The 1,153,433-nt window shown below is 45.3% G+C and overlaps 3 protein-coding genes, 1 long non-coding RNA gene and 2 pseudogenes across 15 annotated transcripts; 2 read left to right on the top strand and 4 right to left on the bottom strand.

The window, feature by feature from the left end:
• Positions 1-19,703: 19,703 nt before the first annotated feature.
• On the bottom strand, positions 19,704-19,820 carry LOC139279465 (5S ribosomal RNA; annotated as a pseudogene).
• An 811-nt stretch (positions 19,821-20,631) lies between these two features.
• LOC139279030 (5S ribosomal RNA) lies at positions 20,632-20,750 on the bottom strand (annotated as a pseudogene).
• Positions 20,751-431,574: 410,824 nt separating this feature from the next.
• Positions 431,575-924,422, bottom strand: agtpbp1 (ATP/GTP binding carboxypeptidase 1). Of its 11 annotated transcripts, none has more exons than XM_070882142.1 (29): positions 924,272-924,422; positions 920,637-920,747; positions 888,589-888,669; positions 871,864-871,936; positions 831,622-831,743; positions 791,399-791,431; positions 766,368-766,435; positions 756,986-757,049; positions 741,473-741,619; positions 730,347-730,478; positions 729,751-729,844; positions 698,944-698,981; positions 695,560-695,768; positions 674,450-674,627; positions 669,848-669,942; positions 665,058-665,174; positions 631,906-632,690; positions 628,026-628,109; positions 627,838-627,924; positions 611,572-611,720; positions 583,268-583,355; positions 575,693-575,837; positions 551,828-551,981; positions 548,294-548,474; positions 542,664-542,793; positions 512,667-512,798; positions 500,713-500,889; positions 492,566-492,723; positions 431,575-432,648 (listed from the first exon to the last, which is right to left on the bottom strand). In XM_070882142.1, exons 3-29 carry the CDS (start codon positions 888,656-888,658, stop codon positions 432,456-432,458), a joined length of 3,903 nt encoding a protein of 1,300 aa, XP_070738243.1. In that variant the 5' UTR covers positions 888,659-888,669; positions 920,637-920,747; positions 924,272-924,422; the 3' UTR covers positions 431,575-432,455. The 11 variants fall into 11 exon arrangements, with proteins under 11 accessions (XP_070738243.1, XP_070738262.1, XP_070738278.1 ...); XM_070882161.1 differs by having other exon boundaries at positions 791,399-791,428; XM_070882177.1 differs by lacking the exon at positions 888,589-888,669 and having other exon boundaries at positions 920,569-920,747.
• Positions 547,506-552,292, top strand: LOC139265272 (uncharacterized). Its single transcript, XR_011593517.1, has 2 exons — positions 547,506-547,638; positions 552,069-552,292. It is a non-coding gene; the product is annotated as an uncharacterized lncRNA (long non-coding RNA).
• A 207-nt stretch (positions 924,423-924,629) lies between the features above and the next one.
• naa35 (N-alpha-acetyltransferase 35, NatC auxiliary subunit) lies at positions 924,630-1,061,072 on the top strand. Of its 2 annotated transcripts, XM_070882118.1 has the most exons (23): positions 924,630-924,711; positions 964,353-964,481; positions 966,804-966,837; positions 967,515-967,629; positions 977,285-977,359; positions 982,261-982,428; positions 985,081-985,147; positions 988,668-988,711; positions 988,988-989,038; positions 993,168-993,251; positions 1,006,771-1,006,885; positions 1,007,972-1,008,150; positions 1,009,745-1,009,804; positions 1,010,175-1,010,281; positions 1,017,449-1,017,515; positions 1,018,463-1,018,561; positions 1,024,178-1,024,356; positions 1,025,925-1,026,061; positions 1,026,348-1,026,415; positions 1,031,417-1,031,557; positions 1,041,401-1,041,523; positions 1,043,081-1,043,161; positions 1,060,796-1,061,072. In XM_070882118.1, the coding sequence occupies exons 2-23, from the start codon at positions 964,358-964,360 to the stop codon at positions 1,060,853-1,060,855; spliced, it is 2,178 nt and encodes a 725-aa protein (XP_070738219.1). In that variant the 5' UTR covers positions 924,630-924,711; positions 964,353-964,357; the 3' UTR covers positions 1,060,856-1,061,072. The 2 variants fall into 2 exon arrangements, with proteins under 2 accessions (XP_070738219.1, XP_070738225.1); XM_070882124.1 differs by lacking the exon at positions 1,031,417-1,031,557.
• A 2,668-nt stretch (positions 1,061,073-1,063,740) lies between these two features.
• On the bottom strand, positions 1,063,741-1,135,442 carry LOC139265204 (Golgi membrane protein 1-like). The gene is made up of 8 exons (XM_070882133.1): positions 1,134,734-1,135,442; positions 1,097,923-1,097,977; positions 1,090,488-1,090,569; positions 1,086,750-1,086,891; positions 1,079,944-1,080,124; positions 1,076,171-1,076,242; positions 1,068,623-1,068,757; positions 1,063,741-1,065,846 (listed from the first exon to the last, which is right to left on the bottom strand). The coding sequence occupies exons 1-8, from the start codon at positions 1,135,058-1,135,060 to the stop codon at positions 1,065,773-1,065,775; spliced, it is 1,068 nt and encodes a 355-aa protein (XP_070738234.1). The 5' UTR covers positions 1,135,061-1,135,442; the 3' UTR covers positions 1,063,741-1,065,772.
• Positions 1,135,443-1,153,433: the final 17,991 nt, after the last annotated feature.

The raw sequence follows: 1,153,433 nt of genomic DNA, 5'->3' as shown, positions 1-1,153,433 counted from the left end.
GTGGCTGTACAGAGTATATACAAGTTTAGATATATAACAACACTACCCCCAAACTCAACAGTGTAACTATTTACAAGGTGAGTCGATCTGTGGCCCTTCTTGCCCTGCTTGATCGTCTTGGGGCAAATGCTGGTATTGGTGAATCGTCTGTTGGGCCCTTGCTGTGCAGGAGGCCTTGCTGGGCTGCCTGGTGTGGTGAGTCCTGCTGGGCCACTGTGGATGATGGGTTCTGCTTCGTGGTCAACCACTGTGTTGGTTGCCACTGGTGTGTATGTTGGGGGGTCAAAGAAGGTAGGGTCCAAAGTGGGTTGCTCTGGATAGTCCGTGAATCTGAGTTTAAATTGGTCCAAGTGTTTCCAGTGAATGAGTCCATTTGAAAGTTTGACCCGAAACATCCTGCTCCCCTCTTTGGCCAAAACAGAGCTGGGAAGCCACTTGGGACCTTGTCCATAATTCAATACAAATACAGGATCATTGACTTCAACCTCGTGTGACACATTTGCGCTATCATGGTATGTACTTTGTTGAAGCCGCCTGCTCTCTACCTGTTCATGTAGATCAGGGTGAATTAACGAGAGTCTTGTCTTAAGTGCCTTTTTCATGAGCAGTTCAGCAGGTGGGATCCCAGTGAGTGAGTGGGGTCTCATGCGGTAGCTAAGCAGGACTCAGGATAGGCGAGTCTGCAATGAGCCTTCCGTTACCATCTTCAAGCCCTGCTTGATGTTTTGCACTGCTCTCTCTGCCTGACCATTGGATGCTGGTTTAAATGGGGCAGATGTGACATGTTTGATCCCGTTGCGGGTCATGAATTCTTTGAATTCGGCACTGGTAAAACATGGCCCGTGTCGCTCACCAGGACATCGGGTAGCCCATGTGTGGCAAACATGGCTCGCAGGCTTTCAGTGGTGGCAGCGGACGTGCTTGCCAACATTATCTCACATTCAATCCATTTGGAGTACGCATCTACAACCACAAGGAACATTTTACCCGAGAATGGGCCTGCATAGTCGACATGGACCCTAGATCACGGTTTGGAGGGCCAAGACCATAAACTTAGTGGCGCATCCCTGGGTGCATTACTTAACTGCGAGCATGTATTACATCTGTGAACGCAGGACTCTAAGTCCGCATCGATACCGGGCCACCACACGTGGGATCTGGCTATCGCTTTCACCATTGCAATGCCTGGGTGGGTGCTGTGGAGGTCATTGATAAAGGTGTCTCTGCCCTTCTTGGGAACCACTACTCGATTGCCCCAGAGAAGGCAGTCTGCCTGTAGAGCCATTTCATCTTTGCGCCACTGGAACGGCTTTATCTCTTCTTGCATTTCCACTGGGACACTGGAGCAGCTCCCTTGAAGCACACAGTTTTTGACTAGGGACTGTAAAGGGTCCTGGCTCGTCCAGGTTCTAATCTGTCGGGCTGTGACAGGTGATTGCTCACTCTCAAATGATTCCATAACCATGACTAAATTTGTGGGCTGCACCATTTCCACACCCGTGATGGGCAATGGCAGCCTGCTGAGAGCATCGGCACAGTTTTCTGTGCCTGGCATGTGGCGGATGGCGTAGTTGTATGCGTAGTTGTATGCGTGAGCGCCCATCTCTGGATGCGGGCCGATGCATTAGTATTTATCCCCTTACTCTCGGAAAACAGGGATATCAGTGGCTTATGATCAGTTTCCAATTCAAATTTTAGCCCGAACAGGTATTGATGCATTTTCTTTACCTCAAAGACACACACTAACGCTTCTTTTTCAATCATGCTGTAGGCTCTCTCATCCTTAGACAGACTCCTGGATGCATATGCAACCAGTTGCAATTTCCCAAGGTCATTAGCTTGTTGCAATACACACCCGACGCCATATGATGACGCATCACATACTAGTACCAAGCGCTTACATGGATCATACAACACAAGAAATTTCTTTGAGCATAACAATTTTCTAGCTTTTACAAAGGTATTTTCTTGGCTTTTGCCCCATACCCATTCGTCACCTTTACATAGTAAGGCGTGCAATAGTTCTAACAGTGTGCTGAGACCCGGTAAGAAGTTAGCAAAGTAGTTCAGGAATCCTAGAAACGACTGCAGCTTCGTCACGTTCTGTGGCCTCATTGCGTTCTCGATTGCCTCAGTCTTTGAACTGGTGGGCCTGATGCCGTCTGCCGCGATCCTCCTCCCCAGGAACTCCACTTCAGGCGCCAGGAAAACGCACTTCGAGCATTTTAACCTGAGGCCACGTGGTTGAGTCGACTAAGAACCTCCTCCAGGTTCTGCAGATACTCGTCTGTGTCCCGACCTGTAACCAAGATGTAGGCTTGGAAGACCACGCTGCGCGGGACCGACTTCAGTAAGCTTTTCAGTAAGTTTCTCTGGAATATCGCCGCCGCTGATCGAATTCCAAATGGGCATCTGTTATGAATGAAGAGACCTTTGTGCGTGTTGATGCAGGTGAGGCCCTTTGATGATTCCTTCAGCTCCTGTGTCATGTAGGCTGAAGTCAAATCCAGCTTTGTGAACGTCTTTCCTCCCGCCAGCATTGCAAAGAGGTCATCGGCCTTTGGTAGTGGGTATTGGTCCTGCAGGGAGAAACAATTGATAGATACTTTGTAATCACCACAGATTCTGATGGTGCCATCTCCCTTGAGGACTGGGACAATCGGATTGGCCCACTCATTAAATTAGATCAGTGAAATGATGCATTCTCTTTGCAGCCGGTCTAGCTTGATCTCTACCCTTTCTCTCATCGTGTACGGTACTGCTCCCGTCTTGTGATGAATGGGTCGCGCCCCCGAAATCAGGTGGATCTGCACTTTTGCTCCTTGGAATTTCCCGATGGCTGGTTCGAACAGCGAAGGGAACTTGTTTAAGACCTAGGTACACGAAGTGTCGTCGGCGGGCGATAGCACTCGGACATCGTCCCAGTTCCAGCGTATCTTTCCCAACCAGCTCCTGTCGAGCAGCGTGGGACCATTGCCCGGTACTACCCAGAGTGGTAGCTTGTGCACTGCTCCATCATAGGAGACCTTTACAGTAGCACTGCCGATTATGGGAATCAGTTCCTTTGCTTAAGTTCTCAGTTTCGTGCGAATTGGAATTATGACTGGCCTTGAGACCTTGTTGCACCACAATTTTTCAAAAGTCTTTTTGCTCATGATGGATTGGCTTGCACCTGTGTCCAGCTCCATTGACACCGGGAGTCCATTTAGTTCCACATTCAGCATTATCGGGGGACACTTTGTGGTGAATGTGTGCACCCCATATACCTCTGCTTCCTCAGTCTGAGGCTCTGGTTCGTCGTGATCCACTGTGGATCTGTCCTCCTCTGCAACATGGCAGTTTGCAGAATTAACAGGCTTTGCAGCTCGCCTGCACATATGTTGGAGGTGTCCCATTGTTCCACAGCCCTTGCAAACGTACTCTTTGAAGCGGCATGAATGGAAACAATGATCACCCCCGCAGCGCCAACAAGGTGTTAATGGCCTTGCATTCATCAGCCTTGATGGTGGACTCTGAGACATCTGCGGACGTGCAGCTGCAGGCATGTGTGACCTGCCCTGTACGTTGCGATTTGAAAACAACATCACTTTGTTCACAGTACTTGTAGCAGCACTTGTGTGCTGAGAGATTTGCTTAGTATTGTCACTGGTGGCAATGAACGCCTGGGCTATCGCAATGCCTTACTCAAGGTTGGGGTCTCTACAGTCAAAAGTTTACGAAGTATGGTTTCATGGCCAATGCCAAGTACGAAAAAGTCTCTGAGCATGTGCTCCAAATGTCCTTCAAATTCGCAATGTACTGCAAGGAATCTTCGCTCAGCGACATAACTCGCCACTTCCTGGCCTTCAGACCTTTTGTAGATGTAGAACCGGTACCTCACCATCAGAACGCTTTCCTTCGGGTTCAAATGCTCCTGGACCAGTGTGCACAAATCATCGTATGTTTCTCTGTGTGTTTCGCTACAGTAAATAGATTTTTCATGAGGCCATATGTTGGTGCCCCACAGACGGTGAGGAGAATTGCCCTTAGTTTCACAGCGTTCCCTTCTCCATCCAGCTCGTTGGCTATGAAGTATTGGTCAAGTCGCTCCACAAAGGTTTCCCAATCATCTCCCTCCAAGAATTTCTCCAGGATGCCCACTGTTCACTGCATCTTTGGGCTCGCTATCTGTACCTTGTCGCCAGTTGTTAAGTATGAAGAAAGAGTCAGACTGAATACTATGAGCTCAAAGTAAAGTGTGACCTTAGTCTTTTATTGCAGTTCTCCAGAGTGCCTCTCCAACCTGTGAGGCCTCCTTAAATACCTGTGCTCCCAAGGGATTATGGGATTCCTTGGGCCTCCAGGGGATGAGCCCTCTGGTGGCTGTACAGAGTAAATCCAAGTTTACATATATAACACTCCCCGGGTTTCTCTGTTCATTCACCCCCTTTAGGATTATACCCTTTAGTTTATATTGCCTCTCCTCGTTCTTCCTACCAAAATGTATCACTTTGCACTCTTCTGCGTCAAATTCCATCTGCCATGAGTTTGCCGATTTCACCAGCCTGTTTATGTCCTCTTGAAGTCTATCACTATCCTCCTCACTGTTCACTATACTTCCAAGTTTTGCGTCGTCTGCAAAGTTTGATTTTGTGCCTCCTATACTGTTCCAATGGAGCTTAATGTAAGCTCGAGGAACAGCCCCTAAACTTTCGATTAGGCACTTTACAGCCTTCTGGACTCAACATTGAGTTCAACAATTTCTTCGGATGGCAACTGTTGATGATTCTGCTATTCCCATTTACACCTCTTCTGGACTCATCTTTTGTTCCTTTACTTGTCCATTACCATCTCATTTTGCTTCGCACCATCATCCCTTTTGTCTTTTAATCTCTCCTGCCTCCTGCCTTTCATTCTATCGCAGACCTTTTGTTCTTTCCCCCCCACCCCCTTTCCTTGCCTCTGCACTTGCTTAAAAACCTGTTATATCTCTAATTTTCTTCAGTTCTGACGAAAGGTCATCGACCCAAAGTGGTAACTCTTGTTTCTCTCTCCACAGATGCTGCCTGATCTGCTGAGTATTTTCAGCATTTTCTGTTTTTATTTCAGATTTCCAGTATCCGCAACATTTTGCTTTTGTTTAAATTAAATCATATTGGCTTAAGTTCTATTTTCCCATTGCGTAATGATACTAATCTGCTAAATACACTTAGTGACAATACTGAGTAAAATAAATAAATAACTTACATTTCTACATGCCAATTAGTGTAAGGGTGTGCGAAAAGGACTGAGGCTATTCCTTTATGGTTATGATCTGTCAGTACAGTGGAGCCTAATTATTATATTGTTTAATACTATAAATTAATCAAGGTACAAAATGTTTGATATCATTCCTTTCCTTCCTGATTATCATATTTTTTTCTAACTTTGATTTTCTGAGTATTTGATAAATCACAGCTATTGATTCTGCTTTTAACTAATTGGTAATATAAGGTTTCAGAACACTTTGATACTATTAAATGTGTTTTATTATTTCACACCCAGGTGTACTGTTGAATAATTCAATTTCATACATTGTGTTAACTATCTAAAATGCATGAATAATACATGAAAATGACCCATGTGGCACTATAAATGGGCAGAGACGTCTCTGTGCCAACAGAATATGGGCTGTGGGCAAACATGGAAAGCTTATTTGCAAACCTGAACAGCCCAAAATAACTGTGAGGTTTAAATAATAAAATGGGAGAGGAAAGATATGCTGTGACTCCCTGAATGTAGATCCTGGAGATCATTGCTCAAATGTCTAGCTCTGAGGTTCAGAATAATATGTGACCTGGGCAGATCATTCATAATTTAATAAAGACACTGGTGGTCATTTTGACTTTGTGCGCAAGTGTATAATGCCGGTCCGAGCTAGATGCATTCAGGGCAAACCAGTTGGGCAAAGGGGGCATCAAACAGGCATTCGACTCCTTATTTGTATATACCTCTTTTTCTGCCTGTACTAATATGGCGGGCGGAGCTCTCCCAGTTCAGAATTTGCATGTGCATGTGGCCTGCCATAATGGATGCTTTTGCGCCCGTTTTGGACCGTAAAACAGGTGAAGTATCATTGAATTTCTAGGCTCTGATGTCTAGTATTGCTGAAGAAGTGGAAGAGGAGTTCAAAACTGAAACACCTGCCTTTGTCTAATGTAATCGATTATTCAGTCCGGTCAGTGTGATTGATCGCAAAGCAACCAATTACACTAGGCAATGCAGGAGATTTAGAATAAATTTTACAAAAGATTTATTTTTCTCTCAGCCTGTATCACCAGCCATGCTACATTTCTGCAGTGACTCTCCTTCCCCTCCTCTCCACTCCCACCCAAGGCTGCACCAGAAGGGATGCTGAGAGTCTGTCACCAGCAAGAAGATCCGCTATAGTCAGGATTCTGGAAGATGGCAGGCTACACTGCCACCAACCTTAACCATATTCTTGCCTGATATTCTAAGCAATTCAACGTTCGGAACATAGGGCCCAAATTTGGCCCACCTGTTTTTTTCGGCGCATTCACGTGAGATGCGCCAACTTTCTACGATCCAAACGGCGGCAAAAAGATGTCCCCGGATTCTGGCCCCTCTGCCAACTCTCCCGGGACTTGGTGCAGCGTGGCGAGTTCATCGGGGTGGGGGGGGGCGGCGGAGTTAAAAGAGTGCCAGCAGCTGTCCGCATGTGGAGTAGAGCGTTCGCACATGCGCAGTAGCTCCTCCCATGATTATGATGATGCGTACCTGCAGCATGGGACCCAACGCGTCCCGTCCCTATCCCGGGCCGAGTGGCCTGTTGCACAGGCCGGCCGCTGCCTTCCTGCGCTGAGGGCTATAAGAAACAGGTTGGTGCGGGGAGACTTTTGATCAGGGGGGGTGGGGGGGGGGGTAGAGTTTTGATTGGGGGGGTGGGATGAAGGAGGAGAGTTTTGATCCGGGGGAGGAGAGAGGAGAGTTTTGATGGGGGGGGGAGGAGGAGAGTTTTGATGGGGGTGGAGAGAGGAGAGTTTTGATGGGGGGGGGGAGAGAGGAGAGTTTTGATGGGGGGGGTGCGGTGTGGGGTGGGGAAAAGAGGAGAGTTTTGATGGAGGGGAGAGAGGAGAGTTTTGATGGGGGGGCGGTGTGGGGGGAGGGAGAGAGGAGAGTTTTGATTGGGGGGGGGGAGAGAGGAGAGTTTTGATTGGGGGTGGGAGAGAGGAGAGTTTTGATGGGGGGCGGTGTGGGGGGGAGGAGGAGAGTTTTGATGGGGGAAGGGACAGGAGAGCTTTGATGAGTGGAGGGAAGAGAGGAGAGTTTTGATGGGGGGGGCGGTGTGGGGGGGGGAAAGGAGGAGAGTTTTGATGGGGAGGGGAGAGGAGAGTTTTGATGGGTGGGGGGAAGAGAGGAGAGTTTTGATGGGGGGGGGAGGAGGAGAGTTTTGATGGGGGGTGGGGGAAGGAGATCACTCTGGCCATTAAATTCCCTGCAGGTTCTACCTTCTGTAAGAGGTGATCTCCGCCGCAGCCAGAAACAAATACAGCTTTCACGAAGGAATTCAGCGAGTCTGCATCCATCACATGAAACAGCAGCTTGTGCCAGAGATCTACTGTTCTCTGGGAAAAGAACCACCTCCTGATGTCTTACCTAGATCTAGCCTTATACATCATAAATGTGTGACCCCTGGTGCTGACTGAACTATTTAATTGAAATAAACTGTCAACTGGAACACCGTCTATTCCCTTCATTATCTTATAAACCTCAATCATATCCCCTCTAAGTCTATGCTGCTCTAAGGTATAGAGTCCCAACTCTTTTAGCCTATCTTGATAACTGAGATGCTTTAGACTTGGAATTAGTCGAGTGGCCCTCTTCTGCACCCTTTCTGGAGCCTCAATATCACCCACCATGTGAGGAAACCAAAACTGGACACAGTATTCCTAGTGCGGCCTGACTAAGGACTTGTACCCAATTGTCCTATGGATACACCCCAACACCCTACTTATTCTAGCTATTGCTGCACGGCATTGCTCGTGTACCTTTAAGGATGTATGTACTAGAATGCCCAAATCTCTTTCTATCTCCACCATCTTTAATGCCTTTCCCTGGATGGTATATAAATGTTGAGCATTTGACCTGCCCACATGCATAACACTGCACCTACCTAAGTTATACATAATTTTCCAGTCTTGAGCTCAATCTTCTCACACATTAAGATCTGCCTGAAGCAGATGAACATCGTCTACAGTTCTAACATTCGCACAGATCTTGGTATCATCTGCAAATTTGCAAATTGTGCCCCCAACCCCAAAATCCAGATCATTAAAAAAATAGTAAAAAGCAACGGTCCCAACACAGATCCCTGCGAGACACCAGTTTAGTGTCTCCAAACATATCCAAATCCATCTATAACTATTCTTTGCCTGCATCCTGCCAGCTAGTTTTGAATCCAACTCAATATATTTCCACTAATATCAGTCTTATACAGAAGCTTTTTATGTGGTGTAATGTATTTGCTTCATGGGTTCTTTGCTTAAGCATTCATAGCAACATATTGCTATTAAGAACTAGTTGGTTTATTAGCAAAGGTTTAACAATCACACTACACATTACCAGTTCATCCACCAGGCTCACAACTATTGTGGATTCCCCGAACCCAACTGGCTGGTGTTTTATTGAGTCTTGTGAACATCACGTGACTGGCTAACCACTCCCATCTCAACAGCTCTACAACTATTTTTGTAAAACGTTAATACAAGTGCCCCCTTATTAAAGGGCACTAAAACCGACAAATTAAACAAATTAAACTTTTTCAATATGGTCAAATTAAAATTTGGTTGCCGGGGTTGATGATGCACTCCTGTCCCTCCGGCGCCCACCTCTTGCGGAAGGCCGCGAATGTACCAGTGGACACCGCGTGCTGCATCTCCAGGGACACCCTGGCTCGAACGTAACAACAAAAGAGAAGCAGGCAGTAGGGCTGAACGACCCCCTCGACTGCACACTGCCTGGACCAGCTGATGGCCCCCTTGGCCATGCCTAGGAGCAGTCCTACGAGGAGGCCTTCCGACCTGCCCGCTCCCCTCCGCACAGGATGCCCAAAGATCAGGAGCTGATGTGCAACCAGAATTTGAGGAGCAGCCCCTTCAAGTATTGGAACAGGGGCTGCAACCTAACACACTCCACATAAACATGGAGCACGGACTCTTCCAGACCGCAGAAATTACAGGCGGCCTGGGAGTCCACGAACTGACTTAAAAATCTAGTGTACAGCACTGCCCCGTGCAACACCTCCATGCCAAGTCCCCAATAAATAAAGGGAGGACTTCCACGTAGAAAGCACTCCATTGGGGTCAACAGCTCTACAACTATTTTGTTGTAAACATTAATCAAGTGCCCCCTGATTAAAGGGGGGGGGGGAAACATTCCAAAAACTTTTCAAGTGCCCCTTATTTTTTTTTGAGGGCAACAAAACACAAATTATACAAGTGCCCCCTGGCTAAAAGGTGGAGGGGGGGGGGGCAGTAAAACCGACAAACTTAAACAAATTAAACTTTAGATATTGTGCTTCAAATTAAAATTTGGTTGCCGGGGGTGATGATACACTCCAGTCCCTCCGGCGCCTACCTCTTGTGGAAGGCCGCGAGTGTACCGGTGGACACCGCGTGCTCCATCTCCAGGGACACCCTGTCTCGAATGTAACCGCGGAAGCGAGGCAGGCAGTCAGGCTGAACGACCACCCGCTGCCTGCATCGGGTGATGGCCCCCTTGGCCATGCCCAGGAGCAGACCTATGAGGAGGTCCTCGGACCTGCCCGCTCCCCTCCACTGTAAGGTTCAAAAATCCACGGCCGCATTTTCTTTTGGAACACCCTAAGAACAAGAAAACTAAGATGGGATTGTTCTATACATTTTAAATAAACATTTTTGGCCAAGTAAAATCCTCAGACCAGGCAGGCTGGGAAACGTGTGGGCGGATACAGACATTGTGGAGTCTGGTTCACAAGCGAGACAGAGGCACTGGCCAATGCGGGAAAAGTGCATTCTGGCAGGCCAATCAGGGGTCAAGTTGGGCCTGAAGCGGGGAAATCCTCAACCAATGGGGACTACCTGGCCCAGTTCGAAAATATGACTCACCCCTAATCAAATTATGAATGTGGACCTAATTAATATGGACAGTGGACAATAGTCCTGAGATCACTGCAGTGATGGCCCATCAAAGGGGAGGCCCAAACCGATTAACTCCCAGGACTGTTACAATGGACCAGCAGACTTTGAGGCACCAATGTGCACTGAAACAATACCCCTGTCCTCACACCTACCTGTACCTGTGACATCTTCTGATTAAATATTCAAAGCTATCTCCCCGCCCAAACTAACACAATGGACCACCAACTGAGTTTGGGCGTGAAAAGGCCGGAACTAAATTGGATACAAATATAGGACCTACAGAACCACTGAGGGGAGAAGCAGCTGGAGCAGTAGGAGAAGGAGTCGAGGAGCAGTAGCAGTCACAGACAGACAGAAACCGAGAGAGAACGGAGACGGACTGTTACCGGCGGGGAAACCTACCATCGAACGGGCCCTGGACTCGACTTGTGTGCAGAATATACAACCCAACTACCGAGAGGCCCAACATCATCTCAAGAAGCCGAGCCGCACACCGAACAACGCTCCGAGGCCAACCAACTGAAGAACCGGAGACCGAAGTAACTGGGAGAGGCAACATTCACTCCAGCTACCCCGTAGACCAACCATCCTAAGGCTAAAAAAAAAATAACTGTCAAAAGGGATCGTAAGTATAATCCTGGGGTTTCTTTTCCCAACTGTCAGCCTAGGTCAGTCAGGTAAAAAGGGGTGTGGGGGTGGTGTTGGAAATGTCTTGTAAAGATAAAATTGTGCAAGGTTTTCGTTGTGTCTGTTTCTTCCCATAGTTTTTCATAGTTTATAAGTGTGTGTCAAATATGTGTTTTGATGAAGTTTGACCTTGTTGGAAACTTACAGTGGTTAATAAATTGGACTTACCCGTTTTTTTTTCATTCCAAGGACCACTTGTCTCGGAGTGTTTTGTTTTCCCTTGTGGAAGCTCATAATCCACCAAAATTCTGAGGTTAGAACCAGATAGGGGTGCTAGGGCGCTTCGAAACCGTCAGTTTAGTGGTCAGCGAGCCATAAACTGCTGGACCGTCCCCTGGAAGGGACAGAGAGGGCCAATACACCAACAGCCACCAAAGACCCCCGTAATTGGGCAGAGCAAAAAAAACCCTACACCGCGCAGGGTACGCAAAGATCAGAAGTGCAACCAGAATTTGAGGAGCAGCCCCTTCAAATATTGGATGAGGGGCTGCACCCTTGGACAGTCAATAAAAACATGGAACACGGACTCTTCCAGACCGCAGAAACATAGAAACATAGAAACATAGAAACATAGAAAATAGGTGCAGGAGTAGGCCATTCGGCCCTTCGAGCCTGCACTGCCATTCAATAAGATCATGGCTGATCATTCCCTCAGTACCCCTTTCCTGCTGTCTCTCCATACCCCTTGATCCCCTTAGCCGTAAGGGCCATATCTAACTCCCTCTTGAATATATCCAATGAACTGGCATCAACAACTCTCTGCGGCAGGGAATTCCACAGGTTAACAACTCTCTGAGTGAAGAAGTTTCTCCTCATCTCAGTCCTAAATGGCCTACCCCTTATCCTAAGACTATGTCCCCTGGCTCTGGACTTCCCCAACATCGGGAACATTCTTCCTGCATCTAACCTGTCCAGTCCTGTCAGAATCTTATACGTTTCGATGAGATCCCCTCTCATCCTTCTAAATCCCAGTGAATAAAGGCCCACTTGATTCAGTCTCTCCTCATATGACAGTCCAGCCATCCCTGGAATTAGTTTGGTGAACCTTCGTTGCGCTCCCTCAATAGCAAGAACGTCCTTCCTCAGATTAGGAGACCAAATCTGAACACAATATTCCAGGTGAGGCCTCACTAAGGCCCTGTACAATTGCAGTAAGATCTCCCTGCTCCTATATTCAAATCCCCTACCTATGAAGGCCAGCATACCATTTGCCTTCTTCACCGCCTGCTGTACCTGCATGCCAACCTTCAATGACTGATGTATCATGACACCCAGGTCTCGTTGCACCTCCCCTTTTCCTAATCTGCCGCCATTCAGATAATATTCTGCCTTTGTGTTTTTGCCCCCAAAATGGATAACCTCACATTTATCCACATTATATTGCATCTGCCATGCATTTGTCCACTCACCTAACCTGTACAAATCACTCTGCAGCCTCTTAGCGTCCCCCTCACAGCTCACACCGCCACCCAATTTAGTGTAATCTGCAAACTTGGAGATATTACACTCAATTCCTTCATCCAAATCATTAATGTATATTGAAAAGAGCTAGGGTCCCAGCACCGAGCCCTGCGGCACTCCACTAGTCACTGCCTGTCATTCTGAAAAAGACCCGTTTATCCTGACTCTCTGCTTCCTGTCTGCCAACCAGTTCTCTATCCACGTCAGTACATTATCCCCAATACCATGCGCTTTGATTTTGCACACCAATCTCTTGTGCGGGACCTTGTCAAAAGCCTTTGAAAGTCCAAATACACCACATCCACTGGTTCTCCCTTGTCCACTCTACTAGTTACATCCTCAAAAAATTCCAGAAGATTCGACAAGCATGATTTCCCTTTCATAAATCCATGCTGACTTGGACCAATCCTGTCACTGCTTTCCAAATGTGCTATTTCATCCTTAATGATTGATTCCAACATTTCCCCACAACTGATGTCAGACTAACCGGTCTATAATTAGCCGTTTTCTCTCTCCCTCCTTTTTTAAAAAGTGGTGTTACATTAGCTACCCTCCAGTCCATAGGAACTGATCCAGAGTCGATAGAATGTTAGAAAATGATCACCAATGCATCCACTATTTCTTGGGCCACTTCCTTAAGTACTATGGGATGCAGACTATCAGGCCCCGGGGATTTATCAGCCTTCAATCCCATCAATTTCCCAAACACAATTTCCCGCCTAATGAGGATATCCTTCAGCTCCTCCTTCTCACTAGACCCATTGTCCCCGAGTACATTCAGAAGGTTATTTGTGTCTTCCTTCGTGAAGACAGAACCGAAGTATTTGTTCAATTGTTCTGCCATTTCTTTGTTCCCCATTATAAATTCACCTGAATCCGACTGCAAGGGACCTACATTTGCCTTCACTAATTTTTTTCTCTTCACATATTTATGGAAGCTTTTGCAGTCAATTTTTATTTTCCCTGCAAGCTTCCTCTCGTACTCTATTTCCCCCCTCTTTATTAAGCTCTTAGTCCTCCTCTGTCGAATTCTAAATTTCTCTCAGTCCTCAGGTTTGTTACTTTTTTTAGCCAATTTATATGCCTCTTCCTTGGTTTTAATACTATCCTTAATTTCCCTTGTTAACCACAGTTGAGCCACCTTCCCCGTTTTATTTTTATTCCAGACAGGGATGTACAATTGCTGAAGTTCATCCATGTGATCTTTAAATGTTTGCCATTGCTTATCCACCGTCAACCCTTTGAGTATCCTTTGCCAGTTTATTCCAGCCAATTCACGCCTCATGCTGTCGAAGTTACCTTTCCTTAAGTTCAGGACCCTCGTTTCCGAATTAACTGTGTCACTCTCCATCTTAATAAAGAATTCTACCTTATTATGGTCACTCTTCCCCAAGGGGCCTCGCATAACAAGATTGCTAATTAGTCCTTTCTCATTACACATCACCCAGTCTAGGATGGCCAGTTCTCCAGTTGGTTCCTCGACATATTGGTCTGGAAAACCATCCCTAATGCACTCCAGGAAATCCTCCTCCACCACATTGCTACCAGTTTCGTTACTCCAATCAATATGTAGATTAAAGTCACAGGCAGCCTGGGAGCCCGTAACCTGACTTAAAAACTTATTGCATGGGACTGCTCCGTGCAACACCCTCCAGGCCAAGTCCCCGATAAATAAAGGGAGGACTGCCGCGTAGAGAACAATCCATTGGGGTGAACAGTTCTACAACTCTTTTGTTGTAATCTGTTAAAACATAAATCGTTAACTCAAATGCTCCCTGATTAAAGGGGGGGGGGGCACTAAAACAGAAACTTTGCACCAAGTGCCCCCTGGCTAAAAGAGGGGGGGGGCACTAAGGCCAACACAATAAATAAGTTAAATTTTGGACATTAAATCAAATCAAAATTTGGTTGCTGGGGGTGATGATGCACTCCAGTCCCTCCAGCGCCCACCTCTCGCGGAAGGCCGTGAGCGTACCGGTGGACACCAAGTGCTCCATCTCCAGGGACACCCTGGCTCGAATGTAACCATGGAAGAGAGGCAGGCAGTTTGGCTGAACAACCACCTCAACCGCCCGTTACCTGGACCGGCTGATGGCCCCCTTGGCTATGCCCAGGAGCAGTCCTACAAGGAGGCCTTCCGACCTGCCCGCTCCCCTCCGCACAGGGTGCCCAAAGATCAGGAGTGTGGGACTGAAGTACAACCAGAATTTGAGGAGCAGCACCTTCAAATAATGGAACAGGGGCTGCAACCTCGCACATTCAATAAAAACATGGAACACGGACTCTTCCAGACCGCAGAAATTGCAGGCGGCCTGAGATCCCATGAACCGACTTAAAAACTTATTGCACGGGACTGCTCCATGCACCACCCTCCGGGCCAAGTCCCCAATAAATAAAGGGAGATCGGAGGAGGTGGCGCGGTAGTCCGGGGAGGCCTATAAAAGGCCCAACATTTGGAGCGGCGCCAGATTAGAGGAGGCGACGCGGGAGTCTGTGGGAGGCCTATAAAGGCCCAGCAGTCAGAGCAGCGGCAGATTGGAGGAGGCTAGCTGGTGCAGGGTGAGAAGGCAAAAAAGAAGTAAAAAGAAATCGAGGGGTGATGTCACAGCTTTGGGGGTAAGTGGTTGGTTGATAAAAGAAAAGAGTAGTTTTTGTTTTTTTCTTTTCTTTTATCAGTAGGTAACCTTTGGCATTGTTGCCAAATTAAGTTAACTTAAGGGTCAAGTCATGGCAGGAGAGCCCAGACCCGTGTCATGCTCTTCCTATGCTATGTGGGAACTCAGGGACGCTTCCAGTGTCCCTGACGACTACATGTGCAGGAAGTGTATCCTGCTGCAGCACCTGACAGATCACATTGCAGCACTGGAGCTGCGCATGGATTCACTCTGGAGCATCCGCGATGCTGAGGATATCGTGAATAGCACGTTTAGTGAGTTGGTCACAACGCAGCTAAAGGTTACTTAGGTAGATAGGGAATGGGTGACCATCAGGAAGAGCAGTGGAAGGAAGGTAGTGCAGGGGTACCCTGCGGTTAACCCCTCCAAAACAGATACACCGCCTTGGGTGCTGTTGCGGGGGATGACTCACCAGGGGAGGGCAGCATCAGCCAAGTCCATGCCACCATGGGTGGCTCTGCTGCACAGGAGGGCAGGAAAAAGAGTGGGAGAGCTATAGTGATAGGGGATTCTATTGTAAGGGGAATAGATAGATGTTTCTGTGGCCGCAATCGAGACTCCAGGATGGTATGTTGCCTCTCTGGTGCAAGGGTCAAGGATGTTTCGGAGCGGCTGCAGTACATTTTAGAGGGAGAGGATGAATAGCCAGTTGTCATGGTGCATATAGGTACCAACGATATAGGAAAAAATGGGATGAAGTCCTACAAACTGAATTTAGGGAGCTAGGAGTTAAATTAAAAAGTAGGACCTCAAAGGTAGTAATCTCAGGATTGTTACCAGTGCCACGTGCTAGTCAGAGTAGGAATTACAGGATAGCTAAGAAGAATATGTGGCTTGAGGAATGGTGCAAGAGGGAGGGATTCAAATTCCTGGGACATTGGAGCATATTCTGCGGGAGGTGGGACCAGTACAAATCGGACGGTCTGCACCTGGGCAGGATCGGAACCAATATCCTAGGGGGAGTGCTTACTAGTGCTGTTGGGGAGAGGTTAAACGAATAAGGCACGAGGATGAGAACCTAAAAAGACAAGCCTGAAGGCTCTGTGTCTCAATGAAAAGAGTATTCAAAATAAGGTGGACGAATTAACTGCGCAGGCAACTATTAACGAATAAGATATAATTGGGATTACGGAGACATGGCTCCAGGGTGACCAAGGCTGCGAACTCAACATCCAGGGGTATTCAACATTCAGCAAGGATAGACAGAAAGGAAAAGGAGGTGGTGTAGCGCTGCTGGTTAAAGAGGAAATTAACGCAATAGTAAGGAAGGACATTAGCTTGGAATCGGTATGGGTGGAGCTGCGCAATAACAAAGGGCAGAAAACGTGAGTGGGAGTTGTGTACAGACCAAACAGTGGTAGTGAGGCTGGGGACAGCATCAAACAAAAAATTAGGGATGCATGCAATAAAGGTACAACAGTTATCATGGGCGACTTTAATCCACATATTGATTGGGCTAACCAAACTGGTAGCAATATGGTGGAGGAGGATTTCCTGGACTATATTAGGGATGGTTTTCTACACCAATATGTCGAGGAACCAACTAGAGGGCTGGCCATCCTAGACTGGGTGATGTGTAATGAGAAAGGACTAATTAGCAATCTTGTTGTGCGAGGCCCCTTGGGAAAAAGTGACCATAATATGGTAGAATTCTTTATTAAGATGGAGAGTGACACAGGTAATGCAGAGACTAGGGTCCTGAACTTGAGGAAAGGTAACTTCGATGGTATGAGACGTGAATGGCTAGAATAGACTGGCGAATGATACTTAAAGGGTTGACGGTGGATAGACAATGGCAAACATTTAAAGATCACATGGATGAACTTCAACAATTGTACATCCCGGTCTGGAATAAAAATAAAATGGGGAAGGTGGCTCAACCGTGGCTAACAAGGGAAATTAAGGATAGTGTTAATTCCAAGGAAGAGGCATATAAATTGGCCAAAAAAGGCAGCAAACCTGAGGACTAGGAGAAATTTTAAATTGATCAGAGGAGGACAAAGGGTTTAATTAGGAGGGGGAAAATAGAATATGAGAGGAAGCTTGGTGGGAATATAAAAACTGACTGCAAAAGCTTCTATAGTTATGTGAAGAGAAAAAGACTAGCGAAGACAAACATAGGTCCTTTGCAGTCAGAATCAGGTGAATTTATAATGGGGAAAAAAGAAATGGAAGACCAATTGAAAAAACACTTTGGTTCTGTCTTCACGAAGGAAGACACAAATAACCTTCCAGAAATACTAGGGGACAGAGGGTCTAGGGAGAAGGAGGAACTGAAGGAAATCCTTATTAGTCAGGAAATTGTGTTAGAGAAATTGATGGGATTGAAAACCGATAAATCCCCAGGGCCTGATAGTCTGCATCACAGAGTACTTAAGGAAGTGGCCCTAGAAATAGTGGATGCATTGGTGATCATTTACCAACATTCTATCGGCTCTGGATCAGTTCCTCTGGATTGGAGGGTAGCTCATGTAACCCCACTTTTAAAGAAAGGAGGGAAAGAGAAAACAGGGAATTATAGACCGGTTAACCTGATATCAGTGGTTGGGAAAATGTTGGAATCAATTATTAAAGATGAAATAACAGCGCATTTGGAAAGCAGTGATAGGATCAGTCCAAGTCAGCATGGACTTATGAAAGGAAAATCATGCTTGACAAATCTTCTAGAATTTTTTGAGGATGTAACTCGTGGACTGGACAGGGGAGAACCAGTGGATGTGGTGTATTTGAACTTTCAAAAGACTTTTGACAAGGTCCCACACAAGAGATTGGTGTGCAAAATTAAAGCACATGGTATTGGGGGTAATGTATTGACATGGATAGAGAACTGTTTGGCAGACAGGAAGCAGAGAGTCGGGATAAACGGGTCCCTTTCAGAATGGCAGGCAGTGACTAGTGGAGTGCCGCAGGGCTCAGTGCTGGCACCCCAGCTATTTACAATATACATCAATGATTTAGATGAAGGAATTGAGTGTAATATCTCCAAGTTTGCAGATGACACTAAGGTGGTGTGAGCTGCAAGGAGGATGCTCTGAGGCTGCAGGGTGATTTTGACAGGTTGGATTAGTGGGCAGATGCAGTATACTGTGGATAAATGTGAGGTTAGCCACTTTGGTGACAAAAACACAAAGGCAGAATATTATCTGAATGGTGGCAGATTAGTAAAGGGGGAGGTGCAATGAGACCTGGGTGTCATGATACATCAGTCGTTGAAAGTTAGCATGCAGGTACAGCAAGCGGTGAAGAAGGCAAATGGTATGTTGGCCTTCATAGCGAGGGGATTTGAGTATAGGAACAGGGAGGTCTTACTGCAGTTGTACAGGGCTTTGGTGAGACCTCACCTGGAATATTGTGTTCAGTTTTTGGTCTCCTAATCTGAAGAAGGACGTTCTTGCTATTGAGGGAGTTCAGCGAAGGTTCACCAGACTGATTCCCGGGATGGCGGGACTGTCATATGAGGAGAGACTGAATCAACTGGGCCTGTATTCACTGGAGTTTAGAAGAATGAGAGGGGATTTCATACAAACATATAAAATATTAATGGGACTGGACAGGTTAGATGCAGGAAGAATGTTCCTGATGTTGGAGAAGTCCAGAACCAGGGGACACAGTCTAAGGATAAGGGCTAAACCATTTAGGATCGAGATGAGGAGAAACTTCTTCATTCAGAGAGTAGTTAACCTGTGGAATTTTCTACTGCAGAGAGTTGTTGAGGCCAGTTTGTTGGATATATTCAAGAGGGAGTTAGATTTGGCCCTTATGGCTAAAGGGATCAAGGGGTATGGAGAGAAAGCAGGAAAGGGGTACTGAGGTGATGATCAGCCATGATCTTATTGAATGGTGGTGCAGGCTCGAAGGGCCGAATGGCCTACTCCTGCACCTATTTTCTATGTTTCTATGTTTCTATGACTGCCGCGTAGCGAGCACTCCATTGGGGTCAACAGCTCTACAACTATTTTGTTGTAAACTAATAATCAAGTGCCCTCTTATTAAAGGGGCACACTCTAAAAACTTTTCAAGTGCCCTTTTTTTTGTTTTTTGCTTTTTTTTAAGGTTAGTAAAAACATAAATTATACAAGTGCCCCCTGGCTAAAAGTGTGGGGTGGTGGGGGTCACTAAAACCGACACAATAAACAAATTAAACTTTGGACAAAACATCAAATTAAAATTTGGTTGCCGGGGTGACGATGCACTCCAGTCCCTCAGACATCCACCTCTCGCGGAAGGCCGCGAGTGTACGGTGGACACCAAGTGCTTCATCTCCAAGGACACCCTGGCTCAGATGTAATCGCGGAAGCGAGGCAGTCAGTCGGACTAAACGACCCCCTCGACCGCCCGCTGCCTGGACCGGCTGATGGTCCCGTTGGCCATGCCCAGGAGCAGTCCTACAAGGAGACCTTCTGACCTGCCCGCTCTCCTCTGCACAGGGTGCCCAAAGATCAGGAGTATGGGACTGAAGTGCAACCAGAATTTGAGGAGCAGCCCCTTCAAATAATGAAAGAGGGGCTGCAACCTCGCACATTCCATATAAACATGGAACACGGACTCTTGCAGACCGCAGAAATTGCAGGTGGCCTGGGATCCCGTGAACCGACTTAAAAACTTATTGCACGGGACTGCTCTGTGCAACACCCTCCAGGCCAAGTCCCCATTGAATAGTGGGAGGACTGCCGCGTAGAAAGCACTCCATTGGGGTCAACAGCTCTACAACTCTTTTGTTGTTAACCTACTGCACCTGGTATTCCCACGGTCTCCCATCTAAGTACTAACTAGGCCTGAAACTGCTTAATTTCCAAGATCAGATGAGACCTGGCGTTTTCAGACTAGTGTGGCCATAGGCCAACAGCTCTACACTCTTTTGTAGAAAACATAAATAAACAATTAAATCAAGAGCCCCCCCAATCTGGGGGACACTCCAACACTTATCAAGACCTTTTATTTTTTGGGGCTTTTTTTGTGTTTTTTGTGGTGTTTTTTGGTTTTTTTGGGCACTAAAACATACATTATACAAGTGCCCCCTATAAAAGGGAAGGGGGACACTAAAACCAGCAATAAAACAAATTAAACTTTAAAACATTAAAAATCAAATTAAAATTTGGTTGCCGGGGGTGATGATGCACTCCAGTCCCTCTGGCACCCACCTCTCGCGGAAGGCCGCGAGCGTACCGGTGGACACCGCGTGCTCCATCTCCAAGAACACCCTGTCCCGGATGTAGGCGCGGAAGAGAGGCAGGCAGTCGGGCTGAACGACCTCCTCGACCGCCCGCTGACTGGACCGGCTGATGGCACCCTTGGCCGTGCCCAGGAGCAGTCCTACGAGGGGGCCTTTGGACCTACCCGCTCCCCTCCGCACAGGGTGCCCAAAGATCAGGAGCGTGGGACTGAAGTGCAACCAGAAATTGAGGAGCAGCACCTTTAAATAATGGAACAGGGGCTGCAACCTCGCGCATTCAATAAAAACGTGGAACACGGACTCCTCCAGACCGCAGAAGTTGCAGGCGGCCTGGGCGCCCATGAACCAGCTTAAAAATTTATTGCACGGGACTGCTCCGTGCACCACCCTCCAGGCCAAGTTCCCAATAAATAGTGGGAGGGCTCCCGCGTAGCGAGCACTCCATTGGGGTCAACAGCTCTACAACTCTTTTGTTGTTAACCTACTGCACCTGGTATTCCCACGTGGTCTTGCATCTAAGTACTAACAAGGCCTGAATCTGCTTAATTTCCAAGATCAGACGAGACCGGGCGTTTTCAGACTAGTGTGGCCATAGGCCAACAGCTCTACAACTCTTTTGGGGGGAACAAAATAGACATTAGATCAAGTGCCCCCCGATCTGGGGGACACTCCAGACACTTAACTGCCCCTTTTTCTAATAAATGTTTTTTTTGAGGCATTGAAACCATATATTTTACAAGTGCCCCCTATAAAAGGGGAGGGGCCAACAGCTCTACAAACCTGTGAGCATACTCACAGGTGCATACATTACGTGCGGTACCTTGTCAAAAGCTCTTTGGAAATCTAAGTAGACAATGTCTACCGGGCTTCCTCATCCACCAACTTTGTAACTTTTCCAAAAAATACAATTAGATTTGTGAGGTATGACCCCTTTTTTATGAAACCATGTTGGGTGTCCCTAATCTGTCCCTCCCTTTCCAAGTATTCATATATTGCATCCCTTATGATTCCTTCAAGCTTCTTACCCATTATTGCTGTTAAACTGATAGGGCTATAGTTACCCAGGTCTGCCGTGTCACCTTTCTAAAAAAATGGGGACTACATTAGCCTCCTTCCAATCTCTAGGAACCATTCCAGAGTTCAGTGAGCTATTAAACATACAGGCCAGGGGCTCGCACAGCATGTGTCCTATCCCCCGGAAGTTCTTAATTCTTTCTAAAACAATATGCTTATTTATGTTAATATTAATAACAAAACTAATATTATTAAATTCTAATATTCGAGCATCATCTTCAAGGGTTTGAAGACTGATGCAAAGTACCCATTTAATATTTCTGCCATATTCAGTGAGTTCTTTGTAAACTGTTCTTGAACACCCTTCAGTGGCCCAATACAGTCTTTGATAGTTCTCTGACTCTTCACATAACTAATAAAGCTCTTCCCATTCATCATCATAGGCAGTCGCTCGGAGTCGGGGATGACTTGCTTCCACTCTAAAAGTGAGTTCTCAGGTGACTGAAGAATCCAATGCGGGACCTACAGTCTCTGTCACAGGTGGGGCAAACAGTAGTTGAAGAAAAGGGTGGGTGGGAGTCTGGTTTGCCGCATGCTCCTTCCGCTGCCTGTGCTTGCTTTCTGCTTTCTCTCAGCGATGGAACTCGAGGTGCTCTGCAACTTCCCGGATGTCTTCCTCCACTTTGGGCGGTTGTGGGCCGAGGATTCCCAGGTGTCAGTGAGGATGTTGCACTTTATCAAGGTGGCTTTGAGGGTGTCCTTGAAGTGTTTCCTCTGCCCACCTGGGGCTCGCTTGCCATGTCGGAGTTCCGAGTAGAGCGCTTGCTTTGGGAGTCTCGTGTCGGGCATGCGGACGATGTGGCCTGCCCAAGGGAACTGATTGAGCGTGGTCAATTCTTCGATGCTGGGGATGTTGGCCTGAGCGAGAACACTGCTCCCCAATTATAAAAATCCACGACGAAGCCTTGGACAACATGGACCATTTTCCATACCTCGGGAGCCTACTGTCAGCAAGAGCAGACATTGATGACGAGGTCGAACACCGCCTTCAGTGTGCCAGTGCAGCCTTCGGTCGCCTGAGGAAGAGAGTGTTTGAAGACCAGGACCTCAAATCTGGCACCAAGCTAATGGTCTGCAGGGCAATAGTGATACCCGCCCTCCTATATGGTTCAGAGATGTGGTCTATATACAGCAGACACCTCAAAACGTTGGAGAAGTACTATCAACGCTGCCTCCGCAAGATCCTGCAAATCCACTGGCAGGATAGACGCACCAACGTCAGTGTTCTCTTCCCAATCCTTTTTTCTATTAGCCTTTTTGCTGTTCAAACAGCAGCCTTTGTTTTCTTTAGTTGTTCTGTGTGTTCATCCCTGTTTATTTGAGTATTAAGTATCTTTAATTTATAGAAACATTTCTGTTTACATCTTATTTGTCTTTGTACATAGCCAGTCAGCCACCTTTGCTTTTTCTTACCACATTTCCTTCTTTTGATTTTGGGTACATGTTTGTTTTCCACATTTTTAAACTTGTTCTTAAAAACTTTCCATTTATATTCAACATGGGTCGCATCACCACCAAGGAGGGTTAGCCAATTTACCCATTCCAAGTCATCTGCATTTTTGGAGAAGTTTGTTCTTCTGAAATCCGGTATGAGCTGCAGGTTCTCAGTACCTTTAGTTCTACTAGCCAATTGGAACCTTATAATGCTGTGATCACTGTTGCCCAGATGTTCCCCCACATGGAGGCCTGATACGAAGTCAGGCTCGTTACTAAACACCAGATCCAATATATGACCTAAGTGGGGTACCGCAAGGTTCTGTGCTGGGGCCCCAGCTGTTTACATTGTACATTAATGATTTAGACGAGGGGATTAAATGTAGTATCTCCAAATTTGCGGATGACACTAAGTTGGGTGGCAGTGTGAGCTGCGAGGAGGATGCTATGAGGCTGCAGAGTGACGGATAGGTTAGGTGAGTGGGAAAATGCATGGCAGATGAAGTATAATGTGGATAAATGTGAGGTTATCCACTTTGGTGGTAAAAACAGAGAGACAGACTATTATCTGAAGGTGACAGATTAGGAAAAGGGGAGGTGCAATGAGACCTGGGTGTCATGGTACATCAGTCATTGAAGGTTGGCATGCAGGTACAGCAGGCGGTTAAGAAAGCAAATGGCATGTTGGCCTTCATAGCGAGGGGATTTGAGTGCAGGGGCAGGGAGTTGTTGCTACAGTTGTACAGGGCCTTGGTGAGGCCACACCTGGAGTATTGTGTACAGTTTTGGTCTCCTAACTTGAGGAAGGACATTCTTGCTATTGAGGGAGTGCAGCGAAGATTCACCAGACTGATTCCTGGGATGGTGGGACTGACCTATCAAGAAAGACTGGATCAACTGGGCTTGTATTCACTGGAGTTCAGAAGAATGAGAGGGGACCTCATAGAAACGTTTAAAATTCTGACGGGTTTAGACAGGTTAGATGCAGGAAGAATGTTCCCAATGTTGGGGAAGTCCAGAACCAGGGGTCACAGTCTAAGGATAAGGGGTAAGCCATTTAGGACCGAGATGAGGAGAAACTTCTTTTTTCACCCAGAGAGTGGTAAACCTGTGGAATTCTCTACCACAGAAAGTAGTTGAGGCCAATTCACTAAATATATTCAAAAGGGAGTTAGATGAAGTCCTTATACTCGGGGGATCAAGGGGTATGGCGAGAAAGCAGGAAGGGGGTACTGAAGTTGCATGTTCAGCCATTAACTCATTGAATGGCGGTGCAGGCTAGAAGGGCTGAATGGCCTAATCCTGCACCTATTTTCTATGTTTCTATGTTTCTATGATTTTCCCGAGTCACTTCATTAACACGTTGAGTCAGGAAAGTCTTGTATATTTTCAATAAATTTTTCAACTGCACTTCCCACCACAATAGAAGGTAAACCATCATGCCACTGAATGCCAAGAAAATTAAAATCGCCCACCAAACAAAAGTGGCATTTTATATTAAAAGCGTCAGTGATCTGTTTCCATAATTACTCAACATGTTCAAGTGTCTGACCCGGGGGCCTATAACAATTACCGATAATTATTCCTGCCCGTGAGCTTGGTCCACATGAACCCAGATAGCTTCAGCTGTGCCTGATGAGGAAATAGCAAGTCTCTCTCTAGCTATTAGATTCTCACTGATAAAAATAGCAAACCCACCTCCCCTTTGACCTACTCTATCCTTTCTGAAACCCTTGTAGCTCTTTAGGTGAATTCGGTCTTCTGCCGCCCCTCAACGCCCTGGAGGGGTGGCAATGGCGGCGGAAAGCACTTGCGCCCTGGCAGCTAGCTTCCCACGCCCCATCTTTCGGTGTCGGTATCGACGGGGCACAGACCATTACCATCCGGGATGGAGAGCCAATGTGCAACATCCTTGGTTGCGAAATCGGCTCAATTTTTTGTTGCCACCGACCCTTAGCGCCTGTGAAAGCAAGCTTTCCAAGTTGTCACACTGAGGTAAATAATGCCGACTTCGGGTAAATGTGATTGTTTTTTTGTTTTTTTTACAGTTTATGTTGTGGTGGCATGAGCTCTGTATTGAGAATGTTTTTGTGGGTTCCTTTCAGATTTTTTTATCCCCCCAGGCCTCTGTTATGGCACTCCGAGGCCAGCTCTTTAGCTTGGGATTTTCCCTTGCTCAGCCGGCCTTAGTGCCACGCTCCAAACTCCGGGCCCAGCTGATGAATTTTGCAGCGGCAGACACAAACCATTTGCCGACGCAAAATTTACCACTCCACCCGGAACACCGCCCCAACTGAGACACAACCGAATTTCCATCCCAATATGCCTAAATTCTCCAACACAGAACAGGACTGCAATTCTAACAATTTTCTTCTAACGCTCCTTGCATTTACATAAAAGCAATTTAAAGGTCTCCCATCGATTTCTTAAAGTTATTGGGCTCTATTTTCCTCTTTGCCGATTTTTGGTGACCAGGAGGATGTACGGCCGATTGTTTTGTGCCAGATTGCACCAAGAAAAAAAAATACAACTGCCGTCAAAAGTAAAATTTCATTTTGGCGCTGCAGACCCAAAGTTAATTCTGGGGGTGGAGCTTCAAGTGTGCGGCGCAAAGTCAGTGAGCACGCGCCGGGAAAAAAAAAACCTTTGTCCGTGTGATGGATGTGTCCATGCATCCACGGTGAACTTCCTGATTTGTGAGAACACATTGGGATCGGAGCTGGATCTGGGCATTTAAAATTTAGCTGAAAAGATGGATCCAAGGGAAGGGGAAGGAGAAGGAGAAGAACAAGGATAAGGAGAAGGGGAAGGGAGAAGGGCCAAGAGATTTCTAGCAGAAGAAATTGAGCCCCAGGTAGACATCATTAAGAGGATATGGGAACATTGAGAACAAAGGGAGAATGGGACAAAAGAAACTGAAACCCTCTCTACCAGTAAAACTTTGGGACCTGGGACCAAGTTGCAGAAGAGTTTAATGCACTGGCCATGAACCCGAGAAGCGACACGCAGATCAAAAATAAGTGGCAGGATCTTGGCCAAGCAGTTACTGTAAGTAATATTTTTATTTATGCACTGCAATTACATTTGTATGTGTGTGTGTGTGGGGCCACCACAGCAGAAGGACCCTCTCTTAAAAAGTTCTATTTTCATCTTTGCAGAGGAAAGTGTCACAGATCAACTGAGAAAGGTCAAAAACTGGCAGAGGTGCTCCAAATAGGTTGCAACTGATAGCCGTGGAACAGAGGATCGCTGATATGATTCAATCTTGCAAGAGACGGTCAACCACCAATGTGGACGCTGGGCCCAGGTTACTGAGAGAGGTTAAGCCCTGCAAATTGCACATTCTGGATTGGCAGCGTGGTCTTTGAAAAGAGCCTGCGCTGTGTGACCAGAGTACTCATGTCACCCTGCCCCCTCTGCCCCCTCCCATGCTGCTAACCAAACATTTTCTCTGTTATGTTTTGCAGATGTTACATAGAAACATGGAAACATAGAAATAAAGTGCAGGAGTCGGCCATTCGGCCCTTCAAGCCTGCACCACCATTCAATAAGATCATGGCTGATCATTCAACCTCAGTAGCCCTTTCCTGCTTTCTCTCCATAACGCTTGATCCCTTTAGCCGTAAGGGCCATATCTAACTCCCTTTTGAATATATCTAACAAACCGGCCTCAACAACTTTCTGCGGTAGAGAATTCCACAGATTAACTACTCTCTGAGTGAAGAAGTTTCTCCTCATCTCGGTCCTAAATGGCTTACCCCGTATCCTTAGACTGTGACCCCTGGTTCTGGACTTCCCCAGCATCAGGAACATTCTTCCTGCCTCTAACCTGTCCAATCCCGTCAGAATTTTATATGTTTCTATGCGATCCCCTCTCATTCTTCAACTCCAGTGAATAGTCTCTAGTCTCTCCTCATATGTCAGTCCTGCCATCCTGGGAATCAGTCTGGTAAACCTTCGCTGCACTCCCTCAATAGCAAGAATGTCCTTCCTCAGATTAGGAGACCAAAACTGAACACAATATTCCACATGTGGCTTCACCAAGGCCCTGTACAACTGCAGTAAGACCTCCCTGCTCCTATACTCAAATCCTATAGCTATGAAAGCCAACATGCCAGTTCCCTTCTTCACTGCCTGCTGACCTGCTTGCCAACTTTCAATGACTGATGTACCATGACACCCAGGTCTCATTGTGCCTCCCTAATCTGTCACCATTCAGATAATATTCTGCCAAACTTTTTTTGCCACCAAAGTGGATATCCTCACATTTATCCACATTATACTGCATCTGCCATGCATTTGCCCACTCACCTAACCTGTCCCAGTCACCCAGCAGCCTCTGAGCATCCTCCTCACAGCTCACACCGCCACCTAGCTTAGTGTCATCTGCAAACTTGGAGATATTACACTCAATTCCTTCATCTAAATCATTGATGTATATTGTAAATAGCTGGGGTCCAAGCACTGAACACTGCGGCACCCCACTAGTCACTGCCTGCCATTCTGAAAAGGACCCATTTATTCCGACTCTCTGCTTCCTGTCTGCCACGTCTCTAACCACGTCAATACATTACCCCCAATACCATGTGCTTTAATTTTGCACACCAATCTCTTGTGTGGAACCTTGTCAAAAGCTTTTTGAAAGTCCAAATACACCACATCCACTGGTTCTCCCTTGTCCACTCTACTAGTTACATCCTCAAAAAATTCTAGAAGATTTGTCAAGCATGATTTCCCTTTCCTAAATCCATGCTGACTTGGACTGATCCTGTCACTGCTTTCCAAATGCTCTGCTACTTCATCTTTAATAATTGATTCCAACATTTTCCCCACCACAGTTGTCAGGCTAACCGGTCGATAATTCCCTGTTTTCTCTCTCCCTCCTTTTTTAAAAAGTGGTGTTACATCAGCTATGCTCCAGTCCATAGGAACTGATCCAGAGTCAATAGAATGTTGTAAAATGATCACCAATGCATCCACTATTTCTTGGACCACTTTCTTAAGTACTCTGGGATGCAGCCTATCAGGCCATGGGGATTTATTGACCTTCAATCCCATCAATTTCCCTAACACAATTTCCTGACTAATAAGGATTCCCTTCAGTTCCTCCTTCTCGCTGGACCCACGGACCCCAAGTATTTCCAGAAGGTTATTTGTGTCTTCCTTCGTGAAGACAGAACCAAAGTAATTGTTGAATTGGTCTGCCATTTCTTTGTTCCCCATTATAAATTCACCTGATTCTGACTGCAAAGGGACCTACGTTTGTCTTAACTAACCTTTTTCGCTTACATATCTATAGAAGCTTTTGCAGTCAGTTTTTATATTCCCTGCAAGCTTACTCTCATACTCTATTTTCCCCCTCCTAATTAAATCCTTTGTCCTCCTCTGCTGAATTCTAAATTTCTCCCCGTCCTCAGGTTTGCTGCTTTTTCTGGCCAATTTATATACCTCTTCCTTGGATTTAACAGTATCCCTAATTTCCCTTGTTAACCACGGTTGAGCCACCTTCCCCATTTTATTTTTACTCCAGACAAGGATGTACAATTGTTGAAGTTCATCCATGTGATCTTTAAATGTCTGCCATTGCCTATCCACCGTCAACCCTTTAAGTATCATTTGCCAGTCTATCCTAGCCAATTCACGTCTCATACCATCGAAGTTACCTTTCCTTAAGTTCAGGACCCTAGTCTCTGAATTAACTGTGTCACTCTCCATCTTAATAAAGAATTCTACCATATTATGGTCACTCTTCCCCAAGGGGCCTCGCACAACAAGATTGCTAATTAGTCCTCTCTCATTACACAACACCCAGTCTAGGATGGCCAGCTCTCTAGTTGGTTCCTCGACATATTGGTCTAGAAAACCATCCCTAATACACTCCAGGAAATCCTCCTCCACTGTATTGCTACCAGTTTGGTTAGCCCAATCTATATGTAGATTTAAGTCGCCCATGATAACTGCTGTACCTTTATTGCACGCATCCCTAATTTCTTATTTGATGCCATCCCCAACCTCACTACTACTGTTTGGTGGTCTGTACACAACTCCCACTAACGTTTTCTGCCCTTTGGTAGTCCGCAACTCCACCCATACAGATTCCACATCATCGAAGCTAATGTCCTTCCTCACTATTGCGTTAATTTCCTCTTGAAACCAGCAACACTGCCCCACCTCTTTTTCCTTTCTATCTATCCTTCCTGAATGTTGAATACCCCTGGATGTTGAGTTCCCAGCCTTGGTCACCCTGGAGCCATGTCTCCGTAATCCCAATTATATCATGTTCGTTAATAGTTGCCTGCGCAGTTAATTCGTCCACCTTATTTTGAATACTCCTTTCATTGAGACACAGAGCCTTCAGGCTTGTCTTTTTAACACTCTTTGTCCCTTTATAATTATGCTGTAATGTGGCCCTTTTTGATTTTTGCCTTGGATTTCTCTGCCCTCCACTTTTACTTTTCCCCTTTCTATCTTTTGCTTCTGCCCCCATTTTACTTCCCTCTGTCTCCCTGCATAGATTCCCATCCCCCTGCCATATTAGTTTAACCTCTCCCCAACAGCACTAGCAAACACTCCCCCTAGGACATCGGTTCAGGAAGAGACAGAAGCTGAAGCAGAAGATCAGAAAGCTGTCAGTCCAGATAGTCTTCATCAACTTCAGAACGAGGATGAGCTGGACAATGAAGGACAGCAGGAAGACCCCAATAATGAGATGGTTACATTGGAAGTGGAGCCAGTGAACCCCCTGAGGACACCAAGCCCTTTGCTGAGCGATACAATCGACGCGACATTTCATGGGGTACAGTATGAGGTTATGGGTCCCAGTGGGTTTCAGCAAGCCACATCTGAGAGATGGCCGAGAAGGGTGGGAAGGAGAGCTGAACCTGAAATGCAAGATGCAGGGGACATAGGACAGATCATGGGAATAAGTAGGGGGAGCACTGAGCTAACGAGATTGCTCCTGGACACCATGGGTGGGGTGAGGATAGAATTAGTGAGACTGTCAGTAGAAGTAGCAACACTGTCTGGAGGAATGGGAGCTGTGTCGGGACAGATGAGGGAGGGGATGTCAGAGATTAGGAAGGGAATGTCGAAGATTAGGGAGGGAATGTAGGAGAAAGCTGCTGCAATAAGTGGTCCCACCTAGGCTGTTATTGCCCAACAGCAATTGGCAGCATCAACTGCTGACACTCACTTTCCAATCCCCAGACCAACCCCAGGTAGTGTGCCACGGGTTGATCCATAGGCTGAAGAAGAGTCCAAAGAGGAGCCCAGCCTTCCGCAATGCTGTCTGCTAGGTTTGTCCCTGTCCAACCCACCAACAACAAATGCGCCTTCGCGCAGAAAGCAGAACCTTGGGGTCAGGGTGAGGAAGCAGAAGTCTGCGACAACGGGCATGGGTAGGGGTAGAGGCAACAACAGGGGCAAGAGGGGCGCACAGCACTAAGTCTTTGAATAAGGGGGAGGAGAGATGGCTGCAGCTAGAGTTTGTTTGTTTGTTTATTGCTGCTACTTGTTGTTTTCTTCATTGAAAAGTTTACAGATTGATAAAAATTTTTAAATTAAAGTCAAGTAAAACTGTACAAATGTTTAATAAACCTAATTATTTAAAAAATTTAAGCAAGATGCAGCACGTGTCCCCAGTTGCTGCTTGAAATGAGCCAGAAGCATAGAAGGCAAGTGCTGCAGTGACCTTCACTTCCACAGGTAAAGCAGTCCTCCTGCCACTTCTTGGCTGTATGGTTGACCTGACTAGCTGGCAGATCTCGGTGATGACCTCCTTTCTAAATTGCAGCCTGTGAATGCAGTCTGCCTCATTCAGGTGTAGGTATGAGCGCCTGTCCCTGTAGATTCGATCAGGGTATGGCCTCCTCCCCATTAGTGCCCGAGCAATCTGGTTTGTGCGATGTTGGCGTTGTATCATCCGTCGCCTCTGCATGGCATGCATGTAAACCAATCTTACTACATGAGGCATAGTAATATTTGTACCCATAATTATTATTCTTAATTTTGTTATTCTTGTTATTGTGAGATTTACTGAAGCAAAGCACACACACCTTTGCTGGGTGACGCCCTAGTAGAATGGACCATACCCTGGTCTGTGTGCATGCGCAACACTATGCTCTGTCTCTATGGAGACAGGACACACAGTGATTTATGGCACTAAGAGCTTGTGCCGAAATGCCTATGCTTGATGCTGTGTTGTGCCATCTCCGATGCACAGTTCAGAGTGCATGCTGGCAGGACGCTCCCTCGGCCGGACTGAAACACATGAGCTCGGCGCTTGTATTCCAACCCCCCTCCCCCCCCCCGCCCCCAGGCTTCTTTACAAGCTGAGCTTGGGGGGCAGGGGATGGAATGGAATCCAAGCGCCAAGCTCCTGTGCTTGTGCCTGGCCGAGGGAGTGATCGTGCTGCCGACCAGCCGGCATTCCTCACACCTGTGTCTGGAGCCCGTCAGCAGACATTCGGTGGTGGGGTGGAGTTGCAATTCGCCTTCTCAAATAACATGGAAAAAATTAAATTTCTAACATTCTGTGGAAAAAATTAACTTCCCAAGTGATTTTCCAAGTTCCCTCTGCAAAAATCATCCTGAATTTGTGTTTTAAATTGTCTTCTTCCCTCGCTCCAAAAACTCGGAAATATACTCAACGCCGATTTCCTTAAGTTAACGTAAGATTTTTCTGATCAGTACTTGAGGCCATTGTGCGCCATCCTGAAAAAAATCAGTGTTGGTGAAAATCGGTTAAATGGCCAAAAACGGAGCAGAAATCAGTTTTCAACCAGACTTGCGCTAAAAAATTTGGCATAAAAAAATCTGATGCTGACAGTCACCACCAATGTACAAACTTTGAGGAAAGTTGCAAAATCAAGATTGCTCAAAAAAAAAATCAGTGGACGCCAAAAAAATGGCGACCAATGGTGGCAAAAATAAAGCCCATTAATTCTTGTTTGCTTCATACCTTGTTCATCTTCATGCTTACCATCTATGTAATTATCACGGGCAGTAAGGCTACCTTTGAACTTATCTACACTATCCCCATGCTGAATTAGTTTAATTGCTTTCTGAAACCATGCTCAACACCCTCTGCCAGCCTTTTAGCTCCCAAGAAGTTAAGATGGAGTCCGTCCCTCCTAAACAACTTACCTTGCCCAGCAAACACCTCCCAATTATCGATGAAGTGATGCTTCTTCTTTTTGCAGAGGTCCTGAAGCCAGTTGTTGAACACTACAATTCAGCTATTCCTCTCCATCGATCTGGACATGACTGGTAATAGCCCAGAGATTACTACTCTTGCACCTCTTTGCTGAAGGGCATCTATGAGATTTTTGTCGGAAACCCACATAACAAATGGACTTCTATCCATATCGTTAGTTCCAATATGTAAACCTACTACAGTATCTTGACACTCACATTTCATCAGTTTATCCACACACTCCAGGAGATCAGCTACCTTGGCCCCTGCAAAACATAAGACTGCTCTTGACAGAGCTTTACCTCTACATAGGGTGCTGTCTGTGTGCTTGATGATTGAGTCCCCTATGAGGATTGCCCATTGCTACTTGCTCTTCCTTGGCTGTTCAAACGATGTCCTCTTGGACTTTGCAGCCTTCCCCTTAGCTTTTCCAAGATACTGATATGTGCATTGAGGTTTGGTGTCACTAGTGCTGATCTCACTACCTGATGTGTTCTCCAAATCACAAAGCGGGGTATACCTGTTTGAAGTAATAAGAGAATCCAATGTGGCAAGAGATCAGATAGACCGAGTAATTACAGTCCAGTCATCCTAACCTCCGTGGTGGTCAAATTGTTGGAAAAAATTCCGAAGGACAGAATTAATAGTCATTTAGAAAGGCACAGATTAATCAAAGACAGTCAGCATGGATTTGTTAAGGGAAGGTCGTGTCTGACTAATTTGATGGAATTTTTTGAGGAAGTAACAAGGAGGGTTGATGAGGGCAATGCATTTGATGTAGTCTACATGGATTTTAGCAAAACCTTTGACATGGTCCCATATGGTAGATTTGTCTGAAAAGTAAAAGGGAAAGTGGCAAGTTGGATCCAAAATTGCCTCAGTGGCAGGAAGCAAAGGATAATGTTTGACGGATGTTTTTGTGACTGTAAAGTTGTTTCTAGTGTGGCTCTGCAGGGCTCAGTACTAGGTACCCTGTTTTTTGTGGTATACATAAATGATTTATACTTCAATGTAGGGAGCAAGATTAAGAAGTTTGCAGATGATACAAAAATTGGCCACGTGGTTCAATGGCCCCAAGTTTCCTCAACCCCTTTTCCCAGTGCACTTATCCGTGGTGCGCCGACTTTCTACTCCATAAATGGCACCGAAAATGTAGCTCCATATTCTCCCCACTCCATGGACCATCCTCGGGCTTGGTGTGGTGTGGCAAAAGCAGTAGGGGGCGGAGCTACAGCCCTGCGCCGAAAGCAGTGCCGGCAGCTGTCCACATGTGCACTGGAGTCTGTGCGCATGCGCAGTAGCTCCTCGCCCTCCCAGCGCGTTCCGATGCTTGCTGCCCCTAGCCCTGGCCGAAGGGCTTGCCGGTGCATTCTCCCGCACCTAGTCCTGGCCGAAGGGTTTGCCGGTGCGTTCTGTGAGTTCTCTCTCCTGCCTGCCTGCCGTGTTCTGTGAGTTCTCTCTCCTGCCTGCCTGCCGGTTCGTTCTCCTGGGTGAGTTTTCCTGCCCCTATCCCCAGCCAAGTGGCCTCCCGGCCTGCTGATTTCCACGACCCAGTATGAAGGTAGGACTTAAGTTTTATTTTTTATTTTTTACTTAATTATTTTTAAATTATTATTGATGGTTTTTATGCTTCATGAATGTTGTTGAGAAGGTGTTTAGTGCTTTGCAAGGTCCTCTTTGCTTCCCTTCCCATCCCCTATCTCTGGCTACCTGCGCTGATTTCTTAACTCTCCGTGGCCACATACGCTGGCCTGTTAGTTTGGAGCAACTATTAGCTGGGCAAACTGGCTTAAATGACCAAAACAAGCATAGGTGGCTGTTAATGCCCCCTTCTGAACAAAACAAAACTAAACTAAACTAAAAAAAATCCTAATGAACTCACTTACACTGGAGCAAATTGAATGTGCAGAATTGCGACTTTTAAGATACTTCAGAAAAATCAAGTTGCTCCAAAAAAAAACGGAGCAACTTCTGGTGAAACTTGAGCCCATATAGTGAAGAAGAAAACTGTAGACTGTAGGAAGCTTTAAATGGACTGGTCATGTGGGCAGACAAGTTGTAAATAGAATTCAATCCGGAGAAGTGTGATACAATGCATTTGGGGAGGGCTAACAAGTTAAGAAGGTATACGGGATACTTTCCTTTATTAGCCGAGGCATAGAATATAAGAGCAGGGAAGTTATACTTGAACTGTATAAAACACTAGTTAGCCCACAGCTATAGTATTGTGTACAGTTCTGGTCACCACATTCCAGGAGAGATGTGATTACACTAGAGGGTACAGATTTACAAGGATATTGCCAGGACTGGAGAATTCTAGCTATAAGGAAAGATTGGATAGGCTGGAGTTGTTTTCTATGGAACAGAGGAGGCTGAGGGGAGACTTGATTGAGGTGTATAAAATTATGAGAGGCCTGGATAGAGTGGATAGGAAGAACCTATTCTCCTAGCAGAGAGGTCAATAACCAGGGGGCATAGATTTAAAGTAATTGGTAGAAGAATTAAAGGGGAGTTAAGGAAAACTTCTTTCACCTGTGGTGGGGGTCTGGAACTCACTGCCTGAAAGGATGGTAGAGGCAGGAATACTCATTACATTTAAAAAGTTCTTGGATATGCACTTGAAGTGCCGTAACCTATAGGGCTACGGACCAAGAGCTGGAAGGTGGGATTAGGCTGGATAGCTCTTTTTCAGCCGGCACAGACATGGTGGGTCGAATGGCCTCCTTCTGTACCGTAAATTTCTATGGCCTAGAAATTCAGGTCATTTGCGCCTTCTGTTAGCATCCCTGGGAGGTGCTAACGGGACGCAAACTAATTTTCACCCGGCATGGCACCACTAACGACTCACGCTAAATTCCACGGGAGTTTAGCAGTGGCGGTAACCCGCAGCACCCCCCTCTGCTGCACCAGCGATGATGACGTCATCACCGTACACAACACGTGCTTAGCGCCCTGGACCCTAAGTTGGGTATCGCCTCCTGAAGCTGTGCTGGATGATGCCAGCGACAGTTTCAGGGGGCGCATACATAAGAGCATAACACCAATTTTGCCGAGCGCCCTATTGGCGCCTTGAACGCAGGGTCCATGCCGCGATCTTGAGTGCCAGGCTGTTGGCACGGCATCCCCGCTCCCCAGTGGTCCAGGTAGGACCCTTTCATCATTGTAGTGTTTTCAGCTTAGCCCCTAATTAAGGGAAGAGCTCTGCCTACGCAGCACTGCTACACCGCCCATGGGTAGCACTGCGCCCCACTCCTAACCCGTTCATTCCACTACTGATCCAGAAAGGAAGTGAAGTGCATTATTTTGCAAGCAGGGCGGCACTTCTGTGCCTGGCGCAAAATGTCCCACCTCCTGAATGTTACCGTCGCCAAACGGGGCGCAATGGAATTTTCCCCCTATGTTTCTGCCTCCAGAACTTTGTTGCCTGTCCCTCTCATATTCTCCAGTCCAATGGGGCCTGGGCACAAGTGCTGAGGGCTACTAATGTAAAGGGCATTGTTTTCCTGAGGCCTCCGCTACATGGAGACCCAGGAACATGAGGCAGGAGATTTGGTGTTATCACTGTCAGCTCAATTGCCTGGCCTGTGAATCTTCACACCCATTCTAGCTGAAAGTGCTTGACCCACATTCTGAGGAAACCTTGGAAATGTGAGAACAAAGCAAAGTGAGTGGCCCCTTTTTCATGCACTCGAAGCATGAGCTTTCCTGAGTGGAAAAAGAGAGGCCCTTTAAAGTTGTTTTCTATAAACATACACTTAATTGTGGAACAGGGTAATTGTGCAAGTTAATTTATCAACTTGGGATAGGGAATGAAAGATTTGGAATTGTCAAACAAGGACTATGCAGATGACTTGTAACAGAGAAATCACCGGTTTGGAAAGCTGGATCTACTGGGCCTCACATTTACTCATTTTGTTATTTTAGTTATCGTGATAAAGTAAGAAATCTCCATAATATGAATCATGTTTGTAATTTACCCCATTAGCTGAGGGTTGCAAGGTCAGTTCCCTGTTGACTTAAAAGAGCAAAAGTTACATAGATGTTTATAGGAGGTGACGATCTCTCTATTAGGCCAATTCACTGATCTAGGATGAAACATGGTTACATTAGTACATTCCAAAATGTTACATAGGACGGGGTAATAGAATGGTACATGCAATACAACTGTTGGTTCATTATTTGTACCTGGTAATGATTAATTTCATAGGGTCGAGATTTCCTAAGTGTCCCAATAGCTACTGCTCCTTTAAAAGCTGCATCTCTTTAAAATCTATTAAGCTGTAGGACCTTGGTTAAAACTAATTTAATGAAACCTCAGGGTCATTTCATACCTTACTTATGGTCTGCAGAATGCATGATGAGGCTCGCCACTATGTCAGGGAGGCCAAATGAACAGTCTGGTGATGAGGTGGTTATTTTATTGACAGGTTGGGTTCCTTAGAGATGCCATAAAATATGGCTTTGTCTGAGGATTCATCGGGCCTTGTGATTTGTTTGCAATTAAATTTAGTGGGAGTGAACAAAATCAATAGCAGAGAAAGGAAGCACTAGGAATAACTAATTGTAGGCCTCTGTGGGTAAATGACCCCAGTAGTGTGCCCTCACATATTTCAGATATTCCAGAAACACTCTTTGTTTTGGTGACAGTATCAATGTCAATGGATTCTGTGCTGCAATAATTATAGTCAGGGCGAACAGTTCAGGCTAGATGAACAATCCTTGGAAATGTATTTCTACATTACACATGTTGCCTCTGATTGGCAATTAGTGTACATGTTATGTACATTGCATGAAAGTGGATTTTCTCCTATTATTAAAAGAAAGAAAAAAAAAGCTAGGAACATAGCAACAGGAGGAGGCCATTCAGCCCCTTGAGTCTGTTCCATCATTCAATTAGATAAAGGCTGATCTGTACCTCAGCTGCATTTACCCGCCATAGCTCCATATCCCTTGATACCCTCACTGTACAAACAAAAATCTATCAATCTCTGTCTTGAAAGCTTCACAGCATTCACAGCTTTTGGAGGAGTGATTTCCAGATTTCCACGATCCTTGGTCTGAAAAAGTGCATTCTGATTTCAGAATAAATAAGAAGTAGGATCAGGAGTAGACCATTTGGCCCCTTGAGCCTGGTCCGCCATTCAATAAGATCACGGCTGATCTTCTACCTCAACTCCACCTTCCTGCACTATCCCCATATCCCTTGATTCACTTAACATCCAAAAATCTATCGATCTCTGTCTTGAATATACTCAACAACTGAGCCTTCACAGCCCTCTGGGGTAGAAAATTCCAAAGATTCACCACCCTCTGAGTGAAGAAATTTCTCCTCATCTCAGTCCTAAATTTCCGACCCCTTATTCTGAGACTGTGACCCTTGGTTCTAGACTCTCCAGCCAGGGGAAACATCCTCCCTGCATTTACCCTGTCAAGTCCTGTAAGAATTTTGTATGTTTCAATGAGATCACCTCTCATTCTTCAAAACTCTTGAGAATATAGGCCTAGTCTACTCAATATCTCCTCATAGGACAATCCCCCCATCCCAGGAATCAGTCTGGTGAACCTTTGTTGCACACCCTCTATGGCAAGTATATCCTTCCTTCGGTAAGGAGATCAAAGCTGTACACAATATTCCAGGTGCGGTCTCACCAAGGCCCTATATAATTTCAGTAAGCCATCTTTACTCTTATACTTAAATCCGCTTCTAATAAAGGCCAAAATACCATTTGTTTTCTTAATTGTTTGCTGTACCTGCATGTTAACTTTCAGTGATTTGTGTACAAGGACACCCAGGTCCCTCTGAATACCAACATTTCCTAATCTCTCACCATTTAAAAAATACTCTGCTTTTCTATTTTTTTCCTACCAAAGTGGATAACTTCACATTTCTCCACATTATATTCCATTTGCCATGTTCTTGCCCACTCACTTAGCTGGTCTATATCCTCTTGAAGCCTCTTTGCCATCCTCCTCACAACTTACATTCCCACCTAGCTTTGTATCATCAGCAAACTTAGATATATTACATTTGGTCCCCTCATCCAAATCATTCACTTCTGAATTGCCCAGCTCTAATTTTAAAATTGTTTCCCCTTGTTCTTGATTCCACTACCAGAGGAAATAGTTTCTCTTAGAGGGCTAGACTTTCGCCTTCATTTTCGGTGGTTTTCTTGGTGGTACAGCTGTTTTTTGATGAAAAACAGCCCCGTGAAAGTTTCCTCTTTATTTTTTAAATAGTTCCGCCCACATTTTGAAAAGACCGCTGGGGAGCAAACTGCCCACATGCATCTGCGTGCACCACCAAGAAAACCGCTAGGATCTAAGTTTGGCCTCAACGGGGACCCATACACACCGCCGAGGAAAGCACCCACAAAAAGCTGCCTGAAACAGGGCGGTACCCTGCAAAGAAAGGTAAGTTAAAGGTTTTTTATAATTATTTTTAAAATTCTAAAATGGTAACTACGTTAAAAAGTGTATTGAGAATGTTTTATAACTTTTTATTTTTTGCTTAAATGAAAAAATAATTTTTGAGTTTTCCCCCCCTCCCTAGGCCCAACCGCAGCCTCAGACTAAATTTTAAGTACTTACCGTCTATTCCGGTAAGAATCACCCATTTCACCTCGTTTCGCCTTTAACCGCCGAGAAACCGCCGAGAATCTTGGTGCAAAATCTATTTTCTCGCTGAGCGATATTTTTTTCTGTATTTAACCTATCAAATCTTAACAGTTTAAAAAGGGAGAAAGGGATAGACCGCTTAATTACAGGCCAGTCAGCCTGACCTTGGTGGTGGGAAAAGTATTAGAAAAAATGCTGAGGGACAGGATACATCTTCATTTGCAAAGCCATGGATTAATCAAGGACAGTCAGCATGCATTTGTTAAGGGAAGGTCGTGTATGACTAACTTGATTGAATTTTTCGAGAAGGTAACTAGGAGGGTCGATAAGGGCAGTGCGTATGATGTCCTGTATATGGATTTTAGCAAAGCTTTTGATAAGGTCCCACATGGCAGACTAGTCATGAAAGCCCATGTGATCCAGGGCAAAATGACAAGTTGGATCCAAAATTATCTCAGAGGCAGGAAGCAAAGGGTAATGGTTGATTAGTGTTTTTGTGACTGGAAGGCTGTATCCAGTGGGGTTCCGCAGGGCTCAGTGCTGGGTCCCTTACTTTTTGTGGTATATATCAATGACTTGGACTTAAATGTTGGGGGTATGATTAAGAAGTTTGCAGATGACACTAAAATAGGCTGTGTGACTGATAATGAAGAAGAAAGCTGCGGACTGCAGGAAGATATCAATGTACTGGTCAGGTGGGCAGAACAGTGGCAAATGGAATTCAATTCGGATAAGTATGAGGTAATGCATCTGGGGAGGTCTAACAAAGCAAGGGAATACACATTAAATGGTACGACACTGAAAAGTGTAAAGGAAGAAATGGATCTTGGCGTGCAAGTCCACAGATCCCTGAAGGTAGCAGGCCAGGTAGGTAAGGTGGTTAAGGAAGCATATGGAATACTTGCCTTTATTAGTTGAAGCATGGAATATAAAAGCAAGGAAGTTATGCCTCAACTGTATAAAACACTGGTTAGGTGGCAGCTGGGTTACTTTGTGCAGTTCTGTTTCCACATTACAGGAAAGATGTGATTGCACTGGAAAGGGTGCAGAGGAGATTTACAAGAAAGTTGCCTGGACTGGAGAATTTTGCCGATGAGGAATGATTGGAGATGCTGAGTCTGGTTTCTTTGGAACAGAGGAAGCTAAGGGGAGACCTGATTGAGGTGTATAAAATTATGTGGATAGACTGGATAGGACCTGTTTCCTGTGGCAGAGGGTTCAACAACCAGGGGGCATAGATTTAAAGTCATTGGGGGGAGGTTTAGAGGAGATATGAGGGGAAATTTCTTTACCCAGAGGATGGTGGGGTCTGGAACTCACTGCCTGAAAGAGTGGTAGAGACAGAAACCCTCACCACATTTAAAAAATACTTGGATGTGCACTTGAAGTGCCATAACCTACAGGGCTACGGACCAAGAGCTGGAAAGTGGGATTAGCTGGATAGCTCTTGGTCAGCCGGTGCGGACACAATGAGCCAAAATGGCCTCCTTCTGTGCTGTAAATTTCTAGGATTCTATCTATGATAAACACCTCGATTAGATCACCCCTTTATCTTCTACACTTGGGAATACAATCCAAGTTTATGATACCTGTCCTCATAATTTAACCCTCTAAGCCCCGGTTATCAGTCCGGTGAATCTGCTCCTTACCCCTTCCAAGATCTTCCTGAGGTACAGTGCCCAAAACTACACACAGCACACAGGCTCTATACAACTGAATCTTTAGGAGATAAAGCTGAGGAAAGCTAAGAAAATTAGGGTTATGTTTTCCTATTTTTTACAATAAAGGATAATCGCCTTCTGGTGTAAAAAATAATGGCCTGGGAATTCCTCGGAGCTGCTCCCGCTATACACATAAAGGGGGATTCCCCTGGACTTCTGGCAAAGTAATGCCTGCAGATTGGGAGTAGCTGCGAATAATTTCCCAGCCAATGTTTCCAAATCAAGATGATGGCTGCAGTGATTTTGCAATCCGAATCTGTAGGGCAATTTGAATCCCCCCCACCCTCCTTCCCCCTGCAGCGGGAACAGTGCGGCCAGGGATCAACATGGCAGGGGAGGGATTGCACTGCGTTCCCACATCTCACCATCTTAACTAGCGTGAAAGCAGGCATGGGAAGGCCGCCCATACCAGAGGAGCAAGGGCCTAATTTAAATAGGTCAGCCACGTCCCGATGTGCTCGCCATTTTAATTAAGGCCCACACAGTCTCAAACCCACCAGTGGAAGTTGGCGGCAGGTCAGTATATTTTTGTTTACTCTTTAGAGGTGCCTTGTAGGCCAGGAGGAGCAGAAGTGCTCCTCTTAGTCCTGTGAGGAAATTTTGGGCCTCTCCTAGACTTGCATGCCGCCCTTCCCCTGATCGTGGACGTTACTGATCACCCCTCCCCTTTCTTACTTACCTTGCCGGGGAATGTTTCTGTGGTTCCACGACAGCAGTCTGACCCCCTCCCCACATTTTCAACTCCCGCCCGCTAACAGTGACGTTATTTTCACCGGCTTCAGGTGTTTGTGTAAGTCTCTCAGACCTCATGCTCCAGGGGGGAGGCGGGTGGGCGGTTCTCCATCCACTTCGGCCTTCGCACCACCCTGATTCCCACCTTTGTTTAAAATTGACCCTTGTTAGAGGAAATTAGAAAGAATTACCAGTTATGACGCACAAATAATAATGCTGTTTCAAATCTCTCAAGAAGATAACTTTGCACTTAGCCAAAATAAATGTTAAATATTTCATTCAGTCAGCAGTGGAGAACACTTAACTTGCTGAAAACGTCACAAATAGATGTTGGAAAGGCCATTACACAGACCAAGAAATTTCATTGAAGAAGGAAAGGAAAATAGGAAAATAGAAAGTATCCTTTATATGGACTGATGATGTAAAAACATCTCAATGAATCACTTTTGCAGTGATTATTGTTATGTCGGCAAAGATATAGAGAGTGATCCTAAATGCATGTGAATTTCTTGTGACATGATGGGGAGGAAGGTGTTTCATAAATGTACAATAGATTCAAACCTGATGAGATCAGGACCTGAAAGGATCTATGATATTCCATGACATAAAAAGAGAAAAGATGTTAAGGGAAAAATATGGAGCCGAATGATCTACAAGTGTGATGCTTTTAACTTTAACTTGTTAAAGATATTAAACATATTAGTGAAATATATTGGAAGTACTCAGCCACTCAAATCAGTGAATGTAATGCAAGTGGCACAGTAACCTTGCTGATTAATTTGCCCAAGAATGACTTGCGTTTATAGCAGCTTTCACCACCTCAGGACATTCCAAAGTGCTTTATAGCCAATGAAGTAATTTTGAAGTGTAGTCACTGTCGCAGGAGCACACAACAGCAACGTATGACCAGATCATCTATATTTAGGTGTTGGTTGAGGGATAAATATTGGCCAGGACACCAGGGAGAACTCCTCTGTTCTTCTTCAAATATTGCCTTTGAATATTTTACGTCCACCTGAGAGGGAGCCTTGGGTTTAACGTCTCATCTGAAAGGCATAACCTCTGCCAGAGCAGCACTAGAGTGTCAGCCTAGAGTTTGTGCTCGTCTCTGAAACGGGACTTGAACCCGCATTCTTCTGACTCAGAGGTGAGAAAGCTACCACTGAACGTTGGCTGACACCAGTACTGGGCCTAAAAACAGAAAATGCTGGAAATACTCAGCAGGTCAGGCAGCATCTGTGGAGCGAGAAACACAGCTAACGTTTCAGTTCGATGACTTTTCTCCCCTTTATGTCACAAGAAATTCACATGCATTTAGGATCACTGTCTATATCTTTGCCAACATAACAAAAGTTAGAGATGTATCAGATTTTAAACAAGTACAAGGGCAGGGAAAGGGTAATGGGACAAGTAAAGAAACAAAAGATAAGTCTACGGGCTCAATTTTGCCCAAGCCCGTTTTCTGGATTATTGCCAGAGTTACGACAGGTTTTCTAGGCCAGAAATGCGGCAGAAATATTTTGCCAAAGTTTCCCCGATGTATAATTCAAATTTGGCACCGCGCAGCAAGCCTCGGGGGGCTGGAACATAGAAACATAGAAACATAGAAAATAGGTGCAGGAGTAGGCCATTCGGCCCTTCGAGCCTGCACCAACATTTGATAAGATCATGGCTGATCATTCCATCAGTACCCCTTTCCTGCTTTCTCTCCATACCCCTTGATCCCTTTAGCCATAAGGGCCATATCTAACTCCCTCTTGAATATAGCCAATGAACTGGCATCAACAACTCTCTGCGGTAGGGAATTCCACAGGTTAACAACTGTCTGAGTGAAGAAGTTTCTCCTCATCTCAGTCGTAAATGGCCTACCCCTTATCCTAAGACTATGTCCCCTGGTTCTGGACTTCCCCAACATCGGGAACACCCTATCCGCATCTAACCTGTCCAGTCCCGTCAGAATCTTCTATGTTTCTATGAGATCCCCTCTCATCCTTCTAAACTCCAATGTATAAAGGCCCAGTCGATCCAGTCTCTCCTCATGTCAGTCCTGCCATCCCGGGAATCAGTCTGGTGAACCTTCGTTGCACTCCCTCAATAGCAAGAACGTCCTTCCTCAGATTAGGAGACCAAAATTTAACACAATATTCCAGGTGAGGCCTCATCAAGGCCCTGTACAACTGCAGTAAGACCTCCCTGCTCCTATACTCAAATCCCCTAGCTATGAAGGCCAACATACCATTTGCCTTCTTCACCGCCTGCTGTACCTGTATGCCAATATTCAATGACTGATGAACCATGACACCCAGGTCTTGTTGCACCTCCCCTTTTCCTAATCTGCCATTATTCAGATAATATTCTGTCTTCGCGTTTTTGCCCCCAAAGTGGATAACCTCACATTTATCCACATTATACTGCATCTGCCATGCATTTGCCCACTCACCTAACCTGTCCAATTCACCCTGCAGCCTCCTAGCTTCCCCCTCACAGCTCACACCGCCACCCAGTTTAGTGTCATCTGCAAACTTGGAGATATTACACTCAATTCCTTCATCTCTCTCCACAGATGCTGCCTGACCTGCTGAGTATTTCCAGCATTTTCTGTTTCAGATTCCCAGCATCTTCAGTAATTTGCTTTTGTACCAGTACAGGGCAGCAAGGCAGAGTGAGTCAGGCAGTGATGTGTCCAGGAGATAACAAAAACAGCACATAAGGCAATTAATAGGGATGGAAGCTCAGGTAGGCTCTGGTCCTTAGGAGGTTGGAGGGCTCCATGTGCCACCTGGTGTGCATGGATATTCTACGATTTGCACTCTGTGCTGCATTAGCATCTGCCGACGCATTGATTACGCGCAAGTGCTTCATAGTAAATGCAATGAAGGCATAATGTCCAAATAGATAAGTATGCCAAGGGACTAATAATGCATCATTTGCCCACTTCAGAGTACGAGGAGAGGCAGTAGTCAGCAGGGCAGAGCCTCACAAGCGTATTCACCACATCACCAAGCATTATCACCCACACTTGAAGTAATCAGATGCAGGCGCTTCATTTACATTATTGACTGTTACGGATGAGGCAGCACACAGAGCACTGGTGGAAAAAAGAGAGCAAATGATGCAGCTGCTGAAAGGAGAACAGCATTGGCCTGCTTTCCAGCAGAGGATGTCGGAACACTTGGATCATGTGGCACAGGCACTGGATTAGTTGTCTGTACTGCAGTCTGCCATTCAGCAGGAAGCGATATTACTGGCAGCTGTAGTGATGATTGTGGTTATACAAATTCATAGCAGTGTAACTATTTGGACTGCACTTTTTTTGACAGACATGCGTCTGTCAAGCCCCGCCCCCGTCAAGCTCCGCACCCCCTCCCAATCCCGAATCATTCCCTCCGAGTGGTGCGGAGAAGCAGGACCTGAGGCCCGAGACTCTGCTGAGGCCCTGACTTTCTTTGCCTGCTCAGGCCCCGGACCCGACTCTCTCCCCCCCAACTCTCCTCTCCCCCCCACCGAACCTCTTGCCCCGCTCAGGCCCCGGCCCCGACTCTCTCCCTCGCTCCAAACCTGACCCCTCTCGGGCGGCCGAGGGTGGCAGCTGGGAGGCCAAGAGTGGCGGCGGTGGGCAGAGAAGTGGCGGGGGGCCGAGAGGGGGGCAGAAGAGAGAGAGAGACTGGGGAAGAGAGAGACTGGGGGAGAGGGAGAGACTAGGGGAGAGAGAGATTGGGGGAAAGAGAGGGACTGGGGGAGAGAGAGACTGGGGAGAGAGAGAGATTGGGGGAGAGAGAGACTGGGGGAGAGAGAGAGAGACTGGGGGGAGAGAGAGAGACTGTGAGAGAGGGAGAGACTGGGGAGAGAGAGAGGCTGGGGGGGAGAGAGAGAGACTGTGAGAGAGAGAGAGAGAGAGAGAGAGGCTAGGGGAGAGAGAGAGAGAGAGAGAAACTGGGGAAGAGAGAGACTGGGGGAGAGAGAGACTGGGGGAGAAAGAGAGACTGGGGGAGAGAGAGAGAGAGAGAGAAACTGGGGGAGAGAGAGACTGGGAGAGAGAGAGAGAGAGAAACTGGGGGAGAGAGAGACTGGGGGAGAGAGAGAGACTGGGGGAGAGAGAGAGACTGGGGGGAGAGAGAGAGAGACTGGGCAGACAGAGAGGCTGGGGGAGAGAGAGAGAGACTGTGAGAGAGGGAGAGAGAGAGAGGCTAGGGGAGAGAGAGAGACTGGAGAGAGACTGGGGGAGAGCGAGAGACTGGGGGGAGAGAGAGAGACTGGGAGAGAGAGAGGCTGGGGGAGAGAGAGGCTGGGAGAGAGAGAGACTGGGGGTGAGAAAGTGGGAGAGAGAGATTGGGAGAGAAAGAGGCTGAGGGAGAGTGAGAGAGACTGGGGGAGCGAGAGAGACTGGGCGAACGAGAGAGACTGGGAGAGAGAGAGACTGGGAGAGAGAGAGGCTGGAGAGAGAGAGAGAGAGACTGGCGGGAGAGAGACATGGTTGGTGGGGGGGGATCGGAGGGGAGAGAGGGAACTCAGGGAAGATGGATCACGTTCTTCCAACCCCCTACAATGGACGTTGAAGTGGATGATATCCAGAAGTCACGACACTGTCACAATTCACTTCATACCAATGAACCAGTTAACAATCCGTACACAATGCCCCATCTATGATGGGATGGTGGGAGAGTGGGGGGTGGGGGGGAGGGAAGGATGCACTTGTGCTGGGGTAAAGCACTTTGGCTGGCCCTTGCTGTCTTCTGGGGAACTCTGTTCTCTGTCGCTTCAGAAACATAGGAAGATAGAAAATAGGTGCAGGAGTAGGCCATTCGGCTCTTCGAGCCTGCACCACCATTCAATAAGATCATGGCTGATCATTCAGGAAGTCAAAATGTATCGAGTTACAATTTGCAAAGTCAGTGAGAGCTTAGGATGGGCAGTTCCAGTGACACATTCCTGTGAAACGTCAGGGTATGGCTTATCCTCCAAGGGGACCAATCATACACAAAGGGTGGAGCATGGTGGCCATTTTTGCAATTCAAATAAGCGCATCCAATTCATAGACACAGCAGTGAGAGCATCAACCATTAATGCTACCATTGCTTCGAAGGATGTTTTGGGGTCCAAGATCCAAGAGTTTGTCAGTGGCTAATTGAAGAGTTCACTTAAAGCTTTGGTCAATGAGAACCTCATGCACCTGTCTGCAATGGCTGCACCATTGTTTTCCTGCTCTTTCGTGCTTTGATAGTGTTTCACATCCAACTTGATGCTGAGCCTCTGTCCACAGATATTTTATATAGCATGAAACAACAGACTGATACTAAAGTGTTGCTTAACACCCCAAATATTTGTTCAGTGAAGATCCTGCTTTACAATGTGCTTTGTTGTATCTGATCTCTCCTGGTGTTTGGGGATTGTGGGGAGGTGTGATTAGCTGTGGATACAGCGCTTCCTTTCTGAGTCAGCCCTCTATCTCATCATGCATACACCTAGGCAGGCACGAGCCCAATGATAAGCATTCATTTCTGGAGGTGGCCATATACCATTTGCACGTTGATTAATAATAAGCCTTCCTATTTAGGTATGTCACAGCATTGTTGGTTGGCGCCTGAATGGCTCCACACTCTGCAGTCAACGATAGAATCATAGGGCCCGAATTTGGTGAACTTACCGCCGGCTGCCGCTGAGTTTTCTTGGCAGTCAGCCTCGTTTCTGGGCGTTCTCCCCTCCAAGCGAGTTTGGTGAGGTCCTCACACCGGCGGGGAGGGAAGACCACTGGGGAGCGTCCGCTAGCATGCACTGGCGTACAACAGCAATAAAAGTTCTCCCGTTCGCTCACTCCCCAGCTTGGTCTGGACGGCAGCAGAAGAGACCGCTACGTAGAGGCAGGTCTTACCTGAACGGTAAGTATGAAGACCTGCAAGAAGAGGTTAGTGCACTTGTTTTCTTCATTTCTTTTGCAGCGATTTTTTTTTCCATTTGTTGAAAAAAAAAATCCCGTACCTCCCCCTCCCTGGATCCGACTCTATCCTCGGCGTTACTTTGCCGAGGATCCCTCCCAGAATCAAACCTACCACCTGCTGCTGCTCAGAATCGGCGTGTAAGGCCCATTTTTTCCGCCGGATGTTTTTTTCCACCAAAGTTCCGCCCAAAATACCATCAGGATCTTAGCGGTCCTTTCGACGGTACAGGGGCAGAACTTAGGTTTGACCAAACTCGGGCCCATAGAATCATACAAATTTATAGCACGGAGGGAAGCCATTTCGGCCCATCCTGTCCATGCTAGCCAACAAGAGGCTATCCAACCTAATCCCACTTTCCAGCTCTAGGTTTGTAACCCTGCAGGTTACAGCACTTCAAGTGCACATCCAAGTACTTTTTAAATCTGGTGAGAGTTTCTGCCTCTACCGCCTTTTCATACAGTGAGTTTCAGACCCCCACAACACTCTGCGTGAAGAAATTTCTCTTCAAATCCCCTCTAAACCTTCTACCAATTACTTTAAATTTATGCCCCTTGTTTGTTGACCCCTCTGCTAAGGGAAAAAGGTCCTTTTTATCCATTATAGCTAGGCCCCTCATAATTTTATACATTTCAATGCGGTCTCCCCTCAGCCTCCTCTGTTCCAAGGAAAACAAACCCACCCTATCCAATCTGTCCTCATAGCTAAGATTCTCCAGTCCCGGCAACATCCTTATAAATCTCCTCTGTACCCTCTCCAGTGCAATCACATCCTTCTTGTACTGCGGTGACCAGAACTGCACACAGGCCTCTAGTTGTGGCCTAACTAGTGTTTTATACAACTCGGAGCCGGCCTCGGCAGCGACCCTGGAGTCCCGGCGGCCCAATCTGCGGAGGCGAAAGCAACTGGATGTAGTTTCTTGTGTTGTCCTGGGAAGTCAGTAAGGCCCTGAGGTCGGTGAGTCGGGAGGTCGACGAGTTGATAAGACCCTGAGGTCGGCGAGTCGGTAAGGCCCTGAGCTCAGCGAGTCGGTAAGGCCCTGAGGTCGGTGAGTCGGTAAGGCCCTGAGGTCGGCGAGTCGGGAGGTCGGCGAGTCGGTAAGGCCCTGAGGTCGGCGAGTCGGTAAGGCCCTGAGGTCGGTGAGTCAGTAAGGCCCTGAGGTCGGTGAGTCGGGAGGTCGGCGAGTTGGTAAGACCCTGAGGTCGGCGAGTCGGTAAGGCCCTGAGCTCAGCGAGTAGGTAAGGCCCTGAGGTCGGCGAGTCGGTAAGGCCCTGAGGTCGGCGAGTCGGGAGGTCGGCGAGTCGGTAAGGCCCTGAGGGCGGCGAGTCGGTAAGGCCCTGAGGTCGGTGAGTCGGTAAGGCCCTGAGGTCGGTGAGTCGGGAGGTCGGCGAGTCGGTAAGGCCCTGAGGTCGGTGAGTCGGTAAGGCCCTGAGGTCGGTGAGTCGGGAGGTCCTGAGGTCGGTGAGTCGGGAGGTCGGCGAGTCGGTAAGGCCCTGAGGTCGGTGAGTCGGTAAGGCCCTGAGGTCGGCGAGTCGGTAAGGCCCTGAGGTCGGCGAGTCGGGAGGTCGGCGAGTCGGTAAGGCCCTGAGGGCGGCGAGTCGGTAAGGCCCTGAGGTCGGTGAGTCGGTAAGGCCCTGAGGTCGGTGAGTCGGGAGGTCGGCGAGTCGGTAAGGCCCTGAGGTCGGTGAGTCGGTAAGGCCCTGAGGTCGGTGAGTCGGGAGGTCGGCGAGTCGGTAAGGCCCTGAGGTCGGCAAGTCGGGAGGTCGGCGAGTCGGTAAGGCCCTGAGGTCGGCAAGTCGGGAGGTCGGCGAGTCGGTAAGGCCCTGAGGTCGGCGAGTCGGTAAGGCCCTGAGGTCGGTGAGTCGGGAGGTCGGCGAGTCGGTAAGGCCCTGAGGTCGGCGAGTCGGTAAGGCCCTGAGGTCAGCGAGTCAGTAAGGCCCTGAGGTCGCAAGTCGGGAGTTCGGAGACCAGGAGTTCGGAGGCCTCGGAGGACCCACTGCAATCCTGGGCCGAATGGCCCTCCTAGCTGCAATCCCAGGCCGAATGGCCCTCCAAGTTGGCTGAAGGGACTCCGTGGCCGGCATTTAACCGGCTGAAGGGACTCCGGGGCCAGCCCAGGACAACAGAGGGCTGGTGGCGCCTATAGAAACATAGAAACATAGAAAATAGGTGCAGCAGTAGGCCATTTGGCCCTTCTAGCCTGCACCGCCATTCAATGAGTTCATGGCTGAACATGCAACTTCAGTACCCCATTCCTGCTTTCTCGCCATACCTCTTGATCCCCCTAGTAGTAAAGACTTCATCTAACTCCTTTTTGAATATATGGAGCAGTGCCAGAGGAGTAACCTATTACTGATTTACATTTTAGACTTTTAATCAACTTTTAATCTACTTTTAAACTTTTAATCAACTTGAGAAACTTTTTAAACAATTTTGGAAAGCCTTTAAATTTTTAAACAACTTGGAGAATTTTTCCTTTGAAACCTCTGGCGAAACTTTAAATAACTTTGGAAAACTTTGGAAGAAACTATTAAAACATCCCTCAGAACTCCAGCGGACAGCTGACCTTCCTAATGCCTGCCCCTAACCAAGCCTCGGGCCACCTACCATAAAGGGCGCTACTCAGCGCCAAGCTTGCGGCCAATATCTCACTGTAGACAATTAGACTCATACAGCAGTGCCTGGTCTCCCGTCGTCTTGGACCCCCTTGCGACTGGACCAAGGCCTTGCTCAGCTAAGCCTGTGTGGTTGCCGGAGTGCAGCGGCCACCCCACGTTAAAAGAACTCACAAACAGGCATCTTCCACTTCGTAAATGTTACACTCATAATAAATGGTCAGACTGAGTACTGTGTGTAATGAGCAAGTGTGACCTTAGCTCCTTTATTAAAGTTCCAGAGTGCAGGTACCTCGTGGGTGACCTGCTTATATACTGTGCTCCCAAGGGATGCTGGGATCCCTTGGGACTCTAACAGGTGGGCCCTCTGGTGGATGTGTGTGATGCAGGTTACAAGGGGTTAAATACATAACATCATTCCCCATGAAGTCAACAGTACACTTATTTACAAGGTGAGACGATCCGGGGCTTTGCGCACCCTTGTTGATCGTCTCAGTACAAATGCGGGTGTGGGTGGGTTAGTCAGTTTTTCACTGGGCTTTTGGGCAGCCGGCCTTGCCGGGCTGCTGGGGATGATGAGTTCGGTTTCGTGGTCAACTGTGACGTCGGTTGCCACTTGTGTTGGAAGGTCAAAGTTGGTGGTGTCCTCTTCAGATTGTTCATAGCTATTGGTGAACCGCAATTTGATTTGGTTCAAGTGTTTTCTGTGCATTTTTCCATTGGTCAGTTTGACCTGAAATACCCTACTCCTCTCTTTGGCTGTGACCGTGCCAGCGAGCTATTTGGGACCATGTCCATAATTGAGCACAAACACAGGATCATTGATCTCAATATCGCATGACAAATGTGCATGGTCATGATACACACTTTGTTGATGCTACTTGTCCTCCACGTGATCATGTACATCAGGGTAGACAAGAGAGAGCCTTGTTTTAAGTGCCCTTTTCATGAGCAGCTCAGCTGGGGGAATCCCGGTGAGTGAGTGGGGTCTGGTGCGGTAGCTGAGCAGAACTCGGAACAATCGGGTCAGCAGGAAGCCTTCCGACACGCATTTCAAGCTTTGCTTGATGGTATGAACTGCCCGTTCTGCCTGGCCGTTGGATGCGGGCTTGAACGGGGCAGATGTGACATGTTTGATCCCGTTGTGGGTCATGAATTCTTTAAATTCAGCACTGGTGAAGCACGGCCCATTGTCGCTGACTAGGACATCAAGCCATGCGTGGCAAACATGGCTCGTAGGCTTTCATTGGTGGCCGTGGATGTGCTTACCAACATTATTGCACATTCAATCCATTTTGAGTAAGCATCTACGAAAGCCAAAACCATTTTGCCTAGGAATGGGCCCGCATTGTCTACATGGATCCTCGACCACAGTTTGAATGGCCATGACCACAAACTTAGCAGTACCTCTCTGGGTGCATTGCTCAACTAAGAACAAGTGTTGAACTGGCGCACACATGACTCTAAATCTAAGTCGATGCCAGGCCAACACACGTGGGATCTGGCTATGGCTTTCATCGTTACGATGCCTGGGTGGGTGTTGTGCAGTTCGCAAATAAATGTGTCTCTGCCTTTCTTGGGCCAGACTACACGATTGCCCCACAAAAGACAGTCCGCCTGCAGGGACAGCTCATCTTTGTGTCTGCGGAATGGCTTAATCATTTCCTGCATCTCCACTGGGACACTGGACCAGCTCCCATGGAGGACACAGTTTTTTTTACCAAGAACAGTAAAGGATCCTGGCTGGTCCAGGTCCTGATCTGGTGGGTCGTAACGGGAGATTTCTTGTTCTCAAATACCTCCATGACCACAAGCAAGTCTGCTGGCTGTGCCATTTCTACCCCGGTGGTGGGCAATGGTAGCCGACTGAGAGCATCTACGCAGTTTTCTGTGCCCGGTCTGTGGTGGATTACATAGTTGTATGCCGACAGCGTGAGCACCCAGCTTTGGATGCGGGCAGAGGCATTGGTATCAATCTCTTTGCTCTCCGAGAATAGCAATATGAGCGGCTTGTGGTCAGTTTCAAGCTCGAACGAGACCAAATAAGTACTGGTGCATTTTTTTAACCCCGTAAATGCACGCCAGAGCCTCTTTTTCAACCATGCTGTAGGCCCTTTCGGCCTTGGACAAACTCCTGGATGCATACGCAACTGGTTGCAAAATTCCCGATTCATTAGCCTGTTGTAACACACACCCGACCCCGGATGACGACGCATCGCAAGCTAACACCAATCGTTTAGATGGGTTATACAGAACAAGCAGTTTGTTAGAACACAATAAGTTTCTGGCTTTCTTAAAGGCAGCCTCTTGTGAATTCCCCCATACCCAGTCGTCTCCCCTGTGGGGGTTCTAGCAGGGTGCTTAACCCAGGTAGGAAATTAATGAAGTAGTTAAGGAGTCCCAGGAACGCCCACAGCTCCAATACGTTCTGTGATCGCGACGCGTTCTTGATGCCTCTATCTTGGCATCGGTGGGTCTGATGCCGTCTGCTGCGATTCTCCTTCCTAAAAATTCGACATCCTGTGCCAGGAAAACACACTTCGAGCGTTTCAACCTGAGCCCCACGTGATCCAACCGACTAAGAACCTCCTCCAGATTCTTCAAGTGCTCCAAGGTGTCCCGACCTGTAACCAGTATGTCATCCTGGAAGACCACTGTGCAAGCGGATGGCATCAGACCCACCGACACCAAGACAGAGGCCATCAAGAATGTGCCGTGACCACAGAATGTGACAGAGCTGCGGTCGTTCCTGGGACTCCTTAACTACTTCAGTAATTTCCTACCTGGGTTAAGCACCCTGCTAGAATTCCATGTTCCACTAGAAGATCACTGCGGCCGACCGAATCCCGAACGGGCACCAGTTGTAGATAAATAGACCTTTGTGCGTGTTGATGCAGTTGAGGCCTTTTGAAGACTCCTCCAGCTCCTGTGTCATGTAGGCCGAGGTCAGGTCCAGTTTGGTGAACGTCTTCCCTCCAGCCAGGGTTGCGAATAGGTCGTCTGCCTTGGGTAGCGGGTACTGGTCCTACAGCGAAAAGCGGTTAATCGTTACTTTATAGTCCCCGCAAATTCTAACCGTACTGTTCTCCTTGAGTACCGAAACAATCGGACTGGCCCAGTTGTTGATTTCCACGGGTGCAATGATGCCTTCACGTTGCAGCCTGTCCAGCTCGATTTACACTTTTTCACGCATCCTGTACAGTACCACCTGAGCCTTGTGATGGATGGGTTGCATACCGGGAACAAAATGGATCTGCACTTTCGCCCCGAAAAGCTTCCAATGCCTGGCTTGAATAACGAAGGGAACTTGCTTAGAACCTGGGTACATGCGGTGTCGTGGATGGACGAAAGCACTCAGATGTCATTCTAGTTCCAGCGGATTTTCCCCAGCCAGCTTCTGCCAAACAACGTGGGGCCATCCCCTGGCACAATCCACAGCGGGAGTTCGTGTACTGTTCCATCATAGGAGACTTTGACTTCAGCACTGCCAATTACAGGGATTAGTTCCTTGGTGTAAGTCCTTAGTTTGTTGTGAATGGGGCTGAGCTTGGGCTTGTGTGTCTTCTTCCTCCAGAGCCTGTCGAAGGCCGTTTTACTCATTATGGACTGACTTGCCCCGTGTCCAGCTCCATAGACATTGGAATATCGTTCAGTGGTGGGCATTTCGTTGTGAACGTGTGTACCCCGGACACCTCTGCCTTCTCAATATGATTTCCAATTCTGTCTAATCCATTGTGGATCGATCTTCGTCGCAATGTGGTGGTTTGCAGGGTTTGCAGGGTTTGCAGCTCGCCTGCACATTCGTTGGAGGTGTCCCATTGTTCTGCAGCCATTGCACGTATAGTGCTTAAAGCGGCATTGATGAGGCCGATGATCACCTCCACAGCGCCAACAGGGTGTTAACTGCCCCGCATTAACAGATGATGGCGGACTCTGGGTCAATTGAGGTCGGGCCACAGCAACCAGCGTGTACGTTCTGTCCTGTACATTTCTGCTCAAAACCAACGTTAATTTATGCACAATACTGGCCAAAACTTCTTTGTTCTGCGAAATCTGCTTGGCGTTGTCACTGGTGGACATAGATGCCTGGCCTATTGTTATGGCTTTACTCAGATTCAGAGTTTCTACAGTCAACAGTTTGCGAAGGATTGTCTCATGTCCGATGCCCAGTACAAAAAAGTCTCTGAGCATTTGTTCTAGGAATCCCTGAAACTCACACTGTCCTGCAAGGCGCCTTAGTTCGGTGACGTAGCTCGTCACTTCCTGGCTCTCCGATTGTTGACACGTGTAGAACCGATATCTCACTATCAAAATGCTTTCCTTAGGATTTAGGTGCTCCCGGTCCAGCATACATAGTTCTTCGTAGGATCTCTCCGTTGGTTTTGCCAGGGCCAGGAGATTCTTCATGAGGCCATAGGTTGTTGTCCCACAGACAGTTAGGAGGATCACTCTTCGTTTGGTCGCGTTCTCGTCCCCTTCCAGCTCGTTGGCCACGAAGTATTGGTCGAGTCTCTCCACGGAGGCCTCCCAATTGTCCCCCTCTGAGAACTTCTCCAGGATGTCGACTGTTCTTTGCATTTTTACATGGTTGATCGTTACCTCATCGCCAATTTTTACACTCATAATAAATGGTCAGACTGAGTACTGTGTGTAATGAGCAAGTGTGACCTTAGCTTCTTTAATAAGACTCGAGTGCAGGTACCTCGTGGGTGGACTGCTTATATACTGTGCTCCCAAGGGATGCTGGGATCCCATGGGACTCCAACAGGTAGGCCTTCTGGTGGACAGGTGTGATGCAGGTTACAAGGGGTTAAATACATAACAGTTAACATGAAATTCGGGACCTGGAACTTCAGGACCCTCATGGACAACTCCAACAGTGACAGGTCAGAATTCTGCACCACCATAGTTGCCCGGGAACTTAGACGCTTTGACATCGACATCGCCGCCCTAAGAGAGACCCGGCGGGCAGGGAAAGGCCAGCTCAAGGAACAAGGTGGAGGTTACACCTTTTTCTGGAAAGGAAAACCAGAGGAAGAACGCCGCCTTCACGGAGTCAGCTTCACCATTAAAAGTGAGCTGGTCGACCGGCTCAAAGACTCCCACTGCAGAGTTAACGACTTACCCTATCCCGGAACCAATGCCCCACAGTTATCAGTGCGTATGCCTCAACACTCAATGCAATGGATGAGACTAAAGAGGATTTTTTAGTCCAACCTTGAAACATCCCTCTCCCACGTCCCCATGGGCGACAAATTGATCCTACTAGGTGACTTTAATGCCAGGATTGACAAAGACACAGCCCTCTGGGGAGGCGTGATTGGTAGAGAGGGGGTGAGGAAAGCTAACTCCAGCGGTACTCTACTCCTGACAAAATGTCTAGAACATGAACTCGTCATCATTAACAACCTGTTCCACTAGAGGGACAAATACAAGGCATTGTGGCAACACCCTCGCTCCAAACATTGGCACTTGCTCGACTATATCATCGTCCGAGCCAGGGATCGCAAGCATGTGTGCATCACCCGCGCCATGACAGGAGCTGACGACTGCTGGACGGACCACTGCCTAATCCGATCCATCATCGATATAAACATAGCCCCAAAGCAGAGGGGACAGCAGAAGCAGTGCCGCAAAAAAATCAGTGCCGGGGCACTTAACGACCCAGCTAAAAGAGCCCTATACAGCCAGCGCCTAACAGCTAACCTGGCGTGCCTTGATGACCCTGAGATGCTGAATGCCCACAGCGCTTGGTCTGCCCTCCAGGCCTCCATAACCACTGCCTGTGAAGAGACACTTGATCACTCAACCAGAAAACACCAGTACTGGTTTGATGAAAATGATCAGGAGATCCAAGAACTAATAGATCGCAAGCACAGAGCATTTCTGAGCCTCAAGCAACAACCTAACTTGGGAGCAACAAAGCAACATTGCAGATGGCTCAAGGCTGAGGTCCAACAAAAAACCCGGGAGCTAAAGAAGAGGTGGTGGATGGAGAAATCACAGGAGATACAACAACTGGCCGACAACCACAAAATGCGAGGATTCTTCATCGCAGTCAAGGCTACCTACGGTCCAAACTCCTAAGGTACCACCGCACTGCTGGCCAAGAACAGGGAAATACTCATCAAGGACACCGAGGCTGTTAGGGCCCGATGGAAGGAGCACTTTGAAGATCTCCTCAATCGAGACTCTGCCTTTGACTCAAGTGTTCTCGACTCCATCCCGCAGCATGTGACCTGCCACCACCTCGGTGAAATCCCAACGTTGCACGAGGTAGGAAAAGCCATAAAACAGCTCAAGAATAACAAGTCTACCGGAGTGGATGGAATCCCTGCTGAGGCGCTAAAGTATGGCGGAGCGGCACTGTTGGCACGGATACATGACCTCATCTCTCTCATCTGGAGGGAAAAGAGCATGCCGGGAGATCTCAGAAATGCAGTAATCTTGACCATCTTTAAAAAAGGGGACAAGTCCGACTGTGGCAACTACAGGGGAATCTCCCTGCTATCAACCACTGGGAAAGTTGTCACTAGAGTTCTCCTCAATCATCTTCTCCCTGTGGCCAAGAAGCTCCTCCCAGAGTCACAGTGCGGATTTCGTCCCCTACGGGGTACAACGGACATGATCTTTGCAGCGCGATAGCCCTTATACATGGCCTTTTTTGACCTCACAAAGGCCTTTGACACTGTCAACCGCGAGGGTCTATGGAGCATCCTCCTCCGTTCTGGATGCCCCCAAAAGTTTGTCAACATTCTTTGCCTGCTCCACGACGACATGCAGGCCATGATTCTTACCAACAGATCCATTACAGACCCAACCCACGTCCGGACCGGGGGCAAACAGGGCTGCGTCATTGCTCCAACCCTCTTCTCAATCTTCCTCGCTGCCATGCTCCACCTCGCAGTCAACAAGCTCCCCGCTGGAGTGGAACTAAACTACAGAACCAGTGGGAAGCTGTTTAACCTACACCGCCTCCAGGCCAGGTCCAAGATCACTCCAACCTCTGTCGTTGAGCAACAGTACACGGACGACGCCTGCGTCTGCGCACATTCTGAGGCTGAACTCCAGGATATAGTCGATGTATTTATTGAGGCACATGAAAGTATGGGCCTTACGTTAAACATTCAAAAGCAAAGGTCCTCCACCAGCCTGTCACCGCCGCACAGCACTGCCCCCCAGACATTAAGATCCACGACGCGGCCCTTGACAACGTGGACTATTTCCCATACCGCGGGAGCCTCTTATCAACAAAAGCAGACATTGATGCGGAGATTCAACACTGCCTCCAGTGCGCCAGTGCATCCTTCGGCTGCCTGAGGAAAAGAGTGTTCAAAGACCAGGCCCTTAAATCTACCACCAAGCTCATGGTCCACAGGGCTGTAGTAATACCCGCCCTCCTCTATGGCTCAGAGGCATGGACGATGTACAGAAGACATCTCAAGCCGTTGGAGCTATATCACCAATGATGTCTCCACAAGATTCTGCAAATCCCTTGGGAGGACAAGCGCACCAACATCAGTGTCCTCGTCCAGGCCAACATCCCCAGCATTGAAGCACTGACCACACTTGATCAGCTTCGCTGGGCAGGCCACATAGTTCGCATGACAGACACAAGACTCCCAAAAGAATTGCTCAATGTGGAGCTCCTTCACGGCAAATGAGCCAAAGGTGAGCAGAGGAAACGTTACAAGGACACCCTCAAAGCCTCCTTGATAAAGTGCAACATCACCACTGACACCTGGGAGTCTCTGGCCAAAGACCGCCCTAAATGGAGAAAATGCATTCGGGAGCGCGTTGAGCACTTCGAGTTTCAATGCCGAGGGCATGAAGAGGTCAAGTGCAGGCAGCGGAAGGAGCGTGCGGCAAACCAGTCCCACCTACCCCTTCCTTCGACGACTGTCTGTCCCACCTGTGACAGAGTCTGTGGCTCTTGTATTGGACTGTTCAGCCACCAAAGAAATCACTTCAGGAGTGAAAGTAAGTCTTCCTCGATTCCGAGGGACTGCCTATTATGATGACGATGATGATGTTTTATACAGCTCAAGCATAACCTCCCTGCTCTTGTATTCTATGCCTCGAGTAATAAAGGCAAGTATTCCGTATGCCTTCTTAACCACCTTATCTACCTGACCTGCTACCTTCAGAGACCTGTGGACATGCACTCTAACATCCCTTTGTTCCTCTACACTTCTCAGTGTTCTACCATTTAATGTGTATACCCTTTCCTTGGGATCCCTCCCCAAATGCATTATCTCACACTTCTCCGGATTGATGTCCTGCTTCTGAAGGCAGTGGTGGCCTTCACTACCACTGGTGATGTGCAGATATTTGACTCTCTGTAAATCATAGTGGACAAGATGGCACACCTCAGTTGCATGCTTTCTGCTGAGTCTCAGTTTACATAGCTACTGGTACCCTGTGAGACCCATGTGTATTGTGTCAGCTCATTGTGTGGGATAGTTTGTCTGTGAGTGTGTGCTTCCTAATGATCTCTGCATTCCTCTTCAAGATCACGCTGCACTGTCTAATAACTAGAAATGGCAGTTGGATCCATGCTGTGGGCATGATAAACTCCACCACACAATTCGTTCAAAATCTGAAAACTTCCCCTTCCCCTGTACAGCAAAAATCACAGTTATGCCTGTGAGTAATGAATTCAATTTCCATATTCATGCCCTTGCATGCACCACTGCATGAGTTTATTTTGATTGCTCTTCACAGGGATTTTTGATGGGCTAACCTTTGCAAATACACAAGAGCAAGGCTGAATAGTGGTAAAAATGGAAGATGTGCCTCTAACTATTTTCCATAGTCCTACTCCTCTACCTATCTTTGCTAAACTTTACACACAGAGAAAAATAAGGCACTAAGAAAGAACTCGCATTTATGAGAAAGTGGAGGCGAAATTGCTCTGCACCCAATTGGGGGTGGTAACATCCAGGGCCGGGAATTTTAGCGCCAGGTGCGGAGGTCCCGCCCCCGCCACTGAATTGGGCTTACAGCCCCTCAAAGGAAGCGGAGCGCAATCTCCAGCGCTCCACTTCCTTTGGGGGCGGGTCTCAGGGCGCTACTGGGGCACTGAAGGAAGCGTTAGGCGGAATCTCTGCGTAGTACTGACATGCTTCAATGCCCCTGTCCTTTGATTAAAGGGGAAGGCTGTTGTGCACTCTGCATGGCTGATGATGGCCACCACTGTGCCAGCAGGGCAGCATGCGACTGGGCAGCAGCCCTGCACCCAAGACGGAGTGCCGGGTGCACGATGGCAGCGCAGACCACGCTAGGGCCGCCATCGTCGAGCCGACCCGAGAGTCGGACGACAAAAAAAGATGGCGACCAGGGGGGCGCTGGCGCCCTCCCCTTTATTCACCACCCCAAGAGCAGCTGTCCGCCATTTTCGCGACCCGTGAAGCTGGCGTTGACATCCGTCCGCACCAGCCTCGCAATTTGCCCTGTGGGGCATTAAGGGGCCGGTGTGTGGTGCTGAGGGGTCAGCGCGCAGGCCGATGATGTCATCACCGGTTGCGCGGCAGCTCAGGACGCTAACTGCGGGGCGCGGCGCAAGGCAGCGCCGCCGCAAACTCTGGCGCAACTTCCCGGGAGGCAGTCTCCCCACCCCCCTCCCCCCACCCTCCACCGGGCACTAACAGAGCTATATAAGGGGGCAATTTCACCCCCTGGGCCTCTTGTGGAATGTTCTGTAATTTGAATTGTCATGAATGTAAAAAGGAAGACCGCCTCTCTCTGCAAAATAATTTGTTAGCCCTCTCAAGGAAGCAGCTCATAAAGAGAATGTATAAACATAACTCTGAGACACCCTCTTTTTCCCTCTCTCTCTCCCACTCTATCCCTTCTCTTTCTCCTTCCCCTCCCCTTTATATTTCTCCTCCCTTCATTTTCTTTATCCTGACTGTTGTACTGGTTCTGGCATTGCCTCAAATAAATAACAAATCATAGAATATCAAAAACAGAACTGTTATGCTGGAAATTGTAGGCACAAAATTAGTCAATTTTAACTTTCAAAGTATCATTCATCCATCATGCAAATCATGTGATTTATAATGCTATATTGAAAAGTGGTTTTGGAAGCATGTGTTTTGACCCTTTTACCCATCCCCCAAATGCTCACATTATGACATTGCGTTTTGGGAGAGTTGCAATCACAGCTTGTGGTTACGTTGACCTAGCTTTTAAATATAGAAATGATATGAAAGTTAACATTGTCATTCTATTCCATACTGGTCCACATGCACTTTGTGCAGTGAATGAGTCACATATGTACAATGTTAATGCTGATTATAAGAACATAAGAATATAAGAAATAGGAGCAGGAGTAGGCCATATGGCCCCTCGAGCCTGCTCCGCCATTTAATACGATCATGGCTGATCTGATCATGGACTCAGCTTCACTTCCCTGCCCACTCCCCATAATCCCTTATCCGCTTATCGTTAAAAACCTGTCTATTTCTGTCTTAAATTTATTCAATGTCGTAGCTTCCACAGCTCTCTGAGGCAGTGGATTCCACGGATTTACAACCCTCTGAGAGAAGAAATTCCTCCTCATCTTAGTTTTAAATGAGCGGCCTCTTATTCAAAGGTTATGCCCCTTAATTCTAGTCTCCCCTATCAGTGGAAACATCCACTCTGCATCCACCTTGTCAAGCCCCCTCATAATCTTACACATTTCGATAAGATCACCTCTCATTCTTCTGAATTCCAATGAGTAGAGGCCCAACCTACTCAAGCTTTCCTCATAAGTTAACCCCCTCATCTCTGGAATCAACCTAGTGAACCTTCCCTGAACTGCCTCCAAAGCAAGTATATCCTTCCTTAAATATGGAAACCAAAACTGCACGCAATATTCTAGGTGTGGCCTCACCAATACCCTATATAACTGTTGCAAGACTTCCTTGCTTTTATACGCCATCACCTTTGCAATAAAGGTGAAGATTCCATTGACCTTCCTGATCACTTGCTGTACCTGCATACTAACCTTTTATCTTTCATGCACCAGGACCCCCAGGTCCTGCTGTACTGCAGCACTTTGCAATTTTTCTCCATTTAAATAATAACTTGCTCTTTGATTTTTTCTGCCAAAGTGCATAACCTCACACTTTCCAACATTATACTCCATCTGCCAAATTTTTGCCCACTCACTTAGCCTGTCTATGTCCTTTTTTGTGTCCTCCTCACTCATTGCTTTTCCTCCCATCTTTGTATCGTCAGTAAACTTGGCTATGTTACACTTGGTCCCTTCTTCCAAGCCGTTAATATAGATTGTAAATAGTTGAGGTCCCAGCACTGATCCCTGCGGCACCCAACTAGTTACTGATTACCAACCCGAGAATGAACCATTTATCCCGACTCTCTGTTTTCTGTTAGTTAGCCAATCCTCTATCCATGCTAATATATTACCCCCAATCCTGTGAACTTTTATCTTGTGCAATAACCTTGTCAAATGCCTTCTGGAAGTCCAAATACACCACATCTACTGGTTCCCCTTTATCCACCCTGTACATTACATCCTCAAAGAATTCCAGCAAATTTGTCAAACATGACTTCCCCTTCATAAATCCATGCTGACTCTGCCTGACTGAATTATGTTTTTCCAAATGTCCTGCTCCTGCTTCTTTAATAATGGTCTCCATTATTTTCCCAACCACAGATGTTAGGCGAACTGGTCTATAGTTTCCTGCTTTTTGTTTGCCTCCTTTTTTAAATAAGGGCGTTACATTTGCAGTTTTCCAATCTGCTGGGACCTACCCAGAATCCAGGCAATTTTGGTAAATTACAACCAATGCATCCACAAGGATAGACAGAAAAGAAAAGGAGGTGGGGTAGCGTTACTGGTTAAAGAGGAAATTAACGCAAAAGTAAGGAAGGACATTAGCTTGGATCATGTGGAATCTGTATGGGTAGAGCTGCGGAATACCAAAGGGCAGAAAATGCTAGTGGGAGTTGTGTACAGATCAACAAACAGTAGTAGTGAGGTTGGGGACAGCATCAAACAAGAAATTAGGGATGCATGCAATATAGGCACAGCAGTTATCATGGGCGACTTTAATCTACATACAGATTGGGCTAACCAAACTGGTAGCAATACAGTGGAGGAGGATTTTTTGGAGTGTATTAGGGATGGTTTTCTGGACCAATATGTCGAGGAACCAAATAGAGGGCTGGCCATCCTAGACTGGATGATGTGTAATGAGAAAGGACTAATTAGCAATCTTGTTGTGTGAGGCCCCTTGGGGGAGAGTGACCATAATATGGTAGAATTCTTTATTAAGATGGAGAATGACACAGTTAATTTAGAGACTAGGGTCCTCAACTTAAGGAAAGGTAACTTGGATGGTATGAAACGTGAATTGGCGAGGATATACTGGCAAATGATACTTAAAGGGTTGATGGTGGATAGGCAATGGCAAACATTTAAAGATCACATGGATGAACTTCAACAATTGTACATCCCTGTCTGGAGTAAAAAAAACAGGAAAGGTGGCTCAACCGTGGCTAACAAGGGAAATTAAGGATAGTGTTAAATCCAAGGAAGAGGCATATAAGTTGGCCAGAAAAAGCAGCAAACCTGAGGACGGGGAGAAATTTAGAATTCAGCAGAGGAGGACAAAGGGTTTAATTAGGAGGGGGAAAATAGGGTATGAGAGGAAGCTTGCCAGGAACATAAAAACTGACTGCAAAAGCTTCTATAGATATGTGAAGAGAAAAAGATTAGTGAAGACTAGTAGGTCCCTTGCAGTCAGATTCAGGTGAATTTATAATGAGGAACCAAGAAATGGCATTGGTGGACTTGTATTTACTCTGTACAGCCACTAGAGGGCTCATCCCCTGGAGTCCCAAGGGATCCCATAATCCTTTGGGAGCACAGGTATTTAAGGAGGCTTCACAAGTTGGAGAGGCACACTGGAGATCTGCAATAAAAGACTAAGGTCACACTTTACTTTGAGCTCACACTGTTCAGTCTGACTCTTTCTCCATACCAACAACTAGCGACGAGATACAGATAGCGAACCCAAAGATGCAGTGAACAGTGGGCATCCTGGAGAAATTCTCGGAGGGAGATGATTGGGAAACTTTTGTGGAGCGACACAACCAATACTTCGTGGTCAACGAGCTAGATGGGGAAGAGAGCACTACCAAACGAAGGGCGATTCTCCTCACCGTCTGCAGGGCACCAACGTATGGCCTCATGAAGAATCTGCTCTCTCCAGCAAAACCCACGGAGAAATCGTACAACGATTTGTGCACACTGGTTCGAGAGCATTTGAACCCGAAGGGAAGCGTTCTGATGGCGAGGTACCGGTTCTACACCTACAAAAGTTCTGAAGGCCAGGAAGTGGCAAGTTATGTCGCCGAGCTAAGACGCCTTGTAGGACATTGCGAATTTGAAGGACATTTGGAGTACATGCTCAGAGACTTTTTCATACTTGAAATTGGCCACAAAACCATACTTTGCAAACTTTTGACTGCAGAGACCCCAACCTTGAGTAAGGCCATAGCGATAGCCCAGGCATTCATTGCCACCAGTGACAATACGAAGCAAATCTCTCAGCACACAAGTGCTGCGACAAGTACTGTGAAGAAAGTGATGTTGTTTTCGAATCGTAGCATACAGGTCAGGTCACACATACCTGCAGCTGCACGTCCGCAGATGACTCAAAGTCCACCATCATGAATGCAAGGCCATTAACACCTTGTTGGCGCTGTGGGGGTGATCATCGTTTCCATTCATGCCGATTCAAAGAGTACATTTGCAAGGGCTGTGGAACAATGGGACACCTCCAACGAGTGTGCAGGCAAGATGCAAAGCCTATTAAACCTGCAAACCACCATGTTGCAGAGGAGGACAGATCCATGGAGGATCATGATGAACCAGAGCCTCAGACCGAGGAGGCAGAGGTACATGGGGTGCACACATTCACCACGAATTGTCCCCCAATAATGCTGAATGTTGAACTAAATGGACTCCCGGTGTCAATGGAGCTGGACACAGGGGCGAGCCAGTCCACCATGGGCAAAAAGACTTTCGACAGGTTGTGGTGCAACAAGGCCTCAAGGCCAGTCTTAACTCCAGTTCGCACGAAACTAAGAACTTACACAAAAAAACTGATTCCTGTAATCGGTAGTGCTACTGTAAAGGTCTCCAACGATGGAGCGGTGCACAAGCTACCACTTTGGGTGGTACCGGGCGATGGTCCCACCCTGCTCGGCAGGAGCTGGCTGGGAAATATTTGCTGGAACTGGGACGATGTCCAAGCGTTATCATCTGCTGATGACACTTCGTGTGCCCAGGTCTTAAACAAATTTCCTTCGCTGTTCGAACCAGGCATTGGGAAATTCCAAGGAGCAAAAGTGCAGATCCATCTAATTCCGGTGGCGCGACCCATCCATCACAAGGCAAGAGCAGTATCATACATGATGAGAAAAAGGGTAGAGATCGGGCTAGACCGGCTGCAACGAGAGGGCATCATTTCACCGATCGAGTTCAGCGACTGGGCCAGTCCTATTGTCCCAGTCCTCAAGGGAGACAGCACCGTCAGAATCTGTGGTGATTACAAGGTAACTATCAATCGTTTCTCCCTGCAGGACCAATACCCACGACCAAAAGCCGACAACCTCTTTGCAACGCTGGTGGGAGGAAAGACGTTCACGAAGCTGGATCTGACTTCAGCCTACATGATGCAGGAACTGGAGGAATCATCGAAGGCCCTCACCTGCACAAAGGTCTCTTTGTTTATAACAGATGCACATTTGGAATCCGATCAGCGGCGGCGATATTCCAGAGAAACATGGAAAGTTTACTGAAGTCGGTCCCGCACACCGTGATCTTCCAGGATGACATCTTGGTCATAGGTCGGAACACAATCGAACACCTGCAGAACATGGAGGAGGTTCTTAGTCGACTCAACCACGTGGGGCTCAGGTTAAAACGCTCGAAGTGTGTTTTCCTGGCGTCTGAAGTGGAGTTCCTGGGAAGGAGGATCGCGGCGGACGGCATCAGGCCCACCAAAACGAAGACAGAGGCAATCGAGAACGCACCGAGGCCACAGAATGTGATGGAGCTGCGGTTGTTTCTGGGACTCTTGAACTACTTTGGTAACTTCTTACCAGATCTCAGCACCCTGCTAGAACCACTGCATGTCGTACTACGAAAAGGAGGCAAATGGGTTTTGGGCAAAAGCAAAGAAAATGCCTTTGTAAAAGCAAGAAAATTGTTACGCTCAAACAAATTGCTTGTGTTGTATGATTCATGTAAGCGATTGGTATTAGCATGTGATGCATCGTCATATGACGTCGGGTGTATCTTGTAACAAGCTAATGATTTGGGGAAACTGCAACTGGTTGCTTATGCATCCAGGAGTCTGTCTAAGGCTGAGAGAGTCTACAGCATGGTTGAAAAAGAAGCGTTAGCGTGTGTCTATGGGGCAAACAGAATGCATGAATACCTGTTTGGGCTAAAATTCGAATTGGAAACTGACCATAAGCCACTTATATCCCTGTTTCCGAGAGTAAAGGGATAAATAACAAGGCATCGGCCCGCATCCAGAGATTGGCGCTCACGTTGTCCGCATACAACTATGCCATCCGCCATAGGCCAGGCACAGAAAACTGCACCGATGCTCTCAGTAGGCTGCCATTGCCCACCACGGGGGTGGAAATGGCGCAGTCCGCAGATCTAGCCATGGTTATGGAAGCATTTGAGAGTGAGTAATCACCCGTCACTGCCTGGCAGATCAAAACCTGGACAAGCCAGGACCATTATTATCTCTAGTCAAAAGCTGTGTGCTTCACGGGAGCTGGTCCAGTGTCCCAGTGGAAATGCAGGAAGAGATAAAGCCGTTCCAACGGCGCAAAGATCAAATGTCTATACAGGCAGACTGCCTTCTGTGGGGCAATCGAGTAATGGTCCCCAAGAAGGGCAGAGACACCTTCATCAATGACCTCCACAGTACCCACCCAGGCATCGTAATGATGAAAGCGATAGCCAGATCCCACGTGTGGTGGCCCGGTATCGATGCGGACTTAGAGTCCTGCGTTCACAGATGTAATACATGCTCACAGTTAAGCAATGTACCCAGGGAGGCGCCGCTAAGTTTATGGTCTTGGCCCTCCAAACCGTGCTCTAGGCCCGTTCATGGGTAAAATGTTCCTTGTGGTTGTAGACGCGTACTCCAAGTGGATTGGATGTGAGATAATGTCAGCTAGCACGTCCACTGACACTACTGAAAGCCTGCGGGCCATGTTTGCCACACATGGCTTACCCGATGTCCTGATGAGCAACAACGGGCCATGTTTTACCAGTGCTGAGTTCAAAGAATTCATGACGCGTAACGGGATCAAATATGCCACAGCTGCCCCATTTAAACCAGCGTCCAATGGTCAGGCAGAGAGAGCAGTGCAAACCATCAAGCAAGGCTTGAAGAGGGAAACTGAAGGCTCATTGCAGAATCGCCTATCCCGAGTCCTGCTTAGCTACTGCACGAGACCCCACTCACTCACTGGGATCCCACCTGCTGAACTGCTCATGAAAAGAGCACTTAAGACAAGTATTTGCGAGGTCACTTGGATGGTTAAGGTTTTTCCAATATTTAGCTTGCACATACTGTTGTTTTATCCAGGTCTTATTGTTGGATAAGCAACAGGACAGAGTGGCAACAACTTAAATACCAAGTAGTGAGGGTGAAAGGGATTCCGTTTTTATTATGTGTGATACGTGCTCATACTTAATTTTTTTCATTGACCTTGAAATTGCAGTCGGAGGCATAGCTAAGGAGTATGTCGTCGACCTCCGAATGAAATCCACACTTAACTCATACGAGGTCCCAAGTGAAAACTTGCTTTGAAATGTTGCAGATTTGTGCGCAGCGTAGTGACCCACAGATCTCAGGGACACACCATTGTGTGTAAGCGTATCTGGCATCAGGGTGATGCTAAATATTTATTTGATAAGTACAGTATTTGGCTTTAAAATGCACAGGGAATATTTGGAGTAAGTACAACTATTTACTGGAAGACTCTGCAAGATTTTTTTAAATGATCTCATCCTTCAAATTGAGCCTTTACAGCTGCCTGGTAGGTTCTTTTACGTGCTACTTTTTAACTATGTGTTACTATGGCCCTGAAATTGCAATTTTCTCATCCCCCCTCTCCTTACTCTGTGCAAACAGGCTAATGCGCCTGTTTGCATCAGCCGTAAAATTTTCGCACGTCCGTAAGAACATAAGAATTCGGAACAGAAGTAGGCCATCTAGCCTGCTCCGCCATTAAACAAGATCATGGCTGATCTGGCCGTGGACTCAGCTCCACTTACCCGCCCGCTCCCCGTAACCCTTAATTCCCTTATTGGTTAAAAATCTATCTATCTGTGATTTGAATACATTCAATGAGCTAGCCTCAACTGCTTCCTTGGGCAGAGAATTCCACAGATTCACAACCCTCTGGGAGAAGAAATTCCTTCTCAACTCAGTTTTAAATTGGCTCCCCCATATTTTGAGGCTGTGCCCCCTAGTTCTAGTCTCCCCGACCAGTAGAAACAACCTCTCTGCCTCTATCTTGTCTATCTCTTTCATTATTTTAAATGTTTCTATAAGATCACCCCTCGTCCTTCTGAATTCCAACGAGTAAAGACCCAGTCTACTCAATCTATCATCATAAGGTAACCCCCTCATCTCCGGAATCAGCTGAGTGAATCGTCTCTGTACCCCCTCCAAAGCTAGTATATCCTTCCTTAAGAAAGGTGACCAAAACTGCATGCAGTACTCCAGGTGCGGCCTCACCAATATCCTATACAGTTGCAGAAGGACCTCCCTGCTTTTGTACTCCATCCCTCTCTCAATGAAGGTCAACATTCCATTCACCTTCCTGATTACCTGCTGCACCTGCAATCTAACTTTTTGGGATTCATGCACAAGGACCCCCAGGTCCCTCTGCACCGCAGCATGTTGTAATTTCTCCCCATTCAAATAATATTCCCTTTTACTGTTTTTTTTCCCAAGGTGGATGACCTCACATTTTCCAACATTGTATTCCATCTGCCAAACCTTAGCCCATTTGCTTAACCTATCTAAATCTCTTTGCAGCTTCTCTGTGTCCTCTACACAACCCGCTTTCCCACTAATCTTTGTATCATCTGCAAATTTTGTTACACTACACTCTGTCCCCTCTTCCAGGTCATCTATGTATATTGTAAACAGTTGTGGTCCCAGCACCGATCCCTGTGGCACACCACTAACCACCGATTTCCAACCCGAAAAGAACCCATTTATCCCGACTCTCTGCTTTCTGTTAGCTAGCCAATTCTCTATCCATGCTAATACATTTCTTCTGACTCCGCATACCTTTATCTTCTGCAGTAACCTTTTGTGTGGCACTTTATCGAATGCCTTTTGGAAATCTAAATACACCACATCCATCGGTACACCTCTATCCACCATGCTCGTTATATGCTCAAAGAATTCCAGTAAATTAGTTAAACATGATTTCCCCTTCATGAATCCATGTTGAGTCTGCTTGATTGCACTATTCCTATCTAGATGTCCCGCTATTTCTTCCTCAATGATAGCTTCAAGCATTTTCCTCACTACAGATGTTAAACTAACCGGCCTATAGTTACCTGCATTTGGTCTGCCCCCTATTTTAAACAGAGGCATTACATTAGCTGCTTTCCAATCCGCTGGTACCTCCCCAGAGTCCAGAGAATTTTGGTAGATTATAACGAATGCATCTGCTATAACCTCCGCCATCACTTTTAATACCCTGGGATGCATTTCAACAGGACCAGGGGACTTGTCTATCTTGAGTCCCATTAGCCTGTCCAGCACTACCCCCCTAGTGATAGTGATTATCTCAAGGTCCTCCCTTCCCACATTCCCGTGACCAGCAATTTTTGGCATGGTTTTTGTGTCTTCCACTGTGAAGACCGAAGCAAAATAATTGTTTAAGGTCTCAGCCATTTCCACATTTCCCATTATTATATCCCCCTTCTCATCTTCGAAGGGACCAACATTTACTTTAGTCACTCTTTTCCGTTTTATATATCTGTAAAAGCTTTTACTATCTGTTTTTATGTTTTGCTCAAGTTTACTTTCGTAATCTATCTTTCCTTTCTTTATTGCTTTCTTAGTCATTCTTTGCTGTCGTTTAAAATTTTCCCAATCTGCTAGTTTCCCACTAAACTTGGTCACCTTATACGCAGTGGTTTTTAATCTGATACTCTCCTTTATTTCCTTGGTTATCCACGTCTGGTTATCCCTTCTCTTTCCGCCCTTTTTTTTCACTGGAATATATTTTTGTTGAGCACTATGGAAGAGCTCCTTAAAAGTCCTCCATTGTTCCTCAATTGTGCCACCGTTTAGACTGTGTTTCCAGTCTACTTTAGCCAACTCTGCCCTCATCCCACTGTCGTCCCCTTTGTTTAAGCATAGTATGCTCGTTTGAGACACTACTTCCTCACCCTCAATCTGTATTACAAATTCAACCATACTGTGATCACTCATTCCGAGAGGATCTTTTACTAGGAGATCGGTTATTATTCCTGTCTCATTACACAGGACCAGATCAAAGATAGCTTGCTCCCTTGTAGGTTCTGTAACATACTGTTCTAAGAAACAATCCCGTATGCATTCTATGAATTCCTCCTCAAGGCTACCCCATGCGATTTGGTTTGACCAATCGATATGTAGGTTAAAATCCCCCATGATTACTGCCGTTCCTTTTTCACATGCCTCCATTATTCCCTTGATTATTGTGCGCCCCACCGTGAAGTTATTATTTGGGGGCCTATAAACTACGCCCACCAGTGACTTTTTCCCCTTACTATCTCCAATCTCCATCCACAATGATTCAACATTTTGTTCATTAGAGTCAATATCGTCTCTCACAACTGCCCTGATATCTTCCTTTATTAACAGAGCTACCCCACCTCCTTTCCCTTCTTGTCTATCTTTCCGAATTGTCAGATACCCCTGTATGTTTAATTCCCAGTCTTGGCCACCCTGCAACCACGTTTCTGTAATGGCCACCAAATCATTGTTTAAGGTCTCCATTCAATAAGATGATGGCTGATCATTCATCTCAGTACTCAGGAGTCTCTGGTTGTCTGGTGGCAGAGACATCTGCAGCCTGCTAGAAGACCTGCTGCCTTCTGAACCTGGTGGCCAAGTGTTACCAGTGGCTGTCAAAGTCACCACCACCCTCAACCTTTTTGCCTCTGGATCGTTCCAGGGCTCCACCGGAAACATATCCAGGATCTCCCAGTCGCCGGCCCACAAATGCTTAAGACAGGTGACTGATGGCTTGTTTGCCAGGGTCAGCAATTATGTGAGCTTCGCCTGCGATGATGCCAGTAAGAATGAGGGACGTTCGAGATGCTGGATATGTTTCCGGCACCTCTGGCTGTCTTCCCACAGGGCAGAGTGCCATCATAATAAGAACATAAGAACATACGAATTAGGAACTGGAGTAGGCCATCTAGCCCCTCGAGCCTACTCCGCCATTCAATAAGATCATGGCTGATCTGGCCGTGGACTCAGCTCCACTTACCCGCCCGCTCCCCGTAACCCTTAATTCCCTTATTGGTTAAAAATCTATCTATCTGTGATTTGAATACATTCAATGAGCTAGCCTCAACTGCTGCCTTGGGCAGAGAATTCCACAGATTCACAACCCTCTGGGAGAAGAAATTCCTTCTCATCAACTGCAAGGGTTTCCATTCCATCAATGTGCAGCTGGTGTGAAACCACAAGAAGATATTTCTGCAGGTATGTACAAGATTTCTGGGAGCTGCCATGATGCTTTTGTCCTGCAGCAGTTGCCGGACCTGAAAGCACACTTAAGTGGTAGCTTGGCTGATGATACCCATCAGAAACCCAACGAATGAAGCCCAATAGTGCTACAATGAATGCCGTCTGACCACTAGATGTGTGCTTGAATAAGCCATCAGCATGCTGAAGATGCGCTTCAGGTGTCTAGACAGATCAGGGGGCACCCTTCAGTATGCACCAGCAAGTGCCTCCAGAATGGTCATGGTGTTGGCCTTGGGCTTGTGATTTATACTGTGACACCAAAACCAAAATCATTTTTGTGTATAGAAAATATTAAATGACAATTCCAATTTTAACTTTGAATTCGGGATCATATTTTCCAGAGTTTAGCAGGGTCAGTACTTCCTTCATGTCTAGTCCTTTCATGTCCTTCATAAAACCAATGCAAAATATAAACTCTTGAATAAGATTTTTTTTTAAATGTCTTAAACTTTGTTAGTACAGCAGCAAGATTTGCTAGGAGGCATACAGTGCAGAGCTCAGAGCATCTTTGGGTGATTCCAAGGTGGAGGAGGAGAAGGAGGAAGGTGATGAGGGCAATACAACACCAACTGCTCACATTGATGCCAGGGATGTTTTACTAATGTAAGGTTTACTTAGGTTGCACCAGTGAACCTATGTCACAATCACATGCAATAGCCATTCTTCGCACCCATCCCTGCCCCACTGTGCCACTGATACAACACTGCAAACAATCAACCACCCCTTGCACATTCAACCATTGGTCCCCGTCAATTCATGTCTTCCCATCCATCTTCAAACAACTTAAAAGGCGACTTGCCAGCCAGCACCCAAGAATGGGCAAGACAGGAAAATGGTGCAAAAGAATAATATTTATGTGCTTTAATTAAAGAACAGAAATTTAATAACTTTACATTTTATCATTAACCCATGTGCAAACACTTGTGCAACTACAAAGCTTAGCTCTTCCTTTTCTTACCACTCCTACATGGTGCAACCCCTGTGGCTTGAGCAGAGATAAAAGCAGGCAACTGTGATTGCTGAGATGCTCTTGGCTGATGACCTCTTGGTTTTGGAGCCAGTGAGGGCGCTGCTGAAGACTGCACCACCTACACCAGTGCAGGGACAGACTCGGCGATTGGGAGAGGATGCAGCATGTAGGGTACTGACTGGGGGGAAGGGGAGTGGAAGCAGGGGGGGCAATGGGTGAGACGTGGAAGCGTCTTGAGTGGAGTCCCCACTTCTATGACCGCTTTAGCCATCATCCCTCTCATGGCCCAGCTGCATTTTATTGCTTTCACTGTGCTGGTGAACATAAGAACATAAGAACATGCCCCCAAAGCAAGTATATCCTTTCGTAAATATAGAAACCAACACTGCACGCAGTATTCCAGGTGTGACCTCACCAATCATCATCATAGGCAGTCCCTCAGAATTGAGGAAGACTTGCTTCCACTCCTAAAGTGAGTCCTTTGGTGGCTGAACAGTCCAATACGACAGCCATAGACCCTGTCACAGGTGGGACAGACATTCGTCGGGGGAAGGGGGGGTGGGACTGATTTACTGCACGCTCCTTTTGCTGCCTGCGCTTGGGCTCTTCACGCACGCGCCGTTGATTTCGCCCTCCCGGATGCACTTTCTCCACCTAGGGCGGTCTTCAGCCAGGGTCTCCTAAGTGTCAGTGGTGATGTTGCACTTTACTAGGGAGGCTTTGAGGGTGTCTTTGTAACGTTTCCGCTGCCCACCTTTGATTCATTTGCCGTGAAGGAGCTCCGAATAGAGCAATTGCTTCGGGAGTCTTGTGTCTGGCATGCGAACTATGTGGAGGGCAGGTATTACTACAGCCCTGTAGACCATGAGCTTGGTGGTAGATTTGAGGGCCTGGTCTTCAAACGCTCTTTTCCTCAGGCGGCCGACGGCTGCACTGGCACACTGGAGGCGATGTTGAATCTCCACATCAATGTTTGCCTTTGTTGATAAGAGGATCCCGAGATTTGGGAAATGGTCCACGTTGTCGAGGGCTGCGCCGTGAATCTTGATGACTGGGGAACAGTGCTGTGCGGCGAGGACAGGCTGGTGGAGGACCTTTGTCTTACTGATGTTAAGCGTAAGGCCCATGCTTTCATATACCTCAGTGAATACATCGACTATATCCTGGAGTTCAGCCTCAGAACGTGCGCAGACGCAGACGTCGTCCGCGTACTGCAGCTCAACGACAGAGGTTGGGATGATCTTGGACCTGGCCTGGAGGCGGCGTAGGTTAAACAGCTTCCCACTGGTTCTGTAGTTTAGTTCCACTCCAGCGGGGAGCTTGTTGACTGCGAGGTGGAGCATGGCAGCGAGGATGATTGAGAAGAGGGTTGGAGCAATGACGCAGCCCTGTTTGACCCCGGCCCGGATGTGGATTGCATCTGTAATGGATCCGCTGGTAAGGATCACGGCCTGCATGTCGTTGTGGAGCAGGTAAAGGATGTTGATAAACTTTTTGGGGCATCCAAAATGGAGGAGGATGCTCCATAAGCCCTCGTGTTCGATAGTGTCAAAGGCCTTTGTAAGGTTGAAGAAGGCCATGTCTAAGGGCTGGCGCTGCTCCCTGCATTTTTCCTGCAGCTGTCGCGCTGCAAAGATCATGTCCGTTGTGCCCCATAGGGGACGAAATCCGCACTGTGATTCCGGAAGGAGCTCCTCGGCCATAGGGAAAAGACAGTTGAGGAGAACTCTAGCAACAACCTTCCCAGTGGCTGATAGCAGGGAGATTCCTCTGTAGTTGCCGCAGTCGAACTTGTCCCCCTTTTTAAAGATGGTCACGATCACTGCATCTCTGAGATCTCCCAGCATGCTCTCCTCCCCCCAAATGAGAGAGATGAGGTCATGTATCCGCGCAAACAGCGCCCCTCCGCCATACTTTAGTACCTCAGCAGGGATTCCATCCGCACCCGTAGCCTTGTTATTCTTGAGCTGTTTTATGGCTTTGCCTATCTCGAGCAGCGTTGGGGTTTCACTGAGGTGGTGGCAGGTAGCATGCTGCGGGATGGAGTTGAGAACATTCGAGTTAAAGGCAGAGTCTCGATTGAGGAGATCTTCAAAGTCCTTCTTCCAGCGGGCCCTGATAGCCTTGATGAGTGTTTCCCCGTTCTTGGCCAAGAGTGGGGTGGGGCCTTAGAAGTTTGGCCTTGACTGCAATGAAGAATCCTCGCATATCGTGGCTGTCAGCCAGTTGTTGTATCTCCTGTGCTTTCTCCATCCAGCACCTGTTCTTTAGGTCCCTGTGTAACTGTAGCAGAACCTCCCTGCTTTTATACTCCATCCCCTTTGCAATAAAGGCCAAGATTCCATTGGCCTTCCTGATCACTTGCTGTACCTGCAGACTAACCTTTAGTGTTTCATGCACAAATACCTCCAGGTCCCGCTGTACTGCAGCACTTTGCAATCTTTCTCCATTTAAATAATAAGTTGCTCTTTGATTTTTTTTTCTGTCAAAGTGCATGACCTCACACTTTCCAACATTTTCCTCCATCTGCCAATTTTTTGCCCACTCACTTCGCCTGACTATGTCCTCTTACAGATTTTTTTGTATCCTCCTCACACATTGCTTTTCCTCCCATCTTTGTATCATCAGCAAACTTGGCTACGTTACACTCGGTCCCTTCTTCCAAGCCGTTAATATAGATTGTAAATAGTTGGGGTCCCAGCACTGATCCCTGCGGCACCCAACTAGTTACTGATTGCCAACCCAAGAATGAACTATTTATCCCAACTCTCTGTTTTCTGTTAGTTAGCCAATCCTCTATCCATGCTAATATATTACCCCCAACCCCGTGAACTTTTATCTTGTGCAGTAACCTTTTATGTGGCACCTTGTCAAATGCCTTCTGGAAGTCCAAATACACCACATCCACTGGTTCCCCTTTATCCACACTGTTCGTTACATCCTGAAAGAATTCCAGTAAATTTGTCAAACATGACTTCCCCTTCATAACTCCATGCTGACTCTGCCTGGCCGAATTTTGCTTTTCCAAATGTCCTGCTACTGCTTCTTTAATATTGATTCCAACATTTTCCCAACCACAGATGTTAGGCGAACTGGTCTATAGTTTCCTGCTTTTTGTCTGCCTCCTTTTTTAAATAGGGGCGTTACATTTGCAGTTTTCCAATCTGCTGGGACCTCCCCAGAATCCAGGGAATTTTGGTAAATTACAACCAATGCATCCACAATCCCTGCCACTATTCCTCTTAAGACCCTAGGATGCAAGCCATCAGGTCCAGGGGATTTATCTGCCTTTAGTCCCATTATCTTACTGAGTACCACATCCTCAGTGATTGTGATTGTGTTAAGTCCCCCCCCCCCCCCCCCGGCTGCCATAGCCCCTTGACTATCCACTGTTGGAATATTGTTTGTGTCCTATACCGTAAAGACTGATACAAAATATTTGTTCAGAGTTTCTGCCATCTCCATGTTCCCCATTACTAATTCCCCAATCTCGTCCTCTAAGGGGCCAACATTTACTTTAGCCATTCTTTTCCTTTTTATATTCCTATAGAAACTCTTGCTATCTGTTTTTATATTTTGTGCTAGTTTGGTGCAGATCAGTGCGGCCCTGTATGGCTAAGGCTAAGGTATATGTCATCCTATTTAAGGTGGCAGACATGTTATCATCCGGAGTCTGCATGGCCGTGGTCAAGGCGTGCATGGCCTCATTTAATTGTTGCATTTGATGTTCCATGGAGCTGGCCACTCTATCCATGGAAGAACACATCATCGCAATGCTCTGCAACATTGACCCACTCATGTTTGAGACGGACTCCTCCACTTTCGCTGCAATTGTGATCAGTGTGCTGGAAGGCCTGTCAGTACATCACACACTGTCTGCCACTGCTCAGTGATTCTCCTTTTCATTGATGGCCCCATGGTACAGTATCAGTGTCCAGCTGAGCAGACCTTGGAGAGGGCTGCACCCTCTGATACGGTTTCTCCACTGATGTCCCTGCCACTACCATCTGCTCTTGCTCACTTGTGAAGTATGAGTCACCAGGTAAAAACGCAACTCTTTGTCTAACTGGTCCCACTGAAGTTCAAGTACCTGTGGTGGTGCCTGGTAAGCATGAGTCCTGTGACGGTGCACCATCAGAACCATTCAGCTCCTCTGAGGATTCGATGTCCGCGAGGTCTATCGACTTCTGTTGCACGCTTGAAGGGCTTTGCAGAGATAAAAGACATGAATTAGTACTGGCAAGGTAAGAATGTTGCAAGTTATCATTATGAAGTTGATCATATTTCACTTGCTGCTGAAATCAAGTCAACATGACTGAGTGCCATATGACATATGGGTCGCTGATAGTTAATTGTGTCACCGGGTAGCTGGGAGCTCCCCATCTCCCCATTTCTGATAGCCAGGCTAATGCCTCCTCCTCTGCACTTGTAAGTTGGGAAATGCGTGGAGGACCACCTTCAGTTCTCCCCCTCTACCTCGTGTTCAGTGTTCTCTTCTCCTGCAATAAGGGAATGAACAGATTGATGAGTGAGTGTAATGGCATGTATTCACCTGATGGATGGAGTGCATTTGCTGAGGTTGACTATCAGGGAGAGGCATGAAATTGCATAAGGATCAGGAGTGGCAGTGGTGGATGGATAGATGGGGATGTGGGGAAGTGCAGAGAAAGAGAAGGATGGGAGTGCTTTCAAGGTAAGTGGGTGTGAGGAGTGATGTGATGGAGTAGGTTTGACAAGGCAGAGTTAGGGTATGGGGTGATGCGCACAGCAGGACGTGGGTGAATGTGCAACTGGGCTCACCTTTTCTGATCTGGTTAGATCATTAAAGTAATTGCTGCACTGGATCCAGGAGCATGGCACAATGCTTCTGCTGTTCACCTCCTGGGCTGCCGCCAGCAATGCCATCTTGGTTTCACCAGCAGGTTTTTTCCTCCCATTGCTCCCATTGTATCTCGCTCTGACTCCACACAGCCCTCAGCAACACATCAAGGGAGGAGTCATTGAATCACGACATAGCCTTTGACCATCTTATATCCATTCTAGAACATCATCTTCTCTTCTTCCAACTCTAACTCTTCCAAATTGCATCTTCAGATTAGCTCTTTAAATAATGAAGTTATGATTGCATCATGCGAGAGTTCATCATGTCCATTACTACGCAATCGAACCAAGCCCGGAAGTAACATGCTAATGAGCTGGCTCAGTTAAAAATTCACTGGCGGACACGTTGAACTTATTTCCGTAAATATCGGGGCCAATATATTTTTTTCAGTTTTCTCTGATTTCTTCACCTCCTCTTGCATGTAATATAATGAATGCCACTTAACGTAAGAGGGCTACAACTCCTAACATTCTCACAGGTGAGAATCAATTGTTAAGATAAATTATTATATTTCACTGCTGACCATATCCTGTATGTATAGAATAGTACATCCAGAGAGTGAGCAATGTACAGCAGAAGATCCAGTACTGTTTCACTATCTTCAGTACTAGGGTAGTTGGATGTGGTATATGCCGCTCCAGCTCTGATACTTCCCGACCTGCGGAGCTGTTCTCACGCAGGTTGGGGGGCCACAATGTTCCAGGGCCTGCCACTCCAGCTCTTATACTTCCCAACCTGTGGAGGTGCAGGAAGGATGTGGCAGAGGTGCGGCGAGTGATCGAGGCGGAGGAGCGATGAGGGAGCATGGCTGAGATTCGGTGGGTGATTGTGGCGGAGGTCCGGCGAATGTTCATGTCGGAGGTGCGGTGAATGTTTTGTGGTGGAGGAGCGGCGAGAGATCGTAGCGGAGTTGCGGCAAATGAGGATATGGGGCCCAGAAGAGCCGAGGGCCCAGGGGCAGCATGGGCCAGCCCACACTGCAATATGTGCGCGCACTAGGTTCATGTAGCAGAGCTGGTCTCCAGTCGTCTTGGTTAATCCTTGCCACTGGACCAAGACCTGTCTCTGTCAAGCCCGTGTGGTGGCTGATGTGCAACGGTTAAAGAAATCCATGCACAGGCATCTTCCATCCCTTCAATTGGAGTTCAGGACTGAAATATCGGGTCCTTCATTGAAACATCTGTGAACTTATGTGGAAGCAAGTCATCCTCGTTCGAGGGACCGCCTATGATGATGATGTCAGAGGGAATTCTTGGGGTTAATTTTGAGTGGCCTCACCTAAGGCAATGGTCTCAAAATGATCCGGCGCCATTTTAATAGGGTCCTACCACTGGGTGCCCAAAGTGCCCATCTGATTCAGATGATAGGCCCCTTTAATATGGAAATCAGGGGCCCGATTGCCATGGTAGATGGGCAATGGTAGAGAAGAGGACCAGTAAAGGTAAGTCTTGAATTATATTTGTGGACCACAGAGGCCACAAAAATAATCTGGGCTACTGACAGCCCGGGACTCACACCCTCCGTGAATACGCCCCATTTCTGCCCCACAACTTACCTTCCTGGTTATAGCTTTGTAAAATCAGGCAAACTGCATAAGGACACCTGTTTGATGCTTCGTAGCTCACCTGGTGAACGTAAATTAGCCAGAGCCTGAAAATCACAGGGTCTACTTCACAACCAGAATGGGCAGCCGACGAGCCCACTCCAGCAGTCAAATGCCCAAAAGTCAAAAATAATCCTAAGCTTCAAAAGGGCCTGAAGCAATTATGAAAGTTTTAAGAGGACGGAATTATTCATAAAAATTCACAAGCGACTCAATCCTCAAACTAGAGAAATTGTTTCTTATTTTTAATTCAATTCTATGATATGCACTCTCAGAATAGCTCCTCTCACTAACAGCTCCTTTGTGTAGGATCAGACTGTAATCAGAATGGACTGAAACTTAACTCCAAAAATAGGTGAGTTGGTGTCATGTCAGAGGGTAAAATGCAACAAATCTGGAACAAGAACCGAACCTGCCTTGAATCCATCTACAGAGGCGAGGCGAGAGGTGGGCAACCAATCCACTCACGGGAAGTGGGTTGGCCATTTAATGTATTATAAGGAGGCTGCCTGCCTTCATTTTAACAATCATTCCATTTTTAACCATAGGCGGCCAGGTTTCCCGGGCCTTGGGAAACTCGACAGAAGAAAGGAGACGTGAAGAGCAATATTCTTGAGGTAAGTGCCTTTACAGCACTGCTTATGGGCCAGTCGAAGGAGTAGTGTTTCCTCCAAGGCTCAACAGGCTACCCAGCAAAACTACCACCTCCCACCACAATCTGCCTGCTCCGTTCCCCCCACCTCCCTACTGACCACCATCAGATCTCCAGGCCATCAGCAGGCCCCCTCCCACAATCAGCAACTCCCAGACCATCGGACCTGCCCCCACAATCCGGACTCTCCCCCCCCACCTCCCCCCCCGCCGCCCCAAAATCCTTTTCACTCCCCCATTACACCTACACCCTCTCATAGGCTTCCAGCCCGAAAGGCCTCCAGCCTGTTAATCAGGCTGCCTGCAGGTGGGAACCCCACTTAAAGGAGCCCTGTAGTTAAATTCTGCAGGATGTTCGGGAAACCTGTTCTTCCAGGTTTCCACCTCATAACAGCCCACCTTCCCCGTACCACACAGAACTTGCTTCCTGGCTAAAATCCAGGCCAATGTGTCTTCCATTGATATTGGCACACCTCTTTAGTTAAGCTCACAATCAAATGTAGATGCACATGCCATTGAATGTTCTATTCAAGTGACAAGTATAAACCAGCACTTAAATAAGTAATTAAATATGTTAAGGATGACAAATATACATAGGGCCAGATTTTCTCTCAGCGACGAATGAACAGCATTACACTTAAATTTACCCACAGATTTTCTGTGGGATTTTTCATTGCGACTTACTGTGATGAAGGAGCCATTTCGCTGCAGCACCCTCTACAGGGGATCCAGGACCTGTGTGAAAAGGGCAAGCAATTGTGTATCTCCTTAACGAATCAGTTTGATGAATCATTAATGAGCAGCGCAGAGTCTGAACCAGGAAGTGTTAAGTTAAAACAACCAATTCAATATCAATTGTTTTTTAATTTTAAATCTTCACCAATAAATAATATCTGAAGCAATGAGACTCCACACTTGTCAGATTAATTTTCAGGGCCAGAGAGGTTGTCTGGCAGTAATTAAGACCTACCACGCCGTTAACAATTTACTTACACTAGAATGGACAAGCCCTAACATTTTCTGGCAAGTTAAATGTGTATAAATCAGGTAAGTACAGCAACTCCACACCATTCCATGTATTTCAATGCTGAGTTCTCGGCGAGATACTGGTAAAGCACAGCTTTTGGAAGAGCAGCGCAACTCGGACAGCAACATCCTGATTGCGCATTTGCAGTCGGCAGAAGTTGCTTTCCGATTTACACAATAATAATGGTGAGCATTGTTAGCTGTGGCTCAGTGGGTAGCACTCTTGCCTTTGAGTCAGGGACTCACTGCAGGGACTTGAGCACAAAACATCTAGGCTGACACTCCAGTGCTGCACTGTCAGAGGTGCTGCTTTTTGAATGAGGCATTAAACCGAGGCCCCGTCTGCTCTCCCAAATGGACGTAAAAGATCCCATGGCACTATTTCGAAGAAGAGCAGGGGAGTTATCCCCGGTGTCCTGGTCAAGATTTACCCCTCAATCAACATAACAAAAAAACAGATTATCTGGTCATTATCACATTGCTGTTTTGTGGGAGCTTGCTTGTACTCAAATAGGCTGCCGCATTTCTTACATTCCAACAGTGACTACACTCCAAAAGTACTTAATTGGCTGTAAAGCGTTTTGAGATGTAGGTGGTTGTGAAAGACGCTATATAAATCCAAGACTTGTTTTTACTGCAAAATCCGGGCCAATGTTAAACACACCTTGGCAGTAGTTTTGATTGTGCACTGGTGCCAAAATGGATGATAGCGAACCGACAGCTCCTTTTGACATCTCTTACATTGAAATCAATGGAAATAAAAATCAGTACAGAGACGTAAAACAGGATGCCAATTTGCTAACACCTGTTTTACACTTTCGCACAAAGTCAAAATGAATCCCCTTGGAAATTAAATATCAAATATTACAATGAGTGCACACAATGTTCAAATAGAAAGGAATGAAACCAACACAGTCCAATTGCCATGGAGGCCAGTTTTTGCTCTTGTCGAGTGCAGAGTATTTTTAGCCATAAACTGGTAATTAAATTATGAGCTTGCTGTCGAGGTGCCTATAATATAGTTTCTTAGTAAAACTATAATAGTGATTGTGGCAGCATTAAATGTAATCGCGCAATCACGTACAAGTTGAAATAGTGCAAATTAATTAACTGAATCAGCTAAAACTCAATCAGTTGATTTTTATAAACTCAGCCCGTTTACTTGTAAAAACAGTCTAACAGTGTTTAATCACAGTTATAGGTGCCTAAATAAAATTCCACAGACACTTTTGAGAAGCTGGAAGTGCAGCATCCACCATTTAGCCCTGCCAGTAACCCTGTCTCAAATCTCGGGCATAAGGTCATTTAAATATTCGATATGGGTCTCTATTATTCTAGTGGCACAGGCATCTATTCCACTCAGGAAGTTAAAGCGGCACCCTGCCGTTCTGAGAGGGGGATCCCGAAACCCAAGAAATGCACCAAATAATGTTAAAACTTTACGTAATGAGGCATAGGACAACTTGAAATACCAATCAGTCCTTCTGGAATCGATTGTAGCTCACCTTAGGGCCCACTTCAGGCTCACAACAACACCCACACCTGCTCTTAGCAGGAACGTGTTCGGCTAGGCCTATCAGAGGTGCACTGGCCAGAATATCCAAGGTAGCCCAGGTATGTACCCCAGACATGCCCTAAAGTTTGGCTTTTGACATTACAGGGGCAGGTGGAAGTCACTCCCAGTCCTCCTGAGCATGTTGTGTGGCAAAACCTGGAGGGATAAATAGATCAAATGAGGAGATTGAAAGTAACTTACAATAGCTGTCATAATATGTAAAGTTTTATTACTGCTCTCAAAACAGCTCAAATCCTGTCTTATTTTTTTATTTAAAATGCATTCATATTGAATTCCTCCAATTCTCTACTTTATACCCCTCCTGCAACTCACACAGGGGAGCAGTTCGACCAATACTGGTAGCTCACCATGATTTTACCCTAATGCCACTTGTTCGTGTTTGAGCAGTGAGTGTCGATGGGCTTTTCATTGATAAGGAGCATCACAGTTAAGCTTCAGATAATTGCTGATATCTATATGTATATGTATCCAGGAGAGTTGGATTGTGGTGGGGAGCAGGAACTCTGGCTGATTTTTCTCTCCTTTAGTCTAGGGATGCAAAAGCTATTTGTATCACTCTGTGATGCTGAGGTCAGCTAAATCAACACAGACTACAAATCAAACCTGGAAGCGTCTTGGTCTGTGGGGCTCAGTGTCAGACCATATGATGCATTTATCCATCAAGTCATCTACCATATTTAATTTGTTCTATATGGACTAGACTTTCCACTATGGTTTTGGGCTATATTTCTGGCCTTAGTGCTTTTTTTATCTTTTAGGATCGCTGGAATATCGCCCATTTTAATAACCGCTAGTTTCACCTTTTAATTGGGGCGATAGCGATGTAATCAGTCGTGCAAGGCTGGCATCCATAGCAACGGCTGTTCTGCGCATGCACGTTTTTTTTCAGGCAAAGAACTTTTCGCACAGGGGTTGACAAAGAGAACAGAGGACATGGTCCCATCAATAACATAATAGAACCTTTCTTTTATTCTAGATCCTGTTGCTTTATAAAATAAAATCTATCAGCCAACTGATGTGAACTCCATTTCCTTTCTCATGGGATGACATACCCTAGTTCTGCTTCTACTTGTACTGTGGACCAGAGGGGGGAAAAATCCAAGATTAATATTAACCCTGTCATTACAGCAATGTACTTGTATGTAACTTTTCTCATTTTATTCTCCCATCTCTATTCTGCAGCATGTGATTAGTGATCAATATTGGTTGACAAATTACAGGCCCCATCACTATAAATCGCTATAAATGCCCTTAATTTGTCCTCAACAAATACAAATGTGTTTAGATGATTGGCAAGAGTCAAAAAGACCCTTAAAATCACTCACAAATTGATTCTCCTGACAGCCTTTTACTACAGATCCTCCCCATAGTGCTGAGTAGTGCCGAGTTAGTGTAGCTTTTCTTCAGCGTCTTTTTGGGCTAGCGATCATTTGGGCGAATTGTAGGTGAAATGCCGAAAGTATCGCTCGGCGATAATCTGGGCCATAATTGGGCGCAAGTTTCCATTATAAGCACTATTCTTGGTCTTGCACGAGAATGATGTCATTTTTTTTTTAAATAGGCCAAGCGATGCAGCTCATTCATGTATGCCGAAAGTTGGGCCGCCGATAAATGGACTATCATCTGGCACTAGTTTTCACTTGTCAGCAAATATGGGCGATAACCTGCATCTAAGCTTATATGGCGCTAATTGGGCGATAAATGGGCGATGATGTGCTAAAAGTCTAGCCCGTAATGTTTTACCGAATTTCTTTACAATGACATATAGTTCGTCCACTTACATGAATTTCATTATATTCAAGCTAATTTATCTTCACATTTCCTTTCATCCATTTGAACTAACACTTGTACTGACAGGCAAGGTTTCTGCTGACAAACCCCAGCGAATGTTCCCTGTGGCAGTGTCAGGTACCCCTCAAACTGGACATCTCACAACAATACCACTCAACATTGCTCAGATTGGAAAGTTAGCAGAGTAGGGGATAAACTGTATCCTCAACTACATGCAAAGAAGATTGGTTCCACACTCTTCCTGAATATGTCAACATTTCTGCTCTGTTTCAACCATTACAGTAGTGCGCCTCCACCGTTAACAATCTATAATAATACTGCAGCATTACTGAAATCTCAAAAAAAATGAAGTAATACTTAGAAAATGGACAAACCATTTACAAATACACATGGAGCAGAGAAAAAGTTGCCTGGCGGAGAATGTGCATGAACTCACAAAACACAAAAGAATTAAAAACATATTAAAATGCAACAGATTAAATACATTACAGAAATGCCTCCCACTAGTTGTCAATGGACCAAAGTTCTCCTATGTTCCAAAACATTCATGTTGCATTAAGGTTGTGCAACAACAGACTTGATTACAAATGATTTCTGTAACTTTTCACATTTAATAAAACATCAAATGGTAGTAAGACTAATTGTAATTTTTTTTGGCTTTCTAAGGAAAAATCAACCGTTGATGATGGTTTCTCAAATTAAATCTTTTTCTCTGATCTCCCACCAACAAGTATTCAATTTATCATCATGTTAGCTAAACAACTGTTTTACAACTGTTTCTCCTATTTATCTCTAGTCCTGCCATATTGTCCAGCCCGAGAGGTTCTTTATAATTTAACTCCTAAAGTTGTTTTTGGATTAAATCCAACTGAATTCATGTTCTCAATGTTAAACTAAAAGGCCTAACCTGGCAAGCATTTTTAATGCAGGGTCAAAGCACTGTTCTTTTAAATAATAATGAATTGCCAATATTTAAACCAAATCTTTATTAAAATATGAAAATAATACAATCCCTTGTTAGACTAGATATATGTCTACATTTACATAGAAATGTCAGCTCTAATTAGTGCATAATAAGCTACTAAACACCAGTGGATTGGTAACATTATCAAACCTGTATTTGACTTGTTCTTAAATGTAGAAATCTTTCATTATTTATCCAGTAAAGCCAAACATTATTTATTTGATTTTGGAGAATTGATAACAATCCCATTGGCTTCTAGCTATTCAATCAATGCATCTAAGTTGACTTATCTGATAAATCACTGATGCATTCAAACATTGTAGAATTGACATAGTTCCATGTTTGCCGATCAAATTTCAGGTTGTTAACTATAACCAGAAGCAAAAGAGGCCAGTGCTTAGTGCCCCAAAGTGCATGACCCTGATTCATTGCCCAATTTGAAAAAGTTGCAACAATTGCAACCTTTTGATTCCTGGTCATAAAAAGGCACTTAACAATTCACAAGGGTGGGATGGATACCATAAAACTTCTGAGCTTAGCTCCACGATATGGCAGTCGGCTCCATAAAGAAAGACCCACAGACTCTCAGTTGAACTGATGTTGCAGAGTAGCCATCTTGGTAATATTGAGTTTGCTAGAAGTACCATTAGTAATATTATCAAAGAGTTTCAAAATTATAAAGTGTGATATTTAATTAAGGAAAAACAAACATAAGTGTACACTATTAAAGTGATTGAGGTGGGCTGCAAAGTGTTCCATTTAAATTCAGGAACTAAAGTGTCATGTATCCTACATGGCCACTGTTGGTATTATCACAAGGTGTGCCACCAGAGGGCACAGCAGTGGGAGACTTGTAGGTTACCTGTAAAGATGTGCCTGGCCTAGTATAAAAGGCAGGCGACCAGGTATGATCCTCAATCTGGAGTTAGAAAATAAAGGACTAAGGTCACTACAGTTCAAGTATAATACATTGCCTCATGCAGTCATTATCAGAGCATCTGAGGTCAGAACAATTGGCGACGAGATTACGAACTTTCACGCGAAAATGGCTACTCTTAGTACGTTGCAGCAGTTCGCCAATGGTGATGATTGGGACACCTTTGTGGAGAGGCTCAAACATTTCTTCACAGCAAACAACCTGGCAGGAGATGACCCGGCCACACTGGCTGATAAGTGCAGAGCTATCTTGCTAACCAGTTGTGGGCCCACCGTTTATGACCTCGTCAGGGATTTGCTGGCACCAGCGAAGACAACAACCAAGACGTACAAGGAGCTCGTAACCCTGATCCATGAGCAACTCAAGCCCAAGGAGAGCATGCTCACAGCCAGACACTGGTTCTACACCCACCGAAGGCCCAAAGGCCAGGAAATCGCGAAATATGTCGCAGACCTCAGGAGGCTGGCAGCACCATGCGAATTCGGCACCCACCTCAACGAAGCGCTGCGAGACATTTTTGTCATTGGAATTGGCCATGAGGGCCTTCTTCATAAGCTACTGTCGACGGATACCACAGTCACACTGCAGAAGGCCATCTCCGTGAGCCAGGCATTCATGACCTCGACCTGCAGCTCTAGGCAGATGACTCACCCTCACCCTCAAACCCGGCAAGTACTGTGCACAGAGTTGCGCCGTTTAGAGGCTGGACTGTAGAGCGTGAACCCTCTCAGGGAAGAGAGAACAGGCCCCCGAGCCCCTTAACGCAGAGTCCGCTGAGGGGGGCTAATCGAGTAGCTCCATGCTGGCATTGCGGAGGGAATCACAGGGCTCACCAGTGCCACTTTAAAGACTACGTATGCAAAGGCTGCAGCATAAAGGGCCACCTCCAGTGAATGTGTAAGAGAAATATGACTCACTGTGCCGATGAAGAGTCTGCAGATGGCCATGAATCCAGCGCAGATTATGAAACGATAGACAGAGAGGCAGCTCAGCCCCACGATGAGGTATATAGCATGTTTACCTGCACCACCGAGTGTTCCCCACTGAAGATGGAAGTCGAGATAGATGGCGTTCCAGTCTTCATGGAAGTGGACACGGGGGCGAGCCAGTCAGTAATGAATCAAGAAGCCTTTGAGAGGCTATGGGACAATCAAGCTGAACGACCCAAGTTGGTCCCGGTTCAGGCAAAGCTGCGCACCTACACCGATGAAATCATCCCAGTCGTTGGTAGTGCGAATGTAAAGGTACTGCATGATGGCGCAGTGCACAAGGTACCCCTGTGGATTGTTGCAGGTGATGGATCAATGCTACTTGGCAGAAGGTGGATGGAGAAGATCCATTAGAAGTGGGAAGACTTCAACCCTCTAGCGATCGATGTCCTCCATGTTCGGAGGCACAGCAAGCCCTCACTTGAGGGCGGACCTGGCACCAGAGAGCAGACCAGCACAGCACCCGAGGCTCAGACCGCTCAGCACGACTGCGTGGAGATGATCCAGCTGAGATGACCCGAACACACCTTCCAGGTTTCAGTGGCAGGACTCCGGAGGAAGAAAATCAGATCCAGAGGCGACTTCCCAGCTTCGGTGGCAGAACCCGGGGAGAAGAGGATCACCGCAGTTGACATCGTGGATGGTGGAAAGATGGCGCCCAAACCACGAGGTGAGGCGCTGAAGAAAAACTTGGCCGCGGCCAGACCAGGAGGTGCAGCGCTGATGGAGCAACACATGGCACCAAACGGAGAAGAGGATTGGGGTAAAGAAAGCAAGGCTCTCTTAAAGGAGGCTTGCAACCCATTACAATTAAAGGGACAGTTCCACACACTCAAGCAATGTAATAGCAACTGTAAGTTAGAGACAAAATGTGTAACTGATGATCAGAGTTGTGTACATGCAGCCAGCGAGGAAAAGTCGCGCAATCACGATCGGAACTAGAGAGTATCCATCGTAAGTAATGAAAAGTTGTGCGATGTAGGATTTCAACTGCACATAGCCAATGCAGCGAGCAGACACCCATCGGGAGCACACAGGTCCAGCGAGCTACCCAATGCTGTAGCCTGCATCCCGGGGACCAGAGTTATGCACCATGGAGTGTGGCCACAAGCAGCCAACAGATAAGCGATCTCAGCAGGTCAACGGCACTGGTATCGATACCTTGCACCTGATCGGTTCCACCTCTCAGGCACCCGATGGCACCAACCGCCACGAGCCTCAAAGACCAGACTGTGCCAAGGCGCAGTCCCCAGACCCCATTGCCACTGAGGCCATACCCGTAAACGAAGGGTCACTCACTATAGTCCCCCCAAAGGGGACCGGAACCAGCCAGGATCCCAAACCAAACAACGCCCAGGCTAGCGAGTCAGCAGTTTCCTGTGCACTGCTAGACAACAGCTCCTCAGGGAGCAGCAGCGACCCAGGGCGCAAAGAAAGGACAGGGAGGTCACAGGCATCTGTGAACCTGCCCAACGCTAGGAACCATGACAACTTGAGCGAACCAGGTTCCCACTGTCAGCACTGGGCACCGCGTCGCCACCAGACTGCAGAGACACCATACAGCAGTTCTGGAACTAGTTTGTCCTTACGCACCGGTCCCCGCATCGATAATGTATCTCACCTGTCTAACGTATTTGTCTCACAACGGAACCACAAATGTAATGCAACCTTGTTTGTCTGAACTTAAATGTATATGAATGCAATGAGCCTCTGCCATAATCTATATGTGGGGAGGGGGGGAGAATGGAGTGGTCAGGGACGCACACAAACAGCAACCACCAGCATTCTACTGCACCAACCACTCATCCAAGATTGAAACGACCTGCTAAGGGTCAATCAGATAGAGCCCAGATAGAGCTAAATCTTTTAGAGTCTACCTGCAAAACATAAAACATGTATCCGTGCCACCCGACCTGGATGACACACCAGACATTTACAAGGCCCTTTTTTTTTTTGGGGCACTAAAATCAAATTTTTTCCTTTTCCAGTGCCCCCTATAAAAGGAGAGGGGGACACTAAAAGCACCGGCAATTAAAACAAATTAAACTTTAAAACGTAAAATCAAATTAAAATTTGGTTGCCGGGTGTGATGATGCACTCCAGTCCCTCCGGTGCCCACCTCTCGCCCAGATAGAGCTAAGCCCAGAGCACAGTCAATGCAGAGGCAATTTGCACTAAAGGCTTAGGGGAGAGTGATGTCATGTATCCTACATGGCTAGAAACATAGAAACATAGAAACATATAGAAACATAGAAACATAGAAACATAGAAAATAGGTGCAGGAGTAGGCCATTCGGCCCTTCTAGCCTGCACCGCCATTCAATGAGTTCATGGCTGAACATTCAACTTCAGTACCCCATTCCTGCTTTCTCGCCATACCCCTTGATCCCCCTAGCAGCAAGGACCTCATCTAACTCCTTTTTGAATATATTTAGTGAATTGGCCTCAACAACTTTCTGTGGTAGAGAATTCCACAGGTTCACCACTCTCTGGGTGAAGAAGTTCCTCCGCATCTCGGTCCTAAATGGCTTACCCCTTATCCTGAGACTGTGACCCCTGGTTCTGGACTTCCCCAACATTGGGAACATTCTTCCTGCATCTAACCTGTCTAACCCCGTCAGAATTTTATATGTTTCTATGAGGTCCCCTCTCATTCTTCTGAACTCCAGTGAATACAAGCCCAGTTGATCCAGTCTTTCTTGATAGGTCAGTCCCGCCATCCCGGGAATCAGTCTGGTGAACCTTCGCTGCACTCCCTCAATAGCAAGAATGTCCTTCCTCAGGTTAGGAGACCAAAACTGTACACAATACTCCAGGTGTGGCCTCACCAATGCCCTGTACAACTGTAGCAACACCTCCCTGCCCCTGTACTCAAATCCCCTTGCTATGAAGGCCAACATGCCATTTGCTTTCTTAACCGCCTGCTGCACCTGCATGCCAACCTTCAATGACTGATGTACCATGACACCCAGGTCTCTTTGCACCTCCCCTTTTCCTAATCTGTCACCATTCAGATAATAGTCTGTCTCTCTGTTTTTACCACCAAAGTGGATAACCTCACATTTATCCACATTATACTTCATCTGCCATGCATTTGCCCACTCACCTAACCTATCCAAGTCGCTCTGCAGCCTCACAGCATCCTCCTCGCAGCTCACACTGCCACCCACTATAGTGTCATCCGCAAATTTGGAGATACTACATTTAATCCCCTCATCTAAATCATTAATGTACAGTGTAAACAGCTGGGGCCCCAGCACAGAACCTTGCGGTACCCCACTAGTCACTGCCTGCCATTCTGAAAAGTACCCATTTACTCCTACTCTTTGCTTCCTGTCTGACAACCAGTTCTCAATCCATGTCAGTACACTACCCCCAATCCCATGTGCTCTAACTTTGCACATCAATCTCTTGTGTGGGACCTTGTCGAACGCCTTCTGAAAGTCCAAATATACCACATCAACTGGTTCTCCCTTATCCACTCTACTGGAAACATCCTCAAAAAATTCCAGAAGATTTGTCAAGCATGATTTCCCTTTCACAAATCCATGCTGACTTGGACCTATCATGTCACCTCTTTCCAAATGCACTGCTATGACATCCTTAATAATTGATTCCATCATTTTACCCACTACCGATATCAGGCTGACCGGTCTATAATTCCCTGTTTTCTCTCTCCCTCCTTTTTTAAAAAGTGGGGTTACATTGGCTACCCTCCACTCCATAGGAACTGATCCAGAGTCAATGGAATGTTGGAAAATGACTGTCAACGCATCCACTATTTCCAAGGCCACCTCCTTAAGTACTCTGGGATGCAGTCCATCAGGCCCTGGGGATTTATCGGCCTTCAATCCCATCAATTTCCCCAACACAATTTCCCGGCTAATAAGGATTTCCCTCAGTTCCTCCTCCTTACTAGACCCCCCGACCCCTTTTATAACCGGAAGGTTGTTCGTGTCCTCCTTCGTGAATACCGAACCAAAGTACTTGTTCAATTGGTCCGCCATTTCTTTGTTCCCCGTTATGACTTCCCCTGATTCTGACTGCAGGGGACCTACATTTGTCTTTACTAACCTTTTTCTCTTTACATATCTATAGAAACTTTTGCAATCCGTCTTAATGTTCCCTGCAAGCTTCTTCTCATACTCCATTTTCCCTGCCCTAATCAAACCCTTTGTCCTCCTCTGCTGAGTTCTAAATTTCTCCCAGTCCCCAGGTTCGCTGCTATTTCTGGCCAATTTGTATGCCACTTCCTTGGCTTTAATACTATCCCTGATTTCCCTTGATAGCCACGGTTGAGCCACCTTCCCTTTTTTATTTCTATGCCAGACAGGAATGTACAATTGTTGTAGTTCATCCATGCGGTCTCTAAATGTCTGCCATTGCCCATCCACAGTCAACCCCTTAAGTATCATTCGCCAATCCATCTCAGCCAATTCACGCCTCATACCTTCAAAGTTAGCCTTCTTTAAGTTCTGGACCATGGTCTCTGAATTAACTGTTTCATTCTCCATCCTAATGCAGAATTCCACCATATTATGGTCACTCTTCCCCAAGGGGCCTCGCACAACGAGATTGCTAATTAATCCTTTCTCATTACATAACACCCAGTCTAAGATGGCCTCCCCCCTAGTTGGTTCCTCGACATATTGGTCTAAAAAACCATCCCTTATGCACTCCAGAAAATCCTCCTCCACCGTATTGCTTCCAGTTTGGTTAGCCCAATCTATGTGCATATTAAAGTCACCCATTATAACTGCTGCACCTTTATTGCACGCACCCCTAATTTCCTGTTTGATGCCCTCCCCAACATCACTACTACTGTTTGGAGGTCTGTACACAACTCCCACTAACGTTTTTTGCCCTTTGGTGTTCTGCAGTCTACCCATATAGATTCCACATCATCCAAGCTAATGTCCTTCCTAACTATTGCCTTAATCTCCTCCTTAACCAGCAATGCTACCCCACCTCCTTTTCCTTTTATTCTATCCTTCCTGAATGTTGAATACCCCTGGATGTTGAGTTCCCAGCCCTGCTCATCCTGGAGCCACGTCTCCGTAATCCCAATCACATCATATTTGTTAACATCTATTTGCACAGTTAATTCATCCACCTTATTGCGGATACTCCTTGCATTAAGACACAAAGCCTTTAGGCTTGTTTTTTTAACACCCTCTGTCCTTTTAGAATTTTGCTGTACAATGGCCCTTTTTGTTCTTTGCCTTGGGTTTCTCTGCCCTCCACTTTTCCTCATCTCCTTTCTGTCTTTTGTTTTTGCCTCCTTTTTGTTTCCCTCTATCTCCCTGCATTGGTTCCCATCCCCCTGCCATATTAGTTTAACTCCTCCCCAACAGCACTAGCAAACACTCCCCCGAGGACATTGGTTCCAATTCTGCCCAGGTGCAGACCGTCCGGATTGTACTGGTCCCACCTCCCCCAGAACCGGTTCCAATGCCCCAGGAATTTGAATCCCTCCCTGCTGCACCATTGCTCAAGCCACGTATTCATCTGAGCTATCCTGCGATTCCTACTCTGACTAGCACGTGGCACTGGTAGCAATCCCGAGATTACTACTTTTGAGGTCCTACTTTTTAATTTAGCTCCTAGCTCCTTAAATTCATTTCGTAGGAACTCATCCCTTTTTTTACCTATGTCATTGGTACCAACGTGCACCACGACAACTGGCTGTTCTCCCTCCCTTTTTAGAATGTCCTGCACCCGCTCCGAGACATCCTTGACCCTTGCACCAGGGAGGCAACATACCATCCTGGAGTCTCGGTTGCGGCCGCAGAAACGCCTATCTATTCCCCTTACAATTGAATCCCCTATCACTATCGCTCGCCCACTCTTTTTCCTGCCCTCCTGTGCAACAGAGCCAGCCACGGTGCCATGAACTTGGCTGCTGCTGCCCACTCCTGATGAGTCATCCCCCTCAACAGCACTCAAAGCAGTGTATCTGTTTTGCAGTGGGATGACCACAGGGGACCCCTGCACTACCTTCCTTGCACTACTCTTCCTGCTGGTCTTCCATTCCCTCGCTGGCTGTGGACCCTTCTCCTGCGGTAAGACCAACTCGCTACACGTGATACTCACGTCATTCTCAGCATCGTGGATGCTCCAGAGTGAATCCACCTTCAGCTCCAACTCCGCAACGCGGACCGTCAGTAGCCGGAGGTGGACACACTTCCCGCACATGTAGTCGTCAGGGACACTGGTGTTGTCCCCGTGTTCCCACATGGTACAGGAGGAGCATATCACATGACCGAGCTGTCCTGCCATGACTTAACCCTTAGATACACTTAAATTGCCGACAACAATGTTAAAAGTTACTGACTAATAAAGAAAAAGAAAAACTACTCACCAATCAGCAGCCAATCACTTACCACGTTGGCTGTGACGTCACCTTTTGATTTCTTTCTACTTCTTTTTTGACTTCTCTCAGCTGGAGCTGCACCGGTACGCCTCTCTCGACTCCCGCCTCTCTCGACTCCCGCCTCTCTCGACGCTCCCCGGACTGCTGAGCCTTTTATAGGCTGCTGCCTCTCTCGACTCCCGCCTCTCTCGACGCTCCCCGGACTGCTGAGCCTTTTATAGGCTGCTGCCTCTCTCGACTCCCGCCTCTCTCGACGCTCCCCGGACTGCTGAGCCTTTTATAGGCCGCTGCCTCTCTCCTGTTGGTACTATCGCAAGGTGTGCCACCAGAGGGCACAGCAGTGGGAGACTTGTAGGTTACCTGTGCAGATGTGCCTGGCCTAGTATAAAAGGCAGGCCACCAGGTGTGATCCTCATTCTGGAGTTAACAAATAAAGGACTAAGGTCACTACAGTTCAAGTACAATACATTGCCTCGTGGAGTCATTATTAGAGCATCTAAGGACACAACACAAAGCAATCGATTTATTTATTATTTTATAATCGCCAATAGCAATAGCTTCCATTTATTTATGACCTTCAATGTAAGAAACTTCTCAAGATGCTTGTGATGAACTCGGGTTTATTGTAGATACCTTCTCGAGTTCAGTGGTGTCAGTCACTTCTGTAGCAGCCTGAATATTTCATTTTATGGGACTTACCTACTTTTACAATGAAACAATGGAACTCTTTTGCAACCCTAAACTAAATATCTATGAATTATGCATATTTATTTCATCAATTTTTCCAAAGGTGGACCAAGTTAACAATAGATGAGACAGGGCTTAGTTTGAATCATTAAGCTGCTTTGTTTCATGGTCAGGTGAATGTACAGAGCAGTAATTATGATAAGATTTACTGAGTTCAATTGATACAACTCAGTAGCTTCCCTGTTGCAAAAGGTAGACTGTTTTTGGATATCTACATCGGAACAAGATGTAGGTCATTCAGCCCCTCGAACTTGTTCCACCATTCAATTAGAATATGGTTGATCTGTATCTTAACTCCATCTACCCACCTTGGTTCTTTCACCCTGAGTACCCTTGCCTAACAGAAATCAATCAATTTTGACATTTTCAATTGACCTAGCCTCAACAGCTTTTTGGGGCGAGAGTTCCAGATTTGCACTACCCATTGTGTGAAGAAGTGCTTCCCAACATCACCCCTGAATGGTCTACCTCTAGTTTTAAGGTTAAGCTTCTTTGTTCTGGACTCTACCACCAGAGGAAATAGTTTCTCCCCATACCCTATCAAATCCTTTAATCATCTTAAATACCTAAATTAGTTCACCCCTTAATCTACTATATTCAATGGAATACAAGCCTACTCTACACAATCTGTCATCATAATTTAACCCTTTTAGTCCCAGCATCATTCTGATGAATCTGTGTCGCACCGCCCCCAAGGCCATTGTATCTTATTTAAGGTGCAGTGCCCAGAACTGAATGCTTTACTCCAGATGGTGTCTCGCCAAAGCTCTGTACAACTGTAACATAACTTCCATGTCTCTCTTCCTATCCTCCATTTCACAGACAGACAGACAGAGATCAAAGGGTTTTCCAACACAATGGGTGACAGTTATTTTTCGATGACCGAGACATGTTAGTGAACTCTTTGTTGTTCAGCATCCTTTGTTGTACGGCCACCTAAGAACTCATGTTAAGAGTGGAAGCAAGTCTTCCTTGATTCCGAGGGACTGCCTATAATGATGATGATGAAAAACAACATCCATTGAGCATATTAACTATCTCCATCGGCATACCCTCTTTTTGTAGACATGAGAGTACACAAAATGTTCAAAAGATCCTGCGTGATACAGAATACACATATGAAAAATAGATACCAAGCTAAGAAAGGAGAAATTAAGACGGGGAACAAAAAGTTTTGTCAAGAATCTTTTTTATAGGAGGAGAAGTAGTTGATGTGTTGGAAGGTATGGGGGAATATCTAGAGAGTAGGCAGCTAAAGTTCATGAAATCAATGGTAGGCGGAGGGGGATATACAAGAGGAAAAAGCCAAAGGAATGAAGTGTTTGAGTGTGGCCTGAGGACAAGGACTTTAAATTTAAGGCATTGGGAATGGGGAATCAATGTAGGTCAGTTAGGACAAGAGTGAGTAATGGGCAATTGGGACTATATGCACGTGCATTAAAGTATATGTACATATTTTGGATGGAGTTTATGGAAGCTGCAAAATGGGAGGCTAGCAAGGAGTACTTTTGAATAGTCAGTTCTGCAGATGATAAAGGAATGAATGAGGGTTTTAGCAGCCCATTTTATGTCTCTACTGATTTTTAATTCCATTGATTTCAATGTAAGAGACGTAAAAGGAGCTGTCGGTTCGCTATCATCCATTTTGGCACCTGTGCACAGATCAAAATTACGGCCAAGGTGTGTTTAACATTGGCCCGGATTTTGTAGTAAAAAGAAGAAAGGCTTGAATTTCTATAGTGCCTTTTACAACCACCGCACTTCGCAAAGTGCTTTACAGCCAATGAAGTATTTTTTTGAAGCATAGTCACTGTTGTAACGTGGGAAATGTGACAGCCAATTTGCACACAGCAAACTCCCACAAACAGTAATGTAATAATGACCAGATAATCTATTTCTTCAGGAGTGGGACTTAAAACCACAACCTTCTGGACTCAGAGACAAGTGTACTACCCACTGAACCACAACTGGCACACAGCAGAAGGGCTAAGGTAAGGAGAGAGCTGGATAATATTGCGGAGGAGGAAATAGGCAGTAGGGGGCATAGATTTAAAGTAGTTGGTAGAAGGATTAGAGGGGAGGTAAGGAAACATTTCTTCACCCAGAGGGTTGTGGGAGTCTGGAACTCACTGCCTGAAAGGGTGGTAGAGGCAGAAACCCTCATAACATTTAAAAGTATTTGGATGTGCACTTAAAGAGCCGTGACCTACAAGGCTATGGACCTAGTGCTGGAAGGTGGGATTAGACTGGGTAGCTCTTTTTTGGTCATCAGGAACACGATGGGCTGAATAGCCTCCTTCTGTGTCGTAATTTTTCTATGATTCTAGTGATGGAGAGATTATAAGATCTGAAAATCTGAAAGTCGGTTCAGGATCAAACAAGAAACCAACACTGTGGCCTGGTTCAGCTTGAGGTCATGATTGAGGAGGAGATTGAGATTGTTGGCAAGGGATTGGAGTATATGTTGGGGGCCAAAGGTGATGGCTTCATTTTCAAAATATTGAGCTGGAGGAATTGACGACTGATGTAGGATTTGTGACTGTGACAAAGACACACTGCCTCTCCTCATCCTTCTTGACTTGTCTGTAGTCTTTGACATGGTTGATCACTCTATCCTTTTCCAATGCCTCTCCACTGTCGTCCAGCTAGGTGGGACTGCACTTGCCTGGTTCCATTCTTATCTATCTAATCATAGCCAGAGAATCACCTGCAACGGCTTCTCTTCCCGCCCCTACATCGTTCCCTCTGGTGTCCCCCAAGATTCTATCCTTGGCCCCCTCCTATTTCTCATCTACATGTTGCCCCTTGGTGACATCATCTGAAAACACAGCATCAGTTTCTGTAATGACTCAAGAGTCTGGTTACTGTAAACTCATTCAGGTGCAACCTGATTCATCTTTATTCCAGCCCAAGAGTGCCTGCATGACAAAGACACACAGCTTATATACAGGTGACCAAGCACACATGCCACATGCGCACAGCCCAATGACCTCCGACTGCAGCGCCCTCTGGTGTCTGGTGACCCCCAAGCATTAATATGTAACAACATCCTCCTTTTAAAATCTTAACAACTGTCTTTTTACAAATTAAGATGGTCTGGAGCTTTCCTCTCATAAGTTGATCGTCTCAGTTCAACTTTGGCTCTGGGCGAGCGTTCTGAGTCCGTTGAGACTGAGGGCTGAGTAGCCGATCTGATGGGAGTGGTCATGACTACATCAGAGACTGAAGGTTCAGAGTCACTAATGTCAGCAGAGCCCTCTGATGAGTGAACAATGGTTGGTTGGTCACTGACTGCATTTTCCTCACTCGGTTCCAGTTCATCCGTGTGCCGCAGTTTAACCTGGTCATGGTGTTTCCTGCATGTTTGCCCATTCTTGAGCATGACAATAAACACTCTGTTACCCTTCTTGGCTGTAACAGTGCCAGCGATCCACTTTGGACCTTGACCATAGTTCAATACAAAAACCGGATTGTTGACCGAGATGTCACGTGACACGGCAAAACGATCATGACACCATTGCTGACTTTGACGTCTGTTTTCAATACAATCATTCAAATCAGGATGAACAAGAGAAAGCCTGGTCTTGAGATTTCTCTTCATCAGTAGTTCAGCAAGAGGAACCTCAATAAGCGTATGAGGTCTTGACTTGTAACGGAGCAATATACATGACAACCGTCTCTGCAGTGAGCCCTGAGTTACACGTTTCATACTTTGCTTGATCATTTGAACGGCACGCTCTGCTTGACCATTAGAAGCAGGCTTGAATGGAGCTGATCTCACATGTCTGGTGCTGTTGAGTTTCAGGAACTCCTGGAATTCAAGATTTGTGAAGTAAGGTCCGTTGTCACTCACAACAATGTCAGGCAAACCATGAGTAGCAAACATGATACGAAGGCTCTCAATGGTAGCTGTAGACGTGCTGGATAACATAATAACACATTCTATCCACTTATAATATGCATCTACTATGACAAAAAATATCTTTCCTAGGAATGGGCCCACAAAATCAATGTGGATCCTCAATCATGGTTTAAATGGCCACGACCAAAGACGCAGCGGAGATTCCGCTGGTACTTTATTTAGCTGCATGCAAGTATTGCACTGATGCACACATGATTCCAGATCAGAGTCAATTCCAGGCCACCATACACGAGATCTAGCAATGGACCTCATCATGACAATACCAAGATGAGTGCTATGAAGTTCACGCACAAATTTTTCTCTACCTTTCTTAGGCATGATTACACGATTACCCCACAGTAAACAGTCTGACTAAATGGACAGCTCATCCTTGCAATGGTTGTAAGGTTTGGTCTCCTCATGCATCTCCATAGGAATGGCAGACCAATCACCACTGAGTACACACCATTTCACAACCAATAAAATAGAGTCATGGCTGGTCCAGATCCTAACTTGTTGAGCAGTGACATGGGTTCCTTCACTCTCAAAAGCATCCATTACTAACAGTAGATCTGCAGGTTGAGGCGTCTCCATCTCAGTTGTGGGTAAGGGCAGACGACTCAGTGCATCGGCACAATTCTCTGTGCCCGGTCTATGACGGTTGACGTAATCATAGGCAGACAATGTCAGCACCCACCTTTGAATGCCGGACAATGCATTGGTATTAATACCTTTGTTTTCCGCAAACAATGAAATGAGTGGCATGTGATCTAGTTCAAAATGAAGACCAAACAGGTACTGATGCATTTTTTTTACCCCATACACGCAGGCCAAAGCTTCTTTCTCCACCATACTGTAAGCTCTTTCTGCTTTAGACAGACTTCTCGAAGCATACGCAACAGGTTGTAGCTTGCCCGGTTCATTTGCTTATTGGAGTACGCAGCAAACCCCATATGATGAAGCATCACAGGCCAAATCAAGATGCTTACACAGATCATAATGAACAAGCAACTTGTTTGAACATAGCAGATTCTTAGCTTTCTCAAAGGCTCTATCTTGAGACGCACCCCAGACCTAGTTGTCGCCTTTTCTTAGTAACACATGCAGTGGCTCTAGTAAAATGCTCAATCTGGGTAAGAAATTACCAAAGTAGTTCAGCCCAAGGAATGAACGCAGCTCCATCACATTCTGAGGCCTGGGTGCATTTTTGATGGCCTCAGTTTTCGAATCAGTGGACCTGATGCCATCAGCAGCAATCTTCCACCCGAGGAATTCGACTTCAGTTGCCATGAATACACACTTCGAGCGTTTCAGCCTGTGTCCCACTTTGTCCAGACGCTGTAGGACTTCTTCAAGATTGTTCCAATGTTCAGCAGTGTTGTATCCTGTGACCAGAATGTCATCTTGAAACACAACAGTTCTAGGAGCGGACTTCAGTAAACTCTCCATATTCCTCTGAAATATTGCTGTAGCCGAACGAATCCCAAAAGGACACCTGTTGTAGATGAACAGTCCTTTATGGGTGTTGATGCAGGTGAGTTTCTTCGAAGTGTCGAGAAGCTCCTGGGTCATATAGGCCGACGTCAGATCCAGTTTCGTGAACGACTTTCCACCAGCTAGCATGGCGAACTGGTCATCAGTTCTCGGTAATGGATACTAATCCTGTTTCGAAAATTAGTTAATCATAACCTTGTAGTCTCCACAAATTCTGACAGTGCCATCACTCTTCAACACAGGAACAATGGGACTAGACCACTTGTTAAACTCGACCGGTGATATGATCCCTTCACGCTGGAGTCCGTCAAGCTCAATTTCAACCTTCTCCCTCATCATGTACGGAACAGAACGAGCTTTTTGATAGACAGGTCTTGCATTGGCATCCAGGTGAATCTGCACCTTGGCTCCCATAAATTACCAATGCCTGGTTCAAACAAAGAAGGAAACTTTTTCAATACTTGAGCACATGAAGTATCATCCACCGAAGACAACATCTTGACATCATTCTTGACAACATCTTGACATCATTCCAGTTCAGCTTGATTTTCTCGAGCCAATTCCTGCCGAACAGCGTTGGACCATTACCTGGGATGATCCATAATGGTGGCTCGTGAACCACACAGTCATATGACACCTTGATCGCTGCACTGCCAAGCACCAGTATGAGTTCCTTAGTGTAAGTACGCAACCTGGCATTGACTGGAATCAGCTTCGGTTTTGCAGCCGTAGTGTCCCACAGCTTGTCGAATGTCCTTTGGCTCATTATCGACTGGCTCGCACCCGTGTCCAGCTCCATTGATACAGGCACGCCATTCAACTTCACATTAACGACTATCGGCTGGCTCTTGCTCAGGAACAAATACAGTCCATTCACTTCCTCCTCGGGTTGCGTATTCGGGCCATCACTGAATTGACCCTCATCAACCACGTGGTGAGCCGCACCACGCTTGCTCCGTTGTGGACACATCCTGTGAAGATGCCCCACTTTCGAACATCCATTGCATGAGTATTGTCTAAACCGACACTGATGAGGCTGATGATTGCCCCCACAATGCCAACAGGGTGAAATCTGGTTCGAACCAGTTGGCGGGTTCTGAGCAGCGGCAGGTTTTGCATAAACAGCTCTGCCCGAAGACAATGCCATCTTGTTTACAGTATTTGCCGTGGAACTCCGACTCATCGATGATATCTGCCTCAAATTGTCATCCGTCATCATTCATGCCTGGGCAGTCGCGATGGCCTTTTTCAAATCCAGCGTCTCTGCAGCCAACAGCTTCCTGAGGATCGCATCATGGCTGATGCCTATCATGAAGACATCACGCAGCATGCCTTCCAGCATGTTCCCGAACTTACACGGCTCAGCAAGACGTCGCAGGTCAGCGATAAATCCCGACACAACCTGGCCCTCAGTATGAACATGCGTGTAGAAATGGTAGAGTAATATGATGATCGCCTCTTTTGGCTTCAGATGGTTACCCACCAATGTACACAATTCCTCGTACCCTTTTTCCGCCGGACGTATTGGCGAGAGAAGTTTCTTCATGAGGCCGTAAATTATCGGACCACAAACGGTGAGGAGAACTGCCCTGCGCTTAACTGCATAGGCCTCTGTCTCCATGCCGTTGGCCACAAAATACTGATCCAGACGGTCAACAAAATCTGCCCAATCCTCGGATCTCTACGAATCTCTCCAGGATTCCAACAGTGCCCATTGTGCATGCGAAGGTTCTTAAATTACCTCGTCACCAATTGTAATGACTCAAGAGTCTGCATAACTGTAAACTCACTCAGGTGCAACCTGATCCATCTTTATTCCAGGCCAAGAGTGCCTGTGTGACAAAGACACCCAGCTTATATACAGGTGACCAAGCACGCATACCACATGCATACAGCCCATTGACCTCCGACCGTGGCGCCCTCTGGTGTCTGGTGACCTCCCAAGCATTAATACATAACAGTTTCCACATGTACAGACGACATCCAGCTCTACCTCACGATCCCTCCATGGTCTCTAAATTGTCAGACTGCTTGTACGATATCCAGTTCTGGATGCGCAGAAATTCTCTCCAATTGAATATTGGGAAGACTGAAGCCATTGTTTTCGGTCCCTGCCACAAACACCGTTCCCTAGCCACTGACTCCATCCCTTTCCCCAACTTCTGACTGTGGCTGAACCAGACTATTCGCAACCTTGGTGTCATATTTGACCCTGAAATGAGCTTTCATATCCGCAGCATAACTAAGACCGCCTATTTCCACCTCCGTACCATCGCCCATCTCCGCCCTTGCCTCAGTTCATCTGCTGCTGAAACCCTCATCCATGCCTTTGTTACCTCTAGTCTTCACTATTCCAACGCACTACTGGCTGACCTCCCACATTCTAGAGGTGATCCAAAACTCGGCTGCCCGTGTCCTAACTTGCACCGTCCCGTTCACTCATCATCCCTATGCTCGCTGACCTACATTGGCTTCCGGTTAAGCAACGCCACGATTTCAAAATTCTCATCCTTATTTTCAAATCCCTCCATGGCCTCGCCCCTCCCTATCTCTGTAATCTCCTCCAGCCCCACAGCTCCCCCGAGATGTCTACGTTCCTCTAATTCCGCCCTCCTGAGTATCCCTGATTATAATCGCTCAACCATTAGTGGCCGTGCCTTCTGTTGCCTCAGGCCTAAGCTCTGGAATTCCCTGCCTAAAGCTCTCTACCTCTCTTTCGTTCTGAAGGATGCTCCTTAAAACATACCAAGCTTTTGCTGACCTGCGCTAATTTCTACTTATGCGGCTCGGTGTAAAATTTTTATTGCATAATATTCTGTGAAGCGCCTTGGGACATTTCACTACGTTAAAAGCACTATATAAATACAAGTTGTTGTTGTTGTTGTCGCTGCCGAGAGCATGCAGAAACCAAGCGCAGGCAGCGGAAGGAGCATGCGGCAAACCAGTCCCACCCACCCTTTCCTTCAATGACTGTCTATCCCACCTGTAACAGAGACTGTAATTCCCATATTGGACTGTTCAGTCACCTAAGAACTCACTTTTAGAGTGGAAGCAAGTCTTCCTCGATTTCGAGGGACTGCCTATGATGATGATGATGATGATGATGCTGTTGGATGTTGGTGATGCAGTCTAACCAAGGGTCGAGAGAGATGCTGGAGAGGAACAGCTGGGTGTCATCAAGGTACATGTGGAAGTTGACTCCCTGTTTGTAGATAATGTCACTGAGGAGCAGTATGTAGATGATGAAGAAGGATCAAGGATTCATCCTTGTAAGACTCCAAGGTAACCAAAGTGATAGGAAGAGAAGCCATTACTAGATATGATCTTGGTGCCTCTTGTTTCCCTTTGTGGAGGAGTTTTTCTTTGGGATTTAACAGAGATTTTGAGAGTTGAAATCAAGGAGGAAAATAAAGTTTATTTTATAGTGTTTTTCCAACAAAGTGAAACTTTCTCAGAGACAGTGTAATAGATTTTGACTTTTTTGTAATAGTATAAATTGCAAGCCCCTTTTATATCTCTCCTGATTTTTAAAATTAAAAATTGGGAAGGATGAAAATTGGCTGCTGATTCACTGTCACCTATTTTATACTCTTGCACAAAGTCAAAATCTATCCATGTGTGTTTTTCAGGAGGAGACCAGGGCTGAATGGAGTAGAAAGATCATCTTTCCTGGATCCAATCTCCTGTTGATTGCCTATTGCTTTGTTGTGTGAAACCTCAAATAATAGGGAACAAGAGGCGAATTGGATTCAGGAGATTTGGAATGAATGACATATACTAATTTTAGAATATGTGATTATGTCATTAATGAAACTTTCCAGCAGTCTTTCAACACTTATCAAACAAACACAGAAAACGTGATGAGTGATGGGAGCGCTCTACATTTTATATAAAAGGTAAATATGGACTATAAAAGTTCTAAATAAGTAAATTATTTCTTATAAACTAAGTAAATTATATTACAACTGATAATGAATGCCAACAAGTGTCAAAGACATGGAGCACTCTCGATATCAGTTTTAAAATCCAATAATGGACCAAAATTGACTAAAGCCACACCTGAACTTGACTATATTACAAAAAAATAACAGATATTCAAAGTGATTCCATAAACTTGTCGAATCTCCTCACTAAGAGCAAATTGAGCTTTGTTCATTGAGTTTATGATGTCATTTGAGGCCTTTAATTAGACTACTGCTTTGTAATCACTCCCAGCTATCCATTATTCTCTATTTCAAGGGATACCCCAGGGAAGGTTCCACAAATTCAATAGGCAGGACAGCGGTGCCTGGATTATATGTGTAAATATCCAACACAGATAAATCAATGTGCCTGATTTTGCACTCAGTGTTCAATGAACGGCGCAAGCCATACATTACACTTGCCCACAGACTTTCTACAGGATCTTGCACAGGAATTTACCATACATTAGGGAGCCATTTCAGTGCAGCGCCCGCTACAGGGGATCTGGCACCTGTGTGAGCAGGTAAAACAACTGTGTATCTCCTTAACCAATTAGATTGAAGAATCATTAATGAGCAGCGAAGAGTCTGAACCAGGACGTGTCAGCTAGAATATTTAATTCAATGTCAAATCAGGTACAGAAAGTGAAATAAAGAGATGGAAAGAAAGATGGGAATAAGAGAGAGCGAGGACGAGATAAAAGAGACAAAAAAAGTTTTAAATTTGTTTTTATTTTTTGAAATCTCCAACAATAATTAAAATCTGAAGGAATGAGACTCCATGCTTATTAAAGTTAATTTTCAGGGCCAAGGATATTGATTGGCAGTAATTAAGACTTCTCACAATATAAAAAATTTACTTATACTGGAATGGACAAGCCCTAACTTTTTCTGCCAAATTTAGTGTGTATCTATCAGGTAAATACAGCAACTTCGCACCATTCCATGGCCGCGATTTCACCAACAGTGGCAAGATGGGTGCGGCTGGCATTGGTGGCTTATGGGGAACGTGCTCCCGGCTCCATCCCGCCCTCTCAACACAATTTTACGATGATTGGGCTTGTTAAGATCGCCCTGCAAGGTTCCCGGCCAAGTAACAGGAAGCCGGTCTGATGACATCATCTGATGACACAACATCAGCCAGTTTCCTTAAAAGGACCATGGTCAACTTTTTTTTGACAGTTATTCTGTCAGTATTCTGCAGCATTGAGCTGCTGTAAAGACTGACAAACATTGCACAAAGGTGCACGGCTGGCTGCACCCAGGCTCTCCCATGACTCCAGCTCCAGATGCTTATGGAGGGAGTCACAACACGCAGGGAGGTTATCTTCCCTTTCAATGGACGGAACAGACCTCCCCCAGGACACCAACGCAGCCTGGTTGTACATTGCACAGGAGGGCACAAGCGGGGATGTCGTCAGAAGGATCTGGCTGCAGTGGTGTAAACCTTTCAATGATCGCAGTAGAGCACGAACGTTACTGCAAAGCCGCGCTCAATCTCATCCTGCTGTGCCACGCATCACATCCCCATCACTCTGCCTTCCTTCGGCTACTCCTGCACATCTGTACTCACACCAACTGACCTTGCACCTCCACCCATCCCTCTCTCTCTCTCTATCTACATCATCACTTCCCTATTTCCCTATTTCACTAGCCACACTCACCCTCATCCTTGTCCAATCATAGAAACATAGAAACATAAAAAATTACAGCACAGAAGGAGGCCATTTCGGCCCATCATGTCCGCGCTGGCCGACAAAGAGCCACATGGCCCTTGGTCAGCAGCCCTGACGGTTACATATAAACCTATGAACAATGAACAATGGCAGACAGGTAAAGAGCATCCGGCCCAACCAGTCTGCCCCACACAACTGCGATAACCTATGAATCGCAACATTTTACACTCCACCCCTCCCACCCCTGGAGCAATGCAATCTCCTGGGAGAGGCAAAAAAACTGATGAAAACCCAAGCCAATCGGGGGGAAAATCTGGGAAAATTCCTCTCCGACCCATCCAGGCGATCGAAACTAGTCCAGGAGATCACTCTGGCTGCATTAGATTCCCTGAAGTACTTACCATCGTATCTGCACCAGCCAACAAGAGATTATCCAGTCTAATCCCACTTACCAGCTCTAGGTCTGTAACCCGGCAGGTTACGGCACTTCAAATGCCCATCCAAGCACCTTTTAACTGTGGTGAGGGTTTCTGCCTCTATCACCCTTCCAGGCAGTGAGTTCCAGACCCCCACAACCCTCTGCATGAAGAAGCTACCCCTCAAATCCCCTCTAAACCTTCCACCAACCACCTTAAACCTATGCCTCCTCATAATTGACCCTTCTACCAAAATAGGTCCTTGCTATCCACTATATCCAGGCCCCTCAAAATGTTATACACCTCAATGAGGTCTCCTCTCAGCCTCCTCTGTTCCAAGGAGAACAAACCCAGCCTATCCAATCTGTCCTCATAGCTAAGATTCTCCATTCCAGGCAGCATCCTAGTAAATCTCCTCTGCACCCTCTCTAGTGCAATCACGTCCTTCCTATAATATGGTGACCAGAACTGCACACAATATTCCAGCTATGGCCTGACCAGTGTATTATACAACTTAAGCATAACCTCCCTGCTCTTGCATTCTATGCCTCGGCCAATAAAGGCAAGCATTCCGTATGTCTTCTTAACCACCTTATCCACCTGGCCTGCTACTTTCAGGGATCTGTGGACAAGCACTCCAAGGTCCCTTTATTCATCTGCACTTCTAAGTGGCCTACCATTTAATGTGTATACCCTTTCCTTATTAGCCCTCCCCAAGTGCATTACCTCACACTTCTCTGAATTAAATTCCATTTGCCACTGTTCTGCCCACCTGACCAGTAGATTGATATCCTCCTGCAGTCCATGACTTTCCTCTTTAGTATAAACCACACAGACAATTTCAGTGTCATCTGCATCATACCACCTATATTCAAATCTAGATCATTAATGTATACCACAAAAAGCAAGGGACCCAGTACTGAGCCCTGCGGAACCCCACTGGAAACATCTTTCCAGTCACAAAAACATCCATCAAACATTACCCTTTGCTTCTTACCTCTAAGCCAATTTTGGATCCAACTTGCCACTTTGCCCTGGATCCCATGGGCTTTTACCTTCGTGACCAGTCTGTCATGTGGGACCTTATCAAAAGCTTTGTTAAAGTCCATATACACTACATCGTACACACTAACCTCATCGACCCTCCTGGTTACCTCCTTGAAAAATTCAATTAGCTTGGTCAAACACGATCTTCCCTTAACAAATCTGAGCTGACTGTCTCTGATTAATCCTTGCCTTTCGAAATGTAGATTTATCCTGTCTTTTAGGATTTATTCCAATAATTTACCCACCACTGAGGTTAGGTTGACAGGCCTATAATTACTCGGCCTATCCCTTTCTCCATTCTTAAACAAGGGTACCACATTAGCAGTCTTCCAGTCCTCCAGCAACATGCCTGAATCTAAAGAGAACTGGAAAATGATGGTCAAGGTCTCTGCCATCACTCAACAGCCTGGGATGCATTTCATCTGGGCCTGGAGACTTATCTACTTTCATAGCTGCTAAACCCCTTAATATCTCTTCTCTATGTTTATTTCATCCAGAATATCACACTCCTCCTCGATAGCAGTATCTGCATTGCTCCTTTCCTTTGTGAAAACAGACACAAAGTATTCATTAAGAACCATACCAACATCTTCCACCTCCACACACAGATTACCCTCATGTTCCCTAATATGCCCTACCCTTTCTTTAGTTATCCTTTTGCTCTTAATATATTTTTAGAACATCTTTGGGTTTTCCTTGATTTTACTTGCCAAGAATGTTCCATGCTCTCGCTTAGCATCCTAATATCCTTTTTAATTTTACCTCTGAATTTTCTAAATTCCTCCAGAGATTCTACAGTATTTAGCCATCAGTCTATAACATAAGCTTCCCTTTATTTTTTTTATCCTCCCCTGTAAGTCCCTGGACATCCAGGGGCTCTAGAATTGTTATTCCCACCCTTTTTCTTTCAGGGCACATGTTTGGCCTGAGCCGTCCGGAACTCCTCCTTGAATGCCTCCCACTATCATTACCACTAATAACACACAAGAGTAGGTACTTGGGTGTTTTGGCCAGTGTTCATGTAGAGTTTCTGCAAATGTGTTGTCAAACACTGAAGTCTTTATTTTGAACACTTTGTGTTCTTGAACAGATTTGTGTGCACCTTTGGAAGTGGCTTAGTGAGTTGTAGTGAATGGTCAGACATAAGGGTACCCTGCACAATGGTGATGAGTGTGAAAGGGATGCTTTATGGTGCTGGTGTGGGGTGGTGCCAACCTGGCACATCATGTAACAGCCAGGGTGCACACTGTCAAGTGAAGTAAATGTGGCCATGGTGAGACCATCCCTGGCCTCCCGGGCTGCAATATGGTCAGATGCTGATGCCCTGTGTCCTGTGCAGTATCAGGTGACTGCGGAGAAGGTTGGTGTTGTTGTTGGTGATGCTGGTGTGTGTAGTAATGTTGGTGTTGGGGCTGATCGTGGTAGGATTCTGAGGACCAAGGTGAGATTTTTTCAAGAGCACCGATGCTGCTGGAATAGATGGCAGGTGAAGTTGAGATGACAGAAGCGATCTGTCAGTGGTGAGAGAAGTTGCTCCAAAGAGGTGACAGTGAATAGAGAGTTCACTGCAAACAGTTCCAAACTGCATACAGCTCAAAAGTTTCTTCCAAATCCTGAAGGCTTCAGCTTCTGACATTGGAAAGTGAACAGCTGTGAAATGGTAGCTTTTATACCACTACTGCAGCTGTCAACTAGCCAAAGCAATGGAGAGTCACTGAGAACCCGACACTTACTTGGCGTGAAATCTGAGGGATGACAAACTCATCAAAAAGTTTGTAAAATTGTAAGTGCCTGCTTTTAATCCTCTTAAATAGCATGAAACTACCTTAATTAACTGGCCCGCTGCTTGGTGTCGGGATTGCGATCCGCACGCAGACCTGACAGTTGAGAAACTCTCATGGAGGCGGGTTCAGAACGGGATCCCGTCCCATTGTCAATCAGGGCCATTTTGACAGTGGGCCCGCCTCCAAACCTGCACTCGCAGGGCTGGGAAGATTCTGGCCCATGTGTTACAAAGCCAAGTCTTTCAGCAAGATCGTGGTATAGCACAGCTTCTGGAGGAGCAGGGTAACTTGAATAGCAACTTACTGATTTCCATGTTTAATTGCGCATGTGCGGGCACCAGAGATTGTTGTTCAATATGCACTTTAAAAATAGTGAGCACTGTTAGCCGCACCATTATTTCTACCGCAAAATCCGGGCCAATGTGTTGTCCATATGGAACTGGTGAATATTCAAGAAAAACTTTGGAATCTGATTCTTATTTCCATTGCGTATCTGGGATAATTTTCTGCCAAAAATATTGGCCAGGACCTTAGGGTTAAATACTACTCTTTATGATAAGTGTCATGGGACTTCTACTATCCATTTGAACTGGAAGACACAATCTCTAATTAAAGTCTCATCTAAAAGCCGCTGTTTCCTACAGTGCAGATCCCTCCTATCATGTTGTTGAGGGTGTCATTATTAGCTATAATCTCAAGACCTCTAATTGAAGCTTGAACTCCTAACCCTCAGCTGTGGAGCCGAGAACAGATGTTTTCCAATCGAGAGGGGTAATCTGAACTGCAATTCTACCAGTGATTGCTTGAATCATACAGATACTGCGGAACTGGAAAAATGTTCATATTGTTTTCATATCTAGGTCATTGACAAATGATGCTTAACAAGAAATTTATAAAGCTCTAGGGCTGGATTTTCGGCTTTGCTCATTTCGGGGCTGTAATAGCGGTGGGGCGGTAAAGTTTGTGCCTGGGAATAGTTTGTGCCTCAGTCAGCAAAATTGGGCAGCTGGGCCCTGAGTGTGGGGCAGAGCGCAAAGGGAGGTATTACACCCTTAGGGCGCTAGGCCGGCTGAGCATGTGAAAATCCCGAGCTGACCAGTCGGCCTGGGAGTGCTCTGAGAGAGGACTGGGGAGAAAAAAGAAAACATGAAAAGAAAACACCAAAAACATTCCCAATACATAGACTAAAAAAGAAAAAACACCCACACTTACCTGAGGTGGACATTACTTACCTGACTGCAGCCATTTTCACAGGCGGTCCCAGCAGGGCTAAGCGCTAAGGGTTGGGCGGGACCAGGAGCACTGCACACCGGCTCGCCTCTTCTGGGCGGGCATGCTCCACGGCCTGCTAAGACTGGCCCTGAAAACCCCAGCGGGGTGCTGAAAGCTGGCCACCTGCCCAGAAGAGCACACCACCACCATTGCCGTCCCTCTGGAGTGAAAACAGAGGTGGACAGGACTGGAAAATCCAGCCAGAGGTCTTTTCGTTATATAGACAATTACTTCTAAGCCGTAATAATAAATGAAAGTATAATGAAAAGATTTTTTTTAAATATATTCTTCTGGTTTACACAATGAATATACGTGTTTCACAAACCATAAAAACAGCAACAACAGCTTGTATTTAAATAGTGTCTTTAACATAGTAAAACGTCCCAAGGTGCTCCACAGGAGTATTATAAGACAAAATAATTTGACACGAGGTCAAATAAGGAGAAATTAGGGCAGATGACCAAAAATTTGGTCAAAGAGGCAGGTTTTAAGGAGAAGAGAGAGGTAGAGAGGCGGAGAGGTTTAGGGAGGGAATTCCAGAGCTGAAGGCTTAGGCAGCTGAAGCCACCAATGCCGGCCGCACCCGTCTTGCCACTGTTGGTGAAATCGCGGCCATGGAATGGTGCGAAGTTGCTGTATTTACCTGATAGCTACACATTTGGCAGAAAAAGTTAGGGCTTGTCCATTCCAGTGTAAGTACATTTTTAATATTGTGAAAAGTCTTAATTACTGCCAACCAACCTCCTTGGCCCTGAAAATTAATAAGTATGGAGTGTCATTCCTTCAGATTTTAATTATTGTTGGAGATTTCAAAAAATAAAAAATTTAAAACACTCTTTTGTCTCTTTTATCTTTCCCTCGCTCTCTGAAGGCACGGCCACCAATGGTTGAGCAATTAAAATCAGGGATGCTCAAGAGAACAGAATTAGAGGAGCGCAGATATGTCCGGGGGGGGGGGGGGGTTGTAGGGTTAGAGGAGGTTACAGAGCTAGGGAGGGGTGAGGCCATGGAGGGATGTAAAAACAAAGATGAGAATTTTAAAATCGAGGCATTGCTTAACCGGGAGCCAATGTAGGTCCGCGAGCATAGGGGTGATGGGTGAACGAGACTTGGTGTGAATTAGGACACGGGCTGCCGAGTTTATGATGTGTTCAGAGAAACTCTTTACTAAAGATTTGAATTCAACCCAATAACACAGAGTTCCCTATTATTTGTTTTATTATTCTTACTGCATGATCTGTCACTGAGGCACAAGGGAAACATCCAAAGTTTGGAAGTGGTACAGAGAAGGGCTCAAGGTTGATTCCTAAGGGGGAATTTTAAGTCCCATTAGAAGATACAGGATGCTTGCCAGGACAACTCTGTGGGAGGCCCAGCTGATATTAATGGCTGGGCCTCATTTATATGCTACTGACCAGCTGCCTAATTGAAACAGATAGAAAAAGGCAGGTGACTGGCTGCCGGCAGGCTGAAGATCAGGCCGCCCACCGATACTCTTGTGGGGGGGGATTTGGCAGGGCCTTGTGGGTGGGCAGGGAGCTGGGAGCCTGGGGTAGCAGAGGCCCAAACTTTGCATGTGGGGCTTGGGGGAGCACCCCTGCTCTTCCTAACCCCACAAAGATAAGTTTAACAGTTAATTTTTAGAGCCTCTGTTTTTTTCCTAACAGGTTTTACTGAGTGAGGTTCAATATGATGTTAAAATGCCCTTGGGGTCCTATGTATACCAGAAGGCCCCGATTAGCATGTATTAAAGAGGCTCCCGTCTGAGTCAAAGCGACATCTCATGCGCCAGCAAAAACAGCAAGTTTAAACGTGCTGAGGAGCACGGTGAAGTGGCAAATAGAACTTGCATTCTGCCCAGCTCCGTCAGGTGGAGGGAGTTAAAATTCCCTCTTTAGTACCAGAGACTGAGTTATGAATAAAGGTTGATCAGATTTGAACCCTTCAGCCTTGAAAGGAGGTGAATGAGAGGGAATCTTACAGATGCTAATGGAATAAAAAGGTTATGTATACATTTATAAATTAAGTCACTAAGGTAAATAGCATTTCTTCACACAGCACAAAAGCAAAATACTGCGGATGCTGGAATCTGGAATAAAAACAGAGTGATTAACACCTGGAATCGTCTTCGGGTTAGGGTGATGGAGGCAAAATTATTAGTCATTCAACAACAATAACTTACATTTATATAGCACCTTTAACATCCCAAGGCACTTCACGGGAGTGTTCTAAAACAAAATTTGACACCGCGCCACATCATGAGATATTAGGACAGGTGACCAAAAGCTTGGCCAAAGAGGTAGGTTTTAAGGAGCATCTTAAAGGAGGAAAGAGAGGTAAAGAGGAGGAGAGGTTTAGAGGGTGTTTCACAGTTGAGGGCCAAGGCAGCTGAAGCCACCGCCACCAATGGTGGAGTGATTAAAATTGGGGATGCACAAGAGGCCAGAATTGGAGTAGTGCAAAGATCTTGAAGAGTTGTCGGACTGGAGGAGGTTACAGAGATAGGGAGGGGCAAGGCCGTTTGAAGAAAAGTATGAGAATTTCAAGGGCAGTTAGACATTGTGAAAGGGGAATCAGAGCTTTCTGTGATAGGATTGGCTAGATAGGTCAAATGGACCCCGCACTGCATTTGCTTCATAAGCATTCATAGCAACATATTGCTATTAAGAACTAGCTGGTTTATTAACTTGCAATGATTTTCCCTGCTACAGACAGTAGGGAAACTCCTCTGTAATTACCGTAAATAGACTTGTCATCTTTCTTGAAGATGGTCACAATTACGGCGTCTCTGAGATGCCTCGACATGCTCTCCTTCTTCTCGATAAGAGAGATGAGGTCATGGATTTGCGCTGAGTACTTCTCCGCTATGCATTAGTACTTCGGCGGGGATTCCATGTGCTCCTGAGGCCTTGTTGTTTTTCAGTTGTCGGATAGCCATTTCAACCTCATACCAGGCTGGGATTGTGCCGAGGTGGTGACGGGTAGCATGTTGTAGGATGGAGTCAAGGACACTCACATCAAAGACAGAGTCTTCGTTAAGGAGATCCTTGAAGTACTCCTTCCAGTGGGCACTGACTGCCTCTCTGTCCTTGATGAGCACCTCTCCGTTCTTGGCTCTCAGTGGAATACGACCTTGAGTGCTTGGGCTGTAGGTGGTCTTGACTGCGCTAAAAAAATCCACGCATGTCGTGATTGTCAGCCAGTTTCTGGATCTCCTGCACTTTTTCCACCCACCATCTGTTCTGTAGTTCACAAGTTTTTTGGTGGAACTCGGCCTTCAGTTGTCTGTAGATCTGCTTTCTTTCACACGAGTTGTGTTGTTGCCTATTCAAAAATGCCTTGTTTTTGTGGTTTATTAGCTCCTGGATCTCCTGGTCATTCTCATCGAATTAGTCTTGATGTTTTCTGGTAGAATAACCAAGAGTCTCTTCACAGGTGCTAATTATGGTGGACTTGAGGCAGACCAGGCACTATGGACACTCTGTGGCACTGGTTCATTGGAAGTCGTCAGGTTGGCTATGAGGCGTTGGCTGAATAGGGCTTTCTTTGCATGGTCTTTGAGTGCTTCAGCCTTGATTTTTTTGCACTCGCATTTCTGTTGCCCCCACCATTTTGATGCTACGTTGATGGAGATAACAAAATGGATTCGGCGGTGGTCAGTCCAGCAGTCGCAATCATCTCACAATGAGTTGGTAATGGGAACAAGTCATCCTCGACTCCGGGGGACTACCTAGGAAGAAGAAGAAGAAGGGTTTATTAACAAAGGTTTAACAATCAGACTACACATTACCAGTTCATCCACTGGGCTCACAACCGCATGCCTCATCATGGATCCTCTAAACCCAACTGACTGGGGTTTTATTGAGCCTTGTGAACATCTCACTCACAATCCAATAGCTCTACAACCATTTTTGTTGTAATACTTTAATCAAGTGCCCCCTAATTAAAGGGGGGGACACACTCCAAAAACTTTTCAGGTGCCCCCTTGTTTTTTTTTGGGGGGGGGGTTTTCAGGGCACCAAAACACAAATTATACAAGTGCCCCCTGGCTAAAAAGGGGAGTGCACTAAGAACCAGCAAATTAAACAAATTAACCTTTAGACATTAGAATCAAATTAAAATTTGGTTGCCGGGGGTGATGAAGCACTCCAGTCTCTCCGGCGCCCACCTCTCATGGAAGGCCGCGAGCGTACCAGTGGACACTGCGTGCTCCATCCCCAGGGACACACTGGCTCGGATGTAATGGCGGAAGAGAGGCAGGCAGTCAGGCTGAACGACCTCCTTGACCACCCGCTACCTGGACCGGCAGATGGCCCCCTTGGCCATGCCCAGGAGCAGTCCTACGAGGAGGCCTTCCGATCTGCCCACTCCCCTCCGCACAGGGGGCCCAAAGCTCAGGAGTGTGGGACTGAAGTGCAACCAGAATTTGAGGAGCAACCCCTTTAAATATTGGAAGAGGGGCTGCAACCTCGTACATTCAATAAAAACATGGAACACGGACTCTTCCAGACCGCAGAAATTGCAGGCGGCCTGGGAGCCCATGACTTAAAAACTTATTGCACGGAACTGCTCCGTGTACCACCCCCCCAGGCCAAGTCCCCAATAAATAGGGGGAGGACTCCCGTGTAGAGTGCACTCCACTGGGGACCCCCGCCTCCTCCGGACGGCAAGATGGTGCACCATGGCGTGTCCAGACGGCAGACGAGGATGGCAAGGTGGAGAGTGTGCAAGAGCAGCCCGTACAGGAATCCCCTCCATGCATAACTGAAAGGCAGGGAGGGAATTTCCTCGAGGAAACTCAAGTTGTGAGGTGCCGGCTCCCGAGGGAGGTTTTGGGGTTTGGTGCCGATGAGGAATTCCGTCCGGATGGGGGTCAGTTCGGACGGGATCTCCCCACATGTTTGAGGATCCTTGACACACCTAACAGAGTCAGGGCCCAGCGCTGTTTTTAGCGACTTAGTGGCATTGGCCGCACGCCGAACGTCGGCACAGTTTACGCACCATGCCAGCACGTCTGGTGCCATGCAGCCCACTCCTCCACCATCGGGCAGGTCTCTGACCCTGGTCACCTCACCAGCCACAGCCGTCTCGTCTGCCTGCCACCTAAAACCGCGGTCGTGGAAGTACGGATTCCTGAGCAGCGGCTCCTGCAGGACAGTCGCCACTCCAGACAGGGGAGAGCTGCGCTTGGTGGCGATTTTGTTTCAGACCCTGATGAGTTCCTGGTAAAAGACAGGCAGCCCCCGCATGGCGGTCCTGACACCCCCCAGGCTCACAAACAGGAGCTGTGTGTCATAATTGAGGCCGTACTGCTGGCGGAAGAAATACGTCGCCAGTGCACTCCACTTAGCAGGGGGCCAACAGCTTTACAAACCTGTGAGCATACTCATAGGTGCTTACATTACAGATTCCTTCAACTGAAATTATGTATGTGATTTGTGAATTTTTTTTCTTCCATCTAATACTATGAAACAGTGGGCTAGATTTTTCCATAAAAGTAACAGTGAGACTATCAGCACTTACCATTATTTATGTGCAGATCAGACAGCAACTGATGACAATTAAACGCAAATACCTGGAGATTACAGTATTAGTTGGCCTGCTCCTCCAAAAGTAACATCTCACCACCTGATTCACCATTCAAATGTATTGAACGGCATGAAGTTGCTCGACTTACCTCACAGAAATGGATTAAACTTGCTAAGTACCCTTTTTAACGGCATGGCAAGTCTTAATTACTAGCAAGCAACTTCTCTGATACTGAAAATTAGCAATTCTAAGTGGGGAGTCTCATTCCTTCAGCTTTTAATTATTGTTGGAGATTTTTTTAAATATTAAATGCTTTTATTTTTACTTTTTCTTTCTGTCTTTTTTATCTCTCTCTTTCTTAATCCAATCTTTCATTCCCTCTCTTTATTTCACTTTCTGTACTTGATTTGACATTGAATTTAATACAGCAACTCACAATTCCTCTTTAACGATTCTTCAAACTGATTAGTTAAGGAGACACATGGTTGCTTGTCCTGTTCGCACAGGTTCCAGATGCCTGTAGAGAGTGCCGTGCTCTTTAGATGGTTGATTGCCAGCAACTTGCCATGCAAAAACCTATAGAAGGTTTCTAGGCAAGTCTAACATTCCCTGTTCAGAGTAAAATCTGTCCCAATATAGTATTGACTTTTTGCTATTGTCAAACATTTATCACCACAGAATTGAAATTTTCTAAGATTTGAATTATTCTCCAGAGTTAGTTTAAAATGTAGAGAATGTATTCTGTGTTGAAACATATTTGCTAAATTACTGAACACAGTCAAATAATTTATTTTCTTAAGGGGAAAAAAATCAATGAATTCGATGAGTTACTTACAATAACTGGACTATATATGGAAAAAATATTGAAAGGTATTTAAAGAAATAGCATATTTTCAAGGATTACGGGAAGCCCACACACTGGAAAAGAGACTTCAATTTGAGGCTTGCTATTACAAGAGGAGCCAGTTTATGACAGAATCAATCAAAAGGTTTCAGCTCCAGATGCTGTGTAGCTGTAAACATGGGATTTAGGAGTTACTCGATTGTGTCTGTGAATGAAAACTTATTCTTCTCCAACTGATGGTTATTTAATTCTAGCAGCTGCTTAAACCAACATAATTCTGGCTGAAATAAAATCAAGTGAGGTAAAAATTCTTGCATAAGTGCCAGAGCGCATCTGCTGGTAACCTCCGGTGCTGACCCCACCTGCGTTTGAGGGGTTAATAGAAAGATACTCCATTTGCATGGCCCAAGTAGATGCCCACACCACTAGTGGTGCATCTCAATCGTTTACTTTCACCTTAGAGGCCACAAAGTGCAGCAGAAGTGTGCCAGTCCAAGAGATAGGCGAGTGTCAGAGCTCCCCAGAGAAAAAAAGTCTTGACCTCTCAGTCCTCTTTCTTAGATATTCAAAATATGGTCCAAATACTTGCTCAATCTTGACTCCAAGCCCTAATGCTGGTCTGGACCCACAGGTGGGCTCCTCATGCATCCATGGGATCCTCATACCATCCAAACTGGTATGCCTAGTCTAACCAGGGTACGTCTGAAGGCCAAGGCCACAGGAACTACTGGTGTTAGGAGTCCTTGTCCCTGGCCCACCATCTCCTTCATCGATAGCCTTGTAAGGGACGGGTGGAGAGTCAGCCCCCCACAAAACCCTATGGAAATCCCAACGTTAGATTGGAACCTGTCATATCAGAGTCCCAGCCAGGTGCACTCCAGTTGGAGTTATGGTGAACATATGCTGGAAGGGCTGAGGATTTTTGGCACAGAAAATACTAGAAATATTCAGCAGATCCATCATCTAAAAAGAAAGAAAAAGAAAGAAAGACTTTATTTATATAGTGCCTTTCATGACCACTGGACGTCTCAAAGCGCTTTACAGCCAATGAAGTACCTTTGGCATGTAGGAAAAAGAGATGCAAAAGTTTTGGCTGCAGACTGTTCATGGTTCTGAATGAGGGTATGCATCTAAAGTGATAACAAACATTTTCACTTTCCAGATTCAAGCATTTACTATTTTATTTCAGATTCCAGAATTTGCATTTTATTTTTCATCTTTATAACTGTATCTGTGTCTGGAGATGTTAACATTGCCTGTTGATTTAACAATGTACACTGGGATTCTATTATCATTTGAGAGGAAAACTCCAGACTGCCAAATGGTTTCTATTGAACACACACAAGCTTTTTGCAACATCTCATTCCAAGCATGATGTCATATATATAGTAAAAATAACTTTTCAAATGAATGATTTGCACTTACTAACCATTTAATGATTTGGACAGATCATTCTGGCATTAGATGATGAGGACTACATCGTAAGAATTCATTTATTCGTTAAAGGATGAGGACATTTCATAAAACAGGTTCCAACTAATGACTGAAGAAATAAAAATAAGTGTCAATAGCCTTTCTGTACTCTGGTGAAAGGAAACAGATGAACATTTCCATTAACAAGTCCATTAATGGGGTATGCTGTAGTCTACTAAAGTCATGCATTATTACACTTTGTAACACAATAATTATTTAGTCAATGGAAATCAAACAAAACATCTCCAGTTGAGAGTCTGTTAAGTATGACTGAATGATCAGGTATGTGTTAATGGTGACTTACATACACCAGTCAGTCTGAAACAGGAAGCATGCTGTCTATGTAAATAGTTAATAAAGTGCATTCATCACGAATTTATGTACACTTTTGAACGATCCACTGCCTAGTCAAAGACAGTGCAATGGAATGTAAATTTAGTAATTATATGTATGTGACGCTGTACTGAGATTCCATTTTTTGGCATCCATTGAACGCTGTCGGTGACCTTATATTTGGATTCACAGTTTTACATAGCATTACATAGGATATACAGCACAGGAACAAGCCAGTTGGTGCAACCAGTCCATGCTTCACTCGAGCCTCCTCCCGTCTTTCCTCATCCAGCTCAATCAGCATAACCCTCTATTCCTTTCTCCCTGGCATGCTTATCTAGCCTCCTCTTAAATTCATCTGTACTATTTTCCTCAACTACTCCCTGTGATAGCGAGTTCCACATTCTCACCACCCTCTGGGTAAAGAAGTTTGTTCTGAATAGCCTATTTGATTTCCTAGTTGCTAATGAACAGAGTTTAGTTTCAAAATTTAGGGGTAGAAATTGCCTTCCGCTGGAAACAGGACGCACCTACCATTTTTGAAGTGTTCTGGCCGCCACAATGGATGCGGTGGCCTATCCGGCGAAATTCAACTCCTCGGGGTTTTCTGTCAGCAGGGCGGAAGTGAATCATCATGGGAGCAGATGTGGGAGTGGAGCGGAGTGCCCATCACCAGCGGGACGGAAGTGGGAGCCGGTCCGGAGTGGCTGCAGCTGTCAGTCATCAACGCCATGCTGATGACATCATCGCTCTGGCGCGCCACAATGTCTCAAGAGGGGGTGCCAGGCTGCCTGTTGGCGGCCTGGCCAAACCTGTGGCCATATTTTTCGGCCCAACCTGCCAGCAGGCCGACAAAAAAAATAACATTGCGGCCGTGGCAGTGCGTCGTCTCCTTTAAGAGTGGCCGCGCCACCATTTCACACAGAGTGCACCGAAAGCAAAAGCCTGCGGCAGCGCAATTTCGGTAGGGCAATTACGCAAGGCGGTCCCTGATAGATAGTAAACATAGAAACATAGAAAATAGGAGCAGTAGTAGGCCATTCAGCCCTTCGAGTCTGCACCACCATTCAATATGATCAAGGCCGATCCTCTATCTCAACACCATATTCCCACTTTTTCCCCATACTCCTTGATGCCATTTGTGTCTAGAAATCTATCTATCTCCCTCTTAAATATATTCAGTGACTTGGCCTCCACAGCCTTCTGTGGTAGAGAATTCCACAGGTTCACCACCCTCCGAGTGAAAACATTTCTCTTCATCTCGGTCCTAAATTTCCTACCCCCGTATCCTGAGACTGTGACCCCTTGTTCTAGACTTTCCAGCCAGGGGAAACATCCTCCCCGCATCCAGTCTGTGCAGCCCTGTCAGAATTTTATACATTTCAATAAGATCCCCTCTCATTCTTCTAAATTCTAGTCGACCCAATCTCTCCTCATACGACAGTCCTGCCATCCCAGGAATCAGTCTGGTGAACCTTCGCTGCACTCTCTCTATGGCAAGTATATCCTTTCTTAGTAAGGAGACCAAAACTGCACACAATACTCCAGATGCAGTCTCACCAAGGCCCTGTATAACTGTAGTAAGACATCCATGCTCCTGTACTCAAATCCTCTTGCAATGAAGGCCATCATACCATTAGCCTTCCTAACTGCTTGCTGCATCTGCATGTTTGCTTTCAATGACTGGTGTACAGGGACACCCAGGTCCCTCTGTACATCGACACTTCCCAAGCTATCACCATTTAAATAATACTTTGTCCTTATGTTTTTCCTACCAAAGTGGATAACTTCACATTTATCCACGTTATACTGCATCTACCATGTGTTTGCCCACTCACTCAACCTATCTAAATTGCCTTGCAGCGTCCTTACATCCTCCTCACAACTCAATCCCACCTAGTTTTGTGTCGTCAGCAAACTTGGAAATATTACAATTGTTTCCCTCATCCAAATCATTTATATATATTGTGAATAGCTGGGGCCCAAGCACTGATCCCTGTGGTACCCCACGAGTCACTGCCCGCCACACCAAAAAGACCTGTTTATTCCCACTCTCTGTTTCCTGTTAGTTAACCAATTTTCAAGGGATCGACGCATGCATGCTGCGGCGGGAAAACAGGTGGAATAGTCCCGGACACCGCTCCACTCCTGAGTACAATTTACAAAATGGCAGCCCCTCCATGGCGAGTCGGCGACCATTCCACGCTGTCCCTGGCCGTTGCTTTCCGGCGGTCAGAGGCAATTTCAGCCCCTGAATCGAAGAGACCAATTTGATCCAGATCTAAGGCTATTTAGATATTTCCCTGTATGTGCCTAGTTGAAGTAATTTCAGATTTCGCTCAGATTTGTTCTGAAAATTGCAGTTTTATGTTTCTGAATACCTCAGATTGTACTACAATGATCAGAACATGAAGGAATCTGAATCAATTTCAAACCAGACTCACAAAAACAGACATCCCTGATGTGAGCTCCTAGTGCCTGTCTGACGTGCACTTTTACATATGCTTGTGCTTCACTAATGCTCCCAAGTGGCTGCAGTGTGAGAGGAAAGAGGCTGCTGTGGCTCATTCAAGGGCTCATGGTCGTCGTTGGCAGTCTGGTCCAATCTGCTTTCTGATAACAAGGCGGCTGTTGGTTCAGGACGTCGCTATGGTATAGAATTGTTGTCATCATGTCCCATTCCCTATCCATTCCCTCGCTCATTCTGTCCAAAGAGGAGAAGGTGGTTGAGCTCAGGTCATGCATGACCCCATTATGAGCATCCCTGAGAGATGGTGTCACAGCCTCCTGTGGGGGGTGGATTCAGCCATTGAGGTGACCACTCGCTCCATTATTGACTGCAGAGTGGTGATGTCATGCGCAAGAACCACACAGAAATTGGCAGTGGACTCCACCACACTATCGGACATGTTTTGGAAGTTCCCTGACAAGCAGTGCAATGCATTTAGCAATTGCTGCTGCATAGAAATAACTTTTCTTTTAAATATTGGACCTCAGCACAGGGTAGATTTTCAACTTGCCACCAATTCAAATTAATGAAAATTAAAATCAGGTGGTTTCTGTAATAGGCAGCTGATCCATAATTTCAGTTATATGACCAGGAGTTGAAAACCTACCCCTGAATCTCTGTCCTCCAACAGAGCTCGGACATGAGCTGGCCCTCCAGTTAGCTCTTCCCTTGGCCTTCCTTGCCACCTCCACCTACCCTTGCTCACATGCTTGGTGAATCCCCCAGAGCATTTAAGTTATATGGGATGCTGATTACTTATGCTGATGCTTGGCATAGTAAGAGCAAGGTATGGTGCATTACCATCTGGGATTTCCTCATCAGTCTGCCTTGGGGGCGGAAATTGCCCTCCACCTGAAACGGGGCAGACCTACTGATCTCGAAGACTTCCATCTGCTCCAATGTATGGGGTGGACAATCCGGAGAAAATCAGCACTTTTTGAGGTTTTTTGGAGCGGGGCGGAAGTGGACTCATCATCGGGATGGAAGTGCGGTCGGGTCGGACTGGCTGACAGGCCAAGGCATCAGCGCTACATTGATAATGTAATTGGGCTGGTGCATCACAACGTCCCTCCCCTTCAGTTAAAGGGGAGGGCTGTTGCAAACTCTGCAGTCACTTTAGTGGCAAACAGTGTGCCACGAGTAAGGGTTTGGGCTGTGCCAACGACCTGGCACCCAAGAGAGTGTGCCAGCCTGCCTGTTGGTGGCCTGGCCGAACCCATGGGCATAATTATTGGCCCAACAAAAAAAAATAGCGTGGAGTCGCCGGCAGTGCCACCTCCCCTTTAAGGGCGGCCACGCTGCCAAGCCACAGAAAAGGCACTGACATAAAAAGCTGTCGGGGCACCGAGCGACGGCAGCGCCGCTCCCGCGGGGCAATTTACGAAAGGGACAATATCCCGCGGGGCAATTTCGGAAAGGGGTTGCCACCAGTCGGTAAGGGGTCAACGCGTGCACGATGCAGCGGGAAAATGAGCGGGGCAGTCCAATACACCTTTACCCCCAAAGGTAAAGGAGGGCAATATAAAAAATGGCAGCCCGGCCACAGCGACTCGGCAGCCAGTCCGCACCGACCCGAGGTCACGCTTTCAGGCAGCCACGGGCCGTATAGAAAGGGGCAATTTTGGCCCCACAAGTCAACTGATTGACCGAGAAAAAAGGGAGGGGGATAAGGGTCAGGATAGAGTTTTGTGGGTAAGCACAACAGATCAGTGGCAATGCAATGCATGACCTGATTGTCGTACTCAATGGCTAGAAATCCGTTGCGCCCCATTTAGGGTGCTAACTTTTGAAATCTGAGAAACGTATCGCCAGGCACTAATCTTTTTTTCATCCCAGGAACTTCAGCTTTAGCGCTCCAAGAGAGAAGTGGAACGTTAAATCAAGCGCTAACGTGTGTGAGAGGGGCAGTAGCAGCAGAGCACTGAAGAGTGTGCCGTGCAGTGCTACCGGCGTCAGAGGCTCCTTCCCTCACTTAAAGGGACAGGCCAATGATGGTTTGCAAAATTCTTCTTCTTACCTCTGTGTGCGCGACTTCCATTACTGCCCCAATCACACTCAGAGGGTGGAGGGCTGAGGCTTCGTGCAGCAATGAGCCATCAGAAACATTCAGCAGGCACCAGACGGTGTGCCTTACCTGATCACTGCTGCCTTTAATTATCGCTCCCCAAGCGGCTAGCCGAGGTGACGTTGCTGCCCTTGTTGACACCCAGCGATGCAGCAGGGGGCGGGAGCAAATATCGCATCCGGGGCAGTAACGGGGTGCTGCGCACCTGATGACGTCATGATCTATGTGGCGCAAGAGATTGAGGCGGTGAGTGTTAGCGCCAGCACAAAACCACCAGGGAACTTTGCGGCGTCGGGGGATTTGCCGCGCCCGGTCTGTAACCCTTTAGCGCCCCATTAACAACCAAACCGCCCCCCCACCCCGCAGACGCAACGGGAGACACAAAGCAGCCGTATCTCTCCTCCAATATGCCACTGTGTTAGTGTGTGACTGAAAGAGTTAATTAGAGGAATGGAAGATGCCAACACACATTGCTGTGCCAGGCCTCAAACCTCACCATCTCTGATGCTGTGTGTCTTCCAATGATGTCTCTTCCATAAGGATGAGTGCCTGCAGTGTGGTGGGACTTCCTCCTGTTCTGGTTGTCTCCCTCCTATTGTATGCTAGTTTCTGCTGCAAGAATGGAAGTGCGTTAATTTGTGCTTGAGCAAGGGCATTCAACACAACCATTTGGTGAGCCAACTTACCATAATGTGTATTATGATAGGAAAAAGCAGCAGATATGTGTCCAAGATGGAGAAGTACTTGTGAGGTGGATTTTTGAGGGTGTGAGTGAGATCAAAAATGAGGTGCTGTGAAGTATTGGGTCCTGACTTATGGAGAGCCATGAGAAAGTAGCAAAGGAAGGATTTATCATGCTGAGGTAAAGGTAAACCCTGTAGGGCTGTACAAAAAGTATAAATGATACGAAGGAACGTCTTCCCTTGTTACTTCTGGTGAGATTGTTAAGATTCTTTCGGTACTACAGTCACACCTTGAAGAAAACTGCATTCACATGTTGTCGCCCTCGTGTTGTGCGCCATCTTCTCTGACAAGAAGAATAGAAGTGAGTTAATAGGTTCCCTGGGTGAAGGCAGTAAATCCTCACCATGTACGAGCCAGCTTGCCATAGTTAGCATGGTGACAGGAAGAAGCAACAAGTTTGGTCAAGAGGCAAAAGTAGTTGTGAGGGCAGTGGCAGCTTTTGAGGGTGTGATTGCAAGCAGAAAGGAAGTGCAATGCTGTCTGCTCTGCTGGACACCCATGGCACACCAGGAAGAGAAGGGTTGATAGTACTGAAGCAAAGGTCAGGTCTGCAAGGCTGTGCAGAAGGTATGAGAGATGAAAAGGTGATTCTTACCTAGGCCTAGATGTCAATACACCTTTAGCACATGCGCTACCCATAATGCAGGAAGCAATTCCATCCACTGCATGATGCAGCAAGCGGCCCACAATAATTGTACAGCAAGGGAAATGTCACAATCATGATGATGCATTAAAGCTAGGGGTCATTAGCTGAAAAGAAAAAAAAACAATTGGCACTGCATGTCACTGGTCCTCTTTCTTGTACGCCCATTATCGCTGTACGACCTCTAATGCCAAGGTACAGGTGGCATTATAAGTATACCTAGCAGATTTTGAGGGTTCTGGAGAGGAGCAAAATTAACTCAAAATTGTTTGCTTTTTTTTTAATGGGCTACTGAAGAAACAGATAAACATAATAAATTGCTCACTACGTAATAAAATGGCAGAAGCTTTGAGATTATCTTTGGTCATATAGATTAGACTGGTACAGCCAATTATATTTGACTAATAAGGCAAGGACATACTCTGCTTTGAACAATCGAGGGCCAATTTCCTCATAATATGCTCGGGTGCACAATACCTATGACAGGAGAGCAGCATGGGATCAGGTAGTGGGCCTATTCACAAGCAACACCTTACAGTAAATTTGGCAAGCTCAAAAGTTTACCGAATTTTTGTGGGCAATTTTGCCTTTTGGCAAAAGTGTAAAATTAATGATAACAGACCGGCTGCCCGTTATACAGACATTCCTTTTCTTTGAGTGAGCTCCTTTATTCAAGACTATCTGTGTGCTCATCCTCAGCCAGAAAACATTTTCACATTTGCATCTATGACCTATTCACATTGGAGATTTAATTGACTCTGCTGGTCACCTCTTGCCATGTTTGCTGCATGTTAGTTCTAATTGGAGCTCTGCTCAGTCCAAAAGATGTCCGCTTTCCTCTTGGCCATCTCCTCCAACAGAATCTCCAGGTTCTTTTCTGTGAATGGGGCTTTTGTTGCTGCTCCTCCGGACATCATCACTTCCCATGCAGTTCGGATTCAGGAAAACAAATGCTGACTCCCTTTAAGTCCAGTGGCCTTTTAAGAGCTTCTGAACCCTGCATTCTCCACATACACCAGTTGACACAGCACTGCCTGCGTGGAAAACACGCAGAGACCTTAGGGAAATTATATAAACTAACAAATCTTGTGAAATTCAATGGAGTTGGCTGGCCACTCAGTTAGCACAGAGACATCCACTTTTTGACCCAATCATGGAATAAGCCATCCAATTGCAAAATGAAACAAATGGTTATGCCATTATAAGAACATAAGAAATAAGAGCAGGAGTAGACCACCTGGCCCCTTGAGCCCACTCCGCCATTCAATAAGATCATGGCTGATCTGATCATGGACTTAGCTCCACTTCCCTGCCCGCTCCTCATAACCCTTTATTCCCTTATCACTCAAAAATCTGTCTATCTCCACCTTAAATTTATTCAGTGACCCAACCTCCACAACTCTCTGGGGCAGAGAATTCCACAGATTTAGAGAGAAGAAATTCCTCCTCATCTCAGTTTTAAATGGGCGGCCCCTTATTCTGAGACTATGTGCCCTAGTTTTTATTTGCTTACAGTCAACAGTACTCAGGAAATAAACATACATTAAGAATGATCTACTACAGCTATAAATACATAATCAAAGTTGCTCATTGTGTTACTCATTGTACTGAGGAAGAGCGAGTGTTTCTTATGTATGTTCTTTATTTGTTGATCACCAGTGGGTAAACTCCTTCCATTTATTCTGTGTTTTATTGATATTTTATTGGCCCAAGATAGTCATAACTGTAATAAAGTTTTGAAAAATATGTATCTAGCTGTAGCAGTTGTCATGTAATGGTCAGCAGTTTGTGATGTGCTCGTCAGTGCTGTGGAGAGCAAGCCATCAATTCAGCTGCTGGTGCGGAGCTCAGTAAAATGCAAGGTCAGGGAAGAAAATGGAAGGATGTGATACTCTGTTAGAAGCGACAAAATAAAATCTTTTAACTTTAATTTCACATTGATACAGGTAACTCACTAATAGCTCTTTCAAATCATCTGAGCAAATAAATGCATTCATAAATAATACATGATGGAAAGAAAATAGGCCCTAAAGATGGCAAATTTCCTCTCACTGTAGGCTGTCAGATAATTTAACAAAATAATTAAGGTAGATACAAATATTATACCAATATTTTCTCTGTTTTCTTCTCTTAGTTGCTCTGTTACTTTCCTTTTCTAATTAATTTTTCATGTGAAATACTTTTGATCAATAATAATGCATAAAGTCTGAGGAAAGTTGACGGGCCACTGTTTTCATGAAAAAATGATTAGCAAATATGTTTTTGTTTGGGGAGCAAAATGAATATTCCATTTTTTTTTGTCACCATGATGTCTGTCCTCTGCAAGTGATGTAGTTATGTGTTGTGACATGATTGACATCATCGCATCATATTTACAAACAAATACAAATATGCTTATTAAACTCTTTCAGATGGTGCCACTTTAGCTAGGATCTAGCTTTTTGAAACAAGTTAAAAGCATCATGACAAAACCCCAATATTTTAGCATTAATCTAATTTATAAAGATCTCTGAATGGTAAAATTTGTGTTTATCAAGATGAGGAATATTAAGAAATAACTGGCTCAATACCAGCTTCATATGACTGATATTGAGCCGGTGCTGAGACAGGGAATGGGAGCAGGATCCATGTCTTACTCATTTACTGAAATCTAACCTCACAGAGGTCTCTAAGGAAATATTTACTCATTTTGGGGTGACAGCAGTTCCAGGGAGCTTGGCTGACTGATCAAATCTGTGGAAGGATCAATGGTTTCCTGGAGAATAAGATTCATCAGTTTGGTGCAGTGGAGTGAGAGGCAGAGGCATCTCAAAAATCTTGGAAGATTCCACTTATTCTAATTTATAATTGTATTTGTTTGTTTCTCAAAGAACTTAATTCAGTTTTAAAAATGAGTCATTCATTTTTAATTAATATGTTTTAGTAAGGTATGAGCTCATTGTTGGGAACACCTTTCTAGTTTAGGCACCCAGTGCCTGGAGTACCCCTAAGCAATGTTCCCTCTAATTTTTGGGGGGGCTGCGCGGCCACTTTAACAGGCTGTGTGGCCCATTCAAAATTCTGCACATGCACAATTTTTTCCATTTGAAAGCTAGGGAGCTGGCTGTGCGGGGCCTCCAGATGCTGCATGGCCGCACAGCTTAAAGGGAACATTGCCCCTTAGTCAGATATAGCACAACCAATTTTAGCGTAAAGCTCCTACCATGCCTTGATAAGGAGCCTGATGTTCCTCTCTTTGGCACCTGGGGAATGCTCAGTTCGCAGGCACTACATGAAAAAAGAAGGAATGGCGAACCATTCTATCAGGTCTCTGTCCCTTTACATTGCCCCAGGATTTCCAGGGCATCGCCAGAGATTCAGTAATGGACATCTGCCTTCAACAACAAAAAAAACTTGCATGTATATAGCTCCTTTAACATAGTAAAATGTCCCAAGGCTCTTCACAGGAGCCTTATCAGACAAAATTTGATATAGAGCCACATAAAGAGATATTAGGACAGGTGACCAAAAGTTTGATCAAAGAGGTACATTTTAAGAAATGACGAGGGAGGTAAATATGCGGAGGGGTTTAGGAAGGGAATTTCAGAGCTAGGCCGTAGGCAGCTGAAGCCATGGTCACTACTGGTGGAGTGAAGGAAATCTGGAATGCGCAAGAGGGCATAATTGAAGGAGCGCAGGTATCTTGGCTGGAGGAGTTTTCAGATATATGGAAGGGCGAGGCCATGAAGGGATTTGAACACAAGGATGAGAATTTTAACAACAGGGCAGCCAAGAAAATGAGGCGGAAGGGGATGTCCCAGCCCTCCCACCTCAGTTTCCTCACTTTACAATATAATGATGCCGATTTTGAGGAGTGGCCAAAAATGCTGCATGAGGGCTTGCACCTGGGCCCTTTCATAATCAGAGGGAGCCAGGCAACAAGACAAGGGTGGGTTGAGAATGTAAGTTGGACCATCTTTTGCAACTTCCCCATGTATCTTCAAGTTTGGAGACCAAGAGGATAGCAGCCAGAGAGCGACAAGGCTGGTGACCAGGCTGGTGGTTGTATCTGTGCCTGTGTCAGCTAGTGGGTCAGTGGGTAGCATTTGCCTCTGAGTGGTTGTGGATTCAAGTCCCACTCCAGGGACTTGAGCACAAAAATCTAGGCTGACACTCCAGTGCAATGCTGAGGGAGTGCTGCACTGTTGGAGGTGTCGTCTTTCGGATGAAACATTGAACCGAGGCCCCGTCTGCTCTCTCAAATGGACATAAAATATCCCATGGCACTATTTCAAAAAAGAGCAGGGGCGTTATCCCTGGTGTCCTGACCAATATTTATCATTCAATCAACATAACAAAAACAAAAACAGATTATCTGGTCATTTTCACATTGCTGTTTGTGGGAACTTGCTTGTGCGCAAATTGGCTGCCACATTACAGCAGTGACTACATTTCAAAAGTACTTCATTGGCTGTCAAGCGCTTTGAGATGTCCAGCGGTCATGAAAGGCGCTATATAAATTCAGGTCTTTCTTTCTTTCTGTGTTCTCACACACCCATTTCCAGATGCAAAGCCTCGCCAGATTTGCTGGTACAGTCCAACAGCATTTGTAGAATAATTCTTCATTTGACATTGGTGAAACTAGAAAATGGTGGGCCTGCACCAGATATGTGATGTCCCGCGCGGGCCATTCAACAGCTTTATAATGAAAAAAACCACACATGCACGATAATTTGAATGGGCTACGCTGCGCACCCAAAAAGAAACTAGCAGGAACATTGGCAACAACCTCAGAAGATCAATCCCTATTGCATCATTTTTCATACCAACCATCTCTGAGTGAACTAGCCAATTCCCTGACAAATTGTGCTGTGACCCCATGCCCAGCAAACCTTGGCTCAGTAGTCAGATGATTGTGGGTTCAAGTCCTACTCCAGAGGCTTGGGCACAGACTCTAGGCTGCCTTTTGGATGAGACATTAAATTGAGGCTCTGTCTGCCCTCTCAAGTGGACATAAAGATCCCAGGGCACCATTTGATGTATCCTGGCGAATATGTATCCTTCAACAAACACAACAAAACAGATTAACTGGTAATTTATTTAATTGCATGTTTGTGAGACTTTGTTGTGTGCCAATTGGGTGCTGCATTTCCCTACATTTCAGTACACTTCAGAGTCTGAAGAGAACATGGGCATTGTTTGCACTGCAACTCCAGTTATGCAGAATAGCCTTTAGTGAATTTAACCAGGGTAGCCATGATGGAAAGCACGGCGAAGAGATTTGAACAGGGCATGCTCGGAAAGAGTTGGGCAATAGTTGGAAAGGATGAAGAAGTTAAGAGTGGGCTTTTTAGGAGGTGGATGATGACAGTAGTTTTAAAGGGATAGGGGGAACAATGCCTGAGGAAAGTATATAGTCGACAATGTCATCCAGCATTGCACCAAGAAACGGTTGTTCAGTTGTCAGGAACGAATTGAGGGAGCAGATAATGGGTCTCACGGAGAACACATAGTTGAGAAGCTTCATATGAATCTTTGGAAACAGGCAGGGAGCCAGAGGCTGAGGCTGCACAAGCAGGTAGTTTCAATTTTAGACATGAAACGCATGAGCTACTGAGTTTAAAAGTTTCCCAAGTGAAATAGTCCAGGATCAGGTTTCTGACCTTGGGCATTCCAATACAGTTTGAGCATAGCCGGATTTATATCATTGGTTGGATGTATTACACAATTGCAAGATATAATTCAGGAAATTAGCGATGGATAATTAGATTTAAGCAGCAGAGCTTTAAAATAACAGAGTGCCTATCAGCCTCAAGACTTTCAACAAATTGCTGTTCATCGGTTGTGCTACACAGACCCCAAGTGACACATTTTCTAGTAGTCATTTGTACAAACATCCTCCTCCTGCATCCTCACAGTTGAAATCAAGACTTATTAGTCTCCTCAATTTCATTCTTTCCCAGAATATCAAGACTTTCTTCAGTCTTGCCTTCTATCTGCAATCTTCAGGCTTTTGAAATCCAAGATGGCATCACTTAATCACTACATCTTTCTCTTTCTCTTCTCCTCCACTTTTTTTTTGACCTTGGTGTATAAAAAATACACACTAACACGATTACATTCAGGTAGGCTTTACCGGGATTATCAAAATTTTAATCTGTACCTGCAGGAATTAAGATTGTTTTTAAATCTAAAGCATTATCAATATATCCCCGACTGAGGTAAACATCCTTTAACATAAAGGGAGTGAATTTTGTGGCGGTTCTCCTGCTCATCCATCTTAACTTCAGAGGAAGAGCCACGGAGACCCAGCAGTAATGGCATAAATCCCATTTTCCTGGGGTTACTGCGCTCTCCTGCTAAAGTTACAGCAGATAAATGGGAAATCCTTGTGGAATTTCATGGGTGCAATCATTGACCTGAATATCTATCCAATTAAGTGATATTGAATGTAGGGTATTGTCACACAATTTCTAAAAACTTGATCCTCTCAGTAAGTAAAATCACTTCATGAATACCAGCTAATCATTTTACAAGATTGACAGTGCCAGGACCTAGCTTGCTAATAAGTACAGAGCTACAGAGCCAAGAGCCCGGGGCAGCACAGGTCAGCCCACACAGCGACATGTGTGTGCACTAGGTCCATACAGCAGAGCGGGTCTCCAGTCGTCCTGGTTAACCCTTGCCACTGGATAAAGGCCTAGCTCTGTCAAGCCCATGTGGTGGCTGATGTGCAATAGTCACTACACATTAATACACAAAGGTATCTTCCACTCCTTCAAGTGGAGTTCAGGTCTGGATTATCAGGTCCTTCATTGAAACATCTGTGAACTCATGTGGAAGCAAGTCATCCTCGTTCGAGGGACCGCCAATGATGATGAAGTACAGAGCTGCAATCGAAACAGACAGGTTTTCATCTGTACAAACAGACTGCAATTCCATTTTATTAAATTTAGACTGTCTAAACTGTCACAATTCCTTAGGCATGAGACTTTCTCTGTTCAACCCTAGTTGGATTAAACTTTAGAAGAAAGAAAAATGGTGATAAACTGAGCAAGAAAATAACAGCGTGATTTATAATCCATTTCTTTGATATTTGCTAACTAACATACTTTTGTATACATTGTTATATTAAAAAGTTCATATTTTATTTTGAGTTGAGGGGCACACTCAAGACTGTAATTATTCTGTGCAAATCGTTAGTTCCAAAAACTTAGCACCTAGTTCCATTAGCCTTTCTTTCTTGGGTAAGTTTTCTAATTAATCAAACAAATTTCAGGAGGGCAATTATGCCAGGGTTCAGATAAACTGCTCGGGCTTTGCTCTCATCGTTAGAATGCTACAATATCCTACTACCATGCAACCCACTCTCAGTAACAGTCTACTGTCCCATGTATCTCTCGCACCGACACTTGTGGATGGAACTGCTTGACTAACATCTGTTATTCAGAAATCAGTGCTCAGAATACCAAGCCACAGCCAGGAAAGAACTGCAGCCTCTCATTGTAATATCAAATGTAAAATATTCTGGACAATCTGTTGATTGGTTCTCTGTAAACTTGCAAACATGTTTAACCCGTCTCACATAGTTATGGTTTAAGCTGTTGCATTGCTACTGAAGCCCAAAATAATTGAAAATGTGATACTTTACAAGCAATAGCAAAGGGAAAAAATTTCATTACCTGTGCATCTGTTAATCCAGTTTTCATCACAAGTAGCAAGGAAGGGAGAGGCTTTTTTATCCAGTCACGCAAGAACCTCAATGCGTTTTAAAAAAGCAAAAGTAAAATAGTTGCTGACATAAAACTTCTCCAAGACCACATCCTCTGTTCCAGTTTCCGGCCAAAGACTATAAGTCAGATAAGCAAAACTGTCTAGTATAAATCATAAACAACAACAGATAGAAGGGAGTAATTTCAATGCTGGATTTAATCTGTTGATTCAGGTGATGTCCAGTAACCACCCAAACTTCACATCCATAGTTTATAACACCAGCCGAAAACAGTGATTTTAGGTGCATATTGCTGATGTTATTGTGGACTTAAAAGAAATAGCATTGTGAAATATTTTTGTGCAGTAAGAGTTGTAAATGTTAATTTTGTTTTTGTGCATTGCATTAGTATAGTGTTGAAAAGGTTAAAGAAAATCAAATGAATTGTGATGATCACTGAAACCAAATGTCAGTTTTTAAACTGCAGTCAGTGTTTATCACTCAGGAATGTTGAGTTGAGGAGAATCATAATCTTCAGTTATATCAGTTTTCTATCAAACATTGTCACAAAGTGCAAGACTCCACAAAGCACTGCTTCTCTTCTTTCCACAGTTTAACTTCAGTCCCACTTCTGGCATAGGAAAATGATGAATCAATTGATCAATTACTGGATCAATAACTCTGTTTTGACATTCTGCATTAAGAAGTAACTAATTGGCCGATGCTAAATGCTTTTTAAAACATATCCTGGAAATCAATAATGCAGTAACTGCATTTTAAACAGGAGAATGCACACAACCACCAGGAAGGAGATGGACTGTTATAACCTTCGAAGAGTACATGGGGTACAAGCAAGGCAGGCCACAATTTGTGCTTTCATTTATAGGTTTACCTTTTTGATTACCTTATACATTTTTAACTACCTAAATAAGGAATTCTGTTCAATCTTTAAATAAGCAATTTGGTTCACCCTAATGCAATATTGGTCAAAGTTGGTCAACCTACAAACACTTCCTTAATACTTAAATATTTCAACATGCAAAATGTTTGTTGTATTTTCCCAAGTTAAAAGCCATGCAACATTAATAGCGACAGTACAGGGATAATTAGCACCAATGGATGTTACCAAAATTACGTACTAGTTTCTGTCTTTATTACAAGATTGTTTAAAATTGTGAAGAACATAATGTTGCAAAATTTTGCAAAATTTTAATGGAAGCTCTTAACATACCAATGTGATGTTATATTCCAAAAGTGTTATATTTAGCACTTAATTTTCAAATGCCCTTTTGCAGTTGATTACCACTGGTTCTCTGTTGAGGTTGGGAAACCCGGAAGAACGTGGTTCCCGAATGTCCTGCAGTTTTGTCCGCAGATGGTGGTTGGGGGGTCTGATGATGGTCCGTGGGTGCAGATAGTAGTCGGGGGGGGGGTTCCAATAATGGTCGGGGGGTGGGGTCTGACGGTGGTTGAGGGGTGCGATGGTGGATGATGGGAGTAGACAGATTGCGGGGGAGGGGATGTACTGGTTAGCTTGTTGGGCTGGGAGGAAACTCCTTCTGGCCCACAAGCAGTGCTGTAAAGGCACTTACCTCATGGATTCAGCCCTCACATAAGAACATAAGAACATAAGAACATAAGAAATAGGAGCAGGAGTAGGCCTTACATAAAAAAAAACTTAAACTAAAGACTGATTGCCATGAACATTAAAGTGAAGCAGCGGTCATTGCTGTAGTACAGGGCTCTCACTTGTAGAATTTACCAATATCTCGCAAAGATTCCAGGTACCTTTCCCCTGCAGAGGAGAAGAATCCCTTTCTGGACTTTTAAAATGGAAGGAAAACTTTGGGACACAAATGAATTTTAAAGGGGCAGACGAGGCCTGCAGGGGATAAAAGGGGATGCATTCATGGAGACCCCCCCCCCCCCAGTGTTTGGACTCATAGGAAAGGGAATTTAATTTGGAACTATCTACCAGAAAGTTTGAAATCCGAACATGGAAGAAACTACGAACTTTAATCGAATTTGGGATTTTTAAAAGGTGTATGTTGGGTCTGCAAGAAAAGGGGTGGGGTCAATATCTAAAGGGCCAGTTTGGACATTGGAACTAATCAAATTGTCTGGGAACTGTATACCCTCGAAACTTGCCCCTTGAAAACATTAGCATTTAAACAATCAACGATGGAAGAAACATTTATCACCGCACCTGGATGACCCAAATGTCACATACATATTCCAACACCTTTTCAACAGGCATAGAAATATCTGGCTCAGGCCAGACTAGCACAATGGAGAGCTCACCAACTTCGAAAAGCCTATTAACGCCAGATTAAAACCATTTAATCAAGTTTCAGTTAGCTGGCTGAAAAATCGAAACAAAGAACTGAGATAGATTTGATGGAAGATAAAGAAGCCTGTTTTAGTATAATTGAAGTCTGTTCTGGCAGTTAGGTGTGCTTCAAGAGACACTATTAAGTTAGCAGTCTCGTTGCATAAGTTCTACACCAGCCTCGAAAAGTGGGATCCCGAAACATCGGCAAAAGGAATCTCTAAAACCCAGAAGGACAGCACCACAACAGCAAACAGGCTGTCAAAACGACTATTGGAAAGTTGCGGGCCATCGCGACCAACCCAACAGTCAACCGGAACCAATCCGACAAAACCGAAGAAAAACCGAAGATTTTTCCACTCTACAAGCTGGTCCTACGCTACCAAGGGGTACAGACTACAGAACGTGGACAACTAAGGCGAACCCCAGGGACAACTGTCAAAAAGGGGATTGGTGAGCATAGCCCCTGAACCCCCCAGAGCTATAACTTCGTTAGTTAGGGGAATTGGGAGGAGGGAGGCTGGGATAACTTGTGTAAATGTATCTGCATTCTCCTTTTTACCCCATTTAGAGTTTAAGCCGTATTCTTTTCCCCACAGGCTGTAATTTGACAATTTATTCAATGTGTTGTACCCCTCAGTGTGTATTGGTCTGTGTGTGTTATTAAAGGTGTGCCTTTTACTTCTTTTTAAACACAATAAAGCCATACCTGCTTCCTATCTTGAAACTGATTGTCTGTCCAAGTCTGTCACAGTCCCTTCATAATTCCAGTGTCTAGAACCAAGGGTGTGGGAGCGATTCGGAACCGCTCATATAAGGTCAGAAGGGAAAGCTGACCCCCTGCAAACCACCCCTTACATAATGGCGACCCAGATGGGACACAAATGAATTTTAAAGGGGCAGACGAGGCCTGCAGGGGATAAAAGGGGATGCATTCATGGATGAGGCACCTTATTTGCATATGCAAAGGCCTATCACACCTTTCAGGTGTGAACACTGCAGAGTGTGTGCTTCCTGCTCGTCATATTGGAGGCTTAGAAGGCGATTTAGCTCCCCGAAAATGGCGCTGTGCAGATGAATTTCTCGGTCTATGACTGTACACCATCAATTTCCATCTGAGTAAGTAGCTAGGGAGTAAGACAGAATCAATCCTTGACGCACAACATTTCTGGCAAGAATGTTGGTCTTGACCCAGTGCTTTGATGGAAGCCTCTGTTCTTTTTTTAAAATTTGTTCCTGAGATGTGGGCATCGCTGGCAAGGTCAGCATTTATTGCCCGTCACTAATTGTCCTTGGGAAGGTGGTGAGCCGTCTTCTTCAACCGCTGCAGTCCGTGTGGTGAAGGTACTCCCACAGTGCTGTTAGGAAGGGTGTTCCAGGATTTTTACCCAGTGACTATGAAGGAACAGTGATATATTTCCAAGTCAGGATGGTGTGTAACTTGGAGGGGAACTTGCAGGTGATGGTGTTCCCATGCGCCTGCTGCCCATGTTCTTCTAGGTGGTAGAGGTCGTGGGTTTGGGAGGTGCTCCTGAAAAAGCCTTGGTGAGTGAACACTGCAGACACATTGCGCCAGTGGTGGAGGGAGTGAATGTTTTTTAAGCTGGTGGATGGGATGCCAATCAAGCGGGCTTCTTTGTCCTGGATGGTTTCGAGCTTCTTGAGAGTTGTTGGAGCTGCATTCATCCAGGCAAGTGGAGAGTATTCCATCACATTCCTGACTCGTGCCTTGTAGGTGGTCGAAAGGCTTTGGGGAGTCAGGAGGTGAGACACTCACCGCAGAGGACCCAGCCTCTGACCTGCTCTTGTAGCCACAGTATTTATGTGGCTGGTCCAGTTAAGTTTCTGGTCAATGATGACCCCCAGGATGTGGATGGTGGGGGATTCGGCGATAGTAATGCCGTTGAATGTCAAGGGACGGTAGTTAGGCTCTTGCTTGTTGGAGATAGTCACTGCCTGGCATTTGTGTGGCATGAATATTACTTGCCACTTATCAGCCCAAGCCTGAATGTCATCCAGGTCTTGCTGCATTCGGACATGGATGTCATGTATGTATGCTTGGGTTTACGAGCCACCAGGTGGCGCCACTGTCGGAAGTCATTGGGATGTGTGCACATGTGTGCAGCCCAGGTATAAAAGGCAAGCCATCTTGTAATGTAATCACTTTGGGCCCTAATAAAGTAGAGCCAGGTTTGTACCTGTTTGGAGTTTATAGTATTCAGTCTATTGAGTTATTGCATACACAACATTTGGTGAGGAGGTAACAAGAACCTTCGAATGCAAAAATAAGCACAATTGGAATTCTGGAGCGATTCATGGAGGGGGAAGATTGGGCAGACTTTGTAGCCCGTATGAACCAGTGCTTCGTGGCCAACAAAATGGAGAAAGAGGCGCCGGGCGGTCCTCCTCACGGTTTGCGGTCCGAAAATCTATCGAATAAAGAATCTCCTCTCACCCTTAAGTCCAATGGACAAGGACTATGAAACATTGTGTGCTCTGGTACATGACCATCTCAAACCAGATGAAGGCATCATCATCTCAAGATATCGATTCTATACGCACGTTCATTCTGAATTCGTTGCCGACCTAAGACGTCTAGCTGGACCGTGTAAGTTCGAAACTGCGTTGGCAGACATGCTGCGGGACTTCTTTCTAATCGGCATCAACCACGAGGTGATCCTGCGTAAGCTACTGGCGGCGGAGACGCTGGATTTGAGCAAGGCCATCATGATTGCCCAATCATGCATGACGACGGACGAAAGCTTAAAGCAAATATCATTGAAAAATCGGAACTCGGCAAGTACTGTAAACAAGATAGTATCGTCGGTTGGCAGAGCTGCATATGGCAGGGCCTACCCGACTGTGTACGCAAAACCTGTGGCTGCTCAAAGTCCGCCAACGGGAATGAATCCGATATCACCGTGTTGGCGTTGTGGGGGAAATCATCGGCATCATCAGTGTCGGTTGAAACAGTATATTTGTAAAGGCTGTTCGAGAGTGGGGCATCTCCAGCGCATGTGTCTACAACTGAGCAAGCGTGCCGCGATACACTACGTGGAGGATGATGACGAGTATAACGTGGATCTGGATATGCAATCTGAGATACCAGAGGAGGAAGTGTATGGACTGTATTCGTTCCTAACAAAGAGCCAATCGATAATGATTAATGTAAAACTTAATGGTGTGCCAGTATCAATGGAATTGGACACGGGTGCGAGTCAATCAAAAATGAGCAAGAGGACATTCGACAGGCTGTGGGATACTAAGGCTGTGAGGCCTAAGCTGAGTCCAGTCAATGCCAAGTTGTGTACGTACACTAAAGAACTCATAATGGTGATTGGCAGTGCAGTAATCAAGGTGTCGTATGATGGTGCAGTTCACGATTTACCTTTATGGATTGTTCCAGGCAATGGTCCAATGCTGTTTGGCAGGAACTAGTTAGAAAAAATCAAATGGAACTGGAACGAGAATAAAGCATTGTCGTCGGAGGAGGATACTCCATGTGCTCAAGTGCTGAGCAAGTTCCCCTCGCTGTTTGAACCAGGCATCGGCAATTTCAGGGGAGCCAAGGTGTAGATTCATCTGGACTCGGATGCAAGACCCATCCATCATGAAGCTTGGGCAGTTCTGTACATGATGAGAGAGAAGGTCGAAATCGAACTGGACAAACTCTAACGTGAAGGGATCATATCACCGGTCGAATATAACGAATGGGCCAGCCCCATTGTGCCCGTGTTGAAAAGTGATGGCACTGTCAGGATTTGTGGAGACTACAAGGTTACGATCAATCGAGTTTTGAAACAGGATCAATACCCGTTACCGAAGGCTGATGACCTGTTTGCAACTCTAGCCGGTGGGAAGTCGTTCACAAAATTGAATTTGGCATAGGCCTACATGACACAGGAGCTGGTCGACACGTCCGAAGAAACTTACGTGCATCAAAACTCATAAAGGACTGTTTATCTACAACAGGTGCTCTTTTGGAATTCGCTCGGCTGCAGCCATATTTCAGAGGAACATGGAGAGTCGACTGAAGAAACGTCGTGTTCCAAGATGACATACTGGTCACAGGTTGTGACTCCGCTGAACATCTGAACAACCCGGAAGAGGTTCTACATCGTCTGGACAAAGTGGGACTCAGACTGAAATGCTCGAAATGCGTCCTCATGGCACCGGAAGTCAAATTCCTGGGGAGGAAAATTGCTGCTGGCGGTATCAGGCCTACGGACTCGAAAACCAAGGCCATCAAAAATGCACCCAAGCTTCAGAATGTGACGGAGCTGCATTCGTTCCTTGGTCTACTCAACTACTTTGGTAATTTCTGACCTAGATTGAGCACCTTATTAGAGCCACTGCACTTGCTGCTAAGAAAAAGCAAAAGATAGAAAGAAGAAAAGTAAAAGTGGAGGGCAGAGAAACCCAACGCAAAAATCAAAAAGGGATACATTACAGCAAAATTCTAAAGGGACAAAGTGTGTTAAAGAGACAAGCCTGAAGGCTCTGTGCCTCAATGCGAGGAGTATTCATAATAAGGTGGACGAATTAACTGCGCAGGCAACTATTAACGAATATGATACAATTGGGATTACGGAGACATGGCTCCAGGGTGACCAAGGCTGGGAACTCAACATCCAGGGGTATTCAACACTCAAGAAGTATAGACAGCACTGGGAGAAATTTAGAATTCAGCAGAGGAAGACAGTTAGGAGGGGGAAAATAGAGTATGAGAGGAAGTTTGCCGGGAACATAAAAACTGACTGCAAAAGCTTCAAAAGTGAAGAGAAAAAGATTAGTGAAGACAAACGTAGGTCCCTTTCAGTCTGAATCAGGTGAAGTTATAATGGGGAACAAAGAAATGGCAGATCAATTGAACAAATACTTTGGTTCACAAAGGAAGACACAAATAACCTTCCAGAAATACAAGGGGAGCGAGGGTCTTGCGAAAAGGAGGAACTGAAGGAAATCCTTATTAGTCAGAAAATTGTGTTAGGGAAATTGATGGGATTGAAGGCTGATAAATCCCTTGGGTCTGATAGTCTGCATCCCAGAGTACGTAAGGAAGTGGCCCTAGAAATAATGGATGCATTGATGATCATTTTCCAACAGTCTATCGACTCTGGATCAGTTCCTATGGACTGGAGGGTAGCTAATGTAAAACCACGTTTTAAAAAAGGAGGAGAGAGAAAATGGGGAATTATAGACCGGGTAGCCAGTGGGGAAAATGTTGGAATCAATTATTAAAAATGAAATAGCAGCGCATTTGGAAAGCAGTGACAGGATCGGTCCCAGTCAGCATGGATTTAGAAAGGGAAATCATGCTTGTCAAAGCTTCTACAATTTTTTGAGGATGTAACTAGTAGGGTGGACAGAGAAGAACCAGTGGATGTGGTGTATTGGACTTTCAAAAGGCTTTTAACAAGGTCCCACACAAGAGATTGGTGTGCAAAATCAAAGCACATGGTATTGGAGGTAATGTATTGACGTGGATAAGAACTGGTTGGCAAACTGGAAGCAGAGATTCGGGATAAACGGGTCCTTTTCAGAATGGCATGCAGTGGGGTGCCGCAGGATTCAGAGCTGGGACCCCAGCAATATACAATATACATCAATGATTTAGATGAAGGAATTGAGTGTAATATCTCCAAGTTTGCAGATGACACAAAGCTGGGTGGCGGTGTGAGCTGTGAGGAGGATGCTAAGAGGCTGCAGGGTAACTTGGGCAGGTTAGGTGAGTGGGCAAATGCATGTCAGATGCAGTATAATGTGGATAAGTGTGAGGTTATCCACTTTGGTGGCAAAAACATGAAGGCAGAATATTATCTGAATGGCGGCAGATTAGGAAAAGGGGAGGTGCAACGAGACCTGGGTGTCATGGTACATTAGTCATTGAAAGTTGGCATGCAGGTACAGCAGGCGGTGAAGAAGGCAAATGGCATGTTGGCCTTCATAGCTAGGGGATTTGAGTATCAAAGCAGGGAGGTCTTCATGCAGTTGTACAGGCCCTTGGTGAGGCCTCACCTGGAATATTGTGTTCAGTTTTGGCCTCCTAATCCGAGGAAGGATGTTCTTGCTATTGAGGGAGTGCAGCGAAGGTTCGCCAGACTGATTCCCGGGATGGCAGAACTGACATATGAGGAGAGACTGAATCAACTGGGCCTGTATTCACTGGAGTTTAGAAGGATGATAGGGGATCTCATAGAAACATATAAAATTCTGACGGGACTGGACAGGTTAGATGCAGGAAGAAGGTTGCTGATGTTGGGGAAGTCCAGAACCAGGAGTCACAGTCTAAGGATAAGGGGTAAGCCATTTAGGACCAAGATAAGGAGAAACTTCTTCACTCAGAGAGTTGTTACCCTGTGGAATTCTCTACCGCAGAGTTGTTGATGCCAATTCGTTAGATGTATTCAAGAGGGAGTTAGATATGGCCCTTACGGCTAAAGGGATCAAGGGGTATGGAGAGAAAGCAGGAAAGGGATACTGAGGTGAATGATCAGCCATGATCTTATTGAATGGTGGTGCAGGCTCAAAGGGCCGAATGGCCTACTCCTGCAAATATTTTCTATGTTTCTATATTTCTATGACAACTGGGTTTGGGGTGCGTCTCAAGATAGAGCTTCTGAGAAAACTACTAATCTGCATTGCTCTAACAAGCTGCTGGTACATTATGATCCGTGTAAGTGTCTAGTATTGGCCTGTGATGCTTCGTCATATGGAGTTGATTGCATGCTCCAACAAGCTAATGAGTTGGGCAAATTACAACCCGTTGCATATGCTTCAAAAAGTTTGTCAAAGGCGGAAAGAGCCGACAGCATGGTAGAGAAAGAAGCACTAGCCTGTGTGTATGCGGTTAAAAAGAGGCATCAGTACCTGTTTGGTCTTCGGTTTGAACTGGAAACAGATCACAGCCACTCATTTAATTGTTTTCGGAAAACAAAGGTATCAATACCAATGCATCATCCCGCATCCAGAGGTGGGCGCTGCCATTATCTGCCTATGATTATGTCATTCGCCATAGACCTGGCACTGAGAATTGAGCCGATGCACTGAGCTGTCTGCCATTGCCCACACCGGAGGTGGAAACGCCACAACCGGCAGACCTACTGTTAGTCATGGATGCTTTTGAAAGTGAAGGAACCCCTGTCACGGCCCAACAAGTTAAGACCTGGATCAGCCAGGACCCGATATTATCGGTTGTGAAACATTGTATCCTTAGTGGTGATTGGTCTGCCATACCCAAGCAAATGTGTGAGGAGGCCAAATCTTACATCCGTCGCAAAGACAAACTATCCATTCAATCAGATTGTATACTGTGGGGTAATCATGTTGTTATGCTCAAGAAAGGCAGAGAGAAATTTGTGCATGATCTACATAGCATGTATCCCGGTATTGTCATGATGAAAGCCATTGCCAGGTCTCATGTATGGTGGCCTGGAATTGACTCTGATCTGGAATCATGTGTGCATCAGTGCAACACTTGCATGCGACCAAGTAAAGCACCAGCGAAATCACCGCTGAGGCTGTGGTCGTGGCCATCTAAACCATGGTCCAGGATCCACATCGACTTTGCAGGTCCCTTCCTGGGAAAGATGCTCTTAATTGTGGTGGATGCTTATTCTAAGTGGATAGAATGTACAATCATGTCATCCAGCACATCCACAGCTACCATTGAGAGTCTTTGTGTCATGTTTGCTACGCATGGTCTGCCTGACATCATTGTAAGCGACACCGGATCTTGCCTCACCAGTATGGAGTTTCAAGAGTTCATGAAACTCAATGGTATCAAACATGTGAGGTCAACACCATTCAAACCCACATCCAATGGACAAGCAGAGTGTGCTGTCCAAACCATCAAGCAGAGTATGAAACGTGTAACTCGAGGTTCACTGCAAACTCGCTTGTCACGTATATTGCTTAGGTATAGACCCCAACGCTTACTAGGGTCTCCCCTGCTGAACTATTGATGAAGAGAGATCTCAAAACCAGGCTCTCTCTTGTCCACCCTGACTTGAATACGTGTCGAATACAGACGTCAAAGTCAGCAAGGGTATCATGATCGCGTTACTGTGTCACGTGCCATTTCTATCAATGATCCTGTGTATGTACTGAATTATGGTCAAGGTCCCAAATGGATCGCCGGTACTGTTACGGCCAAGGAGGGTAACAGAGTGTTTATCATTAAGCTCAAGAATGGGCAGACATGCAGGAGACATGTCGATCAGGTAAAGCTGCGGCACACGGATGAACTGGAACAGTCTAAGGAAAACACAATCAGTGACCAACCAACATACCCTCAGTCATCAGAGGACTCCACTGTCATCAATGAATCTGGACTTTCAATCCCTGATGTGGTCATTGCCACTCCCATCAGATCGGCTACCCTGCCCCCAGTCATAACAGACTCAGATCGCTCGCCCAAGGCTGGAGTTGAACTGAGACGTTCAACTTGGGAGCGGAAAGCCCGGACCATCTCAATTTGTAAAAAGACCGTTACTAAAATCTTAAAGGGGGATATTGTCATGTATGTATGCTTGTCTTTACTAGCCACCAGGTGGCGCCACTGTCGGAGGTCATTGGGCTATGCGCACGTGTGTGCAACCCAGGTATAAAAGGCCAGCCATCTTGTAATGCAATCACTTTTGGCCCTAATAAAGTAGAGCCAGGTTTGTACCTGTTCGGAGTTTACAGTATTCAGTCTATTGAGATATTACATACACAACAATGAACTACTTCATTATCTGAGGAGTTGCAAATGATACTAAATACTGTGCAATTATCAGCGAACATCCCCACTTCTGACCTTATGATGGAGGGAAGATTATTGATAAAGTAGCTGAAGATGGTTGGTCCCAGAACACTGCCCTGAGGAACTCCTGCAATGATGTTCTGGGGCTGATATGATTGATCTCCAACAATTACAATCATCTTCCTGTGTGCTAGGTATGACTCCAGCCAATGGAGATTTTTATCACTGATTCTCATTGACTTCAATTTTACTAGGGCTCCTTGATGCCACACTCGATCAAATGCTGCCTTGATGTCAAGGGCAGTCACTCTCACCTGTGGAATTCAGCTCTTTTGTCCATGCTTGGACCAAGTCGAGTGGTCATGGTGGAACCCATACTGAGTATCGATGAGCAGGTTATTGGTGAGTAGGTGCTGCTTGATAGCACTGTCGGCGACACCTTCCATCACTTTACTTATGATTGAGAGTAGACTGATGGGCGGTAATTAACCGGATTGGATTTGTCCTCTTTTTTGTGAACGGACCTAGGCAGTTTTCCATATTGTCAGGTCGATGCCAGTGTTGTAGCTGTACTGGAACAGCTTGGCTAGAGGCACGGCTAATTCTGGAGCACAAGTCTGCAGCACGATAGCCAGGATGCTGTCGCGGCCCATTACCTTTGCTGTATCCAGTGCGCTCAGCCGTTTCTTGATATCATGTAGAGTGAATCAAATTAGCTGAAGACTGGCTTCTGTGATAGTGTGGACCTCTAAATTGGAGCTGCCTCTGCGGGCCGATGGCAGGCTGGTCACAAGAGACAATTCATTGAGTTTACTAGACAACCAACATTCTTTTACAATTGCAGTGCTGATTACATGTCCACTGTGCCGGAACTCCATTTGATAAAATATATGGACTTCTTTATAGCCACTGAAAGCAATTAGCTAATTCAATATCGAATGAAATTTCTTTTCCATATAATAACATTCAGACTCTGTGGAAATATGATATAAATGGTCAGAATTATAATGATGCTGTAAATACTGACACACACCCAATGAGGTGAGGGCGGGTAAGCTGGTGGAGGTGAATCGGTTCACATTGCATTCCTGATGCGTTTTTGTCTCCGCCATTTTTACTCGCCTGAATTCAGGCATAGAAACATAGAAACATAGAAAATAGGTGCAGGAGTAGGCCATTCGGCCCTTCGAGCCTGCACCACCATTCAATAAGATCATGGCTGATCATTTCCTCAGTACCCCTTTCCTGCTTTCTCTCCATACCCCTTGATCCCTTTAGCCGTAGGGGCCATATCTAACTCCCTCTTGAATATATCCAATGAACTGGCATCAACAACTCTCTGTGCCAGGGAATTCCACAGGTTAACAACTCTCTGAGTGAAGAAGTTTCTCCTCATCTCAGTCCTAATTGGCCTACCCCTTATCCTAAGACTATGTCCCCTGGTTCTGGACTTCCCCAACATCGGAAACATTCTTCCCGCATCTAACCTGTCCATTCCCGTCAGGATCTTATATGTTTCTATGAGATCCCCTCTCATCCTTCTAAACTCCAGTGAATAAAGGCCCAATTGATCCAATCTCTCCTCATATGACAGTCTAGCCATCCCTGGAATTAGTCTGGTGAACCTTCGCTGCACTCCCTCAATAGCAAGAATGTCTTTCCTCAGATTAAGAGACCAAAACTGAACACAATATTCCAGGTGAGGCCTCACGAAGGCCCTGTACAACTGCAGTAAGACCTCCCTGCTCCTATACTCCAATCCCCTAGCTATGAAGGCCAGCATACCATTTGCCTTCTTCACTGCCTGCTGTACCTGCATGCCAACCTTCAATGACTGATGAACCATGACACCCAGGTCTCGTTGCACCTCCCCTTTTCCTAATCTGCCGCCTTTCAGATAATATTCCGCTTTCATGTTTTTGCCCCCAAAATGGATAACCTCACATTTATCCACATTATACTGCATCTGCCACGTATTTGCCCACTCACCTAACCTGTCCAAGTCCACCTGCAGCCTCTTAGCATCCCCCTCACAGCTCACACCACCACCCAGTTTAGTGTCATCTGCAAACTTGAAGATATTACACTCAATTCCTTCATCCAAATCGTTTATATATATTGTAAAGAGCTGGGGTCCCAGCACTGAGCACTGCGGCACTCCGCGAGTCACTGCCTGCCATTCTGAAAAGGACCCATTTATCCCGACACTCTGCTTCCTGTGTGCCAACCAGTTCTCTATCCATGTCAGTACATTACCTCCAATACCATGTGCTTTGAGTTTGCACACCGATCTCTTGTGCGGGACCTTGTCAAAAGCCTTTTGAAAGTCCAAATACACCACATCCATTGGTTCTCCCTTGTCCACTCTGCTAGTTACATCCTCAAAAAATTCCAGAAGATTCGTCAAGCATGATTTCCCTTTCATAAATCCATGCTGACTTGGACCAATCCTGTCACTGCTTTCCAAATGCGCTGCTATTTCATCCTTAATGATTGATTCCAACATTTTCTCCACTACTGATGTCAGGCTAACTGGTATATAATTACCCGTTTTCTCTCTCCCTCCTTTTTTAGAAAGTGGTGTTACATTAGCTACCCTCCAGTCCATAGGAACTGATCCAGAGTCAATAGACTGTTGGAAAATGATCACTAATGCATCCACTATTTCTAGGGCCACTTCTTTAAGTACTCTAGGATGCAGACTATCAGGCCCCGGGGATTTATCGGCCTTCAATCCCATCAATTTCCCTAACACAATTTCCCGCCTAATAAGGATATCATTCAGTTCCTCCTTCTCACTAGACCCACTGTCCCCTAGTACATTCAGAAGGTTTTTTGTGTCTTCCTTCGTGAAGACAGAATCAAAGTATTTGTTCAATTGGTCTGCCATTTCTTTGTTCCCCATTATAAATTCACCTGAATCCAAATGCAAGGGACCTACATTTGTCATCACTAATCTTTTTCTCTTCACATATTTATAGAAGCTTTTGCAGTCAGTTTTTATGTTGCCTGCAAGCTTCCTCTTGTACTCTATTTTCCCCCTCTTAATTAAACCCTTAGTCCTCCTCTGTTGAATTCTAAATTTCTCCCAGTCCTCAGGTTTGTTACTTCTTCTAGCCAATTTATATGCCTCTTCCTTTGTTTTAACACTATCCTTAATTTCCCTTGTGAGCCACGGTTGAGCCACCTTCCCCGTTTTATTTTTGCTCCAGACAGGGATGTACAATTGCTGAAGTTCATCCATGTGATCTTTAAATGTTTGCCATTGCTTATCCACCGTCAACCCTTTAAGTGTGCTTTGCCAGTCTATTCTAGCCAATTCATGCCCCATACCGTCGAAGTTACCTTTCCTTAAGTTCTGAATTAACTGTATCACTCTCCATCTTAATAAAGAATTCTACCATATTATGGTCACTTTTCCCCAAGGGGCCTCGCACAACAAGATTGCTAATTAGTTCCTTCTCATTGCACATCACCCAGTCTAGGATGGCCAGCTCTCTAGTTGGTTCCTCGACATATTGCTCCAGAAAACCATCCTTAATACACTCCAGGAAATCCTCCTCCACTGCATTGCTACCAATTTAGTTAACCCAATCAATATGTAGATTAAAGTTGCCCATGATAACTGCTGTACCTTTATTGCACACATACTTTATTTCTTGTTTGATGCTGTCCCCAACCTCACTACTACTGTTTGGTGGTCTGGACACACCTCCCACTAGCGTTTTCTGCCCTTTGGTATTCCGCAGCTCCACCCATACTGATTCCACATCATCCAATCTAATGTCCCTCCTTACTATTGCATTGATTTCCTCTTTAACCAGCAACGCCATCCCGCCTCCTTTTCCTCTCTGCCTATCCTTCCTAAATGTTGTATACCCCTGGATGTTGAGTTCCCAGCCTTGGTTACCCTGGAGCCATGTCTCGTGATACCAATTACATCATATCCGTTAACTGCTGTCTGCGCAGTTAATTCCTTCACCTTATTCTGAATACTTCTCGCATTGAGGCACAGAGCCTTCAGGCTTGTCTTTTTAGCACACTTTGCCCCTTTAGAATTTTGCTGCAATGTGGCCCTTTTTGTTTTTTGCCTTGGGTTTCTCTGCCCTCCGCTTTTACTATTCTCCTTTCTATCTTTTGCCTCTGTCTCCATTTTATTTCCCTCTGTCTCCCTGCATCGGTTCCCATCCCTCTGCCATGTTAGTTTAATTCCTCCCCAACAGCACTAGCAAACACTCCCCCTAGGACATTGGTTCTGGTCCTGCCCAGCTGCAGACCATCCGGTTTGTACTGGTCCCACCTCCCCTAGAACTGGTTCCAATGTCCCAGGAATTTGAATCCCTCCCTTTTGCACCATTCCTCAAGCCACGTATTCGTCTGAGCTATCCTGCGATTCCTACTCTGACTAGCACGTGGCACTGGTAGCAATCCTGAGATTACTACTTTTGAGGTCCTACTTTTTAATTTAGCTCCTAGCTCCCTAAATGCGTCTCGTAGGACCTCATCCCGTTTTTTACCGATATCGTTGGTACCTATGTGCACCACGACAACTGGCTGTTCACCCCCTCTTTTCGGAATGTCCTGCACACGCTCTGAGACATCCTTGACCCTGGCAACATACCATCCTGGAGTCTCGGTTGCGGCCGCAGAAACACCTATCTATTCCCCTTACAATTGAATCTCCTATCACTATCGCTCTCCCACTCTTTTTCCTGCCCTCCTGTGCAGCAGAGCCACCCATGGTGCCATGAACTTGGCTGCTGCTGCCCTCCCCTGATGAGTCATCCCCCTCAACAGTACCAAAAGCGGTGTATCTGTTTTGCAGGGGGATGACCACAGGGGACCCCTGCACTACCTTCCTTGCACTGCTCTTCCTGTTGGTCACCCATTTACTATCTGGCTGTGTACCCTTTACCTGCCTTGAGACCAACTCGCTAAACGTGCTATTCACGTCATTCTCAGCATCGTGCATTATCCAAAGTGAATCCACCTGCAGCTCCAGTGCCACAATGCGGTCCGTCAGGAACTGGAGGCGGATGCACTTCCCGCACACATAGTGGTCAGGGTCACCGGAAGCGTCCCTGACTTTCCACAAAGTACAGGAGGAGCATAACACGTGTCCGAGCTGTCCTGCCATGACTTAACCGTTAGATTAACTTAATTTGGCAACAACAATGCTAAATGTTACTTACTGATAAAGAAAAGAAAAAGAAAAACTACTTATCAATCACCAGCCAATCACTTACCCCCTTGGCTGTGACGTCACCTTTCAATTTCTTTCTACTTCTTTTTTGCCTTCTTTCCCCGCTGCAGCTGCACCGGCTGGGCCTTTATAGGCCTCTCCACACACCTCGAACTCCCGCCTCTCCTCTGCCACCACCTCCTGCTGCTGCTGGGCCTTTATAGGCCTCTCCACACACCTCGAACTCCCGCCCCTCCTCTGCCACCGCCTCCTGCTGCTGCTGGGCCTTTATAGGCCTCTCCACACACCTCGAACTCCCGCCTCTCCTCTGCCACCGCCTCCTGCTGCTGCTGGGCCTTTATAGGCCTCTCCACGCACCTCGAACTCCCGCCCCTCCTCTGCCACCACCTCCTGCTGCTGCTGGGCCTTTATAGGCCTCTCCACACACCTCGAACTCCCGCCTCTCCTCTGCCACCGCCTCCCGTTGCCACTGGAGGCATGGAAATGCCACCCGCCCCAGAGAAGCTAGGCCTAATTTAAATAGTAGTGTCACATCCCAATGACATAATCGGGACACACATGCCAATCTAACTGCATACCCTTTTAAGGCCAGTTCAGTCTTGGAGATGTTAATGAACACTGGCAGTAGCAGTTAGGATGCTGGTCAAAGGAGATGCAGAGATGTGAGTTTCTTCTCATTTTTAAAGGCTCCTTGTGGGCCTGGAGGAGCAGGACTGCCCCAGTAGGGTACCTTGGGTCTTCCCTTCTTCCCCAATCATCGACTTGTCTAAACCCCCCATCTCCAAATCATTACTCATCTTGCTGGGAACTGTTTCCGTGGGTCCCTGGCAGCTACCTGATCCCCCACCAATTTTGACTTAAGGATTTACTAACGGTCTTGAAAAATCAAATTTCACAATGCAAAACAAAATAAAGCATTATTGTATTTAAACCAAGTAATTACTTTTTGAAACATATTTATTGTGTCTGAGTTAGAACAATTAAAATCTATGCATCCTGAGCACTTTTTCATAAAAATATAACTTTTTCATGATCATATAACATCTTAAATTGAAACCATTCAATCTGATTGTTACTCTGTTTACAGAAAAATACAACTAAAATAAGTACATCATTGTACTATTTGTAAGGATTGAATAGGAAATACATCTAGCCTGTCTGTTCGCGACAACGCTTTGTGAACAGTGATTCACTGGCACTGGTCACCACTATTGGAGTTTCTTGAGGTGCCTGGCTGAAGAAGTAAATTGTAGAGAGTGGGAATGGGAGATATAAACACTATCCACAAACCGCAGGCATATCAAATGTATCATCATAACAGCTAAGGTATTACGGACAAGACCAAATACATGTGTTGCTTCATTAACACTGGATTATGGAAAAAAACATTTGGGACTTTGAATCACATCACTAATTAGCCTCACTGGTGCTTCAGAGTTACATATCCTGATATCAAAATACTGGGAAGACCAGAACTAGGGGCCATAAATATAAGAGAGTCACTAATAAATCCAATAGGGAATTCAGGAGAAACTTCTTTACCCAGAGAGTGGTTAGAATGTGGAACTTGCTACCACAGGCAGTGGCTGAAGCAACAAGCAGAGATGCATTTAAGGGGAAGCTAGATAAACACATGAGAGAGAAAAGCATAGAGGGATATGTTGATGGGGTTAGATGACGAAGGCTGGGAGGAGGCTCATTTTTGCACCTTCTCCAGTACCTCCATATCCATTTTATAATATGGAAACCAGAATAGTTTATTATGTACATTTCTTCAGATTCAACCATATGTGCTTACAAGTAACCTTGTAAAACAGACTCATTTGAGATCACTCCAAAATGAGCATAAATTAACTCTCAATGCCAGGAATTGACAGCCTAGCTGAACAAAGTCAAAATAATACACAGTATATTATAAGAAGGCAATGCAGGAGAATGTTCATACATTATCACCGTTTTAGTAACTTTCTGTACAATTATGCTAGGTATTGAATTGTTCCATGCTTTAGAGGAGAGCAGCCCTACAATGTTTCCATAATTGGGGAGATATAGAATTGCAGGAAACAGTAAATAAATCAACTGTAAGGAGCATGTATATATTAAAACAAGGCTGAATGAAATTCTGAATGCATCAGAAATTGGGGTGAGTGGTGATGTTGTTGATCCTGAATTGCACAACGATTAATGAATCCAGACCAAATTCCTGATCACACTAATTTAAATGCAGACAGAAGGCTTGATGCTTAAATGATTGCTGTCCCCCGAAGCAACGCAGGCTGCATGCAAACAGTGCAAGGGAGCGGCTACTCGTAAATGTAAAAGCTTGCTTTCTCTGATCAAAAAAACAAACATCTTTGTTACAAAGAAGCTGGTAAATATTAAGATGGAAAAATAAAACTTTTAGGAAAAATATACACATACATACACACACAGCAGCTGAAAAAGACAATAATGGATAATTCTCACCATTTTGTAAAGGAACATAATCCAGAAGAGCCACCTATCATTTTACATCTTTACAATGTGGTAAAATAATATTTTTTGTGATGTCATCACATTTTGCAATCCAAATGACCTGACTGTGAAGTGAATTCTGTCCTTATGTCAGAAATACATCACCGTGGCATGATTTGACAATCACGATTAGAATGCTATGTCTATATTTTCAGTAGTGCGATGCCCTTTAAGTTTAAGCAATGACTGCGGTCTATACATTTGCGATCAACGTAAAATACCTAAACTACTAACAGGCATTCATTTGGTCTTCATCTTCGCTGGGTCAAAATCCGGGAACTCCCTCACTGTCTGAGAGTACTGTCACCGCACGGACTGCAGTGGTTCAAGAAGGCAGCTCACCACCACCTTCAAAATTCCCTTTTGAAGGCCACTATTGAATATGTTGCCACCACCCCTATCAAACAGTGCATTACAAAACCTAACCACTCATTGCCTAAATTTGTTTTTCCTCGTGTCGCCATTGAAAGCTGTCTCTCTTTATTTACTCTATTTAAATCCTTCATGATTTTAAACACCTCTTTCAAATGTCCTGCTAGCCTTCCCTGCGCCAAGGAGAACAACCCCAGCTTCTCTAGTCCATCTACATAACTAATCCCTCATCCCTGGAACCATTCTAGTGAATCTCTTCTGTACCCTATCCAAATCCTTCATGTCTTTCCTAAAGTGTGGTGCCCAGAATTGGACACAATACTCCAGCTCGGGCCGAACAAGTGTTTGATATAGGTTTAGCATAGGTTCCTGGCTCTTATACTCTATGGCTCTATTTATAAAGCTCATGATCCCGTATGCTTTGTTAACCAGTCTTGCCACCTTCAAAGATTTGTGCACATGCACTCCCAGGTCCCTCTCTTCTTGCACCCCCTTTAAAATTGTACCATTTAGCATATATTGTCTCTCCTCATTCTTTCTACCAAAATGTATCACCTCACAATTTTCTGCATTGAATTTAATCTGCCATATGTCTGCCCATTCCACCAGCCTGCCTATGTCCTCTTGGCATCCATTGCTATCTTCCTGTTTACTACACTTCCAGATTTCATGTCATCTGCAAATTTTGAAATTGTGCCCTGTATCCGCAAATGCTAGTCATTTAATGTATATCAAAAACAGCAATGGTCCTAGTACTGAATCTTAGGGAACTCCACTGTATACCTCCCACCAGCTATTCAACACAACTCTGTTTTCTATCGCTTGGCCAATTACGGCCTAGAAATTGGCCTCCTTAGTGCCTCCCATTATCGCTTATGGGGAGCAATAACAGGATGCTAACGACTTACCGACCGGGTGCGGTTTATGGCAACAGTAAGACTTAGCGCCATGATCTCCTGAGGCTAGAGATCGTGACATCATTGTCGTGCACATCGTCCCGGTAGCACCCCAGACCCGAACTTCGCTTCCGCCCCCTGCAGCATTGCCGGGCGACAACATCGAAAGCTGCAGGAGGCATTGTTCGGGAGGCCGGGAGCTTCGGAGGCGCAAGTAAAAGGAGATGTTGGCGCGGGTATGAGAAAAATTTTAACAACGCATAAAGTGATTTTTTTCGATTGCTCAATCAGCCTCGCACTCTGCTGGAGTGCATGTGGTTGATTGGGTAAGACCGCAGATGCTGTCGGAGACCAGCTCACTTGTCCCAATGCAGAGCCTGCAGCGATGGCCTTTCCCTTTAAGAGAGGGAAGGAGCCTCGGATCGCGGCAGTGCTGCACAGGCCATTGTGTATGCTGCACCACTACCACCCCTCCTGCGTCCTTTAGCACGCCAGAAAGGAAGTGCTCCACTTCCTTCCTGGAGTGCAAACACCGAATTTAGCAAAAACTGGGAATCATTAACACCTGGCACTAATTTTCCCAGCTTTCAAACTTTAACGGCCCATGCAGGACAGTACTGAATTTCTCCCCCAAATCCATGCTGCCACTGTCCCTTTTATCCCATGGGCTTCAATTTTGCTAATAATCCTAATATGTGATATTTTATCAAATGTCTTTTGAAAGTCCAAATACACAACAACTGCACTGCCCTCATCCAACCTCTGTTAGATGTCCTTTGGATTCCCATTTATGTATGATTCCAAACATTAAATGTTCCATATTCATAGTGTGCTGTAATTTTGTGGTTGAGTTGATCACTTTAATGTGACAGCAGAAGCTGCAGAGCAGAATAATAACCACGTTCATTCAAAAAACACATGGCCATGATCAAGGACAGAGCACAGCCCCTGGATCTGGGATATGTACAGTGCTAATAAACAGCTACTTAACTCTTTCGGTGCCTCATTGCTTTGCAGGGTGCAAAACCCTTTATCTGTTGTGTGCTATCTGAATGAGCAGTATCAACACAGCTGTACCATTAAATATGCTAATGAATAATTAGAGTAACACAGAGATGCCAAATAAACAGTCAGTCAAATGAACTAAAACAGTTATGTTTTTAATAATCCAGTTGATAGCTTGAAAAGTAGTTAATCTAGCAAACGGCTTGGGGCAATGGAAAATTGATTCTTCCTTACTGTTTATTTTGCACTTTTATTTACATCTTGACTCATGAAATTGTGTAAGGTCTTTTACTTTGAGAGGATGGTGAGAAATAAATGCTTGGGCAGGACCTAGACCAAACCTGACATTAAAGAAAAGAAAAACTTGACGTTGACCTCAAGAACATCGCCCGTCTCCGCCCCTGTCTCAGCTCATCTGTTGCTGAAACCCTCATGCATGCCTTTATTACCTCTAGTCTTGACTATTCCAATGCACTCCTGGCTGGCCCTCCACATTCTACTCGATGTAAACTTGAGGTCATCCAAAACTCGGCAGTCCATGTCTTAAGTCCCGATTACCCAGCACCCCTGTGCTCGCTGACCTATATTGGCTTCCGGTTAAGCAACGCCTCGATTTCAAAATTCTCATCCTTGTTTAAATTCCCTCCATGGCCTCGCCCCTCCCTATCTCTGTAATCTCCTTCAGCCTCACAACCCCCCCAAGATATCTGCGCTCCTCAAATTCTGCCCTCTTGAGCATCTCTGATTATAATCGCTCAACCATTGGTGGCCGTCAGCTGCCTAGGCCCTGGAACTCCCTCCCTAAACCTATCCGCCTCTCTACGTCTCATTCCTCCTTAAAACCTATCTCTTTGACCAAGTTTTTGTTCATCTGCCGTAACTTCTTCTTATCTGACTCGGTGTCAAATTTAATTTTTTGTCTTATAACACTCCTGTGAAGTGCCTTGGGATGTTTTACTACATTAATGGTGATATATAAATACAAGTAGTTGTTGTTGAGATCTCCATAAGCAGCACAATTTATTATCGACTATACCAGTCAAAAATATGAATAGGGAAACCTCTTGGTGGCACAAGAACAAAGATAAAGCAGTGGAAAGAAAGTTCCTCCTCTACATTGAAATCTAGATCGATGGAAAAAGTAGAAGAAAGAGGAGGTACCTGTACTTTTATTCATAGTCCTCCAAATATCATAAGGTTTCCCACCCAGGCTGCTGGTGATGAGAGGATGCTGCTGGTAAAATGTTTCTTACCCATTTTCCTTTGAGATAAACGGAGTGATGGAGTGACATCTACAGCACGTATTTCCAGATTTCCTGTATACTAAAAGTACGTAACAACTGTCTACACCTGTGGTGGCATCATTTTCAAATAGAAAGGTTTGTGACCCACCCCCCACCAGGGGCATCGCTTTGGATAGAAAAGAGAGATGGGTGCTCAGAAACAAGCTGGCAGATGATGGAAACGACACTGTTGTTCCACAAAGGCACAGGAAATCCAGTGCTCAGGCAGGATATGTTTCTTAAATAAACCAGAAATGTAAAGCTTTATTATGTTTTTGAAATGAGCCACAAGAAGCATTCATGCTCCTCAAAGTGTTAAGAACAATAACTAAAACCCCACAAAGAGAATGGACAAAAAATATTTAAAATGATCAAATAATTTTTTTAAAATCTGCAACTAAGAGAAACTGCAATGAAATAGGTTTTTCACCACAAATATAATTAAAATAGTTTTGGAGTAATATTTTAATGTACTGCACAAATCAACTTTTATTAGTCAAAATCCAGTCAGACTAACTTTTTGTTCCACTTAAATTATTGGGTGGTGGATAGTGTTTGAAGCAATTGTGAAAAATCCTTCCAGAAGTAGCCTGTAAATGTTTGTGTAGTTATTTTATCATCATTTTTGACGCTATTTAAATCATTAAATCTGAAACATTTTTAGTAACATCATTGATGGCTGACCTATGATTTGTTTTTATTCATTCTCGGGATGTGGGTGTTGTTGGCAAGGCCAGAATTTATTGCCCATCCCTATTTGCCTTTAAACAGGTGGTGATGGGCTTTCTTCTTGAACTGTTACAATCGACATGATGAAGGTACTCCCACAGTGCTGTTAGGGAGGGAGTTCCAAGATTTTGACCCAGCGATGATGAAGGAACAACCATATAGGTCCTTGTCAGGATGGGATGTGACTTAGAAGGGGACTTGCAGATGGTGGCGTTCCATGCACCTGCTGCTCTTGTCATTCTAGGTGATGGAGCTCATAGGTTTGGGAGGTGCTGTCGAAGAAGCTTTTGGCGAGTTGCTACAATTGATGATAAAACACTTCACCCTAAAAGGAAAAAATAACCTTATCTATCCAGCATGAGAAATAATAACTTACACTTAGAAGGTGGCTTTAACATAACGATTCGTGGAACGAGTGAAACAGACTACGGGCAAGAGTTGAACAGAGTTAAGGAAGATGACAGAACAATTGGTCAGAGACATGGCGGGGGGGGGCAAAATTGCTCCTTGATTAGAGGCCCGTTAGTGCCTCCAGGGGCGGGAGGGGGGGGCGCTAACAGGGCAGAAGAGACTTTTCGCCTGATGGGTGGTGGGGGGGAGGCGCTACCGGCTCCCGGGAAATTGCCCGGGAGTTTGTGGGTAATACCCCTGGCCGCCACGCAACCACCAATTACATCATCGGCATGCACGGTGACCCCTCGCCACCCTGCGAGGGAAATTGCCCCGCAGGCCGCAAGGCTGGCGAGAGTGAATGTACTTAAGGGCAATGGCGCCAGCGCCCCGCGTCTCCATCTTTACTGGATTGTAGACTCTCGGGTCAGCTCCAGTACGGCAGCCCTAGTGTGGTCCGGGCCGCCATCGTGCAGCCTGGCACTCCGTTTTGGGTGCTGGGCTGCAGGCCTGGTCCAACGCTGACCTGTTGGCCTAGTGGAGTCTATCAGAGGACTTGTAGAGTGCGCAGCAGCCCACCTCTTTAAGCAAAGTGGAGGGGCGTTGAATAGCGTCAGCGCTACGCGACGCATCCACGTAGCGCTTCACTCCCCGCCCCAGTAGAGTCCCGGGACCCGCCCCTAAAGGAAGTGGAGTGTGTGAGATTGCGCTCCACTTCCTTTGATAGGCGGTAAGCCCAATTCAGCAGCGGGGCCGGGACTAATGTGACGGGCTCTGAAAGTCCCGGCCCCAGTTGGTTACTGCCCCCAATTGGGGTGCAGGGCAATTCTGTCTCCATGGGTTCTGAGGTGGCTTTTGAAGAGAGGGAGAAATACAGCAAGGTAGATGAGTTTTGAAAGTGTATTCCAGAGTTTAGGGCATGGTGCTTGGAGACTCTGTTCCGATGATGGAGCGGAGGGAAGGAAGGAAGGGGGAGGGGGTGACACACAGGTGAACAGATTCGGAAGAGCAAAAAATACTGGTTGGAATGTAGAACTGGGGGAGGTTTTACGTAGAATTATATAGATTTACAGAAACAGTAGACCGCAGAAACAGGGTATTTGACCCAACAGGTCCATGCCAGCTCCACACGAGCCTCCATCACCCCCCTTCATCTAATCCTGTCGGTATAACCTTCGAGTCCTTTCTCCCTCATGTCTTTATCTAGCTTCCCCTTATTTAGAGGCATAGTGAGCAAGAAGTGGGAATTTGTAGATAAAGTGGAAGATTTTGAAATTGGGAGTCATAAACAAAAATGTGAATGGAGAAGCATGTAAATCTGAGTATTAAAAATACAATGCTACAAAATTATAGATGGCAAGGAAAGCAATCCTCTTGACAACTTATTGTATCTTTCGGTCCTTGCTGCTTCTAATGCAACCAATTTATAGAAACTAAAATGATGCAAAGGACTAGGTGAGGTTGGTATGATCATTTTCCAATAAATAGAGGACATTGCCAACCAACCATGAAAAATGTCTCCATAAGTGACATTAAACAAATCAGGAGTGAAAAAGTCACAAATGAGTTATGGTCACATCATGAGACATTTCCCTTTATAACTCTTATAGATTTCAACTGGAGATAACTGAGTTTAAATGAATATGTTTGTAGACCAAACAAATCACCTGAATCTGTTTTGTAGTATCATTTTGTTGGAATTAACAGGGACAGGAATTTCCTCTGATCATTATTTCTAACATGATTGTAATACTGTCAAGAAGAACATATATATGGGAGTTGATTTTAACCCTAGCTCCCAGTGGAAACTGGATGGGTAGGCAATGAAAAATGAGCAGGTTACTTACCCGCTTGGAACTCGACCCTTTCCTGCGACCTCTAATATTAATTGGCAGGTAAGAGCCTCATGACAAACTATCATTCAAATTTACTTGTCTCTTTTGGATGAAGGTTACCAGTTCCTGCCCAAGCTACAAGATAGAACTAAAGTACCAGTGAATAGGGCTCTAGTTATATCTGGTAACACCAAGATTCAATAATACCACCCGCCCACTTTATTTACCGAAACTAACGCCCAGCAGACCACCCAACGTCAATTTCACCACCTCGCACACATATTGCTCACAATATCGTTCGCCCAAAAAAACGCCCACAAAAAGTGGAACTGTTCTGAACGAACGCCAGTGGTGTGGCAGGCATTTTTAAAATCCTACTCTTACGTGAGGAGCTGAAATCTGAACGATTTGCCTGAAAGAGCAATGTGAGTGACAACGCTGACACACTGCTGTGTGTGTGCAGTTCAGAGATCAATGGTGCCATCACCTTGGTGCCAGTTAAAGTTTACGTTGATTGATGTTAAGTGTTATTTAACTCTTTCATGTTAAGAAATCATCAGTATGTAACGGTGCAGCTATCTGAGACAATGCACAACAAGGTTATGTTCAATAACAAAAATTTTATACCAACATTGGTCTGAAATCATAAGCATCACAGGTAATAACATCCACACCGCCGCCCCCCCCCCCCCACACCCCAACATTAACATAAATCACATGTTTAACATGTCCAACAACACAGAATACAAAGGCAAAGCAGGAGTGTGGTCCCCAGCCCCCATAGATTGCTACAAATTGCATACACCCAGATGGAGATATAACACAGCCATCACCTGTGGACATGCACCTCACTTTCCTTCTTCCCTCGCCTTCCACTCCTCGCTCCACGGTGCCTGGCTGAGGAGCTTCTCAGGCGGTGCCTCATTGGGTGGGATGAAGGCAGATGCGGTTGTTGCACGGGTACAGGAGCGGGGGGTGCTGAGGGAGCAACATTCTCTGATGCAGAAGCAGGATGTTGGTCGTTGCTCTCATCTGTCGTTCGCGGTGGTGGAGCGAAACCTAGTGGTGGAGTGCCGCACTCGGGGACCACTGGGAGGCCTGTGCCAGCAGTGTTTCTGGCTATTGCATCCAGGGACTCCGCCATACGCGGAATGTCCTCGGTCATGGTGCCGGAGATGGTGGCCAGCTGTTGGGATATGCCCCCCAATGCTTCGACGACCTGATCACCAATGTCTACAGTCCTCCTGGACAACTGTACCATCTCTCCGCTGTCATGCAGCACTTGTGGAACAGACCTGCCGCGTCCACGGGACCTCTGTGGGGTCAGCACCATCCTGGGGACAAATGGGGTGCCCTGTGGTGAGGTGTTTTGGGCCGGTACCTCCAGAGTGGAGGCAGAAATGACCGGAGGACCACTCTATGGCCTTGGGCTGGAATGGCTTCTGGAGCATGAAGATGCAGGTTCCTCGAAGTCCGAGCTCTCATCCATGGAGAACAGACCCAGCGGATTGATGGGTGAGAATCAGAGCTTCTCAGCACCAGATGTAGGATCGCCTGCCGACTCCTGCCCCGCGCCCCCACCTTCTGGCCTCTGTGGTCTTACCTTGGGATGCGCTGCTGGCTGAGCTGCAAAATACAAATGAGGTTATTAGAGGAGAAGGGGGTGACAAGGTGAGTCCAGCGCTACACACAACATATGCACGACAAAAGCACCACCACTCTCAAAATCATCGCAGACATCACATTTCATGACCATCAACACATTTGCATTGCAATGATTTTCATTAGGCCATCATTATTTCGATGATAATTATCACTGTTTACCTAAAGATGTACACCGTGACTGCAGGCTTTGAGTAAAACATTCCCGGTAAAAATGAAAGACCGCACATCTGATGATAGTCACTCATGACTGTTACAAATCAAATTATATAAATACATAAGTACATGTAAATCAATGTAATACTTACTCTTGCGGATCCCACAAGGTCGTTCCATCGTTTGCGGCATTGGTTGCCCTCACGCATCTCGTTGGTCGCCGAAGAGACCACTTCTGCTATCTCGGTCCATATCTTCTGGTATGCCTTTGGGGTGGGCTTCCCACGCCCTCCCTGTGTCAAATCATCCCAGCGTAACTTGACCTCCTGCATGAAGGAGGCATTTGCCTCATCGAGAACCTCCTGGGTCTTTTGCGCCCTCCAATGTGCTCCTCTCCTACATCACTGGTCTCTCCAGCATCAGTCTCCACAGCGTGCTGTGATACCTCCTCCTCTCACTCCATTATATGCTAAATTCAGTCAAATATGTGGCTGGCTACTTGCTGTGAAGCTCTAAAGTCTCCCTCCTTCCTCCCAAAGCAGCCATACCACACCCAGACACGCCTTCAGTTCCTCTGAGTTCCCTCTCTCTCTGACTCCACTTCTGCGCATGTCATGATGACCCTTGACCTCCAGAATCGTGGGAATCGAGCATTGCCATGCCGTTGCTAAGGACGGCCACACTTTACGTCAGAAGGTCAAAAAAATTTAACGCTACCGCTCATTTTGTATCGCTCGCGGTAACGCCCATTTTCAAAAGTGGAGACTAGGTGCTTTGAGAATGGGCGAGAAGCCGGCAATCTGAAAACCCTTTTTTAACACCCACGCCGGAAATATCACCCAATAACCACAAAAGTGGAGGTTCTAGTCCCATGTTCACGTTGATTTTGACAGTTGTGCTGTCAGTGTTCTGAAGCATTCAGGTGCTGCAAACACTGACAAACATTGCACAGAGGTGCATGGCTGCACCCAGGCTCTCCCATGACTCCAGCTCCAGATGCTTTTGGAAGAAGTCACAGCACACAGAGAGGTTCTCTTCCCTTCCAATGGGTGGATGAGACCTCTCTAGGACACCAACGCAGCCTGGTTGCACATTGCACAGGAGGGCACAAGCAGGGATGTCGTCAGGAGGACCTGGTTGCAGTGGTGTAAACCTTTCAATGATCTCTGTGGATCACGAAACATTACTGTAAAGCCACACTCAACCTCATCCTGCTGTGCCATTCATCACATCCGCATCATTTTACATTCCCTATCCTACTCCTGCATGTCCTTACTCACAGCAATATACCTTGCACCTCCACCCATCCCTCTCTCTCTAACTACAGTATCACATCTCCATCTCACTAGCCACCCCTTACACTCACCCTCATCCTTGTCCAATCATACCAACTCACAACACACAAGGGTAGGCACTTGGGTGTTTTAGCCGATGTTCATGTAGAGTTTCTGCTAATGTTTTGTCAAACATCGAAATCTTTATTTTGAACACTTTGCCTTCTTGGACAGATTTGTGTGCACCTTTGGAAGTAGCTTACTTATCTGACGCGAGGACCGAACACCGTGAAAGTCGTCAAAAAGCTGAAAAAATGGTAAGTAGATGGTAAAATGCTGTTTAACTACCTTTAAACAGCCTTTTAACTACTTCAATTGGCTCACCAGCTGCTTAGTGTCAGGTCTGTAAAGCGCTGGCAGACCTGGCACTGGGAAACTGACGTGGCGGCGGGTTCATAGTGGGATACCGCCCTGCTGTCAATCTTTTAGATTTTGATATGGACTCGCCTCCGAACCCACCCTCTGAGTGCCGGCAAAATCCAGGCCTTGGTGTGGGACAGCTTACAGGCAATAGAGTTTTGAATCAGCTGACATTTATGGAGAGTGAAGGATGAAAAACTGGCCAGGATAGTAGTCAGGTCTGGTATGTGATAAGGATATGAATCAAGGTTTCAGCAACATTTGGTCTGAGATAGGGACAGAGACAGGCAATGCTACAGAGTTGGAAATAAGCGGTCTTTGTGATGGCGAGGATATGGGTTGGAAGCTCAACGCAGAGTCAAGCAGAATACCAATGTTCTGGTTCAGTCTCAGACAGTGGCCAGGGAGGGGATTGGAGTCGGTGACAAGAGTATGAAGTTTGTGGTGGGAGCCAAAGACTATGGTCGGAATTTTCCGAGGTGGTAGTGGACACGATCAGTGGCAGGTCGGGTGGTAAAGTTGTTATTTTTATAGCGGGTCAGGAACCCACCGTCATCCTGCCCCCACACGCCTTTCCTCCAGGCGTGTCTGTCATCGTGGAGCCAACCCGACTAGCAGTGGCGGGCAACCAATTGAAATCATTATCAGGTATTTACAGGCACTTTTTTCCCCTTTTTAAATTTCCTTGCATGACCACTGGATTCACGCAGCTCGGGAAGCATTTCTGTCTACCTGAGATGGGAGTTCTGTGGCCATTGCTTCAGCTGATTAGGTGACAGCATCAAATGGACAATAAGAGCCCCCACCCGGCAAATGATCACTTTCCTCAGGCAGAACACAAGAAATAGGAACAGGAGTCGGCCATTTGAACCCTCGAGCCTGCTCCACCATTTAATAAGATCATGGCTGATCTGATCATGGACTCAGCTCCGCTTCCCTGCCCGCTCCCCATAACCCTTTATTCCCTTAACGCTCAAGAATCTGTCTATCTCCACCTTAAATATATTCAATGACCCAGCCTCCACATTTCTCTGGGGCAGAGAATTCCACAGATTTACAATCCTCTGAGAGAAGAAATTCTTTCTCATCTCAGTTTTAAATGGACGGCCCCTTATTCTGAGTCTATGCCCTCTAGTTTTCGTTTCCCCTATGAGTGGAAATATCCTCTTTGCATCCACCTTGTCGAGCCCCCTCATTATCTCATATGTTTCGATAAGATCACCTCTCATTCTTCTGAACTCCAATGAGTATAGACCCAACCTATTCAACCTGTCTTCATAAATCAATCCCCTCATCTCCAGAATCAACCGAGTGAATCTTCTCTGAAAAGCCTCCAATGCAAGTATATCCTTCCTTAAATACGGAGACCAAAACTGTACGCAGTACTCTAGGTGTGGCCTCACCAATACCCTGTACAGTTGTAGCAGGACTTCTCTGCTTTTATACTCTATCCCCCTTGCAATAAAGGCCAACATTCCATTTACTTTCCTGATTACTTGTTTTACCTGCATACTAACTTTTTGTGTTTCATCACAAGGACCCTCAGGTTCCTCTGTACTGCAGCACTTTGCAATTTTTCTCCATTTAAATTAGAATTTGCTTTTCTATTTTTTCTGCCAAAGTGGATAACCTCACATTTTCCAACATTATACTCCATTTGCCAAATTTTTGCTCACTCACTGAGCCTGTCTATATCCCTTAACAGATTTCTTGTGTCCTCCTCACAATTTGCTCTCTCACCCACCTTTGTACCATCAGCAAACTTGGTTACATTACACTCGGTCCCATCATCTAAGTCATTAACATAGATTGTAAATAGTTGATGCCCCAGCACCGATCCCTGTGGCACCCCACTAGTTAATGTTTGCCAACTGTAAAATGACCCATTTATCCCGACTCTCTGTTTTCTGTTAGTTAGCCAATCCTCTATCCATGCTAATATATTACCCCCAACTCTGTGACCTTTTATCTTGTGCAGTAACCTTTTATGTGGCACCTTATTGAATGCCTTCTAGAAATCCAAATACACCACATCCACTGGTTCCCCCTTATCCATCCTGTTCGTTACATCCTCCAAGAACTCCAGCAAATTTGTCGAACATGATTTCCCTTTCATAAAGCCATGTTGACTATACTTGATTGAATCATGCTTTTCCAAATGTTCTCCTTAATAATGGACTCCAAAATTTTCCCAACGACAGATGTTAGGCTAACTGGTCTATAGTTTTCTGCTTTCTTTCTGACTCCTTTTTTAAATAGGGGCATTATATTTGTGGTTTTCCAATTCGCTGGGACCTCCCCAGATTCAAGGGAATTTTGGTAGATTACAACCAATGTATCGACTATCTCTGTAGACACTTCCTTTAAGACCCTAGGATGTAAGCCATCAGGTCCAGGGGACTTGTCTGCCTTTAGTCCCATTATTTTACCGAGCACTACTTCTTTAGTGATAGTGATTGTATTAAGTTCCTCCCTCCCTATAATCCCTTGATTATCCACTATTGGGATGTTTTTGTCTTCTACCATGAAGAACAATACAAAATATTTGTTCAACGTCTCTGCCATTTCTCTGCTCCCCATTATTAATTCCCCAGTCTCATCCTCTAAGGGACCAACATTTACTTTAGCCACTCTTTTCCTTTTTATGTACCTGTAGAAACTCTTACTATCTGTTTTTATATTTTGTGCTAGTTTGCTTTCATAATCTATCTTCCCTCGCTTTATAATTGTTTTAGTCGTTCTTTGCTGCCTTTTAAAAATGTCCCAATCCTCTGGCCTCCCACTAGTCTTGGCCAGTTTGCATGCTCATGTTTTCAATTTGATACCATCCCTTACAAATGAAGGGGAAATCATGCTTGACAAATCTTCTGGAATTTTTTGAGGATGTAACTAGTAGGGTGGACAAGGGAGAACCAGTGGATGTGGTGTATTTGGACTTTCAAAAGGCTTTTGACAAGGTCCCACACAAGAGATTGGTGTACAAAATCAAAGCACATGGTATTGTAGGTAATATACTGACGTGGATAGAGAACTGGTTGGCACACAGGAAGCAGAGAGTTGGGATAAACGGGTCCTTTTCAGAATGGCAGGCAGTGACTAGTGGAGTGTCGCAGGGCTCAGTGCTGGGACCCCAGCTCTTTATAATATACATTAATGATTTGGACGAAGGAATTGAGTGTAATATTTCCAAGTTTGCAGATGACACTAAACTGGGTGGCGGTGTGAGCTGTGAGGGGGACGCTAAGAGGCTGCAGGGTGACTTGGACAGGTTAGGTGAGTGGGCAAATGCATGGCAGATGCAGTATAATGTGGATAAATGTGAGGTTACCCACTTTGAGTGCAAAAACGCAGACAGAATATTATCTGAATGGCGGCAGATTAGGAAAAGGGGAGGTGCAACGAGGCCTGGATGTCATGGTTCATCAGTCATTGAAAGTTGGCATGCAGGTACAGCAGGCGGTGAAGAAGGCAAATGGTATGTTAGCCTTCATAGCTAGGGGATTTGAGTATAGGAGCAGGGAGGTCTTACTGCAGTTGTACAGGGCCTTAGTGAGGCCTCACCTGGAATATTGTGTTCAGTTTTGGTCTCCTAATCTGAGGAAGGACGTTCTTGCTATTGAGGGAGTGTAGCGAAGGTTCACCAGACTGATTCCGGGATGGCAGGACTGACATATGAGGAGAGACTGGATCAACTGGGCCTTTATACATTGGAGTTTAGAAGGATGAGAGGGGATCTCATAGAAATGTATAAGATTCTGACGGGACGGGACAGGTTTGATGCGGGTAGAATGTTCCCGATGTTGGGGGAAGTCCAGAACCAGGGGACACAGTCTTAGGATAAGGGGTAGACCATTTAGGACTGAGATGAGGAGAAACTTCTTCACTCAGAGTTGTTAACCTGTGGAATTCCCTGCCACAGAGAGTTGTTGATGCCAGTTCATTGGATGTATTCAAGAGGGAGTTAGATAGGGCCCTTACGGCTAAAGGGATCAAGGGGTATGGAGAGAAAGCAGGAAAGGGGTACTGAAGGAGTGATCAGCCATGATCTTATTGAATGGTGGTGGAGGCTCGAAGGGCCGAATGGCCTACTCCTGCACCTATTTTCTATGTTTCTATGTTTCTATATCCTTGGTTAGCCACGGATGGTTATCGCTTCTCTTACGGTCTTTCCTTCTCATTGGAATATATTTTTGTTGAGAGTTCTGAAATATCTCCTTAAGTGTCTGTCACTGCTCATCAACCATCCCACACCTTAATTTATTTTCCCAGTCCATTTTGCCAACTCTGTCTTCATACGTTTGTAGTCTCCTTTGTTTAAGTTTAGGATACTTGTTTGAGATCCAACTTTTTCACCCTCCAACTGAATTTGAAATTCAACCATATTATGGCCATTCATTCCTCGAGGATCCTTTACTAGGAGATTGTTTATTAATCCTGTCTCTTTACACAGTACCAGATCTAAGATAGCCTGCTCCCTGGTTGGTTCCGCAACATACTGTTCAAGGAAACTATCTTGGATACACTCTATGAATTCTTCCTCAAGGCTACCCTGGCCAATTTGCTTTGTCCAATCAAAATGAAGGTTAAAATCACCCATGATTATTGCCTTCCTTTTTACAAGCCTCCATTAATTCTTGATTTATACTCCGTCCAACAGTGTAGCTACTATTAGGGGGCCTATAGACGGCACCCACCAGCGACTTTTTCCCCTTATTATTGCTTACCTCCACCCAAACTGATTCAACATCTTGATCTTCTGAGCCAATATCGTTTCTCACGACTGCACTGATCCCACCCTTTATTATCAGAGGTACTCCACCTCCTTTTCCTTTCTGTCTGTCCTTCCGAATTGTCAAATACCCCTGAATATTTAGTTCCCAGACCAGGTCACCTTGCAACCACTGCTCTGCAATGGCTATCAGATCATACACATTTGTATCTATTTGTGCCGTTAACGCATCTATTTTGTTGCTGCATGCATTCAGATAAAGAGCTTTTAAATTTGTTTTTTTTAACCATTTTTTTCCTGCTTTCACCCCACTTTCTGATACACTTTTATGTTTGCACATTCTGCCCCTTCCTGTCATGCTCTGGTTTTCATTTCCCCCAATACTACCCTGCTCTATTGCCTTCTCCTTATTCTTTGAGTTTTTTAATTTCCGCTCACCTGAATCCTCCCCCGCCCCCCCACTAATTAGTTTAAAGCCCTCTCTACAGCCCTAGTTATTCGATTCACCAGGTCCCTAGTCCCAGCATGTTCTAAGTGGAGCCCAACACAATGGAACAGCTCCCTCTTACCCCAGTACTGGTGCCAGTGCCCCATGAACCAAAACCCATTTCTCCCACACCAGTCTTTGAGCCACGTGTTTAACTCTCTGATCTTATTTACCCAATGCAAATTTGCTCGTGGTTCAGGTAATAATCCAATGATTATTACCTTTGTGGTTCTGCTTTTTAATTTGGCCTCGAGCTGCTCATCATCCCTTAGCAGAACCTCTATGTTTGTCCTACCTATGTCGTTGGTGCCCACATATGCCACGGTAACTGGATCTTGCCCCTCCCACTCCAAGTTCCTCTCCAGCCCAGAGGTGATGTCCTTAACCCTGGCACCGGGTAGGCAACACAGCCTTCGGGACTCACGCAGCAGAGAACAGTATCTATCCCCCTAATGATACTGTCCCCAACCACTACAACGTTTTTTTTTTACTCTCCCTCCTTGAATGGTTCCCTGTACCACAGTGCTGTGGTCAGTTTGCTCATCCTCCCTGCAGTCCCTGCTTTCGTCCACACAGGGAGTAAAAGCATCGAACCTGTTGGTCAAGAGCAAGGGCCGAGGCTCCTCTATCACTCCATCCTGAGTCCCCGTACCTTCCTCACTCATGGTCACACCCTCCTGTCCCTGATCACGGATCGAATTTGAATGAATGAATCTAATTGGAGTGACTAGCTCCTGGATCGCGGCGTCCAGGTAACTCTCAACCTCCCTGATGTGTCGTAGTGTCTGCAGCTCGGATTCCAGCTCATCAACACGGAGCCGAAGTTCCTCGAGTTGCAGACACTTGCTGCAGATGTGGTCGCCGTGGACCTCAATGGTGTCCACCAGTTCCCACATGCAACAGCAGAAACACACCATCTGCCCTGCCATCTATAATGTATTTAATTAGTTAAGATAGAGGAATGTCACACAATCACATTAAAAGTTCTGTTAATATCACGAACACTAATTTCTATTGCAGGCTAGCTGTGTTTCTTACAGAAACTAAAAATATCAAGCTTTATTATGTTTTTGAATTGAAGTACAAGAAGCATTCATTTTTCTCGAAGAGTTCAAAACAATAACTAAACCATGAAAAGAGGTGGAAAAAAATATTTTAAATAATCAAATAGTTAAAAAAGATCTGCAGTGTTGCTCGGAAATTGTGAAATGAAATAGCTTTTTGACCACAAATTTGATTTAAAATCATTTTAATAAAATTATGTAAAAAATGAAAAAATTGAGGAAATCTTCACCCTGATTTTTATCAGTGTTAGTCCTACAAATATAGAAAAACAACCAAGATAATGGTAAAAAAAATGTTTTGACAAACTTGATCTGGACACTGTCATCAATTTATAGAAAGCAAGGTCTGGGTTTGTCAACAGGAATGTCTTGTAAGCAGACTTTAAATATACATGAGCTTGGCAGATCGATCAGTACAGGCTAGTCCACTTAAGTACAAGTTAGATAAGGTAAAGTTCCATTTGAGAGCAAGTATGATAATGTATGGATTTTTTTCCCTGTTCATTTCTCAGACCTTTTTGATTACTCGCTTGACAGAGATGTGTGGCTACAGTCAGCTTGTGTATGTTCTGGGAATCAGAAAAATGAAGTTCGAAAATCATTTTTGGGGAGGAGGAGGAGGAACATCGCAGCCATTTAAATGTAGATATTCAGTCATTGCATGAAATAAGGTGAAAGCCCATTCAAAAACATTACTCTACTGTTACGTTCTCTAATGCTTATTTTGTCTAAGCCTAAACATTGGCTTGTATAGGTAGGGGATTAACTTTCTTCATGAAAATTGTGTAACTGGAAAATAATTTCAAAGGAAAATACAGTCGGGCAAAGTGTACAGTTTGCACCACTGCGCAAGACCAATTGCACCCCCTGGTACTCCTGCACTCCAACAAATCAGTGTTACATGCACTTTTTTTTCCCTAGAACTGTCATAGACTGTTAACTATAAGCAAAAGTGCCTTCTTAATGTTTCCGACCACATGAGACAAGTTATCCTGCCAGCACTTGCATCACTCTGGCTTGGTGCAATGGAGCTCTGCTGACTAGCTTCCAGATGCCTTTAAATGTTAATGACAAGAGAGAGCTATCGAGAGGTCAGCTACCAACTAACATTAAACACTGAAAATTATATTTGAGAAGTTTCCAATAGTTTAATGAATCTGTATTCACGCTGGTGTCCATTTATGCTGCAATAGTATGTTCCCCAAAGAGTGTGAGTGCTGAAGGTGGTCTCCTATCTCTTAATTTTAGCATGGTCCATACTCAGATTGCAATCTGATTCCAAAGTAGTACCATTTTTATATTGATGCATATTTGAAATTGCTTTGCATCAGTGCAAAAGGGTTAGTCTATCTGGCCCGTAATATATTTCATGCACACTACTTGAAGAGGATGCTCACATTACGCTTTTTCTAAATCAAATGCTGAAGCACATGCTAAGCCCCACTGTGACACCTGAACCATCTGCAAATTCTTGTATTTCCCTAAAGGTCAGATAGATCCCCTGGAAGCTATTAGCAAGCTTATTAACTCAATTCTTAGTGTCGTTTCCAAGATTATCCATGCAGAGGTAGCAGGAGATGGCTAACTTTTCTCTTCCTTTATCAGCAACTAAATAATTAATACTATTGATATTCTATCAATACCTTCTTTAATGGTTAAATATGTGTTAATAATTCAGAAATCTATAAGATCACCTCCAGGAACTTGCGTGTTTCTTTTTATTAAAAAAAACAATGTTCTTTAAATGAAGCCATGAATGTTATATATAAATCAACAGATTAGGATTTATCCCTGCCCGCCACCCCCCCCGCAACCAATTTGATGTAAATATACATCCCATACGGGGTATATTGTTAAAATTAAAATGATAACTAAATAAACAATGTTTGTGCTGATTCCTTTAAACATATAATAAAATAGTAATATTTTATAAATTTTTTATCCATGCTTGAACTCAATTATAAACAGAATATTACTGCACAGTAAAAGCCAGTTCATTCGGAAAACCCAGTAAAAATATAATAATCCCCTTCATCAGATCATGCTCATCAAGGAAAATTTATCAATACTGATTTAAATACTCAAAATCAAATGATGTCGTTTCATGAGGATCAATCCCTTTAAGTTCATATCGGTTCTACTATTCCAATATAGATCTCCTTACATAATAATGACCTGGAATTTGTGGTCCGATGAAGGGCAACTGGTGGCATTCGCCATCATTCTGCCTTTGAAACTGACCACAACTTCGGGTTTTGGTGTATTTTTTTTAATTCATTCCTGGGATGCAGGCGAGGGTGGCAAAGCCAGCATTTATTGCCCTTCCTAATTGCCCATGAGAAGCCGCCTTTTTGAGCTGCTGCAGTCCTTGTGGTGAAGGAACTACCCCCAGTGCTGTTAGGGAGAGAGTTCCAGGATTTTGACCTAGCGACAATGAAGGAATGGTGAAATACTTCCAAGTCAGGATGGTGTGTGACTTGGAGGGGAACTTGGAGGTGGTGGTGTTCCCATGCGCCTGCTGCCTTTGTCCTTCTAGGTGGTAGGTTGCGGGATTAGGAGATGCTGCCGAAGAAGTCTTGGCGAATTGCTGCATTGCATCATGTAGATGGTACACACTGCAGACACGTTGCACCAGTGGTGGAGGGAGTGAATGTTTAAGGTGGTGGATGGGGTGCCAATCAAGTGGACTGCTTTGTCCTGGATGGTGTTGAGCTTCTTAAGTGTTGTTAGAGCTGCACTCATCCAGGCAAGTGGGGAGTATTCCATCACACTCCTGACTTGTGCTTTGTAGATGGTGGAAAGGCTTTGGGAACTCAGCAGGTGAGACACTCGCCACAGAATACCCAGCCACTGACCTGCTCTTGTAGCCACAGTATTTATGTGGCTATTCCAGTTAAGTTTCTGGTCAATGGTGACGCCCAGGATGTTGATGATGGGGGATTCGGCGATGGTAATGCCATTGAATGTCAAGGGGCGGCGGTTAGGCACTCACTTTTTGGAGATAGTCATTGCCTGACACTTGTGTGGCGTGAATGTTACTTGCCACTCATCAACCCAAACCTGAATGCTGTTCAGGTTTTGTGCACTCGGGCCTGGACTGCTTCATTATCTGAGGAGTTGTGAATGGAACTGGACACTGTGCAATCATCAACGAACATCCCCACTTCTGACCTTATGATGGAGGGTAGGTCATTGAGGGAAGACGCCTGTGGAAATCCTGAAGTTCCGGTCTCTCATTCATTGACTTTCCACAGGCTGTGCTCACGCACCGCACCCCACACCCCCCTCCCCCCGCCCCCCGCCCACTACCACCACCTCCATCCCAAATTAGAGAAACTGACAAAAACTTTGACTCTTCCATGGTAATTACGCTGTTAAATTCCCTACTAAAAGTTAGACTCAAAGGGATTAGGTGTAATTGGAATTTTAACAGCGTTTTGACGCTAACCAAAGGTTATGGCCCTGAAAAACTAATTTTCATTTTGGGCAGTGTCAAATTTATCCATTATAATAAAATAAAAAATTTTAAGAAACTTAAAAAACAATTTTTTTTAAGTTTATTCATGTTTATTTCATGTTTGCCTTTTCCCCATGTGAGAGCCCCAATCTTTGTTTTGCTCTCTATAACATTTTTAAAAAGTTAGAATTTTAAGAGCTTACCCACTTTCTTTTGCGCTGTGAGAATTCTGCATTTTGATTGGCTGCATAGACAGTTTGTTGACGTCACAGCAGCTCGCACTAGGGGATCCCCAATGCAGTTCATTGATTTGAATTACACGTCAGAAAACCTGAACTTCTCGACACAGGGAAAATTGAGATATTTGTGTGCAGCATATTTCGGGGCAAGCGGCAAATGCCAGCGGCTGACCACAAATTTCCAGGCCATTATGTTGGAATGTTACACAGGGATAAATTTTAGCTTCCACCACTGGGCTATAAATGCAGCACTGTGGATTGGCCACCCGACATACACCCAGCCGTTGTAGAAAAGCAAATCAGGCGGGGTATATTATGGGTGGCCAATCTGCACCGATTAGTTTTCATCTCAACAGTAAAAGTTGACAGACAATTGAACTCCCTCCAACCAGTGGAAACAGGGTGTAGCAGAGTTAAAATATAGATGGTCAACTTACTGGCTCCTAAAATGGACCAAACCCCAGCCAGGGGGAATCAGGCAGCTGGCCAGTACATTCCGCCAGCCAGCCACACTCCAGTGACAATCTGCACTGGAGGGTGAGCTCACGTCCTAGCTTTGCTGCAGAGGACACAGATGAATACCTCCAAGGCCCAGTCTACAAAAGAAAACTGATGACTGTGCATCATCTATTGCTCAATCTATTGGGCTACCTGTCAGATAGTATGAAGGAGTCCACATCCAACTTGTGTGGGGTCATCATGCATTGTATCAAATCAATGCAGCCAACCATAGACTGTGTGGTCACCGACATGTACAGTGCAGTGGGGCCTTCGGTTATGGAGCCTGTGGTGACTGCTTTGATGGAAGCTCAGACTGCTGATATTATGGTTCTGGTTTCCAACATCTCCTCCAATTTACTAAGTATGAAAAAAAGGATGGATAGGAGCCTCCAGACCATCACATCACTTCTGCTGAAACACAATCCCATGCGAGCGACAGTGGCACTATGGGAGAGGCGCATACTCTCCTTTGTCTGGATAACAGCATGCGTGTTCCCCCGCCAACCCCTCAATCAGTACCCGTGTGGGTGCCAGACTGACCCGGCTGTCAGTGAGACACTGCAGTCTGCAGGTGGGCCCTCTCCTCGATCACTCACTGCAGTCATCTCAAGTGCCCTCAGTGAATGATAAACAGTCATCCTGCTCACATGTAGTAGCCACAGGGACACCATCTTGTAGAAGCACCAGAGTAGGCAAAAGAACACTTAAGACAGGCAGTAGGGATTTCCACAAGGGTGACCTTTGTTTATCCAATTTTGTTATTATTGTGTTCCGAACACAGATGAAGCTGCACAGAGGGAGGTTAAAGAAACAGTGACTTCAGTCTATAATCAGACACTCCAGAGTGAGGAACAGGCCTTAGGGGCTGGCTTATATACAGTGCTCCCAAGGGATGCTGGGATCCCTTGGGACTTCAGGGGACGAGCTCCCTGGTGGCGGAACATGGGAGTGCATGCTTTACAGATACATAACATCACTGCCCCCCGCAAAGTCAAAGTGAAAACTATTTACAAGGTGAGGCGGTCGGGAGCTTTTCGTTCTCTGGCGGATCGCCTCGGTACAAATGTCTGTTCTGGTTATTGGCTGTGCCCTCGCTGGGCTGGCGTGTTGTTGGCTCTGCAGGGCAGCAAGGTGAGCCTGGCCTTGCTAGGCTGTTGGGCGTGATGGGTTCAATTTCCTGGTCCAGCGTGGTGTCGTTGATCCTTTGGGTGTGTGTTGTGGGCTTGAAAAAGGTAGTGTCTGCTGTGGGTTGTTCAGGGCAATCTGTGAACCGCAGCCTCGTTTGGTCCAGGTGCTTTCTGCAAATTTGTCCATTGTCTAGTTTGACTACAAACACCCTATTCCCTTCTTTAGCTATCAGCGTGCCCACGATCCACTTGGGACCATGTCCATAGTTTAGCACATCCACAGGGTCATTCAGGTCAATTTCCCGTGACACAGTGGCACGACCATCGTTTACATTTTGTTGCAGCTGCCTGCTCTCTACCTGATCATGCAGGTTGGGGTGAACCAGCGAGAGTCTGGTTTTAAGTGTCCTTTTCATGAGTATCTCAGATGGGGGCACCCCTGTGAAGAGTGGGGTCTCGTGCGGTAGCTGAGCAGTACTCGGGACAGGCGGGTTTGGAGTGAGCCTTCTGTGACTCATTTAAGGCTCTGTTTGATGGTTTGTACTGCTCGCTCTGCCTGCCCAATGGAGGTTGGTTTAAACGGGAAATTCGGCACTGGTGAAACATGGCCCGTTGTCACTGACCAGTATGTCAGGCAGGCCGTGGCTGGCAAACATGGCCCTCAGGCTTTCAATGGTGGTGGTGGCGGTGCTTCCTGACATTATTTCACATTCAATCCATTTTGAAAAAGCATCCACCTCCACCAGGAACATTTTACTGAGAAACGGGCACGCAAAGTCGACATGGATCCTCGACCATGGTCTGGAGGGTCAGGACCACAAACTTAGTGTTGCCTCTCTGGGCACATTGCTCAACTGAGCACACATGCTGCATTGCCGTACACAGGACTCTAAGTCAGAGTCGATACCGGGCCACCACATGTGGGATGTGGCTATTGCTTTCATCATTACTATACCTAGGTGTGTGCTGTGGAGATCCGAGATGAACGTCTCCCTGCTCCTTTTTGGTAGCACTACGCGGTTACCCCACAGCAGGCAGTCTGGAACGGCTTGATTGGCTCTTGCATTTCAACGGGGATACTGGCCCAGCTCCCATGTAGTACACAGATTTTTACAGCAGAGGATCTTGGCTGGTCCAAGTCCTAATCTGGCAGGCCGTGACAGGAGATTTATCATTTTCAAACACTTCCATGACCATCAACAAGTCTGCGCCATTTCTACCCCCGTGGTGGGCAATGGTAGCCGACTGAGAGCATCCGCACAGTTCTCGGTGCGTGGCCTGTGGCAGATGATATAGTTATACGCTGATAGCGCGAGTGCCCACCTTTGTATGCGGGCTGAGGCATAAGTATTTATCCCCTTGTTTTCAGCGAACAGGGATGTGAGGGGCTTGTGATCGGTTTCCAGCTCAAATTTGAGGCCAAACATGTACTGATTTCCTTTACCCCGAACACACACGCTAATGCCTCTTTCTCAATCATGCTGTAGGCCCTCTCAGCCTTAGACAAGGTCCTGGAAGCATAGACGACAGGTTGCAACTTCCCCGCAACATTAGCTTGTTGTAACACACACACAACTCCGCACGACGATGAACCCACATGCTAGCACAACTCTTTTACACGGGTTATACAATACAATACGGATTAAATGTAGTATCTCCAAATTTGCGGATGACACTAAGTTAGGTGGCAGTGTGAGCTGCGAGGAGGATGCTATGAGGCTGCAGAGCGGCTTGGATAGGTTAGGTGAGTGGGAAAATGCATGGCAGATGAAGTATAATGTGGATAAATGTGAGGTTATCCACTTTAGTGGTAAAAACAGAGAGACAGACTATTATCTGAATGAAGATTAGGAAAAGGGGAGGTGCAACGAGACCTGGGTGTCATGGTACATCAGTCATTGAAGGTTGGCATGCAGGTACAACAGGCGGTTAAGAAAGCAAATGGCATGTTGGCCTTCATAGCGAGGGGATTTGGGGCAGGGAGGTGTTGCTACAGTTGTACAGGGCCTTGGTGAGGCCACACCTGGAGTATTGTGTACAGTTTTGGTCTCCTAACCTGAGGAAGGACATTCTTGCTATTGAGGGAGTGCAGCGAAGGTTCACCAGACTGATTCCCGGGATGGTGGGACTGACCTATCAAGAAAGACTGGATCAACTGGGCTTGTATTCACTGGAGTTCAGAAGAATGCGAGGGGACCTCATAGAAACGTTTAAAATTCTGATGGGTTTAGACAGGTTAGATGCAGGAAGAATGTTCCCAATGTTGGGGAAGTCCAGAACCAGGGGTCACAGTCTAAGGATAAGGGGTAAGCCATTTAGGACCGAGATGAGGAGGAACTTCTTCACCCAGAGAGTGGTGAACCTGTGGAATTCTCTACCACAGAAAGTTGTTGAGGCCAATTCACTAAATATATTCAAAAAGGAGTTAGATGTAGTCCTTACTACTAAGGGGATCAAGGGGTATGGTGAGAAAGCAGGAATGGGGTACTGAAGTTGCATGTTCAGCCATGAACTCATTGAATGGCGGTGCAGGCTAGAAGGGCCGAATGGCCTACTCCTGCATCTATTTTCTATGTTTCTATGTTTCTAATACAAGCAGCTTGTTGGAGCATAAAATGTTTCTGGCTTTCTCTAAAGCAATGACTTGTTTTTTTCCCCATACCCAGTTCTCACCTTTGTGCAATAACACATGTCGGGGTTCTAAAAGGGTGCTTAACCCCGGTAGGAAGTTACCAAAATAGTTGAGGAGTCCCAGGAACGACCGCAGGTCCGTGACATTCTGTGGCCTGGGTGCGTTCCTGATAGCCACTTTCTTGGTGTCTGAGGGTCGAATGCCATCCACCACGATCTTTCTCCGCAAAAACTCCACTTCTGTTGCTATTAAGACGCATTTCGACCTCTTCAGCCGCAGCCCTACGCGATCCAGTCACTGAAGGACCTCCTCCAGGTTTTGTAGGTGCTCAGCGGTGTCCCGACCTGTGACCAATATGTCGTCCTGAAAGACCACCATGTGTGGTACCGACTTGAGTAGGCTCTCCATGTTTCTCTGGAAGATCACTGCAGCCGACCGAATTCCAAACGGGCATCTGTTGTCGATGAACAGTCCCTTGTGCATGTTGATGCAGGTGAGGCCCTTCAAAGATTCCTCCAGCTCCTGCGTCATGTAGGCCAAAGTCAGGTCGAGCTTGGTGAACGTCTTGCCTCCTGCCAGCGTCGCAAATAGGTCGTCTGCCTTCGGTAGCGGGTATTGGTCCTGTAGCGAGAAATGATTAATAGTTACTTTATAATCGCCGCAAATCTTGACCGTGCCATCATTTTTGAGTACTGGAACAATCGGGCTGGCCCACTCGTTGAATTCCACTGGGGAGATGATGCCCTCACGTTTCAGCCTGTCCAGCTTGATTTCCACTCTCTCCCTCATCATGTGAGGTACCGCTCATGCCTTGTGGTGAATGGGTCATGCCATTGGGACCAAGTGGATCCGCACCTTCGCCCCGGAAAAGTTTCCAATGCCTGGCTCAAAAAGGGAAGGAAATTTGTTCAGAACCTGGGTACATGAGGCCTCATCGACATGTGATAGTGCTCGGATGTCATCCCAGTTCCAGCGGATTTTGCCCAGCCAGCTCCTTCCAAGCAGTGTGGGGCCATCGCCCGGGACAATCCAGAGTGGCAGTTCGTGCACCGTGCCCTCGTAGGTGACCTTGACCATGGCGCTGCCCTGGACAGTGATAAGCTCTTTGGTGTACGTTCTCAGTTTCGTATGGATGGGGCTCAGGGCTGGTCTGAGTGCCTTGTTGCACCACGGTCTCTCAAACATCTTTTTACTGATGATGGATTGGCTAGTGCCAGTGTCCAGTTCCATGGCTATGGGTAAGCCATTCAATTTTACGTTTAGCATTATAGGTGGGCATTTCATTGAAAATGTGTGCACCCCGTGTACTTCAGCATCTGCCTCCTCTCTCTGAGGCTCGAAATTGCTTTGATCCACCATGGACCAATCTTCCTCTGCCACGTGGTGGTTGGCAGGTTTTGCAGAGCTTGCAGCTCATTTGCAAGCTCGTTGGAGGTGCCCCATTGTTCCACAGCTCTTGCAAACATACCCTTTGAACCGTCATGAATCGGCTGAATGGAAGCCTCCACAATGCCAACAAGGTGTGAATTGCCTTGCATTCATCCTTTGTTGGGGACTCTGAGTCATCTGGGTCACCTTAGGCCTGCTGGCAGTTGCAGACTCGTGGGTTCTGCCCTGTACATTCCTGCTCGCAAACACAGTTCCAGTTAATTTATGAACATTGCTAGCACTTGTGTGCTGAGAGATTTGTTTGGTGTTATCACTGGTGGACATAAACGTCTGTGCTTTCGCAATGCCCTACTGAGGGTCGGTATCTCTACAGTCAAAAGTTTTCGGAGGATGGTCTCATGGCCAATGCCCAGTACAAAAAAGTCTCTGAGCATTTGCTCCAGGTAGCCATCAAACTCACATTGTCTTGCAAGTCGCCTTAGCTCGGCGACGTAGCTCGCCACTTCCTGACCTTCAGATCACTGGCACGTGTAGAACCGATACCTCGCCATCAGCACGCTGTCCCTCGGGTTAAGATACTCCCGAACCAGTGTACATAGCTCCTCATGCGACTTATCTGTGGGTTTCACCGGAGCCAGAAGATTCTTCATGAGGCTGTCGGTCGGTGCCTCGCAGACTGTAAGGAGGACCGCTCTTCTTTTTGCAGCGCTTCCTTCTCCATCCAGCTCGTTGGCTACAAAGTACTAGTCTAGCCGTTCGACATAGGCTTCCCAGTCCTCACCCTCTGAGAACTTCTCGGGATGCCCACAGTTTGCTGCATCTTTGCGTTGGATTCGTATTCTCGTCGCCAGTCATTGTGTTCCTAACACAGATGAGGCTGCACACAGGGAGGTTAAAGTAACAGTGACCTCAGTCTTTAATAAGACACTCCAGAGTGAGGAACAGGCCTTAGGGACCTGCTTATATACAGTGCTCCCAAGGGATACTGGGATCCCTTGGGACTTCAGGGGATGAGCTCCCTGGTAGCACAACATGGGAGTGCATGCTTTACAGATTCACAACAGTTATTGCAATTGGAAATGAACCATTATGAATCTGTTTCTTGTCGCACAGAGTTTCTTCAGATTGGTATTTGTTTGACCATGCTTAGTGATGTGATAGATTGTAGTGTCAGCTGTGGCTCAGTGAGTAGCACACTCGCCTCTGAGTCAGAAGGTGTGGCTACAAGTCCCACTCCAGGGACTTGAACACATAAATCTAGGCTGACACTCCATCATCATAGGCAGTCCCTTGAAATCGAAGAAGACTTGCTTCCACTCTAAAAGTGAGTTCTTAGTTGAGTGAACAGTCCAATTTTGGAATTACAGTCTCTGTCACAGGTGAGACAGCCAGACGTTGAAAGAAAGGGTGGATGGGACTAGTTTGCCACACGCTCCTTCCGCTGCCTGCGCATGCTCTTGGCGACGAGACTCGAGGTGCTCAGCGCCCTCCCGGATGCACTTCCTCCACTTAGGGTGGTCTTTGGCCGGGACTCTCAGATGTCGGTGGGAATGTTGCATTTTATCAGGGAGGCTTTGAGGGTGTCCTTGAAACATTTCCGCTGCCCACCTGGGGCTTGCTTGCCAAGTCGGAGATCCAAGTACAGCGCTTGCTTTGGGAGTCTTGTGTCAGGCATGTGAACAATGTGGCCTGCCCAACGGAGCTGGTCGAGTATGGCCAGTGCTTCAGCACTCCAGTACAGTGCTGAAGGAGAGCTGCACTGTTGGAGGTGCTGTCTTTCAGATGAGATATTAAACCGAGGCCCTGTCTGCTCTCTCATGTGGGCATAAAAGATCTCACGGCAGTATTTCGAAAAAAATCAAGGGAGTTATCCCCGGTGTCATGGTCAATATCTATCCCTCAATCAACATCTCTAAAAAAACAGATGATCTAGTCATTATCACATTGCTGTTTGTGGGAGCTTGCTGTGCGCAAATTAGCTGCCGCGTTGCCCACATTACAACAGTGACTACACTCCAAAAGTACTTCATTGGCTGTAAAATGCTTTGAGATGTCTGGTGGTCATGAAAGGCGCTATATAAATGCTAGACTTTCTAAATGCAAGTCTTTGGAAATACTTAAGCTGATGGTGAGGTTCAGGACATTTATCTGCAGGATGGAATGTAGGGAAGGAATGTCGATGCAAGGGAGGTTGGATGAATCAATCAGCTCTGGCACGTGGTAGGGCTGCTAACCTTTGCTTTTCTTCAGTGTCTTCAATGTCTTTGCTCCTCGTCCTGCTCCTCCACTTCTTCCTCCCCAGGTGACTCTAAGAGCTGCCCCACTTTTCAGGACAAAGATCTGGAGCATGAAGCAAATGAAAACAAATCAGGATACTCTCTCAGGGCTATATTGCATGATGCCTCCAGGCATATCTACGGAGCAGAACCTCTGTTTCAAAGCCTGACCGTCTGTTAAATCAGAGCTCTGGTAGAGGTGTTGCTCTGGTTGTATCACTCTTCTGTGTTGTTGCTCCAGTTCCTGACATGTGTCATGAGCTGAGTGTTATGGGGTTAGCTGACAGCCTGACATTCTGGGCGGGGGGATTGAGGACAGCCGCAAGGCAAAGGCATCATGATAACTGCCACGATATTGGGCACAATACTGCATGATGCAATGATGCCTGTCGTCACACACCAGCTGCACGTTCAGCAAGTGGAAGCCCTGCCCACTTATATATAGTCTGGGGTCTTGATGTGGAGCATATGGGTACCTTCAATGATTCCCTGCCACTGGAGGAAGCCCGCGATCCTGGCAAAGCCCAGTGCTCTGTCTTCCTCCTTTGCTGTCTCCATAGGGAAAGTGATGAATTTGTCAGCCTTAGTGAAGAGTGCATCCATGACATTCTTGATGCAGGACTGCACTGCAAACTGACTAATGTTGGTAATGTCACCCGTTGCAGCCTGGAATGACCCTGAGGCATAGAAATTTAAGATCACAGTAACCTTCAGAGCTACAGGCAATGAAGGTGTGGCCTGATGCTAGGCTGCAAATGATGCTGAAACAGATGACATTGCTCTGTCACAACCTGCCTGGTGAAGCAGACCCGCCAGACACACAGCTCCACAGTTAACTGGAGACAAGATGTTCCATTCCTACGGTGGTAGGCCTCCTGCGTCCTCCCCTCCTCCGCCCTCTTCTCTCAGCAGCTGCAGGTTTCTCCTCTATTACTTGCTGTTCTTTTTCCTCTTCATTCTCCAGCCCCACTGGTGGGTTTTAGAAGAGGCAAATTCAGTGCTCAATATGTTGAATTTGGCAGAAGAGTCCTTAAACATGTACAGAACCTTCAGTTACAAATATTAATTAGGCCTCCTTCAGTTTCAGATGGGCACTCCCAGATGACTAAAACGCGCCCGACTCAACATGGCATCAGGCATACTCTCAGTGCACCTAGGGCTCATGAGATCACCACACAAAATACGGAGGCCTAATGCCTATTTTCTGAGCACAAAAAGGTGCCCGGAGCTGTATTTCTCCACCTGAATATCAGGTCGGGGATATAAGGGGAAGCCAGCCCCAGCCCCGGCACAGTGCCCCCCGACCTGCGAGTGAACACCATCACGGCAGGTCGGGGATATAAGGGGAAGCTAGCCCCAGCCCCTGCAGAGAGCAGCGCGAGCTGATCTGGGAGTGCGACGACTTCGAGGAGGGCGACTGGATTGATGTCATCATAATCCAGGTCGCCAATTGGAGCGTGGGCAGAACCAGCGGCGGAGTCGGGACCCAGGTGCAGGAGGATAGGCGGTGAACAGCAGAGGAATGATGAGGTCGGGGCAGAGGAGAGCCGAGCATTCGTGGCCCAGGAGAGGCAAGAGTTCGGGGCCCTGGAGAGACGAGAGTTCGAGGCCCAGGAGAGGCGAGAGTTCAGGGCCCAGGAGAGGCGAGAGTTGGGGACCCAGGAGAGGTGAGAGTTCGGGGCCCAGGTGAGGTGAGAGTTCAGGGCCCAGGAGAGGCGAGAGTTCGAGGCCCAGGAGCAGCGGTCAAAGAGAGGCAGGGTCATGGCCCAGGATTGGCGGGGTCATGGCCCAGGAGTAGCGGTGTCGGAGTCGAGGAGCGAAGGGGTCATGGCCCAGGATTGGCGGGGTCATGGCCCAGGAGTAGTGGTGTCGGAGTCGAGGAGCGGAGGGGTCATGGCCCAGGATTGGCGGGGTCATGGCCCAGGAGTAGCGGTGTCGGAGTCGAGGAGCGAAGGGGTCATGGCCCAGGATTGGCGGGGTCATGGCCCAGGAGTAGCGGTGTCGGAGTCGAGGAGCGAAGGGGTCATGGCCCAGGATTGGCGGGGTCATGGCCCAGGAGTAGCGGTGTCGGAGTCGAGGAGCGAAGGGGTCATGGCCCAGGATTGGCGGGGTCATGGCCCAGGAGTAGCGGTGTCGGAGTCGAGGAGCGAAGGGGTCGTGGTCCACGAGTGGCGGGGTCATGGCCCGGGAGCAGCGGTGTCGGAGTCGAGGAGCGAAGGGGTCGTGGTCCACGAGTGGCGGGGTCATGGTCCGGGAGTAGCGGTGTCGGAGTCGAGGAGCGAAGGGGTCGTGGTCCACGAGTGGCGGGGTCATGGCCCGGGAGCAGCGGTGCCGGAGTCGAGGAGCGGTGGAGTCGAGGTGCGGCGGGATCATGGCCCACGAGCGGCGGTGTCAGAGTTTAGGAGCGAAAGGGCCAGGGCCCAGGGATGGCGCAGCAGAGCTTTGTCTCCAGTTGTCTTGGTTAATCCTTGCCACTGGACCAAGGCCTTGTTCTGTCAAGCCCAGGTCCCTGATTGAAACACCTGTGATCTCATCTTTTTTGCTGTGGAAGCGGGTCATTCTCGACATGAGGGACTGCCTGATACTACTATCAGATTTTAAAAGTTATAGAGGGAAAAATGCGTGTCGGTTGCACCTCAGGGGACGCGGGGCCGCTACCGACTCCGTGAAATTCTGCAGGAGCTTGCGCACCACTCCTGCTGGTAGCGCCCGGCCACTGCGCAGGCAATGATGCGACGACATCATCACCATGCGCAGCAACCCGTTTCCGCCCCAAAGCGAAAATTCGGCAGCACCCCACGAGGGTGCCGCGGGGCGGTGTCCTCATCAGCTTCGCAGGTCGCAAAAACCGGGCTTCAGTCTGCTCGCGGGACGAAAATTAAATGGGAGGTGCGGCGCTCACATTTTTATTAAATGGCCGCCTTGCCCTCTTCAAATCGCGGGGTCAATGCCGCAATGTTGCAGCCCGGCACTCCGCTTCCGTGTCAGGCTGCTGCCACAGCATCCCACTCCCAAGTGGTGCAGTGGTGGCCCCTTCTTCCCGATGCAGTCCACAGCGTGCCTGCCCCTTAAACGCAAAGGGGAGGGCCCTGTGCTCCCACTAGTGCTACGCGCCTCTCTGCATAGCACTGGAAAATTTCCGATGTTACAGCCCCGGTTCAGCCCCCGAGAGGAAGTGGAGCATACGACATTGCGCTCCACTTCCTCTCGGGGGAGGTAAGCCCAATTTAACTGCCGGGGCGGGACTTCATTGTCTGGTGCAGGTACCAACGGGGCGGTACCGAATTTCACCCCCATACTGTCCAAAAGCAAGTAGCAGAGAAAAATATATTGAAAATTAGCTTGCAATAACCAATAACAAGAATATGTAGAGCATAGTACACAGGAAAACCACAATATAATATTTACATTCCCATAATTCAGGTGATCCACGAGAAACCGTCAGAAAGGAGTTGTAAGGTCATTTTGATGATTGGAAATATAAATCATATTTTATGTCAAAATAGATAAGAAAGGTGATTTGGCCCATCACAATCCTATCCAACCAGGAGAATCTACAACCCCTCCCATCATAGCATGAAGAAATTGCTGTGATTACAAGACAGTTAGTGTAATATCCTAAAGAGAATGCAGAAAGCTGTTATGGAAATTATATTATCATATGTGGCATCTTACAAGGGCAATAACACCCCTGCATGCACATATCAGGTGAAAGCAAGTGCCAAAGCAATCACTAGTGTGCTTGAAGACTTTAAAATACAGCATTACTTTGTCTAATGCAACTTTCAGTGAGGATATCAAGGGACTTACAGCACTATACTAGCCAATCACAGTGGTCATATCAATCTCGTTATAATTTAATCTAGCCTGAAAGGGCAACAGAACTGAAATCCTATCTGTGACTGAGCTACATCTTCACTAACAATTATAATCAGGGTCTGCTGGTGTCCACTTGAGTAATGCTATTATCAGAAAGAAATACCACACCGTCCACAATTGTTTCTTTTACTGTGAGCTGCATTCATGCCTTTTTCTATATATTGATATAAATGAAGTTTCAGACACGTTTCATACTTTAAAATATTCCATGGAAGCTCAAGAGTCTTTTGAATTCTTTCTCTTATCTGACTTAATGAAGCTTATCAGCAAAGATATATAAACAAAAATCACTGCTGACAAGAAGTCTCTGTCCTTTAAGATATCATCATTCTCAGTAACAGAGTAGAATAGAGTTCAAATGAAGCAATCCTCTACACTACCAGAAGTAATAAGCTGAAACAAAACATGCCATAATGATTAGTTTCCTTTTAGTCCACTCTCAAGTGTAATTTGAGTTCAGTGGCCTCCTCCTCCAGTTGGGAGGCTGATAAGGCATAGGCATTGTATAATTAGTCAGCAAGACAAGCAGGGGAAGCAAAAAAACATTTCTTGTCAGTTTTTATCACTTCTGAGAAGGAATATATCAATTGGAAGCCCAATGTTCGATGAAGTGCTCCAGCCTAGACCTAGGGGGGCTGATATTCAGGCGCGCCACAAACCTGACGCACCTACCGTCATTTTGGGGCCATTACCGTCACTATGTTTGCGGCAGCCACTCAATCGATTTTCGGCAATTTTTTTTTAATGGGTTCCGGCGGTAATTAACGGTGGGAATCGGGAGTTTGCGGCAGTGTGGGTGGGTTGATTGTAGCGGAATAACCACGGGGAAATTCAGCCTTCTGGTCATGTGCAGCTAACGAGCCAGCTTCTCCCTGGCCTTCCACCTAGGCCCTGAGGAGGGAAGGAGTTGTGTTGAAGGATGGCTGGTGCTGTTGGACCAAGAAAGGCAAGCCACTTTTCCGATGCCAAGCTGGAGACCCTGATGCAGGGTGTCGAGGGAAGGAAGTGAGTCCTTTAGCCAGACACGGGGAGACCCACTCGCGAGGTGTTTACTAATGCCTGGAGGGAGATTGCTGTGGAGTTCTCAGGGACCTCCATTCATAACCGGACCACCACGCAGTGCAGAAAATGCCTGAATGACATCATCCATCTGATGAAAGTGAGTACCTGTTCCACCAACTGCTGACCTTCCGTCTGCGAGCCTCTCCTTCATCCTTCTCTTATTTACCACCTTCACTGTATAGTCACTGAAGCAGCATTTCATTGTTGAGGCCTCTATATATATATATATATATACATATGCGTGGGTTTGCGCAATGGAAGCTCCCTCTCATCTCACAGTTACAGCTGCTTTTCAGGGACACACTCATTTCTGATGCGTCATCACAGTGGTACCCGCCAACCTATGTATTGCAGGCCAAAATTGCACACAACAGGATGGAACAAAGGAGGACTGGTGGTGGTGAGCCCGACGTCCAAATCCTCACACCCTTGGAGGAGAGGATCAAGGTGCTCGTTGGCAGACATTCTGCCTTCCCTGTGGCCACCGGTAATGGCAATGTGGATAAGCGAAGGCCTTCCTTTAATGATATTTCTCTCTGAATGCTCCAGCGCTTACTGTGACTTTCCCTCTGAAAGTCTGCTAATTGCAACCTCCATGCGCCAATCCCCTAACTCTCCCTCACAGCAGCCCTTCTCCCATTAATGCCTGCAGAGAGAGCCAACATCAGTGCCAGGCTAGCAGACAAGTCCGGAGCCCAGTGGCATCACAGGACTGAGAGAGGCACCACCTGTCAGACGAGCACCAGGCCTCAATGACACCCTTAAGGACATCAGTTCCAATATGCCTAATGACAGCATAGAGGACATTGAAGGCTCCTGCATTGCTGACACCCTGGAGTGCACTCCATCTTTTGGGGCCCTCAGTCATGAGGAAGAGGAGGGCACTGCTGGCAGCACCGTGTCACTGCTTCCACCCACACGCGCCAGCTCAGATACTGCGAGTGCACGGTCTGATCTAATTCAGATAGTACAGGGGTCTGCACTGGGTGTTGCACCGGGCGACAGGGCTAGGCAACCTCAGGTGTGATCTCTCCGGGGGTGGGGTCCGCACCAGAGTTCTGCTGCGGAGGACTCAGACTAGCCCATCGATGTTGCGGCTTATGAGACAAGGGTGAAGGCCATGCATTCCCAGATGTTGGGGGCCGGAGAGACTGTCAGAAGTGGTGAGGAGCGTGGAGGAGTCCGCCTCCCGCATTGTAGACAGCTCTGCGCACTCCATGGAGCCCATCATTACCAGTGTGCAGATGATGGTGGACTCCGAGATTGTCCGTGTGGATTCAGCTGTGATGCCGCAGCCTGTAGGTGATGTGGCAGCTGCCATTGCAGTGCAGGCGCCAGGGAACAAGCACATCGATGCTGGTTTGGAGAGGATGGCCGCGGCCCTGGAAGCGCAGAATGCTCTTATGCACTCTGGGCAACAGGCCACAGAGCATAGACACATCAAAAATAGGAGCAGTAGTAGGCCATTCGGCCCTTCGAGTCTGCACCGCCATTCAATATGATCATGGCTGATCTTTTATCTCAACACCATATTCCCGCTTTTTCCCCATATCCCTTGATGCCTTTTGTTTCTAAAAATCATTTATCTCCCTCTTAAATATATTCAGTGACTAGGCCTCCACAGCCTTCTGTGCTCGAGAATTCCACAGGTTCACCACCCTCTAAGTGAAAAAATGTCTCCTCATCTCGGTCCTAAATTTCCTAACCCATGTCCTGAGACAGTCACCCCTTGTTCTAGACTTCCCAGCCAGGGGAAACATCCTCCCCCGCATCCAGTCTATCCAACCCAATCAGAATTTTATACGTTTCAATGAGATCCCTTCTCATTCTTCTAAACTCTAGTGAATACAGGCCTAGTCGACCCAATCTCTCCTCATACGACAGTCCTGCCATCCCAGGAATCAGTCTGGTGAACCTTCACTGCATTCCCTCTATGGCAAGTATATCCTTTCTTAGGTAAGGAGACCAAAACTTCACACAATACTCCAGGTGCGGTCTCACCAAGGCCCTGTATAACTATAGTAAGACATCCATGCTCATGTCCTCAAATCCTCTTGCAATGAAGGCCAACATACCATTTGCCTTCCTAACTGCTTGCTGCACCTGCATGTTTGATTTCAATGGCTGGTATACAAGGACACCCAGGTCCCTCTGTATATTGGCACTTCCCAAGTCATCACAAAAGCTCTGTCCTTTTGTTTTTCCTACCAAAATGGATAATTTCACATTTATCCATGATAACTGCATCTGCCATCTGTTGGCCCACTCACTCAACCTATCTAAATCACCATGCAGCATCTTTGCATCCTCTTCACAACTCACAATCCCACCAGTTTTGTGTCGTCAGCAAACTTGGAAATATTACATTTGGTTCCCTCATCCAAATCATTTACATATATATTGTGAATAGCTGGGGCCCAAGCACTGATCCCTGTGGTACTCCACTAGTCACTGCCCGCCATCCCGAAAAAGACCCGTTTATTCCTACTCTCTGTTTCCTGTCAGTTAGCCAATTTTCAATCCATGCTAATATATTACCCTCAATCCTATGTGCTTTAATTTTGCACACTAACCTCTTATGTGGGATTTTATCAAAGGCCTTCTGAAAATCCAAATACACTACATCCACTGGTTCTCCCTTATCTATTCTATCAGTTACATCCTCAAAAAACTCCAGTAGGTTTGTCAAACATGATTTTCCTTTCATAAATCCACTTTGACTTTGTTTAATCCTGTTGCTATTATCTAAGTGCCGTTATCACATCCTTTATAATAGACTCCAGTATTTTCCCTACTACTGATGTCAGGCTAACCGGTCTGTAGTTCCCTGTTTTCTCTCTCCCTCCTTTTTTAAATAGTGGGGTTACATTTGCCACCCTTCAATCTACAGGAACTGTTCCATAATATATAGAATTTTGGAAGATGACAACCAATGCATCTGCTATTTCTATGGCTACTTCTTTTAGTACTCTGGGATGCAGATCATCAGGCCCTGGGGATTTATCTGCCTTCAGTCCCATTAGTTTCTCTAGCACTATTTTCTTACTAATAATTATTTCCTTTAATTCCTCTTGCTCACTAGACCCTTGGTTCCCTAGCATTTCTGGGACGTTATTTGTGTCCTCTTCCGTGAAGACAGAACCAAAGTATTTATTTAATTGTTCTGCCATTTCCTTGTTCCACATTACAAATTTTCTCGTTTCTGCCTGCAAAGGACCTACATTTGTCTTCACTAATCTTTTTCTTTTTATGTACTTGTAGAAACTTTTGCAGTCGGTTTTTATGTTCCTTGCAAGTTTACTCTCATACTCTATTTTTCCCCTCTTAATCAATCTCTTGGTCCTTTTTTGCTGAATTCTAAACTGCTCCCAATCCTCAGGCTTGCTACTTTTTCTGGCAACTTTGCATAACTCCTCTTTGAATCTAATACTATCCGTAATTTCTTTTGTTAGCCATGGTTGGGCCACTTTTCCTTTTGTGTTTTTACACCGGAAAGGAATGTATAACTGATGCAATTCATGCATTCGTTCCTTAAAAATTAGCCATTGCCTATCCACCGTTATGCCTTTTAATGAATCTTCCCAATCTATCATAACCAATTCATTCCTCATACCTTCGTAGTTTCCTTTGTTTAGATTTAGGACCCTCGTTTCGGATTGGACTATTTCACTTTCCACCTTAATAAGAAATTCAATCATGTTATGGTCACTCTTCCTTAAAGGACCTCGCACAACAAGACTGTTAATTAACCCCTTCTTATTAAACAATGCTCAATCTAAGATAGCCTGTTCCCTGCGTCAAACTGCTGCCATGTCTGCTGGCTTTGAGACTCTGACTGCTCTCATGCAGTCTCAGCTCGATCCACCTGACACCTCAGTGTTGCCTTCGCAGCTGGGTCCATCACAGGCCATGGGGGACCTTGCGCTACAGCACCGACCTGACCTCCCTCAGATTGGTGGTGGTGGTAATGTGCCGCCCCCGGTGAGTGACTCAGGCTCCTCGGGCCAGGATATGGATGATGCGCTCCCTCAGGATCACACCATTCCTGGCCCCAGACCTATCACTCTGCCAATGCCTCCACACATGGCCTCTCAGGAGGGTGCTGACCAGTCTGCAGCCAAGTCTTTCAGGCCCAAAGCTGGTTGTGGGCATCCGAGAAGGACATCTGCAACTTCCACACAGGAAACACAGCAGCCTTCCCAGACTCATGAGGCAGCCACAGGGGAGACACTGAGGCGTAGTATTTGATTAGGCATGCGTAAGAGGGGTTTATAAGGAAATGAACAACGGTGAGAAATTATATTGTTTGTGTAAGTTTTTTGAACTGTATTTTGTTCTGTTAGTTTTTTGCACTAATGTGAATGATACGATATATTTGTTCCAGCAATATCTGGGCAGGTGTATCATTTGAGAGTGGGCAGTTATGTATGAAGGCACTCATTGGGATGGCCATGGAAAATAGAAGCTGAAGGGACATGTGGGGATGAAATTATCTGAATCGAGCAGCAATCAGACGTCTCTGCACCTCCCTTGCAGGGTTGGGATGGCGACGGTACCTCCTGGGTGGGTGGCGACGGGGATCCTGGCCCTCCTCCTCTTCTTCCTCCTCCTCCTGCTGCTGCGCCTCCTCCTGAGGTCGTACTGCTGGCTCTACCTCCAGTGGCTGTCCCCTCATGACAGTCAGTTTGTGCAACATGCAGCAGACGACCACAAAGTTGGAGACCCATTCAGGAGAGTACTGCGAAGCGCCACAAGCGTGGTCCAGACAATGGAACCTCTGTTTGAGGATCCTGATGCAATGCTCGATGATGTACCTGGTGCCAGAATGAGCGTCGTTATAGGCATGCTCGGCCGCTGTCCTGGGGTTCCGAAGGGGAGTCAGCAGCCAAGTGGACAGGGGGATATCCCTTGTCCCCAAGCAGCCATCCATAATTCTGGTTTGGCCCAGTGAAGACGGCGGGCACACTATTCTGGCACAGGATGCAGGAATCGTGGCTGCTGCCTGGATACCTGGATCAACTGCCAGGATCCTGTGCTGGTGGTCGCACACCAACAGAACATTCAGGGAGTGGAATCCCTTTCTGTTCATAAAGCATTTGGAATGGTTCCATGGTGCCCTCAGGCCAACATGTGTGCAGTCGATGGCACCCTGCACCCTGGGGAACCCGACAATCCGGACAAATCCAGCCTGCCGCTCCACCTGCTTCTCCCTGGTCATCGTGAAGGAGATATATTGGACTCTTCTCTTATATAGAGCATCGGTCACCTGCCAGATGGAGCGATGGGTGGAGAATTGGGAAATGTTGGATATGTCTGCAGTGGCAGACTGGAAAGAGCTTGTCGCATAAAAGTTGAGAGCTATGGTGACCTTGGTCTCAACGGTGAGAGCTGTCCTCAGCCTTGTCTGAGGCTGCAGATCTGCCCGCAGGAGATTGCACAGGCCCCTCAGTGTGTCCTTTCTAAATTGCAGCCTTCGCAAACATTGATCATCACTGAGCTCCAGAAAGGAAAACTGTCGTCGGTACACCATTTGACGGAAGGACCTCCTGCCCCCAGGTCTATGCTGGGCCCTTTTGATGGCAGCTGGCTGATCGCCTTCTCCCCAATCCTGGTGATGTTCAGGAGCCTCTGCAGGTTGCTGTTGGCAAGGCTCCTGGCCCAGTATATGGTGCGGGGGGGGGGGGGGGGGTCAGCGTACCTGACCCTGTTCCTCACACCATCTCCCTCTATACATGGAGGTCTGCGGCCTTCTACAGGCCCTTCTCCATGTTGGGCAACCATGGCTGCTGGCTCCCTTGCCTGCTGCCTCTGTATCTGTTGCTAATGGTGCCGCCTTCTCCTGCGTGCGGCCCTGCCTCTCGCAATGTGCACAAGGGGTTCCCCTGCCAACACTGGGCCCATTCTGTCTGCAGGCTTGATCCTCACAAGGAGGCCTGTGTGGAGCAGAGACTGAGTCCATAGGCCATGACTATTCAATGAGTGAAAAGGTGTCATCAACTCTCAAAAAGTTCTCAAAAGCCCACTGCAGATTTACCAAAGACCCACAGAAAAACCCGATAAAGTGTGCCCACAAAATACCCGATCGCACCAAACCTCCGTTTTCCTCCTCTGGCGGTCTCGAGCAGCCCTGAAAATTGCACCGACCAAAAAACTGGCGGGGCCACTGTCACAAAAAAAGCAGGCTTTTTTATACTGAAAATAGGTGGCGTGGCTGCAAGGCAGTGATGGTCACTTTAATGATGTCATTACGCCGCAAGCCCCATACCGCAACGGAAGTCTGTGGTTTGGGGCGGAAGTGGACACCACCCAAAAATTCCGGCACTTAACATGGGTCATGGCGGCCAATTGACTGGAACGCGACAGCCCACTCGATTTCGCCGCATGGCCACCACAAAACCGCGGTAACGGCCCTTATCCGGACCCGGAATTTCGACCCAGGGAATCTCACACTCTCAAGGCACAAAAGTTGAAGTAACAGAAAACTGAGCCAGCATTAAACTGCTTTCTGCAAAACTGCAGTTACTTTACCACGATACAGGATCATTTTCATTTATGATTTTTTGGTATATGGAGCAGCAAGACTACTCTTAAAATATCACAACGAAACAAAATATGAGAACTTCTCGTGATGCAAAAATTGTTGGAAAATGGCCAACATAAAATTGTACTTAAAATCAATTCTTTTGATAGCAGCTAGCAATTGAAACCTTTTAAGAACAGGGACAAAAAGAATAAGAGTAATGGGGGGTGAAATTGGATTAGGCCCAAAAATGGGCACGGGAATGGCCCGCAACCGTTGAAAGCAGTTTCGGCAGCACATAAAATTCATGCTGCCTGCTAAATTATAATGGTAGCCATGAACAGACCAACACCGTGACAGCCACTGTACCCCACACTCACTGATATATTCCCATTCCCTTGCAGGAAAAGATGGCGCATAACCTGCACCAGCAGACCATAACTGGCTCACTTGTATGACCTCACCCCCATGGAGGTGACAGTGCTGGCTATTCTTGGCAGGGACATGGCTGAGCCTGTGGCCAGCAGTGGGGCTGAAAGAATACAAGATGCCAGTATCCTCATACGTTATACTCCTTCTCACATCCCACTTCCCTCTCATCCTACAACCTCTTCTGATTTACATGCTGCACATGGTGTAAGCATGCACTTCTTGTTTTTCCTACACTGCTAACCACAACCTTACCCTTGTGCCTTTCTTTTTTTTATTCGTTCATGGGATGTGGGCATCGCTGACAAGGCCAGCATTTATTACCCATCCCTAATTGCCCTTGAGAAGGTGGTCCTGAGCCACCTTCATGAACCGCTAAAGTCTGTGTGATGAAGGTACTCCCATAGTGCTGTAAGGGAGGGAGTTCCAGGATTTTGACCCAGCAAAGATGAAGGAATGGCGGTATATTTCCAATTGTGATCAAGAGGACACTGTGATGGGCAGTAACGGAGGGAAGGTAAGGTATGGGACTAATGTTGAATGGGGAATTGAGGTTGTGTTTACTGGTACCATGGGCGGATGATTCAATCCCGGATATCACGGCTGAAAAGAGGCTGAGCGGGTTGCCTCCTTCCTTCTCTTCTGCCTCTTCCTCTTCCTCCTCTTCTTCCTCTTTCTCTCTCTGTGAGCAGCTTGTCCGCTTTGCTGCCTCTGTTCCATCTCCATCTCATGCTGCAGCCCAAGGGGGGGCTGAACTAGAGCCTACAGGACAGGGAGCAAGTGATGTTCTCAGATGCCTTCCTTTAAAAGGCAACGCCTTGCAAATGTCAAGCAACACTCCCTGCACACTTTAACAACTTTTTAAATGTCTTACACCTAGCCACTACACAAATAAACCGGAACCAGTACAAAAGCAAAAAGCAAGGCTGCGTGTGACCCTTTAAGTAGCACTGGTGGGGGATAGGGGGGGGTCTGACGTGCAGCTGAATGCACATTCTGTTGTGTGTGCTTTGGAGAGGGTGTACAGTTGGGCGGCAACATCCAAAGTAGCAGGTTGTGGATCAAATATGCTTTACATGCTGATTGACGTCACAATCTGCCTTATTTGCATTCTTCTACTGAACGCAGGCAACAGCTGCACTACCGACCTGCCCAAAATGGCGACACTGCAGTCCACACTGGAAGTGGCCAGAAGCAAGGCGGGAACTATTTTTCTGCCGAAACCAGCCTTAAATGCCAGCATTAAGAGTGTGGTTTTCTGTTGCAAAGTTTTATAGTGCCTGTTTGATAGTCAGTTCCCAAACGTGTGGTGAAGGTACTCCCAAAGTGCTGTTAGGGAGGGAGTTCCAGGATTTTGACACAGCGACGATGAAGGAATGGCGATATATTTCCAATAGTGTTCCCAATTCCCACTCTGTTCCCTAGACACTGACTCCATCCCTCTCCCCAACTCCTGTCTGCGGCTGAACCAGACTGTTCGCAACATTGCTGCCATATTTGACCCTGAAATTAACTTTTGACCATATATCTGCAGCATAACTAATACCGCCTATTTCCACCTCTGTAACATCGCCCGTCTCCACCCTTGTCTCAGCTCATCCACTGCTGAATAGATTGTGATGATAGCTTATGATGATAGATTGAGTAGACTGGGTCTTTACTCGTTGGAGTTCAGAAGGATGAGGGGTGATCTTATAGAAACATTTTAAATCATGAAAGAGATAGACAAGATAAAGGCAGAGAGATTGTTTCCACTGGTCGGGGAGACTAGAACTAGGGGGCACAGCCTCAAAATACGGGGGAGCCAATTTAAAACCGAGTTGAGAAGGAATTTCTTCTCCCAGAGGGTTGTGAATCTGTGGAATTCTCTGCCCAAGGAAGCAGTTGAGGCTAGCTCATTGAATGTATTCAAATCACAGATAGATAGATTTTTAACCAATAAGGGAATTAAGGGTTACGGGGAGCGGGCGGGTAAGTGGAGCTGAGTCCACGGCCAGAACAGCCATGATCTTATTGAATGGCAGAGCAAGCTCGAGGGGCTAGATGGCCTACTCTTGTTCCTAATTCTTATGTTCTTATGTTCTTATGAAGCCCTTATCCATGCATTTGTTACCTCTTGACTTGACTATTCCAATGCACTCTGGCTGGCCTCCTACACTCTACCCAATGTAAACTAGAGGCAATCTAAAACTCAGCTGCCCGTGTCCTAACTCACACCAAGTCCCGCTCACCCATTACCCCTGTGCTCGCTGACTTACATTGGCTTCCGGTTAAACAATGCCTCGATTTCAAAATTCTCATCCTTATTTTCAAATCCCTCCATGGCCTCGCCCCTCCCTATCTCTGTAATTTCCTCAAGCTCCACAACCCCCCGAAATGTCTGCGCTCCTCTAATTCTTCTCTCCTGAGCATCCCTGATTGTAATCGCTCAACCATTGGTGGCCGTGCCTTCGGTTGCCTAGGCCCCAAGGTCTGGAACTCCCTGCCTAAACCTCTCCGCCTCTCTACCTCTCTTTTCTCCTTCAAGACGCTCCTTAAAACATACCTCTTTGACCAAGCTTTTGCTCACCTGTGCTAATTTCTACTTATGCTGCTTGGTGTCAAATTTTTATCATAAGCGCTTGTGAAGCGCCTTGGGACGTTTCACTATTTTAAAGGTGCTATATAAATACAAGTTGTTGTTGTTGTTGTTGTGTGTTTGTCTGTTCCTAATGGTGATGAATGATCAGGACAAGCAATGTATTTAACTGCACAGCCATCATAGTCATCAACGACTGGCAGAAATAGTCAGTGTCTTCTTGCTGCACTGTCAGTTTTCAATTTAAGTTGATTTCATGTTGCATCTTTCAATGCAAACAAGGTCTCCTTTAAGCTTATAATTAGCATTTTGTTATAGTACAAAGGAAACAATATGAGTGGACAAATGCAGAACATGGATATAAAGGAAAACTGGAAATATGAAATAATCCTTAAATCTTTTCCAACAATTGATGTACTTGAAGAACAAAATTCGATAATATTTTGACGTGGCAGATTTTTTTTAGAGTGTTCCTTTAACTAAAACCAAAATTTTCCCTGGACAACCAAAGAACTATTGGCATACATACAAATTAATTACATTTTGTTGTGGAAATTATCAATTGATTTCTCAGCTAAGTCTACTATATTGCTGATGACGCAGAGTTAAAAATGCTGATGACACCAGCCAGCATTTAAAAATCAAGCTTTCCCTCCTCAAGCAACAAAGAAGAAAAATCTGCCAGGCAGAATTAAATCCGTTAACCTTAACAGCACAATAATTAGCTCTGTTTGTCTCTGACTGTCCTTGAATACAAACTTGAGGAGCGACTAGCACAGCTGTGTAAGAAACAAAGTGGAAGCAGAAATCAATACGGTGCATCAGAAAATGCTTTTTCAGATCACTGCACAAACCTGAAGAAACATCAGCTCAAATTAAGAGAGCAGAGTTTTAAGCTCCTGCCCGAATTCAAGGTGATAAAATGTAATGACAAGCAGGTTTGGTTTTGTTGATGAGTCTGGAGATGAGATGCCAAGGCTATTTCGTGCAGCTCTTTGCTTGCTTCCCCTCAGTGGAGGTGACATGAGGCATACATTATCTGACTAGGACTGCTGTTAGGAAAGTGATGTGACGGCCAGCGCTAATGAAAGGTCTGAAATGGAAGATAAAAGCACTGGTCTCCGCTGACTGCCTCCCTAATAACTGTTGCCTGCCACATTTACGCAAAATGGCAAAAAATAAATCAGCCTCCTATCTCAGTGCTTTGTTGCCTAGGCTTGCACGTCAAGTCTGCCATGACAACGGATGAAAAAGAGTACTGGAATTTAGATTTCACAAGTGCTTTTTTTAATGGCTTTAAAAATAATTCTAATCAAATGTATTTGTTTTGTGCAGTACATGTTGGCTATGTAGTTGAATTCTTTGGCAGAATGCTAAACGTACTGCACGTACCAAATGGCATAAAAGTAAATGTTAAAAAAGATATGAAGAATAAAATTAAAAGCACATACAGAAGACACTGCTTTTATTTATACTATTGTGATCTTATTTAGAAAGCATAATTTTTTTAAATCTACATTAACCCCTGGAGCAGTCTGCTGGTCAGTACGTGGCTCACTCTTCCATCATAACGACTGTTAACTGATCAGTAGGATATGCTATCCTGTTCAGGGCCAGCTGCACAATCTCACATCGTTTACCCTCTCTTTGCAGTCAATGAGAGTTAAGAGCTGTCTACTCCCAACCACGTTAGATCTCACTGACAAACTATCATTCAAATTTACTTGTCTCTTTTGGATGAAGGTTACCAGTTCCTGCCCAAGCTACAAGATAGAACTAAAGTACCAGTGAATAGGGCTCTAGTTATATCTGGTAACACCGAGATTCAATAATACCACCCGCCCACTTTATTTACCGAAACTAACGCCCAGCAGATCACCCAACTTCAATTTCACCACCTCGCACACATATCGCTCACAATATCGTTCGCCCAAAAAAACGCTCACAAAAAGTGGAACTGTTCTGAACGATGGTGTGACTGGCATTTTTAAAATCCCTACTCTTACGTGAGGAGCTGAAATCTGAACAATTTGCCTGAAAGAGCAATGTGAGTGACAACACTGACACACTGCTGTGTGTGTGCAGTTCAGAGATCAATGGTGCCCATCACCTTGGTGCCAGTTAAAGTTTACATTGATTGATGTTAAGTGTTATTTAACTCTTTCATGTTAAGAAATCATCAGTATGTAACGATGCAGCTATCTGAGACAATGCACAACAAGGTTATGTTCAATAACAAAAATTTTATACCAAATTTGGTCTGAAATCATAAGCATCACAGGCAATAACATCCACACCGCTCCCCCGCCCCCACACCCAACTTTTCCCACCATTGACATAAATCACATGTTTAACATGTCCAACAACACAGAATACAAAGGCAAAGCAGGAGTGTGGTCCCCAGCCCCCATACATTGCTACAAATTGCATACACCCAGATGGAGATATAACACAGCCATCACCTGTGGACATGCACCTCACTTTCTTTCCCCCCTCGCCTTCCCCTCCTCGCTCCACGGCGCCTGGCTGAGGAGCTTCTCAGGCGGTGCCTCATTGGGTGGGATGAAGGCAGATGCGGTTGTTGGACGGGTACGGGAGCGGGGGGTGCCGAGGGAGCAACATTCTCTGATGCAGAAGCAGGATGTTGGTCGTTGCTCTCATCTGTCGTTCGCGGTGGTGGAGCGGAACCTAGTGGTGGAGTGCCGCACTCGGGAACCACTGGGAGGCCTGTGCCAGCAGTGTTTCTGGCTATCGCATCCAGGGACTCCGCCATACGCGGAATGTCCTCGGTCATGGTGCCGGAGATGGTGGCCAGCTGTTGGGATATGCCCCCCAATGCTTCGACGAGCTGATCACCAATGTCTACAGTCTTCCTGGACAACTGTACCATCTCTCCGCTGTCATGCGGCACTTGTGAAACAGACCTGCCGCGTCCACGGGACCTCCGTGGGGTCGGCACCATCCTGGGGACAAATGGGGTGCCCTGTGGTGAGGTGTTTGGGGCCGGTACCTCCAGAGTGGAGGCAGGAATGACCAGAGGACCACTATATGGCCTTGGGCTGGAATGGCTTCTGGAGCGTGAAGATGCCGGTTCCTCGAAGTCCGATCTCTCATCCATGGAGAACAGACCCAGCGGATTGACGGGTGAGAATCAGAGCTCCTCAGCACCAGATGTAGGATCGCCTGCCGACTCCTACCCCGCGCCCCCACCTTCTGGCCTCTGTGGTCTTACCTTGGGATGCGCTACTGGCTGAGCTGCAAAACACAAATGAGGTTATTAGAGGAGAAGGGGGTGCTCGGGTCACAAGGTGAGTCCAGCGCTACACACAACATATGCACGACAAAAGCACCAACGCTCTCAAAATCATCGCAGACATCACATTTCATGACCATCAACACATTTGCATTGCAATGATTTTCATTAGGCCATCATTATTTCAATGACAATTTTAGAAATCATCTATCATATATAATTGTTTGGATATGAGTGGGTGTGGCATCAAATCACTATACATCACGCAATGGTGTAAGCTTTACTCACGTGGTATCACTTCAGGGTCTGCAGATGTGTCTGTAGCTATCCGGGGGGGCTTCCCCACGAGCGCGAGCACACGCTCCTCCATGTCAGTGATGTCGCTGGGGACTGATGGCCCCCCACCCGTTCGCCTCTGCACAGACCTCATCATCGTTAGCTTCTTCTGCAAAAGGTGACAGGACAACATGGCATGAGATCATTGCGTGATATCATTGTTAGGTACTGTCACAGACACTGATACAACACATAACCGACAGATGTGATCATGATTATTATGATAATTATCACTGTTTACCTAAAGATGTACACCGTGACTGCAGGCTTTGAGTAAAACATTCCCGGTAAAAGTGAAAGACCGCACATCTGATGATAGTCACTCATGACTGTTACAAATCAAATTATATAAATACATAAGTACATGTAAATCAATGTAATACTTACTCTTGCGGATCCCACAAGGTCGTTCCATCGTTTGCGGCATTGGTTGCCCTCATGCATCTCGTTGGTCGCCGAAGAGACCACTTCTGCTATCTCGGTCCATATCTTCTGGCATGCCTTTGGGGTGGGCTTCCCACGCCCTCCCTGTGTCAAATCATCCCAGCGTAACTTGACCTCCTGCATGAGGGAGGCATTTACCTCATCGAGAACCTCCTGGCTCTTTTGCGCCCTCCAGTGTGCTCCTCTCCTACATCACTGATCTCTCCAGCATCAGTCTCCACAGCATGCTCCTCCTCTCGCTCCATTATAGGCCAAATTCGGTCAAATATGTGGCTGGCTACTTGCTGTGAAGCTCTAAAGTCTCCCTCCTTCCTCCCAAAGCAGCCATACCACACCCAGACACGCCTTCAGTTCCTCTGAGTTCCCTCTCTCTCTGACTCCTCTTCTGCGCATGTCATGATGACCCTTGACCTCCAGAATCGTGGGAATCGAGCATTGCCATGCCGTTGCTAAGGACAGCCACACTTTACGGCAGAAGGTCAAAAAAATTTAACGCTACTGCTCATTTTGTATCGCTCGCGGTAACGCCCATTTTCAAAAGTGGAGACTAGGTGCTTTGAGAATGGGCGAGAAGCCGGCAATCTGAAAACCCTTTTTTAACACCCATGCCGGAAATATCACCCAATAACCACAAAAGTGAAGGTTCTAGTCCCATGTTCACGTTGATTTTGACAGTTGTGCTGTCAGTGTTCTGCAGCATTCAGGTGCTGCAAACACTGACAAACATTGCACAGAGGTGCATGGCTGCACCCAGGCTCTCCCATGACTCCAGCTCCAGATGCTTTTGGAGGAAGTCACAGCACACAGAGAGGTTCTCTTCCCTTCCAATGGGTGGATGAGACCTCTCTAGGACACCAACGCAGCCTGGTTGTACATTGCACAGGAGGGTACAAGCAGGGATATCGTCAGGAGGACCTGGCTGCAGTGGTGTAAACCTTTCAATGATCTCTGTGGATCACGAAACATTACTGCAAAGCCACACTCAACCTCATCCTGCTGTGCCATTCATCACATCCCCATCACTCTACATTCCCTATCCTACTCCTGCATGTCCTTACTCACAGCAATATACCTTGCACCTCCACCCATCCCTCTCTCTCTAACTACAGTATCACATCTCCATCTCACTAGCCACCCCTTACACTCACCCTCATCCTTGTCCAATCATACCAACTCACAACACACAAGGGTAGGCACTTGGGTGTTTTAGCCGATGTTCATGTAGAGTTTCTGCTAATGTTTTGTCAAACATCGAAATCTTTATTTTGAACACTTTGCCTTCTTGGACAGATTTGTGTGCACCTTTGGAAGTAGCTTACTTATCTGACGCGAGGACCGAACACCGTGAAAGTCGTCAAAAAGCTGAAAAAATGGTAAGTAGATGGTAAAATGCTGTTTAACTACCTTTAAACAGCCTTTTAACTACTTCAATTGGCTCACCAGCTGCTTAGTGTCAGGTCTGTAAAGCGCTGGCAGACCTGGCACTGGGAAACTGACGTGGCGGCGGGTTCATAGTGGGATACCGCCCCGCTGTCAATCTTTTAGATTTTGATATGGACTCACCTCCGAACCCACCCTCTGAGTGCCGGCAAAATCCAGGCCTTGGTGTGGGACAGCTTACAGGCAATAGAGTTTTGAATCAGCTGACATTTATGGAGAGTGAAGGATGAAAAACTGGCCAGGATAGTAGTCAGGTCTGGTATGTGATAAGGATATGAATCAAGGTTTCAGCAACATTTGGTCTGAGATAGGGACAGAGACAGGCAATGCTACAGAGTTGGAAATAAGCGGTCTTTGTGATGGCGAGGATATGGGTTGGAAGCTCAACGCAGAGTCAAGCAGAATACCAATGTTCTGGTTCAGCCTCAGACAGTGGCCAGGGAGGGGATTGGAGTCGGTGACAAGAGTATGAAGTTTGTGGTGGGAGCCAAAGACTATGGTCGGAATTTTCCGAGGTGGTAGTGGACACGATCAGTGGCAGGTCGGGTGGTAAAGTTGTTATTTTTATAGCGGGTCGGGAACCCACCGTCATCCTGCCCCCACACGCCTTTCCCCCAGGCGTGTCTGTCATCGTGGAGCCAACCCGACCAGTAATGGCGGGCAACCAATTGAAATCATTATCAGGTATTTACAGGCACTTTTTTCCCCTTTTTAAATTTCCTTGCATGACCACTGGATTCACGCAGCTCGCGAAGCATTTCTGTCTACCTGAGATGGGAGTTCTGTGGCCATTGCTTCAGCTGATTAGGTGACAGCATCAAATGGACAATAAGAGCTCCCACCCGGCAAATGATCACTTTCCTCAGGCAGAACACAAGAAATAGGAGCAGGAGTCGGCCATTTGAACCCTCGAGCCTGCTCCACCATTTAATAAGATCATGGCTGATCTGATCATGGACTCAGCTCCGCTTCCCTGCCCGCTCCCCATAACCCTTTATTCCCTTAACGCTCAAGAATCTGTCTATCTCCACCTTAAATATAATCAATGACCCAGCCTCCACATCTCTCTGGGGCAGAGAATTCCACAGATTTACAATCTTCTGAGAGAAAAAATTCTTTCTCATCTCAGTTTTAAATGGGCGGCCCCTTATTCTGAGTCTATGCCCTCTAGTTTTAGTTTCCCCGATGAGTGGAAATATCCTTTCTGCATCCACCTTGTCGAGTCCCCTCATTATTTTATATGTCTCAATAAGATCACCTCGCATTCTTCTGAACTGCAATGTGTAGAGGCCCAACCTACTCAACCTATCCTCATAAGTCAACCCACACATCTCTGGAATCAATCCAGTGAACCTTCTCTGAACAGCCTCCAATGCAAGTATATCCTTCCTTAAATATGGAGACCAAAACTGCACACAGTACTCCAAGTGCGGCCTCACCAATAGCCTGTACAGTTGTAGCAGGACTTCTCTGCTTTCATACTCTATCCCCCTTGCAATCAAGACCAACATTCCATTTGCCTTTCTGTTGCTCAGTCTGATTCCAGCACAGATTCTGCAGGCTGCATGTCTCCATCCAGTCTCACCGCATTGGAAGAACTCTCTCACCATTGACTGTATGCTTCAGTCATCTCAACTTCACTTACCTTCTATTATATCAACATGGGTGCCATTTATACTGTCTCACCTTGGTCCTCAGAATCGGACCACAACACCAGGAGCACCAACAACACTAACCTTCTCCGCAATCAACTGATGCAGCACAGGACAGAGGGCATCAGCACCAAAGCACATTGCTGCCCGCGAGACCAGGGCTGGCCTCATCATGGCCAGATTTAGTTAACTTCATGCTGTACACCCATATGGTTGCCAGATGATGCATAGAGTTGGCACCATCTCACGCCAACACCATAAAGCATCCTTATAATGACCAAGCCATTCCTTTCACACTCATTACAACTGTAAGGGGTAACTGTTATCTTACCATGCACTGCAACTCATTGAGCCACTTCCAATGGTGTACACAAATCTGTCCAAGACCAGAAAGTGTTGAAAATAAAGGGCTAGAAATTCAGTATCGCCCCAGTTGGGGCGTCAAATTTTGAGAAGTTGGAAGTTTAGCGGTAGGCGCTAATCAATCTTGCTGCCCACTAAATTCAGTCTCAGCACTCAAAGAATGCAGAGGAACGCTAAATCAGGTGCTAATAACGTAGGTGAGTGGTGCTAGGCTCCAAGCGATAACAAATATGAAGTGTTGTGTAATTGGGAGTGAGCATTGGCAAATGCGCTTTCCAGCCCTTAAAGAGGAGGGTCACTGGTGTCTGCACCCTATGATTCGGGGAGTGCAGAACGGCAATATGCTGTGGGATGAAATGCAAAGTCCTTTGATGGCCCACAACACTCCAGGGACTAAGCAGCCTTTATTTGGCTGCATATACATCCTGTGCTCTCTGCCACTCATAACTGACCTTTAGAACGGAAGTTCCTTGACAGCTGGGGCGCATACCTTTATGTAGCACCCCGCCAGCCGCCAGCCGGCTGGTTCACACCTCCACTCCCTGGTAATGTTGCTGCAAGACGAGGAGCATTGCTGAAGTTTGCAGATCGGGCGTCCAGCGCTGATGCCATAATCCGCATGGTGAAAGATGCCGAGGCACTAACTGTTATCTGCGGTGCTACAGGGCCAGCGAATTTGCCATGCAGCGCGGTATTCACCCCGCCACGGCACTACTGCCTGAGCGCCCTGTTCGCATCCCCGCCAGGCACTAACTGGGGGTGCTAACATGCCGAATTTCTCCGACAAAGATTTTTATATTTGACTCCACATTGAAGGAAACTTTACATAAACATTGGATAAAACACCTTGTGTGTTGTTAGTTGGAATGATTGCACTAGGATGAGGGTAAGTGTGAGGGGTGGCTAGTGAAATGGGGATGTGATAATATAGCCAGAGAGGGAGGGATGGATGTAGGTGCAAGGTATGTTGGTGTGAGTAAGGATGTGGAGGAGTAGGGAAGTGAAGGCAGAGTGATAGGGATGTGATCAGTGGTACAGCAGGATGAAGTTGAGAGAGGCTTTGGACTAATGTTTCGTGATTTACTGAGATCATTGAAATGTTTGCGCCACTGCAGCCAGATCCTGCTGAACACATCCCTGCTTTTGACTGCCTCTACAATCTTCAACCAGGCTATTTTGGTGTCCTTGGGGTTGTCTCTTCGACCCATCGGAAGGGAAGAGGCCCTCCCTGTGTGCCCTGACTCCCTCCATAAGCATATGGGTGCAGCCCTCTGCCTCGATGCAGTCGTTATCAGTGTTTGCAGCACTTCAATGCTGTAGTGCACTGACAGCACTATGTTAGTTTAAACTTCAAATCTAAACTGGCCATGGTCCCTTTAAAGGTCCCGGCTGAAAACGTGCCACGAATGACGTCACTAGACCTGCTCTATTTAATTGGGCTGGGTAATGCACTGGGCAGGCTTAATAGGCCCCATTCAGGTGAGTTCATTTTCAGCAGTGGGATGGAGCCAGCAGCAGGTTTGTGACCCACCATGTTGATCGCCCACACCGGAGCCGCCGAGGTAGGCAAAATTCCAGCTTATGACTATGTCATGAGAAACTCAACAGACACAAAAACAAATATTTGAAAGCATTTCTTCTCTTGTCTCTCAAAGCACATACTATATTTAGCATTTTGTCACTCAGAATTAAGGGCTGGTGACATTCCCAGAGTTGCACTCAATCGACTAAGTTGTTAGGTCACTTTAGCTTCTCCAGTTCTTTGAGATTTGGAAACCATAAGAACATAATAACATAAGAAATAGGAGCAGGAGTAGGTCATTTGGCCCCTCGAGCCTGCTCCACCATTTAATAAAATCAGGCTGATCTGATCATGGACTCAGCTCCACTTTGCTGCCCGCTCTCCATAGCCACTTAGATGTTTTATCCAAAGTTTATGTAAAGTTTTTGTTAACGTGGTGTCAAACACCAGCAGGTGTTGTAGTTGGCTTTCTTCAGTGCCAAGGTTCTTTTGTCTGGTTTACGTCTGAATTTCTTTGTTGGGAGAGCAGGAAAGCAGGAGAAAAAGGTGTTATATATTGTACGAGCGTGCAGTGAGACATGAGTGCCAAATATTCAGGTGCCTTACAGTTTCAAGTTTTAATAGTGTTTAACATAGTTTAAGGGATCTTTTTGGAAGAGTTTGCTGCTTGAAAATTAGAAATTCTTAGTAATGGCTGTAAGTTCATGTATGAAAAAAACTGTAAACGTCTTCTCTTTATTTTTTGGAGAAACCATTCAGCCATCAAGCATATGAAACGTTTCCACAGGAATCTTTGACCATTTCAAATCAATTTTTAGCCTGGCCTGGACTTTGAATATTTAAGAGGGAAAGGTTGCAGACAAGCTAAGGTTGATGTGGAAATGCGAGACCGTTCACATCAGTAAATAATATGACATCGATTTGTATGCTGTTAAAAGTGTTGGCAAGTTCCATTAAAGTGTATTTTTAATAATAATTGATTTGTAATTGGAATTTTGATCTGTGTATATGGAGATTGTTCACTCCGAGATACTCTTTACATCTATATGATTGATTATTGCTACAGGGATGAGTTGTGTGATAGTGCTTGATAAATAAGATCAATTGAAAATTCATACCGCATCTGTGTGTTATTTTGGAAGTAACAATAGACTTAGGCCTGTACTGAGGGCCATTACAAAAGCAATGCAACAACAGTTGTATTTATATAGTAACTTTAATGTAGAAAAATTTTGCAAGGCACTTCACAGAGATGTAAGGAACAAATGGATGTCAAGCCAAAGAAGGAGATATTAGTAGACGTGGCCAATCACTTATTCAAAGAGGTGGGTTTTAAGGAGGATCTTCAAGGAGGGGGATTGAAATGTCAAAGGGGTTTGGTGAGGAAATTCCAATTTGTTGGACCTCAGTGTCAGAAGGCACAGCTCCCATGGTGGGGAAAATGATTGGAGGGATACACCAAAGGCCACAGTAATTGGAATGGAAAGTTGGGGATTTGTAGCGCTGTAAGAGATTACGGTGATAAGGAGGGGTGAGGCCATGGAGGGATTTAAAGACAAGGATGAACATTTTAAATTTGAAGCTTTGAGGGGACTGGGAGTCAATGTAGGTCAGCAAAGATTGTTGTAATGGGTGAACGTGAGTTGGTGCGGGATAGGATGAAGGTAGGAACATTTTGGATGAGGTGAAGTTTATGGAGGGTGAAAGATGAGAGGCCAACCAGGGAAACACTGAAATAATCAAGCCTAGAGATGACAAAGGCATCAATGAAGGTTTCAGCAGCAGATAGGCTGAGGTAGAGACAGGTGATGTTACATGAGATGGAAGTAGGTAATCTTTGTCAAGGAGAAGATATGATGTTATAAGTTCAGGGTTGAACATTGTCTTTGGTCGTTACAATCAATTGTGTACCCTTACCAGCAACTCCCTGCCCCTCCCTGGTCACTGTCTGAAGCTGAACCAGACTGTTCAGAGATTTGGCATCCTTTTTGACCCCAAGCTGAGCTTCTAACCCAAAGGTCACCCACATCCACCTCCATAATATCACCTATTTCCACTCCTGCCTCATCCCATGTGCTACTGAAACCCTTATCCATGCTGTTGACATTTCTAGACTCGGCTATTCCGATGCTCTCCTGGGCGGTCTCCCATCGTTCACCCTCCATAAATTTGAACATCTAAAATTTTGCTGCCCATATCCTAACCTGCATTAGGTCCCACCCACCCATCACTGCTGTGCTCGCTGACCTACAATGGCTCCCGGTCGATCAACACCTCAAATTTAAAATTCTCTTCTGTTCAAATCCATTCATGACCTCACCTCTCCATTTCTCTGTAAACTTCTCCAGCCCTACAATGCTCCGAAAACTCTGCATTCCTCCAACTCTGGCTTCCTACATGGCCCCAATTCCTTTGCCCCACCAATGGCAGCTATGCCTTCAGCCATCCAGACCCTTAGCTCTAGAATTCCCTCTCTAAACCTCTCCATCATTCCAAATTTATCTCCTCCTTTAGCAACCTCCTTAAAATCTACCTCTTTGACCAAGCTTTTAATCACCCCTCCTAATATCTTCTTCTTTGGCTCGGTGTCAATTCTTGTATGATTACACTTTTTGAAGTGCCTTGGGATATTTTCCTATGTTGTAAGCACTATATAAATGCAAATTGTTGTTTATAAATATACCTGAACAGGTCAGAAGAATTCCATCATCACCATCTCCACTTTACAAGGCAGGCAGTCAGAGTTGCACCATCTGTAGGTAACATTCAGAACAGGGAACAATCTTCCTGCAGAAGTGAAGGCTACCACAGTGCAAAGCTTTCCTGCTTATGGATCTTTCAAGCCACCTCAGAGGACAATTGTTATAATCAGGCAGTTTGCAGTGCATGCATGTATTAAGCACATGATAAATGCTATGTTTGCAAGGGGCAACACCTTCCTCACGTTCCCTCGAGAAAGTTGGCATCAGCTGGCCAGGATGCAGAGCTTTCACAAGGTGGCAGGGTATCCTGAGGTACAAAGTGTTGCAGATGGAACCTATGTGGGCATCAGGCATCCTCATATTGGTCCCATAGCCTAGATGAACAGTGAAGGTTTGAACTTAATTAATGTTCAGGTGATTTCTGACTGCTGAAACATTATTATACCCATCAATAGCCATTATCCAAAAAGCAGTCATGAGATCACATCTTGCAGCAGTCCATAGTCGCTGCATTTTTGGATAGAGAAGAAACATTGGGGGGAATGGCTCTTAGGAGGCCAGGGCTACTGAGCCCACTGAGAAACTCCTTAACAGTAGAGGAGGACCTTGAGCTGGAGAGCTGAGCCTTTGTTTACTGTTGTACATCTGCCACCTCTATCCAAGAAAATTATACCATCTAACTTTGGCACAATGATAAAGTGTGTGCCAAAAGGAATGATTGTGTACAATGCTTTAAATGGTGTTTTCTACTGGGTGCAGGAGTTCCAAACTTAGATTTGTGCCATGCTTGCTAGGCAAGAAGTATATGCAAAATTGAAGAGTATACTTACTTTCACCAACCTCCTGAAATCCAAAACTTCTTCTGCATTTGTAGCTGGGGACTAGAGACCTTGGTGACTGCATTGATTTAATCAGTGACCTCCTTCTATCCAGCTTGCACCTATGCTGTTACTGGAGAGTGGCCTTCAGCTTCAAATAGGGTCATCCTTCTTTGGTACAGAACCTCCAACCATTTAGTATTAGAGGCACACTTTCAACAGAACTGGAAAAAGTTAGAAATATAATTGGTTTTAAGCAAGTGCGGGGCAGGGAAAGGGGGGAGGGGAGGAAAGAACAAAAGGGAAGGTCTGTGATAGGATGGAAGACAGGAGAGATTAAATGACAAAAGGGATGATGGTGCAAGGCAAAAGGAGATGGTAATGGCACAAGTAAAGAAACAAAAGATAGGTCTAGGGGAGGTATAAATAGGAATAGCAGAGTCATCAATAGCTGTCATCTGAAAAAATGGAGGCAGAGGTTATGATATGAAATTGTTAAACTCAATGTTGAGTCCAGAAGGCTGTAAAGTACCTAATCAAAAGATGAGGTGCTGTTCCTTGAGCTTACCTTGAGCTTCATTGGAACCGTGTAGGAGGCCGAGGACAGAGATGTCAGAGTGGAAGTGGGGTGGAGAATTAAAGTGACAAGCGACCGGAAGCTCGGGGTCACTCTTGCGGACTGAACGGAGGTGTTCTGCAAAGCGGACATCCAATCTGTGTTTGGTCTCCCCAATTGTGAGCAGTGAGTACAGCATTCTAAATTGAAAGAAGTACAAGTAAATTGTTGTTTCACCTGGAAGGAGTGTTAGGAGCCCTGGATGATGGGAAGGGAGGAGGTAAAAGGGCAGGTTTTGCATCTCCTGCGCTTGCATGGGAAGGTGCCGTGGAAAGGGCAGGAGGTGTTGAGGGTGATTGAGTAGTGGACCAAGGTGTCATGGAGGGAACGGTCCCTTCGGGCGGTCCCTTTCCCTGCCTCTGCGCTTGCTTAAAACTCGATATATCCCTAACTTTTATCAGTTCTGATGAAAGGTTATCAACCTGAAATGTTAATTCTGTTTTTTTTCTCCACAGATACTGCCTGACCTTCTGAGTACTTCCAGCATTTTCTGATGATATTAGCACAGAAGAGTTAGGTTTTAAGGAGCATTTTAAAGGAGACAAGACAACTAGAGAGGCAGAGAGGTTTAGGGAGGGAATTTCAGAGCTTAGGGCCTTGACAGTTGATGGCACCGCTGCCAATCGTGGAGGGAGTAAAATCGAGGATGCGCAAGATACCAGAATGGAGGAGCGCAGAGATCATGGAGGGTTGTAGGGCTGGAGGTGGTTACAGAGATAGGGAGTAGCAAAGCCATGGAAGGGTTTGAATGCAAGGTTGATAATTGTAAAATCAAGGCGTTGCCAGACTGGGAGTCAATGCAGGTCAGCAAACACAGGGGTGATGGGTGAACAGGACCTGTTGTGAGTTAGGATACGGGCAGCAGACTTTTGGATGAGCTCAAATTTATGAAGGGTGGAAGATGGGAGGCTGGCCAAGAGAGCATTGGAATAGTCAAGTCTAGAGGTAAAAAAGGCATGGATGAGGATTTCAGCAGCAGATGAGCTAAGGCAGCAGTTGCAGAACCGGGCGATGTTACGGAGGTGGAAGTAGATGATCTTGGTGATGGAGTGGTTACGTGGTCAGAAGTTTCTCTCAGGGTCAAATACAACACTCAATGTTGCGAACAGTCTAGTTCAGCCTCAGACCATGGTCAGGGAGAGGGATGCAGTCAGTGAATATCTGAAAAATATTATTTTTTAAACATCCCCTATGATGAGTATGGTCTAAAGGTGTAGTTTAGAACTTGGCTCAAGTGTAACTCATAATTCCAGTAATGTATAGTATCTAACTAGCTGGAATGTGCCTCATGACTAAAGTTAATAGGATCTATCCCCAAAATTGTCCGCATTGTTGTGTTTAGTTCACCAGTGTAAATGATTACCTACAATGTTTAACATATGTCAGAATTCATGAACTGATACCATCCAGCTAGGATTTAACATCCAAACTTCTATTTACTGCAGAGAATCAAACCAGTGTAAAATTATTGTTAGTCACAAAGAGTTTTTAATTAGAAGCTTATGATCCCAGTTATTGTTAATATGTCTGACAGAAGCATGTGTTTCTAATCAATAAAAATGCACGTATAACATGTTGATATGGCATCTGAATCATATTAAAATGTTGATTTGCTCTATAGATTTCATTGTGGAGGTTTCGTCACTCAGGATTCTTTTCCTATCAGTGGGTTAATGGTGGGACAGTGCAGGGCTTCTGCCCATCCAGCTGAAGCCACTGCTAACCCACTGAACTTTCCATCCAGGGCCCTCATTAACAATTGGGTTGCTGCCACTGCGAGGGAGAGAGATTTGAGTCATTGGGTAAAGTGGGACACACTTTTTGAAGAGCAGAAAGCACAAGTGCATGATGTCGGAAGGAGCCGCAACCTCCAGCCAGTCAGCTGCAGAAAGGGCTCCCAGATTCGTTGATGCATGTGTGGAGGCATTGCTGGCTGGAGTAAGACAGAAAAGGAATTGACTATTGAGCACTCAGGGCAGGATATCCCATGAGAAGATGGTTACGATCCTATGGAGGTTGGTTGCTGAAGCAGCCAGCACAACCTCCACCAACCTAAGAACTGCTATATTGTGCAGGAAGAGGTTCAATCACCTCACAAGGGTGGCCAAAGTAAGTCAAGGCATTGTTCCCTATGCACATATTTTACCAATGATAGAGGCTATACTCACGTCCTTACCTCTCATGTCATAACTTGAGTGTTTGGGTAACTCAACCATGCAAAAGTGAACCTCAGCATCATTTTATCTCTGTGAACTCACTTAGATTTCCACAAGAATACTGCTGGTCTTGAAGGAAAGTCCATTTAAAGGGACATTGTACCATTGTTTACTGCCCCAAACCCCCCGAATAAATTAAAGGAAAATCCACCCACAATGTCCACAATAATATAACTTGATTTTAAAATAAAATGCTTTATTAGTGAATGCAAAACAATCCACAAACATGCTGCTGTAATCCTGAAAAATTTATGAGACAAAAATTATATAAAAGGTTAGGAATTTCCTCCTTATAAAATGATGAGTTTTGATGGGGGAGGGATGGATTTTGAAAAAAAAACATTTACTTACAACTTCATTCAATTTGAGGCTGTGCGGAGAAGTTGAAATTTTACACGTTGATATTGAACTAACGTTTAAGTAGAGTCCAGTTCATTTATCTCAAAATGTATTTATCTGCTGTATGCAACATATACTTTGCTTGAAAACCCAATGGATGATATACAGAGCTGGGCCTACAGCTACAGTCAACACAAAACTGCTAAATTAATGTCAGTGACAAAATGCATTTAATAAGAATTACTCAATTCATCATGTGGGCAAAATTCATTTCTTATTAGCCAGAGATAATGAGCTCATAGTTTAGAATTCCCCAATGTGAAATTAGTGTGATTATTCATCATAACTGGAAAAATTGTAGCCAAGTTAGGCCAATTATTGGGTACGGGAATGATTAGCTGAGGGTTAGAGGTAGACAATTGCATAATTCAGTAAGCAGCACAGTCCATGGACACAATTAAAGTATCTTTGCAAGAAATTTTGGTGAATTGATGTTTTTATTTATTTGTTTGTTTATTTATTTATTCTTCTTAGGATCCAAATAATCAGTGATAAGGAACTGTGCAATTAGAATCTGCAAGCAAGTTTTATTGAAATCACACTACCCAGGCTGCCCTGTAGGAAAATAAAATTAAAACATTCTGACAGTGCAAAGTGTTTGCAACACAGTAGCACATATTTTGAAATACTCACAAAATATTGAAAATGACAGTGGTTGAATCTCTTGCTAATGAATGATGTAAACTTCAGTAATATATTTTGGCTCAACTGGATTTTGTAGCAGATGTCATTTTTGAGATGCACAGTTTGTTTTCCTTTTAGATATTTAATTGTGTCTAATTACCCATCAATAGTGTACATCATTCCTGTGGATAATGCAGTACTATGGCTCACTAAATAATATAAGTACAGGTATTGCACATCTGATAAACAAGCAGCAACATAACCACAGCAGGCAAAGATTTTCTGGATTGGACAGTGACAAACACATGTCTTGTTTCTCTACACCGTTTAGAAGTCCATAACTGTTCAGAAAGCTTGATCACGATGAGACTTTACTCCTCCTGCTGTAAAGTCTCTTCAATTAAAATATTCAGCTTCTTGGTATGATAATCGCATCTTGTATACACTAGGGCAAATAAGTATTCAAGATGGTTGGAAAATACAGAATGAAACAGATGACATCTTTTGGATGAGATGCGAAACCGAGGCCCTGTCTACTCTCTCAAGTGGACTTAAAAGATTTCATGGTACTATTTTGAAGAGCAGGGGAGTTATCCCCAGTGTCCTGGCCAATATTTATCCCTCAATCAACATAACAAAAAACAGATGGTTTGGTCATTGTAGTTTGTGGGAGCTTGCTGTGCGCAAATTAGCTGCTGCGTTTCCTACATTGCAACAGTGACTTAGAAAAAAAAGTACTTCATTGGCTGTAAAGCGATTTGGGACGTCCGGTGGTCATGAAAGGCGCCCGGTGGTCATGAAAGGCGCTATATAAATGCAAGTCTTTGTTTTCTTTTATTTGTACATCCTCTATGACATCAGAGAGATACTATCAATTGGGTTAATAGTCCTCTCCAAGAACTTGACTGGAACAGCACCAACAGAAGTAGAGCAGTGTTAACTATGCTAAAGAAGGGGCAAGCTCAAATGAATGTATCTCCATCAGAAGATCCTGAGTAATTTTATGGCTTTGAGCCTTGCTGATTGGTGGAATGGGTCGGAGATAGGGTTACAACATCCCCACAAGTCTGATATTGTCAATAAACCATTCCAATGACAAATAGAAACTGAAAAGAATATATCAATACAAAGACATTCTCCAAAATAAGTGAAGGTAAGTTTTGAATAATATTAATGGATCCCACTGGTACTGTACTGAGGAGTTGAGAACAGTCAGCTGTTCGGAAGGTAGTCAGATTCCTGGTGGAGTTTATCTAGCCCTACTAGATTACTGAATTATTATTCCATGACAATGAAAACACAAGTGATTCTTGGATATATTTCTTCTTGTGATGTTAAAAAAAGCTTTCACAGTAAGAAATAATGGGCTTGGGAAATACATTGTACACTAATTGCTGACGGTTAAAAAACAAGACAGTACCTAGAAAGGCCATGAAATTCGGTACCTTAGCGCTAGCTGTTAAGGCCAGTTTCAGCAAAAATATGGTGGGCGCCACTCTTCCAGCGTGGCCGATGGCGGTCGCCATTTTGGGCAAGTCGGCCGTGACTTGCAGTCGCCAGAAAAATGCTAATTAGTCAGATTGTGATGTCAGTCAGTGTGCAACGCTGATTTGAAACATGGCCTACTAGTTTGGACGTCACCGCCCGACTGCACGCACTCTCCAAAACACGAACAGCTGAACATGCGTTCAGATAAACAAGGAACCCCCACCAGCGATATTTAAAGAGATCATTAACAACTTTCAGGCAACTTGCTTTTTGATTTCTGTGTAAGTTTGTGCAACTATTTGGAGCTTTCTACAATTATTTAAAGTTGGTAAGGTGACAGGGAGTGGTGCTGAAAGTGGAGAAGGCCTTGCTTCTGAATTCAAGGGCTCAGACCACTTGCTCCCAGTCATGGGGGCCCTACTTGAAGTCTCCCTCGCACTGGAGCATGACAGGGAGATGGAGTAGAGGCAGCGAAGAAGAGGACAAGCAGCTTATAGAGGGAGGAGGAGGATGGGCAGGAGGGCTCTCAGCAGGAGGCATTACCCACCAAGGGTCTTCCGAGAGCACTTCTCCTACCTGCACTTAAGTAAGGAGCAGTGTATTCAGAGGCTTCACTTCACCAAGGGTTAAGCACAGAATTCTGCCACCTCTGGGAACCAGACCTGCCACCTCAGAGCAATGCGACAACAGCAGATCCTTCCAGTCCACCGGATCAGGCAACATAGCTAACTTCTCACAGTTCGTTGTCCATTGCTGCATTTAGGAGGTCACAGAGGCTCTGTACTCCAGGAGAAGGGACTTCATTGTGTTCTGTCTGAAAAGAGAGAAGCAGGAGGAGCGTGTATTTAGCTTTACCAGGATATTGGGCTTCCCAATGGTACGGGGCACCATCGACTGCACCCACGTGGCATTGTGAGTGCCGCATATCAATCCTGAGATGTACCGCAACCGCAAAGGCTTAATGTGCAGCTGATGTGTGATCATGCCCAGCACATCATGATGGTGAATGCCGGTATCCTGGCAGCAGCTATGATGCCTTCATCTGCACCAGTCCAGCCACCACGTCAAACCTGAGGGTGGCTGCTCGGAGACAAGGGCTATCCGTTCTACACCTGGCTGATGACTCCAGTCCACAACTCCACCACTCGTGGTCAGCACTTATATAATGAGAGCCATGATGCCACAAGGAACTTCATCGAGCAGACCATTGGGGTTCTGACGAAGGGTCAACGACCTGAAACGTCAACTCTGTTTTTTTCTCCACAGATGCTGCTTGACCTGCTGAGTATTCTTAGCATTTCTGTTTCTATTTCAGGTTCCAGCATCAGCAGTATTTTGCTTTAGTATTGAGGTACTGCTACCTTGACCGCTCAGGAGGAGCCCTCCAGTGCATGCCAGAGCGGGTGTCCCATTTCACGGTGATCTGCTGCATGCTCCACAACTTGGCCATCATGAGGGAGCAGCCTTTGCCAATACGGGTTCTGCGACCATCTCAGGAGAGGAGGAGGAGGAGCAGAAAGAGCAGGAGGAAGGGAGGAAGCAGGCAGCAGATCCCTGTTCTGGACGAGCTCTCCATGAGCACCTAATCAGAATCCAGTTCCCATGAATGACACCCCAAATCCTCGTTGCTCACCATTTCCCTACTTTACTAACCCTCTTTCACGGAATATCACAGCGTCCTCTTAGACACAAAGCTGAAATGAGATTCACTACAATACAAACTTTCCAAAAATAATTCATAAATTAATCAATTCAAAACTACATAAGAAATCAGCTAATCATCCTTGTGCTTTCAGAAAATGCTGGAAATACTCAGCAGGTCAGGCATCTCTCTCCACAGATGTGAAGACCGGCTGAGTATTCCCAGCATCTTCTGTTTTTGTTTCAGATTTCCAGCAATTGCAGTACTTTGCTTTTGTACCCTTGTGCATTGCTTTGTGTCTGTCTTTCATATCCCTCTGCCAATCCTAGTGTCTGCAACGTGGCTGGTCGAAGGCTGCAGACTTTTCGTGTGGCAAAATGCAGATGGCCTTGCAGGGCGACCTCGAGCACCTCTAGAAGGCCCAGCTGTAGACTGCACCACCTCGGCATGGGTGGCAGCAGTCTGGGCTGGCTGGCTGACAGGCAGTAGCAAGGGCAGTGGCAGAGTGTCAGGGGTGCGATCCTGTCAACCTGAGAAAGGACAACAAGTTCGTGCTCCATGGAGCCACTGCCAGTCCCCCGGGGCAGTGCCTCAGCATTCTTGGCTATAATGTCTATAAGCTTGTAATGTTTGTAGCTCCACACTGTGGATGTGGACGTATTCTGTACTGCAACTGCAGAGTTAATAATAAACAGAGCCAGGCAGATTCCGGAGGCTTCCGAGAGAGCTGCCTGCCATGTTAGGAGCTGTGTGTGCTGTGCTCTGTGAATATATCACATTTGGTGATGAGATGGGATTTTTCAGATGATTTAAAGCTTAAATTTTGTTGGTGAAGGATTCAGCCAGCCAACAGAAAGACTTTGGAAGTTTCTGTCTTTGGAAAAAGCTACAAAAATCCGAGGTAAAATACAGCACACGGTGTGAACAGCTAGAGATTAAAATGGCAGGTGTAATCGGACATTTGGGGGAAATATAGGCACGACCGGGAATGTTTTAAAGCGTATGTAAATCGGCTAGAAATGTATTTCACTGCAAATAACATAATTGAAGTTCCAGACAATGTAGTCCAGAACCGGGCTGTGTTGGAACGTAAGAAAGCGATCTTCTTATCAGAGGTGGGTCCGGCATTGTACGAAACCCTTGTAAATCTGCTTGTGCCTGACGAGCTAAAGGACACAATGCTTAAAGAGATTTTAATGAAGCTGGAGCAGCACTATAACCCCAAACCATTAGAAATTGCTGAAAGCTATCATTTCGGGATTCGGAATCAAAAGGCTGATGAAAGTATCAGTGATTACATCGTAGCATTAAAACAGCTATCGATGCACTGTCATTTTGAAACTTTCAAAACTGAGAATTACGGGATCGTTTTGTTTGTGGGGTGAAAAATGATGCGATCAGAAGGAAGTTATTGACGACGGATGACTTGACTTTTGAGATTGCTTGTCAGACAGCGAGGTCGATGGGCATGGCCAAACAATATTCGCGAGAATTAAATAATGATTATGGTCGTCAGTCAACCGAGGTAAATCACCTGCAGGTTCAAAGTAAAAGACGGGCATGGCCGAAAGTCTCAGAAACTGGAAATTCTAACAGAGCGTCGAAGTCATGCTATAGGTGCCTCGGACAACACATTGCTCAAAGTTGTCCATACGTGAAGGCAGAGTGTTTCTTCTGCAGGAAAACTGGGCATCTTGCAAAGGCATGCCGACTGAAGGGTAAACCAGCTTCCAAAGCTATGAGTCCAGCGTTCAAAGCTATGAGTAGAAATTCCAAGAGACTACATAGCATGGAAGAACAACAATAGGACGAGGAGATGTTAGAGTTACACGTTATCAGGAGCACGAGGTTAACGGACAGCGATTCGGAAAGCATCAAAAGCTACATAGATGTTGCGGGATTCAAGATACCAATGGAAATTGACATGGGTGCATCCATGAGTGTGGTACCGGAGTCGCTGTACCTCGACAAATTGCATGATTTCCAACTGGAAAAATCCAAGATAGTGCTGCGAGGCTACTCGGGAGAGAAAATTCCTGTGGTAGGTCATATCACCGGACCAGTGAAATATAAAGATCAATTTCAAAATGTGCCTCTAATGGTAGTGAAAGGAAACAAGTCTGCCTTACTAGGAAGAAATTGGTTGAGCTCACTGAAGCTGGATTGGAGTAAGATTTTCTGTGTGGAAGCAAGATTTTCATCAACGGATGAGGTTATCAAGAAGTGTCCAAAGGTGTTCTGCGAAATGGGCAGTCCAATCCAAGGCTTCAAGGCAAGTGTCAGGGTATAGAAGGATGCTAGATCGGTTTACTACAAGCCACGTTCTGTATCATATGCACTCAAGGAGAAAGTTGAGCAAGAACTCAAAAGACTAAAGACTGAGAACATTATTTGCAAGATAGATCAATGTAATTGGGTACACCCATTGTTGTTGTACCTAAGTCCGATGGTAAGGTGATTATAAAGTAACGGTAAACCAGGTTCTAGAGGGTAATGTCCCCAATACATTGCCGAATATAGAAGATTTGTTCACAACACTGAAAGGTGGTCAGATCTTCTCCAAACTGGATCTTACAAATGCCTACTTACAGCTTGAACTAGATCAGGAGTCCAAGTCATGTTTGACTTTAAATACTCATTTAGGCCTATATCAATTTAATAGGCTACCGTTTGGAGTGTCTTCTGCCCCTGCCATATTTCAAGGAGTGATGAACCAAATTTTGCAAGGTATTGAAGGGGTAGTATGTTATTTGGATGACGTATTAATTTCAGCACCAAATCGGCAAATTCATAATAACATATTGGCCCCAAGTTTCCACATGATTTGCTCCTGATTTTTAGGAGCAACTGGTGGAGAACGGAGTATCTTAGAAATCGCAATTCTCCACATTTAAGTTTTCTGCAGTTCTAGTCAGTTAGAACAGTTTCACTTTTGAACAGAATTTTTTTTTCAAAAGGGGGCGTGTCCGGCCACTGACGCCTGATTTGAAAGTTTCCACAGTGAAAACGTACTCCAAACTAACTTAGAATGGAGCAAGTGAAGATTTTTGTAGGCCTGAAAAAACCTTGTCTACACATAAAAAAATCAGGCGCAGGTTACAAATTAGGCGTCCAGAACGAGGTGGGGGGGGGTGGGGGAGGGAAGTCATTACATTCTACAATAAATCCTTAGTTATACTTATACAAATATTATACAAATAATTCCAACCGGAATAAAAATTTATAAGCAAAGAAAAGATTAAATAAACCATCTTCCTACCTGTGTGAAACTGCTTCAGGCAGGGAGAAGGCTGCAGGAAGCCTCACAAGTTGAGGCAGCTGTTCCCGACGGCAGGGGGGGGGGGAGGAGGCAGTAAGGGCCCGACCGACCGCAGCGGGGGGGAGGCAGTGAGGAGGCAGCCGTTCCCGACGGCAGGGGGGTGGGGGAGGCAGTAAGGGCCCGACCGACCGCAGCGGGGGGGAGGCAGGGAGAAGGCAGCCGTTCCCGACGGCATGGGGTGGGGGGAGGCAGTAAGGGCCCGACCGATCGCAGCAGGGGGCAGGCAGGGAGAAGGCAGCCGTTCCCGACGGCATGGCGGGGGGGGGAGGTAGTAAGGGCCCGACCAACCGCAGCAGGGGGCAGGCAGGGAGAAGGCTGCAGGAAGCCTCAGAAGTTGAGGCAACCATTCCCGACGGCAGGAGGGGGGGGGAGGCCCCCCTGCCGTCGGTCGGGCCTGTCGGGAAACAGCTGCCTCAACTTCTGAGGCTTCCTGCAGCCTTCTCACTGCTGCAAGAAGCCTCAGTGCTGATCATGGAAGGGCGATGTGCTTTTATTAAAAAATGATTAAAAAATGAACAGCTGCAAAGAACTACAAAAATGGCCGAGTGCCAATGTTTCCTTCACACTGCGCAGGGTTGCCGGCACGAAAAAAACTAATTTAAATGGTACCCGCCCCCTCCTACTTACAAAATCGGCGCGAGTGGTAGGCTCCGCCCCCTGGGCGCCGCACCAAGCTGACATCGAGCTGCAATGCGCTCGAGAATAGCGCGTTTTTTTTCAGGCGCCATTTTCGGCGCGAAAAACGGGCGCCCAGCTCGGAGGGGCACCTGTTTTGCTGCGTGTGGAAACTTGGGGTCATTGAATGAAGTCCTCAAACGGCTAGAGAAGCACAGAGTACGAGTATCTGTTTGTAAGGGTGAGTTATTTAAAAACTCAGTGGAGTACTTAGGGTACAGAGTAGACAAAGATGGATTGCAATTAGAAATGCACCCACTCCCAGGAATGTCACTGAACTTCGTTCATTCTTGGGTCTTTTGAACTATTATGGGAAGTTCCTACCAAATTTGGGTACAGTATTACATCCACTGAATGAACTGTTGAAAAAACAGGTCCATTGGAAGTGGTCAAAAGAATGCGATACAGCATTCAAGGAGTGTAAAAGCAAATTGGTAGAGAACACCATGTTAGTTCACTATGAAATATCTAAGGAGATTAAGCTAGCACGTGATGCCTCTCCGTATGGAGTTGGGGCAGTAATCTCTCATGTATCACATAGTGGGGAGGAGAGACCAATTGCTTTTTCTTCACGCACTCTCAGTGCCAGTGAGCGTAATTATGCGCAAATTGAAAGAGAAGCTTTGGCATTAATTTTTGGGGTCAAGAAGTTTCACAAATACTTGTATGGTCGTAAGTTTACCATCGTTACGGACCATAAGCCCTAACAGAAATCCCCCATCCAAAGTCCCCAGTTCCAACATTAGCTGCAGCCCGAATGCAGAGATGGGCTTTGATTTTTGTCAGCATATACATATGATGTTGAATACAGACAATCAGCTGATCACAGTAATGCTGATGCAATGTCTAGATTGCATTCCCCATCACAAGTTACACTCGATAGGGAAGAAGTGTTTTATTTTTCATACATTGATGAACTGCCAGTCACAGCTGAAGAGATTGGTAGAGCAACCAAACATGACCCAGTGATGTCAAAGGTGTATGAGTATATTGCAAATGGATGGCCAAACCATGTAACAGACAAAGATACACATCCATTCTTCATTCGTAGGAATGAATTATCAGTCGATAAAGATTGTATCATGTGGGGTGCAAGAGTGGTTATACCAAATAAATTCAGGTCCAAATTATTGGGAGACCTTCATGACCAGCACCTGGGAATGTGCTTGACCAAGAGTTTTGCACGCAGTTATTTATGGCGGCCAGGTCTTGATAAAGACATAGAGTATATCGTGAGTCAGTGTACGACATGTCAATTGGTAAACAAGCAACCACTACCAGTACCATTACAGCCATGGAAATGGCCTACCAGGGTGTGGCAAAGGCTACATATTGATTTTGCTGAGTTAGAAGGACAACAATTGTTCATTGTGATTGAAAGCCATTCGAAGTGGATTGAGGTGTTTCCAATGTGGAAAATAACAACAAGTAAAACATTGGACATTTTGCTAAAATTATTTTCTTCATTTGGCCTCCCTGAAGAGATTGTTTCGGATAATGGACCACAATTTCGTTCAGAAGAATTTGCACAATTCACGAGCAAAAATGGTGTGAAACATACCAAGGTTCCACCATACCATCCTGTTTTGAATGGTGCAGCAGAGCGCACTGTACAAATTATAAAACATGCCCTTATAAAACAAATGTTAGATCCAAATCCAAGGAAACGACAGTTGTCATTGGATCACAAATTGCCTAATTTTTTGATTACATATCGAAATACCCCTCATACAACTACTGGTAGAACACCAGCAGAGTTGTTTCTCAAACGACAGCCATGAACCAGATTCTCGTTGTTAAAACCAAATTTGACACAGTCCGTAGAAGAGACACAATTAAGACAGAAAGAGAATCATGATAGATGGAAAGTAAAAGAGAGAAGTGTGAAATTAAACCAGAAGGTGAGAGTGAAGAACCATCACCATAAATGGTTAAAGTGGTTACTAGGAAGAGTGGTGAAGGTATGTGGTCCTCGCACATATTTGGTGAAGATGTTTGATAATGGACAGGTTAGGTTTGTTCATATTGATCATATTTTACCTACAGACATGGAAGGAGTTGAAGGTGGGAATTATTCAATTATTTTTGACTCATCAGATCGTTTTGATACACCAGTAGCAAATCCTAAATCCAATGTACTGGAAACAAATCCAGGAGAGAATCAGAATGAAAGTCTGAGTCCGAGCCAGGAAAACGAAGAGCCTGAAGTTATAGTGAGTTCGAATGAAAATCAAAGAAATTCCATGGAGGAAAACCTTCCTCAGGATGAGCCTCGAATGAGTTTAGATTCAACACCATGTTTGGAAGGTTCTGTTCGAGAGTGAAGGTATCCTTTTCAAAAAAGAAAACAAGTGGTAAAGTTAAATTTGTAAATATGGAAAAAAAATAAGTTTATATCCTGTGTTATGTATAAACATGAAAGTTATGTATGATGTTTGTTATAATAACTTCTTCATTAAGGAGGGAGAAGTTTAATGTCTGTAAGCTTGTAATGTTTGTAGCTCCACACTGTGGATATGGACGTATTGTGTACTGCAACTGCAGAGTTAATAATAAACAGAACCAGGCAGATTCTGGAGGCTTCCGGGAGAGCTGCCTGCCATGTTAGGAGCTGTGTGAGCTGTGCTCTGTGATGTATCACATTAGCCATCTGTGGAACACAGATTACTGGACTGCTGTGAGACTCTGCAAGCCCCTTTGCATACAGCTACAAAGGCATCATAGAATCATAGAATCGTAGAAATTTACAGCAAGGAAGGAAGCCATTTTGGCCCATTGTGTCCGCTCCAGCCAACAAGAGGCTATCCAGCCTAATCCCACTTTCCAGCTCTCGGTCCATAACACTGCAGGTGACAGCACTTCAAGTGCACATCCAAGTACTTTTTAAATGTGGTGAGGGTTTCTGCCTCTGCCACCCGTTCAGGCAGTGAGTTCCAGATCCCCACATCCCTCTGCGTGAAGAAATTTCTCCTCATATTTCCTCTAAACCTTCTACCAACTTCTTTAAATTTATGCCCCCCGGTTGTTGACCCCTCTGCTAAGGGAAATAGGCCCTTTCTATCCACTTTTCCTCGGCCCCTCATAATTTTATACATCTCAATGAGGTCTCCCCTCAACCTCCTCTGTTTCAAGGAAAACAAACCCAGCCTATCCATTCTGTCCTCATAGCTAAGATTCTCCACTCCCAGCAACATCCTCGTAAATCTCCTCTGTACCCTCTCCAGTGCAATCACGTCCTTCCTACAATGCGATGATCAGAACTGCACACAGTACTCCAGCTGTGGCCTAACCAGTGTTTTATACATTTCAAGCATAACACACCTAGTCTTATATTCTATGCTTCGGCAAATAAAGGAAAACATTCTGTATGCCTTCTTAACCACTTTATCCACCTGGCCTGCTACCTTCAGGGATCTGTGGACATGCACTCCCAGGTCCCTTTGTTCAACTACACTTCTCAATGTCCTACCATTTAATGTGTATTCCCTTTCCTTGGTAGCCCTCCCCAAATGCAGTACCTCACACTTCTCCAGATTAAATTCCATTTGCCACTGTTCTGCTCACCTGACCAATTGATTGATATCTTCCTGCAGTCTACAGCTTTCTTCTTCATTATTAACCACACGGCCTATTTTTGTATCATCTGCAAACTTCTTAATCATACCCCCTATATTCAAGTCTAGATCATTGATGTATACCACAAAAAGCAAGGGACCCAGCACTAAGCCCTGTGGAACCCCACTGGAAACATCCTTCCAGTGACAAAGAGACCCATCAACCATTACTCTTTGCATCTTGCCTTTGAGCCAATTTTGGATCCAACTTGCCACTTTGCCCTGGAGCCCATGGGTTTTTACTTTTGTGACCAGTCTGCCATGTGGGACCTTATCGAAAGTTTTGCTAAAATCCATATACACTACATCATACTATTCTGAGTTTGCGTGGCAGCAAGCTGAGACTGCATGAGAGCAGTCTGAGCTTCTAGTGCAGCACTCAAACCGGGTCGCTTCCACTTGTGCTGCGATGGAAGCTGCGACATTGCCCATCACACCCAGCATCGTGGTTGGATCCACAAGTGTTCTAATGGAGTTGCCCATTACTTCCATCCTAGAAATCATGGGCTCCAAGTTGCGTGCAAAGCCCCGTGCAATGTTGGACGTGGGCCTCTTTGCTCCTTGACAGTGACAAGAGGCTCTCTGGCAGACCTGCCATTGCAGCAAGCAGTTCTGTGTTCTTGCCCATTACCCTTCTTCTGAAGGTCACCCCATCAAAGTCATCATCTGAGCCCTGTGCAGCAGAAATCGTTTGCGAACTCACCCTCCAAGGAGCTGGCACCCAAACTACCTTTCCCCCTGGTCAGGCTGCAGCTTACTCATGCCCGGTGACTCAACACATGCAGATACCACCCCTATACTACCCTCTAAAGTATGCTCAGTGCCATTTTCTGAGCTGATGCCTGGGTATGTCAGATCAAGCGACTCCCCTCCTCTACTAAGTCAGGGACAGGCTGGGCTGCTGGCAGTTCTTGGGTATCTGAAAGGAGAAAGGCACAAGGGTCAGGTTGCGGTGAGGGGAGGGGGGTAAAGCAAGATGTGCATTCTTACAAATCAGCAGCTTGTAAGTGAGAAGGGATTGTGGGAGGAGGGGCAAGTAGATGTGAGAAGAAGGATTAGGTATGAGCATACCATCATCGGAAATGCTTTCAAGCTCTCACTCGCCACGGCCTCAGTGACGGTCCCTCCATTATCTCCAGCACTGTCCCCTCCAGCTCTGTGAGGTTTTGAAGACGTGCTTCCACTCTGCCTGTCTGCTGCCGCTCACGCCGGTTGTGAGCCACCTTGGCCTGCAAGAGAAAGGGAAGTATGTCAGTGAGTGTGATGCAATGTGTTTGGGTGACATTGCCTGTCATAATTGAATAGCTGGCAGTGTGTGCAAGTTATGAGATGTGTGTGTGAGGCTTTCAACAGTGGTAAGCGTGTGAGGGTGAGGTGAAGCTATGATTATGAGATATGAGTTGTGATTGCTAGAGATTGTTGGTAGGTGGGTGATGGGGGTGTGGTGCATGGAGCAATGTGTGAGGCTAGTGGTGCAGTTGGTGGGATATGGCATTTGATGATATATCCACTCACCTTGCCCACTCGTGTGAAGTCATTGAACTTCTTGCGGCACTGGATCTAAGTCCTGGGGACAACACACGTGGCACTGACAGCTTCTGCTATTTACTCCCACTGTCATCAGATGTTCTGCCTGGAAGTGTCCTGCCCTTAGCGAGTAGAGGACCTGTCTTCTTCTGTGTACCCCCAAGGCCTTCAGTGCTGCATCAGAGAATCTCCTTGACATTTCTCTTCCCCATGAGCCATGGCTGCTTGCAGAGTTACAATGATGTGCTTCTGCAACAAAGCAACTCCCCTTTAAGAAGTGCAGAGAGACTCGGCAAAATTTTATTGGTCAGTAGACGGCAGCCGATATTGGCCCCCCTCTGGAGTGCTGAGCCAACCCGCAGAGTATTTAGTGCTGAGCTGAGCACTCGAATCATATAAATGAGCAGACGGCACAAATGTTGCATGTTTTTGGGCCGACCCAATTTCATCCCCAAAGAGTTTATCATCAGCATTCAACTAATTAATAAGTTTTGAGAATGCAAGATAATTATTTATAAAATTAAATTTCTCTCAAATGTATCTACGTGAATGGGTGTAGAACAAGTGAGATAGATTTTTTAAAATCTTTTCAGTTACTGCTATTAGAAAATAATAGACCAGCATCACCATGGCAACCTGCTCAACCGGTCACTGCTCCACCTTTAATATAATTGCAAGCGATTTGATAAAAACAGCTTTACAGAATTCTGGGGTGCAAAATGAAAGCACCTCTACAACAAAGATGACTATTATTAAACACCATCTGTTGAATTGGAGACTGCAGCTGTTTTAGAGGGTGCTTGTAAGCTATGTGGGTATGCTCAGCATTTTAATGTTTGTTTACAACTGATGTGAAGCGTCAAAATGGCGTCTGTGTGCCATTAGCCAATTTCAAAGCAAATAAAATGCAAGCACAAATTTCAATGCACAAATGATTTAAACGTGACTTGACCTCATGAGTTATTCTGTGCTTTAGAAAGGGTGCAATTGGTATTTAAAATCTGCAATAAATATGGTTGATCACTATGGTTAGTTCTTTAATAACAGTTCCTATTGACATCTCCGTGCAGGATGTGCTTGTTCAATAACTGCTAATTTCACAGCAGGCCGGATTCAGACTTCCCATATCCTGGGTAGATAGACGATCATTGCCAGCCAAACCATCGGCTCACCGAAATCCTTATCTTTACAAAGCTTCCAACCATCATGAAATATTTACTACTATTTTAAAAATGCCTAACTTATTACTAAAAACAAAAAAGAAGGAATTTATTGAAGGAGTGGCATTAAGCTGCAGATTTTACCTGTGGTATCCTTTGCTTGCCACTAATCCTTGGTCACCGTGCAGTGGCAAAAATAAATTAGGATCACTCGTCATTCGTGCCTAACCATTACTTCTTTAATCTCATCTTTACAACAATGATCATGCTTTGCCCTTTGAACCTTGACCCTTCACTTAGATTGTTCTGGATAACATATATTCTCACCCCACACAAATGGATTCTAGGTTTATTTTTGTCATGTATCTTACATTATTATATATAACTGTATCCTAACTTGCTATACATGACTGTAATAAGATATGACCTGTAACCACCAGCATACCTTACCACCAGGGGTGCATTTGCAAGAGACAGGAATATAAGGACAGGTCTCAGGCAAGTGCAGCATTCCAGAGCTGTGAAATAAAGGTGCAGGTCTAGAGTGATCTTGACTTCACTACATGCCTCGTGTGAATCTGTACTGGGGGGACAGGACTTTACAGTGGCGACAAGTTACGGGATTATAGAATCCACAGAATGGTGAACAACGGATCAGATGAAATGTACAATGCTGGAGACAATTGGGAGGACTTTATAGAAAGGCTCCAGCAAAGCTTTATAAACAAAGACTGGTTAGGAGACGACAAAGCAGACAAGAGAAGAGCACATCTCTTGACCAGCTGTGGCTCGAAAACATGCGCTTTAATGAAGAATCTGCTGGCACCCGAGAAACCAGCAAGCAAGTCGTTTGAAGAATTGAGCACACTGGTAAGAGACCACCTGAAGCCAGCGAGCAGCCTACACATGGCCAGACACAGGTCCTACAACTACAGACGTTGTGTGGGCCAGAGCACACCCGACTTCGTGGTGGAACTTCGGAGGTTGGCTAGTTTATGTGAGTTCTCCGATGAACTGAGGAGAGAAATGCTGAGAGACTTTTTCATTGAAGGAATAGGCCACGCAGGCATATTCAGAAAGCTCATAGAGACCAAGAACCTGAACTTCGAGGCAGCAGCACTCATTGCACAGACATTCTTGATAGGGGAAGAAGAAACTAGGTTGATTTACAATGCAGGTATGACAACTAACGAAATATTGGAACAAGAAGTTCACAGCATTAAACAAGCTGTTACCCCCACACACAGACAAAACCGGGAGAACAGGCTCTCGACAGCAGGCAATGGTGCCAGAAGCCATCAAGGGCCACAGGAACGGCCGTTCACACCTCATCAACCCACAATGTGAGCAATCAACTACAAACTGAGAAAAGCTCAAGAGAGATCAGCCAGACGCAGCTCATTCTTTGGAAACAATGCAAGCGGTCTGTGCTGGAGGTGTGGGGGTGGGCACTCATCAAGGGGATGTCGATTTCAGCAGGCTGTTTGCAGGAACTGTGAATATACAGGGCATTTGGCCCGCATGTGCAAAGAAACGGCAGCTCGGCTGGTATACGAATCGGATGGGTCGGAAAGCGAACCAGAAGACGGTGGGGACAGTACCCGGGACACCGATGTATAGCGGGTCAACACGATCAATGGCCGCTGCTCCTATGACAGGACACCTCCTATAATGATGAGGGTCCTACTCAACGGGATACCTGTCAACATGGAGCTGGATACGGGAGCGAGTCAATCTCTCATGGGTGCTCAACAATTTGAACAACTGTGGCTGCATAAAAGAGACAGACCAAAACTCACAAGGGTCGACATCAAACTAAGAACCTATACCAAAGAAATCGTACCAGTCCTCAGCAGCGCCATGCTCTCTGTCACACACAAAGGGACAGTGAACCCCTTCCTGAGTAGCACGTGGAGAGGCTCCAGCAGCGTGCTTAAGTTCTGCATAAAGTTCACAAAGCAATTGAGTAGCCCAAGAAAGGCGTGCAGTTCTGAGACATTCCAGGGCCTGGGTGCCAGGTGAATTGCTTCTGTTTTGGACTCTGCTGGGCGGATTCCATCAGCGGCAATCCTTCTCCCCAAAAATTCAACCTCGGGTGCGAGAAACAGGCACTTGGATTTCTTGACTCGTAGGCCTACCGGATCCAACCGCTTTAGTACTTCCTCCAAATTACGGAGATGGGAGTCGGTGTCCCTGCCCGTGATAAGTATGTCGTATTGAAATACAACCGTCCCCGGGATGGACTTGAGCAGACTCTCCATGTTGCGCTGGAATATGGCAGCTGCCGACCTGATGCCGAATGGGCATCTATTGTACATGAAAAGGCCTCAATGTGTATTGATGGTGGTGAGTAGCTTGGATTCCTCGGTCAATTCTTGCGTCATATACGCAGATGTGAGGTCTAGTTTTGAGAAAAGTTTACCTCCAGCCAATGTGGCAAATAAGTCCTCCGCTCTGTGGATTGTCCCCGGAGACCCCCCAGCACTGCTGGGGAGAAGCTGGCTGGCAAAACTAAACTGGAAATGGGATGATGTCCATGCCATGTCATTAGAGGAATGGACCTCCTGCTCAACAGTTATAAAGCGATTTGAACATCTCTTTCAGCCAAGTGTGGGCACTTTCAAAGGGGCCAAAGTCAAAATCTACATCACACAGGATGTTAGACCGGTCCATCACAAGGCCAGAGCTGTACCCTATGTGATGAGGGAAAAGATTGAACACGAACTAGACAGGCTTCTGCGGGAAGGCATTATATCACCTGTGGAATTTAGCGACTGGGCAAGTCCCATCGTCCCAATCATGAAGCCTGATGGATCCGTACGAACCTGTGGGGACTACAAATCTACCATAAACAGAGTCTCCCTACAGGACCAGTACCCGCTGCCCAGAGCGGAGGACTTATTTGCCACATTGGCTACGGGCAAATTACAACCCATAGCTTATGCCTCCAGGTCACTTTCGCGGGCGGAGCGCGGGTACGGAATGGTGGAGAAGAAGGTGCTCACGTGCGTGTACAGTGTCAAAAAGATGCACCAATACCTTTTCGGGGCCAAGTTCGCATTAGAAACCGACCACAAGCCCCTCACGTCCCTCCTATCCGAGAGCAAGGCAATAAACGCCAACGCCTCGGCGCGAATTCAACGGTGGGCACTCATGCTGGCATCCCACGACTATACCATAAGGCACAGACCAGGCACAGACAACTGTGCCGACGCGCTCAGCAGGCTACCCCTGGCGACCACGGAAGGGTCTGACGAACAGGACTGTGAGGTAGTCATGGCAATCAATGCCTTTGAGTCCACAGGTTCGCCCATGACGGCTCGCCAAATCAGAGCCTGGACGGCCAGCGACCCCACGTTATCCTTAGTAAAAAGATGTGTCCTAACCGGTGACTGGGCAGAGGCTCGCAATGCCTGCCCCGAGGAATTAAAACCCTTTCACAGGCGCATGCATGAGCTATCACTACAAGCAGACTGCCTGATGTGGGGCAGCCGAGTAGTCATACCTCTGCGAGGCAGAGAGGCATTTGTCCGGGAGCTCCACCGCGAGCACCCGGGGATCGTTCTCATGAAGGCCATAGCCAGATCCCATGTCTGGTGGCCTGGTATTGACGCAGACTTGGAGCTCTGCGTCCAAAGGTGCACCATTTGTGCCCAACTCAGCAATGTCCCCAGGGAGGCTCCCCTGAGCCCCTGGTCCTGGCCTACCAAACCGTGGTCGCGGGTGCACGTAGACTATGCGGGCCCATTCATGGGCAAAATGTTCCTCGTAGTTGTAGATGCATTTTCAAAGTGGATCAAATGCACCATTTTAAACTAAAGCACAACCTCTACCACTGTTGAGAGCCTCGCAACCATGTTTGCAACGCACGGAATCCCTGACATATTGGTCAGTGACAAAGGTCCGTGCTTCACCAGCGCAGAATTCCAAGATTTTATAATTGACCACGGCATAAATTACGTCAAGACGGCACCGTTCAAGCCGGCCTCCAACGGCCAGGCGGAGAGAGCAGTGCAAATCATTAAACAGGGCATGCTTAAAATCCAAGGTCCCATGCTGCAGGGTCGCCTGTCACGACTGCTGCTGGCATACAGATCTCGTCCACACTCACTGACTGGGATCCCCCCCGCGCAACTGTTGATGAAAAGGACTTTAAAAACAATGCTCTCATTAATCCTCCCAGACATGCACGAAATCGTTGAGGCAAAGCGCCGTAAGCTGACTGAGTACCATGACAGAAATTCGAGGGGGGAGATGGAATGAGATAGGGGATAAAGTGTTTGTACTAAACTATGGCAGGGGTCCCAAATGACTTGCAGGGACAGTAATGGGCAAGGAAGGAAACAGGCTACTGGTAGTACAAATGGACAATGGCAAAACCTGCCAAAGGTATGTAGACCAAGTCAAAAGCAGATTTACCAACAACACTGCGGAACTAGAGGCAGACTACAATGTGGAACTCGCACCACACCTAGTGGACAGACAGAGGGAACAACCTGAGGAAAGGGCAATCCCAACAACAGTCACACCAATCGAAACAGACAGCCCAGGCGAGATACCAGCAACCACACCCAAAGAAAAACAGACACCAAGGCAAACAACTGAACCACAACTCAGACGCTCCACGCGAGAGCGTAGACCACCTGAGAGACTGAACCTATAAAGACAATAAGACCTTGGGGGAGGGTGATGTCATGTATTTTACATTATTATATATAACTGTATCCTAACATGCTATGCATGACTGTAATAAGATATGACCTGTAACCACCAGCATAACTTACCACCAGGGGTGCACTTGCAAGAGACAGGTATATAAGGACACGTCTCAGGCAAGTGCAGCACTCCAGAGCTGTGAAATAAAGGTGCAGGTCCAGAGTGACCTTGACTTCACTACATGCCTCGTGTGAATCTGTACTGAGGGGACAGAACTTTACGATTTCTTTGTATGTCATTTTTACTTTCTCAAAATGATCTCCCATATAGCCAGGCACCAGTAACTCCCCAGGTGTGATTCTCTTCCAATTTCTCCTGCTCCTGCCAGGAAATTCCATAGCATCTGTTGGGCACTTTCCGACTCCTTTACAGTAAGAAGAGGCATGCAGCACACCTCTTCCTCCCCCTTTGCTACTCCATGCCTGGACTTACATTGCCTGTTTTTGGGTAGTATAGAGGTGGTCTAGCAAATAAAATGGGGCAGAGATGCCTTCTGTTGAAACTCCAGCCCAAAAATGGACATCACAATTTCTCTTCTCTGACTCAAAAACAACAACTTGCATTTATATAGTGCCTTTAATGCTGTAAAACATCCCAAGATGCTTCACAGGAGCCTCAGCAAACAACATTTGACACCAAGCCACATAATGAGATAATAAGAAAGAGACCAAAAGCTTGGTCAAAGAAGTAGGTTTTAAGGAGTATCTAAAAGGAGGAATGAGAGACAGAGGTGTAGGGAGGGAATTCCAGAGCCTAGGGCTTTGGTAGCTGAAGGCATAGCTGCCAATAGTGGAGTGATTGTAAAAGGGGGTTGGTAAAAGATCCCCTCCTACTTCTCATTTATATGCTGTCACTTGGCGACATCATCCAAAAACACGACGTCAGTTTCCACATGTACACTGATGACACCCAGCTCTACCTCTCCACCCCTCGACCCTTCCATGGTCTTTAAATTGTCAGACTGCTTGTCCGACATCCAGTACTGAATGAGCAGAAGTTTTCTCCAATTAAATATTGGGAAGACCGAAGCCATTGTCTTTGGTCTCCGCCACAAACTCTGTACCCTAGCCGCTGACTCCATCCCTTTCTCTAGCTTCTGTCTGAGGCTGAACCAGACTGTTCACAATCTTGGTGTCAAATTTGACCCTGAAATGACTTCCCGACCACATATCCGCGGCATATCTAAGACCGCCTATTTCAACCTCTGTAACATCGCCTGTCTCCGCCCCTGCCTCAGCTCATCTGCTGCTGAAACCCTCATCCATGCCTTTGTTACCTCTAGACTTGACTACTCCAATGTACTCCTTGCTGGCCTCCCACTTTCTACTCTATGTAAATTGAGGTCATCCAAAAACTCAGACCTACATTGGCTCCCAGTTAAGCAACCGCTCGATTTCAAAATTCTCATCCTTGTTTTTAAATCCCTCTAAGGCCTCACCCCTCCCTATCTCTGCAATCCCCATCAGCCTCACAACCCCTTGAAATATCTGCACTCCTCAAATTCTGCCCTCATGAGCATCCCTGATTATAATCGCTCAACAATCAGTGGCCGTGCCTTCAGCTGCCGAGGCCCTAAGCTCTGGAATTCCCTCCCTAAACCCTCCAACTCTGTACCTCTCTTTCCTCCTTTAAGATGCTCCTTAAAACCTACCTCAATGACCTCATCTGCTGTAATTTCTTCTTATGTGGCTCGGTGTCAAATTTTTGTCTTATAACACCCCTGTGAAGCGCATTGGGACGTTTTACTACATTAAAGGCACTATATAAATATAAGTTGTTGTTGTTGGATGAGGTTTTCAGCAGCAGATGAGCTGGAGCAGGGTCAGAGTCAGGCGATGTTAAGGAAGTGGAAGAAGGCAGTCTCGGTGATGGAGCGGATATGTGGTCAGAAGTTCATTTCGGGGTCAAACACATCATCATCATCATAGGCAGTCTCTCGGAATCGAGGAAGACTTGCTTCCACTCTTAAAATGAGTCCTTAGGTGGCTGAACAGTCCAATACGAGAGTCACAGTCCCTGTCAGAGGTGGGATAGATAGTCATTGAGGGAAGGAGTGGGTGGGACTGGTTTGCTGCACGCTCTTTCCACTGCCTGGGCTTGATTTCTGCATGCTCTCGACGATGAGACTCTAGGTGCTCAGCGCCCTCCCGGATGCATTTCCTCCACTTAGGGTGGTCTTTGGCCAGGGACTCCCAGGTATCAGTGGGGATGTTGCACTTTATCAGGGAGGCTTTGAGGGTGTCCTTGTAACGTTTCCTCTGCCCACCTTTGGCTCGTTTGATGTGAAGGAGTTCCAAGTAGAGCACTTACTTTGGGAGTCTTGTGTCTGGCATGTGAACAATGTGGCCTGCCCAGCGGAGCTGATCAAGTGTGGCCAGTGCTTCAATGCTGGGGATGTTGGCCTGGTCAAGGACGCTAATGTTGGTGCATCTGTCCTCCCAGGGGATTTGTAGGATCTTGCGGAGACATCGTTGGTGGTATTTCTCCAGCAATTTGAGGTGTTTACTGTACATGGTCCATGTCTCTGAGCCATACAGGAGGGCGGGTATTACTGCAGCCCTGTAGACCATGAGCTTGGTGGCAGATTTAAGGGCCTGGTCTTAAAACATTCTTTTCCTCAGGCGGCTAAAGGCTGCACTGGCGCACTGGAGGCGGTGTTGAATCTCTCGTCAATGTCTGCTCTTGTTGATAAGAGGCTCCCAAGGTATGGGAAATGGTCCACGTTGTCCAGGGCTGCGCCGTCGATCTTGATGACTGGGGGATACTGTGCGGCGAGGACGGCTGGTGGAGGACCTTTGTCAAACACAACACCAAGGTTGAAAACATTGCAAACATAAAAACATTGAAAATGTGTATGAGACACGCAATCTCAGGGAGAAGTGATTTTTAAAAAAGTAGTGATAAAATGATAATCCACATTGCCTTTCTCGTTACATGAACCAGAGCAGCTCACATTCTAGTTAGTACAATCCCATTTAGAAAAAACAGTAAGTTGAATATGTTACCTACACCACCAATTATTTTGCAATCTAAAGTGAAATAACATTCTGAAACTGTAACTAAACTGAATTCTGGATATTAAAATCAACCACCACTGTCACCTCTACTCATGCCACAAATTATGATTAGTAGAGCAGACAGATTAATTTTTCTAAAATGTTATTTTATTATCTTCCTTCACAGTATCAGGGCTAACTGGTGATCTACAGTCACAAGCAATGCCAGAAACGTTTAAGCTAGTTCAATTGAGCGCAGCTCTAATGCCTTTTACTTCTGTGTTTTTTTAATAGCTCAGCATGAGTTCTGCTTCCAAAAACCACCGCAGGCTTAACCTTGAAACACATTCCCATCCCAATTTCTTCCATTGCTTCTTCCACTTCTGCAAAACTTTGGAGTAGCAAATGGACCTCATTGCACCCATTTTATGGTTTCGGGGTGCAACATCTCACGCCCAATCAGCACCAGGGGTATGGGTGCTGCCATATTGACTTACACAGTTGCCCAGACACCCACCTGAAACTGCTATTAGCCCTCTTATATATGTAAATGAGGGGCCTAATGCCCATTTCAGAATCCCCTCTATTGAAATTGTGAGCAATGAGTGGCGGGCCTGCTCCTCAGTGGTTGCTAGGACCTAAGCAGCGACTGCCACCAAACTGCAAGTTAAAAAAAAAACATTCCTCTGGAGCCAGGAGGAGCAAGAGAGCTGCTCTTGGCTAACCCAGCATTCCTGAGGGTTATTATTTGCTCTGCCCTCCTATTGCCCTTCCACCCTTCCTGGGATTTATCTGAGGGCTGCTGCCGACGAGGCACGTGACCCGGAATTGGAATGCTGGCAATGGGCGATCTGCCTCTGGAGGCGTTGCAGGCCCCAGCAGCTCACCCAAATCATTGAAATGAGGCCCGGGGCTCACATTTGAGTGAACTTTGAGCCTCCCGATTGTGGTGTGCACTCTGTGCACGTTGCTCCTTTTGCCCCCGAAAACAAGTCATAATCAATTTTTACCGCTTCATCTCCTTCTTTCTCTACTCCTGCCTATTCTATCTTTCTCCTCAGAACTGTCTTTTCTGTCTCTCTATAAATTCCACTTCCATTAAGTTCACCTATAGTATAATAGCTCATTTACAAGTTGAATACTACATAGATGTAGTGGTGCCAATTATGGGTTTTGAGCAACTGACTGGCGGAGTGTGGCGGCCAATTTCCTGCGCTCAAAGCGAAATAGTGGTAGTGATTTTCAGCCGCAGGGTCATCAACATGTAGGGTGGATTCACACTCAATAGAACCCATTGTTATGTATGTAATAACTCGATAGATTGAATACTGTAAACTCACTCAGGTGCAAACCTGGCTCAACTTTATTCGGGCCCAAAGTGCATGGTGGCTTACTTTATATATCTGGACCGCACACACATGCGTACAGCCCAAGGATCCCCGATAGTGGCGCCCTCTGGTGGCTAGTAACCTCAAGCATACATACATGACAACATCCCCCTTCAAGATCTTAGTATCAGTCTTTTTATAAGTTAAGACGGTCCGGGATTTTCCGCTCATGAATTGATCGTCTCAGTTCAACTCCAGTTCTAGGCGAGCGTTCTGAGTCAGTTATGACTGGAGGCTGGGTAGCCGATCTGATGGGGTGGCAATGACCGTGTCAGAGATTAAAAGTCCAGATTCATTGATGACGGCAGAATCCTCTGATGAATGAATATAGGTTGGTTGGTCACTGATCGTATCTTCATCAACTTGTTCTAGTTCATCCATGTGCTGCAGCTTTATCTGATCAAGATGTTTCCTGCATGTTTACCCATTCTTGAGCATGACAATAAATACTCCGTTATCCTCCTTGGCTGTAACAGTACCGGCGATCCACGTGGGACCTTGACCACAATTTAGCACATACACAGGATCGTTAACAGAGATGTCGCGTGACACAGCAGCATGATCATGATACCACCGCTGATTTTGATGTCTGTTTTCAACACGATCATTCAAGTCAGGATGGACGAGAGAGAGCTTGGTCTTGAGACCTCTCTTCATCAATAGTTTAGCAGGGGAGACCCCGGTAAGTGTGTGGGGTCTTGTCCTGTAACTAAGCAATATGCATGACAAGCGAGTCTGCAGTGAACCCTGAGTTACACGTTTTATACTCGGCTTTATTGTTTGGACCGCACGCTCTGCTTGACCATTAGATGCGGGTTTGAATGGTGCTGACCTCACATATTTAATACCATTGAGTTTCATGAACTCTTGAAACTCCAGACTTGTGAAGCAAGATCCGTTGTCGCTCACAACGATGTCGGGCAGACCATGAGTGGCAAACATGACACGAAGGCTCCCAATGGTATCTGTGGATGTACTGGATGACATGATTATACACTCTATCCACTTGGAATATGCATCCACCACAACTAAAAACATCTTACCCAGGAAAGGACCCATAAAATCGATGTGGATCCTGGACCATGATTTGGATGGCCACGACCACAGACTCAGCGGAAATTCCGCTGGTACTTTGCTTAGCTGCATGCAAGTGTTGCACTGATGCACACATGATTCCAGATCAGGCCTCCATATGTGAGACCTGGCGATGGCTTTCATCATCTGGCCTTCTTAGGCATAACAACACGATTACCCCACAGTAAACAATGTGACTGAATGGATAGTTCGTCTTTGCGACGGTTGTAAGGTTTGGTCTCATCACACATTTCCATAGGTATAGCAGACCAATCACCACTAAGGACACAACATTTTACAACCAATAAAATCGGGTCCTGTCTGGTCCAGGTCCTAACTTGTTGAGCAGTAACAGGGGTTCCTTCACTCTCAAAAGCATCCATAACTAACAGTAGATCTGCAGGTTATGGCATCTCCACCTCCAGTGTGGGCAAAGGCAAACGGCTCAGTGCATCGGCACAATTCTCAGTGCCAGGTCTATGGCAAATGACATAATCATAGGCAGATAATGTCAGCGCCCACCTCTGGATGTGGGATGATGCATTGGCATTGATACCTTTGTTTTCTGAAAACAATGAAATGAGTGGCTTGTGATCCATTTCGAGTTCAAAACGAAGACAAAATAAAGTGCTCAATCTAGGTAAGAAGTTACCGAAGTAGTTGTGTAGACCAAGGAACGAACGCAGCTCCCTCACATTCTGAGGCTTGGGTGCATTTTTGATGGCCTTGGTTTTCAAATCCGTAGGCCAGATGCCATCAGCAGCAATCTTGCTCCCCAGAAATTCGACTTCCGGTGCCATGAAGACGCACTTCGAACATTTCAGTCTGAGTCCCACTTTGTGCAGACGATGTAGAACCTCTTCAAGGTTGTTCAGGTGTTCAGCAGTGTCATGACCTGTAACCAGAATGTCATCTTGAAACACGATGGTTCTAGGGACGGACTTCAGTAGACTCTCCATGTTCCTCTGAAATATGGCTGCAGTCGAGCGAATTCCAAAAGGACACCTGTTGTAAATAAACAGTCCTTTATGAGTGTTGAGGCACGTAAGTTTCTTTGACGTATTGATGAACTCCTGTGTCATATAGGCCGACGTCAGATCCAGTTTAGTGAACAACTTCCCACCATCTAGCGTTGCGAACAGGTCATCAGACTTCGGTAACGGGTACTGATCCTGTTTTGAAAATCGGTTGATCCTAACCTTGTAGTTTCCACAAATCCTGACAGTACCATTACTCTTCAACACAGGAACAATGGGACTGGCCCATTCGTTAAATTTGACCGGTGATATGACCTCTTCACATTGGAGTCTGTCCAGCTCAATTTCCACTTTCTCCCTCATCATGTGCGGAACAGCCCAAGCTTTGTGATGGATGGATCTTGCACCCGAGTCCAGGTGAACCTGCATCTTGGCTCCCGTGAAATTGCCGATACCCAATTCAAACAGCGAGGGAAACTTGAGCACACGAAGTGTCATCCACCGATGACAACATTTTGATATCATTCCAATTCCATTTGATTTTTTCGAGCCAATTCCTGCCGAACAGCATTGGACCATTTCCTGGAACGATCCATAATGGTAGATCATGAACCACACCATCATACGACACCTTGACTACTACACTGCCAATCACCAGTATGAGTTCTTTGGTGTTAGTACGCAACTTGGCATTGACTGGACTCAGCTTAGGCTTCACAGCCTTAGTGTCCCACAGCTTGTCGAATGTCCTTTGGCTCATTATCGACTGACTCGCACCCGTGTCCAATTCCATCGATACCAGCACGCTGTTTAGTTTCACATTAACCATTATCAGTTGGCTCTTTGTCAGGAACTAATACAGTCCATATAATTCCTCCTCAGGTATCTTGGGTTGCGTATCCAGGTCCGAGCTGGACTGGTAGTCATCATCCACGTGACGAGTCGCAGCACGCTTGCTCAGTTGTGGACACATTCGCTGAAGATGCCCCACTTTCGAACAGTCTTTACAGATGTACTGTTTAAAAAACACTGATGATGCCAATGATTGTCCCCACAACGCCAACAGGATGAAATCGGATTCGTACCCGTTGGCGGACTTTGAGCAGCTACAGGTTTCGCATACACAGTCGAGTAGGCCCTGCCATAAACAGCTCTGCCATATGACGACACAATCTTGTTTACAGTACTTGCCGTGAAGCTCTGACTCTTCGCTGATATCTGCCTTAAATTATCATCCACATGCCTGGGCAATCTCGATGGCTTTGCTCAAATCCAGCCTCTCCGCAGCCAATAACTTCCGGAGGATCACCTCGTGGTTGATTCCTATTATGAAGAAATCTCACAGCATGTCTCCCAATGCGTCTTCGAACTTACATGGCCCAGCAAGACGTCTTAGGTCTACGACGAATTCCGACACATCCTGGCCGTCAGAACGAACATGCGTGTAGAATCGATATCGTGAGATGATGATGCCTTGTTTTGGTTTGAGATGGTCACGTACCAGGGCACACAATTCCCCATAGTCCTTGTCCGTTGGACGTGCAGGCGAGAGGAGATTCTTTATGAGGCCATAGATTTTCGGACCGCAAACAGTGAGGAAAACCGCCCTGCGCCTAACTGCATCAGTAGCTTCCTCCATTTTGTTGGCCATGAAGTACTGGTCCAGGCGATCGATAAAATCCGACCAGTCCTCTCCCTCCACGAATCTCTCCAGAATTTGAATGGTGCTCATTTTGCATGCGAAGGTTCTTGAGTTACCTCGTCGCCAAATGTAATGTATGTAATAACTTGATAGACTGAATACTGTAAACTCACTCAGGTACAAACTTGGCTCAACTTTATTCGGGCCCAAAGTGCCCACATTACATGATGGCTTGCTTTATACACCTGGCCCGCACACACATGCATACAGCCCAATGACCTCTGACAGTGGCGCCCCCTGGTGGCTAGTAATCCCAAGCATTCATACATGATGCCCATCAAAAGGGAATTGGATAACTACTTGAAATAGAAAAAAATTGCAGAGATTTAGGGAAAGAGCGGGGGAGTGGGACTAACTAGATTACTCTTTGAAAGAGCTCATTTGATGGGCTGAATGGCCTCTTTCTATGCTGTACTATTCTATGATTTTATGATTCCATATATTGGGCCGGTGAGCTGCGGGGCTCTAAAGGGCTGGATTGTGGCCTACTAATATCAGGCTGCCCCAGCAGGCAGAAAGGTCAGTGTGGGGATGGGAGGTCACGATTGCGAAGGGTATGTCCCGGAGCGACAGTGGCCTAGATTATTTTTCTGATGCCCAAAGAAGCAAGAGTGCATCTCCTGGCCGCACAAAAATAATAGGGGCTGACTGTCTGAAATAGGCCGGCGCTTTGAGAACTCAGCACTCAGTCCTTTCAAAATGGTGCAGCAGTATGGTCAGGGTTAATGGGGCAGTAAGGCTACCAAGCTCAGTTTGAGGCTAGGTGATACAAGTTAAAATGCTGAGAGATGCTGAGAGCAAGATGCTGAGAGAACAATACGAAAAAAAAACAAGAAGGAGAGAATCAGTTCACGATGGAATTAAGAGACCCTTCTTCACTGTGTTCCCTACTCAGCCTGACAAGGAGGGTATTTCTGCGTGAAACTAATCTTTTAAAACTTTCATGATGAAATGTACATAGAGGGCTTGAATTTCCAGTTCAGACCATCAGTCAACACATGGTCAACCTGCAATACGAATAATGCCTAAGGAATTCTTTCATGTTACGCCTGGCTTTTGAAGTTAGCTTTCACACCTTGTAAAATGGAGCATTAATGTCTAGGTATTATCATCTTCCGGCAAAATTTTCTTTTAATGGTTCAGAGAAATTAAACGTGAGTTTTTCACAATCTGTCCCACTGCATACACTAACATTTCAAAAAGCTTGCTTGTTTTTGATCCATGTCAGTGATTGTAGCAGCAAACCCAGCTCAGTGGTTAAAATACAAACAGCATACAAACTACCCCCAGCCTTTCGAAGTAGCTATAATTTCATTAACTCGGGACACTGGATTTTTGGTCTAGATCGACTGTCTGCAGTTATCAACACTTGCAAGGAAGTATTTGGGTCACATTACAGTTGTTGGAGAGCTCAAAGCAGCATTGACTGCTACCCTGCACTATGATGAGAATGCTGGCACATACCAGACTGGTAAAGTTAGCAGATCAACAAGCAAGACAATGGTTATAATGGCCCAGAAATCCTGTTTTTTCCTTCCTGCGGGCGTTCGAATGGATTATAGAAAAAAGATGCGCACCTACCTGAAGCTGCTGCGACCACGCGAGATCCCGGTCCGGAGGCCTCGTCTGACCGCGCATCACAGCGCATGCATATCAGGACGTGCGCAGGCCTGGAGCTGGAGTCAAATGGCTCTGGGCAGCCAGTCAGGTACAATATATTCTCATTCATAGCATTAGGAGTTTTGTACTATGAATGAGAAACACCCCAAACACCTAAACACTACATAAAACATTTTAAAAAAACACCTCATTTAAATACACTATAGAAATTAAAGTTGATAGAAATGTTTTTGAAGAAAAAATATTTGTCGATTTTTTAAAAAAGTTTTAATTATGTTTTAAAATAAAATTACCTGAGTGAACAGGGTTTTTAACATAAATATGTATTTTTTAATTTTATTTTAATATGTTTTTGATGTTTTTAAACTCTTACGCTGGTCAAAGTAGGCTATGTGCCTGCTTTCACCAGGCACAAGAGTTTTAAGGACATTCGCAGAGCAAGAGATGGGCAAATAGCCCAATCCCTGCCATGGCAATGGCCTCGCTCCCGATTTGCGGGAGATCTGTCAAGCCAGAAACTTGACAGATCGGAAAAGCCGGTTTTCAGCGCATGCACATTGCGCGCCGAAAACCGGCTTTTCCGATGCCTTCCCGAATCCGTAGAAACTCCGTATGGACCCAGGGAGGCCGCGATTTCTGGGCCATTATATAAGCAAGACACTGAGACTTGGTTAACTGTGCCCAGCCAACCTGCATACCAGGGTGATTTTGCACAACTCTATTATTCTATCCTTTACAGATTTTATTATTAAGTTTAGTCATTCATTTCAAATATTAAAACAGATAAAAGAGTAGAGAAACTGGTCAGTGCAGTCGGTTACACGTTTGAATATGGATTCAAATCTAGCCCAAAATAATGAATGCAGCGTCTCCTCTGATGGTTGCAAAAGTGACAAATAAAGTGAATTTGGTCAATCTTAAGAAAATTCCTAGTGGATGAGATTTCCCAATAGAACGTTGCTCAGAATTCACTACAAGTAATTGATAGTAAGTTAAAGAATAGAATCATTGAGTGGTTACAGCATGGAAGGCCATTCGGCCTATCGAGCCCATACCGGCTCTCTGCAAGATCACCTCAGCTAGTCCCACACCCCCGCCCTTTCCCCATAGCCCTGCAGGTACTTATCTAGAAGATATATTGCTATATTGAACAGAGATGTTACAGTGCCTGTCCAAAAATCCAACTCTGAAAGTTGTGATGCACACGGATTATACCCCATCTCATCAAAAGAGTTCAGATTTTTGGCCTCTTTTCTTTCATATTGAACTGCCACCTCTTAATTCCCTGCCCCTTCAACTTTGGCAAAGACTGTTGCATTGAGATGTATTTTAATGCTTTCCAGAAGCTTATTAAAATCCCCCAACTGCTTGTGGCACACCTTTTTAATTCTCCCCATCCCTTTAAATGTGTCTTATATGCAATGTTCCTCTCCTTCCAGTGCTGTTATCCTTGGATCCACCTGAATTTGCAGCTGGAGTTATGAATAATTGCAAATGAGCTAAAACTGGATAACTGAGTACTAATTGTACCTGTACTTGAGATTCAGGGAACTCTTAAAGCAGTGAAAACCAAATTAGATCTGACTTTCACCTCAAGCTGAAAATTAGCCCCATATATCATCAACCACATATCTTTGTTAATATTGTGGTACTACTGAGCCAACTATTCTCCAAAGGGATTGTGAGTATAAAAAAGAGCACATTTTGTGTGTCAGCAATTCTGTTTACTTTGCGGTGGTGTACAAAGATAAATTAGGCTCCATAAGGTCACGCTTATAGAATCATTATGCAGACTGTATTCTGCCTTCACTGAGGAACAAGATTGCTCACTTTCATTCTCAGAAATACTTTGTGACAAATTCTATAAGGAGAATTGTAAAGAACTTGCCTGATTTGTTTGTTTGATTATTTGTGAAGTGTTTACAGATTTCTGGTTCTGTAGTTCAATATTTCACCTGAATTGCTTGCATTCATAAAGAACTCTAATCTTGAGTACACCTGTTCATAGTTTATCCTGTTACAATAAGTATCTGGCATGACTGATATTATTTATCTTCTGAAGTGACGCGAGTTGTATTTGAATTCTATTATGCGGTGGCAAGTTTACAACTGGCAGATTATATCTCATATAATCAACGTAAGAGATCAAAATCTGGATCTATGAAAACTCTCTTTTGTAATGAGAATATATTTTAAAAAAAGGTATTGGGAGAAAGCTTGAAATATAGCAAGAATAAAATCGTAAAACTTTCTTAAAACTACAAAAATATGGTTTGAAAAAGGGAACAGAGGTTATTGTCAGAGGAATTGATGGAATTTACCTTGTTCATGGATGCGTAGAAGCTTTTTCTGAGTTGTGTTCTGTTACTTTCTCTGACGATGATTCTGCTGAATGTTGATCTGAATGATTTATTGTGATTGTGCTGATGTCAATCTATTAAACTGCAAACACAAATCTGCCAAAAGGCTTCCTTTTTAACAGTGCTGTTTGGATGAGTAGATCAGTCTCAAGAATTTGACAGTCAAGATGATCATCATGCATATAATGGGAGTAAATGGAGGGAAAGTATGCAGGTTTTTACTGTCAAAGTTTCATACATAGGTCCCAGAATATCTCGGGCTGGATTTTCAGCTTCTCCGTGTTCGTGGCGAAAACAGAGGTGGAGCGGGAAAATTACCAGTCAATTACGTTAGCGATTAATTGCCTACCTTTCATCATTTCTGCTCTGTAGCAGCGGTGCAGTGCAAAGGGAGGCGTTGAACGACCTTCACGGTGTAAAAACACGATCCTCGGCAGCTTTAGTACGGGGCCGGGAGCGCTCCGAGAGAGGCTTTGGGAGTGGAATAAAACCCAAAAAAACATTCAAAAAACATTGCCAACACCCTTACCTCACAAATCACTGGACTTTCAGAAGGCTTTCGACAAGGTCCCACACAGGAGATTAATGTGCAAAGTTAAAGCACATGGGATTGGGGGTAGTGTGCTGATGTGGATTGAGAATTGGTTGTCAGATAGGAAGCAAAGAGTAGGAGTAAATGGGTACTTTTCAGAATGGCAGGCAGTGACTAGTGGGGTACCGCAAGGTTCTGTGCTGGGGCCCCAGCTGTTTACATTGTACATTGATGATTTAGACGAGGGGATTAAATGTAGTATCTCCAAATTTGCGGATGACACTAAGTTGGGTGGCAGTGTGAGCTGCGAGGAGGATGCTATGAGGCTGCAGAGTGACTTGGATAGGTTAGGTGAGTGGGCAAATGCGTGGCAGATGAAGTATAATGTGGATAAATGTGAGGTTATCCACTTTGGTGGTAAAAACAGAGAGACAGACTATTATCTGAATGGTGACAGATTAGGAAGGGGGAAGGTGCAGCGAGACCTGGGTGTCATGGTACATCAGTCATTGAAGGTTGGCATGCAGGTACAGCAGGCGATTAAGAAAGCAAATGGCATGTTGGCCTTCATAGCGAGGGGATTTCAGTACAGGGGCAGGGAGGTGTTGCTACAGTTGTATAGGGCCTTGGTGAGGCCACACCTGGAGTATTGTGTACAGTTTTGGTCTCCTAACTTGAGGAAGGATGTTCTTGCTATTGAGGGAGTGCAGCGAAGATTCACCAGACTGATTCCCGGGATGGTGGGACTGACCTATCAAGAAAGACTGGATCAACTGGGCTTGTATTCACTGGAGTTCAGAAGAGTGAGAGGGGACCTCATAGAAACGTTTAAAATTCTCACGGGTTTGGACAAGTTGGATGCAGGAAGAATGTTCCCAATGTTGGGGAAGTCCAGAACCAGGGGTCACAGTCTAAGGATAAGGGGTAAGCCATTTAGGACCGAGATGAGGAGAAACTTCTTCACCCAGGGAGTGGTGAACCTGTGGAATTCTCTACCACAGAAAATAGTTGAGGCCAATTCACTAAATATATTCAAAAAGGAGTTAGATGAAGTCCTTACTACTCGGGGGATCAAGGGGTATGGCGAGAAAGCAGGAATGGAGTACTGAAGTTGCATGTTCAGCCATGAACTCATTGAATGGCGGTGCAGGCTAGAAGGGCTGAATGGCCTTTGTTAAAATATTAAAAAATTAAAACTTTAACTTACCTTTTTCCCAGTTTATCCAACTCACCGCCACTCGAAGGGCTGTGTTTTACCTGGCGGTCACTGCAGGGCACGTTTCACGCCGTACGGGTCGGGCGATTCTCGAAACTTGCAGCGGTGTTGCAATGCGAGTCGCTGCACACCCGGCGCAGCTCTCCCCGGCGGTGCTTCTAAGCGCCGCCACAAACACCGAGTCGAGGATCGCGACCGGCGAAAAACAGCTGACCGCTCCATTTTTTTCCGCAGAGAGTCAAAACGCGGCAAAAACCGGGTCGCAAATGACCCAAAATTCCAGTCCATCAGCTGACAATCCTGTTGGTTACACAGGAATCGAACCTGACAATGCCTGAGCCCACCAGAACTTGCAGAGTCAGTTAGATGGTACTAATTTGCATGGGTCTGGCAGGTGCAAGCACCAGTTCAGATATATCTCTGGTACCCTGGTCCCATGACCCAGGCCTCCCTCCACCCCCAAACCTCAGCAATGATGATATCAACTGCCCTCATTGCACTCATTTTACGTCCATAAGGTAATCTGGATTCATTTTTCAAAAAAAAAAGTAAAAGTCTCCAGGGGTCCAGGCTTGTTCACCTGACCTGGACCCATAGGTGGAGCCCACCTACTCTTAAAGTGGAGTCGAGTATGCTACCACATATTTAGCATACCAACTGCCATTATATTGCCAGGCCTCTCTGAGAAGTGGAAACTCCCAGCTCAGGGAGTCTCCACCCCCTGGCTCATTTATCATTTGCTGTTGTAATGGGTAGGCAGATGCCCCTCCCTTTACATTGGGGCATTGAGAAGACTGCCAGAAATGACAGACACATGCCATCAATTTCTTGGGCGTTCTCTCAGAAATGTTGGGGGTAATTTTAACCTAAAAATGACAGGAAAGGATCGGCCACCCGTTTTACACAATGTGAAGTAAAATTACCCATAATATTTTGAAGAATCTCAAATTAGTAATTTTTACAAATAATAATTAAACCTATAGCCACTTTCCACACTATGAAAAAAGAATAAGTGCCCAAAACTGTTTAAAAGCTAATAACTGAAGAGAGAATAGGATTTAACAGCTCAATATAGGTTCACATTTTCCATCCTGGAGCACCTACTAGAACAATGAAAGGTCACGGGTTTCATGGCAACGGAATATGAGATCTGTAGAAACATAGTATTGTCCCAAGGGACTGAGGTCAAGGCGCTGGTATCATATGATGTCCATTTGAAAAAGGTCTCATGGGAAATAAATTGCTATTCAACCAACTTCGTCCAAGTAATTTAAATTATATGGATACTCAAGGGTATGACAGACAGTTTTAAAAACAGGCAAGTGCCCTGATCTTTTGAAGTGTAGTCGTTTTTGTAAAATTTTAGAGGTGCTTTAAATTATATTTTTCAAGAATAAAAATATAATCCACTCACATTAATCAACTACGTCTTTCAAAACTCCTGTCCTACGAGATAAAGCCTTGTTTATTTATAATTAATTAATTAAGGAGGTATGGATGACTTAGCACCTATTAAATACAATATCCACAGGGAAGAATCGGCCACAGCCTCTGGCCTGGAAATTGGATCGTTCGGAACATGTTTTTCGGGTGAAAAAGGGGCACTGAAGGGTCGAATAGGGCATGCAGTGTACACATGCTCATTCTGCACTCAGAGCGCCACATGCCAGATTGGTCAGGCGCCCCGGAATCATCCAGAGTGCATTCGTGAAACTAGCATTAGGCCTATTTCCTATGCAAATCCAGGGCCTATCGGCGGTTTCAGGATCATTTTCCATATTCAATTGAGACTGACCGCACTGTGCAAGCTGCGGGCAATTTTCTCAGACCTAAAGCAGCTAAATTAACGGCCCTTAAAGGGACCATTGAAAGCTGCCATAAAAAGGTAAATTAAAAAAAAGCACTTTCCTGAATGTGGAGGCAGAAGGAGCAGGAGCGGTACTGCCGGCCACCGCTCTCCCCCTCTGGACTCACCATGAGCCCAGTGCTGGCGGCCCCACTGGCCGACTGTTGTCTACTTCAGGACAAGTACACTGGCTCCTGGGGCACAATTGGCACCCCCAGCATGCTGCTCATGTTCTGATGATGCAAGAAGACCTATTGCATGTGGTCGTCTTGCACATCCTTTCCAGCGCAACAGTTGTTGCCGCTCCTGGGTTCGGTCGTGAACCAATTTCTGCCTCTCTGTCTCTTACAAAATCTATTTTGCGAGTCAATTCAATCAGCTGCAGAAAAATAGTGATAACAACAACCACCACTTACATATATATAGGGCCTTTACGTAATAAAACATCCCAAGGCGCTTTACAGGAGCTTTATCAAACAAATTTTGACACCGAGCCACAAAAAGAGATATTAGGACAGATGATTTTACCATCTGAATTTAATTGAATGATATTAAACAAAAAGCCAAATCTAGATTGTGAAAATGTAATCTTACCTTTTCTACTCCACTTTTTTATTGGAACTTTTGACATTAAAGCACACTTTGGCTCCGGGAACTAGACTGAGACTTAGCTGCTTTAGCCATCACTGAACCATCTTACTGAGTTGCATTGAAACCAGATATCCAACGAAAAGTTAAAATTCATTTTCCACCAGTTCCCATTTTTCATTCTTCTTTGTAATCTTTTAGCATTTTAAAAGCTGCAATATTCATTTTACCAATTATCTGCAGGCCACTACCAGTTAAATTAAATAAAGTAAAATAAAGCAATCTGGAATCTAATTCTTCTGACTTTTAGAAGCAAGTTTTTCAGCAAATAAATTATTGCAATAAAGTGTAGCTGTATTTTAAACATTAAAATTACCACAATGAAAATAGCCGTAGGAATTCACAGGGAAAGAAATGTACTTCTTTCGCTATTTCAAAATTGGCTTTTAAAAGACGCAGAGAAAAGTGACACACTGCTACAGCTCTCATATGACATGATGCCTGAGAGAAAGTGATAGGCTACATCAACTACCATGATAATGTGTACATTTTAACTAACTTGCTATTTGACTTGAAAGAGAATATTTTAGTAGCCACTCCCATGATTTACCCAAGTCCCAGAGAGATATGTGGCTTAACATAACATGATTGAGGATCAGCAGGAGAGATTTCCATAATGGAAAAACCCACAGCAACCAACCCTGTAAGAACTTAATCAGCAGAGACAAAGATCAAGGTTAGTTAACAATTATTTATTGTACTAATAGAAGACTTCAAGTGTAATGGTCATCAGCTTAAAAGAAAAAGGTATCCATTATGAAGTCAAAGGTTACAAAGGGTAAACCAGTAAGGTTGAACAGTAAAACTATAACAGAACTGCTTTAGGCACATTCTGTGAATGAAAACTGTAATCATTTTAGAGTGCTACTTTTGGACATTTAAAAAAAATACGTAGTGGGGATTGAATTATTTCATTTTTCAGAACCAATGCAGGAATCAAGCCCTCACACATCAAGTATGGCGAGGTCCTGCACAGTTTAGAGCTCCTTCTAGATGCACGTGACAATATGCCTTCATTCCAGTCCATACAATTTTCTCCATTTCGACTCATGGTGCTGATGATCTCTTTGAATGAGAAAGCAGTGTGAGTGAAATTTACTGAAAAAGAACTGAATATCGGGCCTGTCGTGAAATAGGCAGTTGATGCGATACTGCCTGTTTTTATGCTAAAGCCAAAGGCAAATTTCTACCCTCGGGTGTCATCATTAGTAGTGAATGAAACAACCATACCATTTCAATTGGATACAAAAGGACAAAGGGATATCATATGTCTGAGCACAATTGCAAGAGATTACAAAATACATCTAAATTAAGATAAATATGATTTGATCTTCAGGAGCAGACACATCAGTGAAAGTAAAATGTGTTGTATTATAGAATGACACGTATTATAGAATCATAGAATGGTTACAGCCCGTCGAGCCCATGCTGGCTCTCTGCAAAAGCACTTCAGCTAGTCCCACTCCCTTGACCTTTCCCCGTAGCCCTGCAAACAAATGTTCTTCAGGTACTTATCCAATTTCCTTTTGAAAGCCTTGATTGAATCTGTCTCCATCACTCTTTCAGGCAATGCATTCCAGATCATAACCACTCGCTGCTTAAAAAAGTATTTCCTCATGTCGCCTTTGGTTCTTCTACCAACACCTTAAATCTCTGTCCTCTGGTTCTCGATCCTTCCACCAATGGGAACAGTTTCCCTCTATCTACTCTGTCTAGACCCTCATGATTTTGAACACCTCTAACAAATCTCCTCTCCAAGGAGAACAACCCCAGCTTCTCCAGTCTATCCAGGTAACTGAAGTCTCTCATCCCTGGAACCATTCTTGTAAATCTTTTCTGCATCCTCTCTAAGGCCTTCACATCCATCTTAAAGTGTGGTGCCCAGAATGGCACACACACTCCAGTTGAAGTTAAACCAATGTTTTGTAAAGATTTATCATTTCCTTGCTTTTGTACTCTATACCTCTATTCATGAAGCCCAGGATCCCGTATGCTTTTTTAACTGCTTTCTCAACCTGCCCTGCCAGGCTTTCTCAACCTGCCCTAGATATGTGAAGAGAAAAAGATTAGTGAAGACCAACGTAGGTCCTTTGCAGACAGAATCAGCTAAATTTATAATGGGGAACAAAGAAATGGCAAACCAATTGAACAAATACTTTGGATCTGTCCTCACTAAGGAAGACACTAATAACCTTCCGGAAATACTGGGAGTTCGAGGGTGTAGCGAAAAGGAGAAATTGAAGGAAATCCTTATTAGTCAGGAAATTGTGTTAGGGAAATTGATGGGACTGAAGGCCGATAAATTCCCAGGGCCTGATAGGCTGCATCCCAGAGTACTTAAGGAAGTGGAATAGTGGCTGCATTGGTGATCATTTTCCAAAATTCTATTGACTCTGGATCAGTTCCTATGGACTGGAGGGTAGCTAATGTAACACCACTTTTTTAAAAAGGAGGGAGAGAGAAAACAGGGAATTATAGACTGGTTAGCCTGACATCAGTAGTGGGGAAAATGCTGGAATCAATTATTAAAGATGAAATAGCAGCACATTTGGAAAGCAATGACAGGATCAGTCAAATTCAGCATGGATTTATGAAAGGGAAATCATGCTTCACAAATCTTCTAGAATTTTTTGAGGATGTAACTAGTAGAGTGGACAAGAGAGAACCAGTGGTTGTGCTGTATTTGGACTTTCAAAAGGCTTTTGACAAAGTCCCACATAAGAGATTAGTGTGCAAAATTAAAGCACATGGTATTGGGGGTAATGTATTGACGTGGATAGAGAACTGGTTGGCAGACAGGAAGCAGAGAGTCGGACTAAACAAGTCCTTTTCAGAATGGCAGGCAGTGACCAGTGGAATGCGCAGGATTCAGTGCTGGGACCCCAGCTATTTACAATATACATCAATGATTTAGATGAAGGAATTGAATGTAATATCTCCAAGTTTGCAGATGACACTAAGCTGGGTGATGATGTGAGCTGTGAGGAGGATGCTAAGAAACTGCAGGGTGACTTGGACAGGGGTTAGGTGAGTGGCCAAATGCATGGCAGATGCAGTATAATGTGGATAAATATGAGGTTATCCACTATGGTGGCAAAAACAGGAAGACAGAATATTTTCTGAATGGTGACAGATTAGGAAAAGGGGAGGTGCAACGAGACCTGGGTGTCATGGTACATCAGTCATTGAAGTTTGGCATACAGGTACAGCAGGCAGTGAAGAAGGCAAATGGCATGTTGGCCTTCATAGCTAGGGGATTTGAGTATCGGAGCAGGGAGGTCTTACTGCAGTTGTACAGAGCCTTGGTGAGGCCACACCTGGAATATTGAGTTCAGTTTTGTTCCCCTAATCTGAGGACGGATGTTCTTGCTATTGAGGGAGTGCGGCGAAGGTTCACCAGACTGACTCCCGGGATGGCCGGACTGACATATGAGGAGCGACTGGATCCACTGGGCCTTTATACACTGCAGTTTAGAAGAATGAGAGGGGATCTCATAGAAACATATAAAATTCTGATGGGATTGGACAGGTTAGAGGCAGGAAGAATATTCCCATTGCTGGGGCGTTCCAGAACCAGGAACCACAGTCTAAGAATAAGGAGTAAACTATTTAGGACCGAGATGAGGAGAAACCTCTTCACTCAGAGATTGGTTAACCTGTAGAATTCTCTACCGCAGAAACTTGTTGGGGCCAGTTCGTTAGATATATTCAAGAGGGAGTTAGATATGGCCCTTACGGTCAAAGGGATCAAGGGGTATGGAGAGAAAGCAGGAAAGGAGTACTGAGGTTGAATGATCAGCCATGATCTTATTGAATGGCGGTGCAGGCTCGAAGGGCCGAATGGCCTGCTCCTGCACCTAATTTCTATGTTTCTATGTTTCAACGATTTGTGCACATATACCCACAGGTCTCTCTGTTCATGCACCCCCTTTAGAATTGTACCCTTTAGTTTATATTGCCTCTCCTCATTTTTCCTACTAAAATGTATCACTTCACACTTATCTGCATTAAATTTCATGTGCCACATGTCCGCCCATTCCACAAGCCTGTATATGTCTTCTTAAAGTCTATCACTACCCTCCTCAGTGTTCACTATACTTCCAAGTTTTGTGTCACCTGCAAATTTTGAAATTGTGACCTGTACACCCAAGTCCAAATCATTAATATATATCAAGACAAGCAGTGGTCCTAATATCGATCTCTGGGGAACACCACTGTATACCTTCCTTCAGTCCGAAAAACAACGTTCACCATTATTCTGTTTCCTGTCACTTGGTCAATTTTGTATTCATGCTGCCACTGTCCCTTTTATTTCACGGGCTTCAACTTTTCTGGCAAGCCTATTGTGTGACACTGTATCAAAACGCCTTTTGGAAGTCCATGTACACCACATCAACCGCATTGCCCTCATCAATCCTCCCTGTACCTCATCAAAAAGCACAATCAAGTTAGTTAAACACAATTTGCCTTCAACAAATCCACGCTGGCTTTCCTTAAATAATCCACTCTTGTCCACGTGACAGTTAATTTTGTCCCTGATTATTGTTTCTAAAAGCTACCCCACTACCTGTAATAGAGCTGCCCCTAGTGGACTACTGCTCCATCTAGTGGACTACTGTGGTAATGCAACTACTGATGTAAATAATAAAGGATCACATGATAACAGGTTTCTGTATTGGAGTCATCTTGTGTGTGTGTTTGTTAGTGATGTAGACAGAATATTTTACATTGGCGATGAGGATAGGATAATCGGATTCCCTAGCTGAAATTTTTGTTGGTGGATGTTCCAGCCAACTGACAGAGAGACTTTGAGAGGTTCTTTGTTTTGCAGAACAGCTAAAAGTCCAAGGTAAATTACAAGCGCACTTGGCTGAACTGTCAGAGTCCAGATGGCCACACCTATGGGACTAATAGGGCACTTGGGTGAGTTCCACTGCGACACTTTCAGAGCATATGTGAAGTGACTAGAAATGTTTTTCACTGCAAATAGTATTGCCAAAGTCCCCGATGATGAAAACCATAACTGGTTGGTTTTAGGAAGAAAACAGGCTAATCTCTTGACTGAAGCAGGCCCCGAGATGCATGAAAACCTAAAACATGTGCTTGTTCCTGTCACGCCGAAGGACACACCACCAATGGGGATTAGCACTACAGTCCTGAGCCCCTGGAAATTGCTGAAAGTTATTGCTTTGGAATACGAGATCAATTACATTACGAGAGTATCAGTGAGTAAACCATTCACTGTCATTTCAGAAACTTTCAGGACCGAGCATTGTGTGACTGCTTTGATTGTGGGATGAAAAATGAAGCAATCAGAAGGAAGTTGTTGACAACCACTAACTTGACTTTTGATTTAGCTTGTCATCAGACAACCAAGGTGAATTGCCTGCAGGTTAAAAGTAAAAGGTAGTTGGGCCTCAAGGCCTCAGCAACTGGCCAAGGTAACAATCAATCAATCAATCATAGGCAGTCCCTCGAAATTGAGAAAGACTTGCTTCCACTCTAAAAGTGAGTTCTCAGGTGGCTGTACAGTCCAATGTGGGAATTACAGTCTTTATAACAGGTGGAACATGTAGTGCGGGTAATGGCAGCAGCGGCCTTCCTGTCCTGTCCAGCGGCTCACCAAGGCCAAGGTAACGGCGTAATGAAGTCATGCTAATAGTGCCTAGGACAAAACATTGCTCAAAGCTGTCAATATGTAAAGGCAGAGTGTTTCTCCTGCAAGTAAACAGGGCATCTTAAGGCGGCATGCTGACTGAAGAGTAAACCAATGTTCAATGCTAGAAGTAGAAATCATCAGACACTATATAGCATTGAAAAGAAGCAACAGGATGAAGAAGTGCTGGAGATACACATCATCAGGAGCACAAGGGTACCTAACAGTGATTCGCGAAGTATCGTCATCCAGGTAGATGTTGCAGGAACCAGGATACCCATCAAATCAACACTGGTGCATCCCAGTGAACGTAGTACCAGAATCGCTATATCTCAACAAGTTACCTGATTTTCCACTGGAGTAATCGAAGATAGAGCTGCGAGGCTACTCAGGAGAGGAAATCCCTGTTGTAGGATGTATCACCATACCAGTGAAATACAAGGATCAGTTTCAGAGCTTGCCTCTCATAGTAGTGGCAGGAGACAAGCCTGCCTTGATTGGTTGGGATCACTGAAACTGGATTGGAATGAGATTTTTCGTGTAAAAACAAAATTTGCATCAAAAGATGATGTCATCAAGCAGTATCCAAATGTGTTCTGCAAAACAGGCACAGATCCAAGGCTTCAAGGCGAATGTCAGAGTACAAAAGGACGTTTGACCAGTCATCTCCCATACCATATCCACTCAAGGTGGAATTTGAGCAAGAACTCAAAAGATTAGAAACTGAGAACATTATTTCTAAGGAGAAGAAGTATTCTATTTTTCATAGAAACATAGAAACATAGAAACATAGAAAATAGGTGCAGGAGTAGGCCATTCGGCCCTTCTAGCCTGCACCGCCATTCAATGAGTTCATGGCTGAACATTCAACTTCAGTACCCCATTCCTGCTTTCTCGCCATACCCCTTGATCCCCCTAGTAGTAAGGACCTCATCTAACTCCTTTTTGAATATATTTAGTGAATTGGCCTCAACAACTTTCTGTGGTAGAGAATTCCACAGGTTCACCACTCTCTGGGTGAAGAAGTTCCTCCGCATCTCGGTCCTAAATGGCTTACCCCTTATCCTGAGACTGTGACCTCTGGTTCTGGACTTCCCCAACATTGGGAACATTCTTCCTGCATCTAACCTGTCTAACCCCGTCAGAATTTTATGTTTCTATGAGGTCCCCTCTCATTCTTCTGAACTCCAGTGAATACAAGCCCAGTTGATCCAGTCTTTCTTGATAGGTCAGTCCCGCCATCCCGGGAATCAGTCTGGTGAACCTTCGCTGCATTCCCTCAATAGCAAGAATGTCCTTCCTCAGGTTAGGAGACCAAAACTGTACACAATACTCCAGGTGTGGCCTCACCAATGCCCTGTACAACTGTAGCAACACCTCCCTGCCCCTGTACTCAAATCCCCTTGCTATGAAGGCCAACATGCCATTTGCTTTCTTAACCGCCTGCTGCACCTGCATGCCAACCTTCAATGACTGATGTACCATGACACCCAGGTCTCTTTGCACCTCCCCTTTTCCTAATCTGTCACCATTCAGATAATAGTCTGTCTCTCTGTTTTTACCACCAAAGTGGATAACCTCACATTTATCCACATTATACTTCATCTGCCATGCATTTGCCCACTCACCTAACCTATCCAAGTCGCTCTGCAGCCTCACAGCATCCTCCTCGCAGCTCACACTGCCACCCAACTTAGTGTCATCCGCAAATTTGGAGATACTACATTTAATCCCCTCATCTAAATCATTAATGTACAGTGTAAACAGCTGGGGCCCCAGCACAGAACCTTGCGGTACCCCACTCGTCACTGCCTGCCATTCTGAAAAGTACCCATTTACTCCTACTCTTTGCTTCCTGTCTGACAACCAGTTCTCAATCCATGTCAGCACACTACCCCCAATCCCATGTGCTCTAACTTTGCACATCAATCTCTTGTGTGGGACCTTGTCGAACGCCTTCTGAAAGTCCAAATATACCACATCAACTGGTTCTCCCTTGTCCACTCTACTGGAAACATCCTCAAAAAATTCCAGAAGATTTGTCAAGCATGATTTCCCTTTCACAAATCCATGCTGACTTGGACCTATCATGTCACCTCTTTCCAAATGCACTGCTATGACATCCTTAATAATTGATTCCATCATTTTACCCACTACCGATGTCAGGCTGACCGGTCTATAATTCCCTGTTTTCTCTCTCCCTCCTTTTTTAAAAAGTGGGGTTACATTGGCTACCCTCCACTCCATAGGAACTGATCCAGAGTCAATGGAATGTTGGAAAATGACATTGATCAATTGCCAGTCACAGCTGAAGAGATTGGTAGAGCAACCAAATGTGACCCAGTTATGTCAAAGGTGTATGAGTACATAGCAAATGGCTGGCTAAACCAGGTATCCGAGGAAGATATTCATTGATACTTTATTCATAGAATTGAATTGTCAGTGGATAAAGATTGCATCATGTGGGATGCAAGAGTGGTTATCCTGAATAAGTTCAGGTCCAAATTGTTAGGAGATCTTCATGACCAGCACCTGGGAATGTGCTTGACCAAGAGTTTTGCACTCAGTTACTTATGGTGGCCAGGTTTAGATAAAGATATAGAGTACATTGTTAGTCAATGTACTACATGTCAATCGGTAAGCAAGAAACCACCATCAGAACCATTACAGCCATAGAAATGGCCTCCTAGGGTTACATGTAGATTTCGCTGAGCTAGAAGGACAACAATTGTTCATTGTGATTGAACCATCCAAAGTGGGTAGAGATGTTTCCGATGCGGAAAATAACAACAAGTAAAACACTAGACAATTTACAAAGATTGCTTTCTTCATATGGCCTTCCAGAAAAAATTGCGTTTGATAATGGGCCACAATTTTGTTCAGAAGAATTTGCAAAGTTCACAAGCAGAAATGGTGTGAAACATACCAAAGTTCCACTGTACCACTCTGCTTCAAATAGTACAACAGAGCGCACATACAAATTGTAAAACGTGCCCTCATCAAGCAAATGTTGGATCCAAATCCAAGGAAATAGCAGTTGTTGTTGGACCACAAATTAGCAAATGTTCTAATTACTTATCATAATACTCCTCATATAACTACTGGTAGAACACCAGCAGAGTTGTTTCGCAAATGACAGCCACGAACCAGGTTCTCGTTGTTAAAGCCAACCTTGGCACAGTCAGTAGAAGAGAAACAATCTAGACAGAAAGAGAATCACGATAGCGGTAGAGTAAGAGAGAGAAGCATGAAATTGAATCAGAAGGTGAGAGTGAAGAACCATCACCATAAATGGTTGAAGTGGTTACCAGGAAAAATAGTGAAACTATATGGTTCTCGCACATGTTTGGTCAAGATGTTTGATCATGGAAAGGTAAGGTTTGTTCACATTGAAAGGAGTTGAAAGTTGGAATGATTCAATTATTTCTGACGAGTCAGATAGTCTTGTTACAAGTAGAGTACCAGTAGAAAATCCCATATTAGATGTACGAGAAACAAGTCCAAGAGAAAGTCAGAATTTAAGTCTGAGTCCGAGTCAGGCAGAAAAAAAGTCTGAAGTTGTATAGAGTCCACATGTAGATCAAGGGTTGCCCTTGGAGAAAAACTCTCCTCAGGCTCAGCCTAGAGTGAGTCTAAGTTCTACATCAAGTTTGGAAGGTTCTGTTCGAGAGCAAAGGTATCCTCTTCGAAACAAAAAACTAGTGGTTAAGTTTGATTTGTAAATATGGAAAAATAAGTCCATATCATTTGTTGTGTATAACCATGTAAGTTATGTATAATGATTATTTTGTTATGATTACTTCTTCATTGAGGAGGGAGAAGTGTAATAAAGCTCCCCCCTAGTTAACTATTGTTTCATCTAGTGGACTACTGTGGTAATGCAACTACTGATGTAAATACTAATGGATCATGTGACCAGGTCACCTGATGACAGTTTCTGTATTGGAGCCATCTTGTATAGTGTGTTTCTTAGTGATGTTGTAAGAATATATCACACTACCAAAGTTAAACTGACTGGTCTGTAGTTGCTGGGTTTATCCTTATACCTTTTTTTGAACAAGGGTGTAACATTTGCAACTGATAGTGATGGCAAAAGATATTTACACAATTTTAGGTTGGAGTACTTGTGAGATATTCAACCTTGTAAAAGGGTGCTTACAGTAATAGCTCAAAGTGATATAGGGGCTGGATTCTCCTCCATGGTCCTGCAACAAATCGGGAAGGATAGTAGCAAAGAATGAGGGAAAATTTGAGCAGTTAGGCTTACACTGCCTCACCATTCCCCCTGCCCATCCAGGACCATCACATGATGTTCCTTCTCTGTCTGTTGCAAGCAAATGACAGTGGAGGAAAGGGCCCAAGTTCCTGGGAGGTTTCTTTCCCATCCACACATGTTATTGTCACTTCTCTGAACCACACTTGGCCCCAGGAAGCGGTGGTAATGGTCTTAAGGTCTCCTGATGGAAGAAGAGGGCCATGCAGAGGCCTCCTCTCCCTTCTTTATGGGCCCCACTTGCCTTGCTTTGCAGGCTTCAGTCTCTTCAGGGTGCTTCTGCTGCTTTAACTGCCTGACTACCTCTGATGCTGAAATGGCAATCTGCTGCAGCATCACTGGGATTTTTCAGCTAACCAATGGTGGGCTCTCTCTTGGCAACCTGGGTTGGGGTTCCAATGATGGTGGAAGTGTGGATGCAAGTCACACCCTACTGGAACACTGCAACTGGGAGCAGAATTCCGGCCAGGGCATAGAGCAACAATGCAGGAGAGTAAGGATCTGTTTCACAGATCTTGTTTGCGAAAGAAACATTGGATCAGTGGCTATTACTCATCTACATGCTGCCCCTTGGCGTCATCTTCTGAAAGCACGGCATCAGTTTCCACAGGTACGCTGAAAACATCCAGCTCTCCTCACCACCACTTCTCTCGACCCCTCCATGCTCTCTAAATTGTCAGACTGCTTGTCTGACATCCAGTACAGAATGAGCAGAAATTTTCTCCAATTACATATTGAGAAGACAGAAGCCATTGGGGGAGAAATTCAGTTGCGCCTCTGTTGCGACGTTAATCGAGGCAGAGCGGATCTTTTAGCACCTTGAAAAGGTTGACGCCTCCCACCCAGAATCAGTCGATGAGCTGACAGTGGCGCTAAATCAGCCGTTACACGCCAGAGATGGGGGGGACGCTAACGAAAATCCGGCGCTAAATTTAACCGAGTCATTGCGCAAGCGCCGAACTCCGATTCAGATCCCAGGAAAAGCCGAGTCATAAAGGCACGGCATAGTAATGCACCCATTAAAGTTTTCAAAATGACTTTTTCTTAAACTGAACTTTTATTTCTGTCTGCCGATGCAAACTTGAGGCTCACCACCGTGCTGTGTGTAAACGTTGCACAGACTGTGACCTCCTCATTCCTTTAAGTGACCACCAGTTAACAACTATGCAAGCGTGTCCAGACATTGTTCTTGACAGCCGCTAAATGAGATGGCCGCACCTAATTTTCTGACCGGGGCGCAAGCGTGGGTGTTGCACCAGGAATACGCCATGATCGGAGAGATCGTCAGCAGCCAGGCACTACTGGTTTGCGCCCCCTTTGAGCCTCTAATGAATTTTCGGTCAGGGCGCTAAAGGCTGCATTCCTGGTCAGCAACCTCTTACGCTCCCATTAATGCCCCCTCTGGCCACTAACTGAGACAATAGACAACCAATAATCCAGCCCATTGTCTTTGGTCCCCGCCATAAACTGTGTTCCCTAGCCACCGACTCCATCCCTCTCCCTAGCATCTGTCTGAGGCTGAACCAGACTGTTTGCAACCTAAGTGTCATATTTGACCCTGAAATGAGTTCTGCCCACATATCTGCAGCATAACTAAAACCGCCTATTTCCACCTATGTAACTGTTATGTCTTCAGATGCTCTGATAATGACTTCATGAGACAATGTGTTGTACTTTGAACTGTGATGACATTAGTCCATTAAATGTAACTCCAGAGTGAGGATCACACATGGTGGCCTGCCTTTTATACAAGGCCTGTCACACCTGTACAGGTAACCTACAAGTCTCCCACTCCAGTGTCCTCTGGTGGCACGCCTTGTAATAGTACAAGCAGTAACTATGTAGGATACATGACATTACTCTCTCCCAAGTCCTTAGTGCATATCGCCTTTGCATTGACTGTGCTCTGGGCTTAGCTCTGTCTGGTTGACACTTGGAGGGTCGTTTCCATCTTAGGTGAGTAGGTGGTGTTTCGTTGGCAGTAGAGGTGTTGGTAGTTTCTGTTTGTGCGTCCATAACCACTCCATTCTCTCCCCGCCCCCCACCCACCCCACCCGCCCCAACATACAGATTGTGCCGTTGGCTCATTACATTCATATACATTCAAGTCCAAAAAAAATTTGCATTTACAGTATTACATTCGTGGTACCATAGAGAGGCAAGTACATTTGAATGGTGAGGTACATACTTGGAATACACTTGGAGTCAGTGCTGGGGTCAACACTGGTGCATGAGGACAAACTAGTGCCAGAACTGCTGGATGTTGTCCAGGTAGTCTGGTGGCGGCACGGTGCCCAGTGCTGGCAGTGGGAATCCGGTTGGCTCAAGTCGCCTGCTCTCGGGGCTTTTGCCGTTGCTCCTAGCGTCGGGCAGGTTCACAGATGCCTGTGACCTCCCTGTCCTCTCCTTGTGCACCAGGTCGCTATTGCTCCCTGAAGAGCAGTCGTCTAGCAGTGCACAAGAAACTGCTGACTCGCTTACCTGGGCGTTATTTGGTTTGGGATCCTGGCTGGTCCAAGTCCCATTTGGGAGAACCGTTGTGGGAGATGTTATGTGTTGTCCATGTACATTAAACGTATAGTTACAATGGTGCGCCACAAGGGGCACTGTGGTGGGAGACCCGAAAGTACCTGCAAGACAGAGTATAAAAGGCTGCCCACCACACCTGAGGGGCACTCTAGAGTTACACAATAAAGGACCAAGGTCACAGCAGTTACTACAATACCAGACTGTGTGGAGTCAGTGATTTGAGTGTGACATACATCACAAATTGGCGACGAGGACACGGACGAGCTCTTTACACAACCATGGCTACTTGGGCACGCTAAAGGATTTCACAGAGGGTAATGACTGGGATGCCTTTATGGAAAGGCTCGAGTACTATTTTATAATAAATTATCTGACAGGGAACACGAACACACTGATAGAGAAGCGTAAGGCGACTTTGCTGTCCAGTTTTGGCGATGAGGTTTACCATCTCGTCAGGGATTTGCTGGCACCCGCGAGCACCAAGGACAAGTCATATGAGCAGCTGATTGAACTCATTCGTAACCAACTGAAACCGAAGGAGAGCATCCTCACGGCCAGGCACAAATTCTACCACCACTGCAGACCTGAGGGCCAGGATGTCACAAAATATGCTGCAGACATCAGGAGACTTGCGGCGCGTGCGATTTTGGCACACACCTTAACGAGGCATTGCGAGACGTCTTTGTTAAGGGGATTGGCCATGATGGTCTCCTTCACAAGCTGCTATCTACTAAACCTACAGTCAGCCTGCTGCAAGCCATCACCATCAACCGGGCATTTATAACCTCGACTTGCAGCACCAAGCCGATGATCCCCACACAGTCTCGAACCCGGCAGGCACTGTCCACAGGATAGCACCCGTCACGAACAAAACTGCAGAATGTGGCTCTGCCCAGGGCAGAGAGCACGGACCTCAGGGTCCTGGAACTCAGAGTCCGCTGAGGGGGGCCAATCGAGTAGCACCATGCTGGCGCTGCGGAAGAAGCCATGGGGCTCACCGGTGCAGGTTTGCGGAGTGTACGTGCAATTCCTGCCACACGAAAGGTCACCTTCAGCGTATGTGCAAAAGAAACACGACCCACCGTGTGGCTGAGGAGATGGTAGATGATCTGCTGTCCAGCGAGGAGCATTGTGGTTTGGCTCAACGGGCATCCCAGCCCCAGGTAGAAGAAGATGATGCGTTTGGACTGTATACGTGTACCGACGATTCGGCCCCAGTGGTTTTGGAAGTCAAGATTAACGGAGTCCCAGTGAATATGGAAGTGGACACTGGATCGGGTCAGTCGCTGATGAGTCAGGAAACTTTTGATAAACTGTGGATCAACCCAGCTGCACGACCCAAGCTGGTCCCGGTCACGGCGAAGCTGCACTCCTACACCAAGGAACTGATACCTGTTCTTGGCAGAGCGGATATGCAGGTATCTCACGGGGGCGAGACGCATGGTTTATCTTTGTGGATCATCGCAGGCGATGGGCCACGCTACTCGGCAGGAGATGGGTGGGGAAGGTCCGTGGGAGCTGGGAAGACTTCATTCCTCCACAGATCGCTGTCCCCCGTGTTCACAGGCAGAGCAGGCCTCCACCTTCGGACCGGATGGCAGTAAAGGAAGCGTGTGTGGGGTTGGGCAGAGCAGTGGCGGCCGTCGACTCTCCCCTGCAAAGTCTGAGAGTGAGAAAGAGGCGCTGGAACCAGCAGCAGCGCCGACCGAGCTGGAGAAGAGAGAAGGGCTTTGACGGGCTGCTCCAGCAGGCACCATCAGCCCGCAGGCAGAGGCGGCCGTTCGCGGGGCTTGCAGCAGGAGGAGCGGTGATTCGGCAGCCTCGCTCAGCGACGTCGTGAGGGCCGGTGCTCTGAGGAGCGGGGCTCATCCAGGATCGGCTGCGGCAGTGAGGAGGTTGGCTCCGGGGGTCGTGTGTGTGTGTGTGTGTAGTGGCTCCCGGGCAAAAAGGTCAGCTGCGTGGGGTGCTCCGGAGGATGCGGCGGTGCGGGGGCCGGTGCCTTGCGGCTCCCGGGTGCGTTCAGAGTGTGGCGGCTCTCTCTCCAGAGAGAGAGAGAGAGCGAGAGAGAGGGAGAGCAGGCAGCAGCACAGCGAGTTCAAGATGGCGGCGAGCCTCGTGGCAGCAGAGTTCTGCAGAGAGAGGCAGGCAGGCACCAGCAGAGCACCTAAAATGGCGGCGCCCAGTAGAAACCTGGTGGGAAAAACAAAATGGCGTCTTAAAAGGGAAATGTACCCGGGAATCTTGAAGGGGCCTTACACTGTTGGCGGTCCCCACAAAGAGACTTTTGTAAGGGCAAGAGTGAGTCAAAATGATTACTGTGATTTGTATGATGACGTGATTTATGACAAGAGTTAATATTTTGATGCTAAAATGATTACTGTGATTAAAATGATTGATATGATTGGTGAAAAGAGTTAATATCACAATGCACAGTTAAAAGGGTTAATGGATCTGTGACTAACATGACTCATGGATTAATGCGATTTCTGATTTTATGTGATTTATGCAACTGTTCAGCGGCAGCAGACAAGCTGCAAAGGCAACTATTTTCTGAGAACAGAGGCAACGCACTAGTTGTCATACCCTGTCTCAGCGCAGCCCATTATCTCGGGCAAAAAGGGGCAGTATGCCACCACCATGACTCGCCCAGTGGAGCTGGGATTTAATAACTGTTCAGTGTACCTGCAACCTTTTGTTATAACTCTTCAATGCATCTATATGTATCATACAAATATACTGTCTATGTGTACCTGCTTTCTACTGGAGATTTTGCTTGTGTACTTGTATCACCCATGTAAGAACTGCAAATACCACATGCTTGCAGCAGATTGCAAGCATAATCTCTACATGGGGGGGGGGGGGGGGCTGGGGGGGAAGTGGATGGTCATGGACTCACACTCACAAATCAGCCAGGACAAACAAGGCCGAGGTTACCGGCAATTTGCTTTTGGAACTGGGGTGGGGGGGAGTGAGATGTTGTGTATTGTCCATGTACATTAAATGTATAGTTACAATGGTGCGCCACAAGGGGCACTGTGGTAGGAGACACGAAAGTACCTGCGAGACAGAGTATATAAGGCTGCCCACCACACCTGAGGGGCACTCTGGAGTTACACAATAAAGGACCAAGGTCACAGCAGTTACTTCAACACCAGACTGTGTGGAGACAGTGATTTGAGTGCTACATACATCACAGGTGACCCTTCGTTTCCGGGTATGGCCTTGGTGGCGATAGGGTCTGGGGCCTGCGCCTTAGCGCGGTTTTCTCTTTCAGGCTCGTGGCGATAGTGCCATCGGGTGCCTGAGAGGTGGAGCCGATTGGGGACGGCGTATCGATACTGGTGCCATTGCTCTCCTGAGATCGCTTGCTCTGCAGCTCGTGTGTATTGGCTGCTTGTGGCCACACTCCATGGTGCATCACTCTGGTCTCAGGGACGCAGGCTACAGCATTGGATAGCTCGCTGGACCTGTGTGCTCCCGATGGGTGTTTGCCCGCTGCATTGACTGTATGCAGTTGAAGTCCTACATCGCACAATGTTTCATTACTCATTGCAAATAACCTGTAGCTCCGATTGTAATTGCGTGACTTTTCTTTGCTTATTGCATGTACACAACTCTGATCATCAATTATACATTTTCCATCTAACTCACAGTTGCTGTTACATTGATTGAGAGTGTGGAACTGTCCCTTTAAGTGTGGTGGGTTGCAGGCCACCTTTAAGAGAGCCTTGCTATCTTTACCCCAATCCTCTTCTTCGCTTGGTGCCACGTGTTGCTCCATCTCATGGTTTGGGCGCCATCTTTCTTCCATCCATGATGTTGACTGCTGTGATCCTCTTCTCCCCGGGTTCTGCCACCAAGGCTGGGAAGTCACCTCTGGATCCGATTTTCTTCCTCCGAAGTCCTGCCTCTGGAGCCCGGAAGGTGCGTTTGGGTCGTCTCAGCTGGATCATCTCCACGCAGTCGTGCCGAGCGATCTGTGCCTCGAGTGCTGTGCTGGTCTGCTCTCTGGTGCCGGATCCAACCTCAGGTGAGGGCTTGTTTTGCCTCTGAGCGCGGGGGACATCGATCGCTGGAGCGATGAAATCTTCCCAGTTCCAATGGATCTACTCCATCCACCTTCTTCCGAGCAGCGTTGGTCCATCACCTGCAACAATCCACAGGGGTAACCTGTGCACTGCGCCGTCATGGAGTACCTTTACATTCGCACTACCAACGACTGAGATAAGTTCATCGGTGTAGGTGCGCAGCTTTGCCTGAACCGGGACCAACTTGGGTCGTTCAGCCTGATTGTCCCATAGCCTCTCAAAGGCTTCTTGATTCATTACTGACTGGCTCGCCCCCGTGTCCACTTCCATGAAGACTGGAATGCAATTTATCATCAACGGAGAACCTTCGGTGGTGCAGGTAAACATGCCATATACCTCATCGTGGGGCTTAGCTGCCTCTCTGACTATCGCTTCATAATCTGTGCTGGATTCATGGCCATCTGTAGACTCTTCATCAACACAGTGAGTCATATTTCTTTTACACATTCGCTGGAGGTGGCCCTTTGTGCTGCAGCCTTTACATACATAGTCTTTAAAGCGGCACTGGTGAGCCCTGTGATTCCCTCCGCAACGCCAGCATGGTGCTACTCGATTAGCCCCCCTTGGCGGACTCTGAGTTAATGGACTCTGGGGCCTGTTCTCTCTCCCCTGAGAAGATTCATGTTCTACAGTCCAGCCTCTACAAGGCGCCATTCTGTGCACAGTACTTGCCGGGTTTGAGTCCTGAGGATGAGTCATCCGCCTAGAGCCGTAGGTTGAGGTCATGAATGCTTGGCTCACAGAGCTGGCCTTCTGCAGGGTGACTGTGGTATCCGCAGACAGTAGCTTATGAAGAAGACCCTCATGGACGATTCCGATGACAAATATATCCTGCAGCGCTTCGGTGAGGTGGTCGCCGAAATCACATGGTGCAGTCAGCCTCCTGAGGTCTGCAGCATATTTCGCAATTTCCTGGCCTTTGGGTATAAAACCGGTGTCTGGCTGTGAGGATGCTCTGGTTGGGCTTGAGTTGTTCTTGGATCAGTGCTACAAGCTCCTCGTACGTCTTGATCGTTGTCTTTGCTGATGCCAGCAAGTCCCTGACGAGGCCATAGACGGTGGACCCACAACTGGTTAGCACGATAGCTCTGCGCTTATCAGCCAGTGTGGCCGGATTGTTGTTTGCTGTGAAGAAATGGTCGAGCCTCTCCACAAAGGCGTCCCAATCATCACCATCGGCGAACTGCTGCAACGTACCAAAGTTAGCCATTTCCGCATGAAGGTCCGTAATCTTGTTGCCAATTGTTATGTCTTCAGATGCTCTGATAATGACTCCACGAGACAATGTGTTGTACTTAAACTGTAGTGACCTTAGTCCATTTAATGTAACTCCAGAGTGAGGATCACAAATGGTGGCCTGCCTTTTATGCTAGGCCTGGCACACCTGTACAGGTAACGTACAAGTCTCCCACTGCAGGACCCTCTTGTGGCCCACCTTGTAATAATACAAGCAGTAACCATGTAGGATACATGACAGTAACATTGCCCATCTCCGCTCGCCTCAGCTCATCTGCTGCAGAAACCCTCATCCATGCCTTTGTTACCTCTAATCTTGATTACTTCAATGCACTGGCCTCCCACATTCTACCTTATGTAAACTTGAGGTCATCCAAAACTCAGCAGCCCGTGTCCTAACTCGCACCAAGTCCTGCTCACTGACCTGCATTGGCTCCTGGTTAAGCAACGCCTCGATTTAAAAATTCACATCTTTGTTTAAAAATTCCTCCATGGCCTCGCCCCTTCCTATCTCTGTAATCTCCTTCAACCTTACAACCCCACGAGATGTCTGCGCTCCTCAAAATCTGCACTCTTGAGCATCCCTGATTATACCTCCTCAACCATTGGTGGCTGTGCCTTCAACTGCCTGGGCCTTAAGCTCTGGAACTCCCTCCCTTAACCTCTCTGCCTCTCTACCTCTCTTTCCTCCTTTAAGACACTCCTTAAAACTTACCTCTTTGACCAAGCTTTTGTTCATATGCTGTAATTGCTCAGTGTCAAATTTATTTGTTTTGTCTTATAATACTCCTGTGAAGCGCCTTTGGACATCTTACTACGTTAAAGGTGCTATATAAATAAAAGTTGTTGTACAGAGGATTGAGATTGAGAAGGAGAAATAATGCACCATGATCACAGTCACAGAGCTAATCATTTGTGACTTTGATTAGGTCCATTGGAAAACTGATTGAAGCGATTTAAACATGGAGTTGTGGGAAAGATGGACATGGATTTGGGAGGCGACAACATGTTCAAGGACTTTAGAGAGGGAAGGAAGGTTGGAGATATGGCAGTACTTTGTACAGTCAGAGGGATGGGCTTTTTGAGGAGGGAGGGTGATGATGGTAGTTTAAAAGCGGTGGAGACTCTACCTGAGTATACCGAACTATTTACAAATGTCAGCCAGAAAGGGAATTCAGGTAGTTATCAGATTAATGGGAATGGGAGCAGGAGGTGGGTCTCATGGACAAGGTGAGTTCAGAGAGAGCATGAGGGCAAATAGGCTAGAAAGTATAAACAGACACAAGTGAAATGTTTTCAATGTTGTATTGTAGGGAAACAGGCAGTGAAATACTGGTCTGCCTCACAATGCCAAAATTCCTTGGTGTTAAACTTTTTCCTAAACTGCTCCCACATCCTTTGTGGACATAGTACTGACTCTGTCTACCCCCTCAGGCCAAGCAAAATGGATTAAGTTCCTGTGGGGAGGGTGCTTCTGAGGCCCCAGTTAGGAATCTTGCACATAAAATGCTAAAACAGCATTAAAAAGTGGAAGTGTTCAGCATCTTTGACTAGTCATTTCCAGGTTGGTGCCCAAAAAGTATTAAGGAAGCCCTTTAAATCATAGCCATAGTCTTTAAGAGCAGTAATTGCATGCTATTTCCTGCCCTGTCACTGATAGTGAGCTTCCACTGGCGAGCCCAATCAGGGCTGGGAGTTGACTATGCATAATTCATGAGGTTAACCTTGCTTCAGCGCCAGGACTGAAAAGGTTACTGCAGAGTTCCCTCTCTATCTGTGTCATTAACTTGAACTCTGTCCTTTACTGAATTGTAAAAGTAGAATTAACAGTCACTATCAGAACCATGATTACCGCTGCATATACCAGTGTATGGGTAGGTTCAGTGTTTACCCCATAACAATTCCAATTCAAATTCATTGATTGTATTTGTGATCCTAGTGACCTCCAGGATCGATTCTGAGGGACAAATTCCTTTAACAGTTGTGTCCAGCTGCAGAGCAAGTCCATCCCACAGGACATGTAAATCACGAGGTAATGATTAACTGATGCCAAGCTTGGGTTTATAAAGCTCTGCGGCTGGATTTTCGGCTTTGCTCATTTCGGGGCGGTAATGGCGACGGGGCGGTAAAGTTTGCGCCCGGGATTAGTTTGCGCCTCAGTCAGCAAAATTGGGCTGCTGGGCCCTGAGTGTGGGGCGGAGCGCTAAGAGAGGCGTTGCACACCTCACTTAGGGTGCTAGGCTGGCTGAGCATGTGAAAATCCCGAGCTAAAGAGCTGGCCTGGAAACGCTCTGAGAGCAGTCTGGGGAGAAAAAAAAATGAAAAAAACACCAAAAATATTCCCAGTACATAGCCCACATAAATCTAAAAAAAAAAGAAAAAACAATGACACTTACCTGAAGTCGGCATTAATTACCTCACTGTAACCGCTACAGGTTGGAACGTCTGCTTTCACAGGCGGTCCCACCAGGGCGCACTGCGTGGTGCTACAGGTCGGGCGGGAATCAAAATCGAGCCGGTGTTGCAACCAGGGGCGTTGCACACCGGCTCACTTCTTTCGGGCGGTAATGCTCCGTGCCCCGCTGAAACTGGTCCAAAAACTGGCCACCCACCCAGAAGAGCTCATCACCACCATTACCGCCCCTCCGGAGCAAAAACAGAGGCAGACGGCAGCGGAAAATCAAACCCTAGATTGTAGCAGAACAAGAACAGTGAGGGAGAGAATGAGTTCTAGTTTTCAGCATAGATACAACCACTGGAGATCTGCCCACACATGTCCCACCCACATACCTTCACCCAATGCATTCAAAGTATGTGTCGTTCTTGACAATATAGTGGTATCTGCGAGACTATGTCATCGTCCAAGTGAGGAATCGCAAGGACGTCCGCATCACTCACGCCATGACAGGAGCTGACGACTGCTGGACTGACTACCACTCTGTTATCTCCATCAACGTAGCCTCAAGACGGTGGGGCAACAGAAATTTTGCCGCAAAAAAAAAATCAACACCAAAGTACTCAAAGACCCTGTAAAGAAAGCTCTATTCAGCCTACTGGAGCCACAGAGTGTTCATCATAGGCGGTCCCTCAACCGAGGATGACTTGCTTCCACGAGAGTTCACAGATGTTTCAATGAAGGACCTGATGTTCCAGTCCTGAACTCCAGTTGAGGGGGTGGAAGATGTCTGTGCGTGGATTTTTTTTAATGTATGGTGACCGTTGCACATCAGCCACCACATGGGCTTGACAGAGCTAGGCCTTTATCCAGTGACAAGGATTAACCAGGACGACTGGAGACCTGCTCTGCTGCACGGACCTAATGTGCGCGCACATCGCAGTGTGGGCTGGCCCGTGCTGCCCCGGGCCTGGGCCCCGTACCCTCATTGGCTGTACCCCCACCACAATGTTCCAGAGCCTGGTGCTCCAGCTCTATTTATAGCCCCGACTGCAGTGGTGTTCTCACACGCTGTGTGAGAGTGTCCATAGTGCCTGATCTGCCCTCAAGTCCACCATAATTAGCACCTGTGAAGAGACTCTTGGTTAGTCTACCAAAAAACTTCAAGACTGGTCCGATGAGAATGACCAGGAGCTAATAAACCACAAACGCAAGGCATTTTTGAATTGGTAACAAGACTACAACCTGAGTGAAAGAAAGCAGATCTATAGACAACTGAAGGCTTAGGTCCAACAAAAAACTTGTGACCTAAAGAACAGATGGTGGGTGAAAAAAGTGCAAGAGATCCAGCAACTGGCTGACAATCAAGAAGTGTGTGGATTTTTTTAGCGCAGTCAAGACCACCTACAGCCCAAGCAGTCAAGGTCCTATTCCACTGAGAGCCAAGAACAGAGAGGTACTCATCAAGCACAGAGAAGCAGTCAGTGCCCACTGGAAGGAGCACTTGGAGGATCTCCTCAACCAAGACTGTCTTTGACGTGATTATCCTTGATTCCATCCCACAGCATGCTACCCATCACCACCTCGGCACAATCCCAGCCCGGCATGAGGTTGAAAAGGCCATCCGACAACTGAAAAACAGCAAGGCCACAGGAGCAGATGGAATCCCCGCTGAAGTATAAAGGATGGTGGAGAAGTACTCTTGGCGCGAATCCACGAATCCATCTCTCTGATCTGGAAGGAGGAGAACATGCCGGGGGATCTCAACAACGCCGTAATCGTGTCCATCTTCAGGAAAGGTGACAAGTCCGACCGGTAATTAGAGAGGAGTTTCCCTGCTGTCTGAGGCAAGGAAAACCATTGCAAGAATCCTCCTCAATCATCTCCTCCCAGCGGCTGAAGAGCTCTCCCCAGAGTCGCAATGCAGATTCCGCCCGCTAAGGGGCACAACGGACATGATCTTCACCGCGCGACAAATCCAAGAAAAAATTTAGGGAACTGCATCAACCTCTGTACATGTCCTTCTTTGACCTCACAAAAACCTTCAACTCTGTCAACCATGAGGGATTATGGAGTGTCCTTCTCAAATTCGGCTGCCCTCAAAAATTTGTCACCATCCTCCGCCTGCTCCAAGATGACATGCAAGTCGTGATCCTTGCCAACGGATCCACCATAGACACAATACAGGTGCAGACCATGGTCAAGCAAGGCTGTGTCATCGCATCAACGCCCCTCTCAATCTTCCTCACTGCAATGCTTCATCTCACCTTTAACAAGCTAGAGTGGAGTTAATCTACAGGACAAGCGGGAAATTGTTCAACCTCCAACACCTCCAGTCCAAATCCAAGGTTGTTCCAACCTCTATCATTGAATTATAATATGCAGATGACGTTTGCTTTTGTGCACACTCGGGGTCCGAACTTCAAACCATCGCTGACACCTTCACTGAAGCGTACGAGAGTCTGGGCCTCACATTAAACATCAGTTCTCTACCAGCCTGCCCCCGCCACACAGTGCTGCTCCCCGATTATCAAGATCCATGACGAAAACTTGGACAATGTGAACCACTTCCCATACTTTGGGACCCTACTATCAGCAAGGGCAGTCATTGATGACGAAGCCTTCAGTGTGCCAGTGCAGCCTTCGGTCACCTGAGGAAGAGAATGTTCGAAGACCAGGGTCTTAAACCCGGCAGCCAGCTCATGGTCTACAAAGCAGTAGTGATACCTGCCCTCCTATATGCTTTGCAGACATGGACTATGTACAGTAGGCATCTCAAAGCACTGGAGAAGTACCACCAACGCTGCCTCCGTAAAATCCTGCAAATTCATTGGCTGGATAGGCGCACCAACGTCAGCATTCTCTCTCAGGCCAACATCCTCAGCATCGAGGCATTGACTACGCTCGATCAGCTCCAATGGACGGGCCACATTGTCCGCATTCCTGATACTAGACTCCCGAAACAAGCAGTCAACTCTGAGCTATGTCACAGCAGGTGAGTCCCAGGAGGGCAGAGAAAACATTTCAAGGACACTCTCAAAGCCTTCTTGAAAAAATGTAACATCCCCACCAACTCTTGGAAATCCTTGGCCCACGACCACTCAAAGTGGAGGAGAAGCATCCGAGAAGGCGCCGAACACTTCGAGTGTCTTCGCCGGGAGCACGCGGAAACCAAGTACAAACAGCGGAAGGAGCAGACGACAAATCAAGCACCCCACCCACTCGTCCCTCTAACCACCATCTGCCCCACCTGTGACAGAGACTGTAGATCCTGCATCAGTCACCTTAGAACACATTTTAGTGTGGAAGCAAGTCATCCTCGACTCTGGGGGCACTGCCTATGAAAAAAATATGTGAACAGCACTTTTTGATTCAGTGGTTCTCAATATTTTGGAGAGCTCCAGGCTGAAAACAGTTTAACAGGCCCTGAAAATAGGGTTGGATTTTCGGCTTTGCTCAGTTCTGGGCTGTAATAGCGGCGGGGCGGTAAAGTTTGCGCCCGGGAATAGTTTGCACCTCAGTCAGCAAAATTGGGCAGCTGGGCCCTGAGTGTGGGGCGGAGCACTAAGGAAGGCGTTGCACACCTCTCTTAGGACGCGAGGCCGATTAAGCATGTGAAAATCCCGAGCTAAAGTGCTGGCCTGGGAGCACTCTGAGAGAGGTCTGGGGAGAATGAAAAAACCCCACCAAAAACATTCCCAATACATAGCTCATGCCACCACAACATAAATCGCCATTTAAAAAAAAAACAATGACACTTACCTGAGGTCGGCATTACTTACCTCACTGCAGCCGCTACAGCTTGGAATGCCTGCTTTCACAGGCGTTCCCACCAGGGCGCGCTGCGGGACACTATGGATTGGGCGGGAGTCACAAATCGAGTCAGTGTCACAACCAGGGGCGTTGCACACCGGCTCGCCTCCTCCGGGCGGTAATGCTCCGCGCCCTGCCGAAACCGGCCCCGAAAACCCCGGTGGCGCGCTGGAAGCTGGCCTCCCGCCAAGAAGAGCTCACTGCTGCCATTGCCACCCCTCCGGGGCAAAAAGAGAGGCGGACAGCAGCGGAAAAGTATAGGAGAGGGCAGCTTCACACAAAGTACAGGAGAGGGACAATTCAAACAAAAATGCACAAGGGAAAAACAAGCTGACTCGAGCTAAATGTCAGTCAGGTCTATCCTGACTATCCCGGGTGGTAGTTGCAAGAGTAGTTTTGAAATGCTGGGGGAGAAAATGAGTTGATGTAAGATATGGTGCGATGAGTCTTGATTTCATTATAATGAGGATGTAGGAAGAAGAAGGAATGTGTTTAACATTATGTTTGGAGCATTAGGAAAATGAAGTGAGGAAATATAGAGGACCACTAACCAGAATAACCCCCCGCTGGAAAGTGCAATTTCTTGGCTGTGTGGTGAGAACACATATAGGCCAAGTTTTTGCCCATTACAATTGAATAGTCTGCCCACAATCACCATCTAGGCTCACACCTAGAATGACCATTTGACCAAGGTACCATAGCATTGCCAGTACCCTTGAAACTGTACCCCAAGCTTAAGTCACTAATTTCAGGTGAGGAGAGAGACGAAAAGAAGAGAACATTAAAGGGTTAAAAAGAAAATACTATGGTTACAACAACCATATTCCCCTCAATATTCTTTTCTTGTGAGAACAACTCTATTCTTCTCTACGAAGACCAGTGGAATAATGGGAACCATGAAAGGTCATCCAGAAAGTACAATAGTGGGAAATGTATAGCTTCAAATTAACAGACATGGGGCCCGAATTTGATGAAGGCCCTCTTCTGCCCAAGTGTCGCCCAAAGGACCGCCGATGGCCACCGAGGTCCGTGGCGGTTCTTTGGGCGGCGTTTTCATAACCCAGGTCCCTCGAAGGTCGGCGGGCGGCAAATCTGCAACATACGCCACCAATCTGGACAGCAGCCGGTGGGAGCTCTCATTCTGGGCGGCAGAGACATTTGCTGTCCAAGTGCCGCTGAGGATAGAGTCAGGCCCATGGAGGGTCAAAGAGCTGAAAATGAAAATCATCAGAAAAAAAAAATCCATCGGAAGACCTTCAGGGGACACCATTGAGGTAAGTCGCTGTGACAATTGTTTTTTTAAAGTTTACTAACCTTTTTTTCAGGATCTTCATACCTACAGTTGGGGACAGACCAGCCTCCAGCAAACGGTCCACCCCCTTTCTGGCACCAACTCCCGCCCACATGAATACGGCACCTCAGCGGGCGGGAGTCCACTTACGCATCTTGGCCATCAGCTGACATCAGCGCACGGTTCCCGGCGGCTCTCCCCTCCCGCCCGCTCCAGGCCAAATGGAAAGTGACACTGGGCGGAACCCGAAGAGGAATGTTGGCGGTAGTGGGCGGCAGTGGGCAGTGAATCCATCAAATTCGGGCCCTGAGGATCTGTGATAAGAGACCCTGGTGGAAGATTATATTCTTTGTCTATTCACACCACTTATTCTTAACGATCATATTATATTGTTACTTGATTTTAAGTGATTCATGTTGATAGCTTCTGTTCTGCATGGAATCAATTGGACTTTAATTTGGTCCCACTGCTTGTAAATGGTGGACATTTTAACTATATCATTATGACAAATATAGAAATATCTGTACTGTTAGCCTTGTATATAAAAAGCAAGTGTATCCCAGATTCAAGATGGATTCCGTTGGCTTGCCCATAAAGATAAAAGCTTCAGTCATTAGAGACTGGTTGGAATGCCATTATGAAGTTGAAGTATAAATAGCCATTGTCACTAAATAGGTAAGCAATATTTCTTGATTATTATTCGATTCAATATTTGTCTGAGTCATTTAATAATTACATCTAGTAACGTCATCAAAAATGGTCGATCATCCAATCGTATCGTTATGAGTGTTAGTAAAGTTTATTCTTATCACCATAGTCAATGTTCAATGTATTTTACATAAGAACATAAGAATTAGAAACAGGAGTAGACCATCTAGCCCCTCGAGCCTGCTCCGCCATTCAACAAGATCATGGCTGATCTGGCCATGGACTCAGCTCCACTTACCCGCCCGCTCCCCGTAACCCTTAATTCCCTTATTGGTTAAAAATCTATCTATCTGTGATTTGAATACATTCAATGAACTAGCCTCAACTGCTTCCCTGGGCAGAGAATTCCACAGATTCACAACCCTCTGGGAGAAGAAATTCCTTCTCAACTCAGTTTTAAATTGTCTCCCCCATATTTTGATCACCCCTCATCCTTCTGAACTCCAACGAATAAAGACCCAGTCTACTCAATCTATCATCATAAGGTAACCCCCTCATCTCCGGAATCAGCCTAGTGAATCGTCTCTGTACCCCCTCCAAAGCTAGTATATCCTTCCTTAAGTAAGGTGACCAAAACTGCACGCAGTACTCCAGGTGCGGCCTCACCAATACCCTGTACAGTTGCAGCAGGAACTCCCTGCTTTTGTACTCCATCCCTCTCGCAATGAAGGCCAACATTCCATTCGCCTTCCAGATTACCTGCTGCACCTGCAAACTAACTTTTTGGGATTCATGCACAAGGACCCCCAGGTCCCTCTGCACTGCAGCATGTTGTAATTTCTCCCCATTCAAATAATATTCCCTTTTACTGTTTTTTTTCCAAGGTGGATGACCTCACACTTTCCGACATTGTATTCCATCTGCCAAACCTTAGCCCATTCGCTTAACCTATCTAAATCTCTTTGCAGCCTCTCTGTGTCCCCTACACAACCCGCTTTCCCACTAATCTTTGTGTCATCTGCAAATTTTGTTACACAACACTCTGTCCCCTCTTCCAGGTCATCTATGTATATTGTAAACAGTTGTGGTCCCAGCACCGATCCCTGTGGCACACCACTAACCACCGATTTCCAACCCGAAAAGGACCCATTTATCCCGACTCTTTGCTTTCTGTTAGCCAGCCAATTCTCGATCCATGCTAATACATTTCCTCTGACTCCGCGTACCTTTATCTTCTGCAGTAGCCTTTTGTGTGGCACCTTATCAAATACCTTTTGTAAATCTAAATACACCACATCCATCGGTACTCCTCTATCCACCATGCTCGTTATATCCTCAAAGAATTCCAATAAATTAGTTAAAAATGATTTCCCCTTCATGAATCCATGTTGCATCTGCTTGATTGCACCATTCCTATCTAGATGTCCCGCTATTTCTTCTTTAATGATAGCTTCAAGCATTTTCCCCGCTACAGATGTTAAACTAACCGGCCTATAGTTACCTGCCTTTTGTCTGCCCCCTTTTTTAAACAGAGGCGTTACATTAGCTGCTTTCCAATCTGCTGGTACCTCCCCAGACTCCAGAGAATTTTGGTAGATAATAACGAATGCATCTGCTATAACTTCCGCCATCTCTTTTAATACCCTGGGATGCATTTCATCAGGACCAGGGGACTTGTCTACCTTGAGTCCCATTAGCCTGTCCAGCACTACCTCCCTAGTGATAGTGATTGTCTCAAGGTCCTCCCTTCCCACATTCCCGTGACCAGCAATTTTTGGCATGGTTTTTGTGTCTTCCACTGTGAAGACCGAAGCAAAATAATTGTTTAAGGTCTCAGCCATTTCCACATTTCCCATTATTAAATCCCCCTTCTCAACTTCTAAGGGACCAACCTTTACTTTAGTCACTCTTTTCCGTTTTATATATCGGTAAAAGCTTTTACTATCTGTTTTTATGTTTTGCGTAAGTTTACTTTCGTAATCTATCTTTCCTTTCTTTATTGCTTTCTTAGTCATTCTTTGCTGTCGTTTAAAATTTTCCCAATCTTCTAGTTTCCCACTAACCTTGGTCACCTTATAGGCATTGGTCTTTAATTTGATACTCTCCTTTATTTCCTTGGTTATCCACGGCTGGTTATCGCTTCTCTTACCGTCCTTCTTTTTTACTGGAATATATTTTTGTTGAGCATTATGAAAGAGCTCCTTAAAAGTCCTCTACTGTTCCTCAATTGTGCCACTGTTTAGTCTGTTTAGTCTGTGTTCCCAGTCTTGGGAGTTAACCTTATGAAGATTTACCTTATGAAGGCTTTCTTCAAAGCAAAATATATTTTATAAACTGGATGTCTCTGTTGCTAAAGACAGTAATTTTGAGGAACCTGATAGGACGATGATGAAAGTGCTGGAGGGAGAAGTCAGAGGGTGTTAAACTGGGCCATGCAGCACCCCTTTTCCAGGAGCTACATGCCCTTTTATGGCATCAGAATGGAGGGCAGGAAGCGCCGCACGCTTCCAACTGTAATTGCACTGCCCGCCATATTGGGTAAGCACAAACAAGAGTCTGCTTCAGGTCCCCCGCTGCAACATTGGTTTGCCCTGAGGCAGCCAGCAGTCCACGTCAGGGAAACAAACCCTAAAGATCGGCTACATAACTAAAAGGTACATACTTACCACTATCATCATCCCAAATGCTGTCACTACTGGCCTGAGAACCCGACCTCCAAACCCCGAATCCCGATCTCCCCTATTCTGACCCCTGATCTCCACCGCCTCCCCCACCCCCACCCACCCCGCCCCATCCCAAGGCCCGATAACTCACATCCTCTATGCTGGTGATCCCACTCCCCGCCACCAATTGCTTACCTGTGTAGCCTCCTTCTGCAGCATTGTCTCTATGCCACTATCCAACGTACCTTGGACCTTACCATTTGTGCGCAGAATAATTGCCTTACATGGCAATAATGAACCAAATTTCTCGTACAAAGTTTTGATTTTTCATGCACTTTGACTAGTCTGTGTAGTAAAAAGGATACATTGATGTCAATTCTTCATCAAGAAACTCTGCTGTAAGTTCTACCTGTGTAAAAGGATAAATTAAATTCTTGTAGACAGTTTTAGAAGGATTTATGGCTTCTTATTAATCTGTGTAGTTTCTCCATCAGTCACATCAAAACAGAAGGGCCGGAGGTTAGGCTGGGAACTGATTGGCACATGGGCCCCAGTTCATACCAGGATTATGGCCTGAACCCTGAAGAAGCAGAGGTTTGTTTCTATTACAAAGGGCCCACCGATGCCAGACCCAACTTCAAATACCTGCTCACGTCAGTTGACTGAAGGACGACGCATCCAATCAGGTGATTAGCTGCATCATCAGGAGTAAGGAGCTGCCTCAAAGAATAGGTTTCAAAGGGCTGACTCTAGGACTTAGGGGTTTTAAATTATGCTATTCAATATTAATATCTGAAATCTTAATAGAGGCATTCACTCATTTATTTAAAACAAATGCGTTTCTTCTCATGACATTACAAAGGGGGTGTACAAGTATTGGAAAGGATGTAGAGAGTGTTAGGGGCATAATCGATGAGAACATTTCAACAGCGTAAGAAGTAGGTATATGCCATAAGGTAAAAATGAATTTGCGGAAGTTAATTGGATAGAAAGGTAATAAAATATGGGGAAGAAATTCATTATGGCCTGTCTCTGGGCACGTGCACCTGAACCAGGAGGCCTGAGGCTCAACAGAATTTGGACCTTGGGCTTCATTTTAATGATTGGATGAGTTGTCGGCACCATCGTGCTTCCAGAGGAAACTTGCGGCTTTGCCAGGATTTAATTTGGGCCGCTGCCTCTCTGGGGATTTGATTGGGGGCGGGGGGAGAGGGGATTGGAGGCAAATGGGTGGAGGCGAGTGCAGGGAGAGTCGATTTTAACAGTTCAGAAATGTTTTTGAGGCCCTGAAATGTCGCCATTAAATACTAATGTATTTTTAACAGGTTAATGCCTCTGCTAAAATAACAGAGAGGAATTTCTGACAGACATGTTACACGTTTGTATCTTAATATCCCATGGTATAATTTCAGGGCTTGAGAGTTTGAGAGATACAAAGCTAGAAATTATTCTCAGTGATGTTATTGTGCAAATGCTTAACACACTTATACCAGATTCCCTTTCTGCTATTTTAAAAGATCCTTTCGCTAAAATAAATGGGTTAATGCTTCCATTAAAATAGCAGAGAGAGGAATTTGGTACAAGGGTGTTGAACATTTGCTCAATAACATTATTGACAGTAATTTCCACCCTTCAGAGTGAAACAAGAGAAAATGGTACCTTTTTAAAAGTACATACATCAGAAACCATTGCAGCATCATTGGTACAAAGCTAAAATTCATGTGGAAATTTTAATTGATGAATAGCCAGGTTTGTACACTGCAGTCAGGTCCCAGGCAACAAATACGAGGCAGATGTCTTAACATTAGGAGGTTTCTAGTACTTTGCACTGCTAATATACACTGAATCATTAATCAGTGAAAGGAAGTTGCACTCTCGCCACACATAGATTTGTACCTGAATAAATCACATCTTCATTGTAAGGTAAAGAGACAAGTTCAAAAGCTTGGACTTAAAGCCAGGCTGCAGCATTTATGGCACCCAGTTCTAAGCTCACAGAAGCCAGGAGGAGAAAGTAAGACAAAAATTAATCAGCCATGAAGAGTGTAGAATGAAGAGAAAAACATGGCTTCAATGTGTGCAACATGCCAGGGAAACCAGAGCTCTACACTACCTTTCTCTGGGGCTTGCTATATGTTACGAAAGACAAAGCAATGAGAAAAAGGAATGGCGTTGAAAGCGTAGGGATGACTAACTTGCTCATTCCTTTGAATCAAATCAGTTAAATCTCACAGATGTTAGTATTTTAGATTGTTTCCCTTCCTTCATTTTTTTTCTTAAATTTGGTTCAATTTCTCTACAAAAGGCTCTTTTATTGTCAGGATATCGTTAAAAGGCAGTCTGGTTTTTTGACTGCTATAATAACCTTTATGACATTCCCACATTAGTAATGACTAAAGGTTTGCAGGCACTGCAGTTATTTGGATCTGGCCTAAGGGAAGTGATTTTGAAAATGATACAGTGTTGTCAGGTTTAAGGAAGAATTAAAAATATTGCACAGAGCTCTAGTGACTAAAAATAATGCTAACTAGGTGTGTACCCCAAATCTAGAACTCATTTGGCGATCAATTCCAGCAACTGTAGATTGCAGTTTTGTGGTAAATTAAAATTAAAATAAAAAACATATCCCTGGCCACCCAACGCTTGTGAATTTCTGCATGCAGGTTAGATCCTTATAAGATATTTACAAACATCATTGCCCAATCTGTCCCATCATATGGATGCCTTTTAAAAAAAAATGTAATTATGAGCAAGCAAATTGGTTTCCTATGCTGTTGTCTTCTCTTAGTAATCACTATGGATTTTGTATTACGGTTTCATGTAATTATTCCATCCTCTTTTGATCTTCATCCCGACAGCGTTAAGCATTAATAACCTGGACTAGAATAAACCCCTAAGCTGCAGTGTATTAAAAGAAACTTTTAAGTTCGGAAAAAAGCAGTTGTTTTGCACATATTCTTGGACTCAGAGTTAGTAGTTAAAGAGATCCATTAAAAGTAGAACTCATAGGGGGAGAAATTCGGTCGGTTAGCACCCCTTGAAAGGGCCAGAACATAGGCGCTAAAGGAGTCAGAGCCGCGAGCACCGGCATTGGCACCGCTCAGCACATTCAGTGTGCCGGTGCCGGAGAGGCTGAGCAGTACCATCCAGGAGCGTCGAGCCGGTGTGCAGCAACCCCGGTTTCAACAGCGATCCGTTATTTGGTTGGAGCAACACTCGTAGCACCCCACAGATACACCACCAGAGAAAGCTGGCGTGCAGAGCTGTCCCGGGGTACTAAGGGAAAGAATCATTGAAAAAGGTAAGTGAAATTGATATTTCTTTGAATTTATTTGCGATTCAGCTTTTTTTGCAGGGAGTAGTTTATCAGAAATGTTTTTTGGGTTTTTTGTGCCGATTCTTTTTTTTCCAGGGAGGCCTCTCTTAAGGTACTCCGAAGCCGGCTCTTTAGCAATGGATTTTCAGTTGCTCACCCGGCCTAGTGCCCTAAGAGAGACAAATTTTTTGGCTGCCGTCGCAAACCATTTTCTGGCACAAAATTTACCAACCCACTGCCATTAACGCCCTTAGAAGCTCCAACCGAATTTCCGCCCCATAATTTTTTAATTTGGAAATGCAACTCTCAAACCATCACTGATCTCATTCTCTCTTTATTACTGCAACGTACTCTGTGCTATTATTCTGCTGCCCACTAAAATACAGATACTGGAAGACTTGTGTAAGAAATGTCTTGATTGATTCAATGCAGCATAATTGTCTATCACCCCAATAACTCACATTGGCTTCCTTGAGCTTTTCAGTGAAGATCACATCGACTCACAATTATCTATAGGTATAATGCCCTTTATGTCACCACAGAGAAATGAAAAGAGCCAAAGTAATATTTATTACTTTCTCCTTGCTGTATTATTTATACGCATGAAATAATAACCTTCCGTTATCCCAAACGTAGACTGCATTTTACCAGCATCTACTTACCAATAGTCTGGTCGTCAGACAGACATAATAAAAGAACCTGCAAGAACTGTGTGGCAAGTGACCTAATATGGAACCAAAGTAGCTCCGTTTTTCACCATTGTCTCCATTTTTAATATTAAAATACTATCCGCATTTTTACAGAATGGCCAAGGAGAACTTAATGTTCTTAAAGTGAACAGTGAAGCAATAATGAAGAAGGATGTGTTTATCATGTGAGGAGGGTTCTGAGGTGACCATCCCAGTGATTGATACCACTTGGTTTTATTTCATTCTAAAGCAATCACGAGCTTGGTGAAAGTCCTGATTATATACATGCCTTCAAGATCATTAATAGCATTAGAGCCCATCAGAAAAAATATAAAAAGACAGTGTTCATTCTCCTAAATAAAAATCTTCACATCACCGATTAAAAGAAAATCAGCAATGCTGGAAAAATGAAAAAAGAAAAGATGGGTTAATGCTTCAGGCGTAATCGTTCAACATAATCATCTTCACAGTTAGACGGCATTTGAACTTAAAATAATGGTTGGTTGAAGAAGCACTGGGGAAAAAAAAGTTTAAACAGAAAGAACAGGAACAGCATTACTGAAGTTTCCACTGTAATCTTTCCCATGAGTATATACTGTTGATTTATAAAGCCACATTAGTGACAACAAACATTTCATTTATATAGTGCCTTTAACCTAGAAAAATGTCCCAATGACAATACCAACCTTACCGCAACCTCATAACATGCTAACAATATCTGTAATTTCTCTGTACTTAATAGATCAATAATTTACAGCTGCTTATCAATAGCAAGAGCTTACTGGGATATTATATTAAAGGAAAAAAGAACAAAGTGCAAATAAGCACATCATACAAAGCAATGTGGTTGTGAAGAGTTAGTAGCTTGTGGCTGTATTGTATTAAAGACAGTTTAAGAACCTTGTTTTTTAAAATTAAAATAGTCAATGTTTGGTGAATAATTAAAATAAATGTTAAGTGAACCTGATTGAGAGCCACAGAAAACTAGAAGTACATAAACAGATTCTTTATTTTGTGCATTATCCCTCATAACACTTTTCTGTGTTCAGATTAGTGATCTGTAACAACAGCACCTCCTTCTGCACACAGTGAGATATGGTACTAGTTCTGGAACTCAGCTATATAGTGCACTGATTAAAATGGAGCATATTTGGCTGGTTCATGAGTCCAGTCTGGATTATAGACTGTCATTTCCTCCCTCTACTTTTGCTCAATAATGAGAATTTCAAATTCTTACCAATGCTACGGCTCTCATCAAGGTCACAAATGACATCCTTTGTGACTGTGACAAAGACAAACTATCCTTCCTCGTCCTTCTTGACTTGACATGGTTGACCACTCCATCCTGCTCCAACATCTCTCCACTGTTGTCCAGCTGGGTGATACTGCACTTGCCTGGTTCCACTCTTATCTATCTAATCGTAGCCAGAGAATCACCTGCAATGGCTTCTCTTCCCGCCCCCACATCATTACCTCTGGTGTCCCCCAAGGATCTATCCTTGACCCCCACCTATTTCTCATCTACATGTTGTCCCTTGGCGACATCATCCAAAAACACAGCATCAGTTTCCACATAGAAACACAGAAACATAGAAAATAGATGTAGGAGTAGGCCATTCGGCCCTTCGAGCCTGCACCATCATTCAATAAGGTCATGGCTGATCATTCACCTCAGTACCCCTTTCCTGCTTTCTCTCCATACCCCTTGATCCCTTTAGCCATAAGGGCCATATCTAACTCCCTCTTGAATATATCCAATGAACTGGCATCAACAACTCTCTGCGGCAGGGAATTCCACAGGTTAACAACTCTCTAAGTGAAGAAGTTTCCCCTCATCTCTGTCCTAAATGGCCTACACCGTATCCTGAGACTGTGTCCCCTGGTTCTGGACTTCCCCAACATTGGGAACAATCTTCCCGCATCTAACTGTCCCATCCTGCCAGAATATTAGATGTTTTTATGAGATCCCTTCTCATCCTTCTGAACTCCAGTGTATAAAGTCCCAATTGATCCAGTCTCTCCTCATATGTCAGTCCAGCAATCCCTGGAATCAGTCTGGTGAACCTTCGCTGCACTCCCTCAATAGCAAGAATGTCCTTCCTCAGATTAGAAGACCGAAACTGAACACAATATTCCAGGTGAGGCCTCACCAAGGCCCTGTACAATTGCAGTAAGACCTCCCTGCTCCTATACTCAAATTCCCTAGCTATGAAGGCCAACATGCCATTTGCCTTCTTCACCACCTGCTGTACCTGTATGCCAACTTTCAATGACTGATGAACCATGACACCTAGGTCCCGTTGTACCTCCCTTTTTCCTAATCTGCCGCCATTCAGATAATATTCTGCCTTTGTGTTTTTGCCACCTTACATTTATCCACATTATACTGCATCTGCCATGCATTTGCCCACTCACCTAACCTGTCCAAATCACCCCGCAGCCTCTTAGCATCCTCCTCACAGCTCACACCACCACACAGTTTAGTGTCATCTGCAAACTTGGAGATATTACACTCAATTCCTTCATCTAAATCATTAATGTATATTGTAAAGAGCTGGGGTCCCAGCACTGAGCCCTGCGGCACTCCACTAGTCACTGCCTCCCATTCCAAAAAGGACCCGTTTATCCCAACTCTCTGCTTCCTGTCTGCCAAACAATTCTCTATCCACGCCAGTACATTACCCTCAATACCATGTGCTTTGATTTTGCACACCAATCTCTTATGTGGGACCTTGTCAAAGGCCTTTTGAAAGTCCAAATACACCACATCCACTGGTTCTCCCTTGTCCACTCTACTAGTTGCATCCTCAAAAAATTCGAGAAGATTTGTCAAGCATGATTTCCCTTTCATAAATTCATCCTGACTTGGACCGATCCTGTCACTGCTTTCCAAATGCGCTGCTATTTCATCCTTAATAATTGATTCCAACATTTTCCCCACTACTGATGTCAGGCTAACCGGTCTATAATTACCCGCCTTCTCGCTCCCTCCTTTTTTAAAAAGTGGTGTTACATTAGCTATCCTCCAGTCCATAGGAACTGATCCAGAGTCGATAGACTGTTGGAAAATGATCACCAATGCATCCACTATTTCTTGGGCCACCTACTTAAGTACACTGGGATGCAGACAATCAGGCCCCGGGGATTTATCGGCCTTCAATTCCATCAATTTCCCCAACACAATTTCCTGCCTAATAAGGATATCCTTCAGTTCCTCCTTCTCACTAGACCCTCGGTCCCCTAGTACATCCGGAAGGTTATTTGTGTTTTCCTTCGTGAAGACAGAACCAAAGTATTTGTTCAATTGGTCTGCCATTTCTTTGTTCCCCATTATAAATTCACCTGAGTCCAACTGCAAGGGACCTACGTTTGTCTTCACTAATCTTTTTCTCTTCACATATCTATCAAAGCTTTAGCAGTCAATTTTTATGTTCCCAGCAAGCTTCCTCTCGTAATCTATTTTCCCCCTCCTAATTAAACCCTTCGTCCTCCTCTGCTGAATTCTAAATTTCTCCCAGTCCTCAGGTTTGCTGCTTTTTCTGGCCAATTTATATGCCTCTTCCTTGGATTTAACACTATCCTTAATTTCCCTTGTTAGCCACGGTTGAGCCACCTTCCCTGTTTTATTTTTACTCCAGACAGGGATGTACAACTGTTGAAGTTCATCCACGTGATCTATAAATGTTTGGCATTGCCTATCCACTGTCAACCCTTTAAGTATCATTTGCCAGTCTATTCTAGCCAATTCACGCCTCATGCCATCGAAGTTAACTTTCCTTAAGTTCAGGACCCTAGTTTCTGAATTAACTGTGTCACTCTCCATCTTAATAAAGAATTCTACCATATTATGGTCACTCTTCCCCAAAGGGCCTTGCACAACAAGATTGCTAATTAGTCCCTTCTCATTACACATCACCCAGTCTAGGATGGCCAGCTCTCTAGTTGGTTCCTCGACATATTGGTCAAGAAAACCATCCCTAATACACTGCAGGAAATCCTCCTCCACCGCATTGCTACCAGTTTGATTAGCCCAATCTATATGTAAATTAAAGTCGCCCATGATAACTGCTGTACCTTTATTGCACACATCCCTTATTTCTTGTTTGATGCTGTTCCCAACCTCACTACTACTGTTTGGTGGTCTGTACGCAACTCCCACCAGCGTTTTCTGGCCTTTGGTATTCCGCAGCTCCACCCATACCGATTCCACATCATCCAAGCCAATGTCCTTCCTTACTATTGCATTAATTTCCTCTTTAACCAGCAACGCCACCCCGCCTCCTTTTCCTTTCTGTCTATCTTTCCTAAATGTTGAATACCCCTAGATGTTGAGTTCCCAGCCTTGGTCACCCTGGAGCCATGTCTCTGTGATGCCAATTACATCATATGCATTCATTGCTATCTGCACAGTTAATTCGTCCACCTTATTCCGAATACTCCTCGCGTTGAGGCACAGAGCCTTCAGGCTTGTCTTTTTAACACACTTTGCCCCTTTAGAATTTTGCTGTAATGTAGTCATTTTTGTTTTTTGCCTTGGGTTTCTCTGCCCGCCACTTTTACTATTCTCCTTTCTATCTTTTGCCTCTGTCTCCCTTTTATTTCCCTCTGTCTCCCTGCATTGGTTCCCATCCCCCTGCCATATTAGTTTAACTCCTCCCCAACAGCATGAGCAAACACTCCCCCTTGGACATTGGTTCCGGTCCTGCCCAGGTGCAGACCATCCGGTTTGTACTGGTCCCACCTTCCCCAGAACCGGTTCCAATGCCCCAGGAATTTGAATCCCTCCCTTCCGCATCACTCCTCAAGCCACGTATTCACCTGAGCTATCCTGCGATTCCTACTCTGATGAGCACGAGGCACTGGTAGCAATCCTGAGATTACTACTTTTGAGGTCCTACTTTTTAATTTAGCTCCTAGCTCCCGAAATTCGTCTCGTAGGACCTCATCCCATTTTTTACCTATATCGTTGGTACCTATATGCACCACGACAACTGGCTGTTCACCCTCCCTTTTCAGAATGTCCTGCACCTGCACCGAGACATCCTTGACCCTTGCATCAGGAAGGCAACATACCATCCTGGAGTCTCAGTTGCGGCCTCAGAAACGCCTATCTATTCCCCTTTTAATTGAATCCTCTATCACTATCGCTCTCCCACTCTTTTTCCTGCCCTCCTGTGCAGCAGAGCCACCCACGGTGCCATGAACTTGGCTGCTGCTGCTCTCCCCTGATGAGTAATCCCCCTCAACAGTACCCAAAGCGGTGTATCTGTTTTGCAGGGGGATGACCGCAGGGGACCCCTGCACTAGCTTCCTTGCACTGCTCTTCCTGTTGGTCACCCATCCCCTATCTGGCTGTGTACTCTTTACCTGCGGTGTGGCCAACTCGCTAAACGTGCTATTCACATCATTCTCAGCATCGTGGATGCTCCAGAGTTCATCCACCCGCAGCTCCAGTGCCGCAATGCGGGCTGTCAGGAGCTGCAGGTGGATGCACTTCCCGCACACGTAGTCGTCAGGGACACCCGAAGCGTCCCTGAGTTCCCACATAGTACAGGAGGAGCATAACACGTGTCCGAGTTCCCCTGCCATGTGCACTGATGACACCCAACTCTACCTCACCATCACCTCTCTCGACCCCTCCACCGTCTGTAAAATGTTAGACTACTTGTGCGACATCCAGTTCTGGATGAGCGGAAATATTCTCCAATTAACTATTGGGAAGACCGAAGCCATTGTTTTCAGTCCCCGCTACAAACTCCATTCCTATCCACTGACTCTATCCTTCTCCCAACTTCTGTCTGAGGCTGAACCAAACTGTTCACAACCTTGGTGTCATGTTTGACCCTGAACTGAGCATTCGTCCACATATCCACAGTATAACTAAGACCGCCTATTTCCACCTCTGTAACATCGCCCGTCTCCACCCCTGCCTCAGCCCATCCACTGCTAAATCCGTCATCCATGCTTTGTTACCTCCTGACTTGACTATTCCAATGCATCACCCCTGTGTTCACTGACCTACAATGGCTCCCTGTTCAGCAACGTCGATTTCAAAATTCGCATCTTTGTTTTCAAATCCCTCCATGGCCTTACCCCTTCCTATCTCTGTAATCTTCTTCAGCCCCACAATCCCCTGAGATATCTGCGATCCTCTTGAACATCCCTGATTATAATCGCTCAACCATTGGTGGTCATGCCTTCAGTTGCCTAGGCCCTAAGCGCTGGAATTCCCTGCCTGAACCTCCCCAACTTTCTTCCTCCTTTAAGACGCTGATTAAAACTTACCTCTTTGACCAAGCTTTTGGTCACCTGCCCTAATTTTGTCTCATAATAGCCCTGTGAAGTGCCTTGGGATGCTTCACTGTTAGAAGCGCTATATAAATAAAAGTTGTTGTTGTTACCTCTGAATCTGCTTCTCCTAATTTCTTTGATTTTCCCAGCATAAATAATCTCTTAGTATGATCAGTAATTCTCATTTCCTCTTCTCTCTTGGCTCTGAGTTATCGAATATTCCTTCATGTTAAACTAGAAAATTCCCTGAGCAAATTGGTTACTGATGTAGCTGCGTTCTCAATATTCAAACATGCCTTGCACAAAGTGTCGTGCTACCTGTTCCTGTTCCTGGCTCTCCCGAAATCTGCTGATTGATGATTGCGCTTTTAAGCTACTTCAAAAACACCCGACAATCTATAAATTATTATTTTTTTAAATCAGAAGTGCTCAAATGTGAATATAATTGTTTTATATTATTTGATTCCCATAAATTCATATTGTGTACTACTGAAACTATTGTATATTGTTAATGTTGTGGATGGAGAAAGAGTCAGACTGTGAGCTCAAAGTAAAGTGTGACCGTAGTCTTTTATTGCAGGTCTCCAGAGTGCCTCTCCAACCTGTGAAGCCTCCTTAAATACCTGTGCTCCCAAGGGATTATGGGATCCCTTGGGACTCCAGGGGATGAGCCCTCTGGTGGCTGTACAGGGTATATACAAGTCCACATACATAACAGCACTCCCTCGCAAAGTCAATAGTTGTAACTATTTACAATGTGAGTCGATCTGGGGCCCTTCTTGCCCTGGTTGATTGTCTCAGTGTGAAAGCTGGTGTTGTTGAATCATTTGTTGGGCCCTCGCTGGGCTGCTGTGCAGCTGGCCTTGCTGGGCTGCCTGGTGTGTTGGGCCCTGCAGGGCTGCTGTGGATGATGGGTTCTGCTTCGTGGTCAATCGTGGTGCCGGTTGTCACTGGTGTGTGTGTTTGTGGATCAAAAAAGGTGGGGTCCAAGGTGGGTTGCTCAGGATAGTCCGTGAATCTGAGTTTGATTTGGTCCAAGTGTTTCCGGTGAATGAGTCCATTTGAAAGTTTGACCCAAAACACCCTGCTCCCCTCCTTGGCCATGATAGTGCCAGGAAGCCACTTGGGACCTTGTCCATAATTTAATACAAATACAGGATCACTGATTTCAATCTTGCGTGACACATTTGCGCTATGATAGTATGCACTTTGTTGAGGCGGCCTGCTCATGCAGATCAGGGTGAACTAACGAGAGCCTTGTCTTAAGTGCTCTTTTCATGAGCAGTTCAGCAGGTGGGATCCCAATGAGTGAGTGGGGTCTCGTGCGGTAGCTAAGCAGGACTCGGGATAGGCGAGTCTGCAATGAGCCTTCAGTTATCCTCTTCAAGCCTGGCATGATGGTTTGCACTGCTCTCTCTGCCTGACCATTGGACGCTGGTTTAAACGGGGCAGATGTGACATGTTTGATCCCGTTACGGGTCATGAATTCTTTGAGCTCAGCACTGGTAAAACATGGCCCGTTGTCGCTCACCAGGACATCGGGTAAGCCGTGTGTGGCAAACATGGCCCGCAGGCTTTCAATCGTGGCAGCGGACATGCTAGCCGACATTATCTCACATTCAATCCACTTGGAGTACACATCTACAACCACAAGGAACATTTTACCCAAGAACGGGCCTGCATAGTCAACGAGTATCCTAGACCACGGTTTGGAGGGCCAAGACTATAAACTTAGCGGCACCTCCTGGGGTACATTGCTTAACTGCGAGCATGTATTACATCTGTGAACGCAGGACTCTAAGTCCGCATCGATACCGAGCCACTACACGTGGGATCTGGCTATCGCTTTCATCATTACAATGCCTGGGTGGGTACTGTGGAGGTCATTGATGAAGGTGTCTCTGCCCTTCTTGGGGACCACTACTCGATTGCCCCACAGAAGGCAGTCTGCCTGGACAGACATTTCATCTTTGCGCCACTGGAACAGCTTTATCTCTTACTGCATTTCCACTGGGACACTGGACCAGCTCCCGTGAAGCACATAGCTTTTGACTAGAGATAATAAGGGGTCCTGGCTTGTCCAGGTTTTGATCTGCCGGGCAGTGACGGGTGATTGCTCACTCTCAAATGCTTCCATAACCCTGGCTAGATCTGCGGGCTGCGCCATTTCCACCCCCATGGTGAGCAATGGCAGCCTACTGAGAGCATCGGCGCAGTTTTCTGTGCCTGGCCAGTGGCGGATGGCATAGTTGTAAGCAGACAACGTGAGCGCCCATCTCTGGATGTGGGCCGATGCATTGGTATTCATCCCTTTACTCTCGGAAAACAGGGATATAAGTGGCTTATGGTCAGTTTCCAATTCGAATTTTAGCCCAAACAGGTATTGATGCATTCTCTTTACCCCATTGACACACGCTAACGCTTCTTTTTCAATCATGCTGTAGGCTCTCTCAGCCTTAGACAGACTCCTGGATGCATAAGCAACTGGTTGCAATTTCCCAAAAATCATTAGCTGGTTGCAATACACACCCAACGCTATATGACGACGCATCACATGTTAGTACCAAATGCTTACATGGATCATACAACACAAGCAATTTGTTTGAGCATAACAATTTTCTCGCTTTTACAAAGGCATTTTCTTGGCTTTTGCATCAAACTCATTCACCCCCTTTTCGTAGTAAGACATGTAGTGGTTCTAGCAGTGTGCTGAAACCCGGTAAGAAGTTACGAAAGTAGTTCAAGAGTCCCAAAAACGACCGCAGCTCCGTCACGTTCTGTGGCCTCGGTGCGTTCTCCATTGCCTCCGTCTTCGCATTGGTGGGCCTGATGCCATCCACCGCAATCCTCCTTCCCAGGAACTCCACTTCAGGCGCCAGGAAAACGCACTTTGAGCATTTTAACCTGAGCTCCACACGGTTGAGTCGACTAAGAACCTCCTCCAGGTTCTGCGGGTACTCGACTGTGTTCCGACCTGTGACCAAGATGTTGTCCTGGAAGACCACTTCAGTAAACTTTCCATGTTATTCTGGAATATCGCCGCCGCTGATCGGATTCCAAATGGACATCTGTTATAAACAAAAAGACCTTTGTGCATGTTAATGCAGGTGAGGGCCTTCGATGATTCCTCCAGTTCCTGCGTCATGTAATCTGAAGTCAGATCCAGCTTCGTGAACGTCTTTCCTCCCGCCAGCGTTGCAAAGAGGCTTTTGGTAGTGGGTATTGGTCCTGCAGGGAGAAACGATTGATAGTTACTTTGTAAGCGCCACAGATTCTGACGGTGCCGTCTCCCTTGAGGACTGGGACAATAGGACTGATGTAGGACCCATGCGCTGAACTCGATCGGTGAAATGATACCCTCTCTTTGCAGCCAGTCTAGCTCAATCTGTACCCTTTCCCTCATCATGTACGGTACTGCTCTTGCCTTGTGATGGATGGGTCGCGCCCCCGGAATTAGGTGGATCTGCACTTTTGCTCTTTGGAATTTCACGATGCCTGGTTCGAACAGCGAAGAAAAGTTGTTTAAGACCTGGGCACACGAAGTGTCGTCAGCGGGCGATAGCGCTCGGACGTCGTCCCAGTTCCAGCGTATCTTTCCCAACCAGCCCCTGCCGAGCAGCATGGGACCATCGCCCGGTACCAGAGTGGTAGCTTGTGCACCGCTCCATCGTAGGAGACCTTTACGATAGCACTGCCGATTACAGGAATCAGTTCTTAGTGTAAGTTCTTAGTTTCGTGCGAACTGGAGACTGGCCTTGAGGCCATGTTGCACCATAACCTTTCAAAAGTCTTTTTGCCCATGATGGACTGGCTAGCGCCTGTGTCCAGCTCCATTAACACCAGGAGTCCATTTAGTTCAACATTCAGCATTATCGGGGGACAATTCGTGGTGAATATGTGCACCCCATGTCCTCTGCCTCCTTGATCTGACGCACTGGTGTATCGTGATCCTCCATGGATCTGTCCTCCTCTGCAACATAGTGGTTTTCAGGTTTAACCTGCTTTGCTGCTTGCCTGCACACTTGTTGGAGGTGCCCCATTGTTCCACAGCCCTTGCAAACGTACTCTTTGAATCGGCATGCATGGAAACGATGATCACCCCCGCAGCACCAACAAGGTGTTAGTGGCCTTGCATTCATCACCCTTGATGGTGGACTCTAAGCCATCTGTGGACGTGCAGCTGCAGGTTTGTGTGACCTGCCCTGTACATTACGATTTGAAAACAACATCAATTTGTTCACAGTACTTGTAGCAGCACTTGTGTGCTGAGAGATTTGCTTCGTATTGTCACTGGTGGCAATGAACGCCTGGGCTATCGCTATGGCCTTACTCAAGGTTGGGGTCTCTGCAGTCAAAAGTTTGCGAAGTATGGTTTCTTGGCCAATGCCAAGTACGAAAAAGTCTCTGAGCCTGTGCTCCAAATGTCCTTCAAATTCGCAATGTCCTGCAAGGCGTCTTAGCTTGGCGACATAACTCGCCACTTCCTGGTCTTCAGACCTTTTGTAGGTGTAGAACCGGTACCTCGCCATCAGAACGCTTTCCTTCGGGTTCAAATGCTCTCGGACCAGTGTGCACAAATTGTCGTACGATTTCTCTGTGGGTTTCGCTGGAGAGAGCAGATTCTTCATGAGGCCATACATTGGTGCCTCACAGACGGTGAGGAGGATCGCCCTTCGTTTGGCAGCGCTCTCTTCCCCATCTAGCTCATTGGCCACAAAGTATTGGTCGAGTCGCTCCACAAAAGTTTCCCAATCATCTCCCTCTGAGAATTTCTCCAGGATGCCCACTGTTCTCTGCATCTTTGGGTTCACTATCTGTATCTCGTCGCCAGTTGTTGTGTATGAAGAAAGAGTCAGACTGAACACTGTGAGCTTAAAGTGTGACCTTATCTTTTATTGCAGGTCTCCAGAGTGCCTCTACAACTTGTGAAGCCTCCTTAAATACCTGTGCTCCCAAGGGATTATGGAATCCCTTGGGACTCCAGGGGATGAGCCCAGGTGGCCGTACAGAGTAAATACAAGTCCACATAGATAACAGTTAAAGTTTCCAATTTGTCGTGAAATTTACTCAAAATTCATAGGACAGTTGCAGGTAAAAACAAAAATGCTGCTGATTTTAAGAACATCTGATTTGCTTTTGAAATGCTCCAGCAGAAAGCTAACATCATCAGGTAAACTTTGTGAGATGCTGTGCCTGTGGCAGTGGCTTGTTCTCAATCCCAGGTAGGGGGCTTCAAAATTAGGGGCACATCCTTATTGTGTATCTGATTATGTGAGAGACAATTTGGGGGGAAAATATCGAGGCTGCACTGCCGGCAAGTGTGGTATCATTTAAATCAGAGATCGCTAGATTTTTGTTGGGTTATGGTGTCAACAAATATGGAGTTAAGGTGGATAAATAGAGTTGAGGTAGAGATCAGACATGATTGAATTGAATGGTGGAACATGATAGAGGGGCTGAATGACCTCCTCTTGTTCCTGTGGCCCCAAGAATTGCAGGGAGGCATGGATGGAGCGGGGGCATATGTTTGCAGCTGGTAAAACGGTGGTCCTGCCGAATTTAATGGCAGGACCTCCTAATATTTTTACTCCAGATTGAGAGGCAGGCCGGATGCCGGGCGGGAAAAGCCACCGATAGAAGGTCACAGCTGGGAACCACTGGAGACAGACCCAGGCAATCAGAGAAGATCGGGCTATGGGGAGGCTCGGCTCGGAGTGTAGCACTGAGGAAGGTCGGAGGGAGGGTGGGAGAGATTGCAGGTAATGAGGGATCGTGGGGGAGAGATTGTGGGGATGGAAAGATCGCGGGGAGGGAGAATGATCGCAGGAAGGGAGAGATTGCGGGGAGAGAGAAATCACAGGGGGAGAGAGAGATCGCGGGGAGCGAGTGATCGCGGGAGGGAGTGATGGCAGGGAGATAGATCAGGCAGGGAGAGATATCGCGGGGAGAGAGAGTTCATGGGCAGGGAGAGATCGCTGGGAGTTAGAGAACGCGGGGAGAGATCGTAGGGAGGTAGAGAGATCGCGGGGAAGGAGATATCGTGGGGGAGAGTTCGCAGAGAGAGACAGAGAGATCGTGGGAGCGAGTGATTGTGGGATGGTGTGATGGATGGCAGGGAGAGAGATCAGGCAGGGGAGATAGCATGGAGAGTGAGAGTTCATGGGGAGGGAGAGATCGCGAGGGGAGTGAGATCGCGGAGAGAGAGATCGTGGGGAGGGAGTGATCGCGGGTCGAGATCGCGAGGAGAGAGGCAGATCGCGGGGGGAGAGACATCGCGGCGATGGAGAGAGATCACGGGGAGGGAGAGTGTGTGAGGAGAGTGATTACGGGGAGGGAGAGAGATCGCAGGGAGTGAGAGATCGCAGGGGTAGGGAGATCGGGGGGTGTGAGAAATCGCGAGCGAGAGAGATCACGGGGAGGGCGAGATATAAAATATATCATCATCATAGGCAGTCCCTCAGAATCGAGGAAGACTTGCTTTCACTCCTGAAGTGAGTTCTTTGGTGGCTGAAGAGTCCAATACGAGAGCCACAAACTCTGTCACAAGTGGGACAGATAGTCACTGAGGGAAGGGGTGGGTGGGACTGGTTTGCCGCATGCTCTTTCCGCTGCCTGTGCTTGATTTCTGCATGCTCTCGGCGTTGAGATTCGAGGTGCTCGGTGCCCTCCCGAATGCACTTTCACCACTTGGGTCTTTGGCCAGGGACTTCCAGGTGTCAGTGGGGATGTCGCACTTTATCAGGGAGGCCTTGAGGGTGCCTTGTAGCGTTTCCGCTACCCTACTTTGGCTCGTTTGCCGTGAAGGAGTTCCGAGTAGAGCATTTGCTTTGGGAGTCTCGTGTCTGGCATGCGAACAATGTGGCCTGCCCAGCGGAGCTGATCGAGTGTGGTCAGTGCTTCAATGCTGGGGATGTTTGCCTGGACAAGGACGCTGATGTTGGTGCATCTGTCCTCCCATTTGTAGGATCTTGCGGAGACATCGTTGGATATTTCTCCAGCGACTTGAGGTGTCTACTGTACATGGTCCATGTCTCTGAGCCATACAGGAGGGCAGGTATTACTACAGCCCTGTAGACCATGAGCTTGGTGGCAGTTTTGAGGGCCTGGTCTTAAAACATTCTTTTCCTCAGGTGGCCGAAGGCTGCACTGGCGCACTGGAAGCGGTGTTGGATCTCGTCATCGATGCCTGCTCTTGTTGATAGGAGGCTCCCGAGATATGGGAAATGGTCCACAGTGTCCAGGGCCGCGGTGTGGATCTTGATGACTGGCGGGCAGTGCTTTGCGGCGAGGACAGGCTGGTGGAGATCATTTGTCTTATGAATGTTTAGCGTAAGGCCCATGCTTTCGTACACCTCAGTAAATATGTCGACTATGTCCTGGAGTTCAGCCTCTGTATGTGCGCAGGCGCAGGCATTGTCCGTGTACTGTAGCTCGATGACAGAGGTTGTGGTGGTCTTGGACCTGGCCTGGAGATGGCAGAGGTTGAACTGGTTCCCACTGGTTCTGTAGTTTAGTTCCACTCCAGCGGAGAGCTTGTTGACTGTGAGGTGGAGCATGGCAGCAAGAAAGATTGAGAAAAGGGTTGGGGTAATGACGCAGTCCGGATGTGGATTGCGTCTGTGATGGATCCGTTGGTAAGGATCACAGCCTGCATATCGTCGTGGAGCAGGCGGAAGATGGTGACGAGCTTTTGGGGGCATCCGAAACGGAGGAGGGTGTTCCATAGACCCTCGCAGTTGACAGTGTTGTAAGTTCGAAGAAGGCCATGTATAAGGGCTGGCACTGTTCTCTGCATTTTTCCTGTAGCTGTCGCACTGCAAAAATCATGTCCATTGTGCTCCGCAGAGAACGAAATCCACACTGTGACTCCGGGAGGAGTTCCTCGGCCACGGGAAGAAGACGGTTGAGGAGGCCTCTAGCGACGACTTTCCCAGTTGCTGATAGCAGGGAGATCCCTCTGCAGTTGCCGCAGTCGGACTTGTCCCCTTTTTAAAAGATGGTCACAATTACTGCATCTCTGAGATCCCCCGGCATGTTCTCCTCCCTCCAGATAAGAGAGATGAGGTTGTGTATTCGCGCCAGCAGTGCCTCTCCGCCATACTTCAATGCCTCAGCAGGGATTCCATCCGCACCCGTAGCCTTGTTGTTTTTAAGCTGTCTTCTGGCTTTTTCTACCCCGTGCAGTGTTGGGGTTTTACTAAGGTGGTGGCGGGTAGCATGCTGTGGGATGGAGTCGAGAACACTCGAGTCAAAGGCAGAGTCTCTATTGAGGAGAGCTTCGAAGTGCTCCTTCCAGCGGGCTCTGACTGCCTCGGTGTCCTTGATGAGTGTTTCTCCGTTCTTGGCTAGCAATGGGGTGGGGCCTTGGGTGTTTGGCCCATAGATGGCCTTGACTGCGATGAAGAATCCTCGCACATCATGGCTGTCGGCCATCATAGCTGCTGTAACTCCTGTGCTTTCTCCATCTACCACCTGTTCTTTAGCTCCCGGGTTTTTTGTTGGACCTCAGCCTTGAGCCGTCTGTAATGTTGCTTTGCTGCTCCCACATTGGGTTGTTGTTTAAGGCTCAGAAATGCCCTGTGCTCTATTAGCTCTTGGATCTCCTGATCATTCTCATCAAACCAGTCCTGGTGTTTCTTGGTTGAGTGACCGAGCGTCACTTCGCAGGCATTGGTTATGGAGGCCTGGAGGGCAGACCAAGCGCTGTGGGCATTCTGCGTCTCGGCGTCATCAAGGCACGCCAGATTAGCAGTGAAGTGCTGGCTGTATAGGGCTCTCTTGGCTGGGTCCTTAAGTGCTCCGACATTGACTTTTTTGCGGCACTGCTTCTGCTGCCCCCTCCGCTTTGGGGCTATGTTGATGTCAATGATGGATCGGATTAGGCGGTGGTCCATCCAGCAGTCATCGGCTCCTGTCATGTCATGGATGATGCGCACATCCTTGCGATCCCTGGCTCGGACAATGACATAGTCGAGCAGGTGCCAGTGCTTGGAGCGAGGGTGGTGTCATGATGCCTTGTACTTGTCCCTCTGGTGGAACAAGGTGTTGGTGATGACAAGTTCATGCTCTAGACATTTTGTCAGGAGTAGGTTACCGCTGGAGTTGGCTTTCCCTACCCCCTCTCTGCCAATCACGCCACCCCAGAGGTCTGTGTCCTTGCCAACCCTGGCATTGAAGTCACCGAGGAGGATCAGTTTGTCGCCCGCGGGGACGCAGGACAGGGATTTTTCGAGGTTGGAGTAAAAATCCTCTTTGGTATCATCAGTTGCATCGAGTGTAGGGGCGTACACTCTGATGACTGTGGCGCACTGGTTCCGGGATAGGGTGAGTCGAAGAGACATGAGGCATTCATTAGCCCTACAGGGGGAGTCTTTGAGGCAGTCGACCAGCTCGGTTTTGATGGCGAAGCCGACTCTGTGGAGGCGGCGTTCTTCCTCCTTTCCGGAAGAAGGTATAACCTCCACCTTGTTCCTTGAGCTGGCCTTCCCCTGCCCACTGGATCTCGCTTAAGGCAGCGATGTCGATATCAAAGCATTTAACTTCCTGGGCAACTATGGTCAGTGCTGCGTTCCGGCCTGTCACTGTTGGGGTTGTCCATGAGGGTCCTGACGTTCCAGGTCCAGAACTTCATGTTAACGGAGTGGAAGGTGCCTGTGCGTGAGTTCTTTCAACATAGGATAGTCGTTGCACACCGGCTACCATACGGGCTTAGTTGAGCAAGGTCTTGATCGTGTGGCAAGGGAGACCAGGCACTGGTATATGGGCTTAGTTGCCTATGGCGAGATGTTGGCCGCAGGCTCGGCGCTGGGTAGTGTCCTTGGTGGTAGGTGGCCCGAGGCCTGGTTGGGGGTAGGCATCGGGAGGGTCAGTGGCCCACCAGGGTTCATGGTGGGAGGGCAGGGGGGGCACAGCCATGGTACTCACCACATGTTGGAGGAGGAGAAGAGGCCAGGTCACCAGTGGGGAAGGAGAGCTCCAGTAATCGCTGAAGGAGGAGGGGAGGCCAGTCACCGACGTAGGAGCGGGGGACCCGATCGTCGTTGAGGAGGTCGTCTGTTGCCACGGGAGGTCCAGCCGGCGTCAGGGAGGTACAGACTGCCGTCGCTGCAGTGTTCTGATCACCGCTGGAGGAAAGGAGGTGGAGGCCCGATAATCAGGTCATACACTATCAGGTGGTAGTTCCCGAGGGAGCACCCCCACTCGAAACAACTCTCACCAGCCATTGGCAACTTTCACTCCCCAACCTCCCCCCCTCCCGCTATCTAAAACTCCCCTAGCCAAATAGACCCTCATAGGGGGTCCTAAGCACGTAAACCCAAACCCTTACACTAGTCCCATCCCTGCGAGTCCCACGAGTTCGGGCCATTCGGACCTACCTCAGGCTTCCCACCACGTAACCCATCGGCGACGATGACTGGGCCTCCTGCTGTATCTGGACGACCTGCGGCGACCCTCAATGACCTCCGATGACCTCCGGCGACCTCCGACGGCCTCCGGCGAGTCCCATGAGTTCAGGTCATTCAGGTCTACCTCCTCAGGCTTCCCACCACATCACCCATCGGCGACGATGACTGGGCCTCCTGCTGTATCTGGACGACCTGCGGCGACCTTCGGCAACCTCCGGAGGCGGCGTCCTCGACCTGGAAAATATACATAGCTCCACCCAGCAGACTAATGTGGTAATGCAGCCATTGCTGTTTACAGTAAAGAGGGAATAGGTCACCTGACAGGCTACTGAAGTTGTCAGCCATCTTTGAACCTGTGTGTTTGTGAGGTCGTACAGAAGATATCACATTGGCGACGAAGAATAGGATTTCTGGATAACCTAGCTGAAATCTTTGTTGGTGGATGATTCAGGCAACCGACAGGGAGACTTTGAAGGCTTCTTTGTTTTGATCAACAGCTAAAAATCTGAGGTAAATTACAAGCACACTTGGCTGAACTGCCAGAGTCCAGACGGCCGCACCTATGGGAATAATAAAACATAGAAACATAGAAAATAGGTGCAGGAGTGGGCCATTCGGCCCTTCGAGCCTGCACCGCCATTCAATGAGTTCACGGCTGAACATGCAACTTCAGTACCCCATTCCTGCTTTCTCACCATACCCCTTGATCCCCCTAATAGTAAGGACTACATCTAACTCCTTTTTGAATATATTTAATGAATTGGCCTCGACAACTTTCTGTGGTGGAGAATTCCACACTCTCTGGGTGAAGAAGTTTCTCCTCATCTCGGTCCTAAATGGCTTACCCCTTATCCTTAGACTGTGACCCCTGGTTCTGGACTTCCCCAATATTGGGAACATTCTTCCTGCATCTAACCTGTCTAAACCCGTCAGAATTTTAAATGTTTCTATGAGATCCCCTCTCATTCTTCTGAACTCCAGTGAATACAAGCCCAGTTGATCCAGTCTTTCTTGATATGTCAGTCCCGCCATCCCGGGAATCAGTCTGGTTAACCTTCGCTGCACTCCCTCAATAGCAAGAATGTCCTTCCTCAAGTTAGGAGACCAAAACTGTACACAATACTCCAGGTGTGGCCTCACACCTCAAGGCCCTGTACAACTGCAGTAACAGCTCCCTGCCCCTGTACTCAAATTCCCTTGCTATGAAGGCCAACATGCCATTTGCTTTCTTAATCGCCTGCTGTACCTGCATGCCAACCTTCAATGACTGATGTACCATGACACCCAGGTCTCGTTGCACCTCCCCTTTTCCTAATCTGTCACATTCAGATAATAGTCTGTCTCTCTGTTTTTACCACCAAAGTGTATAACCTCACATTTATCCATATTATACTTCATCTGCCATGCATTTGCCCACTCACCTAACCTATCCAAGTCACTCTGCAGCCTCATAGCATCCTCCTCACAGCTCACACTGCCACCCAACTTGGTGTCATCCGCAAATTTGGAGGTACTACATTTAATCCCCTCGTCTAAATCATTAATGTACAATGTAAACAGCTGGGGCCCCAGCACAGAACCTTGCGGTACCCCACTAGTCAGTGCCTGCCATTCTGAAAAGTATCCATTTACTCCTACTCTTTGCTTCCTGTCTGCCAACCAGTTCTCAATCCACGTCAGCACACTACCCCCAATCCCATGTGCTTTAACTTTGCACATTAATCTCTTGTGTGGAACCTTGTCGAAAGCCTTCTGAAAGTCCAAAGACACCACATCAACTGTTGAAACAAGATTTGCATCAAAGGATGATGTCATCAAGAAGTATCCGAAGGTGTTCTGTGAAACAGGCAGTCCGAATCAAGGTTTCAAGGCGAGTGTCAGTGTACAAAAGGATGCTAGACCAGTTTACTGCAAGCCACATCCTGTACCATATGCACTCAATGAGAAGGTTGAGCAAGAATGCAAAAGACTAGAGACTGAGAAAATTATCTCTAAGATAGATCTATGTAATTGGGCTACACCCATTGTTGTTGGACCTAAGTCTGATGGTAAGGTTGTGTGCTGATTATATCGTACAGGTGCAGCTCCTAAAATCCAGAACCCTCGGGGCCGAGGCCATTCTGGATTCTGGGCTTTTCCGGACTTTCGATTTGTTTCTGACATCATGAATCCGGAAACACCCGAGCCCAAGTTCGGGTAGTTCCGGATTTCAGATCGTCAGAAAAGGAGGGAGGGGATTCCTGCCGAGGAGCAGTTCAGGCCAAGAGGCCCAACCAAGTATGTTGTCGGCCCAGCGCCGCCAAGGAGGTCGTCATCGGGCGGGCCCCGCCGAGGATGTTGTTGGGCAGACCAGCTTCGCCAAGGAGGTTCTCGGGCGGGCCCCACCAACCAGATTGTAAGGCCAGCCTCGCCAAGGAGGTTCTCGGGCAGGCCCCACCGTCCAGATTGTAAGGCCGGCCTCGCCAAGGAGGTTCTCGGGCGGGCCCCACTGACCAGATTGTAAGGCCGGCCTCGCCAAGGAGGTTCTCGGGCGGGCCCCACTGTCCAGATTGTAAGGCCGGCCTCGCCAAGGAGGTTCTCGGGCGGGCCCCACTGACCAGATTGTAAGGCCAGCCTCGCCAAGGAGGATCTCAGGCGGGCCCCACTGACCAGATTGTAAGGCCGGCCTCGCCAAGGAGGTTCTCGGGCGGGCCCCACTGACCAGATTGTAAGGCCGGCCTCGCCAAGGAGGTTCTCGGGCAGGCCCCACTGACCAGATTGTAAGGCCGGCCTCGCCAAGGAGGTTCTCGGGCAGGCTCCACCGAGGATGTTGTCAGGCGGGCTGGCCTCGCCGAGGAGATTGTCAGGCGGGCCCCTGCCGATGAGGTTGTCAGGCGGGCTGGCCACGCTTGAGGAGACTTTCAGGCGGTCCCTGCCGAGGAGATTGTCGGGCGGAGGCAGACAAGGATGTTGCGGGCGGGCCGGATCGCCGAGGAGGTTGTCGGGCAGGTCCCGCCAAGGAGCTCAACAGACGGGCCGGCGAAGAGGCACCGAGGTAAGGGCAGCGGCAGTGAGGTGAGCTGGGCGAGTTGAGTGGTGGCAGCAAGGCGAGGCCCGAGGTCGGGCAGTGGCGGGCCTCGAGATTGGCGGATTCTGGATTCCGGAACTCCAGATTCTCGACGCTTCACAAAACTGCAAAAGTTTCTACAAGTATGTAAAAAGAAAAAGATTAATGAAGACAAATGTAGGTCCTTTACAGACAGAAACGGGAGAATTTGTAATGGGGAACAAGGAAATGGCAAAACAATTAAATAAATACGTCGGTTCTATCTTCACGGAAGAGGACACAAATAACGTCCAAGAAATGCTAGGGAACCAAGGGAATAATGAGCAAAAGGAATTAAAGGAAATGATTATTAGTAAGAAAATAGTGCTGGCGAAACTAATGGAACTGAAGGCAGATAAATCCCCAAGGCCTGATGATCTACATCCCAAAGTAGTAAAAGAGGTAGCCATGGAAATAGTAGATGCATTGGTTGTCATCTTCCAAAATTCTATAGATTATGGAACGGTTCTGCAGATTGGAGGGTGGCAAATGTAACCCCACTATTTAAAAAAGGAGGGGAGAGAGAAAATGGGGAACTACAGACCGGTTAGCCTGACATCAATAGTAGGGAAAATGCTGGAGTCTATTATAAAGGATGTGATAACGGCACACTTAGATAATATCAACGAGATTAAATAAAGTCAATATAGATTTATGAAAGAAAAATCATGTTTGACAAACCTACTGGAGATTTTTGAGGATGTAATGATGGAAAAGATAAGGGAGAACCAGTGGATGTAGTGTATTTGGATTTTCAGAAGGCCTTTGATAAAGTCCCACTTAAGAGGTTAGTGTGCAAAATTAAAGCATGTAGGATTGGGGGTAATGTATTGGCATGGATTGAAAATTGGTTAACTGACAGGAAACAGAGAGTAGGAATAAACGGGTCTTTTTCGGGGTGGCGGGCAGTGACTAGTAGGGTACCACAGGGATCAGTGCTTGGGCCCCAGCTGTTCACAATATATACAAATGATTTGGATGAGGGAACCAAATAGAATATTTCCAAGTTTGCTGACAACACAAAACTAGGTGGGACTGTGAGTCGTGAGGATGCAAAGACACTGCAAGGCGATTTAGATAGGTTGAGTGAGTGGGTAAACACATGGCAGATGCAGTATAACATAGATATATGTGAAGTTATCCACTTTGGTAAGAAAAACAAAAGGACAAAGTATTATTTAAATGGTGATGGCTTGGGAAATGTTGATGTACAGAGGGACCTGGGTGTCCTTGTACACCAGTCACTGAAATCAAACACGCAGGTGCAGCAAGCAGTTAAGATGGCAAATGGTATGTTGGCCTTCATTGCAAGAGGATTTGAGTACAGGGGCAAGGATGTCTTACTACAGTTATACAGGGCCTTGGTGAGATCGCACCTGGAGTATTGTGTGCAGTTTTGGTCTCCTTACCGAAGAAAGGATATACTTGCCACAGAGGGAGTGCAGCGAAGGTTCACCAGACTGATTCCTGGGATGGCAGGACTGTCGTATGAGGAGAGATTGGGTCGACTAGGACTGTATTCACTAGAGTTTAGAAGAATGAGAGGGGATATCATTGAAACGTATAAAATTCTGACTGGGTTGGTTAGACTGGATGCGGGGAGGATGTTTCCCCTGGCTGGGAAGTCTAGAACAAGCGGTCAAAATCTCAGGATACGGGGTAGGAAACTTAGGACCTGGATGAGGTGACATTTTTTCACTCAGAGGGTGGTGAACCTGTGGAATTCTCCACCACAGAAGGCTGTGGAGGCCGAGTCACTGAATCTATTTAAGAGGGAGATAGATAGATTTCTCGAAACAAAAGGCATCAAGGAGTATGGGGGAAAAGCGGAAATATGGTGTTGAGATAGAGGATCAGCCATGATCATATTGAATGACGGTGCTGACTCGAAGGGCCGAATGGCCTACTACTGCTCCTATTTTCTATGTTTCTATGTTTCTATGTTTCACCTGTAACTGTAAACTGGGTTCCAGAGGGAAATTTCTCCAATACATTGCCAAATGTAGAAGATTTGTTCAAAAAACTGACAGGTGGTCAGATTTTCTCAAAGTTGGATCTTACGAATGCCTACTTACAACTTGAACTAGGTGAGGAGTCCAAGTCATGCTTGACTATAAATACTCATCTAGGCCTGTATCAATTTACTAGGCTACCATTTGGAATGTCTTCTATCCCTGCCATATTCTAAGATGTGATGAACCAGATTTTGCAAGGCATTGAAGGGGTAGTATGTTATTTAGATGACATACTCATTTCAGCACCAAACAGGTAAATTCATAATAAATATTGAATGAAGTGCTCAAACAGTTAGAGATGCACAGAGTATGAGTAATTGCTCACAATTGTGAGTTATTTCAAAACTCAGTGGAGTCATCATCATAGGCAGTCCCTCGAAATTGAGGAAGACTTGCTTCCACTCTAAAAGTGAGTTCTCAGGTGACTGAACAGTCCAATGCAGGAATTACAGTCTCTGTCACAGGTGGTGAGTCTGGTTTGCCGCACATTCCTTCCGCTGCCTGCGCTTGCTTTCTGCATGCTTTCGGCGATGAGACTCGAGGTGCTCAGCACCCTCCAATTAGGGCAGTCTTTGGCCAGGGGCTCCCAAGTGTCAGTGGAGATGTTGCACTTTATCAAGGAAGCTTTGAGGGTGTCCTTGAAATATTTCCTCTGCCCATCTGGGGCTCGCTTGCCGTGTAGGAGTTCCGAATAGAGCGCTTGTTTTGAGAGTCTTGTGTCCGGCATGCGGACAATGTGGCCTGCCCAATGGAGCTGGTCGAGTGTGGTCAGTGCTTCAATGCTGTCCTTAGTGGAGTAGTTAGGGCACAGAGTACATAAAGATGGTTTACATCCAACCAAGGGAAAGCTGTATGCAATTAGAAATGCACCCACTCCCAAGAATGTCATTGAACTTCGATCATTTTTGGGTCTTTTCAACTATTATGGGAAGTTCCTACCAAATTTGGCTACAGTGTTACATCCACTGAATGAACCATTGAAAAAACAGGTCCATTGGAAGTGGTCAGAAGAATACAACGCAGCATTCAAGGAGTGTAAAAGCCATTTGGCAGAGAGCACCATGTTAGTTCACTATGAAGTACCGAAGGAGATCAAGCTAGCATGTGACGCCTCTCCATATGGAGTTGGGGCAGTGAGCTCTCATGTACTACATAGTCGGGAGGGGAGACCAATTGTTTTTGCTTCAAGCACTCTCAGTGCCAGTGAGCGTAATTATGCGCAAATCGAAAGGGAAGCTTTGGCATTAATTTTTGGGGTCAAGAAATTGCACAAATACTTGTATGGTCATAAGTTTACCATCATTAAGGACCATAAGCCCCTGACATCAGTCCTCCATCCAAAGTCACCAGTTCCAACATTAGCTGCAGCCCGAATGCAGAGATGGGCTTTGAATTTATCAGCATATACCGTATATACTCGCGTATCATGCGACTTTTGAAGACCTAAATTGTAACCTAAATTTGGGGGGTCGCATGATACGCGAGAAACAAAATTTGCGGGTGTGAAGTGCTGGCCAAGATTAGGCTGTTAGGCTGTTAAGCAGACCGTATCCACGCTGAATCTCGACAGGTATCTCCTGGGCTGGATTGCAGCCTCTATTGTCACTTGTACTGTATCTTTGCTGTGGTCTAGAGATCGCCACCCACAACTCCCTTGGAAGTTTGCTGCATTATTAGAGGCTCCATCTATCTCAGCCCATGCTTCTTTTACCCGCAAACACAGTAGAGGCAAATCCGGAGTCTTCATATTCCCTCCCTTCGTAAATGATTTCTCTCCTTCCATCATCCAGTCATTCCATTTCTTTCGTCAAGTGGCTGAACAACGCTAGTCAAGCCAGCTGGAATGATTGCTATATCGGTGTTCGATTCGCGAACAGCTTTCACAACAGAATCCACTCGATGTTTCATGATTCGGTTGTTAAGGTCTGTATTCGATCGTTGTTATGTGTTAGGGTACTTGTTACGTGTTGGGTACTTGTTAAACTTGTTTGAAAGCCTAGCCTAGTGGCATCTGGTATCTCAAAAAAGTGACTCGCATGATACATGAGATATATGATAAAATCATGTTTTGGGGACGAAAATTTAGGGGTCGCATGATACGTGAGATCGTAGGATACGCGAGTATATACGGTACATATGATATTGAATACAAAGGATTCGCTGATCACAGTAATGCTGATGTTATGTCTAGATTGCCTTCCCCATCACAAGTTACACATGATAGGGAAGAAGTGTTCTATTTTTCATATATTGATGAACTGCCAGTCACATCTGAAGAGATTGGTAGAGCAACCAAACATGGCCCAGTTATGTCAAAGGTATATGATTACATCTCAAATGGATGGCCAAACCAGGTAATAGAGAAAGATATTCATTCATTCTTTATTCATAGGAATGAATTATCAGTCGATAAAGATTGTATCATGTGGAGTGCAAGAGTAGTTATACCAAATAAATTTAAGGCCAAATTATTAGGAGATGTTTATGACCAGCACCTGGGAATGTGCTTGACCAAGAGTTTTGCACACAGTTACTTATGGTGGCCAGGCCTAGATAAAGATAAAGAGTACATCATTAATCAGTGTACTAAATGTCAATCGGTAAGCAAGAAACCACCATCAGTGCCATTACAGCCATGAAAATGGCCTCCCAGGGTGTGGCAAAGGTTACATATCAATTTTGCTGAGCTAGTAGGACAGCGATTGTTCATAGTGATAGATAGTCATTCAAAGTGAGTAGAGGTGTTTGTAATGCGGAAGATAACAACAAGTAAAACATTAGACATTTTGCAAAGATTATTTTCTTCATTTGGCCTCCCAGAAGAAATTGCGTCTGATAATGGACCACAATTTTGTTCAGAAGAATTTGGACAGTTTACAAGCAAAAATGGAGTGAAACATACCAAGGTTCCACCGTGCCACCCTGCCTCAAATACAAACATAGAAAATAGGTGCAGGAGTAGGCCATTCGGCCCTTCGAGCCTGCACCATCGTTCAATAAGATCATGGCTGATCATTCACCTCAGTACCCCTTTCCTGCTTTCTCTCCATACCCCTTGATCCCTTTAGCCGTAAAGGCCATATCGAACTCCCTCTTGAATATATCCAATGAACTGGCATCAATAATTCTCTGCGGTAGGGAATTCCACAGATTAAGAACTCTCTGAGTGAAGAAGTTTCTCCTCATCTCAGTCCTAAATGGCCTATCCCTTATCCTAAGACTGTGTCCCCTGGTTCTGGACTTCCCCATCATCGGGAACATTCTTCCCAGATCTAACCTGTCCAGTCCCGTCAGAATCTTGTAATTTTCTATGAGATCCCTTCTCATCCTTCTAAACTCCAATGTATAAAGGCCCTGTTGATCCAGTCTCTCCTCATATGTCAGTCCCGCCATCCCGGGAATCAGTCTGGTCAACCTTCGCTGCACTCCCTCAATAACAAGAACGTCATTCCTCAGATTAAGAGACCAAAACTGAACACAATATTCCAGGTGAGGCTTCACTAAGGCCCTGTACAACTGCAGTAAGACCTCCCTGCTCCTATACTCAAATCCCCTAGCTATGAAGGCCAACATACCATTTGCTTTCTTCACCGCCTGCTGTGCCTGCATGCCAACTTTCAATGACTGATGAACCATGACACCCAGGTCTCGTTGCACCTCCCCCTTTCCTAATCTGCCACCATTCAGATAATATTCTGCCTTCGTGTTTTTGCCCCCAAAGTGGATAACCTCACATTTATCCACATTATACTGCATCTGCCATGCATTTGCCCACTCACCTAACTTGTCCAAGTCACCCAGCAGCCTTTTAGCTCCTCCTCACAGCTCACACCGCCACCCAGTTTAGTGTCATCTGCAAACTTGGAGATATTACACTTACTTCCTTCATCTAAATCTTTGATCTATATTGTAAATAGCTGGGGTCCCAGCACTGAGCCCTGCGGCACTCCATTAGTCACTGCCTGCCATTCTGAAAAGGACCTGTTTATCCCGACTCTCTGCTTCCTGTCTGCCAACCAGTTTTCTATCCATGTCAGTACATTACCCCCAATATCATATGCTTTGAGTTTGCACACCAATTTCTTGTGTGGGACCTTGTCAAAAGCCTTTTTAAAGTCCAAATACACCACATCCACTGGTTCTCCCTTGTCTACTCTACTAGTTACATCCTCAAAAAATTCCAGAAGACTTGTCAAGCATGATTTCCCTTTCATAAATCCATGCTGACTTGGACCGATCCTGTCACTGCTTTCCAAATGCGCTGCTATTTCATCTTTAATAATTGATTCCAACATTTTTCCCACTACTGATGTCAGGCTAACCAGTCTATAATTACCCGTTTTCACTCTCCCTCCTTTTTTAAACAGTGGTGTTACATTAGCTACCCTCCAGTCCATAGGAACTGATCCAGAGTCGATAGACTGTTGAAAAATGATTACCAATACATCCACTATTTCTACGGTCACTTCCTTAAGCACTCTGGGATGCAGACTATCAGGCTCCGGGGAATTTTCGGGCTTCAATCCCATCAATTTCCCTAATACAATTTCCCGCTTTATAGGGATATCCTTCAGCTCTTCCTTCTCACTAGACCCTCGGTCCCCTCGTATTTCCGGAAGGTTATTTGTGTCTTCCTTCGTGAAAACAGAACTAAAGTATTTGTTTAATTGGTCCGCCATTTCTTTGTTCCCCATTATAAATTCACCTGAATCTGACTGCAAGGGACCTACGTTTGTTTTCACTAATTTTTTTCTCTTCACATATCTATAGAAGCTTTTGCAGTCAGTTTTTATGTTCCCAGCAAGCTTCCTCTCATACTCTATTTTCCCCCTCCTAATTAAAGCCTTAGTCCTCCTCTGCTGTATTACAAAATTCTCCCAGTACTCAGGTTTGCTGCTTTTTCTGGCCAATTTATATGCCTCTTCCTTGGATTTAACACGATCATTAATTTCCCTTGTTAGCCACGGTTGAGCCACCTTCTCCGTTTTATTTTTACTCCATACAGGGATGTACAATTGTTGAAGTTCATCCATGTGATCTTTACATGTTTGCCATTGCCTATCCACTGTCAACCCTTTAAGTATCACTCGCCAGTCTATTCTAGCCAATTCACGTCTCATACCATCGAAGTTACGTTTCCCCAAATTCAGGACCCTAGTCTCTGAATTAACTGTGTCACTCTCCATCTTAATAAAGAATTCTACCATATTATGGTCACTCTTCTCCAAGGGGCCACGCACAACAAGATTGTTAATTAGTCCTTTCTCATTACACATCACCCAATCTAGGATGGCCAGCCCTCTCGTTGGTTCCTCGACATATTGGTCGAGAAAACCATCCCTAATACAGTTCAGGAAACCCTCCTCCACCGCATTGCTACCAGTTTGGTTAGCCCAGTCAATATGTAGATTAAAGTCGCCATGATAACTGCTGTTCCTTTGTTGCACGCATCCCTAATTTCTTGTTTGATGCTGTCCCCATCCTTATTACTACTGTTTGGTGGTCTGTACACAACTTCCACTAACGTTTTCTGCCCTTTGGTATTCCGTAGCTCCACCCATACAGATTCTACATCATCCAAGCTAATGTCCTTCCTTACTATTGCATTAATTTCCTCTTTAACCAGCAACGCCATCCCATCTCCTTATCCTTTCTGTCTATCCTTCCTAAATGTTGAATACCCCTGGATGTTGAGTTCCCAGCCTTGGTCACCCTGGAGCCATGTCTCCATGATGCCAATTACATCATATCCGTTAACTGCTATCTGTGCAGTTAATTCATCCACTTTATTCCGAATACTCCTCACATTGCAGCACAGGGCCTTATGGTACAGCAGAGCGCACAGTACAAATTATAAAACGTGTCCTCATCAAACAGAAGTTGGATCCAAATCCAAGGAAACTACATTTGTCATTGGACTACAAATTGGTTAATTTTCTAATTATGTATCGTAATATTCCTCTTACGACTACTGGTAGAACACCAATAGAGTTGTTTCTCAAATGACAGCCACAAACCAGATTCTTGTTGTTAAAACCAAACTTGACACAATCAGTAGAAAAGAAACAATTAAGACAGAAAGAGAGAGAGTAAAAGAGAGAAGTATGAAATTAAATCGGAAGGTGAGAGTGAAGAATCATCACCATAAATGGTTAAAGTGATTACCAGGAAAAGTGGTGAAGATATGTGGTCCTTACACATATTTGGTCAAGATGTTTGATCATGAACAGGTTAGGTTTGTTCACATTGATCATATTTTACCTACAAATGTGGAAGGAGTTGAAGGTTGGAATGATTCAATTATTTCTGACTCATCAGATAGTTTTGATACAAGTAGAGTACCAGTAGCATATCCTACATCAAATGTACTGGAAACAAGTCCAAGAGAAACTCAGAACTTAAGCCTGAGTCCGAGTCAGGCAGACAAACAGTCCGAAGTTGTTAAGAGTTCAAATGTAAATCAAGGGCATCCCTTGGAGGAAAACTTTCCTCAGGATCAGCTATGAATGAGTCTAAGTTCGACACCATGTTTGGAAAGTTCTGTTTGAGAGCGAAGGTATCCTCTTTGAAACAGAAAATAAGAAGTTAAGTTTGATTTGCAAATATGGCAAAATAAGTCCATATCTTTTGTTATGTATAACCATGCAAGTTATGTATGATGATTGCTTGTTATAATTATTTCTTCATTAAGGAGGGAGAAGTGTAATATATATAGCTCCACTCGGTGGACTACTGTGGTAATATAGCCATTGCTGTTTACAACAATAAAGAGGGAACAGGTCACCTGACAGGTTGCTGAAGTTATCAGCCATCTTAGAGCCTGTGTGTTTGTGAGGTCGTACAGAAGATATCACAGGAGAGATCATGGGGAAGGAGTGATCACAGGGAGGGAGAGATCGCAGGGAGGGAGAGATCACGCAAGAATATTTGGCTGTGGCACCTGGAAAAGCACTCCTACTCCTGCTGGCCCAACAAGAGGTGTTGGAAAAGCACCTGCTGTATTCGGTACCTCCTGACTCCTGACGGACTGAATGGTCTCCTTCTGTACCATAAACTTCGATGATTCTATGAAACCCGGCCACCCAGCCATTAAATTCAAATGGATCTCAAAATCTGAGGAATGGAATTCATTTTTATATCATAATTACAAAAGCATGTTCGGGGTGGGTTGAAGTTGAGATTCACATTTTTAACAACTTAATCCCCATCCCCAACCCGGTGTGAACTTACCCTCTATGTTTCGATCTTAAAATGCAAAACATAATTTTGTCTCTTGAATTTTATTTTTTCTTGTGAGACTATGCCCACAGTGCATGACTTTCCCATAGAGATCGGCGAACGGACGTCTGGTGGGAAGAGGTGGTACACCAGATGAAATAGGCTTGTAATTAAAATCAAATTAGATTTTGGAAGCAGCTTTGCTGTAAGGTTTCTTTTATTATATTCTTCTTCCCTCGATTGAATTTTGCACCGTGAATCAGTTGGTTTTGCTGGTTGATGCTGTATCTGCCGTCTCCACGTCACAAGACAAGCTGTCATAGAGTTGGGCCACCCACCGGCTCCTCCCTCCTTCAGGCTACTGGATCCTCCCTCAACTTAAGGAAAGGTAACTTCGACGGTATGAGGCGTGAATTGGCTAGAATAGATTGGCAAACGATACTAAAAGGGTTGACGGTGGATAAGCAATGGCAAACATTTAAAGATCACATGCATGAACTTCAGCAAATGTACATCCCTGTTTGGAATAAAAATAAAACTGGGAAGGTGGCTCAACCGTGGCTAACAAAGGAAATTAAGGATAGTGTTAAAGCCAAGGAAGAGGCATATAAATTGGTTAGAAAAAGCAACAAACCTGAGGACTGGGAGAAATTTAGTATTCAACAAAGGAGGACTAAGGTTTAATTAAGAGGGGGAAAATAGAGTACGAGAGGAAGCTTGCAGGGAATATAAAAACTGACTGCAAAAGCTTCTATAAATATGTGAAGAGAAAAAGATTAGTAAAGACAAACGTAGGTCCCTTGCAGTCAGATTCAGGTGAAATTATAATGGGGAACAAAGAAATGGCAGACCAATTGAACCAATACTGCGGTTCTGTCTTCACGAAGGAAGATACAAATAACCTTCCGAAGGTACTAGGGGACAGTGGGTCTAGTGAGAAGGAGGAACTGAAAGATATCCTTATTAGGCGGGAAATTGTGTTAGGGAAATTGATGGGATTGAAGGCCGATAAATCCCCGGGGCCTGATAGTCTGCATCCCAGAGTGCTCATTGAAGTGGCCCGAGAAATAGTGGATGCATTGGTGATCATTTTCCAACAGTCTATCGACTCTGGATCAGTTCCCACGGACTGGAGGGTAGCTAATGTAACACCACTTTTTTAAAAAGGAGGGAGAGAGAAAACAAGTAATTATAGACCGGTTAGCTTGACATCAGTAGTGGGGAAAATGTTGGAATCGATCATGAAGGACGAAATAGCAGCGCATCTGGAAAGTGGTGACAGGATCGGTCCAAGTCAACATGGATTTATGAAAGGGAAATCATGCTTGACGAATCTTCTGCCATTTTTTGAGGATGTAACTAGCAGAGTGGACAAGGGAGAACCAGTGGATGTGGTGTATTTGGACTTTCAGAAGGCTTTTGACAAGGTCCCGCACAAGAGATTGGTGTGCAAAATCAAAGCACATGATATTGGGGCTAACATACTGACGTGGATAGGGAACTGGTTGGCAGACAGAAAGCAGAGAGTTGGGATAAACGGGTCCTTTTCAGAATGGCAGGCAGTGACTAATGGAGTGCCGCAGGGCTCAGTGCTGGGACCCCAGCTATTTACAATATAGATCAAAGATTTAGATGAAGGAAGTAAGTGTAATATCTCCAAGTTTGCAGATGACACTAAACTGGGTGGCGGTGTGAGCTGTGAGGAGGAGCTAAAAGGCTGCTGGGTGACTTGGACAAGTTAGGTGAGTGGGCAAATGCATGGCAGATGCAGTATAATGTGGATAAATGTGAGGTTATCCACTTTGGGGGCAAAAACACGAAGGCAGAATATTATCTGAATGGTGGCAGATTAGGAAAGGGGGAGGTGCAACGAGACCTGGGTGTCATGGTTCATCAGTCATTGAAAGTTGGCATGCAGGCACAGCAGGCGGTGAAGAAAGCAAATGGTATGTTGGCCTTCATAGCTAGGGGATTTGAGTATAGGAGCAGGGAGGTCTTACTGCAGTTGTACAGGGCCTTAGTGAAGCCTCACCTGGAATATTGTGTTCAGTTTTAGTTTCCTAGTCTGAGGAAGGACGTTCTTGCTATTGAGGGAGTGCAGTGAAGGTTCACCAGATTGATTCCAGGGATGGCAGGGCTGTCATATGAGGAGAGACTGGATCAACTATGCCTTTATTCACTGGAGTTTAGAAGGATGAGAGGGGATCTCATAGAAACATATAAGATTTTGACTGGACTGGGCAGGTTAGATGCGGGAAGAATGTTCCCAATGTTGGGCAAGTCCAGAACCAGGGGACATAGTCTTAGGATAAGGGGTAGGCCATTTAGGACTGAGATGAGGAGAAACTTCTTCACTCAGAGAATTGTTAACCCGTGGAATTCCCTGCCGCAGAGAGTTGTTGATGCCAGTTCAGGATATATTCAAGATGGAGTTAGATATGGCTCTTACAGTTAAGGGGATCAAGGAATATGGAGAGAAAGCAGGAAAGGGGTACTGAAGGAATGATCAGCCATGATCATATTGAATGGTGGTGTAGGCTCGAAGGGCTGAATGGCCTACTCCTGCACCTATTTTTCTATGTTTCTAAGTCATCCTCGGAGACTCCCGCCACATCAGGCAGTCTGCATTGCATGCAGAGGAATATAGAAATTGCTAGATCAAAGAAGACCAAGATCCATCTAGTTTGCCTTCTGCCATCCTGGTCGTCGTTGATACAATGATATTGGAGTTGCTGACTAATCAGAGCAATGTATCAAGGAAAAGGAGGCCATTCAATGTAGAAAGGGAAGATAGCAATGAAAGTAAATTAGCACAAAATATAAAAACAGATAGCAAGAGTTTCTATAGGTATATAAAAAGGAAAAGAGTGGCTAAAGTAAATGTTGGTCCCTTAGAGGACGAGACCGGGGAATTATTAATGGGGAACATGGAGATAGCAGAAACTCTGAACAAATATTTTGTATCAGTCTTTACGGCAGAGGACATTAACAATATCCCAACAGTGGATAGTCAAGGGGCTATAGCGGGGACGGAACTTAACACAATTACAATCACTAAGGAGGTGGTACTCAGTAAGATAACGGGACTAAAGGTGGATAAATCCCCTGGACCTGATGGCTTGCATCCTAGGGTCTTAAGAGAAGTAGTGGCAGGGATTGTGGATGCATTGGTTGAAAGTTACCAAAATTCCTTGGATTCTGGGGAGGTCCCAGCAGATTGGAAAACTGCTAATGTAATGCCCCTATTTAAAAAAGGAGGCAGACAAAAATCAGGAAACTATAGACCAGTTAGCCTAACATCTGTGGTTGGGAAAATGTTGGGAAAGTGTGAGGCAACCTTCTTGCAATTCTTGCAAGGGACAACACCTTCATTTCTTTTCCAATGGAAAAGAGGCATCCGCTGGAAAGGGCTGTTCATTTCAACCCATGGCCTTCAATTACAATTTACACTCAATTAATATTGAAGTCGTATTTGTCAGAAACATCATTATGCCCATCAGTGATCATTGTTCAGGAAGCAGCCATTTTAACTTCATTGTGCAGCATTCTACAGAACCCACATTATCCAAAGGAAATGAACAACTCTTAGAGCTCAATTTTCCCCAATTGCATTTTTTGGCATATTGCCAGAGTTACACCCATTTTTTTAGGCTCCAACTACTCAAAAAAAAGTAGCAAGTTTCCCCATTCTATTTTTTGGAATTGGTGCCGCACAGCCTGTCCTGTAACTTTGGGGGGGTGGAGCCTAATGTCTGCGCTGAACAAATGATGCCCCCCCGCCCCCCCTCTTCTGCGCATATACGGAAAAAAAAGGACATTTTTGATGTGATTGCTATGGGCGCGCATGCCCAGTACAGCTCACGGTCTGCATTCGGCCATTTTTAAAGAGCCAGTTGTGTGTGAGAACTTTACTTTTCATTGAAAAAATCGGAGCTGCAATACAAGATGCAATGCAGATCAAAGACTAAGAAATTCTTATAGGATGAAGTGGAAGCACTAGTTACTGTAAGTGAGGCCAGATGGCATGAGCTGGACACCAGCAGCGGTCGCATAAAAGTTTCACCAAAAGAAATGAAGAAACGCTGGAACAAACTTGCAGAAGATTACTGTGCAATGGTGACCACCCTGAGGTCTGGAGGCCAGTGCAAAAAGAACTGGCAAGACCTTGGTCAAGTAGTTAGTGTAAGTAATATTTTCATTTATTCACTGGAATTGCAGTTGTAAATGTGACCATCTGTGTGTCCCATCCAACAGAAAGACACCCTCTCTAAAAAGTTATATTTTCATCTTTGTAGAGGAAGGTGGCACACAACAAAAGAGAGAGAACTCGACAGGAGGAGGCCCGGCAAATCTGCACCCACTGACACACTTGGAAGACAGGGTCGCTGCTTTGATGGGTCTTACCTGGAGAAAAGCAACCACACTGCAAAAGCTGGGCCCACACTCGAGGGGGAGGGTAAGTTCTGCAAATTCCACAGTCTGGCTTTGCTAAAAGTTAAGTACTGCGCGGGCTAGCCATGCTTCGGTTCATGGGGATGTCTCCGTCAGCTACGCTTCAGTTGATGCAATGTGCTGTCATTCATCGTGGTCCTTCAAATAAGCCTGCTGCCTGCGTTGTGTGAGCCTACTCATGCCACCCACCCTGCCCCCTCCTCTGCTGCTAACCATTTGTCTGTTCTGTTATATTTTGCAGAACCTGAGGCCAACCCTGACGATGCAGAAGAAGATTCAGACGCGAATGAGCCTGAAGAGAACATCTTCCAATCCCACCTTCCAGACCAAGCGCATGAGGGTGAGGTGGAGGGGGAGGTGATGCTTGAAGCCCCCACTGTTATACTCACTTTGGAGGAGGTGCAAGTGCCGCCCATTGAGGTGCCAGCCCCTTTCCTGAGTGGTATGAGTATTGCTGGGACATTCCATGGTTTCCCACAGTCCGAGACTGGGGATTCCAGTGAGGTGCAGTGAGGCACACTCAGGGCCCCACCGTCCAAAGCTGCGGGTCCCAGTGGGGTGCAGCAAGGCACACCCAGGGTGAGGAGGGGAAGGAGAGCTCGACAGCGCTTTCCTGAGGTGCAGGATGTAAAGATGTGGTTCAGATGATGGCAATGAGTGCGGAGACCATTGACCTTACACAATCACTCCTGGACACCATCAGTGGGGTGGGTAATGAGGTATGGGGACTGTCGGGAGAAGTAACAACACTCTCACGAGAAATGGGAACACTGTCCGGGAACATGAGGGAGGGAATATCTCAGGCAGCTGATACAATGTTGGTGCACATGAGGGAGGGAATGTCGTAGGTAGCTGATGCGCTGTCAGTTAACATGATGGAGGGAATGTTGCAAGTAGTTGAGACACTGTCAGGGCACATGAGGGAGGGAATGTTGCAGGTAGTTGACACACTGTTGCTCAACATGAGGGAGGGCATGTCACAGATAGCTGAGACACTGTCGGCAAACATAAGGGAGGGAATGTTGCAGGTAGTTGACACACTGTCAGGGCACAAGGGAGGGAATGTTGCAGGTAGTTGACACACTGTCAGGGCACGAGGGAGGGAATGTTGCAGTTAGCTGGTGCAATAAGGGAACACGCCCAGACTGCGTGTTCATTGACAGAATCAACTGCCACTCCCACTCCAATCCCTAGGCCAGCCTCTGAAGAGACCCAAGCCGGGCCTTTCACAATATCGGCTGCCGCCCCTACCTCCCCCCCCCCCACTCTCCCCCCTAACCCCCACACCCCCATCAAGACATGTGCATTACCCGAGATGTTCAAAAGAATAAGCTTGGTACCAACCTGAGAAACGCTGCGACACCGCCTGCGGGCAGGGGTGGAGTCAACATAACCAATCGTAGCGAGCGGTCTTAGAATAAGGGGAGGAGTGATGGGTGCAGCCTGTCTTTGCTGTTGTTGTTGTTATTATTATTGTTACTGTTGTAACTCTTCTCAAATTAAAAGTTTTTTATAAGTTATGTAAATTTACAAGTTTAAAAGTTTGTTAGTGATCTTAAAGTTTTTAAATGATCTTAGAGATTGTAAGTGATGTTAAAGTTTATAAGTGATCTTAACTGAAAACTTTAAAGTTTGGTACAATAATATTTTTATTAAAGTTAAGTTAAGTACAAACAAATGTTTGTTAAACTTTTGAATAAAATATATTTTAAATTATAACTCAATCATTTCCATTTTAACTCTCTCCTGCGACAGTTGGAGCTGGTGCTCTCCACACTCTCTCCTGTGACAGTTGGAACTGGTGCTCTCCACGCTCCCGTCCGGTGACAGTTGGAACTGGTGCTCCCCACTCTCCTGTTGGTGTAGGAGGGAGGGCTTTAGTTTCCTGAACAATTGGCACCGCTTCTGGGGAAGGTGGGACCTGTACAAGTCGGACAGGTTACACCTCAACAGAGACGGGACCAATGTTCTCGCGGGTGGTTTTGATAGTATGGTTGGGAGGGCTTTAAACTAGCTTAGCGGGGGATGGGAACCCAGGAGAGGGCTCTGAGCTAGTTAGAGTGGGTGAGAGCTCAGATGAACAGGACCCCAAGAAAGAATGCAAAAGGCAGGAGGCAACAGAGCAGAGTAGCACTGGGGTAAGTGTAAACCACAAGGTGATAGGAAGGGACAATATGTATGAATATAAAGGGGCTGCAGGAGGGATCAAAACTAAAAATCATTGTTTAAAAACTAGTATTACAACACTCTACCTAAACGCACGCAGCATTCGAAACAAAGTAAATGAGTTGATGGCACAAATCATTATAAATGGGTATGATTTGGTGGCCATTACTGAAACGAGGTTGCAGGGTGGCCAAGATTGGGAATTAAACATACAGGAATATCTGACAATTCAGAAAGATAGACAAGAAGGGAAAAGAGGTGTTAATAAAGGATGATATCAGGGCAGTTGTGAGAGACGATATTGGCTCTAATGAATAAAATGTTGAATCATTGTGGGTGGAGATTAGAGGGGAAAAAGTCACTGGTGGGCGTAGTTTATAGGCCCCCAAATAATAACTTCACGGTGGGGCGGACAATAATCAGGGGAATAATGGAGGCATGTGAAAAAGGAACGGCAGTAACCATGGGAGATTTTAACCTACATATCAATTGGTCAAATCAAATCGCATGGGGTAGCCTTGAGGAGGAATTCATAGAATGCATACGGGATTGTTTCTTAGAATAGTATGTTACAGAACCTACAAGGGAGCAAGCTATCTTAGATCTGGTCCTGTGTAATGAGACAGGAATAATAAACGATCTCCTAGTAAAAGATCCTCTTGGAATGAGTGATCACAGTATGGTTGAATTTGTAATACAGATTGAGGGTGAGGAAGTAGTGTCTCAAACGAGCTTAAACAAAGGGGACTACAGTGGGATGAGGGCAGAATTGGCTAAAGTAGACTGGGAACACAGACTAAACGGTGGCACAATTGAGGAACAGTGGAGGACTTTTAAGGAGCTCTTTCATAGTGCTCAACAAAAATATATTCCAGTGAAAAAGAAGTGCAATAAGAGAAGGGATAACCAGCTGTGGATAACCAAGGAAATAAAGGAGAGTATCAAATTAAAAACCAATGCATATAAGGTGGCCAAGGTTAGTGGGAAACTAGAAGATTGGGAAAATTTTAAACGACAGCAAAGAATGACTAAAAAAGCAATAAAGAAGGGGAAGATAGATTACGAAAGTAAACTTGCGCAAAACATAAAAACAGATAGTAAAAGCTGTTACAGATATATAAAACGGAAAAGAGTGACTAAAGTAAATGTTGGTCCCTTAGAAGATGAGAAGGGGGATTTAATAATGGGAAATGTGGAAATGGCTGAGACCTTAAACAATTATTTTGCTTCGGTCTTCACAGTGGAAGACACAAAAACCATGCCAAAAATTGCTGGTCACAGGAATGTGAGAAGGGAGGACCTTGAGACAATCACTATCACTAGGGGGGTAGTGCTGGACAGGCTAATGGGACTCAAGGTAGACAAGTCCACTAGTCCTGATGAAATGCATCCCAGGGTATTAAAAGAGATGGCGGAAGTTATAGCAGATGCATTCGTTATAATCTACCAAAATTCTCTGGACTCTGGGGAGGTACCAGCGGATTGGAAAGCAGCTAATGTAACGCCTCTGTTAAAAAAGGGGGCAGACAAAAGGCAGGTAACTATAGGCCGGTTAGTTTAACATCTGTTGTGGGGAAAATGCTTGAAGCTATCATTAAGGAAGAAATAGCGGGACATCTAGATAGGAATAGTGCAATCAAGCAGACGCAACATGGATTCATGAAGGGTAAATCATGTGTAACTAATTTACTGAAATTCTTTGAGGATATAACGAGCATGGTGGATAGAGGTGTACCGATGGATGTGGTGTATTTAGATTTCCAAAAGGCATTCGATAAGGTGCCACAGAAAAGGTTACTGCAGAAGATAAAGGTACGTGGAGTCAGAGGAAATGTATTAGCATGGATAGAGAATTGGCTGGCTAACAGAAAGCAAAGAGTCGGGATAAATGGGTCCTTTTCGGGTTGGAAATCGGTGGTTAGTGATGTGCCACAGGGATCGGTGCTGGGACCACAACTGTTTACAATATACATAGATGACCTGGAAGAGGGGACAGAGCGTAGTGTAACAAAATTTGCAGATGACACAAAGATTAGTGGGAAAGCAGGTTGTGTAGAGGACACAGAGAGGCTGCAAAGAGATTTAGATAGATTAAGCGAATGGGCTAAGGTTTGGCAGATGGAATACAATGTCCGAAAATGTGAGGTCATCCACCTTGGAAAGAAAAACAGTAACAGGGAATATTATTTGAATGGGGAGAAATTACAACATGCTGCGGTGCAGAGGGACCTGGGGGTCCTTGTGCATGAATTGCAAAAAATTAGTTTGCAGGTGCAGCAGGTAATCAGGAAGGCGAATGGAATGTTGGCCTTCATTGCAAGAGGGATGGAGTACAAAAGCAGGGAGGTCCTGCTGCAACTGTATAGGGTATTGGTGAGGCCGCACCTGGAGTACTGCGTGCAGTTTTGGTCACCTTACTTAAGGAAGGATATACTAGCTTTGGAAGGGGTATAGAGACGATTCACTCGGCTGATTCCGGAGATGAGGGGGTTACCTTATGATGATAGATTGAGTAGACTGGGTCTTTACTCGTTGGAGTTCAGAAGGATGAGGGGTGATCTTATAGAAACATTTTAAATAATGAAGGGGATAGACAGGATAGAGGCAGAGAGGTTGTTTCCACTGGTCGGGGAGACTAGAACTAGGGGGCATAGCCTCAAAATACGGGGGAGCCAATTTAAAACCGAGCTGAGAAGGAATTTCTTCTCCCAGAGGGTTGTGAATCTGTGGAATTCTCTGCCCAAGGAAGCAGTTGAGGCTAGCTCATTAAATATATTCAAATCTCAGATAGATAGATTTTTAACCAATAAGGGAATTAAGGGTTATGGGGAGCGGGCGGGTAAGTGGAGCTGAGTCCACGGCCAGATCAGCCATAATCTTGTTGAATGGCGGAGCAGGCTCGAGGGTCTAGATGGCCTACTCCTGTTCGTAATTCTTATGTTCTTATGTTCTTATTATTTGTTCCATTATTAACACAACTTTTTGAAGTAAAGAAGAATCATTTCCATTATTTGTTCCATTAGCACAACACAACATTACAGAACAGGTCCAAACAATAAACATGGTCCATTTGGAATAGTTGCCGCTGAGCCTTCAGGCAGCAAAGCGTTCATGGATGAGCTGCTGGCGCAAGGCTCGAGCAATTGCTAAAGGGGCACGACGGCCCGCCCTCCTCCGCCATCGTGCGGGTTCAGGTCGTTGCATGGCTTCCTCATCCTCCTCCTCCTCCTCATCCTCATCATCTGCACCTTGCTAATCGTCATCAGCCACTCTCACCTCAGGTGGGTCTTCTACTATCCGCTACTGCCGTCTCATGATGGCTAAGTTACGCAGCATGCTGCACACAACAGTGAACTGACCGACAGTCTCAGGGGAGTATTGCAAGTAGCCTCTGGAAATGTCCAGGCATCATAAACATTGTTTCAAGATGCCAATGGTCCTCTTTATTATGCTGCATGTCTCAATGTGCGACATGTTTTATTCCCGGTTAGCTTCCGTCCGGGTTACGCATAGGGGTGTCAGGAGCTAGGTGGCGAGGCCGTACCCTTTGTCTCCCAGTAGAAGCCCTTCTGGCTGCTGCTGAAACATGGCAGTTATAGCGCTCTCGCATAGGATAAACGCATCATGACTGCTCCCAGGGTATCTTACATCAACTGACATGATGCGTTGCACATTAACGGACTGGAAGCCTTTTCTGTTCCTGTACATGCTCGCATGGTGATGTGGGTATAATTAATGCAGCCCTGTGCCTTTGGCCAACAATCCTGAAGAAGCCATAGCCCTTTAACGCATTGCCTAGGTGGTCATGGGGAACTTTATGTAGTCCTTCCTCCGGGCATATATTCTGCAGCAGCCACCTACCGAATGCAGATATGTGTTGCATGTTGAGAAATGGTGCACACATCCCCAGTTGTGGCCTGGAATGATCCAGATGCAGAGAATGAAAGTGCAACTGTAACATTCACTTCAACTGCTGCTAGGGTGCAGGTCAGCTTTTACTAACTCACAGATCTCAGCTACAACCTCTTTGTGGATATGCAGCCTTCTGACAGTCTGCATCACTCAGATGCAGGTATGAATGCCTGTCTCAATATACTCGACGTGGGTAAGGCCTCCTGCCCATCATCCATCGTGCTCCGAGGTTCCTCATGTGATGATGTCGAATCAATTGTCTCCTCCACTGCATCATCATGCAGAACGCTTGTACGAGGTATTGCATTGTCAGTATTGCCTTCATGATTAAATTGTAGCTTTGCAACAAGCTCAAAATGCCAGGCAGGACAAGGTTCTTTGTTGTCTCTTCCCCAAGGTTGATGCCCTAGTATGGACCACACCTGTCATGTATTTCACCATCTTGCAATGACTCTAAGTATGTAACTGTAACTCATGCATACTGTACCTGTACCCTTGTAATGCACACCCTGACAATAGGGAGTGAGCTCCTCACCTCGGCTTCCAGGTATAAAAGGGGAAGTCCCACCCAGCACTCTTTAGTCCTGGGAATAAAGTGAAGGTTACAGAGTGACCGTGTCTGATATATCCATGCCTCATGTGAGTTTGTAACAAGGTGCAGAGACTCAACATCTGGCGACGAGAAACGGGAATCACCGAACCACGAGGATGGCCACCGGCAGCACAGAAGAACGCTATTGTGTGGGTGAGGACTGGGACAACTTTGTGGAAAGACTCCAGCAGAGCTTTGTCACAAAGGACTGGCTGGAAGAGGCAGCGGCTGACAAGCGGAGGGCGCATCTACTGACCAGCTGCGGTCCACAGACGTATGCGCTGATGAAACACCTGCTCGCACCCCAAAAGCCAGCGAACAAGTCCTTCGAAGAGCTCAGCCAGCTGATCAGTGAGCATCTCAAGCCAGCAAGTAGCGTACACATGGCCCGGCACCGGTTCTACTCTCACCGGCATTAGGAGGGTCAAAACATCTCGGACTTCATGGCGGAACTGCGGCTTTTGGCCAGTCTCTGTAAGTTCTCCAATGCCTGCAGCGGGGAGATGTTAAAGGACTTTTTCATCGAGGGCATTAATCATGCCGGCATTTTCAGGAAACTGATAAAGACTAAGGATTTGACTTTAGAAGGGGCGGCGTTGATAGCTCAGACCTTTATGGAAGGGGAAGAAGAGACCAAGCTAATCTACGCACACAGCCCTGATTTTAAAGTTGCATTGAACCAGGGAATCAATGTTATAAAAATGACACAGAACCCCACAGGCAGGCAAGGGCAATTCGACACCGTCCAGGCAGGCAGGCAAGGGCAATTCGACAACACCCAGGTAGCAACAAGCTCCTGGCAACAGGGACAATGGAAAGGGGATCACGAGGAACAATACATCCTGTGATGGGACAATTAACATCCCCTTGCTTAGAAACAGCCAAAAGGGCCATCAGAGAGGAATGCCTGGGAATAGTCGTTTTGTTAACAGCAATCTCAGCTCATGTTGGAGATGTGGGAGCAGACACACTGCAAAAATCTGCAGGTTCCAACTTTACACCTGTAGGATTTGTAATGTCAAGGGACACCTGGCCAGGATGTGCAAAAAGGCAGTAGCGAGGCTAGTCTGCGAGACAGAGGAACCAGACGAGGGGTCTGAAATGCAGGATGAGGCCTGGGGAACAACCGTGGATGCTGAAGTTCAAAGAGTTCATGTGGCTGACGTCCACAGCTCATACACCAAAACGCCACCCATGATGATGAAAGTCTTAGTGAATGGCATCCCAGTGCACATGGAGCTGGATACCAGAGCTGGCCAGTCAATCATTAGCGGCCAACAATTTGAGAGACTATGGCCACACAGAGCTAGCAGGCCCAAATTGGAACGTATTGAGACGCAGCTACATATGTACACTAAAGAGATCATCCCAGTGCTGGGCAGTGCAAACTTGATGGTAACGCATAATGGATCACAGAACCGGCTGCCGCTCTGGATTGTTCCGGGAAATGGCCCCGCACTCTTGGGGAGGAGTTGGCTAGCTGAGATGAATTGGAAATGGGAGGATGTGCACGTCATTTCATCTGTGGAGCGAAGTTCATACTCGCAGGTATTGCAAAAATTCGAGTCACTCTTTCAACCCGGTGTCGGAACGTTCAAGGGCACCAAAGTAGTGATACACATCACTCCGGATGCCAGACCAGTGCACCACAAAGCCAGAGCAGTGCCGTACATGATGCGTGAAAAAATTGAAAGTGAACTGGACAGGCTGCTCAGAGAGGGCATAATTTCGCCCGTTGAATTCAGCGACTGGGCAAGTCCTATTGTTCCCGTCCTCAAAGCAGATGGCTCGGTCAGGATTTGTGGCGACTACAAAGCCACCATCAACCGAGTGTCGCTGCAAGACCAATATCTGCTCCCGAGAGCGGAGGGCCATTTTGCCACGTTGGTAGGTGGTAAGCTGTTCACGAAGCTGGACCTCACTTCGGCCTACATAACTCAGGAACTGGCTGAAGAATCCAAGTTTCTGACCACCGTCACGACACAAAAAGGATTATTTGTTTACAATAGGTGCTCGTTTGGCATTAATTCGGCAGCGGCTATCTTTCAGCGAAACATGGAAAGCTTGCTCAAGTCCACCCCTGGAACGGTCGTATTCCAAGATGACATCCTTATAACGGGTCGAGACACTGAGGAACACCTCCACAACCTGGAGGAGGTGTTACGCCGATTGGAACGGGTAGGCCTGCGGCTGAAAAAGGCCAAGTGCATGTTGTTGGCCCCAGAGGTCGAGTTCCTGGGCAGGAGGGTTGCCGCAAACAGGATCCAGCCCACTGAATCAAAAACTGAGGCGATTCGCCGGGCGCCCAGGCCCGGCAACACGTCGGAGTTGCAATCATTCCTGGGATTCTTGAACTATTTTGGGAACTTCCTGCCGAACTTAAGCAAATTGTTGGAGCCGTTATACATGCTCCTCCGTAAAGGTTGTGAATGGTCTTGGGGGGATCGTCAAGAACGGGCTTTCAATAAGGCGAGGAACCTGCTGTGTTCCAACAAACTGTTGACTTTGTATGACCCATGTAAAAAACTGGTTTTAACATGCGATGCGTCATCCTACGGGGTTGGGTGTGTTTTGCAGCAGGGTAACGATAACGGAAGACTCCAACCGGTGGCTTATGTCTCTAGGTCGCTCTCCCAGGCAGAGCATGGATACAGCATGGTCGAGAAGGAGGCACTCGTGTGTGAGACAGACCACAAGCCGTTAACATCCCTGTTGTCTGACAGCAAGGATGTCAACGCTAATGCGTCAGCTCGCATGCAGCGATGGACCCTCACGCTGGCTGCGTATGACTACACCATACGGCACCGGCCAGGCACCGAAAATTGCGCTGACGCGCTCAGCAGGCTCCCACTGGCCACCAACGAGGGGGCGTCAGAGCAGAGCACCGAGATGTCATGGCCGTTGAGGCTTTTGACACTGCGGGCTCCCCCAACACAGCCCGCCAAATCAAACTCTGGACCAATAGGGGCCCCCTCCTATCCATGATAAAGAAATGTGTCCTGACTGGGGACTGGGCGCCCGCATAGAGGGCGTGCACCGAGGAAGTCAAGCTGTTTCAGAGACGGATGGATGAACTCTCCATCCAAGCCGACTGCCTGTTATGGGGCAGCCGGGTAGTCATGCCCCAGAAAGAAAGGGAAGCGTTTATCAGGGAACTCCACAGTGAGCACCCTGGCATTGCCCGGTCACACGTGTGGTGGCTGGGGATTGACTCAGGCCTGGAACACTGGGTTCGCAGATGCACAACGTGTGCCCAGCTGGGCAATGCCCCCAGGGAGGCCGCACTCAGCCCATGGCCCTGGCCCACCAGGCCATGGTCACGTATTCACGTGGACTATGCGGGTCTGTTCATGGGGAAAATGTTCCTGATCATTGTCGATGCATACTCGAAGTGGATCGAGTGCACCATATTGAACTCGTGCACGACATCCATCACTGTGGAGAGTCTGCGTACGGTTTTCGCAACCCACGGCTTGCCGGACATCCTGGTCAGTGATAATGGCCCGTGTTTCACCAGCCATGAATTCCAGGAGTTTATGTCGGGCAATGGGATCAAGCACGTCCGGACAGCGCCGTTCAAGCCGGCCTCCAATAGCCAGGCGGAACGGGCGGTCCAAGTCATAAAGCAGGGCATGCTACGCATCCAAGGACCCTCCCTTCAGTACCGCCTATTGCGCCTCCTGCTGGCCTACAGGTCCCGGCCGCACTCGCTCACGGGAGTCCCGCCAGCGGAACTCATCATGAAACGCACGCTCATGACGCGGCTGTCCCTTATTCACCCAGCCCTGGCAGACATTGTTGAGGGCAAGCGCCAGTCCCAAACCGAGCTCCATGATCGAAACTCAAGGGGGAGATGTCGAGGAATAGATGACCCGGTATTTGTACTTAACCATGCCTTGGGACCCAAATGGCTTGAGGGCACCGTAATTGGCAAAGAAGGAAACAGGGTCATGGTGGTCAGACTAAATAATGGACAGATATGCCCAAACACTTGGACCATGTAAAGACAAGGTTCAGCATAGACATGGAGGAACCGGAAGAAGAGCATGATGAGATAGTACCCTCACCACTGCCAGCGCACGAGCAACAAAGACAGCCCTCAGCATGCACAGTCCCTGCGGCCAGCCCGGACAGGCCGGAATCACCTCAAGTGACAGAGACGCGTGCTGAGGCTCAGCCACCAGAGCCACAACTGCGGCGCTCCACGAGAGAGCGCCGACCACCCGATAGACTTAACCTCTGAAACTAAAAGACCTAAGGGGGGAGGTGATGTCATGTATTTCACCACTTTGCAATGACTATAAGTATGTAACTGTAACTCATGCATAATGTACCTGTACCCTTGTAATGCACACCATGACCACAGGGATTGAACTCCTCACCTGGGCTTCCAGATATAAAAGGGGAGGTCCCACCCAGGATCAGCACTCATTAGTCCTGGGAATAAAGTGAAGGTCACAGAGTGACCGTGTCTGATATATCCATGCCTCGTGTGAGTTTGTAACAAGGTGCAGAGACTCAACAACACCCAGGTCTGAGCAGGCGCAATGGCATGCTTAGATTGGGACTCCGCACCACCCCCCCCACCCCGCCCCCCAGGCTTCATTTGATGTTGCTTGCTGCAAGGTGGCATTGTGTAAGGGTTCTCATCCCCTCAGTTCAGCTTCCACATCCCCACCCCACCCTAACTCCCCCCCCCCCCCCCCCCACCTCCCGGACTTCATTTGATACTGCTTGCTGAACTGTGCAAGGCTTCTCATGCCTTCAGTTTGGCTTCACCGCCACCCCCCCCCCCACCCCCTCCCCACCACCCCCCACCCCTGGGCTTCTTTTGATGCATAGTGGCATAGTGTAAGGGATCTCATCCCTTCAGTTAGGCTTCCACACACCCCCACCATCCCCCCCCCACCCCCCCGAGCTTCTTTTCAAGCCGAGCCCCGAGCCCCTGTGTCCAGGCGAGGGACTCATTCTGCCGGCCGACGCCCCGACCCTCGAGCCCAGTTTGGGGACGTTCGGTAGTGGCATGGCACTTTTTTTTAAAAATCCAAACTTAAAGAATTGCATGCAACTTCCATTTTCTGCGTTTTCAGTTGGAGAAATTTAAGCATCATGATGCATATTTATGTGTTCTTGACTCCCTCCAAAACTTTGCCGAAAAACAATGGTGTCTTTCTGCGCCGATTTTGTGATGTGTGCTGGTTTTTCTTAAGTGCCCAGAAGGTTTTTTTGGGAGTGGTCACATACGCCAGCCTAGGAGAAATTTAAACTGGCCAAACTTGCATAATTGTGAAAAACTGGCACAGACATCAGGTTATAACATAAAAAAATCTAACCTAAAAAAATTGTAACTAAGTAAGTTACGTTGGCACACAATCTTTGGGGAAACTTGGATTTTTAAATTTAGGCCAAAAAAAAGCGGCGTGCACCAAAGAAATGGCGCAAATCACTGGGGAAAATTGAGCCCCTAGAGTTGTGCCATGTATTTCAATTGGCTTCTCCTAGTCCCAGCTTAGCTTTGGGCTATGGTTGGTGGTGATTCACAGCTGTCTGGGACCATCAACATAAATTGTGAGGATGGAGTCATTTAAATAGTCTGAGGGGAGTCTGATTGCCAACTTGAAAATTAGAAAGAGCAAGATGTCCTTGGCAGGCCAAAGAATACAAGAAGAAAACAAAGACTGTATATATAAATTTACTTACAGACAAATAGCACAAGGCAGCACTTTTTATTACTTTCCTTTCGAAGAGTTAGATTCCTACTCTAAATATATATGTGTGTTATGCATATCATTTATTTATTGGCTTGTCATCCTTTGTTCAATGAATTTGCTTAACACTTTAAACTTAAAACAAGGGGCTGGAAATTCATTACCTTCGCACCTCCTGTTAGTGCCTGGGCACGGCAAATTGAATGCTGTCCGCGAAGTTCAGTAAGCTTTTAGCGGCGGTGTTACCACTTAGCGCCTGGCCCTGTAGCGCCACTGAGACCGTGACGTTGGGGCCCCGGACGCGAAATTCAATCGGTTCACCTGACTTACCGCCTAGCGCTGATCACATCAGAAAAAGCAGGCGTTCATGCCTGGGATTGCCGTTCCCGGGACGCTATTTAAAGGGATCAGCAACCGGGTCATTGGGAGATCTGATTCCTTGCTCGTTTGTCTGCTTTCACATTTTGACTGCTTTCACATTTTTTACATCGTTGCTTTGTTGCTACTCTTACAGTCTCTTCACTTGTATTTCTCTGAACATTTACAGCGGCTCTTATCTCTCATTTATGGGGGCTGTGCTGGCACGCCACCTTGCCATCCGGCAACTACCTCAGAGGCGGCGGCTGAAGAGATAGAGAATGCCAAACGTGGCCAGAGACAGGAGGAGGGCAACAGGAGGCCTTGCATTCCCAGGGTTTTCCGGGAGCTCTTCTCCTACATTCATCTCTCAGAGGAGCAGTGCCTTAGAAGGTTCCGCTTCAGGAAGGAGGTGGTCACAGAGCTCCTGCAGCCAGACCTCCAGCCTCAGATCATACGAGGACTTCTTTCTCAGTGGCAGTTAAGGTCACAGTGGCTCTCAATTTCTATGTTAGTGGCTCCTTCCAGGCTACAGCAAGGGATATTGCAAACTTTCACAGTTCACCATCCATTCGGCAGGTGACAGAGGCTCTCTACAGTAGGGGAAAGGAACACATCTCATTCAGCATGACCAGGGAGAAACAGGAGGAATGCTCATGTGGCTTTGCAAGGATAGTGGGCTTCCCCATGATTCAGGGCGCCATTGACTGTACTCACATGACATTGCGGGCACCTCATCACAATGCAGAGGTGAACCGTAACCACAAAGGCTACCACTCACTAAACATTCAGTTGGTGTGCAACCACAGGCAGCTCATCCTCGTCGTCAATGCCTGTTATCCTGGCAGCAGCCATGATGCATTCATCCTGTGACAGACCACTGTCCCAGCACTGTTCCAACCACCACATGAAGCTCATGGTTGGCTGCTCGGGGACAAGGGTTATCCACTCGCCACCTGGTTGATGGCACCCCTCCGCAACCCCAACACTCCTGCTCAATATGCATATAATGAGAGCCATATCGCCACCAGGAACGTGATCAGGCAAACTATTGGAGTGCTAAAACAACGGTTCTACTGCCTTGGGAGGAGTCCTGCAGTACTCCCATGATCAAGTCTCCCTTTTCATCATTATGTGCTGCATGCTGCACAACCTGGCCATTCTAGGGCCCAGCCATTACCACCAGTGATTGCAGGTCCACCTCAGGAGGAGGAAGAGGGAGAGGAGGAGCAGAATGCGGAGGAGGAGAATGAAGAGGAGGAGGAGCAGCAGCAATGGAGGAGGGACCCTTTCAATGCAGCTTCTGCAAGGGCCATGTGTGAGCGCCTCATTATACAGTGCTTCCAGTAAAGCAGAAATCATATAGCGATTGCACAGCACAAACACATGGCTCTGTGCAGATCGTAAGCCCTAACATCCTGCAAGGGTCAAATGAGAAACATCACAAAAATTGAAATGTCAAATGAAGAATTTAATATTACCCACAACTCTCTCCCATCAACCATAAGTATCCACAAACAACAGCAACAATATATTTACCAACACTGAAAGTAACCATGTGCCTTATTGGCCCTTTTTTACTTATTTCCCCCCGCTTTGCTTTCCCCCCCCTCCCAACCCGAGTGCTCCTCCTTAATGTGGCCCCAGTGGCTGTAGCAAGGCTGGTGGAAGGCTGCTCAGTCTGCGACACAGAGACTGCAGATAGTCTAGCAAGACGTCCTCGATCAGCTCTGGGCCTGGAAGGTCTGGCCGCAGACTGCACCATCTCAGCATGGGCGGCAGCAGTCTCAGATGGCTGGGGTGCAGACAGTGGCACGTGCAATGGAGAAGTGACAGTGCTGGGAGCTGGAATGCTGTCATCCTGAGAGAGGACAGTCCCTTCCAGTTCGACCGACACACTTCTACTCCCCCGGGGGCAGAGCCTCAGCATCCGGAGCAATCTGCTCGAGCACAGATTGCTGGCTTGCTTCGGCACCGTGAGATCCCCGTTGGACTGTGGGGAAATCAGAGACGATGGCAGCAATCACTGCTTGCGTGGCATCAATCTGAATCTGCATGACAACAGACTGAGTTTGGATGTCACCAAGCATTAAGCCATTGCATTGCTTCGGCCTGTACGGCAAAGCTGCTGCCACCTCACCCACAACACATGGCATGAGGTCTGGGGCCCCATGGTCTCTGCAAGTCTACCAAGCTATGCAAACTGCCAAGGCTGGGCTCGAAGGTGTGCTGTGACACAAGTGCAATGTTTAAGGTAGCTCCTCCAAGCTCATAGCAAGTGCATCCATGCTCTCGGGCACCCTTGCCATTGCACCCAGTAGCTCGCTGTACACCCCCATTGACTGTCTGGCCAAAGTCTCCACATCGAAGTCCTCATCTGAGTCCTGTTGAGCAGAACCCATGCACAAACTCACCCTCCGGGGAGATGGCCCTGAGCTTGCCTTGCCCCGTGGTGTTGCTGCATGCCACTGGGTCCCGGAGCTTCACCCACATCAGAGCCCTCGAACATAGCACCCTCCAGTGACGTCATCGCCCCAGTGTCCGAGCTGGCTTGCTCTGCAGACATAGGCAGTGATGCTGTCTTGTGTCCTTCCTCCTCCTCCCCCGCATCGCTGCCACTGGGAGGCTGAGGGACAGGCTCCTGTGGTGGTGGCTGATTATCTGAAAGCATAAAGGCACAAGAGTGTGGTTAAGTTCAGGGGGGCGGGGCAGGAAGGGAGCAGGGAATGGTGACAGTATACTTAGATGGAAAATGGGAAAGGCTTGTGGTGTGAAAGGGAAGTGGTATGAGAGAAGAGGGAGAGGTGATGAAAATACCGTTATTGTCCCCAGGGGGGTCGGCCTCCCCGCGTGCTGCAGCACCCACGGGTTGTGGCCCAATTATTCGGTGCACTCCCTCTTCCAGGTCTGTAAGGGGCCTGAGTTCCGCCTCACATCCTCCTGTGCAAGAAAAAAGAAAGCGTGTGAGTGAGTGTGCAGCTATGTGTTTGTCAGTTGTGCCGACCATAGCTGTTAATGTATGCAAGGTGTGGGATGTGGATGTTACTTTAATTAAGTGGACACAATTGGTGGGTGAGTGCTGGGATGTGGCGGTGTGTGCAAATAGTGACCTTCACATTGTGGCATGTAGAGGTTTTTGAAGAAAGTACTCACCCTGACTATCCAAGTGAGGTCATTGAATTTCTTCCTGCATTGGGTGGCACTTCTATCCACCATGTTTCTAGCAGAGATGTACTGCACCACCTCCATCCAAAGTCTTTGCAAAACATTTGGCACTGGCCTCCTGCCAGTGTCTGGAAACATGGAGGCCCTTCGCCTCTCCACCCCTGCCACCAGAGCCTCCAGGACGTTGTCACTAAAGCGCAGAGCTTTCTGGTGAGGCATATGCGCTGCCATGATGCTCCTTCAAGGCCCAGTGCACAGGCTGCAATGATGAGATTGAGGCTGTGCAGCATCATTGAACCTCCCCTTTAAGAACCAGAAGGTGGCAGTATGTCTGATGACTCTCTAAATTAGAGCAGCGCAACTTGTTCAGCGCTCTGATGTTAGCGACCCACATGTCGACTGTATCGCCCTAAGAGAAGTGTGCACCACTTGATTTCTGCTCCACTTCCCTCTTGGAGCGTCAATACTGAAGTTCGCAGTCACCGGCGCTAATTATCGGCAGGCGCTAAACTTACCGACCAATCGATGTTAGCATCTCAAAATGGTCAATACCGAATTTTTAGCCCAAGGTCGGGTGTTTTCACCAAAATGGGAGAAAGAACACATGAAGGCATGGAATAATTTCCAGTAGCAAAAACAATTAATGGAAAGGTTGTTTTGATCATTCTCCTGGGTGCGTTACCTTACCTAGACATCAAGGCTAGTGTAGTTTCCCTTCAAGGTGTAGGTAGATGGGACTCAGCTATGTGTTGAGCTGAAATACAGGTGACGCTAACGGGGCGCAAAATTGTTTTCGCCCGGGGGGGGTACAGACTACCAGCTCCCACAAAATTGCGCGGGGATTAGCGGAAGAGCTGCACGAGTAGCACCCCCGAACCCGCCCCAAAAGGAAGTGGAGCATGCGACATTGCGCTCCACTTCCTGTGAGAGGCGGCACGGCTGGGGCACAGGAAGTCCCGCCCCGAGTCAGTAACCGCCCCCAATCGGGGCGCTGGGGAACTTCGCCCTTGTGCCCTAGAATTCCGATAACACGAGAAAACTCCGTGCCATCATGGAGTGAGGTTAACTTGCGCCCGTATAAAGAGTGCAGGCAGCAGCGTTATTTTGGCATTGCCTGCTGATTTAAATGATTGGAACACAGAACCCACCATGCAATGGGTTGTTTCAGGCACTGCGCTCAGCAGGAGGCCCAATGTAGTGTGGCCATAGCATCGCTGGAGCGAGGCAGCCTTGTCTTAAAGTTAGGCTGTCATTTTAGAAAGCAGTCTCAAGCCCTTAAAGGGGAACTGCTTTCTAAAATAAAAGAACATCTTTAAAAATAGGCAGTCTTTAGTCCTTAGAGCTCAACTGCCTTCTGAAAAAAAAGTTCCCAAATGGCAGTCTTCAGCTCTTAAAGCTGAACTGCCTTCTGCACATAAAACAATGGTAAAAGTGCTTCAGCACTATCACAAATGGCACAACAAGCCAGGGCAAGGACACCCAGGGTCTCGTGAGCAGAACTCCAGCTTTGAGCAGAGGGTCAACACTGGAAGAGAGGTCCTCTACCCAAAAGGGCCAGGAGACCCTCCAGAAAGAAGTATGTGGGACCAGATCAACAAAGCTGTCACTGACAGCAGTGACAGCTTTGTTGTGCCATTTGTGATAGTGCTGAAGCACTTTTACCATTGTGACCTTGCCCACTTGTCATGACCTCAGACAAGTGGGCAAGGTCAGTGCCATTTGCACCATTAGCTTCACACACTGCTCAACACACACCCTCATCATTTACCTACCAACAATCTGTACCAAACACAAGGCACACCTCACATTCCGAGCTTCTCCTCACCCCCTTGGAGGAGACGGTACTGGCCATTCTTGGCAGGGGCATGACTGAGCCCTTGGCCAGCGACGAGGCTGAAAGAATACAATATGCTGGTATCCTCATATGTTATCCTCCTTCTCACATCCCACTTCCCCCTCATCCCAAAATCTCTTCTGATGTACAAGCTGCGCATTTTGTAAGCATGCACCTCTTGCTTTCCCACCCTCCCATCACCACAACCCTACCCTTATGCCATCCCCATTTCAGACCCCCAAGAAATCCAGCCTGCCCAGCCAGTAGTTGATCTAGAAGAGGGAGAGGACAGTAAAGAAGAAGCAGAAACACTGTCACTTGATTGCACACTCCCAACCACCAGCTCCTTGAGGTCATAGAAACATAGAAACATAGAAAATAGGTGCAGGAGTAGGCCATTCGGCTCTTCGAGCCTGCACCACCATTGAATGAGTTGATGGCTAAACATGCAACTTCAGTACCCCATTCCTGCTTTCTCGCCATACCCCTTGATCCCCCTAGTAGTAAGGACTACATCTAACTCCTTTTTGAATATATTTAGTGAATTGGCCTCAACAACTTTTTGTGGTAGAGAATTCCACAGCTTCACCACTCTCTGGGTGAAGAAGTTTCTCCTCATCTCGGTCCTAAATGGCTTACCCCTTATCCTTAGACTGTGACCCCTGGTTCTGAAATGCCTCAACATTGGGAACATTCTTCCTGCATCTAATCTGTCTAAACCCGTCAGAATTTTAAACGTTTCTATGAGATCCCCTCTCATTCTTCTGAACTCCAGTGAATACAAGCCCAGTTGATCCAGTCTTTCTTGATATGTCAGTCCCGCCATCCCGGGAATCAGTCTGGTGAACCTTCGCTGCACTCCCTCAATAGCAAGAATGTCCTTCCTCAAGTTAGGAGACCAAAACTGTACACAATACTCCAGGTGTGGCCTCACCAAGGCCCTGTACAACTGTAGTAACACCTCCCTGCCCCTGTACTCAAATCCCCTCGCTATGAAGGCCAACATGCCATTTGCTTTCTTAACCGCCTGCTGTACCTGCATGCCAACCTTCAATGACTGATGCACCATCACACTCAGGTCTCGTTGCAGCTCCCCTTTTCCTAATCTGTCACCATTGAGATAATAGTCTGTCTCTCTGTTTTTACCACCAAAGTGGATAACCTCACATTTATCCACATTATACTTCATCTGCCATGCATTTGCCCACTCACCTAACCTATCCAAGTCACTCTGCAGCCTCATAGCATCGTCCTCACAGCTCACACTGCCACCCAACTTAGTGTCATCCGCAAATTTGGAGATACTACATTTAATCCTCTCATCTAAATCATTAATGTACAATGTAAACAGCTGGGGCCCCAGCACAGAACCTTGCGGTTACCCCACTAGCCACTGCCTGCCATTCTGAGAAGTACCCATTTACTCCTACTCTTTGCTTCCTGTCTGCCAACCAGTTCTCAATCCACGTCAGAACACTACCCCCAATCCCATGTGCTTTAACTTTGCACATTAATCTCTTGTGTGGGACCTTGTCGAAAGCCTTCTGAAAGTCCAAATACACCACATCAACTGGTTCTCCCTTGTCCACTCTACTGGAAACATCCTTAAAAAATTCCAGAAGATTTGTCAAGCATGATTTCGCTTTCACAAATCCATGCTGACTTGGACCTATCATGTCACCTCTTTCCAGATGCGCTGCTATGACATCCTTAATAATTGACTCCATCATTTTACCCACGACTGATGTCAGGCTGACCGGTCTATAATTCCCTGTTTTCTCTCTCTCTCCCTTTTTAAAAAGTGGGGTTACATTGGCTACCCTCCACTTCATAGGAACTGATCTAGAGTCTAATGAATGTTGGAAAATGACTGTCAATGCATCCGCTATTTCCAAGGCCACCTCCTTAAGTACTCTGGGATGTAGACCATCAGGCCTTGGGGATTTATCTTGCAAGGCCACCTGCAGTGTCCCCCACTGAAAGTCAGCAGTCTTACACCTGCCATCTTGCAGCCACTGGGGTAGCCCTGAGTGACATCACTAGGATAAGCACACACAAGACAATCACTAAGGCAATGCACAAGGGTGATTAGTTGATTTCTTAATATCGTATTGGATATATACATGGGTAAAGTTGGATTGGAAAGTTTGCTTTGTTGTGACATTTATTTCAGCATTGTGACCAAGAGGATGCTATGATGGTTGATAACAGAGGGAAGGTAAGGTGTGGGACTAATATTGAAAGGGGAATTGGGGTTGTGGTCATTGGTACTGCAGGCGGATGATTCCCATCCTGGATATTCTGGCTATAAAGGGGCTGTCTGGAATGCATCCTTCCTTCCACTTCCTCCGCTTCGGCATCTTCCTCTTATCTCTGCGAGCAGCTCGTTCCCTTTGCTGCCTCTGTTTCATCTCAATGTGTCCCCCAGGACTGTGAGCAAGTAGTTTTCTCAGAGGCAAAATACTGCAGATGATGGAAATCTAAAATAAAAACAGAAAATGCTGGAAATACACAGCAGGTCAAACAGCATCTCGACCTGAAACATTAACTCTGTTTCTCTCTCCATGGATGCTGCCTGATCTGCTGAGTATTTCCAGCATTTTCTGTCTGCTCAGAGGCCTTCCTTTGCCATTCAAAGCCTTGCAAGCATCCAGCGGCACTCCTGCACACTTTAACAACTTTTTAAATATATTGCACCAAAGCACTACTTCAATAAAATGTTTTAAAAGTAGTGGAAAAACTGAAATCCAAACTTGGATGTGTCCTTTTAAGAAGCACTGAGAACGTCTCTCCAGGGCTGCTTCACGCACATTTTTCCGTGCCTATTTAGGACAGGCCATTATGGCATGTGAGAACGTCCAAAATTGAACACCGATTGAAATCATGATCTGCTCATTTAAATTTGAGAGCCCAGCGCTAGCAACAGCAGTGCTATATCGCTCAACAAAATGGCGGCTGTCCCACGCCGGAAGCAGGCGGAAGTGAGGCGGCCGCCATTTTTTTCAACAAAACCGGCCATAACGGTCAGCACTACAATGGGGAATTTCTAGGCCAAAATGTGTGCTAATGAAAAATACGTTGTTAACCCACATCTCCAAGGTAAATGTTTGATGGCTGAGGTTTCCAGTTTTTTTTGGTTGCAGCCATTTGGGAAGGTAGTGATTCTGGCAAAATGTCAAAAACAGTGGGGTAGAAATTAGTCCACATTGTACTCTTTTTATGGGCAGAAAACAAGCACATAAAGCACAAATTTTGGGACACAATGCCCTTCACCCAATGGATGCCTGAAAAATGTCCAACGCAAAATTAAATCAGGCCATTTTTTAGGCACCTGAGGTGGCCACCTAAAACAGGCATTAGGCTAATAAAGGACTTAATGCCCATTTAGGGACCCTTACAAGAAATTGGGCTGCCCTGAGTGGATCAGACCTCAGGTTTTTGTGACATGGATAGAGATGGCCTCAGTTCTGGAGTGCATTGTAATTCTGTAGTGCGTCAAACCATTCCATCAGAGGGTGTGGCAGACGGAAAACCTGACAGGTCAAATGCCACCTCGCAGAAACATACTTCCTCTCAGCTGTCTAACAACCCCTGAAGTCCCATTCATCTGACTCTAGCAGGGTGGAGGGAAATCCATACAAAAAATGAGAACTCCTCTCTGGATCTGTCTAAAGCTTTGCAGTTGTAATGCTGCAAATAGAGCATTATGTATGAGTGATGCTTCTGTAAGCCATCCTTGACATTTAAAGGAATGCCGGGAGCTTCATTACAGTAACTAAAGATTTTGTGCTCAAAATCAATGCAACACAGTAGCTTCTTAGAATAACAAAAAGTAAAAACTGTAAACACTAGAAATCTGAAACAAAAACTCAGCACGTCAGGCACATCTGTGGAGAGAGCAGACAAGTTAACATTTCATATGTGAACACTTCATCAGCTCCGAATCGTTAACTTGTCTACTCTCTCCACAGATGTTGCCTCACCTGCTGAATGTTTCCAGCATTTTCTGTTTCTGTTTCCTTAAAATAACAACTGAGCTCATTCCATTTTCTTCCCTTGTCTGGTTTCATATAAATTTTGCTTTCCTCAAGATATTCAAAGAAAAGAAAGATCTGAGAAGAGAAATCACATACAGGGTATTTCATTTTTAGCACATTAACATATGAGCTTCTTGTGCAGATTTTGATGTTCATAAGCCTCAAATAGTAAATATTTTTATATTTTTCACATTATTAGAAAAAGTGTTCTCTGTATATTTTATAGCTTTTAGTAATCTGTAACCTCTTTAGGAGGCATGCAGAATACCTGAGAAACATATTTGATGCTTTGTTTTTTTGTTATACTTACTAGTGTAAGCCGCCATCTGTCTGTTCATTTTATTTTCTATTTAAAAACATGGCATTTTATTTTCCCGAAGTAAAATGCTCAAAATGTAGAATAGGAGAAGGAATGTAATGCTCCTTTAAATGAAGGATAAACAATTGGTAGTAGGGGGGAGGGACAGTCGATGATAGAATAATTAAATGTGGACTCTGGATGGAGCTGGCTTGATGGGTCAAATTGTCTTTTCTCGCTCCAGACTTTTTGTGTTGGATTTTCCTTAACCAGTCTACCTTGTTGAGCAGGATCTCTGCGGAAATGGCAGGAAAATGGAGGCCTACTGCTGCCCCTTCCCTGCCTGTCAAAGGGGAGGGTAGGACTCATTTCCTTCCATCCACCCCAGTTAGCACAGCTCCACACACTGCCTGCTGGAAGATGGTAGTAGGTGTATGGTAGTGACAGTATTACATAGTATTTATAGCATAGAAACAAGCCATTTGGACCAACAAGGCCATGCTAGTGTTTATGCTAACCACGAGTCTCCTCCCAACTTTCTTCATCTAACCCTTTCAACATATTCTTCTCTTTCTTTCTCCCTCATACGTTTATCTAGTTTCCCCTTAAATGCATCTACTCAACTACACCTTGTGGTAGTGACTTCCACATTCTAGCCACTCTCTGGGTGAAGAAGTTCCTCCTGAATTCCCGATTGGATTTATTAGTGACTATCTATATTTATGGACCCTAGTTCTGGTCTCCCCCACAAGTGGAAACATCTTCTCAACATCTACTGTATCAAACCCTTTCATAAACTTAAAGACCTTTATCAGGTCACACCTAGGTTTTCTATTTTCTCGAGAATCGGGGCCTAGCCTGGTCAATCTTTCCTCATAGGTATAACGTCTCAGTTCTGGTATCAGTTCCTATGAACTGGAGGATAGCTAATGTAACCCCACTTTTTAAAAAAGGAGAGAGAGAGAAAACAGGGAATTATAGACCAGTCAGCCTGACATCGGTAGTGGGGAAAATGTTGGAATCAATTAAAGATGTAATAGCAGCGCATTTGGAAAGCAGTGACAGGATCGGTCCAAGTCAGCAGGGATTTATGAAAGGGAAATCATGCTTGACAAATCTTCTAAAATTTTTTGAGGATGTAACTAGTAGAGTGAACAAGGGAGAACCAGTGGATGTGGTATATTTAGACTTTCAAAAGGCTATTGACAAGGTCCCACACAAGAGATTAGTGTGCAAAATTAAAGCCCATGGTATTGCGGGTAATGTACTGACGTGGATAGACAACTGGTTGGCAGAAAGGAAGCAAAGAGTATGAATAAACGGGTCATAGAAACATAGAAACATAGAAACATAGAAAATGGGTGCAGGAGGAGGCCATTCGTCCTTTCGAGCCTGCACCACCATTCAATAAGATCATGGCTGATCATTCACCTCAGTACCCCTTTCCTGCTTTCTCTCCATACGCCTTGATCCCTTTAGCCATCAGGGCCATATCTAACACCCTCTTGAATATATCTAATGAACAGGTATCAACAACTCTTTGTGGTAGAGAATGCCAGAGGTTAACAACTCTCTCAGTGAAGAAGTTTCTCCTCATCTCGGTCCTAAATGGCTTACCCCTTATCCTTAGACTGTGACCCCGGGTTCTGGACTTCCCCAACATCGGGAACATTCTTCCTGCATCTAACCTGTCCAGTCCCATCAGAATTTTATGTGTTTCTATGAGATCCCCTCTCATTCTTCTAAACTCCAGTGAATACAGGCCCAGTCAATCCAGTCTCTCCTCATATGTCAGTCCAGCCATCCCGGGAATCAGCCTGGTGAACCTTCGCTGCACACCCTCAATAGCAAGAACGTCCTTCCTCAGATTAGGAGACCAAAACTGAACACAATATTCCAGGTGAGGCCTCACCAAGGCCCTATACAACTGCATTAAGACCTCCCTGCTCCTATACTCAAATCCCCTAGCTATGAAGGCCAACATGCCATTTGCCATCTTCACCGCCTGCTGTACTTGCATGCCAACTTTCAATGACTGATGAACCATAACACCCAGGTCTCGTTGCACCTCCCCTTTTCTTAATCTTCCGCCATTCAGATAATATTCTGCCTTCATGTTTTTGCCACCAAAGTGGATAACCTCACATTTATCCACATTATACCACATCTGCCATGCATTTGCCCACTCACCTAGCCTATCCAAGTCACCCTGCAGCCTCTTAACATCCTCCTCACAGCTCACACGGCCAGCTAGCTTAGTGTAGTCTGCAAACTTGGAGATATTACACTCAATTCCTTCATCTAAATCATTAATGTATATTGTAAATTGTTGGGGTCCCAGCACTGAGCCCTGAGGCACCCCACTAGTCACTGCCTGCCATTCTGAGAAGGTCCTTTTCAGAATGGCAGGCAGTGACTAGTGGGGTACCGCACGGTAACAAAAGCAGGGAGGTCCTGCTGCAACTGTACAGGGTATTGGTGAGGCCGCACCTGGAGTACTGCGTGTACTTTTGGTCACCTTACTTAAGGAAGGATATACTAGCTTTGGAGGGGGTACAGAGACGATTCACTAGGCTGATTCCGGAGATTAGGGGCTTACCTTATGATGATAGATTGAGTAGACTGGGTCTTTACTCGTTGGAGTTCAGAAGGATGAGGGGTGATCTTATAGAAACATTTAAAATAATGAAAGGGATAGACAAGATAGAGGCAGAGAGGTTGTTTCCACTGGTCGGGGAGACTAGAACTAAGGGGCACAGCCTCAAAATACGGGGGAGCCAATTTAAAACCGAGTTGAGAAGGAATTTCTTCTCCCAGAGGGTTGTGAATCTGTGGAATTCTCTGCCCAAGGAAGCAGTTGAGGCTAGCTCATTGAATGTATTCAAATCACAGATAGATAGATCTTTAACCAATAAGGGAATTAAGGGTTACGGGGAGCGGGCGGGTAAGTGGAGCTGAGTCCACGGCCAGATCAGCCATGATCTTCTTGAATGGCGGAGCAGGCTCGAGGGGCTAGGTGGCCTACTCCTGTTCCTAATTCTTATGTACTTATGTTCTTATATGACTTGGGCAGGTTCGGTGAGTGGGCAAATACATGGCAGATGCGGTATAATGTAGATAAATGTGAGGTTATCCACTTTGGTGGTAAAAACAGGAAGGCAGATTATTATCTGAATGGTGACAGATTAGGAAAAGGGGAGGTGCAATGAGACCTGGGTGTCATGGTACATCAGTCATTGAAAGATGGCATACAGGTACAGCAGGTGCTGAAGAAGGCAAATGGCATGTTGGCCTTCATAGCGAGAAGATTTGAGTATAGGAGCAGGGAGGTCTTACTACAGTTGTACAGGGCCTTGGTGAAGCCACACCTTGAATATTGTGCACAGTTTTAGTCTCCTAATCTGAGGAAGGACATTCTTGCTATTGAGGGAGTGCAGTGAAGGTTCACCAGGCTGATTCCCGAGATGACAGGACTGATATATGAAGAAAGACTGGATCGACTAGGCTTAAAGTCAATGAAATTTAGAAGAATGAGAGGGGATCTCATAGAAACATTTAAAATTCTGACGGGATTGGACAGGTTAGATGCAGGACGAATGTTCCCGATGTTGGGGAAGTCCAGAACCAGGGGTCACAGTCTAAGGATAAGGGGTAAGCCATTTAGGACCGAGATGAGGAGAAACTTCTTCACTCAGAGAGTTGTGAGCATGTGGAATTCTCTACCGCGGAAAGTTGTTGAGGCCAGTTCGTTAGAGTTAGATGTGGCCCTTACGGCTAAAGGGATCAAGGGGTATGGAGAGAAAGCAGGAATGGGGTATTGAAGTGTATGATCAGCCATGATCATATTGAATGGTGGTGCAGGCTCGAAGGGTCGAATGGCCTACTCCTGCACATTTTTTCTATGTTTCTATGTCTATGTTTCTATGTATCATTCTAGTAAATCTTTTTTGCACCTTCCCCAGTGCCTCTATATCCTTTTTATACTATGGAGACCAGAACTGCTCACAGTACTCCAATTGTGGGCGAAGCAAGCTTCTCTGCTTTTCAATTCTATCCCTCCAGAAATGAGCCCCAGTGCTTTGTTTGTCTTTGCTATATCCTTATTAACATGTCACTACTTTTAGTGATTTCTGTATCTGTACCCCCAGATCCCTCTGTACCTCTACCCCATTTGGATACTTATTTTCCAAGGGGTATGTGGCCTCCTTATTCTTCATACCAAAATGTACCACCTCACAGTTGTCTATGTTGAAGTTCATTTGACAAGTACATACCCACGCAAGTTTATTAATGTCTTCCTGTATTTTATCACAGTCCTCCTCTGTATTAACTATACCCCCCAATTTGATGTTGGCTGTAAATTTTGGAATTATACTTCCAATTCCCGAGTCCAAATCATTTATGTAAATGGTGAACAATACTGGTCCCAGCAATGATCCCTGTGAAAAACCACTTCCCATCTTTTGCGAATTTGAGTAACTACCTTTAACCCCAACTCTCTGTTTTCTGTTTTGTAGCCAGCTTGCTATTCATTCTGCTACTTGTCCCCTGACTCTGCATATTCTGACCTTAGTCATGAGTCTACTATGTGGTACCTTATCGAAGGCCTTTTGAAAATCCAAATATATTATGTCTACTGCATTAGCCTTATCGAACTTTTCTGTTACTTCTTCAAAGAATTCAATTCGGTTGGGTATGCATGATATTCCCTTTTAAATCTGTGCTGACTACTCTTTATTATATTTTCAATTTCTAGATGTTCTATTGCATCTTTGAGTAAGGATTACATTATTTTTCCTACCACCATGATGTGGAGTATTGCAAAGATACTCGACACAAGTCTGTTTTGGAGAAAAGAATCATTTATTAAGTACTCGATCGAGGGAGAGACAGCTTCTACACGAGTTCAGTAACTCGGTGACCCAAACCAGCTATTCTCTTCCAACAATCGCCGGGTTACTGTTTTTATACAGTCGAAATACATACAAAATCATGAAGTTCTGCACAAAGGTTTTCCATATGTTGTTTCCCTGCCACATCACAAAATTTTCACCTACCTACTTTATTAATTGGTTAATACAATTATATTGACAGCAAGTTTCGTTACCTCCCCTGTGCACCTTTTATCTGATAAGTTACGTGCCACATCAGTCTCAGGTCTGCAAACTCTTCTCCTCTTGGCCGAACTGCTTTCAACTAGTTAAGATGTTCTTCAATCGTCTTTTGTTTCCCGTAATCTCTTACCACTCCATGTGGCCTAACATTGGAGTGTATTTTTCCAAACTGTCTGATTTATACTGTGGTAAGATGATCTATCTTCCTGAGAGTTCTAATTTTATCATTTTCCCTGTGTTCGTAGCACATATTTTTTCTTTTTTCTCACAGCCTTGTTTTTGGTTTTTAACTTTACTGAATTCGGTCCCCTTTGATTAATTAGGTTCCCTCTACTTAAAATGTTTTTTCTACACACTGACATTAAGTTCATTGGTCTATAGTTCCATGGACTTGTTCTATCTCCTTTATAAATATAGGAATCACATTAACTGTCTGAGAGACCTCTGGCACCATTTCCTTTTCTAATTAATTTTTATATATCCATAATAGTGGCTTTGCTATCTCTTCCTAAACTTATTTTAATATGTGCAGGTGCAATCTATCTGGACCAGGGAATTTACCCTCTCTAAGTTTGATTAGTTTATCAATTATCTCCTCCCCTTTCAATCTTAAATGTCTATATCTTTTTTGATCTTTTCAAAAGGTCCTGATTTCTTCTGATGGAGGGGCAGGGCCTAGCAGTGGCTTTCTCTCCCTTCAATCTGGCCACCAGCATTTACCTTTGTAGCTTTCAGTCACCACCAAGGCCCACAATGGCCCGACTTCAGGGATCTTCTGCCCATTAAGGTCCCACACTGTCTCTTCAGGTGCTGCTGCAGCATCCTAGCTATAGCTCTATTGGATTTCCTTCTCTGCACTGCGTATGTACAAGTGATCAATGCTATTGCACATCAATGTCAAACATACAATGAGCTAACAATGTAAATAACTATAGAAAAATCTTACATTGTAAAGTCATGCTGCAATACGTATGAATAAAATATGTGTTGAAGTGAGATGTGCTGTCAATTAAACTACACTTACTCCATCAATTAATGAGCTCAACAAAGCTGTTACAGTTGGGTCGACCAATGCAAAGAGACTATAACATCAGCCAAGTCTGCTTATACCCTGATCACTCTGGACTGCCAGCGAAACTTTGCTTGGTATCTTGAGAATAACAGTCACTTGTGTGATATTTTCTTTACAACATCAGTAACAAACACACTACACACAAGATGGCTGTTATCATGTGACTATATCATCCTTTTATTATCAACAGCAGTAGTTGCATTAGCACAGTAGTCCACTAAGTGGAGCAGTAGTCTTCTAGGTGGAGCTCTATTGCACTTCTCCCTCCTTAATAAAAAAGTAATCATAACAAAATAATCATCATCCATAACTTGCATGGTTATACTATAGACCAGTTAGCCTAACATCTGTCATTGCAAAAATGCTGGAGTCCATTATTAAGGAAGCAGTAGCAGGACATTTGGAAAAGCATAATACAGTCAAGCAGAGTCAGCATGGTTTTATGAAAGGGAAATCATGTTTGACAAATTTGCTGGAGTTCTTTGAGGATGTAACGAGCAGGGTGGATAAGGGGAATCAGTGGATGTGGTGTATTCGATAAGGTGCCACATAAAAACTTACTGCACAAGATAAGAGCTCACGGGATTGGGCTCACCTCAACACACATTTTATTCACGAGTATAGCAGCATGACTTTACAATGTAAGATTTTTCTATAGCTATATATTATCATGGATAGAGGATTGGCTAACTAACAGAAAACAGAGAGTCGGGATAATGGGTAATTTTCCGGTTGGCAAACGGTAATTAGTGGGGTGCCACAGAGATTGGTGCTGGGGCCTCAACTATTTACAATCTATATTAATGACTTGGATGAAGGAACCGAGTGTAATGTAGCCAAGTTTGTTGATGATACAATGATGGGTGGGAAAGCAAGTTGTGAGGACACACTGGGCTAGAATTTCCTATGGCTTACTGCCCGGTTTCTGGGCGGTATTGACCATTGTGGGCGGTAATCAGGTAAGCGAAAAACTCTTTACCTGAGTTACACCGGCGGTTGAGAGGTACCGCTGGGGAGCGGATCGCCGGCGTACACCGTCCTCAGATCGCCTTGGCACGACATTTTGGTTCGTGGTGACCCGTAGCTGAGTTTTTTTAAAAACGCCCTTGAGGATCAGCGGAGCTGGGCGGCAGGTAAGTACCTCTGCAAGAAAAAGGTTAGTAATTGTTTTTTTAATAATCATTTTAAAAATGTGTTGTGGTGATTTAGTTGGGAATGTTTTCTTGATTTTTTAGTTGATGTTTTTTGAAAAATTATTTTTATTGTTTTTCTGGTGTTAGGCCCAACCTGCAGCCTCGGAATAAATCTTTATTGATTTTTTAATTTTTCACCCATTTTGATTATGAACCACCCAATCGACCCTAAATTGCACTTTTTCACCCAGAATGGGGTGCAAGGCCCATGTTTTTCGCTCGGCGGATTTTTTTATTTTTTGGGGTGAAGTTTTCGCCGGCGATAATCTTCCCAGTCTTAGCAGTCTTTTGGGCGGCGATTGGGCGCTGCCGGGCTGATAGGAAATTCTAGCCAAAGAATCTGCAAAAGGATATAGACAGGCTAAGCGAGTGGGTAAACATTTGACAGATGGAGTATAATGTGGGAAAGTTTGAGGTTATCCACTCTGGCAGGAAAACATTTTTTTTTAATTATTATTTAAATGGAGAGAGATTACAAAATGCTGAGGGTCCTTGTGCATGAAACACAACAGTATGCAGGTACAGCAAGTAATCAGTAAGACAAATGGAATCTTGGCCTATATTGCAAGGGGGATGGAGTACAAGAGCAGAGAGATCCTGCTACAAATGTACAGGGTATTAGTGAGACCATACCTAGAGTACTGTGTACAGTTTTGGTCTCCGTATTTAAGGAGGGATATACTTGCATTGGAGGCAGTACAGAGAAGGTTCACTAGGTTAATTCCTGAGATGAAGGGGTTGACTTATGAAGAAAGGTTGAGCAGGTTGGGCTTATATTCATTGGAGTTTAAAGCAATGGGAGATAGATGTAGAGAGGATGTTTCCACTTATGGGGGAATCTAGAACTAGGGGGCACAATTTAATAAGGGGTCACCCATTTAGAACTGAGATAAGGAGAAATTTCTTCTCTCAGAGGGTTGTAAATCTGTGGAAATCTCTGCCCCAGATAGCTGTGGAGGCTGGGTCATTGAATATATTTAAGGTGGAGATAGGCAGATTTTTGAACAATAAGGAAATGAAGGATAATGGGGTACAGACAGGGAATTGGAGCTGAGCCCAAGATCAGCCACATCTTGTGCAGAACAAAAGATATGAACTTATTTTACCATATTTACAAATCAAACTTAACCACTGGTTTTTATGTTTCAAGAGACCCTTGCTCTTGAACACTGGTTCGGCCTCAAATGGTGCAGTGTATCCAATTCTGGGCACCGCACTTTAGGAAGGCTGTGAAGGCTTTAGAGAGGGTGCAGAAAAGATTTACAAGAATGGTTCCAGGGATGAGGGACTTCAGTTACATGGCTAGACTGGAGATGCTGGGGTTAGAGCAGAGAAGATTGACAGGAGATTTGTTAGAGGTGTTCAAAATCATGAGGGGTCTGGACAGAGTAGATAGAGAGAAACTGTTCCCATTGGCAGAAGGGTGAGAACCAGAGGACACAAATTTAAGGTGATTGGCAGAAGAACCAAAGACGACATGAGGAAAAACCTTTTTATGCAGCGAGTGGTTAGGACCTGCAATGCACTACCTGAAAGGGTGGTGGAGACAGATTCAATTGTGGCTTTCAAAAGGGAATTGGAGAAGAAAAAAAAATTGCAAGGCTACGGGGCAAGGACGGGGGAGTGGGAATAGCTGAAGTGCTCTTGCATAGAGTTGAAATGGGCTTGATGTGCTAAATGTCATCCTTCTATACTGTATCCATGCTATGATTCTAATAGCAGATTTAGACATTTCCGTTTACTACATGTCTTTCTAGCAATTTTTGATTTTATTTCATTTGGTGCATTTGCCAGTATTTTGGAGACTACTACAATTCTACATTTCAAATAAAAAATAATGAGAACTGAATTAGACCCCGTCACACTCCTTTTTCAGGTGGAGAACGGGGGCAAAAAGTGCCAAATTTGCAGGCTGTGTCTCATGCCCAAGCAGTGCCGGTAGTACATATAGTGTCATGTTGGATCCAGCCATAGTTAAGGGTCCCTGACAGTTTCCTGCACAAAGAATGTTTCACGACCCCCTCTGTAAAGTTTGGCATGTGCCGGATATGCTCTGCTCAGCTTTTTAAAGTTGTTCTATGGCCTAATCAGCTGAGCTTAAAGGGACCACTGGAGACACCTTCCAATGGCCCATCAGAGTTTGTGTTGCTCTCTGCCCTCACTCTGATAGAATCTTAGGATCATAGCATAGTACAGCGCAGAAGGAGGCCATTCAGCCCATCCAATCTGCGACGGCTCTTTCGAAGAGCAATCCAGTTAGTCCCACTCCCCCGCTCTTTCCTCATATCCCTGCAATTTTGTCTCCTTCGAGTATTTATCCAATTTCCATTTTAAGACTACTATTGAATCTGTGCGCAGGCAGTCGTTGTGTAAAAAAGTTTTTCCTCATGTCGCCTCAGGTTCTTTTACCAATTAATATAAATCTGTGCCTTATGGTTATTAACCCTTCAGGCATTGAATACAGTGTGGGAATGAAATTGTCCATTTTTATAGCTCCATTAGCGCCTCCAGGGGTGTTAATGGGTCACAATGGCGTTTTTGCCCAGGGAGGGGGGGGCACTACCGCCTCCTGGGAAATTGCTCCGGAGGTTTGGGGGTGCTATCCCGGCAGCACCATGCCCGCAATTAGCTCCCCGGGCCGGCACGCAACCGGCGATGATGTCATCGCCATGTGCACTGACCCCTTTCCATCCCACGGGGGAAATTGCCCCACTGGCCACGAGGCTGGAGCAAGCAGATGGCAATGCCAGCTTTGCGGGTCATGAAGTTGGCGGACATCTGCTGCCAGGGCATCCCTTAAAGGGGAGGCCTTTAGCGTCCCGGGCCGCCATCTTTATTTCTTGGCCAACTCTTGGGTCAGCCCAACAATGGCGGCCCTAGCGTCGACCATGCCACCATTGTGCATCCCGGCACTCCGTTTTGTGTACCAGGCTGCTGGCCCTGTCTAACATGTCCCTGGTGGCCCAGTGGCAGCCACCAAAGGGCCTGCAGCCCTCCTCTTTAATGAAACTGGCCTGCTCAGTGCCGTGCTACCGCCCAAGGAGCGCCCCTCAAAGGAAGCGGAGCGCGGGAGACAGTTCTTTGCTTCCTTTGAGGGGCGGAAGGCCCAATTCCATGTTGTGGGTGGGACTTCCAGGCCGGCCGATACCAGTCCCGGCCCCGGAAGGTTACCGCCCCTAATTGGGGAGAGGGGTAATTTCGCCCCCTTTATCTTTATTTACTCTATCTAAACCGTTCATGTTTTTAAACACCTCTATCAAACTTCCTGTTAGCCTTCCCAACTTCAAGGAGAACAATGCCAGCTTCTCTAGTCCATCCGCATAACTAATCCCTCATCCCTGAAACCATTCGAGTAAATCTCTTCTGTACCCTCTCCACATCCTTCCTAAAGTGTGGTACCACAAATTAGACATAATACCCCAGCTGGGGCCAAATTATTACTTTATATAGGTTCAGCATAACTTCCTGGCTTTTGTACTCTTTGCCTCTATCTATAAAACCCAAAATCCCATATGCTTTATTAACTGCTTTGTTAACCTGTCCTGCCACCTTCAAAGATTTGTGCACAAAGACCCCCAGGTCTCTCTCCTCTTGCATCCACTTTAAAATTGTACAATTTGGCATGTAATGTCTCTCCTCATTCTTCCTGCCAAAATGTATCACCTCACACTTTTCTGCATTGAATTCCATCTGCCGTATGTCCGCCGATCGCACCAGCCTGTCTGTCCTCCTGACGTCTATTATTTCCTCACTGATTACTACATTCCATGTTTTGTGTCACGTCATCGACAGATTTTGAAGTTGTGCCCTGTATCCCCAAGTCCAAGGGCCCCATATTGGTGGCTTTACTGCCGCCTGCCGCCTGCTGCCGTCGAGTTTTCCTGCCGTTTTCCTCTCGCTCCCAGTTTCCACTTGGGCTGGAGTGGGCGGGAGGGAAGCACCGCCGGGAACCGCCTGCTGACGTCCTCTGGTGACCAAGTCACGTAGGTGGCCTCCCGCCCACCGAGATGCCAGTTTGGTGCGGGTGGGAGTTGGCGCCAGCAGGGGGAAGGACCACTGCATGGAGGCTGTTTTAACCCCGATGGTAAGTATGAAGACCTGCAAAAGAAAGCTAGTGAACATCTTTTAATTTTTTTTTACAGCGACTTAACTGGATAGGTTCCCCTGAAGGTGTTCCAGTGATTATTCTTTTGTGATGTTTTTACTTTTCAGGTCTTCCATTCTCCCTGGGCCCGACTCCATCCTCGGCGGCACTTGGGCAGCAAGCTCCTTTGCCGCCGGGATTGAGCGCTCTCGCCCGCTGCCACCCAGATTGAAACGTGAGCCATTATTTTGCCACCTCTTTTCCACGAATTTTTCAGACAAAGTACAGCCCAGTCTCTCGGTGGCCATCGGCAGTCCTTTGGGCAGCAAATGGGCAGGCCTTGCATCTCATGAAAACTGGGGCCCAAGTCATTAATCTGTATCAAAAACAGCAGTGGTCCTAGTACTGAACCTTGAGGAACTCCCTCCAGTCTGAAAAATAGCCATTCACCACAACTATGTTTTCTATTCCTCAGCCAATCTTGCATCCATACAGCTACTTCCCCTTTTACCCCGTGGGCTTCAATTTTGCTAACAAGCCTAATCTGTGATACTTTATCAAACGCCTTTTGAAAGTCCAAATACACAACATCAACTGCACTGCCCTCATCCTGCTACCTCACCAAACAACTCATATCACCAAAAAACTTCTCCAATCTGCACAGCTCAAAATGCTTTTGCTTCCCTCCTGTTCCTTTATTGGAGCTCTTTAGAGACTGAAACTAACAACCTCAAAAAACATTATTGAAAATCATACAAATATATGTTCATGTGCGTAAGCAGTGGCAAGAACAAGCAATAGAAAATAAACAACTTCCAACTGCCTGAGGAAAATAAGTGAAACTTGAATTCCTCCTTCTTCTCCTTCTTAGGCTGTCCCCCAGAGTCGAGGATGAATTGCTTCCACACTAAATGAGTTCTAAAGTGACTGATGAGACCAATGTGGGATCTACAGTGTCTGTCACAGGTGGGGCAAATGGCAATTGGAGGGACGGGTGGGTGAGGTGCTTGATTTGTTATACGTTGCTTCCCCTGTTTGTACTTGGCTTCCGCGTGCTCCCGACAGAGACTAGACGCCATCTCGGATGCTTCTCCTCCACTTTGAGCAGTCGTGGGCCAGGGATTCCCAAGAGTCAGTGGGGATGTTACATTTTTTCAAGGAGGGTTTGGGGATGTCCTTGAAGCATTTTCTCTTCTCTCCTGGGACTCGCTTGCCGTGACGTAGCTCGGAGTAGAGTACGGTGTTGGACTTCGTCATCGATGTCTGTCCTTGCTGATAGTAGGCTCCCAAGGTATGGAAAATGGTCCACATTGTTCAAGGTCTCATCATGGATCTTGATAATCGTGAAGCAGTACTGTGTGGCGGGGGCAAGTTGGTAGGGAATCTTTGTCTTACGGATGTTTCATGTAAGGCTCAGACTCTCGTACGCTTCAGTGAAGGTGTCAACGATGGTTTGGAGTTCAGCCTCCAAGTGTGCGCCTAACTTGAATTCACCAATGAACCATAAGCCTTGAAATTATGAGGTTGACAATTTCAGGATTGTGCCCACCTGTGATGGGGAATGTTTCTTTATGCAATGTGAAATGCTGCCAAGTAGCAATGTTGAGATTCCCATGCAGGAGTTGCAGCAACTAAGGATGGCATTCTTTGGAGGGCCTGACTACAATTGAGGAAGTAGTTTAATGGAATCAGGAGTATCAAGATAAGTATATTAATATCGGCACATGGCACAAACCAAAATTGTGAGTTGCAGCACCTTCAACAGGTACAATGCAAATCAACCAAACAAGCTGCAGAGCACTTCTTTTAGTCGTAGTATTAGGCAATTCCTCATGTCGAGGTGTTTCAATGAGGGACCTGACATTCCAGGTCCCGAGCTACATATTGAAGGGTAGAAGATGCCTGTGTGTGAACTCTTTTCACGTGGAGTGGCCGTTGCGCATCAGCTACCACACGGGCTTGAAAGAGCAAGGTCTTGGTCCAGTGGCAAGGGTTAACCAAGACGACTGGAGACCAGCTCTGCTGCGCCATCTCTGGGCCGCTCCTCGACTCTCACACCGCCGCTCGTGGGCCATGGCCCCGCCACTCCTCGACTCTCACACCGCCGCTCGTGGGCCATGGCCCCGCCACTCCTCGACTCTCACACCGCCGCTCGTGGGCCATGGCCCCGCCACTCCTCGACTCTCACACCGCCGCTCGTGGGCCATGGCCCCGCCTCTCCTTGACTCTCACACCGCCGCTCGTGGGCCATGGCCCCGCCACACCTCGACTCTCACACCGCCGCTCCTGGGCCATGGCCCCGCCACTCCTCGACTCTCACACCGCCGCTCGTGGGCCATGGCCCCGCCTCTCCTCGACTCTCACACCGCCGCTCCTGGGCCATGGCCCCGCCTCTCCTCGACTCTCACACCGCCGCTCGTGGGCCATGGCCCCGCCTCTCCTCGACTCTCACACCGCCGCTCGTGGGCCATGGCCCCGCCTCTCCTCGACTCTCACACCGCCGCTCGTGGGCCATGGCCCCGCCTCTCCTCGACTCTGACACCGCCGCTCGTGGGCCATGGCCCCGCCTCTCCTCGACTCTCACACCACCGCTCCTGGGCCATGGCCCCGCCTCTCCTCGACTCTCACACCGCCGCTCCTGGGCCATGGCCCCGCCTCTCCTCGACTCTGACACCGCCGCTCGTGGGCCATGGCCCCGCCTCTCCTCGACTCTCACACCACCGCTCCTGGGCCATGGCCCCGCCTCTCCTCGACTCTCACACCGCCGCTCGTGGGCCATGGCCCCGCCACTCCTCGACACCGCCGCTCCTGGGCCATGGCCCCGCCTCTCCTCGACTCTCACACCGCCGCTCGTGGGCCATGGCCCCGCCTCTCCTCGACTCTCACACCGCCGCTCGTGGGCCATGGCCCCGCCTCTCCTCGACTCTCACACCGCCGCTCGTGGGCCATGGCCCCGCCTCTCCTCGACTCTCACACCGCCGCTCGTGGGCCATGGCCCCGCCTCTCCTCGACTCTCACACCGCCGCTCCTGGGCCATGGCCCCGCCTCTCCTCGACTCTCACACCGCCGCTCCTGGGCCATGGCCCCGCCTCTCATCGACTCTCACACCGCCGCTCGTGGGCCATGGCCCCGCCTCTCCTCGACTCTCACACCGCCGCTCGTGGGCCATGGCCCCGCCTCTCCTCGACTCTCACACCGCCGCTCCTGGGCCATGGCCCCGCCTCTCCTCGACTCTCACACCGCCGCTCGTGGGCCATGGCCCCGCCTCTCCTCGACTCTCACACCGCCGCTCCTGGGCCATGGCCCCGCCTCTCCTCGACTCTCACACCGCCGCTCCTGGGCCATGGCCCCGCCTCTCCTCGACTCTCACACCGCCGCTCCTGGGCCATGGCCCCGCCTCTCCTCGACTCTCACACCGCCGCTCCTGGGCCATGGCCCCGCCGCCCCTTGACTCCGCCGCTCCTGGGCCCCGAACTTTCGCCTCTCCTCAGCCCCGACCTCATCATTTCTCTGCTGCTCGCCGCCTCTCCTCCTGCACCTGGGTCCCAACCCCGCCGATGGTTCTGCCTATTGTGTTTCTAACACAGATGAGACTGCACACAGGGAGGTTAAAGTAACAGTGACCTCAGTCTTTATTAAGACATTCCAGAGTCAGTAACAGGCCTTAGGGGCTGGCTTATATACAGTGCTCCCAAGGGATGCTGGGATCCCCTGGGACTTCAGGGGATGCACTCCCTGGTAGCGGAACATGGGAGTGCATGCTTTACAGATACACCTAATCACTCCCCCCCCCCCAAAGTCAAAGTGAAAACTATTTACAAGGTGAGGCGGTCGGGAGCCTTTCTTTCCCTGGTGGACCGCCTCGGTACAAATGTCTGTTCTGGTGTGTTGGCTGTGCCCTTGCTGGGCTGGCAGGTTGTTGGCCCTGCAGGGCTGCTGGTTGAGCCTGGCCTTGCTGGGCTGTTGGGCGTGATGGTTTTGATTTCCTGGTCCAAAGGTGGTGTCGTTGATCCTTTGGGTGTGTATTGTGGGCTCGAAAAAGGTGGTGTCTGCTGTGGGCTGTTCAGGTTGTTCATGTACCTTGCCCCCGTAGGTGAGCTTGACCATGGCGCTGCCCAGGACAGTGATAAGCTCTTTAGTGTCCGTTCTCAGTTTCGTGTGGATGGGGCTCAGGGCTGGTCTGAGTGCCTTGTTGCACCACAGTCTCTCAAACATCTTTTTACTCATGATGGATTGGCTAGCGCCAGTGTCCAGTTCCATGGCTACGGGTAAGCCATTCAATTTTATGTTTAGCATTATAGGTGGACATTTCGTCGAAAATCTGTGCACCCCATATACTTCATCAGCTGAGGCTCGAAATTGCTTTGATCTACCATGGACCGATCTTCCTCTGCCACGTAGTGGTTAGCAGGTTTTGCAGAGCTTGCAGCTCATCTGCAAGCTCATTTGAGGTGCCCCATTGTTCCACAGCTCTTGCAAATGGCTGAATAGGCTGAATGGAAGCCTCCACAACGCCAACAAGGTGTGAAATGCCTTGAAATCATACTTTGATGCAGACTCTGAGTCATCTGGGTCACCTGAGGCCTGCTGGCAGTTGCAGACTCGTGGGTTCTGCCCTGTACATTTCTGTTCGCAAACACAGTTCCAGTTAAGTTATGAACATTGCTAGCACTTGTGTGCTGAGAGATTTGTTTGGTGTTATCACTGGTGGACATAAATGCCTGTGTTATCGCAATGGCCTTACTGAGGGTCGGTGTCTCTACAGTTAAAAGTTTTTGTAGGGTGGTCTCGTGGCCAATGCCCAGTACAAAAAAGTCTCTGAGCATTTGCTCCAGGTAGCCATCAAACTCACATTGTCCTGCAAGTCGTCTTAGCTCAGCAACGTAGCTCGCCACTTCCTGACCTTCAGATCGCTGGCACGTGTAGAACCGATACCTCGCCATCAGCACGCTCTCCCTCGGGTTAAGATGCTCCCGAACCAATGTTCACAGCTCCTCATACGACTTATCTGTGGGTTTCACCGGAGCCAGAAGATTCTTCATGAGGCTGTAGGTCGGTGCCCCGCAGACTGTGAGGAGGACCGCTCTCCTTTTTGCAGCGCTTCCTTCTACGTCCAGCTCGTTGGCTACAAAGTACTGGTCTAGCCGTTCGACATAGGCTTCCCAGTCCTCACCCTCCGAGAACTTCTCCAGGATGCCCAGTTTGCTGCATCTTTGCATTGGATTCGTATACTCGTCGCCTGTTATTGTGTTCCTAACACAGATGAGACTGCACACAGGGAGGTTAATGTAACAGTGACCTCAGTCTTTATTAAGACACTCCAGAGTGAGGAACAGGCCTTAGGGGCCGGCTTATATAAAGTGCTCCCAAGGGATGCTGGGATCCCTTGGGACGTCAGGGGATGCACTCCCTTGTGGCGGAACATGGGAGTACATGCTTTACAGATACACAACACTGCCCACGCTCCAATTGGCGATCTGGATTATGGTGTCAATCCAATCGCCCTCCTCAAGGCGTTCGCTGCTCCCTGCAGGGGCTGGGCTGGCTCCCCCTTATATCCCCGACCTGCCGTGATGGTGTTCCTTCGCAGGTCGGGGAGGCACCGTGCTGGGGCTGGAGCTGGCTCCTTAGCACCTCAGATAGGTAAAATGCAAAGCATCCAAACAAGCTACAGAGCACTTCTTTTAGGCAGAACACAAATAGCTCACACTGTGACATATAAATGTTGAAAGGTGTGCTCTGAACTGGCACTGCCACCAGAACCTGCGTGTTCAACTGCTTTGGACTAATTCACCCAAAGAGACATGTCATTGGCCCAAGGGATGGCTGCCTGGGCACTCGGCCAATTTTGAACATCTGGATGCCTTGTGTGTGCTTCCAGGACACGAATACTCACAGCCACGCAACAGGCGGGGGATCTGTTAATTTGATACAGTTGTGCAGATTAGAAGAGATGGCCCTTGGTATTTTTTGCCCCTACATCTGTGAAGGGAGTATGGGAGAGTTTGGATGCATGCTCATTGTTGCCCTCACTTACTGTCGTACTCAGTAACACAGAGATACACATTGCACAACTGTTGCCTGGCACTCAATATATCGATATCTTACCTCTGTTACAAGGCATTCAGTCCTCAAGCCATAGTAACACATCTTCCTTTGCTTCTCCTATGTTCTTCTCAAGGTGATGTGGAAAGTATTGGTTGCAACCAGGAGCAGGGCACTTCACAGTAGGCTGCATCACACATTCCACCTGCCCCAAGCACCAGAGCAGACCATGCACATTGGGACAGTTGGATAATGAAGTTGAGGAGGCAGCATAGATAACAAATGAGGAGGAATCAGTGAAAGTGACAGGGGAGGAACAGTAAGCTGCTACCTAGCTTCTAGTATGAGATATTCCTCAGTCTCATGGGTATCCTATTGCACCTGGCCTCAAACAGCTGTTGATCAATGACCAAAAGGCTTTCATGGCATTCTTTGTGAGAGCACTGACTACCCAGAGAGGGCTGTCATTGAATGATCTGGAGTGTACCTCTGCCCTCAATGCATGAAAGATTTACAGAACTGCATTCTACTATGGATGGGGGAACTACTTCATGGGCATCTGCAGGGAAGCCTATCAGATCAAAGAGAATGAGCCAAACAATAGATTCTCTCACACACACTGTGCTGTGACGCAAGCAATTGAGACCTTGAGCTCAATTGTGAGCAGGGTCTGTCATAGCCAGACTTGACCGGGCTTGAGTTTAATTGGATTCACACACCTCAGCGATACCCTCACTCTATTGTCATGCAGATCACAGATCACCCTGCTGGATGATCTCCAGTTGGCCATGGCAGGAGAAGTTACAGATGAAGATGAAGTTACTTCCTCTCAGGGTGACTACACATCCATCCAAACAAAGACAGTCCAATCAAAGGATTGACACAGTGCATGCATTGACAGTGCTGTCTTCTTGGACATGGTTCTAGCTGTAGCAAGGGCTATTTCATGAGTCTTCACCCCAATGCCACATAATTTTTAAGCAACTGCAATCCCGCCACCACAATAGCTCCTCTCACTCAGATAGCACTGACACATGGCACTAGAGCAAAAGAAAAGCACTGTTGGGTTGAGTTCCCGATTGGGTGCTCTCGGCGAGGGACAGCACTCGGAGGGAACTCTACTCAGGAAAACGCAGGTCCGCAAACCTTGATTTTCCAGCCATTCAAGTTATTAGACAAAGGTAGTCTGGAGGACATGCTCATGGATTGAATTTGAGGTAGTTTCCTAGAACAATACGCTGTGGAACCAACCAGGGAATAAATTATTTTTGATCTTGTCTTGTGTAATGAGACTGGATTAATTAGTAATCGCATAATAAGGATACTCTGGGGAAGAGTGATCATAATATGATAAAATTTCACATTTAATTTGAGAGTGAAAACTTAAATCCAAATCGAAAGTCTTAAACTTAAATCAATCCAATTAGATAGGTATGAGGAGTGAGTTGGCTAAGGTAGATTGGGAAATTAGATTCAAAGGTATATCGGTAGATAAGCAGTGGCAAACATTTAAAGAAATATTCCAACATTATCAACGAATATACATTCCATTGAGGAATAAAAATCCACAGGAAAAGTGATCCATCTGTGGCCAACTAAAGAAGTTAAGAATAGTATTAGATTAAATGAAGAGGCTTATAATGTTGCAAAGAATAGCAGTAAGCCTAAGGACTGGAAGAGCTTTAGAAACCAGCAAAGGATGACCAAAACATTGATAAAAAGGGAGAAAATAGAAATATAAGAACAGATTATATTTCTTGCTAGTTTACTGTCATCCGCGAACCTCCTGGCTCTTTTGCACCCTCCAATGTGCTCCACTTCTACCTCACTGCCCTCTCCAGCGTCAGTCTCCACAGCGTGCTGTGATGCCTCCTCCTCTCTCTCCATTATATGCCAAATTCGGGCAAATATGTGGCTGGTAACAGCTCATTTTTGTTTGCCTACTTTCTGTGAAGTCTCCCTCCTTCCTCCCAAAGCAACCACACCACACCCAGCCACGCCTTCAGTCCCTTTGAATTCCCTCTTTCTCTGTCTCCTCTTCTGCACATGTCATGATGATCCTTGACCTTCTGAATCACGGGAATCGAGCGTTGCCATGCCGTTGCTAAGGAAGGCCACGCTTTACAGCAGAAGGTCAGCGAGATTTAACGCTACCGCCCATTTCATATCACGCGCGGTAACGCCCATTTTTTAAAAAAATATGACTGGGTGCTTTGAGAATGGGCGAGAAGCCAGCAATCTGAAAACCCTTTTTTACTCCCCACGTCAGAAATAACACCCATTTTTGGGTGATAAGCACAAAAGTGGAGGCTCTAGTCCTCTTAGCATGCAGGTACAGCAAGCAATTAGGAAGACGAAGGCAAGTTGACTTTTATTGCAAGGGGGGTTGGAGAACAAGAGTAAGGAAGTCTTTCTACAATTGTATAGGGCTTTGGTGAGACCACACCTGGTGTAATGTGCACAGTTTTGGTCTCCTTATCTGATGAAGGATATATTTGCCTTAGAGGCGGTGCATCAAAGGTTTACTAGATTGATTTCTGGGATGAGAGATTGAGTAGATTGGACATATACTTTGTGGAGTTTAGAAGAATGAGAGGTGATCTCATTGAAGCATATAAGCTTCTGAGGGGGATTGACAGGGTAGATTCTAGAGGTTGTTCCCCTGGATGGAAAGTCTAGAAATAGTGGGGTCATATTCTCAGGATAAGTGGTCGGCCATTTAAGACTGAGAAGAGGAGGAATTTCTTCAAAGGATTGTGAATCTGTTAGAATTCTCTACCCCAAAGGGCAGTGGATGCTGAATCATTGAGTATATTCAAGGCTGAGATAGATACATTTTTGGACTCTAGGGGAATCAAAGGATATGAGGATCGGATGGGAAAGTAGAATTAAGGTCATAATCTTATTGAATGACGGAGCAGGCTCAAGGGGCTGTATGGCCTACTCCTGTTCTTAATTCTTATGTTCTTATGAGAATCAGAGGCTGTAGGCCGCAATTTCCTGACCAGCGTGCCCTGCGAGCACCATTGCTTGCCGGCAGCACCCGTCATGGGAATTAGCGCTTGTAGGGGAAATGGTGAGGATTGGATTTGTGGCAAAATGTAAATATCATGCAATAAATTCAGAGCTCTTTATTTCTACTTAGTGTGGACTGCTTGGGGCCGAAATTGACCCCCGCCCAAAAACGGGGTGCACGCACCGCACTTGACCGTCCGTTACCGCCGATATGGATGCAGTGTTAAGATAGAAATTGCCCTTTTTCATGCCCAAAACAGAGTGGAGTGTTCATTTCCAATGGTAAGGGCTGCTTTCAGTGGTGTGCCTGTGGAGTGGAGTTTGCACAGCGAAATTCCCCTCCTATCTATTTGATGCAAACCATCATGCTCACGATACAACTGCTCCTTGGCCTTTTTAAAGGGCCGGTTTTGCAGCTGTGCCTTGAGTTCCTCTTGACCTTTCTTTGCACAGGATGGCCGCCGCCCTGGAAGCTCAGAATGCTCTCATGCACTCTGGGCAACAGGGCACGGAGCGTCTGACTGCTTTCGCCTCTGATGCCTTCCAGAGCGTGGCTGCTGTCATGCAGTGTCAGCTGGAGGCTACGCGACATCTGACTGCTGCCATTGGAGCTGGGTCCACCACGGTCCACCTGGGGCCTAATGGTGTCACCACACCCCGCTGACCTGTGCTTCAGCAGCTTGGTGGGGGAGGTGTGTTGCTTCCCCTGGGGGGGGTGGGGGCGCTAGCTCCTCGGACCAGGATACTAATGTGGGCTCACCGGTTCACAGCAGCTCTGAACCGAGAGCTGCCAGTGCACAATTGCTGCCAACCATAGCTTCGCCCCAGCCACTTCCAACTGAGGGCGCATGGGAGAATGCGGCCCAGTCTTCAGCCAGCCCTTCCAGGGCCAGAGCTGGCCGAGGGCATCTGAGAAAGATATCTGCAGCTTCCTCTATGTACACACACAGAGCAGCCTTCCCAAAGCCAAGAGGCAGCCACAGGGGAGACATTGCGGTGTACTGTAAGGATAGGTCTGCATAAGAGGAGTAATAAGAAGTTGAAAAAGGGTGATAATGGATTATGTGAGTGGATTGTATGAGTTTTAATAAATCTTTATTTAGTGTTTTGAATTTGTGACCAGGTCTGTCATTTCAGTGAACGGGAATGATGTGTGCGAGGGCTCACAGATTGGCCCATGGAAATGGCCAGATGCAGGCTTAAGTGTGCCTTGACTTATGTGAACCGGGCAGCTATGAGACTGTGTTGTGCTTCCTTTGCAGGGTAAGGATGGGGAAGCCGCCTCCTGCGTGGCTGCCCACCCACATCCTGCTCCTCCTCCTGAGCATCCTCCTGCCCATGGGCCTCCTCCTGCACAGGTGCCACTGCTGCATCGTCCTCCAATGGCTGCCCTCAGGATGGCGAGATTATGGAGCATGCAGCACACCACTACAAATATGGAGACACGCTCAGGCAAGTACTGCAGCACACCCCCAGAGCGGTCCAGGCAATGGAACCGCTGTTTCAGAATGCCTATAGTGTGTTCAGTGATGGCCCTGGTGGTCGTCAGACTCTCATTGTACGCGACCTGCCCATCAGTTCTCGGGTTGCGCGGAGGAGTCATGAGCCAAGTGCTCAGCGCGTAGCCCTTGTCACCCAGGAGCCAGCTGCTAAGTTCATTGGGACCAGTGAAGGGACGTGGCACACCACTCTGGCGCAGTATGAAAGAGTCGTGGGTGCTGCCAGGGTACCGAGCATCCACTTGTAGAATCTTGCGGTTGTGGTCACAAACTAGTTGTACATTGAGGGACAGGAAGCCCTTGCGGTTTCTGAATTGCTCAGCAGCCTGGTGGGGTGCCCGGAGACCTATATGGGTGCAGTCAGTGAACCCCTGGACCCTGGGGAAGCACACAATTCACATGAATGCAGTCTGGTGCTCCAACTGCTTCTCCTTGGTTATGGGGAAGGAGATGGAGTTGGCCCTCCTCATATATAGAGTATCTGTGACCTCCCGTATCGCTGTGTGGGCTGCAAATTGTGCAATGTTGCAGATGTACACAGTGGCAGCTTGGAACGAGCCTGTGGCATAAAAGTTGAGGGCTATAGTGACCTTCAATGCCACGGTCAGGGCTGTCCTCACTTGGTTTGTGACTCCAATTTACGGCTGCAGGAGATTACAGATCTCAGTGATGACGTCCTTCAGGAATCTCAGTCTGCGCAGGCACTGATCATCACTCATATCAGTGTATGTGAATTGATGCCCTCTCTCCCCCACTTGTGTGTGGCCGTCTTGCTGTGCGAGGTGGCTCATTGGCTGCTCCCTGCTGCTGTTCTGCCTCCTCCAACCCTGCAGGCTGCTGCTGCCCAGCATCTGGCTCCTCTGTAGGCTGCCTCCTGGGCTGCTCGCCCATTATCTGGTGGGGGAGGTTGGCGTACATGACTCTCCTCCTTGGGGGAGGCCCTTGCTGAGGGCCTTCGTGTGGCACCTTTCTTGCTTGCCCTCTGTGGCCATCTCCCTGGCCCGCTCCATGCTGGTCCGCAATGATGCCTGCAACCCTTGCCCGCTGCCTCTGCAGCGGTTGCCCCTGACGCCGCCTTCTCCTCCGTGCGCACTGTAGCCTTGCACTGCTAGTCAAAAAACGCAAAAAAGTCATCAACACTAAATCCAATCAAACCACCAACCCTTTAAGACACTCTGCAAAAGAAGGATATTGTACCGCATGATATTTCTGTGTAAAATATCCTTTGCCCTTCTCCGAAATATGTGAGACTACCTCTATAATCTTACCGGCTGCAACTCAGTTTCCTCCATTTCCGCTTCTTTCTCCTCTGCTACAGTTAGCCCATGGACTTTATCTTCATCGTGCTGTATGAGGATTTCACTTTCTTAAATGGTGTTATGCATCATGCAACTGATGGTTATTATTATTTAGCATTTTCAGACTTTGCAGGGAATTCCACAAATTCTGCAGCCATAGCGGAAACCAGCTTGGTTTGGGCTCAGCATAGCAGCGACTGAGGACCAGTCGTTCAAGCATCTTCATAGAATCAAAGACATTTACAGCACAGAAGGAGGCCATTCGGCCCATCATGTCTGCGCTGGACGAAAAAGAGCTATCCAGGCTAATCCCACTTTCCAGCTCTTGGTCGTAGTCCCACAGGCCATGGCATCTCAAGCGCATATCCAAGTGCCTTTTAACTGTGATGAGGGTTTCTGCCTCTAACACCCTTTCTGGCAGTGAGTTCCAGACACCCATTATCATCTGGGTGAAAAACATTTCTCCTCAACTCCCCTCAAATTCTTCCACCAATTGCTTTAAATCTATGCCCACTGGTTATTGACCTCTCTGTTAAGAAAAATAGGTCTTTCCTAACCACTATATCTAGGCCCCTCATAATTTTATACACCTCAATTAGGTCTCCCCTCAGCCTCCTCTGTTCCTCAGCCTATCCAATTTTTCCTCATAGCTAATATTCCCCAGTCCTGGCAACATCCTCATAAATCTCCTCTGTAACCTCTCTAGTGCAATCACATCTTTCCTGTAATGTGGTGACCAGAACTGTAGGCATAACTCAAGCTGTGGCCCAGCTAGTGTTGTATACAGTTCAAGCATAACTTCCCTGCTTTTATATTCTATGCCTCAGCTAATAAAGTAAAGTATCCTGTATGCCGTCTTAAACACCTCATCTACCTGTCCTGCTACCTTCAGGGATCTGTGGACATGCACTCCAAGGTTCCTTTGTTCCTCTACACTTCTCAGTATCCTACCATTTAATGTGTATATCCTTGCCTTGTTTACCCTCGCCAAATGCATTACCTCATACTTCTTCAGATTGAATTCCATTTGCCACTATTCTGCCCACCTGACCAGTCCATTGATATCTTACTGCAATATACAGCTTTATTCCTCACTACCAACCACACGGCCAATTTTTGTATCATCTGCAAACTTCTTAATCATGCCTCCTACATTGAAATCCAAATCATTGATATACACTATAAAAAGCAAAGGACCTAGTGCTGAGCCATGCGGAACCCCATTAGAAACAGCCTCCCAGTCGCAAAAACACCCATCAACCATAATCCTTTGCTTCCTGCCACTGAGCCAATTTTGAATCCAATTTTCCCTTAGATACCAAGGGCCTTTACTTTTCTGACCAGTCTGCCATGTGGGACCTTGTCAACAGCCTTGCTAAAATCCATGTAGACTACATCAAACGCGCTACTCTTATCGACCCTCCTTGTTTCCTCCTCAAAAAATTCAATCATGTTAATCAGACACGACCTCCCCTTAACAAATCCATGCTGACGATCATTGATTTATCCGTGCCTTTCTAAATGACGCTGTCCCTCAGAATTTCTTCCAATAATTTGCCCACAACTGAGGTTAAGCTGATTGGTCCATAATTACTCAGTCTATTCCTTTCTCCCTTTTTAAACAACGGTACATTAGGAATCTTTCGGCACCACGCCTATAGCCAAAAAGGTTTTGAAAATGATAATCAGAGTTTTTGCTATTTCCTCCTTCGCTTCTCTTAACAGCTTGGAATACATTTCATCCGGGATTGGGGATGTATCCACTTTCAAAGATGCTAAACCCTTTAATACTTCCTCTCGCACTATGTTTACTGTTATGTATTGTCCAGGTACATTAAATGTATAAGTACAATGGTGCACCACAAGGGGCGCTGTGGTGGGAGACCTGAAAGTACCTGCGAGATAGAGTATAAAAGGCTGCCCACCACACCTGAGAGGCACTCTGGAGTTACACAATAAAGGACTAAGGTCACAGCAGTTACTACAACACCAGACCGTGTGGAGTCAGTGATTTGAGTGCTATATACATTGCATTGGCGACAAGGACACGGACGAATGTCATGCATCACGCAACTATGGCTACTCTAGGCTCGTTAAAGGATTTTATGGTGGGAAATGATTGGGAGGCCTCTACGGAAAGGCTCGAGTACAACTTCACAGCAAACGACTTGATGGGGCACATGGACGCACTGAGAGAGAAGCGTAAGGCGATATTACTTTCCAGCTGTGGCGATGAGGTTTACTGTCTCGTCAGGGATTTGCTGGCACCCGGGAGCGCCAGGGACAAGTCATATGAGGAGCTGGTCGTACTCATTCGTGACCAACTTAAACCGAAGGAGAGCATCCTCACGGCCCGGTACAAATTCTACCACCACTGCAGACCTGAGGGCCAGGATGTCACCAAATATGCTACGGGCCTCAGGAGACTCGCGGCGCCGTGTGATTTTGGCACACACCTTGAAGACGCGTTGCGAGATGTTTTTGTTATGGGGATTGGCCATGAGGGTCTCCTTCATAAGTTGTTATCCACTGAACCTACAGTCACCCTGAAGCAAGCCATCAGCACCAGCAGGGCATTTATGACCTCGACTTGCAGCACCAAGCAGATGATACACGCAGTCTCGAACCTGGCAGGCACTATCCACCATGGACAAAACTGCAGAACGTGGCTCTGCCCAGGGCAGAGAGCACGGACCTCGGGGTCCTGGAACTCAGAGTCCGCCAAGGGGGGCTAATCGAGCAGCACCATGCTGGCGCTGCGGAGGAAGCCATGGATACCTCACCGGTGCAGGTTTGCGGAGTATACGTGCAATACCTGCCACACAAAAGGCCACCTTCAGCGTATGTGTAAAACACCGGACTCACCGTGTGGCTGAGGAGATGGCAGAGGGTCCAGAGGGTCCATTTTCCAGCAAGGAGCAGGCAGAAGAAGATGAGGCATTGTTTGGACTGTATATATATACCGACGGGTCGGCCCCGGTGATTATGGAGGTCAAGATTAACGGAGTCCCTGTGAGTATGGAAGTAGATACTGGCTCAGGTACGTCGTTGATATCATATATTCAACTAGCATTGTAACCCATGTATAATCTGACCTAAGTTGTACACTGTGAGAACAATGGCCACTAGGTGGTGAACTTGTGGGAGACACACCTAACCTGGACCTTCAGGTATGAAAGGGGAAGCTCCACCCACTTCCATCACTTGAGTGCTCAGGAATAAAGGATAGGTCATAGACTGACCTTCTCTCAAGCATGGACCTCGTGTGCATTTATACTGTATAGTAAGGACGTATCAATGGCAACAAGAAACTGGGATTTAAACCATGCGAGCATGGCCACTCGCAGAACAGACGTGAGGTACTGTGTTAAGGAATGGTTGGACAGATATTCAACATTGTTAAAGCAGCGCACAGTTCTCCAGGCAGACAAGAGCAATCGGGCATGCCCCAACATGTAGTCGAACCCAGAGGGGGAGTTCGACAGAGACAATGGCAAGCTGAACGGCGATTCACGCCATTGCAAGGGACAATGCGGCCAGTAATGGGGCCATCAACACCTGTTAATGGCGCACTCAAGGACAGTCAGATACGATCGACTGGCAAGGGACCTTTTGTTTCCAACAACAGCTCATGTTGGAGGCGTGGAGGCACACACTCAGCCGGAGTTTGCAGAGATGAGCAAAATAATTGCAGAAATGAATGCTGGGGGAAATCGCTGGAAGCTGAAGTTCAGTGAGTTCATGTGGAGCACATATACAGTTCATACACCAGGATGCCACCGATAATGATGAAAGTGCTCCTCAATGGCATCCCAGTATCAATGGAGCTAGACACGGGGGGCCAGCCAGTCTCTGATGGGTATCAAACAGTTCAAAAAGTTGTGGGCATCCAAGGCCAGGAGGCCAAAATTATCGACGATTGACGCACAGCTATGGACATACACAAAGGAGATCATTCCGGTGCTAGGCAGCGCCACGGTAGTCGTGACCCACAAAGATTCGGAGAACAGGCTGCCACTCTGGGTTGTCCCGGGGAACGGTCCCGCACTACTGGGGAGGAGTTGGCTTGCTGTCATGAACTGGAAATGGGGCGATGTCAATGCAAATTCCTCTGTGGAGCGAGTATCATGCTCACAGATCCTGGACAAATTTGACTCATTATTTCAACCCGACATTGGCACTTTCATGGGGGCCAAGGTAGTGATTCACATAAACCCGGACGCCAAGCCAGTACACCACAAGGCCAGAGTGGTGCCGTACGTGATGCGGGAAAAGATGGAAGGTGAATTGGACTGCCTGCTGATGGAAGGCATCATCTCGCCAGTCGAATTCAGTGACTGGGCGAGCCCGATTGTGCCGGTGCTCAAAACGGATGGGTCGGTCAGGATATGTGGTGATTACAAGGCCATCATCAATCGGGTGTCACTCCAAGACCAGTACCCGCTACCGAGAGCGGAGGACCTCTTTGCGACACTATCCGGTGGCAAACTTTTTTCAAAATTGGACCTGACCTCAGTTTACATGACCCAGGAACTGGCGAGTGAGTCGAAGAAGCTGACCACCATCACGACACACAAGAGGTTGTTTGAGTATAACAGATGTCCGTTCGGGATTCGCTCGGCCGCCGCGATCTTCCAACGAAATATGGAAAGCCTCAAGTCGATTCCAGGGACGGTGGTTTTTCAGGACGACATCCTCATCATGGGTTACGATACTGAAAAACACCTCCACAACCTTGAGGAGGTGCTACGCAGCCTGGACCGGGTAGGGCTGCAACTGAAAAAGGCGAAGTGCATCTTTCTAGCTCCAGAGGTAGAATTCCTGGGGATGAGGGTAGCAGCAGACGGGATCAGACCTACTACGTCCAAGACGGAAGCGATCCAGAGAGCACCCAGACCCCATAATACGACGGAGCTGCATTCATTCCTGGGGCTCCTGAACTATTTTGGTAACTTTCTTCCCAAATTGAGCACGCTGCTAGAGCTGCGAAATGTGCTCCTACGCAAAGGTCACAAATGGGTCTGGGGGGACAGCCAGGAAAGGGCTTTTAATAGATCACACAATTTGTTTTGTTCCAACAATCTGTTAACGCTATATGACCCATGTAAGAAACTTGTGTTAACGTGCGATGCGTTGTCCTATGGTGTCGGGTGTGTGTTGCAGCATGTTAATGCCAAGGGTCAGTTACAGCCGGTAGCTTATGCCTCCAGAAGTCTGTCCCAGGCAGAAAGGGGCTACGGGATGGTAGAAAAGGAGGCGCTCACATGTGTATATGCGGTAAAGAAAATGCACCAGTCCCTGTTTGGCAGGAAATTTGAGCTGGAGACAGATCACAAACCCCAAACATCCCTTTTGGCCAACAACAAGGCCATAAATGCAAACGCATCGGCCCGCATACAGAGGTGGGCACTCACGTTAGCCACCTATGACTATATAATTCGGCACAGATCGGGCACCGAAAACTGCACCAATGCACTCAGCAGGCTCCCACTAGCCACCACTGAGGGGGCTACCGAGCATGGTGGTGAGATGGTCATGGCTGTTGAAGCTTTCGGAAGCGAAGGCTCACCCGTGACAGCCCGTCAGATTAAAGTCTCGACAAATAGAGACCCGCTATTGTCTCTCGTCAAGAAATGTGTCCTGAATGGGGACTGGGCAGCCACGTACAGGGCATGCCCTGAGGAATTTAAACCATTTCACAGGCGCAGGGATGAATTCTCGATTCAGGCCGATTGCCTACTGTGGGGAAACCGTATAGTCATGCCCCAGATGGGCAGAGAGGTGTTCATCAGAGAACTCCACAATGAGCACCCGGGCATTGTCATGATGAAGGCAATTGCCAGGTCACACGTTTGGTGGCCAGGGATAGACGCAAATCTGGAACTTTGTGTTCGCAGGTGCAACACGTGTGCCCAGCTGGGCAATGCGCCCAGGGAAGCCCCCCTTAGTCCCTGGCCATGGCCCGCCAAGCCTTGGTCACGCATCCATGTGGACTACGCAGGTCCTTTCATGGGAAAAATGTTTTTGGTTGTAGTAGACGCCTACTCCAAATGGATCGAGTGTGACATTTTAAATTCAAGCACATCCTCTGCCACGGTAGAACGTCTACGGGCAATGTTCGCCGCCCACGGTCTACCAGACATCTTGGTCAGCGACAATGGCCCGTGCTTCACAAGCACTGAATTCCAGGACTTCATCGCAGGCAATGGAATTAACCATGTCAGAACGGCACTGTTCAAGCCGGCCTCAAATGGCCAGGCAGAACGAGCAGTGCAGATAATCAAACAGGGGATGCTCAGAATCAAAAGCTGCTTATCACGCTTCCTGTTGGCCTACAGATCCCGACCACACTTGCTCAAAGGGGTTCCACCCGCAGAGCTGCTAATGAAAAGGACGCTCAAAACCCGGTTATCGCTTATACACCCTACCATGAAAGAAATTGTCGAGAGCAGGCGCCAGTCACAATGTGACTACCATGACAGGAATGCGAGGGCGCGATGTATCGATGTAGATAACCCTGTTTTTGTCCTCAAATACACTGCAGGGCCCAAATGGCTCACAGGCACTGTGATTGCCAAAGAGGGAAATTGGATTCTGGTGGTTAAACTTACCGATGGACAAATCTGCCGCAAACACGTGGATCAAACAAAAAGGAGGTTCAGCAACACCATAGAAGAAGCAGAGGAAGAACACAATATAGAGTTCACTCCACCATAGGTGACCGAACACCGGAACCAAAGGGAGGAGAGCCCAGTCACTGTGGGCAGTCCGGATAGGCCTGAGGCACCGCAAACAGCAGACACTCAGGCCAGCGCCCAACAACCGGAGCCCCAACTCAGGCGCTCTACAAGAGAGCATAAACCACCAAAGAGGCTTAACCTGTGATCCCAATAAATCTTTGGGGGGGAGGTGATGTCATATATTCAACCAGCATGGTAACCCATGTATAATCTGACCTAAGTTGTACACTGTGAGAACAATGACCACTAGGTGGTGAACTTGTGGGAGACACTCCTAACCTGGACCTTCAGATACAAAAGGGCAAGCTGCACCCACTTCCATCACTTGAGTGCTAAGGTCACAGACTGACCTTCTCTCAAGCATGGGCCTCGTGTGCATTTATACTGTATAGTGAGGATGTATCAGTTGATAAGTCAGGAAACTTTTGAAAAACTGTGGGTTAACCCAGCTGCACGACCCAAACTGGTCCCGGTCACGGCAAAGCTGCGTACCTACACCAAGGAACTGATGCCTGTTCTTATCAGAGCAGATGTGCTGGTATCTCACGGGGGCGAGACGCACGGTTTACCTTTGTGGGTCATTGCAGGCGATGGGCCGACGCTACTAGGCAGAAGATGGATGGGAAAGGTCCATGGGAGCTGGGAAGACTTCACTCCTCCACAGACCGCTGTCCCCCGGGTCCACAAAGAGCAGCGCTGAGCGAGCTGGAGAAGAAATAAGCAGTTCATCAGCAGTCTCAATTCCACAGGCAACGGCAACCCTGCAACCCTGCAGCCCCAACCCTGGAAGAGCAGCTTTTCAACCCTGCTGCAGGAACGGCAGCAGGGTGCTGGAGCAGGAGCGGAGGCCACGGGAGAGGCGGCACCAGCAGCAGGAACGGAGGCTGCAGCGGCGGCAGGTACGACTCGGGAGAACGCGATTTCTCGGACAGATGCAGGAGCCAGAGCAGATGCAGGAGCCAGAACAGAGGATAAGGCCAGATTCAAGATCATGTTTTGGCTGTTTTCTTTCCTTCTTTCTTCGTTATTTCTTCTTTTCCAGAGAGTAAAATGTCAGGCCAGTGAGCTCAAGATGGCGGCTGCAGAGCTCTGCAAAGAACAAAGGCAAACAGTACAACTAAAATGGCGGCACCCAAGCCTCGTGGGAACCACAAGATGGCGTCTTAAAAGGGAAATGCACCCGGGAGTCTTAAAAGGACCTTACAATATTGGCGGTCCCCACAAAGAGACTTTTGTAAGGCAAGAACAAGTCTAAATGAGCAATGTGAATGTAGGATGATGGATTTATGATAAGAATTAATATTTTAATGCTGAATGGTTACTGTGTTTAAAATTATGGATATGAATTACGAAGAGAGTTAATACCACGAGGTTCAAGTAAAAGGGATATGGATCCATGACCAACATGACCAATGGGCTAATGCGATTTTCGATTTAGGTGACTTATGCAATGGTTCAGCGGCTGCTAAGGCGACTACTTTATGAGAACAGAGGCAATGCACCAGTTGCGATACCCTGTCTCAGCGCAGCCCATTACCTCGGGTAAAATGGGGCTGTGTACTGCCACCGTACCTCACCCAGAGGAGCTAGGATTAAATAACTGTTCAGTGTACCTGCAACCTTTTGACATAACATCTGTACCACATATTATATGTATCATACAAATGTACCGTCTATGTATACCTGCTTTCTGTTGGAGGTTATGCTCGTGTACTTTATCCACTATGTAAGGACTGCAAATACCACATGCTTTCACCGGGCCCTCCACATGGGGGAGAAGAGGGAAGTGGAGGGTCATGGACCCACACTCACAAATCAACCAGGACGAACAAGGCCGAGATCACCGGCAATGGTTTTTGGAACTAGGGGTGGGGAGAGTGAGATGTTATGTATTGTCCAGGTACATTAAATGTATAAGTACAATGGCACACCACAGAGGGCGCTGTGGTGGGAGACCTGAAAGTACCTGCAAGACAGAATATAAAAGGCTGCACACCACACCCGAGGCACTCTGGAGTCAGACAATAAAGGACTAAGGTCACAGCAGTTACTACAACACCAGACCGTGTGGAGTCAGTGATTTGAGTGCTACATACATTACATTTACCTCATCTAATATTTCACATCTCTCCTCCTTAACTACAATGTCTGCATTATCTCTCTCTTTTATGAATACAGGTGCAAAATATTCTTTAAGAACCATGCCCACATCTTCCGCCTCCAAACACAGGTTGCCTTTTTGGTCTTTAATAGGTCTCACTCTTTCCTTAGTTATCCTCTTGCTCTTTATGTATTTGTGAAACATCTTTAAGTTTTCCCTGATTTTACTTGCCAATATTGTTTCATGCCCTCTCTTTGCTTTTCTAATATCCTTTTTAAGTTCATCCCTGCACTTTCTATACTCCTCTAAGCTTTCTGTAGTATTGAGCTCTTGATATCTGACATATGCTTCCCTTTTTTGCCTTAACCTGCCCTGTATGATCTTTGATATATAGGTGGCTTTAGATTTGGGAGACCCACCCTTTTTCTTTGTAGAAACATATTTGCTCTGAACCTTCACTATCTCCTCCTTAAATGCCTCCCATTGCGCTGAATTGATTTACCTTCAAATAGCTGTTTCCAGTCCACTTTTGCTAAATCACATCTCTGCTTAGAAAAATTGCCCTTTCCCCAATTGAGAACAGTAGATGAACTGATAATGTGTAGTGTGATTGTTAAACCTTTGCTAAAAAAAAAACAACTAGTTCTTAATAGAAGTGTGTTGCTATAAAATCTTAAGCAAAGAACCCATGAAGCAAATACATTACAAGAACTTTTACTCCTGGTCTATCTTTGTCCTTTTCCATAACTACGTTAAGTCTAACTGAATTATGATCACTACCACCAAAATGTTTTCCTGCTGATACCCCTTCCCCTGCTTCATTCCCTAAAAATAAGTCCAAAGCTGTCCCCTCTATTGTTGGACTTGCTACTTGCTGGCTAAAAAAGTTCTCCTGAATGCATTTTAAGAATTCTGCACCCTCTATATCTTTCACACTAATTCTATCCCAGTGAATATTAGGGTAGTTGAATTCCCCTACTATTGCTGCCCTATTGTTTTTGCACTTCTCAGAAATTTGCTTTCAAATTTTCTCTTCTATTTCCCGCTAACTGTTGGGGGTCTATAGTTTTTTTTTATTCGTTCATGGGATGTGGGCGTCACTGGCAAGGCCAACATTTATTGCCCATCCCTAATTGCCCTTGAGAAGATGGTGGTGAGCCGCCTTCTTGAACTGCTGCAGTCCGTGTGGTGCAGGTATTCCCACAGTGTTGTTAGGGAGGGAGTTCTTTGACCCAGCGATGATGAAGGAACGGTGATATACTTCCAAGTCAGAATGGTGTATGACTTGGAGGAGAATGTGGAGGTGGTGGTGTTCCCATGCGCTTGCTACCCTTGTCCTTCTAGGTGATAGAGGTCGCGAGTTTGGGAGGTGCTGCAGAAGAAGCCTTGGTAAGTTGCTGCAGTGCATCTTGTAGATGATACACACTGCAGCCACGGTACGCTGATGATGGAGGGGGTGCCAATCAAACGGCTGCTTTGTCTTGGATGGTGTCGAGCTTCTTAAGTGTTGTTGGAGCTGCACTCATCCAGGTAAGTGGAGAGTATTCCATCACATTCCTGACTTGTGCCTTGTAGATGGTGGAAAGGATTTGGTGAGTCAGGAGGAGAGACACTCGCCGCAGAATACCCAGCCTCTGACTTTCTCGTTGCCACAGTATTTATGTGGCTGGTCCAGTTAAGTTTCTGGTCAATGGTGACCCCCAGGATATTGATAGTGGGGGAGTCTGCGATTTTAATGTCATTGAATGTTATGAGGAGGTGGTTAGACTCTCGCTTGTTGGAAATGCCTGGCACTTGTGTGGTGCAAATGTTACTTGCCACTTATCAGCCCAAGCCTGAATGTCATCCAGGTCTTGCTGCACGTTGGCATTATCTGAGGAGTTGTGAATGGCACTGTACACTGTGCAATCATCAGTGAACATCCCCACTTATGATGGAGGGAAGGTCATTGATGAAGCAGCTGAAGATGGTGAAGCCCAGAGCACTGCCCTGAGGAATTCCTGCAGTGATGTCCTGGGGCTGTGATGATTGACCTCCAACCACCACAACCAATTTCCTTTGTGTTGGTTTGACTCCAGCCAGTGGAGAGTTTTACCCCATTGACTTCAATTTTACTCGGGCTCCTTGATGCCACATTCGGTCAAGTGCTGCCTTGATGACAAGGGCAGTCATTCTCACCTCACCTCTGGAATTCAGCTCTTTTGTCCATGTTTGGATCAAGGTTGTAATGAGGTCTGGAGCTGAGTGGTCCTGGCTGGGCATTGGTGAGCAGGTTATTGGTGATAATTGAGAGTAGACTGATGGGACAGTAATAAGTTGGATTGGATTTGTCCTGCTTTTTGTGGACAAGACATACTTGGGCAGTTTTCCACATTGTCAGATAGATGCCAGTGTTGTAGCTTGGCTAGATGTGCGGCTAATTCTGCAGCACAAGTCTTCAGCACAACAGCCGGGATGTTGTCGGGGCCCATAGCCTTTGCTGTATCCAGTGCTCTGAGCCATTTCTTGATATCACATAGAGCGAATCAAATTAGCTGAAGGTTTCTGTGATGCTGGGGTCATCAGACGGAGGCCGATATGGATCATCCACTCAACACTTCTGGTTGAAGATGGTTGCAAACGATTCAGCTTTGCCTTTTGCATTCACGTGCTGGGCTCCGACATCATTGAGAATGGGGATATTCATGGAGCCTCCTCCTCCCGTTAGTTATTTATTGGTCCACCATCATTCACGACTGGACGTGGTAAGACTGCAGAGCTTTGATCTCATCGGTTGGTTGTGGGATCGCTGAGCCTTGTCTACAGCATACTGCTTCTGCTTTGTATCATACATGTAGTCCTGTGTTGCGGCTTTCCCAGGTTGGTATCTCATTTTTAGGTATGCCTGGTGATGCTCCTGGCATGCTCTTCTGCACTCATCATTGAACCAGGGTTGGTCCCCTGGCTTGATGGTAATGGTAGAATGAGGGAAATGCCAGGCCATGAGGTTACGGAATGTGGTGGAGTACAATTCTGCTGCTGCCCCACAGCTCCTCACGGATGCCCAGTTTTGAGCTGCTAGATCTGTTCTGGATCTATCCCATTTAGCACGGTAGTGCCACACAACACGTTGAAGGGTGTCCTCAGTGTGAAGACAGAACTTCAGCTTCACAATGACTGTGCGGTGGTCAACGCTACCAATGCTTTCATCTGTGACAGGTGAGGACGAGGTCAAGTAGGTTTTTTCTCACCACCTGCTGCAGGCCCAGTCTGGCAGCTATGTCCATCAGGACTCAGCAGCTCAGTCAGTAGTGGTGCTACCGAGCCACTCTTGATGATGGACATTGAAATCCCCCATCTACAGTACATTTTGTGCCCTTGCTATTCTCAGTGCTTCTTCCAAGTGGTGTTCAACATGGAGGGGTTCTGACGAAGGCTCATCGACCTGAAATGTTAACTCAATTTCTCGCCACAGATGCTTCCTGACCCACTGAGATTTCCAGCATTTTCTGTTTTTATTTCAGATTCCAGCATCCGCAGTATTTTGCTTTTGTATTGAGGTTTCCTTGCCCATGCTTAACCTGAATGTTGAGGACTCCCAAGGCCCATTAATGCCCATTTGCTGTCACTGGATACCAGTGGGACAGGACATACCCAGGGATGGTGACATTGGCTGAAAGGTATGACTCTGTGAGTATGACTGTGTCAGGCTGTTGCTTGACTAGTCTGTGGGACAGCTCTCCCAATTTTGGCACGTCCCCAGATGAGAAGGATCTACTGGGCTGTGTGGGCTGTTGTCGTGTCCGTAGGTAGTGCCGAGGCCGATGCCAGGTGGTTTCTTCCGGTTTTATTCTTTTTCGTAGTGGTTGTGTACAACTGAGTGGCAATTAAAAGTCAACCACATTGCTATGAGTCTGGAGTCACATATAGGCCAGACCAGGTAAGGACGGCAGATTTCCTTCCCTAAAGGACATTAGTGAACCAGATGGGTTTTTACGACAATCTGGTAGTTTCATGGTCACCATTACTGACACTAGCTTTTTATTCCAGATTTATTTAATTAACTGAATTTAAATTCCCCAGCTGTCGTGGTGGGAATTTAACTCATGTCTCTGGATCACTAATCCAGGCCTCTGGATTACTAATTCAGTGACGTTACCAGTATGCTACCATTCCTGGTAGTATACTTCCAGCAGTATGATTGACCATTTTTTGTTCTTCAGTTGAACCCAATCTTACAGCACATACTCAGGAGGGAGATTGGTCAGCAGTTCAATACTAACTATGAGGGGCGTTCTTGCTGTGCTCCCTGTGAGTAATCAATTTATCGTTGAAACTAATGCAACAAGCAAACCAAATCAGAGAATCCTCAGATCCCGGTTAATTGGCTAATAACGTCAAGGCCAACTCTTCCAGCGAGATAAGTGGCTTTCAGGACATAGGCTCAGTGCTGAAAATCTTACAACTTAATGTTAAGGGTCTTTCAGTGGAGAAGTGTTCAATCATCAGCACTATCACTATCCACCACACGCTTGACGTAGTTTGCCTTGAAAAACCCCATATTGCAACAGGTGAATCTGCTTACTTTGTTATTGATGAATTCGACTTGGTATGTCACGCACTTCATGATAAGCATGGTGAAGCTACCTATGTCCGTAACAACATCTTATAGATGCAACTCATGTCTTATCCACTGATCACTGTGAAGTTACACATGTTGGTGGTTTCAAGATTGCTAACATTTATTATTGCTAACAGTGAAACCTGGGAAAACAACTTACGCCTATCTCTTTCTTACCCAACTACCTAGCCACCATACAAAAAGGGTTATTTACAATCCAATGAATCAGTCCTGAACTATGACCATAAACAATGAGAACCATCCGCTCAATGAGATGTGGTCAAGACCACTCCTTTGACATCTGCTGGGTGACATCAATCAACAGCTACCCACTACTAACATCATGCACTGTTCTCGATAACTTTCCACACAGTCAGCACTGACCACCACTTATACATGCCAGCTTGCAACTAGCACTCATCAAAAGTACAAGAAAACCCGGGTGGAACTTCAGGAAAGTCAATTGAACTTTGTTTACAGAGAAACTAAATAAAATATTGTTATCCCACAGCATAACATCCCATTTGAGGAAGCTCACAAATGGCACCCTCTGGAAATCTGAAAAATCCAGTCTCTCCTGGCTTTTGCCCTTTGTACACACCGTGCTGAGACATAGAGTGCACAGCCCTGTTGAAACTATAGGAGGATTCTGGTGACCCAGATATTGCAGGCCACCTACTTGAATCAGTTGATGCTGCTGGTCAAGCCTATTGGGAAGAGACAACCTCACAGATGGATTTTACTCACTCGAGGCAGAAAAGCTGGAGCCTCACCCATCATCTGCATCCCACTCAATGTCCACCAGCACAGACCTGACCATCTGTGCCAGTCAATGCCATTGCCAGTCTCAGGTTGGGCTTGAAGGATGAATTCCAGCAGTATGGCACAGCTGATGTTGAATATTTTGGACATTGTTACTGGGCTATATAGAAATGTATGCTGCCTGGACAGTCCAGACAGCAGAATCTTTGCTTAAGCATCTTAATGATCTGTTCCATATCAATTCTGGTTGAGGCATGTATCTCATTGTTTTTACATTCTGCTGCAGTTCAGGGATTTCTCAATGGGATCATCAATCAAGGTTGCAAAGAATAGCAATGGTCTCCCAGCAGCCATCTACCCAATCAATGTGATCCTACAAATAATGTGGGCACTGTGAACTGCTGAGCAATAAAAGCATTATCGGTGCTTCCTGAATCATGGTTATTGACTTGGATCATGATGTCTTTATGGCCAGATCCCACCTGCACATTAATTCAATAGAATCCCTTTCTGTTCATATGGGCCTTCGTGTATACTTGGAAATGGTAACACCCAATGAAAGTCTGGGTGTACTCTATCCAGCTGATGTTTTCTGTTGCCAAGGAAAGTGATGAACATATTGGCCATGAGATTTAATAGCACGTGCCCATTTTTCAGCACCTAAACGAGCACCTAAAAACATCCAAGATGACGGACAGGGTGCACCACTCTCTACGCGCCAGAAGTGTGCTATATTAGTTAATAATAGAAAATGAAGTGTCCAGGGCCCGCACCTGATACAGGTGTTAGGCCCTCTATTTGTTTATGCAAAGGGCCTAACATCTATTTGAGGCCCCTTTGCAAAGTTTTATAGTTGCATGATCATGAACTCGTCTTCATCATCTAAATTATGCAGTGCAACAAGAACCCCATGGAATTCCCATCTTTCCTACTTCATTTGCAGCAAACAAAAACACTGTAGGAAAAGTTGGACCAGAAACTAAAGAAATAAGCAAAGATGGCCTAATAGAAGGAGCAAAATATCACTCTCACTAAACAAACAACTTTACAATGTACTTTCAGAGTGGAAAGGTAGCTTTAAGAAGCCAAGTACAACAGGCCAGGCCACTGGCTTACGAATTAATTGGAACATGGGAATCTAGGAACAGGAGTAGACCATTCAGCCCCTCGAGCCTGTTCCACCATTTAATAAGATCATGGCTGATCTGTACCTTGACCCACCTTTGCTCCATATTCCTTGAAACCCTTACCTAACAAAAAACTACTGATCTGCATCCTGGGTATAGAGCGTGCGGGGCAGAGCTTGCTCAAACAATGTGAAATTCTGCACTGGAGCTCATTAACATGAAGTCTTCCTTTTGCAAGGAGACTAATGCTGGCCACCTGGCAGCTTCCTTTTGTCCCACTTTTTGTTCTGTTGCACATTGGTGTCCCTAGGCAACTCATGTAAATGAGGTCTGAGGCCCAATATCAGGTGTGCCACAGGCCTTCTTGTTCCAGCACCAAGCAATTTCTAGATTGATACCAATTCGTCGGCAAATCTCAGAAGTGACATCAGGTGCTGGGGATCCAGCAAAATGGCTTTCCGCCCAATTTCCCTCCCAGCCTCCTCTTCCAGGTTACGTAAGATTACATTAGAATATATGACACAGAAAATCAGCCCAATCAGTCCATTCCGGTGTTTATGCTCCACTCGAGCCTCCTCCTCTCTTTCCTCATCTCAATCTATCAGCATTAACCTCTATTCCCTTCTCCCACATATGCTTGTCTAGCATCCCCTTAAATGCATCTATAATGTTCACTTAAACCACTCCCTATGGTAGCGAGTTCCACATTCTCATCACTCTTTGGGTAAAGAAGTTTTTTCTGAATTCCCTATTGGTGACCATCTTATATTGATAGTCTCTAGTTATGCTCTTCCCCACAAGTGGAAACAATTTGTCTGTATCCATGCTATCACAACCTTTCATAATTTTAATGACCTCAATTAGGTCACCCCTCAGCCTTTTTTTTTTAAAAGAGAAAAGAGACCCAGCCTGTTCATCCTTTCCTGATATGTCTACCCTCACACCCAAAATTGCGCAGATTAGCAGAAGACAATCTGCCCCACGGTGTGTTGATTGGCTGAGCAAAGTATTTTCATTTGTGCTAGAAATGCGCTGATGTGAGAATCCCACATAACCATATTAAATAATGGTATAGCTGTTTTCCAACTGTCTCTGAGTTCAGTTACAGAATAACACTTTTATGAGCATTTTGTTCAAAATTCATACGGTGCAATTGAATAAAAATGTGTGCTTCTTTCATACAGTGGCACTCGACCAGAAATATGTAATTCTTAAATCAGCCTCTCCCCATTTCCCAAGTACAATGCATAAGCATACAGTTTATTGCTTAAAGAAGGATAATCTGGGGAGAGTATTTCAATCGGTGATACTACACAATCACCTTTATGTTCAAAGGTGTCAAAACATCTGTTTCAAAAAGTTAGAAATCCCTGTTGCCGATATTAGTGGATAGAACCTTAACATGTTCATCTGGCATTCCTCTGTCTACTGTTTTAACTGTGGTATTAACTTATTTATTTTAAAGAGGTTAACACCTCTGCTAACGTAGCAGAGAGAAGAATGTCAAACCAATTTGTTAAGCATTTGTTCATTAATGTGCCAAAAGCAATATCTAGCATAATATACGTATAAATATATTACCTGGCTTTTTAAAAAAACATATTGGTTGATCTTTATAAAGAACACAAAAGGTGCATTTTCATCTTTGCGTTCCTGGTGAAAAGCTTTCCAGCAGAAACTTTATCCCATGGATAGTCCATATTTTGCTGGTCACATGTTTTTCTGGCCCAGTTCCAATCTGAAGTTATAGCCAGTCAGAATATCTGAAGAGAAAATACAGGGTAAGTACTTTTCAGCGGGTGAAAAGTTACAGCATTTCCTGTTTTTGTTTCAGATTATCCACATTTACAGTTTTTCCTTTTTATTCTGGATTACAGCTCCCGTTAAATTAAATTATTGCGAGTGCACAAACATTTAACAGATTAATGCGACATTCCTCTCCCTACTATTTTAAATATATAAACAAATAGGTTTTTGCTTCAGTTAAAATAACAGATAGAGAAAAACCATATGAACTTCTGCCTGCTCCAGGACACAGGCAGGCACTGCCTCTCCGTGACCTCCTCGTAGGAGCATAAACAGAAGGAGGCCTGAAATGACAGGTCTCTGTTGGGATGGAAATGTTCCACTTATTTAGAAATGTCAAAGAATAATTTGATAAATCTATGTTTTTACATAGACATTGGGGAGCACTTTGAATGAAAAGTATTGCTCCTAGATGTTACTTTCCCTTTGCATAGTACTGGCAGGGCATGAACCACATTATCTAGTCTCAGAAGTAAATCTTTTTCATTGCCTCAGAAACTGCCAAGACAGCACGAAGCCTTCTTAGAAGAGAAATGAATTGCAGTCCTTTAGTAATAATTAACTTAGTGGATGGCAAGTGCACTGACAATGCAACGGAATGGATTGTATGAATGAAATGAATTTATCATTGTGCCACCCCTGATGCCGCCAATGTTCATTAACGTACATGTCAACATGCTGCCTCGGATTTTTAAATTAAATCCCGTGTAACTCCTCCGAACTCGAGGCTGTCATTCTGGAGTAGCTGAGCTAAAGATGAACTGCTTTGGGTTTCAGCTTTGGATTTGGATGTGCTAGAACTTCAGGTGTTAGGGAACCAGAGCATCCTGGCCCAATAATTTAACCTGGTGTTCAAGGTGCAAAAGCGGAAAAAAAATGGTATGTCTACTGTGAGTAAAACTGGTTTATCACTAACTTTATATACACTTAGCAAAAATAAATACAATAGTTGTGCCATCAGAAATGTGCTAACTGTTCTGACCTCGCTGTAACCCATGCCCCAAACCCCATGGATGAACTTATTCAAACATTAGGGGTGGGCACCCATACTGGTATCAGCGTTACTACGGCACCCATCCTATGGACATGGCAAGATTTTGGAATGGCAGTCTGGCCAAAGAACTGGAAAGTTGCATTTTTCTTTGCTGATGCTCCGTCACTGGTGGGGTCCAACACAAACAGCGACCACTGGCCCCGATTTTAACTCCGGGTGTGTTTTGGGCAGATGGGTAGCGGTGTGGGTTAGAAATTTACCTGCTACTCCAGAAATGAGGACCAAATTATTTTAACTCCCGGGCCTCATTTGAATTCTGCCAGCTGACTAAGAGGTGGAAAATCCTGTGGCCCGGAGGCAACCCACCGACACTGCCAGAGGCAGCAGGAGGCCATGGCCAGTTTAATCTGATTTAAATGCAGCCGGATCAATTTCCACCTGGAATGGGCTTGAAATAGGCAGCAGAGTAGCTGCTGGCAGGAGAAGATCGGGCAGTTAATAAGAACAATAAGAACATAAGAAATAGGAACAGGAGTAGGCCATATGGTCCCTCGAGCCTGCTCCGATATTCAATAAGATCATGGCTGATGTGGTCATGGACTCAGCTCCACTTCCCCGCACGCTCCCCATAACCCTTTATCCCCTTATCGTTTAAGAAACTGTTTATTTCTGTCTTAAATTTATTCAATATTCCAGCTTCCACAGCTCTCTGAGGCAGCGAATTCCACAGATTTACAACCCTCTGAGAGAAGAAATTTCTCCTCATCTCTGTTTTAAATTGCGGCCCCTTATTCTAAGATCATGCCCTCTAGTTCTAGTCTCCCCTATCAGTGGAAACATCCTCTCTGCATCCACCTTGTCAAGCCCCCTCATAATCTTATACGTTTCGATAAGATCACCTCTCATTCTTCTGAATTCCAATGAGTAGAGGTCCAACCTACTCAACCTTTCCTCATAAGTCAAACCCTTCATCCCTAGAATCAACCAAGTGAACCTTCTCTGAACTGCCTCCAAAGCAAGTATATCCTTTGGTAAATATGGAAACCAAAGTTCTTGGACCTCTGCTGGCTTACAGGTAATTAGGCGGGGAGGAGGTCTCAGGTGGATGGCTCGGAAGGGAAGCGGAGGGTCCGGGGTAAGGGGGGCTGCGACTTTCCTTGTTGTGCCCAGAGGAGCACTCATTCTCCTCCTGGCCTCTCTAAGGACATTTCTTGACTTACCTGGAGCGCTACGTCGTCCTTCACACCAGCTGCCGACCTGCTACATCCTGGGGAGAAAGGCAGAGTTAAAATGCCACTGGGATCCTATTGACGTAATAGGACTTCAATTTGCATAAATTCATGAAGATCCTTTCTGTTTTAGGCGGGCAACTCATCCTGTTGCAGAACCCTGCAGATTAATATCGAAGTTCGAGGTTGAGTTCCAAGTGCTGGTCGTTTTTAACAGTGCTCAGGTGGGTAGGGTTAAAACTGACCCATTATAGTCCCTCCATCACAACATCGAACTGAATCTTGAATGACTACAAGGTTTTCACCTCCACTACTCTACCTGGAAAATCATTCCAAGTATTGATCATTCTTTGCATGAAGAAATTCTTTCCACTTCCTGTCTTAAAATGTCCTTTCACCACTTGTTCTAATGTTTAGCTTACATTGAAGTTGTGCCCTGGATTGACCCCTCTTAGTCACTTCTTTTCAAGGCTAAAGAGTTTCTCCTGTCTTTTCCTGTAACCTAATTATCTAACACCTCATATCAGCCTTCTGGCTCTTCTAGAATAATTATATTTGTATCAGTTAATCAATTCCAACAGATTAGCATTTTCAATGGAGAGGATTGAGACAGGGGACGTGCGAGACAGCAGTCAGACAGAAAATTACCAACAGGAAAACATCTCCCATAGAAATGAATGAGTAAACTCAGGCTTGAAGGAAACATACACCTTGACAGGATCACACTTCAATGGAATTGATTTATTCTGATTTCGAAGGAAAATGAATGACAGAATTTAGGGTAAAAAAAAGACCCTTTCTCACATACTATTGCTTTCACAGACCTTTGTTTTCACTGGCATTCTGACAGTAACGCTCATGTAAAGTAGCATGGTTACCATCCAGCATGACGACCGTTGCCATGGTACCTTAAGGGCTTTTAACATAACTGGAGCAGTTCCGAAAACTTGAAGCTGCTGTGTGAAATGTTGGTGAAGGAATCTAAATCTACACTTCGGATTAAAAAATGGAGAAAGCAGAGTTCATGAGCTGAGTCTGTAACTCTGCTAAGACTTTGATTGTAGTTAATTTGACTGGTGTCATTTTTGTTTTGTTTCCACGAATCTAACAGTCACCAAATTCCATTTACCATTCAGGTGAGTTTTATAGTCATGAAATGGGATGAAATTCCACTATTAACAAAAAAAAAATTGGAAAATGCCTATTCTTCTCCGTGATTATCAGCTGCTGATGAAATTGCATGTTTGCAAGCCATGGGTTCCTGCAATTTCATTGCAGATAAAAGCACTTATTCTTCAAAATCACTATTAAAACATTTTGGCCTAGAAATTGGCCCACTTACCACCACAGGTTTTTGCCGCGATCGGTCTAGAAATAGTGTCCGCCACTCTAGTGCCATTCTCTGGCGCGGGACTCGGCGGCCGCCATTTTGGTGAGGGCCTTAGCGCTGTCGATAGCACACTGGCCCTGGAAATATAAATTAAGAGAGGATGATGTCAGTCGGTGTGCAACACTGGAAATACTCAGCAGGTCAGGCAACATCCGTGGAGAGAGAAACAGAGTTCACATCTCGGGTCGAGCTGCTGTCTGACCAGCTGAGTATCGTCAGCATTTTATGCTTTTATTTCCGATTTACAGCATTCGCTCGCAAAGGGAAGTGAAAGACACAGAAGATAAAGATACAGAAGACGATGACACAGAAGAGGATGTCACCCATTGGCTGGGCAGGTTGCATTTCTTTGATGTGTGAAATGAGGAAGGCACAAGTGTGGCGTGGTGAGGGGAGGGCAGGAGAGCAAGAGGTGCATGCGAGAAGGAGGATAAAGTATGAGGATACCAGCATCTTGCATTCTTTCAGTCTCACCGTTGGCCAATGGCTCAGCCATGCCCCTGCCATGAATGGCCAGCATCTTCTCCTCCAAGGGGGTGAGGTGAAGCTAGGAATGGGAGGTGTACCTCATGATTGATACAGATTGTTGGTGGGTGGGTGATTGGTCGTGCATTGAGATGTGTGCGAGGCTGCTGGTGGTGCAGTTGGTAGGAGACTGCTTTTGAGGATGCATTCCCTGACCTTGACCACTGGTCTGAGGTCATGAAGCTTCTTTGGACACTGGAGCTATATCCTGGGGTGACACTGATGGCAGTGACAGCCTCGGCGATCTGGTTCCATATCCTTCTTTCTGGAGGGCCTCTTGGCCCCTGTGGGTAGAGGACCTTCGTGCAGTGTTGACCCCCTGCACAAAGCTGGAGTACTGTGTGCAAGATCCTGGGTGCCCCTTTCCTGGCTTGCTGAGCCATTTGTGTCAGCACTGAAGCACTGCTCCCATATTTTTGGCTGCAGAAGGGATATCAGCTTAAAGAGCTGAAGACTCCCATTTGGGAATTCTTTTTAATGTTAATTTTTTTTCAGAAGGCAGTTGAGCTGTCAGGGCTAAAAACTGCATATTTTTACATAAATTTAATTTTGATCATTTCAGATGACACTGCCCTTTTATGAAAACAACAAAGCTTTACCCTTTTGAGCATCCCACAATGCTTTGCGAAATCACAGCCTCGCTTTCAGAGGTTGTTAAAGCAGTAACACTGCTTAGGCATGCCGCATTGATGCCTGCTGCCGAGACTAACGTCACCAGGACAGCGTTCCACTGTGAGATTAGCGCTGGGTTAATAACAATTAGTCCTTAGCACCAATTTTTCGGTCCTGCTAGCGCCACCATTCTCGTCAGCTTTTGTGGCGGCCATGAATTTCTAGGCCTTTCTTTTGCCAGTACATTGAAATTACATAAAGCAAATGATCATATAACTGATCTTTTTTTTTTAAACATTTGCTTTACCAGATATCCAAATCTGTATTTGGATACTTCGTTCTTGAAATAGAAAGAAAAATAATTCATGTTTATATATAACACCTTTTAATATCCTCAGGACTAAAATCTGTGTAGCAGTGTAAAAGGCACTGAATGAGAGACTGATTGCAATTATTATCCATAAAGAACATAACGACACTTTGATCAAAGTGCTTGTGGTCCAAATAAGGCAGAGTAGTGGGGGCGGGGTGGGGGGAGACCTCAGTGGGAATGAGTAGAGGCATCCATGAAAAGGAGCTGCTCAGGTACAGTGGAAGGTGGCGATGGTAACTTCAACATGCCCCACATAGCAACCCAGTGCTGCAATAGTCCTTACCAAGGCAGCCAAGGTAAGAATGGACCTACTAAGTTTGCACTGAGAATACACTGTGCTAAGCATGTTGGCCACTTACAATCACTTCCCCCTCACTGTATTGAGGTTTCAATAATATATTCTCAATGTTCAGGAGGTACACTGGGACCATTCACACACCAGACCTTCAGCTGCAAGTGTATATTCACTCTCAGTCCTCACTTGAATGAACCCCACTGAAAGCCTCACATGATATGTAATTGCTTGTTTCACACATCTATTAACAACTCTTTTTGGGGAACAAAAATAAATGTTAGATCGAGTGCCCCCCAATCTGGGGGACACTCCAGACACTTAACTGCCCCTTTTTTTTTTAAATAAATGTTTTTTTTTCTTTTGTTTGTTTTTTTTTTGTGTTTTTTGGGGGCATTAAAATCATATAATTTACAAGTGCCCCCTATAAAAGGCACATCTATTAACATCTCTATTATGCCTGCCGACAGCTGGGTAGGAGTTCATCTCATTAGCATCTAAGGCAAGAGATTAATACTGCCCAACTTCTTGTTAAAGGAGAAGCCAGGGAGAGCTTGGGCAAAGATAGTGCCTCCACAAATTCAGGTATCTTCCCTTCGTATGAGGAGGAAGCATTGGGAGGCAGACAGCAGAGGGTGTCGGATGCAGGGAAATCACAAGGCAGGCACTTGCTGTAGACACAGCATGACATTCTGCTTCTGCTCCTTCTCAGGTTACTGTATCACATATAATAGAATCATAGATCCATACAGCACAGAAGGAGGCCATTCACCCCATTGTGCCTGTGCCGGCTCTTTGAAAGAGCTAACCAATTAGTCCCACTACTCTACTCTTTACCCTTCACCCTGCAAATGTTTCCTTTTCAAGTACATAATATATAATCAGTCAGCAGCCAATTTGGCTGTGCTGCTGTGAAACCGCGCATGAGTTCCTTAACAAGCACAAATTGGCCTGTTCCAGATCTTTTCACTAATATTCATTAATACATTCCAAGAGGGGTATGCATACTCAAAGCAGAATTAAGAATGAAATGAATAGTCTGTTAGTGCACCTTTTACTCTTATCTACATTTTCATTACAATTAATAAAGAGTAAAATGTGGCCCAAAATTACTCAAGAAGGGAGTTAACAATACCAGACTCAAAAACAAATATGAATAGACCATTGTTTCCATTCATTTTATCATGTTAGTGAAGGCTGTACACAAAATGTTGATGAAAGTCACTTATCTTGTTTAATATTGTAACCAATTGTGATGTATATACTTTTGACAACTAAATACAGCTCCATTTGTTCAATCAGTTTGCAATTAATCTGCACAAGATGTGACTAAGACGAACTAACAAATGTGTAGTTATCGCCATTCAACATTAATTCAGCAGAATACATTTCCCAGTGATGTTGCTGAGGGATCCACATAGTAGTAAAATTCCTGAGGCAAGTCGCAACTAGAAGTGGGGGAGCAGTGCAGTTGGGAGTGGGAGATGCTTATCAACCTGGTTGAGAAGCCCAGCAGCACTGTCTGTAAAATTTTTTTAACTCCCACAATCTCATCTGAAGATCCGCTGTTTCTGATGGCAGGTTTTTCTGAGGTGAGCATGGTTAATTAAAACCGTATACCACATCTCACTTATTTGCTAAAAATGCACCTATGTGTTCATTGGATGGTCAGGTATGGCTGGGATTTCTGACCTTGTTTCTCACTGACGTTTAATGTCAAGGCTCTCACAAATATAATTGCAATTTGGGTGAGGTACTGGGGGTTAGCTAGAACCACAGCAAGAAGATAACAACTGAAGGAAATGAGAAAATGGACAAAAAAAACAGATGTGCCCTTTAAGTGATTAATTAGCTAGATATTAATAGGGAGCAAGAAATGGCAAAGTAATTCTTTACATTAGTCTTCACAAAATGAAAGCTGTAGAGAAATTGTGGGTTCTGTCATTTTGGTGCAGGATCTAGTGCATAAGTAACATTAAGCATGCTACGGAGAAATCTCAGAATTATTCACTATATTTTCCTCTGTTCGCACTAAGTAGACGTGTGTAAAGCCAGGAATATTGCTTTGTACTTTTGCCTACTTTTTGACAAAATGATCGAATGGTGGAACCTATAACACTGTCGACAAGGCAGCTGGGACAGTTCAAATAAATCCTGGAATACTTAGAGGAATGAGCAGCAGGAAGGGGAGGGCTTGTCCCCCAAATGCCCCTTCTTTTGTTTCACTAATTTTGATTTTGTCCTTCCTGTCTCTTATTTCAATATTTATGATAGATTCACAGAACACACAGCACACAAGCTTTTAAGATGGAGCAGCTTTCTAGAACCCTCTCTATGGAAACTGCTTCTTGTCAGGTGACCTGACTGTTTATTAAACACTCTGGTGCAGTAACACAATATGCCCACAGTGTGGAGCTACAGACATTACACTTCTCCCTCCTTAATGAGGAAGTTATTATAACAAACAATCATCATACATAACTTGCATGGTTATACATAACAAAGGATATGGACTTATTTTGCCATATTTACAAATTAAGCTTAACCACTTGTTTTCAGTTTCGAAGAGGACACCTTCACTCTCGAACAGAATCTTCCAAACCTGTAGTCGAATTTCAACTTAATCGAGGCTGATCCTGAGGAAAACTTTCCTCCAAGGGATGTGCTTGATTTCCAGTTGAACTCATTCTAACTTCAGACTGTTTGTTTTCCCAACTCAGACTCAGACATAAATTCTGATTTTCTCTTGGATTTGTTTCCAGTACATTGGATGTAGGATATGCCACTGGTGTATCAAAACTACCTGATGAGTCAGAAATAATTGAATCACTCCCACCTTCAACTCCTTCCATGTCTGTAGGTAAAATATGATCAATGTGAACAAACCTAACCTGTCCATGATCAAACATCTTGACCAATTATGTGCGAGGACCACATATCTTCACCACTCTCCTAGTAACCACTTTACCCATTTATGGTGATGGTTCTTCACTCTCACCTTCTGATTTAATTTCACACTTCTCTCTTTTATTCTATCTCTATCATGATTCTCTTTCTGTCTTAATTGTGTTTCTTCTACGGATTGTGCCAAATTTGATTTTAACAACGAGAATCTGGTTTGTGGCTGTCGTTTGAGAAACAACACTGCTGGTGTTCTACCAGTAGTTGTATGAGGAGTATTACGATACGTAATTCGAAAATTAGCCAATTTGAGATCCAATGACAACTGTCGTTCCTTTGTATTTGGATCCAACATCTGTTTGATGAGGGCGCGTTTTCCAATTTGTACAGTGCGCTCTGCTGCACCATTCGAAGCAGGATGGTATGGTACAGTGGAACCTTGGTATGTTTCACCCCATTTTTGCTCGTGAACTGTGCAAATTCTTCTGAACAAAATTGTGGTCCATTATCAGAAACAATTTCTTCAGGGAGGCCAAATGAAGAAAATAATCTTCGCAAAATATCTAATGTTTTACTTGTTGTTATCTTCCACATTGGAAACACCTGGACCCACTTCAATGGCTATCAATCACAATGTCCTTCTAGCTCAGCAAAATTGATATATAGTCTTTGCCACATCCTGGGAGGCCAGTTTCATGGTTGTAATGGTACTGATGGTGGTTGCTTGCTTACCGATTGACATGTCATACACTGACTGACGATGTATTCTATATCTTTATCAAGACCTGGCCACCATAAATAACTGCGTGCAAAACTCTTTGGACCTGAATTTATTTGGTATAACCACTCTTGCACCCCACATGATACAATCTTTATCGACTGATAATACATTCCTACGAATGAAGAATGGATGAATATCTTTGTCTGTTACCTGGTTTGGCTATTCATTTGCAATATACTCATACACCTTTGACATCACTGGGTCACGTTTGGTTGGTCTACCAATCTCTTCAGCTGTGACTGGCAGTTCATCAATGTATGAAAAATAGAACACTTCTTCCCTATCGCGTGTAACTTGTGAAGGGGAAGGCAATCTAGACATAGATCAGCATTACTGTGATCAGCTGATCATCTGTATTCAATACCATATGTATATGCTGACAAAATCAAAGCCCAGCTCTGCATTCGGGCTGCAGCTAATGTTGGAACTGGGGAATTTGAATGGAGAATTGCAGTCAGGGGCTTATGGTCAGTAACGATGGTAAACTTACGACCATATAAGTATTTGTGGAACTTCTTGACCCTAAAAATCAATGCCAAAGCTTCCCTTTCAATTTGCGGATAATTATGCTCACTGGCACTGAAAGTGCGTGAAGCAAAAGCAATTGGTTTCTCCTCCCCACTATGTAATACATGAGAGATCACTGCCCTAACTCCATACGGAGAGGCATCACATGCTAGCTTGATCTCCTTAGATACGTCATAATGAACTAGCAAGGTGCCCTCTACCAATTCGCTTTTACACTGCTTGAATGCTGTATCGCATTCTTTTGACCAAATCCAATGGGCCTGTTTTTTCAATAGTTCATTCAGTGGATGTAATACTGTAGCCAAATTTGGTAGGAACTTCCCATAATAGTTCAAAAGACCCAAAAATGATCGAAGTTCAGTGACATTCTTGGGAGTGGGTGCATTTCTGATTGCATCCAGCTTTCCCAATGGTTTGGTAATTTGCAACCTGTCTTAGAATAGCTGTTCCACAAGTCTAAACATGAAGGGGTACAAATTGCCTTCTGCCAGAAACAGGGCGCACCTACTGTTTTTGAAGTGTTCTGGCTAACACAATGGATGCGGCAGCCTATCCGGCGAAATTCAGCTCCTTGGGGTTTTTTTTCCAGTGGGGCAGAAGTGGATCATCGTGGGGGAGGAAGTTGGAGTGGAGCAGAGTGGGCGTTACTAGCGGGGCGGAAGTGGAGGCGGGACAGAATAGCTGCTGTTGTCAGTCATCAACACTGGGCTGGTGACATCATTGTGTTGGCGCGTCACAACGTCTCTCCCCTTCAGATAAAGGGAAGGACCGCTGCGAAATATGTATTAATTTTAGTTAGGTCCACTGAGCCACCAGGGAGGGTGTCGGTCGGGCCAGTGGCCTGCCACCCAAGAGGGAGCGCCGGGCTGCCTGTTAGCGGCCCGGCCAAACCCGGGGGCATAATTGTCGGGCCGACCTGGCAGTTGGCCGATAAAAAAAAATAACATGGCGGCCGCGGCAGTGCACCTTTCACTTTAAGGTCGGCCGTGCCGCCATTTCACACAGAGTGCACAGACAGCAAAAGCTGTCAGGGGCACCAACCTGCAGCGGCGCTGCTCCGGCGGGGCAATTCCGCGAGGGGCTCCCCGCCAGACAGTAAGGGATCAGCGAGTGCACGCCATGGCGGGAAAACAGGCAGAGCGGTCCCGGACACCGCTCCGCTCATGAGGAAGGGCAATTTCTAAAATGGTGGCCCCTCTATGGAGAGTTGGCAGCCATTCCGCGCCGCCCCATGGCTGCCGCACCCTTCCAGCGGTCAGAGGCCTTATTGGACGGGGCAATTTCGGCCCCAAAGACTATTCACAGTTAGAGTCACCCATTTAGACTTAAATGAATAACTGTAGCTCAAGATAATTTCCAGCAGTACTCTAATTCTGATTGAATTGCATCTGGTTATATACATCATCGACAAGAACAATCTTAAACAATCTCATGCGCAGTTTAATATATCAAACGATAGGCTAATAGTTATTTAGTAAAATCAGGGGCCAAATGCATCAAGTGACTGCCTCAGGCCAAAGAAAGCTACTCCAAGAATTGTCATGATCTATTGCTGCCTGATGGAGGGCATGGAAATGTTTCAGGTCTCTGGCTAGGATGACAACAGAACATATTACAGAAAGGTGAAAGATTGAAGCCCTATTAGCTATGTAGAAATTCAATGTCACAAGACAAATGTCTCCAAATCCATTCTGCACATTATCTAGAATACTTGACAGAGGATTGTACAGATAAAAGGAAAGCCATGAATGCTCAAAATCTGAAATAAGTGTACAAAATGCTTAAAATACAAGCAGGTCCCAAAGTCATCATCATCAAAGGCAGTCCCTCGAAATCGAGGAAGACTTGCTTCCACTCTAAAAGTGAGTTCTCAGGTGACTGAATAGTCCAATACAGGAATTACAGTCTCTGTCACAGGTGGGACAGACAGTCATTGAAGGAAAGGGTGGGTGGGGAGTCTGGTTTGCTGAACGCTCCTTCCGCTGCTTGCGCTTGTTTTCTGCATGCTCTCGGCGACGAGACTCGAGGTGCTCAGTGCCCTCCCAGAGGTTCTTCCTCCACTTAGGGTGGTCTTTGGCCAGGGATTCCCAGGTATCGGTGGGGATGTTGCATTTTATCAAGGAGGCTTTGAATAACCAGCACACAGCAATTACTTCTCCTCTGGATAATGCACAGGGACCTCAGGAATACCATAAGGTTCCATCCTTGGCCGCCTCCTTTTTGTTATGTCTGTAATGTACTTATGAATGACTCCATGAGGCAATGTGTTGTACTCAAACTGTAGTGACCTTGGTCCTTTATTCATAACTCCAGACTGAGACAGCTGCATGGTGGCTACCCTTTTATACAGTCCCTGCCACCAGGGCAGGAAACCCTGGTCTCCACCAGTTGCACCCTCTAGTGGTGCCAGCATAGTGCATACACAGTATAAACCTTATTGATAGTACATCAAGTAAACAAGTCTCCATCTTATGCAACTATACAGTGACTACACAGAGAGTATATCTATAGTCTGCATATATAACATCACTCTCCCCCAAGTCTTTTGTGCCAATTACCTTTGCACTATGTACTCTGGCTTAGCTCTCCCCAGACTTAAGTGCCAATAGTCTTTGCACCTTACCTGTACTTTGGCTTGGCTCTCTCCCTCTTAAACCGCAAGTCCTTTTGCCACAACATTGGGTAGTGGTTACCAGTTTGGATGGTTCGATGATACAGTGGAGGTTCCAGTGGGTTCTGGGTATGATCCATGTGTGTGTCCATGGCTACATACATGCATTTCCCCCCCTCCACCACCCCCTCACAGCGAGATCATGCAGAGCTGGCCCGTTACATTAACATACAAAATCAAATATAGTGCAAGCAAAAGAAAAGAAGAAAAATTTTTTAAAATGTTTACAGTTTGTATCGTGACACCTTGGTTCAGTGATTTACATTTGTTGTGTTTTACAGTCGTGCGCCAGGATTGGGTAGATTGCATTCATGGTTCAGTCATGGTCAGTACCGAGGTACCAATACAGGTATGCGAGGACGCTAGTTCCAGAGCAACCGGACAGGGTCCTAGTCGTCTGATGGCGGCGCTGTGCCCCCTGCTAACGGGGTGGGCTTGGTTCGTTCACTTTGCCAGGACTCAGGACCTTTGCCGTTGCCTGGTGGTGGGCAGAGCCACAGATGTGTGTGGCCTCCCTGTCCTTCTCTGAGGACTGCAGAGTCTTCTGCCTGCTCTCTAACAGTGTTGGGAACCTGCTGTTCCAGGTCCCGTTTGGGGAACTCGTTGGTTCTGACCTTTCGCTCCTGGACATGGCCGAGGTAGTGACTGGGTCTGGGGGCTGCATCATCTCCACCCGGGTGGTGGGCAACGGCGGCCGACTGCACATATTGGCGCCATTTTCATTTCCAGGTCCGTGGCGAATAGTGCCATCGGGTGCCTACAGCGTGGGATAGACCTGGGGCAGGGTATCAGGATCAGTGCCTTCATCCTCCTGAGGTCGCTGGCCTATAACTTGTGGGGACACCTGAGGCAGGGCATCAGGATCAACGCCGTTACCCTCCCGAATTCGCTCGCTTGCTACTTTTGGGGACACTCTATTCTTGACATCTCGTAACAACATTTTGTTCATAATTTTAATCGGTTCATTACATTGATTGCCATGCATACAATGTCTCTTTAAGTTCAGTTGGTTGCAGGTCTCCTTTAAGAGAACCCTACTGGCTTTACCCCAATCAAATCCTTTGTTAGACACCACGTGTTGGTCCCTCAGCGTTGCACCTCATGGTACGGCCGTGCCATCTTTTTTTTCAGCCGCGCTGCACCTCGCTGCAGCAGGGACGCCATCTTGCCTCTGTCCTCGAGGTCGACTGCCTTGATCCTTCTCTTCCACAATTCTGCCACAAAAACTGGAAGAGTGCCTGTGAATTCGATCTCCTTCCCCAGGATCCATGCCATTGGAGCCGGGAAGGTACTTTTAGGTTGAAACATTGCCACGCAGTCGTGATGGAGGGTCTGTGACTCAGGTGCTGCACTGGTCTGTTCTCTGGTACCTGGCCCAAGCGAAGGTGATGTTTTGCTCTGCTTCTGAGCATGGGGGACATCGATTGCTGGAGTGAAAAGATCTTTCCCACCCACCTTCTTCCGAGTACCTGCAACAATCCACAGTGGTAACTTGTGCACCACGCCATTATGGATTACACTTAGCTCCTTGGTGTAAGTGCGCAACTTTTCCTGTACTGGAATCAGCTTGGGTCGTTTTTCATTCTATAGCCTCATTAAAGGCATCCTGGCTCATCACTGACTGGCTCGCTCCTGTGTCCACTTCCATGAAGACTGGAATGCCGTTTGTCCTCCAGTGAAGATGGAAGTCGGGATAATCAGTGGTGCAGGTATACACTCCATACACTTCTTCCTGGGGCTGAGCAGCCTCACTGGCCAAATCATCATACTTCCTGCTGGATTCAAAGTCATCTACCAACTCCTCTACTAGACAGTGAGTCGTATTTCTTTTACACATATGTTGGAGGTGGTCCTTCGTGTTACAGGCTTTGCATACATACTCAGCAAAGCAACACTGGTGAGCCCTATGGTTTCTTCCGCAACGCCAGCATGTTGCTACTCAATTAGCACCCCTCGGCGGACTCTGAGTTTTGGAACCCTGAGGTCTGTATTCTCTGCCCTGAGCAGAGCCACGTTCTACAGTCTTGCTTGTGAAAGGCACCATTCTGTGTACAGTACTTGCCGGGTTTGAGTCCACAGTCCAATTTGCTTGGGGCTGCAGGTCGAGGTCATGAACGCCTGACTGATGCTGATGGCCTTCTGCAGATTGACTGTGGTGTCGGCAGATAATAGCTTGTGAAGGAGGCCCTTGTGGCCAATTCCCATAACGAAGATGTCTCGCAATGCTTCGTTGAGGTGCGTGCCAAAATCACACGGTGCCGCAAGTCTCCTGAGGTCGGCAACATATTTTGCAATCTCCTGGCCCTCAAGTCTGCGGTCAGTGTAGAATCTGTACCTGGCCGTGAGGATGCTCTGTTTTGATTTTAGTTGGTCGCGAATTAGTTCAATCAGCTCATCTTATGACTTATCCTTGGCCTTCGTAGGTGCCAGCAAGTCCCTGATGAGGCGGTAGACCTCTGGCCCACAACTGGTCAGTAGTATAGCCTTGCGCTTCTCCGCCAATGTGTCTGTCTCCCCTGCTAGGTCGTTTGTCGCGAAATATTGCTTGAGCCTTTCCGTGAAGGCATCCCAATCATCACCCTCTGTGAAGTCTTTTAGTGTGCCAAAGGTAGCCATAATCGCGTGAAAGTTCATAAACTCGTCGCCAGTTGTTATGTCTGTAATGTACTTATGAATGACTCCACGAGGCAATGTGTTGTACTCAAACTGTAGTGACCTTCATCCTTTATTCGTAACTCCAGACTGTGGCAGTCGCATGGTGGCTACCCTTTTATACAGCCCCTACCACCAGGGCAGGATACCCCGGTCTCCACCAGTTGCACCCTCTAGTGGTGCCAGCATAGTGTATATACAGTATAAACCTTATTGATAGTACATCAGGTAAACAAGTTTCCAACTTATGCAACTATACAATGCCTACACAGAGTCTGCATATCTAACACTTTTGCTTGTTTAAATTTTGCCTCTTGGCATTCTCCTCGGGCATGGTGGCAGTTTCCATATTTATGTTATCAATACCGAGCTCTGTCACTCCTCCACCCTAGATACAATGACCATCTCTGCTTTGTCAGATTTCCTATCTTTCTGACGTCACATTGTGGATGAACCAGAATTTTCTCCAACAGAATATTGGGAAAAACAAATTTACCTTATTTGTCTTCCACCAAAAACTCTGTACCCTTGCCACTGACTCCATTCCCTTCTAATCTGTTTGCTCAGGCTGAATTCGATGATGCACAACCTCAGTATCCTATTCAATGCTGAGCTGAACTTAGCTAAAGTTTCAAGCCCTATCACTAAGATTTACTTTCTTCCACCTCTGCAACATTGTCTGTCTCTGGACATAATCACTCTCACCTCTGAAACTTTTATGTATTATTTCATTACCTCAAGGCTTGACTTCTTTGATGCCTTCCTCACTAACTTCAGGTGTTTCAAGCTATACAGGGTCCCAATTTGGTCAAACTCAAGTTCCGCCTGTTTTTCGGCAGTCCCCGAGCGGTATGTGATTTTTTTAACACCAGGTACTGCTGGAGCTGATTAGGCGGGAGATTCATCCCGATTTTCGCGGCGTGGTAGCGGAATGCAGTGGGCGGTGGCCGGCGGAGGAGGCGTTCCAACTCAGGAATCATCGGCTCCTGAGTTGTGCATACCTGCACGTGGCTGTCAATCGCCACCCCCCAAGAAGCACCAATGCAAGGCCAGAGACTGCCGGCCGGAGAGTGCCGTGGCGGGAGTGGGAGGGGGTGCGAGATCGCTTGTAGGGAGGGGAGAGACAGGGGGGTGAGTGAGACTTGGGAGGGGGTGGAGAGACTTTGGGGGTGAGTGAGACTGGGAGTGAGTGAGACTGGGGGATGTGAGAGACCAGGGGGTGAGAGAGACTGGGGGGGGGGGGGAGCGGAGTGAGACCGGGGCGTGAGTGAGATTGGGGGGTTGAGAGAGACTGGGGGGGTTGAGAGAGACTGGGGGGTTGAGAGAGAGTGGGGGGTTGAGAGAGAGTGGGGGGTTGAGAGAGACTGGGGGGTTGAGAGAGACTGGGGGGTGAGAGAGACTGGGGTGTGAGTGAGACTGGGGGGGTGAGTGAGACTGGGGGGGTGAGTGAGACTGGGGTGGGTGAGAGAGACTGGGGGGTTGAGAGAGACTGGGGGGTTGAGAGAGACTGGGGGGTTGAGAGAGACTGGGGGGTTGAGAGAGACTGGGGGGGTGAGAGAGACTGGGGGGTGAGAGAGACTGTGCGGGGGTGATGGAGACTGGCAGGTGGGTGAGACTGAGGGGGGTGAGAGAGACTGGGGTGTGAGTGAGACTGGGGTGAGTGAGATAGACTGGGAGGTTGAGAGAGACTGGGGGGTTGAGAGAGACTGGGGGGGTGAGAGAGACTGGGGGGGTGAGAGAGACTGGGGTGTGAGTGAGACTGGGGGGGTGAGTGAGACTGGGGGGGTGAGTGAGACTGGGGTGGGTGAGTGAGACTGGGGTGGGTGAGAGAGACTGGGGGGTTGAGAGAGACTGGGGGGGTTGAGAGAGACTGGGGGGTTGAGAGAGAGTGGGGGGTTGAGAGAGACTGGGGGGGTGAGAGAGACTGGGGGGTGAGAGAGACTGTGCGGGGGTGATGGAGACTGGCAGGTGGGTGAGACTGAGGGGGGTGAGAGAGACTGGGGTGTGAGTGAGACTGGGGTGGGTGAGAGAGACTGGGAGGTTGAGAGAGACTGGGGGGTTGAGAGAGACTGGGGGGGTGAGAGAGACTGGGGGGGTGAGAGAGACTGGGGTGTGAGTGAGACTGGGGGGTGAGAGAGACTGGGGGGGTGAGAGAGACAGGGGGGTGAGAGAGACTGGGTGGGTGAGAGAGACAGGGGGGTGAGAGAGACTGGGGCAGGTGAGAGAGACTGGGGGGGTGAGAGAGACGGAGGTGAATGAGAGAGACTGGGGTGGTGAGAGAGACTGGGGGGCGTGAGAGAGACTGGGGGGCGTGAGAGAGACTGGGGGGGTGAGAGAGACTGGGGGGGTGAGAGAGACTGGGGGTGAGAGAGATTGGGGGGTGAGAGAGTCTGGGGGGGCGAGAGAGACTGGGGGGTTGAGGGAGACTGGGGGGGAGAGATTGGGGGTTGAGAGAGAGATTGGGGGGGGTGAGAGAGACTGGGGGGAGAGACTGCGGGGTGAGAGAAACTGGGGGTTCAGAGAGACTGGGAGGTGTGAGAAACTGTGAGGCTTGAGGGAGACTGGCAGGTGAGTGAGACTGAGGGAGGTGAGAGAGACTGGGGTGTGAGTGAGACTGGGGTGGGTGAGAGAGACTGGGGTGGGTGAGAGAGACTGGGGGGTTGAGAGAGACTGGGGTGGGTGAGAGAGACTGGGGGGTTGAGAGAGACTGGTGGGTTGAGAGAGACTGGGGGGAGAGACTGCGGGGTGAGAGAAACTGGGGGTTCAGAGAGATTGGGAGGTGAGAGACACTGTGAGGGGTGAGGGAGACTGGCAGGTGAGTGAGACTGAGGGGGGTGAGAGAGACTGAAGTGTGAGAGAGACTGGGGTGGATGAGAGAGACTGGGGTGGGTGAGAGAGAATGGGGTGGGTGAGAGAGACTGGGGGGGACAGATTGGGGGTTGAGAGAGAGACTGGGGGGGTGAGAGAGACTGGGGGGGAGAGACTGCGGGGTGAGAGTAACTGGGGGTTGAGAGAGACTGGGAGGTGAGAGAGACTGGGGGGTGAGTGAGTCGGGGGGGTGGTGAGTGAGACTGGGGGTGGGTGAGAGAGACTGGGGGTTTGTGAGAGAGACTGGGGGGGTGAGTGAGACTGGGGGGTGAGAGAGACTGGGGGTGAGAGAGACTGGTGGGGGGGAGGGGCGGAGTGAGACCGGGAGGTGAGTGAGATTGGGGCGTGAGAGAGACTGGGGGGGGTTGAGAGAGACGGGGAGGGAGGAAGATGGGGGGGGGGAGTGAAAGAGACTGGGGGGTGAGAGAGACTGGATGGTGTGAGAGAGACTCGGGGGGGTGAGAGAGACTGGGGGATGAGAGAGACTGTGGGGTGTGAGGGAGACTGGCAGGTGAGTGAGACTGAGGCGGGGTGAGAGAGACTGGGGTGTGAGTGAGACTGGGGGGTGTGAGTGAGACTGGGGGGGTGAGTGAGACTGGGGGGGTGAGGGAGACTGGCAGATGAGTGAGACTGAGGGGGGTGAGAGAGACTGGGGTGTGAGTGCACTGGGGGGGGATGAGTGAGACTGGGGGGGTGAGTGAGACTGGGGTGGGTGAGAGAGACTGGGGGGTTGAGAGAGACTGGGGGGGGTTGAGAGAGACTGGGGGGTTGAGAGAGAGTGGGGGGTTGAGAGAGACTGGGGGGGTTGAGAGAGACTGGAGGGTTGAGAGAGACTGGGGGGTTGAGAGAGACTGGGGTGGTGAGAGAGACTGGGGGGTTGAGAGAGACTGGGGGGGGCGGTGAGAGAGACTGGGAGGCGTGAGATAGACGGGGGTGAGTGAGAGAGACTGGGGTGGTGAGAGAGACTGGGGGGTGAGAGAGACTGGGGGGGTGAGTGAGACTGGGGGGTGAGAGAGACTGGGGGGGTGAGAGAGACGGAGGTGAGTGAGAGAGACTGGGGGGGTGAGAGAGACTGGGGGGGTGAGTGAGACTGGGGGTGAGAGAGTCTGGGGGATGAGAGAGTCTGGGGGGGCGAGAGAGACTGGGGGGTTGAGGGAGACTGGGGGGGAGAGATTGGGGGTTGAGAGAGAGATTGGGGGGGTGAGAGAGACTGGGGGGAGAGACTGCGGGGTGAGAGAAACTGGGGGTTCAGAGAGACTGGGAGGTGTGAGAAACTGTGAGGCTTGAGGGAGACTGGCAGGTGAGTGAGACTGAGGGAGGTGAGAGAGACTGGGGTGTGAGTGAGACTGGGGTGGGTGAGAGAGACTGGGGTGGGTGAGAGAGACTGGGGGGTTGAGAGAGACTGGGGTGGGTGAGAGAGACTGGGGGGTTGAGAGAGACTGGTGGGTTGAGAGAGACTGGGGGGAGAGACTGCGGGGTGAGAGAAACTGGGGGTTCAGAGAGATTGGGAGGTGAGAGACACTGTGAGGGGTGAGGGAGACTGGCAGGTGAGTGAGACTGAGGGGGGTGAGAGAGACTGAAGTGTGAGAGAGACTGGGGTGGATGAGAGAGACTGGGGTGGGTGAGAGAGAATGGGGTGGGTGAGAGAGACTGGGGGGGACAGATTGGGGGTTGAGAGAGAGACTGGGGGGGTGAGAGAGACTGGGGGGGAGAGACTGCGGGGTGAGAGTAACTGGGGGTTGAGAGAGACTGGGAGGTGAGAGAGACTGGGGGGTGAGTGAGTCGGGGGGGTGGTGAGTGAGACTGGGGGTGGGTGAGAGAGACTGGGGGTTTGTGAGAGAGACTGGGGGGGTGAGTGAGACTGGGGGGTGAGAGAGACTGGGGGTGAGAGAGACTGGTGGGGGGGAGGGGCGGAGTGAGACCGGGAGGTGAGTGAGATTGGGGCGTGAGAGAGACTGGGGGGGGTTGAGAGAGACGGGGAGGGAGGAAGATGGGGGGGGGGGGGGGGGAGTGAAAGAGACTGGGGGGTGAGAGAGACTGGATGGTGTGAGAGAGACTCGGGGGGGTGAGAGAGACTGGGGGATGAGAGAGACTGTGGGGTGTGAGGGAGACTGGCAGGTGAGTGAGACTGAGGCGGGGTGAGAGAGACTGGGGTGTGAGTGAGACTGGGGGGTGTGAGTGAGACTGGGGTGGTGAGTGAGACTGGGGGGGTGAGGGAGACTGGCAGATGAGTGAGACTGAGGGGGGTGAGAGAGACTGGGGTGTGAGTGCACTGGGGGGGGATGAGTGAGACTGGGGGGGTGAGTGAGACTGGGGTGGGTGAGAGAGACTGGGGGGTTGAGAGAGACTGGGGGGGGTTGAGAGAGACTGGGGGGTTGAGAGAGAGTGGGGGGTTGAGAGAGACTGGGGGGGTTGAGAGAGACTGGGGGGTTGAGAGAGACTGGGGGGTTGAGAGAGACTGGGGTGGTGAGAGAGACTGGGGGGTTGAGAGAGACTGGGGGGTTGAGAGAGACTGGGGGGGGCGGTGAGAGAGACTGGGAGGCGTGAGATAGACGGGGGTGAGTGAGAGAGACTGGGGTGGTGAGAGAGACTGGGGGGTGAGAGAGACTGGGGGGGTGAGTGAGACTGGGGGGTGAGAGAGACTGGGGGGGTGAGAGAGACGGAGGTGAGTGAGAGAGACTGGGGTGGTGAGAGAGACTGGGGGGGTGAGAGAGACTGGGGGGGTGAGTGAGACTGGGGGTGAGAGAGTCTGGGGGGTGAGAGAGTCTGGGGAGGCGAGAGAGACTGGGGGGTTGAGAGAGACTGGGGGGTTGAGAGAGAGTGGGGGGTTGAGAGAGACTGGGGGGGTGAGAGAGACTGGGGGGTGAGAGAGACTGTGCGGGGGTGATGGAGACTGGCAGGTGGGTGAGACTGAGGGGGGTGAGAGAGACTGGGGTGTGAGTGAGACTGGGGTGAGTGAGATAGACTGGGAGGTTGAGAGAGACTGGGGGGTTGAGAGAGACTGGGGGGGTGAGAGAGACTGGGGGGGGTGAGAGAGACTGGGGTGTGAGTGAGACTGGGGGGGTGAGTGAGACTGGGGGGGTGAGTGAGACTGGGGTGGGTGAGAGAGACTGGGGGGTTGAGAGAGACTGGGGGGGTTGAGAGAGACTGGGGGGTTGAGAGAGAGTGGGGGGTTGAGAGAGACTGGGGGGGTGAGAGAGACTGGGGGGTGAGAGAGACTGTGCGGGGGTGATGGAGACTGGCAGGTGGGTGAGACTGAGGGGGGTGAGAGAGACTGGGGTGTGAGTGAGACTGGGGTGGGTGAGAGAGACTGGGAGGTTGAGAGAGACTGCGGGGTTGAGAGAGACTGGGGGGGTGAGAGAGACTGGGGGGGTGAGAGAGACTGGGGTGTGAGTGAGACTGGGGGGTGAGAGAGACTGGGGGGGTGAGAGAGACAGGGGGGTGAGAGAGACTGGGTGGGTGAGAGAGACAGGGGGGTGAGAGAGACTGGGGCAGGTGAGAGAGACTGGGGGGGTGAGAGAGACGGAGGTGAATGAGAGAGACTGGGGTGGTGAGAGAGACTGGGGGGTGAGAGAGACTGGGGGGCGTGAGCGAGACTGGGGGGGTGAGAGAGACTGGGGGGGTGAGAGAGACTGGGGGTGAGAGAGACTGGGGGGTGAGAGAGTCTGGGGGGGCGAGAGAGACTGGGGGGTTGAGGGAGACTGGGGGGAGAGATTGGGGGTTGAGAGAGAGATTGGGGGGGTGAGAGAGACTGGGGGGAGAGACTGCGGGGTGAGAGAAACTGGGGGTTCAGAGAGACTGGGAGGTGTGAGAAACTGTGAGGCTTGAGGGAGACTGGCAGGTGAGTGAGACTGAGGGAGGTGAGAGAGACTGGGGTGTGAGTGAGACTGGGGTGGGTGAGAGAGACTGGGGTGGGTGAGAGAGACTGGGGGGTTGAGAGAGACTGGGGTGGGTGAGAGAGACTGGGGGGTTGAGAGAGACTGGTGGGTTGAGAGAGACTGGGGGGAGAGACTGCGGGGTGAGAGAAACTGGGGGTTCAGAGAGATTGGGAGGTGAGAGACACTGTGAGGGGTGAGGGAGACTGGCAGGTGAGTGAGACTGAGGGGGGTGAGAGAGACTGAAGTGTGAGAGAGACTGGGGTGGATGAGAGAGACTGGGGTGGGTGAGAGAGAATGGGGTGGGTGAGAGAGACTGGGGGGGACAGATTGGGGGTTGAGAGAGAGACTGGGGGGGTGAGAGAGACTGGGGGGGAGAGACTGCGGGGTGAGAGTAACTGGGGGTTGAGAGAGACTGGGAGGTGAGAGAGACTGGGGGGTGAGTGAGTCGGGGGGTGGTGAGTGAGACTGGGGGTGGGTGAGAGAGACTGGGGGTTTGTGAGAGAGACTGGGGGGGTGAGTGAGACTGGGGGGTGAGAGAGACTGGGGGTGAGAGAGACTGGTGGGGGGGAGGGGCGGAGTGAGACCGGGAGGTGAGTGAGATTGGGGCGTGAGAGAGACTGGGGGGGGTTGAGAGAGACGGGGAGGGAGGAAGATGGGGGGGGGGGGAGTGAAAGAGACTGGGGGGTGAGAGAGACTGGATGGTGTGAGAGAGACTCGGGGGGGTGAGAGAGACTGGGGGATGAGAGAGACTGTGGGGTGTGAGGGAGACTGGCAGGTGAGTGAGACTGAGGCGGGGTGAGAGAGACTGGGGTGTGAGTGAGACTGGGGGGTGTGAGTGAGACTGGGGGGGTGAGTGAGACTGGGGGGGTGAGGGAGACTGGCAGATGAGTGAGACTGAGGGGGGTGAGAGAGACTGGGGTGTGAGTGCACTGGGGGGGGATGAGTGAGACTGGGGGGGTGAGTGAGACTGGGGTGGGTGAGAGAGACTGGGGGGTTGAGAGAGACTGGGGGGGGGTTGAGAGAGACTGGGGGGTTGAGAGAGAGTGGGGGGTTGAGAGAGACTGGGGGGGTTGAGAGAGACTGGGGGGTTGAGAGAGACTGGGGGGTTGAGAGAGACTGGGGTGGTGAGAGAGACTGGGGGGTTGAGAGAGACTGGGGGGTTGAGAGAGACTGGGGGGTTGAGAGAGACTGGGGGGGGCGGTGAGAGAGACTGGGAGGCGTGAGATAGACGGGGGTGAGTGAGAGAGACTGGGGGGGGTGGTGAGAGAGACTGGGGGGGTGAGAGAGACGGAGGTGAGTGAGAGAGACTGGGGTGGTGAGAGAGACTGGGGGGGTGAGAGAGACTGGGGGGGTGAGTGAGACTGGGGGTGAGAGAGTCTGGGGGGTGAGAGAGTCTGGGGAGGCGAGAGAGACTGGGGGGTTGAGGGAGACTGGGGTGGAGAGATTAGGGGTTGAGAGAGAGACTGGGGGGGGTGAAAGAGACTGGGGGAGAGACTGCGGGGTGAGAGAAACTGGGGGTTCAGAGAGACTGGGAGGTGAGAGAAACTGTGAGGCTTGAGGGAGACTGGCAGGTGAGTGAGACTGAGGGAGGTGAGAGAGACTGGGGTGTGAGTGAGACTGGGGTGGGTGAGAGAGACTGGGGTGGGTGAGAGAGACTGGGGTGGGTGAGAGAGACTGGGGGGAAGAGATTGGGGGTTGAGAGAGAGATTGGGGGGGTGAGAGAGACTGGGGGGAAGAGACTGCGGGGTGAGAGAAACTGGGGGTTGAGAGAGACTTGGAGGTGAGAGAGACTGGGGGGTGAGTGAGTCGGGGGGTGGTGGTGAGTGAGACTGGGGGTGGGTGAGAGAGACTGGGGGGTGTGAGAGAGACTGGGGGGCTGAGTGAGACTGGGGGGTGAGAGAGACTGGGGGTTGAGAGAGACTGGGGGGGTGAGTGAGACTGGGGGGTGAGAGAGACTGAGGGGTGAGAGACTGTGGGATGAGAGAGACTGGGGGATGAGAAAGACTGGGGGATGAGAGAGACTGGGAATGAGAGAGACTGGGGGGGGTGAGAGAGACTGGGGGGGTGAGTGAGACTGGGGGGTGAGAGAGACTGAGCGGTGAGAGAGACTGGGGGGTGAGAGAGTCTGGGGGGCGAGAGAGACTGGGGTGTTGAGGGAGACTGGGGTGGAGAGATTAGGGGTTGAGAGAGAGACTGGGGGGGGTGAGAGAGACTGGGGGGAGAGACTGCGGGGTGAGAGAAACTGGGGGTTCAGAGAGACTGGGAGGTGAGAGAAACTGTGAGGCTTGAGGGAGACTGGCAGGTGAGTGAGACTGAGGGAGGTGAGAGAGACTGGGGTGTGAGTGAGACTGGGGTGGGTGAGAGAGACTGGGGTGGGTGAGAGAGACTGGGGGGGGAGAGATTGGGGGTTGAGAGAGAGATTGGGGGGGTGAGAGAGACTGGGGGGAAGAGACTGCGGGGTGAGGGAAACTGGGGGTTGAGAGAGACTTGGAGGTGAGAGAGACTGGGGGGTGAGTGAGTCAGGGGGTGGTGGTAAGTGAGACTGGGGGTGGGTGAGAGAGACTGGGGGGGTGTGAGAGAGACTGGGGGGGTGAGAGAGACTGAGCGGTGAGAGACTGGGGGTTGAGAGAGACTGGGGGATGAGAGAGACTGGGGGATGAGAGAGACTGGGGATGAGAGAGACTGGGGGGGGTGAGAGAGACTGGGGGGGTGAGTGAGACTGGGGGGTGAGAGAGACTGGGGGGTGAGAGAGACTGAGGGGTGAGAGACTGGGGGGTGAGAGAGACTGGGGATGAGAGAGACTGGGGGGGGGTGAGAGAGACTGGGGGGGTGAGTGAGACTGGGGGGTGAGAGAGACTGGGGGATGAGAGAGACTGAGGGGTGAGAGAGACTGGGGGGGTGAGTGAGACTGAGAGGTGAGAGACTGGGGGGTGAGAGAGACTGGGGGATGAGAGAGACTGAGGGGTGAGAGAGACTGGGGGGGTGAGTGAGACTGAGGGGTGAGAGACTGGGGGGTGAGAGAGACTGGGGATGAGAGAGACTGGGGGGGGGTGAGAGAGACTGGGGGGGTGAGTGAGACTGGGGGGTGAGAGAGACTGGGGGATGAGAGAGACTGAGGGGTGAGAGACTGGGGGGTGAGAGAGACTGGGGGGTGGGGGTGAGAGAGACTAATAAAATGTTTATTATAGTTCATTAATAAAGGAGTAAATAAGGCTTTATTAGAAATTTATAAAATAAGATCACTCTAGTGAACACAATTTCCAGACTCAGTTGTTATATTGCTATTCAAATTGCATTATTGGCTAATGCTCGAAAACCAATCAATTTTAAAATACATCAAATTGTGGAGAACTATAAAGATCTGTGTAATATCAAACAAACCTGTCAGCTCTGTGTCCATACTGCCCACTTAAGATCCACTTAAAAGCACCTTCTCCAGGACGGTATGCAGTTCTGGAATTATGTCACTCCTGAATCTTTTGCAGGGCGGTATTTCGGCGCTATGTACCTGTTTTTTGACGAAGCTTGTATTTTTCAGCAGTAAGCGGGCGGTATGTCGATGAATTGCGGGTCCACAGACTCCAAAATTCTGCTGCTCACATCCTGTTCCATAACAAATCCTGCTCTCTCCTCACTGACCTCCAATGGCTCCCTGTTCTCCAACACACTGAATTCAAAATCTTTGTCCTGGTTTACAAACTTCTTCACAGAAACATAGAAACATAGAAAATAGTGCAGGAGTAGGCCATTCGGCCCTTCGAGCCTGCACCGCCATTCAATGAGTTCATGGCTGAACATGCAACCTCAGTACCCCCTTCCTGCTTTCCCGCCATACCCCTTGATCCCCCGAGTAGTAAGGACTACATCTAACTCCTTTTTGAATATATTTAGTGAATTGGCCTCAACAACTTTCTGTGGTAGAGAATTCCACAGTTTAACCACTCTCTGGGTGAAGAAGTTTCTCCTCATCTCGGTCCTAAATGGCTTACCCCTTATCCTTAGACTGTGACCCCTGGTTCTGGACTTCCCCAACATTGGGAACATTCTTCCTGCATCTAACCTGTCTAAACCCATCAGAATTTTAAACGTTTCTATGAGGTCCCCTCTCATTCTTCTGTACTCCAGTGAATACAAGCCCGGTTGATCCAGTCTTTCTTGATATGTCAGTCCCGCCATCCCGGGAATCAGTCTGGTGAACCTTCGCTGCACTCCCTCAATAGCAAGAATGTCCTTCCTCAAGTTAGGAGACCAAAACTGTACACAATACTCCAGGTGTGGCCTCACCAAGGCCCTGTACAACTGTAGCAACACCTCCCTGCCCCTGTACTCAAATCCCCTCGCTATGAAGGCCAACATGCCATTTGCTTTCTTAACCGCCTGCTGTACCTGCATGCCAACCTTCAATGACTGATGTACCATCACACCCAGGTCTCGTTGCACCTCCCCTTTTCCTAATCTGTCACCATTCAGATAATAGTCTGTCTCTCTGTTTTTACCACCAAAGTGGATAACCTCACATTTATCCACATTATACTTCATCTGCCATGCATTTGCCCACTCACTTAACCTATCCAAGTCGCTCTGCAGCCTCATAGCATCCTCCTCGCAGCTCACACTGCCACCCAACTTAGTGTCATCCGCAAATTTGGAGATACTACATGTAATCCCCTCGTCCAAATCATTAATGTACAATGGAAACAGCTGGGGCCCCAGCACAGAACCTCGCGGTACCCCACTAGTCACTGCCTGCCATTCTGAAAAGTACCCATTTACTCCTACTCTTTGCTTCCTGTCTGACAACCAGTTCTCAATCCATGTCAGCACACTACCCCCAATCCCATATGCTTTAACTTTGCACATTAATCTCTTGTGTGGGACCTTGTCGAAAGCCTTCTGGTTCTCCCTTGTCCACTCTACTGGAAACATCCTCAAAAAATTCCAGAAGATTTGTCAAGCATGATTTCCCTTTCACAAATCCATGCTGACTTGGACTGATCATGTCACCTCTTTCCAAATGCGCTGCTATGACATCCTTAATAATTGATTCCATCATTTTACCCACTACTGATGTCAGGCTGACCGGTCTATAATTCCCTGTGTTCTCTCTCCCTCCTTTTTTAAAAAGTGGGGTTATATTGGCTACCCTCCACTCGATAGGAACTTACTACTAGGGAGATCAAGGGGTATGGCGAGAAAGCAGGAAGGGGATACTGAAGTGCATGTTCAGCCATGAACTCATTGAATGGCGGTGCAGGCTAGAAGGGCTGAATGGCCTACTCCTGCACCTATTTTCTATGTTTCTATGATCCAGAGTCTGTGGAATGTTGGAAAATGACTGTCAATGCATCCGCTATTTCCAAGGCCACCTCCTTAAGTACTCTGGGATGTAGTCCATCAGGCCCTGGGGATTTATCGGCCTTCAATCCCATCAATTTCCCCAGCACAATTTCCCGACTAATAAGGATTTCCCTCAGTTCCTCCTTCTTACTCGACCCTCTGACCCTTTTTATATCCGGAAGGTTGTTTGTGTCCTCCTTAGTGAATACCGAACCAAAGTACTTGTTCAATTGGTCTGCCATTTCTTTGTTCCCCGTTATGACTTCCCCTGATACTGACTGCAGGGGTGTTCATGATCTCAACACCCCTCCCCCCATTTCCTCCATGACCTCCTCAGTCTGACATCCCCACCTGGGCGTTGCGACTCTAGCCCATGATGGATCCCCCTCAACCTCACTCTTGCATTGTTAGCAAGGCCTTCAATCGTCTTGGTCCTACTTTCTGCGTGTGGCGGCCTGGCCCGGATATCAGCGCGGTCCCGGCCTGCAAGACCCTCAGCAGGCCGGGGCCATTGGAGGGAGCAGCGTGCAGTGTGCCACTGCAGGGAGCAGCACGTGCTGCTGTAGGAGGGCGACGGCTATGAAACCAGGTCGCTGATTGCAGTGCAGGCAGGCACAGCAGGAGGGGCGAAGGAGTGGCAAGAGTTTGTAGAGGGAAGTGACCGGGGCCCAGGAGAGGCGTGAATCTGGGGCCCAGAAGAGGCGATGGCCCAGGGGCAGCACGGGCCGGCCCACACTGCGATATGTGTGCGCGCTCGGTCTGTGCAGCAGAGCTGGTCTCCAGTTGGTCTTGGGTAATCCTTGCCACTGGACCAAGACCTAGCTCTGTCAAGCCCGTGTGCTGGCTGGTGTGCAATGGCCACCACACATTTAAAAAAATCCAAGCACAGGATTCTTCCACCCTTCACGATGTAGTTCGTGATCTGGAATATTAGGTCCTTCATTGAAACACTTGTGAACTCATCCCTTTTTGGCGTGGAAGCAAGTCATCCTCGCTTCGGGGGACAGCCTATGACTTTCTGGAACACCCCGTCCTTTAATTTCTTTGTCTGAATACTCCCCTCCTTGCCTCTAAATGTCTCCTCAAAATCTTTCTGACCATGACTGTGCTCACCTCTAACCCTTCTTTTATTGCTTGGCATTCGCACCTTGGAACATTTTATTACATATGCAGCACTATAAAAATGCAAGTTGTTGTTTAGCATCTGAAAGAAAGACGGTTTAATGTTTCAGGAATGGGTTGGCCTGCGACAGCACTCATGGAATGTCACATCTAAAACTTTTAACCTTTCTCTGTCAAATGCTGATCAATATTCTAAGCATTTTCAGCATACTCTGCTTTTATTTCACAAAAGCTTGTGTAGTGATAATTAATCAATCTGGAAGAAGAAAAGGGTTGTTTTCCTTTCAATAGCATACGTCTCATCAACTGACCAGTCCAATACGAGAGCCACAGACTCTGTCACAGGTGGGACAGATAGTCATTGAGGGAAGGGGTGGGTGGGACTGGTTTGCCACATGCTCTTTCCACTGCCTGCGCTTGATTTCTGCATGCTCTCGTAGTTGAGACTCGAGGTGCTCAGCGCCCTCCCGGATGCACGTCCTCCACTTATGGCGGTCTTGGGCCAGAGACTCCCAGGTGTCAGTGGGGATGTCGCACTTTATCAGAGAGGCTTTGAGGGTGTCCTTGTAGCATCTCCGCTGCACACCTTTGGCTCGTTTGCCGTGAAGGAGCTCCAAGTAGAGCACTTGTTTTGGGAGCTTCATGTCTGGCATGCAAACTATGTGGCCTGCCCAGCGGAGCTGTTCAAGTGTGGTCAGTGCTTCAATGCTGGGGATGTTAGCCTGGATGAGCACGCTGATGCTGGTGCACCTATCCTCCCAGGGGATTTGTAGGATTCTGCAGAGACATCGTTGGTGATATTTCTCCAGCAACTTGAGGTGTCTACTGTACATGGTCCATGTTTCTGAGCCATACAGGAGGGCGGGTATTACTACAGCCCTGTAGACCATGAGTTTGGTGGCAGTTTTGAGGGCCTGGTCTTCAAGCACTCTTTTCCTCAGGCGGCCGAAGGCTGCATTGACGCAGTGGATGCGGTGTTGGATCTCGTCGTCAATGCTTGCTCTTGTTGATAGGAGGCTCCCAAGAAATTGGGTGTGGTCCACGGTGTCCAGGGCTGCGTCGTGGATCTTGATGATTTGGGGGGCAGAGCTGTGCGGTGAGGGCAGACTGGTGGAGGACCTTTGTCTTACGGATGTTTAGCGTAAGGCCCATGCTTTCGTATGCGTCAGCAAATACGTCGACTATGTCCTGGAGTTCGGCCTCTGTATGTGCGCATGCGCAGGTGCAGCGCGACAGCTGCAGGAAAAATGCAGGGAACAGCATCAGCCCTTATACATGGCCTTCTTCGACCTTACAAAGGCATTTGACACTGTCAACCGCGAGGGTCTATGGAGCGTTCTCCTCCGTTTCAGCTGCCCCAAAAGGTTCGTCACCATCCACCACCTGCTCCATGACGACATGCAGGCCGTGATCCTTACCAACAGATCCATCACAGACCCAATCCACATCCGGACTGGGTCAAACAGGGCTGTGTCATCGCCCCAACCCTCTTCTCAACCTTTCTCGCCACCATGCTCCACCTCACAGTCAACAAGCTCTCCGCTGGAGTGGAACTAAACTACAGAACCAGTGGGAACCTGTTCAACCTGTGCCGTCTCCAGGCCAGGTCCAAGACCACCCCAACCTGTGTCGTTGAGCTACAGCATACGTTTACTACTGCGCTGACAATCTGAATGCCTGGTAATCAAAATCAGTTTCATCAGACTGCAATGTAAAAATATAATATGTGAATCTAAGCAGAGATGCTTACAATGAACTTACAAAGATCGGAACATTACATGATTATTTCATCTAAAGCTAACATGTTGAGGTGTTGATAAATTTTTTTCTGTTAATACCATTTCCTCTAAGTATTGCGAAGCTGTAGTATGGAAATCAATTCCTGAGCTGCTTGAGAGGTTTAAGACACGAGAACTAGCTCACAGCAGCAGTTACGATCAGTCTGAAGAGCTGACATCCAACTCAGTTCATTTATCTCAAATATGTTCACAGGAAACATATTCTTGGATGAACCTTCGATTTTCTCAGCCAAACCAAATCAGAAGACAATCAGTCCAAACAAAAACACCAGTATAAATCTGCCTGCCTTTTCCGTTTTGGTTGCTAATGATCCTGTGTTCTTTCCTCCTGTTCTTTCAGTTTTTGACAGTACTGCAGTGTAGATTTGAGTGCGTTGAATTAAGTGTTCGACCAGTCTGGCCACTGATTAACCAATTCCAGATTTCCTACAGCCCCTAGTTTTGAAGCTAAACATTCTGTGACATTCTCAGTTCTTTTCCAAACCCCATAGCATATAGATTTCCTGTTGTGTTTTAAGACAGTGAGATGATGATGGATATTTCAAGGTTGTAGAAAATTCAATATTAAAGAAAGGACAAAAAGATTAAACATTTGATGATAGAATTTATTCTGGTCTTCAAATTATTGATATGTGAAGTTTTAGCATCTGTTATGTATGCAATAAAGGTTCAAACTGAGTACTGTTTAACTAAGCAAGGTACAACCTTGGCTCTGCTTTATTTGGGCCCAAAGTGCTTGACTCACAAAATGGCTGGCCTTTTATAACAGAGCAGTACCATGTGCTTGCTGTTCAGTGGCCTCCAACAAGGACACCATCTTGTGGCTACAAACAGCATGTACATACATGACAACACCCTCCTCTGAGATCTTATCACAGTCTTTCACAGGTTGAGACGGTCCGGTGCTTTACGCTCCCGGGTTGACCGCCTCAGTTTGATTCCGGCCTTGGGTGAATGTGTGGAGTATGTTGTTGCTGGTGGCTGGATGGCTGACTTGTTGGGGGTAGCAGTGGACATGTCAGGAATTGCATGTCCATTTTTATTGAACAAGTCAATGATGGAAATTCCGGGTTCACTGATGACCCCTGAGTCCTCTGAAGGCTACTGGTAGGTTGGTTGGTCGACAACGGTTTCTTCGTCCGGCTGCTCTGGCTCGTCTGTTTGCCTCAGCTTTGTTTGATCCATGTATTTCCTGCAAGTTTGCCCATTCTTGAGCTTAATAACAAATACTCTGTTGCCTTCCTTGGCCATGACCGTACCAGCGATCCATTTGGGACCCTGACCATAATTCAACACATATACAGGATCATTAACAGAAATCTCGCGTGACACAGTTGCGCGATCGTGGTACCCTTGTTGACTCTGTTTTCTGTATTCAACATGATTACTTAAATCCAGGTGTACAAGAGATAACTTGGTCATAACACCTCTTTTCATCTTGAGTTCAGCAGGCGAGACCCCTGTGAGTGTATGGGGTCTTGTCCTGTAACTCAGCAGTATGCAAGACAAGCGGGTCTGCAATGACCCTTGGGTTACTCTCCTCATGCTTTGCTTGATAATTTGTACTTCACATTCTGCTTGCCCGTTGGATGCAGGCTTGAACGGTTTGAACATGTTTTATGCCGTTAAGGTTTACAAACTCCTGAAACTCCTGACTGGTGAAACATGACCCATTGTCGCTCACCACTATGTCAGGCAAACCATGTGTCGTGAACATGACATCGAGATTCTCTATGGTTGCCATGGACGTACTGGATGACATGATTATGCATTCTATCCACTTCGAATAAGCATCCACCACCACTAAAAACATCTTGCCCAGGAAAACACCTGCAAAGTCTACATGGATCCTGGACCAAGGTTTGGATGGCCATGACCACAGACTCAGCGACGATTCTGCTGATGCTTTGCTGAGCTGCATGCAGGTTTTGCACTGATGCACGCATGCTTCCAGTTCAGAATCAATTCCTGGCCACCATATGTGGAACCTGCCGATGGCCTTCATCATCACTATACCAGGATGTGTGCTGCGTAACTCACGCACAAACTTTTCTCTCCCTTTCTTGGGCATTACAACTCAATTGCCCCACAATATGCAATCTGCTTGAATACACAGTTCGTCCTTGCGACAAATGTACTGTTTGCTCTCCTCGCACATTTGCTTAGGTATAGCAGACCAACTCCCTTTGAGGATGCAACCCTTTACCACCAATAATATTGAATCCTGACTGGTCCAGTTCTTAACATTGAGCCATGACAGGGGTACCTTTACTCTCAAAAGCATCCATGATTAACATTAAATCTGCCGGTTGTGACGTTTCCACCTCCGGTGTAGGCAACGGCAACCGGCTCAAGGCATCAGTACAATTCTCTGTGCCAGGTCTGTGGCGAATGACATAATCATAGGCAGACAATGTCAGCGCCCACCTTTGGCTGCGGGATGAAGCATTGGTAGTGATACCTTTGCTCTCGGAAAACAACGAAATGAGCTGCTTGTGATCGGTCTCTAATTCAAACCTCAGACCAAACAGGTATTAATGCATCTTTTTAACACAGTACACACACGCTGTTGTGTATGTATAATGTATGTACTGTTACATTAGACCACTGAATGTACTTCACACTGTATACACTGTACCTGTACCACCAGAGGGTGCTACTGGTGGAGACCTAAGGGTCACCTGCACACTGCAGGTAACCAAGTATAAAAGGGAGCTCACCTCACTGTATCTTCACTCAAGAGCTGCAATAAATGGACTAAGGTCACAACAGTTCAAGTACCATACCCTACCTCATGGAGTCATTACTAGAGTGCTTACACATATAACAACTGGCGACGATTTTACGAATTTCCACGCACAAAATGGCTGACCTTAGCAACTTTCAACAATTCACTGATGGGGAAGATTGGGATGCCTTTGTGGAAAGGCTCGACTGCTTTTTCATTGCAAATGACCTGGCAGGAAACGACCCAACCTCGTTGGCTGATAAGCGCAAAACTATCCTGCTCACCATTTGTGGGCCCACCGTCTATGACCTCGTCAGGGATCTGCTAGCCCCAGCGAAGACAACAACCAAATCGTACGTGGAGCTCATAACAATGAATAGGAACAGCTCAAACGGAAAGAGTGCATCCTCACAGCCAGACACCGGTTCTATACCCACCAGCGGCCCGAACGCCAAGAAATCGCAAAATATGCTGTAGACCTCAGACGATTGGCGGCACCGTGTGATTTTAGTGAACACCTCAACGAAGCATTGAGGGATATTTTTGTTATAGGAATCGGCCACGGGGGCCTCCTCCACAAGCTGCTCTCCACGGACACTACGGTCACCCTGCAGAAGGCAATTAAAGTGAGCCAGGCCTTCATAATCTCAGTCTGCGATTCCAAGAGGATGATGATTCACCCCCAGGACTCTAATCCGGCAAGTATGGCGAACCGAATGGCGCTTTTCAGATTGCTACCCCAAGTCCCGCAACCCTGAGTCCACCACATGGGGGCCAAACGGAGGAAATCACAGGGCCCACCAGTACCGCTACAAAGACTATACTTGCAAAAGCTGTAACGCGAAAGGCCATCTCCAGCGAATGTGTAGAAGAAATTTTACTCACCGAGTCGCTGAAGAGTTGGCCGATCACCCGGGCTCCAGCGCTGATGAAGACGACGAGAGAGTCTATGAGGCAACTCAGTCCCTGGAAGAGATGTATGGAGTGTATACCTGCTCCACTAAGAGCTCCCCATGGAAAATGTAAGTCGAAATCAACGGTGTTCCAGTCTTGATGGAGGTCGACACAGGGGCGAGCCAATCGCTGATGAATCAGACGGCCTGCGAGAAACTCTGGGACACTCCCGCCGAACAACCTGAAATGCTCCCGATCCAGGCGAAGCTGCTCACTTACACAAAAGACAACATCCCAGTCGTAGGCATCGTGCTAAAGCTTCTTTTTCGACCATACTGTCGGCTCTTTCTGCTTTAGACAAACTTTTGGATGCATACGCGTCAGGTTGAAGTTTCTCCGACTCATTGGCTTGTTGTAACACGCAACCATTTCCATATGATGATGCGTCACAGGCCAAAACTAAATGTTTACATGGGTCATAATGTACCAGCAGCTTGTTCGAGCAAAGCAGATTGGTGGCTTTCTCGGCAGCTCTGTCTTGCGCCCCACGCCTAGTTGTTGCCTTTTCTGAATAGCATGTGCAGTGATTCAAGTAAGGTGTTCAATTTAGGTAGGAAGCTACCAAAGTAGTTGAGTAGACCCAGGAACGAACGCAGTTCCATCACATTCTGTGGCTTGGGTGCATTCTTGATGGCTTTGGTTTTCATGTCAGTAGGTCTGATGCTATCAGCGGCGATTTTCCTCCCGAGGAATTCGACCTCCGGTGCCATGAAGACGCACTTCAAGTGTTTAAGTCTGAGTCCCACTCTGTCCAAACGCAGTATAACCTCTTCCAGGTTGTTCAAATGTTTCTTGGAGTCACAACCGGCGATCAGGATGTCATCTGGGAACGGACTGCAGTAGGCTTTCCATATTCCTCTGGAATATTGCTGCAGCCGAGCGAATTCCAAAGGGGCACCTGTGGTAAATAAACAGTCCTTTGTGCGTGTTAATGCATGGAAGTCTCTTCGACATTTCGACGTTCTTGCGTCATATAGGCTGACATCAAGTCCAGTTTTGTGAACGAATTCCCTCCAGCTAGCGTCGCAAACAAGTCATCCGCCTTCGGTAATGGGTACTGATCTTGTTTCGAAACCCTGCTGATCGTAGCCTTGTAGTCTCCACAGATTCTGACTGTGCCATCACTTTTCAGCACAGGAACAATGGGGCTGGCCCATTCATTAAATTCGACCGGTGATATGATCCCTTCATGCTGCAGTCTGTCCAGTTCAATTTTGACCTTCTCCCTCATCTGCCCAAGCTTTATGATGGACAGGTCTTACATCTGAGTCCACGTGGATCTGCACCTTGGCTCCTGTGAAGTTGCCGATACCCAGTTCGAACAGTGAGGGGAACTTGCTCAATACTTGGGCACATGTATCTTCCTCCGATGACAACGCCTTTATGTCGTTCCAGTCGCATCTGATTTTCTCCAACCAGCTCCTGCCGAGCAGCATTGGGCCATTGCCTGGAACAATCCACTGCGGTAACTCGTGAACCGCACCGTTATACGACACATTAATTTGTGCACTGCGAATCACCTTTATCAGTTCTTTGATGTACGTGCGCAGCTTGGCGTTAGCAGGGCTCAGCCTGAGCCTCACAGTCTTAGTATCCCACAGCTTATTAAATGCCCTCTGGTTAATGATCAATTGACTCACCCCTGTGTCCAGTTCCATCGATACCGGTATCCCGTTAAACTGCACATTAATCAGAATTGGTTTACTCTTGGTTATGAAAGAGTACAGGCCATACACTTCCTCCTCTGGCATCTTGGATTGCGTATCCGGATCTGCGCTAGTCTGACTCTCATCCTCCATGTGGTGTGTTGCAAATCGCTTGCTCATCTGCGGACACTTGCGCTGGAGATGCCCCACTCTCAGACAGTCTTTGCAACTATATTGCTGGTGCCGATGATTTCCCCCACAACGCCACCACAGAGAAGTCGGATACATTCCCGCTGGCGGACTTTGGGCAGCCACAGTTTTCGCGAACGCAACCGGATAGGCCCTGCCATGTGTCGCTCTGCCGAACTCCGAATCAATGGCATTTATAGTACTTGCCAAAGTTCGGTTCTTCACCGATATTTGCTTTAAACTCCTGTCCGTCGTCATACATGATTGAGCGATCTGGATGGCCCTTTTTAAATTCAACTCCTGCACCACCAGAAGTTTGCGCAGGATCACCTCGTGGTTGATACCGATAACGAAGAAGTCCCGCAGCATGTCTGCCAACACCGTCCCGAACTTGCATGGTCCCACTAGACGTCTCAGGTTGGCAACGAATTCCGCCACGCGCTGGGCCTCTGATCGAACGTGTGTATAAAACCTGTATCTCGAGATGATGATGCCGTCGTCTGGCTTGAGGTGCTCCCGTACCAATGCACACAACCCCTCGTACATTTTCTCTGTTGGATCACTAGGCATGAGTAGATTCTTTATCAGACCGTAGATCTTTGAACCGCACACAGTGAGGAACACGGCCCAGCGTTGATCTGCATCGTTGACCCCCTTCATTTTGTTGGCCACGAAGTACTGGTTCAAACGGCTCACAAAGTCTGCCCAATCTTCTCCCTCCACGAATCGTTCTTAAAATCCAGTCGTGCTCATTTTGCAAACAAAGGTTCTTGTATTCTCATCGCCAAATGTTATGTGTGCAATAAAGGTTCAAACTGAGTACTGTTTAACTAAGCAAGGTACAACCTTGGCTCTGCTTTATTTAGGCCCAAAGTGCCTGACTCACAAAATGGCTTGCCTTTTATACCCGAGCAGCATCATGTGCGTGCTGCTCAGTGGCCTCCAACAATGACACCATCTGGTGGCTACAAACAGCATGTACATACATGACAGCATCCTAGAAATAAAAGTTATGGGCTAGAAATTCATTATGGCCCCATTTGGGTTACTGCCCCAGGAAGGAAGTGGAGTGCTTTAGCTCTTCAGACTGATCGCAACTGTTGCTGTGAGCTAGTTCTCATGTCTTACACCTCACAAGCAGCTCAGGAGTATGATACCATTTAAAGTTATTTCCATACCACAGCTTCACAATACTTTGAGGAAATGGTATTAACATAAATAAATCTATCAGTGGTAACGGGGCGCATGCCTCAGCGGTACTGCACAATGGGCCGTGTAATGATGCCGCATACGAGGGGTTCTTCCCTCAAATAAAGGGAAGGGCCCAAGCTGCATACTCTGCATAAGAAGAACCCACCTACCTGGACCACCGGGGAGTGGGGGTGCTGCACGATCAGCCTGGCACTCAAGCAGAGTGCCGGGCTGAGCGATCACGGCACCGACCCCGTGACCAAAGTGCGACCGGAGCGGCAAGGAAAACGGCAGATTTTTTTCCGCAGCAGCTGGTCACCTCCCCTTTAAATTCTGCCTGGGGTACTTGTCCCCTGAAGCAGTCACTGTTATTGCTCGACGCAGCTTCAGGGGGCAAAACCCAATTTTGGGGCCGTGGCTCCCATCTACATTTAAGCCAGGAGCAATGTGCACGGCGATAACTTCATGATCTGCGGGTGCAGAAGATCTGGGCACAATGCCATAGTGCCGCCGCTAAACTCCCGCCAAATTTAGTGGGAGTCGTTAGTGGTGCCGCGCCCGGACGCAAAGTCATTTGCGCCCCGTTAGCTCCCCCCCAAATGCACCCAATTTCCTCTCCTAGAACTATTACATTTTTAAAATCATTAACTTTATGAGAGCTCTGGGAAATAATTGGAGGGAAAATAAACCAAGTACAATATTCTACTTTTGTTCTGAGAACAATGAAAATGCAGAAATCATAATAGTTAATTTCCTTTCACTGCTCAACCTTTTTTTGATTCAGGCCTAGAAAGTCAGGGGTTTAGCCCCGGCCGTTAAGACCCGTTTTGATGAAAAAGTGGTGGCCGACTTGCTTCCGCACGCGACCGACAGGTCCTTCGGGGAAGTCGGAGCTTTACCGTTGTCAGCACTTGCTTCAGATATTTAGATTAGGCAGATCATGACGTCAATAAGTATGCAACGCTGATGTGATGCACGATCTGCCATTTTGGACGTCACCGTTCCATTTAATGCCCTCTCGTAATCACGACCAGTTGATCAAGCATTTCGCAGCGCTATTTAAAAAGATCATCAACAATTTACAGCTGACTTGCTTTTTCAGTTCTACTATCTCTGTCTAAGTTTGTGCAACTATTTGGAGCTTTCTAAAGTTGATTAAAGTTGCTGAGGTCACAGGGAGTGTTGCTGCAAGTAGAGAATGCATTGATTCTCATTTAAAGGCTTCTGCTCACAACACTTGCTCAGAGTCATGAGGGCTCTACTTGCAGTCCCCCTCGCGTTCAAGTATGACAGGAAGATGGAGCACAGGCAGCAAAGAAGAGGACACGATGCCCGCAGAGGGATGGGGAGGGGCAAGAGGGCTCTCCCAGAAGGCCTTGCCCACCTAGGGTCTTCAGGGAGCCCTGCTCCAACCTACACTTAAGCCAGGAGCAATGTATTAGGAGGCTCTGCTTCACCAAGGAGGTGGTCACAGAATTCTTCCGCCTCCTGTAACCAGACCTGCAGCCTCAGAGCAGGGTGACGACGGCTCTCCCAATGGCCCTGAACGTCACCGTGGCCCTCAATTTTTTTGCCACCGGATCCTTCCAGTCTGTAACAGGAGACATAGCTAACATCTCCCAGTTTGCCATCCGTCGCTACATCTGGGAAGTCACAGAGACTCTCTACTCCAGGAGAAGGGAATTCATTGTCTTCTCTCTGAACGAACGCGCATATGGCTTTGCCAGGATATCGGGCTTCCCCATGGTGTAGGGCGCCATCAACTGCACACTTATGGCTTTGCGCTTACCGTATACCAATCCTGAGATGTTCCATAACTGCAAAGGCTGCCACTCACTTAATGTGCAGTTGTTGTGCCACCACACCCAGTGCATTATGATCGTGAATGCCCGCTATCCTGGCAGCAGCCGTGATGCCTTCATCCTGTGTCAGCGAGGGTGGCTGCTCATTGATGAGGGCTATCCGCACCTAGCTGATGACTCCCCTCCGCAAACCCACACGCTACCACGAGGAACGGAATCAAGCAGACCATCGGGGTGCTCAAGCAATGTTTCTGCTGCCTTGACCGCTCGGGTGGAGCCCTCCAATACTCGCCGGAGTGGGTGTTTGATTTCGCGGTCGTCTGCTGCATGCTCCACAACTTGGCCATCATGAAGGCACAGCCCCTGCCACCAGGGATTCCAGGACCACCTCAAGAGCAGGAGGAGGAAGAGGAGGAGGCAGGCAGCAAATCCCCATTCCGGACAGGCTATCCGTGAGCGCCTCATCAAACTCGGATTCCAGTGAATGAAACCCCAGATCCCTGTTGCTCACCACTTCCTCATCATATCATCCCCCTCTGTCACAGAACATCACAGCATTCTCCTGGGCACAAAGCTGAAATCAGAGCCACCACAAAACGCACATTCCAAACAAAGTTCATAAATTTATCAAATTCAAATCAAAAGAAAAAAGTCAAATAATCACCCTTATGCATTCCCTTTGTGTCTGTCCTTCGTGTGCCTTTTCCTATTCTATTGCTCCTGCACAGTGCTCTCCCAGTGGCTGCAGCATGGCTGATGGAAGGCTGCTGATTTTCCGTGAGGGTGACTACAGGTTGCGTTGCAGGACAACCTTGAGCAGCTCTGGCCCTAGAAGCTCGGCTGTAGACTGCACCACCTCAGCATGGGTGGCAGCAGTCTGGGCTGGCTGGCTGATGGGCAATAGCAATGACACTGATGGAGCGGCAGTGGTGGGAGTAGGAATGCTGTCATCCTGAGAGAAGACTGCAGGTTCTTGAAGATATCCATGCATACACCATGAGCAGCTTGTACGTGAAAAAAGATTGTGGGATATGGGGAAGTGGGATCTGAGAAGAAGAATTAGGTATGAGCATACCATCATCACCAGCAATGTTTTCCACTTCTCCGCTCGCTACAGACTCTGACATAACCCCTGCAATTATTTTCAACCCTAATTCCTCCAGGTCAGTTAGGTTCTCAAACCTCGCTTGGCTGCCTCCTGACTGCTGCTGTTCCCAATGCTTGTGAGCCACATTTGCCTGCAAGATAAAGGGAAGTGTGTCAGTGAGTATGGCGCAATGCGTTGGGTGATACGCCTGCCATGGTTGAATAGCTGGCAGTGTGTGCAAGGTGCTATGTGGGTGTGAGTGTTGCAGCAGTGGTAAATGTGTGAGGGTAAAGTGAAGCTATGATTGTGAGGTATGAGCAGTGACAGCTAGAAATTGTTGGTAGGTGAGTGATGGGGGTGTGGTGCATTGAGGATTGTATGAGGCTAATGGTGCAGAAGGTAGAATATGGTACCTTGACCAGCTGTGTGAGGTCATTAAACTTTTTGCGGCACTGGATCGAGGTCCTAGGGTCAACACTCGTCACAGTGACCTCCTCCCAGATCCTTCTGCTGTTAAATCTTTGAAGGCCTCTTGCCCCTACATGGGTATAGGACATCCCGTCGACATTGAATGCCCAGGACCAAGGCCTCCAGTGCGGCATCTGAGAAATGTTTTGCCCTTTCTCTAAGGTGTTGAGCCATTGCTTCTTATCATCTGACAAAGAGGTGCTTCTGCAACAAAACACCTCCCAGTTAAGTAATGGAGCGAGCCGAGGCCGAACTTTATTGCCCAGTAGACTGCACCCGATATTGGTCCCGCCATTGAGTACTAAGCCAATCAGCAGCACATTTAGCATTGCAATCATGTAAATGAGCAGGCAGCACTAATTTTGTATTCTGCCTGCACCACCTCGAACGGAAGCAGGGAAATAGTGCTGGGCAGTGACCCCGCCCGTTTTCCAGACTTATCCAATTTCTAGGCCCCAGTTCTGTAGAAGTTACATAATGCACAACATGCACATTTCAAAGTCGACAAAAGAAATTCAGAACTCATATAGGTGGATGAATATTTTGTTGTAAAGAGGCCAGTAAAAAGTCTGAACTTCATGAATTCAGAATCAAAACTGTCTGAGGAAATTGAGAACAGAATGAAGAAATGGAAATCCATATGAGGATGCTTACTTTGGGAAAGGGAGGACCTTAAACATTCTGATGATGTACATTTTAGAAACTGGAATCAATACTTGGGCATCAATGTATTTTAGCGGAATACATGACATGATGCTGATAATATCCCAACTGGATCACTTTACTTGTAAAAGCCTAAGAAAAATATACCACATAACGTCATATTGGAAGCTTAGTTTAGAGGACATCAAGTCTTTAAATATCTGAGGAATGGTTAGATTCTAAGAATAGTAACTTCTAGAATGAACAAACCACTGCAGCCTCAATTATGCAAATGTTGAGAGGCCAGTTCTGATGACGGTTGACATGTGAAACATTTACCCGTCTTTCTCCTTCCTGACCTGCTGCACATTTCCAGAATTTTTTCAATTTTTTATTATTATAGATGAAGCTTGAACTTTCAAATGATGATTCATACATTAAAGTATGTGAGCCTATGAAATCTATACAGAAGTAATTAAATATATTAGAAGGAAAATATATTGAAATATTACCATTGGTCTAGCCAGGACATCTCCTGGGGGAAGGTTGACATGGTTGTAAGTGGCCACTTGAGTCATTCAAAATATTTTATGTTCTATACATATGATGCATATTGAGATATGTCTCCAAGTCATTAAATTACTTTCTTGTGACAAAATGATTCATAATAATTTTATTTTCACACAGCAACAATCCTCCTGACAATTCATTGCCTTTTCTCCAGTTCTCTAGCATAGAAGTTCAAAAGAAGATCATAAGATATGCTGAACTATGAAAATTAAATACAAAAGATCCTTTAATATTTACAACAGCAAAAAACATTAATGTGTGACGTTTACTCTGTCTAAACTCTAGTGACCATTGAATAATGAGGTGGTAAGTACTCATTTCAACAAATTACCATTCACAAAGGCAGAAATGTGAACCTCGATTCTACTCCATAAAGTGATGTTGTGCATATAGACTGTACATTTAAACACACATTTAGCAGATTGCTATAGAAATAATTAGGACATAATTTGATCTATCAAATAGCTCCACTTTGCAGCACGCCTTAAATAAATATAAATAAATTAAAAATACTATCTGCTGATGAACAGACTGGTCTGCACAGAGTGACACTAAATGGAGTGCTTCTAAACAGAGTGCTAAAGTTGGGAATTTGGAAAGATTGGGAATTTGGTGTAGAGGGGGAAGGAGGAGAGAGTCAGAGGAGCGGCCACAGCTAAAGCTAGGCCCGGAGCCTGGAGGGAGGCGAGCGTCATGGAGCGAGATAAATGACGTCAGCACAAGGGAAGGAGCTGAAAAGAAAACAAAAATAGTGAGTAGCTGATGAGTATCTTTTTTTTAAGTCTTGCATTTATTTTGGTTAAGTTAGTTAATAGTCTATTAAATAAAGGCAGTTAATAGTCTATTAAATAAAGGCATGGCAGCGCACCTCAGTCCCGTGGAATGAACATCTTGTGTCATGTGGGAACTCTAGGACACTTCCTGTGTCCTGGACAACCACATGTGCAGGAAGTGTTGTCAGCTTGAGGAGCTTGAGCTCCAGGTTTAGGAGGTGGTCACCTCCCCAGGGTAAGAGTGTGCAGGCAGTGAGGGAATGCGTGACCACCAGACAGACAAGGAGGACCAGGCAGGTAGTACAGGAGTCTCCTGAGTGCATCTCATTCTAGCCGGTATTGAATACTGATGGTTCCTCTGGGGAGTACAGCCAGAGTCAAGTCCATGGACCACAGGCAGCTCAGCTGTACAAGGAGGGAGGAGGAAGATTGGGAAAGCAATAGTGATAGGAGATGCAATAGTTAGGGGAACAGAAAGACGTTTTTGCAGCCACAGACATGATTCCAGGATGTAATGTGGCCTCCCTGGTGCCAGGGTCAAGAATCTCACCGAGCAGCTGCAGGACATTTTACATAGAAACATAGAAAATAGGTGCAGGAGTAGGCCACTCAGCCCTTCGAGCCTGCAAAATGATCATGGCTGATCATGCAACTTCAGTACCCCATTCCTGCTTTCGCTCCATACCCCCATTTTATGGGGGGGTGGGAAAACAGCCAGAGGTCATGGTCCATATCAACGACATAGGCAGAAAGAGGCATGAGGTCCTGCAAGCAGACTTTAGGGAGCTAGGAGATAGATTAAAAAGTAGGACCTCAAAGGTAGTAATCTCCAGTTTATTCCCGGTGCCACGAGTTACTGAGTATAGAAATTGGAGGATAGAGCAGCTGAATGCGTGGCTGGCGAGATGGTGCTCGAGGGAGGGCTTTAGTTTCCTGAGACATTAGGATTGGTTCTAGGGGAGATGGGGACCTGTACAGACCGGAAGGCTTACACCTCAACAGAGCCGTGACCAATATCATCACGGGAGGGTTTGCCTATGCTGTTCGGGAGGGTTTAAACTAATTTGACAGGGGGATGGCCACCAGGATGTAGCATTAGAAAGGAGAAATAACATGCACAAAGGATTGGGAGAGACTAAGAGAGAATACAAGAAGGTCTATGATAGGTTTACATTGTATGTAGGTTAACGCATGAAGCGTGGTAAATAACGTTGCTGAGCTGCAGACACAAATAGCCACATGGGAATATGATGTTGTGGCGATAACAGAGACCTGTCTCAAAAAAGGGCAGGATTGGGGACTAAATATTCCTGGATAAAGGTGTCCAGGAAAGATACGGAAGGAAAGAAAGGAGGTGGGGTGGTAGTATTGAATAAGGATAAAGTTACAGTCCTGGAGAGAGAGGATGTCCTGGAGGGGTCAAGGGCAGAATCTATTTGATTAGAGTTAAGAAACAATAGAGGTGCCATTACACTATTAGGTGTATTCTATAGGCCACCAACTAGTGCGAAGGATATCGAGGAGCAAATTTGCAGGTAAATTACAAAGAGGTGCATGAACTATAGAGTAGTGATAATGGGGACTTCAATTATCCTAATGTAGACTGGGACAGTAATAGTGTAAAGAGCAGAGAGGGGGAATAATTTCTGAAATGTGTTCAGGAAAAATTTCTTGATCAATACATTTCCGATGAGGAAGGAGACATTGCTGGATCTGGTTCTGGGGAATGAGATGGGTCAAGTGGAAAACGTGTCAGTAGGGGAACATTTAGGGAACATAATCACAGTATTGTAAGGTTTAGATTAGCTACAGAAAGGACAAGGAACAATCTAGAGCAAAATTACTTAATTGGAGGAAGGCCAATTTCAGTGGGTTGAGAACAGATTTGGTCCGGGTAAATTGGAATCAAAGATTGGCAGGCATAACTGTAATCAAACAATAGGCTGCCTTTAAAGAGGAGATGGTTCGGGTACAGTCGAGGTACATTCCCACGAGGTGGAAAGGTAGGGTAACAAAAGCCAGAGCTCCCTGGATGACGAAAGAGATTGAGAGTAAGATGAAGCAGAAAAAGGGGCTTATGACAGATGTCCGGTTGAGAACACAAGTGAGAACCAGACTGAATATAGAAAGTTCAGAGGGGAAGTGAAAAAGGAAATAAGAGGGACCAAGTGAGAGTATGAGAATAGACTGGCAGCTAACATAAGAGGGAATCCAAAAGTCTTCTGCAGGCATATAAATAATCAACAGGTAATAAGAGGAGAGGTGGGGCCGATTAGAGACCAGAAAAGAAACCTACGCAGAGGTACTAAATGAGTACTTTACATCTGTCTTTACCAAGGAAGAAGATGCTGCCAATGTAATAGTGAAAGTGGATGAAGTTGAGAGACTGGATGGGATACAAACTTGAAAAAGAGGTACTAGAAAGGCTGGCTGTACTTAAAGTAGATAAGTCACCAGGAGCGGATGGGATGTATCCTAGGTGCTGAGGAAGTTAAGGGTGGAACTTGCAGAGGTACTGGCCATAATCTTCCCATCCTCCTTAGATACAGGGGTGGTGCCAAAGGACTGGAGAATTGCAAATGTTACACCCTTGTTCAAAAAAGGGTGTAAGGATAAACCCAGCCACTTCAGACCAGTCAGATTAACCGCGGTAGTGGGAAACTTATAGAAACAATGGGCCAAAAATTACGGCCTCACCGGGTCCATACGAAGTGCGCACGCACCTGACAAAGCCTCGCAAAAGCCAGTTTTCAGTACATGATGTGCATGCGCCAAAAACCGGCTTTTCCGATCTGTCAAGATTTCTCTTGACAGATCCTCCGCATCCCCAGGAGGACATCTGCGCGGGGGAGATTGGGCTATATGCCCGACTCATACCCAACGAATGTCCTTCAAATTTTTCGTCTGGTAAAAGCAGGTGCATAGCTTACTTTTACCAGTGTAAGAGTTTTAAAACATATAAAAATTAAATTTAAACATTCATTTTTATATTAAAAACCCTGTCCATTAAGGTAAGTTTATTTTTAACACTATTAAAACACATTAAAAAAAATTCAAAACATTTTTTTTTTCTAAAACATTTATTTACATTTAATTTCAATTTATTTTAAATATGTGAAATGTTTTATTTATTTATTTATTATGTGTTTCAGTGCGTTAGGGGTTTTTCTCATTGATAGTAATGGGAGTCCGTTTTTATCAATGAGAATACTGCATAGTGATTGGTGGTCCAGGCCCACGTGACTAGCTTGTACGTACATACCTGAAAGGCATCTCCCCGTGCGCTGCGCAGCGAATCTAGGCCTCCGACCGGAAACTTAATGTTCCTCTGGGACCATCAGGTATTTCCGTAGATTTTTTCCGGGTCGGAGGCGTTCATACGAAGGAAGCCTCCGACCACAATTTTCCCCCCCAATAATCCAGGACAAAATTAACAGCCACTTGGACAAGTATGGATTAATTAAGGAAAGCCAGCATGGATTTGTTAAAGGAAAATTGTATTTAACTAACTTGATTGAGTTTTTTGATGAGGTAACAGAGAGGGTTGATGAGGGCAATGCGGTTGATGTGGTGTACATGGATCTCCAAAAGGAATTTGATGAAGTGTCACATAATAAGCTTGCTAGCAAAGTTGAAACTCATGGAATAAAAGGGACAGTGGCAGCACAGTTACAAGTTAACTAAGTGATAGGAAACAGAGAGTAGTGGTGAACAGTTGTTTTGGACTGGAGGCTGCTGGAATGGGCGGACACATGGAGTGGTGTTCCCCAGGAGTCGGTTCTAGGACCATTGTTTTTCTTGTTATATATTAATGACTTGGACTATGTGTATAGGGCACAATTTAAAAATTTGCAGATGACACAAAACTTGGAAGTATAGTGAATAGTGAAGTGGATAGTGATAGATTTCTAGAGGACATAGACAGGCTGGTGGAATGGGTGGACACGTGGCAGATAAAATTTAATACACAAAAGTGTGAAGTGATACATTTTGGTTGGAAGAACGAGCCGCCGCAATATAATCTAAAGGGGGTAAATGAACAGGAAGACTTGCGAAAGCCTGGGCTTCATAAAGAGAGGCATCGAGTACAAAAGCAAGGAAGTTATGATGAACCTTTATAAAACAATTGATTGTCAAGTCCGCTGTGTGGTAGATAGTCCTTAAAATTTACACCTCAGTAACAAGGGGAAGTACAGGGGTACAGTAGCATAGTGGGTACGTTACTGGACTAGTAATCCAGAAGCCCAGACGAATGATCTGGCGATGTGAGTTCAAATCCCACCACGGCAGCTGGGGAATTTAAATTCAGTTAATTAAATAAGTCTGGAATAAAAAGTTAGTATCAGTAATGGTGACCATGGGATTGTTGTAAAAACCCATCAGGTTCACTACTGTCCTTTAGGGAAAGAGATCGGCTGCCCTTGTCCAGTCTGACCTATATGTGACTCCAGACCCACAACAATGTGGTTGACTCTTAACTGCCCTCTGAAATAGCTTAGCGAGCCTCAACACCACCTTCTCAAGGGACAATTAGGGATGGGCAATAAATGCTGGCTTTGCCAGTAACGCCCACATCCCATGAACAAATATTTTTTTTTAAATTCTAGGTGCTGCACTTTAGGAAGGATATAAAGCCCTGAGAGAGAGTGCAGAAAAGATTTACAAGACTGGTTCCAGGGATGATGGACTTCAGTTACATGGATAGACCAGAGGAGCTGGGATTGTTCTCCTTGGAGCAGAGAAGGTTGAGAGGAGGTTTGATTGAGGTGTTCAAAATTATGAGATGTCTAGACAGAGAAGATAGAGAGAAACTGTTCCCATTGGCAGAAGGATCGAGAACCAGAGGACACAGACTTAAGGTGATTGGCAGAAGATCCAAACTGTGACATGGGGATAAACATTTTTACACAGCGAATCGTTATGATCTGGAATTTACTGCCTGAAAGAGAGGTGGAGGCAGATTCAATCAAGGCTTTCAAAAGGGAATTGGAGAAGTATCTGAAGGAAAAAAAATTGAAGGCTGCGGAGAAAGGACGGAGGAGTAGGACTAGCTGAAGTGCTCTTGTAGAGAGCCGGCATGGGCGCGACGGGACGAATGGCCTCTTTCTGTGCTTCTTTCTAAACCATAAAACGTGCCAATTTACCTATTCATTGTAAAGCAATAACTTAGATCATTAGTAATTTAATTTGCCCTATCAGATCTCCACCGAAAAGTGCAGCTCTGTGTAGATTTCAAATCCTTCACATTACTTGTTGCTGCAGGGCACTGTTTGGAAAATTGATGCACATCCACATTTGAAAAATACTGTCTGCTCTGAATGAATTGCTAACTGTTGTCGATTAGACAAAACTTGTCTTGTTTCATAGCTCTGTGAAATTAAGCAAGATGTAGACAATCATGTCTGCTAAAGTTAACTTGGTGACGGAGCAATATTTCATTGAAGTTTTCTGACATGAGAATGGTAGTATTAATATGGTTAGTACTAAAAAGGTAATACTGCACAAATATTATTAAAGCACACCAGAATCAATTAGTACGCAGCATGAGTTCCAACAATTCACTTGGTTGCTTATTTTGATATGAGAAGTATCATTCCTTCAGCCAAATAGACAACTATTGGGGTGTTATTAAATTTCAAGACACACCAGTCTCTCAAAAATACCATTTAATAAATCATTTCTTTCACTAATACTAGGTCCGATTGAGGCTTATAATGTTACAAAGAACAGTAGCAAGCCTGAGGATTGGAAGAGCTTTAGAAAACAGCAAAGCATGACCAAAAAATTGATACAATTGATACAAAGGGAGAAAATAGAATACAAGAGTAAACTAGCAAGCAATATAAAAACAGATTGTAAGGGCTTCTACAAGTATGTAAAATGGAAGCAAGTAGCAAAAGTAAGCATTGGTCCCTTCGAGGCTGAGACAGGAGAAATTATAATAGGGACTAAGGAAATGGCAGAGATTTTAAACAAATATTTTGTATCTGTCTTCACCATAGAAGACACAAAAAACATACCTAAAATGGTGGGAACCAAGGGTCGAATGAGATTGATGAACTTAAAGTAATTAAGTTCAGTGTAAAAAAAAGTCAGAGAGAAACTAATGGGACTAAAAGTTGACAAATCCCCTGAACCTGATGGCCTACATCCTAGTGTTCTAAAAGAGGTGGCTGCAGACATAGTGGATGCATTGGTTGTGATCTTCAAAATCTCCCCAGATTCTAGAATGGTCCCAGCAGTTTGGAAGGTAGAAAATGTAACCCCGCTATTCAAGAAAGGAGGGAAGAGAGAAAACAGAGAACTACAGACCAATTAGCCTGACATTGTTGGGAAATTGCTGGAATCCATTATTAAAGAAATATAACAGGGCACTCAGAAAATCATAATATGATTAGGCAGAGTCAACAATGTTTTATGAAAGGGAAATTGTGTACAACAAATTGCGATCAAAGATCAGCCGTGATTTTATTGAATGACGGAGCAGGCTCGAATGGTCGTATGGCCTACTCCTGCTCCTAATTTGAGTGTGTTTTACCTCAGAACATAAAAGATCCCAAGGTACTATTTTGAAGAGCAAGGGAGTTCTCCCGATGTCCTGGCCAATATATATCCCTCGACCAACATCCACCAAAAACAGATTGCCCCAGATTATCCTGTGAAAATAATAGTGAGGCTAATGGCACACTCCATTATTTATGTGAAAATGGTTCAGCAACGTTAGGCGGGGGGCAGTTGCGGTGATTAACCTCAAATATCAAAATGTTGTTGTGCGAGTTGTTAGCTTCACAAAAATGGCATTTTGCTGCCTGGCTCACCATCGAAATGCATTGAAAATCATGAGGTTGTTGTATTTGTGTGGTAGATATGAACTAAACTCGCTACAGAAAGTTAAGTCTTGTCCATTCCAGTCTAAGTACCCTTTTAACAGCATGATGTGTTCATTATTGCCAAAGAACTTCTTCAGCACTGAAAATGAACTATTACAAGTGTAGTCTCATTCTTTCAGGTTTTAATTGTTGTTTGAGATTTTAAAAATGTACTATTGAATTTTATTTTTTCTTTGTCTCTTTTTTCTCTCTTAATTCAATCTTTATTTCCCTATTTCTCATTCTGCACCTAATTTAATATTGAACTCTAGATACAGTTACATAAGAAATAGGAACAGGAGTAGGCCATATGGCCACTCGAGCCTGCTCCGCCATTCAATAAGATCATGGCTGATCCGATCATGGATTCAGCTCCACTTCCCTGCCCGCTCCCCATAACCCCTTATTGTGTAAGAAACTGTCTATTTCTGTCTTAAATTTATTCAATGTCCCAGCTTCCACAGCTCTCTGAGGCAGTGAATTCCACAGATTTACAACCCTCCGAGAGAAGAAATTCCTTCTCATCTCAATTTTAAATGGGCGGCCCCTTATTCTAAGATCATGCCCTCTAGTTCTAGTCTTCCCCATCAGTGGAAACATCCTCTCTGCATCCACTTTGTCAAGCCGCCTCATAATCTTATGTTTTGATAAGATCACCTCTCATTCTTCTGAATTCCAATGAGTAAAGGCCCAACCTACTCAACCTTCCCTCATAAGTCAATCCCCTCATCTCCAGAATCAACCCAATGAACCTTCTCTGAACTGCCTCCAAATCAAGTATATCCTTTCGTAAATATGGAAACCAAAACTGCATGCAATATTCCAGGTGTGGCCTCACCAATACCCTGTATAGTTGCTTGCCCTGTTCACTTAGGTCCCAGATGCCCAGTTTACCTTGCTGCAACATTATCAGCTCATACTTTCAGCAACTTGCCACCCAAAAAATGTAAAAACCTAAATGCGCAAGGGCAAATCTAACTATTGGCTTATGCCATTAGATGCACTGCTACACCAACATTGGCCCATTATCTGGTAATTTACCTCACTCTTTGTGGAACCTTGCTGTGTGCAAATTGGCTGCCGAATTGAGTGATCTGCACATAGTATCTTAAACGGAGTGCACTTAAACAGAATATTTTATTTGGGAATTTGGAAAGAATGGGAATTTCTGGTAAGTATTGGTAAGTTGTAGCTGTAAAAAGTGAAATTTAGTTTAACATTTTGATTTTAATCTAGAACTTTAAAAACTGTAGTTAACAGAAGCTGCCTACCAGTGGCAGTTAACTGTCAGTCAGTTGTACATGTCCGTCTTGAATAGGTGCTAATCACCATGTGCAGGGGAGCTGAATTAACACTTGTAACTTGGATGAGGCTTCTAGGGTATAAAAGTAAACAGGTCTGCAGAAGCATAGAGCGATCTGCACAGAGTTTCTTAAACGGAGTGCATTTAAGTGGAGTGTTTTATTTAGGAATTTGGAAATCATTATTTGGTCATCATGGGGCACCTTAATCTACATATAGGTTGGGCAAACCAAATTTTCAGTAATAGGGTGGAGGGTGAGTTCATGGAATGTATACAAGATAGTTTCTAGGTAAGTATGTTGAGGAACCAACTAGGGAATATGCTATTTTAGATTTAATAGGGGCAATGAAAAAGGGTTAATAAATAACCTTGTTGTAAAGGGACCTTTAGGGAAGAGTGGCCATAATATGGTAGAATTTTATATTAAGTTTGAAAGCAATTTAGTAAAGTCCAAAACTAGGGTTTTAAACCTAAACAATGCAAACTATGTAGGTATGAGGTGAGTTTGTTAAGGTAGATTGGGAAACTACATTAAAAGGTATGATGGTACACAAGCAATGGCTAGCATTTAAAGAATTAATACATAATTTACACCAAATATACATTCCTTTAAGGCAAAAAAAATCCCATGGGAAAAGTGGTCCAACCATGGCTAACAAGAAAAGTTAAAGATAGTATTAGATCAAAGGAACAAGCTTATAATGTTGCCTAAATGAGTACTATGCCTGAAGATTGGGGGGATGTTTGAATTCAGCAAAGGAGGACCAAGAAATTGTTAAGGAAAGAGAAAAAAGAAAGAGAATAAATTAGCAAGAGGCATAAAAACAGATTGTAAACGTTTCTATAGATATGTAAATAGGAAGAGATTAGTGAAAGTAAACGTGGGCCCATTAGAAGCAGAGACAGGAGAAATTATAACGTAGGAAAGGAAATGGCAGACATTAAACAAATACTTTGTATCTATTTTCACTAGAAAACAAAAAAATCTGGAAATAATGGGATACTAAGGATCTAGTTTTGCTCTCCTTATTTAAGAAGGGATATATTTGCATTGGGGGCAGTTCAGTGAAGGGTCATGAGATTGATTCCTGAAATGAAGGGGTTGTCTTATGAAGAAAGGTTGAGCCTATACTCATTGGAGTTTAGAAGACTGAGTGGTGATCTTATTGAAATGTATAAGATTCTGAGGGGGCTTGACAGGGTAGATGCAGAGAGGATGTTTCCTCTTGTGGGGGAATCTAGAACTAGGGGGCATAGTTTCAGAATAAGGGGTCGCCCATTTAATACAAACATAGAAACATAGAAAATAGGTGCAGGAGTAGGCCATTCGGCCCTTCTAGCCTGCACCGCCATTCAATGAGTTCATGGCTGAACATGCAACTTCAGTACCCCCTTCCTGCTTTCTCGCATTACCCCTTGATCCCCCTAGTAGTAAGGACTTCATCTAACTCCTTTTTGAATATATTTAGTGAATTGGCCTCAACAACTTTCGGTGGTAGAGAATTCCACAGGTTCACCACTCTCTGGGTGAAGAAGTTTCTCCTTATCTCAGTCCTAAATGGCTTATCCCTTATCCTTAGACTGTGTCCCCTGGTTCTGGATTTCCCCAACATTGGGAACATTCTTCCTGCATCTAACCTGTCTAACCTCGTCAGAATTTTAAACTTTTCTATGAGGTCCCCTCTCATTCTTCTGAACTCCAGTGAATACAAGCCCAGTTGATCCAGTCTTTCTTGATAGGTCAGTCCCGCCATCCCGGGAATCAGTCTGGTGAACCTTCGCTGCACTCCCTCAATAGCAAGAATGTCCTTCCTCAGGTTAGGAGACCAAAACTGTACACAATACTCCAGGTGTGCCCTCACCAATGCCCTGTACAACTGTAGCAACACCTCCCTGCCCCTGTACTCAAATCCCCTCGCTATGAAGGCCAACATGCCATTTGCTTTCTTAACCGCCTGCTGTACCTGCATGCCAACCTTCAATGACTGATGTACCATCACACCCAGGTCTCGTTGCACCTCCCCTTTTCCTAATCTGTCACCATTCAGATAATAGTCTCTCAGTTTTTACCACCAAAGTGGATAACCTCACATTTATCCACATTATACTTCATCTGCCATGCATTTGCCCACTCACCTAACCTATCCAAGTCGCTCTGCAGCCTCATAGCATCCTCCTCGCAGTTCACACTGCCACCCAACTTAGTGTCATCCGCAAATTTGGAGATACATTTAATCCCCTCGTCTAAATCATTAATGTACAGTGTAAACAGCTGGGGCCCCAGCACAGAACCTTGCGGTACCCCACTAGTCACCGCCTGCCATTCTGAAAAGTACCAATTTACTCCTACTCTTTGCTTCCTGTCTGATAACCAGTTCTCAATCCATGTCAGCACACTATCCCCAATCCCATGTGCTTTAACTTTGCACATTAATCTCTTGTGTGGGACCGTGTCGAAAGCCTTCTGAAAGTCCAAATATACCACATCAACTGGTTCTCCCTTGTCCACTCTACTGGAAACATGCTCAAGAAATTCCAGAAGATTTTTCAAGCATGATTTCCCTTTCACAAATCCATGCTGACTTGGACCTATCATGTCACCTCTTTCCAAATGCACTACTATGACATCCTTAATAATTAATTCCATCATTTTACCCACTACCGATGTCAGGCTGACCGGTCTATAATTCCCTGTTTTCTCTCTCCCTCCTTTTTTAAAAAGTGGATTTACATTGGCTACCCTCCACTCGATAGGAAGTGATCCAGAGTCAATGGAATGTTGGAAAATGACTGTCAATGCATCCACTATTTCCAAGGCCACCTCCTTAAGTACTCTGGGATGCAGTCCATCAGGCCCTGGGAATTTATCGGCCTTCAATCCCATCAATTTCCCCAACACAATTTCCCGACTAATAAGGATTTCCCTCAGTTCCTCCTCCTTACTAGACCCCCCGACCCCTTTTATATCCGGAAGGTTGTTTGTGTCCTCCTTAGTGAATACCGAACCAAAGTACTTGTTCAATTGGTCCGCCATTTCTTTGTTCCCCGTTATGACTTCCCCTGATTCTGACTGCAGGGGACCTACGTTTGTCTTTACTAACCTTTTTCCCTTTACATATCTATAGAAACTTTTGCAATCCGTCTTAATGTTCTCTGCAAGCTTCTTCTCGTACTCTATTTTCCCTGCCCTAATCAAACCCTTTGTCCTCCTCTGCTGAGTTCTAAATTTCTCTCAGTCCCTGGGTTCGCTGCTATTTCTGGCCAATTTGTATGCCACTTCCTTGGCTTTAATACTATCTCTGATTTCCCTTGATAGCCACGGTTGAGCCACCTTCCCTTTTTTATTTTTACGCCAGACAGGAATGTACAATTGTTGTAGTTCATCCATGTGGTCTCTAAATGTCTGTCATTGCCCATCCACAGTCAACCCCTTAAGTATCATTCGCCAATCCATCCTAGCCAATTCACGCCTCATACCTTCAAAGTTACCCTTCTTTAAGTTCTGGACCATGGTCTCTGAATTAACTGTTTCATTCTCTATCCTAATGCAGAATTCCACCATATTATGGTCACTCTTCCGCAAGGGGCCTCGCACAACGAGATTGCTAATTAATCCTCTCTCGTTACATAACACCCAGTCTAAGATAGCCTCCCCCCTAGTTGGTTCCTCGACATATTGGTCTAGAAAACCATCCCTTATGCACTCCAGGAAATCCTCCTCCACCGTATTGCTTCCAGTTTGGTTAGCCCAATCTATGTGCATATTAAAGTCACCCATTATAACTGCTGCACCTTTATTGCATGCACCCCTAATTTCCTGTTTGGTGACCTCCCCAACATCACTACTACTGTTTGGAGGTCTGTACACAACTTCCACTAACGTTTTTTGCCCTTTGGTGTTCTGCAGTTCTACCCATATAGATTCCACATCATCCAAGCTAATGTCTTTCCTAACTACTGCATTAATCTCCTCCTTAACCAGCAATGCTACCCCACTTCCTTTTCCTTTTATTCTATCCTTCCTGAATGTTGAATACCCCTGGATGTTGAGTTCCCAGCCCTGATCATCCTGGAGCCACGTCTCTGTAATCCCAATCACATCATATTTGTTAACATCTATTTGCACAGTTAATTCATCCACCTTATTATGGATACTCCTTGCATTAAGACACAAAGCCTTCAGGCTTGTTTTTTTAACACCCTTTGTCCTTTTAGAATTTTGCTGCACAGTGGCCCTTTTTGTTCTTTGCCTTGGGTTTCTCTGCCCTCCACTTTTCCTCATCTCCTTTCTGTCTTTTGCTTTTGTTTCCTTTTTGTTTCCCTCTGTCTCCCTGCATTGGTTCCCATCCCCCTGACATATTAGTTTAACTCCTCCCTAACAGCACTAGCAAACACTCCCCCTGGGACATTGGTTCCGGTCCTGCCCAGGTGCAGACCGTCCGGTTTGTACTGGTCCCACCTCCCCCAGAACCGGTTCCAATGCCCCAGGAATTTGAATCCCTCCCTGCTGCACCACTGGTCAAGCAAAATCAACTCCCATATCGCTCATTCTATGCCTCATGTTCTTTTCAGGCCACAGCTGGAGACATTTGCGGACTTTCTCAGCATACCACACATTGCTGTATTAGACATGACACTGAAGCCCTGTACGCACGCAGGAGGGACTTGATCAGCTTCCCTATGACCAGGGAGGCACAGACTGAGAGGGCTCTAGGATTCTCCAGAATTGCAAACTTCCCCAAGATGCAGGGAGCAATAGACTGTACGCACATCGCCATGCGAGCACCTTTTCAGGATGCAGAGGTTTTCAGGAACCGCAAGGGATTCCACTCCCTGAATGTCCAACTGGTTGTCGACCACCAACAAATTATACTGGCAGTGAATGCAAAATTTCCGGGCAGCATCCATGATGCTCACATCCTGTGTGAGAGCACTGTGTCTGACTTGTTTAACAATCAGCTACAAGGTCAATGCTGGATGCTTGGTGACAAAGGATATGGCCTCGACACCTGGCTGATGAACCCCTGCGTGACACCCACAATGAAGCCAAGAGGAGAAACAACGAGACACAAAGCAACTCGCAATATCGTGGAGAAAACCATTGGGGTGATGAAGCAGCGCTTTAGATGCCTGGACCACTCAGGAGGCGAGCTTCAATACTATCCTGAGCAGGTAGCTCAATTCGTGGTGGTGTGCTCCATGCTGCACAACTTGGCTATCAGGAGGGGACAAGAATTGCCTGAAGAGTCTGACAGTCCACCTCACCAGAGAGAGGAAGAGGACGACGAGGCGGACGCTGACATCGACCCAGACAATCAGGCTGACGCTGAAGCCATGCCCCCACCCCCCCCTGTAGACCGCATGAAAGGGCCCGTGGTGGCATGATAGCTGAAAAAGCCTTACGTCAGGAGCTCATCAATGATCGCTTTGCCTGAAAGAACGTTGGTGTTACTTACAAGGCTGACACACTGTGGGGTGTGCAGGTCATACATCAATGGTGGGATCACCTTGGTGACAGTTAAAGTTTAAGTTGATTGAAGTTAAGTGTAATTATACCCTTTGATGTTAAGAAATCACCAGCATGTAACGGTGCAGCCATCTGACCCAATGCGCTACAAGATTTTGTTAAAAAAAATTTAAACCGAACATTTGTCTGAAATCATCAGCATTTCTGTACAAACCAACCCTTCCCCCCCTCCGCCGCTTCTCCTCCCCACCTCTACCCCTTCCCCTCCTGACTCCAAGCCGCCTGGCCGAGGAGCTCCTCAGGCGATGCTTCATTGGGTGGGGGGGGGGGGGGCGGGGGCGGGGAAATGGCTGAAATGCTGCTTGGATGGATATGGGAGAGGACTGTCCCGAGGTGGGAACGTGCTCCAAGCCAGAAGCAAGATGTTGCTGCTGGCTCTCGTGTGGTTGACAATGGGTGTGCGGCACCCTTGGGGTGCAGTGCCACGCTCCGGGACCACTGGGAGCCCTCTGCCACCAGTGTTCCTGGCTACCAGCTCCAGGGCCTCCTTCATTCCTTCCATGTTTTATCTTATTTGTTGGACAAAAACTCAGTGCCAACTATGTTCTTGGTGCTTAGTAGGATCTTTGCTGCTGGTGAATCTCCCTCATGCCTCCCACAACATCCAGACAAGCACACACCACAGCCACATATGTTTTCAGTGCCTCTGAGCTCTCTCTCTCTGTCTCCTCTTCTGCGCATGTCATGATGACCCTTGACCTCCTGAATCATGGGAATCGAGCGTTGCCATGCCGTTGTTAAGGACAGTCACACTTTACGGCAGAAGGTCAAAAACGCTACTGCCCACTTCATATCGCTCGCGCTAACGCCTATTTTCAAAAATGGAGACTAGGTGCTTTGAGAATGGGCGAGAATCCGATGATCTGAAAACCCTTTTTTACCGTCCACGCCAGAAATAACGCCCATTTTGGGCGATAAGCGCAAAAGTGGAGGTTCTAGCCCATACTCCTGGAGAAATTAATGGGATAAAGTGGCAGCAAATCCACTTGACCCAACAACCTCCATCCTAGGGTTTTAGAAGACGTATCTGCAGAGATAGTGGATGCATTAATCTTCCAGAATTCCCTAGATTCTAGAACAGTCCCCAAGGATTAGATGGTAGCAAACATAACACCGTTATTTAAGAAAGGAGGAAGAACATAAGAACATAAGAATTAGGAACAGGAGTAGGCCATCTAGCCCCTCGAGCCTGCTCCGCCACTCAAGAAGATCATGGCTGATCGGGCCGTGGACTCAGCTCCACTTACCCGCCCGCTCCCCATAACCCTTAATTCCCTTATTGGTTAAAAATCTATCTATCTGTGATTTGAACACATTCAATGAGCTAGCCTCAACTGCTTCCTTGGGCAGAGAATTCCACAGATTCACAACCTTCTGGGAGAAGAAATTCCTTCTCAACTTGGTTTTAAATTGGCTCCCCCGTATTCTAGTCTCCCCGACCAGTGAAAACAACCTCTCTGTCTCTATCTTGTCTATCCCTTTCATTATTTTAAATGTTTCTGTAAGATCACCCTTGATCCTTCTGAACTCCAACGAGTAAAGACCCAGTCTACTCAATCTATCATCATAAGGTAACCCCCTCATCTCCGGAATCAGCCTCGTGAATCGTCTCTGTACCTCCTCCAAAGCTAGTATATCCTTCCTTAAGTAAGGTGACCAAAACTGCACGCAATACTCCAGGTGCGGCCTCACCAATACCCTGTACAGTTGCAGCAGGACCTCCCTGCTTTTGTACTCCATTCCTCTCGCAATGAAGGCCAACATTCCATTTGCCTTCCTGATTACCTGCTGCACCTGCAAACTAACTTTTTGGGATTCCCTCTGCACCACAGCATGTTGTAATTTCTCCCCATTCAAATAATATTCCCTTTTACTGTTTTTTTTCCCAAGGTGGATGACCTCACATTTTCCGACATTGTATTCCATCTGCCAAACCTTAGCCTATTCGCTTAACCTATCTAAATCTCTTTGCAGCCTCTCTGTGTCCTCTACACAACCCGCTTTCCCACTAATCTTTGTGTCATCTGCAAATTTTGTTACACTACACTCTGTCCCCTCTTCCAGGTCATCTATGTATATTGTAAACAGTTGTGGTCCCAGCACCGGTCCCTGTGGCACACCACTAACCACCGATTTCCAACCCGAAAAGGACCCATTTATCCAGAATCTCTGCTTTCTGTTAGCCAGCCAATTCTTGATCCATGCTAATACATTTCCTCTGACTCCGCGTACCTCTATCTTCTGCAGTAACCTTTTGTGTGGCACCTTATCGAATGCCTTTTGGAAATCTAAATACACCACATCCATCGGTACACCTCTATCCACCATGCTCATTATATCCTCAAAGAATTCCAGTAAATTAGTTAAACATGATTTACCCTTCATGAATCCATGTTGCATCCATGATTGTACTATTCATATCTAGATGTCCTGCTATTTCTTCCTTAATGATAGCTTCAAGCATTTTCCCCACTACAGATGTTAAACTAACCGGCCTATAATTACCTGCCCTTTGTCTGCCCCCTTTTTTAAACAGAGGCGTTACATTAGCTGCTTTCCAATCCGATGGTACCTCCCCAGAGTCCAGAGAATTTTGGTAGATTATAACGAATGCGTCTGCTATAACTTCCGCCATCTCTTTTAATACCCTGGGATGCATTTCATCAGGATCAGCGGACTTGTCTACCTTGAGATCCATTAGCCTGTCCAGCACTACCCCCCTAGTGATAGTGATTGTCTCAAGGTCCTCCCTCCCCACATTCCCGTGACCAGCAATTTTTGGCATGGTTTTTGTGTCTTCCACTGTGAAGACCGAAGCAAAATAATTGTTTAAGGTCTCAGCCATTTCCACATTTCCCATTATTAAATCCCCCTTCTCATCTTCTAAGGGACCAACATTTACTTTAGTCACTCTTTTCCGTTTTATATATCGGTAAAAGCTTTTACTATCTGTTTTTATGTTTTGCGCAAGTTTACTTTCGTAATCTATCTTTCCTTTCTTTACTGCTTTCTTAGTCATTCTTTGCTGTCGTTTAAAATTTTCCCAATCTTCTAGTTTCCCACTAACCTTGGCCACCTTATACGCATTGGTTTTTAATTTGATACTCTCCTTTATTTCCTTGGTTATCCACGGCTGGTTATCCCTTCTCTTACTGCCCTTCTTTTTCACTGGAATATATTTTTGTTGAGCACTATGAAAGAGCTCCTTAAAAGTCCTCCACTATTCCTCAATTGTGCCACCGTTTAGTCTGTGTTCCCAGTCTACTTTAGCCAACTCTGCCCTCATCCCACTGTCGTCCCCTTTGTTTAAGCATAGTACGCTCGGAAGAGGCTCACATATCCCAGGAGCGCATGCAGTTTGCAAGCGCAGTTCGCAGGCAATTTCCTGGTAGCATCCCCCGACCCCCTCCTGGGGCAAAAAGTCTCTTCTGCCCCATTTGGCCTCTAAAAAGCAGGCACTTTCTCCCCCTAAGTCTGTGCTACCATACTGTAGGAGGTAAACTGGTGAGCTGGCATCAGGGTGTTCCATATTAACCAGATTTTATGTAGCTCAAACACGTTTCAAATTCTAGCAATTAACTACAATAAATATTTCCTGATTTTAAAATTGACTAAAGACAGTTGTGATAACATTCATTCTAATCACTTTTCAAACTTGAGTTTTTTTTGTATATCTTATTGTTGGGGCTTGTCTAAACAACTTTTAGTTATTTGGGTTTTCCCTTGTATAAACAGTTTGAACAGAAATAAACTTTTATGAGCAAGATTTTGTTTGATTATGGCTACTGGACTTTACAGTTTTCTTTGTAGTCATGTGCGTATGTTAAACCATAGGCCTCATGAGATAGTAGTATAGGAGACAGATAGGACAGGCAGAGGTCTGTGGTTGGTGGATACTTACAACTGTAGTTTGACTCTGACAAAACATCATGGTGTTTAGAAGAACTTTAGAGCTTTTAACTTTTGGAAAGTGTTGCACCTCCTATGCTTTGCATGAGTACGTGCCGTGGGAAGGGCAGGAGGTGATTGAGGGATGGACCAGTGTGTCTCAAAGGGAGTGGTCCTTTTGGAATGCTGAGAGGGGAGGGGAGGGGAGGGGAAGATGTATTTGGTGGTGAGATCATGCTGGAGGTGGCGGAAATGGCAGAGGATGACCTGTTGAATGTGGAAGCTGGTGGGGTGAAATGTGAGGACAAGGGGGTACCCAATTGTGGTTCTGGGAGGAAGGGGAAGAGGCGAGAGCAGAAATGGAGTGGGAAATAGAACGAACACAGTAGAGGGCCCTGTCAACCACAGAGATGCAACACCTGCCCTTTTATCTCCTCCCTTCCCACCGTCCAGGGCCCCAAACACTCCTTCCAGGTGAAACAGCAATTTATTTGTATGACCCGAGCTTCCAGTTGCATGTCATTTTAATTCTCCACTCTATTCTGACCTCTCTGTGCTTGGCCTCTTACACTGTTCCAACGAAGCTCAACGTAAGCTTGAGTAACAGCACCTCTACTTTCGATTAGGCACTTTACAGCCTTCTGGACTCAACATCGAGTTTAACAATTTCAGATCACAACCTCTGCCTCCATTGTTTCCCAGACATCAGCTGTTGATGACTTTGCTATTCCCATTTATGCCTCTTCTAGACTCATCATTTGTTTCTTTACTTGTCCCGTTACCATCTCCTTTTGCGATGTACAACCATCCCTTTTGTCATTTAATCTCTCCTGCCTTCCACTCTATCTCAGACCTTCCCTTTAGTTCTTTCCTCCCCTTCTCCCTTTCCCTTCCTCTGCACTTGCTTAAAACCTTTTTCCAGTTCTGACGATAGATCATTGATCTGAATTAACTCTATTCCTCTCTCCACAGAAGCTGCCTGATCTGCTGAAAATTTCCAGCATTTTCTGTTTTTATTTCAGATTTCAGATTTCCAGCATCTGCACTATTTTGCTTTTGTATTAATGTTGTTATTGATATCGCTCTTGTTAAGCATCTTGGAACATTTTGCAACGTTAAATGCACTATATAAATGTAAGTTGTTGTTTTTAATTATGTTATTGGCATTTGTACACAAAAACAGAAATAATACTGACAGGCGTATGCATATTCACTACCACAATACAAATCCTTTAATTCAGTCTGAAAATCAAAATTACATCATTTCATTATCCATGAGAAGCTACCAACAATTCACTGTACATATCAAGGCTGTATGTCAACGTTGTATATTAATGTTGACTATATATTATTTCAATACAGTAAGAGCTAGCTTTTACCTTTTATATAATTCACAACAAGGTGCAACTTATATTCTTTCAGCAGCAAGATGGATACAGTTTTAAGACAGATCAATTCTATGTAACAATAACAATATCATTCTCAATATTTGAACGTTGTAGCTGAAGCAGCGTATTTCCTGTCAAGCAATCCTGAAGTCATGTCTGATACAACTAAAAAAAAACATTTAAAAAAAAAAGAGAAATAAATACGTACATCATTTGAAGTTTCAACAGACAAGCCATTACCAACTTCTCCACGATATGTTAGGGCTCAAAGTATCACTGGTGCATACCTTAAATAACAACCTGTGTACACAGACAAACAGTCAAGGGAAGTGAAGACAAATTAAAAAATTGCATACAAAACCAGTGGGAACAAATCTTTAGCCATGCAACTGCATCCAGAGGAAATAAAAACAGCAGTGGAGTGTCTCCTGACTGATACAAATGCACTTGAAGTCAACATTAAATAACACAAAGTTGAATTTTCCAGTGTTACCAACAGTATATTTATTATTAATTTAGCCACTATGCCTGAGTGAGCTAGCTCTTACTCAGAGCAGACTATTTTAACCCTGATTTGTTTTCTTTTATTGGTTATAGGATTTCATACTTTTTTTTCTCCAATCTCTTTGGTGATTTATAACTTAAAGAAAGAAGTCTCTCTTTGGAATGTCTGAATCAGGGCGATGCTCCTCCTGTGTACTTGGGTCAAAGTATTGGGCGTCAAAGTCTGCTGTTTCATTTAGATCGATGTCCTGCTCATCACTGCTCTCAGCACTGTAATCAATCTCTTCAAGGCAGCGCGGTTCATCCTCATCAAGGACCTGAGTGGTAGGACTGCGGGTAGAAAAAAATGTTTAAAATAAAAGTTCAATAAAGTTTGTGAAAAACCCTGCACCCTCCCATAAAAAAGCACCATCATATTTGCAGGATTTGGTTATTTTCAGTTGATTAACTTCAGTATTAGATTTTTTTTAAATAAAATGCATCAGACTAACATCTAGGCAAATATTAACAAACAACATAGACCTCGATATCAGCACATATATAAAAAAACAAGTGCAAACTACATAATAAAATGCCAAAGACACTATTTTAACCAACTGCTGAAATATTCTGAAGTATTAAGCATCACCCTTATTCTTGTGTAGGTGATGCTTAATACAGGAAGAATTGGGTGAACACAGGAATCCAGAGAGTCATTCCATAGGTAGGCCTGAATGTTTTATCCTTCATTTCTATCCATTTGTTTGTCACTGCAATATTTTATGAAATTTATTTGGACTTTTTAGATTCCAAGGCATCGAACAGCAGAAAGAATCTCTATTTCAATAATGACGCATGGTGAAACAAATAATCTGGACGGTTTTGGTTTCCATGTTAGACAAAAGACTCTTTAACAAAAAAATAAATACATTGAGGAAGTTTTGATCAATAGGAAATTGAAACCAATGGTTCTGATAATACAATAGCCCAAAACGATCAGAAACATGTAGCCATGTGGAAAATAGCGCATTATACAATGATCCAAAATGGTGACCTTCATCATTTTTTTTTAAAAGCAGAAACCTGAGCCTTTGTCACAGTATATCTCTAGTGGAATTGGAAAATAAAACTTGTTTTACTCTCCAGAGTAAAATGTCATACACATGATAGGATTATTTGTTAAGTATATTGGGAGATGAGTATAGTTAGTACATAATTCAATCCATTTTTTTTTAAAGTACAATGTTCACAACATTTCATAAGGATTCAAAAGATAAATAATTTATAGTGGAATAGGATTTCAGCTGTATAACTGATTCTAACAACGTTACAAAAAATCCATACATCAAAAAAAAATTGCTTACCAGAATTGCAAAGCAGAGCAGTAATGGTGACTAAAGCCTACGTTTTCTGAGCATGTATTGGTGGCGAGGAATCTTGCCCGGTACCAGCACATATTGAAAAATGATGCGCGCAGTCCATGCAATTTTCCATCCATTGATTTTATTAACACTATTTTTGTGTCAGCAGTAGATATGATTGTAATGGCACCACTCCAAGTTTATCAAGGAACAGTCTGCTGTAGGTTGGTTGGAAACTCTGAGGCTGAAGTTTAAGACAATGGAGATTCTAAAAATTATAACTGAAGTAAAACTACATTCCACATTATGGATTGTGGACCATCCCTGCTGCTATTGTATAGCGACTTTTACGTAAGAAATAAAATAAATCCTTCTTAGCAGCATTTATTGAGTTTTTTTTTAAAGAAAATATATATTCACCTACTGGGCTATTGAAAAAAGACTGTGGAATAGACAAGAAATGTTAGTCCCTTGAAAACTGTAAACATGCAGCATTTATCTTGACATCCAGCCATAGGTGGCAGCAGCCCCTCTGTTGTAGTAGCACAAGGTAAACAAGATGGTGCTGTTGCCATCTCTGGAGGTGCCAGGTACCACCTGAAGAGCTGTACAACCCAGCTGTGGGGTTTTCATATACAGATGCTTGCAGCTGCAGGAGCAGTCCCAAATATAAATGAGTGGGATTCTACAGCATCAGGAGACAAAGCCATTACATAACTATTTCAACTTGAAGTGGATCTGTATCATAAACACAATGGCTTAGAAATTGTATTCGGAGGTGTACCTCTAGAGTATGCCTCTGACCCGCGAAATATTTACAAAATTACCTCTTAGCGCCCAGACTGTGAAGAGTTGCGCTCTCAAGCCTCGAGGCGTTTGTCAGCATAAAAGCCCACTGATCCCAGGGACGCAGGAAGTTCAGATGCGTACCTGGGATCACGTGGACCCGGTCCTCCAAAAACAAAGGAGAATTCCATTGCAATCATTTACGAATGGAATCCCCCAATAATTATAGAATGTATTGAAATGCAATTTTATTCTTAAGTTCCTTCATTGCACCAATCCCAATAAAAATTATATTTTTGATAAATAATTTTAAACATCCTAATCTGGGTCAATATTTGCATAAACTTAGTGTATGTGCATAATTTTGGATTTTCAAGTATTTTATTTAAGCCTTATATATACCCTTACGCTAATGCAAGCAGGCCCTATGCCTACTTTTACACAGCCGAAAGAGTTGCGTCGACAACTGCTGGACAGTTTTTGAGCAAATAGCCCAACTCTGCGCCAGCAAAACTCAGTTTTCAGGTAGTTCAGATGACCTGTCAAGGCATACCTTGACAGATTGCAAATTCTGGATTCTGCACATGCACATTCGGAAGTTGCGGGGCCTTTCAAAGTGAATACGGCGGCACACTTTGAAAATATGCCGTCGCAAACTCCGCAGTTTCAGGGCAAATATGTTTGCAGTTGAGTGCACCGTGCTGCAACACAGAGCAGTGGGATATGGAATTGCCAATCCCAGCCATATCTCTGGGGTTGGGGTGGCGGGAGCGGGAAGGTGTTGAGCAGATGTGAGGTGATTCACTACAAGCAGGGAAGAAAAATCAGACGAGTCGTCATGCTGCACATCGTAGCACTGGCGAAAACCTGAAAGTAAGTTGCTTTCACAGTGAGGTGCAAGTGGAGTCCACCGTGGAGACTAAAGGAGAGACAGAAGAATTTAGGAGGAAAATTAAAACCCTCTCAGCTTTTTGGTTGGAGGGTCACTAATTCAGAATAAAAGTCAAAACCTGAATATCTGCCTCTTACTTTCCTACTGGGACACAAAAAGCAGCCATTTTTGTTATATAAAAAAAGATAAATATCACACAGTAAGATCTTTAGAAATTGTTCAGTTTTTCATAATTTAGTCAAAAAATAAAATTAGGGCAAAGGCAGATCTCTTTATGGGTCCATTCAGACTCCTGTATACTCACAGTCCACTCAGACTCCTGTAGAGTCCCAGAAACTCAGGTAATTTTGTTTAAATGGCGAGTGATTTTCTCAATCTATTGTTAGACAGGATGATGCTTTGTACAACTACACATCTCCAAACACAATTTTGGCAGTAATGTCAAGGATATTCACAACAAAGACAGCAGCTTCAAATTTTAGCTCCCACCATCTCGCATTGACAAAACTCAATTTTCTTTTATGCGTCTCCAAGGCACCAAGGTAATTCAGGAGCATGTAATGACTCAGAGGCATTCTAATTGGTTCCTCCAGTAAAGTGCTAAAATACTTCTTCAAAAAGAACCTAAAGTGATTATCAGCTATTAGTGAAAACGTAGAGGTTTGAAAAACAAGACTCCTGTCAAGTTACCCAGAGCTCCTTGGGACAGATGCAAAAAAACCAAGCAAGCATCCCACCCTTAGTTTCATAAGTCTCTCCAGGGAGCAGCTAAAGCTTAGCAGCACTAAGTGCTTTTTAATATTTCATTAGGCAAGTACAGTAGTTCAAAATTCAGCACAAGTCCGCATTAAGGTCTACAACTTCTCAGTTTTTCATTGTAATCAAATGAAACCAGACTCCCATTAATTTGTTAGATTCCTAGGACTGCAATATGGAGAGCTGCATCTCTCTCATGAAAAGCAGAGCAATTCTTTTTAATAAAACAGAGCACAGGTACTAGGACCTTGGTCCAGTGAGAGAAAATCAGAGACCCAATGCTCCCTTTGGATAATTACCCTTTTATATCTTTTATCCACTGTTAATTGCTGTGAAAAAGTGTGAAAGTATATGATTTCAGGTCGGCTGCACAGAACACAAGTGGCTGCTAAAGCTATGAACTTTGACCCGGTCTCTACGTGGGCACAGGTGCAAGTCCGACTGAGATACATGCGTAAAGTGGGAGTCAGGTTTCAGTTCCATTGAATGGAGGCCTAAGATTGATGAAAAAAGCAGCACAAAAAAGTTGAAGATGAAACTGAGGTGGTGTGAATTGTCCAACCACAAATGGTTTCCGGGTTTGTCCACAACCTTTCCAGATTCATTACCCCTTCAGGGTTGCCGATGGAATTAAAATTTTATTTTCACTCTCTAGTGACCATGCATTTTAAATGAACAATGTTAAAACCATATTTCTGCATTTTTTTAATGTTTCATATTACATTTCAAATCTTCTCAAGATTTCTGCATATGCCGTGTTAATGTTTGTATTAAAAAGCACATTTAAAGGTGTAAATTAAATTTGTCTCCTTCTGGTACCGAAGCATACAATTGAAGTAATAATATACTTTTACAGTTTGTCTACTTTTTTTTTACAAAATGTTATTTGAAATCTTTCTTTAGACACAAAATGACTATGATACAGCTGTTTACTTAGGAACCTTGTGACCAATGTCACTACTAGACATATGCATTATTTAAAAACCCACAAAACCAAAGAAATACCAGAGAAAATACATGGGTTTAATCAAACATTTTCACTGAATATACTTAAGCAACATATCAATGAAATATATTACAGAAAGTAGAATACAAAAAAATAATTCTTTGTATTTTTATTCTGAACTAGTTCGATTACAAATTACGCAACTGCATTATTGTTGAAGATCCTAGTACACAGACCACTATAAAGAAATAAGTAACAAAAAAAAACATACAAATAAATGAGAAGGAAATTGATACTCCTGCTAGACTGACATATAGAATGTCCTGCTCACCAGACAGCAAGAGAAAGTACAATTTAATCCACACAAAATAAATACCAAAGTGTCTTTTCTCCCACTTCCACTATTAAATAAAATGGGTGAGGAAAGAGAAAAGGAAATTGCCTATATTAATTCTTGCACATTTGCAGAATAAAAATTTTTTTGGAGAAAGTCTGCAACTAAATTCATTAGAATTCCAACCTTTTCATTTAAGGTTATAGGCACCTCAAGGTTGAAACATGGAAACGGATCTGAATGAAAATACAACTCTCCAGCTGTTCATCATTATCAACTAGGACAAGATTTATTTTATTAAAATTCATAACTTTGTACATAATCCAAATGAATGACTTGAAACATTTGCAGAGATGATGCCTTTAAGCATAACAATATTGTGAGAATATGATTGCACAAGGGAAGCTTCTTGATAGCCATCAACGAGTCTCAGCAAAGCAGCAGACAACATATATTTTATTAAGTAGTAGGATTGTAGGTTTTAGGAGATCTATTTACATGCATTCTTAAGGTGGAACCATCACATCTTAACGGGTATCTATAGCAGAGTGAAGCGACATTTAAAGACCATTAAGTCTGGGGATAGTATTCTCTCATGGAGAAGGGCCTTCTTACAGCCATGCTTACCATATAATGGAATTATGTTGAGTGCTCTTCAAGTGACTTCAGCATTTAATATGTTTTCAGAGAATTTTCCGAGAGCTCTTTCAGCTATGAGAAAGGAATCTTAAAATATTTATCTTATTGCACGAGTGGAGATTATAATCATTTGTCATAGCTAAACTGGTTCCACTTTCTCTCTTATATGTAGAGTTTTAATTTACATTTATTCCAGATCATTGTTTAAAATACTTATTCAGTGATTATTTACAAAGAATTATATTTGAAATTGATCTTAGGCAGTAGTGCAAAACAGGCAGGATGTTTTACACCCCGTGAAGTCAATAGAAAAGAAAGTAGGACAGGGTGTAAAACGGACAGCTTGCCATCACCTATTTTGCGCTACTGGCCAAGACCAATTTCACTCCGTACATTTCTACTTTTACAGTTGATGGGGCAGGTCTTCCCCTCGTTGCACTTGGGCATAAAGAATTGACTGGGCATCACTCGTGGAGGAAACTCAGGAAGGGAAGACTGCACGTGTAATGGAGCCCTCTTGATTTTCTGTCTATTTAAATTAAAATAAATTAATGATTGGAAAATCAGGTGGTCTCCTTAATGGGTGTGCAATTTACCACTCCTGATTTCCCTCTACGTGCTGTGGCCAAGTGATCCTTTACACCCAATGCAAAAAGAGAAAAATCTGCACAATACATTAATACTTCTGGAGCATGCACAATTATTTGTTGTGTATTAAACAGCTACTACACTTCAATAGTATTTAATTGGCTGTAAAGTGCTTTGGGACACCCTAAGTTCATGAAAGGCACAATGTAAATGCAAGTTATTTCTTTCTTTAACACAGCATCAAAAAGCTATTAAATGCAAATCTGCCCTGATGGCTCAGTCATTGAATGAGATGTCCTGCAGTATGGACAGGGAGGTTCCAGGTTCGATACCTGGCCTGTGAAGTGTTAGGTGATCTCTGCCTGAGTGGTGTGGGAAGCTACAATTAGCCTAAGTGCCTCCATGCTGGGGAGGAGGAAAAAATTAGCTGGAGTTCCTGTAAAGTCCTGACCCTGCAGTACAGACTTAGGCTTGATCTTAGGCAGTAGTGCAAAACAGGCAGGATGTTTTACACCCCGTGAAGTCAATAGAAAAGAAAGTAGGACAGGGTGTAAAACGGACAGCTTGCCATCACCTATTTTGCGCTACTGGCCAAGACCAATTTCACTCCGTACATTTCTACTTTTACAGTTGATGGGGCAGGTCTTCCCCTCGTTGCACTTGGGCATAAAGAATTGACTGGGCATCACTCGTGGAGGAAACTCAGGAAGGGAAGACTTGCCTGAGACCTGCCTTTATATACCTGTGTGGAACAGGTATGCAGTGTCTCCTGCAAGTGCACCCCTGGTGTTAAAGTATGCTTGTGGTTGCAGGTCATATCTAGTTACAGTCATGTATAGCATGGTAAGATACAGTTATATACAGTAGTGAGAGATACATGACAGTTCCCATTTCTAATTGCTATCCTTTGTGGATAGAATTGGACTCAGCTGTGATCCCCTCCATGATCGAACAACCTGCTGGCACTCGGTTTACACAAGAAGAATGGCCACGTGGGCAAGCTATTAGAAAGCTACTAATATTTCTGCAATCATACTCCAGATTGGGTCACTACTGTTAAAACTGCAAGGACAAAGCAAATCTAATTAAAAAAATTTCTTCACTTGAATGGATCAACAACAGAGACGTAAAATGGCACTGTGACTAGTTTCAAAGATTCTGCAGCAGAGTTTCTAAGGAGTCGATCTTCAGCTTTTCGCTGGGGCATAAGACTGACATTGCGGCTGCCTGGTATAGAGAGCTCCCGATTTTCATAGAAATCAATGGAAACAAAATGGGTGGTTTCTATAACGGGCGGCTGACCCGCAACAGCCGGACGGCCAGTGGAAAATCTACCCTCAGGCTGCTATTTGTGGGTGAAACATTAAAATATTCATCGACGTGCCAAACTTACATAAGTAAAAAAATCTCTGCAATGAATTTGGGAGAGCGGTTTTTATTTTTACTGTTGATCTGTTTAGGGTGTGGCTTTTTATCAGCAAGCCTCTCCTTCTCTCACAATTATCACTGCAAAAATACTTAGCGTATTTTGGCAGAACCTTTTGATAAAACATTTTAAATGCAGCACTTTTGTTCTTAGTAATTTTGGAAAGGCTTACAATTTTGCTTACAAACAGCTAGTCCTGACACTTTGCAGATGGCCAATCTTGCTGTCAATCATTAGAAAACAAGTTGTAGGGAGAAGCACCAGCTGGAATTATAGTCTCTAAGCTGATGAGCTTCACCTTGTTCAGAGCGACAGCTCTAGGAACTTGAGACTGAGGCTTCTCATATAGGTAAAGGCCTCCAATGTAAAACTTTGTTGGAGGGATGCTCAACACAGAACATGCTATTGTATAGATTTCATCATCATTTTCTTCAAATGTTGTGTTTTATGTCTTCATTATAAGTGAAGATTAAAGAACCCAAGATTGGGCAAAAGGATGTTCTAAAAAAATGAGTGATTGGACTGGTCACTTTTTTCTAATTGGTAGCTGCTGCTGCTGACTGTTCATTTTTGATTTGTTGTGTGTATCGAAGGACAATTATTGTAGACAATAACCTCAATTTTTAGGTGCAGTGAAAGTAATCAGAATTTATTTTTATTTAAAACACGAAAAACAAATTAAGCATTAACTTTTCAACTTTTTCATGAGGTAACTTTAGAAGCAAAAATAATGTACACTACATACCAGCTGATTCAATGAACTCTCTTAACTACAGCCAGCAAGTGGAGCAAGATTGGGGCAGAATTAAATTCAAGTAGGAGTGAGGCTAACGTTTACAGATATATTTTGTGTGTTGGTGGGACAGTGTAGACCTGAGGTATTTTTGGCTGGGACAAATTCAAGTGGGGCAAGCATCAATAACAGTGAGGCAGAGCTGGGAGTGGAGCAGAGTATCTATTATATTGAATACATTGTTATATATAGATAAGGGGGGGGGGGGGTTGTTACAGTTGGTGCTGGTAAGAAGACTAAGGAATGAGTTGGTCTTGTGGGTAGTCAGCCAATGAGAATTTAGAACAGGTTGTAAAATACATTGAAAAATAACGATTTATACTTTGAAAAGGGATGTTTATGGCTACTGTGAGGAAAATATTGGGCATAACTGAAAAATTGTGACACAGGAAATAAGGTGAATATGTACAAGATTTTAACAAATTAGTTGTATGTTTGCACATGTCCATCAAACTTCAAACTACTAAAATTATAATAAAAGAAAACAATGACAGTCATTTCCTGTTACTTTTGCTGGGCATGTTAAGCAGTCTTCCATCTTAGCATCTGTACTACAAACAGCAGGCTACCCACAGGCAATGCCAAAGAAGATTAGTTGGTATTTTCAATGGGATCATTTAAAGGTCCGATAGGTCAGCAAGTGAATGAACAAATTAAGATTTGCATTTGTAATGATGAAAATGGGAGTACAGATTTTAAATCTACAAACTTGTTCCTAAACACCTAACAGAACAAACCACCATAAAAACAAATATAGAAAGCAAAGCCATTGTTTGGAACACTGCACACACCAGATATACATTTGTTTTAATTGGGGTAGGCAGTAATAGCTGACACTAAGAGAATAAGTATTTCCTTCATGGAACTTTTAATTATACCTTTGGACCAAAATAGCAAGTACAAGAGGCTGAAAAAGTCAGAGTATGTTTTGAAAGCAGCACTGACATCAGCAGACAATAGTGTTCTATAAACAACATCTGTGGGTACAGCAACAATTGCCCACTGATGTCTCTCAACATTTTCAAAGGAATATTTTTGCAACATGAAATGCAGATATTGGCTGCACCATGAACACAGATGTTCTGGTTTCACCAACTTATTGTTAACCACTGGAGTACTGGCTATAATTCACAACTTTCACATTGTGTATTTTCTGTTACTTGCACATTTCTAAACTTCCACACTGTTACTTGCATATTTCTAATTACATAGAAGAATTAGAGATAAATACAGATGCATCAATTTTTTAATACAGTAGACTTTGCTTTGGTACTGAAATCATCCTTTATCAACTTGGAGATGTGTATATCCTGTAAAAGTAAAAAATAAAAAGAGGAGACAAGTAGTGGCTGTTTTTGATTGTAAGTAATAGTGGAAAGTGTCCTGTCCTGTACTGGGCAATGGACAAGGAGCAGGCCTATTATCCTACTCTGTAAGTACAGCCCAGGCAAGTTGTCCAGTATTCAAACATGTTTTCTCCTATATTTCAGCAGTTTACAGACCAAATTCAGATTGGACACAAATCAAGAAATACTTCTTGATAAACTTCCTAAAACTCAAAAAGCAAATTTTTTGTAAAGGCAGTCACACTGACAAGAAACTTTCTATTGAGTAGTTATCAGGTTGCTGAATTTTAAAGTGCAGAAATAAAAACAATAAAGGGATATCTTTCAACACAGATCATTTAGAAAAAACACTTAAAATATGTTCAAAGACATTGCAAGAATTCAAAGCTACAAGACTCATCAAAATTCTACATTTGGCTCATCTGCAGTAGCAGCAATGCTAACTGTGCAGTTCTGACACATTGTACTGCTGTTGTTGAGGTGTAGAATGAACTATGATTGTTTTTTTTGATGCAGGGCATCAGAAGATCAAAACATTGGGAGAGAATATGTTCAAACCAAGTGACTTTGGGGGTTCTCCCAATCTCCTACTATGACTTCGACAGGAGACTGAGACACCTCCCACAGAAATCCAGGGCCGACTTCTTGGTTTCTGCCACTGAACAGTGCTGGCAGATTGCGCAAACACACTGTGGTTGGGCTATTAGTACCCTTACATAGTTGATTGGTCAAATTGTAAAACATTAGGGGGGATTTGGGGTGCTAACTTTTGAAAGCTGTAATAATTAGCTGTAATAATGATTCCTAGCTTTTTCTAAATTCGGTGTTAGCACACCAGGAAGGAAATGGTGCGCTTCAAGCGTCCACTTCCTTCCTGGAGTACTAAAGGACACAGGCGGGGCGGTAGTTGTGCAGCACTGCCGCAATCAGAGGCTCCTTCCCTCCCTTAAAGGGAAGGGCCATCGCTGCAGGCTCTGCATTGGGACCAGTTAGTTGGTCCCTGACGGCAGCTACAATATTGCCCGATCAGCCCCATGCACTCCAGCATAGTGCTGGGCTGATCGATCGCAGCCCGGGATAATTGATGAAAAGCATTTTAGACATTTTCCTACTTACCTCAGCATCCTCCCCTTTAACTTCCGCCCCAGAAGCTCCCGGCCTCCCGAATACTTCCTGCCCAGTGATCCTGCAGGTGATGGAACCAAAGTTCAGGTCTGGGGCACTACCGGGGTGATGTGCACGGCAATGATGTCACGATTTCCGGGCGCAGGAGATCGTGGCGCAATGCGTTACTGCCGCCGCAAACCTCCCGGCCAAATTAGCGGGACTCGTTTATCTCGCTGTGCCCGGTCGGTGAGTCGTTAGTGCCACATTATCGCCTCCGTGGCAAAAGCGGGAGGCGCTAAGGGGGCCAATTTCTAGGCTGAGACCTTATTTGGGACAGTGGGATTATCAATCAGTTACTGAAATGAATTACTGTCCGCTCTGAAAGAAAAAAATCTGATAATCTTAAAAGCATGTACAGTGATTTGTAATCTTAATTTATTTTTCAGAAATGATAAAGCTCGCTCCAGAAAAATTAGTGGCATGCTTACTTAGCTAATTTAAGGAATTGGCATGAACGTGAATAATAATGTATTTGCTAAGAGACTAAAGCTAAAGAAAAATCATTCTGTCTTTCTTCAATTTTTCTCACATCTCCTGAAGATGCTAAATTTTCCAAAGGTCTGGTCTCATGAATACTGGTAGCCCTCTGATGCCGTCCACATGGCTGTTCTTCATACATGGGCCTGTGCAACAAGGCGCTCCTGGCATGGAGCTCCCAGTTGGAAATGTGGACCAGGAACTTATGGGTGCGCTCTTCATGATTTTCTATCTATTAAATTACTCAAGTTAGATCACAGGATAAACACAGGAGCATAATATCACAAGGCATTACTCTGCTGCTAAAATGTGGCTGTGTATAACTTGGTATTTCTCCTTTATGCTATGAGGTGCAATTTCTGTCTCTTCTGCGGGTCAATTAGAGGTTGATTGCTCTTAGCGGGTTCTCAGATCAATTAGAAGTCAGACTGGCTGTTATTCCTTTTATATATAAAATAAAAGTCAGAAAATGTTTTCTGCTCATACGGAAGTTTACTGCACATTTGAAACAACTGTTCTTCTTTTTCATGCATTGTTTTTGTGTCACATTTTTAAAAAGTACAACAGCTATTTGCACGTGCAAGACCTTAATTTGACGGATATGCCTCAAAAATATAACTAGTATAACTCCCAGTGGTGTTGGTCAATACCTTTGTGTTACTCTCATTACTTTCATTCCCTTTGTCACCCGCATTTTTCTGTTTTGCTCTTCCCCGATCTTTCTGTCCATCCCTTGATTTGTCGGTATGATCTTTTTTCCCTCTTTAATAGTGCTGTCTCTGTCTTTTTTTGCGCTAATCTCTCTCACAACCCCACGAGATGTCTGTGCTCCTCAAATTCTGCCCTCTTGAGCATCCCTGATTATAACTGCTCAAGCATCGGTGCCTTCAGCTGCCTGGGCCCAAAGCTGTGGAACTCCCTCCCTAAACCTCTCCGCCTCTCTTTCCTCCTTTAAGATGCTCCTTAAAACCTACCTCTTTGACCAAGTGCCACAATTTCTTCTTGTGTGCTTTGGTGTCAAATTTATCAAATTGTCTTATAACACTGCTGTGAAGCACCTTGGGATGTTTTACTATGTTAGTTTTACTATGTTAAAGGCGCTATATAAATAAAAGTTGTTGTTATGGATCAGACGCCTTTTGGAAGTCCACGCACACTACATCAACCGCATTATTCTCATCAACCCTCTCTGTTCCCTCATCAAAAAAACAATCAAGTTAGTTAAACACGATTTGCCTTTAATACATTTTTAAACTGTGCCCTATACACATAGTCCAAGTCATTAATATATAACAAGAAAAGCAATGGTGCTAGAACCAATCCCTGGGGAACAGCATTCCATTCCACCAGCCTCTAGTCCAAAACAACCGTTCACCACTACTCTCTGTTTCCTATCACTTAGTTAATGTAACCATGCTACCACTGTTACTTTTATTCCATGAGTTTCAACTTTGTTGGCAAGCCTATTATGTGACACTTTATCAAACTCCTTTTGGAGATCCACGTATACCACATCAACCACTTTGCCCTCATCAACCCTCTCTGTTACCTCATCAAAAAACTCAATCAAGTTAGTTAAATACAATTTGCCTTTGACAAATCCATGCTGGCTTTCCTTAATTAATCCACACTTGTCCAAGTTAATTTTGTCCCGGATTATCGTTTCTGAAAGCTTCCCCACTACCGAGGTTAATCTGGCGGGTCTGCAGTTGCTGAGTTTATCCGTACATCCTTTTTTGAACATTTGCAATGCTGCAGTCCTCTGGCACCATCCCATACCTAAGGAGGATGGGAGATTATGGCCAGTACCTCCGCAATTTACACCCTTACCTCCATGAGCATCCTAGGATGCATCCCATCCAGTCCTGGTGATTTATCTACTTTAAGTACAGCTAATTTTATAAATAGAGGCATAGAGTGCAAAAGCAAGAATGTTTTACAGCACTAAACCAGTTGCAACAAGGTGAATATAGATCCTAATGTTTTAAGATTATGATTGCTTTGCTTCCATAAGGAAGGGAGCCAACATGGAAAATATAAATGATTCTATTCCAAGCATTCCCATTCCTACATTTACATCTAGCTTGGAGCTTGCCAATTGTTATTAGTTTTGTTTTAATTTATGTTCTGCTGCAGCTATTGAGAAAGCAGAAATTAGGGCTGGGGAGACAATCAATCTGATGGAAAGAATTACATAGGATATACGGCACAGAAACAGGCCATTTGGCTCAATCAATCCATGTCGGCGTTTATGCTCCACTTGAGCTTCCTCCCATCTTTCCTCGTCTAAATCTATCAGCAAAACCATGAATGACCCAATCAGATGTGGCAGAATAAGTTTATCTGTGTTAGAATAAATTTGCCTATGATTAAAAGTGACATAGCAGTATCACAAAAAGTGTTACCTAGAAGTTCTATACAAAGCTTTTAATATATTATTGGAAGATTGCCCGTGATGCTGTTCAGGACAAGTCAGAAGATATACTGTCTTGTGTTATGTACAATATATCTTTTGATTTTAGGTGATTAGATCAGATAAAATGCATTTTTATTACACAGATGCATTATTGAAATTTTCATGGCCAAATTCAATGATTATTTGCATGGAAACTGTAAATCAGTGGGCTTGATAACTGTAGAGCTAATTTGATCTCTACCCATTGTTTTAAAAGTTCACGGTACAGAAGAAGGTTTAAAAGATGCTCCATGTTGCAGACAGGAGGTAGGTTGTAAGAACTACGTGCAACAATACTGGGGAGTTGGGGGCCTTACACTGTGAGAGAATGGTCCTAGGGTTTAAAAGTGGGTGTAGAGGCTTGGCAGGGTGCAAGTCTAGAGGAGTAGAAGATTATGGGATAGGTTGTGGTGTTCAGAAGATTGAGAAGCGGGAACAAGAATCTGGCAGGATTGGTGGGGTTTGGGATACAGCATAGTGTGGGGTAGGGGGCAGTCAGAGAGCTCCAAAATGGGCGATGCAGTGGTCAACACAACGCCCTTTATCTTGGAGACACAGGTGAGTAGGTGAATCTCAGAGGTAAATAAGCAACAGCTTTGCCTACCTTGAAGACCAAATTTGAAAGATACCATCAGAAGTAGGTACAATGAATAGATACTTTAAGAAGTGTGACAGAAAAATGTTACAGGAAGTAAATATTACACAACAGGAAGTAAGTATGACAGTCACTGGAAGTGCATACATGCACGCACGCGCAAGGCTTTTAATATATATTCCAAGTCAATCTCCCGCGGCATTGCACTGGAAGAGTCAAGATCAAATGCGGTCTTCAGGTGTAGCACAATTATAGGGGATGAGTTAGATGTAATTCAGCCCCTACTTTAAAGTGATACATTCTGATCTTTTTTATAATTCAATTCTATATTACTATGTCCACATTTATAATGTAAACTGTCAATGTAACTTTGCCACATTGCAATTACGCCCTCTCACTAGTGATGGCATGGCCGTGTCTGCACTACAGGGAGGGTGTAATTAGTGTGACAAGTTTACATTCGGTAATTCTTATTATAAATGTGAATATAGAACTTATAATGGAAAAAAAGTTGGCAGCAGGTATGTGCAAACTTAAGATTTTTAACATTTTATGATAAATAGAAGTTGAATAAAGATAGAATAATGGACGTGTTGAGATTCGGTGTTGGTGGGTCAAGAACGTTTTTCTTTCATCTCTGCAACCTGGGTTTGAATCTAGCCTGGATTGATGAGATGAAAGTTTCATCTCTTTAATCAATGGATCTGAGCAATTTAAATCCAGTTCTTGGAAGGACAAGGTGACAGAAATAAACCAGGACTAATTGAGAGTCTTAGTCAAATAGGTAATGAAGGTGGCTTGTGAGGGACAGGGAATGCTATACTGGTGCAGAAAAGGACATTTTTTTCAGAGGCCAGGATTAAGGCACACTGTACCTCTAAAATCTGCAATACTCACTCTAGTAGTTGATTGCTTATAACTTCCAAAACACATCTTGAAATGAGGCAAGCAAAGTAGTGGGGTGGGGGAGGAAAGAAGAAATAACTGTAAATCTAAATTGTGGTGAAATGTCCAAAATTGTTGTATTCATGGGGGGAGTGTACCATGGAGCCTTACAGGCCAAGTACAAAGGTGAAACCAGTGTTCCCAATAATCAAGATGTATCTGAAACAGCAGATACGAACACATATTGATTTAGGATTTATTCACCTGCAAGATAACGGCAATAAGAACAGTCCTTTCCAAACCTCCAGCCCAATAAAATTCAAACAGGACAAACCAGTGCAAATAGAACTGAGACACTAGTGGGCTCGATGGCGAGGGCCCATGTGCAATGTTAATACTCCGCTGAAATAGAAGAAATAATAGAAAAGCAAATTATTATTTAAACGGAGAAAAATTGTCAAGTGCTGCAGTACAGAGGGACCTGGAGGTCCTTGTGCATGAAACACAAAAAGTTAATATGCAGTTACAGCAAGAAAACAGGAAGGCAAATGGAATGTTGGTCTTTATTGCAAGGGGGATAGAGCATAAAAGCAGAGAAGTCCTGCTACAACTGTACAGGGTATTGGTGAGGCCACACCTGGAGTATTGCATACAAGTTTTGGTTTCTGTATTTAAGGAATGATATAATTGCATTGGAGGCAGTTCAGAGAAGGTTCACTAGATTGATTCCGGAGATGAGGGGGTTGACTTATGAGGATAGGTTGAGCAGGTTGGGCCTGTACACATTGGAGTTCAGAAGAATGAGAGGTGATCTTATTTGAAACTTATAAGATAATGAGGGGACTCGACAAGGTGGATGCAGAGAGGATATTTTCACTCATAGGGAAAACTAAAAATAGGGGACATAGTCTTAGAATAAGGAGCCGCCGATTTTAACTGAGATGAGGAGGAATTTCTTCTCTCAGAGGGTTATAAAATCTGTAGGAATTCTCTGCCCAGAGAGCTGTGGAGGCTGAGTCATTGAATATATTTAAGGCAGAGATAGACAGATTTTTGAGCGAGAAGAGAGTAAAGGGTTATGTGTGGCGGGTTGGGAAGTGGAGCTGAGTCCGTGACCAGATCAGCCATGATCTTATTGAATGGCGGAGCAGGCTCGAGGGGTCAAATAGCCTACTCCTGCTCCTATTTCTTATGTTCTTATAACAGCTCAGATCTGTGCCAGTGCTAGTACTCCACTGTACTAGAACATCTCAGACACGTGACAATGTAAGTACTCCACTGAAATAGAACATCTCAGTGTTAATATTCCACTGAAATAGAAGAGCATTTCAGAAATGTGCCAATATTAATACACCACTGAACTCAAATACACAAGCTAAGTAAGTATTTTAACATTGCTTCTCCCAGTCACATGATGTTGTAACACTAAGCGGCGAAATTGCCCTCCGCCCAAAATGAGGTGGATAATTCGAATTAAATGATTATTCTCCGCCTGAATCCTTGGCGCAGTGAATAGAGGGATTTTGGCCTCTTAAACTTTTTCAAATTCTCTGGGCGGTGTTTTGGGCGGCTGCGGGTCGGAAGTGGCTCGGGAGCGGGGTGGAAGGTGTCGTCAGCGCCACGCTGATGATGTCAGCGCAACGCAGAAGTGCTGTGTCGCGCTGATGCGTAGCAACGTCCCGCCCCTTCATTTAAAGCGGAGCACCACCACGAGCTCTGTAGCCATTTTAGTGGCGCCCACTAGGCCACCAGGGAGGGTTTCGGCCGAACCCGTGGCCGCCATTGTCGGGCCGAATTCAGAGTCGGCCGACAAGTAAAATAAAATGGTGGTCGTGACGGAGCGCCCCACCCCCCCCCCCCCCCCCTTTTAAGGATGGTCGCGTCGCCCAGCCACTGGCAGCTTCTCACCGGGAAAAGCTGTCAGGGGTACCGAGCGGTGGTCGCTCCGCTCCCGCGGGGCAATAAGGCGTTGCCGCCGGGCAGTAAGGGGTCTCTGTACACCCAAGTTTAAGTCATTAGAAACATAGAAACATAGAAAATAGCTGCAGGAGTAGGCCATTCGGCCCTTCGAGCCTGCACCACCATTCAATAAGATCATGGCTGATCATTCACTCAGAACCCCTATCCTGCTTTCTCTCCATACCCCTTGATCCCCTTAGCCTTAAGGGCCATATCTAACTCTCTCTGGAATATATCCAATGAACTGGCATCAACAGCTCTCTGCAGCAGAGAATTCCACAGGTTAACAACTCTCTGAGTGAAGAAGTTTCTCCTCATCTCAGTCCTAAATGGCCTACCCCTTATCCTAAGACTGTGTCCCCTGGTTCTGGACTTCCCCAACATCGAGAACATTCTTCCTGCATCTAACCTGTCCAGTCCTGTCAGAATCTTATACGTTTCTATGAGATCCCCTCTCATCCTTCTAAACTCCAGTGAATAAAGGCCCAGTTGATCCAGTCTCTCCTCATATGACAGTCCAGCCATCCCTGGAATCAGTCTGGTGAACCTTCGCTGCACTCCCTCAATAGCAAGAACGTCCTTCCTCAGATTAAGAGACCAAAACTGAACACAATATTCCAGGTGAGGCCTCACCAAGACCCTGTACAATTGCAGTAAGACCTCCCTGCTCCGATACTCAAATCCCCTAGCTATGAAGGCCAACATACCATTTGCCTTCTTCACCGCCTGCTGTACCTGCATGCCCACTTTCAGTGACTGATGAACCATGACACCCAGGTCTTGTTGCACCTCCCCTTTTCCTAATCTGCCGCCATCCAGATAATATTCTGCCTGCGTGTTTTTGCCTCCAAAATGGATAACCTCACATTTATCCAAATTATACTGCATCTGCCATGCATTTGCCCACTCACCTAACCTGTCCCAGTCACCCTGCAGCCTCTTAGCGTCCTCCTCACAGCTCACACCGCCACCCAGTTTAGTGTCATCCGCAAACTTGGAGATATTGCACTCAATTCCTTCATCTAAATTAGATTGTAAAGAGCTGGGGTCCCAGCACTGAGCCCTGCGGCACTCCACTAGTCACTGCCTGCCATTCTGAAAAGGACCCGTTTATCCCGACTCTCTGCTTCCTGTCTGCCAACCAGTTCTCCAGCCACGTCAGTACATTACCCCCAATACCATGCGCTTCGAGTATGCACACTGATCTCTTGTCAAAAGCCTTTTGAAAGTCCAAATACACCACATCCACTGGTTCTCCCTTGTCCACTCTGCTAGTTACATCCTCAAAAAAATTTCAGAAGATTCGTCAAGCATGATTTCCCTTTCATAAATCCATGCTGACTTGGTCCGATCTGTCACTGCTTTCCAAATGCGCTGCTATTTCATCCTTAATAATTGATTCCAACATTTTCCCCACTACTGATGTCAGGCTAACCGGTCTATAATTACCCGTTTTCTCTCTCCCTCCTATTTTAAAAAGTGGTGTTATATTAGCTACCCTCCAGTCCATAGGAACTGATCCAGAGTCGATAGACTGTTGGAAAATGATCATCAATGCATCCACTATTTCTAAGGCCACTTCCTTAAGTACTCTGGGATGCAGACTATCAGGCCCCAGGGATTTATCGGCCTTCAATCCCATCAATTTCCCTAACACAATTTCCCGCCTAATAAGGATATCCTTCAGTTCTTCCTTCTCACTAGACCTACTGTCCCCTAGTACAATTGGAAGGTCATTTGTGTCTTCCTTCGTGAAGACAGAACCGAAGTATTTGTTCAATTGGTCTGCCATTTCTTTGTTCCCCATTATAAATTCACCTGATTCAGACTGCAAGGGACCTACATTTGTCTTCACTAATCTCTTTCTCTTCACATATCTATAGAAGCTTTTGCAGTCAGTTTTTTTGTTCCTAGCAAGCTTCCTCTCATACTCTATTTTCCCCCTCCTAATTAAACACTTTGTCCTCCTCTGCTGGATTTTAAATTTCTCCCAGTCCTCAGGTTTGCTGCTTTTTCTGGCCAATTTATATGCCTCTCCCTTGGATTTAACACTATCCCTAATTTCCCTTGTTAGCCACGGTTGAGCCACCTTCCCCGTTTTATTTTTACTCCAGACAGGGATGTACAATTGTTGAAGTTCATCTATGTGATATTTAAATGTCTGCCATTGCCTATCCACCGTCAACACTTTAAATATCATAAATATTATTATGGCCGTGAGTGCAAAATTTCCGGGCAGCATCCATGATGCTCACATCCTGCGTGAGAGCGCTGTATCTGATATGTTTACCAGTCAGCCACAAGGTCAATGCTAGATGCTTGGTGACAAAGGATATGGCCTCGCCACCTGGCCAATGATCCCCATGTGTAACACCCAGACAGAAGCCGAGAAGCGATACAACGAGAGCCACATGCAATATCATCGAGAAAACATTGGAGTACTTGAGCAATGCTTTAGATGCCTGGACCACTCAGGAGGTGAGCTACAATATCACCTTGAGCAGGTCGCTCAATTTGTGTTGGTGTGCTCCATGCTGCACTACTTGGCTATCAGGAGGGGACAAGAATTGCCAGAAGGGACTGCTGGTCCACCTCAGGAGAGAAAGAGGAAGGAGGACGAGGAGGTGGACATTGACCTCGGGCCAGACAATCAGGCTGACGATGAAACCATGCCCCTGCCCCCGTCCTCCTCCAGACCGCAGGAAAGGGCCCATGGTGGCTACATAGCTGCAAGACTCTTAAGTCAGCAGCTCAAAAATGAGCGCTTTGCTTGAAATAATGTTGGTGGTATTTACAAAGCTGCAACACTGCTGTGTCTGCAGCTCATACATCAATGGTGTGCATCACCTTGGTGACAGTTAAAGTTTAAGTTGATTCAAGTTAAGTTTAATTATCCCCTTTCATGTTGAGGAATCACCAGTGTGTAACGGTGCAGCTATCTGAGACTATGCGCAACAAGGTTATGTTAAATAAAAAACATTTAATGAGAACATTTGTATGAAATCATAATTTTAACTGTAAAAAACACCCCACCTCACAACAAATTTATAACATTTAGATCAATCAAATGTTCAACATTTCCAACAACATAGAACACAAATGCAAAACAACAAGATAGCCCCCTCCCCCTAACCTCCCAACAAAATAGCAACATAAAAATATGCGCAAGACAACACTTGCGGTCTAGCACCTCACTTTCCTTCCCCCCCCCGCCGCTACTCCCCACCTGACTCCAAGCCGCCTGGCCGAGGAGCTCCTCAGATGCTGCTTCATTGAGGGGGGATGACGGCAGAACCAGTGGTTGGACGGATACAGGAGAGGACGGTCCTGAGGTGGGAACCTGCTCCGATCCAGAAGCAAGATCTCCCTCCTGGCTCTCATGTGTGGTTGGCAATGGGGGTGCAGTGCTGCGCTCTGGGACCACTGGGAGGCCTCTGCCACCAGTGTTCCTGGCTATCACCTCCAGGGCTCTGCCATCTGCGGCACGTATTCCATCATGGTGCCGGACATGCTGTCCAGTTGTTGGGGTATGCCCCCATCTGTTGTCCTATGTTAACATGCCTCCTGCACAAGTCTACCATGTCCCCGCTCAGATCTGGCACTTGTGGAGCAGACCTGCCACGTTGAACCAACCTCCGCTTGGTCGGTGCCGTCATGGAGACACCTCGGGTGCCCTGTGGCAAGGTGCTTGGGCCCAGTATCTCCACGGTGGAGGTGGGAATGGCTGCAGGAGCACTAGATGTCTTTGGTGTGGACTGCATTACGGAGCTTGGCGCTGCAGGTTCCTCAAAGTCAGCACGGTCATCCGTGGAGAAGGGACCCAGTAGATCCACGGGCGAGAATCGGGGCTCCTCAGCACCAGATGGAGGATCGTCCGGTGAGTCCGGCCCCGTGCCCCCACCTTCTGAGCTCGGTGGTCTTGCAATGGGGCCGCACTGCTGGCTGAGCTGCAAAACATAAATGAGGTTATTAGAGAAGAAGAGGGTACTAGGGTCACAAGGTGATTCCAGCGCTACACAAAGCGAATGCACGACAAAAGCACCACCGCTCTCAAAATCATCCCAGACATCACATTTCATGACCATTGCCAAATTCTGCATTGCAATGATTCTCATGAGGCCATCATTATTTAGAGAACACTTTTATCATTCATCTATCATATTATTGGTCGGATATGAGTGGGTGTGGCATCTATTGACTTTATGTCACACAATGGTATATACTTTACTCACATGGCATCACATCAGGTTCTGCAGCTGGTTGCATGGCCGACCGGGGGTGGCTCCCCACTAGTGCCAGCACCCGCTTCTCGATGTCAGTGAGGTCTGGTGGCCCTATTCCTCGAAAGTTTCTTCTGTAAAAGGCAGCACCAGCACGACATGAGATCATTGCGTGAGATCATTGCTAGATACTGTCACAGAGACTGATACAACACATAACCGACAGATGTAATCATGATTATTATGAAAATTATCATTCTTCATCGTGAATGCAGGCTTTGAGTAAAACATTCCCGGTATAAGTGCAAGACATCACATCTGATTTTAATTACTCATTACACTTACAATTCAAATTGCATAAATATATAAGTACATGTAAATAAATGTAATACTTACTATGGGGGATCCAACAAGGTCGTTCCAGTGCTTGCGGCACTGGTTGCCCTCACACACCTCGTTGGTCGCCGGTGAGACCACCTCGGCTATGTCGGCCCATATTCTCTGGTAGACCATCCTGGGTCAATTGACCCCAGCATGACTCGACCTCCTGCAGGACGGAGGCATTTGCCTCATCCGAGAATTTCCTCGCTCTTTTTCGTCCTCCCAATTGTTCCTCTCCCACCTCACTGCTTTTGCCAGCATTAATCTCTACAGTTTGCTGTGTCGCCTCCTCAATCCCTTCTATTGTAAAAAAAAATTCCGCAAAAATCTCAGTGGGAACAACGTTATTTGTGCTCTGAATTATTTTTGCTGCTGGAAAATCTCCCTTCTACCTCCCAAAACAGCCAAACAAGCACACACCACACCCAAAGAAGCTTTCAGTTCCTCTCTGCTCCCTCTCTCTCCTCTTTTGCGCACGTAATGATGACCCTTGACCTCCTGAAATGCGGGAAATGACTGTTGCCATGCCGTTGCTATGGATGCTGACACTTTACGGCAGAAGGTCAAAACATTTTACGCTAACGCCCATTTCAGATCGCTCACAGTAACTCCATTTTATAAAATGGAAATTTGGGGTTTTGAAAATGGGTGATAATCCGGCGATCTCAAAACCCATATTTACCGCCAACGCTGGAAATAACACCCATTTTTGGGCGATCTGCACAAAAGTGGAAAGTCTAGCCCTTTTATCTCTTCCTCCGCACAGCTTACTGTCCCACCCAGCTTTGTATTGTCAACAAACAGTAGAAACATTACACTCTGTCCCTTCATCTAAGTCTTTAATATAGATTGTAAATAGCTGAGGCACCAGCACTGATCCTTTCGGCACCCCACTAATTACTGCCTGCCAACCTGAAAATGATCCATTTATCCCTCTCTGTTTTCTGCCCATTAACCAATCCTCTAGCCTTGCTAATATATTACTCCCAACCCCATGAGCCTTTATCTTGTGGCAACAACATTTTATGTGGCACCTTATCGAATGCCTTTTGGAAATCCAAAGGTTCCCCTTTATCTACCCTGCTAGTTACATCCTCAAAAAACTTGATTTCCCTTTCATAAAACCATGTTGGCTCTGCTTAATCATATTATTTTATAAGTGCCCTGTTACCACTTCCTTAATAATGGATTCCATCAATTTCCCGGCAACTGATGTCAGGCTATCTGGACTGTCGTTCCCTGTTTTCTCTCTCCCTCCTTTCTCAAATAGTCGTGTTATATTTTCTAGCTTCCAATCCGCTGGGACCATTCTAAAATCTAGGGAACTTTGGAAGATCACAACCAATCCATCCGGTATCTCTACCGCCATTTCTTTTAGGCTCCAATTTTCCACAAGGAAAAATAAATGCATACACTGACCTGTAGACAAGTTTCGTTGTGGACCGTCTGCGCTGGAAAAAAAAATCCCAAGTTTCCGGCAAACATAAACATCCTGTCGCGCAGGTGCTACCCGAGTCGATCTCGGGGGGCAGTGCTTAGAGCGTGCGTCGAAAACGCACAGCGCATGCGCTCAAAAAACCTCCCCAAAAAACAGCCAACTCATTGCGCATGTGCAACGCGCCTGCGCAGAAGAAAAAAAGCTTTTAAAAAAGCACTGTGCATGCAAAAAAAAAATCTGCGCATGCGCGGTAGAAAAGAAAAAAAAAATCAGCACGTGTGTGAACTGTGTGGATCATCGAGAATCCATTGATGGCAGAGGTGGATTTACAGGTAGGAAATACAGCTTCAATCGTGACATAGCTGCAAGGGAAGGGCACTGAGAAGGCAAAAGAGACGGAGACGGAGAAGCTGTAAGGGCCAAGAGATTTCTTGGGGAAGAAATTGAGCCCCTGGTAGACTTAATTGAGAGTAGATGGGAAGTTCTTGAAAACAAGGGGAGCGTCAGTAAAAAGAAACTTAAACCCTCTGTACTCGCCAAAAGTTTGGACCTGGTCGAGGCCAAGTTTAATGTAATCTCCATCACTCCGACAACCGGTGCGCAGCTGAAAAAGTGGCAGGACTCGGACAAGCAGTGACTGTTAGTAATAATTTATATTTAAATTTAGTTAGGTTTTAAAATATATTTAGATACTGCAATAACATCTGTAAATTTGATCCGTGTGTGTGTGCGTGTGTTCAGAAGAACCCTCTTTTAAAAAGTTCCATTTTCATTTTTGCAGAAAATGGTGTCACAGGTCAACCAAGAACGATCACAAACTGGAGGTGGTCCGCCAAGTAAGCTGCAACTAATAGCCGTGGAGCAGAGGATAGCGTATCTGATTAAATGTTACAGGAGAAGACCAGCCATCAACACGAAAGCTGGTCCCAGTTTTCCAATAGAGGGTAAGCCCTGCAAATGGCACAGTCTGGGTTGGCTGAATGTTACGTACTGCGTGTGCTGTCTATGCTTCCCCTTTCACAATGCTGCTAAATCAAGCATCTACCTTTGTTTCGCAGATGTTGCGCATCAGGAGGAGACAGAAGGTGCACCTGAAATTGAAGAAGAGCATGTTCAGGAAACTGCCACTCCAGATATTCCCAATCAGGAGAATGATGGGCAGCAAAAAGATGTCGTCGACGAGATGGTTACCCTGGATTTGGAGATGCTGAACTCCTCGAGGATTCTAAGCCCTTTCCTGAGTGAATCAACCGACGGGACATTTCTAGGTATGTCGTCAGAGGCTGCGGGTCCCAGTGTGTCGCAGCAAGCCACACATGCGAGACATCAAAGGAGGGTGGAAGGGAGAGTTGATGCAGAAACACAGGATTCAGAGAACATAGGACATTTTGTGGGGATGAGCGGGGAGAACATCCAAAAATTGCGATTGCTCCTGCAAGCCTTCGGTGGGGTGCGGGTAGGGTTAGCAACACTGGCTGAAGGAATGGATGAGGTGAGGAGAGAAATTGCGGGACTGTTATTACAGGTGGAAAGACTTTCGGGACAGATGACAGAGGTCGTAGCAGTAATAGGGGGGCTCAACCAGGCTGTCATTGATGCGAGGAACTTTTCTACTCCGCACCAAAATCAGGGGTTGATCCAGAGGCTGAGGATAATTATGAAGAGGAACCCGGGCCTTCCACAATGACGTATTTTGGCTCTGTCCCTGTTGTAACCCAACAGCAAGAAATGCCGCGTCGGAAAAAATACAGATTAAACCTTGGGTTAAGGGACAAGGAAGTCTGCAACGGGCACGCGCAGGGGCAGTGGCATCTACTGGAGCAGGAGTCATCATAGGCAGTCCCTCGGAATCGAGGAGGACTTGCTTTCACTCCCAAAGTGAGTTCTTTGATGGCTGAACAGTCCGATACGAGAGCCACAGACTCTGTTACAGGTGGGACAGACATTCGTCGAGGGAACGGGTCGGGTGGGGCTGTCCTCCTTTGGCTCGTTTACCATGAAGGAGCTCCGCATAAAGCATTTGCTTGGGGAGTCTCATATCTGGCATGCGTACTTTGTGGCCTGCCCAGCGAAGCTGATCGAGTGTGGTCAGTGCTTCAATATTGGGGATGTTAGCCTGGTTGAGGACACTGATGTTGGTACACCTGTCCTCCCAGGGAATTTGCAGGATCTTGCGGAGACATTGTTAGTGATATATCTCCAGCGACTTGAGGTGCCTTCTATACATCGTCCATGCTTCAGATCCATACAGGAGGGCAGGTATTACTACAGACCTGTAGACCATGAGTTTGGTGGTAGATTTGAGGGCCTGGTCTTCAAACACTCTTTTCCTCAGATGGCCGAAGGCTGCGCTGGCGCACTGGAGACGATGCTGAATCTCCGCATCAATGTCTGCCTTTGTTGATAAGAGGCTCCCGAGATATGGGAAATGGTCCACGTTGTCTAGGGCCGCGCTGTGGATCTTGATGATTGGAGGGCAACCTCTAATCACCCCAACCTCTGTCGGTGAGCTGCAGTATGCGGACGACACCTGCGTCTGTGCACATTCAGAGGCTGAACTCCAGGATATAGTCAATGTATTCACTGAGGCATATGAAAGCATGGGTCTTACGCTTAACATCCGTAAGACAAAGGTCCTCCACCAGCCTGTCACCGCCGCACAGCACTGCCCTCCAATCATCAAGGAGCAGGAATGGCGCACCACAGTGCTAAGGAGGAGGATAGATGGCTTGTTTGTTTGTTGGTTGATTGTTCTTTTGAAAGTTTGCCACATAATTCATTAAAGTTTTTAAAGTTATGAAAGTCATTTAAGCTAAGTACAACTGTTTTATACGAATGTTCAATAAACATATTTATTTTGGACTTTTAACCCGACTCCTGCACTTCATTTTTTAATGCCGCACTACTAAATATTTTTGGATAAAGGAACGGGTCAAATGGCCTCATTCCTTGTAACCTATAAGTTTAAATGATACAGGGGCAGGTTCCAGTACAACGGTGTTCATGGATCTAGACTTGTTCATGGTCACTGATACATGCAACGCAGGACCATGGTGCATGTATCAGTGACCCTGACCCAGCCTAGATCCATGAACACTTTAGTACATTAATATGTCCCTGTTTCATTTAAACATAGAGGTTACAAGGAATGAGGCCATTTGACATGTTGAGATCGTTAAGAACATCTGATTGGGAATTAAGTTGGTGTTAGGCACCTCCTGTTGTTAAGGAGTTTTAAATGCAACAACCATCTTTTCAATTATGCTTTTAACATTTAAAAATGTCTCAAGATGCTTCACACATCGTTAAGGTCTGAGTACACAGACATCCAGCTGAGAAAGGAACTATTAGGAGGGGTGACAAAAATCAGGGTCAAAGAGATGGGTTTGCGAGGGTCTTAAAGGAGAGGCAGAGAGTTTCAGTGAGTAAATTCCTGAATGTAGGGCAACGAGTACAGGGGTGATGGGTTAGCGGGACTATATGCAGCAGAGTTTTGGATGAGCTAAAGTCTCTGGGAGGTGGAGGATGCAAGCTCATCTAGAAGAACATTGCAATAGTTGAGTCTGGACTTGAACAAGGTACACATTAGGGTTTCAGCTGATGGGCTAAGGCAAGAGTGGACGTAGGCTTCAAAACAAGGTACAAAACATACTTATAAGATTGATCAAACCCTATTCCAATGTATAAAAGACATTTTTATGTTAATTTAATATCCCTTCAAATATATTATTGTTTATTATTGTGCACCTAAGCATTCCAACATTATTAAAACATTAAACATTTTAGGGGGATTATTTAACAAATAAAATTTAATGTCCACTCTTTATTAAAAAGCACTGATAGTTTCCTATGTGCCTGGAGTGTGTTGCACTGTTTTATGTGGAGGACCTTCGGACAGGGATAGCAGTGGGTCGAGTCGGCTGCGTGGAGGATTTGGAGAAGGCTGCCCTTGATGATTTTGGGTTGAAGACTCCTATTCATCTGGTGATTTTGCCTGCCGTATGGATTCAGAAGACTTCCCTGTACTTCAGGAACATCTTAGAGAATTTTGGGCTACTTGGAACATCGATGGAAAAGGTGGTGAAGATTTATGTTTTATTTGAATGCTTACAGTCCTATCATCGAAGGAGTAGCATCAATGGTAAATTTTCTTTTATCTGTTTAATTTTTAAAGTTCCATAAAGTTGATGTTTTATTTTTAAAGTTCCATTAAGTTTTTGTAAAATAGCTAGGGAGTCCCTTCGGCCAGGGATAGGAGCGGGCCAGCGCAGGTAAGGCTTTTTCCTACAGTGTTTCTAGTGTCTGTGCGTCGATTTTAAAAATATTATTGATGAGGAAAGTTGGTCTTATGGCCCGTATGCTACTTTTAAACGTACACCAGCGCCAGAATGTATGGCGCCAAACATTCTGGCGCTGGTAGTCGACGCCAGCGCCCCGACATTGTGGAATCTTTAAACTAAGCTTCAGTGCCAGAAAAATCACTGGGCACCGGCTGGGCAAAATTGGGGCCTTAGAACCCTAGGATGTAGGCCATCAGGTCCAGGGGATTTGTTGGCTTTCAGTCTAAGTCTATATCTGTCCAGTGATTGAATTTCACAGCCCTATTTGACAATTATCAAGCAAAACCCATCTCTTGCTTCTGGACTTAGAAAGGTAGATTTGAACCTTGACCTGACCTCCGACAGGCAGTGAAGTCCCTGCGATGGGACTTGCTGAAGGCCGTGCCTCATATCTATAATCCTGGTCAGCAGTGAGACCTGTTCAGGCACTCGCAAGCAGCTCGTCAGTCGGGGGGTGGGGAGGGGCACCATGGAGCTGAGTAAGAAAGTTTTGTCTCCGGGGAGAGGGGAAGGGGCGGATGGCTCGGTAGCGGACCTGAAGATTTTTGTGGGGGCCAGGAGGGACATTCATGACAGTTAACAAAACATGTACTTTTGGTAACATCCCTAATGCAGTGAAACATTCCAAGGCTCTTCACCAAAGGGGAGAGGAGGAACTGTGGAGGCTTAGACACCAAGGAGGCAGGGAAAGAATTAGAGGAGGTAGTCAAAGAATGTAGCTTTGAGCAGGGGGGGGGGGGGGGAGAGATACAGGGAAGCAGAGGGGTTTTGTATGGGTATTCCAAACAAGAGAAATGGAGTCCATTGGTAATAAATTTGTGTCAGGATTTCAGCAGCAGTTGGGGGAGGGGGGGTGGGGGGAGGTAATAGAGCTGGCAAGGTTACAGAGGAAGCATATTGTCTCAGTGGTCGATTAGACTTGGGGTTTTGACACACAGCTCAGGGTCAAACTGTACACAGTACAAAGTAACACAGCCATTTGTATGTGTGCGGATATATTATACATGAGGAATTTCCATAACTTGAAGTCAACAATTAGGACTATATAAAGTTTCTATAACTGACTAAAAATACTTATTTACTTGGTTATCATTTACACCATATTCTTTAAATATATACGGCAAGCTCAGGGACACACCAAAGGGTATTGAAATGAGAGAAACTGCTCTGGTTGTTTTCAGTTCAATTACCTTTCACTGCTTCTGTTTTTATAATTTGGAATCCATTTCGTGAAAAACTGCATCACTTTGTACTAGGGTCAAGTTACTATTTCTTCAGTACCTATAAATTCAGATCCTGATGATTAAAGAAAATAAAGCAGAGGCTTCGCAGGTTTCTTAAACAGACGGTTTGTTTCACAGAAAAAATTTTAATGGAGAAAAGCAATGGCTGGGGGTGCCAAGTTGGAAAATGATCAGCTGTAACATATTTTTGCACTGAAGGCAGGCTTTGTCACTTAAGAGGTTGTGCCTTTGTAATTGGAATGTAAATTCATATTCTGCACCCTCTTGTGTTTCAGCAGAGAAACTACAGCTTGGGAACTGCGTACTATTTTGTTTTAAAACCCAAATAAAACAAACCAGAATTTTATTGGAATTGTTGCACTTTTTGGATTACTTTTTTAATCTTATTAAACTCAAGATTTTTATTCTGAAATCTGAAAGGCATATTGAAATGTGCACCGTGTTACGGCTGTGAGAATGTTAATACTTAATGAGTGTACAATCTGAATGTAAACAAACTCACAATTGGAAAATACAATGATCAATCAACATTTTTGTGCTGTTATTGTCCAAGAGATGTAATTTATAAACAGCAGAGGAACAAATATCTGTGTTACTTAAAACACAATTAAAGTTGTAAGTTCAAACTCCACTTCAGGGCCTGAGCACAGAATCTAGCTCGACACTCCAGTGGCACTCAGAGAATGCTGCATTGTTGGAGGTGCTATCCTTCAGCAAACCGACTGGTAGTGGTTCAGGTGGACATTAAAGGCTCCATAGCATTATTTAAAAAGTAGGGAGTTGCCTCTGTGTCCTGTCCAACAATGCTCCCTCAACCGGCACCAAAGAACAGGCTAACTGATGCTTCATCTCATTGCTATTCATGGGATCTTGCTATACACAAAAGAGCTACTGTACCGGCCTACATAAGTAACTACATGTGATAATGTACTATATAAATTGTGGACTCCTTTTACTTTGTGGTATTTAGCTATTAAAATATCCTGCAGACATATATCACATACAGAAGGAATGTTTGTTCATAAATATCTTAATAACATTTATAGATATGGATTTTGATTTAGTTCAATGGCAAAGCAACAAATGTCCAAATTTAGTTAAAAGAAGCCTATTAACCGTATTTAGTTTCTGGTGAAACTAGCAGTAGGCACAAAAAAGACAATAAAAATAGAGTTGGAATTTTATGTCCAAGTACAAAACTTATTACTTCCTCCTCCTAAGTTACTAGCGCACCATAGATAATCCTATTGTTGAAACAAAGAAAGAGTTTTTTTTAAATTCAGAGTGCTACATCTATAAACATCACATTTAAGAGATAGCAATAACCTCGAAAGTCTCCAAGGCCAATGCACTGATGCCATTTCTTAACCAATTTCTCTGGTCAATACTTTAATACTGAAGCACTGATTGACACTTGTTTAAATACGATCTTTGGTTACCATTTAGGGTGATGAAGCACTCTGCCAAGCTCAATAAATATTGATTATATTGTTCTTAACAGTTTTCAAATATCTGAATCGCAAATGATCACTTTATCAGCTTGGCTGAATGGTGTTTGACCACTGCTGCACAATCTAGATGATGAAAGCCCCTTAGTGCTATATCAGTGTCAATTCCTACTCAGTTTAATTGAGGATCAATTAAAATTGTTGCATCATCTATCTCAGATTGAACTCAAGAGAGACAGATGCAGATCAGAGAAATTACACAACATAGAGGGAATACATTTGAAGAACAACCAAAAGGATTCCAACATTATGTGTTCTATGATATCTGATGTAATATTTTTGTAAAAGTGGTTGAAAGTATTGTGTGCACATCGGCTGGGTTGCTTATCCCATCAGTAAAATCAACTCCTTTATGCTGTTAGAAAATCAAGATTTAAAACATGGATAGTTTGAAGCTTTTTTGCTATAAAGACAGAAGCCAAACTTTTAGCAATGCAAAGATCTAGCACAGCTTGATTCTTTTAACTAAACCACACTGCGCCCCTACAATTAAAGTAAAATGGGGATTTGTCTTCCTGTTCTCTGCTTTGCTCTTGAAGAACAGCATTTTCTTTTTAACCTCTCACATACTGTGGGACCCCATTTATCCAAAGAGGTCAGGAAAAACCGCTGTTTGGATCAGTGAGCAATTTGGATAACTGATCACATATTACTTCTAAGATTGTACTGCATTAAACAACAACAGTTCAGCATTGAAACTGAAGTATGATGTCATAATTATACACAGGGTGTGCTGGAAAGGCCAGGCCAGTCAAATGACCAGTTGATTCAGATAACTGATGTTTGAATAAATGGTTTTCTACTGTATACATCACAACTTAATATTAACTTATTTTAACTAGCATGACAGAGTGCATTGCAGTCAACCTTTTGTGTTTAAAGTTTATATTGAATTCCTGATGCCGACAGCTATTTCCTCCAAGTCTTATTCAAGATGCTGAATCAGACTTATATCTTATATCCTGCAAAATCCCATAAGCACGGATGGAAAGTTTATAAGAATGAGAAACATCACTAAGAATATGTTCATTTATATGATCCATGCTTCCTTGACTAAAAATTCTTGACAGGTATGCAAAATAAAACCTTGAACATAATAAATAGGAGCAGGAGTAGGCCAAACGGCCCCTCGAGCCTGCTCTGCCATTTAATACGATCATGGACTCAGGTCCACTTCTCTGCCCGCTCCCCATAACCAGGTTGGGCAGTAAATTTAGTGGGTGGAGAAAACATAAGATTTTTGATTGACCTACATACTTACTTTTTTTTCCAGGGACAATGCTCAACTACAAAAAGAGAGATATTAGTTGCAGTGTTAGTCTTTCCATTGCAAACTGAGAGGCTTGACTCTGAAGCAGAGGACACCTCGGTGGATGCATCCTGTGATGCTGCTTTATACACTGCAAGCAAATTTATTAGCATCAATCAATTCACATTCAAATAAAGCATTTGCCAAAGATTATGTTGGTATCTTCAATTTTACAAACACACCTTCATGACAATGGGCCAGAATTTGCGGTCGGAGGCCTCCGACCCAATAAAAAAATCTATACCTACCTTCAGGCTCCCGGGCTTCTGAGAGTTCAGGTCCTGGGCCTGCAGGCCTACACCTGCATAAAGGCCCACGAATCCCAGGGACAAAAGCGATTCGGAAACGTCCCAGAGATCATGTGGGCCAGGTCTTCCAGTCAGAAAGGAGGATTCCTAATATGCTGATGTCGTTTACGAACAGAATCTCCATAAGCATATGAGGAATCCCCAAATAATTAAGTAATTTATACAACTGGAATAAAATTAAATATTCCCAGTTTCTTATTTAAAGTCTCCCCAATGAAGCATTTACAATAAAAAAATAATTTTTTGAAAAATAATTTTGAACATTTTAATCCAGGCCAAATTTACATAAACTAATTTTAAATGTTCAGGTATAATTTTTGATTTAAAATGTTTTCATTTAACACTTATATTAACCCTTATGCCTGCTTTCACCAGGCGTAAGGATTTTGTGGGCATTTGCTGGGCAGTAGTTGGGCAAATAGATTGCAAGTTTCGGTTCCGCAAAATCTGGGACATTATTACTTGCAATGCCTATATATGGACTCAATACAACAAAAAAATCCTGTCTGTGAGTATGCATGAATGCATGTAATTTCATTGAAGATTTGTTAGCGCCAAAGTGTTGCACCTACATTAACGTTTTAAAGTAACACAAGGAAGAAAAGTTAAATGGAGTTGAAATTTTACAACAAAGTCAAAATCTGAAGAGTCAAATGTACTGTAACTGATGTTCAAATGCTATTCTATCTCTCCAGCTATTTGCATTCAGTAACAGAATAATACCCCAAAATATTTATATTTTATTTTTTGTGAAATACTGATTCAAACGGGTACACAAAAATTCAGCTTCTATTTCAGGAGTGTGAACACGCAGAGAAAATAATTGTGCAAATGCACACAAAACAACTCTCTAATTTCGCCATGAAGTCATCCAAGAGTTTTTTTGCAAAAATCCCAATGGTGAAAAAAAACATACATTTGTTTTAACAAATTTAGCAAACATTCAGCTAAAGCACCAACAATAAAATATAATGTTATCTTAGCCCTATAATAGTATCTGACACCATATGACCAGCACTTTAGCAAGTTTCACCAAAGAGTCACTAAGATAAAATCCTTAGCAATTTGCTTTGCAAGGAAGGGCAATTATTTTGCTTAACAATTTTCAGAAACCCTCGTCATAAATAAAACACTAAACCAACTAGTTATTTAGTAACATTAACGTAGAAATGAAAGATTTTCAAGATACTGAAATGTTTCATAACTCATAATAATATGCAACTTGCTGAACAACTGCACGTAAACAGGCAACATAATAAAGTGAAAAAATAGGATGTTAAAAGTGCAGGACAAATGAGAGTTCAATTTTTTTGGTAACTTTTTTGTGCCAAATGTGAGGCAAACGTGATGCTACAAAAAGAGTTTCCTGGAAAAATGGATGTAACTGTTTGCTACTCCATCTGTTAATTCCTGGATTCTTTTACCTCAATCTGGTTCAGTAAAATTACTGAGTCGAATACCTCTTGTGCTTTGAACAAAGCAGTCTTTATTACCGGCCAGTAAGACCTATCAGACAGAAGATATACTCTCTGGATAGAGCGTACACACTCCCTACGGATAGGTGAAGTTACATCGTAAAGCGTTAACAGTTATACAGTTTTGAAATCAGATAACAAAATACAAATGGATTGACAGTCTAACTCAGCCACTCATTAGTCAATCTATATGAGATGTTCTTCTTGAAAGCTCAAGTATTGCCTCTAAATGTTTCAATCTAATGGTGTGACTATTTACTGAGACCTTGCAATTCTGCAGATGTATTTCATGTTACAATTATATATTATTGGCAGGATTAGTGACTTGAAACCTTGAGACAGACTGTTAGCTATGCTGATGTTGCACTATTTGCAATCTGACATTCTCCCAGCTATTCTTCCATGGCTTATACATTTTCATATATCCCGTTTACTTTACTGTCCTTAATTCCATATATTCCGTTCAGATATCCACACATCCAGTATCAAATATCCTGATCTCAAGATCAGTATTAAGAAAGTGAGTCAATGTGTACGGTTAGGAGTTTGAAGCTATATGGCTTCAAAAGAATTGTAAAACAGAAAGAGACAATTTGCTTAGCAAAACAGTTGTGTCATTATGCAATTTGTAGGTCAATCACTGACATACTATGCAATCTGCAACATCTGTCATAAACAGGTTAATACAATCTTGCAAATTGCTTAATTAAAACCCATCAGGCCCTAATCAGTTTTTAATTATGCACGCCATTGCCAATAATTGAGTCCAAAATTTAGTTGGAACCTTGGCAGCATTTCTTCCAATAAATTAGAAGCCCTACAATTTTTTTTTAGTTTTTAATCTTTCTAAGAGAGCCTGATAATTATTTTATGCTCATATAAAACAACAACCAGCATTATGGGGTTGTTTATAGAAAATGACTGTTTTACAGCAAGTGCTCATTTTCATAATTGAAATATGAAAAATAACAGATGGGCTTTGGTGGGCTCCTTTTTCATTGCATTCAATCATCTTCACAGTTTTGCTGTTCTGACAGCAATCCCATTTAATATCTATTTACTTAGACTTTTACAGCTTTAATTTCTGACTGTAAGCATGGGAGGGCAATACATCAAAAATGTAATTGAAAATTAGCATTTTTGATTTAAAATACTGAATTGAATGCAATTGAAAAAATTACATCAATAGGTTACATTCTGTGCTGTTAGTGTCACTTGAGCCTGCCTTTGAATAACACGTGACTGATGTGAGGGCAACTTGCCCTACCCACTAATTTACACTCCCCCTCTGTGGGAAGGAATCAAACTTCTGCTCATATACTACTTCATTGCATGGCAGAGAGCAGGAGAAAACTCACTGTACAGAGAACCTTAACATAAGAACACTCTGTGGCAGCCAAGATAAAAGTTTAAAAGATGTCAAGAATCCAAAATCAAAATTAAATTCTTATCCAGTGCTGTTTAGGGATGGTAATGCCAGAATATGTTCGACAGAGGCATGCCCAGTTTAAACACTATTGTGTTACCATGGAAAATTTCAGAAATTTCTGACTGATCCTTAGTAAGCATCGGCATCTTACACCTAGGGTATCAAATCCAGGTCTGACCTAGAATGTCTAATAATGGCATTATTCATGCTCTTGCCTCTCGAAATCCTCTTCATCTGAAGCCTCATTGGTTTCACAGATTTTATAGGTGGCAGAAAACAGATGATTGCCAAAACTAGCAGCTGATTAACTGAACCACATGGCCCTTCAAGGTTGAGAGTTGAGATGGATTTTGATGGGTCGGGTTACTCATTTAATATTTAGGGTACATAACAGTACTCTTACTGTATAACATGAAAGTGCCAATTTTGATGATTTAAAAAAAAAAAATTCTTTCTTAAATTACATACAATTATTCCCTTCCGCACAGTAAAAGCAATACAGGTGATGTGGTTGAAGTCTGGTGGATTACCATTAAAGAATGTCACCCAGTTTCAACTACTTCCAGATTTGGCTACATTCCATGCATTTGTGAGCACTTCCTTAATACAAATAGAAATATAAAATAGAAAGCTCGCCTTTTTCAGTGTTCACCTTCACAATAGCTTCCCCTCCACCACTGCTGAGATTCTAATCCATGCCTTTAATCTCCTGACTTTGTTAATGCTTTCCTTGCCAGCTTCTCCAATTCTTCCCTCTCAAACTGCAACCCATCCAGAATGCCACATCCTTTGGTGAAACACCACGCATTTCAATTACCCTGGTCCTTGTCTGGCTCCACTGACTCACCTTGCCCCTATGAATCAAGCTCAAAATCATTATTTTAAAATGCTTCCATGGTGTTGTTCCATCCTCATTTAACCTGCTCATACCTTTTTGCTTCACCACTGGTGACTACTCTTTCAGTCACTACCTGCTGTCTGGTACTCCATTTCAAAATCCCTCCACCGTATCTGCTCTTTTTCTGCTGCCAAATGCCTAATAAACACATGTTTTCAACTGCTTTTTTTCAGCCAAATACTTTACTCCCATTCTACCTATTCTTTTCTCTCTCTGGCTGACTATTTAATTTTTCAATATGTAAAACGCTCTGTGATATCTTTCCAATATGATGGGTACTATATAAATGCAAGTTGTTGCTGTTCTTTAACATATAACATAACAAATAAAAATTCTGCTTCTCCTGCACACAATGCACATTCAACCTAATGATGAACTTCACCTTCTATGGTAAAGTTCTGCATAAATATATTCTGATCCCCAAAGGTAATCAAGGCAATTAGAAAATATATACGTCCACTACTGACCAGCTGTCTGCTAGACAAAACACCCCTCCCCCTCACTTTAGTAGTACAGGAACCATCATGTCTTGTGGAGTACTTCATTTCAATCAATATCCTTTTATAAACTTCAATTTCATTCAAACTGATATTTGTACAGCTCTTCTTTGCAGGAGTTTTTTGGCACATCGCAGGGAGTCTGGTCCACAAATGCTCTAGTCCTGGGGGAGGGAGGGAATTCCTCTAGTTTCTATTCTCACTTCAGCTTGTGCCTTTAGTTCCGTACTTACATAAGAGCATAAGAAATAGGAGCAGAAGTCGGCCATTTGGCCCCTCGAGCCTGCTCCGCTATTCAATAGCATGGCTGATCTGATCCTGGCCTCAACTCCACTTCGCTGCCCGCTCCCCATAACCCTTGACTCAATTATCGTTCAAAAAATCTGGCTATCTCCACCTTAAATATATTCAATGACCCAGTCTTCACAGCTCTCTGGGTATAGAATTTCCAAAGATTCACGATCCTCAGAGAAGAAATTCCTCCTCATTTCCGTTTTAAATGGGCGACCCCTTATTCTGAAACTATGCCCCCTAGTTCTAGATTACCCCACTAGGGGAAACAGCCTCTCTGCATCTACCCTGTCAAGCCCCCTCAGAATCTTATACATTTCAATAAGATAATCTCTCAGTCTTCTAAACTCCAATGAGTATAGGCCCAACCTGCTCAACCTTTCTTCATATGACAACCCCCTCATCTCAGGAATCAACCGCGTGAACATTCTCTGAATTGCCTCCAATGCAAGTATAAACTTCCTTAAATAAGGAGACCAAAACTCATGGTCTGACTCAAATAGCTTTTTTACATTTGCATTATCACCCAAATGGCGCAGCTTCTTAGAAGTACAATTAAAATATTAATTATTTCAATTTAATTTGAGGTGCCACTTTATCATTTCTATGTCCTTATGCAATTCAGACTTCAACTCTCTCCTGAGGATTTTACCAGTCATCTTGCAAATCCTGTTAGAAATGATTAACATTAGAAGTTATGGACAGGAGCCAGCCTATCGAAGCCAGCATACTGTGCCACAGAATACTGGAACATGCATTCCCAACCATTGGTCCCGTTAGCAAATGCATGATCCTACTGGTGCCAGTAGGGAGAGGCACTGAGTGAGCAGCAGCTGCTTTGCCTCCCTCAACAAGGGAGGAGAAATATTAGAGAATGACTCAGTTGGAGCTGCTGCTGTGTCATTCTAGTAGACACCTCAAGAAATGCATTTCTATTAATCTATCTCCCTCCCTCCAACAGCTCAGTGGTTTATTGCTGAGCTCGACTAAGCAGGAATAATCCCGATTTAAATCACTATTTGTGCATAGCTTGCCTCAGTTGGGGCAGTGATGAGGGTGCACAATTGCTGCGCTAGGATGGGAGAAGAAATTTAGCTCTTGCTTCTTATGATTGTGCACTGCAGCAATGAAGGGGATGAGAGCATCATTCACAGAAGATTGGGAATGAATCAGTTGTCTATCCACACTATTGGGATGTTCTAATAACCTAAAGAGATAGGGATGGGGAAAAACAAAATTGTTGGTAGGTAGAACTCTGGGACTATTCATTTGAACTGAGGAACTGAATCCATGATCAGATCGGCCATGATATTAAATGGCGAAGCAGGCTCGAGGGGGCAAATGGCCCACTCCTGCTCCTATTTCTTGTGTTCTTGAATGACTTGCCTTGATATGGTTTAAATTTCTAGGTCTGCCCACTGACAGCCTCAATTTTCTATACAAGTTTTGTGTCGGTTGTCACTTTTATTCTATGGGCTTCAACTTTGCTGGCAAGCCCATTATGTGGTACTTTATCAAAGTCCATGTACACCACATCAACTGCATTGCCCCCATCAATCCTCTCTGTTACCTTATCAAAAAACTCAATCAAGTTGCTTAAACACGATTTGCCTTTAACAAATTGTGGTGATGTCCCTTAATTAATCCACACTTGTCCAAGTGACTGTTAATTTTGTCCCAGATTATTGTTTCTAAAAGCTTTCCCACTAACGAGGTTAAATTGACCAGCCTATAGTTGCTGGGTTTATCTTTACACCCTTTTTTGAACAAGGGTGTAATATTTGCAATTCTCCAGTCCTCTGGCACCACCCCCATTTCTAAGGAGGATTAGAAGATTATGGCCAGTACCTCTGCGATTTCTTCCTTCACTTCACTCAGCGTCCTAGGATGCATCCCATCTGGTCCTGGTGACCTATCTATTTTAAGTACAGCCAGCCTTTCTAGTACCTCCTCTTTATCAATTCTTATCCCATTCAGTATCTCCTCTATATCCTCCTTTACTATGACTTTGGCAGCATCTTCTTCCTTGGTGAAGATAGATGCAAAGTACTTATTTAGTATCTCAGCCATACCCTCTGCCTAATTGGCCCCACCCCTCCTCTTACAGCCCGTTTACTAATAATATGCCTATAGAAGACTTTTGGATTACCTTTTATGCTGTCATTCTATTCTCAAACCTTTCTTTGCCCCTCTTATTTTCTTTTTCACTTCTCCTCTGAACTTTCTATACTTAGCCTGATTCTCAGATGTATTCTCGACCTGACATCTGTCATACGCATTCCCTTTCTGCTTCATCTTACTCTATTTCTTTTGTCATCCAAGAAGCTCTGACTTTAGTTGCCCTACCTTTTCCCCTAGTGGGAATGTACCTTGACTCTACCCGAACTATTTCCTCTTTAAGGGCAGCCCATTGTTCCATTACAGTTTTGCCTGCCAATCTTTGATTGCAATTTAACCGGACCAGGTCCGTTCTCATCCCACTGAAATTTGCCTTACTCTAATTATGTATTTTAACTCTAGATTGCTCCCTGTCCTTTTTCATAGCTAATCTAAATCTTATGATACTATGATCACTGTTCACCTACTGACATTTGCTCCACTTGACCAACCTCATTCCCCAGACAATAAACGGGAGGATACGGAGGGATGTGGAGGAACAGAGGGACCTTGGAGTATATGTCCACAGATCCTAAAAGGTAGCAGGACAGGTCGATAAGGTAGTTAAAATGGCGTACAGAATGCTTTCCTCTATTAACCGAGGCATAGAATACATAAGAACATAAAGAAATAGGAGCAGGAATAGGCCATTTGGCCCCTTGAGCCTGCTCCACCATTTAATAAGATCATGGCTGATCTGATCTTGGGCTCAGCTCCACTTCCTTGCCCGTTCCCCATAACCCTACACTCCCTTATAGTTTAAAAATCTGTCTATCTCCACCTTAAATATATTCAATGATCCAGCCTCCACAGCTCTCTGGGGCAGAGAATTCCACAGATTTACGACCCACAGATAAAAAATTCCTCCTCATCTTAGGCCACAGCTTGAATACTGCATGCAGTTCTGGTCACCACATTACAGGAAGGATGTGATTGCACTAGAAAGGGTGCAGGGGAGATTTACGAGGATGTTGCCAGGACTGGAAAACTTTAGCCATGAGGAAAGATTGGATAGGCTGGGGTTGTTTTCCTTGGAACAGAGGAGGCTGAAGGGAGATTTAATTGGGGTGTATAAAATTATGAGGGGCCTAGATAGAGTGTATAGGAAGGACCTATTTCCCTTAGCAGAGGGGGTCAATAGCCGGGGGCATAGATTTAAAGTAACTGGTACAAGGATTAGAGGGGAGATGAGGAAACATTTCTTCATCCAGAGGATGGTCGGAGTCTGAAGCTCACAGCCTGAAAGGGTGGTAGAGGCAGTAACCTTCATCACATTTAAAAGATACTTGGACGTGCACTTAAAGAGCCATAACCTACAGGGCTACGGACCTAGTGCTGGAAGGTGGGATTAGGCTGGATAACTCTTCTTCGACCGGCACGGACACGATCGGCCGAATGGCCTCCGTCTGTGTCGTAATTTTCTATGATTCTATGATTACAGAACCAGATCCAGCAATGCCTCCTTCCTCATTGGGCCGGAAACATATTGATCAATAAAGTTCTCCTGAACACACTTCAGAAATTCTTCCACCTCTCTGCCCTTTAAACTATTATCCCAGTGTTTATTAGGATAGTTGAAGTCCCCCATTATCACTACTCAATAGTTCTTGTATCTCTCTTTAATTTCTGCAAATTTGCTCATCCATATTTGTACCACTAGTTAGTGGCCTATCGAATACACCTAGTGGTGTAATGGCACCTCTATTATTTCTTAACTCTAGCCATATAGATTCTGTCCTTGACCCATCCAGGACACCCTCTCTCTCCAGCACGGTAACATTCTCCTTAACCAATACTGCCACATCACCTCCTATCTTTCATTCCCTATCCTTCCTGAACATCCAAATCCAGGAATATTTAGTAACCAATCCTGCCATTTTTTGACTCCGTTATTGCCATGACATCATATTCCCATGTGGCTATTTGCACCTGCAGCTCACCAACCTTGTTTACTATGCTTCGTGCGTTTACATATATACACTATAAACCCATCTTAGGCCATCCTGTATTCTCTCTTAGTCTGAGATACCACCTAATACCTTATTATTTCTTACTTTAGTGCTATCCGTCTCTCCCAATCTTTTGTTTCTCCTTTTTAATGCTGCATCCTGGTGCCCAACCCCCTGCCAACATAGTTTAAACCCACCCCAATAGCATTAGCAAACCTCACCACAAGGATATTGGTATGGCTCTGTTGAGGTGCAACCCGTCCGGCCTGCACAGGTCCCATCTTCCCCTGAACCTGCGACAATGTTCCACTTGGGTGTACAGGGCACAATTTTTAAATTTACAGATGATACGAAACTTGGAAGTATAGTGAACAGTGAGGAGGACAGCGATAGACCTCAAGAGGACATAGAGAGACTGGTGGAATGGAATATGACAGATGAAATTTAACACAGAAAAATGCCAATATACATTTTGGTAGGAAGAACGGGGAGAGGCAATATAAACTAAAGGGTACAATTCTAAAGGGGTTACATGAACAGAGAGACCTGGAGCTATGTGTGCCCAAATCGTGGATGGTAGCAGGAAAGGTTGAGAAAGCAGGTAAAAACATAAACGGGATCTTGGGCTTCATAAATAGAGGCATAGAGTACAAAAGTAAGGAGGTTATGATGAACCTGTATAAAACACTGGTTCGGCCGTGTTATTTATGTAAACTTTATAATAGCATAAGACTTGCTACCAGTGGCGCACCTGTTGGAGACCCACGGGTCACTTGCACACCCCGTGTAAGCAAGTATAAAAGGTTGTCTGCCATGCTGCTTGAGCACTCTGGAGTTTGATTAAAGAGACTAAGGTCACATCAGTTTGAGCTTACAGCATACAGTCGTGTGGTGTTATTCTGAACATAACAATTGGCGATGAGTAACAGATCACGAACTTTCACGCGGTTATGGCTGCCGTTGGTATTCTTGAGAGATTTGTTGTGGGTGATGATTGGGGAGCCTTCGCTGAGCGTCTTGACCAGTACTGCGTGGCCAACGAGCTGAATACGGACAGTAACGCGGTCAAGTGCAGGGCGATTCTCCTCACCGTTTGTTGGTCCACGATATATGGCCTCATCAAAAATCTGCTAGCACCGACAAAACCAACGGACACGACATATGCAGAGTTGTGCACGCTGGTTCGGGACCACCTCAAGCCGAAGGAGAGCATCTTAATTATCGCTTTTATACGCACCATCGCTCCGAGGGCCAGGACGTGGCGAGTTATGTCGCCGACCTAAGGCGCCTTGCGGAACATTGCGAATTTGCTGGATTTTTGGGGGAAATGTTGCGGGACTTTTTCGTGCTTGGAATCAGCCACAAGGTCATTCTTCGCAAACTGCTGTCTGCTGAATCCCTAGATCTGAACAAGACCATCACGATAGCCCAGGCTTTCATGTCCACGAACGATAACACCAAGCAGATATCTTCTCAGCATCGAAGCTCACCGGCAAGTACTGTGCATAAAATAATGCCTTCAGCAGGCAGAACTGTACATGGCAGGGCCTACACGCCTGCAGAGGCGAGACCTAGCTGTCCATTAACACCACGTTGGCGCTGTGTGGGTAATCAAAGAGCGCATCAATGTCGATTGAAGCACTACGTGTGCAAAGGCTGCGGAACAATCGGGCACCTCCAGCGAATGTGCAAACATGCTGCGACTCACCATGTGGCAGAGTCGGCATAAGATGACCGATTCGGCGCGGATCACGTTGAACGAATAAGAGAGGCAACTCAACCCGAGGTTGAAGAGGAAGTGTATGGGGTACACACCTTCACCACCAAAAGTCCTCCGATAATGTTGAAAGTCAAATTAAACGGCATTTCAGTTTCCATGGAATTGGACACATGGGCGAGTCAGTCAATTATGAGCCAGAAGGCTTTTGAGAAACTGTGGGGCAACAAGGCACAAAGGCCAAAACTAAGCCCGATTTATACAAAGCTGTGCACTTACACCAAAGAGCTCATACCAGTCATTGGCAGTGCAGCAGTGAAGGGATTGTACGATGGAGCTGTGCATGATTTATCACTATGGATTGTACCAGGCGATGGTCCAACGCTGTTCAGCAAAAGCGGCTAGGAAAGATCCGATGGAACTGGGACGACATCAAAGCACTGTCTTTGGTGAATGACGCCTCTTGTGCCCAAGAGCTAAACAAATTTCTGTCGCTATTTGAGCCAGGCATCTGCAACTTCACAGGCGCCAAAGTGCAGATCCATCTAGTCCCTGATGCACGGCCCGTTCATCACAAGGCCCGAGCAGTTCCATATATGATGCGGGAGAAAGTCGAGATCGAACTGGACAGACTTCAATGAGAGGGAATTATATCGCCAGTCGAGTTCAATGAGTGGGCCAGTCCAATTGTTCTGGTGTTGAAAAGTGATGGCACAGTCGGAATCTGCGGAGCCTACAAGGTAATGATCAACCGAGTCTCGTTACAGGACCAGTACCCACTACCCAAAGCGGAGGACCTGTTCGCAATGTTAGCAGGGGGGGAAGTCGTTCACCAAGTTGGATTTAACCTCTGCTGGCTGAATCTTTGAAAGGATTGACGTGCATCAACACACACAGAGGACTGTTCATATACCACAGATGCCCTTTTGGGATTCGCTCGGCTGCTGCCATCTCCCAGAGGAACATGGAGAGTCTGCTGAAATCGGTTCCGCGCACGCTGTCGTTCAAGATGACATCCTGATCACTGGTCGTGACACCACCGAACACTTGCACCACCTGGAAGAGGTTCTAAAGCAACTAGACAGAGTGGGACTCAGGCTGAAATGCTCCAAGTGTGTTTTCCTGGTGCTAGAGGTTGAATTTTTGGCGAGAAAGATTGCGGCAGACAGCATCAGACCCACGGACTCTAAGACAGAGGCCATCAAGAATGCATCCAGACCACAGAATGTGACGGAACTGCGTTCATTCCTGGGACTCAACTGTTTTGGTAACTTTCTACCCGGGTTGAGCACTTTGCTGGAACCTTTGCATTTATTGCTACGTAAGGGTGATGACTGGGTTTGGGGTAAATCTCAAGAGACAGCCTTCGATAAGGCCAGAAACCTGCTATGTTCCAACAAGTTACTCGTATTGTATGACCCGTGTAAACGTTTAGTTCTAGCTTGTGATGCATCTTCGTACAGGGTCGGTTGTGTGTTACAGCAAGCCAATGTGTCAGTCAAACTGCAACTGGTTGCATATGCGTCCAGAAGTTTATCTAAGGCTGAAAGAACCTACAGTATGGTTGAGAAAGAAGCATTAGCATGCGTATACGGGGTTAAGAAAATGCACCAATACCTATTTGGACTCTGGTTCAAGCTCGAAACCAACCACAAACCACTCATTTCGCTGTTTTCAGAAAGCAAAGATATTAACACCAATGCTTCGTCCCGCATCCAAGGATGCGCACTAACATTATCTGCGTATGATTATGTAATCCGCCACAGACCAGGCACTGAGAACTGTGCTTCTGCCCTCAGTCGGCTACCATTGCCCACCACCGGGGTGGAAATGGCGCAACCCGCAGACTTGCTTCTTGTAATAGATGTTTTTGAGAGTGAGGGGTCACCTGTCATGGCTCGCCAGATCAGGACCTGGACTAGCCAGGACCTTGTGCTATCACTAGTAAAAAAACTGCGTCCTTAATGGGAGCTGGTCGGCTGTTCCCAGGGAAATGCAAGATGAAATTAAGCCTTTTTACCAATGCAAGGATGAAATGTCCATCCAATCGGATTGTCTCCTATGGGGGAATCACGTGGTTTTGCCAAAAAAAGGCAGGGAAACGTTTATACGCGACCTACACAGCAACCACCCAGGTATAGTCATGATGAAGGCTATCGCCAGGTCGCATGTTTGGTGGCCCGGCATTGACTTGGAATTGGAGTCATGCGTACACCAATGTGACACTTGCTCACAGTTGAGCAATGCACCAAGGGAGGCCCCACTGAGTCTGTGGTCATGGCCCTCCAAACCGTGATCCAGGGTCCATGTAGATTTTGCTGGCCCCTTTCTAGGAAAGATGTTCCCAGCAGCAGTGGATGCTTATTCTAAATGGATTGAATGTGTAATAATGTCATGTACGTCCACTGCCACCATTGAAAGCCTCCGGGCCATGTTCGCCACCCATGGTTTGCCCGATGTTCTTGTTACTGACAATGAACCATGTTTCACCAGCTCGGAATTCAACGAGTTCATGACCCGCAATGGCATCAAACATGTCATGTCTGCCCCGTTTAAGCCCGCATCTAATGGTGAAGCGGAACGGGCAGTCCAAACTATCAAGCAGAGCTTGAAATGCATGACGAACAGTTCATTGCAGACCCAGTTATCTCAGGTTCTGCTCAGCTACAGGACGTGACCCCACTCGCTTACTGGGGTTCCCCCGGCAGAACTGTTAATGAAGACAGCACTCAAAACCAGGCTCTCCTTAGTCCACCTGGATCTCAGTGATCATGTAGAAACCCGGAGTCACCGGCATAACATGTACCATGAACGCGCGGCTGTATCGCGTGACATTGAGGTTAATGACCCTGTATTTGTTCTTAATTACGGTCATGGTCCCAAATGGCACTGTTTTAGCCAAGGAGGGGAATAGAGTGTTTGTTGTCAAATGTGCAGAAAGCACTTGGATCAGACCAAACTGTGATTCACTGACAACCAAGAACAGTTTGAAGAGGACATTACCATTATTGATCCACCAACACACACCTAACCTGCAATCGACCTCGCGGTCAACCACGAGGATGAACCCACCGACAGTCCGATCAGACCAGCCGCGCTGCAACGCAGCAATGATCCGACCAATTCACCCATGCCAGGACTTCAACTCGGGTGATCAACCCGGGAACGAAGAGCCCCGGATCGCCTCAACTTGTAAATAACTTGTATCTAAGACTTTGGGGGGGGGGGGGGGCGTGCGGGGGAGTGATGTTATGTATGTAAACTTTATAATAGTGTCAGACTTGCCACCAGGGGGCGCACCTGTTGGAGACCCAAGAGTAACCTGCACACCCCGTGCAAGCAAGTATAAAAGGTTGTCTGCCATGCTGCTTAAGCACTCTGGAGTTTGATTAAAGAGACTATGGTCACATCAGTTTGAGCTTACAGCATACAGGGCCCAAGTTTCCACAGGATAAAAAACGGGCGCCCCTCCGAGCTAGGCGCCCGTTTTACGCGCCTAAAACGGCGCCAGAAAAAAAACGCGCTATTCTCGAGCGCTTTGCAGCTCCTTGTCTGTTTGGCACGGCGCCCAGGGGGGCGGAGCCTACACTTGCGCCGATTTTGTAAGTGGGAGGGGGCGGGTACTATTTAAATTAGTTTTTTTCCTGCCGGCAACGCTGCGCGTGCGCGTTGGAGCGTTCGTGCATGCTCAGTGTGAAAAAAAACATTGGCACTCGGCCATTTTTGTAGTTCTTTGTAGCTGTTTAATTTTTGAACATTTTTTAATAAAATCACATTGCCATCAGCACATCAGCACTGAGGCTACCCTTCTCACTGTCTCCTTCCCCTCCCTCCCCTCTGCGGCAACAAACGGCTCTCTCCTTCCCCTCCCTCCCCTCCCCTGCGCGGCAACAAGCCGCTGTTTCCTTCCCCTCCCTCCCCTCCCTCCACGGCAACACGCCGCTGTCTCCTTCCCCTCCCTCCCCTCCCCTGCGCGGCAACAAGCCGCTGTCTCCTTCCCCTCCCTCCCCTCCCTCCACGGCAAGAAGCCGCTGTCTCCTTCCCCTCCCTCCCCTCTCTCCACGGCAACAAGCCGCTGTTTCCTTCCCCTCCCTCCCCTCCCTCCACGGCAACAAGCCGCTGTTTCCTTCCCCTCCCTCCCCTCCCTCCATGGGAACAAGCCGCTGTCTCCTTCCCCTCCCTCCATGGCAACAAGCCGCTGTCTCCTTCCCCTCCCTCCTCTCATCAGCAACAAACCGCTGTCTCCTTCCCCTTCCTCCCCTCCTGCTCAGCGGCACGAACAGCTTTCTCCACCCCCACCCCCCCGCCTCCCGCTCAGCGGCACGAACGGCTGCAGAATTCTCCCTGGCTGAAGCACTTTCACACAGGTAGGAAGATGGTTTATTTAATCTTTTCTTTGCTTATAAATGTTTATTCAGGTTGGATTTATTTATATAATATTTGTATAAGTATAAATAAGGATTTATTATAGAATTTAATGATTTCCCTTCCCCCCCCACCTCGTTCTGGATGCCTAATTTTTTAATGTGTAGAACAGATTTTTTCAGTTCTACAAAAATCTTCACTTGCTCCATTCTACTTTAGTTTGGAGTACGTTTTCACTGTGGAAACTTTCAAATCAGGCGTCAGTGGCCGGACACGGCCCCTTTTGAAGAAAAAATTCTGTTCCAAAGTAGAACTGTTCTACCTGACTAGAATTGCAGAAAAGAAAATGTGGAGAATTGCGATTTCTAAGATAGTCCGTTCTCCACCAGTTGCTCCTAAAAATCAGGCGCAAATCATGTGGAAACTTGGGCCCACAGTCTTGTGGAGTTATTCTGAACATAGCAAGCCGCAACTGGAGTATTGTATCCAATTCTGGGCACCGCACTTTAGGATGGATGTGAAGGCCTTAGAAAGGATGCAGAAAAGATTGACAAGAATGGTTCCAGGGATGAGGGATTTCAGTTACGTGGATAAACTGGAGAAGCTGGGGTTATTCTCCTTAGAGCAGAGAAGGTTGAGAGGATATTTGATAGAGATTTTCAAAATCATGAGGGGTCTAGACAGAGTAGATAGAGAGAAACTGTTCCCATTAGTGGAAGGGTCAAGAACCAGAGGACACAGATTTAAGGTGATTGGCAGAAGAACCAAAGGCGACATGAGGAAAAACTTGTTTATGCCGTCAGTGGTTATGATCTGGAATGCACGGCCGGCCTGAAAGGGTGGTGGGGGCAGATTCAATTGTGGCTTTCAGCAGGGAATTGGATAAGTACCTGAAGGAAAAAAGTTGCAGGGCTACAGAGAAAGGGCGGGGAGTGGGACTAACTGAAGTACTCTTGCAGAGAGCCGGCATAGGCTCAACAGGCCGAATGGCCTCCTTCTGTGCTGTAACCATTCTATGATTCATAAAAGCATGTTGATTATTCTATATAGTTGCACACACTTTCAGATAGAGGTAAGAGACATTCTTTGCCTGAACTTTTCCTTGTGGTCTATCATTAGCTGAAGAATAACACAAAAAAATACCTACACGTGCCTTAATCAAGGGTTAAAGACCACTGCCTGGACCAGCAGATGTCTTCAATTTACTCTGTATGGAACAAAGAAGTTCCACAAGCATAAATAAAATGAATTTAATGAAAAAAATAACAGAACAAGTTCTGAAGTTGAAAATTAACAGCCTTTGTGCAGAAATGGAAGAAAAACTGCTGAAAACTTTGGGAAAGATTTTGCAAAAGGAACATTAGACTAAAATAACATGATTTTATCACAAAACCACCAATGGAGACAACAAAAATTATTTACCAACGCTGCTAAAAGAACAGCTGGCAGTGACAGGATAAAAAGAACCCAGTGTGATATGAAAATAAAGCTTCGTGTGGAGAAACAGGAGAGAACTGTTATATATGTAAACTTGTATTTACTCTGTAACAGCCATCAGAGGGCTCATCCCCTGGAGTCCCAAGGGATCCCATAATCTTTTGGGAGCACAGGTATTTAAGGAGGTTTCACAGGTTGGAGAGGCACTCTGGAGACCTGCAATAAAAGACTAAGGTCACACTTTACTTTGAGCTCACAGTGTTCAGTCTGACTCTTTCTTCATACACAAGAACAAAAAGCTCAAAGATAACCATGAGTTTGTTTGTTTCCAGCCTGCTTCCAAATTCTTAATAAGGACAGCATCCCGTTATTTCCCTCCCTCCTGTCCCAATTTAGATGGTGACCAATTTATTTGTATATAGCAGTTGAATGAAAGAAGGCCCTGTTTACATTTTCTATTTTTTTCTCTATTGGAACCCCTCTACTAGCTCTGTGGTTAAATGCACCATGTAGTACTTAGACTTAGATTATCCTAGATTTGATCCTTGGTCTGCGCTGAGATTCTGGAGTTGCTAAAATTGCCTCAAAGCTCCTACAGTAGGGACAAAAATAAAATCAGTCAATGTTCCCACTCCTGATCACTATCCAGGTGCCGCTGCGGGAATGTGTGCCTGTGTGGATGATAGGCGAGGACAGGATACAACTCAGCTGTCATGTTCCCCTCCTTCAGTCGAGTAGCCTGCTGTCATTCGCCACCTAGACTCACAATTAGATGGTAATTTAGACAATGGACTGGTCGTTGCCCCAGTGCCCATGGAACCAGACCCCAGTGTGACTTGTCACCTTCAGGAAAAAAGAGGAACTGTATTTTTAATTCTAATTTGTTTTTTTATATGCTATTAATGCTTACTTAAAGGAAATGATCTTATCTCCGATCAACAAAGATTGGCAGAACCATTCTTGGCACACACAAGTGGATGGAGAACACCACGGGTGCGGCCTGTGGAGATTTAAACAACGGCGGCAGAACCGGCGGAGCGCAGAGCAGACTTGGGCGGCAGTGACTTAACAGAGGCAGAATTTGAAAGAGTGATGTCAGAGTAAAAAAAAAAGCAGATGTCAGCACAAGAGAAGAAGCCAATTGGTGAGTAGCTGGTAAGTTTTTTTTTAGTTTTAAGTTTATATCTGCTAAGTAAGTTCATAGTATATTCAATAGAGGCACAGCAGGGCAGCTCAGTCCTGTGGAATGCACATCCTGTGCTATGTAGGAAGTCCTGGATGCTTCTCGTAGTCTGGACAACGATGTGTGCAGGAACTGTTGCCAGCTGCGGCAGCTCGAGATCCGTGTATCGGAGCTCAAGCATGAGGTAGAGTCACAGCGAGGCTGAGAACGTCATGGATAGCACGTTTCTAGAGGTGGTCATCCCACAGCTTCAGAGTGTGCAGGCAGAGAGGAAGTGGGTCACTGCCAGACAGCAGAGGAAGACCAGGCAGGTAGTGCAGGAGTCCCCCGAGTGCATCTCGCTCTCCAACCAGTATTCTATTCTGAGTACTGGGGGTGACGGTTCTTCTGGGGAGTGCAGCCAGAGCCAAGTCCATGGCACCATGGGTGGCTCAGCTGCACAGGGGGTGGGGAAAAGCTATAGTGGTAGGGGATTTGATAGTTAGGGGAGCAGACAGGCGTTTCTGCTGCCGCAGATGTGACTGAGGGTGGTATGGTGCATCCCTGGTACCAGGGTCAATGATGCCACTGAGAGGCTGCAGGGCATTCTGAGGCGGGAGGGTGAACAGCCAGAGGCCGTGGTCCATATCGGTACCAATGACATAGGTAGAAAGAATGATGAGGTCCTGTTGGCAGATTTTAGGGAGCTAAGAGAGAGATTAAAAAGCAGGACCTCAAAAGGTAGTAATCTCCAGATTACTCCCGGTGCCACATGCTAGTGAGTACAGAAGTAGAAGGACAGAGCAGATGAGTGCGTGGCTGAAATAGTGCAGGAGGGAGGGCTTTAGATTCCTGAGGCATTGGGTCTATTTCTGGGGGAGGTGGTACCTGTACAAACCAGACCGGGTTACACCTCAACAGAGGAAGGACCAAAATCGTCGTGGTGGGGGGGCGGGGAGGGGGTGTGCCGGGGGGTGGAGGTGTTGCTAGTGGGGAGGGTTTAAACTAACTTGGCAGGGCGATGGGAATCTAAGAGTAGATGCAGAAGGGAGAGAAGCAAAGCTGGAATTGGAAAGCAGAAAATTAGAAAGGGAATTTGGAAGGTAGAGGAAACAAAGCTAGAAAGTAGACAACAAGGAAGTTTGGCAGTGCTAAATGGTATATACTTCAATGCAAGGAGTATAGGGAATAAGGCAGATGAGCTGAGAGCACAGATAGACACTTGGGAGTATGATATTATAGCTATTAAGATATGACTGAAAGAAGGGCAGGAGTGACAGCTCAACATTCCAGGTTACAGGGTTTTCAGATGGGATAGAGAGGGTGGTTAAAAAAAAGAGTGCGGGGGGGTCGCAGTGTTGATTAAAGAAACAATTACAGCCGTGAGGAAGGATGAAATGTTAGCAGGATCATCAAATGAGACCATATGGGTTGAATTTAAGAACAAAAAAGGGCGATCACACTGCTGGGAGTGTACTGTAGACCCCTAAACAGTCAGAGGGAGATAGAAGAGGAGCTATATGTAGGCAAATTTCTGAGAAGTGCAAAAACTATAGGGCAGTAATAGTAGGGAATTTCAACTACCCTAATATTAACTAGGATAGAATTAGTGTGAAAGGTATAGAGAATGCAGAATTCATAAAATGCATTCAGTAGAACTTTTTTAGCCATTATGTAGCAAGCCCAACAAGGGAGGGAGCGGTTCTGGACTTAGCTTTAAGGAATGAAGCTGGGCAAGTGGAAGGGGTATCAGTGGGAGAGCATTTTGGTGGTAGTGATCATAATTCAGTTAGATTAGGGTAGTTATGGAAAAGGACAAAGATAGACCAGGAATAAAAGTTCGCAATTGTGGAAGTGCCAATTTTTCAAAGCTGAGATTGGATTTAGCCAAAGTGGACTGGAAATAGCTGCTTGAAGGCAAATCAGTGTCGGAGCAGTGGGAGGCATTCAAGGAGGAGATCCTGAGGGTTCAGAGCAAGTATGTTCCCTTAAAGAAAACAGGTGGGACTAACAACTCTAGAGTCCCCTGGATGTCAAGGGACATACACGGTAGGATAAAGAAAAAAAGGGAGGCTTATGACAGATACCGAGGGCTCGATACTGTAGAAACTCTAGAGGAGGATACAAAGTGCAGGGGTGCAATTAAAGAGGAAATTAGGAAAGCAAAGAGAGAACATGAAAACATTTTGGCAAGTAAAATCAAGGAAAACCCAAAGATGTTTTATAAATACATTATGAGCAAGCGGATAACTAAAGAAAGAGTAGGGCCCTATTAAAGACCATAAAGGTAATGTGTGTGTGGAGGTGGAAGATGTGAGTATGGTTCTTAATACTTTGCGTCTGTTTTCACAAAATATTACAATCAGGGAGGAGGAGTGTGAAATATTAGATGAAATAAGCATAGTGAGAGAGGAAGTATTAAGAGCTTAGCAGCTTTGAAAGTGGATAAATCCCCAGGCCCAGATGAAATGTATCCCAGACTGTTAAGAGAAGCAAAAGAGGAACTAGCAGAGGTTCTGACCATCATTTTCCAATCTTCTCTGGCTACACGTGTGGTGCCGGAGGACTGCTAACGTTGTTTAAAAAGGGAGAAAAGGATAGACCATATAATTATAGGCCAGTCAGCCTAACCTCGGTGGTAGGAAAATTATTGGAAACAATTCTGAGGGACAGGATAAATCTTCATTTAGAAAGACACGGGTTAATGAAGGACAGTCAGGATGGATTTGTTATGGGAAGGTCGTGTCTGGCTAACTTCATTAAATTTTTTAAGGAGGTAACAAGAAAGGTCAATGAGGCCAGTGCTTTTGATGTAGAGTATATGGATTTTAGCAAGGCTGTTGATAAGGTCCCACATGGTACACTGATCATGAAAGTAAAGTCCATGGGATCCAGGGCAAGGTGGATCCACAATTGGCTCAGAGGCAGGAAGCAAACGGTAATGGTTGATGGGTGTTTTTGTGACTGGAAGGCTGTTTCCAGTGGGGTTCCGCAGGGCTCAGGACTAGGTCCCTTGATTTTTGTGGTATACTTCAATGGTTTAGACTTGAATGATGGGGGTATGATTAAGAAGTTTTCAGATGATAGTAATACCGGCTGTGTGGTTGATAATAGAAACATAGGAAATAGGTGCAGGAGTAGGCCATTCGGCCCTTCGAGCCTGCACCACCATTCAATAAGATCATGGCTGATCATTCCCTCAGTACCCCTTTCCTGCTTTCTCTCCATACCCCTTTGATGCCTTTAACAGTAAGGGCCATATCTAACTCCCTCTTGAATATACCCAGTGAACTGGCATCAGCAACTCTCTGCGGTAGGGAATTCCACAGGTTAACAATGCTGTGAGTGAAGAAGTTTCTCCTCATCTCAGTCCTAAATGGCCTACCCCTTATCCTAAGACTGTGTCCCCTGGTTCTGGACTTCCCTATCATCGGGAACATTCTTCTGCATCTAACTTGTCCAGTCCCGCCAGAATCTTGTAAGTTTCTATGAGATCCCCTCTCATCCTTCTAAACTCCAGTGTATAAAGGCCCAGTTGATCCAGTCTCTCCTCGTATGTCAGTCCCGCCATCCCGGGAATCAGTCTGGTGAACCTTCGCTGCACTCCCTCAATAGCAAGAACGTTCCTTCCTCAGATTAGGAGACCAAAATTGAACAAAATATTCCAGGTGAGGCCTCACCAAGGCCCTGTACAACTGCAGTAAGACCTCCCTGCTTCTATACTCAAATCCCCTAGCTATAAAGGCCAACATACCATTTGCCTTCTTCACCGCCTGCTGTACCTGCATGCCAACTTTCAATGACTGATGAACCATGACACCCAGGTCTCATTGCGCCTCCCCCTTTCCTAATCTGCCGCCATTCAGATAATATTCTGCCTTCGTGTTTTTGCCCCCAAAGTGGATAACCTCACATTTATCCACATTATACTGCATCTGCCATGCATTTGCCCACTCACCTAACCTGTCCAAGTCACCCTGCAGCCTTTTAGCATCCTCCTCACAGCTCACACCGCCTTCCAGCTTAGTGTCATCTGCAAACTTGGAGATATGACACTCAATTCCTTCATCTAAATCATTAATGTATATTGTAGAAAGCTGGGGTCCTGCGGCACTCCACTAGTCACTGCCTGCCATTCTGAAAAGGACCCGTTTATCCCGACTCTCTGCTTCCTGTCTGCCAACCAGTTCTCTATCCACGTCAGTACATTACCCCCAATACCATGTGCTTTGATTTTGCATACTAATCTCTCATGTGGGACCTTGTCAAAGGCCTTTTTAAAGTCCAAATACACCACATCCACTGGTTCTCCCTTGTCCACTTTACCAGTTACATCCTCAAAAAATTCCAGAAGGTTTGTCAAGCATGATTTCCCTTTCATAAATCCATGCTGACTTGGACCGATCCTGTCAAGGCTTTCCAACTGCGCTGCTATTTCATCTTTAATAATTGATTCCAACATTTTTCCCACTACCGATGTCAGGCCATCCGGTCTATAATTACCCGTTTTCTCTCTCCCTCCTTTTTAAAAAAGTGGTGTTACATTAGCTACCCCCCAGTCCATAGGAACTGATCCAGAGTCGATAGACTGTTGGAAAATGATCACCAATGCATCCACTATTTCTAATGCCACTTCCTTAAGTACTCTGGGATGCAGACTATCAGGCCCCGGGGATTTATTGGCCTTCTATCCCATCAATTTCCCCAACACAATTTCCCGCTTTATAAGGATATCCTTCAGTTCTTCCTTCTCACTAGACCCTCGGTCCCCTAGTATTTCTTCTGTCTTCCTTCATGAAAACAGAACCAAAGTATTTGTTTAACTGGTCCGCCATTTCTTTATTCCCCATTATAAATTCACCTGAATCTGACTGCAAGGGACCTACGTTTGTTTTCACTAATCTTTTTCTTTTCACATATCTATAGAAGCTTTTGCAGTCAGTTTTTATGTTCTTAGCAAGCTTCCTCTCATACTCTATTCTCCCCCTCCTAATAAAACCCTTTGTCCTCCTCTGCTGTATTACAAAATTCTCCCAGTCCTCAGCTTTGCTGCTTTTTCTGGCCAATTTATATGCCTCTTCCTTGGATTTAACACTATCCCTAATTTCCCTTGTTAGCGACGGTTGAGCCACCTTCCCGTTTTATTTTTACTTCAGACAGGGATGTACAATTGTTGAAGTTCATCCATGTGATCTTTAAATGTTTGCTATTGCCTATCTACCGTCAACCCTTCAAGTATCATTTGCCAGTCTATTCTAGCCAATTCACGTCTCAAACCATCGAAGTTACCTTTCCTTAAGTTCAGGACCCTAGTCTCTGAATTAACTGTGTCACTCTCCATCTTAATAAAGAATTCTACCATATTATGGTCACTCTTCCCCAAGGGGTCTTGCAGAACAAGATTGTTAATTAGTACTTTCTCAATACACATCACCCAGTCTAGATGGCCAGCCCTCTAGTTGGTTCCTCGACATATTGGTCTAGAAAACCATCCCTAATACACTTCAGGAAATCCTCCTCCACCGTATTGCTACCAGACTGGTTAGCCCAGTCAATATGTAGATTAAAGTCACCCATGATAACTGCTGTACCTTTATTGCACGCATCCTAATTTCTTGTTTGATGCTGTCCCCATCCTCATTATTACTGTTTGGTGGTCCGTACACAACTCCCACTAGCGTTTTCTGCCCTTTGGTATTCGGTAGCTCCACCCATACAGATTCCACATCATCCAAGCTAATGTCCTTCCTTACTATTGCATTAATTTCCTCATTAACCAGCAACGCTACCCCATCTCCTTTTCCTTTAGAAACATCGAAACATAGAAAATAGGTGCAGGAGTAGGCCATTCGGCCCTTCTAGCCTGCACTGCCATTCAATGAGTTCATGGCTGAACATGCAACTTCAGTACCCCATTCCTGCTTTCTCGCCATACCCCTTGATCCCCCTAGTAGTAATGATTTCATCTAACTCCTTTTTGAATATATTTAGTGAATTGGCCTCAACAACTTTCTGTGGTAGAGAATTCCACAGGTTCATCACTCTCTGGGTGAAGAAGTTTCTCCTCATCTCGGTCCTAAATGGCTTACCGCTTATCCTTAGACTGTGTCCCCTGGTTCTGGACTTCCCCAACATTGGGAACATTCTTGCTGCATCTAACCTGTCTAAACCCATCAGAATTTTAAACGTTTCTATGAGGTTCCCTCTCATTCTTCTGAACACCAGTGAATAAAAGCCCAGTTGATCCAATCTTTCTTGATAGGTCAGTCCCGCCATCCCGGGAATCAGTCTGGTGAACCTTCGCTGCATTCCCTCAATAGCAAGAATGTCCTTCCTCAGGTTAGGAGACCAAAACTGTACACAATACTCCAGGTGTGGCCTCACCAATGCCCTGTACAACTGAAGCAACACCTCCCTGCCCCTGTACTCAAATCCCCTCGCTATGAAGGCCAACATGCCATTTGCTTTCTTAACCGCCTGCTGTACCTGCATGCCAACCTTCAATGACTGATGTACCATGACACCCAGGTCTCGTTGCACCTCCCCTTTTCCTAATCTGTCACCATTCAGATAATAGTCTGTCTCTCTGTTTTTACCACCAAAGTGGATAACCTCACATTTATCCACATTATACTTCATCTGCCATGCATTTGCCCACTCACATAACCTATCCAAGTCGCTCTGCAGTCTCATAGCATCCTCCTCGCAGCTCACACTGCCACCCAACTTAGTGTCATCCGCAAATCTGGAGATACTACATTTAATCCCCTCGTCTAAATCATTAATGTACAGTGTAAACAGCTGGGGCCCCAGCACAGAACCTTGCGGTACCCAACTAGTCACTGCCTGCCATTCTGAAAAGTACCCATTTACTCCTACTCTTTGCTTCCTGTCTGACAACCAGTCCTCAATCCATGTCAGCACACTACCCCCAATCCCATGTGCTTTAACTTTGCACATTAATCTCTTGTGTGGAACCTTGTCAAAAGCCTTCTGAAAGTCCAAATATACCATATCAACTGGTTCTCCCTTGTCCACTCTACTGGAAACATCCTCAAAAAATTCCATAAGATTTTTCAAGCATGATTTCCCTTTCACAAATCCATGCTGACTTGGACCTATCATGTCACCTCTTTCCAAATGCACTGCTATGACATCCTTAATAATTGATTCCATCATTTTACCCACTACCGATGTCAGGCTGACTGGTCTATAATTCCCTGTTTTCTCTCTCCCTCCTTTTTTAAAAAGTGGGGTTACATTGGCTACCCTCCACTCCATAGGAACTGATCCAGAGTCAATGGAATGTTGGAAAATGACTGTCAATGCATCCGCTATTTCCAAGGCCACCTCCTTAAGTACTTGGGATGCAGTCCATCAGGCCTTGGGGATTTATCGGCCTTCAATCCCATCAATTTCCCCAACACAATATCCCGACTAATAAGGATTTCCCTCAGTTCCTCCTCCTTACTAGACCCTCTGACCCCTTTTATATCCGGAAGGTTGTTTGTGTCCTCCTTAGTAAATACCGAACCAAAGTACTTGTTCAATTGGTCCGCCATTTCTTTGTTCCCCGTTATGACTTCCCCTGATTCTGACTGCAGGGGACCTACGTTTGTCTTTACTAATCTTTTTCTCTTTACATATCTATAGAAACTTTTGCAATCCGTCTTAATGTTCCATGCAAGCTTCTTCTCGTACTCCATTTTCCCTGCCCTAATCAAACCCTTTGTCCTCCTCTGCTGAGTTCTAAATTTCTCCCAGTTCCCGGGTTCGCTGCTATTTCTGGCCAATTTGTATGCCACTTCCTTGGCTTTAATACTATCCCTGATTTCCCTTGATAGCCACGGTTGAGCCACCTTCCCTTTTTTATTTTTACACCAGACAGGAATGTACAATTGTTGTAGTTCATCCATGCGGTCTCTAAATGTCTGCCATTGCCCATCCACAGTCAACCCCTTAAGTATCATTCGCCAATCTATCCTAGCCAATTCACGCCTCATACCTTCAAAGTTAGCCTTCTTTAAGTTCTGGATCATGGTCTCTGAATTAACTGTTTCATTCTCCATCCTAATGCAGAATTCCACCATATTATGGTCACTCTTCCCCAAGGGGCCTCGCACAACGAGATTGCTAATTAATCCTCTCTCATTACACAACACCCAGTCTAAGATGGCCTCCCCCCTAGTTGGTTCCTCGACATATTGGTCTCGAAAACCATCCCTTATGCACTCCAGGAAATCCTCCTCCACCGTATTGCTTCCAGTTTGGTTAGCCCAATCTATGTGCATATTAAAGTCACCCATTATAACTGCTGCACCTTTATTGCACGCACCCCTAATTTCCTGTTTGATGCCCTCCCCAACATCACTACTACTGTTTGGATGTCTGTACACAACTCCCACTAACGTTTTTTGCCCTTTGGTGTTCTGCAGCTCTACCCATATAGATTCCACATCATCCAAGCTAATGTCCTTCCTAACTATTGCATTAATCTCCTCCTTAACCAGCAATGCTACCCCACCTCCTTTTCCTTTTATTCTTTCCTTCCTGAATGTTGAATTCCCAGCCCTGATCATCCTGGAGCCACGTCTCCGTAATCCCAATCACATCATATTTGTTAACATTTATTTGCACAGTTAATTCATCCACCTTATTACGGATACTCCTTGCATTAAGACACAAAGCCTTCAGGCTTGTTTTTTAACACCCTTTGTCCTTTTAGAATTTTGCTGTACAGTGGCCCTTTTTGTTCTTTGCCTTGGGTTTCTCTGCCCTCCACTTTTCCTCATCTCCTTTCTGTCTTTTGCTTTTGTCTCCTTTTTGTTTCCCTCTGTCTCCCTGCATTGGTTCCCATCCCCCTGCCATATTAGTTTAACTCCTCCCCAACTGTCTATCCTTCCTAAATGTTGCATACCCCTGGATGTTGAGTTCACAGCTTTGGTCACCCTGGAGCCATGCCTCCATGATGCCAATTACATCATGTCCGTTAACTGCTATCTGCGCAGTTAATTCGTCCACCTTATTCCGAATACTCCTCGCATTGAGGCACAGCGTCTTCAGGCTTGTCTTTTTAACACCCTTTATCCCTTTAGGATTTTGCTGTAATGTGGCCCTTTTTCCTTTTTGCCTTGGGTTTCTCTGCCCTCCACTTTTACTTTTCTTCTTTCTATCTTTTGCTTCTGCCCCCATTCTACTTCCCTCTGTCTCCCTGCATAGGTTCCCTTCCCCCATAATGAAGAAGAAAGCTGTAGACTGCAAGAAGATATCAATGAACTGATCAGGTGGGCAGAACAGTGGCAAATGGAATTCAATCCAGAGACGTGTGAGGTAATGCATTTGGGGAGGGCTAACAAGGCAAGGGCATACACATTAAATGGTCGGACACTGAGAAGTGTAGAGGAACAAAGGGATCTTGGAGTGCATGGCCATAGATTGCTGAAGGTAGTAGGCCAGATAGATAAGGTGATTAAGAAGGTATACGGCTTTATTAGCCAAGGAATAGAATACAAGAGCAGGGAGGTTATACTTGAACTGTATAAAACACTAGTTAGGCCACAGCTAGAGTACTGCGTGCAGTTCTGGTCACCACATTACAGGGAAGATCTGATTGCAGTGGAGAGGATACAGAGGAGATTTTCGAGGATGTTGCCTGGTCTAGGGAATTTTAGCTATGAGGAAAGATTGGATAGGCAGGGTTTGTTTTCTTTGGAACAGAGGAAGCTGAGGGAAGATCTAATTGAGGTGTATAAAATTATGAGGGGCCTAGATAGAGTGGATAGGAAGGACTTATTTCCCTTAGCAGAGTGGTCAGCAACCAGGGGGCATAGATTTAAAGTAATTGGTAGGAGGTTTAGAGGGGATTTGAGGGGAATTTATTTCACCCAGAGGGTGTTGGGGGTCTGGAACTCACTGCCTAAAAGGGTGGTAGAGGCAGAAACTCTCACCACATTTAAAAAGTACTTGGATGTGCACTTTAAGTGCCGTAACCCACAAGGCTACGGACCAAGAGCTGGAAAGTGGGATTAGGCTGGATCGTTCTTTGTCAGCGGACACGATGGGCCACAATGGCCTCCTTCCATGCTGTAAATTTCTATGACTCTATGATTCTATGGATGAATGCATTTATATGACCACTGTAGGTTTTCCCTTTACCACTTGGGAAAGGTGGCAAAGGTCAATAAAAAAATTATACTGTAAAAAGGCACAGACGAAAACAGATATTAACACCCTCTGGCATCAAGTAATGGTATCATACAACTGAAGAAGCTGATCCGAGAATACTCTTGCAACTTCAACCCAAGCTGACCACGGAGTTAAAAAACTCATAATTCCTTCTAGAGCTGAATGACAGAATAATGAGTACATCTGTGATATGTCCAATGTTACTCATGTTGCTGGGAAAGCAGACCATTCCCAAAATAAAAATGTAACATTTATGATTCCGATATTTGGACTAAATAAATGATTTTGTTGGAGTAATTACCAGTATGCCAAATTCCAATAACATTAAAAAATACTTAGCAGATGGGATTGCAGAGAAAAATTCAGTTTTGTTGTTTCCTCATCCATTACATTTTCTAATTCAAGAAGCTGGAAAATATCTTTTAGCATTGTATTAAACATTTGACCATTGGTTTCCAAAAATCTTAAAACCAAAGGTTTCTTTGCAGAATCTTACAAAAGCTACCTAGTTTGGATTAATTTTACCATACTAACAAATTAGGTGAGGTCCTACCTGGTGACGTTGCATCTGGTGTCAATCAAATCATTTTCCACATCCAGGAGGCTGGGAGGCAATCTACATTCCACAGATGTGAGCCTCTTCAAGCGTAGAAGGCTAATGCAGAACTTAGCTCCCATCTCCTCTAGTTCTCTTGTCCCTATCTGTTGGCCCTTTTAGAAGAAAATGCACAGAATTTACATTTTACAAAATACATTGCTGCTAGTGTGGTGCTGTTCATCCTTTTATTTAATGTTTTATTGACATACCTTGATTTTGATTTGTACTAGTTCTATGTCACAATTATTGTGCAACAAAGATTCTTGCACATTTCAGGGTCTGAATGCTCTGAGTGCTTTACAGTTGCACACACTATGCTTTTAGACCTATCGGGACTGATCTTCCTCTCCTGGTTCTGTCTGGGAGCAATTAATGTGAAGTACACCGGAAGTTCACTGCGCCTGGACCGAGAGCTTAGTGTCCGAACCTCCTCATGGGCGAGTTAGAAATAAAGGAGGTGCAACAGGGACTTACAGTTACTGAAGTCATGGAGAGGAGAAAGCCTAGGCATATCCTAAGCTCTAAAGGCAGCCTTCATCAAAAGGCATGCAGAGTGGAAGCCCTGTAAAAGACCAATTTTTCAGGATTTCCTGGTGCATGGAACATCACATAATAAAAATAGCAGCTGCAGCCGAGTATTGGTGACGACTGAAATTAATTGTAGGGATCAGAGTTGTGATTTTTATTTCTGTGGTCGTTTCCTTTAGCGAAATGTGATGATCTCGGTGAATATGCTGCCGTGCCATGGCTACGATGGCAATGGCATCAAATTTAAAATTCGCATCCTCGTGTTTAAATCTCTTCACGAACTCGATCCTCCGTTCCACTCAAACAGGCCTTTTGTGCACCCCCCTCCGCACCATCATTGGCAGCCATGTCTTCAGAAGTCTAACCCTAATTCCCATCCCTCAACCCCTCCCCCCTCTCCACCTCCCTCTCCTCAAAACCCACCTCTTTGAGCAAACTTTTGGTCACCCCTCCTAGTGTGTCCCGCTTTGTCTCGCCAACCATTTTTGTTGGATTATGGCTCTGTGAAGCGCCTTGGGACTAATTTCCTACACTGCTTGTGGTCTGAAAATAAAACTGGCATTGAGCACTATCTTATTTCCTAGTAAACAATTTCAAAATTCTCACTGAATAAACCCGCATTCATACCAATTACATGAAGGTTATTGGCTGTGTATTTATAGCATTTTTTTTTAAAAGTAGCAGATTCTTGTGGTGTTTCTCATAGTATTTTATGATGACAAAATGTATTACACCATGCGATGTTGTAAGGTGGAGCTGTGTTTGATCTGACCCTTTTAAACCAGCAAGTTTAATTGCTATGTGTAAACAAACCCTTAGGTCACTCAGAGTTCAATTGTTTTTTTGATCAGGTAATTTTATAGATTGTAATGTTCTGATCAGTTTCAGTTTGCACCTGAGGCACACCCAGAACTTTAAGATTGTTTTGCATCTGTGACTAAGCGTATAATATCTGGACATTTTTAATATATTACTTGTCATTGAGTCTTCAGTGCAACAGCAAAGTGTCTTCATAGCTATATTTGTTCTTTTTGGCAGATGAGAAATGTGCACTAGATGTGCTGTTTGTATAACTTTGATTTATACATTCACATTTTTATGTATTGGCTTTGTGCTTTGTAACACAATAAGATAAAAATACTTTATTATATTATGCAATAACTTATTTTCTAGTATTCAAATACAAATTATCACTAAATAAACAAGCCTTATTTATTAGTGTCAGCTGTGGCTCAGTGGGTAGCACACTTGCCTCTGGGTCAGAAGGTTGTGGGTTCAAGTCCCACTCCAGGTACTTGAGCACAAAAAATCTAGGCTGATATTCCAGTGGAGTGCTGAGGGAGCGCTGTACTGTCGAAAGTGCTGTCTTTCAGATGAGACATTAAACCGAGGTCCTGTCTGTTTTATCAAGTGGATGTAAAAGATCTCATGGTACTATTTCGAAGAGCAGGGGAATTATTCCTGGTGTACTGGCCAATATTTATCCCTCAATCAACATAACAAAATACAGATTATCTGATCATTATCACATTGTTGTTTGTGGGAGCTTGAGCGCAAATTGGCTGCTGCGTTTCCTACATTGCAACAGTACTTTATTGGCTGTAAAGTGTTTTGAGACGTCCGGTGGTCATGAAAGGCACTGTATAAATCCAATCTTTTTATATTACAATTACATGGAGTTTCCTGACCATTGATGAAACTGCTTTTGCCAATTCCACAATGAATGCATGGAAATGATTTTAAAACTGTAATCTCATCTAAGTGTTCAGATGACAGCTGCTTTTCAACTTATGATGTGCAATTGAGCCCCTTAATAAGATTACCATCTTCAGTTACTCCAGAGTATCCATTATCCCGTTTCTTGAATAAAAGCTGACTTTTACTGCATCGAAAATTGTATTTACAGATAGGGTCTGGGGTGTTTCAAAACTAATGAACACCCTTTTTATCACAGAAGTAATATCTATTTCCTGTTGAGTTCATTATATTTTATGCTCTTCTTCTTAGGAATCACATTGCAAATGAATCGTTCTTTATAGCACGATAGAAAAGTTTAACACATTTAGAGATAAAGGTAGATGATTTAGTTATTTACAAAGCATTTAAAATGTTAACTCATTAGCTTGGAACATGAAAGATAAATGGATTCAATTCACAGGGAGAACATGTAATGTGCACTTGAGGTGGTTTTTAAATTATTTTGAAAAAAAATTATCAGGATGTGAGTGTTGCTGGCAAGGTCGGCATTTATTGCCCATTCTTAGTTACTCTGAGAAGTTGGTGGTGAGCCTTCTTGAATTCTTCATAGCAGTTTTTGATAAAACTGAGTGGCTTGCTAGATCACTTCAGAGAGCAGTTAAGAATCAAACACAAGTGTGGGACTGGAGTCACATATAGGCCAGGCCGGGTAAGGATGGCAGGTTTCCTTCCCTAAAGAACATTGGTGAACCAGCCGTGTTTTTACAAGAATCCGACAGCTTCAGGATACCAGCTTTTTATTTCCAGATTTTTTTAATTGAATTTAATTTTTCAGACTGCCATGGTGATATCTGAATTCACATTCTCTGGATTACTGGTCCAGTGACATAATCTCTACACTACCACACCCATGATTTTTGTGTTATATCTTTTGATATGAATTCTCACCTAAGCTACTTATTGCATATTTGAACTGGGGTTCCATTAAGAATTTCCTGTTGTGTGAACCCCATCAGGAGAAGAGCACTTGTTTATAGGCAATAATAGAATTAGGCCAAAGTTGTTTTTTTGTAATTCGTTCATGAGTTGTGAGCATCGCTGGCAAGGCCAGCATTTATTGCCCATCCCTAATTGCCTTTGAGAAGGTGGTGGTGTGCCGCCTCCTTGAACCGCTGCAGTCCGTGTGGTGAAGGTACTTCCCACAGTGCTGTGAGGGAGAGTGTTCCAGGACTTTGACCCAGCGACAATGAAGGAACTTGCAGGTGGTGGTGTTCCCATACATCTGCTGCTTTTGTCCTTCTAGGTGATAGAAGTTGTGGGTTTGGGAGGTGATGCTGAAGAAGCCTTGGTGAGTTGCTGCAGTGCATCTTGTAGATGGTACACACTGCAACCATGTGCGCCGGTGATGGAGGGAGTAAATGTTTTAGGTGGTGGATGAGGTGCTAATCAAGCGGGCTGCTTTGTCCTGAATGGTGTCGAGCTTCTTGAGTGATGTTGGAGCTGCACTCATCCAGGCAGTCTGGAGGTCCCATGCAAGTCGGTCACCGGCTTTACAATGGTAATAACTGCGCATGCACAAAACATTGAATGGTCCTCGCAACCAGTTAAAGGGTATGCGCACGAAAAGAAATTACAGGTACAGCGTCGAAAATCCGGAAGCCTCGGGACCGAGGCCATTCCAGATTTTCTGACCTCCCGAGTCCGGAAACAACTGGGCCAAGGTAGGTAGGGGAGGGGAGGTCAGACGGCCAAGGTATTTCTGAGAGTACGGTACTAGAAACTTCCACTTCCATTCTTTCATATTCTGACTAAAAACTAGCCCAAAACAGGTTAACTTTATTATATTCCCAAACATATAGCTCATTATTTCAGACCCTTTTACCAAATGTCATTTTTCGATAATCTCCATTCTGGCAAAGTGACAGGTGAGTGAGCTTTTTTTTCATTTTTTTTTAAATGGAGCAGGTGCCGATTTTTGTTTGTATTTTTTTTCTGAATGTAGCGTGATTTGATGGGGAGGTCAGGGGGTTGGAGGTCAGGCGGCCGACCCAGGTGGGAGGAGTCGGGCGGGCCAAGGCTGGGGGAGGTTGGGCGGCCGAAGCGGGAGAGTCCGGATTTCGGAACATTTTCAGGTTTCCGGACGACCCCGCCACGGTTCAGCCCAATACGACAGCCACAGTCCCTGCCGCAGGTGGGACAGACAGTCGTTGAGGGTAAGGGAGGGTGGGACAGGTTTGCCGCATGTTCTTTCCGCTGCCTGCGCTTGTTTTCTGCATGCACTCGGCGATGAGACTTGAGGCGCTCAGCGCCCTCCTGGATGCACTTCCTCCACTTAGGGCGGTCTATGGTCAGGGACCCCCCAGGTGTCGGTGGGGATGTTGCACTTTATCATTACGGGATGCCAGACAGATGTTGCAAAAGGCTTTACTTCATGCATGAATAAGTAGACATCCCCATCTACATCCCCATCTACCCAAGTAAAGAAATAATTAACATTATAATTAGTGGCCTGTTAAGTAAAACGAATCCTTGTCATAAAAGCTGGCTTCTATCCCAAAATAAATGAGCAGTGTACCTGCGCAGCAGCTCTAGGATGTTTTGTTCACTCAGTTCAACTATATAACTCTATGCAGAAATGTGCAGTTATATAAAATACTAAAGCACTTCATTTAAAGATTCTGAAAAGAGATTTGGATCCTGGATGGCTTTTTTTATTTTCAAGTCAAAAAATAAAAAATATGAAAATTTAATACAGTGATTTTACTTTAATGCGAACTGCTTACGATATTCTACCCTGAGCTAAATGGTCTGACAGCGTGATATTTTTCCATCCAACCAAGAGAACAGAGGTATGTAGTGGGCTAGCTATGTGAAAGGCTGACGTGAAGTAACTCTTGTTATAAAGCATAATGTTATATGCTTTGTTTCATAGGAGCTAAGGGCATTGCAAGGAGTCGGAATCATAACACCCTAAATAAATACTAGAGATAAGTTTCCAAGAGGGCTGGATGACTGGGATTATAAATTGTCCAATACTTTACAAGATCACAAAGGGGATGGAGATAATTGTTTACTTCAAATGTCTGCTGACAAACAGTATCAAAATTTAAAAGGACCAAAAAAATCAGCCAAGCACAAACTACAGGCCCAAGTTTCGGCCTCAGTTGCTCCTGATTTTTTGGAGCAACTGGTGTAGAACGGAGTATCTTAGAAATTCAAATTCTCAGCATTTAGTTTGCTCCAGTTCTAGTCAGTTAGAACAGTTTTACTTTGGAACAGAATTTTTTTTTCAAAAGGGGGCGTGTCCGGCCACTTACGCCTGTTTTCAAAGTTTCGGCAGTGAAAACTTACTCCAAACTAACTTAGAATGGAGTAAGTGAAGATTTGTGTACACTCGAAAAAACCTTGTCTACACTTTAGAAAATCAGGCGTAGGTTACAAATCAGGCGTAGGGAATGGGGTGGGGGGGGGGTTAAAGGGAAGTTTGCAAACATTAAACACTTCAGTTTTACAAATAAAGAACCATCATTAATAATAAATGATAAAAACATCAATAAATCAATCACTAAATCAATCCAAAAAAATTAAAAAGAATTTTTTAAAAAATCAATAAATAAAACATTTTCTACTTTACCGACTGCAGCACTGGGAGCCCTCCAACAGCGTGCTGGGATGCCCCCCCCAGTGTGTCGCTGTCAGTGTCTCTATCTCTCTGTCTGTCTGTCTGTGTGTGTCTCTCTCACTCTCTGTCTGTCAGTGTCTGACAGCGAGGGGAGGGGGAGGAGGGGGTAGAGGGAGAGAGGGGGGGCAGGGGGAGGGGTGGGAGGGAGCCAGAGGGGGAGGGAGTGAAGGGGGAGGGATGGGGGAGAAGGGGGAGGGAAGGGGGAGAGAAGGGGAGGAGAGAAGGGGGGGAGAAGGGGGGGGAGAGAAGGGGGAGGAGAAGGGGAAGGGGAGGAGAAGGGGAAAAGGGGGAGAAGGGGGGGGAGAGAAGGGTGGAGAGGGGGAGGGGAGAGGGGGAGGGGAGAGGGGAAGGGGAAAGGGGGAGGGGAGAGGGGAAGGGGGGAAGAGGGGAAGGGGAAAGGGGGGGGAGAGGAGAAGGGAAAGGGGGGAGAGAGGAGAAGGGAAAGGGGAGGAGAGGAGAAGGGGAAGGCGGAGGAGAGGAGAAGGGGAAGGCGGGGGAGAGGAGAAGGGGAAGGCGGGGGAGAGGAGAAGGGGGAGGCGGGGGAGAGGAGAAGGGGAAAGGAGAAGGGTGGGAAAAGGAGAAGGGGGGAAAGGAGAAGGGGGGGGAAAGGAGAAGGGGGGGGGGGGGAGGCTGAACGGGCCGGGCCCGGCCGGGCCCAAGACTTCGGGCAGGGCCCGTCCCCAGCACCAGATTTACAGGTAGGTGGCATTGGGTTGGGTCGGGAGCGCGGGTCGGGGGGGGGCGGTCGGGAGCACGGGTCGGGTCGGGGGGAGGATAGAGGTCGGGTTGGTTCGAGTAGGGAGGGAGCGCGGGTCGGTTCGTGTCGGGGACGGGGGGAGGGAGAGGGAGGTCAGGTTGGGTCGGGTCCGGTCCGCGGGGGGAGGGGGGGGGTCGGGAGCGCGGGTCGGGTCGGGGGGGGTGGTGAGAGGGAGGGAGGGAGGGAGGTTCGGGTCGGGGGGGAGGGAGAGGGAGGTCAGGTCGGGTGGGGGGTGGGGGGTGGGGGCAGCGCGGGTCGGGTCCAGTCCGGGGGGTCGGGTCCAGGGGCGGGGGGAGCGGGAGTCGAGTCGGGTCGGGAGGAAGCAGGAGCTGGGCGTGGGAGGCAGCCTTATGCACGCAGCCCCAGTGAGGCCATTCGGTCAGGGATAGTGGCTGCATGCTTCGGGCCCCTCCCACACTGTTTTGGGCGCCTGGAGCTACTGCACATGCGCGCCCACTGTAGCGCGCATGTGCAGAGGTCCCGGCACTGTTTTCAGCGCAGGGACCTAGCTCCGCCCCCTACAGCTCGTACTGCGCGCGCCCGGCTCAAGAGAACCAGCAGGGAGCCGGAGAATCTGGAAGTTTTTTTTAGGCGCACTTTGTGGCACGAAAAACGGGCGTCCAGGTCGGGGCTGCGCCGTTCTAGGCACGTCCCGAAACTTGGGCCCATTATTTCTACTTTCTTTCTCCCGATTCATCAGAAACAATTTTGACTTATCTATAATTGATTTGTATACGGATTATGATATCCACAATGGTTGGCTGGTGAAAAGGCGTGAGGAAAGAGGAAGAAATTAAGTTTAAAAATACAAATTGATTTTTGATGACATTTTTTTTGCTGGTCAAAATTTTTGGTGACTTTTGAAATATAGTGTAGGATATATAAATAAGGGTACAATAAAGTGAGATGACAAGCAAAGCAACAAACGTAAACATTTTGTGAAGAATTATTCCATCATAAAACAAAAATTTTCCTAAGTTCACATATGGAACTATATTCCATAGGTAAAGGAAGGGCATCTAATTTTCATAAAAAGAGAATCACATCATATCTGATGTGAAAATATCTCAGGATTATTTAAACGTATGTAGATCAAAATTAATTAAGAATCAATCTCCAAGATGATCAGTGAAAAATCATTACCAAAGGAAAAAGAAAAGCTTGATATAAAAACCGCAGGGTTCTATTACCATCTTCATGGAATGGTATGTAATGTCTCATCTGACTTTGAAGGTACTGAAAAGACATGAGAGATTCTGCGAGGTCACTTTGAACTTTGCCGCCTGGGTGGTAATCTGGTAGAGTGGATTGCGCAAAATAAATGGGATAAAAATTGGGCAGGTTCTACAACGGGTGGGTGATCAGGCAGGAAAGTTTAAAATGACCCCATCTGTTTTTAGTTTTATGGAGTGAGATTTAGTTTTGTTTTTCTTTTACCTTGTACTTCCCCTGGTCACAGCCACAGTACGTGCTTTCCATGGTGTAGCTCCTCGTCACACCAACCTCACGCCACACGACGACCCGTGCTGTGGACTCCTTGGACTTCTCCACCACAAAACTACAGCTGCTCATGCAGAATGCTGGTGCAATTTGGTTCAGTACCTTTGGCAGAGTCTAAATGGTCAAACACCGGGAAAATATAGCACAAAATTTAGCTCCACAAAACAAAATTTTCCATGTGCAAAGTAACATTTTGCTTTTGAATGTTGAAGATACCCTTTTACCACTCACTGCCTTTGAAAAAAATGATAAAACTCCATAATAAGTAGCTAACGATATATATCAGGAGAATGGGCATGTTAAATTACAGGTATTCAAACACAGAAACATAGAAAATAGGTGCAGGAGTAGGCCATTCGGTCCTGCACCACCATTCAATATGATCATGGCTGATCATGCACTTCAGTATCCCATTCCTGCTTTCTCTCCATACCCCTTGATCCCTTTAGCAGTAAAGGCCACATCTAACTCCCTTTTGAATATATCTTACAAACTGGCCTCAACAGCTTTCTGTGGTAGAGAATTCCACATGCTCACAATTCTCTGAGTGAAGGCTTACCCCTTATCCTTAGACTGTGGCCCCTGGTTCTGAACTTCCCCAACATCGGGAACCCCTCTCATTCTTTTAAATTCCATTGAATGTAAGCCTAGTCGATCCAGTCTTTCTTCATATGTCAGTCCTGTCATCCCGGGAATCAGTCTGGTGAACCTTCGCTGCACTCCCTCAATAGCAAGAATGTCCTTCCTCAGATTAGGAGACCAAAACTGTACACAATATTCAAGTTGTGGCCTCCCCAAGGCCCCGGTACAACTGCAGTAAGACCTCCCTGCTCCTATATTCAAATCCTCTCGCTATGAAGGACCACATGCCATTTGCCGTCTTCACCGCCTGCTGTACGTGTATGCCAACTTTCAATGACTGATGTACCATGACAGCCAGGGTCTTGTTGCACCTCCCCTTTTACTAATCTGTCACCATTCAGATAATAATCTGCCTTCCTGTTTTTACCACCAAAGTGGATAACCTCACATTTATCTACATTATACCGCATCTGCCATGTATTTGCGCACTCACCTAACCTGTCCCAGTCACCCAGCAGCCTCTTAGCATCCTCCTCACAGCTCACACTGCCACCCACCTTAGTGTCATCTGCAAACTTGGAGATATTACATTCAATTCCTTCGTCTAAATCATTAATGTATATTGTAAATAGCTGGGGTCCCAGCAATGGACCTTGCGGTACCCCAATAGTCACTGCCTGCCATTCTGAAAAGGATCCATTTATTCCTATTCTTTGCTTCCTGTCTGCCAATCACTTCTCTATCCACGTCAGTACATTACCCCCAATACCATGTGCTTTAATTTTGCACACTAATTTCTTGTGTGGGACCTTGTCAATAGCCTTTTGAAAGTCCAAATACAACACATCCACTGGCTCCCCCTTGTCCACTCTACCAGTTACATCCTCAAAAAATTCTAGAAGATTTGTCAAGCATGATTTCCCTTTCATAAATCCATGCTGACTTGGAACGATCCTGTTACTGCTTTCCAAATGCGCTGCTATTTCATCTTTAATAATTGATTCCAACATTTTCCCCACCACCGATGTCCGGCTGACCGGTCTATAATTACCTGTTTTCTCTCTCCCTCCTTTTTTAAAAAGTGGGGTTACATTAGCTACCCTCCAGACCAAAGGAACTGATCCAGAGTCTATAGAATGTTGGAAAATGACCACCAATGCATCCACTATTTCTAGGGCCACTTCCTTAAGTACTCTGGGATGAAGACTATCAGGCCCTAGGGGTTTATTGGCCTTCAATCCCATCAATTTCCCGAACACAATCTGCTGGCTAATAAGGATTTCCTTCAGTTCCTCCTTCTCGCTAGACCCTCGGTCCCCTAGTATTTCCGGAAGGTCTTCCTTGGTAAAGACAGAACCAAAGTATTTGTTCAATTGGTCTGCCATTTCTTTGTTCCTCATTATAAATTCACCTGATTCGGACTGTAAGGGACCTACATTTGTCTTCACTAATCTTTTTCTCTTCACGCATCTGTAGCAGCTTTTGCAGTCAGTTTTTATGTTCCCTGCAAGCTTACTCTCACATTCTATTTTCCCCCTCCAAATTAAACCCTTTGTCCTCCTCTGCTGAATTCTAAATTTCTCCCAGTCCTCAGGTTTGCTGCTTTTTTTGGCCAATTTATATGCCTCTTCCTTGGATTTAACACTATCCCTAATTTCCCTTGTAAGCCACGGTTGAGCCACCTTCCCCATTTTATTTTTACGCCAGACAAGAATGTACAATTATTGAAGACTATACAGTATCAACATCACCATCAGATAATGGCCATTGAGCCCCTCAAGCCTGTTGCACCATTCAATGAGATCATGGCTGATCTGCGACCTAACTCAATGTCCCATATTCCTTAATACCTTTGATTAACCAAAGGCTATCATTCTCAGATTTAAAATAAACAATTGAACTAGCATCAATTGCCATTTGTGGAAGAGAATTCCAAACTTCCACCACCCTTTGTGTATAGAAGTGTTATTGATTTCACTCCTGAAAGGTCTGGCTCTAATTTTAAGACTATGCCCCCTCGTTCTAGAATCTCCAATCAGCGGAAATAGTTTCTCTCTATCTACCCTATCTGTTCCCCTTAATATCTGATCACCCTTTAACCTTCTAAGTTCTAGGTAATACTACCTTAATTTGTGTAACATCTCCTCGTAACTTAACCCTTGAAGTCCGGGTATCATTCTGGTAAACTTATGCTGCACTCCCTCCAAGGTCAACATATCCTTCCTAAGGTGTGGTGCCCAGAACTGCTCACAGTGCTCCAGGTCATCTAAGCAGGATTTTGTTTAGCTGCAACATAACTTCTACCCCCTTTTATTTTAATCCTTTAGATACAAAGGTCAACATTCCATTAGCCTTTTTGATTATTTTCTCTACCTGTTCATGACATTTTAATGATTTATGTACATGGCTTCCCAAGTCTCTTTCGACCTCCACTGTTTTTAGCCTTTCACCATTTACAAAGTACCTGTTCGACCTCGCATTTGCCTACATTGAAATCCATGTGCCACACTTTTGCCCATTCACGTAATCTGTTGATATCCCCTTGTAATTTTATGCTTTCATCTACACTGCCTACAATGCTGCCCATCTTTGTGTCATCGGAAAATTTGGATATATGACTTTCTATGCCATCATCTAAGTCATTAACAAATACTGTAAATAGTTGAGATCCCAACACAGATCGCTGCAGGACACCACTTGTCACATCCTGCCAATTTGAGTCCCTACCCATTATCCCCTACCGCTCAGCCAATTTCTTAACCAGGTCAATAATTTGCCCTCAATCCCGTGGGCTTCTACCTTAGTTAACAGTCTCTTATGTGATACTTTATCAAATGCCTTCTGGAAGTCCATATAAATAACATCCATAGACATTCTCCGGTTCACAATTTAGTCACTTCCTCAATAAAATTCAATCAGATTTGTCAAGCATGACCTACCTTTCACAAATCCATGCTGGCTCTCTCTGATCAACTGAAAATCTTCGAGGTGTTCAGTCATCCTATCCTTAATTATAGGCTCCAGCAATTTCCTGACAACAGATATTAGGCTAACTGGACTATAATTCCCTGGTTTCCCCCTCTCGCCATTCTTAAATAGCGGACTGACATGCGCAATTTTCCAATCTGAAGAAACGGTTACTGAATCGAGAGAACTTTGGAAGATTATAGTTAGAGCATCTGCAATGTGCTCACCTACTTCCTTTAAAACCATCTGGTCTGGGGATTTATCACTCTTTAGTGGCATTATTTTCTTCATTACTGCTATTTTGCTTTTGTTAATTTTATTGAGTCCCTATCCCTGATTCAATATTAGTTTACTTGGGATTTCTGACATGCTATCCTCTTCTACTGCAAATACTGATGCAAAGTAATTATTCAGCATGTCCGCCATTTCCTTATTATCATTGACAATATCACCGCTTTCAGTTTTTAAGGGGTTAACATTGCTCCTGACTACCCTCTTTTTCCTAATATAATTGTAAAAATTCGTTGATTTTGATATCCCTTGCCAGTTTCTTTACGCTTTTTGTAACTCTTACTGTATGTTTTGTGACTCTTTGCTGTTCTTTGTACGTTTCCCATTCACCAGGATCGGCACTATTTTTTGCATTTTTGTATGCTTTTTCTTTGAGTTTTATACTGTCCCTCACCTCTTTAGTCATCCATGGCTGTTTCTTTTGGCAAGTAGAATTCTTGCCCCTCAGGGGTATAAACTGGTTCTGTATCACCTTGAATTCTTTTTTGAACATCTCCTACTGATCTTCTGTCATTTTACCCATTAACAGATTCACTCAGTTTACTATGGATAGTCTCTGTCTTATCCTGTTGAAGTCGGCCTTACCCAAATCTAGAATCTTAGTAGCTGGGGGTTCGCGTTACTCCCTTTCAAATGCTACATTAAACTCGATCATGTTATGATCGCTACTGGATAAATGTACACGTACCGTTAGGCTGTTAACTAAATCTGGCTCATTACTCGTTACTAAATCTAATATGGCATGCTCTCTTGTTGTGTCGAGGACATATTGTTGTAAAAAACTATCCTGGACACACTCAAGAAATTTACTACCTTCCTGACAGGTGCTAGCCTGCTTATCCCAATCTATACGAAAGTTAAAATCTCCCAATTGGAACCACTCTGCCTTTACCACGCTTGTCTAATCTCTGCATTTATACAATCTAGCACTTCACAGCTGCTCATCATCATAGGCAGTCCCTTGAAATCGAGGAAGACTTGCTTCCACTCTAAAAGTGAGTTCTCAGGTGACTGAACAGTCCAATACGGGAACTATAGTCTCTGTCACAGGTGGGACAGACAATGGTTGAAGGAAAGGGGGGGGTAGGGAGCCTGGCTTGCCACACGCTCCTTCCGCTGCATGTGCTTGTTTTCTGCATGCTCTCGGCGACGAGACTCGAGGTGCTCAGCGCCCTCCTGGATGCTCTTCCTCAATTAGGGCGGTCTTTGGCAAGGGACTCCCAGGTGTCAGTGAAGATGTTGCACCTGGTCAAGGAGACTTTGAGGGTGTCCTTGAAACATTTCCTCTGCCCACCTGGTGCTCACCTGCTGTGTAGGACTTCTGAGTAGAGCGTTTGCTTTGGGAGTCTTGTGTCGGGACTGCGAACAATGTGGCCCGCCCAACGGAGCTGGTTGAGTGTGGTCAGTGCTTCAATGCTGGGGATGTTGGCCTGATCGAGAACACTGATGTTGGTGTGTCTGTCCTCCCAGGGGATTTGCAAGATCTTGCGGAGACATCGTTGGTGGTATTTCTCCAGCAATTTGAGGTGTCTACTGTATATAGTCCACATCTCTGAGCCATACCGGAGGGCGGGTATCACTACAGCCCTGGTGCCAGATTTGAGGGCCTGATCTTCAAACATTCTCTTCCTCAGGCGGCCAAAGGCTGCTACCAGGGGCCTATACACAACTCCCACTACAGTCTTAAATCCTTTCCTATTTTTTAATTCTACCCATAAAGTCTCCACTGCTTGTTTACCTCTCGTTACATCCTCTCTCATCATTGAAGTGATTTCATCCTTAATCACCAAGTCTACTCCTCCCCCTCTGCCATTTTCCCTATAGACTTAACCTGGCATATCTAGTTCCCAGTCCTGGCCATCTTGCAGCCATGTCTTAGTAATGGCTACCATGTCATGCCCTCCAATTTGAATTTGGGCCTGCAGTTCATTCAATTTATTCCTTATACTCAGTGCGTTTGTATTAAGAATGCTTATTTGGGCTACACACCCTAGCCTATCCTTCAACGTTAATGTTTTACTGACTTGTTTTTTATTTCTCTCTCCTGGTTTAATCACCTTGCATCTTTTAGTTTTTCCTTTACATATAGTGTCGAAAGCACAATTTCTGACTGTTACTCTACTCTCTTCTCTTTCGTTTGTTTTTGAATTACTATTTGTACTACAATTTCCACCTGGGCCCTCTCCCCCCACCCCCATTTACTAGTTTAAAGTCATTGCCACCGCCCTATTTATCCTTTCCTCTAGGACCCTGATCTCAGACCGATTCAGCTGAAGCCTGTCCCAATACTAGTGCCAGTGCCCATGAAATGGAACCCCTCTTTCCCACACCACTACTTTAGCCACATGTTCATTTCCCTAATCAGCTTATCCCTATGCCCATTTTCATATGGCTCAGGTAATAATCCAGAGATTAGAACCCTTAAGGTCTTGTTCTTTAATTTATCTCCTAGTTCCTAGTACTCTGCAAACAGGACCTCTTGCCTACACTTCCCTATGTTGTTGGTCCCAACATGGACCACAATGACTGGATCCTCCCTCTTCAATGTCCTTTCAAGCTGGTTTGAGATGTTCCTCACCCTGGCACCAGGTAGGCAACATACCATGTGGAAGCATTCGTTTTCAAACAAATATTTTCTCTCTCATAATTTTGACCCACCTTTCACCTTTCCTACTAATGATTATTTTCTTTACTAAAAAAGTGTTGTAGCAGCTCCTCCCCTAAGTGCACCATTTCTGTTTTCCTGTTGCATCATCTCAGCTCTGTTAACCTTTAGACTGCCAACAGGTTCAGGAAATCTGAGTTTTCTGGGCTAACTTGTTTGTTATTTGCTGACACACCGAGTGGCTGGGGGAAAAATATGTTATTATAGGTTTCCCTATAGCACAATAGTGACGACACTTCAAAAGTGCTTAATTGGCTGTAAAATGCTTTGGGATGACCTAAGGCCATGAAAGGTGCTATATAAATGCAAGTCCTTTCCTATTACAGTAATAAACATTTACAACAGCTTTATCACTGTAAAATTAACCCTAAACGATATACCTCACACACATCTTTACATTAAGAATTAAATATTTTTTCTATGATCAAACTTCCCTGCCATTCTCTCGTATTATTTTAACTATCACTTTTTCTGCTTCTACTTTTCTGCTGGTTTAAAATTTTGAATTTACCTTTTTTCTTCTACCTCCCTCAGCCCATCACTCATTTTGGAAGTGTGAGCAAAAGGTTTTTATTGGGTAAAAATCAGGCCAATTTTCTAGCCAGTGAAAAACCTAGACTTTAATCGCTCCATCATTGGTGGCCGTGTATACAGTTGTCCAGGCTCTAAGTTCTGGAATTCCTTCCCTATACCTCGCCACCTCACTCTCCTCCTTTAAGACGCTCCTTAAGAACTACCTTTTTGACCAAGCTTTTGGTCACCTGGCCTAATAGCTCCCAATGCTGCTTGGTGTCAAATTGTGTTTGATAACGCTCCTATGAAGTGCCTCAGGATGTTTTACTATGTTAAAGGTGCTATATAAATGCAAGTTTTTGTTTAAGAATTTTGAACTGATCTTTAAATTGTGAGCACTAGCCATCCAATTACTTGTATGCGTCTATTTAGTCATGGAACTGGGAGTCATTATTCATTTTGCAGCAATCAGATTTGCCACTTGCTGGCTCATGAAACAGCCTTGTTTACATTGCAGGCGGTACTGCGGCTGCCAATGGCTTGACTGTTACTTCTGTTTTTGTTCTAATTCTGGTATGACAAGTTTAACCAACAATAAAATTAAGAAAAAACACATAGATTCCAATGTGTGAGTAGTTCTGTTTTAAACTACAGTGGAAACAGATCTTCTGTTTGTGTATATAAAAGAAAAGACTATGTGTGAGAGCAAGATTTCTCTGAGCCGGCAACAGGTCGACCTTGAGCAGATGGGAAATCAGGATTGGTGTTTGCCAGCTAATATATGGTTAGAAGTAGAACCATTCCAGCTTTTAGGCAAGCTGTTGTTATTGGTCTTAGCAACTTGGAATCTATTCAAACCCAACTGATTCATGAACTGCCATAAACAGAGTATGAGACTTACTGTGCCATCTATTGATTGCCTAAAGCCATAACCATCATTAAGGCAACAAAGATAGCTGTCTCTGTGAATCTCCCAATCCGAAGATGTGGGGAAGACTGATGACAAGTGCAGATTGTTAAATGCAAAAACATAACGTGTGTCATCATCATGATAGTAATCTCAGGATTGCTACCAGTGCCACGTGCTAATCAGAGTAGAAATAGCAGGATAGTTAAGATGAATATGTGGCTTAAGGAATGGTGCAAGAGGGAGGGATTCAAATTCCTGGGACATTAGAACCGGTTCTGGGGGAGGTGGGACCAGTACAAACCGGACGGTCTGCACCTGGGCAGGACCGGAACCGATGTCCTAGGGGGAGTGTTTGCTAATGCTGTTGGGGAGGGTTTAAACTAATATGGCAGGGGGATGGGAATCTATGCAGGGAGACAAGGAAGTAAAATGGGGGCAGAAGCAAAAGGTAGAAAGGAGATAAGGAAAAGTGGAGGGCAGAGAAATCAAAGGCAAAAATAAAAAAGGACCACATTACAACATAATTCTAAAAGGACAAAGAGTATTAAAAAAACAAGCCTGAAGGCTCTGTGTCTCAATGCAAGAAGCATTCATAATAAGGTGGATGAATTAATTGCGCAGATAGCTGTTAATGGATATGATGTAATTGGGATTACGGAGACATGGCTCCAGGGTGACCAAGGCTGGGAACTCAACATTCAGGGGTATTCAATAGTCAGGAAGGATAGACAGAAAGGAAAAGGAGGTGGGGTAGCGTTGCTGGTTAAAGAGGAGATTAACGCAATGGTAAGGAAGGACATTAGCTTGGATGATGTGGAATCTGTATGGGTAGAGCTGCGGAACACCAAAGGGCAGAAAACGCTCGTGGGAGTTGTGTGCAGACCACCAAACAGTAATAGTGAGGTTGGGGATGGCATCAAACAGGAAATTAGGGATGCGTGCTATAAAGATACAGCAGTTATCATGGGTGACCTTAATCTACATATGGATTGGGCTAACCAAACTGGTAGCAATACAGTCGAGGAGGATTTACTGGAGTATATAAGGGATGGTTTTCTAGACCAATATGTCGAGGAGCCAACTCGAGAGCTGGCCATTCTAGAACGGGTGTTGTGTAATGAGAGAGGATTAATTAGCAATCTGGTTGTGCGAGGCCCCTTGGGGAACAGTGACCATAATATGGTAGAATTCTTCATTAAGATGGAGTGACACAGTTAATTCAGAGTCGAGGGTCCTGAACTTAAAGAAAGGTAACTTCGATAATATGAGATGTGAATTTGCTAGGATAGACTGGCGAATGATACTTAAAAGGGTTGACAGTGGATAGGCAATGGCAGACATTTAAAGATCAAATGGATGAACTTCAACAATTGTACATCCCTGTCTGGTGTAAAAATAAAACGGGGAAGGTGGCTCAACCATGGCTAACAAGGGAAATTAGGGATAGTGTTAAATCCAGGGAAGAGGCATATAAATTGGCCAGAGAAAGCAACAAACCCGAGGACTGGGAGAAATTTAGAATTCAGCAGAGGAGGACAAAGGCTTTAATTAGGAGGGGGAAAATAGATTATGAGAGTAAGCTTGCAGGGAACATAAAAACTGACTGCAAAAGCTTCTATAGATATGTGAAGAGAAAAAGATTAGTGAAGACAAATGTCTTCTTGCAGTCAGAATCAGGTGAATTTATAATGAGGAACAAAGTGGTGGCAGACCGGATAGATTTCCCACATTCTACTGGAACGTTTAGCTGTGAAATCGCAGGATTCCTGTCGGAGATTAATCTAATGCATAAAAGGCACTTTAGTTACCGATTCACCAAAAGGATGAGAACATAGGCCTGTCCACTCAGCAGGTGAGCTGGTTTACGGATAGAATTACTTCAAGGAAACAATTGTAGACCAGGGTGTGTCGAGCCACTCGTTGAGATCAGCCACTGTAAAACACATTGGCCCGAATATTGCAACTCCGCTCCAACCGGCAAGCTTTGTTTTACGAAAGTGAATTTACTAAATCACTGGACAAATTGACAGTCATCTCCGAAATATGTGTACAATAAAGATAATTAGAAAGGCAACGTCCTTAAAAAGGATAATGTTACAGCATGACACTAAAATAGTACAACTGTAAGTGGTCTTGTTATTTTGGACAAAACAACCATCTCTGATTGAGGAAAATCTTAACCCTAGCTACAGTACCGCTATTGCCAATACGTACATTTACTTTTTTTTAAATTTGTTCCGGGATGTGGGTGTCACTGGTAAGGCCAGCATTTATTGCTCATCCCTAATTGCCCTTGAGAAGGTGGTGGTGAGCCGCCTTCTTGAACCCCTGCAGTCCTTGTGGTGAAGCAACTCCTAGGGAGAGAGTTCCAGCGATGATGAAGGAATGTAGATATATTTCCATGTCAGGATGGTGTCTAACTTGGAGGGGAACTTGCAGGTGATGGTGTTCCAATGCGCCTGCTGCCCATGTCCTTCTAGGTGGTAGAAGTTGTGGGTTTGGGTGGTGCTGCCGAAGAAGCCTTGGTGAGTTGCTGCAGTGCATCTTATAGATGGTACACACTGCAGCCACGGTGCGCCAGTGGCGGAGGAAGTGTATGTTTAAGGTGGTGGATGAGGTGCCAATCAAGCGGGTCTGCTTTGTCCTGTATGGTATCGAGCTTCTTCAGTGTTGTTGGAGCTGCACCCATCCATGCAAGTGGAGAGTATTCCATCACACTTCTGACTTATACTTTATATATGGTGGAAAGGCTTTGGGGAGTCAGGTGGTGAGATACTTGCTGCTGAATACCCAGCCTATGACCTGCTCTTGTTGCCACAGTATTTAGATGGTGGGTCCAGTTAAGTTTCTGGTCAATGGTGACGCCCCAGGATGTTGATGGTGGGGGATTCAGTGATGGTAATGCCATTGAATATCAAGGGGAGGTGGTTAGACTCTCGCTTGTTGGAGATGGTCATTGCCTGCCACTTGTGAATGTTACTTACCACTTATCAGCCCCAGCATGAATATCTTCCAGGTCTTGCTGCATGCGGGAATGGACTGTTTCATTTTCTGAGGAGTTGCGAATGGAACTGAATACTGTGCAATGATCAGCGAACATCCACACCTCTGACTTTATGATGGAGGGAAGGTCATTGATGAAGCAGCTGAAGATAGTTGGCCCTGAGGAACTCCTGCAGTATGACCTGGGACTGAGATGATTGACCTCCAATAACTACAACCATCTTCCTTTGTGCTAGTTATGGCTCCAGCCAGTGGAGAGTTTTCCCTCGATTCCCATTGACTTTAATGTTACTAGGGCTCCTTGATATCACGTTCGGTCAAATGCTGCTTTGATGTCAAGGGCCGTCATTCTCACCTCATCTCTGGAATTCAGCTCTTTTGTCCATGTTTAGACAAAGGCTGTATGTAGATCTGGAGCCGAGTGGTCCTGGCGGAACCCAAACTGAGCATCGGTGAGTAGGTTATTGGTGAGTAAGTGCCGCTTAATAGCACTGTCGACAACACCTTCCATCACTTTGCTGATGATTGAGTGTAGACTAATTGGGCGGTAATTGGCCGCATTGGATTTGTGCTGCTTTTTGTGGACAGGGCATATCTGGACAGTTTTCCAGTGTCGGGTAGATGCCAGTGTTGTAGCTATACTGTAACAGCTTGACTAGAGGCATGGCTAGTTCTGGAGCACAAGTCTTCAGCGCAACAGCCGGGATGTTATCGGGGCCCATAGCATTTGCTGTATCCAGTGTGCTCAGCTGTTTCTTGATATCACCAGGAGTGAATTGAATTGGCTGAAGACTGGCTTCTGTGATGGTGGGAACCTCAGGAGGAGACCTACAAGGATCATCCACTCAGCACTTCTAGCTGAAGATGGTTTCAAATACTTCAGTTTTGTCTCTTGCTCTTGTCACTGAAAATTTTGGAATATAAGATTTACATTGGATGGCGTGTATAGTGCATACTCACCCTGTACCCAAGGTCTTCCTGGAGGTCACAAGAGGAAGCACTAACGTCAGTCTGCCACACTGTCTCCTTTATGCTGCACCCATACATGAAGACATTTTTCTTGCGTGAATGGCCATGATAATCACAAAATACCTGCAGAAACAATGGTAGAAGGTTTATAAATAACCTTTTATTGTTTTCCTCCATCTAGATTAGAAATCTTTATGTCTGCAGGCTTTGTACCACTTAAATTCTTATCACACGTTTTGTGCCAAATGTTTTCCATTATAAATTCCTATGTCCATGTTTATTATGGAAAAGCCCAACGTAATTACACAATTTAACCATTGGGTGGCCGTCAGACACATTTCTCAACTGTTTCTCCCAGCAGTTTGGATGCCATCTTGATTCTTCTGAAAGTTATTTCTCCTGGAAGGCAAGTTTATTTCACATTTTTAAATGTAATATTTTTGGCTTTGATTTATTTGTTGCTTACATGTACTAAAAGAATAAATCTACTGTCTCCTCCCGTCCCAAGGTCCCCGCAATGCATTGCTCTCACCGTCGCCATCAGCCCTTCCCAGCCATCACTCTGCCCTTCACTGGACACTTGACAGTTCTTGCCACTCGCTGTGCCCGATGCACCTGTCAGCTTTTCCAGTGGCTTCGCAATCCGTTACAGCGCGACAGTGTCCCCCACCTTTTGACTCAAATGCACCATGATCTGGGTTCCCTCTCACTTCACCCCGAGCAAATATTTTCCAGTCATTTTTATTAAGATGCCACTCTGTGGCCCATCCCGGGGGCCATTCTTGGTGTTGGTCTCTCTGCCGCCAACCAAAGACTTTTCTTGGATATTTAGTGTGGAATGTCACTCTGGAACCCTCATGTTTCATTCGACAGCACCCAACCCCCCAGTGGTATGTTCCTATTTTTAAAATACATTATATATATTAGATGTCAGAGCTGGTAGAAGATTGCCACTAGGATATTTGCTTTTTCTACCAAATATTCTTCCAGAAACACAAGTTATCTTGAATTTAATCCTTTATTAATAACTTTACAAGACACGCACTTACAGAAGGTCAACCACTACTTTTTCTGGGCAACTAGGGTTGGCAATAAATGCAGCCTTGCAGTTTCACCCACATCCCAAAGACAATTAATAAAACATGTGTGGATATCTCAGAGAAAATTAACTCTTTCATTAATATAAATAGACACAAGAACGTTTTCTTCTTTTTCACGAAACTATATGAATTGTAAAGAGCAAGAACTGGTAAAATGTGTACTTTATGTTGGGTACATTTTTTTTAAAGTCAATCTGTGGATAAACATAAGCTAAATAACTTACTTATATGTTACTTAAAATCACTGATGCTATATTAGTACTAAATGATCATTAACTATATAAATTATATTTGGCAAATTTTCTCCCTCCCCTTCCTCTATACCTTGCTATGTCTCCTTCCTTCCTCACTTCTTTTTCTCTCCCGATCCCTTCCCTTCATCCTCATTTCTCTCCCCCGCTCTTCTAGGGTTCCCAATCCGTCGATTGCCCTGGAATCTCTAGGAATTAAAGACTCATTTCCGGGACACTACTGCGAGCAGCCCAGGAGAATAAACATACGGGCAATAAAAAGCTGTTTTTATTTAACTTTATTTTGTTCATAAAAATATCAGAGATCAGGAAAAATTGATGTTGTCTGACAATGAAGAATCATCCAATTGAGTAATGAAGAGTCTATACACTTTCCAATTGGTGTAGGAAGGTGGTGCACCATGAGGGTGGACATGTCGGGCAACCAATGCCGGGAGTGTGAGAAGTGGGACAGTTAAAAGCAGGCAGTCCAGGAATACATTCAACCAGAGTTGGCAACCCTACTCTCTTCCTCCTCACCTTTCCTTTCCTTCCTGCCTCTATCCCTCATCAATCCCCTCCCATTTGTCTCTACTCCTCATCCCATTCCCATCCTCTCCCTCCCCTTGGGCCCAAAATCGATGAACTCACCGCCCAGTGCCAGCAACTGCCGCCAACATTCCTCTGGAAGTTCCGCACAGTGCGGAACGTAGGCTGGAGCGGGTGGGAGGGGAGAACTGCCGGGGACCGCCCGCTGACATCCTGCCCACCGAGATGCCAGATTGGGGCGGGCGGGTGTTGGCGCCAGAATGGGAAAGGACCGCTCGCTGGAGGCTGATCTGTCCCTGACAGTAAGTATCAAGGTCCTGAAAAAAATGTTAGTCAACATTTTTTTTTCCCCCACAGTGACTTACCTCAATGGGGTCCCCTGAAGGTCTTCCGATGTTTTTTTTCCCTGAAGATTTTTCTTTGCAGGTCTTCGACCCTCCACGGGTCCGTCTCCAGCCTCGGCGGCATTTGGGTGGCAAGCGCCTTTGCCGCTGAGAAGGAGAGCTCCCATTGGCTGCCACCCAGATTGATAAAGTCCCATATGGTAGACTGGTCACGAAGGTTAAAGCCCATGGGATCCAGGGCAAAGTGGCAAGTTGGATCCGAAATTGGCTTAGAGGTAGGAAGTAAAGAGTAATGGTTGATGGATGTTTTTGTGACTGGAAGGATGTTTCCAGTGGGGTACCACAGGGCTCAGTACTGGGTCCCTTGCTTTTTGTGATAGATATCATTTAGATTTGAATATAGGGAGTATGATTAAGAAGTTTGCAGATGACACTAAAATTGGCTGTGTGGTTGATAATGAAGAGGAAAGTCATGGGCTGCAGGAGGATATCAATCTACTGGTTAGGTGGGCAGAGCAGTGGCAAATGGAATTTAAATGGAGACGTGTGAGGTAATGCACTTTGGGAGGGCTAATAAGGAAAGGATATACACATTAAGCGGTAGGCAACTTAATAGTGTACATGAATAAAGGGATCTAGGAGTGCTTGTCCACAGATCCCTGAAAGTAGCAGACCAGGTGGATAAGGTGGTTAAGGAGGCATAAGTAATGCTTGCCTTTATTGGCCGAGGCATAGAATACAAGAGCAGGGAGGATATGCTTAAATTGTATAATACTCTGGTTAGGCCACAGCTGGAGTACTGCATGCAGTTCTGGTCGCCGTATTATAGGAAGGACGTGATTGCACTAGAGAGGGTGCAGAGGAGATTTACTAGGATGCTCGAATGGAGAATCTTAACTATGAGACAGATTGGATAGGCTGGGTTTGTTTTCATTGGAACAGAGGAGATTGAGAGGAGACCTCATTGACATGTACAACGTTTTGAGGGGCCTGCATATAGTGCATAGCAAGGGCCTATTTCCCTTGGTGGAGGGGTCAATTATGAGGGGGCATAGTTTTAAGGTGGTTGGTGGAAAGTTCAGAGGGGATTAGAGGGGGGGTCTTCTTCACGCAGAGGGTTGTGGGGGTCTGGAACTCACTGCCTGGAAGAGTGGTGGATGCAGAAACCCTCACCACATTTAAAAGTGCCGTAACCTGCAGGGTTATGGACCTAGAGCTGGTAATTGGGATTAGACTGGATAACCTCTTGTTGGACGGCGCAGATACGATGGCAAGTACTGCAGGGAATCGAATACGGCCAGGGTGATCTCCTGGACTAGTTTTGATCGCCTAGATGGGTCGGAGGAATTTTCCCAGATTTTATTTTCCCCAATTGGCTTGGGTTTTTAATCTGTTTTTTGTCTCTCCCAGGAGATCACATAGCTCCGGTTGGGATGGAGTGTAGAATGTTTCGGTGTAAGGGGTGTTGTAGTTGTGTGGGGTGGACTGGGTGCTCTTTACCTTTCCGCCATTGTTCATAGGTTTATATGTAACCTTCAGGGCTGCTGACCGAGGGCTGTGCGGTTCTTTGTCGGCTGGCACGGACACGATGGGCCGGAATGGCCTCCTTCTGCACTGTAAGTCTATGTTTCTAAGTCCCTCATTTGCCACCCGCCATCCTTTGAAGGACCTTCACGATGAATAGCCCGCCCAAAGTACCGTCAGGTACCGCGGCGGTCCTTTGAGCGGCACTTGGGCGGGTGGGGTGCTTCACCAATTTCGGGCCCCCTCTCTTCTTCCCTCATCTGCTGCCCTTTCCAAATTCCTTTCATCCCCTCCCTCTCTCTCCACCTTCCCCACGCTGCTTTCTTTCCACCTCTCTTTCCCTGCCTCCTACTTCTCCCCTTACTCCCTTCCCCTTTTCTCCTCACTTCCTCCAGGCTCCAGGGGCTGAATGGTTTCCTCCTGTTCCTAACTAACCCTCGACCGTCAGTTAGACACCCTGAAAAAAATATTTGACTTTGAAAAGTTGAAGCTGGGAATCTGATTGCAATCCCACAATGATTGAATGAATGATGTAAATATTTGATCGAATATAGCCTTCAATTACTCTGCAATTTTGCTAGCCAGCTGCAAAATAATTCTCTGATTTTAGTCTATGAGTCAGTCCTGCAGTAATTGTACCCCAATAGTTTTTCAGACAATCAACCTCCACAAAATGCTAAACTAGCAGTCCTGAATGATGAGAAATGGAGAAAAATTGCAACAGGAGATTTTTAAGTATTGTTATCAGTTTCTCTTAATTACAATTAGGTTAGAAAAGTTCCAGGTAATTAGTTAAAACATGTTAGGCCAGGAAGACAATTAAGGCTTGCAAGAAGAGATTGTAGTGCAGGACTTTTACAGCCAGGATGAAAAGGCATTGGTCTGTTGCAAACTGAGGAGAATCAAACCTGTGAGGATTTTTTGTACCATAAGCATCTTTGATGTGATGCATATACTGCTTTAAAAATTATTCAGAGCACACATGGTAAATGATAGTACAATGACATAGCCACTACACTAAAACTTGAGCGAACACAAGTTCAAATTACACCACTGCAATTTGAGAATTTGAATACATGGACAGAAAAGAGCACATATTTCTATAGTTTAAAAAATCTGGAAATGAAAAGCTAATATTAGTAGAAAGGTGGCTATGAAGCTGTCAGATTGTTGCAAAAATCCAACCGGTTCACTAATGTACTTTAGTAAAAGAAACCTGCTGTCCCTTACCCAGTCTGGCCTATATGTGAGTGAATCCTGTCCCACACTAATGTAGCTGACTCTTCGCTGCCCTCTGAAGGGGCCTAGCAAGCCACTCAGCTGTATCAAAACTGCTGCAAAGAATTTGGACAACTAGAGATGGTCAATAAATGCTGGCTTTGCCAGTGATGCCCATATCTCAAGAAAAACACCCACTTTATAATAATTTCCATTGCAATGATCACTAAATGAGCTGCTATAAAACAATATTTCTGGGCCTGTTCTCAATTCTAAGACAAAAGCAGTCTTACTGCTACAAACTAATGGGATATTTTCTTGTGACTCACCATCTAATTTTGTCTTTTCATTGGTGCCAAATGATTTGACCATTTACAAAAAAAACTGGCCTGTGTGTGTAGACAGAATTGCACTAAAAATATGCAAACTTTGTCAGACAAACTCCTCTTTGTTCATCGACAGAAAGCAGCACATATTTTTAGTTTAAAAAACAACTAAACTTTTATCAGGGGAAAAGAGTTAATTAGGTGCATCCCACAGCCAAACCAACAGTGCGGTTAAGCAGGCAAATGTAAGGCAATCATTGGCCCCAACACAAATACACAATTTAGAGTTTCATATGTTTTATCTCTGAACAATCCTGACATAGAATTAGTTTAGGGTTCTCTATATCAGTGAGTTTAGTAACAGACCAGGATTTTTGGAAAGCAGAACCAGAGCCACACAAGTGGAAAATGTGTGCTGATAGTTTCTATTAACGTTAGCAGATTGGAAGATTTAAAAACTGGAGGTTTAGAGCTGTTTGCAAACTCCCCCCAAAAAAGTGGTTTAAAAAAGAAATTATTCTCAATATGGTAAAAGAAGCAGAGGAGAGATGAGGAGAATTGTTTATATGCAGTGAGTTTTGATAAGTATGTAGGGAGAAACTTTCCATTGGCAGGTTGGTTGGTAACGAGAGGACACAGATTTAAGGTAATTGGCAAAGAACCAGAGGGGAGATGAGGAGAATGTTTTTGGGCTGCGCATTATTATGATCTGGAATGCATTGCCCGAAAGGATGGTGGAAGCAGATTCAATAGCAACTTTCAAAAGGGCATTGGATAAATATTTGAAAAGGAAAAATGTGCAGGGCTATAGGGACAGAGCGGAGGATTGGGACTAATTGGATAACTCTTTCAAAGAACCGACACAGGCACGATGAGCTGAATGGCCTCCTTCTATGCAGTAAGGTCCTATGATTCTCCCCTGAAGGGCTATTACTGAACCACTTGAGTTTTTACAACAATCCAGCAGCTTTCATGTTACTTTCTGATGCGAGGCTACAAATTACCAGATTTTTTGAATTTAATTTCACAATTTGTCATGTTGGGATTTGAACAATCAATATCCAGTACCATAACCACCAGGCTAACAAACCCATTATTTGAAGTTAACAAGGTGTGTTTTTTTGGGGGACTTTCTAGCAAACTGATTTTCATGACATTAGTGCAACTGATAAACACTCACCCGCGTTAGAATATTTCATACTGCAGTAAACAGAATGGTTTGATTTGTGGATATAATTTATTATAATCTTGGAGTCTATTTGATCTTATCTGTGTTAATCTTGGTTTCAACTGTATTTTCACTGTGTGAAAGGCTTCTGTTAATTCCCATTGCTCAAAGTGCCTGATACAGCCAACTAAAATTATTTTTTCAGTATTTTATTTCTAATTAATTTAAATGTTTATGTCAAGAGTTTACATCAAACAGTCCTTTCATTCACAATTTATTTTTCTTGTTGCTGACACAGTAAGCTATATCCTCAAAACTTGACACTCCTCAAGGTCTGCAACAGCCCACTGGGCTTATGGGTTCAAACAGAACACATTGCAAATATATACTTTTTTCAGTCCACAAGGACCAGGCCAAAATATTATTTTGCAATAAAACACCAGAAGCACACAAGTTAAACCAGTGCTGACAATTAAGGTCAATAGGATTTTTTTCATGAAGAGTTATTTTAGATTATGAAATTTGACTAAATCGTAACAAAAGTATTTTAAAAGTTTTACATCTTTCCATTATTGTATTTTATCAAAAAAGTTGTATTTTTTCTTTCTTTGGTGAATTTTGTGCTCAGAGTGAGGGATGTCAGTGCTGGAGAGTAGAATAGTTTGTGTTAGCACTGAGCATTCCCAGGCAAAGTAGCACGGTCAAATGGAGAGTAAAACTCCATTTACTCTGCCCAACAATGTGAACAGAACCTTTATTACTGCACCAGTGTGAGATTTTCTACTTCCTATGCCAACCATCTTCCTGGTTTCTCAAACGAACGGTCCTGAAATTACAGTCGGAGGCTTTTTTCGGCCGAACGCCTCCGACCAGAGAATTTTAACGAAATTACCTGGTGGTCCCGGAGGTGACTGGGATTCCGGTGTGGAGGCCTTCTCTTCCCACGCTACAGAGCATGCTCCCGTCCTCCAGGTTCCAACGCAGACGGTGCAGTCACGTGTGACTGTACAACCAATCAGGTACAGTATTTTCATTAATAGCAATGAGAAATCCGTAGCTAAAGTTCTCATTGCTATTAATGAGGAAAAGAAAAGCACACTAAACACAATAAAAAATAAAAAACACGCCTCACATAATTAAAATGAATTGAAATTAAAGTTAATAAAGTTCTTAGAAAAAAAAATATTTTTCCAATTCTTTTTAAAGTTTTGTAATTAGGGTTTAATATAAACTTACCTTAGTGGGCAGGGTTTTTAAACATATAAAAATAACATTTAAAAACAATATTTTATGTTTTTATTATGTTTGAAAACTCTTACGCTGTAAAAGTAGGCTATGCGCCTGCTTTTCCCAGGCTCAAGAGTTTTAAGGACATTCGCAAGAGATGGGAAAATACCGCAATCTTGCCCATGCGAATGTCCTTGCTGCCGAGATGCGTTGGATCTGTCAAGCCAAAACTTGGCAGATCGGAATAGCTGGTTTTCGGCACATGCACATTGCACGCCGAAAACCGGCTTTTGCAATGCCTTCCCGGGTCCGTACATACTCCGTACGGAGCCGGGGAGGCCGGGATTTCAGGGCCATTGTTATCAAGTCAATCTAAAGATTAATGATGTAATTTGAATCCTGAAATTCAGGTACCTGATTACTTCCAGATTAATTTCTACATACGCAGTCAGAGTTCAATGTAAAACAGTGCCACAATGACACAAGATGCCTTAAATGTTTGGCTGCATCAAAGTTTAATTTAAATGCATAAATTTAACTAGTTTGTAATTTGTTTTAATTTCTGATTTAAACAATGCACGATGCAGCTACTAGTTTTTCATTAATCAGAGTATCATTTCCCAATCATCCATTTCAAAATTATGAAAACCATATGGATAATTCTGTTGATTGACCTATAGAAACCTGCAAACCTCATTTCGTGACATATTCTTTCACTATTCTGTCCATCTACAATAATTATGCTGTCAGCCGTTTTGTACTCAATCATAGTCATTCATGGGGCTTCACCTCCACAGTAAATTAATTCATTGATTCTTCCATTGCTATTTCACCAGTCCACAAGTTGCGGGTGGATTGTGGAAAGGCTGTGGGATACGGACCTATGTACATTCCAGAATAGTAACTGGAATCAAACAGCTGTTCAAACAGGTTAAGGCGGCCAATTAGGTTTGAAAATGCCATTTGTTCGCTTTTTGATGTGTAAATTATTAAATGGAGGCGACTCTCGAAAGTACTGTGAAAATGAGCTCATTCATTAAAATAGATGATTGGCTGCTCTGGCATCTTTAACTGCAGGACAGATCTATATCAAAAGCAGAGCAACTAGCATGGGATATTGCAAAACAAAATCAGTGTCCTTTACAACAACTTGTTTATTCATTGTGAAGTTAAACATTTGTCATGTGTCATTTATACAAAAGACAAAAACAATAAAACGGTTTTGGCTGGACCACAGGGAAATATGTTTTTATTTACAATGCCTTTTTTGTGAGCATATGCCATTTGCTTTCTCCTGTTTTCCTTTTCTAGATCTTTCTGGCTGAAAGATTAGGACGACCCGGCATCGACTTCAGACATGACAACAGCACACCCAGCCCAGTCGACCCTGCAAAGTCCTCCTCACCAACATCTGGGGACTTGTGCCAAAATTGGGAGAGCTGTCCTACAGATGAGTCAAGCAACAGCCTGACATAGTCACCCTCACAGAATCATACATTTCAGCTAATGTCCCAGACTCATCCATCACCATCCCTGGGTACGTCATGTCCCACCAGCAGGACAGACCCACCAGAGGTGGTGGCACAGTGGTATTCAGTCGGGAGGGAGGGACCTTGGGAGTCCTCAATATTGACTCCGAACCCCATGAAGTCTCATGGCTTCAGATCAAGCATGGGCAAGGAAACATCCTGCTGATTACCACTCAACACCCTCCCTCAGCTGATGGAGGGCAGTAGGTGGTAATCCTCCATGTTGAACACCACTTGGAAGAAGCACTAAGAGTAGCAAGGGCACAGAATGTACTCTGGTTGGGGGATTTTAATGTCCATCACAAGAGTGGCTCGGTAGCACCACTACTGAAGGACATATCTGCCAGACTGGGCCTGCATCAGGTGGTGAGAGAACCAACATGAGGGAAAAAACGACTTGACCTCGGCCTCACCTATCTACCCGTCACAGATGCATCTGTCCATGACAGCATTGATAGCAGTGATCACCGCAAAGTAATTGTGGAAACGAAGTCCCATCTTCACACTGAAAACACCCTCCATCGTGTTGTGTGGCACTACTACTGTGCTAAATGGGATAGATTCAGAACAGATCTAGCAGCTCAAAACTGGACATCCGTGAGGCGCTGTGGGCCATCAACAGCAGCATAATTGTATTCCACCACAATCTGTAACCTCATGGCCTGGCATATCCCTCACTTTACCATTACCATCAAGCCAGGGGACCAACCTAGGTTCAATGAGGAGTGCAAAAGACCATGCCAGCAGCAGCACCAGGTGTACCTAAAAATGAGGGATGGAGTTCAAAAGCAGGGAGGTCCTGCTGCAACTGTACAGGGTATTGGTGAGGCCGCACCTGGAGTACTGCGTGCAGTTTTGGTCACCTTACTTAAGGAAGGATATACTAGCTTTGGAGGGGGTACAGAGACGATTCACTAGGCTGATTCCGGAGATGAGGGGGTTACCTTATGATGATAGATTGAGTAGACTGGGTCTTTACTCGTTGGAGTTCAGAAGGATCAAGGGTGATCTTATAGAAACATTTAAAATAATGAAAGGGATAGACAAGATAGAGGCAGAGAGGTTGTTTCCACTGGTCGGGGAGACTAGAACTAGGGGGCACAGCCTCAAAATACGGGGGAGCCAATTTAAAACTGAGTTGAGAAGGAATTTCTTCTCCCAGAGGGTTGTGAATCTGTGGAATTCTCTGCCCAAGGAAGCAGTTGAGGCTAGCTCATTGAATGTATTCAAATCACAGATAGATTTTTAACCAATAAGGGAATTAAGGGTTACGGGGAGCGGGCGGGTAAGTGGAGCTGAGTCCACGGCCAGATCAGCCATGATCTTGTTGAATGGCGGAGCAGGCTCGAGGGGCTAGATGGCCTACTCCTGTTCCTAATTCTTATGTTCTTATAACCTGGGGAAGCTGCAACACAGGACTACATGCATGCTAAGCAGCAGATGCAGCATGCTATAAACAGAGCAAAGCGATCCCACAATGAACGGATCAGATCAAAGCTCTGCAGTCCTGCCACATCCAGTCGGGAATGGTGGTGGACAATTAAACAACTAAAGGGAGGAGGAGGCTCCATGAATATTCCCATCCTCAATTAAGGCGGAGCCCAGCATGGAAGTGCAAAAAACAAGGCTGAGGTGAGGTGAGAGAGACTGCCCTTGATATTAAGGCAGCATTTGACCGAGTGTGGCATCAAGGAGCCCCAGTAAAATTGAAGTCAATGGGAATCAGGGGGAAAACTCTCCACTGGCTGGAGTTATATCTAGCACAAAGGAAGACGGTTGTGGTTGTTGGAGGTCAACCATCTTCAGCTGCTTCATCAATGACTTTCCCTCCATTATAAGGTCAGAAGTGGGGATGTTCGCTGATGATTGCACAGTGTTCATCATCACTAGCACGAGAGAAAAAGTACTAGGCCATCTAATGGGACTAAAGGTGGACAAGTCCCCTGGACCTAATGGCCTGCATCCTAGAGTCTTAAAAGAAGTGGCTGCAGAGATAGTGGATGCATTGGTTGTAATCTAACAACATTCCCTGGATTCTGGAGAGGCCCAGCAGTTTAGAAAATCGCAAGTGTAACGCCCCTATTTAAGAAAGGAGGGAGACACAAAGCAGGAAACTATAGACCAGTTAGCCTAACATCTGTCATTGGGAAAATGCTGGAATTCATTATTAAGGAAGTAGCAGCAGAACATTTAGAAAATCATAATGCAGTCAAGCAGATTCAGCATGGTTTTATGAAAGGGAAATCATGTTTGACACATTTGCTGGAGTTCTTTGAGGGTGTAACGAGCAGGGTGGATAAAGGGGAACCAGTAAATGTCATGTATTTGGATTTACAGCAGGCATTCGATAAGGTGCCACATAAAAGGTTACTGCACAAGATAAGAGCTCACGGGGTTGGGGGTAATATATTGGCATGGATAGAGGATTGGCTAACTAACTGAAAACAGAGAGTTGGGATAAATGGGTCATTTTCAGGTTGGCAATCTGTAACTAGTGGGGTGCCACAGGGATCAGTGCTGGGACCTCAAGTATTTACAATCTATATTAATGACTTGGATGATGGGACTGACTGTAATGTAGCCAAATTTGCTGATGATACAAAGATAGCTGGGAAAGCAAGTTGTGAGGAGGACGCAAAGAATCTGCAAAGGGATATAGATAGGCTAAGTGAGTGGGCAAAGATTTCGCAGATGGAGTATAATGTGGGAACATGTGAAGTTATCCACTTTTATAGGAAAAATAAAAAAGCAAGTTATTTAAATGCGGAGAGATTACAAAATGCTGAGGTAAAGAGGAATCTGGGGGTCCTTGTACATGAAACACAAAAAGTTTGTACAGCAAAGCAGGTACAGCAAGTAATTAGGAAGGCAAATGGAATGTTGGCCTTTATTGCAAGGGGGATTGAGTATAAAAGTAGAGAAGTCCTGCTACAACTGTACAGGGCGTTGGTGAGATCACACCTGGAGTACTGCGTACAGTTTTGGTTTCCTTATTTAAGGGAGGATATAGTTGCATTGGAGGCAGTTCAGAGAAGGTTCTTGAGGCTGATTTCTAAGGTGAAGGGGTTGTCTTAAGAAGAAAGGTTGAGCCTATACTCATTGGAGTTTAGAAGAATGAGAGGTGATTTGATTGAAACGTGTAAGATTCTGAGGGGGCTTGACAGGGTAGATGCAGAGAGAATGTTTCCCCTTGTGGAGGAATCTAGAACTAGGAGGCATAGTTTCAGAATAAGGGGTCGCCCATTTAAAACGGAAATGAGGAAGAATTTCTTCTCTCGGAGAGTCGTGAATCTTTGGAATTCTCTGCCCCAGAGAGCGGTGGAGGCTGGCTCATTGAATATATTTAAAGCAGAGATAGACAGATTTTTGAATGATAAGGGAGTCAAGGGTTAGGAGGAGCGGGCAGGGAAGTGGAGCTGAGTCCATGATCAGATCAGCCATGATCTTATTGAATGGCGCAGCAGGCTCGAGGGGCCAAATGGCCTACTCTTGCTCCTAGTTCTTATGTTCAGTTCCATTCGGAACTCCTCAGAAAATGAAGCAGTCCATGTCCGCATGCAGCAAGACCTGGACGACATTTAGGCTTGGGTTAAAAAATGGCAAGTAACATTCGCGCCACACAAGTGCCTGGCAATGACCATCACCAACAAGCAAGAGTCGAACTACCTCCCCTTGATAGTCAATGGCATTACCATCGCCGAATCTCCCACCATCAACATCCTGGGGGCCACCACTGACCAGAAACGCGCAGTGTGAAGGAAACATTGGCACTCGGCCATTTTTGTAGTTCTTTGTAGCTGTTCAATTTTTTAAATTTTTTAATAAAACCACATTGCCCTTCCATGATCAGCACTGAGGCTTCTTGCAGCAGGGAGAAGGCTGCAGGAAGCCTCAGAAGTTGAGGCAGCCGTTTCCCGACGGGCCCGACCGACGGCAGGGGGGCCTCCCCCCCCCCCCCCTGCCGTCGGGAACGGCTGCCTCAACTTGTGAGGCTTCCTGCAGCCTTCTCCCTGCCTGAAAGGCCTGCCTGAAGCACTTTCACACAGGTAGGAACATGGTTTATTTAATCTTTTCTTTGCTTATAAATTTTTATTCAGGTTGGAATTGTTTGTATAATATTTGTAGAAGTATAACTAAGGATTTATTGTAGAATTTAATGACTTCCCTTTCCCCCCCTCCCCCCACACCTCGTTCTGGACGCCTAATTTGTAACCTGCGCCTGATTTTTTAATGTGTAGAACAGGTTTTTTCAGGCCTACAAAAATCTTCACTTGCTCCATTCTAAGTTAGTTTGGAGTACGTTTTCACTGTGGAAACTTTCAAATCAGACGTCAGTGGCTGGACATGCCCCCTTTTGAAAAAAAAATTCTGTTCCAAAGTGAAACTGTTCTACCTGACTAGAACTGCAGAAAACTTAAATGTGGAGAATTGCGATTTCTAAGATACTCCGTTCTCCATCAGTTGCTCCTAAAAATCAGGAGCAAATCATGTGGAAACTTGGGGCCATATTGCTGTTTCTTCATCGTCGCTGGGTCAAAATCCTGGAACTCCCGCCCTAACAGCACTGTGGGAGTACCTTCACCACAAGGACTGCAGTGGTTCAAGGCAGCAGCTCACCACCACATTCTCAAGGGTAATTAGGGATGGCCACATCCTGGAACGAATTTTTAAAAAACACTGGATCCCAGACATCTGCCAATTCCACTCTCTCAATCTCCTTATAGGCAAGCATGACTGACCCATGATGACTCTCAAAGATTTCCCCGACTTGTTATATAGAAATGTTTGGCTTCTGCTACAATATAGTATACCTCTGAAAATTGTGAAGTCACCATGTATGAGTCAACTCCAGTTCCACATGCTGCATCCCCAAACAAATGTTTTCCCATATTACCAACAAACCTGGAATGAACTTGACTGTTGTGCAAAGACAGTCTTAGTTCTACATTGGAAATGTTATTTCTTTACATTACAATTCAAAGAATCTATAATGGCAGTGTACATTAACTGCTTTTGCAGTGATCTAACGCAACTTTAATAGTGAAAGTGTGACACTGGACAAGATTTTGCTGCAATTGTTTTGTTCTGTGAAAAACAAATGCTCAATTATTACTATTTGTAAAAAGGAAAATTAAAAGACAGACATTATTAGAAGGAACATAAAGAAGCATTTTAACATAATTACAGGGTAAATAATGTATTAATGCACTAAATACAAGGTGGAGCTGTGTTTAAGACAGCCTGTCCCTTTAAGGCCTTAAAATCTAATTGCTATAAATAAATGTTAATCAGTGCTCCCGTTATTGCCACTTTCAGACGGTCAACAAAACAATGCTACAATAAGTTTCGAGCAATGATAATGTTTCACCCCAGCATGATAGTGACTTACTCAGTGAAAAAGTAAAGATGGATTTTACATTAAAAATGCTACATTTAGTTATCCCAGGTATCACATTCTGGTACAGATAGAAAATAATCATAAAATGCTCAGTGCCTCTGAGCTACAGCCTCAACCTGATGAACACATTCTAATCTACAAAGTTCCCATACGAGATAATTAAACTTCTCAGCGATCCTAAGCTGTCTTTTTGTTTGCAATTGGACTTTGAAACCTTAGAAGGATAGGCCACTAAATACAAAATGTAAGCAGGACACTTTTGCATATTAAAAGGTACAATATTCCTATCATTAAAAATACATGACCTGATTTATAATGACTAACCATGGAAAATCTGTTAATCTATAATCTATCACAGGAACGGTAATACCTCTGGATTACTTGTCCGGTATGTTACCGGACTAGAAATCCAGAGGCCTGGACTAATGATCCGGAGACATGAGTTGAAATCACCCCACGGCAGCTGGGGAATTTGAATTTAGTGCATTAAAAAAAAATCTGGAATAAAAAGCTAGTGTTGGTAATGGTGACCATGAAATTACCGGATTGTCATAAAAACCCTTCTGGTTCATTTTAGGGAAGGAAATCTGCCGTCCTTACCTCATCTGGCCTATATGTAACTCCAGACCCACAACAATGTGGTTGACTCTTAACTGCCCTCTGAAATGGCCCAGCAAGCCACTCAGTTGCAAAAAGAACACAATTCAAGAAGGCAGCTCACCACCACTTTCTCAAGAGCAATGAAGACTGGGCAATAAATGCTGGCCTTGCCAGCGACACTCACATCCCGTGAACGAATAAATTAATTAATATTCTTGCAACTGTGTACACTTCCTGTTGTCACACTGTCCTGTGCTATAATTGTGTTACACCTTTTGACAGCTAGGCCGTGATTCTAATCTAACGTGCCCAGCGAGAACGGGTGCGTTCAGGTCAGACGTCCAGTTTACACCCCATCAATTTTACACTCTACTGACTCTAACAGAGCCCAAAATCAGACGGGATGTAAATCTGACATCCAACATAAATGCGCCCATTCTTGTTTGGGCTTGTTAACTTAAAATCAGGGTTCTAGTTAAGACCTTAGAACAATTTGTAACACCTGAAGTAACACTTGCTGACATTACTTTGAACAGGTAACATTGTAATGTCTATAAAAAACAAAATACTGCGAATGCTAGAAACAGTCAGTAAAGCAAGCACAGCACCTTTGGAGCGACGTGACAAGTTAACGCTTCAGGAATTGTACTACAGCAGAATCAGTGTGTTCTGACAAAGAGCAATGCCTGAGACTTCTCTCCACAGATGCTGTGCCTGACTTGCTGAATGTCTCCAGCATGTTCTGTTTCTGTTACTGTAATGTCTCTCTCTACTACTTTGAAACAGAAGGTGGCGCTGTCACCTTCTACCTGACATCTCCCAGCTGCCTGCCCTTCAAACACAGAACTCTGCTTTTCTCTCTTGCCCTCCGTCCGCTCAGTCTAATTCCTGGCCTACCCTGTCCCGAATAATTGTTCTCCACATTCATAGTAGTCCTCCCTACTACTTAATTTGTTTTGGCTATTAAGCAGATAGTCCACAAATCTCAAAAGAAAAAGATGTATCAAGGAGACATAAACACAGCATACAAAGAAAAAAAAACAGGGGGCACAAAGACAAAAAAATCAGGTCACACAACAGATACAAATCAGCACATTGCAAAACAAATGCATAATTACTTAACGGTAAAAAACTCCAGCACACAAACATTAGTTGACAAAAATAAATCACCAGTTCACTGTGACAAACACATCACTAAGAATAGAAATCAGACATACATACAACAGAAAAACATAATTTGAAAAAGATAGTGAAAGAAATCAATAGCACAGCTGAAAACAAACAAGTTGTTGGAGAGAGAGATACACAGACACCCGAAGACATAATTATAATATACAGGCATGGTAAGAAAGTTGACCGTTACGAGTTGACCATTTTCCCATCAGACCATGCCTGTGTCCGGCAAGTTAAAATGCCCTTGTGACGTATTGGTTCTTGACATAGTAGCTGAGCTTGCAGGTTATGGTTTGGGAAGAAACTGAGTTTGTAGCTTACAGATAACAGATCGTTAACAACAGAATACTGTTCAGGCACAAGGCCACTGTATACGTAATTAGACCCAGACATTTTGGGTATAATTATAGGGCTAGTGGTCAGTGGATGTTAGAGCTCTGGGGGTGTCCGGATCACCCACTTTATCGCTGGAAGTCGGAGTCTGATCAGCTTGTGATTCCAGGGTAGCCAGGCTGTATAATCGCTTACTGTTATCAAACTAATACTGTTAATGTTAGTTTTAATAAACTTAAATTTTTGTAGGGAACCTCGTCATCTGGAGTTTGGCTTTTGTACCATAGTCACAAGCTTACAGGCATCAGGACAGAACGGGACATGAACCGAGAAAGAAAACAGATAGTGATATTGTGAGACAGATAACGAACTCACAGCCATACGAGACATACAAAAATCATAAGATGAGGCAATTCACCATAATCAACACCATGAGAGATCTACTAGTTCTACATTAACAACGGTATATACGGCACATCAATATCAAGCTCGAGACATCACACTTTGTTACAGATACAAAATAACCTTAAAACATGTGTGTTTCTGAATTGCAGCCTGTAATTGACAAGCATTTATCAATCTGACCAAACATTAATGAAACTGATTGATCTTTATACTTTGTGGCCTTATAGGGACCAGCTCCATCTTAGAAGAACACGACATTGCACATAACATGGCACATAAGATGGCACATAACATGGCACAACACTCCTGTCTGTGCGTCATCCATCTATTTATCTGTCATGTATGTACATGCTGTCTGTAGCCACCAGACGGTGTCATTGTTGGAGGCCACTGAGCAGCACGCACATGATGCTGCTCTGGTATAAAAGGCCAGCCATTTTGTGAGTCAGACACTTTGGGCCAAAATAAAGCAGAAGCAAGGTTGTACCTTGCTTAGTTAAACAGTACTCAGTTTGAACCTTTATTGCATACATAACATTTGGCGACGAGAATACAAGAACCTTTGTTTGCAAAATGAGCACGATTGGATTTTTAGAGGGATTTATGGAGGGAGAATATTGGGCAGACTTTGTGAGCTGTTTCAACCAGTACTTCGTGGCCAACAAAATGGAGGGGGTCAACGATGCAGATAGCGCCGGGCCGTGTTCCTCACTGTGTGCGGTTCAAAGATCGACGGTCTGATAAAGAATCTACTCATGCCTAGTGATCCAATAGAGAAAACGTACGAGGAGTTGTGTACATTGGTACGGAAGCACCTTAAGCCAGACGACGGCATCATCATCTCGAGATACAGGTCTTATACACACGTTCGATTGGAGGGCCAGAGCGTGGCGGAATTTGTTGCCGACCTGAGATGTCTAGTGGGACCGTGCAAGTTCGAGACGGTGTTGGCAGACATGCTGTGGGACTTCTTTGTTATCGGTATCGACCACGAGGTGATCCTGTGCAAACTTCTGGCGGTGGAGGAGTTGAATTTAAAAAGGGCCATCCAGATCGCTCAACCATGTATGACGACGGACAGGAGTCTAAAGCAAACAGCGGTGAAGAACCGAACCTCGGCAAGTGATGTAAATGCAATTGATTCGGCGTTCGGCAGAGCGGCACATGACAGAGCCTATCCGGCTGTGTTGGCGAAACCTGTGGCTGTCCAAAGTCCACCAGCGGGAATGTATCCGATTTCTCCGTGTTGGCGCTGTGGGGGAAATCATCGGCATCAGCAGTGCCGATTTAAGCAATATAGTTGCAAAGGCTGTCTGAGAGTGGGCATCTCCAGCGCTAGTGTCCGCAGATGAGCAAGCGAGCTGCGACACACCACATGGGAGGCTGAGAGTCAGACTAGGGCGGATCCGGATACGCAATCTGAGATGCCAGAGGAGGAAGGGTATGGACTATACTCTTTCATAACCAAGAGTAAACCAATTTTGATTAATGTGAAGTTTAACGGGATACCGGTACTGATGGAACTGGACACAGGGGCGAGTCAATCGATCATGAATGAGAGGGCATTTAATAAGCTGTGGGATACTAAGACTGTGAGGCCCAGGCTGAGCCCTGTTAACGCCAAGCTGCGCACGTACACTAAAGAACTGATAAAGGTAATTGGCAGTGCACAAATTAATGTGTCGTATAACGGTGCGGTTCACGAGAAGATACATGTGCCCAAGTATTGAGCAAGTTCCCCTCGCTGTTCGAACCGGGTTTCGGCAACTTCACGGGAGCCAAGGTGCAGATCCACGTGGACTCAGATGCAAGACCCATCCATCATAAAGCTCGGGCAGTTCCGTATATGATGAGGGAGAAGGTCAAAATTGAACTGGACAGACTCCAGCATGAAAGGATCATATCACCGGTCGAATTTAATGAATGGGCCAGCCCCATTGTTCCTGTGCTGAAAAGTGATGGCACAGTCAGAATCTGCGTAGACTACAAGGCTTCGATCAACAGGGTTTCGAAACAAGATCAGTACTCGTTACCGAAGGCTGATGACTTGCCGAGGGGAAGTCGTTCACAAAACTGGACTTGACATCGGCCTATATGACGCAGGAGTTGGTCGAGACTTCGAAGAGACTTCCATGCATTAACACGCACAAAGGACTGTTTATTTACCACAGATGCCTGTTTGGAATTCGCTCGGCTGCAGCAATATTCCAGAGGAATATGGAAAGTCTACTAAAGTCCGTTTCCAGAACAGTCGTGATTCCAAAATGACATCCTGATCACTGGTCGTGACTCCAAGGAACATCTGAACAACCTGGAAGAGGTTCTACTGCGTTTGGACAGAGTGGGACTCAAACTTAAACACTCGATGTGCGTCTTCAGGGCACCGGAGGTCGAATTCCTCGGGAGGAAAATCGCCGCTGATAGCATTAGACCTACTGACGTGAAAACCAAAGCCATCAAGAATGCACCCAAGCCGCAGAACGTGACAGAGCTGCGTTCATTCCTGGGTCTACTCAACTATTTTGGTAACTTCCTAACTAAATTGAACATCTTACTTGAACCACTGCACATGCTATTAAGAAAAGGCAACAACTGGGTGTGGGGCGCATTGCAAGACAGAGCTGCCGAGAAAGCCACCAATCTGCTTTGCTCGAACAAGCTGCTGGTACATAATGGCCCATGTAAACGTTTAGTTTTGGCTGTGACGCATCGTCATATGGAATTGGTTGCGTGTTACAACAAGCCAATAAGTCGGGGAAACTTCAATCTGTCGCGTATGCATCCAAAAATTTGTCTAAAGCAGAAGGGCCTACAGTATGGTAGAAAAAGAAGCTTTAACATGTGTGTACGGTGTTAAAAAGATGCATCAATACCTGTTGGATCTGAGGTTCGAATTAGAGAACGATCACAAACAGCTCATTTCATTGTTTTCCGAGAGCAAAGGTATCGATACCAACGCTTCATCCCGCATCCAACGGTGGGCGCTGACATTAACTGCCTATGATTATGTCATTCGTCACAGACCTGGCACAGAGAATTGTGCCGATGCTTTGAGCCGGTTGCCGTTGCCCACACCGGAGGTGGAAATGCCACAACCGGCAGATTTAATGTCAATAATGGATGCTTTTGAGTGAAGGGACCCCTGTCACGGCTCAACAAGTTAAGACCTGGACCAGCCAGGACCTGATATTATCGGTGGTAAAGGGTTACATCCTCAAAGGGGATTGGTCTGCCATACCTAAGCAAATGTGAGAGGAGACAAAACCGTACATTCGGTGCAAAGACAAACTGTCTATTCAAACAGATTGCATATTGTGGGGCAATTGAGTAGTAATGCCCAAGAAAGGGAGAGAAAAGTTTGTGCGTGAGTTACACAGTACACATCCTGGTATAGTGATGATGAAGGCCATCGCCAGGTCCCATGTATGGTAGCCAGGAATTGATTCTGAGCTGGAAGCACGCGTGCATCAGTGCAACACCTACATGCAGCTCAGCAAAGCATCAGCGGAATCGCCGCTGAGTCTGTGGTCATGGCCATCCAAACCTTGGTCCAGAATCCATGTAGACTTTGCAGGTCCATTCCTGGGCAAGATGTTTTTAGTGGTGGTGGATGCTTATTCGAAGTGGATAGAATGCATAATCATGTCATCCAGTACATCCACGACAACCATAGAGAATCTCGATGTCATGTTCGCGACACATGGTCTGCCTGACATAGTGGTGAGCGACAATGGGTCGTGTTTCACCAGTCAGGAGTTTGTAAAACTTAACGGCATAAAACATGTAAGGTCAGCACCGTTCAAGCCTGCGTCCAACAGGCAAGCAGAATGTGCAGTACAAATCATGAAGCAAAGCATGAGGAGAGTAACCCAAGGGTCACTGCAGACCCGCTTGTCTTGCATACTGCTGAGTTACAGGACAAGACCCCACATACTCACAGGGGTCTCGCCTGCTGAACTCATGATGAAAAGATGTCTTAAGACCAAGTTATCTCTTGTACACCCGGATTTAAGTAATCATGTTGAATACAGAAGACAGAGTCAACAAGGGTACCACGATCGCGCAACTGTGTCACGCGAGATTTCTGTTAATGATCCTGTATATGTGTTGAATTATGGTCAGGGCCCCAAATGGATCGCTGGTACGGTCATGGCAAGGAGGGCAACAAAGTATTTGTTATTAAGCTCAAGAATGGGCAAACTTGCAGGAAACACATGGATCAAACAAAGCTGAGGCACACAGACAAGCCAGAGCAGTCGGACGAAGAAACCGTCGATGACCAACCAACCTACCAGCAGCCTTCAGTGGACTCAAGGGTCATCAGTGAACCCGGAATTTCCATCACGGACTTGTTCAATAAAAATAGACTTACAATTCCTGACAAGGCCACTGCCACCCCCAACAAGTCAGCCATCCAGCCACCAGCAACAACAGACTCGGCACATTCCCCAAGGCCGGAATCGAACTGAGACGGTCAACCCGGGAGCGTAAAGCACCGGACCGTCTCAACCTGTGAAAGACTGAGATAAGATCTCAGAGGTGGGTGTTGTCATGTATGTACATATTGTTTGTAGCCACAAGATGGTGTCATTGCTGGGGGCCTTCTGAGCAGCATGTACATAGTGCTGCTCTGGTATAAAAGGCCAGCCATTTTGTGAGTCAGACACTCTGGGCCAAAATAAAGCGGAAGCGAGGTTGTACCTTGCTTAGTTAAACAGTACTCAGTTTTAACCTTTATTGCATACATAACATTATCCATCCATTGTGTTGTGTTCTGACCCCCAGGTCCTAACTCAAGTCTCACACATGAGATTTTTGAGCCACTTATTATGGAAGAGTATCAGAGGTGGTTTCCCATTGCCTTCTTCGTGGTTTTTAATCTTCGGAGTAATTTCTCTTTGGTGGAATGCAACCAAGGCTAAAATGTACTACCTGCCCGTTATGATAGGAGGGGGGCATCTGCACCAATTGGACGTGGGTAGCCCCACTGGATGCCAACCCAGTATTCAGAGTCAGCGCTCCGGCCTCTGCTTGCTGGGCTTTCTAAAGTGGAGCCCAAATCCAATCCTTCTAATTCAAAGGCAGGAATACTACCACTAAGCCAATGGTCACTCTGTCTGGACACGAGAAACCCCCAGATGTAAACCCAGTATTTAGAGACAGTATTTAGTATTTGAGTCTCCATTCGCTGTGACTGACTGGAGCGGGGCTCAAACTTCACCTTCTGATTCAGAAGTAGGAATTATAGCATCAAGCCAAAGTCTCAGTCCTAAATCTACTTATATACATCTTTATTTATAATCTAGTTATATATTATAAATTTTGCACATGCGTGATCTTCTTGTCTACCAACCTTAATTTTGGTTGCCTTCAAGTTTGGTAGGTAGATCTATTAAATCAAATTGAACACTGAAGCTTCCTATGTAAACATTTTATAATGGCATTTCCCCATGGCATTTCACTGTTGATGACCTAATTTAATTATTCAAAAGCCTTTGAAAAAAAAATGTATCTGCCTCCTCAGCGGGGTCTCTCGTATTTCTACGTCTGCTTTCTTTTTCTCTCTCCCTATATGTTTCTGAATATTGGTTCCTCCTGCTGCTGAATCTGGCTTCCTTTCATCTGTGGGTCTTTGTTCAGCGACAGCTGCCTCCTGGCCAGGCGAAACATGAAGGTTCAAATAATATGCTGGCAGATGTGAAAAACAAGCTCCTATCAGTCATATGCACACTACCACAGCAGTGCCATTATGTCAAGCTAGTAAATAAAGTTGGACAGACAAATAGAGCAAGAGAGAAATAATCAAAAAAAACGAGAAATATACAGTGAGACAAATAGGAAGATAGATGTGCTATCCGGATGTTTTAAGAGTACATTTTTTCTCTTTCTAGTTCTGCCCATTGGAATGAGCATGAAATATATTTGTATAAATATAATTAAATTTCACATCATATGCTGCAGAATACAAAGCAATAGTTTTGAGAAAGTCAGTTACTTTACAGATTCTTAGGCAAAAAAGTTCTCTTCTTAGGTAGTCCCTCGGAGTCGAGGATGACTTATTTCCACACTAATATGAGTTCTCAGGTGAGTCCAATGTGGGACCTACGGTCTCTGTCACAGGTGGGGCAGACAGTGCTTGGATTGCTGCACGCTCTTTCCGCTGTCTGCGCTTAGCTTCCGCTTGCTCCCGGCGAAGAGACTCATGGTGCTCAGCGCCCTCCCGGATGCTCTTCCTCCACTTTGGGCAGTCTTGGGCCGAGGATTCCCAGGTGTCGGTGGGGATGTTGCATTTTTTTCAAGGAGGCTTTGAGGGTGTCCTTGAAGCATTTCCTCTGCCCACCTGGGACTCGCTTGCCATGTCGGAGTTCTGAGTAGAGCTTGTTTTGAGGGTCTAGTCATCATCATAGGCAGTCCCTCGGAATCGAGGAAGACTTGCTTCCACTGCAAAAATGAGTCCTTAGGTGGCTGAACAGTCCAATATGAGAACCACAGTCCCTGTCACAGGTGGGACAGATAGTAGTTGAGGGAAGGGGTGGGTGGGACTGGTTTGCTGCATGCTCTTTCCACTGCCTGCGCTTGATTTCTGCATGCTCTCGGCGATGAGACTCGCGGTGCTCAGCGCCCTCCAGGATGCACTTATTCCACTTAGGGCGATCTTTGGCCAGGGACTCCCAGGTGTTGGTGGGGATGTTGCATTTTATCAGGGAGGCTTTGCGGGTGTCCTTGTAAAGTTTCCTCTGCCCACCTTTGGCTCGCTTGCCGTGAAGGAGTTCAGAGTGGAGCACTTGCTTTGGGAGCCTCGTGTCTGGCATGCGAACGATGTGGCCTGCCCATCGGCGTTGATCAAGTGTGGTCAGTGCTTCAATGCTGGGGATGTTGGCCTGAGCGAGAACACTGATGTTGGTGTGCTCATCCTGCCAACAGATTTGCAGGATCTTGCGGAGGCAGCGTTGGTGGTACTTCTCCAGTGCTTTGAGGTGCCTGCTGTACATAGTCCATGTTGCTGAAGCACACAGGAGGCCGGGTATCACTACTGCTCTGTAGACCATGAGCTTGGTGTCAGGTTTGAGGTCCTGGTCTTCAAACACTCTCATCCACAGGCGACCGAAGGCTGCACTGGCACACTGAAGGCAGTGTTGGACTTCATCATCGACATCTGCCCTTGTTGACAGTAGGCTCCCGAGGTATGGGAAATGGTCCACGTTGTCCAAGGCCTCGTCATGGATCTTGATAATCAGGGGGCAGGTTGGTAGAGGACCTTTATCTTATGGATGTTTAGTGTAAGGCCCATACTCTCATAGGCTTCTGTGAAGGTGTTGACGATGGTTTGGAGTTCGACCTCCGAGTGTGCGCAAACGCAAGCGTCGTCTGCATACTGTAATTCAATGACCGAGGTTGGGACGACCTTGGATCTCGCCTGGGAGGCGAAGGAGGTTGTTCTGTAGATTAGCTCCACTCCAGCGGGGAGCTTACTGATGGTGAGATGGAGCATTGCAGCAAGGAAGATCGAGAATGGTGTTGCTGTGATAACACAGCCTTGCTTGACCCTGGTTTGCACATGTATTCGGTCTGTGGTGGATCCGTTGGTCAGGATCACGGCTTGCATGTCATCGTGAAGCAGGCGGAGAATGGTGACAAAGAGCACTCCATAATCCCTCACGGTTGAGAGTGTCGAAGGCCTTTGTGAGGTCAAAGGTGGTCATGTATAGAGGTTGGTGCTGCTCCATGCATTTCTCCTGAATTTGACACGCGGTGAAGATCATGTCCATTGTGCCCTTTAGTGGGCGGAATCCGCATTGCGACTCTGGGAGGAGCCCTTCAGCCAATGGGAGAAGGTGATTGAGGAGGATTCTTGAAATGACTTTCCCTGTGGCAGACAGCAGGGAGATGCCTCTGTAGTTACCGCAGTTGGACTAGTCACCTTTCTTGAAGATGGTCACGATTACGGCGTCTCCGAGATCCCCTTGCATGCTCTCCTTCCAAATAAGAGAAATGAGTTCATGGATTCGCACCAATAGTGCTTTCTCCGTCATGCTTTAGTGCTTCAGCGGGGATTCCATCTACTCCTGAGGCCTTGTTGTTCTTCAGTTGTTGGATGGCCTTTTCAACCACGTGCCGGGCTGGGATTGTGCTGAGATGGTGGCAGGTAGCATGCTGCGGGATGGAGTCGAGGACACTTACGTCGAAGACAGAGTCTTGGTTAAGGAGATCTTCGAAGTACTCCTTCCAGCGGGCACTGACTGCCTCTCTATCCTTGATGAGTACCTCTCTGTTCTTGGTCAGCAGTCAGGTAGGACCTTGGGTGCTTAGGCCGTAGGTAGTCTTGACTGCGCTAAAGAATCCATGCACGTCGGTTGTCGGCTAGTTGCTGGATCTCCTGCGCTTTCTTCACCCACCATCTGTTCTTTAGGTCGCGGGTTTTATGTTGGACCTTGGCCTTCAGATGTCTAGAGAGCTGCTTTCTTGCTCTCGAGTTATGTTGCTGTTTGCGGCTAATTAGCTCCTGGTCGTTCTCGTCGAACCAGTCTTGGGTTACCTGGTCGAGTGACCAAGCGTCTCTTTGCAGCTGCTAATTATGGAGGCCTTGAGGGCAGACCAGGCACTGTGGACACTCTGTGTCTCTGGATCACTGAAAGTCGTCAGGTTGGTTGTTAGACGCTGACTGAATAGGGCTTTCTTAGCAGGGTCTTTGAGTGCTCCAGTGTTGATTTTCCTGCGGCATCGTTTCTGTTGCTGCCGCTGTTTTGCTACATTGATAGAAATGGCAGAGCGGATTAGGCGGTGGTCTGTCCAGCAGTCATCAGTTCCTGTCATGGCACAGGTGATGCGGATGTCCTTCCGGTCCCTTGCTTGGACGATGACGTAGTCTAGCAGATGCCAGTGCTTGGAATGAGGGTGTTGCCATGAGGCCTTGAACTTGCCTCTCTGACAGAACAAGGTGTTGGTTATGACAAGACCATGTTCTAAGCATTTCGTCAGGAGGAGGGTACCGTTGGAGTTGGTTTTCCCTACCCCTCTCTGCTGATCACACCTCCCCTGAAGTCTGTATCCTTTCCAACTCTGCGGTTAAAGTCGCCGAGAAAATTCAGCTTGTTGTCCGTTGGGACTCGGGACAGGGATTGTTCAAGGCTGGAGTAGAACTCCTCTTTGATCTCGTCTGTAGCTTCCAGTGTTGGGGCATACGCATGGATGACCGTAGCATATGGTTCTGGACTAGGGTGAGACGAAGGGTCATGAGGTATTCATTTATCCCACAAAGGAAGTATCTGAGACACCCAACTAGCTCATTTTTTGTGGCGAAGCCTACCCCATAGAGGCGACGTTCTTCTTCTGGTTTACCTTTCCAGAAGATGGTGTAACCACCACCTTGTTCTTGAGCTGGCTTTCCCCTGCCCGCCAAGTCTCACTTAGTGATGCGATGTCTATGTTGAAACGTCGGAGCTTCCGGGCAATGATAACAATACGGCGTTCCGGTCTGTCGCTATTGTGGTTGTCCATGAGGGTCCTGACGTTCCAGGTCCCGAACTTCATTTTAAAGTACAACAATTTATTCAATATTGATTTTATCTAACCAGGCTGTTTTGTTGGGGGGGGGGTCACCTAATGGACCAATGTATGAGGTGGGTGGGAAGAAGGTAACACAAAATAAAAGTAGATTCTAGTGAAAAGTATGTTAGTTAAACACAAGGTGAAGTGCTCTGTGAACTAATATTAGCTGCTACAAATTCCACTACTTTTATAGGTACAAATACTGCTGTAAAGTTAGGAGCCAATGGTGAAAAAGTCACTTTATATTATTGCAGTTAACTGGACCAGCCACATAATGTGACAACACGAGCAGGTCAGAGGCTGGGTATTCAGCAGCGAGTGTCTCACCTCTTGACTCCTTGAAGCCTTTCCACCATCTACAAGGCACAAGTCAGGAGTGATGGAATACTCTCCACTTGCTTGGATGAGTGCAGCTTCAACAACACTCAAGAATCTCGACACCATCCAGGACAAAGCAGCCCACTTGATTGGCACCCCATCCACCATCTTCAACATTCACTCCCTCCATCACCGGTGCACCATAGATGCATTGTGTACCATCCACAAGATGCACTGCAGCAACTCACCAAGGCTTCTTCGGCAGTACCACCCAAACCCGCGACCTTTACCACCTAGAAGGACAAGGGCAGCACATGCATGGGAACACCATCACCTACACAATCCCCTCCAAATTATACACCATCATGACTTGGAAATATATCACCGTTTCTTCATCATCGCTGAATCAAAATCTTGCAACTCCCTCCCTAACACCACTTAAGAGTACCTTCACCACAAGAACTGCAATGGTTCAAGGCAGCAGCTCACCCACACTTTATCAAGGGCCATTAGGGATGGACAATAAATGCTGGCCTTGCCAGCAAATTTTTTTTTTTTTTAAATGGATCTATTAGGAAGGGTCAAAGAATTAGGTTTTAAGGAGGATCTTAAAAGAGGAGATGGAGGCAGAGGGATAGAGGGAGGGAATTCCAGAGCTTGGGACCTAGGCTGTTGAAGGCACGGTGGACCATCAGGGGAAGATTTTCCTATTCCTGCACTGAAGGCTATTAAATCACCTGGTTACAGAAAATTGGTGTGTTCCCTTTTAAAAGTTTACTCTTTCCAATCCGATTTTTTGTATTCGCAGTGCCCAGATGAGCCAATAGCCCCAGGAACACGAAAATCTGCCCCAGTACAGTAGCAGGAATCAGAGGTTTGACTTTTATACTTTATAATTATTACACTGTCCCTCTCTTCCCCATCTCATTGACAGGGACATACTGAGGCCTTTTATTCCACAGCCTGCTACTTTCTGCAGTGCACTCTGCACCCCTCACCCCATGCCCCCTCCACTACCTTTCATAACATGCCTTTCATAAGCCACACCCTCCTTCCAGCGCACTGGCTGAAAAGTGCTGGCAGCACAAAGCCAGGAAGGTATTATTGGACTTTGAGGGTGAATAATAATTTGGGAGGGGTGTATGAACATCAAAAGAACATAAAGCATTAACTTTTGGTCAGGTAACTTTTGACAGGAGCAGTTGTAAATACAATGACTTTTTTATTGCATTTCTTAAAGGAGCCACATATGTGTTTACTATTTTAAGAACATACTCTGCTCTCTCCCACAATCACTCCTTTCAACTCTTAGGAATAATATTCCCAATGACCAGGCACAATTTTAGATGTTTGAAGCCCAAGCCCCTCGCATTTTACAAAACCTGATCAGCAATTGAACACAATACTCCCATCCTCTATAGTACACCACTTTATTACACAAAGGATTTATACAGCAGCATGATCCTGAATCTTCCTCCTTTCCCATGTTACATACAAAGATGTATTTAAGTAACTGAGAACAAACGTGTTTCTTTATCTACCTGCAGTCAGAAAGGAAAACACTACTTATTTTCCAGGAACCAAAAATAAATATTTAATTCAGTCGCAGAACAAATCTCTCACAAACTTCATTCCAGAACCTTTAAATGCAAATATGCATCCGGCACCATCTAAACACCCTCCATACAACAGTGTAACCTTCAACCCACTGTGAGCAATGCCATGGCAATATATATCTATATAGCACATCAAACATCTTGCAAGTGAAATTGGATACCACTGGAAAATGGGTGTGGGCACCACGATGCGAGATATGCCCATTCAAAAAGCGCAGGCAGCACGTCAAATTCGTGCTGCCTGCTAATTACCATGATTGTGGCACACAGCCTGGCGCGGAGTGTGCTACGGACAGGTTGTGCACTCAGCAGGGAGCCGCAGTTCTCGTTGCTGGCTCTACATAAAGCTAGCCTGCTGCTCTTCAAGGCACTCTGCACCTCTTAAAGTTGAGCTGCCTTCAGCTGAACAAAAATGGTAAAAGTGCTTCAGCACCAACACAAATAGTTCAACAGACCAGGGAAAAGGCACCCAGGGTCTTGGAAACAGCACTTGAGGCCTTTGTGCAGGGGGTGAACACTGGACGGGACGTCCTCTACCCACAGGGAGCCAAGAGGCCCCTCCAGAAGAAGGATATGAGACTAGATCACTGAGGCAGTCACTGCCAGCAGTGTCACGCCCAGGACCTGGCTCCAGTGCTCAAAGAAGTTTCATGACCTCAGACGAGTCAAGGTCAGTGAATGCAGCTTAAATAGCTGTCTCCTACCAACTGCACCACACCCCCTCCCACCCAACAATGATACAATGTTCATGTAAATTAGTTAAAAATAATTGTTACAATACAACAGATATTGGGATTAAGCAAATTTCATTGTGGTATCTAAAGTTAATTTTTAACAAGATATGCTAGATTTAATAAACTAGATTTCAGTTTGAATGGTTTAAAACAACAGCCTGCTTTTGGCGAGAAACAAGATTTCTAGTTCAAAAATATTTCTCAAGGTTTAACTTACAAAGATAAGCAGCAGCATTAGTTAAACTCATGGATCACACCTGGCCTGCAAACAGCATGGAAACAATGGCACTGACAGGCACAGCCAAGACTGAATTTACCAAAAAACTTTGCAAGGTATTGTAAAAATGGGTAAATAAGAAGTTGAACAAAACCTCTTGGTTAAAAACTTTATGCTGATGTGGGAATATATAGATAATTATTTATAGTTCACAGGGAAAACAGTCTATGTGAGCTCTTTGAGTTAACAGAACCGAAATGTAAAAGGCAGAAGGTGCTGGAGTTTAAAAAGGCAGTAAGGGTTATTAACCAATAAGGATTATTTTGCACTAGCGGATGGGTTTTTTCCTGATTGTATGTCGAGGTTAAACAGAGACCGAATCTAATATTATTTTTAACTGTAGTTAGAGAGCTGTTCTGTTTGTACTTACCAGAGGAGTACGTTGTATACTGGCCAAGTACTGCAACAGGCCCTTGGTGTGGTAAATTGTTGGGTGAAGTTCAGGGTTAGGGGTTAACCACTGACGGTTGAGATCTTCCCCACTTAAGGAGCAGCGGTGGCTACAAAACAGAATATATGGAAACATGAAATAAGTAGGAAGCCTTTCAAGCCAATTCCTTCCACAGAAAGAAATGCTCCATTAACTTTATCCAACCACTGAATCTTCCAAAGGCAGACACATCAAAGATAACTTAAACAAAACTAAAATATCTAACACATCTTGCATCCAACATTCCTTGCCCATGACTTTGTCATGAGATTTCTATGTTCCCGGAAACTCGGGAATCTTCCCACTCAATGCAGCATTCTATAAACTCTTATTCACCACAATATCTCTGCAGCTACACCTTTGATGCCCTCATATCCAGCAAAACGGTGATCATTTTCCATCCTGGCTGTTGGTCCTAGTCCAACCTATATCTTTACTCCCTTAAGTCTAAGAGCGTAAATTTGAAATACTTAGTCATCCATTAGCAGATCTGGTTTGACTATGTCAAGCTATGCTCTCCTTTGCCAATACTACCCACTGCTCTAAGATCATGTGGAGGCAAAAATAACCGCAGGCTCCTTTTCTCTAATGTCAACCACCTTCTTAAACCCCTCTTGCCCACCCTTCCACTGTCATCTCTAAGAACAAGTGCAAGAAATTCATGGATTTCTCAGACACCATCTGATCATCTGCTTCCCCTGTGTCTTTTTGCCAACTATCTCAAAACTCCCCAGACTCCCTCCATCACTCTAGCCTTGAATGCCCATCTCTCACTATTTCCTCCCAACTCATCCACGAGACCTAATTCCTGCTCACTCAACTTCATTCAAAACTTCTGATCATCCAACTTCCCTTCCTTGCCCTCATGCTAAGTGATATTGCAAATGGTTTACTCTCGTCAGGCACTGCTCCCTTTCAAAAATTCCACCATCGACCCACCTGTCCTTGCTAACTAAAATCTCATCTCCAACCTCTTTCCTCCCCAGGTCTTTGTCGCTTCCCAGGTCAGTGCCCATTTACGAACATAAAAATTAGGAGCAGGAGTAGGCCATTCAATGAGATCTGGCTGATCTTCTACCTCAACTCTACTTTCCTGCACTATTCCCATATCCCTTGATTCCCTTAATATCCAAAATTCTATCAATCTCTGTCTTGAATATACTCAAAGACTGAGCCTCCACAGCCCTCTGGGGTAGAGAATTCCAAAGATTCACTACCCTCTGAGTGAAGAAGTTTCTCCTCATCTCAGTCCTAAATGGCCGACCCCTTATTCTGGGACTGTGACCCCTGGTTCTAGACTCCTCAGCCAGAGGAAACATCCTCCCTGCATCTACCCTGTCAAGCCCTGTAAGAATGTTTTTGTTTCAATAAGATCGTCTCTGATTCTTCTAAACTCTAGAGAATATAGGCATACACTACTCAATCTCTCCTCATAGGACAATCTCCCCCATCCCAGGAGTCAGTCTGGTAAACCTTCGCTGGTGAAATTTCTTTTGAAACTCTCTGTTCAAATATCTTCTAGTGACTGTTTTCAGACTGCGTGTCCAACATCCAGTCTTGGATGAGCTGCAACTTCCTCAGCATCTTATCTGACTCCGAGCTGAGCTTCCAATCTCATATCCTGTCTGCTATATATGTGGACTTGTATTTACTCTGTACAGCCACCAGAGGGCTCATCCCCTGTAGTCCCAAGGGATCACATAATCCCTTGGGAGCATAGGTATTTAAGGAGGCTTCACAGGTTGGAGAGGCACTCTGGAGACCTGCAATAAAAGACTAAGGCCACACTTCACTTTGAGCTCAGTGTTCAATCTGACTCTTTCTCCATACACAACACTGTCTATCTCAAAGACGACCTCCTTCCACCCTATAACATCGCACACCATCAACCCTCCTTAAACCTATCTGCAAATGAAACTCTTGTACACTTCATGGTCACCTCAAAATTCTATTTCGTCAATGCTCTCCCAGTTGACTTCCCATATTCCACACTCCATAAACCAGCTCATCCAAAACTCTGCTGCATGTATCTAGTCTTGCTTACACGTCACCCCTGTCACCATTGATCCCACAAGGCCTCAAACTTAAAATTCTCATTCGTATGTTTCAATCCTTCCATGGCATGACCCCTCCCTATCGCTGTAACCTGCTCCAGAGCTACAACCCTCACCTCTAACCTCTCCAAACCTGTGACTCTGGTCTCTCATGCATAATCCCCTTTCCTTTTACCCAACCATTGCCTATCATGCCTTCAGCCTTCTAGGTTCTACACTCTGGAGTTCACTTGTTAAATTCCTCCACCTTCCTCTTCTCCTTTAAGCCTCTCCTTAAACTTTACCTCTTTGACCAAGCTTTTAGTCATCCCTCCTAATTGGTACATCTTTTTGCCCTCTCACCTCTGTGAAGCACTTTGTGACATTCTACGTTAACTATGTTATATAAAGACAAGTTGCTGTCATCAATCTCATTTGTAACCACATGTTTGTGTAGCTTTTTCTTTTTAAAAACGGGTGATTTTAAGTTCTTCAGGAATTCTGAATTTAGTAATTTCAAAAAGTTAATTTAAATCCTTATTTTCTCTAGCTTCTACCTGGAATAGAAACATAAACATAGAAAATAGGTGCAGGAGTAGGCCATTCGGCCCTTCGAGCCTGCACCGCCATTCAATGAGTTCATGGCTGAACATGCAACCTCAGCACCCCATTCCTGCTTTCTCGCCATACCCCTTGATCCCCTAGTAGTAAGGACTACATCTAACTCCTTTTTAAATATATTTAGTGAATTGGCCTCAACAACTTTCTGTGGTAGAGAATTCCACAGGTTCACCACTCTCTGGGTGAAGAAGTTTCTCCTCATCTCGGTCCTAAATGGCTTACCCCTTATCCTTAGACTGTGTCCCCTGGTTCTGGACTTCCCCAACATTGGGAACATTCTTCCTGCATCTAACCTGTCTAAACCCGTCATATCCATCTTTATTTACATACCATCTAGCTTCTCAAATGTCATTCTTGGAAACTTGCTGTCTGTCTTGGACAAATTACCCTTTTCCTGGTAGGGCCGCTAACCCTCCCAGACTGTCCTGAAGTCTCCCGGAATGGAAGATGAATCACCTGGGCACTGCTACTAGCAACCCAGGAGAAAAGTAGAGCTTCGTGCCTGTGATTTGCGCCTGCGTATGGCATTCCCCACTACCTAATCCGACCCACAGTCTCACCGGGACTATCCTAGCCACGTTCCAACTGTTGAAGAAAGGTGGAAAATCTTTAATCATACTATGGGAAAGTAAGAGGAGAGTCCAAAATATTCTTTAATTTCAGGAAGTTTCATTCCCAGTGGAATTGGGCCGATTTTGATTTGAGTTGAGCAGGGGCTGACTGCCCTGCTGGAAATTGTCCGCTGAAACGTTCAACACTTTATAAAAATGCCCAAATCATTTTATCAGTGTCCCCAGTTAGGTCCCATATGGGTAAGAATAGTAATTTTAGAATTTAAACTGTCAGAGTCAAACAGCGACCAAAAAAAGGATGAACAAAACCTTGAAACAGTCATTAAACCTAATTCACTGAGTCTTAAAAATCACATTGTTAACCTTTGAGGATGGTTATATGTCGTGGTATCACCACTCTCAAGTCAAGAGCTTTAACGCTTCGCAATTCTGCTTTAGTCTACACTGATAGACATTTGCCAACCTGTGCAGATAAAAGTCTTTTATAAGGCGTGATCTAGAAAATCTACCTTCAATCCTATAGGTGTATTGTTTAACACCAGTTTATCAATTGTGGTGCTGTTCATGATAGGGCAGAAAATGTGTGTTTTATAAGGTCATGAGTATTATTGCATGCAACACAAATATAGAAATTCCAATCTGCCAACTTTATATATGCATATTGTTAACATTAACATTTTTATATATATTGCTCATCAGAGTTTCTATCCTATAATTAAGGACATTTTAAAGTCAGTTTTTATTGCTGATTTAAAAAATTTTTATGGGTGTTTTTCAGTTTTTATTTTTAACATCAAAAATCAGGGAAATAATTAGAGCCCAACAGCAGGGTAAATTGAGAAAAAAAAATCAGTTTTTATTTCAAAATCAATAAACCTTGAGAAAACAAGTACGGGATTAACAAAGCACACTTAAGCTAAATGATTTATTTACACAGTTCGCAGATACCACTCCACGGCAGCACCGATTGGCCGGGAGTCTCCAGGAATGGAAGATGAATTTCCCGGGTACTGCTGCTAGGATCCCGGGAGAAAATTAGAGTTTACACTTTGCATTCACAGTTTGTGCCTGTGTACTTTCTTTGCTTGCTCGTGGTTCTCAGAACTTCTCGCACGACAGCTGCTGGCATGAAACCATGAGCAAAGACACTTCACTACAGGGGACTCAAGCTTTATAAAGCAAATGCAATATAACATCTGCAAACTGCGGTAAGTGCCATCAGTTTGGATGTCACATGACCAGCAGTCACGTGGGTCAGGCGTCACATGATCAGCAGTTACATGGGCCAAGCATCACAAGGTCAGGTGTCACGTGATCAAACACTCAGGAATATGTCCAACCAGAGTTGGTCACCCTATTTCCTAGGTAAACACAGATTTTAATTACTTAGTAGTCTTGCTATTTCTTTGCCCTCAAATTATGATATTTAACTGGACCAATACTGTCACACTTTGTTTACTGCATTATATTGAAAACTATCTTTGGTGTTTGAGATGTTCTCAGCAAGCTTGCACTTGGTGCTCATCTTGGTCTCTTATTTCAAGATGTCAAGAGGTGGTTCTATACCCAGAGAATGGTTGACCTCTGGAACACGTTGCTGGCTCTTGCGGTGAACGCCAATTTGCTGAATTCCTTCAAGCGAAAGCTGGACCTGTTTCTGGCTAGGGCGGAGATCACCACTTACAAAAAGTAGGTACTATATAGAATTCTGAGGGCCAATATGCTCTCCTGGAATGGTTTTGCTCACCTAAGGGGGTCGAAGAGGAATTTCCCAGATTTGGTTCCGTCAAATTGACCTGGCTTTTTAATCTGATTTTTCACCACTCCCAGGAGATCACATGGTGTTGGGTGGGGTGGAGAGTATGGGTCAGGCTGGATGGACCAGAGGGGGTCTTTTCCTGTCCATCATTGAACGTATATGTGTATATACATTTGTATAATTTCAGACCTGTAAAATGGGAGGTGGGCAGAAAACTAGTACTAACAAAAAAATGTGTTTTAACAATTTAGTAGAGGAGGGAGTGCATATTGACAACTTATTCAGCAAAGTGAATAACTCATATTTATCCACCAGCCGGAAGTGCTGATTTGAATTTTTAAATTAAAATATGCAAGTATTTACATGTGGCATGGTGTAGTGAAGGTTTCAGTCAATAGCAGTGGTTGAAATGGAGGTACTCTGTTCCCTAGATTCCCTTTTTATTCGAGATCATCCTAAATCATTTATCAGTATTAATAACTACAACATGATTTGCTGTAACAATCATTGGTTATGCCTATTTGTATTTGTTAAAATTCCACAAACATTATATAAAATAGCATAATGTGGAAAAGATTGCCTCACCTTCCATTAATGACTCCATCTGGGTTCAGCATTGGGACAATTTTGAAAATATAAAAATCCCTCAAACTTTGAGCTGCCAAGTTGTTGCTCATTAAAAATTCCAGTGTTCCCTTCATCACCCAACTAGAGTTACTTTCTCCAGGATGGACACGTGACGTTAAGAAAATGTAAGGTCGATTTCCTGTGGAAATTATTTTTATATAAATGTTACTTAAAAGAAAAATCTCACATCTTCACATATAGTGCAAGTCACGAAGGAAAAACAATCACAAAGGTTGCTACAAATGGCCTCAGCACTCCTAGGCCACCCTATGATCTCTGTTGGAAGTGTGCAAGTGGATCGTTTGCTGACTCTTGCTGTCTGGCTTCACCCATTGAAGAATTTAGGGGAAATATTGGAGGTTTACTGGAAACCATGGAACCATATTTCAGCAAAGCACCAATGAAAGAGGGGAGAAGATTAGAAAATAAAAGTTTTTTTTAAATGACAATGTGGCTTCTATACATTTTTTTTGGAAGCTTGAACTTTTTCAAGTACTTGCCACTAAACCAGAATGCCTTGGTATCTATTTGATGTATTGGTAAATCTTGGTGCAGTGTGCACTTCAGGTCATGAGCCATTCATAAATTGAGATAAATCTATGCGTCATTAAATTTTCGTGCCATGTCAGGGAGGACATGCAACACTCTGTAGAGGCTTTCTATTTAATCTCTTTTTTGTTAATTTGATAATGTGCTAGATAGTATGGTAAGACAAAGACTTGCTGCTGGATCATTTTTCACATTTACTAGGGGGCTTTTCCTCAGCCATTCAACCAAGCTTTTGGAGCATTTACAAATAGGGAGCAAAATGTAAATCTTACACATACATACATTGGTCTCTCATCTTCTCTATATACAGGTTCAGCATTAAATAAATATACAGAGCTTCCAAGCACCAGATTTGGAAGCAAGAATTGTTTCTTACAACAATGTAAAATTTTCATTTTTCTTTTAAAAAGCTTTCTAATCTACTTAACCTAATTACATCATAGAGTAATTTACTGTGGCAGACCTGATGGGACAGTGCAATAATGTACCAGCACAATGCACTACAGAATCAGTCCTTAATTACATTTGAACCCTCGAAGATAGGGAGAAAACAAGTGTTACTCCTAGTAGACACACAGTTAGATAGCAACATTGACGGGGGCAAGTCCTATTGTCATTCTTTTGACTGCAAAATAGTGTAGTGGCTGAGGAGAGATAGAAACTTTAAAAAGGAAATAAATGTAACCTGGATGATATTTGAAAAAAAGTTTGAAATTATTTATCTTCGGAACTCTGAACTTGGCCTCAATTGGAAAACAATAACTGAGTGTTGTTTAAAGCTGGGAATAAAAGGTTGGCTCTGTTGGTAAATTCACTACCCAGTGTGGAAGTTAGCCAAGGAAAGTCTGAGATTCCATCCCCGATCTATGCCGAGTTAGTTGATCTCAGCTGGACAGGTAATAAGGCTGTTACAATTGGCCTCAAGGTCCCTAGGTTGAAGGAGGGAAACATCAACCATGTTTCCCGCTCCTGATTATTATCCAATGTGGATGCCAAGTGAAGACAGGGTTGGACTCAACTACAACAGCCTTTCACCAATTATTGTCTGCTTTGCACAAGAATAGCCACATGACTGAGATACTGAAGAGTGGCTGCAGAAATGCACTCCACAGATGGAACAGGGGGACGTGACATTGGATGAGATTAGTAATGAGATAAGTACATTTAAAATAAAAAGAGGGGATATTTTAAACTAATCAAACTCAAAGAGGATAAAACTCGTGGTCCAGATGGATTGCATCCACGCGTTTTAAAAGAATTTAGGAAAGAGATAGCAGAGGCATTACGACACGTATTTAATAATTCGTTAGAAAAAGGTGTAGTGCCAGAGGACTGGAGGATGGCTAACGTAATATCTATATTTAGGAAGGGGGATAGAACATGTCTAGGGAATTATACACCAGTCAGCTTAACATTGGTGGTAGGAAAAATAATGCAATCCCTACTAAAAAAGAAAATAGAACATCCAAAAACCAAAAATAATGAACAGTCACAACATGGATTTCAAAAGGGAAAGTCTTGCTTGACGAACTTCATTGAATTTTTCGAAGAAGTAACAGAGAGAGTAGACAATGGTAATGCAGTAGATGTAATTTATCTAGATTTTCAAAATGCCTTCGATAAGGTACCCCATAATAGACTGATGAACAAGGTCAGAGAATGCGGAGTCAGGGAACAAGTAGCAGAATGGATGGATAGCTAGCTGGCTTCAAGACAGAAAGCAGAGAGTGGGAGTAAAGGGTAGTTATTCACGGTGGCAGAAGATGGGTAGTGGTGTTCCACAAGGATCAGTGCTGGGACCACTGTTGTTCACAATTTATATTAACGATTTAGAATTTGGAATCAAAAACACAATTTCTAAATTTGCGGACGACACCAAATTGGGAGCGATAGTCAATACTGAGGAGGACTGCAACAAATTACAGGAGGACATAAATAAACTTGCAGAATGGGCATATAATTGGCAAATGAAGTTCAACACAGATAAATGCGAGGTATTACATTTTGGTGGGAAGAATAGGGAGGTCACTTACTACTTGGAGAGTTCGAGTCGAGATGGGGTAGAGGAACAAAGGGATATCAGAGTACAAATACAGAAATCGCTAAAAGTTGTGACACAGTTTAGCAAGGCCATAAAAAAGCAAATCAAGCACGAGGGTTTATTTCTAGAGGTATAGAATTGAAAAGTAAAGTTATGCTAAAGCTGCATGGAACCTTGGTTAGACCACACTTGGAATACTGCATACAGTTCTGGTCGCCATATTATAAAAAGGATATAGAGGTGCACAGAAGATTTACAAGGATAATACAAGAAATGTGAATGTATACATATCAAGAAAGGATGAACAGGCTGAGTCCCTTTTTTCTTGAACAGAGAAGCTAAGGGGTGACCGAGTAGAGGTCTTTAAAATTATGAAAGGTTTTGATAGAGTGGATACAGAGAGAATGCTTCCACTTGTGGGGAAGAGCATAACTAGAGGCCATTAATACAAGATAGACACTAAGAAATCCAATAGGAAATTCAGAAGAAACTTCTTTACACAGGAGGATGGTTGAAGTGAATAGTGTAGATGCATTTAAGGGGAGGCTACACAAGCACATGAGAGAGAAGAGAAAGAGGGTTATGCTGATAGATTTAGATGAGGAAAGATAGGAGGCTCGAGTGGAGCATAAATGACGGCATGGACTAGTTGAGCCGAATGGCCTGTTTCTGTGCTGTATATCCTATATAATCAGCTTTTTGGAGATGGGGGAGGGGGGGGGATAACAAAGCTCACACTGATATAAAGAAAACTGTTGTGTGCAAAACTGAGTGAACGGATCTGTCCATATGTTGATTTAAGACAATTACAAGACAGTGACAGAGATCAGATTCACAATGCATTTACAGTACCAGTTAATGAACTGCAGTGATTAGGTCAGATAAATGTGTCAGTTACTTACTGAACTGGTATAGGTTCTCCCAGCACTTGGACTCTGGTACGGAAGTAATGGTCAGTACAGGGCAAGGGTTACCTCCTAAAGTTTCACAGATCGAATCTTGTCGAAAATAAATCTGCTGAGGATCGTGCAGTGTCTCCAGCTTTTGAATGTGCATCTTTATTTTTAAAAAAGTAAATAAAATGCTTAGAATTTTGTTATTCCTTTACATTTTGTTTATATTCTGAATTTTTGATTCTTACAGGTAACTTTGTATTCATCAAGATGGGAAATGATGGTGTTGTGAATAGTGTGAAGATTACAATTCTACCAGTTCCCAGCATAAAGACCACGAGCAAATTTTAGAAGGGGCCATGTATACTGTAAAATTCATAGCTTGGTTGCTTTGGTGTAAAAGTCTTACCCATGACTTATGTTGGATGACCAACTGTAAAAACACTGCTCATTAAAAGGAAAGACAGACTTGCATTTATATAGCACCTTTCATGACCTCAGGACATCCCAAAGCACTTTACAGTCAATTATGTATTTTTCAAGAGTAGTTACTAGTGAAATGGAGGAAACCTCAGATTTGCAGGCTATGAAAGCCTGTTAAAGGTGCAGTTTATGTACCAGATTCTAGGGCAAATCTGAGCTATCCCTAAATTACTGCAAGCCCAACCTTAGGATTGTGCTCTAAATTTTACGAATATTCCATTTCCTATATCCTTTATCTGAGGAGCTCTTTGACTCAGATCAATCAGCCTACAGACAACTCTTCTTCATCTAATATAAGTACATTCAGACTGCCCCATGAAGGTGAATTTATGGCAGCATGTTAATGTAGTGCGGTTTTGGAGAATGAAGCTGGGCAGGTGGAAGGGGCAATGGTGGGAGAGCACTTGGGTGCCAGTGATTATAATTCAGTCAGATTCAAATTAGTTGTGGATAAGGACAAAAATAGGCCTGGAATAATAGTCCCAAATTGGGGAAAAGCTAACTTTGCTAAGCTGAGGAGTGATTTGGCCACAGTAGACTGGAAACAGCTACTTGTGAGTAAATCAGTGTCGGAACAGTGGGAGGTATTCAAGGAGGAGATCCGGAAGGCTCATGCCAAATACGTGCCTTGAAAGAAAAAGGGTAGGAATAACAATTCTAGAGCCCCCTGGATGTCTAGAGACTTGCAGGGGAGGATAAAGAAAAAAAGGGAAGTTTATGTCATATACCAAAGGCTAAATACTATAGAATCTTTGGAGGGATATAGGGCTCAATTTTCCCCAAGCCCGTTTTCTGGCGTATTGCCAGGATTATGCTGGATTTTCTAGGCCAGAAATGCAGCAGAAATATTTTGTCAAACTTTCCCCGATGTATAATTCGAATTTGGCGCCGCGCAGCTTGTCCAATCGCCTTGGGAGGTGGAGCCTGCTGTCTGCGCCAAAAAACAATGCCGCACATGCTGCGCATGCGCAGAAAAAAAATTATGTTTTTGACGTCGTTCCAATGGACGCGCATGCTCAGTACAGCTCGGATTTGACAATCAGCCATTTTTAAAGAGCCAGTTGTGTGCATGTGTGTGAGGAGTGCTGTATGAGAGCTTTGGAAAAATCACAGCTGGAGCAATACAAAATGCAACGCGGTGCAAGGACCAAGAATTTCTTACTGGAAGAAGTGGAGGCACTAGTTACTGTGATTGACAACAGATGACAGGAGCTGGATACCAGCATAGGTCATATAAAAGTTCCACTAAAAGAAATGAAGAAACACTGGAACCAAGTTGCAGAAGATTGCTGCGCAGTGGTGAACACCATGAGATCTGTAAAAAGAAATGGCAGGACCTTGGTCAAGTAATTAGTGTAAGTAATATTTTTATTTATTCAATGCAATTGTAAGTGTGACCAGCTGTATGTGTCCCAGAAAGACACCCTCTCTAAAAAGTTGCATTTTCATCTTTGCAGAGGAAAGTGGCACACAACAAAAGGGAAAGAACTCGAACAGGAGGCAGCCCGGCAAATCTGCACCCACTGACACCCTTGGAAGAGAGGGTCGCTGCTTTGATGGGTCCTGCCTGGGGAAAAGCAATCAGTACTGCACAAGCTAGGTCCACACTCGAGGGAGAGGGTAAGTCCTGAAAATTCAAATTGGCCCTTCAAATCAATCCGCTGCCTGGCCTGCTATGTGTGAGCCTATTCATGCCACCCACCCTGCCCTCTCCTCTGCTGCTAACCATTTGTCTGTTCTGTTATATTTTGCAGAACTGGAGGCCAACCCTGACAATGCAAAAGATTATTCAGACGAGCATGACCTGAAGAGGAGAACATCTTACAATCCAACCCTCCAGACCAAGAACATGGGGAGCGGGGGGGTGGAGGGGGGAGTGGACTGAGCTGTATGAAGCTCCCACTGTTGTACTGAACATGGAGGAGGTGAGACAATCCCTTCCGTGACTAATGGTTTGAGTATTGGTGGGACATTCCATGGTTTCACACCTTCCGAGGTTGCGGGTCCCAGTAGTGGGGTGCAGCGAGGCACACCCAGGGCCCCACCGTCCCAGGCTGCGGGTTCAAGTGGTGTGGTGCGAGTCACACCCATGGGGAGGAGGGGAAGGAGAGCTCGACCACGCTCTCCTGAGATGCAGGATGTAACAGATGTGGTTCAGATGATGTCATTGAGTGCGGAGAGCATTGACCTTACCCGATCGCTCCTGGACACACCATCAGTGGGGTGAGTGATGAGGTAGTGGGACTGTCGGGAGAAGTAACAACACTCGCCGGGACCATCAGTGAGGGAATAGGGGCCATGAGGGAGGGAATGTCAAAGGTAGTGCAAACCATGGCACTGGCCATGAGGGAGGGAATGTCAGAGGTAGTACTGGCCATTAGAGAGGGAATGTTGCAGTCCGCTGAGACACTGTCAGGGTGCATGAGGGGTGGCATGTTGGAGTTAGCTGCTGCAATAAGGGAACACGCCCAGACCCCGCACCCATTGACAAAATCGACTGCCACTCCCACTGCAATCTCCACACCAGCCTCTGAAGAGCCCAAAGCCGGGCCTTCCAAATTGCCGCCTGACGCTGACGCCCCCCCACCCTCAAGAGGTGCACAGTTAGAAGGAATAGGCTTGGTACCAAGCCCAAAAACACTGCACCAACGCCTGCGGGCAGGGGTGGTGGAGAGTCTAAGACCAAGTGCAGCGGGCAGTCTTAGACTAAGGGGGATGAGAGATGGGTGCAGCCTTTCTTTGCTGCTGTTGTTATTATTATTGTTACTGTTGCAACTGTTCTCAAATTAAAAGTTTTTCGTAAGTTATGTAAATTTACAAGTTTTTAAGTGACCTTAAAGAGTGATATTAAAGTAAAGTTTGATACAAGAATAATTTTATTAAAGTTAAGTACATACAAACTTTTGAATATATATTTTACATTAAAACTGAATCATGTTCCATTAACACAACACATTACGGAACAGTTCCAAACAATAAACATGTCTATGTGGAATAGTTGTCGCTGAGCCCTCAGGCATCAGTAAAGCATTGACGGATGAGCGGCTGGCGCAAAACTTGAACAATCGTTAAAGGAGCACGATGGCCCGCCCTCCTTTGCCATCGTGCTCAAGCCTCAGGCATTTGCATGGCTTCCTCCTCCTCCTCCTCCTCCTCCTGCTCGTCACCTGCATCTTCCACATCCTTATCATCAGCCACTCACCGCAGGTGGGTCTTCTTCCACTACCAGGTGCTGCTGCCTAATGATGGCTAAGTTATGCAGCATGCAGCGCACAAAATGAACTGACCGACAGTCTCAGGGGAGTACAGCGAGTAGCCTGCGGAATGGTCCAGGCATTGGAAACGCTGTTTTAATATGCCAATGAACCTCTCAATGATGCTGCGCATCGCAATATGCGACATGTTGTATTGACAGTCAGCTTCCGTCCAGGTTATGCGTAGGTCATGAGCCAGGTGGCAAGGCCGTACCCTTTGTCTCCCAGTAGCCAGCTCTGCCCTTCTGGCTGCTGCTCAAACATGGCAGATATAACGCTGTCGTGTAGGATGAACGCATCATGGGTGCTGCCAGGGTATCTTGCATTGACTGACCTGATGCGATGCATGTCGTCACAGACGAGCTGCACATTAATAGAGTGGAAGCCTTTTCTATTCCTGTACACCTCGGAATCCTGCAAAGGTGCTCGCAAGGCGATGTGGGTACAATCAATGCAGCCCTGTACCTTTGGGAAGCCAGCAATCCTGGAGAACCCCACAGCCCTGTCATGGATTGCCTGGGCGGTCATGGGGAACTTGATGAAGTCATTCCTCTGCGCGTACTGTGCAGCCATGACCTGGTGAATGGAGACATGTATTGCATGTTGAGAGATGGCGCACACATCCCCAGATGTAGCTTGAAACGATCTGGAGGCATAAAATGAAAGTGCAGCTGTAACCTTCAGTTCAACTGACAAAGCAGTCCTCCTGATGTTTCTTGGCTGCAGGTCTGCTTTCACCAACTCACAGATCTCACGGTCAACTTCTTTGCAGAAACGCAGCCTTCTGACACAGTCTGCATCACTCAGGTGCAGGTACAAACGCTTGTCTCAATTTACCCGAGGTGGGTAAGGCCTCATGCCCAGCACTCTACGGGCTCTGATGTTCCTGATGCGATGAGCTCTAATCAATTGTCTCCTACGCAGCACCATGATGCAGAAAGCTCGCACAAGGTATGGTATTGTCAGTATTGCCCCCATACTTAAAGTTAAACTTTCAAAGAAGCTGAAAACGGCAGGAAAGCAGGCAGGGAGGTTCGCAGTTCTCTCTCTCCCCAAGGTCTGTATGGATGGACCACACACAAAGGTCTTGTGACTTCTCCTCTCTGTTTTCCCCCCCACCCCCGAGTCTTGTGACCTCTCGCTCCCTCCCCCTCCCCAGGCTACAAGCCGTGAGATCGGCTATCTCTCTCCCTCTCCGGGCTACAAGCCGTAAGATCGGTGCAGACATGAGGTGAAAAAAAACTGGCTGAGAAAAATCGTAACTAAGTCCGTTACGCCGCCGCAGATTGCAGGGGGAAAAGTTTGAAACAAAAAATACGCCAAAAATTTAGCCCAATATGCCAAAAAAAGCAGCCTACTCCAAAAAAACGGCACAAATCACTGGGGAAAATTGAGCCCATTGAAAGTTAAGAGGTCAAATTAAAAAGGATATTAAGAATGCTAAGAGAGAGCATGAAAAATTCTTGGCTACTAAAATTAAGGAAAACCCAAAAATGTTCTATAAATATATTAAGAGGAAGAGGGTAACTAAAGAAAGAGTAGGACCTATTAGAGACCATGAGGATAATCTTTGTGTGGAGGCAGAAAATGTTGGTATGGTTCTGGGAGTGGGGGGATGGGGGGGTGGGTGGGGGGGGGGGATAGAGACTGGGGGATGATGGGGGGGGGGGGGAAGAGAAAGACTGAGGGGATGGGGGGGGGAAGAGACTGGGGGGATGTGGGTGGAGAGAGACTGGGGGGAAGGGGGGAGAGAGACTGGGGAGAAGGGGGGGGGAGAGAGACTGGGGAGAAGGGGCGGGAGAGAGACTGGGGGGGAGGGGGGGGGAGAGAGACTGGGGGGGAGGGGGGGGAGAGAGACTGGGGGGGAGGGGGAGGAGAGAGACTGGGGGGGAGGGGGGGGAGAGAGACTGGGGGGGAGGGGGAGGAGAGAGACTGGGGGGAAGGGGGGAGAGAGACTGGGGGGAAGGGGGGAGAGAGACTGGAGGGAAGGGGGGGAGAGAGACTGGGGGGAAGGGGGGGAGAGAGACTGGGGGGAAGGGGGGGAGAGAGACTGGGGGGAAGGGGGGAGAGAGAATGGGGGGAAGGGGGGGAGAGAGAGTGGGGGGAAGGGGGGGAGAGAGACTGGGGGGAAGGGGGGGAGAGAGACTGGGGGGAAGGGAGGAGAGAGACTAGGGGGAAGGGGGGAGAGAGACTGGGGGGAGAGAGACTGGGGCGGGATGGGGGAAGAGAGACTGGGGGGGGATGGGGGAAGAGAGACTGGGGGGGGAAGAGAGACTGGGGGGGGGGACAGAGAGACTGGGGGGGGGAAAGAGAGACTGGGGGGGGGGAGAGAGACTGGGGGGGGGAGAGAGACTGGGGGGGGGGGAAGAGAGACTGGGGGGGGGGAGAGAGACTGGGGGGGGGGGAGAGATTGAGGGGGGGGGGAAAGAGAGACTGGGGGGGGGAAGAGAGACTGGGGGGGGGGAAGAGAGACTGGGGGGGGAAGAGAGACTGGGGGGGGAAGAGAGACTGGGGGGGGAAGAGAGACTGGGGGGGGGGAAGAGAGATTGGGGGGGGGGAGAAAGAGGGACTGGGGGGGTAAGAGAGACTGGGCGGGAAAGAGAGACTGGGGGGGGGGGGAAGAGAGACTGGAGGGGGGGAAAGAGAGACTGGAGGGGGGGAAGAGAGACTGGGGGGGGAAGAGAGACTGGGGGGGGGGGAAAGAGAGACTGGGGGGGAAAGAGAGACTGGGGGGGAAAGAGAGACTGGGGGGGAAAGAGAGACTGGGGGGGGAAAGAGAGACTGGGGGGGAAAGAGAGACTGGGGGGAAAGAGAGACGGGGGGGAAAGAGAGACGGGGGGGGGGGAAAGAGAGACTGGGGGGGGAAAGAGAGACTGGGGGGGTAAAGAGAGACTGGGGGGGTAAAGAGAGACTGGGGGGGTAAAGAGAGACTGGGGGGGTAAAGAGAGACTGGGGGGGTAAAGAGAGACTGAGGGGGTAAAGAGAGACTGGGGGGGTAAAGAGAGACTGAGGGGGTAAAGAGAGACTGGGGGGGTAAAGAGAGACTGAGGGGGTAAAGAGAGACTGGGGGGGAAGAGAGACTGGGGGGGAAGAGAGACTGGGGGGGGGGAAGAAAGACTGTGGGGGGAAGAGAGACTGGGGGGGGAAGAGAGACTGGGGGGGGGGAAGAGAGACTGGGGGGGGGAAGAGAGACTGGGGGGGAAGAGAGACTGGGGGGGGGGAAGAGAGACTGGGGGGGGGGAAGAGAGACTGGGGGGCGGGGAAGAGAGACTGGGGGGGGGGAAGAGAGAATGGGGGGGGAAGAGAGACTGGCGGGGGGAAGAGAGTCTGGGGGGGGGAAGAGAGTCTGGGGGGGGGAAGAGAGTCTGGGGGGGGGGGGAAAGAGAGTCTGGGGGGGGGGAAGAGAGTCTGGGGGGGGGGAAAGAGAGTCTGGGGGGGGAAGAGAGTCTGGGGGGGGGAAGAGAGTCTGGGGGGGGGAAAGAGAGTCTGGGGGGGGGAAGAGAGTCTGGGGGGGGGGAAGAGAGACTGGGGAGGGGGGTGAGAGAGACTGGGGGGGGGGAGAGAGACTGGGGGGGGAGAAGAGAGACTGGGGGGGCGGAGAAGAGAGACTGGGGGGGGGAGAAGAGAGACTGGGGGGGGAGAGAGACTGGGGGGGAAAGGAGAGACTGGGGGGGGGGAAGAGAGTCCGGGGGGAAAAAGATTCTGGGGGGGAAATAGAGACTGGGGGTGGGGGAAGAGAGACCGGGGGGGGGGGGGGAAGAGAGACTGGGGGGGGGGGAAAGAGAGACTGGGGGGGAAAGAGAGACTGGGGGGGAAAGAGAGACTGGGGGGGAAAGAGAGACTGGGGGGGAAAGAGAGACTGGGGGGGGTAAAGAGAGACTGGGGGGAAGAGAGACTGGGGGGGAAAGAGAGACTGGGGGGGAAAGAGAGACTGGGGGGGAAAGAGAGACTGGGGGGGAAAGAGAGACGGGGGGGAAAGAGAGACTGGGGGGGGAAGAGAGACTGGGGGGGAAAGAGAGACTGGGGGGGAAAGAGAGACTGGGGGGGAAAGAGAGACCGGGGGGGAAAGAGAGACCGGGGGGGAAAGAGAGACTGGGGGGGAAAGAGAGACTGGGGGGGAAAGAGAGACTGGGGGGGAAAGAGAGACTGGGGAGGGAAAGAGAGACTGGGGGGGGGTAAAGAGAGACTGGGGGGGGAAGAGAGACTGGGGGGGGAAAGAGAGACTGTGGGGGGGGGAAGAAAGTCTGAGGGGGGAAAGAGAGTCTGGGGGGGAAAAGAGAGTCTGGGGGAGGGAAGAGAGTCTGGGGAGGGGGGAAGAGAGACTGGGGAGGGGGGAAGAGAGACTGGGGAGGGGGGGGAAGAGAGATTGGGGTGGGGGGGAAGAGAGACTGGGGGGGGAAAGAGAGATTGGGATGGGGGGGAAGAGAGACTGGGGGGAGAGAGACTGTGGGGGGGGAATAGAGACTGGGGGGGGAAAAGAGAGACTGGGGGGGAAGAGAGACTGTGGGGGGGAAGAGAGACTGTGGGGGGAAGAGAGACTGTAGGGGGGGAATAGAGACTGGGGGAGGGAAGAGAGACCGAGGGGGGGGGGGGAAGAGAGACTGGGGGGGGCGGGGGGGAGAGACTGACCGGGGGGGGGGTGGGGAAAGAGAGACGGGGGGGGGGGGGAGAGAGAGAGAGAGAGAGATTGGGGGGGGGGGTGGTTGGGGAAGCACAGAACCAGGGGACACAGTCTGAGGATAAGGGTAAGCCATTTAGGACTGAGATGAGGAGAAACTTCTTCACTCAGAGAGTTGGTAACCTGTGGAATTCCCTGCCGCGGAGAGTTGTTGATGCCAGTTCATTGGATATATTCAAGAGGGAGTTAGATATGGCCCTTATGGCTAAGGGGATCAAGGGGTATGGAGAGAAAGCAGGAAAGTGATACTGAAGGAATGATCAGCTGTGATCTTATTGAATGATGGTGCAGGCTCGAAGGGCTGAATGGCCTACTCCTGCACCTATTTTCTATGTTTCTATGTAAGAGAGACGGTGGGGGGGGGGGTGGGGTAAGAGAGAGACTGGGGAGTGAGCGAGAGACTGGGGGTGAGTGAGACTAATGTACTAATGTGAATGAGAGAGACTAAAGGAGTAAATAAGCCTTTATTAGACCATTTATATTATTGCCCAACACTAGAAAATACTACAATCCATTTAAAAATACCAAACTGTGAACTATAAAGATCTGTGTAATATCAAACAAAAGTGTCAGATCTGTGTCTATACCGCCCATTTAAGGTCCAGTAAGACCTGCTTTTTCAGGGCGATATTAAGGTCCGGTGGTAAACAGATCTTAAATGCTGAAACTTCCATTTTGGGTGGTATTATATGGGCAGACAGTATCAAATACCGCCTGCCGGTAATGACTGTAGAATTTACCGTCGGGCGGTAAATAGGTGCTTTGAGAGGAAACATGCATTTCTGGGTGGTAAGCGGGTGGTTTGAGAGGAAACTCTAGGCCATGGACTTTAGCAAAGCTTTTGATAAGGTCCCACGGGATCCAGGGCAAGTGGCTAATTGGATCCAAAATTGGCTTGGAGGTAGGAAGCAAAGGGTAATGATTGATGGATGTTTTTGTGACTGGAAGAATGTTTCCAGTGAGGTACCGCAGGGCTCAGTACTGGATCTCTTGCTTCTTGTGTATATCAATGATTTAGTTTTGAATATAGGGAGTATGATTAAGAAGTTTGCAGATGACGCTAAAATTGGCTGTGTGGTTGAGAATGAAGAAGAAAGTCATGGACTGCAGGAGGATATCATTCTACTGGTCAGGTAGGCAGAGCAGTGGCAAATGGAATTTAATTTGGAGAAGTGGGAGGGCTAATAAGGAAAGGGTATACACCTTTAAGCAGTAGGTCACTTAATAGTGTAGATGAACAAAAGGACCTTGGTGTGCGTGTCCACAGATCCCTGAAAGTAGCAGGCCAGGTGGATAAAGTGGTTAAGAAGGCATACGGAATGCTTGCCTTTATTGGCCGAGGCATAGAATACAAGAGTAGGGAGGACATGCTTAAATTGTTTAATACTCTGATTAGGCCACAGCTGGAGTACTGCGGGCAGTTCTGGTTGCCGTATTATACGAAGGACTTGATTGCACTAGAGAGGGTACAGAGGAGAATTACTAGGATGCTGCCTGGAATGGAGAATCTCAGCTATGTTGCCTCCCTGGTGCAAGGGTCAAGGATGTCTCAGAGCTGCTGCAGGGCATTCTGGAGGGGGAGAGTGAACAGCCAGCTGTCTTGGTGCATATAGGTACCAACGATATAGGTAAAAAACGGGATGAGGTCCTACAAGCTGAATTTAGGGAGCTAGGAGTTAAATTAAAAAGTAGGTCCTCAGGATTGTTATCAGTGCCACGTGCAAGTCAGAGTAGGAATAGTTCAGATGAATACGTGGTTTGAGGAATGGTGCAAGGGAGAGGGATTCAAATTCCTGGGAGGTGGGACCAGTATAAACCGGACGGTCTGCACCTGGGCAGGACCAGAACTGATGTCCTAGGCGGAGTGTTTGCTAGCTAGGGAGGGTTTAAACTAATATGGCAGGGGGATGGGAATCTACGCAGGGAGGCAGAGGGAAGTAAAAAGGGGGCAGAAGAAAAAGGTAGGAAGGAGAAAAACAAGAGTGGAGGTCAGAGAAATCAAGGGCACAAATCAAAAAGTGCCACATTACAACATAATTCTAAAAGGACAAAGAGTGTTAAAAAAACAAGCCTGAGGGCTCTGAGTCTCAATGCGAGGAGCATTCGTAATAAGATGGATGAATTAACTGTATAGATAGCTGCTAACGGATATGATGTAATTGGGATTACGGAGACATGGCTCCAGGGTAATCAAGGCTGGGAATTCAACATCCAGGAGTGTTCAATATTCAGGAAGGATAGACAGGAAGGAATAGGAGGTGGGGTAGCATTACTGGATAAAGAGGAGATTAACACAATAGTAAGGAAGGACATTAGCTTGGATGATGTGGAATTTATATGGGTAGAGCTGCGAAACACCAAAGGGCAGAAAACGTTAGTGGGAGTTGTGTACAGATCACCAAACAGTAGTAGGGAGGTTGGGGATGGCATCAAACACAAAATTAGGGATGTGTGCAATAAGGGTACAGCAGTTATCATGGGTGACTTTAATCTTCATATAGATTGGGCTAACCAAACTGGTAGCAATACTGTGGAGGAGGATTTCGTGCAGTGTATAAGGGATGGTTTTCTAATATGTCGAGGAACCAACTAGAGAGCAGGCCATCCTAGACTGGGTGTTGTGTAATGAGAGAGGATTCATTAGCAATCTGGTCGTGCGAGGCCCCTTGGGGAAGAGTGACCATAATATGGTAGAATTCTTTATTAAAATGGAGAGTGACACAGTTAATTCAAAGACTAGGGTCCTGAACTTAAAGAAAGGTAACTTCGATGGTATGAGACGTGAATTGGCTAGGATAGACTGGCAAATGATACTTAAAGGATTGATGGTGGATAGGCAATGGCAGACATTGAAAGATCACATGGATGAACTACAACAATTGTACATCCCTGTCTGGCGTAAAAATAAAAAGGGGAAGGTAGCTCAACCGTGGCTAACAAGGGAAATTAGGGATAGTGTTAAATCCAAGGAAAAGGCATATACATTGGCCAGAAAAAGCAGCAAACCTGAGGACTGGGCGAAATTTAGAATCTAGCAGAGGAGGACAAAGGGTTTAATTGGGAGGGGGGGAAATAGAGTTCGAGAATAAGCTTGCAGGGAACGTAAAAACTGACTGCAAAAGCTTGTATAGGTATGTGAAGAGAAAAAGATTAGTGAAGACTAATATAGGTTCTTTGCAGTCAGAATCATGTGAATTCATAATGGAGAACAAGGAAATGGCAGGCCAATTGAACAAATACTTTGGTTCTGTCTTCACTAAGGAAGACACGAATAACCTCCCGAAAATAATAGGGGACCGAGGGTCTAGCGAGGAGGAGGAACTGAAGGAAATCCTTATTAGTCACGAAATTGTGTTAGGGAAATTGATGGGATTGAAGGCTGATAAATCCCCAGGGCCTGATAGTCTGCATCCCAGAGTACTTAAGGAAGTGGCCCTAGAAATAGTGGATGCGTTGATGATCATTTTCCAACATTCTATAGACTCTGGATCAGTTCCTATGGATTGGAGGGTAGCTAATGTAACTCCACTTCTTAAAAAAGGAGAGAAAACAGGGAATTATAGACCGGTTAGCCTGACATCGGTGGTGGGGACAATGTTGGAATCAATTATTAAAGATGTAATAGCAGCGCATTTGGAAAGCAGTGACAGGATCAGTCCAAGTCAGCATGGATTTATGAAAGGGAAATCATGCTTGACAAATCTTGTAGAATTTCTTTAGGATGTAACTAGTAGAGTAGACAAGGAAGAAACAGTGGATGTGGTGTATTTGGACTTTCAAAAGGCTTTTGACAAGGTCCCACACAAGAGATTAGTGTGCAAAATTAAAGGACATGGTATTGGGGGTAATGTATTGACATGGATAGAGAACTGGTTGGCAGGCAGGAAGCAAAGAGTAAAAATAAACGGGTCCTTTTCAGAATGGCAGGCAGTGACTAGTGGGGTACCGCAAGGCTCAGTGCTGGGACCCCAGCTATTTACAATATACATTAATGATTTAGATGAAGGAATTGAATGTAATATCTCCAAGTTTGCAGATGACACTAAGCTGGGTGGCTGTGTGAGCTGTGAGGAGGATGCTAAGAGGCTGCAGGATGACTTGGACAGGTTAGGTGAGTGGGCAAATGCATGGCAGATGCAGTATAATGTAGATAAATGTGAGGTTATCCACTTTGGTGGCAAAAACACAAAGGCAGAATATTATCTGAATGGTGACAGATTAGGAAAAGGGGAGGTGCAACGAGACTTGAGTGTCATGGTACATCAGTCATTGAAAGTTGGCATTCAGGTACAGCAGGTGGTGAAGAAGGCAAATGGCATATTGGCCTTCATAGCTAGGGGATTTGAGTATAGGAGAAGGAAGGTCTTACTGCAGTTGTACAGGGCCTTGGTGAGGCCACACCTTGAATATTGTGTACAGTTTTGGTCTTCTACTCTGAGGAAGGACGTTCTTGCTATTGAGGGAGTGCAGCGAAGGTTCACTAGGCTGATTCCCGTGATGGCAGGATTGACATATGAAGAAAGACTGGATCGACTAGACTTATATTCACTGGAATTTAGAAGAATGAGAGGGGATCTCATAGAAACATATAAAATTCTGACGGGATTGGACAGGTTAGATAGATGCAGGAAGAATGTTCCCGATGTTGGGGAAATCCAGAACCAGGGGTCACAGTCTAAGGATAAGGGGTAAGCCATTTAGGACCGAGATGAGGAGAAACTTCTTCACTCAGAGAATTGTGAACCTGTGGAATTCTCTACCATAGAAAGTTGCTGAGGCCAGTTCGTTAGATATATTCAAAAGTGAGTTAGATGTGGCCCTTACGGCTAAAGGGATCAAGGGATATGGAGAGAAAGCAGGAATGGGGTACTGAAGTTGCATGATCAGCCATGATCATATTAAATGGTGCTGCAGGCTCAAAGGGTCGAATGGCCTACTCCTGCACCTATTTTCTATGTTTCTAGGAGGACAGATTGGATAGGCTGGGTTTATTCTCATTGGAACAGAGGAGGTTGAGAGGAGACCTCATTGAGGTGTACAAAATTTTGAGGGGCCTAGATATAGTGGATAGCAGGGGTCTATTTCCATTGATGGAGGGGTCAATTACGAGGGGACACAGTTTTAAGGTGGTTGGTGGAAGGTTCAGAGGGGATTTGAGGGGGAGCTTCTTCACGCAGAGGGTTGTGGGGGTTTGGAACTCACTGCTTGGAAGGGTAGTGGATGCAGAAACCCTCACATTTTAAAACGTGCTTGGATGGGCACTTAAAGAACCCTTCCACCAATGGGAACAGTTTCTCTCTATCTTCTCTCTCTAGACACCTCATGATTTTGAACATCTGTATCAAATCTCCTCTCAATCTTCTCTCCTCCAGGGAAAACAACCCCAGTTTCTCCAATCTAGCCACGTAACTGAAGTCCCTCATTCTTGTAAACTTTTTCTGCACCCTCTCTAAAGCCTTCACATCCTTCCTAAATTGCGGTGCCTAGAATTGCACACATCATTCGAGTTGAAGTTCAACCAATGTTGCATAAAGGTTCATCATAACTTCTTTGCTTTTGTACTCTATGCGTCTATTTGTAAAGCCCAGGATCCCGTATGCTAATTTAACCGCTTTCTCAACCTGTCCGTCAGCGACTTGTTCACGTATACCCCCAGGTTCCTCTGTTCCTGCACCCCCTTTAGGATTGTACCCTTTAGTTTATATTGCCTCTCCTCATTCTTCCTACCAAAATATATCACTTCATCCGCCCATTCCACCAACCTGTCTATATCCTCTTGTAATCTATCAACATCCTCCTCACTGTTCACTATACTTCCAAGTATTGTGTCATCTGCAAATTTTGAAATTGTGCCCTGTACACCCCTCTCCAAGTCATTAATATATATCAAGAAAAGCAGTGGTCCTCGTACCGACCCCTGGGAACACCACTGTACACCTTCCTCCACTCTGTTTCCTCTGACTTCGCAAATTTCGTATCCATGCTGCCGCTGTCTCTTTTATTCCATGGGTTTCAACTATGCTGGCAAGCCTATCATGTGGCACTTTATCAAACACCTTTTGGAAGTCCATGTACACCACATCAACCGCAAAGCCCTCATTAACTCTCTCTGTTACCTCATCAAAAATGTTAATCGTTAGTTAAACATGATTAGCCTTTAATACATCTGTGCTGCCTTCCCTTAATTAATCCACACGTCGAAGTGACTGTTAATTTTGTCCCGTATAATCGTTTCTAAAAGCTTCCCCACCACCGAGCTTAAACTGACTGGCTTGTATTTGTCGGGTTTATCCTTACATCCTTTTTTGAACAAGGGTGTAACATTTCCAATTTTCCTGTCCTCGGTCACCAGCCCCGTATCGAAGGAGGACTGGAAGATTATGGCCAGAACCTCTGCAATTTCCACCTTTTCTTCCCTCAGCATCCGAGGATGCATCCCATCCAGTCCTGGTGACTTAGCTACTTTTAAATACAGCCAGTCTTTCTGGTATCTCTTTATTAATTTTTATCCTATCCAATAACTCAACTAGCTACTCTTTCACTATGACTTTGGCAACAGCATCTTCCTTGGTAAAGACAGATGCAAAGTACTCAATTTACTACCTCAACATGCCCTCTTCCTCCACGCACAGGTCTCCTTTTTGGTCCCTGATCAGCCCCACCCCTCCTCTTATTACCCGTTTACTATTTATATACCTATAGAAGACTTTTGGATTCCTTTTTATTTTAGCTGCCAATCGATTCTCATACTTCCTCTTTGCCCCTCTTATTTCCGTTTTCATTTCCTTTCTGAACTTTCTGTATTCAGCCTGGTTCTCACTTGTATTCTCAATCTGACATTTGTCATACATCCCTTTTTTCTACTCGCTATCTTTTCGTCATCCAGGAAGCTCTGGCTTTGGTTGCCCTACCTTTCCCCCTCGTGGGAATGTACTTCGACTGTACCCGGACTATCTCCTCTTTAAAGGCAACTTATTATTAAGGAAAGAGAAGGTCGTGTCTGACTAACTTGATTGCATTTTTTGAGGAGGTAACAAGGAGGGCTGTGCGTTTTATATAGTGTATATGGATTTTAGCAAGGATTTTGATAAAGTCCCACATTACAGGCGATCATGAAAGTAAAAGCCAATGGGGGGAATCCAGGACAAAGTGGCAAATTGGACCCAAAATTGGTTCAGAGGCTGCAAGCAAAGGGTAATGGTTGATAGATATTATTGTGACTGGAAGGCTGTTTCCAGTGGGGTTCCGAGAGCTCAGTACTAGGGGCTCAATTTTCCAGAGTCATTTATTTTTTGCAAACTTTCCCCGTGATCTGCGCTGGCATAACTGACTTAGTTACGATTTTTCTAGGCCAGTTTTTTTTTTACGTCAAAGGGGTCATTCCCTCATGTCTGCGCCGGTTTTTTCAATGGTTCGCAGCTTGGCTAACATTTTTTCCTCTTGGGTCGGCGTATCTGGCCATTCCCAAAAAACCTTCTGCTGAGTTAAGAAAACCAGCGCACATTCACAAATCTGCACTGAAAGCCGCAATTATTTTTAAATTGAAGATTTGGGAGGGAGTCAAGAATAACTGTCAAAATCAATAATAAAGTTCAACTTTTTTTTTACCCGTCAATGTAGAAGTGTAAATTTGTTGGATTTCACAAGTTCTCTCATTTTTCTTTTTTTACTCACTCACATGCCACCAGCGAATGTCTTGGAGGGTTGTAGGTTTGGCCGGCAGAATCGCGGCTCGGGGTTCGGCTACAAAACAAGCCGAGGGGTGGGGAGGGTAGGAGGAGAGAGAGAGAGAGAAAGATATGCCGATCGGAAGGCTTGGAGCCCGGGGAGGGAGAGAGAGAAGTCACAAGACTCGGGACGGGGGGGGGGGAAGAAAGAGAGGAGACCCTGAGGACTCAGCGACAACTATTCCACATCGACATGTTTACTGTTTGGAGCTGTTCCGTAATGTGTTGTGTTGTGTTAATGGAACATGGTTCAGTTTTGATGTAAAATATATTTTATTCAAAAGTTTACAATAACTTAACTTTAATAAAATTATTCTTGTATCAAACTTCACTTCAAGATCACTCTTTAATATCACTTAAAAACTTTAAGATCACATAAACTTGTAAATTTACATAACTTACAAAAAGCTTTTAATTTGAGAACAGTTGCAACAGTAACAATAATAACAGCAGCAGCAAAGACAAGCTGCACCAATTTCTCATCCCCCTTATTCTAAGACTGCCCGTTGCGCTTGGTTTTGGACACTCCATCACTCCTGCCTGCAGGCGGCGGCGCAGAGTTTCTGGGCTCGATACCAAGCTTATTCTTTCTAACATCTCGGGTACTGCGTACCTCTTGAGGGTGGGGGGGGCGTCAGTCTCAGGCGGCAAGTTGGAGGGCCCGGCTTTGAGCTCTTCAGAGGCTGGTGTTGGGATTGGAGTGGAAGTGGCAGTTGATTTGTCAATAGGTGCGGGGTCTGGGCGTGTTCCCTTATTGCAGCAGCTAACTCCAACATGCCATCCCTCGTGCGCCCTGACAGTGTCTCAACAGCCTGCAACATTCCCTCCCTCATGGCCAGTGACGTGGTTTACACTACCTCTGACATTCCCTCACTGATGGTCCCGGATATCGTTCCCATTTCTCGTGAGAGTGATGTTATTTCTCCCGACAGTCCCGCTACCTCATCACTCACCCCACTGATGGTGTCCAGGAGTGATCGCGTAAGATCAATGCTCTCCGCACTCAATGACATCTGAATCACATCTGTCAGATCCGACACCTCAGGAGAGCACCGTAGAAGCTCTCCCTGCCCTCCTCCCCATGGGTGTTGCTCAGACCACACCACTGGGACCCGCAAACTCGGGAGGTGAGGCCCTGGGGGTGCCTCACTGCATCACACCACTGGGACCCGCAAACTCGGAAGGTGTGAAACCATGGAATGTCCCATCAACACTCAAACCACTAGTCATGGAAGGAGCTGTCATCTCCATGAGCGGCACCTCCTCCAAATTCAGTACAACAGTGGGAGCTTCATCCAACTCCATCTCCTCCCCCTCACCCCCATGGATGAACTGGAAGATGTTCTCCTCTTCTGGCTTGTCCGCGTCTGAATCTTCATCTGCATCGTCAGGGTTGGCCTCAAGTTCTGCAAAATATAACAGAGCAGTCAAATGGTTAGCAGCACAGGAGGGGGCAGGATGGGTGGCATGAGTAGGCTCACACATAGCAGGCCAGGCAGCAGTATGATTTGAAGGGCCACGATGAATTTTCAGGACTTACCCTCTCCCTCGAGTGAGGGCCCAGCTTGTGCAGAACTGATTGTTTTTCCCCAGGCAGGACCCATCAAAGCAGCGACCCTCTCTTCCAAGGGTGTCAGTGGATGCAGATTTGCCGGGCCTCCTCCTGTTCGACTTCTTTCCCTTTTGTTGTGGCCACTTTCCTCTGCAAAGATGAAAATGCAACTTTTTTGAGAGGGTGTCTTTCTGCTGGATGGGACATGTACAGATGGTCGCATTTACAATTGCATTGAATAAATGAAAATATTACTTACACTAACTACTTGGCCAAGGTCCTGCCATTTCTTTTTACACTGGCCACCAGATCTCGTAGTGTTCACCACTGCGCAGTAATCTTCTGCAACTTGGTTCCAGCGTTTCTTCATTTCTTTTGGTGGCACTTTTGTGTGACCCCTGCTGGCATCCAGCTCCTGTCATTGGTCTCAATCACAGTAACTAGTGCCTCCACTTCTTCCTGCAAGAAATTCTTGTTCCTTGGTTCGCGTTGCATTTTGTACTGCTGCAGCTGCGATTTTTCCAATGCTCTCATGCAGTACTTGCAACACACACAACTGGCTCTTTAAAAATGGCCGATTGCCAAATCTGAGCTGTACTGAGCATGCTCGTCCAATCCCGCGCATAGAAACATAGAAAATTGGTGCAGCAGTAGGCCATTTGGCCCTTGGAGCCTGCACCACCATTCAATAAGATAATGGCTGATCATTCACCTCATTACCCCTTTCCGGCTTTCTCTCCATACCCCTTGATCCCTTTAGCCGTAAGGGCCATGTCTAACTCCCTCTTGAATATATCCAATGAACTGGCATCAACAACTCTCTGCGGTAGAGAATTCCACAGGTTAACAACTCTGGGTGAAGAAGTTTCTCCTCATCTCAGTCCTAAATGGCCTACCCCTTATCCTTAGATTGTGTCACCTCGTTCTGGACTTCCCCAACATCGGGAACATTCTTCCTGCATCTAACCTGTCCAGTCCCGTCAGAATTTTATATGTTTCTATGAGATCCCCTCTCATTCTTCTAAACTCCAGTGAATACAGGCCCAGTCGATCCAGTCTCTCCTCATATATCAGTCCTGCCATCCCGGGAATCAGTCTGGTGAACCTTTGCTGCACTCCCTCAATAGCAAGATCGTCCTTCCTCAGATTCGGAGACCAAAACTGAACACAATATTCCAGGTGAGGCTTCACCAAGACCTTGTACAACTGCAGTAAGACCTCCCTGTTCCTATACTCAAATCCCCTAGCTATGAAGGCCAACATACCATTTGCCTTCTTCACCGCCTGCTGTACCTGCATGCCAACTTTCAATGACTGATGTACCATGACACCCAGGTCTCGTTGCACCTCCCCTTTTCCTAATCTGTCACCATTTAGATAATATTCTGCCTTTGTGTTTTTGCCCCCAAAGTGGATAACCTCACATTTATCCACATTATACTGCATCTGCCATGCAATTACCCACTCACCTCACCTGTCCAAGTCACCCTGCAGCCTCTTAGCGTTCTCCTCACAGCTCACACCGCCACCCAGCTTAATGTCATCTGCAAACTTGGAGATATTACACTGAATTCCTTCATCCAAATCATTGATGTATATTGTAAATAGCTGGGGTCCCAGCACTGAACCCTGCGGCACCCCATTAGTCACTGCCTGCCATTCTGCAAAGGACCCGTTAATCCTGACTCTCTGCTTCCTGACAGCCAACCAGTTCTCTATCCACGTCAGTACATTACCCTCAATACCATGTGCCAAAATTCTGCACACCAATCTCTTGTGTGGGATCTTGTCAAAAGCCTTTTGAAAGTCCAAATACACCACATCCACTGGTTCTCCCTTGTCCACTCTACTAGTTACATCCTCAAAAAATTCTAGAAGATTTGTCAAGCATGATTTCCCTTTCATAAATCCATGCTGACTTGGACCGATCCAGTCACTGCTTTCCAAATGTGTTGCTATTTCATCTTTAATAATTGATTCCAACATTTTCCCCACTACTGATGTCAGGCTGACCGGTCTATAATTATCCATTTTCTCTCTCCCTCCTTTTTTAAAAAGTGGTGTTACATTAGCTACCCTCCAGTCCATAGGAACTGATCCAGAGTCGATAGACTGTTGGAAAATGATCACCAATGCATCCACTATTTCTAGGGCCACTTCCTGAAGTACTCTGGGATGCAGACTATCAGGCCCCGGGGATTTATCGGCCTTTAATCCTATCAATTTGCCCAACACAATTTTCTGCCTAATAAGGATTTCCTTCAGTTCCTCCTTCTCACTAGACCCTCGGTCCCCTAGTATTTCCGGAACGTTATTTATGGCTTCCTTCATGAAGACAGAACCAAATTATTTGTTCAACTGGTCTGCCATTTCTTTGTTCCCCATTATAAATTCACCTGAATCTGACTGCAAAGGACCTACGTTTGTCTTCACTAATCTTTATCTCTTCGTATATCTATAGAAGCTTTTGCAGTCAAGTTTTATGTTCCCAGCAAGCTTCCTCTCATACTCTATTTTCCCCCTCCTAATTAAACACTTTGTCCTCCTCTGCTGCATTCTAAATTTCTCCCAGTCCTCGGGTTTGCTGCTTTTTCTGGCCAATGTATATGCCTTTTCCTTGGATTTAACACTATCCTTAATTTCCCTTGTTAGCCACGGTTGAGCCACCTTCCCCATTTTATCTTTACTCCAGATAAGGATGTACAATTGTTGAAGTTCATCCATGTGATCTTTCAATGTCTGCCATTGCCTATCCACCATCAATCCTTTAAGTATCATTTGCCAGTCTATTCTAGCCAATTCACGTCTCATACCATCGAAGTTACCTTTCCTCAAGTTCAGGACCCTAGTCACTGAATTAACTGTGTCATTCTCCATCTTAATAAAGAATTCTACCATATTATGATCACTCTTCCCCAAGGGGCCTCGCACAACAAGATTGCTAATTAGTCCTTTCTCATTACACATCACCCAGTCTAGGATGGCCAGCCCTCCAGTTGGTTCCTCGACATATTGGTCGAGAAAACCATCCCTAATATACTCCAGGAAATCTTCCTCTACCGTATTGCTACCAATTCGGTTAGCCCAATCTATATGTAGATTAAAGTCGCCCATGATAACTGCTGTACCTTTATTGCACGCGTCCCTAATTTCTTGTTTGATGCTGTCCCCAACCTCACTAGCACTGTTTGGTGGTCTGTACAGAACTCCCACTAGCATTTTCTGCCCTTTGGTATTCCGCAGCTCCACCCATATAAATTCCACATCATCCAAGCTAATGTCCTTCCTTACTATTGCGTCAATTTCCTCTTTAGCCAGCAACGCCATCCCACCTCCTTTTCCTTTCTGTCTATCCTTGCAGAAGGTGCGACATTGTTTTTTGGCGCAGATAGCAGGCTCCACCCGCCGAGGCGAGTGGACAAGCTGTGCGGCGCCAAATTCGAATTATACATCGGTGAAAGTTTGGCAAAATATTTCTGCCGCATTTCTGGCCTAGAAAAACTGGTGTAATTCTGGCAATACGCCAGAAAACGGGCTTGGGGAAAATGGAGCCCTAGGTCCCTTGCTTTTTGTGGTATATATCAATGATTTAGACTTGAATGTAGGGGGTATGATTAATAAGTTTGCAGATGATACAAAAATTGGCTGTGTAGTTGATAGTAAGGAGAAAAGCTGTAGAATGCAGGAAGATATCAATTAACTGGTCAGGTGGGCAAAACAGTGGCAAATGTAATTCAATCCGCAGAAGTGTGAAATAATGCATTTGGGGAGGGCTAACAAGACAAGGGAATACATTACAGGAAAGATCTGATTGTACCAGAGAGGGTACAGGGAAGATTTATGAGGATGTTGCCTGGACTGGAAAATTTTAGCTATGGGGAAAGATTGGATAGGCTGGGTTTGTTTTCTTTGGAACAGAGTAGGCTGAGGGGAGACCTTATTGAGGTGTATAAAATGATGACAAGCCTAGATAGAGTGGATAGGAAGGACCTATTTCCCTTAGCAGAGGGGTCAACAACCAGGGGCATAGATTTAAAGTAATTGGTAGCAGGTTTAGAGGGGATTTGAGGGGAAATTCCTTCACTCAGAAGGTAGTGGGGGTCTATAACTCACTGCCTGAAAGGATGGTAGAGGCAGAAACCCTCACCACATTTTAAAAATACTTGGATGTGAACCTGAAGTGCCGTAACCTTGTAACCTACAGGGCTATGGACCAAGAGCTGGAAAGTGGGATTAGGCTGGATAGCTCTTTATCGGCCGGCGCAGACACAATAGGCCAAAATGGTCTCCTTGCATGCTGTAAATTTCTATGATTCTATGATTATTCAATTACATTTTTGCCTGCCAATCTTTGATTCCAATTTACCCGGGCCAGGTCCATTCTCAACCCACTGAAATTGGCCCTTCTCCAATTATGTATTTTGATTCTATATCTTTGTCCTTTTCCAGAGCTAACCTAAATCTTATGATACTATGATCACTGGTCCCTAAATGTTCCCCTACTGAAACTTGATCCACCTGATCCACGTCATTCCCCAGAACCAAATCCAGCAATGGCTCCTTCTTCATTGGGCCGGAAATGTACTGATGAAGAAATTTCTCCTGAACACACTGCAGAAATTCTTTCCCCTCGCTGCCCTTTACAGTATTACTATCCCAGTCTATTTTAGGATAATTGAAGTTCCCTTAGCATAATTGAAGTCCCCATATGATAGGATATAGCATTTGAAGATGAATTTACTAACCTCGACCACTCATGTGAGGTCATTACATTTCTTGCTGCACTGTACCCACATTCTCGGGGCTACGTTGCTAACATTCACTACTTTGTTGCCTGGAGAGTTTACATGAACTTGGGCCCCGTGTTGAGTGTTCAAGCCACTCAGCAGCACATTCGGCGCTAGGCTGAACTGCACAATTATGGAAATAAGCAGGCAGCACGAAGTTTGCATGCTGTCTGCATTTCTCTGCCCGGGTGCGGGTTAACTGCGTATTGCAATCCCTGCACCTGTTTTCTTGGACAAACCAATTTCTAGGCCCTTGTGTTTTAATGGAAAGGTTTAGTGTGGTGACAGCATTCAATATGGGTTAAGCACCAATTTATTATAGATTGGAGGAAAGTATTGGAATCGAGCTGCAAATGTTCTCTGGCCTATTGTCTTCAGAGAGGTCTGTTTGCCTTACACTCTCAGTGCTCCAGAAGGAAAACTTTTAGAATGATAGGTGTAATCAATCTGGATCCTGAACCAATATTCAGCTATTGGACCTACATATATGAAGGTATTTTTTTTTTGAAAATAGACAAATACAGGCAAGCAAACAAGCGAACAAAACTTCAAATCATTAAGATCAGAACATTTGCGAATACCATTTAACCCTAATAAATGCCCAATTGATTTACCCTAAAATATATGCTTGGACCAGATTGTATCTACTGGAAATGAATAGATATTGTACATCGGATCAAATATGTTTATTCAAACAACCACATAACTACTTTTGAAGGTGTGTTAAGCCAAAAAAAGCTTAAAGGGAGTAAAATATATCTTTTTTGTTTGAGTAAACTATTCCTTCTGATTATGAGGGCTTTGTAAAAGTTTGTTTAAAGAATTACACTTCCAATAAATTGGGAATCATCATTCGCATTATAGAAATTTCCTAAAAATGTTAGTGACACAAGACCAAAAGAAATATGCAGTGCAACCTTAATTTATTGAACCATTTGTACTCATCGGCTAGGTTAATGCAACACAAAATGGAAAGTCCATTTCCCTTCTTTTCCACCTTCCAACATAATTTTAAAATCAAATTAGAATTTGAGTACTAAATTTAATTATTTGACAATGCTCAAAAGGCATCAAACCTTTAAAAGAAAACTAAAAGCCAAGTTTCTTAAAACTGTACAAGATCTTTCAATAAAATATACTTCAAAACATAATCTCTACGGTGAAGCAATACGCTTAAAGTACATGCAGTCTGAACATCTATATGAAACAAAAATAAGTTGCTTACAACATCTAGCTAAGATTTCAAACAGAATATAGCTTCTTAAATAGAAATTAAAGTAAATAATGAAGAGTGTTGAGTTTAGCCAACCACACACTGCATAAAATGCAACTAATGGCTGCATTGCACATTTCTCCAATTAACAATTATCGTTCAGTATATTGTGCAAATTACCTGTAAGGTAGAGTATGTATATGGATAGTGATAAGCAAAATAGCACACATCATCCTTGTGAGAAAAGGTCATCGTAAATGTCAGAGTGTAATAAGATTTTCCTTTCAGACCCCCAGCTGCTATTGAACTTCTAGAAAAATGATTCCTACAAGGAAAATACATAATTGTGTTAAAATCTTTAAAAGAAATCATAGTTGAGCATTTAAGTTGATCCTTTCAAAGTGTCAGTTGCAGCGAGGTCACTTAACACTCTTCCTACTGGGACAGTAGATCTTTATTATTTACCCTGGCTGGTTTTACTGAAAGTCATCAGGTAATGATTTATCAGTTATACCAGTCAGCTTACAGTTTCCATGCACAAAGATGCTTCAGTTTGCTTGTCAGTATCGTGTACTACTTGAATAACCCTCTCCTTTTGACTAATGCTCATTTCCCTGTGCCTTACAAAACTACAGATAAAGGAGCCTTTGCTGCTTGTTTGTCTTGAGAATGGATTTATGTTTATTTTGGAAGCTGGCTAAAGCACTCAGGGTTTATAACCAAGAAATCTTGGAAATTTTGCTGGCGTTTTGTAGAAACTTTCAAAGAGGTGGCCTATAAAGGAAACCTGTAGGCTTCACATAACAACCACATTGATAATACTACAAATAAGGCAACAAATCACCTACCCATGGAATAGCTTATATAATGCCACAGAAAGTTAAGAGGGTACTCTTAGTGATCAATGAACTCCATAGATCTGGTCTCTCCTGACTGATGCTGAGGAAGTGACCAAGCCTTTTCTATTCTGTATTAGTTGATCTCCCATGCTGTTGCACGTAAGAAGCAATTTGGGAATCAGAGTTAGTTGCAACAGGAATTTTTGTGCCATACAGGCCGAGAAGCTGAGAAATATAACATTGCTGTGCTACAGCACTACCAATGGTAGGAGGGTGTAAGTACAAGGTGACAATTTTAGAGAGGCATTTAAATTGTGGACACAGATATTTATAATGGAAAAAGCTGGCACAACAGTGTGACAAAAATGTGACATGAAGGCTTTGTAGACAGGAAGTGTATTCCGATGCACAAATTTTTACATATTATAGATGGTGGAAGAGCAAATATGAAGCTTAGCAGATGAGATCCAAGACAAGTTTTAGGCTGTGACGGGGCTTGCAAGGGAAGGGATATTCTAAATAATGAAATATGATAGGCCTTTAACCATCAAACAACATTTGCCATGTGAAACAAAGGAATCCTTTATTTTCCATCACTTCCGAGTCAGAGGACTAGAGAAGGTTTTCTGTATCTAGCAGGGTATCAAACAATTCCACTTGCTTTGATCATTCTATAACCAATTCTATAATGTTGATTGCACACCAGCTGAAGCAGAAGCAACTGAATCCAAGCGAATACTAATGAAAACTAGTTGGATTAAGATGTGAAATGCAAACCTCGTAATCAATTTAATCATGATGGAATAGATGCCTTGCTTCAGATAAATTTTGTGGTCAACTGTTTAATGTTGTGCCTGAGGTTATTTGAGGCTACTATCTCTTCTAATTTATTACGGTTAACAAAAGACTAAAGTTACAGCTTAAATATTGTATCTTTTTCCAAAATAAATGGAGTTCAATACTTAAGGTTTGACTATAGGACTTTTTCATCTTGAACACGAGCTTCGGATTTCAAACCAGTTTTGTATATTTTTAAAGTAACAATGATAAACATTACTTGCTCTAACATCACGCAGTAGAACAGTTTCATGATTTTACAGTACTGCAATTTACACCTCAGTGGTAAGTAAATGCCTTTAATTTAAATTGTCTTGTGTGAGTCAATCTGCATTCCAGCTCCCCTGCGACCAGTTTGCACTAGCTATTTAGTCTGAATTTACACCATTTGACTTTCATTGTCCCATTTAGTTCTATATTTGTTAAATTAAGTGCTAGGGTCTCTACTAACTTCAAACAGTATTGCTCCTTTTACCTGTCATTCTGTGTTACAGGGTTATGACCTGATGTTTACATATGGATTTACAGTGTAATAGCTATTTTTTTAAATAACTAATTTATAGACCCAGATTTTGCTGGAGCGAGGCATCGTATGGTGTGCCCCATTAAGAGAGACATTTTCCCCTCACCCGTCAGCTCTGTAAGTTGCTGAAAGTGCGAGCTGATAACAAGGGCAACGAGGCATCTGGGACCTTCGTGAACGACAGGACCAACAGTCTATCTCCTTAGCCAATGAGATTTAAGGATTGAGAACGAAGCAGAGAATGATGGAGAAGCAGGGTGAATAAAATGTAAAATCCGATAAAGAAAGAGAAATAAAGAGGGAAAGAAAGGTTGGATTGAGAGAGAAAAAGAACAAAATTTAAACATTTGCAATTTTAAATATCTCTAACAACAATTTACTATCTGTGCTGCAGAGGTTGATTGGCGTTACAGGGAAATAAATCTCATTAAAAAATACTTGCGCTGTTAAGTACTAGCTTTAACTTTCTGCAGCGAGCTTAGCAAGTAATGAATATGTAAATACAGCAACTTCATGAAACTCAGGGAAGTTCAGGGCGAGCTGCATAACTAAAATGACAATTCTTTTTACAAACAACTTTAGAAGAAAAAAACTAATTAACACTGGAACACCATGGGCTAGACTTTCCACTTTGCTGGCTATCGCCCAAAAAATGGATGATGTTCCATCCTTAGCGATGTGTCAGCCTTACTGATCGCTGGAACATCGCCCATTTTTTGGATTGCGATTTTCGCTTTGGCAATAGCCCAGCGATGTGAAATAGGCGAAGTGAAAGACCAGTGATGTGAGATGGGCCCAGCGATGTGGAAGGCAAAAGCTTCCCTAGCAACGGCCTTCTGTGCATCGATTTTTTTTTGGTGACAGGTTTTCCTGCGTTTTGGGAGGTCAGGGGTCATCCAAACATGTGCAGAAGGCCGTTGGAGGGAGAGAGAGAGAGCGAGAGATAGAGAGGAGAGAGAGGAGAAAGCAGAGAGTTGTTGGAGTAAGAGAGAGGAGATTTGTGGAGTTTTTTTGCCATTGGAGATTTGGATAAATAGTTTTTTGCCGTTGGAGAGTTGGATAAAGTGTTTTTTTTTGCCTTTGGAGAGTTGGAGATTTGGATAAATTGTAGAGATGTCATCATCATCATCGACCAAGAACGTGGATGGGGGTCGGAAAAGGGCAAAGCCATTTTCGGACAAGGCCCTCATCGAGGAGGTCTAGCTGAGGCCTGAAAGGAGCCAGATGCATAGGATAGTGCCGCAGTAATCTTGATCTCAACAGGCAGTGCGGTCCTGATGGTGCTGGTAGGCTACAGATCCCTCTTGATGAGCTGGCATCTCTCATCGATGACCTCCTTTCGGAAGCGCAGATTCCGAAGACACGTGTTATCAGACAAGTGGAGGTAAGATTGCTTTTCCCTGTACGTTCGTTCGTCGGCTGTACGCTCCTCCGCCTCCACATTTGTCTACCACCTCTTCCATCGGCCCGTTGACTTAACTGAACTTCAGATGCCAGCATGTGAGCAGTTACAAGTAATGGTAGAGAACTTACGGGCCCCATCACTATCACTACTTTTATCACTATCACTATTGTTATAAATGCCCTTGGTATTAAAAAAATTTAAATATTAATAAATATATAAATGTAAGTATAAATGTGAGTGGATCTCTCAGTAAAAGGACCTTAAATAACTCAGAAATTTTAAGCCCTTTGTTTTATCAGCCTCCTCCCTTCCTCCGACGTTCAAAATGGCGTCCGTAGTGCCTAGTTCTGAGAGGAAGGCCAGGAAAAAGCAACTATTCTCCAGCGATGTTCTCGGCGAGAGATCAGCCCAGCCATGTGCCGAAAGTTGCGCCCGGCAATGTGTGGGCGATCACCCCAGCAATCATCTCGGCGATGTGAGCCGAAAGTTGGGCCTAAAATTTTCCGGCGATGTGCCGGCCCAACTTTCCACTTTTTAGTCAAAATGGGCAATAGCGGGCCATTTTGGGATGATATATGGGCACTAGCCCAGCAATGTGAAGTGGAAAGTCTAGCCCATAACTTTAATCAAAGATACCTTGAAGCAAATAACAAGGGAGACAGATCCTTTATAATGAAAGGTCATCGACCTGAAGTGTTAACTGTTTCGCTCTCCACAGATGTTGACCCGCTGAGTGTTTCGAGCATTTTCTGTTTTTTATTTCAGATCCTCCCAAATGTCCAAGTTAAAATGATCCTCATTGTTAAAAGTATGAAAATTGGAATGTAAGCATCTTCCTTCTGTCTAGGTTAGCAGATTATCATCACTGAATGGGATATAAGAGGATAATTAAGCCTGCAGGTGTTCGTGGAACTAACTTAGTCAGGATGGCCGAGCGGTCTAAGGTGCTGTGTTCAGGTCACTGTCTCCTCTGGAGATGTGGGTTCATGACCCACTTCTGATAATTCCTAAAAGAGTTTCAATGGAAGAGTACCTTGTAAAAAGAGAGACCTTTTGGATCGTTGTGGGACATGCATCATGCCCAGGCAGGGAGTCCCCAACACCGCTAGCAGCTACATCACCGGAGCTGGACTCCAGTCTCAGGATCCAATATTATAGAAACATAGAAAATAGGTGCAGGAGTAGGCCATTCGGCTCTTCGAGCCTGCACCACCATTCAGTAAGATCATGGCTGATCATTCACCTCAGTACCCCTTTCCTGCTTTCTCTCCATACACCTTGATCCCTTTAGCCATAAGGGCCATATCTAACTCCCTCTTGAATATATTCAATGAACTGGCATCTTTATTATAAATTAATCCTTTCATATCCTTGAATATGTTATTGCCAGATTCCCTCTACATCAACAGACATTCAAACTATTTTCCTTTCACAACAATACAAGCTTTGCGACTGGTATTCAGTTTGAAGAACAGCAACTGGGCACAATAGTCACAACGGCTATCTGGAGAGGCAGCAGTCTCAGCTTTATAGGACTCATGAAACTGTAAATTACAATTAATACAGGAAGGAACATAACAGAAGAACCAGCCTGTAGACCGCTGCAATTACTTTGCCCAACTGCCTGTTCTGCGGTACGTAACCTAATCCCTGTGCCTCCAGTACTACTAAATGTGAACCAAATCATTGGTTCTGTCTGTACAGTAAAGAAAGTGTCCAGCTTTATACAATTTTGTGTCACTGAAGATTGATCGATTTTCTAACAAGGGCTTTTTGTGAAAGCAAGACTTTCCTTCTTAAAGGGAAATAAGATGCAAGATGTAATATCCCCTCACTGGGGTTCTTGGTGATGTTCCCCCAAGACAGAAAATAAAGTTTTCTCTTTCTTATCAGTATTAAAGGAAAGCTGCAGCTTCTAATGAATATGGGAAAAAATTGGGATTGGCCAGGTGTGAAAAATTCAAGATTCCAAAGACTTGACAGCGAGTCATTAGTGACTGTATATCAGAGCAATGCTCTCCAACAATAACAAAGGAAACTACGAAGATATGAGGAATGAATTGGCTATGGTAGATTAGGAAGATTTATATATTCCTTTCTGGTGTAAAAACACAAAATGAAAAGTGGCCCAACCATGGCTAACAAAAGAAATTAAGGATGGTATTAGATTCAAAGAGGAGTTATACAAAGTTGCCAGAAAAAGTAGCAAGCCTGAGGATTGGGAGCAGTTTAGAATTCAGCAAAAAAGACCAAGAGATTGATTAAGAGGGGAAAAATAGAGTATGAGAGTAAACTTGCAAGGAACATAAAAACTGACTGCAAAAGTTTCTACAAGTACGTAAAAAGAAAACGATTAGTGAAGACAAATGTAGGTCCTTTACAGACAGAAATGGGAAAATGTGTAATGAGGAACAAGGAAATAGCAGAACAATTAAATAAATACTTTGGTTCTGTCTTCACAGAAGAGGACACAAATTACATCCCAGAAATGCGAGGGAACCAAGGGTCTAGTGAGCAAGAGGAATTAAAGGAAATGATTATTAGTAAGAAAATAGTGCTAGAGAAACTAATGGGACTGAAGGCCGATAAATCCCCAGGGCCTGATGATCTGCATCCCAGAGTACTAAAAGAGGTAGCCATGGAAATAGTAGATGCATTGGTTGTCATCTTCCAGAATTCTATATATTATGGAACAGTTCCTGCAGATTGGAGAGTGGCAAATGTAACCCCACTATTTAAAAAAGTAGGGAGAGAGAAAACGGGGAACTACAGACCGGTTAGCCTGACATCAGTATAAGGGAAAATGGGAGAGTCTATTATAAAGGATGTGATAAAGGCACACTTAGATAATATCAACGGGATTAACCAAAGTCAACATGGATTTATGAAAGGAAAATCATGTTTGACAAACCGATAGGAGTTTTGTGAGGATGTAACTGATAGAACAGATAACGGAGAACCAGTGGATGTAGTGTAATTGGATTTTCAGAAGGCCTTTGATAAAGTCCCACATAAGAGGTTAGTGTGCAAAGTTAAAGCACATAGTAAAGTAATGTATTGAAAATTGGTTAACTGACAGGAAAGAGAGAGTAGGAATAAACGGGTCTTTTTCGGGGTGGCGGGCAGTGACTAGTGGGGTACCACAGGGATCAGTGCTTGGGCCCCAGCTATTCACTATAGATATAAATGATTTGGACGAGGGAACCAAATGTAATATTTCCAAGTTTGCTGACGACACAAAACTAGGTGGGATTGTGAGTTGTGAGGAAGATGCAAAGACGCTGCAAGGCGATTTAGATAGGTTGAGTGAGTGGGCAAACACATGGCAGATGCAGTATAATGTGGATAAATGTGAAGTTATCCCTTTGGTAGGAAAAATATAAGAAATAAATATTTTTTAAATGGTGATGGCTTAGGAGGTGTCGATGTACAAAGAGATCTGGGTGTCCTTGTACATCAGTCATTGAAAGCAACATGCAAGTGCAGCAAGCAGTTAGGAAGGCAAATGGTATGTTGGCCTTCATTGCAAGAGGATTTGAGTACAGGAGCAAGGATGTCTTACTACAGTTATACAGGGCCTTGGTGAGACCACACCTGGAGTATTGTGTGCCGTTTTGATCTCCTTACCTAAGAAAGGATATACTTGCCATAGAGGGAGTGCAGTGAAGGTTCACCAGACTGATTCCTGGGATGGCAGGACTGTTGTATGAGGAGAGATTGGGTCGACTAGGCCTGTATTCACTGGAGTTTAGAAGAATGAGAGGGGATCTCATTGAAACCTATAAAATTCTGACTGAGTTGGATAGACGGTGTGGGGAGGATGTTTCCCCTGGCTGGGAAGTCGAGAACAAGGTCACAGTCTCAGGATACGGGGTAGGAAATTTAGGACCGAGATGGGGAGAAATTCTTTCACTCAGAGGGTGGTGAACCTGTGGAATTCTCTACCACAGAAGGCTGTGGAGGCCAAGTCACTGAATATATTTAAGAGGGAGATAGATAGATTTCTAGAAACAAAAGGCATCAAGGAGTATGGGGGAAAAGCGGGAATATGGTGTTGAGATAGAGGATCAGCCATGATCATATTGAATGGCGGAGCAGACTCGAAGGGCCAAATGGCCTATTTTCTATGTTAATATATACACAGTACTTACTTGTAATAACAGATATCTGTTCCAGTTCGGACCCACTGTGGATTTCCAAGCATGGCTTCCTGGACAGAATACATTATGGGATGCATACCTTCAAAAAGAAAATTATAACTGTTTAAAATTGTAAGTGTTCAAGGTTCATTTGAATAAAGATTTTAAAGTGAAGTATAAATTGCATACATAACCCTTCAGGCACATTTCACAGCTTTAACAGTGTGAGGTTTATCCTCCATTTTCTATTCATTCACCATGTTATTAAAGCCTTAATTTTGCAGAGAGATAGGGCTGTAATGAAACACATGGAAAGCAGATTGTATTCTACTATCCGGCAGTACAGTCAAAGTATTTCAAAAAAATGTACAAATGCACACACACATATCACATGCCGCATTGGTGAACACATACACCCATTATGGATTAAGGAAGTGGGGTGGGGGGAGTTTTAGCCCCCAAAAACAGGTGGTTTGGAGTCAGCTGGGAGGTTGAAGAGTTACAAATCTGAATCCTGACCCCAACCTGCCCACTTCTGGTTTTTATGGAGGTAGGACGGGGGGTGGGCAGCCAACCTGCATGCAGGAAGTGGGTTGGTAGTTTAGCTATTATAATGAGGCTCCGTGCCTCATAGTGATTCACCATTTTAAATGTAACTCTGGGCGGGCGGGCAGGCTTCCCTGGCCTTGGGTAACTTGTCAGCTACAGGGAGGCGAGGAATGCTGGATCCAGGAGGTCAGTACCTTTCCACTTACCTGCTGGATCCAGTATTCCTGCCTCGCCAACCCCCCGCAATCAGACACCCCCGACCCTTCTGGCCTCCTCCCCATCCTCCAATCTCACCTCCCCAACGAGGCCTTCGATCTCCAATCCCCCTTGCAGCCTGCAATCCTCGGCCCCCGATTACGCCCTCCCCTCCTCTATCACCTTTCGACCTGTTCCCTCCAATCCCCCGATCAACCTCTGCCCTCCGATCACCTTCCAACTTGCCCCTCCTCACCTCCCGATCTCCTTCCGGCTTTCCCCCTCCGGCCTTTCGGCCTCCCCAACCCCCCCACCCCGTTCCCGCCCCCGATCCCGATCACCTTCACACCTTCCGACTGGCTCCCGATCCCACCCTCCCTCCTCTCTACAGCCTGATGCTGCAGGTCTCTTCATCTGGCTGGCTGCAGGTGGGAAACTGTGCTTTGAAATGCTAATCAGGCCCTGCCACTAAATTCAGCAGGGCCTGCAAGAAACCCATTCCTGACTGCTTTCCAGCAACCCTCCACCCCGCCCGCCTCCAAATTAAAAATCCAGTCTTTGTGTTTAAAAAAAATGAACGAAAGTGAGTGCAGACAATGGGCAGTGGTTGTGCAACATTTCAGATTGATTAAGGGGCTGAACTTGCAGATTCACTGGCAGTTAATTACACATTATTTAGCTGATTTATATCATCATATTTTGGGACTCATTACTTTGTGACGGTGCTGGGCAGGACTGTATCTGGTATCATTAAATTGGCGGTGGTGGCAGATTGAAGTCTGCTTTCTCTGTGATGGCAGTGGGGCTGGCTTGATTTTGCCGTGATGATAGCTCATGGCATATATGGACGCTGTCTGCCTGATGCTGCATGCCAAATACAAGGGCTGTTGTTCTAGCTCTTAAATGTTACTGGTTGATGCAGGTGAACAAAGTCATGGGAGATCTGGAATCAATTTTATGAGGCTTTGCCTGTGGAGCAGAACCTTGCTGTGGCAGGTGTGGATCAGAAAATGAGGTACCTGACCTTTATATTATAGCTCACGTCCTTCAGCCTGTTTCAATTAATCTGGTGGATGTTAACAGTCTCAGGCTGCTATTTGAAGAAGACAAGGGTGTCTTTTAAAAAAAAAACACTGGGTCTTCCCAGCTTTAGCAAACTTGACAGGTTTACTTTGATGTTGCCAGCGATGCGAGACCCACACATTGAGAGCCATGGCATGGCAGCAGCTCGATTGTTTCACTGCCATTTGAAATCTAAAATGACCCAAAGAGGCCAACTGATTATATTCTGCCAGAGTCTGATTCAAAGCAATTACTTCCAAGATCTTTTTAATGAACAAAATCGCTCAAACAAAAGGCTGCAAACAGCATTGAGAAAAATTGGTAAACATTACTTATACAGTATTTGGCACCACTACCTAGTCAAAGAAAATTAAAATATTTAGTGTCCAACATCTGACAATTCGAAGTGATGTAACCTTCTACAAACCCAGAGGAAAATGGTTTAAGATCTCATAAGAATCTAATATTACCTAAAACTGCCACAGATATTCTTGGCCTGCAGTTGCTAATAGCACATCTAGCCAATTTAAAACAGGCAATGAAGTGAATGAATGGAAGCTAAATATATTTAGATTTGTCAAAGTCACTTCAGCTTTATGAAATTACAGTCGGTGAAAAGGTGTGTTTTTCACATATTATTTCAGATCTTGACATAATATTTAAAAGTAATTTGTAAAGTGACAGAATTGAATTTTTTTGCTGCTTGACTAAATTAAACACAAAGAATAATAAGAACTTAAGAAATAGGAGCAGGAGAAGGCTATACGGCCCCTCGAGCCTGGTTGATTCGATCATGGACTCGGGTCCACTTCCCTGCCCGCTCTCCATAACCTCTTATTCCCTTATTGTTTCAGAAACCGTCTATTTCTGTCTTAAATTTATTCAATGTCCCAGCTTCCACAGCTCTCTGAGGCAGCGAATTCCACAAATCCACAACCCTCAAAAGAAGAAATTTCTCCTCATCTCAGTTTTAAATGGGCGGCCTCTTATTCTAAGACTATGCCCTCTAGTTCTAGTCTCCCCTATCAGTGGAAACATCCTCTCTGCATCCACCTTGTCAAGCCCCCTCATAATCTTATACGTTTCAATAAGATCACCTCTCATTCTTCTGAATTCCAATGAGTAGAGGACCAACGTACTCAAACTTTCCTCATAAGTCAACCCCCTCATCGCTAGAATCAATCTTGTGAACCTTCTCTGAACTGCCTCCAAAGTAAGTATATCCTTTCGTAAATATGGAAACCAAAACTGCATGCAGTATTCCAGATGTGGCCTCACCAATACCCTGTACAACTGTAGCAAAACTTCCCTGCTTTTATACTCCATCCCCTTTGCAATAAAAGCCAAGATTCCATTGGTCTTCCTGATCACTTGCTGTACCTGCATACTAACCTTTTGTGTTTCATGTACAAGTACCCCCAGGTCCCGCTGTACTGCAGCACTTTGCAATCTTTCTCTATTTAAATAATAACTTGCTCTTTGATTTTTTTTCTGCCAAAGTGCATGACCTCACACTTTCCAACATTATACTCCATCTGCCAAATTTTTGCCCACTCACTTAGCCTGTCTATGTCCTTTTGCAGATTTTGTGTGTCCTCCTCACACATTGCTTTTCCTCCCATCTTTGTATCATTGGCAAACTTGGTTACGGTACACTCAGTCCCTTCCTCCAAGTCGTTAATATACATTGCAAATAGTTGGGGCCCCAGCACTGATCCCTGCGGCACCCCACTGGTTACTGATTGCCAACCCAAGAATGAACCATTTATCCCTACTCTCTGTTTTCTGTTACTTAGCCAACCCTCTATCCATGCTAATATATTACCCCCAACCCCGTGAACTTTTATCTTGTGCAGTAACCTTTTATGTGGCACCTTGTCAAATGCCTTCTGGAAGTCCAAATACACCACATCACTGGTTCCCCTTTATCCACCCTGTTCGTTACATCCTCAAAGAATTCTAGCAAATTTGTCAAACATAACTTCCCCTTCATAAATCCATGCATAAAATATATTATTTTATGGTCATCCTGTATACATTTGACAATTTACAAAAACAAGTTATATTGCAGATTTCAGTTTTTGGCAATCAGAATTTTAGTCTTCTATCAAAAATGTTTGTAGTATTATTTTAAACGTAGTCCATTTGGCAATAGACAATGACTTAGAATAATAATTTAAAAATATCAAGAATACAAACATAAAACAGCATGCAATGAGAAAGGGTTTGTTAGCCCAGGAGGCCCTTGAACAATCTCGTTCGTCATGCACGCTGCCCCTATCTTTTTAATGTACAGAATATTTAATCCACAGTCACAACTTCACCATTCAACCCTGGCCTATTGCTGTCCACAGGCAACATCCCTTCCAGCAGCACAGGAACCATTGTGTTCAATGGGGTAAGTTCATCAAACTTTATCCCAATAATCTCCAGTACTGCTTCCATTGATGCATTATTTTTTTTAAATTTCAAACCACTTAAGCCGTAGAACAAAGTTTGGTTATTTTAGACTTTCATCTTTGTTGGAAAAAGCAGAAATTTTAAGGCAGAAATGCTGAAATACAAACTTCAGGAATCCTTACTCATGCTGCTTTGTGTGGACAAATTTGCTGTGTAAGGTTATAGAATGTTGCCCCCCCATGGTAAGAAGTAATAAACCATTGTAACTTATTTATGTTGTTAGCACAGGATATATAGCTCTTACACAGCAACCTCATGCATGTTGGGAGCTTGCAAATCATTACTGGACAATCATTAAAAGACTGCATATTCCCAATCTGGCATTTTAAACATTTAGCAATATCATAGAAAATTACGACGCAGAAAGTGGCCATTTGGCCCATCGTGTCTGTGCCGGTCAAAAAAGAGTTACCCAGCCTAATCCCACCTTCCAGCACTCGGTCAGTAGCCCTGTCGGTCATCGCTCTTTAAGTGCACATCCAAGTCCCTTTTAAAATGAGATGAGGGTTTCTGGCTCTACCACCCTTTCAGGCAGTGAGTTCCAGACCCCCAATACCCTCTGGGTGAAGAAATGCTTCCTCATCTCCCCTCTAAACCTTCTACCAACTACTTTAAATCTAGTTATTGATCCCTCTGCTAAGGGATATAGGTCCTTTCTATCCACTCTATCTAGCCACCTCATAATTTTATACACCTCAATTAAATCTCCCCTCAGCCTCCTCTGTTCCAAGGTAAGCAACCCCAGCCTATCCAATCCTTCCTCATAGTTAAAGTTTTCCAGTCCTGGCAACATCCTCGTAAATCTCCTCTGCACCCTTTCTAGTGCAATCACATCCTTCCTGTAATGTGGTGACCAGAACTGTCACCAGAGCTTGAGAACCTGAACTCAAGCTGTGACCCAAGCAATATTGTACACAGTTCTCGCATAACTTCCTTGCTCTTGTATTCTATGTCTCCGCTAATAAATGAAAGCATTCCATATGCTTTTTTACCTACCTTATTGATCTGTCCTGCTACCTTTAAGGATCAGTGGACATAAACTCCATCCCTCTGTTCCTCCACACACCTCAGTACTCTCCCATTATTGTGTATTCCCTTGCCTTGTTGCTCTTCCCCAAATGCTTTACCTCACACTTTTCTGGATTGAATTCCATTTGCCACTTTTCTGCCCAACTGACTGGCCTGTAATTGCTCGGTTTATCCCTTTCTCTCTTTTAATTAATGGTACAATGCTAGCAGTTCTCCAATCCTCTGGCACAACTGTAGCCAGGGAGGATAGAAAAATGATGGTCAGAGCCTATGCAATTTCCTCCCTAGCTTCTTTGAGTAGCCTTGGATCTATTTCATCCAGTCCTGCCGATTTATCTACTTTCAAGGATGCTAAACCCCTTAAAATCTTCTCACTAGGTTTCTCCTGTCCAATATTTCACTATCTTCCTCCCAAACTTCAACGTCAGCATCGTCCCCCTCTTTTGTGAAGACAGTAGTACTAATGAAGCAGCTTGACCTACACTAAAATACCTGGGCAACAATTAGATGAACCCATTGCCACCATAAGGCTGTGTTACCATCTTCTCATCTGACAAAAACTATGGCTTTTCGTGAGAAGATTGTTTAGCTCCATGGCTGTAGTCCCATTTGGACTGATGTACCACCGAGGGGCTGCCTACTACCAGGGAGGTGGGGGGGGGAGCGGGGGGGTGGCTGCGTACCACCAGGCTCAAATGTATTTTGATTGGATTTAAAAACTCTGGTCTAGAAATTCATTATCGCCCCATTTGGGGGCGGTAACATCCAGAAGGCGCGAAACTTTGCTAAATCAATCGCTCCACTTCCGTCCTGGGGTGGTCACGGGCTGGACACCTCAGCAGTGCTACACTGCCACGTCCAAGGTTCTCTTCCCTTAATTAAAGGAAAGGGCCCACGTTGCCGACTGTGCAAAAGATGAAAGCACTTACCTGGACCACCGGGGAGCGAGGCTGAGCAATCGCGACCACAACATTGCGAAGGATCCGCATCAGGATCGGTGACGAAAAGGTGAACATTTTTTTCAGCACCTCGCCTTTAATTTTCACCCCGGTAGCAGCCGGCCGCCCGATATACATCCCCTGAAGCTGTCACTGCTGCAGGCGGCGTAAGCCAATTTCAGGGCCGGGACACTAACTGGGCGATGTGCATGGCGATGATGTCACAATCTCCGGGTGCAGGAGATCGGGACGCAACGCTGCAGCGTTGCCTCTAAACTCCTGCTGAATATGCCAGGAATCATTGCCAACGGTCATCATAATCATAGGCAGTCCCTCGAAATCGAGGAAGACTTGCTTCCACTCTAAAAGTGAGTTGTCAGGTGACTGTACAGCGCGGGAATTACAGTCTCTGTCACAGGTGAGACAGACAGTCGTTGAAGGAAAGGGCGGGTGGGGAGTCTGGTTTGCCGCACGCTCTTTCCGCTGCCTGCGCTTGTTTTCTGAATGCTCTCGGCGACAAGACTCAAGGTGCTCAGTGCCCTCCTGGATGCTCTTCCTCCACTTGGGGTGGTCTCGGGCCAAGGATTCCAGGTGCCGGTGGGGTTGTTGCACTTTATCAAGGAGGCTTTGAGGGTGTCCTTGAAGCGGTTCCTCTGCCCACCTGGGGCTCGCTTGCCATGTAGGAGTTCCGAGTAGAGCGCTTGCTTTGGGAGTCTTGTATCAGGCATGCGGACGATGTGGCCCGCCCAACGGAGCTGGTCGAATGTGGTCAGTGCTTCGATGCTGGGGATGTTGGCCTGAGTGAAAACACTGACGTTGGTGTTCAGTGCCAGCGGTAAGGCATTTGTGGCCCGTTAGCGCCCCCCGTGGGTGCTAACGAGAGGCCCAAAGCAGCACAATTTCTCCCCTTCTGTCTCCACAGCCTTTGGGAATTCCCTTTACAAAAAATGCTCCAATATTTGAAAATGACTCACTGTCTGGTAAACCTACTGATAGAATGCTCTTGCCTTGTTAAATGCTTTATCTGAACAGCGGCACTGATAAGTTAAATGCCTCCGACCAACCAAATCAGGAACATCATATTTCAGATTTTATTTTAACAAGGGAATAACACTGCAACTTCTCAACTCATGGGGTGGGGAAATCTCATATACTTGAATTTTGTGTTTCACTTTTTGGTACTCATGCAACTTTTAAGTTTAATTCCACTTATGTCAATGTCAAAGTCATAAATACAAAGCAAAAAACTAGAGATGGTGTCAAACTGAAACAAAACAAAAAATATTGAAAACACTGGGGGAGTCTGGCAGCCTCTATGGAGACAACAGATGAGTTAATGTTTCAGGTGTAACTCTTGACAGAAGTAAAATGAATTCCAAATGAGCAGCATGAAAAGGAGAACAAAAACAAGGGAAGGGGGGGAGGGGGGCAGAGGGAAACACAAACACACAAAAAAAGTAGTAGAATGGTCTGTCAAGTGCCTAAATGAAAAACAAGAGATGGCTAAATCCTAGTATGATACAGTGGCAGACATCGTGCCTGTGCCAGCTCTTTGAAAGAGCTATCCAATTAGTTGCATTCCCTGCTCTTTTCCCATAGCCCTGTCATTTTTTCCACTTCAAGTATTTATCCAATTCCCTTTTGAAAGTTATGATTGAATCTGCTTCCACCATCTTTTCCAGCAGTGCATTATAGATCGTAACTCGCTGCGTAAATTATTTTCCTTCATGTCGCTTTTGATTATTTTGCCAATTATTTTAGATCTGTGTCCTCTGTTTACCGACCCTTCTGCCACTGGAAACAGTTACTCCTTATTTACTCTAAACTCAAAACTCTTCATGATTTTGAACACTACTATCAAATCTCCCCTTAACCTTCTCTGCTCCAAGGAGAACAACCTCAGCTTCTCCAGTCTCTCCACATGACTGAAGTCCCTCATCCCTGATACCATTCTAGTAAATCTCCTCTGCACCCTCTCCAATTCCTTAACATCCTCCTTAAAGTGTGGTACCCAGAATTAGCCAAATACTCCAGCTGGGGCCTCATCAGTATTTTATAAAGGTTTAGCATAACCTCCTTGCTTTTGTACGCTCTGCCACTTTTTATAAAGCCAAGTATCCCGTATGCCTTTTTAACAGCCTTCTCAACTTGTTCCGCCACCTTCAAAGATTTATGTACGTACACCCCCAGGTCTCTCTGTTCCTACACCCCCTTTAAAATTGTACCATTTAGTTTATACTGCCTCTCCTCATTCTTCCATCCAAAATGAATCACTTTGCTGCATTAAGTTTCATGGGCGTCATGTGTCTGCCCATTTCACCAGTTTGTCCCTGTCCCCCTGAAGTCTGTTACTATCCAGCTTATTGTTTACTACATTTCTGAATTTTGTGTCATCTGCGAACTTTGAAATTATGCCCTGTATACCCAAGTCATTAATATATATATCAAAACAAGCAGTGGTCCTAATACCAACCCCTGGGGGTCAACACTGTATACTTCCCTCCAGTCTGAAAAGCAACCATTCACTACTACTACAAAAGCAAGATACTGCGGATGCTGGAATCTGGAATAAAAATCGAAAATGCTGGAAATCTCAGCAGGTCAGGCAGCATCTGTGGAGAGAAAGCAAAGTTAACGTTTCTGGTCGATGACCCTTCGTCAGAACTGGAGAGTGTTTGGAAAGAACAGATTCTTAACAAGCACTGAAAGGGGGAAGGGATAGAAAGAACAAAAGGGAAAGCCTGTGATAGGTTGGAAGACAGGAGCGATTGGAGAGACAAAAGGGATGATGGCCCAAATTTAAATGGTAATGCCAGGAATTAGAAAAACATTAGTCAAGATAGGGTGTGAATGGTGGGATAATGACCAACTGCCTTTAGCGACAAGGAGAAAAAAAAAGAAAGGCTCTGGGGGGGGGGGGGGAAGGGGAGACAATGAATGGCAGCAGTTACGCTCTGAAATTTTTGAGCTCGATGCTGTTCCTCGAGCTTACATTGAGTTTCATTGGAACAGTGTAGGAGAACGAGGACAGAGAGGTCAGAGTGAGAATGGAGCGGAGAATTAAAGTGACAGACAACCGGAAGCTCAGGGTCACACTTGCGGACTGAACGGAGGTGCTCCGCAAAGCAATCACATAATCTACGCTTAGTCTCCCCAATGTAGAGCATCGTGAGCAGCAAATACAGTATACTAACTTGAAAGAAGTATAAGTAAATCGCTGTTTCACCTGGAAGGAGTATTTGGGGCCTTGGATAGTGGGAAGGGAGGAGGTAAAAGGGCAGGTGTTGCATCTCCTGTGCTTGCACGGAAAGGTGCTGTGGGAAGGGGAGGGGCTGCTGGGGGTGACTGCGGAATGAACCAGGGTGTCGCGGAGGGAGCGGTCCCTTCGGAATGCTGAGGGGGGAGGGGAGGGAAGATGTGATTGGTGGTGGGATCATGCTGGAGGTGGCGGAAATGGCGGAGGATGATCCGTTGAACGTGGAGGTTGGTGGGGTGAAAGGTGAGGACAAGGGGAACCTGTCATGGTTCTGAGAGAGAGGAGAAGGAGCGCGAGGAGAGGTGCAGGAACTAGAACAGACATGGTTGAGGGCCATGTTAACCATCATCATGAGCAGTCCCTTGAAATCGATTAAGACTTGCTTCCACTCCAAAAATGAGTTCTTAGGTGATTGAACAGTCCAATACGGGAATTACAGTCTCTGTCACAGGTGGGACAGACAGTCGTTGAAGGAAAGGGTGGTTGAGACTGGTTTGCCGCATGCTCCTTCCGCTGCCTGCGCTTGTTTTCTGAATGCTCTCGGCGACAAGACTCAAGGTGCTCAGTGCCCTCCCGGATACACTTCATCGCCATGTTAGTCACGGCATGTCAGAGGCACTAGTGTGAAAGGTGGCGTCGTCAAAGCAGATGCGACAGAGACGGAGAAACTGGGAGAATGTAATGGAATCCTTACAGGATACAGGGTGGGAGAAAGTGTAGTCCAGGTAGCTGTGGGAGTCAGTGGGCTTATAGTGGATACTGGTCGGGAGCCTATCCTCAGAGATGGAGACGGAGAAGTCGAGGAAGGGAAGGGAAGAGTCGGAAATGGATCATGTGAAGGTGAGGGAAGGGTGGAAATTGGATGCAGAGTGAATGAAATGTTCAAGTTCAGGGCAAGAACAGGAAACGGCACCGATACAGTCATCAATGTACCGGAAAAAGAAGAGAGGAAGGGGTCCCGAATAGGACTGGAACAAAGAATGTTCCACGTATCCCACGAAAAGACAGGCATAGCTAGGACCCATGCGGGTTCCCATAGCAACACCTTTAATTTGGACGAAGTGAGTGGAGTTAAAGAAGAAGTTGATCAATGTGAGAACAAGTTCAGCCAGGCGGAGGAGGGGGACTGGTTGGGCCTCTGCTCGAGGATGAAGTGGAGCACCCTCAGGCCATCCTGGTGGGAGATGGAAGTGTAGAGGGATTGGATGTCCATGCTGTAAAGGAAACAGTTGGGGCCAGGAAACTGGAAACTGTTAAAAAGGTGGAGGGCGTCGGAGGAGTCGGGGATGTAGGTGGGAAGAGAGTGGACAACAGGAGAAAAAAAGAGAGTTGAGATAGGAAGAAACAAGTTCTGCGGGACAAGAACAGGCTGAAACGATGGGTCTACTGGGGCAGTTGTGTTTGTGGATCTTGGGAAGGAGGTAGAAGCAGGCTGTGCTGAGTTGGGGAGCTATGAGGTTGGTGGCTGTGGAGGGAAGATCTCCAGAGATGAGATGAGGTCAGTGACAGTCTTGTAAATTATGGCTTGATGTTCAGTGGTGGGGGTCATGGTCCAGGGGGAGGTAGGAGGAGGTGTCAGAGAGTTGACAATCAGCCTCTGCAAGATAGAGGTCAGTTCGTCAAACAACAACAGCGCCACCCTTGTCAGCAGGTTTGATGACAAGGCTGGGGTTGGATCTGAACGAGCGGAGTGCTTCAAGTTCAGAGAGAGGTAGGTTGGAGTGAGTGAGGGGAGCAGAGAAATTGAGACGGCCGATATCACATCGGCAGTTTGCAATGAAGAGGTCTAGAGAGGGTAAGAGGCCAGAGGGAGGGGTCCAGGAAGAGTGAGAATTCTGAAAACGGGAGAAAGGGTCAGCTGTGCGGGGGGGGGGGTGGAGGGAGAAGACCCCTGGCCGAAGATGTGGGCACGAAGGCGAAGACGGCGGAAAAAGAGCTCAGCATCGTGCCGAGCTCAAAATTCATTGAGCTGGGGACATAAGGGGATGAAGCTCAGTCCTTTGCTGAGGACTGATCGTTCGGGGTCAGAGAGGGGTAGGTCAGAGGGAATAGTGAAAACACGGCAGGGAGTGAGATTGGAAGAAGGGATGGGATCAGAGGGAAGTGTGGGGGAAGAAGGTTCCGGAGGGGCATTGGTGTCCTGAGAGTTGTTGACGTTTACGAGCCTTGACATAAGAAAGGAAGGAAAAAAATTTTGGTTAAAGCGCCGGATGAGGCAAAGGATGAAATGGAACTGCGGACCAGGACAGCTCAGAGATAGAGAGAGTCGGTGCTGCTGAAGAGAGAGGTTGAGAGTGTGCATGTGGCGGTGTATAGCGTTGAGTGTGGATCCCAGGATGCAGCGAGAGCAGTGGTTGGAGAAATGCTGAATATCTCGGAGATATCTGTAATCCTGGGAGGATCCAAACCATGAAGGGTGGAATTTCAGTTGGAATCCATGCAGATTAAGTCCAAGGCGGAGACAGTTACTGAGGAAAGAGATGTGGCTGTCAAAGCGAGTCTTGGCAGATACTTGATCAAACACGAGAAAGGAAACAGAAAGCAAAGAAGAGGAACAAGGTAAAAGAGACAAACGGAAATTCCATCTGAGGGAAGAGCAGAACTTCTTCAAGGATGGCATTGCTAGAAGAGAAGTGGCAGTGAATTAAACACATACAAAAGCAAAATACCGCGGATGCTGGAATCTGGAATAAAAACAGAAAATGCTGGAAATCTCAGTAGGTCAGGCAGCATCTGAGGAGAGGAAGCAGAGTTAACGTTTTGGGTTGATAACACTATTACTCCCTGCTTTCTGTTCCTTAGCCAATTTCGTATCCATGCAGACACTGCCCCTTTAATCTCATGGGCTTCTATTATATGGTACTTGATCAAATGGCTTTTGAAAGTCCATATACACATCAACCGCACTACATCAATCCTCTCCATTACCTCAAGAAAGAACTCAATCCAGTTAGTCAAATACGATTTGCCTTTAACAAATCCATGCTGGCTTTCATTTATTGACCCATATTTTTCAAAGTGCCAATTAATTTTGTCCCAGATTATTGTCTCTAAGTCCCTACAACCATCATTAGGATGCCTGGCCTGTAGTGACCAGGTTTATTCCTCTACCCTTTTTGCAATCCTCCAGTTCTCTTGCACCACTCCCAATTGCAAAGGAGGATTGGAAGATTGCAGCCAGAGCCTCCACAATTTCCACCCTATTTCCCTCAACAATCTAGGATGCATCCCATCCAGACCAGTTGACTTTTCTACTTTGATTACTGCCAACCATTTTAGTACCTCCTCTTTATCTACTTTTATTTTATCCAATATCTTCACTGCCTCCTCCTTTACTGTGGCATTGGCAGCATCCTCTTCTTTCATGAAGACAGATGCAAATTGCTCATTTAGTACCTCAGCCATATCCTCTGCCTCCACAAGAAGATCTCCATTTTGGTCCCTAATAAGTCCCACCCCTCCTTTTTTCACTATTTATAGGTTTATAAAATACTCTTGGGTGCCGCTTTATGTTATCCACTAATCTATTCTCATATACTTTTTTTGCCCTCATTTCCGTTCTCCTCTATACTTTCTGTATTCAGCTTGGATGTCTACTTCACTTGCACTTCAGTTGCATTTCGCAAGAAAAAAAAGTGATCTGTAAAGTCATTGCTGGAGTTAGCACATTTTTAAGAACCTGACATTTATCATAAGCCTTGTTTTTTTGTTTCATTTTAATCTCTACATCTTTAGTCATCCAGGGAGCTCTAGCTTTGGATGCCCTTCATTTCCCCCTCGTGGGGATGTGTCTCGTCTGTGCATGAACTATCTCCTCTGTGAAGGCCTCATTTACTGTTTTACTTGCCAATCTTGGATTCCAATCCACCTGGACCAAATCCCTTTCCAACTCACTGAAATTAGCCCTCCTTCAGTTGAGTATTTTCATGTTTGATTTTTTCCTTGTTTTTTTCCATAACTACTCCATACCTAATCCATATAAACGGTTGAAGTGATATTAACATGAGGCAATAGGAAGCACAATGAGAGAAATTAACGGCATTTATAAGACACAGGGAATGTATGAATATCCCAGAGGGTGTGGGGTGGGGTATGGCAAGTAGAAATGGAAGCATGCAAAATTGGCAAAGCAGAGCAAGTTCCAACAGTCCAAGAGCCAGGAAAATGAAAAAAACAGGGGAAAAGCAGAGTGTACAGAGCACAGTGTTCCAACAGAAAGTCTTCACCCCAGCAATTAACCCATCTTGAACATAAGAACATAAGAAATACTAGCAGGAGTAGGCCATATTGCTCCTCGAGCCTGCGCCATCATTCAATAAGATCATGGCTGATCATTGACCTCAACTCCACTTTCCCGCCCGATCTCCATATCCCTTGATTCCCCTAGAATCCAAAAATCTATTTATCTCAGCCTTCAATATACTTAGAGACTCAGCATCCACAGCCCTCTGGGATAGAGAATTCCAAAGATTCACAACCCACTGAGTGAAGAAATTCCTTTTCATCTAAGCCTTAAATGGTGTACCCCTTATGCGGAGATTATGCCCCCTAGTTCTAGACGCTCCAGCTCAGGGAAACAACCTCCTTGCATCTACACTGTCAATCCCCTCCAGAATCTTGTATGTTTCAATAAGATCACCTCTCATTCTTCTAAACTCCAGAGAGTATAGAACCATGCTGCACAATCTCTCATCATAAGGCAGCCCTCTCATCCCAGGAATCAATCTAGTGAACCTTCGTTGCACCGCCTCCAAGGCAAGTATATCCTTCCTTGGACAAGACAACCAAAACTGTGCACAGTACTCCAGGTATGGTCTCACCAAGGCCTTGTACAATTGTAGCATGACTTCCTTACTATTGTATTCCAACTCCCTTGCAATAAAGAACAACATGCCATTTGCCTCCCTTGCTGTACCTGCATGCTAGCTTTGTGTTTCTTACATGAGGACACCTAAATCTCACTGAACGTCACTACATTATACTCTATCTGCCACCTTACTGCCCACTCACTTAGTCTATCTATATCCCTTTGCAGACGCTTTGTGTTCTCCTCACAGCTTACTGTCCCACCAGCTTTGTATCATCAGCAAACTTGGATACATTACACTCGCTCCCTTCATCTCGGTCATTAATATAGATTGTAAAAAGCTGAGACCTCAGTACTGATCCTTGCGGCACCCTACTAATTACAACCTGCCAATCTGAAAAAGACCCGCTTAAGACCCGTTTATCACTACTCTATCCATGCTAATACATTATCTCCAATCCCATGAACTTTTATCTTGTGTAATAACCTTTTAGGTGGCACCTTATCGAAAATATTTTGGAAATCCAAACATACTACATCCACTGGTTACATAAGAACATAAGAAATAGGAGCAGGAGTAGGCCATTTGGCCACTCGAGCCTGCTCCACCATTTAATACGATCATGGCTGATTCAATCATGGACTCAGGTCCACTTCCCTGCTCATTCCACATAATCCCTTATTCTCTTATCGGTTAAGAAACTGTCGATCTCTGACTTAAATTTATTCAATGACCCAGCTTCCTCAGCTCTCTGAGGGAGCGAATCCCACAGATTTACAACTCTCAGAGAAGAAATTCTGCCTCATCTCAGTTTTAAATGGGCGGCCCCTTATTCTAAGATTATACCCCCTAGTTCTAGTCTTCCCTATCAGTGGAAACATCCTCTCTGCATCCACTTTGTCAAGCCCCCTCATAATCTTATACGTTTCGATAAGATCACCTCTCATTCTTCTGAATTCCAATGAGCAGAGGCCAACCTACTCAATCTTTCCTCATAAGTCAACCCCCTCATCTCTGGAATCAACCTAGTGAACCTTCTCTGAAGTGCCTCCAAAACAAGTATATCCTTTCTTAAATATGGAAACCAAAACTGTACGCAGTATTCCAGGTGTGGCCTCATCAATACCCTGTATAACTGTAGCAAGACTTCCCTGCTTTTATACTCCAACCCCTTTACAATAAAGGCCAAGATTCCATTGGCCTTCCTGATCACTTGCTGTACCTACATACTAACCTTTTGTGTTTCATGCACAAGTACCTCCAGGTCCCGCTGTACTGCAGCACATTGCAATCTTTCTTCATTTAAAAAATAACTTGCTCTTTGATTTTTTTTCTGTCAAAGTGCATAACCTCACACTTTGCAACATTATACTCCATCTGCCAAATTTTTGCCCACTCACTTAGCCTGTCTATGTCCTTTTGCAGATTTTTTTTGTGTCCTCCTCACACATTGCTTTTCTTCCCATCTTTGTATCGTCAGCAAACTTGGCTATGTTACACTCAGTCCCTTCTTCCAAGTCAGTAATATAGATTGTAAATAGTTGAGGTCCCAGCACTGATCCCTGCGACACCCCACTAGTTACTGATTGTCAACCCGAGAATGAACCATTTATCCCGACTCTCTGTTTTCTGTTCGTTGGCCAATCCTCTATCCATGCTAATATATTACCCCCAACCCCATGAACTTTTATCTTGTGCAGTAACCTTTTATGTGGCACCTTGTCAAATGCCTTCTGGAATTCCAAATACACCACATCCACTGGTTCCCCTTTATCCACCCTGTTCATTACATCCTCAAAGAATTCCAGCAAATTTGTCAAACATGACTACCCCTTCATAAATCCATGCTGACTCTGCCTGACTGAATTATGCTTTTCCAAATGTCCTGCTACTGCTTCTTTAATAATGGACTCCAACATTTTCCCAATCACAAATGTTAGGCTAACTGGTCTATAGTTTCCTGCTTTTTGTCTGCCTCCTTTTTTTTTTTAAAATAGGGGCATTACATTCGGAGTTTCCCAATCTGCTGGGACCGCCCCAGAATCCAGCGAATTTTGGTAAATTAAACCAATGCATCAACTATCCCTGCCACTACTTCTCTTAAGACCCTAGGATGCAAGCCATCAGGTCCAGGGGGTTTATCCGCATTTAGTCCCATTATCTTACTGAGTACCACCTCCTTAGTGATTGTGATTGTATCAAGTTCCCCCCCCCTATAGCCCCTTGACTATCCACTGTTGGAATATTGTTAGTGTCCTCTACCGTAAAAACTGATACAAAATATTTGTTCAGAGTTTCTGCCATCTCCATGTTCTCCATTACTGATTCCCCAGTCTCGTCCTCTAAGGATCCAATATTTACTTTAGCCACTCTTTTCCTTTTTATATACCTGTAGAAACTCTTACTATCTGTTTTTATATTTCTTGTTAGTTTATTTTCATAGTCGATCTTCCCTTTCTTAATCATTTTTTGTCATTCTTTGCTGGCTTTTAAAAGCTTCCCAATCTTCTGTCCTCCCACTAGTTTTGGCCACTTTGTAGGCCCTTGTTTTTAATTAGATACCATCCTTTATTTCTTTAATTAGCCACAAGGTTCTCCTTATCTACCATGCTAGTTACATCCTCAAAAAACTCTAATAACAATCTCTCTCTCATACAAAAGCTGAGAAAACTATCCCCACACCACCAGCATTTGTCTTCTGCCTGGCTCATGGACTGCTGGACTCTGGTCCACTTCTCTTCCTACTATTTCAGCCTGCCTTACTCTCCACCAAGTCGGCTATTCACTTAACAGCTGTGGGTGTGTGTGCGTGTCCTGAACCTTTTCAAGTGGTGTTGATCTGTAATTTGTTCCAGTGCTATCAAAGGGTTACACCTGATATGTTAACTTATCTCTCCACAGATGCTGACTGACCTGCTGAGTGTTTCCCTATCTCTCCACAGATGCTGACTGACCTGCTGAGTGTTTCCAGAAAATTATTGTACATTGACTATTCCTCACATCAGACCCATGGGGCTATTTTGTCTCACTGGCAGAAGGGACATCATAAGATATCTCTAGAAAAATGAGCAGGAATCAAAATCTTAATATTTTAAAAGGAGTGAATAATTGAATACTTCTATTGTGTTACACTTACTAGAAAAATAAATTACCTTCAGGAGGATTTGATCTTAACACATCTTGCTGAAGCAAAGTGACAATGAAGGAAAAGTTGTTCAGAACCCAATATCTGTTTGTGATTGAGGTTCATATTGCATCCTTCACCATCCCTTCAAAAGTAGATGAGTGTACAGAAACATCATCCAGAAAGATAGCCATTCTTTTAACCAGCAAAAAAAAATTACTTGCGATTTTAATTATCTAGATGGATCTTAACCAGAAACATACCCATTTACTCATTTATAAGAATAAGAGGGGATCTCATAGAAGCATATAAAATTCGGACGGGATTGGACAGGTTAGATGCAGGAAGAATGTTCCCGATGTTGGGGAAGTCCAGAACCAGGAGTCACAGTCGAAGGATAAGGGGTAAGCCATACCAGACCGAGATGAGGAGAAACTTTTTCATCCAGAGAATTGTGAACCTGTGGAATTCTCTACCACAGAAAGTTGTTGAGTCCAGTTTGTTGAATATATTCAAAAGGGAGTTAGATGTGGCCCTTCTGGCTAAAGGGATCAGGGGGTATGGAGCGATGGCAGGAGTGGGGTACTGAAGTTGCATGATTAGCCATGATCATATTGAATGGAGGTGCAGGCTTGACAGGCCCAATGGTCTGCTCCTGCACTTATTTTCTATGTTTTTCTACTTTACGGAAGTTGCAGATGTTTAAAGTATAGAAGATGAGTAGGATTATGCTTGCCTAGAGAATAAAACTCCAGTGGCAACTCAAGTGGCATGACTACTTGAATAAGCTGGAAAGTTATTGAGTTTCTGTAAAATATGCTTATAAAAGATGGCCACATTTTAAGGAGTGCAGGCTCTTTGGTTTTGATCAGCAATGCCTCCTCCCCCTGCCACAGCCCCCCACCCTGTAAATTCATTCCTTAAATCTGCTTGGAGATGGGTGTTTAATTGACTAAATTACCAGGACTCGACTTGTGTGGGGACGACTAATTCATATAATCTATTCCTAAATCTTTTGGTTAGAAATCAAGAGAAAGATATTTGATGAGAATTGGAAATAAATGTCAGGGTTGCCATTAGGGGTGTGCAACTGAATGGGGCTCCAAACACAATCAGGGGCTCCCAGGCAGCTGGTTAGCATCATTGATTGGCTCCTTGAAATGTAGCAACAGTACTGGAGCTCCATTGGTCGCGACTTTCTGAAGAATGTTGGAGGGCGCCAGAATTGCAAATTTAGCAGGTGCCAGAATTTGTTGATATTCAGTTCACAAGGTTGTGGGGTCCAAACAGCCGCCCACATTTGCTGCTAACCGGCTCTCAGCAGCTCCGCTAAAGGGACGCAGGTGCTTCCAATTTTGCAATAGATTAAAATAGATACATTATCTATAAAAAATTAAAGTCACTGCGGCAACAGAGGGTGAATTAACGCAATCGTAAGGAAGGACATTAACACAATAGGAAGGAAGGACATTAGCTTGGATGATGTGGAATCTGTATGGGTAGAGCTGCAGAACACCAAAGGGCAGAAAATGCTAGTGGGAGTTGTGTACAGACCACCAAACAATAGTAGGGAGGTTGGGGATGGCATCAAACAGGAAATTAGGGATGCGTGCAATAAAGATACAGCAGTTATCATAGGTGACTTGAATCTACATATAGATTGGGCTAACCAAACTGGTAGCAATGCAATGGAAGAGATTTCCTGGAGTGTATAAAGGATGGTTTTCCAGACCAATATGTTGAGGAACTAGAGAGCTGGCCATCCTTGACTGGGTGTTGTGTAATGAGAGAGGATTAATTAGCAATCTTGTTGTGCAAAGCCCCTTGGGAAAGAGTGATGATAATATGGTAGAATTCTTCATTAAGATGGAGAGCGACACATTTGGAAAGAGGTGACAGGATAAATGTGAGGTTATCCACTTTGGTGGTAAAAATAGAGAGACAGACTATTATCTGAATGGTGACAGATTAGGAAAAGGGGAGGTGCAACGAGACCTGGGTGTCATGGTACATCAGTCATTGAAGGTTGGCATGCAGGTACAGCAGGCGCTTAAGAAAGCAAATGGCATGTTGGCCTTCATAGCGAGGGAATTTGAGTACAGGGGCAGGGAGGTGTTACTACAGTTGTACAGGGCCTTGGTGAGGCCACACCTGGAGTATTGTGTACAGTTTTGGTCTCCTAACTTGAGGAAGGACATTCGTGCTATTGAGGGAATGCAGCGAAGGTTCACCAGACTGATTCCCGGGATGGCGGGACTGACATATCAAGAAAGACTGGATCAACTGGGCTTGTATTCACTGGAGTTCAGAAGAATGAGAGGGGATCTCATAGAAACGTTTAAAATTCTGAAGGGATTGGACAGGTTAGATGCAGGAAGAATGTTCCCGATGTTGGGGAAGTCCAGAACCAGGGGTCACAGTCTAAATATAAGGGGTAAGCCATTTAGGACTGAGATGAGGAGAAACTTCTTCACTCAGAGAATTGTGAACCTTGGAATTCTCTACCACAGAAAGTTGTTGAGGCCAGTTTGTTCGATATATTCAAAAATGAGTTAGATATGGCCCTTACAGCTAAAGGGATCAAGGGGTATGGAGAGAAAGCAGGAATGGGGTACTAAAGTTGCATGATCAGCCATGATCATATTGAATGGTGGTGTAGGCTCGAAGAGCCGAATGGCCTATTCCTGCACCTATTTTCTATGTTTCTATGAATCAGTTTCATTCATTCATTCATTTTTGCCTTTAGCAATTGGAACAACTTTTCCAGAACTTTACATTTGAGGTGCAGAACTCTCAGGCCATCTCAGTCTATCATCTGAGCCAGGATATTCAGAACGAATTTATTGAGTGGATTAGAACGCATATCCTTTAAGCTACAGTGACTTAAGTCCATAGTGCAAGATATTGGCAGCGATTGCCATAATTCAGTCTTTCAAACTGACCGAACCATTGACAGCTCCGACACAGGCTTCTCTGTGTGCCCTGCTCCCTCCATCACAAAGCCGGCAATCTGTCTCATCAGCCAAATTATTGAAACTGATGAAAACTTTGGCTCTTCCGTTGTAAGTTCGCAGTTACATTCCTCACTAAAAGTGCAACTGGGGTTTTGGCAGCGTTATTACTGCTAAACAAATGTTAAGGGCCTGGAAAACTAATTTCAATTTTATTTCAATTTTAATTCAATAAAAATAAAAATTTTAAGAAACTTTACAAAAAGTGTTTTAAATTTTTGTAAAGTTTGGCCATATTTCAGTTTTGCCTTTTCCCTATGTGAGAGCCCCAATCTTTGTTTTAAAAAGTTAAAATTTTAAAGGCTTACTCACTTCCTTGCTCGCTATGAAAATTCTGCCTTTTGATTGGCTGCTTAGACAGCCTGTTGACATCACAGCAGTTCGAACAAGGGGATCCTTATTTGAATTGGGTCCCTGCCACAAACTCTGTTCCCCAGCCACTGACTTCTAACTTGCACCAAGTCCCGCTCACCCATCACCCCTGTGCTCGCTGACCTACATTGGCTTCTAGTTAAGCAACGCCTTGATTTCAAAATTCTCATCTTTCTTTTCAAAACACAACATAAGAACATAAGAATTAGGAACAGGAGTAGGCCATCCAGCCCCTCGAGCCTGCTCCGCCATTCAATAAGATCATGGCTGATCTGGCCGTGGACTCAGCTCCAGTTACCCGCCCTCTCCCCGTAACTCTTAATTCCCTTATTGGTTAAAAATCTATCTATCTGTGACTTGAATACATTCAATGAGCTAGCCTCAACTGCTTCCTTGGGCAGAGAATTCCACATATTCACAACCCTCTGGGAGAAGAAATTCCTTCTCAACTCGGTTTTAAATTGGCTCCCCCATATTTTGAGGCTGTGCCCCCTAGTTCTAGTCTCCCCGACCAGTAGAAACAACCTCTCTGCCTCTATCTTGTCTATCCCTTTCATGATTTTAAATGTTTCTATAAGATCACCCCTCATCCTTCTGAACTCCAACGAGTAAAGACCCAGTCTACTCAATCTATCATCATAAGGTAACCCCCTCATCTCCGGAATCAGCCGAGTGAATCATCTCTGTACACCCTCCAAAGCCAGTATATCCTTCCTTAAGTAAGGTGACCAAAACTGCACGCAGTACTCCAGGTGCGGTCTTACCAGCAGGATCTCCCTGCTTTTGTACTCCATCCCTCTCGCAATGAAGGCCAACATTCCGTGCGCCTTCCTGATTACCTGCTGCACCTGCAAACTAACTTTTTGGGATTCATGCACAAGGACCCCCAGGTCCCTCTGCACCGCAGCATGTTGTAATTTCTCTCCATTCAAATAATATTCCCTTTTACTGTTTTTTTTCCCAAGGTGGATGACCTCACACTTTCCGACATTGTATTCCATCTGCCAAACCTTAACCCATTCGCTTAACCTATCCAAATCTCTTTGCCGCCTCTCCGTGTCCTCTACACAACCCGCTTTCCCACTAATCTTAGTGTCATCTGCAAATTTTGTTACACAACACTCTGTCCCCTCTTCCAGGTCATCTATGTATATTGTAAACAGTTGTGGTCCCAGCACCGATCCCTGTGGCACACCATTAACCACCGATTTCCAACCCAAAAAGGACCCATTTATCTCGACTCTCTGCTTTCTGTTCGCCAGCCAATTCTCTATCCATGCTAATACATTTCCTCTGACTCCGCGTACCTCTATCTTCTGCAGTAACCTTTTGTGTGGCACCTTATCGAATGCCTTTTGGAAATCTAAATACACCACATCCATCGGTACACCTCTATCCACCATGCTCGTTATATCCTCAAAGAATTCTAGTAAATTAGTTAAACATGATTTCCGCTTCATGAATCCATGCTGCGTCTGCTTGATTGCACTATTCCGATCTAGATGTCCCGCTATTTCTTCCTTAATGATAGCTTCAAGCATTTTCCCCACTACAGATGTTAAACTAACCGGCCTATAGTTACCTGCCTTTTGTCTGCCCCCTTTTTTAAACAGAGGCGTTACATTAGCTGCTTTCCAATCCGCTGGTACCTCCCCAGAGTCTAGAGAATTTTGGTAGATTATAACGAATGCATCTGCTATAACTTCCGCCATCTCTTTTAATACCCTGGGATGCATTTCATCAGGACCAGGGGACTTGTCTACCTTGAGTCCCATTAGCCTGTCCAGCACTATCCCCCTAGTGATAGTGATTGTCTCAAGGTCCTCCCTTCCCACATTCCTGTGACCAGCAATTTTTGGCATGGTTTTTGTGTCTTCCACTGTGAAGACCGAAGCAAAATAATTGTTTAAGGTCTCAGCCATTTCCACATTTCCCATTATTAAATCCCCCTTCTCATCTGCTAAGGGACCAACATTTACTTTAGTCAATCTTTTCCGTTTTATATATCGGTAAAAGCTTTTACTATCTGATTTTATGTTTTGCGCAAGTTTACCTTCATAATTTATCTTTCCTTTCTTTATTGCTTTTTTAGTCATTCTTTGCTATTGTTTAAAATTTTCCCAATCCTCTAGTTTCCCACTAACCTTGGCCACCTTATACGCATTGATCTTTGATTTGATAATCTCCTTTATTTCCTTGGTTATCCACGGCTGGTTATCCCTTCTCTTACCGCCGTTCTTTTTCACTGGAATATATTTTTGTTGCGCACTATGAAAGGGCTCCTTAAAAGTCCTCCACTGTTCCTCAATTGTGTCACCATTTAGTCTGTGTTTCCAGTCTACTTTAGCCAACTCTGCCCTCATCCCATTGTAGTCCCCTTTGTTTAAGCAAAGTGCGCTCGTTTCTGACACAACTTCCTCACCCTCAATCTGTATTACAAATTCAACCATACTGTGATCACTCATTCCGAGAGGATCTTTTACTAGGAGATTGTTTATTTTTCCTGTCTCATTACACAGGACCAGATTTAAGATAGCTTGCTCCCTTGTAGGTTCTGTAACATACTGTTCTAAGAAACAATCCCGTATGCATTCTATGAATTCCTCCTCCAGGCTACCCCGTGCGATTTGAGTTAACCAATCGATATGTAGGTTAAAATCCCCCATGACTACTGCCGTTCCTTTTTCACATGCCTCCATTATTCCCTTGATTATTGCCTGCCCCACCGTGAAGTTATTATTTGGGGGCCTATAAACTACGCCCACCAGTGACTTTTTCTCCTTACTATCTCTGATCTCCACCCACAATGATTCAACATTTTGTTCATTAGAGCCAATATTGTCTCTTACAACTGCCCTGATATCATCCTTTATTAACAGAGCTACCCCACCTCCTTTCCCTTCTTGTCTATCTTTCCAAATCGTCAGATACCCCTGTATGTTTAATTCGCAGTCTTGGCCACCCTGCAACCATGTTTCTGTAATGGCCACCAAATCATACCCATTTGTAATGATTTGTGCAGTCAACTCATTTACTTTATTTCGAATGCTGCGTGCATTTAGGTAGAGTGTTTTAATCCTAGTTTTTAAAACCATGATTTTTAGTTTTGACCCCTCCTGCAGCCCCTTTATATTCAGTGGCCCTTTTTGTTTTTTGCCTTGGGTTTCTCTGCCCTCCACTTTTACTCATCTCCTCTCTGTCTTTTGCTTTTGTCTCCTTTTTGTTTCCCTCTGTCTCCCTTCATTGGTTCTCATCCCCCTGCCATATTAGTTTAACTCCTCCCCAACAGCACGAGCAAACACTCCCCCTAGGACATTGGTTCCAGTCCTGCCCAGGTGCAGACCCTCCGGTTTGTACTGGTCCCACCTCCCCCAGAACCTGTTCCAATGCCCCAGGAATTTGAATCCCTCCCTGCTGCACCACTGCTCAAGCCACATATTCATCTGTGCTATCCTGCGATTCCTACTCTGACTAGCACGTGGCACTGGTAGCAATCCTGAGATTACTACTTTTGAGGTCCTACTTTTTAAATTTAGTTCCTAGCTCCTTAAATTCTCTAATTTAAAAAAAAGCTAGCCTCAACTGCTTCCCTGGGCAGAGAATTCCACAGATTCACAACCCTCTGGGAGAAGAAATTCCTTCTCCAGGCCTCGCCCCTCCCTAGCTCTGCAATCTCCTCCAGCCCCACAACCAGCCACCCGAGATGTCTGCGCTCCTCTAATTCTGCCCTCTTGACCATCCACGATTATAATCGCTCAACCATTGGTGGCCGTGCCTTCTGTTACCTCGGCCCCAAGCTCTGGAACTCCCTGCCTAAACCCCTCCGCCTCTCTTTCCTCCTTCAAGACGCTCCTTTAAAATATACCTCTTTGACCAAGCTTTTGGTCATCTGCACTAATTTCTACTCATGCGGCCTGGTGTTAATAATACTCCTGTGAAGTGCCTGGGGACGTTTCACTACATTAAAGACGCAATATAAATACAAGTTGTTGTTGTTGAATTGAAAGTTGGAAAACCTGAAGTTCTGGATACAGGGATTGCGAAATCCTTTTGCGAAGCGTACTTCAGGATCAGCAGCAAACTCCTTTGCTTCGCTGCTGACTGCAAATTCAGGGCCATTATGCCATGGTTATGCACTGCATTCCAGATGTTAGTCATACTGAACAGCTGTCTCTGATGTTGTGTAGAGTTACCTATTGAAAAGGTGCCTTTTCACGTTTGTACATGTGTGGATTTGATACCAGATTAAGTAAGTCGTATTTATCATTGTCTAGTAAAATGTAGGGGCCCCAAACTGAATGAGGGTCGGACAAGACAAATGCTGTCCCCAATAAATGTTGTTCAAGAACAACCTTTTGAAATTGGCTGAACCATGAAGTTGCCATAGCTCTGGCAGAATATCCTTTTTCCCTCTCCAGACATTCCCTCACTATTCACTTCCAGAAGTGGACAGCACTCCCAGACCATTCCAAACTTCCTGTGTAGTATGTATTTTTTTTAGCCTGCAGTTTCCTTAATCTAACAAGCTATTTCAAATTTCCATGCATTCTGGAACTTTTGTATATTCACAGTATATTTAATGTTTTGCAATAAATATTGTTCACAGCAGGAGGCAGAGCGGTCTTATGGATTAGCACATTATTCTTTAACTCTGGGATCTAGATTGCAGTCCAGCCCAGACTTGGGGAACATACTGGACTTTTATCTTAGTGATGCTGCCAACATGACACGGTGCTGAAATATGAATACTGCTACCTGCAGCAAGCTACTGATATAAATGGGGTATTACAAAAGTAAACAAGTGGTATTATGTTCAGATAGTTATCGACTTGAGTGCACTAATGCGAGAACCAGGAGGTTTCACTTTTTAAATAAACAAATATACACAAAGATATACACATAGAATTTACTGAAGTAAAAGATAATGGTCCAGATATTTTTCCTCCCTGTAGCGCCTGGGGAACATAACGTTCCCAGGCTATACAGAGAGGAAAATGGGATAGAAACCCGTAACACCATTTCTGCCCGCTTTATGTTGCCTGGGATGTCTCAGGCTTCTCTGGGTAGGTGGACTATGGCGTACGCCTGCAACAGATGCAGGGCGGATTGGACAGTGCTTGACCTACCGCCTCAGTTTTCTCTTGAATTGAAGGAAAGGCACCCATTTTCAGGCACGCCAAAGAAGGTGGCATTAGGCCTTGCGCCCGAGTCTCCCTCAGATCAGAGGGTTTCAGGGGACCAAGCAGCAAGGCAGTAGAGTCTTGAGAAAACAAGTCCAACCTTATTTTGCAGTCACCCACGGACGTTCGGCTCTCAAGGCCTCCTGACTGCTCTTCTTCAACAGAGGCAGTACACTCTGGGTGCACTATACCTATCCAGCACACATTAAAGGGGGGCGGGGGAGGGGGGGGGCGGGTGCGGCGGGGAAGAGAATATTTTGGCTGAAATGTTCCCACACTATAATGACTGATTATGTACTTTCACTTTCATTTGATTCTTGGCCAAAAGCACCGTCCTCCTTCCCGGTACACACAACTGAATTCACATTTCAGCACTCTGCTCTTAGTTTGGATTTTTCAACAGTTTATTTGGTGATATCTATAGGTTCTAGAAAAGCAGCTATTACTAAGGGGTCAAGTTTCGGGCTGCGCCCCCGGGAGCCACACCTGATTCCCACGCTCAAAACCGCGCCGAAAACTTACCTCGGTATTCTCCAGTCCCTCAGGTCGATCCAGTTCCTCGGCGCGACGCAGCACAAGCTGTAGGGGGTGGAGCCAGGTCCCTGCGCTGAAAACAGTGCCGGGACCTCTGCACATGCGCGCTATAGTGTGTGCGCATATGCAGTAGCTCCAGGCGCCCGAAACTGTCTGGGAGGGGCCCGAAGCATGCCGCCCCTAGCCCTGGCCGAATGAGCTCACTGGGGCGGTGAAGATCGCACTGCATCTCCCTCCTCCAGCTTCTGCTGTGGCTCCGGCTCCCCTCCCCGTTCAGCTCCCGCTCCCTCTGGCTCTCTCACGCCCCCCCACCACCCCCCCCCCCCAGCTCCCGCTCCACTGTCTGCCGCTCACCCCACCCCCAGTTCCCGCTCCGCTCACCCTCCCCCCCCCCCCCAGCTCCCGCTCCGCTGCCATCTGCTCGCCCACCCGCTCCGCTGCCATCTGCTCGCCCACCCCCCCCCCCAGCTCCCGTTCTGCTGCCATCCGCGCCCCCCCCCCCTCCCCCAGCTCCCGCTCTGCTGCCATCTGCGCCCCCCCCCCCTCCCCCAGCTCCCGCTCCGCTCCAGCTCCCCGGCCCCCCACCCCCTTCAAGTCCGGTCCATGCCCTCTTCCTTCGGCGGGGCCCGCCCGCCCGGCATCTTGCTGGGTGCGGGCCCCGCCCGAGATCTTCGGCCCGGCTTCTTCATGTTGGAGAGAGACATTGACAGAGACAGAGACACACACACTGGGGGCGGCCCCGTCCCAGTACGCTGTTAGAAGGCTCCCGGTGCTGCAGTCGGTGAATAGAAACTTAATTTTTTATTTATTTGATTTTTTAATTTTTTATTTTTATTGATTGATTTATTGGTTGATTTATTGATTTATTTATCATTTATTATTGATGATGGCTCTTTATTTGTAAAAGTGATGTGTTTCATGTTTGTAAACTTCCCTTCTCCCCTCCCCCTTCCTTACGCCTGATTTGTAACCTACGCCTGATTTTCTAAGTGTAGGCAAGGTTTCTCTGAGCGTACAAAAATCTACACTTACTCCATTCTAAGTTAGTTTGGAGTAAGTTTTCACTGCCTAAACTTGCAAAACAGGCGTAAGTGGGCGGACACGCCCCCTTTTGAAAAAAAAAAAATCTGTTGCAAAATGAAACCGTTCTAACTGACTAGAACTGGAGCAAACTAAATGCCGAGAATTGCAATTTCTAAGACACTCTATTCTAAACCAGTTGCTCCAAAAAAATAGGAGCAACTCAGGCCGAAACTTGACCCCCAAGTTCCTCATTCTTTTTGAACCTTACAAAATGAAATTATTTACAAATTTAGGGATCTCATTCAATCACCTAAATGCAAACATTTAAGTTATTATTTTGGATGCCAATACATATTTCACCAGTTGCTTTTGTTTCCAGTAATTCACACAACCTCCATTAATACCTGCTGCAAATCGTCAAACTTTAAATACTTCCTGTCTGGCAAATGGGAGACCTTAGTCTGCGTAACAATTAGTAGTATTGCTCATCAATCGCATATCAAAAATGAGTGAGCTTAATAAAATATGAATTGGAAAAATAAGTCTGAAATATGGGTGACGTTGTGGTAATTAAGGGATTGCTTGTTCACCTTTCACCAGTGTTTGTCATAATTTGAATCTTCTGATATTTGCTATCATATCCACATAGGCTTTGACTGGATGTTGGAGAAAGAGGATATTGTTCAAATGTTTGTTCTGTTGCTTAATTGAGGATACAAAAGTAATGATAAAATAAAAAGCCATCTATAGTCAAAAAATAAATGCAATATCTTACCATAGTTAAACTGACTATTGGACTTTTCACAGTTGATGATGTTGAATCGATAAGGAACTGCATTCCGCATTCCACTCACTTCGAAGTAAAACCATTGGTGATGATGATTGCTGTTTATATCAGAGTTAAGGATGAGATCATACTCAAACCTAGAAATAAACAAAGGCAATAGAATAAATTTGTCTAGCAGGATTTAGGCAAAAACACACCAAGGGAGTGAAGTTGGCCTGCGGCAATAACGCAAAGTGAATCAGCAGCCTTTGTACATTGCGCCCTATTTTATTTTCCAATTACTTCAATAGAAAAGAAAATCAGGTGCAGTGTAAAACATGCTGCTGATTCGCTATGAGCTCATTTCGCACAACTGGCCAAGACCAATTTCACTTCGCAAAGTATAGAATTATAATTATTCTCCAATAGTATTGAACGTGAAGAATCAGAAATGACAATAATTTGGGTAAGACGTCACATTAAGTGACATTACTATTGCACATAGAACTGATGCTGGCCAGACAATTTCTTGCCTTACCAACAAGTGGTGCCACGGAGTTTTAGAAAATTATTTTAGCCCACAATTCCCCATATAAGTTCCCATTCTCCGGCATAATGCTCGAGGGAAGTTGATGTTTGTAATTCAAACACCAGATTGTAAAGAAAAATTCAGTATCGAAAGGTTTTATTTGCACTTCTCTCTCTTCCCCACCTGGTGATTAGCTCAGGAATGGCATTGGCAAAAATTTGGGAGCAAGCCCTTTTCTCATCCTGGTGAGTGAAGAGTTTGATTTGTGTGTCCTATGCATCTTATCTATTAACCACAACAGATTGTATCCCTTCTAAATTTCTTCCCTAAGCATTTCAATTTATATTGGGGTTCAGTGCCAAAGGTACCAACCAATTCAAATGCTCCCACAAAAATTGTCCTTTCATGCATGAGGCGAAACAGTAAATGTCCGTAAGTCAGATTTCACTATAGGGGCTTCATTGGGGCCCGATCTTATTCCGACCCCATGTCCTTGTACAGATGCTTTTCCAGTAGTAGTGACTGAGTGTCAATCAAAATTGGGAAGAAAATTGTTACCTGTTGAAATAGATGTCCACAACAGGGCAACGCTTGGTAGCAGTAAGTAGTGATTACAAAAGAGATTGGTGAGATGAAGTGGAAGTGGGAAGGAAGCCAGTGTAGTTGTGAAGACCATGATGAGGGGAATGGTGTGTAACAAAGTTTGAAATACTCGAGGAACAGCAGCTCATCTTTCGCTTAGGCACTTTACAGCCTTCTGGACTCAACATAGAGTTCAACAATTTCAGAGCAGAACCTCTACCCATTTTTGGCTCCCTTCCCCCGCCTCCCGCCTCTCCCCCCCCCCCCCCCCCCCCCCCGATCTTATGTTTTTTTTTCTCTTTGTCTTCAATGGCAGCTGGTCATTATTCCGCCATTCATACCCTATCTAGATTAACCTTTTCCTAACTCCAGCCATTACCATTTCAATTTGGCCCACCATCCCTTTTGTCTCGCTAATCTCTCCTGCCTTCCACCCTATCACAGACCTTTCCTTTTGTTCTTTCTTCCCCTCCCCCTTTCAGTGCTCCTTAAGAATGCGTTTTTTTCAAACAGTCGCCAGTTCTGACGAAGGGTCATTGACCTGAAACATTAAATCTGTTTTTCTCTCCACAGATGCTGCCTGACCCACTGAGATTTCCAGCATTTTCTGTTTTTATTTCAGATTCCAGCATCGATAGTAGTTTGCTTTTGTGTTAAAATACTGTACATGTTTATAGACACTGGGATGGGGAGGCTTGGAGGATGGGTTTACAGGAGGGGGAAAAATGGCCAAGCAGGGCCTTGCGGGGCAGGGAGGGGAAGGGAGAGCAACAAGATATTGGAGTTGTTATGTATGAATAAAGAGTCTGACTGGATACTGTGAGCTCAAAGTAAAGTGTGAACTTAGTCTTTTATTGCAGGTCTCCAGAGTGTCTCTCCAGCCTGTGAGGCCTCCTTAAGTACCTGTGCTCCCAAGGGATTGAGAGATACTTTGGGACTCCAGGGGAGGAGCCCTCTGGTGGCTATACAAGATATCTACAGGTTTACATGTATAACAACACCCCCCACCAAAGTCAATAGTGTAACTATTTACAAGATGAGTTGATCTAGGGCCTTTCTTACCCTGGTTGATCTTCTCAGTGCAAATTCTGGTTTTGGTGAATCATTTGTTGGGCCCTCGCTGGGCTGCTATGCAGCTGGCCTTGCTGGACAGCCTGCTGCTGCGGGTGATGGGTTCTGCTTCGTGGCCAACCGCGGTGTTGGTTGCCACTGCTGTGTGTGTTGGGGGGTCAAAGAAGGTAGGGTCCAAAGTGGGTTGCTCAGGATAGTCCGTGAATCTAAGTTTGATTTGGTCCATGTGTTTATGGTGAATGAGTCCATTTCAAAGTTTGACCTGAAACACCCTGCTCCCCTTTTTGGCCACAATAGTGTGGGGAAGGCACATGGGACATTGTCCATAGTTCAACACAAATACATGATCATTGATTTCAATTTTGCGTGACACATTTGCGTTATCATATGTACTTTGTTGAAGCCGCCTGCTCTCCACCTGTTCATGTAGATCAGGGTGAACTAATGAGAGCCTTATCTTAAGTGCCCTTTTCATGAGCAGTTCAGCAGGTGGAATCCCAGTGAGTGAGTGGGGTCTCATGCGGTAGCTAAGCAGGACTCGGGATAGGCGAGTCTGCAGTGAGCCTTCAGTTACCCTCTTCAAGCCCTGCTTGGTAGTTTGCACTGCTCTCTCTGCCTGACCATTGGATGCTGGTTTGAACGGGGCAGATGTGACATGTTTGATCCCGTTACGGGTCATGAACTCTTTGAACTCGGCATTGGTGAAGCATGGCCCGTTGTCGCTCAGAAGGACATCAGGCAGGCCGTGCATGGCAAACATGGCCCGCAGGCTTTCAATGGTGGCAGCGGATGTGTTTGCCGACATTATCTCACATTCAATCCATTTGGAGTACGCATCTATCACCACAAGGAACATTTTACCCAAAAATGTGCCTGCATAGTCGACATGGACCCTGGACCATGGTTTGGAGGGCCAAGACCATAAACTTAGTGGCGTCTCCCTGGTTGCATTGCTTAACTGCGAGCATGTGTTACATCTGTGCACGCAGGACTCCAAGTCCACATCAATACCGGGCCACCACACGTGGGATCTGGCTATCGCTTTCATCATTACGATGCCTGGGTGAGTACTGTGGAGGTCACTGATGAAAGTGTCCCTGTCCTTCTTGGGGACCACAACCCGATTACCCCACAGAAGGTAGTCTGCCTGTATAGACATTTCTTCTTTGCGCCACTGGTACGGCTTTATCTCTTCCTGCATTTCCACTGGGACACTGGACCAGCTCCCGTGAAGCACACAATTTTTTTATTAGGTGTCCTGGCTCGTCCAGGTTCTAATCTGTCGGGCTGTGACTGGTGATTGCTCATTCTTGAATGCTTCCATTACCATGACTAAATCTGCGGGCTGTATGATTTCCACTCCCGTGGTGGGCAATGGCAGCCTACTGAGAGCATCGGCACAGTTTTCTGTGCCTGGCCTGTGGCGGATGGCGTAGTTGTATGCGGACAACGTGAGCGCCCATCTCTGGATGTGGGCCGATGCATTCGTATTTCTCCCCTTACTTTCAGAAAACAGGGATATTAGTGGCTTATGGTCAGTTTCCAATTCAAATTTGAGCCCAAACAGATATTGAAGCATTTTCTTTACCCAATAAACACATGCTAACGCTTCTTTTTCAATCATGATGTAGGCTCTCTCAGCCTTAGACAGACTTCTGGATGCATGAGCAACCAGTTACAATTTCCCAGAATCATTAGCTTGTTGTAATACACACCCGACCCCGTACGACGACGCATCACATGCTGGTACCAAACGCTTACATGGATCATACAACACAAGCTAGAAACGACCGCAGCTCGGTCACGTTCTGTGGACTCGGTGCATTCTCGATTGCTTCCGTCTTCGAATCGGTGGGCCTGATGCCGTCCGCCGCGATTCTTCTCCCCAGGAACTCCACTTTAGGTGCCAGGAAAACGCACTTTGAGCGTTTTAACCTGAGCCCCACGCGGTTGAGTCGACTAAGAACCTCCTCCAGATTCTGCAGATGCTCGACTGTGTCCCGGCCTGTAACCAAGATGTCGTCCTGGAAGACCACCGTGTGCGGGACCGACTTCAGTAAGCTTTCCATGTTCCTCTGGAATATCGCCACGGCTGATCGAATTCGAAACGGACATCTGTTATAAATGAAGAGACCTTTGTGCGTTTGATGCAGGTGAAGCCCTTCGATGATTCCTCCAGCTCCAGCGTCATGTAGGCCAAGGTCAAGTCCAGCTTCGTGAACATCTTTCCCACCGCCAGCGTAGCAAAAAGTCGTCAGCCTTTGGTAGTGGGTATTGATCCTGCAAGGAGAAACGATTGATAGTTACTTTGTAATCACCACAGATTCTGACGGTGCCGTCTCCCTTGAGGACTGGAACAATCGGACTGGCCCAGTCGTTGAATTCAATCGGTAACATGATGCCCTCTCGTTGCAGCCAGTCTAGTTCGATCTCTACCCTTTCTCTCATCATGTACGGTATTGCTCTCGCCTTGTGAGGGATGGGTCGCACCCCCGGAATTAGGTGGATCTGCACTTTTGCTCTTTGGAACTTTCCGACGCCTGGTTCGAACAGCGAAGGGAACTTGTTTAAGACCTGGGCACACAAAGTGTCGTCAGCGGACGAGAGCGCTCGGACGTCGTCCCAGTTCCAGCATATCTTTCCCAGCCAGCTCCTGCCGAGCAGCATGGGACCATCGCCCGGTACCACCCAGAATGGTAGCTTGTGCACCGCTCCATCGTAGGAGACCTTTATGGTAGCACTGCCGATTACGGGAATCAGTTCCTTTGTGCAAGTTCTCAGTTTTGTACGTGGGAGTTAAGACTGGCCTTGAGGCCTTTGCTGCATTACAACCTTTCAAAAGTCTTTTTGCTCATAATAGACTGGCTCGCGCCTGTGTCCAGCTCCTTTGACATCGGGAGTCCATTTAATTCAACCTTCAGCATTATCGGGGGACACTTTGTGGTAAATGTGTGCACCCCATGTACCTCTGCCTCCTCGGTCTGAGGCTCTGGTTCGTCGTGATCCGCCATGGATCTGTCCTCTGCAACATGGTGGTTTGCAGGATTAACAGGGTTTGCAGCTCGCCTGCACACTCGTTGGAGGTGTTCCATTGTTCCACAGCCCTTGCAAATGTACCCTTTGAAGCGGCATGAATGGAAATGATGATCACCCTCGCAGAGCCAACAAGGTGTTAATGGCCTTGCATTCATCGCCCTTGATGGTGAACTCAGACATCTGCAGACATGCAGCTGCAGGCATGCGGGATCTGCCCTGTACGTTGTGATTTGAAAACAACATCACTTTGTTCACAGTACTTGTAGCAGCACTTGTGTGCTGAGAGATTAGTATTGTCACTGGTGGCAAGGAACGCCTGGGCTATCGCTGTGGCCTTACTCAAGGTTGGGGTCTCTACAGTCAAATGTTTGCGAAGTATCACTTCATAGCCAATGCCAAGTACGAAAAAGTCTCTGAGCAGGTGCTCCAAACGTCCTTCAAATTCGCAATGTCCTGCAAGGCGTCTTAGCTCGGCGACATAACTCACCACTTCCTGGCTTTCAGACCTTTTGTAGGTGTAGAACTGGTACCTCGCCATCAGAATGCTTTCCTTCTGGTTCAGATGCTCCTGGACCAGTGTGCACAAATCATTGTATGATTTCTCTGTGGGTTTCACTGGAGCAAGCAGATTTTTCATGAGGCCATACGTTGGTTCCCTGCAGATGGTGAGAAGAATCGCCCTTCATTTGGCAGCGCTCGCTTCTCCTTCCAGCTCGTTGGCCACGAAGTATTGGTCGAGTCGCTCCACGAAGGTTTCCCAATCATCTCCCTCCGAGAATTTCTCCAGGATGCCCACTGTTCTCTGCATCGTTGGGTTTGTCATCTGTATCTATTCACCAGTTCATATGTATGACTAAAGGGTCTGAACAGATAGAGTGAGCTCAAAGTAAATTGTGACCGTAGTCTTTTATTGCAGGTCTCCAGAGTGCCTCTCCAGCCTGTGAGGCCTCCTCAAGTACCTGTGCTCCCAAGGGATTGTGGGATCCTTTAGGACTCCAGGGAATGAGCCCTCTGGTGACTATACAAGGTATATATAGATTTACATATATAACAGGAGTGGTGTGTAGGCAGTTGATGTGATGGGACGTTGGTGCCGGGATGTGGGAGAAATGCAGTGAGGTTGTGGGAGAAATGCAGTGAGGTTAAGGGATCTGAGAGCAGTGTGCGGGTGGCTTTGGCTTGTGGGAATTGAAGGAGGGGATTATGGGGTGCAGCAAGACTGGGCTTTACATCAAAGATGTGCGGCACCCAAGCATTGACTTATACTTCAAGATTGACAACATGATCACAACACCTTAAAATGTTAACACATAGGGCTCAAGTCCGTTTCTCGCGCCACAAAGTGTGCCTAAAAAAACTTCCAGATTCTCCGGCTCCCTGCTGGTCCTCGGCGCGGCGCAGCATGAGCTGCAGGGGGCGGAGCCAGGTCCCTGCGCTGAAAACAGTGCCGGGACCTCTGCACATGTGCGGTACAGTGGGCGCGCATGTGCAGTAGCTCCAGGCGCCCAAAACTGTGTGGGAGGGGCCCAAAGCACGCAGCCCCTAGCCCTGACCCAATGGCTTCACTGGGGCTGCGTGGATAAGGCTCCTCCCACGCCCAGCTCCTGCTTCCTCCCGACCCGACTTGACACCCGCTCCCACCGGACCGCGCCCCCCTCGACCCGACCTCTGCTTCCCCCGCTCCTGACCTTCCTCCCCCGGCCCCCCCCCCCCCGATCGACCTCCGCTCCCGACCGATCTCCGCCCCCGATCCGCGCTCCCGACCCCCCCCGGACCCCGGACCCGACGCCACCTACCTGTCAATCTGGTAAGTCTAAGCTCGAAGTCTTGGGCCCGGCTGGGCCCGGCCCATTCAGCCTCCCTCTCCTTTCTTTCTCTCTCTCTCTCCCTTCTCTTTCTCTCTCTCTTCCCCCCTTCCCCTCCCTCCTTTCCCACCCCCCCTCCCCTCCCTCCCTTCTCACCCCCCCTCCTGTCCCTCCCTCCTCACCCCCCCTCCCCTCCCTCCCTTCTCACCCCCCTCCCCTCCCTCTCCCCCCCTCCCCCACTACACCCCCTCTCCTCCACTACACTCCCTCTCCTTCACTACACCACCCCTCCTCCCCCTCCCCTCCACCCCCCCACACCCCTCCCCATCCTCCCCCTCCCCTCCACCCCTCGCTGTCAGAAACACAGACACTGACAGACAGAGAGTGAGAGACACTGACAGAGACACACTGGGGGGCTGGGGGCATCCCAGCACGCTGTTGGAGGGCTCCCGGTGCTGCAGTCGGTAAGTAGAAAATGTTTTATTTATTGATTTAAAAAAAAATTATTTCTTATTAATTTTTCTTTGATTTTATTGGTTGATTTATTGATGTTTTTATCATTTATTATTGATGATGGCTCTTTATTTGTAAAACTAAAGTGTTCAATGTTTGTAAACTTCCCTTTAAACCTCCCCGCCCCATTCCCTACGCTTGATTTGTAACCTACGCCTGATTTTCTAAAGTGTAGGCAAGGTTTTTTCGAGCGTACAAAAATCTTCACTTACTCCATTCTAAGTTAGTTTGGAGTAAGTTTTCACTGCAGAAACTTTGAAAACAAGCATAAGTGGCCGGACACGCCCCCTTTTGAAAAAAAAATTCTGTTCCAAAGTGAAACTGTTCTAACTGACTAGAACTGGAGCAAACTAAATGCCGAGAATTTGAATTTCTAAGATACTCCGTTCTACACCAGTTGCTCCAAAATATCAGGAGCAACTGAGGCCGAAACTTGGGCCCATAGAGTGTAAATGAAGAATCGTGACACAGGAAGGTTAATGCTTATAGGAAATGTGTACCATACACGACTCTAAATAAATTGTGACCAGGAACCTGGGATAAGGGCAGTTGAGCCAGGAGAAGGAACTCGGGGGCGAGTCATAACTTAGCTGAAGAAAAAAAGTTAAGTGTTCCTGTCCGTAAACAGGAACATCTTCCTGAACAGAAACGTGAAAATATGTGGTCTGATGGCTTATGACAGAATGAAAACACTGAAAGCCAAAACTGAACAGCACCACCAGAGTTAGGAGATTGAACGGAGATTATATGGTCAGAGTTAAGTTGAAGCAGTAATAGTGAGAATGGAATTAAATTTGAAACTTGAAAGAATGTAAAGAAAGACCAAGTCTTGTAAACATTATTTACAAGTTTTAAAATCAAACAGCAGCGAAACCAGAGTCAGAAACAGAATATTACATTTAAATTAGTATATTAAATTCCTGAAGCACAACCAGAAGACCAAGCCAAGGATATGTTATTTATGTATATATATTTTTTAATTTAATGGCAGCCAGGAGCTGGCCAAGAGCAGAGCAGGGGGGCCAACCAGGGGTGAAAGTGAGGCCAGATGATGGAGAGTGCGTGCATGGCAAGAATGATGATGGGATAAATACATTTTCAACCAAGGGGGGAGGGGCTTCAAAGTAGGGCCACGCTTCATATTTTTTCCACAGCCAGAGTGGGGATCAGGACCAATAACACCTTCACGTGAGCACCATGACCACAAGAAGTGCTGTGCTGTAAGAGAAGGCCCAACACCATCTTCTCAGGACTGTTAGGGATGGGCAAAAGTTTTGGCCTCGCCAGCAATGACCACAACCCAAGAATAAATTTTGCGATAATTGCTTATTGTAAATGCTGTTGTGGCATTTCGCCATTATAAAAAATCAACATAGAAAGAAATGTGATTGGGAAGTTTTGTGAACACAATGTGCATGCCACACACAATAAATATATTCCTCTTGAAAAATCTTGTTTAAAAGCTTACCTGCGATGTATCGCAAGACACTTCATAAAACAGCTCAGGTAAGCTTTTTAAATGAGATTTTTCTAGACCAGCACGAATGCTCCCCCTGGTCCCGCAAAAAATTCCAGACCGCTGCTCGCCCATCTGCGCCTCCCCAGTCATTTAAGATACAACTACTGACTCAACTTCACATAGGAGCTGCTAGAATACCCACTGTCCCAACCAGCGGGCCATGAGCACTGGCCCTGAAAAAAAGCTTACATCTCACGACAAGGACTTTGGGCAGGTTGCACGAGTGATCACTCCACCAAGGGAAATTAAGGATAGTGTTAAAACCAAGGAACCTAGAAAAAGCAACAAACCTGAGGACTGGGAGAAATTTAGAATTCAACAGAGGAGGACTAAGGCTTTAATTACGAGGGGGAAAATAGAGTACGAGAGGAAGCTTGCAGGGAACATAAAAACTGACTGCAAACGCTTCTATAAATATGTGAAGAAAAAAAGATTAGTGAAGACAAACGTAGGTCCCTTGCAGTCAGATTCAGGTGAATTTATAATGGGGAACAAAGAAATGGCAGACCAATTGAACAAATACTTTAGTTCTGTCTTCACGAGGGAAGACACAAATAACCTTCCGGAAGTACTAGGGGACCGAGGTTCTAGTGAGGAGGAACTGAAGGATATCCTTATTAGGCAGGAAATTGTGTTAGGGAAATTGATGGGATTGAAGGCCAATAAATCCCCGGGGCCTGATAGTCTGCATCCCAGAGTACTTAAGGAAGTGGCCCAAGAAATAGTGGATGCAGTGGTGATTATTTTCCAACAGTCTATCGACTCTGGATCAGTTCCTATGGACTGGAGGGTAGCTAATGTAACACCACTTTTTAAAAAGGGAGGGAGAGAGAAAGTGGGTAATTATAGACCGGTTAGCCTGACATCAGTGGTGGGGAAAATGTTGGAATCAATCAGTAAGGATGAAATAGCAGCGCATTTGGAAAGCAGTGACAGGATCGGTCCAAGTCAGCATGGATTTATGAAAGGGAAATCATGCTTGACGAATCTTCTGGAATTTTTTGAGGATGTAACTAGCAGAGTGGACAAGGGAGAACCAGTGGATGTGGTGTATCTGGACTTTCAAAAGGCTTTTTGACTAGGTCCTGCACAAGAGATTGGTGTGCAAAATCAAAGCACAAGGTATTGGGGGTAATGTACTGACAGAGAGTCGGGATAAATTGGTCCTTTTCAGAATGGCAGGCAGTGACTAGTGGAGTGCCGCAGGGCTCAGTGCTCTGCTCTTTACAATATACATTAATGATTCAGGTGAAGGAATTGAGTGTAATATTTCCAAGTTTGCAGATGATACTAAACTGGGTGGCGGTGTGAGCTGTGAGGAGGACGTGAAGAGGCTGCAGGGTGACTTGGACTGGTTCGGTGAGTGGGCAAATGCATGGTAGATGCAGTATAATGTGGATAAATGTGAGGTTATCCATTTTGGGGGCAAAAACATGAAGGCAGAATATTATCTGAATGGTAGATTAGGAAAAGGGGAGGTGCAACGAGACCTGGGTGTCATGGTTCATCAGTCATTGAAAGTTAGCATGCAGGTACAGCAGGCGGTGAAGGCGGCAAATGGTATGTTGGCCTTCATAGCGAGAGGATTTGAGTATCGGAGCAGGGAGGTCTTACTGTAGTAGTACAGGGCCTTGGTGAGGCCTCACCTGGAATAGTGTGTTCAATTTTGGTCTCCTAATCTGAGAAAGGACGTTCTTGCTATTGAGGGAGTGGAGCGAAGGTTCACCAGACTGATTCCAGGGATGGCTGGACTGACATATGAAGAGAGACTGGATCAACTGGGCCTTTATTCACTGAAGTTTCGAAGGATGAGAGGGGATCTCATAGAAACGTATAAGATTCTGACGGGACTGGACAGGTTAGATGTGGGAAGAATGTTCCCGATGTTGGGAAAGTCCAGAACCAGGGGACATAGTCTTAGGATAAGGGGTAGGCCATTTAGGACTGAGATGAGGAGAAACATCTTCACTCAGAGAGTTGTTAAACTGTGGAATTCCCTGCTGCAGAGAGCTGTTGATGCCAGTTCATTAGATATATTCAAGAGGGAGTTAGATATAGCCCTTACAGCTAAAGAGATCAAGGGGTATGGAGAGAAAGCAGGATAGGGGTACTGAGGGAATGATCAGCCATGATCTTATTGAATGGCGGTGCAGGTTCGAAGGGCCGAATGGCCTACTCCTGCACCTATTTTCTATGTTTCTATGTTTCTATCTGTCTCAAACCAAACCGAAGTGAAAATAGCCCCCATTGTATTACATCATGAAATGTACAATATAAAAGCCACTGATTTATGATGATTGAATGTCAACTTACATTTTGATTACAACGCATTGTGCCAATGCTAATGATATTTCCTACATTACTCCAGTGACTACGTTTCAAAAGTACTTCTTTGGGATGTCCTGAGGTTGTGAAAGGCGCTATATAAATGCTAGTCTTTTTATATTTTCAAGCTCGAATCGCATGATTCAGTTCGGAGGTCAAGAGAGTTTGATGCTAAGCAGTGATCATGAAAGAGAATGGTGGATGGGTTGCAGGCATGAAGGAAAGAGTTAGGGTTGGGAATGGAGAAAATGGTGTTGGCGGGTGGGGGGGTCTCAGGGTTTGGGAGAGCGGGTGTCAGGACTGTGGATGCAATCAAGGGGGCAGGTGCAGTGGGGGTTGTAGTAGTGGTGTGGGTAGTGGTTTCACAGCAGTGACTGATTAGGAAAACCTGTATTATTTAAAAATAGATACTGCTGGAAAATCAATGTCGCAGGTGGGTTGCAGAATAGCAGGTCAGAAGGGAGATGGGCAGCTGGAGAGATGAGACCAGGTGTATCTGTCAGCTACAAATTTTCAGGGAATTTTGTCTGATTGCCTCCTGCCCATCATCACCCACTGTCTCCACCCATTACCCCAACCACCTGCCTATAGCTCCCATTCCAAGCACTCAGCTTTCGAACATGCTTTTAATTTTTTTTTTTTTAAGTACTTATACTGTTTTTCATGTACACAGTACACACTTTAAAAATCAGTGCCAGTTCCTCACTTAGTGCGGAGAAACTGGCACGAAGACAGCAGAATTATCTTTACAATCAGAACCTAGCAAACAGACAACAAGGATTCAAAAGTGAGGGAATCCAGTTTGATCAACCTCCTTGACTTTGAGTAAGTGATAACCCAGGTGGACTGTAGAAAGCCCTACAGCCCTACAATGTGATGTAACTACACTTTCATAAGGTGTTTGACAAAGTTTAACATAAAAGTCTATTAAAAATCCTCAAAGTTGTGAAGTTTCAGGGGAGATCTTGACAATGGATAAGAAATTGGCTGAAGGTATTTGTTTGAGGAGGAATGTCAGGGGAGGGTGAAGTACTGAGTGGGTTGTGCCAGGGATTGTGCTCAGACCACTATTATTTATTATTTACACCAAGGAGGACTTGGATTCCGAAACTCAATACAAACTGGTCAAATTTGCAGAAGACATCAATCTAGAAGGGACAGTAGGTTTGAGGGAGGAAGTTCAGAGGTTACAAAATGAGTTGTACAAATAAGTGGACAGAATAATGACAGATGCAGACAAGTATAAAATCCTCTACAGAGGAAAAAAGACAGATGACATGAATGGTGTTGAAATAGCTAGAGATTAAGTTGAAAGAGACCTAGGATTCTTAGAAGAGTTGATGCTCAATATGTCCGACCAATACACGGCAGCCATCAACAAAGCCACAGAATGTTAAACGAAGAGTCAAAACAGTAGAGCATAATTCAGACAAAGTCACACCCAGCCTGCCTAGTGCACGGGTTAGACGGGTTCTGGACACTGAGGCACAATGAATACATTGAAGCAGTGGAGGCAATGCAGGGGAGAACTACAAGGTTGATCCATAGTTTTGGTGGTCTAAGTTATGAGAGAAGAATTGATAAATTTAAGCACTTGAGCCTTGTAAGGTGCACGAGGGGTGATCTTATAAAGATATAAAAAATAATGAATGAATGGAAAAGGTAAATCTAAAATATCAGTTTAAACTTAATTGAGAAAGTCGGAAAAAGAGACTTAGTAAATTAGTAAATTAGTAAAAGGCAGATATCCTGAAGTTCTTCTTCAGATAGAGTGGACAATGCATGGGATAGACTCCCAGATAGGAGTAAGGGAGGTGAAAACCCTGGGGTCATTTAAGAAACAATCGGATGCTGCAATAAGGGACCTTAAGCTTTTTGGATTGTTGAGCAAAAATGGGCCCCAATAGCCTTTTCCATCTGTAATTATCTTATGATTGGACTAGCGGAGAGAGGGGGGGAATGGGTGACAGGCAACTCAAAGCCTGAGGCCCATGGAGGGGTGCAGTAGGCAGCTCGAGCCCTGAAACTCCAAATTATCAGAACAAACGGGGAAAATGGCAGCAGTGGCAATGTGATGGATGTGGCAATGGCAGCGGTAATGGGGTGGAAGGTGGCAGGTGGCAATAGGCAGGATGGAGGGGAGACGGTAGGAAGAATAGAATAGCAGTTGCAATAATGGGCAATGGCCATGACAGCCTGCCCTCACTGCAGCTGGAATTGATTACATAATCAATGGATTAGTACCACCGTGCCTTCTAGCTTGGAGGCTTAACCAGGAGAGCTGACTCAGAACTGAATTGAAGTTCGGTATAATAGAAAATTGAAGTATGACAAAATAATGTGGACAGAAAAGTGGGGAGGAAACAGTGCAAGCAAAAAGTCCTAATGGATGTAAATATGTGTGCACAATAACGGAGGTTTTTAATAGATATTTCATAGAATGTGCTCTGACAGCAATAACTTAATACATCATGAATTTTACATGGAAACATAAAACCATAGAAAATAGGTGCAGGAGTAGGTCATTCGGCCCTTCAAGCCTGCACCACCATTCAATAAGATCATGGCTGATCATTCACCTCAGTACCCCTTTCCTGCTTTCTCTCCATACCCCTTGATCCCCCTTAGCCGTAAGGGCCATATCTAACTCCCACTTGAATATATCCAATGAACTCGCATCAACAACTCTCTGCGGCAGGGAATTCCACAGGTTAACAACTCTCTGAGTGAAGATGGTTCTCCTCATCTCAGTCCTAAATGGCCTACCCCTTATCCTAAGACTATGTCCCCTGGTTCTGGACTTCCCCAACATCGGGAACATTCTTCCTGCATCTAACCTGTCCAGTCCCGTCAGAATCTTTTATGTTTCTATGAGATCCCCTCTCATTCTTCTAAACGCCAATGTATAAAGGCCCTGTTGATCCAGTCTCTCCTCATATGTCAGTCCAGCCAGCCCGGGAATCAGTCTGGTGAACCTTCACTGCACTCCCTCAATAGCAAGAAAGGCCTTCCTCCGAGAAGGAGAACAAAACTGAACACAATATTCCAGGTGAGGCCTCACCAAGGCCCTGTACAACTGCAGTAAGACCTCCCTGCTCCTGTACTTAATCTTCTAGCTATGAAGGCCAACATACCATTTGCCTTCTTTACTGCCTGCTGTACCTATATGCCAACTTTCAATGACTGATGAACCATGACACCCAGGTCTCATTGCACCTCCCCTTTTCCTAATCTGCCACCATTCAGATAATATTCTGTCTTCGCGTTTTTGCCACCAAAGTGGATAACCTCACATTTATCCACATTATACTGCATCTGCCATGCATTTGCCCACTCACCTAACCTGTCCAAGTCACCCTGCAGCCTCTTAGCATTCTCCTCACAGCTCACACCGCCACCCAGTTTAGTGTCATCTGCAAACTTGGAAATATTACACTCAATTCCTTCATCCAAATCATTGATGTATATTGTAAAGAGCTGGGGTCCCACAGCACTGAACCCTGCGGCACTCCACTAGTCACTGCCTGCCATTCTGAAAAGGACCCATTTATCCTGACTCTCTGCTTCCTGTCTGCCAACCAGTTCTATATCCACGTCAGTATATTACCCCCAAAACCACGTGCTTTGATTTTGCACATCAGTCTCTTGTGTGGGACCTTGTCAAAAGCCTTTTGAAAGTCCAAATACACCACATCTACTGGTTCTCCCTTGTCCACTCTACTAGTTACATCCTCAAAAAATTCCAGAAGATTTGTCAAGCATGATTTCCCTTTCATAAATCCATGCTGACTTGGACCGATCCGGTCACTGCTTTCCAAATGCGCTGCTATTTCATCCTTTATAATTGATTCCAACATTTTCCCCACCACTGATGTCAGGTTACCCGGTCTATAATTACCCGCTTTCTCTCTCCCTCCTTTTTTTAAAAGTGGTGTTACATTAGCTACCCTCCAGTCCATAGGAACTGATCCAGAGTCGATAGACTGTTGGAAAATGATCACCAATGCATCCACTATTTCTAGGGCCACTTCCTTAAGTACTCTGGGATGCAGACTATCAGGCCCCGGGGATTTATCGGCCTTCAATCCCATTAATTTCCCCAACACAATTTCCTGCCTAATAAGGATATCCCTCAGTTCCTCCTTCTCACTAGACCCTCGGTCCCCTAGTACTTCTGGAAGGTTATTTGTGTTTTCCTTCGTGAAGACAGAACCAAAGTATTTGTTCAATTGGTCTGCCATTTCTCTGTTCCCCATTATAAATTCACCTGAATCTGACTGCAAGGGACCTACGTTTGCCTTCACTAATCTTTTTCTCTTCACATATCTATAGAAGCTTTTGCAGTCAGTTTTTATGTTCCCAGCAAGCTTCTTCTCCTACTCTATTTCCCCCCTCTTAATTAAACCCTTTTTCCTCCTCTGCTGAATTCTAAATTTCTCCTAGTCCTCAGGTTTGCTGCTTTTACTGGCCAATTTATATGCCTCTTCCTTGGATTTAACACTATCCTTAATTTCCCTTGTCAGCCATGGTTGAGCCACCTTCCCAGTTTTATTTTTACTCCAGACAGGGATGAAATTACTGGATAAACAAGCAACTGTAAGACTTGACTGCTGGCATCATAAATGGAGACCTCCGCTCAAATTACAGTGCCGTAGCGAATCAATGCCCAATTCCAAGGCTTGGAGGGGGCTCAGGGGAAGGCCTTAAAGTACCTTCCAATAGTGGTCATAAACAGTAAGTCAATCATCTCTGATGTTAATTGGCATCAATAAACTGGACCATTTCTAATCCAGTTAAAATGGAAGGTACAATAAATTATGCAACATTTTAGGAATGTTCCAGCTAATTCAAACGATAGGATATGTTCTTCCAAAAAAAGATCTCATCAAACTTACTTTCTGATCTGAATTGCTTTTCGAAGGTTTCCAGATTCAAATTGCGAATTGAACCTCAGTGTTTCTCCATCTTCAGATACCGGATAGCTAAATGAGGGGGATAAAAAAGCATTGAATACACACATTTAGTAACATCATAGGTGAACATTAAATTATGAAACTAAAAATTGGCACTTTTATTAACTCACCTCAGAAAATCAAGATCATATACAATTTTGTCAATAATGTCATTTGCATGGATCAGTCTTTCAATATCTTGAAATATTTTTGTTCTGTGGTAGAAAAAAATAACATTCCATTGCTTTGCATATAAATGTAGTGAAGAATGATGCAACATATTGTTTTTAAAGATAGCATCGTGCTAACATTAAACTGGCTATTCATAGTTTAAAATAAAACCCAAACAGATTAAGTAAAGTATTACAAAAAGAGTATCTGCCAAAATGTTTTTAAACAATTCACAGATCAAATTTATTGATTTGATTTGGCGTTTAAACATATCTTAACTAGTTAATATATTAGAACCCTTCCCTACAGTTTACACAAATAGTTAAACCAGCTCATAACAATTATTTAAAAAATCAAACAACTTTAAAAAATGAATTAAGATTTTCTTGGTGGATTCTGCATTGCAATTTCATGCTATCATCATCATCATCATAGGCAGTCCCTCGGAATCGAGGAGGACTTGCTTCCACTCCCAAAGTGAGTTCTTTGATGGCTGAACAGTCCGAAACGAGAGCCACAGACCCTGTTACAGGTGGGATAGACATTCGTCGAGGGAAGGGGTCGGTGGGGCTGGTTTGCTGCGCGCTCCTTCCGCTGTCTGCGCTTGGCCTCTTCGTGCTCTTTCCGTTGAGACTCGAAGAGCTCAACACCCTCCCGCATGGACTTTCTCCACCTCAGGCGGTTGGCGGCCAGAGTCCCCCAGGTGTCAGTGGTGATGTCGCACTTTACCAGGGATGCTTTGAGGATGTCCTTATAACGTTTCCGCTGTCCTCCTTTGGCTCATTTACCATGAAGGAACTCCACATAAAGCATTTGCTTAGGGAGTCTCGTATCTGGCATGTGTACTATGTGGCCTGCCCAGTGAAGCTGATCGAGTGTGGTCAGTGCTTCAATACTGGGATGTCAGCCTGGTCGAGGACACTGATGTTGGTATGCCTGTCCTCCCAGGGGATTTGCAGGATCTTGCGGAGACATCGTTGGTGATATATCTCCAGTAACTTGAGGTGTCTACTGTACATCGTCCATGCCTCAGATCCATACAGGAGGGCGGGTATTACTACAGCCCTGTAGACCATGAGTTTGGTGGTAGATTTGAGGGCCTAGTCTTTCAACACTCTTTTCCTCAAACGGCCGAAGGCTGCGCTGGCGCACTGGAGACGATGCTGAATTTCCGCATCAATGTCTGCTTTTGTTGATAAGAGGCTCCCAAGATATGGGAAATGGTCCACGTTGTCCAGGGCTGCGCCGTGGATCTTGATGATTGGAGGGCAGTGCTGTGCGGCGGTGACAGGCTGGTGGAGGACCTTTGTCTTACAGATGTTAAGCGTAAGGTCCATGCTTTCATATGCCTCAGTGAATTCATTGACTATATCCTGGTGTTCAGCCTCTGAATGTGCACAGACGCAGACGTCGTCCACATACTGCAACTCAACAACAGAGGTTGGGGTGATCTTGGACCTGGCCTGGAGGCGGCGTGGGTTAAACAGTTTCCCACTGGTTCTGTAGTTTAATTCCACTCCAGCGGGGAGCTTGTTGATTGTGAGGTGGAGCATGGCAGTGAGGAAGATTGAGAAGAGAGTTGGAGCGATAACGCAGCCCTGTTTGACCCCGGTCCGGATGTGGACTAGGTCTGTAATGGATCCGTTGGTAAGGATCACGACCTGCATGTCATCGTGAATCAGGCGAAAGATGTTGACAAACTTTTGGGGGCATCTGAAACAGAGGAGGACGCTCCATAGACCCTCACGGTTGACAGTGTCAAAGGCCTTTGTAAGATCGAAAAAGACCATGTATAAGGGCTGGTGCTGCTCCCTGCATTTTTCCTGCAACTGGCGCGCTACAAAGATCATGTCTGTTGTGCCCCGTAGGGGACGAAATCGCATTGTGATTCCGGGAGGAGCTCCTCAGCCACAGGGAGAAGACGATTGAGGGGAACTTGAGCGACAACTTTCCCAGTGGCTGAAAGCAGGGAGATTCCCTTATAGTTGCCGCAGTCGGACTTGTCCACCTTTTTTAAAAATGGTCACAATCACTGCATCTCTCAAATCTCCCGGCATGCTCTTCTCCCTCCAGATGAGAGAGATGAGGTCATGTATCTGCGCCAACAGCGCCTCTCCGCCATATTTTAGCGCCTCAGCAGGGATTCCATCCGCACCTGTAGCCTTGTTATTCTTAAGCTGTTTTATGGCTTTGCCTACCTTGTGCAACGTTGGAGTTTCACCGAGTTGATGCGGGATGGAATCGAGAGCACTCGAGTCAAAGGCAGAGTCTCGATTGGGGAGATCTTCAAAGTGCTCCTTCCATCGGGCCCTGACAGCCTCTGTGTCCTTGAGTGTTTCCCCGTTCTTGACCAAGAGTGGGGTTTGGCCTTGGGAGTTTGGACCGTAGGTGGCCTTGACTGCAGCGAAGAATCCTCGCATATCATGGTTGTCGACCAGTTGTTGTATCTCCTGTACTTTCTCCATCCACCACTTGTTCTTTAGGTCCCGAGTTTTTTGTTGGACCTGAGCCTTGAGCCATCTGTAATGTTGTTTTGCAGCTCCCGCGTTGGGCTGTTGCTTGAGGCTCAGAAATGCTTTGCGCTTGCGATCTATTAGTTCTTCGATCTTCTGATCATTTTCATCAAACCAGTCCTGATGTTTTCTGGTTGAGTGACGAAGTGTCTCTTCACAGGCACTGGTTAAAGAGGCCTGGAGGGCAGACCAAGCGCTATAGGGGATTCAGCATCTCAGGGTCATCAAGGCACGCAAGATTGGCTGTATAGGGTTCTCTTAGCTGGGTCTCTAAGTGCCCCGGCATTAACTTTTTTGTAGAACTGCTTCTGCTGTCCCCGCTGCTTTGGGGCAATGCTATGAACATTTCATGAAGGATTTAGCTAGAGTAAATAAAGAGAAACTGTTTCCAATGGCTGAAGGATCGATAACGAGAGGGCACAGATTTAAGGTGATTGGCAAAAGAACCAGAGGCGACATGAGGAAAATCTTTTTTAGGCAATAAGTGGTTAGGATTTGGAATGCATAATCAATAGTAGCCTTCAAAAGGGAATTGGATACATACTTGAACAAAAAATTGCAGGGATATGGAGAAAAAGCAGGGGAATGGGAGTAACTGGATTTCTCTTCGAAAGTGTTAGTGCAGACTCGATGGGTCAAATGGCTTGCTTCTGTGCTGCACTATTCTATGATTCTATAGAAATGATGATTTAAAAAAAAATCTTGCCACTCATCCCATTATATTATGAGGTTTAACAATGAAATACAATTACGAATAAGACAGGGTTTGGTTGCAATTTTCTTTGAAGCAAAAAAAGCAAGATTTGTGATAAGTTTTGTTCTCAACACCTCTAAGCATTACAGCTAATAAATTTAACAAATCTAACACACAAAAGCTTTTTTCTTCCTATGGTAGTGTAAAATTATAACATTATAACATGGTTTATTTATTTTCTTTATTTTATGGTTGCAGTATCTACAGAAGAAACTTTAGCGTATTTTAACATCTTAAACTATCTTTTAAGATGGCACAATAAGATAACAAAATAATTTCTATTTTTCCAGTTTAATGCTAAAATATACATCAGATATGCCCACAAAAATCTAGCAAGGTATAACTTTACATGTGATTAGTTAAATTGTGAAACGTTTTGCCTTTCAATCCCTTCGTCCCTTCTTCTTACAATCTAAAGGCTTAAGAAATCCAAGCTTTGCATTACCGAACCAAGACTTTGCAATTTATCTTCTTTTGCAATTTTCTCAATCCAGTCAGTGCCTTGGCCTTTCAATTAAGTTTCTCAATTTCATTTTTTTTTTGAGATAGCACATCACCTACATGCTCGCTCACCTTTGTACACCGTAGGGTCTTTCTACGAGAAGTTCCTTGAATGGAGGTGCAATATGGCCAAAATAATCAGGATAAGCCACTTCACTGTATTCGGGAACAGATTTAGTCTTTTTAACAATTTCAACATATAGGTCAGAGTCATGAAGTGATTGCAAGACCCCTGGCTCCGGTAACTCAGAAAATCCTGGCTCTTCAGAACTTAAAGAGGACTCATCCTCTGCATCAGTGTCAATGCCAGAACAGCACAATTGACCTAGCTGGGTACCAACCTGTTGCCAAGATGGAGGCTGACCAAATGATGAAACAAATAAAGACTTTCCACAACCAGAGAGCTGCTGACAAGTTTTGCTGCAGGTTTCCCCCAGTGTCAAAAAGCTGGGCTTATTCTCACTTTCACTCACACATCCAGACTTCCAACACTTAACATTGTCAGAAGTATTATTACAGTGCAAGGACATACTGTCCAAGCCTTTTGCAATCTCATTGTTCAGGCATTGTGTAGATGTATGTCTATTTTGTTTAGAATACAGAGAGTTAACACTATTTTTACTCTCTTTGTTCTGCAGATCTATATGTGTTGGTAGTTTATGGTCCGGCCCAGCTCCTTGATAAACATTAGGTAGAATCCGCTGGCTTTCTGGAGTATTATTTTCTTTAACAGTAGCTTTAATCACATTACTTTTTGAAGACAGTTCTTCTCCTGCTGTAGGCACAATAATGGGTCCTGCCCGCTTAACATCAGATCTTGATGCACTGGTATTGCTTTTTTCAGTAAGATTATATGCCTAGAAAAAAGAAAGTGGAAAAATAAACTTAAAATAAATGTTGATATTACAGAGTAGGAGAGATTTTTCCATGTAAAATTACAGACCATACTGGACCCATGATTGAGGGAAGGTTTTTATTAAAACTAGTTTCAAAAATATACATTACCCAAAAGTTAACACCTGTACGTCTGGATTTCTAATTTTCTATCACTGTCTAGAAACAGGAAATCAGCCTCGATGACTTGAGTGTTAGTTGAAGTAGGCAACTCTGGTGAAGTTTTTCAAAACATATTTGTTCATTTAGGAGATCAATCTGGATGGACAATGAGGTCTTGGGGAGTATTGCAATCTTTTGTTTCCACTCTTGCTAATTTTCTCACCTTTCCCTCTTCTCCTGAAGGCATCAAGTCCTTGCTGGAATAAAGTTCCACGGATGCTAGCTGCCCTTCGCTATCTTGCCCAACTGGTCATTATTCATTTATGAACTTCAGTGAGGGTCAGCAGGCTAGTTGCCCTGCCTAATCCTGTTTTCGCCCAATATGCACAGATATAAACTTTGAATATGGGTTATAAAAACAGAAAATGCTGGAAATACTCAGCAGGTCAGGCAGCATCTGTGGAGAGAGAAACAAAATTAACATTTCAGGTTGATGACCTTTCACCATAACTGGAAAAGGTTAGAGATGCAACGGGTTTTAAGCAAGTGTAGGGGCAGTGAAAGGAGGGAGGAGAGCAAAGAAAAAAAATGAAGGTCTGTGATAGGGTGAAAGGCAGGAGAGATTAAATGACAAAAGGGATGATGTTGTGCAAGGCAAAAGTAGATGGTAATGGGACAAGTTGAGAAACAAAAGATGGGTCTAAAGGAGGTATAAATGGGAATAGCTGAATCATTACCAACATCTGCTGTCTGAAAAAATGGGGGAAGTGGTTATGATCTGATATTGTTGAATTCGATGTTGAGTCTAGAAGGCTGTAAAGTGCCTAATCGAAAGATGAGGTGTTGTTCCTCGAGCTTATGTTGGCATTCATTGGAACAGTGTAAGAGGCCGAGGACAGAGAGGTCAGAGTGGGAGTGGGGCGGAGACTTAAAATGACGGGCGACTAGAATCTCAGGGTCATGCTTGCAGAGTGAAAAGGGGAATTCAAAAAAGCCATCACCCAATCTGCGGTTGGTCTCCCCAATGTAGAGACCACCGCATTGTGAGCAGTGAATACAGTATCCTAAATTGCAAAAACTAAATCGCTGTTTCACCTGGAAGGGGTGTTTGATGCCCTGGACGGGAGAAAGAGAGGAGGTAAAAGGGCAGCTGTTGCTTCTCCGGTGCTTGCGTGGGAAGGTGTTGTGGGAAGGGGAGGGGTTGTTGGGGGTGATTTAGGAGTGGACCAGGGTGTCACGGAGGGAACGGTTCCTAAAAAGGGAGAGGAAGATGTGCTTGGTGGAGGTGAAGGAAATGGTGGAGGATGATGTGTTGAATGTGGAATGTGGAAACTGAACGGGTGGAAGGTGAGGACAAAGGGAACCCTATATTGTGGTTCTGGATTGGGTGGGGGGGGGGGGCAGTAGTGCGGGAAATAGGACGGACACAGTCAACTGCGGTGGAGGGGAATCCTATGTTGAGGAAAAAGGAAGACATATTGAAAGCACTAGTATGGAAGGTGGCGTTGTCAGAACAGATATGGCGGAGAGGGAGAGCTGCTGTTGGTAATGATTCTGCTATTTTCATTTACACCTCCTCTAGACTTATTATTTGTTCCTTTACTTGTTCCATTACCATCCCCTTTTGCCTTACACAATCATCCTTTTGTCACTTAATCTTTCCTGCCTTCCACCCTATCACAGACCTTCCCTTTCGTTCTTTCCTCTCCTCCCCTCCCCCATTTCCCTGCCTCTGTACTTGCTTAAAACCTGTTACATCTCTAACTTTTTCCAGTTCTGATGACAGGTCATTGACCTGAGACTTTAACTCTCTTTCTCTCTCCTCAGATGATGCTCGACCTGCATTTTCTGTTTGTATTTCAGATTTCCAGCATCTACTATATTTTGGTTTTGTATGTGTGTTTGAATACGTGTTGCTAGATTACAATCGGAAATGGGAGCCATGGACAGTTCTTCCAGGAACACGAAGGTTCATTATTACATCTCACTACAAATCAGCTACCTCTGCAGAGACCAAGGATCAAACCTGCGTCAGTCCAGGTCTGCAGTGGCTCAGCTAGTCACTGGATAAATTCAGTCACTACACGAGTGGCAGGTACTGTTTTTATCACACTGACTCAGGTTTTATTTTTTAAAGTATTCTCTACATATCCTTGTTTTAAAGAATGCTTATTTCAAAATAGTGGGATTTTGGAAGTAAACTGAAGCAATAAGAGATGCAACCAGCATACAAATTGATGAAAAGCAGGTAACTTTTTTTTCCCCACAAAAAAGGGTCTTCACTGGTCAAATCTAGAAGTAAACGCTGCTCTTTAAAGTTTAAGCTAGACATCCATTTTCCCTATTAGATCTCTCAATTATTATTCCTCTTCACGAATGACATGAGATCAGCATAAACCTTGGAGGCGACCAGCACATCAAAAACCACTACCAACTCAAGAATGGAACAAAATAAAACTTGTTACAAAGTGCTCATGCCCTGGCCCACTTTTACGGCATTGGAAGCCCCAGTGCTTAACGTTAGACATATATCTACAAAATAATTCCTCGTAACCTATAGTGGATTAAAAATCTTCAATATCTCAGTGCTAATTGATAGAACTTTTAATAAGGCACTTATTTTCTTCCTTTCTGCTTTTTCAACCACCTAAGCCTCATATTGTTGCTGACTGAGTTGACAAACAAAATTCTCCCAGGCATCCAAAAATGTCAGCCTATGGCTGGTTGCTAGAAGGTTGCCGAGTACTACGCAGGCAGGGGCTTACTCTTTATCCAATTTTCCAGTATTGTGGAAATGTGGGTGACTGCATTTGGTAATACAACTAAGATCAGACACTGCATGGGGAACTATAAGCTTGAAATTGTGTGCCACCACCCACGGCTGGGGCTCCAGTTGTCGGTGCAAAGATGCATCTGTTCAGCACACATCATGAGCCAACTGGTTAGGCTCACTTTACTTTCACCAACAAAATGTACAATTAATAAAGTTTTTTTCAATGAAACAAAAGTGTCTGAATTTTCTCAAAATTGCCCTGGGTAGTAAAGAGAAAATGGTTGGGAAGCACATTGGACCAGATCAAGTTTAGAGAGAGAAAGTAGAGCTGGTCAGAAGCCTTAATCCAGTCTAATATAACACAGTGAGTGGGCGATTAGGAACTTTCAGAATGGATGCCAATCGTTGCAGCAGTCAGGTCACTGAACCCATGAAGCAGTTAGAAGCGAACCAGGGTTCTGAACAACCCATCTCCCTTCAACCACCCATTTCAAATTCACCCACAAGTGCATGAGCACTGGTCAGATATTGAGGGCCAGGTTCCTGAGGAGTGCCCATTCTAGTTGTAAGGAAAGGAAGAACTTGCATTTATATAGCCCCATCCTCAGAACATCCCAAGCTGCTTTACATCCAATTGATTGTAATGATCAGCCATGATCTTACTGAATGGTGGAGAGGCTCAAGGGGCCAAATGGCCTACTCCTGCTCCTATTTCTTATGTTCTATGTTCTCATGTTCTAATTACTTTTGAAGTCAGCTTCTATTTTGTAAGCAGTTGCAGCAGTTAATTTGCACACAGTAAAGTTCCACAAACAGCAAAAAAATGAATAACCAGTTGATCTTTTCTTTGGTCCTGTAAGTTTGAGGAAGCATTGTTGGCCAGAATACCAGGGGAACTCCCTGCTCTTCAAATAATGCCACAGGGTCGTATGTTCACTTCAGCAAGCAATTTAATTTCTCATCCAAAATTCAGCAGTTCCAATAATATCGCATTCTCTCAGTACTGCAGTGAAGTGTCAGCCTAGATTATGTTCTCCTTTCGATAGTGTCTTAGTGACTTACAACAGTAGTTTCAGTTCAAGTGGTATAAAGCCTTCAGTTCTCCAGTTTCAGATTTGAATAACTGATACAAAAGGCTTGTCCTCATCTTCCATCTTGCCAGCCTATGCATTTGTATCTTCTATCACCCACAAAACAATTCCACAACCTAATACATTCTTCCTTCCCCATCCACCTTTCAGAGGTATTGATCTCTCTGCGATACCCTTATCTATTCTTTCACCACCCCCATTCCTAGCTATTTCCCAGTCATCTTCCATTCAACCACAGAAGGTGCAACACATGCCCATTTACCTGCTCCTATACCACTGTCCAAACACTCCTTGATGTGAGACAGAAAGTCACATGTACTTCCACTAATCTTTTATACTGCTCATGGTGCAATCTCCTCTACAGTGGGGAAATCAAATGCAGATAAGCTGACTGTTCCACTGAGCATCTCTGTTCTGTCCAGCAGCGTGAGCCTGGCTCTCTACTTAGCTTGCCCCTCCCATCTCCACTCTGACTTCCCATCTTTAATTTCCTACACTGTCCTAATGAAACTCAATGCAAGCTTCAAGAACAGTACCTCATCATTCTGCTGGGCACACTACAGCTCTCTGGTCTTAACATTGGCTGTGGTTACATTAGTCCTTAGCTACACCCTCCATTCTTTTCACAGCAGTGGGTGTTTGCAAATGTGGGGAACGTTTGTTGGCGTCTGCGAGAGGGGAGACGGTCTGACATTTGGGTCAGAGATCTTTCATCAGAGCACAACGCTGTCAAGGGTCTAGATCCCTAGAGCTAACTAATCATTTTTCTCTTCTCATGCTGGACAGATCCACTGTATTTTGCTTGGATTTTCTGATTTCATTTCTGCTGCATTGACAGCTTAGTTTTAATTTTTCTTCTGTATTGTTTCTTCATTTCTCATGCTTTTCTTGTACATAGATCTATCTTGTGTCTCCTCTTATTTGTCCTTTCTATGTGTTTGCATTATCTCAGATGATCTTTTATATGATGATCTTTAATATCACTATTTTCTTGATAGCAGTTTATTTAACTTCCTCTCTACGATTGGCTCTCTCTTGGCTGAGGTCTTTGTCCCCTTCTCCTCCACTTTCTCTCATTATCTGACCAACATTATTAATCTTGAAGAAATCCTGCTCATCCATCCAGCATGATTTCTGTTTGTCTCTTTTATCCTGTTCTTCTTCATTGCGATCGGTTTCCCTTCCCGTGTTTGAATGGAGACTCCCTCTCATGGTCGTTGGGGTGGTCCGCACCCTTGGGGGGGTCTATCTGCTTTGCTTAAGCCACATACCCAGGCCACAGGAACCTTCGCCATTTTGCCAGATTTTCCATGCCGCCTCTGCTATTTTGCTGTAATCATTTGCACCTTCTCTGTATCCATATTTTGTTTCTGCATTCATCTCATTAAAATCTCCCTTTGCCTTGCACCATCATCACTTTTATCATTTAATCAATCCTGCCCTCCACTTTATCACAGACCTTTCCCGTTTGATCATTTCCTGCCCTCTCTCCCCAGGCTCTGTGTTTGCATAAAAGCTCTTCATGTCCAACATCTTCCAATTATGATGAAAGGTCATCAACCTAAAACGTTAACTCTGTTTCTCTCGCAACAAATGCTGCCTGACCTGTTGAATGTTTTCAGCATTTTCTGTTTTTATTAAAATGCCTCGTTTTCTCTTAGCCAGTAGTCAGATGAAACATCATAACCTGTCTTTTCACTTAACCAATGCTAACTGACATGTTGTGTACTTGCAGCATTTTCTGTTTCTATTTCAGATTTCCAGCTTTTGCTTTTTGCCTTGACTGCCACAAAGGACCTTGTAAAGTGCAAGATCAGCCTGTTCATAGCATAGCTTGACAGAATTCCAACATCTTTCTTTGATACCTTCTTATGATTACGACACATCAAGGAATAAATGCTGTCATTGGTAGTATGGCACAGAAAAACAGAAGGAAAACAGCAAGCTAAACCAAAAGAAGCATCACAATAAAATAGAAATACCAGGTATTGATCTAAATGTCAGAATCCAAATAACAATTATAGACTGTGTGAACCTCACTCTCAGTCAATGATGCGAACAAGCCCCGAGTTGAGACCCTGTACCTCAGTAATCAAGCATTTCTTTTTCTATACTTTTGGAGGATTGCTACTTTTTAAAAATATATTTCACCATCCAAATTAACCAAATATCCTGAGGGCCACTGGGCTATGCCCAGCACCATGCGCTGGACCAAAGAGAAAGATTAGGATTGTTAACGTGTGGCTGAATGGATAGTTTTGGAGATTATTTCATATTTCTAGGATACTGCGACCACTTTAGAGGTCAGGGAAGGCTGTACAAATGGGATGGCCTTCGCCTAAACTGGAGAGGCACTCGTGTCCTTGCAGGCAGGGTAACTAGCATAGTTGGGAAAATCCACACTGTGAAAAAGTGAGAATAAGACCAGCAGGACAAATTCTGATTGATTGGAAAATTGCAAATGTCACTCCATTATTTAAGAATGGAGGAAGGGAGAAATGAGGTAACTACAGACTTGTCAGTTTAATATCCTATGTAAGGAGTTTACTGGTATCTATCATCAGGGACAGTGTGACTGAGCACACAGACAAATATGAGCTGGACAAGCTGATCAAAGAGTCAGCATGAATTTGTGATGGGTAGGTCATATCTAACTAATCTAGTTGACATTTTTGAGGAGGTCACTGGCATGAAAGTTGTTAAATGAACTTCCAGAAGTCATTTGATAAGGTTCCATATACGAGATTATCAAAAATGAAAATACACAGAATTCGAGGTAATCTTGTGACCTACAATTGGTGGGTGGTAGGACACAGAAAATAGGGATTGGTGGGATGGCGATAAGCTGTATTCCCCAAGGATCTTTGGGTACCGCACCTCAGGAAAGATATATTGGCCTTGGAAGGAATGCAGTTCCAATTTCCCGGAATAATACGACGACGTAAAGGGTTAAATGATGAGAACAGGTTGAATAAACATGGTTTGTATTCCCTGAAGTTCAGCGGTGATAGGTGATCTAACTGAGGTATTTAAAATGATAAAAAGGGGCATAACCTTAAACTTAGAGCTAGGCCATTTAGGAATGAAATCAGGAAACATTATTTCACAAAAGAGTAGTGAAAATGAGGACTCCATCCACACCCCCACCCACTTGCTGGAAGGCAATGTCTTCTCGCAGCTCTGCTGAGCAGGACAGAGATGAGGAATTCAGGAACCCAATCATAAGAAACATGCTTGCCCCTCACAAGTAGTTTTACCGGGTGTTAGATGGCCTTCCAAGGAGGTTCAGTAGTATGGCTGAAACTATGGCAGAGTCCACTTCTAGCCTGTGTGGTGTCATCTGGCATCAGCACACTGCAGTCTACCCCGGAGAGTGTGGCCACCTCTGGGGACATTGTCTTTGTGAGAGCCCGGCTGCAGTCAGTAGCACCAGCTTTTGCAGCTTTGGTGGAAGCTCAAACAGCTCTGACTCCACCTTGGAGGGACAGGAGTCCACCATGGACAGATTGGCCAAATGAATTGATAGGGACTTTGAAGGAGTCACTTATTTTCTGCAGTCAGCACTCCTGCAGATTAGTGGAAGTGATGTGCCCCACAGGACAGAATGGTGCTCTGGAAGAGACAGCATTGGCCTCTCTCAGAATATCAGCATGGCTGCTCCTTTGCCACCACTTCAACCAATACCTGCCATGGTTAAAGGAAATCTGCTCGGCCAGATTGTTCGGGCAACTGCCGAGGTGCAGTAGTCTGTGACCAGGGCCTCACATGCTCGAGCACTCGGAAGTTATCAGCCGCGAGCATCTCAAGGGTCCCCACATCAGAAACAGTAGCCTTTCAATAACTCTGCTGAGTCCACTAGGGGAGCACCTCATTGAAGTAGTAGAGTTAAAAAACCTTCTTATAAGAAAGTATGTAGTTGATATAGAAGCTGATTGAATGGTTTCAGTGTTCGTTGTTTCAGGATTAAGGGAGTGGTTAAGGATGTAACAAGGGCTGTTAATGAAGAGGGGTTCTGTGAAAATTTCAGCACTGGGGAATGAGCAGGTCACTGGACTTGCTGAGCAATTAACTCATCCCTCATGTGTTTTGCTGCAAAGTGTTGAGGTGGCCTTCCTTGTTCTGCTACTTCCTTCCATTCCCCTGGTCTTTGTCATCTGATGAGGACTGCGGCTGCTGCTGTGCCTTCTCCAAATGCAGGCCAATATGGCGAGGTTATGCAGGATGCAACATACCACTATGATGCTGGAGACTCTTTCTGGGCCATTCTGTAGGGAGCCCGTTGACCTCTCGACACACCTGAACTTCAGCATCCCTATGGCGTACTCAATAATGATCCTGGTGGTCCCCTGGGTTTGATCATATCCATGTTGCTCAGGTGTGGTGAAGTTGTGGGAGGGTGCCATATGTGGGGGCTATCCCATGTCCCCCAACAGCATGTTCCTGCAAGGGTTGAATATTGGCAGGGGGCAATGGTAGACGGTCACAGGATAAATGCATCATGACAACTGCCTGGGTATCTTGCACAAACTTGCATAATCCTGTTTCTTTAATTTGAGACTACCTGGACATTTATGGAGTGGTGACTGTTAAGGTGAATGAAGAATGTGATTTACTGGTTACTCTTGACAAAACAGGGCATTGGTGACCTGCTTAACGCAGCTGTGTACTGCAGACTTGGTGATGCAGGTGATGAACCCCGCAGCAGACTGGAAACACCCAATGGCAAAGAGGTTAAGTGCGGTGGTGACTTTCACAGCTACTGTCAAAGCATGACCCCCGAGTCCAGCAGGCAATGGCTGCAGAAGTCTGCAACAACCTGCCTGGAGAAGTGCAGTCGGCTTATACATTGCTCTTCAGATAGACCAAAAAAGTGACTCTTAACCTGTAGACCCCCTGTGCTTGATGTGGCCTTCTACAAGCAACCCCTACCTGCTGTCTTCTAATAGGCCCAGCTGCTGTTTGCTGAGGCTGCTGCACCACTTTCTTCAACTGTTGCTTTATTGAAATGCAATTGGCAATAATAGCATATATGATAAGGAGGTAAAGCTTATTGAGGGTAAGTAAGGCAAACATTATCAGAAAAAAGCAATCTGGAAGCTGGAAACTCTCCTGGTGATCCAACAGCACAAAAGTACAGATATTATGATCTACTTACCTGCAGGTCAGTGACTGCTGTAAGAGTATAGGCTTGAAAGTTTCATTACATTTTGAAGATCAGGCATCAGGCAGGAAAGTGGAGCTGAGCCCAAGATCAGATTAGCCATGATCTTATTAAACAGTGGAGCAGGCTCAAGGGGCCAAATAAGCCTACTCCTGCTCCTATTTCTTATGTTCTTATGTATTCTCTGCCTCGGCTAATAAAGGAAAGCATTCTGTATGCCATTTTAATTACCTTAGACCTGTCCTGCTACCTTTTAGGATCTGTGGACATATACTCCAAGGTCCCTCTGTTCCTCCACACCGCTCAGCATCCTCCCATTTATTGTGTATTCCCTTGCCTTGTTGCCCTCCCCGCCGCACTGCTGCCCGCCCCCTGCCGCCACACCCCCCCACGTTCCAGGCACAGGACTGATGCCAAATCACGAGTGGTTCTGGATCAGAGAGTCCGGACTGGGGAGGTACAACCTTTACTACAAAAAGTAAGGCACTGAGTACTGTGCCCTGTGGAATGCCACTGGAAACAGAAACCGCCTTCCAATCACAAAAACTCCCCTCAATCATTACCTTTTGCTTCCTGTCACTGAGCCAATTTTCGATTCAATTTGCTACTTTCCCTTGGTTCCCATGGGCTTTTACTTTTTTGATCAGCCTAGCATGTGGGACCTTGTCAAAACCTTGCTAAAATCCAAGTAAACTACATCAAATGCACTGCCCTCATCGACCATCCTTGTTACCTCCTCAAGGAACTCAGTCAAGTTAGTTACACACGACCTTCCCTTAACAAATCCATGCTGACGGTCCTTGATTAATCTGTGTCTTTCTAAATGAAGGTATATACTGTCCCTCATAATTAATTCCAGTAATTTGCCCACCACCGAGGTTAAACTAACTGGCCTGTAATTGCTCTGTTTATCCCTTCCTCCCTTTTTAAACAATGGTACAATATTAGCTGTTCTCCAATCCTCTGGCACCACTCCTGTAGCCAGGGAGGGTAGAAAAATGGTCAGTGCCTCTGCAATTTCCTCCCTTGCTTCTTTTAGTAGCCTTGGATATATTTCATCTGGTCCTAGCAATTTATCTACCTTCAAGGATGCTAAACCCCTTAAAACTTCCTCTCTTACTAGGTTTATCCTGTCCAATATTTCACTATTTTCCTCCTGAATTTCAATGTCGGCATTGTCCCCCTCTTTTGTGCAGACAGCTGCAGAGTATTCATTAAGTACCTTACCCACATCCTCCGCCTCCACACATAGATCACCATTTTGGTCCCTAATAGGCCCCACTCTTTCCTTAGTTATCCTCTTGCTCTTTATGTAATTGCAAAACATCTTTTTGCCGGTATTTTTCCATTTTTTTGCTTTCCTAATTTGCTTCTTAATTTCACCCCTGCACTTTCTATACTCTTCTAGGCTTTCTGCAGTATTGAGTTCACGAGATCTGATATAGGCTTCTCTTTTTTGCCTTATCTTATCCTGTATGCACCTCGTTATCCAGGGGTTTCTCAATTTGGCAGTTCTACCCTTATTTTTGTGTGAACATGTTTACCCTGAACTCCATGTACCTCCCTCGTGAATGCCTCCCACTGCTCTGGCACTGATTTACCTTCAAGTAACTGCTTCCAGTCCACTTTTGCTCAATTACTTCTCAGCTGAGTAAAATTGCCTTCGCCCCAATTGAGAAGTATTATTCCTGGTCTATGTTTGTCCTTTTCCAGAACTACCCTAAATCTAACTGAATTATGATCACTACCACAAAAATGTGCTCCCAGTGCTACTCCTTCCACCTGCCCAGCTTCATTCCCTAACACTAAATCCAAAACTCCCCCCCACCCCCCTCTCGTTGGACTTGCTACATATTGGCTAAAAAAGTTCTCAAGAATTCAATTTAGGAATTCTGTGCCCTCCATACCTTTTACACTGATAGTATCCCAGTTAATGGCCTCAATTTTGGCCGAGCCCGTTTATCGGCGCACTTACCGGAGTTGCGCCGCTTATCTGCGTTCCGAGGTGCGCCGAAAAATGTTGTTGCCACTTTGGCCGCTGTTCGGCCTCTTCACTGCAGTCGCACAACGTGGCCAGTCGAGTCGGGGGTGCAGCCAGCGTTCTGCACTGAAAACTGTGCCGGGACGTCTGCACATGCGCAGTGGAGTCCGCTGGTGATGTCCGCACATGAGCAGTAGCGCTGCGAGTCTGCAACAGTAGGTCTCTCACTTTCAGAGCGTGGCGATGGGCTCCTTCAGGTAAAGTTCTCTGCATTTATTCTGCCTCCTTTGTTGGACTAGGGGTGGGCAGGAGAACTGATAGAAATCACCGGCAGGCAGCAGCACTATCAGTTCTCCCGCCCGCCCCTAGCCCTGGCCGAGTGGCCTCCCGGTGCGATCGATCTCTTAGAAATTGCACCAGGAGGCCACTCGGCCAGGACTAGGGGTGGGCAGGAGAACTGATAGAAATCGGCGACAGGCAGGATCACTGTCAGTTCTCCTGCCCACCCCTAGTCCTGGCCGAGTGGCCTCCAGGCTGTACTCAAAGAAAACCCAAAGGAAACTCTTTGAGCATGGCTCCTCACTGACCGTGTGGGACTGCTGAGTTTACCCTAGTTTTATGACAGAGTATCTTGGTGAATTTGTTTGTGCATTAAGATAAAGGCTGAAGAATGGAATATCTTTTTCCTTTATGAACTGGTCGCACTAACAACCATCAGATTGAGCAAATGTTTTTGCAGTGTCGAGTTTCTATTTTTACATAACCTATCATTCGAGGTTTTGTTTGCAAGGTTTGGTGGTTTGTAAGGCTTGGTGGTTTAGGTGCAGGTCCTCTCCGCTTCCCGCCCCTATCCCAGGCCGAATGGTCTCCAATGTACCTACCTGCGCCGATTTCTTTAACTCTCCGCAAGGGTTTTCTGAAGTGGCCACATAAGCTGGCCTAAGTATAAATGGACTAATTATTAGCTGGCCAAAGTTGCCTAAATGGGCAGAACTGGCATAGATGGCTTTTTGAGAAAAAAAAAACTAACCTAAAAAAATGGTAACTAATTCAGTTATGCTGGTGCAAACTGATTGGGGGAAATGGGGATTTTTAAGTTACGCCAGAAAAACCAAGTTACTCCCAAAAAAACAGAGCAACTCCTGGCCAAAATTGAGCCCACAATTAGGGTAAGTGAAATCTCCCACTATTACTGCCCTATTGTTTTTGTACTTCTTAGAAATATGCCTACATATTTGCTCTTCTATTTCCCTGGGACTGTTTCAGGGTCTATAGTACACCCCCAGCAGTGTGACTGCCCCATTTTTGTTCTTTGCTTCAACCCATAAAGCCTCATTTGATGATCCTTCCAACACATCATCCCTGTAATTGTTTATTTAATCAATACTGCGACCCCCCCCTCCTTTTTTATCCCACTCTTTATAATCGCCTGAAAATCCTTTAACCAGGAATGTTGAGCTGCCATTCCTGTCCTCCTTTCAGCCATGTCTCAGTAATAGCTATATCATCATAATCCCACGTGTATTTCTGTGCCCTTAACTCATCTGCCTTATTTCCTAGATTCCTTGCATTGAAGCATATACCGTTTAGTATTGTCAAACAGCCTTGTTTTCATTTTCTAGTCTTTCTAAGTCTCACTTATGCTTAAATAAAATCATAACTGTTACCAATATGGAGTCAGCTTCGAACCATTGAACAGACATCCAAATAGGACTTGGAATTTTTTTCTTACAGTGCCCCTTTAACTACTGCCTTATGGCTCCGACAGACTACCCCTGCTAGTTTTAATTGGTGGGTTGGACCGGGCAGGACATCACAATTCTGCTTTAAAATGGTGTTGGGGTCTTAATTGCATGATAGGACCTCAATTCCTGAGGCCCCTGCCTGTCTCTGGCAGAGTGGATCAGATGATTCAGAAAACTGTACGGTTAAGACTGGGGCGGACAGTAATGCATTAGGTTGCAATAGTAAGTACTCAACTGTGAATTTAACCATACACCCGCTCCGTTCCCATTGGGCACAGTGGGTTAAAATCAGCCCTTAGGTATCTGTGAATGGGCTACAACCAGGGCAGTCAGTTCCATTTATAATAAACCTGGTAGGAAGGGGCACAGGATGACACTGGACAAAATCACGAATCCCAAAGTAATACAAGTCAATAATAAATTAGTTACTTAAACTGAGATTGACACCAGTTTAATCTCATTCATCGGCTGTTGTTAACAACTAATTTACTATTGAAAGCTATCTGCTTTGGTTTAGGATTCATAGTTATTTTGAACTTCACTTGCATGCTGACATGTGGGTCAGTGTGCAAGTATAGAATGAAATGCCTGTACTTGCATTTGTTAAAGTCACCTAGGGAGATAATAGGCAGCCACTTACAAAACCTATAAGCTTGGTGCCAGATTTGAAGTCCTGGTCTTGAAACACTCTCTTCCTCAGGCGACCGAAGGCTGCGCTGGCACACTGGAGGCGGTGTTGGACATCATCATCAATGTCTACCCTTGCTGATAGTAGGCTCCCGAGGTATGGAAAATGATTCACGTTATCCAAGGCCGCGCTGAGGATTTTGATGAATAGCAGGCAATGCTGTGTGGCGGGGTCAGGTTGGAGGAAGACTTCGTCTTACGGATGTTTAGTGTAAGGCCCATGCTTTCGTACACCTCGGTGAAGATGTTGACGAAGGCTTGGAGTTCGGCCTCAATGTGCGTAGACGCTCTGAATGTGCGCAGAATGTGCTCTGAATCTGGCACCAAGCTTATGGTCTACAGGGAAGTAGTGATACCCGCCCTTCTATATGGCTCAGAGACATGGACCATACACAGTAGACACGTCAAAGCGCTGGAGAAGTACCACCAGTGTTGCCTCCACAAGATCCTGCAAATTCACTGGGAGGATAGGCGCGCCAACGTCAGTGTTCTCGCTCAGGCCAACATCCCCAGCATCAAAGCACTGACCACACTTGACCAGCTCACTTGGGCGAGCCACATCATCTGCATGCCCGACACGAGACTCCCAAAATACTCGGAACACCTACACAGCAAGATACAGCAAGGTGGGCAGAGGAAACCTTTCAAGGACTCCCTCAAAGCCTCCTTAATAAAGAGCAACAATCCCACCGACATCTGGGAATACCTGGCCCAAGACCGCCCCTAAGTGGAGGAAGAGCATTCAGGAGGGCATTGAGCACCTCGAGTCTCGTCGCTAAGAGCATGAGGAAATCAAGTGCAGTCAGCACAAGGAGAGTGCGGCAAACCAGACTCGCCACCCACCATTTCCTTCAACTCCTGTCTGTCCCATCTGTGACAGAGACTATAATTCCTGTATTGGACTGTACAGTCACCCGAGAACTCACTTTTAGAGTGGAAGCAAATCTTCCTCAATTTCAAGGCAATGCTTATGATGATGACTTACAAAAGACAAATTATCTGTGTACAAACAAATCTAAGGGGGTGAATCTCCTGGGGGCTTCACTCACTCCACTGCCATAACTCTGGTGGAAGTTCAGCAGAAACCCCTGTGAATCAGGTGAATTTATAATGGGGAACAAAGAAATGGCAGACCAATTGAACATAGAAACATAGAAAATAGGCGCAGGAGTTGGCCATTCAGCCCTTCTAGCCTGCACCATCATTCAATATGATCATGGCTGATCATGCAACTTCAGTACCCCATTCCTGCTTTCTCTCCATACCCTTTGATCCCTTTAGCAATAAGGGCCACATCGAACTCCCTTTTTAATATATCTAACGAACTGGCCTCAACAACTTTCTGTGGTAGAGAATTCCACAGGTTCACAATTCTCAGTGAAAAAGTTTCTCTTCATCTCGGTCCTAAATGGCTTAGCGCTTATCCACAGACTGTGACCCCTGATTCTGGACTTCCCCAACAATGGGAACATTCTTCCTGCATCTAATCTGTCCAATCCCGTCAGAATTTTATATGTTTCCATGAGATGCCCTCTCATTCTTCGAAATTCTAGTGAATACAGGCCTACTCGATCCAGTCTTTCTTCATAATTCAGTCCTGCCATCCCAGGAATCAGTCTGGTGAACCTTCGCTGCACTCCCTCAATAGCAAGAATATCCTTCCTCAGATTAGGAGACCAAAACTGTACACAATATTCAAGGTGTGGCCTCATCAAGGCCCTGTACAACTGCAGTAAGACCTCCCTGCTCCTATACTCAAATCCCCTCGCTATGAAGGCCAACATGCCATTTGCTTTCTTAACCGCCTGTTGTACCTGCATGCCAACTTTCAATGACTGATGTACCATGACACCCAGGTCTCGTTGCACCTCCCCTTTTCCTAATCTGTCACCATTCAGATAATATTCTGCCACCAAAGTGGATAACCTCACATTTATCTACATTATACTGCATCTGCCATGCATTTGCCCACTCACCTAACCTGTCCAAGTCACCCTGCAACCTCTTAGCATCCTCCTCACACCTCACACTGCCACCCAACTTAGTGCCATCTGCAAACTTGGAGATATTACATTCAATTCCTTCGTTCAAATCATTGATGTATATTGTAAATAGCTAGGGGCCCAGCACTGAGACCTGCGGTACCCACTAGTCACAGCCTGCCATTCTGAAAAGGACCTGTTTATTCCTACCCTGTGCTTCCTGTCTGCCAACCAGTTCTCTATCCACGTCAATACATTACCCCAAGTACCATGTGCTTTAATTTTGCACACTAATTCTAGTGTGGAACCTTGTCAAAAGCCTTTTGAAAGTCCAAATACACCACATCCACTGGTTCTCCCTTGTCCACTCTACTAGTTACATCCTCAAAAACTTCTAGAAGATTTGTCAAGCATGATTTCCCTTTCATAAATCCATGCTGACTTGGAAACGATCCTGTCACTGCTTTCCAAATGCGCTATTATTACGTCTTTAATAATTGATTCCAACATTTTCCCCACTACTGATGTCAGGCTAACTGGTCTATAACTCCCTGTTTTCTCTCTCCCTCCTTTTTTAACAAGTGGGCGTACATTAGCTACCCTCCAATTCATAGGAATTGATCCAGATAGAATGTTGGAAAATGGCCACCAATGCATCCACTATTTCTAGGGCCACTTCCTTAAGTACTCTGGGATGCAAACTATCAGGCCCTGGGGATTTATCGGCCTTCAAACCCATCAATTTCCCTAGCACAATTTCCTGACTAATAAGGATTTCCTTCAGTTCCTTCTTCACGCTAGACCCTCAGTCCCCTAGTATTTCCGGAAGGTTATTTACGTCTTCCTCAGTGAAGACAGAACCAAAGTATTTGTTCAATTGATCTGCCATTTCTTTTTTCCCCATTATAAGTTCACGTGATTCTGACTGCAAAGAACCTACATCTGCCTTCACTAATCGTTTTCTCTTCACATACCAATAGAAGCTTTTGTAGTCAGTTTTTATGTTCCCTGCAAGTTTACTCTCATACTCGATTTTCCCCCTCCTAATTAAACCCTTTGTCCTCCTCTGCTGAACTCTAAATTTCTCCCAGTCGTCAGGTTTGTTGCTTTTTCTGGCCAATTTATATGCTTCTTCTTTGGATTTAACACTATCCCCAATTTCCTTTGTTAGCCACGCTTGAGCCACCTTGCCCGTTTTATTTTTACACCAGACAGGAATTACAATTGCTGAAGTTCATCCATGTGATCTTTAAATGTCTGCCATTGCCTATCCACCGTCAACCCTTTTAGTATCATTTGCCAGTGTATCCCAGCCAATTCACGTCTCATACCATCGAAGTTACCTTTATTTAAGTTCTGGACCCAAGTCTCTGAATTAACTGTGTCACTCTCCATCTTAATGAAGAATTCTGCCATATTATGGTCACTCTTCCCCAAGGGGCCTCGCACAACAAGATTGCTAATTAATACTCCCCCTCATTATATAAAATCCAGTCTAGGATGGTCTGCTCTCTAGTTGGTTCCTCGACATATTGGTCTAGAAAACCATCGCTTATACACTCCAGGAAATCTTCCTCCACCGTATTGCTACCAGTTTGGTTATCCCAATCTATATGTTGATTAAAGTCACCCATGATAACTGCTGTACCTTTGTTACACGCATCCCTAATTTCCTATTTGATGCCATCCTCAACCTCACTACTACTGTTTGGTGGTCTGTACACAACTCCCACTAGCGTTTTCTGCCCTTTGGTATTCCGCAGCTCTACCCATACAGATTCCACATCATCCAAGCTAATGTCCTTCCTTACTTTTGCATTAATCTCATCTTTAACCAGCAACGCTACCCCACCTCCTTTTCCATTCTGTCTATCCTTCCTGAATATTGAATACCCCTGGGTGTTGAGTTCCCAGCCTTGGTCACCCTGGAGCCATGTCTCCGTAATCCCAATTACATCATATTCGTTAACAGCTATCTGTGCAGCTAATTCATCTACCTTATTATGAATGCTCTTCGCATTGAGACACTGAGCCTTCAGGCTTGTTTTTTTTTTAAAAACACTCTTTTTGTCCTTTTAGAATTATGATGTAATGTGGCCCTTTTTGATTTTTGGCTTTGATTTCTCTGCTCTCCACATTTCCTTATCTCCTTTCTACCTTTTGCTTCTGCCCCCATTTTACTTCCCTCTGTCTCCCTGCATAGATTCCCACCCCACTGCAGTATTAGTTTAAACCCTCCCCAACAGCAAACACCCCCCCCCCCCCCACCCCAGGACATTGGTTCCGGTCCTGCCCAGGTGCAGACCATCCGATTTGTAATGGTTCCACATCCCCCAGAACTGGTTCCAATGTCCCAGGAATTTGAATCCCTCCCTCTTGCACCATTCCTCAAACCACGTATTCATCTTAACTATCCTGCTATTTCTACTCTGACTAGCACATGGCACTGGTAGCAATCCTGAGATTACTACCTTTGAGGTCCGACTTTTTAATTTAACTCCGAGCTCCCTAAATTCAGCTTGTAGGATCTCATCCCGTTTTTTACCTATATCGTTGACCTATATGCATTACAACAACTGGTTGTTCACCCTCCCCCTCCAAAATGCCCTGCAGCCGCTCCGAGTCATCCTTGATCCTAGCACCAGGGAGGCAACATACCAGCCTGGAGTCTCGATTGCGGCCACAGAAACGCCTATCTTTTCCCCTTTACAATAGAATCTCCAACCACTATATCGCTCCCTCTTTTTTCCTGCCCTCCTGTGCAGTAGAGCCACCCATAGTGGCATGAACTTGGTTGCTGCTGCCTTCCCCTGATGAGTCATCTCCCACAACAGTACCCAAAACGGTGTATCTGTTTTGCAGGGGGGTGACTGCAGGGGACCCCTGCACTACTTTCCTTCCACTGCTCCTCCTGATGGTCATCCATTCCCTATCTGCCTGAGTAACCTTTACCTGCGGTGTGACCAACTCACTAAACGTGCTATTCACGACATCCTCAGCATCGCGGATGCTCCAGAGTGAATCCATGCGCTCCTTCAGTACCGCAATTACTTTGGTTCTGTCTTTACTAAGGAAGACACAAATAACCTTCTGAAAATACTGGGGACCGAGGGTCTAGCGAGAAGGAGGAACTGAAGGAAATCCTTATTAGTCAGGAAATTGTGTTCGGGAAATTGTTGGAATTGAAGGCTGATAAATCCCCAGGGCCTGATAGTTTGCATCCCAGAGTACTTAAGGAAGTGGCCCTAGAAATAGTGGATGCATTGGTGGTCATTTTCCAACATTCTATAGACTCTGGATCAGTTCCTATGGATTGGAGGGTAGCTAATGTAAGCCCACTTTTTTAAAAAAGTGGGAGAGAGAAAACGGAATTATAGACCGGTTAGCCTGACATTGGTAGTGGGGAAAATGTTGGAATCAATTATTAAAGATGTTATAGCAGCGCATTTGGAAAGCAGTGACAGGATCGTTTCCAAGTCAGCATGGATTTATGAAAGGGAAATCATGCTTAACAAATCTTCTAGAAGTTTTTGAAGATGTAACTAGTAGAATGGACAAGGGAGAACCAGTGCATATGGTGTATTTGGACTTTCAAAAGGCTTTTGACAAGATCCCACACAAGAGATTAGTGTGCAAAATTAAAGCACATGGTATTGGGGGTAATGTATTGATGTAAATAGAGAACTGGTTGGCAGACAGGAAGCAAAGAGTAGGAATAAATGGGTCCTTTTCCGAATGGCAGACAGTGACTAGTGGGGTACCGCAAGGTTCAGTGCTGGGACCCCAGCTATTTACAATATACATTCATGATTTAGACGAAGGAATCGAATGTAATATCTTCAAGTTTGCAGATGACACTAAGCTGGGTGGCAGTGTGAGCTGTGAGGAAGCTGCTTGGAAGCTGCAGGGTGACTTGAACAGGTTAGGTGAGTGGGCAAATGCATGGCAGATGCAGTATAATGTGGATAAATGTGAGGTTATCCACTTTTGTGGCAAAAGCAAGGCGGCAGAATATTATCTGAATGGTGACAGATTAGGAAAAGGGGAGGTGCAACGAGACCTGGGTGTCATGGTACATCAGTCATTGAAAGTTGGCATGCAGGTACAGCAGGCGGTGAAGAAGGCAAATGGTATGTTGGCCTTCATAGCGAGGTGATTTGAATATAGGAGCAGGGAGGTCTTACTGCAGTTGTACGGGGCCTTGATGAGGCCACACCTTGAATATTGTGTACAGTTTTGGTCTCCTAATCTGAGGAAGGACATTCTTGCTATTGAGGGAGTGCAGCAAAGGTTCACCAGACTGATTCCTGGGGTGGCAGGACTGACATATGAAGAAAGACTGGATCAACTACATAGAAACATAGAAAATAGGTGCAGGAGTAGGTCATTCGGCCCTTCAAGCCTGCACCGCCATTCAATTAGTTCATGGCTGAACATGCAACTTCAGTACCCCATTCCTGCTTTCACGTCATACCCCTTGATCCCCTAGTAGTAAGGACTACATCTAACTCCTTTTTGAATATATTTAGTGAATTGGCCTCAACAACTTTCTGTGGTAGAGAATTCCACAGGTTCACCACTCTCTGGGTGAAGAAGTTTCTCCTCATCTCGGTCCTAAATGGCTTACCCTTATCCTTAGACTGTGACCCCTGATTCTGGACTTCCCCAACATTGGGAACATTCTTCCTACATCTAACCTGTCTAAACCAGTCAGAATTTTAAACGTTTCTATGAGATCCCCTCTCATTCTTCTGAACTCCAGTGAATACAAGCCCAGTTGATCCAGTCTTTTTTGATATGTCAGTCCCGCCATCCCGGGAATTAGTCTGGTGAACCTTCGCTGCACTCCCTCAATAGCAAGAATGTCCTTCCTCAAGTTAGGAGACTAAAACTGTACACAATACTCCAGGTGTGGCCTCACCAAGGCCCTGTACAACTGTAGTAACAATAGGCTTATATTCACTAGAATTTAGAAGAATGAGAGGGCATCTCATAGAAACATATAAAATTCTGAGGAGATTGGACAGGTTAGATGCAGGAAGAGTGTTCCCGATGTTGGGGAAGTCCAGAACCAGGGGGTCACAGTTTAAGGATAAGAGGTAAGCCATTTAGAACCGAGATGAGGAGAAACTTCATCACTCAGAGAATTGTGAACCTGTGGAATTCTCTCCCAGAGAAAGTTGTTGAGGCCAGCTCATTCGATATATTCAAAAGGGAGTTAGATGTGGCCCTTACAGCTAAAGGGATCAAGGGGTATGGAGAGAAAGCAAGAATGGGGTACTGAAGTTGCATGATCAGCCATGATTATATTGAATGGCGGTGCAGGCTCGAATGGCCGAATGGCCTACTCCTGCACCTATTTTCTATGTTTCTATGTTTCTACATTGAAGTTACAGCAGTAGAGTGGATTAAGCCCCAATGAAATTCACCTTCTTGTGGTTGAAATAATGAACAAACCACCTGAACTTTAATTTTGTGGTTTATGACATCACCGAATTAAACCTCTTAGCTGGATTATTACAGCTTTATAATCCTGTGGTAGCCATCCTAGGTCCTGGCCATGGGGCTAGAATTTCCCCAAAGCCTGCCAGCGCCCGATTGCCACCCCAAAAAACACGAAGGCTGGGAAGATTATCACTGGCGAAAACTTCTCGAAAACATTTTTTTAAATCCGCCCATTGAAAAATATGGGCCTGCATCCCCAATCTGGGCGAAAAAAATGCAATTTTGGCTAGATTGGGCAGTGCCTAAAGAAAATGGGCGAAAATGTAAAAAAATCTATAAAAATTTACACTGAGGCTGGGGGTTGGGCCCAACACCAAAAAAATAAAAATCATTTTCCAAAACACATGACTAAAAAAAAATCCAAAACAAATTCCCAAGACACTTTAAAATTAAATCACCCCAACAAATTTTGAAAATAAATAGCAAAAAACCAATCACTTTTTTTTATTCTTGCAGACCTACTTACCTACTGTTCAGGTCTGCTGATCCTCGTCGCCGGTTTAAAAAAATATCATACTTACTTACCGCTCAGCCAAAGATCACGCCGGGGCAATCTGTGGACGTTGCACGCCGGCGGTCCGCTCCCCAGCGGAACTTCGAAGCCGTCGGTGTGCCTCAGCTGGGGAATTTTTCGCCAATCCAGTTCTTGGCCAAAACGGTCAACACCGCCGAGATACCGGGCGGTGAAAGAGTGCAAATTCTAGCCCCATGACTTTACTTGGCAGCCAGTGAGCACGTGTATCCAACTGGCATCTAAATGAATCTGAACCAATGCAATGACAACCACCACAAAGGAGTAAAATTCTTTAAATCATTAGAAGTTAACTACTGACATTAATTGAAGAATTAGATGACAAAGGTAATTAAGCAGTAAATGAAGCAAGAAAGGTCACAGAGTGGATGAGCTTGCACCTCCCAAGGACTTTTGCTCATTTCATTCTTGTTAATTAAGTAAACTAAACAGAGAATTATGTATTGGGAAAGGAAAATACAAGTAGATAGTACCATTATTCACTTCTTCATTTTGTTTATTCAGATTAAAAATGTATTTTTGGAGACCTTTTTTCTTTTAAACAAAACCCTCAAGTTCTTCCAGATCAAACATATTTGAGCCTGGTGGGTAAAGTGGGAGGAGTAGAAGAAGAAAGAAAAGCATGAAAAGCAAAAAGCACCAACATAAAAATATTCCCTCTGGCAGCTGACCATAAATGTCAGTAAAGCTAAACACTTAACTTCACATCAGCTATCACTACATCAAAACAAATTAATAAGAGCACTAATGCAGAAATCTGGACCTGTTCATATTGCACCCCACACCTCACAAACCTGTGGACCAGAAGCATCGTGCAAACACAGTCAATGTCAACAATGATGACTGCCGTTCCCAAATTGTGCATTTCTATGTGTCAACATGAGAACAGTTAGCATCCAGGACAATATATTTTTTTTAAACTTAAAGAAATCTTAAGTTATTTTCACTTAGTTAGCTTACCTTGAATCTCAAGAGGTTCTCTGTAGCCAGAACTGCTCAGAAATCTTGAGTTAAATATATTGCTTATTTCTTGCTTATCATATCAAGGGGCTCAAATTTGGCCCACCCGTTTTTTCGGCGCACTCACCAGAGCTGCACTGACTTTGTGGGCTGAAAATGGCGCCTAAAAAATCTTTCCCGATTCTGGCCTCTGTGTTGCCTCTCCCGGGACTTGGCGTGGCGTGGCCAGTCGATTGGGGGGCGGAACTAGGACCCTGTGCAAGTTCCAGCAGCTGTGCGCATGCGCATTAGAGCGTTCGCTCATAACATTGGCAATCGGCCATCTCAAAAGGGAAACGAAGCTGCTTGATTTTTGGTGCCAGAAGGAGTGCTGTGAAAGAAATCAGCAGCTGGAATCAGTGAGTGCTCTGTGTTGCTGCTAAAGTTCCAGAAGGAGTGCTGCATATCTGAAAAGCATTGCTGCATGCAAAATAAGGACTGTGTGTTTTGAAAAATCAGAGTGACAATTCAATACAGCAATGCAACAAACATGCACCAAGAACATAGAATTTCTTGCATGACGAAATGGAGATACTAGTTAATGGCCCTGCAATTCCGATGTCCTAGGTCTATACGAAATTTCTACGGACCCAGGAAAGTATCGGAAAAGCTGGTTTTCAGCGCGCAATGCACATGCGCTCAAAAACGGCTTTTCCGATCTGTCAAGTTTGTGGCTTGACAGATCCTCCGTATCTCGGGTGTGAGAACACTTGCAGGACAAGATTTCCGATATTTACGAATATCTTGCCCTACAAATGTCCTTTAAAATCTTGTGCCTGAAAAAGCAGGCGCATAGCCTACTTTTACAGGCGCAAGTGTTTGAAAATACACAAAAACATTTTAAAATAAAGTTATAAAAACACCTTTTATTGTTAAAAACCCTCCCCACTACGGTAAGTTTATTTTAAGGCCTAATTAAAAAACCTTTTTAGCAAGTCGGGAAAATATTTTTTTTTAATAACAACTTTAATTTAAATGAATGTTAAATATGTAATTTATTTTCCATTTTTTATTGTGTTTTGTGTGTTTGGGGTGGGTTTCTCATTCACAATAATAGGAGTTCCGGACTTATGGAACTCCTATTACTATGAATGAGAATCTATACTACACCTGATTGGCTGCTGTCTCCAGCTCCCGGCCTGCGCATGTACCCATGTGCACACACAGTCACGGGAGGCCTCAGGCTCGGAAGTTCCAACAGGCGCAGCAGCAACAGGTAAGTGCACATCTTTTTTCTCTTTTTCTGTCGTTTGCTCGTGGGAAGAGCTCGACCGGAATTTAAGTGCCATTGTCATTGAGCAGAGATGGCAAGAGCTGGATACCAGCAACACTGGTCACACAAAAGTGCCACCCAAAGAAATGAAGAAACGCTGGAACCAAGTTGCAGAAGATTACTGCGCAGTGGTGAACACCACGAGATCTGGAAGCCAGTGTAAAAAGAAATGGCAGGACCTTGATCAAGTCGTTAGTGTAAGTAATATTTTCATTTATTCAATGCAATTGTAAATGTGACCAGCTGTATATGTCCCACCCAGCAGAAAGACAACCTCTCTTTAAAAAAAAAATGCATTTTCATTTTTGAGAAGAAATTGGCCACAACAAAAGGGAAAGAACTCGAACAGGAGGAGGCCCGGCAAATCTGCATCCACTGACACCCTTGGAAGACAGGGTCGCTGCTTTGATGGGTCCTGTCTGGGGAAAAACAATCAGTACTGCACAAGCTGGGCCCACAATCGAGGGAGAGGGTAAGTCCTGAAAATTCATCATGGCCCTTCAAATCAACCTGCTGCCTGGCCTGCTATGTGTGAGTCTACTCATGCCACCCATCCTGCCCCCTCCTGTGCTGCTAACCATTTGACTGCTCTGTTATATTTTGCAGAACCTGATGCCAATCCTGAAGATCAAGAAGATGATTCAGACGCATACGAGCCTAACCCTGCAGACCAACTTTTGGAGGGGGGGGGGGGGGATGGAGATGGACGAAGGGGACAATGCTGTAATGACTATGGATGAGGCCACGTTAATCGAGTTGGCATTGCCAGACCCTTCCATGAGTTCTGGTGTGACATACCATGGTTTCAGCCCATCCATGTATAGTGGTTTAACTTCTGATGTGACATTCCATGGTTGCACAAAGTCCGAGGTTGAGGGTTCCAGTGGTGGTGGGATGCAGCACAGAACACCCAGGGCCCCACCGTCCCAGCTTGCGGGTCCCAGTGGTAGTGGGATGCTGCATGGAATACCCAGGGCCCCATTGTCCGAGGTTGCGCCTCCCACTGGGGGGGTTGCCGCGAGGCAGACCCAGGCTGAGGGTAAGAAGAAATCGACCACGCTCTCCTGAGATGCAGGATGCAACAGATGTGGTTCAGATAATGGCATTGAGTGCAGAGAGCACTGACCTTACCCGATCGCTCCTGGACACCATCAGCAGGGTAAGTGATGAGGTAAGCGGGACTGTCGGGAGAAGTAACAATATTCGCACGGGAAATGGAAACAATCACTGAGGGAATAGTGTCCATGAGCGAGGGAATGCCAGAGGTAGTGGAAAGGACAGCACAGACCTTCAGGGGCGGCATGTGTGAATTAGCTGGTGCAATAAGGGAACACGTCCAGGCCATACGCCACCACTCCCAATGCAATCCCCACACCAGCCTCTGAAGAGACCCAAGTCGAGCCCTCCACATTAACACCTGACCGATGCCCCCCCACACCCCCCGATGAAGAAGTGCACATTCACTGAGATGGGAATGAGAGATGAGTGCAGCCTTTCTTTGCTGCTGCTGTTGTTGTTGATGTTACTCTTGTAACTGTTTTCAAGTTATGTAAATTATGTAAATTTACAACTTTATAAGTGATCTTAAAGAGTCATATTAAAGTAAAGTTTGATACAAGAATTATTTTATTACACCAACGTGAAGTACATTGTAAATGTTTGAATAAAATATATTTTACATTAAAACTGAATCATGTTCCATTAACACAACACAACCTTTAGGAACAACTGCAAATAGTAAACATGTCTATGTGGAATAGTTGTCGCTGAGCCCTCAGGCATCAGTAAAGTGTTCACGGTTGAGCTGCTGGCTCAAGGCTCGAGCAATTGTTAAAAGAGCACGATGGCCCGCCCTCCTCCGTCGTCGTGCTCCGGCCTCAGGCACTTGCATGGCTTCCTCATCCTCACCGTCCTCCTCCTGCTCGTCACCTGCATCTTCCACATCATTATCATCAGGCACTCTCACCGCAGGTGGGTCTTCTTCCACTACCAGGTGCTACTGCCTCATGATGGCTAAGCTATGCAGCATGCAGCACACAACAGTGAACTGACCGACAACCTCACGGGAGTATTGCAAGTAGCCTCCAGAATGGTCCAGGCATCGGAAACGCTGTTTCAAAATGCCAATGGTCCGCTCTATGATGCTGCATGTCATAATGTGCGACATGTTGCATTGATGGTCAACTTCCATCCAGGTTACGCGTGGGGGCGTCATGAGCCAGGTGGCCAGGCCGTACCCTTTGTCTCCCAGTAGCCAGCTCTGCCCTTCTGGTTGCTGATCAAACATATTAGATATAACGCTGTCGTGTAGGATAAACGCATCATGGGTGCTGCCAGGGTATCTTGCATCGACTGACATGATGCGATGCATGTCGTCACACACGAGCTGCACATTAATGGAGTGGAAGCCTTTTCTATTCCTGAACTGCTCGGCATCCTCCACAGGTGCTCGCAAGGCGATGTGGGTACAATCAATGCAGCCCTGTACCTTTGGGAAGGATTGCTTTGGGAAGCAATCCTTGAGAACCCCTCTTGCACTGGCTAGCCCGCTGTCGGTGAGTGAGGATGATTCCTGCAGCCCAGCCAGCCAGCCTGCGTCTTCTGCGAGCCCAGCCCAGCCAGCCAGCCAGTGTCTTTGCGAGCCTGTGACCAGTTCCCTGTGCTCTCCCCGATCGTCCCGCACCCGACCGAGTGGCCTCTTGCACCGGCCGGCCCGCTGACTTCCGGGGCCGAGTTTTGATAGGAAGGTAGACTTAAGTATTATTTTTTATTCCTTCTTGAATGTTGTTGTGCTTTGTTTAGTGCTTTGCAAGATCCTCTCCGCTTCCCTTCCCGCCCCTATCTCTGGCTGAATGGTCTTAGATGTACCGACCTGCACTGATTTCATAACACTCTGCAAGGATTTTTGCTGCGGCCACTAGGCTGGCCTAAGTTAGTTTGAAGCAACTATTAGCTGTCCAAAGTGGCTTAAATGGCCAAAACTGTCATGTATCCTACACGGCCTCTGTTGGTACTATCACAAGGTGTGCCACCAGAGGGCACAGCAGTGGGAGACTTGTAGGCTACCTGTACAGATGTGCCTGGCCAAGTATAAAAGGCAGGCCACCAAGTGTGATCCTCACTCTGGAGTTAACAAATAAAGGACTAAGGTCATTACAGTTCAAGTGCAACACATTGCCTCGTGGAGCCATTATTAGAGCATCTAAGGGCACAACAATTGGCGACGATATTACAAACTTTCACGCGAAAATGGCTACCCTTGGTACGTTGCAGCAGTTCGCCGATGGTGATGATTGGGACGCCTTTGTGGAGAGGCTCGACCATTTCTTCACAGCAAACAACCTGGCAGGAGACGACTCGGCCACACTGGCTGATAAACACAAAGCTATCTTGCTAACCAGTTGTGGGCCCACTGTCTATGGCATCGTCAGGGACTTGCAGACACCAGCGAAGACAATGACCAAGACGTACAAGGAGCTCATAACCCTGATCCATGAGCAACTCAAGCCCAAGGAGAGCATCCTCACAGCCAGACACTGGTTCTACACCCTCTGACGGCCCGAAGGCCAGGAAATCGCGAAGTACGCCGCAGATCTCAGGAGGCTGCGAGTTCGGCAACCACCTCAACGAAGCGCTGCGGGACATTTTTGTCATTGGAATTGGCCACGAGAGCCTTCTTCATAAGCTACTGTCTGCGGATACCACAGTCACACTACAGGCGGCCATCTCTGTGAGCCAGGCACAAAGGGCCACCTCCAGTGAATGTGTAAGAGAAATATGACTCACTGTGTCGATGAAGAGTCTGCAGATGGCCATGAGTCCAGCGCCGATTATGAAACGATAGTCAGAGAGGCAGCTCAGCCCCACGATGAGATATATAGAATGTTTACCTGCACCACCGAGTGTTCCCCGCTGAAGATGGAAGTCGAGACAGAGGGAGCTCCAGTCTTCATGGAAGTGGACACGGGGGCGAGCCAGTCAGTAATGAATCAAGACACCTTTGAAAGGCTATGGGACAATCAAGCTGAACGATCCAAGTTGGTCCTGGTTCAGGCAAAGCTGCGCACCTACACCGATGAAATTATCCCATGTTGGTAGTGCGAATGTAAAGGTACTCCATGATGATGCGGTGCACAAAATACCTCTGTGGATTGTTGCAGGTGATGGACCAATGTTGCTCGGCAGAAGGTGGATGGAGAAGATTAATTGGAAATGGGAAGACTTCACCCCTCCAGCGATCGACATCCTCCACGTTTGGAGGCACAGTAAGCCCTCATTTGAGGGTGGATCCGGCACCAGAGAGCAGACCAGCACAGCACCCGAGGCAGAGACCGCTCAGCACGACTGCGTGGAGATGATCCAGCTGAGATGACCCGAGCGCACCTTCCAGGCTCCAGTGGCAGGACTGCGGAGGAAGAAAATCAGATCCAGAGGCAACTTCCCAGCTTTGGTGGCAGAACCCGGGGAGAAGAGGATCACCGCAGTCAACATCGTGGATGGAGGAAAGATGGTGCCCAAACCACGAGGTGAGGCGCTGAAGAAAAAGATGGCCACGGCCAGAACACGTGGCACCAAATGGAGAAGAGGATTGGGGTAAAGCAAGCAAGGCTCTCTTAAAGGAAGCCTGCAACCCACTACAATTAAAGGGACAGTTCCACACACTCAAGCAATGTAATAGCAACTGTAAGTTAGAGACAAAATGTGTAACTGACAATCAGAGTTGTGTACATGCAATAAGCAAGGAAAAGTCGCGCGATCATGTCAAATGTGTAATTGATGACCATAATTGTGTACATGCAACCAACGAGGAAAAGTCGCGTGATCGCGATCGGAACGACAGAGTATCCATCATAAGTAATGAAAAGTTGTGCGATGTAGGATTTCAACTGCACGTAGCCAATGCAGCGGGCAGAGACCCATCGGGAGCACACAGGTCCAGCGAGCTACCCACTGCTGTAGCCTGAGTTATGTACAGTGGAGAGTGGCCACAAGCAGCCAACACACGCGAGCTGCAGAGCAAGGAGGGCAACGACACCGGTATCGATACCCTGCCCCTGATTGGCTCCACCTCTCAGGCATCCGATGGCACCAACCACCACAAGCCTCAAAGAGCAGACTGTGCCAAGGCGCAGTCCCCAGACCACATCGCCATCATGGCATTAGCCGCAAGTGAAAGGTCACCCGCTACAGTCCCGCCAAAGGGGACGGGACCAGCCAGGACCCCAAACCAAACAACGCCCAGGCCAGCGAGTCAGCAGTTCCCTGTGCACTGCTAGACGACAGCTCCTCAGGTAGCAGCAACGACCCAGGGCACAAAGAAAGGACAGGGAGGTCACAGGCATCTGTGAACCTGCCCGACGCTAGGAACCACGGCAATAGCCCCAAGAGCAGGCAACTTGAGCCAACTGGGTTCCCACTGCCAGCACTGGGCACCACACCGCCACCAGACTGCAGGGACACCATCCAGCAGTTCTGGCACTAGTTTGTCCTTACGCACCGGTCACCGCATTGATAATGTATCTCACCAGTCAAACGTACTTGCCTCACAATGGAACCACAAATGTAATGCAACCTTGTTTTCCTGAACGTGAATGTATATGAATGCAATGAGCCTCCAGCATAATCTATATGTGGGGGAGGAGAATGGAGTGGTCAGGGACGCACACAAACAGCAACCACCAGCATTCTACTGCACCAACCACTCACCCAAGACTGAAACGACCTGCTAAGGATCAATCAGATAGAGCCCAGATAGAGCTAAGCCCAGAGCAGTCAATGCAGAGGCGATTTGCACTAAAGGCTTAGGGGAGAGTGATGTCATGTATCCTACATGGCTACTGTTGGTACTATCACAAGGTGTGCCACCACAGGGCACAGCAGTGGGAGACTTGTAGGTCACCTGTACAGGTGTGCCTGGCCTAGTATAAAAGGCAGGCCACCAGATGTGATCCTCATTCTGGAGTTAACAAATAAAGGACTAAGGTCACTACAGTTCAAGTACAACATATTGCCTCGTGGAGTCATTATTAGAGCATCTAAGGACACAACAAAAACGAGCATAGGTGGCTGGTAACGCCTCCTTTTGAAAAAAAAACTAAACTAAAAAAATCATAACTAACTCACTCACACGGGCGCAAATTGAATGTGCAAAATGTGGATTTTTAAGATACTCCAGAAAAATCAAGTTGCTTCAAAAAAAAAATGGAGCAACTCCTGGGCAATTTTGAGCCCATGGTTTCTAATCTTAGCTTTGGAATTCAAGTCTTGTGTCCATGTTTGGACCAAATGAGGTTTGGAGCGAATGGTCTTGGCGGAACCCAAACTGATCATTGGTGAACAGGGTGATTAAGTGCTGCTTGATAGCACTGTCATCACTTTGATGATGATTGGGAGTAGGCCAATAGGACAGTAATTGCCCAGGTTGGATTTGTCCTGATTTTTGTGGACAAAAAGACATCTGGGCAATTTTCCATATTGTCGGATAGATGTCAGTGTTGTAAGTGTACTGGAACAGTTTAGCTAGGAATGCGGCTAGTTTTAGAGCACAGGACTTCGGCAATACAGTTGGGATGTTGTCCAGGGATTTGGAGATAGTTGAGATGAGCTAGCCCGTTGTTGTCTATTTATAGCTGTTTTAATTTAGGTGAGGGGTTTGCAATGCCACTCCTGAACCATAGCTCTCACTCAGCAGACAGGAACCCCAAAGTAAATTTGCCAGATTCACTAAATGCTGGTAGCCAGATTTATATAAGAACATAAGAAATAGGGGCAGGAGTAGGCCATACGGCTCCTCGAGCCTGCTCCACCATTTAATACGATCATGGCTGATCCGATCATGGAGTCAGGTCCACTTCCCTGCCCGCTCCCCATAACCCCTTATTCCCTTATCAGTTAAGAAATTGTCTATCTCTGTCTTAAATCCATTCAATGTCCCAGCTTCCACAGCACTCTGAGGCAGCAAATTCCACAGATTTACAACCCTCAGAGAAGAAATTCCTCCTCATCTCAGTTTCAAATGGGCGGCTCCTTATTCTAAGATTATGCCCCTCTAGTTCTAGTCTCCCCTATCAGTGAAAACGTCCTCTGCATCCACCTTGTCAAGCCCCCTCATAATCTTATACATTTTGATAAGATCATCTTTCTTCTGAATTCCAATGAGTAGAGGCCCAACTTACTCAACATTTCCTCCTAAGTCAACCCCCTCATCCCCGGAATCAACCTAGTGAACCTTTGCTGAACTGCCTCCAAAGCAAGTATATCCTTTTGTAAATATGGAAACCAAAACTGCACGCAGTATTCCAGGTGTGGCCTCACCAATACCCTGTATAACTGTAGCAAGACTTCCCTGTTTTTATACTCCATCCCCTTTGCAATAAAGGCCAAGATTCCATTGGCCTTCCTGATCACTTGCTGTACCTGCATACTAACCTTTTGTGTTTCATGCACAAGTACCTCCAGGTCCCGCTGTACTACAGCACTTTGCAATCTTTCTCCATTTAAATATTAACTTGCTCTTCGATTTTTTTTCTGCCAAAGAGCATGACCTCACACTTTCCAACATTAAACTCCATCTGCCAAATTTTTGCCCACTCACTTAGCCTGTCTATGTCCTTTAGCAGATTTTTTGTGTCCTCTTCACACATTGCTTTTCCTCCCATCTTTGTATTGTCAGCAAACTTGGCTACGTTACACGCGGTCCCTTCTTCCAAGTCATGAATATAGATTGTAAATAGTTGGGGTCCTAGCACTGATCCCTGCGACATCCCACTAGTTACTGATTGCCAACCCGAGAATGAACCATTTATCCCGACTTTCTGTTTTCTGTTAGTTAGCCAATCCTCTATCCATATATTATCCCCAACCCCCTGAATATGTAGAAAATCTGGCAGGTTTGCATTGGGGTTGCTACCATTGAGCGCGAAATATGCTCATGAACCAACACCAATACCTCACTGACACCAATATAAAGTTGTTTTTACATACCCCAAGTCCTGCACTAATGCCCTCAGCTCCTTAAGTGTGGGTTTCGTACAACTAGCTGAAAATGTTAAACTGCCAAGATTTACTAAGAACAACAGCTCAGAAGAGACCTGCTAAAATGGATTGTCCTGACAGCTGTTTTTAGCAATTTCTGACAGTTTTTCTGTCAGTTTACAGCCATCTGTGTGAGACCCACATTTCAGGAGTCAATAATATTGGTGCAGATCTCACGCAATGTTAAAGCAGCTGAAAAAGGTTTTGTGTTACCGCTAGCCAGTTACACCAATGTGCGTGCTTACTCAAACACTCTACAGTACTGACATCATCCCACGATTGTTTATCTCTCTGCCACCTTGGTTAGTGTAGAATATAACACATCACAATTTCATTGAACAGGTACAGAATTTGCCTTTGGCAGCTCCAATGGGAGAAAACATAAAGGCTAAAATCTGCAATCCTGTCCAGTTCTAAAGTGCTTCATAGAGAAATGCACAAAGCAGAATGGATCTTCTTTTTTACCTGAAAGTCTTCCGTGAGTTCTGGAAAATACTGTTTGTATACTTCCAATTCTTCTATTAGTCGACCCAAGTCGTGAACTGGCTTTAACTTGTTAATATCAGTTTCAATATCATCATTCTGCAGGGAAGAAAACTTTATTTAACAAAGCAGTTTTATTTCTTATTATCAGAGCTCCAATAGCATTAAAAATGTTTCTGTAGTCAAACAATGTCCAATTTTACATTTAACTCTAGATCCTACACATTTATAAAATACATTCTGCTTACTAACTAGGTCTGGAACTGTTACTAAAATGATGTAATGGTTACATTTTTTTTAACATTTTCTGAGTAGTTAAAACAAGATGTTTCATAACTTGCACACAGCAGGTTTTCAAATTTTATAAGCAGTGCTTAAAGCATGTGATTAGAAACATCCACTGAAAAAAAAATGTTCCAAAAGAATGTAAGCCAAGATCTCATTTCAGAAATGTCTGCAATAGATCCAACAAATAATCCCTTATGATGCCAAAAAAAAATGATTATTTCTTTTAATTAAAGATAAAGTTGTCAAGAGTAGTAGAGATCAGTAAATTGGGATAAATTTCAGTTTTTAAAAATTGAACAGTTAATGATTATGCTTTTACATAACGATTCACTAAAAGGCTTTTAATCCAGAAAACTCATTTCAATTTGGGCTTGACCACACAAGAAATGGAGAGGGATACAAGTGCAATGATTGTGTGTATTGTGAAACATTCACAGTTGTCAGTAGTGAGGGATTCCGATCCAGGTGCTCTGTAATAGATATCTGTTATTCCAAGCGCTGGAGAGAAGTGTTCAGGTCTTCAAGGGTCAAGTAATTGTGAAAAATTCATATAGTGATGATGAGCTTTCCAGTAGGAGCGAGAACAGAGGACAGAAAGCAGACCTAGTGGTTTCACAAAGGAGACACACCAAGGAAGATCCACTGGCAGGGAAGGCTGGAATGACAGTGACAATTGAGATAGTGAATGGGTTAAAATGAAAAAAAAAGGTGGAAAATGTGTAAAGGCAATAAGGTTGAGACACAGAAAATTGCGCTGGTAAACTATTTCAAGCTCTGGCGCATGAAGAAACGTGTGACAAAGCATCTATAATCATAGATGAGATGGTTCGTTCAGGGAACAGGACAGGAGACTCAGTGTGACGGTGGCAGTGAGAGACATAATGCTTAGGTGAGTGGTTGCTATACACGTTGCAAAGACAATGTACGCAAAATTGTGCTGAAAATTCCGGCCTCACCAGGTCCGTACGAAGTGCACATGGACGCGGCGAGGCCTCGCAAAAGCCAGCTTTCGGGACGCGATGCGCATGCGCCAAAAACCGGCTTTTCCAATCTGTCAAGATTTCTCTTCACAGATCCTCCGTATCCCTGGGAGAAGGATATTCACGCGGAAGAGATTGGGCTATATGCCCACTCTTGCCCAGCGAATGTCCTTAAAACTTTTACGCCTGGTAAAAACAGGCATATAGCTTACTTTTACCAGCGTCCGAGTTTTAAAACATATAAAAATTAAATTTAATCATACACTTTTATGTTAAAAACCCTGGGCCCGAACTTGGTGGAAGCCAAGTTCCACCCAAAGGACCACCAAGATACCTGACGGTACTTTGGGCGGGAGTTTCGTGAAAAAGTCCTTGAAAGACTGCCCGGCAGCAAAAAAACGACTTATGCCATGAATCTGGGCGGCTGCAGGCGGGAGCTCCCAATCTCAGCGGCAAATGCAATCCTCGCCAAAGTGCCACCGAGGATCGAGTTGGGCCCAGGGAGGGAGGAGCACATAAAAATAAAAATTTTCACCAAAACAAAAACACTGGAAGACCTTCAGGGAACCCCATACACATAAAATGTTGAAAAAAAAAAGCTCACTAACTTTTTTTGCAGGTCCCCTTATTTATCGTTGGGGTTAGACCTGCCTTCGCGCAGCAGTCCTTCCCCCTGCTGCCACCCACTCCCGCTGCACCAAACTAGCTGCTCGGCGGGCGGGAGGACACTTACGCGCCTTGCGCGCCAGCGACCGTCAGCGGGTGGTTCCCACCAGTCCTCCCCTCCTGCCGATGGGAGGCCTCTACGAAAAGGGCAATGAGGGGAGACCGCCCAAAAAGCTGAGAGGCAGCCGGCGGCAGTGGGTGGTAAGGCCAACAAGTTCGGGTTCCCTGTCCCTTAAAGTAAATTTATTTTAAACCCTATTAAAACACATTTAAAAAAATTTCAGAAAATATTTATTTTTTCTCAAATATTTAATGAACTTTAATTTTAAACATGTGAGGTGTTTTTTAAAATTTATTATGTTGTGTTTCTTGTTTTAGGAGGTTTTGCGCATTGATAGTAATGGGAACTCGTAAAAATGTAGTTCCCATTAACAATGAGAATACTAAAAAGTGATTGGTGGTCCAGCCCCAGGTGACTCCAGCATTTTCGTACATACGGGGAAGTCATCTCCCCATATGCTGCGCATCGAATGAAGGCCTCCAACCGGAATCGAAATTGCCTGCGGGACCACCAGGTATTTTCGCAAAAGATTTTCGGGTCGGAGGCGTTCGTCCGAAGGAAGTGAGTTGCCTACTTGGAGCTGGAGCTGTTCAAAATGAAGGAAGGCTAGTGATGGTTACCCAGGGAGCAAAGTGCAACAGAGGGTATGTGAGGTAATATTATCAGACATACTTTATGGGGTGAGACTAACAGGATAATTGAGTTAGTTAAAAACAGGCCAGTTAAATGAAAGGTCAGTGGAGGAGGAACAAAGCAAAGTTAGTCAATAACTGAGATTGTCTTTATGATAAGGAGATCTGGCACAGGAGTGATGGGCTGTACCTAAATAGGGCAAGCATCAAGAGACTTTCAGGGAACACAGAAATAGTTATTGAGCACCATATAATCTAAATGAAGGAGTGAAGGGCTGGGAGCCTGGACTGTGTATTATAACAGACAGGATGATGGAAATGATCAGGACAGTGCAAGAATGCGGCATTATAAGGAGTATCACAATATTCAGGCAACAAGAATGGGGGGGGGGTTTGGAGCGGAAGTAAGGAGGCAACAACCAAATTAAATGCATATACATGAAGGCAAGAAGCTTTCTAACTATAGTGGTGAAACTAAAGACACTGGTGAAAACTGTTAATTACATTATAGGAATCAGACATTGCTGACCCAAGATGATGGCAGTGAATATAAATTGCAAAGATACATGTCACTCTGGAAAGATGATGGGGGTTGTCTTGTATGGAACAAACATCCAAAAAAATGAGGTAGTCTAGCTCATACTATAGGAAAAGCCATGGTATGAATTTTTGAAATCCTTTTCATGTCTCTTCATCGTCTCACTAATGATCTTTTAGATTATCTAAAGGATTTCTATCAAGTATTTTGAAATCAAACATATTAATTCCCAATCTCGATTAATCCTCCCTCTATTTTTCCAATCTTATTAAAATGCCTGCATTTCTTTTAGTGTACAGTTCTGATGAATGGTTCACATCCAAAACATCACAACCTCTATTTTATTTCACTGCTTGTTTTTGTCAAACCTAATGCATCTTAAAGGCAAATTAGGAACATAGGAACAGGAGTAGGCCATTTAGCCCCTCAAGCCTGTTCCAACATTCAATGAGGTCATGGGTGACCTGTGACCTAACTCCATATACCCCCTTTGTCCCATATCCCTTAATACCTTTGCTTAACAAAAATCTATCAATCTCATATTTAAAATTAACAATCGATCTAGCATCAATTGCCATTTGCGGAAGAGAGTTCTAAACTTCTTTGTAAAGTGTAGAAGTGTTTCCTAATTTCACTGCTGGAAGGTCTGGCTCTAATTTTAAGACTATGCCCCCTAGTTCTAGACTCCCCAACCAGCAGAAATAGTTTCTCTCTATCTATACTATCTGTTCCACTTAATATCATGAAAACTTCGATCACATCACCTCTTAACCTCTAAATTCGAGGGAACACAACCTTAGTTTGTGTAATCTCTGCTCGTAATTTAACCCTTGCAGTCGAGGTAGCATTCTGGTAAATCTACACTGCACTCCCTCCAAGGCCAATGTATCCTTCCTAAAGTGTGATGCCCAGAATTGCTCACAGTACTCCAGGTGTGGTCTAACCAGGGCTTCGTACACAGCAATAGCATAACCTCTTCCCCCTTGTATTTTAGTCCTCTAGATATAAAGGCTAGCATTCCATTAGCCTTTTCTACTATTCTCTGTACCTGCTTATGACATTTTAATGATCTATGTACCTGGACCCCTCCCCCAAGTCTCTTTAGACTGGCACTGTTTATAGCTTTTCACCATTTAGAAAGTACCCTGTTCTATCCTTTTTAGGTCCAAAGTGGATGACTTTACATTTGTCTACATTAAAATCCATTTGCTACAGTTTTGCCCATTTACTTAATCTATCAATATCCCTTTGTAATTTTATGCTTTCATCAACACTGCTGACAATGCTGCCTATCTTTGTGAGATCAGCAAAGTGAGATACGTGGCTTTCTATTCCATCATCTAAGTCATTAATAAATATAGTGAATAGATGAGGACCCAACACAGATCCTTGCAGGACACCACTAGTTACATACTGCCAATTAGAGTACCTGCCCATTATCCCTACTCCCTGTCTCCTGCCACAGACATTTTCCTAATCTGATCAATAGTTTGCCTTCAATTCCATGAGCTTCAAATTTAGCTAACAGTCTCTTATGTTAGCTATCATTTTATTCTTGGTGTCAATCCTAGAATTAGTATAACTTGTAAACAAAATGAGCCCAGAACCTTCTTGTTTTCATCTTTTTCTTCATCTTCATTTTCATTGTCTGTTTCTACTTCAGTGTCGTCAGTGTCATCACTTTCATCGACAACATCATCAACTAAAACAAAAAAAAGTAATCCAAACTCTAACCAACATTATGGAGATTTGTTAAGAACTTTCAGTCAAGGCCATTGGTTGTTTAGCATCTTTTAATACTCAACTTAAACGGTGCTAAAGTAGTGACTGCTAGTTAGTTAGTTAGCTCTTGCAATAAACATATCATTTTCAAAAATGTTGAGCTTCTCTTGGACCAGTTGTCACTATTGTCTGGAACTACTATCTGTAACCATCATTAGAATGGTTGTCAGATTGATCCAATGATCATTCTAACTAAACGTATTGTATTATGTCTGCTTTATGCCATCCCCTAGTTCTACTTTTCACCAAGAATCATTCTGCTTTTAGCTCCCAGTACATGCAAACAATTTCACGGTCATTCTCAAATTTAAAATTTTGTCACGTCAAAGTTTTCAAATGATACTATTTTACTACACTCTCTGCAAAAAAGGTAATTTCTGTTTTTACTCAGTAGGTTTCTTTTCTGTGTTGTCCTATGATTATTTCACTATTATTTTGTTAACTGTGACGCATGTTAAACTGTTATGGCATAAAATTCATTGGTATACTTGTTACCATTTGCTATTGAAACATTTTTGGAACTTCCATTACATTTTGCAGGGAATCCAGAGAGATTTCTGGGAATGGAAAAAAAAGATTCCATTTTATCAGTAACAATACTGTGCAACAAACAAATTGTGCTTGAAATATCATCCCTGTCCTTTAGAGAATCCTAATTTTTTGCGACCAAGGTGGTGAAACTTTATTGTGTGTATCCTTTACAAATGTTATGATATGGTCTCAGTTGTCACTGATGTCAATCACAGACTAGGGAAATGGCAGTGATTAACACCATTAAAAATTTACTTTTGAGGATCTTGTTCCCAGGTCCAAAAAGGTTAGAAAGGGATGAGTACAAAGGCTGTTAATAATTGAAGGCACATTACTCTTTGGATATTAGTATACTTGAGAACAAGATATATAATTGGAGACATACCCAGTCTGACTTGCACGTGACACCAGTCCCCACATTACGTAGTTGACCCTCAACAACCTTTGTAAAACAATCGCTTCAAGGAAAAGGTTCACCATTACCTTCTTTCTTACATTACAACAGTTACTTCATTGGTTGTAAAGCGCTTTGGGACATCCCGAGGATGTGGAAGGTGCTATATAAATGTCCTTCTTTCTTTTAAGGCAAGTAGCGATGGTCAACTAATTGTGGCCTTGCCAACATCACCCACGTCCCGAGAACAAAAGAAAATGAACCAGCAGTTAACACTGTGAAGCTGTTTTTAAAAAAAATTGTTCATAGGATGTGAGCATCGCTGCAAGGCCAGCATTTATTACCCATCCCTAATTGCCCTCGAGAAGGTCGTGATGAGCCGCCTTCTTGAACCGTTGCAGTCCGTGTGGTTAGGGAGGTAGTTCCAGAATTTTGACCCAGCAACTATGAAGGATCGGCAATATACTTCCAAGTCAGGATGGTGTGTAACTTGGGAGGGGAACTTGCAGGTGATGGTTCTCCCATGCGCCTGCTGCTCTTGTTCGTCTAGGTCGTAGAGGTCATGGGTTTGGGAGTTGCTGCCAAAGAAGCCTTGGCGAGTTGCTGCAGTGCATCTTGTAGATGGTACACACTGAAGCCATGGTACGCCGGTGGTGCAGGGAGTGAATGTAGAAGGTGGTGGATGGGGTTCCAATCAAGCAGGTTGCTTTGTCTTGGATGCTGTCGAGCTTCTTGAGTGTTGTTGGAGCTGCACTCATCCAGGCAAGTGGAGGGTATTCCATCACACTCCTGAATTGTAGATGGTCGAAAGTCTTTGGAGTGTCAGGATGTGAGACATTCGCCGCAGAATACCCAGCCTCTGACCTGCTCTTGTTGCCACAATAGTTATGTGGCTGGTCCAGTTAAGTTTCTGGTCAATGGTGACACCCAGGATATTGATGGTGGGGGATTCGGTGATGGTAATACCGTTGAATGTCAAGGGGTGGTGGTTAAACTCTCGTTTGTTAGAGATGGTCATTGCCTGGCACTTGTGCGGAGCGAATGTTACTTGCTACCTATCAGTCCAAGCCTAAATGTCATCCAGGTCTTGCTGCATGCGGGCATGGACTGCTTCGTTACCTGAGGAGTTGCGAATAGCACGGAACACTGTGCAGTCATCAGCGAACATCCCCACTTCTGACCTTATGATGGGTGGAAGGTTATTGATGAAGCAGTTGAAGATGGTTGGGCCTAGGACACTGCCCCGAGGAACTCCTGCAGCGATGTCCTGGGGCTGTGATGATTGACCTCCAACCACCACAACCCACCTCCTTTGTGCTAGCTTTGGAACTCGTGAACCACCATTTGTTTGGAGTTTGGAGGTGAAGATGACAAATTAGGTATTTAAATATATATCAAAAGTTGTTAAAGGGTTAATTATTGAAGTTATTTTTCCCCAAAATTGATTATTTTAGTTGATCAAGCTACCAGACATAACCAATCTACTGTCCATGGTATACAAGTTTGTTGTTTCCAGTCCTCAAGATTGATTGATTGGGAAGGAGAATTTTGAATTTAATATAAATTTAAAAAAATTAAAAATGGGTGATAAGGTGAGGGAAGACATCACATAATAGCAGATTGGGACTTCACATGGCTTATTCTTCACAATGACAAGTTACCAGTCTCAACAGTGTTGCTATAGGGAGGTCAGTGCAAAGGGCAGGGCCTCCCTTGCAAGGAGGGGAAAAACATAAGGGCTCAATACCCCATGGTGCTCTTAGCACAGCTATAGAGCAGGATTGGCAGAGGCACAGAACAGGCATCTGTCTACCCTGGTCTCTTGGCCAAGGAAGGTATGACCCAAGAATAGAAAATAGGAAATAAACATCAAAAAGAACAATCTAGTTATGGAGCATTCTAGCCTTCGCTTCATAATCTGAAATACCTATCTGATCCCTGATCTTCATCCTTCATCCTCTCTTGGTATTATTCAGCTCCACTCCTTCAATTTCACTATCACAATTATCTTAACATAAAATAAATTAATCTAGTCATAATTAATTTTGCCTAAATTATTGTTACTAAAGTAAGAGCTGTATGTGAATGCAGAATTTTATACCGTTTGAAAGACCAGCCTTCTTGCTCTTGAACATTTTTTCAGGGGCAAGGTGGGGGGGGAGCAGAACAGACAAAAAATTGATTAATAACAGCCAAACAGTTAAACAGAGAACTGTCAGGTTAAGTCCGATTATTTTGTAACACTAACCTGTCTACACTGTCAGAAATGAGACCCTGCATATCATTGTAGACAGCTATCTATCAAACTGAGTTAGGTACCAGCTGGAACATTTTCAGGGCTATGGGGAAGAGCAGGGGAGTGGAACTAATTGGATAGCTCTTGCAAAAAGCCGGCACAGGTAGGATAGACCGAACTGCCTCCTTCTGCGCTGTCATTCTATGATTCTATATTGTAATTCTAGGATCAGTAGTAATGATCACACAGCATTGTCATTAGACATTACTGAATCAAAACTCAATGCCAAAGCTATTATATTTATCACCCATTTCTAGATACGGGACCCATCTCTGTGGAAGCTTGTTGTACAAGATAGATGCCAATTGTATATTGATAGAATGAGCACATACAGCAAAACTAATACTTTGGATAACTATCTTCCTGAGTTACTTGTCCAGAATGAGACTAGTCTTCAGCTTATTTCTCTGAGTGAAAGACAAGGGGCTGGATTTTAAGCTTTTCTATTTTCAGAGCGAAAACAGAAGCGGGGCGGGAAAGTTACCAGCTGGGAATAGTTTGCATTTTGGAAAGGAAGTTTTGGCATCTGGGCCCTGCGTTAGAGGGCGCAGCGTGAAGGGAGGCATTGTATACTTTTCATGGTGCAAAAATGGGAAACTCGCGAACTAAACTGCGGGGCCGTGTGTGCTCCAAGAGAGGCCTGGGGGGGCGGGAAATAAACCTTACAAACCTTAAAAAAAAAACACAAAAACATTCTCAAAACATTGCCCATGCCACAACAGAAATCGCTGAAAAAATTAAAAGAACACTCGCACTTACCTTTACAGTACTTTACCTTGCTCACCGCCGCCAGCATGGCTGGACCGCACTGATTTCCCAGGTAGTTATTATGGGCGTACTTCCGGGCGGACAGATCGGGCGGATGGCCAAACTACTGCCGGTGTCGCAATGAGAAGCATTGCACACCTGGTGCAGCTCTTCCTGGTGGCGCTGCTCAGTGCCGCCGCAAAAACAGACCAGAGGATCGCGAAGGGGTGCAGAAGACCTGAACTCCACCTTTCATACCGCTCCGGGGCACAACCCGGAGCGCAAATGACCGGAAAATCCAGCCCATGGAGTTTTGAGGAGTGTAGCTTTTCTCCCCACCCTACTCTCATTGTGCACCTTGTATATGCATTTGCATTTACTTCTTAATATACTGCTTGTATACTTTTTTCACATTCAGTTTAGGTTTGGGGAAAGGTGTTGAGAGTTCTTAAAACCTACCTTCAGGAGCTAAATTATATAGTTGAGCTACAGGACCACTTGTTGGAATTACTGGTAATTGGAAGTGGTAGACACTTTTAATGGTTGGAATGGGAAGACGATTTTTAGGAAAACATTTTCTCATGATGATACTAGAAATATTGACGAGAGGATCCAGGGTTCTCACCGAAAGGCATTCCTGAAAAATAGAAATAATACAGCAAAAAATTGTAGTCTGCAGATTCTGTGTCACGTTTCTCTTTAAAGAATTGCAGGACTGTATTAAGTTTATTAGTTCATGAAAGACTGAGCAAACATTTGTTTAGCATGCCTGTTAAATGCGTTAGCAAAAAACTTTGTTATTCAAAATACTAAACTTCAATACAGTACTACAACATCTTTAACTGTAAATTGCTTTTCTTTATTTTCCAAATGTAACTCCTGCAGTAAATGCGATAAAATAAAATGCATGGACCAGTGAGGAAGATTACAATGTGATGAAAGGAATAAAGGACTTTACCTGAAACAGCCAAATGGCTCAACATAAATCTTTCTTGTCAATAGTTAAATCTTCATTGATCTGCAACCTCATGAGCAATGTGGAACAGATTCCGCAGTCAATGCATAATGTAGCATGATATTAATACGGACCAAGAAAGTGTCAAGTTTTGCTGAGCTAGCCGATCTTAGCCAGAGTAGCAACAGGGGCAGACAGCGTTGACCTCAGTGCCCCTTGACTAAGGAAGAACGATAAATAAGCTGGCCAGAGTTAAGGCATTGAACACTTTCCAATGATGGCCTACTGGAATTGCATTTGTGGACACTGGGTGAGGGCAGAATGAAATATACCACCTACAGCTGAAAAGCCTGTCAGCATTCACTGTGAAGGGCCACAAAGAACAATTATTTGTGCCAGGAAACAAAGAGCTGTTACCATCTGTGAAATCATATCAAAGCTTGAGATAGTGTCTACTCTGCAGAGCCCCAAAGCAAAATGTAAACCATAAAACAAAAGCCCCCCCCATCTATCTTCTATTTGCAGTCTGCTGAAGGAAGAAATTTGGTTGGAGTGTACATCGGAGCTGAAGTAAAAGACCCTGACAACAATGAAAGATCACTTTCTGTGGAGTGACATGTTACCAAGTTCTAAATTGGCACAAATGCTATTTTATTTACAACACTCAAATTTTTCATAGCACATTATGAATTCTTGAGTTTAATCACAAAAGATCAAAAGAAAACACAGGCCTACAAGAGAAAGTTATGCAAGCAGCAGTTGGTGCATGAAAGTTTCAACTAGCATGCATCTTGTTGCCCAGGGAACAAGAAAAATATTTTCTGATATTAGTGTTAAAAGTGATGAAACCACAGAGCAGCGAGAGAACTGTATCGACCTTGTGTAATTTCTCAAATTCTGTCCTAATTGCTTATTCAAGAGAAACTTCTAGCTAATATTGGGAACAGCATTGGGAACTTGCCAAAGGGTAGGAAATTGTGTGTGTGAGCAGCTCGAAAGCCAAAACTTAAAGGGTTGAAGCCACTTAAAGGTACATGGCCACTATTATGTTTTTTGGGATTGTGCCAGATATTTTTCTTAGTGCTAAAGTTCACTTTTGTAAGCAATCCCTCGCTTTTTATGAACCAGAGTATGGATTTAAATTCACAATGAGGTAGATTTCAATGGAATGAAAATCGTGCGGTTGATAAAATGGGTGGACAATCTGCTCCACCAGATTACCACCCAGGCAGTGTAGCCGAATAGCTATCCCAATATCTGGTAGTGTGATGCTGCCCTGGGGTTGAATAGAAACCCTCATTAACATAATTAGCTCACTAAATTGACAGGGATTGTCTGGTGTTCTGCTGATTTCAGATAGCACAAGAATAAACTCTTATCAGGGCTAGGCTATAAACAACAAGTATTAAGTAGAAAAACGATACAGAATATTTCAGTCGATTACAGAGCTTTTTACTGACACGTTGTTGAGTACAAAGTAACTGAACCACACAACTAATCTTTTAGTGATACAGGGCCTAAGTTTGCCCCCATGAGGTGCGGCGACTTTGTAGAAGACAAACCATGCCGAAAACTTCTCTCGGTATTCTCCCCGCTGCTGGAACGTTGCAGGTCCTTGGCGCAGCGCAGCACAAGCTGTGGGGGGCAGAGCCAGGTCACGGCGCTGAAAACAGTGTCGGGATCTCTGCACATGCGCGCAAAAGTGTGCGCGCATGTGCAGTAGCTCCAGGCTGCCAAAGCTGCGTGGGAGGGGCCCGAAGCACGCCGCCCCTAGCCCTGGCCGAATGGGCTCACTGGGGCAGCGAAGATCGGACTTGGGCCTCCCTCCTCTTCATCTTCAGCTCCCGCTCCGGCTCCCCCCACTCCCGGTTCAGGTCCGCTGCCGCTTCCCCCCCCGTTCAGGTCCGCTGCCGCTCCCCCCCGCTCCCCACTCCGTTCAGGTCCGCTCCCGCTCCCTCCTCCCCCTTCCATTCAGCTGTTCCTGCTCCATGTCCTTGGCGGGGCCTGCCCACCCGGCATCTTGCTGGGGGCGGGCCCCACCTGAAGTCGTTGGCCCGGCTTTCTCTCGTCGGCCGGGCCCATTCAGCCTCCTCTCCTCCCCACTCCTCTTCCCTCCCTCCCCCCTCCCCCCTCCCCCCCGCGCTGTCAGAAACACAGAGAGACACTGACAGACAGAGAGAGAGAGAGAGAGAGAGACACAGAGAGAGAGAGAGACAGAGAGAGAGAGAGACACTGTGAGAGAGAGAGACATTGCGAGAGAGAGACACTGCGAGAGAGAGAGAGACACTGACAGAGAGAGAGAGACACTGACAGAGAGAGAGACACTGACAGAGAGAGAGACACTGACAGAGAGAGAGAGAGAGAGAGAGAGACACAGAGAGAGAGAGAGACACAGAGAGAGAGAGACACTGTGAGAGAGAGAGACATTGCGAGAGAGAGACACTGCGAGAGAGAGAGAGACACTGCGAGAGAGAGAGACATTGCGAGAGAGAGACACTGACAGAGAGAGAGAGAAGGACACTGGGGTGGGGGCCGTCCCAGCACACTGTTGGAGGGTTCCCGGTGCTGCAGTCGGCGAGTAGAAACTTAATTTTTTTTTAATTTTAATTTTTTAATTGGTTGATTTATTGATTTATTTATAATTTATTATTGATGATGGCTCTTTATTTGTAAAAATGACGTGTTTCATCTTTGTATACTTCCCTCCCCACGCCCCCCCCCCACCTCATCTCTCGTTCCCTACGCCTGATTTATAAGTGTAGGCAAGGTTTTTCTGAGCGTACAAAAATCTACACTTACTCCATACTAAGTTAGTTTGGAGTAAGTTTTCGCTGCCTAAACTTGCAAAACAGGCGTAAGTGGCTGGGCACGCCCCCTTTTGAAAAAAAAATCTGTTCTAAAATGGAACTATTCTAACTCACTAGAACTGGAGCAAACTAAATGCCGAGAATTGCAATTTCTAAGATGCTCCATTCTAAACTAGTTGCTCCAAAAAAATAGGAGCAACTCAGCCGAAACTTGAGCCCACTAAAGCTGGATCAGTGTCCGTAACTTAACTTATACGCAAGGTTTTATCCATAAAGTCTCATAGTCTATTTTGATGAACTAAGACGACCTGAAAGCACACTGCCTGAGAAATATTACTTAATCCCACTGAAGTTCAAAACTGGGATATCGGAAATCAAAGGATGTCTTCCATAGTTGGACAAAGCTTATAAAATTGAAATGATAGTTTCCAGTTCCACCTAAATAGAACATAGAATTTCATAGAAGATACAGCACAGAAACAGGCCATTTAGCCCAACTAGTCCATGCTCCACTCGAGCCTCCTCCCATTCTTCCTCATCTAACAATATCAGCAGAATCCTCTATTGCCTTCTCCCTCATATGCTTAGCTACCCTCCCCTGAAATGCATCTATGTTATTTGCCTCAACTACTCCTTGTGGTAGTGAGTTCCACATACTTACCACTCTCTGTGTAAAGAAGTTTCTTCTAAATTCCCTATTTTATTTCTTGGTGACTGGGGAGATGCGACATGCGCTGTGCAAGCCCCGAGCCTGTTTTTTTAATAGATCACTGCACTCTGGTGTGAAGGAATTCTACCTTATAAATTCTTTAAAAATAAGACACTACCCTTATAACTTCTTTAAAAATTCTACCTTATAACTTCTTTAAAAAAATAAGACAAGCTAAAATTGGAAATCCTAGCTATGCAAGAATTATAGCATTCAAGGGCTGTACCTGGATAAGTAAATTTATTAACTTCTTAAAACAGGACAATTGTTGAATGGCCTAATCTGGATTGTCCATCACAAACAAATGGCATCTGCCCTCTTGATCATAGCTTGGTGATCGAACAATGGACACGTGTAAACACATTAGTTAATCCAGTTGAATTAGCTAAAGGTCAAGCAGCTATCGCATAAACAAGACCAAATTCTTGGGACTATGAATAAGTTATTGTATAACTTCTGAAGAAAATGACACATCACGGATTGGCTAACTAACAGAATCGGGATAAATGGGTCATGTTCCGGTTGGCAAACAGTAACTAGTGGGGTGCCACAGGGATCGGTGCTGGGTCCTCAACTATTTACAATCTTATATTAATGACTTGGATGAAGGGACCGAGTGTAACATAGCCAAGTTTGCTAATGATACAAAGATGGATGGGAAATCAAATTGTGAGGAGGACACAAAAAATCTGCAAAAGGATATAGACAGACTAAGTGAGTGGGCAAAAATTTGGCAGATGGAGTATAATATGGGAACATGTGAGGTTATCCATTTAGGCAGAAAAAATAGAAAAGCAAATTATAATTTAAATGGAGAAAAATTGCAAAATGCTGCAGTACAGAGGGACCTGGGCATCCTTGTGCATGAAACACAAAAAAGTTAGCATGTCGGTACAGCAAGTAATCAGGAAGGCAAATGGAATGTTGACTTTTATTGCAAGGGGGATAGAGTATAAAAGTAGAGAAGTCCTGCTGCAACTGTACAGGGTATTGGTGAGTCACACCTAGAATCCTGCGCACAGTTTTGGTTTCCGTATTTAAGGAAGGATATACTTGCATTGGAGGCTGTTCAAGAAGGTTCACTAGGTTGATTCCGGAGATGAGGGGGTTGGGCCTATATCTTATCGAAACATATAAGATAATGAGGGTGATAGACAAGGTGTATGCAGAGAGGCTATAAACTAGGGGACATACTCTCAGAATAAGGGGCCGCCCATTTAAAACTGAGATGAGGAGGAAGTTCTTCTCTCAGAGGGTTATAAATCTATGGAATTCTCTGCCCCAGAGAGCTATGGAGGCTGGGTCAGTGAATATATTTAAGGTGGAGATAGATTTTTGAGCGATAAGAGAATAAAGGGTTATGGGGAGCGGGCAGGGAAGTGGAGCTGAGTCCATGATCAGATCAGCCATGATCTTATTAAATGTCTCGAGGGGCCAGTTGACCTGCTCCTGATCCTATTTCTTATGTTCTTATGTAACAAACACTCAAGTGCCTATCGCACAAACAAATGACATCTGCCCTTTGAACATAGATGGTAAACTCACAATAGCCATGTATTGATACAACAGTTAGTAATGCAAGGGTCAGCTAAAAAATAACTAGTGATAATTAACTCGATCAACAAAAGACGCTTGTGAGAAACAACCGAAAAGGGTATAAATGTTGAAAGCTCGATTGAGAAGTTTACACTCGCTTAAACGGGCATAAACGTTTCTCTACTACAGAGCAAGGCAGAAGGCATCGTGCCTGCTCTGTGTTTTCTATTACTCGAAGAACTAAGGTAACTGCTGCCTTGATAATTGATGGATACCCTGCTTAAACAATTTTAAGAACTGTAATACTGTAATGAGGTTTAGATTTAAAAGTAAGATTCTCTACTAGAAATAAGATTGTATTTTTCACCTTTTTTAAAACAGTTAACGTTGCGATTGACTGACTCACCAACTGTAAATTGCAAATCGGTTCTTTAAATAAACCTCTATATATTTTAGAATTGTCTCTCTTGGTCTTCTTTGCCAATAACTCGCGAACCACATCTCCGTAGTCTTTTGGTGAAGAGGTACATTACTGAGGAGAGATCCCTGGACCCTTACAATATCTGGGACATTACAATCTGGCTAAAACTTGCTAAAAAGTGCTATCTGGAGGACGGTAACATTCTTGGGTTGTTCCTTTCCTTTAGGGAGACAGAGTCCGGACCTTTAGACCCAGTTAGCATCTTTAGGAATTGGCTACCTCAACCTTAAGTTGCGAGTGAACACCCAAAGGAGCGAGGATTATAAAAATCACCATACTGGAATGGTACCTGTAGACTGGAATGAGGCTAATATAGTCCTATCTTTAAAAAAGGTGACAAAATGAACTCGGGTAACTATAGGCCCATTAGCATGACATCAGTAATAGGTAAAATTCTTGAGGGAATCATTAGGGATGCAATATATGATTGCTTGGATAGAAACATAGAAAATAGGTGCAGGAGTAGGCCATTCGGCCCTCCGAGCCTGCACCACCATTCAATATGATCATGGCTGATCATGCAACTTTAGTACCCAATTTCTGCTTTCTCTCCATACCCCTTGATCCTTTTAGCCGTAAGGGCCACATCTAACTCCCTTTCGAGTATCTAATGAACTGGCCTCAACAACTTTCTGTGGTAGAGAATTCCACCGGTTCACAATTCTCTGAGTGAAAAAGTTTTGCCTCATCTCGGTCCGAAATGGCCCACCCCTTATCCTTTGACTGTGTCCCCTGGTTCTGGACTTACCCAATATCGGGAACATTCTTCCTGCATCTAACCTGTCCAATCCCGTCAGAATCTTATATGTTTCTATGAGATTCCCCCTCTCATTCTTCTAAATTCCAGTGAATATAAGGAGGATCGAGAAGGACATAATAGGGTCACCCAACATGGCTTCATAAAAAGGAGGTCTTACAAATCCAATTGTATTTTTTGAAGAAGTTACATAGTTGGTGGATGAGGGAAGTCCAGTAGAGATTGTCTACTTAGACTTCCAAAAAAGCTTTTGATAAGGTCCCTCACAAGAGGCTTCTCTGTAAGATCGAAACCTCTGGTATTAATGGTAATATATTGAGCTGGACTGAGAATTGGCTGGCAGGACAAAAAGTAATTATAGATGGATTTGGATCTGTTTGGAAACCGGTCACCAGTGGTGTTCCACACGGATCAGTGTTGCGACCGTTGCTATTTTCTGTTTTTATTAATGATCTGGATGTAGGTGTTGGGGACACAATCTGCAAATTTGCAAATAATACTGTGCAAGCATTAGGACTGAAGATAATACTGTGCAAGCATTAGGACTGTAGATAATACTGTGCAAGCATTAGGACTGTAGATAATACTGTGCATTAGGACTGTAGATAATACTGTGCATTAGGACTGTAGATAATACTGTGCAAGCATTAGGACTGTAGATAATACTGTGCAAGCATTAGGACTGTAGATAATACTGTGCAAGCATTAGGACTGTAGATAATACTGTGCATTAGGACTGTAGATAATACTGTGCAAGCATTAGGACTGTAGATGCGCATCTGCTTCAGGTGGATCTTAATATATAGGGAGATTGGGCTCATGACTGGCAAATGATGTATAACTTTAATAAGTGCAATGCATGTGGGCAGGGCAAATGCTCAACATTCATACACCCCTCAGGGAAAAGTATTAAAGAAGGTGCAGACAGAAAGAGATTTGGGCATTCTAGTGCAACTATCTTTAGAGGTACATGAGCAATGCCATGAAGTGATAAGCTAGAGCAAACAGGGTGTTGGGTGTATAAGAACATAAGAACATAAGAATTAGGAACAGGAGTAGGCCATCTAGCCCCTTGAGCCTGCTCCGCCATTCAACAAGATCATGGCTGATCTGGCCGTGGACTCAGCTCCACTTACCCGCCCTCTCCCCGTAACCCTTAATTCCCTTATTGCTTAAAAATCTATCTATCTGTGACTTGAATACATTCAATGAGCTAGCCTCAACTGCTTCCTTGCGCAGAGAATTCCACAGATTCACAACCTTCTGGGAGAAGAACTTCCTTCTCAACTCAGTTTTAAATTGGCTCCCCCATATTTTGAGGCTGTGCCCCCTAGTTCTAGTCTCCCCGACCAGTGGAAACAACCTCTCTGCCTCTATCTTGTCTATCCCTTTCATTATTTTAAATGTTTCTATAAGATCACCCCTCATCCTTCTGAACTCCAACGAGTAAAGACCCAGTCTACTCAATCTATCATCATAAGGTAACCCCCTCATCTCCGGAATCAGCCTAGTGAATCGTCTCTGTACCCCCTCCAAAGCCAGTATATCCTTCCTTAAGTAAGGTGACCAAAACTGCACGCAGTACTCCAGGTGCGGCCTTACCAATACCCTATACAGTTGCAGCAGGACCTCCCTGCTTTTGTACTCCATCCCTCTCGCAATGAAGGCCAACATTCCATTCGCCTTCCTGATTACCTGCTGCACCTGCACACTAACCTTTTGGGATTCATGCACAAGGACTTTTAGTGTCCCCCTCCCCTTTTATAGGGGGCACTTGGAAAAATTTAATTTTAGCGCCCCAAAAAAAAAACCCCAAAAAATGAAGAAAAAAAAAACACAAAAAAAGGAAAAAAAGGGGCCTTGAAAATGTCTGCTGTATCACCCAGGCGGGTGGCACGGGTTAATGTTTGTTTTTTTTCAGGTAAACTCAAAAGAGTTTCATGCACAAGGACCCCCCAGGTCCCTCTGCATCTCAGCATGTTGTAATTTCTCCCCATTCAAATAATATTCCCTTTTATTGTTTTTTTTCCCCAAGGTGGATGACCTCACACTTTCCGACATTGTATTCCATCTGCCAAACCTTAGCCCATTCGCTTAACCTATCCAAATCTCTTTGCAGCCTCTCTGTGTCCTCTACACAACCTGCTTTCCCACTAATCTTTGTGTCATCTGCAAATTTTGTTACACAACACTCCGTCCCCTCTTCCAGGTCATCTATGTATATTGTAAACAGTTGTGGTCCCAGCACCGATCCCTGTGGCACACCATTAACCACCGATTTCCAACCCGAAAAGGACCCATTTATCCCGACTCTCTGCTTTCTGTTCGTCAGCCAATTCTCTATCCATGCTAATACATTTCCTCTGACTCCGCATACCTTTATCTTCTGCAGTAACCTTTTGTGTGGCACCTTATCGAATGTCTTTTGGAAATCTAAATACACCACGTCCATCGGTACACCTCTATCCACCATGCTCGTTATATCCTCAAAGAATTCTAGTAAATTAGTTAAACATGATTTCCCCTTCATGAAGCCATGCTGCGTCTGCTTGATTGCACTATTCCTATTTAGATGTCCCGCTATTTCTTCTTTAATGATAGTTTCAAGCATTTTCCCCACTACAGATGTTAAACTAACCGGCCTATAGTTACCTGCCTTTTGTCTGCCCCTTTTTTTAAACAGAGGCATTACATTAGCTGCTTTCCAATTCGCTGGTACCTCCCCAGAGTCCAGAGAATTTTGGTAGATTATAACGAATGCATCTACTATAACTTCCACCATCACTTTTAATACCCTGGGATGCATTTCATCAGGACCAGGGACTTGTCTACCTTGAGTCCCATTAGCCTGTCCAGCACTACCCCGCTAGTGATAGTAATTGTCTCAAGGTCCTCCCTGCCCACGTTCCCGTGACCAGCAATTTTTGGCATGGTTTTTGTGTCTTCCACTGTGATGACTGAAGCAAAATAATTGTTTAAGGTCTCAGCCATTTCCACATTTCCCATTATTAAATCCCCCTTCTCATCTGCTAAGGGACCAACATTTACTTTAGTCACTCTTTTCCGTTTTATATATCGGTAAAAGCTTTTACTATCTGTTTTTATGTTTTGCGCAAGTTTACCTTCGTAATCTATCTTTCCTTTCTTTATTGCTTTTTGAGTCATTCTTTGCTGTTGTTTAAAATTTTCCCAATCCTCTAGTTTCCCACTAACCTTGGCCACCTTATAGGCATTGGTCTTTGATTTGATACTCTCCTTTATTTCCTTGGTTATCCACGGCTGGTTATCCCTTCTCTTACCGCCCTTCTTTTTCACTAGAATATATTTTTGTTGCGCACTATGAAAGAGCTCCTTAAAAGTCCTCCACTGTTCCTCACTTGTGCCACCATTTAGTCTGTGTTTCCAGTCTACTTTAGCCAACTCTGCCCTCATCCCACTGTAGTCCACTTTGTTTAAGCATAGTATACTCGTTTCTGACACAACTTCCTCACCCTCAATCTGTATTACAAATTCAACCATACTGTGATCACTCATTCCGAGAGGATCTTTTACTAGGAGATCGTTTATTTTTCCTGTCTCATTACACAGGACCAGATCTAAGATAGCTTGCTCCCTTGTAGGTTCTGTTACATACTGTTCTAAGAAACAATCCCGTATGCATTCTATGAATTCCTCCTCCAGGCTACCCCATGCGATTTGAGTTGACCAATCGATATGCAGGTTAAAATCCCCCATGACTACTGCCGTTCCTTTTTCACATGCGTCCATTATCCCCTTGATTATTGCCCGCCCCACCGTGAAGTTATTATTTGGGGGCCTATAAACTATGCCCACCAGTGACTTTTTCCCCTTACTATCTCTAATCTCCACCCACAATGATTCAACATTTTGTTCATTAGAGCCAATATCGTCTCTCACAACTGCCCTGATATCATCCTTTATTAACAGAGCTACCCCACCTCCTTTCCCTTCTTGTCTATCTTTCCAAATCGTCAGATACCCCTGTAAGTTTATTTCCCAGTCTTGACCACCCTGCAACCATGGGCCCAAGTTTCCACATGATTCGCGCCTGATTTTTAGGAGCAACCGGTGGAGAACGGACTATTTTAGAAATCGCAATTCTCCACATTTTTTTTTCTGCAGTTCTAGTCAGGTAGAACAGTTCTAGTTTCAAACAGAATTTTTTCTTCAAAAGGGGGCGTGTCCGGCCACTGACGCCTGATTTGAAAGTTTCCACAGTGAAAATGTACTCCAAACTAAAGTAGAATGGAGCCAGTGAAGATTTTTGTAGAACTGAAAAAACCTGTTCTACACATTAAAAAATCAGGCGCAGGTTACAAATTAGGCGTCCAGAACGAGGTGGGGGGAAGGGAACTCATTAAATTCGACAATAAATCCTTATTTATACTTCTACAAATATTCTATAAATAAATCCAACCTGAATAAACATTTATAAGCCAAGAAAAGATTAAATAAATCATCTTCCTACCTGTGTGAAAGTGCTTCAGCCATGGAGAATTCTGCAAACATTCGTGCCGCTAAGCGGGAGGGGGAGAGAGAGAGGGGGGTGGAGAGAGAGAGAGGGGGGGGGAGAGGAGAGAGAGGGGGGGGGGGAGAGAGAGAGCGGGGGGGGAGAGAGAGAGGTGGGGAGAGAGAGGGGGGGGGAGAGAGAGAGGGGGGGGAGAGAGAGGGAGGGGGGGGAAGAGAGAGGGTGGGAGGAGAGAGGGGGGGAGAGAGGGAGGGGGAGTGGAGGGAGGAGAGGGGGAGGGGAGGGAGGAGAGGGGGAGGGGGGGAGGAGAGGAGGAGAGGGGGAGGAGAGGGGGAGGGGGAGGAGAGGGGGAGGGGGGGAGAGGGAGAGGGGGGAGAGGGAGAGGGGGGAGAGGGAGAGGGGGAGAGGGAGAGGGGGGGGAGAGGGAGAGGGGGGGGAGAGGGGGGAGAGGGAGAGGGGGAGAGAGGGGGGGAGAGGGAGTGAGGGGGGGGAGAGGGAGTGAGAGGGGGGGAGAGGGAGTGAGAGGGGGGAGGGGAGAGGGAGTGAGGGAGGGGGGGGAGAGGGAGTGAGTGGGGGGGAGGGGCGAGGGAGGGAGGAGGGAGGGGGAGAGAGAGGGGGGGGAGAGAGAGGGGGGAGGGGGAGAGAGAGAGGGGGGAGGGGGAGAGAGAGAGGGGAGGGGGAGAGAGAGGGGGGAGGTGGGAGAGAGAGAGGGGGGGAGGGGAGAGAGAGAGGGGGGGGAGGGGAGAGAGAGAGGGGGGGGAGGGGGAGAGAGAGAGGGGGGAGGGGGAGAGAGACGGGGGGAGGGGGAGAGAGAGAGGGGGGAGGGGGAGAGAGAGAGGGGGGAGGGGGAGAGAGAGGGGGGAGGGGGAGAGGGAGGGAGGGGGAGGGGGAGAGGGAGGGAGGGGAGGCGTCGGGTCGGGGAACAGGAGCGCGGGTCGGATCAGTCGGGTGGGGGTGGGGAACGGGGGTCGGGTCGGGTCGGGTCGGGGCGGGGGGGGGGGGGAGCGGGTGTCGGGTCCGGGGGAGGGGAGCGGGTGTCGGGTCGGGGGGAGCGGGTGTCGGGTCGTGGGGGGGAGCGGGTGTCTGGTTGGGGGGGGGTGGGAGCGGGTGTCGGGTCGGGGCGGGGGGGGGGGGGGGGAGCGGGTGTCGGGTCCGGGCGGGGGGGTGTCGGGTGTCGGGTCGTGGGGAGCAGGTGTCTGGTCGGGGGTGGGGGGGGTGGGGAACGGGTGTCTGGTCGGAGGTGGGGGGGGGGAACGGGTGTCGGGTCTCGGGGTCGGGTCGGCGGGGGGGGGGCGGGAGCGGGAGCGGGTGTCGGGTCTGGTCGGGCGGGGAGCAGGAGCTGGCCGTGGGAGGAGCCTCATTCACGCAGCCCCAGTGAGGCCATTGGGCCAGGGCTAGGGGCTGCGTGCTTCGGGCCCCTCCCACACAGTTCGGCCCCTGGAGCTATTACACTTGCGTGCCGACTGTAGCGCATGTGCAGAGGTCCCGGCACTGTTTTCAGCGCCGGGACCTGGCTCCGCCCCCCCACAGCTCGTGCTGGCTGTGCTGAGGGCCAGGGGACCTATAAGTAGGTGGAGAATACCGAGGATTTTTTTAGGCACCGTTTTAGACGCGAAAAACGGGCGCCCAGCTCGGAGGGGCGCCCGTTTTTTTTCTTGTGGAAACTTGGGCCCCATGTTTCTGTCATGGCCACCAAACCATACCCATTTATAATGATTTGTGCCGTCAACTCATTTACTTTAGGTTAATTGTGTACAAGACGAAGCATGCTATTTTGTCCTTGTATAAGACCTTGGTTAGGCCGCACTTGCAATATTATGTCCAGTTTTGGTCTCCTCACATGGTGGGTGATATTGAGGCTTTGGAAAGGGCGTAATTCCCATTTTAAAGCATCTTAGTTATCAAGATAGGCTAAAAGAGCTGGGGCTCTACACTTTAGAGAAGTGCAGACTTAGAAGTGATCAGATGGAGTTTTATAAGATAATGAAGGCAATAGATGGTGTTCCAGTTGACAGTTTGTTCCAATGAAGTAGATTAGGGAGGACCAGGGGTCACAAATGTAATTGTCCTGTGGATGCATCCCAACACCCTATTTGCTCTAGCTATCGCTTCACGGCATTGCTCATGTACCTCGAAAGATATGTGCACCAGAATGTCCAAATCACTTTATATCTCCACCTACTTTAATGCTTTTCCCTGAAGGGTGTATGAATGTTGATCATTTGCCCTGCCCACCTGCATAACACTTGCACTTATATCGGGCCCAAATTTCCCAATGAGTTGCACGATTTTTCTGGTGTATCTTTTTAGTTGCAAATATGGCCATTTAATTTGCGCCAGTGTAAGTGAGTTAGTTAGGTTTTTTGTTTGGTCAGGTTTTTTTCCAAAAGGGGGCGTTCCCAGCCACTTATACCATTTATGCCAATTTGGCCAGAAAAAAGTTGTACTAAACTAATTTAGGGCAGAGTATGTGTCCACTTTTGTCCGCACAGAAAGACCTTACTTACAATTAAGGAATCGGCGCAAGTAACTACATTTAAAGCACCAAACAAAGCACAAAAAGTAATAAGCAATTAATTACCAAATAAAATAGAAGGAACCCTGCACCTAAAACACCAAGACCAAAGTAATAAGCAATCAATAAATAACACATAAAAAAATAGAAGGAACCCTGCACCTAAAGCACCAAAATCAATCAGTAAGTAACAAATAAAAAATAGAACTCCTACCTTAGGGAACACAGTGGGCCGCCAATAAGGGAGCCCATTCGGCCAGGGCTAGGGACGCGTGCTTCAGCCCCTCCTACACAGCCTACAGCGCGCATTTGCAGAAACAGCCTGCCAGGAGCACGCATGTGCAGAAGTGCCGAGATCTAGCTCCGCCCCCCTCTCTTTGTTCTGCGCCATGTCAGCTCCACAGACGGCCCGAGAATCAGCCATGATCGCAAGTATTTTTTTTTGCGCTGCTTCTGATCTAAAATGTCGGCGAAGGCTCGGAGGTGCGCCGAACAAATCGGAGGGCCAAATTTGGGCCCATAAGGCCAGATCTAGGTTAGATGTCAGGAGGTGGCTCTTTTCCCAGACAATAGTGGATCTCTGGAACAGGCTGCCGTCTCGTACCATGGATGCTGATTCGCTGAATCTAAAACACATATACCGTTTTGGGTACTGTTGGGGGAGATGGTCCATCAGGGGAAGGCAGCAGCAGCCAAGTTCATGGCACCAGGGGTGGCTCTGCTGCACAGGAGGGCAGAAAAAAGAGTGGGAGAGCTATAGTGGTCAGGGATTCTATTTCTTTTTCTTTTCTTATCAGTAGGTAACCTTTGGTATTGTTACCAAATTAAGTTAATTTAAGGGTTAAGTCATGGCAGGAGAGCCCAGACCCGTGTCATGCTCCTCCTGCGCTATGTAGGAAATCAGGGACTCTTCCTGTGTCCCAGACTACTACGTGTGCAGGTAGTGTGTCCAGCTGCAGCTCCTGACAGACCGCATTGCGGCACTGGAGCTGTGCATGGATTCACTCTGGAGCATCTGTGATGCTGAGGATGTCATGAATAGCACGTTTATTTGAGTTGGTCATACCGCAGGTAAAGGTTACATAAGCAGAGAGGGAATGGGTGACCATCAGGAAGAGCAGTGGAAGAAAGTTACTGCAGGGGACCCCTGCGGTCACCTCCCTTCAAAACAGATATACCGCATTGGGTACTGTTGGGGGAAATGGCCCATCAGGGAAAGGCAGCAACAGCCAAGTTCATGGCACCATGGGTGGCTCTGCTGCACAGGAGGGCAGGAAAAAGAGTGGGAGAGCTATAGTGGTAGGGGATTCTAATGTAAGGGGAATAGATAGGCATTTCTGCGGCCGCAATCGAGACTGCAGGCTAGTATGTTGCCTCCCTGGTGCAAGGGTCAAGGATGTCTCGGAGTAGCTGCAAGGCATTCTGGAGCGGGAGGGTGAACAGCCAGTTGTCGTGGTGCATATTGGTACCAACGATATAGGTAAAAAACGGGATGAGGTTCTACAAGCTGAATTTAGGGAGCTAGGAATTAAATTAAAAAGTAGGACCCCAAAAGGTAGTAATCTCAGGATTGCTACCAGTGCCACGTGCTACTCAGAGTAGAAATAGCAGCATAGTTAAGATGAATACATGGCTTGAGGAATGGTGCAAGAGGGAGGGATTCAAATTCCTAAGACATTAGAACTGGTTCTGGGGGAGTTGGGGCCAGTACAAACTGGATAGTTTCCACCTGGGCAGGACTGGAAACAATGTCCTAGGGGGAATGTTTGCTAGTGCTGTTGGGGAGGGTTTAAACTAATATGGCAGGGAGATGGGAATCTATGCAGGGAGACAGAGGGAAGTAAAAAAGGGGGCAGAAGCAAAAGGTGGAAAGGAGATAAGTAAAAGTGGAGGGTAGAGAAATCAAAGGCAAAAATCAAAAAGGGCCACATTACAACAGAATTCTAAAAGGACAAAGAGAGTGTCAAAAAAAACAAGCCTGAAGGCTCTGAGTCTCAATGCGAGGAGCATTCATAATAAGGTGGATGAATTAACTGCACAGATAAATGTTAACGGATATGATGTAATTGGGATTACGGAGTCATGGCTCCAGGGTGACCAAGGCTGGGAACTCAACATCCAAGGGTATTCAATATTCAGGAAAGATAGACTAAAAAGAAAAGGAGGTGGGGTAGCGTTGCTGGTTAAAGATGAGATTAACGCAATATTAAGCAAGGACATCAGCGTGGTTGAGGTGGAATCTGTATGGGTAGAGCTGTGGAACACCAAAGGGCAGAAAATACTAGTGGGAGTTGTGCACAGACCATCAAACGGTAGTAAGGAAGGGAGGTTCGGGATGGCACCAAACAGGAAATTAGGGACGTGTGCAATAAGGGTACAGCAGTTATCATGGGTGACTTTAATCTACATATAGATTGGGCTAACCAAACTGGTAGCAATACTGTGGAGGAGGATTTCCTGGCGTGTAAAAGGGATGGTTTTCTTGACCAATATGTTGAGGAACCAACTGGAGAGCTGGCCATCCTAGACTGGGTCTTGTGTAATGAGAGGATTAATTAGCAATTTTGTTGTGCGAGACCCCTTGGGGAAGAGTGACCATAATATGGTAGAATTCTTCATTCAGATGGAAAGTGACACAGTTAATTCAGAGACTAGGGTCCTGAACTTAAAGAAAGGTAACTTTGATGGTATGAGACGTGAATTGGCTAGGATAGACTGGCGAATGATACTTAAAGGGTTGATGATGGAAAGGCAATGGCAGACATGTAAGGATCACATGGATGAACTACAACAAGTGTACATCCCTGTCTGGTGTAAAAATAAAACGGGGAAGGTGGCTCAACCGTGGCTAGCAAGGGAAATTAGGGATAGTGTTAAATCCAAGGAAGAGGCATATAAATTAGTCAGAAAAAGCAGCAAACCTGAGGACTGGGAGAAATTTAGAATTCAGCAGAGGGGGACAAAGGGTTTAATTAGGAGAGAGAAAATAGAATATGAGAGTAAGCTTGCAGTGAACATAAAAACTGACTGCAAAAGCTTTTATTGGTATGTGAAGAGAAAAAGATTAGCGAAGACAAATGTAGGTCCCTTGCAGTCAGAATCAGGTGAAGTTATAATGTGGAACAAAGAAGTGGCAGACCAATTGAACAAATACTTTGGTTGTGTCTTCACGAAGGAAGACATAAATAACCTTCTGGAAATACTAGGGGACCGCGGGTCTAGCGAGAAGGAGGAACTGAAGGAAATCCTTATTCGTCAGGAAATTGATGGGATTGAAGGCCGATAAATCCCCAGGGCCTGATAGGCTGCATCTCAGAGTACTTAATGAAGTGGCCCTAGAAATAGTGGATGCATTGGTGGTCATTTTCCAACATTCTATAGACTCTGGATCAGTTCCTATGGACTGGAAGGTAGCTAACGTAACCTCACTTTTTAAAAAAAGGAGGGAGAGAGAAAACAGGGAATTATAGACCAGTCAGCCTGACATCGGTAGTGGGGAAAATGTTGGAATCAATTATTAAAGATGCAATATCAGTGCATTTGGAAAGCAATGACAGGATCAGTCCAAGTCAGCATGGATTTATGAAAGGGAAATCATGCTTGACAAATCTTCGAGAATTTTTTGAGGATGTAACTAATAGAATGGACAAGGGAGAACCAGTGGATGTGGTGTATTTGGACTTTCAAAAGGCTTTTGACAAGGTCCCACACAAAAATGTATTGACGTGGATAGAGAACTGGTTGGCAGACAGGAAGCAAAGAGTAGGAATAAACGGATCCTTTTCAGAATGGCAGGCAGTGACTAGTGGGGTACCGCAAGGTTCACTGCTGGGACCTCAGCTATTTACAATATACATTAATGATTTAGACAAAGGAATTGAATGTAATATCTCCAAGTTTGCAGATGACACTAAGTTGGGTGGCAGTGTGAGCTGAGGAGGAAGCTAAGAGGCTGCAGGGTGACTTGGACAGGTTAGGTGAGTGGGCAAATGCATGGCAGATATAGTATAATGTAGATAAATATGAGGTTATCCACTTTGATGGCAAAAACAGGAACGCTGAATATTATCTGAATGGTGACAGATTAGGAAAAGGGGAGGTGCAATGAGGCCTGGGTGTCATTGTACATCAGTCATTAAAGTTGGCATGCAGGTATAGCGGGCGGTGAAGAAGGCAAATGGCATGTCGGCCTTCATAGCAAGAGGATTTGAGTATAGAAGCAGGGTGGTCTTACTGCGGTTGCACAGGGCCTTGGTGAGGCCACACCTTGAATATTGTGTGCAGTTTTGATCTCCTAATCTGAGGAAGGATATTCTTGCTATTGAGGGAGTGCAGCGAAGGTTCATCAAACTGATTCGCGGGATGGCAGGACTGACATATGAAGAAAGACTGGATCGACTAGGCTTATATTCACTGGAATTTAAAAGAATGAGAGGGGAACTCATAGAAACATATAACATTCTGACGGGATTGGACAGGTTAGATGCAGGAAGAATGTTCCCAATGCTGGGGAAGTTCAGAACCAGGGGTCACAGTCTAAGGATAAGGGATAAGCCATTTAGGATCGAGATGAGGAGAAACTTCTTCACTCAGATAATTGTGAACCTGTGGAATTCTCTACCGCAGAGAGTTGTTGAGGCCAGTTCGTTAGATATATTCAAAAGGGAGTTAGATGTGGCCCTGACGGCTAAAGGGATCAAGGGGTATGGAGAGAAAGCAGGAATGGGGTACTGAAGTTGCATGATCAGCCATGATCATATTGAATGATGGTACAGGCTCGAAAGGCCAAATGGCCTACTCCTGCACCTATTTTCTATGTTTCTATGTTTCAGTTGTGAGCTGGACCTATTTCTGGCTGGGATGGAGGTCACCTCTTACAGAAGGTAGGCACTGCAGGGATTTCAGGGTCAGAGTGATCACCTGGACGAGTTTCGATCGCCTAGATGGGTCGGAAAGAAATTTACCAGAATCTTTCCCCAAATTGGCTTGGGCCATTTATCTGTTTTTTTGCCTCTCCCAGAGATCACTGTTTCGGATGGGGTGGAGTGTATATTGTGATACACAAGGTATCTCAATTGTGTGCGACAAGCTCGATTGACCAGGGGGTGTTTACCTCCCTGTCTATGTGAATATGTTCATACCTTATAGTGATGGCCTTTACTTTTGCTTTTCCTCACAAATGGAATATATTAGCATGAATAGAGGATTGGCTAACTAACAGAAAACATAGAGTCGGGATAAAGGGTTCATTCTTGGATTGGCAATCAGTAACTAGTGGGGTGCCGCAGGGATCAGTGCTGGGACCCCAACTATTTACAATCTATATTCATGACTTGGAAGGAGGGACCGAGTGTAATGTAGCCAAGTTTGCTGACAATACAAAGATGGGAGGAAAAGCAATGTGTGAGGACACAAAAAATCTGCAAAAGGACAGAGGCAGGCTAAGTGAGTGGGCAAAAATTTGGCAGATGGAGTATAATGTTGGAAAGTGTGAGGTCATGCACTTTGGCAGAAAAAAAATCAAAGAGCAAGTTATTATTTAAGTGGAGAAAAATTGCAAAGTGCTGCAGTACAGCGGGACCTGGGGGTACTTGTGCATGAAACACAAAAGGTTAGTTTGCAGGTACAGCAAGTGATTAGAAAGGCCAATGGAACCTTGACCTTTATTGCAAAGGGGATGGAATATAAAAGCAGTGAAGTCTTGCTACAGTTATACAGGGTATTGGTGAAGACACACCTGGAATATTGCATCTGCTTTGGTTTCCATATTTACAAAAGGATATACTTGCTTTGGAGGCAGTTCAGAGAAGGTTCACAAGGTTGATTCCAAAAATGAGGGGGTTGAGTTATGAGGAAAGGTTGAGTAGATTGGGCCTCTACGCATTGGAATTCAGAAGAATGAGAGGTGATCTTATCGAAATGTGTAAGATTATGAGGGGGCTTGACAAGGTGGATGCAGAGAGGATGTTTCCACTGATAGGGGAGACTAGAACTAGGGGACATAATCTTAGAATAAGGGGTTGCCCATTTAAAACTGAGATGAGGAGGAATTTCTTCCCTCAGAGGGTTGTAAATCTGTGGAATTTGCTGCCTCAGAGAGTTGTGGAAGCTGGATCATTGAATAAATTTAAAGCAGAGATAGACAGTTTCTTAAACGATAAGGGAATAAGGGGTTATGGGGAGCAGGCAGGGAAGTGGACCTGAGTCCATGATCAGATCAGACATGATCATATTAAATGATGGCACAGGCTTGAGGGGCCATTTGGCCTACTCCTGCTCCTATTTCTTATGTTCTTATTAAATGGAAACACACTCTGTCTGCGGTATCAAAACCTTTCATAATTTTAAAGACCTGTATTGAATCACCGCTCTGCCTTCTCTTTTAAAGAGAAGAGAGTCAGTTTATTCATCCTTTCCCAATAGGTATAACTTTGCATTTCTGGTATCATCATTGTAAATCTTTTTTGCACCTTTTTCAGTGCCTCTATAATATTGTGACCAGTATTGCACACGTACAACACGTACACAAAGGTTCGATACAAGTTGAGCATAATTTCTCTACTTTTCAACTCTATCCCTCTAGAAATAAAATCTAGTGCTTGGTTTGCTTTTTTTTAAATATGGGCTTACTTACCCACGTCGCTACTTTTAACGATTTGTATATTTGTAATCCCAGATTCCTTTGCTCTTCTACCCTATTTAGATTCTTTTTTCCAAGTAATATGTGACCACCTTATTTTTCTTACCAAAATGTATTACCTCAAACTTACCACTTACCAGTGTTGAAATTCATTTACCAAGTAAGTTTATTAATATCTTACGACTTGTTACAGTCCCCCCCACCCCCCCCAATTCGGGGTGCCGTCCGCAAATTTAGAAATTATGTTTTTGATCCCAGTCTAAATCGTTAATATAAATTGTGAACAACAGTGGTCCCAGAACTGATACTTGTGGGATTCCACATTTCACCGTCTGCCACTCAGAATAGCTACGATTTACACCTCTGTGCTTTTTGTCTTGCAGCCAATGCCTATTTTTTGTTTACGATGCTGCATTAGAGCATGCACGCATTAGAATGGTTTCATTACAATAGCTTGAAAGATTACACAGTTTTATTATTTGCCAATGTTCGAAAAGCTTTTCCATATGACCTTTAAGTATTACCCTCAAGCAGCTGTTTGCAATCAGTGGCAGCTGTTTAAAATGTAACATAAATGCTCATATTCAAAGACTGATCTTAATGGAGATGGTGCCTAGTTTTCAGCACACAATTATGTCCACATAATTGTGCATTAGTTCAGCAACATTCAAGGCACTTACTTGAGATGTATTATACAAGACCTTCATCCCTTCAGCATCAACGAAAGCTTTCCTGCCCAACTTGATACATGTGATATTTCTGATACAGGTTAAAATCCCTTTGCGGATCAGCATGTGCCGATGCCTTGTATCATGTCTATGCCAGTCGATATAAATTGTGAGAAGAATAGGAAAGTATCCCCTATCCACTGCCCTCCTGGCGTTGGTTTCTACAATAAAAGAAACACATGTTTTTTTAAAAACTTTTTCCTAACTGTAACTGAGGAAATAGTTAATAGTTCGTTAATGTTGTCATTCAATTATATATATTAATATATGTAATAGGTTTATCATGGCTACAGACAGAAGGGTGAGTAAAAAGTACAAGTACCATCACAAAAAAATGTTTGGTAAACTTTTTTGGGGAAGGAGAAGAGTTATGTCGTATTTTCATGTCAAAGGCATCAATATTGGTGATGACATGATGTACTTTAAATCATACCAGCAGACAAAAAAAATAGAAGTACTCTTTCTCAAAGACGGTGCCCTTTTGAAAGTTTATTACACAAAATCTAACAGGAGGTGAAGTAGTTCTTGACTCAGATGGCTTCACAATGCTGTCAATTCAAGTTCATGTAACAGTTTTGTGCAACTAAATGTAATTTTTTAGATGGTAACTACAAGTGTTATAAAAGAACTTTTTCATCATCATGTTAGTAATTGCGTACTCTAAAGTTGGACGACTGCTTAACACTAACAAATGCTTTCAGATTCACCACTTTAGCTTACTGTAAGAAACAAAACGAACGAAGCTGAAAATGTTAGACTCAGCCAACAAATTATCTATAAATACAATTGAAATGGAAGATTGCAATTTCTTCTTTAACATAGTATTTTTTTTAAATACCCCCACAACAATTGGCTTCAACATCACTGGACTAGGAACGGAAGAAATCAAAAATCAGCCAGCAGCATAGTGGTTATGAAAGTGAGTGGGGATGGGTCAGGTCCTGTACTGCTCAAGTCTCAAGCTGAACTACATCAAGTAGAAAAGGCACCATATGAAGCATCTCTCAGCGAGTTGGAGAAAAAGTCAAAAGTGGCGGGATCAGGCTTGACTGTGATGCCAATACAAGGGTGAGTAGTGACAACTATACGAAAAAAATAAATAAATAAAAAAGGGAAGGTGGCTCAACCGTGGCGATCAAGAGAAATCAGGGATAGTATTAAAGCCAAGGTAGTGGCATACAAATTGGCCAGAAATAGCAGTGAACCCAAGGACTGGGAGAAATTTAGAACTCAGCAGAGGAGGACAAAGGGTTTGATTAGGGCAGGGAAAATAGAGTACGAGAGGAAGCTTGCAGGGAACATTAAGACGGACTGCAAAAGCTTCTATAGGTATGTAAAGAGAAAAAGGTTAGTAAAGACAAACGTAGGTCCCCTGCAGTCAGAATCAGGGGAAGTCATAACGGGGAACAAAGAAATGACAGACCAATTGAAAAAGTACTTTGGTTCGGTATTCACTGAGGAGGACACAAACAACCTTCCGGATATAAAAGAGGTCAGAGGGTCTAGTAAGAAGGACGAACTGAGGGAAATCCTTATTAGTCGGGAAATTATGTTGGGGAAATTGATGGGATTGAAAGCCGATAAATCCCCAGGGCCTGATGGACTGCATCCCAGAGTACTTAAGGAGGTGACCTTGGAAATAGCGGATGCATTGACAGTCATTTTCCAACATTCCACAGACTCTGGATCAGTTCCTATGGAGTGGAGGTAGCCAATGTAACCCCACTTTTTAAAAAAGGAGGGAGAGAGAAAACGGAATTATAGACCGGTCAGCCTGACATCGGTAGTGGGTAAAATGATGGAATCAATTATTAAGGGTGTCATAGCAGCGCATTTGGAAAGAGGTGACATGATAGGTCCAAGTCAGCATGGATTTGTGAAAGGGAAATCATGCTTGACAAATCTGCTGGAATTTTTTGAGGATGTTTCCAATAGAGTGGACAAGGGAGAACCAGTTGATGTGGTGTATTTGGACTTTCAGAAGGCTTTCGACAAGGTCCCACACAAGAGATTAATGTGCAAAGTTAAAGCACATGGGATTGGGGATAGTGTGCTGACGTGGATTGAGAACTGGTTGTCAGACAGGAAGCAAAGAGTAGGAGTAAATGGGTACTTTTCAGAATGGCAGGCAGTGACTAGTGGGGTAACCGCAAGGTTCTGTGCTGGGGCCCCAGCAGTTTACATTGTACATTAATGATTTAGACGAGGAGATTACATGTAGTATCTCCAAATTTGTGGATGACACTAAGTTGGGTGGCAGTGTGAGCTGCGAGGAGGATGCTATGAGGCTGCAGAGTGACTTGGATAGGTTAGGTGAATGGGCAAATGCATGGCAGATGAAGTATAATGTGGATAAATGTGAGGTTATCCACTTTGGTGGTAAAAACAGAGAGACAGACTATTATCTGAATGGTGACAGATTAGGAAAAGGGAAGGTGCAACGAGACCTGGGTGTCATGGTACATCAGTCATTGAAGGTTGGCATGCAGGTACAGCAGGCGGTTAAGAAAGCAAATGGCATGTTGGCCTTCATCGCGAGGGGATTTGAGTACAGGGGCAGTGAGTTGTTGCTACAGTTGTACAGGGCCTTGGTGAGGCCACACCTGGAGTATTGTGTACAGTTTGGTCTCCTAACTTGAGGAAGGACATTCTTGCTATTGAGGGAGTGCAGCGAAGGTTCGCCAGACTGATTCCAGGGATGGCGGAACTGACATATCAAGAAAGACTGGATCAACTGGGCTTGTATTCACTGGAGTTCAGAAGAATGAGAGGGGATCTCATAGAAATGTTTAAAATTCTGACGGGTTTAACAGGTTAGATGCAGAAAGAATGTTCCCAATGTTGGGGAAGTCCAGAACCAGGGGTCACAGTCTAAGGATAAGGGGTAAGCCATTTAGGACCGAGATGAGGAGAAACTTCTTCACCCAGTGAGTGGTGAACCTGTGGAATTCTCTACCACAGAAAGTTCACAAAATATATTCAAAAAGGAGTTAGATGAAGTCCTTACTACTCGGGGGATCAAGGGGTATGGCGAGAAAGCAGGAATGGGGTACTGAAGTTGCATGTTCAGCCATGAACTCATTGAATGGCGGTGCAGGCTCAAGGGGCCGAATGGCCTACTCCTGCACCTATTTTCTATGTTTCTATGTAACACACAAGATGAATGTTCAAATGAGCATACTACCAGAGAGCTATCAGCACTGTAGAATTATGCCCCAGCAAAATCCAGGAGATGGAGAGAAAAATTAGAGAAATTGCAAAAAACAAATTTTAAAGTGGAATGAAAAGGCTCATCCTCAAAGACTAACTTACATAGGCAACTAGGTAAACACTTACTCGACTTTAGCAATGCTGCCAGTGTGTCTAATGAGACCCTGCAAAAAACAACACAGTCCATAGGATGCAACCATTAACAAATTGTGGCAGGGATAAAAAAAAAGACATATATAAATTTCCTTCAAGGATTACAAATTTAAACTGATAAAAAGGAAACAGATAAAAGTTTATAAATGAAGGTAGGTTTGATTACTTTGCAATAACCTCTAGGTTGATGAATTAAGTTGACATTGTTGATTATTTGATGTTACTCCCCAAACAAAGATGAGTAAAGCCTGAGGCTACTATCTGTGTTTCTGATGCTGATCTGATGTAATGTGTTAAACAACAAAATGCTAATTGTACATGCAGCACTTGCTCATAATCAAATACTATATATTGTCCAATATTGCACAACTGACATTTAAAATTGCAACATTACCAAAGAATTATCTGGTTCTGAACACAAATTTATAACTGGCAGTGAGATGATATTACAAACACATATGGTACAAGATCTGAAAAGTCTGTGGCAACAGCCACAGTTTGGAACTTTATCTCGTAAAATTTAATGTAGTTACATCTGTAACAGGATCAGATCTGAAAAACCTATAAACATGCATCATAAATCACAAAATAACATAACTAATATTCTGAAAATGTTGGGGTAGTACAATCAATTACTGGTCTGGAGTCAATTTGCCAACTCTTGTTGGACATATTCCGAGAGGTTTCATTACACGACCTCCAATCGGCCCTTGCAGTCAAACAGACTTTGTGTTCCATTTCCAATATCTAATAAGCGACAGTATTCAAATAAAATGAAAAAAACTTTTTTTTTTAAAGCCCTTATGACTTTTCTCCTGGGTTGCTTGCAGCAGTGTCCAGGAGATTGCTCCTGGAGACTCCAGGACAAACCTGGAGGGTTGACGACCCTAGTCGACAGAGGTTCAAGATTTAAGACAGGAACTCCTATCCTTCTATTACAAAAACAGGTTGTTTCTGGAATTGAAGCCATGTAAATAAGATATAAAAGAAAAAAGACTTGCATTTATATAGCGCCTTTCACGACCACTGGACGTCTCAAAGTGCTTTAGAGCCAATTTATAAACTTTTGGAGTGTAGTCACTGTTGTATTGTAGGAAACGTGACAGCCAATTTGTGCACAGCAAGCTCCCACAAACAGCAATGTGATAATGACCAGATAAATTGGGATCAATATTGGTCAGGACACCAGGGATAATACCCTTGCTCTTCTTCAAAATAGTGCCATGAGATCTTTTGTCCACCAGAGAGCATTCGGGGCCTCAGTTTAGTGTTTCATCTGAAAGACGGCACCTCCTACAGTGCAGCACTCCCTCAGCACTGCACTGGAGTGTCAGCCTAGATTTATGTGCTCAAGTCCCTGGAATGGGACTCGAACCCACAACTTTGACTCAGGCGAGTGTGCCACAGCTGACATGTAGCAATAACAATGGGAACAACTGGTAAACAAAGTAATATTTTTCAACACAAAATGTAAACAATTCTAACCTAAGATTGGAATAAATATACATTAAGCTTTGAACCCAACACCAGAGAATACTTTTAATACGGTTGGAGCAGATAATTTGTTATGGCAAGTGACTTTTCATCAACCCGAGACCAGCATTTTCACTGCCTTTCAGCTTGTTTATGCAAAACTGCAGAAGTCAAGCAGGAAATTGTACTGCATGCATGTTTAAATTTGCGGGATCCGTTACAGAATGTTCTGCAGTATGTTCCCGAACTGAACAAGGGGAAAACAGTGATTCTTACTCTTTGATGAAAACTGTCATAATAATTTAAAAACAACATTGCAAACAAGTTCACAACATGAGGAATAGTATCAAAGATCACTTAGAAAATTAGATGGCATTTAGCCCATTAAACTGTTTGATGGGCATTGAAAAATCTTTGATGCTCATCAAATAAAATGTAATTTAGTTAATAGACAAAATATGTCTCTTTTCAAACTGGAGTTGGGTAAATTGCATTTGAAAGCAATTACTACAATGGCATTTCAAGGAAGAATGGATGCTCACAGCTGGAGTTCTGGGTTATTGGGCAAAATTCATGAGCAACACATTCCCCTATATTAACCAGTGTACTTTATCAAGTGCACAATGCTGAGACTGCTTTTGTGTACAAAAACACTTCAAATTGTCTTAGGAGGATTATGTATTCGGATACATTACTGTAAGTCAGCCAAGTAGTAATCCATCATAAACCACATCATCGTTACTGTAGTGTATGGGGAAAGAGTCAGACTGAACACTGTGAGCTCAAAGTAAAGTGTGACCTTAGTTTTTTATTGCAGGTTTCCAGAGTGCCTCTCCAACCTGTGAGGCCTTCTTAAATAACTGTTCTCCCAAGGGATTACGGGATCCCTTGAGACTCCGGGGAATGAGCCTTCTGGTGGCTGTACAGAGTAAATACAAGTCCACATATATAACAGTTACTATTTCACATTAAAAGAAAATTAATGCTTAAATTAAGGACGGAGTCTTGTCATCACTGCTTGCCTGGCCTCTGCCAGCGGATCAATAATCACTACCCCTCTCCATATTTCCCTCCAAAATATCTGTTCACTCGCAAATTAGATCCTTACCATTCAGAACCTTATTGTGAATGATTGAATTGGCATCCTGGCTTTGACTGAAACTTGGCTCAGAAGTGGATGACATCTCGCCCCTTCCAAAAGTCTCCCCCCACTGGCTATGACAGTGTGGTCATCATCACCAAGTCACATCTCAGTCTCTCCCTTTACTCCTCAGCAACTTTGTCCACCTTTGAGTACCACCACTCTCACCTCTCTTAAAATGTGTTGCTGTCCACTGGAATAAAACCCTAGTTTGTGTAATCTCTCCTCGTAATCTAGCCCTTGACGTCCAGGTAACATTCTGGTAAATCTACACAGCGCGCCCTCCAAGGCCAATATATTCTTCCTAAGTGTGCTGCAAAGAACTGCTCACACTACGTCAGGTGTGGTCTAACCAGGGCTTTGTTAAGCTGAAGCATGACTTATATCGCCTTATATTCTAGTTCTCTAGATATAAAAGCCAACATTCCATTAGCCTTTTTGATTGTTTGACCGTCTTTGACACGGTTGACCATTCAATCCTTCTCCAACGTCTCTTCACTGTCGTCCAGCTGGGTGGGAGTGCACTCGCCTGGTTCCATTCTTATCTATCTAATCATAGCCAGAGAATCACCTTCAACGGCTTCTCGTCCCAGTCCCACATTGTTACATCTGGTGTCCCCCAAGGATCTATCCTTGTCCCCCTCCTATTTCTCATCTACATGCTGCCCCTTGGCGACATAATCCGAAAACACAGCATCAGTTTCTATATGTACGTCGACAACACCCAGCTCTACCTCAGCACCACTTCTCTTGACCCCTCCATAGTCTCTAAATAGTCAGATTGCTTGTCCAACAGAGTTCTGGATGAGCAGGAATTTTCTCCAATGGAATATTTGGAAGACCGAAACCATTGTTTTCGGTCCCTGTCATAAACTCTGTTGCCTAGCCACTGACTCCATCCCTGTCCCTAGCATTTGTCTGAGGCTGAACCAGACTGTTCGCAACCTTGGTGTCATATTTGACCCTGAAATTAGCTTTTGACCACATATTTACAGTATAACTAAGATAGTCTATTTCCACCTCTGTAACATCGTCCATCGCCCATCCTTGCCTCAGTTCATCCACTGCTAAAACTATCATCCATGTTTTTGTTACCTCTAGACTTGACTATTCCAACATACTCCCGGCTGGCCTCTCACATTCTACCCTATGTAAACTTGAGGTCATCCAAAACTCGGCTGCCAGCATCCTAATTCGCACCAAGTTCCGTTCATCCATCACCCCTGTGCTTGCTGACGTCGCGAAAGTCCTTCTCAACCGTCTTCTCCCTGTGGCTGAGGAGCTCCTCCCGGAGTCACAATGCGGATTTCATCCCCTCCGGGGCACAACGGACATGATTTTTGCAGCGCGACAGCTGCAGGAAAAATGTAGGGAACAGCGCCAGCCCTTATACATGGTCTTCTTTGACCTTACAAAGGCTTTTGACACTGTCAACCGCGAGGGTCTATGGAGCATCGTCCTCAGTTTCGGATGTCCCCAAAAGTTCGTCACCATCCTCCACCTGCTCCACGACGACATACAGGCCATGATCCTTACTAACTGATCCATCACAGACCCAATCCAGGTCCGGATTGGGGTCAAGCAGGGCTGCATCATCGCCCCAACCCTCTTCTCAATCTTCTTCGCTGCCATGCTCCACCTCACAGTCGACAAGCTCCCCGCTGGAGTGGAACTAAACTACAGAACCAGTGGGAACCTGTTCAACCTTCGTCATCTCCAGGCCAGGTCCAAGACCGCCCCAACCTCTGTTGTCGAGCTACAGTATGCGGATGACGCCTGTGTCTGCGCACATAGAGGCTGAACTCCAGGACGTAGTCGTCATATTTACTGAGGCGTATGAAAGCATTGGCCTTACGCTAAACAACAGTAAGACAAAGGTCTCCACTAGCTTGCCCTCACCGCAAAACACTACCCCCTAGTAATCAAGATCCACAGCGCGGCCCTGGACAACGTGGGCCACTTCCCTTATCTCGGGAGCCTCCTATCAACAAGAGCAGGCATTGATGATGAGATCCAACACTGCGTCCAGTGTGCCAGTGCAGCCTTTGGCCGCCTGAGCAAAAGAGCGTTTGGAGACCAGGCCCTCAAAACTGCCACCAAGCTCATGGTCTACAGGGCTGTAGTAATACCCGCCCTGCTGTATGGCTCAGAGACATGGACCATGTACAGTAGACACCTCAAGTCGCTGGAGAAATACCACCAATGATGTCTCTGCAAAATCCTACAAATCTCCTGGGAAGACAGCCGCAACAACGTTAGCGTACTCGAACAGGCCAACATCCCCAGCATTGAAGCACTGACCACACTTCATCAGCTCTGTTGGGCAGGCCACATAGTTTGCAAGCCAGACACGAGACTCCCAAAGCAAGCGCTCTACTCGGAACTCCTTCACGGCAAACGAGCCAAAGGTGGGCAGCGGAAACGTTACAAGGACACCCTCAAAGCCTCCCTGATAAAGTGCAACACCCCCACTGACACCTGGAAGTCCCTGGCCAAAGACTGCCCTAAGTGGAGGAAGTGCATCCGGGAGGACGCTGAGCACCTCGAGTCTCGTCGCCGAGAGCATGCAGAAATCAAGCGCAGGCAACGGAACGAGTGTGCAACAAACCAGTCCCACCCATCCCTTCCCTCAACGACTATCTGCCCCACCTGTGACAGAGACTATGGTTCTCGTATTGGACTGTACAGCCACCTAAGAACTCATGCTAAGAGTGGAAGCAAGTCTTCCTCGATTCCGAGGGACTGCCTATGATGATGATGATGCTTGCTGACCTACATCTGCTCCCGGTTAAGAAGTGCCTCGATTTCAAAATTCTCATCCTGCTTTCAAATCCCTCCATGACCTCGCCTCTCCCTATCTCTGTAATCCCCTCCAGCGCCGCACCCGCCGCACCCCCCCCCCACCCCCTCCCCGTGATGTCTGTGCTCCTGTGGTCTGCATAGAGTAGACGTAAAGAGTGGTTTATTACAGAATTTGGAACAAGTGGGAATTCGGAGAAGAGAGAACACGTTGCAGCTTTTTCCCCACACTATTTGTAGTGCTTTGCGTTACAGGTAGATATTTAATTTCATTACCCATTACTTAATCCAGATCAACTAAGAAGTCAAGGAACTAAACTGTGAACTAAGTTACTTAAATACAAACTTAATTACATTTAATTAAATAGAACAAGGTCATATAGGGATGGCAGTGCAGGTAGTGTGCCACAACTGCATCAAAGAATCATAGAAATTTAAAGCACGGAAGAAGGCCATTTCGGCTCATCGTGTCCGTGCCGGTCAACAAGAGGCTATCCAGTCTAATCCCACTTTCCAGCTCTAGGTCTGTAGCCCAACAGGTTACGGCACTAAGTGTCCATCCAAGTACTTTTTAAATGTGGTGAGGGTTTCTGCCTCTACCACCCTTTCAGGCAGTGAGTTCCAGATCCCCAGAGCCCCCTGGGTGAAGAAATTTCCCTCAAATCTCCTCTAAACCTTCTACCAATTACTTAAAATTTATGCCCCCTGGTTATTGAGCTCTCTGCTAAGGGAAACAGGCCCTTTCTATCCACTCTATCTAGGCCTCTCATAATTTTATACACCTCAATGAGGTCTCCCCTCAGCCTCCTCTGTTCCAAGGAAAACAAACCCAGCCTATCCAATCTGTCCTCATAGCTAAGATTCTCCACTCCTGGCAACATCCTCATAAATCTCATGTGGGAGTTTATGGAGAGCATTGTGTTCCCGGACAACCACGTTTGCAGCAAGTGCCGACATCTTGAGGAACTTCAGCTGAGGGTTGTTGAGCTAGAGTCTGAGATGCAGACATGGTGGAGCATCAGGGAGGGGGAGAGTTACCTGGATACTTTGATCCAGGAGGCAATCACATCCCTTGGGTTAGGTAGTGGTGCAGGTCTGGTTAGTGATCAGGGACAGGAGGGTGTGACTGCAACTCAGGCAGGTATGGGGAGCCTCGGCCTTTGCCCTTATCCAACAGGTATGAGGTTTTTGTTGCCTGTGTGGATGAGGGAAAAGCCTGCAGGATGGATGAGCAGGCTGACCATGGCACCATGGTGCAGGAGGCCATTCAAGTGGGGAAGTGAAAGGGAATGTAGATGTGGCAGGGGGCAGTATAGTCAGAGAGATAGACACGGTTCTTATCAGCCGCAACTGGGAATTTCAACGGTGGTGTTGCCTGCCCGATGCCAGGGCTAAAGACATCGCCTCACGGCTGGAGGAGACCTTGGAATGGGAAGGGGAAGATCCAGTTGCCGCGGTCCACGTAGGAATCAACGACATCGGCAGAACTAGGAATGAGGTTCTGCTGAAAGAATTTGAGTTGGGGTTCAAATTAAAAAGCAGATCATCAAAGGGTAATAATCTTTGGATTGTTACCTGAACCATGCGCCAATTGGCGTAGGGATCAGCAGATTAGAAGGTTAAATGCATGGCTTAAAGAGTGGTGGGGGCGGCAGGGGTTTAGCTTCATGGGGCACTGGCACCAGTACTGGGGAAAGAGGGAGCTGTTCCGTTCGGATGGGCTCCACTTGAACTGGGCTGGAATTAGTGTCCTGGCGAATCGAATAACTAGGGCAGTAGACAGGGCTTTAAACTAATGAAGAGGGTGTGGGAGGATTCAGGAAAGAGTAAATTTAAAAGCAGCAAGAGAAATGTCAAGGCTCTAGAGCAGAGCAGAGTTTTGGGTAAAAATAAGTAGTGTGGGTCAGGAAGGGACAGAGAAGAGTAACAAAAGTAATAGGGCTGTACTGACTAAGATGACATCAGGGAGAAATAGAAAAATGCCAAAGCTAAAGGCAGTACTATGGGCTCAAAATTCGGTACCGCTGTTTTGGAGGTGGTGATACCGCCTGAGTGGAGATTTTACCACCAGGCGGTAAATTACTGCCACCAACTGCGAAATTCAATTTTACCACCTGAAGAGGGGATTGCCGCGGTAAATCAGGCATTGCACGCTACTCTGGAGGCGGTAAACGGCGGTAAGTGGGGCGACAACATCCATCAACATTTGTAACTGCACCACAGGCATACTAGCGCCATCTGGATTCAATTCAGGCGGGGATAGGGCGCGTCCTCATGCTTATTCGCTTTCTACGCACTCATTCAGAGGGTGAAAATGGCAGATGCAGCAACAGCTCGTCAGCGCACTCACTGGTTCTCCAACGCCGCCATGGATGCACTCCTTGATGCCCTGGAGAGGCGACATGTGTTGCTGTGGACCGAGGCTGACAGGAGGCCACAGCCACACATTTTGACGTCTATGGAGGGAAGTCGCTCAAAGTGTCATAGAAACATAGAACCATAGAAAATAGGTGCAGGAGTAGGCCATTCGGCCCTTCTAGCCTGCACCGCCATTCAATGAGTTCATGAATTAACATGCAACTTCAGTACACCATTCCTGCTTTCTCACCATACCCCTTGATCCCCCTAGTAGTAAGGACTACATCTAACTCCTTTTTGAATATATTTAGTGAATTGGCCTCAACAACTTTCTGTGGTAGAGAATTCCACAGGTTCACCACTCTCTGGGTGAAGAAGTTCCTCCTCATCTCGGTCTTAAATGGCTTACCCCTTATCCTTAGACTGTGACCCCTGGTTCTGGACTTCCCCAACATTGGGAACATTCTTCCTGCATCTAACCTGTCTAAACCCATCAGAATTTTAAACGTTTCTATGAGGTCCCCTTTCATTCTTCTGAACTCCAGAGAATACATGACCAGTTGATCCAGTCTTTCTTGATAGGTCAGTCCCGTCATCCCGGGAATCAGTCTGGTGAACCTTCGCTGCACTCCCTCAATAGCAAGAATGTCCTTCCTTAGGTCAGGAGACCAAAACTCCAGGTGTGGCCTCACCAATGCCCTGTACAACTGTAGCAACACCTCCCTGCCCCTGTACTCAAATTCCCTCGCTATGAAGGCCAACATGCCATTTGCTTTCTTAACCGCCTGCTGTACTTGCATACCAACCTTCAATGACTGATGTACCATGACACCCAGGTCTCGTTGCACCTCCCCTTTTCCTAATCTGTCACCATTCAGATAATAGTCTGTCTCTCTGTTTTTACCACCAAAGTGGATAACCTCACATTTATCCACATTATACTTCATCTGCCATGCATTTGCCCACTCACCTAACCTATCCAAGTCGCTCTGCAGCCTCATAGCATCCTCCTCGCAGCTCACACTGCCACCTAACTTAGTGTCATCCGCAAATTTGGAGATACTACATTTAATCCCCTCGTCTAAATCATTAATGTACAGTGTAAACAGCTGGGGCCCCAGCACAGAACCTTGCGGTACCCCACTAGTCACCGCCTGCCATTCTGAAAAGTACCCATTTACTCCTACTCTTTGCTTCCTGTCTGACAACCAGTTCTCAATCCATGTCAGCACACTACCCCCAATCCCATGTGCTTTAACTTTGCACATTAATCTCTTGTGTGGGACCTTGTCGAAAGCCTTCTGAAAGTCCAAATATACCACATTAACTGGTTCTCCCTTGTCCACTCTACTGGAAACATCCTCAAAAAATTCCAGAAGATTTGTCAAGCATGATTTCCCTTTCACAAATCCATGCTGACTTGGACCTATCATGTCACCTCTTTCCAAATGCGCTGCTGTGACATCCTTAATAATTGATTCCATCATCTTACCCACTACCGATGTCAGGCTGACCGGTCTATAATTCCCTGTTTTCTCTCTCCCTCCTTTTTTAAAAAGTGGGGTTACATTGGCTACCCTCCACTCCATAGGAACTGATCCAGAGTCAATGGAATGTTGGAAAATGACTGTCAATGCATCCGCTATTTCCAAGGCCACCTCCTTAAGTTCTCTGGGATGCAGTCCATCAGGCCCTGGGGATTTATCGGCCTTCAATCCCATTAATTTCCCCAACATAATTTCCCGACTAATAAGGATTTCCCTCAGTTTCTCCTCCTTACTAGACCCTCTGACCCCTCTTGTATCCGGAAGGTTGTTAGTGTTCTCCTTAGTGAATTCCGAACCAAAGTATTTGTTCAATTGGTCCGCCATTTCTTTGTTCCCCATTATCACTTCCCCTGATTCTGACTGCAGGGGATCTACGTTTGTCTTTACTAACCTTTTTCTCTTTACATATCAATAGAAACTTCTGCAATCCGTCTTAATGTTCCCTGCAAGCTTCTTCTCGTACTCCATTTTCCCTGCCCTAATCAAACCCTTTGTCCTCCTCTGCTGAGTTCTAAATTTCTCCCAGTCTCCGGGTTCACTGCTATTTCTGGCCAATTTGTATGCCACTTCCTTGGCTTTAATACTATCCCTGATTTCCCTTGATAGCCACGGTTGAGCCACCTTCCCTTTTTTATTTTTACGACAGACAGGAACGTACAATTGTTGTAGTTCATCCATGCAGTCTCTAAATGTCTGCCATTGCCCATCCACAGTTAACCCCTTAAGTATCATTCGCCAATCTATCCTAGCCAATTCACGCCTCATACCTTCAAAGTTACCTTTCTTTAAGTTCTGGACCATGGTCTCTGAATTAACTGTTTCATTCTCCATCCTAATCCAGAATTCCACCATATTATGGTCACTCTTCCCCAAGGGGCCTCACACAACGGGATTGCTAATTAATCCTCTCTCATTACACAACACCCAGTCTAAGATGGCCTCCCCCCTGGTTGGTTCCTCGACATATTGGTCTAGAAAACCATCCCTTATGCACTCCAGGAAATCCTCCTCCACCATATTGCTTCCAGTTTGGTTCGCGCAATCTATGTGCATATTAAAGTCACCCATTATAACTGCTGCACCTTTATTGCATGTACCCCTGATTTCCTGTTTGATGCCCTCCCCAACATCACTACTACTGTTTGGAGGTTTGTACACAACTCCCACTAACGTTTTTTGCCCTTTGGTGTTCTGCAGCTCTACCCATATAGATTCCACATCATCCCAGCTAATGTCCTTCCTAACTATTGCATTAATCTCCTCCTTAACCAGCAATGCTACCCCACCTCCTTTTCCTTTTATTCTATCCTTCCTGAATGTTGAATACCCCTGGATGTTGAGTTCCCAGCCCTGATCATCCTGGAGCCACGTCTCCGTAATCCCAATCACATCATATTTGTTAACATCTATTTGCACAGTTAATTCATCCACCTTATTACGGATACTCCTTGCATTAAGACACAAAGCCTTCAGGCTTGTTTTGTTAACACCCTTTGTCCTTTTAGAATTTTACTGTACAGTGACCCTTTTTGTTTTTTGCCTTGGGTTTCTCTGCCCTCCACTTTTCCTCATCTCCTTTCTGTCTTTTGCTTTTGTCTCCTTTTTGTTTCCCTCTGTCTCCCTGCATTGGTTCCCATCCCCCTGCCATATTAGTTTAACTCCTCCCCAACAGCACTAGCAAACACTCCCCCTAGGACATTGGTTCCGGTCCTGCCCAGGTGCAGACCGTCTGCTTTGTACTGGTCCCACCTCCCCCAGAACCGGTTCCAATGCCCCAGGAATTTGAATCCCTCCCTGCTGCACCACTGCTCAAGCCACGTATTCATCTGCGCTAGCCTGCGATTCCTACTCTGACTAGCATGTGGAACTGGTAGCAATCCCGAGATTACTACTTTTGAGGTCCTACTTTTTAATTTAGCTCCTAGCTCCTTAAATTCGTTTCGTAGGACCTCATCCCTTTTTTTACCTATGTCGTTGGTACCAATGTGCACCACGACAACTGGCTGTTCTCCCTCCCTTTTTTGAATGTCCTGCACCCGCTCAGAGATATCCTTGACCCTTGCACCAGGGAGGCAACATACCATCCTGGAGTCTCGGTTGCGGCCGCAGAAACGCCTATCTATTCCCCTATCACTATCGCTCTCCCACTCTTTTTCCTGCCCTTCTGTGCAACAGAGCCAGCCACGGTGCCATGAACTTGGCTGCTGCTGCCCTCCCCTGATGAGTCATCCCCCTCAACAGTACTCAAAGCAGTGTAAATGTTTTGCAGGGGGATGACCACACGGGACCCCTGCACTACCTTCCTTGCACTGCTCTTTCTGATGGTCTTCCATTCCCTATCTGGCTGTGGACTCTTCACCTGCGGTAAGACCAACTTGCTACATGTGATACTCACGTCATTCTCAGCATCGTGGATGCTCCAGAGTGAATCCACCCTCAGCTCCAACTCCGCAACGCGGTCCGTCAGGAGCTGGAGGCGGATACACTTCCGCACACGTAGTCGTCAGGAACACTGGAGTCGTCCCTGAGTTCCCACATGGTACAGGAGGAGCATAACACCCGACCGAGCTCTCCTGCCATGACTTAACCCTTAGATAGGCAACAACAATGCTAAAGTTTACTCACTGTTATAGAAGAGAAGAAAGAAAAACTACTCACCAATCACCAGCCAATTACTTACCCCCTTGGCTGTGACATCACCTTTCTGTTTCTTTCTACTTCTTTTTTGCCTTCTCCCTGCAGCTGCACAAGTCACGCCTCTCGCCGACCCCGGACTCACACATCACCAACTGCCGCCGCCTCTCGCTGCCGCTGGGCCTTTTATAGGCCTCCGACCCCGGACTCGTGCCTCACCAACTGCCGCCGCCGCTGGGCCTTTTATAGGCAACGGTGCTCAGGACAGCAACCCAATGTCACAAAAGGTGGAACGACATGACCCGGGTGGTGAAGGGGCATATTTTTAACATTAACCTGAGCATGCCATGTTCTGAGTTTAATGTGCAGTCTTTCCTCAATGTGAATGTGTTGGACCCCATGCTCTATATGGCTGAGGCCAGATGCAACATTCACATTTGCAGCCTCACCCACTCCAAGGGCTTGCTTGCGCTGTTAACCTTACTACTCAGTTGTTGAGACCCACCCCTCATCTTGTTACCTCCTCAGTCTTCCTATGCATCTGCAAGACAGTATCTTCACCGTAACCGTTAGGTCCTGGCCCCCTCATTCAAGCATTGCCACATCATGTACTCGCAACTAATCGCAGTTACATCGACCTGTGAAGATTCTCATACAGCAACATGTTCTGAACTATGTAAGGCACTTCGGACAGACGGATAGAAGGGCACCAACTCTGACATTCTGTTTAATCTTGCAGGCCAAGCTAGCCCATAATAGAAGGGAACAGATGCGGACTGGAGGAGGGGGACCCTGATCTGCAACCCCTAACTGCGTTGGAGGAATGTGTCTCAACCCTGATGGGCGAACAAGTGGGTGGGGTGGCGGTATGTGAGGCTGAGCCCCCTCAGGACAGTGATGGTATGTTGAGTTCCTTTACAGCCTCTAGCAGGCCACTTAGCCCCAACACCACAATCCTTCTCCACTTTCCATGAGACTGGCATTTCTGAATGCCTTTCCCAGTCCTGGGCCCCTCCCCTGCAGGTAACCATTCTTCTCTGGCGTTGCGCTTTCAGATGATGACCCAGACGGGCAGGAGCCTGCACTTCAACCTTCAATTGCGGGCAATGGTGGAGAGAAGGAGGAGGCGGAGGACACCTCTCTGGCACATACCGAGGAGCCAGCAGCCTCAGAGAGCGGGGCCAGTACCTTTTTGGGGAAATGGAGATGGGTGATGCTCCGGGTCCCAGTGGCCTGCAGCAACACCACAGGGGAGGGGAAGCCCGGGGGCAGCTCCCCGGAGTACGAGTGTGCGCCTGAGTGATGCTCAGCAACACTCTGATGAGGAGGATGAATTGGAGGTCGTCACAAGACAATCATTGCGGATGCACAGTGATCTGTTGATGTATTGGCAAGGATGCCCGAGAGTCTCGATGCACTTACTGTGAGGATGGAGGAGTCCGCCTCAACGTTTGTACATGCCTCTCAGCAGCCCATGGAGCCCATCCTTGGTAGATATCAACGGATGTTGGAGGCCAGAAGTGACCATGGAGTCGCAGACATGGTGGCACAGGCTATGGCTGATGTGGCAGTAGCCATTGAGCACCAGGCCGACGCCATGGTAGAAGGCCTAGATTTGCTGCGCAGCGCACGGGGAAGATGTCTTTCACATACGTATGTACGTACAAACTGGAGTCACTTGGGCCTGGACAACCAATCACTATGCAGTATTCTCATTGATAAAAATGGGAGCTCTGTTTGTACGGACTCCCATTACTATCAATGAGAAAAAACCCTAAAACACCGAAGCACAGCATAATAAATAAAACACCTCACATATTTAAAATGAATTGAAATTAAATGTTTTAGAAAAAAACATTTTGGGAATTTTTTTAAAAATGTGTTTTAATAGCGTTAAAAATAAACTTACCTTAATGGACAGGGTTTTTAAATATAAAAATGAATGTTTAAATTTAATTTTTATAGGTTTTAAAACTCTTACCCTGGTAAAAGTAAGCTAGACGCCTGCTTTTACCAGGCCTAAAAATTTGAAGGACATTCGCAAATCGCCCAATCTCTCCTGCGCAGATGTCCTTCTCCTGGGGATGCGGAGGATCTGTCAAGAGAAATCTTGACAGATCGGAAAAGCTGGGTTTTAGCGCATGCACATCGCACCCTGAAAACCTGTTTTTGCGAGAATGTCGGCCTCGCCGGGTCCCTACGAAGTATGAAATCACCTGCACCTGATGGCTTACATTCTAGGGTTTTGAAAGAGGTGGCTATAGAGATAGTGGATGCATTGATTGTCACCTTCCAAAATTCCACAGATTCGAGAACAATTCCCACAGATTGGAAGGTAGCAAATGTAACCCCGCTGTTTAAGAAAGGAGGGAGAGAGAAAACGGGGAACTACAGACCAGTTAGCCTGACATCAGTTGTAGGGAAAATGCTAGAATCTATTATTAAGGATGTGGTAACAGAGCACTTCGAAAATAATAGGATTGGGCAGAGTCAACACGGATTTATGAAAGGGAAATCATGTTTGACAAATCTGTAAAGAGTTTTTTGAGGTTGTAATTAGTAGAATAGATAAGGGGGGGATGGGAACCAGTGGATGTGGTGTATTTGGATTTTCAGAAGGCATTCGATAAGGTGCCAAACAAGAGGTTATTGAGCAAAATTAGGGCTCATGGGATTGGGGTAATATACTAGCATGGATTGAGGATTGGTTAACGGACAGAAAGCAGAGAGTAGGAATAAACGAGTCATTTTCAGGTTGGCAGGCTGTAAATAGTGGGGTGCCGTAAGGATTGGTGCTTGGGCCCCAGCTATTCACAATCTATATCAATGATTTGGATGAGGGGACCAAATGTAATATATCCAAGTTTGCTGATGATACAAAGCTAGGTGGGAATGTAAGTTGTGAGGAGGATGCAAAGAGACTTCAAGAGGATATAGACAGGCGAAGTGATTGGGTAAGAACATGGCAAATGGAATATAATGTGGAGAAATGTGAAGTTATCTACTTTGGTAGTAAAAATAGAAAAGCAGAGTATTTTTTAAATGGCAAGAGATTGGGAAGTGTTGGTGTTCAGAGGGACCTGGGTATTCTTGTATATGAATCACTGAAAGTTAACATGCAGGTACAGCAAGCAATTAAGAAAACAAATGGTATGTTGGCCTTTATTACAAGAGGATTTGAGTATAAAAGAGTAAAGACATCTTACTGCAATTATATAGGATCCTGGTGAGACCACACCTGGAGTGTTGTGTACCGTTTTGGTCTCCTTACCCAAGGAAGGATATACTTGCCACTGAGGGAATGCAACGAAGGTTCACCAGACTGATTCCTGGGATGGGGAATTGTCCTATGAGGAGAGATTGAGTAGACTATATTCTCTAGAGTTAGATGAATGAGAAGTGATTTCATTGAAACATACAACATTCGTACAAGGCTTAACAGGGTAGATGCATGGAGGATGTTTCCTCTGGCCGGGGAGTTTGAATCAGGGGTCACAGTCTCAGAGTAAGGGGTCAGCCATTTAGGGCTGAGATGAGGAGAAACTTCTTCAATCAAGGGGGTGGTGAATCTCTGAAATTTCCTCCTCTAGAGGGCTGTGGAGGCTCAGTCTTTAAGTATATTCAAGACAGAAATCGATAGATTTTTGGATATTAAGGGAATCAAGGGATATAGGGATAGTGCAGGAAAGTGGAGTTGAGGTAGAAGATCAGCCATGATCTCATTAAATGGTGGAGCAGGCTCGAGGGGCCGAACGGCCGACTCCTGCTCCTAATTCTTATGTTCTCCTCCAATTCTGCCCTCTTGCACATCCCTGATTATAAATCACTCATCCATTGGTGGCCTAGGCCAGTTCTGGAATTCCCTGCCTAAACCTCTCTGCCTTTCTACCTCTTTCCTCCTTTAAGACGCTCTTTAAAACCTACATCTTCAACCAAACTTTTGGTCACCTGCCCTAATTTCTCCTTATGTTGCTTGGCGTCAAGTTTTTTGTCTTATAATACTCCTGTGAAGCGCCTTGGGATGTTAAAGGCACTATATAAATACAAGTTGTTGTTATTTTCTGTACCTGTCCATGACATTTTAATGATCTATATATCTGGACCCCTAAGCTCTCTTTGGACTGCCACTGTTTTTAGCCTTTGAGCATTTAGAAAGTACCTTGTTCTATCCTTTTTAGGTCCAACATTGACATCCATTTGCCACAATCTTGCCCATTCGCTTAATTTATCAATATCTCTGTAATTTTATGCTTCTATCTGCACTGATGTGTGACACGGATTACATCTGTCCTACTGCCTCGGCTGTTTCTCTCTCCCTGTTTTCTTGCCCAACAAGTCAAACCTCCCGTAAAGGTCCTTCACACTGACCTCAACATTTTCTAGGATATTGGATATGCTAAAGCAAGTAGGATATCAAGTTAGTGTTCGCGAGATTGGAAAATTATGTTTTCATTTTTTAACTATGTTATCTTCATTTTCACTACCATTTTTATCTTTCAGAATGTTAACATCCTTGCTATGCTTCTACTGTTATAATACTGAAAGATTTTCAGTATTGTATTTTCAGTATTGGCTCATGTGAGCAGAAACACCAACATGGACCTGTTGGGAAGGATAGCCTGTTTCTGTGCTTTAAATACTATGTTTTGCATCATTTGCTTTACTCGTCTCTTTAGCCTTTTTGTACCTCCAGTTTCTCCATAAACCCCATAAATGCTGGGCAGGCCACATTGTCTGCATGCCAGACACAAGACTCCCAAAGCAAGCGCTCTACTCGGCCCTCGAGCCCGGTGAGGAAAGGTTCGGTGGTGGGGTAGTACTTGAAAAAACATCAAAAATTAAACAATTGCATTAGACTACGATTCTTCATTGAATGCCTAGCTTCCCATTCTAAGCAAGCCTATTGCGCATGCGCAGACCAGGATGTGGTCCATACTAGAATGTCCACCTTGGGGAGAGAGAGAGAGCGCAAAGAAGGTGCGAGTGCTTTGTCCTCTATTTTGAGCTTCTTGCAAAGCTAGAATTAAATTATGAAGGCAATACTGACAATGCCATACCTCATGCAAGCCTTCTGCATTATGGCGCTGCAGAGAAGATTGATTAGGCATCATCACTTGAGGTACCTCGGGGCATGTTGGATGATGGGCTGGGGGCCTTATCCATATTGGGTCTATCGAGACAGGCGTTCATACCTGCACCTGAGTGAGGCAGACTATGTGAGAAGGCTGCGTTTCTGCAAAGAAGTTGTAACCGAGATCTATGAGTTAATAAAAGCAGACCTGCACCCTAGAAGCATCAGGAGGACTGCTTTCTCAGTTGAAGTAAAGGTTATAGCTGCACTTTCATTTTATGCATCTGGATCATTCCAGGCCGCAACTGGGGATGTGTGCGCCATTTCTCAACATGCAACACATACAGCAGGTGACTGCTGCACTATATGCCCGGAGGAAGGACTACATAAAAGTTCCCCACGACAGCCCAGGCAATGCGTGACAAGGCTGTGGGCTTCTCCAGGATTGCTGGCTTCCCAAAGGTACAGGGCTGCATTGATTGTATCCACATTGCCTTGCAAGCACCTTTGGAAGATTCAGAGATGGACAGAAACAGAAAAGGCTTCCGTGAATGTGCAGCTCATCTGTGACAACATGCATCGTATCATGGCAATTTATGCGAGATACCCTGGAAGCACCCATGATGCATTCATCCTACACGAGAGGGCTATATCTGCCATGCTTCAGCAGCAGCCAGAAGGGCAGAGCTGGCTGCTGGGGGGCAAAGGGTATGGTCTCACCACCTGGCTCATGACGCCCCTACGCGTAACCCGGACAGAAGCTGATCGGGAATACAACATGTCGCACATTGCGACGTGCAGAAAGAGAGGACCATTGGCATCTTAAAGCAGCGTTTCCGATGTCTAGACCATTCTGAAGGCTACTTGCAATACTCCCCTGAGATTGTCGATCAGTTCACTGTTGCCTGCTGCATGCTGCACAACTTAGCCATCATGGGGCAGCAGTAGCTGGTTGTAGAAGACCCACCTGAGGTGAGAGTGGCTGATGATGAGGAGGAAGGTGCAGATGACGAGGAGGAGGAGGATGAGGAAGCCATGCAACTACCTGAACCCGGAGCACAGCGGTGGAGGGCAGGCCGCCGTGCCCCTTTAACAATTGCTGGAGCCTTGCACCAGCAGTTCATTCATTCAGGCTTGGCTGCCTGAAGGCTCAGTGGCAACAATTACTAATGGACCATGTTTACTGTTGGACCTGTTCCGTAATATTGTGTTGTGTTAATGGAACAAATAATGTAAATGATTCAGTTATAATTTAAAATATATTTTATTCAAAAGTTTAACACTTGTTTGTACTTAACTTAACTTTCATAAAAATATTCTTATCCCAAACTTTAAAGGATTCAGTTAAGATCAATTACAAACTTTAAGATCACTTACAAACTTTTAAATTTGTAAATTTACATCACTTACAAAAAACTTTTAATTTGAGAAGTTACAAAAGTAACAAGAACAACAACAGCAGCAAAGACAGGCTGCACCCATCTCTCCTCCACCTTACTAAGACTGCCCGCTGCGCTTGGTCTTGGTGACTCCACTCTTGCCCGCAGGTGGTGGTGCAGCATTTCTTGGGTTGGTACCAAGCTTATTCTTACGAGCATCTCGAGTAATACGCACTTCTTGATGGCGGGTGTGGGCAGGCAGTAATGTGGAAGGCCCGGCTTGGGCCTCTTCAGAGGTTGGTCTGGGGATTGGAATGAGAGTGGCAGTTGACTTCATCAATGGCCACAAGGTCTGGGTGTGTTCTCTTATTGCATCAGTTATCTCCAATATTCCCTTCCTAATGTGCCCCGACAGCGTCTCAACTACCTGCAACATTCCCTCCCTCAGGTTCACAGACAGTGTATCAGCTACCTGCGACATTCCATCCTTAATGTGCCTGGACAGTATTCCCATTTCTCGTGAGTGTGTTGTTACTTCTCCTGACAGTTCCAATACCTCATTCACCCACCCCACTGATGGTGTCCAGGGGTGATCGCATAAGGTCAATGATTTCTGCATCACTGCCATCATCTAAATCACATCCGTTACATCCTGCACCTCAGGAGAGTGCTATCAAGCTCAGGGTGGTCACCATTGTGCAGTAACCTTGTGCAAGTTGGTTCCAGCGTTTCTTCATTTCTTTTGGTGAAACTTTTATTTGACCTCTGATAGTGTCCAGCTCATGCCATCTGGCCTCAATTACAGTTACCAGGGTTCCACTTTGTACTGTGAGAAATTCTTGGTCCTTGAGCCACGTTGCATATTGGAGCTCTGACTTTTTCCACTGAGAATTAAAGTTCTCACACACAACTGGCTCTTTAAAAATGGCTGAATGCAGACCGGGAGGTGTACTGGGCATGCGCATCCATAGCAGTCAGGTAAAAAACGTCATTTTTTTTTACGCATGCGCAGAAGAGGAGGGGGGGCATCCTTTTATCGGCGCAGCCATTAGGATGCACCCCGCTAAAGCTAAAGGACAGGCTGTGCGGCGCCAATTTCAAAAGTTAGAATGGGGAAACTTTCAAGTTTTTTTTTTGGAGTAATCGGGGCCAAAAAAAACAGGTGGAACTCTTGATTGAGGCAAAAGAACAGTATTGGGGAAAATTGAGCCCAATATAACAAGAATACTCCTTCTGTGTAGAAACATGGAAAATAGGTGCAGGAGTAGGCCATTTGGCCCTTCGAGCCTGCACCACCATTCAATAAGATCATGGCTGATCATTCCCTCAGTATCCCTTTCCTGCTTCCTCTCCATACCCATTGATCCCTTTAGCCATAAGGGCCATATCTAACTCCCTCTTGAATATATCCAATGAACTGGAACCAACAACTCTCTGCGGTAGGGAATTCCACAGGTTAACAACTCTCCGAGTGAAGAAGTTTCTCCTCATCTCAGTCCTAACTGGCCTACCCGTTATCCAAAGATTGTGTCCCCGGTTCTGGACTTTTCTATCATCGGGAACATTCATCCGGCATCTAACCTGTCCAGTCCCATCAGAATCTTATACGTTTCGATGAGATCCCCTCTCATCCTTCTAAACTCCAATGTATAAAGGCCCAGTTGATCTATTCTCTCCTCAAATATCAGTCACACCATCCCGCCATCTGGTGAACCTTTGCTGCACTCCCTCAATAGCAAGTCCGTCCTTCCTCAGATTAGGAACCAAAACTGAACACAATGTTCCAGGTGAGGCCTCACTAAGGCCCTGTACAACTGCAGTAAGACCTCCCTGCTCCGATACTCAAATCCCCTCGGTATGAAGGCCAACATACCATTTGCCGCCTTCACCGCCTGCTGTACCTGCGTGCCAACTTTCAATGACTGATGAACCATGACTCCCAGGTCTCGTTGCACCTCCCCCTTTCCTAATCTGCCGCCATTCAGATAATATTCTGCCTTCGTGTTTTTGCCCCCAAAGTGGATAACCTAACATTTATCCACATTATCCTGCATCGGCCATGCATTTGCTCACTCACCTAACCTGTCCAAGTCACCCTGCAGCCTATTAGCATCCTCCTCACAGCTCACACCGCCACCCACTTTAGTGTCATCTGCAAACTTGGAGATATTACATTCAATTCCTTCATCTAAATCATGAATGTATATTATAAAGAGCTGGGGTCCCAGCACTGAGCCCTGCTGCACTCCACTAGTCACTGCCTGCCATTCTGAAAAGGACCCGATTATCCCGACTCTACGCTCCCTGTCTGCCAACCAGTTCTCTATCCACGTCAGTACATTATCCCCAATACCATGTGCTTTGATTTTGCACACCAATCACTTGTGTGGGACCTTGTCAGAGGCCTTTTGAAAGTCCAAATACACCACATCCATTGGTTCTCCCTTGTCCATTCTGCTAGTTACATCCTCAAAAAATTCCAGAAAATTTGTCAAGCATGATTTCCCTTTTATAAATCTATGCTGACTTGGACCGATCCTGTCACTGCTTTCCAAATGCGCTGCTATTTCATCTTTAATAACTGATTCCAACATTTTCCCCACTACTGATGTCAGGCTAACCGGTCTATAATTACCCGTTTTCTCTCTCCCTCCTTTTTTAAACAGTGGTGTTACATTAGCTACCCTCCAGTCCATAGGAACTGATCCAGAGTCGATAGACTGTTGGAAAATGATCACCAATGCATCCACTATTTCTATGGCCACTTCCTTAAGTACTCTGGGATGCAGACTATCAGGCCCCGGGGATTTATCGGCCTTCAATCCCATCAATTTCCCGAACACAATTTCCCGCTTTATAAGGATATCCTTCAGTTCCTCCTTCTCACTAGACCCTCGATCCCCTAGTATTTCCGGAAGGTTATTGGTGTCTTCCTTCGTGAAGACAGAACCAAAGTATTTGTTTAACTGGTCCGCCATTTCTTTGTTCCCCATTATAAATTCACCTGAATCTGACTGCAAGGGACCTACATTTGTCTTCACTAATCTTTTTCTCTTCACATATCTATAGAAGCTTTTGCATTCAGTTTTTATGTTCCCAGCAAGCTTCCTCTCATACTCTATTTTCCCCCTCCTAATTAAACCCTTTGTCCTTCTCTGCTGTATTATAAAATTCTCCCAATCCTCAGGTTTGCTGCTTTTTCTGGCCAGTTTATATGCCTCTTCCTTGGATTTAACACTATCCTTAATTTCCCTTGTTAACCACCTTCTCCTTTTTATTTTTACTCCAGACAGGGATGTACAATTGTTGAAGTTCATCCATGTGATCTTTAAAGGTTTGCCATTGCCTATCCACCGTCAACCCTTTAAGTATCATTTGCCAGTCTATTCTAGCCAATTCACGTCTCATACCATCGAAGTTACCTTTCCCCACGTTCAGGACCCTAGACTCTGAATTAACTGTGTCACTCTCCATCTTAATAAAGAATTCTACCATATTATGGTCACTCTTCCCCAAGGGGCCTCGTACAACAAGATTGTTAATTAGTCCTTTCTCATTACACATCACCCAGTCTAGGCCAGCCCTCTAGTTGGTTTCTCGAAATATTGGTCCAGAAAACCACCCCTAATACACTCCAGGAAATCCTCCTCCACCGCAGTGCGACCAGTTTGGTTAGCCCAGTCAATATGTAGATTAAAGTCGCCCATGGTAACTGCTGGAATCAATTATTAAGGATGAAATAGCAGCGCATTTGCAAATCAGTGACATGATCGGTCCAAGTTAGCATGGATTTATAAAAGAGAAATCTTGCTTGATAAATCTTATGGAATTTTTTGAGGATGTAACTAGTAGAGTGGACAAGGGAGAACCAGTGGATGTGGTGTATTTGGACTTTCAAAAGGCCTCTGACAAGGTCCCACATAAGATATTGGTGTGCAAAATCAAAGCACATGGTATTGTGGGTAATGTACTGGCGTGGATAGAGAATTGGTTGGCAGACAGGAAGCAGAGATTCGGGCTAAACGGGTCCTTTTCGGAATGGGAGGCAGTGACTAGTGGATTGCCACAGGGTTCAGTGCTGGGACCACAGCTCTTTACAATATACATTAATGATTTGGATGAAGGAATTGAGTGTATAAATCTCCAAGTTTGCAAATGACACTAAACTTGGTGGCGGTGTGAGCTGTGAGGAGGATGCTAAGAGGCTGCAGGGTGATTTGGACAGGTTAGGTGAGTGGGCAAATGCATGGCAGATGCAGTATAATGTGGATAAATGTGAGGTTATCCACTTTGGGGGCAAAAACATGAACATAAGAATTAGGAACAGGAGTGTTCCAACTAGCCCCTCGAGCCTGCTCCGCCATTCAACAAGGTCATGGCTGATCTGGCCGTGGACTCAGCTCCACTTACCCGCCCGCTCCCCATAACCCTTAATTCCCTTATTGGTTAAAAATCTATCTATCTGTGACTTGAATACATTCAATGAGCTAGCCTCAACTGCTTCCTTGGGCAGAGAATTCCACAGATTCACAACCCTCTGGGAGAAGAAATTCCTTCTCAACTCGGTTTTAAATTGGCTCTCCCATATTTTGAGGCTGTGCCCCCTAGTTCTAGTCTCCCCGACCAGTGGAAACAACCTCTCTGCCTCTATCTTGTCTATCCCTTTCATGATTTTAAATGTTTCTATAAGATCACCCCTCATCCTTCTGAACACCAACGAGTAAAGACCCAGTCTACTCAATCTATCATCATAAGGTAACCCCCTCATCTCCGGAATCAGCCGAGTGAATCGTCTCTGTACCCCCTCCAAAGCTAGTACATCCTTCCTTAAGTAAGGTGACCAAAACTGCACGCAGTACTCCAGGTGCGGCCTCACCAATACCCTATACAGTTGCAGAAGGACCTCCCTCCTTTTGTACTCCATCCCTCTCGCAATGATGGCCAACATTCCATTCGCCTTCCTGATTACCTGTTGCACCTGCAAACTAACTTTTTGGGATTCATGCACAAGGACCCCCAGGTCCCTCTGTACCGCAGCATGTTGTAATTTCTCCCCATTCAAATAATATTCCCTTTTACTGTTTTTTTTCCCCAAGGTGGATGACCTCACACTTTCCGACATTGTATTCCATCTGTCAAACCTTCGCCCATTCGCTTAACCTATCTAAATCTCTTTGCAGCCTCTACGAGTCCTCGACACAACCCGCTTTCCCACTAATCTTTGTGTCATCTGCAAATTTTGTTACACTACACTCTGTCCCCTCTTCCAGGTCATCTATGTATATTGTAAACAGTTGTGGTCCCAGCACCGATCCCTGTGGCACACCACTAACCATCGATTTCCAACCCGAAAAGGACCCATTTATCCCGACTCTCTGCTTTCTATTAGCCAGCCAATTCTCTATCCATGCTAATACAATTCCACTGACTCCACGAACCTTTATCTTCTGCAGTAACCTTTTGTGTGGCACCTTATCGAATGCCTTTTGAAAATCTAAATACACCACATCCATCGGCACACCTCTATCCACCATGCTCATTATATCCTCAAAGAATTCCAGTAAATTAGTTAAACATGATTTCCCCTTCATGAATCCATGCTGCGTCTACTTGATTGCACTATTCCTATCTAGATGTCCCGCTATTTCTTCCTTAATGATAGTTTCAAGCATTTTCCCCACTACAGATGTTAAACTAACCGGCCTATAGTTACCTGCCTTTTGTCTGCCCCCTTTTTTTAAAAACAGAGGCGTTACATTAGCTGCTTTCCAATCCGCTGGTACCTCCCCAGAGTCCAGAGAATTTTGGTAGATTATAACGAATGCATCTGCTATAACTTCCGCCATCTCTTTTAATACCCTGGGATGCATTTCATCAGGACCAGGGGACTTGTCTACCTTGAGTCCCATTAGCCTGTCCAGCACTACCCCCCTAGTGATAGTGATTGTCTCAAGGTCCTCCCTTCCCACATTCCTGTGACCAGCAATTTCTGGCATGGTTTCTGTGTCTTCCACTGTGAAAACCGAAGCAAAATAATTGTTTAAGGTCTCAGCCATTTCCACATTTCCTATTATTAAATCCCCCTTCTCATCTTCTAAGGGACTAACATTTACTTTAGTCACTCCTTTCCGTTTTATATATCTGTAAAAGCATTTACTGTCCGTTTTTATGTTTTACGCAAGTTTACCTTCGAAATCTATCTTTCCTTTCTTTATTGCTTTCTTAGTCATTCTTTGCTGTCGTTTAAAATTTTCCCAATCTTCTATTTTCCCACTAACCTTGGCCACGAAGGCAGATTATTAACTGAATGGTGGCAGATTAAGAAAAGGGGAGGTGCAACGAGACCTGGGAGTCATGGTTCATCAGCCATTCAAAGTTGGCATGCAGGTACAGCAGGCAGTGAAGAAGGCAAATGGCATGTTGGCCTTCATAGCTAGGGGATTTGAGTATAGGAGCAGGGAGGTCTTACTGCAATTGTACAGGGCCTTGGTGAGGCCTCACCTGGAATATTGTGTTCAGTTTGGGTCTCCTAATCTGTGGAAGGATGTTCTTACTATTGAGGGAGTGCAGCGATTCCAGGGATAGCTGGACTAACATATGAGGAGAGACTGGATCAATTGGGCCTTTATACACTGGAGTTCAGAAGGATGAGAGGGGATCTCATAGAAACGTATAAGATTCTGATGGGACGGGACAGGTTAGATGCGGGAAGAATGTTCCCAATGTTGGGGATGTCCAGAACCAGGGTACACAGTCTTAGGATAAGAGGTAGACCATTTAGGACTGAGATGAGGAGAAACTTCTTCACTCAGAGAGTTGGTAACCTGTGGAATTCCCTGCCGCAGAGAGTTGTTGATGCCAGTTCATTGGATATATTCAAGACGGAGTTAGATATGGCCTTTACGGCTGAAGGGATCAATTGGTCTGGAGAGAAAGCAGGAAAGGGGTACTGAGGTGAATGATCAGCCATGATCTTACTAAATGGTGGTGCAGGCTCGAAGGGCCGAATGGCCTACTCCCGCACCTATTTTCTATGTTTCTATGTACCTTTATTGCACGCATCCCTAATTTCTTGTTTGATGCTGTCCCCATCCTCATTACTACTATTTGGTGGCCTGTACACAACTCCCACTAGCCTCTTCTGCCCTTTGGTATTCCGTAGCTCCACCCATACAGATTCCACATCATCCAAGCTAATGTCCTGCCTTACTACTGCATTAATTTCCTCTTTAACCAGCAATGCCACCCAACCTCCTTTTCCTTTCTGTTTATCCTTACTAAATGTTGAATACCCCTGGATGTTGAGTTCCTAGCCTTGGTCACCCTGGAGCCATGTCTCCATGATGCCCATTACATCATATCCGTTAACTGCTATCTGCGCAGTTAATTCATCCACCTTATTCTGAATACTCCTCGCATTGAGGCAGAGAGCCTTCAGGCTTGTTTTTTTAACACCCTTTAGAATTTTGCTGTAATGTGGCCCTTTTTGTTTCTTGCCTTGGGTTTCTCTGCCTTCCACTTTTACTTTTCTTCTTTCTATCTTTTGCTTCTACCCCCATTCTACTTCCTTCTGTCTCCCTGCATAGGTTCCCATCCCCCTGCCATATTAGTTTAACCTCTCCCCAACAGCATAAGCAAACACTCCCCCTAGGACATTGGTTCCGGTCCTGCCCAGGTGCAGGCCGTCCGGTTTGTACTGGTCCCACCTCCCCCAGAATCTGTTCCAATGTCCCAGGAATTTGAATCCCTCCCTTCTGCACCACTCCTCAAGCCACGTATTCATCTGAGCTATCCTGCGATTCCTACTCTGACTAGCACGTGACACTGGTAGCAATCCTGAGATTACTACTTTTGAGGTCCTACTTTTTAAATTTAGCTCCTAGCTCCCTAAATTCGTCTTGTCGGACTCATCCCGTTTTTTACCTATATCGTTGGTACCGATATGCACCACGAGAACTGGCTATTTACCCTCCCCCTTCAAAATGTCCTACACCCGCTCAGAGACATTCTTGACCCTTGCACCAGGGAGGCAACATACCATCCTGGAGTTTCGGTTGCGGCCGCAGAAATGTCTATCTATTCCCCTTACAATAGAATCCCCTATCACTATAGCTCTCCCACTCTTTTTCCTGCCCTCCTGTGAAGCAGAGCCACCCATGGTGCCATGGGCTTGGCTGCTCTGCCCTCCCCTGATGAGTCATCCCCCTCAACAGTACCCAAAGTGGTGTATCTGTTTTGCAGAGGGATGACCGCAGAGGACCACCGCATTACCTTCCTTCCACTGCTCTTCCTGTTGGTCACTCATCCCCTATCTGGCTGTGTAACCTTTACCTGCGCTAAGACCAATTCACTAAACGTGCTATTCACGTCATTCTCAGCATTGTGGATGCTCCAGAGTGAATCCACCCGCAGCTCCAGTGCCGCAATGCGGTCTGTCAGGAGCTGCAGCCGGATACACTTCCCGCATATGTAGTCGTCAGGGACACTGGAAGCGTCCCTGACTTCCCATATAGTACAGGAGGAGCATAACACATGTCTGAGCTCTCCTGACTTAACCCCTAGATTAACTTAATTTGGCAACAATAATGCTAAAGGTTACTTACTGATAAAAGAAAAAGAAAAAGAAAAACTACTCACCAATCACCAGCCAATCACTTATCCCCTTGGCTGTGACGTCACCTTTCGATTTCTTTCTACTTGTTTGCCTTCTCTAACTGCTGCAGCTGCACCGGCTGGCTGCTCGAACTCCATGACTCCCGACTACTGGGTCTTTATAGGCCGCTGGCTGTGCGAACTCCCACCTCCCGGGCCTTTATAGGCTGCTGGCTGCTCGAACTCCCGCCTCCTGCCCAGTTGTTTCCAGCTCCACTCTGACCTGCAGCTTTATTTAAACTGCAGTCTTGACATTTAATACAAACTATAATCCCACACTTTTTAGAGGGATTAGAAGGGTTTAAGTACACAAAAGGTAACTTAACATTAAAGGTATGTTATTTTACTTATGTACTTACTTCTTTGTATGTGGAGATGAGCAAAAGAGGAAACATATTTAATTTTATTCAGTGGTTGTTATAAATTATGGTATTTCTGTAAGCAGATACCATATTAAAGAATGCACTTAATAGCATAGTTTATGCTGATTGCAAATTGCTATTTGGGAGGTAACTGAAAAGTACATTTTGACAAATGTAGTTTCTAACCAAAAGATCAATAATTCCAGTAGGTCAGCGATGGCAACAGCTGAGATTAATTAAGGAAAACAATGAGGTAACAAAACCATTTCAAACCATGTGCAATCTGAATACAACAAAATAGATCTGTACTATCGATTCTAAAACCTATATTTGGTGCAGGCGACATGAACATTATAGAAATGCCACAGGATCATCTATGGATGGGTTTCCTCTAATCCAGCCCATTGTTCGTTTATTTACTGTTTTTATTTCAATTCTTCCAACCTATCTGTTTCTCTCTCTGTTACCACAATTTGGCCAAGACTACTCATTTTGGGCGCAATCGACGATCCAGACACAAATTGCACTAGTTTTGAGAAGTGTTTTTTTGCTATCAAGTTTCCGCTCAAACTCATTTACATATTGCCGAATATAAAATCTGCCATGAACCAGCCCGATTAGGCAGCGTTTTAGAACGTAATTTAAAAAAAATTTGCAATCAATAATATTCGATATATTTAAGAGTGGTAACCTGGTGCACTTTTGCTAATACCGCTGAAAATGGGTTTATCACAAAAAATAAACATTTCTAATCAGTGTCTAGTCCAGCACCTGTGAGTAACCAGATTTTTAATAACTGAAAATGACTTCAAAAAGCTATTCAGAACCATTTACTAGTTACATTTGTGTCCACTAATCAGTTTCTTAGTTAATTCAAAAAAAATATTAAAACCTGCCTATTAGTGTCCTTGCGCCTAAAAAACTCAGCATAATTTTAAGAGCCTCCTCAAAGGCCTGCAGAAGGGCGCAATTTGTGGACACTCAGAATGTTGATTAATTTGATCAGAGGGCGTGGCCAGTTTTGTGGGTAGAGCCAACTTCTAGCGCGATATTTTTAAAACCAGTGCAAAAGATCACGGAAACTTGATTTGCGCTAAACAGAATTTGCACTTAAAATTCCTTGATCTTTTGCGTTGGTTTGGCCAATTTGGGGCGGATTGCGCTGAATAAAAACAGCGTAGCCTAGTGGTTACTCCTGCTTAATATATCAAGCCTATTGTTCCAGCAGACCAAGTGTAAACTGCTCCTGACTAATTGGCTTCAGGAGGGAGAGAAAAGGTTCCATCTGTAGCTTAGTGGAGGCATAAATCATACAGCTCAAACAATGACCTTCATCAAACATGCTGTGTAAGGAATTGCTCTAATTGGAACTGGGAAACTATATTTGCTGAGAATTAAGGATAGATTTCACAGTTTTGTTACTTCAGTCTACCTCTGTAAACATAGTTTTGTGGACAGTATACAAAAATATTTCAATTGTGAGAGCTACAGCATTAAAATGATGACACATGACAGAAGCGTTGTTTACAAGCTAGTAACATTACCGTACACAAGGTCACCACTATAAACCAATGTCTCAACAGTTTATCTTGCACCATGGCAACTGCGAGTACCAATGGTACAATCTCATTGGCATTATTTTTAATTAGTAGAGAGCTATGAATTACTGCACTGTAGTTTATAATTATCAAAGATTCTCCCACAAGCACATAGAATCACAAAGTTTCTATGGCGTATAATACATATGTCCTACCCGCCACAAATTGTTTCTTTCTTCCAAACATTTGCAATTCTACCACAGAAAGACTGTATCATATGATCTAATCAGGACCAATGCTACTTATATGGATGTTCTATTCTATCGAAACAAGATTCAAATTAGTATGTAAACAGTTAATAAACATGTATATTGCACATACAACACATGCAACTCCCAATAGTGATTCATTCAAGAACCTGACCAACAAAAGTGTTCAACAACAATGGGCATATGAATGGTACATCACAAACTACTATTTGAATTGAAGAAAATAAACAGCACAATACCAGGAATTAATATTGCTAATGTTGCTGTTTTGTGTGTCAATTTCTTGGTCGCTATTTTTTCAAAACCAACTGTCTTAGAATCTGTTATATGATGTAAATACAGAAATCACTTTTCAGCAGCTGCAATGAAAAGTTAACAGCTATATGGGAAAACAACTGGTAATGGTAATGGAAAACAGAAATAAATCTAACAGTCGTGGAAAAGGTGCATCTCTACCAAAATGCTTAGTCGCTGCATTCATAGACTAAGGTGCAAACGTGAACAGCAAAACTCACAAACTTAAAAAGGTGGAAGATCGTGCAAATTGTGTTTTTTTTTATATCGACGTTTGGAAGTTTGCTACGCAGTAATGCAAATGATGCTAATAAATGGCAAAGCACTTCCAGCTTACTCAGCTTTATTCAGGATAAATATATATATTCTTTTTTCAAAATAAAATGCTTATGCATTCATTCTCAGGATGTGGGTGTCGCTGGCAAGGGCAGAATTTATTGTCCATCTCTGGTCGCCTTTGTGAAGATGGTGATAGTCCCTCTTTTGAGCCGGTAAAGTCAGTATAGTGAAAGGGCTCCCACAACACTGTTAGATAGGGATTTCCAGGATTTTGACCGAGCAATGATGAAGAATCTGGAATTTCCTCCCTAAACCTTTCCACCTCTCTACCTCCTTTAAGACGCTCTTTAAAACCTACTTCTTTGACCAAGCTTTTTGTCATTTGTCCTAATATCTCCTTATGTGGCTCAGTGTCAAATTCTGTTTAATTACACTCCTGTGAGGCACCTAGGGACATTTTAGTATGTCAATGACACTATATAAATGCAAGTTGTTGTTGTGGAGGCCATTGGTCTGGGAGGTGCTGCCGAAGAAGCCATGGGGAGCTGTTGCAGTGCATCCACAAGATTGTATTGAGGTCTGGAGCCAAGAGATCGAGACAGAACCCAAACTGGGCATTGGTGAACAGAGTACATGCCACTTGCTGGCACTGTTGGCAACTCCTCCCATCAGTTTGCTGATGATTGGGAGTAAGTTGATAGAGCAGTAATTGACCATGTTGGATATGTCCTGTTGTTTTGCGGACAGGACATGCCCAGGGCAATTTACGACATTGTCAGGTAGATGTCAGTGACTGAGCGGTTCAAGAATGCAGCTCACCACCACCTTCTCAAGGGCAATTAGGGATGGGCAGTAAATGCTGGCCTTGCCAGCGACACCCACATCCAAGGAACAAATATAAAACAAAAATAAGGTTGAAAAATGGTACAGTACTTTAAAAATTACTTCAATATATTTAAATGAACAGTTCATTATAGTACCTACTTTATAAGGCTTGTGTTCTTCCTGTTAAAAGGACCAATAATCTTGAACATAAGTTCTACAACACCATTTTTACCCAAGGATACGGCATTGACAGCTGAAAAAATAAGTGGCAAAAATGAACCAAACAACATGCATGCAACAATTATAAGATACATTCTAGCAATGTTTCAAAAACAAATCTAAAAAATATTAATAGTATACAGTGCATTTTGACAATGTATATAACAAATAATCTTAGAACAAACTAGAATTTCTTCTGATCTAATGTGATTATTTTACATTGAAGCTATCTATATGTATGGTTGCGTTCCATCTGAACCAAGTCCAAAGCCAAATCACAAACAGACAAATATTGTGATAGCCCACTTCCCCACCGAGTCCAATATAACAGTGGTTTCAACATTTTTAACAGCCGTCAATTTAGATGCCAATTTTTCCCCTTTCCTTGTTATGTCCACATCACTTTAGACAGATGCTAGTAATGCCTGGGCGTGAACCCATGAAGGTGAACACCGTTGAGTCACTCCATGAAATATTCATTTAAATGAATGGTGTATGTATATGCAGCAATAGTACTTTCTATACTCAATACTTACAGTTGCTGGAATAAACTCGCAGCAGCTGTAGACAAGGTAAAATCAGCTTGAAGTTCTGCAGGTTTTGTTTCACTAAACTTAAAGTTATGCCCAAGGCTCCATTAATTCTGGCTTTGACTCCAAATTTTTTGTCTATTCAAGAAAACAACAAGAAAGAATAATATACTATGGACATCAGTAAATATCACCACCCAGAGTTTTTTTCTAGATCTTTTCAATAGATTTCTGACTGATCTTTTAATTAAAATGACAAATGAGCATTGCACAATTAATGTGTATTGAAGATTTTGTTCAAATCAAATTTTCAGATGTCAGAAGACAATGTTGTTTATGATGACTTCGGGGAAACTGATAATTCTTATAGGGGGCAAGGATTACATAGCACAAGGTCACTTACATGAAAAGATGACTGTACCATGCTGGATGCGGAAGTAATTTTATTCAGACTAAAGGGCCGAAATCGCTGAAAAGCTAAGTTCCGCTCGTTTTTCGGTGGTACCCGGATGGTGCTTGCTTTCCCAGTCCTGCTGTGGGCGAGAGATTCATCCCGCTTTCCTCGGCGGTGGCGGGAGCGTAGTGCAGTGGACGGTGGTCAGCGGAGAAGGCCTTACGACTCAGGAATCTTCGGCTCCTGAGTTGTGCACACAGGCGTGCAACTGTCAAGCTGCGCCCCCTGAGAAGCAGCGACGTGAGAGACGGGGGGGGGGGGGCGTGAGAGACGGGGGGGGGGGGGGGGGCGTGAGAGACGGGGGGGGGGGGGGGGGGGCGTGAGAGACGGGGGGTGCGTGAGAGACGGGGGGGGGGGGGGGGCGAGAGAGACCGGATGGCGAGAGAGACGGGGGGCGGAGGGCGTGAGACACGGGGGGGGGGGGGGCGTGAACAAAAGGGGTGGGGGGGGGGAGCGTGAGAGACGGGGGGGGAGGCGTGAGAGACGGGGGGGGGGGGGGCGTGAGAGACGGGTGGGGGAGGCGTGAGAGACGGGGTGGGGGAGGCGTGAGAGACGAGGGGGGGGGCGTGAGAGACGGGGGGGGGAGGCGTGAGAGACGGGGGAAGCGTGAGAGACGGGGGGGGGAGGCGTGAGAGACGGGGGAAGCGTGAGAGACGGGGGAAGCGTGAGAGACGGGGGAAGCGTGAGAGACGGGGGAAGCGTGAGAGACGGGGGAAGCGTGAGAGACGGGGGAAGCGTGAGAGACGGGGGGGGGGGCGTGAGAGACGGGGGAAGCGTGAGAGACGGGGGGGGCGTGAGAGACGGGGGAAGCGTGAGAGACGGGGGGGGCGTGAGAGACGGGGGGGGCGTGAGAGACGGGGGAAGCGTGAGAGACGGGGGGGGCGTGAGAGACGGGGGAAGCGTGAGAGACGGGGGGGGCGTGAGAGACGGGGGGGGCGTGAGAGACGGGGGAAGCGTGAGAGACGGGGGAAGCGTGAGAGACGGGGGAAGCGTGAGAGACGGGGGAAGCGTGAGAGACGGGGGAAGCGTGAGAGACGGGGGAAGCGTGAGAGACGGGTGGGGCGTGAGAGACGGGTGGGGCGTGAGAGACGGGTGGGGCGTGAGAGACGGGGGGGGGGGGTGGGGAGCGCGTGAGGCGGGGGGGGGCGTGAGAGAGACCGGGGGGGGGGGGGGGGGCGTGAGAGACAGGGGGGGCGTGAGAGACGGGGGGGGGGGGGGTGTGGATGGCGTGAGGCGGGGGGTGGGGAGGGCGTGAGAGACCGGGGTGGGCGTGAGAGACGGGGGGGGGGCGGGCATGAGAGACAGGGGGGGGGAGGGGCGTGAGAGACAGGGGGGGCGTGAGAGACAGGGGGGGGGGGGAGGGCGTGAGGGACGGGGGGGGGAGGGCATGAGAGACGGGGTGGGGGGTGGGGGGAGGGGGGAGGGCGTGAGAGACGGGGGGGTGGGAAGGGCGTGAGCGACAGGAGGTGGGCGTGAGCGACAGGGGGGGGCGTGAGAGACGGGGGGATGGGCGTGAGAGACGGGGGGGTGGGCGTGTGAGACAGGGGGGGGAAGGCGTAAGAGACGGGGGGGGGGGAGGGCGTGAGAGACGGGAGGGGGGGGCGGGCGTGAGAGACGGGAGGGGGGGGCATGCGAGACGGGGGGTGGGCGTGAGAGACGGGGGGGGGGCGTGAGAGACGGGGGGGCTGGTGGGGAGGCCGTGAGGCGGGGGGGGGGGCCTTGCGAGACGGGGGGGCCTTGCGAGACAGGGGGGGACATGAGAGACAGGAGGGCGGGGGCGTAAGAGCCAGGGGGAGGGGAAGGGGGGTGTGTGTGTGTGAGAGACCGGGGGGGGGGGGCGTGAGAGACGGGAGGGGGGGACGGGAGAGACGGGGGTGGGGGTCGTGAGACGGGGGGGGAGGTGCGTGAGAGAAAGGGTGGGCGTGAGAGACGGGGGGGTGGGCGTGAGAGACGGGGGGTGGGCGTGAGAGACGGGGGGTGGGGGGTCGATCACGCCCCCCCCGTCTCTCACACCCGCCCCCCCACCTCCCGTCTCTCACGCCCCCGCCCTCATCTCTCAAACCCCCCCCCTCGTCTCTCACCCCCCCCCCCCCGTCTCTCACGCCCTTCCCCCTCCCCCCCGTCTCGCACGCCCTCCCCCCCCCCGTCTCTTACGCCCTCCCCCCCCCGTCTCTCACGCCCTCCCCCCCCGTCTCTCACGCCCACCCGCCCCGTCTCTCATGCACACCCCTCCCCCGTCTCTCACGCCCCCCCCCCCCGTCGCTCACGCCCTTCCCTCCCCCCCCCCGTCTCTCACGCCCTCCCCCCCCCGTCTCTCACGGCCCCCTTGTCTCTCATGCCACTCCCCCCCCGCCCTCTCACACACACACACCCCCCTCCCCCTCCCCCCGGCTCTTACCGGGGGGGGGGGGGGTTCGTGAGAGACGGGAGGGGGGGGGGGCGTGTGAGAGACGGGAGGGGGTGGGGGTGGGGGTGGGGGCATGTGAGAGACCGGGGGTGGGGCATGAGAGACGGGGGGGGCCCTGAGAGACGGGGGGGGGGCGTGAGAGACGGGGGGGGCCCTGAGAGACGGGGGGGGGGGGCCTGAGAGACGGGGGGGGGCCTGAGTGACGGGGGGGGGGGGGGGCATGAGAGACGGGGGGGGAGAGGGGAGCGGGCATGAGAGACGGGGGGCAGGGGGGGCGTTAGAGACAGGGGGGACGTGAGAGACGGAAGCGTAAGAGACGGGGGGAGGGGGGGTGTGTATGTGTGTCATGGACGGAGTGCGGGGGGGGGCGGCGTGAGAGACCGTGGAGGGGGGCGTGAGAGACGGGGTGGGGGGGGGCGGGAGGGTCGTGAGAGATGGTGGGGGGGGCGTGAGAGACGGGGGGGGGGGTGCGTGTGAGACGGGGGGACATTAGAGACGGGGGGGGTCGTGAGAGACGGGGATGGGTGAGGGAGTCCGGGGGGGTGGACTAATAACAATTTTATTATAGTTCAATTATAAAGGAGTAAATAAGGCATTATTATACCATTTATAAAAGAAGATCACTCTAGTGAACACACTCAATTTCCAGACTGTGTTTATCTTGCTATTCAAACTACATTATTGGTTAACACTAGATAACGAATCAATTTAAAAATACATCAAACTGTGGAGAACTATAAAGATCCGTATCGTATCAAACAAACCTGTCAGCTCTGTGTCTATACTGCCCACTTAAAAGATCTACTTAAAAAGCACCTTCTCCAGAACGATATGCAGTTCCAGCGGTATATCATGAAACTTGCTCTTTTGGGCAGTATGTGGGCGATTCTACATGGGCAGGCAGTGTGCATACCACCCGGCGTTATGTCACTCATGAATCTTCCGCCGAGCTCTATGTCGGTGGCATGTACCAGTTTTTTGACGAAACTTGTATTTTCCGGTGTTAAGGCAATGAATTTCCAAATAGTTACTTGACAGAGGTTAGAATTCTATTTAACTCTACATATTTCAACACATTTTTACACTCAAAATGAGTGTAGCTAGCCCCTTCTAAAAGGGAACTGCCATTATTGAGTTTGCCACATATCTTCACTTCAGATTCGACCATTGCAGTTTGCAAATTTGAATTCAGTTTTTTTTAAACTGGAAAAAAAATATTGGTACCAGTAAAACATGACCATGAAGCTGTTGGATTATCATAAATATTCTTACCGAGTCTGGCCTATATTAACTTTGGCTCAGTGGGTAGCACGCCCTCTCTGAGTCAGAAGTTGTGGGTTCAAGTCCCACTCTCGAGACTTGAGCAATCTTGGCTAACACTCCAGTGCAGTACTGAGGGCGTGCTACACTGTCGGAATGAGGTGCCCTCGCAGGTGGACGGTAACAAATTGTAATCAGCAAAGAACTAGCATGTTTTGGCAACAACTGTTGCAAAGCCAATCACATTTAACATCCTATAAGCATATTACAGGGCATGTGGGGGTGTAGGAAAGCATTCAGTCATTTTGGTCTCCTGGAGCTTGCTTGATCACTTTTTGGGGTCAGAGAGGAATTTCCGTCTGGTCTAAAGCTCTTTAGTCGCTGTTTTTTTTTTTTGCCTCTCCTAGAGATTGTGTGGCTGAAAAGGGTGGCGGGAGAACAGGAGTGATATTGTGCAGAGCACACCATGCCAGGATGGGAGAGGCTTGATGGAAGAAATGGTCTTTTCATGTCTTTCCTTATATGTTTGGTATGTATGTTCTTTCGTAAAGGAAATTATTCCCTACTGAAGTACTATTCCACAGGTACCAGGCCATTTGTGTGCCTAGTCAGTGCATATTAGAAGGATATCGAACCATAGGGGTATCATAACCAAGTCTGTACTGTTCTTGTCCAACATTCATAGGTAAACCTTCAGTAAAAGTCACTGAATATCAATAAGTAGAAATCCTGGCTGATTTTTCTCAGGCATTGAGAGGGAGGTTCAATTGCGATTGACTGAATAACCCAAGAGAGATAACATTATACAAACCAGGCATGCTGAGGCCAAATGTCAATCTCCTAATCACCCAAGCCAAGGTTGACCAAACGAGCACATACTAAGGACCGAGCCTCAGGCCCTTCCAAGCTATTTGGCTCAGCTACTGGCCACCTTAACTGGTTGAGCCATCTGGGGACCTAGCAATGAACATTATCACGATTTAATTATGGTAAACTATTTGCTAATATCCCTTAATCCTGAAAGAGTTGACATTTGCATGCCTGTGGTTCATTATATTGATTTTTAAAGGAAATTTCTCCCACTGACATCATGTGTAAAGAAGCCATAAACAATTCAAAAGTGCAGTAAGTTGCCGAATCACCATGATCCAAAATTGCAAAATCAATGCTGAATTTTCTATGACTGACATCATATTTCACTAAAATATTAAACAGTACTATAGTTGTTCTGACCTCAATAATATATTATTTCTACATTAATGTTCCTTTGCAAATTCTTTGGACGACGTGCTTACAGAATTATAAAAGAAAACCAAGTAACCAAAATTTCATGAGCTCCATAAAACAGGCAATAAATGCAGATTTAAACATCTTTGTGCATAAGCGCCATCTATTGTGCATAAAGAGAAAATAAAGCATCGTATTAAAGAGGGAGGTTCAATTGCAAGTGTGATTGACTGAATAACCCATGAGGGATAAATTATACAACTCAGCCAAATACGTGGACTAAATGAGTACAATTGCTCAATACAGACTATTCTCTTTATATACAAGTCATGTCTTGATCCTAAATTTAATCGAAGGCACGAAGGCAGCTAATGTGGAGGAGTTTCCATTGATATGTTGATGTCATTGAGTGAAGTCCTGAGAAGCTCAATTAATTAAATGAGTGGTTGTGGTCATAGACAGAACTGACAGTTTAGAGAAGCAGGACCAGGAGCTAGTGACCCAATAATTACCAAAAAAAATCAAAAATGGAATAACCCAAAGAACTGACATGGAGAACCAAGACCAAACCTGCAAAAGATTCACCAAGGCTTAATTCAAGGTATTGAGTTAACAGGCAAGATAGAATTTAGCTGATGTTTTGCCTGCAACTCATTCATAATCTAACAGTTAGTTAATACATCATATAAAATGATATGTAATATAGGATTGTCATTTTTTTCCTTCAAATTAAATTAACTTATTACCTTTCATTGTTGGAGCTTTTGCACTTGAAGAAAGCTTTCATAAACCCTAAATCAAGTTATGACTCTTTTCATGGTCCAATTAGATCTGTATGAAACTCAATGTAGCAATCCGCCATGATTTTAGCATATGGAACACAAAAGAGACTATACACAGTGTAGAGAAGGGAATAATCAAATAAAGGCTACAGTTAAAGCAATGCAGGTTTTAGGCAAGCGGGAGGGGGTGGGGGGCTGGTGAAGACTGCAGAAATGGGAATGGTCTCATGGAGGAATTTAAGCACGTGTGAGAATATTAAATTTGAGCTGTTGGGGGACAAGGAGCTAATGTAGATCGACAAAGGGTGGGTGGGTGGGACTTGGTGTGATCAGCAGAAGCTTCGATTAGCTGAAGTTTAGAGGGTGGAGGATTCAAGGTTTGCCAGGAAAGTATTGAAATAATTGAGTGTGGTGGTGACAAAGGCATGCATAAGGGTTTCAGCAGCAGATGTGCTGCGACAGGAGTGAAGATAAGCTATGTTAAGGAAGTGGATGCTGGCGGTCTGTGATGGAGAAAAAGTGGAGGCCAAAACTCAAGTCAGGGTCGAACAGGACACCAAGGTGAGAAACAGTCTGATTCAGCCCAAGGCAGTGGCCAGGGATGGGCGCAGAGTCAGTGACGAGAGTTTATGCCAGGGACTGAAAGAAAATGACTTCAGTCTTCCTAATGTTTAGCTCGAGAAAATTGCGGCTCACCCAAGACTAAATGTGGGACGAGCAATAATGCACCATGGTCACAGTCACAGAGATTACCATTTATGACTATCAATGGCTGTATCAATACTGTGTGAGGGATGGAACCTAAATGGTGAGATTTAAACAGGGAGTTGCCGGAAAGATATGCACAGATCTGGAAAGCAGCATGATCTCTATCCTGAGAGGAAATTAGGTAAGGCATTAGTTTGCTAGTATAATAAAGTCGTTGAGGATGATTTTTTTTTTTGAGGAGGTTGGTGACTATGGCTCTTTCAACAAGGAGCCAGTGCTTGAGAAGAGGGAATCATTTACAATGACAGCTCGCAAGAGAAGTTCGTTGGTCAGCAGTTTAGTGGCAACAGGATTCAGGGGGAAGGAAGTGAATCTCAGGGACAAGATAAGCCCACAAAGAGGATGGAGAGAGATAAGAAGCTAGAGACGGGGGTTCAGGGCTAGGGTAAGCAGGAGACTTGGCTTGATGGACAAGGGAAGGCAGGTCAAACAACTGAGGCAGCTGAACAGATGGTCTCTATCTGGTGATAAAAAATAAATCCATGAGCTCTCCGTACATGTTATTAGAGATGAAGGTGGAGGAGGCAGAGGAACGGGGTTTAAGGAGGCAGTTGGTAGTACAGAAAAGAAGCTGGGGGTATCTTTGCTCTCTAGAATGATCCTGCCGTTTGGGCATTTTTGGCAGAGGAGACGGAGGCCATGTAGAGCTTAATATGATCCAGCTAGATCTGGCGATGGATGACTAAGCCATTTGTTTGGACTGGAGAGAAAGAAGATGGAGGCTGTACAATGAACAACAACTAGGATAAGACGGAGAAGATTTTTCTAGTGATAACAACATCAAAGGTGGACATGAGTGAGTGGTTGAGCAAATCAGTTGCAGAGGTATTTTATTCTTTTCAATCTTAGTAATGTCCTGGAATATGGCACTTGGCTCTTCAAATAAGACAATGATTTTTTTAAACTTAGAATGAAACAGGATGAACCCCAATTGATTCTTTTATAAATTGCATTAAAAAAAAGAGTAACACTCCTCTTACTGTGCCAGGCACTATTCTAAACCAAAGCTGAGGGAGCAGACTGCAGCAGTATATTGTCACTTACCTGCAGCCTGTTTCACATGCAGCTTTGGAGACCATGATGGATGTGAAAGGTTAGTGATTTGAAAGGATGTAGGACCAAGTCTGTTATGGGAGTGCAAGAAGCACCAAACGAAAAAATTCTCATGGCATTGCTCACTATGTATGGTAACACTCCATGTTATACTAATTATACCATGTAATGCAGAATGCATTATTCTGTTGCCAACATAGAGTTCACAACAAAATGTGACCCTTTAATGCCACAAAGTCGAATTGTGCTTAAAATTTAATTTTCAGGGTAGCAACTCTAACTTTTTATTAAATGTGGTTAGTAATGTCAGTCAGAGGTATATAGATATTCTGGCTCGTATGTCAAATTGCTGATTTTCTTTCTAGATACTTTTTTGAAATGTGGTGCAAAAGTTTGTGTGTGACACAATATCTGAGTATGATAGCGGCAGAAAATATACACTAGATGTACTGTTTATAATAGCATTAAATCATATATTTATAATTGGTCCTGAGTTTGTGGTAGAGGCTTCCTGCAGGGAAATGCTTCCGATCCACAAATAAAATGCCCACGTACCTGGTGTACCGGGAGGTAAGGAGATTCGCAGTCCTGTGCCTCTCCGGGTATGCGCGAGTAGAGGCCCATGTGGTTCGCAAGCGCCCCAGGGATCACGTGGGCTGACCCAACCAATGAAAGAAGGATATCCCGATTCATGCTTATGGAGATTCCGTATGTACAAAAACAAAATAAGCATGAATGGGAATACCCCAAAAAAAATCTACACATCAAATACATTTTTTTAAACCATTACATACTTAAAATTAATTAAAATTCCATTTAATTAAATATTTAAAACAAAAATTAAATTTTTTGAAACATAAATGTAAACGTTTTAAAGGGTTTAAAAATAAACTTGCCTTGTTGCACAAGTTTTTTAATGTTGAAACGATTGAAAAAAATAAATATATATTTTTAAAACTCTTATACTGGCAAAAGCAGGCATTTCACAAGCATTCGTTGGGCAAATAGCTAAAGTCTCCGCCCGCAGATGCCCTCTTCCTGGGGATGGTTTGGATCTGTCAAGAAGATTCATAGCACGCGAAAACCCGGAACTTGTGCAGCCCTTACAGGCGTGTACGCACCTTGGACGCGCCTGTAGGGGCTGCAAATTACGGGCCATTAAAAATTTGTGCTTACTTTTTATCTACAAAATCTTGCCTACTGTAGTCACATTTTTAAGGAAGAAGAACTTGCATTTATATAATGCCTTTCACGGTATCCAAAAGTACTTCACAGCCACAGCCACTTTTGAAGTGCAGTTACTGTTGTAATGTAGGAAATGTGACAGCCACCTTTGTGAACAGTAGAGTCCCTCAAACAGCAATGAGATTAATGACCAGACAATCTGTTTTGGTAGTGTTGGTAAGGGATAAATATGGCCAGGACACCAGAAGAACTCACCTGCTCTTCTTCAAATAGTGCCGTGGGATCTTTTAGAAGGCAATCAGGGTCTCAATGCAACGTTTCATCTGAAAGATGGCACCTCCGACAGTACAATATTCCCTCAGTACTGCACGGAAATGTCATCCTAGATAATGATAAGGTCTCTGGAGTGCATCTTGAAACCACGACCTTTGGACTCAGAAACGATAGCGCTACCACTGAGCCAAGGTTGACACATTTTTGTGTCAACTTTTTCCTGTTATAATTTCCTAAGTTCATATTTATAATGGCAACTGCCTATGTAAACTTGTCACAATTATATTTTTACATGTAATTACATGCAGTCGTGGCATTGTAGCACCTGAGTTTAACATCTTGCAGCTTATCTATCTGCACTGCAAAGAAACTTCTATGCTTCAATCAACTCTACTCCTCTGTTTCCCAAAATAAATGTTGCTATTTAACTGTAAATAATTTTTAAAAATCAGAGTATTATATAAAATTAAGGACAGAATATATGACTTTAAAATGGGAAATGAATTACAGTTGAGTGCCCTGGTCTCCAAGATTACAACTGATTTTGTATTTTTAGACATAATGAACCCTAAAAGAATTAATTATTTCAATCATTATTGGTATCAATTTTGCAAGAAGTGTCAAGTATGTAGATAGAAAGTTTGATAGATTGTACTTGGTGGTTAAAATCCTTTGTCCTAAGGGGCCTTCTTAGCAATGGTTACTACCATTGACTAGCTTGCCATTTCAGAGCACATTACGAGTCAATGGCACATCAGCTTGGCTCAGCGGTAGTATTATTGTGACTGGGCAAGCCCTACTCTCAGTCTTTCAGTACATAATCTAAACTAACACTTCAGTGCCGTTCTGAAGGAGTAACTTGCATTGTTGGAAGTGCCACATTTCACATTAAACCAAGGCCCACCTGTCTGATCAGACCCCATGGGATTATTTGAAGAGCAGAAATGTCTTTACAGTGTCCCAGCCACCTAAAAGAAAAACAAATAAATTGGTCATGAATGTGTGCAAATTAGCTACTCCGTTTGGCTACATAAAAACAGTGACTAGTCATCAAAGTCATTGGCTGTAGAGCACTTCACAGATCCCAAGAATGTGAAAGGCACTATTTCTTTTCTTCATTCATATAGTGTGTATGTGCCAGTTTGATAGGTTCTCTTCCCTGAAAGACATTACTGAATGAATTGGATTTCTATGACAATCTGGCAGCTTTCATGGACATTTTGTTCTGATGCAAGCCTACAAATGACCAAATTTATGCAATTCAATTTCACAACTTGTCATGGTGGGATTTTTACTTACGACCTCTGAGTTACCACTACACTATCGTACCCATACTGAGAATACAGAGGGGTAAGTTTTTATCTTCACCGTCTGGGCCGTAATCTGCAGATTGTCTGCCCATTATATAACATGCCTGATTTTCATTCTGTTAAAATCAATGGAATGAAAATTGAGCAACTTCTACAACAGGCAGGCACTAGATTACCGGCCACTGGGTGGAGACAAAAGGTTACCCAACAGTCACCAATCCAGGCTGAAGAACGGAAAGGAAAGGCCTGGGAGCGAGTTAACTCTGTCAACTTACGTACTGCTGCATGGCATGAATAAATCAAATGGAACTTATAAGAATATTTTCATTATATAGCGTGGGGTGATGGTGGTTAGATTGACATTTTCTCAGTGCTAATGTATCTTCACATTTAGTTCAATTTCAAAAAAACACCTTTTGGTCCAATCTTTGCCAGAATGGAATGTAGTTGCACCATAACCTCTTCATTTGGAGGAGAATCTTTACTGGCACTAAATAGCAATTGAAGCAGAATCTGACTCCCTCCTTTGGAAACCAAAACACCACACCTGCGTCCTCCTGCTGGAAAACAAATCAGAATTATTTTTTTAAATGTGCACAAACATATCTGATGCAGTTTACAAACATTACCTAGACCAATGTCTTATTTTATGCATCAGGTGAATCTAGTTCTTAAGACATTGGTCTAGATTATATTGCAAAGTCACTTTTACAGAAAAATCGAATTATTATATCAACAATGTTATGTGAAAATCACCACAGGCAAAATATACCACCATCATGTTTAAAATGATGGAACATTCTATAAGCAATAAGAGTCTTAGATATTTTTTCCATATTGTCCATTTTCTTCACTAGTAAGTTAGATTTTCACCAGCAATATTAACTCCACGTTACCTGGGACACCAGCACATTTACAAACGGAAAGTAGAAAGGCCTGGTGATGTCAGGAGGTGGGGGCTACTAACATTGCAGTGAAGGTAAATTGTTAAGGAATAGTAGGAATAATTGTTCTCTGCTGTACCTTATATGGGAGTGATGACTGCTGATATAGAATGCAGAAGTGGGAAATTGTTGCATATCCCAAAATTGGCACCCTTCACCTGGTTAAGCATGAAAACATAGAGTCTATTCCTCTTAATTTAAAGTCCTTCATAAGAATTATCTGTTTATTTGATTTTTTTTCAAGCACAAAATGCCGCCCATGCTGTTCTATTCACATTGCTTAATTTCAAATTACTGGATCATTCAAATTTTTTGAAAGCAAATATTGAGTGAATTGGCGTAGATTCTAGTACAGGTGCAGCGTCGAGAATCTGGAGTTCCAGAATCTGGACCGATCCGTGGCAGGGTCGTCCGGAATCCGGACCCAATGACCCTGCCGACCCCGGGGCCCGGCCGCTGCCCGATCTTGGGCCTCGCCTCGCCGCCACTCACTCATCTCGCCCGCTGCTACCCTTACCTTGGGGCCTCCTTGCCGGCCCGCCCCAACACATCCCCGGTGAGGCCCGCCCAGCCACAACTTCCCTGGCAGGGCCCGCCTGGCTACCTTCTTGGCGGGGCCCGCCCGACGACAACTTCAATGGCGGGGTCCGCCCGACGACAACTTCAATGGCGGGGCCCGCCCGACGACAACTTCAATGGCGGGATCCGCCCGACGACAACTTCACTGGCGGGGTCCGCCCGACGACAACTTCACTGGCGGGGTCCGCCCGACGACAACTTCAATGGCGGGGCCCGCCCGACGACAACTTCACTGGCGGGGTCCGCCCGACGATAACTTCACTGACGGGGTCCGCCCGACGACAACTTCAATGGCGGGGTCCGCCCGACGACAACTTCAATGGCGGGGTCCGCCCGACGACAACTTCAATGGCGGGGCCCGCCCGACGACAACTTCAATGGCGGGGTCCGCCCGACGACAACTTCAATGGCGGGGCCCGCCCGACGACAACTTCAATGGCGGGGTCCGCCCGACTACCTCCTTGGCGGGACCCGCCTGACGACAACTTCCCTGGCAGGGCCCGCCCGAATACCTCCTCGGCAGGGGCCCGCCCGACGACAACTTCACTGGCGGGGCCCATCCGACGACTTCCTTGGCGAAGCCGGACGGTCTGACCAGCTCCTCGGCGGAAATCCACCCGCCCCTTTCTGATGTTCTGAAATCCGGAAATACCCGAACCTGGGCTCGGGTGTTTTCAGATTCGTGACGTCAGAAAGCAAATCGAAAGTCCGGAATCCGGAACGGCCTCAGTCCCGAGGGTTCTGGATTTTAGGCGCTGAACCTGTACTCAAATTGTTTAAATGGGGGGCAAAGTGAAAGTGTGACCAGATGTACAAAAAAATATGCAGAGGTCATTCTAAAACTAAAAATCCAGTATTGCAAAGTTTAATCAAATATTAGAGGGAATGTTGCCAAGTAGTTGCGATTGTGAGGATTTATGGGGACCGCATTCTGCTGGAGCTTGCCTTAGGGAGATGGAAAGCAATTTTCCAGAGTTTTTCCAGAATTGGCAAACAGTTTTCATCTTTTTTTCTTACCTCTCCAAAGGGGTTTGCATGATCTGGGGGATGGGTCAGTGGTTGGACTATATCTGATTGGGATGGACTTAATTGTCTTCCCCCGTCCCTCTTTTTGAATGTTCATATTTGCTTTTGCATTTGAAAAGTTTATAGAAAGGCAGTGTGAATGTTGTCTGGATACACTTAACACCGTATCTTATCTAAGCTTAGAAATTCTAAGTACCAAATCCCGGTACCAAATGAATAATTACCGACCTTGGAGGATCTTATTCATTCTTCAAATAATATGCATTCTCCATGCAAAATGGGACTAGAGCCTAGCTTGATGCGTTCTGGGGAAAGCATATGCTGAAGAAGACCCTCCCAAGTAGGTAATTATTTATTGGTCGTGTGTATTTGCCACACCAAATTTCTGATGGTCCCCTTGGAGGACAAGACACACCCAGCAGTTTATCTAGAATGTGTAATTAGACCTTATATGATGTGGATGTGGACGATCACATATGGCACCACCAATCTGCAATTCAATATTTTAATGTGTGTGTTCAGCATATGGTTTCCCAGAACATATCAAGCTAGGCTATAGTTCCATGTTGCATGGAGAATGCATATTATTTGAAGAATGAAGATCCTCCCAGTTAAGTAATTAAATAGGAAAGCATGGTGCACAATGCAGACCACAACTGCAACACCGTTGGGTACTGTGCATTGCACAGTTCTGGTTTACTGCATGCATGCGCAGAAGGCCACAAAGGTGTTTGTGCAAATAATCACAGCGATCATATAAAGTCCCTAGACTTGCACCATTGTGGCTGTTCATTTTGACCAGAAGCTAAATTCTAATTAATTAACCACTTAAAAGTAATTTCCCCTCTCCAAACTATACAAATGCATGGCAGGCAGGTGATTTGTGGAGTTTCCTTATCGCCCCAAAAACAAAGACCAAACTAGGTACCAAACCTTTCTTCTCCATTTGCATCTTGTATGCACTATGGATACAGACCAAAGTAGTACAGATTTAGAGGGAGGAGAAGACTATTTTCATGGAGCCTACAACTAGCGGTCAGGACAGATCTGCCAGAAGTGATGCCGTGTGCTGCAGTTAGATCTAAACAGTAATGCTCGGTAAATGTGAGAGAATTGCTGCATGTGACAACCTTGCATATGTTATCAACGGGAATTCAATCGAGAAATATCCCAGAAGCACCTATGAAATATTTAGAATGACCGATAGCCCATTCCTGGGCTTCTTCTCTACAAGGTGGTTGCACAGTAGGATGTACTAAATCATCCATTTAGTTATTCTCTGCGTAATCATAAGTTTTCCTTGGGTCCTTACAACCATAAGAAATGACAGCCTGAAATTGTTCCATGTAAGAGACATAACTTACAAAGCTGAGGGCATGTGCATACTAGAAATAATGTTCCACTTTTGACTTGTGTGCTGCCAGAAAACAAAACAAAACATAACTATTTATTGACCCAAATGAAACTGGGAAATGCCCTTAGCTGAAAGCTCCAGGGAAGCTCCAAGAACCACCCGGTCAGAATGTTAAATGAAATATGGCTGATCGACAATAAAGAATTGTAATTCACTAACTCTGTGAGCCAAAATTACCACAGACAGTTTTTGCCATGTAACAAACTTAAACTCAAGTTCAATGAAATTTGAAAAATGGGTATGTTAATTATGTGATGAATAACCAATAAGGACATAACTGGGCACAATTTCCAAATAGCATGCACAAAATAAAAAGAAAATGAGTGATCCCCTAACTATTTAAATGCAAGCAGGTTAAGAAAGACTGAAATAGCCATAATACGAACTCAAACAGAATTGGGTTTCAAATGAATGTTGAACAAATGCTGAATATAGTCCACAATATGCAGGCCATCATCTGAGATAGGACTGACTGACTTGGTAGAACATTATTGAAACGTTTCCATTTTGTGTTATAAACCCTAGAAGTGGATGTCCTGTATAGTATTTTAAAGTCTTAGGCACATGTTTACACAGTCATATTGATCCAACCATAGGGGCACTTAGACTCTTGACACAAATGAGACACTCTCTCGGGGCTAAGTGTAAAATTCCAATTTGTGCTTTAGCATCTTGTGTGCTAATACTCTCGTTTTGCTGGTTGCATGGCTTTCAAATGAGCATAGCTTTGGTCGCTGATGTTACCATACAAACTAAAGCATATAGCTGTCCTTTTGTATGCTTGTTCTGAAAGAGACAATCTAGTAAAATATTTTCTGGAGGTTCATCACATGCTGCTAACACCTGAGGCTCCGAACAAACCTGAAAAATAAACTCAAAAACCCAGACAAACCAGATTAAATAGCAATGTTTTAACACACTGTCTGTCATAGAAACATAGAAAATAGGTGCAGGAGTAGGCCATTCGGCCCTTCTAGCCTGCACCGCCATTCAATGAGTTCATGGCTGAACATTCAACTTCAGTACCCCATTCCTGCTTTCTCGCCATACCCCTTGATCCCCCTAGTAGTAAGGACCTCATCTAACTCCTTTTTGAATATATTTAGTGAATTGGCCTCAACAACTTTCTGTGGTAGAGAATTCCACAGGTTCACCACTCTCTGGGTGAAGAAGTTCCTCCGCATCTCGGTCCTAAATGGCTTACCCCTTATCCTTAGACTGTGACCTCTGGTTCTGGACTTCCCCAACATTGGGAACATTCTTCCTGCATCTAACCTGTCTAACCCCGTCAGAATTTTAAATGTTTCTATGAGGTCCCCTCTCATTCTTCTGAACTCCAGTGAATACAAGCCCAGTTGATCCAGTCTTTCTTGATAGGTCAGTCCCGCCATCCCGGGAATCAGTCTGGTGAACCTTCGCTGCACTCCCTCAATAGCAAGAATGTCCTTCCTCTGGTTAGGAGACCAAAACTGTACACAATACTCCAGGTGTGGCCTCACCAATGCCCTGTACAACTGAAGCAACACCTCCCTGCCCCTGTACTCAAATCCCCTTGCTATGAAGGCCAACATGCCATTTGCTTTTTTAACCGCCTGCTGCACCTGCATGCCAACCTTCAATGACTGATGTACCACGACACCCAGGTCTCTTTGCACCTCCCCTTTTCCTAATCTGTCACCATTCAGATAATAGTCTGTCTCTCTGTTTTTACCACCAAAGTGGATAACCTCACATTTATCCACTTTATACTTCATCTGCCATGCATTTGCCCACTCACCTAACCTATCCAAGTCGCTCTGCAGCCTCACAGCATCCTCCTCGCAGCTCACACTGCCACCCAACTTAGTGTCATCCGCAAATTTGGAGATACTACATTTAATCCCCTCATCTAAATCATTAATGTACAGTGTAAACAGCTGGGGCCCCAGCACAGAACCTTGCGGTACCCCACTAGTCACTGCCTGCCATTCTGAAAAGTACCCATTTACTCCTAGTCTGTGCTTCCTGTCTGACAACCAGTTCTCAATCCATGTCAGCACACTACCCCCAATCCCATGTGCTCTAACTTTGCACATCAATCTCTTGTGTGGGACCTTGTCGATCGCCTTCTGAAAGTCCAAATATACCACATCAACTGGTTCTCCCTTGTCCACTCTACAGGAAACATCCTCAAAAAATTCCAGAAGATTTGTCAAGCATGATTTCCCTTTCACAAATCCATGCTGACTTGGACCTATCATGTCACCTCTTTCCAGATGCACTGCTATGACATCCTTAATAATTGATTCCATCATTTTACCCACTACCGATGTCAGGCTGACCGGTCTATAATTCCCTGTTTTCTCTCTCCCTCCTTTTTTAAAAAGTGGGGTTACATTGGCTACCCTCCACTCTATAGGAACTGATCCAGAGTCAATGGAATGTTGGAAAATGACTGTCAATGCATCCACTATTTCTAAGGCCACCTCCTTAAGTACTCTGGGATGCAGTCCATCAGGCCCTGGGGATTTATCGGCCTTCAATCCCATCAATTTCCCCAACACAATTTCCCGGCTAATAAGGATTTCCCTCAGTTCCTCCTCCTTACTAGACCCCCCGACCCCTTTTATAACCGGAAGGTTGTTTGTGTCCTCCTTCGTGAATACCGAACCAAAGTACTTGTTCAATTGGTCTGCCATTTCTTTGTTCCCCGTTATGACTTCCCCTGATTCTGACTGCAGGGGACCTACATTTGTCTTTACTAACCTTTTTCTCTTTACATATCTATAGAAAGTTTTGCAATCTGTCTTAATGTTCCCTGCAAGCTTCTTCTCATACTCCATTTTCCCTGCCCTAATCAAACCCTTTGTCCTCCTCTGCTGAGTTCTAAATTTCTCCCAGTCCCCAGGTTCGCTGCTATTTCTGGCCAATTTGTATGCCACTTCCTTGGCTTTAATACTATCCCTGATTTCCCTTGATAGCCACGGTTGAGCCACCTTCCCTTTTTTATTTTTATGCCAGACAGGAATGTACAATTGTTGTACTTCATCCATGCGGTCTCTAAATGTCTGCCATTGCCCATCCACAGTCAACCCCTTAAGTATCATTCGCCAATCCATCCCAGCCAATTCACGCCTCATACCTTCAAAGTTAGCCTTCTTTAAGTTCTGGACCATGGTCTCTGAATTAACTGTTTCATTCTCCATCCTAATGCAGAATTCCACCATATTATGGTCACACTTCCCCAAGGGACCTCGCACAACGAGATTGCTAATTAATCTGTCTAAACTAACTAATCTGTAGAGAGGCAGGAGGCATTTTCCTCAAAACAATGGTAATGAGAGATCTGGCACAAGAAGCAAAGAACCTCAGACATGGGGGCAAAATGAACTGATGCAATAGCACAGGTGCTGGTTTCGATGTGACATTGAAGTAGGAGACCACTCGACGCACTCCTATCTGCAAAATTGTGATGACACTTTCATGTGTTTAGTGTGTAGTTTCCCAAGAACCTACCAAACCAAGCTATTTTTTCACAGGAATGGAATGCTTTTCACTACATCAGATTAATTACCACATAAATTAGACAGAGAATAAAACTTGATCATCTCTGCCCTTATTAATAATAATAATCTTTAATCTCAGTTTCAGAAGAACAAATCTACTGATGATTGCCAATTATATCAAACTATAAGCAGCACAATGGTCTTGGGCCCACTAAGAATTCAGCTAAAACTGCCCAGCATTATTCCACCCAGTGCATCCAGTATATGAAGGCAACCCAGAGATCACCTCAAACTGGAAGTAAATCCACACCTCACTAGTTCACCTTTACAAAGTGTATAATTGTCAACATATCAAAATGATTTAATTTATGCTTAAATAAATATCACATTTGTGAATTAAAAAATGCTAAAGGAATTTTTTGATATGATGCTTTGTATTTGGCATTTGGAAAAAAGAGATTACATTTTATTCAATCCTATTAAAAGGGCTGATTATCTTCATCATCAAAGGCAGTCCCTCGGAGTCGAGGAAGACTTGCTTCCACTCTTAAAATGAGTTCTCAGGTGACTGAGGAGTCCAATGCGGGAATTACAATCTCTATCACAGGTGGGGCAGACCGTGGTTGAAGGGTGGGTGGGAATTCTGGGTTGACACAAGCTCCTTTCGCTGTCTACGCTTGGTTTCTGTTTGTTCTCAGAGATGGGACTCGAGGTGCTCAGCGCCCTCCCGAATGCTCTTCCTCCATTTTGGCCGGTCGTGGGCCAGGGATTCCCAGGAGTCGATGGGGAGGTGCACTTTATCAAGGAGGCTTTGAGGGTGTTCTTGAAGCGTTTCCTCTGCCCAATTGGGGTTCGTTTGCCATGTCGAAGCTCCGCATAGAGCATTTGCGTTGGGAGTCTCGTGTTGGGCATGCGGATGATGTGGCCCGCCCAACGGAGCTGATCGAATGTGGTCAGTGCTTCGATGCTGGGGATATTAGCCTGAGCGAGAACACAAGACATTGATGCGTCTAATCTGCCAATGGATTTGCAGGATCTTGCGGAGGCAGCGCTGATGGTACTTCTCCAGCGTTTTGAGGTGTCTGCTGTATATAGTCCACATCACTGAGCCATATAGGAGGGCGGGTATCACAACTGCCCTGTAGACTGTAAGCTTGGTGCCGGATTGGAGGTCCTGGTCTTCAAACACTCACTTCCTCAAGCGACCGAAGGCTGCGCTGGTGAACTGGAGGCAGTGTTGGACCTCGTCATCAATGTCTGCTCTTGTTGACAGTAGGCTCCCGAGGTATGGAAAATGGTCCTCGTTGTCCAAGGCCTCGTTGTGGATTTTGATAATCGGGGGGAGCAGTGCTGTGTGGTGGGGTCAGGTTGATAGAGGACCTTTGTCTTATGGATGATTAGCGTAAGGCCCATGGTCTCGTATGCCTCGGTGAAGGAGTTGATGATGGCTTGGAGTTCGGCATCCGAGTGTGCGCAGATGCAAGTGTGAACCGTGAGAGATTATAAGAACATAAGAAATAGGAGCAGGATTAGGCCATTTGGCCCCTCGAGCCTGCTCCGTCATTCAATAAGTTCATGGCTGATCTGATCATGGACTCAATTCCACTTCCCTGCCTGCTCCTCATAACCCTTTACTCCCTTATCGCTCAAAAATCTATCCATCTCTGCCTTAAATATATTCAAAGACCCAGCCTCCACAGCTCTCTGGGGCAGAGAATTCCATAGGTTCACAACCCTCAAAGAAGAAATTCCTCCTCATCTCAGTTTTAATGGGCGGTCTCTTATTCTGACACTATGCCCCCTAGTTTTAGTTTTCCCTATGTGGAAATATCCTTTCTGCATCCACCTTGTCGAGCCCCCTCATTATCTTATTTGTTTTGATAAGATCACCTCTAATTCTTCAGAACTCCAATGTGTATAGGCCCAATCTATCTTCATAAGTCAACCCCCTCATCTCCGGAATCAACCTTGTGATCCGAAGTGGAGCGACCTCCTCCATTTCGGTTGCCCTCAAAAGTTTGTCAGCATCCTCCATATGCTCCTCGATGACATGCAAACCATGACCCTCACCAATGGATTCACCACAGACCCATCCACGTTTGGACTGGGGTCAAGCTTCATCATTGCACTAACACTCTTTTCGATCTTCCTTGCTGCAATACTTTATCTCACCCTTAGCAAGCTCCCCGCTGGAGTGGTGCTAAATTATAGAACAAATGAGAATCTGTTCAATCTCCGCTGCCTCCAGGTCAGATCCAAGGTCGTCCCATCCTCTGTCACATCTTACAACTCTGATGAAGGATCCAAACCCAAAGCATTAATCGGTCAGTTCTCTTTTCATTAGCTTTTAGATCAGCTATGTACATCCTGCATCCTCTGGTTTTCATTGAGCTGTGTTACTTATTTTGAGGCATAGTTATGTTAGGAAATGCAGACTGTAGTTTGTGGACTGGAAGTATCACCTGCTTTCCCAGCAAGGTTTACCAGAACAGCTCACAGGCAGGTCTTAAGTCATGGGCTCTATTAATTTCAAAAGAACCTCTGCAGGACACAATGTGCTTAATATTAGTGAGATGGTGGATTAGCTATGCAGCGAGGGAGGCCTGACCTTGTGAGCCCCTTCACAGTTAAGAAAATTGACATTTGTCACAAAAACTAATCAAGATTTCTCCATTAGGTTTCCCCCAGTATAAAAAAGGAATCTGCTTTGATTTAAAAAGGCGACCCCACCTTCATCTCTAAATGAAGAAGGGAGATTTATTAGTAAAGATGTTACTTTTAGTATATAATTGCTATTCATTTGTGGGTGATTTTTTTTTTAAGTTGATTAAGGAAGCTCACAGCATTGTGTTTTTCAGGTTATGAATTGATTGTTTTCAATCACCAGGTGACATGTGCCTGCTATATGGAGACTCGGAAATGCTCCTGAACTTGAAATGTTTTAAATAAGTCTTACCTAGCAGGACAAGTATGAAAAAAAGCTGAAATGTTATTTTATCTGGGATACATATTGTTCATGCCATGCTTGCCAGTATAGTGTTTACACTTAAATTAAGGTGTGAATAAGCGAGGTAGGCTGAAGTATAAATATTGCAACAAAACTTATGAACACTGTAAATCTATAATCTATATTCTAGTATAATTATTTGTTGACAAATAAGCTTTATGCGTTTATAAAATTTCAACTAAACATCTACGAAACATGGAGGGGGGGGGGGCGGAGAAATTTGGTTGCTCCTCTTCTCGTGGCGTTGATCGAAGCGGAACGGTACTTTTAACGCCCTGAAAAAGTTTGCACCTCCTGCTCAGAAATTTGTCAGAATCGGTCGAACAGCTGACAGTGGCGCTAAATCAGCCGTTGCACACCAGAGCTCGGGGGACGCTAACGAAAATGCCGGCGCTAAATTTAACCATGTCATTGTGCATGGCCGAACTCCGATTCAGATCCCAGGAAAAGCCGAGTCTTAAAGATGCAGCATAGTAAGGCACCGATTAAAGTTTTCAAAATCACGTTTTCTCAAACTGAACTCTTATTTCTTTCTGCCGCTGCAAATTCAGAGGTTCATCACCGTGCTGCTGTGTGTAAACGTTGCACTGACATGACCTTGGAGGGAAACGCTTCCTCATCCCTTTAATGACACCAGTTAATGACTCGGCAAGTCTGTTCCGACAGTTTTTCTAGACACTGTTCTTGGCGGCCGCTAAATGAGATGGCCGCACCTAACTTTCCAACCGGGGCATAAGCGTGGACGTTGCACCAGGAATACGCCATGATCGGAGAGATCGTCAGCAGCCAGGCACTACTGGTTTGCGTCCCCTTTAAACCTCAAATGAATTTTCAGTCGGGGCGCTAAACGATGCTGAAAATCCAGCCCAGGAACATTTAAACAGTGGTTTGTGTATTTAAACTTTTTGTGCTGAGTGGCAGAATGAAGCACATGTGTGGATTTTGAAAACCCGTATTATTAATAATTTTAAGTTGCTTTTATTGCCCCATACTCATCATTCTTGATCATCTATTCTATATCCGAGCATAGGGCATATATAGAAAGGTCAGAGGAGAAGTGAAAAAGAAAATAAGAGTGGCAAAGAGAGGGTATGAGAACAGAATGGCAGCTAACATAAAAGGTCATTCAAAAGTCTTCTATAAATAGTAAAAGGGCAGTAAGAGCAGGGTGGGACTGATTGGGGACCAAAAAGGAGACCTATGCATGGAAGCAGAGGCACTAAATGAGTACTTTGCATCTGTCTTCACCAAGGAAGAGGATGCTGCCATAGACAGTGAAGGAGGAGGTGGTGGTGGTGACACTTGATAGGATAATAATTGATAGAGACTGGCTGTACTTAAAGTAGCTAAATTACCAGGACCAGATGGGATGCATCCTAGGATGCTGAGGGAATTGAGGGTGGAAATCATGGAACTACTAGCCATAATATTCCAATCCATCATAAATACGGGGGTGGTGCCAGAGGACTGGAGACTTGCAAATGTTACACCATTGTTCAAAAAAGGGTGGAAAGATAAACCCAGCAACTACAGGCCAGTCGGTTTAACCTCGGTAGTGGGAAGCTTTAAAAAACAATGATTAGGGACAAAATTAACAGTCACTTGGACAAGCGTGAATTAATTAAGGAAAGCCAGCATGGATTCGTGTTTAACTAACTTGATCGAGTTTTTGGATGAGGTAACAGAGAGGATTGATGAGGGCAATGCAGTTGACATGGTGTACATAGATTTCCAAAAGGCTATCAACAAAGTGCCACATAATAGGTTTGCCAGCAAAGTTGAAGCCCATGGAATAAAAGGGACAGTGGCAGCCTGGATACGAAATTGGCTAAGTGATAGTAGTGGTGAACGGTAGTTTTTCTGACTGGAGGAAGGTATACATTGGTGTTCCCCAAGGGTTGGTACTAAGACCACTGCTTTTCTTGATATATATTAATGGTTTGGACGTGGGTGTACAGGGCATAATTTCAAAATTTGCAGATGACACAAAACTTGGAAGTATAGTGAACAGTGAGGAGGATAGTGATAGATTTCAAGATGACATAGATCTTGAAGGTAGAATGGGCGGACACGTGGCTGATGAAATTTAACACAGAAAAGTGGGAAGTGATACATTCTGGTAGAAAGAACGACGAGAGGAAATATAAATTAAAGGGTACAATCCTAAAGGGGGTGCATGAACAGAGAGATCTAGGGGTAGCTGTGCACAAAGTGCTGAAGGTGGCAGGGCAGGTTGAGAAAGCAGTTAAAAAAGCTTACAAGATCCTGGGCTTCATGAATAGAGGTATAGAGTACAAAAGCGTGGAAATGATGATGAACCTGAATAAAACACTGGTACGGCCTCAACTGGAGTATTGTGTCTAATTCTGGGCACTGCACTTTAAGAAGGATGTGAAGGCCTTAGAGAGGATGCAATAAAGATTTATGAGAATGATTGCAGGTATGAGGGACTTCAGTTACGTTGATAGATGGGAGAAGCTGGGATTGTTCTCTTTAGAGCAGAGAAGAGTGAGAGGAGATTTATTGGAGATGTTCAAAATCACCATTGGCAGAACAGTCGAGAACCAGAGGACACAGATTGGCCAAAGAACCAAAGGCGACATGAGAAAAAACTTTTTCACACAGCGAGTGGTTAGGATCTGGAATGCACTACCTGAAAGGGTGGCAGAGGCAGACTCAATCACGGCCTTCAAAAGAGAGTAGGATAAGAACGTGAAAGAAAAACATTTGCAGCGTTATGGGGAAAGGGCGGGGGAATAGGACTAGCTGAAGTGCTCTTGCAGAGAGTCGGCATGGGCTCGACGGGCCGAATGGCTTTCTTCCGTGCTGTAATCATTCTTTGATTCTTTTATCCAAGCCTCCACCCAGCACCTCCCAATATGTCTCTGTGACTAAAGAACTTGAACCTGCATCCCTGCACTAAACACAGGTTTCATTACATAGAAACATAGAAAGTAGGTGCAAGAGTAGGCCATTCGGCCCTTCGAGCCTGCACCACTATTCAATATGATCATGGCTGATCATGCAACTTCAGTACCCCATTCCTGCTTTCTCTCCATGATCCCTTTAGCCGTAAGGGCCACATCTAACTCACTTTTGAATATATCTAAAGAATTGGCCTCAACAACTTTCTGTGGTAGAGAATTCCACAGGTTCACAATTCTCCGAGTGAAGAAGTTTCCCCTCATCTCAGTCCTAAATAGCTTACCCCTTATCCTTAAGACTGTGACCTCTGGTTCTGGACTTCCCCAACATCGGGAACATTTTTCCTGCATCTAACCTGTCCAATCCTGTCAGAATTTTATATGTTTCTATGAGATCCCCTCTCATTCTTCTAAATTCCAGTGAATATAAACCTAGTCGATCCAGTCTTTCTTCATATGTCAGTCCTGCCATCCGGGGATCAGTCTGGTGAACCTTCGCTGCACTCCCTCAATAGAAAGAATGTCCTTCCTCAGATTAGGAGACCAAAACTGCACACAAAACTCAAGGTGTGGTCTCACCTGTACAACTGCAGTAAGACCTCCCTGCTCCTATACTCAAATCCCCTCGCTATGAAGGCCAGCATACCATTTGCTTTCTTTACTGTCTGCTGTACCTGCATGCCTTCCTTCAATGACTGATGAACCATGACACCCAGATCTCGTTGCACCTCCCCTTTTACGAATCCGTCACCATTCAGATAATAATCTGCCTTCCTGTTTTTGCCACCAAAGTGGATAACCTCACACTTATTCACATTATACTGCATCTGCCATGCATTTGCCCATTCACCTAACCTGTCCAAGTCACCCTGCAGCCACCTAGCATCCTCCTCGCAGCTCGCACTGCCAGCCAGCTAAGTGTCATCTGCAAACTTGGAGATATTACATTCAATTCCTTCGTCTAAATCATTAATATATATTGTAAATACCTTAAATCAGCATAGTTTATGTCTTGTCATTGTTGTCCAATAGAAATCACTGAATAGCCACAGGAGTGGCTACGGCGACAACATTTTAACTACGTACACCAATCTTAGTAGAAAAGCATTTTACACATAAAACAGGATTTCACGTACTTACATAACAAACATCTACTATCATGCAGTGCCAAATTTTGCAGTCTTTTTCTTTCACCAAAGTTTGGAATTCTGACCTGAATTTTATCAGACATGGCACATCTTAGTGCAGCTTCTAAGCTTTGTCCAGCAGTTACAAGCAGTGCTTTGACCTCATCATAGTGATTGCTGAGAATGTTGACTCACACAACGAGACACACTAGACCCACCCCTGCTCTCCATGTAGAACACAGTTGGATGCCGCTTGACCTTTGCCATGAAGTGCCCTGTTGCAGCTACTGGTTATTGATTGGGCTTGCTTTCTTCTACTAGCCTGGAGTGGTTGGTTGAGCTGACAATGATGACAGCTGCCCTCTCCATAAAATTTGCTAGTGTTTCAATGGTGCTGAAGTTTGGTATTTTCACCTGCATTACTCACCATTTTAACAGCCAATAAGCAGTAACCAAGAAAGTAAAGCGCACAGAACAATCAAAAAACACTCACTAGTGTCAGCTGTTTGCCTCAGAGTCAGAAGGTTGTGGGTTCAAATCCCACTCCAGGGGCTTGAGCACATAAATCAAGGCTGACACTCCAGTGCAGTGCTGAGGGAATGCTGCACTGTCGGAGGTGCCGTCTTTCGGATGAAACGTTAAACTGAGGCCCCGCCTGCCCTCTCAGGTGGACATAAAAGATTCCATAGCGCTATTTCGAAGAAGAGCAAGGGAGTTATCCCCAATGTCCTGGCTAATATTTATCCCACAATCAACATAACAAAAACAGTTTATTTGGTCATTATCACATTGCTGTTTGTGGGAGCTTGCTGTGCGCAAATTGGCTGCCCCGTTTCCCACATTACAACAGTGACTTAATTGACTGTAAAGCGCTTTGAGATGTCCGGTGGTCGTGAAAGGCGCTATATAAATGTAAGTCTTGCTTTTTTTTCTTTCACACACGCTGCTTTTCATCTTATCATTTTACCTAAACGCATAAAAAGGTTCAAATACACACGTATACATCATGCGAATATCCATATTGAGATCACATGCCCAACGGTTTTTATTGCTCATTTTTTAGTTACCAATCAAAAATGCAATTAGCCACATCTGGATTCCCAATTAGCCATGCGTGGTTAGTGGCTAATGTACTGACAACATTGTTTTAAGTAACCATCAATGACTCAATTCCATTGTATTTTCCTCTGCAACTCACCACTATAATGAGGAAGAAGTATAGTCCCCAGGGCCACTATTTATAACCCAGTGTCTACTACAATCTGATATTATTGTAAAGCTTTATTTTTGTATTTTTGTTTGTTTGGCTCCATTTCCTACACACTTTCAACACCGAAGCTAAAAGTGGAACCATAGTTAGGGGGGAACCTCCCCTATATTTAGAACAATTAAACAAAAACATATTTTTGTGCTAACTCACCCACTGACACCAGTTCATTAAGTATGTTGAGGATATTCAGTGTAGTCTGTAGGTCATGAGTGTTCTGAAAGAAGACAAAGTATTTTTTCTTTACCATCAGTCAAAGGAATATTACTGTGCATGAGCAGTTTCAATCTTTTAAACCAGTTATCTGACGAATGCTATAAAAGACCAATATATCACAGGCAAGACATTATTTCATTTCACTGCAATGTTCCCTCAGGAAAGCACCAATTTAGTTTTTTTTAAAAAGGAACTAAAATATATATTTTATAATTCACCTTTATTTTGTGGAGAATTGCTTCAAGCCAAGATATTAGATCACCACCTGATTGTCTCCGCCACATTAGTTAAACTGAATATATAAGTTGACAGCACAAATGCATTCTACTTATATTTAGATAATTTAATCCATTTCTCCAGTGTGTAACAATATAGAGATGTTTGTATACCAAAAATATACACTAGAGCCATTAAGATCATAAATAAATTAGGCAATTACGAGGACGTGATTTGGCACACCAGGATGTACGACAATAAATCTCATGAATCTCTACACTTAGTGTGTGTGGTACAATTTGCTGTGCAAGTATACCAATTTTGCATAAAAAGCATCCGGAGGCAGTGATAATAGTAGTTTCTGAACAGACTTGAATGACAACAAATCACTCACCAGAACCAATCAACTATCCAGCAATAATAAACTTAAAACGTTTGTAACCATCATAGATTCTGCAACTGTTCCGGCAAAACTAAAAAAACCGAAAACTGAAATAGACAGGAGTGCAAAGACAAATCTCAAGTTCCTTGCGACTCGGAGGGTAATTTTCCAAGATGTGCTGACAGTCCATTTGCTGAGGTCCATTGCCACCAGCTTGTACTCTAAACAATGTGATTACATTTCTATTTTGTATTAACACGTCAGACTTTTTTTCTACATTTTCTAGCATTCCCTTAACTTCATAGCAGCATTTCTGATGCAGAATAACGACCAATTCTAAATTAAACAAAGTACAACTAGGGTTTTATAAGCTACCTGCATGTCACAATTTAGGTTAATTTAAAACATTTCACTTTTGCGGAAATTGACAATACTTTAAGGAAAAAATATTACAGAGGTATGGGGGAAAGAGCAGGGGAGTGGGATTAATGGAATAGTTCTACCAAAGAGCTGGCACTGACATCATGGGCCGAATGGCCGCCTTCTGTCCTGCATCATTCTGTGATTCTACCATCACCTGGTTTATGCTTAGTGCCTCCCCACAACTACTGCTGTGCAAAGCCTAAAATAGCAGCAAGCCTTTTAGTCTGTTCATTCATTCATCGGCAGTCCCTCGAAACGAGAATGACTTGCTTCCACGCCAAAAAAGGATGAGTTCACAGGTATTTCAATGAAATACCTAATATTCCAGGTCCTGAACTACATAGTGTTGGGTGGAAGATGCCGGTGCGTGGATTTTGTTAATGTGCGGTGGCCGTTGCATACCAGCCACCACATGGGCTTGACAGAACTAAGTCTTGGTCCAGTGGCAAGGATTAACCAAGTCGTCTCTAGTCTGTTAGTGTGCTAGCGTCTACCCTAAAAGTGTCAGGCTAACTGGTTAGTGCTCTTGCTTCAGACAAAAGGTTGTGGATTGAAGCCGCACTCTACAATTTGTGTACACAATCTGGGCTGACATGTCAGTACTGAGTGAGCCATACATTGTCATTTGAAGAAGAGCAATGAGTTCTCCCAGTGGCCTGACAAATATACTTCCTTCAAACACCACCAAAAAATCAGAGAAAATTCTCTAGCCCTACCATATCTAATCAAGGGTGGGTGGTGGGCAAGCAGGCAACTGACGTAAGGAGGTGACTCCATAAACATCCCCATCCTGAAATATGGTGGAGCCCAGCATGTGAGTGCAAGAGACAAGTCCATGTAAACCATGGCACAACTATTGCTATGTTCCTCATGATCAGCAGGAAAATATATGAGGGGAGGAACAGGTCGCAGAAGTAGGGTGCAACACTGCAATGGAGGAATTTGAAGAGGATAAAGGTTTTATATTGGATGAACTGGGGGAGGGAGAGACAGTATGGGTCAGAAAGGAAAGGAATGTAAAGCATCTGGGACTCGGAGGGAGGAGTGGAGCAGACAACTAAATTTTGGAATAGTTGGGAATTTATAAGGGAATGATGGAAGGCCAGCAAGGAAAGCAATAGAGTAATCAAGTCTGGAGGTGACGATGGTGAATAACGGTTCTCCAGCAGGGGGCTGAGGTAAGGATGATAATGGGCAATGTTGATTAGTGGAAGTGATCAATATTGGTGATGGAAGGAATATGGAACATGAAGCTCACCTCAAGTTTAACCATGATGTCATGGTTGTACATAGTTTTGTTCAGCCTGAGCAAAGAGTCAAGGCAGTGGATAGCATCAATGGAGAGGGTGCGGAGTTTATGGCAGGGTACAAAAATAATGGCCCTGAATTTGAGGTTGGTACCACGGCGTACTCTCAGCGTACGCCATCATAACCGCCTTTGAAATTGACCCGAGGTTCGGGATTTCTGCATGCGCTAAATCCCGAACTTGTGATCTGTCAGGGTCCAACTCTACATCGGCTATGCTGCATGTTTCACCTACCCATTGAAATCAACGTGCTGGCGAAAAGATGGGCTAATTGCCCACCTACTGCGCATTAATTACCCTCAACATTTTTAAAGCTGGTGCAAACAGGTGCAGGAATCTGTCGCACAGCATGGGGGGGATGGGAAAACTGTATTCATTTTGAGCTAGGTTTATGCTACAGCCCATGAAATGCATCCTAATCGAGCTTTATGGTTTTAAGGACAACTTCAGTAAAAAGTATCAAGAATTTTCAGTGATTGATCGAATCCTATTAATAGTAAAATCTTGGTTTGTGTATTAAATACTATTGTAACAATCAAAATGTATTATTAAAATAGAATTTCTGGCTGCTAAATGATTTAAAATGAGTTTTTTAATTAAATAGTCAGCAATTTAAAAGCCGAAGCCTGATATCAAATCGTTTAATATATCAAAACAAATGCGAATCGAATAAAAATGCTTAAGCAATCTTTTGGAAAGTGGAGTGGGAATAGTAAAAATAAAACAAGGTCAGCTGCTTAGATGGACTTTCTGTCCCATCGGAGATTTATGTTTCCTGATTTATGCCTAAGGGTCAGGAAGTGAAAGGATCCATGGGCCACTACGTTGCACACAACTCTGCAGCGTATGAAAGCAATTTCTCTCTTGGGGCTTCGCACGAGCTAAGTGAAGTTGTTCAAATGTCAGCGGCATACCCCTTAACTACGCTGCTGACTGCAAATTCTGGGCCAATAGCTTCAGTCTTCCCCATGTTCAGCTGAAAGAAGATATCACACATCTGGGGCCTGATGACAGACAGAGAATCTAACTGCACCAAAATAATCATGGGATCGAGAAGTGGCAGAAAGGTAGATGTGGCTGTCATCAGCATGCATGGAAGCTGACCCCATGCCATGCAGATGGGGTCACAAAAAGCAGCATATAAATAATGTATAACAAAGATACATTCTTCAGATAATGCTGCAGGCGAGAGAGGAGAAGCCATTGTTGGAGATGCACTACCCATGACAGATAGGAATGGAACAATGAAAAGACAGTCCCATGGAGTTGGACAGATTTGGAGGAGGATGGCACAGGCAACCAGATCAAATGATGCATAGAGATAGAAGTCAGCAGAAGGGATAACCCACCATGGTTAGTCATAAAGAATGTCATCTGTGACTTTGGCTAGGGTCATTTCACTCATCTGAGAAGTGTGGAAGCTGAACTAAAGGGACATGAACAGAAAGCTTTCAGATAAGTGGGAGAATTTTCAGGAGAAATACAGGGTGTTGTAAACAAACTATTCACACACCCATATAAAACTGAGAAAAAAAATACTGAAACTGCATTTTCCACAGCACAGATTGCATTTAATAGCGAGGGAGAAGTATAGAATTGGCACTTCGTTGAGGGAATTAACAGATTTTTGAGCTCCTCAACTGTTCTTTATCAAAGTATAGTTCCAGGACGAGTTGTTTCTGTCCTCCCCACTCTGAATATCAGATCAGTTGGATCACTTCTTATTCAGGTGTACTCGACTCAGACTTTTCATTCTAAATGTACTCGCCTCACAGGGATTGGGTTCTGTCACTCTAAAGATGCACAACAGATAAGTTAAAAGTTTCTAAGCTTAAAAAATGCTTTCATTCAGATAGTTTGCCAGCCCTTTTTCCCAGCTGCAGATCCCCACTGAAACTGCCCACCACAACACTGATGAAACTCCCCAACAGAGGCCCAGAAGCCCATTTCCCATATGTTAATGACCCCGAGACTGGAAATAGGCTCAATGGGGCACCACTAGGCCAGGCTGAAATCTCACCACACCAAAATGCATCCCAATTGGGGGGGGGGGGCGGTGGAGAGAGTAGGATGGAATGCCTAAGCCCCAAAATCTACTCCACTTTATTCTGGCACTTGTGATGAACCAGCAATTCAAAAACAAAACAGTAATGTCTACCCCAATTAGTTTTGATACATAAATGGAAGTCCTATTAAATATTTAATTGACAAATAATCAGAGGCCAAATAAGTTTCTGTTTTCTCCACAAATTAGTTGAAAGTCAGCCTAGTACTGTTCTCTGCAGCCACAACCGGGAGTTCCGAAGGTCGTGTTGCCTGCCTGGTGCCAGGGTTAAAGACATCTCCTCGCGGCTGGAGAGGAACTGGTACTGGGAAGGGAAGGATCCAGTTGTCATGGTCCATGTAGGAACAACGACATAGGTAGAACAAGGAATGAGATTCTGCTGAGAGAGTTTGAGGAGTTATGGTCTAACTAGGGCAGTAGGACAGGGCTTTAAACTAATGAAGGGGGATCGGAGGATTTAGGAAAGAGTGAATTTAAAAACAGCAAGAGAAATGTCAAGGCTCTAGAGCAGAGCAGAGATTTGGGTAAAAATAAGCAGAGTGAATCAGGAAGGTAGAGAGAGAGGAACAAAGGTAATTGGGCATCAGTGACTAAGGTGACATCAGGGAAAAATAGAAAAAAGTAAAAGCTAAAGGCACTATATCTAAATGCGCGAAGCATTCGCAATAAAATAGATGAATTAATAACGCAGATTGAAATTAATAGATTTGATTTAATAACCATTATGAAGACGTTGTTGCAAGGTGACCAAGGTTGGAAACTAAATATTCCAGGATACTTAACTTTTAGAAGAGATAGGTAAAATGGAAAAGGAGGGGTAGCTCTGATAATAAAGGATGGGATAAAGACAGTAGAAAGGATCTTAGCTCCAAAAATCAAGAAGTAGAATCAATTTTGGTGGAGCTAAGAAACAACAAGGGAAAGAAAATATTGGTGGGAGTTGTTTATAGGCGCCCAAACAGTAGTTGTAATGTAGGGCAGAGTATAAATCAGGAAATTAGAGGTGCATGTAACAAAGGTAATACAGTAATCATGGAGGACTTTAATCGACAGATAAACCGCACAAACCAAATTTTCAGTAATAGTGTGGAAGACAAGTTCATGGAATGTGTACAAGATAGTTTTCTAGATCAGTATGTTGAGGAACCAAGTAGGGAACAGGCTATTTTAGATCTAATATTGTGCAATGTGAAAGGGTTAATAATCTTGTAGTAAAGGGGCCCTTAGGGAAGAGTGACCATAATATGATAGGATTTTACATTAAGTTTGAAAGTGATTTAGTTAAATCCAAAACTAGAGTCTTAAATCTAAACAAAGCAATCTACGTCAGTATGAGGAGCGAGTTGGCTAAGGTAGACTGGGAAACAACATTAAAAGATATGACGGTAGACAAGCAATGGCTAGCATTTAAAGAATTAATACATAAATTACAACAAATATATATTCCTTTAAGGCACAAAAACCCCACAGGAAAAGTGGTCCAACCATGGTTAACAAGAGAAGTTAAAGATAGTATTAGATCAAAGAAAGAGGCTTACAATGTTGTCAAGAAAAGCAGTAAGCCTGAGGATTGGGAGGATTTCAGAAAAGGAGGACCAAGAAATTGATAAAGAAAGGGAAAATAGAATATGAGAGTAAACTAGCAAGAGACATAAAAATAGACTGTAAAAGGTTCTGTAGGAATGTAAAAAGGAAAAGATTAGCAAAAGTAAATGTGGGTCCCTTACAGGCTGAGACAGGAGAAATTATAATGGTAAATCAGGAAATGGCAGGGAAATTAAACAAATACTTTGTGTCTGTCTTCATGGAAGAAGATGCAAAAAATCTCCCAGAAATAGCAGAGAACCAAGGATGAAGCGAGAATGAGGAACTGAAAGAAATTAGTATAAGTAAAAAAAAAAGTACTGGAGAAATTAATGGGATTGAAAGCCGATAAATCCTGTGGAGCTGATGGCCTACATCCTAGTGTTTTGAAAGAGGTGGCTATAGAGATCGTGGATGCATTAATAGTCATCTTCCAAAATTCCATAGATTCTAGAACAGTTCCTGTGGATTGGAAGGTGGCAAATGTAACACCACTATTTAAGAAAGGAGGGAGAGAGAAAACTGGGAACTATAGACCAGTTAGCCTGGCATCAGTAGTGGGGAAAATGTTAGAATCTATTATTAAGAATGTGGTAACATAACACTTAGAAAAGAATAATAGGATTGGGCAGAGTCAACACGGATTTATGAAGGGGAAATCTGTTTTTTGAGATTGTAACTAGCAGAATAGATAAGGGGGAACCAGTGGATGTGGTGTATTTGGATTTTTAGAAGGCATTTGATAAGGTGCCACACAAGAGGTTATTATATAAAATTAGGGCTCATGAGATTCAGGGTAATATACTAGCATGGATTGAGGATTGGTTAACGGACAGAAAACAGAGAGTAGGAATAAACAGGTCATTTTCGGGTTGGCAGATTGTAACTAGTGGGGTACCTAGGATCAGTGTTTGGGCATCAGTGATTCACAATCTATATCAATGATTTAGATGAGGGGACCAAATGTAATATGTCCAAGTTTACTGATGATACAAAGCTAGGTGGGAATGTAAGTTGTGAGGAGGATGCAAAGAGGTTTCAAGGGGATATAGACAGGCGAAGTGAGTGGGCAAGATCATGGCAAATGGAATATAATGTGGCTAAATGTGAAGTTATCCACTTTGGTAGGAAAAATAGAAAAGCAGAGTATTTTTTAAATGGTGAAAGATTGGGAAGTGTTGGTGTTCAGAGGGACCTGGGTGTCCTTGTGCATGAATCAATGAAAGTTAACATGCAAGTGCAGCAAGCAATTAAGAAAGCAAATGGTATGTTGGTCTTTATTACAAGAAGATTTGAGTACAAGAGTAAAGATGTCTTACTGCAATTATATTGGGTCCTGGTGAGGCCGCACCTGGAGTATTGTGTACCGTTTTGGTCTCCTTACCTAAGGAAGGATATACTTGCCACAGAGAGTGTGCAACGAAGGTTCACCAGACTGATTCCTGAGATGAGGGGATTGTCCTATGAGGAGAGATTGAGTAGACTAGGCCTTTATTCTCTGGAGTTTAGAAGAATGAGAGGTGATCTCACTGAAACATACAAAATTCTTACAGGGCTCGACAGGGTAGAAGCAGGGAGGATCTTTCCCTGGCTGGGGAGTCAGTGTCTCAGAATAAGGGATCGGCCATTTAGGACTGAGATGAGGAGAAATTTCTTCACTCAGAGGGTGGTGAATCTTTGGAATTCTTTACCTCAGAGGGCTGTGGAGGTTCAGTCATTGATCATATTCAAGACAGAGATCGATAGATTTTTGGATATTAAGGGAATCAAATGATATGGAATATGTGGATAGTGCAGCAAAGTGGAGTTGAGGTAGAAGATCAGACATGATTTTATTGAATGTCGGAGCAAGCTCGAGAGGCTGAGTGCCTTACTCCTACTCCTGCTCCTATTTCTTATGTTCTTATGAAAGTATTGAATATAGCAAAGTTACTGTAACTTTCCTTTTTGAAGATAGAATATTGTCTGTTTTTTTTCTGGAGCAGTATACATCGTCAGGGGGCCCTAGTGTAACAAGCTTGAATCTAGCAGCTTGCGTACTTCGGGAGCCAAGATTTGTCCCATTTCAGGATGTAAATAGGTTGAATTTCAAGGGTTTTCTCCTGATCTCGTGCTGTAATTTTAGGAAGAATCCTCAGAGAAAGAGCATAAACTTCCATTTATGCCCTCATTCTAGGGTTTCTGTTGTTCTTTCACCGAAGTTATGACAGGAGACCCTCCACCCACCCACACTGAAATTTTATCCCAAAGTTTTTCGGAACAAGTCAAACCTTTCCTATAACAATGAAGTATAGTTTCTTCTGCAGACTAGTTAGGGATCCAGAATGAAGAATGTTGCATGAGTGTATTTTCACTTGCTGGAGTTACAATAAAGATCTTGAGTCAATCACAAGTCAATATTCCCTTTGTCACATGTATTCGAATCAATCATCACCGTGCCCGAGAAACGCTTCACGGCAATAAAATGCTTCAACAAGTTGGAGAGAAGCGAGAAAGGCAGCTAGTTGCCAGGAATGCATGTCGCTGATCCATAAGAGAATGTACTGTTCTGAACAAGTACTAAAGATCCATCCTATTTACAAGTTAAAGGAAACTTGGGAAAGTAGGACCGTTGTTCCTTCATTTCTAGTCTGTGGTAAAGAAAGCAGTGATTATAACCCTTTGGAGGCTTGGGCCCAAATGTTTTCCCTTGCTGAACCAAAAGGGAGTGTTTGGACAGCCAGTTTTGTTCAGTGGGCCGAGACATAAAACAGTTGTACCTATTGGCAGAGACAGATGTTACACAATTAAATATTCCCTTGGAAAACCTTGCGTTATAGTTCATCTGGGACTTTTCTGGGATTCCTACAAATACTGAAGATAACAGCTATATAATGCACAGCTTTTTCCTGGCTTGCACCAGATAGTCATCCAGTTAGGATCCCACAACAAAACAGAAATTATTTTTCTAGTGAACGGATATATTTTCAGATCCCCAGAGCAGCGCTTTGTTCCAGTAGCCCGGAGCCCAAAGTGGCTTCCCCTTTTGAGTAAATAGATCTGTGCATGGAAAAAGTATTAGATAAACTACAATTACTTTGTTAAAAGAACTTCTTTTTTTAGGTTGATATATTTTCCCTTTCCCTAATGGAAATAAAAATAACTTTTTTCTGAAAACCTTCAAAGCTTACTATACAGTATCTCTCCTGCTTATGCGATTACTATGAATATGCCATCTCTGTAGGGTACAGGAAAGGAAATTACTGATGGGGTGAAACATTCTAGTCTTTCAGTAAAAGATTCCTATGAGCTATTGATTATTAACCATGGTATTTGGAGGAAAAAAGAAAAAATGGCTTTTACCTCAAGTGTTGACAATATTACTTCCATTCCCGTTGAACCCTTGGCAGTTATATCTTTCTTCGTTCTTTCTGCAGATTCAAATCAATCATTAAATAATGAAAAACAACTGAAAATGTAACTACAATAGCAATGGTATTTAACTTTAATTTCTTACACACTATGATATAAACAAATAATTCTGCGTGTACCTAGGAATTCGTTTCTGCATTAAATGTACCCCGATTTGAATTATTTTATGCAGCAATTTATTGTTGTTGGTGAGTTTAGCTTAAAGAAATTGGCCCACAAATTCCAGCCTCCCCGGATCCATACGGAGAGTGCACAGACCCGGGAAGGCATCGCAAGAGTCAGATTTCAGCACAAAATGCGCATGCGCTGAAAACTGGCTTTTCCGATCTGTCAAGCTCCAGCTTGGCAGATTCTCCGCATCTCGGGAGCGAGGACATTTGCATGGGCAAGATTGCGGTATTTACCTGTAACTTGCCCAGTAAATGTCCTCAAAACTCTTGCGCCTGATAAAAGCAGGTGCATAGCCTATTTTTACAGGCGTAAGAGTTTTAAAACACACTTAAAACATAACATTTTTTAAATAGCTGCCCAATACGTTAAATTTATTTTAAACTATAATTAAAAAAAAATGTTAAACTCGGGAAAAAATTTTTTCTCTAAGATAAGACTCATTGGATAAGCTGGGTTTGTTCTCACTGGAACATAGGAGGTTGAGAGGAGACCTCATTTTGAGGTGTACAAAATATTGAGGGGCCTGGATATAGTGGATAGCAAGGGTCTATGTCCATTGGTGGAGGGGTCTATTACGAGGGGACATAGTTTTAAGGTGGTTGGTGGAAGGTTTAGAGGGGATTTGGGGGAGGGGGGGGGGCTTCTTTACGCAGAGGGTTGTAGGGATCTGGAACACTCTGCCTTGAAGAGCGGTGATGTAGTTCACCACATTTAAGAAATGATTGGATGGGCACTTAAAGTGCCGTAACCTGCAGGGTTATGGACCTAGAGCTGGCAATTGGGATTAAACTGGATAACCTCTTGTTGGCCGGCGCAGATATGATGATAAGCAGGGAATAGAATACGGCTCGAGTAATCTCCTGGATTAGTTTCGATCGTCTGGTTGGGTCGGAGAGGAATTTTGCCAGATTTTTTTTTTCCCCAAATTGGTATGGGTTTTTAATATGGTTTTTGCCTCTCCCAGGAGATCACATGGCTCCGGTTGAGGTGAAGTGTAGAATGTTTCAGTGTAAGGAGTGTTGCAGTTGTGTGGGGCGGACTGGTTGGGTTGGGTGCTCTTTGTCGGAAAGGTAGTGTTCATAGGTTTATATGTAACCTGTACAGTAGACACCTCAAGTTGCTGCAGAAATATCACTAACGATGTCTCCGTAAGATCCTACAAATCCCGAGGGGACAGGCGCACCAATATCAGCGTCCTCATTCAGGCTAACATCCCCAGCATTGAAGCACTGACCACACTCAATCAGCTCCGCTGGGCAGGCCAAATAGTCCGCATGCCAGACACAAGACTCCCAAAGCAAGTGCTCTACTCGGAGCTCCTTCACGGCAAACGAGCCAAAGGTGGGCAGCGGAAACGCTACAAGGACACCCTCAAAGCCTCCCTGATAAAGTGCGACATCCCCACTGACACCTGGGCGTCCCTAGCCCAAGGCCGCCCTAAGTGGAGGAAGTGCATCCAAGAGGGCACTGAGCACCTCGAGTCTCAACACCGAGAGCATGCAGAAATCAAGCGCAGACAGCGGAAAGAGCGAGCGACAAACCAGTCCCACCCACTCCTTCCCTCAATGACTATCTGTCCCACCTGTGACAGAGTCTGTGACTCTCGTATTGGACTGGTCAGCCACCAGAGAACTCACTTCAGGAGTGGAAGCAAGACTTCCTCGATTCCGAGGGACTGCCTATGATGATGATGATGATATGTAACCTTTAGGGCTGCTGACCGAGGGCTATGTGGTTCTTTGTCGGCCGGCACGGGCACGATGGGCCGAAATGGCCTCCTTCTGCACTGTAAATTTCTATGTTTCTATATTTATTAACTTTCATTTCAATTATTTTTAATTATGTGAGGGGTGTTTTTTATTTTTTATTTGATGTTATTGTGTTTAGGTTTTTTTCTCAATTAATAGCAATGAGAACGCATAGATAGTGAGTTCCCATTGCTTTTAATTGAGAATGTTTTACCTAATTAGTTGAGCAGTCACATGTGACTGCATCTTCTGCATGGGATCCTGGAGGACGGAGGCGGGCTTCGCAGCGCGGGAAGAGAAGGACTCCCCACCAGAATTCCACGCTCCTCCGGGACCACCAGGTACTTCCGTAAAAATTCTCCGGTCGGAGGCGTTCGTCAGAAAGAAGACTCCGACTGGAATTTCAGGGCCATTCATTTTCATTTATTAACAAAATATCAACACTAGACACAAAATATGATTTTCTGGTGTTGATATTTTGTTAATAAATGAAAAAGAATTTCTTCAAGCTAAACTCACCAATAATAAGTTGCTGCATGGAAAGCAGTGACTGCAGTTTTGCATTTAAACAAAATAACAAAAATTCTGATACTCTGACTGATCTTAGTTGTGAATTCAATTATAGTTCTTGCTAAAAGAGGACTATATTTCGCATTCCTTGCCTTTAAGCAAAGAGCATAATCTAGATTAAGGATTACTGAGAACACTACCTGGATTGATCACATACTACAGAATGTAAAAGCAATAACTTGCGAAACATTACAATTGTCAATCAAAAAAAACCTATATATGCGGTAAGATAACAGTGAGGCTATCAGCACTCACCATTATTATAGAGTAAATCGGACACCATACTCTGGCGACTGCAAATGCGCAGTTAAACACGAAGTCCAGATGTTGCTGTCCAATTTGCCCTACTCCTCCACAAGCTTCACTACACTGGTACCTCGCCAATAGACTTGGCATTGAAACACATGCAAGGGTGCAAAGTTGAGGTACTCACCCACTAAACATGCCAGAAAAAGTTAGGGCTTGTGAAGTGAATTTTTAACAATGTGATAAGTCTGAATTACTGCCAAAGCACCTCTATGGCATTGAAAATTAACTTTTACAAGTATGGAGTCTCATTCCTTCAGATTTAAATTGTTGAAGATTTTTTTTCAATTAACTAATTTTTTTACATTTTTACTTTGTCTCTTATCTCCCTCTCTTAATCGCATCTTTATTTTCCTATTTCACTTTCTGTACATGATTTTACATTGATTTAAATGTTCTAACTTACACTTTGTGGTTTAGACTCTGCATGACTCAGTGAGGATTCTTAAATCCGATTGGTTGAAGAGTCATGCTGTTGTTTGCTCTGTTCAAACAGATCCCAGAATCTCTGTGAAGGACACCGCGCTGTTTCAAATGTCCGATGACCATAAACTGCTGCTTAAACCATGTTCAATCATCATTTATAACCAGTAAATCACCTGTGGTATTGTTCTTGATGAGTTAGAGGATTCACGGTTTTATGATAACATGAACGTTTGTGTCATGTAGTGCAGAACATCAGGGCCACAGATTTACAATGACTGAATAAGCAGAACAATTCCAGCTTCTATAGTCTCTCCATATGACAAGTGTACCAATTCTAATGTTTTATAAATATGCTTCTGCTACACCAAGTTTTAGTTCTATAGGCACAAAAAGATCTACTGAAATTTAGCACTAAAAGTTAAGTGTAACAACCCAAGAACACATAAGCAACTAGTGTCAGTTTGGCTCAAATCTTATCATTCTCACTTCTCAGTCAGAAGGTTATAGGTTCAAGCCCTATCATCATCATCATAGGCAGTCCCTCGGGATCGAGGAAGACTTGCTTCCACTCTTAGCATGAGTTCTTAGGTGGCTGTACAGTCCAATACGAGAACCACAGTCTCTGTCATAGTTCGGACAGATAGTCGTTGAGGGAAAGGGTGGGCAGGGAGCCTGGTTTGCCGCACGCTCCTTCCGCTTGATTTCTGCATGCTCTTGGCAACGATACTCGAGGAGCTCAGCGCCCTCCCGAATGCACTTCCTCCACTTAGGGCAGCCGATGGCCAAGGATTCCCAGGTGTCAGTGGGGATGTTACACTTTATCAGGGAGGCTTTGAGGGTGTCCTTGTAACGTTTCCTCTGTCCGCCTTTGGCTCGCTTGCCATGGACGAGTTCCGAGTAGAGCGCTTGCTTTGGGAGTCTCGTGTTTGGCATGCGAACTATGTGGCCTGCCCAGCGGAGCTGATCAAGTGTGGTCAGTGCTTCAATGCTGGGGATGTTGGCCTGGACGAGGACACTAATGTTTGTGTGTCTGTCCTCCCGGGGATTTGCAGGATCTTGCGGAGACATTGCTGGTGGTATTTCTCCAGTGACTTGAGGTGTCTACTGTACATGGTCCACGTCTCTGAGCCACAACTGAGGGCGGGTATTACTACAGCCTTGTAGACCATGAGCTTGGTGACAGTTTTGAGGGACTGATCTTCATACACTCTTTTCCTCAGGCGCCTGAAGGCTGCACTGGCGCACTGGAGGCGGTGTTGGATCTCATCATCAATGCCTGCTCTTGCTGATAGGTGGTTCTCAAGATAGGGGAAGTAGTCCACATTGTCCAGGGCCATGCGTGGATCTTGATGTTTGGGGGGCAGTGCTGTGCAGCGAGGGCAGGCTGGTGGAGGACCTTTGTCTTACTAATGCAAGGCCCATGCTTTCATACGCCTTGGTAAATACGTCGACTATGCCCTGGAGTTCATCCTCTGTGTGTGCACAGACGCAGGCATCGTCCGTGTGCTGTAGCTCGATGACCGAGGTTGGAGTGGTCTTGGACCTGGCCTGGAGACGGCGAAGGTTGAACAGCTTCCCACTGGTTCTGTAGTTTAGCATCACTCCAGCGGGGAGCTTATCAACTGTGAGGTGGAGCATGGCAACGAGGAAGATTGAGAAGAGGGTTGAGGCGATGACGCAGCCCTGCTTGACCCCGGTCTGGACATGAGGTGGGTCTGTGATGGATCCGTTGGTATGGATCACGGCTTGCATGTCGTTGTGGAGCAGGCGTAGTATGGTGATGTATTATTGGGAGCATCCGAAACGGAGGTGGACGCTCCATAGACCCTCGTGGTTGACAGTGTCGAAGGCCTTTGTAAGGTCGAAGGCGGCCATGTATAAGGGCCTGCGCTGTTCGCTGCATTTTTCCTGTAGCTATCGCACTACAAAGATCATGTCCGTTGTGCCCCGGAGTGGACGAAATCCGCATTGCGACTCCGGGAGAAGCTCCTCGGCCACGGGTAGAAGACGGTTGAGGAGGACTCCAGCAACAACTTTCCCAGTGGTTGATAGCATAATATAGGCGGCCGTCGGGGTAGCAGCTCCCGAAGGAGCTCCCTTGCTAAACAACTCCTCGGACCTCAATCTCCCCCCTCCCACTGTCTAAACTTCCCCAAGCCCCAATAGACCCCAAAAGATCCCAATGGAGGATCTTAAAGACTTAAATCCCCACCCTAACCCCAACCCCGCAATTCCCAAAGTTTGGGCCTACCTCAGGCCTTCCGCCACACCACACATCGGCGTTTCCCGGCTGGACCTCCTGCTGACCCGGCGCGACCTGGACCTCCTGCAGCGGCTGGATGACTCGACGCGACCTGGACCTCCCGGCTGGACCTCTTGCGACGACTGGGCGGCTGGACCTGGCTAACGGGCCTCCAGCCCTATCATAGGACTTGAGCAAATAAGCTGACAGTTCAGTGCTGTACTGAGGGAATGATGGATTGTTGGAGGTGCTGTTTTTCAGATAAGGTCCTGTCTGCTTGTTCAGGTAGATTTGAAACATCCAATGGCACTGATCAAAGAAAAGGTGAGAGTTCTCCTGCTGTCCTCGCCAACATTCTGCCCTCAGCCACCAAAACACTTAACTGGTCATTCATTCATTTGCTGTTTGTGAGACATTGCTCCATGCAGACTGCCTACCACATTTGCCTATGTAACAGTGATTATACTTCAAAAGTACTTAATTAGCTGTGAAGCAGCTTTCGGCATCTTCAGGACAGGAAAGGTGCTGTATTTCTTTCTACACCTCAGGTATTAGTTTAGGCATGTTTTTTTTTTATTGTGAAAATTTCTGGTACTACCGTGGTTTCCCGACATAGGGCTTAATATTCCCCAACCCCTTTTTTCGGCGCACTTACCCTAGATGCGCCAACTTTGTGCGCTGTAAACAGCGCGGAAAAAATGTGCCCCCATCCTGGCCACTCTGCCGAGTGTCCCGGGTCCTGGCGCGGCGTATATAGTGCAGTGGGGAGCGGAGCTACAGCCCTGCGCCGAAAACAGTGCCGGCAGCTGCCCGCAGGCGCAGTGGTGTCGGGTCTGATGTGCGCGCATGCTCAGTAGCGCCAAAACTTGGCACTCAGGCAGTATCTCTCTCTCTTCCCACCCTCCCCACACCGATGTCGCGTTCGGTCGCACTGCTTTGCCGCCTCCTCCTCCTCCCCGCCCGCCACCCCACTCCCCCCCCCCCCCCCCGCCGTTGATTTAAAGGACAGCATCTCTCTCTCTCTCTCTTCCCCCACCCCCCCCATGCCTCATCGGTCGCTCTGCTTCGCACCCCCGCACCCCCCCCCACCCCCCACACCGTTGATATCGAGGCCAGCATCTCCCCCCCCACCACCCCGTTCATTTGCAGCCGCCCCTAGCCCTGGACGACTGGCCTCCCGATGCGCATCTTGCTGCCCCTATCCCAGGCCGAATGGCCTCACGCACAGGCCAGCCCATTGCCTTCCCGGGCCGACTTTAAAGATTAAGGTCGGATGTACTTGATTTCTATTAGCATTTTAATTGTTTGAGCTTTTCCTTGCAATGTTTGGTGCTCGGTTGTTTAGTTTCAGGTCCTCTCCCGTGTCCCTTCCTTCCCCTATCCCTGGCCTAACGTCCGGCGATGTACTAATGTGCGCCGCTTTCTTAACTACCCACAAGGTTTTTCAGAGCTGGCCACATACGCTGACCTAAGTCGATTTGGAGTAAGTTTGAGCTGGCCAAAGTGGCATAAATGGCTAAAACTGGTGTAAGTGTCTGGGAACGCCCCCTTTTGGAAAAAAAAACTCAACTAAAAAAAAACTGATTTACTCTGGAGCAAGTTTATTGGGGAAAGTGGCGTTTTTTAAACTTACGCCAGAAAAACCAACTAACTTCAAAAAAATTGGAGCAAGTCATGGCCAAAATTGAGCTCATAGATAGGACAAAGAAAGAGGTTCTGCTGAGGGATTATGAGCAGCTAAGGGCCAAATTAAAAAGCAGAACCACAAAGATATTAATCTCTGGATTACTACCTGAGCCACGATCAAATTTGCAAAGGGTAAATAAGATCAGAGAGTTAAACATATGGCTCAAAGACTGGTGTGGGAGAAATGGGTTTTGGTTTGTGGGACACTGACACCAGTACTGGGGTAAGAGGGAGATGTTCTGTTCAGATGGGCTCCACTTAAACTGTGCTGGGACTAGGGTCCTGATGAATCAAATAACTAGGGCTGTAGAGTAGGCTTTAAACTAATTAGTGGGGGGGGGGAGGATTCAGGTGAGTGAAAATTTAAAAAGTCAAAAAATAAGGAGAAGGCAATAGAGCTTGGTAGTACTGGGGGAAATGAAAACCAGAGCATGCCAGGAAGGGACAGAATGTATAAACATAAAGGTGAATTAGAAAGTGGAGTCAAAGAGGAAAAAATGGTAAAAAAAACACATTTAAAAGCTCTTTATCTGAATGCACGTAGCATTCGTAACAAAACAGATGAGTTGACACCATAAATATATATAAATAAGTAAGATCTGATAGCCATTACAGAGAAGTGGTTGCAAGGTGCAAGACTTGGAACTAAATATTCAGGGGTATTTGACAATTCAGAAAGACAAAGAAAAAGTAGGTGGGGAAGCACTGTTAATAAAAGATGAGATCAATGCGTTAGTGAGAAACGATATTGGCTCAGAAGATCAAGATGTTGAATCAGTTTGGGTGGCGATAAGGAATAATAAGGGGGAAAAGTCGCTGGTGGGCGTAGTCTATAGGTCCCCTAACAGTAGCTACACAGAGTATAAATCAAGAAATAATGGAGGCTTGTAATAAAGGAACGGCAATAATCATGGGCGATTTTAACATTCATATTGATTGGACTAAGCAAATTGGCCAGGGTAGCCTTGAGGAAGAGTTCATAGAGTGTATCCGGGATAGTTTCCTTGAACAGTATCTTGCGGAACCAACCAGGGAGTAGCCCATCTTAGATCTGGTACTGTGTCGGGGGGTCTAGTAAGGAGGAGGAACTGAGGGAAATCCTTATTAGCCGGGAAATTGTGTTGGGGAAATTGATGGGATTGAAGGCCGATAAATCCCCAGGGCCTGATGGACTGCATCCCAGAGTACTTAAGGAGGTGGCCTTGGAAATAGTGGATGCGTTGACAGTCATTTTCCAACATTCCATTGACTCTGGATCAGTTCCTATAGAGTGGAGGATAGCCAATGTAACCCCACTTTTTAAAAAAGGAGGGAGAGAGAAAACAGGGAATTATAGACCGGTCAGCCTGACATCGGTAGTGGGTAAAATGATGGAATCAATTATTAAGGATGTCATAGCAGTGCATTTGGAAAGAGGTGACATGATAGGTCCAAGTCAGCATGGATTTGTGAAAGGGAAATCATGCTTGACAAATCTTCTGGAATTTTTTGAGGATGTTTCCAGTAGAGTGGACAAGGGAGAACCAGTTGATGTGGTATATTTGGACTTTCAGAAGGCGTTCGACAAGGTCCCACACAAGAGATTGATGTGCAAAGTTAGAGCACATGGGATTGGGGGTAGTGTACTGACATGGATTGAGAACTGGTTGTCAGTCAGGAAGCAAAGAGTAGGAGTAAATGGGTACTTTTCAGAATGGCAGGCAGTGACTAGTGGGGTACCGCAAGGTTCTGTGCTGGGGCCCCAGCTGTTTACACTGTACATTAATGATTTAGATGAGGGGATTAAATGTAGTATCTCCAAATTTGCGGATGACACTAAGTTGGGTGGCAGTGTGAGCTGCGAGGAGGATGCTGTGAGGCTGCAGAGCGACTTGGATAGGTTAGGTGAGTGGGCAAATGCATGGCAGATGAAGTATAATGTGGATAAATGTGAGGTTATCCACTTTGGTGGTAAAAACAGAGAGACAGACTATTATCTGAATGGTGACAGATTAGGAAAAGGGGAGGTGCAAAGAGACCTGGGTGTCATGGTACATCAGTCATTGAAGGTTGGCATGCAGGTGCAGCAGGCGGTTAAGAAAGCAAATGGCATGTTGGCCTTCATAGCAAGGGGATTTGAGTACAGGGGCAGGGAGGTGTTGCTACAGTTGTACAGGGCATTGGTGAGGCCACATCTGGAGTATTGTGTACAGTTTTGGTCTCCTAACCTGAGGAAGGACATTCTTGCTATTGAGGGAGTGCAGCGAAGGTTCACCAGACTGATTCCCGGGATGGCGGGACTGACCTATCAAGAAAGACTGGATCAACTGGGCTTGTATTCACTGGAGTTCAGAAGAATGAGAGGGGACCTCATAGAAACATATAAAATTCTGACAGGGTTAGACAGGTTAGATGCAGGAAGAATGTTCCCAATGTTGGGGAAGTCCAGAACCAGAGGTCACAGTCTAAGGATAAGGGGTAAGCCATTTAGGACCGAGATGCGGAGGAACTTCTTCACCCAGAGAGTGGTGAACCTGTGGAATTCTCTACCACAGAAAGTTGTTGAGGCCAATTCACTAAATATATTCAAAAAGGAGTTAGATGAGGTCCTTACTACTAGGGGGATCAAGGGGTATGGCGAGAAAGCAGGAATGGGGTACTGAAGTTGAATGTTCAGCCATGAACTCATTGAATGGCGGTGCAGGCTAGAAGGGCCGAATGGCCTACTCCTGCACCTATTTTCTATGTTTCTATGTTTCTATGAGACAGGATTAATAAATTATCTCACAGTAAAAGATCCTCGAGGAAAGAGTGATCATAGCATGGTTGAATTTCTAATTCAGTTGGAGGGTGAGAAGATTGGTTCTCAGGCCAGTGTCCCAAGCTTAAATAAAGGAGACTACAAAGGTATGAGGGCAGAGTTGGCTAAAGTGGACTGGGAAAATAGATTAAAGTATGGGACGGTCGACGAGCAGTGGCAGACATTTAAGGAGATATTTCGTAACTCGCAACAAAAATATATCCCAATGAGAAGGAAAGACTGCAAGAGAAAGGATAACCATCCGTGGCTAACTTAGGAAATAAGGGATGGTATCACATTGAAATCGAGAGCATACAATGTGGCCAATACTAGTGGGAGGCCAGAGGACTGCGAAACTTTTAAAAGCCAGCAACGAACGACTAAAAATATGACATAGAGAGGGAAGATAAAGTATGAAAGTAAACTGGCACGAAATATAAAAACAGATAGCAAGAGTTTCTACAGGTACATAAAAAGGAAAAGAGTGGCTAAAGTAAATGTTGGCCCCTTCGAGAATGAGACTGGGGAATTAATAATGGAGAACAGGGAAATGGCAGAGACGTTGAACAAATATTTTGTATCGGTCTTCATGGTAAAAGACACTAAAAACATCCCAATAGTGGATAATAAAGGGGCTATAGGGAGGGAGGAACTTAATACAATTACTATCACTAATGAAGTAGTGCTCAATAAAATATTAGGACTAAAAGCAGACCTGATGGCTTGAATCCTAAGGTCTTAAAAGTGGTTGCAGAGATAGTGGATGCATTGGTTGTAATCTACCAAATTTCCCTGGATTCTGGGGCGGTCCCAGCGGACTGGAAAACCGCAAATGTAACGCTCCTATTTAAAAAAGGAGGCAGAAAAAAGCAGGAAACTATAGACCAGTTAGCCTAACATCTGTCATTGCGAAAATGCTGGAGTCCATTATTAAAGAAGCAATAGAGGGACATTTGGAAAAGCATAATTCAATCAAGCAGAGTCAGCATGGTTTTATGAAAGGGAAATCATGTTTGACAAATTTGCTGGAGTTCTTTGAGGATGTAACGAGCAGGGTGGATAAGGGGAAACCAGTGGATGTGGTGTATTTGGATTTCCAGAAGGCATTCGATAAGGTGCCACATAAAAGGTTACTGCACAAGATAAAAGTTCACGGGGTTAGGGGTAATATATTAGCATGAATAGAGGATTGGCTAACTAACAGAAAACAGAGAGTCGGGATAAATGGGTAATTTTCTGATTGGCAAACAGTGATTAATGGAATGCCGCAGGGATCAGTGCTGGGTCCTCAACTATTTACAATCTATATTAACGGCTTGGAAGAAGGGACCGAGTGTAATGTAGCCAAGTTTGCTGATGACGCAAAGATGGGTGGGAAAGCAAATTGAGAGAAGGACACAAAAAATCTGCAAAAGGATATAGACAGGCTAAGTGGGCGGGCAAAAATTTGGCAGATGGAGTATAATGTGGGAAAATGTGAGGTTATCCACTTGGCAGAAATAACAGAAAAGCAAATTATAATTTAAATGGTAAAGAGGGACCTGGGGTCTTTGTGCATGAAACACAAAATATTAGTATGCAGCTACAGCAAGTAATCAGGAAGGCAAATGGAATGTGGGCCTTTATTGCAAAGGGGATAGAGTATAAAAGCAGAGAAGTCCTGCTACAACTGTACAGGGTATTGGTGATGCCACACCAAGAGTACTGCATACAGTTTTGCTCTCTGTATTTAAAAAAGGGTATACTTGCATTGGAGGCTGTTCAGAGAAGGTTCACTAGGTTGATTCCAGAGACGTGTGGGTTGACTTACGAAGATAGGTTGAGTAGGTTGGGCCTTTGCACATTGAAGTTCAGAAGAATGAGAGGTGATCTTATTGAAACATGTAAGATAATGAGGGGGCTCGACAAGGTGGATGCAGAGAAGATATTTCCACTCATAGGGGAAACTAAAACTAGGGGACATAGTCTCAGAATAAGGGGCCGCCCATTTAAAACTAAGATGAAGAAGAATTTCTTCTCTCAGAGGGTTGTAATTCTGTGGAATTCTCTGTCCCAAAGAGTTGTGGAGGTTGAGTCATTGAATATATTTAAGGCGGAAATAGACAGATTTTTGAGCGATAAGGAAATAAAGGGTTATGGGGAGCGGGCAGGGAAGTGGAGCCGAGAACATGATCAGATCAGCCATGATCGTATTAAATGGCGGAGCAGGCTCGAGGGGCCAGGTGGCTCTCCTGCTCCTATTTCTTATGTTCTTATGGTTCTTGAAATTTATTTTATAACTACTTATTTCCAAGAATATCTGCATCTTCCCTTTCCATCTTTACTGATGAAAAATTGATCAAATTTTAGATACTTCAATGAATGAGATAGAAACATGCAGGTGATTAGAAAGTAGGACTGCTCATACTTTGATAACTGGAAATCAGATCTTATCTAAAAAAAATCTGTCAAGATGGCAATGCGAGGAACCATGCAGAGGTGAAAGAAGGATTTGATCACCATACTGTGCTGAGTTCCTGATCTCGATCATGGATTGAGATGGGGGAGGGGGGAGAAAGGTCAAAAACAGAACTGTGGACAAGCCACTGTAGCTTGCTCCTAGCAACTAGATAAAGAGCAAACTTTATGCATCTCTAGGATTGAGACATGAAGGGTAAAAGGTACAGATGAAGGAAGATGTAAGTATTTTTTATTAACCCCAGAATTTCCAAATAAAATTATTTGGGAGTGTTAATGTACATGCTTTTCAATAACCAATTTATTTGGGGTGCTTCAGGCAATAAGTGATGGGTTTCAGCTGACTCGGTCTGTCTCATGGCAGAGAATCCAGTTTTGAGTTTGCGCCCATGACTGGTGAGCATTTCCAGCCCAGCATTCTGAACTCTGCGAACTATTAAGCAGAAAGGTTTGAGATTTTAGCACCACTGCCGGATCTACATGATATCAAGCAGAGAAGGTAGGACCAAGTCCACCCACTGCTCATGTATCTTGCTATTATGGTATTCGGATATGTTATAAATGAATTCTTTGACTAGAGCCGGTAAATTTGCCTCAACTCAATTCCTTTTATATGTCCAGAGCTGTATTTATAGGTTCTTGTTCCTGAGCTCCATGTCCCCTTCAGATGTGCTCTCCACCCTGCAAGATCACCAGTATGAAGTGCAGGGACAGAAACTTAAGACTGCTAGCTTAAGACACCAGGCAACTCCTGGTTGATCTCAACGACTTGAAATAATGGAGAATATATATATGTGAGCGTTAACAAGGTGGAATTATTTGCAATGGTCTTCTATAGAACCCTGCATTACATACTACAAAGTTACTGCCATCAGCACCAGATTTGCATGCAACGGAGATTTGATCTGGTCAGGTTGGCACATTTGGCACGAATAATCCTAAAGCATTTTGGTGGGAAAGAGCTATACTTCAAGTAGTCCAGAACGAGCTACCTGTGATTGTCCGGTCCTGGGAATCTTCTCAATTTAGGTCAAATATCTCTCTCACAAAGACACAGGACATCTTTTTCAGACACCGATTCTGGTACCTGGGGAGAGGCTCTGATCTCCCATTTGTTTGGATAAATGTAGTCTGAGAAATGCTTCTGCTGGAAGTAGGTATTTAGTGAACACCTTGGCTGAAGAGATGCACGTTGCATTGGTAACAGATCCTTGCCACTGTGAACTTCAATAACAACATGCTAAAACCAGGAATAGGAATGTGGCTGTCTTAAACATAAGATATTTAAGGCCACAAGTAAATAGGTTCATAAGAGTCATGCATAATTTAATGGAGAACATGACAAAAATCTCAAAGTGTTGAGCATTAGCTTAATTCCAGCTTTCACTGCATGAAAAATGGCACCAGGAAGGCGCACTCAATATTGATTTTCTATTTATAAAAGGAGTATTAAACAACAATGACCTCTAAATAAACTTTAATGGAGCTAGATTAAAAACGTTAATTGAATAAATACTAAAAACCAAGCAAGGTTCTTGCAATATCACAATTTATGACTGAAAAACAACTATCTTTTCACCGTAAAACAATTGGAAGAGTTGCTGGACAACCACTGGAGCTGAACTTAACAGTTCAATTGCTGAACCACCCGTTGAAGGTCCCAGGAAGAATGATGCTAAATTTAAATGTTGTTCCAAGAAAGTGCATCTGGCATATGAGCAGCAGCTACAGGTCAAGAGACATTGGGGCCGAAATTGCTCCTTCCCTTAAGGCCTGTTACTGCTGGAAATTGGCGGCCATGCTGTAGAGGGCAGTGGCTGCTGATTTTTCATGGAATGGCCGCCAGTTTGAAAATTCCAGTCCTGTGGTATCCCGGCGGTGACCCGCTCCCCCCATTACCGCTCCGCTGCTGACAATCCGTCCTAAGTGCGTCATCAGTGTGCGCAACGCCGATGTTTCCCTCCAACGCGAAATTCCGCCGAGATAATCTTGCTCCCGCCACTCGGTGCCAACGGCAGCTTTTTTGGAGTACTTCCAAAATGGCAGTGTGGCTGCCATTAAAGGGGAAGACCGACTGCCGCAGCCGCCATCTTTTTTTTGTCGGCCCACTGCCATGTCAGGCCGACAATTCTGCCCCTGGGTTCGGCTGGGCCGTCAATAGGTAGCCTAGCACCCGCTCTTGGGTGCCAGCCCGCTGGCCCGGCCGAAACCCTCCCTGGTGGCCCAGTGGATCTAACCTAAAAAATCGCAGCGTCTCTCCCCTTTAAGTGAAGGGGAGAGCCATGGTGACGCAGCACCATGGTGACATCATCAGCAGCGCTATGCTGATGAGTGACAGCGGCAGACATGCCAGCCACCCCCAACTTCCACCCCTCTAGTGTGCAAACTTCCACTCACCACTGCACATCCGATCCCATCATGACCAACTTCCAGTCTGCTGGAAAAAAAGCCAAAGAGTGGAATTTCGCTCAAGAGGCCACCGCATCCAGCACGCCGTTAAAAACAACGGAAACAGAGTAGGTGCGCCGCGTTTCCAGCGGTGGGCAAATTCGGCCCCATTAAGTTGTAAAAGATCTATAATTTGAGCCTGCAGGAGGTGCTGTTAATATCACCCAGACTCCAAGTAATTAACCCATACTCTCTCGATCAGTCTGACTTGGGAGCTGAAAAATGCCATCAGTGTAAGGGATAGTGTAAAGATCAGTAAATATGTGGGGCCAAATCTTCCTGGTAAAATAACTGAGTTCATGATGCATGCAGTTACTAATGTGCAAATCGACGAGAAAGTTCAGGGGAAGACAAAATGCGGCAGGAGTTGCTGATCGATTTACGCCGTTCTACCGCTTTCCTCGCACAAATGGCAGGTTGCCCTCCATCAGCTCTTTATTTTTTAGGATTTGCACATTAATTGGCCATTAAACTCCTCTCAGAAAGTTAGGGCTCGTACAGCATAAGTACCCTTTTAACTACGTGATAATTGGTAATGTTAATCAACCTCTCTGGCCCAGAAAGTAAACAATTTAAATTGTTGAATCTCATTCCTGAATGCAATAAATAATCTTACAGATGTTTTCCATTTTAAGTTATTTTTCTTACTTTTCCTTTGTCTCTTTTTCCCCTCTCTCTTAATCCAATGTATTTTTCCCTCTTTATTCATCGTTCTGTACCTGGTTTGACTCTAACTTGCTCACTTTAATTCACCTTCCTTCTCATCATTCCTATTTCATTCCCAGTTTTAAATCTCATTGGTTAAGGTGATATACTGTTGGTCCTGTCATTCACCAAGGTCCAAAATGCCCCATTTCCCTCACTGCATCATCTCACACTTCCAGCAAGTTATGGCACAAATTATGTTTGAGCTGAAGGGTGAGGGAAAAAGTCTATCCAACAGTGCACGCCACGAGATACCCCGCTCCAGCAAGAGTTGGCCCATGCACTCAGAGTTTATCCATTTCAAACATTTAAATAAAGCAAATACTACAGCAGATAAAGGTAGTGCGAAGAAGTTGAATTCAGAGAAATGTAAATACTGGAACTTTCTGAGAAGGATCGTAGCATCTGTCACCTGCTCATTGTCCTTCTTGCAAGTGCTAGAATGCTGGCAACAGGTAAGCTGTAATATCTCCCTCTGTATGTTACATTGATTACGTTTTGCAATGTAGATCTATTGCCTACGTAAAAGTAAATGATTGTAAAGCTTACAGCATTTTACGATGTACTGTGCACCTGTAATTTGAATGTAACTTTGTCACCCGAGTTATAATTTGCAATGGTTCAAAATGTTTACATATAGTAGGGGCCAGAGCTACAAAACATCAGGAATAAAATGTTTAATCTTCCTGGCCTCATAGTGGAATGGCTCCCTTCAAATACAATAACCATAGTGGTATTAATCCAAAAACAGGACTCGAGTCTGAGGTAGTATGGTACTTTACGTTTATCTTGGAGCACCAGGATTGGTATCTAATAGAGAGATCTTGACACAGGTTTAAGGAAGCTTGCATCAGATAGATCTGAATGTCTTGAACATGTTGGCACCTCCCAATTCTTGTCCATCTTTTCCGTAAATCCATGTTTGCATCTCTCCAATCAAATTTCTACCACCGCTACGGTACTGAAATGACCCTCAAAATTACATTATTACTGTGCCCGTTATGCACTATTCCTCCTTGTCCTTCTCAACATGATCAACCATATCATCTCCCTGCGATGCCTCTCTTCCGTTGTCCAGCTTAGTTGGACTGCCCTCGCTTGGAGCCATTCTTACCTATCCATTCATAGCCAACGAACCTCCAGCAATGGCTTCGCTTCTTGTCTCCTTCTTCCCTCTTCATCTACATACCTACTCTCAGTGGCATTATCTGAAGACATGGTTCCGCATGTATGCTGATGACATCCGGCTCTACATCTCCATCACCTCTCTCGACCCCTCCACTGCTTCTGCATTGTCCATTTTCATCTACTAAACATTAGGAAAATTGAACCCATCATATTTGCACCCTTCCCCCATCCAACAAACTCTGTACACTTGCCACCGATTCCATTCCCATCCCAGGTCACTGTCTCAGGATGAAGCCTACTGTTCCCAACCTCACCATCCTATTTGATACCAAGCTGAGTTTGTGACCACATACCCTCTCAATCACAAAGACTGCCTACTTCCATCTCTGTAACATCATCGGTCTCTGCTGCTGCCTCAGCCCTTCTTCTGGTGAAAACCTCATCCATGCCTATGTAACCGCCAGACCTATCTATTCCAATGCTCTCCTGGCCGGCCTCCCATCTTCTACTCTTCAAGTCCCCGCTGAACATATTCTAACTTGCACCATCTGCCATTCACCCATCACCCCCGTGCTCGCTGACCCACACTGGCTCCCAGTCTGCCAACACCTTCAATTTAAAATTTTCTTCTTTATCTTCAAATCCCTTCATGGCCTCGCCCCTCCCAATCTGTGTAACGTTTTCCAGCCCTACAACACTCCAAGAGCTCTGCGTTCCTGCATCTCTAGCTTCCTGATGTCACAGAAGGGGGTGGTTCTACCTAAAACCAAGGCTGGGAACTCAACATCCAGGGGTATTCAACATTCAGGAAGGATATATAGAAACATAGAAAATAGGTGCAGGAGTAGGCCATTCGGCCCTTCGAGCCTGCACCACCATTCAATAAGATCATGGCTGATCATTCACCTCAGTACTCCTTTCCTGCTTTCTCTCCATACCCCTTGATCTCTTTAGCCGTAAAGGTCATATCTAACTCCCTCTTGAATATATCCAATGGACTGGCATCAACTATCACTAGGGGGGTAGTGCTGGACAGGCTAATGGGACTCAAGGTAGACAAGTCCCCTGGTCCTGATGAAATGCATCCCAGGGTAGTAAAAGAGATGATGGAAGTTATAGCAGATGCATTCGTTATAATCTACCAAAATTCTCTGGACTCTGGGGAGGTACCAGCGGATTGGAAAGCAGCTAATGTAACGCCTCTGTTTAAAAAAGGGGGCAGACAAAAGGCAGGTAACTATAGGCCGGTTAGTTGAACATCTGTAGTGGGGAAAATGCTTGAAACTATCATTAAGGAAGAAATAGCGGGACATCTAGATAGGAATAGTGCAATCAAGCAGACGCAACATGGATTCATGAAGGGGAAATCATGTTTAACTAATTTACTGGAATTCTTTGAGGATATAACGAGCATGGTGGATAGAGGTGCACTGATGGATGTGGTGTATTTAGATTTCCAAAAAGCATTCGATAAGGTGCCACACAAAAGGTTACTGCAGAAGATAAAAGGTACGCGGAGTCAGAGGAAATGTATTAGCATGGATAGAGAATTGGCTGGCTAACAGAAAGCAGAGAGTCGGGATAAATGGGTCCTTTTCGGGTTGGAAATCGGTGGTTAGTGGTGTGCCACAGGGATCGGTGCTGGGACCACAACTGTCTACAATATACATAGATGACCTGGAAGAGGGGACAGAGTGTAGTGTAACAAAATTTGCAGATGACACAAAGATTAGTGGGAAAGCGGGTTGTGTAGAGGACACAGAGAGGCTGCAAAGAGATTTAGATAGGTTAAGCGAATGGGCTAAGGTTTGGCAGATGGAATACAATGTCGGAAAGTGTGAGGTCATCCACCTTGGGGGAAAAAAAAACAGTAAAGGGGAATATTATTTGAATGGGGAGAAATTACAACATGCTGCGGTGCAGAGGGACCTGGGGGTCCTTGTGCATGAATCCCAAAAAGTTACTTTGCAGGTGCAGCAGGTAATCAGGAAGGCGAATGGAATGTTGGCCTTCATTGCGAGAGGGATGGAATACAAAAGCAGGGAGGTCCTGCTGCAACTGTATAGGGTATTGGTGAGGCCGCACCTGGAGTACTGCGTGCAGTTTTGGTCAGCTTACTTAAGGAAGGATATACTAGCTTTGGAGGGGGTACAGAGACGATTCACTAGGCTGATACCTTATGATGATAGATTGAGTAGACTGGGTCTTTACTCGTTGGGAGTTCAGAAGGATGAGGGGTGATCTTATAGAAACATTTAAAATAATGAAAGGGATAGACAAGATAGAGGCAGAGAGGTTGTTTCCACTGGTCGGGGAGACTAGAACTAGGGGGCACAGCCTCAAAATACAGGGGAGCCAATTTAAAACCGAGTTGAGAAGGAATTTCTTCCCCCAGAGGATTGTGAATCTGTGGAATTCTCTGCCTAAGGAATCAGTTGAGGCTAGCTCATTGAATGTATTCAAGTCACAGATCGATAGATTTTTAACCAATAAGGGAATTAAGGGTTACGGGGAGCAGGCGGGTAAGTGGAGCTGAGTCCATGGCCAGATCAGCCATGATCTTGTTGAATGGTGGAGCAGGCTCGAGGGGCTAGATGGCCTACTCCTGTTCCTAATTCTTATGTTCTTATGTTCAAACAACTCTCTGCAGTAGGGAATTCCACAGGTTAACAACTCTGAGTGAAGAAGTTTCTCCTCATCTCAGTCCTAAATGGCTTACCCCTTATCCTTAGACTGTGTCCCCTGGTTCTGGACTTCCCCAACATCGGGAACATTCTTCCTGCATCTAACCTGTCCAGTCCCTTCAGAATTTTATATGTTTCTATGAGATCCCCTCTCATCCTTCTAAACTCCAGTGAGTACAGGCCCAGTCGATCCAGTCTCTCCTCAAATTTCAGTCCTGCCATCCCGGGAATCAGTCTGGTGAACCTTTGCTGTACTCCCTCAATAGCAAGAACGTCCTTCCTCAGATTAGGAGACCAAAACTGAACACAATATTCCAGCTGAGGCCGCATCAAGGCTCTGTACAACTGCAGTAAGACCTCTCTGCTCCGATATTCAAATCCCCTAGCTATGAAGGCCAACATACCATTTGCCTTCTTCACCGCCTGCTGTACCTGCATGCCAAGTTTCAATGACTAATGTACCATGACACCCAGGTCTCATTGCATCTCCCCTTTTCCTAATCTGCCGCCATTCAGATAATATTCTGCCTTCGTGTTTTTGCCCCCAAAGTGGATAATCTCACATTTATCCACATTATACTGCATCTGCCAAGCATTTGCCCACTCACCTAACCTGTCCAAATCACCCTGCAGCCTTTTAGCATCCTCCTCACAGCTCACACCGCCACCCAGCTTAGAAACTTGGGGATTACACTCAATTCCTTCATCAAAATCATTAATGTATATTGTAAATAGCTGGGGTCCCAGCACTGAGCCCTGCGGCACCCCACTAGGGACTGCCTGCCATTCTGAAAAGGACTCGCTTATCCCGACTCTCTGCTTCCTGCCTGCCAACCAGTTCTCGATCCACGTCAGTACATTAACCCCAATACGATGTGCTTTAACTTTGCACATCAATCTCTTGTGTGGGACCTAGTCAAAAGCCTTTTGAAAGTCCAAATACACCACATCCACTGGTTCTCCCTTGTCCACTCTACTAGTTACATCCTCAAAAAATTCCAGATTTGTCAAGCATGATTTCCCTCTCATAAATCCATGCTGACTTGGACCGATCCGGTCATTGCTTTCCAAATGCGCTGCTACTTTATCTTTAATAATTGATTCCAACATTTTCCCCACTACCGATGTCAGGCTAACCGGTCTATAATTCCCCGTTTTCTCTCTCCCTCCTTTTTTTTAAAAAAGTGGGGTTACATTAGCTACCCTCCAGTCCATAGGAACTGATCCAGAGTTGATAGACTGTTGGAAAATGATTAATGCATCCACTATTTCTAGGGCCACTTCCTTAAATACTCTGGGATGCAGACTATCAAGACCCTGGATTTATCGGCCTTCAATCCCATCAATTTCGCTAACACAATTTCCCGCCTAATAAGGATTTCCTTCAGTTCCTCCTTCTCACTAGACTCTCGGTCCCCTAGTATTTCTGGAAGGTTTTTTGTGTCTTCCTTCGTGAAGACAGAATCAAAGTATTTGTTCAACTGGTCTGCCATTTTATTGCTCTCCATTATAAATTCACCTGAATCTGACTGCAAGGGACTAATCTTCACTAATCTAGACAGGAAGGAAAAGGAGGTGGCGTAGCGTTATTAGTTAAAGTGGGGATTAACGCAATAGTAAGGAAGGACATTAGCGTGGATGATGTGGAATCTATATGGGTAGAGCTGCGAAATACCAAAGGGCAGAAAATGTTAGTGGGAGTTGTGTACAGACCACCAAACAGTAGTAGGGTGGTTGGGGATGGCATCAAACAGGAAATTAGGGACGCACGCAATGAGGGTACAGCAGTTATCATTGGTGACTTTAATCTACATATTGATTGGGCTAACCAAACTGGTAGCAATATTGTGGAGGAGGATTTCCTGGAGTGTATAAGGGATGGTTTTCTAGACCAATATGTCGAGGAACCAACGAGAGAGCAGGCCATCCTAGACTGGGTCTTGTGTAACGAGAGGGGATTAATTAGCAATCTGGTCGTGCGAGGCCCCTTGGGGAAGCGTGACCATAATATGGTAGAATTCTTCATTAAGATGGAGAGTGACACAGTTAATTCAGAGACTAGGGTTCTGAAGTTAAAGAAAGAAAACTTTGATGGTATGAGACGTGAATGGACTAGGATGGACTGGAGAATGATACTTAAAGGGTTGACGGTGCATTGGCAATGGCAGACATTTAAAGATCACATGGATGAATTACAACAATTGTACATCCCTCTGTGGCGTAAAAATAGAAAAGGGAAGGTGGCACAGCCGTGGCTAACAAGGGAAATAAGGGAAAGTGTTAAATCCAAGGAAGAAGCATATAAATTGGCCAGAAAAAGCAGCAAATCTGAGGACTGGGAGAAATTTAGAATTCAGCAGAGGAAGACTAAGGGTTTAATTAGGAAGGGGAAAATAGAGTATGAGAGTAAACTTGCAGGGAACATAAAAACTGTCTGCAAAAGCTTCTATAGATATGTGAAGAGAAAAAGATTAGTGAAGACTACGCAGGTCCCTTGCAGTCAGATCAATTGAGCAAATACTTTGGTTCTATCTTCACTAAGGAAGTCCCGAATAACCTCCCGAAAATACAAGAGGAGCGAGGGTCTAGCGAGAAGGGGGAACTGAGGGAAATCCTTATTAGTCAGGAAATGGTGTTAGGGAAATTGAAGGGACTGTAGGCTGATAAATCCCCAGGGCCTGATCGTCTGCATCCCAGAGTACATAAGGAAGTGGCCATAGAAATAGTTGATGCTTTGGTGATCATTTTCCAACATTCCATGGACTCAGGATCAGTTCCTATGGATTAGAGGGTAGCTAATGTAACCCCACTATTTTAAAAAAAGGAGGGAGAGAGAAAACAGGGAATTATAGACCGGTTAGCCTGACATCGGTGGTGGGGAAAATGCTGGAATGAATTATTAAAGATGTAATAGCAGCGCATTTGGAAAGCAGTGACAGGATCAGTCCAAGTCAGCATGGATTTATGGAAGGGAAATCATGCTTGGCAAATCTTCTAGAATTTTTTGAGGATGTAACTGGTCGAGTGGACAAGGGAGAACCAGTGGATGTGGTGTATTTGGACTTTCAAAAGGCTTTTGACAAGGTCCCACACAAGAGATTAGTGTGCAAAATTACGGCACATGGTATTGGGGGTAATGTATTGACGTGGATAGAGAACTGGTTGGCAGACAGGAAGCAAAGAGTGGGAATAACTAGATAGTTTCCAGAATGGCAGGCAGTGACTAGTGGGGTGCCACAGGGTTCAAAGCTGGGACCCCAGCTATTTATAATATACATTAATGATTTAGACGAAGGAATTGAATGTAATATCTCCAAGTTTGCAGATGACACGAAGCTGGGTGGCAGGGCGAGCTGTGAGGAGGATGCTAAGAGGCTGCAGGGGGACCTGGACAGGTTAGGTGAATGGGCAAATGCATGGCAGATGCAGTATAATGTGGATAAATGTGAGGTTATCCACTTTGGTGGCAAAAACAGGAAGGCAGATTATTATCTCAATGGTGAAGGATTCATAAAAGGGGAGGTGCAACGAAACCTGGGTGTCATGGTACATCAGTCATTGAAGGTAGGCATGCAGTAAAGAAAGCAAATGGCATGCTGGCCTGCATAGCGAGGGGATTTGAGTATAGGAGCAGGGAGGTCTTGCTGCAGTTGTACAGGGCCTTGGTGAGACCACACCTTGAGTATTGTGTGCAGTTATGGTCTCCTAATCCGAGGAAGGATGTGCTTGCTATTGAGGGAGTGCAGCGAAGGTTCACCAGACTGATTCCCGGGATGGCAGGACTGACATATGAGGAAAGACTGGATCAGCTTGGCTTATACTCACTGGAATTTAGAAGAATGAGAGGGGATCTCATAGAAACGTATAAAATTCTGATGGGACTGGACAGGTTAGATGCAGGAAGAATGTTCCCGATGTTGGGGAAGTCCAGAACCAGGGGACACAGTCTAAGCATAAGGGGTAAGCCATATAGGACCGTGATGAGGAGAAACTTTTTCACCCAGAGAGTTGTGAACCTGTGGAATTCTCTGCCACAGAAAGTTGTGGAGTTCAGTTCATTGGACATATTCAAAAGGGAGTTAGATGTGGCCCTTACGGCTAAAGGGATCAGCGGGTATGGAGAGAAGGCAGGGGTGGGGTACTGAGGTTGCATGATCAGTCATGATCATATTGAATGGCGGTGAAGGCTCGAAGGGCCAAATGATCTGCTCCTGCACCTATTTTCTATGTTTCTATGTTTTTAAAACATCTTCCATCGGTAAAGCAGGGTAGTTAGAGATGTTAGATTTGGCCCGATATTGGATGGCTATTTGTTAGCAACTCAGTAGCTGCTTACACTGCTCGTAAATTTATGTTGTACAAACACTTGAGGTTAGAAATTGCCACAAACTGACTAGTATGGCAATTTCTAACAATCCTGACATACTGGCAGTCTCCATTACAGGTACTCTTAATGGACCAGGGAGTGAAAGCGGCTTAAACTGCTCCTGTTGGTGATCCCTCATTTGCGAGGAGTGAGGAATATTTTATAAATAAAACTGTACTTGATCAGCTACTTCGGAGTGTTGAACTTGCACCCAGCACGTTTTGATCTCACATCACTTTCAAATGTAGTCGCGTTTCAAAAATAAGCATGGAATGACAACAATGCTGACATACATGGAACAGTTACTGGCATAAGGAAAATGTAAACAACAGATGCAAGTATTAATTTAACAACTTTGCAGTTGATAAAGCTAGAGTCGCAAACATCATTTTTGTGATCCTTCCCAGGAGCAGTCATACAAGACAATAATAATTGACATTTAATAAATTTCAGCAACTGAATATATGCAAATCAAAAGTGTACAAAATGTTCGTAAAGTGCTATAAAGGTACAGCAATTCCATTGCAGAAATATTTTGCAGTGATCCACTGTACTGGAAACTCAAATCCAATCGGACTTCAACATTAACATTAATAGTTTGTATGATGCATGAATTCTTAATGTATGAGTGAAACCATTAAACTCTATCGACCATTCAATCACAGTGGAACTGTGCTCGGTTAGAAAATAACTGGGAGATGCAGGACTACAAATAAAATATCCACAGAAAATGCGGGAATAAAATCAGATCAGGCAGCATCTGTGGAGAAAAAAAAAAGGTAACATTTTGCGTGTGTACCCTTTGTCAAAAAGTTTTGATGAAATGTCCACACCTGAAACAGATCTGTTCCTTCCACAGATGCTGCCTGGCCTACTGAATGTTTCCTCTATTCTATGTTTTTGTTTCATTTCCAACATGTGCAGTTTTTTTGCTTTTCTCTCTAAGCATTCAACCCACTCATAGCATGTGAAAACATTTGGCCGAACAGAGCTAGACAAAGTCACTTTTTGCCTTTGAATTGATCCGTGTCATTTCAATTGCCATTTCTTTGCGTCATCACCATGCAGCTGTCTAATTAATCTCAAACGGTACTGTATGTTCAGCATGTTACCAATTCCGTTTTCTCATCACCAAATTCAAAACTGATAGAATACGCGAATAAATAAAGTTAAATTACTATAATACCAGTGCTAAAAGGCGTGATGCTATGTAGTCACTAAAATTAATTCCAAAACAGAATCCTACCTGATGCTTGTAGGACTGAGAAAGGGAATGCTGCTAGACAAAACATAAGCAGATTAAAAATGGTCAAAGATTTGTGCGACTGCAATGCCTATATATACTGACTTAAACCAAAGTCACTTTGAATTAACATTTGCAATGTAGAGCAGATAGGATTAATGTATTACACGAGTAGGGGCACTATGCTGATCGAACCTGTGGAGACCTTGCTCCAGAGCTTGATACTTGTTAAACTATTTTTCTCTAAACAGGAAAGACTTTAAGAATGCAAGTGAAACAGAAGCCCATCTACTTAACTTGAATCTCTACCTAACTCAATGTGACAATCACTCTCTCACTTCCATTTGCATTTTAAGTTATTTTTAAAATAAAAATTTAAATGACTCAACCAACTCTGCAATAAGAAAGAATGTGAAATGGGTAAAGTAACATTGCAACCTATATAAAATATAGATCATATTCATTTACATATAGATATAATTTCTTATTTCCTACAACAAAGATAAGCTCATACGGTGGAGTATGGCATTAGATCCAGTATGACACCATAACTTCCTATGCCTGGTGGTAACAAAACGGATCAGGAGTTAAAATCCAAGTACTACATTTACTATTCTTTTACTGCCATACAGCCATTAAAAGGCCACTGTTTCCTTGGGCAGCTGAGGTGATCGATTGCCTTGGGCAGCAGCCTCATCAATAAATGTAAATTGGGATCTTGTAACACCATGGAAGAAGCAAGGAGCCTAAACAGTTCAAGTGTAACATTTATTTTATATAACCTTTATACTGATACTGATCACAGGATACCTTACAACTCCTGGTCCAAAGCCAAGGTTCAACAGCCAGGAACCCAACACGTCCATAGCACACAAGTGGCTTTATTTCCAGTCAGATTTGCAAGTTGTTGAAATATAGTATGATATTAGACCCACGTGATACCTTCAATCATATGGTTTTTAATTACTTCCATCTACATCACTGAAACAAATATTAAAGGTCCTTACTCTTGCATTGCCACCCTAACAATTGGCAACAAATTGGAAATGCTCTATGCCAACTCATAGATGGAGTGATTCCCTTTGATGCTAGCCTTGGACCCCAATGCTAAACGGAGTTCCTTCTACAGACTGCCTCCTCCCCTGAAGACTGCACAAACTCGGTATTGAGCCTAATAGATAGTAAGGAGGGAGACCACTCTTTATGCTCTATCCAGTTCTTTGCAGCTGGAGGACAACAATTTGTATTTATATAGTAACCTTTATTGTAGCAAACTGCCCAAGGTAGTTTATAGGGGATGGAAATGGCACAACTGGTGAATGCTTGGTTAACAACAGGAGCAGCAAGGGCTAGCCCACACTGCGATGTGTGTGCGCACTAGGTCCGTGCAGCAGAGCAGGTCTCCAGTCGTCTTGAATAACCCTTGCCACTGGACCAAGAACTAGCTCTGTCACGCCCATGTGGTGGCTGGTGTGCAACGGCCACTTCATGTAAAAAAAATCCACGCACAGGCATCTTCCACCCTTCAGGATGTAGTTCAAGACCTGAAATATTAGGTCCTTCATTGAAACACCTATGAACTCATCCTTTTTTGGCATGGAAGCAAGTCATCCTCGATTCAAGGGACTGCCTATGGTGATGAATAATATTCTCAAAGCAAACTTTTTCAAAGGTGGAGAGAGATGTGGAGAGTCAGAGTTTAGGAAGGGAATTCCAGAGAGAGTAAGAAGGCTAAAGGCTCTGCCACCAATGGTGAGCAAAGAGAGGCCGGGATGAAAAAAAAGGCCATTCAGAGGAGCAAAGAGTGTGAGAAGGGATATAGGGCCGGAGAAGGATTCTGCGATTAGGATTAGCTGAGGAATTTTAAAGACAAAGATGAGTATTTTAAACATAATGCATGAGGACATGAAGCCAATGTACGTCAGTGAGTCCAGGAGTGAAGGGCAATTTTTGAAGAACTTGGATTTTATGGAACGTGGCGGATGGGAGACTGGCATGGAAGACATTGACAAATTAAGTGAAAGGTGATAAAACGTAGATAACTGTTTTAACAGTTGTGGAGATGGGGGGCGGTGGCGGGCGGTGCAGAGGCAGGCAATGTTGTAGAGATGCAAGTAAGTCGTCTTGGTGATGAATAGAACTAATCAACAACTTGAGGTGCTCATGGTATTGAGAGGAATGGCGGAGAGGTAGAGCTGAGTGTCATCAGCATGTATGTGATGCTGGCTCCGTGCATGTAGATGAGGAAGTGGCCAAGGATAGATCCTTAGAGGACTCTGCAGGGGACAGTGTGGATCAGAGAGAAAAGTCATTGCTGGAGATGCACTGCTGTATTTGGGAAAATAGGAGTGGACTCACACAAGGTCAGCCACAGAGCTGGTCAACAAAGATGAGACCATGGTTGATTCAATAGAATGCTGTTAAAGGGCTAAGGAGACAAAGGAGGGTTAGTGCACCATGGACACAGTCACTAAGGATATCATTCATTACTTTTTTTGAGAGTTTTGAGAGAGATAGAAATGGAGCTCACAACAATATTTAAGGCCCTTAAGGAGGAAAGGAATATTAGAAATGGGACAGTTAGAGAGGACAGAGATGTTGAAAGTAAACTTTTTGAGGAGCGGAATGATGACAGACACTTCGAAAGATAGAGGGATGGTGCATGAGTAAAGACAGCCATTTAGAATGTTAGCATGTATTGAGGGGTAGTTAAGTGGTCAGATGTTGATGAGATTAAGGTAGCAGGATGGGGTCTCGTGAGAGACAAATTTTCTTGATAGGGCAGAAGTTGAGATGGAGAGGAATTGCAGACTGACAGGGAATTAGAGGTCGGGAGGGTGGGATACTGGGGAAAGGTCTGGAGTAGTGGGGAGAGAAAGTAGCGGCAGAAGCAGCTGCCTGAGAATTTCATATTTACACTTGGTAATGAAGTTGGGACTGGAGGTGTTGGGTGAAAGGGGTTCGAGGAGGTGATTCATCATGGAGAAAGGAGCCTCGAGAGGTCGTCGCCCTTAAGAATTATTTGGCTAAGATACAGCAGTATCCAACACAGCCAGATCGGGCAATTCATAACTAGACCAGTCAGACGCCAGATGGACTCGAGTTCAGTGGCCATTTTTCAACTGAAGAGTCCAGAATAAAATAGCATCCTTGCCAGAAGATCTGAAGCAGCTGCCCTCTTCCATTTCATTGTTTGCCGCACTCAGCCCTGATTGGTACAGGAGCCTCTTTGTGTTTTACATTAGCCAATACCAAAGGGAATGGGTGACGGCCAGACAGAAGAGGAGGACCAGGCAGGTAGTGCAGGAGTTCCCTGAGTGCATCTCGCTCTCCAACCAGTATTCTGTTCTGAGTACTGGTTCCTCTGGGGAGTGCAGCCTGAGCCAAGTCCAGGTGGCCAAGCTGCACAGGGGGGTGGGGGGGGCGGGGAGGAAGAAGAGTGGAAGAGCTATAGTAGTAGGGGATTCGATAGTTAGGGTAGCAGACAGGCGTATCTGCGGCCGCAGATGTGACTCCAGGATGGTATGTTGCCTCCCTGGTACTAGGATCAAGGATGTCACTGAGCGGCTGCAGGACATTCTGAAGGGGGAGGGTGAACAGCCAGAGGCCGTGGTCCATATCGGCACCAATGACATAATTAGAAAGAGGGATGAGGTCCTGCAGGCACATTTTAGGGAGCTAGATTAAAAATCAGGACCCAATAGGTAGCACTCTCTGGATTACTCCGGGTGCCACGTGCTAGTGAGTACAGAAAAAGAAGGATAAAACGGATGAATACGTGGCTGGTGCAGGAGGGAGGGCTTTAGATTCCTGAGTCATTAGGACCGTTTCTGGGGGAGGTGGGACCTGTGAACAGAGCCGGGACCAAAATCCTCGCTGGGGGGTTTGCTAGTGGTGTTGGGGAGAGTTTAAACTAGCTTGGCAGGGGGATGGAAACCTGAGAGCAATGTTAGAAGGAAAAGAAGTCAAGCTGGAAATGAAAGACAGAAAATTAGTAAACGAATTTGGACGGCAGAGGAAACAAAGGCCAAAAAATAGACAACAAGGCAGTTTTAGCAATGCTAAATGGTATATACTTTAAGGAAAGGAGTCTAACAAATAAGGCAGATGAGCTAAGGGCACACACAGATAGATTACGATATTATAGCCATTACGGAGATATGGCTGAAGGAAGAGTAGGAATGGCAGCTCACCATTCCTGGTTACATGGTTTTCAGGCAAGATAGAGAGGGGGATAAAAAAGGAGGGAAGTCGCAGTATTGATTAAAGAAACAATTACAGCTGTGAGGAGGGATGATATGTTAGCGGGATCATCAAATGAGGCCATATGGGTTGAACTAAAGAACAAAAAAGGGGCAATCACACTGCTGGGAGTGTACTATAGACCCCCAAACAGTCTAAGGGAGATAGAAGAACAAATTTGTGGGCAAATTTCGAAGAAGTGCAAAAACAATAGGGCAGTAATAGTGGGGGATTTCAATTACAATAATATTAACTGGGATACTACCAGTGTAAAAAGTACAGAGGGCACAGAATTCCTAAATTGCATTCTGGAAAACTCTTTTAGCAAATACGTAGCAAGCCCAACTAATAGGGGGCAGCTCTGGATTTAGTGTTAGGGAATGAAGTTCATGTAATATGCTTCAGAGACATGGACTATGACAGCAGGCGCCTCAAAGCACTGGAGAAGTACCACCAACGCTGCCCCTGCAAGATCCTGCAAATCTATTGGCAAGATTTGCTCACCAATGTCAGTGTTCTCGCTCAGGCCAACATCCCCAGCATCGAAGCATTGGCCATGCTCGATCAGCTCCGATGGATGGGCCACATCGTCTACATGCCTGATACTAGACTCCCAACACAAGCGCTCTACTCAGAGCTCCGACATGGGCAGCGAGTCCCAGGTGGGCAGAGGAAACGCTTCAAGGACACCCTCAAAGTCTCTTTGAAAAAGTGCAACATCCCAATCGGCACCTGGAATCCCTGGCCCAAGACCATTCAAAATGGAAGAGAAGCATCTGGAAAGGCGGCGAAGACCTCAAGTCTCTTCGCTGGGAGCACACGGAAGCCAAGCGCAAACAGCGGAAGGAGCGCACGACAACCCAAGTGCCCCACCCACCTGTGCCTCCAACCACCGTCTGCCCCACCTGTGACAAGAGACTGTAGGTCCCGCATTGGACTCATCAGTCACCTTAGAACTCATTAGTGTGAAAGAAAGTCATCCTCAACTCCAAGGGACTGCCTAAGAAGAAGACATGTAATTCAGGGTAAACATGTTTCCACAAAGAGAAAGGGTAGAACTGCCCAGATGACAAGGTGCATACAGGGTAAGATAAGGCAAAAAAGGGAAGCCTGTATCAGATATCGTGAGCTCAATACTGCAGAAAGCCGAGAAGAGTATAGATAGTGCAGGGGTGAAATTAAGAAGGAAATTAGGAAAGCAAAAAGAGGGCATGAAAAAATACTGGCAAGTAGAATCAAAGAAAACACAAAGATGTTTTACAATAACATAAAGAGCAAGAGGATCACTGAGGAAAGACTAGGGCTTATTAGGGACCAAAATGGTGATGTGTGTGGGGAGGGGGAGGATGTGGGTAAGGTACTAAATGAATACTTTGTGGCTGTCTTTACAAAAGAGGGGGACGATGCAGACGTTGAAGTTCAGGATGAAGATCGTGAAATATTGGACGGGTTAAACATAGTAAGAGAGGAAGTATCACTGACTGCAAAAGCTTCTATTGGTTTGTGAAGAGAAAAAGATTAGTGAAGACAAATGTAAGTCCCTTGCAGTCAGAATCAGGTGAATTTATAATGGGAAACAAAGAAATATCAGATCAACTGAACAAATACTTTGGTTCTGTCTTCACTAAGGAAGACACAAATAACCTTCTGGAAATACTAGGGGACCGAGGGTCTAGCGAGAAGGAGGAACTGAAGCAAATGCTTATTAGTCAGGAAATTGTGATAGGGAAATTGATGGTATTGAAGGCCGATAAATCTCTAGGGCCTGATAGTCTGCATCCCAGAGTACTTAAGGAAGTGGCCTTAGAAATAGTGGATGCATTGGTGGTCATTTTCCAACATTTTATAGACTCTGGATCAGTTCCTATGGTTTGGAGGGTAGCTAATGTAACACCACTTTTAAAAAAGGAGGGAAGAGAGAAAACAGGGAATTAGCCTGCCATCGTTAGTGGGGAAAATGTTGGAATCAATTATTAAGGATGTAATAGCAGCGCATTTGGACAGCAGTGACAGGATCAGTCCAAGTCAGCACGGATTTATGAAAGGGAAATCATGCTTGACAATTCTTCTGGAATTTTTTGAGGATGTAACTAGTAGAGTGGACAAGGAGAACCAGTGGATGTGATGTATTTGGACTTTCAAAAGGCTTTTGACAAGGTCCCACACAAGAGATTAGTGTGCAAAATTAAAGCACATGGTACTGGGGGTAATGTATGGACATGGATAGAGAACTGGTTGGCTGACAGGAAGCAAAGAGTAAGAATAAACGGTTCCTTTTCAGAATGGCAGGCAGTGACTAGTGGGGTACTACATGGTTCAGTGCTGGGACCTGAGCTATTTACAATATACATTAATGATTTGGATGAAGGAATTGAATGTAATATCTCCAAGTTTGCAGATGACACTAAGCTAGGTGGCGGTGTGAGCTGCGAGGAGGATGCTAAGAGGCTGCAGGGTGATTTGGACAGGTTAGGTGAGTGGGGAAATGCATGGCAGATGCTGTATAATGTTGATAAATGTGAGGTTATCCACTTTGGGGGCAAAAACAGGAAGGCAGGATATTATCTGAATGGTGACAGATTAGGAAAAGGGGAGATGCAATGAGACCTGGGTGTCATGGTACATCAGTCATTGAAAGTTGGCATGCAGGTACAGCAGGCGGTGAAGGCGGCAAATGGCATGTTGGCCTTCATAGTGAGAGGATTTGTGTATAGGAGCAGGGAGGTCTTACCGCAGTTGTACAGGGTCTTGGTGAGGCCACACCTTGAATATTGTGTACAGTTTTGGTCTCTTAATCAGAGGAAGGACATTCCTGTTATTGAGGGAGTGCAGCAAAGGTTCACCAGACTGATTCCCGGGATGGCAGGACTGACATATGAAGAAAGACTGGATCGACTAGGCTTATATTCACTGGAGTTTAGAAGAATGAGAGGGGATCTCATAAAAACATATAAAATTCTGACGGGATTGGACAGATTAGATGCAGGAAGAATGTTCCTGATGTTGGGGAAGTCCAGAACCAGGGGTCACAGTCTAAGGATAAGGGGTAAGCCATTTAGGACCGAGATGAGGAGAAACTTCTTCATTCAGAGAATTGTGAACCTGTGGAATTCTCTATCACAGAATGTTGTTGAGGCCAGTTCGTTAGATATATTCAAAAGGGAGTTAGATGTGGCCCTTACAGCTAAAGGGATCAATGGGTATGAAGAGAAAGCAGGAATGGGGTACTGAAGTTGCATGATCAGCCATGATCATATTGAATGGTGGTGCAGGCACAAAGGGCCAAATGGCCTACTCCTGCACCTATTTTCTATGTTTCTATGTTTCTATTAAGGGGTTTAGCATCCTTGAAAGTAGATAAATCGCCAGGACCAGATGAAATATATCCGAGGCTATTAAGAGAAGCAAGGGAGGAAATTGCAGAGGCTCTGACCACCTATTTCCCTTAGCAGAGGGGTCAATAACCAGGGGGCATAGATTTAAATTAGTTGGTAGAAGTATTAGAGGAAGATGAGGAAACATTTCTTCACCCAGAGGGCGGTGGGAGTCTGGAGCTCACTGCCTGAAAGGGTGATAGAGGCAGAAACCCTCATCACATTTAAAAATTACTTGGATGTGCACTTAAAGAGCCGTAAGCTACAGGGCTACGGACCTAGTGCTGGAAGATGGGATTAGACTGGGTAGCTCTTTTTCCACCGACACGCTGGGCCGAATGGCTTCCTTCTGTGTCTTAATTTTCTATGATTCAATGAAAGATATTGGAGCAATGCTATCATGGGTGTAATTTTGCACTTTGTTGAAAGTAGAACCAGTCAGGAGCAATCAGCATCGAAAATGCTAACTGGTGCATAGTCAGTAGCAACCAGCACTGACCACATCCTGCTCTGCACCCAGCCTCCTGAACCAGCTCCAAGGGCCATCTCATTCCAATCAATGCCAAAGTGATGCAGATGAAATACTGCACTCCTTAAATCAAGATGCGCAGCCAAATCTCTCAGGTTCCGGGACTATTCTGTACACACTGCTCACTTCAGTGGCATCTTCTCATCTTTAATGCCTGAGTGTAACCCCTGCAGTAGATGAATTCTTGAGCATTGGGTTTTAATAAGTTCAAAAAGAGAAACCATGACAGCAAAATCGCATATCCTCCAAACAGCTGAGTGGACAATGGCACGGCCCAGTGTAGCATAAATCAGTAAGATTCCAAGTTCTATGTAGTGAATTAGGTCCTCTATCAAGGCAGCAGCAAGGCAGCTACAATTGACTTGAGTAAGGGAGGGATTAAAAAAAAAAGTAAACCAAAGTTCCTACTCCTGATTCTTATACACGGGTTGCTGCTGGAAAGTGTCAGCGAAAATTTTAAACGACACCAAAGAATGACTAAGAAAGCAATAAAGAAAGGAAAGATAGATTATGAAAGTAAACTTGCGCAAAACATAAAAACAGATAGTAAAAGCTTTTACCGATATATAAAACGGAAAAGAGTGACTAAAATAAATGTTGATCCCTGAGAAGATGAGAAGGGGGATTTAATAATGGGAAATGTGGAAATGGCTGAGACCTTAAACAATTATTTTGCTTCGGTCTTCACAGTGGAAGACACAAAAACCATGCCAAAAATTGCTGGTCACGGGAATGTGGGAAGGGAGGACCTTGAGACAATCACTATCAATCGGGAGGTAGTGCTGGACTGGCTAATGGGACTCAAGGTAGACAAGTCCCCTGGTCCTGATGAAATGCATCCCAGGGTATTAAAAGAGATGGCGGAAGTTATAGCAGATGCATTCGTTATAATCTACCAAAATTCTCTGAACTCTGGGGAGGTACCATCGGATTGGAAAGCAGCTAATGTAACGCCTCTGTTTAAAAAAGGAGACAGACAAAAGGCAGGTAACTATAGGCCGGTTAGTTTAACATCTGTAGTGGGGAAAATGCTTGAAGCTATCATTAAGGAAGAAATAGTGAGACATCTAGATAGGAATAGTGCAATCAAGCAGATGCAACATGGATTCATGAAGGGGAAATCATGTTTAACTAATTTACTGGAATTCTTTGAGGATATAACGAGCATGGTGGATAGAGGTGTACCGGTGAATGTGGTGTATTTGGATTTTCAAAAGGCATTCGATAAGGTGCCACACAAAAGGTTACTGCAGAAGATAAAGTTACCCAGACTCAGAGGAAATGTATATGCATGGATAGAGAATTGGCTAACTAACAGAAAGCAGAGTCGGGATAAATGGGTCCTTTTCAGGTTGGCAATCGGTGGTTAGTGGTGTGCCACAGGGATCGGTGCTGGGACCACAACTGTTTACAATATACATAGATGACCTGGAAGAGGGGACAGAGTGTGGTGTAACAAAATTTGCAGATGACACAAAGATTAGTGGGAAAGCGGGTTGTGTAGAGGACACAGAGAGGCTGCAAAGAGATTTAGATAGGTTAAGTGAATGGGCTAAGGTTTGGCAGATGGAATACAATGTCGGAAAGTGTGAGGTCATCCACCTTGGGGGGAAAAAAAAACAGTAAAAGGGAATATTATTTGAATGGGGAGAAATTACAACATGCTGTGGTGCAGAGGGACCTGGGGGTCCTTGTGCATGAATCCCAAAAAGTTCGTTTGCAGGTGCAGCAGGTAATCAGGAAGGCGAATGGAATGTTGGCCTTCATTGTGAGAGGGATGGAGTACAAAAGCAGGGAGGTCCTGCTGCAGCTGTACAGGGTATTGGTGAGGCCGCACCTGGAGTACTGCGTGCATTTTGGTCACCTGACTTGAGGAAGGATATACTAGTTTTGGAGGGGGTACAGAGACGATTCACTAGGCTGATTCCGGAGATGAGGGGGTTACCTTATGATGATAGATTGAGTAGACTGGGTCTTTATTCGGAGTTCAGAAGGATGAGGGGTGATCTTATAGAAACATTTAAAATAATGAAAGGGATAGACAAGATAAAGGCAGAGAGGTTGTTTCCACTGGTCGGGGAGACTAGAACTAGGAGGCACAGCCTCAAAATACGGGGGAGCCAATTTAAAACCGAGTTGAGAAGGAATTTCTTCTCCCAGAGGTTGTGAATCTGTGGAATTCTCTGCCCAAGGAAGCAGTTGAGGCTAGCTCATTGAATGTATTCAAATCACAGATAGATTTTTAACCAATAAGGGAATTAAGGGTTACGGGGAGCGGGCGGGTAAGTGGAGCTGAGTCCAGGGCCAGATCAGCCATGATCTTGTTGAATGGCGGAGCAGGCTCGAGGGGCTAGATGGCCTACTCCTGTTCCTAATTCTTATGTTCTTATGTACTAGGCTGATTCCGGAGATGAGGGGGCTACCTTATGATGGTAGATTGAGTAGACTGGGTCTTTACTCGTTGGAGTTCAGAAGGATGAGGGGTGATCTTATCGAAACATTTAAAATAATGAAAGGGATGGACAAGATAGAGGCAGTGAGGTTGTTTCCACTGGTCGGGGAGACTAGAACTAGGGGACACAGCCTCAAAATACGGGGGAGCCAATTTAAAACCGAGTTGAGAAGGAATTTCTTCTCCCAGAGGGTTGTGAATCTGTGGAATTTTCTGCCCAAGGAAGCAGTTGAGGCTAGCTCATTGAATGTTTTCAAATCACAGATAGATAGATTTTTAACCAATAAGGGAATTAAGGGTTACGGGGAGCAGGCGGGTAAGTAGAGCTGAGTCCACGGCCAGATCAGCCATGATCTTGTTGACTGGTGGAGCAGGCTCGAGGGGCTAGATGGCCTCCTCCTGTTCCTAATTCTTATGTTCTTATGAGTCAAATAGCCTGCAATGCTCACTATCTAGGCTCACACTTATTGGCCCCAAGTTTCCACATGATTTGCTCCTGATTTTTAGGAGCAACTGGTGTAGAACGGAGTATCTTAGAAATCGGAATTCTCCACATTTAGTTTTCTGCAGTTCTAGTCAGGTAGAACAGTTTCACTTTGGAACAGAATTTTTTTTTCAAAAGGGGGCGTGTCCGGCCACTGACGCCTGATTTGAAAGTTTCCACAGTGAAAACGTACTCCAAACTAACTTAGAATGGAGCAAGTGAAGATTTTTGTACGCTTGAAAAAACCTTGTCTACACTTTAAAAAATCAGGCGCAGGTTACAAATTAGGCGTCGGGAACGAGGTGGGGGGGGGAGGGGGGGAAGGGAAGTCATTAAATTCTACAATCAATCCTTAGTTATACTTATACAAATATTATACAAATAAATCCAACCTGAATAAAAATTTATAAGCAAAGAAAAGATTAAATAAACCATGTTCCTACCTGTGTGAAAGTGCTTCAGGCAGGCCTTTCAGGCAGTGGTGTGGCGTCAGTGTCTCTCGACGGCAGGGGCAGGCAGCAAGCAGCCTTCCAGCTGAGCTGCGGTGCTTGAGGCAGGCCTTCATTCCCCGCGAAGATGCAGCACCCAGACGGACTTGAGGCCATTCGGCCATGGGATTGCAGCGGCGTCAGTGGCTGGCCGGGAGCAGCAGCAGCCTTCGAGCTGAGCTGCAGTGCTTAAGGCAGGGGTGTGGCGTCAGTGTCTCTCGACGGCAGGGGCAGGCAGCAAGCAGCCTTCCAGCTGAGCTGCAGTGCTTGAGGCAGGCCTTCATTCCCCGCGAAGATGCAGCACCCGGACGGACTTGAGGCCATTCGGCCATGGGATTGCAGCGGCGTCAGTGGCTGGTCGGGAGCAGCAGCAGCCTTCGAGCTGTGAGGGGGACTGACTGAGGCCATTTGGACAGGGAGAGGCAGCCACATCGACATCTTTATATTTAAATTTGCAGAATGGGTGCACCACATATTATGCAATGGTTTGCTTCCTCATGCAAGAAATTCCTTGTTCTTGATGGAAGTTGATCCATTGCAAAGTTGAATTGGCACTTTTATTTCTCCAAACACACAGTCCTTAATTTGCAGGCACCAGTTCTGCAAGTTTAGCAGTGAAAAGCTGAACTCACTGATTTCAGCAGGTGATTTATTCAGCAGTGCTGCTAAAAGCACTCCCTCACACACAGAAATATCAAGAAAATTAAAATACACGCCTTTGCAGGGGTCCAAGAAACAAATCTTCACTTTTTCTGCAGCACTTTTAAAAATGGCCGAGTGCCAATGTTTACTTCAGACTGCGCGAACGCTCCAACGCGCACGCGCAGGGTTGCCAGCACCAAAAGCCTCATTTAAATTGTACCCGCCCCCTCCTACTTACAAAATCGGCGCGAGTGGTAGGCTCCGCCCCCTGTGCGCCGCTCCAAGCAGACATAGAGCTCCAAGGAGCTCGAAAATACCGCATTTTCTTTTCAGGCGCTGTTTTCGACACGAAAAACAGGCGCCCAGCTCTGAGGTGCGCCTTTTTCGCCGCGTGTGGAAACTTGGGGCCAAAATGTTACATGGTTGAGGTAACAGGACGCTTCTGGCATCTATGAATCCATGCTCTACCAGAGTTGGCATCTTCAGGACAGGAGGGGAGAAAAAGCACCCATTCATACTGCGTTTACAATATGTATCGATGGACTTTACTTGACGACTCAATGGTGATACACTCAAGCATCTAATGCGGTGCTTGAAATCCCGTGATTTTGACCTTATGCAATGGAAAAGAGAAAAACAAGTTCTACCAACAAGTCAAACACAATGTTTGAATAGCACAATGAACATGGAAAGAGAAGGTGAGTGAGTCTACTGCAAGGAAAATAACACAAAAGCTATGGGAGAAAGTTGCTTTTTAAAAAAAATACAAGAGCATATCACGCATAAAACATACATGAAGTCACTGACATCATCTCTTGAAAAGCTAGTGGATATATCCAATTAATTTTTCCGATACTAATTTGGACTTATTCCCATGTTATATGGCAGATACTGAAATGAGAAATATGCATATTCCCATAAATTTTACAACATTGCTAAAGTAGGTACTTGAATGATAGCTACTGCAGAAAACACAACCACAGTAAGCTAAATTAAGGGATGTCGCTTCATGTGCAAAATGTTCCTAGTAGGCTCATGCAAAGACAAGTAAGCAACACAACATCTAAATGTTTTGCACCATAATTTACCTTAATTTCTTAGTTACCACTTCCTTGGCATTATTGCATAATCTTTCGAGACAATTGGTTTAAAGTTACAAACACAGAATTATTTCTAACTTCAGTTTTGTGCTGTTTTTCAAAAACATGTTTCATGTTACTGAAAATACAAGCTCTAAACAATCCCAACTTAGTTTGGTGCTTACGTTCCTGTGGAGTATAGTTGTGGATGAGGTATCTGGGGCTCGAAGTGTATTTTCTGTCAAAAGAGCTGGCCATCTCTGTTGCAGACTGTCAGATTAATTTTGACGATGCACACTACCAACAACCACTGAATCATTACTTTTTAATAAGTTGCCAAAGACACAGCAGAGGTCAGAGAACTTTGTTTTGGAAATAAACATGACCTAGTAAACTATATGGACAGTTGACTCAACAAATTTTATTTCCAACTTGTCGAGATATTGTCATGGTGCCAAAAAAACTTTAAAAGAATGTGCAGAGAACATCTGATACCTCCCATACACGCACACACAAGATATTTGATATTGCAATCAACAGTTATGGGTCTGATATTCTATAACTCTATTTTATTCCCAGCAGAAACTTCTCATAGTTCCCAGTAACTAGTGGGGTGCCGCAGGGATCAGTGCTGGGACCCCAACTATTTACAATCTATATTAATGACTTGGAAGAAGGGACTGAGTGTAACGTAGCCAAATTTGCTGACGATACAAAGATGGGAGGAAAAGCAATGTGTGAGGAGGTCACAAAAAATCTGCAAAAGGACATAGACAGACTAAATGAGTGGGCAAAAATTTGGCAGTTGGAGTATAATGTTTGAAAGTGTGAGGACATGCACTTTGGCAGAAAAAAATTAAAGAGCAAGTTATTATTTAAATGGAGAAATATTGCAAAGTGCTGCAGTACAGCAGGACCTGGAGGTACATGTGCATGAAACACAAAAGGATAGTATGCAAGTACAGCAAGTGATCAGGAAGGCTAATGGTATCTTGGCCTTTATTGTAAAAGGGATGGATGAGACAGGTAAGAAAATCTACAAATCAAAACCAGCAACCACAAAAATTAACCAAATTATTGAATTGTTTTTCAGCACCATCATTCATGAACCAGCAAGTTCCACAAAACTGGAAAATTTACTTAAATCCTTTCAACAATACGTTGTTTCCTCACACACCAAATATATTTGCACAAAAATAAAATTTATATCATAATCAATACATTTAAAATGACATGCTTTTGGGGAAAAAACAAAACCTACCCACAAAGATGTGTTAGAATGCTTTAAAAAAAAATCCTCATGCAGGTGCTGGGGTGCGAGTGATGCTCTGTTCCGAAAGGTTTGATTATTCAAAAGATTCTGATGCCAAAATGATGACTTTAAGCCCTGATATGAATGCTCGGAGCTGAAATCTGATTGTTGACCTCCATATTTAGACCTGTAACATTGAGCTCCCAGTATGTACAGCGGATACAGGTGCACCGCCTAAAATCCATAACCCTCGGGACCAAGGCCATTCCGGATTCCTGGCTTTCAATTTGTTTTCTGGTGTGACGAATCCGGAAACACCCAAGCCCAGGTTCGGGTATTTCTGGATTTCGGAACGTCAGAAGGGGGGGGGGGGGGGGGGGGGAGGGGGATTCCCGCCGAAGACCTGTTCAGGCTGCCCACCCCCACCAAGGAAGATGTCGTCGGGCGGGCCACGCCGAGGATGTTGTCGGGTGGGCGGGCAGGCCCCGCCAAGGAGGTATTTGGGCGGGCCAGCGAGGAAGCCCCAAGGTAAGGGCAGCGGCGGTGGGGCGAGGCAAGGCCCGAGGTCAGGCAGTGGCAGGGCCCAGAGGTCAGCAGGGTCGTCGGGTACAGATTCCGGAACATTTTATGGATTCCGGACAACCCTGCCACCGATCGGTCCAGAGTCCGGATTCTCGAACATTCTGGATTCTGGAATTCCGGATTCTCGACGCTGCACCTGTACCACCATGGAATGGTTTTAAAAGTGAAGGTCTCCTGAAAATTGAGGAATACTATTAGTTTAATATTAATAAAATAAAATATTTACAATAGCAATGTTAAAAGACCATTGTAATCAGTGAAAACATGCAGGTAAAACTTTGCCCCAATTTGTAAATTTAAGATATAATTCACGTTGAAAATGTTGTTGCATTATTACATGCAGCACTGACAAATATGATGAGAGGCTCTTTCCTTGCCAAAATTATGATAACACGTCAACATAAATGATTCCAGGCTTTTTTTTAAAAATAAAAATGTATTTTATTTCCCATACTACTGCCATTTACACTAAAGTCCATCTGACTAGCTGCCGTACAATAATGGAAATAAGGTTATGTGTAAAAGCATACACGTCAGTTATTACCATTAGTGAAGATAAAATTATATAACTCCATTACAATAGTAACTGGGAAAATTGATTCATTGTATTTATATCTAAAATAAATGAATAGAAAACCATTTTTAGGTAGCGAGTGCTGCCAATTAAATATACACTTTCTGCAAACACTACATCATCACATTAGCAGAAATTGTGGGGAATCAAGGGTCTAATGAAAATTAAGAACTGTAATTATTAGTAACGAAACAGTAAAGAAAGTGAAGAACTGGAAAAAATAAATGGCATTAAAGCTGACAAATCCCCTGAACCTGAAAGCTACATACTAGCGTTTTAAAAGAGAGATGGCTACAGAGATAATGGATGCACTGGTTTTCAAATTCCAGAATTCCCTAGATTCTAGAATGATCCCCGTGGTTTGGAAGGTAGCAAACGTAATCCCGCTGTTCAAGAAAGGAGGGAGAGAGAAAATAGGGAACCATAGGCCAGTTAGCCTGATATCAGTAGTAGTATTGAACCTCCCTTATCCGGAACCCTGGGGACCTGGCCTGTTCTGGATAAGGGATTTTTCTGGATCACGGGTGGTCACGTTAAATTGGATGGTACAGGTACTGAGCAAGGGGATAGCGGAGCTGGCTGGCTTGTGGCTAGGTTTGTGGTAGAGAGATCATTGGGGGGGGGGGGGGGGGGGGGAACGGTGGATCGCAGGGTCAGGCCAGCGATTGCGGGAATCGGCAGCGAGGAAAGACTTCAATTTGTTCATGTCAGAGTTCTACACGTGCGCCACCTAGTGCGGGGCAGTTCTGGACGAGGAGTGGTTCCGGATAGAGAATTCTGGATCAGGGAGGTTCAACCTGTACCTATTATTAAGGATGTGTTAACAGGGCACTTGGAAAAGCACAATGGCCCGGATTTTGCCATCAGTAGGACAGTGACCTCCTTTCAAATCCACAGCAAGTTTGGGATTTCCGCATGCACTTGCGCATGCGCGAAATCTGGAACTTGCGGTTCGTCAACGTACGCGTTGACAGGCCATCCACACAGGCCATGAAAAAGCAATTGTTGGCGCTGAGTTGGGCTACTTGCCCCTTAACTGGCCAGAAATTATGCACGGAAATGTTATAGTTGGGCTTGTTTGCATTGGCGTAAGGGATACCTCAGGTATGATTGGAACATTTTCATATTGGAAATTATACACATACACTGTATCAAATGAGCTTCTGCAAATATTGGCCTGGATTAGAGTTTTAATGATGTTGAAAATGATCAGAAAATTTTTTAGTGAGGTTGGCAGAATGAAGCTAGTTACGAATTAAATTCTAATTTTTTAAATTGTAACTGAATCAGATTTCGGGATTCCATTACATCTTATTATGGGATTCCCTTTGGAAATGTTTAAAAATCAAAATCTATTTTGTGATTGGAGGACCAGGCCCACGTGATCCCAGGGACATTGCCACACACCTGCATCCCCGGCATCTATGGGCCATTACACTGCCCTCCACCTCGCATCCTCATGCCGCAAGTTTTCGCAGCATCACCGCCATCAGGTAGGTGCGTATTTCTTTTGCGGGCTTGAGGCATGCTCCGGTACCCCACTGACTGCAATTTTTGGTCCAATATGATTAGGCAGTCAACACTGTCTTATGAAAAGGAAATGGAGTTTGACAAACCTATTAAGAGATGTTTGAGGGTGTAATTAGCAGGGTAAATAATGGGGAACCAGTGGGTGTAGTATATTTGGCTTTTCAGAAGGCATTTGATAAGATGCCACACAATGGGCTCAAGTTTTGGCCTGAGTTGCTCCTATTTTTTTGGAGCAACTAGTTTAGAATGGAGCATTTTAGAAATTGCAATTCTCGGCATTTAGTTTGCTCTAGTTCTAGTGAGTTAGAATAGTTTCATTTTAGAACAGTTTCTTTTTCAAAGGAGGGCGTGTCCAGCCACTTACGCCTGTTTTGCAAGTTTAGGCAGTGAAAACTTACTCCAAACTAACTTAAAATGGAGTAAGTGTAGATTTTTGTTCGCTCAGAAAAACCCTGCCTACACTTCGGAAATTAGGCGTAGGGAACGAGAGATCGGGGGGCAAGTTTACAAGCATTAAACACTTCACTTTGACAAATAAAGAGCCATCATCAATAATAAATGATAAATAAGTCAATAAATCAACCAATAAATCAATCAAAAAAAATTTAAGAATTTAAAAAATAATTAAATCAATCAATAAATAAAAAATCAAGTTTCTACTCACCTACTGCAGCACCGGGAGCACTCCAACAGCATGCTGGGACTGGCCCCCCTCCCCAGGAGAATCCGGTCAGGCGAGGCCCGCCGTCGACCAGGCCTCGCCGCCACTTTGGGTGGGACCCGCACCCAGGAAATGCCGGGCCGCCGCCGAGGACTTCGGGCGGGGCTCACCCCCAGCGAGATGCCGGGCGAGCAGGCCCCGCCGCCGCTGAGGTAAGGGCTGTCAGGGCACTCGGCCCAGGATAGGGGCGACGTCCCTTCGGCCAGGGATAGGGTCGTCACCTGGAGACAGGTCGCGCTGGGAGGGCCAGGAGCTACTGCGCACGCATGCAGCTGCCAGCACTGTTTTTGGCGCAGGGCTGTAACTCCGCCCCCAGCAGCTCCTGCTGCGCCGCACCCAGCTCGAAACCGGCCTACAGATATTGGAGAATCGCAAGGTAAGTATTTGGCGCAATTTCTGTTCTACAAATTAGGCGGGCCTCTCCGATGTGTGCCGTTCTAGCGGGGTCCGCAACGTGAGCCCAATAGCTTGTTACATAAGATTCGGGCTCATTGGATTGGGGGTAATATATCAGCATGGATTCAGGATTGGTTAAAAGATAGAAAATAGAGAGTAGGAATAAACGGATCATTTTCAGGATGGCAGGCTGCAACTAGTGGGGTACCGCAAGGATCAGAGCTTGGGCCTCGGCTATTTGCAATCTATATCAATAACTTAGATGAGGGGATCGAGTGCAATATATCCAAGTTTGTTAACAATACAAAGCTAAGTGGGAAAGTAAACTGTGAGGACGACATAAAAAGGCTGCAAACGGATATAGGCAGGTTAAGTGGGCAAGAAAGTAGCAGATAGGAGTATAATGCGGGGAAGTGTGAAAATATCTACTTTGGTAGGAAGAACGGAGAAGTAGAGGTGAGAGACTTGTAAGTGCTGGGACTCAGAGGGATGTGGTGTCCTTTTCTGTGATTTCTGGAGAGCTATCTGCTCTATATATAGTATCCAGATCATATTTCAATCGAAGGCACAACTCTGTAACAGCCTCCCTGCTGAACCATAGATGGCAACGGCAGATTCATCAAAAGCAGAGTACGAGGAATCTGTTGTGGGACTAATTATAATGAAGTTATATAATTTTTGTGGTGCAACGACGTTAGCATGTGTAGTGCAGTCTCCAAAATAGGAAAAAATTTATGCTCCTGTGGAATTAGGAGTTCAGCACTTACTGCGCTGAGGGTATCTGTCCTCGTACACTGCCATGAGGAATTGTTCCCCAAGCGCAACATCTGGGGAATGGCCCTATGGTTCAGATATGTGTGTTCTCCAGTTCTCGGAAAATTGCCAGTTTTTACCACAATTACATAAGAAATAAGAGTAGGCCATTTAGCCTTTCGAGCCTGTACCGCCATTCAATATCATGGCTGATGATCTACCTCAACTCTCCCTCCCCATATCACTTGATTCCCTTAATCATAGAAATTTACAGCACGGAAGGCGGCCATTTCGGCCCATCGTGTCCACGCCGGCCGACCAAGAGCTATCCAGCCTAATCCCACTTTCCAGCTCTTGGTCCGGAGCCCTGTAGATTACAGCATTTTAAGTACACATCAAGTATCTTTTAAATGTGGTGAGGGTTCCTGCCTCTACCACCCCTTCAGGCAGTGAGTTCCAGACTCCCACCACCCTCTGGGTGAAGAAATTTCCCCTCATATCTCCTCTAAACCTCCCCCTCAATTACTTTAAAGCTATGCCCCCTGGTTGTTGACCCCTCTGCCAATCCACCCTATCCAGGCCCTCATAACTTTGTACACCTCAATCAGGTCTCCCCTTAGCCTCCTCTGTTCCAAAGATAACAGTCCCAGCATCTCCAAAATTCTCCAGTTCAGGCAACATTCTTGTAAATCTCCTCTGCACCCTTTCCAGTGCAATCATATCTTTCCTGTAATGTGGTGACTAGAACTGCACACGGTACTCCAGCTGTGGCCTAACCCATGTTTTATACAGTTCAAGCATAACCTCCTTGCTCTTGTATTCCATACCTCGACTAATAAAGGCAAGTATTCCATATGCCTTCTTAACCACCTTATCTACCTGGCCTGCTACCTTCAGGGATCTGTGGACCTGCACTCCAAGGTCCCTTTGTTCCACTACACTTTTCAGTGTCATACCATTTAATGTGTATTCCCTTGCCTTGTTAGACCTCCCCAAATGCATTACCTCACACTTATCCGGACTGAATTCTATTTGCCACTGTTCTGCCCACCTGACCAGTATTTTGATATCTTGCTGCAATCTGCAGCTTTCTTTTTCAATATCAACCACACAGCCTATTTTAGTGTCATCTGCAAAATTCTTAATCATACCCCCAACATTCCAAGTCATTGATATATACCACAAAAAGCAAGGGACCCAGCACTGAGCCCTGCGGAATCCCACTGGATGCAACCTTCCAGTCACAAAAACACCCATCAACCATTATCCTTTGGTTCCTGCTTCCGAGACAATTTTGGATCCAACTTGCCGCTTTGAGCTGGATCCCACGGGCTATTACTTTCGTGACCAGTCTGCCATATGGGACCTTATCAAAAGCTTTGCTAAAATCCATATGCACTACATCATATGCACTGCCCTCATCGACCCTCCTGGTTACCTCCTCGAAAAATGCAATCAAGTTAGTCAGACACGACTGTCCCTTGACAAATCCATGCTGACTGTCCTTGATTAATCCATGTCTGTCCAAATTAAGATTTATCCTGTCCCTCAGGAATTTTTCCAATAATTATCCCACCACCGAAGTTTGGCTGACTGGCGTGTAAACATTGACCAGCACTGCATAGAGGTGCAGGGCTGCATGCAGGCTCTCCCGTGACTCCCTCCAGATGCCGATAGAGGGAGTCACAGCACACAGGGAGGTCCTTTTGCCATGTGCGGAAGAGCTCTCCCTTCCAGATCAATACAGTCTAATTGCACAGGAGGGAACAAGCAGAGATGTGGTCAGGAGGACCCGTGTGCAGTGCCGCAACGTTTCAATGATCTCAGTAAATCATGAAACGTTAGTACAAAGCCACACTCCACCTCATCCTGCTATGCCTCTCATCATATCCCCATCACTCTGCCTTTCCAAAAGGTTGGGAGAGACCGGGAGCTCCGAAGGCCGGGCGCTCCGGGGGGGGGGGGGGGGGGTTCCGCGAGACCGTGAGCTCCGGGGGGGGGGGGGGGGGGGGCTCCGCGAGGCCGCAAGCTCCGGGGGAGTCAGAGTTCGGGAGGTCGGCGAGTCGGTAGTGTGATTATTCGTATATCCCTTTCTCCCTTTTTAAACAAAAGATACAACATTAGCAGTCCTCCAGTCCTCTGGTACCACACCTGTAGCCAGAGAGGATTGGAAAATGATGGTCAGAGCCTCTTCTATTTCCTTTTTTGCTTCTTAATAGCCGGGGATACATTTCATCCGAGCCTGGGGATTTATCCACTTTCAAAGCTGCTTAGCCCCTTAATATCCAAAAATCTATCGATCTCAGTCTTGAATATATTCAACTACTTAGTATCCACAGCCCTCTGGCGTAGAGAATTCCAAAGATTCACAACCCTTTGAGTTAAGAAATTTCTCCTCATCTCAGTCCTAAATTCGGAGACTGTGATCCCTAGTATCAGAGGAAATGTCCTCCCAGCATCGACCCTGTCAAGCCCTGTAAGAATTTTGTACGTTCAATGAGATCACCTCATATTCTTCTAAATTCTAGGGAATATAGGTCTAGTCTCCTCAATATCTCCTCATTGGACTATCCCTCCATTCCGGGAATCAGTCTGGTGAACCTTCGGTACACTCCCTCAATGGCAAGTATATCCTTCCTTAGGTAAGGAGACCAAGACTGTACACAATACTCCAGGGTGTGGTCTTACCAAGGCCCTATATAATTGCAGTAAGATTTGTTACTCTTATACTCCCAATTCTTTTGTAATAGGGACTAACATACATACCATTTGCTTTTCTAATTCCTTGCTGTACCTACATGTTAACTTTCAGTGATTCACGTACAAGGACAACCAGATCCCTCTGAATACCAACATTTCCCAATCTTTCACCATTTAAAAAACATTCTGCTTTTCTATCTTTCCTACCAAAGTGGCTAACTTCACATTTCTCCACATTATACTCCATTTGCCATGTTCTTTCCCACTTACTTAAGCTGTCTATAACCCTTTGCAGCCTCTTTGCATTCTCCTCTCAATTTACTTTCCCACCTAGCTTTGTATCATTAGCAAACTTGCATACTCGGTCCTCTCATCCAAATAATTGATATATATTCTAAATAGCTGAGACCTAAGCACTGATTCCTCTGCTACCCCACTAGTTACAGTCTGCCAACCCAAAAATAACTTGTTTATTCTTACTCTCTGTTTTCTGTCCATTAACCAGTCCTCAAATCCATGCTAAAATATCCCATGAGCCCTAATTTTATGCAATAATCTATTGGCGGCACCTTATCAAATGCTTTCTGAAAATCCAAATACACCACATCCACTGGTTCCCCCTTATCTACGCTGCTAATTATAACCTAAAAAAACGAATTTGTCAAACACAATTTCCTTTCATAAATCTGTGTTGACTCTGCCCAATCATATTATGATTTTCAAAGTCTCCTGTTACATGTCCCTAATAATAGATTCTAGCATTTTCCCTACTACTGATATCAGACTAACTGGTCTATAAGTTCATTGTTTTCTCTCTCCCTCCTTTCTTGAATAATGGGCGTAATGTTTGCTACCTTCTAATCTGCTGGGACCATTCTAGAATCGAGAGAATTCTGCAAGATCAAAAGCAACGCATCCACTATCTCTGCAGCCATGTCTTTTAAAAACATAGGATGTAGCCATCAGGTCCAGGGGATTTCTTGGCTTTTAATGCCATTAATTTCTCCAGTACTATTTCTTTAATAATACTAATTTCATTAAGTTCCTCATTCTCACTAGATCTTTGCTTCTCCACTATTTCCCGAATGCTTTTGTGTCTTCTTCCATGAAGACAGATATAGACGGCTGGATTTTACAAACCTTTGCGGTCCGTGCCGGGGGATGTTGGTGGCGGGTCCTGACCCCGCTGTGGCTTAATCCCGGCTTCTGAACTGAATTTACTGTGATTGGGCTCGATAAGCCCACCCAGTAAGTTTCCCAGCCAATTAGAGGAAGCAGGTCTGGTGACATCATTTGATGATGCGTCATCAGCCGGTTTTCTTAAAGGACCATGCACAAATTTATTTTGACATTTGTGTTGTCAAGTGTTCTAAATCATTGAGGTGCTGCAAACATTGACCAGCACTGCATAGAGGTGCAGGGCTGCACGCAGGCTCTCCCGTGACTCCCTCCAGATGCCGATAGAGGGAGTCACAGCACACAGGGAGGTCCTTTTGCCATGTGCGGAAGAGCTCTCCCTACCAGATCAATACAGTCGAATTGCACAGGAGGGAACAAGCAGAGATGTGGTCAGGAGGACCCGTGTGCAGTGCCGCAACGTTTCAATTATCTCAGTAAATCATGAAACATTAGTACAAAGCCACACTCCACCTCATCCTGCTATGCTTCTCATCATATCCCCATCACTCTGCCTTTCCAAAAGGTTGGGAGAGGCCGGGCGCTCCGGGGGGGGGGGGGGGGCTCCGCGAGGCTGCGAGCTCCGGGGGGGGGGGGGGGGGGGGGGGGGGGGGGGCTCCGCGAGGCCGCGAGCTCCGGGCGAGTCGGTAGGCCCCGAGAGGTCGGCCCCGAGAGGTCGAGAGTTCAGAGGCCTCAGAGGTCAGTGAGGTGAGTTGGTAAGTAGCGCTCTTTTCTATTTCTTTTTAAGTAGTTTTTAAACTAGATAAGGCTAACTAGAGGGATGGTAGTGAAGCCCAGTCCCGTGGAGTGCACATCTTGCGGCATGTGAGAAGTCCTGGACACTTCGCGCAGCCTAGACAACCACGTGTGCAGGAGGTGTCTCCAGCTTCAACTGCTCGAGCACCGCATTTCAGAGCTGGAGCAGCGGGTGGAGTCAATACGGTGCATCCGCGAGGCTGATAGCATGTATCAGGAGGTGGTTACCCCGTAGCTTAAAGGCGTGCAGGCAGAGGGGAAGTGGGTGACCACCAGACGTAGTAAGTGTGCTCGGCAGGGAGCACAGGAGTCGCCCCGTGAGTTCATCTCACTTTCAAACCAATATTCACTTCTGAGTATCGGTAAGGACGATGGTGCCTCTGGGGAGTGCAGCCAGAGCCAATTCCAAGGCACCACGGGTGGCTCAGCTGCACAGGGAGGGAGGGACAAAGAACAAAAGATCCCTAACGATAGGGGATTCTATAGTTAGGGGAACTGACAGGCATTTCGGCGGCTGTAGACATGACACCCGAATGGTTTTGTGCCTCCCTCGTGCCAGGGTCAAGGATGTCACAGAGCGGACATCCTGGGGTGTGGGGGGGGGGGGGGGGAGGGTGGAGTGGGGAGGGTAGAGGGTAAACAGCTAGAGGTCATGGTCCATATCGGGACCAACAACATATGAGGGATGAGGTCTGACAGGAAGAATTCAGGGAGCTATGAAGAAAATTAAAGGGTAGGACCTCAAAAGGTAGTAATTTCCGGGTTACTACCGGTGCCACGTGCTAATGAACACATTGCTGGAAAGCTGGTGTAGGAGGGAGGGCTTTAAATTCTTGAGGCACTGGGACTGCTTCTGGGGGAGATGGGACCTATACAAACCGGACGGGTTGCACCTCAACAGCGCCGAGACCAATATCCTCGTGGGGAGTTTTGCTAGTGCTGTTGGGGAGAGTTTAAACTAGCTTGGCAGGGGGATGGGAATCAGAGAACAAATTCAAAAAGGTAAGGAAGTAAAACAGAAATTGGATAGCAAAAATCTAGAAAGCGAATCTGTAAGACAGGAAACAGGGTTTAGTAAGTAGTAAGCAAGGAGGTCTTCCTGTGCTGCATAGTATATACTTTAATGCAAGGAGTATAGCGAATAAGACAGATGAGCTAAGAGCACAGGTAGACACTTGGGAGTATGACATTATAGCCATTACAGAAACATGGCTGAACGAGGGGCAGGTTTGGCAGATCAATATTTCTGGCTACAGGATTTTAAGACAAGATAGAGAGGGGAGTAAAAATGGGGCGGGATTGCGGTACTGATTAAAGAAACTATTACAGCGATGAGGAGGGATGATATGTTAGAGGGATCATCAAATGAGGCCATGTGGGTCGAATTGAAAAATAAAAAAGGGGTAATCACACTGCTGGGCATGTATTATAGACCCCCAAACAATGGGAGGGAGATAGAGGAGCAAATATGTCGGCAAATTGCTGAGGTCTAAAAACCATAGGGTAGCAATAATAGGCGATTTTAACTATCCAAATATTGATTGGGACAAATTTAGTGTGAAGGGTATAGAGGGTGCGGAATTCTTGAAATGCATTCAAGAGAATTTTTTTAGTCAGTATGTAACAAGCCCAACACGAGAGGGGGCGGTCTTGGATTTAGTTTTGGGGAATGAAGCTGGGCAGGTTGAAGGGGTATTAGTGGGGGAGCACTTGGGTGCCAGTAACCATAATTCAGTCAGATTTAAGTTGGTTATGGATAAAGAGAAGAATAGGCCTGGAATAAAAGTTCTGAATTGGGGAAAAGCTAATTTTGCTAAGTTAAGGAGTGATTTGGCCATAGTGGACTGGAAACAGCTACTTGTGGGTAAATCAGTGTCAGAACAGTGGGAGGCATTCGAGGAGGAGATCCGGAAGGCTCAGACCAAACATGTGCCCTTAAAGAAAAAGGCTGGGAAGAATAATTCTAGAGCCCACTGGATGTTTAGGGACTTAAAGGGGAGGATTAAGAAAAAAAGGGACGCTTATGTCATATACCAACGGCTAAATACTTTAGAATCTTTAGAGGAATATAGAAAGTTGAGAGGCAAAATTAAAAAGGATATTAGGAATGCTAAGAGCATGAGAAATTCTTGGCCAGTAAAATTAAGGAAAACCCTAAGATGTTCGACAAATATATTAAGAATAAGAGGGTAACTAAAGGGTAGGGCCTATTAGAGACCATGAGGGTAATCATTGTGTGGAGGCAGAATATGTTTGTAGGGTTCTTAACAACTACTTTGCATCTGTTTTCACAAAGGAAAGGGGCAATGCAAATACTGCTATCGAGGAGGAGTGTGATATTCTGGATGAAATAAATATGGAGAGAGAGGAAGTATTAAGGGGTTTAGCAGCTTTGAAAGTAGCTAATTCCCCGGGCCCAGATGAAATGTATCCCAGGTTGTTGAGCGAAGTAAAGGAGGAAATAGCAGAGGCTTTGACCATCATTTTCCAGTCCTCTTTGGATCTGGGCATGGTGCCAGAGGATTGGAGGATTGCTAATGTAGTACCATTGTTTAAGGGGGTACAAAGTGACAGGCCGAGTAATTACAGGCCTGTCAGCCTAACCTCAGTGGTGGGAAAATTATTGGAAAAAATCCTGAAAGACAGGATAAATCTGCAATTGGAAAGCAAGGATTAATCAGGGACAGTCAGCACAGATTTGTTAAGGGAAGATCATGTTTGACTAACCTGACTGAATTTTTTGAGGAGGTACCGAAGAGGGTCGATGAGGGTAGTGCGTACAATGTAGTATATATGGACTTTAGCATGGTAGGCTGGTCATGAAGATTAAAGCCCATAGGATACAGGGCAACGTGGCAAGTTGGATCCAAAACCTCCATATTGATTGGACAAATCAAATTGGTCATGGTAGCCTTGAGGATAGAGTGCATAAGGGACGGGTTCCTTGAGTAGTATGTAACGGAACCAAGCAGGGGACAGGCTATCTTAGATCTGGTCCTGTGTAATGAGACAGGATTAATAAAAAATCTCCTAGTAAAGGATCTTTTCGGAATGAGTGATCATAGCATGATTGAATTTCAAATATAGATGGAGGGTGAGAAAGTTGGATTTCTCACCAGCGTACTAAGCTTAAACAAAGGAGACTATGAAGGTATGAAGGCAGAGTTGGATAAAGTGGACTGGGAAAATAGATTAAAGTGTAGGATGGTTGATGAACAGTGGTGTACATTGAAGGAGATATTTCACAACTCTCAAGAAAAATATATTCCAGTGAAGAGGAAAAATATCCATACGTAGCTAACTAAGGAAATTAAGCACGGTATCCAATTAAAAACAAGGACATACAAAGTGGCCAAAACTAGTGGGAGGACAGAAGACTGGGAAGCTTTTAAAAGCCAGCAAAGAACGACTAAAAAAATGATTAAGAAAGGGAAGATAGACTATGAAAGTAAACTAGCACAAAATATAAAAACAGATAGCAAGAGTTTCTATAGGTATATAAAAAGGAAAAGAGTCGCTCAAGTAAATGTTGGTCCCTTAGAGGACAAGACCGGGGAATTCATCATGAAGATGGCAGAAAATCTGAACAAATATTTTGAATCAGCCTTTACGGTAGAGAATACTAGCAATATTCCAACAGTGGATAGCCAAGGGGCTATAGCTGGGGTAGGAACTTAACACAATCACAATCACTAAGGAGGTGGTACTCAGTAAGATAATGGGACTAAAGGCAGATAAATCCCCTGGACCTGATGGCTTGTATCCTAGGATCTTAAGAGAAGTAGCGGCAGGGATAGTGGATGCATTGGTTGAAATTTACCAAAATTCCCTGGATTCTGGGAAGGTCCCAGCAAATTGGAAAACTGCAAATTTAACACCCCAATTTAAAAAAGGAGGCAGACAAAAAGCAGGAAACTATAGACCAGTTCGCCTAACACCTGTGCTTGGGAAAATGTTGGAGTCCATTATTAAAGAAGCAGTAGCAGGACATTTGGAAAAGCAAAATTCGGTCAGGCAGAGTCAGCATGGATTTATGAAGGGGAAGTCATGTTTGACAAAGTTGCTGGAGTTCTTCAAGGATATAACGAACAGGGTGGATAAAGGGGAACCAGTGGATGTGGTGTATTTGGACTTCCAGAAGGCATTTGACAAGGTGCCACATAAAAGGTTACTCGACAAAATAAAAGTTCACGGGGTTGGGGGTAATATGTTAGCATGGAGAGAGGATTGGCTAACTAACAGAAAACAGAGAGTCAGGATAAATGGTTCATTCTCTGGTTGGCAACCAGTAATTAGTGGGGTTGAGAATGTGTAAAGAAGGGTTGCGAAAGTGGTAGATGGATAGAGAAGGTGGCAAAAGCATGGAGATAGGGAATCATGGGAAAATAGCTAAAGAAATGTCAAGATGTAGACAACTACAGAATCAACAGAAAAAAAAGGGGTTACCAAGAGTTGAAGTTGAGGTTAGACATGGGTCATGAGAAAGCCCAAGGCAGCACAAAGAAAGAAAGCAATCCTAAATAGGAAGGGAAAAGTAATAGCTTCTACTGATAAGGAGGAAGGGAAACTAATTGGGTTCTTTACTGATAAGGGAAGACAGTGTAGCAAAGCTATAACTAACCTGATCTGACACCAGCCTTAATTGGGAGACTTTCTTGCCTGCCATTGGACGTACTCGGGGGGGAGGCAGAAAGGGATTGGATAGACCAAGTGCTAATCAAATGTGTTCTGTTTTGAAAATGTCTATCTACCGTGCTTTTCGCGCTGAAAAGGGCTTGTCCAGGGGAAGGTAAACAGGCTCTGATTGAGAGTGTCCCTTTGCCTTGACAAGTCCCGGCCGGAGAATCTTCAATAAAGGTCTTTTACAGAAAAGGCAAAGAGATGTTCGCGTCAGTGTATTCGCTGAAACAGATTGAGGGAAAAAGAATCCATATTAACAGGGTACCGCAGGGATAGTGCTGGGACCCCAACTATTTACAATCTATATGAACAACTTGGAAGAAGGGACCGAGTGTAACGTAGCCAAGTTTGCTGATGATACAAAGATGGGAGGAAAAGCAATGTGTGAGGAGGCACAAAAAATCTGCAAAAGGACATAGACAGGCTAAGTGAGTGGGCAAACATTTGGCAGATGGAGTAAAATGTTGGAAAATGTGAGGTCATGCACTTTGGCAGAAAAAAATCAAATAACAAGTTATTGTTTAAATGGAGAAAGATTGCAAAGTGCCGCAGTACAGCAGGACCTTGGGGTACTTGTGCATGAAACGCAAAAGGATAGTACGCAGGTACAGCAAGTGATCAGGAAGGCTAATGGTATCTTGGCCTTTATTGCAAAGGGGATGGAGTATAAAAGCAGGGAAGTCTTGCTCCAGTTATATAAGGTATTGGTGAGGCCACACCTGGAATACTACGTGCAGTTTTGGTTTCCATATTTACAAAAGGATAGACTTGCTTTGGAGGCAGTTCAGAGAAGTTTCACTAGGTTGATTCCGGGGATGAGGGAGTTGACTTATGAGGAAACGTTGAGTAGGTTGGGCCTCTACTCATTGGAATTCAGAAGAATGAGAGGTGATCTTATCAAAACGTATAAGATTATGAGGGGGCTTGACAAGGTGGATGCAGAGAGGATGTTTCCACTAATAGGGGAGTCTCGAACTAGAGGGCATGATCTTAGAATAAGGGGCTGCACATTTAAAACAGAGATGAGGAGAAATTTCTTCTCTGAGGGTTATAAATCTGTGGAATTCACTGCCTCAGAGAGCTGTGGAAGCTGGGACATTGAATAAATTTAAAACAGAAATAGACACTTTCTTAAACGATAAGGGGATAAGGGGTTATGGGGAGCGGGCGGGGAACTGGAACTGAGTCCACGATCAGATCAGCCATAATCTTATTGAATGGTGGAGCAGGCTCGAGGCCTACTCCTGTTCCTATTTCTTATGTTCCTTAAATTGGCTTGGAGGTAGGAAGCAAAGGGTAATGGTTGATGGATGATTTTGTGACTGGAAGGATGTTTCCATTGGGGTTCCACAGGGCTCAGTACTGGGTCCCTTGCTTTTTGTGGTACATATCAACGATTTAGATTTGAATATAGGGAGTATAATTAAGAAGTTTGCAGAAGACACTAAAATTGGCTGTGTGGTTGATAATGAAGAGGAAAATCATGGGCTGCAGGATGATATCAATCTACTGGTCAGGTGGGCAGAACAGTGGCAAATGGAATTTAATTCAGAGAAGTGTGAGGTAATGCACTTTGGGGGGGCTAATAAGGAAGGGGTATACACATTAAGCGGTCGGCCACTTAATACTGTAGATGAACAAAGGGACCTTGGCGTTCTTGTCCACAGATCCCTGGAAATAGCAGGCCAGGTGGATAAGATGGTTAAGAAGGCATACGGAATGCTTGCCTTTATTGGTCAAGGCATAGAATATAAGAGAGGGAGGTTATGCTTAAATTGTATAATACTTTGGTTAGGCCACAGCTGGAGTACAGCATGCAGTTCTGGTCGCCATATTATAGGAAGGACATGATTGCACTAGAGGGTGCAGAGGATATTTACTAGGATGTTGCCTGGAATGGAGAATTTTAGTTATGAGGACAGATTGGATAGGCTGCGTTTGTTCTCATGTAACGGCGGAGGTTGAGAGGAGGCCTCAGAGGTGTACAAAATATTGAGGGGCCTGGACATAGTGGATAGTAAGGGTCTATTTCCATTGGTGGAGGTGTCTATTATGAGGGGGCATAGTTTTAAGGTGGTTGGTGGAAGGATTAGAGGGGATTTGAGGGGGGGCTTCTTTTCGCAGAGGGCTTTGGGGATCTGGAACTCGCTGCCTGGAAGAGTGGTAGATGCAGAAACCCTGACCACTTTTAAGAGCTGGTTGGATGGGCACTTGAAGTGCCGTAACCTGCAGGGTTGCAGACCGAGAGCTGGTAATTGGGCTTAGACTGGATGACCTTTTGTTGGACGACGCAGATATAATGGTAAGTACTGCAGGGAATAGAATACGGCCAGGGTGATCTCCTGGACTAGTGTGGATCGCTTGGATGGGTAGGAGAGGAATGTTCCCAGATTTTTTCTCCCTAAATTGGCCTGGGTTTTTATCTGTTTTTTGCCTCTCCCAAGACATCATTCGAACATAAGAATTAGGAACAGGAGTAGGCCATCTAGGCCCTCGAGCCTGCTCCGCCATTCAACAAGATCATGGCTGATCTGGCCGCATGGCTCCTGATCACATGGCTCCAGTGGGGTGGAGTGTAGATGTTTACAGTATAAGGGTTGTCGCATTTGTGTGAGGCGGACTGGTTGGGCTGGGTGTTCTTTGCCTTTCCGCCATTGTTCATAGGGTTATATGTAACCTTTACGACTGCTGAGCAAGGACCGTGTGGCTCTTTGTCGGCCGGTGCAAATACGATGGGCCAAAATGGCCTCCTTCTGCGCTGTAAATTTCTATGTTTCTATGTTACTCCTGCACATCCTTACTCACACCAACTTACCTTGCATCTCCACCGATCCCTCTCTATCTACATTATCACATCCCCATCTCACTAGCCACCCCTCACACTCACCCTTGTCCACCAACTCACAGGGGTAGGCATTTTGGTGTTTTATGCAATGTTCATGTAAAGTTTCTGTTAATGTGGTGTCAAATATTGAAACCTTTATTTTCAACACTTTGCCTTCTTGGACAGATTTGTGTGCACCTTTGGAAGTGGCTTAATGTGTTGCAGTGACTGGTGAGACATAACGGTAACCCCCGCAAAGGTCATGAGTGTGAAAAGAATTGAGAGAAAAGAATCTACATTTACATTTGGTGTCAGAAGTGGGATTCGAATGTAAATGTAGATTCTTTTCTCTCAATCTGGTTCAGCAAAATTACTGAAACGAATACGGTTTGTGCTTTAAACAAAGCAAGCTTTTATTTAAAAAGCAAATCCCGATCGGGGACCTTATCAGACAGAAGGAATGCAAGTCTGTTCGAACGCACCCACTTCCTACGGACAAAGTGACGTTACATTGTAAAGGCACGACGGTTATACATTTTCGGCAAAAGATAACAAGATAGGGCTAGAGTGACATCCTAGTCCAGCCTATCCCTTTTGATCCCTCTTTCCCTTTGTCCACTCATAAGCCGACCTAAGTATGGTCTGATTTTAAACAAAGACCTTCTGTTAATGTTTCAGGTTAATAACATGATTTAATAAGACCTTGAGGTTTTTCTGCAAGCTGTGGGTTTTGTTTCAATATGTGTTAGTGTTGTAACATTTCGCAGTCTCGAGTCTGAGATGTCATGGCTATTCCTCCATGAATTCTTTGTTAGCTTATACTGTCCCTATACAATTCCCACATTCTCAACTTCAATGTCTCTATACATTTTCAAACATTCACATTACCACAACCTCTCTCGACTCCTCCAGCGTCTCTAATTTGTCAGACTGCTTGTCCGATATCCAGTACTGGATGAGCAGAAATTTCCTCCAACTAAATACTGGGAAGACCAAAGCTATTTTCTTTGGTCCACACCAGAACTCTGTTCCAGAGGCACCAATTCCAGCCCTCTCCCTGGCAACTGTCTGAGGCTGAACCAGACTGTTCACAACCTTGATGTCATATTTAGCCTAGAGATGAGCCACATATCCACGGCATCACTGAGACCACCTATTTCTATCTTCATAACATCGCCCGACTCCTCTCCTGCCTCAACTCATCTGCCACTGAAATCATCAATATCCTTTGCTACCTCTAGACTTGACTAATCCAACACACTCCTGGCCGGTCTCTCACGTTCTACCCTGCATAAACTTGAGGTTTTCCAAAACTCTGCTACCCGTGTCCTAACTTGCACCAAGTCCCGTTCACCCATCATCCCTGTGCTCGCTAACAACCTACATTGGCTCCGGTTAAACAAGGCCTCGATTTTAAAATTCTCATCCGTGTTTTCAAATCCCTCTTTGGCCTTGCCTCTCCCTATCTCTAATCTCCTCCAGCTCCACAACCCTCTGAGATATCTGGGCTCTTCCAATTCTGGCCTCTTGAGCATCCCAGATTTGAATCGCTCCACCATTGGTGGCCGTTCCTTTAATGCTGCCAAAGACTTAAGCTCTGGAATTCCCTCCCTAAACCTCTCCGCATCTCTTCCTCTCTTTTGCACTTTAAGATGCTCCTTAAAACCTAGCTCTTTGAATCACCTGCCCTAGTATCTCCTTGTGTGGCTCAATGTCAAATTTTGTTTTATAACACTCCTGTGAAAGGCCTTGGGATGTTTTACTACGTTAAAGGCACTTATATAAATACACGTTGTTGTTATTGGAATAGGTGTAAATGGGCTTTTAACAGCATGTTAACTGCTAAACAACCGTTCTGGTCCTGAAGAACTAATTTTATATTTGTGGAATGTAAAATTTCTCCATGATGATAAAAATTACAAGATTTTTTTTTAAAGTTTGTTCATGATATTTCATCTTCTATCTTAATCCCATGTGTAGATCCCAATCTTAATTGCACTCTCTAACATTTTTCAAAAGTGCAGATAATGAGTGCTTTTTATTTCCTGGTTTGCTGACTGTTAGAATTCTTAAATGTGATTGGCTACTTAGACGGGTTGATAATGTCACTGCTGCTCTACGCTAGGAATTCCTTATCGACAGCGCTACAATCAATTTCACGTCGAGGAAGCTAAAGTTCTCACCAGAGAGTGCACGATCACTGTGTGCTGTTTTCTCCCCAAAGTCAGCGGCGATCACCGGTGCTTCGCCGTTGACTGTAAATTACGGCCTATAGCTTAGATATTCTCCAATGCCAAGATCACCACTCAAGTGTGGTGGGTGGGACTTCTGCCTGTCTGACCATTCCAGCACTAGTCCTGCGGCATTTTTAGGCCTGAGCTCCAGGTATTATAAACATCCATCATCGGGAGCTCACCTCTTTGGAGGTGGGAAATAGTGTGTTGCTGCATGACTCAAAGGCCTGCAGTTTCTTAAAATGGCATGCATTATCATAAGATTTTTTGCTGCAAATCAGGAGCTGGATTGTTTGTGCAATGTCAGACAACTCTGCTGCAGAGCATATTGCTATGCATTTCATAGATGCTGATATAAAAGTACTCCAGCAGGAGATCAGGGCAAGACAGGTAATTCAATGCACATTGACTCAATGCCATAAGACATGCCTGCCACTTACAACCAACTACCCCTCACTGATTTAAGTGCTTGAAGAACCTGACCAACAATACCCACAAGTTGCCGTGTTGCCCTTCGGCTGCAAGTGTTCCTTTACTTACATGTAATCACTCTTACCAAAAGCCTCACAGGGAATGTTATTAGATCCATTATGGTCTGCACTAGGATTCCAAACCTCCAGAATAAATCACCTGGATGCTCGAGTTCTGAGAAAGCAATTGGTGGAGGGATGTGTGTATGTGTGCGCGTGTTGATTTCTGGATGTCAAACTTAGGGAGGGAGAGTTCATGTCGGCCGACGATATGCATTGGTGTAAAATGGCCCAGAAATTGCGGTTGGAGGCTTCCCGCAGGCAGATGCCTCCAACTTGAAAAATTTCTACGAATCTACCTGGTGGTCTGGGAGATTCAGAGACGCGGTCCTGGACCTCTACGCGAATGCCTACGTAGAGGCCCACCTATTCGTTCGTAAGCATCCCTGGGATCATGTGGGCCAGGCCAATCAATCCAAGTCGGGGTATTCCCATTCATATTTGGGATGCAGGCATTGCTGGTCTATCCCTAGTTACCCTGAGGTAGTGTTGGTGAGCATTCTTCTTGAACCGCCACAGTTCTTGTGATGATAATGCCCCCAACAATAGTGTTAGACAGGGAATCCCAGGATATTGACCTAATGATGATGAACAAATGGTGATATATGTCCAAGTTAAGATGGTGTATGATACAGAAGGGAACTTGGAGGTGTTTACCAGTGAGAATAACAAAAACAGTCATGTGAAGAGATCACAGAGGAAAGGGGTGCTGTTGAAAAACACAGCGTCAGTTTCCACATGTATGCTGATGACACCCAGCTCCACCTCACTACCACTTCTCTCGACCCCTCATTGATCTCTAAATTGTCAGACTGCTTGTCCGATATCCAGTCCTGGATGAGCAGAAATTTTCTCCAATTAAATATTGGGAAGACCGAAGCCAGTGTTTTCGGTCCCCGCCACAAACTCCGTTCCCTAGCCACTGACTCCATCCTTCTCTCTAACATCTGTCTGAGGCTGAACCAGACTGTTCGCAACCGTGGTATCATATTTGACTCTGAACTGAGCTTTTGACCGCATATCCACAGCATAACTAAGACCGCCTATTTCCACCTCCATAACATCAGCCAACTCTGCCTTTGCCTCAGCTCATCCGCTGCTAAAATTCTCATCCATGCCTTTGTTACGTTTAGACTTGATTATTCCAACGCACTCCTAGCTGCCCTCCCACATTCGACCCTACGCAAACGAGAGGTGATTTAAAACTCGGCTGCCCTTGTCCCGCTCACCCATCACCCCTGTGCTTGCTGACCTACATTGGCTCCCGGTTAAGCAACACCTCGATTTCAAAATTCTCATCCTTGTTTTCAAATCTCTCCATGGCCTTGCCCCGCCCTATCTCTAATCTCCTTCAGCCCCACAACCCCCCCCCCCCCACCGCCCCCAGAGATGTCTGCACTCCTCTAATTCTGTCCTCTTGAGCATCCCTGATTACAATCACTCAGAATTCTGAACCTGTGGAATTCTCTATCACAGAAAGTTGTTAAGGCCAGTTCATTAGATAGATTCAAAAGGGAGTTAGATGTAGCCCTTACGGCTAAAGGGATCAAGGGGTATGGAGAGAAAGCAGGAATGGGGTACTGAAGTTGCATGATCAGCCATGATCATATTGAATGGTGGTGCAGGCTCGAAGGGCCAAATGGCCTACTCCTGCACCTATTTTCTATGTTTCTATGTTGAACCCTTGGAGGCCATGCCTTCTGTTGCCCAGGCCCTAAGCTCTGGAATTTCCTGCCTAAACCTCTCCGCCTCTCTTTCCTCCTTTAAGATGCTCCTTAAAACCTACCTCTTTGACCAAGCTAAGCTTTTGGGCACCTGCCTTAATTTCTCCTTATGTGGCTCGGTATAAAATTTTTTCTATCATAATACTCCTGTGAAGCACCTTAGGACGCTTTACTACGTTAAAAGCGCTATATAAATACAAGTTGTTGTTGTTGTTGAAATAACGTTGGTGAGTTGCTGCCTTGCATCCTGTACAATGTACATACTGCAGTCACACTGCACCAGTGAATGAGAGGATGAATATTGAATCCAGTGGTCAATCAAGTCAACAGTTCTATCCTGGATGGTGTTGAGCTTATTGAATGTTGTGGCTGCACCCATCCTGGCGTGTGGTGAGTATTCTATCACACTCCTGACTTGAGTCTTGAAGATGGTGGAGGGATTTTGAGGGGTTCGGTCAGCCACTCATCGCAGAGTATCCAGTCCTCCTCTGGTAGCCACATTGTTGATTTGGCTGATTCAGTTCAGCTTCTGTTCAATGGTGACACCCAATATTGATGCTGGTGCCATTGAAGGTTAAGGGCAGATGGTTGGGCTTTCTCTTGTTTAAGATAGTCATAACCTGGCATTTATGTGCCTGAATGTTATTGGCACTTGCCAGTTCAAGCCTGGATGTTATCTAAGTCCTGCTGTAAATTGGCAAGGGCTGCTTCATTATTAGCAAAGTTGTCAATGGAGCTGAATATGGTGGAATCATCAGAGAACAGCCCTACTCCTGACCTTGTAATGGAGAGAAAGCGATTGATGAAGCAGATGAAGACGTTGTCCGAGGATGATGACAGGCCTCTGCCAACCACAACCATCTTCCTTTGTATCAGTTATGAATCTAGTCACTGTGGAGGTTTCCCTTTGACCCCCAGTCAAATATGGCCTTGATATTGAGGGTAGCTATTCTCGCCTCTCCTCTGGTATTAAGCTCTTACTTCCATTCCTGGATCAAGGCTGTGATGAGGTCAGGAGCTCCGCGATTCTAGTGGAACGCAAACCGAGTGTCAGTGAGTAGGTATTGCTTGATGGCACTATTGATTAATCCTTCAATCACTTTACTGATGATTGAGAAGAGGCTGATAGGATGGTAATTGCCCAAATTAGATTTATCCTGTATTTTTGTGGATTAGACATACCTGGCATATGGTATGAGGAATTTTGGTAACGTGATGGAAAATTGGTTGACAGACAAGGAAACAAAGTGAGGTTTAATGGGTATTGCTCAGATTGGAGAAAGGTTGGAATGATGCATCGCAGGGGTCAGTGCTAGGTCCTTCTTTGTTCTTGGTATATTATAGATGATTTGGAGTTTGGCATACGAAACACAATATCAAAATTTGCTGTTGACGCTAAAGGAGGGGCTTTGGTCAACAGTGTGGAGGACTGTAGAAGACTACAGGAGGAGAGACACATGTCTCTGTTAGTAGAATGGACAGACAGGTGGTAGATGCAATTTAATGTGAATACGTGTAAGGTAACATTTTTGAGGGGGAAAAACAAGGAATGGGATTATACACTCAAGGAGATGGATGAAGAGAGCTAGAAGTTCATCCATAATTCCTTTAAAGTGAGTGTGCAGGTAATTAAAGCCACAAAAAAAAAGGCCAACAGCATTTAGCATTTTATAAACATGGGCACAGCATACCCATGTTAAAAAATTGTACATTTTGCTCAGGACATAGTTAAAGTACTGTGTACAGGTTCGGATACCCCATTATAGAAAGCATATTAAATCTATAGAGAACATACAGGATGATATCAAGGATGGGAAACTACAGTTATGAAGAGAGAGATTCTAGAATAAGGAGACATAACCTTAATAATGGAGCTAGGCTGTTCAGGAGTGATGTCAGACATCACTTCTTCACACAATGGGTAGTGGAAATCTGTAACTCTCCCCCCAAAAAGCTGTTTCGGCTAGGTCAACTGAAATGTATATTTTGTTAGGCAAGGGTATTAAGGGTTACAGAACCAAGGCAGGTCGACCGAGTTAAGGTACAGATCAGCCATGATCTAAGTGAATGGTGGAACAGGCTCGAGGAGCTGAATGGCCTACTGCTGTCCCTATATTAGGACTGTTTCCACTGGAGTAGCGAAGGCTAAAATGAGATTTAATAAGTGGTTTCTAAAATTATGAACATTCCATCTTTTAAGGGAAAATTGTATATATATTTGAAGCAGAGGAAAATACAGTGCTATGGGAAGAACCCGGAGTAGTGGGATTAGTTTTGAATTGCTCTGGTAAAGAGCTGGTATGGACATGATAGGCCGAATGCATTCCTTCTGCGCTGTAAAACTTATATGGTTCTTGCTTGTCTCTGCTGCTTTATTGATGTACTTCTCACTCTTTGTCTTCCCTTCTTCGCTCTCTCTGGGGTTTTTTTGCTTCACTATCTGCCCACTTGGGCTTCTCTCCATGACTTATTCTTTTCTTTCAGGTGTAAGGTGGTGGTGACATGGCATGGTATGGCAGGTAATCAACAGCTGCTGACTGCATTTTGGGTTGGTTGGAGGGAAAATATGACACTCAGCAGCTACCTTCCCAACCCTCTCACCAATCACTCATACTTCCCCCAACACCCTACTCCCATCATTACACCTACTACTTTTCCTTGAACGACTTGGTCAAAGCTTACATCTTCCCTTCCCCGTCACTCCATGGTCACTCACCTCATGCTTAATGCTCTATCGACTCAACCCAAAATTGGGTGGCCAGAGGCCCCTCACTCTCTAACTGTTTCTGTCCTCCCCTCCCTTCTATTTGTTTGTCTCAAAAAGGCTATGTTTGCTTCCAAATTCAATTTACTAAAAATCAAATTGAGCTGAGGAAAGACTGCCTATTTGCATCCTTCCTTATGTCTATACTTCACAGATGTTAGAAATTTAAAAATCTGTATCTTAAGCGCAAGAAATTAGCATCTACCTTTTCTAATATTTAACAAAACACGAGTGAGATAATGAGATGGCTTCAAAATCCAACGAGTGTTTTTTTGAGACTCCTCTCTGCCCCCACCCCCCTCACATTCTCTCTGACAATCCCTGACTCCAACATCTCTTCCACTCAACATAATACACTTTCTAAAGTTAATAGAACATAAAACAAAGGCCATTAAAGGTTTTTAGTCCGTATACTATCAGTCGTTTTCCTCCCTCTCTCACACACACACACAAAAACATAGCATCTCTAAAAATACTAAATATAAGCCTTAATAAAACTTTTTGAAACATATTGAAAAAAAAACTTAGCAGAAAATGCTGGAAGCTATAGAAAAATAGTCCATCAGAACAGCTGGTTGAACAGTACTGAAGTAAAAACTTCAATGAAGGCATTGAAAGACACACATGATAAGTCAAATCATGTCATTGTGAAATATGTATTTTTTTAATCTTGTTTAAATCCTATTTTGAACATAGAAATTTACTACTGAGGGAAAACTGGTGGAAGGAAAAATTTCAGAAAGCATTGAGAGATTTGAGAGGCAAAGCCACCCAGTGGCCAGAGTGTGCAATTACAGGTGATACATTTGCATAGTCGATTTTCTTTATAAATGCCGACATAGGAATTGCAGCATTTAGTAGACAAAAAATGCGTGCAGTCATGATAAATAGATGGTTCATTACATAATGCTTAATTTATTTCAAAAATAAATAATTGTCTGTTTGCCTCATCAATCTAAGTGCAGACATGCTCTAGGAAAACCACAGGAAAAAGGCACCAAATAACTAAAATAAAGGACTCACAAATGAAAAAAGTACCAGAAAACCTTTAAACCCATCCCAGGCTGTAGCAGAGCCTCAGCTAGGTAAATGCAACAAGAAAATCTAAACACCAAACCTACTGCTCTCATGTGAAAGATAACATGGACCAATTGAGCCAAAAGTCTGTTTCTTTGTTATAATTTCTATGAAATTCTATGTGGCCTATTTACATTAACAGTTATTACAGGATAATAAATTGCATCATTGACCAAAGAAACACAGATGAGCGAAAATTAATAAGAGATCTGATCCTCATAATAGCAAGTTAATAATTATAAAAATGTAAGTAAGCTTTAGCACCGATAGTCGTAGTATAATTGCAGTACTACATACGGAGTGGTACATCCTAAAATTAGATCCATTTCAGGGACCTGTAACTCATTCAAAACTTAATTAAGCTGGCCTGCTTATGGAAATAGTTTCCAACCACACTCAAAAAATGGCTTCTGGTCTTTGTGTAACTCAACAAGCAAACAAACATACTATAGAGTAGTGAATAAAATATCACTCGCTTTCTTCCACACATGTCCTAACCTACAGCACAGACACTGTGGTGAATATTTATTGTGTGTATATCAGTGTATATCATTTGCCTGCTTTTTACCATGGAAGAGCCCAACTATTTTGATCAAACATAAACTGTGTTTCATTTAGTTAAACATTAAAAAAAGTAAAATTGTAAAGATCTTGCAATAATACCTTGAGTCTGAGCCAAATGAAGAAGCTTGGAAGTGATGTAGCGGGCATTTTCCACATCCTGCAATGGAGACTCCGAATTGATCTTCTCCAGCTGGGCGAGCAGACCAAGGATACGGGAACTCCTGAGAGCAATGCAAAAATGATATGTAAAAAATTTAATTGGAACCTATCAAAAAAATATACACTATATTTAAGAGTCTTCTCAGGTTTGCAATCTGTAGACCTCAAAAGTTCATTCACATAGAATTCCAGCTGTCTCCTTTACTCAACTACATTCAAAGATTAACGGTCCACACAAGCAGAAATAACTGTGGTAAGTTTCAAAGGACCATTGAAATGATTTACAATTTAGTAATGCTGCATTATTTAGTTTCTACCAATAGATGGTGTTATATGATTATGAAGTTTGCTACCAGTTTTCAGTAGCAGAATTCATGTGCAACACTAAGTGCCCTGGGTTCTCTTTTCCTTGATAGCCATGGCGGTTATACTTCAGAACCTATTAGGCTTCCATGATTATAAAACACAGCATTTATTTGCAATTGTTACTGTACATCTCATCATGTCCTGTGCTGCTGTCCTCCATTTAACGACAGTATTGCTTTTATCCAATTACACAGTAATCAGTGACCGTTTGTTTTTTAAAATATAGCAGATAACTGGACAAGGATAATCCAACTATCATACTTCTGTGGAAAAATAATAAACACCAATGGAAATAAAATCACATCTCCATTGTTGTGACATCACAAAGCCAAAATTACATCACAAAGCACCTTCAGCTAATTGCTTTGGGCCACAAGTATTAAAATAATCATTTCAGTTTGTTTCCTTAAATTAACTGCATATTATGAGCAGCTGTAAAAACCACCACTTATGAGTCTTGTGTAGTGGTATCCTGGAGTTTTTCTTCAATTATCTTTGGGGACCAGGAAAATATTTCAGAAGACTTTTACTTGTAATATTCACCTTGGTTGGCAGATTAAATAAGTTAGGGAGAGTTCACTGGACAGGTGAGCCGAATGAGACAATTAGGTTTTTCTTCCTCTATTCATGTGGCATTGTCAACGTGCCACACAGGTGGTTTGTCAAAGTCTCCATAATGTATTGTCAATTATTACAACTACAGGAGAATTACATTTTAAAACCGGTTAGGAATATTTCAAATAAATCAAACTTCTTGGATTTGTAACCCATGCAGCTCCTAACTTGCACATTATTTCTCGATTCAGCGTAAAAGGGTTTGTAGGAATTCTATATAAATTAGAGGGCTTGCTCGTAGGATTCAACTGTCCAGATACTAGAAAAATTGAATTCCTTATATATTTACAGTAGCACTTTCACAGATGCACATCTATGACACCAATAGGCTTCCAAATTTCAACTGGTAGATAGCAGCTAACTAATGGTTGTGACTGACCAATCGCTTGTGGCTAAAATTTACATCATTGGGTTCATGGCTCAGGTTTGCTTAAAAGATTAGATAGCTGTTGTTCACATTGTCACTACTAGATGGAGCTGGAAGCAGTGCTCAGATAATTATACTTCTCTTGGCATGGAGTTATGGCCAGAGGAGGAAAGCAAAATCATTAGAGGGCACTGCTGTCTGTAATTATCTAACATTTGAAGGAAGGAAAGGAGGAAAAGAAGGAAGGTAAGGAAGGTAAGGAAGGAAAGAAAGAAAGCAAAGAAGGGAAGCAAAGAAGGGAAGGAATGAAAGAAAACAAGAAAGAAGGAAAGAAATCAAGGGCTATCAGTCTTGTATCAGTCTCCAGATCGCCCAAAAGTGGGCGGTATTTCCAGCGTAAGCGTTTATATTGTTTTTTTGTGATCGCCGGAATATTGTCCATTTTCAAACCCACTTTTTAATTTGGGCATTAGATGTGAAATGGGCGTTAGCGTTTTGTTCAGTCGTGCAAGGCCGGCGTCCATAGCAATGGTCTATTCCCGAGTTTCAGATTCGGGTAGAAACATAGAAACATAGAAAATAGGTGCAAGAGTAGGCTATTCGGCCTTTCGAGCCTGCACCACCATTCAATGTCATGGCTGATCATTCACCACAGTACACCTTTCCTGCTTTCTCTCCATACCCTTTGATCCCTTTAGCCGTAAGGGCCATATCTAACTCCCTCTTGAATATATCCAATGAACTGGCATCAACAACTCTCTGCGGCAGGGAATTCCACAGGTTAACAACTCTCTGAGTGAAGAAGTTTCTCCTCATCTCAGTCCTAAATGGCCTACCCCTTATCCTAAGACTGTGACCCCTGGACTTCCCCAACATCGGGAACATTCTTCCTGCATCTAAACTGCCCAGTCCCGTCAGAATTTTATGTGTTTCTATGAGATACTCTCTCATTCTTCTAAACTCCAGTGAATACAGGCCCAGTCGATCTAGTCTCTCCTCATATGTCAGTCCTGTCATCCCGGGAATCAGTCTGGTGAATCTTCGCTGCACTCCCTCAATAGCAAGAACGTCCTTCCTCAGATTAGGTGAACAAAACTGAACACAATATTCCAGGTGAGGCCTCACCAAGAGGCCTCACCAAGGCCCTGTACAACTGCAGTAAGACCTCCCTGCTCCTATACTCAAATCTCCTAGCTATGAAGGCCAACATACCATTTGCCTTCTTCACCGCTTACTGTACCTGCATGGCAACTTTCAATGACTGATGTACCATGACACCCAGGTCTCGTTGCACCTTCCCTTTTCCTAACCTGCCGCCATTCAGATAATGTACTGCCTTCATGTTTTTGCCACCAAAGTGGATAACCTCACATTTATCCACATTATATTGCATCTGCCATGCATTTGCCCACTCACTTAACCTGTCCAAATCACCCTGCAGCCTCTTAGCATCCTCCTCACAGCGCCACCCAGCTTAGTGTCAGCTGCAAACTTGAAGATATTACACTTAATTCCTTCATTTAAATCATTAATGTATATTGTAAATAGCTGGGGTCCCAGCACTGAGCCCTATGGGACCCCACTAGTCACTGCCTGCCATTCTGAAATGGACCCGTTTATCCCAACTCTCTGCTTCCTGTCTGCCAACCAGTTCTCTATCCATGTCAATACATTACCCCCAATACCATGTGCTTTAATTTTGCACACCAATCTCTTGTGTGGGACATTGGCAAAAAATTTTTGTAAGTTCAAGGACACCACATCCACTGGTTCTCCCTTGTCCACTCTGCAAGTTACATCCTCAAAAAATTCTAGAAGATTTGTCAAGCATGATTTCCCTTTCATAAATCCATGATGACTTGGACCGATCCTGTCACTGCTTTCCAAATGCGCTGCTATTTCATCTTTAATAATTGATTCCAACATCTTCCCCACTACTGATGTCAGGCTAACCGGTCTATAATTCCTCAATTTATCTCCCCCTCCTTTTTTAAAAAGTGGTGTTACATTAGCTACCCTCCAGTCCATAGGAACTGATCCAGAGTCGATAAGACTGTTGGAAAATGATCACCAATGCATCCACTATTTCTAGGGCCACTTCCTTAAGTACTCTGGGATGCAGACTATCAGACCCTGGAGATTTATCGGCCTTCAATCCCATCAATTTCCCGAACACAATTTCCTGACTAATAAGGATTTCCTTCAGTTCCTCCTTCTTGCTAGACCCTCGGTCCCCTAGTATTTCCGGAACGTTATTTGTGTCTTCCTTCATGAAGACAGAGCCAAAGTATTTGTTCAATTGGTCTGCCATTTCTTTGTTGCCCATTATAAATTCACCTGTTTCTGATTACAAGGGACCTAACGTTTGTCTTCACTAATCTTTTTCTCTTCACATATCTCTAGAAGCTTTTGCAGTCAGTTTTTATGTTCCCAGCAAGCTTCCTCTCATACTCTATTCCCCCCCACCGAACCCCCAATTAAACCCTTTGTCCTCCTCTACTGAATTCTAAATTTCTCCCAGTCCTCAGGTTTGCTGCTTTTTCTGGCCAATTTATATGCCTCTTCCTTGGATTTAACACTATCTCTAATTTCCCTTGTTAGCCATGGTTGAGCCACATTCCCCATTTTATTTTTACTCCAGACACTGATGTCCAATTGTTGAAGTTCATCCGTGTGATCTTTAAATGTTTGCCATTGCCTATCCACTGTCAACCCTTTAAGTATCATTCGCCAGCCTATTCTAGCCAATTCACATCTCATACCATCGAAGTTACCTTTCCTTAAGTTCAGGTCCCGAGTCTCTGAATTAACTGTGTCACTCTCCACCTTAATAAAGAATTCTACCATATTATGGTCACACTTGCCCAAGGGGCCTTGCACAACAAGATTTCTAATTAATCCTCTCTCATTACACATCACCCAGTCTAGGATGGCCAGCCCTCTGGTTGGTTCCTCGACATATTGGTCTAGAAAACCATCCCTAATACACTCCAGGAAATTCTCCTCCACCGTATTGCTACCAGTTTGGTTAGCCCAGTCTATATGTAGATTAAAGTCGCTCATGATAACTGCTGTAACGTTTATTGCACGCATCCCTAATTTCCTGTTTGATGCCATCCCCATCCTCACTACCACTGTTTGGTGTTCTGTACACAACTCCCACTAGCGTTTTCTGACCTTTGGTATTCCGCAGCTCTACCCATACAGATTCCACATCATCCAGGCTAATGTCCTTCTTTACTATTGCGTTAATCTCATCTTTAACCAGCAACGCTACCCCACCTCCTTTTCCATTCTGTCTATCCTTCCTGAATATTGAATACCCGTGGATGTTGAGTTCCCAGCCTTGGTCACCCTGGAGCCATGTCTCCATAATTCCAATTACATCATATCCGTTAACAGCTATCAGTGCAGTTAATTCATCCACCTTATTACAAATGCTCTTCGGATTGAGACACTGAGCCTTCAGGCTTGTTTTTTTTAACACTCTTTGTCCTTTTAGAATTATGATGTAATGTGGCCCTTTTTGATTTTTGACTTTGATTTCTCTGCTCTCCACCTTTCCTTATCTCCTTTCTACCTTTTGCTTCTGTCTCCATTTTGTTTCCCTCTGTCTCCCTGCATTGGTTCCCATCCCCCTGCCAAATTAGTTTAACTCCTCCCCAACAGCACTAGCAAACACTCCCCCTAGGACATTGGTTCCGGTCCTGCCCAGGTGCAGACCGTCCGGTTTGTACTGGTCCCACCTCCCCCACAACCGGTTCCAATGTCCCAGAAATTTGAATCCCTCCCTCCTGCACCATTCCTCAAGCCACGTATTCACTTAGCTATCCTGGTATTTCTACTCTGACTAGCATGTGGCACTGGTAGCAATCCTGAGATTACTACCTTTGAGGTCCTGCTTTTTAATTTAACTCTGCACATCTGCACATGCGTGAGAGAGAGAGAGGAGAAAGCTGGTAGTGTGGTGTGTGGAGTATTGGAAGAGTATTTGAGGAGAAGAGTTTTTTCAGCAATCTTTCAGCCTGTCCTCGCCGCACAGCACTGCCCCCCCAGTCATCAAGATCCACGGCGCGGCCCTGGACAACATGGACCATTTCCCATACCTCGGGAGCCTCTTAACAAGAGCATGCATTGATGACGAGACTCAACACCGCCTCCAGTGCACCAGCACTGCCTTCGGCCGCCTGAGGAAAAGAGTGTTTGAAAGCCAGACGCTCAAAACTGCCACCAAGCTCATGGTCTACAGGGCTGTAGTAATACCCGCCCTCCTGTATGATTCATGAAAGGGAAATCATGTTTAACTAATTTACTGGAATTCTTTGAGGATATAACGAGCATGGTGGATAGAGGTGTACCGATGGATGTGGTGTATTTAGATTTCCAAAAGGCATTCGATAAGGTGCCACACAAAAGGTTACTGCAGAAGATAAAGGTACACGGAGTCAGAGGAAATGTATCAGCATGGATCGAGAATTGGCTGGCGAACAGAAAGCAGTCAGGATAAATGGGTCCTTTTCGGGTTGGAAATCGGTGGTTAGTGGTGTGCCACAGGGATCGGTGCTGGGACCACAACTGTTTACAATATACATAGATGACCTGGAAGAGGGGACAGAGTGTAGTGTAACAAAATTTGCAGATGACACAAAGATTAGTGGGAAAGCGAGTTGTGTAGAGGACACAGAGAGGCTGCAAAGAGATTTAAATAGGTTAAGCGAATGGGCTAAGATTTGGCTGATGGAATATAATGTTGGAAAGTGTGAGGTCATCCACCTTGGAAAAAAACAGTAAAAGGGAATATTATTTGAATGGGGAGAAATTACAACATGCTGTGGTACAGAGGGACCTGGGGGTCCTTGTGCATGAATCCCAAAAAGTTAGTTTGCAGGTGCAGCAGGTAATCAGGAAGGCGAATGGAATGTTGGCCTTCATTGCGAAAGGGATGGAGTACAAAAGCAGGGAGGTCCTGCTGGTAAGACCGCACCTGGAGTACTGCGTGCAGTTTTGGTCACCTTACTTAAGGAAGGATATACTAGCCTTGGAGGGGGTACAGAGACGATTCACTAGGCTGATTCCGGAGATGAGGGGGTTACCTTATGATGATAGATTGAGTAGACTGGGTCTTTACTTGTTGGAGTTCAGAAGGATGAGGGGTGATCTTATAGAAACATTTAAAATCATGAAAGGGATAGACAGGATAGAGGCAGAGAGGTTGTTTCCACTGGTCGGGGAGACTAGAACTAGGGGGCACAGCCTCAAAATACGGGGGAGCCAATTTAAAACCGAGTTGAGAAGGAATTTCTTCTCCCAGAGGTTTGTGAATCTGTGGAATTCTCTGCCCAAGGAAGCAGTTGAGGCTAGCTCATTGAATGTATTCAAATCACAGATAGATAGATTTTTAACCAATAAGGGAATTAAGGGTTACGGGGAGCGGGCGGGTAAGTGGAGCTGAGTCCACGGCCAGATCAGCCATGATCTTGTTGCATGGCGGAGCAGGCTCAAGGGGCTAGATGGCCTACTCCTGTTCCGAATTCTTATGTCCTTATGTTCAGAGACATGGACAAGGTGCAGCAGACACCTCAAGTCGCTGGATAGATACCACCAACGATGTCTCCGCAAGATCCTACAAATCCCCTGGGTGGACATACGCACTAACATCCCCCGCATTGAAGCACTAACCCGCTGGGCAGGCCACATTGTTCGCATGCCTGACACAAGACCCGCAAAGCAAGCGCTCTACTCGGAACTCCTACATGGCAAACAAGCCAAAGGTGGGCAGAGGAAACATTACAGGGACATCCTCAAAGCCTCCCTGATAAAGTGCAACATCCCCACTGACACCTGGGAGTCCCTGCCAAAGACGACCCTAAGTGGAGGAAGTGCATCCGGGAGGGCGCTGAGCACCTCGAGTCTCATCATCGAGAACATGCAGAAAACAAGCACAGGCAGCGGAAAGAGCGTGCGGCAAACCAGTCCCACCGACCCTCTCCCTTAACGACTATCTGTCCCACCTGTGACAGCGTCTGTGGTTCTTGTATTGGACTGTTCAGCCACCTAAGAGCTCATTTCAAGAGTGGAAGCAAGTCCTCCTCAATTGCAAGGCACTGCCGATGATGATGATGAAAAGTACCTAGCGATGATCTTATGCCATGTCATGCTCTCGTCACCTTTGCAGCAGAAACTTTCGAAGAATAGGGCCGAGCAGCGGCGCACGGGTGGCGGCCAAGCTGAGCTTTGCGTCCTGACCAATCTGAAGAGCAGACGTTGGCACTGGTGGGAGTCCACAACCAGTTGGTCACCCGTGCAACATCTGAACCCGTTCTCGTGCCACATGAATAATGTATAAACCTTTGGGTGATTTAAAAAAGCAATTTAAAGCCATTCACTTCTGTATAATACGATTGATGTAATTAATGATGGGATCATGAAATATCTTGTAATGCAATGCAGATTCTGTACTATCATGATGTTAATTATATGTGATGTCTGACAGTATATTTATAGCAGTAGAGTTGCTCTCGGCATATGCCTGTGTAACGTAAGCATTCCCATGTGGCCCTAGCACCCCCTTCTCTTCTAATTACCTCATTTATGTTTTCTAGCTCAGCAGATAGTGGAGGCCTTCCTGGAACCCCAGGATCCTGCTCTAGTAGTCACTTCGGGAGGCGAGGAGGCATGGGTGTCGCCCATCTTGCTGCAGGTCCTCCTCTCTACTGAGGATAGTGAAGAGGTGGAGGAGGAGCCTGCAGCCCTGTCTACAAGTGTTCCTGCGGACACGTCCTCTTCGACTGAGGAGGTAGAGGGGCCAAGCACCTTACAGCAGGGCACCCCGTGGAGGACTGCTCCAAGAGCAGTAGATTTGAGTGTGGACATGGTGAACTTGTCCAGGACGAGCGTCGACATTGGTCGGGAGCCCCTCCTAGCACTGGGCGGGTTATCTGGCCAGGTTGCCACTCTGCCTGCGATCGTCACTGAGAGGATGACACGGATAGCAGTGGCACTGGAGAGAATGGCTGGGAACACGGATGCCAAAAGGCTAGCAGTGGTCACAGAATCCGGCACTGCACTCCAAGGTGCCACACCACCGAGTCAGGAGGAAGCTCTTGCTTCTGGCTCGGAGGACTGTCCTCTCCATCTACAAGCCAATCAATGGATCTGCCGACACCCCCCCACCACCCACCACCGAAGCAGCGCGCGAGATGCCCTCCTGCAAAACGACTTGGAGTTGGTAGGGGGAGGGGAAGAGGTGGGGTACAGACCCGGGGGGGGGGGGGGAGGAGGGGCGTGGCTGCAGGTACGCAGGGAGGGAGGGTTATTGTTATTGTTATTTTTTTATTGTTGAATGTTGGGTGGGTGGCTGGTTGAATTGTTTAAATTGTTTACATTATGTTGATGTTGCTGTTTGTTGCTGCTGTTCATTTATCAATGCATTTTAAACTTTTTCACTGTTGGGTTGGGGGCAGGGGGGTGCATGCGTGTTTATAAAAATCGTTGTTGTTGTTGTTTATAAAATGTATTGTTATTTATAAAGGTTTCACAGTTGGGGTAGGGGAGGGGGGTACTGTTGTGTTGAGTTTGTTTTAAAACTTAATTTTATTAATAACATTTAAAAAAAATTATTTAACTTAACATTGTTGTGCATTGTCTTCAGATAGCAGAAACGTTAAGCATATAAAAACACTGGCAAGGCCAGGCCAGGAAAGGCAAAGATTAAACGTAACGTAAATCAACTGTAACGGTCACCAACGTAACACAAACCGTTCATTTATGAGCTACAGACACAACAATCTTGCAGCAGCGTAACTACCACCCAACGTTAGTTCACGCAAAGCATTCATTTATGAGCTGCTGACGCAACAGTCTTGAAGCTATGTAACCACCTCGGGCCCTTTCCTGCAGTCTAGAGGGGGATGGGGGCATGGTTTCAACGCCAGCTTGATTGTCTTCTCTGAGGTCATTGTCCTCTTCCGTCTCTCTTCTCCTTTCTCCTGAGTTGGACTGGCAGTCCCATCTAGCAATTCTTGTCCTCTCCTGATAGCCAAGTTATGCAGTATGCAGCACATCACAATGAATTGAGCGACCTGCTCAGGATGGTATTGTAATTCGCCTCCTGAATCCAGGCATCTGAAGTGCTGCTTAAGCACTCCAATTGTCTTTTTGACGATATTGCATGTGGTTATGTGGCTTTCGTTGTAGCGCTTCTCTGCTTCTGCTGGGTCTTACGCAGGGGTTCATCAGCCTGCTGGCAAGGCCATATCCTTTGTCTTCCAGCATCCAACCGTGACCTTGTGGCTAAGTCTTACAGGTCAGAGAGTGCTCTCACGCAAGATGTGCGCATCATGGATGCTTCCTGGAAATTTTGCATTCACTTCCAGGATTATTTGCTTGTGGTCGACAACGAGTTGCACATTCAAGGAGTGGAATCCCTTTCGGTTCCGAAACACCTCTGCATCCTGAAAAGGTACTCGCATAGCGATGGGCGTGCAATCGATTGTTCCCTGCACCTTGGGGAAGTTTGCTATTCTCGAGAAACCCAGAGCCCTCTCAGTCTGTGCCTCCCTTGTCATAGGGAAGCTTATAAAGTCCATCCTTCGAGCATTAAGGGCTTCAGTCACCCGTCGAATGCAGAAATGTGTGGCATGCTGAGAGATAGCACAAATGTCGCCAGCTGAGACCTGAAAGGAGCCTGGTGCCTAGAAGGAAAGTGCCACAGTAACCTTGACCTCAACAGACAGTGCAGTCCTGATGGTGCTGTTTGTCTGCAAATCTCCCATAACGAACTGGTATATCTCACTGATTAACCCCTTTAGGAAGTCATAGAATGCATACGGGACTATTTCTTAGAACAGTATGTTACAGAACCTACAAGGGAGCAAGCCATCTTAGATCTGGTCCTGTGTAAAGAGACAGGAATAATAAACGATCTCCTAGTAAAAGATCCTCTCGGAATGAGTGATCACAGTATGGTTGAATTTGTAATACAGATCGAGGGTGAGGAAGTAGTGTCTCAAACGAGCGTACTATGCTTAAACAAAGGGGACTACCGTGGGATGAGGGCAGAGTTGGCTAAAGTAGATTGGGAACACAGACGAAACGGTGGCACAATTGAGGAACAGTGGAGGACTTTTAAGGAGCTCTTTCATAGTGCACAACAAAAATATATACCAGTGAAAAAGAAGGGCGGTAAGAGAAGGGATAACCAGCCGTGGATAACCAGGGAAATAAAGGAGAGTATCAAATTAAAAACCAATGCATATAAGGTGGCCAAGGTTAGTGGGAAACTAGAAGATTGGGAAAATTTTAAACGACAGCAAAGAATGACTAAGAAAGCAATAAAGAAAGGAAAGATAGATTACGAAAGTAAACTTGCGCAAAACATAAAAAGATAGTAAAAGCTTTTACGATATATAAAACTGAAGAGAGTGACTAAAGTAAATGTTGGTCCCTTAGAAGATGAGAAGGGGGATTTAATAATGGGAAATGTGGAAATGGCTGAGACCTTAAACAATTATTTTGCTTCGGTCTTCACAGTGGAAGACACAAAAACCATGCCAAAAATTGCTGTTCACGGGAATGTGGGAAGGGAGGACCTTGAGACAATCACTATCACTAGGGAGGTAGTGCTGGACAGGCTAATGAGACTCAAGGTAGACAAGTCCCCTGGTCCTGATGAAATGCATCCCAGGGTGTTAAAAGAGATGGCGGAAGTTATAGCAAATGCATTTGTTATAATCTATCAAAATTCCCTGGACTCTGGGGTGGTACCAGCGGATTGGAAAGCAGCTAATGTAGCGCCTCTTTTTAAAAAAGGGGGCAGACAAAAGGCAGGTAACTATAGACCGGTTATTTTAACATCTGTAGTGGGGAAAATGCTTGAAGCTGTCATTAAGGAAGAAATAGCGGGACATCTAGATCGGAATAGTGCAATCAAGCAGACGCAACATGGATTCATGAAGGGGAAATCATGTTTAACTAATTTACTGGAATTATATGAGGATACAACGAGCATGGTGGATAGAGGTATACTGATGGATGTGGTGTATTTAGATTTTCAAAAGACATTCGATAAGGTGCCACACAAAGGTTACTGCAGAAGATAAAGGTACACAGAGTCAGAGGAAATGTATTAGCATGGATCGAGAATTGGCTGGCGAATAGAAAGCAGAGAGTCGGGATAAATGGGTCCTTTTCGGGTTGGAAATCGGTGGTTAGTGGTGTGCCACAGGGATCGGTGCTGGGACCACAACTGTTTACAATATACATAGATGACCTGGAAGAGGGGACAGAGTGTAGTGTAACAAAATTTGCAGATGACACAAAGATTAGTGGGAAAGCGGGTTGTGTAGAGGACACAGAGATGCTGCAAAGAGATTTAGATAGGTTAAGCGAATGGGCTAAGGTTTGGCAGATGGAATACAATGTCGGAAAGTGTGAGGTCATCCACCTTGGGGGAAAAAAAACAGTAAAAGGGAATATTATTTGAATGGGGAGAAATTACAACATGCTGTGGTGCAGAGGGACCTGGGGGTCCTTGTGCATGAATCCCAAAAAGTTAGTTTGCAGGTGCAGCAGGTAATCAGGAAGGCGAATGGAATGTTGGCCTTCATTGCGAGAGGGATGGAGTACAAAAGCAGGGAGGTCCTGCTGCAACTGTACAGGGTATTGGTGAGGCCACACCTGGAGTACTGCGTGCAGTTCTGGTCACCTTACTTAAGGAAGGATATACTAGCCTTGGAGGGGGTAGAGAGACGATTCACTACGCTGATTCCGGAGATGAGGGGGTTACCTTATGATGATAGATTGAGTAGACTGGGTCTTTACTCGGAGTTCAGAAGGATGAGGGGTGATCTTATAAGAAATATTCAAAATAATGAAAGGGATAGACAAGATAGAGGCAGAGAGGTTGTTTCCACTGGTCGGGGAGACTAGAACTAGGGGGCACAGCCTCAAAATACGGGGGAGCCAATTTAAAACCAAGCTGAGAAGGAATTTCTTCTCCCAGAGGGTTGTGAATCTGTGGAATTCTCTGCCCAAGGAAGCAGTTGAGGCTAGCTCATTGAATGTATTCAAATCACAGATAGATAGATTTTTAACCAATAAGGGAATTAAGGGTTATGGGGAGCGGGCAGGTAAGTGGAGCTGAGTCCACGGCCAAATCAGCCATGATCTTGTTGAATGGGGGAGCAGGCTCGAGGGGCTAGATGGCGTACTCCTGTTCCTAATTCTTATGTTCTTATGTTCTAAGGCACGTGCTCTCGGACAAGTTCAGGTATGACCGCTTATCCCTGTAAGTGAAACTGGGTGTAAGTTCTCCTCCTCCTCAGCAATCTGCCACCTCTTTGATTGGGCACATAATGCTCTTCAATAAACCTTCTCCCATCTCTAGTCTGTAGCATGTGAGTAGTCATCAATACTGGCTGAGAAATTACAGGCCCCATTACAATTACTATTATATGTATTCTTCAGAAATAATAAATTGTCCTCCGAAAACTCATTAAAAATTCAAATCGACCAAAATATGATTAGATGCTTGTTCAGATTTTTTAAATCACCTTAAAAGCACTCACAGATTAAATCAAAACTCCCAGAATTTGAAGCAGCCTTTTATATGAAAAGTCCTCAGATTTACAAAATGGTTTCCATACCGCCCACTTAAATTTCCACGCATGCGCAATTTTTCCTATTATAAAGCCAGCAAGCAGCCTTAGACAGAGAGACCTCCAGACAACTGCATGGCTTAACAGGAACATTGCTCAGGCCCTTCCCTCACCTCTTTCTCCCAGTACATTGATGACTGTATCATGTCACTCCTCACACCAACCTACTTTGCAGGTGCACCCATCCCTCACTGTCTATGCACTTACTCACACTCCATCTGACTGACCACGACTGACACTCACCCTCATCACAATGCAATCCTGGAAAGTAACGGAAGAGGTAATTTGGTAATGTCATGCCAGCCCCTCTGTCACCCTCTACAGATGTAGCCCATCCATCCCTTTACACTCATTCCATCACTCTCACTCAAAGTTCTCTTCTTTCCCGCCCTGCAAGAGAAGAGAGCGCAGAATAACAGAGAAAGACAAAGAACCGGAGGTGGCCCTCCAATATACACGATTTTGAGGTCAGCAGAGGAGGAGGTGCTTGAATTAAGTGGAGTGGCAGAGCTGCTGGCAGTGGGAGACTGAGAGAGGGGGGCCTCCTAGCAACCTGGTGACAGAATTCAAAATCCCATATGGCATGCAACAGTCACTCATGGTGGCTGATGTTAGCAGCCAGTGAAATATCATCATGTGCATAATGGTAACGTTACATATTCTTAGCACAAGAGTTCTAATTCATGCCTTTCTCTCCCACAGGTCAATCCAGTGCCCCCCCCCCCCCACCACTGTTCAGTTGATGGAGGAAGAAGATTTCTCAGAGAAAGCTGCAGTCTCTGAGGGTGCACCGTCACCAAACCCATGCACACCCAGCACCAGCGTAGATACGCACACATCAGTTGGTCCTGTGAGGGATAGAATAATGTTGTCACCTGATGTCTCACACATCACAAGTGGGCAAGAGCAGATGGTGGAGACAGGGACAGCAATGGAGAGGCCTCACCGGAGGGCGCAAGACACTCCAAGCTCTGCTCAGCTGGATGCAGATGAACCTTGGGGGCTGTCGACCAAGAGATTGATCTTGGAGGAGCAGCAGCAAATGCACGAGGCTCTGGCAGCTTTTGCAGTCGCGATGAGCACGATTGTACAGAGAATGGAGGAGTCCATCTCTAATATGAGCAGCACCGTGTGGCAGGCAATGGCGACGATATGCCTTTTCATAGAAAGTATGGCCACCTGCATGGAGCAGCTAAAGTGCCAGTGAAACGAGAACATGCTTATTGTGAACAGCTTGCAGACTCTTACTGAACTCCTCTCTAGAAGGGATAGAAATGTAGATTTGGGCGTTCATCACCCCACTGACAGCTATATAACTTATTGGTGAGGCCACACCTGGAATACTGCATGCAGTTTTGGTTTCCATATTTACGAAAGGATAGAAAACATAGAAACATAGAAAATAGGTGCAGGAGTAGGCCATTTGGCCCTTCGAGCCTCCACCATTCAATATCATGGCTGATCATGCAACTTCAATACCCCATTCCTGCTTTCTCTCCATACCCCCTGATCCCTTTAGCCGTAAGGGCCACATCTAACTCCCTTTTGAATATATCCAACGAACTGGCCTCAACAACTTTGTGGTAGAGAATTCCACAGGTTCACAACTCTCTGGGTAAGAAGTTTCTCCCTATCTCAGTCCCAAACCCCTTATCCTTAGACTGTGACCCCTGGTTCTGGACTTCCCCCAACATTGGGAACACTCTTCCCGCATCTAACCTGTCCAATCCCATCAGAATTTTATATGTTTCCATGAGATCCCCTCTCATTCCTCTAAACTCCAGTGAATATAAGCCCAGTCGATCCAGTCCCTCTTCATGGGCCCAAGTTTCCACATGATTTGCGCCTGATTTTTAGGAGCAACTGGTGGAGAACGGACTATCTTAGAAATCGCAATTCTCCACATTTCTTTTTCTGCAGTTCTAGTCAGGTAGAACAGTTCCACTTTGGAACAGAATTTTTTCTTCAAAAGGGGGCGTGTCCGGCCACTGATGCCTGATTGAAAGTTTCCACAGTGAAAACGTACTCCAAACTAACTTAGAATGGAGCAAGTGAAGATTTTTGTAGAACTGAAAAAACCTTGTCTACACATTAAAAAATCAGGCGCAGGTTACAAATTAGGCGTCCAGAATGAGGTGGGGGGGGGGGGGGGGGAAGGGAACTCATTAAATTCTACAATAAATCCTTATTTATACTTCTACAAATATTATACAAATAAATCCAACCTGAATAAACATTTATAAGCAAAGAAAAGATTAAATAAACCATCTTCCTACCTGTGTGAAAGTGCTGCAGCCAGGGAGAATGCTGCAGCAAGCCTCACAAAACGAGGCAGCCGTTCCCGAAGGCAGGCAGGCGGGCGGGCGGGCGGGAGAGAGGGAACCAACTGAACGCGGGGGGGTGGGAGGAAGCCGTTCCAGACGGCGGGCGGGCGGGAGGGAACCGACCGAACGCAGGGAAGCCGTTCCAGACAGCGGGGAGGGACCCAATCGACCGAATGCAGGGGGGGGAGCCGTTCCAGACGGCGGGCAAGCGACCGAACGCAGGGGGGGGGGGGGGGGGGGAGCCGTTCCAGATGGCGAGCGAGCGAGCGGGCGGGAGGGACCCAACCGACCGACCGAACGCAGCGGCAGGGGGGGGGAGGAAGCCATTCCAGATGGCGGGAGGGAAGGAAGGAGACAAAAGGTTGCAAGAAGCCTCAAAAATTGAGGAGCCATTTCCCGACGGCAAAAGGGGGAGGTTGTCGGGAAACGGCTGCCTCAACTTTCTGAGGCTTCCTGCAGCCTTCTCACTGCTGCAAGAAGCCTCAGTGCAATGTGCTTTTATTAAAAAATGTTCAAAAACTAAACAGCTACAAAGAACTACAAAAATGGCCGAGTGCCAATGTTTCCTTCACACTGCGCGTGCGCAAACGCTCCAACGCGCACGCGCAGCGTTGCTGGCAGGAAAAAAACTAATTTAAATGGTACCCGTCCAGCTCGGAGGGGCACCCGTTTTTTATCGTGTGGGAACTTGGGCCCCATATGTCAGTCCTGCCATCACAGGAATCAGTTTGGTGAACCTTCACTGCACTCCCTCAACAGCAAGAACGTCCTTCCTCAGATTAGGAGACCAAAACTGCACACAATATTCAAGGTGTGGCCTCACCAAGGCCCTGTACAACTGCAGCAAGATCTCCCCGCTGCCACACCCAAATCCTCCTGCTATGAAGGCCAATATGCCACTTGCCTTCAATGCCTGCTGTACCTGTATGCCAACTTTCAATGACTGATGTACCATGACACCCAGGTCTCGTTGCACCTCCCCTTTTCCTAATCTGTCACCATTCAGACAATAATCTGCCTTCCTGTTTCTGCCACCAGTGGACAACCTCACATTTATCTACATTATACTGCATCTACCATGCATTTGCCCACTCACCCAATCTGTCCAAGTCACCCTGCAGTCTCTTAGCATCCCTCCTCACAGTTCACACTGCCACCCAGCTTAGTGTCATCTGCAAACTTGGAGACATTACACTCAATTCCCTCGTCCAAATCATTAATGCATATTGTAAATAGCTGGGGCCCCAGCACTGAACCCTGCGGCACCCCACTAGTCACTGCCTGTCATTCGGAAAAGGACCAGTTCATTCCCACTCCTTGCCTCCTGTCTGCCAACCAGTTCTCCATCCACTTCAATACACTACCCCAATACCATGTGCTTTAATTTTATACTTGCTTTGAAGACAGTTCAGAGAAGGTTCACTAGGTTGATTCCAGGGATGAGGGAGGTGACTTATGAGGAAAGGTTGAGTAGGTTGGACCTCTACTCATTGGAATTCAGAAGAATGAGAGGTGACCTTATCGAAACGTATAAGATTATGAGGGGGCTTGGCGGAGTGGATGCAGAGAGGATGTTCCCACTGGTAGGGGAGACTAAAACTAGAGGGCATGATCTTAGAATAAGGGGCCGCCCATTTAAAACAGAGATGAGGAGAAATTTCTTCTCTGAGGGTTGTTAATCTGTGAAATTCGCTGCCTCAGAGAGCTGTGGAAGCTGGGACATTGAATAAATTTAAGAAAGAAAGAGACAGTTTCTTGAGTGATAAGGGGATAAGGAGTTATGGGGAGCGGATGGGGAAGTGGAGCTGAGTCTATGATCGGATCAGCCATGATATTATTGAATGGCAGAGCAGGCTCGAGAGGCTGTATGCCCTACTCCTGCTCCTATTTCTTATGTTCTTATGTGTGTAGGAGTTGGGCAAACAGTTAGGGAGGCAAAAACAGATTGTGTGGAAGGGGCGGGTTTTGTGATGGACGGAGGATGTTCCACTGGTGGGGCAGGAGAGGGGGGGGGCCACAATAGATCGCAGTAGTCAGAAGGGCTGAGGTCGCCCCCTCACTCTATTGTGGCCCCCGCCTCCCCTGCACCATCAGTCGGGCGTCCTCCACCCATCACAAAACCTGCCCTCTCCCACCATATTGGCCAGGACACCGAAGAGAACTCCCCTGCTCTTCGAATAGTGGCCATGGGATCCTTAACGAGAGCAGGAACTTCAGGTTGAAGGAGGTAGGATGGAATGAGGCACTGGAAGGATTTGTAAATGAAGTTTGAAAGAACTTGCGCCTTTCGCAATCTCGCAATATCCCAAAGTGTTTTACACCCAATGAGGTGCTTTTAAAGTGTAGTCACTGTTGTAATGTAGGAAATATGGCAGCCAATTTGCACACAACAATGTGATAATTACTTAAAATATACAGCACAGAAACAGGCCATTCGGCCCATCCAGTCCATGCCGGCACTTATACTCACTCGAGCCTCCTCCCATCCTTCCTCAAGTAACTCTATCAGCATAACCCTCTATTCTTTTTTTCCTCCTATACTTATCTAGCTTACCCTTAAATGCATCGATTCTATTTGCTTCCACCATTCCATGTCTGCGAGTTCTAAATTCTCTCCACTCTCTGGGTAAAGAAGTTTCTTCTGAATTCCCTATTGGATTTCTTGGTGACTATCTTATATTGATGGCCTCTGGTTGTGTTCTTCCCCATGGGTGGAAGCATTCTCTCTGTATCCACTCTATCAAAACTCTTCATTTTAAAGACCTCTAATAGTCACCTCTCGGCCTTCTCTTTTCAAGAGGAGAGATCCACCCATTACTGATGGGTATAACCTCGCAGTTCTGCTATCACCCTTCTGAATCTTTTGCACACCCTCTCCGGTGCCTCTATATTCTTTTTATAATATGGTGAACTGAACTGCATACAGATAATGACCAAATAATCTGTTTTAGTGATGTTGGTTGAGGAATAAATATTGGCCAGGATACCGGGGAGGACACCCCTGCTCTTTTTCGAACAGTGGCCATGGGATCTTTTACGTCCACCTGAGATCAGGGCAGACGGGGCTTCGGTTTAAGGATTCCTCCAAAAGTCGGCACTTCCGACAATGCAGCACTCCCTCAGTACTGCATTGAAGTGTTGGCCCAGATTTTTGTGCTCAAGTCTCTGGAGTGAGGCTTGAACCAAGTAAAAGACAATATGAAGCAACCACTTACTTAAGTTTCCAGAGGGGAGAAAGCAGATCATCAGCATTTAGCATTCAAGTCTCTGAAATTGACGTGCCTGTGAGCCAGGGAGCCGATGGAGCTCTGTTTGTGCTGTGGAGCTGAAAGCATTTGGAGAGAAACCGATTCAAAGCAATTGGCAAACTAAGCTGATGCGGATCCAAAAATTACATGTTTACTATTGCTGTTGAGAGTGCAGCCATACTGAATTTGTGAACATTGTGGGCCGCCCCGACCTGTCTGAGTGCACCACCGCAGGTCGGGGCTATAAATAGAGCTGAAGCGCCAGGCCCTGGAACATCGTGGGCAAAGGTGCGGCGAATGAGGGTACGGGGCCCGGGGCAGCACGGGCCTGCCCACACTGCGATATGTGTGCGCACTCGGACCGTGCAGCAGAGCAGGTCTCCAGTCGTCCTGGTTCAACCCTGGCCACTGGATAAAGGCCTAGCTCTGTCAAGCCCATGTGGTGACTGATGTGCAACGGTCACCACACGTTAAAAAAAATCCACGCACAGGCATCTTCCACCTCCTCAATTGGAGTTCAGGACTGGAACATCGTGTCCTTCATTGAAACATCTGTGAACTCTTGTGGAAGCAAGTCATCCTCGTTCGAGGGACCGCCTCTGATGATGATGATGATGATGTGCAGCAAAGTGCTCTCCAACTCCTTGCGAGCAGGGAAGTGCAGGTGGCCCATGAGGGGGATGGTGGAGAGGGCACATGGAAGTAGGGGCTTTGCTCAAAACGGTCCCACTTCTCCCCAGTTACCTCCTCCTCAGTCAGAGCCCCACATACGGCCTTGGATCTCGATGGCCGAGTCTGCACAATTGCAGGAGAAGTCGTCTTTGGCGGGCCCCTGACAGGCTCCAAAACCCAGAGGACGCCCGCCAAAAGTGTCTAAGCATTCACAGCAAGAAAGTGAGCAAGCTGCTTCTACCTTTGCTGAAGCCAAAGGGGGTGCACCTCATAGAAGCACTCAGAAAAGAAAAATGACACAATCGTAGATGCACAAGGGTAAGCACATGGGCGTTTGCCAAAATGTTAGTGTTAAGTTTAAGAACTATTTATCATGCACGTAAATTTATTTCTTTGCACCACTTTCCTGTCTTGTCTATTTTTGCCTGCTACCTGGGAAGCGGCTTTGTCATTTGGAGTGAATGGTGAAACATTACTTAACCTCGAGCAATGGTTGAATGTGTGACAGGAATAGTTTAGTCATTTTAGGACTATTTTGTGGTGTTGTTGAGGTGGTGGTGAAAAGTTGGTACAGCATCTGGGAGCCAGATGGGTGCACTGGTGCAGCTTAATTAATTTGTGCCATTATGAGGCCATCCCTAGTCTCAGGGACAACAATGTGCACCACCGCTAGTGCCATGTTCACCTCAGGTTCCTCCTCCTTCTCCTCATGTTCCACCTGCTCTTCCTCCTCCTCCGACGAAGCTGTGCACTCTGTGCCTTGCTCCACCTGCAGCTCCAAACCTCGCCGCCTCACTATGTTGTGCAGTGCGCAGCATACGACAATGATTCTGGAGACCCTGGTGCGTACTGAAGGGCTCCTCCAGATCTGTCAAGGCATCTGAAACGAGTCTTCAGCATGCTGATTGTTCGCTCTATGACACATCTGCTAGTCATGGGGCATTCATTATGGTGCTCCTCGGCCTCATTGCTTGGCCTCCTCAAGAGTGTCATCAGCCACGTCTTCAGTGGCTAGCTCTCATCTACAATCAGCCAGCCAATTAGTCTGGTTGGCGATGTGAAGAGCTGAGGGAGGGTGGACTGGAGCAGGATGGAAGTGTCATTACAACTCCCTGGAAATCTGGCACACATATGCATGATGATCCTTTTACGGTTGCTGACGACCTGCACCTTGCTGAGGGAGTGGAAGCCTTTATGGTTCACGAACATTCCTGGGTGATGTGGGGGTGCCTTGAATGGCGTGTGTTCATTTGATGATGCCCTGCATCTGTGGGAAGCCAGCCAGAGCCTCAAAGCCAAGCACGTGCTCAGTAACACTGACTTAATCAGTAGCAAAGTTGACACATTCTTCTTTGCCCCATTACCCTGCATTCTCTGACCTTATTCATTAGTATATTATGAGGTATCTTACTGAAGGCCCTTTGTAAATCTAGAATACAAAATATTCTAGATTTACATAAATATAGGTCACCTCTTCAATTAATTCAATGAGTTTGGTCAAGCTCGACTTTCACATTTTGAAATCCATGCTAACTATACATTATATTTCTTGGTGCTTAGATATTTTTCTATTTTCTCTTTTAGTAGGGATTCCATTATCTTTTCTACCACTTATGTTCAACTAACTAGTCGAAAGTTCCCTGGACATGTTCTACCTCCCTTATTAAATACAGTTATAACGTTAGCTATCTGCCAGTCCTCTGGCACTACACCTTTTTCTAACATACCGATGCTATCTCTTCCCTTGATTCTACTAAAAAGCATGGCTGCAATCCGTCTAGACCAGGGTTTTTATCCTCTGAGTTTGATTAGGTTATTTAATATTTCTCCTCTTTTTATTTTAAATGCAGTTGTATCATTTCGAATCTCATCTTCCGATGTCATATCCACCTGATCCGTCTCCCTGGTAAATACTGAAGCAAAATAATTAATTATTTAATATTTCTGCCATTTTGCTATCGCAGCCTGTGATTTTATCCTGTCTGTCCTTTAGTGGCTCTATTCCCATACCAACTTTCCTTTTTTTAAAAATGTATCTGCCTGTGGAATATTTTATTTTGTTTTATATTGCTTGATAATTTAATTTCCTAGTTCCTCTTGGCCCTCCTAATTTTTTCTTTTGACTTCTCTCCTAATCTCTTCATATTCTCTCTTGTCATGCTCTCCCCTGCTGTCCATGTACTTAGTGTACGCCTCTTTCCTTACTCTCAATTTTCCCATTATGCCTTTATTCAATCATGGTTTCCTTCCCCTCATTCGTGTTTAGTTTATTCTGGGTTTTTTTTAAGCAAAATATTTTTTTCCTGGACTCCATTGATCACCTTTTCAAATGTTTATCATTGCTGTTCAACATCATTATTTGGCAATATTGTGTATATAAACAGCTATTGAGAAGCACAATATCTCATGAACACACACACACAAATGAACCATTACAGGTTGAACCTATCTTATCCGGAACCCTTGGGACCTGGCCTGTTCTTGATAAGTGATTTTTCCAGACGAGAGGTGGTCATGTTCAATTCGATGGTACAGGTACTGAGCAAGGGGATATCAGGGCTGGCTGCCTTGGGGCTGGGAATGCGGCAGAGAGATCACGGGGGGGGGGGGGGGGGGGGAGATGGATCGCGGGGTCAGGCCAGCGATTGTGGGAGTCAGCAGCGAGGAAGGACTTCAATTTGTTCAGGTTGGAGTTCTGCACATGCGCCACTCGGTGGCTGAGAATGGTTCTAAGAACATAAAAACATAAGAAATAGGAGCAGGAGTAGTCCATTTGGCCCCTCGAGCCTGCTCCGCCATTTAATAAGATCATGGATGATCTGATCATGGACTCAGCTCCACTTTCCTGCCCGCTCCCCATAACCCTTTATTCCCTTGTTGCTCAAAAATCCGTCTGTCTCCGCCTTAAATATATTCAATGACCCAGCCTCCACACCTCTCTGGGGCAGAGAATTCTCATAGATTTACAACCCTCAGAATAAATTTCTCCTCGTTTCAGTTTTAAATGGGCGGCCCCTTATTCGAAGACTATGTCCCCTAGTTTTAGTTTCCTGAGTGGAAATATCCTCTCTGCATCCACCTTGTCGACCTTCTCATTATCTTATATGTTTCAATAAGACCACCTCTCATTCTTCTGAACTCCAATGAGTATAGGCCCAACCTACTCAACCTATCCACAAAAATCAACCCTCTCATCTCCAGAATCAACCTAGTGAACCTTCTCTGAACAGCCTCCAATGCAAGTATATCCTTCCATAAATACGGAGACCAAAACTGCACACAGTACTCTAGGTGTGGCCTCACCAATACCCTGTACAGTTTGTAGCAGGACTTCTCTGCTTTTTATACTCTATCTCCCTTTGCAATAAAGGCCAACATTCCATTTGCCTTCCTGATTACTTGCTGTACCTGCATACTAACTTTTTGTGTTTCATGCACAAGGACCCCCAGGTCTCTCTGTACTGCAGCACTTTACAATTTTTCTCCATTTAAATTATAATTTGCTTTTCTATTATTTCTGCCAAAGTGGATAACCTCACATTTTCCCACATTATACTCCACCTGCCAAATTTTTGCCCACTCACTTAGCCTGTCTATATTCCTTTGCAGATTTTGTGTGTCCTCCTCACAATTTGCTTTCCCACCCATCTTTGTATCATCAGCAAACTTGGCTACATTACACTCTGTCCCTTCATCCAAGTCATTAATATAGATCGTAAATAGCTGAGGACCCAGCACCGATCCCTGCGGCACCCCACTAGTCACTGTTTGCCAACCGGAAAATGACCCATTTATCCCAACTCTCAGTTTTCTGTTAATTAACCAATCCTCTATCCATGCTAACATATTCTGGACGAGTGGTTGTTTTGGATAAGGGAGGTTCAACCTGTATTAAATCATAATTTTTGCTATCAGTACAAGAGGATAGCTGATCCCAACTGCTCTGGACTACAGCACTTCTTCCACATACGTTCTTCCACAAACAGATAACAAGAGTTTCTATAGGTATATAAAAAGGAAAAGAGTGGCTAGAGTAAATGTTGGTCCCTTAGAGAACGAGACTGGGGAATTAGTAATGGGGAACATGGAGATGGCAGAAACTCTGAACAAATATTTTTTATCAGTCTTTACGGTAGAGAACACTAACAATATCCCAACAGTGGATAGTCAAGGTGCTATGGGGGGGGAGGAACTTAACACAATCACTAAAGAGGTGGTACGCAGTAAGATAATGGGACTAAAGACAGATAAATCCCCTGGACCTGATGGCTTGCATCCTAGGGTCTTAAGAGAAGTAGCGGCAGGGATTGTGGATGCATTGGTTGTAATTTACCAAAATTCCCTGGATTCTGGGAAGGTCCCAGTAGATTGCAAAACTGCAAATGTAACGCCCCTATTTAAAAAGGGAGACAGACAAAGAGCAGGGAAGTATAGACCAGTTAGCCTAACATCTGTGGTTGGGAAAATGTTAGAGTCCATTATTAAAGAAGCAGTAGCAGGACATTTCAAAAAGCAAAATTCGCTCAAGGTGAGTCAGCATGGATTTATGAAGGGGAAGTCATGTTTGACAAATATGCTGGAGTTCTTTGAGGATGTAACGAACAGGGTGGAACCAGTGGATGTGGTGTATTTGGACTTCCAGAAGGTATTTGACAAGATGCCACATAAAAGGTTACTGCACAAGATAAAAGTTCACGAGGTTGGGGGTAATATAGAGGATTGGCCAACGAACAGAAAACAGAGAGTTGGGATAAATGGTTCATTCTCGGGTTGGCAATCAGTAACTAGTGGGGTGCCGCAGGGATCAGTGTTGGGACCCCAACTATTTACAATCTACATTAATGACTTGGAAGAAGGGACTGAGTGTAACGTAGCCAAGTTTGTTGATGATACAAAGATGGGAGGAAAAGCAATGTGTGAGGAGGACACAAAAAATCTGCAAAAGGACATAGACAGGCTAAGTGAGTGGGAAAAAAAATTGGCAGATTGGAGTATAATGTTGGAAAGTGTGAGGTCATGCACTTTGGCAGAAAAAAATCAAAGAGCAAATTATTATTTAAATGGAGAAAGATTGCAAAGTGCTGCAGTACAGCGGGACCTGGGGGTACTTGTGCATCAAACACAAAAGGTTAGTATGCAGGTACAGCAAGTGATCAGGAAGGCCAATGCAATCTTGGCCTTTTCTTGCAAAAGGGATAGAGTATAAAAGCAGGGAAGTCTTGCTACAGTTGTACAGGGTATTGGTGAGGCCACACCTGGAATACTGCGTATAGTTTTAGTTTCCATATTTACGAAAGGATATACTTGCTTTGGAGGCAGTTCATAGAAGGTTCACAAGGTTGATTCCGGGGATGAGGGGGTTGACTTATGAGGAAAGGTTGAGCCTCTACTCATTGGAATTGAGAAGATGAGATGTGATCATATTGAAACGTACAAAATTATGAGGGGACTTGACAAGGTGGATGCAGAAAGGATGTTTCCACTGATAGGGGAGACTAGAACTAGAGGGCATAATCTTAGAATAAGAGGCCGCCCATTGAGATGAGGAGACTTTTCAACTCTCAGAGGGTTATGGATCTGTAGAATTCGCTGCCTCAAAGAGCTGTGGAAGCTGGGACATTGAATAAATTTAAGACAGAAATAGACAGTTTCTTAAACGATTAAGGAATAAGGGGTTATGGAAAACGGGCAGGGAAGTGGACCCGAGTCCATGATCGGATCAGCCATGATCGTGTTGAATGGCGGAGCAGGCTCGAGGGGCCGTATGGCCTACTCCTGCTCCTAATGTTCTTATGTTCATATATACACCTTTAGTTGCCTTTTACTATCCACTCAAATCGCCATGGTATAGTTACCATTCAGCCAGTAATGTCCTCTGACGTAATACTCTGTCTCTATAAATACGTTTTCAAGCTCTCCAGCCCACTGCATTCACAGCCTCCTTTTAATTCTGTTACTGCAATAAATTCTTGTATCACAGGACAACATTTCTATGCTTGCAACCTGTGAAGCAATATTAAAAAAGTAGCTGGCTGCTATGCAAAATAGATGAAACTTTAGCACTCAATTCTGCCAAATCAATGCTAAAAACAGTTTAATAAAGTGAGACTCGGCAGACAATGAAATTGTCTCATTCAGTGTGACGCAAATCAGATTGTTGGCTGTAAACAATACCCAAGTCCTGTATCTTAACCACGACACCAACTCATTCCCACTGCTTCACAAACAAACTTTATTCCTATGCAGAAACTCGTTTTTTTTAAACTTTATCTTTCAATTATTTTGAAGGTAGAGGAACAAAGGGATCTGGGGGTACAGATACACAAATCAGTAAAAGTAGCGACGCTGGTTAATAAGGCCATGAAAAAGCAAAAGCCAATGGGGTTAATTTCTAGAGGGATAGAATTGAGGGGTTCTGTTAAACTTGTATAGATCCTTGGTTAGACCACATTTGGGACTACCGTGAATAATTCTAGTATCATATTATAAGAAGATAAGAACATAATGTGAAATATTAGACAAGATCATCATAGAGAGAGAGGAAATATTAGCAGCTTTGAAAGTGGATAAATCCCCACACCCGGATGAAATGTATCTCAGGCTGTTAAGAGAAGCAAAAGAGGAAATAGCAGAGGCTCTGACCATCATTTTGCAAGTAACATAAAAACCGACTGCAAAAGTTTCTACATGTACATAAAAAGAAAATGATTACTGAAGACAAATGTAGGTTCTTTACAGAACAAAACAGGAGAATTTGTAATGGGGAACAAGGAAATGGCAGAATTAAATAAATACTTCGGTTGTCTTCACGGAAGACGACACAAATAATGTCCCAGAAATGCTAGGGAACCAAGGGTCTAGTGAGCAAGAGGAATTGAAGGAAATTATTATTAGTCAGAAAATAGTGATGGCGAAACTAATGGGACTGAAGGCAGATAAATTCCCCAGGGCCTGATGTTCTGCATTCCAGAATACTAAAAGAGATAGCTATGGAAATGGTAGATACATTGGTTGTCATCTTTCAAAATTCTATAGATTATGGAACAGTTCCTGCAGATTGGAGGGTGGCAAATGTAACCCCACTATTTAAAAAAGGAGGGAGCGAAAACGGGGAACTACAGATCGGTTAGACTGACATTAGTAGCAGGGAAAATGCTGGAGTCTATTATGAAGGATGTGATAACGGCTGTAGGGGAGGACGAAAATCCCCTCATTTTACCCAGAAGGAAAAGGGCTGTGGGATCTGTCTGTGCTGCGATGTGAATTGAAACCGAGATGGTTTGACCTTGGCAGATCAGTGATTGGACGGGGGAGGACACCGGAGGGCCAATGGTGGGACAGAGTCAGCCTGAAGCATGGGGCTTTCAAGCCAATGGGAGAGCACTTGCTTGAAAACTGTGGAACTGACTCATCGCCATTATCGGGCTATTGTCTTCCCCATGTTTACACTATGGAAGGAAATTAGGGAACCCAAAACAAACCAAGGGCCTATACAATGGCTACAGGAGGCCAACCCAATCAACCCCGACTCAAACCTTGAGTAGGTTAACATCAGTGGAAAAAACCTGCAATAATCTAAAACTGCTGCATTTTTCAAAATCACAAAGCACACCAATGGGAAGGATCGATTTCAGCAGGAGAGGCGGACTGGATAATCTGGCTATAAAAAGGGGTTTCTGACGCATTGTGTGTGGTTTCCTGCTCTCGTGATCCGACAACCAGCAAGCCTCTTGACACTGAAGGAAAACCAGTGTCCGAAGACACCGAAGATAGAAGAAACAAACCACCAGACTGCAGAAGGCACAATAGTGAGTATAACCTCTGGTCCCCGGAACTCCCAACTCAGTTAGGCCAGGAAAGGTGGGAGGTTGGGCATTATACTGCTAAGCTTGTGTAAAGATTTTCGTTGTGTCCGTTTAGTGGGATTTTGGGGGATTGTTTTGTTGGTGTATTGCTGTTTGTTGAGATACACCTTGTCAAATAAATTGGAAGCCTCAGTTCCTCTTGGAATCATCTTGTCTCAGTTCTATTGTATTACATCTCCTGATCGAGAGTCTTATGTCAGAACAGTGTAAGGGAAGCTAGGAGTGCCTCGAAAATGCTCAACTGTGTGTCACAGGCTAGGGAAGAAGGGGTTAGGAGTGTTTGACACTCACAGGTGCCTCACAGGCTAGGCATAAGCTGTGGGGACGCACGAGTATCAAAAACTCCTTCATAAGCTGTGGACACAGTCTCTCCAGGGGTGCTCTTGCAGCACTCAGGGTACCTCATAGGCCAGGCATAAGCTGTGAGGACAGAAGCCCAGAGAGAGACACTCAAGGCACAACAACACTCCCCGAGAACCCCTTACAGAACATGGTGACCATGGCAGGACATAAGCAAACAGGAGATGTTAATATAACAGATGAGGTGATAAAAGAAGAAATTAAAATGGAGGAGAGAATTTCCTCATACATTTTTGGCAAGGTAAACCTCACCAAACCTTGGGTGCAAGCCCTCACACGGGCAGAGCGCCCAGTGGATGCTGCTGCCCAGTGGACAGCAGGGAAGAACCACAACCGCAGGGTGGAAAAGGCCATCTAGCTTATCTGCTTCACCCGCCAAGTCCGAAAGCTCGACCAGCGGGTGAAGGACTTGGAACAGAGTCTTCAGAAATCAGAGGAGCTCTCTGCTATCCGGGCTGCGGTTGGGGACAACCTGCTGGCCGAATTAGCTGAGGAGCAGCAAGGGAACCAACAGTTGGAGGAGACCTTCCGAAATAGCTGCGACTATCTTCAGTGTCAGGTCACTGAGGCCAAGGATAGTGAGGGGTCCCTCCGGGAACAGAACTCTCGGTATACCCAGAAAATTTGGGAACTAGAGAATAAATTAAAAGACGTACAGGCAGCCTATAAAGTGGCCAGTAGCAGTGAGTTTGCAGATCACGGTCCCTGCCAGGAGAGGATTAAAACTCTCACCCATGCTCTATCCTAGGCAAAGGGGATGGTCGCCCTGATAGGACCTGGAGGATCAACAGAGGACAAAGGAGAGTATTGGGGGGTAGAGGAGAATCCAAAGGCAATAGACGCCCGACCACCTCCTGAGGCACCGGTGGTTTGTCCGGTGGGGTACCAGGAGGAGCGGGGCACGCAGGTTGTAGCATACCCAGAGTTGGGGGCAGGACCAATGTGTCCCACTCGGCAGCAGGGATGTGAGGCTCCCGCCGAAGCTCAGTTAAGGGCTGGATCAGGCGACTAGGCACTGTCTGCTGCACCGGGTTTGGTAGGACAGCCGGAGGTAGAGGGACCAGCGCAGAAAGATCCTGAACCAGGGCGGATGTGCCCAGTCAGGCAGCGCAAGTACGGTCCTCCACAGGGAGGTGGCCAAGGTCAGGGAGCGCTGGAGAGCGACTTTATTATTCTCCATGGAGTTCAATCACTCAGGGCCATGGTGGCCCATTTGGCCAAACTCATTCGCAGCGGGGACCCGTCTATTCACTTCATGGAGGTGATGCAGGCAGGGGAAATTAATGGGTGCGACGAGGAAGAGACAGCCAAGCTGCTGCTCTTCTCTCTGGACAGCAAATTGTACCAGGCCCTACTGGCAGAATGCCGGAGGGGGCAGCGCACATTTACTGAGGTCCAGAGAGCCGTCCTTGAGGCGATGGGCTTCGATGACGGCAGTCCTTTCGAAAGGGTCGAAAGGACAAGGCAGCTCGCAGGGGAAACCCCGCAGGCATTTGCGGACAGGCTGTGGGTGGCATACCGGGCGAATCCGCGGTACAGACTGGCCGCTGGCTGAGGATGCTGGTGGCAAACTGCTTGCTCCGGCTCAAGGCCAGGGCAGAGCTGTGGTTCGATTTCCGGGACTCCAACCTCACCGAGGAAGCAGTGGTCAGGCAACTGGCACTGGTCCAACGGAATGGAGGAGGGGAGGAGGAGAAAACCTCCAAAGATCGGGTAAATGAAGTAAAGCCCAACTCGATTCCCAAAAAGGAATGGCACCAGGAGGGTGGCCGCTTGTCTGATAAGGAGGGAGTGTGCTACGGGTGCGGGAAAGCTGGGCATTTTAAAAGGGATCGCAGGAGCCCAGGAAAGAGATATGGGGGGAGAAGTCCTTCAGGAGCCGCCCAGAGTGGGGGAAGTGGAGGGAGCTCCTCACCATCCCTTGACCAGATAGTAGCTGCAGTGAGGACAGCACTGGAGGGGACTGGGAAGGTAGCCACGGCAACAGGCAGGGAATCACCAGCAACCCTGCCAGTACAGAGGCCGTGACTAGCCCAGACCCAGCCTGCATACCTGTGCCCACTAGAATACGACCCCTGGGGACGACCCTGGGTCAGGATGGAGGGTTGAGGGTGTATTGGGTACTTACCTTTTGGACACTGGTGCTTCCAGCACGATAGTCCATTCGGAGGACCCCGCAACCTTTCCTCTATCAAACGGGATGTCGTATCAACTAGTTGGGTTCACAGGAAATGAGAAGGCTGGGTTTTTCTCAGTCCCGCTCGCAGTTCGTTTAGGAGCACTCCAAACACAATGGAAGTGCGTCCTGATGAAATGGGAGCAGGTGGGAAAAGGGATCTTGGGGGCTGATTTCATCATCGCTCGCCAGATCCTAGAAGATTTGAGGAATCACTGTCAATGGGGCACAGTGGGCACGGGAGCAGAGGGAGAAGTCATGGTTATTGATAAGAAACAGGGAAAAGGGACTCTGTGTACAATGAAGCCAAAAGGGGGTTATGACCTGGAGGTTCTGGTTGGTAACACCCCGGCCGAGTACCGGGCCTATGTGCAAGCAAATCTTGCAGCATTTGCCACCCATAAACACGATTGTGGGAGAGTCACAGGAGTGGAGGTTAGAATAGATGGGGATCCCATGACCCGCCCACAAAAGCAGTATGGCTTTCCCAGAGAGGCAGAAGCAGACTTGGAGACAGCTTTAAGCTCGCTTGTCGAGCAGGATGTTTTGAGACCCATAGCCACCCATGTCAACTCCCCGCTTTGGCTGGTTAGGAAACCGGACAATTCTTGGAGGGCTACGGTGGATTATAGGGTGCTCAATAAAAACATCCCAGCTTGTGCTCCCACAGTAGCGGCGGTTGCGGATCTGATAGGGAAAATCCCTGCATCCGCAACCACGTTCACAGTATTGGACATATCCAACGGGTTCTGGTCTATCCCTGTACGGAGGGAAGACCAGTACAAGTTTGCCTTCACCTTCCGGGAACAGCAGTATACATGGAGCTGCCTCCCACAGGACTTTCATAACAGTCCCAGCAATTTTCACCAATGCATGGCGAACTGCTTAAAAGCCTTCAACCAACCACATCAGCTGGTCCAGTATGTGGACGACCTGTTGTTCACAGACAGCAGTGAGGAACACGGTCCACTGCTGGCCGAGCTGCTGGTCTTACTAAAGGGGGTTTTAAAATTAACCCCAAGAAAGCCCAGATAGGTCTAGGAGAAGTAAAATTCCTGGGCCTGACGATAAGGGCAGGAGAAAGGGCATTGATGAGGCGAGAAGAAAGGCAGTGCAGGAACTCCCTGTCCCTAAGGATGTGTCGGGGGTAAGGTCTTTCCTGGGAATCACTGGCTACTGTAGGGACTTCATCGAGGACTATGCAGCCACTGCCACCCCTCTGCTCAGACTCCTACATAAGAGGGTCGAGTGGGAATGGGACGAGGGCTGTGAGGCAGCATTTGTCTGTCTTAAGAGAGACCTGCAGGTAGCACCAGCCCTAGGGGCAATTGATGGGGGGGAGGAATTCTTCCTGGAGGTGGCAGCCAGTGGCGACAGCTTAAGTGCAGTGTTGCTCCAGGAGCAAAATGGTCAGCTGAGACCAGTGGTGTACTCCTCCAGGGTCCTCACGGAGGTAGAAAAGGGATACTCCAATTGTGAGAGGCACTTGCTTGCCACCCACTAGGCAGTAAAGAGAGCTCAGATCTTGACCGGAGTATCCCCCATTACACTCCTCGCCCATCATATCCTGACGCAGATGCTGGTGGATGGGAAGATTAAGGACGGGACAGTGAGCAGTGCTAGAATCACTCGCTGGACTCTCCTCCTCTCCCAAATGACTTTAAAGGTCAAGGGCCTCTGCGAGCCCAGGCTCGCAGCAAATTTAATCTATCCAGGGCAGCCGCATAGATGCTCTGTGGAGGGGGTATGGGACATCAACTTTGATTTCGGGCAGCGATACACCCCACAGGCCGCGAGATCTATGTTGATGCTCCAGTTCAGTGTCCGCGGGTACAAGACTCACGGGCTGCAGAGTTTGGGATCCCAAGGCAGGGATTGCCTTGGCTCTTAAACTCCCATGCAACCTGAGCACCCAGCAGGCGGAACTCTCAGCGGTGATGTATGTGGTCACACACCCCGAGGAATTCCCTACCCCATACACGATTTGCTCGGACAGCATGTTCACTTGCAATTCGTGTACAGAGTATCTGGCGATTTGGTCACGCCGGGGGTACACCTCTGCGGATGGGAAGCCCTTTTTCACCAAACCCCTGCTAGAAAGGATCGTGGCTGCAATGGGAGAAACCGGGGATGTATATATCTATAAGGTGAAGGCCCACTCCAAAACTGAGCCACGGGGGGGAAGGTAACCAGCAGGCAGACCTGCTGGCAAGGGAAGGTGCTCGTACAGGTCGCCCATGGGACCCATACGAGGCAGGCAGGATAGCAGCAGCAAGAAGCAAGCCAGGGACACAAGGGAGCGTAGGGGTGGCTGCGGCCCCGGACCTTAAAGTAGTCCAGATGCAGGATCCGGTCCTGAAGGCTGTCTTGGCTGCTATCAAAAAGGGGGAAAAGGCGGAGGGCCCGTACAGTGCTGCAGATATTGCTGTGTGGGAAGGCATGTTGTTTAAAGAGGACAAATGGGTAGTGCCGCCACAACACCGGAGGGAATTCCTTCAGCTGGCCCATGAGGGTCCAGGTGCGGGACACCCCGGGCCGGAATCTACCTGACAACGGGTAGAAAAGTCAGGGTGGTGGCCAGGCCTCCGGGAAGACGTCCGCGACTTCTGTGCAGGCTGTATGGTTTGCGCTGCAAACAACCCAGACCCTCAGAAAAGGAAGGTGTCTATGGGACACGTCAGGCGGGTAGAGGGACAATGGCAGTCGATCCAGATCGACTACATCGGACCCCTACCGGCCGCCCAGGGAGGTTATAAATACTGCCTCGTCCTGGTGGATGTGTTTTCCAAATGGGTGGAAGCCTTCCCTTGTCGAACAGCTACCACGGTGGGGACTGCAAAAATCCTAGTGAGGGAGGTGTTCTCTCGGTGGGGTCTACCTCAAATCGTGGAGTCCGACCGGAGAAACCACTTCACCGGCCAGGTGATGCAGGCCACCCTAAAGGTGCTGGGGATAAGAGCCAAATGGCATGTCGCCTACAACACTCAGTCCTCAGGCCCCGTAGAACGCCTGAACCGGACCCTAAAGGAAAGGCTGCACAAGGAGACATTAAACTCACCGAACAAGTGGGTGGAGGTCTTACCGTTGGTCCTCATGGGAATCCGGGCCAGTCAATTAAAGAGCACAGGGTACTACTCACCCCATGAGCTGATGACTGACCGGATCATGAGAACCCCAGTGCATGTGTTGGCGCCAGTTCTCACTTCGAGAGGTGAACCAGGACCGCCTCATCAGGAATCTGTTTGAACAGCTTCAACAGATTCACTGGCAGGCGGCCAACAACATGGGTAAACAGCACCGTGCCAATCGGCTGCTGCTGGAACCCCGCAGTCACCATGATTGTGAGGTGGGCGACCAGGTGATGGTGAGAAGCTTCGCCCGGGTCGGGGTATTTGAACCACTGTATATGGGACCATACAGCATAGTCGACAAGGCTAGCCCTATGGTCTATGCGGTTCAATTGCCTCGCCGGGTGAAGTGGTATCACATTAATCAGTGTAAATTGTTTGACCCCAAAGGAGGTAAAAAAACAGAGGGGACGAGCAAGGGAAGGGAATCAGGCACTGGGGGAAGAACAGGCCCCGGTGGATTTGGAGGCTCCGCAGGAGGCAGCGGGCCCCGAAGCTCTACAGCCGGGGATGGTTCACTGCTCCAGTAAGGCTATCCCACCACTGGATAGAGGTTCCCAGCCCACCAACAAAAGTGGGGAGAAAGGCTCTATCACTAGCAAGGTCCGAGGGGAGGCTGAACCTCCCATGGTGGATCAGCTGGGGCTAGCCCAAGAGGTGGAGGAGATAGCATTGCAGCCCATAACGTGGGACCCTGCACCGACAGTAAGGAGGAGTGACAGCCCAGGGCGCCGTGATCCCCTGTTTACTTAGCTCCCCGCCCCAGACCGAGAAGGCGAAAGACAACAGGGAGGGTGCTCTGTTGCGCTAGCAAGGGTCTCCCACCGATTATCCGGGGCTCGGGAGGGCCTTGGAGGGCAGCACCAGACTCATTAAGGGGGAATATACGAGCCCCTCAGCGGAGGGCATCCTGGTCCCCAGGGTACGGTCAGCCGAGTGGTTGACGACGCCTGTACAGTGACAGGATGTAGCCTGGCCACCCGGGGACGGGTGGCGGTGTATATATTTTCCCTTCCTGTTTTGTTACTTTGTGTTGTGTGCATATGTGTTTAAGTAAGGCAGTGACTGTTGGGTACAGCATTTTTGTGTTTGGAACATGTTACGCGGGCCGAGCCTGGAGAGGTCTCTCAAGGCAAGGCCATGTTCTTCTTGCCTTTCAGATGTCAACACCTCCCTACTGTGCGTTAGTGATGCTGGTATCGCTAAGGATCTGCACCGGGCACCGAGGGGACACCGAGGACTCCCTGGTTTTTGGATGCTCCGGGGGCAGAGCGCCGACAGTGACCACAGAAGAAGGGACTCCGGCGGCGGATGGCCGGGTCACCTACTCCCACGAGGGGAGATGACCTGGGTTGTTGGGATCGAACTCCACCAAGTACTCCAACCATAAGGACTTTACCTACGGAGAGGCCTCCATCCCCTGCCCAGAGATCACTGTGGCCACTTCCAGAGTGAGATTGATAGAAGGCAGGAAGGTATGCCTAACTTGCCAAGGGGACATACCTCTGGCACGGTGGTGGTGGCTCAGAAAGCTCAAGAGGGACGTGGGAGACCGACACTCGTACTGGGAACGTCTGGATAATGATATCTACCGAACCATCCATGGCACCGTGGGTGGCTCTGCTGCACAGGAGGGCAGGAAAAAGAATGGGAGACCTATAGTGATAGGGGATTCTATTGTAAGGGGAATAGATAGATGTTTCTGCGGCCACAACAGAGACTCCAGGATGGTATGTTGTCTCCCTGGTGCAAGGGTCAAGGATGTCTCTGAGCGGGTGCAGGACATTTTGAAGAGGGAGGGTGAACAGCCAGTTGTCGAGGTGCATATAGGTGCCAACGATATAGGTAAAAAAACGGGATGAGGTCCTACAAGACAAATTTAGGGAACTAGGAGCTAAATTAAAAAGTAGGACTTCAAAAGTAGTAATCTCAGGATTGCTACCAGTGCCATGTGCTAGTCAGAGTAGGAATCGCAGGATGGCTCAGATGAATACGTGGCTTGAGGAGTGGTGCAGAAGGGAGGGATTCAAATTCCTGGGGCATTGGAACCGGTTCTGGGGGAGATGGGACCAGTACAAACCGGACGGTCTGCACCTGGGCAGGACCGGAACCAATGTACTAGGGGAGTGTTTGCTGGTGCTGTTGGGGAGGAGTTAAACGAATGTGGCAGGGGGATGGGAACCTATATGCAGGGCGAAAAGGGAAGTAGAATGGGGGCAGAAGCAAAAGATAGAAAGAAGAAAAGTAAAAGTGGAGGGCAGAGAAACCCAAGGCAAAAAGCAAAAAGGACCACATTACAAAAATCCAAAAGGGGCAAAGGGTGTTAAAAAGACAAGCCTGAAGGCTCTGTGCCTCAATGCAAGGAGTATTCGGAATAAGGTGGATGAATTAACTGCGCAGATAGCAGTTAATGGATATGATGTAATTGGCATCAGGGAGACATGGCTCCAGGGTGACCAAGGCTGGGAACTCAACATCCAGGGGTATTCAACATTTAGGAAGGATAGACAGAAAGGAAAAGGAGGTGGGGTGACGTTGCTGGTTAAAGAGGAAATTAATGCAATAGTAAGGAAGGACATTAGCTTGGATGATGTGGAATCGGTATGGGTGGAGCTACGGAATCGGATGGAGAGTGACACAGTTAATTCAGACCGGTCTATAATTCCTCTCTCAGGACATGAACTTGGGGAAAGGTAACTTCGATGGTATGAGACGTGAACTGGCTAGAATAGACTGGCGAGTGATACTTAAAGGGTTGACGGTGGATAGGCAATGGCAAACATTTAAAGATCACATGGATGAACTTCAACAATTGTACATCCCTGTCTGGAGTAAAAATAAAAACGGGGAAGGTGGCTCAACCGTGGCTAACAAGGGAAATTAAGGATAGTGTTAAATCCAAGGAAGAGGCATATAAATTGGCCAGAAAAAACAGCAAAGCTGAGGACTGGGAGAATTTTGTAATACAGCAGAGGTGGACAAAGGGTTTAATTACGAGGGGGAAAATAGAGTATGAGAAGAAGCTTGCTGGGAACATAAAAACTGACTGCAAAAGCTGCTATAGATATGCGAAGAGAAAAAAATTAATGAAGACAAACGTAGGTCCCTTGCAGTCAGAATTAGGTGAATTTATAATGGGGGACAAAGAAATGGCAGACCAATTGAAGGAAGACACAAATAACCTTCCGGAAAGATGAGGGGACCGAGCGTCTAGCGAGAAGGAGGAACTGAAGGAAATCCTTATTAGTCAGGAAATTGTGTTAGGGAAATTGATGGGATCGAAGGCAGTTAAATCCCCAGGGCCTGATAGTCTGCATCCCAGAGTACTTAAGGAAGTGGCCCTAGAAATAGTGGATGCATTGGTGATCTATTGACTCTGGATCAGTTTCTATGGATTTGAGGGTAGCTAATATAACACGACTTTTTAAAAAAGGAGGGAGAGAGAAAACAGTGAATTATAGACCGGTTAGCCTGACATCAGTAGTGGGGAAAATGTTGCAATCAATTATCAAAGATGAAATAGCAGCGCATTTGGAAAGCAGTGACAGGGTCAGTCCAAGTCAGCATGGATTTATGAAAGGGAAATCATGCTTGACAAATCTTCTGGAATTTTTTGAGGATGTAACTAGTAGAGTGGACAAGGGAGAACCAGTGGATGTGGTGTATTTGGACTTTCAAAAGGCTTCTGACATGGTCCCACACAAGAGATTGGTGTGTGGTGGAGGGGGGGGGGAGGGGTGTGTGAGGGTGTGTGTGGAGGGGGGAGGCTGGAAGGAGGCACGCCTGCTCTCTCCTCCGGCTCTTCAATCATTGAGTGCCCCCCAACCCACGCTCCTCCATCAATTGCCACGCTCCCCCTCCCCCATCCCCCTCTTCCCCCCCCTCTTCCTTCCCCCCCTCCCCTTCCCCCCTCTCCCTCTCCCCCTCCCCCCCTCCTCCTCCTCCCTCTCCCTCCCCCCTCCTCCTCCTCCCTCCCCCCTCCTCCCTCTCCCTCCCCCCTCCTCCTCCTCCCTCTCCCTCCCCCCTCCTCCTCCTCCTCCCTCTCCCTCCCCCCCCCCTCTTCCTCCTCCCTCTCCCTCCCCCCCCCTCTTCCTCCTCCCTCTCCCTCCTCCCCCCCCCCTCTCTCTCTCTCTCTCTCTCTCTTCCCCCCCCCCCCTCCGGTAGCCACGCTCTCTACCCCCCCTCCAATGCGCCTGCGCAACGCTAACGGCACTGACAAGAAGTCATGATCCCTAGCCCCGCCCCCCTGCAGGCTGCGATCGGCTTGCTCCGCCCCAGGGAGACTACGCTGTGCCACGCCACGCTCCAGGGGGACCGGAGAATTGCTGAAGAAGATTCCGGCGCACCTTCGAGCCCAGGCAGGTCACGTAAGTCTCGTATGTGCGCCGTTTTCGCCAGAAACGGAAACTTGGGCCCCTAGAAACAAAAGGCAACAAGGGGCATGGGGAAAAAGCAGGAATATGGTGTTGAGATAGAGGATCAGTCATGATCATATTGAATGGCGGTGCAGACTCGAAGGGCCGAATGGCCTACTACTGCTCGTATTTTCTATGTTTCTATGTCCTCTAAGGCTACAGGTATGGTACCAGAGGACTGGAGGACTGCTAATGTTGTATCTTTGTTTAAAAAGGGGGGAAAAGAGATAGACTGAGTAATTACAGGCCAGTCAGCCTAATCTCAGTGGTAGGAAAATTATTGGAAAAAATCCTGAAGGACAGGATAATTCGTCATTTGGAAAGACATGGATTAATCAAGAACAGTCAGCATGGATTTGTTAATGGAAGGTCGTGTCTAACGATTGTATTTTTCGAGGAGGTAACCAGGAGGTTAATGAAGACAGTGCGTATGATGTAGTGTATATGGATTTTAGCAAAGCTTTTGATAAGGTCCCAAATGACAGATTGGTCACGAAAGTAAAAGCCTATGGGATCCAAGGCAAAGTGGCAAGTTGGATCCAAAATTGGCTCAGAGGCAGGAATCAAGGGTCATTTTGTGACTGGAAGATTGTATCCATGGGGTTTCACAGGACTCAGTGCTGGGTCCCTTGCTTTTTGTGGTTTTTATCAATGACTTGGACTTGAATGTTGGGGGTATGATTAAGAAATTTGCAGATGACACTAAAATAGGCTGCGTGGTTGATAATGATGAAGAAAGCTGCGGACTGCAGAAAGATATCAATGTACTGGTCAGGTGGGCAGAACAGTAGCAAATGGAATTCAATCCGGATAAATATGAGGTAATGCATTTGAGGAGGTCTAACAAGACAAGGGAATACACATTAAATGGTACGACACTGAAAAGTGCAGAGTAACAAAGGGACTGTGCAATGCAGATTCACAGGCATAGAATACAAGAGCAAGGACGTTATGTATAAAACATGGGTTGGGCCGCAGCTGGAGTACTGTGTGCAATTCTGGTCACCACATTACAGAAAAAATGTGATTGCACTGGAAAGGATGCAGAGGAGATTTACAAGAGGAATTAGGCTGGACAGCACTTGGGCGGCCGGCGTGGACACAATGGGCCGAAATGGCCTCCTTCTGCGCTGTAAATTTCTATGTTTCTAAGAATGTTGCCTAGACTGGAGAATTTTGGCTATAAGAAACGATTGGAGATGCTGGGTCTGTTTTCTTTGGAGCAGAGGAGGCTGAGAGGATACCTGATTAAGGTGTATAAAATTATGAGGGGCCTGGATAGAAAGAACCTGTTTCCCTTGGCAGAGGGGTCAACAACCAGGGGGCATAAATTTAAAGTAATTGGGGGGAGGTTTCGAGGCGATATGAGGGGAAATTTCTTCACCCAGAGGGTGGTGGGGGTCTGGAACTCACTGCCTGAAAGGGTGTTGAGGCAGAAAGCCTCACCATGTTTAAAAAATACTTGGATGTGCACTTAAAGTGCCATAACCTACAGGGCTCCGGATCAAGAGCTGGAAAGTGGGATTAGGCTGGACAGCTCTTGATCAGCCGGTGTGGACACGATGGGCCGAAATGGCCTCCTTCCGTGTTGCAAATTTCTATGATTCTATAACATAAGATAAAAAAGATATAGAGGCACTGGAGAAGGTGCAAAGAAGATTTACTAAAATGATGCCATAACTGAAAGATTATACCTATCAGGAAAGATTGAACAGGCTGGGGCCCTTTTCTCTAAAAGGAACACAGGCGTGACCTAATAGAGGTTTTAAGATTATGAAAGGGTTGGATAGGGTAAATATAGAGTTGATGTTTTCACTTGTGTGGGAAAACCAGAACTCAGGGCCATAAAGATAAGATAGTCACTAACAAATCTAATAAGGAATTCAGGAGAAACGTTTTTACCCAGAGAGTAGTTAGAATGTGGAACTCACTACCACAAGGAGTAGTTAAGGTGACTAGCATAGATGTATTTAAGGGGAATCTAGATAAGCACATGAGGGAGAATGGAATAGAAGGATATGCTGATGGGGTTAGATAAAGAAGGGTGGGAGGAGGCTCGTGTGGAGCATAAACACCAGCATGGACCTGTTGAGCAAATAAAAGAAAAAAGACTTGCATTTATATGGCGCCTTTCATGACCACCAGTAGTCCTGAACGCTTTGCAGCCAATGAAGTGTAATCACTGGTGTAATATAGAAAACTCGGTAGCCAATTTGCGCACAGCAAGCTCCCACAAATAGCAATGTGATAATGGCCAACTAATTTGTTTATGTGATGTTGATTGAGGGATAAATATTTACCAGGATACCGGGGATAATTTCTCTGCTCTTCTTCGAAATAGTGCAATAGGATTTTTTATGTCCACCTGAGAGAGCAGATGATCTGGTCATTTATTTTATTGCTATTTGTGGGACCTTGCTCTGTGCAAATTGGCTGCCATGTTACCTATATTACAATAGTAATTACACTTCCAAAGTATTTAATTGGTTGGAAGTGTCTTTAAAATGATAAAAGAATTCCTCTGGTGGGGAAATCCAGAACAAGAGGGAATACTCTTAAAATTGGAGCTGGCCATTTAGAAATGAAGTCAGCAAGCACTTTTTCACACAAAGGTCAGTGAAAATCTGAAATTTGGTCATACAAAGCGATGTGGATGCTGGGTTAATTGAATCTTTCAAGACTGGGATCAATAGATTTGTGTTGAGTAATGGGATCAAGGGATCAGGAGCAAAAGCAGGTAAATGGAGTTGATGTATAGATCAGCCATGATCTGATTGAATGGTGAAACAGGCTTGAGGGGCTGACTGGCCTACTCCTGTTCCTGTGTTCTTAAAAGGAACTCCGTGACTACAACAGATATATGTAAACAATCTTTTCATATGTAGTTTTAAGTATAGAATCACAATAACAACATGAAGCAAGATGCACAAATTAAACAAATTTTCATGCCAATGAAATGATCAGACTTCTTTGTCTTTCACCTACTCACCCTTTTTCTGTTGACACTTTGACTTTGTTCATCTTAGCTAAAATTCCTCTTTCACTTTGCCATTTTAAATAATCTGAAATTAAAACATTTTCAAATAAAAATCAGGAGAAAATTCAAATATAATGTATAGCTTACTGCAACTTTTCTTTAAAAAAAAACTAAGTTAATTCTTTTGAGGATATGTACATTCTTTTTCAAATGCTCTCCTCCTGCTCGGTTCCTTTCGCAGGCTACACACTGCCTGCATTCCAGAAGGTAACGTTGACAACCTGCTTCCAAATTACAGCTAATCTCACACTTGGTCACATAAAAGAAAATATTGGAGAGTGACCAAATGGACAGTCATCTAGATTTCCTCCCCCCATTTCTTTATGACGGGTATACCTGGTTTCCACACAATCCTTGTAATCAGCAATTCCGTTACTAAGCTTGTAGCCTGACACTGTGGTCTAACATGCTTATGTGCAATGCATCAGCCATGAGCAGTTTGATGTGCACAAGTCCCATAATATAATGGCTCATAGGGAGCTGTAAGTGAAATCTAATGGATGCAACATATATTATTAATTCAGTTGATTGATGACAAGTATTAAACCCAAGATTCTGCATTATAGTTGTTCATAACCACTGAAAGACTCTAATGACTTACATCGTCTATGACAAATCATTAACAGTTAATAGACATCTCCCTTTTGTATTCAAAAGTTAGATATAGCCATAAATATCTATTACCCAACACCACATTGCGACTCCATTGATTTCTATTGTAATCAGCAGGTTGAACTGCCCTCGGAAACCATCCAGAGCTGCATGATCGACTGACTGACTAGCTATACTACTGCATACTCAGCCAATGTAGCATCAGGCCAGTCCGAATTGCTGCCCAAGCTGATCTGAAGCACTGATACCCACTGAAATGAGTGCAGCAATTCGAAGACCATTTTCCCACTCTGTAATTATCACTGGGTTGATAGAAGAAAGCTTTATGAAGGTTGAGTTATCCTTCCTTCCTCTCTTCCTGTATCTGACTTAATTTGTGTTGCTGAGAAATCAGAAATCTGAAATGGTGGGTTCCCACAATACTGGAAAATGTATATTTTCAAATCAGGAAAGAGATATATTTATGGCTCGACTTTTCCTAAAAACAACCTGAGGAAGGACTACTTTGAACAGAAAGTATACCCCGCAGAGTTTCTTTTAAGAGGTTTTATCCCAATTTTTTATTTTCCCTTTACCCTGGTTTAAGGCCAGAGTGTGGCTTTATCTTCAAGTATTTGTAGCGAGGAGAAAGGGGAAACAATATTGTACTGCAATGAAAAATTTCAAACAAACAGCGTGCCAGGTGGATGAACTCTACCTTCATTTTTAAGTGTGTAAATGTTTCCGCAGTGTCAATTCACGCAGACAAGGATCCATAATCAATCCCCAGTCTCTATGGAGTGAGATAACCTCAGTCAGGGCAGCAGCGGGGATGCTAGAAGTGGCCGCAACACCACTGGATTAGGAATATCATTCAGGATTCCCACTCCAGATCACTCACCAATGGTCCCCTTCTTGAAAGCTAGAGGAAGATCGGATGAGGATCAGATTTGATAGTTGTGCCCACCACAGTTGAATAGCCTGCTTGGGACATTTTACTATGGTAAAGGTACGCTATAAATGCAAGTTGCTGTTGTTGATGCTCATTGTCTAGGTTCACACATTAAAAATGATCATTGGTGAGAGTCATTAGCAGTAATGGTAGCAATAAACCAGTGTCTTCAAACTGGCTCCCAAATAGACAGGATTCCCCAAAGATTTAATCTGATCTTTGAAATATATAGAAACAGAGGCAAAAGGTGACTGCATTTCTCTAAATTACCTGCAATTACAGCAACCATTTACAAGTTATTAATTGCTTGGAAAGTTTCAGGTACACATGGAGATTTGTAGGTTGATAATTTGAGGCAATGTTGAATCATCTGCCACAGGTATGGATTTTCAGTCTTCATAGTTTGAAAGCAGTTCAACGCTGCCACTGCCCCCCGCCCCCCCCCCCCTTCCAAGGAGCACATAGGTCTCGACAATCGACAATATTCAGGGTCGTTTTTTGAGAAATGTTTGCTGATTTTAATGGCACAACCAATCCCAAAGTCTGAACTTACTGTAGTGCCTGTAATAATTCCTCTCTTTGTTTTGCCAATTTGCTGGTCTTCTTCCCCTCCTAAAGCCATTGACTCCTTGCAATGGTTGTCATCTTTTCAAAGTTTCGTTCCTGGAGGCCATTACTCGTGTGTGGGCCTTGACAGTGAGTGTTGCAAGCCATTCAATCATAAGGAAAAAGAAAGACTTGGATTTATATAGTACCTTACACGACCACTGGACATCTCTAAGCACTTTACAGCCAATGAAGGAACTTCAAGCCGAGCCAAATCCTCTCCTTATCCAACATCCACACATGGGTACTTCCGACAGCTGTTTCTGAATAGCAATCAGGAACAGAAATCTTGCTTTATTTTTCCCTTCCTAATCCAGTGACATTGTGGCCTGATGATAATTGTAGTTCTCCAGCAACTACCACAGCTAAAATCAGTTACTCAACATAGACCGGTAATGAAAAATTCCTGGGTTGTCAGGCACTGCTTTTTGGTAAATTTACTGGCTCCTCAGTGATTCAGTGCTTTATTAAAAACTTATTTGATTCTCAGTGTCAGCTGTGGCTCAGTGGATAGCACTCTCGCCTCGGAGTCAGAAGGTTGTGGGTTCAGACTTGAGCACAAAAATCTAGACCAACACTCCTGTACAGTGTTGAGGGAGTGCTGCACTGATGGAGGTACCGCCTTTCAGATGAGACGTTAAACCGAGGCTCTGTCTGCTCTCTCAGGTGGATGTGAAAGATCCCATGTCATTATTTCAAAGAAGAGCAGGGAGTTATCCCCGGTATCCTGGCCAATATTTATCCCCCAATCAACATAACAAAAACAGATTATCACAATTCTGTTTGTGGGAGTTTGCTCTGCGCATATTGGCTGCGCACAGTGACCATACTTCAAAAGTACTTCATTGGCTGTAAAATGCTTTGAGACATCCAGTGGTCGTGAAAGGCGCTATATAATTGCAAGTCTTTCTTTCTTATTTAGCATAGGGTCATTGTTAATGGTATGGTCCTTTGTGGTTCAGGTAAAAGACTATAGATTACAGTTACTTTGTGTGAAGAACTAGTCTGTTTTCAACAAGTAAACTGGGAGATAAATGTCCTTAAAACTTTTGTGCCTGGTAAAAGCAGGCGCATTGCCTACTTGTGCCAGCGAAAGAGTTTGAAAACATATCAAAAACAAATAAAAATAAAATTGAAAAATATATATTTATGCTAAAAACCCTGCTCACTGAAGGTAATTTAATTTTTTTTTAAATCGGCAAATATTTTTTTTTCAAAAACATTTCTATCAACTTTAATTTCTATTATGTATTTATGTGAAGTAGTTTAAGGTTTTATGTAGTGTTCGGGGGTGTTTTTCATTCATAGTAACCAAAACTCCTATTATTATGAATGAGAAAATACTTTACCATGATTGGGTGTCCAGGCCCACGTGACTCCTACGGACATCCCAACATGAACGCGCTCCGTTGCGCAAGAGGAGGAGGCCTCAGGACTGGGATCTCTGGTGAGCGTTCGACTAAAAGGTAAGTGAGCATCTTTTCTCCTATTTTTAGTCGAACGCCCACAGGAAGAAACCACCAGGATTCCTGCGCCAAAATGTTTCAAATATTAGCTGAAAAAATACACTTGCAATCTTATAAACATAAATTTATATGTGGCCATTATATTGTCCATTCCAGACAATGCAACTGTATGAAGATTCTGCTGTTCCAGGCAATTGGAAGCAGTGAACTTTTCAAACAGAGACACTGGCACAGTCTTGTTTACAAAAGATGACTTACATTTAGTGAAATGACTGTACTCAGAAAAGGATGCTACCAACTGATTATCTAGGCTTATAAGTCAGTGAGGTACTGCTACTGCAAAATAATTATTCCTGTCAAAATATTTTGATTGCAAAGACTGCTTGCTTTATCCTGAAGTCAAATCAGAATAAGGCAACACGTGTAAATGAGCTGTGATCTCGCATTTGGGAGTTCAGAAAACTACCGGGTTAATTTGCTAAACCTGATACAACTACGCATGACAATTTTGTTTTCCTGCATCCTGGTTTTCAACTTCAAAGATACCAGAGTTATATCTCAGGCAGTGTGTTTCCAACTCATCAATTCTTCTCGTATCTTTTTTTTTCCAAAATATACTTTATTCATATAAAAATTTGCACAATACATTGGAAGGCAGTTCAGTACATTTGGATGCGGTCAGCAATTCCATACAATACATTTGGATGCTAACGGCAGTTCCGTTCAATAGATTTGCTTGCTTTACATTTCGAGGTACATTTCAGTACAATCCAGGATACATTGTAATACAGTCATCATATTGCTTTACTAGTGGCACTATACGGTACACGGAATGGGTGAGGGTACAGTTACATTTCTTTGCAACATACATTACTAAACAGAACTTGCATTATACATGGCACTGCATAGGTTTTTTCAGATAATGGTGCTCTTATGTATACAAAAAGTTTACAAGTATAGCCCGAGGAGAGTTTTATACTGATTCCAGCCCCTGGGTTTATCGTGACGGATGGGCTTTAAACTGTGGCTCTTCCCCATCGTGCCTTTGCGGCGACTGCACCAATTTTTAGTGCGTCCCTCAGCACGTAGTCCTGGATCTTGGATTGCGCCAGTCTGCAACACGCAGACGTGGACTTCTCCTTGCTCTGGAAGACCAGCAAGTTTCGGCAAGACCAAAGTGCGTCTTTCACCGAGCGGATAGACTTCATCTGCTGCTGGAGGGCCGTCTCGGTGTGTGTCCCTGGGAACAGCCCATAGAGCACAGAGTCCTGTGTTATGGAGCTGCTTGGGATGAACCTTGACAGAAACCACTGCATCTCCATCCAGACCTGCCTTGCAAAGGGGCAATCCCAAAGGAGATGGATGACTGTCTCGTCCGCACCGCAGCCAACTCGGGGGCAGAGTGCCGTGTCTCTGAAACCCCGGCTGTGCATGAAGGATCTGATGGGTAGGGCCCTCCTCACCGCCAACCAAGCTAAGTCTTGGTGCTTGTGTGAAAGCTCTGGCGATGAGATGTTCTGCCAGACGAGTTCGACAGTCTGCTCGCGGAACCACCCGAGAGGGTCCACCCTCCCCTTCTTTCGTAGGGCTTCCAGGACCTTACGTGCCGACCACTGCTTTATGGCCTTGTGGTCAAAGGGGTTTTTTCTGAAAAACTTTTCCACAAAGGACAGGTGAACAGGCATGGTGCAACTGGTGGGGGCGTTTCGCGGCAGCGTGACCAGGCCCATCCTTCGCAACACTGGGGACAGGTAGAACCTCAGCACGTAGTGACACTTGGTGTTTGCGTACCGGGGGTCTGCGCACAGCTTGATGCAGCCGCACACAAAGGCGGCCATCAGGATGAGGGCCACGTTCGGAACATCCTTTCCTCCACTGTCCAGAGATTTGTACATCGTGTCTCTGCGGACACGGTCCATTTTGGACCTCCAAAGTGGAAGACGGCCCGGGTGACTGTCGCAGCACCGGAGCGTGAGATAGGCCAGAACTGCGCCACTTACAACAACACCCGAGAGCACCTCACTCCTGATGACCAGGTTCTTTCCTGCGATGGAGGGGGAGCGCAGCTTCCATCATCCCAGTTTTTGTTTCACTTTGGCGCTACGCTCTTCCCAGTTTTTGGCGCACGCCCCGTCCGCTCCGAACCATATTCCCAACACCTTCAGGTAATCTGGCTTAACGGTGAAGGGAATAAAGGATCGGTCGGCCCAGTTGCCAAAGAACATGGCCTCGCTTTTGCTGCGATTGACCTTCGCTCCCGAGGCCAGTTCAAACTGGTTACAGATTGTGAGCAATCTGCGGACTGACTGCGGATCCGAGCAAAAGACGGTGACGTCGTCCACGTACAGGGAGGTCTTGACCTGAGGGCCCCCGCTACCTGGGATCGTCACCCCTCTAATGCTCGCAACCTTCCTGATGGACTCGGCAAAGGGTTCGATACAGCACACAAACAAGACAGAGGAGAGGGGACAGCCTTGCCTGATTCCAGACCTGATCGGAAAGTTTTCAGTTTCCCACCCGTTGATTAGAACTGTGCTACTGATGTCTGTGTAAAGCAGTTGGATCCAATTGCGGATACCCTCCCCAAACTCCAGCTTGGAGAGCACATCCATCAATTCTTCTTGTATCGTTATACTGCAGCTTGTGTGGAGGCGATTTCATGGAGCTTAGTGAGCCACAATAAATAAGAGTTACAGCCCAGACACTACTCCAGGTTTAGTATGATCAGTAAAGTTAACCAAGTGTCACTTCTTTTGTTATTTTTGCAACTGAGGAAAAAGCATGGTTACAACTTCTGAAAAACAGTGCAGATTGCTGTCGTGTTTCTTCCTACAGCTCAGTTTTAGTGAGGATAATCCATAATTTATAATTTGATCGTGTATATTCTTCAATTACTGATGTGTGTATATTCAGTAGAGCAAGGGCTCGCTTACAGGCACAAGCACAAAAGAACAATCTAGTTTAATATAATCTATAGACCCAACAGATAGATTGTAATTGCTTGCTTAGTTCAGGTATGTGTTTCCTGGAGTCAATTGTGTTAAGATTGCAGTGAAAAAATAATTTGTTTCAAGTGAGCATGACTGCATTTGTGATTGATTAACTGCCGTACTTTACAAGCACATGCTCATGTCACTAAAACTGAAAGCAATCTAATGAATTATTCATCCACTATCACAATAAAGTCTTTCATCTCTCAAACATAATGCATCCTATCACAATTGTTTTAAAATACAAGGGATTGGAATTACAATATCTTTCTCTTATTTTAACCTGAACTTCAGCAACATTTACAGCATTTCCTCAAATTTAAATTTTGTCCATTTCCCACATCAGTCATCCAATCTTTATCCCTTGTATCCCAATGAAACTTAAGTTCGATTACTTTCCGAATCTTGCCCTTCCCATTTCCCTCCTGTGCTTTCTACTTCAACTTGGATCTGAAAAAGGTGAATGTGCTGAAGTTCATTCTAACATCTCTACTGCTCACTTATCAAAGCTCCCTTGAATCACTTGAATTAAACCTTTGGCTAAAAAAAATTTTTCTTCCTAAAAAAAAATCACCTGCTGCATCTACTGTTCTCCTAACATTGATAATTCAACTTTCAATTTTTTTACTAAGCATAATCCATTTAAGTTTAACTGCCGCTGCTCAATTCACCAACTTTATGGAGACCATCAAGAATGGTTCAATTTCTACTGTCAAGCTAGCATTAAAGCTCAAGCAACTCTTCAAACAGCTCAGTAATTCAGCTGTTCTAAATATTTTCTCAACTAGTAACCGCATCTGTCTCCCCACTCTGGGGCTTCCTAGCTATTGGCCTGGAATTTGCCGGTCTCTCTTTTTCTTCAAACTACTGATCTATTGCCAGTTACAAATTTTCAGGTTTTGCACTAGATATTAGTGTCACTGATCACTCCCATAAGCAGACCTCACATCACCCATTAACCTAGTGTATACCATTTGCTGCCCAATATTTACTTAAATGATAGTGTGACCTGGGGATCTTAACATAGAACCCGTGCTACCTTTGCCACCATGTGCTTTCACCTGTCCTTACAGAAGGTGGACTGAAAAGCACTCTAATGGGATGAGACCAGACTGCAAACCAATAAACTGATTTATTTTACATAAAATACATGAATGAACAGAATGGGCCCAAGTTTCCGCCCTCTGTAAGAACAGGTGTGCCGATTATCTTGAATAAACTGGGCGCTGAAAACTTACCGTGATTCTGCGAGCCCCTCAGGACGTCTTCGTGCTCGGTGTGGTGCAGCACAAGGGGTCGGAGGCGGAGCCAGGTCCCAGCGCTGAAAACAGTGCTGGGACATCTGCACGTGCGCGCTAGAGTGTGCGCGCATGTGCAGTAGCTCCTCGCGCCCGAGGCTGCGTGGGAGGGGCCCGAAGCACACCGCCCCTAGCCCTGGCCGAATGGGCTCACCGGGCAAAGATCGGACTCAGGCCTCCCTCCCTCCCGTTTAGCTCCCACTCCCTCCCATTCAGCTCCCACTTACCCCCGCGCCACCCCCCTCCCGTTCAGCTCCCGCTCCCTCCCTCCCATTCAGCCGTTCCCCCTCCCTCCACATCCTCGGCGGGGCCCTCCGCCCGGTATCTTGCTGGGGGCGGGCCCCGCCCGAAGTCTTCGGCGCAGCCAGGCGTAGGCGTCGGCGGCGTCGCCCGTTCAGCCTCCTCTCCTCTTTCCCCCACCCCCCCATCTCTCCCCCTGCCCCTCCTCCCCTCTATCCCCCACCCCCCATCTCTCCCCCCTCTTTCCCCAACCCCCCCATCTCTTTCCCCTTCCTCTCTCCCCCCTGCCCCTCCTCTCCCTATCATCTTCCCTTCTCCATCATCTTCCCTTCTCCATCCTCCCTCCTCTCCCCCCCCCCCTCTTCCCTTCTCCATCCTCCCACCTCTCCCCCCCCCCACCACCTCTCCCTCCCCCCCCCCACCCACTCACTCCCTCCCTCCTCTCTCTCTCCCCCTCCCCACCCACTCCCTCCTCTCTCTCCCCCTCCCCACCCACTCCCTCCTCTCTCCTCTCCCCCCCACCCTCTCTCCCCCCCACCCTCTCTCCCCCCCACACCCTCTCTCCCTCCTCCCCCCCCACCCACTCCCTCCTCCCCCCCCACCCACTCCCTCCTCCCCCCCCACCCACTCCCTCCTCCCCCCCACCCTCTCTCTCCCTCCTCCCCCCCCACCCACTCCCTCCCTCCTCCCCCCCCCACCCACTCCCTCCTCCCCCCCCCCACCCACTCCCTCCCTCCTCCCCCCCCACCCACTCCCCCCCCCCACCCACCCCTCCTCTCTCTTCTCCATCCTCCCTCTTCCCCCCCTTCTTCCCTTCTCCATCCTCCCTCCTCTCACCCCCCCCCTCTTCCCTTCTTCATCCTCCCTCCCTCCTCTCTCCCCCTCTTCCCTTCTCCATCCTCTCTCCTCCTCCATCCTCTCTCCTCTCCCCCCCTCTTCCCTTCTCCATCCTCCCACCTCTACTCCCCCCCACTACCTCCTCCTCCCCCCCACCCACTCCCTCCTCTCTCTCTCTCCCCACCCACTCCCTCCTCTCCCCTCTCACCCCCCCACCCACTCCCTCCCTCCTCTCACCCCCCACCCACTCCCTCCTCCCCCCCCCACCCACTCCCTCCTCTCCCCCCCCCACCCACTCCCTCCTCTCCCCCCCCCACCCACTCCCTCCTCTCCCCCCCCCACCCACTCCCTCCTCTCCCCCCCCCCACCCACTCCCTCCTCTCCCCCCCCCACCCACTCCCTCCTCTCCCCCCCCCCACCCCACTCCCTCCTCTCCCCCCCCCACCCACTCCCTCCTCTCCCCCCCCACCCACTCCCTCCTCTCCCCCCCCCCACCCACTCCCTCCTCTCCCCCCCCCCCCACCCACTCCTCCTCTCCCCCCCCCCCCACCCACTCCCTCCTTCTCCCCCCCCCCACCCACTCCCTCCTCACCCCCCCCCACCCACTCCCTCCTCTCCCCCCCCCACCCACTCCCTCCTCTCCCCCCCCCACCCACTCCCTCCTCTCCCCCCCCCCACCCACTCTCTTCTCTCCCCCCCCCACCCACTCCCTTCTCTCCCCCCCCCCACCCACTCCCTCCCTCCCTCTCCCCCCCCACCCACTTCCTCCTCTCTCTCCCCCCCCACCCACTTCCTCCTCTCTCTCTTCCCCCCCCCCACCCACTCCTCCTCTCTCTTCCCCCCCCCACCCACTCCTTCCTCTCTCTCTTCCCCTCCCCACCCACTCCCTCCTCTCTCTCTCTGCACCCCCCCACCCACTCCCTCCTCTCTCTCTCTTCCCCCTCCCCACTCCCTCCTCTCTCTCTCTCTCTCCTCTCCCGCCCCACACTCTCTTCTCTCCCCCCCCCACACTCTCTCCTCTTACCCCCCCCCACACACACTCCCTCCTCTCCGCCCCCCACACACTCCCTCCTCTTTCCCCCCCCCCCACACACTCCCTCCTTCTCCCCGCCCACCCACTCCCTCCTCTCCCCCCCACCCACTCCCTCCTCCCCTCCCACCCACTCCCTCCTTCCCCCCCCCACCCACTCCCTCCTTCACTCCCTCCTTCCCCCCCCACCCACTCCCTCCTTCCCCCCCCCACCCACTCCCTCCTTCCCCCCCCACCCACTCCCTCCTTCCCCCCCCCCCACTCCCTCCCTTCCCCCCCCCCCACCCACTCCCTCCTCCCCCCCCCCACCCACTCCCTCCTTCCCCCCCCCACCCACTCCCTCCCTCCTTCCCCCCCCACCCACTCCCTCCCTCCTTCCCCCCCCGCTCCCTCCTCTTCTCCCCCCCCCCACTCCCTCCTCTTCTCCCCCCCCCCCCACTCCCTCCTCTTCTCCCCCCCCCACACTCCCTCCTCTTCTCCCCCCCCACACTCCCTCCTCTTCTCCCCCCCACTCCCTCCTCTTTCCCCCCCCCCACTCCCTCCTCTTTCCCCCCCCCACTCCCTCCTCTTCCCCCCCCCCCACACTACCCACACTCCCTCCTCTTCTCCCCCCCCCCCACCCACTCCCTCCCTCCTTCTCCCCCCCCCCCACCCACTCCCTCCTCTTCTCCCCCCCCACCCACTCCCTCCTCTTCTCCCCCACCCCCACCCACTCCCTCCTCTTCTCCCCCCCCCCACCCACTCCCTCTTCTCTCCCCCCCCACCCCCTCTTCTCTCCCCCCCACCCACTCCCTCCCTCTTCTCTCCCCCCCCCCCACCCACTCCCTCCTTCCCCCCCCCACCCACTCCCTCCTTCCCCCCCCCCACTCCCTCCTCTTTCCCCCCCCCCACTCCCTCCTCTTTCCCCCCCCCCACTCCCTCCTCTTCCCCCCCCCCCCCCACTCCCTCCTCTTCCCCCCCCCCCACTCCCTCCTCTTTCTCCCCCCTCCTCCCTCCTCTTTCTCCCCCCCTCTCCTCTCCTCTCTTCCCCCCCCCCCCCCCCATCTCCTTTCTCCCCCCCCCTTTCTTTCTTCCCAACTTCCTCCTCTCCCCCCCCCCATCCCCCTCGCTGTCAGAAACACAGAGAGACACTGACAGAGAGCGAGACACACACTTTGGGGGGGGGGGGGGGGGGGCCATCCCAGCATGCTGTTGGAGGGCTCCCGGTGCTGCAATCAGTGAGCAGAAACTTAAGTTTTTATTTATTGATTGATTTTTTTTTTATTGATTTATTGGTTGATTTATTGATTTAGTTATCATTTATTATTGATGATGGCTCTTTATTTGCAAAAGTGAAGTGCTTAATGTTTGTAAACTCCCCTTCTCCCCCTCCTATCTCTCATTCCCTATGCCTGATTTAGAAGTGTAGGCAAGGTTTTTCTGAGCATACAAAAATCTACACTTACTCCATTCTAAGTTAGTTTGGAGTAAGTTTTCGCTGCCTAATCTTGCAAAACAGGTGTAAGTGGCTGGACATGCCCCCTTTTGAAAAAAAAAATCTGTTCTAAAATGAAACTATTCTAACTCACTAGAACTGGAGCAAACTAAATGCCGAGAATTGCAATTTTTAAGATGCTCCCAAAAAAATAGGAGCAACGCAGACTGAAACTTGAACCCACAGTGTTCAGAGTGATTAGATAACTCCTCTTTCATTGCAAGAAAAACAAAAATGCACCTTCAATGAAGGCATAGGTGACAGTCCACTTTAAAGCTAGTTATTCCCAAACCAATTGACTCTATCCTTCTGTTACCAGTTGCTTCAGTTCGTGTGTGTGTCTGTGTCTTGGTGATTAATGATTTGGTGGGGCAATGTCCCCAAGGGCTGCAAATTGAACCCAACTCCAGAACTAAGGGCAAACAATGGGTATTCATTGTTCTATTAAGTTTAAACTCAAAGAGGATAAAACTCCAGGTCCAAACGGATTGCATCTATGCATTTTAAAATAATCTAGGGAACAGATAGCAGAGGTATTATTACACATACTTAATAATTCGGTAGAAAAAGGTGTAGTGCCAAAGCAGTGGCGGATAGCTAACATTATACCTATATGCAAGAAGGGAGATAGAAAATGTCCAGGGACCCATCACCAATCAGCATAACATCGGTGGTAGGAAAGATAATGGAATCTCTACTAAAAGGAGAAAATAGAAAAACATCCAGAAACCAAAAATACTTAAATCAAATCTACTTAGCTTGATTAATATGGAGTTCAGAAGAATGAGAGGTGATCTCACTGAAACATATAAAATACTAAGAGGCCTTGACAGGGTAGAAGCTGAATGTTTCCCCTGGCTGGTGAATTGAGAACTTGTGGGGATAATCTCAGGAGAAGGGGTCGGCCATTTGGGACTGAGATAAGGAGAAACTTTACTCAGAGGGTTGTGAATCTTTCAAATTCTCCACCCTAGACAGCTGTGGATGTTCAGTAGTTGAGTATATTCAAGGCTGAAATAGATAGATTTTTGGACTCAAAAGGAAACAAGGGATATGGGGATTGGGCAGGAGAGCTGAGTTGAGGTCAAAGACCAGCCATGATCTTACTGAATGGCGCAGCAAGCTCGACGGAGTGCATGGCCTACTCCCACTCCTATTTCTTATGTTCTTGCGTTCAAAGGGGAAAGTCTTGCTTGACTAACCTCATTGAATTATTGGTGTTCACAATTTCTATTAACGATTTAGACTTTGAAATCAAAACACAATTTCTAAATTTACGGACAACACCAAATTAGGGAGGGATAGACAATACTGAGGAGGACTGCAACAAATTACAAGATGACATTAATAAACTTGCGGAATGGGCATATAATTGGCAAATGAATTTCAACGTAAATAAGTATGAGCTTTACATTTTGGTAAGAAAAATAAGGAGGTCACATATTATTCGGAAAATAAAAATCTAAATGGGGTAAGGAGCAAAAGGGAGCTGGGTGTATAAATACACAAATCACTAAAAGTGGCGACGTTGGTTAATAAGACCATAAAAAAAAAAGCAAACTAAGCACTCGGGTTTATTTCTAGAGAATTTAAAAGTAGAGAAGTTATGCTAAACTTGTATCAAACCTTGGTCCGACCACATTTAGAGTACGATGTACAGTTCTGGTCGCCATATTATATAAAGGATACAGAGTCACGAGAGGGTCAAACAAATTTACAAGGATGATAGCAGAACTGCGAGGTTATACCCATCTGGAAAGGATAAACAGGCTGGGTCTCCTTTCTCTTGAAAAAGAGAGGGATGGGGGTGGATCTTTGCCGATAGCCAAGGCTGGGATTTTCCCATTGTCTTAAAGCTACATTTTGGGCTGAATTTGCACCACCATTCTGCGCCGATTTTTGGCCCGCGCTGTTTTTTTTGGAGCAGACTAAAATCTGCAAGTTTCACCAAATTTTCTGCACCATTCTAAAGTACTTGCATCCGATTTTTTTACTTCCCGAACTTGGAGGGCTTTTGGCCCGGGATTGCAGCAGCACTGGCATGGGGGGGGGGGGGGGGGGGCCTTTAAGCCCGGGTTTGCAATGGTATTGGCAGGAGGGTGGGGCTTTCGGCCTGGGATTGCAGCGGCACCAGCAGCGGGGGGAAACTTTCGGCTCTTGAACACTTGCATGCTGTGCAACATTTCTCTACATATCGTTCATTGGCTCCTGGTTTCATATATTGAGATTTCAGTCTGTTGTCCAAAATTTCACTTCGTGATCTATTTTACAAAAGGGAAAAGCTTTATTTGTGCCTCAGCCCTTCGTTACCCTGGCAACCTCAGTTTTTCAGCACAGACCTTAAGTTCCACCCAGAGCTTAAGTACAATCTGCGCCACTTCAAAATGAAAGGTTATGCCAGAGAAACATGGAACTTTTTTCTTTGGCGCAGTCGGGCCACTAAAAAAAAAAAAATCGGATGCACCTCTACACCTCCGCCAAAAAAAGTCCATGTGGAATTTTGGGCCCACAGAAACTTACATAAACAAGCAGTTTTAATGCCGACACGTTAGATTTGGTTCCCAGGTGAAACCTATCAAAATGGTATGGATTGCTTGAGATTGTACACAACAATCCCCTCTTTGTTTACTCATTTCCATTGCATATCACACTTGCTGGAAGGAGAATTTTGAGATAAAGATGCTACATCACCTTGGGAGATAACCCCTTTAAAGGCGAACTGTTACACACCCGGTGCAACTCTCCCCGGCGGTGCTTCTAAGCGCTGCCACAAACACCGAGCCGAGGATCGCAACTGGACGAAAAACAGCCGAGTGCCCCATTTTTCGCCGCGGAGGGTGAAAATGCGGCGAAAACCCGCTCACAAACGAACCGAAAATCCAGACACAAATCTTCACCTTGTGCACCGCATTAATTTCCATGTCACCAACTGGCAACATTCATGGGATAGTTAGATAAACACAAGGAGGGACATATTAAAAAGTACAGGGAAAGGGGCCAGACTAGATAGCTTTAATTTGGACACATCAGCACAAACGATTTCCTTCAATGCTGCCATTTCTACAATTCTAATGGTGGAGGATTAGCAAAATGTATAGAAACAATCCCTCAGAATGACCAACTGTAATATAACTTTCAACTCAAGATCCTTGCACACATGCCATAAATTCCACTTCTTCATTTCAAACAATTGCTGCAGTGGTTGTGGCACCCTCCTAAATATGCCCCATGCATTCAGCCACCTGGACAGTGGTCTAAGAAACAAGGCAGTTCTTATCTCACTCTCCTCAAAAAAACAACCCTTGACCCCTTCGTCCTTGCAAACAACCTCCCCATCCTCTCCAATGTCCTTGAACGTGTTGTCGCACCCCCCCCAAATCAGGTTTGAATCCCTCCAATCCGGTTTCTGCGCCTGCCACAGTACTGAAACAGCTCTCATCAAAGGCACAAATGACATCCTTTGTGACTGTGACAAAGGCAAACTATTCCTCCTCGTCTTTCTTGACTTGTCAGCAGTCTTTGACATGGTTGACCACTCTATCCTTATCCATTGCCTCTCCACCGTCGTCCAGCTGGGTGGCACTGCACTCACCCGATTCCATTCTTATCTATCTAATCGTAGCCAGAAAATCACCTGCAGCGGCTTCTCTTCCCGCCCCCGCATCATTACCTTTGGTGTCCCCCAAGGATCTATCCTTGGCCCCCTCCTATTTCTCATCTACTTGTTGCCCCTTGACGACATCATCCGAAAACACAGCATCAGTTTTCACATGTACACTGATGACACCCAGCTCTACCTTAATACCACTTCTCTCGACCCCTCCATGGTCTCTAAATTGTCAGACTGCTTGTCCGACATCCAGTTCTGGATGATCAGAAATGTTCTCCAATTGAATATTGGGAAGACCGAAGCAATTGTTTTCGGTCCCCACCACAAACTCCGTTCCCTAGCTACTGACTCCGTCCCTCTTCCCATCTCCTGTCTGAGGTTTAACCAGACTGTTCGCAACCTTGGTGTCATATTTGACCCTGAAATTAGCTTTTGACCACATATCCGCAGTATAACTAAGACCGCTTATTTCCGCCTCCGTAACATCGCCCATCTCTGCCCTTGCCTCAGCTCATCCGCAGTTGAAACCTTCATCCATGTCTTTCTACCTCTAGATTTGACTATTCCAATGCACTCCTGGCTGGCCTCCCACATTCTACCCTACGTAAACTAGAGGTGATCCAAAACTCGGCTGCCCGTGTCCTAACTCGCACCAAGTCCCGTTCACCCATCACCCCTGTGCTCGCTGACCTATATTGGCTTCCGGTTAAACAATGCCTCGATTTCAAAATTCTCATCCTTATTTTCAAATTCCTCCATGGTCTCACCTCTCCCTATCTCTGTATCTCCTCCAGCCCCACAACAGCCCCCCCCCCCCCCCCAAGATATCTACGGTCCTCTAATTCTTCCCTCTTGAGCATCCCTGATTATAATCACTCAACCATTGGTGGCAGTGCCTTCTATTGCCTAGGCCCCAAACTCTTGAAGTCCCTGCCTAAACCTCTCTCCTCCTTCAAGACGCTCCTTAAAACATACCTCTTTGACCAAGCCTGCACTAATTTCTACTTATGCGGCTTGGTGTCAAATTTTTATCTCATAATACTCTTGTGAAGCATCTTGGGACGTTTCACTATGTTAAAGGCGCTATATAAATACAAGTTGTTATTGTGGTTATCCTAAACTGATCACAGCCGACTGAAAATAGTCCTCAAATTTCAGGTTCATTTTCTGGTGTTATGTATCTTTTCAGGTGAGACATGGTGGTGGGAGATGTGTGTTTTTTTTTCTTGCCCTCCCATTTCTTAGATCTCCCCATACAATCTCAGACTACATGGCTCCCAGTTCTCTGCCAATGATGCTCCAGAACCAAATACTAAGAGGTACAAAAGTGAGTGTTAAGGTGATCCTATCTCCCTGCAGGAAAGCATATGCTCAAGCCATGAACTATTATTGCTGAAGAGGATTTAGGTGTGAAACTACAGGGTTCCAACACAGTACTCTATTGCATGTCAAATAGGTATTCTAGACAGATCAGTTAATGTAATAGCATCTTGCAAGTAGCAACCAGAGAATCTGAATTCTCAATCTCTCCTGAAGCTGTCTCCAGAGATGTGGTCTGCCTAAGGGGAAGGCAAAAGAACTACCTGAAGTGGCACGTCTGCAAACAGTGCCCTTGAATTCCAAAAAACGTTCCATTTCTAAGCAGCTATGCATTTTCGTCACATCTGCAAGCGAAAGAATCATAGAATGGTTACAGCACGGAAGGCGGTCTTTCGGCCCATCAAGCCTGTGCCGGTTCTCTGCAAGAGCACTTCAGCTAGTCCCACAACCCCACCCTTTCCCCTTATCCCTGCAAAAAAGTCTTCAGGTACTTATCCAAATCCCTTTTGAAAGCCATGATTAAGTTTGTCTCCACCATCCTTTCAGGCAAGGCATTCCAGATCTTAACCACTTGCTGCGTAAAAAAGTTTTTTCTCATGTCGCCTTTGGTTCTTAAATTTGTGTCCTCTGGTTCTCGACCCTTCTACCAATGGGAACAGTTTCTCTTTATCTACTCTGCCAGACCCCTCATGATTTTGAACACCACTATCAAATCTCTTCTCAGTTTTCTCTGCTCTAAAGAGAGCAACCCTAGCTTTTCTAGTCTATCCACATAACTGGAGTCCCTCATCCCTGGAATCATTCTCTAAATCTTTTCTGCACCCTCTCCAAGGCCTTCATATCCTTCCTAAAGTGTGGTGCCCAGAATTAGATACAATATTCTAGTTGAGGCTGAACCACCTTTTTATAGAGGTTCATCATAATTTCCACACTTTTATACTCTATACCTCTATTGATGAACCCAGGATCCCGTAAGCTTTTTAAACTGCTTTCTCAACCTGTCCTGTGATCTGAAAGAAGAGAGAACTCGGCCCCTTGTGTATCCCATAATGCACCTGTTTGGCAATGAATAATCAAGATTCCTGAATTAGGTGTACTGATAACATTTAATCTTTGTTCAATAGCAGAAAGTTTTTAAATAATATGTAAACATTAGAATTAAAATCCATCAGGCAAAAGTTTCTGATATGGTCAGTTAGTCTAAAAGTGAGTACTTTCTAATGGAAATTCTTGTGAAAAATGTAACGTTGTTTGGCACATCCCAGAAGCTATAGTATGGTCAGAACAAAACATTAAGTGTGACTAAACCAAAGCTTTACCAGGGTCATATACAGTAGATCCAAGATTTTGATGTGTAAGCAGTGATTGTTTTAAATCCACATTTACAGACAATAATCATTGCAAAAAAGGGGGAAACACACATTGAAAATATGGTAGCACACACTGGAAACTAGTACCAACAATATGGAGACGTCTATTTTCTGGAATGCTCCAACCTTGGAGGTTGTCAAACATTATTTACATTCCTTCCACCCCACCACACCCACACTTTAAACAAAACATTGTTTTACTTCTCCCCTTCAACAGCACGAGCCGAGAAGGTATGTGGATGATGTTTCCGGGTATCTGGCTACTTTAGTCACTATTTTCCCCATTTCCCTCAGGGGAAGTGCCCGGCCTCTGCTCTGTGTCTTACCTCCTCTCCTTGTCCTCCCACCCCACAGAAAAACAAAATAGCAAATACACATATGGAGAATCGCTGCCATAGACTCAAGACCGTGCCTCTCTGAGAAATAGCATCTGCTACACTAACCTGATGTGCCACCAAGCTGCACCATAAATTGCATTTTTCTGAAACCGCATACCATTTTTAAGATAAACATATAAACAGAAACTTACCAATCATTATGCTCATCATATCTTTTGTTTGGATGAACAGATTTCAACAAAGCCAACATTTCTCTAAAATGGCCCACTTCTACTGGACAAAATTATTACTTCAATATTAGCTCCTAGCAACCTGAATGGTTGAAATATAAAGCCTGAAATATAAAGTCATCCATTTTCAAAAACTAGTGATTTGTAAGTACAAGAGAACTCATTTTTATGTTTATTACAAATAATTCAGTTTGATTCTTAATTGGGAAAACAAGATGTGAGGAGGACACAAATAATCTGCAAAGGGATATAGATAGGCTGAGTGAGTGGGCACAAATTTGGCCGATGGAGTATAATGTGGGAAAATGTGAGGTTATCCACTTTGGTAGGAAGAACAAAAAAGCAAATTATTATTAAAATGAAGAGAGATTACAAAATGCTATGGTACAGAGGGATCTTGGGGCCCTTGTACGTGAAACACAAAAAGTTAGCATGCAGGTACAGCAAGTAATTAGGAAGGCAAATAGAATGTTGGCCTTTATTGCAAGGAGGATGGAGTATAAAAGTAGGGGAGTCTTGCTACAACTGTACAGGGAGTTGGTGAGACTACAGCTGGAGTACTGCGTACAATTTCTGGTCTCCTTATTTATGAAGGATATGCTTGCATTGGAGGCAATTCAGCGAAGGCTCACTCGTTTGATTCCTGAAATGAAGGGATTGCCTTATGAAGAAAGGTTGAGCAGGTTGGGCCGATACTCATTGGAGTTTAGAAGAATGAGATTTGATCGTATTGAAATATAAGGTTCTGAGGAGGCTTGACAGGCTAGATGCAGAGAGGATGTTTCCACTTGTGGGGGAATCTAGAACTGGGGGGCATTCAGAATAAGGGGTCGTCCATTTAGAACAGGGATGAGGAGGAATTTCTTCTCTCAGAGGGTCGTGAATCTTTGGAAATTCTCTACCTCAGAGAGTTGTGGAGGTTGGGTCATTGAATAAATTTAAGGTGGCGATAGACAGATATTTGAATTATAAGGGAATCAAAAATTATGTGGAGCGGGCAGGAAAGTGGATTTGAGGCCAAGATAAGATCAGCTATGATCTTATTGAATGGTGGAGCAGGCTCGAGGGGTCAAATGGCCTACTCCTGCTCCTATTTCCTATGTTCTTATAAGAGCTCATGGTATTGGAGGTAATATATTAGCATTGATAGAGGATTGGCTTACTAACAGAAAAGAGTCGTGATAAATAGGTCATTTTCAGGTTGGTAAACTGTAACAAGTGGAGTGCGACAGGGATCAGTGCTAAAGCCTCAACTATTTACAATCTATATTAATGATTTGGATGAAGGGACCGAGTGTATTGTAGCCAAAAGTACTGACGATACAAAGATAGGTGGGAAAGCAAGTTGTGAGAAGGCAAAAAAAAGAGTGTACAAAGGGATACAGATAGGTTGTAAGTGGCAAAAATTTGGCAGATGGAGTATAATGTGGGAAAATGAGGTTATCCACTCTGGTGTGAAGAACAGAAAAACAAAATATTATTTAACTGGAATCTACAGAATGCTCCTGTACAGAGGGATCTTGGTGTCCTTGTACATGAAACACAAAATTAGTATGCAAGTAATTAGGAAGACAAATGGAATGCTGGCCTTTATTGCAAGGGAGATGGAGTATAAAAGTAGGGAAGTCTTGCTACAACTGTACAGGGCGTTGTTGAGACCACATCTAGAGTACTGGATACAGTTTTGGTCTCCTCATTTAAGAAGGGATATACTTGCATTAGAGGAAGTTCAGAGAAAGGTTCACTAGGTTGATTCTTGGGATGAAGGGATTGTCTTATGAGGAAAGGTTGAGTGGGGTGGGCCTGTACTCATTGGAATTTAGAAGAATGAGAGGTGATCTTATTGAAACATATAAGATTCTGAGGGGGCTTGACAGGGTGGATGCTGAGAGGATGTTTCGTCTCGTGGGGGAATCTAGATTCGGCAGCATAGTTTCAGAAAAAGGGGTCGCCCATTTAAGATGGAGATAATGAGGAATCTTTTCTCTCAGAGGGTCGTAAATCTTTGGGATTCTCACCCAGAGAGCTGTGGAAGCTGAGTCATTGAAATATTCAAAGCTGAGATAGACAGATTCTTGAACTGTAAGGGAGTCAAGGGTTATGGGGAACAGGCAGGAAAGTGGAGTTGAGGCCAAGATCAGATCAGCCGTGATCTTATTGAATAGGCTTGAGGGACTGAATGTTCTACTCCTGTTCCTATTTCTTATGTTCTTGCATGTACTTGTAATGATAATTAACAATCCACAGAGTGATTCCAGGGTGCAGTTTTCAGTTCATAGGTTATGCAGTCTGATGATGGAAACTACCTGTTTTGCTTGGTATTTTGCATGCAGATTCCATGCCAATCATACAGGCCAAATTTTAATATTCATCTTTCAAAAATGTGTTTACAAAATAGGTTTGAATGGAAGTTACTTTAATATTTTACAATCAGTACCCTCAGGTATTGTACATTAAGTACATGCCCAGTGTAAAAACAACTGATTGGCAAGTAGGAATTCCCAACCTTTCCAACAAATGCAATCGTGCAGCAGTCAATATTATCAGCAAACATGCAATGTTCTGATTTATAAGATTTTAACATGGGTCAGAGGCATTCATACTAATTTGAATCCAGGCATTTAACTGTTAAACCTGTACCCTTCAATTTATACTGTAAGTGGCTACCGTAATACTGGCAGTAGTGGGAAAGTATATTCAACCAAGCCTATTCTCCTTCGGTATCATCTAAAGACGTTACCTTATTTTAATGCACATATTGCACTAGCTTGCAATACCCTGAGGTTTAAAATCCCAATTACGCTCACCGCAGTGAAAACTGCAAGCGCACGTTCAAATATTTTGACAGGTGTGAAACATGGTCTAACTAGGCTAGGATTTTCGTTACAGTTTATTTAGTTGAAATTTTAATCAAATAAATATTTTTTTTAATCCTAAAGCGGATGCAATCACTGATAATTAACAATCCGCAGTGATTGCAGGTTTTGCAGTGGCAATATAGTGCACCAGAGCTCAGGCAAGTGAGCGGGCACTACCCCAATGGAAAGACGGGGGCCTGTCACTGACCAAACTAACCACCAGTCAGCATTTTGTTTTACATAGCCTGACATTCTGCAGAACAGATAGATCAGCTTTCGAACATGGAAGTTGCACCAGACATCAGCCTGTTTTTGTTTAAAGCAAACTTGAAAGCGCCAGCAGACCCGCTGAAACGATTCCTACCGGATGCCAAAAGGTTGCTGCCTCCTTCCTTCCTCCCCCCGCTGTGTCGGGCGAGCAGTTACTGTATCAAAGCACCGTACGCCACGGCACGCCGCTGTTTTGATACAAACCTCTCGAACGCTTCCGAACGTCACCGCGCGCTGCGTCAGCAGCAGCCAGCGAGAGCCGCCCACTGCTGAGCCACACCACTCACCGCAAGCGCCCCCTGCCCATCCGTCTGCACCGACACTGACCTGGGGGAAACTGTACTTCGACCTGTCCCACTCTGAAAATTCAGCACCCGCTCAGTTTCTATTGCAATAGATTTTCATTCGGTCTCTCTTTTTCAAAAACATTGTAAATTGTAGTCTTGACATTTCTAACAGCTCTCCACTTACCAAGTGAATGCCACTATTCATCCTATCGCTCAGCATCCGGCACCCCACGGGGCATTAGTTTAGTATTTTGCATGCATGTTGAATAATACTTTATTGCCTATTGGAACTATAATATTCCATTTAATTTGCTAGATCTGCATTGAAATATTGATATATTAAAGTTGCAATGCTACCTCTGATGATCACTGCAAAGACCTTGCTTGAATGAGTTACTTTGTAATTCCTACCCCCAGGCTTGACAATCCACTCATTAGGAGTGACGATGAGTGAAAACTGATCGACTTCCATGCACTAACTCCTAAAAATCAACATAGTTTTATCCTTTCAAGTCAATTTATAATGTGTTTATTGCTGGTTTAACAAAAAATGTGGATCTGGGCATCACTGGCAAGCATTTATTGCCCATTTGTGAAGATGGCAGGCTTTCGTGAACTGAAGTTTCACATGGCGAAGGTACTCCCACAATACTGTTAGGTAGTGAGTTCCAGGATTTGGACCCCATCCCAAACTGTACCACCTAGAAGGATAAGGGCAGTAATGGCATGGGAACACCATCATCTCCAAGTTCCCTCCACATCATTCTCACTTGGAAATATATCATCGTTCTCTCGTCGCCACTGGGTCAAAATCCATGAATCCCTACTTAACAGCACTGGAAGTGCCTTCACCACAAGGTCTGCAGCGGTTTAAGGCGGCAACTCACCACCAACTTCTCGAGGGCAGCTAAGGATGGGCGATAAATGCTGGCCTTGCCAGCGACACCCACATCCCATGAATTAATTTTTTTTTAAAGAATTAGTTACAATGGGCTCAATTTTACACAATGCTGTTTTTTGGCATATTTAAAGAGTTATGCCCATTCATTTTGGCCCCGACTACTCCAAAAAAAAAGAAAATTTCCCCGTTCTAATTTTTGAAATTGGTGCCGTGCAGCCTGTCCTTTAGCTTCGGGGATGGTGTCTAATGTTTCGGCTGAACAAAGAATCCCACCCCCCTTCTGCGTATCCACGAAAAAAAATTGTTTTTTTACGTGACTGCTATGGGCGCGCATGCCAAGTATACCTTCCGGTCTGCATTCAGCCATTTTTAAAGAGTCATTTGTGTGTGAGAATTTTGAGTGGTGTGTGAGAACTTTAATTCTGAGTGGAAAAAATTGGAGCTGAAATATGTAATGCGGCTCAAGGACCAAGAATTTCACATACGACAAAGTGGAGGTCCTGGTTATTGTAATTGAGGGCAGATGGCACAAGCTGGACACCAGTAGAGGTCAAATAAAATTTTCACCAAAAGAAATGAAACAAGGCTGGAACCAGCTTTCACAAGATTACTGTGCAATCGTGACCACCCCAAGATCCGGAGGCCAGTGCAAAAAGTGGGAGGACCTTGGTCAAGTAGTTAGTTAGTGTAAGTAATATTTTCATTTATTCACTGGAATTGCATTTGTAAATGTGATTATCTGTATGTCCCACCCAGCAGAAAGACACCCTCTCTAAAAAGTTATCTCATCTTTGCAGAGGAAGGTGGCACACAACAAGAGAAAGAACTCGAACAAGAGGAGGCCCAGCAAATCTGCACCCACTGACCTACTTGGAAGACAGGGTCACTGCTTTGATGGTTCCTGCCTGGAGAAAAGCAACCACCACTGCACAAGCTGGGCCCACATTTGAGGGAGAGGTTCAGTCCTGCAAATTCCAGAGTCTGGTCTTTGCTAAAAGTTAAGTAATGGGCGGGTTAGCTATGCTTCGGTTCATGGGGATGTCTCCGTTATCTACGCTTCGATGGTGCAATGTGCTGCCATTCATCGTAGTCCTTCAAATGAGCCTGCTGCCTGCGCTGTGTGAGCCTACTCATGTCACCCTGCCCACTTCTCTGCTGCTCACCAGTTGTCTGTTCTGTTATATTTTGCAGAACTTGAGGCCAACCCTGACGAGGCTGAAACCGATGCAGATGATTATTCAGACGCAGACGAGCCTGAAGAGAAGAACATCTTCCAATCCCACCTTCCAGACCAAGAGCATGGGGGTGAGGGAATGTGAGGATGAGGCCCCCACTGTTGTCGTCATGTATGTAGACCATGTATACTAACTGTATAGTTACATAAGGTGTGCCACCAGAGGGTACTGCGGTGGGAGACCTGAGAGAGTCACCTGCATAGGTGTGCAGGGCCCAGTATAAAAGACTGCCCACCATGCTTGTGCCTCACTCTGGAGTTACAATAAATGGGACTAAGGTCACAACAGCTCAAGTACAATACTAGACCTCGTGGAGTCATTCATAAGAGGATTAAAGACATAAAACAGTTGTACTCACTCTGGATGTGCTGGTGCCACCCATTGAGGTGCCACCCCCTTTCCTGAATGGTACGAGTGTTGGGACATTTCATGGTTTCACAGACCGAGGCTGCGGGTTCCAGTGAGGTGCAGCAAGTCACACCCAGGGCCCCACCGTCCAAGGCTGAGGGTCCCAGTGGGATGCAACGAGCCACACCCAGGGTAAGGCGGGTAAGGAGAGCTCGACAGCACTCTCCTGAGGTGCAGGATCTAACAGATGTGGTTCAGATGATGGCAATGAGTGGGGAGACCATTGACCTTATGCAATCACTCCTGGACACCATCAGTGGGGTGGGTGATCAGGTATCTGGACTATCGGGAAAAGTAACAACACTCGCAAGAAATGGGAACACTGTCCAAGCACATTAAGGATGGAATGTCACAGGTAGCGAATACTCTGTCGGTGAACATGAGGGAGGGAATGTTGCAGGTAGTTGAGACACTGTCAGGGCACATGAGGGAGGGAATATCAGAGGTAGCTGCTACAATAAGGGAACATGCCCAGATCCCGCGGCCATTGATGGAATCAACTGCCACTGCCACTCCAATCCCCAGACCAACCTCTGAAGAAGCCCAAGCCGTGCCTTCCACGTTACCGCCTGCCCACGCGCCACCCCCCACCCCCCATCAAGAAGTGCACATTACCAGAGATGCTCAAAAGAATTGGCTTGGTACCAACCAGAGAAATGCTGCACCACTGCATGTGGGCAGTAGAGTCACCAAGCGCAAGCGCAGTGGGCAGTCTTAAAATAAGGGGGAGGAGAGATGGGTGCAGCCTGTCTTTGTTGCTGGTGATGTTGATATTATTGTTACTGTTGTAACTGTTCTCAAATTAAAAGTTTTTTGTAAGTTATGTAAATTTACAAGTTTAAAAGTTTGAGTGATCTTAACAGAATACTTTAAAGTTTGATAAAAATATCCTTGTATTAAAGTTAAGTACAAACAAGTGTTAAACTTTTGAATAAAATGTATTTTAAATTATAACTGAATCATTTCCATTATTTGTTCCATTATTAATACAACTTTTTGAACTAAAGATGAATCATTTCCATTATTTGTTCCATTAACACAACACAATATTACGGAACAGGTCCAAACAGTAAACATGGTCCATTTGAAATAGTTGCCGCTGAGCCTTCAGGCAGCAAAGCGTTCACGGATGAGCTGCTGGTGCAAGCTCGAGCAATCAGTAAAGGGACACGATGGCCCGCCCTCCTCTGCCATAGTGCTCCGGGTTCAGGTAGTTGATGGCTTCCTCATCCTCCTCCTCGTCATCTGAATCTTCCTCCTGATCATCAACCACTCACCTCAGGTGGATCTTCTACCACCAGGTGCTGCTGCCTCATGATGGCTAAGTTATGCAGCTTGCAGCAGACAACAGTGAACTGACCGACAATCTCAGGGGAGTATTGCAAGGGAATAGTCCAGGCATCGGAAACGCTGCTTCAAGATGCCAATAGCCCTCTATTATTCTGCACGTCGCAATGTACGACGTGTTGTATTCCCAATCAGCTTCAGTCCGGGTTACGCGTAGAGGCGTCATGAGCCAGGTGACAAGGCCAGCTCTGCCCTTCTGGCTGCTGCTGAAACAGGGCAGATATAGCGCTCTCGCATAGGATGAACGCATCGTGGGTGCTCCCAGTGTATTTCGCATCAACTGCCATGATGCGATGTATGTCGTCACAGACGAACTGTGCATTCACAAAGTGAAAGCCTTTTCTGTCCCTGTACATCTAGGAATCCTCCAAAGGTGCTCGCAAGGCAATGTGGGTACAATCAGTGCAGCCCTGTACCTTTGGGAAGCCAGTAATTTTGGAGAAGCCCACAGCCCTGTCATGCATTGCCTGTGCAGTAATGGGGAGCCTTATTAGTCATTCATCCAGGCATCTAGTGCAGCAGTCACCTGCCGAATGCAGATATGTGTTGCATGTTGAGAAGTGGCACATACATCCCCAGTTGTGGCCTGGAATGATCCAGATGCATAAAATGAAAGTGCAGCTGTAACCTTTACTTCAACTGACAAAGCAGTCCCCCTGATGCCTTCTGGCACAGTCTGCATCACTCAGGTGCAGGTATGAACGCCTGTCTCGATATACCCAAAGTGGGTAAGGCTTCCTGCCCATCATCCTACATGCTGTGTGGTTCCTCAGGTGATGATGCCGTATCAATCTTCTCCTCCGTAATGCAGAAGGCTCACACGAGGTAGGCATCGTCAATATTGCTCTTCTAATTTGTAGCTTTGCAAGCAGCTCAAAACAGGACTTCTCTTCTCCCCTCTTCCCCCTCCCCACCCAAAGTGCATGCCCTAGTATGGACCACACCCTGGTCTGCGCATGCATAATAGGCTTGCTTAGAACAGGAAGCTAGATATTCAATGAAGACATTTGGGGCAACGAAGTCTAATGCAATTCTTTAATTTTTGATGTTTTTTTTTTAAAAAAAAAGTACCACCCCACCCTCACCAGGCTCGAGTGTCGGAGTGTCGGCCGGGAGAATCGCTCCCTTGCCCGAACACGGGCTCAGTTTCCACCATCCCGCGCCCGCCACGGGCTTCTTTTGAAGCTGCTGTATAGCCCAAGGGTTCTCCTCCCTTATATAAGTGGCTGGCAGTTCAGTTTGGCTTCCATCCCACAACCCCCCCCGGGCTTCTTTTGAAGCTAAGCCCATGTGTCCGGTCGAGGGAGTGATTCTGCTGGCCGACGCGCTGACCCATTACTGCCATTTTCCCCCTTTTGTCTTTGAAACAATTAAGATTTATGATGCATATTCTTTGCCTTCTTGACTCCCTCCAAAACTTTGCCGAAAACCAATGGTGTTTTTCTGCGTCAATTTTGTGTGCGGGGGTCCCCTTCGGTTATCTCCCTGCAAAACAGATACACCGCTTTGGGTACTGTTGAGGGGGATGACTCATCAGGGGAGAGCAGCAGCAGCCAAGTTCATGGCACCGTGGGTGGCTCTGCTGCACAGGAGGGCAAAAAAAGAGTGGGACAGCTATAGTGGTATGGGACTCTATTGTAAGGGGAATAGATAGACGTTTCTGCGGCCGCAACCGAGACTCCAGGATGGTATGTTGCCTCCCTGGTGCAAGGGTCAAGGATGTCTTTGAGCGGGTGCAGGACATTTTGAAAAGGGAGGGTGAACAGCCAGTTGTCGTGGTGCACATAGGTACCAACGAGATTGGTAAAAAACAGGATGAGGTCCTACGAGACGAATTTAGGGAGCTAAGAGCTAAAAGCTAAATTAAAAAGTAGGACCTCAAAAGTAGTAATCTCAGGATTGCTACCAGTGCCACGTGCTAGTCAGAGTAGGAATCGCAGGATAGCTCAGATGAATACGTGGCTTGAGCAGTGGTGCAGAAGGGAGGGATTCAAATTCCTGGGACATTGGAACCGGTTCTGGGGGAGGTGGGACCAGTACAAAGCGGACGGTCTGCACCCGGGCAGGACTGGAACCAATGTCCTCGGGGGAGTGTTTGCTAGTGCTGTTGGGGAGTAGTTAAACTAATATGGCAGAGGGATGGGAACCTATGCAGGAAGATAGAGGGAAGTAGAATGGGGGCAGAAGCAAAAGATAGAAAGAAGAAAAGTAAGAGTGGAGGGCAGAGAAACCTAAGCAAAAAGGGCCACATTACAGCAAAATTCTAAAGGGGCAAAGTGTGTTAGAAAGACAAGCCTGAAGGCAAGGAGTATTCGGAATAAGGTGGACGAATTAACTCCGCAGATAGCAGTTAACGGGTGTGATGTAATTGGCATCAGAGACATGGCTCCAGGGTGACCAAGGCTGGGAACTCAACATCCATGGGTATTCAACATTTAGGAAGGATAGACAGAAAGGAAAAGGAGGTGGGCTGGCATCGCTGGTTAAAGAGGAAATTAATGCAATAGTAAGGAAGGACATTAGATTGGATGACATGGAATCGGTATGGGTGGAGCTGCGGAATACCAAAGGGCAGAAAACGGTAGTGGAAGTTTTGTACAGACCACCAAACAGTAGTAGTGAGGTTGGGGACAGCATCAAAGAAGAAATAAGGGATGCGTGCAATAAAGGTAAGCAGTTATCATGGGTGACTTTAATCTACATATTGATTGGGCTAACCAAACTGGTAGCAATGCGGTGGAGGAGGATTTCCTGGAGTGTATTACGGATGGTTTTCTAGACCAATATGTCGAGGAACCAACTAGAGGGCTGGCCATCCTAGACTGGGTGATGTGTAATGAGAAAGAAATAATTAGCAATCTTGTTGTGCGAGGCCCCTTTGGGAAGAGTGACCATAATATGGTAGAATTCTTTATTAAGATGGAGACTGACAGTTAATTCAGAAACTAGGGTCCTGAACTTAAGGAAAGGTAACTTCGATGGTATGAGGTGTGAATTGGCCAGAATTGACTGGCAAATGATACTTAAAAGGTTGACGGTGGATAGGCAAATATTTAAAGATCACATGGATGAACTTCAACAATTGTACATCCCTGTGTGGTGTAAAAATAAAACGGGTAAGGTGGCTCAACCGTGGCTAACAAGGGAAATTAAGGATAGTGTTAAATCCAAGGAAGAGGCATATAAATTGTCCAGAAAAAGCAGCAAACCTAAGGACTGGAAGAAATTTAGAATTCAGCAGAGGACGACAAAAGGTTTAATTAAGAGGGGAAAATAGAGTACAAGAGGAAGCTTGCCGGGAACATAAAAACTGACTGCAAAAGCTTCTATATATATGTGAAGAGAAAAAGATTAGTAAAGACAAACGTAGGTCTCTTGCAGTCAGATTCAGGTGAATTTAGAATGGGGAACAAAGAAATGGCAGACCAATTGAACAAATACTTTGGTTCTGTCTTCACGGAAGGAAGACACAAATAATCTTCCAGAAGTACTAGGGGACGGAGGGTCTAGTGAGAAGGAAGAACTGAAGAATATCCTTATTTGGTGAGAAATTGTGTTAGGGAAATTGATGGGATTGAAGGCCGATAAATCCCCATGGCCTGATAGTCTGCATCCCAGAGTACTTAAGGAAGTGGCCCAAGAAATAGTGGATGCATTGATAATTTTCCAACAGTCTATCGACTCGATCAGTTCCTGTGGACTGGAGGGTAGCTAATGTAACACCACTTTTTTAAAAAAGGGAGGGAGAAAACGGGTAATTATAGACCAGTTAGCCTGACATCAGTAGTGAGGAAAATGTTAGAATCAATTATTAAGGATGAAATAGCAGCGCATCTGGAAAGCAATGACAGAATCGATCCAAATCAGCATGGATTTATGAAAGGGAAATCATGCTTGACAAATCTTCTGGAATGTTTTTTTTTTATAAAGAGAATGTAACTAGTAGAGTGGACAAGGGAGAACCAGTGAATGTGGTGTATTTGGACTTTCAAAAGGCTTTTGACAAGGTCCCACACAAGAGATTGGTGTGCAAAATCAAAACACATGGTATTGGGGATAATGTACTGACGTAGATAGAGAACTGGTTGGCAGGCAGGAAACAGAGAGTCGGGATAAACAGGTCCTTTTCAGAATGGCAGACAGTGACTAGTGGAGTGCAGCAGGGCTCAGTGCTGGGACACCAGCTCTTTACAATATACATTAATGAGTTAGATGAAGGAATTGAGTGTAATATCTCCAAGTTTGCAGAGGACACTAAACTGGGTGGCGGTGTGAGCTGTGAGGAGGACACTAAGAGGCTGCAGGGTAACTTGGGCAGGTTAGGTGAGTGGGCAAATGCATGGCAGATGCAGTATAATGTGGATAAATGAAAGGTTATCCACTTTGGGGGCAAAAACACAAAGGCAGATTAGCTGAATGACGGCAGATTAGGAAAAGGGGAGGTGCAACGACACTTGGGTGTCATGGTTCATCAGTCATTGAAAGTTGGCATACAGGTACAGCAGGCGGTAAAGAAGGCAAATGGTATGTTGGCCTTCATAGCTAGGGGATTTGAGTATAGAAGCAGGGAGGTCTTACTGCAGTTGTACAGGGCCTTGGTGAGGCCTCACCTGGAATATTGTGTTCAGTTTTGGTCTCCTAATCTGAGGAAGGACATTCTTGCTATTGAGGGAGTGCAGCAAAGGTTCACCAGACTGATTCCCGGGATGGCTGGACTGACATATGAGGAGAGACTGGATCAACTGGGCCTTTATACACTGGAGTTTACAAGAATGAGAGGGGATCTCATAGAAACATATAAGATTCTGACGGGACTGGACAAGTTAGGTGCGGGAAGAATGTTCCCATTGTTGGGGAAGTCCAGAACCAGAGGACACAGTCTTAGGATAAGGGGTAGGCCATTTAGGACTGAGATGAGGAGAAACTTCTTCACTCAGAGAGTTGTTAACCTGTGGAATTCCCTACCGCAGAGAGTTGTTGATGCCAGTTCATTGGATATATTCAAGAGGGAGTTAGATATGGCCCTTACGGCTAAGGGGAATCAAGGGGTATGGAGAGAAAGCAGGAAAGGGGTACTGAGGGAATGATCAGCCATGATCTTATTGAATGGTGGTGCAGGCTCGAAGGGCCGTGCAGGCTCGAAGGGCCGAATGGCCTACTCCTGCACCTATTTTCTATGCTTCTATGTTTTTAATGTACGCTACTTTTTTTTTTAATAAAAGTGTGCAGAAGGTTTTTTGGGAGTGGTCACATTCGCCATCCTAGGAAAATTGTAAGTTGGCGAAACTTGTTTAAATCTGAAAAACTGGCACAGACATCAAGTTATGCCCACTATGACGCAAAAATATATTAACCTTAAAAAATAGTACCTAACTAAATTACGCTGGCGCAGAAACTTTAGGGGAACTTGGATATTTTAATTTGCTGCATAAAAACGACAGATAATTGGGGAAGATTGAGCCCAATGAGTGCAGTGGAACATGAACTTTTCATGACTTAAGCTGCAATATTTTATCAATTGTATTATATCGGGGGAAAGACAGAAGCATAATTTTTAAAGTGATGAATTTATAAATGTTTTAAATGGCAAATGAACTGATGGTGTCAAACTTGATACAACACTTTGAACTATACTGTAATTCTGTCATAAGTTTTTCGGACTAGGCAGACATGGTAACAACTCCAGCTATTGGAAACTACTTCCAACCAAAAATTTGTTTTATTTAAAATCCATTAAAACATTTCAAAAATGAATTTTTTTTTTTTCATTTTAATTAATTTGCCTAATGGCTAATTTTGTTCTCCTGAGATTTTACCCAGTGGGTGTTATCTGTAACACATCCAACCTCTTCCCATTCCAAGGGATAAAGCTCCTGTCTTTGTGCAACACTTCACATGACATGACCACCATTTGTTATTATTTACTGCTGTGGTTATCTGATGTTGCCAAGGAGCCATCTCTGGTTGCTTGGTATCCTTGAAACTCATTACAACAAATTAATTTCATTCGAAATTTACAGTGCAGGAGGTCAATTCGACGCATCGTGTCCGCGCCGCCCGACAAAGAGCTGCACGGCCCTCGGTCAGCAGCCCTGAAGGTTACATATAGACTTATAAACAATGGCGGAAAGGTAAAGAGCATTCAGCTCAACCAGTCCGCCCCACACAACTGCGACACCCCTTACACTGAAACATTCTACACCCCACCCCAACCGGAGCCATGTGATCTCCTGGGAGAGGCAAAGACCAGATTAAAAACCCAGGCCAATTGGGGGGAAAAAATCTGGGAAAATTCCTCTCCGTTCCTTTCAGGCGATCGAAATTAGTCCAGGAGATCACCCTGGCCGTATTCGATTCCCAGCCAACAAGAGGTTATCCAGTCTAATCCCAATTACCAGCTCTAGGTCCATAACCCTGCAGGTCACTGCACTTTAAGTGCCCATCCAAGCATCTTTTAAATGTGGTGAGGGTGAGGATTAACATTGCGATTTTCAGATAGGACTCGTGAGCCATCCCTAAGCAATGTTCAACTCAAGGTATTTGGTAATAAATGGTGTACAGGAGTGGGCACACTTAATACTGCTGAAGCAAAACAATATCCTCATGTGCAACTCCACTCATGACAAATTAATCCTTGTCCTTGTGTGTGGTTAGTGTGCATTTATGGTTCTCTTCTCACCAATAAATGTGTTTTTACCATCTATCTGTGGTTCTATATCACTGTGGCTAAATGTTCCTCTATATATATCTGCCACTTTCTCACTCTCCTGATATGCCTATGCCTGTATTCCCTTACCCCATCTCCCTATTTCTCTCAACTTTTCTCTTTCCTTGTATCTGATCTATTTCCTGCCTCTTCCTCTTTCCACACCTTTCTACTTCAAGTATCTGAACTCTTTCTCCCTCAGTGTGTCCGAACTCTTTTTCTCACTGCCTGAATTTCTATTTCCATGTATCTTAACTTGTCTCTCGTATAATTGAGGAAATACTCCAGATGCTGGAAATATTTCAACAGAAGCACCAAAGACTTCGAGATTTATAGGAACAGAAGGAGGACATTCAGCCCCTCAAGTCTGTTCACCCATGGCTAATCTTTACCTTAACTTAATAGGTTTTTAAAATCATGAAGGGTTCTGATGGGGTGAATCGGGAAAAACTATTTTATCTGGCCAAGGAGTCAGTGATGAGGGAATCATCAATGTAAAATTGTCACAGGAGAAGCAGAACAATGGGTGGGAGAAATGTGTCGATACAAAGTTGTTGGAACATTGAATGTTTCACCATGTTGGTACCTTTTGCTAGTTTATTTAATGGATATTAGCCCCTCCCCCAAATAGTTTAGTGAATGTGCTTAGCAAAATGAGGAAAATAAGTGCTGTCGAACACTTTTCCATTTTCATCATCCAACAACTTGCACTTATACAGTGCCTTTAATGTGAGTAAATGTCTTAAGATGCTTCACTGAGGTGTAACAAAAAAAAAATTGTCAAAAAGCCAAAGGAGGATAGGTTAGGGAGGGTAACCAAAAGCTTAGAGGAAGAACTGGGGTGGAGACGTAGAGTGCTTTGGTGAGGGAATTCCAGATCATGGCGCCAAGGCAACTGCAGGTAATCATACGGTAGGGCCATGAGAAGGGTTGGATATACAAGAGGCCGAATCAAAGAATCGGGAACAGTAGCATAGTGGTTATATTACTGGACTAGTAATCCAGAGGTCTGGACTAATGATGCAGAGACAGGAGCTCAAATCCCACTACGGCAGCTGGGGAATTTAAATTCAAGTTAATAAATAAATATGAAAATAAAAGCTAATATCAGTAATGGTGACTATGATATTATGGATTGTCGTAAAAACCCATCTAAGGAAGTAAATGTGCTGTCCCTACCTGCTATGGCCTGTGTGTGATTCCAGACCTACAGCAATGTGGTTGAACTGCTCTCTGAAATGCCCTAGAAAGCCACTCAGTTGTAACAAACCACCACAAAAAGCAATAATAAAACCAGAGGGACTTTGGGACCGGCTTCGGATAAGACAACGGCACATCCACCCAAGTTGTCCTTGCAAAGTCCTCCTCACTAACATCTGGGGACTTGTCTGTGGGACAGCTTTCCCACGCACTAGACAAGCAACAGCCTGACAATCATACTCACAGAATAGCAACTTTTAGCCAATGTCCCCAACTCCTCCATCACCATCCCTGGGTCTATCCTGCCCCACCAGCAGGACAGATCCACCAGAGGCGACGGCACAGTGGCATACAGTCAAGAGAGAGTGGCCCTGGGAGTCCTCAACATTGACTCCAGACCCCATGAAGTCTCATGGCTTCAGATCAAGCATGGACAAGGAACCCTCCTGCTGATTACCACCCAACACCCTCCCTCAGCTGATGAATCAGTACTCCTCCATTGATAGCAAAAATGTACTCTGGCTGTCCATCGCCAAGAGTGGCTTGGTAGCACCATAACTGACCGAAATGGCCGAATCCTGAAGGACATAGCTGCCACACTGGGCCTGCGGCAGGTGATGAGAGAACCAACACGAGTGAAAAACCTAATTGTAACATAGAAACTTAGAAAATAGGTGCAGGAGTAGGCCATTCGGCCCTTCGAGCCTGCACCACCATTCAATAAGATCATGGCTGATCATTCACCTCAGTAACCCTTTCCTGCTTTCTCTCCATACCCCTTGATCTCTTTAGCCGTAAGGGCCATATCTAACTCCCTCTTGAATATATCCAATGGACTGACATCAACAACTCTCTGCGATAGAGAATTCCACAGGTTAACAACTCTGAGTAAAGAAGTTTCTCCTCATCTCAGTCCTAAATGGCTTACCCTTTATCCTTAGACTATGTCCCCTGGTGCTGGACTTCCCCAACATCGGGAACATTCTTCCCGCATCTAACTTGTCCAGTCCCATCAGAATTTTATATGTTTCTATGAGATCCCCTCTCATCCTTCTAAACTCGTGAATACAGGCCCAGTCGATCCAGTCTCTCCTCATATCAGTCCTGCCATCCCGGGAATCAGTCTGGTGAACCTTCGCTGCATTCCCTCAATAGCAAAAACGTCCTTCCTCAGATTAGGAGACCAAAACTGAACACAATATTCCAGGTGAGGCCTCACTAAGGCCCTGTACAACTGCAGTAAGACCTCTGTGCTCCTATACTCATATCCCCTAGCTATGAAGGCCAACATACCATTTGCCTTCTTCACCGCCTGCTGTACCTGCATGCCAACTTTCAATGACTGATGTACCATGACACCCAGGTCTCATTGCACCTCCCCTTCTCCGAATCTGCCACCATTCAGATAATATTCTGCCTTTGTGTTTTTGCCACCAAAATGGATAACCTCACATTTATCCACATTATACTGCATCTGTCACGCGTTTGCCCACTTGATCTCGTCCTCACCAATCTACCTGTCGCATGACAGAATTGGTAACAGTGATCACTGCACAGTCCTTGTGGAGACAAAGTCCCAGCTTCACACGGAGGACACCATCCATCATGTTGGATGGCACTACCATTGTGCTAAATGGGATCGGTTCAGAACAGATCTAGCAGCTCATAACTGGGTATCCATGAAGCACTGTGGGCCATCAGCTGCAGCAGAATTGTATTCCACCACAATCTGTAACCTCATGGCCTGGCATATCTCTAACTCTACCATTGCCATCAAGCCAGGGGACCAAAGCTGGTTCAATGAGGAGTGCAGAAGAGCATGCCAGGAGCAGCACCAGGCATATCTAAAAATGAGGTGCCAAACTAGGGAAGCTGCATCACAGGACTACATGTTAAACTGCGAAAGCAGCATGCTATAGACAAAGTTAAGCAATCCCACAATCAACGGATCAGATTGAAGCTCCGCAGTCCTGCCACATCCAGTCATGACTGGTGGTGGACAATTAACGGGAGGAGGTGGTTCCATGAATATTCCCATCCTCAATGATGGTGGAGCCCAGCACGCGTGCAAAAGACAAGGCTGAAGTGCCGAGTAGATGATCCATATCGGCCTTCTCCTGAGGACCCCACCATCACAGAAGCCAATCTTCAGGCAATTCGATTCATTCCACGTGATACCAAGAAACAGCCGAGCGCAATAGATATAGCAAAGGCTATGGGCCCCGACATCATCCTAGCTGTCGTGCTGAAGACTTGTCCTCCAGAACTAGCCGCGCCTCCAGCTAAGCGAGGTGGACCAATTAGAACATACAAAGACAATGGACTGGAAAAGACTAATTAGCCTATCTAGACTGTCCCTGCAGTCATGATGCTGACATATGATAGACATTTCATACCCACCCAGAGACATGTATTCTCCTAGGAGAGGTGAAACAACAGAAAAAACCCAGGTCATTTGGGGAAGGGGGGGGGGGCGGCAGGGAGAATCTGGAAAATTCCTCTCCTACTCCAGAGGATTACATTGATCCTGATTTATATTACAGGGTACCCATCTCTTGTAGATTATATAGCCGATGATGTACTACTGAAAATAATTGGTGGAACTCAAACTGGAAAAGGCTCCAGCTCCTGAAAGAATGCACTCTAGCAAGCTGAGGAAGTCAAAGAAAATAGCAAAGATTCTGACCACATTCTTTCAAATATCCTTGAAGGTGGACGTTGTGCCAAAGGATTGGAAGGTTGCCAACATAACATACCTGTTCAAAAAGGAAGACATTCATCGTAAGGTTCTAGAGGCCATAACAGAGCATAAAATGAATCTGTCATTTAAAAAGACATGGATTGGTTCAGGACAGCCAGCACAGATTTATATAAGGCAAATCTGACAACTTTAAGAGTTCTTTGAAAACCATTAGTCAATGATAACTAGAGGGTATACATTTAAAATCACCACCAAACGAACGCAGGGATGGGTTAGAATTTTTTTTTAAATAAACATGAGGCTGTTTGGGCATGAAATGCATCATCAGAAATAATGTTGAAAGCAGAATCCATAATAGCTTTTGAAAATAATTTCTTTTTTTTTTTAAAAAAAAGAGGAAAATGTAGGAAATTGGAAAGAAGTCATTTTATTCAAACAGCACTCAAACTTGTGCTTTGTAAAATAGAGAGACACTTTTTAGATATGAATTACAATGATAAAGCAAATATGTGCTTTACATATTGAATTTCTTTATAGCAGTAAAATACAGGAAATACCTCAGGAATGTAACCTTGCAATGAACAATTCCAAAAAGTTGAAATATCAATTTTGAAAGTACTTCTTCACCTTTTAATAAGCCTTAACACTGGAAAGCATGTTTTTATACAAATCACATCATGCTTCAGTGCCTAAAACTCTCAACACTTGACATCCCTTAGACTTTTAGATTTCAGATCCTTTTGACTTCTAACAATCCAGACAATAAAATATTCTAATTTATACATGAATTATGTATTAAGGTTGGAGTGTAAATTACCATTCTTTCACCATCATCTTTAGCTCTGGGAAAAGTGTATTTTTTTTTAAATAAAGACCAACAACTAAAAGTAGCAGTTATAGCCAATACAATGAATGAAATTTGCATTCTTGCATGATTCAAAAAATATATTCATTGTTACAGAGCTGATTTTGAAACAAGTCAGAACAAAAAAAGAACTAGCAAATCACTTAGTAGCTGACTGGTGGATGGCAGTAAACTTGTAAGCTCCAGTTTCATCAAGCCATTGTGGCTTAACATTTTCTGTGTGTTTAGGAGAATGAGAGGTGATCCCATTCAAACATATAAAATTCTTAAGGGGTTTTGACAGGGTAGATACTGGGAGGACATTGCTCCTGATTGGGGAGTTTAGAACTAGGGGTCAGCGTCTCAGAATAAGGGGTCGGTCATTTAGGGTTGAGAAGAAGATACATTTCTTCACAAACTTATGAATCTTAGGAATTCTCTACCCAGAGAGCTCTGGATGCTCAGTCATTGAGTACAGTTAGGCCAGAGATCGATTGGATACTAAGAAAATCAAAGGATATGGCGGCTGTTGGGGCGGGGCCTGGACTGGGAACGGGGACAGGGCCTAGACTGGGGACGGGGACAGGGGGCTGGGATGGGGACAGGGGGCGGGGCCTGGGGCACCTTCAGTGCTGCTCTGGACGGTGGAGTTGAGATAGAAGATCAGCCATGATTTTATTGAATGGCGGAGCAGGCGCAAAGAGCCATATGGTCTACTGGTTCTATTCTTTTGTTCTAACATTTGATTTCCACATTTCAAAATAAACATATACAATCTAATGGCAACACTAGAAAGTAGTCAAATAAGTTCAGACAAACTACCTCACAATTCACAAACAGCAGCAACAGTTAGAAAATGATTTAACTACTATTTAATATAGTGCCTGAACACTAAGTTCTTATCTTTGTGAGATGCGTAGGTAGAGCCTCAAGCACATATAAAGCTTCAATTTGCATTCTTATCCATTGGCATTCATCTCAAGTTGCTGATATTAACAGACTTTGCAGCCTGATTTAGGATTTATCAACTGAAAGAATATACAAGGAGCTGTTCAAATTGAAAATAAATTCCTAAATCCCAGTGCAAACATCTTCAGAATCTGAAGGGCCACACATTATCAGCCACAATTATAAGGTAGCTCCCCCAAGAAATGAGTCCATCTTTTGATGGCCGCATAAACTCGGAAGTAATTCAAAAGGTAAAATCAGCCATGGCTCTTGATCATAATCCAGTAGAAGACACAGCATTAGCATTGAATAGCTTGCCAACATTCATTGTTATGACTTACGCATGAACAATGGGCACATGGCAAAAATCAAGCCGTGCCTATGGAACCTAACGCAAGAAGAAGCCAATATCTTTATAGGTGAGAAAAAGCCAAAGTCCCACCCAGCTGTACCAAAAGGCATGGATGAGGGGTTTCAGCAGCAAATGAGCTGAGGCGGGGCTGAGACAGACGATGTTACGGAGGTGGAAATAGACGGTCTTAGTTATGCTGCAGATGTGTGGTCGGAAGCTCATTTCAGGGTCAATTATGACACCAATGTTGAGAACCGTGTGGTTCAGCTAGTGAGAGGGATGGAGTCAGTGGCTAGAGAACCGAGTTAGTGGCTAGAGAACCGAGTTAGTGGAAGGGACCGAAGACAATGACGTCGGTCTTCCCAATATATAATTGCAGAACATTTTTGCTCATCCAGTGCTGGATGGCAGACAAGCAGTCTGACAATTTAGAGACCGTGAAGGATTCAAGAGAACTGGTGGTGAGGTAGAGCTGGATGCAGTTAGTGTACAGATGAAAACTGACGCTGTGTTTTCAGATGATGTCGCCAAGGGGCAGAATGTAGATGAGAAATAGCAAAGTGCCAAGGATAGATCTTTGGGAGAAAACCAGAGGAAACAATGCGAGAATGGGAAGAGAAGCCATTACTGGTGATTCACTTGCTACGATTAGATAGACAAGAATGGAACCAGGCGAGTGCAGTCCCACCCAGCTGTACAATGATGGAGAGGCATTGCAGGACAATGGAAGTCAACCGTGTCAAAAGCTGTAGCCAGATCGAAAAGGACGAGAAGGGATAGTTTACCTTTGTCACAATCACAAAGGATGTCATTTGGGATTTTGATGAGCCATTTCGGTACTGTGGCCAGGGCGGAAACCTGATTGGAGAGATAAAAACATGAGAGTTCTGGGAAAGATTGGCACGAATTTCGGAGGACACAACACATTCAAGGACTCGAGAGGAAAGGGAGGTTGGAGATAGGCAGTAGTTTGCAAGGACAAAGGGGTCAAGGGTTGGTTTTCTGCGTAGAGGAGTGATGATGGCAGATTTGAAGGAGAGGGGGACAGTACCTGAGGAGAGAGAACCGTTAACAGTCAGCTAACATGGGAGCCAGAAAAGGAAGTTGGGTGGTCAGCGGTTTAGTGCGAAGAGGGTGGAGAGAGCAGGAAGTGGGTCTCATGGACAAGATGAGCTCAGAGAGGTCATGAGGGGAGAGCAGAGAAACTGGAGAAAGATGAGAGTTCAGGGCTGGGGCATGGGGGAACCTTAGAGGAAGTTCAGCCCGGTGGACTAGGGGAAGGAAGGGAAGTGACAGAGGCAGCTGAACAAATGGTTTAAATCTTGGTGACAACAGAGTCCATGAGCTCCTCACATTTGTTGGAGACGACAGGGGAGAGTGGTTTAAGAAGACAGTTAGCAGTAGAGAATAGCAGCTGGGGGCTACAATTGCTTTCCAGAATGATCTTGGAATAGTGAGCAGTTTTGGCAGACGAGAGCAGCACCCAATAATGCTTTATATGGTTCAGCCAGATCTGATAGTGAATGGTGAAACCAGTTGTTTGCCATAACCGTTCAAGTTTGCGACGCTTCGACTTAAGGGAGCAAGTATGAGTGGGAATGGCCAGGGTGAGAGAGAGTAATGGTTTTAATGGGGACTAGGGCATCAAAGATGGTGGTGAGGGTGTGGTTGAGCAGATCGGTAGCTGCAGAAATGTCATGGTGAATGAAGGGTCAAAGGCTGGACAGTTGGGATTTTGTAACTGCAGTCGTAAGAGTTTTTTTCCAGGGACAGGCACAGAAAGAGGTAGGTTTGGGGGGGGGGGGGGTTGCGGGGATGGAAGGGGGATGTGGGTGGAGAGCGATACGAGGAAGTGGTCAGAGATGGCCTTATCCGCGAGTGACACGATGCGAGTAGTGAGGCCACGAATGATGGCAAGGACAAGTGGGTGGCCGTGAATATGGGTTGGGGAGTTACAATGTGGGAGAGGATACGGGAGGATAGGAGGGCAAGAGAGAGCATGATGAATTGAGATAGAGGTTGAAATCACCGAGGATGAGAATTCACTTGGTGCAGAGGATGAGGGAGGAAAGCAGTCTAGAGATATCTCAGTGCTAACATTTTTATGGTACTTGAGAGGACAAGAATTTTAAATGAGAGCTGAGAGGGGTGGAAGATGGCAAGATGCTCAAAGAAGGAGGATGTGCCAGAGGAAACAGAAACATAGAAATTAGGTGCAAGAGCAGGCCATTCGGCTCTTTGAGCCTGCACCGCATTCAATAAGATCATGGCTGATCATTCAACCTCAGTACCCCTTTCCTGCTTTCTCTCCATACCCCTTGATCCCTTTGGCTGTAAGGGGCATATCTAACTCCCTTTTGAATATATCTAACGAACTGGCCTCAACAACTTTCTGCGGTAGAGGACTCCACAGGCTAACCACTCTGAGTGAAGAAGTTTCTCCTCATCTCAGTCCTAAATGGCTTACATCTTATTCTTAGACTGTGACCCCTGGTTCTGGAACTCCCCAGCAACGGGAACATTCTTCCTGCCTCTAACTTGTCCAATCCCGTCAGAATTTTATAGGTTTCTATGAGATCCCCTCTCATTCTTCTAAACTTCAGTGGATACAAGCCCACTTGATCCAGTCTCTCCTCATATGTCAGTCCTGCTATCCCAGGAATCAGTCTGGTGAACCTTCGCTGTACTCCCTCAATAGCAAGAACGTCCTTCCTCAGATTAGGAGACCAAAACTGAACACAATATTCTAGGTGTGGTCTCACCAAGGCTCTGTACAACTGCAGTAAGACCTCCCTGCCCCTATACTCAAATCCTCTAGCTATGAAGGCCAACATGGGGGTCCTTGTGCATGAAACTCTTTTTGGAGTTTATCTGCAAAACAAAAAACATTAAACCGTGCCACCCGACCTGGGTGGCACACCAGACATTTACAAGGCCCTTTTTTTTTTTTGGTTTTTTTTTTGGGCACTAAAATCACAATTTTTCCCCAGTGCCCCCTATAAAAGGGAAGGGGGACACTAAAAGCACCGGCAATTAAAACAAATTAAACTTTAAAACGTAAATCCTTGTGCATGAAACTCTTTTGAGTTAAACTGCAAAAACATAAAACATGTATCCGTGCCACCCGACCTGGATGACACACACAAGACATTTACAAGGCCCCTTTTTTATTTATTTTTTTTTGTGGTTTTTTTTTTGGGGCACTAAAATCAAATTTTTCCTTTTTCCAGTGCCCCCTATAAAAGGAGAGGGGGACACTAAAAGCACCGGCAATTAAAACAAATTAAACTTTAAAACGTAAAATCAAATTAAAATTTGGTTGCCGGGCGTGATGATGCACTCCAGTCCCTCCGGTGCCCACCTCTCGCGGAAGGCCGCGAGCGTACCGGTGGACACCGCGTGCTCCATCTCCAAGGACACCCTGGATCGGATGTAAGAGCGGAAGAGAGGCAGGCAGTCAGGTTGAACGACCCCCTCGACCGCCCGCTGCCTGGACCGGCTGATGGCACCCTTGGCCGTGCCCAGGAGCAGTCCTACGAGGAGGCCCTCGGACCTACCCGCTCCCCTCCGCACAGGGTGCCCAAAGATCAGGAGAGTGGGACTGAAGTGCAGCCAGAATTTCAGGAGCAGCCCCTTCAAATAGTGGAACAGGGGCTGCAACCTTGTGCATTCAATAAAAACATGGAACACGGACTCCTCCAGACCGCAGAAATTGCAGGCGGCCTGGGAGTCCGTGAACCGGCTTAAAAATTTGTTGCACGGCACTGCTCCGTGCACCACCCTCCAGGCCAAGTCCCCGATGAATAGTGGGAGGACCCCTGCGTAGAGTGCCCTCCATCGGGGACCCCCGCCTCCTCCGGACGGCAAGATGGTACGCCATGGCGTGTCCGGACGGCCGGCGAGGATGGCAAAGTTGAGGGTGTGCAGGAGCAGCCCGTACAGGAAACCCCTCCGCGCGGAACTGAAAGGCACGGAGGGGATTTCCCCGAGGCGGCTCAAGTTGTGAGGCGCCGGCCCCCGAGGGAGGTTCCGGGGTTTGGCGCCGATGAGGAATTCCGTCCGGACGGGGGTCAGTTCGGACGGGATCTCCCCACGTGCTTGAGCCTCCTCGATACACCTAACGGAGTCAGGGCCCAGAGCTGTTTTTAGCGACTCGATGGCATCGGCCGCGCGGCGGACGTTGGCAGAATTTAGGCGCCGCGCCAGCGTGACTGGCGCCATCCAGCCCGCTCCTCCGCCATCGAGCAGGTCCCTGACCCTGGTCACCTCACCAGCCACAGCCCTCTCTCCCGACCGCCACATGAAGCCTCGGCCGTGGAGGTACGGATTCCCGAGCAGCGGTTCCTGCAGGACGGCCGCCACTCCAGCCGGCGGAGAGCTGCGCTTGGTGGAGACTTTGTTCCAGACCCTGATGAGTTCCCTGTAAAAGACAGGCAGCTCCCGGAGGGCGGTCCTGGCACCCCCCAAGTTCACAAACAGGAGCTGCGTGTCATAATTGAGGTCGAGCTGCTGGCGGAAGAAATACCTCGCCAGAGCACACCACCTAGGAGGGGGCTCGACGTAAAGGTATCTCTGCAGGGTCTGAAGACGGAAAGTCGCGAGCTGGGCGCTGACGCACACCAACGACTGACCGCCCTCCTCAAGCGGGAGACTCAAGACCGCGACAGAGACCCAGTGCTTCCTGTTGTTCCAGAAGAAGTCCACCAGCTTCTTCTGTATCTTGGCGACAAACGCAGGGGGAGGGGTCAAAGTGACCAGCCGGTACCACAGCATTGCGGCCACCAGCTGGTTTATGACTAGCGCTCGACCCCTGTAGGACAGCACTCGGAGCAGTCCTGTCCAGCGCCCTAGGCGAGCGGCGACCTTGGCCTCCAGCTCCTGCCAGTTCGCCGGCCAGGCTTCCTCGTCGGGGCTAAGGTAGACTCCCAGATAGAGGAGATGGGTCGTGCTCCAGGCAAAAGGCCTGAGCTCCTCCGGCAGGGAGTCCACCCGCCACTGACCCACCAGGAGTCCGGAACATTTCTCCCAGTTGATCCTGGCGGAGGACGCGGCCGAGTAAATCTCCTGGCACTCACGCATCCTCCGCAGGTCAGCGGGATCCTCTACCGCGAGGAGCACGTCATCGGCGTAAGCTCCTTGTGCATGAATCCCAAAAAGTTAGTTTGCAGGTGCAGCAGGCAATCAGGATGGCGAATGGAATGTTGGCCTTCATTGCGAGAGGGATGGAGTACAAAAGCAGGGAGGTCCTTCTGCAACTGTATAGGGTATTCGTGAGGCCGCACCTGGAGTACTGCGTGCAGTTTTGGTTGCCTTACTTAAGGAAGGATATACTGGCTTTGGAGGGGGTACAGAGACGATTCACTAGGTTGATTCCCGAGATGAGGGGGTTACCTTATGATGATAGGTTGAGTAGACTGGGTCTTTACTCATTGGAGTTCAGAAGGATGAGGGGTGATCTTATAGAAACATTTAAAATCATGAAAGGGATAGACAAGATAGAGGCAGAGAGGTTGTTTCCACTGGTCGGGGAGACTAGAACTAGGGGGCACAGCCTCAAAATTTAAAACAGAGTTGAGAAGGAATTTTTTCTTCCAGAATCTGTGGAATTCTCTACCCAAGGAAGCAGTTGAGGCTAGCTCATTGAATGTATTCAAGTCACAGATAGATAGATTTTTAACTAATAAGGGAATTAAGGGTTATGGGGAGCAGGCGGGTAAGTGGAGCTGAGTCCACAGCCAGATCAGCCATGATCTTGTTGAATGGCGGAGCAGGCTCGAGGGGCTCGATGGCCTACTCCTGTTCCTAATTCTTATGTTCTTATGGAACATGCCATTTGCCTTCATCGCCTGCTGTACCTGCATGCCAACCTTCAATGACTGATGTACCATGACACCGAGGTCTCGTTGCACCTCCCATTTTCCTAATGTCACCATTCAGATAATATCCTGTCTTCCTGTTTTTGCCACCAAAGTGGATAACCTCACATTTATCCACATTATACTGCATCTGCCATGCATTTGCCCACTCACCTAATCTGTCCAAGTCGCCCTGCAGCCTCTTAGCATCCTCCTCACAGCTCACACCACCACCCAGCTTAGTGTCATCTGCAAACTTGGAGATATTACATTCAATTCCTTCATCTAAATCATTGATGTATATTGTAAATAGCTGGAGTCCCAGCACTGAACCTTGCAGTACCCCACTAGTCACTGCCTGCAATTCTGAAAAGGACCCATTTATTCCTACTCTTTGCTTCCTGTCTTCCAACCAGTTCTCTATCCACGCCAGTACATTACCCCCAATACCATGTGCTTTAATTTTGCACACTAATCTCATTTGGGACCTTGTCAAAAGCTTTTTGAAAGTCCAAATACGCCACATCCACTGGTTCTCCCTTGTCCACTCTACTAGTTACATCCTCAAAAAATTCTAGAAGATTTGTCAAGCATGATTTCCCTTTCATAAATCCATGCTGACTTGGATCAATCCTGTCACTGCTTTCCAAATGCACTGCTATTTAATCTTTAATAACTGATTCCAACATTTTCCCCACCACCAATGTCAGGCTTATTGGTCTATAATTCCGTTTTCTCTCCCTCCTTTTGAAAAAAGTGCTGTTACATTAGCTACCCTCCAGTCCATAAGAACTGATCCAGTCAATAGAATGTTGGAAAATGACGACCAATGCATCCACTATTTCTAGGGCCACTTCCTTAAGTACTCTGGGATGCAGCCTATCAGGCCCTGGGGATTTATCAGCCTTCAATCCCATCAATTTCCCTAAAACAATTTCTTGACTAATAAGGATTTCCTTCGGTTCATCTTGTTCTGCTAGACCCTCGAAACCCTAGTATTTCCGAAAGGTTATTTGTGTCTTCCTTAGTGAAGACAGATCCAAAGTATTTGTTCAATTGGTCTGCCATTTCTTTGTTCTCCATTATAAATTCACCTGATTCTGACTTCAAAAGGGCCTACGTCGGTTTTCACTAATCTTTTTCTCTTCACATATCTATAGAAGCTTTTGCAGTCTGCAAGCTTCCTCTCATACTCTATTTTCCCCCTCCTAATTAGATCCTTTGTCCTCCTCTGCTGAATTCTAAATTTCTCCCAGTCCTCACGTTTGCTGCTTTTTCTGGCCAATTTATATGCCTCTTCCTTGGATTTAACACTATCCCTAATTTCCCTTGTTAGCCACAGTTGAACCAACTTCGCCGTTTTATTTTTACTCCAGACAGGGATGTACAATTGTTGAAGTTCATCCATGTGATCTATAAATGTCTGCTATTGGAGGACAGATCAATGTGTGCTTTGATGATGAGAGCCACACTGCCACCATGGCAATCTGAGCGGGGCAAGTGGTGGAAGGTACAGCCAGGCAGGGAAGCTTCATTTAAAGGTAAAGTGTCAACACCCCTCAGGCAATTTTCTGTCAGGGCCATGATGTCAATGCAATCATCCACAATAAGCTCATGGATGGCAAGGGCCTTGTTCGCAAGGAGATGCGAAGGTGGTTGGTGATGGCTAAACCACTGCCAGCGTCCACAGGGTCAGCACTGGGAGGGATGAGTTGGATGGCGAGGAGATTGGCAAGGTTAGCCCCCAGTGGGCGCGCTGGACAGGAAGATTCGAGAGAGAGTAGGCTGGGTCAGTTGAGGTGGCAGCGACGAGTGCTACGGTGGGCCCTTCGGAGGATGCCAAGAGAGGCACAGAGGGAATCTGTAGGCCAATCTAAGAGGGAGTCAAGCCTGCGACGGTCGAAAAGTAATGAAGGGTTGGGGTAGGGATTTGAGAGGGTAGAGTATTCAAGCAAGGGGAGATGAAAAGAGGCATAATGACAGGGGAACGTGAGAAAAGAAAAAAGGGGAGAAAAAAGTGGATAAGTGATCACTCGGGTCCGGAGCAGCAGCCAAAATGCAAATGTACCATGGAAAAATGCTAGCTACATAGGCCTGGTTATGTAGCAATTATTGAGATACACATTTCCTGGTAGTGCCAAGGAATAGGTTGGAGACTATTGTAGGGAGTCCAGAGTTAAAGTCAGAGGTCCTGTGGAGGGAAAAAGTTTACGTAGGTCGGATGGAGCATCGACAAACTGTTGTTCAAGTTCGGAGACAGGTGTAGCGGGCAAGAGATACATGGTAAATGGTAAATATATATATCTATGACACCCTGGATGCAGCCCAAGCACTTCAGTCCTCACCACCTTGTCCGTGTTTAGAATGGGCAGTTGCTTATCTTGGCCAAAAAGCAAAAGCCCTTATCTATTTGCATGTCAATTTTAAGGTTGCCTGTTATAACGTTTTAAGTGCTCCATTTATTTCAGGCAGAAACAACTGTGCTTACTCACTAGTTCATATAATTACATAAAATCTCATCCTTAATCCTTCAAATAAAGCTACACCTATAAAAGAATCTGAAGATTATCAAACCATTGAAAGTTGGCATACAGGTACAGCAGGCGGTAAAGAAGGCAAATGGCATGTTGGCCTTCATAGCTAGGGGATTTAAGTATAGGAGCAGGGAGGTCTTACTCAGTTGTACAGGGCCTTGGTGAGGCCTCACCTGGAATATTATGTTCAGTTTTGGTCTCCTAATCTGAGGAAGGACGTTCTTGCTATTAAGAGTGCGCAGCGAAGGTTCACCAGACTGATTCCCGGGATGGCTGGACTGACATGAGAGACTGGATCAACTGGGCCTTTATACATTGGAGTTTAGAAGGATGAAAGGGGATCTCATAGAAACATACAAGATTCTGACGGGACGGGACAGGTTAGATGTGGGTAGAATGTTCCCGATGTTGGGGAAGTCCAGAACCAAGAAACACAGTCTAAGGATAAGGGGTAGGCCATTTAGGACTGAGATGAGGAGAAACTTCTTCACTCAGAGAGTTGTTAACCTGTGGAATTCCCTGCCGCAGAGAGTTGTTGATGCCAGTTCATTGGATATATTCAAGAGGGAGTTAGATATGGCCCTGATGGCTAGGGGATCAAGGGGTATGGAGAGAAAGCAGGAAAGGGGTACTGAGGGAATGAATAGCCATGATCTTATCAAATGGTGGTGCAGGCTTGAAGGGCTGAATGGCCTACTCCTGCACCTATTTTCTATGTTTCTATGTAAACCCGACCTTGGATACCCCACAGTGATTCAATCCATTCCATCGTACAAGAACATAAGAATTAAGAGCAGGAGTAGGCCATTCAGTCCCTCAAGCCTGCTCTGCCATTCAATATCATGGCTGATCTTCTACCTCAACTTCACTTTCCTGCATTATCCTCATATCACTTCATATTCAAAAATGGGATGTGATGAGATCCCCAGGTGCCAATTAACACCTTACAATGCATTGCACACACACTCTTCCAAAGAAGATAGAGATGGTCAAGACCGAGAAAGCTAACTAAACAAATCAAACTTTATTATAAATTCTTTGGTGAAGAATTCCACTCCAGGTACAGACATCTATTAAATGGCAGACAAGGTGAAAAATACTGCAATTGTCTTTAACCCAACACCATTATCTATATGCCGCATAATAGTACCTCCATGGAGAGTATGGTGCTAATCTCAACAACCAATTAAGTAATTAGCATAGCAACAGGAACTAGTAGAATTAAGCAAACTGAAACAGCTCAAATGTTTGAGCCATCATTATCAAGTACTACATGTTCAGATTATACAGCACGATGGGGCTGATAGATGAAGTACAATAGCACATTGATCACAAGATAGTTGCCGATAAGAAAAGCAACGAGTGGTTAAGATCTGGAATGCACTGCTTGAAAGGGTGGTGAAAGATAAAATTTTATCTTTCAAAAGGGAGTTGGATAAGTATCTGAAGGAAAATCATTTGAAGGGCTACGGAGAAAGGGAAGGTAAGTGGGTTTAGCAGAGAATAGGCACAGGCCCAACGGGCTGAATGGCTGCCTTCCATGCTGTAACCATTCTATGATTCTATGACAAGCCATCCAGCCCATCCAAATTGATCCATCCTGCAAGAGCATAAATTCCCTCCATTGCAGGTGTTAAATCATTCCAGGTTTATCGCCTCCACTGCTCTATTTGGAAGTATATTCCGTGCATTGATCAATCCCTGTGTGAAGAACAGTTTCCTGATATCAGTTCTAAATTTATCTAGTCCTAGTTTGAAACTGTGTCCCTTTGTTTTATTGTTATAATTTAAATTTAAAGTAATATTCCAGATTTACTTTTCTATTCCCTTAACTATATTATATACTTGTATAAGGTAACCTGTCAGATGACTCCTTTCCAGGTTGAAAAGCCCAAGTTTTTTCCAGTTTTTCCCTTATAACTCAGACCTTTGACACCAGGGATCAGCCTCGTGGCTCTTTCCTGCACCGTCTCCTGTGTCTCCCTTGTGTCTCAGCAAATAGCACCTCACTTTGTTGTGGAAAATGGAAAGAGAAAACCTGTTGAGGCAGAGTACAAAAAAAATAGTAGAAAGCATGTTACTGGATGGAGGCAGAGAATATTTCTGCCTCTATTGGGTGGAGGAAAAACAATTGCTGTCAGGACTTAGTGAGCTCACAGTTTTCTCTGACTCACTATGAGCAACACTAAATGACATCCACTGGTAGGAAGTGAAAATGACTTCTCAAAAAAGCAATTACTTAAAAGTATATACTTATATATTCCTGAAGGGAGAAACTTAGATCAAGATTAGGTTGCCAACTCTGGTTGCTTTTATATCTGAAGGTTTGATCACATGATATAATTTATAAATAAATTGTTCAAGTATCTTCTGCAGGGCGCACAATACCTGCCTGTTATCACAATTTTGGGTCATAATTTTCTGCCAATGCTAGTACTTTAGTAAATGTTTGCTATATTGCTCTTCCATAGCGTTCTTGTAATTTTACTAAAAGTTGCATAAGTTTTCATAAACCCACTTAAGATTTTGCTACACAATGATCACATGAATTCTTTCCCATTGTGACTTTCCTTCTGACTCAGTACTGTCTCTCCAAATGTTTTGTTCAAATTAAGTAACTCTTTATAAATCAAAAAAATAAATCAACATCCTTGGGAATTTAATTTGTAGCAATAAACAGGATCACACTGTTCAAAGACATGTCACAAGTGTGTACACTGTACTAAATGCTACATCATGCAGTGATGAATCATCACCATCATAGGCAGTCCCTCGAAATCGAGGAAAACTTGCTTCCACTCTAAAAGTGAGTTCTCAGGTGACTGAACAGTCCAATATGGGAATTACAGTCTCGGTCACAGGTGGGACAGACAGTCATTGAAGGAAAGGGTGAGGGGGGTGGCGCGTCTGGTTTGCCGCAAGCTCCTTCCGCTTGTTTTCTTTATGCTCTCGGCGACGAGACTCTAGGTGCTCAGCGCCCTCCCCGGATGCTCTTCTTCCACTTAGGCGGTCTTCAACCATGGATTCCCAGGTGTCGGTTGGGATGTTGCACTTTATCAAGGAGCTTTGAGGGTGCCCTTGAAACATTTCCTCTGCCCATCTGGGGATCGCTTGTCATGTAGGAATTCCGAGAAGAGCGCTTGCTTTGGGAGTCTTGTGTCAGGCATGCGGACAATGTGGCCTACCCAACGGAGCTGGTCATGTGTGGTCAGTGCTTCGATGCTGGTGATGTTGACCTAATCGAGAACACCAATGTTAGTGCATCTATCCTCTCAGGGGATTTGCAGGATTTTGCAGAGACATCGTTGGTGGTATTTCTCCCGCGATTTGAGGTGTCTACTGTATATGGTCCACGTCTCAGCCACACAAGAGGGCGGGTATGACTACAGCCCTGCAAACCATAAGCTTGGTGTCAGATTTGAGGGCCTGGTCTTCGAACATTCTCTCTTCCTCAGGCGACCGAAGGCTGTGCTGGTGCACTAGAGGTGGTGTTGAACCTCGTCGTCGATGTCTGCCCTTGCTGATAGTAGGCTCCCAAGGTATGGAAAGTGGATTTTGATGACCGGGGAGCAGTGATGGTGTGGTGGGGTCTGGTTGGTGCAGGACCTTTGTCTTACAGATGTTTAATGCAAGGCCTATGCTTTCGTACGCCTCGGTGAAGATGTTTAAGATGGCTTGGAGTTTAGCCTCTGAATGTGCGCAGATGCAAGCATCGTCCACGTATTATAGTTCGACGACAGAGGAGGAGACTGGAGATGACGAAGGTTGAACAGGTCCCCACTGGTTCTATAATTTAGTTCTACTCCAGCGGGGAGCTTGTTGAGCGTGAGATGGAGTATTGCAACGAGGAAGATCGAGAAGAGGGTTAGCGCGATGATGCAGCGTTGGTCAGGATCACGGCTTGCATATCGTTGTGGAGCAGGCGGAGGATGGAGACAAACCTTTGGGGAAGCTGAAACAGAGGCGGGTGCTCCATGGTCCCTCGCAGCTAACAGTGTCAAAGGCCTTTGTGAAGTCAAAGGTGGCCATGTACAAGGGTTGGTGCTGTTCCCTGCATTTCTCTTGCAGTATTGTATACAAGCTGAGCAATGACACTACATACCTCAAGTATAAATGCAATTAAACTGCCTTGCATTAACCCACAATCCAAGACCACTGTGTAAAGTCCTTACTCTACAGCATGAAACCACACGAGGCACAGTCTGGGAACAAGGTCACTGTGACCTTAACTCTTTATTCACAGGACTCCAAGTGATGACCCTGCATGGGACCTCCCTTTTTATACCTGTGTGATCAGGTAAGGAGTGTCTCCCACAAGTTCAACCCTTGTGGTCAAGGTGTGCATCTAGGTTGAGTGTATATAGTAATACAGTGGTGTTACATTGAGGTTACATACATGACATACTGCACCACACAACAGAGCAGTGCAAAGCACAAATATAAACGTAACTTAACCACAAAATTAAATCAGTACCATTCTCTGACTACAGAAGGTGAGGATCAAAGAATAAAGGATCTTCTCTCTCCTTTCCTAATGGCTGAAACTAGACGCTGCTGCAAGGTATTGCCCCACTATGCAGGTTACCTTTTGCTACTTGCTGCGTGGGCTTTACTTGTGTGAATTGGACTCGGGTTATCCTTTGAGCAGCTTATGTGGATTTAAGATTTAAATACCAATAGCTGTGCAGAGTGCAGCTCCGGACTATTGCAATGCTTAAGCGCAAACTGCTAATACATTGGGCCAGAATGTGAGGTGGGTAATAACGGCGAACTAACAGTGATCGCTGTTCTTACCCCTTTGAACCTGACGCCAACCTCAGGATGCAACGCTGCACATCGAAACCTGAAAATCCTGAAGCTGCGGTCAGTAATTCACTGCTCCGACACTGGCTGCGCTGTGGTCTCCCTTCCCCCACCGCCCCATCCACATAGCCGGCAATCAGTGAAATTGACAAAAACTTGGGCATTTCTGCAGTAATATCACTGTTTAAATATTCCATTGAACATTAGGCTTTGTTTGATTAGGTGTAACTGGGGTTTTAACAGCGTGTTGAATGCTAAAATTCATATTAATTTTGTGGAGTCAAATTTCTCCATTATTATAAAAATTACAACGTTTAAGAAACTTTAAAATTTCAGGTTTACATTAGCCCCAATCTTCGTTTTGCTCTCTAACATTTTTAAAGATTCGGGATAAAAGCAGTTTCTCATGTCCTGCTTCCCAGTTCTGCAATGCGATTGGCAGCTTCGACAGTTTGTTGTCATAACAGCCGAGCAGGTTAGGCACTCCTCACTATATTGCACTGAAATCACGTGGAAAAAGGCAAACTCCTCTGCACAGAGACCCCGAACCATGAAGTTTCCAGCCGACCCAGAAACGTTAACAAAACTGCAATCTGGACACTTGTGAACGAATAACCAGACGGAGACCCTGTCTGCCAGCACAAAGAGCAGGCTGCGCGCTCCCACTGTCCTAACATCCAGCACCTATTAAAACAGACTATCTGATCATTTATCTTATTGCTGCTTGTAGGAACTTGCTGTTGTTATGACCACACTTACTTTATTGGCTGGGACGCCCTGAGGTTGTCAAAGGCGCGACATACTCGCACATTTTTTTCTCTCACACTAGTACCGATAGACGAATAACCTCTGTCAACACTAACTCCATTACCCACAAGGAGAAAATAAACGCCAACAACCACCTTCCTCTCCTCCCTAAGCAGCAAGTTCCGTTACTGCCGGAAGTGGCCAAATACATGCACGCCACCTAAACCAAACCTCGCGACACTTGCCGGCGACTCTCCTCCATGAAGGGCCTGCCGGGGTTTGTAGTTCTCAGAAGGCCTTCCTGGATGTGCGTCGGATGCGACGCCGACTGTAAAGACTACAGTTCCCATGTAAAGCGCGAAAGTCGGGTGGCGAGGAGGAGTGGGCTGAACTCACAACATGGCTTCCTCTGACAGGACACGGTGATGGACTGAAAGCAGCTTCACTCTCAGGTAATGTCAAAGTGTGAAACATAGCTATCTCGCGTGTGGTTAGTAATCATTCAGTCACACCTTCCGAATACAATATTGTGCATCGGGGTCTAACCAGCGAGTAGCAGTTTGATCCGTCTTTAACTTTACAGGCCACTGTAGTGGATTGACATTTACATGAACATGACTTAATTTTTAAAATTATCCACTTTATAAATGTACCACAAGATAGTGCAAGAGAAAACAATACATTCTAAAATCGAAACAAAACGTTACGTTCGAAGATTAATTTTTAATTCTAAATATGTTCATAATCTCAGTAAATGAAAGAACATAAGAAATAGGAGTAGGCCATTTGGCCCCTCGAGCCTGCTCCGCCATTCAAATAGATCGTGGTTGATCTGATCTTGGCCTCAACTCCACTTCCCCACCCGCTCCCCATAACCCTTGAATCCCTTATTCAAAAATCTGTCTACCTCCACCTTAAATATACTCAATGACCCAGCCTCCATGGCTTTCTGGTAGAGAATTCCAAAGATTCACAACCCTCTGAGAGAAGAAATTCCTCCTAATTTCCCTTTTAAATGTGCGACCCCTTATTCTGAAACTATGCCCCCTAGTTCTAGATTCCCCTGCGAGGGGAAACATCCTCTCTGCATCTACCCTGTCAAGTCCCCTCTTGTATGTTTCAATAAGATCGCCTCTCATTCTTCTAAACTTCATTGAGTACAGGGCCAACCTGCTCAACCTTTCTTCATAAGACAACCTTTTCATCTCAGGAATCAACCTCGTGAACCTGTGTGCAGTTTTGGTTTCCATAGTTACTAAAGGATATACTTGCTTTGGAGGCAGTTCAGAGAAGGTTCACAAGGTTGATTCTGGAGATTAGCGGGTTGACATGAGGAAAGGTTGAGTATGTTGGGCCTCTACACATTGGAATTCAGAAGATGAGAGGTGATCTTATCGAAGTTTATAAGCTTATGAGGGGGCTTGACAGGGTGGATGCAGAGAGGATGTTTCCACTGATAGGGGAGACTAGAACTAGAGGGCATAATCTTAGAATAAGGGGCCGCCCATTTAAAACTGAGCTTAGGAGAAATTTCTTCTCTGAAGGTTGTGGATCTGTGGAATTCACTGCCTCAGAGAGCTGTGGAAGCTGGGACATTGAATATATTTAAGACAGAAATAGACAGTTTCTTAAAAGATAAGAGATTATGGAGAGCGGGCAGGGAAGTGGAGCTGAGTCCATGATTGGATCAGCCATGATCGTATTAAATGGCAAAGCAGGTTCGAGGGGCCATATGGCCTATTCCTACTCCTGCTCTTATTTCTTATGTTCATATGTTCTTATCTTGTGCAGTAACCTTTTATGTGGCATCTTATCGAATTTCTTCTGGAAATCCAAATATATGACATCTCCAGCTTCCCCTTTATCCACCTTGATCATTATATCCTCAAAGAACTCCAGCAAATCTCTGTTAGTTAGCCAATCCTCTAATCATGCTAATATATTAATCCCAATCCTGTGAACTCATAATACAATCACTATAACCAAAGAAGTAATACTCGGTAAAATATTGGGACAAAAGACAGACAAACCCCCTGGAGTTGATGGCTTACATCCTAGGGTCTTAAAAGAAGTGGCTGCAGTGATAATGGATGCATTGGCTGTAATCTATCAAAATTCCCTGGATTCTGGGGAGATCCCAGCAGATTGGAAAACTGCAAATGTAACGTCCCTATTTAAAAAAGGAGGCAGACAGAAATCGGGAAACGATAGACCAATTAGCTTAACATCTGTCATTGGGAATATGCTAGAGTCCATTATTAAGGATGCAGCAGCAGGACATTTGGAAAAGCATAATTCAGTCAAGCAGAGTCAGCATGGTTTTATGAAAGATAAATCATGTTTGACAAATTTGCTGGAGTTCTTTGTGGATGCAACGAGCAGGATGGATAAGGGGGAACCACTGGATGTGGGATATTTGGATTTCCAGAAGGCATTCATTAAGGTGCCATATAAAAGGTTGCTGCACAAGATAAAAATTCACAGGGTTGGGGGAATATATTAGCATGAATACAGGATTGGCTAACTAACAGAAAGCAGAGAGTCGGGATAAATGGTTCACTTTCCGGTTGGCAAACAGTAACTAGTGGGGTGCCGCAAGGATCGGTGCTGGGGCCTCAACTATTTACAATTTGTATTAATGACTTGGATGAAGGGACCGAGTGTAATGTAGCCAAGTTTGCTGATGATACAAAGGGAAAGCAAATTGTGAGGAGGACACAATCGGATATGGGGATATAGACAGGCTAAGTGAGTGGTCAAAAATGTAAAAATAGAAAAGCAAACTATAATTTAAATGGAGAAAAATTGCAAAGTGCTGCAGTACAGAGGGACCTGGGGTCCTTATGCATGAAACACAAAACGTTAGTATGCAGGTACAGCAAGTAATCAGGAAGGCAAATGGAATGTTGGCTTTTATTGCAAGAGGGATAGAGTATAAAAGCAGTGAAGTCCTGCTATGCTACAACTGTACAGGGTATTGGTGAGGCCACACCTAGAGTACTGCATACAGTTTTGGTCTCCGTATTTAAGGAAGGATATACTTGCATTGGAGGCTGTTCAGAGAAGGTTCACTTGGTTGATTCCAGAGATGAGGGGGTTGACTTATGAAGATAAGTTGAGTAGGTTGGGCCTATACTCATTGGAGTTAAGAAGAATGAGAGGTGATCGTAATGAAACATAAGATAATGAGGGGTCTCGATAAGATGGATGCAGGGAGCATATTTCCACTCATCGGGGAAACTAAAACTAGGGGACATAGTCTCAGAATAAGGGGCTGCCCATTTAAAACTGAGATGAGGAATTTCTTCTCTTAGATGGTTGTAAATCTATGGAATTCTCTGCCCCAGAGAGCAGCGGAGGCTGAGTTATTGAATATATTTAAGGTGGAGATAGACAGATTTTTGAGAGATAAGGGAATAAAGCGTTATGGGAAGGAGGCAAGGAAGTGGAGCTGAGTCCACGATCAGATTAGCCATGATCCTATTAAATGACGCAGCAGGCTTGAGGGGCCTAATGGCCTACTCCTGCTCCTATTTCTTATGTTCTTATGTTCTTATCTTGTGCAGTAACCTTTTATGTGGCACCTTATTGAATCTCTTCTGGAAATCCAAATACATGACATCCACTGCTTCCCCTTTATCCACCCTGGTTATTACATCCTCAAATAACTCCAGCAAATTTGTCAAACATGATTTCCCTTTTATAAAACCATGCTGACTCTGCTTGATTGAATTATGCTTTTCCAAATGTTCTGCTAAATACTTCCTTAATAAGGGACTCCAGCATTTTCCTAATGACAATGTTAGGCCAACTGGTCTATAGTTTCCTGCTTTCTGTCTCCCTCGTTTCTTAAATAGGGGCGTTAAATTTGCGGTTTTCAAATCCACTGGGACTTTTACAGAATGCAGGGAATTTTGGTAGATTGCAACCAATGCAGCTACTATCTCTGCAGCTAATTCTTTTAAGACCCTAGGATGCAGGCCATCAGGTCCAGGGGACTTGTCCACCTTTAGTCCCATTAGTTTGCATCGTACTTTTTCTCTAGTGATAGTAATTATTTTAAGTTCCCCTCTCCCAATAGCCCCTTAATTATCAATTATTGGGATGCTTTTAGTGTCTTCTACCGTGAAGTCCGATACAAAATATTTGTTCAAAGTCTCTGCCCTTTCCTTGTTTTCCGTTATTAATTCTCCAGTCTTGTCCTTCAAGGGACCAGCGTTTACTTTAGCTACTCTCTTCCTTTTTATATACCTGTAGAAGCTCTTAATGTCTGTTTTTATATTTCTTGCTAGTTTACTCTAAAACTATCTTCTCTCTCTATCTTTTTTTAGTCATCCTTTGCTGGTTTCTAAAAATGTCCCAATCCTCTAGCCTTCCACTATTCTTCACAACATTGTATGCCTTTGTTTTCGATTTGATACCATCCTTTACCTCCTTAGTTAACCACAGATGGTTCATCCTTCTCTGAGAATCTTTCTTTCTCACTGGAATAAAGAGTTATGAAATATCTACTTATTATTTGCCACTGCTCATCTACCATCTTACCCTTTAATCTATTTTCCCAGTCCACTTTAGCCAACTCTGCCTTCATACCTTTGTAATTGCCTTTATTTAAGTTCAGGACATAAGTTTGAGATCTAGCTTTCTCACCCTCAAACTAAATTTGAAATTCTACCTTGCTATGATCACTCTTCCCAAGAGGATCCTTTAGTTGTTGATTTCTGGATTCTTTTCCTTCAATCTGTTTCAGCGAATACACTGAGGCGAACACCAAAGAAGCTTATAACAAAGCAGTCTTTATTATAAAGATTTACCGGCCGGGACTTATCAGACAGAAGGAATGCTCTCTCGATAGAGCGCACCCACTTCCTACGGACAAGTGCCGTTACATTGTGAAGGCACAACGGTTATACATTTTCGGTACAAGATAACAAGATACAATTAGAGTGACATCCTAGTTCAGCCTATCCCCTTTGATCCCTCCTTCCCTTTGTCCACTCATAAGCCGACTTCAGTATGGTCTGTTTTTCCCAAAGAACTTTCTCACACTTTGCTCAAAGAACTTTCTCAGGCATTGCTTCTAAATGTTACAATTTTACTGGCGTGACTAGTAACTTAGACCTTGCAAATCTGTTAATTGTGCTGATGTTGTAATATTTGCAGTCTGACATTCTTTTAGTTATTCTCCCATGATTTCTTTGTTCAATTTCACTTTCTCTATACATTTTCCCACATTCTCAACTTCAATGTCTCTATACATTTTCAAACATTCATATTCTATACATTTTCAAACATTCACATTCCCCCCTTTTATCATTCCATGATAACCCTGGTGACTATTCCAGGAGTATCGCATTCAGCTGTTCGCACTCTTTTTCCTGATCCTCTTTGTCGAGTAGGTCTTTAGTTTGCTGGATCATAACCCGGGAGCCCTTGGTCACAAGAGGGTTTGCTAACCTTGCCATCATGACTTTACAACAAAGGTTAAAGCAACCAATAATCAAGCAACAGGTAATTATTACTACGATGAGAATAATCGCTCCATGCATTATATACGATCCCCAAGATCCACCTAACAGCCAATCAAACCAGCCTACTCCTCCTCCAGCGTGGATAACTTCTTTATCTCCCTTCTTATGTGATCAGCGAGATTGGTTATGTTTTCTGAATTATCAGGGATGTAAGTGCAACATTCAGATCCTATCAGGGCACACATTCCCCCTTTCTCAGCTAACAGGTAATCGAGGGCCATTCTGTTTTGTAATGCTACGGTCCGTATTGCTACCATTTCAGCCGTGATGCCCTCCAGAGCTTCAGCAGTATTGTTAGCTATTTGTTCTAATATCGTCTCTAGGTTCTGTACTTCATCCATGAGACGTCCTATTCCGATTGGGAACATCATGACCCCAAAGAACCTGTCGGCGGGGGTGAGGGCTCGCTTGTGTCGGCTGGAGGCATGTGCTTCCGCCAGGGTACGTACTTGCCGCACAAATGCCACCACATATCCCAGATAGCAGGACCCTGTCTATTGCTTAGGCAACCAGGGATATGCCTTATGACCGCACACGAAATACGTGCCGTTAAAAGCTGCTTTCTGATATATTGCTTCCGGGTCCCAAGACTGGGCCCACCGACCTCCACCTGTTTTATTCGGAAGGTGAGAGAGGATGGTGACCCGTGCACCTGTGGTGATGTTGAGACTGTGTGGGCAATTGCTGTACTCTATAATATGTCCCTTGTTACTGGTGTCATTTCGGGTTAGACATATGTCCCCGGTTGGCCTCCCAATCCCCGAGGTATTGGTCAGAACTAAGAGTGGGGGTTCCTTTTCACGGTCGTAGGTTGGTTGGTACCATCCCTGGAACGTCTCACTAATGGGGTCCCCAGCACTCTCCCACTTGGTGACCTCCCCGTGGTCGTTCACGTGGTAACGGTATGATACACCTCCTGGTCTCCGTGATCCCTCTTTTGACCCGCCTTTCATCTCTCGTATTTGCATTGGCCCCCTCCTCTCATGATAGTCTGGCTCTGAATCCATCTGACAGTCTCAGTTAGGGTCAGTGGAACGGGGCGCAAAGGAATTCCCCCTTTGGAATGTATAGGGATATGTGAGCACACCCAGCAACTAGAATAGTTCCCGTTTTGCGCATAAACATAAGACATATATAGGAACGTATTTACATGGAGTTCCCTTCGTTGTCTTGCCCCCTGTATGTTATAAGCCGCCAACGCAATTATACTAAAAAGAATCCACCACCCCATAGCTATGGGTTAAGTGGATATCATCCAACGTCCTCTGGGCCTGTCAGGTTCCAAGAGTCTCAAGGGCCTGGTTTGTTCAACGGGGAATTAGAGGTACACAACCTTCAACAGCTCGTCTTTGCTCGCCCGAATGTTCCACTTATTCAGCTATGGGATAGAGGAAGTCTGTAATATAAATAAAGGATAGTTAAGGAGTGATAAGCTTGCAATGATGCAGGTGAACCCAGGCACTTCTCCCTTCAACCTTAGCTGCAGTGGGGGTGGTGAGGAGCACCTGAAAAGGCCCCTCCCATCGTGGCTCTAATCCTTTTCGAATCCATTTCTTAATCAGGGCATACTTCCCTGGTGCCACGAGGGACAATTCGGGCGAAACTGGGAGGTCGAGATGAGCGTCTCGAACCTGGTTGTGGGCTATTCGTAGAGCCTGAGTCAGGGAAAGAACATAGGTGGTCATTTCCTCAGTCATGTGGTGGAACTGGACAGTGGAGGGGACATTCTGATTCCATGGGGTCCTAAGGGGCCTACCATAAATGACCTCAGCGGGGGTCAGTCTAGCCTTACCAGTGGGAGTAGTTCAGATCTGGAATAGGGCTATGGGAAGGAGTTTAAGCCAATTGAGTCCGGTTGATGCTACTAGTTTTGCAAGCTTGGTTTTAAGAGTTTGATTAGCACGTTCAACTAGTCCCGCAGCTTGGGGTCGGTAGGCACAATGCAGCTGCTGGTTAATGCGCATCTGGGAACAGAATTCTTTGTTAACTTGGCCAATAAAGTGAGGGCCATTATCGGAACTCACTGGGATACCATATCTAGGAACAATTTCCCTCATTAACACCTTAACAACAGTTTGAGCCTTATTGTCCAGGGTAGGGTAGGCTTCGATCCATTTGCTAAACACATCCACTATTACTAATACATATTTGTAACACTGAACTCTTTGCAACTCAATGTAGTCCAACTGCAAGGTCTCAAAGGGACCTTCTGGTAGGGGCGTCTTACCCCAATCACAGGGGACTCCCTTCCCTGGATTATGCTGTTGCAAACAAGGCAGCGACTACTGATGTTCTGGGCCAGCACCTGGAGTCTAGGGTGCCACCAAGTGGCCAAAAGCGTGTCACTTGTTGTCCTTGCTCCACAATGAGTAGCAAAGTGCTTACATTCAATAACCCATAAGGCCAACTCGTCAGACATGCAAGTCTGTCCCGCGGGAGTGGTCCAGAGTTTAGAGACATTGTCATAAGTACATCTATAATCTTTCCACAATAGTTTATCTTTTTCAGGAGCGTCCTCCTGTGCTTTAATGACATTTTGGATGGTTGGCATTGGTTTTTCCGAGGCTAACTTATCCTTTGTATGATTTTTAATTTGACTCATCATTCTGGGCACTACCATCTGTTGTCCACGAGAGGCCTGTTTGGCCTCTTGGTCAGCACAGCGGTTTCTTATACCAACCGGAGATTTTCCGGTAGTGTGGGCGGTACATTTGACAATGGCAATGCGCTTGGGGAGCATGAGGGCCTGCAATAAGTCAGATACTAGCTGCTTATGTGATATCTCATTCCCATTTGAGGTTAGGAATCCCCTATTTTTCCATAATTGTCCGAAATCATGGGCTACCCCAAAGGCATACCCAGAGTCGGTATAGATATTGACCTTGAGGTCTTTGGCCAAGATACAGGCTCGGGTGAGGGCAAATAGTTCAGCTTGTTGGGCAGAATAGGCGGTCTCAAAGGCGGCAGATTCCAAGACCTGATTCTCCTGGTTTACTATGGCGTATCCTGAAATTCGTGCACCTTCTGGATCAATAGAAGAGCTTCCGTCAACATACATAATACAGTCTGGGTCCTCCATTGGTCCATCAACTAAATCTTCCCTGTAGGTGGCCTCTTGAATTAAAGATAAACAATCATGACTCGGTTCTTCCTCATCTTGGGGTGGCTCGGTAAGAAAACAGGCCGGATTAATGGCAGTACAGTGCCGAAAGGTCAGCCTAGGGTTATTTAGTAGGTAGATCTCATATCTACTCTGCCTGGCCATGGTAAGATGTTGAGTCTGCAGTTGACCCAAGAGGGATGCTACGGAGTGAGAAGTATATACAACAGTATCCTGCTGGAGGGTAAGGTTGGCGGCAGATTGAAGGCTATTGTAGATGGCAGTTAATATTTGAGTACATACAGGGTGCCCCAAAGCAACGGGGTCTATTTTAGAAGAGTAGTAGGCAACAGGCCTATGCTTATCCCCGTGTTTCTGAGTTAAGACAGGGTTGGAACATTCTTTCAGGATTGTACAATACAGTTGAAAGGGCCGGTCATAAAGGGACCGGCCCAAAGCCGGAGCTTGCAGCAGGGCTGTCTTTAGTTCCTTAAAGGCTTGGACGTCTGCGGTTTCTATTTCAAAGCTGCCTTCCTTGGTTGTGTACGGTGTGAGTTGCTTGGTCATCAGGGCAGCATTAGGGATCCAGGATCTACAGTAATTTATCAACCCCAACCACTGCCGCATTTGTCTAGCCGTGCTAGGGACTGGAAACTGGCAGATGGGTTCGATTCAACTAGCCTCCAAGGCTCGGTGGGTGCCTGATAAAATGATCCCAAGAAATATGACTTGAGACGGCCAATTTTGACCTTTGACGGGGAAACTATGTATCCCAGGGAGGACAAGTAATTCAGTAACTGATTAGCATCCTCCCTGTTACTTGGTTCATCTGCGCTGGCTACCAGTAAATCGTCCACATACTGAATTAAAGTGGATCCCTTAGTCAGCGTGAGGGACTGTAATTGTTTCTGCAGGCACCTTGAGAATAAGGTCGGGGAGTGGATGAACCCTTGGGGAAGTCTAGTCCATGTATATTGCTGTCCCTGGTGAGTGAGTGAGTGATTCGCCTGGGCTAGCGGCAAGGCGAAGAAGGCGTGCTGGAGGTCTATTATTGCGAAGATCTTGGCGTTTGCTGGGATTAATGACAGTATCTGTGCTGGGTTGGGAACCAGAGCGTGTAGGGGCTGGACGATAGCATTGATGGCTCGAAGGTCCTGGACCAAACAGAACTGATTTGTTTTGCCTGGCTTAGGGACTGCCAGTATTAGTGTATTACACGGGGACTGACATTGAACCAAAATCCCCTGTTCCACTAGTCCCTTGATCAATCGGTGGATACTTGGTATTGCCTGTGGTTTCAGTGGGTACTGACGGATGGAGGGCCAGTCCACATTGTCCTGTACTAGGATCGCAATCGGATCAATTGGAGTATAGCCCACTTGGGAGGGGTCCTCTGCCCACATGTGAGGATCCACGTAATCGGGTGTATTGGTACCGATATGGTGGCATAGTACCGTCAGAACCTTCTCGGGATCCCTGTGAAATTGGACCATTCGGCCATATCCCACAATCTGCAAATCCGGGCTGGTAGAGTCAGCCTCGTCTATAACTTGGCGCACCATAATTCCCAAATCTCTGGCATGGTGGGGAGGTAATACTTCGCGAGTGATGTGGGGTGCTACCGTTGGGGGCTGCCGCCACAACTTTCTATTTATTTCCACGAAATCTGCTTTCCCCTCCGGTCCAGACACTCTGACTCTTAGTAGGATTTCCCACTCCTCCCCCACGTGATCCTGGTAGAGATTCTGGAGATCCTGATTCTTACCACTAGGATCATAGGCTAGGGTCACATGACAGGGCGCTTGGGGCAAATCCAGGGACCACCATTGAGGGGTCCGGGTAGTGTAGCACTGCCGTTTAAAGGCTTCTTGCTTTACAACGATTCCATCATCCCCGCATTCCAGATGCAACTGAAATTTACAGAGGAGATCCCGAGCCATCAAGTTACAGTCCAAATTGGTGGTAATAACAAACCGATGTTTCACAGATTCTTCCTTGTAATTTACTTTGACTGGTTCTGACACTGCGAATGTTGAGACTTGTCCCAGGAACCCTGACAGTCCCTGTGTCTCGGTGGAGGCGGGGTGTTTAAGCTTCGATTGCACAGAGGACAGGGTAGCTCCCGTATCTATTAAGAAGGGTTGCCACTCATTTTGAATTTTTAGCGATATCATTGGTTCCTCATCCGAGGAAAGTCCTTGTACAGTCACGCTGCGTAGTCAGTATTGATATTCGGGTGACAGATGGGCAAAGGGGTTGTTCTGGGAGAAGTTAGTATAAGATCCCCATCCTCTCCCCCTTTGCCCCCCTTCTCTTCCTCCTCTCCCTTTTCCGTGCCGAAGGGAGGAGCATTGCCTGCTCCAATGTCCTTCCTGTCCACAATTAAAGCATCGTCCGCTCCTTCCCCAGCCCTGGCCGCCTCCCGTACCCGATTGAGGGCCATAAGGGGGTCCATAGTTTGCGGGGCCAGGACCGTTGAGGTGTTGGGTATTCCCATATCCTTGGTTATCCTCCCATCCCCTTACACAGCGTTGTGGTTCCATTTGATATTCCCTTGGGGCAGGTTCCGGTCTTTTCCCTCGAGGAGGCTCTTCCTTTCTAGTCACTTATTCAGTCTTGACCCGGGTTGGGGGCGCACCTCCCCCCTCTTCTTTCTTTTCCTGCCAATAATATTTCACTGCTCTCTCCATCTGAGCCCGACTGTTATCTGCCCAATTCATGTTATTGGTCCGGATAGCGTGAGCAATCGAATGGGGTAGGCACTGAAGTAGAATAGCGCAGAATTGAGGTGAATTATCCCCCGCCCGGAAGGCATTATCTCCAGATTGACCCCCGTATATTTCAGTGAATCTTTCCATGAATTCGTCGGCATTTTCGTCTCGTTTGGGTTTAATTTCTAATACTGCGGCCATACTGATGGGCTTCTGAAGGGTCGTGCCGAGGGCGGTGAAGATAGCGTTTAGGCGGTCCTGGGCGTTATTAGGGTGTGCAGCCAATAATGAGTCATGGGTTGCATATCTCAAGTGAACTAGAAATCGGGAGTGCTCAGTTGGGCTCAGGGTCTGCTGTACCAGGGCCCACAGGTCCCTTGATTCTGCATTATAAACTGCAATGGTAGTCCGGAGATGATCTATAAACTTGATAGGTTCCCTTTTTCGATCTGGTATGGTGGCCAGAATGGCCAGAATTTCGCTCGGTTTCCAAGGCACATAGACATCTATGGTAGGGTGGTCTGCAGCTTGATGTGCGTCAGGGTTTGGCATTGGTCTAACCGGGAGCTGCCGCCGGGGCTTAGGGGTGGGGGTGTCAACCTCGGAAGATGTTTCTGGGTCGGAGGGTGGCTCGGAGCCGTCTGACTGTACAGCACCTCCGCGTCCCAATCAGCGGGAGGGTTTGTTTTGCCTTTCGCAACTGGCATTCTGACTAGCGGATTCACGGGACTGCTTATTCCTTTGAGATACAGATCTGCCCTTCCGAGTGTGAGATCTGGTCCTCTCGGCTACATGGCTCGTGAACTGGGGATTTGAGTCGCTATCAGATGATGAAGGGTCCGTCTGGGCTTTTTGGTTCGTTGGTGTGGGGTTATGGTTATCCTTACCTCCTACCACCGGAGTGTAAGGTGGAGGTTGGGAAGGGGACTGTGGTAAGGGGCTAGGGGCTGCGGGCGGCGCCGTTGGGCGCCGAGTCAGTGACCATTCATCAATTTCATCATCAGCTTCGGTCAACGCAAAGCCAACCATTTGACTACGTAGTCGGTTAATATCTTTCTCAGAGGTCCCAGTGGATCTCTTAGTACGTTTTTCGTGCGCGCATTCTTTTTTTGAGACATCTACGGTTTTAACATGTCCTCCTTCTGTCAATGAGAATCCTAATTTAGTGGCGTTTTCCTGCCAACTTGACAGAAGTGATGCATCTTTTAATTTTTGACAATAATGTCGCCACGTGGCAATTAAATTCTTGTCCCTTTTCCCTCGTCCCTTTTCCCTCGTCCCCTTCTCCCTCGTCCCCTTCTCCAAATCAATCCCTGTGCCTTTTTTGCTATTTCCACGCTTCTAGTGCCACCTAGGGGCCATTGGTCATCTCCTAATAATTTGTTCAGGGCTCCAGATAATAGTCTAAATTGTTCAGTTCTTTCAGGGAATTCCTCACATAACTTTTGTAGCGGACTACCCGCATCCGTGGTTTTATCTAACTGATTACCCATTCTCGCGTTGCCCCTCGTATCGTAACTGTTTCTAATTAGTCCTGATTGTCCCCGTGTCACCCCACGGTGGTTTAGGTTATCTTATCCAGAGCCTAGGCGGACCAAGTGATATACAAGATCGACGCCACACCTGGCATAAGTACAATTTTAAATTTACACAGTCCCACGTCGCCCCGCGGTTTTTTTATTATCCCTCCGCGCCGCCGCACGATTCGATCTAGCCCTATCTAGCCCTACCTTCCGCGTCGCCGCGCGATTCGATCTATCCCTATCTAGCTCTAACAATCCCTACCTTCTGCGCGGATTGCGTCGCCGCGCGATTCGATCTATCCCTATTTAGCTCTAACCAACCCTATCTTCCGCGTCGCCGCGCGATTCGATCTATCCTTATCTAGCTCTAACTATCCCTACCTTCCGCGTCGCCGCGCAATTCGACCTATCCCTATCTAGCTCTAACTATCCCTACCTTCCGCGTCGCCGCGCGATTTAAATCCAATCAGTGCCTAGACGGGCCGGGTGATATACAAGGTCGACGTCACACCTGACTTGGACACTTATTTCCTAAGTTTAGAAGGTATTCACCAGATTGACCTGGATCTCGTTCAGACACTACCTGAGAACCAGCAAGTGGCCAAACTTTTCTCAGACATTTGAAACTGAAGGAAACTGCAGTGGTATTTCAAAATATACTCACTACAGTGGCCACTTTCCTCCCGTCTCGTCCAAGGCTAGTCTGGCTCTTAGTTCGCAAGTTTTCGGCAGTCGTCCGTTGAGATCCCACTTCTGACACCAAATGTTGATTTCTGGATTCTTTTCCTTCAATCTGTTTCAGCGAATACACTGAGGCGAACACCAAAGAAGCTTATAACAAAGCAGTCTTTATTATAAAGATTTACCGGCCGGGACTTATCAGACAGAAGGAATGCTCTCTCGATAGAGCGCACCCACTTCCTACGGACAAGTGCCGTTACGTTGTGAAGGCACAACGGTTATACATTTTCGGTACAAGATAACAAGATACAATTAGAGTGACATCCTAGTTCAGCCTATCCCCTTTGATCCCTCCTTCCCTTTGTCCACTCATAAGCCGACTTCAGTATGGTCTGTTTTTCCCAAAGAACTTTCTCACACTTTGCTCAAAGAACTTTCTCACACTTTGCTCAAAGAACTTTCTCAGGCATTGCTTCTAAATGTTACAATTTTACTGGCGTGACTAGTAACTTAGACCTTGCAAATCTGTTAATTGTGCTGATGTTGTAATATTTGCAGTCTGACATTCTTTTAGTTATTCTCCCATGATTTCTTTGTTCAATTTCACTTTCTCTATACATTTTCCCACATTCTCAACTTCAATGTCTCTATACATTTTCAAACATTCATATTCTATACATTTTCAAACATTCACATACTATGAAGTCATTAATTACTCCAGTGTCATTACACATTACCAGATCTAAACTCTGCTCCCTGGTTGGTTCCACAACGTATTGTTCTAAGAAACCATCCCAAATACACTTTATGAACTTGTCCTCAAGGCTACCTTTGCCAATTTGATTTGTCCAATCTGTATGAAGATTAAAATCACCCATGATTATTGACGTCCATTTCTTACAAGCCTCCATTATTTCTTGATTTATACTCTGTCCTACATGTGGCTACTGTTAGGGGGCCTGTAGAGTACTCCCACCAGTGACTTCTTTCCCTTCTTATCTCCACCCAAACTGATTCTACATCTTGATCTTCTGAGCCAATATCATTTCTCACTACTGCACTGATCTCATCCTTTATGAACAGAGCTACCCCACCTCCTTTTCCTTTCTGCCTATCCTTCCGAAATGTCAAATAACCCTGAATATTCAGTTCCCAGCCTTGGTCACCTTGCAACCATGTCTCGGTAAAGGCTATCAGATCATACCCATTTATTTCTATTTGTGCTGTGAACTCATCTATTTACGAATGCTGCATGTATTCGGATAAAGAGTTTTTAATTTTGACTTTTTACCATTTTTCCCTTCTCTGACCCCACTTTCTGATGTACTGTTATGTTTATAAGCTCTGTCCGTTCCTGTCATACTCTGGTTATCATCATCTGGTTACCTATCGCTACCCTACACTGTTGCCACCTTCCTTTTTGACTTTTTAAATTTCTGTTCAACTGATCCCTCCCTCCACTATTTAGTTTAAAGCCCTATCTACAGCCCTAGTTATTCGATTAGCAAGGACACTGGTCCCCGCCTGGTTCAAGTGAAGCCCATCTCAACGGAACAACTCCCTCTTATTCCAGTACTGGTGCCAATGCCCCATAAATCGAAACCCATTTCTCCCACATCAATTTTTGAGCTGTCAAATGGGCCTTCAATGGGTTTAAAATTTCATATAATGGAATGACTCAGTAAATGAATATCATTTATGAGTATTGATGAGCCAGCCTTTTATTAAATGCTTGGCTCTAAGTCAAATAAATTAACATGAGATATTTTCTATAATATCTTAATTTTTATGTCATTGCACTGAATTTGAATAGAAATATTAGACTGCATTTGTTCTACATCTTTGTCATCACAGGCAGTCCCTCGAAATCGAGGAAGACTTGCTTCCACTCTAAAAGTGAGTTCTCAGGTGACTGAACAGTCCAGTACGGGAATGTTAGCGTGAATGTTTTCTTGGAAGAATCACTCAACACTCAGAGTCGGTTCCAACGCCAATGCGGCCTTTATTTCGCCGGCGGGGAGGAAGCCTCAGGTCTGGATCCAGGCACTTCTCTCCAAAGAAAAAAGAAATTCATCAATATTCATATGTTTTACAATAGTGCTTTACAGTTACTCAGCCCACTTCAGCTGGAGACAATCCAATCATAACGATTATAGATTACATATAGGTTTCTTTAACCCAATAGAATTCCCCTGATACCTCAGGGGCTGTATGTTCGGTTTTTGTCAGCTCGGGCTGATTATTGACCTCGTTATGTGAGGTGGGCCCCCCCCCCCCCTTTATCTCTGTTCCTCGGGCTCTGCTATGTGAAGGACATTCCACACCAGGTACTATAATGGTTCGTTATAGTTATCTTGTCTCAAGTGAGTGAGCCAAGGCATTCCCGGTAGTGGGCCTCACAGGGTCATTGCTCGGTCAGCCCCAGTTCATTACTTGACTAACTGAGTTCCCATCATGCTTGGGCAGCCATTTTATATGTGGCCACTTTAAACCTATATGAGTTTTGATATATTCAGCAGGTGCCTAATGTCTACAACAGGAATTCCAATCTCTGTCACAGGTGGGACAGACAGTTGTTGGAGGAAAGGGTGGGTGGGGAGTCTGGTTTGCCGCACGCTCCTTCCGCTGCCTGCGTTTGTTTTCTGCATGCTCTCGGCGAAGAGACCCGAGGTGCTCAGCGCCCTCCCGGATGCTCTTTCTCCACTTAGGGCGGTCTTTGGCCAGGGACTCCTAGGTGTCAGTGGGGATGTTGCACTTAATCAAAGAGGCTTTAAGGGTGTCCTTGAAATGTTTCCACTGCCCACCTGGGGCTCACTTGCCGTGTAGGAGTTCCGAGTAAAGCGCTTGCTTTGGGAGTCTTGTGTCGGGCATGCAAACAATGTAGCCCACCCAACAGAGCTGGTCGAATGTGGTCAGTGCTTCGATGCTGGGGATGTTGGCCTGATCGAGAACACTGACATTGGTACTTTCGTGTATGCCTGGAACCGCAAGTTAGTGCCTCACTTTATTTAGGCATTTTGTTAAAAAACTGCAACTTTACACGGCGAATTCGATCAGGTGAATTCACCTGCTTACAATTTTATCTTAGCGAATAAACATTTCCTTCGGGAATAAAAACCACTGGAAAAGTGACGCAACCATGGCTAACTAGAGACGTTAAGGATAGTATTAGATTAAAAGAAGAGGCCAAAAAGAATAGTAAGCCTGAAGATTGGGATGGGTTTTAAAAATCAGCAAGGATGACCAAGATATTGAAAAATAGGGAGAAAATAGAATATGAATAAACTAGTAAGAATAAAAATGGCGGATGGGATAGCAACTCCCCAAACAAGCCCTCATCTGACCATCTAATACAATCTTCCACCTTCCACCTCTCTCTCCCTCAAATCTCCCACACCACCCCACTCACTAGCTAAGCTCCCTCTGGCCTTGCTCCCTCCATTGACGACCGGGCCTCGCTCGCTCCCTCCGTCGACGACCGGGCCTCGCTCGCTCCCTCCGTCGACGACCTGGCCTCGCTCGCTCCCTCCGTCAACGACCGGGCCTCGCTCGCTCCCTCCGTCGACGACCGGGCCTCGCTCGCTCCCTCCGTCGACGACCGGGCCTCGCTCGCTCCCTCCGTCGACGACCGGGCCTCGCTCGCTCCCTCCGTCGACGACCGGGCCTCGCTCGCTCACTCCGTCGACGACCGGGCCTCTCTCGCTCCCTCCGTCGACGACCGAGCCTCGCTCGCTCCCTCAGTCGCCGACCGGGCCTCCCCTCCCTCCCTCCCTCCGTCGACGACCGGGCCTCCCTCCGTCGACGACCAGGCCTCCCTCCGTCGAAGACCGGGCCTCCCCTCCCTCCCTCCGTCGACGACCGAGCCTCCCCTCCCTCCCTCCGTCGACGACCCGGCCTCCCTCCCTCCATCCCTCCATCGACGACCGGGCCTCCCTCCCTCCCTCCCTCCATCGACACCCGGGCCTCTCCTCCTCCAGAGGTGACCTGGCTTCCCTTCCCCCAGTGGCGACCTGGCCTCTCCTGCTCCAGCAGGCGGTGAACACAATGGCTGTGGTCACTCTGACCTCTCCTCCTTCCACAAAAAATGGACCTCTGACCTTCTCAATGCCTGCCCCCAGCCAAGCCTCGGATCACTTACCATCTCACTAAAGGGCGCTGCTCAGCAACGAGCTTACGGCCCGCATCTCGCTGTAGGCAATTAGGCTCATATAGCAGTGCCTGGTCTGCAGTCATCTTGGACCCCCTTGCCACTGGACCAAGACCGTGCCCAGCTAAGCCCGTGTGTAGCCGGTGTGCAACGTCCACTCCACGTTAAAAGAACTCACGCACAGGCATCTTCCACCTTTCAATATGAAGTTCGGGACCTGGAACGTCAGGACCCTCATGGACAACTCTAACAGTGATGGGCCAGAATGCCGCACCCCCATAGTTGCACGTGAACTTAGACGCTTCGAACATCGCCGCCCGAAGTGAGACCCAGCAGACAGGGGAAGGCCAGCTCAAGGAACAAGGTGGAGGTTACACCTTCTTCTGGAAAGGCAAACCAGAGGAAGAAAGCCGCCTCCATGGAGTTGGCTTCACTATCAAGAGCGAGCTGGTCAACCGCCTCAGAGACTCCCCCTGCGGGATTAGCGAACGTTTCATGACTCTCCGACTCACCCTATCCTGGAACCAGTGCGCCACAGTCATCAGTGCTTATGCCCCAACACTCGATGCAACAGATGAGACCAAAGAGGGTTTTTGCGCCTCTCAAAATCCCTGTCCTGTGTCCCTATGGATGACAAACTGATCCTCCTCGGCGACTTCAACGCCAGGGTCAGCAAGGACACAGCCCTCCGGGGAGGCGTGATCGGGTAGGGAAAACCAATTCCAGCAGTACCCTGCTCCTGATAAAATGTCTAGAGCATGACCTTGTCATCATTAACACCTTGTTCCACCAGAGGGATAAGTACAAGGCATCGTGGCAACACCCTCACTCCAAACACTGGCACCTGCTCGACTAATATCGTTCGAGCCAGGAATCGCAAGGATGTGCGCATCACCTGCGCCATGACAGGAGCTGACAACTGCTGGAAGGACCACCGCCTAATCCGTTGCATCATCAACATCAACATAGCCCCAAAGCGACGACGGCAGCAGAAGCAGTGTCGCAAAAAAGTCAATGCCGGGGCGCTCAAAGACCCAGCTAAGGGAGCCCTATACAGCCAATGCCTCACTGCTAACTTGGCGACCCTTGATGACCCTGAGACGCAGAATGCCCACAGCGCTTTGTCTGCCCTCCAGGCCACCATAACCAATGCCTGCGAAGAGACGCTCGGTCACTCAACCAGGAAACATCAGGACTGGTTTGATGAGAATGACCAGGAGATTCAAGAGCTAATAAATCGCAAGCGCAAGGCATTTCTGAACCTAAAACAACAACCCAACTCTGGAGCAGCAAAGCAGCATTACAGACGGCTTAAGGCCGAGGTCCAACAAAAAACCCACGACCTAAAGAATAGATGGTGGGTGGAGAAAGCACAGGAGATTCAGCAGCTGACTGACATCCATGCTGGGCGAGGATTCTTCACCGCAATCAAGGCCCAAGTACCCAAGGCCCCACCCCACTTCTGGCCAAGAATGGGGAGACACTCATCAAGGACACCGAGGCAATCAGGGCCTGCTGGAAGGAGCACTTTGAACATAAGAACATAAGAATTAGGAACCGGAGTAGGCCACCTAGCTCCTTGAGCCTGCTCCGCCATACAACAAGATCATGGCTGATCTGGCCGTGGACTCAGCTCCACTTACCCGCCCGCTCCCCGTAACCCTTAATTCCCTTATTGGTTAAAAATCTATCTATCTGTGACTTGAATACATTCAATTCCTTGGGCAGAGAATTCCACAGATTCACAACCCTCTGGGAGAAGAAATTCCTTCTCAACTCGGTTTTAAATTGGCTCCCCCCGTATTTTGAGGTTGTGCCCCCTAGTTCTAGTCTCCCCGACCAGTGGAAACAACCTCTCTGCCTCTATCTTGTCTATCCCTTTCATTATTTTAAATGTTTCTATGAGATCACCCCTCACCCTTCTGAACTCCAACGAGTAAAGACCCAGTCTACTCAATCTATCATCATAAGGTAACCCCCTCATCTCCGGAATCAGCCTAGTGAATCGTCTCTGTACCCCCTCCAAAGCTAGTATATCCTTCTTTAAGTAAGGTGACCAAAACTGCACGCAGTACTCCAGGTGGGGCCTATACAGTTGCAGAAGGACCTCCCTGCTTTTGTACTCTATCGCTCTCGCAATGAAGGCCAACATTCCATTTACCTTCCTGATTACCTGCTGCACCTGCACACTAACTTTTTGGGATTCATGCACAAGGACCCCCAGGTCCCTCTGCACCGCAGCATGTTGTATAAGAAGATCTCCTCAACGGAAACTCTGCCTTTGACTCGAGTGTCCTCGATTCCATCCCACAGCATGTTACCCACCACCATCTTGGCAAAACCCCAGCCCTGTACGAGGTAGAAAAGGCCATCCGCCAGCTCAAGAACAACAAGGCACTAAAGTATGGCAGAGCGGCACTATTGGCATGAATGCTTGACCTCATCTCTCTCATCTGGAAGGAGGAGAGCATGCCGGTGATAATACGGATTCTTTTTCCCTCAATCTGTTTCAGCGAATACACTGAAACGCGAACACCTCTTTGCCTTTTCTGTAAAAGACCTTTATTGAAGATTCTCCGGCCGGGACTTGTCAAGACAAAGGAACACTCTCAATCAGAGCCTGTTTACCTTCCCCTGGACAAGCCCCTTTTCAGCGCGAAAAGCACAGTAGATATACATTTTCAAAACAGAACACATTTGATTAGCACTTGGTCTATCCAATCCCTTTCTGCCTCCCCCCAGAGTACGTCCAATGGCAGGCAAGAAAGTCTCCCAATTAGGGCTGGTGTCAGGTCAGGTTAGTTATAGCTTTGCTACACTGTCTTCCCTTATCAGTAAAAAACCCAATTAGTTTCCCTTCCTCCTTATCAGTAGAAGCTATTACTTTTCCCTTCCTATCTAGGATTGCTTTCTTTTTTTGTGCTGCCTTGGGCTTTCTCATGACCCGTGTCTAACCTCAACTTCAACTCTTGGTAACCCTTTTTTTTTCTGTTGATTCTGCAATTGTCTGCATCTTGACATTTCTTTAGCTATTTTCCCATGATTCCCTATCTCCATCCTTTTGCCACCTTCTCTATCCATCTACCACTTTCGCAACCCTTTTACACATTCTCACCGGGAGATCTCCGAGATGCCGTAATCGTGACCATCTTTAAAAAAGGGGGACAATGGACATGATTTTTACAGCGCGACAGCTGCAAGAAAAATGCAGGGAACAGCACCAACCCTTGAACATGACCGCCTTTCACCTTACAAAGGCCTTTGACACTGTCAACCGTGAGGGACTATGGAGCGTCCTCTTCCGTTTCGGCTGCCCCCAAAAGTTAGTCACCATCCTCCGCCTGCTCCACAACGACATGCAAGCCGTGATCCTGACCAACGGATCCATCATAGACCCAATCCACGTCCGGACCGGGGTCAAGCAGGGCTGCATCATCGCGCCAACCCTCTTCTCAATCTTTTTTGCTGCAACTAAACAATAAGTGGATAAGGGGTTATGGGGAGTGGGTGGGGAAATGGAGCTGAGTCCATGATCAGATCAGCCATGATCTTACTGAATGGCGGAGCAGGCTCGAGGGGCAGTATGGCCTACTCCTGTTCCTATTTCTTATGTTCTTATGTTCTTAATGCTCCACTTCACACTCAACAAGCTCCCCACTGGAGTGGAACTAAACTACAGAACCAGTGGGAACCTGTTCAACCTTCATCGTCTCCAGGCCAGATCCAAAACCGTCCCAACCTCTGTCGTAAAACTATAGTACATAGAAACATAGAAAATAGGTGCAGGAGTAGGCCATTCGGCCCTTCAAGCCTGCACCATCATTCAATATGATCATGGCTGATCATGCAACTTCAATACCCCATTCCTGTTTTCTCTCCATACCCCTTGATCCCTTTAGCCGTAAGGGCCACATCTAACTCCCTTTTGAATATATCTAACGAACTAGCCTCAACAACTTTGTGGTAGAGAATTCCACAGGTTCACAATTCTCTGAGTGAAGAAGTTTCTCCTCATCTCGGTCCTAAATAGTTTATCCCTTATCCTTAGACTGTGACCCCTGGTTCTGGACTTCCCCAACATCAGGATCATTCTTCCTGCATCTAACCTGTCCAATCCTGTCAGAATTTTATATGTTTCTATGAGATCCCCTCTCATTCTTCTAAATTCTAGTGAATATAAGCCTAGTCGATCCAGTCTTCATATGTCAGTCCTGCCATCCCGGGAATCAGTCTGGTGAACCTTCGCTGCGCTCCCTCAATAGCAAGAATGTCCTTCCTCAGATTAGGAGACCAAAACTGTACACAATATGTGTACACAAGAATGTCACTGAACTTTGATCATTTTTGGGTCTTTTCAACTACTATGGGAAGTTCCTACCAAATTTGGCTACAGTATCAAATCCACTGAAATGAGCTGTTGAAAAAATAGGTTCATTGGAAGTGGTCAGAAGAATGCGACGCAGCATTCAAAGAGTGTAAAAACCAGTTAGTAGAGAGTACCATGTTTGTTCACTGTGATGTATCTATGGAGATCAAGCTTAACACGTGACACCTCTCCGTATGGAGTTGGGGTAGTCATCCCTCATGTATTAGATAGTGGGGAGGAGAGACCAATTGCTTTTGCTTCACGCACTCTCCGTGCCAGTGAGCGTAATTATGCGCAGATCGAAAGAGAAGCTTTGGCATTGATTTTTGGGGTCAAGAAGTTCCACAAATACTTGTATGGTTGTAAGTTTAACATCGTTACTGACCATAAACCCCTGACAGCAATCCTTCATCTAAAGTCCCCAATTCCAACCTTAGCTGCAGCCCGAATGCAGAGATGGGTTTTGATTTTTGTCAGCATATATGTATGACATTGAGTACAGATGATGAGCTGATCACAATAATGCTGATGCTATGTCCAGGTTGACATCCCCATCACAAGTTACACCCAATAGGGAAGAAGTGTTCTATTTTTCATACATTGATGAGCTGCCAGTCACAGCTGAAGAGATTGGTAGAGCAACCAAACGTGACGCAGTTATGTCAAAGGTATATGCTAACATAGCAAATGGCTAGCTGAACCAGGCATCAGAGGAATATATTCATCCATACTTTGTTCGTAGGAATGACTTATCAGTGGATAAAGATTGTATCATGTGGGGTGCAAGAGTAGTTATTCCAAATAAGTTCAAGTCCAAATTATTAGATCTCATGACCAGCACCTGGGAATGTGCTTTTCCAAGAGTTTTGCATGGAGTTACTTATGGTGGCCAGTTATAGATAAAGATAAAGAGTACATCGTTAGTCAGTGTACAACATGTCAATTGGTAAGCAAGAAATCAACATCAGTACCCTTGCAGCCATGGAAAGAGTCTCCCAGGATGTGGCAAAGGTTACATGTAGATTTTGCTGAGGTCGGAAAGACAATTGTTCATTGTGATAGCCATTTGAAGAGGGTAGAGGTGTTTCCGATGTGGAAAATAACAAATAAAACACTAGACAACTTGTGAAGATTGTTTGCTTCATATGGCCTCCCAGAAGAAATTGTGTCTAATAATGGGCAGCAATTTTGCTCAGAAGAATTTGCACAGCTCATGAGCAGAAACTGTGAAACATACCAAAGTTCCACCATACCACCCTGCTTTAAATGGTGCAGCAGAGCGCACAGTACAAATTGTAAAACGTGCCCTCATCAAGCAAATGTTGGATCCAAATCCAAAGAAACGGCAGTTGTCGTTGGACTACAAACTTGCAAATTTTCTGATTACTTATCGTAATACTCCTCATAGAACTGCTGGTAGAATACCAGCAGAGTTGTTTCTCAAACGACAACCACGAACCAGGTTCTCGTTGTTTAAGCCAAACTTGACAGTCAGTAGAAGAGAATCAATTAAGTCAGAAAGAGAATCATGACAGAGGTAAAGTAAGAGAGAGAAGTGTGAAATTGAATCAGAAGGTTAGAGTGAAGAACCATCACCATAAATGGTTAAAGTGGTTACCAGGAAGAATAGTGAAGATATGTGGTCCTCGCACATATTTGATGAAGATGTTTGATCATGCACAGGTTAGGTTTGTTCACATTGATCATAATCCAAGAGAAAGTCAGAATTTAAGTCTCGAGTCCAATTCAGAAAAGAACATAAGAAATAGGAGAAGGAGTAGGCCATACAGCCCCTCGAGATTGCTCAGCCATTTAATATGATCCTGGCTGATCCGATCATGGACTCGGGTCCACTTCCCTGGCTGCTCCCCATAATCCCTTATTGGTTAAGAAACTCTCTCTCTCTGTCTTAAATTTATTCAATGACCCAGTTTCCACACCTCTCTGTGGCAGCGAATTCCTCAGATTTACAACCCTCTGAGAGAAGAAATTCCTCCTCATCACAGTTTTAAATGGGCAGCCCTTTATTCTAAGATTATGTCCCCTAGTTCTAGTCTCCCCTACAGTGGAAACATCCTCTCTGCAGCCACCTTGTCACGCCTCTTCATAAACTTGTACGTTTCGATAAGATCACCTCTCATTCTTCTGAATTCCAGTGAGTAGAGGCCCAACCTACTCAACCTTTCCTCCATAAGTCAACCCCCTCATCTCCGGAATCAACCTAGTGAACTTTCTCTGAAGTGCCTCCACGGCAAGTATATCCTTTCTTAAATATGGAAACCCCAAAACTGTACGCAGTATTCTAGGTGTGGCCTCACTATTATAACTGTAGCAAGACTTCCCTGCTTTTATACTCCACCCCCTTTGCAATAAAGGCCAAGATTCCACTGGCCTTCCTGATCACTTGCTGTACCTGCATACTATCCTTTTGTGTTTCATGCACCAGGAACCCCAGGTCCCACTGTACTGCAGCACTATGCAATTTTTCTCCATTTAAATAATAACTTACTCTTTGATTTATTTTTTCTCTGCTAAAGTGCATAACCTCACACTTTCTAACATTATACTCCATCTGCCAAATTTTTGCCCACTCACTTAGCTTGTCTATGTCATTTTGCAGCTTCTTGTGTCCTTCTCACTGTAAGGTGGGGTGGTCTCTATGAGGGGGTCAGGTTCCCTTTTGACCAACTTGAGCGGTTCGAATCGCTGCCACTCCCTTGAGTTCTGTACTCTGGATTTATTTGGGGGGGGGGGGGAAGTGACAAAAGTGTAAAGGACACTGGTTTGATGCACAGAACTTTGATTTTATTACAGTCAAGGTAGTACAGGCTTATTACTCTAGTAAGAAAATACAAGGCCAAACTTACACTCACTCTAATAAAGAACAGTACAAGGAAAGGTACAAGGTCAAACTTAAAATCACAAATCACTCGAATAAAGAACAATACAAGGAAAGGTACAAGGTCAAACTTAAAATCACTCTAATAAAGTACCATACACTACACATTCAAAGGGGGTTGCAGTAAAATTATACCTCCCACCTCCAAATACCTAATTCTAGCTAGGTTAGACTCCAGGGCAGGCAGGGACTTATGCTTACCAATCCTTTTGATAGTTAATGGTAGATCACGGTTGTGTTTTCCCTTGATACCACGTTGACTGTGGTCGGTCGCTGCGGCGATGGTGACGTTCTTCCTTCCTTCAGGACTTCAGGACTCCGAGGCTGGAGAAGTTAGTTTACAACTGTCGCGTTGGTTTCTCTCCTTGTATTGATGAGGTAGTGGCAGCCTTGTAGCTACCTAGCAACCACCTCTCACCTCTGTTGAAAACAGTGGCCAGTTATACAATTTTAGTAGTTTTAATCTTAGCGCCAAATATCTTCAAAATCCTTTGTATAATTTTGGTGGGCTTAGTTCTTCTTTGTAATATTTTGTCAAGGCTCATTAAAAGTTGATATGTCTTGGGTGGGTTGATGTTCGAAAACTGTTTCCTGATGGAGATATTAGTTTGGTAATTGCAATGTCCTTTTGTGCTTAGTCTTTCGCATGCAGGCTGGATTGGGCCTCTTTGTGATGTATATGCTGAAATGGTTGTCCAGACCCATGTTGATGGGGAGCTATACCTCTGGGTGATTTTGTGATGTTAATGTCTCTTGTGGAGAAGGATTTTCAAATACTCATTCTTCCAGGCAGGTTAACTCAGTTCTCACACCCAGGTAGCTTCACTTAATTAGACTGTCTTTGCTAGTTCCGTAGGTTCGCCCACAGCCTTCAATTTGTCTTTTAAAATCCAAAATTTCTATTAAAGTTCGTAGTTTCCTTCCATAAGCACTTTTAGAGTTCCAAATTAAATTTCCTTTCGAATGAGCCCAAACACAGGGGGGTTCTTGTGAATTTTGCATTCCTTCATCACACATTGCTTTTCCTCCCATCTTTGTATCGTCAGCAAACTTGGCTACGTTACCCTCGGTCCCTTCTTCCAAATCATTACAGATTGTAAATAGTTGGTGTTATATATGTAAACCTGTAAATACCTTGTGTAACCACCAGAGGGCTCGTCTGCTGGAGTCCCAAGGGCTCCCACAATCCCTTGGGAGCGCCTGTACTGAAGGAGGCCTCACAGGCTCGAGGGGCACTCTGGAGACCTGTAATAAAAGACTATGGTCACACTTTACTTTGAGCTCACAGTATCTTGTCAGACTCTTTATTCATACCTAACAACTGCTGACGCGATACAGATGACGAACACAATGATGCAGAGAACAGTGGGCATCCTGGAGAAATTTTCGGAGGGAGATGATTGGGAAACCATCGTGGAGCGACTCGACCAATACTTCGTGGCCAACGAGCTGGAAGGAGAAGCAAACGCTGCCAAATGAAGGGCGATTCTCCTCACCGTTTGCGAGGCACCAATGTATGGCCTCATGAGAAATCTGCTTGCTCCAGTGAAACCCACAGAGAAATCATACGATGATTTGTGCACACTGGTCTGGGAGCATCTGAACTCGAAGGAAAGCGTTCTAATGGCGAGGTACCGGTTCTACACATTCAAAAGGTCTGAAGGCCAGGAAGTGGTGAGCTATGTTGCCGAGCAAAGACGCTTTGCGGGACATTGCGAATTTGAAGGACATTTGGAGCACATGCTCAGGGACTTCTTTGTACTTGGCATTGGCCATGAAGTGATACTTCGCAAACCTTTGACTGTAGAGACACCAACCTTGAGTAAAGCCATGGGCATAGCCCAGGCGTTCATTGCCACCAGTGACAATACCAAGCAAATCCCTCAGCACACGAGTGCTGCTACAAGTACTATGAACAAAGTAATGTTGTTTTCGAATCGCGATGTACAGGGCAGATCCCGCATGCCTGCAGCTGCATGTCTGCAGATGTCTGAGAGTTCACTGTCAAGGGTGATGAATGCAAGGCCATTAACACCTTATTGGCGCTGCGGGGGTGATCATCGTTTCCATTCATGCCACTTCAAAGGATACGTTTGCAAGGGCTGTGGAACAATGGGACATCTCCAACGTATGTGCAGGCAAGCTGCAAACCCTGCGAATCCTGCAAACCACCATGTTGCAGAGGAGGACAGATCCACGGCAGCTCACGACGAACGAGAGCCTCAGTGTGGGGTGCACACATTTACCACAAAGTGTCCCCCGATAATGCTGAAGGTTGAATTAAATGGACTCCCAGTGTCAATGGAGCTCGACACGAGCCAAAAGACTTTCGATAAATTGTGGTGCAGCAAGGCTTCAAGGCCAGTCCTGACTCCCATTCGCACTAAACTGAGAACTTACACAAAGGAACTGATTCCTGTAATCAGTAGTGCTACTGTAAAGGTTTCCTATGATGGAGCGGTGCACAAGCTACCACTCTGGGTGGTATCGGGTGATGGTCCCACGCTGCTCGACAGCAGCTGGCTGGGAAAGATATGCTAGAACTGGGACGACGTCCGAGCGCTCTCATCCGTTGACGACACTTCGTGTGCCAGGTCTTAAACAAGTTCCCCTCGCTGTTCGAACCAGGTATTGGGAAGTTCCAAGGAGCAAAAGTGCAGATCCACCTAATTCCGGGGGCACGACCCATCCCTCACAAGGCGAGAGCGGTATCGTACATGATGAGAGAGAGGGTGGAGATCGAGTTGGATCGGCTGCAATGAGAGGGCATCATTTCGCCGATTGAATTCAATGAGTGGGCCAGTCCAATTGTTCCAGTCCTCAAGGGAGACGGCACCGTCAGAATCTGTGGTGATTACAAAGTAACTATCAATCATTTCTCCCTGCAGGGTCAATACCCACTACCAAAGGCAGGCGACTTTTTTGCGACGCTGGCGGGAGGAAAGACTTTCACGAAGCTGGACTTGACCTCGGCCTACATGACACAAGAGCTGGAGGAATCATCGAAGGGCCTCACCTGCATCAAACGCACAAAGATCTCTTCATTTACAACAGATGCCCATTTGGGATTCGATCAGCCGCGGCGATATTCCAGAGAAACATGGAAAGCTTACTGAAGTCGGTCCCACGCACAGTGGTCTTCCAGGACGATTTCTTGGTTACAGGTCGGGACACAGTCGAGCATCTATAAACCTGAGGAGGTTCTTAGTCGGCTCAACCGCGTGGGGCTCAGGTTAAAACGCTCGAACCTGGCGCCTGAAGTGGAGTTCCTGTGGAGAAGAATCGCGGCGGACGGCATCAGGCCCACCGACTCGAAGACGGAGGCAATCGAGAATGCAATGATGCCACAGAACATGACGGAGCTGCGGTCGTTTCTGGGACTCCTGAACTAATTTGGTAACTTCTTACCGGGTCTCAGCACACTGTTAGAACCACTGCATGTCTTACTGCGTAAAGGAGACGAATGGGTTTGGGGCAAAATCCAAGAAAATGCCTTTGTAAAAGCTAGAAAACTGTTATGCTCAAACAAATTGCTGGTGTTGTATGATCCATGTAAGCGTTTGGTACTAGCATGTGATGCGTCGTCATACGGTGTCGGGTGTGTATTGCAACAAGATAATGAATCTGGGAAATTGTAACCGGTTGCTTATGCATCCAGAAGTCTGTCTAAAGCTGAAAGGGCCCACAGCATGATTGAAAAAGAAGCGTTAGCGTGTGTTTATGGGGTAAAGAAAATGCATCAATATCTGTTTGGGCTCAAATTTGAAATGGAAACTAACCATAAGCCACTGATATCCCTCCTTTCTGAAAGTAAGGGGATAAATACGAATGCATCGGCCTGCATCCAGAGATGGGTGCTCACGTTGTCTGCATACAACTACGCCATCCGCCACAGGCCAGGCACAGAAAACTGAGCCGATGCTCTCAGTAGGCTGCCATTGCCCACCACGGGGGTGGAAATGGAACAGCCCGCAGATTTAGTCATGGTAATGGAAGTATTCGAGAGTGAGCAATCACCCATTACCACCCGACAGATTAGAACCTGGAAGAGCCAGAACCCCTTACTGTCCTTAGTAAAAAAATTGTGTGCTTCACGGGAGCTGGTCCAGTTTCCCATTAGAAATGCAGGAAGAGATAAAGCAGTACCAGCGGCACAAAAATGAAAAGTCTATACAGGCAAGACTGCCTTCTGAGGGATAATCAGGTAGTGGTACCGAAAAAGGGCAGGGATACTTTCATCAGTGACCTCCACAGTACCCACCCAGGCATTGTAATGATGAAAGCGATAGCCAGATCTCACATGTGGTGGCCCGGTATCGATGCGTACTTAGAGTACTGCTTGCACAAATGTCCCACATGTTCACAGTTAAGCAATGCACCCAGGGAGGCGCCACTAAGTTTATGGTGTTGGCCCTCCAAACCATGGTCCAGGGTCCATGTCGACTATGCAGGCCCGTTCTTGGGTAAAATCTTCCTCGTGGTGGTAGATGCATACTCCAAATGGATTGAATGAGAGATAATGTCGGCAAGCACGTCCGCTGCCACCACTGAAAGCCTGCGGGCCATGTTCACCACACACGGCCTGCCTGATGTCCTTGTGAGCAACAACGGGCTGTATTTCACCAGTGCCGAGTTCAAAGAGTTTATGACCCACAATGGGATCAAACATGTTACTTCTGCCCCATTCAAACCAGCATCCAATTGTCAGGCAGAGAGAGCAGTGCAAACTATCAAGCAGAGCTTGAAGAGGGTAACTGAAGGCTCACTGCAGACTCTCCTATCCCGAGTCCTGCTTAGTTACCGTACGGGACCCCACTCGCTCACTGGGATTCCACCCGCTGAACTGCTCATGAAAAAGGCACTTAAGACAAGGCTCTCATTAGTTCACCCTGATCTACACGAACAGGTAGAGAGCAGGCGGCTTCAACAAAGTACATATCATGATAGTGTAAATGTGTCATGCAAAATTAAAATTAATGATCCTCTATTTGTGTTCAGCTATGGACAAGGACCCAAGTGGCTTCCTGGCACCATTGTGGCCAAAGAGGGGAGTAGGGTGTTTTGGGTCAAACTTTCAAATGGACTCATCTGCAGGAAACACTTGGACCAAACCAAACTCAGATTCACGGACTATTCAGAGCAACCCACATTAGACCCTACCTTCTTTGATCCCCCAACACACACCAGTGGCAACCAGCACAGCGGTTGACCACGAAGCAGAACCCATTACCCGCAGCAGCCCAGCAGGACTCCCCATACCAGGCAGCGCAGTAAGGCCAGCTACACAGCAGTCCAGCGAGGGCCCAACAAACGACTCACCAAAACCAGCATTTGCACCGAGACGATCAACCAGGGAAAGAAAGGCCCCAGATCGACTCACCTTGTAAATAGTTATATTATTGCCTTTGGGGGGTTGGGGGGGGGTGCGGGTGTTGTTACATATGTAAACCCCGTAAATACCTTGTGCAACCACCAGAGGGCTCATCCCCTCGAGTCCCAAGGGATCTCACAATAAAAGACTAAAGTCACACTTTGCTTTGAGCTCACAGTATGACTCTTTATTCATACTTAACAGTTGGGGTCCCAGCACTGATCCCTGCGGCCCACTAGTCACTGCCTGTCATTCTGAAAAGGACCCGTTTATTCCTACTCTTTGCTTCCTGTCTGCCAACCAGTTATCCACGTCAATACATTACCCCCAATACCATGTGCTCTAATTTTGCGTCTGCGCACATTCAGAGACTGAACTCCAAGTCATAGTCAACATCTTCACTGAGGCGTATGAAAGCATGGGCCTTACACTAAAAATCTGTAAGACAAAGATCCTCCAACAACCTGACCCCACCACACAGTACTGCCCCCCAGTAATCAAGATCCACGGCGCGGCCTTGGATAACATGGACCACTTTCCATCCCTTGGGAGCCTATTATCAACAAGGGCAGACATCGACGATGAAATTCAACACCGCCTCTAGTGCGCCAGCACAGCCTTCAGCTGCCTAAGGAAGAGTGTTCAAAGATCAGGCCCTCAAATCTGCCACCAAGTTCATGGTCTACAGGGCTGTAGTGATACCCACCCTCCTGTATGGCTCAGAGACGTGGCCCATATACAGTAGACATCTCAAATCGCTGGAGAAATACCACCAACAATGTCTCCGCAAGATCCTGCAAATCCCCTGGGAGGACAGACGCACCAAAGTTAGCGTCCCCGACCAGGCCAACATCCCCAGCATTGAAGCACTGACCACATTCGACCAGCACCGTTGGGTGGGCCACATTGTCCGCATGCCTGATACAAGACTCCCAAAGCAAGCGCTCTATTCGGAACTCCCACACGGCAAGCGAGCCCAAGGTGGGCAGAGGAAACGTTTCAAGGATACCCTCAAAGCCTCCTTGATAAAAATGCAACATCCCCACCGACACCTAGGAGTCCCTGGCCAAAGACTGCCCTAAGTGGAGGAAGTGCTGAGCACCTCGAGTCTCGTCGCTGAGAGCATGTAGAAACCAAGCGCAGACAGCGGAAGGAGCACGCGGCAAACCAGCCTCACCCACCCTTTCCTCCAACCTGTGACAGAGACTGTAATTCCCGCACTGTACAGTCACCTGAGAACTCACTTTAAGTGGAAGCAAGTATTTCTCGATTTCGAGGGACTGTCTATGATGATGAAACTAGTAAGAAATATAAAAACAATTTTAAGAGCTTTTACAAGTGCGTAAAAAGGAAGAGATTAGCAAATGTAAATGCATGTCCCTTAGAGAAGATACAGGAGAAATTATAATGGTGAATAAGAAACTTAAGGCAGAGACATTAACAGCAACTTGTATTTATATAGAAACATAGAAAATAGGTGCAGTAGTAGGCCATTCGGCCCTTCGAGTCTGCACCACCATTCAATAAGTTCATGGTTGATCATTCACCTCAGTACCCCTTTCCTGCTGTCTCTCCATACCCCTTGATCCCGTAAGGGCCATATCTAACTCCCTCTTGAATATATCCAATGAACTGGCATCAACAACTCTCTGCGGCAGGGAATTCCATAGGTTAACAACTCTCTGCATGAAGAAGTTTCTCCTCATCTCAATCCTAAATGGCCTACCCCTTATCCTAAGACTGTGTCCCCTGGTTCTGGACTTCCCCATCATCGGGAACATTCTTCCCGCATCTAACCTGTCCAGTCCCGTGAGAATCTTGTAAGTTTCTGAGATCCCCTCTCATCCTTCTAAACTCCAGTATATAAAGGCCCAGTTGATCCAGTCTCTCCTCATATGTCAGTCCTGCCATGCTGGGAATCAGTTTGGTGAACCTTCGCTGCACTCCCTCAATAGCAAGAACGTCCTTCCTCAGATTAGGAGACCAAAACTGAACACAATATTTCAGGTGAGGCCTCACCAAGGCCCTGTACAACTGTAGTAAGACTTCCCTGCTCCTATACTCAAATCCCCTAGCTATGAAGGCCAACATACCGTTTGTCTTCTTTACCGCCTGCTGTACCTGCATGCCAACTTTCAACGACTAATGAACTATGACACCCAGGTCTCGTTGCACCTCCCCCTTTCCCAATCTGCCGCCATTCAGATAATATTCTGCCTTCGTGTTTTTGCCATCAAAGTGGATAACTTCACATTTATCCACATTACACTGCATCTGCCATGCATTTGCCCACGCACCTAACCTGTCCAAGTCACCCTGCAGCCTTTTAGCGTCCTCCTCACAGCTCACACCGCCACCCAGTTTAGTGTCATCTGAAAACATGGAGATATTACACTCAATTCCTTCATATAAATCATTAATGTATATTGTAAAGAGCTGGGGTCCCAGCACTGAGCCCTGCGGTACTCCACTAGTCACTGCTTGCCATTCTGAAAAGGACCCGTTTATCCCGACTCTCTGCTTCCTTCTGCCAACCAGTTCTCTATCCATGTCAGTACATTATCCCCAATACCATGTGCTCTAATTTTGCATCTGCACACATTCAGAGACTGAACTCTAAGTCATAGTGAACATCTTCACTGAGGCGTACGAAAGCATAGGCCTTTTTGATTTTGCACACCAATCTCTTGTGTGGGACCTTGTCAAAAGCCTTTTTAAAGTCCAAATACACCACATCCACTGGTTCTCCCTTGTCCACTTTACTAGTTACATCCTCAAAAAATTCTAGAAGATTTGTCAAGAATGATTTCCCTTTCATAATTCCATGCTGACTTGGACTGATCCTGTCACTGCTTTCCAAATGCACTGCTATTTCATCTTTAATAATTGATTCCAACATTTTCCCCACTACTGATGTCAGGCTAACCGGTCTATAATTACCCGTTTTCTCTCTCACCCCTTTTTTTAAACAGTGGTGTTACATTAGCTACCCTCCAGTCCATAGGAACTGATCCAGAGTCGATAGACTATTGGAAAATGATCACCAATGCATCCACTATTTCTATGGCCACTTCCTTAAGTACTCTGGGATGCAGACTATCAGGGCCCGGGGATTTATCGGCCTTCAATCCCATCAATTTCCCAAACACAATTTCCCGCTTTATAAGGATATCCTTCAGTTCCTCCTTCTCACTAGACCCTCGATCCCCTAGTATTTCCAGGTGGTTATTTGTGTCTTCCTTCGTGAAAACAGAACCAAAGTATTTGTTTAACTGGTCCACCATTTCTTTGTTCCCCATTATAAATTCACCCAAAATTTGACTGCAAGGGACCTACGTTTGTTTTCACTAATCTTTTTCTCTTCACATATCTATAGAAGCTTTTGCAGTCAGTTTTTATGTTCCCAGCAAGCTTCCTCTCATACTCTATTTTCCCCCTCCTAATTAAACACTTTGTCCTCCTCTGCTGTATTACAAAATTCTCCCAGTCCTCAGCTTTGCTGCTTTTTCTGGCCAATTTATATGCCTCTTCCTTGGATTTAACACTATCCTTAATTTCCCTTGTTAGCCACGGTTGAGCCACCTTCCCCATTTTATTTTTACTCCAGACAGGGATGTACAATTGTTGAAGTTCATCCATATGATCTTTAAATGTTTGCCATTGCTTATCCACCGTCAATCCTTTAAGTAGCACTCATCAGTCTATTCTAGCCAATTCACGTCTCATACCATTGAAGTTACCTTTCCCCAAGTTCAGGACCCTAGTCTCTGAATTAACTGTGTCACTCTCCATCTTAATAAAGAATTCAACCATATTATGGTCACTCTTCCCCAAGGGGCCTCGCACAACAAAATTGTTAATTAGTCCTTTCTCATTACACATCACCCAGTCTAGGATGGCCAGCCCTCTAGTTGTTCCTCGACATATTGGTCAAGAAAACCATCCCTAATACTCTCCAGGAAATCCTTCTCCACCGCATTGCTACCAGTTTGGTTAGCCCAGTGAATATGTAAATTAAAGTCGCCCATGATAACCTTTACTGCACGCATCCCTAATTTCTTGTTTGATGTTGTCCCCATCCTCATTACTACTGTTTGGTGGTCTGTACACAATTCCCACTTGCATTTTCTGCCCTTTGGTATTCCGTAGTTCCACCCATACAGATTACACATCATCCAAGCTAATGTCCTTTCTTACTATTGCATTAATTTCCTCGTTAACCAGTAACACCACCCCACCTCCTTTTCCTTTCTGTCTATCTTTCCTAAATGTTGAATACCCCTGGATGTTGAGTTCCCAGCCTTGGTCACCCTGGAGCCATGTCTCCGTGATGTCAATTACATCAAATCCGTTAACTGCTATTTGCGCAGTTAATTCGTCCACCTTATTCCGAATACTCCTCGCATTGAGGCACAGAGCCTTCAGGGTTGTCTTTTTAACTCCCTTTGCCCCTTTAGAATTTTGCTGTAATGTGGCCCTTTTTGCTTTTTGCCTTGGGTTTCTCTGCCCTCCACTTTTACTTTTCTTCTTTCTATCTTTTGCTTCTGCCCCCATTCTACTTCCCTCTGTCTCCCTGCATAGGTTCCCATCCCCCTGCCATATTAGTTTAACCCCTCCCCAACAGCACTAGCAAACACTCCCCCTAGGACATTGGTCTCGGTCCTGCCCAGGTGCAGACCGTCCGGTTTGTACTGGTCCCACCTCCCCCAGAACAGGTTCCAATATCCCAGGAATTTGAATCCCTCCCTTCTGCACCACTCCTCAAGCCACGTATTCATCTGAGTTATCCTGCGATACCTACTCTGACTAGCACGTGGCACTGGTAGCAACCCTGAGATTATTACTTTTGAGGTCCTACTTTTTAATTTAACTCCTAGCTCCCTAAATTCGTCTTGTAGGACCTCATCCTGTTTTTTACCTATATCGTTGGTACCTTTATGCACCATGACAACTGGCTGTTTACCCTCCTCCATCAAAATGTCCTGCACCCTCTCCGAGACATCCTTGACCCTTGCACCAGGGAGGCAACATACCATCCTGGAGTCTCGGTTGCGGCCGCAGAAACGTCCATCTAGTCCCCTTACAATAGAATTCCCTATCACTATAGCTTTCCCACTCTTTTTCCTGCCCTCCTGTGCAGCAAAGCCACCCATGGTGCCATGGACTTGGCTGCTGCTGCCCTCCCCTGATGAGTCATCCGCCTCAACAGTACCCAAGGCAGTGTATCTGTTTTGCAGGGGGATGACTGCAGGGGACCCCTGCACTACCTTCCTTCCACTGCTCTTCCTGTTGGTCACCCATCCCCTATCTGGCTGTGAAACCTTTACCTGCGGTAAGACCAACTCACTAAACGTGCTATTCACGTCATTCTCAGCATCGTGGATGCTCCAGAGTGAATCTACCTGCAGCTCCAGAGCCGCAATGCAGTCTGTCAGGAGCTGCAGCCGGATACACTTCCCGCATATGTAGTCGTCGGGACACTGGAAGTGTCCCTGACTTCACACATAGTACATGAGGAGCATAACACGTGTCCGAGCTCTCCTGCCATGACTTAACCCCTAGATTAACTTAATTTGGCAACAATAATGCTGAAGGTTACTTACTGATTAAAAAAATGAAAAACAAAAAACTATTCACCAATCACTTGCCCCCTTGGCTGTGACATCACCTTTCGATTTCTTTCTACTCTTTTGCCTTCTCTCCCTGCTGCAGCTGCACCAGCGAGCCTTTATAGGCCGCTCCGACATCCCTGAACTCCCGCCTCTCCGACTGCCGCCGCCTCTCGACTTCCACTGGGCCTTTATAGGCCGCTCCGACATCCCCGAACCTCCTGCTGTGACGTCACACTTCATTTTCTTTTCTTCCCAGGTCAGGGAGTCAGCACTGGTGGGGAAAACAAGACAAAGCAACATCGCCCACTCCCACTTGCCCGAACTCTCCCACTTACCAAACTGTTACCTTTGCACTCTGACCTGCCGCTGCACTCCAAGCAAGACTGCACCAAGCCCCCTCTTTTTATACTGTTCCTGGCTGACTCACCACTAGCCTGTTTATGGAACCAGTTTTTACTAGCTGTCCAATTAACTAAGCTAGCTTGCTTGTTTGTCTCTGCTTAAACCTACAAGAATCCTATCTGTTTAATATTGCAGTTTTGCTTAAACTTGTAATCTTATTTTACCTTTAGAAACTACTAGAAATTGTCACTAGTAACTTATACTAACCTTGAAATGGTTTAAAAGGGATTAACCCGTAAAGTTCTCCCACATACCAAACTCTTACCTTTGCACTCTGACCTGCCGCTGTACTCTTTTAAATTTGCCTTTATAGCGCCTTTAAATTCGTAAAACATCCCACATCCATTCATAGAAGTATTATAAGACAATAAATTTGACACTGTGCCACATAAAGAGAAATTAGGGCAGGGCTTGGTCAAAGAGGTAGGTTTTAAGGAGCGTTTTAAAGGAGGAAAGGGAGTTAGAGCCGTTTAGGCAGGGGATGCCAGAGCTTAGGGCCTAGGCAACAGAAGGCATGGCCACCGATGGTTGAGCGATTATAATGAAAGATGCTCATGAGGATAGAATTAAAGGAGCAATTTTATGTCGGGGGTTGTGGGGCTGGAGGAGATTACAGAGATCGGGAGGGGCAATGCCATGGAAGGATTTGAAAACAAGGATGAGCATTTTGAAATCGAGGCGTTGCTTGACCAGGAACCAATGTAGGTCACCATACACAGGGTGATGCGTGAACGGGACTTGGTGCAAGTTAGGACATAGGCAGGCGAGTTTTGGATCACCTCTAATTTACGTAGGGTAGAATGTGCGAGGTCAGCCAGGAGTGCTTTGGAATAGTCAAGTCTCGAGGTAACAAACGCATGGATGAGGGTTTCAGCAACGGATGAGCTGAGGCAAGGGTGGAGATGGGCGATGTTACGGAGGTGGAAATGGGCAGTTATACTGCGGATATGTGGTTGGAAGCTCATTTTAGGGTCAAATATGACACCAAGGTTGCGAACAGTGTGGTTCAGCCTCAGACAGATGTTCGGAAGAGCGATGGAGTCAGTGACTAGGGAGCAGAGGTTGTGGCGGGGACTGAAAACAATGGCTTCGGTCGCATCTTGTAGATGGTGCACACTGCAGCCACAGTACATCAGTGATGGACGGAGTGAATGTTTAAGGTGGTGGATGGGGTGCCAATCAAGCGGGCTGCTTTGTCCTGGATGGTGTTGAGTTTCTTGAGTGTTGTTGGAACTGCACTCGTCCAGGCAAGTGGAGAGTATTCCATCACAATCCTGACTTGTGCCTTGTGGAAAGGCTTTGGTACGTCATGAGGTGAGACACTTGCCGCAGAATACCCCGCCTCTGACCTGCTCTTGTTGCCACAGTATTTATGTGGCTGGTACAGTTAAATTTCTGGTCAATGGTGACCCCCAGGATGTTGATGGTGGAGTATTCAGCGATAATAATGCCGTTGAATGTCAAGGGACGATGGTTAGACTCTTGATTGTTTTAGATAGTCATTGCCTGGCACTTGTGTGGCATTAGATATGGCCCTTCTGGCTAAAGGGATCAAGGAGTATGGAGAGAAAGCAGGAAAGGGGTACTGAGGTGAATGATCAGCCATGATCTTATTGAATGGTGGTGCAGGCTCGAAGGGCCGAATGGCCTACTCCTGCATCTATTTTCTATGTTTCCCAGTACTTAATTGGAGAAAATTTTCTGCTCATCCAGAATTGAATGTCGGACAAGCAGTCTGACAATTTAGAGACCGCGGAGGGGTTGAGAGAGGTGGTGGTGAGGTAGAGCTGGATGTCATCTGTACATGTGGAAACTGCGCTGTTTTCAGATGATGTCGCCAAGAGGCAGCATGTAGATGAGAAATAGGAGGGAGCCAAGGATAGATCCTAGGGGGACACCAGAGGTAACGATGCGGGAGCAGGAAGAGAAACATTGCAGGTGATTCTCTGGCTATGATTAGATAGATAAGAATGGAATCAGGTGAGTGCAGTCCCACCCAGCTGGACAACGGTGGAGAGGCGATGGAGTGGTCAACCATGTCAAAGGCTGTCAAGAAGGCCAAGGAGGGATAGTTTACCTTTGTCACAGTCACAAAGGATGTCATTTGTGATTTTGATGAGAGCCGTTTCGGTACTGTGGCAGGGGCGGAAACCTGACTGGAGGGATTCAAGCATGGAGTCGTGGGAAGGATTGGCACGGATTTGGGAGGTGACAACATGTTCAAGAACTTTGTTAGAGGAAAGGGAGGTTGGAGTTGGGGCGGTAGTTTGCAAGGATGAAGGGGTCAAGTGTTGGTTTTTTGAGGAGAGGGCTGATGATGGCAGATTTTAGGGTGAGGAGGACAGTACCTGAGGAGAGAGAACAGTCAGCAATATCAGCTAATATGGGAGCCAGAAAAGGAAGTTGAGTGGTTAACACTTTGGTGGGAATAGGGTTGAGGGAGCAAGAAGTGGGTCTCGTGGACAAGATGAGCGTGAAGAGGTCATGAAGGGAGATCGGAGAGAAATTGGAGAAAGATTTGAGTTCGGGCCTAAACAAATAATTTCTATCAGTCCTCACAGTCGAAGACACAAAAAACATACTGGAAATTGTGGAGAACCTAGGGTCTAATAAGATTGAGGAACTTACAGTATTTGAAAAGAAAAAGCAAGACTTGCATTTATATAGCGTTTTTCACGATCACTGGACATCTCAAAGTGCTTTACAGCCAATTAAGTACTTTTGGAGTGTAGTCACTGTTATAATTGATATTGGGCCGAAAATTGCAGCCTCTCCGGGTGCCTACAGTATGCGCACGCAACCGAAGAGGCCTCTCAAATGCCGGTTCTTGGCGCGCGATGTGCATGTTGGCTTTTGCGATCTGTCAAAATGTCTTTTCAATACTTACACCTGAAGCATTTTCTGTAGTGTTAAAATAGCTATCATGGCAGAGCGAGTAGGGCAATAAATCTATGTACCCCAAACAAATTGCATTGGCACAATTCCAGATGAGCACTTCTTATGTACTAGTGTGACCTTTTATATTTCCTGCACCAGCCATCATTGTGGCTTTAGTGATTCTCTGAGTGAGGTTGCTAGTTTAATGTCAATTTAGGAGTAGATTCATTTTATGGGCCCACACCTACCAGCAACTTAATCTAATTCCATGTGCATTCTTACCCTTAGCAGAGAGAACAGGCTTCTCTCTCATTAGTCTGGGCTGAATTCAAAGCCAGGCTCCAGAAGTGAAAGGACCCTGCTAGCTAGCATTGTACATCACTCCATTCCCTGCTCATACATTTTGATAATGCATGCTTGTTGATTGCACAAGTTGTCAATGAGTGCAGTTCAATACTGTTCACAGTATATCTATAAAACAAGGAAAATCTTAAGGAAGTAGACAACAGTGCTTCTTATTGACAAAGGTTTTCAAACTGAGGCCCAGCGGGTTCCTGGGTTTATCAAACTTCTGTTTGTCTATTTAAAGATTATGTATGTATTCGTATCTGCTGATTTGCTCAAATGTTATTTTTGTTGCTGTAATTAATAAAATGACAGCATTGTTTCCCCTGGTAACTGACACTGCCTCTGGAAGTCTCAGTTAAAAGTTTGAAAACCGTAAATTTGCTGCTATTTACTAAACATGCAACATACTGAACAAGGAAGTCAAATTTTCAATTTGTACAGAGTATTCTTATGAACAGTAAATAAACAATGTCATCTTTTGAAGGATCTAATTTATCTTGTACTTGTACAATTTGATTTCTATAGTTACCATGGTCACAAAAGCATCCTTGGATGAAGACGATGTTGGCTGGGGGCTTGGCGTCTCAGAAAAGATGGAAAAAAGTAATGCAAACTGGGTAGACATTACTAAGGAATTCAAAGATTGCTGTAAAGGTAAAAATCCATTTATATCTTAAGCAGCTTCTTCGATAGCAGATAAATGAAAGTGGCATGTAATATGAAAAGCAGACTAAATATGTATTCTAGTTTTTCCCAGCCCACAATCTTTTTTTTTTAGTTTTCTGCTTCTGTCTCTTCTGCTCCTTTAGACTGATCAAAAGTTCTTAATATACAATTATAAAGATAAAAGATGATAGGTGATATTGACTACAGGGTCTCTCATTAGACTTTTGTACTATATCATTAGATTACGTTTTAAGAACACAGGACAGAAAACATGCAAGACAACAGCCCCTAAAACAAACTACTTTCCAGTGCTAGAAGTTCATACCTTCTTGAAAAGGTGTAATATAGCAGGAGTCAGAAAGTTGTGCAATCCACATTTTTACTTATTGATGTGAAATGTTTGTTAATAAGACTTGGGGCTCGAAATTGCATAGTGCACCATATAGGGCGATAACTTTTGCAGGAGTGCAAAAGTATTGCCAGGTGAAAAAAAAATTGCAGCTGACTGGAACTTCCACTTTAATGCTCCAAGAGAGAAGTAGAGCACTAAATCAAGTGCTGTCACTTCCCTTGGAGTGTGAAAGGGAGTGAGAGGAGTGGTATTGGCAGAGCGCTGCACAATGTTCCATGCAGCACTGCCGTCTGTACAGGCTCCTTCCCTCGCTTAAAGGGAAGGGCCAATGCTGGAGTGACTGAGTTTTCCTGCTGTCTGTGTTGGGTCATGGCACCTGCACTACATGCATAGCAGCCCCAAACACTCAGAGTGCAGGACTGAGCAGGGTCCAAAAAAAGCAAAAAACATCACTGGGGAGATAAATACATTTTCCCGACCTGACCACCACTACCTTTAATTAATGCTCCCAAGCTCCAGCCGAAGTAACAATGCCTCTGCAGCTGCCGTTGTTGATGCCCAGTGATGCTGCAGGGAGCAAGAGCGAATATTGCATCTGGGCGGTAACAGGGCGCTGCACACCGGATGATGTCACGATCACCGGGGCTCAAGAGAGCGAGGTGGTAAGTGTTAGCAGCAGCGCAAAACCGTCAAGGAAGTTAGCAGGCGTCGCTGAATTCGCCGCGCCCGGTCGCTAACTTCCTTGGCGGTTTTGTGCTGGGCTTGAACTGGTTCTGAAGTGGATTAAGACGCCATCCTACGGGGGAGTCTTACTACTTTCTTCTTCTTAGGCAGTCCCCCGGATTCGAGGATGACTTGCTTCTACACTAAAATAAGTTCTAAGGTGACTGATGAGACCAATGCGGGATCTACAGTCTCTCTCACAGGTGGGGCAGATGGTGGTTGGTGGGACAGGTCGGTAGGGTGGTTGATTTGTCGTACGCTCCTTCCACTGTTGTACTTGGCTTCCACGTTCTCCTGGCAAAGAGACTCGAAGTGTTCAGTGCCTTCTCAGATGCTTCTCCTCCACTTTGAGCGGTCTTGGGCCGGGGATTCCCAAGAGTCGATGGGGATGTTACATTTTTTCAAGGAGGCTTTGAGGGTGTCTTTGAAGTGTTTTCTCTGTCATCGTGGGGCTTGCCTGCCTTGACGTAGCCTACTGTACATAGTCCATGTCTCTGAGGCATATAGGAGGGTGGGTATCACTACTGCTCTGCAGACCGGGTTTGAGATCCTGGTCTTCGAACACTCTTTTCCTCAGGCAGCCGAAGGCTGCACTGGCACACTGAAGGCGGTGTTGAACTTTGTCATCGATGTCTGTCCTTGTTGATAGTAAGCTCCTAAGGTATGGGAAGTGATTCACATTGTCCAAGGTCTCGTTATGGATCTTGATAATCGGGGAGCAGTACTGTGTGACGGGGGCAGGTTGGTAGGGAACCTTTGTCTTACTGATGTTTAATATAAGGCCCAGACTCTCGTACGTTTCAGTGAAGGTGTCAATAATGGTTTGGAATTTGGACTCCGAGTGTGCACAAACGCAAGCGTCGACTGCATACTGTAATTCAGTGACAGATTGCAACAACCTTGGATCTGGACTGGATGTCTCGGAGGTTGAATAATTTCCCGCTTGTCCTGTAGATTTATTCTGGTATCAGGATACGCCCTGACTGCGGATTCAGGCTGTGTTTACATCATAATAGCATCAGTGCGAAGTAAAACCAGTTCACATCTTCACTATAGTTGATGCTGCAAGATGCAAATGAATTTCAGATTTTGAATAGTTGAAGTTAAATTTGGAATTACAGTATACCACCATAATAAAGGGGTTCCAGCAAGAGATCATTTTATTGTAAACCGTCGTACATCCTACAGTGAAATACTGCAGCAAAAATTAATCTAAATTCTTTGTATTACTTTAGAACTTAAGCTGGGAGAACTACTTCATGACAAACTGTAAGTATGGCAATATTTTTCATTGGAACAGAAAAATAATTAATTCATCTTACACTGAAAATCTCCTTTCTTTATTAAACTTAAAATCAGTCATAGCCATAAATTCATGACTGATTAAGCTATTTTTAAAATCACCTAAAGTCTATTCCATTGATAGTCATTCTAGCTCTGTTCTATAGTACATTACCTAACATAAGAATATAAGAACATAAGAAATAGGAGCAGGAGTAGGCCATTGGCCTTTTGAGCCTGCTCCGCCTTTCAATAAGATCATGGCTGATCTGATCTTGGCCTTAACTCCACTTCCCTGCTCGGTCCCCATAACCCTTGACTCCCTTATCGTTCAAAAATCCGTCTTAACTATATTCAATGACCCAGCCTCCACAGCTCTCTGGGTAGAGAATTCCACAGATTCACGACCCTCTGAGAGAAGAAATCCCTCCTCATCTCTGTTTTAAATGTGCGACCCTTATTCTGAAACTGTGCCCCCTAGTTCTAGATTCCCCCACGAGAAAAAACCTCCTCTCTGCATCTACCCTGTCAAGCCCCCTCATAATCTTATATGTTTCAATATTAAAGTGTATAGCAGACTTTACTGATGCACTATAGTGGGAGTTGTTGATAGCAACTGGTGTACAAAATTGTAATTCAAACTGTGTTTGAAATGTTTCCTTTAGCTTTGGCCTGTTTGAAGCCATGTCTGCAATTGAGATGATGGATCCAAAGATGGATGCAGGAATGATTGGAAACCAGATTAATCGTAAGGTGCTCAACTTTGAGCAGGCAGTCAAGGTTTGGCACTTTATTTAAAAAAATTATACCATCATTTTAGCCAATATGCATTAATGTCATTCTCAAAGTTGCTATTTTCAGTTTACATGACAAAAGTACAATTTTTTACCCCCTCTTTCCTGGCAGCTTTAAAAAAAAACTGGGTAAATATTAGCAGCAGGATGTTGATGTTTCACAAAGATCTGGGCTGCTTACCTGAATGAAGTGAGAAATAAATATACATTTGAAACTTATCTCTGTTTACTTGGCAATGCACTCCAACAGGATATAGCATACCTCTTTCAATGCAAAATATCATAATTTTCCATGTGTCAGGCATGTAGCACAGTGGCATGTGAGTTTGCACTGATTTTTTTTCCACACACAATTGAGTTGTCTTTCTCAGCGTCTAATTGTAGGCAAATGCAAAGTGGATGTTAGATACTTCCCCACATAGGGGCAAAATTGACAGGAGAGCTTCCCTTTTTGCTCTCCTTCAGAACAGGAGAGGTGAAAATCTGTGCCTAGGTCATCGACTGTATGGAAACAGTGTAGAAAAAGACTTACAAACATAATGGGGGGGACGTACTTTTTTTTCCACCTTGAGTAAAAAAATGCTGCACAAACTGATATGAAGGTAAGAAATTAATTTGGGGAAATAAAGAGAATGTAGCCAAGGTTGTCTGATCATAATACTGTAATTAAGGGCTCAATTTTCCCCAATCCCTTTTTTCGGCACACTTACCCTAGATGTGCCGACTTTGTGCGCTGGAAACGGCGCGGAAAAAATGTGCCCCCATCCTGGCTGCACTACTGAGTGTCCCGGGTCCTGGCGCGGCGTATATAGTGCAGTGGGGGGGCGGAGCTACAGCCCTGCGCCGAAAACAGTGCCGGCAGCTGCCTGCATGCGCAGTGGTGTCGGGTCCGATGTGCGCACATGCTCAATAGCGCTGAAACCTGACACTCGGCCATTTTTAAAGATAATCGCAGCTGGTTTTGTTTTCGTGCCAGGAGAGCTCTGAACCGAATTAACTGCTGAATACAAGCAGCAGTGTCCTACCTGTGTTGGTTCCTCAAATTAAGTGCTGCATGCCTGGAAAAGTGACAGAAGGTGCTGTTTGTATGCAAAATAAGAACTGTGTTTGGGATCATTGCAAAGGTGCTGTTAGTGTCTCAGAGGACTGTGTTTTGAAAAATCACAGTGTATCTAAGTGCAGTGGAAAAGTGTCTCAGAGCATTGCAAAAGTGCTGTTAGCGTCTCAGAACAGCTGTAGCAATAATGCAGCAACGTACACCTAGAACAAAATTTCTAGCATGACAAAGTCGAATCACTAGTTACTGCCATTGAGAACTGATGGCAGCACCTGGATACCAGCAGAGGTCACACTAAAGTGCCACCCAAAGAGATGAAGAAACGCTGGAACCAAGTTGCAGAAGAATTCTACGCATTGGTGAACACCAAGAGATCTGGAAGCCAGTGTAAAAGGAAGTGGCAGGACCTTGGTCAAGTAGTTAGTGTAAGTAATATCTCCATTTATTCAATGCAATTTCAATTGTAAATGTGACCAGCGGTATATGTCCCACCCAGCAGAAAGACACCCTCTCTAAAAAGTTGCATTTTCATTTTTGCAGAAGAAACTGTCCCACAACAAAAGGGAAACAACTTGAACAAGAGGAGGACCGGCAAATCTGCACCCACTGATACCCTTGGAAGAGAGGGTCGCTGCTTTGATGGGTCCTTCCTGAAGAAAACCCATCAGTACTGCACAAGCTGGGCCCACACGCGAGGGAGTGGGTAAGTCATGAAAATTCATCATGGCCCTTCAAATCAGCCTGATATGTGTGAGCCTACTCATGCCACCCATCCTGCCCCCTCCTCTGCTGCTGACCATTTAACTGTTCTGTTATATTTTGCAGAACTTGAGGATAATCCTGATGATCCAAATCAAGATTCAGACGTGGACGAGCCTAAAGAGGAGATCAACCCCCCAGACCAACATGGGCGTGAGAGGCAGTTTGAGTGGATGAGGGAGGAGTTCGATGATGGGAGTGATCTACTGAATCTTGAGGAGGTCAACATATCTGACTTGCCAGGCCCTTCTGTGATTAGTGGTTCGACATTCTATGGTTTCCCAGCATTTGAGGAAGCGGGTTCCAGTGGTCGTGGTGGTGGTGGTGTTGTGCCGCAGAATTGCACACCTGTGGCCCCACCATCCGAGGTTGCAGGTCCTAGTGGTGGTGGTGGTAGAAATCAGCAGGGAGCATCCAGGGTCCCAAAGTCCCAGCCTGTGCCCCCCACAGGGATGCTGCGAGCCAGATCCAAGGGAAGGAGAAATCGACCACGCTCTCGTGAGATGCAGGATGCAACAGATGTGGTTCAGATCATGGCATTGGGTGGGGAGAGCATTGACCTTACCCGATCAATCCTGGACACCATAACTGGGGTGAGTGAGGAGGTAGCAGGACTGTCGGGAGAAGTAACAGTAATGGCCCGCGAAATGGGAATCATGTCCACTAACATCAGTGAGGAAATAGTGTCCATCAGTGAGGGAATGGTGGCCATGAGGGATGGAATGTCAGAGGTAGTGGAAAGGACGACAGTTGCAATGACCAAGGCCATGAGGGAGGAAATGTTTCAGACTGCTGAGACACTGTCCGGGTGCATGAAGGAGGGAATGTCCGAGTTAGCTACTGCAATAAGGGAACACGCCCAGACCCTGCACCCATTGACAGAATCAACTGGCTCTCCCACTCCAATCCCCACACCAAGCTCTGAACAGCCCAAGCCGCACCCTCCAACTTGCCGCCTGGGCCATCCAACTTGCCATGTTACGCTGACGCCTTCCCAACCTCAAGAGGTGCCCAGTGGCCGAGATGTTAGAAAGAAGAATCTTAGTGTGTACCCCAGAAACACTGCGCCACCGCCTGCGGGCAGGGGTGGTGGAGAGTCCGAGACCAAGCGCAGCGGGCAGTCGGGGACTAAGGGGGATGAGAGTTGGGTGCAGCCTTTCTTTGCTGCTGTTGTTGTTTTTGTTATGTCACTCACTGTTCTAACTGTTCTCATATTGGATTTTTTTTTGTAAGTCATGTAAATTTACAAGTTTATAAGTGATCTTAACGTTTAAATGATCTTAAAGGGTAAAGTTTGATACAAGAATAATTTTATTACACTAAAGTTAAGTACATTGCAAAGTTTTGAATAAAATATATTTTACATTAAAACTGAATCATGTTCCATTAACACAACACGAGATTAGGAACAGCTCCAAAAAATAAACATGTCTATGCAGAATAGTTGTCGCTGAGCCCTCAGGCATCAGCAAAGCATTCACGGATGAGCTGTTGGCGCAAGGCTCGAGCAATCGTTAAGGGGGCACAATGGCCCGCCCTCCTCCGACGTCCTGCTCCGGCCTCAGGCACTTGCATGGTGGTGCCGTCGTCGTCGTCCGTCCGTCCCTCCCCCTCTCCCTCCCCATCATCTTCCACATCATCATCATGAGCCACTCGCCTCAGGTGGGTCTTCTTCCACTACCAGGTGCTGCTGCCTCATGATGGCTAAGTTATGTAGCACACAACAGTGAACTGACCGACAATCTCATGGGAGTCTTGCAAGTAGCCTCCAGAATAGTCCAGGCATCGGAAACGCTGTTTCAAGATGCCAATGGTCCTCTCTATGATGCTGCGCGTCGCAGTGTGCGCCAATACGGGTTACGCGTATTGGCGTCATGAGCCAGGCGGTGAGGCCGTACCCTTTGTCTTCCAGTAGCTAGTTCTTTCCTTCTGGCTGCTGCTCAAACATTTCAGATATAAAGCTGTCATGTAGGATGAACGCATCATGGGTGCTGCCAGGGTATTTTGCATCGACTGACATGATGCATGTCGTCACACACGAGCTGCACATTAATGGAGTGGTAGCCTTTTCTATTCCTGTACATCTTGGCATCCTCCAAAGGTGGGTACAATCAATGCAGCCCTGTACCTTTGGGAAGCCAGCAATCCTTGAGAACCCCACAGCCTGCTCATACATTGCTTGGCCGGTCGTTGGGAACTTGATGAAGTCATTCCTCTGCGCATACAGTGCAGCCGTGACCTGGTGAATGGAGACATGTGTTGCATGTTGAGAGATGGCACATACATCTCCAGTTGTAGATTGAAATGATCCGGAGCCATAGAAGGAAAGTGCAGCTGTAACCTTCACTTCAACTGACAAAACAGTCCACCTGCTGCTTCTCGGCTGTAGGTCTGGTCTCAGAAAGTCACAGATCTCACGGACAACTTCTGTGCAGAAACGCAGCCTTCTGACACAGTCTGCATCACTCAGGTCCAGGTACGAACGCCTGACTCGAAATTGCCGATGTGGGTAAGGTCTCCTGCCCAGCAGCCTACGGGCTCTGATGCTCCTGATGTGATGAGCTCTAATCAATTGTCTCCTACGGAGCACAATGATACAGAAGGCTCGCAAAAGGTATGGCATTGTGAGTATTGCCCCCATACTTAAAGTTAAACTTTCAAAGAAGGTCAAAGCAGGCAGCACAGCACAGCACAGGTTTGGAGTTCTCTCTTTCTCTCTCTCGCTCTGTCTCTCCAGATGGACGACACCCAAAGGTCCTTTGTCCTCTCCTCTTCGCCCCCCCCCCCCCCCCTTTTGGGTCTTGTCACCTCTCTCCACCCCATGGGTCTTGTGACCTGCCTCCCTCCCCTCCCCCCCCGGTGATTTAAAGGGCAGCATCCCTCTTCAGCCCCTGCTCCCCCACCCCATGCCGCGTCGGCCGCTCTGCTTTGCCCGCCCCCACCCCCTCCCCCTCCTGTTGATATCAAGGCTAGCATCTCTCGCGCTCTCTCTCTTCTCCCCCCCCCCCCCCTCCCCCCCATATGCCACGTTCGGTCGCTCTGCTTCCGCACCCCCCCACCCCCCATTCATTTGCAGCCGCCCCTAGCCCTGGACGAGTGGACTCCCGGTGTGCGTCTTGCCACCCCTATCCCAGGCCGAATGGACTCGCGCACAGGCCGGCCCGCTGCCTTCCCGGGCCGACTTTAAAGATTAAGGTCGGCTTTACTTGATTTCTACTAGTATTTTAATTGTTTGTTTAGTTTCAGGTCCTCTCCGGTTCTCTTCCCTCCCCTATCCCTGGTCTAATGTCCGCCGATGTACTAATGTGCGCCACTTTCTTATCTGCCTGCAAGGTTTTTCAGAGCTGGCCACATATGCTGACCTAAATCAATTTGGAGTAAGTTTTAGCTGGCCAAACTGGCATAAACGTCCAAAACTGGCGTAAGTGTCTGGGAACACCCTCTTTTGGAGAAAAAAAAAATCAACTAAAAAAAAATCGTATCTAACTGATTTACTCTGGAGCAAGTTTATTGGGGAAAGTGGTGTTTTTTTAACTTACGCCAGAAAAACCAACTTCATCCAAAAAAATTGGAGCAAGTCATGGCCAAAATTGAGCCCAATAATACTAGCTGTAACCCATTTAAGATGAATGGGGTCCCGATACTATTACAATCAGAAAACCGAGGCCCATGTGTTCAAAGTCATGAGAAGAAAATAATCTGTAAATGCTTCTGCATAAAAGACCATCTTATTTTTACAGCACAAAGGTTTCCAGTTGCTCCAGCATGTATGATGATTAAAGTTGCTTGCTCGTGATTACTAAACTCAGCAGTACTATTAAAGGGCTCAATTTTCCCCAGTCATTTGCGCCATTTTTTTGGGCATATTTATTTTTTTCAGAGTTTCCTCCTGCGATCAGCGCTGGTGTAACTGACTTAGTTACGATTTTTCTAGGCCAGTTTTTTTTTTGACGTCCTGTCTGCACTTGTTTTTTCAATTGTTCGCAGTTTGGCTAACATTTTTTCCTCTTGGGTCGGCGTATCTGACCACTCCCGAAAAACCTTCTGGTGAGTTAAGAAAACCAGTGCACATTCACAAATCGGCGCTGAAAGAAGACATTGTTTTTAAATCAAAGATTTTGGAGGGAGTCAAGAGCACTGTCAAAATCAATAATAAAGTTCAACTTTTTTTTTTACCTTTCAACGTAGAAGTGTAACTTTGTTGGATTTCAGAAGTTCTCTTTTATTTTTACTCACTCACAAGCTACCACCGACCGTCTTGAAGCAGGGCTAGAGGGTCGTAGCTTTGGTCGGCAGAATCGACCCCGCGCCCGGACACAGCAGCTCGGGGCTCGGCTACAAAACAAGCCTTGCGGCGGGGGTGGGGTGTGCGGCGGGGAGGAAAGGAGTGAGAGTGCGTGCAAGGTGCCGATTGAAAGGCTTGGAGCGCAGGGAGCGAGGTGCCTTCTGCACTTGAAGACTGCAATAAGTGTTGGGGCGGCGGGAGGAGGGAGCGAGCGAGGGAGAGAGAAAGAGAGAAGAGGAGGTCACAAGACTCCAATTAGTAAAAGGGGGGAGGAAAGAGGAAAAGTCACAAGACTCCAATTAGTTAAAGAGGGGGAGAGAGGATAAGTCACAAGACCTTTGGGTGTGGTGCATCCATACCGACCTTGGGGAGAGAGAGAACTGCAAACCTGTCCTGCCTGCCTGCTTTCCTGCCATTTTGAGCTTCTTCAAAGGTTAAATTTAAGTATGGGGGAAATACTGACAATGCCCTACCTTGTGCGAGCCTTCTGCATCATGGCGCTACGTAGGAGACAATTGATTCGACTTCATCGCATCAGGAACACCAGAGCCCGTAGGGTGCTGGGCAGGAGGCCTGACCCACCTCGGGTAAATCGAGACAGGTGTTCATACCTCCACCTGAGTGATGCAGACTGTGTAAGAAGACTGCGTTTCCATAAAGAATTTGTAAGTGAGATCTGTGAGTTGGTCAAAGCAGAACTGCAACCTAGAAGCATCAGAAGGAATGCCTTGTTAGTTGAAGTGAAGGTTACAGCTGCATGTTTCAAGCTACAACTGGGGATTTGTGCGCCATCTCTCAACATGCAACACATGTCTCCATTCGCCAGGTTACGGCTGCTCTGTATGCGCGTAGGAATTACTTCATAAAGTTCGCCATGACCGGACTGTGGGCTTCTCCAAGATTGCTGGCTTCCCAAAGGTACAGGGCTGCATTGATTGTACCCACAATGCTTTTGCGAGCACCTTTGGAGGATTCCGAGGATGTACAGGAACAAAGCAGCTCGTGTGTGACGACATGCATCATATCATGTCAGTCGATGCAAGATACCCTGGGAGCACCCATGCTTCATCCTACGCGATAGCGTTATATCTGCCATGTTTCAGCAGCAGCAGCCAGAAGGGCAGAGCTGGCTACTGGGAGGTGAAGGCTATAGCTTTGCCACCTGGCTCATGACGCCCCTACGCGTAACCCGGACGGAAGCTGACCGTCAATACAACATGTCGCACATTGCGACGCGCAGCATCATAGAGAGGACTGTTGGCATATTGACAGCGTTTCCGATGCCTGGACCATTCCGGAGGCTACTTGCTGTACTCCCCTGAGATTATCGGTCAGTTCACTGTTGTGTGCTACATGCTGCATAACTTAGCCATCATGAGGCAGCAGCACCTGGTAGTGGAAGCCCCACCTGAGGTGAAAGTGTCTGATGATAATGATGTGGAAGATGCAGGTGACGAGCAGGAGGAGGACGACGAGGATGAGGAAGCCATGCAAATGCCTGAGGCTTGAGCACAATGCGGAGGAAGGCGGGCCATCGTGCCCCTTTAACGATTGCTCGAGCCTTGCGCCAGCAGCTCCTCCGTGAATGCTTTACTGATGCCTGAGGGCTCAGCGACAACTATCCACATGGACATGTTTACTGTTTGGAGCTGTTCTGTAATGTTGTGTTGTGTTGTGTTAATGGAACATGATTCAGTTTTAATGTAAAATATTTTATTCAAAAGTTTACAATGTACTTAACTTTAATAAAATTATTCTTGTATCAAACTTTATTTTAAGATCACTCTTTAAGATCACTCAAAAACTTTAAGATCACTTATAATCTTGTAAATGGTCCCAGATATCGTTCCCATTTCTCGTGCCATTGCTGTTACTTGTCCCGACAGTCCCGCTACCTAATCACTCACCCCACTGATGGCGTCCAGGAGTGATCGGGTAAGGTCAATGCTCTCTGCACTCAGTGACACCATCTGAACCACATCTGTTAGCTCCTGCAACTCAGGAGAGTGCGGTCGAGCTCTCCTTCCCCTCCTCCCCACAGGTGTGGTTCACACCTCACCGCTGGGACCCGCAGCCTGGGACAGTGGAGCCCTGGGTGTGCCTCGCTGCACCCCACCACTGGGACCTGCACCCTCGGAAGGTGGGGCCCTGTGTGTGCCTTGCTGCACCACACCACTGGGACTGGCAACCTCGGAAGGTGGCGCCCCTGGATGTGCCTCGCTGCACCACACCACAGGGATCCGCAACCTCGGAAGGTGTGAAACCATGGAATGTCCCACCAACACTCAAACCACTAGTGAGCTTCATCCAGTTCCATCCCCTCTCCCTCACCCCCATGTTCCTCTGGAGGGTTGGATTGGAAGATGTTCTCGTCTTCAGGCTCATCCGCGTCTGAATCTGCTGCATTGACAGGGTTAGCCTCAAGTTCTGCTAAAGATAACAGAATAGTCAAATGGTTAGCAGCAGATGAGGGGGCAGGATGGGTAGCATGAGTAGGCTCACACATCACAGACCAGGCAGCGGGCTGATTTGAAGGACCATGATGAATTTGCAGGACTTGCCCTCTCCCTCGAGTGTGGGCCCAGCTTGTGCAGTACTGATTGCTTTTTTCCAGCAGGACCCATCAAAGCAGCAACCCTCTCTTCTAAGGGTGTCAGTGGGTGCAGATTTGCCGGGCCTCCTCCTGTGCCGAGTTCTTTTCCTTTTGTTGTGTGCCACTTTCCTCTGCAAAGATGAAAATGCAACTTTTTAGAGAGGGTGTCTTTCTGCTGGGTGGGACATACAGATGCATTGAATAAATGAAATATTACTTACACTAACTACTTGACCGAGGTCCTGCCACTTTGTATGTTAGCCTCCAGATTTCGTATTGATCACCATTGCACAGTAATCTTCTGCAACTTGGTTCCAGCGTTTCTTCTTTTCTTTGGGTGGAGCTTTTATGTGACCTCTGCTGGTGTCCAGCTCCTGCCATTTGTTCTCAATCACAGTAACTAATGCCTCTTCTTCTTTCTGTAAGAAATTCTTGGTCCTTGCACCGCGTTGCATCTTGTATTGCTCCAGCTGCAATTTTTTTTTTTCCAATGCTGTCACACAGCACTCCTCCTCACACACAACTGGCTCTTTAAAAATGGCTGATTACCAAATCCGAGCTGTACTGAGCATGCGCGTCCATTGGAACGACATCAAAAACGTGACTTTTTTTCCCACACATGCGCAGAAGGTGTGGCTTCGTTTCTTGTTGCTGATAGCAGGCCCCACCTCCCAAGGCGACGGGACATGCTGCGCGGTGTCAAATTCGAATTATATATCGGGGAAACTTTGGCAAATTATTTCTGGCCTAGAAAAACGGGCGTAACTCTGACAATATGCCAGAAAACTGGCCTGTGGAAAATTGAGCCCAAAGAATTGAGTGAATAATTGGAACAGTTTGTTCTATATTATATGGAGCTGAATGTTAATTAGTTTCAAAACTTTAGGATTTGAAGACTTAGAAACTGAAGATTAGGTACTAATTTTTATCTTTGTTTCTTATTGAAGGATGAAACAATTACAATCAAGGGCCTTACCTTGCCTGAACTTATAGGTATAATGGACACATGCTTCTGTTGCTTGGTAAGTTTGGCACTTTTTGTTTTATTTTTAGTTTTAAGCCATTCAGGAATCATAGAATGTTACAACCCATTTGGTGCATCAATTTTGTTTTTCTCCACCTGAGGCACCTAGTCTAATCTCATTCTCCTTTTAGTCCTCATACTCTTTTTTAATATTCTTTTTCAAGCAACTATCCAATTCCCTTTTAAACTAATTTGTGGGCTCTACTTCAACAATAGTTTGTGGAAGAGAATTCCATATTCTAACTATCCTGTGTAAAGAATGTTTCTAACCTTCCCTTTAATTCTTTGCGATTATCTTAAATTTAAGCCTTCTGATTCCTTTCTTGCTGACCAATGGAAACAATCGATTTACCTTACCCTATCCCTTCTTAATCTTTAATATTTCTATCTTGTCACTCCTTAATCTTCTCCACTCCAATGAAAAAAGTCTAACTTTTCAAGACTGTCTTCATAACTGTAAGTTCTAATTTTCCATTGCTTTTATATCCTTTATAAAGTGGTACCTAAAACTGCACACAATACTTTACTTTACTACAGGCTAATTAAGGTTTAATGCAAGTTCAGCATTACCTCCTTGTTGTTATATTCTATGCTGCTGGACACAAAACCAAGGTTTCTGTTTATCTTGTATTATTGCCTCATTTATTTGCACTGCCATCTTTATCGATCTGTGTATCTGCACAGCAAGGTTCCTCTACTCCATTTAAAATCTGATCATTTAAGGAGTATTTCCTTTCCTTATTCTTTCAAAATGTATTAATTTACATTTTTCTACAGTAAACTGATTCTGCCATCTATCTGCTATCCGGCTGGCCTATGCTGTCCTTTGGTCTTCAACAATTTTCCATACCATTCCTCCAATTTGGTGGTGGTAGAAAATTTAGATTTTTGTGCCCTCGATTCCTACAGCCATATTTATGTGGATTGTAAATAAAAGGGACAACAACACAGACCTCTGCGGAACACCACTCACCACATCTTTCTAATCCAAAAACTTTATTTTACCCCCATCCTTTGCCATCTGCCTTCCAATCATTTCTCCACCCATGTGCTACTATTTTTGCCATAAGTCTCTCTTGTTGAATTTTATCAAATGCTTCACGTTGTTATTCAATGTGCATGGGTGTATTTTTAATCTAATAAATAAATGACGTAAGAGCTTACCTAACTCAGAGTGAGGGATATCGATGGAAAAGGGCAAGTAAAATCTGAGATTTCAATGGGGGTCTACCTGAGGTAAACTATATTTGTGATATGTGGAATTTCTACCATAATGTACTGCATTTATCTTGTGTGCATTATGTTTCTAGTTTGTTAGCGGAAGCCCTGAAGTATTCTCAATTATTTTAAAGCAGGTCCCCGTTGAAACCTGAGGTTTGCTTTTCTCTTTCCAATTTTAATCTACCAAAAGGCCAGGGATTGTATTGGAACAGAACAATTCTGCAGACTAATGGGGAGGGTATTGAAAGTTAAGATTGAAATTGGAAAAGCAGGATTGTACACAAATAACAAGAAAAATAGAATTGAAAAACAAAAGTAATCGAGACTAACAACACAGGAGTGAAGAAAAATTACTTAAAGAATTTAAAAGAACATAAATTAACTCTCATTTAAGTAGAATCTGAAACTTCACCATCGAGAAAATAATACAGAAATTAAGCCATGTGTACGCCTGAATATCACTGAGCAAACCCAGCAAAAACTCTCAAATTTCTACTGTAGCTCTTGTCAGATGTTTACTCTGGTGTAAAACTGGCACAATGGGCCCAAGTTTGGCTCACCCATTTTTTTCGGCCCAATCATTGGAGATGCGCCGACTTCCTCGGGTGAAAACAGCGCTGAAAAGACTTACTCGGATTCTGGCCACTCTGCGACCTCTCCCATGGCTTGGCGCAGCGTGATCTGTCCATTAGGGGGCGGAGCTAGGGCCCTGTGCGAAAGTCGCACATGCACAAAGTAGCTCCTGCCCCCAGCCGGAGGTCCCTCGGAAAAGTCCCTCGGAGAAGTGAAGTCCAGTCCCTCGGAGAAGTGAAGTCCAGTCCCTCGGAGAGTCGGAGAAGAATCTGAGTCGGCCCGCTGACTTCCCGGGCCGAGTTAGGAAGGTAGGACTTAAGTTTTATTTTTTATTTATTATTGATGGTTTTTATGCTTCTTGAATGTTGTTGTGAAGGTGTTTAGTGCTTTGCAAGGTCCTCTCCGCCCCCTCCCCCTCCCCCCCCCATCTCTGGCTACCTGTGCTGATTTCTTAATTCTCCAAGGGTTTTCTGTGCGGCCACAAGTGGCCACATACGCTGGCCTAAATTTGTTTGGAGCAACTATTAGCTGTCCAAACTGGCTTAAATGGCCAAAACAGGCGTAGGTGGCTGGTAACGCCTCCTTTTGGGGAAAAAAATCTAAACTAAAAAAAATCCTAACTAATTCACTTACACTGGCGCAAATTAAATGTGCAGAATGGGGATTTTTAAGATACTCCAGAAAAATCAAGTTGCTCCAAAAAAAACGGAGCAACTCCTGGAGAATCTTGGGCCCTTAAGGCCCAAATTTGCCCAGGAGTTGCTCCGTTTTATTTGGAGCAACTAGATTTTTGTTTGGAGTAACTTAAAAATCGCAATTCTCCCCATTTAATTTGCTGCAGTATTAATGAGTTAGTTAGGTTTTTTTTAGTTTAGTTTTTTTTTCAAAAGGGGGCGTTACCAGCCACTTGCGCCTGTTTTGGCCAATTAAGCAAGTTTAACCAGCTAAAAGTTACTCCAAACTAACTTAGGCCAGCGTATGAGGCCACTTGTGTCCACTCTGAAAAACCTTGGGGTGAATTAAGTGCAGGTAGCCAGAGATGGAGGGGGGGGGAAGGGAAGTGAGAGGATTTTGCAAAGCACTAAACACCTTCACAATTACATTAAAGAAGCATAAAAAACCATCAATAATAAATGAAAAATAAATCAATTACTAAAAAATAAAAAGTGCTACCTCGCCGACTGCAGCACGCACTGGCATGCCCTTCGGCCAGGGCTAGGGGCGGGAGGCTCGCAACAAGCAGCAGGAGAGATCTCCGAGGCAGTGCAGGTTTCAGGGGGTTCTGGCCCGGTGCAGATCAGGGACTTGCCGTTACTGCTGCAGCACATCGAGGCTCTCCGATTCTCTGTCAAACAACTCAAGAACGAGAACAGCCAACCAAAGGCTGCCCAGATGTGGGCCGAGTTGGCGGCTCTCCCCCCGATCCACGTCCCGAAGCTGTCGGTGACCAAAGAGGGGAAGGCGGAGGACGCAGCGATCGGGGCTCTGAGCAGGAAGACCAGCCAGTTACTGGAGAACCTCCAGCAGATCAGTGCTCGGGTCAGAGTGGTGGACATCTTGCACCGAGCCCCAGGTTCTGTGCCCACAGAGGGAAGAGGCAGTTCGGCGGCTCAACTCCTGGAACAGACGGCCAGACTCCGGTAGCTCAGCGACAGCGTCAAGCGCATCAAGGATGAAGTGGACCGAGTGTCTGTACAGCGAGCTGGGCCCGGGTCCACCTCCAGCTCCTGCTCCCCCGGGCTCCTCCACTCCTGCTCTCCCGGGCTGCTCCTCCAGCTCCTGCTCCTGCTCCTCCAGCTCCTGCTCCTGCTCCCCTGGGCTCCTCCAGCTCCTGCTCCTGCTCCTCCAGCTCCTGCTCCTGCTCCCCTGGGCTCCTCCAGCTCCTGCTCCTGCTCCCCGGGCTCCTCCAGCTCCTGCTCCCCTGGGCTCCCCGGCAAGCTTCCTTCGGCACACTCCGCGCACACACTGAACTGGAGTCTTAAGTGAGCGCGGGAAGGCAGCAGCCAGCCTGTGCGGCAGGCTACTCGCCGCGGGATAGGGGCGGCAAACATCGGGTCATCCCTTCGGCCAGGGCTAGGGGCGGCGAGCATCAGGACGTGCTGGGAGGGCGAAGAGCTACTGCGCATGCGCGCAGACTCCATTGCGCATGCGCACATCTACCGGTACTGTTTTTGGCGCAGGGCTGTAGCTCCGCCCCCCCACTGAGATTGCCACACTGTGCCAGACCCGAGGACGGTCCACGGAGCGGGAAGAATCAGCAGCTACATTTTCGCCGCCGTTTTTGGAGTAGAAAGTCGACGCACCACGGGTAAGTGCGCTGGAAAAAGGGGTTGGGGAAACTAGCATCGATAATGATCTCTGCACATTCTGACACAGCTACATTGGTATCCATCCAGTAACTGCTCTTGTGTGCATTTTCTTCATGGTTTACAATTGTTTCACAAATTAATGTACCTGTAGTTTAGTTCTGCTAAAATTCCAAAAAACATTTGGCTCATTTAGAAGCTTAAAGTGAATTGGTATAATTGACCTAATTTCATCAAGTTTACAATTTATTTTAATAAGTCCATCCTAAATTAGATTTTGTTATAAAATCAAGAATTTTATTAAAGCAGAGATTCCTGTTAAAATGTATTTTTAAAATGTGTACTTCATTTTCCAGGAAAGGTGCTTTGCATTTTCAGGCGTGTTTTTTAAACTAGCCAAATTGCAAATAAATCCTCGCTATACCCCATGAGCAAATAACAGATTTTAAAAGGCACAGTTTGAAGTGGTTGAAAATTGCTATCATAGTGCTTAGAGTTATCATACTTTATTATAAACAAAATATGTTATAGCTGTTGAATTCAGGCTCGGGAAAGGGCAATTTTCTTTCATTGATCAGTATATATTTTGTGCTTTCAAAATCATGCTCTTTATCGCTGCCCATCCACTCACTAAATATTGAACAAATCAGTTGGTTTGAAAGATGAGAGTAATAATTAATGCACTTGATGTTTGTTTTGTTTACATGCAGAAAAAGTGTTTACTACGGAGCAATTTAGTGTTGCCAGCAGTAAATATCAGTTTGAATTGGAATCTTAACTCCATAGTTTCTTCTCACAGATAACATGGCTAGAAGGGCATTCTTTGGCTCAGACAGTCTTCACGTGTCTTTATGTTCATAATCCAGACTTAATTGAGGATTCTGCTATGAAAGCATTTGCTCTGGGCATCCTAAAGATCTGTGATATTGCCAGAGAAAAAGTTAATAAAGCAGCTGTTTTTGAAGAGGTAAGTGCAGGAGCAGACATGTCTTGTGTAGATCTTTAACATAAATAAGCTTTTGAGCAAAAGTTGCAGCATATTTTGGCCAGTTTGTGAAGCTTTGTTTATGTTCAAAGCATGAGATGAAAAGAAATAAGGTTACTTTCAATCTTTAAAGCCCTAAAATGAATGAATGCAACTTTAAAGATGTGTGGTCTATAAAGTGCTGGATTCTCAAACAGGAAATCAAAACAGTATTGACTGATGCACAGAATTTTTATCAGGGGTGAGTTTGCCTCTCAGAGCTATGTTATCTGCTGAAGGGATATTTTACTCACACCCTCTAATCTCTCTAAAGTTCCTCTTGGACTTGACCAAGGAGCACCTTTCATAGAGGTATTCAGAGGCTGCACCTTCCTGCATGGGAGTATAATCCTCACATGTTGAAAGAACAGTGGGGAGAGGCAGTGTTCCAGTTCTCCCTTCCTTCCCCTCCCCCAATGTGGGCATAGTACAGATTTGATATAAGTATAATGCCTTTTCACAGGGCAGCAGAAGAAAAATCCTGCGTGGCCAGCCTGAATGAAGTATGTGTTGTGATGTATTTTCAGTGTGAAAGCTTATTATTGGGCTGTCAGCATTTGGGCACATTCTGATTTCTTATAAATGGTCATTGGTGCAATACTAGTTTTTTTGCCTGTGCCTATCTGTGTGCGCATTTTGGCTGCCGCTTCAGACCCGAGCCTTTAACCTCTTTTTACACTTCCTTCTCACCCTTTTTCTCTCTTTTCCTCAATGGTCAATATCTAACGTGTTGTGAAGCACCTTGGGATGTTTTACTACATTAAAGGTGCTATATAAATAAAAGTTATTCTCATTATTACTAAGTGTAAATAGTCAGCACACATTTTTCTTCTATATATTCTAGAGAAAGCTATCTCATTTGTTTCAGGTACCAAAATAAATTTGTCTCTGTTCAATTTATACAATTTTAGCTTCCTTCCCAAATATCTCTGCCAAAAGTGTACTTTTTTTTTAATATACTTGGGATCAAATTATTTCTTCATAGTTAACAGTTTGTTTCTTGGTTTAAGAATAATTGCACGCTTTTTCTTTATGCTAGCAAAATCACACTGAATATTATTTTTGTAAAACCAAATGTCTTCTCTTTTTCTACCTCTTCCAGCACTATTATGCTGATAACTCCATAAATTAAACCTCAAAGACTCCCTCCTGAATTGGAGATGTGGCTGCTAAGTTTGGAAACCCGAACCAGGTTTCCTTAAACAGCTTTAGAATGTTCTACCTTGCATATGTTATCATAGGTTTGGATTGGCACAAATCCCCCAAGATTCCCTCATTTTACTTTGAAAGTCAGTTAGCTCAAATTTGAAATACTCTGTTGGAAATTTCTTGCTCGTGACCTTTCACAGTCCATCATGGTAAAAAAAATCATGGCAGATTTGTGACCATACCTATCTTGTACCATCTGCCATATCTACATCACAGGGTAAGGAAAAAGGAGAGGGAGGTGAGCTGTTCTGTTTGTGAAGATGGAACTAAACAACAGGATCTGCTAGATGAACTGAACACTCCTGTGTTTCTATCTTATGGGACTTATGCATTCTGCCTGCCTATATTCTGGTGATAGCCTCAAGAAAGTAAAGATAGACAGCTGCACTTAAGCTGCACCAACAATGCCTCCACAAGATCCTGCAAATCCCGTGGGAGGACAGGCGCACCAACGTTAGCGTCCTCGACCAGACCAACATCCCCAGCATTGAAGCACTGACCACACTCGACCAGCTCCGCTGGGCGGGCCACATTGTTCGCATGCCTGACACAAGACTCCCAAAGCAAGCTCTTTACTCGGAACTCCTTCACGGCAAACGAGCCCAAGGTGGGCAGAAGAAACGTTTCAAGGACACCTCAAAGCCTCCTTGATAAAATGCAACATCCCCACCGACACCCAGGAGTCCGTGGCCAAAGACCGCCCTAAGTGGAGAAAGTGCATCTCGGAGGACGCTGAGTACCTTGCCGAGAACGTGCAGAAACCAAGCCCAGGCAGCGGAAGGAGCGTGCGGCAAACCAGTCCCACCCACCCTTTCCTTCAACGACTGTCTGTCCTACCTGTGTCAGGGACTGTGGCTCTTGTATTGGACTATTCAGTCACCTAAGAACTCATTTTTAGAGTGGAAGCAAGTCTTCCTCGATTCCGAGGGACTGCCTATGATAATGATGACCATGTGAATTTGTACACTGAGCCGGAAGCATGGCACCAGGTATCCATATGTCAGTCAGTCTCCCTCTCTTACTTTCTACCTTTCTTTTTTTCTCTCTTTCCCCTTTCTCGCTCTCCCTTTTCTTTATTTCCCTCTCACTCCTTTATTTCTCTTTCTCCTTTCCCCTTCCCAATGCTCTGCACAAATTATCCGACTGCCTCTTTTTTTTTTAAAAAGCTGAGCTCTGTTGAAATCTCAATTCATCAGTGTTGCTGTTGCTGTTGCAGTAGAATTGAGGCCTGCAAAGTTTAGCAACACAATTCTCTTATTTTGCCAACAAATAAATTCTATTGTTAATTACTAACACTGTGATATTCTTTTGTTGTTGGCTTATTCTACTATTAATAAGTTAACTATCAATCATTTGGTGCTTTTTAACTTTTATTTGTATTTTCAGGAGGATTTCCAGTCAATGACTTATGGTTTCAAAATGGCCAATAATGTCACCGATCTTAGAGTTACAGGTAAGCATGATTATTATTATAACACAGTTAGCATAATTTATACTGGTTTCAATTGTTTTTCAAGATATTATTAGCCTAATAATTACTTTGTAATATCTAAGTAATTCCTAGGAGTGAATGCAATTTAAAGAGCCTTTATGTACATAGAAACATAGAAACATAGAAAATAGGTGCAGGAGCAGGCCATTCAGCCCTTCTAGCCTGCACCGCCATTCAATGAGTTCATGGCTGAACATGAAACTTCAGTACCCCCTTCCTGCTTTCTCGCCATACCCCTTGATCCCCCGAGTAGTAAGGACTTCATCTAACTCCCTTTTGAATATATTTAGTGAATTGGCCTCAACTACTTTCTGTGGTAGAGAATTCCACAGGTTCACCACTCTCTGGGTGAAGAAGTTTCTCCTCATCTCGGTCCTAAATGGCTTACCCCTTATCCTTAGACTGTGACCCCTGGTTCTGGACTTCCCCAACATTGGGAACATTCTTCCTGCATCCAACCTGTCCAAACCCGTCAGAATTTTAAACGTTTCTATGAGGTCCCCTCTCACTCTTCTGAACTCCAGTGAATACAAGCCCAGTTGATCCAGTCTTTCTTGATAGGTCAGTCCCACCATCCCGGGAATCAGTCTGGTGAATCTTCCCTGCACTCCCTCAATAGCAAGAACGTCCTTCCTCAAGTTAGGAGACCAAAACTGTACACAATACTCCAGGTGTGGCCTCACCAAGGCCCTGTACAACTGTAGCAACACCTCCCTGCCCCTGTACTCAAATCCCCTCGCTATGAAGGCCAACATGCCATTTGCTTTCTTAACCGCCTGCTGTACCTGCATGCCAACCTTCAATGACTGATGTACCATGACACCCAAGTCTCGCTGCACCTTCCCCCTTCCTAATCTGTCACCATTCAGATAATAGTCTGTCTCTCTGTTTTTACCACCAAAGTGGATAACCTCACATTTATAAACTTACTGTGTCATAGAATGTCATGCTGTGGCACTCTTGCATCTGAAGTTCCAGTTAATGTTTCAACTAGATTGAGCCATATTTGAACTCTGATCTACTGGAAATCTATAAACATTTCAAGGTTTAGGTTTTTTATTACTGATGGGAGGTGGAGAGTGTGAACAATGTTCAACCATCATTGCAGTATTGAGACAATGGATACAGAACTGATTTGATGCATAAGCGACCTACTGCAAGTTGTATTTTCTTTTCCAATTTTCTTCCTTTCCCTTCTGAAAGCGGTAACTTATCTGAAGTACAGTTCCATTGGTGCTGCGAGTCTTCCATCGGCCATTGTCATCCTAGAAATCCATTGTTGCAATGGTACTCCACCACAGGGAACCATCCTACTGCTATCCCTGATTAACATCTATCCAAGCACACCTTCCATATAGATCATAATGTGGGCTGGATTTTTGGTCTTCCAGCGCCCCACCGGGACCTTCAGAGCCGTTTCGACGGGGCACGGAGCATTACCGCCCGGAAGAGGCGAGCTGGTGTGCAACGCCCCGCTTGCGAGATCAGCTTGATTTTTGGCTGTAGCCCGATCTGTAGTGCTCCATAGAGCGCCCTGCTGGGACTGCCTGTGAAAGCAGGCGGTCCGAGCTGTAGCGGCTGTAGTGAGGTAAGTAATGTCGACCTCAAGTAAGTATGATTGTGGAGGGTTTTTTGCAATTCATTTTGTGGTGGCGTGGGTTATTTATTGGGAATGTTTTTGGGCTGGATTTTCGGCTTGTTGTTGCCTCTGTTTTCGCCCTGGAGTGGCGGCAATGGCAACGCTAAGCTCTTCCAGGTGGGCAGCCAGCTTCCAGTGCCCCGCCGAGATTTTCGGTGCCGGTTTTGGCGGGGCGCAGAGCATTACCGCCCTGAAGATGCTAGCCGGTGTGCAACGCCCCTGGTTGCGACGCTAGCTCAATTTTTGGCTACCGCCCAATCCATAGCGCTCCATAGAGCGCCGTGTTGGGACAGCCTGTGAAAGCTAATGGTTCGAGCTGTAGTGGTTGCAGTGAGGTAAATAATGTCGACCTCGGGTAAGTGTGATTGTTTTTTACTTAATTTTTTTTGCAATTTATGTTGTGGTGGCGTGAGTTATTTATTGGGAATGTTTTTGGTGGATTTTTGCTTCTCCGCAGGCCTCCCTTAGAGCACTCCGAAGCTGGCTGTTTAGCTCGGGATTTGCGCTTGCTCAGCCGGCCGAGCGCCCTAAGGGAAGTGTGCAATGCCTCCCTTAGCGCTCCGCCCCAGCTGCCGAATTTTGCTGACTGAGGCGCAAACTTTACCAGCCCGCCGCCATTACCGCTCCAAAATGAGCAGCTCTGAAAATCTAGCCCTTGGTGGGGTTTTATTTTCAGGTTTTTTTTTTCCCCATAGGCCTCCCTGAGGCTGCCTGTTTAGCTCGGGATTTTCACTTTCTCAGCTGGCCGAGCGCCCTAAGAGAGGTGTGTAATGCCTCCCTTAGCACTCCGTCTCACATTCAGGGCCCAGCTGAAAAATTTTGCTGACTGAGCCGCAAACTGTTCCCAGGTGCAAACCTTACTGCCCTGCCGCCATTACCACCCTGAACTGAGCAGAGCTGAAAATCCGGCCCCATGACTCGGACCAGCAAGTTTTTTTTTCTTTTCCATCCCTTGCCAGGGACATTGAAGCAAACTTTAGCATCCCCACTGCTGCCCTAGCTGAGATCATCTCTAACTCCCTACTTATCCCAAGGATAGAACTTAGAACCTTCCTGCTCCATATAGCTCAGAGCCACAACACATCGTGCATTTAACTACTGAACCATCATAGAGTTGTTGAGCTATAAAGTTAGGATTTATCTTTCAGTATTACTATTGATATAAAGATTAATTTATGTTTAACATCTAAATGTTTAAACCTCTAACAGTTATCGCCATTTACTGTTTAACTATTTGCAATCTGTGTGCCATTATGGTTTGATGAAATTGTAGCCAAATGGTTGGTAGCAAAATCTGTTCAGTAAATACAACCACATGCTACATTATATATTGGATATATTAAGGAGTCGGTTTGATCTTGCCATATTTGAGAGCATCAAATTTTCAGTATGTAAGGCATATATGTGTATTGCTACATGTGATCCAATTGTTTAAAGTTATTAGAAGTGATTATAGTAGTTTTATCTAAACTTAGGAATGTTTACATGATAACCATGGCAATTAATTTAATTCCAATACTAAACACTGAATCTATATATATTTAATTGTTTAAATGTCTCAATAATCCTCATGCAGTAATGGAGAGAAACAATATAATGTAGAACAAATAAAAACAGAAAATGCTGGAAATACTCAGCAGGTCAAGCAGCATCTATAGAGAGAGAAACCGAGTTAATGTTTCAGGTCGATGACCTTTCATAGAACAAATTTGCTTTTAAGACAAGCATTGGTATATGTGGAAATATTTTTGTGGCATGATTTATATGACTGGGCTTTTTGATCTTTTAAAATACTGTGTAATCTATCAATTTTTTTCAACTTTTATTAAACTCTATCTCCAGGCATGTTAAAAGATGTAGAAGATGATTTGCAAAGAAGAGTGAAGGTACTATGTTAATACGTTGTGTTAAGACACTTCCATTATAATTCAGCATTCATATATAATTACAGCATGTTTCTATGTATCTGGTATATTGTCATAGAACAATATATTTAAGTATTTTAATCCTGATTGTTCATTTGCACAGATATTCTGGGCAACCAACTTTGAATCACTCTGGATTCCAGTTAATGTGGGACACTTTTGTTTGGGCTTCAAACCAAAAATTGTTCTTTTCTCCAGTTTTACACTCCAGGAATAGCGTTTCTGTTTTTTTCACAGAGCACTAGGAGTCGACAAGGAGAAGAGCGTAAACCGGAGGTTGAACTTGAAGTAAGAATATGTTGGTCTTTAAGTTGAATTCAGCATGTAAATTTTCCTGTACCACAGGCAGTACTCTGGATCCAGATTGATTGGGGTCTTAGCAATTTAAAAAAGGGGTCATAAAATACCATATTTTCTGCCTGAAAAGTCTAAAACATTTTTTTAAATCACTTTTTTTGATATAAATAGAACTGATCCTCAAATACTGCTTTCACATTATTGACTTCAGAAAGTACTGGATCTTGTTAATACTCATTTAAAAATACTGTTTGTTCAGGGTTCTGGAGTGATTGGGCGATAGTTCCAAGCTCACTCTGTAAAGTTTTTCTCGGGCAGGGTGGTAGGGAGGACCCAAGAGGAGGCGAAATATGTCTCTTCCAAGAGAGAAGGAAAAATCAAATGTGGTGACTGCACTAGCTTACTCTTGTCCATCTCTTGACTAGGCTAGACTTTCCACTTTGCTCGCTAGAGCCCAAAAAATGGGCGATGTTCCAGTCTTAGCGATGTTTCAGTCTTCGTGATCGTTGGACCATCGCCCATTTTTTGGATCGCGACTTTCGGCTCGGCGATAGCCCAGCGATGTGAAATGGACGAAGTGAGAGCCCAGCGATGTGACATTTCCCAGCGATAGCGCAGCGATGGTAAAGGCAAAGCTTCCCTAGCAACGGGCTTCTGCGCATGCCTGGTTTTTTTTGGTGGACATGTTTTCCCGCGTTTCGGGAGCTCGGGTCATCCACACATGCACAGAAGGCGGAGAGAGAGGTAAAGAATATGTCTGACAGTGATGAAAGTGTTGGAGATGTGGAGACTGGGAGGAAGAGGTCCAAACTCTTTTCGGATAAGGCCAACGAGGCCCTCGTCGCAGAGGTTCACTCCCGGTGGGCCCAATTGACCAGCGGGGGAGGCGTGGTGGGAAACCAGCACCACGGGCATACCGTCAGATATGGAGCGAGATCGCCACTGTCATCTCTTCTGCATCCCACGAAGCCAGGGGATCCGACCAGTTTCGCAAGCGCTGGAACAGTCTTGTGGCTTCAGCAAGAGTAAGTACGATTTTATACTGTAATGATGCAAATTCTAAGTATAATTTTAATTATAATAGTCAATCTCCTTGATTGAAAGTAAGCTTGTTATTCTAACATATATAAGATATATCATCCCCGCTAAGAACTGGACATGGCTATGAACCTGTGCCCTTTTTAAGTCTCTCTGGATGCTGTCACTTACACAGGGACCCAGCATGGACTGGGGAGAGCTGCCTTTGCTCACTGGGAAAATTTGGGACATTAGTTACTGTCATTGCCGAGTTCAATGTAGATTATATTCGAGAGAGATGTTTGTGTCAAGCATTAGCTCCTAAACACACCGATCTTTGTTATTACCATGCATCAATTGTGGACACAAACCTTATTAGCATATAATGTTGAAAACTGTTGTCTATAAATGATAAAACCTAGTCAAGTACTTTATGCCATGCTCTTTTCACGTTTGCAGAGGAAGATATCTCATAATCAGGCACAGCAGAGGCGCACCGGAGGAGGCCCTGCTGTACTACAGCCACTGACTGGCCTTGAGAAACGTGCTGCCTCACTAGTAGGGGCCCACAGTCGCGCGGTCACCACCCGTGGTGTTGCCAGACCCTCCCATGCCTCACGTGAGTAATGTGTCAAGCAGTGTTCAAGTAATGTAACATAATTTCATTATAATAGAATAGACAAATGATGTCATGTTATGCATGTAGCCTCTGTGCTACTCTCAGGTTGACAACATAAGAGCAGGCCATCTGTCCCCTTCTCTGTCCACACCCCATAAACCCTCGCTCCCTTATCATTCTGTCTATCAGCGACTGATCTAGCCTCCACAGCTCTCTGGCGCAGTGAATTCCACATAGATGTACCACCATATGTACTACCATATGATGCATTAATATGTAACGTCTCTCGCTCGCATTTATTGGAGTAGTGCTGTTCCTCCTACATATGCCAGCGCGGCGCAACAATCCCTTCTGTTCTAATTACCTCAATTGTGTTTTGCAGGATTCCCAGCTCCAGAGGCGCCAATGGAGGACACACCCTCACATGCACCTTCCCCACTGCACATGTCATTCACCACGGGTGGTGAAGAGGAGGAGACCACTGAGCCAGAGGAGGAGGAATAATTGGAGACAGAGGAGGATGCCCCTTGCATCCCTCTGTCTGTTGAATCTGCGGCTATGATGTTGATTTCCACCGAAGAGGTACCGGCAACAAGCGGCATGCAGTTGGCGACGCCAAGGCGCTGCACATTGGTGCTGTCGCAGACCCTACGGAGGCCGGGTCAGCGGTTTGAGCAAAGGCCCACCGGGGACGATCGCTTAGAGAGCCTGGCACGACTGCATGAGGAGTCTGTCGCGATCAATCGCGAGCAGCTCTAGGTGCTTGTGGGGTTCATGGAGGAATTCTCCCGGGTGTCTGCTCACCAAGCGGAGGCGATGCAGCAGATGATCGACGAGATGCGTGAAAACACCGCCTCCTCCCATGCATTGCGACATGCATTCTTGGCGGCACACGGCGCTGCACCCCAAGGTCCCGTGACCACAAGCACCAGCACACAGGCGGGTCCAGAGGAAGCACCACCTCCTGACTCGGAAGGCGATCCCCCTGTTTCGTCTTCCCCTCCAACAGCCCCCCAACAGGCGATCGTGCCACCAAATCCCCCACCACGGCAGGAAGTCTTCCCATTGTCCACGGCACGCCAGCTTCGGAGCAGTACCCGGGTGGGTGAGGTAAGGAGACGGGAGGGTCCAGGATCTGGAGGGAAACGTGGCCGCAGGTAGGGAGGGGGCTGCAATCTTTTTTATATTGTACATATTGTTCACATTGTTATTGTTGGTGCTTTTATTGTTGTTTCACTGTTGGGGTGTGGGTGAGGGGTGGGGGGGGGTGTTGGGAGGGTGTTTTTGTGTTTGATATTTAAAAATAACATTCAAGAGCTGTTATTTTATTAAAACAATTTTCTTTCACTTTACAATTGTTGTGCCGTGTCTTCCAATAACATAAGTTTTAGTAAAACATGAATGCAACTGTTGTAAAACAATGGTCAGGCTAGACCAAATGAGGATAAACGTCACTTATTAATATAAATATAATAAAACATTTAATTGTGAGTGGATCTATCTTTAAAAGGCCCTTAAATAATTCACAAACTATCTAAGCCCCTGTTTAAGCAGCCTCCTCTCTTCCTGCGATGTTCAAAATGGCGTCCGTAGTGCCGAGCTCTGTGAGGAAGGCCAGGGAAAAGCAACTATTCTCCAGCGATGTTCTCGGCGAGCGATCAGCCACTCGGTGATGTGCCAAACATTGGGCTGGGCAATGTGTGGACGATCACCTCGGCAATGTGAGCCGAAAGTTGGGACGTCAATTTTCTGGCGATGTGCCGGCCCAACTTTCCACTTTCGAGTCAAAATGGGCGATAGCAGATCTTTTTGGGCGATATATGGGCACTAGCCCAGTGTGTCGTGGACCACCTACCCTGCCTATTCTCCCGCAGGAAGTATGATTTACCAAAGCCAGTATGCGAAATGAGGAAAAAAAACAAGGAAAAGAGAGAGCATAGGCAAAGGACAATACACACTCTCAAATGTAAGTTGGGTTTTGTCGGATCATCATAGGCAGTCCTTCATATCGAGGATGACTTGCTTCCATGCCAAAAAGGAATGAGTTCACAGGTGTTTCAATGAAGGACCTAATATTTCAGGTCGCGAACTACATGTTGAAGGGTGGAAGATGCCTGTGCATGGATTTTTTTTAACTTCTGGTGACCGTTAATGAAGTATTCAAATGCAACAATTTTTTTAAAAATCAGGTAAAACTTAAACACAAAAGGTGAGAGAAAGTCAGTAGAAAATACTTCCGCAAGAGTGGCCCTAATCTGTTACGCAAAATTTGTGGCATCATTTTTAATAAATAAAGAAATAACTTTGAAGGAATGATTTCTACTTCGAAACCCATTTGGGAATATAATTTGGTTGCATTCTTTTAAGTGACAAAAAAGGAAGAATTAAATTTTTTAAAACCCTGTTTTGGCTTCTGTTAACATAGTGATTGAAAAATTAATCTTTAGGCTTGATATTCTAATGTGATTGTTTTTAATGTTTCAGCATCAACAATGCACAGCAGTTTTCAGCAGGATAAAGTTTACTCGGTTATTATTAACTGCCCTGATTGCTTTCACAAAGAAAGAGGTGAGATGCATTCTTTGCTTAAGTTGTTCAACATAACCAAAGTGAACACAATACCTGTTTCGAGAATGATTTTCTTAGCTTGACCGTGCTTATTAATGGGGTGTCTATTGTTGGAGTCAAAAAAGAGCTGGAATAGTCACCGATCATTTTCATCTCAATGGCAGCACATATTTGCGTGGCAGTAAAAGATTTCTGGTCTGTTGTGCTGGAAATAGCCAAGTTTAAGGCTATGGGCTCAATTTTACCCAATGCTGTTTTTTGGCGTATTACAAGAGTTACACCCGTTTCTTTTGGCCCCAACTATTCCAAAAAAATAACTTGCAAGTTTCCCTGTTCTAATTTTTGAAATTGGCAACGTGCAGCTTGTCCTTGAGCTTTGGGGGTTGGAGCCTAATGTCTGCATCGAAAAAACGATGCCGCCCCTGCTCCTGCACATGCGTGAAGAAAAAATGACGTTTTTTATATGACTGCATGCCCAGTGCAGCTCCCGGTCTGCATTCGGCCATTTTTAAAGAGCCAGTTGTGTGTGAGAACTTGAATTTTCAGTGGAAAAATCAGACCTGCAATATGCAACTTGGCTCAAGGACCAAGAATTTCTCACAGGATGAAGAAGAGGCACTACTTACTGAAATTGAGGCCAGATGGCACGAACTGAACATCAGCAGAGGTCACCTAAAAATGTCACCAAAAGAAATGAAGAAACGCTGGAACCAACTTGCAGAAGATTACTGGGCAATGGTGACCACCCCGAGGTCTGGAGGCCAGTGCAAAAAGAACTGGCAGGACCTTGGTCAAGTAGTTAGTGCAAGTAATATTTTCATTTATTCACTGGAATTGCAATTGTAAATGTGACCATCCAGCAGAAAGACACCCTCTCTAAAAAGTTATATTTTCATCTTTGCAGAGGAAGGTGGCACACAACAAAAGGGAAAGAACTCAAACAGGAGGAAGCCCAGCAAATCTGCACCCATTGACACACTTGGAAGACAGGGTCACTGCTTTGATGGGTCCTGCCTGGAGAAAAGCAATCACCATTGCACAAGCTGGGCCCACACTCGAGGGGGAGGGTAAGTTCTGCAAATTCCAGTCTGGCTTTGCTAAAAGTTAAGTACTGCGCGGGCTAGCCATGCTTCAGTTCATGGGGATGTCTCCGTCAGCTACGCTTCGGTTGATGCAATGTGCTGTCATTCATCGTGGTCCTTCAAATGAGCCTGCTGCCTGCGCTGTGTGAGCCTACTCATGCCACCCACCCTGTCCCCTCCTCTGCTGCTAACCATTTGTCTGTTCTGTTATATTTTGCAGAACCTGAGGCCAACCCTGACGAGCTGAAGCCGATGCAGAAGAAGATTCAGACACGACCGAGCCTGAAGAGGAGAACATCTTCCAATCCCACCTTCCAGACCAAGAGCATGGGGGTGATGGGGAGGAGTATGGGGAGGGGGTGGATGAAGCCCCCACTTTGTACTCACTCTGGAGGAGGTGCAGGTGCCACCCATTGAGGTGCCAGCCCCTTTCCTGAGTTGTACGTGTTGGGACATTCCATGGTTTCTCACAGTCCGAGGCTGGGGATTCCAGTGGGGTGCAGCGAGCCACACCTAGGGTAAGGAAGGGAAGGAGAGCTCGACACCACTCTTCTGAGGTACAGGATCTAACAGATGTGGTTCAGATAATGGCAATGAATGCGGAGAACACTGATCTTACACGATCACTCCTGGACACCATCAGTGGTGTAGGTGATAAGGTATGAGGGTCGGGAGAAGTAAAAACACTCATGAGAAATGGGAACACTGTCCGGGCACATGAGGGAGGGAATGTCGTAGGTAGCTGATACACTGTCGGTGAACATGAGGGAGGGAATGTTAGAGTTAACTGCTGTAATTGAACATGCCCAGACCCCGCTGCCATTGACAGAATCAACTGCCACTCCAACTCCAATCTCCAGACCAGCTCTGAAGAGGCCCAAGCCGGGCCTTCCACATTACCGCCTGCCCACGTCCCCATCAAGAAGTGCGCATGATCCGAGATGCTCGAAAGAATAAGCTCGGTACCAACCCGAGAAAAGGTGCACCACCGCCTGCAGGCAGCGGTGAAGTCACCAAGACCAAGCGCAGTGGGCGGTCTTAGAATAAGGTGGAGGAGAGATGGGTGCAGCCTTTCTCTGCTGCTGTTTTTATTATTGTTACTGTTGTAACTTCTCAAATTAAAAGTTTTTTGTAAGTTATGTAAATTTACAAGTTTAAGAGTTTGTAAGTGATCTTAAAGTTTGTGAGTGGTCTTAATTGAATACTTTTAAGAGCAAGTATTAAAATTTCGAATAAAATATATTTTAAATTTTAACTGAATCATTTCCATTATTTGTTCCATTAACACAACACAACATTATGGAACAGGTCCAAACAGTAAACATGGTCCATTTGGAATAGTTGCCGCTGAGCCATCAGGCAGCAAAGCTTTCATGGATGAGCTGCTGGCGCAAGGCTCGAACAATAGTTGGCCGGCATGCTCCGGGTTCAGGTAGTTGCATGGCTTCCTCGACATCTGCATCTTCCTCCTCATCTTCAGCCACTCTCACCTCAGGTGGGTCTTCTACGACCAGCTACTGCTGCCTCATGATGGCTAAGTTATGCAGCACACAACAGTGAACTGACTGACAATCTCAGGTGAGTATTGCAAGTAGCCTCCGGAATGGTCTAGGCATCGGAAACGCTGCTTCAAGGTGCCAATGGTCCTCTCTATTATGCTGCGTGTTGCAATGTGCGACATGTTGTATTCACGGTCAGCTTCCGTCCGGGTTATGCGTAGGGGCGTCATAAGCCAAGTGGCGAGGCCGTACCCTTTGTCTCCCAGCAACCAATTCTGCCCTTCTGGTTGCTGCTGAAACATTGCAGATAAAGCACTCCCGACCAGGCCAACATCCTCAGCATTGAAGCACCGACCACACTCGATCAGCTCCGCTGGTCAGGCCACATTGTTCGCATGTTAGACACGAGACTCCCAAAGCAATCGCTCTACTTGGAACTCCTTCACAGCAAACGAGCCAAAGGGGGGGCAGAGGAAACGTTTCAAGGACACCCTCAAAGCCTCCCTGATAAAATGCAACATCCCCACCGACACCTGGGGGTCCCTGGCCAAAGACCGCCCTAAGTGGAGGAAGTGCATCCGGGAGGGTGCTGAGCATCTCGAGTCTCATCGCCGAGAGCATGCAGACATCAAGCGCAGGCAGCGGAATGAGTGTGCAGCAAACCAGTCTCACCCACCCTTTCCCTCAACGACTGTCCATCTGTGACAAGGACTGTGGTTCTCATATTGAACTGTTCAGTCATCTAAGGACTCATTTTTAGAGTGGAAGCAAGTCTTCCTTGATTCGAAGGAACTGCCTATGATGGTGATGATGTAGAATGAACGCATCATGGATGCTCCCAGGGTATCTCTCAACAACTGACATGATGCAATGCATGTCGTCACACACGAGCTGCACATTCACGGAGTGGAAGCCTTTTCTGTTCCTGTACATCTCTGAGTCCTCCAAACGTGCTCACAAGGCGACGTGGATACAATCATTGCAGCCCTGTATCTTTGGGAAGCCAGCAATCCTGGAGAAGCCCACAGTCCTGTCACACATTGCCTGGGTGGTCATGGGGAACTTTATGTCATCATTCCTCTGGGCATATAGTGCAGCAGTTACTTGCCGAATGCAGATATGTGTTGCATGAAATGGTGCACAAATCCCCAGTTGTGGCCTGGAATGATCCAGATGCATAGAATGAAAGTGCAGCTGTAACCTTTACTTCAACTGACAAAGCAGTCCTCCTGACGCTTCTAGGTTGTAGGTCTGCTTTTACTAACTTACAGATCTCAGTTATAACTTATTTCCGGAAACACAGCCTTGTCACACAGTCTGCATCACTCAAGTGCAGGTATTAAGGCCTGTCTCGATATACCCGATGTGGGTAAGACGTCCTGCTCATCATCCTGCGTGCTCTGAGGTTCCTCATGTGATGATGTCGAATCAATCGTCTCCTCTGCAGCACCATCATGCAGAAGGTTTGCACGAGGTATGACATTGTCTATATTCCCCGCATAATTTAATTGTAGCTTTGTAAGAAGCTCAAAACAGCTCTCTCTCTCCCCAAGGTCGACGCCCTAGTATGGACCACACCCTGATCTGCGCATGCTCAATAGGCTTGCTTAGAATGGGAAGCTCGGCATTCAATGAAGACATTTGGGGCAACGAAGTCTAATGCAATTCTTTAATTTTAGATTGTTTTCAAAGTACCACCCCACCATCGACTGAATGTATCCTCACCGGGCTTAAGGGTCAGCCGGCAGAATCACTCCCTCGCCCGGACACATGGGCTTGGCGTCCACCCCCTACCCCCCTGGGCTTCTTTCGAAGCCGCTATATGTCTAAGGGTTCTCATCCCTTCTGTTCGGATTCTACTAGCCCCCCCTCCACACTGGGCTTCTTTTGAAGCCGGGCCCCTGTGTCCGGGCAAGGGAGTGATTCTGCCTGCCGACACGCCGACCCTCAAGCCCGGCGAGGAGATGTTTGGTGGTAGGGTGGTACTTTGGGAAAAAATCAAAAATTAAAGAATGGCATTCGACTTCCATTTTCTCCCTTTTCACTTTGAAAAAAATTAAGCTTCATGATGCATATTCTTTGTCTTCTTGACTCCCTCCAAAACTTTGCATAAAAACAATGGCGTCTTTCTGCGCCAATTTTTTAATGTGCACTGTTTTTTCTTAAGTGCCCAGAAGGTTTTTTGGGAGTGGTCTCATACGCCATCCTAGGAAAAATGTAAGTTGGCCAAACTTGCTTAACTGTGAAAAACTGGCGCAGAAATTAGATTACACCCCCTATGACTTAAAAAAATACTAACCTAAAAAAAATCGTAACTAACTGAGTTACGCTGGCGCAGAAACTTTGGGGATACTTGGATATTTTAATTTACACCAAAAAAAGCGGCGCGCGCCAAAAAAAGGTGCAGATAACTGGGGAAAATTGAGCCCTATCTCTGGTCACTTTAGTAATCAGGATCGACTGTAATCATCATAGGCGGTCCCTCAAACGAGGATGATTTGCTTCCACATGAGTTCACAGATGTTTCAATGAAGGACCCGATATTCCAGTCCTGAACTCCAGCTGAAAGGGTGGAAGATGCCTGTGCGTGTGGTGATCATTGCACATCAGCCACCACACAAGTTTGACTGGAAACCTGCTCTGCTGCATGGACCTAGTGCAGACACACATCGCAATGTGGACTGGCCCATGCTGCCCCGGGCCCTCGGCTCTTCTGGGCCGTATACCCTCATTTGCCGCACCTCCACCACGATCTCTCACCGCTCCTCTGCCACAAACATTCGCCGCACCTCTGCCACGATCTCTCGCCACTCCTCCACCACGAAACACTCGCCGCACCTCCACCACGATCTCCCACCGCAACTCCGCACCAAACATTCGCTGAACCTCCTCCACGATCACCCACCGCATCTCAGCCACGACCCCTCAATGCCCCTCTGTCTCGATTACTCGCCGCATCTCTGCTGTACCTGGGCCTCACCGATAATCCTGCCCACACTCCAAACAGTGACCTGGGTCCTGATGACGTCACCCAATCGCCCGCCTCGAAGCTGTTGCATACCTGGAGCAGCTCGTGCTGGATATGGTATGCCGCTCCAGCTCTTGTACTTCTCGACCTGCGGACTGTAAACCAATCTGGTGGATATATTGTGTATCATCTTTGTAAATCTTCTCTGCACCTTCTCCAGTGCCTCTATATTCTTTTTATAATATGGCGACCAGAACTATACGCAGTACTCTCTAAGGGGCCGAAATTGGTGAACTGCCCAATTCTCGGTGGTCTCGCGGTGGTTGGTCAATCTTCACTGCCCGGTACCGTTGGGGCAGAGTGCTGGCAACATTGGTCCGGGCGGTCCTGAGCGGTGTGTCAGCGGAGTGAGACAGACGGTCTGCTCTGGCGGTGCAGGGTAAGAAGTTGTCTGGGACTTCTTCATGACTCTTTGGGTCCTGAGTTCTGCGCACGCCGCTCTTCCATCGACCTCCGCCGCCCCCGCCCCGAGAAGAGCAGTCCGGAGGCCAGAGACTGCCGACGTCAGATCGCAGGTAAGTGTAGATTTTTAATTGTTTTGTGCAGTGTTTTTGATTTACTTATAATACATATATTGTCATTTATTTATTTTCGCGTTTTTCTGGGGTGGGGGGTGCGGAATAGATCTCTGGGGGGGGGAGTTAGATCTCTCTGGGGGGATTAGATCTCTGGGAGGATTCGATCTCTCTGGGGGGATTAGATCTCTGCGGGAGGCTATTAGATCTCCTGGGGGGGGGGGGGATTAGATCTCTGGGGGAGGAATAGATCTCAGGGGGTGGGATTAGATCTCGGGGGGGGTTAAATCTCCAGGGGTTGGATTAGTTAGCTCTTTTTAGCGGAATATATTGTTCCTGCACTTTGTTGAAAACCGTTTTAAATGCTTCCCATTTCTGTTCTAAATCATTGTTTGCCAATATTGTTGCCAATTTTATTTTCCCAAATTCTATTCTCAGCCCCTCAAAATCAGCTTTCCTCCAATCTATTATCCTGGTTTTCGTCATACTTATGTCCTTCTCAATTATCATCTTAAAGCATATAATGTTATGGTCATTATTGCCCAGATGTTCCCCTACTTTTACTTCTCTTATCTCATTACTAGATCCAATAGCGAATCCTCCCTTGTTGGGCCAGAGACATTGATTGGCAGTCATTAACAATTCATCACGTCGTTAAAAGGGTACTAATGACCAGACTTAACTTTCTGCAGTAAGTTTATTGGGAAATTAATGTGCAAATCTAGCAAGTTCTTAAAAATAATGGGGAGGCTAAAGGCGAGATGCGGTTTGTGCGAAGCAAACAGCGGAGTGGCGTAAAGTTCTAGAGATTCTCAACTCATGGCGTATCTCTTAATCCTCTAAACTCGCTGGCCGCTTTGCACATTAATAATGGCATGCGTCATTAACACGGCGTCATTTTTCCAGCAAGTTCCAGCCCATTATTATACTACAGTCCCCACCACTTATAGCGGGCATGTTTGTACACATGCGATTTGTCCCCTATATACAATGGCCGGTATAACACGGAAGCATTAATAAAATGTAAAATATTTTTTTCAAAATCATTTTTTTCTAAAATAATTTGCCCAGTGCATTTCCTTTGAATTAAGAGTTGCCCAGAATTTGTCGTCAGTGGCGAAGCAATTGCACTCGCCGCTGACCTTGAAGAAAGCTTTCCACAAAGATCTAGCAATCTCTGTGACGTGCATTTCAGCTCTCCCGACCTTAGTTTGAATCTAGCACCAAATCAAGCAAATCTCCAGCATCCAACAACAGTGATGTCATCAAGCAAGCTGAGCAACCAATCACATTGAAGAATTATCACAGACAGCAAACTAGGAAGTAAAATGCACAGATTTAATTTACTTTTTGAAGATTTTACAGAGAGTGAAATAAAGATCAGGACATACACATAGAATTAAGGTAGAAGCTGAAATAGCATAAACAAACAAAAAATATGTATATTTTTAAAAACCATGAAATTCTCAATCATATTAATGGAAAAATTTGACATTCCACAAATATAAAATTAGCTTTTCACGGCCAGAACAGGTGTTCAGCAATCAATACATTGTTAAAAACCCAGTTACACCTTTTTCAACAAGGCTTAACTTTTTCAGGGTGGAGGAGTTTAACAGCGATATTCCAGTGTAATAGGGGAAGTTTTCATCCTTCAGTGTGAATTGATTGTCAGCTCTTGGGAGTTTCACAGCGCAACCTGTGGTAGAACAGGGAATGACCGACAGCAACTTCTGGATCACTGCGTTTATCTGTGCATGCGCTAAATCCTGACGCTGCTGTCAGTTTCAGAAGAATAATTACGTCGAATGCTGACAGTTTCGCCGTCATTACCACTGCAAAATCTGGGCCATTATTTCTGAGAGTGAAATGAAATAATCAACATTCAGAAGAACCCGATTTTAAAAAGCTACAAATTAGGAAATGGCAAAATGTATATAGGAGTCTGTCAAATTGGAGATGGTTTGCAGTGGATGATACCAAACTCAGCTTTATCCAACAGCAGCAGAGGCTGCGAATCAGAAAGTTTCAAGATAAATTGTAACATCAACTAACCTTTGTAGCACACTCCCAGCTTCAGAACATAAAATTAATCATGCAGCAAAATGATGGAGCTCTCATTTAAATCCAGTTTTATTTTTGCTTAAATACATCTAAAGAAAGAAGAGAGATCCCTTCATTTATATAGTGCCTTGTTCGGTTCATATCCAGACTACGTCAGAAGAAATGGAAGCTTAAGGGAAGTGAAGTCTGCCTCAATAAGGCTCTTTCATTATATTCAGTGTAACATAATGAGCTGAAGACGTGAGTAAACACAGCTGTTTCTGCCCAAAATAAATGGATTATTTAAAGCCTTATAACCGGTAACTTTAAAATTGAAAATGCAAATTGATAACAGTTAGCGCTCTTTGGCTGATATAAACGACTGCCCATTTTAAATGTGGACATTTTAAGTAGTGGGGACTGGTGTGACCTTACCAGTTCAGTAAATGGTGGACTAATACCTAGAATAAGCCTAATTAATATAGGGTACCAAGGGTATCTTTTAACAGACTAACATTACAGTTATGATTTTTCACCATTTCTAGTAACATTACACGGTTATTAACTCAGTAACACTTAAAATAGCTGTCAGAGCTCTACTCGCTATCAGTATGCCACAGTGGACTCAAATTGCAGGGTTTTTTTTTAAATGGGAAAAGAATCGCAGTCAGAAAATAGCATACTCAGTGATTTTTTTTAAGGAAACACCATGCATTAGAGGGGAAACTAAAAACGCTGGTAATCTGATCCAGCGACAAATTACCAGAAGCAGACAGTTGGTCAGTCAGCATCAACGAAGAGAAAAGCCAGGTCAACATTTCAAGCACAGCTCTTCTTGAGCAATGAAGACTGAGATTACAAAATGCTGCGGTACAGAGGGATCTGGGTGTCCTTGTACACGAAACAAAAAGTTAGCATGCGGGTACAGCAAGTAATTAGGAAGGCGAATGGAATGTCGGCCTTTATTGCAAGGGGATGGAATATAAAAGTAGGGGAATCCTGCAACAACTGTACAGGGCGTTGGTGAGACCACACCTCGAGTACTGCGTACAGTTTTGGTCCCCTTATTTAAGGAAGGATATACTTACATTGGAGGCAGTTCAGAGAAGGTTCACGAGGTTGATTCCTGAGATGAAGGGGTTGACTTATGAAGAAAGGTTGAGCAGGTTGGGCCTATACTCATTGGAGTTTAGAAGAATGAGAGGTAATCTTATTGAAATGTATAAGATTCTGAGTGGGCTTGACAGGGCAGATGCAGAGAGGATGTTTCCCCTCGTGAGCCAACCACCAATACCTTCAGCAGATTTCTAGGAACTATTAAAGCTGTCGCAAAACGCAATATACCTCGGAGTTTGAGAAAGACATAGGCTGGAATTTTAATTTGGAGGCAAGTATGGAGCGATAAGATTGGAAAGTGGTCGGGAAACCCAGGAGAATGAGTTTCCTGCAGGCCCTGCCGAATTCAACACCAGATGGAGAGGCTGCATCTCCAAAACTTTGTGAAGAAACTAAAGAGCAAGGTTAACCTGATCCAGAAACTCACCAGATCCACATGGGGAGCAGATGTTCAAACCCTCAATACCTCAGCATTTGCCCTGGTGTACTCTACAGCAGACGACTGCTCTCTGGCATGGCTATCAAGACCACATCAAATCTGTTGATGTCCAGCTGAACTCGTCTATGCGAATTATTACTTGTACGCTTTTATCGACACCTAACACCTTGGCTGCCCGTACTTGCAATCTTTGCATCACCACACCCATGCCACAGATATGTAGTCTCCAGAGAATACAACCAAAACATCAGCAAAGACATGCCGATCCAGGCCGACTTCACCAACCTACCACTAACAGGTCTCAAATTTAGAAAGTTATTTTGGACTGTTGCCGAAGCCCTTCAGCGTTCTCCCCGCAGCCTTGATGACCGATGTCGAAATGCTTGGAAGAACTGCGATATACCAAGGGGACCCCACAGTCTGTACAACCAATAGGATCAAACTTTCCTCGCAAACAGTGGACAATAATCAACCGATTCAGAATCGGTCATGGTAGATGCTGCCACCTTCCCCATAATTGGAAGATTAAAGCATCCCCATCATGTGACTGCGGAGCTCCGAATCAGACCCTGGAGCACATCATTGAACACTGACCTTGGAGCAAATTTGCAGGCAACCTACAAGATATCCACGCTGTTACATCAGAACATTGATCTGCAAATCTGACTAGATACCGATATATATTTCTTTTTTGCTGCTACCATATGAAATATAATGTACACTGTGAAACTGAGCGTGAAAAGTTGAAGAAACTTCACAGTTTTTATTAGATAAGCTTTTAGTTTAAAAAAACATACTGCTGAACAATAGGGGGGAAAACCTCATTGCCCCTTGTAAAAGACTTGAATGAACGGTGTAATCAAATTTAAAGTTTTAATTCTCAGTGTTTAGGTATGTTGAAATGTACGCCAGAAGTTGTTAGTTTCTGCCACCTACAGTGTTCCCGCTAGAATTTCAGTAAATTCTAAAGCATAGAGCTGGGCATGTGAGATTTTAGTATTGTGAACTGGATAACAGTAGGATGAAGGATACTGGTGAATTAAGAGCAGCACACAGCATTAAAGTGCAATGGTACAATTGTATTTTTTTCTATAACCTATTATTACCACAACAGTTAACAAGGCTAGTGACAACACTGTGCACCATTGCAGTGGAATGAACAGACAATGGGCTCAATTTTGGCCCACCACTTTTTTCGGTGCATTTACCGGAGATGCGTGCTTTTCTCCGTTCAGAAGTGCGCGAAAAAATTCCTCCCCACTTTGGCCGCTGTCCAGTCTCCTCCCAGTGGTCGCGCAGCGTGGCCAGTTGAATTGGGGGTGGAGCCAGCATCCTGCACCGAAAACAGTGCCGGGAAGTCTGCACATGCGCAGTGGAGTGTCCGCGCACGTGCAGTAGCTCCTTACCCCCAGCCTCTCCATGTCTTGCTGCAGCCGCTGTGTGTGGGACCTGATGCCACATGGTATTGGGGGTAATGTACTGACATGGATAGAGAACTGGTTGGCAGACAGCAAGCAGAGAGTTGGGATAAACGGGTCCTTTTCAGAATGGCAGGCAGTGACTAGTGGAGTGCCGCAGGGCTCAGTGCTGGGACCCCAGCTCTTTACACTATACATTAATGATTTAGGTGAAGGAATTGAGTGTAATATCTCCAAGTTTGCAGATGACACTAAACTGGGTGGCGGTGTGAGCTGTGAGGAGGACGCTAATGCAGGGTGACTTGGATAGGTTAGGTGAGTGGACAAATGCATGGCAGATGCAGTATGATGTGGATAAATGTGAGGTTATCCACTTTGGGGGAAGAAACATGAAGGCAGAATATTATCTGAATGACGGCAGATTAGGAAAGGGGGAGGTGCAACGAGACCTGGGTGTCATGGTTCATCAGTCATTGAAAGTTGGCATGCAGGTACAGCAGGCGGTGAAGAAGGCAAATGGTATGTTGGCCTTCATAGCTAGGGCATTTGAGTATCGGAGCAGGGAGGTCTTACTGCAGTTGTACAGGGCTTTGGTGAGGCCTCACCTGGAATATTGTGTTCAGTTTTGGTCTCCTAATCTGAGAAAGGACATTCTTGCTATTGAGGGAGTGCAGTGAAGGTTCACCAGACTGATTCCCAGGATGGCTGGACTGACATATGAGGAGAGACTGGATCAACTGGGCCTTTATACACTGGAGTTTAGAAGGATGAGAGGGGATCTCATAGAAACTTACAAGATTCTGACGGGACTGGACAGGTTAGATGCGGGAAGAATGGGGAAGTCCAGAACCAGAGGACACAGTCTTAGGATAAGGGGTAGGCCATTTAGGACTAAGATGGGGAGAAACTTCTTCACTCAGAGAGTTGTTAACCTGTGGAATTCCCTGCCGCAGAGAGTTGTTGATGCCAGTTCATTGGATATATTCAAGAGAGAGTTAGATATGGTCCTTAAGGCTAAAGGGATCAAAGGGGTATGGAGAGAAAGCAGGAAAGGGGTGCTGAGGGAATGATCAGCCATGAACTCATTGAATGGTGGTGCAGGCTCGAAGGGCCGAATGGCCTACTCCTGCACCTATTTTCTATGTTTCCATGCCGGCCAAATGTTGTTGTGAGTAGGGGTAGTTGATTTGAAGCTTTAATCATCTAGAAATCGCACCGGGAGGCCACTCGGCCAGAGCTAGGGGCGGGCGGAGTGATCCTGCCTGGATGATTTCTATCAATTCTCCTGACTGCCCGCCCCTAGCCCTGGCCGAGTGGCCTCCCGGTGCGATCGATCCAGTATAATCATTGCAAACAAATTATTGTTTAAATTATTTGTGAGATTAGGGCAATTTAATTCAACTATCTTTTACTTCTTTTGTTTTTGTAGTTTAAACTTCCATGAATGCTTCTGTTGTATAGTAAATTAACTTTGCGAAGTTTGTCATATGATGTCCTGTATAGCTGTTTGATCCTATTCAAATTCTTTAGTCATTAAGTTTCTTTATTAGTGACCAAATTCAATTTTGAAACTCACTTGGCCCGGGCTAGGGGCGGGCGGGCAGGAGCACTGATAGTGTTCCTGCCTGGATGATTTCCATCAGTTCTGCTGGCCTCCCAACCCTATCCCAGGCCGAATGGCCTCCGATGTACCTACCTGCGCTGCTTTCTTAACTCTCCGCAAGGGTTTTCTGAAGTGGCCACATACGCTGGCCTAAGTAGATTTGGAGTAACTATTAGCTGGCCATAGTTGCCTAAATGGGCAGAACTGGCGTAGGTGGCCGGTAACGTCCCCTTTTGAGAAAAAAAAGCAAAACTAAAAAAAGTAACTAACTCACTTACACTGGTGCAAATTGAATTTGCAAAATGGGGATTTTTAAGTTATGCCAGAAAAACCAAGTTACTCCAAAAAAAAAACAGAGCAACTCCTGGCCAAAATTGAGCCCAATGTTACTAAAAAGACACATTTGGGTGGCAACTCACAGTGAAGAGCTGATGTATTATTACACAAAATGGTAAGATGAGGGTGAGAGTGTTTTGCCGGTTATTCCGTAACAGTAATTTTCAGAACTCATTCAAAGAGAAGCAGGCTGGTTTCCCACGGATAGAGGTTGGAAATCAGGGAATGTGGAACATCCCCACTCCAGGTTGCTATTGTACTTCCTGCCAATTAGCTACATAATATCATGGGCAGAGTTGTGGCAGAAGGCTGCCTACCTTCATTATTGATGATGTACAGTACAGAGTAGCTACTGGAAAGATCAGTGACATTATCAACGCCCTTTGAAAGGAGCAGAAAGATTACAAACTGAAAATTGATTTGTTAATTTGTTTTTCTAGATGAGCGCAATAAGTGAAGCCCAGAAGCTTATGACCCAAGCTGCAGATCTTCTACCTGCTATACAAAACTCTACCCATCATGGTATTCTGGCCCAAAATGATACTACAAAAGGAGGTAGAAAACAATGTACACTTTCCACATTGCAGCCATGTATCAGATTCCCTAAAATAGTACTCTTTTTAAGCTAAAGTTTCTGCTGATCATGAGCTTTAAAAAATTGTGAATTTGACTGTAGAATGCTGCCATATCAAGGGAAACATTTAAAGTGCTAAATTTCCTATCCAGTATCTAGCTGTTTTCAGAAAGATATCCTACTTTAATAATGAAAAGGAAATAAAATTGAACAAAACGTATCTATTTTTATTGTCTTAATAAGAAACTCGTTCGTTAGATATATTCAAAAGAGAGTTAGATGTGGTCCTTACGGCTAAAGGGATCAAGGGGTATGGAGAGAAAGCAGGAATGGGATACTGAATTTGCATGATCAGCCATGATCTTATTGAATGGTGGTGCAGGCTTGAAGGGCCGAATGGCCTACTCCTGCATCTATTTTCTATGTTTCTATGGGCCACTTTTAAGAACTAAAATGTTTGGCTGATTTGTTTGTGTTTTATGCAATTTAATGGCTCTGTATATTGGGTTTAAAATCACTACTTTAGTCTGTACAGTGTCTTATAATGCAGCTTTCTTTTGGCCAGAAAATGGATATTTTGAAATAGTTTATTGCAGGGGTGGACCACACGTGGTTGCTGAGCCCTATCAACCCAACGATTGAGACACAGGCAATTCAGTCCTGCTTGGTCTTATGTGACTCATTCACTAGTTTCTCCTTTTTGAGTTTCGTGAGCCAGGAGTTTTGGAAAGGGCTGTTCTGATTGCTGTTGTCTTAGTGGTGCATACATCCTAAATTAGAACTCCATGATCTGTTAGTAGCAGCAGACTGTGATATATGTACATTAGGATAGGATCTAAACTTTGCATGTGGCCCTTGAGCTCATGATATTCCTCATGATATTCACTTACGCAGCTCATAAAGACCAAAAGCTTGGCCCCTCCTAGCTTCGTCCATGAGAGTAGTAACTGAAGCTGGATCTGCAGATTCCTGTAATTTTCCAAAAGTGTTTTTAAAGCTTCAGTTATATATTTTCAAATAAAGAAATTGTGAAGAAAACTCTCTATTTTTGCACTTTTGTTTGATAGATCACCCTATAAGGATGGGATTTGAGCCCCTGGTCAATCAGAGATTGCTACCTCCAACATTCCCTCGCTATGCAAAAATTATAAAAAGGGAGGATATGGTCAACTATTTTGCAAAACTTATAGAGCGAATAAAAATGGTTTGTGAAGTTGTGAACTTCACAAACCTGCACAATATTTTGGTAAGTTCAAAATTTCGATTATGTGTAGTTTACTAAAACATCTGCTATTTATTGTCTTAACTATTCAGAGTTATTCAGGGATAGATTTTCAAAGGATATTTCATCTTGTGAAAGTTGTATTTATACCACCAACTTTAGCATCATAGGAATGTGATTTCCGTTTTGCTGTAATGCGAAGGTTGCTGTGTAAACAGGCACTGACTCAAGCAATTTCAAAGTGAATCACAGTGCAACTGCTGAAATGAAGCCTTCAGCCCCTAGGGTTTCACACCCAGACTAAAATTGCTTCTCCCAAATGAATCAAGAAGCAAAAGAAAAGGGCAGTCAAATACATTTATATATAGTAAATCTTCTGTGTAGTGTTTATTGAAAAACAAATTGCAGGAAAGTGTTCAGTAGATTTTCAGCTACGCAAGCTGAACCCAGTGGGTAGGGTTGGGGGTGGGGAGGAAGGAGAAATTTTAATTAAAATGATGTACCAAAAAAATGAATGTATTTAGAGATCCTTGTTTCCTGTTTATTTTTTTTCTTTACTCCCAGCTGTTTGGAACTACTTTTCCTTGAAGCAGTCATAATCTGAACACAGCATAATTTTTTATTTGTTTCCACTTACTTTGCATAGGCCATCTACCTTTGTTCTGCCACCTGCCACCATCCTTTCTCTTTCACTCGGCAAAGTAGTCCACAGACTTCATCACAACCACCATCAGTGTTATTTTTGTGGTTAACTGACAAAAAGGTTGCTTTTTGTTATTTTTCTTGGGATATGGATGACACTGGCAAGGCCACTTTTACTGCCCATTCCTAAGTGCCCCAAGAAGAGAATGGGGGGCTTTTCTTTGAAGAGCTGAGATCTTCATGGCGATAGCCCTCGCACTGTGGTGTCAGGTAGGGAATTCCACGGCAATGACCAGATGACAACAATGCACTCATGGGGCATGTGCTGCTACCGAGTGACACAGCTAAGGGCTGTCAATACCTGTTTTTTGAATATCAGTCAATGTTAGAATTCAATTCTGGGGCCAATCTTTGGAGCCAGAATATTACCATGACAGCAACCAGACTGCCCTGCCTTCAGTAATCTTCAAATATTGGTTTGTACTCATGTTTGCACAACAACAGAATTGTTGGATTGAACAAAAAGCAAAACACTAAAAAGAAAATGCTGGAAACAGCAGTTTATTAGTTTATTCAATCTGTGGAAAGAACACATAAAATAATATTTCAGGTGTGGATTCCTGATGAAGGGGCCACATCTGAAATATTAACTTATCTTTTCTCTCCACAAGTGCTGACTGACCTGCAAAATATTTCCAGCATTTTATGTTAGATTGAACGTTGTTTTAAGACTAATGGATAATTAAAATTTATTAAGTGGCTGGGTAATTCTTTTTTTAACTTAAGGATTCTGCAACATATTATTGCCATATGCCTAAAAACATTTTATATAGAGACATGCTATTAACTTGTGTTTAAGCGAAGTCATTTTTAAAGAAAAATATGGATGTTTTAAGATTCTGTACTTTGTCTATCAATGTTTAAAATTTGTCTCATCAGGATATTTTTGGTGTGTTTTTAAAATTTTATTTTGTAGGACTTTTTCTGTGAATTTAGTGAACAATCGCCTTGTGTGCTCTCTAGGTCTTTGTTACAGGTACGTAGGCTTTTGTACATCCTAGGGAATGTTCAAATGACTGCTCTTTCATTATACTTGCATGTTTATTATTTGTACTTGTAGGTTATACATTATCAATGGAGATTGCTGATGAATGTCATAAACCAGCTTATACAAATTTTTAAAATGTCCTCAATTTAAGCAAATAACACACTGCAGTATATCCATCGGACTTTCCTTTAGATAAAGTTGAACTTAATTTACACGCTTTAAAAGTTCCAGTCAATACTGTGATTATGAGCAGATAACATAAATATCCTAAAGAATTTGCATACATTATTAAAACTAAGAGTGGTTGTAGTGGTTGGCAGCAGACTGGGTACATTTATAATAAGTATTTATTTTACAGACAACTTTCTTGGTCGATAACAAGAAGGTGTTTGGTACACATCTGATGCAGGACATGATAAAAGATGCGCTGAGGTACTTTGTCAGTCCTCCTGTGCTTTCATCTAAGTGAGTAATTAAAATATTGTGAGTTCTTTTTTTAAGAGCAGTATTACTTGCATTTGCTGACATGAACTGCATGTCAAATGAATACATTGTTGTTTCTCATGGTCAATGGAACTATGCTATAAAAACTCTCCTATCACAAATCGATTTCAATAATGCAAGAAATAAACTATATATAAGCCATATTACTAGTTGTGGAATACGATTGTTATATCGCTTATTATCTAATCGAAGCAACCAGTTTGCAGTTTTGATCCTTGGTTATGTAGAGAGGTTTACTTGTGGTATAAGAATTGCAGTTGTTATCTTCAGTTCATTCAGCATGGTAGTAGTGCTTCCAGTTATAAAAGTAATTCCATGTAGTTTGACTAGTACAATGATATTAATTTTAATGAGTACTTCAAGTTGCAGAATACAACACCCTCTCCTCTGCCTAATAATGTGGCTAAAATCTAACCTTAAAAAAACAATCCTACCTATAAAAGTTTTTTCCCAGCCATCCTTATGGCTTTTCTGAGGTGAGATTAGCAAATCAGTGCAAATATTGTTTCATATTGTGTCCTGATTTGCTTTAAGGATCCAAGTCCACTAGGTAGAAGATTGACATTATTAAGACTCATTTTACATACAGTCCTTGTAGCTGAGAACCCTGAGCTCTGGAGGTGAAAGGACAGTGTTCTAGGCTGCTGCCCATCCTAAGCTTTCTGTAACATTTGCTAATTACTACAGTGTTTATTTGCCATATTCATGTTAAAAATACCTTAAAGACTGTCATAGGTGGATTTTTTTTAACCACCAAGCCTATGATGGCTGTGTTCATGCTAGTGCTCAGCGTGCAGTGTTGGGTAAGTTACCGAGATCCGGATGACAATTTCATATTAAAAACCTTCAAGACTCCACAGGTTTCCTCATAGTTGAGAACAGAGAAGTGTTTAATGAAATTGCACAAGCCAAGCAGTAGGTAGCCAGCTTGGTAACACCTTGGATGTTACCTTGTAGCATTTTGCAGTGGCACTCTTGCTCCTCCTTTATCTTTTCCTTGTCCAAATATACAAATATAAATATGGTAAATTATATCTGTAGAACTGCAAGTTTATTTTAGAATAATTTTCTATGCATTACTTTGAATTTTGTGGAGAGTGTGGAATTTTGCTACGTAGGTCTGGTTTCTTGCTTACGACATGTTCAGATCCATTCTGAATCCATTCACTGGGGCAGTTTGATCTTTCGTTTGTAATATTTCACAAATTTATCTTTGTTAAAGAACTATTGTTGCATTAATTGCTGGATTGCACAGCTGCATGTATGCTGCATCATCCGTTGTAAATTTCCCATTGCAGTCCGTGATAATGATATTATACATGAGCTTGCAGCCAACTGTAACAAGTGTTTTCTTTCAGCAGGATTCATAATTAATACTGTATGGTTTGTAGTTAGCAGGGCTTGAAATTCCTATTTGCTTATGAAAGGAATACAGAAGTATAAACATAACTGTAGTCTACATAAGAACACACTGTACTTAAGGGGCTATGTTGGACATTATTTTTAAAATAGTCCTATTTGCTGGCACAAATATTGGAATATGCTTTCAAAAACTACTCTTTGCTCAGCTGGCTGACTGCATCTGGGGCATTACATTTAACCACAGCATCCCTGCCTCGGGCAAGTGGGGAGAAAAATCAGCTCCTGCCCACTATTCCAGCAATCCTTGCTGAATAATACAAGTGTGAAAATTACAGAGGGGCAAGATCAAGCTTATCAGTCATGCCATCTATGATGGGATAGGCTATTAAGACTCAGGGAATTTTCCAGGGGGTCCAGGGGCGGGCTCGGTTGCGAGTCGGATGCAACATTTCAATGCTATAGAACACTCACAGCACAAACGTCAAAAGAAAGTTAGCCAAAAGAAAGTTCCTTTAAGGAAACTGACTGATGAATGACATGACTAGACCCACTTCCTCTAATTGGACCAAGAAACATGCTGGGCAGGTTATCACCGCAAGTTCATTTTAGGAGGCGGGCTGGAACCAGCAGTGGGTCTGTGACCCGCCACCTACATCATCTGCACCGGACCCGCCAAGGTGAGCAAAACCCCCGCCACAGTGCCTAGACTCACACGTGACAAATGTCCACTTAGTTGAAGTACACTTCCCGTGTCCCTGACGACGACGTGTGCGGAAAGTGTATCCGCCTCCAGCTCCTGATGGTCCACGTTGCGGAATTGGAGCTGAGGGTGGATTCACTCTAGAGCATCCACGATGCTGAGAATGACGTGAGTAGCACATGTAGCGAGTTGGTCTTACCGCAGGTGAAGGGTCCACAGCCAGTTAGGGAATGGAAGACCAGCAGGAAGAGCAGTGCAAGGAAGGTAGTGCAGGGGTCCCCTGCGGTCATCCCCCTGCAAAACAGATACACCGTTTTGAGTACTGTTGAGGGGGATGACTCATCAGGGGCGGGCAGCAGCAGCCAAGTTTATGGCACCGTGGTTGGCTCTGTTATGGCACTGGAGGGCAGGAAAAAGAGTTGGAGAGCGATAGTGATAGGGGATTCGATTGTAAGGGGAATAGATAGGCGTTTCTGCGGCCGCAACCGAGACTCCAGGATGGTATGTTGCCTCCCTGGTGCAAGGGTCAAGGATGTCTCGGAGCGGGTGCAGGACATTCTGAAAAGGGAGGGTGAACAGCCAGTTGTCGTGGTGCACATTGGTACCAACGATATAGGTAAAAAAATGGATGAGGTCCTACGAGACGAATTTAAGGAGCTAGGAGCTAAATTAAAACGTAGGACCTCAAAAGTAGTAATCTCAGGATTGCTACCAGTGCCACGTGCTAGTCAGAGTAGGAATCGCAGGATAGCTCAGATGAATACGTGGCTTGAGCAGTGGTGCAGTAGGGAGGGATTCAAATTCCTGGGGCATTGGAACCGGTTCTGGGGGAGGTGGGACCAGTCCAAACCGGACGGTCTGCACCTGGGCAGGACCGGAACCAATGTCCTAGGGGGAGTGTTTGCTAGTGCTGTTGGGGAAGAGTTAAACTAATATGGCACGGGGATGGGAACCAATGCAGGGAGACAGAGGGAAACAAAAAGGAGACAAAAGCAAAAGACAAAGATGATGAGTAAAAGTGGAGGGCAGAGAAACCCAAGGCAAAAAAACAAAATGGGCCACTGAATATAAAGGGGCTGCAGGAGGGGTCAAAACTAAAAATCATGGTTTAAAAACTAGGATTAAAACACTCTACCTAAACGCATGCAGCATTCGAAATAAAGTAAATGAGTTGACGGCACAAATCATTACAAATGGGTATGATTAGGTGGCCATTACAGAAACGTGGTTGCAGGGTGGCCAAGACTGGGAATTAAATATACAGGGGTATCTGACGATTCGGAAAGATAGACAAGAAGGGAAAGGAGGTGGGGTAGCTCTGTTAATAAAGGATGATATCAGGGCAGTTGTGAGAGACGATATTGGCTCTAACGAACAAAATGTTGAATCATTGTGGGTGGAGATTAGAGATAGTAAGGGGAAAAAGTCACTGGTGGGCGTAGTTTATAGGCCCCCAAATAATAACTTCACGGTGGGGCGGGCAATAATCAAGGGAATAATGGAGGCATGTGAAAAAGGAACGGCAGTAGTCATGAGAGATTTTAACCAAATTTCGATTGGTCAAATCAAATCGCACGAGGTAGCCTGGAGGAGGAATTCATAGAATGCATACGGGATTGTTTCTTAGAACAGTATTTACAGAACCTATAAGGGAGCAAGCTATCTTAGATCTGGTCCTGTGTAATGAGACAGGAAAAATAAACGATCTCCTAGTAAAAGATCCTCTCGGAATGAGTGATCACAGTATGGTTGAATTTGTAATACAGATTGAGGGTGAGGAAGTTGTGTCAGAAACAAGCGTACTATGCTTAAACAAAGGGGACTACAGTGGGATGAGGGCAGAGTTGGCTAAAGTAGACTGGAAACACAGACTAAACGGTGGCACAATTGAGGAACAGTGGAGGACTTTTAAGGAGCTCTTTCATAGTGCGCAACAAAAATATATTCCAGTGAAAAAGAAGAGCAGTAAGAGAAGGGATAACCAGCCGTGGATAACCAAGGAAATAAAGGAGAGTATCAAATTAAAGACCAATGTGTATAAGGTGGCCAAGGTTAGTGGGAAACTAGAAGATTGGGAAAATTTTAAACAACAGCAAAGAATGACTAAAAAAGCAATAAAGAAAGGAAAGATAGATTACGAAGGTAAACTTGCGCAAAACATAAAAACAGATAGTAAAAGCTTTTATAGATATATAAACGGAAAAGAGTGACTAAAGTAAATGTTGGTCCCTTAGAAGATGAGAAGGGGGATTTAATAATGGGAAATGTGGAAATGGCTGAGACCTTAAACAATTATTTTGCTTCGGTCTTCACAGTGGAAGACACAGAAACCATGCCAGAAATTGCTGGTCACAGGAATGTGGGAAGGGAGGACCTTGAAACAATCACTATCACTAGGGGGGTAGTGCTGGACAGGCTAATGGGACTCAAGGTAGACAAGTCCCCTGGTCCTGATGAAATGCATCCCAGGGTATTAAAAGAGATAGCGGAAGTTATAGCAGATGCATTCGTTATAATCTACCAAAATTCTCTGGACTCTGGGGAGGTACCAGCGGATTGGAAAGCAGCTAATGTAACGCCTCTGTTTAAAAAAGGGGGCAGATAAAAGGCAGGTAACTATAGGCCGGTTAGTTTAACATCTGTAGTGGGGAAAATGCTTGAAACTATCATTAAAGAAGAAATAGCGGGACATCTAGATAGGAATAGTGCAATCAAGCAGACGCAACATAGATTCATGAAGGGGAAATCATGTTTAACTAATTTACTGGAATTCTTTGAGGATATAACGAGGATGGTGAATAGAGGTGTACCGATGGATGTGTATTTAGATTTCCAAAAGGCATTCGATAAGGTGCCACACAAAAGGTTACTGCAGAAGATAGAGGTACGCGGAGTCAGAGGAAATGTATTAGCATGGATAGAGAATTGGCTGGCGAACAGAAAGCAGAGAGTCGGGATAAATGGGTCCTTTTCGGGTTGGAAATCAGTGGTTAGTGGTGTGCCACAGGGATCGGTGCTGGGACCACAACTGTTTACAATATACATAGATGACCTGGAAGAGGGGACAGAGTGTAGTGTAACAAAATTTGCAGATGACACAAAGATTAGTGGGAAAGCGGGTTGTGTAGAGGACACAGAGAGGCTGCAAAGAGATTTGGATAGGTTAAGCGAATGGGCTAAGGTTTGGCAGATGGAATACAATGTCGAAAAGTGTGAGGTCATCCACCTTGGGGAAAAAAAACAGTAAAAGGGAATATTATTTGAATGGGGAGAAATTACAACATGCTGAGGTGCAGAGGGACCTGGGGGTCCTTGTGCATGAATCCCAAAAAGTTAGTTTGCAGGTGCAGCAGGTAATCAGGAAGGCGAATGGAATGTTGGCCTTCATTGCGAGAGGGATGGAGTACAAAAGCAGGGAGGTCCTGCTGCAACTGTATAGGGTATTGGTAAGGCCGCACCTGGAGTACTGCGTGCAGTTTTGGTCACCTTACTTAAGGAAGGATATACTGGCTTTGGAGGGGGTACAGAGACGATTCACTAGGCTGATTCCGGAGATGAGGGGGTTACCTTATGATGATAGATTGAGTAGACTGGGTCTTTACTCGTTGGAGTTCAGAAGGATGAGGGGTGATCTTATAGAAACATTTAAAATCATGAAAGGGATAGACAAGATAGAGGCAGAGAGGTTGTTTCCACTGGTAGGGGAGACTAGAACTAGGGAGCACAGCCTCAAAATATGGGGGAGCCAATTTAAAATCGAGTTCAGAAGGAATTTCTTCTCCCAGAGGGTTGTGAATCTGTGGAATTCTCTGCCCAAGGAAGCAGTTGAGGCTAGCTCATTGAATGTATTCAAGTCACAGATAGATAGATTTTTAACCAATAAAGGAATTAAGAGTTACGGGGAGCAGGCGGGTAAGTGGAGCTGAGTCCACGGCCAGATCAGCCATGATCTTGTTGAATGGCGGAGCAGGCTCGAGGGGCTAGATGGCCTACTCCTGTTCCTAATTCTTATGTTCTTATGTTCTTATGTACTGTGCAACTAAACTCCAATCAGAGTCACATTCTTCAAGAGTGGAGGAGAGAAAGGGGACACTTTTTTAAACACTAGAATAATGCTCCTCAACTAAAAAGCGATGTGTTTTAATAGAAAAGTACTGAAAATGCACATCAAGACACCAACTGAAAGTATATAGCCATACTTTCAACAAGCATCACTGTTCAGAAGGGTTTAGCAGGTCAGGCTATTTGGTTTGAATGCAAAATAGTAAGTATGTAATATAAATGAAAACAGAAAATGCTGTTACTTTGTCAACATCTGAAAAGAGAAGATACAAGATAATATTTCTGGTCCTTTTTTCAGACAAATTAATAGGGGTACGGTAGCATAGTGGTTATGTTACTGGACTAGTAATCCCGAGGCCTGGACTAATGATCTGGAGACATGAGTTCAAATCCCACCACGGCAGCTGGAGAATTTGATTCAGTTAATAAATAAATTTGGAATTTTAAAAAAAAAATTAGTATCAGTAATGGTGACCATGAAACTACCGGATTGTCGTAAAAACTCATCTGGTTCACTAATCCCCTTTAGGAAAGGAAATCTGCCGTCGTTACTTGGTCTGGCCTATATGTGACTTCACACCCACAGCAATGTGGTTGACTCTGAAATGGTGGTTCACTGCCACCTTCTCAAGAGCAATTAGGGATGGGCAATAAATACTGGCTTTGCCAGTGATGCCCACATTCCATGAACGAATAAATTAAATTATCTGAAAAGAGAAGATACAGGATAATATTTCTAGTCTTTTTTGCAGATGCTAACAGATTGGGTGTGCATTATCAGCATTTTCTATTTTTATTTCAGATTTCTAGTATTCACAGTTTTTCTTTTTACTCTGTGTAACTTTTTCATTGAGAGGGTAATTCTTTAACTCTATCTGCCACATCGGGTAAAAATGCTTTTGGATTTTGAACCACAGCTGTAAAAACTCCTTTCTGAATATTCTTGTATTGCAAAAAGAAATAAATGTAGTCATATTAATCTTTCATTTTTGTGGTAATTTCAGATGTTGCCTTTATAATAATCATCAAGCTAAGGATTATATTGACTCATTTGTTACTCACTGTGTGCGGGTAAGTAAATTATCTCATTTAGCACATAGTTTCCTAAAATTAATTCTTCAAATATTGTGATAGCAGTTTTGTTATATTTTAAAAACAATTTCTAGATTCATATTTTTCATAATATTCAATAAGGATCTTTTGTTCTGATGTTCCATGGATGCTGGCAGGCCTTTGGTCTCTCATCCAAGGAACCATTCTTCATGTGGGCCTAAACAGTGAATGTTTGTGTGTGTGTATGAGAATAGAGCCTATATAATGTTATGATGTTTTGTTATGTATCTTTGACTGCCATCTCATAAACATTTTAAAAATCATATTTTTCTTTGAAAAAGTTTTTTTTATTAACCTCAGATTTTTTCTATTTAGACAAATGTAAGATGTTTTTGTGATAGCTTTTTTGAATAGAAATTAGTACTGGTTATATGCTTGTTGGAAATTGTTTGTACGCCAGGCGTGGAGTTCAATATTAAATCTGATGGCAGGTTGTATTGCTTCTTCAGCACAATGCATTGCAGCCATCAAATTTTGGTCCATGCTTGTGATTCTCAACATAGCGAATTTTCATTCTGCATTGGCTGTTGGGGAGGACTAAGCAAAGATGAGGCACTTTCCTATAGGGAAAAGAAAAAGTTGAGAGTTCGGGGTCCAACTGGACTGATGGCATGCACCTGTGTTAGACCAATAGATTGGTAGAGTTCTAGGCACATGTGACCTTCCTATCTCTTGGATAAATGGTGCGGGGTGGGGGGAGAAATGTAATCAAAAAATTGAAAAGTAAAATCTATTATAATTTACTGCCTTCAGTATAAAATGTTGACTCGGTGAGAAAATCTCATTGCCATTTACAGGTATCTCAATTGCTCAGGTTCCAGAAGTAACAGATGTTATTCTACATGTGATGCTGTGAGGATTGTAGTGTTGGGTCTGAAATATTTACTGCTCTGAGTTTCTTCCAGCCATTTTGCAGTTTGATTCAGATTCATGGACACAACAGAGCTCGGCAGAGAGATAAACTAGGCCACATTCTGGAGGAATTTGCCACTCTACAGGATGAGGTATTTTCCATGAAATAAATTAAAAGAGGAAAGAACTTGCATTTCTATGGCGCCTTTCATGACCTCGGGGCATCCCAAGCACTTCACAGCTAATGAAGATCTTTTTGAAATGTTGTAAATCACGGAAACGTTACAGCCAGTATCCACACAGCAAGGTTTTACAAACAGCAATGAGATAAATAACCAGATAATCTGTTTTAGTAGTGTTGGTTGAGAGATAAATATTAGCCAGGACACTGGGAGAGCTCCCCTGCTCTTCTTCAAAATATTGCCATGGGTTATTTTACATCCACCTGAGGCAGACAGACGGAGCCTCAGTTTAGCACCTCATCTGAAAGCAGAGGGCTGGGCGGAGGTCACATGCTCTCCCTCTCGTGTAGCTGGTGACATGATGATACTTCATCCATCTGATCAATGGACTTCTTCTCTATCTAGACTATAAGTTATTTGCATACATCAATCAACCAATGAATAAGGCTTCTACTAAATTTTTTTAAATGTTCATGTAATTTTTAAATGAACACAAGCGATGCTCTTCAACTACTGAAAATCTCCTAAAACGAACAATGCCTACTAAACACAGAATTATTACTTGTGAATCAATCCAAGCATGTACAAATTATTTCTGTCTATTCTACACACTGATGATCAGCTCAATTACCATGCATACTGTCGCGGCAGGGTCATAGTTCACCCCATTCTGTCAGGGCAGGGTCACAGTTCACCCTATACTGTCGGGGCAGGGTCACAGTTCACCCTATACTGTCAGGGCAGGGTCACAATTCACCCCATTCTGTCAGGGCAGGGTCACAGTTCACCCTATACTGTCGGGGCAGGGTCACAGTTCACCCTATACTGTCGGGGCAGGGTCACAGTTCACCCCATACAGTCGGGGCTGGGTCACAGTTCACCCCTTACTGTCAGGGAAGGGTTACAGTTCACCCTATACTGTCAGGGAAGGGTCACGGTTCACCCCATACTGTCGGGTCAGGGTCACAGTTCACCCTATATTGTTGGGGCAAGATCACAGTTCACCCCATACTGTCGGGGCAGGGTCACAGTTCACCCCATATTGTTGGGGCAAGATCACAGTTTACCCTATACTGTCAGGGAAGGGTCACGATTCACCCCATGTTGTCGGGGCAGGGTCACAATTCACCCCATACTATCGGGGCATTGTCACAGTTCACCCTATACTGTCAGGGCAGGGTCACAGTTCACCCTATACTGTCAGGGTAGGGTCACAGTTCACCCCATACTGTCAGGGAAGGGTCACAGTTCACCCTATACTGTCAGGGTAGGGTCACAGTTCACCCTATACTGTCAGGGAAGGGTTACAGTTCACCCCATACTGTCGGGGCAGGGTCACAGTTCACCCCATGTTGTCGGGGTAGGGTCACAGTTCACCCCATGTTGTCGAGGTAAGGTCACAGTTCACCCCATGTTGTCGGGGTAGGGTCACAGTTCACCCCATACTGTCAGGGTAGGGTCACAGTTCACCCCATACTGTCGGGGCAGGGTCACAGTTCACCCTATACTGTCAGGGCAGGGTCACAGTTCACCCCATGTTGTCGGGGCAGGGTCACAGTTCACCCCATACTGTCAGGGCATTGTCACAGTTCACCCCATACTGTCATGGCAGGGTCACAGTTCACCCCATGTTGTCGGGGTAGGGTCACAGTTCACCCCATACTGTCAGGGTAGGGTCACAGTTCACCCCATACTGTCAGGGTAGGGTCACAGTTCACCCTATACTGTCAGGGAAGGGTTACAGTTCACCCTATACTGTCAGGGAAGGGTCACGGTTCACCCCATACTGTCGGGTCAGGGTCACAGTTCACCCTATATTGTTGGGGCAAGATCACAGTTCACCCCATACTGTCGGGACAGGGTCACAGTTCACCCCATATTGTTGGGGCAAGATCACAGTTTACCCTATACTGTCAGGGAAGGGTCACGATTCACCCCATGTTGTCGGGGCAGGGTCACAATTCACCCCATACTATCGGGGCATTGTCACAGTTCACCCTATACTGTCAGGGCATGGCCACAGTTCACCCTATACTGTCAGGGTAGGGTCACAGTTCACCCCATACTGTCAGGGAAGGGTCACAGTTCACCCTATACTGTCAGGGTAGGGTCACAGTTCACCCTATACTGTCAGGGAAGGGTTACAGTTCACCCCATACTGTCGGGGCAGGGTCACAGTTCACCCCATGTTGTCGGGGTAGGGTCACAGTTCACCCCATGTTGTCGAGGTAAGGTCACAGTTCACCCCATGTTGTCGGGGTAGGGTCACAGTTCACCCCATACTGTCAGGGTAGGGTCACAGTTCACCCCATACTGTCGGGGCAGGGTCACAGTTCACCCTATACTGTCAGGGCAGGGTCACAGTTCACCCCATGTTGTCGGGGCAGGGTCACAGTTCACCCCATACTGTCAGGGCATTGTCACAGTTCACCCAATACTGTCAGGGCAGGGTCACAGTTCACCCCATGTTGTCGGGGTAGGGTCACAGTTCACCCCATACTGTCAGGGCAGGGTCACAGTTCACCCCATACTGTCGGGGCAGGGTCACAGTTCACCCCATGTTGTCGGGGTAGGGTCAGAGTTCACCCCATACTGTCAGGGTAGGGTCACAGTTCACCCCATACTGTCGGGGTAAGATCACAGTTCACCCCATACTGTTGGGGCAAGGTCACTCACTCACAGTTCACACCCCTACTGTCAGGGCAAGGTCACTCACTCACAGTTCACACTCATACTGTCTTGGAGCAGGGTTACTCACAACACAGTTCACTCCTAGAGTGGCAGGGCAGGATCTCAGAAATGTAAGATATGTTTTTTTAAAGCCACATTGATCTCTATTTTATTGCTAGTTTTAAACATCTGACCATTCCACTTAATAAGAACGAACCAAAAAGTTAAAAATTAATTTTAGTTTTAATTGATCAGATAGTAATTTTTAGTATAAAATCTTGAATTATTTTGTGCTTTGTTCCTAGAAATGCAAAGCTTGGGCAAATGGGTGCTCGAAACTAAAAGATAAATTCAGCGATCCTGCAATCCCAGGAGGAAGCTCCGTTTGAAGGAAGCACAGGGCGGGAAATTGGCAGTACAGTGTTCTACTGCTCCTGCTGGGAATGTATAGTCACTGAATTTACCCTTAAGTGACTAATATTGTTACGTCGTGCCACTGTTAGTACTTTTTTTTGTCCTTTATAAATTAATCTCGAGTTGTGTTGGGGAGAGGGAGCGCGAAAGACATTAGTAAGCGCAGACTGGAGATGGTAACCCTTAACAGCTGAGATCCAGAGACTCGGCAGTAGAATGCAAATACATTGTTGCACAGTACGTTGATGAAAATCAGTTAATTCGTTCCAAACAGAAATGTGCTGACAAGTGACATTCAGCAACATCATTATTTTTATAAGGTTATAAAAATAAATTTGTCCTTGAGTGCCATGGACACGTTTACTCTTGTTGGGATCCTTTGTCACATCTGCGATATAATGACATCGGTTTTCAGAATCAGGGACAAGAAAAGCACTTTTTTTAAAAAAAACTTGTTCTGACCGCAAATGTACAGTGGGAGCGAAGAGAGCAAGAATTCAAGGCAACTGAAAGATTTGGAATTTTTCAAATAAAGGGAAATGGTTGGATGGATAGAAAAGGATATATATTTAGTCAGACATGGAATAAAAAGACAAACAAAAAGAATAGGGACATCAAAAGGATAGGTGGCACTTGTTTTATATTTATATAAAATTGTATTTGATGCAGTTATTTTGGGTTAATAACTTCCTGATATTTAAGTAGTGTTATGTCTGTTTTTAAAAAAAAAAGTTGTCCAGGGAGATTTAAGTTAGCCTGAGCTGGCCAGCCGTCTCCAATACTGTGCTAATTCTTTGACCTCACAAAGGCCTTCGACTCTGTCAACCGTGAGGGATTATGGAGTGTCCTTCTCAAATTCGTCTGTCCTCAAAGATTTGTCACCATCCTCTGCCTGCTTCACGATGACATGCAAGTCGTGATCCTTACCAACGGATCTACCACAGACCCAATACAAGTGCAGACCGGGGTCAAGCAAGGTTGTGTCATTGCACCAACGCTCTTCTCAATCTTCCTCGCTGCAATGCTTCATCCCACCTTTAACAAGCTCCCCGCTGGAGTGGAGTTAATCTACAGGACAAGCGGGAAATTGTTCAACCTCTGTCGCCTCCAGTCCAGATCCAAGGTTGTCATTTGTCCAACCTCTGTCATTGAATTACAGTATACACACGACGCTTGCATTTGTGCACACTCGGAGGTCGAACTCCAAACCATCGTTGACACCTTCACTGAAGCGTACAAGAGTCTGGGCCTTACATTAAACATCCATTATACAAGGTTCTATACCAACCTGCCCCTGCAACACAGTACTGCTTCCCGATTTATCAAGATCCATGATGAGACCTTGGACAATGTGGACCACTTCCATACCTTGGGAGCCTACTATCAGCAAGGACAGACATCGATGACGGTCCAACACCGCCTTCAGTGTGCCAGTGCAGCCTTCAGTCACCTGAGGAAAAGAGTTTTCGAAGACCAGGATCTCAAAACCGGCATCAAGTCTACACAGCAGTAGTGATACCCGCCCTCCTAAATGCTTCAGAGACATGGACCTCAAAGCACTGGAGAAGTACCACCGACGCTGCCTTCGCAAAATCCTGAAAATTAATTGGCAGGATAGGCGCACCAACATCAGCGTTCTCTCTCAGGCCAACATCCCCAGCATCGAGGCATTGATCACACGCGATCAGCTCCGATGGAAGGGCCACACTGTACGCAAGCCCGATGCTACACTCCAGAAACGAGCACTCTACTCTGTGTTCTGTTACAGCAAGCGAGTTCCAGGAGGGCAGAGAAAACATTTCAAGGACGCCCTCAAAGCCTCCTTGAAAAATGTAACATCCCCACCGACTCTTGGGAATCCCTGGCCCTAGATCGTTCAAAGAATCCGAGAAAGCACAGAACACTTCGAGTCTCTTCGTTGGGAGCACGCGGAAGCCAAGTACAAACAGCGGAAGGAGCGTACGACAAATCAACCACTCCACCCATCCATCCCTCCAACCACCATTTGCCTCACCTGTGACAGAGACCGTAGATCCCGCATTTGTCTCACCGGTCACCTTAGAACTCATTTTAGTGTGGAAGCAAATCATCCTCGACTCCGGGGGACTGCCGAAGAAGAATTAGAGCCTGTAGTGCAGAGTCTTTAGATGGCACTAGTTAACCAAACAGGAGATAGTATTCTTTTGAATGATATGATTGTGAAACAATCTTCTCACAGAGAAACATTGAGAATGTAGAAACCTGAGAGGGAAAGGCAACAGATGTAGAGAGGGGAAAAATGCTTTTAATAAAATAGTAACTTATTCTTTCAAGTAACCATTGACGAGATTGTAAAATTAAGGTTTGATGATTGCAGGTTTTTTTGGGGAGTCAACTGATAGATTTGAATTGGCTCAAGCCATAATGTGAATATAGTATTTCAAATGCCAGTGTATGTAAGGGAAAAAAATTCAGCAAAAGTGCTGAATTGTCACATGACTTATTGTGACTTCCTGCTTGCAGGCTGAGAAGGTGGATGCAGCACTCCATAGCATGTTATTGAAGCAGGAACCACAGAGGCAACATCTAGCATGCTTAGGCACTTGGATCCTCTACCATAACCTTCGGATCATGATCCAGTACCTGTTGAGTGGCTTTGAATTGGAACTTTACAGCATGCATGAGTACTACTATGTCTACTGGTATGAAAACTTAACTGCAATAACTTAACTCAAATTGTACTGCTGTAGCTGGCTTTGTGCATTTACTTTTGGAAGTGACATGATCTGAACTTTAGATAAAAGTTGCTAATAACTACAATTTAAATGTTGAACAGTTATGTGTTTGTCACCCTGCTAAGTTATGAACAATTTAGAGTACTAAAAATTTTGGAACACATAATTGAAAGAAGTGTCAATTTTGCTCCATTAGTCTTGTAACTGGGTGTAGCAATTTTTTTTATTTAAAGTAAATTGTACTATATTTTAATAGAATTGCTATTGCAATCTCTGGACTATATGATTCTGAAACAATCTCCTCACATGCAACTATTGAGAAGGTAGAAAGTGGAGTGGAAGGGAAAACATCTAAAACAAAAGGGGGAAAGAAAAACAAAAGAAAAGATATCTTGTCTTTTCAAATCACCGTGGCCTATATCACAGGATTTTAAGGTTTAATGATTGGATTTTTAATTTGTTTTGAGGGAATGGGCTAATATATGTTTGGAAACTAATTTAATCCCAATTCCAATGATTAGACAGGATGGAGTTGGTAATGTAACATATGTCAATAATTGGTTTTGATTTTAAACCTATGGAATATTCAAAATTGTGATGCTCATTGCAAATTCCTCTACAATCATGCATGTGCAAGATCCAACGTAATTCACTCTTCCTGAATTCACTCTTCACTCAGCCTGACCCGCTGAGATTTTCAGCATTTTCTGTTTTTATTATAATTCATTCTTCATTTTTTATGTGAAAATAAACCAGTTCAGCACAGTTTATTTTGAACATATGTCTGGGTTTTATAATTTAGAGACTAGTCTACTGACCGAAGCTTGGAATATGTCATAATTCTCTTAAGTATCTAGTCATAAACTTTTATATTAAGGAAAATTAATGATCCCATTTAGAAAATAAATTCCCCACAATTTCATCACATAATTACATAGGATATACGGCACAGAAACAGGCCATTCGGCCCAACTAGTCCATGCCCGTGTTTATGTTCCCCTCGAGCCTCCTCCCGTCTTTCCTCATCTAAACCTATCAGCATAACCTTCTGTTCCCTTCTCCCTCACATGCTTGCCTAGCCAATCTATACAATTGGTTTCAACCACTCCCTGTGGTAGCGAGTTCCACATTCTCGCCAACCTTTTCCGATCCACAGTGACCTTGCGCAGGTGAACAAAAATTAAAATTGGAATATAACTCTCAGTTTTAGGCATAGCCCACTCCAGTACTCTGTAGTTGTCATTTCATAATATGCTCTTTTCTCATTTTCTCATCTTGTTTGAGTGGACCAAGCCATGATTGATTATACAAATCTGAAAGGCATACAATGTTAGTTTAAAAATCAAAACGACTTCAGCTCATTTAGTACAATTTATATTTCTAACGCAATACTCTCAACTTTTCCCTGACGAGCATATTCTGTGAAAATTACTTGTCTGTTTCCATAGTTCCTTCTGAGTATCTAAAAGGTGCTCCCATTGTGCATCTATGTGTCCTGTAAATAAAGAAACATTTTGGTGTATACTGCTCTGCAGGTACCTTTCAGAATTCCTGTACGCTTGGCTGATATCAACACTGAGCCGTGCTGACTCCTCTCAAATGGCAGAGGAGCGGATTCTGGAGGAACAACAGAAAGGTCGCAGCAGCAAAAAGACAAAAAAGAAAAAGAAAGGTAGAGATTTGTGTTGTCTAAAATTAATTCTGTGATTGTGTCTCACAATTGGGAACAGTACCACAGTGGGTTAATGCGATGAAAAGCTAGTCCTGAACAGTGGTATCCTATCTCTCAGTTTGGGAAATAAGAAAGCAGAAACCAATGCCCATTTCATGATGTAATTTTTGAAGGCATTTGCAGAAAACTTGTTAAAATGGACTCTGAGGTCTCAACAATTAATTCAGTTTTAAGACTTTTTAAGTGTTGCAGAATTGAATAACATCTTTCTTTGTCTTAAATACAGTTCGACCTCTCAGCAAAGAGATCACTTTGAGCCAGGCTTATCATAATATGTGTGCTGGAATGTATAAGGTGAGGATGGTTTTACTTTTCAAAATGTTGGTAAACTGCAGACGCTATGAGAGGGAGAGCAGAGAAGCTGTGAGCTTTACAATGCAGCAGAGCAAGAAGGATATCTCAAGCAGAGATTGGAAAGGAGAGGGAGGATAAGGACCATGCAGCCACAAAGAGAGGAAACTATTGCTCTCCCCCCTCTTTCCCATCCCCCCCCCCAAAAAAAAACACGACAATCAAAGATGCACTTATGACTTAGAACATAAGAACATAAGAAATAGGAGCAGGAGTAGGCCATACGGCCCCTCGAGCCTGCTCCGCCATTTAATACGATCATGGCTGATCCGATCATGGACTCAGGTCCACCTCCCTGCCCGCTCCCCATAACCTCTTATTCCCATATCGGTTAAGAAACTGTCTATCTCTGTCTTAAATCTACTCAATAATCCAGCTTCCACAGCTGTCTGAGGCAGCAAATTCCACAGATTCACAACCCTCTGAGAAGAAATTTCTCCTCATCTCAGTTCTAAATGGGCGGCCCCTTATTCTAAGATTATGCCTAGTTCTAGTCTCCCCTATCAGTGGAAACATCCTCTCTGCATCCACCTTGTCAAACCCCCTCCCTAATCTTATACGTTTTGATAAGATCACCTCTCATTCTTCTGAATTCCAATGAGTAGAGGCCCAACTTACTCAACCTTTCCTTATAAGTCAATCCCCTCATCTCCATAATCAACCTAGTGAACCTTCTCTGAACTGGCTCCAAAGCAAGTATATCCTTTCTTAAATATGGAAACCAAAACTGTACGCAGTATTCCAAGGTGTGGCCTCACCAATACCCTGTATAACTGTAGCAAGACTTCCTTGCTTTTATACTCCATCCCCTTTGCAATAAAGGTCAAGATTCCATTGGCCTTCCTGATCACTTGCTGTACCTGCATACTATCCTTTTGTGTTTCATGCACAGGTACCCCCCAGGTCCTGCTGTACTGCAGCACTTTGCAATTTTTCTCCATTTAAATAATAACTTGTTCTTTGATTTTTTTTCTGCCAAATTGCATAACCTCACATTTTCCAACATTATAATCCATTTGCTAAATTTTTGTTCACTCACTTAGCCTATCTATGTCCTTTTGCAGATTTTTTGTGTCCTCCTCACACATTGCTTTTTCTCCCATCTTTGTATCGTCAGCAAACTTGGCTACGTTACACTCAGTCCCTTCTTCCAAATCATTAATATAGATTATAAATAGTTGGGGTCCCAGCACTGATCCCTGCGGCATCCCACTAGTTACTGATTGCCAACCAGAGAATGAATCATTTATCCCGACTCTGTTTTCTGTTAGTTAGCCAATCCTCTATCCATGCTAATATATTACCCCCAACCCCGTGAACTTTTATCTTGTACAGTAACCTTTTATGTGGCACCTTTCAAATGCCTTCTGGAAGTCCAAATACACCACATCCATTGGTTCCCCTTTATCCACTCTGTTCGTTACATCCTCAAAGAATTCCAGCAAATTTGTAAAACATGACTTCCCTTTCATAAATCCATGTTGACTCTGCCTGACTGAATTATGTTTTTCCAAATGTCCTGCTACTGCTTCTTTAATAATGGACTCCAACATTTTCCCAATCACAGATGTTAGGCTAACTGGTCTATAGTTTCCTGCTTTTTGTCTGCCTCCTTTTTTAAATAGGGGCGTTACATTTGCGGTTTTCCAATCTGCCGGGACCTCCCCAGAATCCAGGGAATGTTGGTAAATTACAACCAATGCATCCACTATCCCTGCCGCTACTTCCCTTAAGACCCTAGGATGCAAGCCATCGGGTCCAGGGGATTTATCCACCTTTAGTCCCATTACCTTACTGAGTACCACCTCCTTAGTGATTATGATTGTGTTAAGTTCCTCCCCCCACCTATAGCTCCTTGACTATCCACTGTTGGGATATTGTTAGTGTCCTCTACCGTAAAGACTGAGAAAAATATTTGTTCAGAGTTTCTGCCATCTCCATGTTCCCCATTACTAATTACCCGGTCTCGTCCTCTAAGGGACCAACATTTACTTTAGCCACTCTTTTCCTTTTTATATACCTATAGAAACTCTTGCTATCTGTTTTTATATTTTGTAGTAGTTTACTTTCATAGTCTATCTTCCCTATCTTAATCATTTTTTTAGTCATTCGTTGCTGGCTTTTAAAAGCTTCCCAATCTTATGTCCTCCCACTAGTTTTGGCCACTTTGTATGCCCTTGTTTTTAATTGGATATCGTCCTTTATTTCTTTAGTTAGCCACGGATGGCTATCTTTTCTTTTACACCCTTTCCTCCTCACTGGAATATATTTTTCTTGAGAGTTGTGAAATATCTCCTTAAATGTACGCCACTGTTCATCAACCGTCCTACACTTTAACCTATTTTCCCAGTCCACTTTAGCCAACTCTGCCCTCATACCTCTGTAGTCTCCTTTATTTAAGCTTAGTGCGCTGGTTTGAGATCCAACTTTCTCACCCTCCATCTGAATTTGAAATTCAACCATGCTATGACCACTTGTTCCCAGGCCTCTGGCATTGAAGCTGTTGGACCAGATGCTGGAATGTGAACAACAGCACAGAGTCAACATTTAGCTCTTCCCTGTGAAGAAGTACGTGACCTCTGCTTGCCACTGTCTCACTGGAAAGTAGCTGACATGTTATCAGTGTGTGCAGACTACAGGTGCAAACCCACATTTCACCACCATATGGCAGCGAGGATGACTGCTCCAATGTACTGCAAAAGAGCACCTCAAAGAATATTTCTGGATATATTTCTGTTTTCTTTTGCCCTGCTAGCTAGATAGGTTTATTGCAGCACCAAGACGGTGCTAAATTTGAACATTAGGAAGCTTTTGATGGAAGGCCTCTGGGCTTTGACTGGATATTTTTTCACCAGAACTGTTGAAGGGAATTACTAACCACATCTGTGTAATCTGAGCATGTGCTCTTTGCACAATGTCCCAGCATGCATCGGTTGGATTCTATGTGGCATTTCCAAGTAAAAGCTTTATTCCTTCTGTGACATTATTTCTGTGCTTCATTGTGTTTGAAAATAACTTGAAAACCACTTGGAGAATTTACCAATACTAAGTTCAGGTAATATTTCACATTTAAATTATTACCAATGCATGATTTTACTTAGGAGGACATCAAACAACTATAGAACGAACAGTTATGCCACTGTTGGAGAAACATGGAAACATAATCATGTAATTGTGAAATATGTATTGTTTTCCTTGTTTATTATCCTAGAGAGGTTATGATGGGCGAGCAGGTTTTGGTGATGGATAAGATATGGGCAGCAGGGTTTTGGATAAACTGGTTTACAGAGGATGGGAGACTAGCCAGGAGAGCATTGGAATAGTCAAGTCTGCTGTTGACAAATGTATGGATGAAAGTTTCAGCAACAGATGGGTAGAGGTAGGGACATAGGCAGGCAATGCTACAGAGGTGGAAGTAGACTGTCTTTGTGATTGGAAAGATACTGTATCAGATCAGGGTTAAATAGGACACTGCGATTGTAAACAGTCCGGTTCAGCCTGAGGGTGACTGGAATCAGTGACATGAGTATGGAGTTTGTGGCAGGGGATGAAGACAATGGTTTAGGTCTTTGCAATGTTTAATTAGAGTAAATTGCATCTCATTCATGACAGACAAGCAGTCTGACAACACCGAGGCATTGGAGCTGTTGAGGGAGGTGATTGAGAGGTAGAGCTGGGTGTCATCAGCGTACCTGTGGAAGCTGAACCCATAATTGCAAATAATATTGGCAAAGGGTAGCATGTAGATGAAGAAGGGGCTAAGGATAGATCCTTGATGAACTCCAGAGATAATGGTGCGGGGCAAAAACGGGTACAACAAACAATTAGGAAGACAAATGGCATGTTGGCCTTTATTGCAAGGGGGTTGGAGTACAAGAGTAAGGAAGTCTTGCTACAATTGCACAGGGCTTTGGTGAGACCACACCTGGAGTACTCTGCACTGTTTTGATTTCCTTATCTGAGAGGATGTACATGCCTTAGAGGTGGTCCAACAAAGGTTTACTAGATTAATCCCTGGGATGAGAGGGTTATCCTATGAGGAGCGATTGAGTAGATTGGGCCTATACTCTCTGGAGTTTAGAAGAAAGAGAGGTGAACTCATTGAAACATATAAGATTCTGAGGGTAGTTGCTGTGAGAGGTTGTTTACCCTGGCGGGAGAGTCTAAAACTAAGGGCATGGTTTCAGGATTTCAGGCCGGCCATTTAAGACTGAGATGAGGAGGAATTTCTTCACTGGGGGTTGTGAATCTTTGGAATTCTCTACCCCAAAGAGCTGTGGATGCTAAGTTATTAAGTATATTCAAGGCTGAGATAGAAATAGATTTTTGGACTCTAAGGGAATCAAGGAGTATGGGGATCGGACGGAAAAGTGGAGATGACATAGAAGATCAGCCATGATCTTATTGAATGGCAGAGCAGGCTCGAAGGGCCATATGCCCTACTCCTGCTCCTAATTCTCATCTTCTCATGAAGAGAAGCCGTTGCTGGAGATCCTCTGGCTGAAAATGGATCGGTAAGAGTGTAAATAAGTTAGGGCAGCCCCATCAAGCTGGACAATGGAGGAGAAAAGTGAGATAAGAATGAAATATAGGTGCAGAGGTAAAGGAACAAATAATGATAATCATGGCCGTTCATTGAAAATTTTCATGCTAAAATGTACAGAATCGATCTGCAAAGCACTTGTAAAAATCCCAGAATACTATAGAATAAAACAGAATCTGACTTATTCAGTCATTATAAGTCAATGGTCCTGATAATGTACTCTGCGTTCTAAATCAGTGTATCCTCCTATTCACTGAGCAACTCCATGGGAGATCTGCTTATTACATTTAATACAAAAGAGTATAAAAAGATGGTTATGTCCATTCACGAGTTCAAAGATTACTTTCTATCAAATTATGATTACTTAAAAGTATAATTTTCCCCTTTGACGTGTGGTGCAGACTATGATAGCCTTTGATATGGATGGAAAAGTGAGAAAGCCAAAATTCGAACTGGATAGTGAACAGGTTCGATATGAGCATAGATTTGCTCCGTTCAACAGTGTTCTTACTCCACCACCAGTGCACTACCTACAGTTTAAGGTGAGTAGCAAGAGATGTTGGAGCGCTTTCTTGCTAAAGTATTATATAACTAGCCAATTGATTGTTGCGATAATGCGATGTGAGCAAAATGTTCTTATTTGATCATCACAATTAACGAAAAAAGAAAGTCTTGCATTTATATATCGCCTTTCACAACCACCGGGGCATCAATTTAACATCTCATCCGAAAGACAGCACCTCCAACAGCGCAGAGTCTTAAAAGAAGTGGCTGCAGAGATAGTGGATGCATGGTTGAAATGTAACGCCCCTATTTAAGAAAGGAGGGAGACAGAAAGCAGGAAACTATAGACCAGTTAGCCTAACATCTGTTATTGAGAAAATGCTGGAGTCCATTATTAAGGAAGTAATAAAGTCGCCCTAGATTTTTATGCTCAAGTCTCTGGAGTGGGATTTGAACCCTCAACCTTCTGACTCAGGTGAAGGAGCTACCAACTGAGCCACAGCTGAGTTGCAAAACACTAATAACACAAAACATATTGGGCCGAAATTGATGGTCCTACTGCCGGCAAAACTCGGTGGTTTCCCCGTTTTTTCGGCGCTTTTCTCTCTCTGGGAAATTGGTGAGGCCCTCACGCTGGTGGTTTGGAAGGACCGCTGGAGAGCGTCTGTGCAACGCAAAAAAAAGTCCTCCCGCCCGAGATTCATCTGAGTGGTCCTCTGCTCCTGCAGGAGAAATGACCGCCACATGGAAGCAGGTCTTACTTGGACGGTAGGTATGAAGACCTGCAAGAAAAGGTAAGTGAGATTTTATTCTTTACTTCTTTTGCAGCAATTTTGTGTTAAAGGGCCCTCTGAAGATTTTATGATTTTTTTTATTTTTTGAACATTTTTTTTGTGCGTTTTCCCCCCTCCCTGGGCCCAACTCTAGCCTCGGCATAACTTTCTCCAGGATTGCATTTTCCGCCCAGAATCCCACCGACCACCCAGAATCGGCATGTAACGCCTATTTTTGCCGCTGGGCGCTTTTTTTCTTATTTTTTGACCAAAATGGGCAGAACTTGCCTTTGATCAATTTCGGCCCCATTGGGTTTCTCTGTAATTTAGCCTATAAACAAATTTGTCTGTTAAATGTTCTACACTGTTTTTCTTTTTCCCGCTCTTCCTTTCACCCACCTCAATAGTTATTTTTTTGGTCCTCACATCATTCACAACTCTGAGATGGAAATATCTACATGTGATAATTGCAATTAGGAGTGCACCAGTGTGCTCTGCCATCAGCTCACTTCTGTTCTTTATTATCCTTCATTATTGGGAGTGGGGTAAGAATAGAGGGAGAATTGAGATATTTTATGGAATCTGATTGGCAAAATTGATTAAATAAATTCTGTCTTATTTGTGAGTGCTTTACCTGAGAAGTGCAAACTATTTTTGGGGCGTCTTAGCACAGAGCTGTACTATTAAATTTTTTCTTTCCCCAGACGGTTACTTGAAATTTTGTTTAAATGCTTTAAGTCGGCAGTCCTGGACTGCGAGAGCAGTTTGCAAACATAATAGTTTTTCGATCAAATTCCAACAAGGAAAATTTTTTAAAAAACAAGTATTTCCCTAACTAAGTCATCAGATTCAACATGGTAAGAGTCATGTACTTCGGTACATATTTATCACTGAACTATCTTAAGAAGAATTTGTTTCCACCCATTTCAGGCTGTCATCTTGGCCTCTGTGGCACCAAATGTTCTTTATAACACTTATGATAAGAACATAAGAAGTAGGAGCAGGAGTAGGCCATAAGGCCCCTCGAGCCTGCTCCGCCATTCAATAAGATCATGGCTGATCTGATCATGGACTCAGCTCCACTTCCCTGCCACTCCCCATAACCCCTTATCCCCTTATCGTTTAAGAAACTGTCTATTTCTGTCTTAAATTTATTTAATGTCCCAGCTTCCACAGCTTTCTGAGGCAGCGAAATCCACAGATTCACAACACACTGAGAGAAGAAATTTCTCCTCATCTCAGTTCTAAATGGGCAGCCCCATAGTCTAAGATTATGCCCTCTAGTTCTAGTTTCCCCCACCAGTGGAAACATCCTCTCTGCATCCACCTTGTCAAACCCCTCATAATCTTATACGTTTCTGTAAGATCACCTCTCGTTCTTCTGAATTCCAATGAGGAGAGGCCCAACCTACTCAACCTTTCCTCATGTCAATCCCCTCATCCTCGGGATCAACCTAGTGAACCTTCTCTGAACTGCCTCCACAGCAAATTTATCCTTTCGTAAATATGGAAACCAAAACTGCACACAGTATTCCAGGTGTGGCCTCACCAATACCCTGTACAGCTGTATCAAGACTTCCCTGCTTTTATACTCCATCCCCTTTGCAATAAAGGCCAAGATTCCATTGGCCTTCCCGATCACTTGCTGTACCTGCATACTATCCTTTTGTGTTTCATCCACAAGCACCCCCAGGTCCTGCTGTGCTGCAGCACTTTGCAATCTTTCTCCATTTAAATAATAACATAGACACATAGAAAATAGGTGCAGGAGCAGGTCATTCGGCCCTTCGAGCCTGCACCGCCATTCAGTTTGATCATGGCTGATCAGTCAACCTTAGTACCCCACCCCACCTCAGACTTTTCTCCATACCCCCTGATCCCTTTAGCCGTAAGGGCCACATCTAACTCCCTTTTGAATATGTTCAACGAACTGGACTCAACAACTTTCTGTGGCAGAGAATTCCACAGGTTCACAATTCTCTGGGTGGAAAAGTTTCTCCTCATCTCGGTCCTAAATGGCTTACCCCTTATCCTTAGACTGTGTCCCCTGGTTCTGGACTTCCCCAACATCGGGAACATTCTTCCTGCATCTATCCTGTCCAGTCCCGTCAGAATTTTATACGTTTCTGTGAGATCAACCCTTATTCTTCTAATTCCAGTGAGTATAAGCTGAGTCGATGCAGTCTTTCCTCATATGTCAGTCCTGCCATCCCGGGAATCAGTTTGGTGAATCTTCGCTGCACTCCCTCAATAGCAAGCACATCTTCCTCAGATTAGGAGACCAAAACTGCACATAATACTCGAGGTGTGGTCTCACCAAGGCCCTGTACAATTGCAACAAGACCTCCCTGCTCCTATACTCAAATCCTCTCGCTATAAAGGCCAGCATGCTATTTGCTTTCTTTACCGCCTGCTGTACCTGCATGCCTACTTTCAATGACTGATGTACCATGACACCCAGGTCTCGTTGCACCTCCCCTTTTACTAACCTGTCACCATTCAGCTAATAATCTGTCTTCTTGTTTTTGCCACCAAAGTGGATAACCTCACATTTATCCACATTATACTGCATCTGCCATGCATTGGCCCACTCACCTAACCTGTCTAAGTCCCCCTGCAGCCTCTTAGCATCCTCCTCGCAGCTCGCACTGCCACGCAGTTTAGTGTCATCTGCAAACTTGGAGATATTACATTCAATTCCTTCGTCTAAATCATTAATGTATATTGTAAATAGCTGGGGTCCCAGCACTGAACTCTGCGGCACCCCACTAGTCACTGCCTGCCATTCTGAAAAGGACCCGTTTATTCCCACTCTTTGCTTCCTGTCTGCCAACCAGTTCTCTATCCACGTCAATAAATTACCCCTAATACCATGTGCCTTAATGTTGCACACTAATCCCTTGTGTGGGACCTTGTCAAAAGCCTTTTGAAAGTCCAAATACACCACATCTATTGGTTCTCCCTTATCCACTCTACTAGTTACATTCTTAAAAAACTCTGGAAGATTTGTCAAGTATGATGTTCCTTTCATAAATCCATGCTGACTTGGACTGATCCTGTCACTGCTTTCCAAATGTGCTGCTATTACATCTTTAATAATTAACTCCAGCATTTTCCCCACCACCGATGTCAGGCTAACCGGTTTATAATTCCGTGTTTTCTCTCTCCCTTTTTTAAGAAGTGGGGTTACATTAGCTACCCTCCAATCCATAGGAACTGATCCAGAGTCCATGGAATGTTGGAAAATGACCACCAATGCATCTACTATTTCTAGGGCCACTTCCTTAAGTACTCTGGGATGCAGACTATCTGGCCCTGGGGATTTATCGGCCTTCAGTCCCTTCAATTTCCCTAACACCATTTCCTGACTAATAAGGATTTCCCTCAGTTCTCCCTTCTCGCTCGACCCTCGGTCCCCTAGTATTTTCAGGAGGTTATTTGTGTTTTCCTTCGTGAAGACAGAACCAAAGTATTTGTTCAATTGGTCTGCTACTTCCTTGTTCCCCATTATGAATTCACCTGATTCTGACTGCAAGGCATTACATTAGTCTTCACTAATCTTTTTCTCTTCATATATCTATAGAAGCTTTTGCAGTCAGTTTTTATGTTGCCTGCAAGCTTACTCTCATACTCTATTTTCCCCCTCCTAATTAAACCTTAGTCCTCTTCTGCTGAATTCTAAATTTCTCCCAGTCCTCAGGTTTTCTGCTTTTTCTGGCCAATTTATATGCCTCTTCCTTGGATTTAACACATTCCCTAATTTCCCTTGTTCGCAACGGCTGAGCCTTTTTTATTTTTACGCCAGACAGGGATGTACAATTGTTGTAGTTCATCCATGTGATCTTTAAATGTCTGCCATTGCCAATCCACCATCAACCCTTTAAGTATCATTCGCCATTCTATCCTAGCCAATTCACGTCTCAGACCGTCGAAGTTTCCTTTTTTTAAGTTCAGGACCCTAGTCTCTGAATTAACTGTGTCACTCTCCATCTTAATGAAGAATTCTATCATATTATGGTCACTCTTCCCCAAGGGGCCTCGCACAACCAGATTGCTAATTAATCCTCTCTCGTTACACAAGACCCAGTCTAGGATGGCCTGCTCTCTAGTTGGTTCCTCGACATATTGATCTAGAAAACCATCCCTTATACACTCCAGGAAATCTTCCTCCATAGTATTGCTACCAGTTTGGTTAGCCCAATCAATATGTAGATTAAAGTCACCCATGATAACTGCTGTACCCTTATTGCACGTGTCCCTAATTTCCTGTTTGATGCTGTCCCCAACCTCCCTACTACTGTTTGGTGATCTGTACACAACTCCCACTAACATTTTCTGCCCCTCGGTGTTTCACAGCTCTACCCATATAAATTCCACATCATCCACGCTATTGCGTTAATCTTATCTTTAACCAGTAACGCTCCCCATCTCTTTTTCCTTCCTGTCTATCCTTCCTGAATATTAAATACCCCTGGATGTTGAGTTCCCAGCCTTGGTTACCCTGGAGCCATGTCTCCATAATCCCAATTACATCATATCCGTTAAGCTATCTGCGCAGTTAATTCATCCACCTTATTACGAATGCTCCTCGCATTGAGACTCAGAGCCTTCAGGCTTGGTTTTTTAACACTCTTTGTCCTTTTAGAATTATGTTGTAATGTGGCCCTTTTTGATTTTTCCCCTTGATTTCTCTGCTCTCCACTCTTGTTTTTCTCCTTCCTACCTTTTGTTTCTGCCCCCTTTTTACTTCTCTCTGCCTCCCTGCATTGATTCCCATCCCCCTGCCATTTTAGTTTAAACCCTCCTCAACAGTACTAGCAAACACTCGGCCTCAGACATCGGTTCCGGGCCTGCTCAGGTGCAGACCGTCCGGTTTGTACTGGTCCCACATCCCCCAGAACCGGTTCCAATGTCCCAGGAATTTGAATCCCTCCCCCTTGCACCATTCCTCAAGCCATTCATCTGAGCTATCCTGCGATTCCTGATGACTAGCACGTGGCACTGGTAGCAATCCTGAGATTACTACTTTTGAGGTCCTACTTTTTAATTTAACTCCTAGCTCCCTAAATTCAGCTTGTAGGACCTCATCCCGTTTTTTACCTATATCGTTGGTACCTATATGCACCACGACAGCTGGCTGTTCATCCTCCCCCTCCAGAATGCGCTGCAGCCGCTCCGAGACATCCTTGACCCTTGCACCAGGGAGACAACATACCATCCTGGAGTCTCGTTTGCGGCCGCAGAAACGCCTATCTATTCCCGTTACAATAGAATCCCCTATCACTATAGCTCTCCCGCTCTTTTTCCTGCCCGCCTGTGCAGCAGAGCCACCCATGGTCCACGGACTTGGCTGCTGCTACCTTCCCCTGATGAGCCGCCTCCCTCAACAGTATCCAAAACGGTGTATCTGTTTTGGAGGGAGGTGACAGCAGGGGACCCCTGCACTACCTGCCTTCCCCTGCTCTTCCTGATGGTTACCATTCCCTATCTGGCTGTGCAACCTTTACCTGCGGTGTGACCAACACACTAAACATGCTATTCACGACATCCTAAGCTTCGCGGATACTCCAGAGTGAATCCATCCGCAGCTCCAGTGCTACAATGCGGTCTGTCAGGGGCTGCAGCTGAGTACACTTGCTGCACATGTAGTAGTCAGGGACACTAGTAGTGTCCCTGATTTCCCATATAGCACAGGAGGAGCATGACATGGGTCTGGGCTCTCCTGCCATGACTTAACCCTTAGATTAACTTAATTTGTAACAATGCCAAAGGTTTCTTACTGCTAAGAAAAATAAAAGATCAAATACTCACCAACCAGCCAATCATTTACCGCTTGTCTGTGGCGTCCCACTTCAATTTCTTCTTTCTTCTTTGTTAACCATCTGCCCCTGCCCCTGTCCCTGCACCAGCTAGCCTCCTCCGACTCTCGGACCTTTATTGGCCGCTCGACTGCCCGAATTCCCGCTCCTGTGGCTGCCTTCTCTGACTCTCGGGCCTTTATAGGCCGCTCAGCTGCCAGAGCTCCCGCTCCTGTGGCCGCCTCTCCGACTCTCGGGCCTTTATAGACCGCTCGACTGCCCGAACTCCCGCTCCTGTGGCCGCCTCCTCCGACTTTCGGGCCTTTATAGGCCGCTCAGCTGCCCGAACTCCCGTTCCTTCCTTTGATTTTTTTTCTGCCAAATTGCATGACCTCATATTTTCCAACATTATACTCCATCTGCCAAATTCTTGCCCACTTACTTAGCCTGTCTATGTCCTCCTGTAGCCTCTTTATGTCTTCCTCACACATTACCCTTCCTCCCATCTTTGTATCGTCAGCAAACTTGGCTACGTTACACTCAGTCCCCTCTTCCAAGTCGTTAATATAGATCCCAGCACTGATCCCTGCTGCACCCCACTCGTTACTGATTGCCAACCAGAGAATGAACCATTTATCCCGACTCTCTTTTCTGTTTGTCAGCCAATCTTCTATCCATGCTAATATATTACCCCCCAACCCTGTGATCTTTTATCTTGTGCAGTAACCTTTTGTGTGGTACCTTGTCATATGCCTTCTGGAAGTCCTTTTTTGAATGGGGCATTACATTTGCAGTTTTCCAATCTGCTGGGTCCTCCCCAGAATCCAGGGAATTTTAGTAAATTACAACCAATGCATCCACAATCCCTGCTGCTACTTCTCTTAAGACCCTACGATGCAAGCCATCAGGCCCAGGGGATTTATCTGCCTTTAGTCCCGTTATCTTACTGAGCACCACCTCCTTAGTGATTGAGAATGTGTTGAGTTCCTCCCCCCCATAGCCCCTTGACTATCCACTGTTGGAATATTGTTAGTGTCCTCTACCATAAAGGCTGATACAAAATACTTGTTTAGAGTTTCTGCCATCTCCATGTTCTCCATTACTAATTCCCCGGTCTTGTTCTCTAAGGGACCAACATTAGACTATAATACAATAGCTGGTTTAAAGAAAAAATAGCTGGGTATCAAACTAGTTTGGCGGATGGTGGGGTGAGGGTGTGTGTGGCGAAGCAGTTAAGAGGGGGTGAGACATTTGATAAGAGGCCAATCGGAGATGAAGCAGCAGCAGAAAGATGTTTGAGGGTTCAAGAGATAAACAAGGAGAGTAAGGGGTGGGGAGTGAGGGGTAGAAAGGAGATTGGGAGTTAGATGACAGATAAAGATGGTGGAAAAGATGGGAGGTGAAGGTGAGTGTGTGGATTTTTGATGGCAAAGTTAGTCAACAGGAGGAAGGGGAGGAGACTAAGTAGAGAATGAAACTGTGAAAATAAGTGGCCGCCCATTTAAAACTGAGATGAGGAATTTCTTCTCAGAGGGTTGTAAATCTGTGGAATTCTTTGGCCCAGAGAGCTGTGGAGGCTGGGACATTGAATATATTTAAGGCGGAGATAGACAGATTTTTGAGCGATAAGGAAATAAGGGGCTATGGGGAGCGGGCAGGGAAGTGGAACTAAGTCCATGATCAGATCAGCTATGATCTTATTAAATGGTGGAGCAGGCTCGAGGGGTCAGATGGCCTACTCCTGTTCCTATTCCTTGTGTTCTTGTGGTTAAAAAGCAGGGACTGGAGGAGAGATAATAGCAGTAAATGGGTGCAGTGGAAGCAGGAGTGAATGCACAAAAGAGGCAAGGGTGAGCGTCAGTAGGGTGGCAACAGCAGTGGGGAAGAGAACAAAGTGGTGTTTGGAACATGTAGGGGAGGAGATAGGGTGTCCTATGCAGAGCAGAGTGACACCACCTTCAAGTGGTTTTCTACTATTGTACTATGGCTCTATAGTGTTTCCTATGTTACCATAGCAACTACACTTTAAAAGTACTTCTTCATTGGCTTTCAAGCGCTTTAGGACATCCTGAGGCTGTTAAGGGCGCTATATAAATGCAAGTTCTTCCTTTCCTTTTTAGTGCTATTACCCACCAATCCAAAGCTAGCCTGCATCCCTTGGAAGATCCCTCTCCCGCCCTACTTGTAGCTCTCACCAGATCTTATCCCCCACCCTCCGCTTGTACTTCCCACTACCTAGCATCCGCACATTCCATCCGCAACAGAAAAAAAGCGAAGTTAAAAAAATAGAGGATATGGAAAGAACTAAAAGATATAGGAAGATTAAAACAACGGGACACAGATAAGAGCAGAATACAAAAGAGATGGACAACCAGAAGAGAAAACCGAGAGAGAGAACTAGCAACATACAGATATTTGAGACTTAACTGGAGCAATGCCCACTTATTGAAAAATAAATCATCTATTATATCTATTAATATTCTAAAATAGTACCGCTCCCCCACTTCAAATCTTCTCCACCAAAACCTCAAATTCTTGCCTTACTAGCCTACCCTACACCCTCACTTCTTCCTCACCCTACCTTCCAACTTAAATAAAAACAGAAAATGCTTGAAATACTCAGTAAGTCAGGCAACATCTGAGGAGAGAGAAGTAGAGTTAAAGTTTGAAGTTGTTGACCTTTAATCAGAACTACCTTCCAACATAACTGTGAGCAACATCACAACAGCCACTAGTAATATATTGAAAATCAAGTGTGCATTTAATGTAACCATCACATTTAGTTCCTTTCTCCTTATAGCCACTACATTTAAGCATTTCTTCAGTCTCACTGAGCAATGTCACAGGAGATTTTCCACTTTTATTTAAAAAGTAATGTTTTACAGTTGGATGTATTGAAGAGAAATTTGCCTCCATGCATGAATTTCCAAATTGATCACTGAGGTAAAATGTTTACTACCAGCAATTTTAGTTCAAAGCAAGCTTTTTGAAAAATCCTGCATCAAAGTCACATTTCAGAAAATCAGAAATTCAAATGTTAGAAACTTGACATAAAAACAAAAAAATGCTGGAAATGCACAGCAGGCTTATCCACATCTGCAAAGAGAAAAGATTAGTTAAAATTTTGGTTGGATATACCTTGTCAAAAGTTATGAAGGGTTTGCCTAAATGTTAACCTGTCGTTTCTCTTTTCAGAGGTTGATGGACCTACATTTGATATTTTCTGTTTTTATTAATGTTACCAATTGCAAAGGTTGAATTTCTCAACAGTCTTCATTTTGAAGTATTTTTAAATGTTGTTGTCAAATAGGAAATGTCTGACCTCAACAAGTACACTCCCCCTCCTCAATCTTCCGACCTTTACACAGCTGCCAGTAAGCACTTCCAGCAGGCTAAGATGATACTGGAAAACATCCCGAATCCAGACAATGAGGTACTGTACACTGCACTGTAGAATGTATTAACAATGTGAAGTTTCTGTCTTGATTTATTTTTTATTCATTCCTGAGATATGGGCATCGTTGACAAGGCCAGCATTTATTGCCCATCTCTAATTGCCCTTGAGAAGGTGGTGGTGAGCCGCCGCCTTAAACCGCTTCAGTCTGTGCGGTGAAAGTACTCCCATAGTGCTATTAGGGAGGGAGTTCCAGGATTATAAACCAGCAACGATGACGGAACAGCGCTATATTTCCAAGTCCGGATGGTGTGTGACTTGGAGGGGAACTTGGATGTAATGGTGTTCCCATGCGCCTGCTGCCTTTGTTCTTCTAAGTGGTAGAGGTTGCGGGTTTAGGAGGTGCTATCGAAGAAGCTTTGGTGAGCTACTGCCCTGCATTTTGTAGATGGTACACACTGCAGTCACGGTGCGCCGGTGGTGGAGGGAGTGAATATTTAAGGCGGTGGATGGGGTGCCAGTCAAACGGGCTGCTTTGTCCTGGATGGTGTCGAGCTTCTTGAGTGTTGTTGGAGCTAAACTCACCCAGTCAAGTGGAGAGTATTCCATCACTCCTGACTTGTGCCTTGTAGATGATGGAAAGTCTTTGGGGAGTTAGGAGGTGAGACACTTGCCACAGAATACCCAGCTTCTGACCTGCTCTTGTCACTGTATTTATGTGGCTGGTCCAGTTACGTTTCTGGTCAATGGGGGATTCAGCAATGGTAATGCTGATGAATGTCAAGGGGCCATGGTTAGACTCTCGCTTGTTGGAGATAGTCATTGCCTGGCACTTGTGTGGTGCAAATGTTACTTGCCACTTTCAGCGCAAGACTGAATGTCGTCCAGGTCTTGCTGCATGCGGGCATGGACTGCTTCATTATCTGAGGAGTTACGAATGGAACTGAACACTGTGCAATCATCAGCGAACATCCCACTTCTGACCATAGGATGGAGGAAAGGTCATTGAAGCAGCTGAAGATGTTTGGGCCTAGGACACTGCCCTGAGGAACTCCTGCAGCATGGCCTGGGGCTGAGATGATTGACTTCCAACAACCACAACCATTTTCCTTTGTGCTAGGTATGACTCAAGACAGTGGAGAATTTTCCCCCTGATCCCCATTGACTTCAATTTTACTAGGGATCATTGATGCCATATCATCCTGGCATAACCCAAACTATTAATCGTTGAGCAGGTTATTGGTAAGTGCCACTTGATAGCACTGTCGACAGCACCTTCCATCGCTTTGCTGATGCTTTGAGATAACTGATAATGGCATTTTAGCTTTTTGTGTGTGTTGGGTTTATAGAACCCTAAATGTACGTCCCATTGTTTCTGTCCGAGTGGCTTACTTTGCTTACATCTGTGTTTCAGTGAGCATATAGAATATTATAAACAGAGGCCAAATGTTGCTGTATTTGTCTTGTAGAGTGCATTATACAATATACTAATGCACAATATTCCTAATGCCTTTTTTATTGGGTTGTGCATGTTACTTATTGTTTTTTCTAGCCTGTATTTGACTTTTTTTCTGTGGCATGGAATTTGTTTTTCAGATAAATAGAATTCTGAAGGTTGCAAAACCTAATATTGTGGTGATGAAGTTGCTTGCAGGAGGCCACAAGAAAGAATCTAAGGTAAGTATCAGCACTTTGAGAAGTGCAGTCACGTTACCTACTGTAAATACAGGAATCAACATTTATGAATATCTTCTCTTTTCAACTTCAAGCAGCATCATAGAAACATAGAAATTTACAGTGCAGAAGGAGGCCATTTCGGCCCTTGGTCAGAAGCCCTAAAAGTTACATGTAAACCTATGAACAATGACGGAAAGGCAAAGAGCACCCAGCCCAACCAATCCACCTCACACAACTGCGACACCCCTTATACTGAAACATTCTACACTCCACCCCAGCCGGAGCCATGTGATCTCCTGGGAGAGGCAAAAACCAGATAACAACCCAGGCCAATTTTGGGAGAAAAAAATCTGGGAAAATTCTTCTCCGACCCATCCAGGCAATCGAAACTAGTCCAGATCACCCTGGCCGTATTCGATTCCCTGCAGTACTTATCATTATATCTGCGCCGTCTGGAAATTGTGTCAGGGAAATTGATGGGATTAAAGTCCGATAAATTCCCGGATCCTAATAGTTTGCATCCCAGAGTACTTAAGGAAGTGGCCCTAGAAATAGTGGATGCATTGGTGATTATTTTCCAATAATCTATTGACTCTGGATCAGTTCTTATGGACTGGAGGGTAGCTAATGTAATGCCACTTTTTAAAAAAGGAGGGAGAGAGAAAGCGGGTAATTATAGACCGGTTAGCCTGACATCAGTAGTGGGGAAAATGTTGGAATTAATCATTAAGGATGAAATAGCAGCCCATTTGGAAAGCAGTGACAGGATCGGACCGAGTCAGCATGGATTTATGAAAGGGAAATCATGCTTGACGAATCTTCTGGAATTTTTTGAGGATGTAACTACTAGAGTGGACAAGGGAGAACCAGTGGATGTGGTGTATTTGGACTTTCAAAAGGTTTTTGACAAGGTCCCGCACAAGAGATTGATGTAAAAAATCAAAGCGCATGGTACTGGGGGTAATGTACTGACATGGATAGAGAACTGGTTGGCAGACAGGAAGCAGAGAGTCGGGATAAACGGGTCCTTTTCAGAATGGCAGGCAGTTACTAGTGGGGTGCTGCAGGGCTCAGTGCTGGGACCCCAGCTCTTTACAATATACATTAACGATTTGGATGAAGGAATAGAGTGTAATATCTCCAAGTTTGCAGATGACACTAAACTGGATGGCGGTTTGAGCTGTGAGGAGGACGCTAAGAGGCTGCAGGGTGACTTAGACAGATTAGGTGAGTGGGCAAATACATGGCAGATGCAGTATAATGTGGATAAATGTGAGGTTATCCATTTTGGGGGCAAAAACATGAAGGCAGAATATTATCTGAATGGCGGCAGACTAGAAAAAGGGGAGGTGCAACGAGACCTGGGTGTCATGGTTCATCAGTCACTGAAAGTGGGCACGCAGGTACAGCAGGCGGTGAAGAAGGCAAATGGTATGTTGGCCTTCATAGTTAGGGGATTTGAATATAGGAGCAGGGAGGTCTTACTGCAGTTGTACAGGGCCTTAGTGAGGCCTCACCTGGAATATTGTATTCAGTTTTGGTCTCCTAGTCTGAGAAAGGATGTTCTTGCTATTGAGGGAGTGCAGCGAAGGTTCACCACACTGATTCCAGGGATGGCTGGACTGTCATATAAGGAGAGACTGGTTCAACTGGGCCTTTATTCACTGGCGTTTAGAAGGAAGAGAGGGGATCTCATAGAAACATATAAGATTCTGATGGGACTGGACAGGTTAGATACGGGAAGAATGTTCTCGATGTTGGGGAAGTCCAGAACCAGGGGACATAGTCTTAGGATAAGGGGTAGGCCATTTAGGACTGAGATGAGGAGAAACTTCTTCACTCAGAAAGTTGTTGACCTGTGGAATTCCCTGCCGCAGAGAGTTGTTAATGCCAGTTCAAGAGGGAGTTAGATAGGGCCCTTACGGTTAAGGGGATCAAGGGGTATGGAGAGAAAGCAGGAAAGGGGTACTGAAGGAATGATCAGCCATGATCTTATCGAATGGTGGTGCAGGCTCGGAGGACCAAATGGCCTACTCCTGCACCTATTTTCTATGTTTCTATGTCCAACAAAAGGTTATCCAGTCTAATCCCAATTATCAGCTCTGGGTCTGTAACCCTGCAGATTACGGCACTTTAAGTGCCCATCCAACCATCTCTTAAAAGTGGTGAGGGTTTCTGCATCCACCACATTTCCAGGCAGCGAGTTCCAGATCCCCACAACCCTCTGCGTGTAGAAGCCCCCCCCCCCCCCGCCTCAAATCCCCTCTAAACCTTCCACCGACCACCTTAAAACTATGCCCCCTTGTAATAGATCCTTCCACCAATGGAAATAGGCCCTTACTATCCACTAAATCCAGGCCCCTCAATAAGGTCTCCTCTCAACCTCCTCGGTTCCAATGAGAACAAACTCAGCCTATCCAATCTATCCTCATAACTAAGATTCTCCATTCCAGGCAGCATCCTAGTAAATCTCCTCTGCACCCTCTCTAGTGCAATCACGTCCTTCCTATAATACGGCGATCAGAACTGCACGCAGTATTCCAGCTGTGGCCTAATCAAAGTATTATACAATTTAAGCATAACCTCCTTGCTCTTATATTCTTTGCCTCGGCCAATAAAGGCAAGCATTCCGTATGCCTTCTTAACCACCTTATCCACCTGGCCTGCTACTTTCAGGGATCTGTGGACAAGCACTCCAAGGTCCCTTTGTTCATCTACACTATTAAGTGGCCTACCGTTTAATGTGTATACATACCCTTTCCTTATTAGTCCTCCCAAAGTGCATCACCTCACACTTCTCTGAATTAAATTCCATTTGCCACTGCTCTGCCCACCTGACCAGTAGATTGATATCCTCCTGCAGCCCATGACTTTCCTCTTCATTATCAACCACACAGCCAATTTTAGTGTCGTCTGCAAACTTCTTAATCACTATATTCAAATCTTAATCATTGATATATACCACAAAAAGCAAGGGGCCCTGAGGAACCCCACTGGAACATCCTTCCAGTCACAAAAACATCCATCAATAATTACACTTTGCTTCCTACCTCCAAACCAATTTTGGATCCAACTTGCCACTTTGCCCTGGATCACATGGGCTTTAACCTTCATGATCAGTCTACCATGTGGGAACTTATCAGAAGCCTTGCTAAAGTCCATATACACTACATCATATGCACCCTCTTGGTTACCTCCTCAAAAAATTCAATCAGGTTAGTCAAACACAATCTCCCCTTAACAAATCCGTGCTGTCCCGAATTAATCCTGGCCTTTCCAAATGCAGATTTATCCTGTCTTTCAGGATTTTTTCCAACAGTTTTCCACCACTGAGATTAGGCTGACAGGCCTGTAATTACTCGGCCTATCCCTTTCTCTATTCTTAAACAAGGGTACTACATTAGCAGTCCTCCAATCCTCCAGCACCATGCCCAGATCTAAAGAGGACTGGAAAATGATGGTCAAGGCCTCTGCTATTTCCTCTTTTACTTCGCTGAACAGCCTGGGACGCATTTCATCCGGGCCTGGGGACTTAATCAAATTTCAAAGCTGCTAGACCCCTTAATACTTCCTCTCTCACTATATTTATTTCATCCAGAATATCACAGTCCTCCTCGACAGCAGTATCTGCATTGCTCCTTTCCTTTGTGAAAACAGATGCAAAGTATTCGTTAAGTATCTTACCAACATCTTCCGCCTCCACACAAAGATTACCCTCATGGTCTCTAATAGGCCCTACCCTTTCTTTAGTTACCCTCTTACTCTTAATATATTTAAAGAACATCTTAGGGGTTTCCTTAATTTTACTGGCCAAGACTTTCTCATGCTCTCTCTTAGCATTCCTAATATCCTTTTTAATTTTCCCTTAACTTTCTATATTCGTCAAGATTCTATAGTATTTAGCAGTTGGTACATGACATAAGCGTCCCTTTTTTTTTTAATCCTCCCCTGTAAGTCCCTCGACATCCAGGGGACTCTAGAATTATTTTTTCCAGCCTTTTTCTTTCAGGGCACATGTTTGGCCTGAGCCGTCGGATCTCCTCCTTAAATGCCTCCCACTGGTCCAACACTGATTTACCCGTAAGTAACTGTTTCCAGTCCACTATGGCCAAATCACTCCTTAACTTAGCAAAATTAGCTTTTCCCCAATTCGGATTCCAGGCCTATCCTTGTCCTTATCCATAACCAACTTGAATCTGAGTGAATTATGGTCACTGGCACCCAAGTGCTCTCCATTAATACCCCTTCAACCTGCCCAGCTTCATTCCCCAAAACTAAATCCAAGACCACCCCCTCTCGTAAGAACATAAGAGCATAAGAAATAGGAACAGTAGTAGGCCATATGGCCCCTCGAGCCTGCTCTACCATTCAGTGAGATCATGGCTGATCTGATCATGGACTCAGCTCCACCTCCCTGCCCACTCCTCACAACCCCTTATCCCCTTATTGTTTAAGAAACTATCTATTTCTGTCTTAAATTTATTCAATGTCTCAACTTCCACAGCTGTCTGAGGCAGCAAATTCCACAGATTCACAACCCTCTGAGAAGAACTTTCTCCTCATCTCAGTTTTAAATGGGCGGCCCCTTATTCTAAGATCATGCCCTCTAGTTCTAGTCTCCCCCATCAGCGGAAACATCCTCTCTGCATCCACCTTGTCAAGCCCCCTCATAATCTTCTACGTTTCGATAAGATCACCTCTCATTCTTCTGAATTCCAATGAGTAGAGGCCCAACCTACTCAACCTTTCCTCATAAGTCAACCCCCTCATCTCCGGAATCAACCTAGTGAACCTTCTCTGAACTACCTCCAAAGCAAGTATATCCTTTCCTAATTATGGAAACCAAAATTGCACGCAGTATTGCAGGTGTGGCCTCACCAATACCTTGTACAGCTATTGCAAGGCTTCCCTGCTTTTATACTCCATCCCCTTTGTAATAAAGGCCAAGATTCCATTGGCCTCCCTGATCACTTGCTGTACCTGTATACTAACCTTTTGTGTTTCATGCACAAGTAACCCCAGGTCCCGCTGTATTACAGCACTTTGAAATCTTTCTCCATTTAAATAATAACTTGCTCTTTGATTTTTTTCTGCCAAAGTGCATGACCTCACACTTTCCAACATTATATTCCATCTGCCAAATTTTTGCCCACTCACTTAGCTGTCTATGTCCTTTTGTAGATTTTTTTGTGTCCTCCTCATACATTGCTTTTCTTCCCATCTTTGTATCGTCAGCAAACTTGGCTACATTACACTCAGTCCCTTCTTCCAAGTCGTTAATATAGATTGTAAATAGTTGGGGATCCAGCACTGATCCCTGCGACATCCCACTAGGTACTGGTTGCCAATCAGAATGAACCATTTATCCCGACTCTCTGTTGTCTGTTTGTCAGCCAATCCTCTATCCATGCTAATATATTACCCCCAACCCCATGAACTTTTATCGTGCAGTAACCTTTTATGTAGCACCTTGTCAAATGCCTTCTGGAAATCCAAATACTCCACATCCACTGGTTCCCCTGTATCCACCCTGTTCGTTACATCCTCAAAGAATTCCAGCAAATTTGTCAAACATGACTTCCCCTTCATATATCCATGCTGACTCTGCCTGACCGAATTTTGCTTTTCCAAATGTCCTGCTACTGCTTCTTTAATAATGGACTCCAACATTTTCCCAACCACAGATGTTAGGCTAACTGGTCTATAGTTTCCTGCTTTTTGTCTGCCTCCTTTTTTGAATAGGGGCGTCACATTTGCAGTATTCCAATCTGCTGGGACCACCCCAGAATCCAGGGAATTTTGGTAAATTACAACCAATGCATCCACTATCCCTGCCGCTACTTCTCTTAAGACCCTAGGATGCAAGCCATCAGGTCCAGGGGATTTATCCGCATTTATCTTACTGAGTACCATCTCCTTAGTGATTGTGATTGCGTTAATAAGTTCCTCCCCCCTGTAGCCCCTTGACTATCCACTGTTGGAATATTTGTTAGTGTCCTCTACCGTAAAGACTGAGAAAAATATTTGTTCAGAGTTTCTGCCATCTCCATATTCCCCATTACTAATTCCCCGGTCTCGTCCTCTAAGGGACCAACATTTACTTTCGCCACTCTTTTCCTTTTTATATACCTATAGAAACTCTTGCTATCTGTTTTTATATTTTGTGCTAGTTTACTTTCATAGTCTATCTATCCTTTTCTAATCATTTTTTTTAAGTCATTCTTTGCTGGCTTTTAAAAGCTTCCCAGTCTTCTGTCCTTCCACTAGTTTTGGCCACTTCGTATGCCCTTGTTTTTAATTGGATACCGTCCTTTATTTCTTTAGTTAGCCACAGATGGCTATCTTTTCTCTTACACCCTTTCCTCCTCACTTTTTTCTTGAGTTGTGAAATATCTCCTTAAATGTACTCCACTGTTTATCAACCGTCTTACACTTTAATCTATTTTCCCAGTCCACTTTAGCCAACTCTGCCCTCGTACCTCTGTAATCTCCTTTATTTAACCTTAGTACACTGGTTAAAGATCCAAATATCTCACCCTCCATCTGAATTTGAAATTCTATCACGCCAAGAGCACTCATTCCAAGGGGATCCTTTACTAGGAGATTGTTTATTAATCCTGTCTCATTACACAGGACCAGATCTAAGATAGCCTGCCCCCTGGTTGGTTCCATTACATACTGCTCAAGGAACCCATCCCTTACACACTCTATGAACTCCTCCTCAAGGCTACCCTGACCAATTTGATTTATCCAATCAATATGGAGGTTAAAATCACCTGTGATTATTGCTGTTCCCTTTTTACAGGCGCGAGGATATTGGTCCCGGCTCTGTTGAGGTGTAACCCGTCCGGCTTGTATGGGTCCCACCTCCCCCAGAAACGGTCCTAATGCCTCAGGAAACTAAAGTCCTCCCGTCTGCACCATCTCTCCAGTCACGTATTCTTCTGCTCTATCCTCCTATTTCTGTACTCAGTAGCTCGTGGCATTGGGAGTAATCCGGAGATTACTACCTTACTACCTTTTAATCTCTCTCTTAGCTCCCTAAACTCTGCCTGCAGGACCTCATCCCTCTTCCTGCCTATGTCATTGGTACCAATGTGGACTACGACCTCTGGCTGTTTACACTCCCCCCGCCCCCCCCCCCAATGCCCTGCGTCTGTGACATACTTGACCCTGACACCAGGGAGGCACCAAACTATTCGGTAGTCACGTCTTCGGCCGCAGAAACACCTGTCTGTTCCCCTAACTATAGAATCCCCTATCACTAGGGCTCTTTTGTTCTTCGTCTCTCCCCCCTGTGCAGCTGAGCCACCCGTGGTGCCTTGGAATTGGCTCTGGCTACACTCCCCAGAGGCACCATCGTCCTTACCGATATTCTGAAGCGAATATCGGTTTGAAAACGAGATGGACTCACTGGGGCACTTCTGCGCTCCCTGCCTAGAATTCTTACTACGTCTGGTGGTCACCCACTTCTCCTCTGCCTGCACGCCTTTAAGCTGCGGGGTGACCGCCTCCTGAAACGTGCTATCCACATAGCTCTCAGCCTCGCGGATGCACCGTATTGATTCCACCCGCTGCTTCAGCTCCAAAATGTGGAGCTCGAGTAGTTGAAGCTGGAGACATCTCCTGCACACATGGTTGTCTAGGCCGCAGAATGTGCACTCCACAGGACTGAGCTGCACTGCCATCCCTCTAGTTAGACTTGTCTAGTTTAAAATCTAGTTAAGAAGAAATGGAGAAGAGTTATTTACCAACTCACCTCACCGACCACTGGCCTTCCGAACTCCCGACCTCCGAACTCCTGACCTCTGCGGCCTCCGAACCCCTGGCTCGCTGACCTCACAGGGCCTACCGACTCGCCGTCCTCACAGGGCCTACTGATTCGCCGACCACCCGACTCGCTGACCTCCCGACTCCCCGACCTCCCGACTCACTCGCCGACCTCACCTGATCATCAGCTTTGATCCCTGGTCCATGCTGAGTTGCCTAATCTAACTAGGGGCAAAGGTGTGAGCACTACAGGCCTCAGCACCCTTGGGCTAGGAGAAGTATTTGCAATTTATATTAACGACTTGGATGAAGGGACCGAGTGTAATGTAGCCAAGTTTGCTGATGATTCAAAGGTGGGTGGGAAAGCAAATTGTGAGGAGGACACAAATAATCTGCAAAGGGATATAGACAGGCTAAGTGAGTGGGCAAAAATTTGGCAGATGGAGTATAATGTGGGAAAATGTGAGATTATCCACTTTGGCAGAAATAATAGAAAAGCAAATTATAATTTAAATGGAGACAAATTGCAAAGTGCTGTAGTACAGAGAGACTTGGGGGGTTGTTGTGCATGAAACACAAAAAGTTAGAATGCAGGTTCAGCAAATGGAATGTTGGCCTTTATTGTAAGGGGGTTAGAGTATAAAAGCAGAGAAGTCCTTCTACAACTGTACAGGGTATTGATGAGGCCACACCTGGAATACTGCGTAAAGTTTTAGTCTCCGTATTTAAGGAAGGATATACTTGCATTGGAGGCTGTTCAGAGAAGGTTCACTTGGTTGATTCCGGAGATGAGGGGGTTGACTTATGAAGATAGGTTGAGTAGGTTGGGCCTCTACTCATTGGAGTTCAGAAGAATGAGAGGTGATCTTATTGAAACTTATGGATAATGAGGGTGCTCGACAAGGTGGATGCAGAGAGGATATTTCCACATAAGGGAAACTAAAACTAGAGGCTGCCCATTTAAAAATGAGATGAGTAATTTCTTCTCCGAGTTGTAAATCTATGGAATTCTCCGCTCCAGAGAGCTGTGGAGACTGGGTCATTGAATATATTTAAGGCGGAGATAGACAGATTTTTGAGCAATAAGGGAGTAAAGGGGTATAGGGAGCAGGCAGGGAAGTGGACCTGAGTCCATGATCAGATCAGATCAGCCATGATCTTATTGAATGGCGGAGCAGGCTCGAGGGGCCAGATGGCCTACTCCTACTCCTATTTCTTATGTTCTTATCAGCTAGAAATCCTGCTCCTGAGCGCTGTGAGTGAACAGGATTGGTCTCTGCTTGATGCCCCTTACAGTTAAAAAGCTTTTCAAAATATAAGCCTAGATTTTTCGATAAGATGCAGCCAATCAGGAAATAGGGTGGCAATCTGTTATGCCAAATCTCTAGCCACTTATGTCTCTCTCATGTTCTGCAGATGCAGGAAGTGCAGCTCCAAGCAAATTAAGTGAACGTGATATGATGAGCTCCATTTTTTTTTATTTGTCGTGTTTCCTTGTCTCGTCGATATAGAACCTGAATTCAAGATTGTTAAACTCTGGAGAAGGCAGAAGAACATTTAAAGAGCCAAATAGACACATTCATACTAGCAGTGTGTTGGTTGTATTTGACCCATTCTTTTTAGATTTTCTTTTCTACAACCAAATAGCTTTTTATTAGTCATTTGCTGTGGGGTTGCCATTTTTCAGTTACCGTAAGGCACAGTGATTTCCCATTGGGCCTTCTCTGTATCTGCTTTTTGGAAGAAGATGTGATGCTACAGAGGAAGGTCAGGCAGCGCTGGAGTTGCATTTCCTACTCACTGGTATCCACACACCAAACTATACTGCTACATGCGCACATTTGTCAAAGAAAGCCATGGCTGAGTTGAACATGTGCAGTAATCTGACCTAGAGTGCTCCTCCATCACAGTACAAGCAGTGGTCATCAAAGTCACCGCCACCCATAATTTTTGTGCAGCAGCTTCATATCGGGTTGTCACTGGAGATATCACTATCTTTAGGCACTCAGCTATGCACAGCTGCATCAAGCAAGACAAGAACATGGTGTTTGCTAGAGCAAGCAAATTCATCGGTCCGGAATTTGCGATCAGCGGCGAAGGAACAGCACCTGCTGTTCATACTGACCGCTGCCCACAGACTTTGTGAGCTTTTGAGCATCAACTTACAGTTCCTAGAGATCCTTTCTAGCGCGGGGCCCTCTATGGGTCATATGTGGCATATGTGAGCAGTGCTCGCAACAGCATGTCTCTTCTACCAATCGGATTGAAGAATCCTGAGACACACAGTCTAAAACAGGAAGTATAAATTAGATTTAATTCATTCTAAAATGTACAGAAAGCAAAATAGAGATAAACAGAAAAAATATTTAAATGTTTTAAAATTTCCAACACTAATTTAATTCTGAAGGAATGAGACTCCACACTTGTAAAATAACATTTTCAGTGCCAGAGAGATTGTTTGGCAGTAATTCTGACTTACCACCAATGTTCCCTGTAATGTTTTTGGCCCTGTGCGGTTTTTACATTGAAAAGCTGACTGTGTAGGTTCCCTGGAGCGCTGCATAGCAGTGTTGGCCATGCAGGAAACATTGCTTAACACGCCGTTAAAAATTCACTTAAACCTGAATGGACCAGCCCTAACCTTTTTTCTGCCGTGTTTAGTGGGTAACTAGTGAGTAGGTACTGGAACTTCACGCTCTTACATAAATTTGCTACTGTTATAGCACAGTCTGTGGAGGAGCAAGATAAATCGGACAGAAACTTCCGGATTTCCACATTTAACTGATAGTAATCATTTAAGATAATAGTAATCCTTTAGACAGGCTCTTGTGAAGTGCCTCTGTTGCTGTGTTGTTCAATGTGTTACCTCGTTTCATCAATCCATCATGATCCGGAGACACGAGTTCAAATCCCACCAGAGCTGGAGAATTTAAATTCAGTTAATTAAATAAATCTGGAATAAAAAGCTAGTGTCAGTAATGGTGGCAATGAAAGTAGCGGATTGTCATAAAAACCCAACTGGTTCACTAATGTCCTTTAGGGAAGGAAATCTTCCGTCCTTACTCAGTCTGGCCTATATGTGACTCCAGACCCACAACAATGTGGTTAACTTTTAACTGCCCCTCTGAAATGGCCTAGCAAGCCAGTTGTATAAGGCGGCTCACCACCACCTTCTCGAGAGCAATTAGGGATGGGCAATAAATGCTGGCCTTGCCAGCGACGCCCGCATCCCGTGAATGAATAAAAACTCAGGACTTTGGAAGTTGCTGTTCGATTTACTCCATAACGGTGAAGCGGTTAGCCTCAACGCAAAATCTGGGCCATCTTTTTCCTCATAGACACTTGGCAGTAGAAACACAGGGCACTGCAGTTCTAGAGTGGTAGAATTCTTGATGGTCCAGGCAGTTATACATTGCACCCATATGGCCCAACATGCTCTCTTGCTCATTGCCACCACCTACAGCAACAAATGTGCAACTCGTTTCTAATCAACAGTATCACATCATGCCAGTGATTTCTGTTCCTGCAGCAGCACACTTTTTCCTACTCCCACTCCCCCATCGGTAAGATCCAAATCAGAGGCTGTCCTAATGCTTAGAGCTCACTCAAAAGATTCTAAGAGGCTGGTCCTGGAAATTCCACTGTGTCAGTGATCATTATGTTGGGTGCGTATGAACCCAAGTTACTGCTCCCTAGCCCCTTATAAGTCAGTGACAATAAATGGCAATGCTTAAACCAATTTTAAACAGATGATCTGTTTTCAAATGTTACTGTAATAATTTAATGTTATCTTGTGTTTTAAATACCTGGTCTTTTTATCAAATAAGCTTTCTATTTGGAGCCGACTAATAGATCTTAAATCCTATGCAGTTTCAATTTTTACAGTTTGTCTCATCAGAGCTGAGAGAAACTCATTTCATAGTAAGGCGAAAATTACCTAGAATTGTTGCATTATTATTTTTGCCATCTGGAATAGAATATATGTATCTTAATAATTGTTGTGTAACCAGGCCCATGTAACTTGAGTTTAGCCTGTGTCCATTCGCGTGAACATTTTGGATGTCGCTCCGGACCTGAGCCCACCGCCTCTATTTCCACTTTTGTTCTCCCTCCCCGCCACCCCCCCCTTTTCTTTTTTTCTCTACCCCTCCTTGACAGCTCTCCTGTCGTAATGTTTCCCTTAGTTTCTCCCCTCTCAGGTACTCTGCCCTCCCAAATTGATATCCCAACCTTTCATTACTCTTTGACCTTCCTACTCTCCTGCCACCGTCCCAGGCTCGACTCACTGTTAGATAAACATACAACTTCCCTCTATGCCTCACCTGGCATCCTCCGAGGGGCCCACCTTGGCATTCATCGCTGCCTCCTTACGCGCAGCAACCCCAACTGCCCTATTAACTCTTGTTGACCTTGCTGCCCAGCATACCCGCTGAAGGCTAATCTTGCCAATCTCCTCCCCGTCCAACTCATCCCTTCCAATGCTGACCCTGTGGACTCTGGCAGCGGATCAGCTATCACTGCCCCTCCCTGCATCTCCCACCAGAAAGTGCATTCACTTGACATCCATGAGTTTATTATGGATGACTGCATCTGCATCATTGTCTTGACTGAAATCTGATGAAGGCTGATGACACCTTACCTTTAAATGAAGCCACCCGCCTGGCTATGCCTTCCACCACTTTCCCCACCCGTCTGTCGTGGTGGCAGTGTGGCTCTTAACACCAAATCACATCTTGGCCTATCCCACTCCGCTGGCACTTTCTCCTCCTTTGAGCATCTCGCCTCTCATTTAAAATTCTCATTCTCTACCATCACCTACCATAAAAATGTTCTCACCGAGATATCTTCACTGCTTTCCTCCCTCAGCCTCTGTACCGAGCAACTTCTCATCCTCGATGATTTCAACCTCCATCTTAATTCATCATGCTCTCCATCCTCAGAGTTCATTGCCTTCCTATCCACTCTTAATCTCTCCCTCCATGTAAACTCCCCAACCCATATTCACAGCCACCCCCTTGACTTTACCATCTCACGTGGCCTTGCTACTCCCATCGTGCCAATCACAGATAAGGCCATCTTTGACCTCTTCCTTGTATCCTTCTCCACCAACATCCCCTTTTCCCCCTCCCAACCCAACTTCTGTGTCCGCCTTGGAAAAAACTCTCTCCCAACTCTCTTACAATTGCACTCTCAAAATCCCAACTGTCCAGCCCTTCATTCACCATGACACTTCTGCAGCTACCAATCTGCTCAACCACACCCTCACTGCCACCTTTTATGCCGTAGTTCCCATTAAAACCATTACTCTCTCTCACCCTGGCCATTCCCCTGTTATGGCCCTCATCTCCGCTCCCTTAAGTCCAAGGGACGTAGACTTGAATGGATATGACAACTAGTTTAGCCATTCACTGCCAGATCTGGCTGGACCACATAAAAACATCATCGGGTCCTGGTCTCGTCTGCCAAAACTGCTCACTATTCCAGGATGATTCTGGAATGCAAAGATAACCGGCTTCTTTCCTCTACTGCAAACCGTCTTCTTAAACTTCTTCTTCTTGTCTCCTCCACACTCACCTCCAACAAGTGCGAGGAACTCATGGACTTCTTTGTCACCAAGATTGAGCCCATACGATCAGCTGCCTCTACAACTTTCCTTCACCTAGCACATTGGGCCAATGTCCTCTAAGGTTCCACCCTGCCTTAGCCCTGAACTTGCATCTTTCTCCAGTTTCTTTCCGATCTCCTCCCATGCCCTCCCCAAGCTCATCTTGTCTATGAGACCCACTTCCTACTCCCTTGACCCTATTCCCACTCCCTTGACCCTATTCCCACTAAACTGCTGAGCACCCAACTTCCTTTTCTGGTTCCCATGTCAGCTGATATTGTTAACGGTTCTCTCTCCTCAGGTACTGTCCACCTCTCCTTCAAATCGGTCATCAATCTTCCCCTCAAAAAGCCAACCTTTGACCCCCCCTGACCTTGCAAGCTACCGCGCTATCTCCAACCTCCCTTTCCTTCCCAAAGTCCTTGAACATGTTGTCTCCTCCCAAATCTATGCCCATCGTTCCCAGAACTCCATGTTTGAATCACTCCAATCAGGTTTTCACCCCGGCCACAGTAATGAAATCAAAACCACAAATGACATGTGACTGACAAAGGTAAACTATCCCTCCTCGTCCTGTCTGCAGCCTTTGACACGGATGACCACACCACCCTCTTGTAAGCCTTTCCACCGTCATCCAGCAGGGTGGGACTGCACTCACCTCGTTCCATTCTTATCTAATCGTTACCAGAGAATCACCTGCAGTGGCTTCGTTACCTCTGGTGTCACACCAAGCATCTACCTTTGGTCCCTTCCTATTTCTCATTTACATGCTGCCCTTGGCGACATCATCCAAAATCAAAGCGTCAGTTTCCACGTGTGCTGATGACACCCAACTCAACCTCACCACTATCACCTCTCTCGACCCCTCCATGGTCTCTGAATTGTCAGATTACTTGTGCGACTTCCAGTACTAGATGAGCAGTAATTTCCTCCAACTAAATATTGGGAAGACCAAAGCCATTGTCTTCAGTCCCTGCCACAAACTCAGTTCCTTACCCACCAAGTTCATCCCTCTCCCTAGTATCTGTCTGAGGCTGAACTACACTGTTCGCAACCTTAGTGTCATATGTGACCATGAAATGATCTTCTGATCACATCCCTGCGCCATCACTTAATCCTCCTATTGCCATCTCCAGAACATCGCCCGACTCCACACCTGCCTCAGCTCATCATAGAATCATAGAAATTTACAGCACCAAAGGAGGCCATTTTGGCCCATCGTGTCCGTGCCAGCCAACAAGAGGCTAATCCCACATTCCAGCTCTAGGTCCGTAGCCCTGCAGGTTACAGCACTTCAAGTGCACATCCAAGTACTTTTTTAATGTGGTGAGGGTTTCTGCCTCTACCACTCTTTCAGGCAGTGAGTTCCAGACTTCCACCACCCTCTGGCTGAAGAAATTTCCACTCAAATCCCCTCTAAACCTTCTACCAATTACTTTAAATTTATGCCCCCTGGTTGTTGACTCCTCTGCTATGGGAAATAGGCCCTTCTTATTCACTCTATCTAGGCCCCTTATAATTTTATACACCTCAATGAGGTCTCCCCTCAGCCTGTTCTGTTCCAAGGAAAACAAACCCAGCCTATCCAATCTGTCCTCAGCTAAGATTCCCCACTCCCGGCAACATCCTCGGAAATCTCCTCTGTACCCTCTCCAGTGCAATCACATCCTTCCTGTAATGCAGTGACCAGAACTGTACGCAGTACTCCAGCTGTCTCCTAACTAGTGTTTTATACAATTCAAGCATAACCCCCTGCTCTTGTATTCTATGCCTTGGCTAATAAAGGCAAGCATTCCATATGCTGTCTTAACTACCTTATCTACCTGGCCTACTACCTTCAGGGATCTGTGGACATGCACTCCAAGGTCCCTTTGTTCCTCTACGCTTCTCAGTGTCCTACCATTTAATGTGTATTCCCTTTCCGTTAGCCCTCCCCAAATGCATTACCTCATACTTCTCCGGATTAAATTCCATTTGCCACTGTTCTGCCCACCTGACCAGTTGATTGATAGCTATAGACTGCAGGAAGATATCAACCGCACAGCCGATTTGAGTATCATCTACAAACTTCTTAATCATACCTCCTATATTCAATTCTAGATCATTGATGTATACCACAAAAAGCAAGGGACCTAGTACTGAGCCCTGCGGAACTCCACTAGGAACAGCCTTCCAGTCACAAAATCACCCATAAACCATTACCCTCTGCTTCCTACCTTTGAGCCAACTTTGGATCCAACTCGCCACTGCCCTGGATTCCATGGGCTTTTACTTTCATGACCAGGCTGCCTCTCTTAACTTCAAGATTCTCCTTAAAATCTACCTCTTTGACCAAGCTTTTGGATCATCTACCCTAATTTCTCCTTATGTGGCTCGGTGTCAAATTTTGTTTTCTAATGCTCCTGTGAAACGCCTTGGGATGTTATACTAAGTTAAAGACGCTATGTAAATACAAGTTGTTATTATTTTTAGTAGGTAGAGGAGGCAGGACCGAACATTTGTCTTTATTGAGTTTACATGTCCGTGTGATTCATACAGGCCAAGTCATCCTGTATACTAAGGAGAACTTGAGGGAGGGTTCTTAAAGTACTTCAGGCTACAGCCAGATGGACATACTTCTGTACACATTCTGGTCCTGCCCCAACAGCCACTCGTTTTGTGCAGTGGTCCAAGATAAAGATCACGATTAATATTTGTAATGCAGAATTATCGCTTTCACTCCTTTTAACTGAGTAGTTTGGGTAGCTTCTACCTCCATTAATATAAAACAGCATGTATTGACCAATGAAAGAGATAACATATTTTACCACTATTGAAGTGCATTGAGTCAATGCGATGTTGACCTTGGTGTCAAGCCTAATGCACCCAATGACTTCTGTGCCAATCTCCTCCTTCCCCTCCCCAGCTACTTCCAGCAAAATATCGTTCAGTGTAGAGTGATAATACATTCAACCAGATCAAAAAGCTCACTGTATGCTCCTATAATTACCAATTTTTTTTTGAGAACTCTTTATGGCTGAGGATTGAAAATGGGGTTCAGTCAAGGGCCCCCATGGCTAAATGATTTTATCCAGTGACCAGCTCAGCCATTAAGATCAGATCTCTCGTCTGTGTTAAGTTAGCTATTCTTAGCCTGGGCAGCAATACAATTGGTCTCAGCACCCTGGGATAGGGGGAGGAAAACACCCAGGGGTTCCTACTCCTTGTTGACTCTGCTGGAATTGTGAGAGACTATTTGGTGAGGATAGGTTTTAAAAAAAAAGTTCTGAATCTCACATGAAACATGGCTATCCTGGTGAAACACCTGTCAGTGCTGTGCCCCAGCAAAGAGCCAGCAACTTCAGGACAGGAATTGAGAAAAATATGTATTCACATTATGCAGGTCAAATGTTCAAATGCTTCATAATCTCCTCAGGCCTACTGATATATGGCGAGACAGCAATGTAATGATGGGAAGCAGACAGTGCAGCCAACTGCTTGTTCTGAAATTCATACTTGTAATCAGCATCTTATTTTTAGATTCTCTCATACATGTTTTGCAGATATTGGGGGTAAATATTTCAACTACGGGCTGTAATTATGACCCTCACCCACAAGCGATGCATATTCCAAAATCACGTCATGCGCCCATTGTTCTGATTTGTGTTGGGACAATGAGGCACCTTGCTGCCAGGCTGTCCTCAAAATAACATTTATGTTCTGGTCTTCCAAGAACTTATTTTGGCTAATTTACACACATCCCTTTTTATTCAATAACTTTTCTACTGCTTTGTCTGCTTCTGTACTCTTTGTATATTTGTAATATGCAGAGGGATTAAAAGAGATACTCATATTTATAATCAAGCTTTTAACACTCCTATTTTTTTTTTAAAGAGTGCCTGTGTTTTAAAGCCTTGCAGTTGCATGTGTAGATTTTAGAAGAGTGGGGGAGGGGTGGCGGCAGCTGCTGCAGACAAAATGATGAGCAAGGTTTGGTGTGGTATAGGTTTCTGCAGGTGAGAAATATAAAGTATGGGGCAGGTTGCATGGGATGGGAAGAGTTAATGCTATGGAGCATTGCCATATAATATCTGAAAAGTTAAATAAATACAAGTATACAACCCAATTTTAAGTATTAACAGGAACCAGACATCAGAGGTGAGACTTTATAAGAGACATTTATAAAGATAGGTAATGCAGCAAGCTTTCTCATACTCTGCTGTACAATTTAATTCTGTGCTTGTGAACTGCTAGATAGTAATTGTTTTCTTTAATTTCAGGTTCCTCCAGAATTCGATTTTTTTGTTCACAAATATTTTCCGGTCGTCAAGTTAATCTAACTCCAGTGGAGATAATGGTCGTGGATTCAGTTTTTGTAATGAGCTGAAATTCAGGTCTTGACATGCTTTGCTCCCATCGTGGCTGATATGTTCCAGAGTACTAGGAAAGGACTGTAAAATTCAGAGCTGTGAGGCACATCAACAGCGGTGCTTTATATATGCTGCTGTATTGTGTTAATAGTGTGACCAGAATAAAAAAATATAATTTTAAATTTAATTGTTTTGATGCCAATCGTGGATAAAATGTGTTTTACTCCACCCCATCATTCTACATGTTGATAGCCAACAGTATTAGTGCTTGAAATCTTCTATATTAAATTACCAACTTTCATGACCAGCAGACATCCAAAGCACTTTACAGCCAATTAAGTACTTACTGAAATGTAGTGTTAGGAAACTAGTCATTTATAAGGTTAGCAACATAACAGTTTATCCTTTCCACTGGGAAAGAGGAAAATCAGGACAAGTAGTGAGGAAATCCCAACCCTGCTGATCCTCAATGATTCTTTATGACCATAGCCTCATTTTAAGGCTTGAGCACATAATCTAGGCTACTACTTCAATGCAGTACTAAAGGAGTGCTGTATTGTCAGAAGTAGGGTCTTTCAGTTGAGATGTTAAATAGAGGCCCCATCTACCTACTGAGGTTGATGTAAAAGATCCCATAGCACTATACAAAGTGTTCTGGTGTCTCTGTCCACCATTTATACCTTCACCAAAACAGATGAACTGGTTATTTATAGAAGTTGCTGTTTGTGGGAAATGCCTGACTGGAAACCTAATGGAAAATAATGAGGAAGTTGATTGTTTCAACTATTAAATAATAGATCCATCTGTACAGTATTCAAACAAGGTCTAGTAACCCTGTATGCTGAGGTCAGATGGCAAATTGTATGCAATTTTTAACATTAGCTTAAAATATATTTGCCAGGAATTTGCTTGTAGCTGCTCCCACTTTGCCACAACTTAGCCAGAAGTGTGGTAAACACTGTTTACATACAGGATTTCCAGTGAAGTTACAGCACTGTAGCAGGTACAGCTGAGGACGTTCTCAAATGAATTCAGAGAAAAACAGCACAGGATGATTCCTGCACTAAGTTTGGAGGATAGGCTCTCAGCAGGTGGAGCTGTAACATGTTTTTGGAGAAAAGATTAATGCAAAGGGGAAACGAGACATAATATAGGTCTTTAAAATTCTGAGAAACAAAATGAAGTGGACATATGCAGAATATTTAATTTACAAGTACAGAGCTAAATTAATGTATTTAACAAAGCTCAAGAGGCTAGAAGAAAGTTCTCTCTATATAGAATAAAACAGATGGCATGCTAAAAGCAGATGAACAAATATTGAATTGAGAAGCAGATTAGTGTTATAGATAGACTATTTTGTGCTGTGATATGCCGGGGGGGGGGGGGGGGGGGGAGCGGTGTGGAGAAACACAAAGGCGGCAGAGAATAGGCCAGGACTAAATGCTGGAGATGTTAATACAAGAGCAAAATACTGCAGATGCTGGAAATACTCAACAGATGCTAGCGTCCGTAGAGAAAGAGTTAACATTTCAGGTTGATGACCTGGAATACTTGCCAGGAGACTCAAGACTGACAGCTAAACATTTTCCACCATAAAGGGCTCAGCACCATTCACTAAGACCTTTAAAGTTGCTTACATAATATCGCCTCCCAAATCCGTGCCCATCATTCTCAGAACTCCATGTCTGAATCTCTCCCATCATTTCTCTGCCCCTGCCATAGTACTGAAATGGCTCGCCAGTCACAAATGACATCCTATGTGACTGACAAAGCCAACTAACCCTCATCGTCCTCCACCTGTCTGCAGCCTTTGAAACAGTTGACCACACCATCATCCTCCAATGGCTTTCCCTTCATCCAGCTGGGTGGGACTGCACTCACCTGGTTCCATTCTTATCTAATCATAACCAGAGAATCACCTACAGTGACTTATCTACCTGCTCCTGCACCGTTACCTCTAGTGTCTTTCAAGTGTCCTTGGCCCCCTCCTATTATTTCTCATCATTGCCCTTTGGCAACATCATCGAAAACACGTTAGTTTTCACATGTACGCCGACGACACCCAGCTCTACCTCACCACCACATTTCTCATGACCCATCCACTGTCTCTAAATTGTCAGACTGCTTATCTGACATCCAGTACTGGATGAGCAGAAATTTCCTCTAACAAAATATTGGGCAGACCGAAGCCATCGTCTTCGGTCCCCACCCCAAACTCCGTTCCCTAGCCACCGACTCCATCCCTCGCAGTGAGGCTGTTAGCAACCTTGGTGTCATATCTGACCCAGAGATGAGCTTCGGACCACATATCCGTGTTGTCTAAAAACAACTACTCAACTCCGCCCCTGCGTCAGCTCAGTTGCTGCCAAAACCCTCATTCGTGCCTTTGTTACCTCTACACTGAACTGTTCCAACACACTTTTGGGACCACTCCCACGTTCTCAAAAATTTGAGAATGTCAAAAAATAAAAAGACCTGCCGTCATTTTGCAATTATCTCACATGTTGAAATTATCATCACCTATAGTACAAAAGGACTGATATTTTACTTAAAAGACCATCCACTTGTAAGGGAGAATTACATGCTTCTCTTCTGAAATGGAAAACCCTCCAAATTTTCCTGCTTCCTTTTCACCTTATTCATAGTGTGAAGCATGAATCAAGAAACTAGCTTCTTCATTAGAGTGGATTTGAAAATTAGTTGAATTAACCGCTTTAAAATTTAATGAAAAAAAATCACAGCACCCAATATTTACCTACAAGTATGAACAGATCTAAAAAAAATATTTGTTTTTACATTTATGGAACAAAGTAATCATTTTAAATGACATGGAATCACAAACAATTATAGCAGGATTAAATCTGGAAGCTGTTTATGAACATCAAAATCCAACCAAATTTGAATACAATTTCAAGTCCCCAAAAATTCCAAATATAGATATTTGCAACTCAATTAAATACAAGATCAATGCATATTCAACCAGATAGCTCTCATCACAACATTTTGATCTACCAACCATAGGAATGCATTTGAAGAAAACCACGATCAATACTGGAACAGTTTGTCCTTTCTGGGCAAGTTCCAAACAGGCTGCTGGATGGAGTATTACTTGGGTATTGAGCAGTCTATGTTTGAGGGGGAATTAAAGACAAGCAAGACCTCCAAAAGCAACCTCTATCGAGCTTGTCATGTAATGTTATAGTGACCAAGACCATCTTGTCTTTCAATTGAAAGAGGAATTTTGACCAAAACTCATTGCGGAATAATCACAAAATTTTGTTCACCCAAATTAAGTGGGGGAAAAAAAAAAGACACCCCAATTGTCAAATTGCTTTCATCAGCAGGATTCACAAAGTAAACATTCACTGGCTCAACAGCAAAGTCACAGTCAGTGTAATGACATATTAAAGTTCAAAGTTCCTACAAAGTTATCAAAAATAAACAACTGCAAGACTATTTCTCTCTCCCACCCCCCACCCCCGAAAAAAAAAAAGGCACCAGTTGTAAATGCCAGATAACAGGGTACAAGGTTCCCTTTCTGTCCCTCTCCCTTTGCAATGCGGCAATAGATTTTACATTCTAATTTGAGAATGTGCTTTAGACAAAAATGCAAAAGGACAAAATAATGTAGTTTTATTAGGATAAAGTTACCAGACTAATTGCAAAATTTAAACTTGTGAAAAATATATCAACAGAATATTAAAGCATTTGGCTTTTAAAGGAAAACAAATTGATATGGCTTCCCCTTGCTGACGCTGGTTAAACAAAGAAGAAATACAACCTCATTTTTGTTACCCAGATTTGGCCCAATGAATGAGTCTTTATTTAAGTTGCATTTTTATTTCAGATCGTAGAAAATTTATTTTTCAATGGACAGGGATGCAGAGAAGGAAAAGAATATGCACCCCAACTTCAAAAACCTCATACTCTAATAATGCAGTACAGCAGAATGGACTACAGATGTATAATGAATGAAAATAACATCCTAACCCTCAATTTCCAGTCCTGGCTGTTCAGATACAAGCACTGAATTGTTTTAATTTACTATTCTTTTCAGAAAGAAATCCAGTTACATTTTCTGAAAACTCCCCCCTCTCTTCCCTTCCCTTCCTCCTGCCCCCACCCACTCAGGTCAAAGATATAGATAGCTAATTCTTTCACACATTTTACAATTTAGCCATTTAAAAAGCAATCCAGCCAAAAAAAATATTTTCCTTTGAAAACCCACCAACATTAGAAGGCACACTGCATATTTCTAAAGACTGTCATTACCTCACCACTCTAACAAATACATATACAACAGTTGGGCATGGGCACATCTTCCTAGTCTTTTAGAACTTGGCTTTTAAAAAAAAATTAAATAAACTGATCTTTAAACATCTGCCTCAAACATCTGCATAAAATAACTTTGTGACATTTGTATTGACTGTTAAAAGTTGAAATAGAAATTTCTTAAACCATTAAATTCTACATTAAATAAGATTGCCACTGGCAAATAAAAAGGAACTAGTATCTCACTTAAGAAACCATTACGATGTTGTTATAATCACTATTTAAAACAAGGTTTAGGGCATCAAATTTCAACATCTGTATTCAAGCACTCAACCAATTCAAGCCACGAGTTTGAATTACTCTCAAAAGGTTGCTTAAAACAGTTTAATTACTTAATTTTGAACAAACCATAAAGTCTCCCACACTCTTCGCTTCCTAAACTATTCACAGACTGCCTACAAGGTCATTGTTATTTGTTCATCCTATTTTGATTTGAACCCCTAGCCAATGTTAAACAAATCTCATTATGGGCAGTGGTACTTTGCTTTGTCAACCAAAAAAGTGCAATACCAACATAAGAAATAGATTCAGTTAACCACTTTCAAGCAGTCTCCTTCACAGTATTTGTTTGGTGTTTTGATCTTCATTTTGTTCAAGAGTTCTTGCCACAGCTTCTTCATTGTGTCTTGCTAAACATTTAAAAGAGACACACATATAGGATTAATGTCAACTACAACCAGGATCTACAAAAACAGTTAACAACGAAACCAAAATTAAGGCACAGCTTCTGTAAATCAAACATCAACTACTCCTATTAAAATTCAGGTTATAGCTGAAGGTTTTGGTAATCATTTAACTTTCAAAGGAGGCAACAGATTTTTTTTATAAAAACATTGTTCATAATGTAACAAAAACATGAAATTAATCAGAATTCATAGGATTTAATACATTCATGCACTTTTGAATGTTAAAATTGAGCAAGTTTTAATTTAAATATAGTTCAACCTCCACACAAAAATTAATAGATTAGCATTAAAACAGAGAACCCATCAGGTCATTGCCCCTTAAGGATTTATAACCTTATAATAAACATGCCAAGCCATTTGATGCTCCTTCTCCACCGATGCTACACACGGTCCTTGTTCTGGAACTGCTCACTTGAGTTTTTTTTTTAAAAAAGAGGAAACATAAATTGAACTTTTGCAATAATGCAAATACACAGATTCCAAAGCATCTCTAACTTAAAACTTACTCCTTCTCCCAAGACTTCACTAGTGCAGAAAGAATCAAGCAATTCATTCTTTTTTTTTCCTGACATTCACAATTAGCCCTCTTGAGTTTGGAAGCAGCTGTGTACTTCAGAAAGTTCAGGTAGTTGGAGAAATATAGACAGTAATTATGGATATTTGTTACTGGAAAAGACAAGCAGCAGGACTTTAAAATTTGCACTAACCACTGGCATCATCTGGCAACACCAATATTAGAACCTCACGTAATTGATTTCTCCAAAGTAAAGGAGATGCAAGGACAGTAGTCGGAGGCCTGGGACCTGATGGCTTGCATCCTAGGGTCTTAAGAGAAGGAGCGGCAGGGATTGTGGATGCATTGGCTGTAATTTACCAAAATTCCCTGAATTCTGGAGAGGTCCCAGCAGATTGGAAATCTGCAAATGTGACGCCCCTATTTAAAAAAGAAGGCAGACAAAAAGCAGGAAACTATAGACCAGTTAGCCTAACATCTGTGGTTGGGAAAATGTTGGAGTCCATTATTAAAGAAGCAGTAGCAGGACATTTCGAAAAGCAAAATTTGGTCAGGCAGAGTCAGCATGAATTTATGAAGGGGAAGTCATGTTTGACAAATTTGTTGGAGTTCTTTAAGGATGTAACGAACAGGGTGGATAAAGGAGAACCAGTGAATGTGGTGTATTTGGACTTCCAGAAGGCATTTGACAAGGTGCCACATAAAAGGTTACTGCACAAGATAAAAGTTTACAGGGTTGGGGGTAATATATTAGCATGGATAGAGGATTGGCTAACTAACAGAACAGAGTTGGAATAAATGGTTCATTCTCTGTTGGCAATCAGTAACTAGTGGGGTGCCGCAGGGATTGGTGCTGGGACCCCAACTATTTACAATCTATATTAACGACTTGGAAGAAGGGACTGAGTGGAACGTAGCCAAGTTTGCCGATGATACAAAGATGGGAGGAAAAGCAATGAGTGAGGAGGACACAAAAAAATCTGCAAAATGACAGACAGGCTAAGTGAGTGGGCAAAAATTTGGCAGATGGAGTATAATGTTGGAAAGTGGGAGGTCATGCACTTTGGCAGAAAAAAATCAGAGCAAGTTATTATTTAAATGGAGAAAGATTGCAAAGTGCCGCAGTGCAGCGGGACTTGGGGGTACTTGTGCATGAAACACAAAAGCATAGTATGCAGGTACAGCAAGTGATCAGGAAGGCCAATGCTATCTTGGCCTTTATTGCAAAGGGTATGGAGTATAAAAGCAGGGAAGTCTTACTACAGCTATATAAGGTATTGGTGAGGCCACAACTGGAACACTGCATGCAGTTTTGGTTTCCCTATTTACGAAAGGATATACTTGCTTTGGAGGCAGTTCAGAGAAGGTTCACTAGGTTGATTCCAGGGATGAGGGGGTTGACTTATGAGGAAAGGTTGAGTAGGTTGGAATTCAGAAGAATGAGAGGTGATCTTATCGAGACGTGTAAGATTATGAGGGGACTTGACAAGGTGGATGCAGAGAGGATGTTTCCACCGATGGGGGAAGACTTGAACTGGAGGGCACGATCTTAGAATAAGGAGCCGCCCATTTAAAACTGAGATGAGGAGAAATTTCTTCTGAGGGTTGTGAATCTGTGGAAGTTGCTGCCTCAGAGAGATGTGGAAGCTGGGACATTGAATAAATTTAAGACAGAAGTAGACGGTTTCTTAATCGATAAGGGGTTATAGAGAGCGGGCAGGGAAGTGGAGCTGAGTCCATAATCAGATCAGCCATGATCTTATTGAATGGCGGAGCAGGCCCGAGGGGCCATATGGCCTACTCCTGTTCCTATTTCTTATGTTCTTATGTATAAAGGAGATGCAAGGACAGTAGTTGGAGGCCTGGGATAACTGAAGCCAGAGGAAAACAATTCTGAAATCAGGAATCTGTTTACTGATGGTGGAAAAAACAGTAAAAAATAGGGGGATTGCTAAAAACACAAGTTGCTGGAAGACAGTTAAGTATGCATTAGCCATGGAATGAATGGTCTACTGGCACCGAGACCTTTCCTAGTGTGTAAAAAAGTACAAATAGCCACTAATGACAGGAGAATGAGGTGCGGTTCCAGAACAAGGTCTATATACAGCATTAGCTCTCATCCACCCCAGTATTTATACCTATACATTATATTTGAAGGAAGTGAAGGTGATTATTTCACATTTTGCTCAATTTTTTGTTAGACACCTTTTATGTTATTCGCAAGTTCTGCTGCTTTGTCAGCCTCAGGCTCTGCAACATTTCCATCATTTCCATTGTAATCTGCTGTTTGTTTCCTTTTCAATGCATCCAGGAGCTCTTGATTATTTTGGTCTACGTTGCCTGCAATTGTTGAGAAGAAAATGCAAGCTGAGTTACCAGGAAGACAAAACATTAAAATGACAAAGTATTCCTGACATAATACATGAACTGCAACAGCTCTGCAGTCAAGCAGAATTGGATTTCGTGTGTGCTGAACAGAGGCCCCATTTATACAATGGTAAATAATATGCATCCAAGGGTAGGGTAACATTAGTCGGAATAGGTTATGAATATACGACGTCAGAGACTGCAATTAAATCTCAATAGGTTAGTAATTAAAGTCAGCTCCCATTAAAAGGTTCTCTATTCAATACATAGAATAAGCAAAGCAGATTACCACCCAGAGTAAAAGTTCCTGCAGTCAAACATTAAATAGTTCATAAATTTGCTTAATTGAGTGCACACTGAAAGGTTTTTAATGTTTATTCTTATTTCATGTTTACTTTTGGAAACCAGTCTTAGCAAGAAAGGAATCCTTAGTTACTTTGTTCAAAAGAAAAACTTCCTTCTCAGAATGGCAGATGGGAAAACAAAAAGAACCTCACAAGGAACTTGGTGTGTTCCCAGTTCAACTACTGGGTGGTCAGAAAGTGAAAGAAGAAATTGGACAAATTACTAGAGTCACTTAGGTTCTATCTGGATTTCTTTACAGGATAGACAAACCCCTGACAAATAATAAAACAGCTATAGGATAACAAACCAATATATTTGATTAGGAAGATAGATATGACATTTTCACAATGATTAGTCCACGAGTTAGAAACTGGAGTAGGCCATTTAGCCCCTCGTGCCTGTTCCACCATTCAATGAGATTATGGTTGATCTGTGACCTAACTCTACCAGCTTTTTCCCCCGATAGCCTTTAATACCTTTGGTAAACAAAAATCTTAGCAATCTCAAGATTTAAAATTAACAATTGATCTCGCATCAATTGCCATTTGCTGAAGAGTGTTCCAAATTTCTACCACCCTTTGCGTGTAGAGAGCTTGGAGACAGAGCTGGGTAGATCACAAACAGTGTAAGCTGAGAATCTGGCAATATTAGGAATTTGGTGGAGAGGAGGAAGGCAGTTTCTCACACCAAACAAAAACAAGTGGAGCCACAGAACCAGAGGACTCTAAGTATCTAATATTTAGGTTCTTTGTATTATAGTATCTCAGTGGAAGGAGTGCAGTCCCGAGCCTGGCACGATGAGGCAAAGGACAGCTCGGGGCTGCAGCAAAGTGTAGGAATACAGTAGTAATTGGGGATTCAATAATCAGAGGGACAGACTGGCAGTTCTGCTACCGTCGATACGAGACCCAAATGGGATGTCGTCTCCCTGGTGCCAGGGTAAGAGACATCATGAAAAGGATGCAGAACATTCTGCAGGGGGAACCAACAACATAGGGAGGAAGAGGGTTGAGCTGCAGTCAGAGTTTAAGGAGCTAAGGAGGAAGTTAAAAAGCAGGACTTCAAAAGGTAGTCATCTCTGGATTACTCCCAGTGCCACACGCTAGTAAGAGTAGAAATAGGACGATATGGCAGGTTAGTGCGTGACTAGAGACATGGTGCAGCAGGGAGGGCTTCAGATTCCTGGGACATTGGGACCAAATCTGTGGCAGGAGCGACCCGTTCAAGATGGACTGTTGCAGCTGAACAGAGCTGGGACCAATATTCTTGCGGGCAGCTTAACTAGTGCTGTGGGGGCGGGTTTAAACTAATTTGCTAGGTATTTAGGAACCAAGATGTTGAATTAAAAAGTAGAAACAAGGTGCACAGAGGACTGGAAGAGACAGAGTTAGAAATAATACAAAATTAGGTGGGATCAAGAAAATACAAACAGTTCTAAGTTAGGTTTAGAGTGCATGTGTGTAAATGCACAAAGTGTGGTTTATAAGGCCAGGAGCTGCAGGCACAAATGGCCATGTGGGAATATGATGCAGTGGCAATAACCGAGACCTGGCTCAAAAATGGAGAGGATTGGATGATTAATATTCCTGGAAACAAAGGTATTCAGGAAAGAAAGGGAAGGGGAAAAAAAGGAAGGGTAGCAGTTTTGATTAAGGAAAATATTACCTTGCTGGAAAGAGAAGGTCCTGAGGGATCAAAGACAAAATCGATTTGGTTGGAGTTGAGAAACAATAAAAGAGCTATTATGCTACTTGGTGTATTTTATAGGCCAAATAATGGGAAGGATATAGGAGCAGATTTGCAAAGAAATTACAGAACGGTGCATGAACTGTAGAGTAGTGATAATGGGAGACTTTAATTACCCCAATATTGAATAGAGCAGTGATTGTGTTAAGGGCAGAGAAGGGGAGGAATTTCTTTAGTCTGTTCAGGAGAATTTTCTTGATCAGTATGTTTCCTGCCGAACGAGGAAGGCGGCATTGTTGGATCAAGTCCTGGGGAATGAAGTGGTGAATGTCACAGTTGGAACATCTCGGGAATAGTGATCATAGTATCTTAAGGTTTAGATTAGTAAAGGTGAAGGACAAGGAACAATCTAGAATTAAAATACTTAACTGGAGGGGGGCTAATTTCAGCAAATTGAGGAGGGATCTGGCCCGGGTAAATTGGAGTCAAAGACTGGCAGGCAAAAATGTAATGGAGCAATGGGCAGCAATGTTCCCCCTAATTTATTTTTGGGTGCGAGCCCAAAGGGCTGTGCGGCCCATTCACAGTTTCACGTGCGAAATTTAACATTTATTTATTTTTTTTTTTTTAAAAAGCTGGTCCCAGACTGTGCGAGACTGGCATAGAGCTGCATGGCCACACAGCGTGGAGGGAATATTGATGGGCAGCCTTTAAAGACGAGATGGTTTGGGTACAGTCAAGTATATTCCTACAAGGGGGAAATGGACGGCAACCAAAGCCAGAGTTCCCTGGACGACAAAGGAGTTGGAGAGTAAACGGGGGCATATGGCAGATGTCAACTTGATTATACCAAGGGAGAATCAGGCTGAATATAAAAAGCATAGAGGAGAAGTGAAAAAGGAAATAAGAGTGGGAAAGAGACAGTACGAGAATAGATTGGCAGCTAACAAAAAGGAAATTATAGGTCTTCTAAAGACATATCAACAGTAAAAGGGTTACCAGAGGAGTGGTGGGACCAGGTAGGGACCAAAATGAAGAATTATTGGTGGAGGCAGAAGGTACGGCTGAGGTGCTAAATGAGTTATTTGCATTAGTGTTTACCAAGGAAGAGGACGGTAAACGAAGAGATACTGGGATACTGGATGAGGAAAAAATAGATAAAGAGGAGGTAACTAGCCAGGCTGGTGGTAGTGGACAAGTCACCCAGTCCAGATAAGATGCATCCTAGGTTGCCAAGGGAAAGTTACAAATTACGGAGGTGCTTGGCCATTTCCAATCCGCCTTAGCTACTGGGATGGTGCAAAAGGACTGGAGGATTGCAAAAATTACACCCTGTTCAAAAAAGGGGAGAAGGATAAACCTGGCAATTATAGGCCAGTCAGTTTAACATCAATGGTGGGGAAGCCTTTAGAAACAATAATCCGGGAGAAAAACTTGGACAAGTATGGACTAATAAGGAGCGCAGCACAGTTGAGTTTTTTTTGATGAGGCGACAGTGGAGGGGTGCAGTGCAGTGGATGTTGTGTATATGGACTTTCAAAAGGCATTTGATAAAGTACCACATGCTAAGCTGGTTAACAAAATTAAAGTCCATGGGATAAAAAGGGGCAGTAGCAGCATGGATATAAAATTGGCCAAGGGATAGCAGAGTTGTGGTGAATGGCTGTTTTTCAGACTGGAGGGAGGTATACAGTGGCATTCCCCAAGGTTCGGTATGAGGACCACTGCTGTTTTTGATATACATAACAGGGCACAATTTGGAATTTGCAGATGACATGAAACTAACATAGGATATACAGCACAGAAACAGGCCATTCAGTCGAAACAGTCGATGTCGGCGTTTATGTTGCACTCGAGCTTCCTCCAGTCTTTCTTCATCTAACACCATCAACATAACCCTCTATTCCCTTCTCCTTCATAAGCTTATCTAGCCGCCCCTTAAAATGCATCTATACTATTCACTTCAACCACACCGTGATAGCAAGTTCCTTATTCTCACCACCCTCTGGATAAAGAAGTTTCTTCTGAATTTCCTATTTGATTTTTTGGTGACTATCTTATATCAATGACCTCTAGTTTTGCTCTTCACAAGTGGAAACACTCTCTCTGTATCTACTCTATCAAAACCTTTCAGAATTTTAAAGATCTCTATTAGGCCTTCTCTTTTCAAGAGAAGAGAAAAGAGACCCAGCCTTTTCATCCTTTGGTGATAGGCATACCCTTGCAATTCTGGTATCAGCCTTGTAAATCTTTTTGCTCCTTGTAAATCTCTTTGTAAGTGTAATAAACAGTGAGAAAGATAGTAACAGACCTCAAGACAGATAAAGCTGGAGGAATGGGCGGACACATGGCTGATGACACATGACTATTCCAACGCAGTCCTGGCTGGCCTCCCACATTCAACCCAACGTAAACTAGGTGTTCCAAAATTCGGCTGCCCTAACTCGCACCAAGTCCCGCTCACCCATCACCCCTGTGCTCACTGACCTATATTGGCTTCCGGTTAAGCAACACCTCAATTTCAAAATTCTCAAAAATCCGTCCATGGCTTTGCCCCTCCCTATCTCTAATCTCCTCCAGCCCCACAACAACCCCCACCCCACCCCTCCAGAGATGTCTGACCTCCTCCAATTCTGCCCTCCTGAGCATCCCCGATTGTAATCGCTCAACCATTGGTGGCCGTGCCTTCTGTTGCCTAGGCCCCAAGCTCTGGAACTCCCTGCCTAAACCTCTCTTTCCTCCTTCAAGACGCTCCTTAAAACATACCTCTTTGACCAAGCTTTTGGTCACCTGCGCTAATTTCTACTTATGCGGCTCGGTGTCAAATTTTTAGCACATAATACTCCTGGGAAGTGCCTTGGGACGTTTCACTACGTTAAAGGCTCTATATAAATACAAGTTGTTGTTGTTGAGATGATGATGAATTAACAGAAAAGTGTGAGGAGATATATTTTGGTAGGAAGAATGAGACACCATACACACTAAATGGTATAATTTTAAAGGAGGTACAAAAACAGAGAACTGGGGGATGCTTGTGCACAAATCTTTAAAGGTGGCAGGACAAGTTAACAAAGCAGTTAATAAAGCATATGGGATCCTGGGCTTTATAAATAAAAGCAGAAAATACAAAAGCCAGGAAGTTATGCTAAACCTATATAAAACACTAGTTCAGCCCCAGCTAGATTATGTCCAATTCTGAGCACCACACTTTAAGAATGACTTAGAGGCTTTGGAAAAAGAGTACAGAAGAGATTTACTGAAATGGTTTCAGGGATGAGGGAATATAGTTACATGGATGGACTAGAAAAGCTGGGGCTGTTCTTCTTGGAGCAGAGAAGGCTAAGAGGAGATTTGATAGAGGTGTTTAAAATCATGAAGGGTTTAGATAGAGTAAATAAAGAGAAACTGTTTCCAATAGCTGATGGGTCGATAACTAGAGGTCACTGATTTAAATTGATTGGCAAAAGAACCAGAGGTGACATGAGGAAAAACTATTTTACGTAAATGAGTGGTTAGGGTTTGTAATGCACTGTATGATAGGGTGGTGGTTACAGATTCAAGGGAAGCTTTCAAAAGGGAATTGGATAACTACTTGACGGAGAAAAAATTGCAGTGATATGGGGAAAGAGCGGAGGACTGGTGCTAACTGGATTGTTCTTCTAAAGAGCTTCCTTCTGTGTTATGTTATTTCCTAAGTGATTCCTAACTTCACTCCTGAAAGGGCTGGCTCTAATTTAGACTATAGCCCCTAATCCTAGATCCCCCAACCAGCAAAAATAGTTTCTCTCTATCCTCAATTCCCTTTAATATCTTAAACTTTGATCAAATCACCTTCTAAATTCCAGGGAATACAGCTCTAGTTTCTATAATCTCTCCTCGTAATTTAACCCTTGGAGTCCAGGTATCATTATGGTAAATCTATGCTGCACTCACTCCAAAGCTAATATACCCTTCCTACAGTATGGTGCCCAGAACTCCTCACAGTACCCCATGTGTGGTCTAACCAGGGCTTTGTATAGCTGGAGCATAACTTCTAGATATAAAGGTCAGCATTCCATTAGCCTTTTGGATTATTTTCTGTATCTATCCATGACATTTTAAGATCTAACTTTTCACCATTTAGAAAATATTCTGTTCTATACTTTTTAGGTCCAATGTGAATAACCTCACATTTTCCTACATTGAAATCAATTTACTGCAGTTTTGCCCATTCACAATCTATTAATATCTCGGTCATTTTAGGCTTCCATCTAAACTGCTTATAATGCCGCCTATCTGTGTCAACTTGGATATGTGGCTTTCTATTCTATCATCTAAGTCATTAATAAATAGTGAATAGTTGAGACCCCAACACAGATCTTTGCAGGATACCACCAGTTACAGCCTGCCAAATAGTGTACCTGCCCATTCAATAACTTGCCTTCAATTCCATGAGCTTCAACTTCAACTAACAGTCTCTTATGAGGGACTTTATCAAATGCCTTCTGGAAGTCCATATATGTATAAAACATCCATAGACATTCCTCTGTCCATATTTAAGTTACCTCTTCAAAAAAAATTTCAATCAGGTTCGTCAGACAAGACCTATTCCTTTACAAATCCATGCTGATACTCTGATCAACTGAAAATTTTCAAGGTGTTCAGTTACTCTCTCTTTAATTAGAGACTCGAGTTCTCCCAAAATAAGTATGACAAATGTATAGCCTAGTTATAATAAATGTAGGAAATGAAAGGAAGGGAACAAAATGAAGGACACATCTTGCATTTATGTGCCTTTTACAGCTTCAGGATATCCCAAAATGCTAATGGATTACTTGTGCAGTGCAGTTATGGTAATGTAGGCAAACTCAGCAACCAATTTACACACAGCAAGGTCCCACAAATAGTAACTGAATGAATGATCAGATAATTTGTTCTCGATAGTGATGGAAGAATGTTGGCCAGGACACAGAACTCCCTGGTCCTCTTCAAATAGTTTTTACATCCACCTGCGCAAGCAGACAGCAGCTCAATTTAACATCTCATCTGAAGGATGACACTGACAATTCAGCATTCCCTCAGTACTGTACTGAAGTGGCAGCCTAGATTATCGGCTCAAATCCATTGTTTGGCCTTCTAAATCAAAAGCAACAGTGCTACCAAGTAAAGCAAGCTGATACTAGGAAAGGGTAGTCCTTCTGTTTGAAATTGGACCTGACCATCATGGAAGGCATTACCATGCCCCTTAAGTAGCTTACAAATTGAATACACAAGTGCCTTTATATAGTTTCAGTAAAAGATGGTAATTTTGTCACTGTAATCTACCTTGGGAGTTGCAAGTAAAATATTGCATCATTATACGCAATTATACTGAACCTGTATTTCTCCTGGATTCATCATCTGCTAGATCATAGTCAACCCTGGTTTCATTCCCATCTTCAAGGGGATCTGCAAAACAGCTTCACGTTAACTCAATTACTGACCAATGTAAATTTAGCATCACCCAAGGGCAGAACAGGGTGAGGGGAAATCACGAGACCCATGTGATAGGTGCCAAATCTTTCAAAACAGAGACTTAAAACAGTTGAAGGATATTTTTTAATTTGGAGGTTCATTGGCATTGAAGTTCCACGCCCAAGTGGGTCTGTTGACACAGACAAGCATCAGAACTGTTCGCATACTACTGAAATGATAGGAAAGAGCCAAAAGCATCAACGAATGCCATAGGAGGAATTGCATCTGCTGCCACACTATATATTTAACTTTTTTTGCATTGTTATACACAAAGCAGCACAGAATTCTTTACTTCATCAAGTACAAGAACATAAGAAATAAGAGCAGGAATAGGCCATACAGCCTTCTCCGCCATTTAATACGATCGTGGCTGATCCGATCATGGACTCGGGTCCACTTCCCCGCCCGCTCCCCATAACCCCTTATCCCCTTATCATTTAATTAACAGTCTATTTCTGTCTTAAATTTATTCAATGTCCCAGCTTCCACAGCTCTCTGAGGCAGCGAATTCCAGATTTACAACCCTCAGAAGAAATTTCTCCTCATCTCAGTTTTAAATGGGCAGCCCCTTATTCTAAGATTATGCCCTCTTGTTCTAGTCTCCCCTATCAGTGGAAACATCCTCTCTGCATCCACTTTGTCAAGGCCCCTCATAATCTTATACGTTTCAATAAGATTATCTCTCATTCTTCTGAATTCCAATGAGTAGAGGCCCAACCTACTTAACCTTTCCTCATAAGTCAACCCCCTCATCTCCGGAATCAACCTGGTGAACCTTCTTTGAACTGCCTCCAAAGCAAGTATATCCTTTCATAAATATGGAAACCAAAACTCCACGCAGTATTCCAGGTGTGGTCTCACCAATACCCTGTATAACTGTATCAAGACTTCCCTGCTTTTATACTCCATCCCCTTTGCAATAAAGGCCAAGATTCCATTGGCCTTCCTGATCACTTGTTGTACCTGCATACTATCCTTTTGTGTTTCATGCACAAGTATCCCCAGGTAGGGGAAGCGAGAGGGGTCAGGATAGATTGAATTCATAAGAACATAAGAAATAGGAGCAGCAGTAGGCCATTTGGCTCCTCGAGCCTGCTCTGCCATTCAATAAGATCATGGCTGATCCGATCATGGACTCAGTTCCACTTCCCAGTCTGCTACCCCATAACCCTTTATCGCTCAAAAATTTGTCTATCTCCGCCTTAAATATATTCAATGACCCAGCCTCCACAGCTCTCTGAGGCAGAGAATTCCATAGATTTACAACCCTGAGAAGAAATTTCTCCTCATCTCAGTTTTAAATGGGCGGCCCCTTATTCTAAGACATTGTCCCCTACTTTTAGTTTCCCCTATGAGTGGAAATATCCTCTCTGCATGCAACTTGTCGAGTCCCTCACTATTTTAAGTTTCAATAAGATCACCTCTCATTCTTCTGAACTCCAATGTGTATAGGCCCAACCTACTCAACTTATCCTCATAAGACAACCCACTCATCTCCAGAATCAACCTAAGGACCTATCTCTCAACAGCCTCTAGTGCAAGTATATCCTTCCTTAAATACAGAGACCAAAACTGTACGCAGTACTCCAGGTGTGGCCTCACCAATACCCTGTACAGTTGTAGCAGGACTTCTCTGCTTTTATACTCTATCCCCCTTGCAATAAAGGCCAACATTCCATTTGCCTTCCTGATTACTTGCTGTACTTGCATACTAACTTTTTGTGTTTCATGTACAAGGACCTCCAGGTCCCTCTGTACTGCAGTACTTTTTAATTTTTCTCCATTTAAGTTACATTTTGATTTTCTATTACTTCTGCCAAAGTGAATAACCTCACATTTTCCCACATTATACTCCATCTGCCAAATTTTTGCCCACTCACTTAGTCTGTCTATATCCCTTTGCAGATTGTGTCCTCACAATTTGCTTTACCACCCATCTTTGTATCATCAGCAAACTTGGCTACGTTACACTCTGTCCCTTCATCCAAGTCATTAATATAGATTGTAAATAGTTGAGGATCCAGCACCGATCCCTGTGGCACCCCACTGGTCACTGTTTGCCAACCGGAAAATGACCCATTTATCCCGACTCTCTGTTTTCTGTTAGTTAGCCAATCCTCTATCCATGCTAATATATTACCCACAACCCCGTGAACTTTTATCTTGTGCAGTAACCTTTTATGTGGTACATTGTCAAATGCCTTCTGGAAGTCCAAATACACCACATCCACTGGTTCCACTTTATCTACCCTGTTTGTTACATTCTCAAAGAATTCCAGCAAATTTATCAAACATGACTTCCCTTTCATAAATCCATGCTGACTCTGCCTGACCGAATTTTGCTTTTCCAAATGTCCTGCTTCTGCTTCTTTAATAACGGACTCCAACATTTTTCCAATCACAGATGTTAGGCTAACTGGTCTATAGTTTCCTGCTTTTTTGTTTAAATAGGGGCGTTACATTTGCGGTTTTCCAATCTGCTGGGACCGTCCCAGAATCCAGGGAATTTTGAAAGATTACAACCAATGTAACGCATCAGGTCCAGGGGACTTGTCCGCCTTTAGTCCCATTATTTTACCTAGTACTACTTCATTAATGATAGTGATTGTATTAGTTTCTCCCTATCTATAGCCCCTTGATTATCCACTATTGGGATGTTTTTAGTGTCTTCTACCATGAAGACCAATACAAAATATTTGTTCAAAGTTTCTGCCATTTCCCTATTCTCCATTATTAATTCCCCAGTCTCATCCATTTACTTTAGCCACTCTTTTCCTTTTTAGGTACCTGTGGAAACTCTTACTATCTGTTTTTATATTTCGTGCTAGTTTACTTTCATAATCTATCTTCCCTCTCAATCATTTTTTTTTTTAAAGTCGTTCTCGGCTGGCTTTTAAAAATGTCCCAATCCCCTGGCCTCCCACTATTCTTGGCCACACTGTATGCCTTTGTTTTCAATTTGATACCCTCCCTTATTTCCTTAGTTAGCCACGGATGGTTATCCCTTCTCATTGGGATATATTTTTGTTGAGTGTTATGAAATATCTCCGTAAATGTCTGCCACTGCTCTTCAACCGTCCCATTCTTTAGTCTATTTTCCCAGTCTGTCCTCATACCTTTGTAGTCTCCTTTATTTAAGCTTAGGATCCTGGTTTGAGAACCAACTTTCTCACCCTCCAGCTGAATTTGAAATTCAACCATATTATGGTCACTCATTCCTAGAGGATCTTTCACTACAAGATCATTTATTAATCCTGCCTCATTACATCATACTAGATCTAAGATAGCCTGCTCCCTGGTTGGTTCCCCAATGTACTGTGCAAGGAAACTATCACGAATACACTCTATGAACTCCTCCTCAAGGCTACCCTGGCTAATTTGCTTTGTCCAATCAATATAAAAAGGTTAAAATCACCCATGATTATTGTCGTTCCTTTAATACAAGCCTCCATTATTTCTTGATTTATACTCCGTCCAACAGTTTCAGATTTTAAAAAAACAAAAAATGTTGAGTTGTATTTTTAAAAACATGTTTAAAGCCAATTAACTTCAATCAAAATAAAACCTACGTATATAGGTTTTTCACATTAAATGGAGCAAAGGTATGTTCGAACTGTGTGTTTTAGAATTCATACCTGTATCTAGTAGCTTGTTATTTTGAAGTTCTTGTGCAAGTTTTATAGATATTGGATCACCTCCAATTTCAAGTAATTTGTTAACTTCTAACTGTTCTGCACGGTCATTGTTTCGCCCTGGATACTGCCGCTTATCTGATGGTTCAGCGGTGTCTTGTTTTTCTGTTGGTTTTTGCTCAATCTGCTCAACAGTAAACATATTAGAGATTTACTTAGATATTTACAGAATTAAGCTTGCAAAGCTACTACATTCTACCTGGTTTGAAGTCTTTTTGCAGGGGCAGGGAAAGGCAAGAGAAGAAAGCAAGAACAAGTAGAGTTTACATTGCTTGCATTTTTTGATTTTTTTAAAAAGTTAATAGATCCTACATTGTACTTTTCTTATGAACCAGAGTTTCATAATTTCAACCATTAACTCTAAACCGTCAATGTGCTCCTGAATATGGATATGGTCTATTTTTACTCCTCAAAGAAAATAGTTCTTAGAAATACTATGTAATGAAGGCAAATGCATTCCGTGAATCACACACCAATACCAAGAGTAACAAATGTTTGGCATGCATGTGCACTTATTGTAGAAATATACTGTCATTCCTTCGCCATTTCTGGGTCAAAGTCCTGGAACTCCCTACCTAACAGCACTATGGGAGTATGCTCAGGTCTCCATCCCTCCGACGACGTTCGGGCCTTCACTCTACCGACGACGTCCGGGCCTTCATCCCACCGGTGATGCCTGGCCTCCCACCGGCCGCTGGCCCCACTCAACAGCAAAGTCTCTGTCAAGCACGTGATGTGCACAATGGCTGTGACCACTCTGACCTCTCACCCCTTCCACGAAGTGGACCTCGGACCATCCCAATGCCTGCCCTCAGCCAGGCCTTGGTTTTCTCACCACCTCACCGAAGGACGCTGCTCAGTGCCGAGCTAACGGCTCGCACCCAGTCATAGTCAACTAGGCCCATACAGTAGTACCTGCTCTCAAGTCATCTTAGACCCCCTGGTCACTGGACCAAGACCTTGCTCTGCTAAGCCCGTGTGGTAGCCGGAGTGCAACGGCCATCCCACGTTAAAAGAACTCACGCACAGGCATCTTCCACCCTTCAAAATGAAATTCGGGACTTGGAACGTCAGGATCTTCATGAACAACCCCAACAGCGACAGACCATAATGCCGCACCGCCATTGTTGCCCGGGAACTTACGATGCTTTGACGTCGACATCGCCGCCCTAAGCAAGGGCAGGGGAAGGCCAACTCAAAGAACAAAGTGAAGATTGCACCTTCTTCGGTAAAGGCAAACCGAAGAGTTGGTTTCGTTATCAAGAACAAGCTGGTCGACCGCCTCAGAGACTCCCCTTGCGGGATTAGTGAACTTGTCATGACGCTCCGACTCATGCTATCCCGGAACCAGTGTGCCACAGTTATCAGTGCATACGCCCCAACACTCGACGCAACAGATGAGGCCAAAGAGGTATTCTTCTCCAGCCTTGAACAATCCCTGTCCCGCGTCCCTATGCACGACAAACTGATCCTCCTCGGCAACTTCAACGCCAGAGTCGGTAAGGACACAGAACTCTGGGGAGGCATGATCGGCAGAGAGGGGGTAGGGAAAACCAACTCCAGCGGTACCCTGCTCCTGACAAAATGCCTAAAACACGACCTTCTCATCACCTTGTTCCGTCAGAGGGACAAGTACAAGGCATCGTGGAAACACCCTCACTCCAAGCACTGGCACCTGCTCGACTACATCATCATTCAAGCGAGGGACTGCAAGGACGTGCGCATCACCCGCGCTATGACAGGAGCCGACGACTGTTGGTCGGATCACCACCTAATCCATTCAGTCATCAACATTAATATAGCCCCAAAGCGACAACGACCACAGAAGCAATGCTGTAGAAAAATTAATGCCAGGACACTCAAAGACCCAGCTAAGAGCGCCCTATACAGCCTGCACCTCACTGCCAACCTGGCGACCCTCGATGACCCCGAGACGCAGAGCGCCCAGTGCTTGATCTGTCCTCCAGGCCACCATAAGCAGTGCTTGCAAAGAGACGCTCAGTCACTTAACCAGGAAACACCAGGACTGGTTTGATGAGAATGATCAGGAGATCCAGGAGCTAATAAATCGCAAACGCAGGGCACTTCTGAACCTAAAGCAACCCAACTCGGGAGCAGCAAAGCAGCTCTACAGATGGCTGAAGGCTGAGGTCCAGCAAAAAAAACCCACGACCTAAAGAATAGATGGTGGGTGGAGAAAGCGCAGGGGATTCAGCAATTGGCCGACAACCATGACGTACGAGGATTCTTCATCACAGTCACCTACGACCCAAGCACCCAAGGCCCCACCTCACTGCTGGCTAAGAACGGGGAGACGCTCATAAAGGACACTGAGGCAGTCAGGGCCCGCTGAAGGAGCACATCGAAGATTTCCTTAATCAAGACTCTGCCTTTGACACGAGTGTCCTCGACTCTATCCCGCAGCAGGCCACCATCTCAGCAAAACGCCAGCCCTGCACGAGGTAGAAAAGGCCGGTCTGCACCTGGGCAGGACCGGAACACCAATGTCCTAGGGGGAGCGTTTGCTAGTGCTGTTGGGGAGGGTTTAAACTAATATGGCAGGGGGATGGGAACCTATGCAGGGATACAGAGGGAAGTAAAATGGGGCAGAAGCAAAATATAAAAAGAAGAAAAGTAAAAGTGGAGGGCAGAGAAAGCCAAGGCAAAAATCAAAAAGGACCACAGTACAGCAAAAGTCTAAGGGGACAAAGTGTGTTAAAAAGACAAGCCTGAAGGTTCTCTGTCTCAACGCGAGGAGTATTCATAATAAAGTGGACAAATTATCTGCGCAGGCAGCTACTAACGAATATGATATAATTGGGATTACTGAGACATGGCTCCAGGGTGACCAAGGCTGGGAACTCAACAGCCAGGTTTATTCAACATTCAGGAAGGATAGACAGAAAGGAAAAGGAGGTGGGGTAGCGTTGTTGGTTAAAAAGAGGAAATTAACGCAATAGTAAGGAAGGACATTAGCTTGGATGATGTGGAATCTGCATGGGTAGAGCTGCAGAATACCAAAAGGACAGAAAACACTAGTGGGAGCTGTGTACAGACCACCAAACAATAGAAGTGAGGTTGGGAACAGCATCAAACAAGAAATTAGGGATGCGTGCAATAAAGGTACAGCAGTTATCGTGGGCGACTTTAATCTACATATAGATTGGGCTAACCAAACTGGTAGCAGTACGGTGGAGGAGGATTTCCTGGAATGTATTAGGGATGGTTTTCTAGACCAATATGTCGAGGAACCAACTAGAGGACTGGCCATCCTAGACTGGGTGATGTGTAACGACAAAGGGATAATTAGCAATCTTGTTATGCGAGGCCCCTTGGGGAAGAGTGACCATAATATGGTAGAATTCTTTATTAAGATGGAGAGTGACACAGTTAATTCAGAGACTAGAATCCTGAACTAAAGCAAGGTAACTTTGACGGTATGAGACGTGAATTGGCTACAATAGACTGGCAAATGATTCTTAAAGGATTGACGGTGGATAGGCAATGGCAAACATTTAAAGATCACATGGATGAACTTCAACAATTGGACATCCCTGTCTCACGTAAAAATAAAACGGGGAAGGTGGCTCAACCATGGCTAACAAGGGAAATTAGGGATAGTGTTAAATCCAATGAAGAGGCATATAAATTGGCCAGAAAAAGCAGCAAACCTGAGGACTGGGAGAAATTTAGAATTCAGCAGAGGAGGACAAAGGGTTTAATTAGGAGGGGGGAAATAGAGTATGAGTGGAAGCTTGCAGGGAACATAAAAACTGACTGCAAAAGCTTCTATAGATAAGTGAAGAGAAAAAGATTGGTGAAGACAAACGTAGATCCCTTGCAGTCAGAATCAGGTGAATTTATAATGGGGAACAAAGAACTGGCAGACCAATTGAACAAATGCTTTGGTTCTGTCTTCATGAAGGAAGATACAAATAACGTTCTGGAAATACTAGGGGACCGAGGGTCTAGCAAGAAGCAGGAACTGAAGGAAATCCTTATTAGTCAGGAAATTGTGTTAGGGAAATTGATGGGATTGAAGGCCGATAAATCCCCGGGGCCTGATAGTCTGCATCCCAGAGTACTTAAGGGAGTGGCCCTAGAAATAGTGATCATTTTCCAACAGTCTATCAACTCTGGATCAGTTCCTATGGACTGGAGGGTAGCTAATGTAACACCACTTTTTAAGAAAGGAGGGGGAGAGAAAGTGGGGAATTACAGACCGGTTAACCTGACATCAGTAGTGGGGAAAATGTTGGAATCAATTATTAAAGATGAAATAGCAGCGCATTTGGAAAGCAGTGACAGGATCGGTCCAAGTCAGCATGGATTTATGAAAGGGAAATCATGCTTGACAAATCTTCTAGAATTTTTTGAGGATGTAACTAGTAGAGTGGACAAGGGAGCACCAGTGGATGTGGTGTATTTGGACTTTCAAAAGGCTTTTGACAAGGTCCCACACAAGAGATTGGTGTGCAAAATTAAAGCACATGGTATTGGGGATAATGTATTGACGTGGATAGAGAACTGGTTGGCAGACAGGAAGCAGAGAGTCGGGATAAACGGGTCCTTTTCAGACTGGCAGGCAGTGACTAGTGGGGTGCCGCAGGGCTCAGTGCTGGGACCCCAGCTCTTTATAATATATATTAATGATTTGGATGAAGGAATTGAGAGTAATATCTTCAAGTTTGCAGAAGACACTAAACTGGGTGGCAGTGAGAGCTGTGAGGAGGATGCTAAGAGGCTGCAGGGTGACTTGGACAAGTTAGCTGAATGAGGTTATCCACTTTGGTGGCAAAAACAGGAAGGCAGAATATTATCTGAATGACGGCAGATTAGGAAAAGGGGAGGTGCAACGAGATCTGGTTGTCATGGTACATCAGTCATTGAAGGTTGGCATGCAGGTGCAGCAGGCGGTGAAGGCGGCAAATGGCATGTTGGCCTTCATAGTTAGGGGATTTGAGTATAGGAGCAGTGAGATCTTGCTGCAGCTGTACAGGGCCTTGGTGAGGCCTCACCTGGAATATTATGTTCAGTTTTGGTCTCTTAATCTGAGGAAGGACGTTCTTGCTATTGAGGGAGTGCAGCGAAGGTTCACCAGATTGATTCCCGGGATTGCAGGACTGACATATGAGGAGAAACTGGATCAACTGGGCCTGTATTCACTGGAGTTTAGAAGAATGAGAGGGGTTCTCATAGAAACATATAAAATTCTGACGGGACTGGACAGCTTAGATGCGGGAAGAATGTTCCCGATGTTGTGGGAGTCCAGAACCAGGGGTCACAGTCTAAGGATAAGGGGTAAGCCATTTAGGACTGAGATGAGGAGAAACTTCTTCACTCAGAGTTGTTACCTGTGGAATTCCCTCCCGCAGAGAGTTGTTGATGCCAGTTTGTTAGATATATTCAAGAGGGAGTTGGATATGGCCCTTACGGCTAAAGGGATCAAGGGGTATGGAAAGAAAGCAGGAAAGGGGTAGTGAGGTGAATGATCAGCCATGATCTTATTGAATGGTGGTGCAGGCTCAAAGGGCCGAATGGCCTACTCCTGCACCTATTTTCTATGTTTCTATGTTTCATCCGTCAGCTCAAGAACAACAAGGCATCAAGAGCAGATGGAATCCCCGGAGGCACTAAAGTACGGCGGAGAGGCACTATTGGCGTCAATGCATGACCTCATCTCTCTCATCCAGAGGAGGAGTACATGCCTGGAGATCTCAGATGCCGTAATCGTGACCATCTTTCAAAAAGGGGACAAGTCTGACTGCGGCAACTACAGAGGAATCTCCCTGTTGTCGGCCACTGGGAACAGCATCGCTAGAATCCTTCTCAACCGTTCTTCTCCCTGTGGCTGAAGAACTACTCCCAGAGTCACAATGCGGATTCCATCCACTACGGGGTACAAAGGACATGATCTTCATGGCTCGACAACTGCAAGAGAAATACATGGAACAGCGCCAACCCTTGTAAATGGCCTTTTTTGACCTCACAAAGGCCTTTGACACTTAACCATGAGGGACTATGGAACATCCTTCCCCGCTTCGGCTGCCCCCAAAAGTTTGTCGCCATCCTCCGCCTGTTCCACGATGACATGCAAGCCGTGATCCTAACCAACGGATCCACCACAGACCCAATTCACATCTGGACCGGGGTCAAGCAGGACTGCGTCATCGTGCCAACCCTCTTCTCGATCTTCCTCGCTACAATGCTCCATCTCACGCTCAACAAGCTCCCCACTGGAGTGGAACTAAACTATAGAACCAGTGGGAACCTGCTCAACCTTCGTCGCCTCCAAACTAGATTCAAGACCGTCCCATCCTCTATTATCAAACTACAGTACGCGGACAACACTCGTGTCCGCGCAGAGGCTGGACTCCAAGCCATCGTCCACATCTTCAGCGATGTGTACGAAAGCATGGGCCTTACACTAAGCATCCATAAGACAAAGGTCCTCCACCAACCTGACCCCGCCACACAGCTGATAAGGTCTTGCAAGATGGCGGATGGGATAGCAGCTCCCTAGGGAGCTCTCCCCGAACAAACCAGACATCATAAACTAATGTAGAGTTACATAATCAGCAATACAAGTCAGTAAATCTGGAGTTTCCAATTCAAACAAAATATATTTATTGAGAAAAAGGAGACAGAGAAAAAGAGAGATATAAAGAATAAAAAAGTACAAACAATAAAAAAGCACCCAAAGTTTTGGATAGGAAAACATACAATCAATAAATAAATGGTGCTTTTACCAGTAACTTATTCTGATCAGCTGCTTCAGTATTTCTGTTTTCAGGCTGGAACTTTGCGGCCTCAGCAAGCCTCTTGTTTAGCTCCTTAATCTGCTCTTCACACAGCTCTTTCTGATCATTTATTTGATTGCTGCACTGAGTACTAAATAGTCAACAAAAAAAAAAGAGAACATAACTTTTGCTTGCAGTTGTTGCTGAATTTTCTATTTATGTGGTTATTGTGTCTTGGGAATAAATAAGGTCTAACTTTTTGGGCAATATGTCATAACTCCTAGACACCATATACAATTGAATGTAGAAACTGAATAGTAGTTTCCTGAATTACACCATTAGAATTAAGGAACGTGCTTCAGACTGTCGTTGTAAAATTTTCAATTATTAATGCTCTCCAAGGAGAAGTGAAGGGCATCAGTCACAAGCCAATTGTTAAAATTTTGTATAAATAATACATACTGGATATTTGACTTTCATTTTAGGATCTTGACCAGTTAATCAAAAAAAACCTTGAAAACACATATTAGAAGTTACCTCATATTTTGCAGCAGAGCATCATAATTAGGCTTTTGGGTTTTTAAATTCACAAACGAAGTCCGTTAATGTTGAAACATCAATAATTAAGGAAAAGCAAAATATTTACACCGGAATCTCTCCATGAGTCAGTCGGATTTAAAAAGCTCCATCTGCAGGAGTGACCCAGAGAAGTCACAACCAAGAGGTCTATCATATTTCCTTTTACAGGTGAGCCATGCATCTACTATGCTCAGATACTGATGCCACAATACAAAAGTCATTAAAAGTTCCAAATTCCTGTACAGAAATGCTACATAGATTCACAGACTTTTAAAATTTTGCTGGGATGATCGTCGTTTCATCACTGAAGATGAGTTTTGAGGATGAGGTGCAAAATACTGCTGTAAAACAATACCACTTTGACACTGAAGTCATACAGTGGACACCTGCAATCACATACACATGCTTGATTTAAAAATCCATTACTTAGGATAGTCTCAGACAGACAGCCTTTTCTCAAAGGGAAAATATATGAAAAATATGCTCAGAAATTCATATGTGCCATGGTGCAGTTAATATCAATTAGACCAATGTCCTCATTAATGATTATCTGCAAAAGTACCTCAAAAAGGTACTGTGATTTTAGAGAGACCAGAGCCCCTTTATAGAAAAAAAAAATATGAAAAGGCTAGAATGTGAATATGTACATCAATGAAGATACTCAATATTGTTGGGATTAATCTCAATTCTATGGGCCCAAGTTTCGGCTCCTGATTTTTTGGAGCAACTGGTGTAGAACGGAGTATCTTAGAAATTCAAATTCTCGGCATTTAGTTTGCTCCAGTTCTAGTCAGTTAGAACAGTTTAACTTTAGAACAGAATTTTTTTTCCAAAAGGGGGCGTGTCCGGCCACTTACGCCTGTTTTCAAAGTTTCGGCAGTGAAAACTTACTCCAAACTAACTTAGAATGGAGTAAGTGAAGATTTGTGTACGCTCGAAAAAACCTTGTCTACACTTTAGAAAATCAGGCGTAGGTTACAAATCAGGTGTAGGGAATGAGGGGGGGGGGGGGGTTTAAAGGGAAGTTTACAAACATTAAACACTTCAGTTTTACAAATAAAGAGCCATCATCAATAATAAATGATAAAAACATCAATAAATCAACCTATAAAATCAAACAAAATTAATAAGAAATAATTTTTTTTTTAAATCACAAAAATCAATAAATAAAACATTTTCTACTTACCGACTGCAGCACCGGGAGCCCTCCAACAGCATGCTGGGATGCCCCCCCCAGTGTGTCTGTCAGTGTCTATCTCTCTGTCTGTCTGTGTCTCTCACTCTCTGTCTGTCAGTGTCTGTGTTTCTGACAGCGAGGGGAGGGGGAGGAGGGGGGTAGAGGGAGAGAGGGGGGGCAGGGGGAGAGAAGGGGGGGGAAGAGAGGGGGAAGAGGAGAAGGGGAAGGGGGGAGGAGAAGGGGAAGGGGGGAGGAGGAGAAGGGGAATGGGAAGGGTGGAATAGGAGAAGGGGAAGGGGGGAGGAGGAGGAGATGTCGGGAAAGGAGAAGGGGGAAAGGAGATGGGGGGGGAAGGAGATGGGGGGGAAAAGGAGATGTGGGGGGGGGAAAGGAGATGGGGGGGGGAAAGGAGATGGGGGGGGGAAGGAGATGGGGGGGGAAAGGAGATGGGGGGGGAAAGGAGATGGGGGGGGAAAGGAGATGGGGGGGGGGAAGGAGATGGGGGGGGGAAGGAAGGAGATGGGGGGGGGAAGGAAGGAGATGGGGGGGGGGGAAGGAAGGAGATGGGGGGGGGGGAAGGAAGGAGATGGGGGGGGGGGGGAAGGAAGGAGATGGGGGGGGGGGGGAAGGAAGGAGATGGGGGGGGGGGGGAAGGAAGGAGATGGGGGGGGGGAAGGAAGGAGATGGGAGGGGGGAAGGAAGGAGATGGGGGGGGGGAAGGAAGGAGATGGGGGGGGGAAGGAAGGAGATGGGGGGGGGAAGGAGATGGGGGGGGGGGAAGGAGATGGGGGGGGAAGGAGATGGGGGGGGAAGGAGATGGGGGGGGAAGGAGATGGGGGGGGGAAGGAGATGGGGGGGGGGAAGGAGATGGGGGGGGAAAAGGAGATGGGGGGGGAAAAGGAGATGGGGGGGGGAAAGGAGATGGGGGGGAGAAAGGAGATGGGGGGGGAGAAAGGAGATGGGGGGGGAGAAAGGAGATGGGGGGGAGAAAGGAGATGGGGGGGGGAAAGGAGATGGGGGGGGGAAAGGAGATGGGGGGTGAAAGGAGATGGGGGGGGAAAAGGAGAAGAGGGGGAAAAGGAGAAAGGAGGGGAAAAGGAGAAGGGGGGGAGGAAAGGAGAAGGAGGAAAGGAGAAGGGGGGGGGAGGAAAGGAGAAGGGGGGGGGGGGAGGCTGAACGGGCCGGACCCAAGACTTCGGGCAGGGCCCGTCCCCAGCACCAGATTTACAGGTAGGTGGCGTTGGGTCGGGTCCGGGGATGGTGGGAGGGAGGGAGGTCGGTTCGGTTTGGTTCGGGGGGGGGGGGGGGGAGGGGTTGAGGGAGAGGGAGGTCAGGTCGGGGGGGGAGCACGGGTAGCGGGAGTCGAGTCAGATCGGGAGGAAGCAGGAGCTGAGCGTGGGAGGCCGCCTTATGCACGCAGCCCCAGTGAGGCCATTCGGCCAGGGCTAGGGGCTGCGTGCTTCGGGCCCCTCCCACAGAGTTTTGGGCGCCTGGAGCTACTGCACATGCGCGCACATTGTAGCGCGCATGTGCAGAAGTCCCGGCACTGTTTTCAGTGCAGGGACCTAGCTCCACCCCCAATTGCTCGTGCTGCGACGCGCCAGGCTCAAGAGGACCAGCAGGAAGCCCGAGAATCTGGAAGTTTTTTTTAGGCGCACTTTGTGGCGCGAAAAACGGGCGTCCAGGTCGGGGCTGCGCCGTTCTAGGCGCGGCCCGAAACTTGGACCCTCTTAAGTGTAAACTGCGGGAATAATTTTCTTACTTCATGCTAGTTGTGTGTGCACTAGTAAGATCATGAAATTTGCCATCAATTTTCCAGAAGCCTTCTGTGAAGCACCTTGTGAGTTTTTTCCCCACATCCAAGGAGTAAATAGAAGCTGTTATTTGTGCTGCTGCATCACAATAAAAAGTGTAACACTGCTGTACTGTATGATTACTTTGCAAACTTTTGTGCAATGAAATATTTAGTACTGGAAGGTTCACATACTTACATGTCATAGGTTAATTTCTTCTGCAGCTCCAGCAACTTTTGATTTAAATGGCCATACCCCTTTTGCAACTCTCGAAATTCCTCTAGAGTAAAGAAGAAGAACATCAATCAAAAATGCAGTTAACAGGGAAGCCACATATCACTCAATTCAGTTGATTATTTATCAGTAACATAAATGAAATTATATATTCACATTCACAGATTTTAACAAAATAACATTAAACCGCTTTGCCCATAACCACTCAAAGTTCAATTTTACTCTGGTAAGAAGCACTCAATTAAATACAAGCCTGTTAAAATTACTTAAAAGGGGGTGCTAGGGCACAAGCTAAGCAGAGTCATGTTTTTACGACAGAGCTATGTCTTTTCCTTCTCCGGTCCATAAAAATCACCCAGATCTTAAAACTCCCAAGTGGTGATGTTTCCAAATACTAAAGAGCTCGTTTCAATTTTGACAATGACACAGGATGTCTAGTGGATCAAGGACCTCAGCTGAAGCAAGTACAAGTGAACTTAAGGCCATGAAATATTCCTAGATGGGACTGCTTATAGGAAAGGTTAATTACTAAATTAATTCACAAAGACACAGGCTCCTTCTCTAGCTAAAGATAAGGGACAAACTTCACCAAAAAATTAAAAGGGGAAACCATCAATTTTCAATTTACTTTTTGATTCCTTTGTAAATGGTGCTGCATCACAGTATTTTTTTTTATATAGTAATTTGAGACAGTCATTCAATATGGCTTTTTTATGCAATCTATTCTGAGTGAGAATAGTGAGTCACTATTATAAAAGAAAAAAAATGTTTTATTAAAAAAGGGGTTACAATTTGCCCAACAGCTCACAGGAGTAAAAATCCAATGGGCTACAATTTGGTCAGCCTAATGCACGTTTTTTCGGCGATATTTCGTATTTCTTGGTTAAAAGATACTTACCAAATGTGGCCAAAGATTAAGAATGGCACTTTTGAAATATTGCCAAAAAGCAGATCGGCAAACATAGAAATTCCCCCAAAAATACGACCGCCTAAATTTGGCCGTTCAGCAAACCCATGCTCGAGTGAAAAAACAACACATGAGGAAAGCCTGAGTTGCAGCCCCAAAAATGTCAGTAGGTATGAAGACCGACAAAAAAGGTAAGTTGATGAAGACCGACAAAAAAGGTAAGTTGAAGTTTTAATTTTTTTTTAATTCTTTTTCAGCGATTCATTACTTGAATGTTTCCTGATTTTTAATTTGGCTTGGACCACGGTATTCACCACGAATCCTCCAGCAACGCCGATTTTTATCGACAGGCGTATTTTTGGGCCAAGTTTACCCCCTTAAGAAAATGGCGAGATTTTATTCTTATTTTTTCCCAAAAATGACATTAAAAACCAAACATCGACAGCTGGCCAAATTCTAGCCCTTTCACTCTCAGCAAACTTGCTGACAAATCAGGAATTCTAATTATTTTAAGTGCCAAAGTACAACTTTACTAAACTTTTAAGGAACAACTGCCTGTTTGTTGATTTTAATTAATTAGGCCATATTGCTCAGTTAGAAAGGATACAGGTTGAACCTCCCATATTCGGAAGCCTCGGGACCTGGCCTGTTCCGAATGAGGGATATTTCCGGATAAGGGGAGGTCACGTGTAACCTCCCCTTATCCGGAAATATACCTCATTCGGAACACACCAGGTCCCGTAGGTTCTGGATAAAGGGAAGTCACGTGTTTTCAACGGTTTATACTCCCAGTGGGGGTGGTCGGTGAGGGAGGGAAGACGTCACTGATTCGACGCTGCAGTAGTTGGCCATGGGGGGGGGGGGGGGGGGGAAGGGGACAAGGGAGTGAAGGAGGGGACGTGGGCGGGCTGTCAGGCCCCGAGGTGTCATCTCCGAAGTTGGGTAAATTTATACTTCATTGGTATGTAAATTTATTTTTCATTGATTTGTAAATTTTGCGCCACCCGGCGGCCGTGAATGGTTCCAAACGAGGTGTGTTTCCGAACGAGGGAGTTACGGATAAGGGAGGTTCAACCTATATGATAGAGAATTCAAACAGGCTGCATTTAGACAGGCTGTGAAAATTCACAAACAAGTCAGAGATGCTACATGCATTTCAGCATGTTGTATTAAGGCATCAATCAACTTGACATTTTAGGACCCTTGGGTAGTGAGCCAATAAGGTCAAAGAAGGAGAGTTCTTTTCTGTAAATTGATCCGGGCATAAATACAGCCATTTTGACCATGTGGTTTCAGTAAGACAAAGGAACTGGCAACCAGCCAGCAGTTTGTTGCTCTCTGCCAAGTTTAAAAAGTTAAAACTACCATCGGAGTTCGTATTTCATTGGAAATTAAGAGATCTAACAATTTTGGCACTAAGAACAGGGTCGCTGAGGAAAGAAACTGAATTTTGGACATCGGACCTAAATATTGAGGTAAGGACTCCTCTTTTTAAAAAAAAGTCCTTGGTCAAAAGTCTAAATTCGCCTCTCCTTCTACGCGATTCCGAAAGCCTCCGGTTTGCGAACCCTCCAGTTGGTAGTCGGCTCGAGGTCCCATAGATGTCTAAACTTCGGCGGTGTGTTAGTTAATTAATCACCGACCTATTGATCGGCTAGCAAGCCTACGACTCGAGACCCCAGTAAAGAACTCAGTATAATGGCAGCAGGAGATAAGAACAAAGAATTGCCTACAACTGTTAAAGGTGGGCAGGCACCACCTGAAGTTTTGCTAGATTTAATTTTCAAACAGTTGAAAGAATACATAGAGCAACAATTCAACTTATCTAAAACCTGTATTAAGATCAAACAAAAGTACGGAACCTCCAAAGGACAATGGTCCTTGGACGAGATTAAAAGGGTCTGGGGAAAAATGACCCGTATGAAAAATAAAGAGCGAACTAGATAGTCCCTAGCGGTTATGGGCCAGATCCGAAACCGGAATGAAATTATAATGCATTCCCAACATGATCGAGAACTGACCAGTACAAAGGATCAATTGCAAGCTGTTTGTGCACAGCTGTGACAGAAAAAGCTTGAACTTGAAAAGCTGGAAGCGGAAGTTAAAGATCTTAAAGGTGAAATTAAAGAATGGAAAAAATCATTAGGTCAAGAGACAGTAATAGGAAAAGGAAAATGTATTGATCAATTCCCAGGGTACCCATGTTTGGATAAATTAAAAGCGCAAACCCGAAGACACGACCGAGGAATAGATACGGTTTCTGAATCCTCCGACAATACAGTGTCGGAGGATGATGAAGAATTAGGGGTGCGCTTTGCCCAGTTTAAAAAAAAGACGAGTTGTAGTCAAATCAGAAGAGACTGCGGATGAGGGCGGAACCAAAAAAACAAAAAGAAGGGTGTATGAAGAATACTGAGTTCATGCTCCGGCAGACCCAGAGAAAATTGATAAATGGTCCAAGGAATTGCCCAATCCAAAGAAAGGGGGAGTAAAAACATGGGACCAATTGGACCGCTTAATAAATATATATCAACTTCATCCCTGGGACGGAGTGCAAATTTTGACCATAATGGTGCCAAAAACACAGGGAAGAAAATTGCACGACAAGGTAGATGAAGCTTTGGGGCAGAATGAGCAAGAATTAGAGGCAGGATGGGAGGCGATTAAACACTGGCCGCAAGCCTTCAGTCCAGCTAAGACAGACTGGGGAAAAATTGCAGCCTTCCAACAGAAAGGAACAGAGGAGGTTCTGGAGTATGACGAGCGGTTTAGATGCACGTGGCTAGAACATTCGGGTATGAATAATACGGATGAGGAAATGGATGAACAAGTGTTTGGACCCCTGAAAGCAGCTTTCGTGGCAGGTCTAAAGCCAGAACTGTCCAAAATGCTTAAGGTAGTGTTACCGGACTGGGAAGGTAGAGGAACTACCTTTGCAGCATTGGTGGATCGATGTAACCAATTAGATCGGGATATGGGAGCTAAAGTCCGAGCTGTACAGGCTATGGGATGGAAATCCCAGGATTCCGATAAACAGTTATTAGGAAAATTACCCGGAAAATGTCATTATTGTGGGAAAGGTGGTCACTGGGCCAAGACGTGCAGGGCAAAACAGAAAGGTCGTGGCTGGGGAAGAGGACGCAGCCAGGGATACAATTCAGCCAACAAGCCAGGCTTGTCACAAGATAACGACCTCATAGAAGCATTTAAGCGACTGACAATACAACAACAGAAGGAGTTACTTGGGATAGCAAAAACGATTAGAGCCCACCCTGGCCCCCCTCCTCGCACTAATACAACAAAGGGGAGATGGGCTATATATAACTGAGGGTGGGCGATAAGGATGTGGACTGTCTTTTAGACACAGGGGCGCAATTAACATGCTTACCCCTACAATATGGAGACCTTTTGCCGTTGGATGGCAGGGTACGTACAGCCTATGGAGTTGGGGGCCATAAAATGGAAATTAAAATGACAACACCGGTACTTATAGGGCTGGGTCCACATGAACTAACCACGCCGGTCTGGATAGGCCCAGATGATCAATCCTTTTTGGGAATGGACATTCTAATCCAAGTAGATTCATCGTTGCATTTCGAGGATGGTCAGGTGACATGGTCAATTAGAACTTTGAAGAAAGAAGAATTGAAGGAACACCCAATATGGGCTAAAGATAAGAACGATTGTGGCCTACTCCAGATGGAGCCTACGTCATTTACATTATGTGGGATTTACACTGTCCTTATCATCCACAATCATCAGGACAAGTAGAGCGAATGAATCGAACTCTGAAACAACGGCTTGCCAAATATCACCAAGAAGGAACAACATGGCCCCAGGCACTACCAATAGTGCTATGTAGCATTAGGGCAACCCCGAACAGAACTACAGGTCTAAGCCCATTTGAAATTATAACAGGAAGACCCATGTCGCTGCCAGGAACTATCGATTTACGGAAAGCTGATGTTCACTTAATGAGTGACACTTTGTTATCATACTGTCAGAACTTAACCAATGCTATTAGTTCTGTTTCCCGACAGGTATCGGCAGCTTGGGGTAATCCACCCGAAGGAGGACAAGACATCATCCCGGGAGTCTGGGTGTATGTGAAAAAGTTGCATAAAGAACCTTTGGGTGCCAAGTGGGAGGGACCTTATCAAGTGTTATTGACCACCCAGGCAGCTGTTAAAGTCCAAGGAAAGAAAGCCTGGATCCACGCTTCACACATTAAACGAGCACCCGTAACTGAAGCTGAAATCTAATAAGGACAATTACTTTTTGCGAAAATGTATAAATTTACTGTATTATTGATTGTAGGTATTATAGGCATAGGCCTACTTCTTACTAGCCGACCCTCTGCACCAAAGGGAAATAGTAGAGTACCAAGGGAATTACATGTAAATACCTTTTTATATATGTCATACATTTCTGCCAAACAAGGTAACATTTCTAGTTGTTGGGTGTGTGCGCATATTCCTATTCACTCAAAGGGAGGGATTCCCTTGAGGCCAGTTCTCTTGAATATCTCGGAAATGGCTGAGTGGATAATTAATCAAAATAAAACAGGCAATGCGTTTCAGGATACGGAAAACTGGGCACGTAAATGGAAGTCAGCAGGTTACAATTTGACTACCTTTGAAGGGGGATACCAACCGTGCTACAATAATTCCAAACGGCCCCCATTTTTTGTTATCACTAATACAACGGGAATAGGAAGACCGGGGGAATCGGTCTGTCTGATTAGAAACATCAAAGGAGGCCAAAATATGGGGTATAGTAACTGCTCCCGGAATTATAATGTAATCAAGCCACGGAACCGTCCAAACTGGGCCGATGTGGGAATTTTTAACGTAACGGGGATTCTGAATAAAACAGATGGAAAAGCCTGGACAGGCCCCGGAGTGTTGCTGACAAAGAAACAGCTAACATTCATTGCATATAATGGCACCTATTGGGTGTGTGGCCACAAGGCCTACCCTTGGCTGCCCCAGAATTGGATGGGATCCTGCTATTTAGCCTACATTGTGCCTTATATGCATCATATAAAGTCACTGTCGGAACATTTACACCGTTCTAAGAGAGCTATCACAGAAACAGAGAGGTTCTTTGCCATTCTGATCCCTGGGTATGGGACTGCCAAACTGGCAAGGGAATCCATTAACATGGCATCCGCTGTGGAACGAGTAGCCAATGATACCTCAGAGGCACTAGTTAAAATCAATGCAGAAATGGTAGAAATCCGCACAGTAGCCCTACAGAATAGACAGGCCCTTGATTACATCCTGGCGGAAAAGGGAGGTACTTGCGCCCTACTCGGAACTGAGTGTTACACATATATCCCAGATAGCTCTGAAGAAATTACCCACTTAGCGGAGCATATCCAAAAGGAGGTAGAAAAACTTAAGCAACCCCCATCATTCACTTTGTGGAGTGGAGCCACTGAATGGCTAGGTTCAATAGGAACTTCATTGGTGGAAGGTTTAATTCTATTTGTTGTAATTGTTTTACTTTTATAGTTTGTTTATGTTGATTAAATGTTGTTGCGACCAGGCGGCTGTAGCTGCTGTCCCGCAGGTGAGACACCTTGCAGGTCCCAGCAGACCGTCTGTACGTGGCACAGGAGTATGTTATGCTTAAGGAGAGGTTGTTTACTGGTTGAATTAAGATATTGATTTGGATTAAATTGGAATAAGGTTAATTAACCTACTAAAACCAGACTTCCATTGTGGCCACGATGGAACTCGGGTTGGTGTAAATTTGTGTGGAAGCTACTAGTCCGGACATGTGGCGAAACATATCAACAAATTTTAGAAGGAAACTCTATTAACATGTATGAAATTATTTTGTAGAATGTTTAACCAGTGATACCTGAAGTTTTATGATTCAGTTTGTGAAAGAATCAAAGGGGGGATTGATAGAGAATTCAAACAGGCTGCATTTAGACAGGCTGTAAAAATTCACAGACAACAAGTCAGAGATGCTACATGCATTTCAGCATGTTGCATTAAGGCATCAATCAACTTGACATTTTAGGACCCTTGGGTAGTGAGCCAATAAGGTCAAAGGCGGCGAATTCTTTTCTGTAAATTAATCCAGGCATAAATACAGCCATTTTGACCATGTGGTTTTAGTAAGACAAAGGAACTGGCAATCAGCCAGCAGTTTGTTGCTCTCTGCCAAGATTAAAAAGTTAAAACTACCATCGGAGTTCGTATTTCATTGGAAATTAAGAGATCTAACACTATACTGTGAAATACACCACCGGCAGTATGTTCTGGTGTTCACATGTTTTTAAATACACCCATTTAATTAGCTCGTGCTGCTATTTAAGGAGACTTTTTGGCACACCCTACACAGAGAGGTTATATATATTATATATATGACAGTATTCATTTGTCAACTTCAACCACACAACTGGACCTTTGTCAATTAACAAATTCCTCTACGATTATGAAACAATCTCATTTTGAATACTACAAAGAATGCCTTTACCTTGCAGTGTTTGTATAATCCTTGTGCTTCTGGTAATGTTCTTATTCAGAGCCTCCTTAAAAAAAACATTTATAAAGATTAGGAATTTGAAAATGCTGCTTGCTGCTTAAGTTAATAGATTTAAAAAACCTGTTCATTTTGATTAGTAATCCAAGTTGACATTCAAACAAAATGCAACCCCATTACTGTATGAACATAGACAAAAGTTAATTTAAGAACATAAGAAATAGGAACAGTAGATCATACGGCCCCTCGAGCCTGCTCCGCCATTCAATAAGATCATGGCTGATCTGATCATGGACTCAGCTCCACTTCCCCACCCGCTCCCCATAACCTCTTATTGTTTACTTTGTGTATTCCCAAAACAGAGTAGATTTTCTATAATTAATAAAACAAAATTTGAACCTGTTCTATTTGTTTGCTAAAAGCAATTTTACCTCAATTTCGACTCTAGGTCTGGATCTCCAAATCTACATCTTCACTCTTCTCACATTTACACAGTGCAGTGGAGCAAGCCTCAGTGTGCCTATTTCTTAAAACAAAATCCCACTGCTCTGTGCATATGCAGGTGCTGAGCTTATGAATGCAGCATATCTGCAGCGAATAGGCATACCTGAAATGTGATCCTGAGCCAATCTCACCTGTCAGCATGCCAGTGTCGGGATACAAGAAAACCGAGTGGGCTCAACATGGTTACAAAGCTGACTAGGGAACAGAGTAGTGGATTGGGAGACCAGTAAAATCTGGGTTTTGTTGCCATTGGAAAAACGCTGATCGCACTTTGATATTCGTGGCGTCATTGATACTACTACTGAAAGTGCCTAAAGAATACCAAGAAATTGCAGCACATTGCATATTAAACTAATTTGTGCCACATATGTAGATCAGCACAAATTTTAGATGAAAAAATTTGAATCCGCTTTCTCACTTCCATCTCAGTAATTTTTTTTTTTTTTACATTTCTAAACAACCTATTCACAAGAACAACTGCAACTCCTATAACCCAACCTACGAGCCACTCACGTTCCTTTATACAGGTACTACACTGTTACCAACACAACGGCAATGTCGGAAACAAACCTATGGTCTAAACAACAGTCACCATAACCTTCCTCAGGAAGGCAGGAAAAAGCTGGGTGCTACCAATAAATTAAACTGCTCCCACCAGTGGCACTTGTTTAGTACTAAATTTTGATTTAGGCTTATAGAAAAAAAGTTACAATAAAGCTGGCCTTACAGGGGTTAATCTCTTCACAACATTTGGAGATGAGGCAGATAATAGATTCAAGTATCACTTAACCAGCCTGTTGACCCCAAAATAAATCCAAGAAGCAAAAACTTTAATTGGGTAATAACCCTCATCTGCTGCAAACACTCAATAAGTCAGGCAGCATCTGTCAGTTGATGTTTCCAAGACCAAAGGTTTCAAACATATTGCCATTGGGCTAGAGCCGGCCCATGGAACAGTTTCATCCCACGCAGAGTTCCCATAAATCTTAATTTCTTTATTTAGCTTGTTTGGGTGGCATCCCTAGTCAAATCTGCCATACGACTTTTCTGACACTGTTCATCGGACCCAGTTTATCAACATCTCATAACACTGATCCCTTATTTTAAGTTCCATGTGACAAGTAGCCCCCATGACTTTATCGAAGAGAAAAGTAGATCAAGGGTGTCATGCATTTTAACAGAAATGGAGAATCTTTGTGCACATGAATGGAAAACCCACATGCTTGATTTGTAAGCAACAGGTAGCTGTGATAAAAAAAAATTCAGAGATTCTATATGCGTGATATATTCTTGACATCACAAACACACAAAGCTCCACAAGAACTGGTCATGTGCAGTGTGGCAGTGAAGGAAGGTATCGTACGATGGGGCTGTGCATGACTTATCACTGTGGATTGTACCAGGCGATGGCCCAATGCTGTTCGGCAGAAGCTGGCTAGGAAAGATTCGATGGAACTGGGATGACATCAAAGCACTATCTTCGGTGGATGGCGCTTCGTGCGCTCAAGTGCTGAGAATATTTCCGTCGCTATTTTAAACCAGCCATCGGCAACTTCACAGGCGCCACAGTGCAGATCCATCTAGTCCCTGATGCACGGCCTGTTCATCACAAGGCTCGAGCGGTTCCATATATGAGGGAGAAAGTCAAGATCGAACTGGACAGACTTCAACTAGAGGGAATCATATCTCCAGTTGAGTTCCATGAGTGGGCCAGCCCAATTGTTCCAGTGTTGAAAAGTATGGCACGGTCAGAATCTGCGGAGACTACAACGTAACGATCAATCAACCGAGTCTTGTTACAAGACCAGTATCCACTACCCAAGGCGGATGACTTGTTCGCAACGTTAGCAGGGGGGGAAGTCGTTCTCCAAATTGGATCTAACCTCCGTTTATATGACACAGGAGCTGGCTGAATCTTCGAAAAGATGGATGTGCATCAACACGCACAAAGGACTGTTTATATCCCTTATACACTCCAGCATTCCCTGGAGTGTATAAGGGATGGTTTTCTAGACCAATATGTCGAGGAACCAACTAGAGAGCTGGCCATCCTAGACTGGATGTTGTATAATGAGGGGATTAATTAGCAATCTTGTTGTGCGAGGCCCCTTGGGGAAGCGTGACCATAATATGGTAGAATTCTTCATTAAGATGGAGAGTGACACAGTTAATTCAGAGACTAGGGTCCTGAACTTAAGGAAAGGTAACTTCGATGGTATGAGATGTGAATTGGCTAGGATAGACTAGCGAACGATACTTAAAGGGTTGGTGGTTGATAGGCAATGGCAGACATTTAAAGATTACATGGATGAACTTCAACAATTGTACATCCCTGTCTGGCGTAAAAATAAAAGGGGGAAGGTGGCTCAACCGTGGCTAACAAGGGAAATTAGGGAAAGTGTTAAATCCAAGGAAGAGGCATATAAATTGGCCAGAAAAGGCAGTAAACCTGAGGACTGGGAGAAATTTAGAATTCAGCAGGAGGACAAAGTGTTTAATTAGGAGGGGGAAAATAGGGTAGGAGAGGAAGCATGCAGGGAACAGAAAAACTGACTGCAAAAGTTTCTATAGATATGTGAAGAGAAAAATATTAGTGAAGACAAATGTAGGGTTCTTGCAGTCAGAATCAGGTGAATTTATAATGGGGAACAAAGAAATGGCAGACCAATTGAACAAATACTTTGGTTCTGTCTTCACTAAGGAAAACACAAATAACCTTCCGGGACCGAGGGTCTAGCGAGAAGGAGGAATTGAAGGAAATCCTTATTAGTCAGGGAAATTGATGGGATTGAAGGCCGATAAATCCCCAGGGCCTGATAAGCTGTATCCCAGAGTACTTAAGGAAGTGGACCTAGAAATATTGGATGTATTGGTGGTCATTTTCCAACATTCTATAGACACTGGATCAGTTCCTATGGATTGTAAGGTAGCTACTTTAACCCCACTTTTTAAAAAAGGAGGGAATTATAGACCGGGTAGCCTGGCATCGGTAGTGGGGAAAATGTTGGGAATCAATTATTAAAGATATAATAGCAGTGCATTTGGAAAGCAGTGACAGGATCAATCCAAGTCAGCATGGATTTATGAAAGGGAAATCCTGCTTGACAAATCTTCTAGAATTTTTTGAGGATGTAACTAGTAGAGTGGACAAGGGAGAACCAGGGGATGTGGTGTATTGGGACTTTCAAAAGGCTTTTGACAAGGTCCCATACAAGAGATTAGTGTGCTAAATTAAAGCACATGGTATTGGGGGTAATGTACTGGCATGGATAGAGAACTGGTTGGAAGACAGGAAGCAAAGAGTAGGAATAAATGGGTCCTTTTCAGAATTGCAGGCAGTGACTAGTGGGGTACTGCAAGGTTCAGTGCTGGGAACCCAGCTATTTACAATATACATTAATGATTTAGACGAAGGAATTGAATGTAATATCTCCAAGTTTGCAGATGACACTAAGCTGGGTGGCAGTGTGAGCTGTGAGGAGGACGCTGAGAGGCTGCAGGGTGACTTGGACAGGTTGGATGAGTGGGCAAATGCATGGCAGATATAGTATAATGTGGATAAATGTGAGGTTATCCACTTTGGTGGCAAAAACAGGAAGGCAGAATATTATCTGATTGGCGACAGATTAGGGAAAGGGAAGGTGCAACGAGACCTGGGTGTCATGGTACATCAGTCATTAAAAGTTGGCATGCAGGTACAGCAGGCAGTGAAGGCGGCAAGTGGCATATTGGCCTTCATAGCGAGAGGATTTGAGTATAGGAGCAGGGAGGTCTTACTGCAGTTGTACAGGGCCTTGGTGAGACCACACCTTGAGTGTTGTGTACAGTTTTGGTTTCCTAATCTGAGAAAGGACATTCTTGCTATTGAGGGAGTGCAGCGAAGGTTCACCAGACTGATTTCCAGGATTGCAGGACTGACATATGAAGGCTGGATTGAGTAGGTTAATATTCACTGGAATTTAGAAGAATGAGAGGGGATCTCATAGAAACATAAAATTCTAACAGGATTGGACAGGTTAGATGCAGGAAAAATGTTCCTGATGTTGGGGAAGTCCAGAACCAGGGGTCACCGTCTAAGGATAAGGAGTAAGCCATTTAGGACCAAGATGAAGAGAAACTTCTTCACTCAAGAGTTGTGAACCTGTGGAATTCTCTACCACAGAAAGTTGTTGAGGCCTAAATTCTGACTTTCTCTTGGACTATGATCAATGTGAACAAACCTAACCTAACCTGTGCATGATCAAACACCTTCACCAAATATGTGCAAGCACCACATATCTTCACTATTCTTCCTGGTAACCACTTTAACCATTTATGGTGATGGTTCTCTAACCTTGTTTCAATTTCATGCTTCTCTCTCTTACTTTACCTCTATCATCATTCTCTGTCTTAATTGATTCTCTTCTACTGACTGTCAAGTTTGGCTTTAATAACAAGAACCTGGTTCGTGGTTGTCGTTTGAGAAACAACTCTGCTGGTGTTCTACCAGCAGTTCTATGAGGAGTATTACATAGAAACATAGAAAATAGGTGCAGGAGCAGGCCATTCGGCCCTTCGAGCCTGCACCGCCATTCAATATGATCATGCAACCTCAGTACCTCACCCCTGCCTTCTCCATACCCCCTGATCCCTTTAGCCATAAGGGCCACATCTAACTCCCTTTTGAATATGTCCAACAAACTGGACTCCACAACTTTCTGTGGCAGAGAATTCCACAGGTTCACAACTCTCTGGGTGGAAAAGTTTCCCCTCATCTCAGTCCTATATGGCTTACCCCTTATCTTCAGACTGTGACCCCTGGTTCTGGACTTCCCCAACATTGGGAACATTCTACCTGCATCTCACCTGTCCAATCCCGTCAGAACTTTATAAGTTTCTATGAGATCCCCTCTCATTCTTCTAAATTCCAGTGAGTATAAGCCTAGCCGATCCAGTCTCTCCTCATATGTCAGTCCTGCCATCCCAGGAATCAGTCTGGTGAACCTTCGCTGCACTCCTTCAGTAGTGCTCCTCTCCCAGCGTCAAGTCACCACAGCGTGCTGTGTCGCCTCCTCCATTCCCTCCATTATAAGCAACAAATTCGGGAAAATATCTGGCTGGTAACAGCTACGTTTTTTGGCACAATTTGCTGCAAAGCTCGAAACTCTCCCTCCTTCCTCCCAAAGCAGCCACACCACACCCACACACGCCTTCACTCCCTCTCAGCTCCTTTTGTCTCCTCTTATGCGCATGTAATGATGACCCTTGACCTCCTGAATCGCAGGAATCGAGCCCGTGCTGTTGCTAAGGACGGCGACACTTTACAGCAGAAGGTCAGAGAGATTTAATGCTAACGCCATTTCAGATCGCTCGCGGTAACGCCCAATTTTTAAAATGGAGACTAGGGGCTTTGAAAATGGGCGACAAGCCCATCTGAAAACCCATTTTTACCACCGACAGAAATAACGCCCATTTTTGGGCGATCTGCACAAAAGTGTAAAATCTAGTCCATAGTATTTTATTAAAATTTTGAATTTATTCATAGTGAACTAACATGGAACTCTCTACCAACAAGCTTTTACGCTCTTTGAATGCTGTGTCGCATTCTTCTGACCACTTCCAATGAACCTGTTTTTTCAACAGTTCATTCAGTGGATTTAACACTGCAGCCAAATTTGGTAGGAACTTCCGATAATAGTTTGAAAAGTCCCAAAAATGATCGAAGTTCAGTGACATTCTTGGGAGTGGGTGCATTTCTGATTGCATCCAGCTTTCCCTTGGTTGGATGGAAACTATCTTTGTCTACTCTGTACCCCAAGTGCTCCACTGAGCTTTGAAATAACTCACTTGCGAGCAGTCACTGTACTCTGTGCTTCTCTAGCCGCTTGGGCACTTCATTCAACACTTCATTATGGATTTGCCTGTTTGGTGCTGAAATGAGTGTCATCTAAATAACATACCACCCCTTCAGTGCCTTTCAAAATCTGGTTCATCACCCCTTGAAATATGGCGGGGGAGAAAGAGACACTCCAAATGGTAGCCTATTAAATTGATATAGGCCTCGGTGAGTATTTATAGTCAAGCACGACTTGGACTCCTCATCCAGTTCAAGTTGTAAGTAGGCATTTAAGAGATCGAACTTTAAGATCTGACCACATAGAAACATAGAAAATAGGTGCAGGATTCGGCCATTCGGCCCTTCACCACCATTCAATGAGTTCATGGCTGAACATAAAACTTCATTAGCCCATTCCTGCTTTCTCGCCATACCCCTTGATCCCCCTATTAGTAAGGACTACATCTAACTCCTTTTTGAATATATTTAGTGAATTGGCCTCAACAACTTTCTGTGGTAGAGAATTCCACAGGTTCACCACTCTCTGGGTGAAGAAGTTTCTCCTCATCTCAGTCCTAAATGGCTTACCCCTTATCCTTAGACTGTGACCCCTGGTTCTGGACTTCCCCAACATTGGGAACATTCTTCCTGCATTTAACCTGTCTAAACCCGTCAGAATTTTAAACGTTTCTATGAGATCCCCTCTCATTCTTCTGAACTCGTGACTACAAGCCCAGTTGATCCAGTCTTTCTTGATATGTCAGTCCCGCCATCCCAGGAATCAGTCTGGTGAACCTTCACTGCACTCCCTCAATAGCAAGAATGTCCTTCCTCAAGTTAGGAGACCAAAACTGTACACTATACTCCAGGTGTGGCCTCACCAAGGCCCTGTACAACTGTAGTAATACCTCCCTGCCCTTGTGCTCAATTCCCCTCGCTATGAAGGCCAACATGCCATTTGCTTTCTGAACCACCTGCTGTACTTGCATGCCAACCTTCAATGACTGATGTACCATGACACCCAGGTCTCGTTGCACCTCCTCTTTTCCTAATCTGTCACCATTCAGATAATAGTCTGTCTCTCTGTTTTTACCACCAAAGTGGATAACCTCACATTTATCCACATTATACTTGATCTGTCATGCATTTGTCCACTCACCTAATCTATCCAAGTCACTCTGCAGCCTCATAGCATCCTCCTCGCAGCTCACACTGCCACCCAACTTAGTGTCATCCACAAATTTGGAGATACTACATTTAATCCCCTTGTATAAATCATTAATGTACAGTGTAAACAGCTGGGGCCCCAGCACAGAACCTTGCGGTACCCCACTAGTCACTGCCAGCCATTCTGAAAAGTACCCATTTACTCCTACACTTTGCTTCCTGTCTGACAACCAGTTCTCAATCCACATCAGCACACTACCCCCAATCCCATGTGCTTTAACTTTGCACATTAATCTCTTGTGTGGGACCTTGTCGAAAGCCTTCTGAAAGTCCAAATATACCACATCAACTGGTTCTCCCTTGTCCACTCTACTGGAAACATCCTCAAAAAATTCCAGGAGGTTTGTCAAGCATGATTTCCCTTTCACAAATCCATGCTGACTTGGACCCATCATGTCACCTCTTTCCAAATGCACTGCTATGACATCCTTAATAACTGATTCCATCATTTTACCCACTACTGATGTCAGGCTGTTTTCTCTCTCCCTCCTTTTTTAAAAAGTGGGGTTACATTGGCTACCCTCCACTCGATAGGAACTGATCCAGAGTCAATGGAATGTTGGAAAATGATTGTCAATGCATCCGCTATTTCCAAGGCCACCTCCTTAAGTACTCTGGAATGCAGACCATCAGGCCCTGGGGATTTATCGGCCTTCAATCCCATCAATTTCCTCAACACAATTTCCCGACTAATAAGGATTTCCATCAGGTCATCCTCCTTACTAGACCCTCTGACCCCTTTTATATCCGGAAGGTTGTTTGTGTCCTCCTTAGTGAATACCGAACCAAAGTACTTGTTCAATTGGTCTGCCATTTCTTTGTTCCCAGTTATGACTTCCCCTGATTCTGACTGCAGGGGACCTACGTTTGTCTTTACTAACCTTTTTCTCTTTACATATCTAGAGAAGCATTTGCAGTCTGTTTTAATGTTCCCTGCAAACTTCCTCTCGTACTCTATTTTCCCGCCCTAATCAAACTCTTTGTCCTCCTCTGCTGAGTTCTAAATTTCTCCCAGTCCCCGGGTTCGTTGCTATTTCTGGCCAATTTGTTCCTTGGCTTTAATACTATCCCTGATTTCCCTTGATAGCCACAGTTGAGCCACCTTTTCTTTTTTATTTTTACGCCAGACAGGGCAAATCATGCAACTTGTCGAGATATAGTGATTCCGGTACTACACTCACTAATGCACCAGTGTCGATTCCCATAGGTATCCTGGTTCCTGCAACGTCTACCTGGATGACGATATATTGTGAATCATTGTTAGATACCCTCATGCTCCTGATGATGTGCATCTCCAGAACCTCCTCGTGCTGTTGCTTCTGTTCCATGCTATGTAGTCTCTGGCGATTTCTTTTAATAGCATTGAACATCGGTTTATTTTTACGCCAGCCAGCGTTGTGAACAAATCTTCTACATTTGGCAATGTATTGGGCAGATAACCCTCCAGAACCTGGTTTATGGTTACTTTATAATTACCACACAACCTAACATTACGATCTGACTTAGGTATTATTGTGTATGTAGGCACTCTGTTAATGACTCCACGTGGCAGGGGTATGGCATTTGAACTGTACAGACTGTAGTCCTTTATTGCAGCTTCTAGAGTGAGGACACCAAGAGGTGAGCTCCCTTTTATACTGGGTTACCTGCAGTGTACAGGTGACCCTTAGGTCTCCAGCAGCAGCACCCTCTGGTGTACAGATAAGGTATATACAGATCTAACGTTACAGTACATCATGACATCATTGGCATGCATACATAACAGGTACAACAACAATGGGTGTAGCCCAATTACTTAGATAATGTTCTCAGTTTCTAGTGAGTTCTTGCTCAACTTTCTCCTCGAGTGCGTATGGTACGGGACGTGGCTTGTAGTAAACTGGTCTAGCGTATTTCTGCACTCTGACACTGCCTTGAAACCTTGATTCAGACCGCCTGTTTCGCGGAACACCTTCGGATACTGCTTGATGACATCATCCTTCGATGCAAATCTCGTTTCAACATGAAAAATCTCATTCCAATCCAGTTTCAGTGATCCCAACTAATTTCTATCTATTAAGGCAGGTTTGTCATCTGCCACTACCAAGATCTGAAACTGATCCTTGTATTTCATCGGTACGGTGATATGTTCCACAACAGGAATGTTCTTTCCCCGAGTAGCCTCTCAGCTCTATTTTCGACTTTTCCAGTGGAAAATCATGCAACTTGTCGAGATATAGCGATTCCGGTACTACGCTCACTGATGCGCCAGTGTCGATTCCCATCGGTATCCTGGTTCCTGCAACGTCTACCTGGATAACGATATATTGTGAATCATTGTTAGATACCCTCATACTCCTGATGATGTGCATCTCCAGAACCTCCTCGTGCTGTTGCTTCTCTTTCATGCTATGTAGTCTCTGGCGATTTCTATTAATAGCATTGAACATCGGTTTATTCTTCAGTCGGCATGCCTTCGCAAGATGCCCAGTTTTCACTGCAGAAAAAACACTCTGCCTTCACATATAGACAGCTTTAAGCGAAGTGTTGCCCCAGACACAGATAGCACGACTTCAATGTACTGTTGCCTTTTACTTTTAACCCACAGGCAATTCACCTCCGTTGTCAAGACGCCTGGAAATGGCTTGAAATTCTCGGGAGTATTGGTCGGTCATAGCCATCGACATAGCAGTCTGACAAGCTAAATCAAGTATCAAGTTAGGGGTTGTCAACAACTTTCTTCTGATTGCCTCATTTTTCAACCTACAAGCAACGTTCAGTCCTGAAAGTTTCCAAAATGACAATGAAGGGATAGCTTTTTAAAAAAAGCTACAATATACTCACCGATACCCTCGTCAATCAATTGATCTCGTATTCTAAAATGATAACTTCTAGCACTTTCCAGGGGCTCAGGACTGTCGTGCTGAATCTCCATCAGTGGTGTGTCCTTTGGCTTGACAGGAACAAGCATATTTTTCAGGGTTTCGTACACCTTGGGGGCTGAAAATAGTCAGTTTTCTTTCTAACACCACCCATTACAATTTTCATCATCGGGGACTTCGACAATACTATTCACGGTGAGAAACATTTCTAGCCGCTCCACATATGCTCGAAAGTGTCTCAGTCACGATGGAATTCACCCAAGCACCCCCATTATTCCCATAGGTGCAGCCATCCGGACTCTGGCAATATCAACAGCATGCTTATAATTTACCTTGGATTTTTAGCTGTGCTGCAAAACAAAGAACCTCTCAAAGTCACTGTTGGTTGGCTAGATCATTCACCAACAAAAATTGCAGCTAGGGTATCCAGAAATCCTACCTACATCACCAAGGTGATATATTCTTTACATCACAAACACACAGACAACAAGATGACCCTATTATATACAGCATTAGTTGCATTGCCACAATAGTCCACCAGGTGGAGCTCTATATTACAATACGAAGCAAAACATGGTGAGAAATATGCAAGTACATAAGATTAAGTGAAGATACATTTTCTGAATTAGCAGTCATTGGAAAAGCAGAAGCGCAGCAAGGCTTACTAATGCTCGCCATGCAAGTTGCCCGGAAGGGGGAAAATATGCAGAGCTAAAGGAAAGAGCAGGGGATTGGGACTAATTGGATAGCTCTTTCAAAAGAGAGAGAGTCAACACGGGCACAATGGCCCAAATGACCTCCTCCTGTGCTGTATTCTATGATTCTATGAAGTGATGTTACTGTTAAGGTGAGCTATATAATTGCCCATGAAATTTAGCAGTGAAACCATTTTCTGAGGGAGACTATTTGAAGAACTGCAGGCTGAAAACTGCAGCATTGGTGTGTCCAGGTAAGCAGAAAGCTTTTGCAAATATCCAGCTCCCATAGAAAAACAATGATTAAGCTGAGAATTTGAAAAGTCAGCTCCGGTACCAAGCAACATCTTTTGTGGCTTTTATCCAATTGTAATTGATGAAAGCACTTTTGTAACTGCCATGGCTCAGCTGGGAGTATTGAGTCGTGGAATTGATGAGAACATGTGAATTTACTTATCTACCTAAAATTTGCTTCACTTTTAATACCATACTCAAAACAGTAAATCAGGACTTTTGATGGGACAAAAACAATTGTAGCACATTACCCAAACGCCATTTTCAGTGCAAATGCTTTTCCAGAATCACCACTACAAAAGCAAAACACTGCGAATGCTGGGAATCTGAAATAAAAATAAAGTGCTTGAAATTACTCAGCAGGTCAGGCAGCATCTGTGGGGAGAGAAACAGAGTTAACGTTTCAAGTCGATGACCTTCCATCAGAACTGATGAAAGGTCATCAACCTCAAACATTAACTCAGGTTTCTCTCTCCACAGATGCTGTCTGACCTGTTGAGTATTTCCAGCGTTTTCTGTTTTATTCCAGAGCCACCAGTCTCCTTGACCTTATCAAGTTACATGTTTTTATTGGAGCAAGTCATATGCACACATGACCACCAATTAACACAGACATATTGTTCTATTTTGGTACTGTTCACAGCAGCTAAATACCACAAAATTCCAGCCCTAGCAAGAGTCAGAGAAGCGATTACTATATATAGCTTTCAAAGGATCTACAGTGCTAATTACAGCAATATTTTGTGGTGTACAACTTTTCATTTTGCTGTGTGAACTGAAAACTCAACAATTATTTCTAAACATTTTCTATAGCTCCATTCCAGCCAGCAACCACATGGTGAACATCCTAGTTAGCAAACCCTGTAAAAGAACAAACGAACTTGCTTTTATAAAGCACTTTCACAACCTCAAGGCATCCCAGAGTGCTTCACAGCCAATTAAGTACTTTTAAAGTATAGGGAGAAAAGGAAAAAGGAAAAAACTTGCACATATATAGCACCTTTCATGACCACCGGACATACCAAAGCGCTTTCTAACCAATTAAGTACTTTTTGAAGTGTAGTCACTGTTGTAATGTAGGAAATGCAGCAGTCAATTTGCACAGAGCAATGTGATAATGACCAGATTATCTGTTTTTTGTTACGCTAAGGGATAAATATTGGCCAGGACACCAGGGATAAGTCCCCTGCTCTTTTTCACAATAGTGCCAATGGGATCCTTTACATTCACCCAAGAGAGTAGAGGGAGCCTCAGTTTAACATCTCATCTGAAAGACGGCACCTCTGTCAGTGCCCCTCAGCACTGCACTCAAGTGTCAGCCTAGATTTTTGTGCTCGTCTCGAGTGGGACATGAGGATGAGGATGAGGAGGAAGGAGAGGAGTTTACCGATAAGCCAACTCCGGCGCAGATGCAATCCATCCCTGCTCTACCACCAGCACTCACCTCGTCGGAGGATGATGACGTAACTTTCTCAGGATTTGACAACTCCGAGGCTCCTGGGACGAGTGGCATGCAGCAATGCAGTTCTGGGGTTGAATCCTGTATGCCAGCTCTCGAGGGTGAGTCAGCAAAGTCGGTCTACTGACAGGCAGGAAGGCAGGCAGGCAGACGTGGAACTGGACATGATGGGAACATCCAGGGAGAGCATCCAGCTCACCCGTCAGCTCCTTGCTGTCTTGGGTAAGATTCCCGCAACCACAGGGGAGGCATCGTGGAAATTTCGCCGCTGCAAAAGCCTTGCGTCAGCAGCTCATAATTGAACGCTTTGCTTGAAGAGTGAACAGCATGTTTGACCTTTGCCTGGCCATTCTATCCCACCATGTTGACTATTCCCCCTCTCATCCTGCATGAGACACTACACAGGAATCTGCGACCCTACCTCTGTCTCTGATTGCGACCATTACAGAGGTAGGGTCGCAGATTGTCGGTGTGAGCCGTGAAACTTGTGAGGCCATCAGTGCCCACACGAGGCTGGTGGCCTCCAGCAGTGACAAGAGTCCCGGAAAGAGTGGCGTGAAGCTGTGCAGAATATGGCATATCACAGGCACAAGCTCTGCTTCAGCTTGGGCAGATGATGCAGTCCATAAACCTTCCCACCATACTCTCTGCATTCCTCACTGTCATACCCAAACCAAAACCATCTGTGACTGGCGACGCCGATGAAGAGGCTTGCCAGTCAGAAGCCGGGTCTTCCACACCATGAGTGTCCCCCCAGGCGGCGTCTCCATTGTCTCTCCGCACCCACCCCCCCCCACCCCCACCCCAATACAGCAGCGCTCTGACAACATTGCTGCACGCCATCTTGGTAGCACTTGGGTTAGGAACAGCAAGCATGGGGAAGGGGGTCAATAGCTGATGGTAAAAAATATTGGGGCAGGGGTTGCATCATTATGTTGTTGGTGCTGGATGCATCCAATGTTTTATGTTGCATTATGATGATGTTGTGGATTATGTTGATGTTGTTGAATGATCACACTGCTGGATGCAGCTAATGTGTGTTATTTTATTCAAGTTTCACAATTAAGTTTACAAAGTTGACAAAGCTTACAATGTTTAATAAATTCTTTTGTTCACCGTAAGTGTAGTGTCTCATTTGCAGAATAAGAGGGGGAATAGTCAACATGGTGGGATAGAATGGCCAAGCAACGGTCAAACATGCTGTTCACTCTTCAAGCAAAGCGTTCAATTATGAGCTGCTGACGTAAGGCTTTTGCAGCGGCATAATTTCCATGATGCCTCCCCTGTGGTTGTGGTGATGGTGGTGGCATGGGTTCCTCGCCAGGCTCTGCTTCCTCATCATCCTCCTCCTCCTCTGCCGCCCCTCCTGAGGTGGTCCTGCAATCCCCATTGGCAATTCCTGTCCCCTCATGATAGCCAAGTTGTGTAGCACGCAGCACACCATAATGAACTCCGAGATCTGCTGAGGGGAGTATTATAGGCAGCCTCGAGTGGTCTAGGCATCGGAAGCGCTGCTTGAGCATGCCAATTGTCTGTTCGACGAAGTTACGTGTGGCTGCATGGCTCTCATTATAGCGATGCTCGGCTTCTGTCTGAGGGTTCCAGGGGGTTGGGGGTCATGAGCCAGATGGAGAGGTCGTAACCTTTGTCCCCGAGCATCCAGTTCCAGCCTTGTGGTTGACGCTGGAATGTGAGACACACTGCTCTCACGCAAGATGAAAGCATCACGGATGCTCCCTGGATATTGGTCATTGACTGCCATGATACGCTGAGTATGGTCGCAGACGATCTGTATGTTCATGGAGTGGAATCCCTTTCAGTTTCGGTAAACCTCTGGATTCTGTAAAGGTGCTTGCAGGGCGACGTGCGTATAGTCAATGGCACTCTGAACCTTGGGGAAGCCAGCATATCATCTAAAACCTACAGCCCTCTCATTTTGGGTCTCTCTGGTCATTAGGAAGTTTATGAACGCCATCCTATGTGCATACAGTGCAGTAGTCACCTGGCGAATGCAGCGTGCTGTGAGATGGAGCCTATGTCCCCCTGCTGATGCCTGAAAGGAGCTGGAGGCATAGAAGGCAAGTGCTGCAGTCACCTTCACCGAGGGGTAGTGCAGTCCTGTTGCTGCTGGTAGGCTGTAGGTCTGCCTGTAGCTGGCATATTGTGACCACCTCTTTTCGGAAGCACAGCCTTCTAAAGCACTGTGCCTCCGAGAGCTACAGGTATGAACAATGTTCTCTGTAAACGTGTGGCGGGGGGGTAAGGCCTCCTCCCCATACTTCTGCGACCTCTTCGATTACATTGAAAATGATTAATAAGCCTTCTTCCAGCTCGACGCCATATGAATATAGCAGCCAGGATTACTGACTCCCAACCTAGCATGGCCCCCATCTTTTAAAATGTCCTTAAAAACAAACTAGAAACTCACATAAGCTTCACAATCAAAAGTATGCAGTAACGCAGCATTCTTCTCCCAATGCTTTTAATCACTGACAACTGCGACTTACTCCTCCGTTTTCAAGATAGCTCCGTTAGCGCCTGGCCACCCCGAGTCCGGCTGGTTTTTCTGGACGGATTCCCGTTAGCACCTGGCCACCCCGAGTCCGGCTGGTTTTTCTGGACGGATTCCCGTTAGCGCCTGGCCACCCCGAGTCCGGCTGGTTTTTCTGGACGGATTCCTGTTAGCGCCTGGCCACCCTGAGTCCGGCTGGTTTTTCTGGACGGATTCTCGGGAGGACGTTAATTCAGGCGATATGCTCGAAAGTTCCGCCGGGGCACTAGCGCAGCGATGCACGACGATTTAAGTCATCCCAACAGTTAAACCAGCGGCTGGGCGCTAAGTTTTAGCGCTGCCGCAAAACCATTGCTGAAAATTCTGCCCGGGCGCAAAATCTTGTGCGTCTCGTTTCACATCCAAAAAATCATTTTTGCTCCCCGCCAATTTCTTTATATCCTCAAACTAAATCTTATTTGTTAAATCAGATTTCCCTTTCACAAAAACCATGTTGACTCTGCCTAATCATATTGTGATTTTCTAATGCCCTGAAACCACTTCCTTAATAATAGACTCCAGTATTTTCCCAATGACCGAAGTCAGGCTAGCTGGCCTGTAATTCCCTGTTTTCTCTCTCCCTCCTTTCTTGAATAGTATAGTTACATTTGCTTCGGAGACTCACAATTACACCAGAGAATACTTAAATAGGACAACTTGGGCTAAGAAATCAGCTTGTGTGCAGTGCACTTCAAAAAGAAATATTAACATTTCTATAGCATCTGAAATCAGATACCTGGGAAATACAAAGCACACATTCTTGCAGTATTGAACTGTCAGAGCCAAGTTTAATGTGTGGAAAATGTCAAAGACATGGTTGAGCACGCTTGTGTGGAACTAGACTTTAGCCTGCACAACCGTAGCAATATATTTAGAAATATAGAAACATAGAAATTTACAGCGCAGGAGGCCATTCCGGCCCATCGTGTCCACGCCGGCCGACAAGGAGCCACACGGCCCTTAGTCAGCAGCCCTAAAGGTTACATATAAACCTATGAACAATGACGGAAAGGCAAAGAACACCCAGCCCAACCAATCCGCCTCACCACAACTGCAACACCCCTTATACTAAAACATTCTACACTCCACTCCAACCAGAGCCATATGATATCCTGGGAGAGGCAAAAACCAGATCAAAACCCAGGCCAATTTAGGGAGAAAAAAAAATCTGGAAAAATTCCTCTCCGACCCATCCAGGCGATCGAAACTAGTCCAGGAGATCACCTTGGCCATATTCTATTCCCTGTAGTACTTACCATTATATCTGCTCCGTCCAACAAAAGGTCATCCAGTCTAATCCCAATTACCAGCTCTAGGTCCATAACCCTGCAGGTTACGGCACTTTAAGTGCCCATCCAACCAGCTCTTAAAAGTGGAGAGGGTTTCTGCATCCACTACTCTTCCAGGCAACAAGTTCCAGATCCCCACAACCCTCTGCGTAAAGAAGCTCCCGCCCCTCAAATCCCCTCTAAACCTTCCTCCAACCACCTTAAAACTATGTCCCGTTGTAATAGACCTCTCCACCAATGGAAATAGACCCTTACTATCCACTAAATCCAGGCCCCTCAATAAGGTCTCCTCTCAACCTCCTCGGTTCCAATGAGAACAAACTCAGCCTATCCAATCTATCCTCATAACTAAGATTCTCCATTCCAGGCAGGATCCTAGTAAATCTCCTCTTCACCCTCTTTAGTGCAATCACGTCCTTCCTATAATACGGCGACGAGAACTGCACGCAATACTCCAGCTGTGACCTAACCAAAGTATTATACAATTTAAGCATAATCTCCCTGCTCTTGTATTCTATACCTCAGCCAATAAAGGCAAGCGTTCCATATGCCTTCTTAACCACCTTATCCACCTGGCCTGCTACTTTCAGGGATCTGTGGACAAGCACACCAAGGTCCATTTGTTCATCTACACTATTAAGTGGCCTACCACTTAATGTGTATACATTTTCCTTATTAGCCCTCCCAAAGTGCATCACCTCACACTTCTCTGAATTAAATTCCATTTGCCACTGCTCTGTCCACCTGACCAGTAGATTGATATCCTCCTGCAGCCCATGACTTTCCTCTTCATTATCAACCACACCGCCAATTTTAGTGTCATCTGCAAACTTCTTAATCATACTTCCTAAATTTAAATCTAAATCATTGATATCTACCACAAAAAGCAAGGGTCCCAGTACTGAGCCCTGCGGAACCCCACTGGAAACATCCTTCCAGTCACAAAAACATCCATCAATCATTACTCTTTGCTTCCTAACTCCAAGCCAATTTTGGATCCAACTTGACACTTTGTCCTGTATCCCATGGGCTTTAACCTTCATGACCAGTCTACCACGTGGGACCTTATCAAAAGCTTTGCTAAAGTCCATGTATACTACATCGTACGCACTACCCTCATCGACCCTCTTGGTTACCTCCTCAAAAAATTCAATCAGGTTAGTCAGACACGATCTTCCCTTAAACAAATCCGTGCTGACTGTCCCTAATTAATCCTTGCCTTTCCGAATGCAGATTTATCATGTCTTTCAGGATTTTTTCCAATAATTTTCCCACCACTGAGGTTAGGCTGACAGGCCTGTAATTATTCGGCCTGTTGCTTTCTCCCTTCTTAAACAAGGGTACTACATTAGCAGTCCTCCAATCCTCCGGCACCATGCCCAGATTCCAAAGAGGACTGGAAAATGATGGTTAAGGCCTCTGCTATTTCCTTTTTTACTTCGCTCAACAGCCTGGGATGCATTTCATCCGGGCCTGGGGACTTATCTACTTTCAAAGCTGTTAAACCCCTCAATACTTCCTCCCTCATATTTATTTCATCCGGAATATCACAGTCCTCCTTGATAGCAGTATCTGCATTGCCCCTTTCCTTTGTGAAAACAAATGCAAAGTATTCGTTAAGAACCCACTCAACATCTTCCACCTCCACACAAAGATTACCCTCATGGTCTCCAATAGGCCCTACCCTTTCTTAAGAGTAAGGGGGTAACTAAATATATTTATAGAACATCTTAGGGTTTTCCTTAATTTTACTGGCCAAGAATTTCTCATGCTCTCTCCAAGCATTCCCAATATCCTTTTTAATTTTGCCTCTTAACTTTCTATATTCCTCTAAAATATGACAAACATCCCTTTTTTTCTTAATCCTCCCCTGCAAGTCCCTAGACATCCAGGGGGCTCTAGAATTATTTATTCCAACCTTTTTCTTTAAGGGCACATGTTTGGCCTGAGCCTTCCGGATCTCCTCCTTAAATGCCTCCCACTGTTCCGACACTGATTTACCCACAAGTAGCTGTTCCAGTCCACCAGGGCCAAATCACTCCTTAACTTAGCAAAGTTAGCTTTTCCTCAATTTGGAACTTTTATTCCAGACCTATTCTTGTCCTTATCCATAACCAACTTGAATTATGGGGCCCAACATTGGCCATGACTTGTTTCAATTGTTTTGGAGTAAGTTGTTTTTTCTGGTGTAAGTTAGATAATGCCATTTCCCCCCCCAAAACTGCTCCAGAGTAAGTCAGTTAGGTACGATTTTTTTTAGGTCAGTTTTGTTTTCCAAAAGGGGGCGTTCCCAGACACTTATGTCAGTTTTGGCCATTTATGCCACTTTGGCCAGCAAAAACATACTCCAAATCCACTTAGGTCAGCGTATGTGGCCAGCTCTGAAAAACCTTGCGGGCAGTTAAGAAAAAGCAGCGCACATTCAGCAGACATTAGGGCAGGGAAGGGAACTGGAGAGGACTTCAACAACCAAGCACCAAACATTAAGCAAAAGCTCAAACCAATAAAATACAATTAAAAAAAAAAGTAAATCCTACCTTATCTTTAAAGTCTGCCCAGGAAAGGCAGCAGGCCGGCCTGTGCGTGAGGCCATTCGGCCTGGGATAGGGCTGGGAAGATGCGCACCGGAAAAGTCACAGCTGCTGGGCCGGGGCGTCTCGGGGGGGGGGGGGGGGGGATGCCAAGTGACCGGAGGAATCACAGCTCGTGGGTATGGAAGTCTCATCTCTCTTCCGCCCCCTCCCCCCCCCCCCCCAAAAAAAACTCTCCCTCCATCCCCCTCCCCCCAAAAAAACTCTCCCCTACCCCTCCCCCTCCCCCATCAAAAGTTTAAGCACAGCCACACGGCCACTAAATAAAAAATAAAAGCAAAGTCCTTACTTGCCCGGGAACTCAGCGGGCCGTCGGCCGGTGCGAGAGTCCACTCAGCCAGGGATAGGGCGCGGCGAGATCGGGCATCCCTTCGGTCTGAGATAGGGGCTGCGAGCATCGGGTCCTGCTCACAGCCCACAGGACGCGCTGGGAGGGCAGATGCCGGCAGTGCTTTGTGCGCTGGCCTGTTGCTCCTCCCCCCCCCCCCCCTTTCAGCCTCCACACCACAACTCCAGGGACTGTACGCAGCGGCCAGGATGGGGCGACTTTTTGCCGGCGCCGTTTCCAGCGCGCAGTCGGCGCGCTTGAGGTCAGTGCGCCGACAAAACTGCTTGGGGAAAATCTAGCCCATGGTCACTGGCACCCAAGTGCTCTCCTATTAATACCCCTTCAACCTGCCCAGCTTCATCCCCCAAAACTAAATCCAAGACCGCCCCCTCTCGTGTTGGGCTTGCTACATACTGACTAAAAAAGTTCTCGAGTGCATTTCAAGAATTCCGCACCCGCTATACCCTTCACACTAAATTTGTCCCAATCAATATTTGGAATGTTAAAATCCCTTACTATTACTACTTTATGGTTTTGAGAATGTGAATAGAAGAGTTGTGAATGTGTCAGTTGAAAAGGATCATGGGAAGATAGCTTTTGTGAATGTGTCAGTTGAAAAGGATCATGGGAAGATAGCTAAAAGAAAATGTCAAGCTGAAATATTTGCAATGTCGACACAAAAAGGGGTTACTCAGAGTTGTGGTCAAACACGAGTCACGCGAAAAAGCAAAGTCAGGCATGAGTCAGACGAGGGGCTGCTATAACCAGCCATGAAATAGAGAAATGCTATGTAAATCGAAACTATAAACACATCCCTGGAGCCCACTCTATTTGGAGAGTTGTTAGTCTGCAATTGGGTATGCTATGGGGAAGTCGACCAATGATTGTATAAACTGAGTGTCACTCAAATATGTTCTGCTGTAACAATGTATAAATATTGAGCTTTTGTACTGTTACGGGACTTGTCAAGAGAGAGGTGGACAGGCTCAAATCGAGGGTGTTCCCTTTATCTTAACAGGTCCTGGCCGGAGAATCTCTAATAAAGGTCTTATGTTGCTAAGACTAAAAGTGTTCGTGTGTCAGTGAATTCGCTGAAACAGATTGAAGGGAAAAGAATCCAGTATCTACAGTTTTTGGACTTCATAGCAATTTGCCTACATATTTGCTCCTCTTATCTCCCTCCCATTGTTTGGGGGTCTATAATACACGCCCAGCAGTGTGATCGCCCCTTTTTTACTTTTCAATTCGACTCATATGGTCTCATTTGATGATCCCTCTAACATATCATCCCTCCTCACCGCTGAAATAGTTTCTTTAATCAATACCACAACTACATAACCTTTCCCCCCCCCCCCTTTTTACCCCCCTCTCTATCTTGTCTAAAAATCCTGTAGCCAGGAATATTGATCTGCCAAACCTGCCCCTCTTTCAGCCAGGTTTCTGTAATGGCTATAATGTCATACTCCCAAGTGTCTACCTGTGCTCTTAGCTCATCGGCCTTATTCGCTATACTCCTTGCATTAAAAGTAAATACCATTCAGCACAGGAAGACCTCCTTGCTTACTACTTACTAAACCCTGTTTCCTCTGTCTTACAGATTCACTTTCTAGATTCTTGCTATCCAATTTCAGCTTTACTTCCTTCCCCTTTGAATTCGTTCAGGTTCCCATCCCCCTGCCAAGCTAGTTTAAACTCTCCCCAACAGCACTAGCAAAACTCCCCACGAGAATATTGTTCCCGGCGCTGTTGAGGTGCAACCCGTCCGGTTTGTACAGGTCCCATCTCCCCCAGAAGCGGTCCCAATGCCTCAAGAATTTAAAGCCCTCCCTCCTACACCAACTTTCCAACAACGTGGTCATCCTCTCTATCCTTCTACTCATTAGCACATGGTACCGGTAGTAACCCGGAGATTACTACCTTTGAGGTCCAGCCCTTTAATTTTCTTCCTAGCTCCCTAAATTCTTCCTGTAGGATCTCATCCCTTATTTTACCTATGTCGTTGGTCCTAATATGGACCACGACCTCTAGCCGTTTACCCTCCCCCACCAGGATGCCCGGTGTCCGCTCTGTGACATCCTTTACCCTGCCACCAGGGAGGCACAAAACCATTCGGGAGTCACGTCTACGGCCGCAGAAACGCCTGTCAGTTCCCCTAATTATAGAATTCCCTATCACTAGGGATCTTTTGTTCTTCGTCCCTCCCCGCTCCCTGTGCAGCTGAGCCACCCGTGGTGCCTTGGAATTGGCTCTGGCTGCACTCCCCAGAGGCACCATCATCCTTACCGACACTCAGAAGTGAATATTGGTTTGAAAGCTTGAAAGCGAGATGGACTCACCAGGGGGGGGGGGGGGGGGGGACTCCTGTGCTACCTGCCTAGCACACTTACTACGTCTGGTGGTCACCCACTTCCCCTCTACCTGCACACCTTTAAGCTGCGGGGTGACCACCTCCTGAAACGTGCTATCCACGTAGTTCTCAGCCTTGTGGATGCACCTTAGACTCCACCCGCTGCTCCGAAACACGGAGTAAAGTGATGGCAAGACCCATAAGGCTGGACTGTAGGAAGGTCATTGGATGGTAGCAGCAAGGATTGCGTGACTGCTGGGTAGACTCGATATAGGAGAGATGATGGTTCATGTAAAGCGCTCTTGGATCACTTGCTTTCCAAGGGCTTTGACAGCTAGGGACACTGATGGTCAATGTTGTTCCTCCGCTTTCTCCACCTCATCCACGTCTTGTTGCCCAGGTAATTATAACGAGTAGTCCATCATTATAGAAAAGTTATGCAGCAGACAAGTGCAAATCTGGTGACGCAGTCAGGGAGGCACTGGAATGTATCGCGCATTGAAATAAACAGGCCGCAAACAACTTCATCATGGCGTACAGTACCGGGTAATGTAAACTGCCCATGGACAAAAAAGTAGTGTTCATTGGAGATGGTAGTCCGCCCAGTACAAAGAAAGTCTGGACGGAACATTGCCCCTCACTCCCCTCTCCATTAGCCCTGGCAATCCAGCCCTCGAGTTGAGGCAACTATTTTCACTTCTATTTATTTAATAGTTTGCCCTGTTTACATGTTATAGGACTGAATGTTTGGAAAGGGCTATTTTTAAGCAGTTACCTCATCGGTAAATAAATTTAAATCACAACATCCAAGATCTTAGTAGCTGCAACTTGAGATGTATGCAAATTAAACAAGTATAGTCCCACGTCACCCACAAAGAGAAAAAAGCTTGAACACCCTTGAACTAGAGTGTAAATACAAGAGCTGTAATACAGGTAATTCTAAACCACCATTCTAATCTGGACTAGCTGGTGAGTGTAAGTACTGCCTTCTTTTTACATTCTGTTAAACTGGCTGGGTCACCCTCCATTAATTTCAGCTCAGGCTGGTCTATTGTATTCTTATTAGCAGATTACAAGTACACCATTTCCACTAGCTGTCATACGTCAGCCCCCACGGCCCCAAGGATAAGAAATCAGACAAGGCTGCCTCCCTTGCCATTATTCTTTAGTCTGTAACATTTGAAAGATCCATTTATAGTCAGAGACTTACCAAATGTAATTACATGCAGGTGATTTATCAAGTAACCTCAGCATTTCATTTCATTTTGAAATAGAAAAGGATAACCAGGGAAAATCTGAACCCATTTCATTTCAGCGCCACAATGGTTTTGAGTGCATAATCTAGGCTTACTCTTCAGTACAGTACTTAGGGACTACTGAATTGTCAGAGGTGCCATCTTTCTGAGATGTTAAACTGAGGCCTCACCTCCATGCTCAGGTGGACACAAAAGATTCCTTGGCACTTCAGAGGAGTGGGGTATTTTCCCAGTGTCCTGGCTAACACTTATCCTTCAATCAACAGTGAAAGCTATTTGTCGCAAATTTTTTGCCAGGATCACTCGGCTCCAGACCTCATTATAGCCTTGGTCCAAACATGGACAAAAGAGCTGAATTCCAAAAGGTGAGGCAAAAGTGACTGCCCTTGACATCAAGGCAGCATTTGACCAAGGAGCACGGGTAAAATTGAAGTCAATGGGACTCAGGGGAAAAACTCTCCACTGGCTGGAGTCATACCAGCGCAAAATAAAGATGGTTGTGGTTGCTGGAGGTCAATCATCCCAACTCCAGGACATCACTGGAGGAGTTCTCCAGCAGCTTCATCAATGACCTTCCCTCCATAATAAGGTCAGAAGTGGGGATGTTCGTTGATGACTGCACTGTTCAGTGCCATTTGCAACTCCTCAGAAAATGAAGCAGTCCATGCCCTCATGCAGCAAGATCTGGACGACATTCAGGCTTGGGCTGATTTGTGGCAAGTAACATTCGCGCCACATAAGTGCCGGGAAATGACTATCTCCAACAAGCGAGAGTCTAACCACCTCCGCTTGACATTCAACAGCACTACCATCGCCAAACCCCCATCAATATCCCGGGGGTTACCACTGACCAGAAACTTATCTGGACCAGCCACATAAATACTGTAGCAACGGGAGCAGGTCAGAGGCTGGGTATTCTGCGGCAAGTGTCTCACCTCCTGACGCCCTAAAGCCTTGCCACAAGCCACAAGTCAGGAGTGTGATGGAATACTCTCCACTTGCCTGGATGAGTACAGCTCCAACAACACTCAAGAAGCTCGACACCATCCAGGACAAAGCAGCATGCTTGTGTCACCCCATCCATCACCAGCACATCGTGGTTGCAGTGTATACCATCTACAAGATGCACTGCAGCAACTCATTAAGGTTTCTTCACCAGCACTTTCCAAATCCGCAACCTCTACCACCTAGAAGGACATGGGCAGCAAGCGCATTGGAATATCATCACCTGAAAGTTCCCCTCAAAGTTACACACCATCCTGACTTGGAAATGTATTGCCGTTCCTTCATCGTCACTGGGTCAAAATCCTGGAACTCCCTCCCCAATAGCACCATGGGAGTACCTTTACCACAAGAACTGCAGCGGTTCAAGAATGCAGCTCACCACTACCTTCTCAAGGGCAATTAAGGACGAGCAATAAATGCTGGCCTTGCCAGCGATGCCCACATCCTGGAACTAATAAAAAAAAATTGTTTGCCATGCTTGTATTGCCACACTTGCTAGCAAAAGGAACTTTTTAAGTACTTAGTTAGCTGTTTGAGTACTTTAGGATGGCTTGAAGATTAGAATAGTGCCATTTAAATGCAAGTTTGTTCCTTCTTATATTCAAACTCTCATCCTCTCAAAGTCAGATTGTTTTTTTTTGCAACATCATAACAGTTTGTATAATGCCCTCATCTCTAACACAGTATAGCAGCACTAGTATGACAGCACTTTTTCCATTATCATGGACTGCACCACAATGCTGGTATCACTATCCTCTGGAGTAAAATTCCAGGTTTAAAAAGGCAGCAGCTGGCACAAAGAAAAAATACAAAACAGTCAAGCGAACATAGAAACACTAATATACAATAGATGAATATGGAAATACTACCCCAAGTAAGTAAATTAAAATACTTATCCCCTTCAGTCACACCCTCCACTCAGTTCTCCCATTTCCACACATCATACTTCTCTTCCATTAACCAGTTACATTAATAGATCCCCAAATGACTATACTAACTGTACAACCCCAGGGTAAATTTGAAAGTAGATATGTTCTTTGATATTTGTTTCTGTTCGCAGTTCTCCAGTTAGCCACTGCATCAGTAGACTATGATCCAACATTTTATACATGTACTTATATATAATAAAGCACACGCAACATGCATTAAATGAAGTCCATTAACTAGTACAGGTTGAACCTCCCTTATCCGGAACCCTCAGGACCTGGCCTGTTCTGGATAAGGGATTTTTCCGGACAATGGGTGGTCACATTAAATTGGATGGTACAGCTACTGAGCAAGGGGATATCACAGCTAGCTGGCTGGCTTGGGGGTGGGAGTGCGGCAGAGAGATCATGGGCGAGAGGATCGCGAGGTCAGGCCAGCGATTGTGGGAGTCGGCTGCGAGGAAGGACTTCAATTTATTCATGTCAGAGTTCTGCGCATGCGCCACCCGGTGGCCGGGAATGGTTCTGGACGAGGGGTGGTTCCGGATAAGGGAGTTCTGGATAATGGAGGTTCAACCTGTAGTAATACAAATGCATCACTCCTCCATTAAACAACTGCTGGGATTTTCATCGACTCTTATTTGAGGTACATGGTTCTGCTTCTACAAAACTATTTTAATACCAGCTGTCACTCAGCTACTAACATTTCCAAAACAAGAAAAACAAGGCACCCGGAGCACCATATGTACTGTTCAGAGCACTTCCTCCAAGCTCCACAGTTGACTATTAAACAGCAATGGCATTTCAGTTGAACACAGTAACCACCTACAAGTCCATTAAACACCTCCCAGATTATATACAATTTAAAAACATTTGTATTTTAAATGTGCGCACAATTCATAAAATACAAAAAACAGTACAACAAAAGTGGGTCATCTTGTATAGCTCGGGGGAGTGGGACCTGTACAGGCTGGAGGGGTTGCACCTCAACAGGGCTGGGACCAATGTCCTTGCGGGGAGGTTTGCTAGTGCTGTTGGGGAGGGTGTAAACTAATTTGGCTGGGGGATGGGCATTAGAAAGGAGAAACAAGGTGCACAAAGGATTGGGAGACAGATAGCACGAGAGTAATAAATAGTACGGTATTCGGTGGGGTCAGACTAAGAATACAACGTCTAATAATATAGGTTTACAATGCAGAATGCACAAAGTGTGATAAATAAGTTTGGTGAGCTGCAGGTGTAAATAGCCACATGGGAATATGATGTTGTGGCAATAATGGAGACCTGGCTCAAAGAAGGACAGGATTAGGTACTAAATATTTCTTAATATAAAAGGTGTTCAGGAAAGATAGGGAAGGAGAGAAAGGAGGTGGGTTGGCAGTATTGATTAAGATGAATAGGATGTCCTGGAGGGGTTAAGGACAGAATCTATTTGGTTAAGTTCAGAAACAAGAGGTGCCCTTACACTACAAGGTGTATTCTATAGGCTGCCAACTAGAGGGAAGGATGTAGAGGAGCAAATTTGCAGGGAAATTACAGAGAGGTGCAAGAACTATAGAGTGGTGATAATGGTGGACTTCAACTATCCCAATATTGACTGGGATAGTAATAGTGCAAAGGACAGAGGGGGAAGAATTTCTGAATGGGAAGAATTTCTAAATTGTGTGCAGAACATGTAGAAATCATAATGCAGTCAAACAGTCAGCACGGTTTTATGAAAGGGAAATCATGTTTGACAAATTTGCTGGAGTTCTTTGAGGACGTAACGAGCAGGGTGGATAAAGGGGAACCAGTAGATGTTGTGTATTTGGATTTCCAGAAGGCATTCGATAAGATGCCACATAAAAGGTTACTGCACAAGATAACAGCTCGTGGGGTTGGGCGTAATATATTAGCATGGATAGAGGATTGGCAACTAACAGAAGAGAGAGTTGAGACAAATGTGTCATTTTCAGGTTGGCAATTTGTAACTAGTGGGGTGCTCAGGGATCAGTGCAGGGGCCTTAACTATTTACAATTCATATGAATGACTTGGATGAAAGGATCGAGTGTAATGTGGTCAAATTTGCTGGTGATACAAAGATAGGTGGGAAAGCAAGTTGTGAGGACACAAAGATTCGACAAAGGGATATAGATAGGCTAAGTGAGTGGGCAAAAAATTGGCAGATGGAGTATAATGTGGGAAAATGTGAGGTTATCCACTTTGGTAGGAAAAATAAAGCAAATTATTATTTAGATGGGAAGAGATTACAAATTGCTGCGGAACAGAGGGATCTGGGGGTCCTTGTACATGAAACACAAAAAGTTAGCATGCAGGTACAGCAAGTAATTAGGAAGGCAAATGGAATGTTGGCCTTTATTGCAAGGGAGATGGAGTATAAATGTAGGGAAATCCTGCTACAACTGTACAGGGAGTTGGTAAGACCACACCTGGAGTACTGCGTACAGTTTTGGTCTACATATTTAAAGGAAGGATATACTTGCATTGGAGGCAGTTCAGAGAAGGTTCACGAGGTTGATTCTGGAGATGAAGGGGTTGTCATATGAAGAAAGGTTGAGCAGATTGGGCCGAGACTCAGGAGGTTTAGAAGACAGAGATGATCTTATTGAAACATGCAAGATTGAGGGGGCTTGATGGGTAGATGCAGAGAGCATGATTCCCCTTGTGGGGGAATCTAGAACTAGGGGGCATAGTTTCAGAATAAGGGGTCGCCCATTTAAGACAGAATTGAGGAGGAATTTATTTTCTCAGATCTTTGGAATTCTCCACCCGAGAGAGCTGTGGAGGCTGGGTCATTGAATGTACTTAAGGTGGAGATAGGGAGATTTTTGAATGATAAGGGAGTCAAGGGATATGGGGAGCGAGTGGCTAAGTGAAGTTGAGGCCATGATCAGGTCAGCCATTATCTTATTGAATGGTGGAACAGGCTCAAGGGGCCAAATGGCCTACTCCTGCTCCTATTTCTTACGTTATGTTCTAACTTTCTTGATCAGTACGTCGCAAGGCCTATAAAAGCCAGCTGGTGCAGCTGCAGCAGAGAGAGAAGGCAAAAAAGTAGAAAGAAATCGAAAGATGACATCACAGCTAAGGGGGTAAGTGATTGGAAAGTAGTTTTTCTTTTTGTTTTCTTTGAGTAAGTAACCTTTAGCATTGTTGTTGCCAACTTAAGTTTATCTAGGGGTTAAGTCGTGGCAGGAGAACTTGGACACGTGTTATACTCCTCCTGTACTATGTGGGAAGTCAGGGATGTTTCCAGTGTCCCTGACGATTCCGTGTGCGGGAAGTGTGTCCAGCTGCAGCTCCTGACGGGCCACATCGCGACATTGGAGCTGCGGGTGGATTTACTCTGGAGCATGCACGATGCTGAGAATGACGTGAATAGCACGTTTAGTGAGTTGGTCTTACCGCAGGTAAAGGATACACAGCCAGATAGAGAATGGGTGACCAACAGGAAGAGCAGTGCAAGGAAGGTAGTGCAGGGGTCCCCTGCGGTCATCCCCCTGCAAAACAGATACACCGCTTTGGGTACTGTTGAGGGGGATGTCTCATCAGGGGAGGACAGCAGCAGCCAAGTTCATGGCACCGTGGGTGCTGCACAGGAGGGCAGAAAAAAGGGGAGAGCTATAGTGATAGGGGATTCAATTGTAAGAGGAATAGATAGATGGTTCTGCAGCCACAACTGAGACTCCAGGATGGCATGTTGCCTCCCTGGTGCAAGGGTCAAGGATGTCTCCGAGCGGGTGCAGGGCATTCTAAAAATGGAGGGTGAACAGCCAGTTGTCGTGGTGCATATACGTACCAACGATATAGGTAAAAAACGTGATGAGGTCCTACAAGATGAATTTAGGGAGCTAGGAGCTAAATTAAAAAGTAGGACCTCAAAAGTAGTAATCTCAGGATTGCTACCTGACTACACATGCTAGTCAGAGTAGGAATCGCAGGATACCTCAGATGAATAAGTAGCTTGAGGAGTGGTGCACAAGGGAGGGATTCAAATTCCTGGACATTGGAACCGGTTCTAGGGGAGATGGGACCAGTACAAACCGGACGGTCTGCACCTGGGCATGACCGGAACCAATGTCCTAGGGGGGAGTGTTTGCTCGTGCTGTTGGGGAGGAGTTAAACTAATATGGCAGGGGGATGGGAACCGATGCAGGAAGACAGAGGGAAGTAGAATGGGGGCAGAAGCAAAAGATAGAAAGAAGAAAAGTAAAAGTGGAGGACAGAGAAACCTAAGGCAAAAAGCAAAAAGGGCCACAGTACAGGAAAATTCTAAAGGGGCAAAGTGTGTTAGAAAGACATGCCTGAAGGCTGTGTGCCTTAATGCAAGTATTCGGAATAAGATGCACGAATTAACTGCGCAGATAGCAGTTAACGGGTATGATGTAATTGGCATCAGGGAGACATGGCTCCAGGGTGACCAAGGCTGGGAACTCAACATCCAGGGTTATTCAACATTTAGGAAGGGTAGACAGAAAGGAAAAGGAGGCAAAGTGGCATTGCTGGTTAAAGAGGAAATTAATGCAATAGTAAGAAAGGACATTAGTTTGGATGGTGTGAAATCGGTATGGGTGGAGCTACGGAATACCAAGGGGCAGAAAACGCTAGTGGGAGATGTGTACAGACCACCAAACAGTAGCAGTAAGGTTGGGGACAGCATCAAACAAGAAATTAGGGATGCATGCAATGAAGGTACAGCAGTTATCATGGGTGACTTTAATCTACATATTGCTTGGGCTAACCAAACTGGTAGCAATGCGGTGGAGGAGGATTTCCTGGAGTGCATTAGGGATGGTTTTCTAGACCAATATGTCGAGGAACCAACTAGGAAGCTGGCCATCCTAGACTGGGCGATGTGCAATAGAAACATAGAAAATAGGTGCAGGAGTAGGCCATTCGGCCCTTCGAGCCTGCACCACCATTCAATAAGATCATGGCTGATCATTCCCTCAGTACCCCTTTCCTGCTTTCGCTCCATACCTCTTGATCCCCTTAACCGTAAGGGCCATATCTAACTCCCTCTTGAATATATCCAATGAACTGGCATCAACAACTCTCTGCGGCAGGGAATTCCACAGGTCAACAACACTCAGTGAAGAAGTTTCTCCTCATCTCAGTCCTAAATGGCCTACTCCTTATCCTAAGACTATGTCCCCTGGTTCTGGACTTCCCCAACAACATTCTTCCCGCATCTAACCTGTCCCGTCCCGTCAGAATCTTATATGTTTCTATGAGATCCCCTCTCATCCTTCTAAACGCCAGTGAATAAAGGCCCAGTTAATCCAGTCTCTCCTCATATGACAGCCCAGCCATCCCTGGAATCAGTCTGGTGAACCTTCGCTGCACTCCCTCAATAGCAAGAACGTCCTTCCTCAGACTAGGAGACCAAAACTGAACACTATATTCTCCAGGTAAGGCCTCACTAAGGCCCTGTACAACTGCAGTAAGAACTCCCTGCTCCCATATTCAAATGCCCTAGCTATGAAGGCCAGCATACCATTTGTCTTCTTTACCGCCTGCTGTACCTATGTGCCCACTTTGTGACTGATGAACCATGACACCCAGGTCTCGTTGCACCTCCCCTTTTTCTAGTCTGCCGCCATTCAGATAATATTCTGCCTTTGTGTTTTTGCCCCCAAAATGGATAACCTCACATTTATCCACATTATACTGCATCTGCCATGTATATGCCCACTCACCTAATCTGTCCAAGTCACCCTGCAGCCTCTTAGCGTCCTCCTCACAGCTCACACCGCCACCCAGTTTAGTGTCATCCGCAAACTTGGAGATATTACACTCTATTCCTTCATCCAAATCGTTAATGTATATTGTAAAGAGCTGGGGTCCGAGCACTGAGCCCTGCGGCACCCCACTAGTAACTGCCTGCCATTCTGAAAAGGACCCGTTTATCCCGATTCTCTGCTTCCTGTCTGCCAACCAGTTCTCGATCCACGTCAGTACATTACTCTCAATACCATGCGCTTTGATTTTGTATACCAATCTCTTGTGCGGGACCTTGTCAAAAGCCTTTTGAAAGTCCAAATACACATCCACTGGTTCTCCCTTGTCCACTCTACTAGTTACATCCTCAAAAAATTCCAGAAGATTCGTCAAGCATGATTTCCCTTTCATAAATCCATGCTGACTCGGTCCGATCCTGTCACTGCTTTCCAAATGGGCTGCTATTTCATCCTTAATGATTGACTCCAACATTTTCCCCACCACTGATGTCAGGCTAATCGGTCTATAATTACCCGCTTTCTCTCTCCCTCCTTTTTTAAAAAAAGTGGCATTACATTAGCTACCCTCCAGTCCATAGGAACTGATCCAGAGTCAATAGATTGTTGGAAAATGATCACCACTGCATCCACTATTTCTAGGGCCATTTAGAGAAAGGACTAATTAGCAATCTTGTTGTGCAAGACCCCTTGGGGAAGAGTGACCATAATATAGTAGAATTCTTTATTAGGATGAAGAGTGACACAGTTAATTCAAAACTAGGGTCCTGAACTTAAGGAAAGGTAACTTCGATGGTTTGAGGCGTGAAGTGGCTAGAATAGACTGGCAAATGATTCTTAAAGGGTTGATGGTGAATAGGCAATGGCAAACATTTAAAGATCACATGGATGAACTTCAGCAATTGTACATCACTGTCTGGAGTAAAAATAAAACAGGGAAGGTGGCTCAACCGTGGCTAGCAAGGGAAATTAAGGATAGTGTTAAATCCAAGGAAGAGGCATATAAATTGGCCAGAAAAAGCAGCAAACCCGAGGACTCGGAGAAATTTAGAATTCAGCAGGAGGTTTAATTAAGAGGGGGAAAACAGAGTACGAGAAGAAGCTTGCCGGGAATATAAAAACTGACTGCAAAAGCTTCGATAGATATGTGAAGAGAAAAAGATTAGTGAAGACAAACATCGGTCCCTTGCAGTCGGATTCAAGTGAATTTATAATGGGCAACAAAGAAATGGCAGACCAATTGAACAAATACTTTGGTTCTGTCTTCACAAAGGAAGACACAAATAACCTTCCAGAAGTACTAGGGGACCGAGGGTCTAGTGAGAAGGAGGAACTGAAGGATATCCTTATTAGGTGGGAAATTGTGTTAGGGAAATTGATGGGATTGAAGGCCGATAAATCCCGGGGGCCTGAAAGTCTGTATCCCAGAGTACTTAAGGAAGTGGCCCTAGAAATAGTGAATGCATTGGTGACCATTTTCCAACAGTCTATCGACTCTGGATCAGTTCCTATGGACTGGAGGATAGCTAATGTAACACCACTTTTTAAAAAAGGGAGGGAGAGAGAAAACAGGTAATTATAGACCAGTTAGCCTAGTATCAGTGTTGGGGAAAATGTTGGAATCAATTGTTACGGATGAAATAGCTGCGCATTTGGAAAGCAGTGACAGGATCGGTCCAAGTCAGCATGGATTTATGAAGGGGAAATCATGCTTGACAAATCTTCTAGTTACATCCTCAAAAAATTCTAGTAGAGTGGACAAGGGAGAACCAGTGGATGTGGTGTACTTAGACTTTCAAAAGGCTTTTGACAAGGTCCCACACAAGAGATCGGTGTGCAAAATCAAAGCACATGGTATTGGGGGTAATATACTGACGTGGATAGAGAACTGGTTGGCAGACAGGAAGCAGAGAGTCGGGATAAACGGCTCCTTTTCAGAATGGCAGGCAGTGACTAGTAGAGTGCCGCAGGGTTCAGTGCTGGGATCCCAGCTCTGTACAATATACATCAATGATTTGGATGAAGGAATTGAGTGTAATATCTCCAAGTTTGCAGATGATACTAAACTGGGTGGCGTGTGGGCTGTGAGGGGGACGCTAAGAGGCTGCAGAGTGACTTGGACAGGTTAGGTGAGTGGGCAAATGCATGGCAAATGCAGTATAATGTGGATAAATGTGACGTTATCCACTTTGGGGGCAAAAACGCAAATTCAGATTATCTGAATGGTGGCAGATTAGGAAAAGTGGAGGTGCAACAAGACCTGGGTGTCATGGTTCATCAGTCATTGAAAGTTGGCACACAGATACAGCAGGCGGCCTTCATAGCTCGGGGATTTGAGTATAGGAGCAGGGAGGTCTTACTGCAGTTGTACAGAGCCTTGGTGAGGCCTCACCTGGAATACCGTGTTCAGTTTTGGTCTCCTAATCTGAGGAAGGACGTTCTTGCTATTGAGGGAGTGCAGCAAAGGTTCACCAGACTGATCCCCGGATGGCTGGACTGACATATGAGGAGAGACTGGATGAACTGAGCCTTTATACATTGGAGTTTAAAAGGATGAGAGGTGATCTCAGAAACATACAAGATTCTGACGGGACAGGACAGGTTAGATGCGGGTAGATTGTTCCCAATGTTGGGGAAGTCCAGAACCATGGGACACAGTCTAAGGATAAGGGGTAGGCCATTTAGGACAGAGATGAGGAGAAACTTCTTCACTCAGAGTTGTTAATCTGTGGAATTCCCTGCTGCAGAGAGTTGTTGATGCCAGTTCATTGGATATATTCAAGAGGGAGTTAGATATGGCCCTTACGGCTAAGGGGATCAAGGGGTATGGAAAGCAGGAAAGGGGTACTGAGGGAATGATCAGCCATTATCTTATTGAATGGTGGTGCAGGCTCGAAGGGCCTAATGGCCTATTCCTGCACCTATTTTCTATGTTTCTATGTTTCTGGCCCAACGAGGAAGGAGACATTGCTGGATCTGGTTCTGGGAAATGAGGTGGGTCAAGTAGAGCAAGTGATAGTCGGGGAACATTTCAAGAACAGTGATCACGGTATCATAAGGTTTAAACTAGCTGTAGGAAAAAAACAGGGAGCGATCTCGAATAAAAATACTTAATTAGAGGAAAGCCAATTTCAGTGGGTTGAGAACGGATCGGGCCCAGGTAAATTGGAATGAAAGATTGGCAGGCAAAACTGTAATCGAACAATGGGCTGCCTTTAAAGAGGAAATGGTTTGGGTAGTCACGTGGTGGGAAAATTATTGGAAAAAATTCTAAGGGACAGGATAAATCTTCAGAAAGACATGGATTAGTCAATGACAGTCAGCATGGATTTATTAAGGGAAGGTCGTTAAGGGAAGGGAAGTGTAACTAACTTGATTGCATTTTTTTGAGGAGGTAACAAGGAGGGTCGATGAGGGTGGTGCATTTGATGTAGTCTATATGAATTTTAGCAAGGCTTTTGAGACGGGCCCACATGGAAGACTGGTCACTAAAATAAAAGCCCATGGGATCCAAGGCAAAGTAGCAAGTTGGATCCAAAATTGGCTCAGAAGCAGGAAGGAAAGGGTAATGGTTGATGGGTGTTTTTGTGACTGGAAGGCTGCTTCTAGTGGGGTTCCACAGGGCTCAGTACTAGGTCCCTTGCTTTTTGTGGTATACATCAATGATTTAGACTTGAATATAGGGGGTATGATTAAAAAGTTTGCAGATGATACTAAAATCAGCTGTGTGGTTGGTAATGAAGAAGAAAGCTGTAGACTGCAGGAAGATATCAATTAACTGGTCAGGTGGTAGAACAGTGGAAAATGGAATTTAATCCAGATAAGTGTGAGGTAATGCATTGGGGGAGGGCTGGCAAGGGAATACTCATTAAATGGTAGGACACCGAGAAGTGTAGAGGAACAAAGGGACCTTGGAGTGCAGGTCGACAGGGTGGTTAAGAAGGCATACGGAATACTTGCCTTTATTAGCCGGGGCATAGAATACAAGAGTAGGGGGATTATGCTTGAACTGTATAAAACACTAGTTAGGCCACATACTGCGTGCAGTTCTGGTCACCACATTACAGGAAAGATGTGATTGCACTAGAGAGGGTACAGAAGAGACTTATGTGGATGATGCCTGGATTGGAGAATTTTGGCTATGAGGAAAGATTGAATAGGTTGGGTTTGTTTTCTTTGGAACAGAGGAGGCTGAGAGGAGACCTGATTGTGGTGAATAAATTATAAGGGGCCTGGATAGAGTGGATAGGAAGGACTTGTTTCCCTTAGCAGAAGAGTCAACAATCAGGGGGCAGAGATTTAAAGTAATTGGTAGGAGGTTTAAAGGGTATGAGAGAAGAAATATTTTCACCCAGATCTTAGTGGGGGTCTGGAACTCACCGCCTTCTGTGCTGTAACCATTCTATGATTCTATGAATTATCAACAATGTAATTTACTGGCAAGACCCATTGGTCAGCTCTCATCAGTTCACACAATCTTCCTTTCCTGGGAAACCAATTTGCATATGCCACAGCAAACAGAGGTACCATAGACCCCTGAAGTGGCACAACCAATGGTGGGTCCTGGGAACTTTGGATGAAGCACTGTAAAAAGCTCAGTCAGAACAGACATCATTCCTCAGGTGAAGCTTGGAAGTGGGAGGCAGCATCCCAATGTGTCAGCATCCCAATTTTTATAATAAATCACAAGGGTGCCACTAACTTTGTGGAGGGGGCCTGCAGGCCCTCCTCGATACAATAGAGGTGGTGAGAGTGACTCCTGAAATCAAAGGGAGGACCCCTCCTATGCAAGATCAACCAGAGTGCCAGGAGGGAGGTGGCACAAGAACTGTCAACAACTGCTGCCAAACAGGCAAACTGAAATCCAGAATGTGCGTTTACTTAGGAAGACAACCAAGACATGTCTGTTGGTCAGGGAGTCAGGTTTTTAAAAAAGTGGGATACCATAAAGCCAGACAGACTGCAGAAGGCTACAAGGGGAAATTCTAGCTCAAGGACATATTTCTATGCCTGCATATTTCCTTCAGAAATTAGTAACTGAGTAGCAGACACACAAACAGGCTATCCACACAAACAGGCACCCAGACACCTGCAGCTCTCGCACGCCAGTCAACATACTGGGCTCCTCACCGAGATTTTCTTTTTCTCCACAGGTCAAATTTGGCACAGCAGCATACTAGTTGACCCGGTTGCCAGGTGGGGCGGCGAGGAGGAGGAGATGCGAGAAGACCCCTTTTCTAAAGACCTTCACAGAACAAGGATGGGCCCTTTCGGTACTGGGCTACCATGGTGCCTTGCCTGTTGGGAGTGCCAAGGTTGGTAGACCCACAAGGAGAGTTATGAAACTCTTGTTCCCTCTTCACAGCAGCAACCCACCCAAAGACACGGGTCCAGCCTGCCACCCACACTCTGCTCCAAAATGGAGACCGCATCCAATAAGGGATTGTTCTAATGTCTTTTGTTCCGACTTGGTCAAGTGAGGTCTGTGGAGACTGAAGAGGACTGGGGGGGGGGGGGGGGGGGGGGAGGGGAAAAGAGGAGCCCAATTAGATAACCCTTGACCACCTAAACAAGTGAAGTTTATGCAATCTGTCCACAATTTAACCCTTTAAGCCCAATCAATCTGGTGAAGCTAAGCTGTACCCATTCCACAGCCAATATATCTTCCCTGAGGTAGTGCCCAAAACTGAATACAGAACTAGAGGTGGGTCTGACCAAGATTCTGTACAACAGAAGCATCATTTCTTCACTTCTGAATTCCAACCAAGATAAAGGCCATCACTGCATTTGCCTTTCTGCATTTGTGCACTAGCTTTTAGCGAATCGTACTGCAATACCTTTTCTCCTCCATCCCCATGTCTTCCCCCCACCCACCCCACACCCACAGCAGTGCGCGTCAATCAGGCCCTGCATCTTACCTTTTCTTCATTGCAAGTCCCGATGGCGGACAGGAGCTGTTGGCGGTGCAGCTGTGCGAGTTGATCGACTTCATCCTTGTGGCTCTCCAGCTGGTTCTGTAGTTGCAGCTGGAGCTGATGCTTTTGCAGCTCGGCGGCGCTCATTTCGGCGGCCGCGCGCCGAACCTTGGCGTCCAGCGAGGCGACACGGTCCTGCAGCTCGGCGCCGCGCGAGCTCGACACCCAGTAGCTGAGTGCGAGGAAAGCAAGGCACGCGCCCAATGCCAGCAGCAGGAAGAGCAGCGGCGGCGAGCGCGCGCCGCGCCGCCCGCTCCCCAGACCCACCATAGGCCGCAAGGACACTCACCCGAGACACTCGGCCCCGCAGTGCGCTTACCACCAGCAACAGCCCCGGGAAGGAGAGAGGATTCAAAATACGCTCACAGGCCGCTGTTCGGCCAAAGCCGAGAGAGTCTTTTTTTTTTAAAAAGAGAAAAACAAAATTCATTCAGTCAAAAGATACTTGAAAGAAAGTTCCGGATGTGGCGAACCGTCGACAGGGCGCTAGTGATGGTCAAGAGAAAACCGGCGAGAACCTGCTCATACCGGGAGACGCGCGGCGCACGAAAACTGGTCAAATCAAACCCTTCCCAGCACGAACCTCCGCGTAACGTGGAGTTTAAGAGTCGAGCACCTGCCACCTCAGGGCTGCACCCACCAGCCCGTCACTCCTCCCGAACACCCCCCCACCCCCCGATGGCACGTCACACACAATCGCGCCAAGCACGCACTCAGACGACAAGTGGAAATTCACAAGTTTAAACCCTTTCAGTGACTATTACTCAAAAGGTAAAGATTAAAAAAAACGGAATTTAAAAGGCAAAACTGGAATTGATACGGAAATTTTAAAATATATACAAATTAAATAAACTCAACCATGAAATGCCTTTCAATCTGCTCCACCGCAAACTATTTACAATCTACTCACTCTGCAATTACATGTAGTAATACCAGCCCTCCTGTATGGCTCAGAGACATGGACCATGTACAGTAGACACCTCACGTCGCTGGAGAAATACCACCAATGATGTCTCCGCAAGATCCTACAAATCCCCTGGGAGGACAGATGCACCAACATTTGTGTCCTCGACCAGGCCAATATCCCCAGCATTGAAGCATTGACCACACTCGATCAGCTCCACTGGGCAGGCCACATAGTTTGCATGCCAAATCAAGCGCTCTACTTGGAACTCCTTCACGGCAAACGAGCCAAAGGAGGGCAGAGGAAACGTTACAAGGACACCCTAAAAGCCTCCCTGATAAAGTACAACATCCCCACTGACACCTGCGAGTCCTTGGCCAAAGTGGAGGAAGTGCATCCGGGAGGGCGCTGAGCACCTCGAGTCTCATTGTCGAGAGCATGCAGAAATCAAGCGCAAGCAGCGGAAAGAGCGTGCGGCAAACCAGTCCCACCCACCCCTTCCCTCAACGACTATCTGTCCCACCTGTGACAGAGACTGGTTCTCGTATTGGACTGTACAGCCACCTAAGAACTCATGCTAAGAGTGGAAGCAAGTGTTCCTCGATTCCGAGGGACTGCCTATGATGATGATGCACTCCTATCAATTTAATCTCCCCCAAAGCAAGTTCTATCTGATGGTGGAATACCTTATTTTGAAGTAGGAGGTCTAAATGTAGGGACAGCTGATAGCAACAGAATCCTCTCAAAGGAATGGCCATGGACAATTTTACAGGTTGGGCTGATCCATCCAAAATTGACGTTTAAGCAAAATTATCTGAAATAATAAATAAAAATGGTAAGGGCAGGGAAAAGCAAAACAAAAATTGTCATGCATTGCCCACGAGATATGATCAACCTGCAGCAAACCGGTAGGGACCCCATGTTGCTATTCAAGGGACACCTGTGTGCAAACTATGGTTTGAAAGGAAGGCAAACTTTAGGCACTTTAACCAAAAACTTTTTTCCTTCCTTTCAGGTGTCAAGAATCGTAAAATTCAACAACTCTTTGACACCAATGCCCCACCGGAACCTTCTTCCCCTACACTTCCCTCTGATCCCATCCCTTCTTCCAATCTCGTCCCCTGCCGTGTTTTCACTATTCCCTCTGACCCTCCTCTCTCTGACCCCGAATGATCAGTCCTCAGCAAAGGTCTGAGCTTCATCCCCTCACCTCAATGAATTTCGAGCTCGGCACGAGGCTGAGCTCTTTTTCCGCCGCCTTCGCCTCTGTGCCCACTTCTTCGGCCAGGAGTCTTCCCCCCCCGCACAGCTGACCCTTTCTCACGCTTTCAGAATTCTCGCTCTACTTGGACCCCTCCCTCTGGCCTCTTACCTTCTCTAGATCTTTTCATTTGAAACTGCTAACGGGACATTGACCGTCTCAATTTCTCTGCTCCCCTCACTCACTCCAACCTACTTCCCTCTGAACTTGCAGCATTTCTCTCGCTCAGATCCAACCCTAACCTTGTCATTAAACCTGCTGACAAGGGTGGCACTGTTATTATTTGGCGAACTGACCTCAACCTTGCAGAGGCTGATCGCCAACTCTCTGACACCTCCTCCTACCTCCCCCTGGATCATGACCCCCACTACTGAACATCAAGCCATCATTTTCCAGACCGTCACTGACCTCATCTCCTCTGGAGAACTTCCCTCCACAGCCACCAACCTCATAGTTCCCCAACTCCGCACAGCCCGCTTCTACCTCCTTCCCAAGATCTGCAAACAGGACTGCCCCAGTAGACCCATCGTTTCAGCCTGTTCTTGCCCCACAGAACTTTTTTCCTATCTTGACTCTATTTTTTCTCCCTTTGTCCACTCGAGTCCCACCTACATCCGCGACTCCTCCGTCGCCCTCCATCACTTTAACAGTTTCCAGTTTCCTGGCCCCAACCTTCTCCTTTTCACCATGGACGTCCAATCCCTCTACGCTTCCATCCCCCACCAGGATGGCCTGAGGGCGTCTGCTTCTTCCTCGAGCAGAGGCTCAATCAGTCCCAATCCAACACCACCCTCCCCCTCCACCTGGCTGAATTTGTTCTCACATTGAACAACTTCTCCTTTAACTCCATTCACTTTCTCCAAATTAAAGGTGTTGCTATGGGAACCCGCATGGGTCCTAGCTATGCCTGCCTTTTTGTTGGATATGTGAAACATTCTTTGTTCCAGTCCTACTCGGGACCCCTCCTTCACTTCCTTTTCCGGTACATTGATGACTGTATCGGTGCCATTTCCTGCTCTCGCCCTGAACTTGAAAATTTCAATCACTTTCGATCCAATTTCCACCCTTCCCTCACCTTCACTTGGTCCATCACCGACTCTTCCCTTCCCTTCCCTTCTTCAACTTCTCTGTCTCCATCTCTGGGGATAGGCTTTCGACCAGTATCCACTATAAGCCCACTGACTCCCACAGCTACCTGGACTACACTTCCTCCCATCCCGCATCCTGTAAGGATTCCATTCCATTCTCCCCGTTTCTCCGCCTCCGTCGTATCTGCTCTGATGATGCCACCTTTCACACTAGTGCCACTGACATGTCTTCCTTTTTCCTCAAACGAGGATTCCCCTCCGCCGTGTTTAACATGGCCCTCGACCATGTCTGTTCTATTTCCTGCACATCTCACCCCTCCCTCTCAGAACCACGACAGGATTCCCCTTGTCCTCATCTTTCACCCCACCAGCCTCCAAGTTCAACGGATCATCCTACGCCATTTCCGCCACCTCCAGCGTGATCCCATCACCAACCACATCTTCCCCTCCCCTCTCAGCGTTCCAAAGGGACCGCTCCCTCCGCAACACCATGGTCCATTCCGCAGTCACTCCCAGCACCCTCTCCCCTTCCCACAGCACCTTCCCGTGCAAGCGCAGGAGATGCAACATCTGCCCTTTTACCTCCTCCCTTCCCACTATCCAGGGCCCCAAATACCCCTTCCAGGTGAAATAGTGATTTACTTATACTTCTTTCTATTTAGTATTCTGTATTCGCCACTCATGATGTGGTCTCCTCTACATTGGGGAGACCAAGCATAGATTGGGTGACCGCTTTGCTGAACACCTCCATGCAGTCCGTAAGTGTGACCCTGAGCTTCTGATCGCCTGTCACTTTAATTCTCCACTCCACTCCCACTCTGATATCTCCGTCCTCGGACTCCTCCACTGTTCCAATGAAGCTGAACTCAAGATCGAGGAACAACACCTCATCTTTCGTTTAGGCACTTTACAGCCTTCTGGACACAACATCGAGTTCAACAATTTCAGAGCATAACCTCTGGCCACCTTTGGCTCCCTTTCCCTATCCCGCCGCCCCACCCCCCCCCCCCCCCCCCCCACCCCATCTTATGTTTTTCTTTCCTTTCTTCGCTCCTTTTTTTTCTCTTTGTCTATAATGGCATCTGGTCATTAGTACGCCATTCACACCCTATCCAGGTTAACCTTTTTCTGACTTCTGTCATTACCATTTCAATTCGGCCATCACCCCTTTTGTCTCTCTAATCTTTCCTGCCTTCCACCCTATCACAGACCTTCCCTTTTGTTGTTTCTTTCCTTCCCCCTTTTAGTGCTTAAGAATGTGCTCTTTCCAAACACTCGGCAGTTCTGACGAAGGGTCGTCAACCCGAAACATTAACTTTGTTTTTCTCTCCACAGATGATGCCTGACCTGCTAAGATTTCTGTTTTTATTTCAGATTCCAGCATCCGCGGTATTTTGCTTTTGTACTGGGAGGAAGTCTGCTTGCCTGACAGTCCGACACGCCTTGATCATTAAAGGTAACCAGATAAAACTGTGGTGCCTCATGCAAATCATCATTCTTCATGTGTGAGCAAAGCTAATCAGTAGCAACTGTTTATTCTACCATAAGGGGCAACACCACCAATCTTTATTATTCCAGTTTAAGGTTCACACATGATCACTTTCCACACGGGGTAGCTGGATTCTGATTAGGAGCACAAATCCTGGCTGACTTCTCCCCTCAGAGGTACCGAGGCCATTATAGTTTCTCAAGACCGATTACAGTACCTTACAATGACCCTAACTGAGATCAGTTAACTCAACGCAGACCAGAGACTTTTCTGCTCCAAATGACTCAGTACTACATCAAATCGTGCATTTACACGTCAGCAGAGCTCCCTCTGTACATTTTTTTCTCCTTAGGAAGCTAATGCCATCACTCTGACTGACAGGCAACCAGATTACATTACTGTGATTCGACCAGCTATTAAGAGATGCATTGTGCGTGTACTTACCTTCTGATTTTCCATTCATCCCTCAGGGCAAGTGCCGTGTTCCTAGGGAGATGGTTGAAATTGCATAAACAGAATATGGTGAGACAAAAATGAAGTATGTTGATACAATACCCACAGTAACAGTCTGCCCCCTGGGACGTTTTACTATGTTAGAGGTGTTTTATAAATGCCAGTTGTTAATTTTCTCTGCATTTAAAATTGATGGATGCAAGATCGGCAACCTCCATTACAGGCATCTTCTCCGTGTGACTTTCCTCTATGTATCCCATCCAAGCAACCACTTATGCCCAAGCATAAAATAGGAAAATTATGCCAGAAAGAGACTATGGATAACTAGTAATAAACCACCATCTGAATGTTACTATTCAGGGAATTCCTGTGCTGTCTAGTTCACATTGCAGTTGAGCACAGCTGATGCGACAGATTGTTATTTATCCAGCGCCTTTCACAACCACAGGACATCCCAAAACACTTTACAGCCAATGGTGTACATTTGAAGTGTAGTCATTGTTGTAATATAAGAAACACTGCAGTCAATTTGCACGCAAGCTCCCACAAACAGCTATGTGATAATGACCAGGTAATCTGTTTTAATGATATTTGTTGAGGGATAAATATTGGCCAAGACACCGGGGAGAATTCCCCTGCTTTTCTTTGAAATAGTGCCATGGGATCTTTTATGTCCACCTGAGAGGGTGGACATGGCCTCAGTTTAACGTCTCATTCAAAAGACGGTACTTCCAAAAGGGTAGCACTGCCTCAGTACTACATTGAAGTGTCAGTTTAGATATAGCTCATGGTCAAATAGCTTGCTGACACTATCTAGGCCAACACGAGAAATGGTCACTTGGATGAGGAACTAGAGGGTGACTGGCAAGGGAACCATAAAATGATACCCCGGCATGAGCTCATGCCTTAGGGAGTGAAGGGCAGAAGAAACTGGCAAGATTAAAAAATGCTTGTTGTCATGTATGTACATTATGTTTGTAGCCACCAGATGGGGTCATTGTTGGAGGCCACTGAGCAGCACGCATATGGTGCTGCTCAGGTATAAAAGGCCAGCCATTTTGAGAGTCAGGCACTTTGGGCCTAAGTAAAGCAGAACCAAAATTGTACCTTGCTTAGTTAAACAGTACTCAGTTTGAATCTTTATTGCATACATAACATTTGGTGACGAGAATACAAGAACCTTTGTTTGTAAAATGAGCATGATTGGATTTTTAGAGCGATTCGTGGAGGGAGAGGATTGGGCAGACTTTGTGAGCCGTTTGAGCCAGTACTTCATGGCCAACAAAATGAAGGGGGTCTGTCATGTATGTAACCTTCATGTAACTGTAACCTTCATATAACAACACTGCATACTGTATACACCTAAGAAATGCACACCTTGACCACAGGGGGTGAACTTGTGGGAGACACTCCTCACCTGGTCACCCAGGTATATAAAAGGAGGTCCCACGCAGGGTCATCACTTCTTGGTCCTGTGAATAAAGGTTCGGGTCACAGAGTGACCTTGTCTGCGAATGTGCCTCGTGCGAATTTATAGTAGTGTGTAAGGACACTACATTTGGCGACGAGAAACGGGAATCAACGACTCACGAGAATGGCCACCGGTAGCACAGAGGAACGGTACTGTGTTGGTGAGGACTGGGACGATTTCGTTGAGAGGCTCCAGCAGAGCTTTGTCACAAAGGACTGGCTGGGAGATGCAGCAGCTGACAAGCGAAGGGCGCATCTACTGACCAGCTGTGGACCTAAGACATACGCGCTGATGAAAGACCTGCTTGCACCCGAGAAGCCGGCAGACAAAACCTTTGAAGAGCTCAGCAAACTGATCGGTGAGCACCTCAAACCGGCGCGCAGTATACACATGGCCTGACACCGATTTTGTACACACCAACGTTGGGAAGGACAGAGCATACCAGACTTCGTTGCAGACCTTTGGTGCTTGGCCAGCCTCGGTAAGTTCACAGACGTCTGCAGGGGGGAAATGTTAAGGGATTTCTTCATTGAGGACATTGGTCATGCCGGGATTTTCAGAAAGCTAATTGAGACCAAGGACTTGACCTTGGAAACGGCGGCGTTGATGGCTCAGACCTTCATGGCGGGGGAGGAAGAAACCAAGATAATATACGCCCGCAACTCTGCTTCCAACGTGGCGATGGATCAGGGAGTTAACATTGTAAATGCGACTCAGAACCCCGCAGGCAGGCAAGGGCAATTCAACACCACCCAGGCAGTAACAGACTCTAGAGTGGGTCCTCAACAGAGACAATGGCAGGTTGAACGGACATTTACACCATCACAGTGGACAATACGTCCCGGGATGGGGCCGTTGACATCCACTAACAGAGTGCTCAAGAGTACTCAAAGAGACAATCAGAGAGGAATGCCTGGTAACAGCTCTTTTGTTCACAACAATCTCAGCTCATGCTGGAGATGCGGGAACAGATATGCTGCAAAAACCTGTAGGTTTCAACAATTTATCTGTAGAAATTGTAACTTCAGTGGACATTTAGCCAGAATGTGCAGGAAGCCCGCAGCAAGTCTAATTTATGGACGTACACAAAAGAGATCATCCCAATGCTAGGCAGTGCAATGTTGGTGGTCACACATAATGGATCAGAGAACCAGCTGGCACTCTGGATTGTCCCAGGAAATGGCCCCGCGCTTTTGGGGAGGAGCTGGCTAGCCGAGATGAACTGGAAATGGGGGGAAGTGCACGCCATTTCATCTGTGGAGCGAAGTCCATGCTCACGGGTCCTACAGAAATTTGAGTCAATCTGGTGTCAGGACTTTCAAAGGTACCAAAGTGGTGATACGCATCACCCTGGATGCCAGACCAGTGCACCACAAAGCCAGAGCTGTGCCTTATGTGATGCAGGAGAAAATTGAGAGTGAGTTGGACAGGTTGCTAAGATAGGGCATAATTTCGCCCATTGAATTCAGCGACTGGGCAAGCCCTATCGTCCCTGTCCTAAAAACGGATGGCTCGGTCAGGATCTGTGGCGACTACAAGGCCACTATCAACCGGGTGTCACTACAAGACCAATACTCGCTTCCGAGAGTGGAGGATCTTTTTGCCACGCTGGCAGGCGGCAAGCTGTTCATCAAGTTGGACCTCACCTCAGCCTACATGACCCAGGAACTGGCCGAAGAATCCAAGCAACTGACCACCATCACCACGCACAAGGGGCTGTTTGTCTACAACAGGTGTCCATTTGGCATTCGATCAGCAACCGCTATCTTTCAAAGGAACATGGAAAGCTTGCTCAAATCCATCTCTGGAACAATCATATTTCAGGACGACATCCTTATCACGGGTCGAGACACCGAGGAACACCTCCACAACCTGGAGGAGGTGCTACGCCGACTGGACCGGGTAGGCCTGCGACTAAAGAAGTCCAAGTGTGTGTTTTTGGCCCCAGAGGTCAAGTTTTTGGGCAGGAGGGTTGCCGCAGATGGGATCCGGCCTACCGAATCCAAAACGGAGGCAATTCGTTGTGCGCCCAGGCCCGGCAACACATCGGAGTTGCGTTCATTTCTGGGACTCTTGAACTATTTCGGGAACTTTCTGCCGAACTTAAGCACATTGTTGGAGCCGCTACACGTGCTCCTGCGTAAGGGTTGCAATTGGTTTTGGGGGGACTGTCAGGAACGGGCTTTCAATCGGGCGCGGAACCTGCTTTGTTCTAATAAGCTGTTGACCCTGCACAACCCCTGTAAGAAATTGGTTTTGACATGTGATGCATCATCCTATGGGGTTGGGTGCGTGTTGCAGCAGAGTAATGATGAAGGCCAACTCCAACCTGTGACTTATGCCTCCAGCAGAAAGAGGATATGGGATGGTTGAAAAGGAAGCACTCGCATGTGTCTACGGGGTGAAAAAGATGCACCAGTACCTTTTTGGCAGACGGTTCGAGTTAGAAACGGACCACAAGCCGCTAACATCCCTGTTGTCAGACAGCAAAGCTGTCAATGCCAATGCGTCAGCTCGCATACAGCGATGGGCTCTCACGCTGGCTGCGTATGACTACACCATACAGCACCGGCCAGGCACCGAAAATTGCACTGACGCGCTCAGCAGGCTTCCACTGGCCACCACTGAGGGGGCAGCGGAGCAAAGCGCTGAGATGGTCATGACTGTTGATGCCTTTGACAGCGCAGGTTCCCCCATTACAGCCCGCCAGATCAAAATCTGGACCAACAGTGATCCCCTCCTATCCTTGATTAAGAAATGTGTCCTGACTGGGCGCCCGCACACGGAGCATGCCCTGAAGAGGTCAGACCGTTTCACAGACGGATGGATGAGCTTTCCATCCAACCCGACTGCCTACTATAGGGCAGCCGGGTAGTCATGCCCCAGAAGGGAAGGGAAGCATTCATCAGGGAACTCGACAGCGAGCACCCAGGCATCGTGCTAATGAAGGCCATTGCCCGGTCACATGTATGGTGGCCGGGAATTGACTCAGACCTGGAACACTGTGTTTGCAGGTGCACGACATGTGCCCAGCTGGGCAATGCCCCCAGGGAGGCCCCACTCAGCCCGTGGCCTTGGCCCACCAGGCCATGGTCACGTATTCACGTAGACTACGCGGGCCCATTCATGGGAAAAATGTTCCTCATTGTTGTTGATGCGTACTCGAAATGGATCGAGTGCATCATATTGAATTCATGCACGACATCCACCATTGTGGAGAGTCTGCGTGTGGTCTGAGGTCTGAGTCAATTCCCGGCCACCATACATGTGACCGGGCAATGACCTTCATTAGCACGATGCCTGGGTGCTCGCTGTCGAGTTCCCTGATGAATGCTTTCCTTCCCTTCTGGGGCATGACTACCCGGCTGCCCTATAGTAGGCAGTCGGGTTGGATGGAAAGCTCATCTATCCGTCTGTGAAACGGTCTGACCTCTTCAGGGCATGCTCCGTGTGCGGGCGCCCAGTCAGGACACATTTCTTAATCAAGGATAGGAGGGGATCACTTTGCGGCTTGCCGGACATCCTGGATAGCGACAACGGCCCGGGTTTCACTAGTGATGAATTCCGGGAAATGTCGGGTAATGGCATCAAAACATGTCAGGACAGCACCATTCAAGCCGGCTTCCAATGGCCAGGCGGAATGTGTGGTCCAAATCATAAAACGGGGTATGATCCGGATTCAAGGACCCTCCCTTCAATGCCGCCTATCACGCCTCCTGCTGGCCTATAGGTCCCGACAGCATTTGCTCACGGGAGTCCCGCCCGCGGAACTACTCATGAAATGTACACTTAAAACTCGGCTGTCCCTCATTCTTCCAGTCCTGTCAGACATTGTTGAAGGCAAGCACCAGTCCCAAAATGAGTGCCATGACCGTAACTCAAAGGAGAGATATATAGAAATCGATGACCCTGTATTTGTTCTTAATCACGCTTTGGGGCCCAAGTGGCTTGAGGGTACTGTAATTGGCAAAGAGAGGAATAGGGTCATAGTGGTCAGATTAACACTGGATATGCCACAAGCATCTGGACCAAGTTAAAAAAGGTTCAGCATGGACACTGAGGAACCTGAGGAAGGTCATGAGATGCTGCCCACAACACCGCCAGTGAATGAGCAACAAGAACTTTCAGCAGCATGCACAGTCCCTGCGGCCAGCCCGGACAAGCCAGAATCACCACAGGTGACAAAGACGCATGCCAAGGCTCAACAACCAGAGCCCCAACTGCGGTGCTCCACGAGAGAGCGTCGACTGCCTGAAAGACTTAATCTTTGACCCCATAAGATGTTGGGGGGAGGTGATGTCATGTATGTAACCTTCATGTAACTGTAACCTTCATGTAACAACACTGCATACTGTATACACCTAAGAAATGCACACCTTGACCACAGGGGGTGAACTTGTGGGAGACACTCCTCACCTGGTCACCCAGGTATATAAAGGGAGGTCCCATGCAGGGTCATCACTTCTTGGTCCTGTGAATAAAGGTACAGGTCACAGTGACCTGGTCTGCAGAATGTGCCTCGTGTGAATTTATAATAGTGTGTAAGGACACTACAGGGTCAACGATGCAGATCGGCGCCGGGCCGTGTTCCTCACTCTGTGCTGTTCAAAAATCTACTATCTGATAAAGAATCTACTCATGCTTAATGATCCAACAGAGAAAACGTACGAGGACTGGGGTACATTGGTACAGGAGCACCTCAAGCCAGACGACGGCATCATCATCTTGAGATATAGGTTTTATACACAGGTTCGATCGGAGGGCCAGAGCATGGTGGAATTCGTTGCCAACCTGAGATGTCTCGCGGGACCGTGCAAGTTCGGGATGGTGTTGGCAGACATGCTGCGGGACTTCTTTGTTATTGGTATCAACCACGAGGTGATCCTGCGCAACCTTCTGGCGGTGGAGGAGTTGGATTTAAAAAGGGGCATCCAGATCGCTCAATCATGTATGACAACAGACAGGAGTCTAAAGCAAATATCGGTGAAGAACCAAACCTCGGCAAGTGATGTAAATGCGATTGATTCGGCGTTCGGCAGAGCAGCACATGGCAGGGCCTATCCGGCTGCGTTCGCGAAACCTGTGGCTGCCCAAAGTCCGTAAATGGGAATGTATCCGACTTCGTCGTGTTGGCGTTGTGAGGGCATCACCGGCACCAGGTGTGCCGATTTAAGCAATATAATTGCAAAGGCTGTCTGAGAGTGGGGCATCTCCAGCGCAAATGTCTGCAGATGAGCAAGTGAGCTGCGACACACCACGTGCAGGATGAGAGTCAGACTAGCGCGGATCCGGATACGCAATCCGAGATGCCAGTGGAGGAAGTGTATGGACTGTGTAGTGTATGGAGAAAGAGTCATACTGAACACTGTGAGCTCAAAGTAAAGTGTGACCTTAGTCTTTTATTGCAGGTCTCCAGAGTGTCACTCCAACCTGTGAAGCACTCTTAAGTACCTGTGCTCCCAAGGGATTATGAGATCCCTTGGGACTCCGGGGAATGAGCTCTCTGGTGGCTGTACAGAGTATATACAAGTCCAGATACATAGTAACATTCCCCCCTAAAGTCAATAGTGTAACTATTTACAATGTGAGTCGATTTGGGGCGCTTCCTGCCCAGGTTGATCGTCTCGGTGTGGAGGCTGGTGTTGTTGAGTCATTTGTTGGGCCCTCGCTGGGCTGCTGTGCAGCTGGCCTTGCTGGGCTGCCTGGTGTGTTGGGTCCTGCAGGGCTGCTGTGGATGATGGGTTCTGCTTCGTGGTCAACCGTGGTGCCAGTTGCCACTGGTGTGTATGTTGGGGGATCAAAAAAGATAGGGTCCAAGGTGGGTTGCTCAGGATAGTCCGTAAATCTGAGTTTGATTTGGTCCAAGTGTTTCCGGTTAATGAGTCCATTTGAAAGTTTGATCCGAAACACCCTGCTCCCCTCTTTGGCCATGACAGTGCCGGGAAGCCACTTGGGAACTTGTCCATAGTTCAACACAAATACAGGATCATTGATTTCAATTTCACATGACACATTTGCGCTGTCATGATATGTACTTTGTTGAAGCCGCCTGCTCTCTACCTGTACATGTAGATCAGGGTGGACGAAGGAGAGCCTTGTCTTAAGTGCCCTTTTCATGAGCAGTTCAGCAGGTGGGATCCCAGTGAGTGAGTGTGGTCTCGTGCGGTAGCTAAGCAGGACTCGGGATAGGCGAGTCTGCAGTGAGCCTTCAGTTACCCTCTTCAAGTCTTGCTTGATGGTTTGCACTGCTCTCTCTGCCTGACCATTGGATGCTGGTTTAAATGGGGCAGATGTGACATGTTTGATCCCGTTACGGGTCATAAATTCTTTGAATTCAGCACTGGTAAAACATGGCCCATTGTCGCTCATCAGGACATCGGGTAAGTCATGTGTGGCAAACATGGCCCGCAGGCTTTCAGTGGTGGCAGCGGACGTGCTAGCTGACATCACCTCACATTCAATCCACTTGGAGTACGCGTCTACAACCACAAGGAACATTTTACTTAAGAACGGGCCTGCATAGTCGATGTGTTCCCTAGACCACGGTTTGGAGGGCCAAGACCATAAACTTAGCGGCGCCTTCCTGGGTACATTATTTAACTGCGAGCATGTGTTACATCTGTGAACGCAGGACTCTAAGTCCGCATCGATGTTGGGCCACCACACTAGATATCTGGCTATCGCTATCATCATTACGATGCCTGGGTGGGTACTGTGGAGGTCATTCATGAAGGTATCTCTGCCCTTCTTGGGGACCACTACTCAATTGCCCCACAGAAGGCAGTCTGCCTGTATAGACATTTCACCTTTGCGCCGCTGGAACGGCTTTATCTCTTCCTGCATTTCCACTGGGACACTGGACCAGCTCCCATGAAGCACACAGCTTTTGACTAGAGATAATAAGGGGTCCTGGCTTGTCTAGGTTTTGATCTGCCAGGCAGTGACGGGTGATTGCTCACTCTCAAATGCTTCCATAACCATGGCTAGATCTGCGGGCTGCGCCATTTCCATCCCTGTGGTGGGCAATGGCAGCCTACTGAGAGCATCGGCGCAGTTTTCTGTGCCTGGCCTGTGGCGGATGGCGTAGTTGTATGCGGACAATGTGAGCGCCCATCACTGGATGCGGGCCGATGCGTTGGTATTTATCCATTTACTCTCGGAAAACAGGGATATAAGTGGCTTATGGTCAGTTTCCAATTCGAATTTTAGCCCAAACAGGTATTGATGCATTTTCTTTACCCCATAGACACACGCTAACGCTTCTTTTTCAATCATGCTGTAGACTCTCTCGGCCTTAGACAGACTCCTGGATGCATAAGCAACCGGTTCAATTTCCTGAAATCATTAGCTTGTTGCAATACACACCCGACGCCATATGACGACGCATCACATGCTAGTACCAAACGCTTACATGAATCATACAACACAAGCAATTTGTTTGAGCATAACAATTTTCTCGCTTTCACAAAGGCTTTCTTAGCTTTTGCCCCAAAAACAACTTGCCCCCTTTTCGTAGTAAGACATATAGTGGTTCTAGCAAGGTGCTGAGACCCGGTAAGAAGTTACCAAAGTAATTCAAGAATCCCAGGAACGACCGCAGCTCCGTCACGTTCTGTGGCCTCGGTGCATTCTCGATTGCCTCTGTCTTCGCATTGGTGGGCCTGATGCCGTCCGCCGCAATCCTCCTTCCCAAGAACTCCACTTCAGGCGCCAGGAAAACGTACTTCGAGCATTTTAACCTGAGCCCCACGCGGTTGAGCCGACTAAGAACCTCCTCTAGGTTCTGCAAATGCTCGATTGTGTTCCGACCTGAGACCAAGATGTCGCCCTGGAAGACCACGGTGTGCGGGACCGACTTCAGTAAACTTTCCATGTTTCTCTGGAATATCGCTGCCACTGATCGGATTCCAAACGGGCAACTGTTATAAACAAAAAGACTTGTTTGCGTGTTGGTGCAGGCGAGGGCCTTCGATGATTCCTCCAGTTCCTGCGTCATGTAGGCTGAGGTCAGATCCAGCTTCATGAACGTCTTTCCTCCTGCCAGCGTTGCAAAGAGGTCATCGGCCTTTGGTAGTGGGTATTGGTCCTGCAGGGAAAAACGATTGATAGTTACTTTGTAATCGCCACAGATTCTGACGGTGCCGTCTCCCTTGAGGACTGGGACAATAGGACTGGTCCACTCGCTGAACTCGATCGGTGAGATGATGCTTTCTCTTTGTAGCCAGTCGAGCTCGATTTTTACCCTTTCTCTCATCATGTACGGTACTGCTCTCGCCTTGTAATGGATGGATCGCGCCCCCGGAATTAGGTGGATCTGCACTTTTGCTCCTTGGAATTTCCCAATGCCTGGTTCGAACAACGAAGGAAATTTGTTTAAGACCTGTGCACACGAAGTGTCATCAGCGGGCGATGGCTCTCGGATGTCGTCCCAGTTCCAGCGTATCTTTCCCAGCCAGCTCCTGCCAAGCAGCGTGGAACCATCGCCCAGTACCACCCAGAGTGGTAGCTTGTGCACTGCTCCATCGTAGGAGACCTTTACGGTAGCACTGCCAATTACAGGAATCAGTTCTTTCGTGTAAGTTCTTAGTTTCGTGCGAATTGGAGTTAGGACTGGCCTTGAGGCCTTGTTGAACCACAACCTTTCGAAAATCTTTTTGCCCATGATGGACTGGCTCGCGCCTGTGTCCAGCTCCATTGACACTGGGAGTCCATTTAGTTCAACCTTCAGCATTATCGGGGAACAATTCGTGATGAATGTGTGCACCCCATTTACCTCTGCCTTCTCTCTCAGAGGTTCTATTTCATCGTGATCCTCCATGGATCTGTCCTCCTCTGCAACGTGGTGGTTTGCAGGTTTAGCAGGCCTAGCAGCTCGCATGCACACTCATTGGAGGTGTCCCATTGTTCCACAGCCCTTGCAAATGTATCCTTTGAATCAGCATGAATGGAAACGATGATCACCCCTGCAGTGCCAACAAGGTGTTAATGGCCTTGCATTCATCACCCTTGATGGTGGACTCTGAGACATTTGCGGACGTGTAGCTGCAGGTATGTGTGACTTGCCCTGTCCGTTACGATTCGAAAGCAACATCACTTTGTTCACAGTACTTGTAGCAGCACTTGTGTGCTGAGAGATTTGCTTAGTATTGTCACTGGTGGGAATGAACGCCTGGGCTATCGCTATGACCTTACTCAAGGTTGGGGTCTCTACAGTCAAAAGTTTGCGAAGTATGGTTTCGTGGTCAGTGCCAAGTACGAAAAAGTCTCTGAGCATGTGCTCCAAATGTCCTTCAAATTCGCAATATCCTGCAAGGCATCTTAGCTCGGCGACATAACTCGCCACTTCCTGGCCTTCAGATCTTTTGTAGGTGTAGAACCCGGTACCTTGCCATCAGAATGCTTTTCTTCGGGTTCAAATGCTCTCGGACCAGTGTGCACAAATCGTCGTATGATTTCTCCGTGGGTTTCGCTGGAGAGAGCATATTCTTCATGAGGCCATACATTGGTGCCCCACAGATGGTGAGGAGGATCTCTCTACGTTTGGCAGCGCTCTTATCCTCATCGAGCTCGTTGGCCACGGAGTATTGGTCAAGTCATTCCACAAAAGTTTCCCAATCATCTCCCTCCGAGAATTTCTCCAGGATACCCACTGTTCGCTGCATCTTTGGGTTCGCTATCTGTATCTCATCGCCAGTTATAGTGTATGGAGAAAGAGTCAGACTGAACACTGTGAGCTCAAAGTAAAGTGTGACCTTAGTCTTTTATTGCAGGTCTTCAGAGTGTCATTCCAACCTGTGAAGCACTCTTAAGTACCTGTGCTCCCAAGGGATTATGAGATCCTTTGGGACTCTGGGGAATGAGCCCTCTGGTGGCTGTACAGAGTATATACAAGTCCAGATACATAACAGACTGTACTCCTTCATAACCAAGAGTAAACCAATTTTAATTAATATGAAGTTGAGCGGGATACCGGTATCGATGGAACTGGACACGGGGGCGAGTCAATCGAGCATGAACGAGAGGGCATTTTATAAGCTGTGGGATACCAAGACTATGAGGCCCAGGCTGAGCCCTGTTAATGCCAAGCTGCGCATGTAAACGAAAGAACTGATAAAGGTGATTGGCAGTGCACAAATTAATGTCTCATATAACGGTGTGGTTCACGAGTTACCGCTGTGGATTGTTCCAGGCAATGGCCCAACGCTGCTCAGCAGGAGCTAGTTGGAGAAAATCAGATGCGACTGGAATAACATAAAAGCGTTGTCGTCGGAGGAATGTGCCCAAGTATTGAGCAAGTTCCCCTCGCTGTTCGAACCGGGTATCGGCAACTTCACGGGAGCCAAGGTGCAGATCCACGTGGACTCCGATGCAAGACCCGTCCATCATAAAGCTCGAGCAGTTCCGTATATGATGAGGAAGAAGGTCGAAATTGAACTGGACAGACTCCAGGGTGAAGGGATCATATCACCGTCGAATTTAATGAATGGGCCAGCCCCATTATTCCTGTGCTGAACAGTGATGGCACAGTCAGAATCTGTGGAGACTACAATGCTACAATCAACAGGGTTTTGAAACAAGATCAGTACCCGTTACCGAAGGCTGATGACTTGTTTGCGACGCTAGCCTGAGGAAAGTCGTTCACAAAACTGGACGTGACGACACAGGAGTTGGTCATAGAAACATAGAAAATAGGTGCAGGAGTAGGCCATTCGGCCCTTCGAGCCTGCACCACCATTCAATAAGATCAAAGCTGATCATTCCCTCAGTACCCCTTTCCTGCTTTCTCGCCATATCCCTTGATCCCCTTAGCTGTAAGGGACATATCCAACTCCCTCTTGAATACTTCCAATGAACTGGCATCAATAGCTCTCTGCGGCAGGGAATTCCACAGGTTAACAACTCTCTGAGTGAAGAAGTTTCTCCTCATCTCAGTCCTAAATGGCCTACCCCTTATCCTAAGATTGTGTTCACTGGTTTTGGACTGCCCCAACATCGGGAAGATTCTACCTGCATCTAACCTGTCCTGTGCCGTCAGAATCTTGTATGTTTCTATGAGATCCCCTCTCATCCTTCTGTTGGAGTGGATTTTCGGACATAGTAAAGCATGATGAAATACTTGACTATTATGCAAAGCCAACTATCTGCTTTTCCACTAAATGAACTTTGTACCAAGAAACCTATCTGCTGTCCGCTGACATGAACTCTGCAGCAACAAGTGACTCATGACCAGGTACAGGCCACTGTTTCATAGATAGCTTTGCAAACAAGCAGAATAACTAACCACAAAAGAAGATAAAGAGGAAGGGCCCCAAACACGTGCCATGCTATCAGGTTTCACTAGGACTAAAGAAGTTGTGCAACAATATGATTGGGAGAATGTAATTTTATGCGTTGCCATATGGATTGATTGGTTGTATGTAAATGAATTTAAATGATTGTATTCCGCCCTCTGTAAACTGCTTATAAGCCCGCGGCATCAGGCACTCGGGGAGAAGGTGCTTCGCAGGTCGCCCCAGAGCTCTGTTAGCAATAAAGTTGTCTCTCTTACTTTACCACAGTCTATGTGAATTTATTTTCACTAACACTTCTAAACTCCAATTATAAAGGCCCAGTTGATCCAGTCTCTCCTCATATGTCAGTCCAGCCATCCCGGGAATCAGTCTGGTGAACCTTCGCTGCACTCTCTCAATAGCAAGAACGTCCTTCCTCAGATTAGGAGACCAAAACTGAACACAATATTCTAGGTGAGGCCTCACCAAGGCCCTGTACAACTGCAGTAAGACCTCCCTGCTCCAATACTCAAATCCCCTAGCTTTGAAGGCCAACATACCATTTTCCTTCTTCACCGTCTGCTATACCTGTATGTCAACTTTCAATGACTGATGAACCATGACACCCAGGTCTCGTTGCACCTCCCCTTTTCCTAATCTGCCGCCATTCAGATAATATTCTGTCTTCACGTTTTTGTCCCCAAAAT

This window comes from Pristiophorus japonicus, chromosome 1 (genome assembly GCF_044704955.1).
Source record: "Pristiophorus japonicus isolate sPriJap1 chromosome 1, sPriJap1.hap1, whole genome shotgun sequence".
In the NCBI taxonomy this organism is placed as follows: domain Eukaryota; kingdom Metazoa; phylum Chordata; class Chondrichthyes; family Pristiophoridae; genus Pristiophorus; species Pristiophorus japonicus.
This window is presented reverse-complemented; position numbering and strand designations above follow the sequence as displayed.

Bases quoted from the DNA above. Each gene is read 5' to 3' on its own strand.
- agtpbp1 (XM_070882142.1), bottom strand. From the start codon at position 888,658: ATGCATAGCTGCTTAGAAATGGAACGTTTTTTGGAATTCAAGGGCACT. The intron at 791,432-831,621 runs GTATTATTGCAA...TGTTTTGTCTAG, and splicing joins TCATTTGGCTCAGACTCAAG to CAGCATTCCCTTTCTCAGTC. The intron at 698,982-729,750 runs GTAGGTACTATA...TGTTTTTTGCAG, and splicing joins AAGAACACAAGCCTTATAAA to GGTCTCATTAGACACACTGG.
- LOC139265204 (XM_070882133.1), bottom strand. From the start codon at position 1,135,060: ATGGTGGGTCTGGGGAGCGGGCGGCGCGGCGCGCGCTCGCCGCCGCTG. The intron at 1,080,125-1,086,749 runs GTAAAAGCACCA...ACTGTTGAGCAG, and splicing joins CTGATCAGAATAAGTTACTG to ATTGAGCAAAAACCAACAGA. The intron at 1,065,847-1,068,622 runs GTGTCTAACAAA...TTAAATGTTTAG, and splicing joins ACTTGCGAATAACATAAAAG to CAAGACACAATGAAGAAGCT.
- naa35 (XM_070882118.1), top strand. From the start codon at position 964,358: ATGGTCACAAAAGCATCCTTGGATGAAGACGATGTTGGCTGGGGGCTT. The intron at 993,252-1,006,770 runs GTGAGATGCATT...TTGTTTTTCTAG, and splicing joins TTGCTTTCACAAAGAAAGAG to ATGAGCGCAATAAGTGAAGC. The intron at 1,024,357-1,025,924 runs GTATGAAAACTT...ACTGCTCTGCAG, and splicing joins GAGTACTACTATGTCTACTG to GTACCTTTCAGAATTCCTGT.